At 47.1% G+C, this 954,349-nt stretch overlaps 8 protein-coding genes, 7 long non-coding RNA genes and 1 pseudogene across 38 annotated transcripts; 10 read left to right on the top strand and 6 right to left on the bottom strand.

Moving 5' to 3' along the window:
• Positions 1 to 6,487: 6,487 nt before the first annotated feature.
• Positions 6,488 to 19,296, top strand: LOC131493548 (uncharacterized). 2 transcript variants are annotated; one of them, XR_009252736.1, is made up of 5 exons: positions 6,488 to 8,574; positions 13,522 to 13,674; positions 15,183 to 15,315; positions 17,098 to 17,271; positions 18,690 to 19,296. It is a non-coding gene; the product is annotated as an uncharacterized LOC131493548 (long non-coding RNA). The 2 variants fall into 2 exon arrangements; XR_009252735.1 differs by lacking the exon at positions 6,488 to 8,574 and having other exon boundaries at positions 12,399 to 13,674.
• Positions 19,297 to 21,513: 2,217 nt separating this feature from the next.
• Positions 21,514 to 373,039, top strand: ADAM12 (ADAM metallopeptidase domain 12). Of its 3 annotated transcripts, none has more exons than XM_058698080.1 (24): positions 21,514 to 22,015; positions 68,021 to 68,157; positions 112,641 to 112,714; positions 234,758 to 234,836; positions 252,080 to 252,156; positions 267,477 to 267,663; positions 275,629 to 275,694; positions 276,757 to 276,828; positions 281,577 to 281,746; positions 284,194 to 284,278; positions 288,478 to 288,626; positions 309,636 to 309,813; positions 314,193 to 314,282; positions 316,242 to 316,437; positions 331,782 to 331,890; positions 331,997 to 332,195; positions 334,561 to 334,638; positions 337,338 to 337,446; positions 340,300 to 340,435; positions 341,069 to 341,177; positions 343,425 to 343,604; positions 352,818 to 352,925; positions 362,652 to 362,782; positions 364,914 to 369,901. In XM_058698080.1, the coding sequence occupies exons 1-24, from the start codon at positions 21,928 to 21,930 to the stop codon at positions 364,972 to 364,974; spliced, it is 2,868 nt and encodes a 955-aa protein (XP_058554063.1). In that variant the 5' UTR covers positions 21,514 to 21,927; the 3' UTR covers positions 364,975 to 369,901. The 3 variants fall into 3 exon arrangements, 2 of the variants coding, with proteins under 2 accessions (XP_058554063.1, XP_058554062.1); XR_009252729.1 differs by lacking the exon at positions 352,818 to 352,925 and adding an exon at positions 372,949 to 373,039 and having other exon boundaries at positions 21,518 to 22,015; positions 364,914 to 365,170; XM_058698079.1 differs by lacking the exon at positions 352,818 to 352,925 and having other exon boundaries at positions 21,518 to 22,015.
• On the top strand, positions 195,506 to 198,636 carry LOC131493546 (uncharacterized). The gene is made up of 3 exons (XR_009252732.1): positions 195,506 to 195,577; positions 196,067 to 196,149; positions 197,897 to 198,636. It is a non-coding gene; the product is annotated as an uncharacterized LOC131493546 (long non-coding RNA).
• On the bottom strand, positions 279,973 to 285,963 carry LOC131493547 (uncharacterized). Its single transcript, XR_009252734.1, has 3 exons — positions 285,016 to 285,963; positions 280,739 to 281,090; positions 279,973 to 280,397 (listed from the first exon to the last, which is right to left on the bottom strand). It is a non-coding gene; the product is annotated as an uncharacterized LOC131493547 (long non-coding RNA).
• FANK1 (fibronectin type III and ankyrin repeat domains 1) lies at positions 373,011 to 475,592 on the bottom strand. Of its 2 annotated transcripts, XM_058698086.1 has the most exons (11): positions 475,462 to 475,592; positions 399,216 to 399,393; positions 393,010 to 393,134; positions 385,823 to 385,904; positions 384,725 to 384,799; positions 383,523 to 383,588; positions 376,920 to 377,085; positions 374,215 to 374,358; positions 373,613 to 373,690; positions 373,356 to 373,400; positions 373,011 to 373,254 (listed from the first exon to the last, which is right to left on the bottom strand). In XM_058698086.1, the coding sequence occupies exons 1-11, from the start codon at positions 475,472 to 475,474 to the stop codon at positions 373,189 to 373,191; spliced, it is 1,038 nt and encodes a 345-aa protein (XP_058554069.1). In that variant the 5' UTR covers positions 475,475 to 475,592; the 3' UTR covers positions 373,011 to 373,188. The 2 variants fall into 2 exon arrangements, with proteins under 2 accessions (XP_058554069.1, XP_058554070.1); XM_058698087.1 differs by lacking the exon at positions 373,356 to 373,400.
• On the top strand, positions 429,184 to 438,259 carry LOC131493544 (uncharacterized). The gene is made up of 3 exons (XR_009252730.1): positions 429,184 to 429,779; positions 431,524 to 431,833; positions 438,156 to 438,259. It is a non-coding gene; the product is annotated as an uncharacterized LOC131493544 (long non-coding RNA).
• A 107-nt stretch (positions 475,593 to 475,699) lies between the features above and the next one.
• On the top strand, positions 475,700 to 529,211 carry DHX32 (DEAH-box helicase 32 (putative)). 4 transcript variants are annotated; one of them, XM_058698082.1, is made up of 14 exons: positions 475,700 to 475,947; positions 484,825 to 484,911; positions 487,360 to 487,591; positions 489,970 to 490,494; positions 502,085 to 502,278; positions 505,742 to 506,114; positions 512,205 to 512,450; positions 513,772 to 513,871; positions 513,959 to 514,117; positions 522,965 to 523,156; positions 523,839 to 523,988; positions 525,497 to 525,684; positions 527,513 to 527,694; positions 528,766 to 529,211. In XM_058698082.1, exons 4-14 carry the CDS (start codon positions 490,213 to 490,215, stop codon positions 528,935 to 528,937), a joined length of 2,238 nt encoding a protein of 745 aa, XP_058554065.1. In that variant the 5' UTR covers positions 475,700 to 475,947; positions 484,825 to 484,911; positions 487,360 to 487,591; positions 489,970 to 490,212; the 3' UTR covers positions 528,938 to 529,211. The 4 variants fall into 4 exon arrangements, with proteins under 4 accessions (XP_058554065.1, XP_058554064.1, XP_058554066.1 ...); XM_058698081.1 differs by having other exon boundaries at positions 484,825 to 484,919; XM_058698083.1 differs by lacking the exon at positions 487,360 to 487,591.
• On the bottom strand, positions 522,262 to 525,498 carry LOC131493545 (uncharacterized). Its single transcript, XR_009252731.1, has 2 exons — positions 524,069 to 525,498; positions 522,262 to 523,628 (listed from the first exon to the last, which is right to left on the bottom strand). It is a non-coding gene; the product is annotated as an uncharacterized LOC131493545 (long non-coding RNA).
• On the bottom strand, positions 529,091 to 542,864 carry BCCIP (BRCA2 and CDKN1A interacting protein). Of its 2 annotated transcripts, none has more exons than XM_058698089.1 (7): positions 542,658 to 542,864; positions 538,136 to 538,210; positions 537,163 to 537,243; positions 533,056 to 533,145; positions 532,229 to 532,416; positions 530,740 to 530,914; positions 529,091 to 529,542 (listed from the first exon to the last, which is right to left on the bottom strand). In XM_058698089.1, the coding sequence occupies exons 1-7, from the start codon at positions 542,829 to 542,831 to the stop codon at positions 529,375 to 529,377; spliced, it is 951 nt and encodes a 316-aa protein (XP_058554072.1). In that variant the 5' UTR covers positions 542,832 to 542,864; the 3' UTR covers positions 529,091 to 529,374. The 2 variants fall into 2 exon arrangements, with proteins under 2 accessions (XP_058554072.1, XP_058554071.1); XM_058698088.1 differs by having other exon boundaries at positions 529,091 to 529,545; positions 542,658 to 542,859.
• Positions 542,865 to 543,112: 248 nt separating this feature from the next.
• Positions 543,113 to 579,242, top strand: UROS (uroporphyrinogen III synthase). 7 transcript variants are annotated; one of them, XM_058698091.1, is made up of 12 exons: positions 543,124 to 543,373; positions 547,765 to 547,914; positions 548,103 to 548,492; positions 553,624 to 553,712; positions 553,895 to 553,978; positions 555,631 to 555,727; positions 558,811 to 558,885; positions 568,420 to 568,494; positions 574,446 to 574,526; positions 575,453 to 575,538; positions 576,400 to 576,498; positions 578,857 to 579,242. In XM_058698091.1, exons 3-12 carry the CDS (start codon positions 548,417 to 548,419, stop codon positions 578,989 to 578,991), a joined length of 897 nt encoding a protein of 298 aa, XP_058554074.1. In that variant the 5' UTR covers positions 543,124 to 543,373; positions 547,765 to 547,914; positions 548,103 to 548,416; the 3' UTR covers positions 578,992 to 579,242. The 7 variants fall into 7 exon arrangements, with proteins under 7 accessions (XP_058554079.1, XP_058554074.1, XP_058554075.1 ...); XM_058698092.1 differs by having other exon boundaries at positions 547,800 to 548,492; XM_058698094.1 differs by lacking the exon at positions 548,103 to 548,492.
• Positions 579,243 to 581,410: 2,168 nt separating this feature from the next.
• On the bottom strand, positions 581,411 to 583,175 carry LOC131492477 (uncharacterized). Its single transcript, XR_009252061.1, has 3 exons — positions 582,825 to 583,175; positions 581,727 to 581,895; positions 581,411 to 581,615 (listed from the first exon to the last, which is right to left on the bottom strand). It is a non-coding gene; the product is annotated as an uncharacterized LOC131492477 (long non-coding RNA).
• A 3,495-nt stretch (positions 583,176 to 586,670) lies between these two features.
• Positions 586,671 to 594,981, top strand: MMP21 (matrix metallopeptidase 21). Its single transcript, XM_058698078.1, has 7 exons — positions 586,671 to 588,017; positions 588,467 to 588,977; positions 589,735 to 589,874; positions 590,075 to 590,216; positions 591,406 to 591,663; positions 594,061 to 594,233; positions 594,489 to 594,981. The coding sequence occupies exons 1-7, from the start codon at positions 587,856 to 587,858 to the stop codon at positions 594,786 to 594,788; spliced, it is 1,686 nt and encodes a 561-aa protein (XP_058554061.1). The 5' UTR covers positions 586,671 to 587,855; the 3' UTR covers positions 594,789 to 594,981.
• EDRF1 (erythroid differentiation regulatory factor 1) lies at positions 591,598 to 638,199 on the bottom strand. 7 transcript variants are annotated; one of them, XM_058698071.1, is made up of 26 exons: positions 637,555 to 638,199; positions 636,295 to 636,503; positions 634,346 to 634,412; positions 633,570 to 633,695; positions 632,519 to 632,643; positions 632,118 to 632,274; positions 629,529 to 629,747; positions 628,766 to 628,867; positions 628,375 to 628,496; positions 627,589 to 627,700; positions 624,452 to 624,599; positions 624,272 to 624,380; positions 623,871 to 623,982; positions 622,165 to 622,425; positions 619,893 to 619,964; positions 619,557 to 619,707; positions 617,199 to 617,387; positions 616,670 to 616,870; positions 615,056 to 615,274; positions 612,760 to 612,983; positions 610,672 to 610,830; positions 610,374 to 610,523; positions 608,915 to 609,068; positions 607,381 to 607,496; positions 606,132 to 606,283; positions 591,598 to 591,893 (listed from the first exon to the last, which is right to left on the bottom strand). In XM_058698071.1, the coding sequence occupies exons 1-26, from the start codon at positions 637,660 to 637,662 to the stop codon at positions 591,698 to 591,700; spliced, it is 3,960 nt and encodes a 1,319-aa protein (XP_058554054.1). In that variant the 5' UTR covers positions 637,663 to 638,199; the 3' UTR covers positions 591,598 to 591,697. The 7 variants fall into 7 exon arrangements, with proteins under 7 accessions (XP_058554054.1, XP_058554057.1, XP_058554059.1 ...); XM_058698072.1 differs by lacking the exon at positions 591,598 to 591,893 and adding an exon at positions 596,578 to 597,387 and having other exon boundaries at positions 637,555 to 638,196; XM_058698073.1 differs by lacking the exon at positions 591,598 to 591,893 and adding an exon at positions 599,721 to 600,451 and having other exon boundaries at positions 637,555 to 638,198.
• Positions 638,200 to 670,138: 31,939 nt separating this feature from the next.
• Positions 670,139 to 689,509, top strand: TEX36 (testis expressed 36). Of its 4 annotated transcripts, XM_058698068.1 has the most exons (6): positions 670,139 to 670,315; positions 674,753 to 674,884; positions 675,595 to 675,675; positions 681,565 to 681,813; positions 682,327 to 682,399; positions 688,834 to 689,509. In XM_058698068.1, exons 1-5 carry the CDS (start codon positions 670,265 to 670,267, stop codon positions 682,360 to 682,362), a joined length of 549 nt encoding a protein of 182 aa, XP_058554051.1. In that variant the 5' UTR covers positions 670,139 to 670,264; the 3' UTR covers positions 682,363 to 682,399; positions 688,834 to 689,509. The 4 variants fall into 4 exon arrangements, 3 of the variants coding, with proteins under 3 accessions (XP_058554051.1, XP_058554052.1, XP_058554053.1); XR_009252727.1 differs by lacking the exons at positions 682,327 to 682,399; positions 688,834 to 689,509 and adding an exon at positions 675,962 to 676,106 and having other exon boundaries at positions 681,565 to 681,639; XM_058698069.1 differs by lacking the exon at positions 681,565 to 681,813.
• Positions 689,510 to 694,244: 4,735 nt separating this feature from the next.
• On the top strand, positions 694,245 to 700,078 carry LOC131493531 (uncharacterized). The gene is made up of 2 exons (XR_009252726.1): positions 694,245 to 695,033; positions 696,912 to 700,078. It is a non-coding gene; the product is annotated as an uncharacterized LOC131493531 (long non-coding RNA).
• Positions 700,079 to 807,754: 107,676 nt separating this feature from the next.
• LOC131493751 (U6 spliceosomal RNA) lies at positions 807,755 to 807,850 on the top strand (annotated as a pseudogene).
• The last annotated feature ends 146,499 nt before the right edge of the window (positions 807,851 to 954,349 follow it).

Raw genomic sequence — 954,349 nt, 5'->3', positions numbered from 1 at the left:
AATTTAACTACAGTCTTCTTTTTAAGAGGAAAAAAAAATGTGAATGAGCCAAATGTCCAACAACAGAGAAATGGCTATGGAAACCCGTACATCCGTTTGAAGAAATCTTAACACGCCTGTCAAGAGGTCGTGTGTGAAGTACTCATTACCGCTGGGAAAGAACAACAATGTTGTAGACTAAGGGTTCAGGTGGGTGGGATGTGTGTATGGGGGTGTCGGTGGGGGGGTCGTCACTGAATCCCCTGAGAAAGAAGCCCCATTAAATGGGGAAGCCATCTGGTCTGTGGGCCAAGCTCACCTCTCCTGCTGAGAAGAGGGAGCCCAGACCCCGGGAGTCTCAACCACTACTTGCCAGAGGACCCCTCTAATAGGGACAGGGAGCACAGACTCCTCGGGGGCCTGCAAAGAGGACTTAACTTTCTCCCCATTGCATGCCCAAGGCCATTCCGTAACCAACGGCTGCCTTCTCTCCTATGAAGCCCACGTGCACCCTCGGAATCGTTCTGGAAGCCACTGCACCATCTGAAAGTGACCTTATGAAGAAACCTAGGGGCCCCCCTGAGCCAAGCCTTGGAGGCAAAAAATGCAGATGGAAGCTCATGGGCTTTTAAGCCTGGGGTGGGGGGGGGGGTGCGGGGCAGGACCTAGCCTCGACTTGGAAAAGCAGGATGCGATTCTTTGCCAGCCTTCTTGCCGGCATCCAGAATAAACGCAGGCTCTACGTCCTGAGCAGACGACGGCCTGAGCTCATTGCCCCAAAGAGCATGCCAGGCCAGGACAGGAAAGGAATTGGCTACTCTCTCCGATGATCCGTCCAGTCTTACAAAAGCAGTCATTTCTAAGACGAACACAACCAGAATTGCCGCTTGGAGAGACAAGGAAGTCAGGAAGAATACCAAATGTCCTTAATGCCAAAGTGCTCGGTCATAGCTCTAGGACATCCTTGGGGGTGCCTCCTTCTTTAAGCTCCGGGAGGAAAGATTTAGAAACTGCAAGCGTTTTAGGGTTTCCGAGAGAGCCCTGTACGTCTGTGTCAGCCCCAAGGGGCGAGCCAGCTGAAAGGCAGAAAGGGACGCAACCCCCAGCAAGTAAACCTCCAAGTGCAAGTTGTAACTTTAAAATCAGTTTCACTTTGGCCGAGTGAAATCTGTGGGGAAGTGACATTTTAAAGGTTCCAGTCCTTCAAGGGGTAACAAAGACAACCATTATGTCCGAGCGAGCAGCTGTTCTTTGATGTTTTCAAGGGCAGCAGACGGAGTGCCCAGGTGGAATTAGGGCTGGATTAGGAGGGAGGCGAGTTTGGGGAAGAGGCCGGGAGAGCGCGTTCTATGTTTCAGGCTTGGGTCTGCAGACATGGTGACACGCGGATGTGGACGACACGCTGGGGGCCCCGGAGAAAGCCAGGGCCATGGCAACCCTCAGCCATCTCCCCGGCTTGGGAAGATGCCGTGCTGGGGAAACGCAGGAGGGGGTGGCTCACATGACTCTCCCCCCGCCCCCCCCCCCGCCCCAGCTGGAGACTAGAGTGGGAATTACTTCATTCTTCCAGGATAAAAAGTCTCAGAACTTTTCTTCCCATCTTCTGCTTGCGAACAAGCAAGAAGTGAAACTCCAGCGCTCAAGCTCTGGGCAGGGGTGGCCTGGGAGGGAGGGGACATTTGCCGAGGGTCCCTGCCCGTCTTCCCTGTGTCCCCGAGGAGGGCAAAGGGGCTCCCCACACAACCGTCTGCTGCCCATTCCAGCAGCTGCTTGGAAGCCGAGAGTTTTTACAAGCAAACCCCAGACCAGAAAACACGCCCCGCCACAACGCTTCCGGAACGCGTCAGGTGGGCACATTGCACCCGATGAAGTCTGTCTGCCAAAGCTCGCTTGTAAATTGGTGGTAATCACACGTGCTTTTGTCCCTGGCAGCGATTCCCGTTCTGCAGTCACTTGGTGCGAAGGGATTCGAATCTTCTCCCTTTTTCCAAAGAGGCTGCAAGGTAAGAACCGTATTGAAGCCGCTGTCACTGAATGCAGTTTGCTGGTGTCGGGGTGTCGTTCTAGGAAAACCCGGTTTGCCCAGATCGTCCCTGGAATAACAGCCACAGGTCTTTTTCTTTTTCTTTTTTTAAAGTTTATTTTTATTTATTTTGAGAGAGAGAGAGAGCAAGTGCGCAAGTGGGGGAGGGGCAGAGGGGGAGAGAGAGAGAGAGAGAGAGAGAGAGAGAGAGAGAGAATATCCCAAGCGGGCTCCATGCTGTCAGCGCAGAGCCCCAGTGCGGGGGACTCGAACCCACAAACGGTGAGATCGCGAGCTGAGCTGAAGTCAAGAGTCGGACGCTTGACCGACAGCCTCCCAGACGCCCCACCTACAGCCCTTTTACACAGGCCAAGTCCGAAGTCACTTGTCCACAAGGCATCTCCCGAAGGAAACAGCGACAGGACCCAGGTAACAGGATGATCTTTCAGGTGTTGCTTTCCCAGAGCTTAAGCACAGCAGTGACAAGGGGCTTGGCGGGGGGTGGTCTGACCCCAGCCTTCCTCCTGCCCCTCCCAGCCCCTTCTCTACCCTCTAGACTAGAAGGGCAAGCTGCAGGCAACATGCTCTGGGCTCATTCCTCCAAATCTTTGTCCACACTATTCCTCCTACTGAGAAAGTCACCCTAAATGTCTTCACCTACCAAACTCCTACTCACTCTTCAAGACCCCCCTCTCTTCCAGAAAGCAGCTCCTGGCCGCCACTGCTAAGTTCCCACATCCTGTGTGACCTCCACATGGATGCTTCTAGTATCTGATGACAGTTCTGTCTTCAGGGATGGAAAAAGCAACTTATTGACACAGGATACTATTGATATCTGTTACATAAAAACAAAAAAAATCAATTATAAGATGTATGTCCAGTATGCTCTCAAACTGGGTTAAGATAGCTAAATAGATAAAAATATATCTCAAGTCAAATGTGATCACTGTAACAATAGTATAGGTGGGGGGTCTTGCTTTTTTTTTTTTCCTTTGTGCTTTTTTAGATAGTTTCTAAAATTTTTGTCCTGAACCTTGCTCTGGTTTTCAACTGCCGTTATGACAAATTACCACAAACTGAAAGCAACACAAATTTATTATTTGGCAGTTCCGTAAGTCGGAAGTCTGGTGCGGGTCCCACCAGGAGAAAACGAAGGCGTCCGCGAGGTTGGATTCCTTTCTGGGGGCTCTGGGGATGAACCCACTTCCAAGCTTATCCAATCTGTTGGCAGAAGTCAGTTTCTTGCGTGTGGGCTCCCTTGGGGTCCCCGCGTCCCTGCTGGCTGTCAGCTGACAGCTGACAGCTCTCAAGCTCACTCACTCTCCTTGACCCATGGCCACTCCTCTGTCTTCAGATCCAGCAACGGTGAATCGGAGCTCCGTGAAACCTCAAATCCCCCCTGCCTCTTCTCCCCTCGCATCTCTCGGACTCTTTTGCCCACCCAGATAGTCAGGATAACCTCACTATTTCATGGTCAGCTAATTAGCAACCTTACTTTCTTCTGCAAGCTTACTTCTCTCCTTTTGTGACTTAACTTATTCACAGGCATAAACACGGGGGACCAAAATCCTGCCTCCCACAAACATTTTTTAAATTAATTAATTAATTAATTTATTTTTAAGTGTATATTTATTTTGAGAGAGAGAGAGAGAGTGAGTGGGGAAGGGGCAGAGAGAGAGGGAGAGGGAGAGAGAACCCCAAGCAGGCTCTCTGCTGTCAGCACAGAGCCCGAGGGCTCAAACTCACGAACCACAAGATCATGACCCAAGCCGAAATCAAGAGTCAACTGACTGAGGCGCACAGGCGCCCCCCCAAAAACATTTCTTTTTAACTGATGAAGAAGTCCTTGAAAAAGGAATCCTTTTAAACGAGGTGAAGGAGTGTCCGCCATGTCTTTTGAAAGTAAATGGTAATTGACCTTGCCTACAAATGACTCACTACTTCTGTGAGCATCTCATTTCCTTAGAATGCCCTGGCTTCTTGAACTCTCAACCAAAATTCCAAATCTCTTGATAAAAATTTCTTCTATCCTTTCTGTAAGAATGAGCTTCTTTCTTCCTGATTTCAAAGGTCGTGCATGTCTTGCCACACAGCCATGGCTTCCCTCCCCCTGCCGTGTGCCTGGCCTTTGCTGCCTGGGGCAGGGTCTCTTTCACCCTGCCATCCTAGGCGGGCGTGTCACTTACCTTGGCCAATGGACAGGAGCAAGTGTGACTCAGGCAGAAGCTTGGAAAGAGTGTTGGCAGTAGGACTTGGCCTTTCCTCCTGCTCTTTGGACCCCTGAGACCATCACACGACGAGCCCCGGCTGGCCCATGGAAAATAAGCAATGACTCCATGTAGGGTTGCCCGACCCACCTCAAGCCCTGAAAACAACCAACCTGCCGATCACCAGAAGTTCGAATTTGGTCACGCGAGGCCACCCCGACCCAGCCTCGTTGATGGGTGACTACAGAAACACACCAAGCTGGCCCGCACCCAATGACCAGCCCGCCGGCCCGCAGAATCATGAGGAATAACATTTCTTGTTCCTTGTTTTATTTATTTACTTTTAAATATGTTTTTATTGTTTATTCATTTTTGAAAGAGAGAGAGCACAAGCAGGGGTGGGGCGGAGAGACAGGGGGACACAGAATCTAAAGCAGGCTCCGGACCCTGAGCTGTCAGCACAGAGCCTGACGTGGGGCTTGAACTCACAGACCGCGAGATCATGACCTGAGCCGAAGTCGGACGCTCAACCGACTGAGCCACCCAGGCGCCCCTCTTGTTCCTTGTTTTAAAACGGCTACATTTTGGAGTAGTTTGGTATATAGCAAAGGCTAACTGAATAGAATTTAAGAAAAAATTGAAATAGCAAAAAATTCTAATAGGGCAGCAAAAGTCACCCACAATTCCATCAACCCCAGGTAACCAGTGTGAATATTTTGGTTTATTTTCTCTCAGTTTTCATATTCAGTTAGTTACATGGCTCCAGAGAGAGAAAGAAAAAGAGGGAAATAGGACAATAATAGAAACACAGAATTTATGTGATGTGTAATTTAAGTCTTGCTTTTCCCCCCATCACTACTAGCTAGCATCATTTTGTGTCATTGGCTATTGAATAAGACATTTGTGGACTTGGAAACACCTTTCAAACACCACAGTCTCCCTCCCATCAGTCACGTATTCACATTCCTTCATCGGTGTGTGTACCTATGAATCCAAGCAGCATAAATATTCAGCCTAATTGGGTTAAAATGAACTAATCCTGGGGCGCCTGGGTGGCTCAGTTGGTTGAGTGTCCAACTCCGGCTCAGGTCATGATCCCGTGGTTTGTGGTTTCGAGCCCCGCATAGGGCTGTGTGCTGACAGCTCAGAGCCTGGAGCCTGCTTCGGATTCTGTGTCTCCCTCTCTCTCTGCCCCTTCCGAACTCACACTCTTGTCTGTCTGTCTCTCTCAAAAATAAATAAACATTAAAAAAAAAAAAAAAAACTAAACCTAACTGCCCATGTGATGTTGTTCGAATTTATCTGAATAATTGACTAGGGCTTGAGCTTTGGCCAAATTTGTCACTAAGGACAGAGAACAGTTCTTGTGACCCTGGACTTCCTGGGAAAGGGCTCTTTCCAGGGCTGCAGGGCCCAGCCCAGGTGGGCAAGAAAAGCGGCTGGATGAAACCCTTCTTGGATGTTTATTTCTGTTTTGGCCTAACCCCCAGCCTTACTCACTGAGGGGACACTGACCTGGGTGGGCAGACGGGGGTGGGGGCAGCCCTCCTGCCCAGAATCATCCTTGGCGGGGGGGGGGGGGGGGGCAGGGTCCTTCAGCCTGCAGGTCTCCTAGGAAGCCTTGGCTTAGATCTGAGAGGACGGGCCAGGCTGAGTACGCAGGCCGCCCCGTGGTTAGATTTGTTCACATCTGAGTCCTAGGAAGAGACGTGCCTTGTGGATGTGCCCTACTCAGGCCACAGCTGGCGTCACTCTCAAGGAGTATGGTTTCAAAGCCACAAACGAATCCGTGGGAAGTCCAGTCCTTCTGGGGGCTCTAAATCATAACAGGAACTTTCACCCCGTTATTTGGAGTCCCCATTTTTGCTTCCGCCAATTCAGCTGTCCTCTGCCTCCCAAATCAGGCACCTTTGCTGCACCCTCCCAACCCCTTAGCTCCGCCCACTCCCCAGCTTTCTTACATAGATGTTCCCCTGTGTCCCTGTCACAGGCTTCAGGTGAAGCCGTCACCTCTCTTGCTGGCCTTTCTCCAGTTCTCCTCTGCCCATTCTCTCCTCCTGTAGCACAAAGCCCAGGAGTCTGCCCGGCAGAAGTAAGCTACCCCAGCAAGCCGGAGAAACGAGGGCCAGCCACGCAGGGCCTGCTTTCCTTGGGGGAACAGGGCAGGTAAGTATGGGGAGACTCCCACCGCCATACCTTTTTTTTTTTTTTCCAGCCTGAACTGACACTACAATCCCCAGGGGATATTTGCAAACGAGGTGGCCTGACTGGGGTCACCTGTCACAGCGCATGCTGCTGGGGCCGGCACAGGGCATCTGGCCCTTCTGGTGTTTTCTTGTGCGCAGCTGCAGGAAGATGGGGCTGGGGACCACACCAGGGAGGGGAGGGGGCCAGTGGAGGCCAAGGGCATTTGCTCGGATCACACACGCACAGTCTTAGGAGCCACCCGGAAGTAAAGGGCTGAGTCTTGTGCCTTCAGGGGCACAAGAGCCGGTATTGCAAATGCAGTGGAAACGCAGATAAATGCAACGATGCAGCCTCCCCCCTCCCCCCCAGGCTGGTGTGACTTGAGGGGATGCAGGTCACACGTTCTGACCTCCGCAGCCTTTCTCCTGGCTCTGCTTTTGTCAGCACTCGGTCTCTGTGATGTTTTTCCCATTCTGCACCACCCTCTACATACAGAAACGCTCACAACCCAAGTGGCAGGGGTCAGCCCACTGGTGTAATCGTTTTGCAGAAGTTCAACGAAAGTGGCCTGGAGAAGGGCTCTGTCATTTCGTTGCTGGTGGTTACAACGATCTACACGGGGTATTCCCCCGGCAGTGGATTTTCCACCCCCCCCTCCGCCCGATGGCAACCGTTACGTGCACGTGTCTGTCGGACCTGACCCACGTGGCGTCTCCGCGGTCATTCTCCTCCTGGCGTGCGCGTCTGGACCGTGAGGTCGCTTCCGAGAATTCCTGGACTCAGAGCCGGGGTCAGCGCGGGATAGCGTTGGTGCGTCGTTAAACCTCCACGAAGAGAAGATTGCTGGTCGGTGCAAGGACTGAAGACGTGAGCGTGCGGATGCTGTTTTCTGTGTTCGTGGCAGGATGGTGGCCGGGGGGATCCACGCTATCGAAGCTTGGGGCCAAGCAAGGCAGCACCTTTCTGGCAGGTGAGCCCTGTTTCTCCGTGCCTCCAGTCCTGGTGCACAGGAGGCCTTGGAGAGGGAAAACACGACCGATCCCTGAGACTCCTCTGAATTTCAGGCCAAATTTTCCTGTGTGTTATAGCTATGGAAAACAGGTTCACGTGGCCCCAAGAGTTTAGTTGTTTATATGAAAGGCGTACCAAGTCCTGCCAGGTAAATAGGCTTTTAGGTTTTTAAGAACGTTGACGGATTGGCCGATGAATCCATTCATTTCCTCACTGAATCAAACAACTGAGCCGGGACCGTGCGCCGGGCCGACACCTCCCCGGGATGCCGAGAGGAATAAGACGGTGCCCTGCGCTTGAGGGGTCTGGACTCTAATGACACGTGACACTCAGGAACCAGATGCTTCCGCGGAGACGTTAGGAGCTGCAACAGAGGGAGGAGCCAGAGGAGGGGCGCCAGTTCTGCAGAAGAACACGGGACACTTTTGAGGGGGGCTTCTAAACCAGGGTGATAACAGAATGGCAAAATACGGTGGCGGTTGTGTCACTGCGAAGAGGAAGCAGCTGGGACTTCCATGCGTTGCTGGCGGGAGGCGCGGTGGCCACGACCTCGGCACTGCGTTGCCAGGTACCTGCTAAAGGTAAATATAGGGTCACGATGATCCCACGAGGCAGGAACCCCACTCCTGGGTGGACACCCCAGGTAGGTGTGTGCACATGCCCGGCGTGTGGCACTCACGAGAATGCTCGTTGACGGTCTACTCACAACACTTAAAAACTGGACACAACCCAAGTTTCCATTAAATAATTTGAGGTATATGCCTACAATGGAATCGTATGCAGCAATAAAGACGAAGCTACCAAACGAACTAACAAATACACGGAACAGAACGTTATCACTTAACGTCCCAGGACGCGTAAAGGACCCTCACGTTTGTTGGAATTAGGAGCAGATCGGCTGGGGCAGAGATTTTCTTCTCAGATGCTCTGGTTCCAGAAGGCAGAGGAGCAGGAAGGGCCCAGAACTGGGCAGAGACCACGTGGAGCTCATCTCGCACACAGCGCGGTGATGTGAATTTTCTACAGTGATGCCCACTTTTTAAGCATGAGCACCTACTTCAGATTTTTTTCCAGGTAAGTTTTTTTATTGACTTATGAGCATTTTCAAGCACGTCGAAAAGTACAGAAAAAAATGTAATAACCACCCTAATACACCCATCAATCCAGGTAACAATTGGTAACATTTTGTTATGTTTGCTATATTATTTTCCTGAGCCAGTCCTTTTTTGAAAAACCATCTTATTATAGAAAGCTTGAAAAATATTGAAAAAGGGAGAGAGAGAGTCGTATAGGGAGCTCCCATGCCTCCAACCCCCAGCCTCAGTAGTTCCAAAGACGTGGCTAATATTGTTTCTGGCCTATCGCTGCCTGATTCCCCTCCTCCCACCCCAGAATCACTTACAAACAAATCCCAAACATTGACATCATTTCATGCACAACATATGAGTACATTTTTGCTTAAAGAAAGGACTCTTTGAAATGTAACCACAAGACCGCTATCGTACCTTCAAAAATGAACAATAACTTCTTAATATCAAATATCAAGTCGGTGTTTACAAATCAGGAGCCAAACAAAGTTCACATACTGCATATTGCTGATTTTTTAAAAAATCTTCACAAATCCAGAAGTTTCCTTCTTGGGTTTTTTTTTTTTTTTTTTTTTTTTTTTTGCAGTTCATTTATTGAAGTAATCAGATTGCTTCCCCTGGATATCAGTGCTTCTCACACTTTAGCATGCAAAAGAATTAACAAACATGGAGAGCTTGTTAAAATACAGATCTCTGGGCCCAGCCTCAGAGATTCCTGATTAAGTAGTTCTGGGGTAGGGCGTGAGAATTTGCATTCTCACAAGCTCCCCAGTGATGCCGATTGCCAGCCTGGGAACCCTTGCTGGATGACACTGCCCTGGTTGCCCACTGTCCAGACCTAGCTAGCTGCATCCCCAGGGTGTCTTTGAGTATTTTTCTCTGCTCATTATATTTTTTAAAAACTTTTTAATGTTTATTTATTTTTGAGGGACAGAGAGAGACAGAATGTGAGTGGGGAAAGGGCAGAGAGAGAGGGAGACACAGAACCCGAAGCAGGCTCCAGGCTCTGAGCCATCAGCACAGAGCCCGATGCGGGGCTTGAATCCATGAACCATGAGAGCCAAAGTCGGACCTTAACCGACTTAACCTTAACCGACTGAGCCACCAGGTGCCATTCTGCTCATTATATTTTTTAAAATCCACGCTGGATTCAGACAAAGTACTGTATCCTTTCATCAGGAGGCACAATGTCTGGTCATCTCAGAAACGTTAGCAGCCATGATCGTTCCTAGATTTGTTATTTCATTGGGGGTTGCAAAACCAGTGATGCTCTAATTGTATTGTCCCCTTTTCATTGATTGCCTTGTCTGCTTCTCTAGACACAAACTTCCCTTCATCAACTATTTCAACACCCAAAGGGAGAGTTCATACAGCAGTCAGGATAATCTTTGTCTTCATTAACCCATTTTCAAAATAGTGAGTTGGTTCCCTAGCGTCCTGAGCAAACAGAGAGGTGGTTTTTGTTTGTTTTTATCTATTCTAATGAATTCATGAACACAAATGTTTTTTTTATGTTCAGTTTACTAAGTTATTATTATTTTTATTTTTAATTTTTTGACATTTATTTATTTGAGAGAGAGAGGTAGAGAGGCAGAAAGAGAGGGGGAGAGAGAATCCCAAGGAGGCTCCGTGCTGACAGTGAAGGTCCCGAAGTGGGGCTTGAACTCACCAACTGTGAGATCATGACCTGAGTCAAAATCAAGACTCGGCTGCTTAACCAACTGAGCCACCCAGGTGCCCCAATTATTATTATTTTTAAAGTTTATGTATTTATTTTGAGAGATTACAGGAGCATACACTCACGCACATGCACACGATGAGGAGAAGGACAGAGAGAGAGGGAGAGAGAGGACCTTAAGCAGGCTCCACACCTAGCCCAGAACCCGATACGGGGGCTCGGTCCCATGGCTGTGAGATCATAACCTGAGCCAAAACCAAGAGTCAGTCACTTAACCATCTGAGCCACCCACGCGTTCCACTAAGTTTTTATTTTTGATGTTCAAATTATTTTATCTTTGACTAATGGGGGCCTGGTCAGGTTAGCTCCTGGTTCCTTTTGGCTTGACTCCAGTGGTGTTTGATAGCTTCCTTTTATGATAGGACAAGATTTTCCAGGTTCACCTCCTATAATCCTTCTCCCAGGTCTGGAGTCCACCATTTCTCCAAGGAGCCCTGGTGGCATTTAATGCACGTGGCCCTTGGAGACCATAGTCTAGGCACTGGACACGTTCTTTAGTGATTGGATGGTCATTGTTTCCAGACCTTTTCAGTGCATAAAGCTGGAAGGTATGTTTAAAAAATTTTTTTAAATCTTTATCTTTGAGCGAGAGAGAGAGAGAGAGAGAGCAAGCAGGGGAGGGGTAGAGAGACGGGGAGACACAGAATCCAAAACAGGCTCCGGGCTCTAAGCTATCAGCACAGAGCCCGAGGGGCTTGAACTCAGAGACTGTAAGATCTCGACCTGAGCTGAAGTCAGACGCTTAACGGACTGAGCCACCCAGGCACCCCTGGAAGATATGTTTTTTAAAACACAATGTATAATGAGTTTCTAAGAATATTTTGAATTAGAATTTTAGGGGCATTTCACTTGATCCCATCAATTGGAAATCTCAGAATAACAACCCTAACCCTATAGTCCATGACATGATCAGTAAAAACCCTTTGTTTTTCCTTTTCGCACATTCTTTTGTTCTTAGTCTGTGTCTAACGAAGGGTGTGCAGTCAAGTTCATGTTTGAAGTCACGTGGATTAGTTTCTGTCTTTGTGGTCATGCCACAAATCAGTATATAGCTAAGTTTGTTTCACTTTGCTTTCGACTTTTGAGGGCTGATTTTTTTAATATTTTAATGTGTTCTATAACTGTGTAAGCATTTTCACGATTTCAAAATCAGATGTACAAACCAAAGTATGTTCGGAGAAGTCTAACCTACTCCTTCTCTGTCATGATCCTTTCTCCCCTTATGTGGAATAGTTTTAAACAATTTTATGGTTTATCCTTTTGTTTACAAAACAATATAATAATAGCATAACATTTTACACATACTCATATTTTCATATCACATCTTCTGGATAAATGGTAACATGCTATGCACATTTTGTTCCACTTAGCCTTTGAGATCACTTTGTAATGTTAAAAATCTTTACATTAAATGGTTCCACCTTAGGAGCTTGTTAAGAAAATCTACAAGGACAAAGAAACTACAATGCATTTGGTGGCACTTTTAAATGAATTTATTTAAATAACTGTGTTAATCCGAGAGTACTGATGTGTAGCTGGAAGTGTCAGTCCACACGTCTGTCCAGCCTACAATAAATACTTGGTTCACATCTCGACAGTCAGAAACCACAGGAAGAGAACTACTATTTTCTCCCTTCTTTTCCTTTTATTTATTTAGATGTCCCTTTTTACAAAAGTCAACGTTTAAATTTTGGAATCATTTCAGACTTACAGAAAAGCTGCAAAGACAGTACAGAGTGTTCTCACGTACTCTTTACACAGTTTTCCCTATTATGAACACCTAAAATAACACGGTACATTTGTCAAAACCAGGAAACCAACACTGGTACATTACTATCAACTAAACTCCAGCCTTTATTTGGATTTCGCTAGTTTTTTCCACGAATGTCCTTTTTCTCTTCCAGAATGTGATCCAGGACACCACATGGCATTTAATATCTTTCCATTTTTTTTTTTTTTTTTTTTTTTTTTTTGGGACAGAGAGAGACAGAGCATGAACGGGGGAGGGGCAGAGAGAGAGGGAGACACAGAAGCGGAAACAGGCTCCAGGCTCCGAGCCATCGGCCCAGAGCCCGACGCGGGGCTCGAACTCATGGACCGCGAGATCGTGACCTGGCTGAAGTCGGACGCTTAACCGACTGCGCCACCCAGGCGCCCCTATATCTTTCCATTTTTAATTGACCTAAAAATCTATCAATGTTCAAGAGCCCTCCCATTTTTATAGGTGGTAAGGGACAGAAACCAAATGGCTTACTGGCCGCGGGATGATCACAGGATTTAACTCTAAATCTGGGTAGAATCTGCTTTTAGAAGAAGCAATCTGGTTTAGGGAAAGAAGATGCAGATGTTTGTACAGGGCAGACCTGGGTGTGGGTCCTTCTTTGGGTTTGCTGCTTGGTGGTTGGGAGGTCTGGAATGACTTATTTAGTGTCACTGGGCCTTAGTCTTTCATCTGTAAAAATGGGACACTAAAACATACCTCACAGAGTAGTAGAGAGGTTTATATATAATACAGGTGAGGTGTTTGGACCACAAGAAGCGCTCAGCAAATGGTAATGGCTCTTACCATAGATGGCTGTCAGCGGACCCACAACTAGCACTTGGGGAACCACATGTTGGTCATCTGCTACCCAGACTATAATTCTCCCTCGTGGAACAGATATGTAATTTTAGTCCACCGGTTACGGCGGGGTGACAGCTCAGATATACAGCCTCCGATTCAAGTGACACTCAGCAGGGCGCGTTCGGGGAGGGCATTCGCATCCAGATCTGCCATGACTCGGGTATCCGTTGCTGGCTTCTGTTCGGGCCGGGAGGCTTGCCACCAACACACACTGGCATGGCCCCGAAGGTATTTTCCCAGAACGTAAGCATCTAATACATGACCGTGTACGCATTTTCACTTCTGAAAGCACCGTTGGCCCTTTTTAAAGTGCTGGCAAGCGTCTTTGTGACAGGAAGCAGAGGCTCCTGTGTGGAAGACCGCTCCGGCCTTGATTTCCGGGCTGTGTGCACGCGTGTGCCCGTGCGCCCGTTTCTTCTTCCGCGGGGATGCACGAGACCTTTGTGTCACCCTCCAAAACAGAACTCCGAAGCAGGTCGGTAAAGGAGCAGTGAAATAGGTCAGTTGCCGTAAATCGAAGCAGAAGAAGGGGGTGGGGTTCAGCTCTAGAGAGGGTGCATGTTTAGACCCTTGACGCCTGTCTCTCTTAAGGCCTGAAGGACCGCCCTTTAGGGGGTGGGAGGGTGACACTGACCCTCTGTTGTCCCATTGCTTTCTTTCTCCAGGATGGTCACCTCCAGGATGGAGATCGTGGTCGCGGGTCATGGGGACCAAGCCGGCAGATTGCAGCCTGATGTCATTAAGATGCCTAACACAGGACGGGGGACAACATTCTTTCGGGGGATGATGAAGCGGGGTACTTTCTTGCCTCCGTGAAGGTGGATAAGCAGCTGGCTTTGAGTAGCAAAACCACACTATTGGTAATGCTTCTGGTATTCCCATGCAGTGCAGTTGGTCATGGGATCCGGTTCCACATCACCCCCACCCAGAGTGAGGCTGCCGTTCCCCCTGTGCTGCTGGAAATGTGCCTAGAAGGATTAGGCTGCGGCAATGGCTTTTCCCTGACTTTAATGGTCCCCTCTTCAATGATACATTGCTTCCTCATCACTGTGGGTCATTTTTCCATATGGCACACAAGACTGTCTGCATCCCGCCCCCAAGACAGATAGCATTTTCCTGAAGGTGCCGGGGTTTGATTTCCCAATACTAGATGTTGTAAGGTTTCTTGGCACTCTACCAGGTACAAGGGGCTCTCTAATGGATTATAATTAAGAAAAACAAAAAACAAACACATCAACTTTGATTTTGTGACCAAGGCCCTTCCATGTGACTTTCTGAGTTATTACCAACACACATTTCTGGTTTCGAATTATTCTGACTCATGCTGTTATTTATTTTTTCCATTGTTGGCAATAGCTCTACATAACCACAATCTTTATCCATTGTCTGATTACTAGCACAAAACAGTTTGAGGTTGTTTGGAGTTTTAAAACGGTTTGATTTTCTCTTACGTTTAAAAACGGCACCAGAAGTAACAGACTGAGTTAAAAGTGGAAGATTTGAGAAAATAAAACATGTCCTGATACAGACTGCTAGCACTGTGGAAATCAGTCCTAACTTGATTTGCAATGGTAATGGGCCTTAACTGGACTAATTACAGAGGTTATTGGGGGAATGGCTTGGGAAAGAAATGAAATATTGCCTACTTATCTTCTTGGACCTCAGCAATAAATATGCTTACATGGAATCACTATCCTTGAGCCTGGCCTGGCAGGCTGTATGGAGAGCAAAAGTCTTAAAGACCCAAGTGGGAACACAGTCACACATTGGTTCATTTATCCACTGAACCAGAAATTGCTGGGCCTTCTTTTTTTTTTTTTTTTTTGCCAGGCCCTGGGTGAGGCATGGGCATATCAGATATAATAGCAACAGGTCAAGGGGCCCTACCTCTGAGGGTCTCCCCATCCAGTAAGGCATGCAGGTTCGCATAACAATAATTATGGTACAAAGTGGTAAGCCTGATGTCAGCAGTGGAGACACAGAAAGAGAGTTAAGTCTCCGTTTTGCTTGGAGTAGTAGAAAAAAACAATGCGGAGGAAATGGCGCCACTCCGGGCTTTGAAGGGCGGATCAGAAAGGAGGAGAAGGGCATTCAGACATTCAGAGAAGCATGGACAGCCATGAAGTGTTAAACACTTTGGAAACGTCCAGTGGTCCCACGTGGCTAAAGGATGGGGCCGGGAGGGGGTGGGGGGAGGAGAGAGATGAGGTTGGGAACTCTGGCGGTTCTCAAATCCCAAATGGCCTTGAGTATCCCGCGAAGGAGATTTGATGTTACTAAAGGCCATGAGGATTCAGCGAAGTTTTGTCTGATTTTCATTTTAAAGGTGCTTTTGCAATAGCAGAAGCTGGAATGAGAGCAAATCAAGCTCGAGGGGCCTGAGACTGTCATCCAGGGGAGGCACTATGGTTACCCGGCCCTGGGGTCATCCAGGGAAAGCACTGTGAGCCTCGTCAGAGGTAAGCGCCATGGTTACCTGGCCCTGGGGTCATCCAGGGGAGGTGCCATGGTTATCTGGCCCTGGGGCTGGAGGGGGGGTTGGTGACGGACTCAGGAGCGATTCCTGGGGCTGAGTGGATGGGACTTTATGACTAATTGGAAGGGTGTGGTTGAGGGAGAGAGGAAGAAAGAAAGGGTTCAGCAGAGAGGAAATGAGATGGAGTATCCTTGGAGTCTGACACACCCGGCTTCCTATCCCAGCTGCACTGCTTTTAAATCTGACCAAGTCACTCCTCAGAGCCTCCCTCTCCTCCTTCAAAAGAAGGGTAATGAATAGGACTCTGGGGTCGATGAGATCCTGGGGGCCAGGGGGCAGAGCAGACAGATGCAGGACAGAGGCTGTCCATTACGACTATGTTAGGTAGGCTCAGAGCCATTCTGTCACACAGTTAGGGGGGCAGGAGAGTGGGGGCTGTTGTCTGTGTCCCTCGCCTCCAGCACAGGACACAGAAGGAGCTCTGGGGATGTTTGCTTAACTACTTTTTATTCTTCAGCTCAGCCTAGGACAAAGACAGCTGAATACCCCCTCGGGAATATTGCCTAAGAATATTAGGCGATATTCCTACTCAGGGAAAGGAACCCTGGCAGTGTTTATACAGGGAGGCCAGGGCGCACTTTGTCACTGATACGGACCTAAGTTGGCAGGCTTGGGGCAGTGGGGCTGGCTGCTCCTGGACCAGGACACGGTGGTAATGACAAATGTCAAGTGCTGGGTAACTGCTACAAAATTAAAGCTCCATCAGATCCTAGACCCGAGCTCAGTGCGGGAGGAAGAACAATGGACCCCAGGCCCTGGAACTCTGAGTTGGCTTTTCTGCATGAGTCCTGTGAGGAGTAGTTAATGGGAGAAAGGCCCGCATAGAAGGAGGCCCATCAAAGAAGCATAGAAAACTGAGATCCAGGGGGCCGGCTGAAGTAGATGCAGTGAAAAGGAGGGCTGCATTGCCACAATCAAGGGATGCCGTGGATGCGATGGAGGGCCGGCCTCACCCACATCAGAGCAGCCGGCCTCCCCGGTGCTGCCCGGAATAGTTCCTCACCCCCAAAGTAGAAAATAGTCCGGCTCCGAAGAGGAGAGACCCCACCACCGATAAAGCCGACACAATAAACCAGCCTCCGCTCCCCGCGGCCTCATGCAGACCCGTCTTGGAGCTCCGTGGCCACATTTTGCCTCCACAGTTTAAGAGAAATCAGGAAACTGGAGAGGCTCCAAAGCAGAGCAAAAAACATGATTAAAGAGAGCAAGGATAGGACCCATGGGGCGAGTTAAAGAAATTGGGGTTGATTTGCCTAAAACAGTAAAGACGAAAGGGGGACTGTATTCCAATACATAGAGGGGGGCCGGTGCCCAGTTATTTTCCAATTTCAAGAGCACAGACTAAGAGGCAAACGGCCTAATTTGCCACAAGAGAGATTAGGTAAAGGAGGAGTTTCAGAAACATATGCACGTCTTGGAATGGCCTTCCCTGGGGTTATTGTAAAATAGGGCCGGCCCCTCCCTGGGAGGAAGCCTACTGGGGACTAGGCCAGACTGATTATGGAGGGCCTGGCTTGTCTCCAGAGGCCCCACCAATCCCAGCTTGCCTGGCTTCTGGGAACCCATGCATCTTTCCAGAGCAGAAACCTGAGGAGGGAGTGGCCCGCCTTGACGGGTGGGAGCCTTTTGTGCTTCTCCTGATGGGTCCCTCCATCCAAGAGCAAGCATGACCTTTTCATCTCATTTTCTCTTTGATGTGTTCAAGACACGTCGACAGCAAACGCCTGCAGGTTCTTAGGCAGCTGGTAAAAAATGTATCACAACTTCCGGAAAGTGGCTGTTTAGATCAGATCACTGCCATCTGATTCGCAAATACTCCGAGAAGCTGGTGAAACTCCACACCCTTGGATGGCGTGCTTTGCTGGTCATGGCTGTCCTGGTGGGTATACCGTCCGTCGCTGTGGCTTCAATCACATGTTCAACCGTCCTTCATAGAAGGAACTGAGTCAAGCTGTAGAACCAAGCTTGTGCGCTCGCCTCCCCCTCCTGCGCCCTCTCGCCACATAAAAGGCGTGTCAGTCTATAGATGGGATGACGGTACACTTTGTTCACAAACTGGGTCGTCTGTGACAGTAAATGGAAGGTACTTCGACAGTCATGCTGCTATTTAGCTGAGGCCTAGGGCCATCTGTCTGTAACTTGTACTCAAAGCTCAAACAAGGGAGGTGCCCTTCATAGTGAAATCCTTTCTAGTAGAAATGGAATGTTTGCTTTGTTAAACGCCGATTAACTATTACTGCTCAGCAAATCACCCTCCCCCCCCCGCCCCCCCCAATAAGTGGCTCAAAACAATAAACGTCCATTATTTCGTGCAGTGTCTGTGGCTGAGGGTGGCTGAGGGTGGCTGGGCCGTGGGGTCCCTCACATACTGCCCTGGGCCTGCCATCATTGAAAAATTTGACTGGGCTGGAAGATGGCTTCCATGAAGGCTCATTCACGTGGCTGATGACAGGAGACCTCCCTTTCCTATCTCAGTTCTTCCCCGTTGGACTGCTGGAAAGTCCTCGTGACAGCTGGTTTTCTTCGGAGTGAGCGACCTGAGTCACTCCAGCCTTTCATGCTATAGTCTCAGAGCTCCTGCACGGGCACTTGGGCCATATTTTATTCATTAGAACGAATCTCCAAGCCCAGCGCACACGAAAAGGGAAGGGGATTAAGCTTTATTTCTTGAATGAAGGAGGACCTTCAAATATTTGGTCATCCTCGTGAGTTTGTGTTTATTTTTGAGATTCTCTGTTTACCTTTTCTTGAGTGCTGTCTTTTTATTCACCCTGGCCCAGTGACACTGGGAAGGGACAGCGGTGGGGGTGGAGGGGGATGTCTCAGCAGCTGGCATTCTGGCCATGGGGTGGCTCTCTGTCCCTCCTGGATATTGTCAGTCACTTGGGGTACTTAAAATGGTCTCTCTTGAGTAATGAGGAATGAGTTCGCCGTCACAGTAGGTATACAAGGAAGTCGTGGATGGTCGGTTGGGCATTGCAGATGAGCGTAGATGGGGGTGGAGGGAGCTGGTACAAATGACCTTCCATGTCCCTTCTGACCCGGAGCCCTCTCGAGTCCCTGATCCCCCCCCCCCCCCGCCCTCCACCAAAGCATTCTTTGTTCAGTGCTCTTGAGTGACAACTGGAGCAGCCTCTTGAGGTGGGGCATGGGTTCTGGAAGCAAGACCTATGAAAAGAAAACAGACTCCACGTTATCGCAGAGAGTCATGAGTTTCAAGCCCCCGCCACGAGATGGAATTAAAAAGGTTTCCAAGAATCTTAATCGTGGGGTGACTGTGTTTGTTTACTTTTGCAGCAAGCCTGGGGAGCTGTGCTTGGATAGATAAAAGCTGCTCTGTAAGCCTGTGTCTGAAGCTCATCAATAGGTCGAGCTGCGAGGAGGCTGACCCTTCACAGAAGTCAGAGTGGCGACCTGTAAAATCCTGGCTTAGGAAAATCTGCCTCCATTTCTCATCGGCTTTACTCAGAGCGGTCTGAACTAAATGTGAGCTTGGGTAAGGAATAAGTGCCCTGTTCATGAATGCCCAGGCTGTTAAACAAAAATAGCACACAGGAAACGGTATTGCAAAGGTCAGTTCTTCTGGAAAGGAAGGGACAAGAAACCATCTATCTGAAATTTTAATGAGCAGATCCTGGCCTCTGACCCCGTACCCTGACCTAACAATCCAATACTGGATGCCACGTCGGTTTCCATTTCCTGTGAACAAGGAGGCAGAGTTCCCATCCAAAGGCCAACCATCTGCCGGACGTAAGATTCTGTCTGCCTAGCTGGCTGTTATGGATGGGCACAGAGTCTTTATGGATAGAGTGTCAGTCCAGACTCCTTGCTTCACAGACATGGGAAATTAAATGGTTAAGAAACCAGGGCTGTGGCTAGGATTTTCCTTCCTGTCTTTCTTCCCCCCCCCCCACCCCCACCCCTGCATTGGCTGTTTTCTTTCATTCAGTCAAAAACAAAGCAAGGACAGTCTTGGGGGTACATTTAGCCCTTTGGAAAGAGTTTTGCAACTTCCAGGTTAAAACACACACACACACACACACACACACACACGCACAGGATTTCTACAGTTAAGAGTAACAGCTGAATATAAAAGAACAAAAAAGAAATGAATCATGAGAAGAGAAAAAAGCCCCTAGCCCAGTGCAGAGCACAGATGAGGTCCATTATGAATAAAAAATTTGCCCAAAGATTCGAGGCCAGCAGCTAGACTCATCCTAAAACTAGGCTGCCCCACTAACTTCAAAGGACTCAATTTTTAATTCTCTTACACAGCGTTTTCTGAAAGTTCTGGGAACTCAGAACCACTTGAGTACTTGAGAAAACTTCCCAGACCTTCCAAATAACAATGTCCAGTGCAAATACCAGGGGATTTGAAATCTTAACAAACACCAGGAATCCCATGGGTTAGGGAAGCACTGTTCCTAGCGTATTTAGTGCTCACTACCACCTGGGAGATTTGTGCTTTACTCTCACTTAACAGGTGCTGAACCCAAAGCTTAGGAGTCAGAGTTAAAGCCACAGGCTGTATTCGCAAACAGATCTGGTGTGGGCTCTGACCCACCTCTTGCCCTGTGACCATGCGGAAGTCACTTAACCTTTATACACGACAGTTTCCTCCTCCATAGATTCGGGACTTTAAATTGAATGGCCGCATTACTTTAGCACAATACTGTGATCACATCAAGTGCATCTGTAAATAACGTCGTAGTTCACAAACAACCCAGTGATGATTAAAACAGGTTAAGTAACCAATCAACACTGTTCAGTAGTCCCGAGTTATCCGTTTGTCCTACCAGTCAGAAAAGTCTCTGAAGGCAAAAGGCATTTCTCACTAGTTTGGCTCCCCAGGTCCCTAACACAGCATTGCCAATTGCTTTTTGAGCGAATGAATGAACAGAGAGGTTCTGCGGAGCTGGATTTAAACTGGGGCTTCCACAGGGGCCTTGTTTCCAGGTGGAGCGTGGGGCCATTCCCCGGGGGCAGAGAAGGGGCCCTTGCCGCTCCCTTTCAGTTTTTTTAAAAAAGGCCTGTACTTTGTTGAGAGGGTTGACCTGGTTCTGGAGAACACTGCGAGACTCCCTTCACCCTCTTTTCCCCGTAGCAAAAGAGGGTAAAGGGAGTTTCCTCCAACATGAGCCACAGGCCTCTTGGGACGGGGACACTGTCAGGCACTGGTGGGGAGTCACAGGACAGAATTCTCCTAGCGGTGGCAACCATCGTTGCTACACCCGTCTCCTTCAGCGAGTGTAGCTCACTGCAGGTGGATCCCCACCCTCTCTGAGAGGGCAACACGCCGGGTCACCAAAAGGGACATCAAGGCTCTGTGCGTCTGTCTGGTGGAAGGGGTGAGGCCGCCAAGAACCAGGACCCAAGGTAAGGCCGTCCCTTGACCAAACCGGTGTTTGGCACGCGGGCCCCAGGCGCTCTCCTGCGGCCCAGAGAGTCTAGTGCCAAAGGCGTGGAAGGGCGCCAGGGAATCTGCATTTCTAAGAGACAAACCCAGAGGCTTCTCACGCCCAGGAAAGTTTGGGAGACGACACAGTGCACCCTTTTCTGGGTCCATGCCGTAGGAAAAGACACGGGAGCCAACCTCTATCAACGTAAACCTAAAGCGATACACCCAAAGCGTAATACTGTTTGCCCAGACGTGGCGCGCCCGCGAGTCCGAGATGATTTTCCCAGGCACGAGGTGTCCGCGTGGGGGCCTAGGGGACAGGCCCGGGGGACGCCCGTCCGGGCGCGGGACAGACAGCCTTTCAGACCTGCTACCGGCGGTCCGCGGGTTCCCGGCGAGCCGGGAAGCGAGCGGCGGAGTCATCATTTCCAGCCTCAGACTGGAAAGCTGGACCGTGCAGCCGCGTGTGCTCTTGGCAGCCGGGCGCCCGGGGCCCCGCGGCCACATCATCCCGGGGCGGGGACGTGTGCGCTCCGGGCGCCCGCGCCGCCACCGAGCCACGTCTGTGCCGCCCGGGCGCGCGGCCCGCGAGGCGCCGGGCCCCGAGCCGCCCCCGGGGGTGGGCGAGCGCGGGCTCTGGGCGGGACCCCGGCGTGGGATGGGGGGGGGGGGGCGCTGAGCGGTCTCTAGGACCCGCGGGACGCCGCCGGCGGGCGGGGGTGCGGGGGAGACGATAATTTGTTCCGAGGTAATGAGAACGGTGACTGTTGGCCACGGGTCCATTTCACAGGCCGGCCTCCTCTCCCTAACGACCTTCCTCGTCCCCGGGCCAACTCGGACAGTTTGCTCACTCACTGCAACGGTCAAGGCTGGCTCGTGCCAGCGCAGCGCGCGCGCGCGCACACACGCACACACCGAGGGTGGGGGGGGCAAAACTTTCAGGAAAAAAAAAAAAAAAAATGAAAGCCTAGACCGGCTCCTCGGCGGCGCGGGCGCTGCGCGAGGGCTCCGGCGCTGACTCCCGGCGGCAGGAAGTCCCTCGGGTCGCGCCGCCCGGGTCCCCGCTCGGCGCCCGCGTGGGATGGTGCAGCGCTCGCCGCCGGGCCCCGAGAGCTGCTGCACCGAAGGCCGGCGACCATGGCAGCGCGCCCGCCGCCCGCGCCCCCCGCCCGCGCCCTCCTGCTCGCCCTGGCCGGGGCTCTGCTGGCGCCCCCCGCGGCCCGAGGTAAGTCGCCGAGCCCGGGCGGCCCCCTGCCGGGCCCCGGCCCTCCTCTCCCGCCCTCCGCTCCCCTCCGCGGGCTGGGGATCGCCCCCGCCCCCGGAGGGTACCTCGCGCGGCACCGGGGTTCGGGGTGGGGGGGGGGACGCCTGGCGGCCGGGCGGCGCGCGGGGGCGTTTGTGCAGAGCCCCGGGGCTCCGGCTCCCGGCGCGGAGGGGACCCCACCCCCCCGCGCCGCCCGAGGTGCCAATTCCCGGGAGGTTGGGGCGGGGGGGAGGGGAGAGGGAGCACTTGGCTCGGGGCCCGGAAGACGCCAGCGCGTAGCCCGGACGGCACAGCCTCGGGGCCGCTCCCCGCTCCCCTCCCTCCCCTTTCGGGTGTCATTTGCCAAGGTGTGGGTCTTGACAGTTACACGTGTCGCTGGGGATGATGTACATGCGTCGCGTCCTCTTACGGACCCTCTCCCTTTACCGAATCCACTCCCCACCCTCCCCAGGTTCTGGGTCAACCCTCCGTGAAGTTTCCTTTCCAGCCCTGCCCCCCCTAAACTTGGGGGGATTGTTCCTTTCCAGCCCTGCCCCCCTAAACTTGGGGGATGCGCAGTAACCACACAGGTGAGCCATTCCCTTCTCCGCAGGTGTGCTGCGTGCCATAGCGTTCTTTTTTTTTTTTGCCTCTTCACCTACTTCTGTAGTTTCCTTTCCTTCTTTTTTATTCCGGATCGCTCCCTTAGTTGTTGGCGGCGGCCAAACTTTAGCAGAATGTTTCCTCCTCCCGCCACTCCGTGACTTTCTGGGCTGTAAATAATCCTTCAATCAACCTGTGTAAAGTGACAACTCACTTCGAAGTTAAACCGAGACGTAGGCATTATGGCTGTTTCATAGGCCTGCGTGTCCTCGAGTCGCATCCCCTTAACGCCGGGCACCTGTGAGTCCTTTGTTTTTGCCTAATGAGGGCTCACCCAGCAGGTGCCTTGTTACAAATTCGGAAGCTTCCCCTGGACGCCGCCACCGCGGTCTTTCTGCCGCTAGAGGCGCTGTCGGCCTACCAATGAAAGACTTGCCTTGGCCTCCAACTCTCAGTGTCTATGGTTCTCTACTGTAACAGGCATTTATCTTTCAACAACTGGCCTCAATCATGAGCCGTTACCACTTTATGGTACGTTTTATTTTGCAGTTGCCACTGCTATCCTCCACCCCCTCCACGTCTACTATAATGTGGCTAAAACCCAGCTCTCGTTAAAATCCACACAGTAATGAAGACCAATCTGGGAAGTAATGATTAAATCGAAGGCTTGCACAAAGCAGTGTGGAAGCCAAGGCAGAATTCTGCCTACTGTTTAAGGGGCTCTATGACCTGCAGATCAAAATCATGGTAGTCAAAAGGGTTTTTGAAAGACTTTTGTACAAATTGGTCCCTTTGAATGTTTATTGGGAAAGAACTTTTTAAAACTCCTACAGAATCTCAAAGTGTGCCCGAGGTGGTCTTTAACTTGCATATGCTCTATGCGCGTAGACAGAAATCCACTGAGCGTGGATAATATTACATTTTTTTAGAAGACAATGTTTACTAAATCAAGTAATAATGGGAAATTATTTCACGAAATGGGGGACTTTTATTATTTTGTGACGGCCGCCTTGTTAGAGAGAAATACGGGATTTTTCCTTGGGATAGAGATGACTCAGATAGAAAACCAGTTAGACCTAAACATTTTGAATGGGTTATATGTTGTGATATCCCAGGTTTCACTGCTTGTTTATCTTTGGATTCTCAGTATCAATTCTTAAATCAATCCGTGCCCCAAATCATAGCACTGAGGTTGCTTAAAAATCCAAGCATGTAATAAAACATTCATTTGCGTTGGCAAGAGAAAAGGAGAAATTACTGCTTGTTGAAGGCAGAGTATATCCTGGGGGTTGTCTCCCTGTGTGTGGACCCCATGCCCCAGAAGAGTTGCCTGTTGGGTGCTCTTTAGTGGCATCTTAGCCCCCAACACGTCCAACACAGAACCCTAGACCCCAGACCCCCTACTCCTGAATCCATTCGTCCCCCACTCTTCCAGACTCAGTGATAACACCTTCTGCCTTTCCCAGATGTCTCACACTAACACATAGAAAGCCATCCCTCTCCCTAAAATCCACCAACCTCCAACATATATTTCCATCTACCCTCTGCCCTCGCTTCCTAGGTGTGCTTTCCGGAACCCAGCCCTCCTTTTCTTCTTCTCTGTCTTCTGCAGGAGCCTCTTATCCCTGCTAGAGTAGCCTCCTGACGGGTCTGCTGGCTCTCCTTCCTGCCCCTGCACAGTGTATTCTTCCCAGTGCTACAGCCAAAGTCATCATTTTCAATCATGAGTTGGATCAGGCTGGTTTCCTGTTTAAAACTCTCCAGTGGCTTTCTACAGCTCTTAGCAAAGAAAATTCAAACCTCTGGATAACCTAATCCCTGTTTTCCTCTATGATATCCTTTCTTACCATACCCCCATTCCCCCCTTACTCATTCTACTCCAGCCACACTGGCATCCCTTCTTTCCAACGTTCCAGTATAGTGTTGCCGTAATTTTTTTTAAAAACAAAATTCAGTGTTTGCACTCTGAAGGTTTTGCAAATACTGTTCACAGTTGAGCCACGCGGTGTCCTATGACTGCATTTCATACCTCTTGCAACTTTTTGTTTTTCCTAGAGTTAATAATTGCTTTTTTGAAAAAAACCAAACCAAAACAAAACAAAACAACCAAACCTGTTCTTTTGCTTTATTTCTGGTGTACCAATCTCTACCTCCCAAACTTTCTGGAAGAACTATTAAATTTCCTGCAACAAGATGGTACAGGTGCTCTATCCATCCTTTATTTTTATTTGATGTTCTCTCTCCTGGAGCCCTTTATTCTTTTGTTCCAATATGAACTGGTTACTTTTAAGCATACAGTGCGGCTGGTGTCTCAAGACTACCCGTAGTACTAAGATACTTTCATTTCTTTCTGCACCCTTCCTCTGTTGGATCACCTGTTTAATGAGCACCATAACTTTGTCTTTCTTAATCTATTCCTTATTTTTGTGGAGCACACCTTCCAGTAACTTTCTGAGGAAGGGTGTGTGGGAGGCAAAACCATTTGATAACTCGTTAGGAATATTTTCGGCATGAAATAATGGAAAACCTGACTACAGAATTTTTTTTCTTTAGTTTTTTTTTTTCTTTATATGATACACACTTTTGAAGTAAGCGGTGTAGTAGCTGGCACAGTGGGTCTGCGAGACTACCAGGGACCCAAGCTTTTACTTTTGTTTGTCACTGGCATCCTTACATGTTGATTTTTTGCATTCCCTGCTTCATGGTCTCATGATAGCTGCTCTATCTCTTAGCATTATATCTGAATTCTAGGCAGTGATAGGGCAGAAGAGGGAAAAAGCAGAGCCAGCCAAGTCTCTTTTATCAGGAGAATAAGGATACTTTCGGACACCTTCATAGCAGATTTTCTCTTTGTCGATGTAGGACACAGGGCCATGGCTAACTGCCTGGGAAAATAGGTAAGTACGTATTTTTATCTGTACACACTGGTATCGCAAACATGTGAATAAGAAAGAAGGTTGAAATGTGTGCCTGCCGTACCTTGTGTACAAAGATGTACGTATATTCCATCCTTGACTGCTAGTTGGTTTAGGTATAAAATTCCAAGATGAAAATCCTCTTTCCTCGGTATTTTACAAGACAGATCTTAATTGTCTGTATGCCCATTGCTGCTTGAGAACTTGATGGCACTCTGTCGATCCTTTAAATGTAGGCTTTTTTTTTTTTCCTGGAACCTATTACCATCGTTTTTATCCCTAGTATTATTACATTTCATGGTGACTTGCTTTAACTGAGTTCTTATCAGCAATTGTGCTGGGGACTCTGTATACCCTTTCAGTTTGAACACTCAAGCTATAAAATTCTAGTTGACTTCCTTGTGTTCTTCAATTATTTTCTTCATCACTGGTTTTTGTCGTGCTTTTAATGACACTGCTATCAGCTGGCTCTCCCAACCTCCCAAAAACATTCTGTAATTTTGTTATTTATTTTTCATCTCTGCATTTGTGTCCTGCTTTCTGGGAGAGTTTCTTTACCTCGCTATTCAAGTTATTTCGTGCTCTGTCCCTTTTTATTTTGTAAAATATGTAAGATTTCGGCAAACTCTTGGAGTGTATTAATTTTTATTTTTTGAGCATTCTTTTGCTCACTTCATTCTCCTCATTAGCTCTGAGATTCTTCCCCACCCCCCATTTGTTATAGTCTCTGACTTTCTTCAAATGTCTGAGTTTTGGTTGTTTCCATTTCATAATGAGACACTAAGAGGCTGATTGACAGTTCTGCATGCTTCCAAAGCACAACTTTATTGCAGGGACCTTCATACATCCCTGACTATGCTTCTTTCTCAGGCTGGTCCGTTTCTCCAAAGGAGAACCATGCACCCTCCTGTTGAGGAGATTGAAGCCTGATTAGAGGGTCTGTGAACTGAGCAAGGGGAATAGGGTTAAGGTGTTTAAGTGTGATTTGCTTTTTTTTTTTTTTAACTCTTTTGTTTTCAGTTTGACACCTTGCTTCCCCTCCCTCCCTCAGCTATGCCTGGGGTCATTGAGCACAGAACTTCCCTGCTTCGGTGTCTCCAGAAGATACATCTCCTCATCTATCAGAGAGGAAGGGATCATCCCTTCCCCATGGCGGCTTCTCAAGGGATCTGGGGCTCTTTCCTTGGACAGTATTTCAGCCCAGCCTATATTGGCTGTTAGAGGTGCCCATGACTCCTGTTCCCAAGCACGTACAGGTTTTTCTCATCCATCTCACCTTCTCAGCGGCTTCCCTCCTCTTTAAGCAGCAGGCTTCCCACTTTCTCTTCTCTGACAAGTAGGGAACCACTCATCTATCCTCTTCCATCTTCCAAAGCTTTGTTGCTCTCTCTTACCTGTTGTCTCCAATGCATTGTTTTTTTTTTAAATTACTGGTGTTATTATTCCTTATTGTGGGGTTTTGGAGAGAGTGCAGATAAACACCTGTGGGTCTGCTATGTACATCCAGAAGTCCACCCATGGCTTCTGTTACCGCACCCTACATATAGACATGCTTTCTTTCTCTTAACTGTCATTTGGCTCTTTCTGTTCCTTCCTTGTGGAAACAAAAATTACATCCATTTTTAAATGTTTTAAAACTTTCTTTTTAAAGTCTACAAATGCTTGAAGTCAGTATATACCTAATTAGGTAGATGTTACAGCTGTGGAAACTGAAGATTTTTTTTTTTTTTTCAAGCAATGCAACTGCATCATGTAAAGATGCTAAACATATTTCTTCTGGGTGTAGATGATGCTGTAATGAACTCATTACAACTGCCAAACAAATTTTTTGTTTTGCATTCCAGAAGCCTTTTTAAGCCGAACTGTTCCTGCAGCGTCTATGATTTACAAAGACAGGTATGAGAAACATTTTCAGATGTTTCTTCCGTACCACATGGCCAGCCCTGTAGCCCTTTAGCCGTGTCCCCACTGGGAGCTGTATTAGACAACTCTGTAGTATGTACAATTCTTCAATTATCAGCTCCCTGGGATTGAGAAAGTGCAGTTGATATAATCTGGACCGAACGTTTCAAGAAATCGTTACTGTGCATTTTTAGCAGCTATGTCTTTCTGTGTTTGTGTAGTATTTTATTAAACCAGAAGTTTTTATACCAGCACGTAGTTGCCTAAAAAGGCATTTATTGAGGGCTTTGGTGCCGGGAGCAGTTCTAAGATCTTTGCATGTCCCATCTCATACCCTTCTCGTGTGAGAATCTCTCAGTCGTTCCTGCTGCTACCCTCACTCAGCAGAGAAGGAGACCGTGGCTTCCGAAGTAGCGGGTGCAAGGGCAGTCTCTAGGCTGTGTCGTGATGGAGACGAGGTCTTCCCCTAGCCCTGGCGAACGTTTGGTAGTCTATGTACTCTGTCTTTGGAATAATAACATCTATAGCAATGAGATTGCAATTTAGCTTAGTTTTAAGCAGAATGGTAATGCAGTTCAAATCAACTTTATTTGAACTGGATCAAACGTCATGCTCTCCAACAGGCTGCCATCTCAATCTTCATAGTTCCTCCAGCTCATTTTTCACTCTGCATCCTTGTGCTTTGTTTAACGTCCAGTATGCCTGGCCTCCAGCTGACAGATGATGGAATGGAGAACCTGAATAATTCAGCGTCATATTGATATCTTTCATCTTTTCAGCTTTTATGTCCTCCCAAGGCTACGTTAAGAGTTCAGGCTCTAGACAACTACTTAAAAAATTGGGCAGTCTCATTAGACCAACTCTGGACCTTCCATCCATTCACCTGCTCCTGGAAGCTTTGCCTTTCCCCATCCATTCGGAGGATCCATTCTTAGAACTACTGAGGTTGCTCAGCAGGGTACGGTGAGCACTGGCTTGTAGTTTGACCAATAGATTCCTTGTTTTCTGTTTTGCTATGTTTGTAATTAAAGCCAGAATAGGATTTAAGCATTTCTCATGAACTCTGTGTTCACATGAATCTGAATAGTCTCTGAGAACCTGGTTCTGCCTTTTTGTTTTTGATTCTAAATCCTGGATTTTTTGGTAGTGTTCGCGAGAGCCTATCCTGCATTAGAATTTAGAGTCTGTGTTATATCTTAAAGTGCAACTGTACTCAGGTTGATGGGATAGATGCATTCCAGAAGTGTGACCTACTAAGTAAAATTTCTAAACTGAAATCATTTTTTCAGCCAATTTCAGTATAAGTTGTGACCATGAAAAAGATGATTGAAAAAGACTTTTCCTCCCCACCATCCATTCGCTTATAAAATGTAAAATATTTCAAAAGTTGAGAAAAGGATCCAGAATAAGTTATACACCCATATTCTTATCAACCAGGGTTTTTCTCATTTATTTTATTTTATTAATTTTTTATATTAAATATAATTTATTGTCAAATTCGTTTCCATACAACACCCAGTGCTCATCCCAACAGGTTTTACTATATGTGCTTCAGAATTTTGAAAATTTAAAGATGTAAAATGTTCAAGATCTATTTATATCAGTCCCCTGTTCTCCCTACCCATCCACTTCTTCCTTCTTCTGCAGGAACAACTGCTACTCTGAAATATATATATATGTATATTTCAAATATTATATATATATATATATTTCAAATATATATATATATATAGAAACATCACATAAACGGTACCCAACTATATACAACAGGCTTCTGCAACTTTTTTTAAATCAATATTTTAAAGATTTACTCATGTTGGTACATATGCTTGCTTCATTCCTTTTAATTGAACGAGCCATAAATTGTGCATTCCTGTTGACAAATATCTGTTTTTCCCAGTTCTTGATATTGCAATGGTGCAAAGATACTTGTACCTATCTCCTTATATAGGTATGAGCTCTAGGGACTCTATTACAAATGAATTGAGTAGTAGAGTATGGCCATTTTCCACTTTCCTATGTTTTGCTCTGTCACTTTCTAAATTGGTTGTACCAGTTTAGATGCTTACTTGTTAGAAAGTTCTGGTTACCTATGGTTTTGCAAATACTTGGCAATTTCAGACTTTTAAACGTTGCTAAGCTGGAGGTGAAATATCTCATTATTTTAATTGTCAATTTCCTGGTTACTAGAGACTCTGAGAGGCTTTTTATATTGTTTTCTGTGTTTCTTCTTTGAATTATTCTTATCATTTGCCCATTTTTCTAGGTTGAGTTCAGTAAATCTTTTTCTCTTTACTAAGCTCCTATAGAGATTTAAAAATAAGTTCTTCTAAATTTTAACTTTTTGCTGTTCACTTTTAGTATAACTGGACTTTATTTTTTATTTATTGTATGAAGCCAGCATCTGTTTTTTTCCCATATAGATAACCGATCATCCTAGTTAACATTTACTGAATCCTTTCTCTCTTTTGGTAAAATACCAAGTATAGACAGATATGCTTCTGGGTTCCTTGTTCTGTTGCACATTTATTTATCCTATTTCCAGCATCCTCCTGGATTCAATTTTCTGTACTTTGTAATCAGTCCTAAGTGTTTAGGTTCGTTGGCATATAGTGTATAGAGGACATACACAGAGGTCAGCTTACCACTGTTTACATATCAGTTCTGTCACCCAGTTACTGACCTGTGACCTTGGAAAGGTGGTTAATATCCTGTATTGTCGGGAGTTTCCCAGTCTTCACGTTGAGAATCCTGTGTTGCAGGAAACCCTTAGGTCTGGGCAAACCATGAAGATTGGTCACCCTAAACCCCACACAAGTTTTGCAGTTTTTCCCCCCAGTCTTTCCCTCTATGAAATGGTGATAATAATAGCATGTGCTACTTTTGAAGGGGTGTGAAGAGGAGTAAATGAGATAATACATGGAAAGTGCTTTGGACAGCTCTTGCTAAGTGCTCAGAAAACATTAATTTCCCCTCCTCCTCTCCCTACTCTACTTTAAAATTATCTTGATTATTCTTGAAACATTAATATTTCATATGAACTTTAGAACCTTCTTGATAAGTTCTGCAAAATACCCTATGGGGACTTACAGCTTAATTTGAGGGAGAATTGACTACCTCATGACATCAAAGCTTCACTTCATGAATGTGGTCATTTCTTCATTCATGTGTTTTTTAATGTTATTCAGTAAGTTTTAATTAATTTCTCTTTAAAGCTCTTGCATATCTTTGTGAGATATATTTTGAGGTACATAATAGATTTGTTATTCTGAATGGTATCCCTATTTTTATTTTTAGGTTTTAGCTTTTTGATATGAAAAATGTTAAACACATACAAAAGTAGACAGACCGGTATAATGAACACACGTATGTCTAATTCTATTATTTAGCTTCAACAAATACCAGCTTATGACTATTCTTGTTTTATTTGTGGAATTACTTCTTTTTAAAAAGTTCATGGGTTGCCTGTGTGGCTTAAATTGGTTGATCATCTGACTTTGGATTTTTGGCCTAGGTCATGATCTCAAGGTGGTAAAATTGAGCCATACTGGTTGTGGAGCCTGCTTAAGATTCTCTCTCTCCCTCTCTCTCTGCCCCTCCCCCCTTCACCAGAAAAGTTCCCATTGATGTTTTCTTTTCAGTATAAATTAATGTTACTGATTTTTGTGTTTTGGTTTTGAATTCAGAGACTTTGCTTGATTTTTATTCCAATAGTTTGTAAGTTGAGTTCATAAAAATTCTAAAAGAACTACTATCTGAAAATGATGGTAAATTTTGTTTTTTCTTTACAGTTCTTATGCATTCTACCTCTTTTATTTTTCTTCTTTCATTGACTAGCATTGCCCATTACAATGATAAACAAACATGGTGATTGCAAATGTCCTTGGGTTTTTTTTTTCTCAACTTCAGTGAAAGTAACTGTAGCTGCTTTTTACCATTAATATATTTATTGTGAATTTTTATTAGATACGATTTTATCAGGTTAAGTGCATTTCCCTATACTGCTAGTTTGCTACAATATTTTCCTTTTAACATATATAAATCGTTGCTTAATTTATTCAAACTTTTCCTCAGCATTTGTTGATCACTTGTTTATGTGTTGTTGATTTTTCCTCCCTCCTCTCCTCTATTGTTAGTGTAATGCATTGTATTAATAGATTTTATGTTGTTAAACCATTCTTGAATGGTTAGGATAAGTCCTCTATGATTTGATGCATTTTTAAAATACAGTGTTGGATTCTATTTACTAATATTTTATTTAAGACTTTAGCTCCCTATAGAGCAATGTTCATAACCAACTTTAGTCTCTAATTTTCCTTTCTGTAAATATGTTTAATTTTCATTTCAAAGCTTTGCCATTAGCCTTAGAAAGGGAATTAGCATCCCTTCCTTGCTTCTTTTTCAATTCCTAGGAGAGGTTAAGTGTACAAGGTTAGTTTTTCCTTGAACGTTGTTGGCACTTCATATCAGGGTGTGGTGCTTTTTTTACGAGAAATTTGACAGTTTAATCTCCTCAGTGGATGAAGTGCTATTCGCATTTTCTCCGTCTTAAATAACTTTGTTGTGTTTTCCATTTATAGATTTATTTTTGTTTTCCGTTTCATTAAATTCGCATCCCTTTCTTCTACTTTCTTGGAACTTACACTGTTCTGTGAAAGATTAGCTCTTCCACTTTCAGTCATCTGTCTCTTCTGTTGTATTCACAAAGGGTAAAATTTTCCTTCTGATTGCTGCATTTGCCGTTGCACACATTTTGCTTTTAGTTTTGTGATATCATCCTACCCAAAATGGTCTATAACTTGCATTATGGGGGTTTTTTGGATTTTTTTTTAATTACTAAGTTATTTAGACATATGTTTTGATTGGCGTGTTTGTCTTTTACTTTCCAAATGCTTGAAGAATGGTAGTTTCTTTGTTATTTATCTGATTTTATCACACTAGTGTCAGAAAAAGTCATCTGTGTCCTATCGATTCTCATCCATTTGAAGTTTTCTTTATGAGCTCATGCATGGTTAATTTCTGGAAAAATTACATATGTGTTTGAAAATAATGTATTGGATATAGGGTTCTAGAAATGTCAATTAAGTTAAGCTTATTAACTGATGTCAAGTCATACTATGACAAATAGGGTTTTTTTTTTTTTGCCAGTATTTCTGTTTTCAAGAAAGGTTTAGAAACTCCAATAGAATCATGAGTTTTCTTTTTTTCTTCTTGTAATTCTGTTAATTTTTGCATTATTCCTTTTGGAGGTTAGTTTTTTGTTTTTGTTTTTGTTTTTTTTGGTCCATTCAACTGTGTATAGCCTCAGATTTGTCTAAGAGAAAATTACTATATCAGTTTTCTTTTGGTTAAAATTTTTCTGGTATATTTTTTCCTATTTCTTTACTTTAAAATTTTCCATGTTATATTTCACAAGTATCCATCATAAACAAAATATGCCTGGATTTTTAAAATTTTGTAATTGCTGCCTATTAACCAAGTAATTTTATCCATTTACATTTATTGTAGCTTTGATAATTTTGAACTCTTCCTCCATTTTTTTTCTATTTACTATCGCTATTTTTAGATACTTTTCTTTTCCTGTATCATATTATATGACTGAAGGGTTATTTACACCTACTTCTGTCCGGTTCCATTAATTTAGAGGTTATATATTCCATTTCCACAATTTTAGTAGTACTGTTAAATTTTTAACATTTGCACCTCAGGTACCAAAGTGTAAAGGTGGTCAATAACTCTAGCCTTTTCTCACATAGTACTACAGGCTAAGAATGCTTAACGCCTTTCATCTCTTCTCCCACGGATGGTTTTTACCTAGCATTTTATTCTACTATATTGAAACACACTATCAAAAAATGTCATAGGGTGGTGGTAGGCTTTCTGTTTGTTTTTTAATAGTCCTGACTTATTTTGATTAGTCCAGTGTTAAGAGTTCCTCTGCCTCCCAGATTTAGTTTGCTTCTTATGAAAGTAGTGTTTCATTGAAGATCCATGAGTAACAAATTCTCTGTGTTTGCCTGAAAAATGTTTTTTTTCCCTCTTTTTCATGAATGTTAGCTACATATAGAATTCTAGGTTATGGTTATTGTCCTTTAACAGATATTACCTATTGTATCCTGGTCTCTATTACTGTTGAGAAGTCTTTAATGATTGTTTTCCTTTGCACTAAGGTTTTCTCTGGTTGCTCTTAAGATTGTTCTTTGGTTTTTTGTTTGTTTGGTTGTCTGTGTTGTGGTTCTGTAGTTTTTATGATCAGGATTTTTGATACAGATTTATTTTTAATTTGTGTATATCTGCCCTTGATGTGTGTCTTGAATCCAGTCAATTATTAAAAATTCTTCACCATTGTCTCTTCAATTACTGCCTTGTCTCTATTTTCTCCATTACCTTCTTTGGACTTCTAGTATATGTAATGGGACCTTATTATTCAGTCATACTGCTTTTAATTTCTTTGTTTCTATCACTCTGCTTTATACTCCGGGTGATGTCTCCAGGCCTAAAGTTCATTTCCCGGTTCTCTTTCAAGCAATGTCTATATTGCTGTTGAAATTGTCTATGGATTGACTTTTATTTTCCAGTGCCTTTAATTTTTCATTTATAGATTTATTTTGTTTTTTTTTTTAAACTGCCAGATAATTTCTCAATAATGTCCTTTCATTATCTCTATTATGCTATTATGGTTTCTGTGTATTCTGTGTCTTTAAAAGTTTTGGAGAGGTGGAGATTTTAGGTGTGTGTGTGTGTGTTTATAAAATGTACAAAATATATACATGTATTTATTTATCCATCTTCCCTTTTAGATTATTCTATTATTTCTGTTTCCTAGGGTGCTGAATCTGTATTGTCATGAGTTATCTCTTCCAGTGGCTTTCAATTTCAGATTTTGAGCTCCTTTTCAGTCTTTCACATCCACGACTATTGCTTCCATGAGAGTCCAATGCACCTGGGATTATGAAGGGTCTAGTGGACTGGTTTATTTACTTACGATGGCTATTTCAAGATTTCACTCATCTGAGCTCAGTTTTTATGTTAATTTCTCATTTGGGGCATTGTGTACCATACGATGATTGTCTTTTTGGTTTTTACACCCATGAGGTGAAGGCTTGAGGTTTTGGTTTTTCCTGGGACACCCCCGAACCTTCACGAGTTCTCTGGGTAGATGTGCCACTTTGTAGTTTCCCTAGGGCATTTGGTAGAGTTCTTCTAGGCCCTTGAACTTGGGAAGAGCAGTCCCGAAGGATCCTGGCTTTACACAGGAGTCCCACCTCTGGTTCCCCATGTCCTATGTATGCAATCATACTGCCTGTCTTTAACCTGACAGGTCCTAGACTAAAGACCTGTATCTGCTGAGTCTTTGTGGCATCAATGGCATTGGCAGTGTTTGAACGCTCTGGGTATTCTTTTTTAATTCTTTTTTTTTTTTTAATTTATGGATCCTGACAATTTCCTTTCCTTTCATTCCAGTTTAGATATGTCTATACTGCAGACATGCCACATTTTATTTAACAGTTTTGTGTTTGTAGTGAGAAAGTTTTCTCTCTGAATCTTCTCAGTCCACCATGCTTTCAGAACTGGGAATCCCCAGTGTTGAGTCTTTGGTTTTCTTAGTCATCACATTTATTTGCCTACAGTGATCTCAGATTTGTGCCAGGAACTGGGGATATGATGGCGAGAAAAACAGACACAGCTGCTCACCTCCTGGCACATAGAGCGAGCGGATCCTACAGATGTGCAGAAAATGAGTTGAGCCCACCTGGCGCCCTGCTTCTCAGCTTCCAAGACTCCAAAGCTTGGTCAGAAAAGCAAGTCAGCTGCTTTCCTGCTGGCATGTTAGTCTTTGCCTTGGCAGCTGCAGGGGTGAGATGTGCTAATGATGGGGCCAGGCTGAGCTTTGGGGGTGAAGCCGTCAGCTGTTCCCGTCTCCCTCTGGCTGAGGCAGAATGCGAACAGCTGGGAAACAAGGCCGGAATACACTCCCAGAAGCCGCTCCTCTGCCAGAAGAGGTGTCAACAGAATTCCATTCATGTGAGCCGTCCAGGAGCGTATATTGAATTTGTTCCATACTTTAAAGTTCTCATATCGAGAGCGGATCGTATAATGGGGTAAGCCGGTGATTGGAACGTTCATCTGTGTGTCTTTGTAACTCTTGCAATGAAGAACACGATCCCATGCAGAATGACTTCTCTACTGATTTAGCTCGAGAAATCAGATGCCTGGTTTGTCACTAAAATTTGGATTTAGTGTACTCAATTCATGAAGTTTTACTTCCGGTTTCTTAGCAGGGAGAGTCAGTTCCTTGGAGCGTATAGTTTACTCAGCGGCAGTAGGTGTCCTCCTGAAACTTCCTGTCCCACTGACACGTGGCTCAGCGTCTCTCTTTTTCCTCATCTCTGCCCACCCTGAAAAAGTGCTTTTCAACCTTCTTTCTTAGCACAGCTGAGGGCCACAGCATTGGTGACAGAGTAGGAAAGTGGTTTCAAAGGAGTGGCAGGAGGGACTAGACAGGACAGAGTTTGAAAGGCCAAGTCAAGACAACTGTCTTATAGCATGAAAAAATCCCTAATAGACGCTTCTGCTCCTCTTATGGGCATAAATGCCATCAGGTAAAGAGAGATCTTAACTTCCCTCCCCTGATGTCACTTGCATGCGGGGTTAGTGCGTTGAGGGTGCTGTGTGTTCTCGCACTGCAGTGATGACATTGACAGGTATCCGGGGCCATGCCAGACCTGGGACTTGGACTGCACAGGTCTGGCTTGGCCTCTTTACAGCCATGTGACCTGGGGAAACTAGGGAATCTTTCCGAACCTCAGTTTCCCGATTTGTCCAGGGAGAATCAGGACACAGCCTACCTTGCTGGGTTGTTGTGAGCATCGGATTACGGGCAGGTTGGGCCGAAAGTTTTGTGACTTGAGTTCTTTTTTAGATTGGGGGGCACAGGGTACCACTGTCAGTTCAGCGATGGAGGTTTGGGGTCACGCCTTGGGAGGCACAAAGTGCTCAGCTTCTGTGGCCCCCGCCCCCATCCCTCCTTCTGTTGGAAGATTTGTGTGCAGGTTAATCCCAGAGGTCAACACAGGGGCAGCGGAGGTTTGGGAGGGCAGGATGCTTCTGTTTCTTTTTCTCCAGTCTTAAATCTCATGGCTCAGTTTTTTGGTTTTTTTTTGGTAAAGTTTATTTTTATTTATTTATTTATTTATTTATTTATTTATTTATTTATTTATTTTTTTGAGAGAGAGACAGAGCATGAGTGGGGAGGGGCAGAGAGAGAGAGAGGGAGACACAGAATCCGAAGCAGGCTCCAGGCTCCGAGCTGTCAGCACAGAGCCCAATGCCAGACTGGAACTCGTGAACCACAAGATTGTGACTGAGCAGAAGTCAGACTGAGCCACCCAGGTGCCCCTATGTTTATTTATTTTGAGAGGGAGAGAGCGAGCGAGAGCAAGTGAGGGAGGGGCAGAGATGGAGGGAGACAGAATCCCAAGCAGGCTCTGCACCATCAACACAGAGTCCGACGGGGGCTCAAACCCACGAACACGAGATCATGACCTGAACTGAAGTCAAGTTGGATGCTTAACTCACTGAGCCACCCAGGCGCACCGGTTCAGTCTTTGTTTCTCCCGGTCTTGGGCTGGGGCATCTCTTTGCTAACGAGGACCATCTGAGAGTGTCCTAATAATGTCAGATATCATTTTGGTTAGAGCAAACAAAACGATCATCCCCGTTTCTTTCTCCACTGCATGGGACATGCTGCAGGCTCAGCAACAGAGCTGGAGGAAGCATGAGTGATGTCAGGGACCCAGGTCAGGGGCATGACTTTCCCAGCCCTCACCTTCCACTGGCGTGTGGAGAAGGGGGTTGGGGAGGAGGACTGAGAGTAGAATTACAAGGAAAATAAATGCAAAATACAAAACGCTTATCAAGGTGCTTGGGCAGGTGCTTGTAGCGTTTCTGTAGAAATAGAAATCTTTCTCATTTTGTGGGTGAAGCGTAATATATAAGCTCTTAACTTTTGTGCTAATTACCAGTTAGACTATGTGATCGCAGTAGTACAGCCAGTTAGAGGCCCTGCATCCTTGCGTTTCTAGTCACTACAACTTGGAACATTCCAGACTCTGACAAAAATGTTCCACCCTAAGACTGAATGTGGCCGGTATTGCCCCAATTTGTAGAAGAAAAATCAGTAAATGGAAAGACATGTTTTCCCTCACTGCCAAGACTGTTTATCTCCTGCATCTTAAACTGTTGGTTCTGGCTACCTTTTCCGTTGAGTTGCAAAGAAGCAAATGAATTTTCAAAAAAAAAAATATATATATACATATATATGTTCATTTGGTCTTAGTTTAACACATTATGGGACCACTTTTACCTACGTACCTGGACAGCAGTCCTGTTTCCTGAGGGTCCTTGCTCTACCTTTGAAGACAGACAGAATTAAGGAATTTCTTAGAGGCGTATTTGCGTTTGTAGCTTCTGTGTGCCAGCACTGAGCCAAGAGCGTATACGCATCCTCCGTGTATCACCATGGGTCTGGGCAGGAGATACTCTGACCACTCTCTTTTCCTGATATGAAAGCCAAGGTCAGGAAGTTCAAGTTGCACCAGGTCATACAGCTAGCAGGTGGCACAGGAAGATTATACCCAGGAAATACTGCCCAAATAGGCAATAAAGAAATTGACACGCTAATTCCGGCCCTTGTGATGACCCTGGCACGGAGCCTAACATTCAGCACCTGCTGGGCTAAGCCCTTCATGGGAATTCTCTCATTGAAGTCTCGCGACAGTCCTGGGAGGGGTGTGCTGTAATTATTTCCATTTTACAGAGGAAGGGACTGAAGCACAGAGGGCCTGCGATTTGCCTCTCCTCTGTCTCCTGGGAGGCTCAGACCCAACCATACTACATGGTTGATTTCAGAGCCCACGGTGGTTTACTATGTGGCTACCCTGGAAAGAGCCATGACTCCCAAGTGCCCTTCCAGGTTTGGAACCCTTCAGAGCTCTCCCGGGGGGATCCGAGTTTGAGGAGATAGCAGCTCATCTTTCCAGAAAGACGCTGAGTAGAATGATGCTTGAGACGTTCACTGTGTCGATCCTGGGGACTGCCCCTGGGGTGGGTCCTGACCCTCAGGGACTGGCAGGAAAATAGGGCTAGGGACCCATTTTCTGGGTCTGGCATTTTTGACACTTTATATCTGCAGTAAAAGGACATGTGTGGACTCAGCCCAAATATGTTTTCTCTGCCAGGGAAGCTTGCTGTTTAATATTTAGCTGTTCTGGATGGCTCAGTCAGTTAAGCGTCTGGCTCTTGGTTCTGGCTCAGGTCATGAGCTCACGGTTTGTAAGTTCAAGCCCCACATCGGGCTCTGCACCGACCACGAGGAGCCTGCTTGGGATTCTCTCTCTCCCCCCGTCTCTCTTGCCCCTCTCCTGCTCGTGCTCTCTCGCAAAATAAATGAACTTAAAAAAAATAATTATCTGTCCTCTGTTCTCTGTCACAAATCAAATGTAGGACTCACCCTAATCACCTTTATCCACGATGGCTGTAAAAATTATTTGAACTATAGGTGCACCTGCATCGGTTACCTGTTGCCACCTAACAAGTGGCCACAGGTCAGTGGTTTCAAGCCGCACGCGTTTATGACCTCACGGTTTCTGTGGGTCGGGAATGCGGGCACACAGCATGGCCCTCCGCTTCTGCTTCTGTCATAGGCCGTACTCAAGGGCCAGGCGCCCATCTGAAGGTCGCCCTGGGAGAGCGTCAGCCTCCAAGCTCACATGGCCACAGGCAGACTTCGGTTCCCCGAGAGCCGTTGGACAGAGGGGGTCAGTTCCTCGCTGCCCCTTGGCAGGAGGCCTCGCTCCCTTCCCTGTCCAGCACGAAAACTGGCGTCACCCAAGCCAGCGAGCTCAGAAGGTGAGAGAGAGAGAGACCGCTAGACAGAAGCCACAAGTTGTGCAATCTAATCGCGGAAGTGTTGCCATATTCTGTTGGTCAGAAGCAAGTAGGCCTGGTCAGGCCCCTCTCCAGGGGAGGGCTGGCACCAGGATGTGAGTACGGGGAGCTGTCTTAACCATCTGTCGACCGCGACACGGTCATTAGATGGTAATGAGCTTCGTTCAAATCTGGTGTGGCTTTGACAGCTGGCAGCTTGTTTGCAGAGATGTTGGGCATCAGCATCGGTAGCCGCGTGTCCTTAGGGAAGTGGTTCTGTGTTGCTGCCCTTTCGTTCTCTGACCTTCCACACCCGTCCGTCTCTGCCGGACAGCTCTTTCCGCACCGTGGGACCCAGCCGTAACATCGCTTCTCAGGGGGTCTGGTCCTCGCCACCCGCCTGCGGTCGTGGCGACGCCCCCTGCCGAGTGTGCTCCAAGTGCCACTTCTTCCAAGGGCTCATCACGTTGTGTCACCTGTTTGTCTTCCTGGTCAGTGTTTAAGCTCCAGGGTGACAGAGACCGCATCCACCTTACCCGCCACTGTCCCCCGTGCCGAATGTGTCACAGCTGCTCGGTAAATACTGACACAGGGAGCCAACGGCCCCTCTTCATGTGCTGCTTTTTCTTTTCAACAAACGTGGTTCCCTAAAGCTCTACCCTCTCCTTAGACTTTTGGTCTGCGCCCAACTTTGCATGTAAATGAATCAGCACATTTGGAAAATCTTTTTTTAAAAAAACCATGTGTCCTGGGGCGCCCGCGTGGCTCAGTCAGTTGAGTGTCCGACTTCAGCTCAGGCCATGATCTCACAGTTTGTGGGTTCGAGCCCCGCGTTGGGCTCTGTGCTGACAGCTCAGAGCCTGGAGCCCGCTTTGGATTCTGTGTCTCCTTCTCTCTCTCCTCCTCCCCTGTTTGTGCTCTGTCTCTTAAAAAAAAAAAAAAAAAAGACTATGTGTCCTAATAGTTGTTGCAAAAGAAATATCTCTGGAGAATATATGAACTTCGACTTGGAATGTTATTTTTGTATTGGGTAGAAGACGAAGACATGAGCCGATCAGTTAATAAAATTCAGAAGAGGTCTCCACTGCTGTAGCTTGTCCCTGTGACCCTCTAGAAAAGCAGCCAGATCGAAGGGTGGGTGTGAATGACTGTGTGCTGCATTGGGTTTGGGGTTTTTTTCTAGCTAGCACCTAGTGACTAGCTTGTGAAGATCATCTCAGCTGTATATTCACATTTCTCTTTTCATGCTCTCCTACCCCATTTTAAACGTTTGAAGAGAAAATTCGATTGGAGGATAAAATGACTCTGAAACAGAGGGTAACCACAGCAACTGTAAAAGCAGCAACAACAAAAAACCTAAAGCCTCACATCAGGCTAATTTGCTGATTTTACTCTGTTTCATATCGTCTCCTTACGTTGACCTTGGGTATTCTTTTATTTATGTGCCCACTGGATGATTTCAGCGGTTTGGGTAAAGGCAGTTTTATATACAACTGTTTGAGAACATCAAAGTTCGCTGGTGATAAACTCACAGTAATTTTAAAAGTACATTTCTTAAGGTTGTGCCCTATTTATTTTTGTAATACATGTTTCTCTTGGTGGTTCACCACCAGTCTTTTGTAGAAATAGCTTAAGAGCTAAGCCCGCGAAATATTGAAGTAGGTTATCAAAGGAATAGTGAAATCCATGTGGGCTGAAGGGTTTTAAATAAATAAGAACAGGGTGGCCTAATTAGGTATAGTCCTGGGAATATGGACAATTTAGGTCCACAAATGAGCTGCCCATTCTTTTCCTGTGTGTGTGTGTGTGTGTATGTGTGTGTGTGAGTGTGTCTGTAGGTAAAGAGAAAGTACTGACTGTGATTTCCTAATACTTTATTAAGGATTTTAAGTCTATGTTCAGGGGATATTGGTTTATAATATTTTTCTCATTATATTCTTGTCTGCTTCTGGTGTAGGGGTTATGTTGGCCTTATAATAAGGGTTAGGGAGGTTTTCTTTCCTCCTGTAGTTTGTGAAAGAGGGTAGGATTATTATTTTCATGTCCCTTTTAAATGTCTGATAGCATCCGTCGGCATGGTCCTCTGGGCCTGGAGAGTGTGGGTGTGTGGGCTTGTTGGGAGGAGGGCATTCATGGTGAAGTCTGTTTCCGTAACAAATACAGGACCCGACAGATACTTCTCATTCTGTGACAGGTGGATCATCTGTGTCTTCCAAAGAACTGTCCATGTCATCTGAGCTCAATTTATGGGCATACAGTTTTTCATAGTATTTTCTCACTGTAACACCCTCATTCTCTATAGTAATGCCAGTCTCTTTCATGCCTGAAATTGGTTAAGTCGTGTTTTCTTTCACTTTTTCTTCGGCCTCGCTAAGGGTTTAATAATTTTATCCGTGTTGCAAGCAATTTTGGTTTCAAAGATCTTTTGTCTTCTATGGCAGCCTTCTGTCTACCCTTTTGTATTTCTACTTTGTTTTTGATTTTACTGTTTTGTTAGCTTCTTGTGGCAGATCCTTAGGTTACTGACACAAAACCTTTCTTCTTTTCCCACAGAACCGTCTAGAAATGTAAATATCCCCGGAAGCACATCTTTAGCTGCATATTACAAATTTTTAAGGGCTATGTTTGTATTATCATTTAGCTAAAAATATTTTACATTTCCCCCTGTAATTTAATTCTTTGACCCATGGCTTATGTAGAAATGCATTGCTTAATCTCTATCTGTTTGAGAACCGGAGAAGCTATCGTTTTGTTTTTAGTTTCTAGTTTCCTTTTGTGATCAGATAACACATTGTTTACGGTTTTGATCTTTACATCAGTTGAGATGAGTTTTGTACCCCAGCGCGTGGTCTGTATCAGTCAGTGTTCCACAAGCAGGGTGGGAAGGAAAGCGTTTTCTGCAGCTGTTGGATGGAGCAGTATTCTTGCACATGGCAGAGTTGGTGGACAGTGCAATCGAATCTTCTAGAAGATCACTGGCTTGTTGTTCGTCCTTTTCTGTTGGTTGCTGCGAGAGTAGTGTGACCTTAGCTAGTGTTGTCAATTTGTCTATTTCTCCCTTTTGTTCCATCTGGGTTTTTTTTTTTTTTTTCATGTATGTTGAAACTCTCAATAGGTTTTACACCTTGTTATGTCTGCTTAGGTCCTTTTATCATTACAAAATCTCCTCTGTATCTTGTGTAGAAATTCTTTTAGGTCCACTCTGATATTTAGCCAGCCACCTCAGCTTTCTTAGGCTTAATGATACATAGGTATGCATGGACTACCTTTTTCCGTTATTATTGTTATTGTTATTATTACTTTCAACCTGTCTATAGTATTTACATTAAAATTTTTTTGAATGTTTATTTTATTATGCTAAGTGAAATTAGAGAAAGATAAAAATCATATGACTTCACTCATATGAGGACTTTAAGAGACAAGACAGATGAACATAAGGGAAGGGAAACAAAAATAATATAAAAACAGGGAGGAAGGCAAAACAGAAGAGACTCATAAATATGGAGAACAAGCTGAGGGTTACTGGAGGGGTTGTGGGAGAAGGGATGGGCTAAATGGGTCAGGGGCATTAAGGAATCTACTCCTGAAATCATTGTTTCACTATATGCTAATTAATTTGGATGTGAATTTTAAAAAATAAAAAATTAAATGTTTATTTTTGAGAGAGAGAGCATGAGCAGGGGAGGAGCAGAGAGAGGGGGAGACACAGAATCCGAAGCAGGCTTCAGGCTCCGAGCTGTCAGCACAGAGCCCAGCGCGGGGCTTAAACCCACGAACTGCAAGATCATCCGCTTAACTGACTGAGCCACCCAGGCGCCCCTATAGTATTTATATTTAAAGTGCATTTCTCGAGTGTTTATATTTAAAGTGCATTTCTCATAAACAGTAACTAGTTGCATTTTAATCCATTCGGAGGAAGGTCTCTTCCATTAAAATGGAACACTTAATCTAATTACGTTTAATCTAATTATTCACATGGGAGTTAAATTCATTATCCTTCTATTTCTTTTATACAGGCCCAACACATACATACTTTTCCTGTTTTCTTTTGGATGGAGTAGTTTTCATATTCCATTTTTAAGGCTGTATTTCTTAATTGGATTATGGTTATGTTGTTAAAGGTTGCTACAGGAACAGAATACCTATGTTTCACTTACTGCACTTACCACGGGGTCCTGGAAAGGAGCATAGCCCCTGCTTTGAGACCCAGAAAGGCTTCATGAGGTTAGCGCCGTGCCAGTGTTTTCATCCGGGAACTTCACAGGTTTGCTTTTCTTACATGGAAGTCACTGGTCCAGCTAGCATTTATTTTGATGGAGAGCGAGAACAGGGATCCATTTCCTTTTCAGATGGACGCCCAGGGCTGCCGCTACTTTGTTTCAATGGACTTGAAACGCTGCCTTGATGATGTCCGGAATGTCTGTGTGTATTTGGTTTGATCTCCTCACTTGTATTCGCTCCTATTGACCCGTCTTTTCCATGTACTAGTGCCGTGCGCTGAGTGATCGCTGCCTGATGATTCTGACGTGTGACAGATCTGAAGCCCCTTACGCAATTCTTTCCGACTCTTTCTGTATCACAGTACATGTGAACTGGATTGCATCGAATTGCAGATGCATTCACAGGGGAGCAGACACTTTACGAAGTTGGTGCCGAGCTTTGCGGTTGGCCTTCCTGAAGGCTGTGTCCTGCTTCCTTTTCCAGAGCAGCAGCATTCTTGTCGTCAACGACCATCGCCTTTTCTTGGCCGATTTTCTAGATTAAAATCTTTTCACATTTTCTTTTCTTAAGTTAATTATTTATTTTTTAGAGGAAGAGAGAGCGAGCGAGCAAGCATGAGCAGGGTAGGGGCAGAGAGCCAGGGAGAGAGAGAGAATCCCAAGCAGCTCAGAGCCCGACGTGGGGCTCAGACTCACGAGCCACGAGGTCATGACCTGAGCCAAAATCAAGAGTTGGACGCTTAACCAACTGAGCCACCCAGGCGGTGGCTTTTCACATCTTCACGCATTGCTGGGTTTAGAAGTCTAATAAGCAACACACTCTTCCCCTCTTAGATTCACTAATTGATTGCCCAGGAGGGTGAACATTAGGGATCAATCAGTTATGACTGGGAAGCTGGTGGGAGAATTGAGCTTTTGGCCTGTGGCTGAGTGGGCTTGCTGTGATTTCACTTCCTCGAAGGGCCACTACCCTTGACACGGCACACAGGGCAGGCCAGAAGGAATGTGTCGTAGTCAGATCCAGGAAGAGAGGGAGAGCCTGGAGGGAAATGAGCCCTACCAGCCAGGTTCCTCTTCCTAGCTTCTTGGATCATAGAAGACACTGTCCCTTCCCTAGGGGAGCTGAGCACGGAGGGAGGCCAGGAGTAAGTTCCCCCACACACAAGCAAGGGCAAGACTGGGGTGGAAGAATTGGGGAAGGAGACTCTAAGTACCTACTAATGCAGTTGAATTTTTTCCCCTTATATTTATCAACAATTTATGAATCTTTGTGTGTGTGTGTGTGTGTGTGTGTATGTGGCCCAGTGTGTGTGTGTGGCCCATTCATATCCTTGGGCCACTTTGTTACTGAGGTATCTGTCTTCTCTTAATGATTTGTTAACAGCTGCTTATATATATTATGACACTGTCCTGTTGTGAGCCATAATTTTGGATGAACAGCATTATCATTTCTTACTAAGGACTTTTTTGGATGTTATTTTTCCCTTAGTTATTTCTCTTTTCTTGTCATTATAAATGGGATCCAATTTTCAATTTTATTTTAGTAATAGTATTTTTGTATTGATTTATATATATACATCCTGGGACTGGCCTGTTTATTAAAATGTCTTGCTGGTTTTAGTAGATGTTCGGTTGATTTCTTGGGTTTCCTAGGTAACTAGTCATATCACCTATAAATAATTTCTCTTACATTTAGTTCTCTGAAATTTTTTATTCCTTTCTTGCAGTCTCTCAAACATAAAGAAGTTTTAAAAACTTGTGCAAATAGAAGGAATCTCTCTTTATGTTGTGGACTTTAACGGAAAGGCCCCTGGTGTTTTCATCATTGATTGTGATATTGACTGTAGATTTACGATGCAAGTTTGTTATTTTAAGGGAGAGTCTGTTTCTGGTTTTCACATAGGGAGTGCATTGAATATGTAGATTGCTTTGGGTACTATCAACATTTTAACAGTGTTTGTTCTCCCAATCCATGAGCATGGAAGCTTTCTCCATTTCTTTGTGTCTTCTTCAGTTTCTCTCATAAGCTTTCTGTAGTTGTCAGTGTATAGATCTCTTTGGTTAAGTTGACTCCTAGGTATTTTATGGTTTTCGGTGCAATTGTAAATGGGATCGATTGCTTGGTTTCCCTTTCTGCTGCTTCATTATTGGTGCATGGAAATGCCACAGATGTCTGTACTTTGATTTTATATCCTGTGACTTTGCTGAATTCGTGTATCCGTTCTAACAGTTTTTTGGTGGAGTCTTTTGGGTTTTCTACGTAGAGTATCATGTCTTCTGCCAAGGGTGGAAGTTTGACTTCTTCCTTGCTGGATTTGAACGCCTTTTATTTCTTTGTGTTGTCTTATTGCTGAGGGTAGGACTTAATATTCATTGATGGGTTTCCCAGTATCAAAACATCCTTACATTTGGGGGACATCTGTCAAGGTGTATGTTTTTAATATGCTGCTGAATTTAATTTTCTAGTGCTGTAACTACAATTTCTCACATCCCTATTAAGAAGGCAAAGTGGTCTTCAGTTGTTTATTGACACTATACTGCTCAATAAATTGGCCCCAAATTTAGTGGCTTAATACCATAAAGCATTTATTGAGTCTTGAGTCAGGGGTATACACTGGACAGTTCTGAACTCAGTGAGGCCTGCTCATATGTTTGCGGGCCCACTGAGTGTCGATCTAGTGACTGGACTTTGCTCCACGAGTGTCTCCTATCTCTCCAGCAGGCTAGCCCAGGCTCCTTCTCGTAGGGAGGGAAGATACAAGCACCAAGAAGCCCTAATGCTCAATCAAGCCCATTTCTAGCCTCTGCTTGGGTCTGACCAGCTAGTGTTCATTACCACGTCAGGTAGCCAAACCCGGAATCAAGGCTTGTGGGATTGGAGAGAGGAGCTGCAATACTAAATCCCAGCCCTAGAGCAAAGGGTCTGACTGGGGCCCCAACAGGGGGAGAGTGAAATATTAGGGCCCTTTCAGCAAGCAGCCATAGTCCTCAAGTTCCCTTTGTCCTGCTTTTGACTGTGTGTGTGTGTGTGTGTGTGTGTGTGTGTGTGTGTTGGGACAGTAAAAATAATATGAGAATAATCTAGCTTTGGGGCTTTCAAAACTTTCCCTGAATACTATCTGGGCCCAGAATCTCTATGGAACATAAATCTCTTACAGATTTTCCAACGACTTACATGGCTATTGGTTTTGCTATTTCTTTACTGAGCCAATTTTAGTAACATCTTTTCCTGGAAAATCTTTTATCCGTGTTTTCAGATTTATTAGTAAAAAGAATGTGTAGTACTTGATTATAATTTAAATTTTGGACCCATAATTATGCCCCATTCTCGTTCTCTGCAACTGATCTTTCTCCTTGTTGGAACTTCTCAGAACTTTAGATATGGATTTGGTCTGTCTGAAGAATTAAGCCTTGGATTTATTAATCGAATCTATTGCTTGTATTTATGGCTTCTAAGGTAGTAATTTTTCCTTTTTTTTTTATTTTTTAACATCTTCCTCTCTTCATTATTGGCTTTGGTTTTTCTTCTAGTTCATTCATATTCATATATTTTGGTAATAAACACATCTAAAACCGTACATTTTCCTGTTACTACATTTTTGCCTCCCTCCCATATATTTTGTTGGGTAGTACTCTAGAGACAGAATTTAAAACATTTTCTACTTTAAAAATGTTTCTTGGGGCGCCTGGGTGGCGCAGTCGGTTAAGCGTCCAACTTCAGCCAGGTCACGATCTCGCGGTTCGTGAGTTCGAGCCCCGCGTCAGGCTCTGGGCTGATGGCTCGGAGCCTGGAGCCTGTTTCCGATTCTGTGTCTCCCTCTCTCTCTGCCCCTCCCCCGTTCATGCTCTGTCTCTCTCTGTCCCAAAAATAAATAAAAAACGTTGAAAAAAAAAAATAAAATAAAAATGTTTCTTTTGTCTGGGGAAGATTGCTGTTTGAAGATTGACATATGACCTCTTGTGGTGCAGGTTTTCTGTGAAAGACTGTGAATTCCAAGACCAGTACAAGTTTTATTATAAATATGTGAAAAACTTCTCCTTACGGTGCCACCACTCCAAAATGAAAAGAGTGTAGATTTAGAAACATAGCTGCTTGGGGGTGGCGGGGGCCGCCTGGGTGGCTCAGCGGGCAGGGCATTTGACTCTTGATTTCGGCTCAGGGCATCATCCATGACTTTGAGCCCTACACTGGGCTCTGTGCCAACAGTGTGGAGCCTGCTTGAGATTCTCTCTCCCCCTCTCTCTGCCCCTCACCCTCTTGTGCCCTCTCTCAAAATAAAGAAATACAGTTTAAAAAGGTATTTTAGAATTTCAATGATACAGTATCTTTTTTTTTTTAATTTATTTATTTTGAGAGAGAGGGCGTGAGTGGTGGGGAGGCAGAGAGCGGGAGAGAGAGAGAATCCCAAGCAGGCTCCGTGCGGTCAGCGCAGAGCCCGGTGTGGGGCTCGAACTCATGAACAGTGAGATCGTGACCTGAGCCAAAATCAAGAACTGGATGTTCAACTGACTGAGTCACTCAGGTATCCCTGATCATCTTTTTTAAGTATTCCTTTTTCAAAAAGAAAAGCAACAAAATGTCTCAGCAGTAGTTACCTGAGATCTTGTCACTGTCCCGTGGTGCTCGCATTGCAAATGGACATGTTGGAAGACTTGGGTATTCCTGAGTACTTTTTCTCCCCAAAGACTCCTCCCTCAAAGCTTTCTTTTTAAATAACCAATTTTGTTTTCGGCATTACACGTCTTTTCCATTAAGGAATTTTTTTTTAAAAAATCAACCTAAACTTAAATGTTATTTGCACGTATAATTGCTAGCAAGTTATACAGGAAGTAAAGGATTACAGGATTTTAGAGATACGTGAGAATGCAGAAGCCCACCCAGTTGTGCGGCCACTACCCTCTTCCCCCTCCCCTCGATAGATGTTCGCGGAGTGCCTACCGCGTGCCTGATACCACGTGTGTGTGTGTGTGTGCGCGGTCACTCCTGATTCTTCCCTCGACCCTCCTCCCAGAACACAGGGCCGCCAGTTACTTAAAAGCCAAGGGTTGATGGAGGGTAGGAGTCCAGCGCATATACCAGCATTCTGATGGGACACATTCTGGGGATTTTGCTCCTAAAACCATAATACTACATTCCTGAAATGCCAAAAAGCCAGAGTGACGACCCGTCGGTCTGTCATTTTTCGGATGAGGAAGGTAGGCCTGAGAAGGTCAAGTGACTTGTCCAAAGAGAGATACCAACCTAGTGAAGGGGCAGGGATTTCATGGAGGCACAGATGGGGTATCGATGGAAAAATAAGTAAATACACGTGAATATCTTTTTTCTTTTGTTCTTAAAACTTCTGTTCAGTAATCTCTACCCACAACGTGGGGCTCGAACTCACAATCCCAAGGTCGAGAGTTGCATGCTCCACCAACTGAGCCAGCCAGGTGCCCTAAATATATTTTTCTTTGAAAACAGTTTTTTTTTTTTTTTGTTTAAATCAGTATCAGAAGTATTTAAAATGTGTCATCTTAAATTTAAATGCACTACCTTTTTTTGGTGTTACGTGTAGGCATTCAGAGTGTGCCGTGAGCATGATTCCCATGGCTGGGGTCAAGATTCTGTAGGCTTGAAAAGGAACATTACCCCTGGGAGAGGGGGGGTGTGTTTCCCAAAGCAGAGCAGTCGGAAGCCTAGGGCTGGCTGTTTGTGTCAGAGCAGTCGGTTGGTTACAGAGGGCAGGTTCCCATTCTTTTTAGGGACTCCAGGCTCCTTATGAAATGTCCCACAAGGTATACGAGCAGGGCCAGGCTAGACCTGGATGCCATTGCCTTTGTCCACTGACAAGCAGCGGTTAGCTTAGACCTCATCAATCTCTTATTTACTTCATTTAGCTTACCGGAGGCCCTCCTAGAACTTTTAGCTCTTTCAGAAACAGGTTGAGTGAGACCTGCAGGTGAAATGGAAACAATGATATGCTAATGTAATCACAGTGCCCCCTCCCACTCCCCCCCCCACCGGGTTTTATCCATGTGACTACTTCCTACATATGTCGCTTTCTCAGCCCTGGCTGCTGTTCTGCGTGCCTCCCCTTTGTGCCTGTGAACCCCTGTCCCTTGGGACACCTCCTTGGCCACTGTCCTCTTACCTCCACCCTCCGTTCTTTTCTCCAAGTTGTGGGAGGCGTTCTCCCTGGGGGCCCCGCCATCTTGGCCTTGACACCATCGTCTTCTCCCCTTTATACTCTGAAATCTTTCCTAACTGAACTTGTGACCTTTGACTCTCGAACCCCAAGGGGGCTGCCAACATTGCAGGTGCTCGGTAAAGGCCGGTGGGTTCGATGATGGCCTCATGATGGTGTGAGCTTACGGTTACCAGTTTACGTCTCACACGTTTCTGCTCGTTAGGTGTTGCATCCATTTGAACGTGGAGAGTGAGCTGTGGTTCCCTTCCAATCTGTGGGCTGTACGTGGTATGTGGGAGATGCTCGATCGTCCCATGGATGAAACGATGGCTGTTCCGGAGCAGTAGAGTGAAGCCCGCTTTGACTCCAATAGAAGTCAGCCATCAGGGATATGCCCGCAGTAGGAGCAGGCTTTGTGCTTTGATTTCAGGGATTGTTGGTTCGGAGGCCAGGGTCTCTGAGACCCATTGGTCTACCAGGTGGCCTGCATTAGAATCATCCATGGGGCTCGTTGCGAGTACAGATTCATACCCCACCTGTTGCTGTGCTCCGAATCAGGATCTTATCTCTGCTGGGATGGGGACCTGCTTATTTATCCAGCAGCTTCGGTAATTCAGCACGTAGCAGTGTAGACCAGCTGTGATCTGAGCAGCCCAGGAAACTCCCAAGTCTCCCAACTTGGCGTTGAGAACTTCATGACATTTTTATGTACGTGTATCACCTGTGCTATCATTTACTTAAATAGCATCTTTTCTTACTTTATCTTAAAGTTTCCTTTCAGTCAATGCATACACATTTTACTTACATTTAAGGAGGCAATTGTGCTTCCATATTATAAGTAGAAGGCCAGTATCACTTGTCACAAACAGTATACAAATAAATGGAAGGAAACCAAAGCGGTGTGATTAAATTCCAGCCAGACAGTAGTTCCTGTTGATGTCCCTGAGCTAGAGCCCTGCCCCCTTTGTGGAAAAGGGTGGCCAGTGGCTGAGGAGGTGTTAGGTATATTACACCAAACAGACATTGCCCATCGCCCTAATTCAAGGTCTTGGAAGGGGTCTAAGAAATAACTTGTCCCCTCTGACCAGTGTCCTGTCCTAGAGCGTCTCACTCCCACCCAGCATTGGGTCTGACGTCGAGGGGTGCTGATGTGTGTGGGTCCTGAGAGACTCAAGGTCTGGATTCCTTCGGTGAAGATCCCAGAATGCTTTGGTGACCCTTTATCTCAAGGAGAGGGGAGGAGGCCTGGAGCCTTCCAGTGACCATGAAGTGCTTTTGACTGTGCACTCCTGGATGTGAGTCCAAAGGCCAGGTGAGGGTTAAGGCCTGAATCGGGGGATACATAAATGACACCTGAACCAGGTAGCAGCCCTGGGGGCTTAGTGCCCTCTCCGGAGGGGAGGGGAAGCTGCTGGGAAAGCAGTGTGCAGGTGCAGGCGTTGTCTTGTTGACGAGGAGGTTGGCATTTTCTCCCTTGACCCACGCTTTTAGCCAGGGCATTTTCTTTCTTTTTTATATTTTTAAAATTTTATTTAAATCCAAGTTAGTGAGCATGTAGTGTAATAATGATTTCAGGAGTAGAATTTAGTGATTCATCCCTTACATACAACACCCAGTGCTCATCCCGAAAAGTGCCCTCCTTAACGCCCGCCGCCAATTTAACCCATCCCCCCACCCACTTCCCCTCCAGCAATGCTCAGTTCGTTCTCTGCATTTGAGAGTCTCTTACGGTTTGCTTCCCTCTCAGTTTTTATAGTTTTCCTTCCCTTCTGCTATGTTCATCTCTTTTCTTTCTTAAGTTCCACATACAACTGAACCCATGTGATATATATGTTTCTCTGACTGACTTGTCTCGCTTAGCAGAAAACGTTCTAGTTCCATCCACGTTGTTGCCAATGGCAAGATTTCATTCTTTTTGATCGCCGAGTAGTATTCCATTGCATATATATACCACATCTTCTTTATGTGTCTGTCAGTCGATGGACATTGGGCTCCTTCTGTGAGTTGGCTATTTTTGATAGTTCAGCGAGGGCATTTTCACGCATCTCATGTGACACCTTCTGGACTTTGTCCCCTCTGTCACATCCATTCAACACGATTATTTGGCATGTAGTAGGTCCCAAGGGCTAGGGCTGGGGGCTCAGGGTAACACGCAGCCCCTCTGTCAAGAGGCCAGCCCCCGGTGGCCAGGTAATGACCACATGCCATGGCACAAGGCTCCACGTCAGGAAGAGTGTACACGGTGCCCGGAGGGCCTTGTGGGAGGCTTTGGGCAGCGCTCCAGGTGGGACAGGGACCTGTTGTACCTGGAGGGTGCAGAGGGACTTCCAGTGACACAGAGAACTGGCTGTGCAGCAAGTTGGAGGCCCTGTTGAGTTGGGTGGGGCAGGGCTGCCGGGAGCTCCGGTCACCACCGGGTCACATCTGGTGGGGTCCAGGTCACATGGGAAACCTGAAGCTAGAGGGGAGACCGGGGGGCAGAGCGAAGGGTCAGTGGGCCCAGGTTGCCTGGTGCCAGCTTTGGCTGAGAGTGGGGGCTGGGCCCAGGATGTGCCCTGTCACAGCCCAGCTTCTGCTGAGAGCCTGACCACTGCCTGCCTCCAGCCCCGCTCCGTCTAATCGGAGCCCCTGACTGAATCATGCCACTGTGGAGCGGGATTATGGCCCTGAGGGACTCTGGGTCTGAGGTGACCGCGGCGGGTGGATTTGAGCCAGTCCTCTGCCACCTGCCGGGGGTGTGAGCTCTGGCAAGGCACCTGGCCTCCCCAAGGCTCGTTTCCCATCCATCCATCCCACACGTGCATGTCGGGAGAATGGGGTGCACACAACTGGCCGTGGCAGTTTGAGTTGGGTAGGGTAACCCGCAGAAGGCACTTTGTGAACCGTAAAATGGCGACTGCTGGGAGACATCAGACACTAGACCACCATCTATCACACACACACACACACACACACACACACTCCTACACCAAGGCCACTATACACAGTTCTTCAAGAAATGTGCACAGTCAGGCCCTGTGGCAGGAACTTCCTCACGTGCCGGTCACCTGGGGGGGCAGGTGAGCCTTGCTGTGGGGACGACAGGCAGCTATCCCTGTCTTTGGCCTGAATTCCTGTCCCTTCTCCCCCTCCCTTTCTCAAAGTCTGCCTTCTAGAGCTCTAAAGTGTGCACGTGTGTGCGTACGTGCGCATGTGTATTTTCAGGAGGAGAGTTTTGCTCCATGTGGCTCCGATTTATGCTGATACTCTCGAGTTAAAAAATATAAATTCCTTTATTTCCACAGAAAATCGATGCGATGATTTCTTTGCTCCCACCCAGCCCTCCTCTCGGAAAGTAATCTTCGGGGACACGCGGGAAAAGTTAGTAGAATTCCAGCATGTGCCAGCGTGGGGACCCTGCTTCCTGTTAGTCTCAGTTTTTCTATTTTCTTCCTGGGAGCACAGAGGGTTCTGAAGTCTTTACAGGGATGTGCTGGCCAGCCAGTGGCACGTACCTTCTGCTCTCTGGTGGGCTGAGTCTGCGTCTGCAGCCATCAGGTAGGTGAGGGAAGAAAAAGACAAAGACCAGAAAGTCTATGGTCATGTGGCTTCTTGATGCTGAAAACCAAATATTTGTCTTTCAATAGTTTTTGGTTTGCATCTGGAAATGTGTCTCCAGGGAAAACCACTTAGAATGGGCCAGTATACCCGAGCTCACTCACAGGTAGAGAAAGCCATTATGCTAACTTTTTCTGCCTTGGGATATAGAAGGAGGAGACAACATATGTCACAGAGGTGATGGTCAGGTGGCTTTCCTGGATGGAGGACATATCCAGAACTTTTCAGTTTGTTTGTTTATTTTGAGAGAGAAGGAGAGTGAATGCACGAGCAAGGGAGAGAAAGAGAAAGGGGGGGGGGGAGGGAGACAGAGAATCCCAAGCAGGCGCCTTGCTGTCAGCGCAGAGCCCGATGCGGGGCTCGATCCCATGAACCGTGAGATCATGACTTGGGCCAAAATCAAGAGTCAGACGCTCAACCCGCTGAGCTACCTGGGCGCCCCCAGAACTTTTAAAATATGAGTTAGGCATCTAATTTCATCCTAAAGCTGGGGCTTCAGAGAGGAGCTCCCTCTTTGTATAAGGAATGATGCAAATATTTAGCTTACGGTGGATATATCTGGATGCTGCTCCCTTATAACACTTGCATACTAAAGCAGGCATCTCTGGCGGCTGCCCCCCCCCCGCCCCCCATAAACTTAGCTTTCTTTAACATATTTAAAGAGCAAATAATTTTGGTATTGTGGTCTGCTACAGACATCATTTGTAGTTTAGCCAGGATATTATTTGAGAACTGAAAGCTCTCTAGGTATTACATCCGTATATAAACCATGTGTTAGAAAGATATAAATTCAGTTTTGAAATATTTGTTAGGCTGCTTTTGGCTTTCAATCTGTGCCAAACATGTGCTTCAGTGACGGATGGAGTCATGTGGACCCCTGAATGAAACTCTTTATTGTGTATAGATTTTGTCTTCCAGCAGCTGGGGTAGGCAGGCTGTGAGATGAAGAAGATCCAGTTACTTAAGAGGTGTGTTTTCGAGGGAGCTTGCAATCCCTCTTTCCCCTTCGAAATATGCCGCTGGGTCGTTTGGTCTCAAACTTTGTGCCCCAGTAAATGCAGTCATTCAGTCTGAACTGATTGACAATAATTAACGTCTGGCGTTCTTGCGTTAACTTCAAATTCTGAAACTAGGATGTGTGCCTAAGAATTGATTGACATGTTTTGGCTTTTGGGGCCAGTGAGCTAGCTATTCAAGAAGCCTGGATCTCAGGGCTGCCAGATAAAACAGAGGACTCCTCGTTCAGTCTAAATTTCAGATCAGCGTCGCATAATTTTTTAGTGTAAGTATGGCCCCAATATTCCAGGGCACATACTTCTATTTCAAAAAAAAAAAAAAAAGTCATTGCTTGTTGATCTAAAATTCAGATCGAACTGGACGGCACGTTTTTGTTTGCTACTTCTGGCAACTTTGCGTAAATCTTGATTTATTGTCAGTTCTCATAAACAGTGCTGTCAAAGAAAATTCCTCAGTGATGAAGGTTTTGTGAGTTTGAAAGCCCGTGGGGAGTGGAGACGACGGAGACGGTGTCGGTCCACAGGATAAACACGAATGTCTGTTAGAACAAAGTCTAAGAGCGGACCGATAGAGCGAGTCGGATGCGCTTCCGATTGGACTCGAGACAACACCTTTGTCTCCTTCTGGGCGTCCCCTTCCTCACAGTTGCTGTCCTTGTTGTTTGTGCCTCGCTGTGCAGGCAGACCTGGGATGTGGTCTGAGAAGCCGCCTTCTCCCTCCCACCCTTCCTCCCTCTACACCCCCGCTTCCCCCCACATGCGAATGCCCAGATCGCACCTGTTCGAAGCCTGGGATATTTGGCACCCTTTTCGCGAAGACTCCTGGGCCATCTCTACTGCGGTCAGTTTCCTCCTTCAACTCTGAGCACTCTTCTAGTTGCTTTCCTTTCCAGTTGTCTTCGGCAGACCTTGTGCTCCATGAAGGCAGAATCAAGTCTGATAGGAGGAAAGACACACAGCGTGGCAGCTGTCAGGAAACTGACGGAAGAACTTTTCTTCTTCCCTCCAAAACGGCTGCTTCAGATTGAGCGCTGCCATGGATTAGGTGTTAAGCCTTTCTCTCCATGAATCCTCTTCTACAATTTTCTCCGTTCTGACAAGGGTGAAGCATCGTGTATTCTGTTAGGTACGTCAGAAAAGTCCCAGAGAGGCAGAGGTTGAACTTGGTCTGGACTCACATGGACCGATGCAGTGCTCTCGGCTGCTACCCTGCACCGCCTCCCCGCCACAGACGGGAGATCGCCACTCACTGGAGGTGACTGGGGAGGATTCTGGTTGGCTCGGTAGTTGTTTGCTTGTTCGCTTTAGAAAGAAGCCTGTTTAATATTCTTTAAAAAAATTTTAATGTTTATTTTTGAGAGAGAGAGTGAGACAGAGCGTGAGTGGAGGAGGGCCAGAGAGAGGGAGACACGGAATCCAAACCAGGCTCCAGGCTCCAGGCTCCGAGCTGTCAGCACAGAGCCCGACGTGGGGCTCGAACCCACGGACCGTGAGAACATGACCTGAGCCGAAGTCGGACGCTCAACCGATGGAGCCACCCAGGCTCCCCAGCCTGTTTAATATTCTTAACACATAAAGTTTTATGTAAATAAATTAGAACAATTAAAAATGGGCAAGAGATGTGAAAACATAATCCCCAAATTAAGAAATGAAAAATAACTGATAAAAATATGAAAAAGCTTAACTTCAGTGACAAGTGCACATTAAAACAACCAAGAGATTGTGAGGTGTTTTTGTTTGTTTGTTTGTTTGTTTGTTTTCAAATGCTCGCATGGTTTTTAGAGGGCTTTTTCGGAACTTTTGGCTCCTGAGCATTTTTGGCTATGGTTGGCTACTGACTTGTCAACCTGCCAGGGCCCGGTCGTTGCTGGATAAACAGAAAACAGTCATGCTTCATGTCCAGCAAAGGCCGGGGGGCCTTTGTCCACGCCCCACATGCTCTCCCCTGTCTCCAGGATTCCTTTGAGCAGGGAGGCCACGGAACATTGTGTCTCCTCTCGTCGATGCCACTGTTGATATCCTGGAGGGGGAAAGACGAGGCAAGCTTCCAGTAACGCCCGTGGTGAGAGGATATGCCACGTGGATGGCGGATAAGTGCTGATTTTATAGAGGGGCAAAAGTCCATTTAGAACAATTAATGCAGCATCAGTATGAATTTTAAACCAGCGCAATGGCACTCACCCACAAAGGCACTCACTCCGGTAAGGTACTTGTTGGCCCTTACGAGAGATTGGCCAGTTCTGTCGTCTTGTGGGAATAGATGAGACTAAAGATGGGTATTACTGGGAGGAAATTGTTTAAAAGTTCCTAAACTGGACAATTTCCTTTGCTTTTTTGGCTTTCTCTGTGTAAGATGAGGCCAGGATTGAAAGATAACTAAGCACATTGTTCAGTTTCAAAAACTGAGAACAGAAGGGTTTCTAATTGAAACAGAAGGGTTTCTAATTTCTAATTAAAAATGCTCCTGAGTCATTTCTGTATGCCTACTAAATATTTATCAAGTTGCATGGAATTAAAACTTGCCCGAACTCAGGGCTCTGACCCTGTCTTATAATGGTTTTGTTTATCCTGTTTGACCATTTAGATTAGGATTCCCATTTGGGTCCCTCAAATTCAACGGGCAAAATCAACAACCGGAAGATGAAAAGTTGTAAAAATACTGTCTGTGCCTGCCTCCCGATAGCCACGCTTTTGCCTTGGTCATTGGGATTTGGGCAGGAATTCCTTGGCTGATTCCCACCCATCTCCCGTCCTTACTTCCTCCAGGCACAGGACTCCCAGTCTTGCGCGTTCCCCACCCCCAAACTGCCTGAGCCACAGGAGTCCCTACGGTTGAGTGTCCAGCAGACAGAGGAGGGGGAGGAAAAGTTCCTGTAGTAGGGGCACGAGGCATAGGCTGTGCCCCCGGTGTCGCATTTTGGAATTCTGAACATATTTTCTCATGGACACACGTGGGGTTTCAGGTCTATAAACCATTACCTGAGTTAAAACTCAAAGTGCTTTTTTTTTTTTTCTCATGAAAAAAGATGAAGCGTTTCAAATGGTGGGAGAAGAGTCAACTACATTATGAGTTAGCAAGTGTTCGAGAGCCAGCCTTCGAGAACGGCTAGAGTCAATAGCATCCCATTCGGATAATCAGCCTGTGCTTGCTTATTTTTGGTGTTCGGCATGCTTGCTGAGGGACAACTCTCCTGGCTCGATGGCAGGTACACACTCTTGAGGAGAGAAGGAAACATCAGGCGCTTGTGATCACAGTTTCTGTTACGGTCCCTCAGTTCTCTGTCCTGATCTTAATTTTGCTTTTCAAGGAAGATCTCCTGCTGGGAAGATGATGAGCAAAATGCCTTAGATGGGGATTCGCGTTGACTTGTCAGTTCTTTCTCCTTATAAATAAGTAAATTGGAATTCTGGCTTATAAATAAGATATATGAGGGTTTGGTTCTGTGCATTGACCTGCAATGGCCTGGACATTGCTAGGTGAGCTCAACACCACCTGTCAGAACCTCCGAGATTAGAACCACGACCTGGCCCCTTCCCCTTTGTCATTAGGATCACAGTAAGGCTGTGGGAACTTTTCATTTGTTTGATGATAATCCATGAAATAAATACCTGTCTGCACTTGGATGTAGGAGTGAATTTGACAAACCAGGCACCTACCTCTTGAGGGTTTTTTTTTTTTAATATTTACTTATTTATTTTGAGAGGGATAGTACAAGCAGGGGAAGGGCAGAGGGAGGGGGAAACAGGATTCCGAGCAGCCTCTTTGCTGTCAGCACCGAGCCTGACGCAGGGCTCGAACCCGTGAACCGTGAGATGGTGACCCGAGCCAAAGCCAAGAGCCAGACACTTAACCTAAGACCGAGCCACCCAGGTGCCCAGCCTCTCGAGGTTTTAGATTGGGGGTCAAGGAGGTGAGGGCAGAGCAAAAGGATAAATAAATAAAACAAGTTTAGGTACTTAACAGTTGTGGGAAAGGAAAACATAGAATGATGGTCTGGAGAAGATCTTGGGTCGGGAGGAAGCCTCTCTGAAGCGGTAACGTTTGAGCTAAGACATGAGTAATGAGATCTGGGGTCATGCACAGGCTTCAGGGCTGGCGTGTTCAGCAGAGGGAGCAGCGAATGGAAAACACACGAGGTATGACTTAGCCGGGCCCATGGAGGTGGTAGAAAGGTGGTCGGTGTGGTCGCAACAGAGTGAGCAACATGGAGGGATCAGGGATGGAGCTTTAGGACACAGGAAGGAGTTGAACTCATTCCGAGTGTTTCTAGGCCAGAGCGATTGTTAACGTATGGAGCACGGATCCTAGAACGTGGCTGTGTGGGTGACCTCCTGGCTTCACAATGTGTCTGACCGTGGGGCTTAATTTCTCTCTGCCTGTTTTCTCATGTATTAAACAACAGTAAGCATCAGAGGGTGTTGTGCCGTTTAAACAAGCCAAACTTTAAAGGGTTCGTGTGGGGCTTGGTGCGTAGCAGCTCAGTTAGCATTCACCCTTGTGATCGATAAGTGCTTATTGTCACCTGCAGCTCAACGCCGCCTCTTTGTCCTGTGAATGGTTCTCGGTTGTCTGTTCTTCTCCAGCCCTCATACTCTCCATTCTCGCGTCGCGAATGTTTCCAATGCGAATTATTTACTCTGCTTAAAAACTCTAAGATGCCTTCCCATTGGGCTCAGATATCTCTTGGTGGATGACCATGCTGTAGATTTTTGCTCTTCTCAAGGGTCCCCTCCTTTAAGATTGGAAGAGGGAGACGTGCAGGTGATGAGGCTACCAAGAAGGATTCAGTTAAGAAGTGGGAAAGTTTTTAGAAGACGAAGAGAGAAAAAGCACAAAGAAGCTCCTTGGATTTGTTGTTGACTGAGGGTCATAAGAAAGGGCTGTGTCAGATCACCCGGCCATGTGACCATGAGACTTAAGGGTCACTGAATGGTGGTAGCATTGGCAAGACGTGTGACACAGAATGCCTTGTTTTCTGACTGGGGAATGGAATGAAACCTTTGATTTTTTTTTTTTTTTTAGTTTAAATTCAAGTTAGTTAACATGCAGTGTAATTGTGGCTTCAGTGGTAGAACCCAGTAATTCATCTCTTACATATGACGCCCAATGCTCATCCCAGCAGGTGCCCTCCTTAATGCCCATCACCCATCTAGCCAATCCCCCTCCCTACCTCCCCTCCAGCAACCCTCAGTCTGTTCTCTATATATAAGAGTCTCTTAGGGTTTGCCCCCCCCCGTTTTTATCTGATTTTTCCTTCCCTTCCCCTATGTTCATCTGTTGAGTTTCTCAGTTCCACATAGGAGTGAAGTCATATGGTAACTGTCTCTCTCTTGCATGACTTACTTCACTTAGCATAACACATTCTAGTTCCATCCACGTTGTTGCAGATGTCAAGATTTCATTCTTTTTCATAGCCGAGTAGTACTCTGGTGTATATACACCACATCTTCTTTATCCATTTATCGGTCGGTGGACATTTGGTCTCTTTCCATAATTTGGCTATTTTTGGTAGCGCTGCTATAAACATTGGGGTGCACGTGCCCCTTTGAGTCAGTATTTTTGTAGCCTGTGGGTAAGTTCCTAGTAGAGCAAATGCTGGGTCGTAGGGTAGGAAAGCTTTGCTTTTTAAACGTGCCAAATTTGAGAAGGTGATGGCGATCAGACACAGGAATTAAAATTACAGACTGCACTTGGCTGAGTTGGTCGGATGGGAAAATATTGATTTGGGCAACATCAGCTTAACATTAATGAGTGCTGTGGGGGACAGAGTAGAGAGGGAAGATGGCCCAGAGCTGTGACTTTGGGGCTGTTCAAGGCCCCCAGGGAGAGAGGAAAGCTGGTGAAATGGGGGATGAGTGGAGCAAGGCAAGCCCTGGTCAGAGAGCACTCGGGGGCTGCCGAGTCAGTGTCTATGCTAGCAGAAGATGGTCCGCGGTGACCGATGGTGCAGCAAGGATATGAGAAAGAGCCCTCAGATGGGACAGAACTTTTAGCAGAGACGTAAGGTGACCGCTCCCTCACTGTGGCACACTTCCGTTTGCTAAGTTTACGATAGTGGGTGGAATAAACTCATTTTCATTTTTGTCCTTTTTGCTGTTAACTTTCAAAAATGACTTCTAGAGTATGGATTGTAACCCTTGGTTCCATTCGTTTCCGTTTAGATCATTTCTTGCAAAGTAAATTTGGGAAAATTCTGACTCCATCCCAGCCCCCAGAAGTAATCAAATGAATTCCTGCAGCACGTATCTGTCCCTGGGGTGAAGGGCAAAGTGAATGAATGTATTGGAAATGCAAAGGGCTTGGGTTTTGCCATTAATTCTGCCATTTGTTGTTAGGCAGCATTCAGAATAATCGTGTCATTCAGCCTGACCGTTTGTAAAATGGTCCTTCCATTAGCTTCCACTGACCAGCAAAGGGTATAAAAAGAAGTTAATGTTGTAAATGATTTTGCTCCCCATGGAAGGGAGACACTATGGGCATGAAGAATCATTTTTCTGTGTAGTGGAGACAACGGATGCTTTGGGTATGAATCCATTTGAAGCATTTATGGGAAGCCATAACCAGCTTTCTTTGGGTTTTGAAATGACGTATAAAACATCTTTTCAAAATTGTAATTGTTCCCTAGTGCTTGGTTGCTTTTATTTCCAAATGGGCTGCCTAAGGCTGGCATGCCTAAGTCTGTGTATCTGTGATGCCAGGAAAGCTGGTAAGAAAGTAAAATGTGCAAACAGTAGGGTTTGTTGTCATGAGTCTGAATGATTGATGTTTTTAAGTTGATTTTTTTATTCATCATAAAAGTTTATCCATCATAAAAGTAATATGTGCTGACTACAGAAAAATCAGAGATACATACAAAAACATAAAGAAGAAAAACAGTGAATTCATAGCCCCAACACCCAGAAAAAAACCTGAAAGAGCATTTTGGTTTCTTTCCAAACACTGATTTTAACACAAACAAAAACTAAGCTAAATGACACCCATGTACACTTTGCATCTGTGATCTCACTTGGTCCTTTTGCCAGCCTTCTGTGGTGGGCGATGGTCCCATCGCCTCCCGGACACACAAAGAATCTGAGTGTCGAGCAGGGGACACTCGCCCAAGGTCATGCGTGTGTGGCCTGTGATGGCCTTTCAATTGCTTGAGGATCAACTACTTCTGTACAGCCCTCTGCCTTTTCATACTCCGGGAGACCTTGTCAATTACTTGACGCTTTTCACTTGACTGTGGCTCCCTCGTCTTCCGCCTGAACGAAGAGCAATGTAACAGTCAAGTTCCGCCTGAACGAAGAGCAATGTAACAGTCAAGGGCAGGCACTCTGGTCAGTGGTGTTTGGAGCCCTCCGTGGTGACCAGGCGTCTCTGAACTTCTGATACTGAATTTCTCCAGAACGACATTATTCCTGCGAGATTCGGATTAAGTTTTAAAAATGACACATAGTAGACTTGTTTTTATTTTACGTATCTAATTTTTTTTTAATGTTTAGAGAGAGAGCAAGCGGAGAGGAGGGGCAGAGGTGGGGGGGGAGAGAGAGAGAGAGAGAGAGAGAGAGACAGAGAGAGAGAAAGAGAAAATCCCAAGCAGGCTCCATGCTCAGTGCAGAGCCTGACGAAGGGCTCGATCCCATGACCCTGGGGATCGTGACCTGAGCCGAAATCAGGAGTCGGATGGATGCTCAACCTACTGAGCCACCCAGGCGCCCCAGTAGACTTTATTTTAAAGGACAGTTTTAGATTTGTAGGAAAATGGAGAAGATCGTGTAGATTGTTTACACCTTCCCCACCTCCACGTTCCCCTTCTTAAGTTAAAATTGTACCTTTGTTACAACTAATGAACCAAAATTGATAGCTTTTCAGCTGAACTTCATACTTCCTTCAGATTTCCTTACTTTTTATCTCACCCAGCATGTGGCCCCAGATGACATTTAGTCGTCCTGCCTCCTTGGGCTCCTCTTGGCTGTGAAGGTTTCTTAGAGTGCTTGTCTTTGATGACCTGGACAGTTTTGGGGTGTGCTGGTTACGTATGTCATAGGATGCACCTTTTTTGACATGTGTCTCAGGTCAGACTGGGGTCATGGGTCTGGGAGAGCAAGACTACAGAGGTAAAGTGTCATTTTTATCACATCTTATGAAACGTACATGCCACCAACATGACGGGACTGTTTACTTGCCCTTGATCCTCTGGCTAAAGTAGCTTTTTCAGGTTTTTCCTGAAATTCTCAAAATCTAAAATTGCTCTTTTCAGATTGACTTTTGCCATGGTTCTTTTGAGCATCCCTGGGCTGTCGTTTTAAAATCACATTCCTGGGGCACCTGGATGGCTTAGTCAGTTAGGCATCCAACTTTCGGTTTTAGCTCAGGTCATGATCTTCCGGTTTGTGGGTTTGAGCCCGGCATCGGGCTCCATGCTGACAGCATCGAGCCTGCTTGGGATTCTCTCTCTCTCCCTCTCTTGTCTCTCTTCCTCCCCCCAAATGAAAATAAAATAAACGTAGGGGAAAAAAAGGTTTAAAATCACATTCCTAATTTCCATCCAGGGAGTCTGCAGATGAAACGCAAGAGTGACAGTATTATTCGGTAAGGCTGCAGATAGGGATCTGAACCAAGGAAATATATTTGTGCTTTATGGGAATGTTGCCACTGTATTTGCCTGCAGCAAGGAGCACGTCAGTCAGTTCTATAAATTTTTTTTTAACTCTCACATGTTTGGGGCTAAGGAAAATGCATTACGAGTTTCCTAAGCCCGTGTCCCCAGATTGTTACGCAGCTCATAATGGCCACCTCGACCTTTCTCTGCCCCACCCCACCCACCCCCAGCTAGATTTTCAAAAGAATATTTATCTTAATGCTATTTTTAGTGCCTCAGATCAATTCTTCTCTCTTAGGTCCATGTAGGGGCAAGGCAGAACTCCAGGTGTGATGTTTAAGTTTTACCTTGACTAGTAATCTCATCTGAGTTTGCTTCCCCAGCGGCCCAGGGGCGGCCTGAGCGGATCCCCACCAGTCCCTAAACCCGGCATTTTCTAACGATCAATAGCCCACGGTCATTTTCCTGCCGTCAGGGTGGTTTGGTCAGACACCGTCTGGAAGTCTAGAAACATGGATTTGGACACCCTAAACTGACTTCATGCAATAAGCTTTTTTGAAAGCTCTTTGACTGCATTGAGCTTCCTCAACCCTGTGAGAATCCAGAAGGGAGAGAATGTGCTTCCCATCCTGCAGAGGGCAGACAGGACTTCAGGGGCAGGCCTGGAGAGCAGAGGTGTGAGAACTCAAGCTCAGGGCCGGATTTTGCTGCTCCAAGATGGCTGTTGTTCTCTGTCTCACAACTCCGCCTCTGTCTCCACCTCTGCGGAGCTGAAGCCCTTGGTTGGCCATCGGAAAGTTGTTCCCTTAGCAAAGCAGGCAAAAGAGGCTGGGCCACGGGCAGCCAGGCTCTGGGTGACTCACATGGTGGGGAGAGATCCAAAGTCACTTTGCGGGCGGGGGGTGGGGGGGTGGTCTTCATTACTGGTTTTTTTCCAAGACCTTAGAACCCATCCCTGTGAAGATTCTTTCTTGCCGGCCGAATCGGGTCTTCTACGTCCCCTCTTGACCGGCCACAGTCAGGTCTGAAGATGAAAACCTCAGACGAGGACACAAGCAAAGCAAACACACGTGTTATTGCAGAAGATGATTGTGTGAGGAACCAAACTATCTAATATCCTTTTTTTCCACCACGAGACCGAGGAAAACTGGCCATTTTATCAACTTGGCCAGCAGTGTGTCTGGTCACCCAACAGACAAAAAGCCAGAAGTCCCTCCTCACTGTAAGCTATTCCTATTTTTTTATCTAGGCAACCGAGTCTTGTTGATGCCTAAATATTAGGAAAAACAAAATGTATGCAAACTGTCGATTTTATAAGGTCCTATTTTTTTTCCCCTGGGTTTCTAGGACTCGAACGTACGCATCGTTCAGGACCTGCTTTTATGGTTTGTCAACAAGATCACTCCATAAAATACATTCTGATATCTCACAGCTGTGTATAATTTATTCTGTCTATCCATGCAGCACAGATAAAATTTTTATTTGCATCGTCTAAAAGAAAGAGCAGTGTATAAATACATAAGCAAAGCTCATAAGAAACGGTCTTCTGCCTACAGATACTGCTGGGGGGATGTTGTGCAACCAATTAAAAAGCGGAGGGAGGGCTTCATTATCCATGTGCATAGACAATAAATACCGTGCACAGCAAACAGTGCCGTTACTCAATTTCTTAAAAAGGTTGCACAACATTCTCCTAGTGCCGGCAGAGCCTGCCTCTAAATTCTCCTCGGAATATTTAGAAATAGAACCTCGTAGATGAAAACGGTTCAGCCAAAAAGGACTTCTTTTGGATTAAGATGATGGAATATGTCAGTGAAAAGGGAAATGTTCGGTGGTTGGAACATTTTGCCTTCAGGAGAGTAGATAACTCTCTTTCTCTGCTACCAAGGGTCTTGGAGGAAAGAGGTGCAGAGGACTGAGAATGTTCCTGTGTTTGGTTTGTGCAGCTTCAGCGTGATTACCAACTAGGAGGCCCCACAAGGTTCCCCAGCTTCCCCCAAATCAAGGGTGTGGACTTGCTCCCCTCCTGCTCCCCTGCTGGCCAACTTTCGCGAATGATTCACCCAGGAGACCTGGGCTGTGTGGCGCTGTCTCCTTCCTTCCCAGACGTATGGCTTCTCAAGTGCGTTCTGTCACACACAAAGACTGTCATCCAAGTGTCTGGGGCTGGGCGAAGATCTCTTCCAGGTCTTTGTGCAGTGTGGCTGCAATACCCTGGAAAGCATCCGGTCTTCCCCCCTGTGGCTGGGTGGTGGGTGGCGGGTGAGGCAGAACTCCTGTTTTGGATTTAACGAGCCCTTGGACAACCAGATTTGTGACTGACTACTCAAGTGAACCACTCACTTGGGTTGGAAATGTAACTGCCTGGAGAAGCTTCTAATCGAATTGGTTTGTTTTTGTAGAGAAAATGTTTCAATGCTTGCAATCACTTTCTTAACAGTTTTGCCTGACTTTTCAAAAGATTAACGTAACGGCTACAGTGGCTCTTGGCATGTGGCATGGCTTTCATCAGTTTAGGGGAAAGTTCAGACAGATTTCCCATTCTTATTCCATTATTGCTGGTATTTCAAAGCTTCCTTAGTCCAATTCAAATTAATACACCTCTCTCTTAAGATAAATTCAGCTAATTGCACTCTGTAGTCTGGTTCAGCAGGAGCTGTATAACTAGATTAACACACACTTTCAAGTAAATTCCAACTCGGGAATCCCACCGAGGGTCCAGCGCAAGAGACCTGGGTCCTGGCGAGGCTTAGAGAGTGATGTCGATGTCACCAGTGGACGACGTTCTCTATGCTTCACGTGTATTTTCTCCTTCTAGCCTCGCCGCGCTCTGCCTCGTTTTATGGAAAGGGAGAGAACTTGCTGTGCCTCTGTGGACTTGTTCTTCCCATGGCTCTGTGTGGGCCTGGAATATTCTCATCTTCACAGCTGGGCTTATATGCATCCAACAAATAACGATCTTTCCTGGCCTGTCCGTCAAGAGTAGGCCTCCCCACCGCTCTTCCATCACCTCGTGTTTTCTTATTCCCTTCTATTTGGAAACCATTGCAGATTTGCAGGAGTGGCACAGGGATTACACAGAGCCCCTGTAGCCCTGTGCCTTCTTTGACCTGCCTGCTCTCTGAAATGGTCTTGTCTGTTCATCTTGCTTTCAATACAAGAACACGTATTCGTGTCCCTCTCTTAGATGCACGGGATAGAGAACTGAGTCTTCTGGGGTGAAGCTACATTTATGAAACGAAGGTCCCCCTCATTTCATAATGAGGGACTGACTCTAGGTGACATTAGGGCATATTGGGCCAAATCAGAAACAATGGGCTTTTTGAATGGGAGACATCAGAGTGCCCATCAGAAGGTAGGCAGGGATTAAATAGTTGTTGAATGAGCGGGTGAGTGAATGAGCCAACAAGTGGGCGAACAACTGGACCAGAGACCCACAGCTGATAACATGGAAGGGTCAGTACAGGTGCTTGGGTATGTCTTATCCCCAAGCCCCTACTTGTAGTGACGTGGCACTACCAGGGAGTAAATCGAAAGGCATGAAATCAAGCTGGTGGATGAGGGTCATTTATGCACGATCTCTATGCTGCCAATGGCTGCCCCCTCTGCAGTCAGGAGAAGGGATTCTGGAATCTTCCCTTTGGGTAGCAATTCTTTCCACTTCCATCCAGCCCTCCACCAGTGTCCACAGATGTCACCACCTGGAGTGGGCCCCTCTGGGTGCATGGCCAGAATCATCATCACTTGAATGCAGGTTCATCCCCAAAAACTCAGCTCATCTCAGCCCTGAGCACCACATGATTTCCTCTCCTTGTTCACGTGGCTTATGGTCCTCCCCGCCCCACACACCGCTTGTGGCCACCAGGCCCACTCACTTCCTCTGCCGCTGGCCATCTCCCCAACTTTTGGCTCATCTCTGTTCCTGTGGTCCCTCAACCAGTGGGAGTTTTAAATGCCTTGTGAGCAGCTTGAGAATTTTCCCGATTGGCTGTGTCAGACAGTTAATACTCAAGTAGTAATCCTTTTGTAACCTGAATATAACTGCAGGCTTCCACATTGAGAATGATAAAATGGTGTGGATTTAAAAGTATTTGGGGAACTGTAAAATGTCTAGGATTAAAATTTCAATACCATTTGTGCCCAATAAATGTGAACTCCTTAGTAACTTAAAACAGTGCTATTATGACTCAGGTCTGAAAATTATGAGTCCTGGTTGAAGAAATGGGAATAACATGTGAGGGAATCTGCTCCCATCCTTTACCATGAGGGATATACTGTGGTTGCGCCACATAGCAGGAATGTGACCTCATCGGAGAGCGAGCCCAGAGAAATTACCGTACTTGTTAAGAAAGTGATACACACTCCAGAAGAGAAAAAATGTTATACTTTCCATTAGGATTGTTTATGGATATGGCGCTAAATTGAACCTGTGTCGGGACATTAACTGGTTCGACAGGACCCCAAGAAACAAGATCATATAATAGTTTATTGAATGACTTAATTTTTTTTTTTTTTTACATAAACCAGTCTCGTCAGTCTGAACTGGCAAATTAATTTTGTCTATAGAATCACTCACTGAAGCATATAAAATTAGCCTCCGTAAGTACAGAGAGGAGACTCGGCATTGGGTTGAGCTGATTCACTGGGACTTAAGTAAATGGCTTTAGTCTTAATACAGCTAAAGCCTTGAGATGTTTAATGGAGAGCTGGTCTTAAGCAAAGCATTCATTCATCATTTAAAAAGTCACTACTTGCTGTGTTTTGGTTGCTTGTGGAAGGACAGAATTATATATACTTTGACTTTGATTATCACCCAGCACATGCCATAGGACTTGGAGGGGAAAATGAGCTTTCGTTTGAGTCACAACGTCGTTGGGTCAGATTGACAGAGAATTCATCACCTGCAACACTGACTGTGACTTAATAGAGAATGCTGTTTCTTTGGTCTCCTTCAACTTCTGGATATTTTCGTGGAGTTGTTTATGTCATGAGTTTCTGATGCCAAACTCTTCCTGACAAGAATGAAGAATGGGGCTGTTTTCTTTCTGATGCAGGGGTGAACCCAGGAAGCAAATCAGCACCTTCCATCCAGCAGGCCGGAAGAAGGGGCCGGGGAGGAGCTTACGAAATAGTTCAGGTCTCTGTCTTGAACGGAGCCCTCTGGGACCCCACGGAGAGCATCCACTCAAAGGTCAGTTGTCTTGTCTCTTCTCGTTTTCTTGACTGTGTGATGGCTGAAGTTTGAAAATCACATCAACTGCACTCATTTTCTTTGGTCCAAGCTTTGTCTTTGTTTTAATGTTGACTTTATCCTTACAGAGTGAAATTTTGTAGAGGGACAGTCTTGATGAGGGGCCCAGCGTCATTTACGTCTGCTAAAAGTTACTTTTCAAACACACAGAGGTGATAACGTGTCCAGGTACACAGTTTCTGTGTGTGTGTTACTCGAGGGCTGGGTATTTTTCTATATTCATGTGTATTTCATCAACATTTTGATGTTATAGATTATTGGTAGAAACATGTTAATGTGACTTTTTTAAAAAGTTTGTAATGAGTTTTAATGCAGTTTTGTGCTTTGTTTACTTTGATACATATTTGATTTGAGCTTTCTATGATGTAAAAGAACAATACAAAATTGAACCATTAGCGATTAAGTTTGATGTTTCGATGAGTTTTAGGTGCCAAATCTACGCGACTTTCTTAAATTTCAGAACTTGTTGGAACAGTTGGAGAGTGATAAAAATCTATAGAAATATGAGCTCTTTGGAGAGATCACACAGATGGCTTTGTCCTTGTGTTATGCGGAACTATTTTTAGATTATTTTTCATAATAGAAAACAGATTTTTTTTAAAGAACAGTTGAGATTGTGAAAATCCTCTGTGGCTTTCTGAAAGGGCTGCAGTGGGCCCCCTTAATGTGAGTAATGATAATATGATTTACATCACTAATTTATTTTCTAAAGAAGCTTTTGGTTGAAAGTGAGCAATCGGAAAGGTAGGAGGTTTGGTTAAAGGATCCAGATGCCAAATCTACTCTTTTGGATTTTTCTGTTTCATGGAAACTGTTGCAAATTTAACAGGCAATGGATAAGTCACTTGCGGTGGTATTGATGGTGTTTCCTGGAAGAAAAACTTAAGACGTTAAAGAATATTTCATTGTGTCATTAATCTGAAAAATTAGAGATGTTATGATAGATGCAGAAAAGAGAAGCATACTATACCAGAAAGTATGCCTTTAAAATATTTATAGGTGCTAATTAATAATACAAAAATATGGAACCATCTAAAGTTTCTTGGGGGGTAGAAGCCGTTATGGAAGCTTTCCCTGATTGGGGGGTGGGGGTTGCCAAATTTAGCAAATAAAAATAGAGAATATCCCTGTAAACTTGGACTTCAGATAAACAGAGAATTTTTTTTTTCAATCTGTCCCATGCAGTATTTGGGGTATTGTTGTTTATTGAGATACACATTTAACTGGTGTCCTGCCCTTTGTCTGGCAACCCTACCTGGGGTGCGTAGCAGAGCAAAACCTGACGAGTGTTCTTGGCACGCCACTGGAATGGACCAGTTCAGGTGGGGTCTGGTTTCTGACCTCCAACTTCATCCTTCCTGCCAGCCAGCCATCTTGCGGACATCCTGAGGCACGGCGGCACATCTCCGGCTTCTGGCCAAGCTTACAACCCGATGACTATGGGGCACCCGCACCATCTTTAGAGAAAATGGAGAAAACCATTATTATTTATGACTGTCTCAGCTCCTCTGCAATTGTACCTCCAGATTAGAACCATGCAGGTGGTAGACGCATGCGTAGGACACTCAAAGGACTCCGCCTTACCGACATTATTTAAGGGAATAGGGACTTAAGAGATTTGGGGAACAGCATTTTGTCATAATGCCATGGGACTCGTGAAATCAGCCTTATGGCTCTGTCATTACGATGTGTGCCCATATGTGGTAGTTAACCACTAAGAGCCTGCATGAAAAAGGGCGCCTACGACACGCTCGTACATGCATGCCATAATTCTCCACGAGGGAGATGCGTGTACCTGTTGGGAGAATAGGGATTCTGACTAATGGTGTGTATGTGTGTGTCTTTCCTTGTTATCAGATATGACTGCCCACGTTTTCACGTCAGACATTTTCATTTTCATTTCATTTCACATTAACAGAGTGTATCCTCAGGTATGCAAAACTTACATTCATGAATATTTTTGCCACGCAACCCCTGCCTGCCGTGCCTGAGAATATGGAGTTGTGGGTTTAGATTCTTGCTTTTCTGCTCTGCTCTTTTATTCTTTGCTCTCCTGTATCTTTCTGTTCAGCCAGTGTCTTTCCTGAGAGTGTGCTTAGTTTGGGGAAGGCCCGGGCATCTTCCTTTTTATAAAGTGCTCCTAGGGGATTCTCATGAGCACACAAGATTAGAACCCTTGCACTGTCGGAAAGTGCTGGAGTGCTGGTCAACCCGACTGAGCTGATTTAGGCAGAAGTCCTGTCACATTCCACACCTCCTTCTCCCCGCTGTGATTGAAATATACCTGGATGGGATATTATCAGGTCCTTTTCAAATGAAGAACCAAGCCATCATTGCCACTGATAATTTACTTGACGGAGACGAGGCTGGGAAAGAACGGGACCTTGCCTGCGTTGGAGAGCTTCTGGCATTTTATTTGTCTGCTTGCTGTTATTTTGGTCTATAACAGGAGGATAAGCCTGTCTGCTTTCCCTCCGTCTCAGGGCTGTTATAGGAATGAGCGCCATGAAACAGTGGCTGCAAAATGACACGGGGAACTAAAACCCGCTACACAAATGGAAGGTGATACTGCCAGTACAAAGTGTTTTAGGGATCCGTCTCCAATTTCATGTCTTGAAAGAAACGAAGCCCGGGGAAGGCATGTCAAGATGTGACCGATCGGGAGATGACCTGCGCCGAGCTCAGCCTTTGAATGCTCCAGGAAATGTCCAACCACCAGCCTGCTCACATGAGAACGAATGTATGGAAATAGCGTGTGGAATGGAAAATAGAAAGGCAAGCAGATTAGAACGTGCAACCGAAGCTTCCCTTTGCGTATTGTGGGTCTCAAATATCAAATATCAAATGGCAGCTAATTAAAACAGCAGAAGTAGATTCCGCTCCATACATCGGAAGGAGCCTTGCTTCTCCTTCAAATAACCATCTGTGTCAGCCCTTCTGGGGAGACTTCTCCTCACGTGGGGGGGGCAGGGTGTTCACCCCACCCCTCCTCATTCCCACCCCCCCCCCAGTAGCAGCCCCCCCCCGCCCAGCACTTCCTCACAACCACGGTTCTTGCCAAGGTCATAGGTAGCCTCCCAACTTCCAAAGCCAGCCCTTCCTTTCACTCTGTGTCTTACTTATCTTGACAGCGATTCACCCTCCTTTGAAATTCTCACTTTCCTTTGGCTCCCAAGACCCTGTTCTCTCTTGTTTCTCCCCATATGTCTTTAATTCTTGCTTTTCATTCCTCTTTTTGGCTTTGTCCTTTAACGGTTGGTTTCCGCTGACTTTCTTCTGACTGAGGGCTCCCGCTGGCTGGGCCGTTCACTTCTGTGGCCTCACTGTCCGCCTAGAGCGGCGTGGGGGGCTGTTCACAGGAATGGCTCTAGCGACGTTAGCCACCGCCCCTCAACTCCTGCTGTGTGGGAAGTGCCCTGCCGAAAACATTTCGCATGATGACCCCGGCACGTCGTATTCTCTAACATATATGGACTTAAAACCCACATCACTCCCCTTGCCTTCATTTCTGAGATTTGGGCCTGACATCCAGTGGATTCCAGGAGCCTCCGGTTGAAAGTTCCCAATTATTTTAACTGCGCTGTGCCCCAAAGTGGACACAGCCCCTGTCAATCTTCTCTATTTTATTTAGTAGCCCCTAGAGGATAACATTGTCATCCCCTTCCCCCCGCCCCCCTCAGATCATGAGGTTGGAGACATCTGTCGAGTCCCCTGGCCCAGTGTGTCTAACACATGCCCCTTCCCCACCGTGGCTTATTAGTCCTTTACTGCTACAGACATACATAATGCAAGCAGAGTGATTTGTCTAAGACACAGAGCTAGCCTGTCACTTTCCTGCTTCCCAGCCCCTTCAGAAGCTCCCCATGATCTCTGACTCCAAATCCAGGTTTCTTGATGATGCCCAAGATGCTTTATAGGCGGGGCTGTCCTGATGCCAAAGGCCCCACTCTGCCTCCCAGCCATCGAGGTCATCCGGGCAGGGCAGCCTGCTGCCTAAATGTGCTATCCTTGGCATATGCTGTGTCCCTGACACCTGAAACCCCAGCTTGAATTATACCTTCCCTCTCTCTCTCTCTCTCTCTCTCTCTCTCTCTCTCTCTCTCTCTCTCTCTCTCTCTCTCTCTCTCTCTCTCTCTTTCTGATCTTTATTTATTTTTGAGAGGGAGAGAGACAGAGAGCAAGCAGAGGAGGGACAATGGATTCCGGCTCCTGTGTTGCCATATCACGATGGACCAGTGACCAGCCCTGGCTGAGCCTCTGTTTCCTTATCTACAAGCGAGATGTGAACGTGTCCCTTGCTGCCTGACCCAGCACGCTCGGCATGCTGAGCGTCCGCCCCTTTCCTTTCTCGTAACTCATTCTGGGCTTTCCGGAAGGGCTTCTCGACGTCGGCACTGTCGCCAGTGGGGCCGGGTCGCTCTTTGTTGTGTGTGTACAGGCAGGGGGCCGTCCTGCGTGCCATAGGGTGTTCGCGTCTCTGGCCTGTACCCACTAGATGCCGGTAGTGCCTTCCCCTCCATTCATGTCGACTCCAAATGTCCCCTGAAGGGGTGGGGGGGGGAGGTGGTGAACACCTGGCCCTTAAGAGCCACTGCACTGGGGGAAAGACTAGGAAGGATAAGGACAGTTACTAAGAACCTTCCCTTGACTTCGGATGGAGCTAGACCAAAGGCTAGTAAACCTTGTCTGGGAAGACCTAGACGGTCAGTAACTCAGCTGTGTGGGTCCCACGCCGTCTGTCTCAGCTGCTCAGCTCTGCCCTTGAAGCTTCAAGGCAGCCCTAGACAATGCCTAAACAATCGGGCATGGCCAGTTCTAATAAAACTTATCTATGGACATTGCAATGTGGATTTAGTAGAATTTTTACGTGTCATGAAATAGTCTCCTTTTTTTAGAAAAGAAAAAGTCATTTAGAAACGTAAAACCATTCTTAGCCCACAGGCAGTAGGCTGGATTTGGCCCACAGGCTGTAGTTTGCAACCCCTGAGCTAGATGTCCATACTATAGATATTTCCCACCGGGTGCTCCGGCGGCCCGGCAGGGTGGGTGTTGTGTAAGTTTGCAGACCAGGGTGCGGAAGCACTTGGAACGGGAAGTAGCCCGTCTGGCGACCAAGCCCAGTCGGTCAGATTCCGAAGTCTTATGTTTTCCTTAGCGCCCTGCTGCCCCCCCCCCCCAGGAAAATCTTTAGCTTTTTTCCTCTTGTGCTTCGTATCGGGACTGGCTCATAAATCCAGACTCCGAAAGCATGGCTTGGAGGGCAGGTGTTCTCCCCTGCTGTCTTGCCACCAAGAGAGCTCTGACTTTCTCGAGATGTGAGTGCAGTTCCCAACCCTTCAGGGCATTTTTATTCACTCTTATCCTGCAGCTGACACACAACAAGGACGAAGCAAACCGGGGTATTGTGCTTGGTTCACCTGTGTCCCCACCACCACCTTTGGGAGCACACCTCTCAGTCAAGGAGGGGCTCTGGGATGACATTTCCACGTGGCTCACTGCCAGCTCGTTTATTTCCTGTGCCCTCTTAGCAAGGCCCTAATGTCATTTGTTTTAAAATTGGCTTGTTGAATCAGGTATCCCTACAGTTACTGCGATTCCCGCCCCCCCCCCCCCCCCCCCGCCCCGCCGCCTTCCCCACCTCAGACCTCTAGCATCATCACAGACCTGGGACTTTTGAAAATATGTTTTTAAAATAACAAATTTATGGGGCGCCTGGGTGGCACAGTTGGTTAGGCGTCGGACTTCGGCTCAGGTCACGATCTTGCAGTTCGTGCGTTCGAGCCCCACGTCAGGCTCTGTGCTGACAGCTCAGAGCCTGGAGCCTGCTTTGGATTCTGTGTTACCTTCTCTCTCTTCCCCTCCCCCGCTCGTGCTCTTTCTGTCTCTCCCTCTCTCTCAAAAATAAATAAATCTTAAAAGAAAATAACAAACTTAGGTAATATTAGGGGATGGAGTGCTTTGCATTGTTTAAACAGAGTTACAAATTTCTTTTTGCTTTATGGTTCTTAGGTAAGACTCTCCATGTTTCAGTGACAGGTGGGGTATATAGCTGCTTGGTATGAGGAGGAGAGGAGTCTGACGAGTTCCATTTTCAGTTTTTCTGCATTCATCCAAGCACATGTGAGTGTCTGCTGTGTTCCAGGTCCCAGGTCAACTTCCTGTGGTACAAGGATGGGTGAGCCTCTGTCCGCCCTTAAGAAACTCACAGATGGGTGACCAGTTATAATAAATTTAAATAAGTACTTAATAAGAGACACGTGCTTTTTAAAATAAGTGACTTCAGAGTCATTTTAGATTTACTGAAACATTGCAAAGATAGTACAGACAGCCCCATATACCCCACACCCTACTTTCCCTGTGATTCACATTTATATTGGTATGACACATCTGTAACAATTCATGACGTATGGCCTTTTTAGATTTTTAACCTGAACTCTTTCACTAAAAGGAAAGTTTCTGGGGCTGGAGGACAGTTAGAAGAAAAGAAAATGTCTAGAAAGGCTAATGATTTATTTTTATTTAATGACTTGTTTGTTTATAATGTTTATTTTTGAGAGATTGAGATAGAGAGAAAGAAAGCGCATGAGCGGGAGAGCGGCAGAGAGAGAGGGTAACAGAGGATCTGAAGCAGGCTTTGCGCTGGCGGTAGAGAACCCGATACGGGGCTCGAACTCACAAACCACGAGATTGTGACCTGAGCCAATGTCAGATGCTCAACCAGCTGAGCCACCCAGGTGCCCAGAGGAAGGCTGATGATGTTTAAATCACAGTTTAGACTAAAGAGCATATCTCCCCGAGAGAGACTTAATGATGTGTTTAATGGTCTTATATCATGCGACGACTGAAGACGCCCTCACCTATGCGTTTACTCTGGAATTTCTCGGAAGTCGGAACCTAACCAATGAGATGGTGGTTCCTTCCTAGTTGTTCAGGAAACAGTCATGTTGGTGATGATGGTTCGTTCAACCAAAGTTTAAAGTTCAGATTTTTTTTTTAAAGTTTACTTATATATTTTGAGAGAGAGAGAGAGAGTGTGTGTGTGTGTGTGCACATGCGTGCACACACACGTTGGGGGAGGGACAAAGAGAGAGAATCCCAAGCAGGCTCTGCACTATCAGCACAGAGCCCGACATGGGGCTCGAACTCACAAGCCATGAGATCATGACCTGAGCCGAAATCAAGAGTCAGATGCTTAACCGACTGAGCCACCCAGGCGGCCCATAAAGTACAGATTTTTTTTTTTTAATTCTATTTGTCTTTAAAAAGTGAGAGGTTTTTTTAAACCTATCACAAGAATGCCTACAACCAAGTATGTAAAATCGTGTGAAAACCAACTGAATACAGCGCTGTGATTGTAACATAATAACTGTGTAGAGAGCTTGTGTGAAATTTTCCTCTTGTATTGATTTAACGTGCTCTGGACGCCCCCATTTCTTGCACACTTCCTTGCAAGGGTCAGGTATGTGTTTTTGAGTGGTATACACCAGTATTTTATAACTGTTTTGTTGTTATTGCCTGACTAAAGAGAAAAATTAATTTGAATTAATCTTAATTGAGTTTAGCTTACCTTAAATTATATTTCTCTTTTGGGAGAAATGAAATGCTAAGAAACAAGATCTGTTAGCTAGAGGTAAGCTTTAGAAGGAAACAAATTGTTGTAATATCTACGAATTTTCAACCCCTACCCCAAGGACCAAGTTTTGTCCCCTTGAGGGCAATAGCCACCTACTGACAACAGGTGATGGGCACCATCCGTAAATGGGCAAAAGGAAATGTATGTCTCCCCAGACTACATGTATTTACAGCAATCTGCCCATTGGAGGTTTGGGGCAGGTAAGAAGAAAAGTTGACTTCTCCCTCTCTCAAAGTCTGTTCTTGCTGGACTTTTTAAAGTAAGTGTTTCATGTGAGGACAGTCGTGGATTTACAGAAGAATCACCAAGGGAGTACGGAGGTCCCACATACGTCACCCGATGTTCCCCCCACTATTATCTCATGTTACAGTGCATCTGTCACAATTAAAGAACCAATATTGGTACATTATTACTAACTGAAGTCTGTACCCTATTCACATTGTCTTAGTTGTTTACCTAACGTCCTTTTTCTGTGAGACCACATTACGTTTACTCATCATCTTGCCACTTGGTTCTGACGGTCTCTTAGACTTTACGTTTTTGGCGATATTGATAGCTTTGAGAAGTACTGGTCAGGGATTTTGTAGAACATTCCTCACTTGGGGTTTGTCTGATCTTTTTCTCATGATTGAGCTGGGCTTACCTAGGTTGGGGAGGGGACCCCAGAAGTCAAGTACTATTCTTGTTACACCATAACAAGTGCAATCGATGGGCCTTATGACTGTTGCTATTGACCTTGATCGTCTGGCTGAGGTCATGTTCGTCAGCTGTGTCTCCTTTACGTACCGGATTCTTGGAAGGACGTCACTGTGCACATCTCATGCTCAAAGCAGTTCTGCTCCACCCCCTAGAGGGTGAAGTGGCTGCATTAATTAGCTCTAATTCTCCTGCAGGGGAGATTTATCTTCTCTCCCTACTTACTTATTTATTCAGTTATTTTTCTGTATCAGGATGGACTCATGGATATTTATAGTCTGGTTTGTAATCCAAAACTATTTTATTTATGTTATTGTTCAAATTGTCCCTGCTTTGACCATTGGGAGCACTTTCAGTTGGCTCCTGTGTCCCTTTGACATGCTCCCTGGAGAGAGAGAGAGAGAGAGAGAGAGAGAGAGAGAGAGAGTCTGTGTGTGTGTGTGTGTGTGTGTGTGTGTGTGTGTTATCACTCCCCAACTTTCTGTCACTACAAGAAGCACTGGGTCTGTATTTCCTGCCCAGTCCTAAAATCAGCCATTTCCCCACAGAGCCCTGGCTCCATGGAGAATGGTGTTAGACATCAAAATCTGGGCACTGGGTGTGCTCAGCCGCACTGCTGTGTCACTTGTTGGTCTTCTCAGCTGACAGAGTAAGGAAATAGTTGTGTGTGTTCCTGCTAGATTTTAAGGAAACAGACTTCAAATTCTGGGTCAAGACTGGGACACACCATACCTTTTCACACTATATATATCTATATATATATATATTTTAATATTTCTTTATTTTGGGGGAGAGCACAAGTGAAAGAGGGGCAGATAGAGGGGGACAGAGGATCTGAAGCAGGCTCTGTGCTGACAGGCTGACAGCTGCAAGCCCCATGTGGGGCTTGAACTCACACACGGTGAGATCGTGACCTGAGCTGAAGTCAGATGCTCAACCAACTGAGCCACCCAGGTGTTCGAGTTTTAATTCTAAAAGTTACATAAGAGAAAATACACCAGGAGTTTGGCTTTTTGTGGCTATACCTACGCAGCCAAAAATGATGAATGACTGTTTTCAGTAACCTCAATCAATCCTTGAGAATCAAACCTAATCATTAAGTTCTTTTCCCTAAAATGTTATTTTAAGAAATTAATGCCCGACTCTCCAGCAGTTGACCTAATTCTGGCTTTTCAGATTCCCTGAGTTGATCCCTGCCTCAAAGGCCGTCTTTCTGCTAATTATCGGAAATTTATTTGACCTTTTCCTAAAAGGGGCGCACAAAAAGATTTCATTCAACAGGCGTAACCGTTTTCATTTGCAAGTTTTACTCACTGAAGGTAGTAAGGGTCTTTTTTTGCTTGAACCCACTAATGTTCCGAGCATGTAATTTAAAGACATGGTCATAAACCCAAACGGAGTTGGTGAGAGCACAGCTAATGAGCCCAGGGTTGTAGATTATGTCTGTTAGGATTCCCCCTTCCCGTGGGAGCCATTAGCTGGGCTCCATTCCGTGGCCTTCCTGGCATGCATTAGCCCCATGGCATCTCACAGGGGACACCCCTGAAGGTATGAGGGCAGACAGCCCAAATTCGAAAATGTTATGCATATGCTGTGTCCCATCGCTGCTGGGTCGCCAGGGCTACGTTTGTATATGCAGGTGACATGTTTCACACCTGTGTTTCCCAAACATCGGTCACCCACTGTCTACACGAAAGATCTCAGCCTAGTTGGAGAAACAGCCACACTTCACAGTTTATTCATGCTTGATATACTGATTGTTTTCGCAACCACATAAAAGGCACGGGAATGAAAAGTGTGCTGTGTACCTCTCTAAATGCGTCCGTCTGTCATTGGAGAAGACGTTATATCATTTGAAAACAGTTGAAGACCTCTCACAGTTTCTTTCTTTTCTCCCTCCGATAGATGCTCCTTGAGCACCTCATCAGGGGTGCTGTGCACAGCTGTGCAAATTAAGCCCTGCCTCACTTGCAGGGGGGCTGGGGCCATCGGATCCCCAGAGTTGAGGAGTGAAAGTCCATCTGCTTGGCGGCCGAGCCCGGTGGCCCAGCCAGGAACAAGCACCATCCGGTAGAATTCCATCTAAGACTTGTTGACGTCTCACTTCCGAGGGGAAAAATTTTTACCGACTAAACATTGTCTTCCCCTGAGTTCTTTCCGTATACTCATTTAATCAGCAAGGAGTTATTGAGAACCCCTCACGTTCCAGGCCCCCATGCTGGGTGCTGGAGATACTTAAAAAAGTGCGTTAAGAACTGGCAATTTCCTGGCGGAGCTACTGGGAAGCTTGCTCAAGCAGAGCTCTGGGAGGTGAAGCGTAAGTTAAGAGTCGAGAGCCCACGAAGGGGTAGAGAATTCTCTCTCGGCTCTTTTGAAATCGAGTCCCTTCTTTTAGAGTTCAGAACAAGACCACTGAGCATATATATGATCTCTGGTCGTGCCTGTTGGGCTGACGGGAATGTGTGTGCATGGCCAGAAGTTCTCGCTGGTTTTGGTCTTAGGCAGCCTACGTGGGAAGCCGTCGGATCCCCGGGACCTGTTGGCTGGCCTGGGACCTGTTGGCTGGCCTGGCACTGGCCGCCTCCATACGTGTCCCTGCTCATCTGGAGCCCGGAGAGCAGGTGTTGGTGGGCTTGCAGATTTCACGTCTGGGCTGTTCGGGGACAGTGAGGTTTTCCAGGTCCGTAGACCCCCTTGTCTCCCAGCCTAAGTAAGGGGAGAAGGGAGCTTTTTAAGATTCACCTCCAGAGCAGCCTCGGGGGGAGTCCCGGAGCCGAGTGTTTCCAGCCTGCGGTTTCATTAGCAGGTATCGGGGCCTCATCTCGTTCAGTCTGGATGCGTTTCTGGGAAGGCAGCTGCCACGGGAAAATGCCTGCAATGGGCATATACCACAAACGGGCCGTCGCCCTCCGAGGCCCGAGGGCGACACCAAGATTCCCATCTCGCTCCCAGTTGCCCAAGCAGCATCGGTTGTCGGTGGGGAAGGACAGAAACAGCGTCCCAAAGTCACACACAGAACGTCGAGTGTATTTTTGTCGGTTACAACGGACGGGAAATCGGAGATGTTACGCATTAACCTCGGAGGCACCGCCTCTCAAGAAATTCCTACAGCCGGCACGGCGAATGGATTTAACTCTTTTATTTGAAGCTGCCTAGGCTGGAGGAGCTCGCCTTGCGATTTCCTTGCTGGTATTTCTGAATCACATGGGAAGACACAGGAAGTGACAGGCTCTAGCTTCTGTGCAAACTGAGGCAGCCCGTGGAAACCCTCCACGACTCTGTGTCCTTCTGTCCAGAAGATCCTGGTTGAGATTTGGAAACCTGCTCTGCATCATCCGTGTTGGGTGGCAAATTGAAGTTTTCTGTTTGTTTTTGCAAGCTACTCCTTAAAAAATTTTTTAAAAAATAATGTTTATTTTTGAAAGAGAGCAGGGGAAGGGCAGAGAGAGAGGGGGACAGAGGATCAGAAGTGGGCTCCGTGCTGACAGCAGGGAGCCCGATGTGGGGCTTGAACGCACTAACCATGAGATCATGACCTGAGCTGGAGTTGGACGCTTAACCAACTGAGCCCCCCAGGTGCCCCGCGAATGACTCCTAAACACCTGTAACAGTTAAGGCACTATCTGGATTGGGGTTTCCAGATGAAGCAGGGCCTTGAATGCCGTGCTAAGAAGGTGGGAACTCCATTCCAAAGGCAGTGGGAAGCCACCTATGATCTTGGGCGGTCAGGTGACACTTGGGGCAGTAGTTTTAGAAGCGATTTGAGATAGAGGATCCGTTTTAGGGAGGCAAGTGATGGCAAGGCTATAGATAGATCCTGCTAGAGACAGCGTGTGCCAGGCCTGTGAGGAGACCAGAACGGGAGCTGGTTTAGGGGCTCTTGTCTTCTGCATGCCGTATCCACAGCACTGAGGCTGTCAGAGCTGACGGCTCACAGGATGGTCGTCCTCGCTCTGTGACTTTGGCAAGTTACGTGACCTCTCTGAACCTCCGCTTCCCCATTAAAAACAGGAACCCCGAAAACTACCTAGTTGAGACAGCTATTGCAAAGGTGGTGTTTAACTGTGTATGTGCTACATCCCGAGACTCGCTGTGTTGGCCATTTTGTTGTTTATACTTCCCGTGCCATGAAATGTTCTCAGAAACCTGGTTTCTAATGGCACGTGCCAGGGTAGCATCTCAGTGGATCCTTCACTCTTTGGCCCCTCAAATCCACCCTTACTCTGCAGAATGAGTGTTTCTTCAGCACAAATCTGACTGTGTCTTCGAACTGTGTAAAAAACGTCAGTGGCCCCCCACTTCTCTCGGCAGAAGACCCAAACCTTTAATGGGGGGCCTACGCGTCTGTCCGTGCTCTGAGCCCCTTCCGTCTTCCTCACACTGCGCTTCGCCTCCAACTCCCTGACGGCTCCTCAGAGGCTCGGCTTCCCGCCTCTGCTCTGCACAGTATTTCTACACCCTCCTTCCTTCCCCTACCACGTCTTGTGTCCATTTTCCTGGACTGATCTCAGAAGTTACCTTTTTTGCTTGGCGTCACAGACTGAATGTTTGTTTCTCCAAAGTTTGCATGTTAAAGCCCTAACCCCCAGGGCGATGGTCTTTGGAGGTGGGCCTTTGCGGGAGGTGATTCGGTTTAGATGAGGTCATGCGGCTGGGGCCCCAAGGATGGGATTAGTGTCCTTATAAGAAGAGGAAGAGACCAGAGCTTTCTCTCCACCCTGTGAGGATGCGGTGATAATGTGCCCATGCGCAAGCCAGGAGGAGAGCCCTCGCCAAGACCCCGACCATGCTGACACCCTTATCTTGGACTTCCAGCCTCCAGAACAGTGGGGAATAGATATCTGTTGTTTAAGCACCCCTGTCTGTAAAGCAGACCAAGACAGTGGTTTTCCTGAACTCACATACACAACCCCTTGTCACCCTCTGGTTAGCTGCCAGATAGCCAGTCAGTACCCCCATCATGGCGCATGTTACCCAAGCAGTCAGTACCCCCATCATGGCGCATGTTACCCAAGCACTCAGTACCCCCATCATGGATTATGTTACCCTAGCACCCGGGCAGTATGCCCATCGTAGTGTGTGCTATCCACACATAACAGTTGATTTTCTTGTTGGTTTCCTAGGCAAAGTGTGAAATCTTTAAGGGCAGATACTGTGCACAGCTCATATCAGTATCTCCAGAGTCTGTTGGTACTTGACACATAGTAGGTTCCCAGAGATGTTTGAATTAATATTTATTTTTAAGAGTCCCTCATTTTTCAATTATTCCATTTCATTTACTTTCACCTTGACTTTTGTTTTGGTCTAGTGCTTTTTCATTTAGGTTTGATGAAGGCTACAAAAGATTAAAAAAAAAAAATCATTTCCGTAGATAGGTTCACAGTCAAGGATCTCCCTCAGGTACTTGCATTTTCAAATGCTTGAAAATGTTGGTATGAACGATGCTCTCTTAGGCAGGTCTGCTTTTCCCAGAAATCTATACGTCGTGTCTCTTGGTTGATTCAGGCGTGCCCCGGTTTGTAAGTGGATGGTGCTCCCAGTTTGTCCAGGATGAAGAGCAGAGCCCTTTCCGGTGTGGCCTCATCGAGATGATGCTCTAAACAGAAGCCAGGCTTTGGCCTGCAGCCCTCATGCTTATCCCTGCTCTATTCCGTCTGCCTGAAAACTCCCTTTAGAGTGCCCGCCTCCTGCCGTATCCTGTCCTCACCCCACCCTTGACTGGTTTCCGCTTTGCCTCCGCTCGGACATCCGGCCTGCTCTCCAGCAGTCAGACGAGCTTTCCCCCCTCCATATTCCTGGCACTTCTGTTCCCCCACCTCCTTCCAAGCGTGGCTCCCTCCCTACCCACCTCTCCTCTAGTGGCCCCAAGGAGGTGCTGCAAACGCCAGCCCTTCTATTTGAAGTTGTTTAAGACAGAGTTGATGGTCTCCTCTTCCACACTTGGCTTTTCCTCTGGGATTCCATCTGTAAGAGCCGCAGGAGCCCTCCTGTGAGTGGCCGTTCCTGACCTCCATGCGTGAGGCCCTCCATCACCGATCTGATCCCTGCCGGGAGAGCCTTTCCTCAGCCCTGCCTCAAAACTACCTCCTTAGGGAAGGCTTCCCCGACCATCTCATGTAAGTAGGTACCGACTCGGTTAGTTGCTGTCCTTGCTCTCTGTTTCTTTCACACCGTGCCTCGCCATTTTGTTCATATGCTTGTATGTCTGCCTCCCCAACAAGACTGTCTCTTCCAAGAGGGTGGAGACCTCTCTCTTTTGCTCACCACTGTTGCTCAGAGTCTACCACAGAAGCTTGTGTGAGAAGTACCAATGCCATGTGGGTGGGTAGATGAGGGATGGGGGGTAGACGGGTGGAGGGTGAATAGGTGGGGGTGGCTAGGGCCAACCCCTTGAAGCAGATGGTGTTGATGAGACCCCTGTGTTCTCTGCCTCCCTTTTGCATCGTCTTCTTGGGCATCTGGCCCTTCCTTGCAAGGTCCTAATGTCCTCCTATTTCCAGGGAGGGAGACATGGGCCCCAGTTAGCATCTTCTGAATTCTCCAAATTGAATTTCCGGAACTGGTTTTGTGAGAGCCAACCTCCCATATTATCTTTGTCCTTCTGAAGCCCCCTCCCGCACGGAGTCGGCGTTAGTCTGTGTCACCGATAGAATGAGGTGCTAGTGACGGCATATGATTTTACGCTTTCCTCCTTGGTCTCGTGGACCTCTCACTTGGGGGGGAACCGGCTGCCACGCCCTGAAGCTACTTAAGCGGCCCTGTGGAGGGGTGGGTCGTCCGGCCGACGGGCACCACCAACAGCCGGGTGTGTGAGCGTGTCACCTTGCGGGAGGTCCTCCAGCCCCAGTCAAGCCCTCGGGTGACGGCGGCCCCCGCTGGCCTCCGGCTGCACCCTCCTGAGACACCGCAAGATAGAACCTCTCAGCTGAGCTGAGCCAAGTTTCTACCCACAGAAACTGTAAGCCAAGTAGCAAGCTAGAATGCTGACTTCAACTGAACGAAAGCGGCCGCCTCCCACCTAGAAGGGAGGCGGGGAACTGGGGGAAAAGCGTCCACTGAAAGGAAAAAAGCCAACACCAAGTCCAAAGCCTCGACTGCAAATCCCCGTCCACGCAGGTGCAGGTGTGGGTGAACGCGGCCAGCAACGAGAGGGCGCGGTTCGTGGTTTGTGAGAAACTAAGTCGCGCTGATCCCAACAGGGTGGACGAAACTGTCGTCTCCTGCGAGAAGACAGGAAAGCCGCTTGTTCTTGAGGCAGAGGAAAGGCTAAAGTAACAAACAAACCTAGTGTTTAAGGAAGGCGGCCGCGATCTTGGTCTCATGTTTGGCTTATTTTTTAGATTTAATTACAAAGGATTCAGAGTTAGAACCTAAGAAGAGGTTTCTGTGTGTGTGTGTTTCCCTCCTTCTCGCGGGCCTCACCACAGGCATGCCTCCTCCCTGAAGCCTTCCCTGACCACCCAGGCTCTGCTGACCCCACGGTCTCTGAATCCCTCAACCACGTGGCCAAGACCACCTGGCTGCACATAGTGCTTCTCCTTTAGTGTTTGTGTGTTGAGGGGAGACCATGCTCTAAATTCGGCCACATTCATCCAGAGGCACAGTCGGGTTCTAACATCAGGAGTTGTGATCTCCTGGGGGTGGAGGGGTGGGGGGCAGGTATACCCAAGTACCCATCTTCCACCCATCGTGGGGTCCCCCAGCTGGTGTTCCTGCTACAGGTTTCTTGGTCCTTCTCTCACATCTTCTTCTTATGGTCTTTTTTTTTTTTTTAATGTTTATTTATTTTGAGAAAGAGAGTGTGGGAGGGGCGGAGAGAAAGGGAGAGAGAGAATCTCAAGCAGGCTCCACACTGTCAGTGCAGAACCCCACTTGGGCTCGATCCCACCAATGGTGAAATCATGACCTGAGCCAAAATCAAGAGTTGGACTCTTTTTTTTTTTTTTTAACATTTATTTATTATTGAGAGACAGAGAGAGGCAGAGCATGAGCAGTGGAGGGGCGGAGAGAGGAGGAGACACAGAATGCGAAGCAGGCTCCGGGCTCCGAGCTGTCAGCACAGAGCCCGACGCAGGGCTTGAACCCACGGACCGCAAGATCATGACCTGAGCCGGAGTCGGATGCTTAACCTACCGAGCCACCCAGATGCCCCAAGAGTTGGAGTCTTAACCGGCTGAGCCACCCAATCTCCCCAGTTCTTCTTGTGGTCTTAACTGTACTGCCAGTGTATTACCTCTAGCATTGTGCTGTTTTTTGAATCAGTGTCTTCGGAGAATGGGTTCAGAAGGAGTGAACTGCCCTCTCTCCGTCTCTCCTTCCCCGGTTACGCTGCTACCTTCATTCAGCAAACATGGATAGAATGTGAAAGGTTGCCCCATAAAACACAGGGTGCCCGGTGAAATTTGAATTTCATATAAGCCACAAATAGCTTTTGAGTTAAACGTATGTCCCATGAGGTATTTGAATTTGCCATCCATATATAACTAGATTGTGTTTATTTTGTCTTTTTTTCTCTAAATCTGGCAAGCCTTATCGTCCGCTCTGTGCCACACTGTGTGACATAAAGATGAATAAAATGTCATCCCTCCCCTGTGGGTTGTCAGCCCAGTGGAAGAGACAACCTGCCTAAAGAAAACACTTCTCCTACGACTGTGCTGGAACCACACCCAGCATGGGGAGAACGAGAAGGACCCCAAAATCCAGTGCACGTGGGATCGTAATATTTCAGGGATACAGCTCGGAGAAGGCTTCCTGGAGGTTTTTGTCTTTTAGTGAACCTCAGTGTGGATGGACACCCCCTAAAGGCAGGAACCTCATCTTTTTAGGATACACAGTAGCTGCTGAGCAAAATTGTAGTAGCTCTTCTCGTCATAGCCCACAGTTTCATATTTTGATCGCTTCTCCCCAAACAGACATAGTTCAGCTCTTGATAAATTTCCTGGGCATGTGCTACTTTGCATCATAGCCTTACACCTTTATTAATGGAGTCAGTTTTTTATAGCTTCCTGTTGAAAACGAGACAGGGCATCCCCAGTGGTGATTTACAATCAAAGGCAATGTCAAGGCATTTCTATTTTTTGGAGTTAACCCTACATTCCTGCCTTTCTGCCCCTGCCTCGGCCACTAGCCATTTCAGAAGCAGCTTGTGGCTCCTGAAATCTGCTTTTTCACCTTGGATTTGCTGGGTAACTGTGGCAGCCTGGCTTGACCCTACCACTTGCCTGGAAGAACTTTTGGCAAGGTAGGCAATGGTGTCGGTGAATTCCTTGCCCTTCTCGTAGTCTGTAGGATTTTTAGCTTCTTGGGTATTTGTAGTTGCTGAACTCTGTCTCTTCCAACTGCTGCCCCCTGGATTTCTTGGCTCTTGGTTTTCCCTTATGCTCATCCTACCTCCTTCGCTGTTCCTGTTCTCCCCCCCACCAGCCTTCTGAATCTATGCAGTTCACGAGGTCCCGTCTTTTGCCTACTTCCTCTCATGGCGTTCTCTCTCTAGAACCCTTCACCTTCTCGAGCGGTGCTACCCTCACCTTTATTGTGACAAAGTCCTCACCACCAGCCCTGATCTTCTGCAAGATTCAGGTCCGTATTTCCGATTGTTGTAGATCATTTCAGTCCGGACATTACGCCATTCTCTCCAGCTGCTAGTCCTCAGAAGTGAATTGTTTGTTTGTTTGTTTGTTTGTTTGTTTGTTTGTTTCCTTGTTTCCTCTTGAAAGCTGAGTGGCTTGCTGAAGCCCATATTTGGCTTGTGACACAGCCAATTCCTAAGCACGGATTCCCACCTCATGTAATACAGTAGGAGCCCTTTAACTATGTCTCTACCCTCTGAACCCAGCTCACCATCTAGCCTCTAGCTTAGAATGGACTGTAGCTAAGAAGGACAATCCATTGTCGCAAATTACCTGATGAACAAACTGACTCTTGGTTACGAGTGACAGAAAACCAACTAAAGCCTGCTTATGTTGAACAGCGATTTTTTTTTTTCTATTTCCCTAACTGAAAAGTCTTGGGGCATGTCCTGGCTTCAGCCATGATAGGCTCCATCCAGGGACTCGACCAATGTCCTCAAGGTTGGCATTTGTTCTCTACATCTCTTAGCGGCTTCCTGTTGGCTTTGTTTTGAGAGAGACCTTAAGTTCATAGTGGTAAGATGACTGCCAACAACTCCAGTCTTGTATCCCCTTCTCTGCAAGGCCAGCTGCAGACATTCTCATCCTTTGCAAAGTATGAGTCCTCAGATTGAGTCTCTGCGAACTAATTTGGGTTATGTGTCTACATTGGGAATGATCAGTGTAACCAGAAGCAGGGAATAAGTGACGAATAAAGCCTGGGCCGTATGTTCACCTTTGGCATGGGGAGGAGATCGTCAACCATAATCCCAAAGACTGAACAGGAGAGTGGTGATTCCCCAAAAGAACCCTGGGTTCTGGGACTGTGTGAGAGGAGAATGGAAGAGAAGCAGGAAAAAATGGCAAGCGTCTACTCAACTATATAAATGCATCTCTGCGATTGTCCCAGATGAGGCTCCATGACAGCTGACGTGCATCATTCTTGGGCTGATAAGTGATGAGGTCTGACCTTCAGCTATGGATATAATATTAGAAGGACATCAACATGTCACAGCTGTTATTTTCGGTTGCTAACTATGAGATGATAATACTTCTTATCTGAGAAGAGATGTTCCAGTGTCCCCCATTATAAAGTACACCAGGCCTCAGTCACTTTGCAGAGGGTATTTTCGAACTTCTAGGCTATAGTTTGAGCGCATTTCCTCACATAGAAAGTTAACATTTGGAAAAAGTAGTCAAAATAGCGCTTACTCAACACCCAAATTAATTTTAATTTTTTTTTTTCAACGTTTTTTATTTATTTTTGGGACAGAGAGAGACAGAGCATGAACGGGGGAGGGGCAGAGAGAGAGGGAGACACAGAATCGGAAACAGGCTCCAGGCTCCGAGCCATCAGCCCAGAGCCTGACGCGGGGCTCGAACTCACGGACCGCGAGATCGTGACCTGGCTGAAGTCGGACGCTTAACCGACTGCGCCACCCAGGCGCCCCCCAAATTAATTTTAAACCATGACTGTATACAAGCTCACTTTTATACTCTCCGTTAAAAATGCTAAGTCAATCAGTGGTGAAAGTAAGATTTCACTACTGGGGATGTTTAAAGTAGTCAAGGAAAAGGTCTGTGTTGTTGTCAAGTTTCCTTGACTTCAGTAGTATAAATTTACACGTAAATTTAGGAGGGGTTTAAAAGGGGTTGTGAAGGCGGGGTAAAATCCTCCATGCTTCAGGGATGAGATCCAGCAAGAGGAATGAGGCTTGCAACGATCACGTGACTGGTTTCCCCTCTCATGCCAGATTTTAAATTTGCACAGATAGGGAAGCTAAAGAGTAAGCTTCAAAACTCCAAAAGATAGAAAGGAACCTCTTCTAGTCTTTCAGGGTCTACAAGGACCTCCAGACTCTCCATCAGAAGCCTAGGAGAGTCACTCTCAAGGCATAGGCACTCACTGGAGGTGGGCTGGGTCTTATTAAGAGTGCAACCCAGCCTTGACCCAGCTCAACTTCCAAGCAGGTGAGGGACTGATTTCATTGGTCCAACCTGCCCTCTCCCTGGTGAAAAATATCGTCTGGAGGCTCCATGGTACTTTCATGTACAATAGCTGTCATGAAATAAAAATTGACTAGACATGCAAAAAGAAGCCATAAATTGTGACTGACAATCAGAAAACAAAAACAAGTAATAAAAGCAGTGTAGTGAATGATCCAGATACTAGAATTAGTTGAGAAGGACTTAAAAATAATTAGGATTGGTATGGTTTACAAAAGAAAAAGCTAAAAATGGAGAAAAATATGTAGAGATTCCACAGTTTGGAGTATACAAAACAAATGGACATCCTTTGACTGAATAAAGCACTATCTAAAGTATTCATTGGAAAGTTTAACAGCAGAAGGCAAACAGAGGAAGTTAAGAATAACGGACTTGAAGACAGAGCAATACAAGAAAATAAAACACAGATAAAGACAAATGGAAAGAAAATAACTTAGCATATGGAACAGGCAAAAGTCCAACTTGCATGTATGAAGTTTCCCACAAGGAAAGGAGAGAGAGGTTGGGGCAGAAGCATCCTCTAAAGAAATAATGGCTAAGAGTTTTTCAGAAGTGATGAGAATCAGCCCATACTTGCCAGAAGCTCAATCAAGCTTAGTTCCAATGAAGATAAATACAAAGTAAAGCCCATAGAACTGTTGAAAATTAAAGTACAAGAAAATCTTTCAGACATCCAGAGGGGAAAAAAAAAGACTTTCAAAGGAGCAAAATTAAGACTTTCATTTGACTTTGAATGGAAATATGCTAGCAAGAAGAAAATGAGAAGACATCTTGAAAGGGCAGATGTGAGCTATCAGGAAAAAGCTGTTATGATTATCCCCACGTAAATTGTTGTGTGGACACATTTTCTTGGGAAAATGTTTGGGAGTGAAATTCTCATTTCAAATGGAAATTCCGATTTCTAAGAAGTTGTCACACTGGATTCCAAAGTGGTTGCACCATTTTGCTTTCCCACCAGCGGTGTGCATGCATTCTGTTGATACAGTTCTCACCAACACTTGGTATTCTCAGTCTTTTTAATTGCAGTCATTCTAATGGATGAATATTTGTACCTCATTGTGGTTTTCGTTCCTTAATATCTAATGGAACTGACCATTTTTGCATACACTTGTTGGCCATTCAAGTATATTTTTGAGGGAATGCTAGGTAAATGTTTGTTCAGAGTGTTTTGCCCATTTTTAACTGGGTTGTTTATACTCCTCTTGGGTGGTAACAGTTCTTTACGTGTCCTGGATACAAAATCTTTGCATTGCAAGTATTTTCTCACACCCTGTGAGAAAATCTGTTTTCTTAATGATGTCTTTCAAGGAGAAGAATTGTTAAAAATTGAAACCAAATTTATCAAATAATAGTATTTCACTTTCCATGGTCTGTCATTTTCCATCCTTTCGCTTTTAACCTGTCTTTATCTTTATATTTAAAGTCGACTTCTTGCTGACAGCATCTAGTTAAGTCCTGCTTCTTTCAGTCTGACCACCTCTGTCTCTTATTGTAGCAGCTGCTATTTATTTTCTACTTCTCCATTTGGTTTTATGCTTATTTTTCCTACTTTGTTTTAGATTAATGTAGAGTTTTGGCATGTTTTTTGTTGTGTGTGTGTGTGTGTGTGTGTGTGTGTTCCATGTTTCTACACGGTTGGTTTCTTAGTTCTTTGTCTTCATTTGTTTATTGCCTTATTTATTCATTTTTGGCGTTTATGTGAAACAGAGTCTTTCTCACAGTTCTGAACCACAGAAGACAAAAAATGAGTTCGGTGTCTGTTTTCTCAATTCTCCCAAGAATGGTGCATAACCAGCACCACTCTCAGTGTAGAGGAGAGAAGTGAATTCATCCCGGATAATGGATATCTGACGGCATTACAACTTAATCTCTGGAGGAAGTGTGATTGAGAAAACCTGTGGAATTACTAATATACATCTTTAATGTATTTATAGTCTGTTGTCTAATATTATACCATGGTGGGAGAATGAAGTCTATCTTTGGTCTAGGGTCTTCACCCTCCTGTGAACAAGCCAATTTGAAGTATAATGTAATGGTGATCGCCTAGTTAGGAGAAGCAAGGTGAGGCATTATGTTGCAGTTAATTAAGGAACACCAGCCACCATGGGTAAAGATGCTTTGCTGAGCACCATGAGTCTGTCTCAAAGTGTGTGTGTGTGTGTGTGTGTGTGTGTGTGTGTGTGTGTAGAGGCCAGTACTCAAACTTCTTGTTTCCTTGTCCTGCTGGATAGAAATAATCTCCTTTCCCATGTTCCCTGGTTTTGCTCAAACCATTATACCTTACCTCAGAAAGTTCCCAAAAACTAGGAATAGGGTAAGACCTTCTTAATTGTCCTGAGTATCTTAAGCAGAAGGTGCTGTATGTGGATTTTCTCGTCTTAGGGAGGAATTTAATGACCTGTCTTGGGAAACGACCTGGGACCCTTGTATCAGCTGTCACATTACTCTTTCTAATCAGATTTCTACAGTTATATAACTGTTGCCACTAATCAAGACTAATTTAATAAGGGGGAAAATGAGAGTTTTGCTTAGAAAAGCTGCCCAAAGATGTTTGCCCTTTTCCAAAAACAATGACAACAGCTTCTCTTCTGTTAGGGACATATATAGGTTAGCATGAGCAACTGGAAAGACCAAAAGGATGAAAAGCACACCGTGATGAATGGGGATTTGATCAAGCAACATGTGAAAAGGAATATCTATGTTGCCTGATGCAGCAGTGGTCCCCTTGTGCTTAACCATTAATTTCACGTATGTAAAAGTGCTTCACACATCAAATATAAGAAATTATCACATCAGCCCCCCTTCCCACACCCCTATGTCTGCCACACATCAGTGCCCTCCCGAGCCCTCAGTTTTTCTACTCTGCTCTGTCGTTGGCTTATATTCTCCTTTTATCCTTAAGCGCCAGCCTGCTCCACAGGCGTGTCCCCCCCTCCCTCCCTCCTCTCTTGTATCGATCACTCTTTTCCTAGCATTACAGCCAGTGCATTCAACTAGTAGAATTAGGAAGTTATGAGGATTTCATTGCATTGAGACTCAAAAATACAGTTCAGACATTTACAATTCTGGAAAGATTGTTCCTTGGTAATGGTGTGTGTTGCCTATTTAAAAACCTTTCTCTTTGTTTCTAAAAGTCACTTTTAAAAAAAAAAATTTTTTTAAGATTTATTCATTTCTCAGAGACAGAGCATGAGTGGGGGAGGGGCAGAAAGAGAGGGAGACACAGAATCCAAAGCAGACTCGAGGCTCCGAGCTGTCAGCACAGAGCCCGACGCGGGGCCCCAAACTCCCGGATGGCGAGATCATGACCTGCGTGGAAGTCGGACACTCAACCGATCGAGCCACCCAGGCACCCCTGAAAGTCATTTTTCATTGGTGATTTGTAATTGAGTATAACAGGATTCTCTTCATTGGTGGTTTCCTTTTTAAAAACAACTGAATACAAACTGACTTTAGACAGGAGACAACTGTGCTTTTACTCACACTGGTAGAGATCATTTCAAACTCTTAAGACCTCTTCTGCCCTCCTGTACCCCAGGCCTCTCATTGTCCTAAGTGTCCTCATGCAAGGGGTAAATTCTTCCCGTCTATCTGCGTTCTTTTTCATTAAAATAATTTCTGTTTGTGCTAAAACTCATTCGTCATCCTCAAAATATCATAAAAGGCCAATTATTTTCTAAAAAAAATGCTGACTTTCTATCTTCAGCCCAAAGTTCATGAGATTGCATGCAAAAGGAAGATGGGTCCAGAAGCACATCTGTGATCACAATAACAAGTTAGTGAGGATTTAATCTGAGCCCCCATCTTATAGAAAGATAGTCTGTAGGCTGGAGGCTGTGCTTGCCGAGTTTGGCACAGAAACAAACCTGGTGAGGCAGCATGAAGAGTTTGGAAAGATGAAAGCATGTGGGGGTCGGGTTTGAAGAACAATGAAAGAATTAAGCCAAATGATTATTTGATTTAAGCATCAGTATTGGATGACCCTGAGAATCCCTCTGGAGAACACACTACAGATTGTTGCTTCTCCGGAGAATGTTGAAATTTTAGATAAGGCCAGGATGTTTTTGTACACGATTTGTCCTTGAAATTTTTCTTAAGTGGCTCAAGCTGTCCCATGGTCATGATACGTGGTATCCACGTATGTTCCTTAAATTTGAAATAGATTAAGTGATTAGGCCCGGGTCACAGAGTATGAACTAGGATTAAAGAGGCAGAGTTGGGGCGCCTGGGTGGCGCAGTCGGTTAAGCGTCCGACTTCAGCCAGGTCACGATCTCGCGGTCTGTGAGTTCGAGCCCCGCGTCAGGCTCTGGGCTGATGGCTCGGAGCCTGGAGCCTGTTTCTGATTCTGTGTCTCCCTCTCTCTCTGCCCCTCCCCCGTTCATGCTCTGTCTCTCTCTGTCCCAAAAATAAATAAAAAACGTTGAAAAAAAAATTTTTAAAAAAAAAAAATAAAGAGGCAGAGTATTAACTATTCCTTGAAATTAGGAAAGACCACAGTGTTTACAAAGGGCGATGTCATCTACTTGGATGAGAAGAGACTCGACCAATGTGTTTTCCTCTTCTGAGGATTTCTCAGTGAACCCATGGTGGCCCCCGGCTTTCTGTTGCTCAGGATTAAATACAAACTTTTGATGATTGCCCTCAAATCTTCCTGCCAAATGGTCACACCCTACAAGTCTTGATCTGAAAAAAATACACCTCCCCCTCCCAAAATCCACTGTTCCAGCCATATCAACCACCCGACTCCTCACCGCCCCCCCTCCCCCCGTTCCTTTTGGCTGTCTCCAAGGATTTGCACATTTGACTCAGAAACATGAAAGTTTTCCTTCCTCCCTCCCCAGCACGCCCTCATGAGAACTGAAGACTGTCTCTTACAGAAAACCTCCCCGGATTAAATACGTATCAGTCTCTTTTCCAATGTACCGTCATTTCTAGGGCCGTGTGAATCTACATTCACACTGATGTAGATTGAATGTAGCTGTATTTTGGTCAGCTTTCTCCCATTCAAAGGTGGTCTTAAAAATACGTAACACATCTGTCTACATATTTAAATAAAATAATGAGAAAGAGTGCTATGTAGTCGAGGAGTTTGTTAGTACTTACTAAGTTATAGACTGTCTGGTTAAATACTGCTATTTCTGAAGAAAAATACAATACCCGGGCTTCTCAACTGTGGCACCGTTAACATTTTGGACAGGGGAAGTCTTCGATGGGAGGCAGGGGCCGTGCTGTCCTGTGCTTTCTGGGATGTTCAGCAGCATCTCTGGTTTCTACCACCCCTCACCTAGTCATGACAACCAAAATTGTCCTGAGACATTGCCACATGTCCTCTGGGGACAGAATCACCCCCGGGTCCGTAACCACTGATTTCAACCTACCTGCTGAAGCAGTTGCTTGTTTTTGAATACTGGGTTTTTATCCAGCAGATGGAGAGGAAACGTTTGGGCCCCCTCAGAAGTTGGCCCTTTTCGTCACGCTGAGGTTGTGGACCCTCATGAAATATGCCAGCAGCCTCTGTATGTGACCAGCAAGCACCTCCTCTGCAGATGTGTGAGAAGAATTGTTCACGCAACCTGCAGAGACTGTTAGGTCAGGGCTTTAAAAAGTTATTTTTATTTGTCTGTTTAGAGTTCGATTCTCCAGTCAGGTCAGTTTTTTGTGTTTCCTATTAATAAAATGTGAGATGCTTTATTAATACGTTCTGTAGTAGCTAAAGTCAGAGTCTACGTTATTAGAATCACGGAAGTGGAATTTCAGTGTTCTAAACGTGTGTGTCGACCAAATATTATATACAAACATGTGATCGATCATTGCTCTATAAAGATGATCTTCCCCTCCAAGTTGTGATACAGATATGTGCAGAAGTTATTGCCTGGGTCAAGGGGGGTAACTCTTAGCTCAGAGCTACTGAAGTGGTAACGGGGAGCGGGAAGGGGCCCCAGTGACAGCAGAAGCACTGACCTTCTCGGCTGTATCACCACAACACCGTACCAAGGTTAATGGGGTGGGATGGGGTCAGGCAGGCGGAGGGAAGCAGCAGTCTCCTCCTTTCTCCTCTAGGCCACCTTGGACCTGACCTCAGCTCTCGGCCAGAGCGAGGGGACAGCAGCTGTATATGGTGCATAGCATTTAGTGGTTAGAGATCCTAGCAAAATTCCTCCAGTCACGGAATGCAGCATGCTGACATCTGAAACAGAAGACTGCACGTTTCATGAATAAATTCAGAATATTTTATACAACAAAGGCCTGGAGAATAGGAAACAGAGTTAAAGGGAATAATCTGAAGTTGGTAAAGAGAGTAACAGTGATGGAGGGATAGGAGAGAAAAAAGCTGTGTGTTAACAGCAATAAAATATTAGAAAGAAGAACATGCATAAATTCCAGGTAGCATTCATCTATGTGCTATTTTTTATTAAGAGTCAGGGTTGTTTTGTAAAAAAAAAAATAAATAAAAAAATATTTGTGCCAAAGAAATAGAACCAGAGTTCGGCTCTGCCGGTAACGAGCCTGGTGACCTTGAGCAAGTTGCCTAATCTCCCGGAGGGTTTCTCCTTCATCCATAAAGTGGGCGTCTTTATCTCTGTGGTCCTTGTGCCTGCACAGTGCGTGGCATACAATAGACTCTCTGTAGATTTGTTGAATGAACACATGAAAACAAAGAAACAGGTGCAGCCAAAAGGCGTCTGGCCTCTATCTCTAGTGATGCAGTTCTGAACAGGAACACCCAGGGCTGGGATCATGGGGCTTCTTCCACTTGAATAATATGTCACTAGAAGTGACAGCGATCGGAAGTGGACGTGAGCAACGTGTAAACGCCTACGTGCTCATTGACCGGGTTATAGATACTTCCTCTCTCTCTTGTTATTGTTGGAAACTGCCTTTAATTTTCATTTAAAGGTTCCCAGCTTTAACTCTTATCTAAATCTTATTTAACTCTTACCTCTTCATTTCTTCCTGCATCTCCAAGCAACCGTCAAGGGTAAATTTTCCTTTCACCTGAAGAAAAGCCCCGAGTATTCCTTTAACGCACTCTGTTGCGTTTGAATTTTCTCAATTTTTATCTGTCTAAAAATATCTTTATTTGGCTTTCAATTTTGAAGGATATTTCATGAGATATAGAACTTTTGGTGGAGACTTTTCTTTAAGCATTATCATATATTCCATTGTTTTCTGTGATATCATCTGCCAATTGTTGCTCCTTTTAAAATACTATATATTTTTTCTTCATCTCAGTTTTTCAGAAATTTTACTAGGTTAAGATGCAGTGTTTCTTTTTATTTGTAGTGCTTTGGATGCATGGTGTTTTTTAAAATGTGGGTCTTGATGTCTTTTGCCAATTTTGGGAAATTCCTCATTATGTGTTATTCAAATATTGCTTCCGCTGTGTTTCCTCCTGTCTCATTTTCTGTGTCTCTGATTGCACACACACAGACCTTTCACCAGATCTTGTGTGTCTCCTTAGCTCCTTTCTCAAGAGCTTCATCCCTTTGTCCCTTTATACATTAGTCCTACATATTTTCTTCTGACCTGTTTTCCACTCTACCATTTCTCTCTACAGCTGTGTTGAAACTGCTGTGGAACATTTTCATTGAGTTATACTTTCCAACTGTAGAATATCCAGGGGGCTCTAGTTCTTTCCCGAAAGGCTTGTTTTTTAATTCTCTGAACCTATTAAGCAACATAGCTTTAATGTCTGTTTCTGTTGGTTCCATTAGCTGAATCTCCTATACATCAGTTTCTCTTTCCTGTTGTTTCTTCTGCTTTTTGCTGTCTTCTTCTTGGTGTCCACTTAGGCCTGGTTATTTTATGTGTCAGACATTGTGTGTGAATGTGTGAAATAGTTTGAGACACTGGATATGACTTATGTCTAAGCTGGGGCACTCGTGATCAGGAACTGAGCTGATTTCAATCTCTGTGAGGATTAGTCTACTTCTGACTCACCCTTTCTCCTAGAGTGTAGCATTTCAAAATCCCAACCCAAAGTCCACAGTCAAGGGGTTTATCAGTACCACCTTGTAGCAGACTCTGATATCCTTCCTTTGTCCCCTTCACTCTGGTGAATCTGGTGGAAATTCTGCTCAGGTTTTAACCTCTCAACTGCTTCTTCAGGTGCCCAAGGTGGAAAAGTCAACCTCCAATTCTGGTATCACACCATGGGTTTCCTTTTTCTACCTGGGTAATGGTCCCATAATTCTTCATTACTTTGAAAACTCTATGTTGTCTTTAAATAGAATTTATATATATTTTGCCCACCTTTTCTAGTTGTTTTCAGTGGGGGGATGAGTCCAAATTATTCAGAGCATCGTCATCAGAATCAGAACCTCCCTATTCTCATTCTAGCAACTTAATAACTTTGTAATATCATTTCCTGCGGTTCCGGTGTCATTTTTGTAGCTATTCCCCTGGGGTAAACATGTAGGTGTTTTCCGACTTTTCGACATGAACTATGCGAAGTGTCTTTCAGTTTCTATTTGTGCCTACTTTGCTGGTTATTTCATTTAGATTAATTCTTAGGAGAGGAATTATTGAATCAAATATATGTATAATTTAGAGAAGTATTATAACTATTTCCAGATTGCTCCAGGGAAGGCTGTACCAATTTACACTTGTCCCAGCTGTGCATGAAAGTGCCCATTTCTTGGCACTTCACCAACACTGGGATATCCTACTTTAATAAGCCTGGCACAGCCCCAAATAGCTACCAGGTTAGGCAAAGAGTTATGGGTCTTAAAGTTCTCAGTAATTTGAAACAATGGGTCAAAAGACATAAAAATAAATCGGTAAGTAAAATAACAAGGCCTGCGTTTCAAAAAAAAATAATAAGCAGGTCTAGGATAATAGCCATTGATAGGATAAAGGGGGTGGGATCTTGGTAGATGAAAAGCCAATGAAATCCTGGGCCAAATTTATAGTCCTTGAAGGTACAGATCAAGGAGGAGAAGGAGTCTCACTGAACTCTAAATTAGGTGTCTTGTATCTGAAATAATGCAACCACAGCTGGGTTTTAAGAACCTGATCCACTTGACATGGTTCCAGAATAGGGTCCCAGAATGGTGAATGGTCTATAACCGTACCAGGTAGAAAGGAGTGGAAGGGACAGGGGTGTGTAGTTTCCACAAAAGATGTATTTGGGGGAGGGACTGATGACTTTGCATGACTTTGAAAATGTAGTTCTTTTCAACAGCATATTCAAAATCAAGGAAAAAGAGGTTACCTACCAAGCATTTTATTTTAAAAAAATATTCTGGTGCACATTTCCTGAGAGATCCCATCAACAGGAATGGATATGAGCCTGCTGTTCTCCCCAGCCACTGCCTCTCATGAAACCTGCCTGCCAGCACTTTGAATTGTTTCTCGCAGACACGGTGTGTAGATGCCTGATTTCGCCACAGAGCACGTGCATGTGTCCCTATTGTTCAGTGCGTCATCACAGTGATTTATTTTTACCTTTTATTGTCAGACGAAGAGAGATTGGCTTGCCTTCTGTCTTCTCCACAGTCCATGTTTCGGTTTTGTTTTCTTTCCTTCTTTCCTTTCCTTTCCTTTCCTTTCCTTTCCTTTCCTTTCCTTTCCTTTCCTTCTTCCCTTTCCTTTCCTTTCCTTCTTCCCTTCCCTTTCCTTTCCTTCTTCCCTTCCCTTCCCTTCCCTTCCCTTCCCTTCCCTTCCCTTCCCTTCCCTTCCCTTCCCTTCCCCTCCCTCCCTCCCTCCCTCCCTCCCTCCCTCCCTCCCTCCCTCCCTCCCTCCCTCCCTTCCTTCCTTCCTTCCTTCCTTCCTTCCTTCCTTCCTTCCTTCCTTCCTTCCTTCCTTCCTTCCAGAGAGAAAGCATGAGCAGGGGAGAGGGGCAGAGAGAGAGAATTGTAATCAGTCTCCACGCTCAGCATGAGCTTGATCCCACGACCCTGGGATCATGACCTGAGCTGAAATTGAGGGTAGGATGCTCAACTGACTGAGCCATCCAGATGCCCCCATTTTTTCTTTACAAGCAGCACCCTTCTTGGATAGGCAAAAAAAAAAAAAAAAAAGTACACGTGGAATGAGGGCAGGAGTATGTGTATGCTTTTGTGAGGAGGGAGAGACTCCTTTAGAATTCTTGCAAAGGGATTTATTGGCCCTTCTTTTCTTGGAAAACTATGGTGGACCATTTGGATGAGGTTCTTGTGAATAATTCTTTTTTCCTAACTGTTCCAACAGAAGAATGACAGTAAATATGTGTGTCCGTGTATTTTGATGTTCTGTTTTGTTAACAAGATGGAAACTGGATTGTAAGAATGGGGATTTTTTGCTGGATCGGGGGGCAAAAATATATTTGTAGACCAAAGAGAGGGAGGTTGGCTCAGTACGAATGTCAGTGTAGTGTACTCCTTACTGTCAGTCACGCTAAGTGCCTCCCATGTGCTAGCCCTGCCCAGATACAGACATAAACCATGCCACTTGATCCTCCCGGCTGGTATTACTATGATTTACAGGCAAGGAAACTGGAGCTCGGAGAGGCTAACTAGGACTAAGTCACAGAGGTAGTTAGTCATGGGGCTTGGGTTTGACCTCAGGTCTGTGTGAGCCTGGCTTACTGGGGGAGCTGAGGAGGCTGTAATGAAAAAGTGAGTTCTAGTTCAGCGTGAAGCTGCTGGTGGGCTTAACTGATCACTCCCCTTTATCTTCCACTAAGTAGAGTTTCTATTTATCAGAATTAGCCGGAAAACCTTAATTTAAACCTTATGACCGTGCAGCAAGTTATATATTTCCTTATTTCAGTGCACCTTAAGGTAAGACACTGGTTTATACTTAAGAAAAATACACACACACACACACACACACACACACACACACACACACACAATTTTGTACCAAATTTCTTCTAACCAGTAACTCATCTGAAATCTTTTCTGAACTATTTTCTGGGGTACCAATAAGAGATTTTTCAGCAGGGTTTCAGGTATCCCTGTATGACATTCCGTCTCTAGAAAATAATGGGATTTTGGCTTTCCTTGGTTAAAAATCTTGTAGGTCAGTCATAAATTATTCACACTCCATGTGCTTGGTCTGTGAGCTGAGTTGTCTTCTTTTTTTCTCTTTTACTTTTTGTCAAGTCAACATTACTTAGTTTTAAAGTCCAGGTAAATTGACTCTCTGTCCAGTTTTGCACAGTTGTTGTTCATAGAAATGTAGCCACTCCTTCCACTTCCCGTAGGACCGGGAATGAGCCCCTTGTGCGCTCTTGGCTGTCATCCCAAAGGCAAAGCCATGGCCAGTGTCAGTGGTGGAAGTGAAGGCACAGGACGGACTGTGAAGTTCAGTTTTCATATCCACTTGAAGGCAGCCAGTATTGTCCTTGTAGAAACCCTACAGTTTCCACAGCGGCCCTTTTCAGTGCCGTCTTCCATGGTTTAGTTTAAGACAGGCTAGCCCAGGGAGGCCCAAAACAGGCTAAGGATTTGGTGATGCTTCCGCAAAGACTGTTTTCTGTATCAAGGATGAGATTAAGCCTAACTCTGTCAACACAGCATCAACGGCAAAGTAGCCAATATATTCATTTGTTCAGCAAAACAAGATACGGTAATGAATTTGAGCTTTGTAGCCAAGGGCAAATTTGGTTAGCAGGACAGACGGCCTGTACTTAAGGCATGTAAATAATTGGTGAAGGAATGTGTGAGCAATATTTTTTTAAATGTAGCGATCAAGGCAATGAAAGCAGTAAGCGTTGGTTTTGTGCTTCGTACCTGCAAGAAGGCGGTGCCTGAGGCATTTTGATGCGGTTTCAAAGTTGGCTCAGGCTTCAAGGAGCTTACAGTTCTGTGATCATAAAGCCAGCGGACAGAACCAACTCTCCCCCCGGCAGAATGTGGATGTGTGGCTTCAAGCGTAGAGAGGAGAGTGCTACCTAAGCCGCCAAGCGGGGAGCGTCTCAGGGACCCTAAGGGATGGGGCGCAGCTCACAAAGTAGCAGGGAAGGTGAGAGAAGGAAAGGTGTGCTCGTCCATCCTTCTGTGTATGTTTACAGTCATCCTATTTCTGTCCGCATCCTTTTTAACTTTAGACAAGAGATTCTGGTGAACTTGAATGCCACTAGGAGCCAGGCTGGTGTTACGAACGAGTGAGGCTGGCCGGGCGCGAGATGGTACGTTACCTCTGCCCTGCAGCCACTATGGGCAGACCCACTAGGTGGGGGCCGGGAGAGCTGGCAGCTTCTGTTCCATCTTGGCCGATCGTTACCACCTGGTGGGCAAGCCCAGGGTTGCCGGTTTCCTCCTGTTTTTCCCCGCTGAGAACTCCGCGTCCAGATTTGTCTGAGGATTCTCCTGACTCTTCATGTTAGCAACTATATCAGCCTGACGGCACTAGGTGCCTGCACTTGGGGCCAAACCGTCGATGGTTGCAGGCTGAGGGGGCCTCACGAATTGCCACCCTGGGAAACCACACTGCGTCCTGGCACAGCGGTGCTGAGAACGTGGTCCCTGCACCAGCTGCATCATCACCACCCGGGAACTTGCTAGAATCACAGATGCCTGGGCTTCATCCCGGGTCTGCTGAGTAAGAAACTCTGTGATGGGCCCTACAGTCCGTGTTTCAGCAAGCCCTCCAGGTGGTTTTGGGGCTCAGTCAGGTTCGAGCATGTTGTTTTGTTTACATTTTTTATTGGCTGGGGAAAAAAAAGAGAAGAATGATATCTGATGATACGTAAAATGATATGAAATTCGCGTTTCAGTTTCCATAAATAAGGTTTTCCTGGCCATAGCCGTGCTTGTTCGTTTACCTTTTGTTTCTGGCTGTCCTTGCATTGCACGGGCAAAGTGGGAGCGTCGGGACAGGGGCCATAGCTGACACTATTTGTTCTCTAAAATATATATTGTTTATCATCTGGCCCTTTGCAGAAAATGTCAGCCTGCTCTGACACTGTGAGTTGGGGGTGAAGGGGGACTGGGCAGACTCGGGAGTTGGGGACGCCGGGGAACCTCCGTGTCATGCCCGGGCCAGAGGAGAGAAGTATAATTGAGCCCCACAGCCAGGGAGCAGTGAGGGGGGCGGGCTGTCGTGAGAGCCTGCAGAGCAGGCGGGGACCACACAGCAGACACAGGCAGAGCCACAGAGCTGCTCTAGGGGAAGAATCCAGAGCTGGACCACTAACTGAACATGGGGCCAAGAGGAAGGAAGGAGGCAGACGACAGTGTGACTTTTGAGGCTGACGATGACACTAGAGATACGAAGCAGGGGGGTGGGGGTGGGGGGTCACTTGAGGGAGTGTTCTCGGCAGGGGAGATGCGAGGCGTAAGTTGAGTTTTAACCTGCACGTCAGGGTTGCGGATAAGATACTCGTCGGACGTGACCTGGGGGGCATTTACAACCCATGTGAGGCTCAAGAGAAGGAGCGGAGCTAGGGATTTGTAATCGGGAATCTTCAGTGCAGAGGACAAAGTCTGCCGTGTCACTAGATGTATGACTGGTTGGTTTCCCTAATATTTTAACAGGAAGAGAGTTGGACTCGAACTTTCCTTCAGCAAAGGGTACGAGTCGAGGCCCTCTTTGTCCCAGACGGAGCCAGGCTGAAGATAGAAAACGATATCCTTGAGGGGTGTCAGGTCCTGCCTGCCTCGGGAAGTGAGGGTCTGTGTGGTGGCCCTGGGAGGCCACCTGAGTCCCTGGTTCGCTCTCCTTGAGTCCTCGGTCGCTGGGCTGCACCATCCGGGCCCCTAGCCTGTCCCCGCCTTCCTTCTCCTGACTGGGAGGAGCTCCTGCTCCAGCCGTGCCCCTTCCGGTGCTCCCCTTTCCTCCCGATTCTGAGGCTCAGACACCCCAAGAAACCACACGAGAGGCCAAACGACGGGGAGCGCTGATGACAGTCACGCTCGAAACACGAATTCTCTGACGTCTCTGTGAAGCTTCTAGCGTGAGTTTTCGTGGAGGATTTAGAGCGTGTTTCATAAAAAGTTAGCAATTAGCTGTAATTCTGTTTGTATTAGGAAAACGTGTTTGCGCTGGGCTTCAGTTAATACACAGTGACTTAGTGGCTCCGATCGATAGCAGGATTACTTTTTAAAGGGCTTATTATATCCTGTTAATGTTTATTTCAAAGAGATTACAATGATGCTTCATAAATGGCCCTTAGTGAACCTATGAGCGGGATATTCTCTCTGGAAGACAGCTTGGATGCAAACAAACTAGCAACTCACGTCATTAGCTTCTTCCGACTGATGGTTCTGAAATGGTGTTGTAGGCAAATATGATACACGAATGTTTCCAGACACAAATTAGTTAGACAAATGAACTTTGAATTGAAAAGCCAAGCTGTCCAGTTAATAAACACAGTGCGTGTTTTTTTACGGCTGTGTCTTTTAAGACGAGGCAAGTCATTCCCCAAAAAGCAATGCTCTGTGCTGTTTTCTAATATCTGGCTGCTGATTATAGCAGTAAGCAAACCTCAGGAAGTATTTCCTTCAGTATATGTCACGTCACAGTGAAGCGCGTTCACCGTCTTGTACGGTAGCCACGTGGGTCTCACAGACTCTTCCCTTCCTTCTACGGTACTGATCAGACAGGTGTAAGATCTTCTTCCGTATGGAAGGGAAGAGCTAGGCGCCTTCAGCCATCTCCCCAAGATAGGCCTCCAATTGATGAATGTATAACGTTTCTTTTTTAAAACTTGTTAACTTGAAAATTATTACGCTTGGGGCGCCTGGGTGGCTCAGTTGGTTAAGCGTCCAGCTTCAGCTCAGGTCACGATCTCACGGTTCGTGAGTTCCAGCCCTGCGTCGGGCTCTGGGCTGATGGCTCAGAGCCTGGAGCCTGCTTCCGATTCTGTGTCTCCCTCTCTCTCTGCCCCTCCCCTGGTCATGCTCTGTCTCTCTCTGTCCCAAAAATAAATAAACGTTAAAAAAAATTGTTTTTTAAATAATAAAAAAAAAAAAAGAAAATTATTATGCTTATTTCGATCTAAATACAGAAAACCTCAAAGAATAGCTGTTTGGGTACATGGCAATAAATAATAAGCGACTGGTATTTTGTCAATGTCATGCTGCAAAGTGGCGGCTTCACCTGTGATTGGATTTCTAGCACTGAAATGCGTGTTCGCTTCATCACGCATGATGGTTTCCAAACAGACGTTATCCCATTTGAACCTCCTGGCAATCGCTCCTGATTATATCAGTGTTGTGTTGCTGCCGTGACCAACAGCCTCTGGTTGTGTCCTGTGCTTCAGACCTCACCAGGGTAAAATCAAGCTGTTCACAGGGCTGCCTTTTTGGGGGGATCTGTTTCTATTTCGTTTGAGATGTTGACGGAATTCTTTGAGGTCGGAGGGCCAGGTAGCAGTGTTCTTTCTGGCTGTGAGTTGATGGCCATTCCCAGCTTCTAGAGGCCGCTGCGTGCCACATCTCTCTGACCCCAGCGATGAAGTATTTTCTGCTTTAAGGACCCTCATCATTACATTGAGTCCATTTGAAGAATCCAAGATCATCTTCCTGTTTCAAAGCCCTGCCTTTAATCACACGTGTAAAGTCCCCTCTTCCAACTAAAGCCGCATGTTCACCGATTCCAGGCATCGGTACAAGGACATCTTTGAGGACCCATTACATTATTCTGCTGACCACACTGAGAGACAGGAAAAGCGCAGTTAGCCCTGTTTTCCTGGTGAGGAAACTGAGGCCCAGCAGAGTTACGTGGCCTCCGGCCCACAGTTTTGCGATCTGAGTGGCAGCATCCAGCCAGTCTGTGGACAGGTGCCCAGCCTGAGTTCCCCACACCCCTTCCAGGGCACAGCCTCCTCAATGGAAAAACACTTATTTCCAAGATGAAATTAAGTAGTTCATTTTTTTTATTTAAAATTATGATTCCTTTGCAATCAGAAGAGGAGAAACTGTTGCGGGTGTACAAACTTCCAATTTAGGATGCCCTTCAGAGAAAGGCTCTGTGACGTCCTTCTAGGGTGCCGGAGCTGGTGTGACAATGCTAACGTGAATCTGGGCCCTGGTACCCAGCCAAGGCCTTGTCCACACGACAGCATCCCCCATCCCAAGACCTGTTTTATGGAGGTGCAGCCCGCACTGACGCTGAACATTCACCGGAAGCCATTTCCTTGCGCGCGGGGTGGGGGACAGTCGTGCGAGTCGTTCGGGTACATGTCTGATGGCAGAGTCCCATCGTAGCCATTGGCTTCCTGCCTTCCGCGCCCTGATATTCCTGAGCCCCCGGCAGGCACCCAGGCGCAAAGCTAAGGTTCTCTCTCCTTCCTTCCAATAACGATGTCTGAAGGCAGAGAGGCTGGGAGACAGCGGAGACCTGAGGACGTGGCACCACACCCACGTGGGGCCTGGTGTCCCCTGGGCCCTGGTCACAGGCCAGTTGCAGCAACGTGATCTCACCAGCATGGCACCTGCTCCCAGGCCTCCATGCCACCACACCGTCTTGTCCCCAGGCCACCGTGTCAACATACAGTCCTGTCCCCAGGCCACCGTGTCACCACGTGTCCAGGGTACGGTTCCCCAAGCCAGGGGCAGTTAATAACCAGTAAGTGGTAAAATGGGCCTTCCTCAATTTTCTCCTACCCTGACCTTCCGCATCCGGACGTGGCTCTGATTTCTGGTCCTCCCTACCACCCCCCACCCTGCCGGTCTGCCCCGTGTTTCACATTGATTTACACTCCCCCACATGCCCTCCTCCTCCTGCCACCCGCTCTGCACCTCTCTGCCCTGTTTTAGATTCTTTATCACTGAGGTCCGAAGAAACTGAGCAGGAGGGACAGGGGATGCTGAGAGCCAGGCTGGGAGCGGGGAGTCCCTGGAAGTTTTTATCAGTCCCAAGAATAGATGTGAAGAATTCAGCTTCCGGCAAGCCCTTCCCACCCTCTTTAAAGGAACAGAACACAAGTTATTATCCTAATTCGGTGTCAAGGGGGGTCCTCTGTGTGGTCACTTGTGTCCACGGTGGACATCAGCTTCCAGGGTTGAGGCAGGCAGCCCGTCGAGGGCAGAGGGACAGACTGTCGCCTTCTGCCCGGGGACAGATCCAACTGGGGAGGAGAGTCCCGATGTCCCTTTCATGCCCCCTGAGTTGACACTTATGGCTTCGGGGTTCCTTCACGACCCCCTCAGACAGCCTTCCTTCTGCCATCTCTGACAGGCTTTGTACCTGATTCCATCATCCCACAGATGTTTCTAGGTGCTCCTGTTCTGGTGCTGGGAATAGAATGGGGAACGAGGCAGAAAAATTCCCCACCCGCCCCGCCGAGTTTCTGTTTTACTAGGAGATGATAGACAGTCAACAAGTGAAATAAACACACCCATAAGTGATCACAACACAGGAAGTCCACGAGGCAGGCCAGGACCTGGGATTGTGAGTTCAGAGCCCCAGGGACATGGGGGGCGGGGGGCTTCTCTGAGGCAGTGACGTCCAGGCTGAGACCTGGAAGTGAGGGTCAGCAGGTGGAGAGGCCTGGAAGCTGGCTGGAGCCTGGCCAGCTCAATGGTGGCGAGCAGAGTCCAGACCCCGCATGGTGTAAAGGCCATGGTTTTATTCTGGGTACAATGGGCCACCATTGAAGGGTTTTAAGGGAGAGTGTGGTCACTGGGCTGGTCCTGGTGGAGAGGGAGCGTTGATCTTTCCCACCTTCCTCTTTGGAATGGAAGGAGGTGCCGTAAAATAAAAATTGAATTTGAGATGCGGTAAGTTCGAGAAACCTGCATCGTGGTGTTTTCCAGATTTCTTTCTGTCAAGTCATGTTGTCACTGTCCTCTTACAACCCAACGGTGAGCTCCAGGAGGGGGCAGATGATTGTGTCTGCTTCAGAATCGGCCCTTGTCCTCAGCCAGACGCCGGGCACAGGGGACTACAGACCCCTTGCGTACGGATGCCCGGAGCGGGGACCAGCATCATTTCAATGGAACAATAAGGCTCGTAAGATGGTTTGGCTGTATCGCTGACGTCATCTAAAATGAAAATCGAAACCGTTTGCTGCAAACAAGCATTAGTGATCAGTCCAGCAGCAACAGGATAAAGAGCTTGAACTCTGAGCATCACCCACGCCAGAGGCACGCGAGGTTGTGACTTTTTGTGGCGGGAAGGGAGGAGGAGGCTGCAAATCTGCAAACCCCGTCACGTCACAGACACACATTAAGAAGAATCTGTGCTAAAAATAATTCGACATTTTAACCCACGAAAACCTTAAAAATGACATTACATGTATTTCCAAAGCGGATTTTACCTGAGATTAATATGTGCCATTCAGCACATTTTAACAAGGTGTTTGCTAAGGTCAGTTTCCATCAGGGGGAAAAAAAAAAAAAAAGATCAATGACTCATGAGTAAACATTATCATCATTTATGTAATAAGTAAAAGGCCCCAAGCCACGCACCCCCCCCCCCCCCGCCCCATTATGGCACTGTAATGCCTTCACTCCTTCCTCTGCGATTCTGCAGTTAATTCGATTCCGTCCTCTCGCAGGCCACGGTGTGCGTATCTTCCCAGCTGTGGAACCAGCCCACTAATATTAAAGTGGTAATCAAGATTGCCTCTAAATATTCGTAGCAATAAATGACTCCCTCGTGCTTCATGAATGCCAGGGCTGTAGTCTGAAGCATTTGTTTAGTGCTGGAGAGGGATCGAGTTATTTCACAGTCCCTCAAATGCAGTATTTTAATACTGTCATCCTGATTGAAAAATTAGATCCCTCTGTGCCTCCAGTAACAATGGTTGAGATAAGTGAGTTTGGGTCAGAACCGACCATCCTCGGGGCACCTGGGCAGCTCAGTCGGTGAGGCGTCCGACTTCGGCTCAGGTCATGATCTCACGGTGTGTGGATTTGAGCCCCGCGTTGGGCTCTGTGCTGACAGCTCAGAGCCTGGAGCCTGCTTCGGATTCCGTGTCTCCCAATCTGTCTCTGCCCCTTCCCCGCTTGCGCTCTGTCTCTCAAAAATGAATAAATGTAAAAAAAAAAAAAAATTAAAAAAACAAAAAAGAACTGACCATCCTCTTTGAAAGGGTAACCTAGAAGCCAGGATGGGAGAGGACTTGGCTGTTGACCCTACGTTGGATACTTTCTTTCATGTGATTCTCTTCCTTCCGGTGTCTCCCTGGCATCTTATTTTTTTTTTTTAATCCCTAAAAATTGGCTATTTTTTAAGGACATAGACACACCAAGGAGATGATGCTGTGTATCACCCCGTCCATCAGAGAAAAAGCAGTCGGTGGCATCCCTGCATCCATGGAAAGCTACATTTATTGCTGAGATATTTTGTATCCACCACGGGTGAAATAATTTAAATTCAAGTTTGGGTGAGCTCCCAATCACGCAGGTAAAAGAAAGGCAGCACACCGTGGATAATGCCAACGAGGAAGAAACCATAGCTAATCAGCAAGTCACTTTTAGACATCTGTTCATATTAACAGTTAAGTACAGTGTGCTGGGCAGGTGCACTGTGGTTGACCTCAGAGAGAGAATAGGGCAACAGTGAGGGTTCAAGAGATGACTTCTCTCTTTCTCTCCCTCTCTCTCCCTCTCTCTCCCTCTCTCTCCCTCTGACTCTCCCCAACCCTCCCCCTCCCACTCTCTATAAAATAAAATAAAATAAAAACATTTTATTTATTTAAAAAAAATTTTTTTAACGTTTATTTATTTTTGAGACAGAGAGAGACAGAGCGTGAAAGGGGGAGGGTCAGAGAGAGGGAGACACAGAATCGGAAACAGGCTCCAGGCTCCGAGCTGTCAGCACAGAGCCCGACGCGGGGCTCAAACTCACAGACCGCAAGAACATTTTAAATTCTCCTGGTGAGAAATGCCCGTGGATACGTAAAACCAGGGCAGTGTTGTTCTGGCTGGCGCCTTACTTTGCAGAACTACCCGAGCACAGCATGTGGGGGAGCCGCCCAATTTCCGCGAGGAATTTACAAGAAGAAGGGCCTCAGAAGAAACCAAACCCGCAGACACCTTGACCTTGGACTTCAACCTTCTAGGACTGTGCGAAAATAAATTTCTGTCGGTTAAGCCACACAGTCTGTGGTACTTTGTTACGGCCACCTTCACAAACCAATACAGGGGGCTTCTAAGATACTGGCAGTATTTTGACTTTGCAGCTGAGGGGTAAGCACCCGAATAACTATTTTATTCTTTTTAACATTGTAGTGGTACATTTTATATACCCATTTGGATATGCTCTTCCCAATTAGAAAAGTAGAATTACGGGGATGGTCAAAACATTTCTGGCCCCTACTGATTAGCATCGAACTGATTTATTCAGCAAATGTAGTTCTCGAAGCATTCAATAAAAGACACAGTTCCATTAGGGTAATCAATATATCATTTTTCAGAAAAGGGATGCTGTATTTAACCAGCACTAAGTTCATTATCTCCAGTGCATAAAAATCAAAAGAAAATGGAATGAATACATGCTTTTAAGCTAAGCAATCTAATGCATTTAGTGGTTTTGCATGAAAATAGCTCTCTGTTCTTTTTCCCCATTGATTTCTCCTGTATCATCAAATCTCAACTAAAATGTACACATAAAGATCTTTTTTTTTTTTTTGCCTCCCTAGGGAAAAATGTATTCATCTGAAAGATGTTGACATAGGAATGTTATAACAGCTCCTGTAGAGCCTTCATGTGGAATTAGTATAAATGTTAATGTTGAGGCTAGTTAAATTTGGGGGAAGGAAAAAAGTGGGACTGCGAACATATTATTTTTATTCACAAATATAATTGTCAGAATTGACCTTTAAAATATGATGCATGTGTCAATGTCTTAGGCAAAGACAATTTATAATTAAAGTAACTAAGTTATTTACACATACACATATATCAAATACATGCCAATAGACAGACATACATACGCTGGGGACATGTTGACAAAATATTGAGATGTATTTTTGTTCTAATATTTTATTGTAAACATAACTAATAATTCCATTTTCTGAGAGAAGTACACATTTCAAGCCCTGGAAAGCACATTCTATGCATATTTGTAATTAAATCTCAGTGTCAGAAAATATAGGAACATTTAGGCAAAAATCCCCGTGGCAGACTCAAAAGCAAATCCAGGACTTACAAGCACTTTTGCACACTGTATTAAAATCTAAAGCAGTGATGTGTGTTTAATGTTGCATAAGATTGGAGTAGGAATACTAATTTTAAAAGTTCAGCAAACAGGGGCACCTGGGTGGCTCAGTCAGTTAAACATCTGACTTCGGCTCAGGTCTGACCTCACAGGTTTGTAGGTTCAAGCTCTGCATCAGGCTCGACAGCTCGGAGCCTGGAGCCTGCTTCCGAGTCTGTGTCTCCCTCCCTCTCTGCCCCTCCCCTAGTCTCGTGCTCTCTCTCTCTCTCAAAAATAAAAAAAAATTAAAAGTCCAGCAAACACTCAGAAATCCATACGATTCTTATGAACACCAGATAGTGTCAAAACACATCAGTTAAGATGTGTAATTTTTCCAACATCGCTAGATGTTTATTTCATCATTAGCTGGAATGAATCTGTACAAAACAAGGTCTGTTTAAACCCAGAAAATATATATAAGCATTTCATTTACATGGAAATTTACCACTTTAACTCTCAAGCTTAAGTAACTTCTTCAAAAATGGTATCACTCATCAATTAAAATCGAGAAGAGCTTTCTTAATGTGCACTTAAACAAACAAAAACACTTGGGGTTGCACCTAATTATATCCCCTGAGGCACCAATATTTACAATCGTCTATTGCTTGGGCAGCAATTGAATGATGCAAATTTTAGGTCTTTATTACTGACTCAGAGATGCTCAATGAAGACGGAAATGTCCGTGGGCTTTTTCTCAAGGTAGGAACGTTCTCTTGCTCTGCTGTCCAGTGGTGGCAATGACTAGCCACATCTTGCTGTTAAGTCTAAAACGTGTCCAGTGAAGGGGCGCCTGGGTGGTTCAGTCCATCAAGCGTCTGGCTTCGGCTCAGGTCATGATCTCGTGGTTCACGAGTTCGAGCCTCGCGTCTGGCTCTGTTCTGACAGCTCGGAGCCTGGAGCCCGCTTCGGATTCTGTGTCTCCCTCTCTCTCTGCACCCCTCCCCTGCTCACGTTCTGTCTGTCTGTCTGTCTGTCTCTCTCTCTCTCTCTCTCACTCAAAAATAAACATTAAAAAAATTTTTTTTTAAATGTAAATGAGTCCAGTGAGACTGATAAACTGATTTTTAAATTTTATTTCAATTAATTTACATTTAAATACATACGTGGCTAATGGCGACCATATTCGAAGTAGGAAACTACCCACATGTGCCAAGGGCAGCCCTGAAAATAAAGTTACATATTGTTTCACCCTTTATGATGCTATCCCAGTCACATGGCACTAGTGAATGCATGTTTTAACCTTTTCCCAAAACTCGAGTGTTTTGTTTCATTTTGACTAACGTTGGATGTTGGAACTTAGAATCCATTTTCTCCTGTAACATAGTAACATGTGGTTAGTTAATCCACAGTGTAGTTGAAATGCTGTGTTGTAAGAACAGCCTTTTGAAATCTGGAGTTATGATAGGGCCTTTTAAAACTGGAATATTAGACAGGGCGCCTGGGTGGCTCAGTCGGTTAAGCGTCCAACTCGTGCTCAGGTCTCACGGTTTGTGGGTTCGAGCCCCGCATCGGGCTCTGTGCTGACAGCTCAGAGCCCGGAGCCTGCTTCGGATTCTGTGTCTCCTTCTCTCTCTGCCCCTCCCCCATGTGAGCTCGGTCTCTCTCTGTCTTTCAAAAATAAATAAATGTTAATTTTTTTTTTAAATCAACATAGATGGCACACCTCATTAGCTCAGTTGGTTGGGTGTCTGACTCTTGATTTCGGCTCAAGTCATGATCTCAGGGCCGTGGGATTGGGACCTATATAGGGCTCCATGCTGAACATGGAACCTGCTTAAGATTCATTCATTCATTCATTCTCTCTCTCCCTCCCTCCCTCCCTCCCTTCCTCCCTTCCTTCCTCTCTCTCCCTCTCTCTCCCTCACTCCCCCAGCCCCTCTCCCCATTCCCTCTGTCTCTATAAAATTAAATTAAAGAATTTTAAATTCTCCCAGTGAGAAATGCCCCATGGCTATGTAAACCCCCCATTTGAGACATGCTGGCCTAGGTAAAGGGGAGTTGGAAGTGACTGTACCAGAATCTCTAAGGGTGCACAGCAGGAAAGGGAGCACAGAGGGGCTTCATAGAATACCTTTGAGTTAGCAAATAAATTTTGATTTGGGTAAGGACTTTGAATGGTTGGGCTCAAAAGTAGGACTGTGGCACATGTGACCGCCCTGGGTTGGCAGGGCATGGGTTAAGGGACACTGTCATACAGGTGCGTTCTCAGGGCAGGGCAAGAAACTCATTGGGATTTCTGGGACACAACAGAGAACATAGGTGCCTGCCCCCCCACTGATAGATGGGCACACGTGAGCTGGGTTTCCTGGAGCCCAGAGGAGGAGAGTGTCTGCCTCGTAAGAAGAAGAGGTTGGCACAGATGTGTGCCCTATTCATTGATTCCTTCCTTCACCAACTATTAACTGGGCTTCTTTTATTTCTCTGGTGCTTTTGTGGACATAATAAGTAAGAGGAAGTCAACATACTGAGTTATCGCAAGGAGGAAGGAAGTTCTTCCTTACGGGGAGGGAAAGGGCAGGAGGCTAGAAGAAAGCCTACCGGGGAAGATGGGCTTGCAATGAGATTGAGGAGTGAGGTAGGATTTCCTCCACTTGCCGACGTTTAAGCCGGAACTGAGTAGGATAGCTGAGGGGAAGCGTTCCAAGCGGCGGGAACAGCATGCACGAAGATGAGCCCTGCAGAGGAGCTCGGTGTGTCTGAGGAGCTGGCAAGGCCAGTGTGGTGACGGCCAGGTGGTTGAGGAGAGCCATACAGACCCTAAAGTCCCAGCGCCAGTGCGGGCTCATTGCAAAAGGGGGTGGGTTGATGAGGAGGTGTCTTTCAAAACACGTTCGTGTTGCCATTGGAGAATGAATGGGAAGAAAGCAGAGGTGGACGGACCCAGGTTAGGACAGCTTTGCAGGAATCCCGGTGAGAGTGACTGCACATTGACCTGGAGAGGGGTGGAGAGGTGTATAAGGTGTTACAGGAGTTGCAGTTTGGAGGGCAGCCCCGAAGGAGATCTTCATGGAGTAGGAGAAGCTAGAGAGAGAGAAGAAGGTTTCAGATGGGTCTTCACCTTTCTGACACGAGCAGTTGGGGAAATGAAGATGCCCTTTATGGAGACAGGGAAACTGAGGAAGGAGTTTAATCGTGGGAAGTGGGGAGAGTGAAGAAGGGTCTCAAGGGTATGTGGCCAAAGGAAAGGGGTGCAGGCCATGTTCACGCCGTCCCGGAAGGCGCTGCGTCCTCCAGACTCTGGTCCTGGTTGACCTGGTCTCCTCCACTTGGGGGTCTCAGACCGGTCCCAAGAAGAAAATGTATTTTTTCTCTGCCTCCGTGGCATATGCCTTCAGAGCAGAGTCAAACGTTGACAAGTGAATGTGAAACGTGTCTCGGCTGACTTCTCTTATTTATCTTTCAGAATCATCCGGACGTGTTGAATATTCGAATACAACTGGAAAGCAAAGAGCTGATCGTAAACCTGGAAAGAAACGAGTAAGTCACGTTAATTCTTGTTTGCCGCGCCGCAGGAGAAAGTGAGGAGCCGTGGGCTCAACATGCTGTGTCACCCGCCTTGGCATTTAGAGAAACAGAATGAAATGCATGGGTTCATAATCCAGTTTGCATCCGAGGCTGGAATTAACTTGAAGACATGATTCCAATGGAAAAACAAAAGAATTGTATCACTCTAAGAAAGAAGTCTGTGAATCAGCAGGTTTTTCTCCGAGTTCTGATGTTCCTTTTTTTTCAGAGCCTGATTTGTCAAGGGTAGAATTTAAGCATCTTCTGTTCAAATAACAGCATTCCATAATTAGTTGGCTTTTGGCAATCCCTGGCTTCTATAAGGAGAAATTGCTTCAAATGAATAGAATCTCTTTTTTTTTTTTCCCTGAGAAATACCAAGGGTTTATTTATCTTTCAGAGCTTGTCTCCAGTGGTACAAAGTATTTATTTTATCTTTTTGTTTAAAAATTTGACCTTTTTTTTTTTTTTTGCAAAATTATATGAATTTCCAAAAATGGTATTCTATTGCTTTTCCTGGAGCACATGAATATTATTACATATTTTGTATGGCTTCCCAGTAGAAAACTGTGTCTACTTCAAGGCATAAAGTAACACAAGCCCTGTTCCTGTCATCCTTTATACCCTGGCTCTCCCCATGGGTTCCTCAGACCCAAAGGACCCCTTACTATGCTATTTGATTAGTACCAGGAAAGATCTGTGTGTTCCTAATAAGCAATCTGTAGTTAAAGCTGTAAATCAAGTTACCAAGTGCCGCATTATTCAAAAAGGAGTTTCTGTCTTCTAGAATTACTGGGTCCTATTCGTCACGTATCAGTGAAGTGCTGACTTTTTGCTGCAGTGACAGAGTAGGTAAGAGAGCCTCCCTGGAACGAGTTCTGCCAGAGACACGTGTCGCAAAAATCTGACTCTGTGTCTCCACGTGAGCAGGTCAGATCGCTTACTGTCTCCCTGCTTTGATTTGAGGGTCCCTAGCAAATAGGATAGCATGGGCTGTTCGTGGGGACCTGCGACCTGCCTCTTCATGTTTCCTGTGTGTTTACCCCTCACCGTTAAATGGGGTGAAAGCTTTTGTAAAGGGGCGTCTGGGTGGCTCAGTTGGTTGAGCGTCTTCACTCAGGTCATGATCTCACAGTTGGTGAGTTCGAGCCCCACATCGGGCTCTTTGCAGTCAGTGCAGAGCCTGCTTCGGATCCTCTGTCTCCCTCTCTCTCTGCCCCTCTTCCATTCGTAGTTCTCTCTCTCTCTCTCTCTCTCTCTCTCTCAAAAATAAGCATTGAAAGAAATAGACTTAAAAAAGGTAAAGCTTTGGTTAGCAGTAGATAATGTGCTTTTAGCCTTCCTTGTGACTTGGTGACCTTAAAGCAGAGGTTCGGGCACGCATCTTGGATGAGCAGGTTGCCGGGCAGAAAATTGTGCTGCCTTTGCTGTTTCTCTTAGCGAAGTAAATACGTTACCTTTTTTTTTTTCCATGTAAGAACGCCATGAGACATTTTAAGTTTTGTAAATTGCTCTTTGTAGGTGGTTTCCAACTATCTCAATGGACGAAACTAGGCATTCCCTGAAAGAGCAAAAGAGAGTAAGGCTTCTGGTGGTGATCGTGTCCTCAGTGGGGTTTTAGGATTGCTGTTGGCTTTTGGTGGCTTCTCCTTTTGTCAGAATTTTGGGAGATGCGGGGAACAGTGTGAGTGGCGCCCATCCCAGACCTTCAGATGGTGGTAGGACTCCAGATAGGAGAACGGAAATCCACTTAATAAAAACCTTAATTTATTTGTTTTTACTCTAAAAGGGATACATGTCCACGGTAGAAAATTGAAAATTGTAGGAGAAAAAAAAGAACAAAGAGCCAAAAATAAAATACTTCTACTACCAAACACAATCCTGATTAATATTTCAAGGGTTGTTCAAATACATTTTTTTCCTTATAAATAAGGCTTTAGGGTTTTTTTGTTTTTTTGTTTTTTGTCTTCTTGGTGGATGTCGTAGTCTGTGTACTTCTTCCTTTAGCTTTATAATGGGCGTTTCCATATAGAAATGCAGTCCTTAGTGCCCATCTGGTTCTCTGAGTCTGTAAGTGGCTCACTAGCCTCATTCATGGTTCTTTTTGAAAATGATTCACTGGCTATTAAGGCGGATAGTATGATACGCAGTGACTGTGGCACAGTGGCTAGTTTGTATAAAAGATCATTTTGAAGGGAGCCTTCATTTGTTCACTTCCAATTCTGGGCCCTTCACAAAATAATCTCAAGATAAGAAAAGTTGAAAACAAAACGATTGCTTCTTGATTGATATCTCTCTTCCCACCCTCCCTGTCAACTGACATTTTAGAAAGTACATGGAGAGTGTTGGGTATGTTTCTACAACATTCTACAGCTTTATTTTAATTATACCACTTATTAATACAATCGTAGAGATTCTGTTCTACTAAAAATAACATTTTCATAATTAGAGCATGCCAGTATTACTATTTGAAAGTTGCATTTCCCTGAAATACTTCCGAGTAATATTTTTTTTTGAGAAAAATTACATGTCTGTTCCATGTCGACTTCGTTTTTGAGATAATACCAAAAATCTGCAATTTTTTAGGCAGAGCGAAATGCTTGCATCTTTCTAGCCCTTGATGCTGTTAGACACAAAATATAATCCATTGTCCAGGATAAAGTAGAATTTTTCATTCACATAGCCTTTGGCCCAATAGATCCAATTAGAGAGTTTATCCACATGAAGCTATGAGAACTCAAAGGTAAATGTTCATGCAAGATAAATGTGAATATTTAACCAGCACAGTAGAGAGCCTGGCTAACCAGAAGGTAACCTGTCAGTACCCTGTATCATGCCTGCAGGCTGGGAATCAGCCTTGCGTGCAGGGATGTTCACTGCAGAATATTTTACCTAAATTGATAGGAGAAGATTGATGCAATAAATTAGGACCCAGCCATGAAATAGAGAACTGTGCAGCAATTAAAGGTGACGATGGGGATCTTTCTTATTGTAAAAAGCATTCACGATGTAATCAATGTGAACAGCATGTTAGGTAATATTTTACATGGTGTCATTCAGTTTTGATTTAAAAATTATACACATGCCCAGGTAGCTCTGAGCGGTAAGATTATGGAAGAAAATTACTTTATTCATGTTTTACAACAAGAAAATATTACTGTTAAAATTAGGAAAACTTTTTATATTGAAGGAAAAACACTTGTAAAAGCTTAAAGGTTGAAAAGAAGAATATTGGAGTATTTATTAGTCATAAAAAGGAAATGCTGTGTTTTAGAAAGGCCTCCAGCAACTCTCAAATGGCTACAAAGCTCTGTTCATCGAATCCTGGGTCTTTAAGTATTCAGAAATCTATTTTAATTAAAAACCGACTTGGAAATCATAACTAAAATAAAGGTAGCCTCAGTGTCTCAACTCATAAGAGCCATATAACCCAAAGCTAATACTAAAAGAGGGTCACCTAATTAACCCTCCTCAAAAACTCAGCACGTACACCAATTCTACATGAAGCAGGGCGGAATTTGTATTCAATAGTTGTTTCAGGGAATCTCTTTTATTTGCCTCCTAGCATCCCTAATTTGTGCAAAGATTGGATGCTGTTCACTTAAAATCTGTGTTTGTATAGCCATAATTGAATGTTTAAAGAAACTCAAAGCTTCCCTGGAGAAGCATTTTTCACAGTGATGCTGTCTGCCTACAGAGCTGCGGGGACCGCTTTATGACTTATCATAACTCTCCTGGGTCCCCGTGGGCTCTCAGGCCATCCCTCAAACAGGTGCTCTGTGCAACTGCATCTTTGATCAAAATGCTTTATTGGACAGGCTGGCCAGCTTAGACATCCGTTTTTCCAGTTTAGGATAATTAGAAGTGATGGCGGGAGATCACACTCCCCCCGTCTCTCAGATCCACCGAGCTTTCTGTTTTTTAGGCCTTGGCCCATCACTGACTGGAGGCAGGTGCCACGGGAAGGTCCACGGCCCACTGAATTTATATCTGTCGGTCTTCGCGCTAGGGGAACTCCGGCATTGGCTTTTATTCCGTCTGGAATAATTCCAGACCTCTCTTAAGGGGCAAATCTAATTAATATTCACTCAAACGGTAGAAGAAAGGGCATTTTAAATTTGTCAGACATGGGAGTAAATATTTGGGCAGGTGTTTATTTGATAGCATCTCTTGGAGCATCCTGATGCAGGAGGGAGAAATGTGGCCGGTGCAGAGATAGCGTCGGATAGGTTAGGGGTGGGCTGAATAGTCACCCAGAGGATACGAATCCACGGTTCGTGTTGACCCAAACCATGTTGGACAGCCGGACTGAGATGCGGTCAGTGGCCCCGGGCTGTGTCCGAGGCCTCGTCCTGGCCCGCAATTTCCTGAGCCATCTCTGTGAAGACATCAGAGGTGCACTGACCACACTTCTTAACAACGCCAGGCTGGAGGGCTAACTGCTCTGCATCACAGAATCTGGATTATAGAGATTTCAGCAGTGTGGCTCAATGGGCCAAAACCAACAAGGTGAGATTTAATGAGGATAAATGCAAAGTCCTATGTTTGGGTTAGCGGAAAACAAACGTAAGTTCAGGAGGAAATTTACTCGTAGTTCTCATGAATGAGACCCACAAACTCAACATGAGCCCCTGAGGCCGTGTGGCTGCTCTAAGGTGATTGCCACCCGTGTGTGTGCAGGGGTGCCGTGGCCCTAAACCAGAGTGGCTGTTGTCCCGCCGCGCGGTGACCCTGTCGGATCACTGAACCCTCCAGAACACCGCCCCCCCACCCCCGTGCCGCTCCACGATGTCCTTAAGGCCAGGGTCTCAGCTTTCCCCTCCACCTGCGTCCCCAGGGTCTGGCTGGTAGTGGGCACCTGTTAAGCACTTACCGTGTGAGTGAAGGACGGAATGCGGACAGTCCAGACCAAGCCAGAAGTGAGTCACCAGGAGGTTAAGGGTCTGTCTTGGGTGGTGTAAGAAACTAATTATTCAAGGAGACACAGGGCTTGGAGTCAAGAAACCAGGCTTTGAAACCCAGCTCTGCTTCCAGCCACAAGCTTACCTTCTCTGTTTTCTCATCTGCAAGAAGGAAGACGAGTCTGTGCACACTCAGCACTAAAAGATTTGAGCTCGTGTTGGTTTCCGAGATCAGGTTTGGATGACTCAGTGACCCATTCCTGTGCACCCAGCGATATTTGTTACTTCGCCTAAGTATATTTTGGGTTCGCCGAAACTATGATCTACTTGAAACTTCTTAAATTAGTGGAGATCAGATCATGCCTAATCTTGCCTGTGAGAGTTGATGATAGCCAAATAGCCTGATTCTGACAAGAGCTGGAAAGGATTAGCGTGCTAAGCTTTTGGCTTTTAATTTCACAATCTTGACATCTTTAGGAATTAAAAATTTTTAAGTTTTGGTGCGCCGAGTGCTGTTTTTTAAAAAATTTCTACTCTTGCAGAGGAAGCCCAGCCTGCCTATTAGAACCCCCAGCTTTAATTTGCCAGGGTGGGGGGGGCGGGTGTCTAATTACTGACTCAAGTAGCAGGGACAAAACCATATCTCAGAAAGTCTTCTGTCTACTTGCCTGGTTTTGTCTCTCAGCCGCTTCCCTTCCACCATCTACAAATCTTTATTAACTCAAATGATTGATAATGAGTTAATAATAAATCAATGAAATCATTTCTTTGTTCACTTAGTCGTTTGTTCACAAATGTTTATTTAGTACCAGACACTTGGGGTTGGCACTGGAGATAGAGTGAACAAGGTCAAGGCCTTGTCCTCTTGGAGGCCAGTCAAGGAGCCCAACGCTACACAGGTTATCACAAAACAGTAATGGAAGACAGCGAGTGGGGCTGAGAGCCGAGGAAGACAGTGTGGGGCCCGGCATGGCCTAGGGAAGGAAGGCATGTGAGGAAGCAGATTTTGAACTACACATGAATCGGACCAAGCCAGGCAAAGGAGGGCAGAGGGTAGAGGGTTCCCAGAGAAGGAGGGGCTGGCATAAACGTTGTGGGGCAGGGGCGAAGGAGCTTTGAAGCGTTTCAGAAACTAAACTAAGAGTCAGTGTGCTACTGGGCAAGAGGGAGACGGTGAGAGAAGTGAACGTCAGCCCGTGCGGGACCTCGTGCCCCGTGATAAGGACCTCAGTGTTTTCTCGTAGGGACAGTGGTGCCTCGTGGAATCAAGGCCTGTAAGTAGGGCAATGATGTGATAAAATTCAGTTTTTAAAATAGCATTCTGGCTACAAGTGAAGATGAGGTTGGGGAAGCTGAAGAGTGGGGTTGGATGGGAGGCTGTTTATCACCGGTGCACAGGAAGGAGCAGGTAATGACTCCAAGCAACAGAGAGTCCGCAGAAAGGAGTAGATGAGAGACGTTCAGCGGCGAGAATGGGCAGAAAGTGATGAGCAGTTGGCTGCCCGGGGGAATGGAAAGGGCGACTCTTCTACAGGAAATGCTAGAACATTGATGATCTGTGATCAGAATAGAGAACCCTAGGAAAGAACCCAAAACTCGCCCTTTGGGCAATGGCCGGGGACACCAAGACGTGGATCGTGGTGGGCACGGTCCTTAAAGTCTTGCAGAAGCGTGGACTTTTGCGCCTAACAGAATCCCCTCGGGAGGTGACCTGTGGAAGGCTATCATGTGGAATGGGCATGACATTTCTTTGGGATCTGTGGATGTTTGTGGCTGGCCTAAGTATAGCAATGTCCGGGGGCTGTGAGCTGAAGTGCACCAGCCTGCGGTGGATGGGACATCGTGAGGCCTTGGCCATGACCCTGAGAGTGGGTGGCTGTCACAACCCAAGGCACTGTCAGTGTTTCCTGTGATATCTGGGTGGGAGCACAGTGGGGCGAGCCTGCAGCTTCGAGGCCTGCTCCGGGACCTATTCCACATCCTTCCTATAGTCTGTCTCCATCTAGCGGGTGCTCCCTCTGCCAGGAGTGCCTACAGACAACCTTACCCTCCTTCAACTCTGCCTGGGGCATTTTTGTGGGACCACCAGCATGAGGATCACCTGGGGAGCCTGTTCCCAAGGCAGATGCCGGGCCCCGTGTCTCTCTAGTGAACGAGAATCGCCAGTTATAGGGCCTGGGGATTGTATTTGGGATACATTCCTCAAGGAGTTCTCTTCATAACCGGCCACAGGAAGCTATTGACGTTAATTTAAATAAAACTCAAACTTCAGTTAGTTGGTAACACCAGCCACAGTTCACATGCTCATTGCCACTTAGAGCTGTGTGAACATTTCCGTTATGGCTGAAAGTTGTGCTGGAGGTGCTGGGGTGGGCAGGGAAATGCCAGCCCACTAGATCCTCCTAGTTTGGGGTCCCTGTCTTAGCCGATGCATTGCCCACGGGAATGGTCTTTCCTACAGGGAGTGACCACACCTCTCCGGGCTACCTGATTCCTGCAGTATGGCATGTTCCATCCCCTGCTTTGCAGCTTCGGGCTGTACCCGATGGGTCGCCTCCGCACTTGGATGAGGTGGAGAAAGGACAGTGGAAAATCCTCTGCCCATGGCTGTCGACTCCTGCAGTTGATGGACTTCAGGGGTCTTCTAACTAGACCCAACCCCTTCTGAATTAAGTTAAAGTCTCTTAACATTTAAGAGTTCTTTCTAATTGGGCTAAATTTTGTTTGCTGGGTAAGAACTGCATCCCCTTGAACTTCCTTCCTCATCTCAGTCTTTGAAGTTATACAGACATTGGAAAAGGTCAGCCCACCATTTTTAGAATTTTTGGCTCCCCAGCCTGACTTAACCTTTAACGTGCCTGAGCTGGTTAAGTTCAACCTTTCCAAAGCGGTGCCCCTCTACAATTCCAGTTTGAGAGTATGGCGTCCTCGAATGGACTTCTTTAAAGTTTGAAGGGTTTGACAAGGTCATTTGAGATGGAAGTGGATTTCCAAGTCTAATTACATCACTTCCAGTCCTTTGGTTCTTGTGCCTCAGGTTTATGATTTTCTGACGAGAATCTGGCACATCCTCAGGGCTCCTTTCCAGGACACCGCACCCCAAATGGATAGTTGCCTTGGCTATGTCCAGGTGGTCTCTGGTGCCTAGGGGGTGACCCAGGGTTGCTGTCGTGGTTGTCATCTGACCGCCCCTCCCCTGCAGTGTGGCCGGTGTGGTGACACGTGGATGCTGTGCAGGCTGGTGTATTCATGGCTGGTCCCTTGCCTTTTCTAGTTGACACATCCTCAATAGGAAGGCCACAGTGCTTCTGTTTACGTGACATAATGACTCCTCATTGATCGGGTAAGACAAAAAGACTAACTCTCCAGAAAGCTCGGAACCTTTTTTGGCAGTTGGATTGTTTGAATCAGTGTATAAACACACCCCCCCCCCCCACCACATTGCATTTGTGCAGCTTTTTTAATGGTCGGTCTTTTTTCCTGGTCCTTCTTTTTAATTTTTACCTTTGCAGTCTTGCAATCCTTGTGAGTGAAACCGGGTTGCTCGCCCAGTAGGATTTTTCATATGCTAGCTTGCTGACTTCATCCCCATGGTGTCATCTAGCCTGTTCCTCTGGCCCCTGGGTTTTGTGTTAACCAGGCTTTACATCTATAGCCTCGAGCACACTCAGTTCTGGGTTTGGTTTGGTAGGACTACATCATGGGTGGTTCTGTGTCCTTCTCTGGCATCACATCGGGAATTTTGTGATGTTGGATTGAACGTTGGGTTCAGGGCTCATCCTGAGGCTTCTGTCATAAAGCTCAATTTGAGCCTTTACCCTCCAGGGTCAGTGGCCATCACCAACAACTTCTTAGATCAGTTCTTTCTTTAGGTGATGTTCTAATTCTATCATTCCTTCTTCATTTGTTACCTGGAATTCTTCTACAGAGAAGAACTTTCCCTTATCAACTGTTGGTTACCCTGAAGTTGAGGGAAGGGCTTGGCCTTTGCCTCTTGGTGGCGACTGTATTCCTCAAGTATAGCACCTCACACTTGGGGCTTCACTCCATGGTCACCTGGATTCATGCCAGGATCCCTGGGGGTGCAGAGGTATACCAGAGCCTGTCCCTAAAGCAGCTGATGGGATACAGACTATAAGCCTGACTCTGAAACCCCTCTGTAGGGACCTTAATGCTCTTTTCTTTTAAAGCGAACATGTCCCTACATCCTCCATGGCAGTAGATACTTGGGGGTCAGAATAGGAGAGCAGGAACTGGTCTGAGCCTTGCTGGCATGAAAACGAGGGCTCTGAACTGGAGTCCAGGCCTCAACTGTCCCTCAAGGGCTGTTTCCATGCCAACGACAATGGCAAATTAAGGCAACTGTGTCACCGGCAAGCAGACTGAGTCAGACAAAAAGGAAGTGGCAGTAAATTCTTCAAAGACCCACAGCCCAAAAAGACACGCCAGCCACACTTGTGCAAGTACAGCTGACAGAAATAGAAGAAGGGCTTTTATCTAAAAATGTTATGAAACAGGCACTTCTTTCCCATCAGTGTACTGGTGGATTTCATTGTGGGTTGAAGTGGGCTAAACATAAGTGGAGAACAGAATTAATTTATTTCCTTCCTGCTTGCTTGCTTGCTTGCTTGCTTTCTTTCTTTCTTTCTTTCTTTCTTTCTTTCTTTCTTTCTAGATTTTCTTCCTTATGAAAAACAAGTGGGCAGGTAGAAGATGATGTAAGAGGAACCCTCACAGCAGGAGACTTATTCTGGGAGACAATTTGTTTACGCATCATATTAATTTCATGGCATTTCTAAGGCTACCCCTTCGGTCTCCACTGGCCCGAGGGTTTTGTTGGTCAGTTTCTTGGTTTTCTTTAAAAACCTGACATTCTCCAATGGAGATTCCCTCTGTGCTGTGTTAGTGACCAAGCAGTGCCCAGGTGACAAATCTTAATACCACAGAAATTCCCTCAGGAGTTGTGGGATATGGTCTTCATGCATGGTTTTCACAAGGAAATGAATTAGTAACATTTTTAGTAAAGTCCTGGTGGTATAATACATTCATATTGACCAAATATATAGAATATTAGGAAGTTGGTTAAATGAAAAAATAGATATTAAACATCTTATGTATATATGAAAAAAATGATTTTAGAAACTTACTAATAGCATTATCCCTATACTTTAAGAAATACATTTGAAATACACTTACATTTTCAGGGGAAAGTGGATAATGGGCATTGAGGAGGGCACCTGTTGGGATGAGCATTGGGTGTTGTATGGAAACCAAACTGACAATAAATTTCATAGTAAAAAATGAAATACACTGAAATTTTGGATCGAATTTATTACCATACCAAATAGGGTCATGCTGATGGCTTGGTTACATTTCTTCTTATGCTCTTTGATTACTTCTTCAATCAGAAGTCCGTATTTTTACAGTGGACCATAAATTACCTGCATAGACATTCCACAAACCTCTTTTTGCTTGCAAAGTTACTTATTCAGAACTGATGCTTTCTCCAAAGTAACCTTTGCATGTAAAATTTAAATGCAATCACTGATGTAGATGGCCATATATTATTAATTAGCTAATTAATCAGTTTATGCTCTGTTGTATCCCAGAAAAGATTCAAGTTTGCTAAAAAAAAAACAAAAAAACAAAAAAAAAACCTGACAAATTAATCAGTTGATTTCCTCTAGATGTATAGGCTATCCCTACCACCAACCAACTAATGCTTCTGTGTTTCACTCTGTTTCCAGAGCAGCAATTCTAATCCATATTGATAGAAGTCACGAGGATGAGCATTTAGGGAAGTAGGATGTATGTCTATCGTTGTTCTCCTTTTCTCCCTGCACACCCCCCGCCAAGAGCAAAGAGGTGTAGTATGGTATAGGGGCGAAGCATTGAATCAAGAAGGAAACATGAAATTTCTGGATCTCTAAGCTTCATGACTTTCAGCAAATGAATTAACCGCGCTAGTCCTGATTTCTCTTATCTGTAATCTGAAACGAGCGAAGGGGATACACACTTCCAGTTGTGTAGTGTACAAACTTCTAGTTGTAAACTAAGTAATTCACGGGAATGTAAAGTACAGCATAGGGAATAGAGTTGATAGTATTGTATCATATGGTGAACATTTCATAATGTATATAATTGTTGAATCGCTGTGCTCTACACTTGAAATGAATTTATATATGTCACCTGTACTTCAATTTAAAAATTTTAAATCTTATATTTCCCAAAATTAAAAAAAATAATAATAATGATAATAATAATAATGGCTTATCAGCTTGGGAACTGGGTTGGGTAGTTGCCAAGGGGCACATTTCCCCTCTAAGATCCATGGCCTCCGTAATTTCCTGAATTAGAATGCATTCTTACCTGTCCCAGAGGGATTCTTGAACTGGCAATACTGGGAGAAATTGTACTCATGATACTAGATGAGGAATCATGTACGGCATGTTATATTTAAGCATCAAGACCAATTAGATAATTCCTGTGAGAGCCAAGCTTTCGTATTTAGCTGTATTTTAGGGAACCAGGAAACCCTGAGTGAGTAGCTCCTTCCGTGGGGCTCTGAGCTCTGCTCCCTGGAGAACTAAGCATTCTGTTCTGTTGGGAGATTTAAATAGGTAAGGTTAATGTATCTGAGGGAGATAAGTGTGCTCAGGGGAAGCTGATGGCCAACCCAATAGAACAAGCATGGAATACCACACTGGGATGAAGACATGGCAGGAAGCATCAACCCTGGGCCTGAGGTATAGATCACGTTTGTTAGAAGTGGGAGAACCTTTGTCACACAATGATGCATGATCATCACCTTAACCCCCTTCATGTCTTTGAAAATAGTTTTTAAATTTTTTTTTTCAACGTTTTTTATTTATTTTTGGGACAGAGAGAGACAGAGCATGAACGGGGGAGGGGCAGAGAGAGAGGGAGACACAGAATCGGAAACAGGCTCCAGGCTCCGAGCCATCAGCCCAGAGCCTGACGTGGGGCTCGAACTCACGGACCGGACCACGAGATCGTGACCTGGCTGAAGTCGGACGCTTAACCGACTGTGCCACCCAGGCGCCCCTGAAAATAGTTTTAAAACAAACGTGGTGACAGAAGAAAGGCACCGAGGTACCTCTAGGATGCAGTTGTGTTCTGTTTCTTAAACCAAAGGATGGGGGCGTGAGTGTTCCTTTTTCACAACCTTTCGTATATGCACTATAGGTCACAAAAATAAAACACCGTTTTTTTTGTGGCAGAACCTAACACCGTTTCCTTTTGTCCACAAAGAGCGATTGTACTAGTCCTTTTGAACCTCATTGTTTGTTTTCTTCTTTTCCTCTGACCTCCTTGGATAGAAATTCTGATTGATTAGCAGAGGACAGTGCCATTGGAGTGACATTGGAAAGTGAGTAACTTTTGCTGCCAATGACTGGAGCTGGATAAATAGTTCAGTGAATCAATATCGTATTTTAAAATAATCATTGGCGTGGTATTCCTAGCAGTGGAAATAGTGAAAGCCAAAACAAATATTGTATAAACAGTGGGATTTCCCAGAATGTATTTGTAATTCAATTTCTATACAGACATGAACATACGGAAAGATGTCTCCTAATGTATTATGTAGTTATGATATTTTGTAAATATCAGTCATCATAGTACACAATAGTTGACTTCGTTAGGTTGAACTAGTAACCAATATACTATGTTTAGAAAAACCTATTAGTTCAGACTATTAGTTCAGTGACTCATCAAAAAATATTCTATAGCAGTGCAAGCTTGATTGATGCCCTGAAAATAATCTGTAGGTCTTGATTTAAACACAGAAATTAGGGCTCCTTAGAAGGTAACAGTTGAATGTCAATTCCTTCGAACGTTTCCATGAGGAGTATTAAAAAATACCAGTCCTTTTTATTGGACAAAAGAACTTTTGATCCACGATGTGTCTTGCCATTTTTGTTTTTCACATTTTGATATTAAAGCCTTTAAAAACTTTACTTATTTATTTTGAGAAAGAGAGAGGGTGTGCACATGAGCAAGGGAGGGGCACAGAGAGGGAGAGGGAGAATCGGAAGCAGGTTCCGCACTGTCAGCGCGGAGCCAGATACGGGGCTTGAACTCACCGACCATGAGATCATGACCTGAGCCAAAATCAAGAGTTGGACGTCCCACCGACTGAGCCACCCGGGCACCCTGACATCAAGGGACTTGATTTCCACATCAAACATTCTGCTGTCTTGCTCACGTCTGTTCATTTGTTCATCCATTCAACAAACTGTGTTTCAGACACTGTGCCAGGGAGCGAGATGCAAAGATAGGTCGTACAGGTTTCCTATTCTTGACAGTGCTCACCCCCACCTCCATTTTATAGACCAGCAAGGGATCGGCTCGTCTGAATTGATTTAAGACAAATAGTCCCTGAGGGGTATTGGTAAATTAAGATCTCCAATTAACGTAATGGGAAAAATTAGGTAAGTGATACACTTTTCTTCCTCTTTCCATCTCTGCCCTGCCTTCTTCTCCAAGGAATTGAGGTTCTTTGTTTGTTTGTTTTGCCTTTTTCTAAGAATAATCCAATTGGTTTACACTCACCAGTATGTTTGTGTATACATGTGTATATGCATGCGTGTCTATATCTGCATAAACATATAACTAAATTCCCATTACGTGTCATGTAATTATATATTTCCCAGGGCAGCCTATGGATGGTCTGTTGCTGCCGTGGTGCCATGACAGAGGCAAATATTGTCCCTGTCGTGCTGCAACAGCGAACTCAATCTGTCTTAAGACTGACGGCCTCTGCTTTTGAATGACACTGCTTCCCACGGGCAGTGTGGCCGTCATCACTAACCCTCTGTCAGCTTCCCGTGTTGGGTCACATCCCCCCACGGCCTGATAAGTTACCCGAACAATTAACTGGCCTTCGGGAAAGGGTAGGGTTGTATCGAACTCTACGTGTTTCCGAATGGGTGATCTGCTTGCCTTTCAAGGTTTTTTTTTTTTTTTTTTTTGCTTCCAATTTTTATTTTTACCCCTTTCCCCAGTAGTCCAATTTTTCTAAATGAGAAGCAGATGAAAAGCGGGCCCGTTAGTTCTTCCAGTCTCCTGTCTTCAGATGAAGTTTTCTTGGTTCCCATATAGAATTTTTAAGTGTTTGGGGCTCTCCCAGCAGTTCTCCCTTTGGACTCTGCTGTAAATACTGACCACTTTTGATTTATGAGAATCCCAGGCAGGAACAGAGATCAACTTTTCAAATGCAAAGTTGCATCCAGGTTTGCCTGTGAGTGCAGACAGTTGAGCAGTCAGCTCGGAGCACTGGCTCCCGGGAATCTGGCCTGCATTCCCAGGACAGATCTGGAGAGGGGTGTGGAGACAACATGCGTACCTCAGGACTGCTGGTGCCGTTGTAGACGGTGGGACCCAGGTGTCACCTGGTCACCTAGGGTGGCAGCTGGCCTCAAAGTCAGGGCCTTGACCTCAGGGAGGTCATCCAGTAATTGCATATCCAGAAATTATTCCTGACGGAACCCAAGAGGCCTGAATCACAATGGCCAAACTCACCTGTGGTGGACATCGCACGCAGAACTTTATTCTCAACAGCTGTGGACAGCCATGCCCACAAGCAGACTAGAAGGAAGGGCAAGGGTGACCTGTTCAGAGAGGCCTAGGGGGGACAGTCACTGACTGGTCCAGGAGCCATGAGGTGAGAAGATCAGATTTGAGGTTCCACAGTACTTATGCTTTGTGAGATGCTAGTCAAACGCTGACTTTTTCCACACCTCAGTTTCCTCGTCTACAAAATGGGATTAATACCTTCTTAAGTTGAGTAGATTGGATTTTTCCCAGTGCTGGGCCTGCGACAATGCTCAGTGTATTAGTTTTACTCAATTCAGGGCGGAAGAAGGCCAACAAACCATTCCCGCCCCACCGTGATGCTTCCTGCCGTGTCTTCATCCCAGTGTGGTATTCCATGCTTGTTCTCTTGGGTTGGCCATCGGCTTCCCCTGAGCACACATATCTCCCTCAGATACGTTAACCTTACCTATTTAAATCTCCCAACAGAACAGAAGGCTTAGTTCTCCAGGGAGCAGAGCTCAGACCCCCACGGAAGGAGCTACTCACTCAGGGTTTCCTGGTTCCCTAAAATACAGCTAAATACGAAAGCTTGGCTCTCACAGGAATTATCTAATTGGTCTCGATGCTTAAACATAAAAAAAAATATTTTATAGGATGAAATAATTATTTTAAAAAAATAATGAAAAGAAATACATCTGTTCTAGGGACCAGAACCTTGGTGGCCTCCACATCCAGTGCTCTTCTCTTCTCAGCCATGTTGGATAAACCCCCTTACTCCTTGTTTGTTTCACTGGACATCCCATTTCTGCATTCCGGGTAGAGAAGCCCTTTTTTTTTTTTCTTTTAATGTTTATTTATTTTCGAGAGAGACAGAGATAGAGTGCAAGCAGGGGAGGGGCAGAGGGAGAGGGAGACACAGGATCCGAAGCAGGCTCCAGGTTCCGAGCTGTTTGCACAGAGCCCGAGGCGGGGCTCAAACTCACGAACAGTGAGATCATGACCTGAGCCAGGGTTGGACGCTTAACTGACTGAGGCACCCAGGCGCCCCTAGAGAAGCCCTTTCTATTCACAGGTTCCTCCTCGGGCCACAGTGGTCATGCCCACCAGACTTCTGCTGGCCTTTGATTTTAGCCAAGCTTCTGAGGTCTCCACCCTCACCTTCCAGTTCAGACCCAGGAGACAGCTCGTTGTTTAGGGGGGAAGGCAGCAGACACCAAACTGTCTACATTTGCCATAGATTTTACTAGTTTGACCTGCAGAGTGAATGTCTGTTTCCTTTATATCTGTGTTCTTAAGGGGACCCTTCCCTGTGGCATGTCCCCACTTGCTGCCATTGCTAATGGGCCAGCTCTATATCCTTCACTTTTACTTTTTTATTATTATTTTTTGATGTTTTTAATGTTTATTTGTTTTTGAGAGAGGGAACGAGAGAAAGAGATACAGAGCACAAGCAAGGGGTGGGGGGGACAGAGAGAGGGGGAGACACAGAATCCGAAGCAGGCTCCAGGCTCCGAGCTGTCAGCGCAAAGCCTGACGTAGGGCCCGAACCCACCAACCACGAGATCACGACCTGAGCCGAAGTGGGATGCTTCACCGACTGAGCCACCCGGGCGCCCCACCCTCACTTTTATTTTTTAAAAAATATTTAAGTTAGGTGTTTGGCCCATCAAGCCATACTATGAGGGTTTCGAAACCTTTTCTACAAGTAGACGTCAGCCAGCTGGGTACTTGTACCGGCTCGCTTCTCAGAGGGCGACTTTATTTCCACAGGAGCCGGGGAAGAGGCGCCAACCTCTTACCTCTGTGTAGAAGGTACCCAGCGAGCACTCAGGGCCATTGCAGTGGACAAGAGAAGAAATCAGGATGTCACAGTCGCGTGTAAAAGTCAAGTATTGGAATAGCGTTTTCCCACAGCACAATATTTAGCTATTTCCGAGCAGATCATGTGCCTGAGAACTTTTAAGTGAACAGCACCAAAAAAAAAAAAAAAAAAGGCCAAAAATATATATATATATACACGAGCAACTTAGTGCTATTGTGGTGAAGGAAAGCATGGGCTGCCTCTCTCAGTAAACAAACTTTACAAAACTCTCGAAAACAGGGATTTTGCAGCCACTAAAGGACCTCAGCTCATTTTAACAACTTACCGTTCGACTCTGCAGAGCTTGGTTTGTCCGCTTAGATCCTCTGCGAGCTTTGGTAAAAAGTATTTTTCTTCCGTGTCACATATGCTCAGATATCCAAGAAGGTTGTTTATTTTACTAGATACATTGGAAGCCTCGGGCTGGGATGCGATCATCCTGATGAAGCCCAGGCTGTGCCGCGTGAATTGAGGAATTAACCTCTCGAAGCCTTGGCTTGATGTCTGTAAAATGGGGATCCTCAAGATTATCCTGTTGTTTAAGGAATTAAATGAATAATCCGTGAAAGGAGTCAGTGTAGAGCCTGAGGTGCAAGGAGTGTCCCTTGAACATCAGCTGGTGTTGCTGGTATTGATTCGGTATCTCTGACCTCCTACCACGGAGCGAGCATCGTACAAACACTGGGGGCCAGTGGGGGACGGAGGAGATGCAGTCCTGGCCCCAGAAAGCTTGCAGCCTAGTGGGGTCGTGAGATGTCAAAGAGGGGAGGTTACCAACAGTGAATTAGGCGGTGATGAGCGTTGGGCGCACCTAAGAGAGCGTGAACAAGAGGAAGGAGGGAGTGGGTGTCCGTCAGGAGAGGCTGGCAGGCCCGAATCACAGCCACCTGTGAGAGGAGCCAGGTGCAGAGGAGGGAAGCGTTCGGGGGGCACCAGGTGGCTTACAGGGCCAGGAGGAGGCTTGGAGGCTGACCTGGCACCAGCTGAGGACGGACAGAGAGCACACCCACCAAGCCTCGGACGGGTCCCCGCTCTGTCCCGCATGCCATGCAGAGCCACGGGAGGCTGGAAGTGGGATGCCGACGGAATGAAATGTGTGCTTTAAAAATGACTCCCTATGGGACGCCCGGGTGGCTCAGTCGGTTGAGCGTCCGACTTCGGCTCAGGTCATGATCTCACGGTTCGTGAGTTCGAGCCCCGTGTCGGGCTCTGTGCTGATGGCTCAGAGCCTGGAGCCTGCTTTGGATTCTGTGTCTCCCCCTCTCTGCCCCTCCCCTGCTCTCACTCTCTCTCTCTCTCTCTCTCTCCCCCTCAAAAATAAGTAAACGTCAAAAAATGAAAAGAAATACATTAAAAAATAAATGAATTTGATAATACATCTTTTTAAAAAAATTTTTAGCTTTATTTTGAGACAGAAACAGTGCAAGTGGGGGAGGGGCGGAGAGAGAGACAGAATCCTATGCAGGCTCCACGCTGTCAGCCCAGAGCCCGATGCGGGGTTTGAACTCATGAAACCGTGAGATCATGACCTGAGCTGCAACCAAAAATCGGATGCTTAGCTGACTGAGCCACTGAGGCGCCCCTGTAATACATCTTAAATATGTAACCGAACTAACAAATATCATAAGTAAACAGTTGACTATGTCCACAATGTGTGTGTATATTTATATAAGTTGTGTATAGATATATGGCCAAAGATCCTTCTGGTATCTTCTCATTGTGAAAATTGAGAAGCCATTCTCTTTGGGATTGCCTTTATCTTTAGCAAATATGACAGATACCTCACTTCCTAGCTATCCCAGACACGGCACTCATAAGGACACTTCCCTTTGACCAGAAATCCATGACTTTTGGCTAAAAAAAGTCATCTGCTCATCAATGTCCGGCATCATTTGCTCAGCTGAGTCTTGCCTGAATCCTTGGAAGGACTGATTCCTTTTTATTCTAACCTATGCATTCATATATTTTTATCTTTGTTCTCAGCTCTGTAAAATGAGGACAGTGCTATTTCCCTGCCCATCTCCACAGTCGATGGATGAAAGTTATTTCGTTGAAGCAGTTCTAGTATTTTATATGAGATGTAAATTCTTTTGTGATTGCCACTACAGGTCATATTTCCCCATTTTTCTTTTATTATTGTGCATAGAGTTTTATTTGAAGAGTCAATAGAAAAAATTTCTTTTTATGCAGCACAGAAGTACGTTACCACTTCTGTGCACCTGAGAAACTTGGTTTCTAGTCATGGATTCTCGTGTGCGTAATGAAGGTTTTCTGGGGTCTGGGTTTATTTGGGTCCGAAAGAGTTACCGCTGCTGATGTCGGTGTGGTTCTTGCTTTCTCTCAGCGGCGAAGAGGCCACCTCAATTCACAGGGCCCTTTTTTTTAAAATAATTTTTTTAATGTTTATTTCTGAGAGAGAGAGAGAGAGAGAGACAGAGCGAGTGAGGGAGGCACAGAGAGAGGGAGACACAGAATCTGAAGCAGGCTCCAGGCTCCGAGCTGTCGGCACAGAGCCCCACACGGGGCTCGAACCCACAAACTGTGAGATCATGACCTGAGCCGAAGTCGGACTCTCAACCGGCTGAGCCCCCAGGTGCCCCTAAAACGGTCCGCTTTGATTCCCGAACCGCGGATGATGAGGACGCTCAGGGCTTTCTTACTTAGGAAGTGGTAGTGGGAACACTGCAGCGGGAGCAACGGACACCCTGTCTCACGTTAGTCCTTCCTGGTCTGTCTGCGGAGGCTGCCATCAGGTCGTGGGTCATTGCATTTTGCAGACACGTTGTAGGGTTAGGTGGCTGCAGTCGAGTGCAGGAGAATCCCTTCCGGCCACGCATGTGCGGGAGGTGGGCGGGCTGGGGGGAGAAGGGGCAGCATGGGAGCCGTGGGCCGGGGGTTGGACAGGGACTGGGAAGCAGTTTGGGAGCCACAGGACAGTCGGTGGACAGCGGCCAACAGCCAGCCAGTAAGGGCTCTGCAAAACAGAAGGGGCAAAGCCACACAAGTGTCTTTATGCCCGTTGTCCTTCCGACATCAGAGCCACAGGAGCAGGGCTTGCTAGGCTGAACTGGCCTTTGCAGTGTTGGTATCAGTAGGAACGAGGCTTCTGGGTAAATCCATTCTGCCCATGCCCGGCAGCTCCTACTTACCCTCATCTCCGTCAGCCTTCCAGTGACTCGAGGGGACACTTGCTTCCAGTTAGTCTTTTTTTTTTTTTTTTTTTTTTTTAATTTGGTATAATCTCTGCTTCTGTGAACCGGGCTATTCTCCAGATAAATGAAGTCGAGTCGTAGATTTGGAGTGTTTCCGAAATGGAAGTGGGTGGAAGGGAGAATGTCTCCTGGAATATAAGCTCCTGGAGGACAAGGTGCCGGCCCGGTCCCTGGCTCCCTGGCTGAATCCCCTGCACCCAGTACCACAGTGGGTGCTCATGGCTTTGGATGCTTGAGTGCATGTTCGCGGCAAGGACCTCAAGGGTCATCTGGTCCAAGTCGTCCATTTTACAGATGGAGCCCTGAAGAGCAGAGAGGCACATGCCCAAGTTCACCGAGGTCACATGGGGGGGGGGGGGTCAAGTTGGAAATTGACACAGAGCTCCAGACGACAAACCCAGAGTTGTTGTTTACTAATACATCGGAATTGTGATTCCACTCTAACAGGGTCGTGGGCCTCAGTGCTCAATGCCTCTCCCTTCATTCATTTGGAAAATATGATTGCTCTATGCCAGACCAGTGGTGTTCTACCTTGCTTGCCCATTAGAATCACCTGGAAAGCCTTAAAAAAAAGAATCCCTAGGTCAGATCCTTGATTCGGTTTACCTCTCTCTGTGTATCAGTGGGTTTTTGGTTTTTTTTAAGTATTCAGGCGACTTGGTGAGGCAGCAGAGCCGATGGAGCCTGCCAGTGCCCACCCCGCCCCCCACCGTGCCCTTGACTCAGGACGCCCTTGGACAGTCCGCGCTGTGCGGGTTTGGCTCCTGGTGGAGGTGGCAGAGACAGTGCCACCGTGCTCAGCCCTGTCTGCCCCCAGACATCTCTGCCTTTGTGCAGACCGCTCACTGAGCTTCAGGTGGGGGCAGTTAGCTTCATCCTTCTCCAGACTGTGTCTCTCCCTTGTCCCCAGACACAGCCCTTCCGGAGCCAGGTGCTGCTGGGGACCCAGAGAAGGATAAGATGAAGCCCTGATCTTGAGGGGCTCTTACTACGCAAGGGAAGCCACGTCTGGGTATTTGTTAATACCAACAGTACCAAAACCGGTTTTCCTGGACACCTTTGCTATTTGTTTTCTTAAAGTGAATCGCATGGCCATCCACACCTTATCAAAGTTTCAAGAGCCTTTTTGGACCTTCTGGGTCCTCTGTCATAAAGGGACTGAGGTTCGAGGGCAGGTGTGTGTGATTTGAGGGTCAGGGTAGGAGTCAGGGAACTGGGACCGAATGCAGATGAGAGCATTTGAGACCCCATCCAAAGTGGTCACATACCTGAGGTTCCTTCCTGGGATACAGACGAGCAACATCTAACTTCCTTGCGAGTCAGAACCAAGTCTGTTCGCGTATCGGGCCTCTGAAACCCTTGCTGAGCCCAACGAAGGAACCACGGGGAGTGAGCCATGAACCACACCCGCTGCCCTCCATGTTGCCTCTGGCCAAGCGCTCTGAGCCTGGACTCCGAGGTGGGAGCCCCACGGAGAGAAGCGTTGCCGGAGAAGCTCCCAGATGAGCTCAGAGAGGGAGTACCCGAAGCTGCCCAAGATGGTCCCCACTTCTGGTGGCCAAAGAATGCCCAGACGGCAGCCACCTCTCCAAACGCCATGAGGGCTGGCGGACAGGGTGAGTCTTGGCCAGATGCGTGCCCTCTGTGCCTTGTGAGAGGGGACCCAAGCCAGGGAGGAGAGGCTGCATCTAATTATGGTTTTACCCAGCGGGGACATTTTTGCGTTGACACAGTTTTCTGTCGGTGTCCGGAAACTTGCGCGAGGGAAGGGCAGCTCCCTCGAGATGACTGTGCACCCAGCGGCTCAGAGGTGGCCTGGGAATGTGGCTGCAGGTGGCCTGGGGGCATGGCTGCAGCCCAGGGAAGGAATGACAGCAGTCCAGGAAGGGCCCGGGCGAGTCTGAGATGGACACTGGGCAGCGGGCCCTCGAAGGCGGACCCCCAGGCAAGGTGAGGGTAGGGGCTGAGAGCACATCTAGGGAAGGAGCCACTGTCAGGAGTGGGGGGCTGTGTCTGGGTCACGGCTGTGGGCCCTGCAGGCCAGCCTTGGGGCTTAAAGAAAACAGAAGCAGCCAACGTGGCCGGAACACGTCGTTTCTGCTGAGTACTTTCACCTTCATTTAGTGCTTACTTCAGCCCCGTGAGGCATGTGCTGGCACCGTCCCTATTGCACAGAGGTGGAAACTGAGGCACAGCAATATTGAATGACTCCTGCCAGGTCACACAGCTGATTAAGTGAGAGAGCCGGTGCCCAGACCCAGGCCAGCAGCCTGCAGGGCCCTGGCCGCTCTTGTGTTCATGGCTGAGGCGTGGCCATCCCTCGGGAGTCTCCCAGGGGAAGAGACAACACTAACACGATGAACGGCGCTTCCGCAGACAGGACAGGGTGGCAGAGGGACCCAGGGAGCCGTGGGCAAGCAGCCCCACAGCTCCCCCTGAGCAGAGCCCTGGGTCGGGCTCACCCCCGTGGGACTGGCCTCAGCTCTGGCTGTGCCCTGTGATGGCTCCAAGGGCAGGATGTGGGGGGGCTTGTGGACCTGCTGGGGAAAGAAACGGGGGAGGCTGAGGCTTAGCCCAGCCCCCATCTGGTGCCCGACGCCCAGGAGCCCCTCCACAAGGGTGACCTGGGTGGGATGTGAAGACCCCCATCATCCTTCCCTCAAAGGTGTTCTTTAAAAAAAAAAATCTCTTTAATGTTTATTTTTGAGAGAGAGCGCGTGCACAAGCGGGGAAGGGGCAGAGAGAGAGCACGCGAGAGTGGGGGAGGGACAGAGAGAGGGGGACAGAGGATCCATAGCAGGCTCTGGGCTGACTGCAGAAAACCTGATGTGGGGCTTGAACCCACGAACTGCGAGATCATGTCCTGAGCTGAAGTCGGAGGCTTAACCGACTGAGCCACCCAGGCGCCCCTCCTCCAAAGATGTTCCAATGGAAAGTGAGTCCAAGGGCTCTTGGGGGACCCAGAGTTCTGTCTTGGGGGCGGGAGGTCCCCCGCTTATCCAGTCTACTGTGTGACAGCAAACAGGTGTCTCCTCCTAGCCTTCCAGTGGGTTCATTTGTGGACAGCATATTCGTTGGTTTCCTTAACATGAGAAGTTGGCTGGTTGTTCCTACATGAGCTGAGCTCGCTTGTGAGCAGCCTCCCCCTGGAGAACGAGGGAATGATAAGCTAGTATAAATCATGCTGAAAGCAACGAGCCCTCATCGTGAGTCATTAGGACAGATGACACACTGGCGAGCAGATGAAAACCCTTTGATGAAGACCAGTTGTGAAAGCGCGAGTAATGCCAAAGAAATGCGTGGTGGTGACCCAAAAGTTTAATGTATGCATTTCCCCCTTGCTCTGTCTCTCTCCCCTTTTATTTTCAAGACATTGCTGCAGTAAATGTCACGAGCGGTAAAACAACATTTCCTGTGCTCGGACCCTTGGGAGAGAGGTTCAGGGAAGGACGGATCCAGAGGGATGCGTTTCATCAGCGAGTGCTAGATGCCTTTTGGCACGGTACTTAAGTAATGGCATCAGAAACGGGGATCAATCCTAGGGAGGCTTGTCCTGTCCTGAGAAAATAGCCCCCGGGCAGAATGTCCACTCTGAGGCCTGAGAACGCATTTCAGCACATGGATGAACTCACCACCTTGACGTGTCCCAAAGAAGGGACCGTGGGGTGACAGATGCCAGCTCTCTCCAGCCCTACGAGCAGCAGGAGGCAGTGGCCCAATGGCTAAGCCATCAGCTCTGGACACAGGCAAGCTGCTCTGTGTCCCTGCTCTGCCACTTTGCAGCCAGGTGGCCTGGGCAAGTCCCCCGACTCCTTCAGCCTGCTTCCTGCTCTAAACAGAGACTCGTGATCCCAGCACCCACTCATTGGGTGGGCTTGGTCGCAGGCAGCAGGAACAGACCCTGCTGACCTCGGAAAGGGGATCTACAGGAAGGATGTGGAGTCGAGAAGAGAAGAAAGTGTGAAGCACCAGGTATCAGATGGGATGAGGGCCGCTCAAGTCTTGTTGGAAGAACCAGTGGACGAGCTCATCAAGGTCTGATAAGGCCAGTCCTTGTGTCCTCTTTCGAGGTCAAATCCTGGAGAGAGTATCCAGTAGGTCCATTTAGACACGCCCCCGCCTCTTGGCTGGAGGAAAACAAGGCACTTACTTTGGCCGGTGGGGGAGGCAGGGCCTCTGTTACCAGAAGAAGGAGGCAAGAATGTTATGGGGATTAATGGACATCATGCATGTAAAGTCCTTGGCACTGTGCCCGCCACATGGCAAGAGCTGAAAAATCAGATGTTGTGTATTAACCATTATGCATGGAATGATGGATAGCAGGTCAATAATACAAGCTACTCTAAGTAAGAAGCTAATGATGCACACACACACAAATGAGTACAATTGAAATTGGAAATCGGAATGAGACCGGTGGACTGCATCGATGTCAACAGCCTGGCGGTGATGTTTATCATCCCAGAGGTCTGCAAAAATGTTACCAATTGGGGAAACTGGGCAAGTTGTACAGAGGGATCTCTCCGTCTGACTTTTTGACACCTGCGTGTATTTCTACAAGGATCTCGATAAAAATTTCAGTTAGCAAGAAAACAAACAAAAACACAAAGAAGAAGAAAGCTAACTACTCCCAAATCCTAAGAAGTTTTTTGTCCCCATTGGAGTTTTTTCTTCAATTCCCCATCCACACCCTCCTTCCCCACCAAAAGAACCCCCTCCCGGAAAAAAAAAAAAAAAAAAAAGCTATTTACATGTAAGACTCTTGACAGGATTAAAAATTATTTTTAAGCATTTGAGAAAAACATAGGATATAACAAAAGTGCAAGGCCAGGCCAGAATATTCCCTTGCTAAAAATCCTCCTTGTTGGACATTTGAGGAGCACACACATACGCACCGCCCTCCCAATAAACATGTGAACAAAACATCAGCCTGGCTTGTCCCCAGTAGTTTATCTTAGGGCTGTTTGTCCGCCAGTCTTTTCTCCTAAATGTCAGTTTATTTAAGTAAAGGTGGGCCCCTTCACTTACAGCGAGTGTCAGCTCGTGAGGGTCTCGTTAGGTCTCTTGAGTCCTTGAATTCCTGTTGACGCATTCTGCGATGCTGCTGCAAGAAGGAACTTCCTCCAGGCCCTTTGAAGAGCCCTGTGGTCCGCATGCTTGGCTTCCTGCTGTCTGTGGTCCTCCTGGATGGACTGGAGCCCCTGCCCTGGTGGCGGTGGAATCTGGCCCCGCACCAGATTCTCGCTCATTCGTTCTTTCTCTTTCTGGTTCCTCCAGCTGACATTTATCAGCGATCTACTGGGCAGGAGTCCTTGTGCTAAGCAGAATGGACACCAAGATTCAGGTCCCAACTTGAAGAAATTTACAGCCGGGTAGAGGGTCACCATAAGTGCTCCAGTATGACCAGTCAAGGCAGTGGGTCTGTGTGTCCTGGGCATATAACTAAGTGCTGGATGAATTCAGGAGGAAAAAAGCTAATGCAGCCGTATAAACACCTCGAGCTCCTGCAGTTTGACTTATGTTGTAGGCAAAGGCTACATACTGGGGTTGGTTTTCCCAAGCACCTCTACGGACTCGTAAGCTCTGTTTCCCCTTATAGAGTTAAACACACTGTGCCCCCAACCACCACCACTAGCTGGCACACCCACTTTGTGGTTTAGAGGCAGTAGAGACCTGGGTGTTTGCACTTGACTCTATTAACCATCAGACGTGGCGAGATTTTGGGAGGAATGGGTTACAGGATTTAGGAATGTCTTCCAGAGCTAACTGGAAAGAGACGAGGCCAGGAGTCAGGACTCAGGAGACAGAGAAGCTGAGTGGTCTCAGGCAGATTACTTAACTGCTCTGTGTCTCAGTTTCCTTAAACCATAAATGGAGCGGTAGTTAATTGTACTCAGTGGGCGGTTCTGGGAGTGAAATAGGTGAACACCTGAGAAGCACTCCTGGCACGACCTAGCTTGTGGAACGTGCTGAATGACGTCCCCAAACACTCACATGCCTTTGCATGCTGGTGAGCCGGTCAGAGGGCAGAGATGTCTGCCGGTTGGCCCCAGAGGGCAGCGATGGGCCAGCGGATGGAAGGTATGGAGTACAGTTGGGGAAGCCAAGGCAGGCATCCAGGAGGGCCCCATGGTGATGCAGTGGCATGTGTGTGCTAGGTGAGAGTCAGAAGCACAAGGAAAGACAGAAGTGATCACTTACCACGTGCCGGCCTCTGTGTGAGTGCTCTTGCGTGGGGAACTTGGCTCGTCCCATCCGTGTGAGTCCCAGTGTGTAGGTGAGAACCTGGCACATAGAATAGGCCTTATTTCGAAAAAGAATGCCTGAATTTTGGGCTTCGATTCTTTCCATAACCCGATGACATGTAGGATCTGTGATTGCTATCCACATTTTGAAGATGAGGAGATGAAGCCTGGAGGAGCACGGTACATTGCCCAAGTGACGTCAGTGATGCGCTCTGGGGCCAGCAGAGGGTAAGGACCTGGGACTCGAACCCACGTCAGACGCTTTCTCCTGCCGTGCTCCCCCAGGGCCTGCCGACCTCACGGCCCTCAGAGACGCTTCTGATTCTCAAGTCTCTGGTTTGAAGAGATTACCGAGTTCCAAGAGCCCGTCACTGAGTCACTGGATCACTGCGGGCGCTCCGGAAACAGGCCCCATTTGTATCTCTGGGAATTTTCCTGAATGGCCAGACAGAAAAGGAGGTGAAGTTATGGCCACTGTGTGCTGACTCTTTTGTCTCTTCGTTGCCACCATGCTGATTTGAGAGGGATTTTTAGAGTCACGCGTTCGTTATTTACGGTTGGTGTTTTTATTGGTGCCAATAACTAGATAGCCACAAAGAATTCCTGCTTGGTGACTTATTCTCAAGGTCGGCGCCCAGGCTTGTCTTAAGTAATTCGCTTTCTTCTTTGGCTATGGAACACCATGACTCAGGGCCAAGAAGCTCGTGAGTTTCTCAGGACCGATCCAGACCCCGGGATTGCCCATGTGTCACGGACGGCAGGCTCTCCCCTGAATATCTCGCAGTATCTGTCAAGGGGACGAGGGCTTCCGAGTTCCTGTTTCTGCTGTCGATACGTGAGTGAAATTCGGATAGCCAACTCTGTTGCTGTGAAATTATTCTCATTGCTGGCTTTGCTGACATCGTACTTGAGTGGAATCAAAGCCATTTTGTCTAGGAGAAAGGGTGAGAAGAGTTAATATTATACACAAGCGTTTTAGATGGTGATATTTTAGAACCGTCTCTAAAGACGGTAATGCTTAGATAGAGCACACACCAGATTCTCCTTAAGCATCCTTCCATTCTGACTCCGTATGCAGCATGGTGTGGTTTGAGAGGGACAGTTTGAGGCTAAACACAAAAAGGGCTTTCTTAGGAATCACTTTCAGATCTTTTAAAGGGTGATTGGAGTTAGTTTCCAAAGAAAAATGATTTTATACACTTTTGAAAGGATTTTCCCTGGAATATTAAGTGCAAAACTTCTTTGCCATAGGAAAGTAAAGTCTTAAACATGTACCCGCCTGGATGGCCGGATATTAGCAGAGTTTACGTTGGGGTTGTCCATGGGCATTTTCTTGAGGACGTTCTGAACAGTTAAATCTGGGATAATTTATGATACCTTCAAGATAAAGCAAGGAGTTGGGGGTGACTGGGTAGCTCAGTCAGTCAAGCCGCTGACTCCCGATTTCGGCTCAGGTCCTGATCTCCCAGTTCGTGGGTTCGCGTTCCACGTCAGGCTCTGAGCTGACAGTGCAAAGTCTGCTTGGAATTCTCTCTCTCCCTCTCTCTCTCTCTCTCTCTCTCTGCCCCTCCCCCCCTTCTCTTTCTATCTCTCAAAAAAAAAATTAAAGAAAAATATAAAGCGACGAATAAGCAATCACTCTCAACTTCGCACTGATAGATCAACAGCCCCTGGATGTCTTTTCATCCGTCTCCCACTGTCTGAGGAACAGGGGTACCATTTTGTCCCTGGGGCCATTTTATTTGTTTTCTTTTCTTTTACTTTATTTTTTTGCCTATCATATTTATCACTTTCTCCTCCAGGACTCCAGGATTTTTGTGTCCTGGTTTATTCTCTTTGCCTTTACCGTCTTTCCTGGGCCCTCCCCCACTTTCTCCTTCCTTTCCCTCTAAATGCGCCCTGACCTCTCCATTGTTAAAGAGTCTATATCCATCCACCCATCTATTCATGCACCTGTCCATCCACCCCGTCGCATTTTGCTCTTTCCTCTCGCAGCCACACTGTGTATAACTGGGGTCCTGTCGCCCACCCTCTTCTGCTTCCAACGCCCGCCTCCCCGCCCTCTTCTTTCAGAGACCTCCAAGGCAGGGCCACTTTCTTGTCAAATCCAAAGCCTTTTTTCTCAGTCCACATCTTCCTTGCCCTCTGGCACTGTCATCCTGACCTTAAGGGACGCCCTTCTCTGGCTTCCATGGTGCCCTTCTCCCTAGTGTCCCAAGCTATCTCACTGTTCATCCCCTTCCTCCTCGAGCCTCTAAGTGTGGGTAGGTGCGAGGGCATGCAGTCCTCGGCCCCAGGGCCTTACTTCTTTAGGCTTTCTCTGAGGCCTACCTCCCACTGCTGCGGGTTCCAAAATGCGTGTCTCTGGCCCTGACCTTTCACCCACTGTCCAGTCCTCCAGGGATGTCCCCCTAACACCAGCCTCTCCAAATGTGAGTTCCTGGTCTCCCCTTGCCCTCCTCGGCTTCCATTCCCAACTGCATGCCGTCTCGGGGTGACAGGACCCCATTCTCCTTTCACTGTCCACATCCGGTCTGCGTCCTTGTTTCTTCCTGCAGAGACTCTCTTGGGCGTGTCCCTGCCCGGCTCCAATTTCGCATCTGTGCACATGTAGGGCATTCCAAGGCTCCTAGATGAGCTTCTAGAAATTTCCCGCCACCAGTTCACCTTATAAAGATGCCAGACTCGGGTACCGGACTTGGCGCGTCCCTCGCTGTGTCTGCCGGAGCAGCCTGGAGCGTGTCCCGGTTGTTCACTCACCTTCTGAGCAGCGGAAGTCCTGGGGCCTCAGGGTAGCCCATAAGTCCCTATGTCATGACGGCAGCTTCCTGTCTGTATCTGTTGCTGCTTACCGCCCTCCTCCTCCATGCAGCCCCCTCCCAGATCACGCACCCTCGGTTTCACCGACATGTAGTTATCCCTCATTTCAGACACCCCTGGACACCGACCTCCCCACGTCCCTGCTTGTACAGTGAATTCGCAGCCACTCGTGTTCTAACGTACAATCCCAGCGTCATCTTCTCCAAGCTTTTCCTGTTCACAATCTACTGCTCCCCAACCCCTGCCCCGCCTCAGCGAGTTTTCCTCTTTATTCCCTTACAACTCTGTCATCACGTGTGTGTTCCATTAAATCCATTCATCGGTCTGCTTATACTTATGGAGTGGGAGCTATTTGGGATCTGACATATGGCATCTTCTCTCTGAATCCCCAGCACGAGACCTAGAAGTTAATAGATGCCGATAAATACCGAATGAAACATTAAGTGACACTTTCCTGCTGAGAAAACGGGGTTGGGTCCCTGTGACTTGGCTCATCCAAGGGCAGGCATTGCACCATACTTACCCTGATTTTCCAACACACAGTTGGCTCAAGCTCTCCAGAAAACCCTGGAGGCATGTGTCCTCCCTTTTCTCTGCCTCCAGAGCTTGTCCGTCTCCCTTGCCATCTGTTGCCCTCCTCTCCTCCATGCGGTCTACAGTTACCGTTCACATACAGCCGGTACCCTGCACGGTCAAGTACTTGAACGTGTTCTCCAGCTGTCCTTCGCTAAATTTGTCTTATCTCCCAGAATCGTGTGTGAGCAGAATGAAGACAGAGGCCACACTAGATGGTTTTTTGAACACCACCGAATCTGGATTCATGGCGTGCACATAGCTGTACATCAAATACTTGATGAGTTGTTTAGATATCTCATAGTTCATTTCCAAGTATTCAAGACCATCAGCGTCACAGTTTAAAGGCTGAACCCTGATGCTCTAATCAGAGTTGCCAAAACATGAGTAGGAGTCTGGAAATGACTAGAATTTCAGCAATAGAGAAACTTCCTGCCCCCAGTCTGATTCAGTTGGTAGTGTTCCCTTCACTAGACTTTAATAGAGCCACAAATCTCTTTTAAACCAGTTTGCTCTAGAATTGAAAAGAGCTCACATGTAGGGGACCGTCTCTGACGCTGAGCCCTGAATTATGCAATGTCACATCTGCAGTGTCCTGGGCCCATCAGAAGCCCTCTGAGCTCTGCAGAGTAGCGAGAGTCTGATGCCAGGACAAAAGATGTTGGAGTCTGCTTTCATTTCACTACTTCTCAGAAATGCCTAGATGTTTGTCTAAGAAGCAGAGTGTTTTTAAAATTAGTATTCTTCTATTCATAAAGCCGGTATCTGTAAAAGTATCACTTTTATCCCCCTAAAAAGAAGTCGTAAAAAACATGTTCACCCTGAAAGTAAAAAACCAACCAACAACAACAACAACAACAAAAACCCGTCCTTTAAATGTTTCAGCTGGGCCTGGATGACCTCCCCAAACGCACAGACACAGAAAGTTGCTCCCCACTGGTTTATACCGAGGGTGATATTAGTCCCTGCCTTGGAAGGAGCCAAGAGAAGTACATAAGATGAGCACAAAAAGAGCTTTGCTCAATGTGGGGCACACAGTAAGAAATCCATAGAGGTTCAGCTGGGTTATAATCCCACACTCAGGATTGCAGTTCGAAACTGTCACCAGTTGTCCTTCTACGTCGCTTGAACATCTAAGAGCTGGGCCCAAGTCTGCTGACAAGGACTTGGTGGCTGTTGGTGGCAGCTCCTTGGGGCAGGGACCTCAGGCCCGGGCTCCTCTGCGACAGAGGGTGGCCAGGATGCTGCCTGTTCAGCAGCTGCGGGCTGAGTGACGCGGTCACGCTGGCCTCCTCCTGCGACATTCTGCAGTGTGGAGACGGGACGAATGTCAACCGGGAGAAGAAAAAGGATGACGTCATGCCCCACTCCACATGGGAGGATGGGTGGCCTGGGTCACACCCCTTTGGCTGGGGGGGTTGGGGGTGGGGGTGGGCAGCCTCCATGTGGAGAGCAGAGGCAGGGGCCCTTCCGTGAGATCATACCAGTCCACGACACTTTGTGACCGATGTCAAAGCGAGGCTCCTTCTCTGTGTGTCTAAGGCCAGAGCTGGGACGATCTGCATCTACTTGTTTCTTCCCAAACGTAGGCGTCCTGAGGCACCTGGGACCCCAGTCATGGTTTTCTTTGTTGTGTGCGTGGAAAACTGCGAGCGGGAATTTTTGCACCGATTCCCACTCAAGTGAAGCAGGGCCGATCCCCTGCTAAACGGGTTTGCTCGGCGTGTTATCAGAGGGTTTGCGGGGACCCGAAGTGGGCTGGCGGGGGAGGAGCCCATGACTTGTGAACTGCTGCGTTCCCAGGGTCTCACCCTCCCCCGTCCCCCATGCAATGCCAGGCTGCTTACATCGTGCTTAATTCTGCATCATTTGGCCTTGATTTTGAAAACCCTTGGGGGATTCCATGGAGAATGAGCAAGGCTGTTCAGTATTTACTGCTGAACCAGAGCTACAACTCTATCCCCTGCTTGTAGAAAAGCCTTAGCACTACAAGTCTGATTTTATAAAATAGGTGAGTGGGGGGTTCCTTACAATGTCAAGGGTATCTTAAAGTATGTTTTTACAACTTGACAGAGTCTGGGGAGAAAAAAGACTGAAGTGCTCGTTGCTGCCGCCAATTGAAAATGAATCACAAATGAAGATAAATCACCCCTGAGCGTATAACGCGGAACAATGGGAAAATATTATCAGAATTGTAAAAATCTGATTTGCATGCAACTTCTCAGAAACATAGCCTTGCAAGCATAAACCGAGGCAAGCAGACTGACTCATGTAAGTGGGGGAGAAATCAGTCTAAGATTCCAAACATGTATGTCAGGAGATGATTATTGGATTTGAAAAAAAAAAAATGCGTTTTACAAAGTATACCCCACCGGCTCTCTTTGCCATGGGGGATTCCAGTGAGCGTTTATAAAATGCACTGACTGCCAAGACGCTGTAGAGAGTATCAGTAAGACTGTTAATAACACAATTTACTAGGTATCTGCCGCTTATATTTATCCTGCGCACATCTTGTCTCCACTCCTTACGGCAATCTTACAAGCGTTCTTCCCCCCATTTGATACACGGGGGCATTCTCAGAGTGTTTCCACAGCTCAGCCTGGGCCCCGCGGCCGATGGGGGACAGCGTCAGAGTTCACTCAGTTTATCCTGGCCTTAAACCTACCTGCTCTCCCACACCTTCCCAGCGTCCCCCAGGCAAGCGAGAGGCCGCAGGGACCAAGCTCTGGCCATGGCCTCAAACAGCAGACGGAACCTTGGCCCAACATACATGTTATGCTTTTCAGGAGGGAGAGCTGTTGCCTGAGACAGAGATTTGGAGCGAAGGCACGTTTTCTAAGAGACTGGAGGAAACAATTTACTGAATGACATTTTTTTAGAAGTCGCTGTTATTTCCTAGCTGTGATTTTTTTTTTTAATTGAGGTATAATTCACCTGGCCTAAAACTCACCGTTTTATAGTGTATAATTGCTGTGGTTTTTAGTAGATTCACAGTGTCATGCGGCCATCGCCGCTCTGCAGTTTTGGACCATTTCCTTCATCCCCAGAAACCCCGTACATGATAAGGTCACCTCCTAGTCCCCGTTTTCCTTGCCCCCACCCCCTGGGAGGCACTAATCCTCCTGTCTCTACGGATTTACCGATTATTCTGGACATTTCCTATAAATGGAAGTATGCGACATGTGGCCTTTTGTGTCGGTTTTGTTCACTTAGTGTCCTGTTTTCAGGGTCCGTCCACGTTGTAGCGGGTGTCAGTGCCCTGTTCCTTTTTCTGGCTTAATAATATTCCACTTGTATGGAAACGCCACACTTTGCCTATCCATTCATCAGTTTCTTTTTTTTTTTTAATTATTTCTTTTAAATGTTTATTTTTGAGAGAGAGAGAGAGAGAGAGAGAGAGAGAGCAAGCAGGTGAGGGGCAGAGAAAGAGGGAGACACAGAATCCAAAGCAGGCTTTGGGCTCTGAGCCTTGAACCCATGGTTCCAAGGCAGGCTCCTTGGGTTGAACCCATGGACTGTGAGGTCATGACCTGAGGCGAAGTCAAGACGCTTAACCAACTGAGCCACCCAGGCGCCCCTCCATTCATCAGTTTCTGAATGATTTTGATGCCACGATAAATTTCGTTCCAAAGGGTTAGGTTGGTTAGCAAACCAGCAAGCTTGAGTCCGCCCCTAGCAAACATGGGCCATCGTCCGTCTAGCAGCCAGATCTCCAGTGGCTTCTTGTGGTTCGAGAAGTAACATGGAAACTCCTGACAGAGACCTTCCCACCGTCAGCCTCTTGCTGTGTGTTTATTGTGTCCATGGTGGTTCGGGATGGAGGAGGAGACCCACAGGAAATGAGTGGACACACACATATACAATAAACACACAGTTATCAGTGAGAAATGTACTTTTAACACAAGGGAAGGAAGCGGTAGGAAAGAGGGAGGGGTGGCTGGTCAGCTGTGCACTCTCCACATTCAGGCCGAACAGGTGGCAGCCAGGCAGACGGTCCCGGCAGGCAGAACCTTCCAGGCAGAGAACAGAACTCGTGGGGGCTCGCAGGCACAAAGGACACACCTCTTTGAGAAACGAAACGACCAGGCCCCCTGAGAGAGCACCGCTCCTACATGTCGTCTAGCAGAGTTAGTTATGTCAATCCTGTTGCACATTACGTCCCTGGGACCCATTCCCATAAGAGAAGCATGAATCCAGAATCAGATCGTACCTGTTGGAAATACAAAGCTGAATAAATACTCTACACTTTAAATTGATTTCTAAAAAGTGCATGTCATTGCATACAGTCGTTTATTTTAGAAAGGTAGGATTTGTTCTCCGTGCACCAAAGCTTTGGGCTAGACATCCCCAATTACTCAGAAGGTTGGTGGTCAGAAGCCCAAAGAGATTTTTGCAAAAGCAGTGAGGGGAAGTCTGCTGACCTTGCACTGGTGACATTTCCAGCAGATTCCCTGTTAAGTCGTGTCACACAGAAAGAGCTGAATCCGCACCTACCTTCTCAATAGGGCACCGCTGATTACGTCAGAGGTCCATGGAAACGATGTGCTTTTCTTTTTTCCCATACACCTTTTATTTCCGCAATTTTCATACCTCCAGTTAGAAAACATTGACAAATGATAGATACATGCAGTGCTCTTTGAATTAGTTCAGCCTCAAAAGTTAATCTTTAACCCCGACATTTTTGCTGGAAATGGTTCTCCCTTACTCCCACAACAAAATAATAAAATGTTGACACAGTTTTCACTTCTTAATTTTGGTTTATTTCAGCTCCCAAGGTGCCCACTTAGTCAATGTGATCAAACTCATAGAACCTGAGGCCTAAATATTTAAGTCCCTGAAACCTTCTCCTTTATCTCCTTGTCAATGAATAATTCATTTGTCTGCATAGCCTCTGAAGCAGATCTTCTTTATAAAAGAAAAAGGGGGGGTACGTAATAGACCAGAATAAATGCCGGTAAAATTTCAGGTTTGCCCTTGGAAGCTAAGCTAAGATTTTGAGAGAGAAAATGAGTTTTTGGTTCTCGAGGCTTCTTAGCACATAACTATGGATTTCTTTTAGGATCTATTGACTGGAAGTAGTAATGACATAGATATTTAAGCATAATACCACACCAATTCCTATTGTAGAGATTATATTACATGTTGTGTTAATTTCTAGAACGCTCTACCAATTTTTAGACTTATCGCTTAAACTCTCAGGAGTTAACTTAAAATACCATGGTGGCAAGAGTTCGGGGGACCTCGTTTTCCCCAACATATGTCCTCGTCAAAAAGAACGAAAGTTGAATTCTTACAAAGAAAACCCTTTTAATGACTTTTTCAGAGGACGGTTTTGGATGACTTTTTTGTGTGGCCAATGGCCATCCTTGCAGACCAGCAAACAACCCTGGGGAAAACGTCTCTATTAGTGTTCTTACTAGAACGAGGAATAAGGTAGTGGGTTCTGCATCTCTCATCATCCAGAAAAGGAGGCATAGTGGCTTTAAAGAAAATCTCCAAATTTTTTTTTTTTTTTACATTTCTTTATTTTTGAGAGACCGAGCACAAGTGGGGGAAGGGCAGAGACAGAGCAAGACGCAATCTGAAGCAGGCTCCAGGTTCCCAGCTCTCAGCACAGAGCCCGACACAGGGCCCGAACCCACCAACCGCGAGATCATGACCTGAGCCGAAGTTGGACGCTTAACCGACTGAGCCACCCAGGCGCCCCGAAAATCTCCAAATTAAATAGCCCAATTAAATAGTCTTGTTTAAAGAGTGCTGGGAAATGTGTTAATAAATGCAGCCGCAGGTGGGGGCCACGTGCTGTCCCTCATGCCATATGCAGTTGCCCACACGCGTGGGTGATAAAAGGCAGACGGGCTGTGCTCAGTTTTGCATTGTCTTAGATTCTCTGCAGAGGAGGCCCCGTGTTGCCTGCCCCCGCCACTGTTGTCTCTAGGGGCCGTCCCTCCGCCTGGGTGATGCCACCTCCAGGGCTCTTGTCCGTCCTCAGTGATCTGATCGCTCCTGAGACCCTTCCCAGGGCTCCTCCTTGCCGGTGCTTCCCCCCCCACCCACATACCCTTCCACCCTACAGACAGACTGATGTTTCCAGCTCTGATTTCTCTGGAGTTCCAGATCAGTCTGGTATTTTCTGGAAACCGGATTGCCCATACCCAGCTGTCCCACAGGATCTCAGCCTCCGTAAATCCAACACTAAGCTGTAGTTTTGCTCTCCTCAACCCCCGTTGTCCCTGGGGCTCCACATCTCAGGCTCCAGCATTGCCACTCACCCAGCGGCCCAGAGTCAGACCCTGGAGAGTTTCTGGAATCGCCCGGTGTGCTACCTGCATGCACAGGGCGTGCCGATGCCGGCTTCGGCACATCTTCCTGATTCCTTTGATTTTCTCGCCTCCGCTGCTGCTCGCCTGGCCCCACCCGCCCCCCCTCCTCTGGGAGCTGGACAGGTTAACCCTGCAGGTTATCTCCACCCTGGACAAAAGTGTTCTCTCCTGAACACAAAGTATTCTTCCTCCTCCCTGAGGGAGGCCATGTGCCACTCCAGGATGACACTGATCCCTCTGGTGCAGCACTCAGAGCCTGCCTGAGCCCCTGCTCCCCAGCCCTCCCCTCCCTACCTGACCCTGAACTCGGGCCGTCCCCTGGGCAGCCCCTGCTTGTACCACACTCCCCACGGCCCCTCATCTGGCCAAGTCCCGCCACCGTGCAGGGTGGCTGTCACCTCCTTGCATCGCTCGGCTCCCGCGAACCTCCCTGCCTCCACATTGTACCTCCTCCCATCCCGCAAGCATCCAGGTCCTAGGATCCCACTCTCTTATTCCTGATGCCACCGCCCTGGTCGAACATCTCCATTATTTTTCATGCGAGCCTGTTGTTTTTAAACGTTTTTAAACCAGTGGAGTCCCTTCCTTCAAGGGAAACCCAGAGCCTAAAGTGGGGAGGGAGCAGGAACTGAGGAAGAGGCTGGAGGAGGAGAGGAAGGAGGTAAATCGTGAACAGTTGCATGTTTATTGAGGCTGAGCCGAGCTTGTCGCTATGCCACTCGGGCTCTGGGCCTCGGCTCCCCTGGGACCCCGCAGCCCCGTGAAGTGGCAGATATCATCTCACAGACAAGGACCACACTACACTGTGTGGGGGGCATAGATGACCTGAGGAAGGGGAGAGGTAGGGAGAGCAGAGCCACGGCACCCCCTCGCCCTGGGCTGGGTCTCCTCGCCCTCGTCCGATGCTTCTCGCTTCTTGAGCTTGTCCTGTCTCCCTCCAGGTGTGTTTTCTCTTGCCTTTGACTGCATTTGCACTGCCATTGTGTTGCTCCCTTGAGGTGACAGTCTCCTCAGGCTCGCCCTTGGCCTGTGACCACTGACCAATGGCAGCCTGGCCTGGACTCAGTGGCCCCATGGAGCATGGATGGAGCCTCTGGCTCTTCCCATCCCCCCCTCCAACTCCTTGGTGACCGTTTCCCTCTCCTCCCATGTCCTTCTGGCCTTAGTCACAGGAGCCCTGCCTGAATTTCCCACCCACAGCATGATGCCTTATTAATGTCCCGCTACAGTTAGCGGGCCAGACACACGGCTCTGCACCCCTGAGTTGGGGGGCTTCCTCCCGGGTAACCCGTGGTCAGACTATCCCTGCTTGTTTCCTGGTATGAACATTGATGTCATCAACCCTTCCTCTTTGGGGGATTATTCCTGTTTTCCAGAACTAGCTGACTCACCACCAATCTTGGATCTCTCTTCTTATTTACATGGATGGAGGCACGTACAAATCTATACGTTGAAGACTAACCATCCAAGTGGGCCAACAGAAGCGTAGATACCTATGTGTGTTTCTGTTTCCCCGAGACCAGGCACATCTTGAGTTTCGATACTGTCCCGTGTTTTTATATCCTTCGTGGCACTCAGCTCATTATTTGGCACTAAGCTATTCCATAAGCAACGAAAGAATCATATTGTTGAACTATAAATGTTGCAATTTGATCTGTTGTCTAAGCCTGTGTTTGTGTGTTGGATCATGTGGCTTACATGCTGTGTAATAATAGAAAATATTTATATTGGTCTTTGCCCCAGTTCCTTACGCAGGGCTCTTAAATCCTTTGTAATTTCCTAAGTGATAAGCGTGCTAGACACATGGTTTGTTATAATACTTGGTCTTTGACTCTGGTTCCTGATGCAGAGCTCCCAAATCTCTTTGAATTTCCCGGGTGATAGAATATCTTTTGTTCTTTTTTTATTTTTTAAGTTTATTTATTTATTTTGAGAGAGACAGAGACAGCATGAGTATGGGAGGGGCAGAGAAAGGGAGAAAGCATCCCAAGCAGGCTCTACACAATCAGTGCTGAGTCCATTGTGGGGCTTGAACCCGCAAAGCCGTGAGATCATGACCTGAGTCGAAACCAAGAGTCGGACGCTTAACCGACTGAGCCACTCAGGTGTCCCAGAATGTCTTTTGTTCTAATGAGGGGCCTGTGTGTTGACTCAGGGATGGGGGCTGGCCACTAGAAAGACCAAATCACAATTAGAAGCTTGGAACTTTTAGCCGTACCCCTCAGGGCAGAGCGGCTCGAAATGGAGTTATTGATCGATCATGAGTATATGACGAACCCTGCAAAAAAACCCCGACAGTATAGGGTTCAATTGTATGAGCTTCTGGGTTGGTGATCACATCCATGTACTGGGAGGGTGATGCACCCCAACCACACGGAAGAAGCTCCTGAACTTGGCACCCTATGGACCTCACCCTGTGTATCTCTTCATCTGGCTGTTCATCAGTACCCTTTATCATATCCTTTATTACGGAAAACTGGTAAGCATAAGTAAGCGTTTCCCTGAGTTCTGTGACCTATTCTAGCAAATGAATCCAAAGGTGGGGGGTTGTGGAAACTTCTGATTTGTAGCTGAGTTGGACCCAAGTTGGGGGTTAAGCTGGGGACCCGTGGCTTGTGATTGGCATCGGAGGTGGGTGGCAGTCTTATGGGCCTTAGCTCATCACCTGTGGATGAATTGAATTGAATTGGATTGGATTGGATTGAATTGAATTGAATTGAATTGAATTGAATGACACCCAGCTGGTTGTTTGATCTGTGGGGGAAAAAACCCCACATATCTGCTATCAGGAGTGTTGCGAGTGTGGTAGTTGTGGGAGAGTAAAAGAGAAACAGGCGTGCATTTTTCCTTCATACGTGCAAATATCTGTCAAGATGATTGCCTTCACGAAGTGTTCTCCGCATTTGTATATTTGAGAATTGGCAACAGCCGTCTAACTGCCTTCGAAGAAACAAACATCGCTCAGGTGCTTTCTGTCTGCTTAAAGAGTAGTTTTCAGCTTCTACTGACATGCACGTTTTACCATAACTGCTGTTATTATAAACGCGACTCATGAGAACTATATAAAATACAGAAAACACAGATACGCAAGAAAGAAAAAAAAATGGCACATAATCTTATCCCTTTTTGGTGTGTTTCCTTCCAGTCTTTTTTCCGTGACATGCATGAGTTTTTGACTCGCGGTTTTCCTTGGGTAGGATTAGTGCACGTCCCGATTAGCTGGGGAATTTCTGCTGTGTTCAGCCTGCTGTGTGTTACCAACCCCGTCACTATTTCCCGCAGGAGGGATAGCTACGGCAGCTTACACTTTCTTTACCATAGAATTGGTGTATTTATTTTCTCTTCTGATGCATGCAAAGACAACAATGATATATTGCCCCCGGCTTAATCTCTTCTCGTTTTCCTTTATGGAACCTTTGGGATACAGAATTGTGTGTACCAAGGACACGGAATACCAAGTGCAGTGTATAAATGCCGTTGCCACTTTGTCTGTGATCGTAAATCCAAGAAAGCTTTACCGCAGCGTTAATGCGGTTCCGATGCAGGTGGGGCACACCGTGCAACAGGCTAGTGAAGGGATTCCCCCTGCTGGGAACCTTGAACTCACAAATGTTCAGTAACTACAGGATGCTCTCCTTTCTGCCAGACTTCTAGACGCTCGTGGAGCTTCACGTTCCGATATCTCTCGTCACGAGGTGGGTCTGCCTCCTGTGTCTCAACCGTCTCTCTCCTCGCCAGCTCCTATGTAGCCCATAAAATACACCAGCCTTGAAAACGTGCCTCCTTTCCCCATCTACCCACCCACGGATCCTGCAGTGCCCCCTCGCAAGCTCGCCTTCCTCCGTCCTACCGTCTCTCTCTCTTCCCTCCTCACCTACACCGGCCCTTATTCTCTATTTCTGCTACTTCTGTTCACTCGACCCCCATGAAATTTTCTGGTGCTGACCTCTGTGATCTGTGTTTGGCACAGCCCCTCAGCTTCTCCTTCTTCAGTGCCCTCCTCACCTGATTCCATGGCCCTGGGCTTTCCTAGTTCCCTCCGGTCGCCCACAGGACTCCTTTCCTGCCTCTTCCTCGGCTGCTCCTTCTCCTCTCAGGTCTGAAATGACCCCTGGGGGAGACACATCCTCTGGCATGATGTGAACCCCCACCGCTTTGCTGATGGAGCCCAAATCTACATGTCTGGGCCCCCAGAAGCTCAGCCCGGAAGCTCAGCCCCAGGCCTCTGGAATAGAACATTGAGGTCTCTGCCTGGGTGCTTCCCACATGCACCGCAAATGCAGCATGAAGATACCTGGACTCCACGGCTTTGCCCCGCAGACACCCTCCTCTGTGTTCTGTGTCTCCGCCACGGATCCCGGCACCCACCCACCCACCCACTCGGCCCTCTGACCCTCTCATTTCCTGACATCCCACGGATTTTACATCATAAGTATTTTTTCCCTCCTTCTCACTCCTGCTGCAGTTTCCCTGGTTCTGACCTTCAGCAGATTTCCCTGGGACCACCCTGATAGCTGCCTAACCGCAGCGCGGGTGGTTCTCACGTGACCAGCCTGCTTTGCCATCATCAGCAGCGGAGAGCTGATACCTGAGCTGTTGGCCTGTGTGGCTGAGGGAATATGCAGGTGCTAGCTGAGACCAAGGAGGGGGCAGATTTTTGTTCTGTTTTGCTTGTGGGGGAGGTGGACGTACGAGTTTCCTACTGCAGCTTAAACCAATTAAATTTAGTGTCTCGAAACATCACAGGTTTATTATCCTCTAATTCTGGAGGCTACAGGGGAGAATCCTTTCCCTTGCTTTTTCCAGCTTGTGCAGGCTGCCTACGTTCCTTGGCTCTTGGCCCCTTCTCCTTCTTCAAAGCCAGCAGTGTAGAACCTTCCAGTCTCTCTGGCTCTGACTCTCCTGCAAGTCTTTTACAAGGACCCTTTGGGATTACGCTGGGCCCAGCCAGGGGATGCAGGATGGGTTCTCCCATCCCAAAGCCCTTAATTTAATCATATCAACAGAGACCCTGTGTCAGGAAAAGTAATATATCCACAGTTTCCAGGAATCAGGACATGGGCATCTTTGAGAGGCCTTGATTCGGCCTATGACGGGGCATAGTGGGGTGAGGGGGTGAGGGGTACCAATACCAAGAGGCTCCTTTACCCCTATGAAGTCTCCAGTGTTTGTTAGACATTCAAGTGGAGATGTCAAAAGGCAATTGGTTGTAAATCTGGAATTCAGAGCTGGACAAAAACAGTTGGGGAATCAAAAGAATATAAATGAAGGCTAGACTGAGGCACTGAAGGAGAGATGATATGGAAGAGAAGCAGGTCAAGGCCTGAGTCCTCAGATCCCTCTGTGTCCCCACCATGATGAGGTTGGCAGGAGGACGAAGGTCCCACAAAGGAGGAAGAGAAGCAGCCAGTGAGGTAGGAAGGAGATCGGGATGGAAGGCAGTGCTGCAAGGAGGTGAAGGAGAAGTGCTCCCCAGACTTGGCTGGGTGGCGAATTAGTGACCTCGGCGCCCTTTTAGTGGAAGCAGCAGCACCCCTCCCCCCCCCCCCACTGCACCAGGCGTGGAGAGAATGAAAGGTGAGGAAGCAGGTATAGCAAAGGGGGCAGAGTCCCTGTGAATGGGGTGGGAGCTAGAGCTGGAGGAGAGGAACTTCATCTAGAACGTGGGTATTATGAAGGCACAAGTGCATGAGGAGAAGGACCTATTAGCTTGACTTGACTTTTCTCTCTCTCGTTTTTTTAATGTTTATTTATGTTTGAGAGAGAGCGAGCAAGCAAAGAGCAGAGAGAGAGAGAGACAGAGGATCCAAGGCACGCTGTGCGCTGACATCACAGAGCCCGATGCGGGTCTTGAGCTCATGAGCTGTGAGATCGTGACCTGAGCCGACGTCTGACGCTTCACCGTCCGAGCCACCCCGGCGCCCCGAGTTGCCTTTTGCTACTGACCTCCTGTTTCTGTTCCCCTCTTTCCTCCTTCCAAAGATTTTTTTAAGTTTCTGAAAAAGCCTCGCTGTTATAAAATGCAGAGAGAAGGAGGTCAAATTTTCTAAGAGGGGGAAGCAGGTGTGGTGACTTAAGTGTCCTGCAGACATTCAGTGGCCACAGTTTAGTGGAGAGACTGTGCTCTCGTAGCAAAACTCAACCCCTAGTAGGTGGAAGAAATCATTTTTTTAAGCTAAAGCTATTAAGATAGAAGAATATGCAGATTTACTGTATGTGGCAGGCAAAAGTCACAAGGGACTCACAGAAGAATGCGTCCATTTACAGAACAATACACCCAACAATCCCTTTTAAATTGATGCCTTACGTTCTTAATACAATGATTTTGGTTGCTAAAATCCAACTTGCAGTCTTTTAAAATGTAATCTTTTGCAATTTACATAGGACAGAATCCACTAACATTGTTCGGATGTCCTTCCTCAACGTAACAGTAAAGGAAAAAAAAACAACAACAACACTAAAGGGTAAGAGTGTAACATTGAATTCAATAAAGTTTTGATACTCAGAGCTGTTAACATATAAAAGCCAAGGACAAAGAGCAGATGACGCACTGGAAAAATTATTGTCAGCATAAATATAGACAATGTAGAAAGAACTTTTCTAAACCCAGAAGCAAAAGACGTTCACGCTGAAATAAAGACTGGCTTAAGATGATCACAGAGTACAAATGACTAATGAAGAGGAGGGTGGGCACTGAAGCTGATACATATTAAAATGAGCATTCCAATGAGGGACGGTGTTTCATTTATCAGATTGGCAAACATAAAAAAGACTCCTCTTCAGTGTTGATGAGGCCACAGGAACGCGGGTAGTCTCTGAACCACCCAGTTTGGCAGAATGAAACCTTGTTCACCCTTCGGGAGATTGGCAATCAATATTAAGCATCTTTATACCCGTTGACCAATTTCACAGCAGGGATTTATTCTAAGGAGAGTAGCTCGTGTATTCCAAAGTGTATTCAAAAGTATATCCATTGCAGTCAGGTTATGATATTCACTGAAGATATATTTATTGCATATCAACTCAGAGCTGGGAGCAGTGTTAGGTCCAGGGGAGATAATGGGGGGCGGGGGTTGAAACAGATCCAGCCCTTGCCCTCCCTCCCTCTGCACCTGGTATCTGAGTACCAATAGGTCAGTCAGCCATGACAGCCAAGTGCCACAGGCGCTTGGAGGACTGGAGGCTCACCCAGAGCTCACACACACCTGCCCTGGACTTGGTGGAGCAGGAGCAGGGAGCATCCAGAGAAGGCTGGAAGAGGTTACATCTCAGTCAAGAGGAGAAGGGTCGGTAAGAATTAGCCGCATATAAAGGACAGGTAGGGATTAGCCAGGGGCAAGGATATAGACTGCCATGTTGGGAGTAAAAACGATGCTGGGGAACCATAAGCCGTGGGGCGCCGTGCATCTTGGGATTGTGGGAACCAGGAACCAGGCATTGAAGGCTGTGGAAGGCCTGCTTTTGCCCTTCAGTAATTAGAGCAAAAGAAAGAAACCTGCGAGAGGTTAGAAGTCGCATCTCAGCACATTTACTAGACCAGAAGGTAGAACTCCACCTCACCCAGAGGTTTGGGCGTGAGAAGGGGTGTAGCTCCCAAAGGAAAAGGTGAGCTTTGCAACTGGAAGGAGAGAGAGTGAGGGGAGGGGAGGGAAGTTCAGCGAGGAGGGGGGAGAGGAAGGAGGAAAGTATAAGATGCACATATATAGAAAAAGAACGGAAGGAAAGACAGGCATAAAAATGCTAAATCATGTTCTCCAGAGTACATTATTAGGAACTTGAAATGTCTCTTTTATAATTTTCTGTATTTAATATATATTAATTTTATAACCTTAAAAAAATTTTTTAACGAGTACTACTTAGGACGTCATTAAAATGAATAAAAGGTTTAATGCATCTAACGTAACTTATTCTTCAGCCTGCTACGCCATGAAGAAGCACCTAACAAACCCAAAACTGAGGCCACGAAGGCACAGAAACCAAAAATGACTTGGATTTGATTTCCACAGGCTTTTCTCAAAAAGAAAGTTAAGAGCCTATGGATCAGTTAATAGTTTTTGCCCCCCCCCACCACACTTTTCTTTCCACCCCATCTCTACCTGCGTCCAGGGAAGGGCGGATGAGCCAAAGACACCCACATGTGCAATCACTTGAATAAGGAAACCTCTGGGCCCCGTGTTTCCATGCATGTGGTCACCCTCGATTGTTTTTTTTTTCCTGGGCAAACAGGATAATCACAAAAAGTTATTGCATTTTCTTTCCTCCTACACCCATCACTTTTCTATTGCCTCTGACAACTCTTGTGTGCATTGCCAATAAGATTTTGTATCCTAAAAATATCCCATAAAATCTCACTTCACATAATCACTGGATTTACAAATAGATTTATTATGTACTTGAAAGGAAAGCAGCCTTTTTCATTTAAGGAACAGAGGAGGCTTGGACACAGCAGAGTAGATGGTGTGCGGGTGGGACCTGTCTTTACTGTAGATCGTGATTTATGGACGGAAAAACAAATATAAAGTTCACCCTTCCTCTTGATAATGAGAACTTGAAAGTGCTCTGGGGAAGGACAAATATGTGTAACTAAGTATTTCATTTAGTATGAAATTGTCCTGCATTTCTAGAGTGTAAAAATACCTACCAGAAACATGACTTCTAATCATCTAGTATGAAATAGACTTAGGAGTAGGATGGTTTCCATTTAAGTATTTCCAAAACACATGTGTTTAAAAAATATAACTAAACCTTCTCAGGGTTTTAGAAAAATTAAATCCTTCTATCTGAGCCCAACATTGTACATTTGAAGTTACTTTCAGAAAATCTGTTTCGCTTCTGTTCCTTCAGCTGCCAGATCTTGGGCTTGAATGAAATGATCTCTGGGAATCATGCCTTTAATAGAAGCTGAATGGAGGAGAAACCCTAGGGCACACTTTCATGTATCAAGAACTCTCCCATTCTAAGTGTTAAGCTTTTATTAACAGCAATTATTTGCTGGTGCATTGGGGCATTCCCAAGACGTTGTGAACTTGCGGTAAATGTTGATCTGCCAAGAGGACTTGGGCAGCGTCGGGGCGTGCAGGGCCCCCAAGTGGCCAGCTGGCGGGCAGTCCCTGGTAGGCATCCTTCTGTCTATATTTCGAGTGAGGACTTGGCCTCCCTCCCCTGGCTTGTGGAAGCTCTTCTCCTCCCAGACCACAAGCCCTGACTCAGGGATGTCACCACAGGAAGGCGCCCACCCACACCTCCTCCAGGGACCTCGAGGCTTCGGGGACGTGCTGAGGGTGGGGCCGTGTGGGGGCCGTCAGCCCTCTGCCTGGGCCTTTTCCCTTTTGCCCCCTTCCCTGCTTCCAGCTCTCTTTTGGTCTCCCAAAAGTATTGTGATGTTTGTTTTCCGGTCCCTTTGGTTTTTTCTTAGCCTTGTGAGCATGTCAGGATTATACGGTGCCGTCCTGGGAAGGAGGAGTTGAGAGAGATGATTGGACATCTCTCCAAACCAGCCCGCTTTTTGCCAAGAGATGGTCGCCTTCATGAATCCGTGCTTCTTCAAACCTGGACATGACTAGGAACCACTGGGGGTATTATAGGTGAAATGCAGATACTGAATCAGTAGGGCTGGGGTGGGGCCCGAGAACTTGTGTTTCTGGCGGGCTCCCAGGTGAGGCACAGGTGCTGGTTGGCCCATGTTTTGAAGAGCAATGGTGCTGCTTGCAAAGGATGCTCTCGCAAGTGGATGAACGAATCTATGTAAGGGGCTGAGCAAAAGGCCTGGTGTGTAGTAAGCGCTTAATAATGAGCTGTGGTGATGATGGTGATGAGGCTAATAGCACAAAACGGTTATCTCAATAGAAATAACATTGTCGGCTCTGCCACAGGATAAGGGGTTATTTTCCGAGAGCAAGCATCAAGGAAAACAGAGCGCAGGAATTCATTCATATTGACCAGTAAAGATGTGTTCATAGTGATGCCCAGGAATGTAGCATGGCTTGCAAGCCAGCCCAAGTTCTTTAGACTGTAAGTTCCAGAGGCAGATGCTGAGCCAGTCTTTGTTATCCCCGTGTCCTGGCACCTTGGCCAAAGTGCCTGGCACATAGTAATCTCTCGATAAATGCTGGCTCCTGTCTTCATTTGCTGAGCACTTACTCTATGCCAAGCACTCCCCATGCGTTTTTCTCCTTTTACCTTCACAGCAGGCTTGGGAGGGTGTGATTGTGAATTCCCTTTTACAGATGTGGAAACTAAGTCTTGGCCAAGGTCACTCAATGGGCTGGGGCAAAGGCCGAATTCAAACTCGGGCCCATCGGATTCTGCGGCCCAAACCCTTTCCCCCGGGCCCTCCTGGTCCTGCCGTGATAACGTAAGGATTTGGGAGGAGGGCTGCCACCAAGTGTGTATCAGCCTTGCCCAAGGGACCCTCAAAACCTTTGCCCATGTGGTCAGCAGGCGGGAAGACTTTCCTCTTTCATGCGGCATCTTCCGACCAGAGTTCTCATCGGCGACACCCGCGTGCACCCTGGCCCTCCCTTTGCTCCTGTCCCTGAACCCGTCCTTCCTTCCCACATGGTTCTGATTCTGTCCTGGAGAGATGTGTTCAGGCAGACATCCAGGGGCTGAAAGAACAGCCTCAGACCTCCGGGAATCGCACAGATTATTGTTCCCTTATCCAGCCGTCATCTCTGACGCCTCTGTGCATGTGCGCAGAGCGTGATCCTGGCTTGCAGGGACTGTCTGTGCCGGGGTCCTGGCTCGATGGCTGGTTCGCAACAGGATGCTCATCCCTGCTGCCCTCGTCTGAAGGTGCTCGGGCCACACCCGAGGCGACCATTTCAGGTTTCGAGGGGAACTTCGCTCCACACCCCCGTTTCTGTTAAGGTTAGGAAAAGCTTCGATATCGTTCCATTTGGGAGGCAGCCAGAATTATCGTGCAGTGGACTCTTACACCCTGTTGGGAGGTTATGGTAACAGTCGCTCTGGGACCCTGGGAATTCCCAGCTGCAATTCCAGAGAGCTCAGAGAGGAGTGGTGTTTCCAGCCGTGTTTCCACAAACCGTGGCTCCCCTTGAAGCCTTTGCTCGTTTGGGTGCTAAAAGCTGAGAATGGTGTGTCCTGAGGTTTCAGCTGGTTATCAGGCCGGCAGACAAGACCAGCCTGCTCTGTGAAGGGGGCTCCCCCTCCCCCCCTCCGCATCCCGAATGCATATGCTCATTTCTCAACCCCGCGTGTGAAACACGCGTGCCTCCCCCCAGTTATTTGGAGAAGTCCGGCTCCCAGGTGAAAAGGAAAAGCCCACTGCTTCTCCATATCATCAGGCAAGATAACCCAAGGACCCAGGAAGCTCTTGTGCTGACCTTACGTGAATTTGCTGTGTGACCTTACACAGGTTTCTTTGCCTCTCTGGGCGTCCTCACCTGTAAAACGAAGGCACTTAACTGGAAAACCGTGCAGAGATCAATTCAGCTTTGAAACTCTGTGACTGCCCGAGCAGAGTCCTTGAGCATGTGATGTATTTTTAAGTAATTCCGATTATTTCCACCTCCACTCCCATGTTTTGTAACCTTGGGATGTGGCACGTAACAAGGGAATTGTGCTTTACCAAATGCAGCCGGCTCTCTTCCTCCCTTACCCGGGGGGTAGAGGCCAATAGCGTGAGATGGGAACGGCCGGGAGCTTGCCGGTCCACAGAGAAGCTTCTGCCTCAGCCAGTGGGAACGAAGAGAGATGAGATGCCTCCCCATGTCGTCCGGGGGGTGCTTCCTTTATAAAGGGCTGCTCTTTACCCCCACGCCTGACTCACAGGTGTGGAAAGCCAACCTGTGCCCGAAACAAAAGCCAACCTTGCGAAGAGGGAGGCTGGCAGGGGCTGGCTTGCCTCTGGTACATCCCTGATGCCCAGTTCCCCCGACAGCTGCTTCCCTCTCTCCTGCTGCAGCGGCCTGCCTGGGACGTGTGCGAGGCCACCTTGCTTCTGCCCGGCGAGCACCTGTGCCTGGGCCTGACGTGGCCACTCGCCGACACCGTAACGGAGTTAAGAAGGGAACCTGTGGGCTGCTTTTCTGTATGTGTGGGGTACAGGTCTTCTGGTGCTGCTGGAGAAACCCTTCTAAAATCGCTTTTATTGTTCTTTCTCAGATTTGAGTTGTGTCCCTTTAAAAATCTTATGTAGCTGGGGCGCCTGGGTGGCGCAGTCGGTTAAGCGTCCGACTTCAGCTCAGGTCACTATCTCGCGGTCCGTGAGTTCGAGCCCCGCGTCAGGCTCTGGGCTGATGGCTCGGAGCCTGGAGCCTGTTTCCGATTCTGTGTCTCCCTCTCTCTCTGCCCCTCCCCCGTTCATGCTCTGTCTCTCTCTGTCCCAAAAAAATAAATAAAAAACGTTGAAAAAAAAATTAAAAAAAAAAAATCTTATGTAGCTACCTAAGAGGTTCTCAACTCCAACATTCGAGGACGTTTAAAATGGAAGGCCGTTCTTGATTCTATTGGACGCGGTGTGTATGGCAAAGGTAGGCAAGGGAGTGGTTTCCGTGGAGGAATAACACCCAGCCTCGATTAGTGTTCAGATTCCCGGTACTTGTAACCTTGACCGATTTGGGAGAACAGAAGAATGTGGCAGGCAGAAGCTGAAAGGTGAGAAAGACTTCGTTGAAATCAAATTTCACTCTGTCAGAGGGTTATAGTTTAGACTAGGGAAGCAAGAACTACTGGATTGAATTATACGAGGTTATTTCGAGTTGTGCTTATTATAGGCAGAGTACCTCCCCCGTAAACTGTATCCTACCTAAAGGGAGGGACTTGGGGGCTTTCCACAAGATGGCAGCCTACGAAGGTCCTGAACTCACCGTCTCCCATGGACACACCAATCCTGCAGCTACACAAGGATCATTTCCTTCTGAAAGAGAGCTGAAAAGTGGATGAGCTCTTTTTCGACAACAAAGGATAAAAAGACTACATCAAGACAGGTAGAAAGGGCAGAGATGTGGTCTCAGCAAAACCTCACCCCCAGCATAGAGGTGTGCAATGAGAAGGGATGTCACAGACCAGGAGGTAGAACAGGTGCCTCTCCTGGAGGAGCAGAGCGAGGGGTGGGTACCCCACATCTCCAACCCCTGGGACCCGCACCAGACAGATGAGTCCCCAAAACAACTGGCTTGGAAAACCAATGGGGCTGGGGCGCCTGGGTGGCTCAGTCGGTCGGGCGTCCAACTTCGGCTCAACTCATGATCTCACAGGTCGTGGGTTTGAGCCCCGCATCGAGCTCTGTGCTGACAGCTCAGAGCCTGGAGCCTGCTTCAGACTCTGTGTCCCCCTCTCTCTCTGCCCCTCTCCTGTTCATGCTCTGTCTCTGTCTCAAAAATAAATAAACATTAAAAAAAAAAAAAAGAAAACCAATGGGGCGGATGTCCAAGGGACCCAAAGTGCTACAGGACACTGAGATTCCCCTTTTAAAGTGATTGCCGGTGGTCTCACTTGCCCAAAGACCCAGCGGAAAAAATTGCAGATGGGAGAGCACCTGGATTATGTGTGAAGGAAAAGTCATTTGCTGATCCAAAAGCATCCGCTGCAGGGTCAGGGAATAGTTGAAACTTCCCCTGGAGATGGAGAGGCTGGCAAGCTTGGAGGTGGCACCCTCCCGCCACCTTGCTGAGTGAAGCGTGGGCAGGTGGCTGTGGTACCGTCCCACTGCCTTTCCAAAGCCAGAGAGCCCCTGGCTGGGGCGGTTAGTACCAAGGGTTGATGCAACCTCCCGTCAGCTAGCTAAAGTCGGCCAATTTGGGTACGTGTGACACTTCCCTCGATCCCTGGGCTTAGGCTGACGAGTGTAAGCAGTGGTGGTAGCATCCTTCTGTCTCATCTCACAGACAAACCACTCTCCCACTGCATTCCTAAAGCCTCTGGGCACGTGTGCCATCAGGGAATTTATTTTCCCACTACCTTTCTGGAGCCAGGGAGTGTGCCCCACCTTCTACATTCTCCTGCTGCCCAGCTAAAGCCTCCATGTACGTGCAGTCCACACAGAGGATGCCCCTTGATCTCCTGGCCCTGGTGACCAAGAAGGCTGGCATTCCTGAGCTCCCCTGGGAAAGTAACAATTAGAAAGATAGTTCTCAACAGATCTCCACCGCCAGGACACTGCACAGACAACAGACTGAAACACAACCCTGGTCTTCCTGTGAAAAAAAAAGTATATTTACTTAGCCAGGAGCTTCCTGAGGGACAGGCTTCAGGTTTCCCACATATCTGCAGGCTAAGGAGGCAGAGAACATAAGCAAGAGACACCATCCTCTCTCACTGCCTTGGCCTCACTACAGCTTGACAAGACCTCCCAGAAAGGAGCTTATACAGTCATGTGGAGTCCCGATTTTTATAACTGTCACTCAGTGGACACCTCTAGGTCTCCCGGTATGGAGGCCAGCAGGGATTATGATCTCACTGGGTGTATATATTTGCATATATCAAAAGTTGCTGCCCGAGGGTCTGGCTTCCAGTCCACCTGAAACTAGGTGCTAAATGAGATTCCTCCCCTCGGAACATGGACAGGTCTTGGCACATCGTCAGTAGTGGGGACCTACTAAGAATAAGTGTAGACAATCACAAAGGTTAAAGAGACAACCAAGAACTAGGGGAGGTCTAATGAGAAGGTTCATCACCTACACAGGGCCACTGTTTCAAGAGTGAGAGAGGTGGCTGTTTCACCTATCAGAAATAAAACACAGAGGGGCACCTGGGTGGCTCAGCCAGTTGAGCATCCAACTTCAGCTCAGGTCATGGTCTCATGGGCTCATGAGTTCAAGCCCCACATAGAGCTCTGTGCTGACAGCTCAGATCCTGGAGGCTGCTTCAGATTCTGTGTCTCCCTCTCTCTCATCCCCTCCCCCATTCTCTGTCTCTCTATCTCTCTCAAAAATAAATAAACATTAAAAAAAAGAAACAAAACACAGAGAGTTGAGCAAAATAAAGAAACAGAAATATGTTCCCAGTTACAGAACAAGACAAGACCTCAGAAATGGAGGTATGGAGATAGGTAATCTACTTGATAAAGAATTCAAATAATGTTTCTAAAGATGCTCATTGAATTTAGGAGAACAGATGAACACAGTGAGAACTTCAACAAAGACATAAAAGACATAAGAAACTGCCAAACAGAAGTCACAGAGCTGAAGAATACAGTAATGAACTGAAAAATACTCTACAGGGGGTCAACAGCAGACTGGATGAAGTGAAAGAATAGACCATTGAGCTGGAAGACAAAGCAATGGAATTCACCCAAACAGAGTAACAAAAAGAAAAAAAGAATTAAAAAAATGAATATGACCTAAGAGAACTATGGGACAACACCAAGCAGTATAACATTTGCATTATAGCGATCCCAGAAGGAGAAGAGAACATAATTTGCATTATAGGGATCCCAGAAAGAGAAGAGAGAGAGAGAAAGAAGCAGAAAACTTATTTGAAGGAATAATGGCTTCACACTTCCCTAACCTAGGGAAAGAAACAGATATCCATGTCCAGGAAGTCCAGAGAGTTCCAAAGAAGATGAATTCAATGAGATCCACACCAAGACACATTATAATTAAAAATGTCTGAAGTTAAAAAATCTTAAAAGTAGAAAGAAAAAACACAAATTGTTATGTACAAGGGAAACCCCATAAGGCTATCAGCAGATTTCTCAGCAGAAACTTTGTAGGTTATTGTTCAAAATCAAAGGAAAGATAAAGAGTTTTCTAGACCAGCAAAAGCTAAAGGATGTAAAGGAATTCATCACTACCAAACCAGCCTTAAAAGAAATATTAAAGGTACTTGGTTAAGCTTAAAAGAATTGGCAAGAAAACGCAAAAGTAAAAACCTCTCTGGTAAAGGTAAATACATAGTAAAGGTAGTGGATTAATCACTTATAAAGCAATTATTATGGTTAAAAGACAAAAGTACTAAAATTAACTGAAACCATAATTAGTTGAGGGATACATAAAATAAAAAGATGTGAAACGTGACATCAAAAACATAAAATGGGGGGGGAGAAAAATGTAGAGTTTTGGAAAGTGTTCAAATTTAAGTTGTTATTAACTTAAAACAGGCCATTGTATACAAAAGGTGATATATGTGAACCTCACAGTAACCACAAAGTAAAAACTTCTAGTAAATACACAAAAGAAAATGAGAAATGAATGTAAATGTAGTACTAAAGAAAATCATCCAACCACAAGAGAACGGAGAAAAAGAAGGAAGAAACAGGAATTGCAAAAGCACCCAGAAAACGATTAACCAGACGCCAAAAAATACATACCTTTAAATAATTACTTTAGGTGTAAATGGACTAAATTCTTCAGTCAAAAGACAGAGTGGCTGAATGGATAAAAGAACAAGACACATCTGTATACAGCCTACAAGAGACTCACCTCAGAGTAAGGACACAAAAACACTAAAAGTGAAGGGCTGGAAAAAGATATTCCATGCAAATGGAAACAGAAAGCTATTATAGCTATACTTAGATGAAATAGACTTTAAGCCAAAGACTATAATAAAAGACAAAGATAAGCATTACATAATAATAAAGGGATCAACCCAGCAATAAGATATAATATTTATAAATAAATATGCATCCAACATAGAAGTACCAATATAAACAAAGCAAATATTAACAGATCTAAAGGTAGAAATTGACAGTAATACAATAATAATTGGGGACTTTAACACCCTACTTACATCAATGGATAGATCACCCAGACAGAAAATCAGTAAGAAAACATTCACCCTAAATGACACATTAGACCCAATGGACTTAATAGTTAAATGCAGAATATTCTATCCAAAAGCAGCAGAATACACATTCTTCTCAAATGCACATGGAACATTCTCCAGAACGGATCACATGTTAGACCACCAAACAAATCTCAGAAAGTTCAAGAGGTTTGAAATCATGTCAAGCATCTTTTCCAACCACAGTGGTATGAAACTAGAGGTCAAATACAAGAGGAAAACTAAAAACTAAAAATATGTAGAGATTAAACAACATGATACCGAGAAAACTACTTGGTCATAGAAAAAATTAAAAAGTTCCTAGTGGTAAATGACAACAGAAATATGTCATATCAAAATCCATGGGATGTAGCAAAAGTAGAGGGAAGTTCATAGCAATACATCCTACCATAAGAAACAAGAAAATCCCAAATAAACTATTTAACTTTACACCTGAAGGAGCTAGAAAAAGAAGAACAAATGAAGCTGATGTTAGTAGAAGGAAGTAAATAATTAAGGACAGAGTGGAAATAAATGAAAAAACTAAAAATACAATCAAAAAGATCAATGAAACTAGACCTGTTTCTTTGGAAAGATAAAAAAAAAAAAAGGACAAATCTTTAGCTGGACTCACCAAGAAAAAAGAGACAGGGCTCAAATAAATATAATCAGAAATGAAAGAGAGAAGTTACAGCCGATACCACAGAAACACAAAGGATCAAAAAAGACCATTCTATAATTATATGCCAACACTGAACAACCTAGAAGAAATGGATAGATTCCTATAAACTTAAATAATCTTCCAAGACTGAATCATGAAGAAATAGAAAATACGAGTAGACCAATTACTAGTAAGGAGATTGAATCAGTAATCAAAAATCTCCCAACAAACTAAAGTCCAGGACCAGATGGCTTCAGTGGGTGAATTTTATGAAACTTTAAAGAAGATTTAATACCTATCCTTCTCAAACTTTTCCAATCAAAGAGGAGAATGCTCCCAAACTCACCGTATGAGCCCAGCATTACCCTGAAACCAAAACCTGAGGACACCACCATCAAAAAAAAAAAAAAAAAAAAAAAAAATTATAGGCCAGTACACCTGATGAACATAGATACAAAAGTACTCAATAAGATATCATCGAACCAAATTCAATGATGCATTAAAAGGATGATACATCATAACCAAGAGGGATTTGTCCCGGGGATGCAAGGATGGTTCAACAGCTACAAATCAATCAGTGGGATATGCCACATAAACAAAATGAAAGATAAAAATCATATGATCAAGTCAGTGACTATTATCAAAAAGACAAGAAATAATAAGTGTTGGCAAGGATGTGGAAAAAAAGAGAACCCTTGTGCACTGATGGTGGGAATGGATATTGGTTCAGTCACTGTGGGAAACCATATGAATTCCTCAAAAAATTAAAAATAGAATTATCATACGATCCAGTAATTCCACTACTGGGTATCTATCTGAAGAAAACAGGTACACTAATGTGAAAAGAAATACTCAGCCTTACGTTCATTGCAGCCTTATTTACAATGGCCACGATATGGAAACAACCTAAGTGCCCATCAACAGATGAATGGATAAAGAAGATGTGGCATACATATTCAATGGAATATTATTCATCTATAAAAAAAATAAATGAAAATCTTGCCATTTTGTGACAGCATGGACAGGCCTTGAGTTAAGTGAAATAAATCACCCAGAGAAAGACAAATACCGCATGCTTTCCCTTGTATGAGGAATCTAAAAAAAACAAAACAAAACAAAGCCCAGACTCATAGACACAGAGAACAGATTGGTGGTTGCCAGAGGAGAAATGGGGTTTGGGGGAGGGCGCAAAGTGAATGAAGGGGATCAAGAAATACAGACGTCCGGTTATAAAACAAATAAGTCATGGAGGCAGAATGTACAGAATGGGGAATATAATCAATAATATTAACTCTGGCAACTTAACGGTGATCATTTCACAATGCATGCAAATATGAAATAATTATGTTGTATGCCTGAAACTAATGCCAATGACCCCTCAAAAAAAAAATGAGATAGATAAATGGGCTCGTGAAAACGTACAAACTGTGAATTGGTAAAGAAAATGACAGGCAACACGAAAGCTATTTTTTATTTGAGTAAAGCATTTGTGGTCGATTCGGTAGTGCTTGTTTCTGAATCGCTAGGAAGCAGAGGGACAAGTAGCAGGCATGATGAATCGGCTGACAAGGGCTTTTTTCCCTTGTTCCTGTGTGAAATGATGGCAAATTTCCCATTGCCAGTCTAATTTCCCAAGGAATTGGAGTATGCATGGAATAAAGGCTGAGGTCTCTCAGGAGAGTCAGAAATCCTTGTGCGGGTGAATGCGGGCAGACGGGAAGACTAGGCTGGCTAGTGCGTGTTCTGCCTCCGTCACTGTAGGTGTGAAATTGTAGCTTCTCAACAGCCTCTGCCTTCACGGACTGTTCCTGAAACTTGAAGTCGCTACCACGATGCCTGTCTTCTTTATGGTTAGAAAACAACCCAAAAATGCGAGCCGAGAGCTCCCAAATGGAAGCTTCGGGGGAGTGTTGAGGTCAGCACATGGGACAGACCCACCGCAGGGCTGTAGCCTGTAGGACACCAGCCCATTCCGTGGCCGGGACCCTGGGAACGGCGCTTTGCCTAGAAGAGACTTCATAAGCCTGTGTGCTGAGCATTTGCTGTGAATGGGGCTGTCCTCAGCTCTCCCCCTAAAAACACAGTGGGACCAACGCTAGCCTTGTCCGCATTTTCAGATGAGGACACAGACTCACAGAGGCTTATGGGATTTGCACAAGGACACACAGGCCTGGGGCCCCTCCTTATGAACCGGCCAAATCAATTTCTTATAAGACTTGACTGGCAAATTATCCTGAATGCAGTGGTTTTTGTTTTGTTTTGTTTTGTTGTTTTTTAAGAGGGAGACTGCTGCGCTACCGAGATTTCCAAACCTGGCATCCCCTCTACAAACTAAAGCTTTGTGCAGAAACCCAGAATACACAATCCGTAATCCTGGGGGCTAGGAGCCTACGAGCCATCCCTGTAACTGAGTGCCCCCCCCAACTTAGTTGAAAGAATAGCACTGCCCAGAACTCCGTGTGACGCGGCTGTGTGCAGGTGCTGGGTTAGCCAGCATCCCAGCTCAAAAGAGGCTGAACGCGGCTGCTGAGGATCTTGAGAGCCCTCTCTAGAGGAGGGGACATCTGCTGGACGGTGGGGTGTCCACTGGGTCGCCCAGGACAAGACGACCTCTTGAGACCCGGTCTGGCTTTCTGGCTCTGAGGATCTCTGTGTGTTCGGTAATTCAGAAATAAACACTGACGTGGGGGAGAGTCAAGATGCCACCACTTCTCACATTTGCTTGGCGACGGTGTCGGTGATCAGGTACCTCTTTAACCTGGTAGGGTTTCGTAGCACCTGGCTCAGCCCACGTGCTCGGTGGGATCTCCCTGGCGAAGGGCAAGGTTCCCGGTCTTCGAATCTCAGACCTGCCCCCCCTTCCCCGCCCCCCGCGACGGATTTTGGCACCTGTCTCTCTGCTCGCGTTGGGTATGAACAATGAGCAGCCACTCGTAGCCAAATTCCTTTTCCGCCAGTGAGAGAGAAAAGACAGATGGCGAGGAGTTTATTTCAGGTATTTTAACCTTGTCCACATGTGGTAACGTTATAAAAAGAGTGGAAACGGGCGCATGTTAAAATCGCCCATGAGCCAAGCACCTAAGCATAATAATTGTTATTTTATCTGCCCCTTTCAGAGCTTCTATAGAAATGTGTTGCGTCGTCCTATCTTTTAGTCTTCGCCTTGGTCTCCGCCACGGCTTGCAGACCTCCTGCTCGATATGGTTTATTACCATGGCAAATTCCAGAATTATCAAGCTCCTGTCGCTCCATTTGTTCGCCTTATCTCCAATTCCCCATGGCCCAGTTCTGACAGATATGATCCAGGTCCGTTCCCATCGATTAACCAACTCAGCGCAAAACCCCTATTTCTGATTTGCCTGCAAACTGACAAGAACGCTCCAGTTACCCAGAGCTGTCTGGTAATAGCGGCAGGAAGGAGAGTCCACCGAAAAACGTTTTGTTAATAGGTGCGGTTAATTGACACATCGAGCCTGGTACATTGATGGTTTAACTGATATTTGCTGATTATCTCCTGGAACCCAGAGCTGCGTGAGAAAGGATGACTCTGAAAATCTCAAGTGTTTGTTTCTATCATAAGCTCTTGTATTTGACCAAGGCTGTAAGGATTTTTCACCAGACTCCTCTGAGTTGTTAAAATATAATACCATAGTACCACTTGCAATTGGATTTATGGACACTCCTTTTCTCTATAAAACGTGGACAATGTCATCCCGGCCATCACATCTGGACTGATAAATCTTTTGGAGGCTTGCGGCAATGGGTTTGCTTTTCGTCTTTTTCTTTCTCATTCAGGGCCAACCTCAAACAGGCTGAGCCCTTTGGGTGGTACAATTGTGGGGGAAAGTGCATGGGTTCTGGAGTTTTCCAGCCCTCGCCACCACATCCTAGCCCTGTGACGTCTACATTTCACTTTCCTCACCTGTAAATTTGTGATAACATTCCCATGCACGATTGAGGGGGTTGAATATGATGTCTATAAAGCGTGAGGCTCAAGGCCAGGCCTGGAGCAGGCATGTAATTGATGGAAGGTGTTGATAGCAACATTTACGGCGAATATCTCAATTACTTGCTTTTCTTCATCACCTCCCCCCCATCTCCACTGATCCTCATTCGGCGGATGGCATCCTCTTCCTAGTGACACCTGGGAAATAGGCTAGAACAGGACATACTCCCTTTAGAGGATTTATATCCGGGGTTGGGTTTATGTCCAGTCAAACATCGGATAAGGGTATTGTTGGAACAGAGGGCAAACAAGCAGATCCAGACCCAGGGCTATGGGGTGAATGAACGATGTCTACAGCAAGGCGCCCCATTTGCCCAGTGGCCTTCGTGCCCCCTGCCCATCGCCCCTGTTCCTGGACCCTTTCATGAAGCCTGAGAGTTTTCTCATGTGCTCTGCCTTGGCAGAACAAAACACCAAGATGCACATAGTGTGTCAGAGGATCACACAGTCAGGGGGACTATGTGTCCGGGTTTGCCTGCGATGGTCCAGTTTATGCATATAGTCAGGTCGTGTTTACTAATGATAGTCCTTTGTGCTCTTGTGGGTGTCTCAAATTGGATGGCGGTTACCCTAACTATACGGATACCCCAACAATTGATTCTGCTTTGGTTATTGGCAATGACTGATGATTATGATCATAATAATGTTGCTAAACCCAAAAAGGTCCTTTTGTATTATGCTTCCATGCAATGAAAAACTTCTAATTTTTCTTATTAGAAAATATGGTGATTTGCGTGGATCAAAAAATGTGCCAAAGACGTAAGCTTTTGCTATTTTCCTATGATAGCTTTGTAGATTGGGGGCATTGGGTTTTCTTCCTGTAGAAAGCAATGGGACTAATTATTTTTTCTTAGGAAGCTATGCAGTCTTCTGGGTAAAATTTAGTCTGTCTTTTCAAAGATCACATGCATTTAATTTTTAGATTTTTATTTATTTTAGAGAGAGAGAGAGTGCATGCATGCACACATGAGCAGGGGAGAGGGCCAGAGGGGCGGGGGGTGGGGGGGGGGGGGAGAGAGAGAGAGAAAGAGAGAGAGAGAGAGAGAGAGAGAGAGAGAGAGAGAGAGAGAATCCTAAGCAGGCTCCACACTCAGCACAGAGCCTGTTGTGGGACTCGATCCCACGACCCTGGGATCGTGACCTGAGCTGAAATCAAGAGTTGGACACTTAACCTACTAAAGCCACCCAGAAAGATCCCATGTATTTAGGACATTCATTAGGTACGTAACATGTAGCCTTTGATAGCCGTTATCAGAAATCTGCAATCTTCTTCATTCTTCTCTGTTGTAAAAGATACTGTTGCTTAACTGTCATTATTTTATTAATTAAGCTCCCCTCAGGTACAAAGATTTGTTTGCCAGCATCTCTGATTCTTGAGCTCAGAGTCTGAAAAGAGAGCCCCAGGAGAACAGGGGAAACACAAATGTTCTCCCTCATGTTGCACTGCATTTCAGGTGCCAACGCAGTGGATGGGAACTTACAGGGAGAAGGCAGGCTCGAATCTGCAGGGTGTGGATGTGGATGAGACCCAGAACTCCTCTGGGGGCATCTCGAGGTTCATCTTTCAAAATCTGGAATTCTCTCTCTGGCCCAAGGCAGTGCCCTCTGGCCTCCTGCCAGGGTCGTCCTGGCGGCCCGGCTGGCTTCCAGGAAGGGAGGGAGGCTGCCTCCCCAACCCACGGAGCCCTCTGGTTTTTGGTACAAGTTCAGCATTCCGAATGGTCGAAACGAAAGGCCTGGTTAATAAAGGACGGGCCTGAAGTAACAGTTGCAGCGGTGCGATACCTTTCACGTTACGGTATAAAGAGGAGATTTATAATCCTGGCGGATAAGCCCTTTTCCTGGAGCCGCTCAAGCCTAACGGTTTCTTGAGGCTGAAGCAAAAGGCCCACCACGAGCTGTGATTTATGCAGCCAGCGCTGATGGAACGCACCTTGTCAGAGGCGAGGCTGTGTAAGAGCTGAGACACCATGGTTCAGCCTCATCAAGCTGACTTGTGCTTGCGTAGAGTTTGCGTTTTCATCTTCGTGGGAATCCTTTTAACTTCTGAGTGGGATTTACCACTTCAGGAAAGGCTGCCTTGTCCTCGTTGGGAGGAGACAAGCCTCGGCTCCCCAGTCCGGCCCGATGTTGCACACGGAATTGGTGCTGGAACACTGGTGGGGGTGGGGCATGGGGGGTGGAGTGAGGACTGGAATTTTCTGCGGGACGGATGAAGACATGTCTGCCCAGGAGTCATCAGTGCGTGATTGGGGGTGGGGTGCCGCTCTGTTCTCTCTAATCATCCAAACTATTTAAATTTTTTTAAAAAATTAATATTTATTTGTGAAAGAGAGAGAGGCAGAGTGTGAGCAGGAGAGGGGCAGAGAGAGAGGGAGACACAGAATTTGAAGCAGGCTCCAGGTTCTGAGGCATCAGCACAGAGCCCGACGCAGGGCTCGAACTCCCGGATCGTGTGATCATGACCTGAGCCAAAGTCAGACACTTAACTGACTGAGCCACCCAGGAGCCCTTATAATCATCCATACTGTTTAAAAGAACAGGCTGTGAGCAAATATTTTTAGCACCAAACAGCAGAGCAAGCATGGGAAGGGGACAACAAAAGGCCGAAATGGAATGACCTGGGGGATGTGGTCATTGCTGCCGCCTGCAGGTGGGGTCCCTTCTGGGCAAGGCTGCCGGTGTTCTGACGAACAGTAGCGGGAGGGCGTTAGGCAGAAAAGCAGGGCAGCTCGTGAGCCCTCACCGGTCAGAAGATGCATGTGTTCGTGGAGGCCGTGGCCCTTGGGTGACACACCCAACCTGTACTGTTTACACGAGCACTTTGGACCTTTGTCATGCGCTTGAGTTCCATGCCTGAGCTGAGTCCTCTCTTTCACCCGTTGAGTCCCAACCCCGCCAGGGACAGCACGGCACGGTGCCTGCCAATGGGGGACCTTCCGCTGGCTCCGTCCTGCTCGACCCACTGCTGTGGGCTGCGAGCCGGTCCTTCCCCAACACCGGGGCCTTTGTCCTCCTCTCTCCCTGGTGATTGCCGTGCGGTCCCAAAACCTAAGCCCCTCAGTCAATCACTTCACTGAACCTGAACGGAACCGCACACCCCTCAAGGGGGAGGCCCTGTCCTGAGATCTCCCCCACGTGTGTAGCATAGATTGAAACCCAGAGTCAACAGAAGGAGAAGGGGAGGGGCGATCAGAGCCAGGGAGGGAGCCGGAGGAACACTGCGGGACTGTCCCCAAGCCAGAGATTCAAAAGCGCCCTTCACCCTCCAGCCAGCAGGGCCCATGGCTGGTGGCATCCCTGTGTCCCTCTGGGGAGGCGGAGGCCCAGAAAGGGGAAGGCACTTACCCAGGTTGGACAGCCACATCTGCCGGCAGCCGGGCGATGTTCAGATGCAGGTGGCCTGTGCCCAAACTGGGAGCCACGTGGTCCCTCACAGAAGGCGCTGGTGGGAAAGGTAAGGTCAGGAGACACGTGAGGCTGGCCTGCACTGGCCTGTTCAGAAGGTCAAGGCATGTCTGGCTAGACAGATGGAGAGGAGTCAGACAAGCCAGGGGACCTCCACAGGTGGATTCAGGAGTCGGGACCTGGTACCATGGGACAGGAGATAGAGACAAGGGTTTTGAGCAGGAAAATGGCCCAGTAGAGGGTTTCAGGAGAAGTCGCTCAGGCAGACAGGAGTTGGCAGGATGAGGGGAAGGGGTAGGAAAGTGCGGGCTGGCTGAAGAGCGATGCGGTGGCCACAGAAAGTGGGCTCACAGCCCGTGGTGGGACTGAGGGCACCGGTCCTGGGAGTTGGCTGATCCAGGGGCCTCTGCGTGGCCACCTGCGTTCAAGTAGGAGTCCAAGTTGAATCATTGTGAACGTCACAGATACTCATCTCAAAAATATTTGCTCCTGTCAGGGGCCCTGTTGCTTCCTTTTTTAAAAACATAAGGCTTTTCATTTAAGTCACAAATGCCCACAGTAAAAAGAAACTCGTTCCAAAAAGGGTGCTGGAAATAACTGTATCTTCTTCTGACCACCTCCTCCCAGACCCTCCAGAACCTTCTCTCAGAGGCAACCCCTGTTTGCAGCCCCTCATAAACATTTCCAGAGAGACTCCATGCGTCTGTTAACACGTCTTTGTGTGGGGATGAGAAGAGCTTCAAATACTTGTGGTGTTTACGTCAGGCAGCGGCATTCTAAGTGCTTTGCAGACGTCTTCTCGAAACAGCTCTTAGCAACCCTAAGAGAGGAACTGTTACTGTCCCCCCTTTTTACACATGGAGAAACGGAGGAGGGAGTGACTTCCCTGAGTCATGCAGCTGCTGGAAGGCAAAGCAGAGACGGGACTGCCCACTGCTGGTCCCTTGGCATCTGGTCCCCTGCACTTACCTGCTGGCGGTCACCCTGTGATCAGCCACGCGATTATGCTTGTGTTTTTAGTGTTGTGTGGCACGCCACGGGCTGGATGAACTCAAATTCCCCCAGCCAGCTTCCTTTTATTATTGATGGGCACATAGGTTGTTTCCAGTCTTCTGATTTCATCATATTTTCGCAGTGATTCATTGGGTCAAGTCATAAATTTGGACTTTTGTAGTCGCCGCGTTATTTTCTTAAGCGTCGTAACGAGATGTTTGTTAAGCTGCTTACCACTGAACCGAACAGTCACCTCAGTGCAGAAAGCTGGTTTTTGGAAGAAGGAACCTGCTCTAAATTGCTTTTACTATATCCACGGAAAGTAGAGGCAACAGATGGTCTCTCCTTTGAGCGGTAAGCCAGCAAGAGTTCCTGCTGGTGTTTTGGCAGGGAAACTTTTAAGAACATTGTCGAGACGCCCTCGTGGGGCTCTGCCTCCATCCGAGTGCTTTTGGTGTCCTGGGAGCTTTTCAAAATATGGATTACCAATCATAACCATAATTAGTTTTCGTCACATGGAGATTTAATATTAAGAACAAATATTCAGTTTTGTGTTGGTGGGTAATTTAGCCCATGCATATTTTTATACTTAGCAATTATTTTTCAACCCTCAGAGAAAAATGTTTGAGTGTAATCAGTAGGCAGTTTATTTATTTATTTGGTAACATGCAGCATATTATTCCACAAAGTCCTGTTGAAGCAAATGTTTGATCAATTATTGGCTGTTGTTTTGCTTTGTTTTGTTTTCCTGCCCGTGTGCCTGAAACACTCACTTAAGAATCTGTGATGTTTGGAGTGCCTGGGTGGCTCAGCCGGTTAAGCGTCCAACTTCAGCTCAGGTCATGGTTTTAGGGTTTGTGAGTTCAAGCCTCACGTAGGACTCTGCTGACAGCTCAGAGCCTGGAACTGGCTTCGGATTCTGTCTCTCCCTCTCTCTGCTCTTCCTCCACTCGCACTCTGTCTCTCTGTCTCTCAAAAATAAAAAAACAAACATTAAAAAACTTAAAAAAAAAAAAAAGAATCTGTGATATTCAACTAATTCCCCCTGGCCACCTCATCTGGGCATCATCTCTGAAATTCCCTAGTCTGAAATTGGACAAAGGAGTGTGTTCTTTTTCAAGGACAAAGCACGTATACATCACATCATATCCAATCTAAGATACTGTCAAATGGCAAAGAATAACCCATGGCATTTTACTGTTTATAAAATTCTGACTTATAATACCATTACCAGAACACAAGAGTTTCTGTTTGTAGTATATCTTTGAGCTTAGCCTGCCTCTAAAATAATGGATATATGCCTTCCACAAGTATTTATTGAGCACCTATTATCTGCCAATGTGCTAAACAATTGCAGGGGGGAAAAGGTAAGACCTGAAATCTCGTAGAGCTTTGAGGGGCTCTGAGGTTGGGGATGAGAGTTGGCATGGGTTATAAAAAAAAAAAAGATCCCTCCCTGTACTAAAATACCACTCACCTGTGTACTGTAAAGAGGTGAATTTTACGGTGTGTGAGTTTATATTTTAATCATGCTGTTATTTAAAAAAAAAAATCCCTCTGGGTTCTTAAGGGAAAATACACAGGAAGCAGATAGTAGTAGGACTGACCTCAGAGACCCAAATACATTTGTAAGTATTTGGTCATGACCGAAGGAAAAAAATCCCGTTGCCTAATATTGCAATAAAATTGAAAAGAATCAATCTCTCCGTAATCAAGACCACAGGTCAGTTCAGAAGGCCCCCAATGCTTATGTTTTGGAGATCGGTATACCAGTCCCTGAGGTGGATACAGTTAGATCAGCAAAACTAGCCTGAGACTGAGCAAGACACCAAGGAAACCCAGATTTTTTCATATATGGGGGAAGCAAATATATTGGCCCAAACAGCACACGAACCCCCCCCTCCCAAAAAAGAGAGAGTGAGAAGAGCTGCCACATAACTTTCCATCATTAATTTTATTTTCTTTTGGGGACTGTTACCGAAAGATAAACTAATGCTTGATCAAGACAAGTGTGCCTTAATTTTGCACACGTGCATCCAGAACATGCCTCTTATTCCTCAGTTCAAGGTGAAACTGGTAGAATTTAGTCACCTGGAAAATGCAGCATCCTGACCATTGTTAGAACGAATCGCTTCTTCAAAATTCTCATTAACGAGCCCAGAGCTGTGTTACGTTGATACTGACGCCATATTCTCAGACTGAATTTTCACAGCTGTGTGTGGAAAAAAAAAAAAAAAATTCAAGTCTGTGGATGAACACACGCCAAAGAGGAGAGAATCCTCGTTTGGAAGGTAGGAATCTGAGCCTGGATCCTCATCAACAGCCCGGTGCCGGCCATCGTGATACGTAGCCAGGCTCTTGAGCTGCGTCAGGGTGGGGTTGGGAGCACATGGGAGCCAACGTCCATCTCCTAGGGACACAGGCAAAGCCCCAGATAACTCCCGTTCCTTTCCTGTCCCCTGAATTCTGCATTGCACATTGGACTTCACAACTGCTCCAGCCTGAGAGTGTTATTTGGGTTAGTTTGTTTCAAATAACAGAAAACCTCACTCAAAATAGCTTGTGTGTAAAGCGTGTTCCTCAGCACACATGGCCTCCCTGGCTCCGTACCTCCCTCTGTGGGAGCTTCATCATGAGCGTGCACCTGACCACAGAAAGCATGGAGGGCTGCTGGCAGGTCCGGGGTCATGTGGTCTCAGATCGCTTCTCCTTTGAGAATGTCAGCTCTCTTTCACAGTCTCTGTGACAGTCGGTGGGAAACCTGCCCCTTGAGGACCCCTCACTTAGCCCAGGACGGTGAGGTGTTCTGCACGGCTAGCCTGGGGAACTTGCCCTGGGTTAGATGTGCATGTACCCCTATATGGTCCCTCGACCCTTGCCTAGAAGATAAGCTAACCACTCGTCTCACCCTGCAAAGAGGGGTGGAGAGGAAGTAAGACCACAGCAAGAGTCCCCCTCCCCCTCATCTGTGAAGGGAGCTTGGGAGGAAACGTACTTCCTGAAGGTTTGGATGCAGTGACCTGATGTCACGGGGGTAGACTCTCTCCCTCTGGCCAGGGTGCCTTCTGGGGAATCCGCTCCACCCCCATTCTGTCCAAACGTCTCCTTGGGCAGCCCCATGTGGTTGCAAATGGCGGCCTCAGTTTCATGTCTCCCATTGTGATACCACGGCCCCCCAACAGGGGGCAGAAAGTGCCTCAAGATCCACTGTTGGTGGAGTGGATTCCACAAAACCATACTGACTGAGAGTGGGAAAACGGTAGTGCCCCACTGGCGGAAAACAGGGGCCAGAGTACCTTGTGCCTGGAAGTCATCCACAAACGCCCGCTGTAACCTTCCCGTGAGCCCCCAGGCTGTCTGACCTCTCGTGGCTTTCCTCCCTCCCTGTCAACCTACCCCTGATGTTCAGAAAAGCTCTAGCTCTGGATCGACCCCGCCTCCCAAAGCGCAGAGTTAACTAACGGAGAGAAATCTCTCTTCCTCGTACCGATGTCCACATGTCGTCCCCGGTGTCCTTCGTGTCCTAGCCATCATTTCCCACACCAGTCATTTTTAATATGCACGTCCTCCATCATCCTCTTCGCCGGACTCATTTATTCAGCCTTTAAGAGAGACCCACCCTATACATCCTGTCACCAGAACACCTTCCAGGATGTTCTCCCTCATGCCCCCCCCTCCCCCGTCACACTTCGCTCTTTCTCGTCTAGCATGTGGCATGCCGTGTGGTCATTGCCTTAATATTAGACAGGGACCTGCCAGGGGCAGGTGCAAGGTGACCCAGTGGGGCTGGCACCCAGGAGTGGGAGGAAGGAACGGGCTCCCTTTCTTGGGCGAGGACTGGAGGATAAAAGGCAAGATTGTTTGTAAAGCACCAGCACAGCCCTGATCCTGAGGAAAGCGTCAGTCAGCATCAGCTGCTGTCATGTCAGCTCTGTCATGTGCTATTTCTGGAAGGACGAAATGGAGTTCACCAGGCCCAGATGAAGGGAAGGACCTTCCCCACAGCAGGTCAGCCCGGGAGGAGGCCAGCAGGCACGGATACCCCTGGCAGGTGGGGAGAAGACAAAGCGTTCCTATCGTAGCCAGGGAAGACTGAGCATCGAGCCTCTGAATGATGTCGGGGTCCGGAGAATCCCAGGACGTAGTTACGCATTAATACAGGCATTAAGGAATAAGTTACACGTGCGTTATTTTAGAATATCCACCGGTGACATCGGGTGCTCAGTAGGATAGCTAACTAACTGTACTCTGAACTGTCATGGATCCAGCCCCCAAAATGTGTTGAATTGCATGTGTTCTGCTATCGAGCTCCATGCTAACTGGACCGGAAGCCTGGAAGCCATCGTAAAGGCAAGTGGAAAGAGCTGCTTGTTTTATAAAATCTGTGCCTTGGATCCTCTCTGGCCGAAGGCCTGCACCCAGTGTGACAAGACCGTCCTTGTATCGTCATCCTCTTCCCGAAAACTTCTCGACTAGCTTGTGACAGAATGCAGTTGAGCTATCTGGATGATTTTGATAATAATATGACCACTATCTGAAACTCTCCAGCTGTAAAATTCTGACTGCTTCATTGGTCACAGTCAAAGGTGTGACAAATCATCGTATCATGACGTCAAGTCCTCACAAATTCTAGGTGAAAATGGGACACCCCAGTATTTATCACCATCAGTTGTCCTTATGTATTCTAAAGAATAGTCACAGCTTAAGACAGTTTTGTCTTTTACGCCAAGACCAGGAAGGAACAGCACCGTCAATCAGGTAATTTCTATTCACTTCTATCCGTTTGGAGCGATTCTCACACGTCCAGCAGAATTTTATAGAGGTGTCTAAAGAAATTTACACCCAGGGTTGCTACCGTAATAAAGATTTCAGAAGCTGCGTTCGTTTTTCACTCTCTTCATCAAGGTGAGAACAGTCTACGTTTTCTGGAAGTAGCCATGAGAGGCAATTAAAGAATGAAAAATGCGCCTCCTCTGTTGATAGCAGTTGGGTTCTGTGCCAGAATTCCCGAGTGCGGATTGACAGTGTTCTTGCCTTCAGAATTCCAGCTTTCATTGCTCTCTCTCTGCTCTCACTTTTGACAGCAGCATAATGAGTAATAGAAAAGTTTCATTAATTCTTGAAAAGAAACGTTGTGTCGTTTGACATTTCTCAGAGAATAGTCTTATGACAAAAAGTTGGCTCGTAATTGAGGAAAAGCTCAATTTGTATGGGCTAGCAGACGTGATCGCCGAGAAAGTTGTGTGAGGGAGCAGAGGGAAAAAAGAACCTCTTCCCTTTTCTCTTTCTAAGCTGCAGTGTAGCTTAATAGATGGATGAGATTGAGAGAAGTTGACCCATCCCACTGGGCCTCGTAGACTTTTCTTGCAACAAAGGAACACTTTTAAATTGTTTTTTAACATTTATTTACTTTTGAGAGACAGAGAGCGACTATGAGCAGGGGAGGGGCAGAGAGGGAGACACAGAATCCGAAGCAGGTGCCAGGTTCCGAGCTGTCAGCACAGAGCCGGATGCAGGGCTCGAACCTACGAACCATGAGATAGATCATGGCCTGAGCCAAAATCGGACGCTTAACCGACTGAGCCACCCAGGTGCCCCAACAAAGGAACACTTTTAGCCAGATTGCTTAGACTGTTGTCTTTTTCTGCTCAGTCTTCCTGTGTTGTAAGCTGCTGGTTTCTGCTCTCTGCATTTGAGGTGTTGATTTTATCCCCCAGTAAACACTTCACATATTTCCTGTCGGCTAATCACCTGTCACTGAAAAGCAAAGAGAAATCCTGTTTGATGTCCTTCTTTTTGCTGTAACTTTGTTAAGAATTGTGTATGATGTGCCTCTCCTGCACCTCCCATATCTACTTGTTTGTGTGCATAACCACATATGAATCTTTTTTAAAGACATTTTTAATGTTTATTTATTTTTGAGAGAGAGGGAGAGAGAGAGGGAGAGGGAGAGAGAGAGAGAGAGAGAGAGAGCATGAGTGAGGGAGGGGCAGAGAGAGTGGGAGACACAGAATCCCAAGCAGGCTCCAGGCTCTGAGCTGTCCACACAGAGCCCGACGCGGGGCTCGAACTCATGAATCGTGAGATCATGACCTGAGCTGAAGTCGGACGCATAACCGACTGAGCTACCCAGGTGCCCCAGGTACAAGTTTTTGATCTCAGTTTCTACTTCTTGATTTTCTCCTGTTACCTTAATCTTGTGTGTTGTTACCAGACACTTTTGATTTTTTTTAATGTTTGTTTATTTTTGAGAGAGAAAGAGACAGAACGCGAGGTAGGGAGGGACAGAGAGAGACGGAGACACAGAATCCCAAGCAGGCTCCAGGCTCTGAGCTGTCAGCACAGCCTGATACGGGGCTCGAACTGAAGAAACTCAAGATCATGACCTGAGTGGGAGTCGGGTGCTTAACTGACTGAGCCACCCAGGTGCCCCCACATATGAATCTTTGAAAGCTCTGAGAACCATCCAGCCGACCAAGGACTAGAGCCTGATGATGCAAGGACAGGTTTCTGGACCTCAGCACTGATGACTTTTGCAGAGGAGGGGGGTAACTCTTTGTTGAGGGAGGCTGTCCTGTGCATTGTAGGATGTTTAACAGCATCCCTGGTCTCTGCCCACAATCTGCCCCCTAAATTATGACAACCAAACGTGTCTCCACATATTATCAGTGTCCTCTGCAGGGCAAAATCACCCCAACTGAGAACCACCAATTTAAAGATTTTTAGAAACAATTACTTTAATGTGTTTTTTTTTGGGGGGGGGCAGGGGGAGACAGAGTGTGAGCAGGGGAGGGGCAGAGAGAGAGGGAGACACGGATTCTGAAGCAGGCTCCAGGCTCTGATCTGTCAGCACAGAGCCCAATGCGGAGCTCGAACCCACGAACTGTGAGCTCATGACCTGAGCTGAAGTCGGACGCTTAACTGACTGGCGCCCCAAGAACTGATGATGTAAAATAAGGGATTTAAAGGCAGCTTCTTCAAATCCTCCATGGGTTTTCTTCCTTGGTCTCAGTCCACAGCTAGAAGGTATTTCTCTGTGTTTCTCATCAAGAAACACAGAGTGTGCAGGTCTGCGTAATCCCACACATAAGATGCAAATCTGTGCCTAACTGTCTTTATATAAAACATACGTTACCAGGAAAAAAAAGTTCACAGAGGTCATTGAAATCTGTTACTTACGTGGAAGTCTCAGTGTCCACTGTTTTTCCTTTTACTGTTATTCATGGCAAACTATGTAAGGGTCTTGTATATTTTTGTAATCTTATCTAACAACATATTCTGGAATTTAATCTCTAACTTTTGAGGGATGGTGATAAAAAGATGAGTGGAACAAGAATATCAGTATCTGAGAAACCATTTCAGTAACCACAATTATCATCCTCTTAGTATCAGTAAATAATCTAGAGCAGTATAAACTTGGAGAGGTTTACAAAAATATGAGAGAACCACAGAAGAAATTATATTTTAGTAACCAGCTGCCATGTGAGCCAGTATAATTAGCGTGGAAGCAACCATGGTTTATACTGGGTTTGTTATTGGTAGACAAGAGCCTAGACAAAATCTGTCCCCTAAATTGTGACCACCAAACGTGTCTCCGCATATTATCAATGTCCTCTGTGGGGCAAAATCGCCCCAACTGAGAACCACCGATTTAAAGATTTTTTAAAATGCCGACGGCATTTCTAATCTGCTAAAACGGTACTTGAAGTACACAGACGTACGTTGACCTCTTCTTTGAGAACCATTTCTTAGATTATCATTTCCATGTAGTTTCATGTTCAATATCTAACCTCAAACCGCGCTACAGTAATTCACGTAATCTGCTGTAACACAGCATAGACTGTAAGGAAAGACCCTAATGCGTCATTATTTCTTATGAAACCAAAAGTCTGTCAACTCTGCTCAGATCTGTGGCACCACACGGCAGCTTTCTGCGGACAAAGAGGCGTCAGAAACCCTCTCCCTTTTCTGGGTGCTTTCTCCCCGTTCCTCCTCCTCCCCAGGCTTTCTGACCCAAGATCGGAAAATGTCCATCTGCAATGACTTTTGGTTTATATTCTTCATCCCCGTTTTCCTTCCTCTGTGTCTGCCGAGAATTGCAAGCCCTTCAGGAGAAAGGAAGCCCACATACTGAACACAGAACATGATTCTTGCTGTTTCTTTCTTTAAACGTTGGCGTTAGCCAGATAACCTCATAACTATCCAGTATTCCGTCTTAGCAGATACAGACAAACATCCCGTAGTAGGAAAAGAGACAGTTTTTTGGATAACGGACAAATTGGTGTGTTTGTCAATATTAGATAGGAATACTCACATTCTGGAAGGCAGGAGACCGTGTTTCTCTTTATTCATGAGATGTTACGATTAACTTAATTCCCTGGCGGCGTTAACGAGTCAACTCTTCTACTTTAATGCTTGCATTTGAAACTGTTAAAAATGGATGAGCCTGCCTCCCTAGACCAGTAGGAGAGTGTCTCCACTGAGTGTAATTTAATGGCATGTAGCTGTTTTGGGATTTAGGGCCTTGATGTCTCTTGGGGTCAGCATTGCGAGTACGTATGGCAAGTACTTTTCAAAAGGGCGAGAAAGAAATTCAAGGTCCATGTACTTGTTCTACAGACTAGTGGTCTTAAGTTGCAGAATGACCTTGGTTTTGCCTTCTATTTCCCCCCATTCGAGAAAATTTAACAACAACACAGAGGCGGAGATTTCTGACGTTTAGTTACTTGAGTTCAAGTTAGATCCTGTTTGGCTGAACTCAAGGTCATTTGTTTAGGTGCTGCTGGGGGAAAAAAATGGGCATTTCTCTGGACACATGAAATCTTGCTGGGAAGTCTAGATTAGAGCCGTCCCACCAAAATTTTTAGACTATGATGCACTGGGTTTTTTTAAATGTAGATGAGTGTACGTATTCGTGCGTGTTGTCAGAATTTATCCAGATACCAGTGATGTTTTTACTCATAAACCTGATCATCTAGTGACCAGAATATTTCAGATTTTTTAAAAATATCAACAATAAAAAAATCACAACATACTGAACAGCCATTTCCCAAGCAGTAACATTTATGCATAGTCAACAGTGATAGGAGGGCAGAGATTCAAGGAGTTTGCAAAGTCTGAGACAAGATGTCTTAGCCCGGGCTTTGTCTTCCCTTCTGGAAAGTACAGCATCAGTGTGCTTCTCACCCATCAGACGCCAGTGTCCACCTGACCCATGAAAGCCTGTCTCTTTCAGAAGGACTTTCTATATGAAGGCCAGATCAGGTTTAACAAGTAGACTGATCCTGAACCGGTATGGATTGAGTCGGGTTTCGGGAAACGGTAACAAGTCAATGGATGTGGGCAGTCCCATTTATTTCTAGTTGTCTAGTGATTATTGACATTGAATCGAATCTTTAGCTACCCTGTGTAAAGTGGGTTCTTGTGATTAAACTAATCTCACGTAAGAGCAATGGAGTTGGTCCAAAGTACAGAGGGAGTTTCTTCCTATATAGTTGGGGTTCTTCTGCTTCTAAGTGACAGAACACCGGTCAGTTTGCTTACTGAAAATGTAAAGAAGCTTTTGCAGCGCACAACTGGAAAGCAAGCTACAACTTGCTTCGGACACAGCCAGAGCCAAGGGCTCAGAATGTCGTGAGGGCTGTGTCTCTGTGACTGTCTCTTGGTCAGGCTCTCTTGCTATGACGGTCCAGAAGGCCACCAGCATCCCCAGACTCCTACACTCTTAGCTTTGGAACTGCAGGCAAATGAAACTAGCTCTCAGGAACCTGTGGCAAAATCTTGAGGCGGTGTCCACTTGGCTGGGTTTTCATCATGTGCCTGTCCCCTGCGCAATCACCACGGCTTCAAAATGGGGGTTTCTGTGGGAACTCGGTTTTCATGCCCCTGTCTGTGACTGTGGGTGGCGTCCTACCTAATCCACTTAGCATGGAGTATCCGCAGGAGTGGGGGTTATGGTGCCAGCCAAAGGGGGAGGGATTGATGGGTGGGGGATGTGGGAAAGGATGACAGGAACAGCAGTGGTGGCAATGCAGACATAGAATCTGGATAAGGTAGGGGCACCTGGGTGGCTCAGTTGGTTAAGCATCCGGCTTCGGCTCAGGTCATGATCTCACAGTTTGCAAGTTTGAGGTCCGCGTTGGGCTCTGTGCGGGCAGCTCAGAGCCTGGAGCCTGCTTTGGATTCTGTGTCTCCCTCTCTCTCTGCCCCGCCCTTCTCCCTCTCTCTCTCTCCCTCTCCCCCTCTCCCCCTCTCCCCCTCTCCCTCTCTCTCTCTGTCTCTTAAAAATAAACATTTTAAAAATTTTTAAATAAATAAGGAATCTGGATAAGATACAGCTAGAAGATATTCAACATTTATTTAAAATCTGTAATGCAGGAGGCTCTTTCCTAGGAAGATAGAAGTCTAGAAGATACTAGAAATATAAGGAATCATTCCTGCCCCTTGAGAACTCGCATCCTAGTAAATCTATGCAGCAAGTGTTTATGGATCTCCTGTAGTTCATTTGCATTTCCGAACATATATTTAACCATGCCGGGTGCTGTTCTGGGTGCTGCTTACATGGCGGTGATGAACAAAACAGGTCCGGTCCCTGCCGTCACGGAACTTGGGCTCCACGCTGAGACCGGGGCGGGTGTTCCGTGAAGGGCACTGATCACAGAGAGAATCGCATGGTCCCACCCTCTGGGCTAAGCCAGTGTTTCTCACACACTGACGTGCATCCCAGGGTGTGGTGCCAGGGCCTACAACATCGGCCCCGCCTGGGAGCTCATGAAGGCAGATCAGGCTACAGTAACCCCTCTGTACTGCTGAATCTGTCTTCACAAGATCCTCAGGTGACACGTTAGGTGGTCTTCAGGAGCACATCAAAGTTTAGGAGGCTCTGGTCTAGAACGGTGGTTAGCCAGCAAGGACCCCTGGGCCAACTTTCAATAAAGTTTTATTGGAACACAGCCCTGCCCCTTCGCTTGTGTATTACCTGTGGCTGCTTTGACACTTCCCCGGGGCCGACTTGGGCAGTTGTGACAAGACCGCGTGGCCTGCAAAGCCTGAAATACCTATTGCCTGGACGTTTAGAGAGAGACAAAAAAAATTTCTCAGAAGCAATGCCAAGTTCATGGGTGTGCAAACCGAGTAGTCCCCCAGGGCCGCACCCTGGTTTAATGTTCTGCTGTTCTTGTCTTGAAATTCTTACGAAGTTGTCAACAAGGGGCACCACATTTCCCTTCGCACTGAGAACGCAAGTTCCTAGCTAGTCCTGCTGGGAAGCAAAATGTCATCTCAGCACCGTGAGCCGAAGCCACGTGTGGGCACAGGTTTCCAGGGAAGGAGTAAGTAGCCCGGCCTCAGAGGGTCAGACGAGGCTCCCTCGACTGGATCCTTGGCTGAGCCCTGAGGGATGAGAGGGATTTCTGGGAGCCCTCGTCCATGAAGACAGAGCACAAAGTGGGGATGTCCCTTCCAATGTACTAGAGGGCCCAACCCAAAGTGGCTTCATCGGTGAGGAGTTTATTATCTCATGCAAACAGGCAGACAGGGCACTTGTAATCAGTGAACACCACCACCACCCGGGGTGGCCACTCGGTGATTCTCTTGAGATTTTTCTCATAGTTACAGGTGATGCTGTTGCTCTAAGCATCACACCTTCACCCAGCGGCGTCTCACGGTTAGAAAGAAAAGGAAGCCATGTTTCCTCCCTTGCATTGCCCTTTCCATTGGGAGAGAAAGCCTTTCCAGAAACCCTCACAGCATAACGCTGACCAGGGTTAGATCAGAGGGGTGGGGAGACCGCCACCTCCAGCCTCACGGGCAGGAGGAAGCTCCACCATGAGGAAGGCAGGCCGACACTAGCAGCTGGAAGCTTGGCAGCCCGGCCCAGCGTCCATCACAGGCCGAGGTGCAGTCGCTGCTTCTGTTGCAAGGACCTCATTCTGGAATTCCTTCAGTCCCTGAGCAAACTCGGCGAGCATTGAGAAGATGACTTGGGTCACCAAAGGAAAAAAAATAATCTGATTTACTCAGTTTTTCTGGAAACACATCTACCACAGACAGGAAGGCCCATCAGGATCGGCCAGGCTCCCAAGAGAGGGGCCGGGCATAGCACAGTGGGGCAGAGCCTCTCGCCGCCCAAATTATGCAACTTTTTTAAGTGCTTCTGAATAGTTTCTGAGGAATTTGTGGGAGTGGGAAGGAAAATTATACCTGGAAAGATATTTGGTCAGATCCTGTCAGATAAGTAAAGGATATTCAGGGTATGTTTGTGAAAAATGATTTCTTATCGAAAAATGGAATGGCTCTTCAGTAAAACGGTATTTGATGCTTTGATAGAGTTTATGCCTAAATCATTTTTTCTCACTGACTTCTGCGTTTCCGCATGTTTATGTTTCTATATTTGTTCAAAAAAGAACGTCTGAAATCTGTAAAACATAATTTTTCTTGGCCGGAGCGTCTACATTCCACACAGGAATTCTACTATACTTGCTTTTTATAAAGTAAAGTTAAAACGTCTGTTGCAGTATTTACCTTAAATGTGATTTTAGTTACAATTGAACCGAGGTATTTTTCCTCCCTCAAACTGTAATTCTTTTGAGTACATGTTGGAGGATTACACCTAACGTTAATATACGTATCAAACAAAGAATGCTTTCCTGTTCCTTATAGGAAACCACTGTTATGATTCCTACAGATTAAATAAGATTCGTTTTCTTGTTAGGTATTAAGGTAAGGAACTTTACACTTAGAAATGAATGTTCCGCGTGGTTTCTTTGCTACATTAATGGCATGCCTGTCTCTATCTCCATATACCCATTCTCTTCGCTCATCCCTTACCTGATTATCACTGGGTACCAGTTAACACAAAAGATGTCTAGTTAAAGACGTCACAGGGCTTGGGGCACCCGGGTGGCTCAGTCGGTTGAGCATCTGACTTCGGCTCAGGTCATGATCTCACGGTCTGTGAGTTCGAGCCCGGTGTCGAGCTCTGTGCTGACAACTCAGAGCCTGGAACCTGCTTTGGATTCTGTGTCTCCCTCTCTCTCTGCCCCTCCCCTGCTCATGCTGTGTCTCTGTCTTACAAAAAGGAATAAACATGAAAAAAAACTTTTAAAGAAAGATGTCACAGGGCAAGAACCGTTCGGCTAAGAGGTTTTCAAGTTGCCATTTACCATGGCACCTTTAAAAGGAACCAAGACAAAAGTTTACCCATAATTCCCTTGCATTCTACTATCTGCAGCGCGTGGAATGAAAGTGTCTCGTGCGGAGACATGTTTTTCTTTAGGGTGGTTTGAAGATTGTCAATTTGACCTTCGGGAAAACGTTAGGACGACATCTCAGAGACACCCAGGTATGCGAACCCCCAGTCACTTGGGGACCTTATACAACTTGAAGCCACTTGAATTCTGCAGACACTCCAAGATGATGAGAATTCTGTGGAAGCAAAGTACTTCTTGCCTGTTGGCCCCAGCCAAATCGCACCGTTGCGAGTGGCTTGTGTTTTTAGTTGAAGCTTTTGCTTTGGAGTTCAGCTGCAATTTCACTCTCGTTGTCGTCTTAAATCTGTAATTTTGAGAGAAAGTTTTTAAAAATATCTTCTCTCCACGCTAGTAATTATTCGGACTGGGGAACGACCTTTATTTCTCCTGGTTAAAAAAGAGAGAGAAAGAGAGAAGAAGAAAGAGAGCACTTGGGGTTTTTCCAAGCCCTTGGATTACAGGGTGGGACACCTCAAAATGCAAAAGGAAGATTTGCAGACTTCGTAATGTCATTTGATAGTCATTAAATTTACACAAAATTACAGTTCAGTGAACTTAAGGGTGGGCCAAAAGGGGTAAAAGTGGCAATAGTCAGAAAGCCCCAAATCTGGAATCAATTAACTGAAAACAAATTAACCAACAATTATGGTAGGCCTTGTTTATTTTTCTAAAACTCTTGAAATAAAGCAAAATTCTCCACAGGTACTAATAACTGGAAACCCACGTGAGTGCATTTTAGAGCTGGATTTCTCCACATGGGGTAGATCTCTAGCCACCGCAAAACAAGAGCTCAACCAAGAAGTTTGGAGGTTGTGATTTACCATGTCGCATTCCAAGAGGGGACATATGTGGGAGGCCAGGAGATGCTTAGACAGCAGACGGATTGTTTGCTTTTCCACTGGACTGGATGAGTTCTGTCCTTACAAATCCAGAGGACCATCCCCCCACCCCTTCTCCCAGATGTCCTTTAGGTTAATTATGTAGTCGCTAAACCAGTGTAACACCACCCACCTGGCAGGGCTGGACCCAAGGCCCTGGTCCAAGGCTGGTCCAGCTCACAGAAGCAGTGCCCTCACTCCTGGTCTTCCCATCAATGGTGTCCCCTTGGCCCTCTGGATCTTTACTGTTTCCCTCTCCTTTTCTGCACGGGGCTGTGAAGTCTCGACGTCTTGCTGATTCGCCATCATTCTTGCCCATTGTTACTGCCGCCATCGTACCCGGTTATTATGCTCAGGCTCTCAGTCTGCCCTAACATGCACAGCCCTACGGTTATTCATCCCCCAGGGATGGCGTGAGAATGTACCACAAATTGGTACTTTGCTTAAAATAACAGAAATTTATTCTCATCGCTCTGGAGGCCAGAACTCTAAAATCAAGGGCTTCTGATTTCCGGTAGGGCCTCGCTCCCTCTGAAGGCTCTAGGGAAGCATCTTCGCTTGCCTCTGTCTCCTTAGAAGGACACCAGTCACTGGGTTAGGGCCCACCCTACTCCGACCTGACCTCATCTTCACTCGAGCCCATCCACAGAGACCCTGTTTTCAGGTAAGATCACAATCACGAATACTGGGGTTCAGGGCTTCAACCTGCCTTTTTCAGGGGACACAACCGAACCCACAGCATCCACCATGTTCTTCTCTCTCAAATGCCCCTCTTCCTGTCACTCTGTTGTTCAGAACCTTCTTGCCTAGGGGAGAGATTCTGACTACTTTAGCCGGGTGATCATACTCTTCCCCAACCTGGCCAAGCCCACTTTTCCAGTCTTCCTTCCCATCATCCCCATTGGAGAGCCCTATGCCCTGCCCAGACTGATCTATTTATTGTCTCCAGAGCATTGCACGTGCATTTGTAGTATCTGTGTCTTTGCTCACGGCATCCTTCCCTGCTGCCTTGAATGAACTACCTCCAACGCCCCCCTCCCCCATCCCGCCACATCGAAGTCCCAGCTGCTCTCCAAGGTCTGTCTCAAAGCCACACCCTGGGGTCTCTTTCTCTGGGGTCTTGAGGACTGCCACCCACTGGGAGATCCTTCTCTCTGAATTTTCTGAACCATTTAGAGCTTCTCACTTAGTGCTTCATTGATGCTGGTGTTGCTCTTACTGTAAATAGCCAATGTTCTCGGAGACCTCACTCGGCATGGACCGAGCACTTTGCACACTTTATCTCATGTGAGTCCTGCAACAGTTCCACAAAGTACGTGTATGTCCCCACATTGTGGATTAAGACAGTGCAGCTTAGAGAGGTGAACACGTTGCCCAAGATCGTACAGACTCATGAGAGGCGGAGCCAGGAGGCCCACCAAATTTTTCTGACTCCAAAGCCTCACTCTTGACCTTCACACCGGCTCCCACCGGTGCCAGTGACCTTCCCATGTGCTGGGTTTAATTTCTGTAATTAGAGCATGAGCTCTCTAGTGGTGATACTGCACCAGAAGTCTTTGGTGATTCACAAGGGATCCGATCTTATCTGAGGATCAACATGATGGTTCTTAGTAGGTTGCTCGGACTTTTCAAAAGACACAAGCTTTGGGTTAACTGAAGACCCAGGAGGTCCGGGCTCTCCCGGCCCCTCCAGCCCATCCAGTCCCTGCGAGCTGGCCTTCCTTTCAGCCAACACTTTGCACCTGTCCCATCTCACTGTGACTCAGCTTAGACCCCCTCGTGGAAGTGCCAATTAGCAGAATATCTTAATTAATAGAAGAACGAATATTAAGGAGTGTCTCATAGGCGACAGTGTTCCAATTACAAGTCCTGCTGTTGACGGATGGTGTGGGTCATGATGTGCGTGAAGACCTGAGCCATGTATCCTATGTGGCCCCGTCAAGTGCCTGCATTTAGTGCTAGGATAGGGTTAGCGGAACTTCTGTTTTTATTAGTCAGTTGTTTGACCACAAAGTATTCCTAGGTGGTCACTGCCTATGTTCGTTGACAGAACAAGCCTTAATTCTTGTTTCCATATCATGTACAATCTCCGTTCGCTAGAAGAAGGGGAGTACACTTTATTTTGAAAGGATGCATTCCTGGGGTGCCCGGGTGGCTCAGTCGGTTACGTGTCCAACTCTTGGTTTCGGCTCAGGTCACCATCTCGCGGTTTGTGAGTTCGAGCCGCGCATCGGGTCCGCGCTGACAGTGCGGAGCCTGCTTGGGATTCTCTCTCTCCCCTCTCACTCTCTCTGCCCCCACCCTGCTTGTGCTGTCTCTCTTTAAAATAAATATAAACTTAAAAAAAAAAAAAAAGAATGCATCCCCATCATTTTGTTACCAGGAAATATTAGTGGCAGGTAGAGAGACACGTCATGTTAATTTTTTTGTATTTCATTTATAATTTAAGTACTGGGTTTTCTCTGATTTAATGAAAAATAACTCATCGAAGTACAAAAATGAAATGAGTCGGTTTAGATCTACCGGACACATATGCAACGTACCGTGTGCTGGGACTATATGAAGTGCTGGTACCTTCCCATGGACAGAGGGTCTTATGATACATGAGACGCGTGTCGCTGCTAACAGCCTGTGGGCCAGAGGTTTCCTGTGGTGAAGGGAAGGGCCCCTATGGCGGGGAAGGGGGGTGGGTAGGCGCAGGCAGGATTTAAATGCACCTCCCCCGCATCCAGTGGTGTGCCAGCGTGTCCAGTGGAAGCCAGAACAGGCTGTGAACCGGACAGTACATTAAGTCCCCTGTAGTCATTAAAGAGATTGGCCAGCTGCCCTCGCACCTAAAACGACTCCCGTGAGAGCAGACCAGCTGGTTGGCGTCACCCTGACGTGGCTCATTTCCACCTGCAGAGTTTTCTCTGCTTGTCCGCACGGCCGTGGTGAGTGGGATGCTTTGCCAGTGTCACGGGACTGCCTCACTTTACTGACATCATCCGGGTCCTTGAAGTCACATTTTCATACGTTGGATTGAATCGTCCAGATTAACCGCCCCAAACCAAGCCTTCCTGCGCTCCGTCTGAGCATGTTGGGGTCCTCCGCCCGGCAAGGAGGTAGTTTTGTAGGTGAGACAGGACCGGACTTCTTCCTCAGGCAGGAAAGGACAAAAGCTCACTGTGCAAAGGGGCAGGCTCCCCTGAAGGAAAACTCCGGAACCTGCAGACCATCTCCTCCACCCTGCCTCCTTTGCTCTTTGATATCAGATCTCAGGCAATAAAGTGGGACGTATTTTTGATATACTGGGAAAAGTCATTTCTCCCCCTCTTGAAAAACGTGCTCCTCTTTTCTCGCCACAGCTGGGAGTTTTGAATGTGAATAAATCGCCAGGAATTTGGCAGTCACAGTATATTCACAAACACACATGAATTTTGGTGGGGTTTAAAGAAAAATAGAATTGAAAGAGCATATTGTCAGGTTGAAGCCCAGACGTACCTTGAGACAAAAAACGAGTTTGTTTCTAATGGGTTGTTCATTTGCTTTGCGAGGACGGATGCCAGGCGCTCGGCCCTAACGCGGAGGTGCGTGCAGCCCGGTGTGTGTGTGTGGTGGGGGGGCGGGGGGGGGGGGCCCTGGTCTTCAGGCCCCAGAAACACGAGCAACGGGGATTCATGTCCAGCCCAGAGGCTGTGCTTGTCCCGGCTGCAGACTTCGCCGCAGCAAACCAGATGGCACGCACTTCACTGCGAGAGCCAGTGAGATCCAGAACATCTGGCCCCTCGGCGGCTCCCTCACAGGCGCTGGGAACAGTCAGCGGCCCTTCCGGCCCTTCTCCTGGTCGTGTAGACTCTATCATCTGACACTTCATTAGACCTCGCTCCGGAGGGGGTGACTCCGCAGCCGTGGCAGGGCTGAGAGAGAGTCTCTGAAACGTGTCTGTCACTGGGCATCGTGGGGCCTGTGCTGGTAGGGCCTCAGCCCTGTCGGGTCCCCGGTGGGTGGGCCCTGTGAGCGGGGGCTCGTCAGGGAGGGCTGCAGACCCACCGGAGCTGAACCCACTGTCCTCGTCCCGCTCTCCGTCTTGCTTTAGGGTTGGCCGGTCACGGGCCGGGATATCTCATTTGCATCGTTGTATTTCTCATGAACCAGCGAGGTCACATGTGAGCTGCACCAGCACCCCGAGGCCCCAGGGTCTTCTCTTCCTCGTCCGGTAGCTCACGGAAGGTGATGTCATCTCATGCTTGGCAGAGAACGTCGGGGCCTTCCAGGTGCCCCCCCTCTTCCTGGGCCAGTCAGGCTCCTCCCCACGTGTCTACAAGCTTCATCTCCTTGTTCAGCCCTGCTTGTCTCTCTGTCCGGAAGCCCTGCTGCCTTGGTTTGTGTGCCACCTGCGCAACAGTCCAAGGCCAGGCTACGTGTGCTGGGACCTGTCCTCTCCCTCCTGCAGGACTACCGTCCCACCCCCCACTCCCTCCAGCGTCACCAGGCGTCGGTTCTGTTCTAAGCAGCTCTTCGTGCTCTGAAACCCATCATCTTAGAAATGAAACTTCCCTTCACTTGACCTCCATCTCAGCCATGGCTCCCATTTAGAGCCTAACGCCTGATTTGTCTCAATCCTTGATGATTCCTTCCCTCCTCTTCTCTTCCGCCCCCATCGTTCTACCAAATCAGCTCTTAACTGGGTCGCTGCTGACCTCTGAGTAGTTAAATGAAAAAGTCAGTGCTCAGTCCTGACCTTTTTTAACCATGACTCAGAAACGCTTTCTTCACTTGGCTTCTTGGCTCACCATCTGCCCTTGTCACTGTCCTCAGCACGCCTGTTTGTTCTCCTGGCTTCCAGAACCCCTGAGGCACAGGCACCCGACCTCAGTCTGCAGCCCCCAACCTCCTATTTTGTACCCTGGCTGCCTCGTGACCTCCATCAGCTACCAGCTTATACCCCCAGCTCGAAGCCGGTGGGTGGCTCTCAGGCTTCATGTCCAGGGACCTACTGGGCCTTTCCATTTGCACCAGGAAAAGGCATCGCCACCTTCAAAGGCCCCAAACAGAAGTCCTCATCTCTCACGTCTTCTGCAGCTCGGTGGAAAGCAAGTCTATGTATTTAGTCAGCAAAGCCGACATTCCAGAAACATCTCTGAGTTCTTTCTGTTCCCTTCACAAGGCGAATCCATCAGTCCGATCTTAAATATCCTATTACTGGGACCCACAAGCTTCGCCTCCGTGGCACCACACCCTCCACCACCCACGATGCCATCCCCCGTGGCCTCTGCCCAGCCCAGCAGCCAGCACGAGCCTGAGAAAGACAAATCGACAACTCCCGGTGCCACGCCTCGCCCAGAGCAAACTCGAGTCCTGTCGTGGAGGTCCACGTAGCTCACTCTTCCTGTCCCTGGGGCAGTTGTCCCTCCATGAGAGCGGCTGTCCCCGATCCCACTGCATGAAAGAGCCGCTCTCCCACCCCAACCATGAGATCCCTTCACCCTTCTGGCTCTCTTCGTCTCCGTAACACGCACCACCTTGTGCCACAGACAGGCTTCCTCTGATTATCTGGCTCCCCAGCTGCAGCAGAAACACCACGCAGACCGAGCGATCGGTCGCTTGTTTGTTCACGGCTGTATTCCCCGTGCCTAGGACATAGCAGACGCTCGGCGCATGGTTTTTACATGAAGGAACAAGTGTCCAAGCTCACCGATCGAACTTGCGTTGGGCACCAGGAGGGTGTAAATGCCACATACAGCCAGGCAGGTCCTTCGTGCCGACCCAGGACACCTCTGTCCCGGGTGCTCAACAGGCCGGCCTTTCACAAGGCACTTGCCACACGGTGCTGGTTCTCGTCCGATCTTTCTGGTGCTTCTCCTCAGACCCCTGGCTGACTTCCCTCCCTCTCCCAACAGCAGCAGGAAAACCGCGATCGCCCCCGGGATCCCCGCTCCCCGGTGTTGAGCCTCCTCACGGCACATGGCCTGTAGCCCGCAACACCCAAACCCTCTGCTTCCCTTCCTGCTGCCCACGCCCGGCACGTGCTTCCTGAGTGTGTGTCACATTCCAGATCCCGAGCTAAGCCTCAGGGATTCGAGAAAGGAGGAGATGCTGCTGGCTTCCCGAGGACGCGCCGCTCGGATGTGTCGGCTTCATCTCTAACTCGGTGTGTCCGAGAGTCGCCTTGTCCCTTCCCGTCCCCCATACGCATCCTTCCCAACCAGCCCATCAACAGAGCATCTTCCGCCGTTCTCAGGTCTGTCTTTAGAAATAGGTCCTCGGGGGAGCGCCTGGGTGGCTCAGTCGGTTCAGAGTCAGACTTCGGCTCAGGTCCTGATCTCACGGTCTGTGAGTTCGAGCCCCACGCTGGGCTCCGGGCTGACAGCTCAGAGCCTGGAACCTGCTTCGGATTCCCTGTTTCCCTCTCGCTCTGCCCCTCCCCTGCTCATGCTCTCTCTCTCAAAAATAAATAAACATTAAAAAAAATTTTTTTTTTAAAAAGAGAAAGAAATAGCTCCTCAACTATCCTTATCTGTCCTACACCCCTGCCTCCGCCCAGAAATATGCCCTTTTCACCTCAGGCCTGGACAGCACAACACATTCCTACCCGTGTCTCTTCCTTCTGATCTTAAGGCTTCTATAGTTTCATCTAACCCAAGATGCTGAGTCAAACTCATCAGCCTGGCTTCCAAGGTTTCTACAGTCTGGCTGCCAGGCTCTGTCTGATTTTTTCCTCTGCCCTCCTAATCTCCCCCCTGAAACTCCTCAGCCTTCCATGATTGGCTAAGAACACAAGTCACCTCCCCGCCCTCCCCCACTGAAACGAAGCCAACTCTTTGTGGTTTTGCTAGTACTTTCTTCTTGTGTTTTTCCCTTGAACCGAAAGTTTTATAAAATTAAAATCCTCTTCCCCCCTCTCCCTTTAAAACACTTTGTAAGGAGCAACAGATGGTCTTTCCAGAACATACAGAAACTCACAGGTACACAGAGAAAAGCTTTAAGCACCTATAACTCACCCTCCGGTAACTCATTATAACCGAGCAATGACAATTAGCCATGGCTTGTGCCGCACACCGTCTTTACTGAGCACGCACGTCTGAGGTATAGTAGTTATTGGAATTGATGAGTTCGTTTTCACACCGTTCTGTCAACTGCAGTCCTCACTCACTTTTGTATCCCGCACGGCACCCAACACCACACTCCTGCTTAGAAAGGGTTCCGGTGGCTGTTGAACCAACCTGAGTTGGTCAGTAAGTGTGTGCTCACTGATCAAGTATGAACACGTAAGGGAGGTCAAAGTACACATTCCAGAAGGTTCAAGACGTGACTCAAAAGAAATGTGCAGCGAGCATCGGTCCGAGGGGGGCGTGGCTCCTTCAGGAGGGAGGCCGCGGGGCGGGGATGGGGACGGGCGGTTGAGAGACTGGCTTCGACGTAAAACCAGCGTTCACCCTGCAGGTCAGTGCCCCCCCTAACTTCAGGGGGTCATCTCTTCTACCTGATGAAACTGCTTGTAATTTATGAGCCCTCTACAGGCTAGCATCTGACTTGACGGAATCTGGTCCCTAATCAAGAGCAAATAGTAAATCCACCCAGGAGCATCCCCTCGAACGAGGGTCAAGCAGACATCTTCCATGAAGGGCCACAGAGTAAATACCTTAGGCTTTGCAGACCGTTCAGCCCCTGTCACTATTACTCGACTGGCATAGCACAGAGCTGCCGTCGGGAACGTGTAAATGGCTGTGTCCCTGTAAAGCTTTATTTACCAGAAACGGGCCCCTGAGTGGCAGATTGCTGGTCTCTGCCCTAGTTAGCCACGTGAGTCCCGGGCAGCCTTGCCAGGCGGTGCTCTGCTTTGACTTGGAAAGTGCGCATGGCCGGCTTTTTGCCTTATTCCCAAGTTTTGGGTCATTGTTCTTAACGCTTTCCTGGACCTCCGTTTTTTAGATCCCAGTTCCTGGAAGTTTATCGCTTGTCAGTAGAGTAGTAAAAACGAAGAAGGATTTCCCAGGAGTCCAACAGTATGTAAGGTGGGTCCATATTTAGTGCAGATTTTCCACACTATAGTCATGCAGCCTTAGCTTCAAATAACAGAGGGATCAGATTCCACATCCACGGCATAGGTATTCAAGGACTACTTACTGGCAGAATTTCAGAGACAGATGAGGCCTGAATATCCTATTCAGACAAACGAAGCTGTCAAGATTTTCACATCGTTCTGTATCCCATAAGCATGTAAATGACTGCCGTGTGCAAGGGTGTTACTCAAATCAAACACAGAAAGTTACATGTACAACCAGAACCAGGGTCAGATTTTTTCCTGAAACTTAGCGGGAGCAGTTTTGTTTCAACAAAACCACATTATTCATTAGGTTGAATCAATACTGTCCAATGGAGTATTCTTGGGTTGGCGGTCTGCATGAGGCCAGAACATTCAACCTACTTCCAAAAGGAAAGAGTAGGCAAACTTTGCCAAAAGATTTACTGTAAGAGCGAAACTTTAGAAGTTACTCAACCTATAAATCTGTGTTGGTTGGGGTAAGAGCTATAAGCAAACGTTTATACCTTGTTCTATGCTTGTATGCATTTAAATATCATTAGAGTAAAAATAACGTGAGTCAACATCAGGGGTCATCTCTTAAAATTGGAGACTCTTTCTCTACGTGTGAGAAATACCGCAATCAGCTATGTGTTTTATCTGTCACTGGCTCAGCAAAATGACCTGAGTCTGTTTCCCGATAAATGGCGAGGTGTATGTCTCCTTCCCACCCCTTTGTCTTTGATTCGTCCCTGAAAACTTAAAACACTCCTTTCCAGTCTTCACACAGATGGGCCGACAGCCTCCGGAAAGCATTTTCTCGAGCGTGCGAGCCTCTTATTAGGTGTCTGCAACTTTTGGCAGAGGATTCTTCCTTGTTCGAAACTGGGTCACTCTGAGGTTCCGTTTAACATTTGCTCCCATGGCACTCTGTATCCGCAGCCTTTTTTTTTTTTTTAATCTTCTTCTGATAAGCACCTCGTGCACTTGTGAAATAGTATTCTCCTCCTCTCACAAATGTAAATTCTCCAGGAAGAGCAGCACTGATTTTAAGGCATCTCAGGCCGTGCAACAGCACAATCCACCCCCCATGCCCCACCCCACCCCCACTTCCAGATGAGTCCTTCCACACTGGCTTCCCATTTCTGGCATCTCCCACACGCCTAAGATATGTTAATGCCATCGTCGTGCCTTCGTCTTTTGAAAGAATCTGTCCCTTCTCTGGGTTACATGACCGAGTTTTGTCCCAAGCGTCTAGTTTTATCGTGCGTGGTAAATAGATGTGGCGAGTGCATTTTCCTGCTGAAATGAAGCCATGGCAGGAATCAGGTAGGTACGTCCTTCATTGCTGTCAGAGTAACAGCGACTTTGCAAATGAATGGAAATCGTCAGACTGGTTACCTGAGTTCCTTGCCTCCTGGAATCATTTACTGGATCGTGTAGACAGTGTATCTTCTGCCTTCCTTTTGTTTTCTTTTCTTTCTTTCTTTCTTTTTTTTTTTTTTTTACAGTAAACTATTACAGTAAATCCTTCAGCAAAGTTTGCCTACTGTTTCCTTTTGGAAGTAGGTTGAATGTTCTTGCCTCTTGCAGAGCTACGTGGGGCAAACCCATAGCTCTAGATCAGTAAAGTTAACGCTGTTTGAGCAGGACCGGATAGTCACGTGCTGAAATGGGCCTTTGTCATATGGAGCAAAACGCCGCTGGGCTCCTTGCTTCAATCGGATTTTTTTTTTAAGGTTTCACGACCACGTCAGAAGTCACAGGATCAACAGCTGGAGGAGGGCATTTTAAAAACTCCTCCAAGGGGAATCACATCTATTGAAGTGCAAAATGGAGATTTGAGACAGGAAAGTAACAAGTGAATGAGACGGGAGGAGACAGCTATTGATCAGTAGCATTGACTCCCTTGTCATGCTTTGCTTGGAATTCTGATAATCTTCTTTGCCTCTGATAAGTGGCCACTGGCTCTACCAAGTAGTAACGGAAGATGTATCGGATGCACAAATGTATTTGTTACCTTAATAGGATGTAAGCCCCTTGACCGTAAAACTGGTGTCCGCCCAGAACAGGTACCTCGTGCAGAGTGGGGCTCATCCTGTGTCTGTTAATAATACTAATAACTGTCATCTATTGGGTTGCCCTTTCTCGTGTGTACCTGGCCCTTTTCTAAGTCCCTTGCATATATCAACTCATGTAATCCTCATAGGGACCACAAAAAGATTCCCTTTCTCTTTAAAATGAAAAAAGCAAGACACGGAGAGGTTATTCAACTTTCCCAGAGACACACAGCTTGTCGTTAGCAGATCCAAGGTTTAAACCCAGGCAGCGGGCCCCCACTGCCCCCAGCTCAGTCTTCTCCGACTCAGTGTTGCTCACACCAGAGCATCAACATCGGGAACCCTTGTGTGCTTCCTCTCCTTCCTCACCCACCCCTCCACTCCACCTCCCTTCCCCCAGCATGCAACACACAGCGGGCACGTGGGTGGTTTTTGCTAAGTGAATGAGCTGGGTGGGACGTGGAAGTGGACACACCACATTTCAGTGGGCAGAGCATCCATGCCAGTGAGGATCAGCTGCGGGGGTGGGGGGGGGGGAGGCGAGACCCAGGTCCTCAGTGCCCGCCTGGCATGGCCGCTGCTCTCATAGGCCCTTTGGAGCTGGCAGCCCGCCTCAGAATGCCGTGCCTTTAGCGGCCATCTGATGAAGACAGAGGAAAGCCTATAGGATACTCAGAGCTGAGTGGGAGCATGTGTCTGAAATACAGAGTGAAACGAGCCAGCATGCAGTGCAGGCAGTCAGAGGAGGGGAATCACCATGGTGCCACCTTCAGGAAGGTTCTGCAGCTGTGCCAGCCTAACCAGTGGGCTCTGCAGCAGGCCTGCCATGGGTAGGTTCCAGTGCCACTGGGCATTGGCCACGTGGCCTAGGACAGAGAGCCCCATGTGTCCTCACTTTGTCAACCCTAAAGGGGGAATGAGTATAGTGTGTACCCCATAGGCTATTGAGAGGAGTAAATGGGTAACGCATGTTTAGCCCATGCCTGGCTCATAGCACTTGAAAAATAGTCATAATATTTGGTGGTATTAGTAGAGTAGGACAGACGTGGTTATGGCTGCGGATGTCACAATGGGAAAATTAGGATCACAGAAAGGATAAGGAAGACCGTGGGTGCAGACTGACTCTGGCTATTGAGGCTGCTCAGATTCTGCCCCACCTTGTCCTTCTGGCCTCAGTTGCAACTTCCACTGTGGACCTTGTGCTTCATCCCAACCGAGCACCCCCCGTTCCTTGAATGCTCCGTGCTCTTTCCTGCTTCATTTCCTTGGTGTGTGCCATTCCCGCTCACTCTTCTACACTAGTGGGTTCTCCATCATGACTCTTCTCCATGGCATTTGGTCTGTGGAGCCTTCCCAAATTCCTGGAGTAAGTCCAGGCTCCCTCCTTAGTGTTCCTAAAGCACCCCCTGCATTTTCATGTGTGTCTCCCTGCTGTAGACTGCAGGCTTCTTGAGGACAGGGACCTTTGTGCAACTTGGGCTCACACTGCACCTGGTTCATAGAGCATGTACATGTACGAATGGGTGGATGAGAAATGGATAGATGATGGATGGTTGGATGAGGGATGGATGGATGGATGGATGGATGGATGGATGGATGGATGGTTGGATGGATGAGGGATGGATGGATAGATATTTGGATGGTGGATGGATGGTTGGATGGATGAGGGATGAATGGATGGATGGATGGATGGAGGATAGAAGATAAATGGATGGTTGGATGGATGGTTGGATGGTGGATGGATGGTTGAATGGATGGATGGATGGATGAGGGATGGATGGATGGATGGATGGTGGATGGAGGATGGATGATAGATGGATGGATGAATGGGTGGATGAATGGATGGGTAGATGAATGGATGGATGGATGAATGAGGGATGGATGGATGGATGAGGGATGGATGGATGGATAGTTGGGTGGTGGATGGATGGTTGGATAGATGGATGGATGGATGGATGGATGGATGGATGGATGGATGAATGGATGGGTAGATGAATGGATGGATGGATGAATGAGGGATGGATGGATGGATGGATGGATGGAAGATAGGAGATGGATGGTTAAATGATGGATGGGCAGATGAGGGATGGACAGATGATGGATGGGTGATAGGTGTTGGATGGAATAGAGATGAAAACTCAAGTATTGAACAAAGGAACCCAAAGATGGAATGAGAGGTTAAAAGGAATATAAAGACATGTCATGGGATCAAATATAAGAGAAGTACTTCCATACACAGATGCTTATGACTGCTTAAGCTCCCTGAAATAGAAGTTGGAAAATAAGAACGTTTTTTAGTACCAAACTGTAAGGTCACACCCAGGCAAGGCCTGGGCAGTCTTCTTCCCAGAAGAATTCCTGACACATAATACATCTAAAGTAACCCTAAATGACAGATGGGTGGACATACTGACGTGTTGATGCCCCACCCAGCAAGTTTGGATGAGAAGGAGTTTCAATAAGCATTTTGTTGTGTGCAGCAATATGAGATCACCCTGAATCCTGAAGACTTTTTCAGCAGTGATGCAGCCAAGAAAATTTGGGCACGCTTAGTGATATATATGGTGTCTAACAAAGGTCCACAGAAGAGGGCCTTGATTTGGGCTGTAAACTTAGACTAGAATTCCACTTTTGGCTCTTGAAATCTGACTCCAACATATTTTTCCTTATGAGCCAGATTGGTCAGGGAAAAGAAACCAAGTGGTACATGATATGCGGACTTGTGTCAGGAGAAAGAAGAGGACAGAGAAGACTGAGAACAGATCACAGTGTTCATCTAATAGCTTTTGCTACATAGGGCCAGCCAAGCTCTACTCACTGGCCCCTTCATAGTCTGGTGTGTTCAGTGACATCAGTCTCAGAACCTTAAACTCCTCTGTGGAGACCTGACCCACCTTCCTTAGATGCCTAAGCAGAGCTGAGCAGTCTCTGAGTTAAATCAGATGGATGCTTCTCCTCGGATGCTTGCCCTGCTCACCTGGCTGCCCCAGCCGTTACGGGGAGTGACAGGCTTTGAGGACGCTATCAGCTGGACCCAGGTACAGTGCAACTGCTGCATGAACATTTACTCTGGCCTAGAGGAACAGGAAGTGAGGGGTCTTCAAAGCACCTTTAACCAGCTCCAGCAAGAACTTAAAACCCATGACACTGGTAGGTGTGCGATATCTGGCTTATTCCCACCTGCTGCCCTCATTTGTGTGCATGGAGCAGCTCCCCTCCTACAGATGGTCTCTTTGAAGTCACTTTGAAATGGCTGAGGGCTAGTGGCTTTGCCAGAAGAGGGTTGCCTCAGGGGTACAGTCTCTGGCCAGGGCCTTCCTGCAGGAGATCCCTCAGGCACCTGCCACAGGCTCTGTGTACAGAAGGGTATACAGCCACTGGCTGAGCCCCTGAATGCCTTCTGGTTTCCTTGGCTTTCAAAGGAGCTAGAAGGAAGGTCAAGATCATTTACAGAAGTGCCCCAAGCAGCGAAAAGACACTTGATATTTCATTTACAGACTTAAATTTGTTTTTTTATTTCATTTCCTTCTCAGTTGGGGGGAGCTGAAAAAAAGGAGAAGGAATTAGAACAATAAAGTCATGTAGAGACTATCTCCCAAAGATAACCATTTACCAGGGGATGCCTGTCCTTTGCTCTACCTGCAAACTGAGATGAAATACAAAAAGTTTACCTATGTAGCGGGTGCCTGGGTGGCTCAGTCAGTCAAGCGTCCGACTTTGGCTCAGGTCATAATCTCGTGGTTTGTGAGTTTGAGCCCCATGTCAAACTCACTGCTTTCGGTGCAGAGCCTGCTTCAGATCCTTTGTTTCCTTCCCTCTCTGCCTCTCCCCTGATCACTCGCTCTCTCTCTCAAAAATAAATAAACATTAAAAAAAGTTTACCTATGTATCAATTTCCACGATGCAAAAGATTTGTACATGTCAACAGCACCTACACATTAGAACGAATGATGTAATTGATTATTATATCACTCACATAATTAGCTGGAAAACAGCACAGGGAGAAGCCACCATGACCGGAAAGGTATTGGTACCATGGGAAGACCATGGAGTTTGGGATCCGAAGCCAAGCATTGATCTGCCCAGACCCGGTGACTATGGCCTTCAGAAAACATATTTACCCACTGAGCCTCAGTTTCCCCATCCATAAAACAAAGATGTTGGTGCCTGTGTCTCGGAGCTGTCTTGGAGATGAGAGGAAGATAATACGTGGAAGAAAGTGCATGGATGTGGTCACTCCTATCAAAATGTCAGCTCATTTACTGAGATTCCATTTAAAGAGCTCGAGGTGCAGTTCTAGGGAAGTCAACTCTCCTTCATTCAGATAACTGCCCAGCCAGACACGTCACTTAACTTCTCCATTGACAAAGCACTGTGTCACTGCTCTCCAGGCATAGGTGTTGGTTCGCTCCTTACTGGCACAATGACTGCCAAAGGTGATGGTGGCTAAGTACACGAGTAGAATTTTGTGGTCTCAAGAGGGTTACAGCAGGAAGATCCACCAGCCACACGCTGCACACCGACCATTGGAAGGGAGATGTTGTAGACAACAAGACAGAGTTGTAGAGATGAGTTTCCCAATAGAGGCCTGGCTGGTGTCCCGCTAACAGACTGTCATTCCTGCCGGGATCGGTGGGAAGTCAGGGCAGAAACACCAGCCGTCTCCAGGCTCCTCCTCTCTGCTGGGGCCAGAGCAGCGACCTTCCAGACAGAGGTCAGTGGCTCACCATTACGGGGCAAAATCCAGACAGAGCGTCTCAACAAAACATCATCATCGAACTTCAGAATTACAGGGGATGTTGACAGCGACCCGGTTCACTCCCCTGGCCACTCGGTGGATATCTTTTAAAACATTCCCTCCAAGGGTTCATTCATCCCAGAGGCAAGGAGTTTGCTCTCATTTGAGATGGCCTGTTTCATGAGACAGTAGCAGCACTGATAAAATGATCACCTAAGGGGAACTGATGGGGCCAGTGTAGTTCCCACCCCCTTGGACTCTGCTCTTTGTCACTTACATCCTCTCTGTTTCTCTCATTGTCCTTCACGAGATGATGTCTGGTCCTTCCACTACGGCAGACGCTCTCCCCCCAGCATGTTCTGTGCATCAGTCTGACCTTTTGGGACGGCCCACACGATAATTTCCCCTTGCGGTACTCACATTAAGCGTATAAGAGAGCACAGTGGGCTCCATTCTATATTTTCTAAAAATTCCTTTCCTTTGTCCTGCAAAACACACCAGAATAGAACCTAGATGCTCCAGCAAACCTTGGCTCTTACCACATGGGAGCAGAGTGTGCAGAAAAGGGTGCTATCATTTGCTTCTCTATCAGAGCCATTTCATTTACACCCCAAGGTATATACAGCCCCGTCTGGCAAACAGAGATTCCAAACATGAAAGGCCAAGAGTAAGTTCAGACTTTTTTCGTTTTGCAGCATTGTCGAGAAAGGAAGTACGTTTGAAAATGCAGTGTGGTCGTCACACCTTTCTTCATGGACACCAGAATACATGGTATTTTATGACACAGAGGACAGATAAACCAGCACCCCCACAGCAATCCTACATCATCACCCGTAGACGTGAGCTGGGACTCAGCTGTGCACTGTGAAATCCAGACCATTGTGTAAGGCAGTCCTGAGTAAGACGTAGGGCTCAGAGAGAACATATGAGAATCCAGGTCGTGCCTTATTAGATGAGGGGGGATCTAAGCCGATAGAAGATTCTGTTCAGGCTGCCCTGTTGGCTTTTGTCTGTAAATCTTTCAGGAGGCTTCTTTCTTTGCCTACCCCCCACCAGGTAGGATGGTGTTGGTCACTGACATGGAGTTTTTGATCCTCACGTGACCCTGGAGGGATCCAGGATGATGCTGTCTTGTTATCCTTGTTGTACATTGTGCAGAGGGAAGGGGAGGTGGCTGGGCAGGACTTGAACTCTGGTCTTCCTGGGTGGATCTTCTGTACTTTGTGCTGCCCAGCGCTGCCCTGGGGTTTGTTTCTCCTGCAGAAACAAAGGCACAGACACTGGAGAGACAACACTGATGCGCGGTGACCAGCAGAAAGGTCACTGGGTTTTGAATACCATGCTTTTGACAAAACCACGTGCTATAAAATTGAAGTCCCGTGCTGAACCCCTTCATTCCAGTCCAGAAAATGCCACTCGTAATTTGTGAAATATGATACAGCATTTTCCAGCTCTTCATAAAAACTGGGTGTACTTAAGTCTAAATAAATCCTATTTGGAAGGCTAACGTAATAATGAATGTTGAAGCATGAAATCCGAGCAGGATTAATAAGCTTTGTGTCATATTGAAAATTTGAGACCACTTTTGTGTAACATTCAAGAGCTGTGGATTTTCTGTAGAGAATCCGTTCAATACTTGGGAAAAATAATAAAGCCTGCGGTAGGTCAATTTGTTGGTACTATCTAAAAGTTGCTGATGTAACAAACCGGTTTAATGGCACGGAAGTATAGGTGAGCAACTCTGCTTGTACCTGGGAGTTCGAGTCTGTTCTTCCTGGATCAAGAGGGTATTGAGGAAGTGCTGGGGGAGGGTAAATCTCGGAAAGAGCTGAAACGTGTCCCTTCCGTGGGACAGAGTTCTGGTTCTGGGATAGATTCGGGAGGACTAAATCCAGATTCCCTGGCTCATGATTATGATGTTCAATAAAGATTTCATTGCCCCGAGGTGCTGGGGCGGCTCAGTTGGTTAAGCGTCCAACTTTGGCTCAGGTTGTGATCTCAGGGTTTTTAGTTTGAGTCTTGCGTCGGGCTCTGTGCAGACAGCTCAGGGCCTGGAGTCTGCTTCAGATTCTGTGTCTCCCTCCCTTTTTTCCCCTCCCCTGCTCTCTCTCTCTCTCTCTCTTTCTCTCTCTCTTTCTCTCTCTCTCTCTCCGAAAAATAGGTAAACATTAAAAAAAAGATTTCATGGACGTTTTGGAGAAAAGGGAGGCGTAACATAAGAATAGCAATAATGTAAGGAACGAATATTAGATCATTCATTATGTTATCCTGTCATTTCTTAAATGTGGATTTAGGGACATTTTGTAACGCCAAGTGTTTCAATGTTAGTCACAAGACTCAGTACTAGATTCTTCTGCAGTTACCTGTAAATTGTACATGTAACTAACATCTCCATTTGCGTTTCAAAACATGCCATCATTTATTCATTTTCCTATCCATCCATTCTTTGAACTTTTGCTGGATGCCTGTCTTATAGGCTCTGGGAGGACAACTCTTGTTTCTAGCACTTGAGGGAAGATGAAACCACATCTTATTCTTTATCTTTGTCACGTCCTCAGCACTTGGGATAGTATGTGGGAACAGAGGAGACATCCCGAGAAATAGTTGAGTAAGTTAATAAAAATAGACTTCTTAAAAGTCTGGAATGAATGTGTAAGTGTAGGGAATGTCACATACTTGTTGGATACATCTTCGGAAAGCCTTGCTTTAGCGTTTACCCCCAAATGCCTTTTTCACCTTTATTTTGCTTTGCTAACAGCGTGTTTAAATGGCAGGGCAAGGAGCCAAACTATCCTGTCTGAAGTCACATCCCGGGACTGGGGTGAGGTGTTTTGAAATGTAAAGTCAAATCAAAACCATGATGATGTACCACCTCAGAGCTGTTAGGATGGCTCTTCTCAATCAAACAAGATCTCTGAGCATCCATGTTCATTACAGCATTATTCGTAATAACCAAAGTACGGAAATAACTTTAGTATCCCTTGGGAGATGGATGGACCAAGACGATGTGGTGTGTATATAGAGAAAATATTATTCAGTCTTAAAAAGAAGGAATTCCTGTCATTTGCAACAACATGGATGAGCCTGGAGAAAACTACGCTAAATGAAATAAGCCAGAGAGAGACAAATACTCCATGGTATCACTTACATGTGGAATCTGAAAACAAACAAACAAAAAAAGGTCAAATTCAGACACAGAGAGTAGGAAAGTGATTTCCAGGAGCTGGGGATGGGGAGGAGGGGGAAATAGGGAGAGGTTGGTAAAAGGGTCCAAACCTGCAGTTATAAAATAAATAAGATTTGAGGATCTAATGTATAACACGTCGTTCACTCTAGTTGATAACACGGTATCATGAACTGAAATTTGCAAAGAGAGTAGATGTTTACAAATCTGTGACATGATGGATACATTCATTAAACTGATGGGGGAAGCCTTTCCCAGTGTATATGTGTATCAAATGATCACATACTTTAAATATCTTGTAATTTTCTTTGTCAGTTATACCTCAGTTACAGCTGAAATGAACATGTAAAGCCCTGATTGTATATGGTGGTGTTCTAGCAGAGGCTAGAACGTCATGTTCATGCGATATGAGGGTTAGAGCACTGGGTAGTGGATTGAATTGCCCGAGATTACCTAAATCCCTGCTGTCCTGAGAAATCAGACTGGTAGAGGAGATGCTCTGTGGGCAAGATCCCTCTGGTGCATTCGTCCAAGCCCCTGTAGAGGCCTCTGAGGGTTTCTGCCCTTCCATGGTTAACACTGACCTCGAATCCCCTCCGCAACTTGCATAAAGTTTGGGCTCTTCATTGCTTAGATTCTCTCTTTGTCTCATGTGTGTGATGATAGGTCTTGCAGCTCTATTGACATTTTAAACCTCCCATAGACGAGATCTGATCTTTTTACATCTTTTGTTTCCTCCCCATCCACATGAAAGGTGTACTTTGGAAAGACAAAGAGTTCAGTCAGTCCTCATTAACTTAGTGAATACATGTGGGAGAATAATTTGTGGAGTGCATTTTTTGTTATTTTACTGGAGAAATCCCTTTAAAGATCTTCTGTCTCTACCAGAATATATGAAAGTGGGTTCAGTCTCTTTGACTTTGTTTTTTTTTTTTTTTTTACTAGATGTCTGTTATGTTCTAGACACTTGATAAGTACTCTCTGCTATGATATTACTTCAAACTTAACTGTCAGATTTGTGATTGTCTCCTGCACTTTGCCTCCAATTTTTTGAAATGGAAACGTTCCTGACAAGCCATGTCCAAGGAAACTCGTCAGTCAACAGGCAGATTAGTGAGTCCCAATATGGCCGCCATTTCCTATGCGTGCCATCCAGCCAGCCATCACTTTCATGGGATGAATTGCATCGTCAGCATCTTGTGAGGCTGAATTTCAATCTTGATTTCTTTCCCTAATTAAGTTCTCTAAATGCCTTCTGAAGGATTATGTTCTGCTGCTGCTCCAGAAAGTCATTCTGTGAGCAGCAGACTGATAGTCACTGGCCAGGCGACGCAATTAAAGGTCCCCCATGGACCTCAGCTCCTTCCAAACCAGCAGACGTTCTTACAACTCAGGAAGCCGGAAGGACTGCCGCTCAAGGCCTGATATCTGTTGACTGTGAAAAGCTTCCGGCTAATTTCTAGGTGAATTAGTAAACTGTCAGTTAAGACAAACACAAAGCTGCAGTTTTAAGCAAATAAGAAATAGGGATTAAAAACTCCACAATACATCTCCCTCCTGGCTCTCCTCTACTTCCGACTGTTTCTTCTCTGAGTCAACTTGTCTTTCACTCTCCAGCGCAATGCCTGATACTCAGTGGCACTTACTTAAAGGTTCTTGGATAAATAAGCGGATGGATGGCTAGGCATGCAAATACCATACAAACTGATTAAACAGTAGGAATAGGTGCCATGTACGTAAGTCAATATAACTCCTGGAATTATTTTGAGGAATTAGTAAGACCGTGACTACAATCCCAATATGGAACCATCTGCTTTGATGTTTATTGGGTGCTTTGTTGATTCTTATGTTCATAAGCTACCATAGCTTTGTTCATAAAGTCGCATCCATGATTTAAATGATGGGGCCCAAAGTAACATCTGAAACTTCCTCCTTCAAACTGTGTCTGTACTTCTTCCTCTTCCAGAATGTGGCTGGCTAATTGTTGGGCAATGCAGGCATGCTTAATATGATTACAGTAACAATGGCCCTCTCTCCAGGACTCCAGCCCCACACTGGGAAATGGAAACCAACAAAATAACAAACTTACTCTTCATTAACTTTCTTTCTGAGAAGCTTCTTTGTACGTGATAAGGTTTTATAATCGAATAGGGAAAAGGATCGATAACTTCCAATGCCAAAGCAAATTAAAACTTCATAAATATTTATATGAGGACTATGAGGAACTTTGCTACTTTGTTTTAAATCCTCTTGGACCAGGTGCTAGACAGATGGATACTGGGGCTTATCTTTTTTTGAAGAAAAAAAAAAGATCGATATATATTGCTATGGATATTTGCATCCTCACCAAATTTGTGTGTAAATCCTAACCCACAAAGGTGATGGTGTTAGGGGGCTTCACAAGGTGATTAGGTTATGAGAGTAGAAGCTTCATGAACAGGATTCATGTGTTTTTTTTTTTTAATTTTTAATGTTTATTTATATTAGAGACAGAGAGAGACAGAGCATGAGCCAGGGAGGGGCAGGAGAGATAGAGACAGAATCTGAAGCAGGCTGCAGACTCTGAGCTCTCAGCACAGAGCCCAACGGGGGCTGGAACTTACATGCCATGAGATCATGACCTAAGCCGAAGTCGGATGCTTCACCGACTGAGCCACCCAGGCGCCCCCAGGATGAGTGTCCTTGTAAAGGAGACCACAGAGCGCTCCCTAGCCCCTTCCACCAAGTGAGGACACAATGAAAAGTCACCAGCTATGACCCGGGAAGAGGCTCTCACTCGACCATGCTGGCAGCCCGATCTTGGACGTAGAGCCTTCAGAACTATGATTTTGGTCAATTTCTGCTATTTATAAACCACCCAGTTTGTGGTATTGTGTTATCGCAGCCCAAACAGACTAAGACACACATTGTAGGAATTATCAAGCTTCCCTTTTATATTCAGATCTGCCCTACTTTTCCCGTTTAACATTTCATTGATTTATCTTTGCTTTTTCCTGAGTATGATGATCAGTGTTACACATCACCCATGTACAGTCATACATACACATCTATACATGCCAGACCCATGTAATGATGCCTGGGGTTGATTGCTGGCATGTCCCTCCAGATTCAAAAAGCCTGGTTATTGGATTGCAGAACACTCAGGAAGGTTCTCCCTACCACAAGCCTTGCTGCGGCTTCGATCTTAAAGTCCGCAGTCAGTACACTCAGATTCTCATCTTATTTCAGCCGCTTACTAGATATATGACCTTTAGAACACTCTTCATCTTTTCCAAGCGTGAGTTTTCATGTGTAAATTAGGGTAAGAATAGTGCCTGGGGTTATTGTAAGGGTTTAAAAATGCTTAATATAGCACCCAGGACATGGAAATCAGCCCAAAGATTTTCTCCTATTTGTAATAATACTCTCTGTATCACATCTGTATTATTTAGATGGATAGATATAAGATCATGTGGACCTTATAACCTAAAGAATATTTCTCTTTGAAGAAGAACTTGTATACGTGGATTGTAGAATATCTTGAAAGAGTATCTCTTAAGGCAAACAGTCAGACTTAGAAGGAGCATCACTGTCAAGTTCGCATCCCTGCCCCCATCCTACCCAGTGACATGATGCTCCTTCCTCTCTCCAGCCTTGCTGTGCCGTGCATAAATTTCTCGCCCAGCCTCCACGACGTTTCATTTATATTTGTATACATCTAGGTCACCCCCACTAGACTAGAAGCAGCCCTGGGTACATGAACTAATCTGATTCATCTTTGTATCTCTGTAACCCCGGCATCCAGCTTGGCGTTCGGAGGCACTCGATATCTGTGGAATTAATTCAGACCTAAAGTTGAACATAGTCAAAAGACAGAGTGTGTATGTGCAACGCGACATTTTTTAGCGTTCGTTCAAATTATGATCTACTTTTTCCCACAAGGTCAAAATATTTCCCGTTCACTTCAGCTTTCTCTCTAGGAGTGGTTTCTCTTTTTCTATCACACAATCCTTGCCACTCTTGATAGAAGACTCAGAGATTTAATTTGATTCTGACCAATTCAACCAGCTCATTTTTTTATTAAATTTTTTGTAATGTTTATTTATTTTTGAGAGAGAGAGAGATAGAGACAGAGCATGAGCAAGGGAGGGGTAGAGAGAGAGGGAGACACAGAGTCCGAAGCAGGCTCCAGGCTCTAAGCCATCAGCACAGACCCTGATGTGGGGCTCGAACTCAAAAAACGTGAGATCATGACCTGAGCCGAAGTCGGACGCTCAACCAACTGAGCCACCCAGGCGCCCCAACCAACCAGCTCATTTTGAGTCCAGTGGATAAAGAAGGCAGTGCTGATTGGTTGTATCCTGTGGAATGACTTGATTACAGCAAAAAGACCAGAATAGAAACAACTTGGGCAACAACAGATGGATGGCACAGTGACTTGCCGTGGCCCTTATAATAACTACAGTCATGCCAAAGAAAGCAGCAAAGAGGAAAGAAGAACGGCGTTAAGCCCACTACATTTTTTATTGAGATATAATTGACATAGACCATTGTGTAAGTTTAAGGTGTACAACCTGTTGATGTGATATATTTACATATCACAGTACAATTACTTTTATAGTCCGACATGTCACATAATTATAATTTCTTTTTTGCAGTGAGAACCATTAAGATCTAGTCTCTTAGTCACTTTGAAGTTCACAACACAGTATTGTTGACTCTAATCACTATGCCGTGCATTAGATTTCTAGGATTTATTCATCTGCTAGCTGTAAGTCATACCCTTAAACAGCATCTCCCCAATTCTCCCCACCCCCAGCGCCTGGTAACCTGGTAACCTCCATTCTATGGTCTGTTTTTAGGAGTTCAGCTTTTTTAGATTCCACATATAAGTGAGATCATATGGCATTTGTATTTCTCTCTCTGATTTATTTTGCTTAGTATAATGCCCTCAAGGCATGTTGTCGCAAATGACAGGATGTCCTTCTTGTGGCTTTCTCATGGCTAAGTGATGTTCCAGTGTGTGTGTGTGTGTGTGTGTGTGTGTGTGTACCATATCTTCCTTATCCATTTACTGACAGACACTTAACATTGTTTCTATAGTTATTGTGGATAATACTGCAATGAAAGAATTGCTGGATGATACAGTATTTCTATTTTTAATGTTTTGAGGACCATCCATACTATTTTCCATAGTGGCTGCACCAATTTACGTTCCCCCCAACGATGCCCAAGGGCTCCCTCTTCTCCACATCTTTGCTAACACTTATTATGTCTTGTCTTCTAAATGGTTGACATCCCAATAGGTGATATCTCATTGTGGTTTTTATTTGCATTTCCCTGGTGATTAGGGATGGTGAGCATCTTTTCATGTACCTGTTGGCCATTTGGATATCTTTTTTGGGAAAATGTGTGTTTACGTCCTCTGCCATTTTAAAACTAGATTGGTTTTTGGGTTGTATGAATTCTTTATATATCAGGGGTATTAATCTCTTTTTTGATACATAGTTTGCAAATACTTTCTCCCGTTCTGAAGGTTGATTTGTTGATTGTTTCCTTTGCTGTGCAGAAGCTTTTTAGTTTGATGTCATCCCCCAGGTTGATTTTTGCTTGGTACTTGCTCTTTTGGTATCCTATGCAAAAAAAAAAAAAAAAAAAAAAAAAATTCATTACCAAGGCCACAATGTCAAGGAGTTTTTTCCCCGTTTTCCCGTAAGAGTTTTATGGTATCCAGTCTTACATTAAACTTGCTAATCCATTTCTAGTTAATTTTTGTGAGTGGTATCAGGTAAGAGTCCAATTTCATTTTTCTGCACATGGTTGCCTAGTTTTCCCACTACAGTTCGTTAAAGAGACTATCTTTTCCTCATTGAGCGTTCTTGGATCCCTTGTCAAATACTAGTTGACTGTATATGTGGAGGGTTATTTCTGGGTTGTGTCTTCTGTTCCATTGGTCTATGTGTCTATTTTTATGCCAGTACTGTATTGTTTAGATTACTATAGCTTTGTAGTACAGTTTGAAATCAGGAAGGTGATATCTTTGGCTTTGTTCTTTCTCAGGACTGCTTTGGCAATCAGGTTTCAGTTTATTGTGGTTCCATGCAAATTTGGGGATCACTTTTTCTACTTCTGTGAAAAATGCCATTGGAATTTTGACAGGGGTTGCTTTGAATCTATAGATAGCTCTGGGAAGTATGGATATTGTAACTATACTAATTCTTTCAATCCATGACCACAGAACATCTTTCCATTTGTCTGTGACTTCTTAAATATCTTCATCAAAGTCTTGTAGTTTTCATTGCATAGATCTTTTACTTCCCGGTTAAATTTGTTGCTAGGTATTTTATTGTTTTTAACGGGATTGTAAATGTGATAGTTTTCTTAATGTTTTTAAGATATTTCATTGGTAGCGTATAGAACATCACTAGTTTCCAAATGTTGATTTTATATCCCGCAACTTTACAGTTGTTGGATTCAGCCAACAATGTTTTGGTTAAATCTTTAGGATTTTCTACATGTGAGATCATATAACCTACAAATTTTACTTCTTCCTTTCTGGTTGGGATGCCTTGTTTCTGTGTCTAGTCTGATTGCTCTCACTGGGACTTCCAGGACACATTGAATAAGAGTAGTCACACTGGGCGTCATTATCTTGTTCCTTAGGGGAAAAGCTTTCAAACTTTCACTGCCGGGTGTGATATTAGCTGTGGGCTTGTTGCATATGACTTTACTATGTTGAGGTGTGTTCTTTTATACCCAATTTGCTGAGGGTTTTTATCATGAAAGGACATTGTGTTTCGTCCAATGCTTTTTTGCATCTATTGCGATGACCATATGGTTTTTCATTTTATTCTAGTAGTGAGTGAGGTATATCACATTTATTGATTTGCATGTGTTGAACAACTCTTGCCTTTCAGGGATAGGTCCCACTTGGTTATGGTAGAATCTTTTAATATGCTGTTTAATTCAGCTTGCTAATATTCTGGCAAAAATTTTTGTTTCTGTCTTCATCAGGAATTTTGGTCTATAGTTGTCTTGTAGTGTCCTTAGCTGGTATTTGGCTTTAGCTCTGGTATCAGGGTAATGCTGGTTTTGTAAAATGAGTTTGGACGTGTACCCTCCTCTTCAATTTTTTGGAAGAAATTGAGAATGATTGGTGTTAATTTTTCCTTAAACGTTTGGGAGAATTCACCAGTGAAGCCATCTGGTCCTAGGCTTTTCTGTATTGGGAGATTTTTTATTACTGGCTTAATCTCTTTATTCATTCTTGGTCTATTCAGAATTTCTAGTTCTTCCTGAGTTAGTCTTGGTAGGTTGTAGGTTTCTAGAAATCTATCTTTTTCTTCTGGCTTGTCTAATTTGTTGGCATATAATTGTTCATAGCAGTGTCTTATGCTCCTGTATACTTCTGTGTATTTCCTGTGTATTTCTGTGTATTTCCTGTGTATTTCTGTGTATTCCAGTTGTCATGTCTCCTCTTTCATATCTGACTTTATTTGAGGCTTCTCTCTTTTTTTCTTAGTCTAGCTCAAGTTTTATCAATTTTCTATGTCGTTTTTTAAAATTTTTGTTAATGTTTATTCATTTTTAGAGACAGAGAGAGACAGAGCACAAGCGGGGGTGGGGCAGAGAGAGAGGGAGACACAGAATCCCAAGCAGACTCCGGGCTCTGAGCTGTCAGCACAGAGCCCGATGTGGGGCTGGAACTCATGAGCCATGAGATTATGACCTGAGCCAAAGTTGGGCGCTCAACCGACTGAGTCACCCAGGTGCCTGTTTGTCTCTTTGAAAATGAGCTCTTGGAGGGCACCTGAGTGGCTCAGTCAGTAGAGCGCCGAGCCTCAGCTCTGGTCATGATCTCACAGTCCGTGAGTTCGAGCCCCGCATCGGGCTCTGTGCTGATGGCTCAGAGTCCAGAGCCTGCTTTGGATTCTGTGTCTCCCTCTCTCTCCCTCTCCCCACTTGCATTCTGTCTCCCTGTCTCTCAAAAATGAATAAATGTTAAAAATAATTTTTTTAAAAAAGAAAACAAGCTCCTGGTTTTGTTGATCTTTTCTATTGTTTTTCTGGTCTCTATTTTATCTATTTCCACTCCGGTTTTTGCTATTTCATTCCTTCTGCTGACTTTGGGCTAGTTTATTCTTTTTCTAGTTCCTTGAGGTGTAAAGTTCCATTGTTTATTTTAGGCGTATTTTCTTAGTATATGCATTTATCACTCTACACTTCCCTGTTAGAACTGCTACATTTTTAATGGGTATCTATGAGAATTTTTGGCAGGGACAATGAAAGATTACCACACACTCCACTTATATCCATGAAATAAGTCCTCTTATATCCAGTCGTGTTGATTGGGTGCCGCCTGAGTGGATGTGGACAGTCGCAGGTCACATTTTCCAGTCCACATGCAATGGACACATTTTTGCTTTTGCTTTTCTACAAGGTACCTAAAGGAACATGCTTTGTAAAATGTTCTGACTTCACCTTCTTATGTCCTTTAATTTCTTTTTTCTGCCTGTCCCCTGGTTTTGTCGCGCTCTAGTACTTTTGATGCCATAAAAAAAGAGGAAGAAATAAACAATTACTTTTATGAGCAGACAGAGAAATGTGTTGCTTTTTTTTTATTGTTCTGGTACATAAAAGAGACTCTGACACTTGTGTAAGTTTTCAATTGCTGTTTACAGAAACATCTTGAAGATGTTTATAGAGGGAAAAAAATTGTCTTTCAATAAGGACTGACTAAAGCCAAAAGAGAAGCATAAGGAGTATTTCTCAGGTTTTCTAAACTGTTTGATTGATTTGAATTTGAATTTTAAAAATCTCTTAAATCCACGAAAACACGAATTGATAACAGTACTATCTTATCATGAACAAAAACCCTCTGATAAGGAGTTTCTTGATGTTTGAAACTATGCTTATTCTCTACATAAGAGAGTAGATCCCATTTATATAGAAAAGATTTTTGATATGTCTGTAATGTTTGACTTTGTCTAGCATAGATGCTGAGATATTAACAAAGCCATTTTTCATGTCAGTGATAACCATAGAGCACAAAAGTTTACCCAATTATTGTCAGCAAAAAACACTTACCAAAATTAAAGACTAAAATTTTATTCAAATGAAGGTTAATAAATTAAATTGAATGAACACAGAGATTCTTATTCAATGAATCTGAATTAAAATACCAAAGACTTGGGGCACCTGGGTGGCTCAGTCGGTTGAGCGTCCAACTTCGGCTCAGGTCATGATCTCACAGTTCATGAGTTCGAGCCCCACGATGGGCTCTGTGCTGACAGTTCAGAGCCTGGAGCCTGCTTCGGATTCTGTGTCTGCCTCTCTCTCTCTGCCCCTCCCCTGCTCATGCTCTGTCTCTCTCTCCTTCAAAAATAAATAAAAACATTTTTAAAAATTAAAAAAAAATACCAAAGACTTGATTGGCACATTGCTTGAAGCCTAGTACCTCCCACTAAGTGCAAAACATTCCTTTCTTCTTGGCCAAAAGCCTGGCGCTGAAGAAGAATTAATGCAGCAATGGAATCCCATCCTCTGTTGCAATATAATCCAGCACGAGGAGCTCTCGGTTTTGAGATTTTATTTCATTTGTTGTATTGTATTTATGCTTTGTTTGTTCATAGATTTGTATCTAGGTTCTCTCCAGACTTCCTTCCTGTATTCTTAAGCCAAAATGTTATTTACTTTTGTCTTTTAAATAATCAGTTGGAAAAAAAAGAAACCCTGTTCCTATTGGAGTCTCAAATCTTCATAGAAAATCTTGAAACGGGGTCTAGAGTCAGATTAATTTGGTTCCCGGGGTGTCCGGGTGGCTCAGTTGGGTAAGCGTCCAACTTCGGCTCAGGTCATGATCTCACGGTTCATGGGTTCGAGCCCCGCGTCAGGCTCTGTGCTAACAGCTTGGAGCCTGGAGCCTGCTTTAGAGTGTGTGTTTCCGCCCCGCCTCTCCCCGCCCCACCCCTGCTTGTGCTCTGTCTCTGTCTTTCAAAAAATGAATAAACATAAAAAAAATTTAAAGATTAATTTGGTTCCCAATCCTCTGTCTGCTGTTCACTACAAACAAACAATGTAACTCTTTGTACATTAGTTATCTCTTCTGTAAAATGGGCAGAATTATGGGACCTTATGAGGCCCTTTAAGTAGTAAACACGAGCGTGCTTAGCACCCTTCATAACACATAGTAGGAGTTCAGTGAATAGTGTCCAGTATCATTATACAATATTTTAATAATCGGTAATTACCAATGTTCCACACCTCACCAGTATCAAATCTCCTACTTTCTGATCCTTTTCTTTCTTACTTTTTTTTTTTTAAACCTAATGTTATTTAAAAATTTTCCTCCCAGGTAAAGTAATTCTACATGTTTCTTCATGTTTCTTAACAACCTGTCCTGCCCTTTCATAAAAGTCTCTCATAAGCATTTCCCATAATGCAATGGCAGAAACGTACAGCCTTAAATGAAGAGCCAATGCATCTGTGCGTTCAACCAAGCTACCTTCTCTCTCTCTCCCCCTCCCTCCCTCCTTCACTCTCTCTCTCTCTCTCTCTCCTCTCTCCCCCCGTCAACCTCTGTACCTCTCTTTCTCTCTCTGCTTAGCACACCCCTACTTTAAAACTATGATACAATGACAGACTCACTATAGCATTACACAAATATGGTGGCTGTTACTTAAATGAAGGGAGCCCTTTTCTGAACTATTAGGAGCCATGAATGCAGATTTCTTTCTATACTTTCTCCTCTCTGGGGCTTTGGTGGTAAACCTTTGGAGGAAAGATTCTATAGTCCGTTGACATCACACTGAAGAGCCACCTATGTGTACCCATGTAAATCTCCATACTTGAGGAGACAGTGAGAGATTTTGTTAAAAGCCCTTATGAGTTCAGTTTTTATTCCAATTTATTGTCTATAAGGTCATCATTATTTAGACCAAAAGATGATTATTATATTTTAGTTACACAACTGCTTCCTATACGGCAGAAACAAAAGAATTGTATTACCCTGAAATAAAATAATATGGGACGTACTTAACAGCTCTTTACTTTTTCTGAACACCAGACATATATGTCCTAGACCACGAGTCACAGATCTCCTCAGAATTGTGCTCCCTTGCTGTTTCTGGTTTTATAGTCTCTCTATATAGCTTCAGCTTCATCTAGTGTCTTTATTTAAAATGACAGTAAACTCTACTTTATATCACATATAAAGGAGTCCCCTACAAGGCCTTGTGATAATTAATCCCACACCGAAGGATAACAAAGCCAGAATTTTGAATCGTGGCTTTGGGCAGAGAGCACTATCTACCCTTCTCACTTGGGTTGTGAATCTTTGAAGCAAAGGGTGGGGGGGCCCACGGAGGCCCTGAATGCACAGTAACTCATGATGCTTTCAGACGGAGTCCCCAAGAATACTCTTTGCTTTCTCGGGATTGCTCGGCAATGGTTATGAATGCGCGATGGCGTCACTGAGTTAACTCAGTGCATGGTCTGTTTCATCTCCTTAGCCACCCAGCTCCCCGACCCTAGGCCTGAGGACCGCAGTAAACTAACTCCCTACGAGAAGCTCCCTGTGGCTTGCAGGGTGAAGGTGAGGAGAGCCAATTCTTTATGCTAAGCTCGACCCAGGGAGTGTGTGGATTCCCATCAGCTCAACACAGGGCGTGGGGATTCTCATCACACAGCTTTGGGGAGAGACCTTCCAGGGCCCATATGCCAAAAGAAGGGACTAGAATCTGCTGCCGGCCTCTGGGGATTGAATGCCAGGTGGGGCCCCTTGCAAGAAGCCATGGCCCCGTGGAATTCTGGGATGGGAAGGGAGAGCCTTTCCTCTCCCTCCACAGCCAACCCTTCAGGGCGGCCAAGTGGGTGGGGCTGGTTTTCCAAGATGCGGTACAAGGTGCCCCACCTGTGCCATCCAAGGGGATGAGCAAAGCCGTGTCCCGACGTCTCCCCGCTACAACTTAGGTCCAGGCCACGTGAACGTCACTTCTCCCTCACTCCCCGTGAGCGAAGTAAGTTGATAATGCTTCAGAACTCCTTGTACTGTCCCTCAGTTGTGTTTGATGAGGGAAGAAGTTTTAGGGCACTTATAGGCGGTTTCCAAAGCCAGTCCTGTATACAGAAAAAGGAAAATAGACTCGATACTGTGTTTTTGGCACTCTCCGCCGACGGCTTTAGGAACATATGTTTAAAATAAAAAAGCGTTAGAAATCTCTTCTTGGTGTTCTAATGGTTTGCCTGTTTTGGTTTTTATTTTGAGCAATTGTTATCGTTACAATGAAATAATAGTAATATCTTTAACATTGCCCCGCAAGCAGCAGGCCAGGGCCGAGGAGAGTTGAAATGCTCGGCACCTGGCTGTGTGGCCCGATGGCCTCTGTATCAACTGGTCTCCCGAAGGTCGCGTTTGCCATTTGGTTGGTGTCCCTTCCCATTTGTAAACACGCCATCTCCTCGTGTGTGCCGTTCTGTTTACTTTGCGTGGTTCCTTGTGACGAGATGGCCATGCCATCGTGTTCCCGACTCTTCTGGCAGGACTCTGGCACTGAAGGTGGCCCCCACTCCTGCCTGCCGCCCTGCCCCGTCCCCCCACACCCACCCTTCTTGAGCAGAGGTACCCTGCCCGCCTGGGCCAGGCCCCCATTCCGTGGAGCTCATCTGGGTCAAGCACAACAAACAGTGGGGACAGGGTTTGCCTTGGCCCCGAGAGAAAGCCGTTCCAGAGGAAGCATCCGGGGCCCTTCCTCCACAGCCAGTTTCCTGCCCCCCGTTAGGCCACCCAGGGCTGATTCGGTACCACCTTCCCTGCGGCCACCTTCTCCCTTTGGAAGAGAAGACAGCCAGTCGTCCCACCGCGGGCCTCCACTTCTGCTGTGGACATTTCAGGAATGTGGCGAAAGGGCTGAAGCAAAGCAAACGAGAAGCGGAAGCCGCTGGAGGTGGGGGGCCCGGGCTCCACACAGGTGAGCTGAGCATTTCAGGGACATCGGTCGTGAGGCCAGGCCGGCCTGCTAGGTCCTCATTCCCACGTGTGAAGGGCCTCCGGGGAAGTTTTGGAGCCTTTGGTTTTCTCTCCTTGCACATCGGAAGCTGTCCGTGTGGAGGTGCTTAAAAAGACCACACAGGTTATCTTGTTCCGCCTCCAAATCTCCCCCTAGATTAGCACCCGTTGGTTAACTATACAGCGTGGACATCGCACAGCACCTTGACCGGATGATCAGCACGGGGGGGACAGATGGCCACCACGGGTCTCCACACGGGCTACCCTGAGACAGACATCGCATCACGTGGGACGGATTTTATTGCGAGAACCTCGTGGAATCCCAAGGAAATATCAGACAAACCGCAAGCGAGGAGCATTTTATTAAAACATCACAACACTAAAAGGAAAGCCGTATTAGTGTTCTAAATCCAAAGAGGCTAGGGGTGACGAGACAGGGCCAAGGACAGAGGGAGAAGGAGAATGTCCCGAAATCAGATTGTGGCGGGTGGTTGCCCAGCTCTGGGACTATGCTAAAAATTGCACTTTGAGTGGGTAAGTCGTACGGTGTGTGAGTTATTTCTCAGCGTTGTTAATAAAAAGTAAGAAGAGGCAGAGAGACGTGACCACCTAGTCCAACACCTGATCCTAGACTGGAGCCCGTCCCGGAGCAAAGGGCATCGCGGAGCAAGCTGTGGCTGTGAGGACATGAATGGAAGAGCGGACAAGGGCATCGCAATGGTGACATCACAGCAGACAGCTGCATCGTCATCCATGGGGGACATGCCTGTTCACAGGATATACACCCTGAAAGTACATGGGGTGAAAGGCGATGATGTGTGTCATTTCCCCTCAGATGGTATAAAAATATATATATAAGGGGTTGTTGGGTGGAGATAGAGAGTGAGCCCCAGCAAACACATGCACAAAGGATAAAGAAAATGGAATGAAACGTAACAATAGACTAAAGCTGCTTTTTTTAACATGCACGTTCCTGGGCCAAGGTTCCCCCCCCCCCCCCCCCCAGCATCTGACCCTCTGGCCTGAGATGGGCCCATGCCCCTGGTGGGTTCTGAGGCTGAGGCCCAGGACCAGAGTCAGAAGTTCCCTGGTGTCTGGGCCCCAGACTTCTGTGGTCACATTTCTCAGGAATGTTCTCCAAACAGCCCAAGAGGCTGACCCGGCACCATGATTTTTCACACTTTTATTCCTCCATTACCTTTATAAACCTTTTATTCTAAAACATTTTTAATGTATTCAAGAGGAGAGAAAATAGCGTCTTAATCCTCCCACATATCAGTGGTTCTCGACTGAGGGGGCCCTGCCCCGCAGGGAAGGCGGGGCAGTGGCTGGAGACAGTTTGGGTTGAAAGAACCCAGGATTGTGACTGGCATGTAGGGGCCGGGGATGCTGCTGAACATCCTACAGGCACAGGACCGCCTTCACCACAGAGTTACCTCGTGCCACCTGTCAACAGGGCCAAACTTGAGAGTCTTGCCCTCATGGCCACGACCCAGATTCGGTCAGCTTCAACACGTTGCCACACTTGTTTCTTCTATCACTGCCCCTTCTCAGAGGTCATTTTAAACCGACACCCAATATCGCGACGTTTCCCCCATCCACATGTCAATCTGCATTTCTAAAATAATGTGGGGTTTTCTTATGTGACCACGGTGCCGCTGTCACACCCAGCAAAATGAATAACAATCCCCCAGGCCTGGGGGAGATAACAGCCCGTCCCGATCCCCATGTCCTGGGCCAGACAGTGCTCTGACCACCAGTGAGCCGCAGTGGGATTGTTTCACTTTAGGAATATCCACCCTTACGGGAAAAGTAGAAAGCACTGACTTGACATGTTATCCATTTCCTAGTTTGGTCCGTTTCCACAGCCTTCTACCATACAGGATACATAATTATTTCTTGACCCCAGAGAAGTGTTGATTAATTCAATAAGCTTGTAGGTGACTCTAGGACTTTTTTTTTTTCCATGAAACTCTTTGGGAAAGATTACTGAAGCAGATCACTGTAAATGACATTTTTTAATCATTAAGCTGTGCCTTCCTCCTCCTCAATATAGTTTGCTATTTTTTTCCCCAGACACATGGAAAGATTTCAGCTTTTAATGAAGAACTCCTTTCTGGAGCATGTTTTTAGAATATGAGTTTAGTAGCATACATGATGTAATCCCAATTCCCAACTTTGCGTGCAAGATTGTTGTGGAAAAATGAAACCATAAATCCCATCTGAATTCTAGTTGCTGGGTTCTTTATAGGAAGTATTCTTCTGTTTTCCTTTTTTTTTTTTTTTTTTTTTTTTTAAGAAACCACAATATTGTCATCTGAGAAACAGATTCGTGGCTGGGAAGCCAGAAATGTTGGAAGCATATTTGTCTTTTTTCAGCCCAAAGTCTGTCCAGAGAAGGGAAGTAATGTTCTGGGTCCGGTGCACGGAGAAGGTATCCGTTGTTGCCCTGTGCCCAGGACAGCTCGATGGCATAGCAGCACGGAAGGTACATCTCCGGGGGAAAAGCTCTCTTAGCTGAGTGCTCTAAGCGTTGTCACGGCTGTGATGCCAGCAGCTTTTTCAAATAGCACCAAGCAAGTAATCCACTGGGATACTGAAGGCAGGTGAGCCCCGAAGTTTCCATAAACGTCGTGGGTCACTGCTTCAGTCAAATCCGAAACCAACTCAGCACCCCCGCCGTGGCTTTTAACCCGTTTTACAACTTGAGACTGCGATGCTTACCAAAGAGCTTGATTTTTCATGACCCCGGGTGCTAGTTGGTCCTGTGTTGTAGTAGTTAATGAAATCAACGAGGTAATTCCTATGACCCCACCCTAAGAATGCTGGAAGTAACCAATATTCCCAACCACGTTCAGACGAAACCATTTAAGTGCTCATGGAAAATTAGCGGTTAGAATTAGCCAAGCTCTTCATAAACCTGGGGGCTGGAATTGCATAAGAGATCAAGGCATCATGGAAAGTGCTCATTCCCCTGGAGAACCCATGTGGAGGAGGCAGGTAGTTCAAAGGCCCAGCTGGGGGAATATTGATCAGGATGGCCTTTGTCCAGGAGAGAAATCCATCAATGGTCCATTGTCCCCAACATGGTCCATTGTCTGCTCTTTGGCTCCTCCCTGCGGGTTCTCAAAAGCATTGGGTTTAAATGCAAAACCCTTCCAGATGTTAAAAAAAAAAAAGCCCCAGGTAAGCATTGAAAGAACAGTTACTGGGAATCAGAAACATTCACCTTGGGTATTACGGGTACTTCATATTGTGGTTTCTTTAAAAAGAAAAAGTGGGAAAGCAGAATACTTCCTATGAAGAACACAGCAACCCGAATTCAGATAGGACTTATGGTTTCACTTTACAATTTTACATGTTACAACCCTTCATTGCCCCCAAAGATCCGTTCTCTTAAACCGGATCTCTCGCAGACGTTGGTGCCTGTTGGTGCTGGCAGAAATCTGTGGCTTTTGGGGAGGATGTCTGTGACCCAGGCTCAGAGACATGAGCAGGCAATGGCGGTGGGCCATCATGGGCACGAGGGTGTGCTTCTGCTGACCACAGTTCTGCACACCCAAGTTCACGGCCAGTGGGCCTTGTTTGTTTGTTTTTTTGTTTGTTTGTTTGTTTAAAAAGGGAGCAACACATTCATTTCAAAACCTCAGCACATCACTTGTTAGTGTCAGCAAGAAGGTCTGGATAGTCTGGTGGCTGATGGAGAAAACTTGAGAAAGCTGGGGTCTTTTTGCCCTGCCATCATAGGTCACTCCTGGCATCTGTCTCCTGGCAGCAATGGTGTGGAAATTTGCAGAGCAGAACTGTCTCTGAGTAAGCAGAAGGGAACAAATTTGATCTAACACACATTCTGCGAGCTTGGTTCAATGTAGGTCAATTTTTAAGAGAGCCCAGCTGGCCAGTCTGCAAGTCTGCCTGGGAGCTGGCTGGCTTCCGCCGAGGCCAAGAAAATTCCCTCTTTTGCCTCAGAGCACCAATTAATAAAAGTTCTTCATCGAGCGGTGGGGGTGAGGCAAATGGGCTGAAATGCATCCAGCTCTCTGTGAAACAGCTTTACCAGGTCATCAGACCTGCAGGGTTGCTGGACCCCCAGCCTTGGGCTCCATAGAAAGTGCTGGCTAACACCAGCAGCCTCTCAAACCTCCGCCGCTGCGAGGACAGTACATGCATACCGGAGTCATTTGATTTTTCATTTAAAGCCCTTTGTCCAAGGATTAAAAGGTGTTTTGATTTGGTGGTTCCAAGTCTGGCTAGACTTGTTCTAATGCTAAAAATTGAGAAACTGCTCTTTGAAGGCTGAAAGGGAAAAAAAGCATTTTATTTGCTCCACAGCGTGGACGAAAGGCCAGATCCGGTCAAGGTGACGGAAGTTTTAAGCATCTTTTGTCTATCGGGTTTCGTGTGTTTTGGGTGGCGGTGGTGGGCTTTGTTTTTTGGAGCAGGAGGAACCTCCTCACACAGCAGAAGTGCAGCAAATCAGTAATGAAGGTGTATTGTGTCTGAGTGCCTTTGATGTATTATTCTCGTCCTCGGTTAATACATTCCTTCAAAAAGTGTTTATGGAATACCTATTAGGTCCCAGGCCGTAGTCGAAGGGCTGAAGATACGGAGAGAATCAGACGGATGAGGCTTCTGCCCTGGTGGAGGATGTGTAACCTCAAACAAGTCACAGAGCAGATAAGCCACCAATGGCAGCGAGAATGACAGGAACAGGGCGGGACCCTGCAGCGGAGGCTACGAGGAGAACCAGATGTAAAAAGGGGCAGGCAGAGAAGGCTGCTCTAGAAAACGCCATTTAGCGTGAGGGTTACCACTGTTTGGCCAGGCAGGAAAAGGGGGAAGAGTGTTCCAGACCGAGATAAGAAAGGAGAGAAACCAAAAGAGGGCCCCAGAGCCTACGTGAGGTTAGCTGGGCCTGTGGAGAGGGAGGCGGGACTGGTCCACACTCCCGGATTTGAACTGCTCTCCCTCCTGGCTCTGTAGGAAGGGAGTGTAGGGTGTTAAGTGGAAGAATGACAGGGTCTGACTGTTGTCGCAGGAATTTGACTCTGGCTGTCGTGTAGAAACTGGATGGGGATGTGGAGGCTGTCACAAAAGGTCGGGCCAGAGAAAACGATGTCTTGGAAAAGGGAGATGGGGGGCGAGGGGGGACAGAAGCTGAGGGGTTCATTAACGGTCCTGGTTGCTCACATTTACTGAGCACGTAATCTGGGCCAGGCGCGTACGTTCAGCATTTAGCACATCTTATCTTCACAGGAACTTTCTGAAGTAGGTACTATTATCCCTGTTTTGGTTGGGGAACCTCTCATCCCACAAGGTCAAATGGCATGCCCAAGGTCACAAAAAAGAAAATAGCGGAACCGGGTTTGTTCTCAACCACTTCTGCGCTGCCCGCCACAGAGCTGTGTTGAAGGTAGATTTGTCTTCTCGTCTGAATTTTTGTTACTTGGAAATGTCAGCCCAAGCATTCTGCAGGTATTGCCTGGAAGCCTTTTGGGAGCCAGGAACTGGCCAGGAGAAGGAGCCTCGAAAGCGAAGAAGGAGGGCCCACCCCAACCCTCGCAGCCCTCGAAGGCACTTCCCTTGGCTGTAATCCCCTTGTGCGCCCTATTCAGTTGGTCCCTCAGGACCTGCATCTGTTAAAATAATCAACCAAGAGGGGCGCCTGGGCGGCTGAGTCGGTTGAGCGTCTGACTTCGGCTCAGGTCCTGGTCTCGCGGTTCGTGGGTTCGAGCCCCGCGTCGGGCTCTGTGCCGACAGCTCGGAGCCTGGAGCCTGCTTCTGATTCTGTGTCTCCCTCTCTCTCTGCCCCTCCCCCGTTTGTGCTCTGTCTCTCAAAAATAAATAGAAACATGAAAATTTTTTAATAAATAAATAAATAAATAAAACAATCAGCCAAGAATTTTGTCGGGCTGGAGGAAACAGAAGCATGTTTTTCCATATACAGGTGATGAGCAAAGGCGGAGGATAAGGCATCTTAGCATCTAACAACCTCACCCTATTGCCACTTGACATCTCTGAGCCTCAGTTTCTCACCTGCACGAAATGGTCATCGTGAAGACTTAAAGAGCCACTCGTTGTAACGCGTCCTCCCGCATCCTGCCGCATCGTAGACCTCGCGGTGCTCAGTGAGCTGCAGACAGAAACACCACTTGCAGTGTGGGGCGCTGTGGGTAATTAGAACATGAATAAAGGCTGACTTGGCTTCTGGGGTCAAACGCACCCGATTGTTTTCGGGTGATGTGTAGCACCAGTGGAAACATCTCAGTGGGTTTCATTCCTCATTCGCTTACACTGCTCACCTTTTCACCTTTACGTGCCGAGCAGTGACAACCTTTTCTGTGCCAGTACACATGAAATAGCTACTCCTGGGTGATCATTCCTCACTCTAGAGGTGAACAGAACCTGATTCGCACTCTGCTCCTCATTGCTCCTTTCCGTTTTGAACCTCTGGCGATAAAGGGGAAACAGACCCACCCAACCCAAACTGCAATTGCTTTCTAATTGTTTTCAGAGGCAGGAACTGGCATATTAAACATAGGGTCCCTTGCAAAAGAGACGAGCAGAAAAGGCAAGTGTAAGCCTAGCGATGAGATCTTGGGCTCTGAAATCAGACCGTCTGCCCAGTACCGGCCGTGTGACCCTAGACAAGTACTGAACCCCTCTGATGCCAGCTTCCCCACCTCCAAACGGGCACCAGCCCACTAGGGTTATTGTAAAAGTTAAATAAAATAATGCACCTGAAGTGCTTTGGCTTAGTAGGGGTTCAAACGAATGTTAGCGACTGCTCCTACTATTGCTTACGGAGACCAATTTGACAATAAATCATAGTAAAAATAAATAAAAAAAATAATAATAATAAATAAAAATAAATAAAATAAAATAAAATAAAGGTAGTGAAATAACCCTAGAGATGAAAAAAAAGAAGAAAGAAAATTCTGAAGCCTAGAAAACATAGCCGTTTTACCTGTGTTGGCAGAAATGTTCGAAGAGGAAGGACAGCGTTAGCTAAGTGCCTCTGGGACTTTATTGACCTCTGGAATGAATGGTGTGTTGGGTTTCCATTTACTTACGGGATATAATCCATTTCCATTTATTAAACTTGGCAAATCCCATACTAGGAAGACAGTCATATTCCATTGAGAACCGCCTCAAACGGTTAGAAACCCACATTCAAAAGACTTGGAAACTACAGGTAGTCATTTGAAGGGGGAGAGAGTAGCCTAAAGGTTTAAGCCCACGTAGAATGACAGCTGAGGGGTGTCAGTGGCAGCAACCCGACCTTATTCACCTGCTCTTACGACTCACCTGGAAAATGCGGCTGTCAAACATGGCCCCGCTGTGTTCACACAGATTTCTAGCAAGTTTACAACTGTCTGTGGTGGCACGTGTGATCCGCGCATTCTGTGGCGGGATGGGGTCATCTGAAGAGCCCCAAACGACAGTGGTAACATATTTCAGTGGAAATGGCCCGTGATTTGATCCAAAATTCTGCATATTTGAAAGCAGTACATTAAGATATTATTTTGCGGGGAAACTTAAGTGTCCCCTATAGTTCCCAAGATGCTGTCTCAACGGTTTTACGTATTACAGTCTGTGAAACTAAATGAGAAAGAGCTGGGGAGAAGGAACTTGTTTTTTTATTGTGGGAGGGGGGAAGTTATTTAATCGTTTCGAGTAGTTCAGCAAATAGAGGAGAACAAAAGAAAATTGAATGTAAATGCTTCATTGTTCTTACAGATGCGCAGTTCTAAATAGTTAGGATCCCCAAATACCGAAATTACGACCAAAAATAATTTGAATTTTGTAGCCAAGTTGAATTGAGTGCTATGGGAGACAGCGTAAGCCCCATTTTGCAGGGTGGAAAAAGTTATTTCGGGGGAAGTTGGAATGTGATTTGCTGCTACTTATCTTCAAACCTTAAGAGCCATGTGCTGACATTTCTTCCTGGCAAGGCAGTGTGGACCAAGTGGTTGCGATGAGGTAGATTTTAGAGCCAAATGGAGCCAAGTTCAGTCTCCACTGGCTCAGCTGTGTGGCAGTGGACAAATCCCTTAACCTCTCTGAGTGTTTCCCTCTTCATTTCTAAGCAGATAGATGGTAACAGTCCCTACACCACAGGGTCTCCACCAACATCAAGGTTGAAAGTGCACTTGAAAGGCAGGTGTCCCAGGGCCTGGCAAATAATAGGAGGGAGGCGGCTTCTGGGTCATGAAGACAAGTCATACATGGTAGTGGCGATAGGGAGTGGCTGTTGCTTTCATTCCCCAAATCACGAACCCAGAGCATAAGCCGTTTACCAGGATAACTTTCCCCATAGGGAAAACAAAAAAAAGCATAGATATTTACAAGGGCTAAGCTCTAAAAGTAGTCCAAACAAGGCTGAGCCGTAGAAAATGCCAGATCTTGGATTCTTTTTCTTATTTTTCATTTTCCTTCTCTCATTTCATACCTCAGTGCACTGTCTTTATAGAGAATTATTCAGTTGTCTGATCTCTCTGTAGAAGAGTCCAGAAGAGCCAATGATACGAGGGTGAAGAGTCCCCTGACTCCAGCCAGTGTAGTTTTCACTGAAAACCACAAGGAGTTCTTTCAGTGTGTGAGGCATCCAGTCTGGGTACATATTGATTTTCCTCTCGATTTTTTCTCTATATTTATTTAGCTCCGGTTGAGGAATAGACCATTTTCAATAAAGGATCTTCGTTCTAGTAACTAGGAAAATCCTGATCATGATTTTTAATTACGCTTTTTATTATGTGTTATGTTTTGTTGAAGCTCCAGATGGTTTATCCCTCATATGAACGTATTCATAGCTGTATTTCCAACTTCCTGTAAAGAAAACCATTACCCAAATTTATATATGAATGACTTGGTAATTTGTGGAATAATAACTTGTAGCGAAGTCAGTCTTCGGCAGAAAACTGGGTTGGATGCTCTGAATACCAAATGGCTTTCCTAGAGAGATCACTAGTGCGTGTGTGATTTAATTGCAGAGAGTATCCGTGGTGCCTTCTGGTGTAACTGACACATAAGAGCCGTCTTGTGATGCGTTTGCGTGAATATGTTGCACAGAATAATTAAACCCTTAAACCATATGTATACTCTTCAAAGAAATAATAGGAAAAAGTTGACATATCATCAATGAGTTTTTTATGTTCTAAATAATTGATGCCAAACTCTTAGCTTTCTTTTCCCTATTTCCCTCCTTTAAGCAGTTCTGAAATTGAGGACAAGTTGTCAGTGTTGGTCTTGAGGACCTGACAGCATTGAGAATTCTTGAAATGACAAGGGAGTGAATGTGACTGTCCCCTCCCCAGACCCCCTCCAGGATCAGTGACCACAATTTGAAACCATGTTTTTTATTTTTAATTGATCCAGTTTGTTGGAACGCATTCTGTCCCAACTGGGTTGCTTTTCTATAATAATGAGTCCGTGTTTGTCGTCTGTTTATTTATTAAGCGCTTCCTGTGTGCGAGGCATCCTGCTAGCTTAGGGACGTAGCTTCTGCCCCTTAGCTCAACCCAGGGTGGGAGAAGACAAGACACCAAGAAACCAGGTAGAGCAGAAGGCAGGTCCTGTAACAGAGTCCTGGCACAGCACAGGGAAACATTAATGAAAGGAGGATGGAGAAAGGGATCCCAGAGGTGAAAATGAGTAGGTGTTTCTTTCTGCTCTCCTATGTTTGGGGGAATAAAATATTCATTTTGATGAAATCCATCTCAAACAATATAACTAAATTATATAATAGCAAATTTGGAGTGGGGTCCTTTCAATATTGACTTAAAAGGGCAATTGGGGGGTGATTTTTTTATTTCAAACGCAAATCATTTCAGAAATGTAAGAAATTTTATAAGGGAAAATGTTATCTACATCACAGTGTTTAAAAACATTTTTTAATGTTTGAGAGAGACAGAGCGAGCGTGATTCGGGGAGGGGCAGAGAGAGAGGGAGACACGGAATCCAAAGCAGGCTCCAGGCTCCGAGCTGTCAGCCCAGAGCCCGACGCGGGACTCGAACCCACAGACCGCGAGATCATGACCTGAGCCGAAGTTGGACGCCTAACCGACTGAGCCACGCAGGCACCCCCACATCATAGTGTTTTAATGTAAATCATCAATGATCATTTCTAGTCACATACACCCAAAGACTTTGCAATTAGAAATACAGTGCTTGGCTGGAAAGGATGAGATTCTTCCTATTGCCCTATAGACCTTTCTTCCTTCTTTAGGAAGGCCTGGATCGCTGTCTACTTCCCTCTTACGACCGCTTTGCTGCATCCCAAAGGTTTTGGACTGTTGTGTTTTCATTTCTATTGGCTTCCGTGTACTTTTGTATTCCCTCTTAGCTTTCTTGGTTAACCCGTTCATTCTTGAGTACAGTGGTCTTTAATCTCCAAGTGTTTGTGGTCTTTCTAAATTTTTTTTCCTGTGGTTGATTTCACGTTTCATAGCATGGTCTGAAAATGTGCACGGTGTGATGTTGATCCTTTTGTACTTGTTGAGGGCTGATTTGCGACCTAGTATGTGATCGGTTCTGCACTCGGGAAGAATGCGTATCGTGCTGCTTTAGGACGAAATGTTCTGAATAGATCTGTTAAGTCCCTCCGGTCTAGCGTGTCATTCAAAGCCATTGTTTCCTCGTTGATTTTCCGCTTGGATGACCTGCCCACTGCGGTAAGTGGGGTGTTAAAGTCTTCTTCTGTTACTGTGTTATTATCACTGACTTTATGTTTGTGATTTATTGGTGTGTATATTCGGGTTCTGCCAAGTTGGGGACGTAAATGTTCTTACTCCCCCGTAAAGAAAGCGTGTGCTGTCTGTTTCCATCTCTGTCTTCACCCCAAGCCACTTCCTTGACCTTAGACTCGTGGAGTCAGCTGCTTGCCGGACATCCAGGAGCATGTCTCTCAGGTACCCGGCACTCAACGTGGCCAAGGTGGAACTCACCGTCTCCATTCCCTCCTGGATGAACCACCCATCTCGGGTGCCAACTGAGGTTCCTAATTCTGTCCCCCCATCTGTATTTCCCATCCCAAAGGCTTATATCTTGGTCTGGCCGTTTGTTTGGACGCTCACACCGGCTTCCTCTAACTAGCCCTCCTGCTGCAGTTGTTTCTTGCCCCCGAAGTCTTATCTACGTGGCCGTCAGAGCGGCCTTTGGCCCCAAAGCTTGTGTCTGCTTGGGTCACTGCCACATTGAATGGCTCCCATTACACGGAGTAAAGTCAGCAATGCTTGCAACTTGGTGGATTAGTCCCCGGCATGCCTCTCTGAGCAACGGTGCATTGCCCTGCTTCAAACTTTACACCCAACACCTGGAACTCAGCAGGGCTTCACATTTCCGGTGCCCAGCCCCCACTAGCATGCTCTTCCTGTACATTCCATGCCTTTGAGAATGGAGGCACCCCTATCTGGAACCATCTCTTCCTCACTCCTCTCCATCTCCTGCCTCACCACCCCTTCACACGTGACTTCTTCTTGTCCATCTTTCATAATCCATTTGGGTACCACCTCCCTCAGGCTGCCTTCTGGATTAGAAGCCTCTCCTTGAACTCCTGCAGTGCTTTGGGCATCTCTGTATCATGGAGCTCTCATCACTCTTTGGGTCTGTCTTTCACCAGATGATGAGGCTGGGGGGTGTCTTATTCCCAGTGTCCAGCACAATAAATATTAAATGAGAGAATACTGAGGTGTCACTTACAATAGCCAAACATATGGAAAAGAGCAAAATCAACTCCCGGCGTTTTATTTTCTGGTGTAAGGAGGAACAGAATTCCTTGTTAGATCAGCTAATCTAATAAGCAGAGAAAAAGAATGTTCTCATGAAATTATGCATTCACCTTCTGTTTTCATTTGCTGACATAGAGAATCCACCTAATTGGATTTTTCTCCTTGGGGAAATCTAAAGGAAATGGGTCCCCTGCTGTTCCATTTCCAATATGGCCATTGTCCACCTCTGCTCTTTTCTCATGGGACCTTTGACTGCTAGCCCCTTTTAAATTAGACGCACGTCTGGGGCACCTGGGTGGCTCAGTCGGTTGAGTGTCCGACTTCGGCTCAGGTCATGATCTCGCGGTCTGTGAGTTCGAGCCCCGCGACGGGCTCTGTGCTGACAGCTTGGAGCCTGGAGCCTGCTTCGGATTCTGTGTCTCCCTCTCTCTCTGCCCCTCCCCCGCTCCTGCTCTGTCTCTCTCTCTCTCTCTCTCTCTGTCTCTCTCTCTGTCAAAAATAAGTAAACATTAAAAAAAATAAAAATGAATTAGACACACATCTGAGAAAGCCTCAAGTGAGCACACCCTCGGTTTCAGCCATGGCTTCTCAACAAGTCGTGGTCCCTGGGAAAGACATGGGGCACGGGTTACCCAAGCTGAGAGGGGACAGTCCTAGACAAAAAGAATATGCCTACAGCATTCGCCCAAAATTCAGTCCTTCATCCATCCATCCATCCATCCATCCATCCACTCATCCATCTGTTATTCCTCTTGTCCACAAGTTTACTGACTGTCCTCTACCAAAAGTTCATTGTCCAATTCCTGGCTTTCCTGGTGGATTTCCCATGTCCCCCATACATGAAGCAAGTCTCCTCCTTGGACATCCATCTAAACTAGCTTTCAGTTAGAAAGCCTTAAAGTATTATCTCTTTGTGGTATAAATTATATCTCTACACTTTGTGTTACAAATTATATTTCTACAAATTCCTATGTGTGTTACTCCTCTTAGTATTAGGTTCGTTCAAAATAAGGATCCATGGGGCGCCTGGGTGGCTCAGTCGGTTGAGCGTCTCAGGTCATGATCTCACAGTTCATGAGTTTGAGCCCTGCGTCCGGCTCTGTGCTGACAGCTCAGAGCCTGGAGTCCGCTTCGGATCCTGTGTGTCTCTCCTCTCTCTGCCCCTCCCCCCACTTGCATTTTCTCATGAATAAATAAACATTAAAAAATATAAGGATCCAGCACCGTTAAGCACAGAACTACTAAAGTGTTAACAAAATATAAGCAAAGTAATAAAATTATGAATGAACAGTAAATAATATAAGTAATAACAATCTAACTTGAATTGTATTAAATCTTCTCCTCTGTGATCTCGAAGCTGACCAAGCCCTCTCTCCCCAGGAGCACTGAGGCTGTTCCAGGCCCTTCCTCGTGTAGCCAGGGCTCCCACTCCTCCTCCCCATTCCCCTGCTCTGTGAGTCCTTCTGCCTGCTCCCCCCACCGCGTTGTCTCACCCCCTCTCTGCCCCATTTTCCTCCAGCCCCTCCACTTCCTCAAGCCCCTGCCTCATGATTTCACCTCCCATCTCCCTGCTTCCCTTTAGAGCCACCGTCTGGAAAGACACACTGACCATTTCTGTCCCCATCCCCTCGGCCTCCCCTGCAGCTGCCCCTGTCAAGGCCGCCAGCCTCCCACACTTCCCTGCCTTGCCCTTGCCCATGCCGGCAGGGCGAACCTGAGTGAACCTGCCCAGAGGACCCTGGGAAAGCTCACAGGAGGAGGGACACGTAGAGGATGGGGATTCGAGACCAAAAGCAACACGGAGGCTGGCCCCCTCCAGCATGATCTGTGTATTCCTGAGCAGAGGGAGGGGTGGAGCGGGGCGGGAGGATCCTGGTACCTTAATCAGTGAGTGTGAGAGATCATCTGTTTTATGTTTTGGCACAATCTTCTTCCACCCTCGCTGGTGAGGAGAGCACAAGTCAGACCTCCGTGAGGGTCTAACTGATTTAAGCCAGGCGTTTCCGAAATTTATTGAAGTCCATGTAAAACGGGGAAATTGCTTTCAGTTCTGGACTTGGCTGGGAGAGGAGCTAAAGAAATCGATTATGAGGAAAGTATTCCTCGCCTGTTACATCAATAACCTCCCACTTCCGTTTCAACTCTATCCATTTGTCAGCACCCTGGATGCAAATCCTAACTCACGCCAACTGAAGTAAAGGAGAGGGGGCTATTGAGGAAGGGGAGAGGCAGAGTGGGTCCCCAGCACATATGGAAAGTCTCCCCCTTTGTCCCCTTTGTCAGGGCTGAGTGGTGGCTGTGTCTGGGCAGCGTCCTCTAAAGCAAGGCACCAGGCTGAGGGAACCCCTGTGAGCATGTTCTTGGAGCTTTGAGAACAGAGAGGCAAGACTTCTTCCCCGGAAGCCCCAGCTCACAGCGTGCCATAGGGGAGAGTTGTGGTTGGCCAGCTGGGGTCCCTGCTTCATCTCTGGACTGGAGACGGGGCCACCCCCAGCCGATGGCGTGAGGCTCATTCTCTGGAGGCTGGGGAGGAGGAGACAGCCACTGCCAGTCATTGCCGCCCCCTGCAAAGTCCAGTATTTACAGCAACTCTGGGATACCTGGGTGGCTCAGTCGGTTAAGCGTCTGACTCTTTTATTTGAGAGAGACAGAGTGTGTATGTGAGTTGGGGGTTGGGGGGTGGGAACAGGGGCAGAGGGAGAGGGGGAGAGAGAGATAGAGGGAGGGAGGGAGGGAGGGAGAGAATCTCAAGCAGGCTCCATGCTCAGTTCAGGGGCCCAACACGGGGCTTGATCCCACATCCCCGGGATCATGACCTGAGCCGAAATCAAACATTGGACGCTCGGCCAACTCAGCCACCCAGGTGCCCCAAGCATCTGACTCTTGATCTGGCTGCGGTCGTGATCTCACAGTTGTGAGAATGAGGCCCCCCTCGGCCTCCTCGCTGGGCGTGAAGCCTGCTGGCGATTCTCACTCTCTCTCTCCCTCTGCCCCTCCCCCATGCCCCTGCCCACTCTCCTTCTGTCCCTCAAAATAAATAACTAAATGTCATTAAATTGAGTTTAAAAAATAAGAATAAAATAAAATAAAGTCAACGACACGTTGCCCAGGCAGATACAACGCAGCCTCCGTGTAGGACTCTTTCCCCTCTGACACCAGCTTGGCTCCCCAGATTTCACAGCTCAGATCTCCTGGCCTTGCCATCGTCTGCCCTGAATTCCCTTCTCTCCCACCTTGCTCTGTCCGGCCAGCTGTTGTTCCATCTGCAGGCTTCCTGTGTGAAGTTCTCCTTCCACAGCATTCCATTACCGCATTCCATTCACCCATTTTCCTCCCCTCCCGAAACACTGCTTTGAACAGTTTGCTGTTGTCCCAAACGCTTCTTTGACATGTTAATATTGATAGCTGGTTCTCTCACCTGAGGGTGTACCCGCAGGGGTGATACCTGGATCCGGAATTATTGTCCCAACAGGTGGCTTCGCCACTGCTTCTAGATGGCGGGGGCCTTTGTGACTGCCAGGCAGATAACTCTCCCAGCTTGCAAATCGGCATATGCCGTCCGTAGAAGAGCGTGTGCCTGTGTGTGTGTCCCCACATGCATGTGCACGTGGGGGCCTTGGTCCCTGGGCGCACACGCCTGGAGTGTGCTAGAAGAAGGAGGTAAGGGGGGATGGGTGAGGGCTCCACGTGTACCGTGGGAGCTGTTGTTCAAGGCCCACGTGTCTGAGTCCTGCCTGTCTGGGTCTCCTCCTGACTCCTTCCCAAATAGGTGGAAGGTCCTTTGGGAGCCTCACAGGGTCACCTGTCACATAAGGGCGGGTCAGCTACTGGCTGCCTTGTTCGCAACATGTCCGTACGCTTCTCCACTCATCCTTTTATCTCGTTTGTCTTTCTTTTTCCACAGAGGCCTCATCGCTAACAGCTTCACAGAAACCCATTATCTGCTGGATGGCACCGATGTCTCCCTCACTCGAAATTACACGGTAAGTCCGGCGGCAAGGCCACCACAACACCACGCACGCCGTCAATCTGTGCTTAAACTTTGTAGCTGTTTTATCCTAAGTGAAGCCACATGCCCAGAGGCTACACTTAGGGACCATAAGGCACCTATGCATCACTTAGGCTTTAGGCATTCCATTATAACTCCAGGAGAACTTGGCCTTGGCCAGCTTTGTGCCAGGATAGTCCTTGGAGATGTGGCCGACCTCGAAACCACCATCCAATCACTAGGGGATGCTCGGTTGGGCAAATCCTTTCTAGAAAACCTAGCCACGTTTCAAGATGGCTTGGAAAGCAATTGTCCCTGGGCTGAATTTAGCTGTGTTATACTTTATGTCCCTTAAAAACAATTCGAAGTAAAACTGACTCTGCTTAACCTATAAATGTATCCTGCCTATTATAAATGTAACCTACCTATTATAGGCGTGTCCACCAGAAATAAATGTATAAGCCATTTATCTATATGAATGATAAATCCACCATAAACACTTATGATCCTATATTATGGTGGTTACCATCATATGACGTTTATCACTTTTAGCTTTCCCGGTATTCAAAGTTTTATGTGTATCTTGGAAAAGATGCTAAATTTATTTGTTCCTTTAACAAGTGTTTGCTGTGTTTTCTGTGTGCTCAGCCCGCGTGAACATGGGCATTTAAAAAGAGTTGCTGCCCTCTGAGGACTGGGAAAGCTAGTTTGTTTTTTTTTTTCCAAAAAGCTGTGGATATCTGTTTTAACAAGAATTAGCTTAGAGGAAGGCTTTACATTTGCAGTTGAAGTGACGTCAAGCAGCCATTGTCGACCTGCCAGGTTTCCCCCTTTCTTTATCTCTTGTGTGCATGTGGCACTTACAAACTGATGCCTTCAGACCCCCAGCGATTTGGTAGAATGACCCGACACTGACCTTCCAGCCTGCAGAAAGCACATAGGAGTCCTGGATATAATATAACCATGTATGAACTTGTGTTACTACCTTGTCAAGTTTAGAAGAGAGTCCAAGAAATCCCCAAGAGGCAAAGACAAAGAAGGGGTATAGGCTCAGAGCAGTAGACTGGTGAGTTGGGGTCATGGGACCTCAAAGGGCTACTCAGGTCCAGAGAGAGGGACTGGTGCTTGAGACCGGGGACAAGAGAAGTGGGTGTCTACAACTGAGAGGTTTTGCAAAAGCTGGGCCCCCAGGAAGTGGCTTCCTCTGTGGGAAAGAACAAGAATGTGTAGTCTGGAGAAGGGACAACAGAGAGAACTGTCTCAGGGTATCCTGGATTGAAGAAATAGCTCATAAGAAAAAGAGAATTGAGAGTCCAGCTAGCCTTATAAGCGTATGTTTGCAATGGAGTGGACTGGTGTTTATATGTCTGACGCCTACATAGAAATGCAATTCCCGGTCAATACATTAATATCCAAACTGGTCCCAAATCAGTAATCCTGGATCCCCTGGGCCCAAGCCAAAATAGTAGAAATAGAGATATGTCTACAGCCGCGATCACATGAGACGCCCGTGCCAAAAACAAAGAATAATAAAAATATTAGCAATGAGCCCCAAATCAAAATTGCAAAACACACAGAAAAGCCACGGTGAGTGAGCGTCAGTGGACAAGGGGAACAAGAGAATCAGCACCTCAGGGAATGCAAGACAATACAAAAATCAGGGGAAATTGTAAATATTTTAAAGAGAACAGAATAGGCCTGATAGAAATTCCAGAGTGAAAATACAGAAAGAAAGAAAGAAAATAGGAAAGAAGCAATGTTTAAACGGTGTGATGAGAATGTTCTGGAACTGGAGAAAGATATGCACCCCAAGTAGGAAGAACAAAAAGCAGACTCACTCCAGGATGGCTTGTAGTAAAACGGCAGACCCCTAAAGATGAAATCGTAACACCACCTGAGAGAAAAGAGACACTTGTGCAAAATGACAATTGCACCGACAACAGACTTCTCGTTAGCAACTACAAAATTAGAATTCAGAGAGCCACGGGAAAATTACAAAAATCATAGGAAAATACATTTGCACACAAAAAAAGAGAATGTGCTGCTCTCAGATTCTCACAAGGAATATCTACCAAGGAAAAACTAACAAAGAATATTGCAGTAAGAAACAAATAGAACACAAGAGCCAAGGATAGGCCGTTAGAGGCAATAGGAAACAAAACCACTGCGTGTGAGTAAATCTAAGTAAGCTATTTAAGATAATAATTACAACAATAATGACTAAATTTGGATGTTTTAAGACAAGATGAGCAAACATTTAGAACAGTTTAAGAATTTGTATTGTACTGGCGAATAATAGAGACACTGATCAACTTGAGATTTTGATAAATATGTATCTTGCTAATTTAAGTATAACCGCTAAAAGAATAGGAAAGCAGAATGTATAATTCCAAACAATAGATGGTCATAAAAATAGTATATCAGCTCAGTGGAGGGCAGGAAAGAAGGAAAAGGATTTGAAAAGCGGAGTAAATATAAAACACAAAATAATTAGCTAAAAATGAGTCAACATATTACTCTAATTATATGTAAATAGACTGAATCTGTTTGTTAAAGTAAAAACAGATTATCTGCTTAGAACTTAAAATGAAATCCAGCTACATAATTTTTACAAGATTCACACTCAAAATACAACATGGTTCTGAAAGGAATGGAAAATATATAGTAGACAGATATTAACCCAAAGAAAGCTACTGTCGTAGCAGTAACATCAGGCAACCTAGATCGTAAGGCCAAAAAGAGACATTCTTATGGATAAAGGGACTGATTGCTTAATGATAAAAGGAGCCATTCAAAAGGATGGTAAAATACTTGTGAAACTACATATACCAATAAAATAGCCTCAAAACATGTGAAGCAATAATCAAAACAATTACAATAAACTGACAAATTCACAACCAGAGAGGGAGATTTAAATATACCTCTCTCAGAAATGAAGATTTTAATAGATGAGCAGAAATTAATGAGAAGGAAGGCCAAAAGGATGGAGAGAATCACTTAAGCCAAAAGGTGGTTCTTTGAAAATATTAATAAAACGAACAAAACCCAAATCTAATCAAGAAGAAAGAAGAATTCCCAAGCAACGGTATTAACAACACAAGGAAGGATGTAACTGTTGCCGTACAGACATTTTGAGAATCACAAGAATGTTATCCACAATACTAACCATTTCTTAAAAATGTAAATTCTGGGGGTGCCTGGGCGGCTCAGTCAGTTGAGCATCTGACTCTTGATTTCAGCTCAGGTCTTGATCCCAGGGTTGTGGGATCGAACCCCACATTGGGCTCCACACTGAACATAGGGACTGCTTGGGATTTTCTCCCCATCTCCCTTTTTCTCTCTCCCCTGCTCACTGGCCCTCTAAAAGAGAAAAATGATTTTTAAATCTTCCCACCCCCCAAAATAATATCAAGCCCAAATATTTTATCAGGTAACTTTTACCAAACCTATAAAGAACAAATAGTTACTAAGAATTAAAAAAAAAATTTAAGGGAAAAGAGAGTAACTACGAAAATCAGAAAGAGAGCATCCACAACATGAATATTATAGACTAGCTTCAATTATGAACATAGTGGCAAAAATCCTAAGTAAAATATTTACAAATCATGTCCAGCACATATTTTTGAAAATACTTTATGACCAAATGGTACTTATCCGAGAAATGCAAAGATAGTTCAATATCAGTATATCTAATAATACAGTTTTATGTATTATTATCTTTAGATGAAAAATATTATTATGATTGATATTATTTCTTCAAATATAATCCATGGTATTTATTATGTAGATTATAAGAGCTCTCGTGGGTGGGGAATGTTTCTTGTATCTCCTTTCTAACCCCGTAGAGCTTCACACATCATCTTACATAGACTAGACTTTCCAAAAACGATTCATTCATTCATTTATTCGTTCACTCAGCAAACATTTATTAACCACCTTCTGTGTGCAGAAACTGTTAGGGTATGAGGATATAGGTTGAATAAAATCTACTCTTTGGCATGTAAATTCTACTCAAAAGGTAGGGTGTTTACAAGATGTGGAAATACTTATGCTTTAATGTAATTGGTATGTACAAAATACCACTGGAGCCTCGGCAAGGCCATGGTTGGTTTTAACTCGTTGGAGACGATTTCACTAAAGCAATGATATCTAACTCTCTGAGAACGAGCATAGAAGAGGAAGGTTGGATGAAACCCTTTGGTACTAAAGAGGTTTGACTCTATCTTACTGAAGATTGGAAGCTATAGGAAGTTTTCATATAGGGGAATGGCATTGTTCGCTTCTGTGCTTTAGAAAGGCTCTCTGATGGCTGAATGGAAGAAAGATTGGCAGAATTACTGGCAGACCGAAGGCAAGAAAGTCTGTTAGGGGCCTAAGGTGGTTGATGAAGGTTTCGCCGACAGATGGATGGAGCTGGTTCAAGGCAAGAAAGCTTGAAGAGGCAAGATCCGGTGACAGTGAACAAGGGAGGTGTCACCAACAGGGCTTGCCCCCTTCTGCTTGGGCTCTCCACTGGACCATGTATTTTCTCTGGCACCATTAAGGAGCAGTTGTTGGCTTGGGAAGGCATAGGGGACAATGAGGATGGGTTTGTCCCTGTTGAGTTGGCCGTGGGACAGCCAAGTAAAGGTGTTCATGAATCTGGAGTCCAGGAGAAAGCTGGAGGTCAAAAATGAAGAAGACCTGAGGATTGACCTCAGATATAAGTAATAATTAGTGCCATAACTTCACACTTGACTTTCTCTTTTTTTCTCTCTCTTTTTTCTCCTAGGATGCTCTCATTTAAAATATGCTTTTGTAGTTATCTCTGAGGCAATCCCCACAGTGTAATTGCTGTTCCAGACAGAAGCAGGAAAAAGAGAGCTTAGAAATACCGTGGCAATAGGCTTGAGTTCTCCACACATCCATCATGTATGAGGGCGAGCAGTACTCAGCTAACATGGGCACACCCAGAGTGTGTGAGATATGCTTCCAACATTATTTTACCAGTTTGGTGGTTTTAGTTTCAATCTCTTCCTAATTTTCCTATTCTTAGGCAGTTTTTTGCCCTTTCTTCTCATTTGAGAAGGCAAATATGCTATGAGAGAAGGAGAGATACAGGACTAGGTAGGTAAACAAGGGCCTGACGGGCACCTGGGTGGCTCAGTCGGTTAAGCGTCCGACCTCGGCTCAGGTCATGATCCTGCGCTTTGTGAGTTCGAGCCCCGCGTCGGGCTCTGTGCCGACAGCTCAGAGCCTGGAGCCTGCTTTGGATTCTGTATCTCCTTCTCTCTCTGTGCCTCCCCCATTTGTGATCTGTTTCTGTCTCTTAAAAATAAATAAACATTTAAAAACAACAACAAGAACAAGGGCCTGACAGCTGCCGGGTTGGTTAGGGACTCGGAGGGTGGGAGCAGAAGGCTTGGAATGTAGGCATTTTAGAGACTAGCTGGATGGTGGTGTATCAGAATGCTAACAGTAGTCGTCTCTTTAGGGGGAAAGTGCATTTTTCTGTTTCCTGTGATTGTTGTGTGTATATGGGGGAGGGATTGTATTTTTCTTTCTTCTCATTTGTCTACAAGGTCACTGTATAGATGGGCAAATGTCTGCCCCATCCCTCTACCCACCCCTCACTCCTCTGCATGGAAGCGTCCTTTTTTATTATTATTTTGAGAAAGAGAAAGGGTGGGAGGGAGAGGGTCTTAGGGAGAGGAGCAGAGAGAGAATCCCAAGCAGGCTCTGCATTATCAGCACAGAGCCTAACACGGGGCTCGAACCCACAATTCATGAGATCATGACCTGAGCTGAAATCGAGAGTCAGACGCTTAACTGACTGAGCCCCCCTGGAAGTCTCTTTTTAAGGAAAGGGCAGTAGGAGCAAGCAGGCCTGAGAACCCTGGTCTCTGCTCACTGGGGAGCAGGGGAGCCCATGCTTGGAAGGGCCATGAGACTAGTCTTGCTGTCTTCCCTTAGTCCCTCATGGTGGCTGAGGCTTGCCCCCTCCTCCATGGAGTGTTCTCAGCAACAGTATTGTGCAAGCCAGACCCTCCTCCGGATGGGCCCCAAGGCTTGGCTAGCAAGGACAGAGTGGTAGGGATGAACGTTGGAAATCGCACAATGCCTCAGTTCTACCTAGACCTAAACAGTATCCTCTAACAGAATATACCAGAAGCCCCTTTTGTTGAAGGTAAATAAGCCGGAAGTATATTTTGATCTTCATCTGATTCTTTGGATCTCACAACCAGAGGTCAATTGGCAAACCCCCACCCCCACCCCAGACTTCCAGAAACAACAAGCAAGTATTGCTTTTACAGTTAGACAAAGAAGGACTTGGGGCTTCTGGGTGGCTCAGTCGGTTGGGTGTCCGACTCCGGCTCAGGCCATGATCTTGTGGTTTGTGAGTTCGAGCCCCTCGTCGGGCTCTGTGCTGACAGCTCGGAGCCCGGAGCCTGCTTCGGATTCTGTGTCTCCCTCTCTCTCTGCCCCAACCCCCGCTTGTACTCTGTCTCTCAAAAATGAATAAATGTTAAAAAAATTTTTTTGAAAAGAAAAAGAAGGGCCTGTCTTACAATCGAGCATCTCCTGTCTCCCATTCCTTTGATCCCATCCTGAGCCTCCAGCCACATCACTGTAGAGGTAAGGAGTGAACAGTCTTAGCCACTAAAGAGAACCCACAGCCCCAGACAGCTGGTCATTCCAGCAGAAACCCCTTTAGGAGAGTCCATGACCTTGTCTTGTCTTTCATGGTGAGGAGACAGACACAGCTTTGGGGTTTTTTTTGGTTTTTTTTGTTTTGTTTTTTTTTTTAATCAGGCTGCAAAACAAAAAAAGAAATGTGCAGACTCATCTTCTTATCCCCTAAAGTCAGCACACAATGAATTTACCTAAATTTAAGATTATACATAAAATAAGAACCACTCTTGGCCATGGTACCGTCTTTTTTTTTTTTTTTTTTTTTTTTTTTTAGATTTCATCTCTCAACCATCAGTGTAAGCTGGTTGACAGGCAGAGTAGGGGCTGATTTTAATTTTGGAATTAATCGCTCGTCTTTTATCTCTCTATTGCCCTGACAGGATGAAATATTTGTGGCTTTATCCTTTGTTGACCACATCTGAGGGAAGATTATGTTTTATATTGTTACTTTTAATAAGGGCTGTGAGGGACTGTGCACACGACATTTGTGCCCTCGCGTCCCAGAAGACTCTGGGAAAGGCCAGAACAGCCCTGCAGAAGCCTCCTGAATGTTCCGTAGAAATGCACCCAGCTGCTGCACGTGTGCTAACCAAGCACCCCCACTGGGCCAGGCACTATGACCACCACCGAGGGTACAGCAAGGGTTCAGAATAGACAAGGGGACCCACGTGGGGCTGGAGGGAGGAGACTGATATTTTTCTAAGCATATCAAACCTAATCGACATCTTCCCTAAGTGTGCTGAAGGGAAGGCTGAGGGTCTCCATCTGGTCTTAAGCGATCATGGAAGTCTTCTTCATGGAGGAAGGAGCGTGTGAACTGAGATCTGAAGGTTGAGGAGGGACGAACCAGGGGGGGACCGGAGAGGGAAGGACATTCCAGTGTGATGCTGAGCTTTACTTGCAGACGGGGAAGTGTTTAGAAAGCGACAGGGGCCAGACTGTGGAGGCCTTGGAGGCCACGGTGATATATTTGTTTGTCATGGAGGAACATTGGGAAGCCATAAGAGATCTCAACCCTGGGGGTGTCATGACCAGTGCAGGCTTTGAGAGACCCACTGGCCGCAACATGAAGAGGTCCTCAGAGAAAGCAGGAGCAGGGATCCAGCAAGATCAGGAAGCTGTTCTTGTGGAAAAGCCTAAAGCCCAGAGGAGAGGAGATGGCTGCTGGGGCCGGGACCATGGAGACGGAGAAGGGAAAATGTCTGACCTTATACTCGTGAGGCATACCCAGAAAGATTTCATTTGTTGTATGTGTTTCTCATTGGAAAAACTTATGAAAACATTTGCTTGGCAGATGCCAACGGGAGACCAGTCAGTGTTAACTGAGGCTGGGCATCAGATAGGTGTGGAATCCAATATTTTGGTCAGAAGGATCATTTGGGTGACGTCCCATCCACTTCCATGGCAAATGTTTCCTCTCAAAAAGGGGTAGAATCTCTGGCTTGGACTAAGCATGTCAGGAGTCAACCTCATTCCATGACAGAGGCCAGCAGACATGTATGAAGAGATGATTCTGGATGTAGGAGGGAAGTCCCAGGTCATTCACATCCCGTAAGTGTAGCAGGTGTGAGCAAGGCTCGTTATCGGGCTCTCAAGAAAGCTTTGAAATGGATTTAATTTCCCTGCTTTCGCTGAACTCTATACTCATCCCATCCATCCACTCTTCCCGACTTGCCTGTCTCCCAGAGGGCTGCTCTGTTCTCCCACCGATGGAGGTGCTGCCCACATCCCATGGTGACCCTGCCCCACTGCATCTATCACCCTTTCCCTGTCCACGGACATTCCTGCTCTTCCAATTAGGTCCTGCCTTCTGCCCAGCCAGAAGACGCCAGAACCACCTGACATTTTCCCCTCACTCCCAGCCTCACCTAGGTTCAATCCGGCCCCTCTTCCTGCCTCACCAGTCCTTCTAGAATATCTTTCTCTGTATGCCATTCCCTGTTGCACTTACTTTGACCCTAAATCGCCAATAGCTTCCCCAATCCTCCTTCAATCAAGGCCAAACTTCTTAGACCAGTATTCACATTCATCAGTGGTGACATACCTTCCTCTTCTGCATGTGTGAGTTCATTCATTCATTCATTCGTTCATTCATATGCTTGCTCAACAACAAATGTGTGTTGAGTGTCCGATATGCCAGCTAACATTGAGGAAGCCATCAGCAACACACAAGGCATGGTATAAAGTGCTTTTCCTGTGTTTTGTGGTTTGATCCTCACAATAAAGCAATTTTGGCTATTTTTATACCCAGATGAGGAATCTGAGACCTACAGGGGTTCGGTAACTAGACCAAGCCCACGGCTATTAAGGTCCAAGCCCACGTGGTCTGACTCTAGCATCTGAGCTCCCAGCCTCTGTGATACACCGGCCTCTGATTCACTTGGAATGTTGGAGGGTCTCTGTTATGCGTTCCTGGCTCTGACGTCTGTTGCAATGGAATCAGTCTGTAAAGCTGTAGCAAGTGGATTAGGGAATGGACTAGCATTCATTTGCAAGGAGACACCCAGCAAAGGCTTCTGGGGGAGAGCGGAGGATGTCCTGCTGGTCCAGAGTCCTGGAATGTGGGAGAAGGACGGGTCCAAACAGCCCTCTGGGCGTTGGCCAAGTGCATCGCTTCAAAGCCCAGACTGAACCGAGATCAGTAAAGGTCCAGTGCTTCGTGGCAGTTTATAGGAGGGAGGAGGACACAATCCCTGCCCTCAGGGAGCACAGAGTCTGACCACAGATGACATGAGGGGCTCATGGCAAGGATACGTCAGGAGCCAAACAACGGAAGAGCCAAATCCATGTGGAATCTGGAATGAGTTCCCAGCGGAATCCCAGGTTTGGGTGACTTTCCTTTGCTAAAGCTGTCCGAAGGGGAAGGCTCTGAGCGAGGCCTTCTGGCTGGAGGTGGTATATGCAAGGTTAGGACCACAAGCCAGGGAGGCAGACTGCCCAGGTTCAAATCCCAGCTGTAGTGCTTAACCGGCCGTGAATCTGAACATGAAACAGACACTGACCCTGGCACACGGTCCTTTGGAAAAGCGAGCCAGCTGCAGCCACTGCTCTGTTTTGATCGATCCACAACAATTCGTAACCACCCTGGCCCATATGTCTCTTTGGAAGTCCCTCTATATCGTGATAGCGGGATGAGAAAGTGAACTGCGGGCTGCAGGCAGGAAGGGCGGGGGATGTGCTGTGCTGTGCTGAGCACAGATCTTAAGGTGCGTGTGTCCCTGTAAAGTGGCCACCGGCCCCTCCGTCTCCCCACCCTGGCTCTCGCCAGGCCCCTTCTGCTCGTTTTCATGTGTTCTGTAAAGTCCCACACAACATGCAAGCGGATTTGGAGCTGAGAGTTAGAAACCCGTGCGGAAAATCAGCCCCCTTCTGTCCGTCGTGTCTGTTGTTCTCACATACGTTCGTTCAGCAAAAATACGCAGAGCTCGGGCTTAGCACAGTGGAAAATTGAGTTAATGGCCTAATGGGTTTCAAATACGTATTTTCATAGTCGAGCTCTATCACGGTGCCTTCCATTTCAAACTGCTTCCCTGTGTAATGTGTATTTGATCCCCCCAAACCCTGGGCAGTTAAGGGTCACTCCCATTTTGCAGATTAAAAACTGAGCCTCTTAAGTCTCAAATCCCCAGACTTGCAACTCAAGAGCCATCTCGTGCTCTCTCTGTTGCAGACATGCTGTTTCCAGGCCCAGTTGGCTGGGAGGTCCCGAGGAACGTGAACATGATTTCTTAAGCATGTGCTGTTCTCTGATGCAGAATTCCAGCGCAGTAAAATAATGTGAATGGCCCCTGAGGTCCGTCCTTTATAGTCGTTTAACCAGACGTGGTTCTTGTTAGAGCTGAGAGCCGAGGTAGCCCTGGGAGTGTGGGTGTGGTGACTTATTTCTCTGCGATCCCGTCCCGCACGCTCTCAAGGCTAAGCGTAACATAGCCCAGCCAGAGAGACACGCGGGGCTGCAAAATCACTTTCTCCTTTGCTTGAACGCGCTGTCACCTTGTTTTAGTCTCAAGCTAACGTGTGGTATGTGGGGGCCTGATGTTCCACACGAGAGAGCAAAGCCCAGACCACGGCCATGCGGAAATGCAAGCCAACGACTCACGCAGACACACGCACGTGCGCACACACGTATGCCCACACACATACACACGTGTGCACGTGCTTCCACTCGGACACACACACACACATACTCACCCTCGTACCCCTTCCGTCTGCAGGACTGTCTGCGGGTTTGGAAATGACTTCACTTTCCTAGGATTCCCTGAACGCCTTTTGCAGTGGCCTCTGCTGACCTTGAGAAGGCCGTGCGTCTACATTTGGGCTTTAGGTGGTAGTTTTTCTCTCCAAAAGAGAGACTCATGAGGGCACATGTTCATGGCAACAGGACACGGGGGGGAAGCCGTCTGGCCTGGAATTAAGAGGCCTATATTCCAGTTCCTGTCGTGCCACCGACCGACTCTGTGGCCTGAGGCAGTCACTTAACCAGTCAGGACCTCAGTTTCCACATCTGCTCGGGAAAGGGGCTGCCTAAAAGAGGAAGACTGGCCTTAGACGGCCTGAAGCTCCCTTACGACTAGAACGTTGTGTGATTCAAACACTAAATCAAGATAGTTTGGCCCATTGCATATGGTGCAGGGTGGGGGTGGGGGGATGCTATAAAATTCCCAAGGAAAAGAGGCATTGAAAATAATTTTCACTCAGCATATTCCCTAACAGACTGTCTGCTCACAGTCCTTTTTAATCACAAGGTCAGGCCATTTTTGTTAGCAATTTAGCAGATAAAATTCCTTTCTTTCTGGTCCACTGAGAGTTGGATAACAGAATTTGGATTTCACTTCCCATATGGCAGAGAGTTGAGGGCTACTATTTTCGAGCTCAAGGGTTCTTACTCGATCTTCCTCTTACCCACCATTACGTTTGATTGATAGGATTAAACAGAAGGAAAATTTATTTTACTGGAGTGGGGAAACGCATTAGGTTAAGTAATAAGTATATAAAATACATGGTTAGAGGTTTTGTAAAGGAAAAGATGTAATTTTGTGGTTATGCATGTTTGCGACTGTTTTCTATGAGAATGCATTGGATCAGCAGAACAGGCAGAGACGACGTGCTAATGGGACAATGTCTTGTTCAGCGACGCCTTTATAGACAAGAGTGCGATAAAAGGAGACAGTAGTTGACAATCTTGAGGCTGTTGAAAGGGGATGCTTTGGGGATGTTTGCAAGGGGAAGCGTTGGGATCCTGTAGCTGCAGGAGGAACCCAGGACCTCCCTGGGCATGATGGACGCCTGCTGGGTCTCTCCCTGGTGTGGCCACACTCACATCCAACCGGCCAAGTGTTGGCGAGTCCACGAGGCCTGGCGGATTCCTGTCTCTTAGCATCCGTCGATGGGAGGCAACATGGCCCTTGGATATGGATGTGGGGGCAAACAGTCCCCTGGAGATACCTGAGCAGGCACAGCTCCCCCCCAACCTCGGCCACCGAGGGCAAAACCCCCCAGAGAGCAGGAGGCCACCTCTCTCCTACTCTTTGTAATCACATTCCTAGCCAATTACGTGGCACGTGGTATGATGGGCATGTCTCTCTTAGCTGTGAGTCTATCCACATGACTGACTGCGTCATAAAAATGATACCCCATTTGTCGGAGTATGTAATGAACCTGCTGAAAAAAATTAAGACTTCATGATATTATAATTGTCCTGGAGAATCTGCAATTTGGGGTGCTAGTAATTATGCCTGGTAATCGAGGAAGGTAACTACTTCTTAGGTTAGTCAGCGGTGAACAGCAGGCTTGATCGCTGTCCCAAGGTAAATCGAAAGCAGTTTTAGCGCCAAGAAATAAGCTCTTAACTCTGGTAGTGACTGAGAGACGGGATTGTTTGGGGATCAGTTTCTGAGAGCGAGGATCCACCCCTACCTCTTCTGTCCATGGTACTCCAACCTCGTTGGTGAACTGGAAATTAATTTTATACTAATTTGTTCTTAGCTCATGCTTTCATGAGCTTGTGTTTCTGGGTGTTTAATTTGAAAGTACGTTTGATAAATACTCTGTTACAAAATAAATGGAGACTGAGAACAAATGAGTTTGAAATTTCCGAGGTCAGTAATTAAGATTATTGTCACTATTGGGTTTTTCACTGTTTAACTAAGACTCAGCTGCCAACGCAACATTTCACAATTCTCCAAAGCGAGGCAAGTTCTGGAATGGATGATGGGTAACAGACAAAAACGAAGATTCCGGGGGCCCCGGGCACCTAAACTGGACGTCATCTACTGCCCTTTTGTCTTCCGAGCCTTCTCCACTCGGACATGCACGCTGGGCACCCAGGACTGAAATCCCTTCCCTGGGATCCCTCTGGTGCCCTGGGGCATTATAATCCAGGTACACAGACCCCTCGTGTTTACAGAATTGCTCTCATGCCTTCGCATGTAACAGGTCCAGGTATCTAGAGAGAGGGGACCGTGGAGCCTTTCAAAAGCTATTTCATGTGGAAATAAAGAGGCAAGCTGGCAGCAGGTCTGGGTGGGTACCTGATGTGACAGGCTGGGCAGGTGTCCCCCCACCACCAACCCTGGGCATTCCTTCCCAAGCCACGGGCACACTGGAGAGGTCAGCCTCGCCATGGCCTTGAGTGCTGTGCTCCTGCCCTGGAATCTTCCAGCCAGAGAGAACTAACCCTTATCCCTGAACTTCCAACCCTTCCTCCGTGGCCTCCTGTCTTTGCACGTGCTTTCCCTCTGTGAGTAGCTCCCTCACCTGCCTTCACCCCTGGGCACCTCGCCACCCCACCCCTCGACATTGTCTGGGGGCCAAAAAGAGCCACAGAACCTTCATTGTTTGCAGTCAATATCATCAACAACATTTAAAAATCCAAGATATGCTACAGGTTCATACAAACTGTAAGCTAAGCTCGTAAGATGATCTGACACAAGGCAATTAAAAAAAAAAAACTAAAGTTTTCCTTTATATAAAAATGATTGCTTTATTTTTAAAGGAAAATAAATTAAAAACTTATTTATTAAAAATAAATTTCCTTGACCTAAAAGTAATGTAAAGACGTTACAGAAAGATGTATAAGACATAATAGAAAAAAGATCCCATTTGTGGTATCTACCCACTACCTTGGAATAAGCCTAATGAAAACTTTCCAACAGCAATATGCAAGAAAATCTAGGACTAGATTGAAGGACATTAAAACAGCTTTATTAACGGAAACATACCGTGTACCTGAACAGGAAACATGGATTTTGATGGATTCTTAACCACATTATTATACTAACAATATAGTCTCAGTGGATTACTACAGAGCTTAAAATTTGATTCTGAAATTCACTTGGAAGAGAAAATAGGCAATAATATCCTAGAAACATTCAAAGCAAAGAACAGAACCAAAGGAAACCTGCCCTCAACAAGGTTGCCGAGACAGCCCTTGAATAAATGGTTCCGGGATGCCTGGATCTCCACATGCAGAAGAAGGAAATTGGGCTCCTACTTCAAGCCATATAAAAAAAAAAAAAAAAAAAAAAAAAACCCGAGCCTTGGAGGGGGCTCGGTTGGTTAAGCATCTGACTCTCGACTCTGGCTCAGGTCACGATCTGACAGTTTGCAAATTCAATCCCCACGTCAGTCTCTATGCTGACAGTGCAGAGCTTGCTCAGGATTCTCCCCCTCCCTCTCTCTCTCTCTTTCTGCCCCTCCCCACCTTGCTGTCTCTCAAAGTAAATAAATAGGCTTTAAAAAACAAAGCGGATCAGGGGCGCCTGGGTGGCTCAGTCGGTGAAGCGTCCGACTTCGGCTCAGGTCACGATCTCACGGTCCGTGAGTTCAAGCCCCGCGTCGGGCTCCGTGCTGACAGCTCGGAGCCTGGAGCCTGCTTCGGATTCTGTGTCTCCTTCTCTCTGACCCTCCCCCGTTCATGCTCTGTCTCTCTCTGTCTCAAAAATCAACATTTTTAAAAAATTAAAAAAAAAAAACAAAGCGGATCAAAGGTGTGAATGTAAGAACTAAAGTTGTAGAATTAATAAAAGAAAACATAGGTGGAAACCTTCAGCACCCTAGGTCAGACCATGGTTTCTTAGGTATGACAGCGAACACGTAAACAACCAAAGGGAAGAACGGACCTCATCAAAAAAATCAAAAAGACCTGCTCGAGAAAATGAAAAGGCAGCCCACAAAATGGGAGAAAATATCTGCAAATCATAGATCATAGCATGTACCCAAGAGAACCAAAAGTGTGTGTCCACCCAGAACGTTGTGTACGAATGTTCATGGCAGCACTATTCACACTCGCTTAAAAGTGGAAACAACCCAAATACCCATTGACCGATGAATGGATAAGCAAAATCCGGCATTTCCATACCATGTGATGTTATTCAGCCATAAAAAGAAATGACCCATTTCTTCCCCAGCTAAGGGAGCCTTGAAAACATCATGCTGAGCGAAAGAAGGCCAGGCACCAAGGGCCACGTGTCGTATGAATCCACTTCCACAAAACGAATGAGTGAGCAAATCCGTAGAGACAGGAAGTCGATCAGTGGTTGCCGGCAGCTGAGACAGGAAGGGAGGCCCCAGGGAAGTGACTGCCCGTTGTGAATGTGCTAACACACTAACCGTATGCTTTTAAAAGGTGAATTCTATGGTATGTGAATTTAATCTTACTCAAAAACAGAGAACTCGTTCTCCCTGACATCAAAATGTATGATGGAACAATAGGAACTAAAACAGCGTGGTATTGGCACAGGAAGGGACAAGTGGAGGTTTGTCACAAGTGGAGCGGCTCGTGGCACACAAAAGCAGGGCTCCGTACATGTGTGGGCATCCCGTATATAGCAGGTAGCAGCTCAGAACCTAAGAAAAGGGCAAACGGTGGGAGAGGAGCACTGGGTCTTAGTTTAGGGGGGAAAGTTAGATTCTCACCTCACACCCCTCAAAAACTAAATTCCAGATAGATTGAAGAGCCAAGTATAAGACTACAGAAATAGACGATAAAGAAGGACGTCCGCGTGACCTTGAGGAAAGTCTCCTTAAGCAATACGCAAACTTCATAAAGAGAAAGATGGAAAATTTGACGTTGTAAGAATTGGAGACTTCTGTTTCCTACAACAAAAGATATCGTAAGTTAATAATAGTAGGCCAAGTATGAACCTCCTGAAATTTTGGAGAACTTCTAGAATCAATAACAAAAGTCAAGACAGCAAGTGGCTGGCCTTGTCATCTCCCGTCTTGAACTGCCTTTCGGATAGTCTCAGAATTTTGTCCTCTCCTCAGTGACAGATAAACTTGACCCCTTTGAAGAAGTGTTATTGGATGTCATTGGCTGCTCAAACCCCTGCGGTCCTGTTTCTTAGCAAAGTCAAGGTGGTCTTGGGAATTTTGGGTTTTGTTGGGCAGGACGGCTGGCCACCAGACTGTGCCCTGGGGAAAGCGAGCGGGCCGCCTGCCATGAGGAGAGGGGCCGCGTGCCCAGGTGGGCTCAGCAGGGACGGCCTGGAGCCCACGAGCCCACCTCTCCTCCTCCACCCACGACACTGCCCTTGGCTGCCAGGCCCCGCAGCTGGCATATGGAGGCCGTGAATGAGGCCAGCTGAGTATGCCCCGCACTTCCTGCCCGTCAGCCTCTTAGCTGAGGCTGCCACATGACCTTTGCCTTGTTGATTCTGGACGGATATCGTCTCAGTAAGGAAGCGTCCGTGCCGCGGTCTCTTTTTTGCAAACGGCGACATTATTTGAGACGTGGGTTCTGCAGGCATGTCACACGGGGATTTTCGTCACGGATGGAGAAGACCTTCCTATTTTGTCTTTCCTGCTGAGAGAGGCTCCCAGCTCTCGCCTGGGCAGTGCAGGGTGGGGCCCTCCACCTCCTCTGTCATCTGCTTTTCTGTTTTCACAAGCCCTAGGCTTCGGACTCATTTTATCACATTTCGCAGTGTGCTTAAATACCCCGTGCGGTTCCCCATCTGGTCACGAAAGACAATTTACAGGTGGGTAAAAATGGCGGGGCCTGTGAGATTTGTCCTGCCGCCGGATTTCGTGAGGCACCCCGCGTCAGGGCTTTCCCGAAGGGTGTCAGACAAAAGCAGGACTGGGGCGCAGCTGACACCCCACTGATCATCCTGAAGTAAATCAGGCCCTCGTGCCAGAGATCCTGGCTGGATCACGCTGGGTTTAGCATGAAATATTAAGGGGCACCTGGGTGACTTACTGGTCGAGCGTCCAACTCGTGATTTCAGCCCGGATCATGATCCCAGGGTTGTGGGATCGAGCCCCACATCGGGCTCTGTGCTGAGTGTGGAGCCTGCTTGGGATTCTCTCTCTCTCTCTCTCTCTCTCTCTCTCTCTCTCCCTCCCTCCCTCCCTCCCTCTTCCTCCCTCCCCCACCCAGCCCCTCTCCCCCATGCTCACTCTCTCTAAATTAAATAGAATTGAAAATAAATAAATATTAAGACCGGTGGTTCAATATTTCATGCCAAAGAGACGCCTGTAGCTGCCAACGCGTGAAGGTGATTGGGGGCGGTTGTGAGTGGGCGAGAAGGCACCGAGACTGAGCCTCCTGTCTCCTCCTTCCAGGGTCACTGTTACTACCACGGACACGTGCAAGGATCCTCCGGTTCCACAGCCAGCCTCAGCACTTGCTCTGGCCTCAGGTAAGCGGCTCCGGTCTGCCCCACAACTGCGACCTCTTCTTCTCGAGCATCGAGAGTAAATGGCAAAGGCAGAGAAGCCCCGCCTGACAGCTCGCAAGAGCACAGCGGGCCCCGGGGGCTTCAGTTTCTCTGCCACCACAGACTCTTTCTAGAAGGTTCTACGGGCCTGGTCAGTCGAGAGCCACTGAACCGGCGGAGTTACTCCACCCTGGGATTTTGTGACTGTCTTTCGTTCATGTGGCCCATGTGCTCAGTAATTCCCGGTGTGAAGAGGTAGGACCTCAGGTATTGGCGTTCGGGCTGCTTGCTTGGTACACAGGCACAGACCTCCTGTCGCTAAGAGACAAAGCAGAGGCACCAGTTTAACAGAGTTCAAGGTGAGCTGAATATAGGCGTGGGGTGTGGGGGCTTCTGCTACGAGGCTGTGGCCCGTGTCAGGACACCGTTCTCTTCTGTGGCTGGACGAGCCCGTACAGCTCATCCTTCCAGACCACACTCATTGGCCACCAGCTGGCTCTCGTGCGCTCCCCGGCAAAACCAGCCTGTCTGACAAATTTCCAGCTGCCTCGGCCTTTTTCCTGGGTTTATTCACTGCCTTTGTGAACCGACAGCTTGAATCCCCCAAGCCCTGCTTTGCTTGGGCCCCGGGGTGCCTTCGGGGACAGAGAGAGGACGGCCTGGGTGCCAGCTTCCGTGAGACCAGGGCTGTGTCCTGTGTCAGCCGTAACGCCATGTCTCTGGGAGTCCCATGTGGGAGCCTACACACACACACGCACACACACACACACGCACACACAAGCTCCCACAAATGTGAGGGAGGTGGTGACCACACTGGCCCTTGTCAGGGTGTTAGCCGCAGATGAAGACAGAGCCTCAGTGAATGTTAACGGGAAATGGGCGCGTTCTCAGAAACGGTGCCTCCCATTAACCTGGACACATGTAACAAACACACCTGGACTAATAAAGAGCAGCGGTGGCCTGTGCCTTCCTGGCCACACTGGCAGCGGTGAGGAGCTCTCCAGCGCGACCCAGAACCCGGGGCCCGGCGCGCGCCCAGGGGCACGCTGGCAGGTGCCTGTCCCCGCGTGGGGCACCCGGTGCCAGCCGCACGCCCTGGTGTCCCCTCTGCCTGCCCCTTACTCTCACTCGCGTGTCAGGCGCCCAGAGCCGAGCGGCCCCTTCCACCCCACCCCTCTCTCCCTCCCGTCCCGTCCCCGCCCCGACGTGCCCTCCATTAACGCGCAACGTGCGTCCTTCCGAGCCGCCACCCACGCTTTTTGACCCCGGCCACCTGCACAATTTACGAAGGTCGCCGGAGAGCATCCTGCCTCTCTCAGCAGTTTGTTTTTGTGTTTGGCTCGTTTGACACCCATCCTTTCCGGCTGACGTGGGGCTGGCTCCTTCCTTTGACAAACACGCTTGAATTCGCCGCGTCCCTTCACACGCTCCCCGATGTGCACGGAGGTGGTTTCCAGCTTTTCTCGGTTGCAAACGGTGCTGCGCTGCACGGGGGGGCCTCGGACGCTCTGTGCCTCCGTGCGCAGGCCCCGGAGGAGCGAGTGCTGTTGTGACAGTCCCGCCACCCTGTTCCTCCACGTGGCCGCCTCGCTTTCCACTCTGGCCGTCGGAGGCGAGCGCCGTCTCTCCTGACATCTTCCCCCATCCCTGAAATACCTGCTGTACTCAGTGTTTATCACTGGACTCCGACAATATGTACAAACAAGCTCACCCTCCTCCCTCCCCCCTCCCCCTCCCCCCCCCTTGGGTAAAATGCCAGCAGTGCCCTCGTCCTGTGCATGCAAAGCCCTGCGCGCGCGCGTGTGTGTGTGTGTGTGTGTGTGTCTATCTTCATAAAAATAGTCACATCACACAGTTCACTCTCCGGCTTGCTCTGTCCCCTGATCCTTCTGTCTCCGCAAGTCAGGAGGCAGAGACTTGAATCTCTTTTTGGTTCGCTCCATGGAGGGCATACACGCACGCACGCTTCTGCGCACTATTGCTTTTAGAAAGCGTTTTTGGTATCCCGTCCGAGTAACGCTACGGAGCTTAGAAACGCCCGCCGATCTGATACGAGAACAGAGCTATCTTGCTGTTGTTGGATTTGCTGCTCTGCTGTTACTCGTTCTTCGGCAAACGTTCCTTGAGCGCGTCCTCGTGCCAGCGCCGAAGGACGCCAGGGGTGAGCCGTGCGGACGCCTGCAGGAAGCACATTGCTGCCAGAGGGAACAGTATGCGCGAAGCCCCCGAAGCCGGAAAATGCCCGAGGTCGGGGGACGGTGTGGCTGGAGTGGAGCAGGAAAAGGAGGCAGCGGACGCTGAAGTCAGAGGAAGAACAGAAGGGCGGGATCGGGAGGGGCCTTGGCCTCCCTCTTCTGTATAACGGGTGTCACGGGAACCTTGTGCTGAGGTCTGACTTACCGTTTCCACAGGTCACTGTGTGGCCACCGCGCTGAAAACAGGCTGTAGGGAGTACATGCGAGAGCAGAGCTCAGCTAGATACCTTCCCAGTAATCCTGATGAGCGGCGGGGGCCTGGACGGGGGCCTGGATGGAGCCGGCACCCGCAGACGTGCGAGAGTCCAGAGACGTCCAGAGACGTCCAGAAACGTCTTCAGGGGTTTGGAGAGGCTGGTGACTGTAGCATCTACACACTTCTGACCATTGCCTTCTCCACTGAAAGTGCTCTGTGTCTGAGTCTCGCTCCCCCGAGGTGGCGTGGGGCACAGCTACATGAAAGGACCAAGCCCCTGCTCCTGAGTGACGACGGAGGAAGCCGTGGGGAAGTCACTGACGAGGCAGGGGCGGCCATACACGCGCGGGCCCAGCAGGCGTGGTGGGCACCAGTAGAAGTGACGAAGCACCTCGGTGGCAGGTGACGATATGCAGAAACGAGGACAATGGCTCACCTTGGAAGCACTGAGGTCCCGAGGGAAGGACTTCAAACAGTGAAGTCTGTCTTGAAAGGCTGTTGGGGGAAGTGGTGCCAGCCAGGTTTCAGCTGGGGCGGGGAGGTGAAAGGATATTCAGGAGAGAGTCAGGGGGAGGGTAGTTTGGGGATGGACCGTGAGTCCCAAGAGCACAGTGGGAAGGTTCGAGGGGCAAAGAGAATGAGGCTGGGAGTCAGGAGATTTAAGAGCTGTGTGGGGCCAGGGCTCAGTCTTCATGCAAAAGCCAGAGCTCAGGCTCCTGGGGGAGACAGAGGTGAGCAGAGGTGAAGGACAGGATGGGGTCAGACCTGATGGCATCTGGGACGAAGGGGGGTGACCAGTTCAAGGCGGATGATCAGGGGCCACCACGAGATGTTTCTGCCCTCGCACACAACAGCCCGGGCAGTGAACCCAGCTGTGCAACAGTGGACAAGTCACCGGGCCTCTCTGAGCCCCAGTTTCCTTGTGTGAAAATCGAGATAAAGTCTCCGGCTGAAATGGTGGCTTTGAAAGCAGATGCAGCGACCTATAGGAGAGCCAGCCCCGTGCCTGACCGTGAACGAGCAGCCGGTGGAAACACCATCAGACTCTCGAGACTGTCTCACGTTCTTTGATTCTGGGACCGGGCCAGGCGGGAGGTATGCTCACGCGGTACCTCTGGGCTCATTCTATGCAAAGCTGTACTCTTCCTGAGGGAACGGGGTTGGACACCCGCAAGGCCATAGTGGCAAAGATCACATGTGGGACTCGCAGACACCCTGCCCTGTGGGGTACCCAGTAGGCTTGAAAGGAGAATCTCTCGTACACACGTGGAAAGGGAAAGTCCAAAATGTACCGTTGCTTCTCTCTGGAGCCTAAAAGATGGATCTGTTTGTTTAAAGGCCATTTATTGAGGGCCAGGTGTTTCTTCAAGGCTTCAAGTTAATATAAAGGCCAATGTGAATGAAGAACAGGAAAGCTAATTCCAACTGGCTTAAAAAACAAAAAACAAAAAAAAAAAACAAGCAAAAGTTGGAGGTAGTCTCATGCTACTTAAAAGGCCAGGAGTGGCTTCAGGCATGGCTGGATCCAGGGTGTAACTAATGCTACCAGAGTCCACCCCATCTCTACTCTGGCCTCCACCTTCTTCTGTGTTGGTTTTATTTTCATGCACAGCTGATTTTTGTGGTCACAGAGAGGCTGCAGGCAGCAGGCAGCTCCGGGCTTACATCCTCAGAGGGCAGGTAAGAGAGTGAGGTCTGCCTTTTGAGTTCAGCAGAGTTCCCCAAAACACAGCTGATTGGCCCTAACTGGGTCCCAGGCCCATCCCTGAAGCAGTCACAGTGGCCAGTGGTAGTTATGACGCTCTGGTTTAACTCCCTGAGCCAACCTGGGGGTGAGCCATCCCCAACCCTGGGAATGGAAACTGGGGAGAGTGCGTGCATCAAGGGAAACCAGTGAGCTTTTGCCAGAGAAAGGACGAATGAGGGCCAGGATCCTTGGAAATGAATGAGCCCCCTCCACACATTGCTGAAGAAGTTTCAGACCGTCAAAGTGCAGACGTATCTGGATCGGTCTGATAATAATTTTCAGGTGATTTTTCATAGGCTTCTCAAACTTTTTTTTTTTTAAGGATATCTTTCTTTTTTCCCCAAAGTTTATTTATTTTTGAGAGACAGAGACAGAGCGTGAGTGGGGGAGGGGCAGCGAGCGAGGGAGACACAGAACCCGAAGCAGGCTCCAGGCTCCGAGCCACCAGCACAGAGCCCGACGCGGGGCTCGAACCCATGAACTGTGGGATCATGACCCGAGCCGAAGTCGGATGCTCAACCGATTGAGCCACCCAGGCGTCCCTCAAACTCTTGATGGGTAAAGAAAAAAGGGGTATCTCCAAGGTATTCCTGAGAGCTCCTTTTTATGATAAAAACAATTTCCTAACCAGTGACATTAACTAATTTTCTTAAACGAAAAGGAAAAATTGGGGAGTATTTCCCAGAGTGATATTCAAATGGGATAAATCTGCCCTCTGTGCTTGGCCACGCCCCTCGGTCACAACTCCCATCCTTCTTCCCAGGGCTGCCCCCAAAGGGGAAGGTCACTGTCCTCCCGCACAGAGAGGTCAGCCTCCCTGCCCAGATTGTGCGGTGTCCGATTCCCAGCCTGCACCCCTCCTCGTCTCCGGCACTTGGACAATGTTCCCTCCCGGGCGCTTGGCCCAGACCATCATCCGACCAAGAGGAACCCTGTCAAATACTAGTGGCTGGGGTTTCAGGAAAAGTCAGAAGAGCAGGTACTGGGCCATCTGGGGTCGACCACCAAGAGGGGTGGGAGCGGCGGTGGGGAGCCCCGAGTGGGGATGGCGCTCCTGGGAATTTTGACTTCCCAGATCGTTGTGCCGTTGTTACAAAAGCAGCAGACCGTGCACCGACAGAGAAATTCCGGAGTCGTGTAGTCAACCTCGAGATCCCGTAAGTGGAGAATCAGACCAGAGAAAAGGCTGTGTTTCATCAACTGCTCTCACTGGAGGAAGAACCAATGGAGACGGGCGCTAAAGGAGAAAGGCAGCTAGCACGGCCCCAGCCAGTGGATTCTGAGAAAGAAAGTAGGGATTCAAAATTCAGTGTGGTGTGACCCCAAAACACATTCAGATCGAGGACTGTGGAGGGAAACTCAAATGTCCTAGGGGACACATGACTTGGAGGCCAGCAGATTGCTTTTGCGGAGAAAGAACATCCTGCTCTGCTTCCAAAGGGCTCGATCAAGAACTCAGTCCCGGAGCAGAGAAGAGTGGGGACAAGCCACCAAGTCAGCCTTCTTCATTTGAAGCTGAGTGGGGAGGACGATAAGGAGAGAGAAGCATAAAGATCCGGGTAGAAAGCAAGATAAAAGAGGAAAGAGCTCTTTAATCGAGGGGAGTGCAGTGCAAGGCGGAAAACAGGCCATAAAAGTGAGTGCGGCCGCGGAGTCTGTCCCTGCTTCGAAGGGACTCCAAGCCAAGTGCAAAGTTCAGGCATAAGTTAATTTTCTACTACATCGCACGTGGCCCCGAAATGCCCCGTCCTCGTCGGTGCAGTTTCAGGGCAAAGATGCGGGATTCTCCTTTGACGTTCTGATCTGTTATTTTCTCTCCCGGCTCGGTGTCTGGCCCCCCACCCCTCACCTCACCTGCCTCACGGGCCCCCCCCCCCCATGAGCATCAGAGACTCCTCCAGGCCGCAGAGCGCGGGGACCCAGCTGTCGCGTTGCCGGGGACAGAACCCTGCTCCCGCCCTAGAGGCCCTAAGCTGCCAGCACGGACACCCGGCCCCGGCACACTCCCCCATGTCCTGATTTGATTCGTAAATGCCACCTTCCCCTCCCCGTCCTGCTCTCTGCCTGCAGCGGGAGCTCCTTGAGGGAAGGGACCGTCTGGCACCATTTCCGGTTCCCTCGCTCCGCCCGCTCGGTTCCGACTCGCGTCTGGCACGACAAGTCTTGGGGGCTCACGCTTTGGGGATTGGCCAAGAGTTTTGCCATCACCTGCAGGCGTGGTGGTTGAAATTAGGCTTAAACCTAACTCAGGCCCACCGTTCAGTTGATAGATGAGGAAACTGCTGTCTAGAGTTGCAGACGAGCATTGGTTATGAGAATAACTGTACTTCGACACGGGGGTTAGGATCCTGGGGCGCAACGTGCACACGCGCGCACACTTACACCGTCATACCCGTGCCCTTGCACACTCACATTTGCATGCTCACACGCACATACTAACACGTGCATGCACACATATGCCGTGGGGTGGTGGTGACATTCAGGGGACGCCAGACTGCGTCCATCATTACAGTTTCTGCTTTCACGACGGGGAGGCCAGAGTTATCACCACCACGGTGCGGAGCAGCTGAGAGGCTCCGTCACCTGGGGCCCCGTCCTGACGCCCCGGCTGGGAGCTGCCGATCCCACAGCAAACGACACTGTCCCCGCTTTCCTCCAACCAGCTTCTGTTGAGAGAGAGAGGGAGAGAGGGAGGGAGGCATCTCCTGCATTTATGCAGGGCTCTGCATTCTTCGTGCCACGCTCACCAGAGCCAGTGGGTGTCACACTCCTCAGGTGACAGATGCAGAAGTGGGGTCCCGGGGTCGCTCGGCTGCGTCCAGCAAAACCACCTCAGTCCCAAGTCTGGCTAACCCCTCGTTCCATATTAGTCCTGCTAAGCCTTTTGCACAGTTTGGAGCCGATCTTCTTTTGCAGCCCCGTCGTCCTCTACCGTGAGGAAGCTCCCCCTTCCCAGCCGCACTGGTTTCTAGCTGTTTCCAAAACATGCCTCACACATCTTGCCGTCTTTATCCCTGGTTGCCCCTCTGCGTCGGACGTGCTTCTCTCCCCACCTCCCATTTGGCTCTGGAAGGTTCACCAAGTCAAATGATGCCTCCTTCACGAAGCCCCGCCCCGACCCCAGAGCCCACCCGGGGACCCAGGAGTTTGGATTTGGACATTTTGGAGTTTTGAGGGAGAGTGGAGCAGGGGCGAGCCCACACTTTATAAATATCTGCTCACATCTGTGTGTTAAAGCGTCCATCCTTCCTCACTCCGTTGATAGTTGACTGGTATATCTCGCTATACGTTTGCATACCTTGTAAGGACCTTCAGGATGGGGAACATTTCTGATACGTTGCTTGTAGCACCTGAAGCTCTTAGCACTGGCCGTCAGTGGGGGAGACAGTACAAAATGCTTTCAAAAATTCAATTCCATAAAAATATTCAGATGCAAGTCTATGTGTTACCCCCAATAAACACACACATCGTTGTGTTCCTTTAAACCGTGTGATATAAAATCGTCACACTAGATTTTATATAATGAAATCAAATATAGCACGAAATGCAGAAATACTTCTTGCCACATGCTATCGAAAGATAGTAAGTCAACTTAGTTTTCAAAGGGCAGCACTGACCATGTAGTGATCCACGGAATCAGAAATAACCATTCTAACGAAAGTAAGTATTTGCAATTTAAGGCAAAGACAGACACTGTAAAAAACAAAAACAAAAACAAACCCTCTGCTTTAATGGAGGAATCGTTATTTTATTATTTGCAACTCAACAAACAAGTTGAATTGACCCATTTGAAGAAAGGAAGCGGAAATCTCAGCTGAGGAGGTGAGAAGGGAAAGGAATCTCAGGAGGAAACGCAGACGGAGGGAGCGAGGCAGCCTGGGAATGAGCCACGGCCTCTACCCCGTCCGGTCCCATGTGCTCACCGCCCTTCCCGGCGCCTCGTCGCTTGACTCTGGTCACTCACCTGGGCAGATGTGGCTTTTTACAGACCTCACGGCTCAACCTAAATGGCCTGCGGCGAAATGGTCTAACGGGCCAGGAAGTCAGGTGCGCGGAGATGATCTTGCCTTTACTTTCCGGTCTGCTGGACCGTGAGTTCCAGGCAGGCAGGGCCCTGGGCTCAACCTAGAACCTGCCCTGTTGTAGGTGTCCAGTCACCTTTGGTGGCATAAACGTGCTCTCCCCAAGCCATCAAGTGGTCGGTGACACTTAGTCCTAGCCTGTCCAAAATTGTTTTAAAAATCTCTGGAGCGCAGTAGGCCATGTTAACGGAGAAATTGTCAGGGAGTGGAGGTGAAGCCAACCCGGCCCTGAGCCCTGCACTGGGACCCTCTGCTCACTCTTCTTCTAGGGGCTGGCCTCCACGGCCTGCCCTCCGCCCCATGGCCACGCCTACCGTTGCAGACCAGGGCTCTCCGTGTCCCTGCCTTCCTCCTCCCCTGGGGACATTGAGTCCTCAGTCCTGCAGGATCATCTGTGGCAGCCAGTGCTGGGGTCACAGCTCCTCCGCTCCCTCTGCAGGGCGGCGCCGGTGTCCCTCCCGAAGGTCACCCAAGGTCAAGTGTGGGCTCTCCCCTGCTCCACTCTGCCTCGAAACTCCAAAACCTCCAAATCCAAACTCCTCCGTTCCCGGTTGGGCTCCCCTCCTGCCTCTTTTCCATGAAAGGTCCAGCCCGCCTCTGGCGCCTCAACTTGGCCCCCGGTGACCTTTGATGACCCCCCCCATCGTGCTCACGGCCCCCGCACGCTTCCGCATAAAGTGTCTCCTGTTCCCATTTCCCCGTCCCCACCCTGGATCAACCCTTGCTCCAAAAATCTTTCGGTGCCTCCCACCCATGCTTCCTGCCTCCGCCCTTTCCTTCACAGCCATCTTGCACATTCCAGAAGGTCGTGTTTCAAAAACGCGGCTTGAGCCTGACGCGAGTCCTGCCACCCCGCTGCACGCAAAGCCACGCGGCTCCCCGCGGCCCACTCGCCCCTCCCGCGCTTGTGCCAGGGTTCCCGCACACGCCCGCTGCTCACCGGCTCACGTACTGGTCGCCCACTGGTCATGGCAGTCCCCGCGCTGGGCCAGGAAAACCAAAACAAACGAGGAAGATACTCCCTGGGCGTGGAAAGCAGCCAGATGACATTTGCACGCCGCGCAGCGAGGGCTGTGAGGCGGGGCATCCACAAAACCGCAGGGGAAACCACGGAAGGGACCGGCATGCCGGGCGATCCTGAAGGTCTGGCTGGGCTGGGCCGTGAGGGGTAAGCGTCAGCCCGGAAGGTCACTGCAGCCAAGGGCAGCCACGGGAACCGTGACAGGCCTTCGGGTGGGGACGCTGAGGAACGGGACATGGCCCGGGCCTTAAAGCAGCCGGCATCCCAGCAGGTCAGAGGGGTGGCCGCCAATGGTTACACTGCAGAATCTAAGAGAGCGTCGTGGGGTGGGGGCAGGGCAGGCAGAGGAAAGAGGGGACACGCAGCAAGAGCAGAGTCCTGGCGGGCAGGAGGCCGGAGCTGTATTAGAGGCACACTGTAGTGCGCACGGAGGGCGCGGACCGGTACGTGACGAGGCCGTGGTGCAGCCAAGGCCAAAGCCAGGGGGAAGGATGGAGGCAGAGGACAAAGCCTGCATCGTGGGTCCCGCCTTCCTTCCGCGGCCCCCACCGTGCGTCTGCACCTGCCCTCCCGTGTCCTCAGTGTTCGCCTGCGCTCTCTGACCTTCCTCTCTCCTTGACTCTTGCTCCTTCGAGGCCGCTCACCTGCCCTCCAAGCCCTCCCCATCCTCCCAGACTCCCCTCAAGGCCCCGTGTTTCACACAGGCCATTTGTGACCCCTCCCTCTGTCAGCACCGGGCTGACCACCCATCCCGTGGGCGGCCTTTGCCCTCGAGCTCCGCTGTGGCCTCCCCGGCGCGAGTCCTTGGTGACTGAGGCGAGAAGGCCGGTCACCCCGTGTGGCCAAGGACGAGGGATGGGTTTGGGAGCCACGTCCACCTGGGGCTTCCCGGCTGTGCCGCTGACCAGCTGTGTGACTGGGTGAGTTGCCTGGCTGCCATGACGAGAGACCCCGAACTTGGGGGCTTAGAGCGACAGAGATTTCTTCTGTCACAGTCCTTGAGGCCGGAAGTCTGAAGTCAAGGAGTCAGCAGTGTTGGAGGGAGGATCCACCGTGGGTCCCTCCTGGCTCCTGGCGGCTCCTGGCAACCCTTGGCGTTTCCTGGCTTGTGTCACTCTGGTTTCTGCCTCCACCTTGATGTAGCCTCCCCGCCATGTCCCTGTCTTCTCCTTTTTCTCTAAAGGCACGTGTCATTGAATTTAGGGCCCACCATGAATCCAGGATGAGCTCACCTTGAGATCAAATCACACCCGAAAAGACCCTTTTTCCAAGGGTTCCATTCCTAGGTACCTTTGTTGGAACTTAGACATATCTTTTTTGGGCAACACTATTCAACCCACTACAGTGACCTTGGACTCTTATCATTGGCTTCCTCTTAGTGAAAGGGGCTCATGATACCTGCTCTAAAAAGATTGCTCTAAATATTAGAGAAAACAGAGGGATTCAAAAGCCTGGCTCATGGGGCGGGAGAGCATAAGGAGTGACTGTTGATGGGTATATAGTTTTTTGGGGGGTGATGAAAACATTCTAGAATCAATGGTGATGTTTGCACAACTCACTGAACGTACTAAAAGTCATCGAGTTGCATGGTGTAAAAGAGTGACCTTAATGGTATGTGAATCATTTCTCGATAAAGCTGTTGTTTTTAGAAAGGAGCCTGACTCACGGGGTGGTCTCTTCATAAATCGTAAGCTGCTATTATTATTACTGATGTGCCAGTCACAACTGTTATTAAAATCTTTTATAATAGTTTAACATTTTACCTCTTCTGTCATGCCTCCCAAACCCGGACGTGAATTACATTTGAAACGGGAACCATGGGTGAGATATCCTTGTGTGTTCTACCTTAGCTAGCCTGGGCTTTGCATGCAGTAGGGGGCACTGTCTATTTGTTTTGATTGTACATGAGTCGTTCTCATGGAAATTACTCGTTGGAAATAAGCCCAACGGGGCTTGCGTGTTCGGTAACATCGCTGCGATCGCTGTATCCAGCGTGCGTGAGGTGGGATATTACTTTTACCCATGGGCTCCCCCAGGAAAGGACTGAAATTAGATTTCATGCCAACCGCAGTTCTAACTTATGACTGACAGCCTGATATTGAGACCAGAAGTCTTTTTTTTGCCACGAAAATTCAATTAGCAGTTGAACATGGAACCGGGTCCGGAAAATTCACACATTCTAATCGTTGCCTTATTACAGGTAGTCAAAATCCATGCGCCACTCTCCGACTTGCCCGGGAGTCGTAAGAAAGATCATACTAAGAACCACAGCAGGGGGCCGTGTTATTGCCTGATGCGCCACTGCTTTGGAGATTAAAAACTGAATTTTGAGAAAAACAAAAACTTATCTGGAGGAAATATAGGCCTCCTGAGTTTTCACTTTGAGAGCTAACAAAGTCAATTTAAAATTTTAATAGATTCCTCTTTGTTGCCGTTGAAGGAAAAACACCACGATTTTAAACTTTTAAGGAAGGCTGCCTATATTCAAAGCAGCCACTCCATTTCTCTGGCTCTTTTTCCTTCTCGTGCTTCTCACGAGAGGCCCCACCTCCCTCTCACAACAGCGCTGGAGGGAAGCAAGAAGGCGTGAGGGTTGAGAGGCGCAGGGCTTGGGCCCACGGGTCCCAGCTCTGCCTCCAGCCACCTGCGTGTCCTTGACAGTCAAGATCAGGGCCAGAGATACAGCCGGGTGCAGATCCATTGGGTGGTCAAGGCAATGAGCACAGCCCAGGCAGAGTGCCATCAGGTGGCCCTCATCACCCCCCAACCATGCCTTTCTCTTCCGCTTTCCTCCGTTCATATACTCGACTCACTGCCCAAGAACTCGGCCTCGCTCCCCACCCTGGAGGCCGGTCCAGGATCCTCCTGTCTTTCCCTGGAAAAGGTACCCACGGTCTTCATTTTCCTGCCCCGACTCTGGCCGGGGAAAAAAGCCCCAATTTCAGACTCTGCTGGATTTAAATTCCATACTCCGAGATACTTCGAGCTCCAAGTTTACAACTAAATATCTATGACATTCAGCTTAAATTACACTCGCTTATCTAGCTCGGGGCCAGCAAGGGCTGTGAGAACATCAAAATTTTACATGTCAGAAACCCTGAATCCTTGAGTTTTGTGTCCACTGTTGTTTCCAGCAACCTCTAGGGCTAAATGCTTAATTATACTCAAGACAGCCCAAAGCAGTTATTTAATCAAGCTGCATTACGGGCTGCGAGTTGTTTGGAGCAAAGGGAAAGCCTTCACGCTAGTTTCTCAACATCTGGCCCTTGGATGACTTAAAAGATAAAAGGAGATATGAGAACGGTTTTATGACTAAGTAGACAATTTCTAAAATGTTTCCATAAAGTAGAAAAACTTTTTCAGTAATTTGTTCCTCGTGATCAGAACTTGGTGACATGTTTTACTGTGAGGGTTCAGCTCATTTAAATCTAATGCAGAATGGAAGACGTTGGTGTATGAAGTGAAATGTTGGGCTCATCTTTGTTTTGGGGCAAGAAAGTCAGTATTTCAGCAAATCTATGCTTTCCCTTCAAGTGTGTTTGTTTTCCGCATTCCCTTGGCCTATTTTTTTTTAAGTACTCTGTCTTAATTTAGGCTCTTTAAAATCAACTTTAACAAACAAAAATCCCCCATTACCCGTTCCAAACTTCAAAACCTAAGTTTTGTTTCACGAAGAACTTTTTAAGAAGAGATACAAGCCGCCCCAACAGAGAGGATGGCCAAAGTCTTATCTGTGCGGTCCACTGGAGACACATGAAGACATTAATTGGGGCACAAGCATCCAGACATGACCTTGCTCTTTCCCACTGCCCATAACTTCATTCCATTGGACTGGTGGAGTAAACCAGTTGAATAATAATGAACTGAGTAGAGTGTATTTGTTCACCAGTTGTGTTCAACATAAGTATGTGACTCATTCAGACCTCTTCCTTCCATCCCATGTGAGTACTGAAATACTGTCATTCTATTCAACTCGAAGAGTGACTATTCACCCATAAATGGGCCATCAATAAGCATAAGATGGCCCTTGCTTTAACAGCGCACGTGCTAAAATTTTGAAACGAGAAGCACAGCACGAACGAAGAGCCGAAATAAGCAGTAATGAATGACATAGGAACATGTTCTAAGGTCCCTCTTGTGGAAACAGGCTCAGGTTTTCTGGAGAAGAGGAATGGAGCAATGCGCGTTTTCAACTCTTTTTTCAGCACTGAGGCAAACTCGGATCCTTGAGTTGAGGCAGTGTGAACTGTGTGTTAGAACTACTGCCTGAAACCTGAGCCTGTGGACCTCATCCATAGTCCTGAATCTTCGGACGTGACCTGCAAAATATCGTAGACATGTGCCTATGTGAATTTTTGTGAGAAGGGTATAAAAGGGCTCAGGTCTCCAAAAAGGTTAAGGCTCACTCTGTCAGACGTGTCTGTTTACAATGCGATAAATCTCACATGACGTGTTAGGCATTTCTCTAGCGGAGAGGTTGTGGTTACCTTGCTAAATAATGGAAGTCTCTAGAAGCTTCCATTATTGCGTGGGAAGAGTCTTAAAGCTGCCAATTTACTATTACTCAAATTGCCATTTCTCCAAAGAAAATCCTTCTTTCAACACCAAGAAGAGCCTTTTAAATTACTTTATCGTCCCACACTGGAAAAGAGAGAAACAGAAACCATCATGTAGGGCAGTGTTCCCCTAACGCCTGAAGGAAGCTGACCGCCTTAGGCTAGCGCTGCTCATTTCTGGAAAGCGGAACATTGCCTCGGCTCTGTCGTGCTCCAGAAGGGCAGACGCGCATCGTGGTCCCTGGCATGATGCCACCTTCTCTCTCTGCAAGGCAGAGAATGTGTAACAAAGTTGTCTGTTTTTAAAAAGAATCCATACCTTTATTCCCAGATCGAAAAGTTACTTCAAAGTTCCTTTGTATTGAAGTATTGAAGTTACTTCAGTAACTAAGGAGTTACTGTCATTCGTAGAAGTGTATTTATCATATTAATGCTATATCTCCTATCAGGGAGTCATGGATGGCCAGTATGTGGGCAAATGTGTTATCAAAGCACAGGACCTTCCGGAAATTGTCAGTCTTTGGACTAACACGTTAATAGAAAGAAGCCTAAACCACGGCCCTGCCCTTGTTAATAACAAAGAGGACAGCTACCATTTAAGCACTGATCTATGGCTTCCACAGGACTAAAAGTTTCCATTAGATGACATAGCAGCCCAGAGAAATAGGTATTACTATCCCATTTGCCAGGTAAGGAAACCAAGGTCAAAGAGGTCAAGTTCACACTATTAGTAAGTAGCAGAGCCGGACCTTACGCCCAGACTGCCAGACCCCTGAGGCCGCCTTGTCAACCTCAGGCCCAGGATGTTTCCCAGCAGTCCTCTCTCCTATAAAGAGAGATCCACCTTTAGCCAAGTCACAGACCTCAGCCTTCAGGAAGCAGTCCTAATGCTTTGTGCCCTTACACTGCTTCCTTTGTTGACACGTCTCCCACAAATAAGTAGAAGTGGGTGCTCAACCTTACATCAGAATCCTTTCAAATATTTAGGAAACGTAGTGGACCAGACTGAAAAATTCACATGCAGGAATTTGCCTTTAAAGAAAAAGATTTCCCTCCTGAATCACACCTGCTAATTCAGATAGAGTTATTGTCCAAGGCAGAGGAAACGTCGTTTCTCTCAACTCTTTTTGCCAGTAAAAAAAAAAAAAAAAAAAAAAAAAAAAAATTGTAAATTGAAATTAAAAAAAAAAATAGCGGCTAAATGTAGTCTATTCTTTACCATGAAATATTTGAAACAAAAAAATTTCCCAGATTGTTTTCAAAACATTTGCAAGAAGAAAATCCATGCAAACATGTTGCACAGAAATGGCCTTAAAACCCGAGGATATAAATAAATTGGCCTTTCTCCTGCCATTCCTTCCCTTGTTAAGAACAGGGCCTTGGCCATAAACAAGAAGCTACCTTTAAAAATTATATACTTTTTTTCCTTCTTTCTTTCTCAACAGGGGACTTATCACATTTGAAAATAACACGTATCTCTTGGAACCAATGAAAAATGAAACCAATGAATACAAGCTCTTCCCGGTGGAGAACCTGAGAGGCACCTGGGGGTCCTGCGGATCACATCACGGCACGTCTGCCCCGGCTGCAGAGACCAGGCTCCCGCCACCCTCCCAGACGTGGGCAAGAAGGGTAGGGGAAACCAAGGCCGTGCTCCTGGGGGCATGGGGACTCCAGCTCGGGGCACCCAGGGCGAGGGCATCTGGAGGAATTTTGCTGTCTGGGTGTTGTGTCTGCGGGATGGAGTTACCCGCTTTATCTGGAGCGGTTGCCATCACCTGTGCAGAGCGAACCCAGATGCTGAAACCTCCATCGTTGTTTTGCAAATGTCAGTCTCGGCGTCATTAACCGATGATAAAGTCGGGCTCAGAGGCCGACAAAATCACCCTTCGTTACGTGTCTGAACCTACAGGGACCCGGACCCATGGTCGCACCCCCACCGTTGCACCCGCCTCCATAAACAAGGCGAGAACAGGCCCTCACCTGCCCTTGGCCAGCAGTTCTGCTGCTACGGGAGAAAGACAATTAGGAGGTTTCTTCATCCACCAGTCTGTTTACAAATAGGGTCTTCATTGTGATTTGCATACCATTCCCGGTCTTTGCCTGCGTGCCCGTGCAGAGGTGAGCAGACTCCTGGCCACGTAGGGCTGCTGAGGAGCCTTGCTTAGCCCGGTCCGTGATGCCAATGCCTGGCCTTCCTTCCCAAGACCGTCTAAGCTCTCTGTGTTTTCTGGCCACCTGCTCCTGGGCCTGCTCATCAAAGGTCTCTCCTTCTGCTACAGAAGTGGAAAGAGTCGTTGCCTGATGGAGTCTGGGCCGCTAACCTCCCTCCCCACTAAGTGGACAGAAACACAGAGGCCTTAACAGCCCGTGGTGCAATACCACGAAACCTCCACCCCAAATGACTGCCTGACCCTTTTACGTCCAGCATTATGTGGGCCCCACAGGCCAGAGCGGACACTCTTTTTTTTTTTTTTTTAAACATGCACACATTTATTCATTTTTTACTGGGGTGTCATTTTTTTTTAATGTTTATTTTTTGAGAGAGACAGAGTGTGAGTAGGGAAGGGGCAGAGAGAGAGAGGGAGACACAGCATCCGAACCAGGCTCCAGGCTCTGAGCCATCAGCACAGAGCCCGACGCGGGGCTCAAACTCGTGAACCACGAGATCATGACCTGAGCTGAAGTCAGATGCTTAACTGACTGAGCCACCCAGCACCCCGCGAACTCTCTTAAAAAAGGAGGAGGGTGGGGCGCCTGGGTGGCGCAGTCGGTTAAGTGTCCGACTTCAGCCAGGTCACGATCTCGCGGTCCGTGAGTTCGAGCCCCGCATCAGGCTCTGGGCTGATGGCTCAGAGCCTGGAGCCTGTTTCCGATTCTGTGTCTCCCTCTCTCTCTCTGCCCCTCCCCCGTTCATGCTCTGTCTCTCTCTGTCCCAAAAATAAATAAAAACGTTGAAAAAAAAATTAAAATAAAAAAAAATTAAAAAAAAAGGAGGAGGGTAGCCACATTTGGCTGGGGGCCCTGCCTTTCAATGAGTACAACCAGATAGGCAGTTGTCAACAACTTCCTGATTTTTCATCTCTGGCTTTCCTGTTCCTCTTTTGACAAGAAATCAGGAATTCATAAATATGATGTCAAATGTGTGATAATTAGATGGCCCAGGGACATGTTCTTCAGGGTCCCACTTAACAGACAGCACATTTTGTCTTTCCTGACTTTGAATGTTACACTGCTTAACATTCAACATTCCATACATATCATTCTCCTTCGTTCATTCCTAGTCATTTGTCTGAGTTCCACCAGTAAACATTATCCTAAACGATTTCTTCTCCTTCGTAAAATATCCCTCGCAGCTGTGACTAGAGAGTGTTCCCCTCGCCTTCATTTTGATGTCGTTGATTCTCTCCATCCTGGTCTTCTGCCTGTATGACCCTAACATCCTCTATTTCTTAATATGCTTACGAGATTTTAGGGGCTCTGTGGTGGCTCAGTTGGTGAAGCATCTGACTTTGGCTCAGATCATGATCTCACAGTTCGTGGGTTCGAGCCTCAAGTTGGGCTCTGTGCTAACAGTGTAGAGCCCAGAGCCTGCTTCGGATTCTGTGTCTCCCTCTCTCTCTGCACCTCTCTCTCTCTCTGTCTCTCTCTCAAAAGTAAACAAACATTAAAAAAAAATTTTAATATGCTTACAAGATTTTCTTTCTTTTAATGTTTATTTTTTTAATTTTTTTAAATGTTTTTATTTATTTTTGAGACAAAGAGAGACAGAGCATGAGCAGGGGAGGGGGAGAGAGAGAGAGGGAGACCCAGAATCCAAAGCAGGCTCCAGGCTCTGAGCTGTCAGCACAGAGCCCGACATGGGGCTCGAACTCGGGAACAGCGAGATCATGACCTAGGCTGAAGTCAGACGCTTAACCGACTGAGCCTCCCGGGAGCCCCTGCTCACAAGATTTTCTATGACAGGTGCTTGCCACTCTTCTTCCTTCTCTTGCGCATCACACAGAAGGGTAAGAACCCCTGTCTGGGACTGTGGCCCACCTTGACACTGAGACTCAGTGATGGAGACCGAACGTCCCCCCCGCAGGGAGCAAAGCTTGAAAAATCCGCCCCCCTACACACACCTGCCTACGGCAGTTCCAGGGAGTTTTCATCCTGCTTTTTCCACACACACACCCCCATCCGCACGGTAGAGTGACAGATTTAAGAGCTGGAGTCACAAAGTCTGGTCCCCAGGGCACGTTTCTTTCACTCTTGCGACACTCTTGCCTTCCATTCCGGACCTCAGAGAGGAGGTGATGCCTCGGTAGCTCTTCCAGTCATAAACAAGTAGAACATTTGCATTTGGCTTTGGAGGTGCTTTGCTTTGAGACCCCGGCACCCGTGCTGCGAGATTTACAACCTGACGGCGTCAATGACACTCAAGTACGTTTGCCATTTCGTGCGGAAGTACGACCTGGGTCTCCACCCGCCAGCCACATTTTCATTCTTTAAGCTCAGGGCTCTCTCGACCTGCGATTGGCACCGTACTCTCCAGTCCTTCTGGCTTCAGGAGGAAGGCAGAAAACCAGACCAGCAGCGCTGTTTTGTTAACAATGCGTATTGGGGTGTAAGTGAACCTTTAAATTGAAAAGCGAAGGCTCCGTCCTCAACGTTTTGTTCTAGAAGTCACTGCGACTGTTTTCACGGAAGAGAAAATGTCTGTGACTTCAAGTCCATCTACATAATGAAAATGAGACAAAAACGTCATTTTCAAAGAAGGGGAATCCTTGGGAACTGGAACGGCGGGCGCGATGGTTTGGGGCGGCCTCTCGGGTAAATACGAAAGGGGCACATTCGAGGCACGTGCCGCTCACCTGCCTCACTTACAGCCGCCTTATTTTATGCTCCACAAAATCAATGTCACTGCGGCCTGCTCCTCTCCTGTATGCACTACGGTGACCGCCCTCGGCTTCGCCCAGCATCTTCTGGCGACTGTTGCAAAGATTGGTTTGCAGGCTGAGATTTTTCTGCAGATACGTGCGTTTTCCTGCCCGGAGCAGCAGGAATAAATCAGCGCTCAGGGTTTGCACTGGCTATACTGTGAGCCTGAGGTATTGTTTGTCATTTTTACAAGGCTCTACATTCGGTTTTAGTGAGGACCCAGGTTGCTCCTGGCAGGGCGCCGGCCATCTCACAGCTTCGCAGTCAGATCGCGCCCCCCAAACCCGCGGAGCCCCTGCCGCTCGGCTGTCCTGTAGACTCACCGCCCTCCTTCCCTGCCCATCAACCAGCCATTCGAGAATGCAAGCTCATTTGAACACCGGCCTCAGCAAGCTATGGGTGAAGGCTTGGTAAATCTGCTACAGGAGGAAAATCACATAATACGGCCCAAAGGCACATGTAAATTGTGTTTGAATTATCCTCTCTTTGGGGATGATCTGTGCTGCGGTTCCCCTCCGTTAGTGTGGGTAATTATGAGTCAGACGCCAAAGGCGATAGTTCCTCTGGCAAATAGTGTTTGCTCAGGCTGCTGAGCTGGTCGGGGAGACCCTGCCGTGTTTCCTCAAACGTAGCCATTCGGGGGCGCCCGGGTGGCTCCGTCGGTTGAGCGTGCGACTTCGGCTCAGGTCACGACCTCGGGGTTGGTGGGTTCGAGCCCCGCGTCGGGCTCTGTGCTGACAGCTCAGGGCCTGGAGCCTGCTTCGGACTCTGTGTCTCCCTCTCTCTCTGCCCCTCCCCTGCTCACGCTCTTTCTCTCGCTCAAAAATAAATACCCATTAAAAAAAGAAAAAGAAAAAAGTAGCCATTTGGAAACGGGCCAGGGCTACTGCTGTTGATTTCTAGACAGCCTCTCCTATTGGTTTAGTAGAAGACACAGTTGCGGTGGCGACAGGAGCGGCAATAATCCTACCCGTCCTCCGCAGAGCCTAAGGATAGTGGAGTTTCCGGAAGTGGCCAGAACCACGTGACCTCATTAATTGCAGCGGGCGTAACGTAATTCCTCTCTGACATAACCATCTGCATATCCACCCCTCCCTTGGTCGTTCGTTCGTAGATCTTGCTGGTAGGTAATGGAGGCAGTTCCACAGTTGTTTCTTTGGCCCTGAGTCCTGAGCATCCATCAGTGTGAGCCGAACCCCCAGAATCTCCAGGTGTGGATTCCTATTAAGACCCAAATCGATGAAGACCCTGGATAAATACATAACAGATCTCGCTGGTGCCACTGGCGTTTTGGACTTGACGCCACTTGTCCCGTTAACCTTCAGTTCACCGGACTGAGCCCGTTCTTCTGGCTTCTCGCCTCTTCGGCTGGTCGTTTCTGCAGCCCGCGTCCTGGCCGGGCCCCGGAGGCTGTCCCCCCACGCTGTCCGTGTGCTTCACCCCCACGCAAGTCACTGCCAGGATGCAGGAGAAGACCTCACACAGCGGGAACCAGGGCTCAGCTTCTAAAATACTCACAAAGTGACCTCGGAGTCAAGGCAAGAGCCTCGCACGAGCCAACGATGACCCTTCTCTACTCAGAGGCAGATACACCAAACTTTTGATCTGTTTAATTTGCCGATCTTGCCACCCTTGTCTCTTGGTGGTGGTTTTAGCCCAGTCAACTGGAGGCCGTTCGCTGATCTCCATGGTTGCTGTCCCAGCGGTCGCCAGCCATCACCTGGACTCCTGGCTTCCACCATCGTCGTCCAATAATCCGTTCTCCCAGCAGCCAGAGTGATATTTTTAGAAGCTCACATGCAGGGGCTCCCTGTTGCTCTCAGGTCACCTTCAGCCTCCTTGCCGTGGCCCCTACCCCATGCACGTCTCATCCGCAACCCTCCCTCCGCTCTAGACTATGGAGCCGTCCTGCCTGTTGCTCTAACACCGCCTGGTCTCCCAGCCTCAGGACTTCTGCTGTTGCTGTTCCATCTGTCTGAACACTGTTCCTCCACACATACCTACTTCTCTTCCTTAGGTCGCAGCCGCCTTAGTCGCACGCCCCCATCTTTAACCTCATGGCAACAGCACCTTCCACAGACTCAGCTGTATTTTTGCTAACTTTTTATTGTCACCCCATCCCCCGGCCCCTCCTGGGAGGTGAGCCTCGTGAGCACTTTAACTTAGGTTGTTTGTCCGTCCCCGTATCCCCAGCACCTAACATCACGCCGAACACAGAGCTGCAGTAAATACTTGTGGGGTGAGGAATGATACACAAATAGTCTGGCCCCTATGGGGAAGGAGGTTCGATGAGAGTTTATCGAAACCCTAATCTCAGCTTGTTTTTCTGACTTGGGTTGGGTTAAGTCCCCAGGGCCAAAGTTCTTGCTGTAGCATGTTGGGGGATATTCTGTCTCCGGGAACTTGGCTGTGACAACTTCAAGAGGCCCAGGAACTGGTTCCCTCTTGAGCAAGACTCCGAGAACGCCTCGGTCTCCACCTTGGAACCGAGACTGTTGGGCCACGTTCAGGGGCTTATTATGTTCCTGTCTGTTTGGGGAAGGGCTTTTGTTTATAACCCCGACAGTGAAAATTCAATCAAGCAACCAGTTTCAAATGTTGCTCTGCATATCAAAATTTTTACATACGATTTTTTTTTTTTTTAAACTGGACGTCCCAGATAGGTCGAAATCATGCGGAGGTAATTTAAGCCTCTCTGTGTGTGCCACTGACGGAGGAATGAATGTTCGCGGCCATGAGCCGGCCCCTCCCCCATGGCTTTTTATTATTATGTGGTTAGGCTTCTCTCTGAGCTTGCAATTCTCTGAATTCATGAGAAAATCTGGACTCCTCTGAAAACTGCAGAGACAGGAAAATTGCGTTCATGTGTTTGTTTTCATTATCTGGAATTGTGTATTTTCTAAATGATGATCCAAGGCCACTTGGAAAAATCCCCTGGTCATTCATTTCACCCCTTCGTGGTCTGAAAGGTGTAAGTGCCTGAACAACCAAGGCCCTTCCTGCGAGTTTTTCAACAGGAGATTAATTCATTTTTTCTGTGATAGAGCTGTATTTTCTCCTGGAGGATTCGCTGAATCTGTTCATGATTAATCGCAGAGTCGTGGGAGAAAAGGAGACTTCTGCGTCTTTCACACCTCGATAAGGGAAAAGGGCCAGATCTTCACCCCTTCCAAAGTTGTCGCATTTGGGGTACACGAGTGGGTATGGCCGGGGCTAATCTTTTCTCCCGTCTGAGTCCACAGCTATCACCATAAAGCCTGCCTGTAACACATGGTCATGAAGCTTGACTTCTTTTCTCATAACGTGGTAAAAATATGAGAAATGATACCTTTCCTGGTGCTTTGCTTTTCCCTCTTCCAGAAGGTTTCCAGATTTCTTGAGGGATACCTAAATTCATGAATCAGCACAGCTGGGCGGCGAGCAGGAACACTGCTCTGATACAAACATTTTTCTTGTAAAAATCCTGTTTTGAAGATCCCGGACTGATGGGGATTTGTTTTATAAAAGATGTTTCCCTCGGGCTTATGTGACTGGAAAGCTGATTCAAAGCATGCCTTGGTCATTTGTGCCGTTGTCTGAAAGCATGGCCAGAGCACGAGAGCTTTAACCGGGCAGCAATATCGTTAACGCAGACACCAGCCCATCCGTTGCGGGGACCAAACCCAGCTCGACCCCCGTTTCCTCCAACCGCTTTTCATTGCAGAAGCAGAAGGCTTTGGTTTTTTTTTTTTTGTTGTTTTTCATGTGTGCTTTTGAGACCACCCTCCAGGAAGTGCTCTTTTTCTCCTAAAAGTGCCTTTGGGATTCTCCCAGTAATTCATGAAAGAGTGCAAATGTTTCTTGAGGAAGCTCGATCAAAATGTAACCCACTTCAGAGGCTGCCTTCACTAGTCATACGTCTGCCATCGCCCTCTCCTCCGTGCCTGCCCCTTGGTGCACAGTCTCTCCCTTCCTCTCCGCTCCTTCACCCTCCCCAAACCCCCTTCTCCAGGGCCTGGAGTTCAGTCTTTCTGTTCTTCCTTTCTTGACACTGTTTCTTGCTACTCTTGATCCTTTCTGGTTTTACCCTTAGCGCCTCCTTCTTGCCCGACTCTGTTCCAGCCTGGCCGTTCCCCATTGTCCGGACCACTCATCCTTTGCTTCTAACTAGATTTTTGCATGATCGGCCCCGAGGAGTAAGCTGCCTGAAACGGGCTATTCAGTGTTGCCCCCAAAAGTAGGCCATAGAGGGGAAGGCGACACACATGAGACACTGGATGGCATCTTCTTCTGTAGTGACCTTCAAATGTGCTGCAGGTGGCTCAGAATGAATGGCCATCGGCTGGCTGGGGTTCCCGAGAATTGCTTTGGTCTGACTCATCTACGTGCATGTTTCGCGTAATAACGTTCTTGACTCGTTCTCGTCCCGCCGCCATCAATGAGTCAGAGGGCAGGCGGGATTCCTCTTGAAGGATTTCCCGGATGGAAATGGAAGCCGGTCACCCATGTGGAGAAGGTTTTCCAGAGGTTGTCGGGGTTGGAGGTGAACTTCAGAGGGGACAGGGGTAGGGCCGGTGGCGGTGGTGAGGATTCTCTCGCCTCAGTTAAAGGGTGTGGGTCCAGAGATACGGGCAGTGTTCTGGAAGCCGCGGAGAGGTGTTATGGGAAATTAAAGTCTGTGTTTACTTTTGGCAGCATAAAAGAGAGACCCTCAAGATGACCAAGTACGTAGAGCTGGTTATTGTCGCGGACAACCGAGAGGTAAGAGCTTTATCAAACTTCTCGGTACAGTTGGTTAAAAACAGAAATAGGGAGAAGAAAATATTGAGCAAGTTATCCCTCGCCCTGATTAACCTCATTTTCTGTGAGCCCTTAAAAGCATTGGAAACAACCCGTTGAAGCGGTTTCCTAGTATTATAACGTATGAAATATTAAAAATGCACCTGATATTCCAAAATAATGGCAAGGGCTGCAGTAAAGGCAGGACTGCCCTGTGGCTAAGGTCCCCAAACAGAAGTATTTGGGGGAAATGGCAGATGGCTTGAGAATGTATTCTACAGCATTTGGGCGGAAAGTTGGGTTTAAAAATGTCCGACGCATCCCAAACCAAAATGAATTAATGAATGCAGGCTGCAGGGACACGGCAGAAAAACTGACGTGTGCTTCGGTGCTACGTTAGCTTTCTTCCTTTCATTGGTTTCCGGTGAGCTGTTTTGAAATGATCTCTGAATTCCTTCCTCACCTCTGCCCCATGGTCTGAATGAGGTGACTTTTTCTCGTGAACTCACTCGACACCTACGAATGAAACAGGCTTGACTGTTTCTCAGAAAACTGTTCCCGTTCAGGAAGGTCAGATTTGAGGGGAGAAGGGGACCTCATTAACTTTTCTCCCTTCTCCTCTGCCTTGTTTGACTGCTTGCCATGAGCTTCTATTCCTTTTACTGTTTCATTTTTAAAAACAAATATAAAGGAAATTTCTGAGGATGTTAAAATCAAGTTGATGATATGAAAAATGGCTTTGGACTGCCTTCTCGCTGTCTGTTCTCTCCGCCAAAACATGTCACAGCCTCCACCATTTGGGAGGCTGGAAAAATCGCAGAAGTTGCTGTGTCCTGAGCGCTTGGCTTGGGCACATTTCAGGGAGTTTCAGAAAGTCCCCAGACAGGGAAATTTACTCCTCAGGATGGGAACTCATTTCACCGTAAACTGGGGAGGGCCCCGGGTGGTGTGTGAAGCCCAAGACTTCACATTTCCAGGAGCTGGGAAGATGAGATTTGATGGGTATTCTTGCCGTTATTAATGCTGACATTTAAAATTATTAAGTTTCAGAGGCAAGGAAAAGATCTGGAAAAAGTTAAGCAGCGATTAATAGAAATCGCTAATCACGTTGACAAGGTAAGTTCTTTTTGGGGTAATTAAATCACTCAAATCACGTAAATGTTTAGAAACGAGCTGCAGGGAATGAAGCACAGCTCGTCTGACTTGGCAGTGAGATCGGTTCTGCCTCTGGTCCTGGGCTGGAACATGGACTTCCCCTTCCTCTGAGCACAGAATTCCCGGGCGTGGAACAGCTACAGGAGATGCATGCTGTCTGGACCGCGGTGGCCTGGGGCTACATCTCCCTCCAGACTCTCTTCTGGCCAGAGACCCAGTGTGAGGGGAACGCTCCTCCATCAGAGCCGGAAAACCTGTAGGACGCATCCGACCCTCTGGGGAACTCCTAAGTGCGCCTCCTCCCAGGTCTCCCCGAGTTGCTCCCCAGGGCCCCCCCCCCCCCGCCCTGCCGAGGGCAGGCTGTCGTTTATAAGGGACACGCGGGCTCCAAGGTCCGGAGACACGGCCATTGGCTTTCGGTTCAATCAGCTGTTGGAATATCTCCCCTCCCCCCCCCCCCCATTCAAAGAGGTTGGGAGCTTTGGCAACCAACCTTGGCAAAGGTGGTTCAGACCTAGAGGAAACCCCAGAAGCCTGGTCTAATCCCGGGAGTGTGTGCTCAGCAACACTCCCTACACTACCTGTCCACAAGCAGAGGGCGAAGCTGTCTGAGCACCTGCCCTTCTCCACGCACCCCGCGGAACGGAGCCATCAAGCTGTCTGGTGCTGGCTCTTGGTCTAAAACAGCTTCTCACACCTGCCTGCATGTTGGAGTTGCCTGGAAGCTTCCAAAGGCATCGCTGCCCGGGCACCTTGGCAACCGGGGGGCTGTTAATAACTTGCACCGGTAATTAGAGAACAACATACCTCGGAAAAGACCTGACGGACTGCATGGAATTTGCCAGCCTGGCTGTTCTTGTGTTTCTGGCTGAGAGAGAGTTCAATTGCTGAGCACCCGTAGGCGGGCCGCCCCCAGCAGACCCCGAGGCCCCTGGTGGGGGTCCGCGGGCTCCTCCAGATGCTCTGTGCCTCCGAACCGGCTCACTGATGAGCCCTGGGCTCTGGCCAGTGTTCCAAGGTTCAGTTTTGCATCGCTGCAAGTGACAGCATCTCGGCCCCAAAACGACGACTACTCCGGGGGCAACTTCACGTTAACAGCTGCCCGGCCGGCTGCATTGGCCTGAAGGGAAGGGGGAAAACGACAGCCCAGGCCGAACGACCAGGCAGTGATTTAGTGCAAAGGTGACCTTCTGAAACCTCCAGGCAACTCCCCCCACCCCCCACCCCCGTAAGTAAAACACAGGAGGCGGGTCTGATGCTCAGAGGCAAGAGCGAGGCCTGGGCGCTAGAGCCGAGGGATGTTCCCCAGGTCCTGATCCCGCAGGGCAGGGCAGGGCAGAGCCCTGACACGTGTGCTCGCCCAAGCTTCGCCTCTTTAACCTCTCACCTCCAGTCTGTCCCACGTCTTCTCAAGAAGTTAGCACCAGCCGCAGGTCCGTTAGCGCTGACCCTCTGTGACCTACTTCTGGAAGGGCTGGTCTTCCATGCGTTTCATTTCTGCAGGTACCTCCCCTCTCACGGGAGTCTTTGTTCCCCCTCTCCCGGGCCGGTTGCCTGAAGGATGCGAGTTCTCATGTCGGACCCCGCAGGGGCTTCCCTTTAATTCCACCCATTTTTTTCAGATCCGTTTCTTCCAGAAAGCCCCCCTTGAGCCCTCAAGCACAGCCCCCTCTGAATCCCTGGTTTCTGCCCTCTCTTGGGAGTTCAGTCTGTTGGAGTGAACTGTCCTAATGGCCAAGAGTCCCCAGCCTTGAGCCTCTTGCTGACCTCTGAGCAAGGGCAAGGGAACCCTCATCCTTGTTCTTGGTGCCACTGCTGAGCCCGGCACTCAGCAGGAGCCGAGCAAATCCTTGTCGCCGCTGCGTTCGTGGGCGAATCAATGCCACCGCTCTCGGATGGTGTCCACCCCCATCCTAGGCTGCGTGGGCCAGGCAGACAGCCGCCAGGCCCCCGTCGAGCGTCTCCCCAGGCCTGCAGTCACAGTGGGTCATCTTGGAAGGGAGCCTGAGCACTCGCACAGAAGTGGCCGTGCTACATAGCGGTTTAAATCTGGGAGCCAGGCCCACTCTCCCCGTGTCCACATCCCGGCCACGCCAGTCGTGCCTTGAGCGGTTGCCTGATCCCTCCAGGTCTCGGTGTCTCTGAGTGTAAAATGGGGTTAATGCTAACTCTTGGTTCATGGAGCTGTCGTGAACGCTAAGAGAGCTGCGGCGTGGAAAGTCCTGAGTGCTGCGCCGAGGACGTAGTAAGTGCTCGCTGAGTGTCCGCTGTGGTTATGGGTATCAGCCATCAGCAGCCTGGGAAGAACGCTCCCAGCAGGCAGGATTGTGTATGATGACTCAGGAGGAGTAGCACGCACGACACTTGCTCAGTGACGCCGATTTGGAGAGGAAGGACCGTGTGTGATATGCTGACGTGTGAAGTCTGTTGTAAGGATGTGACCCGAGAGAGCCAGCAGAAATGGTAACCCATCATGGTACGAAAAGCTCCTTGGTTGGCCAGCACCAACGTCAGCTCTGAGAAACAATGACACGTAGTCCCATACAGACCTTAGTGACCCTTCCATACAGCCCTCATCGGAGGCAAACACAGTGTCCCCTTCACAGGTGACAACCCTGAAGCCCACACAGGGCATTGGCTCTGAGGTTGTCGCTTAGCAAGGCGGTGTGAGCATCGGCACTGGACTTCTTACCCATCTGCCTCCTGATCACTGTTACCTTTGTGCCTGACACAGTGGGAAGTGTGGTCCCTCTGTCAAAAGGCAGCAGCCAAGACGCATGCCGTCAGGATTCCAGAGGAGTCCGGGAACTTCATTCAGCCCAGGAAGCCTGGGCTGGGAGCTTACGAGTGGATACCACAGCCAAGACCAAGCAATGCTTTTTTTTTTCCTCTCTCTCTCTAATTAATTTAAGTTCTAATTAGTTCCTTTAATGAACTATTGGTTAATTGCAGTATTGGTTTCAGGAGTAGACTTCAGTGGTTCATCATTTACATACAACACCCAGTGCTCACCACAAGTGGCCTCCTTCCTGCCCATCCCCCACCCAGCCCATCCCCCACCCACCTCCCTCCATCCACCCTCAGTGTGTTCTGTGTCGTTCAGAGTCTCTTATGGTTTCTTTCCCTCTCTCTTTTTTTCTTCCCTCCCATATGTTCATCTGTTTTGTTTCTTAAATTCCACATATCACAGACCGAGCAATTCTTGATTAAAAACAAGCTGTTGGGCAGCATTTGGGTCGAAGCATTGTCTCATGAACTTATTAATGTAATGCCTGCCCATAATTGTCATCTGCTTGAGACCCAGTTGACGTTCTGCCATGTAGCTTGTGTCCCAGTCATACCCTTGTGCTCACCAGATGACCGCGGGGAGACGAGCAGGGGAAACGGCGAGCCTGCCCTCCGCGGGTTCAGCACCAGGGTCAGAGGCTCACACTTGGGGAGCTGATTGCCCTCTGGCTCACCACATTGGAATGGGGCTTAACCATCAGATGCGGAGCTTCTGTGACTTGTGTTACTTGTTGGCCCGGATCCTGGTAGAGGAAAAATGGGACGAGCTCACACCTGGAACTTAACTTTGGCTGCTGTCATCAGCCACCTGTTTCTGCCTGGTTACCAGGCGTCTCAGAAAATGAGGACCTTCCCATTGTGTACCACCTCACCCCTCATGGGCGTTGGAAGATTTTACAGCCAGCCAGGTGATCCCGTGTCCTCACCCCCCGGGTCCTGGGCACAGAGCCACCTCCTTAGCATAACGCACTTAGGGGGCAGGAAAGTAGTTGGGGGCAACACGGAGTTCTTCCCTCTGCCCTGACCACTCATCTCACCCTGGATAAAACTATCCCTTAGCCATTAGAAGAATTGCTCATCCTACCTCTGACCCAGGATGATCTGCTTGTGGAGGGAAGGCTGTAGGTTGAAGTCAGGGATGTGTACAGACGAATAGGGAGACAGAATAGCAATGACAATACTTGCTTTGGGCAGGGTACCCAAGACTTTCTATCACGAGGCTGTAAAAGAGGAACTTCCTTTAGATCTTTCCTGTGACACCTCTGGTGAGCTAACTTCTGGCTGTGAGGAGAATGGTCAACGAAGTTCCCGAAGAAGAAGGGTTCTGCTTATCCCTTTATTATTCCGAAAGATATTGATTTGTTCATTTGATTAGAACCTTCTAGGTTGGTTACAAGCGACGGAATGTGATCGTGTCAGCCAAGTCTGAGTCTTTGCTGAAAAATTAATACAGATTCATTTTCAGCAACTCGTAGGTAGAGCGTTTTGCTTAAAAGGAACAAATTATTGTCCTTGGCAGTGTCTGAAAGAGCCTAATTCCCTCATTGTTTTTCTTGCCGTAGTTATTAACTGGCTGTCTTTAGGCATAATGTGACTATGTTAGCAATAGTAACACATCTATATGCACATTTTAAATCACCAGTGGACTGTGTGAAACGTGTGCTTCCATACCAATAAGGGCAGACGTCAAAAAGCCTATTAACTTTGGCATCTAACTGGCCAGCCACATTGGAAACCCAGTTAACACAGCACTTTGTATCAGACACTGCAAATATTTCTTAAATCCTAACGCCACAGGAACAAGGGAGCAGAGAGGGATTTTTCTCACCCGGGTCAGTGAGGCTCACAACATGCAAATATGTACTAGTCTTCGTTTGAAGTTCTTATGAATGTGATCCCCAGAGGATGCCTGTCTCGGTCAGTTTTACAGACCACTGAACATTCGGATAGTGCTGGTGGGCGTCGAGGTATGGAATGACATCGACAAATGCTCGATTAGTCAGGACCCGTTCACAAGCCTCCACGAATTCCTGGACTGGAGAAAGATGAAGCTTCTACCTCGAAAATCACATGACAACGCCCAGCTTATCAGGTAGAGTGTTCGTGATCTGTTCTTTGCTTGAAGAACGCGTGACCTCAGCAACCCCCTGTCCCGGCAGTCGCTGAAGCTGCACGCCTCTCTACAGAGCTCACTGGCTTGTACAAGGGTGTTTCCCAGCCCACAGCAGCGGGGCACACGCCATCCTGACCAAACTGTGGGTCTGTTGGGAACGTCTCCCTTTGAACCCCCTAGGAAACCTATCCCTCCAAGAGATGTCTTATTTTCTTTTTCCATCACCTGGATGTTTTCCTCTATCCAAATTTCTCTAGTCTTTGTCTTGATATAAAATTGTCCCGAGTAGGCGATTAAAAAAAAAAAAAAGCTCATTTTCTTTCATTATTACTGAAAAATGTTTATGCAAGATGTGAGGACGATGTATTAGGATGATTATTGCCAGATGCCTGGAGAGAGGAAATGTTCATTCCTCCTCCTGTTTCTCTAGGACTCTGGTTTTCTAGATCAGAGGACCCCAGCGGTCTGCATTCTTTCGATCGCTGTGGACTGAGCATCCATCAGGAAGCCAGCACCCTTGAGGTGCTTTTAACATAACGGTGACCAGTACTGTAAGGCTCCCTGCTCTCAGGAGTCCCCAGTCCGTTGGGAGAAGGTGACAACGAACAAGGAAATTGCAGAGAGCGCTAAGTGTCACGGAGATAGTAAAATGAGGGAAAACACAGCTATAATGTAACATACTATATTAGGAAGATATTCGGACACCTTTATATTTAAAGGGAAAAAAGTGTAATCATAAACTGAATTAGTAAGGAGTGGGTTTTTCCCAAAGTGACAAACTTTTTATTAAGACCCTTAAACCTTATTCTTACGTTCTCATATGTAGCTCACTTCACTGAATTGAAAGCTTCAGGGTCAGAGACACTTGTCTTAGGCAAATTGTATCTAGTTTCTTAAAAACTTACAGAAAGCTAAAAGCCATTCTTACCCCGTCCTCACTTTAGAAAATGCCTGCATACAAACCGAGGCTGTTGGCATTCCCTGATAATTTACTTTGGCCATTTTCACAGGGTTGTTTGTTTGTTTTTTTCCCGCCTTGGATATTTGTGGTCGCCTCATATTTTATACATTGATTAATCCTGAACTACTAAAAGTACATTTTAGATATTCTGAGTCAGAGTATTTTGTTTTGATTTTTTTTCCCCAAACGGAGTCTGTCCAACTCGAACATCTGGAAATAAGTTAGCCTCTTATATAACCTTATTATTTATATGCATATATAATGGTATCTGTTAAAATGGTCTATATGGATGTAAATACAAAACCTGTAACCCCAACTGCTGTACATATGAGTATGATAGGACGGACGGATGGACAGATGGATAGATACACGCATACATACACAGATGAGGTTTTATATATACTTACTCCCTTTTGTCCAGTTGAATGCTGTCAAAATAACTAACTTTTCAAACAGTATGTGTCTACCTACGTATATACATGGCCAAGATAACATAAATAAGTCATTTAAAGATTTAAAAGAGATTCCCTTAAAGAAGATTCAACAAATACAAACAATGTGGGGTTTTTTTTTAATTTTTTAATGTTTACTTATTTTTGAGAGACAGAATGTGAGTGGCAGAGGGACAGAGGGAGAGACCCAGAATCCCAAGCAGGCTCCAGGCTCTGAGCTGTCAGCACAGAGCCCAACGCGGGGCTTGAACCCACAAACCGCAAGATCACGACCTGAGCCGAAGTCGGACGCTTAACCGGCTGAGCCACCCAGGCGCCCCACAATGCCATTTCTCTCTAACAGATGGGAATGACCTTGGACACTTAACTGACTGAGCCACGCAGGCACCCCTGACAAATACAAACAATGTTTAATTTGTAACGCAAGAGGGTCGAATGAACAACGCTTGCATGAAACAAGCCTTGATGTCATTGGACTCACTGATCAGGTTAAGAATCCACGGGGGGGGGGAAAGCCGGTACCTGAGCCATAACGTCCCCTCCTGGAAACTTCCTTCTGGTGTAGTAAGGCTTTGTGGCTGCTTATTCTACATTGACTCCAGAGGAGCAGTCATTTCTCTGCTGATTCCCCTTTTGCCAACTACGTTAGCATCACACTTTAAAGAGTTTGGGTTTCTGCCCTAATTGTAACGTCACACAGGAAAGCAAACTTCAGCTACAACAGGAAGTCTAATGAACCACCACATCCATTTCATTTAGTTACCAGTGATTCTCTGTGATGGCCTCAGCGCTTCATTAGCAGGCATTGTTCAAAAGGAGTAGCTCCTGGGGCGCCTGGATGGCCCTGTCGGTTAAGTGTCTGACTCTTGGTTTCAGCTCAGGTCACGATCTCATGGTTTGTGGTCAAGCCCTACGTCGGGCTCTGTGCTGACTGTGCAGAGCCTGCTTGGGTTTCTCTCTCTCTCTCTCTCTCTGTCTCATAATTTAAGAGTGGCTTTTTGTCTGTTTCCTAGTGGGGTTTATTTCCAAGGGACCACCATTGGCATGGCACCCATCATGAGCATGTGCACAGCAGAGCAGTCCGGAGGAATCGTCATGGTAAGTCAAGGGCACCGGGGAGCCGATGTTGGTGCCCCAGACACTTCCCTCGCTGTCTCGGGACAGCCCCGCTTTTATCAGACTCGGTAAAATGAGGCCTTTTTCTTAAATGGCTTTTAGATGTAATTCCACCTTATTTTCTAGCTCCGTTGATGATCTTCTCTACCCCATAATGTTTCAGGGACTCTTTATTCAAAACACCAAGTCACACACAAGTGAGGTGAGTGTGTAAAAATAACTCAGTGGAAGCCCGTCTGCCCCTTTTTTGGAGAAGTTTCAGCTGGGGTCTTGGTCCAAGCATTTCAGTCCAGGATTCCTCCCAGCATTGGGATGAGCCAGGACACGGGGTTGCCCTCCTCATTTGGTTTCTTAGACAGACTGTGGTCTCACCAAACATTACTACCAGAATGGTTTTCTGATGGTTCTGCGTCCAAGGCCCAACAGCCAAAAGTCTGAGGTTTTTAACTGTTTACCACTGCACATGCTTGACCCACCTCCTAGCCTGTGTCCAATTTGTCTTTATAATAACATTAATCTTGGAAGGCAGATACTTAGGTTTATTGATTTGTAAGGATATTTTTGTCATATGTGGGCTCTATACGTTTATACAAGGGGGCAAAACAGGAAGAGTATTTGGGGCTTGTTTCTTACGAATTTAAGAGGGAAAGAGCTTTGATATGCTACCCAACAGGGGACTCCTGTTCCACTCCACCCGTTACTTAGAGAAAAGGTTTCACCTCATGCTGGTGCTGTCCCTCTTCCGAAAATATAGCGGCCCCTTTGCACCAGCCCTCAGCCAGGGCGTATTCTCGGAGACCAGTCTGACATCTCCGTTGAACGAACAGAACCTTGCCCTTCTAAGAAACCATGGTTTCCTCCACACTCTTTTTCCAAACAGAACCTTTCTGAATACTCCATTGTATTAAGGAGCAGAAGGAGTAATGTTCTGCTGACTCTTATTTTCCTTCCGTACTGCCCGACCTAATCTTCTTAGTGAACATACATAACAAATGTTGTCTCTTCTCTGATAAGTGTTGCTAATTCCTGTAAACATGCACTGAACATATAAGCTGGAGAGGCCTTTGGGAAAAGCGTGGTCACTCTGGATTTCTGGCTCGTACAAGCTACCCTCTGGTTTTCTTTGAACTTACAAGCCCTTTGTGTGCTCTCCACCATGGAAGTCCCTGGAAAGATTGCTTTTTGTTGGTGCCAGGTTAATTTCAAGTCAGATCCTGACTATATTTTTACAGAGGAGCCTGTAAAATTTTAAGAGGGAATAATTTTCTGTTTCATGGCTCCATGGTCAGTGGCTCCTGACTTTGCCACTTAAAATGGGCATAAATATTTTTTAGAGCTGAAACTGAATTCCTCATAAGCATAACAGACTCTGCCGTTTGGGGTGTTTCAACATTTTTATAACCATTCTGATCATATTTAAGTGGCTTTCTTCGGTTTGCATCCCTTATTCTGTTTCCATACAAGCGCTTGATCAAGATTCCTCCTTTAAAAAGCATACAGAAAAGCCTGTGTTGTTTTTTTTTTCAAATGGATGAAAATGAACGTGGCAGATATAAGCAAGTATGTGGACTGCGGTGGCAATCAGGTCAAGATCAAAGTTCATCAACAGGAAATATGTTTGACCTACATGTCAGCGGTGAAGGTCATCCTTAGACACATCCTTTGTCCGCTCCAGTTAGGGGAGAGGCATCAAGTGGGACGGAAGGCCACAGCCCCTTTAATTCCATAAAATTCCTGAGATAAATGAGCTCAATGTTTTGGCCAGACCTGAAACTTCTAGACTCACATTCTCCTATTATGTCTCTGCAATTAAGTTCATGGGTGTTCCATGTGACTATGCCTGCTTCAAGGACTCACAAATACCTAAGAGGAAGGAAATCAGGTAGCGAAGAAGCAAGAATCCCTATCAAGTTGAAAAGACCAGTTCCACTACTGTTTCGCTAGTTTTTTAAGATAGACCAAATCATGAATTCAGTAACTTAAAGCCGTGCCTTTGTATCTAACTGAACTAAAACAATCTAGGTTTGGGGATGATGCCGTAAATAAAGAGGTAGGTGGGGCGCCTGGTTGGTTCAGTCAGTTAAGCGTCTGACTCTGGATTTCGGCTCGGGTCATGATCTCACGGTTCATGGGATCGAGCCGTGCATCGGGCTCCGTGCTGACGGTGCGGAGCCTGCTTGGGACTCCCTCTCCCTCTGTCTCTGCCCCTTCCCTGCTCACTCTTTCTCTCTCTCTTTCAAAATAAATAAATAAACTTGAAAAAGTATTTTAAAATATATTTTAAAAATAATTAATTTAAAAAGAAGTAAGTTTTTTTTTTTTCTTATTACAAACCTAAACTGTTTGTCAGGGTCCCTTGAGAGACAATTCTGTTCATAATCACCTATCCGTGAGACAGTGTAAAACAATTTGGCAATTGAAAACTAACACAGGCCATTTGGTGATACAAAAGAATCAAATAATCGTTTTTAAAGGACGAATTCCTTGAATTTTGTGCCAGAGCATGTGAAATGTGGCCCTCCACATTCCTAGGTTGACGACTTTCTCTTTGCCAACCTGTGTTATTCTTGAGAATTGATTTCCTGAAACATACTTGTGAAGCTTCCTACAACAGGAAACTGTAAAATCTAAACAAAGTAATTTATTAGGAATTTCATACATTCTAAGAATTACTTGGTTCCGTGATGTGCTGCTCTCTTCTTAGACTCAGGGCTGAAAAGGGGCAGCTACAGCTATAAGCAAGAACCTATAATAATCTTTTAGGAGCACGCCTTTACAGGGGGCCCCACAAAGGTTATCTGTGTCAGGAATGATGCTTTCTCCAAAGCACGGTGTCACTGTTTCCTGGCAGTTTCTTGGAAAACCCCTTATCTCTTTCCTGGGAGGCACAAAGCAGTATTTGAATAAGGGAACTTCTTTGCTCTGCGATGTGCAGCCCTTTTCAGAAACACTACCGATGGGCCCAATTTCTGCAAATCACATTTAGTAATGAACAGTTTTCGTGTGTTCAAGTTAAGGAACAATATTTTAATAATCAGCATTGAATAATTTAGTAACGATACTGTAAGTAACAATCATTTCCAGTATCTCTTTAGCCAAGCCAACCACGTACTCCGTTAAGATAGGGGTGCCCATACAGTGCTTGCTAGACGGAGAGACCACCTTCCAAAACCCATCAAAGGGTAGAACGAACCCCCGGAAGCAAGAGTGAGAGAATAAGGCTGCTTCGGTCCATTTCCAAAGTCTGCAAGAGACCAGCAAGAAAGAGGCATAACTGGTCTCCATCTTAATTCAGTGAATCTTCAGATTATTCAATGTGGTTAGCTTTTTTTTTTGTGAATTCTTGTGAATTTTCCAAGTATCCTTCTATTTTTTTTTTTAATTTTTTAAGTTAATTTATTTTGAGAGAGACAGAGTGTACGGGAGGGGCAGAGAGAGAGGGAGAGAAAAAGAATCCCAAGCAGGCTCCTCGCAGCCAGCGCAGGGCCAGATGTGGGGCTCTCAAACTCACAAACTGAGAGATCATGACCTGAGCTGAAGTTGGACCCTTAACCACCTGAACCACCCAGGCACCCCTCAAGTATCCTTCTCTACCAAGTAGACAGGAGGGGTGTGCTCAGTAACACCTGCTTAGGTCTTATTTAGAATGTCACAAAGTACAGGGACGCCTGGGTGGCTCAGTCACTTAAGCGTCCACCTTCAGCTCGGGTCACGATCTCGCGGTTCGTGGGATCGAGCCCGGAGTTGGAGCTTGTGTTGACAGTGCAGAGACTGCTTGGGATTTTCTCTCTCCCTCCCTTTTGGCCCCTCCCCCAGCCCCCCCCCTCAAAAGAAACTTTCAAAAGAAAGAAAGGTGTTTTATAAGAGACTGTGGGGAACAGAATGGAGATGATTGCCTTGAGTATTTCACATAAAGACATAAGGAGTCCTAAATGTGTCCATGATGTAGGCACTCCTCTGCAGAAGGGACCCCAAACTGGTTTAATAAAATAGGTCAGATTGTTTTTTAAGTTTGAACTAAATAATGGGGCTCTATATTTGTTCCTTTTAGGGGATTGGATTTGGTCAAGTGTTGACAAAATTCGGTCAAGTGGTCAATGGCAGGGGAGAGAAGTAGACAGGGGCTGGGGAAAGGCCAAGGAGATGTGAACTATACATTGTGTTCTTGTGTTTGCTTTGAGGACCATTCAGACAGCCCCCTTGGCGCAGCTGTGACCCTGGCACATGAGCTGGGCCACAATTTCGGGATGAACCATGACACTCTGGAAAGAGGCTGTGGCTGCAGTGTGGCTGCTGACAAAGGAGGCTGTATCATGAACCCTTCGACCGGGCAAGTACCGACATTTCTCTACTTGTAGAGCTGGGCCTGACGTTGAAGTGCATATTGGGAAACTGCTGAGCAAAAATCTCCCTGGTTTCCTGGCAAGAGCACCCATGGAAACTTCCAGAAAGAAGTCCCTTCCTAAGTAGCAAGAGTGAACTGCACTCCTCTGAGAAGGTCATAGGCAACCAGATGGCAATGCCACATGGCATAAGGATGGACTTCTCTGAGAAGTGGCGGGGGCGGGGGAGGGGTAGACACTGTCTTTGTTTAGAAATTGAGACATTATCCTACAATCTGAGCACATGTTTTCTATTTGAGCCCACAGCTCCAGTGCCCCGGCCATCCTAGGGCCTGGAAACTCGCTGGGCAGAGGGGTCAAGGTTAGATGGGTCACACGTCCTTCAGAGCGTGCTAGTTGGGGAGTGTTTCTTCCCTCAGGGTTGGCCCAATGACGTCTCTGAAATACATCGATAGCACGGGGCCGGGGGGGGTGTGGCGGGGGGGGGAAGGTACCAGCGTCCCTACATCTGATGCATCCACCTTATTGGATCTGAGAGGTTTCAATGACGTGACTGCTCCCTTTCGGTCAATTACATCTTTCTTCCTCATGGAATGCCTTTCAGAAACTCTAGACTTGGTTCACCTGGGAAAAAAAGGAAGGTAGTTTCACTAAGGTACCATTCAAATGAGGTGGAAAGAGACATCACGTGGAGTGATTGAGTACCGGTTCTGATTAGATCCCGAAGCCTCCACGAGCCCATCCCAAACCCGAGTGCTGTGCTAATGTGGGGAGATTTTCATTAGGAAAGGAGAACACGCACTTGTTACCATCTCCTTTTTTTATATCTGAATGAGACCTTCCCAGCTCTTGTCTTCACGGCACTTTCCCGGCGAAGCTCGCTCTCTGGGCTTGCTGAAGGCCGCACTACCATGGGAAGCCAGTCCGGACTTACAGCCCAAAGACTGGCCTCTCTGAAGACCTACTGGCAGGGGGCCAGGCCTGGCGTGAGGCGGGGGGGGGGGACACCTGCCAGAGGCACAAAGGCCCCAGGAGAGGGATGGATTGTTACAAAATGCACTTATGCTTTGGCAAGCAGCAGCTTTGGGGGGCTCCTCAGCTGGCTCCTAGGGCATCACATTCCCCCCAGAAACAAAGACTGGGCGGCGCTGCACATCGTCCCTGCGTGAGAAGTGTTCGTGAGGCATCTCCTTGTCACCTTATTAGCAAGTTACTGCTTCTCTTCACCGCCATTAGCACGGAACCTTCGGGGATGCATCCTTTTTGCCTCTGGTTCTGTCTTCAGCATGACTCAAGGGAGTCACCAAGACCTTGTAGAGGAACTCGCTCTGAGTCTGTGATACCAGAAGCCAAGAACCTGAGCCCAAAGTGCTAGTACCTTAGGCCAACAGCAACAGGAAATGAAATATTGCAAAACCCTAGATACTAACAAGGGAGCTCCCCAAGAGGGACACAGGCTTCTCTGAGAAAGTGTGTAGGACTCTTGTCATGTAAACAGTCCAGGCAGAGGCAAGATAACTATCTGCTGGGCATTTGGGGCAAAAAATTCCTTCTTAGGATGTGAGGTTGGGCCAGGGGCCTGTAGGTATCTCCTTTTTCCCGTGGAATACTGGCCAGACAGACCCCAGCATCACTGGCCAGCTTGCTGCGTGAATCTCAGACAAGGAAGCTGGTAGGAAATTAACATACAACTGAGTGGTCTTCAGGCTTTCTCATTCCTGATGAACTCCAAGTGGCTACAGAAAATTCTCTGTTTCCTTAATTTCCCTGATGATCAAATAGGCACCAAACATTAGCCTCTATTCCCCCCACAAGTGGTTTCCAGTGGCTAATATTGTGTATGTTTTACAACTCTTGATAAACTTGGCAGACGGAAGAGAGGAAAATCTAGACTGGGAACTCTGGACTGAGACTGAAGAGACGGAGTAGCCCCTGTTCTGATACCAATTGTTCTGGGTAATACAGGCAAATGGGTAACCCCTCTGTCTTCCCATTCTTCATCAGGAAAATGAGTGAGCTAGTCTTTTTCCTTCCTTCCTTCCTTCCTTCCTTCCTTCCTTCCTTCCTTCCTTCCATCCATCCATCCATATTCATCCATCTCTCCATCTTTTCATCATCTCATCCATACCTCCACCCATCCTTCCACTTGTTCACATAGTCAACAAATATTTTTGACCCCTGGGCCTATTGTCATGGGGAACACACAGAGGAGGGAAACCCTATAGCTCTAAAAATTATATGATTCCGGAGGCATAACAGCAAGACCTACTTTCGGATACTCCCTATAATTTTGTGTAAACCCCTTCAACTGAGAAAGTCTTCGTGGCAGTGTTTAAGGATAGGAGCCAAATGACCCTGGAGATACTCGAAATTCATAGGTAGAAATGCTATTGTTAAGAGCTCAGCAAATCATTTCAAAGGGTTTTTCCCCCCTTACCAGAGGTTTGCTAATAGCCTTTACTTGATTTATATCTTATTAGCAATTTCTCAGTTTTCTCTTTTGCTGAGCTTGTGCTTTTGCGTAAATCTCTTCTATTTGGTTCTCGTTTATGATCCCACATTCCTGTCCAGAGAGTGGTGTTTTTAATTTTCTCAGATGGAAAGAAACTTCCTAAAGCAAGTGGGTGAATTAATCACAAAAGTCCACAGTGAGGGGGAGGTCAAGCCGCCCAGGCAACCCTCAGCCATCCATCACCCATCGGAGACCTTCCAGGCTGCTTTTAATCTGCAGTATTATCTCAACGTGGTCATTCTCTTACCTCACAGGGGCCCCTTGAGAGCAGCGGAGTGGATTAAATGAGATCACGTGTCTTTGTAAATTGTAAATCACTCCACAAATACACGGTGGTAGCATTGCTATTCTTGTTTAGCTCACAGGGGTGTTGGAACCATCGAGACGTTGAGGGCCTCTTCCAGAAGCCCTGTGCTCAGCTGCTGGAAAGCACTTTCATTCCCACTAAAGGTCCCTCAGCAACTCGCCCACAGTTTCTCTGTGAATGGCTCATTGTAAACCGGCCCACGTCCAAACACCAGCCCTCCTCCTGACTTCCTCTGCACCACTGATTCAGGCACCGGCAGCAAACGTTAAGAAATGTTATTCGAGTCGTAGCCTCGAAGGTGAGCCCCGAATAGAGACGAATCGGTGACTGCTTTAATGATACTCAGATCTTCCCAAATCACAAAGAACCAAGTATTGCAGATGGTTTCGAGGGGAAAAGCACAACCCTTGATATACCGTGTTTATTCCTTATCGAGGCATTCCAGAATCCCAACTCCGAAACATTCGCCGCCTGCCGTCATTGACAAATGGGACCCAAAGCCCTGGGAAAACTACCCTGGCATGCAGTCCTGCTACAACGGGGTGTTATGACTTGGGTCACATCTTACAGGATAGTTGGAGGGGGGGGTTCCTTGCAGGTTGTACCATTAATTACTGCAAGGCCAGCCGTGTGTGCGAGCATGTGTTTTATGTCTGTGGATAGTTAACATGAAGACCTGCCTTGGAAATTACTCTTTGGCAAAAGCAGTCTCTGGGGATTCGTGTGGGAGTTTAAACTCAATTGAGTCCATCCATTAATGAGCTCCGTGGAGCATTTGGTCTGAAAGGGTTTGAGGACAAAGCATGCCACATTTATGGGAGGAAGAAAAATGTGAAGAGTTTGAACACTTTTGGAAAAGATTACTTAGCGTCGTTGTAAATGTCACTTCCCAGAGTGGACCAAAAAAAAAAGCAGTATTGGCATTCAAAACCTACTCTCAGAGCTTCCTTTATTTTTTGCAGGAAGTTTTCTGTTAAAAAGAGTTGGAGTCAGAGAGCCTCTCATGGCGGGAATGTAGCTAAGTCTTAGGCTCATACTGACCCAGCTCCTGCGGGATATCACATGCCCTGATGCTCAGATGTCAGGGTGATAACCATGAACGGGACAGACCCCCTTCTTGCCTCCTGGAGCTTGAACTCTCTTGGGGAAGACAGACTTGAAAAACAATAAATTAAAAATCACAAGTTAAAAGGAGTGCTTTGAAGGACACACAGAAAGAGGGTGGAAAGGAAACGCGTGGGCTAGGGCCCCCCCCTTTTATTGGGGGCTTGGGGCAAAGCTCTCTTGGAGGTGACAGTTAAGCAAAAAGCAAAAGGAAGAGAGGGATGGAGAGTCCCCAGAGAGGGGGGAGGTCTTGCAGTTGGGTGGAGGGGACTGGAGACCAGGGGCTCGTGGGGCTGGATCCGGATGGGGGTGGGGCCTGGGGGCCTGGGGAGCTGGTGCCTGCTGGAGACGAAGGGGGTGGGGGGCGGCCGAGAGAGCAAAGCCCAGTCCACCAGACAGGGATGTGGTTTTGTCTCCAGGGCAATGAGAAGTCGTTGGAGGGTTTTAGGCAAAGCAAAACTATGATCTGACTTACCTTTTAAGATTTCTTCGCTTCTTTTTTTAAGGTTATTTATTTATTTTGAGAGAGAGAGTGCAGGGGGAAGGCAGAAGGAGTGGGAAAGAGAGAATCCCAAGCAGGCTCTGCGCTGTCAGCACAGAGCCTGACGTGGGGCTCGATCCCGCGATCCGGGACATCATGAACCAAAATGAAATCAAGAGTCAGACGCTCAGCTGACTGAGATACCCAGGCAGCCCGAGATTTCTTCACTTTTGAGATCACTAGCATTCAAGCGATTATGGCTTGCCAAATTAAGCGGTTTGTGTCTATTTTTGTAAAGGCAGGACATGCTTCTTGGAAAACCTAAGTAAGCACGACAGGGTATAAAGTCTGGTGTATTTTGCTGTAGTTAATAGGCATGGGGGATTCAATGAGAAGCGTCTTACATCAGCACCCCAGGCTGTGCGCCCCACACTCTCGCCTCCCAGCTTTGCATACGTGATGTACAAAATGCTGTTCTCTCTAGGATGTCACTTTGCTTTCCTTACACTAAGCATCCTTTGAGGACTCAACTTCAAAGAGCCACGGAAGAGCCCTTTCACACTCCGTGGGTGGGTATCTAAAAGGAATTACTGCAGAGTTTTCATGCTGATGGTAAGGATGAGGTTTGGGGCTCTTTGGGTTTTGTTTAATCCAGACTGGCAAATGGCTCCGAAGCAAAGGATGTGCTCCCCGGCTGCCAGCAGAGAGTGGAGAGCCGCAGGGTGTGCACCCAGGAGACTGCAGGCTAAGAAACTCAAATGAGCATGACCCCTTGCTCTCCAGCGGTGTAAATGATTTACATTAAGCTGAGGTTGGACGTTCAGGAATAACGTCCACAACTGGATCAGATAACCATGTTTAAGCACAAAGCACTCCCGTTCTGTGTCCTCAAAAGTTTGTATAATTGGCTCCTTCAATTCCATTTAATTCGATTCAGGAAACGTTCACTGCATACCTGCTCGCTACACAGCTGTCTGGACGTGTAGCACATCTGGATGGCCTCCGCCCAGGTTCGGCCTCCCCCCGTGACTCTGACTCAGGACAAGCCCGCTGCCAGGAAATGGGGTGAGGCAACCAAAGTGTAGTGAAACCACTCATTTACTCAACTAGGATTTACTGTGCCCCTGTGTGCCTGCCAGGTCCTAGGGAGCAGAGTAGGGGCACAGACCCAGAAGGAACCTTGACTTCTAAGAACTCGTGACAGGCAAGTAGACTGCTGATTACATAACAGAACCTCAGGACTCTGACGGGGGACGTTTTTGGTGCCGTAAGGCTCACCGCAGAGGCACCTGATCTGATCTATTTATAAGGTCCTGGGTTTCATGGCACCTCTTCTAGAAGCATATGCCTGTACAAAATAAGGAGGCATGTCTAAACATAACTATAAGACCATTTCACACTTCCAGAAAACCACCAACAACAACACTAATTCATTGTGAACTGGGAGCAGAAGTTGGAAGGGACTGGGGCGCCTGGGTGGCTCAGTCGGTTGAGCATCCGACTTTGGCTCAGGTCATGATCTCGCGGTTCATGAATTCAAGCCCCGCGTCAGGCTCTGTGCTGACAGCTCAGAGCCTGGAGCCTGCTTCGGATTCTGTGTCTCCCTCTCTCCCATGCTCATGCTCACTTGCTCTCTCTGTCTCTCTCTCTGTGTCTCTCTCTGTCTCTCTCAAAAATAAACATTCTTTAAAAAAATGTTGGAAGGGATGGTGGGCAGAGAACACATTCTGGGATACAATCCAGTCTGAACCCTAAAGAACTGAATGAGGTCAGGAGGACTCCCCCCGGGGATTTCTAGCTCACATTGCTGGGAAACTGGAGTTCTGTTTGAGGAGACTTCTCTCTGAAAATGTGTTTCAAGGAACTAAAATGAACTGCTCAATGAAATATTCCTCAGAATTGGGGATGTGGTGGGAACTGATAGAAATTGGATGTATTTTGGAAGTCTCTACTCTATGTAGAACTTACTTTCTTGAAGAATAGTGCAGGATCCATGTAATTAAAACTCACCCCCGCCCCCGAACCCTGCGGAACTGAGATCATGAAACACATTTATCAGAAGGGGATTTTGTAAGAAGGGGATTGTGGGAAATCATTTCCCCATATTGTCTCTTCATTTAAAGGTGATTATTGTTTTCTCAATGAAAAGTTTGGGAAAGGCTTCACGTCATTCTTCAAAGTATAGGGGGATACATGGACATTTTTATTCAAGGAGAGGACAAAGGGGGAACAGTGACAAAATGAAGAACTCTAGTAACATTAAAACACTACCGCCCAGAACCAGTTTAATTACCCAGCCAGAGTAATTTAGTTGGCTGCATCCCAACATTATCATAAGAGGGAAATGAACTGGCAAGAGAGATTCTCGAAAAGAGTTCAAGAGGGCACATCACTATGGAGAACGTTCTTGTTCCTCTCTGTGTAATTGGGTGTCGCTCACTGTAAAATACAGATGTTTGTCTGCAATTCATGCCGAGTTGGAATACTCAGAGTCCCTGCCCAAGAGCCCAGTAGAATCACCCTCCTCTCTTAAGCTGGGCACAAAACAGAGAGGTCAAGCTAGGGAGATGGGTCAGCATGGCCACTGCTCCTTAAATATCCCATTCGGGGGAAATGCACATGGGAGAACTTGACTTTGACCCTCAAGGATTGGATTCCACCGTCGTCGTTCATCAGTAACCTGGGTGTCATTTGTCGTGTATCGCACGTATCTTTAAAATGCCCATTTTAAGGATAAGAAAGCTGAGGCTCAGAAAGTTAAATGTACTGCCTACATTTTCAAAACAACCCAATTGGAAGCCCCAGGACATAAGGCTGAGTGCCCAGGTCCCAAGCCCCTGCCTTTCCACTTTCCTGTTACTTACCTCAAATCAAAATGCCACTGCTTGGCAGCAGCTAAGCCTCAGGAAGAGGAGAAGGGCGTCTATCCTGAGGTGGTGGTCAGAGAAAAGTGCTGGGCTTCCTTCCAGCTGCAGGCTTTGAGGGAGCTCCGTGCAGCTGGGCTCCACGCATCGAGGCTGAGGACAAGTGCGGGAGCTGTGCAGTTCAGTCCTACCGGTGTGTTTGCCACATGGACGTGGCCACAGCCGTGTTTGGGTTTCGTCTGTGGCCTGAAGCCTTCTCAGTAGAGAGCAGTGTCCCTGCACGACTTCTGGGAGGCAGGAAAACCGCCCCAGTTTTAAACCGTTTAGTTCTACAAACTTCCTTCAACTTATATTACAACAGCAGAGAATTATTTCCTGTCATTGCTCGTTAATCCAGCATTTTATTTGTGGTAGAACATGTGCGAAAACATTACAGCTGAAATTCTGCCAGTGCTTCCCTCCCCCCTCCCACACCACACACACACACACACACACGTGGCTTCCTCCTCTGCCCCGGGCGTATGGCACGGAGGCCACGACATAAGGTCAAGGGTAAATTTTGGGCCTCTCTGCCACCCAGCAATATCCAGCAGGACTCACTTCAAGCTCCACCAGGTCAGAAATTTTGTTTTGTTCTTGCTAAATCCTCATCCCCAGCACCTAAAACAGTGCCTGGCACATAGTGAAGTGCAGTAAATACTTCTTGAATCAAAGCATGGATGGATAAAAGAATGGGTCAGTAGATGAATGGATAATGGTGACTGGAATGATAGATGGGCGTGTGGGTGGGTGGATGGATGGATAGGAAGGAAGGAAGGAAGGAAGGAAGGAAGGAAGGAAGGAAGGAAGGAAGAATGGTGGGTGGACAGATGGATGGTTGGAATGATGGAAGGGAGGGAGGGAAAGAAGGATGGGAAGGAAGGAAGGGAAAAAGGGAGGGAGGGAAGGAAGGGAGAACAGTGGGTGGACTGATGGATGGATGGATGGATGGAATGATGGAAGGGAGGGAGGGGAAGAAGGCTGGGAAGCAAAGAAGGAAAGGGAAGGAAGGAAGGAAGGAAGGAAGGAAGGAAGGAAGGAAGGAAGGAAGGAAGGAAGGAAGGAAGGAAGGAAGGAAGAATGGGTGGACTGATGGATGGATGGATGGATGGATGGAATGATGGAAGGAAGGGAGGGAGGGGAAGAAGGATGGGAAGGAAGGAAGGGAAGGGAGAACGGTGGGTGGACTGACGGATAGATGGATGGATAGTGGTTGCAGCACAATCAGATGTATGCAGAGTGAGGCCATCTTTCCACCTTCCGTGTAACGGCTAAACCTCCGGGGTGAAGGCTGAGCCTGTGGTCTCTTACACTAACCAGCATTCACAGCACTGCCGTTTTCATTTGTTGTATATCCCACATCATTCTACAGTGGATTTGTAATAGCTTCAAGAATAGATATGATATAATAAATAGAAAAGCAAAAACAAAATGAAAAATAAAAATAAAAAAGAATGAGAGCTGAGAACCCCCAGGGAAATGGGTGGCAAATCGGTGGCTGGGTCCATCGCTTTTCTCGTACATGCTCCATGGAGATCAGAGTGACCAGAGCAATTTGCTTTCAAACAGTGGGGTCCTTTCTGAAGCGTCTCCCGCTGAAAGCCTTTGCTTAATTTAGCAGAAGTGAGAGGAGACGGGACAAAAATATAAAATCTACAAGTAGTGGTAAGGGACGCCTTCCATGATAAGGTGGCTCAGTCAGTTAAGAGTCCAACTCTTGGTTTCGGCTCAGGTCATGATGTCACAGTTCATGAGTTCGAGCCCCACGTTCAACCCTGCGCTGACTATGCAGAGCCTGCTTAGGGTCCTCTCTCTCTCTCTCTCTCTCTCTCTCTCTCTCTCTCTCTCTCTCTCTCTCTGTGCCTCTCCATGGCTTGTTATCTCTCTCTGTCTCAAAATATAAATGAATGACTGAATGAATGAATGAATGAATGAAAGTAGTAGTAAGAGTAATGCCTTGTAGACTTTATGGGCCACTCTCCAGTCTGCAAAGAACTTTCATGTCTCCTTCTCATTTGATTGTGCCTGAGAGGAAAGGGCAAATACAATCGCCTCCATTTTACAGATGAAAAACACTGAAGTTTGAGGAGCCTAGTGGCCCCATAGCGGGTCAGGACCGGACTCTAATGTCAGCCCACAGCTTCCGGTTCTTGGCCCCTTCCTTCACACCTCCCCGGGTGTCTCTGAGCAGAGGGGACTTTGGTTCCCCATCACGGGGGTGGGGGTGGGGCCACGGGCCAGTCCTTCACCCTCCTTGAGTTCTGGCTTGCCCTGATGGCGACTCCCGTGCCAAGGAGCCCAGCGAGGCAAGACCAGGGCTCGTACAAACTTCAGCCCCGGTTGGGTGGCTCGGAGGTGGCTGGCCGTGACCGCCTGCCTCTATCACATTTGATGAAACGTGTCGTCCCTGTTACAGACTCAGAGTCAGCAGAAGCAGCTGGCATCATCTTCGCAGGTCTGTCTGCTAGGGTCGGGGGAAAGAACGGAGTTATCTTGGACGCGCTCCCTGTCCCTCATTGACCTCTGGATCTGTCTGCCTCTGCCAGAGCCCGGTCCCTGGCCAGCCCCACGCGCAGACAGAGGCCTTTTCTCGTAAGGAAGCTGAGAAGCTCCGCCAAGCCCCGGCCCCTGATGGGCCGGGGGCCCCCCCGCCCTCACTCCCCGGGCCCTCCAGGACTGGGTTCAGGAGGAAACAGCTGCCCGCGCACAGGAGCGAAAGGTCTCGTCTCTGGTAACGTCCAGAGACCTCCCGCGCACCCCTCAACTGACCAGAGCTCAGCGGGCCTCTTTCTTTATTGAGAATTCAGGGAAATTACATTTGGGCTTCAATTGGTTTCCAGGGAGGAGGAGCAGAGGTCAAAGTTCACATGTAGCAACATGAATTATAATGGGCCACAGATGGCGTCCTTCTGAATCCCAGGCGTTTGCTATTAACGCTGGACCTGCCCTACTAAGGACGGTTTTGATCAGGTTGGGCCTGGCCTGGCCCTTTCCTTTGCCTTCTGCAGCCCAGCTGGTGGGCCCGCTGGGTCGCCTTCCGTTCCCAGAGTTGACGGGAGGAACTCCTTTCGGGTGCCCCGGGTCCTGCTCCGCTGCGCGAGCCAGTGCTCCTGGTGTCACGCCCCGTGCACGCATGGGTGGGCAGAATGCAGACTCGGGCTTCCTTCGGTCCCCCCCACCCCCCGACCGCCCCGAGGAGTCTTCCGCCCTCAGCTTGTTGGGGCCCCAACAGGCTCACAATCTCCCCCAGGTGGGTGCCTTCCGGCCCGTGCTTGACCTCAGGTGCTGGATAAATCCCCAGACCTGGCCTTTGTTTCCCGTCTCACCGGAGATGTTCGGGGAGGGGCCGGGAGGGTCTCCTTGGAGTAACGTGCCTGCCGTGTGGCCGGTTTGGCTTCTGCCTCCACCTGACTCCAGCCACCCGTCCTTGACTCGGGTCCAGCCTGAGACTGCCCTGCGGCCCTTCCCCAGGGGGTGCCTCCCGGAAGCCGCTTCTCAAGGCCTCGTGACTGTCGTGGAGGCACCGTGGTTGCACTGAACGTGGGACTTCAGGTCAGAGAGCAGTGTTTCCACACGTGAGACGACTATGACGTGGCACCGGACCTCTCTGAGCCTCAGTTTCCTCATCTGCACAATAGAGATGATGTCCTCTGACCCACGGGGGGGCGGGGCTGGGTGAGTGAGAGTGCCCACCGAGCACCCGGCCCACAGCAGGGACTCGCCGACCAGTGGTAACTGCTGTGAATAATTATGCTCATTATTGCCGACATGCAAGGCAAAATGGAGCCCAAGGCCCCGAAATGGGCCTCCTTGAGCTGTTCCTCCGTCCTGCCAGGCTGCTGGGGACCAGGCCGGTCCCAAAAGCACCCCCTCCTCCTCTGCCCCTAAATTCTGCGCGTGGTGATCAAGTTTTCATTCCTGGGCATAACTGTGGAAAACCTAAAGGTCTGTTTAAAGATGGCCCTAGGATTTGGGCTTTGAAACTTGACCGAGTAAAGTCCATCCCCAAGGTGACCTCGGGCATCCTCTCTCGCCGTAAACAGGCCTCATGCTCAGGGAGGTAAGAGAAGACGGTGATCGTGTGGGGTTTGTGCTCCTGGAGGGACTAGGAACATGGAACGTCAGCTCTGAACTGGGTGAATTTGAGGCATTGTTGTTGGTTTTTGGTTTTTTTTTTATAATTTTTTTTAACGTTTATTTTTGAGACAGAGAGAGCCAGAGCATGAATGGGGGAGGGTCAGAGAGAGAGAGAGGGAGACACAGAATCTGAAACAGGCTCCAGGCTCTGAGCTGTCAGCACAGAGCCCGACGCGGGGCTCGAACTCACGAACCGTGAGATCATGACCTGAGCTGAAGTCGGAGGCTTAACCGACTGAGCCACCCAGGTGCCCCAAGGCGTTGTTTTTGAAAGAAGGTCATCAGGCTCGTTGTGGAATTCATGGGGAGAATGAGCCATCCGATCGCGTTCTCAGAGAACGGAGGCCAGGTCGACTCTCTTTGGGGTCCTCTTCCACCCCGAGCTCGGGGCCTGGCCTCGGCTGTGGAGTCCAAGGTTGGACAGGTACGTAGAATATGCTCACGGGATGTGTGCTTTGGGAGAGACTTGGAACAAGCTTCCAGGAACTGATCACAACCATGACCGAGTGGCAGGTAAGAGTCGTCCAGATGCCTTTTTTGTTTGTGTTAGTTAGTTGTTTACGCTCCTAAGTTCTGGTTGAGCTACAGGAGCCCCCGCCCTTGCATTCCTGACGAGCATCTTTCTGCTCCTTTCACACCATGTATGTATCAAAATGAGGCCTGGTACTTAACTGCCTGATCCTCCCGGGCCTCCTGAATCGTCTTCCTCTCCAGCTTCCATGTACTTGTGGTTTTACAGTTTAACGATTGCTACGTACGGGCCACAATCGATGATGAATTCTGCACCCTGTGGACAATGCTTCTAAGTCCTCGAATGTACGAGGCACTGACAGTCAGTAATTTCAAGGCACTAAGACACAACTCTTAGAAATACACAGCTTGTTTCTGGGAATACTGGCAACGAGCATCTCACGATGCTTTGATGTTAACTCGCGACTTCCCCATTTTTGTTACAAGCTCACGGATCCTGACCCGTGGAGTGTGAGGCCGTTGTTGTCACCCCGATCTGTAGATGTGACCACTGAGGCTTGGTTTTAAATCTTGGCTTTAGTTTTGATAGACGGGTTCCAGCTTCCCCGTTCGATTCTTCTCCACCTGCTCTGTGCAACGCGCCCAGGTGAAGAGCCCACCCCCCACCCCCACCCCACCGGCCTGTGGAATCTGTCACCTACAAAGAGAAATCGGTGGGAAGCAGAAAGTCGACAACACATTTTCCAAAACCAGCTATGCCTTAATCATTTATCAGCTGTGGGAGAAGCGAGGCTCCTGTTTGTTGTTCGTTGGGGTTTTTTTCTTTTCCAATCGATTTAAACAGAGAAATCTGGATGGCTTCCCATCCATCCTGGTTTCCTGCGACGTTAGCTTTTTTCTGTCACACCGATGCGTCTGCTCCAAGGTGTTCTCAGCGGCTGCCCAGGCCATTTCCCCCTCCTTTTTCCCGGGTCACTTCAGTGTCGTTCCTGCAGGCAGCACCACAGACTGATGTCACCCCCAGAGCGCGGAGCTGGGAACCCGGCACACATTTATTAATGAGGCAACAGCATCTCGGGAAACCCGGTGCGTGGTGACCTGTGGTCCCCGTGAATCCAGCCTGGTTACACCTGCTTTCCCTGGCTGCCTCCTTTCCCACAAGAAAGGCCTTTGTCCCCAGATAATACCCAGAGAGCTTTTGCAAGGCAGATAACTCCCGACTTCTACTGTCAAGGCTGATAAATTGGCTTAGTATGGTTCACCCCAAGAATATAGCACTGAATCTCACAATAGACTTCTGCAAGCAGAGAATTTTCTGACTACAGATTTGTCAACGTAAAAGTAACCCCTAATAATGTTTTACTTGGCAGCTTTGTGACAGCTAAAATATTAAGCCGTGGCTGCATTTACCGTGAGAAGCGTTCCTCTTTGGAAAAGGGGGTTTTGTGTTTTGTTTTTTTCCAGAATCGCCCAGCTGTCCGTTTCATCCACGTTTTATTTCTGACCTTGCATTCTGCATGGTAAATTTGTCCCCAAGCATCCTTGGTTGTTAAATATTAGAGGCAAAGGCGGAAATGTAATGGAAGAGGTCACATCTGGGCAGGACCCGTCACCCTGGCGTGGCATCTGCCCGGGAGTGGGAAGCAGCGATTTTTTTTCTGGGTCCTACATACAATCATTTGGAAGCGTGCTTGTGCGGAGGGGAGGAATCTTGCAGAAGGGCTTCTCGTCTAATTCTCCTGTTTTATTGCTTTGCCCCAGTCTATCATTGCTATCTGTCAATTCAATTAGCTGCTGGCCTGGCATTTTTGGGATAATGTACAAGATGTATTAAAATGCATGTTGTGGTGAACTTCCTGAAAGCTATGGGAGAAACAGAGGCTTGTCTTTTAAAGCTACCGACCCTGGGCTGCAGAAGATCTTTGATGTCGTGGGCAACTGTACGGCCCAGTTAGTGTTCTTTCCATCAGTCTTCCGGGGAATACAGCCATAAAATGAGACAGAAACAGCATAGACCAAAGGAAGGCAGAATCCCGTACACTGGAGTTTGAAGCAAGAGGAAGGAACTTGTTTCAGGACGGAAACCTCACTTTTCACAACCAGAACCTTCCGTGGCTCCTTAATTAGTATATAATATGACGAGTAGTTGGTCATTCTGGGATAACACTGATAGGTATTTGAAAATTTATTCGTGATTTGAGTTTGGCTCTTAGAGACAGATAGGGCCACCTGGGTGGCTCAGTCGGTTAGGCATCCAACTCTTGATCTCAGCCTGGGTCCTGATCTCCAGGTCGTGAGTTCAAGCCCTGCACTGGGCATGAAACCTACTTAAAAAAATAAAGGGGTGCCTGGGTGGCTCAGTCAGTTAAGTTTCCGACTCTTGGTTTCGGCTGACATGGTGATCTCATGGTTTTGTGAGTTCCAGCCCCATGTCGGGCTCTGCACTGGCAGCTCGGAGCCTGCTTGGGATTCTCTCTCCCTTTCTCTCTCTGTTCCTCCCCCACTTGCACTGGCTCTGTCTCTCTCAAAATAAATAAGTAAACTTAATTTTTTTTTTTTAAAGACAGATACTCATGGAATTTTTAGCACACGCCTAACCACATTTTCAAAATGCTATACGTAGGGCTTTTCTTAGAAAATGGAACCACAGTGTAAAACAGAACCATTTCTCTTTTTTAATATCTTTTATTAGAGTACATACAAGAGTGGGGGAGGGGCAGAGGGAGAGAGAATCTCAAGCAGGCTCTGTGCTCAGCATGGAGCCTGACATGGGACCCGATCCCACAACCCTGGGATCATGACCTGAGCCGGAATCAAGAGTTGGATGCTCAACCAACTGAGCCACACGGGTGCCCCAAACAGAACTGTTTCTAATTTAAAACAGTGCATGACAGGTGACCAATGAGGCACCTAGATTGTGTTTCTTATTTTTCAACATGAGTAGGTGTGGGTTTGTCCCTATATTATCTTTACAACATCTGAGTTTTAAATCTAGGTCAGTTGTTCCCAAACCTTAATTTTGGTAGTGTCGGAACACAGATGACCCTTGGAAACATTATGCTAAGTGAAAAAAGCCAGACCTAAGAGGTCACGTAATGTATGACTGCATTTATATGAAATGCCCAGAACAGGCAACTCCAAAGAGACAGAAAGCAGATGAGTGGCTGACAGGTCCTGCAAGGAGGAGGGAACGAGAAGTGACCACTTAATTAATGGGTATGGGGTTCATCTGGGGGGGGGGGTAAGGAGAATGTTCTGGAATTCCATTGTGGTGAGGGCTGCACAACATTATGAACGTACTAAAAGCTGCTACACTGTATACTTTTAAATGGAGAATTTTACGTGATGTGAGTTTTAACCCAATTTTTTTAATTTTTATTTGTTAATAAAATGTATTGTCATATTGGCTTACATACAACACCCAGCGCTCATCCTCAATGATCACAACATCCACATTCCTCACAACATCCAAGTGCCCTCCTCAATGCCCATCACCCATTTTCCCCATCACCCATTTTCCCCTGTCCGCCCCCAACCCCCATCCACCCTCGGTTTGTTCTACGTATTTAAGAGTCTCTTGTGGTTTGCCTTCCTCCCTCTCTGTAACGATTCCCCCCCCCCACCTTCCTCCATGGTCTTCTGTTAAGTTTCTCAAGATCCACATAGGAGTGAAAACATGATATCTGTCTTTCTCTGCCTGACTTATTTCACTTAGCATAATACCCTCCAGGTCCCTCCACGTTGCTACAAATGGCCAGAGTTCCTTCTTTCTCATTGCCAAGTAGTATTCCATTGTATCTATAAACCACAGCTTCTTTATCCATTTATCAGTTGATGGACATTTAGGCTCTTTCCACAATTTGGCTATTGTTGAAAGTGCTGCTATAAACGTTGGGGTACCTGTGCCCCTATGCGTCAGCACTCCTGTATCCCTTGGGTAGATTCCTAGCAGTGCTATTGCTGGGTCAGAGGGGAGATCTATTTGTAATTTTTTGAGGAACCTCCACACTGTTTTCCAGAGCGGCTGCACCAGTTTGCATTCCCACCAACAGTACAAGAGGGTTCCCATTTCTCCACATCCTCTCCAGCATCTATAGTCTCCTGATTTGTTCATTTTAGTCACTCTGACCGGCGTGAGGTGGTATCTGAGTGTGGTTTTGATTTGTATTTCCCTGATGAGGAGCGACGTTGAACATCTTCTCATGTGCCCGTTGGCCATCTGGATGTCTTCTTTAGAGAAGCGTCTATTCGTGTTTTCTGCCCATATCTTCACTGGATCATTTGTTTTTCGGGTGTGGAGTTCGGTGTAAAAAGTCACCTGGAGGGCTTGTGAAAACACAGATTACTGGGCCCTACCCCTGAGGTTTTCTGACTCAGTAGGTCTGGGTAGGGCCTGGGCATTTGCATTTCTGGTAAGTTGCAAAGTGATGCTAATGCAAGGGCCACACTCGGGGGACCACTCATCCAGGCATCTGTTGGGTGGGGGGATTTGTCCTCCGGTTTACATCCGTGCATCAAGGGTTTCTTGATCACTGCCCACGTTCTGGCCATTCGCTACAGGTAGTGCCGCGCTGAACTGACATCAGTAATGACGAAAATGGGGTTTTTAAATGACTGAACTTGGAATCAAAGCTAGCATCTGCCATCCCCTAACTGTACACTCTCGATCCAATCCTTCGTCTTGTTTGCACAATGAGCGTAGCAATACCTGTCTCTCTAGACTGCTTTGAACTTTTTTTTAATTTAAATTCAAGTTAGTTAACATACAGTGTAGTCTTGGCTTCAGGAGTGGAACCCAGGGTTTCATCTCTTGTGTATGACACCAAGTGCTCATCCTGAAAAGTGCCCTCCCTCGTGCCCATCACCCATTTAACCCATCCCCCTTCACCGCCCCCAGCAGCCTTCAGTTTATTCTCTGTATTTAAGAGTCTCTTATGGTTTGACCCCCTCTGTTTCTATCTTCTTTTTCCTTCCCTTCCCCTATGTTCATCTGTTGAGTTTCTCAAATTCCACAAATCATATGGTATTTACCTTTCTCAGACTGACTTAAATCAACTAGCGTAAGACCCTCTAGTTCCATCCACGTTGTTGCAAATGGCAAGATTTCATTCTTTTTCATCGCCGAGTAATATTCCATTTAAATTTAAATTTAAAAGCAAAAAAGCATTAAAAAAAAATAGTACTGTGAGAAAGCACCCACCATACCACCTAGCTAGTTCTCAATACATAGTTATTTCTTAAATATGTATCTGTATAGGTCAACTAAATATATACATTATAATTAAATATCATTTATGTTCTTATATAATTTCTACGTTATTTGGATGAGTATGCATGGTATATTTTATGCATACATAAACACGTGTCCATATTTTATTTCTATGGGTGGAGAGGCAGTGTGGGGCATGGGCGTGTCTGGTAGTTCCTTGGGCAAAGGTCAGATGGGGCAACAGTGGGAAGACATATTTGAATCATCTTGGGATCCTCCTCAGAGCTTCGAATGTAACAGACGCTTGAAAGTTGCTTCTTGCCTAAGTAAGTAGATGGCTGACAAGTGAAAGAGTAGTGAACACACTACACAAAATGTTTAATTCTGTCATCCTAACCTCCTTCAAAGTTAGAAAGGAGGGTGACATTTTCTGGTGACCCTCTTTTACGTGTGACTCCATTGAGGAAACAGCAATCTTAACAATCGCCGTGCTGATCGATGCCGCCCATGGGTTCTTGATGCTGTCCTGGGGAGTAGACTCCGTACGTTGTTCATGGTTCACTGGCATATTTTTTATGCCAATGAACGAACTGTTCTTTGGCTCTTAAGGCAAGACATCAGTGGTTCGCTAGGCAACCAGTGGTTCTTGGGACGTCAAACGTCTGCAAATATGTATAGATCAGGATTGTATTGTAATTAGGAGAGTCTAATATTTGGTGCCATCAAATTCCCTTTTGAGATTTAAAATCCTTTACCATCACTAAATTCTGTTTATTGGAGGAAGGGCCATTGGGTTAGATATGATTTTTAAAAAATTTTTCATGTTTGTTTATTTTTGAGAGAGACAGAGTACGAGTGGGGGAAGGGCAGAGAGTGAGGGAGACACAATCCGAAGGAGGCTCCAGGCTCTGAGCTGTCAGCACAGAGCCCAACGCGAGGCTTGAACCCACCAACTGGGAGATCATGACCTGAGCCAAAGCCGGACGCCCAACCTTGGGATTGAGTCACCCAGGTGCCCCTAGATATAATTTTTAAATATTCTCATCCTTACAACTGACAGGACCTCAGCAGAAGGGAGATGATGAGCATACCTTTGCTTGTCATTCAAAAATAGTTTCCTGAAAAGGGGGAAAATAATAAGAGTTTAGAGTTCTTATGAAAAATACCTTCAGCCATTATCAGTACCTTGTCCGTGCAGAGCAAAGCTCCCCGCCATTTAATGATACTCCTTGGTAGTCTACTTAGCATCATCATGAATTTGGGTGGCCGAGAGGTCTTCTATTTAGCACATTCCTCTAGACCAGTCCTATCTCTCCATCTACCTTTGAAGCAGCTCTTCCCTCTGCCTGGAATGTTCCTCCTCCAGATACACCCACAGTGTGGTCCCTCACCTCCTTCAGGTGAGAGCTTCAAATGCCACCCCCACACACACCCAGTGATGTCTTTCTCTACCACCCTTCCTAAAAGTTTAGTTCTTCCCACACACATCCTCTCCTCCTTGCCTGTTTAATTTTTCTCTTTAACATCCCTTTCTAGCACACTTCATTGGCCCCCTTACCTTATGCATTACCCACCTGCCCGGCTGGAATGGAAGCTCCATGATAATCAGGATTTTTCAATGCTTTGTTCACTGCCCCCCCCCCCACCATTTCTAAGAGAAATAGAAATTTACCATCATGCAGGTAACTCTACTTCTGAGAGCATCTAGCAGACACACGAACGCATTTGTGCCAACAAGGATCTGTTCTCCTCTCTCAAACGTTCTGAAGTTTAAGTCCTGGACTTAAACTAATCCCATCCATCTTCTTACTGTCTGTCCCTCTTCTTTAGTCTCATCTCTCCAAAGCCCAATATGCATTTGACATTTTGCAAGACAGTGAGACAGGAGGGTCTGGGGCTGGCCTCGGCCCCTAAGCCTTTAGCCTCCGAACACTGGTGGACATTCCGCCCATTTGCGAAACAGGGTGGTTCATTGATCTTCTCTCAACTAGTGTTGTTCTTGCTCTCAACCCTTCCTGAGCTTCACCGGTGACCCTACTGTCTTTTCTAGTTCACTGTGAAAACATTCTAGGAATCCGTTCCTTTCCAGAATGCATTGATAAGAGTTCATCACAACACCTGGCTGCATAGCACATGAGAACAAGGTTTAGGGTCTGGATCAGGCCCTGAGCTACGTAAGTGTCCTAGGACTGTCAACACAGAAGGAGGTCTGATCCTTTGCCTTGATGAAACATATTCCGTTGCAAAGAGAACGGCTCTCGATTCCCTGCACAACATACCGTTGTCTTGTCAACACAAAGCACTTCTAAATGGATAAAATTAGAATTTTCAGGTGATCATCACTTGAAGCTATTTGGCGTCATTTTGATATCAAGAGTAATCTGTCTGCCAAGGGAGGTTCTAAAGATTTCGAACGGAACTTTGTGACAGCACTGGAAGTAAGCCTTGCTTTATTATTATTACCTCTCCATCCAATGCAAGACATGCGCTTATTCATTGATTTGTAGACTCGAATTCTACTCCAGAGTTAATCACCCGAGGTGGATAAAACACATTAGGGGGGGATAAGACTGTGTTACCAGTTTATTCGCAGGAAATGATCCTGATCTCAAAATGTGCCAAATGATATTGAGTGGTGGCTGGTCTGCCACCTTTAGGGATACATCCAGCTTGCATTGGCTTGGCCAGTTGATTAGAATCCGGTCATAATGTCACCCCATAAATGTCCACATGGAAAGAGGGTGTTCAGGCTTGCCGGTCAACAGGCCCTACTTCCTCACTAAATAGCCGAACCTTCTGAGTTTCTGGCGTCCTTGCCCCTCATAACCATCGCTGCCTCAAGATATGAGAAAATGCATCTGAAGAAAGAGTGAGCTACCCTATGTGTGTTGGGTAACACTAACTGCTGTAGGAAACAAGCCCCTAATTTTCAGTGGCTTATCATAATAGAGGTGGGTTTCCCACCCAGATGACACTCCGAGGCTCTAAGCTGCCGGTGGCTTCCGTCCCAGCAGGGAGTCAGGACCAGACGCCCCCTCCTAGGACATTGCAATACCCTGAGCTCAGCTGACTGAGGGGAACGAAAGGACCTGAAGAGCCACAGTCCCTTCACCTTCAACCGGAAGCATTCCGCATCACTTCACCTCTGTTCACGTTCCATTGCCGAGAATAAGTCCTCTAGCCCATCCTGGAGCAAGGGGGTGGGGCAGCCCCTCTGGACCATGGAAGGTGGAACATGAACTATGCCGGGAAGGTTGGCCAACTTTGCCACATCCACTGTAGCCCTGGTGTTTTGAGGCAAGAGCAGGGCCCACACTTCCAGTCCCCTGCGTTTTCTTACAGCTCTGCTTTCAGAAGCAGTGATCTGCACTTCGTAGACCCGAATGCCAGCCTCAGCCGGCCCTCACCTACAGTGGGGTTGTGTCCATGGAACCGAGGAAGGGATACGCACAGTCATCTGTACCTGTCTCTTCCTTGTGCTTTCCAATGAGGACACCGGTGTGCGTTCGTATTACAAGCTGCAGGTCCCAAGGACTCATTTTTTTTTTGGTTATATCATTTCGTGCAGAACTGTTCATGATTGTCCATCATGAGATTCTGTACAAATCTGTCGATTTGAAAATGGTCAAAGAGGATTTGTTTTTTGGTAGAGCACTTCTTCCTTGGTAGCGTGGGCGCTGTATGGGGATAGATCTCAGGATATAGCCGAGTGCGCCTCGTTTTATGCCAGGCAATTAAGCCTTGGTTCACTGGGACTAAGGGTGGACATGTGGGCAGCGCTCGTCAGCGAGCCCCGTGAATCTCTGTACAAGAAAAGGCTCGAGAAGCCACTCTGTGCCTCGACGGCTGACTGTTTCAGCTCTTCTCCGCAGGTTCCCGTTCCCCATGGTGTTCAGCAGCTGCAGCAAGGAGGACCTAGAGGCCAGCCTGGAGAAAGGCATGGGAATGTGCCTCTTCAACCTGCCAGAAGTGAAGCAGTCTTTCGGGGGCCAGAAGTGCGGGAACGGATATGTGGAGCAAGGAGAGGAGTGTGACTGTGGAGGGCCGGAGGTAAGAGACGCCCCCTGGGACCGCCGCCTTGCATCTGTGGCTGGCAAAGGAGTAGGGACTTGGAAGAATTATGCGGCAGAATGAAAGTGCTAGAAACTCACGACGGAAAGTCCTAAACAGCCCCCCCCCTTGGAAAGTCCTAAAGAGCCCCCACCCCACCCCGCCTTGAACAGCTGTGCCAGCCAGGGCGGCCTTCTCTTGAATCTCAGAATAAGTTGTATCACTGGTTTTAAAAAGAAAGCGTCTTCTCTATTGAAGGACACGGTCTAGGTGAGGCCAGCTGAGGACAAGAACAATAAATAAAGCATTTAGCTTTGAGTTTAACAGAGAAGAAAGCTTTGGGAATGCTAGCTTCAAATGGCTAATAAGCATCATTTCTTTCTCTTTGCAAAGCGAGCAACCAGAGGGGAATTTGAATAAGCAACATTCATTTTTAACCAAGAGCTCCCACCCAAGTAGAAAAACTGCCTGATGTCTCAGCCTTCTCTGTATGCACAACCCGAGGCTCCGGGCTCCTGCCTCTTTGCTTGTTAGCTTTCAGAAGCAGTAAGCGAAAGCAGGGAACATTTGTATCCAGCAAAGGGCTTATTTAACCCTGTTTTCCAGCCAGTGTCAGGCAAATGTCTTGTTCCTGTAGGGCCCAAGATAAACTTCAGCAACAGAAAAAATTATTTAACAGCCGCTTTTTAATCTCCGAATGATCTTGAGAAGGAAGGAGAAAGAGAGCACACAGTGAGATCTCTTGGTAAAGACAGGTGTCTCCTGGAAGCTTGGAGGAGGCAGTGTTTAGAATAAATCAAAGCAAGTAGTTTGTATAGCAAGCAGTCTGCATGTGGGATTCCCTCCCCGAGAGCTTGTGCAAGCGGAAATGGTAGACGGGTTCAAGGCGGGCTTGGCTAGATTCACAGACAGGCTTGGTGAGGGCTTAGGAAGAGCATGTTTTGGAGGGCTGCTCCGAAAAGGGGATTCTAGGGTGGAAGGAAATGTGCCGAGATCCCGGGATATCCGTCAGATTCCTGTGCTCGTCGGACAGGCAACCGGTTGTAGAACCTTCTTCATATTTGTAATTCCCAAGGCGCTGCGTTTTCCCATACCAGCAGGAACGATCTTGGTCTCAGTCCGGCCAGCTCTGCAAGAACTTCAGGAGTGAATAAGTGCTGGGGGATGGGGCTAGTAGAGGTGGTCCCATCAAATGTTTGTGCGTCCTTTCCAAATCCGGGATTCAACAGCGATACCAGCACTGTCCACGGCAGCGATAATTTTGCTCACAGTGTGTTGGGGGTGATTGCTGTACGGGAGCCAGTCCTCATGCATGGGGTTATAGAAACTCTTCTGAAGATTAGTGGAGGAAAACTTGAAACTGTCATGGGATGAGGGATACAAAAGGGAGAGTCCTTGGGGACTTTGTTAATTACCTGCAGAAGAAAAACAAAATTAGTATAAATGGCCCGTATTTCTCAGGAGAGGCCATGTGGACTTAAAATGGTTTCTCTTTGATTGGAACTCCTTGTAATTGTTTATTTACTCTAAATAAGTTTGACAGCTCTTCCTAGAGTCACGAACTCTCAGGTGTAGAATGATCATCCGCAGTCATTCGCTCCATATTCCATCACCACCACCATCCGGTCAACGAATGTTTGAGTACCTGAAATTTGCCAGCCACTGATGTCACGGTCCTCAACTTCGCCTCCATCGAGGAGTCACTCAGCTTTGACGGGGTGCTTGCTATCTCTCCAGGCAGGATGTCGTGGCAGGGCAGCACTGATCCAGTCAAACTCCTTCCTTATGTAGAGCCATGTTCTGTTTGCATATAGTTCCCGACTGTATGTTTCTGTGGTTGGGTCCTTGTTTCACAGGATAAGTTCTTGCTATCCGAAGAGACAACTCTCATTCTTTCCATCGACATTTCTTTCAAAGTCTGAGCGATCTTTCAACGTTCTAGGCAAGCCTCTTACCTCAATTTGTAGTTTTTTTCATTTTTGCTTTTCAAATTGTGTCCAAGAGTATAACAACCCATATCCAGTTTCCAAACTGCTTGGACCAAAACTTTTAGTCAGCCCCGGGCTTAATTCACCTGCGCTCTTTAGGCCCCCGCCCAGCGCTCAGGCCCTGGAAATAGTCCTCACGCCTTTGCTTCGTGTTAGCCCGTGCGTTCCCTGGCCCCCAGAGGGACTCAGTGTGTCACCACATCGGGGAGCGAACGGGACCAGAACTTCCCCAGCTCATAACTGGATTCCTCTTCTGCCCCCTTGGTCTCAGAAATAATCACGATTTTCAGGAGGATGCATTGTAGACTTAATCTCAGTGCACTGTGATTAAGAATTTGTATCTACCGCCCACAACCCAAGAATGACATGGCCTTTGCAGAGAGTTCACTAACGGCTTCATTACTCTTTTTTCTTTGGAGAACTAGTGTTCATTGGCTCTGTTGAACTTTCCTATTGAGTACTAACATAATATATGTATCAACAGATAAAGACTTTGTCTCTTCTGATACATATAGTCCTGCAGAAGGAATAGATTCTGGGTAGTTAAAAAGGCAAGTGATTTCTGGAGCCTTCCGTACAGGGCATCGGATTTACATCAACCATAAGGATATCCTGACAACTCACTCATTCATCCAGCTAACGGGGTTGGGAAAGCAGCCTTATCTCCTTGTTTAAAGTCAATAGAATGACAGTAGCCTGCAAATATCTTTTAAACTTAGTTATCTTTCTCACATTATCAAGCCCCTTTGAAGTCAAAGCCATTCTACTTGGCTGCATTTCCATTTGAACTGCTGCTTGTATTTTTTAGTGATTTGGTCGGGGGTGAGGAGGTAGTTCTTAAAGAATCTTAGGACCTAGTTTTCAGATGGCTGATTTAACGGAGATGCTCAAGGAAATGTGTAATTTGGTTAGTATGTCGTTAGTAGAGCCATTTAGACCACAGTGAACAGGACAACACTGCTGTGTATTTGACGGCACTGATCAGGAATGCAATCGATCAGTGGACTCCTTTTAAAAACAAAGCAAGTTCCTAAACTTATATAAGTCCATGAGTTAGAAACCCTTCCTGTCATCAAAGTTACAGCCATGACTTCTGGTTGGCACTTCGTCTTACTGTATATGTTATACGCTCCGGATGTTTATAAGGTCCTTGAGCAAATTTAAAATTTCATAACTTTGGATGGATGTATAATGGGAGCAAGTCGTAAACACCAAATGAGAGCATGATTCATAGAGTCTCACACAGGACACAGTTCAGAGATCCAGGATCGTCCTAAATCTTCTGGATTATCCACAAAATTTTATTCATTGCGTTTGTAATACTGATGATAACTTCATTAACAGAACATGGTTTTCAGGAGTAAAATTATTATACTATTAAAATACTACATGATTGGTTTCACTCTAATGGTATATATCTTCTTCTGCTCATGTCACATCCTAAATAAAAGGGCATTACTTACTACTAAAAGGACATTAATTAATTAATTAACACGAGTTAATACTAATGACCCCATGAACTCTTCTTTCGGATAATTCATTTTCTTCTAACATGTGTAAACTCTAGGTTATTGGGATGTTCTAAAGTACAAGGACTTCATAAATGCAGTAGGTAATATGTATGGACCTTTTGTGGAGAGCCGAGCAAAGGTGCCCATCCCTTGTAGGGCTTTTGTTAGAAGAACGTGGGCACTTGTGAAGAACAACTTAACAGAGGAGGTCATTTTCTGTCCTTTCAGAGAGAGCAGTCCATCTAATATGTGATCTCTCTGTTGAAATCCCTTGCAAATCCATGGGCACATCCCACAGACCTCCTTTCCGGCCTCTTGGTCATTCTGATGTGCGTTTCGGACCTGAGAGGTGCCTTGTCCGGGTGAGGCAGCCACCTGTGCTGAGCAAGAGTCTTGGCTACCACATTGGGCTGGAGGGCGGGGAACTGTGGTTCCACGATTGATTGGACCCCATTCCCTGCTGGCAAGCTCCAGATTAAAAGGGTCAGTATTTGAAGAGTTGAGTTTGTACACGCCTGTGTATATTTTTAAAGTGAGTTCAGAGTGTTCCGGCGATCCCGAGACCGTTCACTACAATAAGACCTGCATGAATCATGAATCAGAGGCCTCCCCACAGACCCCCAGCCACAGCCCACTTGACTGGATCGGGCAGCCCGCCTTCCTATGCACGCTCCCCTTACCCTCTGTGAAAGGCACGGAATGAGTGCTGTTCACTCTTCCCAGGGATTCACAGACCTTGGCAAGCTTCACAGAAGCTTGGCTTTGCTAGATGTGAAAATAATCTCAGGCCGGTTTTCAGCTCCTTCCCTTTATGGCCCGGGCCTTCCATGAGTAGTTGCCCCATGAGACCCTGTCAAACGAGTCCCGCTCTCCTCCCCAGGAATGTACGAACGTCTGCTGCAATGCCACCACCTGTACCCTGAAGCCGGACGCTGTGTGCGCACACGGGCTGTGCTGTGAAGACTGTCGGGTGAGCTCTCTCGGCCCCGAGGCCACCCCGGGGTTCAGGTGCTTCCACAATGACACAGGACGAGCGAGGCAACAGGATGGCTTCCCGGCCCCTCTATTGTGAAAACCGTAACTCCTCACCCTGCAAGCTGGTGTCCCCCACTGTCGTCCAGTCTTCGTGTGAAATGCACACTTTATTTATGTATCTATTTTTTTTTTTTTTTGAGAGAGAGAGGGAGAGAAAGCATGAGCAGGGGAGGGGCACAGAGAGAGGGAGACAGAATCCCAAGCAGGTTCTGCAGTGTCAGCGCAGAGCCCGATGAGGGGCTCAGACTCACCAACTGTGCCATCACGACCTGAGCCGGAACCAAGAGTCAGATGCTTAGCCCACTGAGCCCCCCAGGCGCCCCCTCCAATCTTCATGTGAAATGCACACTTGAATGCTAAGTCATCGGTGATCAGTCATTTATTTACGGGTTGGAAAGGAATTGTTCCCCAAAGCTCTGGCTCACTGTGACACACTCCAGTTGTGCTGCTGGACGGTGGTAAGATGCATGGTCCTCTTACCATGATGGGAGCAGCTAGAGAGAGAGAGTCTCCACCCCGGTCACTCAGCCTCCAGCTCTATCCCAAGAACATCTACCTGCCGGGCTGAGAAGCCACGCGGGTCGTCCCAGGGAATATACATAACCACCTTGATCTTGATGTCCTCCCAACACAAGGATTGGCCCACCCAGCCCGAACAATGGCGGCCCTTTGATACTTTGGTCATTGCTGCTGCCATGACAGATTGCCATTTGTTTGGGCAATTCCATTGTTTGTCTCGTCATTCAGAGTTGAGATCTGACTGAGGAGAAGCCTGAGCTTTTGATTCAAAGGTTCCAAGGGTAGACTTTCTTTCTTTTTCAATTAAGCGATTGATCTTGGCATTCGGCTCGCAGGAAACTCCCTCTCTGCTCCCCACCCAGCCCCGTGATTCAGAAGTGCATTACAGCATCTTACGTTCAGCCTAAAATATCCATCCTGCCCTTTCTCTCCGTGATTAACTTCTGGGGGATGTTCAAGGAAGCTGACACCACCACCACCCCCACCCCGGGCACACAGTCGCTGGCCATGGAAGGGGGCGGGCGGGGGTGGGGCAGGTCGCTGGCCGTGCAGCCCCTGACAAGCCACTCTGAGCCTCGGTTTCTTCAACCACAGAAAGGTGAGGCATTGGCCGATGGTTCCTAACATCTTTTACGGCTCCCTTGCTTCACTTCTGCCCCGTGAAGTCCTACAGACAGGTTTCCAAGTCCATGATTTGATGACAAAGTGAAATATAATTGTCACCGAGCCCTTGGAATTTTTGTCCTCTTGGCCACAGTGCTAACACTGTAAGAGCAAACCTCATCTTAAAACACGTGGCGACTAGAGATCTTCAGAATTAAGGAGTCCATCAGCTGGTACTCCCTTCCCATGCCTCCTTTGAGGTGACAGGTACCACCAACCAGGCTGTCTCCTCATCAGAAGACCCTAATGTCGCATGAAATTAAAAACAGGCAGCTCTTGGGGCTCCTGGGTGGCTCAGTTGGTTAAGCGTCCAACTTCAGCACAGGTCACCATCTCATGGCTCATGAGTTCGAGCCCCGCATCGGGCTCTGTGTTGACAGCTCAGAGCCTGGAGCCTCCTTCAGATTCTGTGTCTCCCTCTCTGCCCCACCCTGGCTCACGCTCTCTCAAAAATACATAAACATTAAAAAATGAAAAAAAAAGAGGCAGCTCTTGATTGCCCCCCTCCCTAGTGGAAAGGTAAACCCCAGAGCCCAGAGCAAGATTCTGTGTATTTAACGACTCTCCGTGTCTCTCTCTTCCCTTGGGATCCTTGCCCCTTGATGTGAGGCTTCGGGAGGATGGCCCGGCCCCGGCTCCGGCCCAGGAGCACTGCCGGGAAGCCACTTCCCTTTCCTGCGGTGCATGGGCCATAAACAGCCTCTCCTTCCAGCTAAAGCCTGCGGGAACGGCATGCAGGGACTCCAGCAATTCCTGTGACCTCCCCGAGTTCTGCACGGGGGCCAGCCCCCAGTGCCCGGCCAACGTGTACCTGCACGACGGGCACCCGTGTCAGGGAGTCGACGGCTACTGCTACAACGGCATCTGTCAGACCCACGAGCAGCAGTGCGTCACGCTCTGGGGACCAGGTATGTGGCCGCCCCTGGTGGGCGCGGAGCCGTGGGGCTTGGGGAGCTCGCTCGGTTCCTGTAAGCGTCGCTCCCGCTGCGCCGTCTGCAAAGCTTCCCTCCCTTCAGCTGGAGCGATTGGCTCCCTGGAAGACCTGGGGCCGTGCCGGGCACTGGGCGTGCAGAAGGGGGCACTGCCCGGAGCGCGGCCCACTGAGAGATGTGTGAACACCTGCTGTGCGCCCTGTGGAGCGATGGGGAGGACCAGCCATGACCCCTGCCCTCAGATGGCTTAACAGTCGTTGGGCAGACAGATAGAACTTCCTACCCACTCTGATCACGTAAGTGCTTCTTGGTGCTCGGGCAAGAGAAAGTCCTGGCGGACTCGCCACGTGAGGAGCCTGTGACCAGGAAGGACAAGGAGGGGTCACTCCTGACGCAGGGAGCAGCGAGCTGGCATGTGGAAAGGGCTGCCAGGGCGGGAGGCCGGGACCCCAGGGTGCAGAGGAAGAACATGGAGACAGGTGTTGGAGAGCCTTGTGAGGCATCCGGGTTCTAAAAGCAGAGTGGTGGACATGTGCGTTCCCGAAAAAGGCACCCAGACGGGCAGGTGGCCAGGAAGCAGCTGCTGGGGCAGTTAGGGGCTGTCCACTCCCTGCTTCCTGTGTGCAGGATGCTGGGCCAGATGCTCCGTGTGACTCATCCCTTCCAGCCCTCCAACAGGAGAGAGGTAGGGGAAATGACTACGGTTCAGAGAAGGTGCGGCTCAAATTCAGAGACCGGAAGTCAGCTTCCTGATGGTGTAAGGCTGGGATTGGCGCCCAGGCCCACGGACCCAAGAGCCATACGTAATGCACGCTGTGCGGCTGTGCCCAAGAGCCAGGCCTAGAACAAAACTTCCACGGAAGCTCCACAGTGGAGTGGATGCTGGGACGCCACAGGAGGAAGAATCGGGCCCCTGGACGTGGCTCTCTGTTGGCCCATCTTCTGGGGCCGGGGGTCCAGGGCCCCCGTGGGGCAGCCGGGACCCTGAGGACTCCTCACCCCAGCGTTTGCTGCCTCTGCCCCCCCACTCCGGGATTCCAGCAGCGAATCCAGTCCCCCAGAGAGCACTTTCCAAGAGTGCGGCCCCCGTCCCGTCTTGTCCTTCTCCCTCCTCCCCGCCGTCTGCGGAGGTGACCTCACTGCTGGCCGGGGACACCAGCTGTGGCACGGCCACCGTGGTCAGCCAGGCAGAGAGCCAGGCAAGCTCTAGAGGAAGGGAAATCCGATATTGGGTCTTTGTCAGACTTTCGTGTGTGAGGTTTCGGTTTCAGGGGTGATGAGGGCAGTAAACGAGGGCAGAAAATGGTGACCGGTCATCAAAGCTCGGGTGTTCAGCGGGGTGTGAAAGCAGTGGCCAAGCAGGGAGAGCAAGGACTGGTGTTTCTGAGGATTGGGTCCCGTCGTCGAGCCCGTGGCCCCACCAGCTGAAAATGGCCCTCTGTACTTGGACGGCCCTGAGGGGCAAGAAGGAGCGGCGTGGTGCAGCCGGGGGCTGGTGCAGCCCGTTCGCCGTGTATGGGAGGAGCTCTCCCAGGGCTCCTCAGGCTCTGCGGGTCCACTCGGGCACAAAGCGGGAGGCCCTCAAAATACACGCGTCAGGGGCGCCTGGGTGGCTCAGTCGGTTGAGCGGCTGACTTCGGCTCAGGTCACGATCTCGCGGTCCACGAGTTCGAGCCCCGCGTCGGGCTCTGGGCTGACGGCTCAGAGCCTGGAGCCTGTTTCAGATTCTGTGTCTCCCTCTCTCTCTGACCCTCCCCTGTTCATGCTCTGTCTCTCCCTGTCTCAAAAATAAATAAACGTTTAAAAAAAAAAAAAATACACGCGTCAGATGCCCGGCTGGGCTCTGAGTGGGTCAGTGACTTCAGACACCTTTCAGTCAAGCGAGGTCACTTTGGGACAGCGGCTACCACTGCAGGCCACATCCTCGTGGCCTGAAGCATCCCTGGTGGCCGCTCCTCCCAGCCTTTCTCCGGACTCAGCAGTCTCCCCGCTTCTCGAGTTACAGGGGGAGTCATGACGCTCCCTTCCAAAACGGCCTTCTGTGGCCAGAGCACACACAGCACTTGGAGCCTTCGGAGTCCAATGTGCTCTCCGGTGTCCCGCTGTATTGCAGCGTCTGGCCCCGTTTCCAAAGTGAGGTCAGCTTGAACTCCGTGGCTCTCTCTGAGCCATCGCCACCGTGTGACTCAGCTGGCTGCGCGCCTTAGATTCCTGGTGACCGAGGCGGGTATTTATCTCATCGGATCAGGCCTTCTCAAGCTGCCTGACCAGAGAGAGAGAGAGAGAGAGAGCCAGACAGGCAGGCAAACCGACAGCCTGACTCACGGACTGAGCTTTTCAAAAGCGAGAGCAGTAGGAAGTTCCCTCCTGTGACTTCTCAGCGTCCTCGTGGCTGACGGTGAGGCTGGCAGCCTGGCGGCCCCGGGGACCCGCACCAGCTCCTGAGGAGGGCCGCTCCCCCGGAGCTCCTCGCTCGCCTCCCCTCTCCCCTGCCGCCCCCCTGAGGGCTGAGGAGGCCTGTGCCGGGGCGGTGGCGCGGTCGCCGTGAGAGGGTCAGTGCACATGGACCGAGCCTTCCTGTGTCAGGGAGGCTCAGCGTTCCTGGAAATGACAAGCTTGGGGACCCGCCTCAGGCTCGGGGCTTCAGGGGTTCAGTGCACTCCAGCCAACTCCTTCTCTGGACTTCAGGTCCCTGCACCAACTTCCTCAGGAGGGCGGAGGACGTGCGTGCCAGAACCAGCAGGGGCCCTCCGCTCCGGGGACCTTCTCAGAAGGGCCTCTGACCGCCTCCTGGGTAAACGCAGCGGGTTCCTTCCCTTCCCTGGCAGTGCACCTGTCTTGTGGTCTAGTTCAAGGGCGCTGTATGAGTTTCCTGTGGCTGCTGTAACAAATGACCACAAATTTAGCGGCTTACGACGACACAGATTTGTCGTCTTCTGGCCCTGCGAGTTGGAAACCCTAAAACCGAGATGTTGGCAGGGCGACGTTACTTCTGCAGGCCGTAGGGGAGAGCGTATCCCTGCGCCTCCGCCAGCTTCCCGAGGCCCCCGCATTCCTTGGCCCGTGGCCCCTCCTTCATCTTCGAGGGCGGCGGCACGAATCTTCCAGGCTCTGTCTCTCTCTGGCTTCTCCTTCCTCGCTCACAGCTTCTCCGAGTCTGACCCTCCTGCCTCCCTCTTACAAGGGCCCCATGATTACGTTGCACCTATTCAGACCATTCAGGAGACTCCCCACCCCCAAATCCTTAATCACATCTTCCAAGTCCCTTTGCCACGTAAGGTCACATATTCACGGGTTCCGAGGATTAGAGGGCAGGCCCCTTTGGGGGGCCCTTTTTCTGCCTGCCACAGGTGCTAAACAGACCCCTTACTAGCCAGGTGACCTTCGACAGGTCTACTCAACCTTTGTGCCTCGTCCGTAACACAGGGCTTGTCAGATGCCTACCCTGTGGGTATGTCGTCATCCTCTAAGCCGGCCTGTTACCCATCATATGTAAGGTGTCCCATGCAGTAGCATGCTAGATGCGTGGCTCCTAGTAAGTCCGAGCTCTGCAAATAAGATGGGATTGAGCTCACAGGACGCTCATGGACTAGTGAGCAAGATTCTCTGAGTGCCGTGATGTGGTGAGGCATGGTCAAGAGAGGGCTCAACCTGGAGTGTGGTATGGAGCCAACCAGGAAGGCGTCCTAGATGTGGTTGCCTTGGAGAAGTCATTCGGCAGGGGTGGGAGGGGAAGGGTATTTCCTGCATACGTAATAGCGGCAGTCAAGGTGCAAAGGGGCCACCCCAGGGAACTTCAGGCAGCCCTGCTTGTCCAGAGCTTGGTCTGTGACCTGGAGAGCAGAGATCCTCGTTTCTCACCCCGTTCTCTCATTTATTAAACATTCATCAACGTCCTGCTAGTCTAAGATGCTGACTCAAGAGCCTGAGTCTGCCAGAGTGACGTACTTCCCACAGTCCCTCTGCACTATCTCCTGGACCCGGAGTGGAGTCAGGATGTGACCGTCACAATCCCGGGGCGGGGGTGACTTCCTCAGCCAGGCCCCTGGCCAACTAGAGGGACCAGGCTGGGAACATTCTAATGCCGTGTTACAGTGGCTGGTTTGAATCAGCTTTTCACCATTCAGAAGAGTAAAACTTACTGTCAAGGACACATTTGCCGTATCTCGTTTCACCATGATTAGCAAATGCTTGGGGAGCTGAAGCATATTTGCATTAGGGTCATTTTAGGCTCCCCACGAGCCCCAGTAGACCAGGGCTCCAGGATTCATTGAGCGTCTACTCCTGGCCTGTGCCACGCGTACCCCAGTGACCCAACTGAACTGTGGAGCCATCCGGAAGTGTCCATTTACGCTCAGGAAGTCCATTACTCTCCAGACCTGGCTACCCAAACGCTGACCGGAGAAAGCCCTTCCTTCTAGCTAACTATTCCCTTTTGAAATGGCCGTTTCTCAGTCCAGCATCATATTTCAATAAATTCATCCTGCTTCCAAATCTTTCTACAAATAGAATGATAGAAAATTCAAAACATATGCCTCCAAACCCCAACTAGCAAAGTAAGATACTTTTCTTCTTCTGTCTTTTTTTTTAGGTTTATTTATTTATTTTGAGAGAGACAGAGTGCAAGATGGGGGAGGGGCAGAGAGAGAGAGAGGGGCAGAGAGAGAGAACCCCAGGCAGCATTCGAACAGTCATCGCAGAGCCCGACGTGGGCCTCAATGCGGGGCTCGAACTCCCCCACCGTGAGGTCATGACCTGAGCCGAGGTCAGATGCTTAACGGACCGAGCCACCCAGGTGCCCCCAATGTAAGATACTTCTAGAATACCTTTTGGGGTTTTTGTTCATTTGTCTCCTTTCCTAATTAATGTCGGTAATGTTCTCGTTGGCGAGGAGCTTAAATTCTTCCCTGTCCCCAATTTTTCTTCCACAAATGTTACATCTCAAGACTTTATATGTTGGTGTCAAACATAGAAATGTTATCTGCAGTTCAAACTATAACTTGTATTTAGCTCACTTAGTCCAGTTTGGTCTTAATAACCACAAAGATTTTCTGTCAATGTGAGATGACCTTTATTCGTTCTGAAATAAGCCGGGTATTTTTCTTCGGGCAGAAAATTCACTTTTGCCAGTGTTGTTTATCTGAACCATGGTGACTGAAAGCGTGACTTGGAAATTAATCTTACAGATAACTGCACGTCGAGAGCCACAAACAATTTGCATCAGGGGAGTCCTGAAATACGTTAGTTTTATCTATTTTATCACTCACCAGAAAATAGCGTCGCTTGATTTATGTCGTGTGAGCTGGCCAGACAATTTTTATGGGCTGGTAAATATTCAGTGTTTATCTGCAAGGCTGGTTTAAATGAGTTTGCATTATGATGATACACCTGGAGCGGAACATTTGCTAACCGTCTACCACTCTGGCGACGAGCAACGGGAAGCAAGAGACACTCTTGCCAAGAGTCCTATCGTCCAAGAGTCGGGAAGGTCTCCCTTCTGTCCCGCTGCATGAGAAAGCAATGATAAGATTTGTTCGTTTGGGCTCCATTTTCCGTTGAACGCAAAGGTCAATTTGGAGAAGAGAGAGGGAGAAATACGAGGAGACCAACAGGACCTTCAGTTGCTCATATGAGTGCCTTTGTCTCTGGGTGGAGCAGCGAGCAGCAGGGGGCTGGGACAGTTAGTGACAGGGAGGGAGGAGCCCATCCGCCCAAATGGCAGATCATTTGCGTAATAAAGTCATTTTAAGGAAGAGATCAGATCAAGTAAATTGTGGGCTTAATGCAAGATGTCATCATCTCCCTTTCAACAGGCATAATGACAGTCAAACTTCCAAACTACAATCACAAATATAAGTTTTATCACTCTGAAGATAAGACTGGTAATTAAAACCCATCACTTTCTGTGTCATTGTAAACTACAGCGTGACGTCAGAATTCCCTCTGAAAGGCTAAATTTTATCTCTTGATAATGGCAGAACCTCTAAGTGTTCCATTATTAAGAATCCCAAGGCTGTAGATGGATGTGATAGACTGGCAATAAGAAAACGGTTGTCATTTTGCTTCTCAAGAGCCAGACGTGAAGTCTCTTCGTGAAAACGGGAAGACAGATATTTTTAAGCGTGGCAACTTTGAACCCAAACCTGTGCCTTTATAACCTCTTACCAGTGGGTAGAAGTCATTTGCACTTTTGAAATTATTGACCATTGTGGCTCTGAGAGAAGTGCCGGACGGCCACTCGCACACAAAAGCCATGAGAGTCACTTGGCTGAGTCCTGGTCCGCTGTCGGAACTGGTCTCTGCTGGGTCTGCACACAGCCAGGGTGCGCGGGATGTTGCCTCTGGGGTTTGGGTCTTCTGCTCTGCTGCTTTTAATGTTTTCTTTTAATGCAAGAGCTGTATCTGTTCCCAAGGTCAGCCCTGAGCCCCCTTTCCGGTTTTCCCGCCGATAAGGTTTCTTACTTTGCCTGTATTTGTAAAATGTCTGTCTTTTGATGACCTTAGATCTTCTTTCCCCGTCCGACCACACAGTAATACTTCCTTTGATGTAAATGAGTAAGTGAAAATCCAGAGTCACAGTAAAGATAAGCCAGGAGACCGCATCCGTTTACCCGAGATGCCTTGTTCGGCAGAAATCATAATTGACTTCCTCTGGGGAAGGCAGTTGAGACATGATGTGCCTTCCCCAGATTGCTTTCCCTGTGGCTTTGCACTCCTTCTTGGCACGCACCTGCTCTGTGCGGGCCTGAGGCACTGTCCCTGTCTGCTGGGTTTTTACAGTGGGAGGAAGGAGCCTTGGAACATCACAGGAGGCAAGAGAGCAAGCGTGGCGAATGCAAGGAGGGGAAGCCCCCACAGCACGGTCGAGAGAAGGAGGGCGGGGTCCAGCCTCACGGGAAGGTGGTGGTGGGAGAAGGCCTGGAAGGACACAGTCAGCAATGCGGAGGAACACAGCAGCCCAGGACCCTTCTCCAACAGGCTCCAGCAGCCAGGTTCCAAGGAAAACGCTGATTTACTTGGCTTTGGTCCATCATCCATCATTGACCCATCTTCCGACCTGTGGGACGAAGCGCTGTGGCCGGACTGGAGTCTCCTCCCGTGCTGTGGGCACAGGCTCTCCCACGCTGGAGAGATTCCTCCCCAGGAAGGGTTTGGCCTCAGTGCAGCGGGCTGTGCTGGAAGGGGCGGTGCTGAGCAGTGCCCCGCCTCCAGCCGGAAGCTTGCCGCCCCCCGGAGGCGGCACAGAACCCCACGCGGCCCCGCCTACAGCCTGAAATGGCAGGTGGGGCGGCGGCCGGACATGTTATGATCTGAATCCGGTCCCAGCTGCTTTTGTACTTCTAAAATAAGTTTCGGTCATTTTAAACCTCTTGGCCTTTAAACCTCCGTGTTTCTCGTGCCACAATTTCTCATCCCAACGTAGAGACCCCAGGGCAGGAAAGACCAGCCCAACTGGATGAGAACAAGCGTCGCTTTTGTTTCTGTTTTTGTTTTTTTAAGTTTGTTTCATGGATTTATTTTGAGAGAGTGCTAGAGAGAGAGCAAGCAGGGGAGGGTCAGAGAGAGAATCCCAAGCAGGCTCCACGCTGTCCGCACAAAGCCCGATACGGAGCTCGAACCCACCAACCGTGAGATGGTGACCTGAGCCGAAATCAAGAGTCAGACCCTTAACCGACTGAGCCACCCAGGCGTCCCAAGAACAAGCACTGGAAGCAGGGTTCTGCCCCATCCTCCAGGCACCATATCCCCACCCAAATTAAAACAGCCATTTCTGAGCATTGACGAAAGCTGTCAGCCCCTAAGTGCTTGAGGATGGAGAATGCCAAAGATCTTATCCATGGAGGTTGACCAAGAAGTACACATGGTCATGTGCTTTCTATTGATTCTCTAGATAAACAGATGAAGAAGCCACGTGACGAGGGATTGAGTATGGGTTCTGGTCTTTGATGTCACAGAGAGAGATCCGTCCCATCCCCAAGTTCACGTAGCTGATGAAAGCATGACCTAATTTTCTTCCAAGTGTGAGTTTTCTTTGCCACATTGTAGCAAGCCATGTCACTGACATGTCCCGGTGATGATACACCAGTGGTAAAGTGTGACATGGCAATTCTTGCTCCCTCAAGTTCTGGGTGAGAACTAAAATGAGTAAGTCTTGGATCTAGACCGTTATTGGTTTCCTGGGAAAAACAGAAAGTTAACTTTTAGAAAGCTGCATTTTTCAAGCCACTGGGCAGATTAATACCAGAGTAGAGCAAGCCCTACCCAGCTTTGCTTCTTTATGGACTGACTTCTGCCTGCAGCAGTTTTCAAGTTATCAGAGTCAGGGATTTTCATTTCTTTTCCTGAGTCAGTAGACATTCGGCAAAGAGACATAAAAATGTTTACCGACTCTCTCTCTCCACTGCCCCCTTCTTGGAGGAAGACCCCCGCCCCAACTGGTGTGCTCAGACTCAAGGGCATGTCACCCAACTCCGTTCATTACCATTACCTGAGAATAAGCACGGGTGGCCAGTGTCACAGCCTGTCAAGTTATTCCCTGAAAAAGATTTGGTGGAGATGCAGCCAAGCCTGAGGATGGACAGATTACAGGAGTCATCTGGTGGTTCTGGAGAGAAAGGAACCGCAGGGAGAGGAGTGTGTTGCCAGTTAGGTGGTTTCTAAGAGGGAGATTGCAGCTGAATAGAAGGACCGTGGGCTTCGGCATTGGATCCGTGAGTCAAGTCCAGCTTTACCACCTCCCCAACATTATCATCTTCAGCAAGTTGAGCCTTGGTGTTTAAATCGGTGAAGCGGGGTCCGTAGACCTTACGGGGGTGGCTGTAAGGATTAAAGATCCTGCGTGCCGGACCCAGCACGATACCCAATAGTGGGGGTACTCAACCGATGGTATGTTGGTGATCTAAAATATGTTCATTCATTTAAAATGTGTGTGCTGGTTTGTTTAAGGGCGAGGGAGGGAATTACAGGGAAGATGACCTTGGTTCCCAGAGTATAAAAATGACTCAGACCCAAATGTCTGTACTTGAGATCTCCTACTACCTCTTTCAAGATGGTGCTTAGTGCCTGTGCGGTGAGATGACGCTCTAGGGGCTCACCCAGCGCAGGCTGGGAGGGTGCCCAGAACGACCACGGGATGTGGAGCCATGGGGAGCTTCACTCCCTGAAATGAGTCGGGAGGGGAGAGGTGTAGGGAAGTTGAAGTCCTTGAGCTGCGACTAGAGTTGTTATTTAATATACAGAGTATGTACAAAACTTCCCAGTGTTTCAGATTCAGAGAGTCTCTTCCCCCTCATGTCCCAAGGTAGGTTCAGAAATTACTTATCCCATCATTCGACACTTTTCATTGGTTTCCTCTGATGTGCGAGGCACTGGGGACAATCCTCGGTGAAGGAGACAGATGTCAAGTCCCTGTTGATAGAACCATGAACTATTGCAAGTAAAGTAGGTGTTGCAAACCTGGCCAGGCACGAGGAGCTCTCTTTCTCCCTCACCCATTCTCCCACTCTTAATGTCCAGGAGCCAGACTTCCCCTTCCCCGTGATCGATGGCTGTCCTTATTATATATAATTCAGTTTGACTGAGAGCCTGCCGTGTGTTGGGGCCTCACTGAGTCTCACAGCACCTCTGAGTCAGGTGATGCACTTGTCCCCATGTTACCGGGTCTCTTGGTATGTAGGGTTGACACCAGATCAGCCTACATTATTCTCAGGCCCAAGTCTCTTGCCCTTCCAACTCTGCAGCATGGCTGCTTAGAGAGACCAGAGAAGGCAGGCTGCCTTCCAAAAGCAATTGAAATTCGATAAACGGTCACTGTTTTTCTTGGATCCCATACATGCCCAGATATAAAGCATGGTTCCCCCCCCCCAGAAATTATCCGTCAGAAAGCTTGGTTGACTACTGACCTATTCATCTCTCGATCATGTCTTTTGACTCTCACAGTCCTGTCGGAAAGGTGCATCGGGCCTCGGGAGCCTCTATCAGTGCTGTTTAGGAGCCTGGTTGAGGCTGATGGACAAGATTGGGTTTCTGAAAAGACCGGGACGTTTGTCGTATGTTTAATTACTGTTCCTAGGGTGTGACTTCATGCCTCCGCCTTTTGTTGTTGTTGTTGTTGTTGTTGTTGTTGTTGTTGTTGTTGTTCTGGTAAAGTATCCTTGAAAAGATCACTTTGACAAGCAACAGGATAAATGATCAGCTTCTGGAGATCCTGAGTATGTACCCTCTGAGCAAATAGAAAAAAGTAAAATCAGAAGACTCATTGTTGGAGGAATGGGTACTTGAACCTAAGAATAAGATTTCCAGTGACAACATCACAACAGAGTAAAAAGGTCAGCATCAACATGAGCTAGAAATACAGAGGATGGGCTGCAGAAGACAGACTTTTTGTAATCACTTTATTGAGGTGTGGTTGACATACACGCAGCTGTAGGTATTTAATGTGTACAACTTGACGAGCTTGGAGATGAGTGTACATCCGTCACCACAATGGATGCCATAAACACATTCATCGCCTCTAAAAGGTCATACCTCTCTTCGTGTGTGTGCGTGTGCGTACGTGTGCGTGTGTATGAGAGAGAGAACGAACACTTAGCATTAGGATCTACCCTCTTGGCAAAATTTTATATAAACTAGAGACTCTGCTGTATAGTAGATTTCTAGGACTAATTTTTCACAACGAAAACTTTGTACTCTTCGACTAATACCTCCTCACGTCTCCCCACACCTCCCCCCTGCCCCTGGCAACCACCGTTCTACTCTCTGCTTCTGTCGGTTTGACTTTTTAGATTCCACCTGTAAGTGAGATCACGCAGTGTTGGTCTTTCTGTGTCTGACTTCTTTCACTTAGCATTATGTCCTCCAGGTTTATCCAGGCTGTCTCAAAGGGCAGGATTTCCTTATTTTTTAAGGCTGAGTAATCTTCAGTTGTGTGCATATACCACATTTTCTTTATCCATTCATCCATCAATGGACACAGGTTGGTTCCATGTCTTGGCCGTTGTGAATAATGTTGCAGTGAACATGGGAGTTTAGATATTTCTTCAAGATCCTGATTTCTATTCCTTTGGCTGTATACCTAGGAGCAGGACTGCTGGCGATATGGTAGTTCTGTTTGTAGTTGTTTGCGGAATTTACACACTGTCTTCTGCAAAGGCTGTATCTGTTTACATTCCTACAACGTATGGTATAAGGGTATGAAGCTTCCCTTTTCTCAGCATCCTTGCCAACGCTTGTTATCTTTCATGTTTTTAGTAACAGCCATCCTAACTGGTGCAAGGTGATAGCTCATTGTGGTTTTGACTTGTATTTTCCTGATAATCAGTGATGTTGAGTGTCTTTTCCTGTAACTGTTGGCTATTTGCACGTCTTCTTTGAAGAAATGTCTATTCAGTTCCTTTGCCCATCTTTTAATCTGGTCATTTGGGATTTTTTGCTACTGAGTTGTAGAAGTTCCCTATATATTTTATATATTCACCTTTTGGCAGACGTATGGGTTGCAGATATTTTCTCCCATTCTGTAGGTCGTCTCACATTTTGTTGATTTTTTTCCTTTACCATTCAGAAGCCTCTCAGTTTGATGTGGTCCCACTTTCTTTTTGCTTTTGTTGCCTATGCTTTTGGCATCCTGCCCAAGAGATCTTTGCCAAGACCAACGTCAGGAAGGTTTTCCTCTACGTTTTCTTCTTACCTTTTTATAGTTTCAAGTCTTACACTGAAGTCATTACTCCGTTTTGAGTTCATTTTTGTGTCTGGTATTATTAGATAAGGGTCCCGTTTATTCTTTTGCATGTGTATGGCCAGTTTTCCCAGCGCCATTTATTAAAGAGACTGTCCTTACCCCGTTGTGTATTCTTGGCACCTTGGTCAAAGATCAGTTGACCAAAGACCTTAAGACCAAAGAGAAATGTAAACAAGCTGGGAGTATTGTTTTACAATACAGGAGAGTAAAAGAAAAAAGTAATATCTCTTAATTAAAATGTGACTTTTCAATATTTCTCATCAAGTTAACCGACAATATGTTCTATGACTCTTGACCCCATCACCCACGTTGCTCCAAATGTGCACATTCAAATTGGCCATCGCCTTTCCTGTGCGATTTTCTCTTCGGGAAAATGGCAGCTCTCCTTACGTGTGCGGTGGCTTCTATAGCCTCTCGTGATTTTACAGTCGTTGCGCTGACCAGACACCTGGTTTTCTTTTTTTTTTTTTTTTAACGGTTTTTATTTATTTTTGGGACAGAGAGAGACAGAGCATGAACGGGGGAGGGGCAGAGAGAGAGGGAGACACAGAATCGGAACCAGGCTCCAGGCTCCGAGCCGTCAGCCCAGAGCCCGACGCGGGGCTCGAACTCACGGACCGCGAGATCGTGACCTGGCTGAAGTCGGACGCTTAACCGACTGCGCCACCCAGGCGCCCCAGACACCTGGTTTTCTAAGCCAGGCAGCCCATTGGCATTTGGGACGTTAAATCCCAAACCCACCCTACCCTAGAAGACCCAGTTTTGTGTTCTGGGTCCAGATTCCCCAGCAGGGATCCGGTTCTCTCTTAGAAAATGTTTCATACTTGCTTAAATACCATTTGTATACCTTTGCTTGACTCCCTGTCCTATTTTACCCACTTTATTTGGTATTCATACATCTAACTTACCTCTTTGTTTTAAATCATTGTGGACACCCGTCTCTTTCTCTCTCTTCCTCCCTTTTTGTTCTTAACCTTCTGTACAGCCCAGGCTAACCCTCATCCTTGTGACCCGGTTTACAAGCTCATGTGTCTGAAACTGCTCAGAGATCTGTTTATACACACACACATACAGCCATATAGACGTATAGAAATCTTTGGGGCGCCTGGGTGGCTCAGTCGGTTGAGCGTCCGACTTCGGCTCAGGTCATGATCTCGCGGTCCATGAGTTCGAGCCCCATCTCGGGCTCTGTCCTGACAGCTCAGAGCCTGGAGCCTGCTACCGATTCTCTGTCTCCCTCTCTGTCTGCCCCTCTCCTGCTTGCTCTCTGTCTCTCTCTCTCTCTCTCTCTCTCTCTCTCTCTCTCTCTCAAAAATAATAAACATTAAAAAAATTTTTTAATATGTGTAGAAATCTCTTTTTGCCCTATAAGGAAAACTAACTCATCAATTCACACATTCAAATTGCAACAATGTTTGGGGTTTTTTTTGTTTTGTTTTGTTTTTAACGTGGCCGCATTCCTTAGGAGATAAGTTACTTAATAATAGTAAGAACGACAGAACCTATATAGCATCAAAACAGCATCATGGCAGAGTGATATCAACCCTGCCTACCCAGTTCCAGGGGCTTAGCATCTGCTGGAAACTGCTGGTCTCCTGTATCCTGGTGTTCTGAGGCAGGGAGAGAAGAACAAAGCCATCTTATCATAACCTCATTTGGTCGCCCTCTCCATACACGGCAGTAGCACTGAACCCCTTATCCACCTACGTCTGGGATCACCTGGGCTGCACGTGAGTGCGTATCATGGCTCTTGCCCTGTTACCCGTGTGCACCTGCCCGTCGCTCCCCTCAGCAGTGTGGGGGAAAGGGGGTCTTCTTCTGCCCTGTGTCCTCAAGGCCCATGCAGGGCCCAGTGCCTGTGAGGCCTCGATACACCTGAGAGCACCGGAGGGGGCAGGTTGAGCTCTGCCCTCAGACGGCCCTGCTGTCTGGCTTTAGGCAACATACTTAACCTCTTCAGTCCTAGTTTTCTTGTCCATAAAATGGGAAAATGAGACCTCTGTCTTAGGATCCCTGGTAGGATTGAGTTATGGAGTTCGGCTCCTGGTCCCCCCTCCTCAGAGGAGGGACCAGTCTGCTTAGAACAACAGCCCCCTGGCCCCTCTCGCTCTCCCGTTTCCTTCATCGTGTTGCCCTCCGCTGGACTTCAGGCGCGTTCATTTGTTTGCTTTTCTTTCTTCTTGCAATTTGAAAGCAAGCAGAAGTCTTGTCCTCATGGGGCCAATGCTGTACCCCCAGTGCCTGGCAGATAGTAAGTACCAGATAAATCTGTGTACGATTGAAGTCTGCAACATGACGGGAGATGGGTGGACGGGTGGGTGGGTGGACGGACGGACGGACGGACGGACGGACAGCTGGGGTGGTAGGCAGGTAGGATGGATGGGAGGGAAGAATGAAGGAGAGACAAAGCCAGACAGCCAAGTAATAAGTAGATAGGGCCCACGCATACATGCAGACAACCGTTGACTTGTTGATATTTTAGACGACAGTTTTTCCCAGCTGCTTTGATTAATTAGATCCAGGTATTTTGATCAAAGTGCCATCGAATAGGATTAATTTAAGAGTGAAGTACGGGCTCAACGCCGAGACTCATCCTTACCATCCCCCGGCCTCCAGTAAGTAGATGAAAAAGAGGAAGAAGGGAGAAGGTGGGTAGTGGGCAGAGGCTGGGTATGTCAGTGGCGCAACCACACTGTGGGTGGAAGGGGGCCTCTGGGGTGGGTGCTGTAAGAACAACGTGACGTGGTGGCTCAGCCGGTCAAAAGTCCAACTTGATTTCAGCTCAGGTCATGATCTCACCGTTCGGGAGATCGAGCCCCACGTCCAGCTCTGCGCCGACAGCACAGAGCCCGCTTAGGATTCTCTCTCCTCTCTCTCTCTCTCTCTCTCTCTCTCTCTCTCTCTCCCCCCCACTCCTGCCCCTCCCCCACATCCCCTCTCTCTCAAAATGAAGTAACTTTAAAGAAAAAAAAAAAAAACAAAACAAAACAGGAACATGATACTGTTGAGCCAGAGATCTTGCCTTGTTCCATGACAGAGAAGTGTGTCCAGTTCGGGATAATGCCTTTCAAAGGGAGTTTGGAGAGGCCGCTCAACGCGGTTTTTGAAAAACAGAGAACGGGAAAATGGGAGTTTCCTCCGGTAGCTTCCTGTGGAGGTCCACGTCTGAACCCAGTGTTGATCGCAGCTGTTGCGAGGGTCTGTTGTTTCTTTGCTTTGTTTTGTTGGGTTTTAATGAGATGCTAATCACGTCTGCTCTTGGCTGATGAAAAGGAATCAGCTACAGGTTAAAGAAAGAGACGTGTTTAGGGGCGCCTGGGTGGTTCAGTCAGGTAAGCATCCGACTCTCGGTTTTGGCTCAGGTCATGTTCTCGCAGTTTCGCGGGTTTGAGCCCCGCATCAGGCTCTGTGCTGACAGCGGGGAGCCTGCTTGGGATTCTCTCTCCCCCCGCCCCGTCTCTCTCTGCCCCTCCCCCACTCACGCTGTCTCTGTTTCTCTGAAAATAAATAAATTTGTAAAAATCAAAAAATAAAAGAGACATTTCTAGAAATAACATCTTCTGCTTCTTTGCTTCTGTTTCAGGTGCTAAACCGGCCCCTGGGATCTGCTTTGAGAGAGTCAACTCCGCAGGGGACCCTTACGGCAACTGTGGCAAAGACTTCAAGAGTTCCTTTGCCAAATGCGAGATGAGGTACGGAAGCTGCGGCCGGACCACGCCATCACTCTGAACTTCCTCCATCGCCAAGGGCTGCTCCCAAACTTTCCCTCTTTGGGACTCTCTGTTCTTGCCCTTCCAGAGATGCTAAATGCGGGAAAATCCAGTGTCAAGGAGGCGCCAGCCGGCCCGTCATCGGTACCAATGCCGTTTCCATCGAAACGAATATCCCGCTGCAGGAAGGAGGGCGGATTCTGTGCCGTGGGACCCACGTGTACTTGGGCAATGACATGCCGGACCCCGGGCTTGTGCTTGCGGGCACAAAGTGTGCGGATGGAAAAGTAAGACACCGGGGCTCTCTTGCATCATAAATATAAGTCTGGAGGGGGGCCCGTTGAGAAGCGTCCTGTCCAGGAACCCACTTAGGAGGTTGGTTTGTTTTCCTAAATCCACTCCTTCCTGCTACTTTGGCATCCAATTCTTTGCACCTAGAAGGAAACGTTAATAAATCCTGGATCCTGGCCAGACCATGGAGATGCAGATTTGGGAAAATCAAGCCTGGTTTCTCAGCCTTTAGGTGTGAAGAAGTCATTTCTGCACTCTGGGTGTCATGAGTATTTCCAGCCAGGAAATTACTTTGGAAGGAAACGCAGTAGCGTATTACGTTGTTTTTGGAAACCTGGGTTTGGTTTCTGGCACAGCGAGGGCTTGTTCTCACCTGGACAGAACGGGAAGTCACATGTATTTTCAGAGACCCCCAACGAGAGACTAGGAGAGGGGAAGAGATAGGATCAGCTTGAAGCCAAAGAGAGTTCTTTCAGAGACCAAGGGGAAGGTAGACTGAGATATCTGGGGGGGTTAGAAATAAAGTCAAAAATGAAAAAAAAAAGTGAAATTGAGATTTTAACATGCTGCCATGTTGATTTTTCTCACCAGACTTTCTCATTGGGCTAAATGAAAGCAAGTTAATACAGCATGGTAGGAAAGGAGATTAATCAACCCCCACAAGTTTTTTAAGGGACCATGGGGAAGGGGAAGGAAAAAAAAAGTTAGGGAGAGAGCCAAACCATAAGAGACTCTTAAAAACTGAGAATAAACTGAGGGTTGATGGGGGGGCGGGGGGAGAGGGAGGGGAGGGTGGGTGATGGGCATTGAGGAGAGCACCTGTTGGGATGAGCACTGGGTGTTGTATGGAAACCAATTTGACAATAAATTTCATATTTAAAAAAAATTTTTAAATACATAAAAATGAAAATAACAAAAATATGAAAAAAAAGGATCCCATCTTCAAAATGATGATGAAATGAACTCACTGACACAGAGGCCACATAGTAGAATAGAAAGATATGAATTCAGCCCCTTGAGCAGAGTCCCTAGGGCAAGAATTCTGTATACTCACCCCCTTTCCGCCATCTACTCTGACCCATAAATGCTTCATCTCTAAGGAAGTGGGATGATCCAGGAAACACAATGTACATTCCAGGGTCTCCTTAACCACACACGTTAGTTTATATTCTGGCCTTGACCCTGGATAGGATCAAGTTGATTTTTGAAACTGTAGCCTGAACAGCCAGAGTCAGGTGCATCTGAACCCTGAAATTCCAAGGACTCAATTCATCAATGAGTGTTTTTCTCCACGTACAAGAAGAAATGTGTTTTGCTCTTTATTTCTGCAGAACACGGGTTCTTTGAAAGCCACGCTTGCCTTTGCTCATGGGTTGGGAGGAGATTTTGACCAGGGTCCTGCTGTGTCCTTTGTAACCTCAGACGATTTCTTGTCTCGGCTGGAATGTGACCGTCCCCTTGGCCAGGTTTCCCACCAGCCTTTGGAGCTGCTTAAAGCTGGCACTTTTGTCAAAGGGTGTCGCTTGAGTGCCTTCCACAAGCTGTTGGGGTCAGATGGTGAACTTCCCATAGGAAGGCTCTGTTGATTAAATACGCTTCTGGAATCTAAAACTTAGACCTCTCTTCCTCTGACTCCACCAATTTGTAACATCTTATGGGAGATAAAGGGCCTGCTCCTTTGAGTCTGGTGCATATTATGCACCTTTAAAATGAGACTAAACTCTCGCAACCAACCCAGTGTCATTCAGCAAATTACTGCCTCTGGAAAGTTTAATAAACACAAGGGAGCTGCCTGTTTTCCTCTGCTGAGCATTTCTGTTGATGGTTTATGTCATCGATGATAATACTTGTCAGTCAGTAATTTGGAAAAGTTCCCATATTTCGATATCGCCTTCAAAAGGTCCTTGGACCTTGGATTTCTTGGAGTCTCTGAGTCTGCACAGGCCCTAGGTTAAGGGCTGGTGCATTTCTCCCGTCCTGTATCTTTCAACGGAAGGGGCCATTGAGGGGGAGGGGAGGCAACGGACGCTGTAATTCACACGTCTCACTGCAAGCCCTAAACAAAAACCCTGAGAAAATCAGTTATCGTAATCTCATAATTGACTGAAACCGTATAAAAGTGCCACGCTGACCCTGAGTCACGTTGACCTGAGTCTTGAAACGTGCTGAGTTTGGAGGCAGGCATCAGACTCCAGGTCAGAGTCAAATGGAAAGCCCGTCCTTGTGCTACAGCTGTATTCACTAAAAGGAGAGAGTCTTCCGCGAGCTTTCCTTGCCTTCTCTTTTTAAATCACAGATACGTGCCTGTGCATGTGATCGGAAAAGGGCTGACAAATTTACCGTGTTTTTCTCCTCCTGCAGATCTGCCTCAATCGTCGATGTCAAAACATAAGTGTCTTCGGCGTTCATGAATGTGCCAAGCAGTGCCACAGCAGAGGGGTGAGTGGGCTGAACTGCCTTTTTATAGCCAGTCCACATTAAGCACTCAATCATTCATTTTAAAGGACTCTGCAATCCCTATTTTTTTAACTTCTAAGAAATACAGCAGTCACCTCAATCTTGTCTTCTAAAGATACTAATTTTCTTTGCCCTTTACATAGCATAAGAAATGTGACTTTTATTTAACAAAGAGAATCAGACTGAGCAGTAATGATCTTTTAAATGAACATCCTGTGATTTTTTTAAAAAAGGACTTTGTCATCTTCAAAGTGATTTTAAAACTAACCTTCCTTCATGAAGGATTTTGCTTTAACGTTTCAAACAGAGCTGTCCTCCTTTCAACCACGATTCAGAATATGTGTCTGAACTGAAATACTTCCAGAAGGAATTAAAACCAAGAAGACAGAACATACTGACCACATGTTCTTGAAATCACGTACAGTGTGCATTTCAACCCAAGAAGGCTGTTAGTTCAGCTCAGAGAGTTTTTTAGGAGAGAAGAGGACGCTAATTGTTTCAAACAGAATTTATTTTTCCTGATGGGCTTAATTATTTCCCAGGGAACCCGATTAATCTTGATTAGCCACGCCAGTGGTTCATTTGTTTTTCTCAAACCTTTTCTGCAGAAATCATGCTCCCAATTCTATTTTTAAAACTTGCACACACTCGCCAGTGATCCTAACACAGAATTATGGGGGTTTTCGTGAAGTTACTATTGCGTTGGAACCGGAAAGGATCGTGATGCCATGTCAGATGGGTTTGCTGACTGTCACTGTAAAAGGAAGTCCTTTTATGTCTTCGTGACATCAGAGATTTCTTTCTAACGGCTGTAAGAGATGATCTGGTACAGCCTTGTTATCTTACTGATGAAGACGCCCAGACCCAGGTGGCAAGAGTGCATGTCCAAGCTTGCATGACCGGTTCGTAGTAATGCCAGGGCGGGGTCCCTGGACTCCTCGCTTCGCAACAGCCCTGGGGGCCCATCCATCTGGAGAGGAAAGGCCCATATTTTCTGGGTAGGCGGAGTAGCCGCCATGACTTGGTGACGAATGACTTGACTACGGTCCTTCCCCTAGTGAGGCCAGGCTCACCAGCAGCGCCTCCCAGTGGGGTGTCCCGGTTGCGGTCTCTCTACTACAAGCTGCAAACAGGGCACACGACTCTGGTTTGCGTTGGGAGACTGTGCGCAACGGTGTGGCCAGGACGGTGCCTGAATCCTGGTGGGTGTTACGTCAGCAGCGGCATCGCTGAGAAACAGGCGAGACTCGGTAATCTGTGCTCGGACCCGGCACAGGCCATGCCACTCAGTAGTTAATTCTGCATGGCTTCAGTTTATCAGGAATATACTTTCCAGCTTCTCACGGGTTATCTTGACTGTTGGTCTTATTTTAAGCAATTGGGGCAGGTGGTTGATTCATCACAAAAAAAAAAAAAAATCAGTGCAAAGCAGGGAAACATTACAAATAAGACATACACTGCAAGCATTTTATTTTTGCCTTAAAATATTAAAATATGCACTTGGCCCCTCCAGCAGTGTTTTGATGCAGGACTGAGGCCTTCGGGGCATGTGCACCCCAGTAGCTCTGTACTGACCTCCTTCTATAAACCACCCAAAGCGCATCATCTATGACGTAAAGTCTGTTTCCCTAAGCGGAAGAGAAACTCGGACCCTCAGAAGCCATCTGAGCTCAGAACCCTTCCGGCCTGCGCAGCGATTCCCAGCCGTTCCCAATTGTCCCACCCGTTCCAAACTGGTCAGAAATTCTTTGTAGCCACTTGCCTGTATCCCGTGTTCCCAAAGCATGCACTCCGAGTCTCTAGAAATAGTATCCTCTTGGGTTCATGCTCCTATTCCACGGGTTCATGCAGTGGCTCGGTGAGTTCCACGTGTGATAACAGCAAGTCGAACAGCCAGGACAGGTTGGGGACCAGCCTCCATCGGTCACCCTTGCTAACCAGGAGAGCCGGAGCTGGCTCCTCCCTGGAGTGCTCTGGTCTCCAAGCTAGGCTACTCGTGCAGGGGCCCCCCACCCAGAGCAACGCCCGCCCTCCCGCTTTCTCGGGCACCCCTGTCCCCACGGGCGAGGGCCACCCTCTCATGTCACGAGGACACCAGCTTTTGGTAGACCGTGCCCAGTGCTCATTCAGGGCCGGGCGCCAAGGAGGGGCCGCTGGGAGCCTGCGAGAGGGAGGTGGGCGTTTCGGGCACAAGATGTCCGAGCAGGTCACCAGCCTCTCTGAGCCTGCTGTCCAAAGGAAGCGGGGCTGTGCCCAAGACCTCAGATTCCGCACCCCTGCAGCAGGGTCACTCCTCACCACAGAGGGGGCTCCTCATCATGGTCAGATGGGGAGGAGGGGGGAGTGCTGCACTGCAAAAGAGGGACATGGCAATTGACTGAGAAGGAAAGGGGTGGATGTAGCGGACGAACCCCAATAATCTCCATCCTCCCCCTACCAGTCAGGTCATGTTTTATCTGCAGCCTCGGACTCTGGTCTCACCTGTGCTGCGTTTGGGGTTTAGGCTCGCAGCGACATTTCTGCCCCCGGCTGTATCAGGGCTGATGGGGACTCTGACCACAGGGCCTTTGCTTCGGTGCAGCAGCCGATCAGGGCTCAGAGGACTGACCGCCGCCCCGTGTGCCGGGTGGGTCCTAATGCTGCTTCCCTCTTGCTGTCCTTCTCCCCTGCTGCCCGGACAGGTGTGTAACAACAGGAAGAACTGCCACTGCGAGGCCCACTGGGCGCCTCCCTTCTGTGACAAGTTTGGCTTTGGGGGAAGCACAGACAGCGGCCCCATCCGGCAGGCAGGTGAGTGGGGCCAGGGCGTCCCTGGGAGTGGGCGCTGAGCCAGTGGAGAGGGGGGGCAGTGGAAAGCCAGGCGGGGATCCTCCCAAATGAGACGGAAGGGCTTGGTCAAGGCCAGCCTCTTCCTCCCAAGAGAGGTGTGAAGGGGCCAGGCGGTGTGGAGGCGACTGTCCCTTAAAGCCCTTCCTAGAGAGACGCCTCCTCTCAGTGAAGGCTAACGGTCCCTGGTCCCCGGTCCCCGCAGCAACAGTAGTAAAAGCAACTGCTTCTATTTATGGAGCAGTTGTCAGGGGCAAGCCCGAGAGCGGGGCGTTTTACATGCACGACCTCCTCGAATCCCTGCCTGACCCTGAGGGCAGAGTTCGCATAAAGGACTTGAGGCTCAGGGGAGTCACTCACCCGCAGTCACTTACCCAGCGTCACACAGCTATCACGGAGACCACGTCCGTCTCCCCCTTAAAAAGTTCATCGCAGCCGTGCTCGACGCCCCAGTTCTTTTCTCCCCGGATGACCTTGGGAAATGGCCTTCGGGGCATTGCTGTTTTGTCTGAGCACTTGTCAGGCAGCGAAGAGGCAAGTCTGAACGGTGTCCTTTGTGACGAGAAAGGAACCAGGGGTCCACAGGGCCCGCACCCCCCCGAGCCCACTTGTGCGGACACCTCAGGGCTCACCTGAGCCCCAGGCCCCCCCGATGGTGGCCGATGTGGTGACAGCGGATGTCACGTGTCCTCAAGTCCTGCTGTGACCGGCAGTGGCGTCACCGTAGTCCCCCGATGACAGACAGGACCGTGCGCTGCAGCCCGGGCAGCCAGTGCGGTGCTCGCCGTCGGCTCGCTCGGCCCGGGAGCTGCCGGTGGGCACATCTGTGGGGACGGTGTCGCGAGGAGGGGCCGTGAGTTCCTGTCCTCCTTCGGCTTAAATACGGGTGTGTCTCCAGCCCCGTAGCAGCTACAGAAAGGCCCGGAAAGTCTTGGCCTCCAGTGAGCATCCCTCCCAGGGTCAGGAAACCGGGACCCGGCCCCGCGTCCCCGGCCCTCGCCGAACCTCTCCGCCCTGACCGCGGCGTTCCGGCCGCCCCGCGTCCACGTTCTAACGTGGCGTTGACGAGTGTCGTGCAAAACCAGCGGGGTTCCAGTCTTCTCATCCGACGGGGCACTGCCCCCCTCCCCCCGCGGCAGGCCAACAGATGGCACCCGGAGGGGGTTGCAGAGGACGGGCCGGAACGCTCTGGGTCTGTCTGCAGTGTCAACAGGCATGACCCGTGGGTCTCGGGTCTGGGGGCTTCACGAAAGCTGGGGGTTCACGGCTGTCCGCTGTTCCCCGTGGCAAGTAAGCAAACCACAACGATCGATCGGCACGGGTGGGGTGGTGAGTCCGCCCATTGCCGCCGTCCCTTCATGAAAGGACACCTAAACATCCAGCCCAGAGGCAGGTGCGGGGCACCGTGTCCCAGGCCCCCCTGCCCCCACGGCCCGCCAGCCTGCCGTGGCCCGGTGTTCACGTGGCAAGTGCTTCCGGGACACCTGCTGTGCACCTGCTGCTCTTCCGGGGTCCAGTGTGGCCTGGCGAGCGCCGCGATGGGCAGGGGGACCGTGGGACTCAGGGCCGACGCGGGGGCAGCCGCGAGGACACAATGCTTGCACCGGATGAGGGGACCGGGGCGGGGGGTGGGGGTGGGTATGGCGGGGGAGGGCCTGGGCAGGGGACGTCACCGGTGCCACCATCACCAGCAGCCTGAGGCGACTGTGGCCTGCTGTGGGAAGCACATCCTGTCGCTGGTGGGGACCCAGGGACGAAGGAACCGGCATCTGCGGCTCTCAAGGAAGCCACAGAGCAGTGGGAGCGGCAAGCGACTGTCGCAGGTCCCGACTGCTCTCCACACTGGCAGGCAGAGCCTTCTCCGGGCAGCCCCCGACACGGCCGTGCTCAGAAACCAGCCTCAAAGTCTGGTTTTTCCTTCTCTCCCGCACCCTCCAGGGACCTCGGTGTCTTTGTACTGAACAAAATGGGAGCCAATCACAGAAAGGGGGATGTTCCCTTAGAGAAAATAAGCAGCACCCTCCCGGAGAGAGAGAGAGGTTTGCCTCCAAACGCTGTATTTCGAGGCTCTAACGAACATAACAAACAAAAATCTAACAAAACCAAACCTGTGGGCGTTTCCTTTCAGCGAGGAGTTTGGGTGAGGTTTGTTTTTTCTTATTTATTTAGTCACTTAGTTGTGAGAGAAAAAGAGACAGCGAGAGAGGGGGACAGAGGATCCAAGCGGGCTCTGCGTTGTCAGCACAGAGCCCGACGCGGGGCCCAAACTCACAAACTGTGAGATCACGACCTGAGCCGAAGTCGGATGCTTCGCCGACTGAGCCACCCAGGCGCCCCTTGTTTTCACCTTCTAGCTTGACAATGTCCTGAAATAAAGTCTTGGTCTAAAAAAAAAAAATACAAGGAAACAAAACAAAAACACAGACTTCAGCGCTAAGGAATGAGAGAAGAAGAGAGCCCGGAGGGGCGCATTTGTGATGGGGGCTGGGAAGGTCACAGTTGGGGACGTTCGGGCTCCCTGCCACCCCTCTGGGGCCCCCATCCGTGCTGGGGGCGGGCGGGGCTGTGTGATCAGGGCTGCGGTCCCACCTGCCAGGCTAGCCTCCTGTTGTCAGAAATGAACGAGGGCGACACGGACAGAACCTCAGGCGTGACCTTTGAAGTAAGACTAATTTATCAGCACATCGTTCAGGGGCTCAGTCCGATGCTGTGCCTTCCTTCAAAGCTCACGTTGCCGTAAATGTCACCATCTGACACTTCCCATATATCATTCTCCCGGCCTCTTTCCCTGAGTGCAATCGATGCGTTTTGTTTCAGACAACCAAGGTTTGACCATAGGAGTCCTGGTGACGATCCTGTGTCTTCTCGCTGCTGGATTTGTAGTTTATCTGAAAAGGAAGACGCTAATACGCCTGCTGTTTACAGATAAAAAAACCACCATCGAAAAGCTAAGGTATCTTGGCGATGGGTCCTCTTTTCCAGAAATGGCATTTGAAAGAACATGCAACCAACCTTCTTTGCACTTTGTTTTCCTTAGCAAAGAAGAGGTCAGATGTTTAGATAGTGAAACTGTTGTTTGGTTTGTTTTTTTTTTAAATCTCTGCCAGTCCAGCTGCCTCCCTTCCTTTGCCTTCAATGATTTGCTGCTTTTTATATAAATAAGCAGGGTGTTAATGAGTACCACTGTATTGTTGCCCACCCTTACCTCAGTAATTTTTACAAGACATGGGATGTTAAAATATTTTCATCAGCCAGGGTAGCTTTTGACCCAAATATATTCAAAGGCATTATTGCTGAAATGCCAGCTTTCTATAAAATGTCTCCCAGGTGTCACAAAGCCACGTATGTGCGGATTGCAAGAACTAAGTTAACAGAATAGTGGCTTTGGGGGACGGGGGGTGGGGGGCGGGGATCGATATTTATTTTTTAATCCTGCAAGAATGTTTAGATAATTTGTCCTTTGCGTGTTGTCCACACTGAGTTAAAGTAAGTAAGTTGTTTTTTGAGACTGGGAACCAAATAGGAAAATAGTTAAGTCAACCCAGGGAGAAAAGCTCTGGTTTATGCTTAATGGGACTCCTCACAGGTGTGTGCGCCCTTCTCGGCCGTCGCGCGGCTCGAACCCTGGCCAGGCTCACCTCAGCCACCTCAGCAAAGGCCTGATGAGGAAGCCACCACATTCCAATATGTCGAAGGTAAGTTGTAAACAGATGTGAGAGGTCGGTGTGCACAGTGAGACACCTGTATCTCAGTGTTTTTCAACAAGAGCTTGAGCGGGAATCGATCTCTGAGATCTATAGATAGATGTGCAGCGGGAACAGTTCCCTGAAATGCAGCGTGCACACACTGAGTTCCACAAAAGCTTGGTGAGGTGATGGTCAAGGGCCGCAAGGAGGCCCGCTGTGCCCCATGGATGCCCCACTAGATCCTTTAGGGGCAGGGTCCCCTGTGTGATGTGTGTGCCACATTGTGAGCCATGATCCGTCCAATCGCCCAGACGAGCCCACTGGGTCTGCCTCCCAAGGAGGTTCCCAGTCTTCCTCTTCCTGGGTCCTCCTCTTCCTATGGTTTCAGATGCCGCTGCGGAGGTTTGGGTGAACTTCTTTGGCCCTGTACCTCCCGGTGCATTTCTAGGAGTTATGCTGAGCCTGTGGATGGACCCCTTTTGCTCCAGCTCTGGGCTGTGGACACCCTGTCGACCCTCTGGTTTCAAAGAACCGGCTCCTTAACCCAGAGTACCCGCCGGCTCCCTCGTGAATTACCACCAGACTTCATTCCAATATTTAGTTTTCCCATCAAGTATTTCTGATGACAAATGATTTTAAAAATTAACATCATGGTGGGGCACCTGGGTGGCTCGGTTGAGCGTCCAACTTTGGCTCAGGTCACGATCTCGCAGTCTGTGAGTTCGAGCCCCGCGTCGGGCTCTGTGCTGACGCCTCGGAGCCTGGAGCCTGCTTCGGAGTCCGTGTCTCCCTCTCTCTCTGCCCCTCCCCTGCTCATGCTCTGTCTGTCTGTCTCTCTCTCTCTGCCAAAAATAGATAAACGTTAAAAAAAATTTTTTTAGGGGCGCCTGGGTGGCGCAGTCGGTTAAGCGTCCGACTTCAACCAGGTCACGATCTCGCGGTCCGTGAGTTCGAGCCCCGCGTCAGGCTCTGGGCCGATGGCTCGGAGCCTGGAGCCTGTTTCCGATTCTGTGTCTCCCTCTCTCTGCCCCTCCCCCGTTCATGCTCTGTCTCTCTCTGTCCCAAAAATAAATTAAAAAACGTTGAAAAAAAAAAATTAAAAAAAAAAATTTTTTTAAAATTAACGTCACGCATTCAGTAAGCCATAAATAAACTATCTCATCTCCCATGTCTTACCTGATCTACAAGTGTGGACGATTGGGCTCCAAAGAGGAGACTGTCGTTCCTAACAGGCTTTACCACCTCTCAGCCCCAAATATGGGACTTGAGCAAGAACAGCTAGCTTTACCCGCGAGAGCCAAAAAAGCGGCTTAATTTTGAGGAGCCAAAAATAGGAAACGACCCAAATTTCCATCAACAGGTAAAAGGATAAACACACTTTGGTATATTTACACAATGGGATGCTATTCAGCAGCAAGAAAGAGCAGACTATTAATATACACAACATGAATCTCAAGATAATTATGCCAAGTAAAAGAAGCCTGACAAAGAGCACCTACCCTCTAACTCCATTTGTAAGACATTCTAGAAAATGCAAACTATTTTCTGAGGACAGAAAGCATATCAGTAGTTGCAAGGGAGGGCAGCGGGGGAGGGGTGACGGCTTTACGCTCACTATTTTGCACATCGTGATGTTGTTTCATCGGTGTGGACACGTGTCACAGTTTTCCACGCTGTCCGGTTTCAGTATGTGCCGTTAGCCCTATGTCCATGGATCCTTAAAAAAGCCGTTTTTAGAAAGAGAGAAAGGAAGAAAAGAGGTGGGGCCTGAGGCACACGGCCCACACTGCATCTGCTCGGGTCTGCCCTGAAAGCAGGGGCACCATGTACGACATGATGCTCCAGGTGTGGGCCCCTCGCCTCAGCTTCCAGAAGCTTCCATCCTCCTTGCCGGGGGCTTCCTCGGTTCTCCCTGAGCTTTGAAGGCATCCTTATGCCTCGCTGAACAACTCCTTCATCACTTTCAAGAGATCTGGTGTGTGTCCTCAAACTCATTGGTGCTTCCTTAGTTGCCTTGTGCCTATCTGTTAACGAATGAAACCAGTTTTTACAGTTCACGTAGAAATCGATCCTGCTAGTCCACGCTGGGGAGGAGGGGTGCTTCTGCTACAATTGTGACGTTTAAACAAATGATGATAGACTCCCTCTCGTGCAACAGCACCGCCGGCCCCTTCAGCTATAGCGGACCAGTCAGCCCCCCCTGTCTCCTAAGGAGGCGAGACCCATGACACCATGGCTTTTGCTCCGTCCCTGCAGGACAACGCCAGGAGGTGGCCACAGTGTCAGAATCTTGACATCAGCGGACCCCTCAGAGCCCTCGATGCCCCTCCGCCCAGTTCGCCTCAGCGAGTGCTCCCGCCTCTCCAGAAGGCTCCCGGTGCACCCCTCGTCCCCGCCAGACCCCTGCCGGCCAACCCTGCTCTTCGGCAGGCCCAGGTATGCCTTCCGCCGCTGCTGTGATGGATGCCATTCAAATCCAGACCCTGCCACTTGCCCATGTCTAGTCGCTTAGCTTGCCGGGGCCTTTATGAATCAGGGATAATTCAGCTCCTCAGATGGTTGAGAGAGAAAGCATTTAGTGCTTGACGTATAGTCCTGATGCAACACGTACTCGTTTCCTTAGAATACTTTTCTGTTCAGAATGGTAAGGGTCGCCATGCAACTTACCACCTACACTGTGACGCTTTTGAGAATGGCGGGACATTGTGCTAATAGTGAGGCCTGGACAATGAAATGAAGATGATCACTTTAGGAATATTAATGGGCATCCCCTCTTACCCTTTTTCATTTTTTTTTTTTAAGTTTATTTATTCATGTAGAGAGAGAGGAGTGGGAGATTGTGAGCAGGGAAGGGACAGAGAGAGGGGGAGAGAGAATCCCAAGCAGGCCCCGCATGGACAGCACGGGGTGCGATCTCACGAACCATGAGAGCATAATCTAAGTCGAAATCAAGAGTCAGTCACTTAACCAACAGAGCCACCCAGGTGCCCCCCATTTTTCATTTTCAAAACTATTTGCAAGAATTCACCCGCTGAGTTTCTCCATACCAGATACGGCATGGTATTAGATCCTCTATTTATCAACTCATTTTTATGCTGTTTCAGAAGCAACAGTTTCTGTGTGTTATAACCATGAACAAGACCTCATTTAACAATAAAAAACTCATGGGGGAACAGGTAGTAAAAACAAGCAAATGAAAAACACAGAGAAATAATCCCTGGCAAGTTTTTGCTATCGTCACACTTCTATGATTTCTGTACTGAACTATGATGTGTATTTTGACATAATTTACATTGTGCTGTATGCACAGTGCTTTATATACTACTTTTTTGCCTTAAAATCATTCCTATTTGCCATGGCATTAAAAATTCTTAGAAATGTTATTTGAACCATAGCACTCTACATGTATAAAGAATACTTTTTGTTTAAGCACTTGCCGATTAGTGGGCAATTTCGGACATCTCTAAGTTCTGCTGTGATAAATCGCTCTGTTGTGAAGGTCTAGACAGATAAATTTGGGAAACTTTAATTATTCCTTTAGGAGAGATTCCTAAAAGTGAAGATGTTGGGTGGAAAAATGCTATAACCCTTTTAAGCCTCTTAATACAGAAACTAAATATTTTTTCAGGACTACTCTGTATATTTATGTTTCCACATTAGTACAGAGACCACGACTTTGCTAGTTCTAACTATTACCATTTCAAAGCTTTGCCAATTTGATATAAAAAAAAAAAATCTCTTTTTTCTGTCTAGTGGTTCCATCACTTACTGAAAGGGGATATTAACATTTTCAATTATAGACGTGTCTCTTCTCAGGCTATCAGTTTTTCCTTCATGTATTTTGGAGTTCTGGTGTTTGTGGTAGACATGGTTAGAACTGTTGTGTTTTCTTGGTGAATGGACCCTTTTACCGTTATGTCATGTCCCTCTTTGGTTCTGGTAATTACCTTTGTTCCCAAATCTACTTTATCTCATACTAATATATCCACTTCAGTTTTCTTTTGATTCGTGTTTGCAAGGTTTATCTTTTCCTACCTTTCTACCCATAACGTACCTGTCATCTTATTGGAAATGAGTTTCTCAGAGACCGCATGTAGTTGGGTCATCCATTGCATCAGTCACTGCCTTTTAACAGATGTCTAGATCATTTACTTTTAATGCAATCATTGATGTTAGAATGTGTCTACCACTTTCATATTGTTCCCTCTGATTTTTGTTTATTGTGCTCCACTTCCCTGAACTCCGATGGATTAGTCGAACATTTTTTAGTATTCTGTGTTGATTTATCTCTAGTTTTCTTTGAGATTTGTCTTCGTATAGTTTTCTCTACACTTGCTGGAAAGCAGGATTCTCAACCTCGGCATTGCTGGCATCTGGGGTTGGGTACCTCTTTGTTGAATGGGACTGTCCTGTGTGTCGTAGAATGTTTAGCTGCATCTTGGGTTCCATCGACTGGATGGCAGTAGCATGTGCAACCATATCTCCAAATATTGCCAGACGTCCCCAAGGGGACAAAGTCATCTCACTGAAAAACTGCTGTTCTAAAGGTTACACCACATGTGCCTAATTTAACATAGTCTACTGGTATTAGTACATTATCACTTCAAGTGGAGTGGAAAAACGTTACCTCCTTCAAGGTGTCTTTAGCCTCCTTCCTCCCTTTATCACATCGATGTCTTGCGTGTTGTACGTTGAGAACCACCTCAGATACTGTAATTTTGCTTTCGACCATCAAGCGGAAGTTTGGAAACTTAAGAGTGGTCTCCTACATCTACTTATATATCCACCCTTTCTCTTCTTCCTTCATTCCTGATATTCTGAGTTTCTTTCTACTATCATTTCCTCTCTGTCTGAAAAACTTCTCTTTAGCTATTCTGTTAAAGCAGGTCTGCCGCCGACAAGTTCTTTTGCTTTTCCTTCATCCAATGTCTATCTCACCTTTCATCCTGAAGGATATTTTCACTGGGTATAGAATTCTGGGTTGACTATTCTCTCCACAATTGAAAAACGCTGTTCCACCTCCTCCTGGCCTCTGTGGCGACGAGACATCCACCGAAAAGTTCCTCCCACAGTCTCTGTTCCAGGGAAGAGATGTGGCCACGCATCGTAAACAGGATTGGAAAGCCGGGCTCTGCCATCTCCAAGATGTGGTGCCCAGCTGGGGGGGCAGAGGGGATGGCTTTTGCGTGCCCACCTGGAGCGAGAGTAAGGTCAGGTATGTTCAAAACGTTGCACTCTTACTGGGTCACCCTGTTCCCACATCTTTGGGCTAGAGACAGCAGGCTTTCCCCGAGCCTCTTTTTGGTCTGGTGCCATTGGCATTTCCAGATTGGGAGCCTCTCCAGAGCCCAGGCCAGGATATAAAAAAGGCAAAACCAAAAACAAGAACTCACTGTTGGGTAGTTCTGCGGGTTCTAAGGTCTGTAGGCAGTCCGCTTACTTTTTTCCAGCTTTCAGAGTCTCTGTAAGTTGCTCCGTGGATTTTCTCGAAACTTTTTTGTTGTAATTCGCAGGAGGTGCAGGAGGTAATTCGCAGGAGGTGTAGGTTGTAGGGTGCTTATTTCATCTTGTCCAGACCTCATTTCTTTTTGTATTTCTCTGATTACTGCTACACTTGAACTGCTTTTTATACATCTCTTAACCGATGGTGTGCCGTTACATCGCTGGCAACCAAACAAAACACGAAAAGCCTTGATTTCTCGGCGATTTCTCTGCCATGATGAAAACTCCCACCGTGGCCAGTTTCAAGCAATCGACGTGATGTCACTAAATGAGGAGCAGGGATTGGCTGACATGGGCTAGTACCCGCGGCTCCAACATGCAGCTGCTATCTATCACCTGTATTTGTTCTGTGAACTGTCTGTTCCTACCCCTTGCCTATGTTTTTCTACGGGAGAGAGTTTTCCTTCCTGATTTGTAAGAGTTTATTTTCTTAATGAGGGCTACTTATCCTTTTCCGGTAATTTATTATAAACATTTCCCTAATTCATCTTTGAATTTTATTTATGATATTTTGGGTTGTAAAAGGGCTTCCAGCTTTGAACATTAAATGTATTCGCCGTTTGTGAATTCTCCCATTTCTTTGTGCTCGCAAAGTCCCCTTCCGTTTCAATACCACTCGAGATCTACCTCCAGTTTCTTCTGTTTGTTTCGTTGGCTGTTGAGAGTCCTTCTACATCCGTTTTTCTAACCTGACGTGGGTTTACGTTGGTGGAAGGCAGGGGGCATGTCCTGAACCTTTTGGGCGATGGACTTATTCGAGATCTGATGAAAGCTTTGAACCTTCAGAAAACGCGCCACACCCCAACATTTTGTGTGCACATTTCAGATTTCTGCCGAGCCCGTAGGCCTCTTCCCCACAGAGCCCCTTGTACAAAGCCTCTTCGTGTATCTTCAGGCATCTTACCAGTCCGCCATGTCAAACCGGGACCGTCTTTAACAGACCATGGGATCTGAGGCAAGACATTTCTACTTGCTGGAATCCCTTTTTCCTGACAGCAGCGAATGCCTCCAGAAGTCACTCCCTCAAGATTTCCCTTAAGACAGGCCCCCCCAAAAAGGCCATTCTGTTTTTGTGAAACCAAGGAAATGCTACCCTCTAAACATTAGGAACTGAAAAATCCACATTTCTCACTCCAGGCTGGTGTGTGTCTGGGGCTTTTCCGAGACATATGATAGACATTAAGCTCACGCTTTCTCTCCCGTCACACATAGGAAACTGAAATTAATTCCATGCAGGTGTGGCGAATATTTGGAGGTGGCTCTTACTTGGCCATCACAGATTGAATCCACTGACTGACATGTGGCACCTTAGAGTCCCCGTGCCCTGCCCCACGCAGCTTGACCAACACACTGTGGTTAGCCGTGCCTCGTGCGTCCAAACTTACCATCCAAACTTTCCAGAAGGAAAACGTTATCATAAACGTAATATGTACGCCCCATCGAAAGGATTAGTTCTTTATAGAAAACACTGGATCTCTCCAGCAAATGTTCTATTTGATTTCTACAAATGTAAGACACTGGGATCAGCTCTGTCTCTTGTCCACGAACGTGCCCTTCCTGTGTCCCTTTCCTTCGCGGGGTAATGGCCCTCAGCACGCAGGCTTCTCTACCCAACTCCTCAGCCTTGATCAAGGAAACAAACGTTCACTTCCTTTCCATCCTGTCAGCTATTTTAGAGGAAACTAATCCAGGGCGTTCATCTAGCTGTTAGCTGACTGCGGCCAAGATCCCCACAGCACGAAAGGCAAAGAGTGGGCTTGGGAACAGGGTAAACTAATGAAAACCAAAGGGGTCACAGAGGTGTGTGATCACCTTGTGTGCATGTGTAGGCGGGAGCATCCTAGAATGCCCCCATTCTAGTGGCATTGAGTCCGCCCTGCCCTAAAGGAAACACATTCTTGAGGGGATCAGACCAATCAGCATACATTTGCATATTACACGTATCTTTCAAAGCAGCAAGGGACTTTTCCTGCACCTGCTGCTGCTGCCAGTAGGGTTCATCTCAGACTCTGGAAGGGAGGAAAGAGGAAAGAAAAACAGGGGAAGTTCCAGAGGTGGCTGTGGGTGGACCCCAGAAGGCTTTGAGAGACCTTCTGGTGATGGTTGTTCTGAAGATATTTTATGTCGTTTTTCTCGGACTACAATAGTGTGAAAAATCAATCTGCTTTGCCCCCTTCCCCGGCCCCCCCCCCCCCCCCCGCAAAAAGTCAATTCTACCATTATGGTAATTTTTTAAAGACAAAGAATAATGTGTACTAAGGGAAGAAGATAGAAGCACCTAGCAAGTGTGGGTCTTGAGCAGAAGTCTGAAAGTACCTTCTGGGGAAGAAGCCGCTTGAGACAGCAGGCGTGAGCAGACACCAGCCACGGGAGAGGAGAGACCAGCGCTTGGCTGCAGAAGGGTACACAGAATAATCCAGGGAAAGAAGCAGTTTCTTTTTTTTTTTTTTTTTGTAATTTTTTTTTAATGTTAATATTGTGAGAGAGAGAGAAAGAACACAAGCAGGAGAGGGGCAGAAAGAGAGAAGGGCACAGAGGATCCAAAGCAGGCTCCATGCTGACAGCAGTGGAGCCCAATGCGGGGCTCAAACTCGCAAACCGCGAGATCATGACCTGAGCCGAAGTCGGGTGCGTAACCGACTGAGCCACCCCGGCGCCCCAGAGAAGCCCTTTCTCGACTGCAGGCTTTGTTCGTGAAGTCAACTGACCTGCCTTCCAGGAAGGAGACAGGGAGATGCCAGAAACACAGGGTGAGCTAGGGGCCCCTGGAGTGAAAACGTCTGACACCAAGTTTTGTGTTTTCCTCTTCTGCGGGCTGGTCCCTATGATGTCCTCAAACCTTTGGGGAAGCACGCACACCATCACCACTGTGACCTAGAGTCAGTCCCCAGTAGGCTGGAGAATGAAGGAGAAGCTGATGTCCAGGGAGAGAGTAGCACCCTGAAGGGTCAGGTCGGAGACGCCCAGTGGGGGAGGAGGCAGGCAGCAGCCGGAAACAGAGACGCCAGGCGGGAAACCAAGATGGGTCTGGGCGCGGACGGGGCGTCCTGCTGTCCCATAAGACGGGGCCTCCAGCCATTCAAGCTGAACGTAACGATAAGTGTGACCTTCAAAAGAGCAGAAAATATGAGGACACGCCTGTTCTTAATTGCCAAACACCAGTGTGTATGGTTTTGCTTCTGGAAGAGAAGATGGGCCAATAGGGACGTTTAAACCCTCGGGGTTTCCCTTAGATTTCTAGACATTTCCACCTGACATCCTTTCTGCGCTTTACTCCCATGAATCAATTTAATGAATTGATTTAAAGAAAAATATGTTCAATGTCACATCTAAGAAATAGATATTTCTGAAAAAAAAGAAAAGATTTCTGCTCCCAGAAAATTACAGCTAGAGAGGGCTGTGCTAAGTAGCAGCAGATTGAAACACAATTTTCTGCTGTCAAACTGAAACGTGCCGGGATTCTAAGAGAGCAGAAGCGGCACCTTCAATTCAGGGATGGGCCATTTTTCAGGAGAGCGAGAACTTCACGAAAGCATCACTCTCTTAGCGTTTATCGTCTGTATTTTATTTTAAGGTTTGCCCCTTAAAGTGGCATTTGAACTATACATGCTGATGTGTGGTCCTATTTGGTTTCGGGTCACTTTTGCTTATTTTAAGTCCTTGGTTTCCTGGAAAATGCTAGGCAGTGCTTGTCCTCCCTGCAGTCTCATCGGTGAATTAGATTACTGAACTGACGGGCCGAGTTTATTTTTCCAGCCAGATCAGCTTCTTTAGGAAAACAATAGGAACCAAAAAAGAACGCTTGGACCCATATCTCAGACTGACTTTTGCTGCTAGGCCCCTGAGAATATTTGCCAACCCTGTTTCTGGCACGACACAAATTTCATCCACACGGCAATGACGGGATTCATTCATTTCAGTTTTTATTCTTATAACCAAATAGTGTATAAATGCATTTATGTGTGCATGTCTGTGTCTGAATGTGTTATTTTACTAACTTTTTTTTGGCATAAGGAGCTTTCTCTTTGTAGTTTAAGTTGTTCTAAAATAGCAAACATCTATTGAACACCAAATGTATGGCTGGTGCTCCTAGTGAAGCATTTTACGGGCATTTCTGACCCTCTCTCGGAGCCGAGGAGCCGATGCCTTCCTTGGCCCCATTCTACAGGGGATGAAACGGGGCAGACTGAGGCCAAACAGCTTGTCTAGTGAGGCCCCCAGAGGTGGGGAAGCCAGTGCGTTGTCAAAGCCACACGTGCCCCCTGCGGTCTGAAAGCGGAAGGTAGCTGGATGGGAAGGAAGCGGAGACTGTTCTGGCTACACAGTGAGGGCCGCTTGGGTTTGCATAGTTTAGACCACGGAGCACCTCCGGAATCTTTCATTCATCTCCCCTCCCGCTTTGCCACGGAGATACAAGGTGATCAGGGGGGAAGGGGGAAACCTTCTGGCAGCAGGGAGAGGCTTCGGTCTGCAACAAGAGAATCCTGCGTTTCTCTTGCCTTTTGCTTGCACAACGCGGTCCTTCTTGTCCTCGCTGGTCTTTCCCGGAACCAGCCCTTGTTCAGGACCATGATGGCGTCGGAGCTGCGTGTTGAACACGAAGAAGGCCGCGTGCATTTTCGGTGGCGGCGGAGATTGCCGGTTCGGTGTTTCTGGCAGGACGCTTCTCCTCCTCTAACACCTTGTCGGTGTCTGTAGAACATACGACAAGCCGTGTTTTGTAAAACGGGAACAGCTAACCTTGTGCAGTCTCTTCTGACGGAGAAAAGGCTGCCAAGCAACCAAACTCGGCTCAAGTGGCCGCGGAGGGAGGAGAGGCCTGTTTCGAGAAGCTCCGAATGGCGCTCCCGCCCCAGCCACCACCACCCCCCCAACAGAGTGCTGAACGGTTCACACGGGCTGGTAAACAATAGCTACTCATTCGTGGGTGCTTTGTCAGGATACAGATGTGCACGAGACAAATGAATTTAGAGCTTGAGCCCTGACTTTCAAAGTCCTCCTTCAATGGAATGAACTCAGCATCCGAATGAATAAGGACTTGTACCCTTCTGGCCTGTGCGGGTGTCTGAGATTTAAACCAGCACTCACGGGGCCTGGAAATCTGATGATTTAGGTCCTTGCTCATCAGAAATGCCAACGTGTAATGAGAAAAGGAAATCCGTCTGTCAAGATGTTCTCCCAAGGAAGGGAGCTGAAATACGAGGAAACTGATCTTTATAAAAAGCCTTCATTACACCAGGCCCAACCCAAAAGCTAATAGCTGAGCCAGCGTGCTGGAAAGAGCCCTCCCATGCCTGCTCGCTGCTTTCCAGATTTCCCCCTTTGGCCCAGATGTCCTCCGCCCTGAGCTTTCCTGCAGTCTTCCCGGGAGTCTTCTCGCTCACCTGCTGCCTCAGCCTGGAGTCCCCTCGATACTCTCTCTGGCCCATTTCAGAAGGCACGGACTGAGTTAGGCACCTGCAGAAACACCCACGTCCAGTCCCTTGAACACAGTAGGTGCGTCGGAAAGAACGCAGAATGGATGCGAATTTTAAATAGTAAAAAGTCCGCCTCGTCACAGTATCCGTTATTCCCATGGGCCTGCCATCGTCCATGAGTCATGACTTAATAAAACTTTGAGTCCCTTCCTCCCGCGAGTCTAAAATGTAGCTACCAAGGTCTTGGACTCCTGCTCACCTCTCCCCTGCCACCACCCGCCCAGTACTTCCAGAAATCTTAACTGAAATGTCTTTGGTTTCATATCACACGCCAATTCTTCGCGCGACAAACCCATCAGATGTCTTTCAAAGCATCTTTTGCACGCAGAAGCACCCATTTCGCTCTGGAGAGAGGTAACTTGAGAGGGAAGCCATTCACACGGTAACAGTATTCTAAGGGGTGTTTGTTCCCCACTCATTTCTGTTCCCGTAAGCGCGCGAGCTATACTGGAAAAATAAAAAAAATGGATGCCTGTTTCACCCTTTGCATTTGTTAGTAGGTAATGTGTAGCCATTATTACAAATTCCAACAGTACAAAGGGTTACTCGGCAAACTCTTGGTCTCCTTCCCACCTCTGCCTCCAGGCTTCTTTTCTCAGAAGCAGTCGTTGTTACTAGACAACTTCGGATCCAGAGGAAAGCTTCACTGCCACTTTGTCTCTCTCTGCAGAGAGGGATTATTGAAAATTCGGAAATTTTCACACACGCAAGATGGGAGAAAAGAGTGCTGAGAAACCTTGTCTGCCCGACAGCCACCCTCAGCACCTGCCAGCTTGCTGTCAGTCTTGTTTTATTGCAGATTCTTGTTTGGAACTCAAATGGTGGCATGGCCTGGCCTCCACTCACCTGTTCCCGGGCAATGACGCGGGGGTCCGCCTCATTCTTTTCAGTGGCTACCTCGAATTTCGTTGTGGAGCCATCCCTTAAGTTATTTAACCTGTGCTGAGGTCCACATGGGTTGTTTCCAGTCATTTGCTGCATCAAAGAGGCACACTCTTGCCCTGGGACCTGGGGCCCGGTGAGCAAGGATGTCTGTGGGGTGATATCTGAGGAACATGATTGCTGTTCAAAGGCCCTGTGACCTGATAGGTGGACCAGTCTCAAAAGGAGTCGTGCTGATTTCTACTCCCCAAGTCCCCACCAACACGGTGTTCAGAGATTTTGCTTCTCTTTGCCAAAATGATAGGTAAAAAAAATAATAACAATAAATGCTATCCACGGTTCTCTCCCCGTAAATGAGACTGGGCCTCTTTTTGCTGGTTTAAGATCCATTTGTGTTTATTTTCCTTTTTCGTAAACTGTCTTTTCGTCTCCTCTGCCGTCTCTTACGGTCACGTTTAGAAAGGCGTGCCCTCCCAAAGAATACATTTTTGTCTCTTTCTTATTCTTTCGTGATCTTTTTTTTTTTTTTCCCTCACTGAAACATTTGATCCATTTGCCCCTGATTTTGGTGTATAAACTGAAGTAGGAACCCAACTCCCGTTTTCCAGAGGGCCACCTGAGTTACCCTCAACCCCATATGTTTGCTGCTTCGTCCTTTCCCGGGGCCAGTGTGCCTTCCGCAAGGCCATGGTAGTGCTCCCTCCTGCTCCCCAGCACACGCTAGAGAGCACACCTGCATCCCTGGGCTCTGGGATCGTTACATGAAAATAGCTAATATTATTAGTGCGCCTGTGTAATGCGTCTTTGCTAAATGATAACTAGCCATTTTTCGAATGTATTATTTTCTCCATTTAGCTTGATCATTTCCCTCTTCTTTTAGGTTTATTTCTCTAACTCTTTAGACCCTTACTCCCTTTCTATTCATACTTTATTGTTTATTTTATTCGTACGCTGTCACATAAGCACAGAATTCTAGGGATTTCCCTCCAAACACTGCATTTTTATCTGTGCTCATCGGTTCTGATTTGTACCATTCTCCATATATGTATTTTTCACATAACCTACGCCTTCCGCTTTTCGTTTTTTACTTTGGCCCAGAGGTTGAACGTATTTTTCTTTTTGCTGCCATTAATTTTCAAGATGTCTACAATACAGAAAAGTGAAAATAATCTAGGAGTCACCCACGTTTATAGTACATAGAAATAACCATTGTCATCGCTACATTTTTCTATGCATGCGCCTACTTAAGTCTCAGATATGACACGCATACCGTTTCCTTTTGTTAAAAAAAGTAAAAACAAAGCAATACAAAGTCACCATGACTGCCTCAGATGCAATCACTTTTGTAGGTTGGTCTTGATTTTTTATAGACCCTTTTAAATATTTTTACATACGTGGATATCCAATGAACATATAGGATGCCATGTTTTTCGATTTATACAAATGGTAAAATGGTACCGTTAGCTTCGCAGTTTGTACTTATGTTCAACTGTGTTTAACTTTTTCACTGAAGTAGAGTTGACAGAATGTTACGTTAGTTTCGGGTGCACACAGAGTGATTTGACAACTCTCTATGTCAGGCTACGTTCATTAGTGCCGCCCCCATCTGTCACCATGCACTGCCATTACACCATTGACTGTAGTCCCTGTGTGGTGCCCTTCATCCACATGATTCACTCATTCCGTAACTGGAAGCCTGTGCCTCCCGCTCCCCTTTACCCATTTTTGCCCATCCCCCTTCCCACCTCCCCCCACTGGCAACCACCAGGTTTGTTCTCTGTACTTATGGATCTGTTTCTGCATATTTTGTTCATTTGTTTTTTAGATTACACATTTAGATTCCACAAGTGAAATCACAGGGTATATGTCTTTCTCTCTCTTATTTCATTTAGCGTCATACCCTCTAGGTCCATCCATGTTGCTGCAAATGGCAGGATCTCATTCTTCTTTTATGGCTGAGTAATATTCCATCATACACGTATACCACATCTTCTTTATCCATTCATCTGTCGATGAATACAGAGTTGCTTCCCTATCTTGGCTATTGTAAATAATGCTGCAATAAACCTAGGCATGAATATATCTTTACAAATTAGTGTTTTTGGGTGGGGGGGGGGGTAAATAAATACCCAGTAGTAGAATTACTGAATCATATGGGGTTTTTTTAAGTTTGTTTATTTTGAGAGAAAGAGCATGAGCAGGGGAGGGGCAGAGAGAGAATCCCAAGCAGGCTCTGCGCTCTCAGGACAGAGCCTGATGTGGGGCTCAATCCCACGAACCATGAGATCATGACCTGAGCCAGAACCAAGAGTCAGAGGCTTACCCGAATGAGCCACCCAGGCACCCCTTGTATGGTATTTCTATTTTTAATGTCTTGAGAAACCTCCATACTGTTCCAGAGTGGCTGCACCAATTTACATTCCCACCAGCAGTCCAGGAGGATTCCTTTTTCTCCACATCCTCACCAACAGTTGTTATTGCTTATCTTTTGGATACTAGTCATTCTGACATGTGCAGTGGTATCTCATCATGGGTTTTTTTTCACTGTGGTTTTGATTTGCATTTTCCTGGTGATCAGTGATGTTGAGCATCTTTTCATGTGTCTGTTTGTCATCTGTATGTCTTCTTTAGGAAAATGTCTGTAAGTCCTCTGCCCGAGTTTTAGTAGGTTTTTTTGGTTTTGAGTTGTGTAAGTTCTTTATATGTTTAGGATATTAACTCCTTATTGGATATGTCTTTTGCAAATATCTTCCCCCATTCAGTAAGTTGCCTTTTCCTTTTGTTGCTGGTTTCCTTTGCTGTGCAAAAACTTTTTGAGTGTAGTCCCAATAGTTGACTTTTGCTTCCCTTGCCTGAGAAGACATATCTAGAAAAATATTGCTAAGACCAATGTCAGAAAGATTACTGCCTTTGTTCTCTTCTAGGAGTTTTATGATCTCAGGTCCCACATTTAGGTCTATGACCCATTTTTAGTTTATTTTTGTGTATAGTATATAAGAAAGTGGTCCAGTTTTCCCAGCACCATTTGTTAAAGAGACTCATTTCCCCATTGATTATTCTGGCTTCCTTTGTCAATAGATAGGCCAGATAAGCATGGGTTTATTTCTGAGTTCTCTGTTCTATACCATTGATCAATGTGTCCATTTTTGTACCAGTACCACACGGTTTTGATTATTATAGCTTGATGTAGTAGATCTTAAAATCTTGGATTGTGGCACCCCCAGGTTTGTTCTTCTTTCTCAAGGTTGCTTTGGCTATTCAGGGTCTTTTGTGGTTCCATACAAAGTTTTAGTATTATTTATTCTAGTTTGTGAAAAATGCTATTGATAATTTTATAGGAATTGCATTGAATCTGCAGATTGTTTTGGGTAGTATGGGCATTTTAACAGTATTAATTCTGGGCAGCTGGGTGGCTCAGTCGGTTAAGCATCCGACTTCAGCTCAGGTCATGATCTCGTGGTTCGTGGGTTTGAGCCCCACGTCGGGCTCTGTGCTGACAGCTCAGGGCCTGGAGCCTGCTTCGGATTCTGTGTCTCCCTCTCTCTGCTCCTGCCCTGCTCACACTCTGCCTCTCTCTCTCTCTCTCTCTCTCTCTCAAAAATAAATAAAGATAAAAAATTTTTATAAACAGTATTAATTCTTCCCAATCCATGAGCATGGTATACCTTTCCATTTGTTTGTGTCATCTTCAGTTTCTTTCCTCAGTGTTTTAGTCTTCAGAGTACAAGTCTTTTACCTCCTTGGTAAAGTTTATTCCTAGGTATTTTATTATCTTTGGTACAATTATATTTTACTTTTTTGTTTCTAGAAATTGTCTTTATTATTCATATATTCAGGCTTGTCTTTCATTTCCTTAAACATAGAAAATTTGTTCCAATAATTCCAAAATCCTAAGTCTCTGAGTGTGTCACTCCTGGGGTTTCCTTTACAATTCCTTGCTTCTTCACGTGCTTGGTAATTTTTTTACTATGAGCTGCTCATTTTTCTGGAAAATTATCTAGAAAACTCTCTGAGAGTTCTTTGAGATCTAGGATGAAGGTGTGACCCCCTGGAGAGGATGTATTTTGCCTCTGCCTGGTGCCCTGGAGGCATTCTCAGTTTGAGTCCCTTTAAATGGCTGGGGACTTAGTGACCACCCAGGTAATGTGATTTCAACTTCGGGTCCTCAAGCGCAATTTGTGGTTAGAGGTTTATCTTCCTACATGGACCTGCCTAGCACCAAGGGAACCCTCCTTACAGTCTCCTAGGGATAAGCAATACTGTGCGTTCACTTCCAAAACATTCTTACCTGAGGTAGAGTCTTTGCAGAGCCCGGCTTTAGAGTGGAAGGGTTGGGAAGGGAATAGTTTCCTATTAAACTTGGGCTGGTGCTGACCTTTGACTCCTGCATCCCTCACCATAAAAGGGTATCAAAATCAAAACTTAGGTTTTCCTAACTTGGCAGATGCCTTCTCAGCATCTGTCTGATACTTACCACTCCTAGCTGCTGCTTCCAGTTAGATGCTGACCTGCTGATATCTTACTATCTTGTAGCTCTTTGTTGCTTTAAAGAAAAAAAATTAAATATATTTCATCCAACAACATCAGTGGTTTTAGAGAGAGAATAGGTCAAAATAACCAGCCTGCCATGTTACCAGAACTGGGAGACTCCGTTCCCAACTGTGGTCAGTTCTATAGTGTCTCCATTATCCTGGTTTGTGACATTCTGTTCGATACCCATAATTGCCACGATTTTGTTAGACTCGGGTCTACACTGAAAGGATTCAATGCTCAGTGATGATCTTTTGTGCCACCTATCCATTCCTTTCCTGGCTAGCTGGTGTCCAGTCTGTTGTACATCCTTCTACAAGAGCTCTAGAAAAGTGTATTCTCAGAAGCTTTGCATGCTCAAAGACATTTGACTGTTGCTTTCATTTTTCAGCAATAGTTTGCATATAAAATTAATGGATCTCACTTAGTTTTTCCCAAACTCTTACACATGGGCTTCTTCAGTCTTCCCTGGAGAAATCAGAAGCTGGCTTTTTTCTGTCCTTTTAAGTGATATGATTTTGTACCGGGCTGTCCAGTAACTTCAATAGGTTGTGTCTTAATATTGAAGAGTCTGATTCGATTCCCCCAGGGAAATGGTGTGCCCTTCTAATCCATAGATTTGACACTCTTTCTCTCAGAAAGGTTTTTACAAAATCTAGGTATTTTTTTTTCTATCTCTACTCAGATCCCTTAAGTGACACCATTTATATATATGCTGTGTAGCCTTTGCTATGGTCTGTATTTTACTGTTGAACCCCCTTGAACTTTTCTTCATTTCCCTCAGGACCTTCACAGCCCTTTGCTCAGTACAATCTTCATCCTTGGGTTTCATTGTTTTATTTTTCTCTTCCCCTTTTCTTTTGAGTTTCACCACCTCCCTTTTCATTTCTGCGCAGATACATTTTGGCTGGGTGGGTACTTAGCTTGTCGTCCTTTTCCTAGTGTGTCCAAACTCCTGAAAGGTGGGGAGTTCTTCCTGGAAAACCAGTCGCAGGACAACTGAGGGGAAGTCTAGGCCACTGCTCAGGGTTTTGCGGGATGACAGCGGTCTGGCCTCCCCTGCTTCCAGCATAAACTGTGCGGGCCCCGGCCCTGCTGCAGGCTTGCACCGATGGCTGGGCCTGTCTACACTGCTGCGTATTCACCCTGGACACTACACAGTATCTGCTTCCTCCCCACGCCTGTCCCAAGCAAGGGGGAGCTGGTTTTCTTCTCAATGCTCCATCAGGTTGGCCACGGGGGCCATGCTCTCCTTTCTCTTGGCCTTTGCTCACCCTAGGCTGCTGGACACTTGGCACCCTTTTCATATGTATTTGTTTGGGGTTGTAAGGTTTCCTCGGAGATGGAGTATTGCCCCTTTATGTGCCTTTACTTCACTGTTCTCAGGTAGCTTCAGAAAGAAGGGTCACCTTACAGACGGGTGTAAGCGTGTTCTGTTGAGAGCAGATTTGTCAAGACCCCTGCTTTTTCTGAAGAAAGAAAAGGTATTGCACATTTTCCTGAGAACCGGCTATCCTTGGAGTCATCTTGAAGCACATTCCTCACAGAGCCGGAGAGCCCGAGTATAGATGGTGGGGTTGACGCTGCCCCTGGCCCGGTGTCAGCATCAGGGGTGTCTCTCGCATCTTCCTGTGATAACATCTGGCCTTCCTGTGGAGAGGTCTCCGGATATGCAGGATGCATTTACTCTCGCTTACGCGGAGGTTGATAACAGTCGAGAATTCTTTATGATGATGGTCAAGGCAGAGGGCTCCCGTTGGATTTAAAAATTTGTTCTCAACCCTCTAAAAACTTTGAAATGTGTAGCTGCTGCTAACACACGACCAAACATGGAGAGATGAGACGATTCTACTTTATAGCATATCTCGATTTTCCTCCAGTATCTGGAAGTTGAAAAGGGAGAGAAATGGGGGTCTGAATTCCTGATTTTGTTTAAAAGGAAAATAGGCCTGGAGCACCAGGGTGGCTCAGTTGGTTAAGCATCCAGCTCTTGATTTCGGATCAGGTCACGATCTCACAGTTGGTGTGTCCGAGCCCTGCATCAGGCTCCACACTAACAGCACGGAGCCTGCTTGGGATTCTCTCTCCCCTTCTCTTTCCTCCCCTCCCCTGCTTGCATGCTCATGCTCACTTGCTCTCTCTCTCTCTCTCAAAATAAATAAACAAACATGAAAATATTTTTAAAAATAAAATTCTAAAAATGACATGAGAATAAGTCTATGGGACCTATTGTCTACATTAGTAAACAATTAGTAAACCTAATGTTTACTGAGTGTGTACAAGCTGACCTGGAGTCCTTTCTCCACTCCATTCTGATGATGCTTCATGGTCAGACTGGACTTTTCTGGAAAACCTAGGCTCAGGTAAAGGCAGCAAGAAAAGCAATGCCTAAAAGGCAGCTTGGGAATTCTACCCCTCCCTCCAAGGTCCCAGCCTGTGCAGCTAATGCCTCCCCCCAAATATTAGAGATATTCCGATACCTTAAAAAGGGAGGCTGCCTTCATCTTGCACTGACTCCACTGTTCCCCTGTGCCCGTTTTGCCCTGGTAACAAGTGGGCATCTCACCTAGACAGCATCTGTGAGCGGGACCGATTTCAGAGCGGACTGCAGCCTCGCGGACCCCAGGGTTTGATCAACATTTCAATCAGCATTTCCACCGTTTGGGCTTTGGTCGCTATGGCGACCATCCAATTTATCCTCTAAACCAGGACCTATCCGAGAGTTGCGATTAATAATTAAGGCCATGAATGTAAATTGCGAATGTCCCAAACAAACCAGGATGAATGGCCAAGCTAATTATGTCCTAAGTTTCCATGATAGAGCCAAATGCATTACGATGCATTAGAACACAGATCTCACTTTTTCCCCGGCACTGCCGTAAAAACCCGACGTTATCTTTATGACCAAGACCAGATGTTCATTCATTCTTAGCAGCAAAACTAGTATCACTTAGGAATGAAGCCTTTAAACCTCAGAGCCTTTCCGTTTTATAGGTGCGTGCATTCACTTGTACGTCACACACTGATATCTTGCCCGTGGTTTTCTGCCATCTTACAGGAAGCGGGGCTTGCGTTATTCCCATAGTTCATTACCCGAAGTTTGGCGGTAGCATGACGGTACCTTTCGATGGTCAATTGACTCCATCAGTAATAGGCTATAGCAGTAGCACCTGTGCTGATTGCTTTCTAGGTAGCATCTCCCACTCCTCACATCAATGTCAGGAGGAAGACACTCTTAGCGTCCCCTCTCCACAACTTCCAGAGGCTAAGTAACACCTGCGTTTGCAGAGCCTGGCCGAATCAACCACCGGCCTGACTCCAGTGCTCCAGTTCTCAGGCACGCTAGACGGTCTTAATGCCTAGTCAAGGAATTTGCTTTAGTTTCTTTTCACGTGAGCTGGTGTAGAAATGGCACCTTCAAGTCTTTCCCTCGGTCACTGGCCCATTGCCCGTCGTTTCAACTTGGCGTGTTTTCCATACGGCTGTGATTCCACACACGCTTCTGGGGTTGCTACCTTCCCTTACAAAGATAGGCTACATGCTGGTGATACATTTGCATTCAGCTGAGCTCCGTGTGCTGAGGAAACGTCATTTTAATGGGATGGGTGCTGTGAGAAATTCAAGTCGAGGGTTTTTAAATCATCTGGAGTGTTCTTGGAAGGATGGCATAGGACAGTAAGAAAGATCATCTGCTTATTAGGATGTCCCGTCTCCCTTGGGTCCTAGCAAAGTTTCCTGTAAGCTTTCGGTGCATTTGTGACTGCTTCTAGGCCACAAACACCAGAGAAGAAGGTGTCTCGGCACCTGTGTCCACCATGGGCCAAGGGGAGGGAACTGTCAACACCTAAAATGACTTCCCACCCCAGGTATCCCTCTGTCCCCCCCTTTCCTCGGGGTAACCAGGGAAAGAGTCCCCTGAAAACCCTTGGTTTTACTGTTTATTTCCCTTAAGCATTTTAAGATTTGTGGCATGAGGGAAGGCTCATTATTAGGTTATTAATAATTATGTTCTGGGAGCTTCCTAGGCATTATGTTAAAAAAAAATTTTAACGTGTATTTTTGAGAGAGACAGAGTACAAGCAGGGAAGGAACGGAGAGAGAAAGGGAGACACAGACTCTGAAGCAGTCTCCAGGCTTCAAGCTGTCAGCACAGAGCCCGACGCAGGGCTCAAACTCATGCACTGGAAGATCATGACCTTGAACCAAAGTCAGACACTTAGCCAATTGAGCCACCCAGGTGCCCTGCATTTTTTTTTTTTTTTTTTTTTAGTCTACATGGCAATGCTCTGAGATAGGTTTCGAGTTGGCAAGTGGCCGACACAGTCCCAAAGCATCTGTCTCTGAATAAAACCCAATGTAATGCCCAAGTTCACGCTCGCTCTTCTATTGCTGGCTCCCTCGCTGGGCTCTGATCAATGTGACACCTTTCTGTTCTCTTCCTTACAGAGTTACACTTGTCCCTCAAAACACTCGGTCTTGGATTTTCCTTCTCAGCATCCCTTTCCATGTGAGCTTGTGATTCTTTGAACTAAGGATTTTGGTAGAATTTCAATGCATTTCGCTCAGCAATCTGGATCAACATTTGCTATTCGGACCCCATAGTGACGGACAAAAAGTTGGCGACTTCATCCAGAGTTGAAGGAGTTCTGTTACAAGATTCTGGGAAATTTAAATGCGTTAAATGAGATTTTTCACCCATCTCTGATTTTAGGCCTTTACAGATCGAAAGGAAGCTTAAGGACACAGGAAAGCTTACATCTTATGGGTAGCGCTGGCCCAGAAACGCCAGTGTCAACGCCACCCCCGAGGCCTGTGACTGGTGTGGCATCCGAAGACCCTCATTTGAGTGTGTGCAGCTATGCGATGCTGTGGCTAAACCTTTGAAATGTCAGAGCAGATGTTGGCAAGGAGATTAACACAGATCAACAACTTGTACGGGGAGAGAAGGTGTTCAAAAAGTTTATTCTGGACGTGAGAACTGTGTGGCCTAGCACCTGCTTACATGCTCTGTTTCCCACTTCTGAGGTCAAGGTCGTGTCCCAGTTCACAGAGACGGGTGATCATATGATCATAATTCTGTGGTTTATTGCAGGGAACTCGGAAGCCAAACCCTCCTCAGAAGCCTCTGCCTGCAGATCCTTTGAGTAAGACCTCCCGGTTCACCAGCCCCTCCGCCAGGGCCCTGGGGCAGCCGGAGTCCGGGCTCTGCCTGGTGCCGCTCAGGTTGGTGTAACAGCCGGGCCTCTTTCTCCCCACAACCGTGTGGGACACCCACACCCCCCGGTGCTTTCCGCCCCCTGTCAGGACATGGGTCTGATGGCGTAGGCCGGGCTCGCTCTACCTCTGGTACCTGGGAACAGCATAAAACCGATGCAAAGGTAGAGAGGAGCATTACCCGGAGGCCATCATGAGCTTCTACTCCCCAGGATCCCCATGCGGCTTCTAGCAAGGGCCCCAGTGTCCCTAAGAGATTAAACCAAGATCAAGTGGAACCGGATGGGGGCCAGGCCGTGTCCCCCAAAGGGATGCACATTAACGGCTTCCAAGTGGCATGATCCCACGAAGGCTGAGCACGCCTCCAACCCGCACAAACTCTGCCCGACCCCTGCGGTCCCGAGAAAGGAGGGGAGCTTGGAGGGGCCCAGGTGAATAAGGAGGGCGTGAGGCGTTAGCTCCCGAAGACGTGGTACCCAGGGGGAGCTTCTCCACACAACTAACGAAACCCCAGCTGTGGCCGCCGCTCACCCTGTCCCAGAGGACGGGAAGGCAGCCTCCTGACCCAGGGGGGGTTGAAGCGGCCGTGGGCCGGGGCGGACCCACACTGCTTTTTGAGAGCTAATCAATTTCCAGGAATTTTGCGAGCTGGGTGTTAAACCGAGCCCCTATTTAAATAGTTATGCATAACTTCTCATGATAGAAGTTAGATGAAAACATATGTAATAAATGCTCACAGTTTTTTTCTTACATTTTACTGTGCTCTGGAGGTTACGTGCAGCTGTTTCTGGACGGTGGAAACGCCATGCATGGTGGCGACCAGGCAGCTCCTCCGTGCTCGTGGGAAGAGACAAAGGCTATACATGGGCCGCCCCCCCCCCACCACTCCCACCTCTTTCCCCGCAGTGGGTAGATCGAACCCACAGCCAAAACACTCCTTGGACATACACTGCCCCGCCTTGGCAGGAAGCTTGCTATATGAGCTCAAAAGAACCAAAGGTCGTGTGTTGGCCAGGCCCTGGGCTCAATAATTCAGTGTCTCGAAAGGGGAAGACGTTTGTGATGTCATTACCGCTCTTGGGAAAAATGTTTGGCCTCAGAGAGCTGCCTAATAAATCCCAAAGATAACTCTGGTCAAAGGGGGTAGAACAGTGGTGTAATTCTCGAGGGCAGAAATACGGAAAGACTGCAGACCATCCTAGTTATTTGGCTGTGGTTTCATGTGCTCATCTTGAAGTTACTTGCTCAAAAGGGAAAAGCACGGCTTTACGTGGACACGAGTGGAGGGCTCTCTTTGTAAAGGCCATCTGGCAGAGGCCCATTGTCACCTCTGCCAGTCGCTGAGCCCAGGGCAAGCTCATCTTGGTCTTGCTCTTGAAGGAGAAGAATGTCCTGCACATTCATTTGGGAGGGATCCCTCATGCCCGGCTTTGCTCCCTGGAAATGTACAGGCCAGTCAGGTCCCCGCAGGCAGACACGGGACGGGGACGACTTCGTGCTCCGTCCCTTTTCATATCAAAATACTGCGACTGTGAATGTATGGAGTTAAATGAAATTCATTGCTAAAATTTGTTTTTTTTTTTTTTTTTGAGAGAGAGAGACAGCATGTGTGGGGGAGGGGCAGAGAGTGGGAGGGAGAGAGACAGAATCCCAAGTAGGCTCTGAGCTGTCAGCACAGACAGCCTAATGCGGGGCTCGAACTCATGAAACCCTGAGATCGTGACCTGAACCGAAACCGAGAAACAGACGCTTAACCGACTGAGCCACCCAGGCGCCCCGTTGTTTCATTTACTTTCTATTTTTCTCGTGTGATTACTAGAAAACTTTCCATTACATACGTGGCTCCCATTTTTCTTGAACGCGCACTGTTCTAGAGTCTGCTTGCAGAGAGGAGGGATGGCTTCGGTGAGGGCTCCCCTAGGTGGCCAGCTGGCATAAACCACCAGCAACCCTGCAGCCCTGAGCAAGGTCCCGGATGTGACCTGCAACCCTCTTTGCAGGGGAAGGGGTGGGGGGAGGTCTGCTCCCAAAGGCTCAGCGAAGGGCAGGAAAAGACACCCAACTGCAGACATCTGTATACCCACAAAGGCCATTTCCAAGGCCTCCACCCACCCTCTCGTTTCCTCTTCCCTCGCTGCAGACCCGCTCCGAAACACCCACGTCAAGTGCCCAGACCCACCCACGCTGCCTACGCCAAGTGAGAAGCAAGTCGCCATCTTTTTCCAACAGTGAAGACAGAAGTTTGCACTATCTTTCAACTCCAGTTGGGAGTTTTGTGTTTTTGTACCAACTTTTAGAATTTTTTTTTTTTAATGTTTAAAACACCATTATTTTGAGAACTTCGAGCTACTGCCGTCGGTGCTGTGCTGTGCTATGGTGCTCTGTATACTTGCTCAGGTACTTGTAAATTATTAATTTATGCCAAATGCTTGTTACAGTGCAGTGCGCTGTGGGAGGCATTTTTACCATCACTGAGTTTTCCACGGAAGGAAGGCTTGTGTGCTTTCAGTAGTTTAGTGAACTTGAAATATCATGCTTTATGGGCTTCTGGACAGGAGGTTCACTTTCCGATCGAGGCTTTATCGAAGAACCATTCCCCAACCATGCGTGGCTGTGGTTATGGCACAGACACAGCCCAGGAGACCCCAGGTAGAATGAATGCTGAGTGATTCTCTGGAACCGCTGATCTCGAGCTAGAGCCAGGGGCTTCGAGTCCAGGCTGGGTGTGGCTGTCGGGGAGACCCTGGCCCTGCCCACCAGCGGCTACACCTTGAGCTTCCAGGAGAGCAGGGAAGGATCTGGCTTCGGGCCAGGAAGCTGGGAAGAGACCCCGAGTTGCAGGAAGGAATTTTAAGGTGTGGCCGCCCCAGGACAGAGCCTGGAACACAGGAGGCCGGGCAGAAACTTGACCGTGAGCTCACCAGCCGTGAGCACATTTGGAGAGCAGGCAAAGCCGGCGGCTTTGCACAAACACTGCCCTCTGCACGGTGCTGGCCTCCGCATCTTATCTAGATGGGGAAAGGTGGCGTTTCTACAAGGAGGCTCCTGCCCAGGCACCACAGACGTGCATCTCTCCCTGTACGGTTTGGCGCTGAGCAAATTACCACCTTGTCTTCTCAACCGTAATACAGTGATTCTGTGTTCAGACGGATGGATGAGGCTTTCCCTGGGACCATAACTATTTTCGGCTGTGAACCAGTAACGAGATCTAGCGAATCAATCCTGTAGATAAAAATCTTGCATTGCAAGGTTCAAACTTATTAAAAATTAGGCAGACTCCGTATGCCTGCAAAAACTACAACCGAATGGATGCCATGAGGCAGCCTGCATCCGCCGTTCGTCTAGGACAAAGAATCCTAAGTTACTCGTAAGTTATTTAGGGGGGCATTCTATTTTCCCAGCTTGGCCGCAGAAATCTCGAAAAGATATTTTTAGTGTAAACATTTGCAACCTACCTGTTGAGCGGCACAGAAGGTGATGAGGAAATCAATTTCCTAATCCTAAATATTCATGAAATGCATTCTTGGGCCGCGTCCCCTTTAACCTTTTACTCTTCAAATGTCTGACTGGGGAGCCATTTCTCCACACGATCTTGAAGCTGCCTGCGTCTAATGGCATGAAAATGACAAAAATACTCAGACAAGGTAAAATGCCATTATGCCTCTGTCTTCTAGTGGGGTCATATGTGACTCGTTTTGACACTGGAAGGCAATTGACAACAGTTCTGTAATTCACTCTGAGTGTTTTGTGATAAAGACTTCAACTGGGGTCATTTCAACGGTTTTTCCAGGCCTTGAAGCAGAGAGACCAAATATACCAAGAATCAGTTTGCCTTCCAGAAAACAAGACTGCATTGAACTCTCCCCGTGTTCCCCCACCGTATCTAGGCAACATGGTAATCACGATCGCGGATAAACTAAAGCCATGTCACAAACACACAAAAGGGAGCCCAGCGCTAAAACATTCCAACTCCTACAGCATGCATCTGTATCATACAATTATTAATTTCTGAAAAAGGTAAAGCCATGTTAGAAAATGTTACTGCTGATGAGTACCTACGGAATTACGGTAACTGATATTACACTTAGTAATTGTACCAAGGCCAAACCCGATGCTAGTGAAAAGTTTACAGAATTTTTATGGTGCATTATGTGGGTATTGTCTTTACAGATGCCCAAATCCTTGGATCTGTCATTTTAGCCCCTCCTCCTATGGGAGGAAGAGGGTGTGAATTTTGTTTTTTGGTTTTTTTTTTGTTTTGGGGGTTTTGTTTTGTTTTTTTTTTTTGTCCTTAACTGTAATTCCTGTGCTTCCATTTCAGAGAACCAGGAATAGCCTGGTATTAAAAAAGGTTAACGCTGTGATCTTACACAATGTCATCAATGGCCATTTAGGAGCTACAGCTGATGACACATTTGTATCTCTATAGTAGTAATTGCTTTCATAGAGCCATACACGTTATTTCTGGATACTTGTTTAAACCTAACATCCCCTTACAATATACAGATATTATTAAAGGAACAGTATTCCCCAGATGCAGAATTATATTTAGCAATAACTTCCATTTTAATAGAACATAGGAAAAGAGCCAGGTATTTTGGGGATGGGGGGAAAGATGAACCCCCCCTTTTTATAGCCTTATAGATGATGGCAACAAAAATCAATACTTCTATTTCAGTGCCAGTCTATTTTTTTAATATGTTTTTAAAGTTTTATAGGCGTGAATAAGAGTTGATGTGAGCTTATAAGGCTGTCACTGAGAAATTCAACGTGTCTAGACACGAAGTAGGCCCTGAGGGTGGTCACTTTTCTTCCCCTGTCTCGTTATACTTGTAGTCCTCTGACCCCACTTACTGGAAAATAGATGGCTAATCTTCCAGGCATTCTGTTTAAGAGTTTATCTCCTGAGTTTTTTGGTAACAGTTTGTTTTCCTGACACATGGAATCAGATGGGTAGCAACCAAGAGAAACAATGCATAACATTTTCCATTGTCAAAATATGCATACGGAGGTTATACTTCCCAGTGTGAATTTTTCCAGCTTACACATGTGGGATGACGTCACAGAAACCACAAAAGCAACAAATTAAACTACATGAGAATAAATGCTCCTCACTGGTCTCCGAGGGGACATTTTTATGCCTTCTTAACTTTAGTATGAGTTCTCAGGCTTGAACCCATAGTCCCTTGTTCTCTGGCAAATCAATATAACACATCTATGCATCCCCTAAAAGAAAAGCAGCTAATGCTCTGATCAGTGTCAAACTGTCCTTAGGAGCCTGTGATCCCCCCCTGGTGCTGGGCCAGCTGAGAAGGCCCCGGCCCCCACCTGCCGTCTCTCCGTTCATGTTTACTAAATTAGCATTCTGAGCCAATGAGACCCTGACAACGGAAAGGACGAGATGCCTGGGCAGGAGGCCGCAGCCTTCTCGTGCAAGCTGACCCCTTCGCACACTTTCCTCGTGAGGCTGATTTCATGTAAAACGTGTGCTGGGGGGGGTGCGGGGCTCCCTCTCCAGTGTTCTGGGAGCAGCCGGCCCAGGGCGGAGATCCCTCCTCACCGCTATCGGTTGGACCCCAGCTAACCACAAGTGACCCAGATAAACGTCATACCGACCCTCCCCAGAAGTCTCACGCAGCCAGTTGCTGACCCCCAGGCGTGATTCTCAAGCTGCAGACTTCATACATTACAGCTGGCAGGCGGGGGACAGTGCAGGTACCATTGTTTCATGGCCCCCCCGCCCCCCAACCCACGGAGGCCGGCCCTAGGCTGCCACAGTTCCTCCCCCCACGACTCAGGAGCAGGCCCGTGAACACATCTGGACACAAGGCAGAGGAGGCTACTCCATCTGTTTGCTTCTCATCACTTAGAGGCAAGCCTCTTTTCCAGAGGACCCTCCAAGGTGACAGATTGCTGTGGTCATAACTACTTTAGGTCACCCAAAGCGGGGACTGTGACACTGTGTCACTACCCCCACAAGCCCAGCCTTCTCCGGAGTGTCAGCACGGCACAAGCCCACCAGCTATGCCCCCAGCTCTGAACCCAGCAAGAGTCCCCCTTCCAGGCAACATCGTGCCACAGAAAATCCGTCTGTCTAGGATGGCACGATTCCCTGGGCACCCTCTCCAGTCCCTATTGACATCTGTCCCTTTAAAACCTACTTTGGAACCTCTGATAGCGATTCGAGTAACACTCTAAGAAAGAGTGGTAAGCCCGGGCTAAGAACCAGTTCCGGGCACTGAGGATGCTTCCAGAAGCAGTCTACCTCCACGTGGATGAAAATCCCCTCTTTACTCTTGGGACAGCAGCGACAGCAGCCAGTCCAGCCATAAGAGTGTTTCATGTGAGGAAAACCTAGGAGAAGAAACAGTGCGTATAAAATCGCGACAGCAGTCCATCGTGGGCAGTGACAGCCAGGAGATTTACCACACACTGAAAGGAATGCTCGGTGGATTCAGCTCTTTCAGGTTGAATATTCTGGAACCCACCCCCTTCCTTCCACATCATCTGCAAAAAAACATGTCTTCTAGGCTCCCCCACCCCCCGCCGCCCCGTGGGTCTCCTTCCATAAAATAATTTAGTCCTCAGTTGAAGCACAGTTCAAATCCAGGCAAAATAGTAAATACCTTGTGATCTTTTTAGTTTTACAAGGAAACCGAAAAACATCTATGTTCATGGCCTATAAGCAAGTACTTAAGTAGGGCAGTGATGGGGGGGGGGAAAAAAAGCATCAAATGAGAAAGACAGAAAACCCTCTAACAGTCCCAGCATGACAAGCGATGGCAGAGGAGATTGTTCTCTGACCTTCTCTTAGGTCAGATTGGGAGGGTGTCAGGAAGGCCCGTGGCACACCGTTAAGTCCAACTCTTTTTAACTCGTGGCTATAGGCTGTTCAGCACAGTACAAAGTTACAGCTTCTCAACAAACCAGTCCATTAATTTCATAGTGCTTCATCCATTTATAATGCTTCGGTTTGCTAACTTTTTTCACATACCTTTTATGTTACAGTCTGTTACTTTTGTACACAGTTCTCATATTGGGGCTCTACAGGTGACAACCTGCTATTTCCGTAGAAAAAGTTCTTGTTAAGAATATTATATCCAATAAATGGTATACAGTAAACGTAAAGACGTGTCTCATTCGTTACTGACAACGTTGCAAAAATGGGGAAAGGGAAACCCTCATGTGGAAAAACGTGACTAGGGGCACCCGCGTGGGTCAGCTGGGGGAGTGTCCAGCTTCAGGGCGGGTCCTGATCTCAAGGTTCGTGAGTTCAAGCCCCACATCGGGCTCACTGCTGTCGGTGCCGAACCCGCTTCAGATCCTCTTTCCCTCTCCCTCTCTGCCCCTCCTCTGCTCTTGTTCTCTCTCAAAAATAAAGTTTAAGTTTAAAAAAATGTGTCTATAATCTCACCCACTTATAGAGGCACAAGGAAATTCTGGAACAGTACATAAGACACTAAAATGAGTGGGCGGGGGAGGGGGGGGTGGTCAGGGGACAGGTGCTGCCAGTCTACGTGAACCAGTCTGGTGATGGCACAAGAAAGGTGTCTTTAAACAGACACAGAGGGGAGGAGGACAAGACACTCGTTTTGAACAATGTAAAGTGTATAACCGAGCAAAATAATTTTTTCAAGTCACCTTATTTACAAAGGGGAGAAATTCAAAGACCCAAGCATGCGGGGGTAGAAATGTGGACGTCAGACTTACCCAGAAGGAAAACCTAAGTTTAATGGAAACTTATGAGTTTTTGAAAAATAGAATCCAACTTCAAAAAGAACTGCAGAAAACACAAAGAAAAATAGATCTAGAGAATGGTAACAAGGGGTCTCTTTTTCTTACCACCTTTCACCCACATCAAAGCAAGTAGGCAAAAAATAAGTACCTAGAAGACCTCAGTTAATAATGTCATCAAACTGATATCAAATTGGGATACTTCAAACATACGGAATATGCCTTCTTTCAAAGTGCTTCTGGAAAACTAGGTACACAGAACCATACATAAAACTATTATGTATACATTATATAATATTATATATTATGTTATATATATTAAATTTCATATATATATATATATATATATATATATATATATATATATATAATTTTGTACGTTAAGCCACAAAATAAATTCCAAATGGCGGAACACAAGCCATATGTTGCTTCTTTGGGAAAATTAAAACACAAGATAAGTCACTAATCTCATTAAAGAAAAAAAATAAGAAGCAAAGACACAAAGCACCAGCAAGAAGAATCCAGCAGTCCACTGCAATCTCCAGTGAGATTATTTTAAGAGAAGGATGGTTCAATCCTTTAAGATCTAATCAAGTCACCAAATCGACAGACTTCAGGGAAATACGCCTTATTAGGGTTACCAGAGACGCTGAAAAGACGTTTGAGAAGATTTAGTTTCTATTCCTGAATTTTTAAGAATCTGAGTAAGGCCAGAAACCATAGGGCTTGAGAGATGCGAATGTCATTTGTGGAAAATTAAACTCACAAGTGTACGACAGGATCCCGGAAGCAGTCATTTTCGGCTAAGTTACACTGGGATAAGAAACCACCCGTCAGTTTCAGTGACTTACCCCAAGGATTATTGCTTACTCACGGGTCACATCCGTCTCTGCACCAGCTCTGCTCTCCTTGGGGCCCTGGGCTGATGGTGCAGCCTCCCTCTGAGTCACAGCTGGTCTCCTGGCAGAAGAGAGACGTGGGGAATCTTTAAACTTCTGCTCAGAGGGGCAGGAGCCATTTCCGTTAACATCGCATTGACCAAGGTCCCCCCATTATGTGGCCAAGGCTTCTGTGAGGAAGATGGGACGATGTTGCCAAGGTTTTGTCAGTAAGAAGGGATGCGTACTCTTGCCCCAGAGGGGGCTTGTGACTATGATCTACGGCAGACTGAGAAACGAAATGGAGATGAATTTCAACACCGATCCTGGGGGCGAAACGCGGGGGTCTTGGAGAGTTGTGACTCTGTGCTCTGATTTTTGAGAGATTTAAAAAGTTAATCCAGGGGTACCTGGGTGGCTTTATCAGTTGAGCATCTGACCCTTAATTTTGGCTCAAGTCATGATCCCGGGGTCGTGGGATCAAGCCCCTCATCAGGCTCTGCACAGAGCATGAAGCCTGTGAGATTCTCCCCCTCCCTTTCTCTCTCCCTCTCTCTCTCCCCAGCTCACGATTTCTCTAAAAAATAAAAACCTGGCAAATTTAAAGGAATGTGCTTTTGTACAAAAGGTAAAACACTGATGAAGTACGTAAGGAGAGGGACGATCTACGACCCACAAATCCAATTCCTGAGGTGGATATTCTAGAAACTGTGTGGAATAAAGCTGAGCATTGCCAACATCAAGAAAATCGTGCTTTTTCTCTGTGCCCTTCCCCCCAAAGCTTTAGAGCTTTAATTACCTTTTCATCGGTGTTTCCTCACAGAGAAAATTCCACTCCTGGGCAGATCTTCATAGCTGGCCTTCTCACGGGGCTGAGTTAACCCGCTTGTCCCCGGAGCCACAAAACGCACGTGGTCCGCTAGCCCACTTGGCCCGCTTGGCGTGTGTGTCTGCCACGTTCAAGCTCCCGCGCACGCGTGCCTTAGCTCCCAACCAGCACACCTACCTCTGGTTCATTGCTACTGGCCTCCCAACCGCGTGATCGGCATCAAAAACCCTTCTGCTGCTCTGAAGGCGGAACGTAAGACGATTCTCTTCGGCAGAGGCGTCACTGTGCCAGCAGGCTGGGCCTTTCGTTGTCAGGGCCGAAGTATATGCAAACACATTCTCAGACAGGTCTGTTCTAAAACAGACTGACCCTCCACCAAACACCTCTAATAGAGTGGAATCGGAGTCTTGAAATATGGATTTTGTGCTTTGATGTGAGGCCAACAGCTGAGGAGAAAGCTTTGCACGTGGCCTCCTGGGCTTTCGGGAGGAGCTGTCCCTCCAGGAGGGAACACCAGCCTGACCACGCAGCCTGGAAGGCCCGGAGTCGGGAGGGGAGGTCATAATTGAAAACACATGAGGGGAAGAATTTCCACAAGGTCCCGGAGCGGCTCAGAGGACAGCCGGGGCGGGGTGGGGGGGGGGGGGGGGCGGCAGAAGCGGAAAGTGGGAGATCCATGTATGTTTGTGCAGCTCCAGTGCATAAATATTTTGTTTCGTGTCTCACTCCAAAAGGCCCAAGTGCAAGAAAACATCCCCATGCCGGAGACGCCCAGTGAGGACACCACAGGCCCGCGTGCGTAGGCAAAAAGATGTATTTCAAAGTGGGAAACAGTTGTACGTTACAAAAGTCACGGTGAACCTTCAACGAAAATAAATAATCAAATAAAAAAAAATCAAACCAAAGAAATAAAATCAAATAGTCAAACGTGGGACGTTGTTTCCCCGGGGCTGTCGGGCTAAGTGGGGCCCGGCTCAGCAGACAGAGGGCTTCTTCGCCATTTGTTTTCTTTTCCTTTCTTCTAATAAGGAGACCACGTTCTAGAGAAACAAAAACAGATGAAGGTAATCCAAGGGTCCGGGTTGTTTTATGTTAAAAGTACCACAAAATGAGCCTTGAAAATCACCAAGAGCATCCCAACCTGTCTGTCAAAAACTCTGGCCATTTCTAGGACACCTTTGCCGAACTGAAAGCGAAAACAACAAAGATTATACGTATGCATGTGTGTGTGTGTGTGTGTGTGTGTGTGTGTGTGTATACGTATATACGTGTACATATATACGTGTATATATATGTGCACGTATATACATATGTATATACGTATATAGGTATATATGCGTATATATGTATATATTTCTCCTCCAGGGAAAGCCTTTAGATAAAGATGGAGTTATTTACCTCATTTTTTACACTTGCGTCTGCCCCTTTGTCAAGAAGTAACTGGACTAACTCCTCGTGATTATTCAACACAGCCACCTGAGAGACAAAAGTCAGCGGGGTGTGAGAGAGGCCGCCCTCCCTGCGGAGGACGCGGCCGGCGGTCAGCGTGGACCCCGCGCAGGCGGGCCCGGAAAATCAGCCGGCCGCTTTCTCCGGAAGGCAGAGCCAGCCGGGGCCACCGCGGCTTTGCGGCGAAGCTGAGCGCCAGGGACACGGAAGCAGAGTCTGCCTTTCTCCCCACGAAGATGACACGAGAGAGAAACGCCAGGCGGGACCAGCACAGAAAGCAGCACGTCCTTTGCTTTAACAGATCTGTTGGGACCCTGCAAAGGCCCAGGGGGCTGGGGCTGGTAATCCTTAAGGAAAGAGTTGTAGGAAGACAGCAAAACTACTGTAGTGACCTTGTCATGCCTTCACTACGGGCCGGTGGGGAATACATACAGGCAGCCAAGGCCCAGGGCTCACGCACGGCCGAATTCACAAGAATTGGCTAATTACAGAAGCGGCTCTCCTCCCAATGGCGCACACAAAGCTGGGCTGTTTTCTGAAGGGTGGCCTACCATTAGAGGGGTCTTTCCGTCTTTATCCTTCATGTTCACGTCCGCTCCCGCTTCGATCAGCAGAGAGGCCACCCTCTGGTTTCCTGAGACCGCAGACACCCTCATGAGCGGGGTCCATCCCAAGCCCGTGTCCGCAGCATCTACCTTTATGCCAGAGGAAGAGCTGCCCTGAGTCCAGTCTCTTTTCCCTAAAGGTATTCATCAGAAACTTACAAAGGAATGGTGACTGACCCAACCCCCCCGCCCCCCCCCCACCCCGCGCCCCGGAGTTGGAGAGCTGGTGAGGACTGAGACACGGGGAGGAGCAAGGGGACCGTGCCCACAGAACGCACACTCACATGCAGTGAGGTGCTGTGTTCAGGCACCTGTACAGGGTGCGGGGAGGCCCCGGGACCTCCCACTGGTATCTTCGTCTACATTTCGTTCAAATGGTTGAAAGACGGAATAGAAAAAAATGAAGCGCCCTTGGGGCGCCTGGGTGGTTCAGTCGGTTAAGCGTCAGACTTTTTGGCTCAGGTCATGATCTCACCGTGAGTTCGAGTCCCACACGGACCTCTGTGCGGACAGCTCCGAGCCTGGAGCCTGCTTCGGATTCTGTGTCTCCTTCTCTCTCTGCCCCTCCCCCACCCTCTCCCCCCCCCCAAAAAATAAACATTAAAAAAAAAATGTGTGTGTGTGTGTGTGTGTGTGTGCACAGACACGCACAAACACCCCTAATTGTGTTATGGAAGGATTACACAAAGATGTTAGTAAAACACTAGAATGGAATAACATAACCAGAAACTGCCAGTAAGTCCTGGGAACGCTGCAGGTTATTTGTATGTATGAGATTATCCTCTGCAACATCATTAGGATTTGCACCTCTTTCTCATGCAAATAACAAATAACCTTGGAGCAACGGACTCCATTATGTTTAAATAATAAAATAATCGCCTTGTTTTACATCGTGCTTTATGCGGTCTTCCGGTGAACGCTGACCCACATTTTCTCGTTTGGTTCTGAGGGTGAACTAGGGGTAGGTGCTTTTATTGATGCTTTACAAATGATGAAACCAAATCTCCGAGAAGTCAAACGCCTTTCCCGAGGTCACATGGCTCATTAAATGCGGAGATGGTTCCCCACACAAGTCAGCCGTGGTTGGTATAAAATCATCATATTCCAGAAGGGTGGCCCCAATGCCCTGCTTGGCTCCCAGATCCCTCCTAAAGCCAAGTCACCCAAACAATGGGTGACCCCTCTGCCAAAAACACGGAGGCACTCATGTTGACATCATCTACCCGCCCCCCGCCAGCCACGTAGAGATCTTCAGTGGACACATTCATGTAACTCCAGCGCTAAGGAAAGAAAATTTACCCCCAATAAGTGTGCTCGTATCTGAAGCCCAGAAAGTCTATGCTTCCAAAACTACAGTATTTAAAGGATCATGGCGGAGACACGCCCTTCTTTCAGCAAAGGTCAACCTCCATTTTTAACTACAGACTTTTACTGGGACCAAAGCATGAGCAGAGTTCATCATAAACCAAACGAGGAGACTGAGGTTCTCACTACCACGCAAGGCGGGTGGGGCCCGGCCCTGCCACCGAGGCCCACAGGCTAATCCTTCCGACCTCTTGTGCAGCTTTCTAAAACAAAGATAACAAGAAACGTAATAAAAAGGAATTACCTTAACGACTGAAGTTTTTCCTTCAAGGGGCCCCTTCCTCAGGCCGCTGAAGGCATCAGCAGGGGCCAGTGAGACCCCACAATTAGGCCTGGGCTTCCCTCAAACACGCTTCAGGGACAAGCTAGAACAAATCCACCCACATCTTCCAAGAGACATGACTTTTCCCAGTTTGGGTTTATTTTCCAGGTCAACGGTTTCAGTTCTCAGTGCTCTCCGCCATCTGGCAATCTCAGTGAGGACAGCATTTTGTTTGCCACGATTCCTTACTTCCGGGCCTTGAAATTTTTATTTAACTTCTTTCCAGTCTTGCGCTAAAGTTCTCAAAGTTATCAGCCATCACCATGATTGAGCTAATCCTTCTTCTTGACCTTCAAACAGCTGCAGAAGTCCAAACAATGCTGATCCTATTTGCTAAACCAAATTTGTACTTTCTGATAACATGAAAATACCAGAAGGATACCCACCCGCCCGCTTCAAGGTAAAGGCCCCAGGAGCTGAAATGCTCTGTTTGTGACATGATCCCTTTGCTCTTTGGAAGGGTTTTGTGATGAAGAATCTTTAAAGCAATCCAAGAATAAAGACAGTCTAATTCCAAGGGCAACAAAGAGCCCTATGGCTGTGAGGGTTCTTGACATCCTGTGCGTACGGCACCTAAAAGAGTCGCCGGTACGTGGCAGGTGCTCAGTAAAGTTTTGCTGACAGACGGAGCGAACAGATAATGACTGAATGAACAAAGGAACAACCAAAATGGAAGCATGGTCAGGTCCAGCTCTGGATTCATCAGTTGTTTTGTTTTGTTTTTTCCTACACAAGACAAACCTCCATGACACTCTGAAGCTTCACTATCCTATCAATTCTACGGTGATCTCTTTTCCCGAGGCTTCCGGAACCTTCTCACCGAGAAGTCGGAGAACTTTCTGCAGCATTTCTAAGTTGAACTAATCAAGGGCATCCACATGAGACTCTGCTTCCCCTCAACCCCGTGGAACAGAGTTTCAAGGTCTTAAGGACACAGGTGTAGTTGACAAGGAAGATCCCGTACCTCACAGCCATCTTTTATCATCCACTCGATCACGTTGCAGTGGCCTCCATCCACGGCCCAGTGCAGAGCCGTACAGCCTCCTAGGTCTCTGGTCTCCCAAGAAGCGCCGTGTCTTCGGAGATATTTCACCACATCCAGGTGTCCCGCATAGCACGCAAGCATCAGACTGCAACAGATAGAAGAAGCAGCATTAGCTGTAAGTGCAGTTGCCAAACTCAGGTCCACATCTCACCCTCTGCAGCTTAAACCAAGAAATCCCAACGTGAGTAGAAGAGCCCCGAAGGTTATTCATGTGAAACGTTGTGTCCATCAACTGATGAATGGATAAATAGAAGGTGGCAGATCTGTGCAACGGAATATTGTTTGTGCCTAAAGAAGGAAAATACTGATGTAAGTGCCACGATACAAAAAAGCCTTCAGACGTTGCACTAAAGAAGTTGGACACAAAAGGCATATTTTATGATTCCATTTACGTGAAATGCCCAGAACAGGCAAACCCACAGGGATAGAACCGGAACATTAGCTGTTTCCAGGGGCTGGGGGAGAAGAAGTGGGGAGGGACTGCCAAGGAGTAGAAGGCTTCTTTCTGGGCTGATTGACAATGTTCTGGAATTATACAGTGGCAGGGGTTGCACAACTTTGTTAATACATTCTTTAAGTGCCAAATTTTAAAGGAGTGTGTGAATTATATTGCAATTACAAAAAAAATAAAGTATCACTGTAACTGAGTAAGACATTGGATTTAAAAATATCCATGAGTCCATGAAGGTATTCAAAAAAAATAGAGGGGAGAAAATAACTCCTTTGACATTATTGAAGATGGCTATTTGGCCAATTCCATACTCTAAATATTGGTATTTAAAGAAAATAATTAAACATTTAGTCTGCCTTTGTAGAATGAAATGTAGACTATCTTCAGTTGATGAGGGAAAGCCCTTTTTCATAGCAGCCTGCCAGCTAATCAACATGGAAGGAATTACAGAATTAGGAAGTCACATTTTTGCAACTCCAAATTAAATAATTGATTTGGGCAAGGACCATCAGTGGATGGCAAAATTATTGGGTAAAAGGTTAAGGGAGCACAGGACACTCACGCCATGCCGAATGATCAGCCTGTCGATAATTTGCTGATTTCAGTGGGAAACCACATTTTTACAAAGAAGAGGTTTAGTCATTACACTTGAACCAAATGAGCAAACCCAGAATCACCAACTGTGGGCCAACATGCCTTCCTGATGGATAGTCACAACACTAGCTCTGAAAGTTAACCTGCACCTCATCAAGCCTTTAAACCTAATTTTAACTTCATTGGCAATAAAGGGACAAATGAACAAGGTGAATGCTGCCTCCACAAATAGGAGACAACTAGGCAACTCAAGAACAGAGAGCATTCTATAGGGTAACTGGTCAAAATGTCATTGCTAGGAGAAAAATAAAATATTTAAACCAGAAAAAACATGGACGGAGGACCAGTCTAGAATAAAAGAGATTAAGCAGCTAGGACAACCAGATGTCATGTATGAGCCTTAGTTGGATCATGGTCTTGCCCCATAGCCCCCTCCCCAATAAAGCCATGGTGACCTTTCGGAGGGCAAGTGAGGAGACCTGAATAAGTGACGGGAGCATCAGCGATGTCGAGGAATTCGTGTGAAGTGTCTTAGGTTATGCAGGTTGACGGCCTGGTTTTTAGGCAACTGAAACATTGAGGGGTAGAGGGTTATGGTGCCTACCAGCCTCGAAATAGTTAAAAGCTACTAAAAGTGTAGACAGAGAAACAAATACGGCTAAGATGCAACAACTGCCAAACCCAGGTGGTGAGTATGTAGAAACTCATTCGTACTGTTCTTGCAACTTCGCTAAATGTTTGAACTTTTCAAAATAAAGAGCTGAGCGGGGGTTGGGGGGGAGGAAGGTCTTCCCAAGAGGGCAGTTCTACAAAGTCTCTGAGTGATAAAGACAATGTCCAGCTCTGAGACCCAAGCCTAGGCTGGGCTGGAACCAGACGTCCACACTTCTGTATCCTGATGCAGGCCTTCACTTCTCGGAGACTCCCGGAAGAGAGCCAGCGGGCCCTTGACCCGCCCAAGGCGCACGGTGCTTGCTGAGTACGTGGACTGCCAATGCTTCACGCAGCTGTTTCAGGCTTCCTTTAGATGCATTGCTTTCCACAGAGAGTGCATCAACTTACACTTTGGGCAACTGCATCCGAGTAACACAAGCCCGTTTAATTCACCTACACCAGCACTACTAACATTTTCTTAATGTTTTATTTTTTGAGAGACAGAGAGAGCACACGTGTGCACATAAGCGGCGGAGGGGCAGTGAGAGGGGGGACAGAGGATCCAAAGCAGGCTCTGCACGGACAGGCTGACGGCAGCGAGCCCCATGTGGGGCGTGAACCCACGGACCACGAGATCATGACCTGAGCTGAGGCCTGACCTCAACCGACTAAGCCACCCAGGCGCCCCTACTATCATTTTTTAATTAACAACATGACAATACGCTTGTAATTTTTATTACTAGCAGTTCTGCATGTTAGCTTTTTAATTTTTTCTGCTATGAATTGTCGTTTTGTGTAAACTGTTCTTTTCTACTATGTATCTTTGGGGGGGGGGCTTGTATGTGGATCTTCTCTGGATTAAAGATGCCAGTCATTTCTCTATAATGTATTTGCAAATCTTTCCCCCAGACTATCCTTAACTTTGTAATTAAGCTTTTTTTAAATGTGTTAGGTGCTTTTAATCTTCTCCTTAGGGACTTATATCTATGATTCTGCCTTTCCCATTGCAAGATCAGATAGATGTATACTGTGTTTTCTATGGTTCTGTTTTTTACATTTAATTCTTTTTTAATTATTTTTTTAATGTTTATTCATTTTTGAGAGAGAGAGAAAGAGAGGGAGACAGAGTGCAAGCAGGGGAGGGGCAGAGAGAAGGAGACACAGAATCCAAAGCAGGTTCCAGGCTCTGAGCTGTCAGCACAGAGCCCGATGCGGGGCTCGAATCCACGAACGGTGAGATCAGGACCTGAGCCAAAGTCGGACGCTTAACCAACTGAGCCACCCAGGTGCCCTTTACATTTAATTCTTAATTCATCTGGAATTTATTTGGGTGCATGGCTATATAAGGCCAGAATTTAATTTTTCTTCAAATAGCTTTTTCTAACATGTTCCTCATTAGGCTGTGTTGCCCCCATCATCATAAACTTCTTACATCCATGGGGACCTATTTCTATTTCACACTATAGATCTTTGTTTCCAATTATTTATGCCAGGATCACACTACATTAATTACTATAACTTTATAAGGCATTTTAATAACTGTCCAAAGTCTTTCCACACTTCTCTCCAACAAAGCTAATAGCTGTTGTCATCCCTTCGTTCTTCCAGGTGAATCACAAAACCATTTTGATGGGCTCCCAAGAATAATTCCTTGTGAGGCTATACTGGGTCAATATATTATTAATCTGGGAAAAACTGAAAATTTTACAGGATTCAGTCTTGCCATTCTAGCATATGGAATATGTCCCTGTTTTTTAAACTTTTAGATCTCTCAGTACTTTTTATAGGCTTTGAATACAAATTTCTCACTTTCCTTAGACACTTTTATTCTATTTTGCTTCCCTCATTATATTTATTAACTGGTTATTGCTGTTATTTAAGATGATTTCTTCCTTTATCTCGTAGCTGGCCCCTTTACCGAACCTCCTTATCAAGTCCAAGTATTTGAAAGCTGATTCTCTTGGGGACTGCAAGGAAGGTGCAGGACTCTTACTCCATTTCATATCTCGCCAGACTGATCGGTGTTCCAGAATACCGATCACGAAATAACATACAACGTGTAGTTACCAGATGCCAAAGCACCGTTCTATGCATTTCATATATTGACTTGTTAAGGGCTGACAATTCTCGAAGTACTTCTGTTACCCTTATCTTGTAGACGGGGAAATTGAGGTCAGAGAGGTTAAGTAACCTGCTCAACGTCCTACGCCCCGAACATAGAGGAATCTGGATTTGACATCAAGCTATCTGGCTCTCACCCACTCTCGTGGGCTTCACTACTAATTTTTAAAAGGAATCTGTCAACACTGAGAAGGATACCGGCTGACCGTCTTCCACGATACACAACTTGGTGTGATGGAATCAAAGGATTCACTTCATCGGCAGAGGCAGGTCCTCTCATGCACCAGACGCTATGACAGGACTGAAAGCATCCTGCACTTTAAATTTTTTTTTTTTTAACGCTTATTTTTTTTTTTGAGACAGAGAGAGACAGAGCATGAACGGGGGAGGGGCAGAGAGAGAGAGAGACACAGAATCGGAAGCAGGCTCCAGGCTCTGAGCCATTGCCCAGAGCCCGACGCGGGGCTCGAACTCACGGACAGCGAGATCGTGACCTGAGCTGAAGTCAGACGCTTAACCGACTGCACCACCCAGGCACCCCAGCATCCTGCACTTTAAAGACGAAGATACTTTAACTACTAAAGGGGCCGAGTTGCACCAGATTTTTGTTTTGTGTCTACACATACACAGGTTTTCACCTTTGGTCTACTAACAGGAAGCATTATATTAAGAAATTTCCTAATCTAGACCTCCTTACCCTCCTGCATGATCCTCTGAGTTGGGATGGAAGAGACATCAATACCTGTGTACATATCAACACATGGAGCAGCTTTCTTTGTATCAGACTTTAGCAGTCAGGTTATCCTCTGTAACTTTCCAACTTCCTCTCTGCTCTGGAAAAGTTCAAAGTCATCGGTACCTAAAATCTGAGCAAGCTTATGGGTAGAACCGTCAAGCCGCAGAACCTGTGCTGGAGGTAATCCTTTAATAACTTTCTCATGTCTTCCATGGATATTGGTTGTTGCAGATTTTCTGCGCCTTGGGTTGGTTTTGGTCATGTAAATTTTCCCAGAAAAGGTATCATCGAAAAGATAGATAGGGTTGGTTTTGGTCATGTAAATTTTCCCAGAAAAGGTATCATCGAAAAGATAGATAGGGTTGGTTTTGGTCATGTAAATTTTCCCAGAAAAGGTATCATCGAAAAGATAGATAGGGTTGGTTTTGGTCATGTAAATTTTCCCAGAAAAGGTATCATCGAAAAGATAGATAGGGTTGGTTTTCGTCATGTAAATTTTCCCAGAAAAGGTATCATCGAAAAGATAGATAGGGTTGGTTTTGGTCATGTAAATTTTCCCAGAAAAGGTATCATCGAAAAGATAGTTTCAATAAAATTTTCAAATCTACTACCATAGACACAAGTGCACCATTTTCTTTTTACATGGAGATTTCCTCTATCACCGCTATTATGGACCCTTCCAAAATTCTATTTATTCTTCTTAAATTTCCAAAAGATCTTCCAACGATGGCTAGGTACCATTTCAAAATTCTAATTTTTCTTAGATTTGTAATAAATTGGTCCATTTTCTTGTGTAGCTTTTTTTATGCAGTAGCTTGTGTTTTTTTGCTCTTACGTTATTCAACGATCTATTTTCTTTTTTTTTAACTTTATTTTTTAGAGATAAAGCACAAGCAGGGGAGGGGCAGAGAGAGAGACAGAGAGAAGGAGAGGGGGAGAGGGAGAGAGGGAGAGAGGGAGAAGGAGAGGGAGAGAGGGAGAGAGGGAGAAGGAGAGGGAGAGAGGGAGAGAGAGAATATCTTAAGCAGGCTCCACACTCAACGCAGAGCCCGATGCAGGGCTCAACCTCATGAGCCTGGGATCATGACCTGAGCCGAAACCAAGAATCAGACAGACGCTCAAGTGACTGAGCCACCCAGGTGCCCCAAACAATCCTTCAGTTTTCTAATCAACTTCTCCTTTTCTTTCCTCTTTCCTATCTCTCAAGGTCCGTATTTTCTTTAAGTTGGTATTATTCTTTTTCAAACTTCTTGAGTTGAAGGCTTAATTCCAAATTAACCCAAGGGTTGCTCAGAAAACTTTTTAAATTTTTAAGGGATTTTTTTTAAACATTCCTTAAAATCCATTACTGTGTGTGTTCATAGCCTGTAGTGGGTTAGGCTTTCTGAGTTTAGGAATTGCTATTTTTCCCTTGTGGCCCACCAAAGGTGACCAGTGTTTTGTAGCCACCCTTAGACACTAGTCTGTAGGGCACACACCTTTGAGCTGCACTCTGATGTGACTCTAAGCTCCTTGAGCAAAGCCCTTGCGTTTTCCACGCCGTTCTACCCAACAAATACTGGTTGCTTAGAATTAATCAGTTAATTAAACCTAATCGTTAGAACAGTGATTATTTTTAAGTCCTTGTAGAACATTCTTTTATCTCTCTAAATATAGGTTGCCAAGTTGCACGATCTTTTCGAAAACTTCTCCCACACTGCACCCCGAGCTTTTACCGCACAAAGTTCTTGGGTCGTATCTTTGACTGAGGGTACGTGCGTTATAATTTGTGGCCCATAAACACCCTGCTGAACGAAGGAGTGAGTATACAAATGAACAAGCCAGGCTTTGTCATCGACATCTTTCGGTTGGGATACCGTCCTGTCAAAAGAAGCTGCATCAAATATTTGGGTTGGATCAAAAACCCGCTGGGCACAAGCCTAGTCACACAAGTTGGGGGACATTTCAGGGCACGTTAGCCACCTACCTGTCCTTGCCACTCCCGTTCTTCAGATTCACATCCGTGCCATTAGAAACGAGGATTTTCACAAGCCTAAAGGAGACAAATTTGAATGCCACTAGATCCGTAGCTTTGATGGGTAGGAACCCACAATGATGCACTAACCATAAACAGCACTACATTCAAGACCCATCTCCATACTTTCTTCTCTATCTTCAGAGGCCAGCTGGCTTCAAAGGCAGGAGGTTTTTAAACCAGAAAACTACCCCTTCAACACCAAAAAAAGGGGGAGGGGGAGTCTATCCCTCACATGAATTATTCATTGGAAACAAAGTATATCACATGAAACACATTGTACTATCAAACTAATCCACTGTCACTTTAATGACCCTTTTAAATAGATTTTCGAACGGCAGCATTTGATAAAATATAGGTCTTTTTTTTCAAAATGGGCACTTAAGTAGTTCAATATAAACATGATTGAAAAATAAGCTATTTGTATTTATGCTTCTGCGTGGCATAGAGATAATGGAGTGTGTCAGTGAAAATTATATCTTAGCAACCTATCAGGAAAGTTTGTTTTCCAGAATCAATATCCCTTCCGCCCTATTTTTTTCTAAAGAAATTCAAATTCCAATAACCAGTTTTCCTGGGACATATAAAATATATTACAAAATACAATTAAGTGGCTACCTCTCTTCCTCACCATAGGATTTATACATTTTTACATGGCCTCCTGCTTGTTGTAGAACTTCGTGATTAAGACGGCTGAGGGGCGCCTGGGTGACTTGGTTGAGCATCTGACTTCGGCTCGGGTCATGATCTCACGGTTCATGAGTTCAAGCCTCACATCGGACTCTCTGCTGTCAGCGCAGAGCCAGCTTCGGATCCTCTGTCCCCACCTCTCTCTCTCTCTCCCTCCGTCCCTCTCTCTCTCTCACTGCCCCTCCCCCACTCGCTCACACGCATGCTCCCTCTCTCAAAAATAAACAAAAAGAAAAAACACATAAAGACATAAAAAAACACATTAAAAAAAGAAAAAAAAATAAGTTAAAAAAGGAAAAAAACACAGCTTAGTTTTTGTTCCGCCCTTACATGGCGCAGTTTTGGAAAGGGAGAAGAAGTGGGGTTCCTGCATGCTCTGTTCCCTCCCCGCCCATATTCTGACCGGAGCCTTTAGGGAAAGACAAAGGTTCAACCACTCAGAGATACGAAAGGAGGAGCCCCACCTGGTATATCCTTTCTGGGCAGCGACCATCAGGGCGGTAAAGCCAAACTTATTGGGAACATCCACCTTAACGTTTCTTGGGAAAAACACGGAGAAGAGAGATTAACGTGCTTGGCATGGCTCCCTGGAGAGTCACCGCTGATGTCTCACGCAGGGCACAGGTGGCTACAATGATTCATTTTCCCAAAAAATTCCAATTTCTTCTGGGCCATTAAGTTTCTGTGGTCTTCCACTGCCCTGCCTAATACTTTAAAAGGATTCAAAGGCACAAGGAGAGAAAAGTGTTGTGATTTCACTTAGACTAAGCAATCCCTTCAACTCAGAACCATGATGCCACCAGATGGAACACTCTGTGAGGAGTACCTCCCCCGCCTACAGCAGGGGACACGGTCTTCGGTTCAGACACTGGTCCACCACGAGCATACACTGGGGGAGACATGCATTTCCCATCTCACCTAACGGACACGAAACGCTGCCACTGGAGGAGGAAAGCAGAGCTCTTAAACTCTACCAGTTTAGAAGCCTTGGCTTTTTGTGCGATGCCTCTCTTCTCCAACTTAAGAGCCCTACTCGCAAATGACCTGTCTTCTCACACACTCCAAACTATTGATATTCAAAAAGAATCTAAGTCACATTGTCCCCTTTGCATTAGGAGGCAGCCTCAAACGTCCCATCGGTAGCCACTGTGTTTGCTACCTTTCTTTGAGCGTTTTACCAACCTTTTGAATAAGAAACAGCTGATGTCATGATTCCTTAATTTCATCAGGAATTAGATAAATATGGGCACCTTGGGGGTGAAAGGTGCCTAAACGCGATGGCAGAGAAGCCAGAGTCAGAAATTATTTCTGGGAAAGAACACAGGACACCCAGACTTCTCATTTTCATCTTCAATTTTCATTAGATAATTATAAAATATAGGATTTACACGGGGCATAAAGGTCATCTTTATTCACTATGCTGAACTCACACTAGTCACCGGAGATCAATTTTGGAGCAATGTCGAAGGCATGGAAAATCTGGGGGAAGTAAGTGTGATTTTACGCACTTGCTGGGCATTAAAAATTTAAAAAAAAAAAAATTTAAGGCAGATTTCCCTCACCCTCCTTGAAGTATTCGAACCAGCAAATCTTCATCATTCACACTGACAGCTCGATGGAAGTGCTCATTACTTATGGGTTCTCCTGAACAAAGAAGATGGAAAGCAGTCATCCAAAATCACAGAAAGAAAATTCATCCTGGCTACCTCCCCCCCCCACCCCCCACCCAGTGGACTGGAGTGGATGCTCACACGTTCACCTCCAAGAAGGCACTTGGCTATTCCGTTAAGGAGATCTTCGGTTTCCTATTGAACTTCTTTTACTGAAAAAGACCTTGTTTCCATAGATTAAGAACATTTAGATGGTCCTAAGGACCTGGGATAGTCTCGAGTTATAAGAGTATTACTTTGTGAGTGTGGTTTTGATATGTGAAAATAATCCTTTCAGATTTCCTAAGACTTAATACACGCCTCTTATGAGCCAGGAAAAGCCCCACTATCGTCACAATATGGTCTTGTTTGCCAAAGAGTCACTAAACTGCTTGAAGAAACAATAAAAATAAATTGCTTCGATACAGGGGCGCCTGGGTGGCTGCGTCGGTTAAGCGTTCGACTCTTGGGTTTAGCTCAGGTCATGATCTCAAGATTCGGGAGTTCAAGCCTCACGTCGGACTCTACGCTAACAGGGCGGAGCCTGCTTGGGATTCTCTCTCCCCCTCTCTCTGCCCCTCCCATGTTGGTTGTCTCTCTCTCTCTCTCTCTCTCTCTCAAAAATAAATTTTAAAAAATAAAACCTTTAAAAAAATCTGCTTTAAATTGCTTTGATACTTGAAATCCTCAAGTTCAGTTCTTCCCAAGAATGTAACATTCAGGTTGGCCCGGTCTCTCCCGAGCTTCCAGGGGCAGGAAGGGCTCATTCACAGAGGGGGACCGCCGTGAGAAAGCCCGATTGTGGGGGGAGAGCCTGCCAAGTGGAGAAGAGCGAGGAAGAGGGTTCTGCAAAATACTCAAGGCACAACGGGAAGTGGGGCAGAAGGGAGGGCGTCGCTCTGTGCTGGAGAACAGGAACTCCTCAGAGAGGAGAAAAGGCTTGAAGTTCAGAAATGAGCAGAGTGGGAGGAAAAAGGACCAGAAAGCCCATCTTTCAAGGCATTTGTTCCACGACTTGACTTGTTTCACATGGACGTCCTAATTGTGTGAACGCTTACGCTTAAATGAGACACAAGGGAGGCACTCAGAACAGCACCTGGCACCTGGTTAATATCCAACACGGGTCTGTGGTCGAGCTGGTGGCATCGGCCGTGGCGGCTGCCCTTATGCGGCACAGCCCCGCCATGCTGTTCTGCCTACGCCCAGCCCCCGACACGCACTTAGCACCTGACCCAGACGGGCACCGAGTTGATAATCCCCAGTTCCAGCAGCTCAAAGGTCTCATTCGTTCATTCATTCATTCAACAAACGTTCATTAAGTAACTCACACGTCCGGTCTTGACACTGACCAGAGAGAACAAGACAAGCACGTTCCCCTCCCTTTAGTATCCTAAACCCTGAAACACCCACCCCCTACACTGCCCCCCAGACTGCTTCCTGGGGCCCACCCACCACCTCACCGCCCTCTCTGCAGAGGCCCCCTGCGCATCGCTGCCCGGTGGGAAGTAAAACTCCCTGCTCCTGCTCCTTATGGTAGAAAAACTCTGTGGGATGTCAGCTCCTGGGCACTGGAGCCACTTTCCTACCGGTTTCCTTGGAGGATTTTCGCTGGGAAACCGGGGACAGAAGGATGTAGGGATCGCTATCAGAGTGACCTTTTAACTGATACCCTTTCTTCTGGTAAAAATAAAGTTAAGCCAAGTTAAAACCGTTTTGAAATAACAATTTTGTCTGCTAGAGCTTGCCAATCTCCTAAAGATTTTTTTAGCCACATTGTACTTCCTTTTCATCATTCCACACATATTTTTAGGCCAAAAGCTTCAAATAAAAGTATCATGATCAATTGTCAAGGGACAGGACCCACCGCTGTCCCCGGGCCTTCCCAGGAAGATCATGGCTAGCCTGGGGGTTCCACCTGGGGGCTAGGGAAGGGAGCAGGGTTTTGTACACCCTCCCCATGCCCCCAGAGGGCATTCGGCAAAGTCTGGAGATGTTTTTTTGTTGTCACATCTGTTGGGTAGAGGCCAGGAATGCCGACCAACATCCTACAGCACACAGGACGAGAACGATCCAGCCCCCAAATGTCAACAGTGCCAATGTTGAGAAACTCTGGGCTAGAGTAATATGGACTGCAAGTGATCTATTAGGTGACCCATCCATACTTGAGTAGACAAACCCATGGAAGGTTTCCCTTTCTTCTTCAGATAGGAGGAGAAGAGCAGGAGGGCAACTGTGCGTCTGCTACCCCACCAAATAGCCCCCCTCCTGTGACTCTCAAACTTCAATCCCCACTAAAAATACAAAAACAAGCAATTTGCATAGACTCATCCAGAAGAACACAGGAAGCTCATCCTAGTCCTACTACCTTTTAGAATATGGCACCCTAACTCAAATCCTATCGAGTAAGCTCTACCTAGGACTCGACACAAGGCTTCCTAGACTCTTCTTCAGAACACAAAATGGAGAGCCGGGAAGGCTGAGCGAGTTGTCCAAGGTCCAGCAGGTAGGAGTGGGCAACACTGGACCTCAAAACGAGTCTTTTCACAAGGCCACGCTCCTTCACGGGTGGGAGGTAGCTGACCAAGCCATCGCATGCTTCCAATCGTATTAAATCTTGAATATAAGCAGACTTCTTAAATAAACAACTAGGATCCCCCTCACAAAGTGTTCGATGAAAGGGAATGCCAGAGACTAAAACGCTCCAGAAAAGTGCTAACTTCTTGAGATTTTAAAGAAAACTCTAAAAGCACTCGCGGTATCCCAGCATATTTATGCACCGACCGCCTCCAATCCGCATCATCTGACATGACCTGTACAGCTGTCCCAGTAGGGGCCACCCCCTGGTGCGTCCTACCCACAAAGCCCCGCAGCGTGCAAATATCGGGAAACGGAAGAAGCTCATTTTGGGCTTAGAAGCTTGAGTGCCGCGTGCAGCCAAGACTGGAGTATTTTGAGAGTAGGACATAATTTAAATGAACGTATCGCCTAGTCCGGCTTCTGCAAGAGGTAACCAGTGCCCTCGTAACTTGATCTGAAAACAAAAGGACGTCTCACGGAAGAGAAGGAACACAGCATAATTGTTCATCATTCCTTGCTGAGTTTCATTCAGCAAAAGGAAGCAAGAACCATCATTCGGGGCATAAAAAACTATGATCCGTTTATGTAAACACACACAAAAAAAAAAAAAAAAAAAAAAAAAAAAAAAAAAAAAAAACTATGATCCGCAGCGTTAACTCATTAACCCGTCTCAGAAAACTGCCAGGAAGGCAAAGAGGTTCTGAGGGTTCGCACCAGACGTGAATCAACCAAGGAATTTGGAACAGTCCCGGTTTATGTGAACTTGACAAAGAAACAGAAATGAAAAGGCTCATGTCCGCAGTGCAGAGCAGTCCTTTCTCCCCCCATAGACGGGAGTCCCTCCCCCCACAAAAAAAGGAAATTCCAGGTGAGCCAAATGTTCCACTCCTCCTACCCTTGAATCCTTTAAGACATTGTGGGCCTGGCCCAAGGGACTGCCATCAGTCAAGTGCAATTGACTATAAAGAAGGCAGGCTTTGCCTCTGTGGGCTTGTTTAGCTAATGTTTACCCCGAGTGTTGCAATGACAAACACACAGACACAGAATAGATACTGCCCGTGGGGAGGATGTCCGGGAATGCTCACCTACGCTGGACAGAACTCATCAGGCAGGACCACATGAGGGGCCACCCAGGAGGAGAAGGCAGAAAGCCATCGCCCTGTTCTGTAAAAGGGTCATTCGGCCACACATATGCCAGCAGATATCACAACGGGGGAAAAACTTTCTTGGTGGAATTTAAGTCTCTATTAGAAGCAGTGAATAAATGATGAGCTCATTGGAGGAGATACTTGCCAATTAGCAAGCAGCAGCTGTTTTTCTCTTTTTAAGGGCCCAACTGATTAAAACTGCATGCCTCATTTAAGCAAGAGTCTCGTGTACTTTACCTGGAATTCAAAAAAAAAAAAAAAAAAAGCTGCGCATCCTTTATTCAAACAAAGTACATGCTTTTGCGACTCATTAAAACACTTTCAAACTAAATGCAAATGATCAGCCCACAGAAGCATTTTTACTGGTTTTGTAGAATATTCACATTTGTAATTCTTTGTTTAGCATGATCTGCCCTCCTTGAGGGAGTCTGCTGTGGGTGTTAGCACCTGACCCTTGTCACCCAGCAGAGCCCCTGAGGCTGCGTCTGGGCCGCAGCACTGCGCTGTGACCTGACAGAGAAATGCTCCGCAAGCCCCAGTACCCCGGTCATCACCAGGAACCACATCTCCGCCACACCTGGTCCCCGCAGCAGGTCTTGTCTAATGACCCACGGAAGCCACGGACCGCAGCGACGGATGCCCCGGACTACTGGACCAGCTCTCCGTGGCCGCCTCTCGGGAGCCAGCTTGGCGAGAAGGCGGCACAATCCCCGTCAGCTGAAAGGGACTGAGGTTTCTGCCCTTCCTAAAGGGCTGCCAATGGTACCCAAACACCAAGTCAATTCTGGCCACAAGGCCCAGAAGCCCCTGCCCTGACTCTGACGTGGTATGACGAAAGATGCCGGTGCCACCGGAGGTTCACCGTGGCAGGTCCTGTGTCCTGTTCACCCTCACCTTGCCGGTTCACGTGGACTCGCCCCAGCCAGGGGGGAAACACGCCCATCTCCTGAGAGACGTGAGTGTGAACTGAGACAATTAGTGTTTCTCCTCATCCTAATCCTGCCTCTGGGCCTTTCCACCCACCGCCCATCCACCCATTTGTTGTGGACTTCTACATGCTGGATGGGTAGACAGGACTTCTAAGATTCCAGATGGTACTTTGAATATGCTAGATGGGGGGCACCTGGGTGGCTCAGTCGGTTAAGCGTCCAACTTCAGCTCGGGTCATGATCTCGCGGTTCATGAGTTCGAGCCCCGCGTCGGGCTCTGTGCTGACGGCTCGGAGCCTGTTTCAGATTCTGTGTCTCCCTCTCTCTCTGCCCCTCCCCTGCTCACGCTCTGTCTTTCTCTGTCTCAAAAATAAATAAAAACATTTAAAAAAAATTCACTATGCGAGATGGGCCTCTACATGCTAGATGACCGTCCCATCCCAGCCTCCTTTCAGAAGCACACAAGTTGGTGGGAGACAAAGAGGATGAAAAATACATAAAATAAGATGCAGAGTGTTATCAGAAGCGGTGAGACGAAGCTGTGTGCTGAGGGAGGCGCATGGCAGACGGTGGGGAGCACGAGGAACCACCCAGGCTCTACCTGTGGAGCGGGCTCAGCAGGCAGGAGGGGAAGGGGTGCCGGGAACGGGGGGCTCCAAGGTGGGAACGCTCCAGACAGAAGGGGCAAAGGCAGTGGGGTGTGGGGGTGGCCTGTGGGCGGCTGGGGAGAGAGGACGGCGGGGAGCATGCTGGCCCAGCATCCCCTACAGAGACTCTATTCAAACAGCAGGTTCCTTGGCTAACCTTCCCCCCGTCCCTGCTCCTCCCTTCCCCGTGCCTGCCCTCAACACAGCAGAGGCCACGCTCTGCCTCCTTTCTTTCCCCTAAAAGCTCCAGGAGCAACCTGACCCCCATATGAAGAAAATGCTTTCGTGGCCACCACGTTAAGGACGAGCCCTCTTTCCGGACCTGTGTCTCTGTAATTGACCATTTCCCTTCCAAAGTCTGCTCTGAAATTCTGTGCCTTCGCAGTGAGCGGAGCACCTTGGGGGAAGTACAGGACTCACGGCTGCCGCTGAATTCTCAGTTTGCCAAGCTAAGACCCAACTCCCCAGTGCCTTGTTTGCAAATGAAGATCTTAGAGGCTCACAACCTGAATCATATATACATATGATATGATATATATATAATATATACGTACGTGTGTGTGCGTGTACACAAACATGCCAAATGCAATAGTCACTAAAACTTTAAAGTAACTTTTACGAGGGGCACCTGGGTGGGTCAGTTAAGCATCTGGCTCTTGATTTCAGTTCAGGTCATGATCTCACCAGCCTATGAGTTCAAGCCCCACATCAGGCTCTGTGCTGACAGCATGGAGCCTGCTTGGGGTTCATTCTCTCTCTCTCTCTCTCTCTCTCTCTCTCTCTCTCTCTCTCTCTCTCTCCCTCTCTCTCCCTCTCTCTCCCTCTCTCTCCCTCTCTCTCTGCCCCTCCCTGCTCATGCTCTCTAAGTGAATACATTTAAATTACCTTTACTCACAAGAGGAAGATTTTCTTTGTGCAACTCAAAAAAGATGTGTGTTTTCAGTGAGCAGGCCACGAAGAACATTCCTGACCATTTTAATCTTTACCACACACACATCTTTAAAACGTTTTAAAGTGGCAATCACAGAGGGGCGCCTGGGTGGCTCAGTCGGTTAAGCCTCTGACCCTTGACTTCGGCTCAGGTCACGATCCTGTGGTTTGTGAGTTCGGGCCCCGTGTGGGGCTCTGCGCTAACAGAGCAGAGCCCGCTTGGGATTCTTTCCCTCCCTCTCACTCTTCCCCTCCCTCACTCGCTCGCTCTCTCTCAAAATAAATTTAAAAATCATTCCTTCACTCATTCATTCATAATAAAAAAAAAAAATCACCGATCACAGAAAATATTCACACCCTCAAACGTGACCTGGGGAAAGGACGCACTGGTCACAGGCGGCACAACCCGCCCCACCTGCGGAAGCCACGCTCTTCAGTTTTCCTCACTCACAGCATCGCCGGAAATCAGATGTGTGTGTCAAGACACAGAACTGAAATTGTCCAAAACGGACAAACCGCTTTGGAGACCTCCTCCGCTGAAGACACCCAAACAGGCAGCCTGTTTCTTGGCCCACACCCCTGCGGCCCTCGGCCCACACCCCTGCGGCCCATTTCCCAAGACAGGGGACCCCACCCTTTTGTACCGAATGTGCACTCACAGGGCGGTGCCGGCCCCAGCACGGTTCTCCCCGTTTGTTAAAGCACAAGGAGACTTCCCTCAACGCGCCGGCCAGGCCCGGCCCATAAACAATGTCATCCCAGTGTCTGTTTCCAGGAAGGCCGGGCAACAGGCGGGATCTTTTTCCCTCCGCACCGCCTATCGTCTTCGCTGACTTTTAGGCAAATGAGTTCCGCGTACGTGTACTCACTGGTCGTAGATACCGAGACCACCGGGCTGTACTCATATTCTCCAGAGGGGCTGGTGACCTTCAGCCGAAATCTGTACAGCGTGCATGGTTCCAGACCCTCCACAACATGCTTTGTCGCATATCCCCTAGATGAGAGGAGACACGCGTCATGATGATACCAGGTGATCGAATCGGCACGCTCTGAGAGTCCCTAAAAAAGCAAGCGGAAGTGCTTTGTGAACGCGGGCTGCTTCTACTACGACCCCGTCTTGGTTGTGGTCAGTCTCCGAGGCTAGACCGCGAGGGCCCTGAGGGCAAAGGTCAGGTCACGCATCCATCCTTCCCCACCCTGCCCAAATCGTAGAATCGGGAGCAAACACATGATTTTTTTGCTTTAAGCACAACTACTAAGTTTGGGGGCGGTTCGTTACACAGCAAGGGATGACTGATACACATCAACAAAGAAGAAACGATAAGGAAGACAGTGAAGAAATGATACCAACAGCATTAAGAAAAAAACATTGGAGGGGAGGACCCGGGTGGCTCAGTCGGTGAAGCATCCGACTTCGGCTCAGGTCGTGATCTCGAGCCCCATGCTCACAGCTCAGAGCCTGGATCCTGCTCCGGATTCTGTGTCTCCCTCTCTCTGCCCCTCCCCTGCTCACGCTCCATGTTTCTCTCAAAAATAAATAAACGTCAAAAAAAAATGTGTTTAATAAAAAAAATCTGAATTAAGAATCCAAGAAAACAGAAGGGTTGAAAGTCGGTATAACTATATTTGCCATCAAAGTGAAAGCTCTAAAACCAAGGTAAATATTCAGAAAAACCGCATGGTCCAAAGATCATCGTCGTCACCTCCTAAAATGTGTCAGGCTGGCACATGGTCTCAAGAGTTAAGTGGATTTTGTCATTAGGTGAGCGTAAAGCCATATCTATAGGTACATGAATCAGAAAATGAACCCTGGCTTTGTGGCACATGAAAAGACCTTTAGGAGCTCAAATTGAATGTAATACCCCAGCTTCGGTGGAATTCGATGTCAAGGGTCAAAGACTCAACATAGTTGAGCCAAAATGAAGCCAAAAGTGCCCCCGATAAAACCCAATGTTGCCAAATATCGTAAGGTCACCCTGAAGCAAGCAGCTCCTTCGTAACCCCTGGAAAGAGAAATTACACAACTGTTCTGAAAGCAGAAGTTACTGAGCACATTAATGGAAGGCTGGAGGCTCTCGCTTCCATCCAGAGGACCCCAAGGAGAGCACCTGACACACACAGGGCCCCAGGGACACCGCTGCCGGCGGCCGTACTCCACAAGGACCGCAGCCCAGCCGCGGGGGGGACTAGCAGAGGCCGCGCAGCAAGCCTGTGGGAGAAGCACAACTTCCCACGGCCCAGGCGCGGTACCTAAACAGACAAAACAATCTAGAGGAAAGCATAACACACGCCCGTATTTTCGTTATCAGTCAATAAGCAAATATTTGACACAGCAGCTCAGCAAACATGGAACGTAAGGAACAAGATCCCAGGGGCGTCTGGGCGGCTCAGTCGGTTAAGCATCTGACTTTTGATTTCGGCTCAGGTCACGATCTCACGGTTTGTGGGTTCAAGCTCTGTGCTGAGCTCTGCACTGAGCCGGAGCCTGCTTGGGATTCCTCTCCCTCTCTTTCTCTGCCCCTCCCCTACTCGTGTTGTCTCTGTCTAGAAAGAAAAGAAAAGAGAAAGGAAAAGAAAACAGAAAAGAAAAAAAGGAGGAAGAAAGGAAGAGAGGAAGGAAGGAAGGAAGGAAGGGAGAGGGGAGGGAGGAAAAGAAAAAAAGGAAAGAAAAAAGAAAAGAAACCAAATACTGGAACACCTAAGGACTCAGTTGCCAGACTTGCCCGTTTCTATATGCTCCCCCCACCCCACCCCAGCTCCAATCCAGTCTCCCGTTGGCGACTCTGAAATTCAGTTCTGTAGCCCTGACCCTCCTGCAGCCCAGTCTCCCCCAGCTGCTCCGATGTCTCCACCTCCAGCCCATGTCCCAACTGAGCTCTGCTCCTCCCCGTCTTCCCATCTTTGTTATTTGAGTTGCCCGGGCCCAACGCCTCGGTGCCACCAGCAGAAGACTGGATCACTGTTCCCCAATATTCAGTGCCCTCCCGAGGGTTCCGTAACCCTGTCCTGCTGAACCCAGACACAGCTGTAGGATCTGCCTCGAGCAATGAAGCAGAAGCAGGAGTAAAACGTGTCATTCTGGATGGAAGCTTCCAGAAACAGCGTGCCCTGGCCTCTGCCCGCCGCCACAGTGACTGTCAACAGTCAGGCAGAGGCGGCTCTGTCAGCCCAGGTGGATGTGGGAGAAAGACAGCGTGGAAGGGAGCCACGGCCGACACAGTGGGGATTTCGTGCGGGGAAATTAACTGTTGTCCAAAGCACAGAGGTTCTGAGGTTTCACGCCGCACAGCTCTCCTGTCCCGGAGGCGCAGACACAGCTTCAGCCCCCTTGGAGCCGCTCCTTCCTTCCCATGTCGTATCTGAGCCACCAGCAAAGACTTCCAGTCTGTCTTTAGAACCATCCTGAGTTCAACCACTGCTCACACTCTGTTCCATCAACCCCCCACCTCACTTAGGGCAAGAGCACCTCCCTGAAGCCTGTTCCCGCCTCAGCAGCCAGGGTATCGTCGGAAAGCATCTGCCAGGCCACCGTTCCTCAGATTAATGGTCTCCACTGGCTTTCCCGTCTCTTGGGGTAAAAGCCACAGCTCTGTCCGGCCCACGGACCCCGGTGACTACCTGCCATCGTCTCGCTGACCTCGTGCTACGTGGCTCTCCTCACTCACTCCGCTCCTCAGTGTTCCTGGAACGTACGTACCAGGCACAGGCCCATCTCATTTGCGGTTTCCTTTGCCTGGAATGTTCTTTCAGATCCTGGCAAGGCTCCAGACATCCCTCCCTTCTTACCCGGATGTTACCTTCTCAGGGAAGCCTTCTTTACCTCTGCTCCAAACCCCCAACTTCCCCTATGCTTTTACTCCTTGCACTTATCACCATCTGACCTACCCTCTATTTTCACTTCTGTCTCTTATTTATTGTTTTTCTGAGCATGAGGGAGGAAATGGTGTCTCTCTGTTCAGTGCGCATCCCCAGCATCCAGAACGATGTCTGGCCCACAGTAGATACTCATTAATACACGCTGACTGACTGAATGAAATGCGTGATAACCATGAATGAATGATTCATGAACAAAATGCACAGCTGCCATAGGAATTTAGAGGGGTAGACAATAGGCTAGTAAAGAGTTGTTCAGTCCAGGTTGAGTCTGACTGCGAGGAAGAAAGGGAGGGGCAGGGAGATTGGTCCGATCAGGGAAACCGGCTGACCCACGCATGCAGAAGAAGTCAAGGCCTATTCAAAGGACAGTAAACAGATCTCACTGGCAGATTCGTGCTCAGAAACGAGAGACAACCAGAAAGGCAGGTTTGGGGCCAACTGTGAAAGGCATCGTCTGAAGAGCTGGACCTTCATCCTTCCAGAAATGGAGACTCCGCGGAAGGGAATTTGAAAAAAGGAAGATTAACAAAGCTAACCTAGCAAGACAGAAGGGAAGGATAAAAGGCCAGAAGAAAGGGCAAGAGGCCAATGCCGTCAGCAAATGTGCTAGATGGTCGTAGGACCTGGAGACGAATGGTCCAGGAGATAGAGCTGGCACCCTCATGGGGGGGAAGTGCCACAGTATCATCAGGGGAAGCAGGGGCGGGGTGGGGGAGCATCTGCAAAGGGAAATCTCAGAAAACTGGGTGACTGGCTGTGAGGACAGCCCACGCCAAAGAGGACACCAGCATTGGCTGGCCGTGAACGGGAACGGACACTGGCAAGTCAAAAAGAAGTTCTCACATCCATCGTTCCAAGGTCAGATATTCGAAACCGCTTTTTCAAAGTCCGGCCTTGCCAGTTGTAAGGACACCGAGAGAAAAGTGTAATGGAGCAAAAGAGGTCAAGATTAACACAGTCTGATTCTGCCACCTAGCGTCAAGCTTTGGCATCAGTTCTCCGAGGGAAGGCAAGCATTTCAGAAGGCTCTCGGGGGTGGCGGTCGGAAAGCTTCGCTGTGAGCTCCGCAATGTCAGGACCTCGTCCGGGTGAATCCCGCAGCCAGACAGCACTCAGGTCCCCGGGGGGGGGGGGGGGGGGGGGGGGGGAACAGACACCTCCGCCTGGAAACCAGGGCGCGTGGCTGCGGTCTCGCTGGGGACATTCTCTACCTGGCCACCCCGCAAGGGAGACGAGAGCACTTGCCCAAGTGCAAGTGTGTGTGAGGGAAATGCGGGGGGGGGGGGGGGGGGGGGGGGGGGGGAGGGGATGAAGTCTTTTCCCTTCTCCATACGAATCACTTCTAATATCAGAATTCATGCTTTTAGGGGTGCCTGGGTGGCTCAGTCAGTCAAGCGTCCGACTTCAGCTCAGGTCAGGATCTCACGGTTCATGAGTTCGAGCCCCGCGTCGGGCTCTGGGCTGACAGCTCGGAGCCTGGAGCCCGCTTCGGATTCTGTGTCTCCCTCTCTCCCTGCCCCTCCCCGACTCGCACTCTGTGTTGCTCTCAAAAATAAACATTAAAAAAAGAATTCATGCTTTTAGATGGAAAGTACCTGATAGAGAATAACACACGACCTGACATAATTAAAAGAACATTTTTAAGTAGTCGGGCGAAGAATTATTTTCAGATTAACTGCATTTCAGATAAATGCGTCTGGGGGTTGTTTTCTGGGATTTTTTTTTTTTGGTTGGTTTCTTAGGGGGGTTGTTTTATTTTTGTTTTAGGGACAAAGAATTGTTCATTAAATCTCAGGGCTATCATCACTCAGGGCAGCGGAAGGCTGCCACCTTGAGGAAAGGCTAGCAACATGCTGGAGCCAGTCTGTCCCTTCACCAGGCCAGTGCCAGCATCCTGGCTGTGAGGCTGTGCTCGAGTTTCCCATAGCGTTAGCCCCGGGGAAACGGGCCAGAGATACACAGGATCTTCCTGTGTTACTGCTTATGACTGGATACGAAATCTACAATGACCTCAAAATTCATTTCAGTTCCAAAGCCTATTATTATCTCATGTTTGGTATACCTAACATAGTCATTTTGCAAGTGGCAAAGCTGTCAAAGGAATAAGAGTTGAAATGCAGACTAAGAGAAAAAGGACTTCCTGATTGCCCCCAAGGGATGTTCATTTACTAACTTGTGCGACAGATATTTAGAGCACCCACTGTGTGTCAGGGCTCCACTGCCTAGGAACTGGGGGACAGGGTGTTAAGCAAGCAGAAATCTCTCCTGCCTCTCATGGAGTTTAAATACTGGTGGGGAGACAAAATGAACATGCAAACTGGACAAAGCCAGCAGAGCCAAATGTCGTAAGACACAAGCAATCAAGTCCTGACAGAGGGGATGCCTGGGTGGAAGGACCGCCACTTTGGATGACCTTTGGGGAGGGGACACTTGACCTGACGTTTGCGTGGTGTGAAGGAACCAGCCATACGAGAACAGAAGGAAATGCCTTCAAAGAAAAGGTAACGAGAAAGGCCCTGACCCGGGAACCGGCATGGCCTGGAAAGAGCGAACAAAGGACAGCGATGTGACAGGTGGTCCAGAAGGCATCCAGGGTAGACCTGGGGGCCCAGCCGCCATCTCCAAACCCAGCGGCCTGACGGCACCTCCTCTCAGATTCTCTTGATTCTGTCTCTACGTTTCAGAGTTTTAAAATATACCATTAGAATATTACAGAGGCCGAAGAAGCTCTCAAAGGTATAGGAGGTTTAATTTCAAAGTTGGTGCTAACACTTATCTTCCAAAAATTGTAATTCGCCAAAGCGCAAATTCGTGCTTCTATAATTCGCAAAAGTCGTGCAGATGGTGTGACTCGTTCTTTTCTTTCATCTGAAAATGAATCCTTTTAAAGTAGGAGTAGAATCAAGCCTCTCTCTTTTTATTAGTTTTTATTGACTTTTTTAAGACAGAGGCACACAAGCAGTGGAGGGGCAGAGAGAGGGAGACAGAGGATCCAAAGCAGGCTCTGTGCTGACAGCAGAGAACCCGACGCGGGGCTCGAACTCACGAACCGTGAGATCATGACCTGAGCCTAAGTCAGACGCTTAACCAACTGAGCCACCCAGGCGCCCCAAAACAAGTCCTTTTAGAAATGATAGAAACCATTCCAGCTCATCAGGAAATCATAACAAAACGTTAAGCAATTTAACACTGCACCTACGTATAAATGATACCGTAAGTGTGCGTTTTGGGGTCTTCTTCCTCGATCGAGAACCTGAACCACTGCTCTTGAGGTCCCTGCCGTTTTGCTTTCTTTTCCAGATCCCAGTATAATTCAACGCTGTGATGAGTCACTCTGCCCACAACAGGTGGATGAGGCTTTGAGGATGGTGTGATTTCTAAAAAAAGAATGATACAGAATTTCAAGACTCCATTTCCGGAAGGACCAGAGATCCTCTGAGTGCGTTATAGCTGCTCAGAGATCAGACTGTTTTCCCACACATCAAGCACACGTGTGAGTATCTCCCCCCACCCCGCCCCCCTGCCCTGCTTGGAGAACATCTGAAAAGCTTAGGCGACAGAAAATTCAGGTGATGTTAGTGAGCTACCCCACACCTGAACGAGTAGATAGCACCGTTACCCATCAACACCATATTTCACTTACGGACCTTTCCACGATGATGGTTAACATACCAGACTAATTAGGTTGCTTTTGAGCTAATGAAACTCAGTATGCCGCTATAATCCATCAGTGAAATGGCCGGTTAACAGAGCCGATAGAAAAATATACCTGGTCCAAGTATCTGTAGCACAGATGACAAAGGATTGGTATCTATTCTACACAAACAGCTCTTACAAACGAACCAAAGGGAAAACCCAACCGCTAATAACGAACCAGGCAACAGATGAGCTGTGCACCAAAATATGTCAAAAACGAACAGCCAGCCTAATGTCCAACACAGACATTCATATTCCCCACTGGCCACATGACAATGGTGTATAACTTTATATCCGGTCAGACACTCAAGAAGACCTATCATAACTACTGGTGGTGACAATGCAAGGAGGGGACACTCTCACACAGTGGTGGTTGAGAAATAGGAATTCTAGTCTTTTTAGGAAGCAATATGGCAGCATGTATTAAAATTAAAAAGACATGTAAGCCTTCTCTCCAGCCATCCCACGCCTGCAGAAATCAAAGCACAGAGGGACACCTATTCGAGGGCATTAAGTGCTACAGTTTTTAGCAGCTTACAGCAAGAGAGACAGAGAGATGACCCGATTCTAAGGGAACAAATAAATGATGACGTGTCCATAGCGTGGAATGTAATATGGCCTTTACAAAAGGAGCTAGTTCTATACGACATGCCTTGAGAGGATTTCCAGAAGGTATTCCCGAATGAGAAAGCAAGAGGCAGAGAAAAACACAGACTATCCCATTGCTATGAAAGATGACAAGGGGCCCAGCACACACCAGGTTGGTCAGGGTTCGGTGGTTGTGTTTCATGTTAGCTTCACCCACTCGGGCGAGACTGTTAAATTCTTGGAGGGCTGGGTTCTTAAACTCCTTCTAAGACCTCTGCCCATCCTGCAGGGCCTTTCGGGCCTCCAAAGTATCACTGATTTCGCACACTTGTTATTAAGAAAGGATTTTTGCTTCCCTTAAGCCAGTCCTTGGGTAGCTGGCCCACCACCGGCTCCGCAGACCCGGGGGGCCTCCTGGCAGCGTGGCCCTCGTTGAGGAAGGCAGGGCTGCCCTGGCCTTGCCTGCTCCAGGCCAGGAAGACAACACCACTGTCCTTTACTTCCCAGAGATACTCTCGGGGGCAGCCTGCAAGCTCACGTTTCTCGACTTCATTTTCCTAATATTTATTAAAAGCATGGCATGGTGGAATGGGATAAACCTGGGTTTAAATTCATGCTCTGAAACAGTCAAAAACACAGTGTTCTTGTGATGACTAAATAACACAGTAAGTAGCTCAAGAGGGGCACCTGGGTGGCTCAGTCGGTTAAGCGTCCAACAGTGAGTCATGATCTCACTGTTCGTGAGTTCGAGCCCCCCATCAGGCTCACTGCTGTCAGTGCGGAGCCCACTTCAGACCCTCTGTCCCCCACGCCCTCTTCCCCTCCCCCGCTTGCTCGCTTACTCTCTCAAAAATAAACATTTTTTTTTTTAAAAAGGGAAGTGGCTACATAAATTCCGGCGTACTTCGTCCAATGAAATCCTACACGGCACCTGAAAGAAACTAGTACTCCATATGACACACGTAAACCTCAGTGAGTGGAAAACACAAGCTTAAAGGACACACTATGTTCTACCGCTTATGTTAGTGTTTAGAACACTAGATATCATCTATGAATACGCACATGTGCATAAAAGTTAAATACGTGGATGGGAAGAATGCCTACCACCTGGGTAGAGTTACCTCGAAGCTGGGGAAGGGACAGAGCTGTGATGGGGAGGGGACACTGACCTCTACATTTGTAGGGTTTCAGTTCTTTGAGAATCTTAAGACATATTTGGCAAAACGCCTGCATTTTAAACCTATATGGTATATGGGGGGGGTACAATTTTCAATAACTTTGAAATGTCTGCAATATTAAAAAGTATAAAAATGATAAACGTTACTCTTACGGGGCTCCGGGCTTCCTTAGAAAAACCTATTTCAATGTTAACATACTAACTAGTATGTTAGTATCTGTGGGGAAAGGAACACACACCCTCCACATGCCAGCCAATGGCCCTTCTGTATTAGCATCTCATTTAATCCCAGCAACGCCGCCTGACATATCCTGAAGACTCACACCAGAGGTTAGGACACCATTGTTGAGTAACTCTTTTTTTTTCTTTCCAGAACCTTCTAAAACCATCCAAAGACCAGGACTGACAGGCTGTTATGGATAACCCCCCAAATAAGTAGAAGCCACATAATACTTCTATTCCAAAGAAGCCCAGCTTAGAATCCCACTAAAAATCAAGATTTTTGGGTGAGAAACCCTAAACGAACACCCTAATGGTATTTTTGTCATGACCTGATCATACACATATTTTAGGATGTTGGCTTTAGGATCCTAAAATATGTATACGAACACGTCACTAGCCAAAGTGCCAACCATCAACATGCCAAGGGAACAGAGGCCTGGGTCAGCACGGAGCCTGCATGAGAACTGTAAGAAATGGCAAGTGATGGGCCTGGTGGCTGGGAGAACAGCAAAAATTATATAGCGTTCATTCTGTGCCAGGCACTCTCACAGATGCTTTCCATATACTTATCTGTTTAAACTTCACTACAACTATATATGGTACAAGGAATTTTAGTATTCTCATTATAAAGTATCTGAGCACAGGGGCGCCTGGGTGGGTCAGTTAAGCGTCTGACTTCGGCTCAGGTCATGATCTCGCGGTTTGTGAGTTCAAGCCCCGCGTCGGGCTCTGTGCTGACACCTCAGAGTCTGGAGCCTGCTTCGGATTCTGTGTCTCCCTGTCTCTCTGCCCCTCCCTCCCTCTCGCTCTTTCTCTCAAAAATAAACATTAAAAAAAATTGTTTTTAAGTACCTGAGCACAGAGAAGTTAAAGAACTTGCCCACGTTCACACAGTAGTATTGGGCAGAATCAAGCAGTCTGGCTCAGGAGCCCCTTACTTACTTACTTACTTTATTTATTTTGAGAGACAGAGAGAAGGCAAACGGGGGAGGGGCAGAGAGGGAGAAAGTACCAAGCAGGATTGGAGCTGTCAGTGCAGAGCCTGATGTGAGGCTTGAATTCAGGAGCTGTGAGATCATGACCTGAGCTGAAATCAAGAGGCTGCTTAATCGGCTGAGCCACCCGGGCACCCAAGAGTCCCTAGCTTTCAACCCTATACCATACGGCCACTTGGGAGCAGAGACATAAAATGTAGAGCTGGGTGAATAATCTATTCGTTAGAGCTACAGATTTCTTCAAACCATTCTTCTATTTTTATGTGAACGCCAGTGTAATTGACAAACAGCGTTCTATTAGTTTCAGGCGTACAACGTAATGGTTCAACAATTCCAGAGATCATTCAGGGCTCATCAGAAGTGTGCTCTCAGTCCCCTTCACCTATTTCACCCATCCCCCACCCATGTCCCCTCTGGTGACCACCATTTTGTTCTCTCTAGATAAGAGTCTATTTTGGGGGCGTCTGGGCAGCTCAGTCGGTTAGCTTCCGACTCAAGTTCAAGCCCCGCATCGGGCTCTGGGCTGATGGTGCCAAGCCTGCTTGGGATCCTCTCTCTGCCCCTCCCGCATCTCTCTCTCAAAATAAATAAACCAAGTGTGTTTGGGTCAAACCATTCTTTTTAAATAAGGTTTCACTTGTGAACCAACTTGAACCCCCAGGAAATTTCAAAATTAGTAAGAAGAGTGGACGAGGGCAGGCGATCATTGTTTCAACGCAGCGCAGGGAGGGCGCACGGAGGAGGGAGAAGTAGGCCAACCCCCTCACAGCACCGGGGTCGGGAACTCGGTCCACGAAAAAGAACGTGGTCTAAGAAGAGCACAGGACCCGGAGTGGGCACCAAGACCAGAGGGAGGTTTGGCTGCGGTCCACCTTGACACCACACGTGTGGGAAGGAAGCCGGCCAGGGGCCTCTTTCCGTCCAGCACGAGATGTGGGGGTGGGGTGGGAGGAGGGCAGTAACAGGTGAAGAAGAGGTTATAGAACACGGGTTAAATAGTGAGACGACCCTATAGGAATATTCGTACCAGGGCAAGGTGCACACATCCTACTGGAGAAACGTGCTGACCTGAGTTCACTACCAATACGTGAACAAGTTCCTCTAGGTTTACATTTTGTCACCCCACGCTTTACAGGGAACCGAGAATTGCACAGGGAGGGAAGCATATCTAGGACCACAGGCCCGGCTCACTCTACTCCAGGATTAACCTACCGGCGGTATGATAAGTAATCATCTTTCTGAAGGTGACTAAAATCAACATTTTTGAAAACCTCAAAAGCTCACCTTTTTGCGGTTTATTTAACCGGGATGTTCCTATCCACATTTGTATTTCTCTTCTACCATAAAAAACACTACTTGGGGAATTGTTCTTTATAAATTTTATAAAACGAACACACACACATTAAGAGACAAAAGTTAGATGCTACTTTTTTATTATTTTAATTCCAGCATAGTTGGGATACAGTGTTAGATGCTACTTTTTATACAGAACTTTTAGGACTCTCTTCTTCCGGGGGCACCTGGCGGGGGGCTCAGTTGGTTAAGCATCCAACTCTCAGTTCTGGCTCAGGTCATGATCTCACAGTTTGTGAGTTCGAGCCCCGCATCGGGCTCTGCGCTGACAGCATAGAGCACGGTTGGTATTCTCTATCTCTGCCCCTCCCCTGCTCGCACTCTCTCTCAAAATAACATTAAAAAAAAGAGAGAGAACTCTTTTTCCTGATTAAGAGTATCAGATCTTTTAGAAGGTATTTTTGTTTAAGTCTGATAAACAGCGTCAAACATTCTTTAAATTTTTTTAATGTTTATTTACTTTTGAGAGAGAGAGACAGACAGAGGTGAGCAGGGGAGGGGCAGAAAGAGAGGGAGACACAGAATGTGAAGCAGGCTCCAGGCTCCGAGCTGTCAGAACAGAGCCCGGTGCAAGGCTCGAACCCCCCGAACCACGAGATCATGACCTGAGCCAAAGCCGGACACTTAACCAACTGAGCCACCCAGGCACCCGCCAGGGTCAAAATCTAACCGATCACGTAATCTCACGTCACAATTTCAGGCTTAAACTTTAACTTTCCTAAAGATACCAACAAAGAAGGAAAGAAAAAACCCTACCTTCGACTTTGCGAGGTTCCCTTCAACAGCTGGTAGGTTCTTTCCATCGTGGCAAACTTATCTCACCTGAGAAGCTTCCCAACAGGGAACAGGCTGGTGGTTGCCAGAGGTCATGGGGCGGGGTGGGTAAAGGGGAGGAGAGGACAAACTTGCAGCTATAAGATAAGTCATGGAAATATAACGCACCACACCGCGACCCCAGGAAGCAAGACCGTGCTGCAACTTCCAAGTTGCTAAGAGTAGATCTTAAAAGTCCTCATTCCAGGAGGAAAAAAAAAAAAAAAAAAAAAATGATCTTTACCTACGTACGGGGACAGATGTTAACTAGACTCACTGTGGGGATCACAAATATCGAATCAGTATGTTGTACACCCAAAACTAATGTTATAGGTCAATTACACCTCGATGAAAAAACAAAAGAGGAAAAAAAAAAAAAAAGGTTTTCCGAAATATGAAAAGGGAAAAAAACAAGGCAGACCACCAAAGGACAGTTGTATGAGGATTTAGGTATGCGTTATGTGCCATAAATGCTCTTCATAAGAAAGTTCTTATGCAAATCTGACAAATAAAACAATTTTATGCCCCTCCTGCCATTTGTCAAGTAATAAATAATACGAACATAAAATATAGAGGCCTTCATACACTGTCACCATTCAGTCCCTATGGTGGCATAAAATATGGCTCTCGAGCACACCAGAAATCCATTTTTAAAAGCTATCATTTACAAATTATAGGTTTTAACACAGAATACTGTAAAGTTTAAGTAAACCGCTGTACAGTATTAGGCCTTGGGATCCTAATTTTTTTTTGATATGGGTTGTAATAATACAACACAACATGAGGCGCCTGCGTAGCTCGAGTGGTTTAGCACCCGATTTCAGCTCAGGTCACGATCTCACGGTTCACGAGTTGGAGCCCCGCGTCAGACTCTGTGCCGGCAGCTCGGAGCCTGGAGCCCGCTTCGGATGCTGTGTCTCCCTCTCTCTCTGCCCCTCCCCCACTCAAGGTCTTTCTCCCTCTCTCTCAAAAATAAACATTTCAAAAAAGCTTTTAGTCATATGACAGAAATGTGCCAGCCCTATAAAAAGAAACTCACAAGATGAATTAGTAAAAACATCACATCATCTAGTATCCCCACGAGAGGCACAGGGTAGTTTTAAAAGGTGGGGGGGGGGGGGGGAGGGGGTGCACCTGGGTGGCTCGGTCAACCAAGCATCTAGCTTCGGCTCAGGTCATGGTCTCATGGGTCATGAGTCGGAGCCCTGCATCGGGCTCTCTGCGGTCGGTGCGGAATCTGCTTCGGATCCTCTCCCTGCCCCTCCCCCGGTTCGTGCTCTTACACTCTCTCTCGAAAATAAATGAACATTAAAATAAATAGATAAAAGGCTACAGAGAAAACCAGTGATCAGGGTCCATACTGGAATCGGCAAATTGTGATTAGTGGGATGGGCAGCAGAAAATGGTGGAGAAAACAGGAGTCTATTCATGGTAAATCCAGAATACCATAAAAACGGAATGGTCGGGGCGCCTGGGTGGCGCAGTCGGTTAAGCGTCCGACTTCAGCCAGGTCACGATCTCGCGGTCCATGAGTTCGAGCCCCGCGTCGGGCTCTGGGCTGATGGCTCGGAGCCTGGAGCCTGTTTCCGATTCTGTGTCTCCCTCTCTCTCTGCCCCTCCCCCGTTCATGCTCTGTCTCTCTCTGTCCCAAAAATAAATAAAAAACGTTGAAAAAAAAATTAAAAAAATTTAAAAAAACGGAATGGTCATTTCCCTGTCCTTCCAAAGACACCTGCAAATTTATGGAGGTCAAGTTTCATTGACAAGGGACATCTGCAGCCTGGTCTCCGGTGGCAGATGGTTTGTAATGAAGATGAGAGCACACTGAGGGGGACGCTATATAAAGAACGACTGTGGAGGCTGTCACCTCGAAGCAATTCATCACGGCTTGACCATATATTTATAGCAACCATGAATCAAAAACATATTCCAAATCAATACGACAAGGAGATCGTAATCATTTCTACACCCTGGATTTTAGAAGTTTCAAAAATGTGTGCCGTGAACACGTACCGAAGAAGGACTTTTCAATCAAATATCACAATAGCCACGTAGTGATGACTGTTTCTCCTTTAACTTAAAAATGAACTGTGACGGCCCAGATGAGCTTAGTTCTACCAAACTATCCTATTACTTTCATAAAATGGAATCTTACAAAACCCTAATAGATGAAAGGACCAAGGACAGAAGCAGAGAAATTTTAAAAATTATAACCACCAGTAAATACAGTTATGAAAATGTTCAAAAAGTTACTACTAATCAAAAAAGGGAAGGTCAAAAAAGCAAAAACAGACCCATGGGCCCAGAGAACAAACTGACAGCTGCCGGAGGCGAGGGGGTAGACGGGCCGAGTGGGTGAAGGGGAGAGATCCAGGCTTCCAGTTATGGAAAGGATAAGTCACGGGAATAAAAGGCACAGCAGAGGGAATATAGCCAATGACCCAATGACGCTGCAACGGCATTTGTGGTGACAGCTGGGAGCTACACTCCTGATGAGCACAGCATAACGTATCAACTTGTCCCATCACTAGGCTGTCCGCCCGAAACTAAGGTAACATTGTGGGTCAACGATACCTTCCATTAAAAAAAAAGAAGGGGGGGGGAGATATTACAATAACGAAGGTACCATTTTATTTATAAAATTTGACTTAAAAAAAAATGAAGTGTTAATACCCCTGCACTCTTTAAGACTGTGATAAAATTGGTTTACTTACAGATCGTGGATGGTCCTGTAAACGACGCTTTCACTAAAGCAATTTGGCCGTATTCAACAAGGATTATAAAACACCCCCCCCCCCGTGACCCCTCTCCTAGAAACATGTGCAAAGAAAATAATCCAAAACCAAAAAATCAATTTGGAACCTCAAGTGTTTTTGTACCGTGCGTGCTTTTTGCTTTATGTTGTAAAAATATAATAAAAAAATACATTCAAACACATACAAGAGTGGAAAGAAAGCCCAGTGCCCTCGCACCTGGCACCCAGCTTCGTGAATTATCAGCACGACCGTGGCCGGTCTTATTTCGTGTGTGCTCCCACTTCTCTCCATCCCTGCCCTCCACCTGGATTACTTAATAGCTACAATTTAATGAGCCCTCACTCTGCATCAGACCGTGTTCTAAGCAGTTTATAGATCGCATCTCATCTCCTGGATCGAGGATACTACCTATCACTTATTCTTTATAACAACCCTTTGAAATCCTAGAATTTCCCCCAGTTTACAAATGGACTGTGGATGGAGGTCACATAACTTGCCAGGAAGGGCATCCAGGAAGCAGCAGAGGCAGGCTTTGAACCCAGGCCACACGACACCAGAGCCATGCCCCCTTAACCTCTCTAGAACCATCTACTACCTCCCTACATTTTTTAAAATAATTTTTTCATGTTTATTTATTTTTGAGAGAGAGAGACAGAGCACAAGCAGGGGTGGGGTGGAGAGAGAGGGGGACACAGAATCCGGAGCAGGCTCCAGGCTCGAGCTGTCAGCACAGAGCCCAATGCGGGGCTTGAACCCACGAACCGCGAGATCATGACCTGAGCCGAAGTCAGACGCTTAACCGACTGAGCCACCCAGGCCCCCCCCCCTACATTTAAATATACACACACATACCCAAATGAGAACATAAAAACCAAGAGAATCACCTTGGCATCATCGATAACAGTAAGAACCACAAACATTATCTAAATGTTCAAGAATATGAAATGCGTTGTATACACCATGGTACATCATTTACCTTCAAGAAAACTTAGCCACTAAAAAGCCACATGGGAGAATATGACTAATGTCAGTATGTTTGCTATGCTCGGGGAAGAATACAGATTTGCAAAGGCAAGGATTTTAATGATATAAAATATACAGATACATATACAGAAAAACTTAGAAAAATGAAAGGCAACTAGAGCAGAATTATGGCTGATTTGGGGGGTAAGTTTTATTGTCGTTACAGCACTGAATGTGGAAAAAAACCCACAAAATGCTATTGCACATTTTCACTTACTCTTAATGAAAACAAAATTCGGTTAAGATCGACTATCAGCCTCGATTCTCTGTCCGTGAGCTTACATGTATATGAAGAAACAAGCCTGATAAAAGTAAGCCAGTAAGTCAATGCAGATGCTTCATAGCCTGGCTCAATTTATGGACCATTTTAGAGCCCAGCAGATTTTCTGGATTGCACTTACTTCAAAGGAAGAAGTTTACTTTACATCCATTCATTCAGCATGCTTGTGGGACACCTTCTACACCCCAATAGCACAAGCCTAACCCAGACGGAGGGGGGAGGATGCTGAGAGGAGGGACGCCAAACATACACAAACCATAGGTGGCAGGTGCATCTGGGGGGTGGGGGAGAGGGAGTAAAATGCTCTCGAGTGAGGTGTGAAGGGTCGGGGGGCGGGGGGAATACAGCACAGCCTGTGGGCAGAGAAGACACCATGTACTAAGAGAAAATAATGTAGGGGCACCGGGGTGGCCCCGTCGGTTCAGTGTGTGACTCTTGGCTTCGGCTCAGGTCACGATGTCACGGTTCGTGAGTTCAAGCCCCACACGGCTCTGTGCCGACAGTGCAGAGCCTGCTTGAGATTCTCTCTCTGCCCCTCCCCTGCTCGCGCTCTCAAAAAAAAAAAAAAATCAATAATATGAAATGCAAACTGCTTAAAGCTGCTTCTCTCCACTTTGCTCATAAGCTTTCAGAGGGCAAAAGAGAAACCAAACAAAAATCAAAACCAAACAAACAACAACGAGACAAAACCTCCCAGAGTAAGAATCAGGAACCACGGCTTCGTGTCCCGGCTCCACCACAGGTGTCCCTCCTCAGGAGAAGGGGGCTAGATACGGATGCCCACCTGCCTCCCTCTCGGGTTTCCTACGAAGAGAAAAACAACATGAAATACCGAAAAGTGATTGAAAATGTAGAAGGGGCTTCCACATGAGACAGAGGGAATGCTTCTGAAAATGTTCACTTACTTTGTACTTTTTGCTAAGTGGAAACCTTGCTTGGGTCCCATATGGGTCACAAGTAATAGACTAAATAGGAGAACTATTTCTTTGGCCTAATACGATCACTACGGTTTACTGCAGGCTTGCTCTGCGCAAGGCACTTAACCGGACGGCCGAGCTACGGTGGGTCTAAACGTCACCACGACCCGATGCTCCCTCTGCACAGGTGAGGAACAGAGAGGAAAAGACAGGATCTACGAGGTAAAGCAGCTTACTGAAAGCCACGAACCTGGGATCTGGGGAGGAGTCTCAGCCCAGGTCTCTAACTCCGAAGTCTGTGCTCCTCCCCACGTGCGGGACCGTGTGGCGCTCCAGAGCTTTTCGGTGGAGACGAATAACGAATCCTTGTAAAATCACAGTCTTCCCAAACCCAGTATGAGAAGTCAACTTGCTGTTTACGTTCTTTGGGCGCAGAGCACGCCCCTGAAGTCTCAGATACATTTAGAGTGCGATGGCAGGATATTTTTCAAATGGCGGGATATTTTAATAGTAGCAGTAGAAAAATCGTTCCCACGCATCTGCTTAGCTTACGTGCTTTCAGAAAGCAGGCGTAGAATGCCAATGAAGTCTATTCCCCCCCCCAACCAAAAAAAAAAGAGAGCAATTAAAAGATTTCACAGCAATCGAATTTACGAAAATTGGAAATTGAAATCTGCTGATTGCAGACGAGGGAAATGGGAAAGGGATTTCTACCTCGGGACCTCATTCTGACAAATGCAAGGAACAGTGACTATTATTGTAATTAATGCCTGATTTGTGATTCTGGTTCTTCAGATCACCAGTTTCTTGGCTCCCACCAGGTGCCCATGGCCAAGATTCATAATCAGACACTTCACTGTAAACGGTAACTAAGTCTGTTCACTGTTCAGCAAACAAAATTCAGAAGCAGCTGCTGCCATGGTTGTCCTTCCAAAGAGTCTCTCTCCTCCAATGTGTAAGAAACAGCTTGAAATAGATTTCCTTCCCCTCCCTTCACTTGTTACAAATGTACAGCTTTGATCTCAGCTTGAAGGCAAATAAATTTCTTGCATCCTCTTGGCCAGCCTCCAGCATGGCTTCCCCTTCCCCCTTCTACCCTGGCCAGCACCCTTCCTCAACATCTTTCCTTCTTCACACACCCCACCCCACCCCGACTCTTCCCTTAAATTTCAAAAAAATGCTTAGAAGATCTTGACTTGAAATTATCTTTCAACCACAAGCTTTTGCTTTCATTCACACCATCTTACTAGAGTATGTAAATGTAGATCCCCTTTCTAAACAGAGATTACAAAATTCACCCTGCCAATGAAAACTAGCACGTGTAAGCCTTCAAGCATAACCTCAATTAAAAGGCAAAATAGGGGTGCCTGAGTGGCTCAGTGGGTTAAGCATCTGACGCTTGATCTCTGCTCGGGTCATGATCTCACGGTTTGTGAGCTGGAGCCCTGCAACTGGGCTCTGCACTGATAACGCAGAGCCTGCTTAGGACTCTCTCTCACTGCCCCTCCCCTGCTTGTGTTTTCTCTCTAAACAAATAAGCAGACTTTTAAAATATAAATAAAGGAGCACCTGAGTGGCTCAGCTGGGTGAGTGTCCCACTTCCGCTCAGGTCATGATCTCAGGGTTCGTGAGTTTGAGCCCCACATCCGGCTTGCTGCTATCAGCCTGTCAGTGCAAAGCCCACTTCAGATCCTCTGTCCCCCTCTCTCTCTGCCCCTCCCCACCTGCGCTCTCTCTTTAAATAAACATTTTTAAAAAATAGATGAAACATTTTTTTAAGAATGAATTTTTTTTTAATGTTTATTTTTGAGGACAGAAAGAGCATGAGCAGGGGAGGGGCAGAGAGAAAGGGAGACACAGAATCCGAAGCGGGCTCTCTGAGCTGTCAGCACAGAGCCCAACACGGGGCTCGAACCCACAGACCTCGACGAGATCATGACCTGGGCTGAAGTCGGACACTTAATCGACTGAACTACCCAGATGCCCCAATAAAACATTTTTTTAAAGGCAAAGTAACATCCAGTCAAATGAGTTTTATAAAGTATGCCATACTGCCTTCAAAAAAACAAAAAGAAAAAGATAGTTATTCAGATATTGGAAATTTTTGAAAAGTACAGAAATATTGAAACAGGAAATAAAATTACTCCTATCATTTCCTCCCCACAGATGACCACTAGCAATTCAATGGAAATTCAAAGATTTCTTTAGTATGGATATATAAGATTTAAAAACATTTACTCTTTTGCATGTTTTCCCAACACCATTTGTTGAACAGACTGTCTCTTTCCCAAAGGCTAGTCTTTCCTCCTTGGTCAAAGACCATATAATTGGGAGTTTATTGCTGGGTTTATCTATTCTGTTTCTATTCTGTTCTATTGATCTATGTGTCTATTTTTATGCTAGTATTATACTGTTTTGATGACTACAGCTTTGTTATAGATAGATAAATAGATATGGTATAGATATATATATATAGATATATAGATAGATAGATATAGATAGATAGATAGATATAGTCTGGAATTGGGATGCCTCCAGTTTTTTTATTTTTGAGACACAGAGAGAGAGAGAGAGACAGAGACAGAGACAGAGAGACAGAGACAGAGCATGAGAGGGGGAGGGGCACAGAGAGAGGGAGACACGAAATCCGAAGCAGGCTCCAGGCTCTGAGCTGTAAGCACAGAGCCCAACGCGGGGCTCGAACTCACGAACTGATCATGACCTGAGCTGAAGTCGGACGCTCAACCAACTGGAGCCACCCAGGTGCCCCTGGTTTTTCAAGATTGCTTTGGCTATTCGGTAAAACGACGAAATGCCCAGAATGACAAAAAATAAAAGATCCTGAGGATTCCGAGTGTCGGCGAGGATGCAGAACTGTCGCCCCTACATTATTGGTGGAAATCTAAAACTGTACGATCACTTTGTGTAACTGTTCAGCAATTTCTGATCAAGTGAAATACGGAAACTACACAATTAAACACCAGTTCCACCCTTAGGTATCTATCCAAAGAGAATGAAACTTCTGTCCACACACAGATGTGTACATGAACGTGCAGAGAACCTTTATTCATAACCAAAAAACGGAAAAACATACCAAATACCAACCAGTGGGTAAATGGAGACACTGTGATAGGTCCATACAATGAAATATCACACAGCAATAAAAGGGAATAGTTAATTCATAAGAGCCCCCGAATAGTTATTGTACTATCAATGCACGCAGTAGCCGATAAAACTCAACACCATTAGGCTGAGTCAAAGAAGCCGGATGTATGTGTTCATACTGAGTGAAGTTCTATTGAGTATGAAGTTCTAGGAGACGCAAAGACCTACAGTGACAGTATTCAGATCAGTGATGGCCTAGAAACGTGCCTGCAAGAAAACACAGGCACCTGGGGGGATTTTCTGGTGACAGAAATGCTCTAGAGGTTTTGGGGGTTTTTTGATATAATTTATTGTCAAATTGGCTTCTAGATCTTGACTGATGTGGTGGTTACACATGTGAGTACATCTGTTGAAACACACCTAACTCTATACTTACTGTATTATATATACTCTACATCTCAGTAAAGTTGATGTTTAAAAAAATATATATGGTATGTAAGGTGATCCTAAGTGCTAAGGAAGAAAAAAAGCTAAGGATTGGGGTTGCCAAGGAAGATTCCACTGAGGATGTGACTTTTGAGCAAGGATCAAGAACCCAGAGAGCTGAGAGCAGAGTCGTGAAAACATCTGGAAGAAGGGTGCTCCAGTCTGCAGGCATAACGAATGCAAAACCTTTTGGTCAGGAGCAAGCCCAGCATGCTTCCTCACCTGCAAGGAGGCCAGTCTGTTACAGGATCGTAGACAAGAATAAGAGGCATGAGGGGAGAGAAGTCGGTGCAGGTGAGGGGGTCGACAGGAGAGAATATCTCCAGGGTCTTTGGGTCACTGCAAAATCGTTGACTTTTGTTCTGCATGAGATGGGAAGTGACTCAAGAGTTCTGAGTATAGGCATGACACAATCTGATATATGTTTTCACAGGATCCCTCTGGCTACCATATTGGAAACAGACCAATGTGGGGTAAGGGAAAGAGCAGGGAGACAACTGCAGGGAATTGTCAGGAGACAACTGCAGTAATCCAGGTGGGGCTGTGATGGAGGTGAGCGCCAGGGAGGTAAGGGGCCGGTCATGAAGTAAGAAAACCCACGTGACTCTCCAAAGGACCCTCCACTCCACAATCATTGCAGCTAGGATGGGACACACCCTTTGAGGCACTGCTGGTCTCACCAGAGGTAGAGTTATCCAGAGACAGCCCCGTGCTTCACCCCTAGCCCAATTTAAAAAGAACATAAAATGTGCACAGGGCTCAGATCTATCAGGAACCAACAGGAACAGAGACCTGTGCTTCATTGTCCCAAAGCCAACATAGAAGTATCCAGGAATCAGGAAGGAAGGAACCTACAGAGGCAGAGAAGCAGGGAGTCTGAGCACTGGGGAGAACCCGAGTTGGCCTCATCTGCAGCCAGCAGCACATAAAGTCACCACCAGGCCAGAGGAATACAGCCGCCGTATGCTGGGGCTCTGGACTCAGCGAGAAGCAAGAAAGCAGCGGTGGGGCCGGACTCTCCAGCTCTAAAGGAGTCTCTCCAGGGGATCCAAAGGGGCCCTGGTTCCTTTTAGCCCCTCAACTATGTTGAGGGCAGAGGCAAATGCTCTCTGAAGGAAAGACTCCCCAAGTTATTAGCGATGCAGTTTAAGATCCAACAAAGATCAGCAAACTCAAAGGAAGGCAAGCCACCACCCGGGGGGGGGGGGGGGGGAGGGCGGATATGGACCCTCGCAGTAGGCACGCCTTTTTCATTATGAGGTTTTGACTTGGGGGGTGGGGGGGGGCCCTCACTGACCCCAGGGAGACGGTCCCTCCCAGGGCACCTTTCATATGAAAACTAGCCATCCCAGAACACACACTTCCTCCCTCCTCCTCTAGACTCTTAACCTCTAGGCCAATATCCACCTGCCCGAACCACGTGTCAGATACCAGCCACCCAGGGTCAGCCCCTACGCCCCAGAGTCCATGCGAATTCTTCAAAGCAGCCATCTTAACCCATTGGTTCTGCCTTGTCTTGCCTCCTCCACAGAGACCACAATAAAGGCTCTTTCCCAGGGTCCTCCTCACTCCCTCTGCCTCCTGACTGACCTGGCACTTCCCTGTGTGCCCCCACCTATAATTAAAAATACCCTGGGACACCTCGGTGGCTCAGTCGGTTAAGTGTCCAACTTCAGCTCAGGTCACGATCTCACAGTTCGTGGGTTCGAGCCCCACGTCGGGCTCTGTGCTAACAGCTCTGAGCCTGGAGCCTGCTTTGGATTCTGTGTCTCCCTCTCTCTCTGCCCCTCCTCTGCTTGCACTCTGTCTGTCTGTCTGTCTCTCAAAAATAAATAAGCATTAAAAAAAAATGAAGGCACAAGATCCAACATGGCAGAGAACTGGGGGTGGGGGGGGAGCAAAGTTCCCTCGTCTCTCAAACACAGCAGTGTTGAGACCAAAGGACTTTGAATTCCAACAGTCCAGTCTGCAGAGCGACAAAGACATCTCCAGGGGCTCACAGGGAGAACCTGGTGAGCCATAAGTGCATACTTCTGAACTGGGAGAGAGAAACCGAGCTTCGTAGGCATGGATGGGAGGGATCCCCTTCTGCAGAGACAAAGGGAAGAAAACGAGAGGGAAGCATAGGACCGTATCTGGACAAGAGAAAAACCCCGGACGGGGATGGACAAAGATCCCATCTCTAACTGTGGGGCTTTCTCTGGACCCGGCCAGCTGCCCAGTTCGGGTACCTGTGGAGGAGGGGGGTAACTTGTTCAGAGGCACAGTCCCCAGTGGGAGAGGGCAGTCCCCTCCCTGGAGTGCTGTGGGAAGAAGGTATATAACCGTTCAAAGGACAAAGACTGCCTGCACCCGCCAACCAGAGGCCACTTATCTGTGGCACGGAGTGGCACTTCCCCGGAACCGGGGTGCATGGAGCGGGACCCCTTAAGGCATCTGGGCTTAAATCCCAGCTGAGCACCAGGAGGGCACAGGAGTCAGTGGAGCAGGACAAACCGCCTCCTTTGCCCCCGCGGCACTGAGAGGACGGCCTGAACAGAGTGGTTTGGGACATCCAGTCCGTGGAGGAGAGACTGGGGTGTCCCCATTTTACTCCCCATCACCAACAAGGGGGGGCTTCAGAGAACGACAGCAGGGCCCACAGCAGAGGCGGGCCCACAGCAGAGGCGGGCCCCGCCCACACCAAACCACACCCCTTGGCACCTGCTAACTGCGTATCTACAGGAGCAGAATTGATGCTGACAAACCAGAGGCCCCTCCTCCAGGCCAGTGCGCTGCATTGCCTGATTTAATTCTCAGACAATTCTTATGTGTATATATTCTCCCTTCCTTTTCTTCTTATCTCTTCCCTCCTCTAGTCTGGTTACTCTGGCTGTTGGTTTGTGTAAGCAGACATATTTAATCTATTCTCTTTATACCTGTTCTACATCTCCTTTATTTTCCCTTCTCTCTGTCTCTCTCTGGATGAAGTCCTGCAGTTTCTCTGCCTGGTCAATCTTCTTTTCGTTTTCCCCTGCCCCTGTCATTTCTCTTTTTGTCTGGGATAAGGCTTCTTCCATGAACAACGCCCCCACCCTGTTATTTTGCTGCAGCTGGTGTTTTTGGGTTTTTTTCTGGTTGGTTTGTTTTCCTTTCCAGGGCTACTTCAAGGAACAAATCAAAGCACACCGGGCGGAGGGTCCAAAACATCACTACGAGTAGGGAGATAAAGCAACCAGAGTCACAACAACAGAGAGCAAGTAACACATTCCAAAAACACCTCCTGAAGGGCCAGACCCTGGACAGTGTATGACCCCTCTTTCATATAGCAGTGCTCACAGGTGCAGGGCACATAACAAGCTTTTAAAACACATAAGGGACAGAAAACTCGCCAAAATGACAACACAGAAGAATTCTCCGCAAAAGAAATTCCAAGAAGAAATGACAGCTAAAGAAATGATCAAAACAGATATAAGCAACGTAAGTGAACAAGAATTTAGAATCATAGTCATAAAATTAATCCCTGGGCTTGAAAAAAGCATAGAGGACAGCAGAGAATCTATTGCTACAGAGATCAAGGGACTAAGAAATAGTCACGAGGAGCTAAAAAACGCTATCAGTGAGGTGTAAAATAAAATGGAGGTGGCAATAGCACGGATTGAAGAGGCAGAGGAGAGAATAGGTGAATTAGAAGATAAAATTATGGAAAAAGATGAAGCTGAGAAACGGAGAGAGAAAAAAATTCTGGACCACAAGGAGAGAATTAGAGAAGTAAGTGATTCAATGAAACCTAGTAATATCCATATCATAGGAGTTCCAGAAGAAGAAGAGAGAAAGGGGCTGAAGGTGTACTTGGGCAAATCATAGCGGAGAACTTCCCCGATCTGAGGAAGGAGACAGACATTGAAATCCAGGAGGCACAGAGAACTCCCTTCAGATGCCACTTGAATCGATCTTCTGCACGACACATCATAGTGACACTGGCAAAATACAAAGATAAAGAGAGAATTCTGAAAGCAGCTAGGGGCAAAGGGGCCTTAATCTACAAGGGTAGATACATAAGGGTAGTAGCAGACCTATCTACTGAAACTTGGCAGGCCAGAAGGGAATGGCAGGAAATATTCAATGTGCTGAAGAGGAAAAATATGCAGCCGAGCATCCTTTACCCAGCAAGCCTGTCATTCAGAACAGAAGGAGAGATAGAGGTTTTCCCAGATAAAAACTGAAGGAATTCATCACCACGAAACCAGCCCTACAAGAGATCCTAAGGGGATTCTGTGAGTGAAATGTCGCAAGGACCACAAAGTACCAGAGACATCGTTACAAGCATGAAACCTACAGATAACACAATGACTCTAAACCCGTATCTTTCAATAATAACACTGAATGTAAATGGACTAAATGCTCCAACCAAAAGACATAGGGTATCAGAATGGATAAAAAAACAAGACCCATCTATTTGCTGTCTACAAGAGACTCATTTTAGACCTGAGGACACCTTCAGATTGAAACTGAGGGATGGAGATCTATCATGCTACTGGAAGTCACAAGAAAGCTGGAGTAGCCAACCTTCTATCAGACAAACTAGACTTTAAACTAAAGGCTATAACAAGAGATGAAGAAGGACATTATCTCATAATTATTGGGTCTGTCCCTCAAGAAGAGCTAACAATTATAAATGTTTATGCACCCAATACAGAAACACCCAAATGTACAACAATCACAAACATAAGCAACCTTATTGATAAGAATATGGTAATAGCAGGAGACTTTAATACTCCACGTACATCAACGGTCAGATCAACCAGACAGAAAATCAGTAAAGAAACAATGGCCCTGAATGATACACTGGACCAGATGGACTTGACAGATATATTCAGAACTTTTTATCCTAAATCAGAATATACATTCTTCTTAAGCACACATGGAACATTCTCCAAGATAGATCACATGCTGGGTCACAAAACAGCCCTCAATAAATAGAAAAGAATTGAGATCATACCATGCACATTTTCAGATCACAATGCTATGAAACTTGAAATCAGCCACAGGAAAAAGTTTGGAAAACCTGCAAATGCATGGAGGTTAAAGAACATCCTACTAAAGCATGAATGGGTCAACCGGGCAACTAAAAAAGAAATTTAAAAACATATGGAAACAAATGAAAATGAAAACGGGATAGTCCAAACCCTTTGGGATGCAGCAAAGGCAGTCCTAAAAGGAAAATACATGGCAATCCAGGCCTATCTCAAGAAACAAGAAAAATCCCAAATACAAAATCCAACAGCACACCTAAAGGAACTAGAAGCAGAAAAACAAAGAAACCCCAAGGCCAGTAGAAGAAGAGAAATAATAAAGATCAGAGCAGAAATAAATAATATAGAATCCCCCCCCCAAAAAAAAAAACCAGTGGAATAGATCAATGAAACTACGAGTGTTTTCTGAAAAAATAAATAAAATTTAAAAACCCCTAGCCAGACTTCTCAAAAATAAAAGAGGACCCCAAACAGATAAAATCAGGAATGAAAATGGACTTATCACAACCAATCCCTCAGTAATAGAAGCAATTTTCAGAGAATACAATGAAAAATTATATGCCAACAAACTGCACAACCTGGAAGAAATGGACAAATTCCTCGACACCCACACATTACCAAAACTCAAACAGGAAGAAACAGAAAATTTGAACAGACCCATAACTAGTGAAGACATTGAATCAGTTATCAAAAGTCTCCCAACAAATAAGAGTCCTGGGCCTGGCTTCCCAGGAGAATTCCACCAGACATTTAAAGCAGCTCCTCAAGCTGTTCCCAGAAAGACAGACAGACAGACAGACAGACAGAAAGACAGAAAGAAAGACAGAAAGAAAGACAAAGACAGAAAGACAGACAGACAGAAAGACAGAAAGACAGACAGACAGAAAGACAGACAGAAAGACAGACAGACAGACAGACAGAAAGAAAGAAAAGAAAAGAAAAGAAAAGAAAAGAAAAGAAAAGAAAAGAAACGGAATGAAAACTTCCAGACTCATTCTATGAAGCCAGCATTACTTTGATTCCGAAACCAGACAGACACCCAGCAAAAAAAGAGAACTACAGGCCAATATCCCTGATGAATATGGATACAAAAATTCTCAACAAGATACTAGCAAATCAAATTCAACAGCATATAAAAAGAATTATTCACCATGATCAAGTGAGATTCACTCCTGGGCTGCAGGGCTGGCTCGATATTCACAAATCAATCAATGTGATACATCACAGTAATAAAGGATAAGAACCATATGATCCTGTCAATAGATGCAGAAAAAGCATGACAAAATACAGCATCCTTTCTTAATAAGAACCCTCAAGAAAGGCAGGATAGAAGGACATACTTAAACATCATAAAAGCCATTTATGAAAAGCCCACAGCTAATATCATCCTCAATGGGAAAAAACTGAGTGCTTTCCCCCTGAGATCAGGAACACGACAGGGATGTCCACTCTCACCGCTGTTGTTTAACATAGTGTTGGAAGTCCTCGTATCAGCAATCAGACAACAAAATGAAATAAAAGGCATCAAAATAGGCAAAGAAGAAGTCACACTTTCACTTTTCACAGATGACATGATGCTCTACATGGAAAACCCAACAGACTCCACCAAAAGGCTGCTAGAACTGATACATGAATTCAGCAAAATCGCAAGGTACAAAATCAATGCACAGAAATCAGTTGCATTTCTATACACCAATAATGAAGCAACAGAGAGAGAAATCAAGAAATTGATCCCATTTACAATTGCACCAAGAACCATAAAATACAGGAATAAACCTAACCAAAGGTGTAAGATACCTGTATGCTAAAAACTATAGAAAACTTATGAAGAGATTGAAGAAGACACAAAGAAATGGAAAAACATTCCACACTCATGGATTGGGAGAATATTGTTAAATGTCAATACTACCCAAAGCAATCTACACATTCAATGCAATCCCAACCAAAATTGTACCTGTATTCTTCTCAAAGCTAGAACAAACAATCCTAAAATTTGTATGGAACCACAAAAGACCCCAAGTAGCCAAAGTAATATGAAAATAAGAAAACCAAAATGGGAGGCATCACAATCCCAGACTTTAGCCTCTACTACAAAGCTGTAATCATCAAGACACTATGGTATTAGCACAAAAACAGAGACATAGCCCAATGGAATAGAGAACCCAGACTCGGACCCACAAATACATGGCCAACTAATCTTTGACAAACCAGGAAAAAGCATACAATGGAAAAAAGACAGTCCCTTTAGCAAATGGTGCTGGGAGAACTGGACAGCAACATGCAGAAGAATAAAACGAGACCACTTTCTACCATTCACAAAAACAAACTCAAAATGGATAAAAGACCTGTGAGACAGGAAACCGTCAAAACCCTAGAGGAGAAAGCAGGCAACAACCCTTTTGACCTCAGCTGCAGTAATTTCTTGCTTGACACATCTCCAAAGGCAAGGGAAGTAAAAGCAAACATGAACTATTGGGACCTCATCAAGGTAAAAAGCTTCTGCACTGCAAGGGAAACAATCAACAAAGCTAACAGGCAACTGACAGAATGGGGAAAGATATTTGCAAATGACATATCCAATAAAGAGTTAGTATCCAAACTCAACACCCGAAAAACAAATTATCCAGTGAAGAAATGGTCAGAAGACATGAATAGACACTCTTCCATAGAAGATATCCCGATGGCCAACAGGCACATGAAAAGATGTTCAATGTCACTCATCATCAGGGAAATACAAATCAAAACCACAGTGAGATACCACCTCACACCAGTCAGAGTGGCTAAAATAAACAACTCAGGAAACAACAGACGCTGGCAAGAATGCGGAAAAACGGAAACCCTCTTGCACTGTTGGTGGGAATGCCAACTGGTGCAGCCGCTCTGGAAAACAGTGCGGAGGTTCCTCAAAAAATTAAAGATTGAACTACCCTGGGGCACCTGGGTGGCTCAGTCGGTTGGGCATCCGACTTCGGCTCAGGTCATGATCTCATCATCTGTGGGTTCGAGCCCCACGTCGGGCTCTGTGCTGACAGCTCAGAGCCTAGAGCCTGCTTCAGATTCTGTGTCTCCCTTGTTATCTGCCCCTCCCCCACTCACACTGTGTCTGTCTCTTGAAAATAAATAAATTTCTTAAAAAATTTAAAAAAAAAATAGAACTACCCTAAAACCCAGCAAAAGCACTACTAGGAATTTATCCAAAGGATACAGGAGTGCTGATGCACAGGGGCACATGTACCCCAATGTTTACAGCAGTGCTTTCAACAATAGCCAAATTGTGGAAAGAGCCTAAATGCCCATCAACTGATGAATGGATAAAGAAGATTTTATCTTCTTTATACATACAAAGGTTTATGTATACAATGCTTGGCAATAAGAATGAAATCTGGCCATTTGCAGCAACGTGGACAGAACTGGAGAGTGTTATGCTAAGTGAAATAAGTCATACAGAGAAAGACAGATACCATATGTGTTCACTCTTATGTGGATCCTGAGAAACTTAACAGAAGACCATGGGGGAAGGGAAGGGGAAAAAATAGTTACAAACAGAGACGTTGGAAGGCAAACGGTAAGAGACTCTTAAATACAGAGAACAAGCTGAGGGCTGATGGCAGGGGCAGGGGTGCGGCAGGGAGGGGAAATGGGGGATGGGCGTTGAGGAGGGCACTTGTTGGGATGAGCACTGGGTGTTGTAGGTAAGCGATCAACCACGGGAATCTACCCCCAAAACCAAGAGCACACTTTTCACACTGTATGTTAGCCAATCTGACAATAAATTACATATTTTTTTTAAAAAATGAAGACATTTGGAAATATTTGCAAAACCTGTCAGATAAAGGACTCGTATCCAAAATATAGTAAGACTTCTTAAAGCTCAACATTAAGAAAACAATTCCGAAATTGGCAAAAGATCTAAAAATACCTCACCAAAATGACATACAGATGGCAAATAAGCATACGGAAAGACGCTCCACATCACTCAATAGGACACTGAAAATTAAAAAGAACCACTATAAACCTACACAAATAGATGAAATCCAAAACCCTGACAATACTACACACGAGCCTAGAGCAACAGAAATGCTCATTCACTGCTGTTGGTACAGCCATTTTGGAAAACAATTTGGCGGCGCTTTGGGGGGCGGGGGGGGGTGGGCTTCTTGGGTTTTTCAAAGTTGAACATAGTCTTACCATCTGACATACCAATCAAGAGCCTAAGTAATTGCCCAGTTGATTTGAAAACCTATGTCAACGTAAAAACGTGTGTGAGAATCTTTATAACAGGTATACTCGTGCTCAAAACTGGAAGCCATAGGTCCTTCAATAGGGGAATGGATAAAGAAATATGGTACAGCCCTACGGGGGAATGTTATTCAACAAGGCAAGAAATGACCCGTCAAGCCATGGAAAGAACCTCAAATGTATATTGCTAAGAGAAAGAAGCCAGTCCCAAAAGGATACACCCATAGGATGTTGCCAGGGGGGTCAGGGGAGGGAAGGAGGGATGAATAGGTAAAACACAGGGGATTTTTTAGGATAGTGAAACTATTCTTTGTGAATCTGTAAAGGTGGATGGATGATATTACGCACTTGTCAAAAACTGTAGGACTTTACTGAACAGCAAAGCTTAACGTATGCACATTCTACTTTTAAAATTTTTTTGAGAGAGAGAACGTGTGAGTGGGGGAGACGGGGAGAGGGAGAGAGAGAGAAGAGAGAGAAGAGGGAGAAGAGGGAGAAGAGAGAGGAGAGAGAGGAGAGAGAGGAGAGAGAGGAGAGAGAGGAGAGAGAGGAGAGAGAGGAGAGAGAGGAGAGAGAGGAGAGAGAGGAGAGAGAGGAGAGAGAGGAGAGAGAGGAGAGAGAGGAGAGAGAAGAGAGAGAAGAGAGAGAGAGGAGGGGGGGGAGAGAGAGAGGAGAGAGAGAGAGAGAGAGAGAGAGAGAGAGAGAGAATCTTAAGCAGGCTCACTCAGTGTAGAGGCAGACCCGAGGCTCAATCCCATGACCCTAGGTTCATGTCCTGAGCCAAAATCAAGAGTCGGACGCTCAACCCACTCAGCCACCCACATGCACCTGTATGCACTTTTAATCATTTAGATAGTTGGATATGCCCAAGGTGGAATGCAGACTATGACAAAAACAGTCTTTAATTCTGTTACAAATGTATGAAACCACCTCATCGATGGGTAGGGGGAAAGGGTTCCACCCTAGGTAACTTTGAAATATGCAGAGTCTCAAATCAAAAGAGAAAAGAAACCACACACAAGCACTATACTCCAGTTGATAACACTGTTTCCCACAATTGTTCATTGCTCTGCATGTATAGGGGAATTGAACAGTTAAGTAAATGAACGGCAGATGGTGAGAACCGTATGTGTCGCTACTGAAGGTAGAGTTTATGGATAAGCAAGGAGAAGAGGCTAGAATGATCCACATGTTAAGTTATAATTGGAACATCAGTATGAACTCATGTGTAGCTTAACTCACATGTCCATATATTTGCGTGTGTATACGCTTCTATAGATTTCTTTGCTCTGTCAGCTGAGAAGTCCTAAAGGCAATGATACCCCATTAGCAACAAGCATAGTTAGCACCTAGATGTTGGTTTCTAATGCCATTCTTCAATTAAGGAAACCAGGACCCCTTGGAGAAAGGGCTGGTTCTAGCAACGGGGCAGGAAGCATACAAGATGAGTCTTATAGCAGCATCTTATAGTGCCAGAAATTAAATTAAGGGTTAAAAACCAACAAAGAGCCCACAATGGTGAGCATATGCCATAGAGACCTAGGCATCAACTGAAAACCTCCCAATGACTCAAGCTGGAACATCTGAGCAACACTATGGAAGTACCGGTCCATAACCCAAAGTAGAGATGCCCATGAGTCCACTCTGATACGAATGGATCAATAAATGCAAAAGAAGCAACAGTTCTCCCATGCGGAAGGACTCCAGATAACTTATGTGACAGATCTCCCATGCAGAAGGACTCCAGATAACTTACGTGAAAGATCTGCCCTGGAGGAGGTGAGTATAACTGCTCGTTCCTGGTTATGTGTGAAGTTCAGGAGGGACAGGAGGGGCGAAGGGGACTCTAATGGAAAAACCTGAGAAACATTACCCCACCCCAGTGGTTATAATTAACATCAACAGTGAGACATCAGTGCAATAAAAATGGCATTTTTACCTGGTCTTCTGCCCCCAAACCCATAAACTCAACCTAATCTTGAGAAAAACGCTGGATAAATCCCGTCGAGGGACATTCTACAGAACACCCGCGCTCCTCAAAAGTGCCGAGGTCATCCACAACAAGAGAAGTCTGGAAAAACCACCACCACTTAAAGAGGCAAGGAGACAGACGACTAAATATAACGTGGTATCCTGGATGGAATCATGGGAGGAAAAAAAGGCATCTGGTAAAAACTAAGGAAAGATAAATAAAGCGTAGACTTTAAGAGCGAAAACTGGATGTGGGTTATGTAGAAACCACGTACTAGCTTTGTGATTTTTTTTTTTTTGTAAATCTAGATTATAAAAAATAAGTTATTTTAGAAAAAGGCATCACCAATATGAAAAGCAGAAATTATTACTTATAATGAGGGAGAAAAATCAATAGGAATGAACCCAGAAATGACATAAATAATAGAATTCATAAGCAGTACATTGACCTAGAAGTATGCTCTAGGTGTTCAAGAAAATAAAAACATGAGCGTGATGAAGAAACAAGACCAAAAAAAATGCCTAACTGGACTTGTTTGAAATTCAAGATACAATATGAAATGAAAAATAAACTGAATACAATTTACAGCGGATTGTACATGGCAGAAAAATAGATCAATAAATTAGGAGACATAGCAATTTGGAAAATGGTAAAATGGGGCAACCTGGCTGGCTCAGTCAATGGAGTGTGAGACTCTTGATCTTGGGGTCACGAGTTTGAACCCCATGCTGTGAGCCCCATGCTGGGTATAGAGATTACTTAAATAATAAAAACTTTTTTTTAATGGTAAAATGAAGTGTAGACAGAAAAAACCCTGAGAATTAACAGGGTATCAGTGAACTGAAGGAAAACATCAAGCATCTAACTTACAGGTAATTGCAGTTCAAGAAGGAGAGGGAAAGAAAATAAGCAGAAAATTATTTGAAGAAATAATAGCCAAAGATCTCCCACATAAACCCACAGATCCAGAATTTCAAGAACCCCTAGAAGAATAAACTTAAGAAAACCGTGCCAAGTAGATTTTAACCCAATGGTTGAAATTCAGTGAAAAATCTTTTTTTTTTTTTTTTTAATGTTTGTTCGTTTTTGAGACAGCGCAAGGGGGAGAGGGGCAGAGAGAGAGGGAGACACAGAATCCGAAACAGGCTCCAGGCTCTGAGCTGTCAGCACAGGGGGCGGACACAGGGCTCGAACTCATGAGCTGTGAGATCATGACTTGAGCCGAAGTCTGACGCTTAACCAACTGAGCCACCCAGATACCCAGCAATTTAGTGAAAAATCTTAAAAGCAGCCATAGGTGGAGGTGGGGGTGGGGGACCAACCCCGAGGAACAAACAAGGACAGAGGACCTTTCCTCAGAAATTATCTAGGCAATCACAAAATAGAAAGTATCCAAGGAAGGGGTGCCTGGGTGGCTCAGTCAGTTGAGCGTCCCATTGCAGCCCAGGTCATGATCTCGTGGTTCGTGAGTTCGACCCCAGGGTGGGGCTTTGTGCTGACAGCTCGGAGCCTGGAGCCGGCTTCGGATTCCATATCTCCCTCTCTCTCTGCCCCTCCCCCGCTCACATTCACTCGCTCTCTCTCTCTCTCAAAAATAAACATAAAAATAAAAATTTTTTTTATCAAATAAGAGCAAAATCAAGGTTATTTTAGACTAACAAATGCTGAAAGAATTCATCACCGGCAACCCTGAACTATAAAAACCATTAAAGGAAATTTCTCAGGCAGAAGAGAAATCATACAAGACAAAAATCTGGGTCTACGCAAAGGAATAAAGCGTGCTAAAAATGGCACACGTGTGGGTAAATGTATCATCTGCCTAAAGTGAGCAACGGTGTCTCTCTCGTGGGGTTGACAGTACATGAAGAACAAACCTATGCTGTGACGGCAGAGAGGGCAGGGGCAGAAGCACAGCTCATAAGATTCCCACCCATAATGTCACGTAGCGCGACCTGAAGATTTTGGTGAGTTCTATGCCACCCAGATACACAAGTTCACGATGCGTTCCCGTTTCTCCTTCATAATGGTTTACTAGAACCATCTTCCCTCTAGTGTGCCATATATTTTCTTGAGGAGCCTGAGCGAGTCCCTTCAATTTTTTGGCACAAAAAAATTGCTAAATGAACACACCCGCAGGTTATCACACAATCATTTCGCCCTTGCAATTATTACCACTTTAAATTTATTCAAAAGGCCTGACCATAAGTGTGAAACACGAAAATTGCCATAATTACTTCAGACCATTACAAGCATATTCAGTAAGTATATCACAGCCCATGCACCTGTGCTATATTTTCTGCAAACCCGACAAAGGCCTTTGGTCTAGAGTAAAAAATTTCAACTTGACCTGAAGTGGGAAAGAAAGAAAACTAAAGATTATTCATGCTCATACATAACAGTCAACCTGACTACTCGTTCCCATTTTCTATGCTAGTAGAACCTGCATTATAGATGATGGCTCAACAGTAGAGCAGGCAAGAGAAATCCCCAAAGAATTTTCTTTTCTGTACAAACTTAAAGAAAGCCTCTGATTTTTTTTTTCACTTTTCTACAGTGACATCCTCAACAGAATAATACTTTGAATCCCCTTTCAAATATATTCAATCCTCACCCTGGCTGATGTCCCTCCTCCAACCCAAAAAAGTACTATGGAACTACTGGTTTAGGGGCACCTGGGTGGTCCAGTTGCTGAAGCGTTCGACTTCAGCTCAGGTCACTATCTCACAGGTTCGTGAGTTCAAGCCCCCCATCAGGTTCTGTGCTGATGGCTCAGAGCCTGGAGCCTACTTCAGATTCTGTGTGTGTGTGTGTGTGTGTGTGTGTGTGTGTGTGTGTGTGTATCTGTCTCTCTCTGCCCCTCCACCACTTGTGTTTCTCTGTCAAAAATAAACATTTTTTAAAAGTACAAACATTTTAAAACAAATACTTTTATATATATATGATATATATAAATATTTATATTTTATACTTATATTTTATACTTATATTTTATACTTATATTTTATACTTATATTTTATACTTATATTTTATACTTTTATACTTATATTTTATACTTATATTTTATACTTATATATATTACATATATATAAATATAAAATTGATATACATTTTAACTTAATAGGTGATGTCTCACAATATGACTACGACGTCACACTGAACCCCACATGATCACAACTGAGCCAATGGTTCTTGAAATTCACTTTGACACACAAGTGCTTTGGATTACAAGCGTGTTTCTGGAACGAATTATGCTCGCAAACCAAGGTTTAACTGTATCTCCATTTTCCTCCTGATTTGAACTTCAAATGTGAAGAAATAAGAATGTGGCCTCACATGGCACTCTGCCAGAGACAGGATGATTGATCATACTTCCTTTAAATAAAAAACTCAAGACTTAAATTCCTTGAACATTCCTTGAGTAACTGTCCCCAAGCCCCAGTGTTGCCTTGCTGTAGAACATATATTCTTTCTTACTTGGAATGAACTTGATTTTGTCTGGGAGCTGAATAATTATTCGAGATGAAGCATGAGTTTTTATTAAAACATCATTAAAAAAAAATAAGATACTTATAGCAAATAGGAGTATTTCAAGTGTTTCACAGAAATCCTTTGTCAAGCAGAGCAAGTGACAAAAAGGACCAGAGTGATTTCTGCTAATATTATCGTTTCAAGCAATTATTCCTTTTATTTTTTTTTTTAATTTTTTTTTAACGTTTATTTTTGAGACAGAGAGAGAGCATGAACAGGGGAGGGGCAGAGAGAGAGGGAGGCACAGAATCGGAAGCAGTCTCCAGGCTCCGAGCCATCAGCCCAGAGCCTGACGCGGGGCTCGAACTCACAGACCGTGAGATCGTGACCTGAGCCAAAGTCGGACGCTTAACCGACTAAGCCACCCAGGCGCCCCGCAATTATTCCTTTTCAACTATTTTTTACCCGTTGCTCTAAGTAATTAGTTTTCCTATTTTTTAAAACTAAAAACCCATTTTTTCCCACTACAGGAGAAAAAAAATCCATTAACTATTGAAATTCTTCGGTGATATGGAATCCATATTGATTTTACGTGTAATTATTTGATTCTAGAATAACGTTATACTTTTCACCACATAACCAAACCAGTATGGCAATACTCATACTTGTGTGAGCGTTGACGTTGAGCCAGATGCTGTGCTGAGGGCTTTAGAGCAAGTCTCATCTTAGGCTCACAAACACCCGTGGATGATGGCAGAATCCTTGCCCAAAAGAAAGACTAGATCTGGCACAGAGACCTCCCGGAGGTAGGAGAACACTCGACCGGGAGTGGCTGGACCCTCCTCTGTCCCACTCGAGCTCTTAATCACAAAGCTGTGTTGGATCTGGAGGCGTGACTCTACGTGGAACGGAAAAGTGCGTACAAGTCGGCAACCAAGGGGCATCCCGGTCCTGCTGGCTCCCTGGAACCCGGCCCTCAGAGGAATCTTCTAGAGCCCTCCTCTTCCAGAGCCCAGAATCCAGATTGTTCCCATAGATACTATTGTCCATGCAACGGAACCCATTCTTCAAACAAATTCATCTATAGGATCCCAGTACACTTGGCATAAGAACAGAGCTGACCTGGTGGAAAAGTAGGCAGGGAGGGGTCTGAAGACCACCCACACAGCCTCCCAGATCTCCCAGGTGCCCCGAGGCAGCTCCTTTCTACTAACGGGGCATGAAGAGCCGTTTGAAAATCACTCGATAGCCCTCAGCTCCCACCAGTCCGCTGGATCCGGGGGGCCTCTTGGAGATTCCACCTCAACCAAGAGCCTGATGCAAACCATGAGCTGCCCCAGCAGAGGCCAGACTTAGCAGCCACCCACCCCCCCACCTCAGGACAGTGAGCTCTGGCAGCCATAGGCCAAGTGGTTCCCAAAGTGTGGTTCCCGGCTCATCGCTGGAAACTTGTGAGAAATGCAGATTCTCCGTTCTGACCCAGACCTACTGAAGCAGAAACTCTTGAGGCTGAGGCCTCAAGAGTTTTACAGACTTCGGGTGATTCCAGCATATACCCAAGTCTCAGAACCACCCTAGAAATAGATGGTAAGATACGCCCTGAAACAGCAGCTGAGGAGACGAGAACCTGGCATTTTCTACAGACATCTATGTGGAGGTAAAGTTGCCCAATATCCCCCAGGGCCATCACCCTACCCTTTGCCGAACCCACTTCATCAGGCACTTACTCTGGAGACGTGTGGACATCTCCTCTGGTCTCTGCTGGTACTATCTCACGACTCAGCAGCCTGACTGAACTTTTTGTTAAACTTCTTTAAAACAGCTTTATTGAGATTGAGTTGATATACCATAAAATTCATTTATCTAAAGCATACAGTTCAGAGGTTTTCAGTGTATCCACAGAGTATAAACATTTCAAATTCTTAATTTTTTTTAATGTTTTATTTATTTTTGAGACAGAGAGAGACAGAACATGAAGGGGGGAGGGTCAGAGAGAGAGGGAGACACAGAATCTGAAGCAGGTTCCAGGCTCTGAGCTGTCAGCACAGAGCCCGACGCAGGGCTCGAACTCACTGACCGTGAGATCATGACCTGAGCCAAAGTCAGATGCTTAACCGACTGAGCCACCCAGGCGCCCCTCAAACCTCTTTTAAAGCAGCTTTTGAGTTAGCAGTGGGGCCCCTGGGCCAGAAAGGTCGACTCTCGGCCTACTCACTGGCCAGTGGGCCTGACCGTTTACCTAGATTGGTACAGAAAGCTTCAGGAAAGTGCTCTTAGCTGAGCAAGACCTTTGTAAACGCGTGTGTCATCAGCCGTAGTTTGGATCCAGTGGGGAAAAAGGACCAAAGAATGTCTGCCCCCAAATTCCAGTACTCTTGATGTGGACCTTTGTCCTCATGAGGTGATAGATTTCCACCAAGATGCAAGAGCGGGGCACAGCTATACCCAGTACAATCACAGCACCCAGGAATCTGGTCATCGAAGGGGCTTCCCTGGCTACAGAAAATGGTTTTCCTTTGCTCCCCAGACCCCAGGCTGGGCTAAGGCACCCTGACCACACCAACACTGGGGCAGACTCAGATGGCTACTGCAGCGGCTGGGGCAGCATGAAGGAAAGAGCCTCCCTGGCACAGAGGCGGCCCCCACAAAACGCTCACACTGGCGATTCTGCACATGGTGTGGGCCCAACAGACAAACATTGTCCAAATGAACCCATATTTATTAAATACTTAGGAGGGGGTCCCAAAGCCATGAAATAATTAGACCCAGAGGGACGTTTACTACAAAGCTCACGAAGCCTAAATCTTCGGGGTCTCGTACGCACATGTGCCCCTTGCAAGGGGTCTTAGCAATGTGTTCACACAGCAAGACGTTTTCTGGTAAAATTTGCAAATGGCGTCAGAACTCCAAATTGTTAGGAGAGCGCCCTTTTCCTACTCCAACTCCCCCTCTGCCCACCTCCCCTGGGTCTGGTGGTATTGCAGGGACCGGTATTCCTTCTAGCAAAGGGGCCTTGAGCTGGAAACACATTTGGTTTGGGAAGGTGTTTATGCAGCTCAAAGTCACTCTTGTGGACCAGTGAGGTGGTAATGCTAGCCCCCCACCCCCCAGAACGGTCACTTCCGGGGATGCTCTTATGGGACTCACCCCCCATCACACAGTTCAGGGTGAGCGGGTCTGCTGGCCCTATGAATGGGCCCTTCAGGGAAAGAGGGTGAGGTGGAGAGAGCCAGAAGCTAGTCTGCGGAAAACTCTCCCAAACATCCAACATTTAGAATCTGAAGCCGGGGATGTGGATCTTGTTGATAACTAATTAAAACCAAAGTTTTCACCTGTCAGAAATATACCCAATAAGCCACGTGTACAAATTATAAACACACCATACTTTTCTCTTTTTGCAGTAAATCACATGAAACGAAACGTCAGCATTCTTGGCTTGTGGGACACAAGCACAAAGCCTTACTTCCAATAGCAAGGAGGAACTGAACAGGAGGCTGCGCGCATTGCTATGCACACCTCCACTTCTCCGAGGCATCTCGCCCGCAGAGTCTGACAGTTCCAGATAAAACAGCATGCAAAATTGCCACCAATACAGCAAAGTAGCCTGAAGAAACAAATGTTCCAGTGAAAAACTCCTACACGTCCCATCAATAATTCACTATTTGTAGGAGAAGAATTTGATTACATAATTATGGGGTTCGATTGAACACGGTGGGCAATTTTTAAGTGCATTTGTATTGCTCTTGTGTTTGCCTTAATTTCAGATACATTTTCTATTTTCTATAATTATTGATCATTCCAAAATTCAAATACACTGGAAAGTAAGGATTCTACTGGAAACTAAAGAGAGGACTGAAAGAATAAAAATAGGCAGGACCTTGGGGGCACCTGGGTGGCTCAGTCAGTTAAGCATCCGACTTCGGCTCAGGTCATGATCTCATGGTTTGTGAGTTTGAGCCCTGCATCAGGCTCTCTGCTGACAGCTCGGAGCCTGGAGCCTGCCTCGGATTCTGTGCCTCCCTCTCTCTCTGCCCCTCCCCTACTCGTGCCCTGTCTCTATCAAAAGGAAACAAACATTAACAAAAAATTGGCAGGATGTTCAAAATGCTAGAAAAAACAACCTCTCCCATTTAAATTATTTCAAAAAGAATCATAATAGTCCAGAAAATCCTGATAATAAAAAGAACAACAGAATAGATAAGATTAGGAGAATCAAACACAAAACAGAATTTCCAAAGAGAAAACAATGTGTCAGCACAGCCTCACGTGAATAAATGTGTTGACTTCCTTGAGCAGCGTGAACTCTCAGCCTCTGCTATATATACTCTGCATGCCAGCTTTTCGCCTGCCAAATCCTGATTTCAATTTACAGAGAATCAAAACAAGAAATCTGTTAAAATGCTTCTCAGATAGGTATTCTAAAACAAACTTAAAGATGAAATGGTTATGAGATCTTGGCTAGTCTGTTCCACAACAGATGAATGTATGTATTAGGGGTTTTTTAATTGAGATTAAATATTTTTAACAAGACACCCATTACCTACACCAGGTAAGTTGTCAGAATTACATATATTAAGAACTCTCAGAAGTCAGATGTCACAGAACACAAGGAGGCTATGTTTCCTTGGATTACACATAAACTAAACTGTGCTTTACCATTGCCTTGAAGAGAACAGACAAGAAAGAACACATGATATTATTCTGACATACTAAAAGGAGTAGTTGAGGGTATTAAATTGTTAAATCAAAGAGGATTACCCATCAGAGACAGTAACAAGTGACGCCCTTCAGAATATGGGGAAATCCTCAAACTGCTAGATTTGATCCATTTTCACACGAGTGCTTGGAAAACTGTCAAAATGAAAGGACAACACTGACTTATTTATCCAAAACAGCTCACGAAAAATCAAAATAAGGGAAAACTTGAACAAAATGAACTGAGAAATCAAAACCAGACATCGGATAGGGGCGCCTGGGTGGCTCAGTCAGTTAAACCTCCGACTTCAGCTCAGGTCATGATCTCGCAGTTCATGGGTTCGAGCCCCATATCGGGATCTGTGCTGACAGCTCAGAGCCTGGAGCCTGCGCTCTGTGTCTCCCTCTCTGCCCCTCCCCGACTCGTGCTCTTTCTCTGTCAAAAATAAACGTTAAAAAATTAAAACAAACAAACAAAAAAAAAAACAGACATCAGATAACCCTCTACTGATGCCAATTCTGCAATAGAGAATTGCTTCCCATATGCCATTATGTGTATACTACTCTAAGATACAAAAAACAAACAAACAAAAAACCCCACTTTGTTATGCAGGAAACCAAATTTTAACCTGTCTGCCAAAATTCCTCCGGAATTAAGGCACACACAAGGAGAATTCAAATGCAGTTTTGGCAGTCGCTCAGACTCAAGGAAGCTCTGGACCACCGTAACCCACACTGCACATTTGCAATCAGTGATGTCACTCTCAGGAAAGATGACCGTTTCAAGCGCTCTTCAACAACATTAGCAAGCATTTACAACATATTCTGGATTAAACTAATCCATAAATCACATCAGGAAGAGGTCCTCCCAATTCCCAAAGTTGCTGACTACTTTGGGATTTTCCAACAGTTATTCTTTCTTATATTAGATGCAGTATTTTAAACACCTACGCCAAATTGGATTGTTTTTTTAAGTCTAAGGATTTTTTAAGTGAGATGACCTGCCCATTACCAACAAAGCAGAGAACTCTTGCAGCACAACATTTTAGAACTTTTTTTTTAAAGTAGGTTCTATACCCAACGTGGGTCTTGAACTCACGACCCCAAGATCAAGAGTCACCTGCTCCACTGACCAAGCCAGCCAGCCACCCTACAGCACATTTTAAAGTACAAGGACATTGTAACCACTCTGAAATATATTTTCTATGAGAAGAAAACTTTGAAAACAAGACATGAGTTTATTCAAAAGGTTAAAGTTTTCACAAAAGGCCACGTATTGTATAATTCTATTTATAAGGGATGTCCAGAATAGGCATAACTGTGGAGACAGAGAGCAAAAAAACACTGGACTGTACAATTTTTTTAAAGGCATACTTTAGGGACACCTGAGTGGGTCAGTTGGTTAAGTGTCTGACTCTTGATTTTGGCTCAGGTCATGGTCTCACAGTTGGTGAGATCGAGCCCGACATCGGGCTCTGCACTGACAGCGCGGAGCCTGCTTAGGATTCATATATTCATTCATTCATTCATTTACTCATTCATTCTCTCTCTCTCTCTAAATAAACATTTGAAAGGCATACTTTATGATATGTAGATTATTTTTAAATATTTTAAGGCTGTAAAAATTAAGAAAGGTTGACTATGTCATCTTAACTACGATCTGGAAATGTCATTTTAGACTAGTTCAGTAAATTAAAATTTTCAGATTTGGACATAGAGGAAGGATTTCAATCCGTTATGTACAGAAGAAAAGTATAAAATTATCAGAGTATGAAATAAGTGATTAAAAAGGAGCAATGAAATTAACAGAAATTTTTTAGACATTAGGAAGCAACTTGTAAGAAAAATTTTTAGATCTCAATACAGCAGTTAATTAAATGGTAGGGATAAATCTCAAATAAAGTGAATAGGTTCTGGATTTCTGATAATCCAATTAATGAAGAGAAGTGAATCATAGGAAGATTGGGAAAATACTGAATGTTTTGCTAAATTCTCATTTAAAAAAAAACTTAAAGGAAATTCACAATTGTTACTATCATGAACACCCCGAGGACAAACCATTTAATACTGAGTATCTGTGATTGCCCTGGCCCACAGAAAGGTGAAATGATTCTACAGGAAGGAAACCTGATGGAAATCACAGCAAATTGGACAGCAAAATCTCAAAAACGTACGCGGCATCACCAGTAACGCGAGGCAGAGCTAAAACTCTGCCCAACATTTTTCATGCCATCAACCAGAGACTGAATTATCCTTCTACTTTTTCTTTTGATACCTACAAGGATGCCATTTTATGAATGTACTGTATTTAACCCAATCCCTTGGGTAGGACATTTAGAACATTTCCAGTCTTTTACCTGTTATACATACTGACGCCATGTCTTTCCTGGGTTCGTATACATTTTCACTCACCTAGGAATGGGTCTGTAGGGTAAATTCCTACAAGTGCAATTGCTAAGTCAGAGGCTATACATTTTTAAGTTGGATCAATAAGACACTCCTTCTGTGCCCCTGCAAAAATCATCCCTACTCCCCTACCCTCAGGAATACAGGGCGTCAAATATTTAGAGGAGTTCAAAATGGTATCTTCTTGTCATTGTTTAAATATACTAGTTTTTTAGAGCAGCGTTAAGTTCACAGCAAAACGGAGCAGAAGGTACAGGGTTCCCACACACCCTCGACCCCAGACGTGCACGCCTTCCCCACTATTAACATCCGGTGCCACAGCGGTACGTTTGTTACAACTGATGAACTTGCGTTGTCACGTCGTCATCAGAGTCCAAGTTTACATTAGGACTCACTCTGGATGCCGTACATTCTGTGGGTCTGAACAAATGTAGAATGAAGCGTAACCACCGTTACAGTGTCATGCAGAGTGATCTGCCGGTTTTACTGCCCTAAAAATCCTCTGTGCTCCCGTTCCTCATCCCTCCTCCCTCCCCCAACCCCTGGCAACCACTGGTCCTTTTACAGTCTCCATGGTTTTGTCTTTTCAGATCAGCATCTTTCACTTAGTAACACGCCCCCAGAAGGTTTCTCCATGTCTTTTCGTGTCTTAGTAACTCATTTCCTCTTAGCACTGAATAACATACCATAGTCTGGACATGTCCCAGCGTATTTATCCATTCACCTGCCGAATGGATTTGCTTCCAAATTTGGCAGTTATAAACAAAACTCCCCTAAACATCCACGTGCAGATTTCTACGTGGACGTAAGTTGTCGATTCCTTTGGGTAAATACCCAGGGGCGTGATTGGACTGTGTAAAAGCAGGTTTAGTTTCATAAGGAACTGCCAAAACGTCTTCCAAAGCGGCCACACCATTTTGCTTTCCCACCAGTAACGACGGAGAGTTTCTGTCACTCCACATCCTCGCAGCCTTTGGTATTATTGGAGTTCTGGATTTTCATCATTCTAATGGTATGAAGTGGTTTGTTTTGGTTTTACTTCATTGTCACTCTCATTTGCAATTCCCTAATGGCATAGGATGTTGGCCATCTTTTCACTTGCTTATTCTCCATCCGAGCATGAGCAGCTTTCCTGCTCTTCTTCGGTGAGGCGTCAGTTCAGATCTTCTGCCCATTTCTTAACTGGGTTGTTCATTTGCTAATTTTTCAGTTCTTGTTATTTAATTGCCATTTCTCTAAGAGTGAACATTTTAAGATAGAACATTTGTTTTTTGATGTTTAAAAGCCATTTGCATTTGCTTTTAGAAAATATACAAAATGTCCATTTGAAACTTCTGCCTATTTTATTATTGCATAATCGGTCTTATTAATGGTAGAAATTCTTTACATATTCAATTTACAAATTAAATCCTTCACGTATTAAGTTCTTTATAAGATGAACTAACATTTTTCCACCTTTCCGTTTTTATACAGTTTCATTTTCTTCCTCCTTAGACAGTCAAGTTCATCTATAGCTTCAGTAGGTTCAGTCACGCTTAGATCTTTCCCACTCCTAGGTTATTTTTGAATTTCCTATTTTTTTCTAGATTTACTTCTTCAACATTTAAATCTCGGATCATTCTGAAATTAGGTTTTTTTTAAATTTTGTTAACGTTCATTTATTTTTTAGAGAGAAAAAGAGCATGAGTGGGGGAGGAGCACAGAGAGGGAGACACAGAATCTGAAGCAGGCTCCAGGCTCTGAGCTGTCAGCACAGAGCCTGACACAGGGCTCAAGACCACGAACTGTGAGATCATGACCTGAGAGCCAAAGTCAGACACTTAACTGACTGAGCCACCCAGGAGCCCCTGAAATTAGGTTTTAAATATGGCTATCTGGTTCCCCCAATATCACACATTGAACAATCCCAAGTTCATCCCGATTGGTAATAATTATATATAGCATATAATAATTATTTCTTCAATAAATAGTCTATTTGTCCTTTTTGGTTGCTTCATTGGCCTTTATGTCCATTCATATACCTGTACCAGGCAGGTTTACTAAGCTTTCTATTCAGTTCTAGTCACTTTTATTTTTGTTTTCCATATGAATTCTAGAATTAACTTATCTAGGCTGAGAAAAAAAAAACTTCAGAAACTTCATAAAGCATTAAATTTATAGACTCAAGGAGAATGGACACCTTTATGAAATAAGTTTTTCTAAGAAAAAAAAAAAAAAGCCTTTCCATTTCCAGGTCTCCTTTTATGGTTCTCGGTAGACTTTCAAAATTGTCTTCACATAGATGCTGCAGGTTTCCGATGAGATTTATTCCTGGAATGTCATGTAGGAAGTTCCTTTCCTATATTCTCTCTTCTAATTGGTGGTTGTTTATATATTTCAAGACCAAATCTTTCTTAGTAATTTTGCTTTTTTCATCATGGTAACACTCGGGATCACTGGAGTATGTAGAGTATATATAAACATAAGCAGACGCTGTAAAGTAACCACCAGCTAAAGACTTAGAAAAGTACAAATACCAGGGATTGACTTGTGTGCTGTCTCCATCCTATCCCTTAATCCTCCAGAGATAAGACCACCGATTTGTGTTTGTTATTCCTATGATTTTTTTTTTTATTTAAGTAGGCTCCATGCCCAACATGGGGCTTGAACTCATGACCTTGAGATCAAAAGTCGCATCTTCCACTGACTGACCAGCCAGACACCCCCGCCCTATGATCTGTTTAACACTGTTTATATGAAGCCCTACTTACTTAGTTTTGCTGCTATCTTAACTTTAGAGGATATTAAACTGTATGGTCTTCTAAAACTTGCTTTTTCATTGAATTTTGCTATTATGATTTATCAAGTTGTGAATAGCTTTTCGTTGCTGTATTATGATCTATCATGTGAATATGCCATAATTTACTTAGCCATTCTGACAATGGGCATACAGGTTTTTGCTACTGTAAACAGTCCAGCTATGAACATTCTTGGTCTCCTGGTATCCACATACAAGAGCTTCTCAGGAGTCTAGATCTAGGAATAAAGTCTGCTTGTCCGTAGGTAAATAAATGTCCACCCTTATTTCTGGTTGGTTCTCAACCTGATTATAAAAATTTCCGCTCTTACAAGTATAAGAATTGTTGATCCATAGTCTATCCAACATGTTATCAGACTTCTTTATTATCACCAATCCTATAGATGTAAAATGGCATCTCATTACAGTCTTTTTATTTCCTTGTTAACCAAAGAGATTCAATGCCTCCATGTAATTTTATTTGCCAAAAAATTGTTCCCTCTTCTGCAAAATGTTCATTTTCTATACGCGGTTTATTTTTCCATTGGTTGCTTATACCTAATTCATTTGTAGAAATTCTTTATATATTCTGGAGGCTAATCCTTTGATGTTGCAAATGTGGAATTTCTACAAGATTGTATCTTATTTCTTGACTTTATGATCTACCTTTCTGAAAGAAGTCGTTTCCTATCCCAAGCTTAGAAATATATTTTCCTACATATTCTTCCAAATGTTTTAAAGTTTTGCCCTTTTTCGCCTGGGTGGCTCAGTCGGTTGAGCGCCGACTTCGGCTCAGGTCACGATCTCGCGGTCCGTGAGTTCGAGCCCCGCGTCGGGCTCTGTGCTGACAGCTCAGAGCCTGGAGCCTGTTTCAGATTCCGTGTCTCCCTCTCTCTGACCCTCCCCCATTCATGCTCTGTCTCTCTCTGTCTCAAAAATAAATAAACGTTAAAAAAAAATTAAAAAGAAAAAAAAGTAAAGTTTTGCCCTTTTTACATTTAAGCCGTTAATCCATTTGGTTCTGATTTTTACATATAAAGTGAGATAACAATCCAATTTCATAGGATCCCCCCCACACGCATTGACACAGTAGCCAGCACCATTTTGATTAGAAATTGGTCACTTTACAATTCTCAGCCTAACTACCTTATACTTTTGAGTCTCAGTCTTTCAATGAAGTTGTGAAAGTTTCTGTATAGAAGATGGACATATTTTGTTAGATGTATTCCTAGGGTTCTTTGAAGTGTACATAATAATGGCATTTTAAAATTATGCTTCCTCACAATTTGTTATTAGTATATAGAAATGTAGCCATTGATGTTTGTAGGTTGATCTTCTAGTAACCACATTGTGAGACTCTGATGATAACTTGTCTTCAGTTTCTATAAGGTATAATATAATGTTATTTTAGCAGAAAATCCCAACATTTGCCAAAAAAATATATTATCCCTTATCATTTCACACAGCTCATTCTTTAAAAAAAAAAGGGGGGGGGGGTACCTGGGTGGCTCAGTTGGTTAAGCACGGTTCGTGGGTTCAAGCCCCGCACCAGGCTCTGCACTGACAGTACAGAGCCTGATTGAGATTCTCTGTCTCCCTCTCTCTCTCCCCTCCTGGCTTGCTCTCTCTCTCTCTCTCTCTCTCTCTCTCTCTCTCAAAAATCAATAAACATTAAAAAATGGTTGCATAGCACTCCACTGTGTGGGCGTATCACAGTTTATTCATCTAGAATCTATGTATTGAAAGTTTCCTGAAATATTAAAGTTCATGCATACAATAAAACTTAGAGGTCTTCCCAAATCTGGTAACAATGCTGAAAATTTCACATTACCAAAACAAGTTGTAAAGAAGAGTCTTTTCTGAACCATCGATCCTTTACAAACGATGCAGTGCAAATTGAAACCACGGTGAAACACCACTACATGGGCACCAGAAAATCTACAATTAGAGAGAAAGCACTACTACATGCTAGTGCAGAGGCGGAGCAGTTAGAACTCTCACACACCGTTGGTGAGTGTGTAGACTGTGGTGTCTAACCAAAGGTGATCACACGCATACCCTACGACCCAACGACTCCGCTTAGTTTTAGACTCAAACACAGACCCGTGTTCACAAGAAGCCATGAACTAGAAGGATCATAGCACTTATTCGTGCAGCCCAGATACAAAAATTATCCAAATGCCCAACAGTGAAACAGATAACTAAGTTGTAGTATATTCAGACAAAGAAACAGCAGTAAGAAAGAAGGATTTGCTACTATGCACAGCAATACAAAGGAGTCATAAATATAATGTCGGGGGAAATAAGCCAGAGGCAAACTGATACAGACTGAACGGCTCTACTTAAAGTTCAAAATCAAGCAAAACTAAACCATACTGTTAGAAATCGAGGCAGTGGAGTGGAGGTTGTATGTGCAAGGGACTGTAAGGAGATCTTCTGGGATGGTGGTCAAGTTCTTTGGTTTGGTTTTGGTTTTGTTTTAAAGAGAAAGAGCGGGGGGAGGAACAGAGAGAGAGGGAGACCCAGAATCCAAAGCAGGTTCCAGGCTCTTGAGCTGTCAGCACAGAGCCCCACGCAGAGCTCGAATCCACCAACCATGAGATCATGACCTGAGCTGAAGTCGGCCTCTTAACCAATGGAGCCACCCAGGCACCCCTCAAGTTCTGTTTCTTGACCTCAGTGCTGGATGTACAGGTATGTCTACTTTGTGAAAATTCAGTAAGCCATAACCTGAATGTCTGTGTCTATGGCGCACTTCAATAAGAAGTGGGTCTTAAATTCCAGTTAAGTAATGAAGTAAAAAGAAAAAAAAAATCACTACATTCAATTAAATCTAAACACAAATGGAAGCACTATAAGAGAATCTAAGATTGTCATCGGGTTTCTAAAGTGTTGAGATATGAACTCAAAATTATAGCCTTATGAAATCTAGTCTTTGAGCTTTAAAAACTAATGTATTTTTCATTCCATTCTATGATATTCCTGTTTTTATTTTAGTATAAAAATGTTTCAGAGCACCTAGGTGACTCAGTCTGTTTAGCGGCTAATTCTTGGTTTGGGCTCAGGTCACGATCTCAGGGTCATGGGATTGAACCCCGCATCAGGCTCCATGCCCGGCATGGAGCCTGCTTAAGATTTCTCTCTCTCCTTTTCCTTTTGCCCCTTCCCCCAATCATCCTTGCTCTTCCTGTCAAAAAAAAAAAAATTTATATTAAACAATAAAAATGTTTCAATGTATATACTAACAAGTACACCTGCTACTCCAGGAAGAAGGACCATGGTGGCCTCCTGTGGTTTGAAAACCTACCGCCAATCAATCGTGCTAGCTACTAGGTGTATGAGAGAAGATAAAGAAAATATACACAACTTTCTCCTCCTGGTGACCCTCATTAGGTTAAAAAAAACAAACACACACAGTTACAGCAAGAGCATTAAGCAAAAAGTCTAATGATTTTAGAACAAGAAGTTGGATAACCACATTAATGGAAAGACTAACTTATCTTTCTGTTCTAGTCGCAAAACTCCAAGATCACGGTCATACAAAAAAGGTGATACATTATCATGCAACCAGAATATGTAAGAAAAACAACAGAAATAACAGTTAATAAAAATGCTATTCCTTCTGGATTTTTATGGCATTTTTTATTTGGGCAGCTTTTTATATCTTTAATTAGTCGTGCTTTCTGTCATTCTAAGTATACACCTTCATAACCAATTTCACGTTCATAATTTCCATTCTGGTGCTGACTTTGGCAGCACATAGACTATAACTCCCATTCTTTTTCTCAAAGTGGGCCCCCCAAATAGCTCCAGAACTCACAAAACCTAGGTCTGCCCCTGAATGGGACTTAAGTTCCTAGCAAGCCTGTAGTCTCTTCCCATGCTGAATGCAGTTTAGAAGACAGGACTGTGATCGAATAACCTACATGGCAACTAAGAACTCATCAAAGTTAATTGAAGACAGTCATTTATGTATTCATCCATCAAATAGTATTTTTTTTCCTAGTTCTCTGGCATATGATTGACCTCACCTTGTGTTAGTTTCAGGAGTACAATGGATAGATTGTTCATATTCACCATCTCCCATCATTACAATTTTTCTTGCGATGAGAAGGTTAACACCTTCCAAATACACAATGTGGTCGAGTGAACTATAGTCATTATGCTCTACATTACACCCCCAGGGTTTCTAACTGGTAGTTTTTACCTTTGACTACCTTCATCCATTTCCCCAGCTCTATGCCTCTGACAACCACCAATCTGTTCTGTTTCTGGGAGTTCAGTTTCAGATTCTACCTACAAGTGGGATCGTGTAGTCTTTGTCTTTCTCGGACTTATGCCACTTCACAAAATGCTCTCAAGGTCTAGTCATGGGGTCACAAAGGATAGGATTTCCTTCTTTATCATGGCTGAATATTCCACTGTATGTTTAAATATATAGCACATTTTCTTTATTCACTCATCTGTTAATGGAAGCTTATGTCGTTTCGTGTCTGGCTATCATAATGTTCTAATGAACATGGGGGTGCAGACATTTCTTCCAGATAGTGATATTGTGTCCTTCTGATATGTACACAACAGTGAAATTGCTGGATTTTTTTTTTTAAGATTTTAAGTAATCTCTACACCAAACGTGGGGATTGAACATACAACCCTGAGGGCCACACACTCTACTAACTAAGCCAGCCAGGTGCCCTGTTTCCTTTTTTTTTTTCCTTTAATTTTTTTTCAACATTTGAGAGAGAAAGAGAGAGAGAGAGCAAGCGAGCACAAGCGCTCAAGCAGGGGAAGGGCAGAGAGGAAGGCACAGAATCCAAAGCAGGCTCCAGGCTAAGCAGTCAGCGCAGAGCCCGACGTGGGGCTCGAACTCACGAGCTGTGCGATCCTGACCTGAGCTGAAGTCAGATGCTTAACCAACTGAACTACCCAGGGGCCCCTTTAATCTGAGGAACTCCATCCTGTTTCCCATCGTCGCTGCACCAGTTTATGTCCTCACCAACCGGGCACAGGGTTCCCTTTCCTCCACATGCTCGCCCATGCTTGCTCGCTCTGGTCTTTTTTGGTAACAGCCAATCTATCAGGTCTGAGGTACTGTCTCACTGCGGTTTCGATTTGCATGTCCCTGAGGAGTAGTGACTTTGAGCACCTTTCCACGTACGAGCGCAACTCATCGTATTGTGCTTTGCAGATACTGAGGGTTTGGGTGGGGGATGTGGGGGAGGCGGTGGTCTTTCCAAATGGAAGGTTTGTGGCAAGGCTGTGGCAGGCAAGTCTATCAGCACCATTCGTCCAACAGCATTTGCTTACTTTACGTCTCCGTGTCTCACTTCTTGGGGATTCTTGCCATACTTAAGGCTTTTTCATGATTATTACATCGGTTATGGCGATCTGTGATCAGTGATCTTTGGTATGACTATTACACTTATTTTGGGGCATGACAAACCACGCCCATCTAAGACTGCAAACTTAACTGAGGTTAACTTAATGTTGTGTGTGTTCTGACTGCTCCAATGACTGGCTGTTCCTGTCTCTCTCTCTCTACCACCCCCCCACCTTGGGCCTCCCTAGTCCCAGAGACACAGCAATACTGAAACTGGGCTAATTAATGCCCGACTCTACAAAAGCCTCTATAAGTGTTCAAGAGAAGGGAAGGGCCACAGATCTCTCACTTTTAAAAAACCAGTTTGAGAAACAGAACATATATGCATGCGCAGGGGAGGGGCAGAGAGAGAGAGGGAGAGAATCCCGATTAGGCTCAGCACTGTCGGTGTGGAGTCCGACGTGGGGCTCAAACCCATGAACCGCAAGATCATGACCTGAGCTGAAATCAAGAGTCAGACCCAACCGACTGAGCCACCCAGGTGCCCCACATCTCTCACTTTTAATCAAAAACTAAAATGACCAGAGCATCTGGTTGGCTCAGTGAGTAGAGCATGTAATGTGTGATCTTGGGGTTTTGAGTTCGAGCCCCACATTGGGTGTAAAGATTACTCAAACTTGAAAAAAAAAACAACAACCAGCTAGAATTATTAAGCCTAATGAGGAAGGCAGGTTGAAAGCCAAGATTGGCACAAGAGTCCTCGCTTTCAGCCTAACACCCAGGTTGTGAATGCAAAGGTAAAGTTCTTCAAGGAAATTAAAAGTGCTACTCTGATGAACACATGAATAACCAGAAGGCAAAACAGCCTCATTGCCCGCATGGAGAAAGTTTTAGTGGTAACAGAAGATCAAACCAGCCACAACATCACCCTAAGCCAAAGCCTAATCCAGAACAAGGAGCTGAGGAAGCCGAAGAAAAGTTTGAAGCTAGCAGAAGTCAGTTCATGAGGTTTAAGAAAGAAGCGGTCTCCATAACATCAAAGTACATGTTCACAACACAGTATACTGAATATTTTAAGCCCACTATTGAGACCTACTGCTCAAAAAAACAGACCAATAGATTCCTTTCCTAACATTACTGCTCCTCGACAATGCACCAGGTCACCCAAGAGCTCTGCTGGAAATGGACAATATTAATGTTCTTATGCCTGTGAACACAACATCCATGCTGCAGCCCATCAGTCAAGGAGTAATTTTGACTTTCGAGTCTCGTTATTTGAGAAATACATTTCATGAGGCTATAGCTGCCATAGACATTGATTCTTCAGATGAATTTGGGCAACGGTAGTTGAAAACCTTCTGGAAAGGCATGGCCAATCTAGAGGACATTAAACACATTGGTGCTTCATGGGAAGAGGTCAAAGTGTCAACAAGAGGAGTTTAGAAGGAGTTGATTCAAACCCTCTGGAGGACTTTGAGGGGTTCAAGACTTGAGCGGAGGAAGTGACCGAGGATGTGGTGGAAATAACAAGAGAACCAGAACTAGAAGTGGGGCCTGGAGACAGGACTACACAGCTCCCATCTCATGACACAACTTTAACAGGTGAAGAGTTGCTTCTCATGGAGGAGCAAAGAAAGTGATTTTTTGAGGTAGAGTCTGATCCTGGTGAAGATGCTGTGAAGACTGTTGAAAGGACAACAGAAGATTTAGAATAGAAGATAAACTTAATTGATAAAGTAGCAACAGGGTTGGAGAGGACGGACTCTAATTTTGAAAGAAGTTCTGTGGGTAAGATGCTGTCCAATAGCACCGCATGCAACAGAGATTGTTTGTAAAAGGAAGAGGAGTCAACCAATGCGGCCAACTTCATCATCCTATTTTAAGAAACTGTGATGGCCACCCCAGGCAACCACCACCCTGATCAGTCAGCAGCCAGAAACACTGAGGCAAGACCTGCGCCAGAAAAAAAAAAAAAAAAAAAAAAAAAAAAAAAAAAGACTGAGACTCACTGAAAGCTCAGATGATGGTTAGGGTTTTTTAGCAATCGCATTTTTTAAACTGAATTATGTACATTTTTTTTTTAGACACAATACTATTGCAATTAATAGACTCCAATATAGGGTAAAAATAACTTTTATATGTGCTGGAAACCCCCCAAATTATTTTGACTTGTTTTATTGCAATATTTGCTTCATTGTGGTGGTCTGGAACCAAACCCACAATATCTCCGAGGTAGGCCTATAACCGTCGGCCACTGGTATATTTTCTTTAAGAAAAGTCCTAGTAAGTTACAATGCCCATTTTTTAGTCAGGCTTTTTTTTTTTTCTTTCAATGGAATTGTGTCAATTCTTTGTATAATTGGGATTTGCAGCCTCTGCCTTCATGAAGCTTAGAGTTGTATGGAGCAGGGAGGGAAGAATTGGGTAATCCCCCCCCCCCCCTTAAAAACGAGGACATATGCAATAAAGGAAGATTACAGAGAAGATAATCACAGAGTAAAATAGGAGGACTTTTAGCAAAGACACGAGTTGGGTGTTGGGGGGGGGGGGGAAGGGGGATGCCCCATGGCAGGTTATTTCCATTAGAAGAGAAATGGTCTTTGCTGAAACCAGAAGAGAGAAGCTCTGCCCACACACGCCCATGCAGAGGAGACCTGGGATCTGGGCAAATGGTCTCGGCCCAGCTGGACTCCAGGACTGAGCTGCCCCGGAGGGGGAAGCTGCATGGTGCTGGGATCCACAGCTCAGTAAGACCCATGGCAGTGTGCCTGCAGGGCCAGCATCAGCTGTACCCAAGCTGCAACAGCGGGCAGTTCCAGCCACTGTTGTGGCCTGGGGGTGAAGAGCCTGAGTTCCGAAGACAGACTGGGATGGAATCCTGGTTCTCCCACCTTCCAGCTACTGGGTGCTCTGCACGGAGCTCAGTACACAAGTGCTAACTCAGTACTAGCTGTCCTCCTGTGGCCCTTCCCCCACTCTTCTCCTCTAGTCAGTTTTGTTCCATCCACTGAGTTCTAGGATCAGCCTCGATTCATCCGAGACTAGAATTCTGCCCACAACTCCATCCCCACGAACAGCCGGGCATCCCTGAGGCCTTCAGCTGCCTGCCCACCACCGCCATACTTCCTGCCTATGGCTAGATTCCCTCAGGGCTAGGTTTCTCTCAGCCTTTACTCAACACTGTGGGAAAGATGCGGCACCAGCTTTGACCTGGCCCGCTGTTCATCCTGCAACTGGACATATAACCGTATCACCTGCCCCCCCCCACCCCACCACACACACACACAGTCTGAAAGATGCCTGTTTCTTTCGCAACATACGGTGCTCTAGCACCAACTTAGTTTGTTTCCAGTCTCCTCCCTCCAAGCCAGCTTGCCAGCTGTTGCCTCCAGTTGCACTGATAAGCCTTTAAACAGCCATTGCTGATTTCTAATTTACGGTGGGAGTGGGAACGCAAGCCATGCTTATTAAAAATTATATACTAAGCAGCAGCCATACAAGGTAGGAGGCTGAGAAGTAAAGAGCTGGGCTCTAGTTCAAGTCAACTGACTGCTGCAAGTTTTTCCTTTACCTCCGCGTATAAAACCATATTCCAAGGTGAAGTGTACCAGAAGCGCCACCTCCTGAAGTTCAAATGTCACTACACCTTTTAAATTTCTGCCATCCAGTGTCTGCACCGGTATTTCAAAAATATTTCAACAGATATTTACGAAATGCTACGTACAAGGCCATATTGTACCAGACAACGTCACTAACTGTGGCCTCTGCCCTTCTCCTTAGCTATGTGCAGAATCAGCCACTCTGTCTCTCTCCCACGCTCTCCCCGACAGCTCTGGGCTGTTGTCCCCAGCCTGGTAAGGCCCCATGCCCCTGGCGCGGTCACTTAGCTTTTCTGTTGTTGTTCATCCCAGCCTCCTGCATGGGCCCCAGTCGCCTCAAACTTAACAGGTTAAAAAATGAACTTTTCTTTTTCTCCAGATCAACTCTCCTCTAGCCTGGTCCTTGGCTGTCATGGATAGTTCATCCTCATACCCTCCCACACTTGAACTCCTGTGGAGCTCTCCCGGACTATCGGCGCTTCTTCTTCTCCCACAGGCACGGTCAGGTCTTGTGGATTCCTGCTTCTTCCCCAGAGACAGAGGACTGTGTGACTTGATAAAATCTGCCCCACTTACCACCATAAAATGTACTGTGGCCTGGCGCTTTCGCTCTGGATGAGGAATATTCCCCAGGCTCACTCACCTCCACCCCCAACTCTGGCTCTACGCCTTGCCTTTTGCTGCTCTTCTGCCCTTGGAAACCCACCCTCCTGGCTACATACTCTTTCTGGAACTGAAGCCCTTCTCAGGATACGGCGCATAGTATGATCGCCAGCCTCTCAATCCAAAGCCCCAACAAGCACGCCTGATACCACCCTTTATCTTTCCATTTGTCAGAGAAGATGGGTGGTACCACCAGACACGGGTGGGACTTCACCTTATAACCTGAGAAATCATAGATTTGTTGACATTGAATTACGTGCATCCCCAAGATGCTGAGTTGGCAAGTAGGCATTCGCAGCAGAAGAGCAGTGAACCTGAGACAGACTTCACCTCTTCCATGGTGTTGCCCAGTGTGCTGCTGCTGTCCCAGCCAATGGTAACTTTCTTTCAGGAAGCAACTTCGCCTTGACTGCAGAGTGGCCCTGACCAAAAGGAGGCAACGATGAATGCTCCCTCATTCCCTGGGCCAGGAAAGGCACTGTATGCGGCACGGTTATCCAAGCGTATCCCACACCACTTCACATTTCTGCCATGCTACAAAGAATAACAAAGTATCTACCACCTGCAAAATTGACCTAAATGTTCTTACATGGACTTGAAATTTGGGGCTAGAAGTAATTGGAAAACCAACACTATGCTTTTAACCAACAGACACTATTAAAATATAAAGTGATCATTTTTAAATGTTGGTCTTAATACCATCTAAAATGATGCCGTATACGAGAAGTTAGGAACTACCGATTTAATGGAAACCATCTGGCACAAAATTTTTCCTACTGCTGGAAATTCTATCACTAAAATGTAATGAGTCTTAAAAGCTTAAATTGAACCGTAACAAAAACAGTACGGAATACATGCGGACTAATGCCATTTCATAGTAAAAACAAACAGGTAAAACTAAACACTGTATGTTTAGGGATATATTCATGTATGGTACACTAGAAAGACAATCCAAGTAATGAAATGCAAAATACCTTTCAGTTATGAGAACGGTCTTCCTATAGAATTTCTTTACTCAAGTGAATCTTAACAGATTAATTCTAAAAACATAAACGTGAGTACAGTTTTAACATGGTTTGCTTCCACACCACATCATGTTGAAATTAGTAATTTAAGGGATTCCTACATTATACTGTAAGCAGTTTAAGAGCAGGGCCTGTGTTTTATGCTTCTTGTTCCCAGGACAAAAACAAACAACAACAACAAATTACAGACAAATCAGTTAAAGGTCTCAGAGGCCATAAAAGCACTCATCTCGGTCTATAGTGCCTGATTTATAATAAAGGGGACATTGAAGAATGGTCAAGAAAGGATGTCATTTTAATACAACAGTGCTAAGTCAACTGAATGGCCAGATGGAAAAAAAAAAAAAAATGTGTACCCTACATGAAAATCCAGGTTATAGATGTAAATGTGAAAAGGCTTCTAAAGCATAACAGAATATATTCATAATTTTAGATTAGGCAAAAGAAACTTTTTTTAATTTAATTTTTTAAAATTTACAGGGGTGCCTGGGTGGCACAGTCGGTTAAGCGTCCGACTTCAGCCAGGTCACGATCTCGCAGTCCGTGAGTTCGAGCCCCGCGTCAGGCTCTGGGCTGATGGCTCGGAGCCTGGAGCCTGTTTCCTATTCTGTGTCTCCCTCTCTCTCTGCCCCTCCCCCGTTCATGCTCTGTCTCTCTCTGTCCCAAAAATAAATAAAAAACGTTGAAAAAAAAAAATTTAAAATTTACACCCAAATTAGTTAGCATATAGTGCAACAATGATTTCAGGAGTAGATTCCTTAGTGCCACTTACCCATTTAGCCCATCCCCCCTCCGACAAACCCTCCAGCAACCCTTAGTTGCTGTATTTATGGGTACAAGGCAATCAAAAAGAATGAAATCTTGCCATTTGCAACTACGTGGATGGAACTGGAGGGTAGGTATTATGCTAAGTGAAATTAGTCAGAGAAAGACAAAAATCATATGGCTTCACTCATATGAGGAATTTAAGAGACAAAACAGATGAACATAAGGGAAGGGAAACAAAAATAATTTAAAAACAGGGAGGCAAAAGAAATTTATAAAGAACACCAAAAACATTAACTATAAAGGAAAACGACTGATAAATTAGACTACATTAAAACTATTTCTATGAAAAAGTACCTGTTAGGAGAATGAAAAAGCACTAAGAAAACCTAACCAACAGACTTTGATTTAGGGTAGATTTAAGAATTCCCACACATCAATAATAAAAAGAGGAGTGCCTGGGTGGCTCAGTTGGTTAAGCATCTGACTCTTGGTTTTGGCTCAGGTCACGATCTCACAGTTTGTAGGTTCGAGTCCCACGTCGGCCTCTACACTGACAGCACAGAGCCTGGTTGGGACTCTCTCTCCCTGTCTCTCTGCCCCTCCCCTGCTTGCTCTCTCTCTGGCTCAAAAAATAAATAAATAAAATAATTAAAAAAAAAAAAACTTAAAAATACCAGCAACTCAAGAGAAACTGAGACAAGACACATGAGCAGACTCTTCCCCTAAGAGAATATCCAAGTGGCCAATATTAAAATATATGAAAAGATGCTCAACCTATACAGGCATCATGGAAATTCTAAGTCAATGAGACACTACTACATACCCAACAGAATGACTAAATTAAAACCATATTTAAAGCTGACACAATAGGAATTATTGGGAAGTATGGGAAACAACTGGTGCATTCATACACCACGTGTGGAAGTATAAACTGACATAACCAGTGTGGGAAAAATTTAGCAAGATCTCCTAAATGTACTCTCCAAAACAACACTTCCACTCCCAGGCGTGTAGCCAACAGAAGTATACACATGTGCACCAAAAGAGACGTACAAGAAAGTTCACAGCAGTATTGATTATAACAGACCCAAAGTGGAAACAACCAAATCTCTACCACCAGCAGAGTAATTATGGAATATTACTAAAATGGAATTTATACAACAATGAACATGAATTTATACAACATGAACGAGCTATTGCTATGAACAGCACCATGAATGGGCCTCACAAAGCTAATGCTGACAGAAAGAAGACAAAGAGAGTAAAGTTCCATTTATAAAAAGCAAAAATGGTCAGAACTATTCTACAGGGATGGGATGGGAATTTGGGGTGGGGGAGAGAGGAAGGTAGCAACTGGAAGGGAATATAAAAGAGGCTTGTGGGGGTGCTGGTAATACTCCATTTCTTTTATATTAACTATGTAAAAATTCACCCAGTTGTACTTTCATCTTAATTGTAGGTTTCTTATAACTGTATGCACTTGCCTATATGTAGCTTGTATTTCAATTTAAAAGTTCCTTTAAAAAAAAATTACACGAATGAAATAAAAACCCCTTACAAGGCACAGAAAGTTATGCAGTTTGCCCCAGGAGACCATTAAGAAACCAAATACTAAGGGATGTATTTCACGCAGGAAGAAAGAGATCCCGAGTGATACAAGAATTGAGCAACAGGGTAAAAGAACAGTGAATGTGTGGCTAAAAGTAAATATGAAGGGTGTAAAACAATAAAAGTATTTCCCACGAAATATAAAAACAACAATGGTAAAATTAAAATAGATCAAAACAACTTGAAGGAATCTCAAGAAAATTAGGCTGAATGAAAACAGTCAATTTCAAAAGATTAGATACTACATGGTTTCATTTATATCAAGTTCTTGAAAACACAAAATTAGAAGTGAGGAATAGGTTAGTGGTTGTCAGGCGTTAGAGAAGCAAGGGTCTGTGGCTAAACAAGGACAGCACAAAGGATCTTTCTGATGAAACTGTTCTCAATCTGGACAATAGCCCTACATGTGATAGAGCAGAGAACAAAGTACACCCACACACCTGTGCATGTAAACCTGGTAAAACCTGAACAAAATCAGTGGATCACATTCAGGTCTGTCTGTTTCCTGGCTCTGATAGTGTATTTTAGTTTTGAAAGATGTTACCATTGGGAGAAACTGAGTAAAGAGTGCAGGAATCTCTTTGTACTATTTCTTTACAATTGAATGTGAATCTACATTGTCTCAAAATGAGAGGAAAGTGAAGAAATAAATTTAGATAGGCTATAATAGCAGAACTCCAGAGGAATTAAAGTATTCTAAAGTTCTTGTATCACCCAGGAGGTAAACTTGAGACTTTCAGGACTTAAATATGCGTGTTTAAGATTAGTAGGATAGCCACTGAAAAATTAAAAAACAGAGGACTTCCAAATGACTAGAGAAGAAAAAACATCCCCCCAGTCCAAAGAGGGTAGGAAATCAGGGGAGAGGGGAAACAAGTAGAAAACATAAAACAAGATGATCAAACATGTACCATACATATCAAACACACAACCACATAGACAGGATCCAAAAACAGCAGGATAGGTAATAAATGCAAACTGACTAAATGATTCAGTTAAAAATTGTTAAATCCAGGGGCGCCTGGGTGGCGCAGTCGGTTAAGCGTCCGACTTCAGCCAGGTCACGATCTCGCGGTCCGTGAGTTCGAGCCCCGCGTCAGGCTCTGGGCTGATGGCTCGGAGCCTGGAGCCTGTTTCCGATTCTGTGTCTCCCTCTCTCTCTGCCCCTCCCCCGTTCATGCTCTGCCTCTCTCTGTCCCAAAAATAAATTAAAAAAAAAAAATTGTTAAATCCAATCCCATACTGTTTACAAGAGTCTGATCTAAAATGTAGAGATACATGGGGCGCCTGAGTGGCTCAGTTCGTTAAGTGTCTGACTTCAGCACAGGTCATGATCTCACAGCTTGTGAGTTCGAGCCCCATGATGGGCTCTGTGCTGACAGCTCGGAGCCTGGAGCCTGCTTAGGATCCTGTCTTCCTCTCTCTCTGCCCCCCTGCCACTTGCGTTTGGGGTCTCGCTCTCTCAAATATAAGTAAACATTAAAATATAAAGATAAAGGAGGGTTGACGAATATTGTAATATACATGTAACATACACATACGCACAGTAGAGTGCAGCTGAAGCCACTGTAGCTATTTTAATCATTTGCACAGTTGACAAGATACATAAATAAGGAAAACATTTAAATAGAAATTCAAGGGGCACCTGGGTGGCTCAGTCAGTTAAGCTTCCGACTTCAGCTCAGGTCATAAGCTCACAGTCCGTGAGTTCGAGCCCCGCGTCGGGCTGTGTGCTGCTGACAGCTCACAGCCTGGAGCCTGCTTCGGATTCTGTGTCTCCCTTGCTCTCTACCCCTCCTCCACTCACTCCCTGTCTATCTCTCTCTCTCTCTCTCTCAAAAATAAACACTAAAAAAATAAATAGGAATTCAAATTATTTTAAAAAAATATTATTTGAAATCCTATGCCCCAAATATAGTCCCAAAACTGAAAGCCAAAGTTGACAGAATAGGAGGAGATAGACAAATCCATAATCATAGTGGGATACTTAACATCTCATAGGCAATAGAAAAAGTAAAAAATAGGATACTGAAGATTTTAACAAAATTACGAAAAAAGACTCAACGGACACGTATAGAACACAGTATCTTAACAACAGCAGAAAGAGACTTCCTTTCGTGTAAGTGTGAAACAATTTCAAAAAATTAACCACATTTCAGTGGCAAAGAAATTTTAAACAAGCAGAATACAGATCATAATCTCTAACAATAAGCTAACAATGAGAAACAAAGAATGAGAAGGTCCGCATTTTAGAAATTGAGGCACACACTTATGAGTAACCCATAGTTCAAAGATCAAATTACAAGGAAAATTCATGATCAGTTCTACATATCAAAAACTGTATGGGATGCCTGGGTGGCTCAGTTGGTTAAGCATCCCGCTTCACCTCAGGTCATGATCTCACAGTCCATGAGTACGAGCCCCACATCGGGCTCTGTGCTGACAGCTCACAGCCTGGAGCCTGCTTTGGATTCTGTGTCTCCCTCTCTCTCTGCCCCTCCCCTGCTCATGCTCTGTTTCTGTCTCAAAAATAAATAAAAACATTTTTAAAAATTTAAAAATTGTGGGATACAGCCGAATCCATTCTTAAAAGTAAATTTATAGTCTTAAACATGTACTTTAGAAAAACACTGAAAAGTAGAATCAATGAACTAAGCATCAGTCAGTAAATGAGTAGAAGATAAACTCCCAAAGAAACAGGAAAGACACAACAGAAATGAACAAAATACAAAAGAAACCCATAAGAGAATCAACCAAGCTAACTATCGGTTCTTTAAGAAGAATAAAATTCACAAACCTTTAGCAAGAGTTAGCAAGGAAAAAAAAATTAACAGCACACAAAGAGGATCATACTCTAGATCAGAAGACTTCCAAAAGATAATATGCAATTATAATCTTATGCCAATAGATTGTATAGATGAAACACAATTTCTCCAGAAAAAAGGTAGAAAAACTGACAAATTTTCTACATAGCAAACACACTGTATCAGTAGTCAAAACCTTCCCTTAACATTTCCATGTTCCTATGGCTTCACCAAAATGGTCCATGAAACATACAAGTATAAAAAAACAAAACAAACAAACAAAAAAAAAAAACGAACTCTCTCAGAGAACAGAAAAAGAAACACTCCCCAGTTCATTTTATCAGGTTAAAATAAAAATAACCTTGATACCAAAACCCAACAAGGGAAGTGTAAGAAAAGATACTTATAGGCCTGCTGTTATTCAATGTGGATGAAAAGGTATTTTTAAAATGTGTTGAGGTGCCTGGGTGACTCAGTCGGTTGAGTGTCCGACTTCGGCTCAGGTCATGATCTCACAGTTCGTGGGTTCGAGTGTTGCCTCGGGCTCTGTGCCGACTGCTCAGAGCCTGGAGCCTGCTTCGGATTCTGTGTCTCCCTCTCTCTCTGCCCCTCCCCTGCTCATGCTCTGTCTCAAAAATAAATAAAACATTAAAAAAATTAAAAAAAAAAAATAAAGTGTGTTGAGAGTTTATGGTGCTGGCCAAGATGTGGGATTCATGTGACAGCCCATCCTTCTCCCTGATTACAATGAGAAACTCTAGACAAAATATAAGTGGCAATGGCTCAAGGACCTAAAAAGGAAATAGCAAGCAAATTAAGTAGCAAGCAAACTGAGACAAAGTCAAAACGTGGAAGAATTACCAATAGGGCAGGATGCAACCAGCAGACTATATTCTAGGTCATAAAACCAACCCCAACAATGTTAAACAATTGAAACTTAAAATCAAGCCAAGTACATTTTCTGATAACAGAATTAAACCAGAAACCAACAAATATTTCTGGAACATTGCCAAGTACATGGAAATTAAACAATGTACCTTTTCTTTCTTTTTTTTAAGTGTCTATTCAGGGGCACCTGGGTGGCTCAGTCGGTTGAGTGTCTGACTTCAGCTGGGGTCACGATCTTGCAGTTCGTGAATTCAAGCCCCATGTCAGGCTCTGTGCTGACAGCTGAGAGATCAGGGCCTGGAACCTGCTTCAGATTCTGTGTCTGACTCACTCCTACTTGCCCTCTCTCAAAAAAAAAAAAAAAAAAAAAAGGAAACATTAAAATTTTTTTTTAATGTTTGTTCGTTTGAGAGAAAACACACAAACAGGGGAGAGGGGTAGAGAGAGAGAACCCCAAGCAGGCTCCACACTGTCCATACAGAGCCCAATGTGGTCTCAATCTAACCAATCAGGAGCCGGATGCTTAACTGACTAAACCACTCAGGTGCCCCCTTTTTGTTTTCTTTTTTAAGGTAGGCTTCACTCCCAGCAGGGAGCCCAAAACAGGGCTTGAACTCACAACCCTGAGATTCAACCCTCGGCTGAATTCAAGAGTCAGACACTTCCTCCCCTCACATATGTTCATCTTTTCTGTTGGTTAAATTCCGTATGAGTGAAATTATGTGGGATTGGTCTTTCTCTAACTTCTTTCACTTAGCCTAATATGCTTTAGCTCCATTGACATAATCGCAAATGGCAAAAAAATTTTGATTGCTGAGTAATATTCCAGCGTGTGTGTGTGTGTGTACACAACATCTTCTTTATCCATTCATCAGTCGATAGACATTTGGGCTCTTTCCATACTTTGGCTATTGTACACGATACTGCTATAACCACTGGGTGCATGTATCCCTTCAAATCTGTATTTTTGTATCCTTTGGAGAAATGCCTACTAGTGCAATTGCTCAATCATAGGGTAGCTCTATTTTTAACTTTCTGGGCAAACTCCATACCGTTTTCCAGAGCGGCTACACCAGTTTGCATCCCCACCAACAGTGCAAGAGAGGGTTCCCCTTTCTCTGCATCCTCACCAACACCTGCTGCTTCTCGTGTTAATTTTAGCCGTTATGACAAGTCTGAGATAGTATCTCATTGTGGTTTTTTATTTCCCTGATGATCACTGACGTTGAACATCTTTTCATGTGTCTCCCAGAGGTCTTCTTTGGAAGAGCATCTATTCATGTCTTCTGCCCATTTCTTAACTGGATTGTTTTGGGGGTATTGAGTGTGTTAAGTTCTTCATAGATTTTGGATACTAACCCTTTATCCAATACGCCATTTGCAATATCTTCTCCCATTCTGTAGGCCACCTTTTAGTTTAGTTGATGGTTCCCTTTTCTGTTCAGAAGCTTTTTACCTGGATGAGATCCTAGTAGTTCATTTTTGCTTTTGTTTCCCTTACCTCTAGAGACATGTCTAGTAAGAAGTTTCTGCGGCCAAGGTCAAAAAGGTTGCTGCCTGTGTTCTCCTCTAGGATTTTGTATATAGTGTAAGAGGGCGGGGGGTGGGGAGGGCATGGAAACAGACCACAAGAGACTCTGAACCATGGAGATAAACTGAGGGTTGATGGAGGGAAGTGGGCAGGGGATGGGCTAGATGGGTGACGGGTATTAAGGAGGCCACTTGTTGTGATGACCACTGGGTGTTGTATGCAAGTGATGAGTCCCTAAATTCTACTACTGAAACCAATATTGCACTGTATGTTGACTAACAAGAAGAATTTGAATTAAAATTTGGGGGGGGGGTGGTGGGAAAAGTCAGACACTTAACCAACCGACTGAGCCACCCAGGCACACCTAAACAATGTTCTTGTAAAGGCTGTGTGGGTCAAAGAGGAGATCTCAAGGAGAACTAGAAAACATTTTGAACTGAACAAACATAATCAACTTATCCAAATTTGTGCTAAGAGGAAAATTTATAGCACTAAGTTATTACATCAGAAAAGTATCATCTAAGTATCTACTTCAAGCAGAGAAAAGCAGAATAAACCCCAAGTCAAGCAGAAGACTATGTAGAAGACAAATCAGTAAAATTTAAAACAGAAAATTGGAAAAGTCAACGAGATCCAAAGCTGGTTGTTTGAAGAAATAAAATGGTTAAAGCTCTAGGCAGACTGACCAAGAAAAAGGGAGAAACACAGATTACCAACTTCCAGAATAAAGAAAGGGGGCATGTTCCAGGCCCTACAGACATTAGACTAATAAAAGATACTACTAAAAAGAACTTTGTTTAGAAAGCCTACAGATTAGATGAAATGGATCAGCCCCTTGAAAGACAAATTACTGGGGGCGCCTGGGTGGCTCTGTCAGTTGAGCATGTGGCTCTTGATTTCGGCTCAGGTCATGACCTCATGGTTCACGAGACTGAGCCCTATGTCGGTCTCTGTGCTGACCATGCAAGCCTGCTTGGGATTCTCTCTCTCCCTCTCTCTCTGCCCCTCCCCAGCTTGCGTGCACACGCGTGCTCTCTCAAAATAATGCACGTTTTTAAAAAAATTAAACGTTAACAATTCGAACAATTTACAATAGCACTGAAAATGCAATGAAACTAATCAATCTATGAAACGTGTGAGGCCTTAATGGAAAAATATCATAGCATTTTAGAAGGTACCACAGACATAAGAAGTGAGGAACTAAATGAAGCTCGGAGATTGGAAAATTCGCTACCGTAAAGCTCTCTGCAGAATGACCTATCGATTTAATCCCAATGGAAATCTCAACAACTTTTGTGAAAATACAAATTTTAGAATCGACTTCGCAGTTAAGTGCACGAGGCCAAGAGCAGCCAAGATCAAGAGAGGGGAAGCAGGGAGCTGCACACGAGGATTTCCTGATTCATGGAGGAAATAATCAGATGGGCCGTGAAATTAGTACGTAGCACCACGAAAGAACAAAAGTGGACATATGTAAGGAAGCATCCCCCAAATTTGCTTTGAAATAAACAGGGTTCTTTGATACATTGAAAGCTGATTTTTAATTGGATACAAACCCATACAAGCCTTAACCAAAAAGCCTCACCTAATATCAAAGCCTTAATCTGCTGATAGACTGGAGTTCTGGCAAGCAGTGTGCAAAACCATTGCTAGAAGCTTTGCACCACTGCTCCCTGGCGTACCTGCTTCCCAGGGCTCGCTCTGGGCCAACAGCAACCACAGTGGCCGAGCCCAACTCGGACACATTTGCTATTTAGGACGATGGTCTTCACAGTGTTTGTTGACCCTGTACATAAGTCACATAGAAAACCCGAAGTATTTATATGGCCTTCTGCCCAAAAACAATCATTCCATAGTATCTGCATTTATTACTAGGACTACTCCAGGAGACAGAAAAAAAGATTACAAAGTTTTACCCCAGAAAACATTTTCAGAAAAAACAACAAACAAAACCTTCCTGAAATTTTCTACTTAATAAATCTACCGAATAGGGAGGGCTGAAAAACAATTCATCCAGGTGTCTCATCAAAATGGCTATCAGGACACATTTCACTTTTTCCCAAAAGTCACATCTCACTTTTACCACTGAGCTAATGTACCACCGTGGTTCTGAGAGACTCAGAGGCCAGAGATTTCAAGGTTCAGGCTGCACTTGAATTTCAGAAAAATGAAAGGCAAAACGTACAGGCTAAATGTACGGCTTTCTTCTCCTGCATCCTATACCGAGTCTGTTCACAGTGTCTGAAATCACTTGTTATGTTCGCCAGCGCCCCTCGGCAAGGGGACAAAACACAGGGAGTTAAAAATTGTTTTCTTGAACAAAGTTTCAATGGTTCTGTGCTGATCAATTACAAAGTGGTAATCTTAGAGATTTTTAAATCATCTTTTCATTTAACGATGAAGGTGCTGAACATGATTTAGCTTAAATTTCTCCCATTAAGTGGCAAAAGTTTTTTACGCATATTTTCCTGATTTTCTATAAAAAAGGGGAATTTTTTCTTTTCTTTAAAGCACAGTTCTGTGCAAGAGGCAGCAGTTACCGCCCGAGTCTATACGCTTCCCCTGCACTTTGAGACACGGTCTCAACGTCCTCTGTCTGTTGACCGGAGTGGTTGAGAAATCTCAACTCTAGTCACCGTCGGGGCACCTGGGTGGCTTGGTGGGTTAGGCATCCAACTCTCGGTTTCCGCGCATGTCACGAGCGAGAGGATCTTGAGCAGGTTCCGCGCCCCGTGTGGAACCTGACTCGAGGCTCGAGCCCATGACCCTGGGATCGTGACTTCGTCTATATGCTTCCCCTGCACTTTGAGACACGGTCTCAACGTCCTCTGTCTGTTGACCGGAGCGGTTGAGAAATCTCAACTCTAGTCACCGTCGGGGCACCTGGGTGGCTTGGTGGGTTAGGCATCCAACTCTCGGTTTCCGCGCATGTCACGAGCGAGAGGATCTTGAGCAGGTTCCGCGCCCCGTGTGGAACCTGACCCGAGGCTCGAGCCCATGACCCTGGGATCGTGACTTCGGCTGAAATCGAGAGTCGGACGCTCAACCGACTCAGCCAGCCAAGCGCCCCCGCTGTAACCATTGGACGTATACAGCTTAGCGGTGTTTTGGACGCTCACGTTACTGAACAACTATCACTTCTACCCATCTCCACAACTTTCTTTTTTAATCTTAAGCTAAAATCCTATGCTTAGCCGCCCAAACAGCACCCCCCTCCTTTTCCCTAGCTGCTGGCAAGCTCTACTCTACATTCTAGGTCTATGGATTTGACTGCTCTAGGGAAGAGGAGAACTAAATTTCCAGGCCCACGTTAGAGGCACTCCAGCCCCAGGTGCCAGATCAGCAAACCCAACTTTTGTGTTCCAGCAACTGCTCCCACTTGACCAGAAATGCCAAATGCTGAGCCAGCTCTGGGCTCTACTTATTTCCGCCTAGAGCTTTCTAAATAAGGTCACATATGCACCCCAGCCAATCACGCCCTGCCCGGCATGGTTCCTCTAAAGCTCTATAAAACTCACTCTCGCCCAAAATGCCTCAGGAAGAGTATCCCACTGCTTGAGAGACACTGTAGTCCCCCCTCGGTGGCTTATTTGCTCTTAAACAAAGGACAAGCATTCCTAAATTATTTTTGTCCTTTGACAGTAGAATCAGACAGCTTTTATCCTTTTGTGACTGGCTTATTTCACTTGGCGTATGGTCTTCAAGGTCCATCCAGGCCGTAGCCTGCTTGCCTTTTTAAGGCTGAAACGTATCCCGTTTTATGTATAAACCCTTTGCTTATCTGTTCATCTGATGATGGACACCGGAGTTGTTCATCTTTTGGCTGTTATAAATAATGAAGTGGCAAGCTTTTTTTTAACTATAGATTCCCCCCCCCTGCCAAATATACACATTACACAATCAATATAGTTTGCCCCGGGTCCATAAAGGTTGTCCTTTAGACTACCTTCTCCACGAAATGCACACAGCTCCTACTTTCCATTGGTAAAAATCTTATTTAAAAACCTCTCATTCCTTTTTCATACCCAGAGGAACAAAATAGTATACCTGTGAGGAAAGAAGCAAACAGCTAATCACAGTTATTACAAACTGTGAAGTCAATAGAGAGCAATCTAAAATTTGAAAATGCCGGTCACTTATAAATTATAGGGGGGAAAAAAAGTCTGTGCTTCAGTGGGAAAAAATATGCAACGTTCACATCACGCCCTTTCGGGTCTTCCAGTCTTGTCTTGCACAGCCTGGTTCACGCTAAGTTGAACAGAACCAGTGGTAACAGAGGATGTAGATGAATCTGTCCCCCAGAGGGGCAATTCTCCCCACACAGGGCAAAGCCGCTTTTGCATCATTGTCAAGTTTAATATTCCTGGATTGATTCCTGGTAGAACTCCATCTACCCGTCTTTCCCAAGGTTCTGCCAACCGCTTCCAGTCTCCCTGGCTCCTTCTCACCAAACCTCCCGCAGATGGGATACAAGTTCATTGCCAGAAATGCTCTCATTTCACCTCCATGCCTCACCCAACCCAGGGGCTCGCAAACCACACTTCTGAGGACAACCACCCTCCTCCCCTACCCTTCCACAGTCAATCGAATCTTCAGCAAGTAAAAGGAAGCCCACAGAGAAATAGGAGACCAGACCTCAGATCATAGACCTTCCACTTGAACAATAGGTCCCAAATTAATTCCTGGAGGTGGGGGTGGGGGTGGGGGGGATCTTAGCTATTACAGTGGCCTTTCAAAGCTCAACGTTATCTGAATATTTAATTCCCTTCAATGTATTTAATTTTTCTCAGAATTTTTCTCCCTGAGGAAAAATGATGAAAATATGGTAAAGAAACACTGCCTTGGGTCAATGTTTCTTTATCCATAGCACTAGAAGTTTCCTCTCATCTTGGACGTTTTCAATCCTGCCCACACTTCCATTTACTTATTCAATCCTTAAGGCCCTAATGAAGTGTCTACGCTGCGAAAATGCTGGTGACACCGTGAACAGGCAGGTGTGATTCCTGTACTCCTGGGGCTTTTACCACCTACCTGAGGCAGGGAGTGGGGTGTGGAAATTGCCACATAACAGATTACAGAGTTTTGTTTTGTTTTTTTTGAGGCATAAAAACAGGCACAGTGGAGCTTTGGAAAACAAAAAAGCAATGGAAGTTTAGACTGTTACATCACAGAAGAATGAGGGCTGTTACACATTCTGTGTTGGGGGAAAAAAAAATACTGTCCATAGGAAATTGATTTCCTAAGGGAGAAGAGTAGTGTCCCACACTGTAGTGGGGAGGTAGGGAGTTTAGAAATACTAGTTCTAATGCTAATTTAAATGTCCTTGGGACGACCACATGTCTGTACATTCGTTCTTTTTTTTTCCTTTTTATTATTGTTTAATATAATTGATGGTCAAACTGGCTTACATACAACAACACCCAGGGCTTATCCCGATATTAGTTCATCTTTATCTAAAATTAACTCAAGCTGAAGAGATGCTATTTGGAAGCAGTGGTGTGGCCAGCACGATCACCGGGAGAAAGCTCTAGCAGAAACAGCTGGGACAAACAGACCTGACTCTCGCGCTAACAGCCTCAGTGCTCCTGCGTCATCACGTTCTCCTGCGTAACCACGTTCCCATCATGTGTACCTCAGGTTACAGTCATGGGTCATCAAGTCACGACCCCACGATGATCAACAAATCGGCACATGAAGCGCCAGGCCCTCGGACAGCGTGTGTCACAAACGCGCCCTCCTGTTGGTGGACCGCGAAACGACTCACGGTTAGGTCTCATGTGGAATAAGAGACCATCAGAAAGTGGGCACATGTGATCAGAAAAGGATGGAGAAGCGCCAGTCTATCTTCAGAGTCCTCGTGGGGTATTAACTGCCACCGATTCAGAATGACAAGAGGACGGAAGTCACGGGTTTCTCTTAAAAGGCTTCATCCTGTTGTACCCCTGTCCATAACCAAAGAAGTTTCATAATTAGGCTCATCGCCAATAGATTTGTTTTGTCTTTCCAGGACTTACTATACTTAGGTTGTGGGGCACCTGGGTGGCCCAGTCGGTTAAGCGTCTGGCTTCGGCTCAGGTCATGACCTCACAGTCCCAGAGTTCGAGCCCCGCGTGGGGATCGGTGCTGACAGCTCAGAGCCTGGAACCCGCCTCGGATTCTATCTCCCTCTCTCTCTGCCCCTCCCCCACTCTCACGCTGTCCCTCTCGCTCTCTCAAAAATAAACATTAAAAAAAAATACTTAAGCTCTGTGGTCTCTTGCAAGTTTTGAAAATTCTGAATGTGCACACTGATGCTCATTGAGGCTAAGCGCTATGTAGTTAAGTTTTAGCTAACTGGGGCGCCTGGGTGGCGCAGTCGGTTAAGCGTCCAACTTCAGCCAGGTCACGATCTCGCGGTCCGTGAGTTCGAGCCCTGCGTCGGGCTCTGGGCTGATGGCTCGGAGCCTGGAGCCTGTTTCCGCTTCTGTGTCTCCCTCTCTCTCTGCCCCTCCCCCGTTCATGCTCTGTCTCGCTCTGTCCCAAAACTAAAAAAAAAAAAAAAAAAAAAAAAAAAAGTTGATAAAAAAAAAAGTTTTAGCTAACAGCTTACGTGATGACCCAGGAGATTTCTCGGGTCAGAACTTTTGCCAAACAACGTTTTTCATTAAATTTCAAACCAACCGGGTTACATTATAAACAAAAGAAACGAATTTAAAACAATGAAAAGTCTCCACCGTTTTTTAGGAAAAGGGACAGCTTTTTCGTTCTGTGAAGTTTTAAGATCTCAAAAACAGGAAAACACGGCGCTGGCAGTGTAAATAGATAGGGAGAAACCTAAGGAACCATTCCCAAGCTAAGAGAAGGAAGGAGGTGGAAGTTTCTAGAGGTTTCATCCTTTACCGGAAAAGCAGAAGGTTACAGTCTGCGGCGCGGCTGTTCATCCTTAAATAGGGCACAAACAAGTTTTTGAGCCCTACCTCCAGGAGCGGGGATCGTGTTGCTGTTAAAGGGGAAAGGTCTGCGGTAGCTGTCTGGGGCACAGAGGCAGGGGGAGGCCACCCGTGGGTGATCCCACCTTCCATCCATCAGTCAAACAGCAACAAAAAGGGGGCAGGGGACACAATGAGGGCAGGCAACCATTCCTTAACTCTGCACTCAGCAACGGTTACCATGAAGGATGTTTTTGTCCAAAACAGAGGAAATGTTTTTAGACGTGGTATTTGTTGGATAGAAAGATGGGTAAAATGAATTCTATATAACGTTTCTTGCCCACTATTGCAGAATGGATACCTTTGGATATACATCCTTTTATCATTCTATGAAGAGAGCCCGCTCTATGTAAGGTAATAGGAGGGACACAGGCAAACAGCATGGAATAAAATAGAAACAAGGACTTAGTCCTACCTCTGACGGAGATTCTAAATACGGTGTGCGGATGAGGAGTACGTAGTAATAATTAGCTCGTTCAAAGAAATTAGGGTTTTTCAATTGCTGAACGGTAAAAATCCAAAAATTTATGCACTCATTGGAGAGGCTGTGGAAGACGTTCTCACAAAAATTACCGTTGGAAGTGGGACTGAACCAAACTAACACTGCCTTTGGGCAATCCTACGTCTAGGCGTTTCTCTTGCAAGTATCCTTGCACAAAATGCAAAATGTGCAATGTACGAGATAATTCAATGCAACTCTGTTTATAATCGTAATCGTAGCTGTGCATTTCCCGCGGCTGCTGTAACCGTCTCCCATAAACATAGCTGCTTAAAACAACACAAGTTCATTACCTTACAGTTCTGGAGGCCAGAAGTCCACAATGGGTCTCGCCCAGCTAAAATCAAAGGCTTGTTCTTTCCGGAGGTTCTAGGGGAGAGTACATTTCCGAGCCTTTTCCAGCTTCTGGGGGATACCCACATTCTCTGGTTCCAACCTTCTATCACCCGAAGCACCACTCACACCTTCATCCTGACTCTAAAGCTCCCGCCTCCCTTTAAAAAAAAAAAAAAAAAAAAAAAAAAAAAAAAAGGACTCTTGTGATTGGTTACATGGGGGCCACCTGGATAATACCGGCTAATCTCCCCTTTTCACCACCCTTAACTTAATCACAGCTGCAGAGCCCATTTGGCCATGAAAGGGGACACATTCACAGGTTCAGGGGATTAAGCTGTTGACATGTTTTTACTCACCCTATCACAGTAGCAAAAGACTAAAGACAAACTGCCTATCAGTGGTGGACTGGTTAAATAAATTATGGCAAATTTATACAATGGAATACTATATAGTTGTTTAAAGTATGAGAAACCATGGTAATAAAAAGAAAGCAAAATATAACGTTAGGTGAAAAAAAAGGAAAGTACAGAACAGAGAGGAATGTAGTATAGATAATATGCTCGTATATATGATTATATATATGTGATATATGATATATATATATATACACACACATATACATATATAAATAATGGTCTCACAGTGTTTGAGGGTCTGGAGTCTGGGATGCCTCAGTTGGGTGGGTCTGGCTCAGTCTCTTCAGAGATTATGGTGAAGTTGACAGCTGGGGCTGCTGTCCTCTCCCGGCTTGGCTGAGACTGGAGAATCTGCCCACCAGCTCACTCGCTGAACTCTTGGCAGGAGTCAGTCCTCTCTGATCCTTGGCCCCGTTCCTTGCCATGTAGGTCTCTCCATAGTATGCTTGAGTGTGTTCATGACATGGCAATTGGTAGGTGATAGAAGAAGAAGAAGAAGAAGAAGAAGAAGAAGAAGAAGAAGAAGAGGAGGAAGAAGGAGGAGGAGGAGGAGGAAGAGGAGGAGGAGGAGGAGGAGGAGGAGGAGGAGGAGGAGGAGGAGAAGAAAGGGACAGAGAGAGAGAGAGGCAGGGAGGGAGAGAGATTGAAGACCAGCCCAAGACAGTAGCCCCAGCCTTTTATAATCTAATCTTGGAAGTGACACACCACTTCTGCCATATGTCATTGGTCACACAGACTGACTCTGGCACAGTGAGGCAGGGTACTGGTGAGAACACCAGGAGGCAGGAAGGCTCACAGGGAGCCATCTTGGAGGCAGGCTACCACAGGTCCTGCGGGGCAGTGCAGGGTAGGGCTCCGGTGAGTCAACATGAGGGAGGGAATAGAAATGTGAATGACTACAGTGAATGTGGAAGGCAAGGAGGAAACAGACGTAATGAGAATCGTAAGTACATACTGGGAAGCAGTGAAAATAAAAACATGGAGAGTGGGGTCTATGCCAATTACCAACCCCTGAGTCACTATTCTTGCCATGCTCACATCTGGGTTCTAGTCCTAAGCTGAAAAATATTCTCTCCCATCACACTGGAAAATTCTTTCATACATGTTAGCGTCTCTCTTGTGCTAGGAGGTGCCTTAGGGAGGAGGGGCATGTCCTTCATTTTCATACTACCTGCCACCCTCTACCTGTAAGAAGAGCCAAGCTGTGGCTTAAGCAATACAAATTGACGGGCTCCTGTAACATCAGTCCTGGCAGCCTTGAGAAACGAGTCTTTGTCTTCTTAACAGATTCCCCAACTCCTAAGTACATTTCATTCCAGAACATTCGTCTCTTCTGTTTCAGTGGCAGCAGTGACATTGTATCAGGACACAGAACTGACATCATGGACCTCCTGATAAGACGCAACGAAAGAGACAGAGCATCGTCTGTGTAACGTTACATTCCTGGTACAAATATTTGACTCAAAACACCATGAGGCGACAATCAGACAAATCCAGCATGGAACCTTCTATAAGGTAACCGGCCCGGCCACTTCAAAAATATCAGTGTCATGAAAGAAACAAAAAAATACGGAGACTGCTCTAAAGAAGACTGAAGGACTAAGAGAATTAAATGCCAAGTGTAATCCTGAAAAGGGTCCCAATCATTTAAAAAGAAAAAACCCAACAACAACCATAAAGCACATTATTAAGACAACTGGGAAAATACGAATGGGGACGGAACATTAGATAATATTACTGTATCAATGTTAAATTTGGGGGTGTATTCTTGTGGTATTGTGGTTACAGAAGAAAATGTCCTGGTTCTTGGGAAAAACATGCTAAAGTGTTGAGGACTGAAGTATTATGGTGTGTGCATCTTTCAAATGGTTCAAAAAGTGTGCATGTGTGTGTGTGTGTGTGTGTGTATCTGGGAAGGAAGAGAAAGAGAAAAATCAACTCTGGCATAATGTAAACAGTCAAATCCATGTGAAGAGTATGGAAGTGTTCATTGTATGACTTTGAACTGTTCTACGGCTCTGAACATTTTCAAAAAAAATAAATCCACATACACATACACACACAGAACAGAATGCATAAGCATAAGTTAGGACAAGGTGCATATTCATGTAGCTATAGTGCCCAAGGAGACTACGTCCAATCTGAAAAGCCCACCTCATAATTCACAGAGGGGACAAGCTAACCCTGAAATATCCTATCATTACAACTATCTGAGCCACTGAAATCAGGACGTAGATCTTTTCATTTCTTTTTAAATTTTGTTTAAAGTTTATTTATTTTTGAGAGAGAGGCAGAGTGGGAATTGGGGAGGGGCAGAGAGAGACGGAGACACAGAATCTGAAGCAGGCTCCAGGCTCCAAGCTGTCAGCACAGGGCCCGACGTGCGGCTCGAACCCACAGACCATGAGATCATGACCTGAGCCGAAGTCGGACACCCAACTCACTGAGTCCCCAGGCGCCCCATCTTTTAAGTTGATTTATTTTGAGAGACAGAGAGGGGCATTGGAGCAGGGGAGGGGCAGAGAGAGAGGGAGAGAGAGAGAACCCCAAGCAGGCTCTGCACTGTTAACTCATAGTGAAGTTGGCCGTACATCCCCCTACATTGGACCTTTGGCATTTGCTGAATCATCACTGGGTCGTGGATGACAAACACAAAGCAGTATCATAGAGCTTTGAACAGGCGCACTGAGCTGGGAGACAAAAACACTGGGTTGAATTCCCCCCAAACAACCAAGGCTTAAGGGGTGGTTTCTCCCTAGAGAAAAGGGAGCACAGACATTGAGCCCCCTGAGACCCACTTGAGGAACTTGCCGACCACAGAAGAGCAGAAGTCTGGGCGGTGTTAGGTGCTGGGAGCCAAAATGAACCAGAAGGCCTGCTGAAAGGCAAGGGCACTAGTAAAGACCCCGAGTTTTCAGCTCAGATCCCTGAAATGGCTACATCCTAAGAATAAATGCAAACTGAAAATAGACCACCCTCAGCTAAATTAACTGATGACGAAAGTAAATGAAATCCTCTATGGATAACGACCACCAAAACCTCTACGATTTTCACGAAGAATGTTGAGTGTTCAATAAAAAAAAAAAAAAAAAAAATCCAGGAATGCCAAGATACGTGACCAAACAACTGAAAAACAGAAAAGAGAGACGAACCTATAAGTGATTCAGGTGTTGGAATGATCCGGCATGAACTTTAAAGGAACAGGCAATATTAGGAGACTCAAGCTTTGAACTAACTAATAGCTGTCTCTTGATTTGGGTTACAAGTGTGGTTATCAGCTGGTTACAGGTGTGTTTACTTTGGGATAATTCATCAACCTGTATATTTAACACCGGGTACTTTCTTGCACACATGTCATGCTTTAATACAATTTCACAAAAAATAAAAACGTGGGGATTTTGGTTAAATCTGGGCTTGGAGGGAAATTCACAGTCTTCAGTGCACATATTTGAAAAAGTAGGCTGAAAAACAATAAGGTTAGTATCTATCTCAAAAAATGTTTTTAATGTTTATTTTAGAGAGAGAGAGAGAGAGGGGCGGGGAGGGGTAGAGAGAGGGAGACAGAGGATCTGAAGCAGGCTCTACACTGAGCAGGGCTTGAACTCAGAAACCATGAGATCGGGGCGCCTGGGTGGCGCAGTCGGTTAAGCGTCCGACTTCAGCCAGGTCACTATCTCACGGTCCGTGAGTTCGAGCCCCGCGTCAGGCTCTGGGCTGATGGCTCGGAGCCTGGAGCCTGTTTCCGATTCTGTGTCTCCCTCTCTCTCTGCCCCTCCCCCGTTCATGCTCTGTCTCTCTCTGTCCCAAAAATAAATAAAAAACGTTGAAAAAAAAATTAAAAAAAAAAAAAAGAAACCATGAGATCATGACCTGAACTGAAGCCAGACACTTAACTGACTGACCCACCCAGGCACCCGTCAAAGGCTTTTTAAAAAGGAACAGAAAACTTGGGGCACCTGGGTGGCTCAGTCAGTTAAGCGTCTGACTTCGGCTCAGGTCATGATCTCATAGTTCGTGAGTCCGAGCCCCGTGTTGGGCTCTGTGCTGACAGCTTGGAGCCTGCAGCCTGCCTCAGATTCTGTGTCTCATTCTCTCTCTGCCTGTCCCCCACTTGTGCTCTGTCTCTGTCTCTCAAAAATGAATAAATGTAAAATAAATAACTACATGTTTATTTATATTTGAGAGAGAGAGAGAGCACACGCAAGTTAGCAAGCAGGAGAGGGGCAGAGAGACAGAGACAGGATCTGAAGCAGGCTCCAGGCTCTGAGCTGTCAGCACAGAACCTGACCCGGGGCTCAAATTCATGAACCATGAGATCATGACCTGAGCCAAAGTTGGACACTTAACCAACGAGCCACCCAGCACCACTCTTCCAGGAATTTTAAAATTTCAGGTCTTATGTTTGATCTCTCGATCCATTTCAAGTTAACTTCTAATGGGAGAGTTGAACAGATATATATATCGGTTACAACATGTTAGAATAATAAAAGTATTAATAAAATCCAGACCCAGAACCCAAGAGGGAGAAAGTCACTCTGATTTAGGTTGGGAGATGGGAAATAGGCAAAGTTTCCAAGAGACAGTGAAGTCCAAGACTTGTTTTCCGTTTTTAAAATTTTCTTTTTAATGTTTATTTTTTTTGGGGGGGGAGGGGTAGAGAGAGGGGGCCAGAGGATCCAAAGCAGGCTCTGTGCTAAGAAACAGCCCAATGCGGGGGTGGGGTGGGGGTGGGGGTGGGGGTGGGGGGCTCAAACTCACAAACCATGAGATCATGACCTGAGCTGGAAGTTGGATGCCTAACCAACTGAGCCACCCAGGCCCCTGCAAGACTTGTTTGGTTTTTTTTATAAACACTGTTTTTTTTTAAAAAATTTTTAAGCATTTATTTTTGAGAGAGAGAGAGAGAGAGAGACTGAGCGTGAGTGGGGGAGGGGCAGAGAGAGAGGGAGACACAGAATCCGAAACCTGCTCCAGGCTCTGAGCTGTCAGCACAGAGCCCAACGTGGGGCTCGAACTCCCGAACCCATGAGAGGATGACCTGAGCTAAGTCCCCCGCTCAACCGACTGAGCCACCCAGAGGCCCCAAGACTTGTTTTCAACCAATAGACAGGTGGGTGGGCAGTGAGTGCATTCCAGACTGAGACTGGGAGGCAGGAGAGGAGAAGGAGAGACCGTGTTCCTAAGACACAAGACCAGAGAAGGGTCCCTGACAACCTGAAAGGGGACAGGGAACAGCTACAAGAACTGGCACCTGGGGTCTAGGAGAAAGGAATGCCTCCTCCCTTCCTTCAACCTCCCAGGAGAGAAATGCCCCCCCAACCCCCCAATGCAGCTGGAGGCTCCCAACCATAAGCATCTACGCCCCTGGCTTGTCACCAGCCCTGCGAGCACAAAAATGCAAGAACAGGGTTGTGAGTTGTTTACTCGGTGAGGAGTTCGCACCACCTTCGGTCCTCCATGAGTCATTCAGGCCATTCCGGGTTGTGCGCAAACCCCTCCTGGAGCCCGGTTGGCTCGCCCAGCTCCTGGGTGTGACCGGGCGGGTCCTCCGGAGAGGAGGCGCGTCCAAACAGCGCTCCCTTTTCCCATCCAGTGGAGGTAAAATCCAAGTTAGCAGGAATAGACTTGGCTGAGGAATAATGCTGAGGTGAACCCGAGCTCCTGGTGGGACCCAGCGGCAACCATCAAGTTGATCTGCCCCCTTTCCGGGGCTGGCTGAGCATCCGGAGGTCAGGATTGCCATGATTTTAGCCTTTTGATGGGGATTTGAAACTACAGCTATTTAAAAGATGTTGCTTTGAAATTGTTTTTTCCTAAGTTTTGAACTTGATTTATATAAGCATTTCTTTCTTTTTTTAAAATTTTTTTTAACATTTATTTCTTTTGGAGAGACAGAGCATGAGAGGGGGAGGGGCAGAGAGAGAGAGGGATATGTGCATTTCTTAATGATAATATTTAAATTATAACCTAATTGATAGAATTAATATTCTTTAGGGGTCAAGACTACTTGAGAAAAAAAAAACCCTGCTAAACAGATTTAAAAAAAAAAACGATCCTGGGCTTATGTAATTACTGTTAAATTCGTACCAGTCTCTTAGGTAATTAACACACCAGTATCTCATGGCAGTGAGCAGATTTCGCTGGGTGGATGATCTGGGGAGCCTTTGGTCTCAAAAATAAGATGGCTTGCCCATTTCCTTAATTTTATTGGATAAAATGAGATTCTCGAAACGTCTCCTTGAGGCTGGTGAAAAGGAAGGCCGTGTGTGTAACCAAGCTAACATTTACAAGCGCCTGAGTTGAATGAACTTGACCTGAAACAGTCTCCACTTCAGATTCCTCTGGAGCACAGCCCTTTCTGTGGCAGAGCAAAATGGCTTTTGGTTTTAACTACACCTCGTTCTCAAGGAAATGAAGTTAGATAAGGCATTCAGCTGTTAACAGCCGTGCCAGCCATTCAATAAATGCTTCTTCGGGCTTACTTCCCATCAGGCACCAGGGCCAGAATGGCAGGCAGGGCCCTTTTCCACAATCCTACAATCTAGTGGAGAAAACAGATTTTTTTTTTTTTTAATTAACACAAGAATTACAATTGCGATCAGGAAGAGAAAAACCACAAAGGTAGGAATAACATGAGGAAGGGGGCACTACCTAGTTTAGGGTGTAAAGGAGGGATTCAATGAGGGGACGGCTATAGAGCGCCTGGCTGGCTCAGTCAGTAAAGCCTGTGACTCTTGAGCTCAGGATTTTGAGTTTGAGCCCTGCGTTGGGTATAAAGATTACTTAAAAAGAAATCTTAAAAAAATAAGAAGAAGAAGAAAAGGAGGAGATGGCTAAGCTTAGACCAGAGGATGTTGAGTCAGACCTGTCGGAACACCCTCAGAACAGGAGGGGAAAAAAGTGTGTGCAAAGACTCACCGCCCTGAAAGGAGCTTGTTATGTTTAAGGGAGTAAAACACCCATACGCTTGAAGCATCATTATCTATCATACACCTGGTGAGTTTGAAGAAGCAACTAGATCATTACAACAACTCTAGAGGGCTTTTGGCAGAAGAGTGGCACGAGGTAATATGTTATTTTGAAGAGGTCACTCTGGCTTCCGGGTAGAGCACAGACGGGGCAGAGGAGAAGAACTGCAGATATCAGGGAAGCCTCTGTTCGTGGCTTTAGCAAGATGGTGGCTTGGAATCCCGGTGATTCCAACAGGGAGGGGAAGGTGCACGTTCGGGTGTATTTTAAAGGTGCGATAAACAGGCACGCTGGTGGGTGGGGTGGCGAGAGGGGTAGTGAGTGGAATGGAGGAGTAAAGGATGACTCTTGCATTTCCAGCTGGAATGACTGGGAAGATGGTGTAATCCTATCAAAGATGTTAGACCAGTAGAAAAACAGGTCTGGAGAAGGCTTCAGTCCTTTCAGTGAATGCCTCAGTCTCTTAGTCATTGGAAGAACTTAGATCCCCATTGAGCACTTCTTTTCAAGGGCAGGTATGTGTCAGTCAGCTGCTGCCTGGTCTAAGCTGGACCCCGATTTTTTTATACGGAGAGTAGGCAGTTCAACAGGGTCCTAAGTGGGCGCTGGGGGCTTATCTTGATGTTGCATTTGATAAACACCGATTGTGTGTCTGCTTAGGGTGATTTGGTGGGGTTAGGAAAGATCATGAAAGCCAGGGTAAAGACCCCAAAGCTACCTTTTGGTATTGTCACTCACTAGGAAATTAGGAAAGAGACAGTACTGTTGAACTTCAATATTTTCTAAAAACAAATCAAGAAAAAAATTTGATGTATATTTCCCATGTTATTTCATATGTGGGTTATCTTCCCAACAGTGTAGTTTAGGAAGAAAATAATTAAAGACATAAATGTGTAAGCCAAGAGCCAAAACCACTCTGAACAGCCCAAGGTTGTGAACTTAATTTGCCATTACCCTGGGGAGTCATTTCTCGGCTCATTGATTTATTATTATTCTGTATAATAGTGGTAGCCCCTGTCCTCCTCTGCCCATGGCCAGAGTATGAACCAGTTGTGAGGTCTGAAGAGTTTATGTTTATTGGATTTTAATGATTCAGTTAATAAAGGTCATTCTGAAGAGTAATAGAAACCTAAGTGTGTGGAAACAGAATGGATAAGACTGACTCTCGCAGTTCCTTGGGGTGTCCTTGGGTATATGTCTGATCCTTAAAGCAATTAAGAAGGATCCTTCCTTTCAATCAATTTACTGATGGTACATTCAACTGTAGCTGTAAAATGTTCTTTGAAACCCATCACTAACAAAAGGTGTCATGTAAACACAAGGCTTACAATTTCTTAGATAATGACAACATATTGTTAATATCATACTGACAATAGTTTAATTGTAGTTATAATTACAGTACTTGTTAATAGTGTATCTTCAGTGCTCTCCAATATCTTTGAGAGGGTGAAATATTATGAGTTTCAGGTAAAATCTGAATTTTGAAAGTTAGGTACGAATTTTGAAGTTAAAAGGAACCTTAAAAATCATTTAATGGTGGGGTGCCTGGGTGGCTTAATCAGTGAAGTGTCCAACTCTTGATTTCGGCTTAGGTCATGATCTCACAGGTTCGTGGGTTCGAGCCCCGCATCAGGCTCTGCACTGTCAGGAATTCTCTCTCTCCCTCTGTCTCTGCCCCTCCTCCACTTGTGTTCTGTCTCTCTGCCCCTTCCTCTCTCTCTCTCTCTCTCTCTCAAAATAAATAAACTTAAAAAACAAAATTCATTTAATGGTGTCCTTTAAATATTAACTAACAGCAAATGATTTAGTAAATATTTATCCAAAATGGTGCTCATTAGACTGTGAAAGAATTTCCTGGGACACCTGGCTGGCTCAGTCAGTGGAACATGCGACTCTTGATTTCGGGGTTATAAGTCAGAGCCCCAACTTGGGTGTACAGATTACTTAAAAATAAAATCTTGGGGCACCTGGGTGGCTCAGTCAGTTGAGCATCTGACTTCAGCTCAGGTTACAATCTCGCGGTTCCTGAGTTCAAGCTGCGCGTCGGGCTCTGTGCTGACAGCTCAGAGCCTGGAGCCTGCTTCAGATTCTGCGTCCCCCTCTCTCTCTGCCCCACCCCTGCTTGTGCTCTGCCTCTCTCTGTCTTTCAAAAACGCATAAACATAAAAAAAAATTTAAAAAGAAAAGAAAATCTTAAAAGAAAAACAAAGAATTTCCTAAGGTAAATGGTGATTGTTTGGATTATAACATTAAATTGATAAAAGCATTAAACTGATAAAAGCATTTAAGAATATGTGGAAAGGAATAAACGTACAGTTGTTCCCCAGGCACGGATTAGTTAACAAAAATTTTCCACCCACCTCAAAACCCAATGCGACGGGATATAAGTGTATAATTCATACACATAATACATTTCCTACATAGTTTTATAAAGCCTTCATGATCTGGCTCCTGTCGGCTTTTCCAGACTTGTCTTTTTTCTACGCCACTGTAACGCCCGAGTCTTCCTAGCTACAGCTTTACTCATCTTCCTACTCTTGAGTTTCAAACCCACACCGCCCTTCAAGTCTCAGGGCCTATATATCAGGGGTTCCCTCTGCGTCCACCCTTTTTCCTTACTCTTCCCTGGGTCGTTCTGCAGGCCTCCTATCACTTCCTCCCAGAAACTTTCTGCCCATCTCCTCTCCCCCAGTCTCAGACCTCAGAGAGGCGAGGTTTGTTCCCCGGGTTTTCCGGGGATGACCCAACCACTGCCCTGTTCATCGTCCCACTCCTGATCTCCAGAGCAGTGTCTGGAACATAATAGATACTATGAATGAGTGAGTGGATAAAGACAGTGAGCACTGAATTAATTGAAATGTAAACTTCACACATTTAAACAATAACATATATCTGAAGGAATAGAGGGGCTGTTTCTAAAAGATAGATTTCATTTCATCTCTTCCCTAAACAGAGAACATACACAGCTCAGCATCAGTTTGACCGCAAACATTTTAGCACTGTTGCACATTCAGCAACTTTCAACAAGTTACGTTAAAGACGTAGCATCCCGTGAGATACATGCAAATGGCAGAAATAGTGTATAAATTCAGCTCAAGCAACTGTAACTCACAACTTGTAAGCTTTGCCCCAGCAAAACGAGTGAAAAGAAAGGAAACCAACCTTTAAAACCTTCTTGCTGGAAACTAATGACTTTTTTAAATGCCAGCCTTTCTCCCAGAGAATGGATTTGGTCTGATTACTTCCATTTCTCAAATTGTCCAAGAAAAGACGACTTGGTTTTGAGAGTCAAACGGGATGTATCCTTCCATAAAGGTAAGGCCTTCCAAGTGTCCGTAGAAAACACTGTTCTTGTTTTAAGAGCAAAAGGAGCAACAAGGCATTAGCTTGGAAAAGGAGGACAGAGCACAACGGCCCTAGAGAGGTTTGGGGGCTGGGGAGCCCAGATAAGTTGGAGCGCGTATTAGATCTCGCCACTCCAGACTGCCCACCTTTTGCCAAACAATGTGGGAAACGGGAAAAGGATTCTTGTTCTGTTTTGTTTGGGACCGTCCTACCTCGTAGGACCCCTAGCAATGAATCGAGTAAGCCTGGACAAAAGCCCCATTTTTTTCTCCTTTAAATCAGCGACTACGGAGGGGGCGGGGGAGGACGGGGTCTCCGTCGTAAACGCAAGACCCAGCCTCGCTGCCTGCTCAGTTGCTGACGTTTTAGAAGCAGGACGGCTCTTTACAGCGAAACGGACTAAACTAAAATGACAACAATGAGCTTGGTCCTGAGAGTGCACGGATTTGCTCGGTTGCAATTTCAGGAAAGCACGCCGCGGGGGCGCTGCCTCCCCCGGGCCACACTCCCCAGCTCTCGCGTCCCTCCGGCTCCCAGCGTCCTCCCTCGGCGCTCCTGACCCCGCGGGCCTCCCGCCGCAGCTTTAGCCCCTCTGCTCCCTCCGGGAGAGAAAAGCGCGACGGGGGAGAACCGTTGTTTCCGTGTCAAAAGCCGGCGGACCGCGCCCGGGGCGCCCACCCTCGTCCCCGAGAGGCCCCGGCCCGCCCCGCCGGGCCCCCTTACTCTGGGGCTCCATGGTCAGCCGCTCCCGGGCCCCCAAGGGCCGAGCCCCCGGCGCCGCCCCTTCTAACGCCTCTCCGCCGCGGCCGGCGTCGCTCGGGTTGCCTTGACAACCCGGAGGGCGGGGAGGAGGGGCCAGAAGGACGGCGAGAGGGAGGGACCAAAACCGCCCAGAAACGCGGGCGAGCGCGAGGGCCCGCGCGTCGCCGGGGGCACCGAGCGAGGGCGACGACCCGGTAGTCGGCTGGAGACTCTGCCCCTGAGGCCCGGTCGGGCGGTCGCGCCCCCCACCCCCCACCCCCAGTAGCCCTCGCGCCCTCGGCGGGGTCTGTGCCCGGGCCTTCGGGGCGGGGGCCTCCGGCCCCCAGTCTCCTTCCCGAGGTGTCCGTCGGTCCGTCGGTCCGTGCGTCCGGCGAGCTCGGCCTGCCCGGCTGGGAAGGGCGGCCGGGCCCGGGCCTCCCTCCCCGGACTCGGGAGCCGCCGCTGCAGGTAAAGGCCGGCCGGGCGGCGGGAGGGGCGGGTGGGCGGCCGCGGCGCACCTGTTGCGGCCGCCGGGGCTCCGCGCGCCCCCCGCCGCCCCGGGGCCCCCCTGCCCGCCCGTTGGCCCCGGACGACCCCGCCCCCACTCCCGGAACCGCCCGGGTGGGGGCCGCGTCCCCGCTGCTGCCTCCCGCAGCCCGCGTGTCAGCGGCAGGAGCGAACCCTGGCACCCCAGTCCTCTTAACAGGGGCTCCTTCGGCAGCCGGGGCGTCGGCCGGGCCCGGGGAGGGTGGTCCCCCGGGGCCGCATTTATGGGAAGCGTAAAGCCAATGAGAGTCTTTTCTGTGGTCGGCGGTGGGCCAAATGTGTCCCTGGAATCATGAAACCCAGGAGAATTCCGGTGCCCCACATTGCACTGTCATCCCAAGTATCACATTTCAGGCAGTGGGCCTGGGGTTGGATCTTTCCGGTTGGATCGTGTGTGTGTGTGTGTGTGTGTGTGTGTGTGTGTGTTTTGTTTATTTCAGTCCTCCCCGTTTTCGGTTGAGCTGCGGAGTCCACATATTTTGTACCAAAACTTTAGAGGGTTGTTAAACAAACGTAACATTATCCCACACGATAGTATCCTAATAAGTGGGTTTTGAAGTCCTGGTGCCCGTTGTGCTGTTAAGGAAGCTTTGAGGATCACAGGAGATTGTGTCTGGTAGGTTGTAAAAATGCAAACAACCAGGAGAGAGAGTCAAAGATTAAGAAAAACGAGCAGCCTTAAAGAGGGAAGAAAAATGGAGGAGAGGCAGGAAAAAGATTGAGAAGGCAAGTGCGGGCGGGTGGAAGCTGCATGATTGATTTCGTGCTGGTATCTGCCGATTATGGCTCCTCTGCCAGTTCCTACCGCTGCTCTGGACAGCACCGGAGGGAAATGAAGAGAGCCCTTTTTGGGTCGTGTAAGCCATTACTCATTCTTTGCCACTAGAGAGATTTCCACTCCGTAGATGACAAGGACGCCAAGGTAAATTGCTTTCCTCTTAGAAAGAGAATCGTTCAGAGGTTAATTGAATCTGAGAAGCATATATTCTATGATGGGAATGGACGTTTATTATGTTCCACCAAACTAGGCTGTTCCTCTCTCGGACTATATTGGGCCTTTTTCAGATTAATTGTCAAAGCAAGAAGGTTTATGCGTGGATATTGACAAGCAGTGTGATCTCTACAGAACCCATAACTCATGAACTAAAATATTGAAGTAATAAATTCAGATTGGAAAGTAAACACTTCATGGCACCTTAATTACCTGTTCCCTGAAACTTAGAGACAGGGGATGCATTTTCAGACGAACGGCATCTAAGGTCAACAGCGCTTCTGGAGTACCCGTGTTTGCAAACGCTAGTTTTCAAACCATTAGCAATGTTGTGAATTGGTCTTTTCATCCAAGAAACCAACATAGCGGTGTCCATTAGTAATATCATAATCAAAGTGACAAGAGAGTCATAAAAACCTGGTCTTTATGAACACATAAAAGAGGGTTGTATTTTCTCAAGCAGGAAAGGATTCGGTATTTGCATTTAAAAAGAACGAAGAAACAATATTGTAGATCTCCATGCTGAAGTAACAAGGACTCAAGAGTTTGGTGGTTGCATGCAGATTTTAAGGTTGGAAAAATGGAAATGTGTGTTGGGAAAGTACTTTATGCTTAGCGGTATGGAAAAATGATTTTATCAGTGGCTACGAACTTGACCTTGAGGAAGTCTTGCATTGAAATATTTCAGGTAATAGTTGGCAACTGTGAAAAGCCACATTTGATTTTAGGGGATAGTGTGTTTAGGGAAGAAATAACTGCTTGAGGGGGTGGAAGTGGGGGAGGGAAAGGTATAAACACATCTAAAGACAACATTCATTTCTCTTTCTCCCTCCAGCACCTGGTACGGTGTCCTTGTGTTTGTCCAACGAGTGAAAAGAGCGTTTTAGAGAAATTGCTTTAGATAAAGGGATATGTTTCATTATCCTGAGGTCAGAAAGTTGCTAAGGGGATAGGGGTTGAGATGAACGGTAAAGGTATTGGTTGCCCCTTTTGGGGATTTCCGGCCACATGTTTTCTATTTCTTTCATTGGCCTGCTCAGGATGTAATTGGTGGCCAGGCGAAACACAATAAAGTCCTGATTTTTAATGAAATTGCCAAGCTCATCAAATTAGATAGAATAGTTACATTATGTACTTTGCTGATGGCTTAACTAAACATAGCAAACCAAAGCACTGTCACCAGGGAATAAGGTGGCAGTGAAGGGACAGACATAGCCTCTCTTTTTCTTACTTCAATCTCTTAGCTGCAGCAATTCAAAGTAAACATAATTGTCATAGGAAGTTAACGTTATTTAACGCAAATAGGATGATTTTTTTTAAAAGAAAGAAAAGCAAATTACTGCTGTTTCCCAGCCTTAGTATCATAAGTCAGAGGAAGTTTTCATTTTTGTTACTGGATTTTTGTTTGTTTTTTGTTTTGCCAGAGTAAGGGTACTTTTTTCTCTTTCTCCACTTTTTTTTTTTTTTTTTTTTTGGTCTTCGTTGTTTTAACGTCTATTTATTTTTGGGAGAGAGAGACACACACACAGAGACTGCGAGCTGGGGAGGGGCAGAGGGAGAGGGAGGCACAGAATGCGAAGCAGGCTCCGAGCTGTCAGCACACAGTCTGACACAGGGCTCCAACCCACGAATCGTCTTTAGATGTGTTTATACCTTTCCCTCCCCCACTTTCACCCCCTCAGCCAGTTATTTCTCCCCTAAGCACACTATCCCCTAAAATCAACACATAATCGAGATTATGACCTGAGCCCAAGTTGGATGCTCAACCGACTGAGCTGCCCAGGCGCCCCCATCTCCACTCGTTTCTGAAACTTAACAAAAGTTCAGTCAAGGAAAACAGATTCGAGTCTGCTTGTTTCCTCTTTGTCCTTCAGACCTGTAGAGGTCTGCACTCAAATAGTTGGATTCAAGGAATGCTCTTTCAGCGTTGACTCATTCTTAGTGTAATTGGGCATCAAGCCCATGCTGCTTCCCCCGCATCTGGAAAGTCTTCCAGGATTAGGCTAATGCTCACAAAATGCACTTCTCTCTCGCCTACTGGGGGCACTAGCCAGTTTGGCACCGGGCCCTGTACTATACGCCCTTGTTGAGTTTTCTGTCATTTGATGTGCCTGGGGCTGTGCCTCTGATTAAACATTTGGGGAGCTAAGTCCAGTACCCCCTTTTAGTTCATCGTGGGTTTTCAGCTCATAATTTAGGATAATAATAAAAAAGGACAAGCTTTTAGTCAGGGATGATTGCGTTAATTTTGAGCTATGCCACTTTGGAAAGTTAGGAGCCCTATTTCCTCGTGGATAACTGGGGAGAATGAGATCTGCAGTGATTGTCTCCACGGTCCAGTTTTGAAAATCAAAGTCAATTAAATGTGATTATAGATATGAGTGAAAATATCTCCTATATTGTAAAGAACTCCTTAAACATAAATGGTTGTTATTGCAGGAGTATAGCAAACGTTTTTTGAACATCCGTAACATGTTAGGTACTTCCTGGGGATCACCCTTCGTAAAGGGACTAGGAAATGACTGACGGATTGCGTGAGGGCTTCCTAGGCAGAGGAACAGCTTGGGCAAAGGCGCAGAGGCACAGGAAAGCAACTCTAAGCAGGAGTTCATTGTGGCTGGAGCAGAGAGAACTTACTAGAAGAGCACAGAAGGAAGTGGAGCTGAGGGGCAGATAGGCATTAAATCAGAAAGAACCCAAAGAGTGAGATTATTATCGTGAAGGTAATGAGAAGGATTTGGGTCAGTGACGTGATCACTTCTCCATTTGAAAGGGGCCACTGGCTGCATGTGAAGGACAGATTGGTGGAAAGCCAGAACTAGAGGCAGAAAAAAACAAAGTTGGAGGCTTTGTAGTAATCCCATGAAGAAATGATCAAATCACAGTGGTGGTTGGGAGGGCCGTGAATAGGGAGAGAGGTCCGAACAGCCAGTTTGGGGCTGTAGGATGTGAAGAGGCAGAAGCCATGTGAAGAGGGATGATGCCCAGGTGATGGGGGGAATTGTTCTGCTAATTGTTGAAATCCAGAACACAAAAGAAGGAAAGAGGGCTTTTCTATTTTTAAGGAGTGTGAGAAGTGCAGATGGGATGAGTTCAGTTCCTTTGAATGCCCATCTTCTAAATGGGGATGTCCCTTAACTAGTAGTTGGACATGTAAGTCAGGACCTAAAGAAAGAAGTCTGAGATTGAGGTAGAACTTGAGATGAAGCATTCAGTCATCGAACCAAAAATATGAACAATTTTTCCCCCGGGAGAGGATGTGGAACGAGAAGAGAGAGTCGAGGATGGAGCCCTGGGGTGCACGGTTATTTGACATGCGGTGGGTGCGGTGGAAGAACCCAAGGGGACGAAAGAGGCGTGGCCAAAAAAGGAAGCTCAAAATGTGGGAGGATTAATAAAACAGAATCCCTACTCTTGAGGGGGTTCATGCATTGGCATTGCCTGGAATAATTCTCTTCTCTTCCACCTGCCATAGAATGCATGACACAGTTTATCAAACTATTATTGGTTTATTCAAGTTACTGAAAAGTGACTATCCATTACTTTGTTAAGAAAAGACAATTTCCTGATATTTGTGGTTTTTCACAATCTCCATTTGGAATAATTCAAGCAAAACGTAGCTTCAGGAGTTACGGTGATACCCCAAACAAATCCCGTCTTTACAAAAAGGTGGGTGTAAGTTCCTTTTGTATTTGTTGGAGGTAAAATAACAATGTTAACTTCCTAGTGAAGGCTGCAGTAACCTATTCTTAAGATTTCAGCTTTTCCTAGATCTCACCCGTTTGCTCAGATATCTAACTAGACTGCATAAATAAGCCAAATTAATATTTTAGCAGACCTTTACTCAGATATTAGTTTCTAGAGTATTATTCAGTAAAACAAAGCCATATTGAAAGCATGAAATGGCCCAGTCATTTGAGATTCTAATAAAACCCTTTCTGAATTTGCATATGAGAAGTGATAGGTTGTTATGATATGTAAGTATTGATTGCGCTTGGGAGATCTTCCTGTATATAAGTCTAAAAAAACTTAAATTACCAGTGGAACATAGGATTCTTATATTAATTGCGCAGGACTGGTTATTCAAGGTGTATTTTTTTTTTAACTTAAAAAAAATTTTTTTTTAATGTTTACTTAGTTTTGAGAGAGACAGAGACAGAGACAGAGTGCGAGTGGGGGAGGCGCAGAGAGAGAGGGAGACACAGAATCCAAAGCAGGCTCCAGGCTCCGAGCTGTCAGCACAGAGCCCGATGCGGGGCTCAAACTCACGAACAGCGAGATCATGAACCTGAGCCGAAGTCGGATGCTTCACCGACTGAGCCACCCAGGCGCCCCCAAGCAGTATTTGGAATGAACCAATAGTGAGTTAAAAGTGAATCATTTTTGAAATTTGCGTGTTTTTAAAGTCAGTTGATTTAATTTGCTTACTTAAGATCAAAACAAAGTCAACTTGTTAGAAGTCTGGCAGTAAAGTTTGTTTTTTTTTTTAATAAATGTTTAGCTTTTATCTCGTCCAAGAAAGGTTTCAAGTAGATGCTAGAAACCAAAGGGATGTGCTTTGGGGAGCTCCGAGCCAATTAAAACAAAAGCAAACAACGGGGTAACCTTCTAAAAGTCCTAGTAATGATATAAGCCGATTGTGTCAATTAAAGTATAACAGGCCTGGGAGATAAAGTTTACATGTTAAATATTTGTAACTCCACGTGGGTGATTACAACCATGGTTTTCAAACATCTTCAACGTTTTTCTTTCCATAAGGGAACTACACGTTTTCTGTCGTATGGTATTTCTTCCAGACCACCCTGCCTGACATCCCCCATAGCGTCAAGTGTTTCTTCAGCCCACAGTGTTCCGGCGTGAGCCCGTGTTCTTGTGTGCAGTCCAGAAGCAGTGTGGCACAACGCGGTCAGGCACCCACTCTGCACTTAACTGAGGTTAAGCTGAGATCAGACTTCCCGACTTCACGCCCCTGCTCTGCCACAGACGAGCTCTTAGAAGCCGGAGAAATTAACTAAAGCTCTGATGGCTTACATGTCCCCACTTGAAAAATGGAAATAATAAAGTGAACCCTCATGGGGTCTTTAAGAGTGTAAATGAAATAATCCATACAAAGTGTTTAAGTACCTAGAGCATCTGGCACCCAATAAGCACACTCTATAAAGGCTAATTGATAGAATTATCGTCATTACCATTATTGTTACTGGTCCAACTTTAGTAGCAATATCGAACCGTGCTTCTCAAAGTGTGGTCTGCGAACCGGTGTCCGTCCACAGACTGTTACTGGTCTGCAGTGAGATAAGGGGCTTGTGCCAGATGTCAGTAGACTGTGGCACTAATCATACTGTTCTGCTGAGCTGACATTTTTAATAGCAAGACTTCTTCAATGAAGGAAGCAATGGGTTGATTTACATGCGGCACAAGCTCTTTATGTTGCCACAAATAAGCATTCTGAATAGAATTGGCATGGAATGTTGGATCAGTGATCCTGTTCTCTAAAAAATAATAGCCTTTTATCCTGAAGACAGTTATTAGTCACTCGTAATGCCTCATTAACCTTCTGTGTTCTAAACATTATAATTATGGGTTACAAGGATATTGTTTATTAGTTCGGCAGATATTTATTGATCACGTCTGTACAAAGCCTTCTGTCTTATTTCATAGAATTGTAAAGAGGGCTTGGAAATGGATCTTGACTTTAGGAAGTCTGCCGTGAACCTAGAGCAAGAGGGCAAAGTGAAAATCCGAGTAAACGTGTTGAGTGCGTGTTCTGAGTGTTTGCATTAGTGTTACAGCTTGGTTCCAAAGATTCCGCATAGACAGAGGTCTCCTTTTACTACGCTGCTCCCGTAAATGGCCAGAATTAATACTTTTTATTTTTCAGCCCTTAGACTATCATAATAGAGATCAGAGCTCACTTTATCAAGGGTAGTGTTTCTCCTAGGAGATCCAGAAATCTGGGACACTGGGGAATATCTGAGTTTGGGGATACAAATGACAAAAGCACAACTTATGAAGCTTAGTATTTATAGAAGATTCATCCTTAGGGTTTTTTTTTTTCTTTTTATGACTGGTTCTGTTTGATCCTATATGCAAATATATTAGTAATAAAACATTTACTGCTGTACAGAATACGAAGAGACACTAAATAGATACTAAACTATTTTTAAGGTTTCGATACAAACTAACACTGATTCTTCAAGAAAAATTCATGGGTCAAATAGGGTCACAACAGATTTGGGAGTCCTATAAAAAAAGAATAATTTTTTGAAAGGTAAGGTGTGTGTGTGTGTGTGTGTGTGTGTGTGTGTGTGTGTGTTCATTCCCTTTTGTCCCACAACCCTTTTTCTAAAGAGTGGACGTGAAAGGGACTGGCTGTAAATTAGATCACACAGAACAGACTATTTTCATAGACTATGGGAAAATGATTTAAAATGCTCAAGAGATGTTATTTAGTTTTTAATCTTAAGATTTTTTTTATGTGAAAATGATTTATTGCCCTGCTTGCTAAGCCAGATCATAACCCCACTCTCTGTTCCATCCTGCCCTTTGCCTTCAACTGTTACCAGCTCTCCTACAACTTGATTCACTAATGACTTTAAGAAAATTATAATTTTTAGTATTAACAAATAGAGTAATATATCAAATTTAGGAGGAGAATTATAAAGAAAACCAGAAGTGTAAAACATAAAAGTTTGGGTTAAGAAACGACCAGGTGAGTTTGGCCCATGGCACTTAAAATAAAACACCATCTCTGTAGCACATTGAGTCTCTGGTGACGTGGCCACGTCTCCTCTGTGAGCGCAACTGTACCAGAACCTTCTCTCTCCTTTCAGGTACCAGCCACATCCTCCTTCTTTTAGTTCCTTGACCATAAGACTAAGTCCGCGTGTCCCAGACCATCTGTGTTTCACACCCCGTGCTCTGCCTCGAGGGACGGTGAGCTCCCTGAGGACAGGACCCAAACCTGCCTGTTGTCTCTGTGGCACCACTGTGTCTACAGGACAGACACTTGGTGGGCCCTCAGGTACTGGCCGAACAAGTGAACGAAAGACCAAAAATCTAGGCGTGGAGGATGAGAAAACCTGAGGACAGGGCGAACCTTTTAGATCATGAATAGTACCTGTAATAAAACAGATGTTAGTCTTAAAAGTGGAAGATCCCTGAAGAACAGAAAGCGATTCGGTCATTATCTGCTCAGCCTCTAATCGCTAACTGAGCACCCACTGTATGTGAGCTCAGACTGTGGAAATTACCCGAGAGGGTAGGTAGCGCTCCGATAATAGTCTGAGTAGAGAGACTCAAAACGTGGGGAAAGGATAATAAGCACAGATGGTTGAGTAGTTTCCTAATCCAGAAGGACGTTGCTCCCCAGAACTGGTCATCTCCGGGAGCTCTGAAGGTCAGGGGCCTGCCCCAAGCATGGTGTGCACCTCCATCACCACTCAGGGCAGCTCAGCGACTCTTCTGAAAGGCTCGAGAGAAACCCACCTTCGGTGTGGAAACAAGAGTTAACTGTGGCGTGGGTGTGTGATTCAAGGGAAAACCAAGAGCCCGTACAAACGTTTCAGTTTTGGAACCTGGGAATTCACCAGCATTTCGGGCCAGAGCCTTTAGAAACCCGGAAGCCTAGTGACAATAGCTTGTCACCAGCATCTCGGCGTGAAATGAAGGCCCCGGCACATGGGAGGAACCAGATCCCGAGGCGCTTTGAAGGACTTTGTCCCTGACACAACGTGGGGCAACTTGGGAAGCTGAACAAAAATATCTCTGAAGTGCTAACATGATTCACTCAACCAATATTTACACAGGCTTAGCATGCGGACTCTGCTGTAGTCGGCCGTGAGCAAGAGAGACACAGCTCTGCTGAGTGGTGCTGGCCTTCCACCAGAAACAAGGTAAACAGGTACAAATACATACCTTGTTAGACGGTGGTGAGCATGAAGGGGCAAAAAACAAAGCCGGAAGAGAGGCTAGGAAGTGGGTCTGGGTCATGGGGGGGGTGGGTCAAAGTTTAGGGTAGCCGGTGAGCCCTCGCCGGGTGGGCGTGTGAGAAAACCTTCACGAAGAAAGGGTGGTAGCCGTGGGGACACCTGCGGAAAGGGCCTTTCAGAGAGGGGAGCAGCCATGACGTCCCCAGGCCCGCACACGTCAGGGTGTCCGAGGAACACCGAGGGGGCCACGGGGCTAGAAGTGGGGGGAGCGAGGGGGGTGGTCGGAGATGAGGGCGGAGCCACCAGGCCCATCAGTCCTGTTAAGTGTTTGGGGTTCTCCTTGGAGTCAGAGGAGCTGGGAAGCCAGTAGAGACTTTGAGCAGAGGAACCACGTGCTGACTTGAACGGGGTCGCTGCGACTGGGTTGAAGAGTGACAGCGGGGCTAAGGGTGCAAGCAGAAGGCCAGTCACGAGGCTGCTATAGCGGTCCAGGTGACCAGCCGCTCACAGTGCTTGAGGCGTTTTGGAAGTAGGACTGACGTGATCAGGTCGTCGGGCAAGTCACCGTAGTTAGTGGTAACTTACGATCTGACAGTTGTGTGGGTTAGAAGTCCATCAAGGTCCTCACTGGGCTAAGGCCAAGGGACCAGCAGGGCTGTGTTCCTTTCTGGAGATTCTAGGAGAGAATCCACTTCCTTGTCAGCTTTCAGAGGCCACCCACGTCACTCCTTGGCTCGTGGCCCTCCCTCCATCTTCAAAGCCAGCAACACGGCATCCCTCTGGCCCTTCTTCCATAGTCCTGTCTCCCTCTGACTATAATTGGGAGAGGTCGTCTGATTTCAGGACTCAAGATTACACTGGACTCACCAGGATGGGCTCCCTGTCTCGAGGTCTGTAACTTCATGACGTCTTCACGAAGACGGCATGCAAAGTACAGATTTACAGGTTCCAGGGATTAGGGATTAGGATGTGCACATCTTTGTAGGCAGGGGAATTTGAGATAAAGAGAAATCAAGAATAACCTCAGCATTTTGGGTCTGAGCCATTGAAAGGGAGGAAGTCATCGAGAAGGGGAGGACCCGGCTTGTGGCTCTGGAGTAAACATCAGGAGCTCGGTTTAGGACATGTTGAAATGCCTGTCAAATATCCAAGGTGGAGGTGACCAGTCGGTGGTTGAACACAGGAGACTGAAGTTTAAGAGCCAGGATTAACAGGACCTATAAGTGAGAGTCCCCCACGTGTGGATGGCATTGAAGCCGTGAGACCGGATGAGACCACACTGGCCCTTTTAGATCTCCATGAAGTCCTGAAGTTGTACATTTGAGAATTTGATCAGTGTGAGGAATATATATTTATAGTAAATCGAACACGGAGAAAAATGCAGAAGAGGACCATTGAACTGTGAAACCTAAACCAGAGTTTCTCAGGATAGGTTTCACGACCTTGTTTTACTTAGCCCCTTGCAAACTTTATCTTTCCGTTTCTGTGAACTGTATTTCTAGAATGACTGTGCCAGAGCCAAGCATCTGAGTGACTAAGATGTAGCTCCTCTTACATCAACTTCTGATTCTTTGTTGTTGAGGTGGTTTCGTGTTACGTTAGGTCTGTAGTATTTTAAAATTTTTTTTTTCAATGTTTTTTATTTATTTTTTGGGACAGAGAGAGACAGAGCATGAACGGGGGAGGGGCAGAGAGAGAGGGAGACACAGAATCGGAAACAGGCTCCAGGCTCCGAGCCATCAGCCCAGAGCCTGACGCGGGGCTCGAACTCACGGACCGTGAGATCGTGACCTGGCTGAAGTCGGACGCTTAACCGACTGCGCCACCCAGGCGCCCCTATTACAACTTTTAAACGAGTACTTATTAAAATACTACAGACCTGGGGCGCCTGGGTGGCGCAGTCGGTTAGGCGTCCGACTTCAGCCGGGTCACGATCTCGCGGTCCGTGGGTTCGAGCCCCGCGTCAGGCTCTGGGCTGATGGCTCGGAGCCTGGAGCCTGTTTCCCATTCTGTGTCTCCCTCTCTCTCTGCCCCTCCCCCGTTCATGCTCTGTCTCTCTCTGTCCCAAAAATAAATAAAAAAAAAAACGTTGAAAAAAAAAAAAAAATTTAAAAGTTGTAATAGACTCACTTCAAAGGGCGGTCCTTGACAAATTATGCAGTCCCAGTTTATAGGTAAGATAGCTTTGAAAAGGAGCAAATTACCAATCTTTTTGATTCTTTGGAGTGCAACATAGTTTCTGCTGGCAACAGAACAATTTTTACTAAATTTTATTTTGAGTGGCACGTAACCTACAATATTTGTTTTCCCTTACTTAGGATGGTATTATTAAATTTGCCAAAGGCCGAAACATGGATCTCTTGTATGTGTATTTAATTATATCCCAGAAAATATTGACACGGCTCATGTCAGTTGCAGGATAAATGCAGGGAGGTGTCCTCCATCTTGAAGACTCAGCCACTGCCCCGTCGAAATCCTGAACTCCGAACTATAGAGCGGCAAGAAGTGCATCTGAGTAGTGAAAATAGATGTCACAGACTTCATAGCTTTGCTCAGACTTACTGGAGTCAATATAGAACCCTTTGAGGACTCGACCTTACAGGTCTTCCTGTCAAACAAGCCTAACTGGTTTCTAACATGCCAGGTAGGAGAGCAGGTTAGAAAAGCAGAGGGGGGCCTCACGGGGCAAGCTCACTGACCAAAGTGGGACGTGGGGACTGAATCTCTGCAGAAAAGTGGCTCTTCAGACCAGTAGTCTGGCCTTTGACCCGTGGACGCTTAAGGGAAGTCTGAGGACATCGTTCTGTTTAGGAACTGACGTAATGGTGACCCTGAGGCATGAAGAGAGAGATCGTTTTAGTAGGCAGAGCTTTGGTTATCTGTTGCTGCAAGACGACAAACTACCCTGGAACGTAGTAGCTTCCAGGAGCGGTGGGTGACCCTGAGTTCCCTCTCACAATTCTTTGGGTTGACTGGGTTCCTGTGGGTGCTGCTGTTGCTGGCTGTTGTGTTGGCTGGGCCCGTGGGCATCTGGAGACCTGACTGGGCTGGAGCACTATCCGTGGCTTACCCACATGACACGCCTGTGCTTTCTGTCAGCAGAAGCCCAGTTTTGGTCTCTTCCCAGTGACCTTTTCACGTGGCTTGGGCGTCTCACCCAATAACAGCCGGCTCCCACGGGGGTGATTCAGGCATGTGAATATCTTGGAAGTGGTTCAGCATCACTTGACTGCCTTCTTTTGATGGCAGAGATTCACAGGGCCAGCTCAGAGTAAAGGGAGAGGAAATAGAGTCCGCCTCTCCAGGGGAGCAGGGGCAGAGCATCTGCCGCCATCTTGAATCCACCATGACAGAGAAATGGGTGGATACAGCTATACAGTGTACGTGTGGTGAAGGGGCGAGGGGACCCTGAGGTCTCTAGAAAGATGACTCTTCAGAAAACTTGACTGTTCCCTGGGGGTTCAAAGTGCCCGAGCCTTTATAAATGTTACTTTCAGTACAGGATAATTTCATCTTTAAGGAGTATTGTAAAACTAAGAGAAGCATTTCAGGGGTGTATATTTGGTAAAAATAATAGCTGTGCTTTTTTTCTTTTTTGAAGTAAAACAGTTCAGAAATAGTACCTCCAACAATCATCAGTCATGGCAACAATTTAACTTACCTGTCAAATGAGAACCCCCTAGAAGGGATTCTAATCAGAATAAAGCAAAAGTTGAACATAAAACTAAATGTTAACTTCTCTTAAGCATTGGGATTTTCTGATTCTTGGATACCTTCTCAACGTTAGCTTGTCCTGTGATCTCAAGCCATCGTGTTTCTTGGATCTATTCTGTGCCACCCATAGGGGGGTGGCAAAGAGCTGGGCCGTTAATCCATATTACATTTGTGTTATTACATCGTTGTAACTCCAGTTTAATTTGGAAACAGTGGCTTCCAGAATGAATTTTGAAGAACTCTACCTTTGAGGAGCTCCAACATCCTTCCCCTCCCCGCCCCCCCCCCCCCACCTCTGGTTATTAGTTTCTCCCTCTTTTGGCCTATTTTTGTGTGAGTTCTAAAACTCTTGGTCCTGACCCCAAAAGTATCCTTATGTGTGTGTCTCATGGCTGGTTTATTAATGGAGGCCCTGAGAAGGCACTCAGCAGGGGCTTCTGGAGTGTTTGTTTCCCTGGAGCCTGGCTTGACCAGTGGGGAAGCCTTTTTTATTATGTAGGTTGAGGAGTTAGCCCTTTGAGCCCCAACAGTCTAAAGCAATAGTTAGGATAAATGGAGTGCTGTAAAAAGAGTAATTTTACTGACAGTATCATGAATGGCATTTTATGCTCTGCTCTTTTTTTACTTGAGTTTTTCTGACTTTTTCGTGTGTTCACCTGCTTAATGTGAAAAGACGCTTACTTTCAGCAATGTTGATTTGGATTTTTTAAAAATCACTCCTGACTGGAAGATCACTTACCTGACAGGTAGGGAATACGTTACTGGTGTAAAAAAAATCCACCTCCCTTGCCTGACATTGTCAACTGGCACAGGCAAATGGAAAATGAAGTTTTAAAAAAAATACTCTCTTTTAAACTAGAGGGTTTCTTAATTAAAAAAAAAAAAAAATAGAGACTGTCTGGTAACCAGTGTTAGGGGAACACCCCCTGGGCCCTGACAGTCTTCCCTGTTACAGGGCCCAGCATCTCCCGTAGTGGCGTGAGAGACCCTGTGGTGGGGCCTAACAGCCACCACATCCCCTGGTTGCTGCTTTTGCTGTCAGGGCCTGCGATCGAGGTCAGGCCGAGAGCACGAGGTCCAGCGTGGAACTGTCTCCAGGCCGGCGGGGAGGAAACGCAGCTGCCCCAACTTGAAGAGCGAGCCTTGAATTATTCCTCAGCTTTCAAATAGGCCACAGAAATGACAGACCATAGCCAGTTCCCAGAAAAGAAGAACAAAAAACCAGTTAACGCTTTTGTTTTGAACACCTGTGCTTTTTCTCCTGAACACCTTGTATCTGATTTTCCTTCTTTGTCTGTCTGTTGGTAGCGTGGTTTACTGACTGTCATTTAACGTGCTCAAGAGTGCTTCGTGAGCCGGGACCGTAGGGGACCCAGCGGAGGCGACCGGATGCAGACTTGAGGCACTCAACTTGCCCAGACCACGGACTGAAGTCTTGGCAGTTAGGACACCGGAGTCTGCGTCCGTGGACTTTCAACCCTGTTGGCGGTGGGTGATTGTCGGAGGAACCCGACGTAGGATGCCGGCTGCTTGAGCTCCCTCTCGGACGAGATGGAAGAAGAAGAGCTGGAAGGTCCCAACTCTGCGTCCGAGAAGCGCTATTTCCCAGAATCCCTTGATTCCAGCGATGGGGATGAGGAGGGGATTTTGGCCTGCGAGGACTTGGAACTTAACCCTTTTGATGGATTGCCTTATTCGTCACGTTATTACAAACTTCTAAAAGAAAGAGAGGATCTTCCAATATGGAAAGAAAAATACTCCTTTATGGAGAACCTGCTTCAAAATCAAATTGTGATCGTTTCAGGAGATGCTAAATGCGGCAAGAGCTCTCAGGTGAGTAGCCGCTACGAAATACCATTTGCTTTATGTGGTACTTTTGTGTCACTTAAGTAATTATAGTGTCACAGCACGGTGTTCAGTTTTGATAATAATCTGGTCGTCTAGGAATTTGTCCATTTCTTCCAGGTTGTCCAGTTTGTTGACATACAGTTTTTCACAGTATCCTCTGATAATTGCTCGGAGTTCTGAGGGATTGGTCGTGACAAATCCGTTTTCATTTGAGATTTTATCTATTTGTGATTTCTCTATTCTATCTGTTTCCTCTCTCTTTTCTTTTTGAGAAGCCTGGCTAGAGGCTTATCAATTTTGTTTCTTTTTTCAAAAAACCAACTCTAGGGGCGCCTGGGTGGCGCAGTCGGTTAAGCGTCCGACTTCAGCCAGGTCCCGATCTCGCGGTCCGTGAGTTCGAGCCCCACGTCGGGCTCTGGGCTGACGGCTCGGAGCCTGGAGCCTGTTTCCGATTCTGTGTCTCCCTCTCTCTCTGCCCCTCCCCCGTTCATGCTCTGTCTCTCTCTGTCCCAAAAATAAATTAAAAAACGTTGAAAAAAAAAAAATTTAAAAAAAAAAAAAAACCAACTCTTAGTTTCATTGATCTCCTGCTCTTGTGAATTCTGTATTGTTAATTTCTGCTCTGATCTTCATTATTTCTCTTCTTCTGCCAGGTTTGGGGTTTCTTTGTTGTTCTGCTCCTAGTTCCTGTAGGTGTGCTGTTAGATTTTGTATTTGGGATTTTTCTTGTTTCTTGAGATAGGCCTGGATTGCAATGTAAACAAAACAAAACAAAGCATTAGCAATGCAGACACAGCAGTTGTGACTTACCTAGTTTTATTTATTAAAGCCAGCTGAATAACAGTTAATTATATGTATGTGGGTGTTGATTGTGTTTAGTGTGCCACAACATTTTCTCTAGAATGGTAGATAAAAATCCATTCAAATTATTTCATCACATATTTTAAAAGATGTGATCAATGTTATTTGCTTCTCATAGACTTGGGGGTTAATTGCTCTGTTTACATGTCCAGCAGTCTGATGATCAAGGCATTTGGACATGCTTATTGGTGAAGCCGGTTAAGCTCCAGAAATCTAACAGCACAAGAAAATTTTTATTTTCCAGACTATGAGAAATAAGGAAGTGGTCACGTATCATCCTGGCCTGAGGTCATACATTTCGGGATCTATTAGGGTAAATAGTTCATGAAAAATGTATATTGTCCAGGCCGCTGTTGTTCTGCTTGAACTTCTAGATTTGATTTTAGTGGTATCTATATTTTACCTTTAAATTATAAAGCAAGCAATATTTCTGTTATAAAATTCATGCATGGATTCTTATGAAAAATGAGAATTAAAATAGACCATAAAGATGATCTGACAGTGGCCCAGAGGGATTGGATAATTTGACTAACTAATGTCACATACTTTTCTGAGTTGGAATTATAAGAGGACTTTCTACGATACATTGCCACGTTTGTTACCTTTGGGGCTTACTTGTTCTAACTTGAAGGGAGGAAGGCTGGACAATAGGTGGTTTTTCTTTAACTCAGCTGCCAATGTCAAGGGTTTGCTATGAACTGTTACTCGTTAGGGTGAGTTGTTGTTACAATGAATGCTTTTGGCATGTTGGCAAGAAGCTCCTGCTGAAAACTGAGTGGGTGTAATATTCCTGGTTACTGTGGACAAATGGCAAGTTGAACATTATTTAAAATCGGGGGCACCTGGGTGGCTCAGTTGGTTAAGCGGCTGACTCTTGGTTTCGGCTCAGGTCATGATCTCACAGTTCTCAGGGTGAGTTCGAGCCCCGCCTCGGGCTCTGCACAGAGCCTGCTTCTGATCCTCTGTCTCCCTCTCTCTCTCTCTCTCAAAAATAAATAAACGTTAAAAAAATTGAAAAGTGATTTAAAGTTGTTATTTTGCAATAATTCAGAGTTTTAGAATAAGTTTGCAAAAATAGGACAAGGATTTTCCACATGTTGTTTCCCTAGCTTCCCCGGATGTTAATATTTCACCACATTTGCTTTTCCATTCTCTCTCTTCCCATACACACCCACACCTACACACACGCTCACACACACATACACACCTACAGACACGCACAGTTTTTATTCTGAACCCTTCAAACGTTGATGATACGAGGCCCTTTGCCTCCAAATCTTTCAGCAAATATTTAGCACAAACAGAGCACAGCCGCACTGTAATGATCCAAGTCAGGGATGTAACATTGACATTTCATGATTCTCTAGTTTACAGACTTTCAAATCTCATCGATTTTCCCACTAATGTCCTTTATTTTTATTTATTTTTATTTGTTTATTTTTTTAAATATGAAATGTATTGTCAAGTTGGTGTCCATACAACACCCAGTGCTCATCTCAACAGGTGCCTTCCTCCATGCCCATCACCCACCCAACCCCTCCCTCCCACCCCCCATCAACCCTCAGTTTGTTCTCAGTTTTTCAGAGTCTCTCATGGTTTGGCTCCCTCCCTCTCTCACCTCCTTTTTTTTAATGTCCTTTATAAAAAAAAAAAACAAAACATTTTTCCAGTCTAGAATCCAAAGTACATTGCACTCAACGGTCATTCCTCTTTAACCACCTATAGTCTGAAAGGGCTCAGGTTTTCCTTGTCCTTCCTGACCTTGACATTTTGGAAGAGTGTCTTGTAGGACATCCCTCAGCCGGCATCTGTCTGATGTTTCCTTAGGATTAAATTCCAGTTGTGCGTTTGTGGCAAGAAGACCGTGGAGGTGCTGTGGCAGCCTCCTCGGTGCAGCCTCTGCGGAGGCATAACGGTTCTGTCCCTGATGCTAATTAAGTCTGGTGCCTCGGTAAGGTGGTGGCTGTCTTGTGCTTCACTGTAAAGTCACCATCGTTCCCCATCATTGAGGAGGTGGGGAGATGCGGGGCGCCTGGGGGGCTCTGTCGGTTGAGCGTCTGACTGCAGCTCAGGTCGTGGTCTCACAGTTGGTGAGTTTGAGCCCCACATCGAGCTCTCTGCTGTCAGCACGGAGCCTGCTTCCGATCCTCTGTCCTCCGCTCTCTCTGCCCCTCCCCTGCTTGCTCGCTCTCTCAAAAATAAATAAAACAGAAAAAAAAAAAGAGCTGTGAGGAGGTTCTCGTACCCACTGCCTAATTGAAGAAGTAAAACACCGTCGTTCTCAGAGGCTGCCTTCCCCATATTTTACCCTCTTTCCTCCACGGAGTAACTTGGATTCATTATTTCTCGCTTTTCTTTTTATAGATTTACCGTATTTTTTGGTTATGAGCACTGTTATTCTGGTTAGCCAGTTTTCACTTTTTTTTAGGTTTATTTATTTTTGAAAGAGACAGAGCACAGGTGGGGGAGGGGCAGAGAGAGAGAGGGAGACACAGAATCCGAAGCAGGCTCCAGGCTCCAAGCTGTCAGCACAGAGCCCTAAGCGGGGCTCGAACTCACAAACCGCGAGATCGTGACCTGAGCCGAAGTCGGACGCTTAACCGACTGAGCCACCCAGGTGTCCCCAGTTTTCACTTGTAAAGGGACATATTATTGTGCTCTGACACCAGCCCGTCCTGCCCAGGTGTTACTGACATTCATCCACAACAGTGGCTCTCTAACTTGAGCCTATCAGACTCACCTGGAGGCTTCCTAAAACCCACCTGCCATTTCCCACCCTCCTGCCCGGCCTCAGTTTCTAGTCCAATAGGTGTGGGGAGGGGAGCTGGCATGGTTAACAAACCTGCGGGTGATGCTGACGGTCTCGAAACCGAGCTTTGAGAACCACAAATGATCCTGTTGCTTTATGGCTGGGCTTCATTTGGTTTTCCCTTTGATGGTAGCCCCTTGCCTGAATCTACCGCAGTTTATATATCCTTTCTCCTGATGATGGGCATTTGGGTTGCTTCTGGGGTTTTGCTTTTCCCAAGTGTTGTGACGAGCATTTTGCCTAAGTCTTCTGTGAGATATTTTCAAGAGTTTTTACACAATGGAATTTTTAAAAAGTCAGTGTTTCACTTAAAAAAGTGAAAGTGGGGCGCCTGGGTGGCTCAGTCGGTTGAGCGGCCGACTTCGGCTCAGGTCATGATCTTGCAGTCCGTGAGGTCTGTGCTGACCGCGCAGAGCCTGGAGCCTGCTTCGGATTCTGTGTCTCCCTCTCTCTCTGCCCCTCCCCTGCTCATGCTCTGTCTCTCTCTGTCTCAAAAATAAATAAAAACATTTTTAAAAATGGAAGTAAAAGATACAGGAGGTAATTTGAGACCATGTAAAGTACGCTTCTCGTCACACGTGCACCTGCTGGTGTTACTGTCCTCAGATCACTGTTTGACATTAGGACACTGGTGCCAGGTGCCAACCGAAGTGGTGACTTTTCTAACTCTGACATTCCTTCTACGTTTAGTATTCGGAATTCTTCTGTAAAGCTGAACTTCCTCTTCGGTGTTTATTTGCTCATTTATTCGTTTCAATGTGGGCTCATAAATTCTTTCCTTATGCAGTACCGAGCCCATTTATTTTGTTGCGCGGATTGTCCCCGACGTGGCCTGCGGGATGACTTCTGCGTCCTTCTGACGGTCCCCGTCATTCTTGGCGCGTTTCTTTGCTCTCTGGCCCCGTAGCACGTGACAGGCCCATCTAGTGTGTTCCCTGTTCCAGTCTTAGAAATAGCCATTTTCGGGGCGCCTGGGTGGCTCCGTCGGTTAAGCATCCAACTTCGGCTCCGGTCACGATCTCGCGGTCCGCGAGTTCGAGCCCCGCGTCGGGCTCTGTGCCGACGGCTCGGAGCCCGGAGCCTGCTTCGGATTCTATGTCTCCCTCTCTCTCTGTCTCTCCCCCACTCATGCTCTGTCTCTGTCTCATAAATAAACATTAATTAAAAAAAAAAAAGAAAGAAACAGCCGTTTTCCTCAGGCAGCCCTGGTCCCTTCAGGTGGAGAACTGTACTTAGAAACCAAGATCTGGGCACCAAGTGGCATTGCCATCAGCTCGTCGTGGTTTCTAGGCCCCGTAGGCCCCGTCAGGAGCTAGGAGGCAGGTGTGTGGGTATGTGTGCTACCTCTCCGTCTCCCCCTGTAACTGTTTCTCTGTCTGTAGCTCTATTTCTCTGCATTTCTCTCTATTTCCGTCTTTATTTCTGTCTCTCTGAGTCTCCAAAACCATGAATTCGTGCTGGTGCCTCTGATGCCAGTTCCACAGCACGGGGCTCGCTGTGGCCCGTCTTGCTGCCTCTGAATAACTCCCTTCTCTAACCGTGAGGAACCTGACACGTGATCACGATACGTGGTATCATTACTTGTTCAGTCCTGGAATGCATGCTCCGTGTAGTTTCAGAATTGCTTTAGCCCGCTCTTTTGGTTAGGAAAACACCAAATATATACCCTCTGAGTTTTCTTTTAGAATTTGAGACCGCTAAAGCCAAGACTTGTCACCCCACACCGTGGAATACGGTACGTCGATAGCTAGCAATGGTCTCTCGTGCTGCCTTCGACTTCTCAACCGTTTTCACAAATAATGCTTGTTTTCTGTTCATCGGGAAGTCGGTGTGTATCTTCGGGGTGAGAGAAATCTAAGTAGCATGGGAAATCTAAAGAGATGGGAAAGTGGGCCTGTTCTAAACCAAATTAAGTATCGGGAGCATTGGTTGTTTTCTCGGTTCTGGAAACAGCCCGGTTATTTTTGTTAGCTTCCGAGATGATTTTCTGGTTCCTCAGAGTTTCAGCCTTTCAAACAAGAGTTTGTCTTTAGACCCAAGCCTTCTAAAGAGGACCACAGACATTTTGCAGGGTCCAAAAAATTCCATCTCTCTCTGGTGCGGCTGGCGTTTTGTGACCGCCCGAGGGAAAATAGGACAACCTTTCATACATTTATAGGACCTTTTCCTATTGCCTTTTCTGGGGGCAGCTTTATGAAAAAGCCCGACAGAGAACGAAATATTTTTAGAACTGTCTCTTCTCTTTGCTTCTCGCTTTCTGGCTTTTGTCCTGAAATTTCCCAGGAAGTGGACGAGTTAGTGAGGGGAGTAAGCGTGATGTACCTGAGATTTAACCTCAATTCAGAAACTCTATGGTATAGAACATCTCCACCCCAGTAACTGAGCAAACTTGTCCACCATTTTCTGCTGGTACATTCTACCTGTGTTCACTCACTGTCGAGATACGTACAAATTATGGTATCCAGGGACGTGTGACATTTAATTCCGCAGGGGACCCACTCCTCAGTAGTGTGTCCCGACATGGTGGGTCCCCTGGGGTGGCCTTAGGAGCGTGCTCAGGGGTGGTCACTTTGCGGGAATGTTTCTGTAGGGACGCATACCTTGGGGTGAATCGGAGGTCCTCTAGGTGCCTTTCAACTCTGGGTCCCTATGATTCTGGCACTGGAATAAGAGTGAGCGATCGGAGCCATGGCTCTGGCTGCGCCTTCCGTGGTCCTACGGAGCAGAAGGGGAACCAGGCTGTCGCTGACAGGTGAGTGACATAACCTGAGGGCTCGGAGGCCTTCGGGACTAGGCTATATTAACAGGGGTAGAGCCGTGTCTGGCTCACTTCACTTCTGCATGTGTCCATTCGATGAGGTGAGACCATCTCTGCCAGTGGGTGGAAGGACACGAAGTGCTCCACGGATGTAACTCACGTGGCTGTCTTCTCGCCACAGTGGCAGCCGTGGGCCCGCACACGGTTGCCGCTGCTGCTGTCCTGGGCCTGCCGGATCGGGCCCCCCGAGGACCCCGGGTCCCGGCTCTCCCAGGTCACAGCCACCGGCCTCCATGCCTGCTGCCTGGAGAACAGAGTGTCTTTTCTTCCCTTTGTGACTTTGTACAGCGTAGAAGTCCAGCTACTAACTTGCGTTGATGGAGCCTCGAGGTGGATTAGACTCTGGTTACTCAGAGGACTCCTTTCGCCTAGTCTCGTGCCGCACATGGGCCAGCGTCCCGGGGATCTCCTTGCAGGCAGGAGACGAGAGCGGGGGACGCACGTTCTCACCGCGCACTGCGGCACTCATGGCCCACCGCGCCCAGCCCAGTGGCGGCCCAGCCGGGCTCTGGGACAGAACGGAGATGTGCTTCCCGGCTCGGGCTTTCACACATGTGGCACGTCACGCAGTCCAGGCAATGGCATTCAAAACCTGGGTTGAGGGAGTTTGAAACGGTTGTCCGGTGAGTTCAGAATGAAACTATTTGCAGTCGTAATTTCTAGTAGGGCGAGTTTCTAGACCAAATACGTGAATTTGGGTGTTGTCTACTGCCCACACTCCCAGATCAATCTGTAGATGGGTTATCTTATTTTCTTCTATTCATGTGTCAGAGGGGCAGGTTCCTATTTTGTTCACCAGGTTGCACAGCTTATGCCAAGTTCTAAAAGGATACTTAAGGCACACAGTGGCCTAGAACTCAGTGTTTCTCTCTGGAAGGAGTAAAGCCAAATGATGGATCGAAGGGTGCAGGTACTTAAGTGCTCCAAGTTCTGGCATTTGCAACTTAGATACGTTCTTAATACTGGGGGGGGGGGGGGGGGGGACTCTCTCCCACAGAGAAACAGTGGAAGAGAGAAATGAAATCTCGAACAGGTGCATACTTCGCTGGTAAGAGGCTACGGTATATTAGGACAAAGCCAAAGCCACTTCCCGAGGATCAGAATCCGGGCAGGAACGGCACAGGGTTTATTGTAGGTGCGGGCGGCGGACGGGCGTGCCCTGTGAAGCTGTATTCTTGCCTTGAAATCATGAAATGTCCACAATTTGCTAAGGCACCAAACCTATCGATGAGCCCTAGCTGGCTTGGAGTGATCCAGAAGGTGTGTAGGACCAGAGAAATTGTACACAACGGGCCAGATGATTCCCTGTTTTCTTTCCCTCGGCGTGTCTGTCGCTCACTGCTGCTCCCTGCATGTGGCTGTTCCGAGGGGGCTGTGCGTGGTCCGCAGTCAGAGCCACGTTTGAGGGGGTTCCCTGCAATTAGCCACGACTTGTGCTCATCTAGTCACTTGGCCGTGTCCGCAAACGTCCTTACATTAAGCACAGTGTGTGTGTGGTCAGTCTTGCACTCTTTTTTATTGTTGTTGTTTTTTTTTTTTAATTTTTTAACATTTATTTATTATGGAGAGACAGAGCATGAGCAGGGGAGGGGCAGAGAGAGAGGGAGACACAGAATCCGAAGCAGTCCAGGCTATCAGCACAGAGCCCGACGCGGGGCTCGAACTCACGAACCGTGAGATCACGACCTGAGCCGAAGTCGGACGCTTCACCGACTGAGCCATCCAGGCTCCCCGGATATTTGTTTCTTCTTATGCAGTTCGTCTGCTAGTGAGTACGGCTCAAGCTTCCTTTGCAGTTAACGTCCCTTGGTTTTATTACTTCTCTCCCATTATGAGTTCTGAGTCCAGGACTTTTCCCGTCCTTCTATTATGATGATACCCTTAACTAGCCATCCATCCAGATATTTATTATGTCTGTTATGTGTCAGGTCCTCTGCTAAGTATTGGGGAAATTGTGATCCACACATGTCCAGCTTAAGGATTCTCCGTCTAGTGGAGAGACAAAAATTCAAACAACTGGTTTTAATACAGTTTTCACAAGAATGCTGTGTAGAGTCTCAGCTAGCGACCTGGAGAGTGGATCCCGACATGAAGGCAATCAGGTTCAAAAAAGTAAGGGTTTGGTAAGGACTTAAAAATTATGTGCCGGGGAATGAGGGAGACAGAAAATTTTATGTGAATTCCCTCTTAGGTGACCTGGGATGGTGAAGCAGTTCAAGGTAGAGTATCCAGAACCGTGGGCTTTTGAAGTATTTCGGGGGCGCCTGGGTGGCTCAGTCAGTTAAGCATCCGACTCGTGATTTCAGCTCAGGTCACGATCTCACGGTTCATGGGATGGAGCCCCGCCTCGGGCTCTGTGATGACAGCGCAGAGCCAGCTTGGGGTTCTCTCTCCTTGTCTCTCTCTGCCCCTGCTCCCCTCGCCTTCTCTCTATTTCAAAAAAAAAATTTTTTTTAATAAATAAAAATAAAATATTTTTGGAAAGTATAAGGAATTTGTTTATTCATCAAAAATTTATTGAGTAAAATGAACTGCAATTATTTGGTGACCAAGAGAGACAGCCTGTGGTCTCCCAGGGCTGGCTCATGGTCTAGTGGGGTGGGTGGACACCAGGAACAGCCCAGGAGCTGCAGGTCGTGTGAGCCATGTGTGGTCTTGGGTAGCACCCTAGGGGGTCTTCTGCCTCTGGGGTGGGGGGGGGGGGTGGCGCGGGCACAGTAAGCATTGTGGAGAAAACGTCCCAGGAGCTTAGACTTGAAGGGTAATTCCTCTGTGCAACCCATTTTATGGAGAGGAAACTGAAGCTTAGAGAAATTGTGATTTACAACTAACCAACTAGCTGGGGCACCTGGATGGCTCAGTTGGAAGAGTACACGATGCCCGATGTTGAGGTCGTGAGTTTGAGCCCCACGCTGGGTTGTAGAGATTACAAAACAGAAACAGAACAAACTAGTAACAAACCAGACCTGGAATGCTGGCCTTTGGCCCCTGTAGTGCCTTGTTGTTTCCTCATGTGCCTTGATTCTAGATTTCCTGAGGTGGTACCTTAAACATTCATCTTCCGTAGGACAGAGTGGGCACTGAACCCATTAATTACTGATTAGTTTTCAACCTGTTAATAAGGCTGACCCCTATCTTAAATGGAGGAAGTACACTTGCAGTGTTGACGGTTAGGGATTTGCAGTGCGCAGCAGTGGCTCATTTTGGAGTTACTGATGATTTCTGGCCAAGTGTCAAATTACAGTGAGGATTACAATCTAAGAGTTCTATGACGGGTCTAGTAAATAGCAAACCTCAAAATAATTAAACATGTGAAAACCTCTAAAGATCTTAGATCTATTTAAAAGCACTCTCAGAGTGGCGTCTGGGTGACGGTCAGTTGAGCGTCCAACTTCGGCTCGGGTCATGATCTCGCGGTCCGTGAGTTCGAGCCCGCATTGGGCTCTGTGCTGACAGCTCAGAGCCTGGAGCCTGTTTCAGATTCTGTGTCTCCCTCTCTCTGCCCCTCCCCTGCTCATGCGCGCGCGCTCTCTCTCTCTCTCTCTCTCTCTGTCTCAAAACTAAATAAATGTTAAAAAAAAAAAAATTAAAAACACTCTTAGAATGATCTGTTTTAAAAACACATGTCATGGGGCACCTGGGTGGCTCAGTCGGTGAAGCATCCAACTCTTGATTTTCAGCTCAGGTAGTGATCTCATGGTTCAGAAGTTTTGAGCCCCACATTATTTCTGTGCTGACAGTGGGGAATCTGCCTGGGATTCTCTCTCCGCCCTTCCCCCTGCTGGTGCTCCCTTGCTCTCAAAGAGATAAACATTAAAAAGAAGAAAAAAACATGTAACAAAGTATTATTTATTGATAGCACCTCAGGTTATAGCGTACAGATGAAACAGGTACTTGCTTTTTTATAAATTTTTTTTTAATGTTTATTATTTTTGACGGGGGAGAGAGAGACAGAGACAGAGCATGAGTGGGGGAGGGGCAGAGAGAGAGGGAGACACAGAATCCGAAGCAGGCTCCAGGCTCCGAGCCGTCAGCCCAGAGCCCGACGCGGGGCTCGAGCTCACGGACCGCGAGATCATGAGCTGAGCCGAAGTCGGATGCTCAACTGACTGAGCCACCCAGGCGCCCCGAAACAGGTACTTTCTAGTATACTAATTCTCGCACAAACGAACTTGATACAGTAAATGGATTTTTAGTGTAAATGACTCAGCAGCAGCGTCGGAATCGACTCTTTCCAAACCTGGATGGGGTGGTTGACTAGCTCCCCGGGCTCATTTTACATTGTATATGATAAATGCTAGTGTACCTTAGCTTCTCTTACCAGGGATGTGTTGAGGCTTATTTGGTTATTTTGTTACAGCCATTTAGGTTTAAATGTAAATGCTTTAATTTGGAGTCACAGAGGTGCTATTTAATATTTCCATTGCTTAAGACACAGTAGTCGATACCAGAAGCCATAGGTCTCATGGAGCTTTCTCGCAACTGGAAGAAAATGACCGTCTGGGGCGCCTGGGTGGCTCAGTCAGTTAAGCGGCCGACTTTGGCTCAGGTCATGATCTCGCGGTCCGTGAGTTCGAGCCCCGCGTCGGGCTCTGTGCTGACCGCTCAGAGCCTGGAGCCTGTTTCAGATTCTGTGTCTCCCTCTCTCTCTCTGACCCTCCCCCGTTCATGCTCTGTCTCTCTCTGTCTCAAAAATAAATAAACGTTAAAAAAAAAAAAATTAAAAAAAAAAAAAGAAAATGACCGTCTGTAAATCCATTAGTCTTTTCAGAAACACAGCTGAGGTTAAAAATGTGTTGTTGTTTTTTTTTTTAACTCTGCCTTTTATTTTTATCTGGTTTTTTTTTTTTTTCTTCTCCCCCCCATCTGGAAGTGGTCAGACTCTCACAGCCCCTGCAACCTCGTGTTTGGTCCTAACTCTATTCAGTGATTTTCCAGGAATCACCCTGTGCCTCAGCACAGATCGCTCAGTGTCCCTAACCCGGGTGCGTTGCAGCCCCGCCGCACGACCAGCGGTTTCCCTGGCGGAGGAGAGGGCGAGTTCCTTCCGGAGGAGGCTGATCCCGTGTCCTCTTTCCCCGCTGAAGGTTCCCCAGTGGTGCGCCGAGTACTGCCTGTCCGTCCGCTACCAGCACGGGGGCGTGGTGTGCACGCAGGTCCGCCCCCAGAGCGCCGTGCAGCTCGCCCTGCGGGTGGCAGACGAGATGGACGTCAACATCGGGCACGAAGTCGGCTACGTGATCCCCTTTGAAAACTGCTGCGCCAGCGAGACCATCCTGAGGTCGGTGTCGGGGTGGGGGGTGGGGGGTTGCTCTGCTGTGCCCCCACCTCCACTCCTCCCATGTCGCCCTGTAACCCGCGGGGGACGGCCACGACCTTGTTAGTTTGGACCCAGAGACCGTCCGGCTTATGCTTCTCGAGCTCCTCCCAGGGACGGGTGGGTACCAGTTACCTGGGTTGACATAGTCCGTGTGGTTCTCTGTGTGCCCACGCGCCCTGCGCTTGGCATGCCCACACCTCTTCCGGGCGGGGCGGATTCCCTCCAGCCGCGAAGGGTCACCTCCTCCAGGAAGGCTTCCCTCCCGCTCCTGGAGTGTCAGTTAGAAAGCTCGGTGCTTGCCGGACTCTCCTCGATTCCAGCCTTCCTCGTGGCAGGTTCGACCGGCGTTTTCCGGGCCGCACTTGTCGGAGCCTCCCCGGTTCCAGAGAGTCTTCTCAGCAGCCACCACAAGTTGCGAGAGGGGGACCTCTTCTTATCTCTACTTATCGGGAGATATCCTCTGCCCCGGGGGCTCCAAGGGCTTGGCACACAGAGGAAAAGGGACAAGAGAAAGGAGAAGTGGGGGGAGAGCCCTCCCCTGAGGCAGTGTTGCTCAAGGAGTTTTGCATCACAGCCCACGTGGAAAGTAGTTAGCAGCACCTCAAGGACATGGTCAAGGCTGCTTGGCCATCCCGTGGGCTTCGGCCGAGCCAGGCGCGGCCTGGACGCTCCGAGGGCCGGGGAGACCAGTGTGTTGGGAACAGTGTATCTGCACACCTGTAACTCCTTTGTGGGGCCCACCGTGGGGGAAGATCTGCCCCAGCAGGGAGGGTGTACACGCGGTGCTCCGTGCCGTGGTATGGGACAGTGGTCCCGGCGTGCTCCTCCTCAGACTCCCCAGCATCTCACATCAGCAAGTTTGCCAGTGGAAGGAAGGAGCGGTGCCCTCCCCGAGCCGGCCAGAGGGCCCTGATCCTCCAGTGCAAGAGTCTGGGGACTTCTCCCGTTCAGAAAGCCCGTGTGACTCATTTGCGTGGTACTGAGCCGCTTCCCCTCAAGTGTTTATCCTCGAAAACAGAAGACGCAGGGCATCAGGCTAGTGTTAAACCAGGAGGGATCTTTCCGTCAACAGCGCTGTGACTTGAACTTCTCGAAGATAGACTCGTCGCCTTCTGCTTTGATAGCCAGGGCCTCAAATTAGTACCTAGGCATAAACTCTATTATGCAAATGGTCTGTGAACGATACAGATGAAATAGGTAAAAACCTCCCTGCCGGTGGCGGACAGGGCAGGACCTACGTCCCCGAAAGAGTAAAGGGTCCCTAACTTTGACAGATTGATGCTTTACCCTTCACATTTTGAAGTGGCCTTTCACATGCTCGCGGTAGTAATTAAAGGACAGCTCTGACTATATTCTAAAGTTAATGTATGTATGTTTATATCTTTAATGCCATCTGGAAACGTTTTGGCAGGGACTCTCGGTTGCAGTTACTTCCAAAATGAAGTATTACAGTATTTTTACCTTTTATGGATCAAGTGTAAATTTAATTAAGTTGTTTTTTTTTTTTTTTTTTTTTTTTTTAGAAAGCCATGGAGATAAATAATTTTGGAGAAATCGAACAATGTTGTCAGAGCAGGTGGAAGACCCATCTCCCTGTTTAAACGTCTATTATGTGTTGGGACGTAGCTTCTAGGGGATTATTTTATGGCAGAGCCCCCGCCCCCCAAGCATTCAATCCTGGCGGCCGCACGAAGAACTACAACTTATGTTGACATTTGTTTCGTTCTTACGTGCATGTAGCATTCTTTTTGGAAAGTAGCTCTCGGCTGCAGGGGGGCTGAACTGCAGGTGTATCCCGGAGGTGGATGGGAGTTGGGGTCCCGCTTTGGCCCCCTTTTGCTGCCTTTGCTGGGGGGCCCGGCCCTCGCATTGCCTTTTTATCCTCACTTGGCAGTTTTTCTTGTTGCTGGGAGACTGCTCTTTCTTTCCCACCCTGACGACCGCCGCCCCCAGCTCCCAGCCGGTGCGGTGTCAGCAGATACTCTGATTTGTGGCTAACAGAGCGGGAGTGGCAGCAAAGAGGCCACAGCTACTGCAAAGCCCCTTCTGATCAAAGAAAGCAATCCCCCATTGTCCCCCTCGGTTTCCCGCGCTCTGAAAAGGGGGCGACGTGGCTGTCAAATGCGTGTCTCTGCCACTTGCTCACCTGAGCCCCGCACAAGCCACCGAACCTCTCTGTGCTTACGCTTCCCTGTCCGTGAGATGGGGTGCCCGCTCTCCCTGTTCACGGGGGGGCTGCGGGGGCAAGACGAGCTCACGCGTGTGACCGACACGCGTAAGCCCCTTGTCCGTGTTCGTGACTTTCTCGTTACAAAGGTAAATTGGAACCAGATTCATTTCCTTGGACATCTAATTCTAGCCATAATTTTTAATAAGCTCGGAGTGAATGGCTGTTTGAATGAGAGGGTTTAAGGTTAACTACCGATTATGGAAGGCAAGGTCCTGTATTTGGTATGGTCTTTTCCACTTTCTTTGTAACCCCTTAGTATCTAATCTTTTAGGTAGGTAATAGACACTTAGTAAATACAATCTTTATGCCTACCACTGTCTTCCCCCCCCCCCCGCCCCCACGTTATATGTAACAATTTAGTTCTTCTTTAGGCTTTTTTGGTGGCCCTTTTTGAAACCGTAGATATACCTAAATATTACATACCTAGAATAGTCTTTCTGAACTATGTATGAAGATGTTCTGTAGAATGACACATAAATTTCAAACATGGACCCTCTAGAACACAGGTTTTAAAAGAATTACTCAGATTTTCATTCAAGGTCAAATTCAATGTATTTCATTTCAGAAACTACTAATAAAACTTTTCTAGATTTCATTTTTAGCTTTCAGGAGTTTTGTATTAGGAATTTAAATATAAACTGCATTTGATGAAACTTTAACAGTGTCCAAATATGTATTTTTACATAGTCATCAGAACAGTGCTTTTTTAAGCACTGTATATGCGATCTTAGGAACACAAGGTAGGAAGTAGATCTCTGTGCTATAGGGAAAAGCGAAGGTCCGTATACCTTTAGGATTGAGCCTTAGTGTTCCTTTAGCATTATATAATCTGGAAGGCCAGGCTTTGCTGAGTCCAGTGGAGTTTTAAATAAATCCCCATCTTCCCCTTTTTATTTAAGCCTCGATATTATTTACAAAACCCACACACTGCCTCCTCCTGGCCGGGAACATTTCTTCCTAGAAGATCGGTGCTTAGAGGAGGAAGTTTGCTGAGAAGGGGATAATTCATCTGACATGACGGGAGAGGCATAGATTTAAATAACTTGCTTTTAGACGAGAGTCAGTAGTAACTTGTGATTCTATCACACTAACTCCTGAGTGAGTTAGGGGATGGCAAAGGCGTTTGTGGTGGTGGCAGGAGTCGTCGTCTGGTGTCTCCCAAGAGCCGCTAACTTGACCGCCTCTTCTTTGTAGGTACTGCACCGATGGCATGTTGCAGAGGGAGATGATGTCCAGTCCGTTTCTGGGTAGCTACGGGGTCATCATCTTAGACGACGTCCACGAAAGAAGCATTGCCACGGATGTGTTACTTGGCCTTCTTAAGGACGTTTTAATGGCGAGACCCGAACTGAAGCTTATAATTAACTCCTCCCCTCACCTGACCAGCAAACTCATTTCTTACTACGGAAACGTGCCTCTCGTAGAAGTGAAGAAGCAGCACCCCGTGGAGGTTGTGTACCTGAGCGGGGCCCAGAAGGAGTCTTTTGAGTCCATTTTACGCCTTATCTTTGAAATTCACCAGTCTGGTGAGAAGGGAGACATTGTGGTCTTTCTGGCCTGTGAACAAGTAAGTAATATTCCGACCTCACGGCGGAGCTGGGTTACTTAGGGGGGAGCCTTTTGACCCTGTGGCGAGGCTGTTAATAATGAACGTCCGGGTTTCAGTTTGCTGAGTCGCCGTTGAAACGCTTGCTTGTTTTAAATACTTGAGAAGACACGCAGGCAGGGTAAACAAAACGTGTTCTGGAAGGAGAGCACGGAAGTGCTTCTGCAGTCCCAGGCGGTGAGGACAGAGGGCCCGGGGGGCGGCTTGGGGGCCTCCAGCCCGTGGTCCCCAGAGCTGACCCGCTGACACCAGGCTCGGGCCGAGTGTCCGTCTGCCCCAGATGGTCTCGGGAGGGAAGATGCACGCCGACTCCCGTCATGCTCTCACTGTCTCCCGTGTGACCGGGGGCGTGTGCCGGAGAGGAGGCCTCTACCCATCCCACGGATGCCCCTCCGGTCGTCACCGCAGTGTGAGCGGGAAAGTATAATGCCTAGCACACCCAGAGGACTCTCTCCCTGCACTGGGGTCCTTTTAAAAAAGGATGAGAAAGATCTCACATGGATTCTGGAAAATGTGATTTCAAAAGAGTAATTAGAAATGTATCACCGAGGGGCGCCTGCTTGGCTCAGTCCGTTAAGGTCCAACTCTTCGTTTCGGGTCAAGTTATGATCTCACGGTTTTTGGAGTGCGACTCCCACGTGGGGCTCTGAGCTGCTTGGGATTCTCTCTCTCTCTCCTTCTCTCTCTGCCCCTCCCCTACTCATGCTGCCTCTCTCTCAAATAAGCTTTATTACTTAAAAAAAATTTTTTTTAACGCTTATTTAGTTTTGAGAAAGAGACAGAGCTTGAGTAGGGGAGGAGCAGAGAGAGAGAGGGACACGCAGAATTGGAAGCAGGCTCCAGGCTCTGAGCTGTCGGCCCAGAGCCTGATGACGGGCTCAAACTCACAGACTGCAAACTCATGACCTGAGCTGAAGTCGGACGCTTAACTGACTGTGCCACCCAGGTGCCCCAAATAAATAAACCATTAAAAAAAAAAAAAGAAAAGAAAGAAAGAAATGTGTAACTGAGTCTTTGCTACTGCTTTTATATGGTCAAGGTGCCATCAGGCTTGCAGTGGATTTGGGTTTCGTTTTTATTTGTGGCTATGCCCCGACCCTACTTCCCCTGTAGTATTCTGTTGGCTGAATCTAGAAGCCCCCAGAATCTCAAGGATTATCTCTTTCTTCTTAGGGACTAATTTCCTGGTCTTTTTTTCCTGCTCATCATCTTACTCAGTAAAAGTGCTACTTTTTAGCTGGCCATGACCCAAGTACGTAGTGATTCCAGTGATTAAGCAGAAACCACAAAGGGAAAGGGAGATTGTCTGATGTTGGCCGAGGCACCAGCTGAGCAAAGACAAGTGTCTCAGCTCTCCCTCAGAGCCTTAAGTACTCACATCTTTCAAAAATACTTGCAAAGTATTTACGCGGCTTGATGTTTAAAGCATAAAGGACGACGGGCCCTTCCGGCTTCGGGAACTTCAGACAGCCTTCTCACAACGTAGATTTTACCTGCTTCCATAAAGAAAGTAATTCAGAATCTCAAATATATAACTACCATAGATTTAGCGATTTCTCATGTATGGACCATACAGTTTCTTCAGTAGGAGGTCTTCTCCCTATTATAGCGATTTATTCTGTGATCATTTCCTAAGCCTGCATGATTCAAGAAAGTCCTGAGGAAAGTGGTAAGATGAACAGGCGGCCAGGGGAAGGATCCATGAGGACGATGACAGGTTCTCAGTGTAACCGGGCGAAGCCTGAGGAAGGGAAGATTGGCGGAATGAATGGTCAGTCACCAGGTGAAAAAGAAGACATAAGGTTCTGGGCGGGAGGGAGGAAAGATAATTAAGACTGATAGAATGAGTAGTCTTTCAAGTCAGAGTAGACAAAAATTCCAAAATGGATTTTTGGAAAAAAACTTCTCGCGTGCAGATCTTACGGTTCTGAGCCTCTGGGAGCGAGGCCACGATGGTGGGCAGGTGCCGCGGGTCTGACCTGGGGCCAGCCCTGGAACCCGTGAGCCAGGCTCCTCTTGGTGCACCGGCTCACGGCGGGTCTGGGTCGCCAGCGTCCCGCTGGCTTCAGCAAACCTCTGCCGGGACCAGCTTTCTCTCCCAGTCCAGCTCCACCTTCCACAGCTGGCATCGGGCTCGCTTGTCCCCGTGTCCCACCTAACAGGCTGGACGCAGTTCAGTCTCCTGCCGGACTTTTCCCTTTTCTTCTTTACCACTTCTGCCAGGATTACCATTAAGGTACGCCTCTCCCTCTCCTGTGGTCTCGCAGTTTCTCTCTTGGACAAATGTGCCTTGCTCTGAAATCCATGTTAGCCGCTGTTGGTCACACCCCCACCCCCCATACTATTTGAAACTTTCTTGATTTCCATATAAAATGTTAAAACCTGCCACAGCAGTCAAATGTCCCGTGAAAGCAAATCCAAGCAGTTCAGTACATTAACAGAAATGCACTGTCATTTTTTAAGAGAAACATTTTTTTTATTTTAAAAATCTTTGAATGTTTATTTTGAGAGAGAGTGCAAGCAAGGGAGGGGCAGAGAGAGAGGGGGGGAGAGAGAGAGAGAGAGAGAGAGAGAATCCCAAGCAGGCTCTGTGCTGTCAGCACAGCGCCCCCACACAGGGCTCGATCCTACAAACTGTGAGATCATGACCTGAGCCAAAATCAAGAATCAGACACTTAACCAACTGAGCCCTCCAAGTGCCCTTTAAGAGATACATTTTATTTTATTTTATTTTATTTTATTTTATTTTATTTATTTTTTTTTTGTTTTATTTTGTTTTATTTTATTTTTATTTTGTTTTATTTTGTTTTTAATTTTTTTTAATGTTTATTTTTGAGACAGAGACAGAGCATGAACAGGGGAGGGTCAGAGAGAGAGGGAGACACAGAATCCAAAACAAGCTCCAGGCTCTGAGCTGTCATCACAGAGCCTGACACGGGGCTTGAACCCACGAACTGTGAGATCATGACCTGAGCCGAAGTTGGACACTTAACTGATTGAGCCCCCAGGCGCCCCTTAAGAGATACAGTGGAGGGGCGCCTGGGTGGCTCAGTCGGTTAAGCGGCCGACTTCAGCTCAGGTCACGATCTCGTGGTCCGTGAGTTCAAGCCCCGCGTCGGGCTCTGGGCTGATGGCTCAGAGCCTGGAGCCTGCTTCCGATTCTGTGTCTCCCTCTCTCTCTGCCCCTCCCCTGTTCATGCTCTGTGTCTCTCTGTCTCAAAAATAAATAAAACATTAAAAAAAAAAATTAAAAAAAAAAAAAGAGATACGGTGGAAATTGTAGAAATGCCCTCACACATTTTGGGTTGGTGAGCATTGGGTACCTCCCGTTGTCTGTAACCGCTCGCTCAGCACCTCAACCTGCTGTGAATTAATCCCCATCGTCACAGGCCGTCCTGTGTTTTGACACTCAGTTGAGACTTTGAGCCCTCAGTGTTTATAGTTCCTTATCCTTTAACTTTTAACCTGGAAAAAAAAAAAGTGAAATACGTGAAGTAGAAAATGAAGTTGGGATTTATGGTGCCAGCAGCCAGATGGCTGTGCTGCTTTAAACAGGACGGCATTGTCGCCTGGAAGGTTTTCTGGGAAATGCCCTGCGTATTTGCATCGCTGTGGGCCTTTTCGTCTTGGGGCCGGGGATCTCCCTGCATGTGTCACCGTGCTTTCCGTGGCTTTGCAGGTGACTTAGGAAGGCCCCACGTGGGTAAGTGCACAGACACATTGAGTAAGAAGGAAATGAATAAACAGTATTTTGGGGCGCTGGGTGGCTCAGTCGGTGGAGCGTCCGACTTCAGCTCAGGTCATGATCTCGCGGTTCGTGGGTTCGAACCCCACTTTGGGCTCTGTGCTGACCGCTCGGAGCCTGGAGCCTGCTTCGGATTCTGTGTCTCTCTGTCCCTCCCCTGCTCGCACTCTGTCTCTCTCTCTCTCTCAAAAATAAAAATTAAAAAAGTGAACAGTATTTTAAGCTTTCTTTTTCCTTCAAATTCTGAAGGTTATGGCCTCAAGTCCTTTGTTAGCTGAGCCTGAAGCGCCTACACTATGCACACTGTCAGTGTCTATTTTGCTCTGCTTTTTTTTTCCTTTTGAAGAGTTCTTTTCTTCTTTTTTTCGTTCTCCATTCAGAACAAAACTCAACCTTAGAACCCACCTACAACCATAAAGCTTTAGCAATGGGAAGCAAATAAAAACTGAGTGGCCCAAATCCCTTTTTAAAGAGTATCCGAAGAGAATAAGAAATGTTTGAGTGCAGTTGGAAGGTTTATTTTGAAAAATAATTGCCCACAAGTGGGCTGCTGGAATCAGCCTCCTTTTCCAGCTCCAGGAACGCCTGTGGTAGCCTGTTCAGGGGCGGCGGGGCGGGGAGGGGGGGTCATCCGGGAGGGATGGAATGGGGCCTATCCTGGGGGGCCGAGCAGCAGCCAGGGACAGGAGACACGAGACACAGCCCACATCTCTGTCCTCCTCCTGGTAATTTCTAATAGGCTGTCTGCATGTGGAATGGTGATGTGATGAGAATTAGAAATATGGAGAAATTATTTTGTTCTGAGTGTTCCAACTGGCAAGTTTTCATTTATTATGATCAGCAGGTACTCTCTTGGCTTGGTAGAAATCTGCCCCAAGGACGCCACCTCTGTGCAGAAGAAGGGGGTCTACACGGGAGGGTGTCCCTGACAGCTGCTCCCGTGGAAGCCTCTGCCCTGCTTCCTGGGGCCTCCTGGAGGCCCGGGAGTCACTTTCAAACAGCTCTCCCCAGGCCTTAGAGACCTGTGATGCCATTTTTCTAGGCAGATGTGTCCCCTACAAAACCCTGAGTCAACTCAACCCTCTTCTACAGATGAAGGGAAGGAAGGAGAACGAGCTGGACACTGGAAAATGGAATAGGTCTTAGGTCTTCAAAACTCTTAGTGGTCACGAGAAGTCATCTTTTTCATGTAGATTTTTAGTGCAATCTGATGAACAAAATGAGACTTCTTCCATTCGGTAGCTTGTTAGCTGGGCCCTGAAGAAAGTAGAAAACTTCAGAAACATAAATTCCAAAGGTTTAAGAGTTACATTAAATGACACCTCTTTTATTTGAGGTCCTAAAAATCTAGTTGTATTTGAGAAATGGAAAAATACTATCTGGGGCGCCTGAGTGGCTCAGTCGGTTGAGCATCCGACTTCGGCTCAGGTCATGATCTTGCACTCCGTGAGTTTGAGCCCCGCGTCGGGTTCAAGCAGACAGCTTGAAGCCTGGAGTCTGTTTTGGATTCTGTGTCTCTCTCTCTGCCCTTCCCCTGCTCATACTCTGTCTCTCTCACTCTCAAAAATGAATAAATGTTAAAAAAAAAAAAAAAAAAGAAAAATAGTATCTAAAGTGCCTTGCCTTTGGAGCATTTTGCCCCCTTACTTATGCGTAGTTTTAGGGGCAATAACTTACTTTTTCTTCCCCCAATACATTTGTCAGTGAAACAATTTAAAAGGATATTTCTACATGCTTGAATCATGCCACAGTGTGTAAATCAGCAGTGACTGTCTCCTGCCGACTTCATTCCATTTACACTATCTTAAAGGCTAATGGGTCAGAGTGACCCAGAAACCCTGGTTACAGAATGGGTGTGTATATGCTTTTATTACAGACCCAGAGATTGTTTTAGAATTCTTAGTTGTTCCACCATTAAAGCACAGTGATGCGTCACCATCAATATGAGGATAGCTTCTGTTTACCTGTCATTGTTAATGGATATGAGAAATTGCATCAATCTAGAAAAATAAGATAAATGCATAAAAAGGCACGGGCAGTACATTTCCCAAGAGGAAGACCATTTTGGACGAAAAGCAATGAAATTGTTTATAAGTTGTATTTAACTTCCCCAAAGAAATGTACTCATCTAGTCGGGTCTTCTTTTCATGTAATGATTCACAGAGACAACAACACAGGTATTTCTTTCCCTGCATACATTATGTACCTTTTGCCTGTAGTTTTATTTAACTTAGACATCTTTTTTTAAAGTGATGAAGTTGTAACATATTTTATTCTCATGGATGATGTTATTTTTTTTACTTTAGGATATTGAAAAGGCCTATGAAATTGTCTGTCAAGAAGGATCTAACTTGAACCCAGATCTAGGGGAGCTGGTGGTGGTTCCTCTGTACCCAGAAGAGAAATGTGCATTGTTCAAGCCAAATGAGGAAACAGAAAAAAGATGCCAAGTTTATCAGAGGAGAGTGGTGCTAACCACTAGCTCCGGAGAGTCTTTGATCTGGAGTAACACAGTCAAATTTGTCATCGACGTGGGTGTGGAAAGGAGAAAGGTAAATTCTTGTCACGTGCATAAATAGCCTGCTGGTGAGCATCGAGAATCCATTTCTTGGGTTCCTGCCATCGTATCGAGCAGGAAGTGAGGATGAACTCTGTGATCTGATGAGTCTCTGAGTTGCCCATGCGCACACAGGAGGATTATCGCGGCCGTTGACCAGTCTTGCCTGCCCACTACTGCCTTTCGTTAGTTAGCTTGTCGGTAATCCCCACGCTAATTGAGGTGCCAGAGGAAAATGTTTTGAGAAAAGACACAGCTACTAAAGCAGAAAGGTGATGGCTCTTCTTGCCAGTGGTTTTTCTTTAGCTAAGGTGCTAGCAAGGCAAAGGATCCGACTCCTGAACCAGTCTTTTCCTACGTACATCCTCTGAGTGTCTTGGGGGGACCCCCTTTCTCAAAGTAATTAGCATCTTCTCTTGGTGATTTACCAGAATTTGGTTTCGAGTACACTGGCTTTAATTTTATCAGATTTTGGGTTTAATGTTGACAGGATGAAATCCTATCCTAAATTTTTAAAAATACTTTTATAACTACCTTTAAGTAAAAAAAAAAAAATTAGGAAAATGGAAGTAGGCTATCTCAAGCTCTCAAAGACACTGGAACTTAAGGAATCATAGCATTTAAGAACTTGAAAAGAAACGTACCAGGGTATTGATCCATTTCGCATCATTAGAGGTTTACGTACCTTTTACCCCTTTAGGAAACTGGGTGCCCGCAGTATGTTACTGTGACAGAGCAATTCCAGCCGTCCTGAAGGCTCCCTGGGAACCGGTTTGGGCTCTTACTGAATTAGTCCACCATTCAGAGAACCCAGGGCTGTCACTTTCCCCCTCAAACCACCCGTAGGAAAAATCCCGCTTGGTGCCATATGCCGTTTTTGTCTGAGCCCCTAGCACTGGGAGGGCTCAGCATATGTTGTCAAGGTCAGACCGCTGAGATCACAACTTGAATGGAACCTTGAAGAGACACAGCACCGGCGGGTGATCATCCTTTCCTCTGTGTGGCGTGTGACGATCCGTCATCGTTCACAGGGTCGTGCTTTGAGAAGCGACACCACCAGCATTTCGGGAGATGGTGGAGAGGCCCTGTGTTTATTGAACCTACATTGAAAGCGGACAGTCTCTAAATCCATTTATCAAGCCACTAGCAGTTTTGCTCTCAGGGCAAGCGAAACAATAACAAATGTCATCCCGAGAAAATGAGTCTGTAGTTGGGCGTTTCGCAAAGCGCCCTGGACCACGCAGTCCCCTCCGGTCCGGCGAGCCTGCGACATCTTGAGCGATGTGACACTAAAAATGCTGTCTTTCCGTTCACAGGTGTACAACCCTAGAATCAGAGCGAACTCACTCGTCACGCAGCCCATCAGCCAAAGCCAAGCGGAGATACGCAAGCAGATTGTCGGTTCGTCTTCTCCAGGTAGCACCATGGCCACGAACACGGCTGCAAATTCCTGGAGGCAGGCAACCGGGAGCCATCGTAACCATGTCCCTTGGTTTCTTCCAGGAAAACTCTTCCGTCTGTACTCTGAGGAGTTCGCCTCCAAAGACATGCGGCCGCTCAAGCCAGCCGAGATGCAGGAGGCGAACCTGACCAGCATGGTGCTGTTCGTGAAGAGAATAGACATCGCGGGCTTAGGCCACTGTGACTTCATCAACAGACCAGGTAGCTGTGTGCTCGAGTGTTCTCGGGGCGCGTGGCGGAGACGTGGCAGAGACGTGTGCCCCTGCCCGGGCCTGAGAGCAGGTGGCACTCAGTGGCACAGGCAGGCGCACGGGGATTTGGTCGTACAAGCATTGTCCCCGCTAGAGGCACATGTCCTCTGAAGTCATTTTTCGACAAACCTGTAGGAACTTCTTGCCCTGACACTGGAGAATGATCTGGACCCTGGAGCCCAGGCGGCTGGGCAGGGGTGGCCAGTCCCGGCCCGAGAGAGGTCTCTTCCACAGGCAGCCCCTTCCCACTGCCCCTGCCCGCGTCCAGGCGTCTTTACCTTGGGAACCGCTGCTTTGTTCTCGGACCAGCAGCTTGACCTCACCGAAACAGAGTGGGTACGTGAGTCCCCCATGGAGGGTCCTGACTGAAAGGATTGGTTGCCCTTCACTGATAACTTAGTTCACTTGTGCTTTGATAAAAAGAACGTCCTTAATTTTTTTCACACTTTAGGCCAGTGGTTCAAATTTTCAGTATGTGTATCAGACGGTGGCAGGTGGGGGGCGGGCGGTGGATGACAACCTACTGATCCGGGTTCTGTATCACATGCACACAAGAGAGTCACAAAAGACCGTGTAAGCAGAGAGCATACTTGGAAACAGTGGAATTTCTTCTTTGTTTGGGACGTTTTCTCTCTGTTCCTGTTTTTCTGTCATTTTGCCCAGCAGTGCTGGTAGGATTTACAAGCGCTTGAGAAATACATTATTTAAAATTATTTTTTAACGTTTATTTATTACTGAGAGACAGAGCATGAGCAGGGGAGGGGCAGAGAGAGAGGGAGACACAGAATCCGAAGCAGGCTCCGGGCTCTGAGCTGTCAGCACAGAGCCCGACATGGGGCTCGAACCCACAAACCACGAGATCATGACCTGAGCCAAAGTTGGATGCTCAACTGACTGAGCCACACAGGCGCCCCGAGAAGTACGTTATTTTAGAGTAACTCTTTCTCAAAACATTTCCGAAAATGATGGGTAGAATTTGGACTGGGTTAAGAGGAAGGTGCTCTAAAGGTGACAGGTGCAAAGTTGACAGTAGAGACAGCTTGCCCTTCTAAGTGGCGCGGCCCTGTGCGGAGGGTGCGAGAAGTCGGCGTGGGCGGGACCAGCGGCACCTGCCGCCTCAGGGCGCCCCAGGAGCATTGCCAGAAGTTTCCTCACCCTGAGGGCCCGGCAGGTGCACCTTGCTCTGCACCAGTGTTGCGTCCTTCCCTGGAGCCTTTCAGAGTTTTACGACAAAATTCTCCCAGTAAACACCGTGAAAAATCAATTACTCTGGGGAACCCTTTGGGGTCTTAGATTTTCAGTGCAGACTTTCCCACCTAAGGAGCAGGCGGATCTCCAGGGGGGAGAGGGACCCGAGCTGCTCCTTCTGAAATCCATCTACTTCTTCTGCAGCCATTTCCTCCCGGGAGCTCTCTGTCCTTCCAGAAGAAGGACTGCGGACAGCTCTTCTGCGGTGTCCGTGCCCCCCTGCCCCATCTGCCCACTGTGCCAAGTCTGCAGGACCATGTGCGGGGCCCCTGGAAGCCACCATGACCTGGGGGGGGGGGGCACGGAACCCCCGGAGAGGCTGTCCTTGGGTGGGAGACTGGCTTCCCTAAGGGCCTAGAGGATGCAGGTGTCAGGGCACAGGGCAGCGGGAAGACCTTCTCCAGGGTGAGCAGCAGACGAGCCGAGACGCAGACAGGACAGAGAAGAAGCCAGAGCAGGATGTGCGTCGAGATGTACCTGGGAAAATGGGCTCGCACCTGGGTGGCGGCCACGTGGCGCCACCTTCCCGCGGGCCTCGGGGGACGTGAGCCGATTTTGCTTGGCTCCCGGCCTCCCTGCCTGAGAAGAGCGTTCCTGGTGCCCGGCTCCCGGGTCACCGGCCGAAGCGAGGAATGCGTGTCTGCTGGGTGCGCCGACCTAGGCAGGAGGAGCTCTGGGGACGTAAGGTTGTAGTGTGTGTGTGTGGCGACCTCGGCTCGGCGCACTTGCCTTACTGGACAGTGTGGGGTCACGGGAATTGTGGGGAGTCCGACGGGGCCGGGGGACAATATCCCGGTAGCCTCCACGCCGGGGCTGTCAAACAGCCACCCATCCTTCTCCCGGCTTTTCCTCTGGCTGCTGGGGAAGCAAGCGAGGGTCTGGGCCACGCGCCCCCGTTTCTCAGGTTTCTCACGGGGACCTCAGCTTCAGACGGCTCGGCTTCTGTCAGAGCCCATCGGCCACAGTGAGCCCTGCTGAGAGCTTCTGGGGACCGAGCTCTGCAGAGACGTGCTTCGTTTCTGAAAAGCACTCTTCCAGTTGCGCCGCTCATCGCTCCGGCCCCAGGGTCACCACGTGTCGGGTCCCCGGGTATCTTCCCGTTCCAGACGGTAGGTGTCTGGTGGCCTTGCCGGGAAGGGAGAAGAAAAGCAGGCTTTGTAACGTCAAAGATTCCAAAGAGCAGACGGCAAACCACAGCAGGGCAGACCCCGCTTCCTCCCGCCAGCCTCCCGCTGCGCTGCCTGGAGCTGAGAACTGGGCACAGAGGGTTAGGGGGGCAGCTCCTTTTTGTCTCCTGACAGCGTGCACACACCCGTGTTCTGCTGTGTTCGAGGAAAAGAGAACTGTGGACTAAGTCTGACTCATCGTTTTAGAAGGAAATAAAGATGACGCTTGCAGCCGCTGCATTAATTCAGCTGCTAATTGAAATACGCAAATGCAGCAAACGTGTTCCCCTTTTCAGGGTTCATGAGCCATGTGAAAATGAATCTGGCATAACTAGGCTACAGGCTATTCACTGAACTCCCTTGATACTGATCTCTTAAAAAAGAAAAAGAAGAACCAGTTGTTTTTCCTGCCTAGTGCTGACTGCTGGCCTCCATCATGAGCGACGCCATCACTGGCAGTCTGCATCGGGAGGCGTCGGACCGACGGACCACGTCTCCTCCCCCGGGAGGGCGATGGCACCCGCACAGCAGCTGGAGACAAACTAGCTGCGGTGCGCTGGGCTACATCAGAGGTCATCTGTGTATCAGGAGGCAGAACCCATTTTGGGGGTGGCCAGACCACTGGCTTCAGAATGATCTAGGAGAGATGAACCCCCACACGCAGACTTGCCAGACATCATGTGCAGGATGAGAGCTCAAGAAAACGGGAGAGAACGCAGGGACGGAATAAAGTCGGGGCTGCAGAGGCCAGCATCGGTGTGGCCAGAAAGAGGGATTGAAGATGCTGCAGTGGGTTGATCTGCGGTGAGGAGTCAGGCGTCAAGAAATCAGGATCTTCTGGAACTCTGGCCGCCACGGTAGAGCCGTTTGTGCGCACACTGGAGAAGCACGCATGCAGGTCTCTATGTCACTGGACACACGATATTTTGCTTCGGGGTTCACAGAAGGGTCTTTACACATTACAGTCTGTACTGAGAGGAGAACGGAGGGAGCGTGGGCTGCAGACTCCATGCTCGCAGTGGCACTCACAGCCTCGCCAAGGACGCTTCCGTCTGCTGCCCGCCGCCCCCAGACAGCCCCAGAGGTGAGCAGGTGGTCTGGCCATTCCGGCAGGAAGGCCCAGCGTGGGTTTCTGAATGAGTGTCTGAGGCCACGCGGAGTTTATTGCAGTATTCAGGTGGCCGGGTGGAAATGGGAAAAAGAGGCACAGATAAAGTAGAACAACCCAGGGGCGGCTGAATGAGGATCTTGGAAGCTGCTGGAAGCAACAAAGTAATTTTTCAGAAAGCGAAGCTGAGAATGGGAGAGATTGTATAAGGCGCAGAATGGAAGGAAGGATTTTCAGCTCTTGATCCGCATTAGGCTCTTCACAGGTCCTGTGAGCAAGTGACTTGTTAGCCAGGCCAGGGCGTTCGAGGGTGAAAGGGGCATTCGAGGGTGCATGATTAAGCTGGGACGAGACATGGGAGCGGGCCGTCCCTGGGGAGCCAGGGCAGAGGGACACCGAAAGCTCAGGCTCCTGAGCAGACTGCCAGGGCTCCGGTCCCGCCCCCCTGGCTCGCTGTGTCACATCCAGCATTATGTCACTTTCTCAGGGTCTGTTTCTTCATCTGAACGGGAGTGTAATCAGAGTAATTGGTTCATAGAATTGTCAAGATGAATTAGTTACCATGCGTGGGGCCCTTAGAAATATGGGCACACGGGCACCTGGGTGGCTTATTCGGTTAAGCGTCTGACTTGGGCTCAGGTCATGATCTCATGGGTTGTGGGTTCAAGCCCCACATCAGGCTCTGTGCTGACAGCTCAGAGCCCAGAACCTGCTTCGGATCCTGTGTCTCCCTCTCCCTCTGCCCATGAGCTCTGTCCCTGCTCTGTCTCTCTCAAAAATAAGCGTTAAAAAAAATTTAAAGAAACGCACAGGCACACGGTAAATACTATGGCTGTCACCACCTGCATGACTCCTACCCCCACTCTGCGACAGGCACGTGGGCCCTGAGCTGCGGACGGGCGCACACAACGCGGTTTCCGTGGTGGGAAAAGCAGGTATCAGACCACAGGCGTTGGGAGGCAGCAGCAGGCTGCCTCTGAGGAATCGTGGTGGGTCACAGCAGAGCTTGGACGTGGAGCCAGGAGGCGTGCTGCAGGTGCAGAGGCCTGGGCTCACATCCTCGTTTCGCCGAGCTGGGCCGCTCAGGCCTCTGCCTTTGGCAGGTCACTTACCTTTTCCTCATCTGTAGCATGAGGATACAGCGTCTGCCCTCTTGTGTCAGGGGGTTACAAAGAGGTTCAAATGAGGGGGCGCCTGGGTGGCTCAGTCGGTTAAGTGTCCGACTCTTGATCTGGGCTGAGCTCATGATCTCACGGTTCGCGGGTCTGAGCCCTGCATCAGCGTCCGCCCTGGTGGTGTGGAGCCTGCTTGGGGTTCTGCCCCACCCCCCCATTTGTGTGCTCTCGCTCTGTCTCAAAATAAATGAACTTGGGGAAAAGAGATTTAAATAAGATTATGCAAAAGTGCCGTGTATAGTGTATAGGGGGTAGGAAGTAGGCAAATGCCAGGCTTTATGAGCATGTCCTTTGAAACTCAGGGAAGCAGAAGCGTTTCCTTCCTATTTTCAGAATCAAACTCTTAACCTAAAAGTCCTCACTTGAGAGTCTATGGTGTGAACCCAGAGCCATCTGATTGCTCAGTCTCTTCCTTCTGTGGACTTTGCAGCATACGCAAAGCCCAAGTCCCAGTCCTAAAACCACTTGGGACCAGAAGCTACAGTTTTAAAAAAACATTTACTTGTTTCTTTTATTTTGAGGGAGAAACAGTGCGAGCAGGGAAGGGGCCGAGAGAGGGAGGGACAGAGAGAGAGGGAGGGAAGGAGGGAGAGAACCCCAAGCAGGCTCCACACTTCCGTGCAGAGCCCAACATGGCTCCCACGAACCATATCCTTCTCTCGTGGTTCTTCTCCTTTGCTCTCTCTTTTCAGTCCACATGGCAGAAAGTTGGCCGTGTTCTGCCTTGAGCCTTAGGATGTCCTGAGTCAGCCCTTGGAAATCCCGGTTTCTCTGGGTCCAGACTCCTAAGACCCCCACCATAGAGTCATCGGCTCTGTTTGAGAAGGGGCCCACCCTGAACCGGTCAGCCCTGTGTGCAGGTTGGTGGCAGTGTAGGAGGCGGTCACACGGTACAGCTCACATGCTTCTCTGGGAGTGGAGGCACACTCCTGGGTAAAACCGCATTCCCAGCACATTGGAAAGGGATTGTTGGGTTCCGTGTCGATGTCCCTCCTCAGACCGCCAGTTCTGGAAGGCCATGATTGAGCCCGTCCACGTGTGAACCTGCCCCCAGGGCCTTGCAAGTGCCAGCAGCACAAGAAGCCATGAGTGGCTTAGGAGGAAGCGACTGAATGAGTTGAGGGTCATCCTTATAAGGGAGTAAGTCAATCAGCAAACAGCCAACAGAGCAGCCTCGGCTCCTTTCCTCCCCTCGTGGTCCCTCCCTAGGCTTGTGCCAGGGTGGCAGTGACGGAGGTGCCCGTGGCTGTCTGGTCTGGGTCTCCTTCCACGGCACGGTCAGGGGCAGAGGGGGCGTGCGAGAAGTCTGAGCGCACAGCTAGGTCAGCTTGGAGGGGCCAGGCCGCCCCTGCCTCGTGCTGCAGACGGTGCCAGGCGGGCACTGCTGTTGCCCAAAAGCCCCGGCCACAGCAAGGCTGGGCACAGAGGACCTCGGCTCCTGCCAGAAAGGAGTGGGTGTGGCATATGAAAATAGGTCTCTTCCGTTTACCAGTGGAGGCCACCCTGCCTCGAAAATCCTTTCCAATTCTAATGACTCCGATTGAACTTTGATGCTATATCCTTACCGGATAGAAAGCAGGCTAAGGAGTATGGTGGGAGGAGAGGGACCAGCCCTGGCTTTGGGGACCGCTTACCGGGAGAGGCTCCTTGCCCTGTTCTGCCCAAGACATCTGTTAGCAGTATTTCCCATGGATCACACTTAAGCGACACTGTCATAAAGAGCCTCTTCTAAGCCTGATCTTTAGCAAAGACAATTTTAGGAGCCACACTGGGGACAGGTCTTAAAGTGTGGAATGCAATATCGGCAAATTCTATTCAGTTCATTATTAGTTCCTTCACCTGTAAAATCTACATTCATTAACTTGTTGCTTCTAATATGATCAAACCTCAGGAACACCCTCTCTTTTTCTGGTGTGAGGGTGGGAGCAGAATTCAGAAGTCATTTCTGCCGGTAATCCTGTGTGCAGCCTCCACCGCAGGGCATGAAAACGGGGACGAGCAGTGCCCTTTGGGAACAGAGCTTGGTCGTGAAGCCAGATGCTTACAGGGATAGTTGCTGAAGGTCCTGTAACGTACAACGCACCAGTGTCGCTGATTTATAGAAACTGTTCCTACACCATTTTCTGTAACTAAGTGAGCTCCTCACGCCTCCAGCTGCATTTAATTTGCGAGGCTTGTTTCCCTTCCCGCTTCTAGTACCTTCTCCGGCAAGTCAGCTGTTCCTCCATCTCATGGCTCACTGACAGAACCCTCGGACTTGTTCCTTCAACAGCCCATCTGTTTCCTTCCCGGGACCGTCTTCTTGAGGTCTCGTCTTTGCCTGGGGGTCCCCAAGAATGGATGAGGAGCACGCCAGGGCTCCGTGCAGCACCCAGGCGTGACTGAGGCGTCAGGGCCCAGGGAGGGCGGGGGACCTCCTGGGCAGCCCTGCTGTGCTCCGTGTTCAGTCTCAGTGACGGAGTTCCATACCAACAGGGAAGTTCAACTTCTCTTCTCCCAGCTGGGAATGAAAACTGTGCTCCAACCTGTGTCAGGTCCGGGCACGTTCGCCGGGGCCACTGCTCTTGCCCGCGGCCCCGGGTGGCACAGGCCGAGAGCAGGCCCGTCACCTGCTCTGCTCTGCAGTGAAAGGACTGGAGACGCGCTGAACCACGGGCAGCCGCAGCGAACTGTTTGCCAACCCACAGTAGTGGCGCCTGGTGTTTTCAGTGTGTCTTGTTAGGAAAGAGGGGACGTTATCATAATCCGAGTTGGTGACGGACTGGCTTTTGAGTCACACGAGTTGCCTGAAATTCTGACAAGTGTCTGAATAGCAAATAAGGAAATTTTTACTGTTACCTCGAACTCCCTGATGCCGGTAGGTTAAAATTGCCTCTCGGGTCCCCATGGTCTGTCTCCTGCTCAGCGGGCACATGCTGGAGTTCAGACAAAGGAAAGCTATCCAGTCGTGCTCAAAAATCCTTCCATTTGGGGGACTGAACAGGATAGCAGCTTAATACTGTGTGATTTGCTTCTTTCTGCGGCTTTTATTGCTTTGTCATCTACTAGACAGGTGAAAAACACGTGTATTTTTTATTAATATAATCTTATTCTACAAGGGCAAGAATACCTCGTTTTGCATAGGTGGATCATCTTTTTCGGTGGAGATTAAGCATATATAATGAACACACCATTACTGACGTTATATAAACTTAAAGGGGAAACATAGATACAGAGAAAAATCAGCCTTCTGTCCTTCTGTGCACTGGCAAATAGCTCTTAACATTCCTTGTCTACTATTTCTGTCATCCGAGTCCTGGGTCAGTTTCATTTGGTTAATTTTTCTCTTTATTACGGGACTGGATCTTCCTGTTCTTCATGCCTCATAATTTTTTATCGGACGCTAGACATTGTGCACTTTGCTGTGTTGGGTATTGGATATTCTGTATTCCTATAAATATGCCTGACCTTTATCCTGGCTGCAGGATGATCCTTCCAGATCCTGGTTTTGTTTGTTTGGCGGAATGGAGCGGTGCACGTCCGGAGGGTAGTTCGTCCCTTCCGTGTCTCCTGCCCAGGGCCCCTGAGTTGTGAGGTTCCCCAGCCCAGTGGGTAGAAGTGGACAGTATCCTAGATCCCGTGTGAGCATCAGGCACTGTCCGTCTGATCGTCTGGATGGTTCTTGTTGCGGCCTGATGTAGTTTCTTACACGTGCTCTGCCGATGCATCGAGGGGACCTTTCAGAGATCTTCTGAGTCCTGTCTATGGCTCTCTCCTGTCAGGTGTTCCCCCACCTGCAGGCCCTGGCCGCCTGAGTCTCCCCACACGCTCAGCACCATCTTTATAACTCAGGGAGTCTGGCAGGCCCCACCTGGGTCCCCACTGGCACTGCAGGCGGGAAACTCTCCCCAGGCCTTAAGCTGGGCAGCCACGGGGCTCACCTCATTAGCGTCCCCCTCTCAGGAATCACTGTCGTTCACGGCCCGACGTCCGTTGTCTCGCAAACGGTTGTTTCGCATATTTTGCCCCGTAGGGTTGTTAGGTGCGGGAAGGGAGGTCCAGTACGTTACGCCCTCTTGGCTGTAGATGACGTAAGCTGCCGCTGCTTTTTTCTTTGCTAGCGCCGGAAAGTCTGATGCAGGCTCTGGAAGACTTGGACTACCTGGCGGCACTGGACAATGACGGGAATCTCTCGGAGTTTGGGATCATCATGTCGGAGTTTCCTCTTGACCCCCAACTCTCAAAGTCGATCTTAGCGTCCTGTGAATTCGACTGCGTAGAGGAGATGCTGACGATCGCCGCCATGGTGACAGGTACCCCTGAAGGGCTGTTCTTCCGCGTTGTGAGGCTGTCCCGGGGACAGAGTTAAATGAGGTCCGTTCGAAGTATTTTATGAGGTACCTAACGGAGGCAGTAATCCACTTCACCTTTTGAAGTGATAGTGAAGTATTTTGCTAGATTCGAAAGGTAGAAAGTTACAAGGGATATCTTGATACGAAAAAAATCAATCAAACCCCAGTGAATTTCTTAATCAGACATTGAAGTAAAAATGCATTGCTGGGAGTGTTCTCCCCCAAAGAATTAGGGGTTTCTTTTATTTCTTACCACCTTCATTCTTCTTGGTTTATACGTTTTAGTTCGTTCTTCTACTGGCAGAACAGGCCGTAGGCCGTGCCGCGTTAGACCTCAAAGTTCCCATCCTGTTCTAGCCACTGCCCTCGAAGCGTCTCGGGTGCCCCTGCTCTGATGGTAATACCAGCAGGCTGTTAACTCTGCTAACCAGACCTGCGAGAAGCAAACGTGAAAAGGGAGAGACACGTTCATGAGAACTCACCCTACATCCCTTTGACTTCTAAGTAAGCAAGAATAACCTTTATTCAGGGAATCAGACAGGAGCTGTTCTGCACACAGTGGCGAGCCCCTCCCTCTGCATCGTGCTAAGGTCATGAAGCGGCTCCAGGGTTGCTGACCTTGTGACCTCTTGTGTCTTAAAAGCTCCCAATTGCTTTTCTAATCTGCCACGTGGAGCTGAGGAGGCTGCCTTGACTCGTTGGAAGACATTTTTACATCCTGAAGGAGATCACTTTACCCTCATCAACATTTACAAGGCCTACCAGGACACGGCTCTGAATTCCACCAGTGAACGTAAGTGAATGCTTGCGATTCTGAGAAACCTACTCGTTTCCACCCTTCCCTCCCCAAATAAAACCGAGCTGGTAACTCACCCTTCTCCCGCCCTGCTGGTCACCTAGCGGATGGTGCCCGAGTCCCTAAACGCACCGGCTGCTGTGCCTGGGCACGATGACATGGGGACCCAGAGTCTTGCACAGCACAGCTCCTGTCCTCCAGGGTGCAGGGAGGGGAGAAGGGCACTGCCATCTCTCAGTGCCCTTGGGTCAGAGCCGTGCTTTGTGCGTTCCCCGACTCACACACTCACTAGACGGAGAGAGAACACAGACATGGAGAACAAAGCCGAACAGATCCCCACTCCAGATAACGGGAAGAGTAGACAGGTGTGCCGCAGGAGGCCGGAGAAGAGAACCAGGCCACAGGTCGGTCAAGGAGGGGGGGGGGGGAGTTGTGCAAAGAGCAGAAGGGCGCGTGTGAAAGCAGAGGCAGAAGTCCTGATGTGAAAGGACGAGTGCGTGGGTTTCCAGGAGAGGGACCCAGTGGAAAGGGAACTGGAAACACGTACATGGGCGACTCCAGGGCTCGGCATTAATAAAGACAGGAAGAGGAGCCCGAGGGGCCGACAGGCCAGGGCGGTGTGGTGAAGGCTGGGCCCCCGAAGGCAGCCGGTGAGTTCCCTTCCTGCAAGGGGACCTTCGTTTTCCATGAAGCGTCTTATACCTCCTTTGCTCCGATAGGATGGGAAGTGAACTGGAAGACAGGACAGCCGCTTGAATGGCAGAATTCTGTAGAGCGGGGGGGACTCATTTTTCACAGCTGACAAGAAAAAGTTGTCGGTGGAGCCAGAAAAGATACGGGGAGTTTGGTGGCCTCTTTTGAGAGCAACGGGGGGCGGGCGGCCGTTGTTTGCCCAAGTACGTGCTCTTGTCACGCTGAGTGGGCCTGAGTGCACCGCCGGGCTCTTCTGCCCACTGTGCCAAGGCCGGGGGCACCACCAGGGCAAGGCAGAACGCCGGATCCACCCTAAGTGACTGCAGGTGGCACGAAAGAACTTCACACTGAACCGGGTGACTGAACTGCAGTACACATTTGCAGCTAGGGCAGGAAGGTGAGCTTCCCACGATTTCCAACTCGGCCCAGTAGTGATCCTTTTCTTATCAACATGCAGAGAGAGCTTCACGGCTCAGGGGACTTCCACCGTATGCTTTTCTCCTCAGTTGGATCGAACGTTGGGGCCTCGCTCATCCTTGCCGTGTACACAAGACGGGTGTCAGTCGGGGCCACCCTCCTGTGCCCCTTCAGAGCTGCAGACGAAGGGTGACCCGCTCGCTGGTCAGTGCCACCAGCATGCTGTTCGTGGAGCTCGCCGGGGTCCCGGAACCACCGCAGCCTCCCTCCCAGTCACTTAGGTGACCGCCTCTTTAGGGGAGGAGTCCACAGGACACAGAGATCGTGCCTTGTTCCTGGCCTGGGCTCTCACCGCTTATGGCAAGTCATTTCTTTTACTCCTCTCTCCCTCCCAGACTGTGTTGAAAAGTGGTGTCACGATCACTTCCTCAACTGCTGCGCACTCAGGATGGCAGACGTCATCCGAGCCGAACTCTTAGAAATTGTCAAGCGAATCGAGCTTCCCTGCGCAGCACCTGCTTTTGGCTCCAAGGAAAACGCTCTGAACATAAAGAAAGCTCTTCTGTCCGGCTACTTCATGCAGGTGAGAACGGGAAGGGCCGTCTTCGGGGTGGTCTTTACCAAATCTCCCAGGATTCTGTTAGGAATCTCTCACTTAGGATGATTCTTTGATTGATGTTAACTTTAAAACCGAAAACCAGGGCACCTGGGTGGCTCAGTCAGTTAAGCATACTAGTCTTGAGTTGGAGGTCGTGATCTCACCATTCGTGGGTTCAGCGCTGGGGTCTATACTAACAGCACACAGCCTGCTTGGGATTCTCTCTCCCTCCCTCTGCCCCTCCCCCGCACACATGCGTGTAGGCTCTTTCTCTCTCTCAAATAACATTTTATTTAAAAAGTAAAATAGAGGCGCCTGGGTGGCTCAGTCGGTTGAGCGTCCAACTTCGGCCCAGGTCATGATCTCACGGTCTGTGGGTTTGAGCCCCACGTCGGGCTCTGGGCTGCCAGCTCAGAGCCTGGAGCCTGTTTCCGATTCTGTGTCTCCCTCTCTCTCTCTGCCCCTCCCCCATTCATGCTCTCTGTCTCACAGATAATAAACATTAAAAAAAAAAGTAAAATAAAACCGAGAAGCCTCTAGGTTTCTAAAGATTTAATATTTAAATATACATTTTCTCGAGGGAACTGAAGGACCAAGACAGAATATGTTCACTTGGTCCAAAAGGACAAAAGGTCTTTCTTCATTACAGAGGGGAAGTTATTAAAACACTTTTTGGCTGAACATCAGACACAGTCCCTCACTTCACCGGTTTGCAAATTATTTCATATTTTATTTTTGATGTTTATTCCTTTCTTGACAGAGCGGGAGCGGGGGAGGGGCAGAGAGCGAGGGAGACACAGAATGGGAAGCAGGCTCCAGGCACAGAGTTGTTAGCACAGTGCCCGACGTGGGCTTGAACTCACAAACCATGAGATCATGACCTGAGCCGAAGTCAGACCCTTCACCGACTGAGCCACCAGGCGCCCCACAAATTAGTTCATATTTAACGGGGGATACTAATACCCAACAAAGAAATAAAGATAACATCTCATTTCTTTCTTTTCCAAAATGAAGGCTGCCGAATGTAGCTCCCCTAAATTACAGCACGTTACAGGTGTAAGCATGCTCTTCCCATCATAGTTAAGAGAAATACTGGGGTATTTCCACTCAAACTCGAGTCTTCAAAAAGAAAGAACACAGCACTTCAACGTGGATTTCCTCGCCTGTGTGGGAAAAGGCCCTACATCAGCGTTACTGTGTCAGATGAGCTAGAACATCCGGCACAAGACACCTGACGTTTGAGTACATTGCCCGTCACGTGGCAAGGTTACTCCTTGACCCAAACATTTAACATCTGTAGCACTGCTGTCTTTCACCTACCGCCCTGCCCATACTAAAGTTCGTATCGTCACTGTCTCAAAGTTTTGGGCAAAACACAGTTTTGGCTTATTTTTTAGATCTGAAAATAGGAAACTTGGGTGGCAGATTTGTAGTTTTCACTGTTTTATATGAAAGACTTTGGAATTTTTACATAAAGATTTTTTTAAGTTTATTTTGAAGGGGAGAGAGAGTGAGTGGAGGAGGGGCAGAGAGGGAGAGAAGAGGAAGGCGGGGAGACAGAGAGACAGAGAGAGAAAGAGAGAGAGAGAATGAATCCCAAGCAGGCTCCATGCTGTCAGCACAGAGTCCAATATGGGACTCGAACTCATGAACCCTGAGACCGTGACCTGAGCCGAAACCGAGAGTCAGATGCTCAACCGACCGAGTCACCCAGGCGCCCCAAAATAGTCAGGACTCCTTAAAAGAAAACATTTTTGTCTGTCAATCTCCATATTAACACGAAATCCTTGTTCTTAAAACCTTTGCCTTGTAGATTGCTCGGGATGTGGACGGGTCGGGTAACTACCTGATGCTGACCCACAAGCAGGTTGCCCAACTGCACCCCCGGTCCGGTTACTCCATCACCAAGAAGATGCCCGAGTGGGTTCTCTTCCACAAGTTCAGCATAGCAGAGAACAACTACATCAGGATTACCTCAGAAATCTCTCCCGAACTGTAAGTTTAATGGACAACAAAGGGGTTCTTTTGAACTCCTACTTGAGTAAGTGACAAATTTAGTTTTTACTACATTTTCAGGTAGAAGTTTATGCTGGCACCAATCTGAATTTCCATGGAGAGTACTTACTAATGGCAGGTGTCTGTGGATGATTAAACGTTCCTGCCTTTGAGAACACAGCATAAACTATACAGCGCAGAGGGGCACCTGGCTGGCTCCGTGGTGGAGTATGCAGCTCTTGATCTTGGGGTCATGGGTTTGAGCCCCGCTTAGGTGTGGAGATTACTTTACAAAAAGAAAATTTTTAAAAGAATACAGTGTAGAAGTACAAAACAAAGTATAAAGTATCTTAAGAGGAACAAAAAGCTGCAGAGAAGTAGTGTTTGCAGGCGGAAACCTGAGGAGGAACGGCTGAGCCACCGCTCGGAACGGATGTGCCAAGACTGGAGCGAGTGGGGAAGGAAGGGGTGAAGGGGGGAGGTGGAAGACGGGCAGGTACCCAGAGGTGGAGGGCTTCCGGGCCACACGAGAGTTTGGAATTTATCCTAAGTGCAGTAGGAACCGACTAGAGAGTTTTAAGCAGGAGTAGCATCCTCTCCCGGGTGCTACTGCAGACGCTGGGTCCACCTGAACGTACACTTGGACCCGGACACAGTGACATCGAGGCAGGAACCCAAAGTAGCCAGTGGCTGGGTGCGGAGTGGCATCAGTTCATAAGAGGAAGAGGCAAAGATACTCCCTCTCTTTCTCACCAGAGTGCTCCCCAAACAGCTGATGTGACGTGTTGTGACGATGGGCCTTAGGGCGAGTACGGGTTTCCCCTGGTGGTTAGCGGTGGGAGTCTTCCACTGTGTGGCATAACCCTAGAGAAGAGATTCTAGAAATGCAGCTGGACTGGTTCCCTGCATACCGCAGGAAGTATCTACTCTCCAAAAGCAGACTGAGACTGCGGAGTTCAAATTAAATAGCAGTTCCACAAGTAGATTCTCCGGGGGTGGGAAGGACCCACTCGTAACGTTTGGTATCTCTCAGCAAAGAAGGAAGGAGACTCATCTCTTTGTTCTCCACAGATTTATGCAACTGGCACCACAATACTATTTCAGTAACCTGCCTCCCAGTGAGAGTAAGGATATTCTACACCAGGTGATGGATCACCTATCACCCATGTCAACAATGAAGAAGGAACAGAACATGTGTGAGAAGTGCCCGGAAACCGCGGAGCAAAGGTGCGCCTTGCAGTGACTCGTCTGCACCTTCCCCTTAGAGCGTGCTGTGCAGCCAGTACCCCAGCCGGGCCGCACGGCTGATCCACGGGAGCAAGGTGAGGACCTTCAACTTGAATACGGACATCACACCCCACACAAGAGAGTCTCGAAAAGAGTTACACTTTGTACATTATTTAAAAATAAAAAATGGAAGTTTTTATTGAGTTCTTTAAATTACTACTCCACGTTTTCCTTCTTACTGGAAAAGCTCTTCGTCAACCATTCGTAATTCGACCAAATTTTTTTTTTTTTTTTTAAAAAGCTACTTTGTAAATGTGTCACAGACACAGGTGACAGAACCCTACTTTTTTGTAGAGGACCTTAATCTGAATAAAGTGATGAGTTTTTCAGTAAATCTGAGCTGTTTTCTGGTAATTTTACAAAAACGAAAACCAGCCCCCTGCTGCCCACGGGTCAGAGAGAGAGATGCTCTTTCAGTTTACCCATGATTTCGTCCATCCTGTCACCTGGAATCAACATCACAGTTCGCAAGGGCTTCATCGGGACGTCGTCAAAGGACCACCTGCCTCCCAGACAGGTGTCGCTCTCTTCCTGCACCGAGTAGTTGAACTTCAAGATTGCCTTCTAAAGCAAATATATCAAGTTAAAAATTCAGCCAACCTAAAGGCAAAACTCATTTACATGGCAGCCAGGAATAGTATTTGGTACATGTTTAAGAATGACGGCGAACGGAAGCAGAACACAGAAACAGCTCAGACAGGGCAGTCAGGAGGAGCGAGGAGAGTGGTGCCCCATCGCGATGAGGGGAACGGCAGCTAAGTGAGAGTACTGCCACCATCATTTATCAGTATTTATAATTCTGCTCGTATTCGTGATCTCATTTGATTCTCAAAATAACCTTGCAACAGCAAAGTGAAAGAAAGACTCCTAACATCTGACAATTAATGAGCATGGTCTTCAGACACTGGTCTCTCCTCACTGTCCTGGCCGCTCCCTTGGCATAAAGCTGTCGTGTGACGACAGGGAAGTCTGCATAACCAGGCCATCTTAAACCAACCATACATACATACTTCCCTGAAACAATCTGTCTAAGGTGCTGCTTAGGCCTAAACATTTTCACTACTTATTCCTGAAAAACCAGGGCAGTGCTGAATCTGGTAGTGTTTTAGTATTCAGTGGGCGTCTTTTTAATAGCGATGGATATCCTCTAATCCGGGAAAGTAAGTTACCCCTCAGATTCAACATTGAGACGAGGGCAGGGTGAGAAGGCACGTTCTCTGGTGTCCGGTGGTCCATCGTAGCACAACATACCTTTACAGGAAGAAAGTGCCAGAAAGCCCAAAAGCGGGAGGACATCCAGGACTGAGGGCAGGGAGAAGCGTGTGAGCCATCATGGCGGAGAATGGGCCTGCCCTAGCTCCCACATCAACCAGCTGCGTGACTCAGATAATGGCTGCCATCTCCCTCGGACTCCACGTCCCCATCTGTAAACCAGGACTAACGTCTACCTCACGGAGTGGTTCTAGAACTAAACATCTTCTAGTCAGCATATTGTAAGTGCCTGACCACCACTGAGCGTTCATAGCTTTTTTCCTCCCCAGGCTCGTCACCAACGGGGCCGGGGGAAGCTGGCGACTTAACCTGTTGAGAACCTACTAGGTGTAGGCCCTGTGTTAGCTGCCAGCTGCTGCCAGTATGGAGGAAGAGTGGCCATACTCAAAGGACTTTGATATAAATGGGAGAGCAACAAATCCTGCTTATTGTCAAGAAGATCCTTACTGACATCTAAACGAATAGGTGAAAACGGGCCAGTCTTACCTCATAGAAAAATTCTTCCTCTGCATTTGCAAACATTAACTCATCTTTTTCTTGGCTGCTCCATTTCTTTCTGGGATTGTTTTTTCCAGCTTCCACAAACGTCTTGCTAATCAGAAGGTAGAAGGAACACTCTCCACACGGCTTGTTCGTTCTGTGTGCCTCTTCCAGTTCTTTCCTAAAAGGTGTAACACAGAGGTCTGCCTGCTGAGTCAGGCGAAATGCATGAAATCCACGAACCAGAGCACAGAGAAAAGCAGTGAGGCCTCTTCGGGGGGTTCTGTCGTGTCTGACACGGGCTTAATGAACCGACATCAGGTCTGGACACTTCTAAAGCACCGAGTGTTATTTCTGTAGTCCACTGCACTTTCGATTAATTACGGCAGTGTTTTATAGTAAGTAGTCTGATGAGTCAGATGATGCTGAGTTGTGGATACGCGGTAAATAACGAGTCTCAAATTCACTCGACATCAACATGTAAGAAGGTGCATTTTTAAGGACAGATACTTAACAAAAAGCCACAAAGGCACAGAGCCATAACCAAAGCCCTCGGAGCAGGTGACTACTAGGCTCCCGGCACTAGAGTCTGGAACTCACTCCTGACCTGCTGCACAAAGGGCACGGTAGGACACAGGTGCCCTAAATTCTAGAGTAGTCTGTGGAGTGGCAATGCAGCCTAAATCTTTTTTCCTTCTGGAAACTACACAATGTCCCTCTGCATCTGGCTGAACAAAGACGGAAAGCCTCTGGCTTTCCTTAACAGAGGATCAGGAGGGAGATCACCCTCCTGCGAAACCAAACAAACATGAGCTCCAGCGGATCAGAAAAAAGGCGAAGCGCAACAAAGGACACGCGGCAGAAGCCCGCCGCACGGCAGCCGGGGGTCCTCGTGGCCGGCAGTTCCCTTCCCACCAAGCGCCGCCGGGAGCGCGCGAGCGCCGTGGCCCCGGAGTAGGGGCGTCTGCGCGGCACGGGGGCCGGTCTGTATTTCCGCCCCGCTCTACCTCAAGGTCCAGTCAATCCCGAGCCTGAGCCCTGCTTACAGTTAAAATGGTGGAAACCTAGCCGCCCCTCCCCACCCTCCCACCCCTCCCCCGCCGTAATATAAAAACACGACAGCAACAAACCCTGAGAAGCCAGACACACAGTGTCAGGACCGCTTCCTTAGTTACAAAACGTCCCTGTGGAATCTAGGAATTGTACCCAGTTTTCGTCACTGGCGTATCGCTTGGCACCTCATCCATGCTACAGAAATCTGGGAAGAGGGGGGAAACCTTAGTCCCAACGGGTAAGAGGCCACATGAGCTGTTCCTGTACCCCCGTCAATCTCGTAAGGCCGTTCAGACTACGGCCACAAGTAATCAAGGGCTCGCGGGACACGGCCTCCCCTCTGGCCGCTCCAGCTGCCCCCCGCCCCACACACACGGTTGGCATCGCTCTGCCGAACCCACCGGGGAAAAACCGTGCGGAGGCGCGTGGCCCGGTCTCTTACCGGAGCTGCTGGTGCATGGGCAGCGCGATCTGAGGAGGAACGTTAATGAACCTCTCACTGAGGAGAAAGCCCACAGGCTTGGAGGCGTCGTTGAAAAGCGCGTCCAGCTGTTCAACCGAGCTCTTCCCACAGCTCTTCTCACAGGAGCTCAGGATCAACTCTTTGATCTGTTCAGCACACCGTGTACCCTGCAAAGCAAAGCCGAGGCGACATGACAGTGAGAGCTGTGACTTCTGTCTCACGGCAAAGGCGGTTTCCCGCCACGTCCTCGGTTTCCCACACTTCCTCAGTGCTGACTGCGGAAGCATCGCCACCCGGGTTGTGTACCGGCCGTGAGCAGCAGTGAGAGAGGGTCACACGGACACGCACACACTGGCGTGGCAACTCCAGTCCATCTAAAACCTGAAGGTGAAGCGTAACCTGCACCTGATTCCGTAAACAGCCGGTTTTCCCTTTTTGGCCAGAACTCCCGTCAACGAAGATGTGGATGGAAACCCAAGCGAAGGTGACGAAGCGCCCTCGGTGGCAGGAAGCAACGAAGCCTCACGGTCAAAGCAAGGGCCGCAGGGACAGCAGCGCCATTGGCTCCCGTGTCGGTACCGACACCAGGCCACCAGTGCCCGATGGTTCTCTACGCCACAGGGACTCAAGGCCCTGAACGGCATAGATTACTCGTAACACACACGCTTTCGTATTAAAAAAAGGTTACAGTGAGATTTCACAAGGGCACATACCCTTATAGCATCGCTATCTGATATAAAAAACTATCATCGTGTGTTAAATACAAGCGATTTCGGTCTAATGAACAGTCATCCAGTGAAACTAACCTTTCTTTCCGTTAAATTTAAAAGACTTATGAATCCAAAAATCTCATCTTCGTCCACATCGTCATCACTGTCTTCTGAAACATCCGTTTGCTGTTTGAAGAAGAAATGAGAGTTGTATGTTTGGGAAGAAGCAGAATACGAAGTCCTCTTTCGGTTTTCACAAACTTTCCTCGGCTGTCGTCACCGTAGGGAAGCATCGCACGCTAAGCACCGTGTGGCCGTGGCCCTACCGGCTCACCTCCCTCGATTCTGTTCCCCCGTTTTACACCGTGGATGATCCCTTCCTGCTCCAGGTTTCTTCATGCTAGATACGGTGGCTCAGTAGGTTAAGTGTCTGACTTTTGACTTCAGCTCAGGGCATGGTCTCACGGTTTGTGAGATCAAGCCCTGCGTCAGGCTCTGGGCTGACGGCACAGAGGCCTGCTTGGGATTCTCTCTCTCTCCCTCTCTCTCTGCCCCTTCCCCATCCCCCCCAAAATAAACGTTAAAAAAAAGAAAAAAAAAAACTCAGAACAGTTAAAGCCTCTTAAAAGAAGCCACTCTGTCTTCCAAGCAATCCGGCTGCAGCCAGCCCTAGGGACACTGGCTCACCTACAGCCACACTCCAGAGCCCCGGTGAAGGAGGACAAGGCCCGAGTGCCACTTACGCCTACCACGCGCGCGGGAGAGGAAGGGCCAGAAGGGAAATGAATTAAGAACTGAGAACCAAGAATGAAATGCCGGCCTCTACCCTGCACTTCCCGGCTCGATGACGGCCCTTCCCCTGCCGGCCTCAGCACGCCCTCCACACGGACCGCCTCACGCTGCTTGTTTGTTTGCTGAAGCTGCGAACTCTCCGCGCATCCCCAGTACTGAGCGCGGGGTCCGGCACGGACTGAGTCCTTGGGGAACCACGTGCTGAACAAAATGAGAAGGAGGCTGCTGCTCTCCCCCGGAAGGACAGCAGGGACCCACAGCTGCCCGCTGTCCTGGAAACCGTCCCGTGGGAAGGGGCTTACAGGGCTCTGCCTCCCGCTTCAGCATGACCAGTTCACGGAGGGCAGGCCGAGGGAGCAGACGCACCGCCGGTGGCAGGGTGCCGCCGGGCGAGAGTGGAGGACAGCAGGACCTGCCTCTGTGGGCACCGGAAGTCACACCTCAGTGACTGAAAGGGGCCCGGCCACGCTGAACGAGGCGGAGGAGACGGGCAAAGGGGCCACCAGGCTTTAAGGCCTGCACGCCTGCGGACCCGGGCTGTAAATGACCACCGGTTTCTTCCTGCGGGAACAAGGAAGGGGGTGGTGGCTCAGGTAAGGCCTCGAAGGCCTAGGAAATAAAACTATATGCCAAGGTGAGACATGTTTCAGGTAATCATGTGGATACACTAATGGAGACTGAGAAGGTAACTCAGAGCACTAACAGCCCGTGAGAGGACTGGCCATGTCTGGTCAGGAAGGAGAGAGGGAAAGAAAGAAAAGAGTATGCATGCCAGCCTTGGTCCCTTAAGATCAACCCGAGACCGTTTTTCAAGGTCTCCCAGCTACCGTGGCAAAACACGCAGTACCGACCAACGGAACGCCGGGGGACAAAAAAGGAACCTTCGGTGTCAAATCCTAAGAAATCCTCAAAACGGGGGCACCTGGCTGGCACAGTTGGAGGAGGATGCAACTCTTGACCTCAGGGTCATGAGTTCAAGCCCCAGATTGAGCACAAAAATTACTTTAAAAAAAAAAAAACAACCCCCAAATGGTCACTGGGCTCATAAGCAGTCAGCATTCCCCGGAGCACGCTCAATGTTCCTCCCTGACAGGCCGTCAACCATCAACGTCACACGGGGGTGCCTCTCGTGGGGCTGGAGTCCCAATCCCATTCGGTCTCCTCCACATGCCCCCCCCCCCCCAGCAAGAGCCCCCCGTCTGCTTGGCCCACTCACAGCTCCCCCCCATGCCTCCCCTCACCCCTGAAGCCTCCTGGTTCAAAACAATTCTTAGCACCTAAGTCCTGAGCCTCTCTACACAACCCACGAGTGCAGTTCATGGCCCTCCCCCGCCGCCGCCCTTTTCCTTCCACAGCCCAACAGACGGACCGTCTTCTCTAGAAGAGTCTAAATCAACTCCCCAGTCCCAGAGGCTCCAGTGAAAGTTCTGGGCAGTCCTCTCCTCAGGACACAAACCTCTGTCCCTGGGACACCTCAAGTACCTCCGCGGAAGCCAGGGGGCTATCTGTGAAATCATCCAAGGGAGGGCTGAATCCCATCACTGACAGTAAGCGGTGTCAAGGATAAAAGCGACTGCTTGTTGGAAGGTCACAGGACAGGGTCAGAAGGTAGAGGAGGGTCAGTAACGTATCCCCCAGACCGAAAAGGCACATGAGACGGAAAACCGAAGCAAGCCACTTCACACCACTTACAGAGTCTTGCTCTGGGTAACTTCCTGTCCGAGGGATCAGGTGAACAAACGATCTCACGCTGTGAAGCTATTCTCCACAAAGCCAGGACCTTACCCCACAGCTTGTCCGGCGCCCGGGGCACAGAGGGGAGGTCACAGGGCGGTCACCTAAAGCGGGGCCTTCCGTGCGCCCCTTGATGGAAGATCAGAAGGCCTCACGCACTCCGGCCAGGGGGCACGTTAACCTCCACGGGGCCCAGACCGCGCGGTCCCAAAGGTCATCGTGCAGGCGCAGACAAGGCGGAGGACCAAAGACGGAGGCAGCGTTGTCAGCACGCCTACAGACCCCCCTCGGCTGGAGGACACGTGGGTGGGGAGTCTCCTTTCCCACCGCTCTAATAAAAGGAAGCTACTGGACGTGCTGCTCCTTTCACTTCCTTTACGTTCAGTGCCGTGAGGGTTAGTGACGGAGATGCCGGCGATCCTACCCGACAGTTCCAGAACGTCAGTGGAGCACTGACGGTAAAGGCCAGCCCGGGGTGCTTGGGAGGAGAGGAAGTAGAGGCTGTGGGTGCCAACTTTTTCGAGAGCCTCGGCTTTGAAAACAAAGGGAGATGTCGAAAGGTGAGGTGGTCAGAGGTACATCAGACTCAGGTGGCCGCTTTTTCACCATAACCCAGACGGTAAAGAGTCGGCGACCGTGACGGCTGACGTTCCAGCACTCGCCACACGCCACTGCTGCTTTCGCACCACCGTCCGAAGGCGGGACCGGCACCATCCCCGTTTTCAGAGATGAAATGGAAACGGGCCAAGGTCACTGTAGCGATTATGTTTCCCACCAACGGCCACATCTCCACTCCCATAGGGCCCGCCCTGGAGAGGAAGGGAGGCCCCTGGCCCACAGTCCCAGCCGGGCCCCCAGGGGACAGCCGGCACTAACCCGCGAGTCGTGTGAGTGGGCCATCCTGAAAGGGAGCCCTCCAGCCCCCGCTGACCCTCTCGGGCTAGTGCGACACGGAGCAGGTGTGTCCTGTCCTCACCGAACTCTGTCCAAACGGGCTACGCAGACGACCTACTATTCTGAGACACTAAACTGCGGACACTTCACTTAGGCAGCTACAGGTAACCGAAGGCACCGCCAGGGGCTGGGCGCACAGGCGGGATTCACCCTCCCGCTGCGCGTCCCCCAAATGCTCCCTCCCGGGCCACCCCCGCCCCCACCGGGGGCGCCTCCGCAGGCTCCGCCAGCTGCTCCGGAGTAACGGTGGCATCAGCAGGGTCTGTCGGCGCCCTCCCGGGCAAGCGCCCATCTGCTAAGAGGGGCCAAGTCTTCTCAGGCTCACACCTCATGTGCGTGTGTCACAGGCAGACCTAACACAACATGTGCACTCCCAAGCTCACGTTCCCTCCTGACCTGCTCCTCCTCCATGTTTGCAATCTCGGTCACTCGAGCTGGACACTTGGGAGCCACCCTCGACTCCTTTCCCGCCACTCACGAAACCCCATCACATCTCATCTCCCAAACACCCTCCGAATCACCCCCTTCTCTCACCGTCTGTTGCCACTCCTGGGTACCTGCATTCGATAATCTTGGAAATTACTAGAATGGCTTCTAACCAGTCTCTCTTCCTGAAGTTACACCTCTTTCCAGTTTGAGCCCCTGGCCTGCCAACTAAACACCAGGAGGATCTTAACAGGCCAAAGAACTAATTTGATAAGAACAAACAACTGTCCCGCTTACCTTAATCACACTCCCGATGTGGTTTTGTTGAATTAAGAGATCAGTTAGTTCTGCAATGTTCACAGGAGCCTTCAGGAAAAGCTAAAAGGAGAAAAATACTTACTTTAAATGAAAATCAAAGCAAAAATTTTAATAAAACTTTTAATATCCACATTCAAATAATGCAATATCCACGATGTGACCACAAAGACAACCCAGGAGGAAAGGAAAAGCCCAGGAGAATCCAAGCCAAAAGCACTGAAATGTAAGAGGCAGTGGTAATACAGGAGGTGTGGGAGAGAAGAAGACAAAAGAGGGGAAAAGAGAGGAGGAGGAGGACATAAGGCCAAAGAATGTGACTAGGACACTGGAGCCACCTTAAACGGGGTAAGGGAGACTAGAAGCAGAAGCAAGCATGGATTTTGTAGCACCAGCTGGTGCACTCGGGACAGACTCTTCCGCAAGAATTCTTCTGCCCCGGGGAGCCTGGGTGGGTCAGCTGGTTAAGCGTCCTACTTCAGCTCAGGTCATGATCTCGAGGTTCAGGAGTTTTAGTCTCGCATCAGGCTCTCTGCTGTCAGCGTGGAGCCTGCTAGGATTCCCTCCCTCCCTCCCTCCCTCTCGGCCCCTCCCCTGCTCTAGTCTCTTAGTCTCTCTCAAAAATAAACAAACTTAAAAAAACAAAACAAAACAAAACTTCTACCCCACCAAGTTTGGATGTGAATTAGAGAAAAACAGAAGAGTTGTTCAAGTAATTAGCACATGAAAAGGAAAAGATTTTACGACAACAGATACTTAATGACATATTAATGAGGCAAAAAACAGGGTATGTTAGCCTTGGAAAAGAAGGGAAACCATTCTTCCTTCTCTGCAGGGTCCAGAGAATAGGAACGGAATTCTAAAATAAAGGATGGAATTTGACCTAGTTGGCGTTGCTTGAATGGCCTGGATTTTCTCAGAAGAGCAAAGTTCTGTGTAGAGTCAGAGACCATACCTGCTGCAGTAACTTCTTAATTCCGTCATAATCATTATCTGAGATGGAATACGCTTCAAATTCAACGTTCACTTCCTGTAAATAACACACAAAATAGGTCATCACACATAACTTCCTAAGATAATTCAGGCATTATTTTCTACTTGGCAGATTTTTCTTCTCCTGCTCCCTCCATTCTTTTGGGCTCTATGTCTATCTACAGAACATGCCAGGAAAAGGATGCAAAGAAAATGTTATCACTGCCTGAGCTTTAAGGAGGCAAGAAAAGTGCCAAGACTGCCATCTGCACAGGTTACAAAGCACCTTCACACTATCTCCTCATTTGACACAAAAGCCTGAGAAACAAAAAACTGAGTGATCTAGTTTCAAAGTAGAGCAAGTCGGCCCCACAGAAAACCACCACAGCAGCCACCAAGGAGAAATTATGTACCTGACTGCAAGGGCGAACAAAGAGCACAACCACTTCAAAAGTCCCTGGCAGGACCTACAGTTTGGTTCAGCCCACGGCTCCGAGGCTACGCTTCCTTTCCTTGGCAGGTACTGACCGAGTGCCACACGTACCGAGCACCGTGCCAGGCACTCACGATGGAGAGGTAAGCAAAGCAAGCAGGAATGGTCCCGCCCTCGTGGAGGGTACGGTTTAGGGGGGAATACAGACTTGAAGAAAACATTAATGCAGATAAATGTGAGGTTGCAGCTATACGTGCTATAAAACACAGGTGCACGGTGCCGTAACAGCTTGGAAAGCAGGTAACAAAGTCTTCCCTTAGAGAAGGGACGCTCGACCGACTTTGGCTCAGGTCACTATCTCACGGTTCGTGGGTTCGAGCCCCGCGTCGGGCTCTGGGCCGACGGCTCAGAGCCTGGAGCCTGTTTCGGATTCTGTGTCTCCCTTGCTCTCTGCCCCTCCCCACTCGCACTCTGTCTCTCTCTCTCAAAAATACATAAACATTAAAAAAAAAAGAAAAAAAAAAAAAGAAGGGATGCTTAAGCTGGGCGTGAGGATAAGAGATCCTGGCACCAAGAACTGCACACACCAAGGCCCCAAGGCAGGAGGAAACCGGTGAGTGAGTGCAAGAGACTAAAGGAAGCTGTGTGTGGCTGGGCTCCTTGATCCTCTGCAAAACAATGACAACATCAGGCCTGGTTTTTAGTGAGAAGGCTTAGACTTAAAACTGCCACAAGGTCAGTCCTGTGTCATACCTTACCTGCTAAGTGACACACTTATTTGGGGGCTCTGATGAAATAGTGTTTTCCCACATACTTCCAAGTTTAGCAGGTTCTGGAATTTGGGTCTTAGCCAGAGAAGGCCGTGGAGGAAAATCACACGTGCCTTTGCCTAGTCACCCTGCCTGTGCGTATATTTAAGCATTCCCTTGGCTGTTCAAATTTGCCAAGGGCTGGATATCAAGGTCAGTTTATAAACGTCAAATCCTGACCCTCGGAGGTAGGTTAGGCCAGATGTGAGCGGCAAAACCCGGAGGGAAGGAGGGTGTTCCAAACAAAACCACGAAACAATTCATCACTAGTCAGGTATTCCTTATAAAGGAATAACTTCTCTAAACAATACCCTTCCGGTGTTGTTTTCTATTTTCTCGTCCGGACAGAAGCCTCAGACATTTGTCCCAGGCTATTACTGGCCGCCCCACTGCTACAGATACCCGATGGATTATGTGCCCAGCACCGCTTTCCCTGGGAACGGCCTCCCCAACCGCCAGGTTTCAGGGCAAACGGCCATCTTTGTAAAACAGAGCCCTGCCACTCACTCCCAAGTGACAGGATTTAGAATTAAGACGAAATACGACAAATCTCAGAAGCTGTTGATTTTCTATTCTCTGGTACATGGAGTAGGAACAGAAAAAGAACCAAATATCTTGAATGCAACAAAGAGCAGTAAAGCAAAGACAAACGTGAAAGACTTTTCGTGTTCTCCACGGCATCCCAGGCTCCCCAGCCGGTTCCAGAAGCCCAGCTACTTCCTGCCCTTGGAGGTCTACGATGCCCTTGCACCCTTACCACAAACTCCCCTTTCTGCTGAAGCTACCCTCTGAGGGTCTCGAATAAGCACGAACAAGAGCCCCAACCACACGGCCAGGAGCACTGAACGTGCCTAGCGCTCTTCTTCTCATCTTTTCAGGACCCCCACCCGTTTCCTGAAGTTCGCATACCCACTTTCTATCTCTGCCAGCCGCCTCAAAGCCAATCACTCTGCTTTTTAAATCGGGCTTATTGCCCACGAGTGTGCGCACGCACACACACACACACACAAACACACTTCCTTCCTTTTAAACAGATCTAAGGCAGATTTTGAATTTCCAAAATAATTCCCATGGATTTCTTCATCACAGTAATGAGCTGTGGATAGTGAACATCTCAGAAACTAAAAGCCCCCCCCTCCAAATAAAGGACTCTATCCACTAAGTGTGTGGAACTGCCCTGAAAGCCTTACAATTTCTTCAGTCAAAAAAGTGATACAGATCATTGGTAAACACTACAAAGACCACAGAGATTAGGGCTTGAACTCTTATTACCCACCCCCCAACTCCTACTCTTGAGAGGTTACTACCAATAGTAAGTTAATCTTTCAGTAAGTTTTCAACACATCACCAAATTTATTTCCTGTTTCTTCTTTCCCCTACATAGACTGCACTACACGTGCGGTCTTAAACTTTCTGTGTGTCCTCAGTCTTAAATGGTGACAATTCCCAACTTCAGAGAATTGACATAAACGTTAAATGAGTTAATACAACGTATACAGATCCTGGAACAGCATGTATTATCATTATTATCAGAAGATAAATTCTTACAAGTAGAATTACTGATTCAGGGAATACATACAATTTTAAACTTTGATAGATACCGTCAAATTGTCCTCCAAAGACACTGCAACAAATTATACTCCAATGGTATATGTAAAATGCCTATTTTCTTATGCTACTATGTCAATGACGATTACCACATTGATGATTTTAACCACCAGAGTGCAACAGATTATCATGTTAATGCAAGAGGCACTGATTTCTGCAACCCAAAGTTAGCAAAATAGCCAATTAAAGCTCTAAGTGAAAAAAGGTGAGACCACACTCAAGGTAAGGGGCCAAAGAGCTAATTCGTAAGAGAAGGCTCTGTTCACTCAAGATTTATCATATACCCACGCCAGTCTCAGCCCTAACCCTGAATCCACCCTTCTGACTCATGTTTATCTCTGACTTGATTTCCCATCACTCTTGATTATTCTGTTGTGGCCACTCAAGCTGCCTTTCTGATTTTCTCATTCATGAAATGGAAAGTCACTGGAATATTCGGAACAAGGAAGAGGGAATAGACCTACATTTAAAAAAGATCTCCCTGGGTGTGCTTGGCTGGCTCAACTGGAAAAGCGTGTGACTCTTGATCTCAGGGTGGTAAGTTTGAGCCCCGTGGCCTTAGAGATTACTAAAAAAAAAAAAAAAAAAAAAAAAAAAAAAAAAAGATAAACTTCAAAATACGGTACTTAGCATTCCTAGAATCTTGTAAAAAAAATAAATAAAAGATCTCTCCTGCTTCAGGTGTAGAGAGAGACGGTTCAGGAACAAGAATGGAAAAAAGCTACTGAAGGAGTCCAGGCAGGCAGTGAAGTGTGCACTAAGATGCTGGAGAATCAATGATGAAAAGCGTCTGGAGACAAAGATAAAGCTAACAGGATCTACTGATAGACTGGATGCAGGATGACAAAAGGGAGGAATCAAACTACTGGGTTTGAGCAACTGGCGAATATGGGGGCCATTTATAGAAAGAGGGCAAAGGTTAGAAGCCTGAGCATGAAGTGCAAATTCTGCTTTGGGCGTTACTAAGTTTTAGGCACCCATCGGGCATTCAGTGCTCTTAAGGATCATTCAATCCTAACTACTCATTCAACAGATATTAAGTACCTATAATGTCCAGCAGCACGGCAGGAGCTATTCTGAAACACAGGAACCCAGTTCTAGGAGAACCCATCACCCGGACTTGGTGAACGGGACAAGGTCAGGCGCCCCGGAGGCAGAAACACTGTTTAGGGGAGATCGAAACAAGGATGGAAAACACTGCGGGATGAAGACCAGCCTCTGATACGGGTCTTGGTAGAACGGACAGAAGGCCTTCAAGGAAAGAAGGCCGCTGTGAGTGAGCCCCGGAACAAGAGCCGGGCGGAGTGACCGCAGGGTGGGCAGAGAAAAAAACTGCAGGCCCTTGTTGGTCTACTGCGGGTTTGGGGCTTTAGCTTTGGAACTAAATGAAAAAAAAAGCCACTGAGAAGTGTTGCGGCGGGTTTTCTCCGAGAGGTGGGGGGGGGGGGGGGGGCGACCCGGCAGAGTAGGACTTCTGAAAATAATTTCCGTGTCTGCCATGTGCAAAAAGACTTAGTTTATCATCTCCAGTTTCTGCTTAGAGACCCTCAGGTACTGGAGGTCGCTACTCCGAGCAGCTCACAGTCACAAGGCTCTGGCGGCCAGAAAGTTTGAAACCAGCCTTAAACCAAGCTGGGGTCGACGGTGGTTCTCACCTCGTCGACGCTCTCGTCGTCTTCATCCTCTTCTTCGTCACTATCTTCATCGTCTTCGTCCTCGTCCTCCACTTCATCTTCTTCTTCTTCTTCTTCCTCGTCTCGCGGGATCGGAACACCGGGAACCCGCGGAGCCCCTCCACCCAAAGCACGCCGCTTGGCCCTGGACGCCATGATACCAGCCTCACTGCGCCTGCGCAACTCCCTCCAACCCGCCCTACCGGACCCACCCATGCAAGCCGAGGGGGTGAGAGATCACGAAGAACCTCGGCGCTGAGTCGGTGTCAACCTCAGAGCCCCTGCTGGATTCCACGGCCCTGATACCTAGGAGTCAAGTCCAGTGTGGGGTCCTATTTTGGCATTTCCTTCCCCCGCCTCCATGCTCCCTTACTCCCTACAACGCTCCCCACCCCCTTCGCTCAGTGGTTCGATCCTTCTCGGCCCCACCTCCCCGGGCCTGGGCGTCGGTGCGCATGCGCGAACTCCAGCTGTGCGCTGCTCTGGCTCCCAGACCCCGGCCGCGCCGCTGGTGCCTCGCGGCCGCGCGCAGGCCGTTTCCATGGCAGCAGAGGCCACGCGGTGAGGGGGCCTCCCACCCGGTTCCCAGCTCCCACAGCTGCGTCTCCGGCTCCTTGGCACCGCGAGATACCGCCCCCGACGGGGCGCCCGCCGAGTGCCCCAGCCCCTAGCCTTTCGGGCCTCTGCAGCCCGGCGAGGTAGGTGTCGCCGCCCACGGTGCCGACGATGACACCGAGGCCTAGCGGGAGCGTGACGAGTAGCGAGCGGAGCTCCGAGGCCGCTGCTGGCTTGGGCGGGGGTCCCTGGCCTCCGGGGCAGCGGTCGCCCCGAACGGAAGGTCGCCGGATGCGTACAGATGCCCGCGCGCCAGGCTCAGGCCCGGCCCCGAGGGGGCACCCCAACACTGTCAGTGGCATAACCATGTCAGCGACTGAACGAATCCCCCCCTAAGCCCTGCCCCTAGCCAACGCTCTTGAAGCGCATTTCTGGACCCGAAAGTGTCTTTAACCTTCAATGCTTCGGGTCCAGTGGGGAAATCTGAATTACAGACCAGAGCCTACTTTGAGAGAATAGAGAGTGGAGGGGACTATGGTGCTGCTGCAGCCGGTTGTGGCCCAGTCTACCTCCCCGCCCAGTGCTGTCAGATCTTTACGTGGCAAGAGCCCCCGGGGTTCTGGAGTTTTACAAGGTCCATCCTGATTGTTAGCATCTGTGCCAAATAAAATTCAGCTCCTGATCAGATTTCTCACCTGGACCACCAGTATGCAGCCATTGTAAAGATGACTGGAAAGAAGGTCCTTGAAGACGACATCAGCTTTCTGAGCAGAAGGTCTATGGTTTAAGCATTCTCTCCTCTGTAAAATGAAGAAAGTGGGTTGGAGAGCTGTGACCCTAAAAATGGAAGGCACTGCCCCTAGTAGTGAGGTGGCTACCGCCCAGAGGGTTAAGCAGACCCTTTCTCAGTGATCTTTCGGCAGCAGGAAATGGAGTCAGGGTGACGTAAGGGTTGCCAGAGCCCAAGTCCCCATGACTGTTTTCTGTAAGTTTCATCTTTCCTGAGAGTCTCCGCTACCAGGCCACCATATGGATGTTGGCAGACCCGCGTATCAGGAATTCACATCTGATGGGGTAGCTTAAAATGACCCCTTTGGGCCCCACAACTGTGCAAAAACATCTTCCTGTAATGTACAAGACAGGAAGCTGTAGGGGGGAAAAAAACACCTATCACAAGGCTCAAATTAGAAAAAAGACTCGGAAGGCATGGTGCCAGTGTATGAACAGAGTTGCGCTCAGACAGCACGGGTAATTTTTAAGTATACGGTTGAGTGGCACGAGGTATATCCACATTATTGTGCAACAGTCACCACCATCCATCCCCAGACCTTCTTTATCTTGCAAAAACCAAACTCTGTGTCCATTAAACTGTAATTCCTCAGTTCCTACCCTCCGCACAACGGGCCCCGGAAACCCCCACTTTGTTCTCTGCCTTTATGAATTTGGGCTATTGTAGTGGAATCATATAATGTGTATTCTTCTGTGGCAGCTCATTTCACTGAGTGTAAAGTCCTCAGGGTTCATCCATGTTGTAGCAGGTGTCAGAATTTCCTTTTTTTTTTTTTTAGGGTTGACTAATACTCCATTGTACGTATATGTCGCATTTTGTTTATGCATTTGACCATTGGTGGGCACGTGGGTTGCCACCACCTTTTGACTCTTGTGAATAATGCTGTGAACTTGGACGTAAAAATACCTGTTGAAGTCCCTGCTGTTAAATTTTGGGGTGTATATGCCCAGAAGTGGAACTGTTGGATCATACGATAATTCTACATTTACTGTTTTTTGAAGACCTATACTTTTTGGTATTTTGCAAAGTTTCCAGGCATGGCTTTGACAAGAGATCGGGGGAAAAGCCTTACTTGCACCCTCAGACTAGCTCCCAGGTTGAGGTCATGGTCAGGGTGTAGAGTATCTTAAAAGAGCCTAGATGGTAGGCCTGGATTAAATTCCACCGCTGCCACTCGCTGTGCTGTGTGACTATGGGTACATTGCTCAGTCCTTCAGAGTTTTGGTTTCCTCTTCGGTGAAATACGGATAATAATACCTACCTTGCTGGTCTAAATGGGGGTGGAGATCCTGCCATGTAAAATGCTTGGCCCCTTAAATAACACAGAGTAAGCGCTTAATAAAAGGGCAGCTGTTGTTACTGTTGAGAGAGCAGCAGGACACAGCTAGAAAGTGTGCGTTCGAGAACCTGGCTCTTTCTTACCAGCAAAGTGGTCTTGATCAAGTCGTTTCTCTGTTTGTGTAAGGAAAAGAGATCATTTCCCCTGCTCCGGAGATGCTGGGTAAATCTGAAGTGTTGTTTTCCCTCCGTGTGAACTAATATTTACCGAGCATCCCCTGTGGGGAAGGAAGTCCGTCAAACAGCCAGCAGTCCAGAGGGTCCCGTCCACTGCACGATCGCAGGGCCTGAGACCAAGAGCAGAGCAGCCTAGACCAGAACACAGGCCTCCGCCCCCCAGCGCAAACCCCTTCCCCTCCCCCGAGCCTCTTCCCAAAGTCCAGAGCGGCTCAGGTACAATCCTCCTTATTTAAAAGCCTGGGAATAGCCCCGCTTGTTTCCTGTTCCTGGTTCCCTCCTATTCCTGCTGCGAGGCAGGTTAGCAGGAGTTTCTTCAAGCAGGGAGCTTTCAACTTGGTCCGGGACAAATGCAGGGATAATAGAATTCCTGAGGCTGTACTGGCTCCCCAGGCTGCCGTGTCCAAGTGCCACAAACTGGGCAGTGTATACAGTGGAAATATATTGTCTCAGTCAGTGGTAGACACTAGAATTCTACGACCAAGATGTCATTAGGGTTGGTTCCTTCTGAGGGCCGTCAGGAGACATCTGCTCTGTGCCTCTCCCCCTGCCCCGTTCTGGTGGCTTTCTGGCCATCTGACATCCCTCGGCTTGTCAGTACCTCGCCCCGATCTCAGCCTTATCTTCACAGGTCTTTCCCCCAGTGCGTGCATGTGTGTGTGTGTGTGTGTGTGTGTGTGTGTGTGTGTGTCCGCCTCTCCCCTTGTCATCGGATACCAGCCCTATTGGATTAGGGCCCGCCCTAATGACCTCATTTTAACTTGACTACATGGCAAGGACCCTGTTTCCAAATAAGGTCACATTCTGAGGGATGAGGGTTAGGACTTCAACACATAAATCTTGGATTCAAAGCCTAACAGCCCAAGTGCAGGGATTTACCATTTCACTGCTAGCTCTCCACAGCAAGCGACCGGATGACGGGTATGTGAACTTCTTGATGGGAACAACTGAAGGAGCCTGTGTGGAGATGCACGTCGCCGAGAAGGGCATCGTTCATTTTTTGAGGAACCCCCCCCCCCTCGTCGCCCCAATCCCTAGAATACTCCAGGTTCTAGTCAACAAAAGCATCTCAGCTGGCTTTACCCGTCTCCAACCTGTTCGGCACGAATCTGCTGCTGGACTCCTGTTTTAATGTCACCAGACCTTCCATACAAAGTAGCTGGAATGTGCACACATCATCCTAAGGCACTGGCCACAGCAGAGTATGAATTCTGAATCAGAGGAGCCCTGGGCCCCGATGCAGACTTTTAAAGCCTTTCTTCTGAGTGCTGGCAGTTTGCAGTAGGCAGTACTTCTGTGTGTGTGTCTGTCTCTCTCAGTCTCTCTTTCTCTCTGTCAACACTTAGCTCACAGTTCTGTGGTTGTCAGTCTCCCCCCACCAGCCTTGGAGCATCTTGAGAGTGGGTGTTAAGTGTTATTTGTCCCTTAACCAGCACCCAGTCCCCAGCATCACACAGAAGAGATTCAGTGTATCTTGGGTAAACGAAAGTAGGATTGCATCCCTCCCTGTCTCATTGAGAGCCACGTTTCTGGCCTGGAAGGCCAGCCGGTCCTTTCTTAGTTCCCCTTGTTGGTAAAATCCAGGAGCTTCTGCAAGGTGAGCAAGGCAGAATGCGGCACACCAGGAACTCCAAAGAGTAAGTCCTGCCAAAGAACCGGGCTCAGCTGCTCCCCAAGAGCATCGCATGGTTCTCTTTGACTTGCCCATCATCCAGAACTGCCCGCTCGGTGCCTGGTATCTCCCATATGTGTGCGTTGGGGTGGGGAGGTACCCCTGCAACGACTCTCCACCCCACTGCCTGCCTTGCCAGTGATGGCCTCGTTTCTCCTCTTCAGAGCAAGACTGAGTCGTCTTCCCTTCCTGTACCTACATCTTTACCTCTACTTTATTCTGGCACTTTCTCTATTATGGACTGAATTGTGCCGCACCCCCCCCCCGCCCCCACCAATTCATATGTTCCAGCCCTAATCCCCAATGTGACTTTACTTGGATATAGGACCTTTAAAGAGGTATTGAAGAGGGGCACCTGGCTGGCTCAGTCGGTCTAGCATGTGACTCTTGATCTCAGGGTCATGAGTTCAAGCCCCATTTTGGGCATGGAGCCTATTCAAAAAAGGAAAAAAAAAAAAAAAGCAGTAATGATTAGATGAGGTCACTGGGAGGTCAAGCTCTAATACAACAACCACCAGGTGGAGGCCTAATCCTGTGGGTCCGGTGTCCTTTACCAGAAAAGGAGACACCAGCGGTCTCTCTCTGTGCACAGAGGAAAGACCACGTGAGCACGGCCAGGAGGCACTCGCCCCTAAGCCGGGAAGAGAGCTCTCACCAGGAACCATCCGTGAGAACACCTTGATCTTGGACTCCCAGCCTCCAGAACTGTGAGCAAATAAATGTCTGCTGTTTAACCCCCCCGAGCCTTTGGAATTCTGGTATCGATGGGATTGCACTCTGCAGAGGTGTCTTCCTTCTCCTTTGCTAGGGTCTCCCCTGCCCACTGCCCAACTTGACCTGGCATTGCCTGGGTGCTGGAGGGCTCTGACCTGGGCCTCCTTCCCCTGTCACCCAGGTCCCGGGACTTCAGAAGACTCCCTCTACACACTGACACCGCCCAAATCCCTGTCCTTTGACCTGACTCCCCCCGGAGCCCAAATTGCCTACCCAGTTTCTCCATTTGGGCATTTGGTGCCAGGACTCTCCGACTCATTTACCACTGCAGCGGACCTAGTAAATGCTGTAACATTCGTACAGCACGTCGTGGTAAACAGATGAGGTATACAGTTCCCAGGTAAAGGCAGCCGGCCCTGGCTGGGGCTGCCGTGGTTCTGGGTGCCCTGGGCCCCACCAGCTGCCCCAGGGGCCGAGAGGACCAAGCCCGCAGGCATGCCTGTAAGCCATTCACAGCACACGAACGAACGGGCTGAGGCGCACGGGTGTGGAACAGGCATCCTCAAACATGGTCCGTCCCGAACGAATCTTTGTCCCCATCCCTTCGCATGCCCCGGCAGGGCTCCCATCCTCCGGCTGTTCGGGTTATAAACCCAACTCCTCTTTCCTCCACCCTGCACCAGCCCCAGTAAATGCTGTTGGCCCCACCTTCAGAACACATCCGAGGGGACGCCTCCCCACTTCGCCTGCCAACCCCTACCCAGGCCCTGCGGGTAGGAGTTGGCACAAGAAGCCCTGAGGAGGGCGAGCCTGAGAGACAGAAGTCTGGGGCGGCCGGAGTGCAGAGGCGGGAGTGGAGACCCCGGGGCTGGACCCTGCCGGGCCTCGTTGGGTCGTATCAGGGAGTTTGGATCTGATCTCGACAGGAGTGGGAAGGTTCTTATTGACGGATTTACTTCTCCTGGCCCTTTCTCATTTCTGCTTGCCCTTTCCTCCTGCAGGGTAACAGGAGGCAGGGAAGTGTGGTATCACAGAGCAGGCGCAGGACTGAGGGGCAAGGGATCTGACGCTGCTTTACCGCCCACGATGTGATCTTGTTTCTCCTCTGTTAAGGGGCAAACCTCTGCGTTACCAAGCTGTCGGGGTGCCAAGTGACTCAGAGGACATAACAATGACCACTGACACGTTTACTGAGCACCTACCATACACCAAAGACTGACTGAATGCTTCAGTTGTATGAAAACGATGAGGTCGGCCCGTTTTATGGGTGAGGAAGCTGCCGTAGAGAGGACAGAACTCCTCCAGAGTCCCTGAGCTGATAAGTGGCAGAGCCGGGTGGCATTCACAGACAGGTGGGCTGGCTCTCAAGGCTGTGCTCCCAACGCCTAGGCTGTGCTGCCTCTCCTATCCTTTGCAGACCCCACCCAGTGTTTGGGAGAACAGAAAATAAAAAGTGTCACTCTGGTACAGAGTGCTTAGATTAATAACGCAGACACGCAAAAGCAAAGCCCATCTACCCACCGCAAATAGAGAAAATATTTCTTCTGGGTTCTTCCCTGTGGTTGTCTTAGGTAATAAAATTGATGGCTCCGGGATAATAACCATTAAGAGATTCTGTGAGCTGTGCTACTGGCCTTGAGAACTAAAAATCAGATTATTACCCTTATTCCTTCTCTGCCCGTGCTCACAGCACCTCTAATGCAACATTCAGAGAAACCACTGCTGATGATTCTGCGCCCGGCTAGCGCCCCATGTCATCAAGTTCAGTGAAAAACCCATCACCTGATAAGTGCACAGAGATAGTCCTGCTAACACATCATTCACTCATTTTCTTAGTCATTTAAGAATTAAAGTTGATCATGTTTTGAGAATAGATTCCCCACTAATTGACTAGTACCATTCACTGTATATTAAGCACATTCGGCCCAGGGCAGAATCCCAGGGCTCAGAGAAAGGTCTGCAGGGCGTGGGGGTGGAGGGGAGTGGACAGGGGGAGTCCCAAAAGGTCCTGCAGAGCCAAAGGATCTGCCGCAAAGGCCTGGGGACTGGGTGACAGACACTGCCCTTAGCAGAGGAAATGGTCACGAGGGGGAGGCCTGGCTCACGGGGCAGCTGAGGTGCACGTGTTTCCACAGGCACTCGTGTGCATGGCGTCAGCTGCCCTACACGTGGGGGATGACTTCTGTGCCTCGAATGGCTTCTGTCCAAATGGCTTTCTTTCTCCCATCATCAGGGTTTAGAGAATGGCATTACTGCAACTTCTCCCAGACCAAGGAAAGGTCCAGAACATTCCCATCCACATTCCAGCCAGCAGGGAGGCAGGGGGAGAGAGTAGGGGCGTGGCACTTCCTGCTAAGGGCAGGACCCACAAAGTGTGCGCCTCACCCACCCCCCGCCCTCCGCCCTCCGCTTGTGTCCTGAGGGCCAGAACCTAGTCACCAGGCCACAGCCAGGCACGTTTTCATTTGGGGCAACCACGTGCCCTGCCCTGTTAACGACAAGGGAGTCCATTTCTATGAGAGAAAAGGGCAGACTGGGTATTTGGGAGCCAGTGGCGACCCTGGCCACACCTGCCACTCCAAGTAAGACTTGGCCAGTTACGCCTCCATGGCATCTTGACTTTTTCTTTGTCGGGCTTATCACACCGACTCTGTCATCGTCTTTACGTGTAAAATGTCGGTTTTATCCTCCGGTAAAGATGAGGCAGGAATCATACTGTATCCCCAGTGCCTAGTACACAGTAACTGTTTAGAAATAGTTGTTGCCTCATTGATAGGATTACACTGAACACACCTCAAGCTTAGGTGGGATTCAAAGAAGAAAGACATTTTCGCCTAGCGGCAACCATCAGGCCACGGACCGATGGTTTCACCCTGAATTACGTCACTGCGTCCTGTTAACTCTGTCTTCACTGTGAATCCCGATCCAGCCGCTTCCTAACGGTGCCACTGCCCAGTGTCCACGGAAGCCAGAGACCCTTCAAAAGCGCGAACCAGTGTCATCGCTTCTGGTCCTGCTGCAGCCCGTCTGTGGACCCATTTCTCGTGGGGCCCAAGTCCACCTTGTCCTTCGCACTGGAGCCACGCTTACCCTTCTCTCCTGGGGACATGCCCGCCCCCTTCCTTACACTGGAACAGGTTTCCCCACTGCCATTGTCATTCTGATCTCAACTAAGACGCCATCTCAGAGGTGGCCCTGGGGAGGCGACCAGCTATCGCACCCGGTCGCCTCTCCTACATCACCTTATAGCACTTGGTAGTACTTGAACTTGTCCCCCCTTCCCCAGTAAATAATGCAGACCTAATGCCCCTGAGGCAGATTCCAGGTGTCACTGCCTGAGAACAATAGAGAAACATTTTTGTGAGAGACTGGCTCCTGGAATCTGAAAGCAACACTAACGTATCCTTTGAAAACTTGGGGTTCCATATCCCAGAGCCTACAACTGTGGCGGGGATGGGCTGGGGCTGAGGTCGGTGGCCCAGAACGGCTTCCTTCCAACAGTATTACGCCTCCATCTTTTAAGCCCCACAATCGTTGCTCGTTCTGTGTGCCTGAAAACACGTATGCAGCAACAGAAAATGCTCAGTTTTACCTGCACTCAGTGACCTACAGATTCCTGGAGCCCCAGAAGGGGCTATCGGCATCAGTCAGGGTTCAAGCAGAGAAACAGAACTGGTGGGGGATATGGATTAGGGTTACCGCAAGCAACTGCCTCATGCAAGTGTGAGACCCAGGGTGCAAGCTTCCGAGAAGGGCAGGCCGGCCCAGGCAGAGCTGAAGCTGTGTCCACAGGGGGAATTTCTTCCTCAGGGAAGCCCGGGTTCTGCCCTTACGGCCTTCCACCGACCGGAGGAGGCCCTCCCAGATAATCTAGGATAATCTCCCTGGCTAAAAGCCACCTGATGATAGACTTTATTGTGTCTCCAAAATTCCTAGGTAAGCGCTCGTTTATAAATGGGGACTAGATCCTAGCCGGGCTGACACGTGAGCATGACCATCTCAGAAAGGCGGGTTCCCAGTTTCCCAAAAGACAGACACATTCCCAACGACCTCAGGAAACAATAGAAACAATACTGCCTACTTCCTCAGTCTCTGTAGCTAACAGCTCAGTGGCAGCAGTAATTAGAACTTGATTTCATAATTATTATTTGTTCACCCAGGGTTGGTTGCTTAGATACAAAGCAATTCATTTTGAGCCAGATTTTCCTTAAGATGCCCCGCAGATATTATAATGTTCCAGAGCCTATTCAGTAATAACAAGTAATGGCTCTCAAACTTAACACATTTCTGCTCGAAACAATATGTGCTGTTTGACTGTTACCAACCACTTGCATAGTAGTTAGTAAGTAACTGGTGGGCCTCATGCTACTCACCGGATAGTAATCCACATTTCAGGCAGGATTTATTCCACAGTTCTCCAGCAGCATTTATTTTGAGGCCTTTGGGGTAGTCCTATTAAATTCCACCCCCACCCTACGCCTTGATACAAAAGAATTTAATGTCATTGTAAAAAAAAAAAAAAATGTGGATAATACAGAAAGAGGTGAAGAAGAAAACAATCACCCTAACCTGCCCCCCAGGAATAATTATCAGTAGTATTTTGATGCATATCCTTTCATATATATGTATCTATAAGATCAATAAAGTCACACTATTCATGCATCCTATTTTTTTAACATTATTTGGTGATCCATGTAATTAAGTTATTAATGACTCTTCTAATGATTTCATCTAATGATGTACCATTCCCTCAACGTTGGACATTTACTTTGTTTCCCGTTGTTAATACTAGGATACAATCTTACCACTAGAAGAGGAGTAAGTCCTGGAGACCTAATGGACAACATGGTGATTATAGTCAACAATACTGTATTATAAACCTCAGAGTTCCCGGGAGAGTTCACCTCAACTGTTCTCACCACAAAAAAGAGATAATTAGGAGGCATGGTAAAGCCACTACTGTAGTCATCACACTGCAGTATAGAAATGTATCAAATGAACAGCTAACTACCTGACATTTACAAATTTACACAGTGTCCTATGTCAGTTAGATCTCAAAAAAAAAAAAAAATACCAGGATGGACATCTTCATGTTAGTTTTTGCACACATTTATGAGTAGTGCCTTCGTATTTGTTCTTAGAAGCAAAATTATAGGAAGAAAGAGTATGAAATATACAAGGCTCTTGATACATTTCAACGAATTCTTTTCCAGGTCGTTAGATGACTTTCGAAAGGTTTCTCATAATATTTGACAACATTTATAACCCATCATTTGAAAAGTAGAAAGGTCAATAGAATTATTTCCTAAAGAGCTTATGAACTATTTAGTATGTTTACCCTGAAACAGAAGTAATTGTTTATTAACTTAAAATAATTTCTCTATTCTTGACAATACAACCCCAAATTTGCATCGCTTCTCTTTATGAGCCTTAAATGTGTGGCCCGGACACTGGCTTTCCCTAATGGCTTTCATCTGCCTTTCCGAGTGATATCAAGTGCCAGCATCTGTCCCTTGGCCTTATCAGTGACAGGGTCTTCAGAAGGAACAAGCACATGAACGCTAAGTCATTGTGGGCGAGGGACAGGTCCCCTCAGCCAGCAGTTGATTACCTTCTTCCCCTGCTTCTGTCCCATCGATAACTGCTCAGGAAGAGTCCTTGAGCTCTAATTAGGATCCATCTGTCTCCCTGCTCTGTCACAGCACCCTGTAAGGATTGCCAGGTGATAATGAAGGTTCTTTTACTAAAAGACCCTAAGGAGGATGACTGTGGCCAAGATCCATATATCAGGGTAAGTGCCTGAGGCTCCTGGTCCCGCGAGGCCTAACAATGTCTTACTACGAGGGTGAGGGGTGGTGGTGGGGTATCTGCTAACCCTCTACGGGGCCGACACCAAGTAAGTCGTGACTGTGACCCTTTCCTTATTTTCCACACAACCCTGGCTAATGCAGAACTATATTCTTGTATTTGCAGGAACTAGGATTATATGGACTTGAAGCCACTCTGATCCCTGTTTTATCATTTGAGTTTTTGTCTCTTTCCAGTTTTTCTGAGAAGGTAAGGTCTGTCAGTGTCCGAGTACCATAATTTCTGAGTCTCTGTAGAATCGTTGCCCACCCAAACCGGAAGGATTTCTTCACCATCCCCTCATTTCACTAGCAAACTTGAAACAGGGGTGGCCCAGCCTCACCTGGCCCCAGGGGATGTGGCTCTTGGACCGCCCGTGAGTCCCCACCAGCTCCCCCAGAAAGCCTCCCTGTCCCAGAGGTGGGGTCTGTGGGGGCCGGGAGAGCAGGTTGCAGGGGGCTCTCAGCAGTGGGGCCCTTCCAGTGTGCCCTCCCACTCACCTGCCCGCCCTGACCACGCGCCGCATGGGTGTTACCATCCCGTTTTAGAGCCAGGCCCCAGGTTGGGCCACTCAGCCGAGGCCCCCAGCAAGTAAGAAGGCTGCTGCGCAGGGCGTCCACTCTGCTGCCGGTGATGCCATTGTAGATCCTGCTGGACAAAGCCTCAGGAAAGACTCGCAAACATTTCAGATCAAAGACTCAGTGCTCAGGCCACCTCATCAGTGTGCAACCGGCCCCAGGGGCGGAGCGCCTTCGGGGCGCCTCCCCCGGAGCTCCTTTCTAGACACGCGGGCCCACAGCCAGGGTGGCTCCATGGGACTGGGGTGTCCAGCCCTGCTCCCGGGCCCCACACCTGTGTGAGCGCCAGGGTCACCCCTCCTGCTGTGCACAGCACAACCCTGCCAGCAGCTCTGTACGGAAGCATGTTTCTTCCTTTTGATTTGGGCCGAATATTGCATTATTCATTCAGTAATTTACCTGGCAAACATCCATCTGGCATCTGTTCCGTCCAAGGCACTGGGCTGAGTGCTGAGGGAACCACGTAGGCGGGGCCCCAAGAGGCATGCTCTTCCATAAGCAGCCCTGAAAGGCACCAAAGACCTCATCACTTGAGATCACGTCTTAGACTCGTGCTCATACAGATACCAGAGTTTCCACACGGTCATCTCCCATCTCCACCAGCCAGCGTGCTCCCTGGGGGCCTTCCAGAGCCCTCATGAAGCACCCTACAGAGCGAGGAGGGGCACGTCCTTGAGCCCTGGCCCTGCCACTCACGTTGGGCCAGCTCCTTAGGCTTTGTCTTCATCTATGAGATGACAATAACCCCACCCATCTCACATGGTACTTTCACAGATTTTAGGGAGAGACTAGGTAAGAACGGCAATGTTGAGTAGATTTTATCATATTATCTTTGAAAATCAGTGCTTCAGCATGGAGATTGCCCCTTGAAGATTCCAGTTTTATTACAGACGCAGGTCCAATCTGCCCTCCTGCCTGCACCCCACCCAAGCCCAGGCTGGGTCAGATTGTCCCTCTCTGCACCTGTCATACCTGCCACCCTACAGTTCTCTTTCCTGTCCCTCCCCTAGACCATGAGCTGCTCAAGGGAAATGCCATGAACAGTGAATTCACCTGCATTCGCCTGAGTGCATGAATGGTGAATTCACATGAATGGTGCACAGTTCCAGGCATTTAGTAAGCTTCCAATAGGTGCTGAGTGGACCGGTGGGTGGGTGGGTGGGTGGGTGGATGGATGGATGGATGGATGGATGGATGGAATTTATTCTTGTAAAACATTGGAATTCTGGGAAATGTTGAACTTGATCTTTATGTAAAACGCCTTTGTTACTGTTTGGTGTGCAGCTGTCTCGTCCTGAAGGCTATGGGGGCCTCATTTTTACCAGCCCCAGAGCAGTGGAAGCAGTGGAACTGTGTTTGGAGAAAGACAATAAAACTGAAGGTAAGTGGGGGTGGGGGAGGGCGGGTACCTGGGTGGTTCGGTCAGTTAAGCACCTGACTCTTGATTTTGGCTCAGGTCGTGGGATCAAGTCCCGCATGGGCCTCCAGCGCTGAGTGTGGAGTCTGCTTAGGATTCTCTCTCTCCTTCTCTGTCCCCCCTCCCCTGCTAGCATTCTCACTCTCAAAAAAAAAAACAAAAAAAAAAACCCAAAACCTGAAGGTAGGGGAGACACTGTTGTGAATTCCACTGGAATTTACTCCGATTCTTCCCACTGGGGATATCAGATTCCAGAAATAGCTGCTGCCCTTCAGGTTGGAAAAAATCTCAGTGACTTTTAGTTCAAAAAAGTATTCAGGTACCAAGTCACTTCACGTTCGTGTAAACTTTGGAGGAAGCAGAAAATGACCTTTCTCTTTATAAGCTGACTCTTGATGTCCCACACAAAGTGACACATTAACCCGGTAGCCTTCTACCACTACGCCTAGTGGTGCCGTGTCACAGATACTGCTTTGGGACACAGGTGACAGGGGTGGCTCCTGAAGTCCCCAGTCCCTGGGTAGTTCACCTGCCAGGTGATCCTCTCTGTCCTCAGCATATACTGGTTGCAGTCTCTTTCCTCAAGGGGATGATGAGAAGACCCAACAACTTTGAGCAAATGGTCCGTGCATGCCAGGCACTTAATGACAGGACCATCCCTTAAACCCTTCTTCCTACCTCCTTCTCTCGCCATCAGAACATGTGAACAGGGCCCAGGTTTCAAACTGAACAGCCACGTTAGTCTTTGCAGTCAGACCACTTTGTGGCTAACATTTATGGAGTGCCTAATGTGTACCAGGCCCTGTTAAATACTTTCCGTTTGTTACCTCATTTATTACTAGACTGCTGGCCAGAGGCATATGTACGGTGGTCCTGTTTTACAGATGACAAAGCTGAGGCTTGGGAAGCGCTTGTCCAAGGCCATGGAACCAGTTGGTGCACAGCCAGGCTTCAGACCCAGGCGTGACCAGCCCTAGTTATTCTAAGCAGTGGAGGCAGCAGTCAGGGGTCATTACAGAATGGCTTTGCGGCAAGTTAGGCCTGGGTTCAGATGGCCACTCTGACCTTGGCGAGTTCCTTGACCTCACTGAGCTTTGCTTTCCTTGTCTGTAAAGTGGGCATAATAAATAATCCTTCCATCCCAGGATCATCACTTTTTTTTTTTTTTTAATTTTTTAACGTTTTATTTTTATTTTTTGAGAGACAGAGAGAGAGAAAGAGAGAGGATGAGCAGGGGAGGGGCAGAGAGAGAGGGAGACACAGAATCCAAAGTAGGCTCCAGGCTCCAAGCTGTCTGCACAGAGCTTGACGCGGGGTTTGAACCCATGAATGCAAGATCATGACCTGAGCTGAAGTCAAATGCTCAACTGACTGAGCCACCCAGGTGCCCCCAGGATCATCACTTCTAACTACTAGCTAGCTAAACTTACCAAGTGCCTTCTCTGTGCCAGACCCCATACTAAATGCTTTACCCCTGAGGTAGATATGACTCACCAGAGCTTGAAGAGCAGAGGGTGTGAAACTTGCCAAGACCACAGGGTCTGTAAGTTGTAGACTGGTGATTCCAGCTACCAGTCTGAGTCCCAAAAAGAAGCATTCAGGATGTTCCCCGGCACATGGCAGGCTAGTGGGGAATAAGTGGCAGTGGTGAATGGTTATTGTCTCTCTACAGTTAATTAGGCTTCTGTTATAAGCTAAAAAATCACCTTCTTGATGGTGTATACACATTCACCTCCTGCTAAAGAGAAATATCAGCTACGAGGCTCGGAGAATGGTTTGCTCACATGCGATAGGTAATTTTCAGATAAACATTATTTACATGGGTCGGGGAGGAAAGAAGGTGAAACTCAATCTCCGGTTACTTTTTCAAAAGAAATTACCCCCAGGGCACCTGGCCAGCTCAGTCGGTAGAGCATCCAACAGCCCCATGCTGGGTGTAGAGATTACTTAAAAAAAATAAAAATCTTTAAAAAGAGGTAAATAAAAGAAAAGGAGATTTCCAATGGGAGTGCAAAGGGTTGTGTCACACTTAAATATAAGGGAGAGTTCTGCTCATAACTGGATTCTAAGAAGGGAGAGCGCATATTTTCTTGTCTTCTAAAAAAAGTGTTCAATACTGAACACTGCTCAATATTGAACCCCCAGTGGCCTGATGTATTCGTACAACCCATTTTCTCTTTGTAGTTCTTTAATCCACATTTAGAGATGTTTCTTTTTGTCGTAAAATGGTAGTGTTCTCCATTAAAGTGTGTCTGCTATGAACTTGAAATTTATTATCTTTCTTTGACCTAATGGAAACATGAGTCCTCTCCTCGGAGATCACAGCTTCTTGACTGCTTCTAGATTTATGTCCCAAATACAACCAGTTGGATTGCTTTATTAGATATTAAGTTGCCACCTTTCAATGACCAGTGACTTTTTCTTTAAAAGTCTAAATTTTTAGGGGCTGGTTCATTCAGAAGAGCATGCGACTCTTGATCTCAAGGTCATGAGTTTGAGCCCCAAGTTGGGTGTAGATGTGACTAAAAAAAAATTTTTTTATTAAGTATAGATTTTTACATTAAAAATTTTTTTTAGTAGAGATAAAAAGAGAGAATATGTGAGTAAGGGAGGAGAAGGAGGGAAAGAGAGCATCCCACGACCCTGGGATCATGACCTGAGCCAAAATCAGGAGTCAGACACCCAACCTACCCAGCTATCCAGGCACCCCTAGATTTTAAATTTTTAATGTCACCCTTCAAATCAATTCTTCAAGTCATATTTGTTCTCTGGTACACACTAAAAATGCTTCTAGTGCCAACTGTGGAAACGAGTTAATATTTTACTCACGGCATACTGAAACATTTACCAAGGTGATTTTTAAAAATTTGCCTGCTGAATACGAACAGAATAAAAATGGAATTTTAGTTTGAGGTGCTTCTCTTTATATTTGGTCATTAATAGTTTGCCTTGTTCACAAGTGTCTTAGGATGAACAGGCAGCCTCGGGCAACAGTGCAAATGGCCACCATGATATCTGCAACTCACATATCATTCCATGTTTTACAGTCTGGAAACAGTCTCTGAAAGAAAAGTGGAATGCTAAGTCAGTGTACGTGGTTGGAAGTGCTACCTCTTCTCTAGGTAAGCAATCCAGGTAAAGGTAAAACACCACAGAATTATTGCGATATTATGTATTTGTTGGTCTTTGTCCCAGTACCTGGCACAAAGCTCCTTGAGGAGGTTTTAACCCTTGGTATTTGCTAAGTGATAAGAAAGATGAAGTTATTCATAACAGACCTCTTTCAGTTACACCTGAGTTTATATTAATGAGGTGGCTTTTGGAAAACTGCAAAGGATGGGGGGGGGGGCTGGTTGCCAAGGGAACCAACCTTGGGATTAGAGAGGGTGGTCTCCTGTCTCCCCCACCTCCAAGGAGGAGAGTGGAGCTGGAGGTTGAGTTAATCATCAGCGACCAGTGATGTAATTCATCGTGCCTGTGTAATGAAACCTTCATAAAACCCCAAAGGATGGTGCCCCAGACAGGTGCTGGGAGGGTGGTGCACCTGGAGGGGGTGTGGAAGCACTCTGCACCCGCCCCCCTTGCTCTGCACATCTCTTCCATTTGTGTCCTTTGAAATATCCTTTGTAATAAGTAGGCAATAGTTAGCAAACCATTTGCCTGAGTTCTGTGAGCAAATGATCCAACCTAACCCACATTCGCTAACCAGAGTACCAAAGCATGACTATGGTAGTAGCAGAGAGTACAGGAGAGAAAACCAAGGGGTTTTCATTCCGCAATGACTTAGCCTTGTTTATTTAAAAAAAAAAAACAACAAAAAAAAACAAAAACAAAAAAACACAAAAAAACACTGTAGTTCAAAATATGATTTTTTGCTTATTAAATTTACAAATAACTAGTTAAGTATAGAATGCCGCTGGTAAGGGTACAGTGAAACAAATATATTCAGATATTGCTAAGTAGCATTAAGAATTGGTTCATATGTTTTCAGAAATACTTGATCAGTATGTATCAAAAGCTCTATCACATTGGCACCTGGCTGGCTCAGTAGGTAGAGCATGGGACTCTTGATCTCAGGGTTGTAAGTTCAAGCCCCATGTTGGGCATAGAGCTTACTTAAAAAAAAATGAAGTAAAATGTTTTTTTTTTCCAGTTATTAAATATTTATTCAATGTAGTTCTTAAGTTCTATTACAATAGAAATTTTGAATTTTTCATTGGTGCCTAAGTTATTGGCTTAAGAGGCATGGTACCCTGGCTCCAGAAAACTCTGACTAGGCTTATGTAGTGGGTCCAGGGCAGGACCCTATAAACTCACACAGCGTTCTGCATTGGGTTTGTCCCCATATTGAAATTCATTTTTTTTTCAATTTAACTAAATTTCTTTTTTTAAATTTAAACCCAAGTTACTTAACATACAATGCAATTTTTTCAGGAATAGAATTTAGTGATTTATCACTTACATATAACACCCAGTGCTCATCCCAGCAAGTTTAATGCCCATCACCCATTTAGCCCATCCCCCCACCCATAAAATAAAATCTTTAAAAAATAAGAAAAAATTTTAAAAGCTCTATTACAAGGTTTGTACCCTTTGGCCCACTAATCCCTTTTCTGATAAATCTAGACAAAGGTAATAATCCAAAATAGGAGAAATTAAGTGTTTTTATTTTTATTATTATTTTTTTAATGTTTGCTTTTGACGGAGAGAGAGACAGAGCATGAGTGTGGGAGGGGCAGAGAGAGAGGGAGACACAGAATCTGAAGCAGGCTCCAGGCTCCGAGCTGTCAGCACGGAAACCAACGCAGAGCTCAAACTCATGAGCTGTGAGATCATGACCTGAGCTGAAGTCGGACGCTCAACCGACTGAGCCACCCAGGTACCCTTGAAGTGGTTTTGATGTGAGACTATATCCTAGCATTAGTTATAGTCATGAAAAAAGGAAAGCCCCCAATAGGGAAACAGTAATCATCTATGTGATGATTATGTAGCTTCTTCTTTTACATACTTTTTATTTGGAAGGAAATTTATAGAAAACTTACAATACAAAGAACTCAGTCTTTCCTGGACTCCTGGAGAGTAAGTTGCCAACATGATGCCCCCATTGCCTGCAAATATTTGCGTGTAGATTCCCCACAAAGACATTTCTGTATAGCCACAACCATCAAATTTAAGAAATTAACACACATATATTGGTACCTCCTAATTCTCACTAACATCTCTCATAGCTGAAGGGTTAAGTTCAGAATGACGTCATACATCTCGTCAGGTCTTGTTAGTTTCCTGCAGGTTGAAACGATGCCTCCATCTGTCTTTGGCTTTGTGACCTTGACACTTTCAGAGTACAGACCATTTGTTTTGTAGACGGTCCCCCAATTCAGGTTTGTCTGATATTTTTCTCATCATTACATTCATTCAGGTTATATATGTCTGGCAGGAATATCACAAGCAATGCTGTTTTTCTCCTTGACGCTTACCCATCATTCCAATTTGCTCTCTTACTGGGAATGTCCTTTGTCATCCCTTGATTTAGGTGATGTGAGGCTTCTCCACTGTGAAGCTACTGTTTTTCCCCTTGAAATTAATAAGTGCTTTGTGGGGAGGTACTTTGAGAATATATGATAATGTATTCTTTCTTTTTTTCTTGAGTAGTCTCTACACCCAATGTGGGGCTTGGGCTCACAACTCCAAGATGAAGAGCCACGTGTTGTACCTATTGAGCCGGTCAGGTGCCCCTGATTAATTGTCATCACGCTTTCAATGTATTCAATTACTTATTTATATCAGTATGGATTCGTGGTTTCCTCGTTTAAAGATTACAACCCATTACTAAGTCTATTTATTTTATTGCTCAAATTATCCCTGATGTGGCCACTGGCAACCCCTTTAAGGTGACTTCTGTGTCCTTTTGGCATGTCCCATCATTCTCTGAGTACTTCCTCCTTTGCTGGTGCAAAAGGATGTTCCCGGTATGTTCTGTCTTTCCTGTCACAGCCCTGAAATCAAGCATTTTCCCTAAGAACCAGGGTTCCTATCAGCGGAGAGGGGTATTTAGCAGCCGTCACGTGGCTGCTCAGTGTATTCATCACCCTTGGACTTCACTGCTCACAGTCATTTTCAGCACACAGAGACAGGGAATACATAATTTTACACACACACACATCCCAATGTTCACATATACTCATTTATAGTGGAAACCATGAGTTTATTCCACCACCTCCAATTACAGTCCGACACCACGGGGCTTATTCTGGGTCTTTCACTTTTATATTTGTGGCCCCCATCTCTGACAGGGAAAAACCTCATACATTTACCTCTTTGACCAGTGTCCCTGTAAGGAATCAGTCTCCCCTGGCCCCACCCTCACAGGGTTTCTGACACCCCACATCGGTCACTCCTCCACAATGACACTCACGTTACTCTGCCCCACCTAAGGGCCTTCGGACCGAAACGTTCAAAAGGAGAGGGGGAGCAGAGAGGCTAGGGGGTCTTTTTAAATGATTTTGAAGGATTTTTATAGCATAGGAAAGATACAATATATAACATTAAGGAAAAAGCAGGAGGCAATACAGATAGATATCTGATATAATTTCACTTTAATCAAAAAATGCAGGGACTATACTATACCAGAGAGTCCTCTCTATCCTCCAAGGAGCCTGAAAGGAGCAGGGCCTCACGGAGATACTTGTCGGAGTATGTAATGTTCGTAACCAAATCAGTCACAACAGACAAAAGGTGGGAACAACCCAAATATCCACTGACAGATAAATGGAGAGATAAAATGTGGCATATGCAGGCCACAGAACATCATGCAGACATAAAAAGCAAGGAAGGGTACCTGGGTGGTTCTGTTGGTTAAATGTCTGGCATTGGCTCAGGTTGTGATCATGGTTCATGAGTTTGAGCCCCACACTGTGGCTTTGGATCCTCTGTCTCCCTCTCTTCCTGTCCCTCCCTTTTTCGAGCTCTCTCTCTCTCTCTCTCTCTCTCTCTCAAAAATAAACATTAAAAAAAAAAAAAAGGAAGGAAACTCTGACATCTGCTACAATATGGAAGAACCTTGAAAACATTGCACTAAGTGAAATGAGCCAGATGCAAAAAGATAATGATGCCGTATGATTCCACTTATATGAGGCTCATAGAGCAGTCAAACTCAAAGAGACCAAAGGTACAGTAGAGGTTTGCAAGGCCTGCATCAGGGGAAGTAGGAAATTATTGTTTAATTTGGTGTAGAGTTTCTATTAGGGAGGATGAAAAAGTTCTGTAAGTGGATACTGGTGGTGGTTATGAATGTACTTAATGCCGCTGAGTTATACACTTACTCAGTTAAATGGTTAAAATGGTAAATTTTATGTTATGTATTTTTACTACCGTAAGAACAAAACCTGAAAGGAAATAGCCAAACGTTAAAGGTATTTATCTCCAGATGGTGGTATTACAATAGTTTTTATCATTTTTAAAATACTTTCAACCTTATCCAAACAGTCTTGAAATTGTTATTTAAAAAAATTTTTGAATGTTTATTTTTGAAGGAGAGAGACACAGAGTGTGAGTGGGGGAGGGGCAGAGAGAGAGGGAGACACAGAATCTGAAATCGGCTCCAGGCTGCAAGCTGTCAGCACGGAGCCCGACGCAGGGCTCGAACTCACGAGTCTTGAGATCATGACTGAGCCGCCCAGGTACCCCATATGTTATTTTTAAAGCACAGAGGTAAACAGTGAATCATTAAAAGTCAACCTTACAAATGAACATAAAAATTCAGCATTTGGGGCACCTGGGTGGCTCCGTCGGTTAAGCATACATCTTCGGCTCAGGTCATGATTTCATTGTCACAGAGCCCCACATTAGGCTCTGTGCTGACAGCTCGGAGCCTAGAGCCTGCTTTGGATTCTGTGTCTCCCTCTGTCTCTCTCTCTCTCTCAAAAATAAATAGACGTTAAAAAAACTTTTTTTAAAGTAAGCATTAGGGGTGCCCGGGTGGCTCAGTTGGTTAAGTGACCAACTTCAGCTCAGGTCATGATCTCACGGTTCGTGAGATCGAGCCCCGTGTCAGGCTCTGTGCTGACAGCTCAGAGCCTGGAGCCTACTTCGGATTCTGCGGCTCCTTCTCTCTCTCTGCCCCTCCCCTGCTCATGCTCTGTGTCTGTCTCTCAATAATAAATAAACGTTTAAAAAAAAATTTTTTTTAAAGTAAGCATTAAACAATGCTTAGCAATTATGAGTAAATCAATGTACAGCTTTGTTGCAAAACAGTTCAGTTTGTCCAAATGAATTTTGAAACCCTGGGGGAAGTTGCGGCATGAGTGAAAGTAGTTTAAAAACGAAAAGCCCTCTTTCCAGAGAACAAAATGACGTAAGGCGGACACCAGCTGCGAGCTGCCTGTCTAATTAAGAGCTGATGCTTAGCTTTTCAGCACAGTGCGACCTGCGCCTGGGAGCCCTGCAGATCAGCAGAGGGGGGGAATCAGGCCTTGGTTGCCAAGGAAACCGTCCCCACTCCCCCCCCCCCCATATCAGTTAAGACTTTGCTTGCACCTTCTTTCGCTGTTTTCTGAAGTAGAAGAGGGAAGCAAATCATAGAGGCAATTTCCGACCATCAAAGACAGTGTGTTTGTAAATTGTTCCATTTTGATTCTTGTGCTGCCTTCAGTCTGGTCTTGTGCTTTGCATCTCACTGTTCTGTCAAGTGAGAAGAAAACCCCACAGCGGAAGCGGTGACACGGGAAGAGAAAGCTGAGACAGAGCTGGCATCCCGTGTGGCCCAGGCGGCAGGGCCCGGTCCGATGGGGACCCGCTGGCCCCGGCCTGCTCCCTGTTCATTCAGCTGTGAAGGAAAAGGGCGCGTTCTAAATGCTAGAAACATTATGACCAGAGGAGAGATGTAATTCGAATTTCGCAGCTGTAAAAAAATCTCCTGGGAGAGGAGACCCTGGCTGGCTCTGTTGGGCCCCACACTGGGCGCAGAGATTACTTTGAAAAAGAAGGAAAAAAAAATCTCTTTGGAGAAACCAATCGGTCTTAACATGGAAGTCAATCACCCAACTTTGGAACCTTCTTAGTTCACTTTGCAGACACGATGTGCACAAGGAGCTCTCTCTGGCAGGTGCAGGGAAGAGGACTTCCTTGAACGCCTGGACGTTTCTGTTGATCCTGAGGCTCAGCCAAGAGACTGGAGAGTTAGAGGACGTTAAACACTGACAGCCGGAGGAATCCAGGCCCGTGTGTTAGTCATCATCTGCTGCGTAACCCACTGCCCCAAAACGTAGTGGCTAGAAACAACAAGCATCTAATTGCTCACGGTTTCCTTGAGGCAGAAATCTGGGAATGGCTCAGTTGGGTCCCTCCGGCTCAGGGTCTGTCACCAGGCCGCAGACCCCTCGAGGCTTGACTCGGGGGCTCTGCTTCCAAGACCCTGCACGTGGATCCACCCCCCAGCCGTCACGTGGTCCTCTCTAAAGGGCCACCTCCCGGCCCTGCTGTGAGACAGTCCAAGAGCCAGCTTGAAAGAGAGCATCCAAGCCAGAAGCCAGTCTTTCCATAATTAGGCTTGCAAGTGACACCATCTCTGTCTGCCATCTTCCTTTTGTGTAAATGGAGTCAGTCCAGCCCACACCCAAGGGGAGGGGATGCCACAGGGGTGTGAGCACCGAGGTGACTGGGAGCCTTTTCACAGGAGCCCCTCTGGCTCCCCCAGAAGCTGGGGACCAGGGCCGGAGACGGAGTCCTGTAGATATTATTAACTACTAATAGATGGAGACTGTTTTGTAAGTCTGTTGTTGGTCTGCATAAAATCTCTGGGAACGTCATTTTGGTTGGACAGTTTCTGCTTATCTTAATAAGATTTCCATTTATATCGAAAAAGCAGTGTTGGTTGGCTGCAGGCTGATCCCCTGCGGCTCAGCCGGCCTCCCTGGGGGGAAGCCGCCTCCCTGGCTGCCCAGAAGTGGGGTCCCCTAGCTCCCCCATCTGACTGCCAGTCTGGTACCTGGGAGCCACTGAGTGGCCCTCATTACTTGGCCTTGTCGACCTGGAACAATTCCTCTGTGGAACACAGCTTAGCACTGAACAACTCAAGACTCAGACAGACCCTGTGTAAGGTAACTTCACTCTGAGGTGTGTATGTGCACCGTCCGAATGAATTACCGCCTGCACCTACTCGTGTAAGTCCTACTGCCATTTCTGCGTCCCCGTCACACATCAGGCACTGCGCCGTGCACTTTATGTATGTCTTTTCACAAGGAAGGTCTTATTAAGCCCATTTTCCTGACTTAAAAAAACCAAGCCTAAGAGAGGAGGTGTGATTTACCAGTCACACGCCTCCAAAGTGGTACAGATGGGGAGCCTGGGTGGCCCGGTTGATGAAGCATCTGACTCTTGATCTCAGCTCAGGTCACGTTCTCGTGGTTCGTGGGACTGAGCCCCGCATCGGGCTCTTGGCTACCAGTGCAGAGCCTGCTTGGGATTCTCTGTCTCCCTCTCTGCCTCTTCTCCACTCATGCTCTCTCTCTCTCTCAAAATAAATAAACTTTAAAAACAAACATGTAAAAAAAAGAAAAGAAAGGCAAGTGGTACAGACATCGTTCAAATCCCTGACTGCATTTTCCAAAGCCACCATGACCCACTGGCCTAAGCACGCAGATGTCCTTCCACTTTTAAACCCTATCTGGTTTTTTAGTATTTTTCATTGCTTTGTTTCCCCACTCATTCTGGGAGAATACTGAGGTCTTCTTATCCCTAACCTTGTTAAAATGTCTTCAAAGCCCATTTGCTGACTCTTACGGATGTGCTTTCGCACTAAGAATTGTCTTACCTTCACATAACCACACGGTACCTTTCGCCATAGGCCTCTGCCAGCAGGGGGGGCTCACCCCCTGGTTTACAGGAGTCCCCCCCCCCCCCCCCCCCCCCCCCGCCCTGGACTGGATGCGCTGTGGCAGTCCTTGCCTCAACCTCCTAAATGTAAAGAACATGATGGCAGGTTTGTCCGGGATCAAACTGGCTTGTTCCACCCCTGCTGTGAATAAGCTTAAGCTGCCCTGTCCCTGTCACCTGGGGAGGCCCTGAAGGTGGCCTTGCCTGGCCCGGGTGCTGGCTGAAATGCTCGGACCCCTGACAGCTGAGCCAGCCCTGCCGCCTCAGGGGTTGAGACCTTCTGGCAAACATTCATTCCCCTAATCTTTTTTTTTTTTTTTTTTTTAGTTTATTTTGAGAGAGGGAAAGAGAGCACGGGAGGGGCAGAGAGAGAGAGAGGGAGAGAGACAATTCCAAGTAGGTTCCACACTGTCAGCACAGAGGCCGATGTGGGGCTCAATCTCACGAACCCACGAACTGTGAGATCATGACCTGAGTCGAAATCGGGAGTTGGACACTTAACCGACTGAGCCACCGAGGCGCCTCCCCACCCAATCTTTACTGAGAGCCCCTGTGGGCTGCAGGGAGGCCGCACAGCCCAGTCCCTGTGCTCGCAGAGACAGGACAGGCGCTGGACAGCTCAGGGTCCCAGCCGCCTCCTCTCGGGACCAGACGTCCCCGGGTTGTGTGGGGACGAAATGCGTCAGGCCTCGCTCCGCACAGCCAGGTGGCAATGGGAGAGGCCAGGTTCTGGGTCTGGTTCCTCTTGTCTAGTTAATTCAGGAAGAAAGCGTATGAATGTTGACACTAAGTACTTATGTCCCGGTTCAGTTCCTGGGAGGTTTTCAGGGTTTTTGGTGAACTGAGACCTCCCCAGTTCAATCAGAGGAGGCGGCCCAGCCTGGGCTGGCCGTGCAGCATTCAGAGGGGCTCTGTTCCTGAACAGAGTTCACAGCTGCATGTGACTTTTGTCCCCCGGACTCAGGACACTTGAAGTGACCTGTAAATTAAAAGCTGCTGGTGCTTACGTTAAAGCTGTGGTCCGTGGCCTAAATGGAAAGCCCACAGCACCCATGTCCGGGAAGGCCCACACCCTGTGAACAGGTAGTGGGAGCTGACGGGGCTGTGCCTTTGGCCCTTCCTACATCAGCATCCTCCGCGGTGGCCAGTGTTCCCCGCGTGGCAAAGGGCAGAGGAGCCTGGGTGTCTGCTTCTGCTCCCTTCGTGACAGCGGTCTCTCAAAGCAGCTGGGATGCCCCTCACCCCAGATGACCCGCATTCGCAGTGCCGTGGGTCCCCGTCGGCGGGTCACTATGAAACCTCTCCCGCTGTCCCTTCCATTTCAGTCTGGCCACGTCGGCCCGCGACACCTTTCTGGATGGGGGGCTGGCCTTGTCTCCCTAACAACAGGAGGGCTGTCTCTGCCCTGTGAGAAGTAATAAACCCCAAATGCTCACCACCTGCTTACTGGCTGATGAAAAAGGCCTTAGGTGGCCGCGGTCTGCTCCCACCGTCTCCTGGATTCCTTAAAGCAGGTCCCACGTGGCTGGCGTCTTGTGTTGTAGGTGAGCTCAGTGGGGTGCAGAGGAATGGGGGCGTGACCCAAAGTCACACTCCAGGAAAGGTGGGGCCAGAACCCAGCACCCTCACCTCTGACAGTGCCCGTGGGCCTCTGGTACCAGCCTTCAGGAGAGACTTTCTCTGTGATTCGTAAAGCACGTGCCTTTGTATTCGCACATTAACAACACGGGAACAGAGGTCTTCGATAGCCATGTGAAAACGTGCATTTCTTGGTTGTTTTCCAGTGAATAAAATTGGCCTGGACACAGAAGGAGAGAGCTGTGGAAATGCAGAAAAGCTCGCAGAATACATTTGTTCCAGTAAGTAGAAAAAGCTCACCCCCAAGTGAAGGCCATTTATTCACGTTGGCTTCTTGGCCTCACGACTGTCGCCCCGGGAAGGGCCCGTCTCCCCCATGCATCCTCCATGGTGACGGGGGTTGGCCTGCCGTGTGCAAGCCGCTCCTGGGACCCCAGGCTCCTGGTCCCGATGTGTGTCTCTGCTTGCCTGAGATTCGAGTCTCTCCGCCCCCTCCACCAAAGGACTCGGGACAATAAGAACGTTACACAAAACAAAATGGCGACAAGTACAGGGAGACCATCTGTGGTGATTCTAGAGGGAGTGGAGGCAGGCAGGTGCCGCCAGGCACCGTCCCTGTGTCTGTCTCCTCCTCTCTCCTAGGGGCTGCTTCCTGCTCTGAATTCCCCTCCTCAGAGCGGCCCCCACCCCCACGAGCGCATCCCCGGATGGCGTGTGGCCACCGTTTGTAGGTGTCGCTGGTTGCAGGCATGTTGCGTTTCCGTGAGGGGTTCACCCTTGATGGAAGTAAAGCTTCTGGGGAACTTGGAGCGAGAGGGGCGGGAAGGTTAAGGGGTGCCCGCAGAGCAGTCCTCCTCGCCACCTCCCCCACCCCCCAGCCTAACCCAGCTGCAGACACTTGCCCTTGCGCCCTTGTCGCCCCCTCCCCATCGGTAAAAGCGGGTCGAATAAGCACCCCACGTCACGGGCCCAGCACGACGACATATTAGGTACGCAGAGGCAACACGTGCCAGATGCCAGCGTGGTGGCCCCCCGGGGGCCAGGGAGCAGGGCAGCAGGACCGAGGGTGCTCCCTTCCTCTCCAGTCACAGCCACCCCAGCCCTGCTCTTCCCTTTAGTTCAGTGAGGTCTAAGTTTGGAGAAACGCTCTTCTTACTAAAGGAGTGTGTTTCCCAGACACTCCCAAAAGCCCCGGGGACAGTGGACGTGACCCTAAGCCAGTGACCCTTTGGGCCCAAGCCTGGTCGAAGCAGGTGCTGGCCTGGGCCGGGGAGGAGGACTGGGCACCCAGCACGGTGTTCCTGTCCCAGGGCAGCACCTCCGGGCCTCCTGCCTCTGGTCTGGGATCCACCACGCCACCCGAACCGCGGTGCCTCGGGGGCTCTCAGACACGACAGTCGAGGGCCCACGACTCTAGTGGCCGGTCCCATGGCTGCTCCCGGCACGTCGTCCCGTCCAGCCTCCTGCACAACCCTCCCACCTCTGCCTGTCCCCCCCTCCCCCGACGGTGCTGCCCGCGGACGTCCCATCCCTCGTGTAGTTCCCGTTAAGCACAGCCCCTCAAGACAGGGCTGCCATAGGCTGTGCTCCTTCTACACATTACTGTCCCAAAGACCCCGGCCCTCTTTCGGGCACCTGCTCACTGTACACATGCCGTTAGTATCTCCTCTGTCGTTTAACCCCCTCCGGCCTTGTGAGGGTCACTGGTCTGTGTCGCCTCCTCCCTGGTGCCCCCCCAGCCCCGCAAGGGGCCCGGCACACAGGTGTTCCCACGCGGCGTTTGCCGAATGCTGTCGGACTGTTCCAGCTTGACGGGAGGGCACGTGGAGGGCGAGGCAGGGGAGGGCTTGGCCAATGCCGGCCGGCCTGTCGGGGCTGAGAAGCCCTTTAGCATCAGCATGGGAGTGCCACTGCCCACCGCTGCCCAGCCAGGTGTTGAAACAGCAGCGGGAATTATGCCGGGGGTCCAAGGGTGAGCACGGTCCCGGGCACCTCGGGGTCCTCAGGCCCATGGCACTGTTTCGAGGGTCACTGAACCTCATCTCTTCTGGGGCGAGAAGAATGCCACGATTGGGTTCTTCCCCCAGCCGTTCATAGTGTGGGTGCATATGTTCCAGAAGGATCCAACTCCAGTCTTTTTATTTCTGATGTTTTCAGGGGATAATGGTCACCATTAAGTGGTAACCGAGCCCTTCTAATGTCTTCGTGTAGAAATCACTGTGAACGGTAGCTCTTGGCATTCCCCGTGGAATCAAGTGCCTTCGTTTACAAAGACTCATGATGGGTTCTGTGGGTGGCACGACAATTACTCCTTAATGGAACAGGTGGCTGCCGCCTGCTCCCAGGGCAGACGATCTGGCCGTCCTCACAGCTGATGCACTAGTTCTGGAAAGAGACTGAGGGAAATTGAGTCATTCTTCATCATCAGGTGCAAAGCCGTCAAGCTGGTGTTCCTTGCTCTGCATACACAAGGCAGGAAGGATCCGTGTCACTTCTGAGATATCACACTGGTGTTTCAATTAACTGCCTCACGGTGTGAGGGTAGATAGGAGCCTACTCTGCCCTTATCTCGGCAGACACGGGTCCACACTCTTTGCAAAGCCTTTGTGACTTCTCATTCATTACCGGCATGCCTGCGTGTCCTAATAAATTTTTAATTCGCAATTAGAATACCACATAAGAATCCTTCTTGACTGCTAATACTTTGACCTTGGTTTTACCAAGGCATTAATGATTTCCTTCCCCAGTAAGATCTGAGGCTTGATTTGAAAAGTTAAGAATCTACTTCCAGGATTTAGAGTGAACAGGCCAGTTCACAGTTATTGCTTACTTTAGCTGACACTTTTACTCTGTGCCAGACGCCACTGTGAGCACTTAAAGCTATGAACTCATTTCATCTGTTGTGTGTTGTGTGTGGGTTTTTTTTTTTTTGAGAGATGGAGAGGAAGGGGCAGGGAGAGGGGGGCGCAGAGAATCCCACCCTGAGAGTGGAGAGCCCTGATGTGGGGCTTGAACCCAGGAACCATGAGATCATGCCCTGAGCCAAAACCACAGGTCCGACGCTTAACCAACTGAGCCACCTACGCGAACCAGATAGCTCACTGTTACGATAGAAAACTCTGCCCTCCCAGGGTATCTCCTCTAATGGAAGAGAGAGCAGCAGTTAAAATGGTAAAAGGGGGAAGACAGTTGCAACGTTCTGCAGGAGAGAAGGTCCGCCTGAGTCAGAGGGGAGCACAGTTAATTGAAATGTCCTCTGGATTCGGCGCTGGTAGGCAGACGGCTCCCGCAGCCTCGCAGACTTGCTCGGCTCTTCCTCCCCTCGCCATCAGCCTCACTGTCCAGGTTCCACAACATGAGCATCTCTGCCCGCACGGCCTGCTTCTCACAGCAGCGCCTAGGAGGCTGAAATCCCTGCTCACCTCGCAACTGTTGAGCTTTATAGTCACGCGTGTGTCCTCCAGTGAAATGGCATTTGTAAAAAATCAGTCTTGTTACCTTAATCACTACAGCGACTACTTACAGAGTCCCCTGTCCCACCGTACAACCCTCTCCTGGGATTTCCAGCACCCTTGCTGTCCTCAGCCCCCACAGCCCCACAGTCCGGCCTCCTTCCTGTTAAAGGGATGGACAGCCTCGGAGCCGTGTGAGTCCCCATTCTGTGTCTTCTGTGTCGGGTGAGACCCCTGCCAGGCCCCATCTCTCCTTACCGCCCCAGGAAACACGTCACGCCTGTGCGGAATCAGACAGCTTCGGCGTTAACCTACTTAGCGTTGGCCTATTTGTGTTAAAACTCTGCAGGCAATAAACTTATCCCCCGAAAAGAATGAGTTCTTTGCCGCTGGCTCGAAGGGGGTTAGGTCCCAGGAAGGATCGTTGTGGTAGATCTCCGCTCAGCAGCAGGAGAGGATTCAACCAGGACAGTGGTGGTCTTCCTCCCTGGATAATGGTGCCTCAGGTTTTCATGAAGGCAGCTGGGCTGACTGGGCCTGTGCAGCCTGGCCCTCCAGGCCCTGGTGGTGCAGTGAGGAAAGACAGGCGTCTGTCCTCTTCTAGGACACATATGCTAAGCTCCCATCTCCCTTGTTAGTGGCCAAGAATCAGAGAATAAGCATATGAGCAGCTCGATACTCTGCTACTTTCAGAAGAGATGCTTCAAAGGGCAGATTCTGGAATCTTCCGAAGGCCCCTTGCACACTGCTAGGGCTGGGCTTGCTGACAAGGCGGGCCCGTGGTTTCCCTGCTGGATTCTCAAAGCCGCCCAGAACAGGTGGTTGGGGTCTGTGGGAAAGCTTTGGCCCCTGGAATCCTGCCCCAGCACCTAACACCCACAGAGATACTGACGCTGGAGGGATGCCTGGGCTCTGGTTAAGAAAATAGCACCTGAACGTGGCTTTAAAAATATGCCTTTATGGATCTCACGTGTCATGCGTGTAACATTTCTTCACACTGGAAAAAAGAAATCAGTGAGCATTTAACATCTACATTTAAAATTTCCCCCATTCCTTATGTTCTTTTATATCAGTGCTGATATTTAACAGAACAGTTCAAAGAAAACATTCACCAACATATAGTTATTTAATAACTCAAAAGAAGTCTGCAGTTATTCCTGTTGTTTAACTGGGTGTTCACGGAGATGGTGCTAGATGGAAAGAACTTGCTTTGCTCCCTCCTGTAATTGCAGTCTCCAAAGAGGTGTTCAGGGAGGTCTATGGATATAGAAGTGTGCATAAGCAACAGCCATTAAAACCTCTTCCGGTTGATGGCTGGATGGATAGAAGGATAGATGATGGCTGGATGGATGATGGCTGGATGGATGGATGATGGCTGGATGGATGGATGATGGCTGGATGGATGATGGCTGGCTGGATGGATGATGGCTGGATGGATGATGGATGGATGGATGGATGATGGCTGGATGGATGATGGCTGGCTGGATGGATGATGGCTGGATGGATGGATGATGGCTGGATGGATGATGGCTGGATGGATGGATGATGGCTGGATGGATGATGGCTGGATGGATGGATGATGGCTGGATGGATGATGGATGGATGGATGGATGATGGCTGGATGGATGATGGCTGGATGGATGGATGATGGCTGGATGGATGATGGCTGGACGGATGGATGATGGCTGGATGGATGGATGATGGCTGGCTGGATGGATGATGGCTGGATGGATGGATGATGGCTGGCTGGATGGATGATGGCTGGATGGATGGATGATGGCTGGCTGGATGGATGATGGCTGGCTGGATGGATGATGGCTGGATGGATGGATGATGGCTGGATGGATGATGGATGGATGGATGGATGGATGGATGATGGCTGGATGGATGGATGATGGCTGGATGGATGATGGCTGGATGGATGGATGATGGCTGGATGGATGATGGCTGGATGGATAGATGATGGCTGGATGGATGGATGATGGCTGGATGGATGGATGATGGCTGGATGGATGGATGATGGCTGGCTGGATGATGGATGGATGGATATAGGGGGGGAAATGGCTAGTTCTATGAAAATGTTCACATTTGGGGAGGATTCTAACATGTGACAACCTACTGGTTTCTTGGCTGGTATTGTCTCGAGTTGGTGTTTGGATTTCACACCATCTTCACGATTCTGCAGAGAGCTTAGGACTGAACACACCCTTAGGTCTTCCTGGAGCGGAGATGGGGAGCAGAGGTGAGAGGCACGGCCATTCTCAGCGGACGGGGCCCCTACATGGCCGCCCAGCGGCCCCTCGGGCCCCTGGCCGGGTGGCCGCCGTCCTGACGGGGACAGTAGACGTGCAGCTTGTCTCTGTTTGGGGGTGCGTGCCGGGCCGTGGGTGGCTGCCCTAACCCTGCCACCTCGGGGGCATGAGCCCCGGCTCCAGCCACCTCTGTCGCCTCCACGGCTCCTCCCGAGTCGGGGGGCGTCTGCAGTGCCGACACCACCCAGCCTCTGGCCTTCTGACTCCAGTGACAGGCAGAGCTCATGCCTGCTGCTCAGGCGCCCCGTCAGCACCAGGGGGGCCGGAGGGGCCTGGGGGGGTGGCTCCCGGCTTGTGGGGACGCCCGTTTTCTGAGCGCCTCGGCCAGACGTCCTGTGATCTTCCTACGGCAAGGTCAGCGCTTCTTCCCACTCAGATGCCGGGTGGCCCGGAGCGGCTCCTCCCCACCCCTGTGCAGACGCACCCCCTTCTCAAAAGGGTTCACAAAGTCCGGTTATTTATCTGCAGGGGAGTCACCAGCATTGCCTCTCCTGTTTCCCTGTGGAACCGTCAAAGGGGAAATCCTGCCGAAGATGCTCAAGGACAAAGGTGATGGGAATGCACTGGGGCTCGTGGTCACCTCCTCCCTTGTCCGCCTCCTCGGGTCTACCGGGAGCCTTCGTGGTCAGTGTTTGTGGTCAGCCCTGTAGAGCCCCCTGGGGAGAGGAGGCCGCGGCAGGGGTGGGGGGCAGGGGCGGGCTGCCCCTCAGGAGCCCACAGAGTGTCACTGAGCCTTCGCCACTCCACTGGCACGGTCTAGAGACCAGCCCTCTGCCCCGGCGGCACGTCAGCCCCAGCCACTCAAGTGCTGGGGCGGCTGGGGGGCAGGGGAGAGGGGGTGTGGCCCGCACACCTTCTGTCACGGGCGGGTCTGAAAGCAGAGGGTCATCGGCAGGTTGGAGTGCAGACTTCAGGAGAGACTAAGCCAGGTTTGAACTCTCCCTCTGCTTTTTATTAGCTGTGTGAGCAAGGGCAGGTCACGCGCGGTGTATGCGTCCACATCCCCGCCTGCAGAATGGGCACAACCACAAAGCCTGCTGCCCAGGGCCGTTGTGACGCTAGGTGGCACCAGGCCCGGCTCTCCGAAGGCAAGAAATGCGCAGAGCCGCAGCTCTCCTCTTCCCGCCCTCTGTCCTCGATCTCCAGTGACCCACGTAAAGAATATTCCCCAGGAGGATCTTAGACCCAGTAACGATCCCCCTTGCGTTAAAGCAGAGATCGTGTGTCTTTGGTGTTGTCCTCTGTCTCCTGAACGCTACCGGGAATAATGGCAGAGGACGTTAGGCCACGGGGTCAGGATCACGGGCTGCCGAGGGCCGGCCGGGCGCCCGGGCGGGTCTGCACCTCAGCTCCCGGCTGCTTGTTCAGGAGAGTTGTGTTGCGCTGTCCCATCTGCACGGACCGCCCTGCAGAGCAGGGACCCCGCTGCCTTCCTCGTGTAATAAAGCCCGTTTCCTGGTTCTGCTCGTGTCCAGGGATTCCCATGGAAAGCATCATCGTCTATCAGAAGGTCCCACACCCGGGAATCCAGGTGAACCTCCACAGCTACTATTCTCAGCAGGTGCGTGGTGCTCCCCGGGAGACCTCCAGCAGGGCGGGCACCTGCGCGTCGTTCCCCCATCCCCAGCAGTGTGACTTCATCTCCACCTCTGTGAAATGGGACCGGACCGCTCTCTTAAGGTTTTTGTAAGGATTAAAGGAGATAATTTACACGAAGCCATATGCATGGCATCCCAGACATAGTAAGCCTGGGCAGCTGGGGGCCTTGATGTCGTGCAGGGGGCTGGCAGAGCTACAGGGGCAGAGGCTGGGCCCATACTGGGAAGGCCCACAAAGCCCTCAGAGGGGTCTACGTTGAATTTGGGAGGTCACAGGGACCTTTGGAGGCTTCAGACAGGAGAGTGGGCGGAGCCTGTTTGAGTCAAGGTTTTCCACTCCTGTTTTCAGTAAGACCTCCCGTCCCTCTCCTAGGACAGGCTTCTAGATGCCTTGCTGGTTCTGGATGTCCCCTTAGTGCAAACCAAAAGGCCACGCAGCTAGCCTGTCTTCTGCGTCCTCAGAAGGGGTGCAGAGCGGACAGGGAGCCGGGCTGGACTGCTGCCGTATTGATCAGTGCCACTTTGGCCACATGAGCAGAGGCACACTGTCCACTAGGCCCGGCATGTGGGTCCATAGTGCCCCTGTCCTCCGGCCGGCAGCACCATGAGGAGCAGCGCCCAGCCTCCCCAATGGCACCCTGCTCTCTACACAGCACCTCCCGTGAACTCGGCCTCCAGGAAGCAGAGAAGGCCACGTCCCCCAGGGACCCTCCTGCTGTGGATCCTCGGGTCTGCCTCATGTGGCCCGAGGGCCCAGCTACGGCACTAGGGGAACATTCTCTCCCCTTGACCTACGACAACAGACTGATCTTTCCTCCCTGCAGGGCATCCCAGCGAGCATCACGTTTTTCAGCCCCTCTGGCCTCACCCACAGCCTCAAGCATATTCAAGAGTTATCTGGTGACAACATTGGTCGAATCAAGGTGAGGTATTCAGTGGGCTTTTGGTCTTTTCAGATTTTTAAAAATTTTTACTAATTATCCTAGAGCTTCCGTGTAAAGTCAGAGCACTCCTGACCCAGGAGACACCCTGATGCCAGCTCTGGAGCACTGGAAAGGCAGGGTTCTAGAATTCCCAAGCACCGCTTCCTGGCTGGTGCTCCTGGACAAGTTACTTAACCTCTCAGAGCCTGTTTCCTCATTTGTAACATGATGCTTATCTCTGTGGCCTGTATAGATGTATACAGTAGTCCCCACCCCCCGTGGGGGGTACGTTCCAGGACCCTCAAGCAGATGTCTGAAACTGCGGTCAGTACCGAACCCTAATATACTAGATTTTGTTCTATCACAGACATCCCTGTGGTAAAGTTTAATTTATAAATTAGGCACAGTAAGAGATTAACAACAATAACTAACAATAAAAGTTTAACAATACAGTGTAATAAAAGTTACATTGGCGTGGTCTCTCAAAATATCTTCCTCTACCACACCCTTCTTGTGACGACGAGAGAGGAGAAAAGGCCTACGTGCTGAGCAGAGGGGGGTGAACGACGGAGGCGTGAGGTTACTCCGGACCTGACCACACGGGACACGGAAGGTCATCTGGTCCTGGACCGCGGCTGACCGTGTGTAACTGAAACCACAGAAAGCAAAACCCCGAGTAAGGGGTTTTCCTGATGGATTAGTCTCAGGATTCGATGAGAAAATTCAAGTCAGTCCTTAGCCAGAGCCTGGCACGCACGTGAGCATCCTTTCCCATTTTCCCATCTAAGCATCTTGGAATTCATCCTGGAGTCTATTCAAAAAGCCATTCCCCTTTTTCGTGTCTTTTAACTCAAAGGATGAAAGTCCCACTTTCTAGGGACTCTGTTTGTCAGGAGTCTACACGTATCACCAGGCCTAGGGGGCCGGTAATGGGAATGCTCTCGAGCCAGCTGCAGAGGGACCGAGGAGAGGGCGGAGGTGACCTGGAGCCCCGGGACAGAGGCCGCCAGCACTGTCCCAACTCACGCGGAGTGAGGGCTCTTTCCTTTTATCACAGGATGTCTCGTAGCACACCTGCGGGGCCGGCACCGTTTCCCAATTTTGCAGCTGGAGTTAGGCTCAGAGTTGTGCGCCTCGCCCTTGGTCTCCCAGGAAGAAGGAAGAGCCGCAGTTTGAACCAAGGAAGCCTGAGTCCACGTTGTTAGCCTCGGTGATACATGAGCCACGGCCCGTTGACAGAACATTCTAGGCAATATCTCGTAGGATGTTCACACCGTTCCAGGGGTAGAAATCAAGCAGAATCAGGACTTTTGTCCTTATTACAGGCGAGGAAACTGAGGCCCAGAGAAGTTAAATGACTTGCCAAAGTCATATGGTGAGTTACGGGGAGGCCCAGGACTTGCATTTAGGCCGCTGGGGAAAGAGAACGTTGTCTGACTCTTGGGGACAGATTAAAAAGATTAGACCCTCAAGCGTTCAGTGTTAGCGGCTGGCACGGGTGAGCAGGTACCGTTTTAGAGGCTGGGATAAGCAGGGGTGCCGGGCCGCCCCGGTTCTCGTCCCTCTGCACCACACCGCCCCCCCGGACGTGGTAGCCGTGCCTGGGCGGCCTGGCAGCCAGTAGCCGACTTCCTGTCTCTACGGACTTGCCTGTTGTGGGATTTCAGGACCGGCTTCTTTCACTTAGCGTCACGGCTTCACAGCTCACCCGGCATCCCGACAGGCTCATGCCGTCGGACTTTCTGGTCTGGAACAACAACAGGGTTCCCGGCAGCCGCTGGCGGTCACTGAGCACTTCTGGTGCCGGGAGCCAGTGGTTACACACACTGCCCCACGTGACCCTCACGGCAGCCGAGGAAGCCTGTTCACCTTGCTGTTTCACAAACGAAGAGACAGAGGCCCAGAGAGGGAGGGTCACTTGCTACGGCCACGATCTTGCGGAGCTGGGATGGGAACCTGCCCCTCTGGCTCCAGGGCCTGGTCTCTCGACTGCTCCATTTTCCTGGGGGCGTCCCGTCGGGGCCCCCATGTGCCCAGGGTGCCTTCCAGACTTTGTGCTCCACTGGGCCCCACCCAGGCGTGCAGAGGTGTGGCCAAGGCAGCGGGTACCAGTGCCGGGGTCTGGCACCCCGGCCCCGCACCGGAGCCGCAGGCTGGCGGGGAGGCTGTAAGGAGGTTGTGCAGGCCAGGCATTGCACGGGTGTGGGGCTGGATTCCCATCGGGAGGCGTGAGCACACACGTTAGGAGCTCACGCGTGAGCAGTGGCGTCCGGACAGGCCACAGGCCCTGCCCCACCGCCCTCCCGCTCCCGGCCCGGCCTGCAGGTGCACTGAGGTCCCTTCTCTCTCCCCCTGCAGTTCGCCGCCATCGGCCCCAGCACCGCCCGTGCACTGGCCGCCCAGGGCCTGCCTGTGAGCTGCACGGCTGAGAGCCCCACGCCACCAGCCCTGGCCAGGGGCCTCAGGTTGGCGCTTCAGGCCCCCGGCTGCTGAGTCACTGGCACTTCCGGCCGCGCGGCTGTCCCAGACCCGGGCGACGCACCACCGCCGCTGTGGGGAAGCCAGGCATCGGCGGGCTCCCCGGACTTCTGCCTCGTGCCTCCACGGACCCGCGGGGACACCGGGAGTGGGGTGGGCCCCGGGGCCGGCGTCGGGCTTGGCAGGCGCCCCCGGCTCCCAGGCCCGGACGGGACTCCTCCGGCAGCAGGAAGGAAACCAAATAAAGCACCGGCTCCCCGAGCTGACTGCGTTGTCACTTGCTGCCTGTTGTTTTCACGCAAAGCCGTGTTCGCCGAGGAAACCGATGTGCCCGCGTCCTGAGATCCGCCAGCCCTGGTGGGAATGATGAAATCTGCCGCGTAGGAAGTAGTTTCATTCATCTTCTAAAAAGGACCCTCAGGCTCCTGCTGTGTGCGCTGTGGACACTTGCGGTCCGCGTATGGGGAGAGGTTCTTTCCCTCGGAAACCAGACGCAGCGTAGGTCAGGCCGGGCATCTGACAGGTGGGGGGCATTCAGTTTACTTAGAAGGGGTTTGTCCAGGGGCGCCTGGGGAGCTCAGTCGGTGAAGCATCCGGCCGGCCTCGGCTCAGGTCATGATCTCTCAGTCGTGGGTTCGAGCCCCGCGTCGGGCTCTGTGCCGACAGCTCAGAGCCTGGAGCCTGCTTGGGATCCTGTGTCTCCCTCTCTCTCTGCCCCTCCCCACCCCCCCACCTCAAAAATAAACAAAAAAAAAATTTAAGAAGGGTTCATCTGCAGGCACAGTGCCCCGCAGAGAGGCTTCAGAAATCTACCCCCAACTTTATTTCTGCTTTTAAAATCTTGGCCGGGAACTTGGGCGGGGTTGAATGAAACCTCCGTCTGTCTTTCAGTAACGGGAGCCGGTGCGGGAAAGAGGACTGCGTTACCCGCACGTTGTCTCCTTGGAGGGCGTGCGATAGTGAGCGGTTCCCGCGTGCCACAGCCCCGCACATGGGGCTCTGCCCCTCGTCCCCGTTCCTCTTGATGCCCTGAGGAGCCGACACCACTATTATTCCCATTTCTCCGAGGAAGGAACGGAGACTCAGGGCATCGTAGGACTTGCTCAGGGTCACACGGCTGGCGTGCGACTGGCGGACGAAGGGGACTCGTGTACGTAAGCACGCAGGCCCAGACCAGCCGCGTTCATAAGCCACCTCACATCAAAGCCACCTTAGCAGAAGAGTATGAACCTGGGAATACCTAGTTCTCTAAGTCTTGGCGTGACCTGAACAAGAATTCTGCAGGTGCCGCGGTGACCCCGTAGTTCTCCTCTGTAGTCATTTCTCTGAAAACAGGCCAGAATCCGTCCCACCGCTTCTCTCTGATGAGAAAGTCAAATCTGGAGTCAGGAGTTCGGAATCCCTGCCGTTCTCAAGGAACCTTTTTCTCTGCTGGGGAAGAGCCCGGCCCCAGGCAGCGCGGTGGTGCCCTCCGGGAGCCCCTGTGGCCAAGGAGCCCCGAGGCCCGCCTACTGAGCCTCCCTGAGGTCTCTGCCCTGGCCGTGCGGGCGCCCGCAGCTGCCAGGAAGCTGTGCCAACCACGCCGGGCTTGCCGGGGCAACGTCCTGAGGCCAGCCTCGGACGGAACGCCACCCACTGGACCAAGCTGGCTAAACCCGCCTTAACTGGAGGGCACGGCTTGTGCCACACCAGGCTGTCGTGCGGGCTGGGCGAGGCAGCCCCCTGACCGTGCGCTCGGAGGTCACAGCCACGACAGATTGCTGCACGATACACCAGAAAATGACGTCACCGCCTCTGACCCACCTGCTGCCCGGCCTCCTTGTCCCGTGTGCACACGGCCCCTGACCCCGTCCCCCCCACACTCCTGCAAAGCTGCCCCCACTCAGGTAGGGTGTCCGGGTGAGGACAGGAACCACCAGCCCTTCCACGATGGACCGTGCCTGGCCTTCTTTGCGGGGACAGGGAGCAAGTTAACAGTCCCAAGGGTCCAGGAAGCTTGGGGTGGGGGGAGCATGGCACCCGGCAGGGGGCGGGGGCGGAGTGACCCTCTCGGAGCCCCATCTCCCTGTCACCCGTGTACTGCCTGAGACTCACTCGTGCCTTCTGGGCTGCAATTCCCCAGCTGTCGGGAGGGGGTGAGCTCCTGCCTCTCCGGCCGTGTCCCCCCAGCTTGGAAAACTGCTTCTGGAACCCTGTGGAGCTCCCTCGAGAGCTGATGTTGGTGGTGGATAAGCAGCGTGTCACATATTCTCATAAATAAGATAATACCGCTCAGCACTTACTGCCACGTCTGAGTTTAGAGGCGTATCCGGTAGGAAGCGGTGCCGGGATGGCAGACGCGATCGTCTGGTCCCGAGTCCCAGGCGCCTGGGGATCAGAGACGGCACGGCTGCCTGCAGACCCCTTGAAAGAACAGAGTCAGAGGCACCCGAGCTCAACACAGACAGCCTGTATTTCACACAACGGGGCTGGGGCCGGGAGACACGGGCCAGGCCACCTCTCCAGACCACTGCCATAGGACCGCTCTCTGAGGCTCTGTCGCTGGGAGCCGGACAGTAGGGAGCCAGGTGACAGCCGAGTCCCCGGATGGCCTTCTCCAAGTCACCTGCCTTTTGTGCCGATGCCACTGTCGTATTTCCCTTCGGAGATTTTATGATAAACGTGAGATTAGGTGTCTTTTTTTTTTTAAAGCCCGTTTCTTACAACTGGAGGCCGTCAGCAGGGCACATCACACCACCGAGTACACATACCTCTCTGCCCTTCCGCCTCTCCCACTCACTCCAGCGATCTGGACACTTTGCAGCAAAGACAGAGGAAACAGCACATCAGCACCCAGGCGGCCATCAGTAAGCAGACGCCAACGGCGATCATCATCTCCAAATCAATAGCCATCGTGATCTCGGAGCATCTCACACCCACCTGGGCAGAGAAGCGCAGGCAAGCAGTGAACGTGGCTTCCCTCCCACGCGGCCATCTAGCAACCTCAGCACGCCCCCTTCGGCCGGGGAACCATGAGCCCCAAGCCACAGAGCCCTCCATGTGTTTAAAACGTGCGTGATCTTGGCAGGGCGGTGGGGGGGGGGGCAGCCATGGGGGTAGAAGGTTTATTCGTGATGGAAATCGACTGAAATGCCCAGTGCAGAGAGCAGGAAGGCAGAAGGTCGGGGAGCAGGAAGAACCTTTCCTTTTCCCAGGCTGCTAAGTCACAAGAGGCCCATCCTCGCGCAACTGGTTTCCCAAACACCCGGGCCTCCTGACAGGTGTATGCACTTTCAGAGCCAGAACTGACCCCTCACCGTACATCAGGCTTAAAAATCTCCCAGGGAGCGCCTGGGCTGCTTAGCCAGTTAAGTGTCCGACCTCAGCTCAGGTCGTGATCTCCCCGGTTCATGAGTTCGAGCCCCGCGGCAGGCTCTGTGCTCTCAGAGCCGGCGCCTGCTTCCGATTCTGTGTCTCCCTCTCTCTCTCTGCTCCTCCCCCACTTGCACTGTCTTTCTCAAAAATAAACATTGAAAAAAAAAATTTTCAATCTCCCATGGGAATAATGAAGGGAAGGTCTTTTTCAAAATGCCACGCGGTGAGGTGCTGAGAATATGCAAACCCATTTCGTAAATGACATATACTTGAGGGGGAAAAACGTTTTCGGTCCTCCCACTGACAACCGGATCACGACATCTCAACATTTCAGAAGATTCTGGAAGCCTCCAGCCAAACCCTTCCCCCAGCTCAGAGACAAGGAGTGCCCTGCACCGACCGGGAGCCCACCGCCCGTCTGTACTGTAGATCGCACGCTCTTCTCTGCCACTTTCCCTGCTAAAGCTAACGGATTTCCTCAAAATCCACTTTACCTGGAGTAAGCGATTTAGCTAATCAAACACTGGGAGCCTCGCGAAGCCAGTCAGTCTACTCAAAGGCTCTCAAGATCGGGGAGAGGAACACTCCCAGAGAAAAAGCAACAATCCCTGAGTCCCGTGGCCCTGAGCTGCAAGAGGCCAACCGCACACCACAGCAGAAAAGAACAATGTTCCGGAACAAGACCCTTGCGTCAGAAAGCCCTAACGATCCCCCTGTCATCTTCACGGACAGCTGTCGTGCACGTTTTAAGACCTGACTTTCCGATGCCCCGTCTCCGGCCGGAGCTTGCTGGGTGAACAGTCACCGATGGGTCTCTCTGACCCCGCAGAACCCAGGCTGTGTGACATCAGCTCTCGGGACACCCGCACTCACTCATCCACAGAGTTCTCCATTCTGTTCCATGTTCAGAATGTCAGCCTCCCGGGGAAACGCGTAATATTTAGAAACATTTTGCTCTACATCTTGTACCTTCACAGGTTTTTGTTTCCCCAAGAGAAAACATTTAGGATTTATCTTCTAATGAAAACACAATTTGAGATTTAAATTTAAAAAACAAAACAGAAAAGAACCCCAATCACGTGGGAAGGTGAACAGTGCCCTTACACTTGGTTTTGGCCACACGGGCAACACTGTGTAGCCATTTATTCAGATGTGTGTTCACCGTCCACCATATATGGACACGTGAACTATTTTGATAAATATGAGGGACACGTGTAAATGGACACGTGATTGATGTGTCACGGTTACACGCAGCGAAACCTTGATTTGCGAGCCTAGTTTGTTCCGGAAACCTGCTTGTAATCCAAAGCACTTGTATATCAAAGCGAATTTCCCCAGCAGAAATAAAGGAAACTCGGATGATTCGTTCCACAACCCCAAAATATTCAGGTAAAAAGGACTGCGATACTGTAATACAAAATAATAAAGAAGACACAAAACATAAAGAAAAGTAAATTAACCTGCACTTCCCTTTGAAAACCTTCGTGGCTGGTGTGAGAGGGACAAGAGAGAGGAGGGTTATTGTGTAGGACGACTTTCACTCTAACGGAATCACTGCCATCTGTTGGCTCAATGGGTTCTTTTTGTTTTCGTGCAACTTTAACAGGGAACCTGTCCGATGACCTAGAGTGAAGCAAAGCGTGCCTCAGCTCACTCTGGTCTGGAAAAACAAAGGACCGTCCATAGGTGCTTTGAAGTGACAAAAAGATACACTAACGCTAGTTGTGGGCACCTTCCAATGTTCTGAAAAATCACCGATTTCTGCCAAAAGCTGTAGCCTGAGACCGAGCATCTGAGCGTGGGAGATGATCACCCATAATCCCACAGCGAGTGAGCAAGAGAGAGAGAACCACCACCAGCTCAGTTGTGATCATGGGACTCCTACTGCAAGACCTTGCTCGTTTATCGCCGCAGTCAACGTGGGAAGGGCAAAGGGCCTGCGTGCCGCCTGGCGTCATTTCGAGCCTGCCTTTCACCCTCCTCGCTTTTTACAGAAGCATTCGGATGGGCCTTCGGCTCGGAAGGCCACTTAGAAGTTAACAGAGAACGAGGCCAGCGTTGAAACCGTGAAGGCTGCCCGGGGAAATGTGATAAGAGGGTTGTTGCTCCGTCTTAAGGCAGGATGATGCTTTGCTTTGCTTCCCAACGCGTCTATCTTGTGCAGACCCCCAGTAGGATCTTCACGCACAGAATTATACAGGGTGCCTGGGGCTTGCTTCCTAGTGTGCGAAGTGGGGGTGAGGGTAATGAGAAATTCCACACCCTGAACCACACTTGTCTCCTGACTGCGGACCCGGGCTTCCCTCCCCTCCACCAGGCTCCTCCCAGAGGGGTGACCACGAGTCCTCTCACCCCAGTGGTGCCGGTTCAGGGAGCTGGGAGATCACGTCGGTAGGAGACGGGGAGAGGGCTTTAGTCGGGGGTGGGAAGGGGTGGGGAGGGGGATCTGTGGACACAGCTGACGGTAAGCCGCCCTTAGTGACCAGAAGGGCCCTGCTGGAGAAGGTCATCTAAAAGACGTGACTGCCGACTGACCCGCGAGTGGGACCAGGCACCCGGAGGCCCCTCACCCCCTCCCAGTCCCCGGAACGTGGGTTCTGTTCCTCTTGCCTTTCCCGCTCCCGGTGGCTGCTCCGAGGACACAGCCTTCAAAGGTGATGTGGGGTTGAAAACCCGCAGGGTACGTGGGACTCGGCCCAGGTAGAGCCTCTTGATAAGCTTTCAAGATCCAGCGGGCAGATGTAGGGATCCATTAGTCCCGCCTGCTGCCCAGGACGAACCTGGAATGTACGTTCCCTTCGCTTATTAAAACTGCCACCTCCCGACCCGGAGGGGCCTCCTTCTTCCGTCTCTCCCCATCACCCTCCCTCGGTGGGTCTCCGATTACACCCGGGAAGCCTGGGAGGGTTTCTAATCACGTCCCCCCCCCCCCCAACCCTGCTCGCTCTTGTGTCCCCACCTGGTGCGTGGCCAGCCCCAGAGGTCTCCGAGCTGACCGGAGCTGACTGAGCACAACACCCTGATGTCACAGGTGCTGGCCTCGCCGCCGCAGCCCCCGTGTGAGGCCAAACACCTGCTCCTGGGACCTCACTAGGAACGGATCCCGCTGGGTCACAGCCTAGTACTGTGCCCTGCCTCGGAACGCCAATGTCCTGGAGCCCCATGACAGGTCTCGGGCTGCAGGGCCAACAGACAGACCAACCTAGCACAGGAGGGCTGCTGGGGCGGGGAACACCCAGGAAGGAGTGCCAGGCCAGCCGGTGCCGTCTACACCTGCCTCTGGGCTGCACCCCTTTTTATCTATCTTCCATAGAGCAACTGGAAGGATTTAAGTTTATTTATTTAAGTAATCTCTACACCCAACATGAGGTTCGAACTGAACCCTGAGATCAAGAATCGCCTGGTCCTCTGGGCCAACCAGGCACCCCACGAGGATTCTTTAAATAACGAATCAATAAAGTCACTCTCCTGCTCAAAAGATCTCCACTGAACTTAGGGTAGAATCCAATTTACCTGACCTCCATGTCCCTCGTCATCTTCCCATCCACCCTCTCTTTTCCATCCTCACCTCCCCCTCCCCCTTCCCCTTCCCCCTCATTGACCCTTCATCGGCCCTCTGCTACTCCGCCGGATCCTGCCTCAGGGCCTTTGCACTTGTCCTTTCCTTTGCCCACACCACACATGAATCCCCAGTCACACGTGACAGTGTCTCTCTTTTCTTTCACTGCTTCCATTTCATCTTTACAAGAGGTCTCTCCCGCCCATCTTAATATGGACTCCCCACCTCCAAAGCATTCGCTTTTCTGATTTACACTGTTAGCCCCTGTCACTGTTTGAATTTTTCATTCATTGTTTGGTTTATTGTCTGTCTCCTCCACTTAGAATAGAAGTTCCATGGGGGCACCTGGGTGGCTCAGTCGGTTAAGTGTCTGACGTCCGACTTCGGCTCAGGTCACGATCTCATGGTTCCTGAGTTTGGGTCCCGCGTCGGGCTCTGTGCCGACAGCTCGGAGCCCGGAGCCTGCTTCGGATTCTGTGTCTCCCTCTCTCTCTGCCCCTCCCCTGCTCGTGCTGTCTTTCAAGAATAAATGAGTATTGGGGCGCCTGGGTGGCTCAGTTGGTTAAGCGTCCGACTTCGGCTCAGGTCATGATCTCGCGGTCCGTGTGTTCGAGCCCCGCGTCGGGCTCTGTGCTGACGGCTCAGAGCCTGGAGCCTGTTTCAGATTCTGTGTCTCCCTCTCTCTCTTACCCTCCCCCGTTCATGCTCTCTCTCTCTGTGTGTCTCAAAAGTAAATAAAAAACATTAAAAAAAAAAAAAAGAATAAATGAGTATTAAAAAAAAATATTAAAAAAAGTTCCCTGATGGCAAAGAATGGGTCCACCCCGTTTATTTCCAGGTTCCCTGTCCCTAGAACGGTCATGAGGATTTGATGAAGGAGTAGCTAAGGGCCAGCCCCACATACCTGCACACTTGCTGTTTTCAGACCTTTGACACTGACATTCCAAGCTCTCACCTGCAGCCAAGTGCCTGGAGGGCCTTACTCACTTCTCCCAGCCTCTCCAGACGTGACTAGTTACAAGGTCCACGCAGCTGAGCCTGGCCCTGCGTAATATTTTCTTCTCCACCCTCCACCCCCTCCCTTCCCCTCCTTCAAAAGACTCCTTTGTGAGGGTGAACTGAGAGGGGCCAGTTCTAGAACCTCCAGGGATCCTAGTTTACCCTCGTCTAAAAATCCCTGACCCACAGACTAGGACACCACACAGCCATTGACTAGGAAGACAAACGCCTACGTTCACGAACACCGAAGCTGCCCGTGACATTCGAATCACCGAGTTTTAGCTAATAGAGAACACGGTTTACGTAAAACTATACACACGTACTTCCCCGTGAACGTACACAATACGTGTACCTGCAAGAATGTTCACCAAATGTTCACCCTCTGAATCACTGGATTTCCTCCTTGATTCTCAGCACTTTTTAATTTTACGTTTTCCTATACTGATGAAGCATCCTTTGTATAAAAAGGAACAAGAAAAGATCCGAGAAACAAGATCTGCAACCCGGGCCCTCCAAGAAAAGAAAGGACCCACGCTGTGAGCAAACTGATGATCAGGTAGTTAGGCCGCAGGTGCAGTGAGCGACAGCAGGTGGTTGGCGGCCAGGTTTTGCACTTCTACCGACAGGACCCCCGGACTTCGCGAACATTCCACTGCTCACCGGGGCAGCCAGCCTGCCCGGGAGCGCGTCACCACAGAAACGGAATCCACACGAGGCTGCCAGGGCAGGATGTAATTACCTGAGGACGGGGCAAACATTCTCACCCCAACGAGAAGGGCACTCCTGGGGTCTTCAAAGGGCGGCAGGGCCAGGGCCTCCCGGCGGGCACACTTCAGACCTGGCTGCGAAGGCCTCGGACACGCACGGCTCCCCAGAGCGGTAGTGCTGCTTATAAAAGCATCCCCGGGGGCCCGGGGCGCAGGAGGGAGACGGGAGGGAAGCCGGAGGGCAGCGCGCAGACCGGGCCATGCTGGCCGCCTCCATCCTCCGTCGGAGCCTGCTGCTCTGCTGGCTCGCTGCCCCCCGGGCCGCCGGGCCGGAGCCGCTGTTCCACAGCCGGGACCGCTCGGACCTGGAGCCGCCCCCGCTGCGCCGGGCCCAGCCCATCGCGGACGCCCTCGCCGCGCAGGTAGGAGGAGCCCCGGCACCAGCCGCACGCACGTGCCCACGTGCACGGTGAACCCTAGCACACGCAGGCAGGTGAGCACGGGGGCACGCGCACAGGTGAACCCTAGCACACGCAGGCACGTGCACACGCCGGCAGGTGCACACGGGGGCGCGTGCGCAGGCGGACCCGTGCACGTGCAAGCCTGCGCACACGCAGGCACGTGCACACTAGGACACGTGCAGAGCTGGACACATGCATGCGTGGGCACACCCACGCCGCCTCAGGTCGGGGGCGGGGGACCTCCCGCAAACGACCCATAACCACGGGCTGGCCGTGCCGCGCGACACGGGTGACCACGCCCCGTGGCTGCAGACACGCGTAGCGACACACAGCCCCCCCCCCCCCCCCCCCCCGCCGATTCCGTAAACCCCACACACCCGCGCCCCACCGCTCGCCGCCTCTCTCCGCAGCGCTTCCTGTCCAAGTACGGCTGGGCCGACGCGCCCCCCGGGCCCGGCTCCCGGACCCCCGGCCCCGCCGCGCCGCCCGCGGGCCCCCGGGCCGCCGCCCTGGCCGAGGCCGTGCGCAGGTTCCAGAAGGTCAACGCGCTGCCTGCGAGCGGGCGGCTGGACGCGGCCACGCTGGCGGCCATGAACAGGCCGCGCTGCGGCGTCCCCGACACGCGGCCGCCGGCGTCCCCGCCGTCCCGGGTGCGGCCCAAGCGCTTCGCGCGGCCGCTACCGCCACGGAGCCCGCGGCCCGAGGACGCCGCGCCCCGCGGGGACACCCGGGCCTTCGCCAAGAGGACGCTGACGTGGCGGCTGCTGGGGGAGGGCGCCAGCGGCCAGCTGTCCGTGGACGAGCAGCGGCACATCCTCAGACTGGCCTTCAGGATGTGGAGCGAGGTGACGCCGCTGGACTTCCGGGAGGACCTCGCCGCCCCCGGGGCCGCGGTGGACATAAAACTGGGGTTCGGACGAGGTGAGAAGGGCGAAGACGGCGAGCCAACCCTGGGCTCCCGGTCACCGGCCCCCACGGCCGTAGGCAGGGCCCGGTTAGCATAGGGAGCCCCGCCCTGGTCACCTGTCCAGCGGTGCCACGACCGCTGCCTCCCGGGGTGTCCCGAGACGGCCCCTGGCGGCGGCGTGGTCATGTCGTAAACCCTGTGTAGGCGCTTCAGTACAGCTCACCGGGAAGGGTGCGGGCACGCCACCCTGCACAGGACGGGGGGGGCGGGGGAGTCACATAGGGACATCAGTGAAGGCCCCTCACTGCTGGTCTTGGAGCAGGTCAGCCCAGTGAGCATTGCCGCAGGGAGCGAGCTCAGCAGGGTACGAGCCAGGGCACTGACCCCTCCTAGCCAGGTGGGTTTGGACGAAGTAACTTCTCTGCAGGCGCCCCTGCTGGGATCGAGGGGTGCTAGGGGCTGCCCTGCTGACTCCCTTGACTCCCTGCTGTGAGAAGTCCCCAGCATTCGTGCAAGGGGACGTGATCATTGGGCTGCACCTTCTTCCTGTCCTGACCCGTCAGCTGTTAGGATCCAACTCAGATCTTGCCTTTTGATAGCACCCCCATGCCCCGCACCCTTCTCTGGGCTCCCACAGAGTCTGCGTGTTTAGTGTTAAGACTTCAAAACGCTGTGGCGCAGGCGAGTTGTGGCTTCCGCTCCTGGACTACAAGCTCCTCGAGGCCGTGACCGTTTTGGGGAACGTGTCTGTGCTCCCTGTCCCCTTGCCAGGCCGGCACCTGGGCTGTCCCCGGGTTTTTGATGGCAGCGGGCAGGAGTTTGCACATGCCTGGCGCCTGGGCGACATCCACTTTGACGATGATGAGCACTTCACACCTCCCAGCAGTGATGCGGGCATCAGCCTTCTCAAAGCAAGTGGTCTCGGGCCACGGGGAGTGACCGGGCAGAGGGCGGTGCAGGGTGGGCTGGAGTTCAGGGAAGAGCGGACAGCCTTCTGGGAAGGTTCCCCGATTTTCACCATCGTCCCCCTTCCCCTTGGCGAGGCCCGCCGCTGGCAGGCGCTCGGACGCCCACGGTCGGCACTGCACCCGTGGTTTGTGTCCCCTTCTAGGTGGCCGTCCATGAAATTGGCCACGTACTCGGCCTGCCTCACACGTACAGGACAGGATCCATAATGCGGCCAAATTATACTCCCCAGGAGCCTGCGTTTGAGCTGGACTGGTCGGACAGAAAAGCCATTCAGAAGCTGTACGGTAAGACTGTTCTGGGAGATCATCCTCAGACCTCCCAGAGGACACTCAACAGGACCCCGCTCCCTATCGGGAGGCCGGGCCCCCCAAGAGCACGGAACAGTACGACTCCAGGAGCAGCCAGCAGTAGCTGCCTTCTAGCTCTGGGATGCAGGTGGCCACCGGCATGGATATTCCCTCCTGTGGCCTCTGCTTCACGTGCTACATCACATCTCTGGGAGGAAGGAGCAGGGCTTGGCGGTTTTCCAAACAGCACTGGGCCGCCCAAGGGGTGGCCTCCCCCCTCCCCCCGGAGCTACAGATCCCGGAAGCCCCAGGGAGAAGGTGCCCCAGGGAGAAGGTTCCCGCCATCCCAAAGCAAAGAGCAGGGAGGATCAACTTCCATCTCTAATTGTTCAGGCTAAGGTGTGAATGGTTAGTTAACTGAAGTGACTAATGGCTTAGCCTGGAGGCTGAAGGGAAAGCGAGCTGCCCTCCCCTTTTCCACGGAACACAGAGACCACCCCCCTTATGTTCCACTCGGACCCTATGTTCTTGGCCCTGGGCCTCCGGGGAGAGTAAGCGGTGCCAGGACGGCACGTGTTTCCCTCAGAGGCAGTCTTACTCTGGTGTGTGCCCAGAACCAAGCTTCTTGCCTCTAATGAGGTCAGGCCAGCCATCAGGAGGCATCAGCTGTGGTGAAGGTGATCACATGACCAGCATCCGCATGGAGACACTTAGAGGCCCGGGAGCGCCTCTAAGAGAACCTCTGAGAGAACCAAGATGAGCGGGAACGGCCCACGGGAGCCAGCAGTGCTGCAGGCCCCCCTCCCCCCCACCTCCGGGCAGGCCTACTTCCAGCCTTGTGTGGCGTCTGGCTTTAAGACCGCTGAAGAGACGGGCGCTTGGTTGGCTCAGTCAGTCAAGCGTCCAGCGTCAGCTCAGGTCACGATCTCGCGGTTCGTGGGTTCGAGCCCCGCGTCGGGCTCTGTGCTGACAGCTCGGAGCCTGGAGCCTGCTTCGGATTCTGTGTCTCCCTCTCTCTCTGCTCCTCCCCCTCTCGCGCTCTTTCTCTCTGAAAAATAAACACTAAAAAAAAAAAAGTTTAATCGAAAACTCCAGCTTTGTAATGATCTCTATTTGAATCACACGTGAAAGTAGCAACAGTTGGTTTTTGCCAGGGGTGACAAGGGACTTTTTTTTTTTTTCGAAGGTTCATGTGAAGGATCGTTTGATACCGCATTTGACTGGATTCGCAAAGAGAGAAACCAATACGGCGCAGTGATGATGAGGTTTAGCACGTATTTCTTCCGCAGCGGCTGGTACTGGCTTTACGAAAATCGAAACAGCCGGACACGCTACGGGGATCCCATCCAAATCCTCAGTGGCTGGCGCGGAATCCCAACACAAAACATAGACGCTTTTGTCCACCTCTGGACGTGGAGAAGAGACGAACGCTATTTCTTTAAAGGTAGAGGTTCTCCCGGATGGCTCGATTTCTTGTATCACACAGGCGCACTCGGAACGAGGGCTTCGAGCCCCATGCCAGGGAATCTTCGAGTGCTCTTGCAATGACTCACCTGACTGGCTTGTCCCACCGGACTGTAAGCTCTGAGCACAGGGTATGAAGGCGCCGAATGCGTCACATGAACAAATGAATGAGTGAACCGGCTGTGCCAGGCAGAGGTGGTTGCCCGAGACCTGTAAGAAAGGGCCCCCCCCGAAAGCAGTTTTAGCTAACTCTTCCTCCGGAGAGGAGGACCCTTAGAAGCCCCCCGCTAGAAGTCTGTGGTGAAGGAGAGCAGATAAGGTGACCACGGCCACCTGGAACCAGAGGCTGGAGCCACCCAGAAGTCAGGGCTTTGGACCCAGACCCGGAGGCCATGTGGGACCCCGGGAGCCCCGCTGGGACAGTGGGGGTGTGATGGGGGAAGTGTGGACGGGGGTGGGGGGTGGGGTGTAAGACACAGTAAGCGGAAGCAAGGCTTTAGAGGGAGGGGAAAAGATGTCAGACAGCTGAACCCACGGGGTTCAGGGGCAGGGCACTCACACGGGACGAGATTAGGTTGGAAAGACAGGGTCAGCCTGAGCCCCGAGAGCCTCGAGCACCGTGGCCGGGGGCTGGACTTCAGCCAGCAGGCAGTGAGGCGTCGGTGGCAGTTTCTGAGCAGGGAGGATCAGTGTGTTGCTGGGAGGCAGAGACGGAGGCGGGGGTCTGGGGTCAGCGGATGCGCAGAGAAGACAGGCCAGGACCGCCTTGCCCGGGGGCCTCTGCCCGTGTCACGGAGGCTGGCTCTTTGCAAACCAAATGCCCGGAGTCTAAGCACAAACAAGATTCTGTGGCTGCTTTTTCTTTCCCTTCCCCGAACTGCCCCAGAGGTAAGCTGTGTGCCCTCGGTCTGCCTGAGCCCTGGCAATAGGACCCTCTGGCCTTAAATGGCTCAGGAGTCAGAGAGGCAAGAGCCAAACCCAAAGGAAGCTGCGTGCAGATTTTGCCGCAAGAAACCAGTGCATGAATCTGGCCTTAATTTTCTTTACATCGCACAAAGGAAGAATGGAGTGCAGTTACAGAAACAAATTGCCCAGGGCGGACTTGTCTAGTTCAGGGCTCTCAGAGTTGGAAGCACATCTCTCAGGGTCCTGAGAAGTCCTGGACGAGAGCTTCCACGGGCAACAAAGACTCTTCGTTACAGAATTAGGTCATCGTGGGGGACTGCTGTAATAACACGTGTATTTCAGTCTCGGAGCTGTAAAAAACCTCTGAAGTTTAACTGGCCGAGAATACTTTAAATTCAAACATTCCAGTTAGAGTGAACCGCGCCATTGGTTGGACAAACGTCGCTGTTTTCTCTCAAAGGCAAACCTTTTGGGGACGGGGGTAGAAGCAGGGGCCGAGGGCGAGAGGGAGCTCGCGTGGGCGGCTGCTATGGAACGGAACTGACTGTGATGTGCCGTAGGTTGTGAACACAAAACCCTCTAGCTCAGTGGATTTATTCTATTTTATGCCGACCATGTGCCAGGGTTCGGGATGAGCAACTAATAACGAGAGTCCAGAAGAGTCCTGTGCTGTCTCAGAGCACGAAATAGGCATCTGGATCGTGAACTGAAACAGAGCAACATTACAAGCTGTGCCTTCACAGGACAGCGGGTCGAGTCGCTGGGGTGGAATAAGGGAGTCTCGGGCCGCACCGGTCCCACCTGGGCCGGGAATCCGGATGAAGTGCTTCAGCGCTTCTCCGGTTTCCTCATCTGTACAACCGAGTTGGTAGTCGAACCGCAGAATTCTACAACCCCGACAAAAAGCTGGCGTGCCTGGCTGGCTTAGTTGGTAGAGCATGTGACTCCTGATCTCGGGGTTGTTTAATCCCCCCCTGGGTGTAGAGATTAAAATCTTTAAAAGACCTGATCATAAGCATCGAGACTGTTTTCTGTAAAAAGAGGGCTTATATTTATTATGGTGGGAAAACGATTCACGGCAACCCCTGGGATCCTAACACGTAAAAGGAAGATCATGAGACTACATAGGAAGAAGGGGAAAAAAAAAGATGATGCTTATGTGAAAAAGACCGTACGATTTGTCATTTTGTTTTTGCTTTTGATGAGCACCAGGGGGCTGGCGTGCCCTGCAAAAGGCAACCAACATCTTAATAGCGGCAATGATTGCCAGAACCGATCTAGAAGTAATTCAAGACCTGGAGAATCATTCACTTGAGTGGAGGCTTCACTCAGATGCTGAGGTCCTGCCTTCTTCTGGGGTCATGGCGAAACATCACGGTTGGCGGAGCCCTAGATTCAAAGTGGGCCTCTTTGTCATCGTCCATAATTAAATGGCAATAAGCCATATAAGCGTGTTTTGTTTGGCTCTCAGGAAATCAGTACTGGAGATATGACAGCGACAAGGATCAGGCCTACACAGAGGATGAACAAGGGAGAAGCTACCCCAGACTGATTTCGGAAGGATTTCCTGGCATTCCAAGTCCTCTGGACACTGCCTTTTATGACCGAAGAAAACAGTTAATTTACTTCTTCAAAGAGTCCCTCGTGAGTAGAGGCTTTCCAGCTTGGTGTGGCTTCTGTCACCCCCCGAGGTTTGTCAGAGGGCCAAGTTGTTAAAAGCTGTTCTCAATTGCCTCGGCCCTGTATGCCCATGGCGGGTCCCATCGTGTGGAAAATTAAGAAATTCAAGCCCAGAGAATTTGGTGCAAAGCTACAGATTTACTTAGCTCATTCCTAAAATTAATCTAAAAATCAATGGTTTTCAGAAATGCCGGTCTCACTTTCTTACTTGCTTTGCAGGTGTTTGCATTTGATGTCAACAGAAATCAAGTACTTGATTCTTATCCAATGAAGATTACGGAGGTATTTCCAGGAATAGAGCCACAAAACCATCCTTTCAGAAATATAGATTCAGCCTATTACTCCTACGCACACAACTCCGTTTTCTTGCTCAAAGGCAATGCGTACTGGAAAGTGGTTAATGCCAAGGACAAACAGCACCAGCCTTGGCTTCCTTCAAATGGCTTATTTCCAAAGCAGCCCATCTCAGGGAGGTGGTTTGACATTTGTGACGTCCATGCCTCCACCCTGAACATGTAAGGAGAAAAACAGGCAAGTGGAGAAAGGGATTTCTCTTCTGAAAGTCGGGTCTTTTACAAAAAAAATAAACCAGATCTTTAGTAACCGAAACAAATAGGGCTAAAACCCAGTGGAAAAAGCTATTACCTTAACTTTTCAAATACTTGGTTTAGAAGTCCGTTTTACAGGCAAAAAAAAAAAAAAAAAAAAAAAAAAAAAATTACCAAATGATTTTAGGACATTTTTAGGAAAGGTTAAAAAAAAAAAAAAAAAAAAAATCCTGACACATCCCTGTCCTCCTGCCACCCATCACCCCTGTACCGATTTCATGTCTGGATGGGAACGTAGCCGTGGCCAAAGGATCCAATCACGGAAGGAGATACGGCTCCCTGAACACAGAAGCGGTGTTACTGCCCTGAAAACTTAGGGATTCAACGGAAAAGCTCCACTACTGCGCTCCACACTTGCTGGCGTGGTAACTTACGTTTCCCTCACGGACAGCATATGGAAGGTTTCCCCACACATTTCTCTCCATCTTCACAACTCCGTCGGAGTGCCAAGGCCCACACTACTTTGCACATTTCTAGTCCTAGAAACTGAAGCTCACCGTTGTGTCCTTCCCAGCAGGGTCAACGCAGTGGCTGCTGGTGACCCCTGCCTCTGACTCCAGCCCCAGGGCCCTGGCACCTTCTCTCCATCCCTGCACTGAAATTAACTGAAAGACAAGTCGTCTCAATGACCAGGCCACAAATAACACAATTCTGCCCACCTACCAGCCAAAGCTCAAGCACTTTAAGAAGCACTCATTTAAAATCAGCAAATTACAACATTTAGACAGACTTTTTTTCTCCCCCTGTAGGGAACGTTCATATTATTGTTTCGACAAGTGAAGACGGCTAGAATTGCCATCTTCTTGCTTAGAAACGAATATTCCTCGACTAAAAGGCTGTTCAGCCAAGGAGAGGCCAGGAGACAAGACCAGGAACGCGACATCCTGATGCCAGCTTACTTCAAAACTGGATCTTCTCGGGGGAAGTGTGCGGGCTGGACCAGTGAGGACAGCACTCGCCGCAGGGGAAGCGGAGGGACAGCTGTCCCAACGGACGATGTCTGCTTTTGTACATCTGTTTCACGACTTAGTTAAGACTTTAAATGCCTTCAGTGGTTTTTGAGAACGGATGCACATCTGTCCCAAGGAAACGCAAACCAGATAACAAAGAAGTAGACAAAGGACAGGGCCAGCGACAGTCCCGTCAAGCTGGGACAGGTGTCAACTCACCGCCAAGGAAAACACCTGAAAAGCTCGGCGCACTTTCGCGAAAGCACCTTGTCAAGGGCCAGCTTTATTCCAGACAACTTTCCGGTACGGTTCAGATTCCTCCAGAGGGCACGGCCACTGAGCGGAAGGGCTACTGGCCAAGGCGCAGGGGCTGCGGGAGGTGCTGAGGGTCGGGGGTGAGCCCGCACTCGGGGCCAGCCGGACGGACGTGGCGGCAGAGCAGGCTCCCGTCTACACGTCCCTGCCGTCAACCCGACGGGAGACAGCCTGCCCGATCTCTGTTCTGTTTCCTTGAAACGGAGGCTGTGGTGCCAGGGCAGGTAGGCAGCGCGAGGTGGGCACGGAGAAAGCAGAGCTCGCGCGGGCGCCCAGACGAGAGCCGTGCGTGACAGGTGTAAGCAGCGTCCCGTTCTGTGACGATGCGGTGAATGGCAGAGATTTTTAATGTTTTAATCTTCACTTTGGAAGATTGATTAAACCAGTTCAAATCAAAACTCAAAGTGCAGAATGTGAAATTCAGGAAAAATAACAGACATTTTAAATAAATAATTTATTTATTCAAAATAGTTTTCTTACCTTATTCACAGTTTCCAGTTTACAATGAAAGAAAGAGGGAGCAGTACCTATCCTCGATCAGCTGTCCTAGCCAGTCAGAGAGAAGCGGGCGCTCTCAGAGCGCGCCCCGAACTCAACACCGCGGAGCCCGCGACACGGGGGGAGGGCGGGCCGCCTTCCGTGCGACCGGGAAGTGCCGTAGACACAGGATGTTTCTTGAACCCACCTGAACCACTAAAGGCATCTGGATCCAAGTTCCCCTGACCACAGTAAACATCATCCAAAATAATTCTATCTTAAACCCATGGAGCCCAACAGACTTGAAACCTGTTTACAAGTGCAGCTGCATCACAGCAAGGGTGTAAACACGGAGGCACCACGTATGTCTCTGAAAAACCAACGCCGGGGGCTTTCAGTCTGGTTCTGCCTTCACTTCAAATGAAGCAAAGAACTCAACCACGATGTGTCCACGACGGGAAAAGAGAACTGTGTTTCCACTGCTGTGCCTGTCTTTAGTGACAGGGGAGTCTTTCCCTCCTATTTAATGACACGAAGCACCGAATGGACAAACCGGCCCCCAAGAGCAGAAGGCACTGACAGCATCTCTGCGGACGGAGCTTCAGGCCGAGTCACTGGCCGCCACTGCCGCCGCGAGCAAGCTGATCCAGCAACTGGATGAGGACGTCGATCCTTTCCAGAAGAGTGGAGTTTCTGTTAGCGGTAGCTCTCAAAAGCTGGGAGTAAATCTGCTTGTTGGTTTTGAGGACTACATCCTCTTCAGTATTACTGCCGCGTTAAAACAAAAACAAAACAGAAGTGCACAGTGAGGTCCACCGACGATCCAGAACGAAACCCAAATAAGCAGTCCCCGACCGTCACTGCCCACAGGGAAGCAGGTGGTCCGTTAAGGCCTATTCCGTGCTTACCTTCTCGCAGTCACTGTTCCCAGGCCCGTTTTTAGATATTTACTTCAATACGTCAATTAAAACCAAGGTTCATTCTCTTCACAAATATCTGAGTGCCTACTATGTACCGGGAACTGCTCGTGGCCGTGAACAAGACCCACCAAGCAGAGTCCCCGTGCTCATGGCATCTTCGGTCTACTGAGGTAGCGGGGGAGGGGGGCGGGGGGGGGGGCGGAGGGGGGAGTGCATTAAACAAGAAGAAAACAGCATGTCCGATGATACGCTATGACGAAAATCCAGCCTGGGGCAGCCTGGGGCTTGGAAAGCTACCCAGGATTTCCTCCCTCCTCCGTGCTGAGCCTGACACCCCTCAGCCCTGTTAACGAGCACACATCTAACGCGACTGTGGGGAGGTCTTCCCTGGAGAACCCTCTGTAGAACCTCATTTCTCTTCTCCCTCTTATTCCAACTTCTTTAATCGGGAAAATCTCTCTTCCTCTCAAAACCACCCATGGCACAGTAAAGCGACTGTTTTAAAATGCATTCACTATGTACAGTCTGGGCCTAAGATGGCTAGGTTTTAGTTCTGGGCTGGGGTTGACATTTGCAAAACCTCCGATAATCTTACAAGAAATTTAAACTCCTTTCTGGGGGCACCTGGGTGGCTCAGTCGGTTAAGCGTCCGACTTCGGGTCAGGTCATGATCTTGCAGTCCATGAGTTCGAGCCCCTCGTCGGGCTCTGTGCTGACGGCTCGGAGCCTGGGGCCTGCTTCCGATTCTCTGTCTCCCTCTCTATGCCCCTCCCCTGCTCATGCTCTCTCTCAAATATAAAACATTAGAAACAAAATTTTAACTCCTTTCTGACAAATCAAGGCAACAGTACTTAATCAGAACCAGTGCTCCAAAAATTAATTCTTCATGGACAATGATGCCACACTTTAGCTGAGTGCCTAAAGATAATAGATGGCTGCTGGGATCATATATTTAAAACCCTCTGAGATTTGTTCTGATCCTAATTCTGAATCTTAAATCATCATCCAATTTCTACAAATGATTCCCATCCTTAATCAACTCTCATCAATAGTCTCACTGAACCATGAACTCTGACAAGAAGGGCCCCAACATTTCAAAAGCTTATCTTTCTTCCAAAGGCAGCTAACATCTCTGTTTTCCTTTTTAATAATTTTAATACATATGCATATATATTATTTGCTATATATATATGTATATATATATATATATATATATATATGTATATATATATATATGCCATTTTTAAAAAAGTTTTCAGTTATTCATTTTGAGACAGTATATGCATGCATGCAAGTAAGGGAGGGGCAGAGAGAGAGAATCCCGAGCAGGCTCTTCACTATCAGTGAGAGCCCAATGCAGAGCTCGAACCCATGAACTGTGAGATCATGATCTGAGTTGAAACCAAGAATCGAACCCTTAACCAACTGGGCCACCCAGGTGCCCCTAATATTAACAAAATATAAAATGTACATACCTGGCCAGGCACAGCCCATAAATCTAAAAGATCTGCCCTCTGCACCATGGTCAAGAGCTTCCCAAACCCTCAAAGATTAATTTTTCATAGTTTTCAATTCTAGCCACCAAAAGGTCAAGCCACCAAAGCCACCAAAAGGTCAAGAGGCTCCAATCTGCTAAAGTAATGAGTATTAAAACTACAGTACAAGGGTAAATAAGTTCTTAATCCAAAAAGAAAAAGCACAACCCAATACACAAAACAAGCATTTCTATAGGGGCACCTGGGTGGCTCAGTTAAGCGTCCAACTTCAGTTCGGGTCATGATCTGGAGTTTCGTGAGTTTGAGCCGGTGTCAGGCTCTGTGCCAACAGCTCACAGCCTGGAGCCTGCTTCAGATTCTGTGTCTCCCTCTCTGCCCCACCCCCACTCACATAAACGCTCTCTCTCAAACATAAAAAAAAAAAAAAAAAAAAAGCATTTTTATTGTTTTTTTTTTCAACGTTTTTTATTTATTTTTGGGACAGAGAGAGACAGAGCATAAACGGGGGAGGGACAGAGAGAGAGGGAGACACAGAATCGGAAACAGGCTCCAGGCTCTGAGCCGTCAGCCCAGAGCCCGACGCAGGGCTCGAACTCACGGACCGCGAGATCGTGACCTGGCTGAAGTCGGACGCTTCACCGACTGCGCCACCCAGGCGCCCCTATTGTTTTTTTTTTTTTTTTAACACATAATTTTTGAGAGACTGAGAGAGAACACGAGCAGGGGAGGGGTAGAGAGAGAAGGAGACAGAGAATCCGAAGCAGGCTCCAGTATCTGAGCTGCCAGCACAGAGCTCCATGCAGGGCTCAAACCCACGAACTATGAGATCATGACCTGAGCCAAAGTCAGACGCTTAACCGACTGAGCCACCCAGGCCCCAGCCCCACTCCCCCCGCCAAAAAAGCATTTCTAACAGAACCACATGGTTGTCATAAGAGGAAACTGTCATAAGAGGATTCAAAGAAAATTAAAATTTTTTATTTAAAAAGTTTTTTAAATTTATTTTGAGAGAGAGATACAGTGCAAGTGAGGGAGGGGCAGAGAGAAAGGGAGAGAATCTTGAGCAGGCTCTGTGCTGCCCGTGTATAGCCAATGTGGGGCCAACGTGGGGCATGAAACCACGAGATCATGACCTGAGCCGAAACCAAGAGTCGACGCTTAACCAACTGAGCCACCCAGACACCCCAAAAAATTAAGATTTTTAACTGCTAAGCTCAGTTTTTCTTTTTCTTTTTTGAAGCACAGGTGGGGTGAGTAGAAAAAAATCAACAAAACAGAAACCTACTAGCATTTCCTTTCTTTTCAAGTCTAGCTCTGATCTCCTTTTACTCCAGACAGAAATGCTCCCGGACTCCTGGTGAGGTAGCAGGGCCACAGCACAGGTCTCCCTCCTAGCGATAAAGTCACGTGTATCTCCTGTGCCGGCCAGTGACACACAAGAGACACACTGACTCAGGAACCAGTCTGTTTTGGAGCCCTATCAACATATTAACTGTATGCACACAAATACCACATTTAACAGTCTTCGATAAATTTTGAAAAAATTAACACAAGTTAGCACAAGAGGACTTCACGCATCCTACCCAAAAACTTTAAGTGGTTTTTTTTGACAGGATATTAATAACCTGAGAAGACGGGTCAGAAGACCCTCCACTAAAATAAAACTACTTAGGCCACACACAGAGGAGAGGACAGGTATGTTTACAAAAGGTACCATAGGACGGAACTGTCACCCGTTGGCCAATTACTCAGACCACCAATTTGCGAAAACCCACAAAGAGCTGGTGGTTCTCACACATATTTATGTCGCCACCTTGTGGAAACCAATAAAACATTTCAAAATTTCCACTGCCGTTAAACAGGAAAAGCGCTTTTTCAACTGCGTGTGTCCCCACATGCACGGTCCCCTCCGCCTTCTCCCTCTCTGGTTCTTCAGAAGGTGGGGTGTCTGCCAACCGCTGCCCGGACCACCACCCCGTGCTGAGAAGCAGGGACAGGGCGGAGAAGGTGCCCGACGCTGAGTGCTCCGCCCCACAAACGCTCTCCTTAAGGCCACAGAGGATTGTTTGAAAGCATTTACTGGAGGGGTTTCTGCTCAGAACGGAGACAGCTAGAGCATCATTCCCACCCTTAGGACAAACCCAACAGCACAAAGCAGGACAAACTACCACTTCAGCAGGACAAACTACCACTTCAGGAGTTCGGGACTGCTGGAATCTATCAAAGGGTTGCGGTTGCTGGGCCACCGAGGCTGCAGACTAAGGACAGACAGGGAGAGGGAGAAGTACTTCCTGGCCTGCGGCAGACTCTGAAACTGCTAAGGATTTAGCTACAACAGCGAACGAGCCGGGAGAGGCCGAGTGAGGGAGCGTGGGGCCCCTGGGAGCTGCAGGTATAGGATGAGGTCACCTGGCCTTATAGGCTTTTCTTCAAGGACCCCACCAGATGCTCACATAAAAAACCTGGTGAGAGTCCTAAAAAAGGCCCCTCGTGTGGGCTGAGCAACGGGACCAGCTACGGCTACAAGAGGGGCAGGCAACCCCACCCAGATCCTCCTCTCCAGGGAATGGCCAATGTTTATAGCAGCACTCCCAACAATAGCCAAATTATGGAAAGAGCCCAAATGCCCATCAACTGACGAATGGAGAGAGAAGATACGGAATACTACTTGGCAATGAGAAAGAATGAAATCTGGCCATTTGTAGCAACATGGAGGGACCTGGAGGGTATTATGCTAAGTGAAATAAGTCAGGCAGAGAAAGACAGATACCATATGTTTTCACTCATATATGGATCCTGAGAAAATTGAGAGAAGACCATGGGGGAGGGGAAGGGGAAAAAAAAAGTTACAGAGAGGGAGGGAGGCAAACCATAAGAGACTCTTAAATACAGAGAACAAACAGGGTTGATGGGGGATGGGGGAGAGGGGAAAATGGGTGATGGGCATTGAGGAGGTCACTTGTTGGGATGAGCACTGGGTGTTGTATGGAAACCAATCTGATAATAAATTGTATTAAAAAAATAAAAATAGGGGCGCCTGGGTGGCTCAGTCGGTTAAGCGGCTGACTTCAGCTCAGGTCACAATCTCGCGGTCCGTGAGTTCGAGCCCCGCGTCGGGCTCTGTGCTGACCGCTCAGAGCCTGGAGCCTGTTTCAGATTCTGTGTCTCCCTCTCTCTCTGACCCTCCCCCGTTCATGCTCTGTCTCAAAAATAAACATTAAAAAATTTAAAAAAATAAAATAAAATCAAGTTGCAAAAAAAAAAAAAAAAGCAAGCCTTAATCTGCAGGGTGGAGTCGGAGCGGGTAGGAGGGAGAGGAGGGCAACAAGGCATGTCAGCCTTTGGGCACTGGTGAGAGTCGATGCAGACAGAGCAGTGAATGGGGGGGGGGGGCACACTCTTCCCCTGGGGCAGGGGCACTGTGAGGCCCAACGCGGAGACTCAGAGACCCAGTTTCTGCCTAAGAGAGGCTTACCCAAACTAAAGGAGAAGGCCTGGCCAACGCCCTTCCCGCCACAACAGACTAGACGCACCCCGAAGGACAAGTAGGAACGGAACATGGACTCCGGACTAGAGCTAAGAGGGTGCAGACAGAGCCTCTCTGAAGTGCCACACACCTTCCTCATGGAAATGCTAAAGCGAAAGGTGGAGTAGACGGGAAGAAAGATGTCAGGAGACCCCCTCCACACTAAGCCCAGGCACTGCTCGAGGACTTGAAGCCTGCGATTCGTGAAAAAGTAACCGCAGTGACAAAAAAATATCTCAATCACAGCTCAGCTCCAGACTAGGAAACTGAACTCAACCCCCCTTCCTAAAGGTGTAAAAAGTCCTGAGAGATGAAAATGATGCCCCTCAGTCTAAGATGTCCAGGTTCCCACGAGCAAGAGATGTAGAAAGGCAAGGAAGCCACACGTGTAAGACAGAACCAGACTCAGATGACACGGGTGCTGGAGCTCTCCGACAGGGGATTTAGAAGGACAGGGATCACTATGTCAAAAGGCTCAAATGGAAAACATGGACAATACGTAAGAACAGACTGGCTAGCTTCAGCAGAGAGGTGGAACGCACACAAAGAACCCAGTAAGAATAGCAGAAATGAGCACAGTAAACAGAATGCCTTCAACAAGTTCAACTGTAAGCGACTAAAATCAAGAATCAGCGAACCTGAAGATAGGTTAATAGAAATCACACTGAACCCTTGCTGCCCCGAAAAAGGGTGCAAAGGCAAGGGAACTCATAACAGCTATGCAGAAGATCAGTCTAGCACAGGAACAGCTGGAACCATGGAGAAACAGGAGACAATGGAGCAGGAGAAATAAAAACACCGAAGAGGGAAGAAACCATCACAAGGCACCCAGGAACAACAGGTTCAAACTGCTGGGGGAGGGGCGCCTGAGTGGCTCAGTCAGTTGAGCGTCCAACTTCGGCTCAGGTCATGATCTCACAGTCTGTGAGTTTGAGCCCGGCATTGGGCTGTGTCCTGACAGCTCAGAGCCTGGAGCCTGCTTCTGTTTCTGTGTCTCCCTCTCCCTCTGCCCCTCCCCCTCTCATGCTCTGTCAAAAATAAACAAACATTGGGGCGCCTGGGTGGCGCAGTCGGTTAAGTGTCCGACTTCGGCCAGGTCACGATCTCGCGGTCCGTGAGTTCGAGCCCCGCGTCGGGCTCTGGGCTGATGGCTCGGAGCCTGGAGCCTGTTTCCGATTCTGTGTCTCCCTCTCTCTCTGCCCCTCCCCCGTTCATGCTCTGTCTCTCTCTGTCCCAAAAATAAATAAAAAACGTTGGAAAAAAAAATTAAAAAAAAATAAACATTAGAAAAAAATTAAAAAAAAAAAAAAAAATCAATACAACCAATGAATTCCTAACCAAACTGACCAAGGGGCGGAAAAAAAAAGATCAAAGTTGCCAGTATCAGGAATGAAAAAAAGCTACCACTACAAACACCTTTAGACATTACCAGGATAATAAGTGAATACTGTGAACCTATACATCTGATAACAAACAAAGACTTTCATTCACTCAGAAAATTTTATCTATGAAAAGCTAAACTCTTTGTGAAAAATTTTCAATAAAGCCAACTCTAGGTTAAGACCCTTTCACTGGTAAATTCTAACAAAGCTTTAGGGAAGAAATAGTTCTACACTTCTAAAAATCAGATGAGGAAACACGGGCACACTGATTTCATGAGGCCAGCAGGCTCTACTCCCAAAAGCAGACAAAACCACTAACAGGAGAGAATCATCCCCACAAACACACACAAAAATCAAATATTAGTACACGAAACCCCAGGGATATTAAGAAGAATGATAAATCCCAACAAAGTGTAGTGTATATCAGGGATGCAAAGCTGCTTTAACCTTAAAAAAAAAAAAAACAACTCTCAATGAGCCCCACATTAACACACTGAAGAAGGAAAACAATGTGGTCATTTCAATGCTTAGACCAGAAGCATCTAACAAAAATTCAACATCCACTAATGATAAAAGTTAGGAACAGAGAGGAACATTCTCAACTTAAAAAAAATTTTTTTAAGTTTATTTGAGACAGAGACAGTGTGAGTGGGGGAGGGGCAAAGGGCAGGGTGGGGGGCAGTGAGAGAGAATCCCAAGCAGGCTCCGTGCCACCAGCTAGAGCAGAGCCCAACACGGGGCTCAAACTCACAAAACTGTGAGATCACATGACCTGAGCTGAAACCAAGGGTCAGACGCTTAATTCATTGAACCATCCAGGCACCCCAGAACATTCGCAACCTGATTAAGGGCATTTATAAAAAAACCCACAGCTGATGCTACACTTAATGGTAAAAGACAGCACGCTTTCTCCCTGAAATCCTGGGGCTGACCACAAAGAGGCAGCAAAAGAGAATTCTTGAAGTGACAGAGCGGTACCGGATGGTGATTTTGGCAAGAGACACAGTTCTCTAAGTGTTTGTTAAAGCCTGAAGAACTGTATGCCACAAAAAAGTAAATTTTACTATGTATAAATTAAAACAAATATAGATGGGCTCTGTGCTGACAGCTCAGAGCCTGGAGTCTGCTTCATATTCTCTGTCTCCCTTTCTCTCTGCCCCTCCCCTGTTCACCTGCTGCCTCTCTCTCAAGGACAAATAAACATTAAAAAAATAATAATAAAAAAATATAGAGACAAAAATTACCTGTATCTGAAGATTATAAATTGGTAAAACATGCATGAGATAACTGACAACGTATGTGTTAAGATGAATGATTTTTTCCCCTTATTTTCCAAATTTTGTAATATGGCCAGATTGTATGTATATTTTAAAAGGAAAGACATTATTGGGGCACCTGAGTGGCTCAGTCGGTTAAGTGTCCGACATCGGCTCAGGTCATGATCTCACAGTCCAGTCTGTGGATTTCAGCCCCGCGTCGGGGCTCTGTGCTGACAGCTCAGAGCCTGGAGCCTGCTTCAGGTTCTGGGTCTCCCTCTCTGCTCCTCCCCTGCTCGTACTCTCTCTCACTCAAAAATAAATGAACATTAAAAAAAAATTAATAAGAAAAGACATTATTTATGTTACCTTCCTCATCTAGTACTCACTGCTAGAATTCCAAGTTAAATTAATAATGCCAATATAAGAAGTCTGGTGAAACAACAGAACTGTATAAGCTGATACAGGTGTAGAAGAACATTTTTTGCCAAGACGTTCACTCTTTTCACCAAGTTCTTGGGCATTACAAGGATTCTGACATTCTGTCATCTGCTTCCTTTCTATCGGTGCATTTGGTGCTGGGTATCAAAACTGTAGTCCTGACTTCCCACTTAAAGACAATGCTCACAAGGATTACTAGAAACAGTCGAGGTCTTCATTCCAGGGTCATTCATCTCTCTCAGGGCAAATATTAAAACCAATAGGGTATTTACTCTTAGAAGCAAGATCTGTTTCTACAGTTTCGCTGTATCATAGGCCACACTGCGAGGAGTCTCATCTGGTTTAACAGGTCACAGCACCACTTAAATCCCTGGTCGCCCACATACAAAACAAGAACAAATACAACCTATCCTTTCCCGGGGTCAGTAGAAATTACCTTTCTACAAAGTAAGGTGCTAGAGAAGAAATTTCCAGAGAACAATTCCATTTACCTCGTTTTCTTCTTAGTTGAAGACAGCAGTTTGATGGACTGAAGGAGAAGGAATGACAACCGAGATTCAAATATACTGAGGAGCTTGATCACTTCTTCTCGACTGAGACCAGGCGAAGGATCAGCGGCTGGAGCGCTCTCGTCACTCTTCGGCTACCAACGACAAAAGGTCACTTCGCCTCAGCTAGCGGACGATTACGGCTCCGCACCCAGGGATGGGGCTGCGGTGCTGTCCACCCAGTAAACGTTTTAGCCAAAAAACAAAACAAACCAAAAGCAGACCCGAGGTCATTTTCCCCCAGGCACAGCCCGTCGGTGGCAGGGGCCCTGACGAGCCCCTCATCCTGGAGATCATCCGACAGACTAAAAGCCAAGAAAAATGTCTCACACCTAACAGGCACTTATGTAGAAATTAATCCTGAATGGAAACCTACTTCCCCCGAGTGCACACTGACAGAGCAGGAGGAAAACGGATGCTTGACGGGGTGTGACAGAGCGGGGCTGGACAGGCTGGCGTGCGATGGGGACTCGGGGAAGCTTTTTGCCCCAGCAGAAGGTGGCATGAATGCTGGAAAGCCAGGCAAACCAGAGATGCTTTCCAAGGAGCTTGCTGAAGCCCATTCATCGTTCAACTGCTCCCTGGCAGTTTACCGGAAGTTATACAAGAGCTACGTGCCTCTTTCTTAAAAACAAACACAACAGGGGCGCCTGGGCGGCTCAGTCGGTTCAGTGTCGGACTCTTGACTTGGACTGACACGATCTCACGGTTTGTGAGTTCGAGCCTCGCATCGGGATGCTCTGAATTCACTCTCTCCCTGCCCCTATGGCACTTGCTCTCTCTCTCAAAAAAAACTTAAAAAAAAATCCCAACAACCAGTAACTTCCTTTAAAAAAACAAAACAAAACCAGAACAATGATAAAAAAGACACACACACACACACACACACACAAAACCATAAAAGAAAACAGAGACGTTACACTATCAGAGCCTTACTAAGGTCTACGTGGTTAAAGAAAAAAGTATTTAACACAAAGCTATAGTTCCAACTTAAAGAGTTTAATAATTCCACCAAGAAAATATAATACATCACTGTTAATGTGTTTTTATGCAAAGCACATATATATGCATACATTTACATATGCATATACACACACAATAACATACCTCACCCCCACCATACGCCCACTATATACATTCACCATTTAGCTTAAGGCACACAAAAACCAAAGATAAATATTTCTCCATTTACCTGGTCAAATTCCTCTACAAGCTCCTTTCTGATGAGCTGGAATGCGTGTTTAGTTCTCACCATTATATCAAGAGCCCCAGATAGTGTTTTCAATTTTCCAACGTTGCTATTCTGACCTACAGTATGAAGCACAAAATGATCATCCCTTTCAATATAAATCTAGAAACCATTCCAATGTCAATGTATTACTGAACATTGATTTTCGAATCCCGTAAAGGTAGCTCATGAGAATCTCAACAGGTTTTCTCAATCCAGCTTTCAGTAATTATCCCTAGACAAAGCAAAAATCACAACGTCTCCCTGCTGCACCATTTGGTTCTGTGAGGGTGACAACCCAACCTCCCTGAAAGACCTGAGTGTTAAGGCAAAGAAACCAGCTGGAAGCAAATGTTTCTATTCTATTCTCTCTCTCTCTCTCTCTCTCTCGCTCTCGCTCTCTCTCTATATATATTTTTTTGGTACTCAATTTTTAAAGGGAAATTAACCATACTTATCCTATCTCAGCAAATTTGTTCCCACTATCTACTGTTTTTATGAAAATGATGCCTGCTCTCTCGAAGGAATTCAAACATGGCAGAAAATTCAAAGATGTAAATCAAGAAAGGTCACCCAAAACCCACTCCCAGAGAGTGTGGCGGTTAATCCTGCCGTAGGATGGCAAAATGTTAACAGACGTACTCTCAGTAAACAGGATTTTGAAAACCGGCTTGGAACAGGCCATGCTTTCACAGATGCGCCAAGTCTAAATCAGAGCCAGGTGAGAGACTTCCTCCCGGCCACCCGCGCCCCGCCCGCAGTGCCGCGACTTCCTTGTGCATCCTTCGGGGGACACTCCCCTGGAAGAGTCCTCCACGTGGGTAAGTGGCACGTTTGTTTTAATTTTATACAAGAAAACAACTGAAAGAAAACCAAATGAGCAGCCGTACTTCAAATGAACGTGTGTCTCTACCGCACGAGAGCTAGGTCTCCAGGGACCCCTCTGCACAAGGGAGCAGGTGGGCGCGAGTGAGGGAACGCGGGCAAACACCCTCTGTGTGCGGCAGCAGCTTGCTCCCTGCTGTGGCTGAGCCCGGACAGAGCGGGCACGCTCACTTTCGTCCAGCCCTTCCCTTCCCACGGATCTGTGCCCTGCGCGGGCCTACGGTTCTGCTGCCACAATCCACCGCTGCCCATACCCACCGTGTTTCAAGGGGTTCACCGCTCCGTTACCACCGCTTCTCCCTCCCTAAGTCGTTCGTGATGATTTAATCTCTGATGGTCTCAACTGACTTGCCCCATTTTTTCAAATAAGGGAGCAGGGGCTACGTTTCACTATTTCTATGAAATAAATAGGTCACTGAACGTAATCAAATCCATTTTCTAAACTTCAAAAAGTGTAGAGACTTCTGGCCCCTACCCAAAGTCATCAACTATGGCAAATTAAAAAGAAAACGTTATTTATAATCAAGAGAGATCTCCGGGTCTGCCTCACTCTAAGAGGATCCCACACTAAGTCGATGCCCACAAACATGAGAAATGAAAACGTAAGACTTACTGGTCATCTGAAACTCCGCAAACGCCACTCTTTCTAACTGCACTCTAAGTAGTTCACAAGGAGCATCTTTCAGAAGCTGAAAAAGCTTAACAGCTTTGCTATAATGAAGATCTGCGAGCACCCGGTGCTGCTTCCTAAGATGTTCATCACCAACCTAGAATCAAAAACAAATCCTAAGCCAGGAGTTATTTCACAGTATTTCAGTTATTTCACAATAACTACTTAACTAAGTCTCGGGATCACTAAACGTTAGCGTTGTTTCTCTAGAAGTCTTCAACAGTGTTAGCTCTTACGTTTAGGTGTTTCATTCGCTTTTGGTCTCTTTTTGTGTATGCTGTGAGGGAGGAGTCCAAGTGCATTCTTCTGGCACGTGGACATCCAGCTGTGCTAGCACCATGTGCTGGAAAGGAAATCCCTTCCCCATCGCGTGGTCTTGAAACGCGAAGGCTTGCTTCTGCCTTGGGGATATCAAGCCACCTGGACACGCCTGAATTCTGATTAGGACCTCCCGGGGCAAGGGCTAGAGAGTCCAGGGGCAGTGGAACATGAAGAGAAACCCTCTGTGGTTAAGCTGGACCTCAAAAGGACAATATTCTCAGGCTGAGGGTACCCAGAACGCAGCCTCTGCCCAAGGGACTGCAAGATAAATTATCTTGGTCCTGAGCAAAAAAACCAAAACAAACAAACTTAAAAAAAGGGGGGGCGGGGAGGGGAAACAACCAAACAAAAAACATCCCTGAGAAACTTCCAACACAAGATTCCCGGTAGAAGCCACACAACCTCTCTGGAGGAATGCACCATCAACCTGGGCTGCAACGGATTCTTAAGACACACATGCATCTGAGTACCAGGATTCATGTACCAGGCTGTTCACAGCTATCAATAATTAATGAAAAATAACAAATAATTAACAATCACAGATTATTCCTAATAGCCTCAAACTGAAACGACCCAAAAGTTCAGGAATCACAGAGAGGATAAACAAACTGTGGTACAGTCATTAAATGAGCGCTACTGAACTAGAAAATGCACTGACCGGGAGGAATGTCACTAACACGATGTCCAGGGAAAGGCAAATAAACCACAGAAGACTGTGTATGGTGTGATTTGATCTATAAAGTTCACAACCAGGTAAAATGTAAACACACTGTTTTAAGTGGTCCAACAGGGTACATAACGGAAAAGTCCAGGACGGCAGTTACTCTGGGTGGGTGTGGAGGGAGACTCAGCAGGGAGGGGGAGCACACAGAGGGGACCTAACTGGGTCAACTAATACCCACTCAACTTGTAAGAGGAAAAAATGCAGCGCAGGCAACAGGGAAAAATTACCTACACTCCAAATTATTTGAAAGCAGCTAACAGAACACACGGCATTACAAACACACACTGAAATGGAAGACCAACACCCAGAACGCTTCTAAATGGACTTGGCATCGAACCGAGGTTGGAAAGGCAGTACCTGATTTCTCAGACAACTGTGGTACATGGACGCCAGCCTGTGATGGATGGTCGCAGCTCGATACTGACAAAGAGGCTGTCGAGCAGACACCGAGTCCACATCACAGTGTTTCAGGGACTTCATCATAGCCTCACTGACTTCTTTTTCAATCTGGGGTTTTTTTTAAGGGGGAGGAGAAAACAATGACAAGCCTATAATCTTAAAGTATTTAAATACTGCTTGTTAAGGAAAATATGTTCAGTATCTGTTAAAGGCTGAAAGTTGCAGACTTCTTTTCTAGCCCAGCAAATATTATTACCTGCTCTTGAGCTTTTCTAGATAATGGCGCATAGTCTTGCTGCAGAGTTGCCATAGTAAAGTAAGTAGTGGACAGTTCCCAATTCACTGAATCCCAAACAGCTGGGTGTATGTCTCGCGTTCCCAGGGACCTTAGAGCTTTCAAATAGTAATCAACAGCCTGTGCAGGGAGGGAAAGACACAGTTCTCACTCAGTTTAAATCTATGCCAACATCATACTAAAAATAAAACATCCTTGGGGCGCCTGGGTGGCTCAGTCGGTTGGGCGGCCGACTTCGGCTCAGGTCGTGATCTCGCGGTCCGTGAGTTCGAGCCCCGCGTCGGGCTCGGTGCTGACAGCTCGGAGCCTGGAGCCTGTTTCAGATTCTTTGTCTCCCTCTCTCTGACCCTCCCCCATTCATGCTCTGTCTCTCTCTGTCTCAAAAATAAATAAGCGTTAAAAAAAAAAAAAAAAATTAAAAAAATTAAACATCCTTTTAAGTCACCCAGATGTTGATTTGATCTGGGGACAATTTACAGAAGGGCAATATTATGAAAGGAAAAAACGATCTATGAAACGGTTTCAATGAAGAAAAGCTACTTAAAGTGGCTGGCCGCACGCCAGTCCATGTTTCCACGGCAAGTCCCTAAGCCTTGGTGCTTTCTGACTTCTGTTCATGCATGAGGATGCATTTTCTTCCTTTGGTTTTTCTTTTTTTTTTTTTTTTTTAAACATTTGTGTATTTTCGAGAAAGAGAGAGAGAGAGACAGAGCATGAGCAGGGGAGGGGCAGAGAGAGGGGGAGACACAAAACCGGAAGCAGGCTCCAGGCTCTGAGCTGTCAGCACAGGGCCCGACGGGGCTCGAACTCCCGAACCAAGAGATTATGACCTGAGCTGAAGTCGGACGCTCAACCGGCTAAGCCACCCAGGTGCCCCTGGTTTTTCTCCTTCTTAAACGAAAATTTGTTTGTATAACTAGTAAACAAGAAAAAAATAACTAGAAGAGTCTAAGGATAAAAAATCGCTGCTACCCGACTATAAAAAAGCAACCCCCCACACCCCCTGCCTGAAAGGAACGCCCATTACATTTAAGCAAATAAAATCACATTTAATTCCACCGCCCGGCAATAATTTCTACATGTCTTGTAACTATCTACTCTCTGTGTATCTGTAAAGTGGGAAAAACCCCCTGAAACACAGTCACTTTCCCTTTACAACCTCGCATGCCGTGACCATGCTTCACTAGCATGCTCTGAGAGCTCTGAGGTACTTGTTAAGGGAGCGCGCCTGTTCCTTCCCCCTCTCCTACGCTGCAGGTAATTTGATAGACAAAAGAAACTCAATTTTTAAATTTCATAAAAATGTAAAACTTGAAATTTCTTACATCTTAACCATTTTTTTTTTTAACGTGCACTAATTTTTTGTTCAAGATTATTTGCCTTTTTTTCTATTGGGGCCGTTTATTCTCAATGATTATCTTATTTTTGAAGTACCATGCCCAATGTGGGGCTCGAACTCACAGCCCCAACATCAAGAGTAGTGTGCTTTACCGACTTAGCCGGTCAGGCGCCCCGATTTTCAACGGTTCTTAACTCTTCCCTATACATGAAGGGTTTATTAACCTCTGACCTGTCATAGGTTACAAATATTTTCATGAGACTGTGGTGTGCTTTTCAATTTTGCTTTCTGTTATACATTTAAAAACCATTCTTTTTACAGGTTTACACGTGTCCATCGTTTACTCTGTGTTTCCTACTTATTGTATCGTGCGAGGCAAGTCCCGTCCCGTCCCGTCCCGTCCCAAAGGCTCTTCCTTCATCTTCTCCTGGCACTTTCCCAGTTTCCCTTCATGTCAGCCTTTACCCCGCCTGCCCCCCGATGTCCTCTCTGGTTATGCCAACACAACCCACTGATCGTCTTTTCAACGTGCCAGCTTCTATACTAAATTCTCCACATCCTAGGGTCGGTTTCTAAGCGTTGTAACTGTCTCGTCACACACCATCGCCATAGCTCTCGTTAGATGTATGGTATTTTCCTGGGGCCACGGCAAAGCTGAGTGCCGATTCGGTGGAAGTGGATGACGTCCGACATGGAAGCAGGTGTGTTACCTTATTGTAATACAAGCCTTCTTCCGGTGAAAACTCCCGCTTAAATTCATCACCGGCACCGCAGTGCGCCTGCGCGCAAATTCGCATGAGTCTCCCCGTGTTACACAACAAAAGGGCAGCGTTTGTAGCATCATCGATTGACTCGAAGTTGTGGATTCCTTTTTCAAAACAAGAAAAGCTTTTTTTCCACAGCTGCTGCTCCGCAGTAGACACACTCTTGCTCACTTCACACAAAAAAGAAAAAACCACACGTAAGCGGACATCAGTGTAAACCCCGTGTGTCCCAGGGAAGGACGAGGGGAGGAGGGGAGGAGGGGAGGAGGGCAGGGACAGGACGGCTAAGGAAGCGGCCAAGCGGAGTCACCACGGCGAGCTGCTGAGCTGCTATCATTGTCCTCACTCGCCTCAAATTCACGGTGAGGCCCTACCCCCCAGTGTGGCCGTATTGGGAGACGGGGCCTTTAAAGAGGCAACTACAGCTCGAGAAGGATAGGATGGGCCCTAATCCAACATGACTGGTGGTTTTCGAGGAGAGACAGACACCAGAGCTTGCACAGAGAGACCAACTAAGGACATGGCTAAAAGGTGGCCATCTGCAGGCCACAGAGAGGGGCCTCAGAAAAACCCAACCTTGCTGGCACCTTGATAATGAACTTCCAGCTTCCAGCTTGTGAGAAATACAATTTCTGTTGTTTAAGCCACCCAATCTATGCTATTTTGTTATGGCAGCCTGAGCAGACTAATACAATATGAAAACGTGGCCCTGCTTCACTCTTAATAAAACAAGCCAATAAAATTATCTGACAAAGCACGATGTTATGAAGATTCAAAACACATGGTCCCGTGGAGTTATGAGAGGTGGAATCTGTGTTGTATCCAACCCTCCTAGGTTTCTATCGCTTTGATGCTCCTTCACCACGAACTTCCTCCTCCAAACGCACCTTAAAAGCACAGGTTCTTACTTCTCAATCAAAAATACGCATGTGGGTTCCTGGGTGGCTCGATCGGTTAAGGCTGCTGATTTCGGCTCAGGTCATGATCTTACGGCTCCCAGGATAAGCCCTGTGTCAGCTCTGCACGGACAGCCGGGAGCCCACTTAGGATTCTCTTTCCCTCTCTCTCTGCCCCTCCCCCTGCTAGCTCTCTCTCAAAATAAACATTAAAAATATATATATATATAATGACATTTTCTTTTTAAAATTTTAAAGTTATTTTTACAAGCGCAAGTCGGGGGGGAGGGGGGTGGAATCCCAAACAGACTCCGCACTAACAGCGACACAGGGCTTGAACTCATGAACCATGAGGTCATGACCTGAGCTGAAATCAAGAGTTGGACGCTTAACCAATTGAGCCACCCAAACCTCCCAATACGGCAACGCTGTAAAAAGCATGGACCCTTTGTATCTCTCGTGCCAAGCACAGTCCACAGACCACCGCACGCATGCGCACACACACACTCACACTCTCTCTCGCTCTCGGATTACCTGCTGTCCTCATTCCTCTCAGCTCTTTGCCTCCTCACACCGGGTCCGGTCTTTACATTGCCATCATTCTCACGGCTCCAACTATCCCCCCACCTTCCATCTGAGCGATTCCCCAACCTGAGCCCTGCTATCCCAAATAGCCCTAAGTCCAGGTTTCTAACCAACAACTGAGCGAGACCTTCTGCTCACATGTCCGCTGGTATCTCAAACTCGGTATGGGCCCAGCTGAATCCACTAGCTTGTGCCTGAATCACACAAGGCCCCTGCGTTACTCTCACCACCCACTGGACCGCGCCACCTCTGGCTCCTTCTCTAGGCTGCCTACTCAGTGTGGACAGCACCCCCTTTCCCGTATCTGCCTGCCGACATCCTGTGCATCACGTACCAACCTGCTCGAACCGCACCTTCTCCCCAAAAGCCCTCCAAGAACCTCACACCTTCAACGAACGTCTGTCCCCACTCTTCTGGACTGCACTTGTGCTCATGGCATTTTCCAAAGATTTACATTTCTATCTGGCTTCCTGACACGGAAGAGAAACTAGGTTTCAGTTGCAAACCCAGGGGAGAGCCTAGCACCGGCCGGTTGTGCGCTTCACTTTTGAACGGATCAGATGCAGAAAGGAGGACGTGGAAATGAGGACTCTCAAAGGGCGATGGCTTTCTATTTCTCGAGAACTTAAGAATAAAAGATTCTTTAAGAGAGCACCCCTTTATACATAAAATCAAGTGCCACAAGTCTTTGCCCAAACCACAAAACCAGCATGATTTTCTACCAGAATAGGCAATAAAGAGGACTCCAAAGAGATACTCACCTACTCTCTCACTCTGCAGTGCAGCTGCCTGATTCATGTAAAACACACCGATTTCATTTCTGATATTACCCATTCTCTTCAATACTTGTACATAGTGTTCTGGGTTTTGGCTTTTTAAGTCACTAAATTGCAAGATTTCATTAGCAGCTTCATAACACTTACAACTAACTGAAAGCTGACTCTCTAAGTCTGTAGACAAATCAGTTGCCCATGCAAATCCTTAAAAAAAAAAAAACAAACAAAAAATCACCGTGAGTCACATGAACCCTTCTTCCTTAGTATCTACATAATCTCACATTTTTAAGACCACAAAATAAATCTAATACTGTATAAACCTAAGATTCAATCAATGCAACTAAAATTTTAAGTTTCAAAGATCCTTTATTTAAAAAACCATATTTTCCTGGGATATTAATGTTTGAATAAAGAAATATTTTCCTAAAAATACCAAAAACTTCCCAAGACCTGGATTTTACCAAGTACACCTGCTTACTGGTACAAGCCTAAAGTTGTTTCTGGATACAGAGTAAATCTTTTTTTTTTTTCTTTTTAATCAATGGAAATAGTTCTTGAAATAAAGCTCTGATTGCTACCAGAGGCTATTTAAGTACATTATGGCTTGCGATGTAAGTTTAACTCATTGAAGAAGCTACTAGCTCCAAGACTTAAGCTCAAAGACTTAAACATGCTATGGAGTGGGAATGGAATAGACTTAAGTGCAGGGCTCAACATTCAAGAAGGGAAAAGGGAGTGCTACTGCCGTTAACAGTGGAACATGAGAGAATGCCACGCTCACAAACAAGTGTTTTCAATGAAATTAATTTGATGGGAGTGGTAAAAACACACTGAAGGTTTTCTCACTGTGTCTATGAAAATAAAATGATCATTTGAGAAACTCAGAAGGAAAGAAGGGGAAGAGAGAGGGCAAAAAAATGAAGAAATACTACATTTCTCCCCAGTGTACTTCTCTAGATATTACATGTCCAAAAGTTTTTGGGAGGTGGATATCAGGTAATAAACATTTCAGGAGCAAAAGAAGACAATTCCATGGAAAGTAAAAGGACTGATCTCTTGGCTCACTTACTGCCCTAACTGCAGTGTGCTGACGACTGTACCGAAAGAGGCAGGGGTACAGCCGCTAGGAATAATACTCCGATTTCAGAGCTTTAATATCTCACAACTCCAGAAGAAATATATATATATTCCCTAAGATAGTCAGCTATGAACGAAGTTTAAAAAATGATCTCTGTATCTGAGCCCCTGGAAATCATTCAGAAGGTAATTCATTCACTTTTTCCAACTGTTAATTCCTTTTCAAAAGAAAATCACGGCTTGGTTAGTGGACTGCAAGGTCACCTAGAAAAACCTGGACGGAAAGAGGAGTAAAAGGTCAACACAGCTGACTTAGAGCTTATTTTATCGTTATTTGAGAATTTCTAATTTTACAACTAGAACGATTTCGAAACCACTTTACGCACAAATACACACGGAATCACACTCGATTTTAAAGTTAAGAGAGCAGAACAACAGAACTGCAATATTGGAACGCTAACATTCCCGCCACTTCTCCGGACACACCCCGGTCGGTGCACGTCACAGGCCTGGCCGACGCACCTTGACACGGGGACTCCCTGTGGAGGCTGTGCAGGATCTCCTGGTCTTCTTTTGTTTGATAATTAAACTCCTCAAGATGTGCGGCTCTGTTGTTTGCGTTCTGGGCCAGCATTAGTTGGATATCACCGCAGAGCGTCAAATATTGAGAAAGAAACAGCAGCACTTCAGAAAGCATATTGGTGCAGAGGCAGCAGTAAGTATCTAGGCAGAAAGGACGGGAAAGAGAAAAGACACTGGTGCGTGAAAAATTAATATAATGAATATTAAGAAAATCTGTTACTAGCTGAGAGCTTCGTACCACTGTACCGAAGTTTCTTACGTTACATATGGCTTCCTAGGTGTCAAAAGGAAGGGATAATTAACCACTCAGAGCAGAAAATAAAATACTGAGTAACAGACTCAAGAACAGAAAGTTATTTCAAAATTAAGTTTTACAACAGAAACAGGAGTGAAATTCCATTGTGATTCAGATGCCTTTTCTGTTCTCCCTCCCAATGCCTATTAAACATATTAATTTACAGTGACTTACCGTGGCTCTGCAAAGCTAATTTAATGTATCGTAACGCTCTTCCGTATTTCTGAAGACTCATGGCAGCATCAGACAAAACATAATAGGCCTTTGATGACTTGAGAATCAGCTGGAGTTTCATTTTATGTTGCCAAGAACCAGGGATCATTCCAGATTGACTGGAATAATTACCCTTCTGAAGGGAGCCCACTATGACAGGAGAGGGGGAGAGAAGGCAGCACGTTTTATTTGAACCTAAGTCTCACCATAAAAAAATAATTTGTTTCTTGACAGAAACAGTCCAGGCTTAGGTACCATAACTACAACAAGACCGGTAACTACTGTGCTTTACTACTTAACAATAGAGTAGAATGGCAGCGTTTCAATGGACCCTCATTGGGATTTCTGAAGGCTTTCTGCTCCCTGCAGCCGTTAACTCTGTCATTCTCTCTCAGGGTCACATGTAACTAAACTCATGACTGGCCTGTCCTTTCTCCAGTCTACATGCCAACCGGCCAGAAAGTTTACCCTTCTAAAACAAACTTTAATTGCGGTGGAACCCCTGTTCTAGAACACTGAAATGGTTTCTCACCTCTTACTAAATCCTGTCTATGCGCCTTAGCCCCACTTCCTACAGGATGTTTTTGTCTTCCTCCGCGGTATTCCACCCCTACTACCCATCGGCCAAAGTCAAGTTACTGCTTGTTGCCTACACAGAGGCCTATTTTTTCCACCCCCCTCCCCCCGCAGTGGACTATTTCCTCTCCCAGGAACACTCTTTACTTAAAGTCCAGCCTATTACTATCTTCTTCATCTAACAAATGGTCATTTTTTGTGCCAAGCACTGTCTTAGGCACCAGAAACAGTGACATGCTGTTGTATGGCCTCCTTCCTTGAAGATCTCCCAGAGCAGAGGTGCAGACGGGCTACTAACATAAACCACAGCAAAGTCGATTAAGTGCAAGTACAGAGATGAAAACAAAATGGCTGCAGGAACCCTCCCTCCCCAGTCTCTCAGCCTCAAGATTCTCTTTTTTCGATCAGCAACGACACAAGTCTTTCAAAGCAACGAAGGCACAATCTCTATTATGGTTTTTTTTAATGCATGGATTTCTTTTCCCTCTGCTACCGCATGAACTTTCGAAAACAAAATGGCTGCAGGAACCCTCCCTCCCCAGTCTCTCAGCCTCAAGATTCTCTTTTTTCGATCAGCAACGACACAAGTCTTTCAAAGCAACGAAGGCACAATCTCTATTATGGTTTTTTTTAATGCATGGATTTCTTTTCCCTCTGCTACCGCATGAACTTTCTGCACCTGAGGTATTGCGAGAATACCAGAGATGAAGAAGACACAATTTTTGCTCACAACCATATTGGTGTGCGTGCAGAAAGCCATTCGGCACAACTAACTATAGCAGAAGACAAAGTTAAGTGCTCAAGGACAAAGTGGTTAAGAGAATCAGTTCTGACTAGACGGGAGCATAAAGATCTTGAACATACATCAACGGGATTTTCAACAGCTGAGTTGGGGAGAAAGGAAGGAAGAAAAGGCATTTCAAAAAAAAAAAAAAATACCATAAAAAAGGCAGCGACGTCTCAAGTCCTGGTGTTCTCACTGCAGAGGGGCTCAAGCCTGGCACACAGCAAGCACTACATAAACGCTAGGGAAATAAATTTACTTCCCCACCTACAACTTATGTTCATGAAGAGAAGAAAAGTCAGGAAAGCATTTGGTATTTCATACACACAGGCTTCCAAAACATTTTTTAAACAAAACAGACTTTTCAAAAGTCCACATGCTCTTCATGAAGTGACTTTCCTGAGGAACCAACCAGACAACGTATAAGTGACCTTTCTGGTTTATTCAAGAACAACGGGGTAACAACAGCCAACAACTCTATGGGGCTTACGTGTGCCACGACTCTAAGCACTTGACATGTATTAATTCATTTGATCCATATAAAACCCTTTAAAACAGGCACCATTGTCTCCAGTTGGAGAGAAAACAAGGCTCAAAGAAGTGGAACTTGCCCTAGCAAAGCCAAGATTTGAAGCGAGGCAGTTTGGTTCCTAAGTCTGCTCTTCAACACTCAGCTGCTTTAACTGAAGTCATTTCTTAGGAGAACCTACTGGGCCAAAGGCATCAGCTCTTTGCTGCAGGGGGAACGAGAACTTATTAGGAATAGCTATAAAGGATCAAAATTATCCTCTGTTTTATACTTTGAATGAAACGGTATTTCCCCCTACTTTCCATTCACATGGCATCCTTTTCCTGAATTCCTTTCAATGAATGCCTTAATTGACAGAAGTCTGCCACTGATAAAGGACTAGTACACCATTCTATAGAAGAGTCCTTATTTGCACATCAATCCAACTTACTTTTGTCCAAAAACAAGGCCATCTGCTTCTCCAGACCCTCAGGACCCCCCCTTGTGGATTCATCTTCATATTTTAATGGGATCGGGGTGTTGGGGTCAGCTGCAGGAAGATCGCTTTCTTTTTTAATGCTGCTATCCACAGATTTTAGCCCCTTTAAGCAAGGAGAAACAGTTATCACACACATAACGGAAGGTCAACTGTCAACGAGATACAAGGCACCGAACACATGTAGGAAAATTTACACTCTGAAAATAGACTTTAGTCACCAACAAACAAGTGCTATGTGCATACCAAGTGCAAGTTCACCAAAACAGTGAAGACTAAACGAAGGCCTACCTCCAGAACATAGCTGAGCACAAGTCTACAGCGCTCCTCGGTGTCATGGCAAACCGGAAAGGTGCAACTGGGCTTCAGAAACAGACATTTCAAGTGATTAGTAGGCCGCCCCCATGACAAATTCCACAGCTCTCGGCTCCTGGGAATTACTAAAACTCCACACATCAATAACTTCAACATTTGCTTACGCATTCAGCTTCGTGAGGTAACGTACCGCCTTAACCGCACATTAAATTGATACAAGCATCAACAAAAATCTTGCCTGATGAAAAGATCTTCCCAAGTGTATGTGACTTTCAATTCTTAAAGTTTTAAACATAATTCTGTTACGACACAGCAAGAACGTAATGTTTTAGGTAAACGCGTACCCCATCTCAGAGGGCAATGTGGCCCCTGGTCAGCACGGCTACTTGGCAACACGCAGTTAACAGTACCCCAATTTGGCAATAAGTTAACAAGGATCGCCAGTGGTCTCGGCGTATAATTTATGTGCTTAAGTAGGAGCAGAACCAGTTAACGACCTACATCTACTAAGTGATAGTATGTGTAGGGGCCTCTGTGAGGCAGGTCACTTTTGGGGACTCCTGCAAGGCTGGAATCACTGTTCTCATTTTACAGCGAGCACAGATGTGAAGTAATCTGTCCACAGACACAGGAGGCTGAAACGGAGGTGTGGAAGCCATGCTGACTGTACTTCAAACAGTATGTTTTATAAGGCAAGGCTCACTGAAGACACATTTACAGGAATACCATGACTGTATTTTTGAGTGCCTCGGATAGCAATAAAAATCACGGTCTATGTATAAAAAAAAAAAAGTCAACTAACATATCACTACGTCTTTAATTATCACCTCCTTAAAATCTTTTAATTAAAAGACCCATAAATCCAGGGTCTTTACAACGCAGTTCCCCAAATACATTAAATTATTGATTGCAGAAGTTCTGTTTACAGAAAACAGTTTTTTCAATTCTACTGTGGAGTTCAAACTGAAAGTGCACGAAAACTCGGATGGACAGTAACTTTTCCCACAGTCATTTAATCAAGTATTTACGGAGCACCTATTATGTGTTCTAGACACAGGAGACACAAGAATGTCCATACCTACGGGGAGCTTCTGTTTTAGTGAAAGGAAAACAAACACAAACCTCAGGGACAGATCACTAACTCCATGAAGGACAGAAAAATACAGCATGGTTTTAGCCAGAGTGGTCTAGGTCTCTGAAAGGAGCGACACTTTCATGAGGATTTAAGGCTTAGAGAAAGGCAACCACGCAAACTTCCGGGACGTGCTGAGCACAAGCAACGGCAGATGCCTCCACTGGGCATGATCCTGACGAGCTTGAGGCAGGAAAAAAGGCGGTGAGGGGAAGGTAAAGGAGAGGGAGAGTGCAGGAAGTCAAAAAGCTAGGCAATGTTTTATGGGGACAGCGAGGTCCTCTAAAAGCTTCCCCGGATATAAAGTTTCCACCTGAAAGTTTAAACTCTGAGCTTACGTTAAGAGATGATTTGTAAATAGGACCATATCTCAGTTCAGCGAATAGCCAGTGTCTTTTAAGGCTGACTTGGATCTGATCACAGGGTGGACTGGAAGGTAGTTATGATTCAGAAACAGAAACTTCATTCTAATGTCTGGAGAAAGACTGACGGTAGAAGAATAGTCAATGCAATCCACATCACCAGAAATCCAAGGGTGGGAAGTTGTTAGGGTCTATCTGACCTTGACCAGGACAGAGATATGTCCAACCTAGTTGACATGGCCCAATCACTGAGTCTACCAGACCTTGACCAGGACAGAGGTATGTCCAACCTAGTTGACATGGCCCAGTCACTGAGTCGACCAGACCTTGACCAGGACAGAGATATGTTCAATCGAGCTGACATGGTCCAGTCACTGAAAAAGTCCTGTCCTGTAGCCCTGGGATAAGGTACCGGGTTCCTCGCAAATGGACCAATGAGCCACCTCCTGTCTACTTATTCTACGTTCACCAAGCAATATATGCAGTTTCCCAGCAACCCAGAAACGGAGAAGACCCTAGTGAGGAGACAGGACTACCTGCTGGTCACTGCAAAGGAAAGTCTCCTACATAAAAATTAGTATACTGATGTGCGATTTGCACGTTGCCCGCCATCGGTCTGCATGTTGGATCAGTTACCCTGGGGCAATTACAAATTTGACCCTGGACCATAAAGGATCTCCCGAAGTAATGCCTTCTTTTGAGAGGCTAGCTGTATTCAATTAACCACTGGTAAAACTTTAACAAAAACGCTTACTCGGATTTGATGAATGGATTTGTATTTCTCCGGAACTGACAATTCTCCAACAGACTTAATGATAGCTACTGCTTTGTTATCATCTGATGGATCAGAACCGGTGCCATAGGATCCATTTTCATCGCTGTCTGCCAGCTCTTCCTCCTCTTCACTGTAACTTTCATCAGAATTTTCATTTAAAGGAGATTCTGAACTTTCTTCTTTTTTAGGTTCATCTAATTGAAAAAGTTCTGAAAGCATGTAATTGGCTGAAGCAATAATCTTACAAAAAGAAAAAAAAAAACAAAAGGAAATATGTGTGATTGTCATCAGAACTGAGCATTCTAAAGCAGAATGAATGTTACTACTGTACTAATCGATTTCTGGAGGTCTGCAACAGGCTTTTTCCACCAGACCGTTACACTCAGAAAGAAATGGTCCCAAGTCAAAGGTCTGCCATAAAATCTTCCTGGGTTGGTATGTTTATTTCCCGAAATTATTCCATCCCCAGCCCACCGTCTTAAAAAAGGGGGCGACTGGTGACAAAAGTTTTCACGTGTGTAGTGTTTTAACTGAAGTATTAGCAAGAGAACACTCCATATTAACTGAGAAACCAGAATTTCTCTTTATAAGCTATGAATTAATAAGGGTTTTAATAAGCAACTAATACATGTTACAGGATCCTTGGTTCTAGGGGGAAAAAAACCTCCACTAGCTTAATGAAGGAAAAGTCCATCCGGGCATCTTGTAAAATTAGTGTTTATGTATTACCATTATTATTCCACTCTATTATGTTATTAATTCTTGATCACATTCAATAATTTTAACACCAGTTTCCAACTTTCACATAAACTATCCAATTTCCACAAAATATCACCACCTCCATCAATTAAATATTTAAGTCAGAAATTATTTTGCCACTTTTCTTCAAAAAAAGTTTTCTCTTGGTTTAGTCTCTAGGATAAACTTTTATAGTCAAACTGGATGTGGCGACAATTAAAATTAACTTGGGCCTTTAAAAAAAAGTGCACATGTGACACAACTTTTTCTAATGTAAATGGGATACAACTAGCAGTAAACCACAAAGCCACTGTCGGATTCAGACACCTGAGGGTAAGGAGAATGGGAAATCGTGGGGCACACGGCTCAAGGATTGTTTTGAGAGAGGCTTTGTACATTTAAGTATGGAGTGCGAACCTAATTTACACAACAAAGTGATAACAAGGTCCACGTGTGTAAATGGATCTTTTAAAAGATACTGTAAATACCGTAAAATAGTTTCTCTGCCTTCTAGACGCGGTAAGACAAAAGGAAAAAAACCGCACTACTCAGTTAAAATTACGGGAGTCCTAAATTTAGAGAACAGGGCTATCCAAGAGAAATGTAATGGAAGCCAGCCACATAGGAAGTTTTAAATTTCTAGTGCCTAAATTATAAAAAATAAAATCTGGGGAAATTAATTTTAATGTATTTGTTCCACTGCACAAAACATGATCATTTCAACATGCAACATGTACACACAACATGCGGAATTCAATGTGTATTTTACACTTAAGACACATCCCAATTCAGATGAAGCACATTTTCAGTGCTCAGCAGCCACATGTGGTTATGGGCTGCCGTAATGGGGCAGTTCAGACTATGCGTTAGCAGCTTTAATGTGTAGGCAACAATTCTCTATCAGAATGCTAGGCTGTTTTTCAAGAACACGTAAATGTTAATCTTACTTGAGGATGTCTGCTTTTGTCCAACAACTTAACACAATTAAGAAGCAATGTTCTAATAGTCCCGTAGTGTTTCTTATTTTGATTCTTCTTCATCATCATGTTGCAAGCAACCCTAGAAAAATATTTGTATCATTTCACACCCATTCCTCATTCTCTGCAAGACTCAAGTATAAGCATACTCCTCCTACCTTCTAATAGTATACGAAATACAAGAAACCATTACCGTATCTTTTGAATATGGCATTCATCCCCTATACGTGGACAGCGACAGAGTCTGTATACATATATACATACTTTGTCTCTTAACCCACAAAAACCGAAAGGGTATTTAAGAGATTTAACCTAGACAGTGTGGCCATACACCTTAAAATTTAATTAAGTTTACTTCTCCAAGCACTCACTTATATAAGAGAATAGCCACCGGCATTGTGAATGGATTTTGGTACTTGTCTTCAGTTTCTTCACAAAGAGTAGTGAGATCATAGAGCTTCACTATATCACTCCCACTTGCTGAAAAGGAAAACAAACCTCAGTTTACTGGAGTCACTCAATCATTATTGGTCATTCAAGAATTCGTTTACCTTTAAACAGCCAATAGGTATGTCCTTCTTTGGTACAGTTCGATTTCAGAAATGATAAAATATTCTGTGCAATGTCTTTTATGACCTTCGTAGAGAAGTTCGAGTTTTCCAAATTGGGAATCTCTTCTGTTTTTATCATTTCATACTTCTGCAAAACACAGAATACATTTTCAGGAAAATACCTAGGCAGCAACACTTCTCTTACTAAAAAGGAACCAAATGCATAGATCCTGCAGTCAGAGATCTCTGCGGCCTGGAAGAGTTTCAAGCGCTGCTTCTCAGTCTTTTTATGGCTCCAGCGTTCTGAAGGAAATGGGACCCACCTGTCGGCAATGCCGTCGCTTGCCGCAGGAGTGAGTCTCAAGCGAGAATCACCACCAATTAGAACCACAGATTTAGGCGGGATCCTATTCACGTGCAGCAGCTCATAGCACACCGTTTCTTCTCTCCACCTAGTGGTTTTCACCTGGGAGGCTGGCAATGCCGTCGCTTGCCGCAGGAGTGAGTCTCAAGCGAGAATCACCACCAATTAGAACCACAGATTTAGGCGGGATCCTATTCACGTGCAGCAGCTCATAGCACACCGTTTCTTCTCTCCACCTAGTGGTTTTCACCTGGGAGGCTGGTAGTGAGTCTCAAGCGAGAATCACCACCAATTAGAACCACAGATTTAGGCGGGATCCTATTCACGTGCAGCAGCTCATAGCACACCGTTTCTTCTCTCCACCTAGTGGTTTTCACCTGGGAGGCTGGTAGACAAGGCGGACTTCACCCAGCAAGCTCTTCCCCCCCCAGACACTAGACTCCCCTGGACACTCTCCTCGGTAGACCGTCCTCTTCCCTGAGGCCACAGACTCTACCCCTTTGCAGACAGGGAGACAGGGCTGGGAGGCGGCAGTGAGAGCACAGGCTGCGTGGACACGACTACCACGACTTTTAAAGGATCTCCATGTTTCTAGCTTCTCTTCTGTTCACACTTCCCTAAATGCCTCTCACCACACTTTAAGAAACTCCAAAGCCATTGGAAAATAAGACCAACAGTCTCCCAAGGTTGGTTTTCATCCCTCTCTTTCACCTAAAGCCCCAAGTTGTAATTTCCTTCCTTAAGATGCTCTTCTCCTGGATTGTATACTCGTTCCCTCTGAATGCCCCCTTCCCTTTCACCCACATGGGGAAAGGCTCCAACACTGGAGGTGAAGATTCCCATGGTGATGAAGTTCAACAGTATCCAAGCAGATGGCGCCTCAGATTCTCTTTCTAGCCCCACCTTCTCTAAAGCCTGCAACTTCAAAATGCTCACGGGCATTTCGATGCTTTCCTCAAGCAGAACACACGATCGCAGAGAGACCCCCTTCCTCACCTAAACCAATTCAATGTCCCATCTCAGGCAAGGATACCACCATTATTCCAGTCCCCAGGCTCTGGGATTCCCTCTGACGCACCTCCCCCTCCTGCCCCAGCCTCTCCTTAAAGGCTGCCATTTAGGATAATGGTACAGTGTTTCCCAACCCAGGGTGCAGATCAGAATCATATACAAGCTTGCTTTTTTTTTTTTTTTTTTTTAATAACGTTTACTCATTTTTGAGAGAGAGAGACAGAGCATGAGCGGGGAAGGGGCAGAGAGAGGGAGACACAGAATCTGAAGCAGGCTCCAGGCTTCAAGCTGTCAGCATAGAGCCCGAGGCAGGGCTCGAACTCATGAACCGTGAGATCATGACCTACGCCGAAGTCGGACGCTGAACCGAGTAGGCCACCCAGGCGCCCCCTTTCTTTTCCTTTCTTTGACAGATAACACAGATCCCACCTATCCCGATACACTAAGGGACCCGAGCAAGTGTGTTAACAGGCCCCTGGGTTGGAGCACAATGGTTAAAAGGATGGCCTCAGCCAGACACAGGTTCAAATACTGGCACCACCACTTACTAGCAATGTGGCCCTGGGCGACTCATTTGAGCGCCCTGATCCTCAAGTCTCCCTCTTCATCAAGAGGGAATAATGGTATTTGAGCACCTAAGATCAAATGAGCAATGCAGGTAAAGCATTTAACAAGGTATCTGGAACAAAACAAGTACTCAGTAAATGCTGGCCATTCTTGTTGTCACTTCTTAGTATTCCCTCTGTAGTAGAAGTCCATCCTGCTGCTCGCGATAACGCGAGGCTCCCCAGTCTTGTCTCCAAGTCCTCTGTGTCTGTTTCTCGTGCCTTCTCCAAATTATGATTCCAACACAACGAATTTCACCTCCCAGACACAAAGCCTTCACAGATTCCAGATTATTAAGTGAACCAAGCCCACACTTCTTAACTCAGAATCCGGGACTCTCCATCATTTGACCCCAGCTTTTCTAATCTATTTGCCATTCTGCTACGTGAATCCTGTGTCCCCCAGCTGTATTTATCATCAATCCCTTCATTACTTACACCTTACATTAGTCTTTTAGAACATTCATCTCTTGTTTTCTGAGACGCTATCATTCAAGACCCAGTTGAGAGGCCACTTCTTCCAGGAAGTCTTTCTTTTAGACCAAAACAGAAGTGATCTCACCTTCCCCGATCACCCAGACTTCTGTGTGTGTACTGCACTTCGAACACATAATCGATGGTCTCCTATCTTTTTCTTTGCACCCTGCTATTTCCCATTAGTATTTTACCTTTCTGGGTAGTGGTTTTCCCCCAACATTTGCAATGGGGATAAAGTGCCTCATAATACCACCAGCTCCATAACAATCTGCTATACAAGCAATTGATTTTACACACTATTGCTGGAGTCTTTCCTTAAAACTCCACGTATACGGAGTAGATAGCTGTTCAGTGTACAAATATCTCCACTGTACAGACACTTTTAGGTAATTAACTACTATGAGTGCCTGGCGTTAAAATCAGAGATCTAGGATTACAAATGTAGGTTTCCACATATTATGACCTTCCCACAAATTACCTGTAAAATTATACTCCTGTAATATCTGGAATTCTGTTATCACCCACTCAAATGTGAAAACGCTCATTCATTTATTTACAGCCATCTTCCTTGCTGAAAAGAGAGCCTGGTATTTAAGGGCCTCGGGAAATTTGGCGAGGTACTCTCCACACCCATTTGCATTTGAAAGAAAATTAGAAAAGTCACACTGTGTCTTACTTACCTGTACAATTCCATTTACATGGAAACACATCACAAGCTCTGGTACGTTGCAGATCAAGTTGTCCAACCAATAGTCAATTCCAGTTAGCACATTAATCGGCTTGTTGTTGTCCCTAGAAATGCACAATTCCAATTATTCAGTTTGAGATGTTCCATAATAAAACCATCTGAGACTGACTTCCACCACTTCTCCCCAGATGAAAAATGCCACATACGCTTTCTTTCCTGATGAGACACACACATGTAGCTCACGTGGCGTATTAACATCTTTCCATAAGCTTCGCTTGAGTTTCTAACAGGAATCCGTACAAGTTTTCATTAAGAGTAGAAGTAAATACGATAGCAGATGACTGTGAGCCTACAGCATGCTCATCATACAACCTGAGGTGAAAGACTAACCACCTGTGTGTAATAATGCCCAAGTTATAATTCACACTGGCCAAAATATCTCCGGAGTACTAACTCAAGTGTTCACAATCAGTTAGTAGGAAGCTGGTAAACTATCCCCCTAACTAATGATAGCCTATTCTTACAAGTTATACATTCAGACAGAAGACTAAGCCTGTGCAACAGATCTCCAACTCCGCTCATTAAGGACTGGAATGAAAACCCAGCTACAGGGCTTTCAGCATTTGCTGATGATAGCACCCCTCTTCCTTACCGTGCCCATCTCAATTCATGGGGCCCAGGAGGAAGGTAAAAAACCCAGAGAAAGGTGATAATGCCCAAGGAGATTTAGTGAAAGCAGATGAAACACAGACTCTAAAGGAATATCCTTTTGGTTTACCTGAGACGTAGGCTGACTGCTGGGTATCTGCCTCCTCCAAATATAGGCATGTTGGAGCCAACTAACATGTGTATATCTTCAAATGTCCATAAGATGTTCCGGACGAAATCGTTTTTAAGACCCTTTGATTTAAAACAAAATGGGAAAGACTATTACATAGTAAACAAGAGATCCATAATTTCCCCCCATGAGTCACAGAAAGACTAGAAAAAGATAAAGAAGACAAAGTAAATTAAAGTCACAGAGCTAGAAGATCACAGAGATGTTTAGAAAGCAATTTTCAGGATCGAGTGGATTTTTTCCCCCTACAAATTCCAATTCAGACCAGTTTTTAAATGGCAAAGTAGACTGGGGATTAAGTGTCTCGATTCGGACACCATGGAAAGCATACCTGACTGTTCTCCCCGTCATTGAATAAAGTAGTCAGGTTTTGTTCTTTGGGTGCTGAGGCCACATGCCCCACTATGTATGAGGGTTCAAGAGGCTCACTTCCCTGTGAAAAGTGCAAGGATAGGAGTGACTCCGCTGCCATCATTTCTTACAAACGGCCTACTTTTAAAGAGTATTACCTAAACATTCAAAACATAAACCTCAAATCTATTTTTGTGAATTAAAGCTACTACGAATCATTAACCCTCACCACTGGGTGGCTTGCTTCAGCTCTTAAGTATTACAGCTATTCTAATAAGCCAATCACACTTAGATCTCAAATAAAGATTAAAGATTGTTTGCAGCTTTCAAAGGTTTAACATTTTTCTCTTTTTTGGATAAATTTGAGTACCACTGCTCTTTCAGCCCACCCCATCTCTACTGAATTTAAAGTATTTAAGAAACCTCAGCCATATGGGACGCCTGGGTGGCTCAGTTGGTTAAGCATCTGACTTCGGCTCAGGTCATAATCTCATGGTTTGTGAGTTCGAGTCCTGTGTCAGGTTTGGTGCCGACAGCTCAGAGCCTAAAACCTGCTTTGGATTCTGGGTCTTCCTCTCTTTCTGCCCCACCCTTGCTCTCACTCTGTCTCTCAAAAATAAACAAATATTAAAAAAAATTAAAAAAAAAAAACAACACCCTCAGCCATATATATATATACATTTTTTTTTTTTTTTTTTTTTTTTTTAAGTAATCTTTCCACCCAACATGGGGATTGAACTTACAACCCCGTGATGAAGAGTTGCATGCTCTACTGACTGAGCCAGCCAGGCGACCCTCAGCCATATTATCCTGGAGACATCGTCATCAGAACAGCCTCTAGTTTTGCTGTCTAATGTGTGCTTCACAGAATACGAGTCCCTAGGATACTCGGTGAAGAACTTCCAGAGGATGCTTTGAAGCCTGCCGCTCACTACAGGCTTGATTTTGGAGAATACCAATGCCTATTATGTAAAAAAAAGCCTCTAAGAGATTCTGTAGTAGAAAAATCAACTTCCCCTCTATAAAACCCTATGTTCTCAAACTTCTTTAATCTCTGAATACGTTTTATTCTTAATACAATCTGTGGAATATATTCTTAAACAAAAAAAAAATTTAAGGCAGAGGAATCTTTGGCAACTCAGTCCACCGCTCAAATTTCAACCACTGGGGACAACTGCCTCAAGCATTACCGTCAATGCCGCCACAGATCCCAAGATCGGAAAGCTTACGTGCCACGTGCACGGCTTGTTCTATGAATTTACCTCTTGACCTACGTGTGTGCTCATCGGCTCAGCACCTGCCCGTGAAGTGCGTATACTCGACTACAAGCGCAGTGAGGTTGGGGTGGGGTGGGAGCGGGGGAGAACCTCCACTGCTTTTGCTGTGTCTTGTAATCTCTTTCAGGAGTCCCAAAAGAACTTCAAAACTTTTTTGTTCATCCAGACAAGTTACCAACCTCTGGACCAAATCCCCAAATTGTACTCGTCAGGTGGTAGTGTTAGTGGGAGTCCGGGCTCTAGGTTCTAACGTTCTCAATCAAAGTTTGGCTCCAAGGCCACCCAGACACCTATTTAACTCGATCCTCGCTTAACACGGGCCTCAAACTAGCAAGGTTCGTTCTGGGAACAAGAATTCACAAACAAAAATCTCTAAATTTGAAATTTAGGCAGTGTAATATTGTATCAAATATTCTGTCAAAGAATATCTTTATGGCAGGCTAGCAGTGCTCAGCACCATGCCATTGCCAGGATAATCGGATAATCCTACTGCTCCCAGGGCCCTTCTACACACGCGTGGAACACACGGATGCTGTGTGGGGTGCTGCTGCAAGGTTGAAGTCAGAAAGTTCAGGGTTTAGATCCTCACTCAGATTTCACCAGCTGTGACCGCGGGCGAACATCCTCTTGTATAAACTTTGGTTTACTTATTTGTAAGACGATACCATCAAGGCTTAATACACACAAAGCTCCAAGGATGAAAAAAATGTGCACGTACACACGGCACAGAGTACGCGGCGTAAAAGGCATTAAGCAGATGCCAGTTCGCTTCCTCCACATACAAGTCTGTAGATTCTCAAAAGCTTCCCTGACTTTTCACAGTGAGCCTTAAACAAGGGAAGGACAGAATGAGGAGGCTGGGAGACGAGCAGATGGGTGGCAGATTAGGTATTTCCGTTATGTGGTCTTTTTGGAACGTGTGGGGTTTGAAGTCAAGGAACATTCGATGAGTTTTTAAAAATTCTGTCAGTGTAATATAGTCACATACAAGAAAGTGCATAAACGAAATCCGATGGCAGAAGGACTAACTCTCAGACAAAATATCCATGTAATCATTACCCAGGTCAGAACATGGGACCCTGCTGGCACGAAGCACCCAGCCCCTTCCCATGTACACAACACCCTCACCTCCTGGAGGTCAGCACCATGTGAACTTGCACGGTAATGATTTCCTTCCTTTTCATTATAGCTTGCCTGCCTTTGGAAAAAACTTAAATACGTTACATAGCTTAATTAGCTTTCTCCATCTCAAAACCTACTAAAACTCAATCAAGTTAAATCTATTTGCCTCCTGTACCCTATAGTTTGGGAGGCTAGCACCAATCTGGACAAATAACGTTCAATACCTGACAGTATAGAACAAGAGAAAAAACACAATTTACCACGTTAAAAATCCCACTTTATCTTCTTCGACCTTGTCAGTACATTTTCCTAAAAACAGACATGCACAATTTACATCTCTGCAGTTACCTTATTCTTTGATAAGACACAGTAAAAAAAGACTAAACAAGAAGTAAGAAGAATCCCAGAAAATAAGACACAAAACAGACACTCTACTCTCTCTTCCTTCTAAAAGCTTTACAACATTAATGCAGGTTAAGTCTCAGGAACTTCCTCCAGGAAATCCTAAGGGTAGTTTGACGCTTAACAATCTACAAGTTAAGATAAGAAGGTCAGTATTCACTTACAAACAGGCCTGTGAGTCTCAATATTTGACAGGCATTTATTATAAGTCTAACGTTTAAGATATACCAGATTACATACTACTCTTAGGACTTCTAGGAGATAATTGGTACTGATAAACATACTGGTAAGCTACTTTAAATGCTGGTAAAAATTTTTAAATCTTTTGAATTAAAAAATTTGATCTAGCCATTCATAGTATTTTTTGTAGATTCTGTTTTGAGAGTCTAAAAAAGGTATTTTTCCTAATTAATTTTAGGCCATAAACTAGAGCATTTTTTTTTAGTCCCATTCATCTATTTTTATTAACAAGATCACCGGTTTTGTCTTCTTAAATGAGTTTACTGAATTAACATCTAAGGACTAACTAACCTGACTGGAAGCACTGGGATCCTCAGAGACTGAAGAAGGCATTTCAAAGGGGGCGGGCCAGGAAGCCCCATCGGAGTCAGTGGCCTGATCTGAACTAGACGGTCCCTGCTGTTCCGCAGCAGAGGGGACGGGCTGAGCAGCTCCATCGCCATTGATACTGGCCAGTCAGAAAGAAAAGTATCGCACTGTTACTAAAGTTAACCTCACGGAACGGTCTACCAGCTTTTAAAACCCAAAGTCCACGATCAAGTATAAATCCCGTTACAAAAAGGAAGACAAGACATTGCAAGGTCAACAATACCCCAGTTGCAAAAGTTCAATTATTACTTTTACGAGCTTAAAATTAAATTTCGGATCAGTTTCCCCTTCCTTAAGGGAAATGCAAACAAGTCGCCAAGTACCTGTAATATAAAAACTTGGAAAGAATAGCCTTCTGATACCAGTGCTCTTTGCTCTTCTTCTTCCTCTGCCACTTCTGATCGATAAGTCTCTGATAAAACTCCTTCAGCCACGTCCAGTCACCGGTCTGAGTGACAAGAGAAAACGAGAAATACAGCAAACCTGTAGTCAAAACAACTTGTCACCCGCTACTCTTTTACAGGAAATACTCTATTTTTTGAATGCTACTTCCTAAACACATACTCAAACACTATCTTTCTAGACTCAACGTCCATCACCTCTTTTGGGAAATCTGTCTTTCTCTTCTCTGTGAGCCAGGCTAAGACAAGCGATTCTTCTTTGTAACATGTTCCTCGGTACCTGGAATAAGCCCCGGTGTGTATACCACACTGAAATTATCTGTGTATGTGTCTGCAACACCAAAACTCTAAGCTGCCAGCAAACGACCACTGTGATTTACTGTCACGTCCCGAGAGCTTGACCAGCGGCAAGCATACACGTACAGACTGAACGGCCAACAGTCCGAGTACAGAAACGGACCGCAAGCCTTGAGAAACTGAAACATTGCTATTACGCTTTACATAAAAAGTATCCACCATCCACACATGGGGGGTTTGGGAATAGGCATTTATCAAGGTACAGTTTGAGAAGCTCTGCTTTCAGCAAACCAATTAATTCCAATAACTATGTCTTCATTGGAAGAACTTCTAACCTTTTTCACATTTCCTGGCAGTCGTGTTTCATGAGAATCTCTTCAATGGAGACATCAAAGGATCTTTCAAAAATTTTAACTATTCCCTTAAATTTCCATTTTTTTCACAACTTTCTTCACTGGGTTCCTCCCTTTTCCTTGCAAGATTCCTGGCTGTTGGTTACCAGGAAGTTTCTTCTTCGTTCACTCTCTTTTCTATTTTTTTCTTTAGTAAAGCTTCTTTACATTCTGTGCAACATCTTACTTCTTAGCTGCCAAAGTGCTGGACTGCGTGCCCACCCAAGCCTTTCTTTGGATTAAAATAATGCTTTAATGGTTGTTTTTCCACAAAAAAGTATTACCTGAGACGATCTCATAAAGAGCTCTTGGATATCTAACTCGTCTAATAAGAGAGTCCTTCCGATGCGATGTACGGCCATGCTCACGTGGGATTTGCTGTAGGGAATCTTCAGGAGCTTTTTTATGTTCTTTGAAAAGTTAAGAGAAGACATAGTTTAAGAAAAAGACCTTATTAGTGTGACTTGAGCTCTTTCAAATCTTCATGGTTTGAAAGCATAATAAACTTCATTCCCCTAAGGTTATACAAACTGTACTGGACACGAAGAGCTAAATACAAACATACAGAAGACAGAGCTTTACAAACACAATCACCTACACTTTACCAGTCATGCTACGTTAATGTAAATGACAAAGATTTAATTTTTACACAAAAGAATTTCCTAAAGTTAAGGGTGTAGGTCACACTTTCGCAAGGACCTAGGCTTTCAGCATATCAAATAAAACCGCCCAATTAAGGAGTGGGAGATTCTAAGTACCATTTTTAATTCTCAATTGGTAACATTATATAAATCATCCCAAACATTATAATCACCTATACTTGCTACTATAAAAATACAACCACCAATATCACTATATTGCCACTGCCAGTGTTTTGGGCGCTGCTCCTTCCTTTCTGAAAGGAGAGGTGGCCGAGCATGACTTTATTAACAAAAGAGATATTCGATAATCAGATAACTGTACCTTATTTCACCAGTAATTTTTCAAGGCTACAGAACACAGCATGCTACAAATCCCAGGCATAAACACCCCAACTACAGTCCCCAATAAAGACACTTACTTCAGAGTCAGAAACAACGTCCACATCATTTCCCACAGAATCAATAAAGTCGTACGCCATTCCAAAGCTAATGGGGGGAAGAAAGGCCACAACCGTCATGCCCATGACGACATAAGTAGGAGTTTACAATACAGTATTTCATCACTCCCAGGATACACATTTTCCACATTTTACCATCTCTGAAATCAGTCTGCCTACAGCCATTAGAGTGGAGTAGCCTTTCCTTCTTAGTGGTACACAGAACAATGATGTGACTTAAGAATCACGTCTTAGATTTGATAGAATATAGTAATAATTGTTAGAAGCAATAGGAAACATCTAGAAAAAAATTAACAATTATTTTTTTTTGTAATTACAAATCCCCAAAAAACCTCCAAGCAAAAACACTTTAAGATACTATTCTTTTTTAGGTGGGGAGATAAGAAAAATATAAACGTTTATCAGGATTTTAGTCTCTAGGATTGTGTTGCTAGGGATATACAATCAAAACTACTTTTTCAGAACAACAACAACACAAAAAAAAAACCAGAACTTGACACTAATTCAGCCAGAAGAAGAAAAGAAAAAAAATGTTGTGTCAGGTACCACGTGAGGCACATCGATAATCTCGAAGTCTGAACAGCAGCTGAGGTCGCCACATTTCAGTTAGTAAGCGGCAGAGGTTCAGAATACTTACCTAGGACCACCTCATTTCACATGCTGATGATTTACCATGCAGGCTGGGCAAGTACTTAACCTCTCTAAGCTTCAGTTTTTCCATTTAAAAATCAGTTAACAGAACCTAACTCAAAGGGCTGTTTTGAGAATTAAAAGAGATAAACATATAAAGTACTCAACGCACTGTTTGCACACAATCGATGTAACTAAAATTTAAATCACTTCATAATATTTAATTGTGTTGACATATAATTTATTAAGTCGTTCTCCTAGAGGAAGGTATTTGGACTACTCCCAACTTTTTGCTAGTATAAATAATGCTGCAACATTTTGCAAACATAACTTTTACCTTCTGAGGCATTAGGATGATTTCTAAACTACTAACTCATTAGGTTTTCTTTTTTCTTTTTCTTTTTTTTTTTTTTGAGAGAGAGAGAGAGAGAGAGAGAGAGAGAGAGAGACTGAAATCCAGAAGGGGGAAGGACAAAAGGGGGCGGGGGAGGGAGACAGGATCTTACACTCCCCTGGGCTGGGTGTGGAGCCAGAGCTCAATCCCATTAACCAGGGAATCATAACCTGAGCCAAAATCAGGAAGTCAGATTCTTAACTGACCGAGCCACCCAGGCGCCCCAGAACTCATTAGGTATTAATGCATTTATGGCTCTTGCTGTATGTTCTATGGACATATTTTAGGTTCAATCACAGAGAGGAAAAATAAGAGAATCCTACACATTAAATAGTCTACATGTTAGTAGAGGTTTCTCTGTAAGAATCCAGGCCACTCTCTCCCTTAAATACCATCAGCAGAATTTCCAGCAACTGACTCAGCAAGTGTCAGAGTGTAGGTCACCCAACATGCTGGCTTTCTACGTCAGGCTTTTTCAGACCAAATAATCCAGCACCATTTAATGAAAACTCCCCAGGACAGATTAGGTAGTGTTAAGGGTTTTCCTCCTCAGGTGCCACCCCTGATGCTTGGTATCCACACAGTCAAAAGGTAGGCAGATTGGCTAAAAATAAAACGGCTGATTGAATTTTAGTGGCTAAAACGGAGATCTGTTCAGAACATGATGCAGACCCGAAAGAAGTATTCGCAACTGATATGTGTTCAGACTGGAACATAAGCTCTCTAGGAGGGGGAAGAGGACTTTGAAAGTCAAATACAACCTTTTCCTAAAGGGAAATCTCACCAAGATGACAAGCATTACAAATTAAACTGAAAAAGCAAATATTAGAGGTGGGGGGGGGGTGCTGCTGGGAGACAGGTAAAAATGCCACTGATTAATATTTACCTTGAAAATGGCTTGCTTTTCTTACTATTGCCAAGAATGGTAGTTCCTGCCGGCCCTAGTTTGGCACTCTCTCGCAACCAGTTGGCAGGTGGGAGTTTCAAGTCTGTTTTCTCTTCAAGGCGTGCAAATGCTGTTCGAGGAGGGGCAGAAGAGTATTTCACCACAGCTCGGCTCTTCACTTCATTGCCTCCAAGAAATAAAGCTGATCCCTAATTAACACATTGGACGAAACTTTAATGACACTACTAGGAATTTAAAATGCCACCTTTAAAAAAAAGAAAAAGAAATCCCACCACGTCAGGCTTCACAAGACTATGTACATGTTTCTAATGGCAAGAAACGCAAGCATTTACTTAGCTGTTTTTCACATAATTTCAAAGAAAAACAAGAGTCAATGAGTATAATGTTTACGGCTATCAGCTAAGACAGTGGTCAAGCAGCAACCAAGGAAGTCAATAGCGTTACAGTAATGAAATGTGAGATTTGATAAAATCTCTGCTCATTATTCAAGATGTATTACTTTCACTTGAATATCATTTAGAAAGTAGCTTGTTACACGGTATCTGGGGCTTTTTTGCTTTCATTTTTTTTAGGTAAGCTCTACGCCCAACGTGGGGCTTGAACTCAGGATCCAGAGATCAAGAGTCAAATGCTCTACCGACTGAGCCAGCCAGGCATCCCTGGGGCTTTGTTTGTTTTCAAGCAAACGTTTGGTAACTGAGTCGTCAGTTCATTACACACACTCTCTCAACCTTTAACTTCATAGGAAGGCGCTGGGGGTTCCTCACACTCTTCACTCGCACATCCCCAAGCAAGCTCAGTGTCCGATTTCACTAACCTTTCACGCGCTCCCTTTTCGGCCCGGCAGACACTCTGCAACCCTTCCAGGATTATCTCCTTCCCATGTCGGCGAGCTCCCCCCAGCCCCCGACACCCTCTCTTTGCCCTCCAGCTTTGCATGACTGTGTCACATTCTGGAACCACGTATTTACGGGTTCGCTCCTTGAGAGCGGAGATCGTCTCTAACTCACTTCTCGGTTACAACCGAGTGGAAAGCCAGAACTGCTTGTGATAGGAGTAACTTGCCCGCAAAGACCCGAATACCTGACGACAGACACGCGGGCTTCCACTCCGTTTGGGGGACTGCCCGGGAGGCGCGGAGAAGGCACCCGAAGCCGCCGGGAACCGTGACATCCCTCCCCGGCGAAGCGGGCCCGAAGCCCCCGGAGCCCGGCAGGTCCCGCCCCAGGGCGGACTCACCTGTGCTGAAGGTTCCTCGGATTCTCCCTGGGACAGGAGGCTGAGCCCTCCCCGAGCAGCGGCCCCGGCCGGCGGCGACTCGGCCCCAGCCTCCTTGGAGTCCCCCATCACCTCGGCCCAGAGTAGGCGAGGCAAAACGGGACCCGAGGAGCCGCGGCAGCAACCGGGCCCAGCGGCGCGGCGCCACGGCAGAGCCAGCGCCAGAGACGCCCCGCTCACTGCACTTCCGGTTCCTGACCGGAAGGAGGTGCGGTGACGCGTCCAAATCTCGCGAGCTTTATGCCAGCGGCCCGGCTCCGCCTTCTCCAGTGGCAGCCACCTTTGCGGCAGGGGCGGGAGCTGTAGTGCGCCTGCGCTTGTCGGAGCCTCTTCAGGAGACCACTTCTCGCGGTATCTGATTCTCAGGCTCCACCCCTTGCACGCTTTTCAGCTTTGTTGGCCAACAGTTCTCGGTACGTGGGCTTTGGGATGTCAGTTTCGCCGAGGTCGTCCTTGAGTGGGCGGGGAGGTGAGGGTGGCAGTTTAACCCCGGCTCCCGTGAGATAAAGTGGCCAAGTGTTAGCACTCCCGCCTTTCCAGCCGTCAGTGACCCCTCAGCTTACAAACTGGCTGACAGCCCCAGGGAAGGAGAGAGCAGGTGCCCACGCGAGGGGCAGACAGGCCCAGTGAGGGAGAGACCCGGTGCCCAGGTGAGGGGCTCGGCGTCCTGCCCCAGCATCACAATGCCGGTGTGGGTGCAGCCCCAAGTGTAGCAGCGGCGGGGCTCCGTGGGGAGGACGACCCTCCGCCTGCGCTAAAGGGATGCATTTCAAAGGCGATGGCACCTCACCAGTGTTTTGCAAGGTCCCTCGTTTGCCTAGTGACTCGTGGAGCATCTGCGGAATGCACGCTATTTGTCAGGCCCCAGGGAGCTAGCAAAGGGCGTTCTGGGGTGATCCAAGGGTTTCTCCAGCGTTAACGTGCATAGGAAACAACTTGGGGTTCTTGTAGACACGCAGGTTCTGATTCAATAGGTGTGGGATGGGCCTGAGATTCTGCATTTCTAACGGACTAACAGGAGACGATGCCAGTGCTTTGAGAAATAGCTAGGGCCCTGTGAAAAGTTGGGAGATGCTAGGCTCTTTTACGCTCAAACTCCGCATCTAATGTCCTATCAAGCGTAGTTAAATGCGGCCACATCCTTCGTAATTGCTGTAAGATACTGGAAGCTTTTTGAAAAATTAATTTCACCTGCTGGTTATTTGGCTCTCTTAACTTGTAGCTCACATTAGGCTCTGATAACCCGTTATGTGCATATTCACACGTCCTTGACTGAGGAAGCTCCACTTACAAACTGTTTTCAAATGTAAGAAAACATTCTTACAAATTATGTTTAACAATGAATTAGATATAGTACATTTTGTAGGCACTTCAACATGTATTGATTTGGCTATCGTTTTTTTGTATTTGTAGTCCTATTTTGCAGGGTAATATGTTGTTATTTGTTACAGTAAAAAAATTGGACACAATTGGGGCGCCTGGGTGGCTCAGTTAAGCGCCCGACTTCGGCTCAGGTCATGATCTCGCAGTTCATGAGTTGGAGCCCTGCATCAGGCTCTGTGCTAACAGCTCAGAGCCTGGAACCTGCCTCAGATTCTGTGTCTCCCTGTCTCTCTGCCCCTCTCCCACTCATGCTATCTCGCTCTCTCAAAAATAAAAACATTAACAAATTAAAAAAAATTTTTTAATTGGATGCAATTTAACTTATCTAGCATTAGGAAGATTGGTGACTCTTTTGGTATATAATACCACTAACTTATGCTTAACTATTCTTTTTCAGGAATGTTCAAGAACATGTAAATTGTGCACGATATGGTAAATGATAACATTTTAAAAAGCAAATATGCATTATGATCCTAATTTTTAAAACGTGTCTTTTTCTGTGTGTCCATAAACACATGTCTGAGAGATCAGATGAAGAGATTTAAAATTTATTCTTTAAAGTTTTATTTTCCAATTTTCTTTCTGAGTATGCATTATTTTATAAAATACCATTTTTTTAAGCTTTTAAACACATTTAGAGTTTAGCTTCCAGTAATCTTTAAATTCTGTATAATCTTTAAGTCTGTATAATTCTTCGTAAGAAGGGATTTTTCTGAGGCAGCAGTAATTCTTTTTTCAGGACTCAAATATATTGTAGTCTTCTTGAGAAGTAGGTTCCTGAACCCTTGGTGATGTTGCTTAGTAGAAAAATGTGCTGGAAATGGCCTATGAAAAGGTAGAGAGGAATGATACAGAGAAACCCAGAAATTCGGCATAGAGAGGTCAGCTGCCAAAAGGGTCCTGGGAGCAGAAGGGGTCTTCAGGCTGTGAGGGGACCAGTGACTTTCAGCACCGTTTGTGGAGTGAAACTGGAGGAGGGACTGGATTTCCTGAGGCCACTCCCAGGGTTAGAACCAGCCAGAAGTGGGCAGTCAGGGAGGGGGACTCCTCAGGGCAGGAGAAATTGGGCCCATGTGAGTTACAGAAGGTGGATCCATTCTTCCAGCTCTGAGTGCTTGTTAATTGCTTTCTTTCCTCTGCTCAGACATTTTTAAGTGATCTGTGTGTGCGTTTGTGTTATTGTTTCTGATGTAAGTGATTGAAATTTAATGTTGTGGGTGACATGGATCATTACTTCCAGAATTTCACACTTTAAGAAGCTTATTTATATTCGGTTTTGTATTGTATCAGTGTCGGCCTTCCTCCTCCTTCCCTATCCCCCAGCTCCCAGCCCAGCTCGGGGTGCACTTCATCATCTATGGATTGCTCTGCCTTGTCGGTATCAGTTCTTGTAACCAATCAGCACTCTCAGGTGTTTACTTGGCTCCCCAATACCTGATGCTTTCACCACTTAGGAAGTGTTTGTTGAATGAATGAACCTCTTACAGTTGTTCAACAAGCTGTTCCAGAAGCCTGTGTTTACTGGTGCTTTTCCTCCGCTTAGAATACCTTTCCCTTCCTCACTTGGCTTATTCCTCAAGACTCATCTCAGGTATCATCCCTAAGAAGTCTCTCCTGACACCTCCTGCCTCCTGTGAGCTCCTCGGGGACTAGTGTCCCATCTGATCATCTGTTTTTACCAACACCAGGCATAGCACCAGCACACTAAACTGTTTCAGCTTTTAGGCCACAGAGGTTACAATAACTAGTATGACAGGCTTTTAAAATGCTTATCAGAGTGTTTGAGACATTGAAATAATGTTGTTGGCTCCAGTTTTATCTTTTTTAATCTGCAAAATCAAAGCTACAAATGTTTAATGAAGTGTCTCCAAACTATTGCTGCGTCAGCCATTAATTGTTAAAGTTCATATTCACACGCAGTCTGTTCCATTCTAAGACAAATTTCAATTTGTAGGTTAGGCTGCACTTAAAATATCCTCCCAGCACACATGATGACTTCAGAGAAACGCCAATCATAAATTTGCTTAGTGACTCACGGCACACAGTATTTTCCAAAGCAAAATTAGAAATCTTGCCAGAAACGTTTACAGTTCTCTGTATGGCCGATGTGCCTAGGGCCCTCGGAGTTCCACCTGCAGAGAGGAGAACATACAGAGACCACTTCAATTTGCCACAGTCCCTCCATGACCCAGTGTCTTCCACCTACCCGCCCTCGCTCGTTTACTTTGCTTGCTGGACCTTGGAAGGCCCTGGGTTACTGACTCCTGGTCCTGGACTCTCAGAGCTGGAACACAGATTTGAGATTATCTGAGGCCACCCCATCCCTCTGCAGATGTGAGCAGCGCAGTCTGGACAGGAGAATGGAATTGACTTGTTGCACATCAGACCAAGCCAGTTTAACAGCAAAGGCAGGATGAGTCTCCGACTCCCATGCGAACTTAGAGAAAGTTGAATTGCAGTCTTGGGCCCCTGGACCTTTAATTTGTCTCAGAATCTCCAGAGGAAATTGTGAAACGTCTCCGGCCATCTCCAGATTCAAAATCCATATTCTAGTCTAGTGCCAAAAATCTGCATTTTCAGCACGATTACAGTCTCTTGACCCCCGGGGCCTAGGACCACAGACACCCTGCTGGGGCACAGGAAGAACTGGTACGCCTTTAATCTGAAAGTAAGGGCAAAATTAAGCCTTGCTGATAGTGAATATGCAGATTGACACAGGCACCCTTCCTTGGGCCACTATCAGTCAGGTAAGATTGGGTCCTGCAGCCAAAACCAATGATCCCCGAGCGTAGTGACTTACAAGCAGGGTTCCCAAGCAACATGCAGGATGCTAAGTTACATGTGAATTTCAGGTAAACTGTGAAAACATTTTTAAGGGTAAGAATGTCCCAAATGTTTAGTGGAAGTGTGGCCCGTGCAGTTTCAGACCTCCTTGCACTAATCCACGTAACGTTTAGTCTTCGAGAGACCACCTCGACCCAGGGCATTGCCAGTTGAAAAGTGCTACAGCATGACAAACAAGGCCATTAGGAGAATCTTTTCAGAATTCTGTGATGAGGGGTGATCTCGAAAATCTCACGTACCAAACACAGTTCACAGATCACCTTGCAACACTTAGAAGAATTGTCAAGGGGCGCCTGGGTGGCTCAGTCGGTTGAGCGTCGGACTCCGGCTCAGGTCGTGATCTCGCGGTCTGTGAGTTCAAGGCCCGCGTCGGGCTCTGTGCCAACAGCTGGGAGCCTGTTTCGGATTCTGTGTCTCCCTCTCTCTCTGACCCTCCCCCGCTCATTCTCTGTCTCAAAAAAATAAATAAACGTTAAGAAAAAAAGATTAAAGAAAAAAAGAATTGTCGAGCTTAAAGAATGAGTTACAATATTTTATAAAAAGTGTCCCACATTTCCTCACCTTTTCTGTGATGGCACATAGCTGTCATTAGGATATTTTCGGAGAAAATTTCACAAAAATAAACAGACTTCATCTATTCCTCCGAGATAAAGGTGGTGTCTGAACAGCGAGTGAGAAAAGTCATTGGTTTAAAAAAAAAAAAAAAACCTTAGCATTTTTGAAAATAAATGTTTACAAATCTTTCCAACATTATGTGATTTTGTTGCTAAAACTGACCTATATACTGTGTATAAAAAAACTCATTTCCACACAGTCAACTTGAGAGCTGAAATTTCTCACCTCCTTTAAAACTCTTCCAAATGGAGTTTGTTTTAAATTTATTGAGGGGGGTGCCTGGGTGGCTCAGTCGACTTCAGCTCAGGTCATGATCTCATGGTTCACAAGGTACAGCCCTGCTTCCGGCTCTGTGCTGACAGCTTAGAGCCTGGAGCCTGCTTCAGATTCTGTCTCCCTCTCTCTGCCCCTTCCCCGCTGACTCTCTCTCTTTCCCTCCCTCTCTCTCCCTCTCTAAAAAATAAACGCTAAACATTTTTTTGAAAAGGAAACAAGTGTATTGAGGACTTCTAAGAAGGACAGTGGTTTGGATCTGTTTTACCTAAGGCGGTGTAGGACGGAAGGGAGACAGCAGAGCAGACATCATACAGAGACCGCAAGCCTGCCCTGCACACCCTGAACGCTTGTGAAAACCCTATCCACGTGGTAATTGTCTTCTTCAATACCACTCATTGGCATTCTTAGAATGCCCAGACTGACCTCTTTGTCAGCCACCAACTGATTTGTTTACCCCAAACATGTGCCTGCAAAGTTCACTATTCCCAGCTGCCAGCAGGTGTCTTCCTCTCTGCTTTCACTTATGCATCCTGTTTTAAATTTTGCTCCTTGACAACAGTCTGTTGACCTTTCTTCCTCACCTAGGGGTAAACAAATTGCATGCAAAACAACTAACTTAATAGATCTGAATTATTCCTTGACACCATGTAATTGGTTTGCAAAAGACTGATGGACCCAAAGAAGTTGGAAGTGTAACCAAATTTTAGCTACAATGTTTGCATCGTCTATGGCTACAAGTGAAATGAGCAGTTGGACTTGGTAAGCTCTGAAACCATGTGATTCCTCCTATTTACTTGCCTTTTGAGATATTTTAAGTAACGGCAGCCATTCCAACTGAGTTTTAATTAAAATAAACTGAGCTTAGAAGGACACTTCAGGTTGTTGTCACAAAGTTTTCCAGCAAGAGCCACAAAAATAAAATCGTGTGACCACTTTACTCTCGTTTAAAGAATATCAGTGGAACAGAACCGGTTTGAAGTCAACACGTAAAACACAAATATTTTAAATATTGTTTTCTACTTTTGTGTTTTCATGTTAATGTACTACTGTGACTGGGACATTTACAAGTAAGTAAATACACAGACATTGAGGCTGCACGTCCAGAACATTTTTTGAACCAATAATAATGTGTGATAAGAAAGTTTATAGACAGCTGTTTTTAGAAAGACTGTTTTGGCACACCATGGTACCAAACACCACTTGCCAGCTATTCTTTAAGTCAAGAATAGTTATCAAGTTAATGATCTATGCAGTATTTTCCTTTACGCTTTAACAAGAGTAGAAGAATTTTAAAGTATAAGACAATGCAAACTTTGATGTGCAATTTACCAGCATAATATAGCAAGACCCTCTTGGTTAAAACTACACGATACCTTATTTAATTTAGGTGATAATTATTTAAGTGCTGTTCTGTAGACTAATAACATTTAGGCAAATTATTTGAAACTCTTTGGAAACCATTTGATGGCACTTGAAGGAGTTGGTTTTCTAGATACCGGAAGAACTCATATTCTTTCGTAAGCTATTAGTTTTGACTTTCAGAATACAATACAAGTGATTGTAGGGGCAGGTTGTCTCTGCTAGGTATTACCTTCACAGCAAGAACGTTCTTAGTCTTTGTGAGTTTTATCCTCCGAAGCTGATCGTCACCCTAAATGAACCCTAGAAACAGTTTCAAAGTCACTAAACATCTGCTGTTCAGGCAACTCGGTGGCCGGAGCCCAAGTGGTGGTCCCCGCTGTGCACATACCCTCGGCTAAGAGTGAGAAGGAAGGAATTCTCAAATGAATCTTCAAATCAATCCCTCAGTCAGGCTCTGCCTGTGGGTCCCCCTCTCTGCCTTTCTAGTTAAGGGCTTGGCCTTTGCAGACCCTAATGAATCGCTGAGCTATTAAGCATTTACAAGGAGCCTTCCAGTGCAGACAACAAAAGGAAGGCATCACTTAGTGCCAAAGTGTCAGATGTCAAAGCCACCGACGGGACAGACATTTTTACTAAACATTTCTGTATTTGTCTTCGCATGGGCATTTTACTTTCTCGGTGTCATGCAGTCACAAGGCACCCAGTAATAGAATCCACTGAATGTAAAGGTCGGGCTGAATGATAAACCACTGGATGAACCATGGGTGTTAGCCACATATGACAATTTTTTTTACATATTTATACATTTTTCCTCTCTAGGAAATGAAGCCAGAATCCACAGATGTCATTATCCATCTACATACATCTGTTTACTACCCAGAAGGCAAGGATATTGCATTTTAAAAGGGTCTGGACTTTTGTTCTTATCACAAATGACTTGAGTGGCTCTGACCATTCACGTTTACCCGGAGTGAAAGTGCCAGTGAAAGCTTTGCTTCCTGGAGAGCTTTGAGATTCTGGTACAAAAGGCATTTTATAAGCACAAAGTGGAAAAGCATCATTTATATTCATTTGCTGCTGTGGCATTTCTCTCTGGAATCTTCCTCTTGTCTGTCAACATTGTACAAAAAGACTGGCCTCATCTACATTACAAATATCATTCTTTTAATGGTCTGCAAGTAGGAAAGAGACAGCACAAGAAGGGAGGGGGCGGAGAAACTTGAGGTCTCCTGTTGGAAGATCTAGGCTTGTTTATCCCTAAAACTGGGTGGACATCACCAGTGTGGATGCTGTGAATTGTTTCGGAAAGACTGGGGTATGGAAGTACTACAATGCTTTGTGTGCGATGAATGTTTATATGCAATTGCAGTGACTCATGGGAGGATCGCAGCCACAGGGAAAATCCTCAGAGGGGTCATTTAGAATGGAACCAATCTTTCTGGGCAGAGGGTGATCTGCATTGGCCTCCACCTGCCACAGGAAGGCTTCCGGAGCGGAGACATTTCCACTGAGATGTCTCCTGGGACCTGTGGCAAATCCTTCCTCACAGGGGACTCTACTTGGTGCGATTTAAGAAACATCAAGGACTTTATGTCCCAGAAGAGCTCAGTGTGCGGCTTATCACACACATGGGTTAGGGTTTGCCAACCGGGTTAGTTAAGTTGAGCCCAGCTCTGAGGGGCCCCCATTCTCACCCGGGGAATGTTCTAGAACATGGGACATTACTCAAGAGGCAGGGCCTGGGATGGTGTTACTTGGGTCAAAGGTCTGAGCGTGAAGACCATGTAAATGAGTGGAGGCGAGTGTAGATTCGGGGGGACAGGAGCTTGGAGGACAGAAGCCCAGCCACAGCGAAGGATGATACCCGGAGGAAGAGAGACCTGTATCCCAATCCTGTCTCTCATACCTGTGCCTGGGGCCTCCTCTGAGTCTGCAAGCCAGCTGCTGCTGCTTTTCCTCCTTTGCCTTCTTCTTCAGATCTTTCCATCACAAAAATTTCAAAGATACACCTAAGTAGAGAGAATGGGAAGGCGAACCCCTTTTCACCCATCATCATCACCCGCCTTGAACAGTTGTCAACACACATCCCGTCTGCCTCCTGCCCCCGACCCTCCCCTGCCTCCAATTATTATTGAAATTGGTTCATTCTTAATTTAATTTTTATTTTTTTTATTTAATTTTATTTAGAATCCATTTTTAATTTAATCTTCCCTGTTGCATTTTTCTGGCCGTTTTCTCCCGTCCGTCACTGTCTTAAGTCAGTCTGCTGAGTTGGCTCTGAAAAGACACATTTCTCAAGAGAACCCTGAGCAGTTCTGAAAGAAACGCTGGGGTTGATCAAACAAGGCATGCTTCGTTAATTTCAGACACTCACTGAGTCCTAGGTACAGTGCTGGGCTGAAGACAGTAAGGCAACAGGGGCCTCTGATCCAGTTCTGGGGAGAGGATAAGGGCCGTAGCAAGTACTCAGGAGTCGCAGGCAAAAATGTGAGCCCTGAAAAAGGAGAAGTTCCCAGGTGTGGTAGAACTTCCAGGATGTGATCATTCCACTTGGCTGGGAGGGGTGAGGGTGGAGGGTGGTCAGGAAGGGCTCTGGAGCCTGAAGTGCTTGGGGGGATTTAGAAGGTTGGGCAGAGCGTGGGGTGGTGAAGGAAAAATGCTTGCCAAAGGGTGGAGGCGGGAGCAGCCGAGGCGAGGGGGCAGGGACAGGAGTGTCACCCCACTGACAGGTACGCACGGTTCGAGGGACTTGGTGGGAGGGGTGGGGCATGGGAAGGGAGGTGATTAGTTCTTCCTAGGTTATTAACTAAACCATTCTTCTTTTTTAATGTTTTTAATTATTTTTGAGAGGGAGAGTGTGAGCAGGGAGGGACAGAGAGAGAGGGGGACAGAGGATCTGAAGCAGGCCCTGTGCTGACAGCAGGGGACTTGAACTCACGAACCCGTGAGACCGGGACCCTTGCCTAAGTCGGACACTCAGCCGACTGAGCCACCCAGACGCCCCCAGGAGACACATTTTTTAAACCTAGAAATGAAGCTTGTATGTGACTCTGTGCTTCATCCAATGTCAGATAAGCCACAGTCCTTTCCCACCGAGTTCTGAGAAGATAGGGGTTTTGCCTCTGCAATTAATAACGTGGGCAGAAAATTCCTACTGTTTCCTCCATGTGAAGGATAGCAAAGAAGATGGTGAGCTTTGGTGAAATGTTCACATTTTGTAAATGCAATAGAGTAGTAACTTGATTTTTCAAAAAAAGGTTTTCATTACAAATGTAAGCACTGTTACGTTAGAAAAGTCAAACAGTAAAATGCAAAAAGGCAAGAAAATGCATTGTCCCGTGACCCAAAGAACATAGTTTTTAATATTTTAGCATCATATAATGATTTTGGAGCATGTTTTCAAACTGAATGATTTCAATTGTTTATCCCTGCCCCCCTCCACCCCCGTCCCCATTCATTATGCTTATCAAGGAGTTTTGGCATTAAATATTTATCTCTCTGTTGACTTTAAGAGTCACTTCTCCTTTGAACTCAGATTTCAGATGGGATAAAGGGGATCATCCTGATATTAAGTGAGAGGTAAAGTTTATTCTCAGATATGCACGAAATAGTCCTGTGTCTGGGTTTTTTTTTGGGGGGGGGGAGGTGGTTGACAGGGTGTAGGGAAAATTACAAACGGAGGTCTGCATAGCATACAGCCAAATATCTCAAGTTATGTGTTAAGCCAACAAATTATTAAATAAAACAGATTCTACCCTCTTTCCTTGACTAATACACCTTCATCACAGCCACCCCTTGGCAACTATTAAACTACCTTCTATCCTCTGACCTAACAGTATGCCCCTCACCCACCCCTTGGGCACAGGAGTGGATACACCAGGTCCTTTGGGGGACAGGCTTGGGAAGCAGCCTGCATGGGCCCTAGAGCAGGCTTGGAGCTGTTATAGCAGGCTGCCGGGAGCTCCGGGTGGGTTCATCTCTCTCTGGTGAGGTATGTAACCAGAGAAGGGCCAGAGCAGGTGACTCTCTGGCCCTGATCAGACTGAGTCACTCCATATTTCCTACGTGCAGGTGGTATGCACAGGTAAGTAAAAACAGTCTAGTGGGGGCATGCAGAAAATCCAGGTAAGTATCCCCAAAATGCACATTTGCCACTATGAATTGACCCAGTCGGGAAAGTCAGGGAAGAAGTAACTAAGCCAATGAGGGGAGAGAAGAGAATTCCAAGCACAGGGAAAAGCAGAGGCAGAGCCCTGGTGGCAGTGGGGAGAAGTGCCAGGGCTGGGCACAGAAGGAAAGGCAGGGCTGAGGCTAGGGCTGAAGCCCCAGGAGCTCGAGATGGCAGGTGGGACTGGAGAGACAGGTGATTTCTGACCAGGAAAGGCCTCTGTTGGCTTGGTAAGAATTTTCTCTGTATCCTCAGTGAACGGCTTTGAGCTTAGCTACAGAAATTAGACAACCGAGCTTTCCAATGCAGGTGAGAACCTCCAGAAATGAAATCGCACCCGCAGTGAACTAAACGAAAAGAAACACCTTCCGGCAACCTTGCACAGGACATTTATCACCGCAAACAGGCTGGTCGCGCACACATCACCTGCAATGGCAAAGAGGATTATGGATGAGTCGGTTGCTATCACACAAGGTCTTCCCGTGCTTAGGGTTTACATCAGGTGGTTACTTGCACACCATTTGGGGGGATGTATTTGTAACCGTATCTTGCCAGCATGTTTGATGCTTCAGTTAGTTGACATCTAAAAACAAAATCAGGGGCGCCTGGGTGGCGCAGTCGGTTAAGCGTCCGACTTCAGCCAGGTCACGATCTCGCAGTCTGTGAGTTCGAGCCCCGCGTCAGGCTCTGGGCTGACGGCTCGGAGCCTGGAGCCTGTTTCCGATTCTGTGTCTCCCTCTCTCTCTGCCCCTCCCCCGTTCATGCTCTGTCTCTCTCTGTCCCAAAAATAAATAAAAAACGTTGAAAAAAAATTTTTAAAAAAATAAATAAAAACAAAATCAATTTTCAGACAAAATACCCATAAAATAAGTGAAATGCTATCATAAGTTTTAAGAAATTAAAATGTAATAAATTTAGCCTTCTATTCTAAAGCAATTTCATCTAGGATAGTAGATACTGTAGATGTATTTCTTTTTCCTGAATCTCCGTCAATTACACGACAGTGAATCTTGCTACTACATATTCAGAAATGTATTGCTTGAAGTAGTTTGTCATGAAAAAGGAATTTTTTCTTGTTGGGGCTTCCTTTACAGTGTCAAAGAGCTTAAAGATGAATACTTTGTGTGTTGACGTTCAGCCATAATTAAGCCTCGACAATGATTATTACTTCGGGTATAAACACTATCAAATTTTCATTGGGCGAGTTCTTTTTTAATTAACGTGGAGTTATGTTCTGTTTATTATCCTGTTTGCTTCTGTTTCTGTCATTTTCCAGTTGTCTGCTTGAATCTTGTTTTTTAATAGTGAGTTAGCAACTGATAATGTGTATCGATTTCAGTTTTGCTTCTAATTTACATTTTTATCTCTTTGGTGGATGTATTTGGCTTAATCATTTTATTTTTATAAGCAGCTGTACCATTTGTTAATTTAGCCGGATGATTAAATTTGGCTTCTAAAGAGAGTTTGTTTTAGAAAATGGTCCCTGAAGTAAATTAGCACTTGGCATTTCCAACATATCAAAGGGACTGGTCTCTTAAAGATAACCAAGAACGTAACTCTAAATTCTCAAAAACAGATTCCCAATTTTGAAACCTTGGACTATGTAGAGCTATGTATTCCAGTAGGTGGTGCAAATCGACTCTGTTTCAAATGGAAATGTAATTTAGAATTGTGATGTAACTATTTTCACTAGAGAAATAATATTTCAACATGTTTTCTCAACTGCAGAATTATTTGTCTCTCTTTCTAATGGAAGCTCAGTATACCCTTTCGATGCTCATTGTCCTTATACTTATTTCATTCCCCAGGTACCATTATAATGATCACTGTCATAGGAGAGGTGGAGGGGAAATGGGGGGGGGGGCGCTACAAAAACTGGGGAGACCTGTTAAAAACTGTGAACACAGAAGCGAGTCATCTGCTTCTGTGCTCAGTTCTACAAGGAACGTAACATCCGCATCAGCAACATTCTTAACTTTTATGTCTCCATTCACTGGCTGGACACCGTGTTTTGTCTTTTATAAAAATTAGGGATACTTCACTCCTAGGAATCTGATGTTCTCATACCAGCACATAAAATATGTATACAAGGATATTCACGGCAGCATCTTTTTCAAATTAGTTTTGACTTGGATCACTGTAAGAGACGTGCAGGGAGAGGCAGCGAGGACTGAGAGCGGGACCGGGAGACACCTGCCTCTTGGTGGTAGAGGGTTAAAGAACATATATACAAAGTATCTAAAACACAGGCGGCTGGCAGTAGGCCCCGTATAATGTTAACACGACCAACTTAAAAGTAAAGCAGCACAACAAGGGCTTTCATGACCAGCAGCTGTCTCTTGCCACACCCCTCCCTTCTTCCCCGCGCCTCACCTCCTAGTGGCAAAAGCGCTCGCGCGGCTCAGCTGTTTCTCCTGCTCTTTGCCACCTAACTTTGAATATTATTCTCACACAGCTATTACTCTGTAACCATTTTCTTTCGTGGCACTAAGCGCACCCATAATGTTGTGCAAACATCTCCACCGTCTAGAAGTTTTTGCCTGCCCCAAAAGGCACCTCTGTACCCATCAAACAGTGACTCCCCACTCCCCTCTTCCCTCCTGGCACCTGGTAAGCTATGAATTTGTCCAACGTAGGTATGTCCGACAAGGGCAATCACATTATCTGTCCTTTTGTCACTGGCTTATGCCACTTAGCATAGTGTCTTCAAGTTTCACCCATGTAGCAGGTGTTAGAATGTCCTTCCATTTTAAAGGCTGAATAATATTCCACTGCATGTATATGGCACATGTTGCTTATTCATGCACCTATCTATGGGCATTTGGGCCGTTTCCACCTTTTGGCCACTGTGAGTAATGCTATGAACACTAATGCACACATTCCCGTTTGAGCCTCTGTTTTCACTTAATTTTGTCAGCCATTTCTTGATTTCGCCACTTTTTTATGTGATCTTTTGAATTTCAGACATGGTAAATCGGACAGGTGAGGACGTAGTTATAAACAACTCCCTACCTTTCCATGCACATACTCCCCATCACCACGCCCACACAGTTTTGAATAAATAAATTAAAAAAAACAGTGTTTCCTTTATTTTAACATTACAAATATTGTTAACTGCTGAGGCAGACATGTTCTTGTTCCTCGTCTCTCTTCTGGAACACTCGTCATTTTCTTCTGGAAATAACAACAGCATTGATTTTACATTTTCCGAGTTTTCTATGGGTCGTCATTACATTTCCCTTAAAGCTCTGCTACATGTTTCCCAATGATGAGTCCCATCTGAGCAGGCCGGGGAGAGTTTTATTTTGTTTTGTTTCAGTCTTTTCTGTTTTCCCTCTTTTCCCAAAAGCACAGTACCCTCCCGCTCAAGCCTGCATCGGGGGTTTTCTTGCACCTCTGCATCCTGTGGCTTCCCTTTTCCACCATCCTGGGCTTTCTTTTCTTTCCCTTCCTCCTTGCTGCATCCCGTCTTTGTTGTCTGAAGCATATCTTCTGCTAACTTTCTGAGAAAAGGTACATGCGGAGATAAAAATTTGACCTCTTTCATATGTTAGAAATATAAATATAAATATATTATATATAAATATAAATATATTATATATAAATAGAAATAGAAATATATTATATATAAATATAAATATATGATATATAAATATAAATATATTTATGTAAATATAAATATATTTTATATAAATATAAATATAAATATATTTATGTAAATATAAATATATTTACATAAATATATTTATGTAAATATAAATATATTTACATAAATATAAATTTTTAATGTTTATTTTTGAGAGGGGAGAGAGAGAAAGAGAGACAGAGAGAGAGCATGAGCAGGAGAGGGGCAGAGAAAGGGAGACACGGAATCAAAGCAGGCTCCAGGCTCTGAGCCGTCAGCACAGAGCCCGATGCGGGGCTCAAACCCACGAACTGTGAGATCATGACCTGAGGCGAAGTCGGACGCTTAACTGACTGAGCCACCCAGGCACCCCCACTTTAAAAAAATTTTTTTAAACGTTTATTTATTTTTGAGAGAGAGTGTTAGAAATATTTTTTCCTGCCCCGACTACTTTGGTAGATGGTTTGGCTGGGAATAAAAATCTGGATTGGGAAGCACTTGTACTCAATATCCTATAAAGTACCTTTGTTACTGGTTTTCCCTTTTACTGTTGCTGTTGAGGGATCTTATTCTGGGATTCTTTCTATTGTTGTTTTATTTTGCAAAATTTCAAACCTAGTATAAAAACTAAAGAATGGGACAGTGAATACCCCATACCTAGTCTCATTATTGTTACCATTTTGCCACACTGGCTCCCTCTGATTTCTTCTCCCCCCTTTTCTCTGCCCATCTGTCTATGTGTGTATGTATGTATGTATGTATGTGTGGAGTATCCATCCATCCATCTATAGGTACATTCACACACATATATATCTGTATGTGTATAATTCTTTGATGGCTATTTGAAAGGTGCAGCTATTCTAAATACTTCAGCATGGCTTACAGGAACAAGGACATTTGCCTATATTTGCACAATACTTTTATCACAGAAAGATATGTAACATTGGTGTAACAAAGCCCAATACAGAGTCTGTATTTGAATTTCTCCAACATTCTACACTCACCCTTTAGAGATGCCTTTCTTCCTTCTCTGACCCAGGATGGAATCGAGGCTCCCACATGGCATTTGTTTATTGTAGTGGACACCGTCTGTCCCTACTGTCTGTCCCTGCCTATGTCCTGGGACCAATCATTGGGCTCAGGCTGACTTCCGGCTGTGAAAAGCCTCAACCTCTGTGCCTGAGGGCTTTTCCGCGGACCCGCAGATTATTAGATGTTCACTGAACTGCCCCGTTTTAGTCCTGTGCCTCCCTTACCCCCATGCCTCATCTCCCCCCGGTGGAGACCCTCAGGTTGGCTTTCTCCAGAGGAGAAGCCTCTGCTCTTCTGCAGGTGCTGGTATCCGAGTAGAAATGGAAAAAGCCCTTGCTTGGCTACCTAGGGTGGGAAGGGGGTGAGATTTTAGCCCTCTGGCTACAGATTTTCAACGAGTATTTTCAGCCCCTGCCTTGCCCTGCCCCCCATATTCCACAATATTTGTGTCCCCAGGACTCTGGGTCCCAGGCTCTCTGTCACCTGGCTACCTTTCCATCGGCACCTGGGATATAGCGGCTGCTCTTTGCTACAGCAGCTACTACTTCTCCACCTGCTTTCTACACACCAAAAACTTGCTGAGGTCTTTCTTTTCTTATCGTCTCTTCTTTAGTTCTCTTTGTTCCAGTTCTTATGGGTCTACACTTTTGAAAAATCCCTTCATTGGAGGGTCTCCAGAAGAAACGTGTGATAAATTTGCCACGTTGACTCAAAACTTCCCCCTGTAGCATTTTTAATAGAGAAAACATGGTTCATTCAAACTATGGGGCACCTGTCATGTAAGAGGAGTTAGGGATGTGGTGGAAAGAGCAAAACCAGGGATAATTCCTGGGTTTATGGAGCAAATAGTCTACAGGGGAGGCATGAATACATGACATATTACAAACTGTGACAGGTGCATTGCAGAAAAGTTCAGGTTTCCACACGAAACTGGGGGAACTAACTTGACCTGGAGGAAGTGATGTTTAAGATCTGGAGGATGGACAGGCGTTGGGTAGACATAGGGGCGAGGTGGGTGTGGGGCAGAGCAGTGCACAAAGGCCATGTGGTGTCACAGGATGTGGTTTGTGGAGGGGGGTGCAGAAAGGGAGGGGGAAGATCGTATGAGATGCAGCCAAAGACAAAAGCAGGGACCAGAGCAGTCAGGAGTTTGTGGACCCTGCGAGGGACATTGTCTTTATGCTGCGTGAGGGTGGCCACTGACGGGATTTTATCTAGCTATCCATCTATGTATCTATCAATCACCAAAGTGATTTTAACAGTTGACATGGTCTGATTCACATTTCCAACCTATGGGGTGCAGAATGGCTTGGGTGCAGAGGGCAGTGTAGATACAGGGATTCCTGGAATGAGGCAGGCACCCACTTGAGAAATAGTGATTGCTTCAACCAGGTTGTTGGAAGACCAACTGGAAAGAAGGGGATGGATGGATTTGAGAGATATGTGAGGACTTGGGGATGGCTTGGATTTGGGGAGCACAGGAGAGAAAGGTATGTCGATGACTCCTAAGTCTTTGATGTAAGGAACTAGAGGGATGGTGATACCATTCACAGGAGCAGGGAACTCTGGAAAATAACTAGATTTAAGAACTATGAGAAACAGGGGTGCCTGGGTGGTTCAGTTGGTTAAGTGGCCAACCTTGGCTCCGGTCATGATCTCACAGTTCGTGAGTTCGAGCCCCACGTCGGGCTCTGTGCTGACAGCTCGGAGCCCAGAGCCTGCTTCGGAGTCTGTGTCTCCCTCTCTCTCTGTCCCTCCGCTGCTCAGACTCTGTCTCTCTCTCTCTCAAAAATAAATAAACATTAAAAAAAAAGAAGAAGAAGAACTGTTGGAAACAACCAGATTGTCCATCAACAAAATAACAATCAAATAGAGCATTACAGAGGCAAAGTGGCAGCAGCCCATGGTGTTGACCAACAGAAAACCGGAAAGCTGAACAGGCTAACGAGGAAGAATTTGGACCATGATTCTAGACAATAAGGTCTGGGTCAAATCATGGATCCAGTGATTGACCCCCCCCCTCCCCAAAAAATCCTTCTTATGAAATCCCAATCCCGGTTTTGAGAAGACAGAATTGGAGAAGTGTCTCAGGAGGAGGAAAAGTCAAGGAGGTTGGCTAAGTTGCTCCTTTTGTAATTTGATATATCCATTTCCGAGGGAGGTCAGTCATCTCTGGAGGACCCCATCATCCCAGATGACCGCAAGGAAGAGACAAGTTGGCCTCCGACACTGGATGGAGATCCACGTGGGTTGTACCTGGTACCGACTGACTGAAATGAGGAGCGGGCCAAGCAGAGTCAGGTGGCCTCTAAACCTGAAAGGGTGGGGGGCTTCCGTGAGGTCTAGTGAGGGGCTGTGCTCCAGGTGGGCACTTAGCTGCCTCTCTAGGAAACCCTCCCAGGTCCCCAACCCCAACTACAGCCCTTTCTGCTACCACCGTCTATCCATCAGGGCTCGGTGGCAAACAGCTTGCCCCAGACGGTTTAATGAAAACACTTTATTTATTTTTTCTTAATGTTTATTCATTTTGGAGAGAGAGAGGGAGACAGAGCACGAATGGGGGAGGGACCGAGAGAGAGGGAGACACAGAATCCAAAGCAGGCTCCAGGCTCTGAGCTGTCAGCACAGAGCCTGATGCGGGGCTCAAACTCTTGAACCACAAGATCATTGACCCGAGCCGAAGTCAGATGCTTAACCGACTGAGCCATCCAGGTGCCCCTAATGAAAACACTTTAATGAAGGCACCACTCAGGGAGGTATGGGCAGGCAAAGGTCCCATATGGGATGGCAAGACTCTGTCACCTCCCCGGGGCTGAAAGAGTGAAGAGAGAGAAAATGGTGTTCCTGGAGCCCAGTGAGCACTGGGGCCAGGGAGGAGGTGGGGGGGAAGCAAAGATTACTGGAGAAACTGCCAGAGCAGGAAGGAAGCAGGAGGGGATGCCTGTGTTTCCTCTCCTTTCCTTGGTCCCATCTCCTGTCACTCAAACCTGCCAGGAAGCCAGACAGCAAAGGGGATGCTGTCAGCAGGGCCTGAGAAGCACGGGTAATGGGCCAGGGGCACATGGAGAACCCCTGCACAGATCCCTTCTGGAACGTGCCACACTGTCGTCTGAACTCTGCAGTGACCACAGCCTGTGCCACTGTGGCTTGAAGACGCCTTCCTCTGTGTGCAGCCTGATCTCAGGATACGCATGCCCAGACCCCACCGCCCACCCCAGATCTGGCAGGGAGGATCGCATACACCCAGGCTCAGAATGAACGTGGAGACTTCTCCCAGGGCCAAATCGAAATGGCTTTTGGATTACCCACCATTTGGCCAGATTATTTGCACCATTGCTTCTGTCCATTACTGAGGAGAGCCAGGAGGGGTCTGGACTGTCCTTGGTGTTCCAGGATGACCTTGAAGGGAGCCGATTGCAGTCTGCGTGCGGAAAAAGATGTTGGACTGTCATTCTTTGCCTTACCCCGGTTCCGCGAAGCTCAATCATCGGCCTGTGGCTGGAACCCACACCGAAGAGCCTGTCATTGCTGGTGATTTTTTTCTGGAAGACCTGAATTCAGACTGAAGCAAGGCTTTCCATCAGCAAGTCTGTACAGAATCCCCATTTGCCTTGGAACTTCTAGACTTCCCATTCGGTGCTTGGGGGTCCTCTCCTGCACAGCGCCCCTCCTCACCCCTATCCTGCCTACGTGCCACCCGCTTCACCCCACCACGTTCAAGTCCTAAAAAGGGTGGATGCCCAAACAGCGGCAGGAGATCTCGGGTCAGAGCGGAGAGGAGAATAAGAGACGGTATGCCCTTGGGAACCAGGACATCTTTGGGGGGACCCCCAGATTGGCGTGGAAAGCCTCTGCCTCTGCGCCTGCCACAGCCTCCTTTACATCTGAGAGCTCTGGCCCTGTGGACAGCCTTCCGGGGACCCAGACCCGGGGCGGAGCCCCCAGCTCTGGCCCCGCCCACCTCTGACTTCCCAGGCCACTTCTTCCTCCTGTCCTCAGCCACCGCTGTGTTCCCATGGGTTTCTTTCTTTCTTTTTTTTTTTAATATATATTGCTTATATTTATTTTATTTATTTTTGGGACAGAGAAAGAGCATGAACGGGGGAGGGGCAGAGAGAGAGGGAGACACAGAATCGGAAACAGGCTCCAGGCTCCGAGCCATCAGCCCAGAGCCCGACGCGGGGCTTGAACTCACGGACCGCGAGATCGTGACCTGGCTGAAGTCGGACGCTTAACCGACTGCGCCACCCAGGCGCCCCCCCATGGGTTTCTTGACAGGATCCGTGCACTTTGAAGAATCCACGATATATGCTAAAAAGCGCTAGAATTTATTTACACTTAATTACAGCTCAGGAGCTTTTCTGGGCTTTTCACCCGTACCCGTGGCTTTAATCCTGACAACAGCCCAAACAGGTAGGTACTTCGTTATTTGTTAAATTAGTTATTTATTACTTTTTAAAGTTTATTTATTTATTTTTAGAATTCGAACCCATGGACGGGAAGGTCATGATGTGAGCCGAAATCAAGGGTCAGACACTTAACCGAATGAGCCGCCCAGGTGCCCCCAGATGGAGGTGAGTTTCCAAAGACCTACATCTTTTTGGCTCAGGTCATGATCTTGAGGTTTATGGGATTGAGCCCCATGTCAGGCTCTGTGTTCATAGCACAGAGCCTTCTCGGGATTCTCTCCCTCTCCCTCTCTCTCTCTGCCCCTCCACCGTGTGTGTACGTGCTCTCTCTCTCTCTCTTTCTCTCTCTCTCAAAATAAATAAACTTAAAAAAGCTATCCCCATGTTGCAGATGAGAAAGCTGAGGCACAGAGGGGTGAGGTAAGGTGCCTGAGATCACACACCTGGGAAACGGCAGTGCTGGGGTGCAAGCCAGCCTCCCACACCTAAGCTGCGTTCTTACCGCAGGCAATACTGCCATTCGGGTGGCTTTTGCTTTCCAGGATGACTTAGGGGACAGACGACAGGTAACTCTGGATGTGCTTTTTTAAGTTCTATTTTACTCCACTGGACTAGGTTAGAAGAGAGGTTGGCAATTTTTTCAGACCCAAGAGTTCCCTTGTGCCACAATCCCAACAACACGGTCAACAAAGATGCAGGATGAGAATGCCTTTTTTTTTTTTTAAGTTTATTTATTTAAGTCATCTCTACACTGAACGTGGGGCTTGCATTTACAACCCTGAGATCAAGAGTCACAATCTCTTCTGACTGAGCCCGCCAGGCGCCCCGAGAATGCCTATTTTTAACAGAAAAAGATTTAACTTTACACTGATGATATTGATACGATGACTAATAGGGAAATAAATATGGAACTTAACAACTCTGTCAATGACGTCGAATTGGCGGCCCTTCTGCCATTTGCTCTTTAAAAGAGTTTTTAAAGGGGCGCCTGGGTGGCGCAGTCGGTTAAGCGTCCGACTTCAGCCAGGTCACGATCTCGCGGTCTGTGAGTTCGAGCCCCGCGTCGGGCTCTGGGCTGACGGCTCGGAGCCTGGAGCCTGTTTCCGATTCTGTGTCTCCCTCTCTCTCTGCCCCTCCCCCGTTCATGCTCTGTCTCTCTCTGTCCCAAAAATAAATTAAAAACGTTGAAAAAAAAAATTTAAAAGAGTTTTTAAAGAAGTTTGAGCTTCGTTACCCTGCCTGTCATAACCCCAAACACAGAGACTGGGCCCTGTGGGTAACAAATGAGCAGGTCTTGTTAACAAGAAGGAAGCCACACTTAGGGCCAGAAGACATCACTCCAACCTTAGGATTTGTGTCTACGGCCATCTGTGACAGCCACAGGGGGAGCAGAAATTATTGATTGAACAGTGGGGCCATCGTGGAAGTCCTGGAACTTGCCAAAAGAAGGCCTTTTCAGGGAGGGGCAGTTGGTGTTTTGGGGTGAGTTCAAATCCAGCGTGTGTGTCCGGCGGCCGGGATTGGAGTCGAGCTCACGGAGACCAGGTACTAAGGGGACCCGGGAGTAGGAATTCTTCCTTCCCTCCCCTCCCCAGTTGGGGCTCAGCCTCCCACAGTGTCATTCTTGGGCAGAATCCATACCAAGAGGTCCAACCTGAAGGAGATAAGGGTGACAGGTGTCTGAGGCGTGCTCAGCGGTGGTGACAGCAGGGGACTGGCCAGGAACTTGGATGAGGAGGAAGCAGGTGGAGTGGCCCCTGTCTGGGCAGCAGACTCTGGGGCTTTGAAGGCATTAGCCGGGTCCCAGGTAGGGTTCCCTCATCTCAGAGGAAGTGCATTCTGTGCTTTTTTTTGTCCACCACCTTCCTTTCCCATGGGCCCTCCCCTCCCCTTATGCCTATGAGGTCAAGTCTTCTCTCTTTCTCCACTTCTCCCTCAATGCTCACTCCTTTTGCACCGAAAGAAGGACACTTATTGGCTCAGGCACTGGCTCGTTCAAGGGTATTGCTGGCTTCAGGTGCAGGTTCAGCGGGTGTAATGAGGAGCCACAGTCCCACGGCCCCTCCGGGCGGGTCCTGTCTGTGGTTGGCTTCATTGTCGAGGTTGGGAGGTGGGAAGGTGGCAGCAGAGATGCCTGCCCACATGCTTTTGGGTTCAAATTTGTCAGGAAACGTGGAGGTTCTTCTCTGTCTTAGAACTGAATTTACTTTACTTTGATTGGCCTGATTTCCTCATGTGCCCACCCAGAGCCAAAGAGTATCACCAGGGGAACGATGCTCTGATTGGCTAGTGCTGGAGGGAAGGACAGAATCAACTCCACCTAACCTGGGTGGACCGATGGTGGTGACAAGCAGCAATGGGAGTTATTACTGGAAGAAGGGCGATGATAGATGCTGGAGCGGGAAGCCCCAAATGTCTTTTTTTTTTTTTTTTTTTAAGAGACAGAGAGAGAGCAAGCAGGGGAGGGGCAGAGAGAAGGAAAGAGAGAGAATCCCAAGCAGGCTCTGTCCCGTCAGCACCGATGTGGGTCTCAAACTCACAAACCATGAGATCATGACCTGAGCTGAAATCAAGAGTCGGATGCTTAACCAACTGAGCCACCCAGATGCCCCACAAATGTCCTTTTTTCCCCCAGTTCCTCCTGTCTCCAAGTCTCCCATCACTACCCCTTTAAATTAAGATCTGTTCCCTAGGACTGAACCGTGGCCTGACCACTTGGCTGGTGCCCTTGGGGCCTTCCCTAACCCCTTTGAGGAAGAATATATCAGGTGGTCTATTTAGTGTAAAAATGAACACTGGGTATTGAGGAACTCATGCCAAAAGCTTTTTCATAGCAGAAGGATAATATCTTAAATCAACACAGTCTATCTTTTGGGGTCTGATTCCCAAGAATGGAAGCTTTGAATGTTTCATGGTTGTGTTCAGAGGGGCCCATGGAGACCTTTTAGCAGGTTCTAGCCTTCCTGCTTCAAGATCTCAGCAGGGTTGCTGCTGGAGCTTGGAACTTCGTTATTCCTCATTGTCTGACTTCAAGGTCTCACTCTTGGTTTAAGAGTCTAGGTTAAGGCCAAGTGTCATGCTTTAGCAGGCTTTAAGCTTTATTTGATTTTACTTCCCATAACGCGAAGGCTTACTAAGGCAGATTTCACAGAGATCGATGGGGGAATTTCTCCACCTGCTACAAGGGTGGGATGGAAATGCTTCCATGGAAACGTGGATGCATTCCTCAGACAGGCTGGAAGCCCTCAGAGTAGGGACCACCGATTATGCACCGTGGTATCTTCAGCACCTAGCGCGATATGGAGCATTGCCTACAAAACACTTTTTCTGGAATACATGCAAATTCATGACTTGACCACAGCCAGTTGAGCTTTGTTCTTAGTAGACCATCACGTGCATCACTGTGTTTTATAGCTTAATTTTTGTGCCCTCTGCTTGGCTGGGTCTTGACCTGTTCCAAGACATTGATCATAAATTACTTGCTTTCCCATGCCTTCTCTTAAAAAATCTTCTAATTTTGTTTCTGACCACAATAGTGATACATGTGCATTTGGAAAAGCCCAGTGAAGGAAAAAAAAAAAAAAAAGAAAGAAATTCAAGTAATCCCAAAACTTTTTGTGTAACCTTCTGTTTTCCTATAAGTATGAATATATATATATTTTTTTTACAAAAGAAGATCATTCTATATATGCATTTACCTTTTTTTTTTTTTTTTTGATGTTTATTTATTTTTGAGAGAGAGACAGAGACAGAGCACAAGCCGGGGAGGGCAGAGAGAGAGAGGGCGACACAGAATCCGAAGCAGGCTCCAGGCTCCCAGCTGTCAGCACAGAGCGCGATGCAGGGCTCAAACCCACGAACCGCAAGATCATGACCTGAGTTGAAGTCAGACCCTTAACCGACTCAGCCACCGAGGCGCCCCTACCTTTCTTTTCTAAAATTTTTTTTTCAACGTTTTTTATTTATTTTTGGGACAGAGAGAGACAGAGCATGAACGGGGGAGGGGCAGAGAGAGAGGGAGACACAGAATCGGAAACAGGCTCCAGGCTCCGAGCCATCAGCCCAGAGCCCGACGCGGGGCTCGAACTCACGGACCGCGAGATCGTGACCTGGCTGAAGTCGGACGCTTAACCGACTGCGCCACCCAGGCGCCCCCTTACCTTTCTTTTCTAATGAACAATATAATGTGAACATTTTTGTGTCATTCTATGTTTTTCGACGACTCCATTGGGTTCAACTTTATGATTCAATTTTTTTTTTCTCTAACAAATAGTATAATAAGCATGCTTGGGGATAAATCTTTGTGCAAATATATGGGTATTTTCTTGGGGTGAATTCTCGGCAGTAACATTGCAGGATCATAAAATATGGATATGTTTAAGGCTCTTTGGGAGCTATTGCTACCAAATTACTCTTTGGTGCCAATAGTAATTTCTTGATTCTGGTCCCAATGCCGGTCCCGCAGCACCGTTGAGCAGTGTCTAAAGTGCTCCTGGCTGCCCAGTCCGGCCTTTGTTGCCATGAGCTGACGATGAAGTCGATGAGACTTCCGCCTAGGGCGTTTCTTTGTTCCTTACGGAGGAACGGGCCTTTAGGGCTCCACGTTTCCCATGGCTTCTTGTTGAAATGCCTCTTTTATTTTCCTTTTTAATTTTTTTTTTTTAACATTTATTTATTTTTGAGACAGAGAGAGACAGAGCATGAACGGGGGAGGGTCAGAGAGAGAGAGGGAGACACAGAATCCGAAACAGGCTCCAGGCTCTGAGCGGTCAGCACAGAGCCCGATGTGGGGCTTGAACTCACGGACCGCGAGATCGTGACCTGAGCTGAAGTCGGACGCCTAACCGACTGTGCCACCCAGGCGCCCTGAAATGCCTCTTTTAAAATTGATGGTGATCGCAACCTCCAACTTGAGATCGTGGTTATTCGGGAAGGCGGTGAGGTGCTGCCTGCTGCTCACTCACTCAGCTTTCCTTCCTGTGGATTTCCCAGTAAGCAAATCCAGTAGATTTCTCCCCCAGGGAGGGCCTGTAGGTAAGGGCCCCCTGGCCTGAGAAGAAGATCTTCTCTCTAGAGCCCAACTCTAGCGAGGGTTTTGCCTGGTGGAACTATTCCCACCACAGGGATTATTTTGCCTGGGTGATGCCCTGGTCTCCCTCGGCGATTTTCCTAGGACGTGAGCTGAGGTGTTCTGCAAGGCAGTGTTGCAAAAACCGTGGGCTGTTATTTGTGGCCTTTTCAGATGCCAGCAGTAATTGGCCACAGCAAGAGGTGCTGGCGACCCTGGGCCTTCCATGCGCAGGTCACAGATGTTCCGGCCAATGAGAAACGAGAGCTCATTTGCTCTAAGGGCTCATTGGCCGATGGTGCAACTCCATGCCTTCTATTTTAAGGCTGTGTCTCTAGCCCCAGCTTGGAAGGCTTGCTTGAGACATCTGGCAACAATGATGAGAATGCCTTTTTTTTTTCAAGGAGGCTCACAATCAATTCATCTGTGGACTCCCAAGGAAAGGCTCATTTAGTAGAGCCAACATGTTTCAAAGAAAAATATATTTTCATTAACTAGCCTCAAAGCAGTAATTATATGTTCAGAGAACACAGTAAAAATTTATTTCTAAATATTTGGCAGCGAAAAGTTGAAGGCGGTGTGTGCGTGCGTGCGTGCGTGTGTGTCCAACGTGTTGCATGTGTTTTAAATAAATCCAGCATCTCCCCACAAAAAGGAAGCAGGAAATGCAAGTGTAGACTTAATTTTTAGCAACGGGATGTGTTTCTAAATGCTGCTAATATATCAAAAGGAAGATGTCGTTAAAGGCTTTGCGATTCGAAACAAACGAGGTATTTTTTATTTTATTTTTTTTAAAGGACGGTGGTGTCTAAACCGGGAAAACCAAATTTCAACCAAGGATCAGAAGGAACAGAGGTATCTTTGCCTGAGCTGCAGCTGAAACTTGGATGCTCCCCGGGTCTGATTCACAGTTTATAATCACAGTTATCACAGAACCATTAAAAGCCTATTAACTTGAAGTCCCACAATTCCTGCAGGGCAAGGGCAAAGAAAGAGCAAAATAACTTCGAATGTAAATGTAACGCAACGTTCGTTCGGCAGAGGAGAATCTCTTTTAATTACGGCAGCGAAGGAAGATGTCTTGTGGATACATCCACCCTAGCAGATGGCTGATGGAAAAATACGACACGAAGTCTTAGGACGCTCGGGATGTTATGGAAATGATTTCTCTGTGAAGAGCCGGGGACAGCATCCGCCTGTTCCAGACCCCTTTCTGAGAGCAGGAAGAGTGGAGGGCTTGTTAAAACGTGTTGACTGCTGGGTAGGCTGGCTGGACAAACCCCGTGCAGGGGCCGAGCCAATCAGCCTGAAAAGAATCCTCAGCCTCGTTCGGTGGAGGCGAAAACCCAACAAATATTCAAGCCATTGTCATATGAGAAATTTGATTTCATGTTTTTCCACCCTTCAGTGCCTTCGCTGACATTTCCCCTAACAACGTTATTATGTGCTGCGCAGTAAGACAGTGCAGTCAATAAGCTGTCTTGAGACCTCAGATAAAACGCAGAGTTCTTATCTCACCGCAGAACAATTACAGGCATCACCCGGCAGCGAGCTGTGTGCACGCCAACGATGGAGCCTCTTCCCAGACCTCTGGGGCCACCGTGGCAAGGTGCCCACCGGCCCTCCGGGGGCCTCGCTCACGCGCCCCTGGCGGGTGGACCCAGTCCCCACCTCGCCTTCGTGGAGGAATGCTGGAATCGCCCGGGGAGAGACAGCGCTTTCTCTCCGCCGTCTCTGACTCCGAAGCAACCAATTCCCATCAATCCAGCCTCACCTAAAACGAGTTCTTCCTGCATGAATTACCCACGTTCACTGCCCAGCTTGATCTCGTTCCCGCAATGGATGAAGCAAATGGCTCAGTCCAGAGGGAGTGGGTTATTGACTAAGTGCTTAATTAGGCGCACAACCCTGATGTGGCCATTCTCCTACACTCAAGACGACTGGACCGTGGCACGGCAGCACCACGAATCTGGTTTGCTCTCATCTGCCCGAGCCACAGTGGAATCAATGGGGCAGCAATCTAAATTAAACGTTAAGACAAGCACACTGCAGTATGTTTATGTAACTGTGCAAAGAAACAGCGTGTGTCTCAGGGTCCTCTGGGGGAAACATTATTTACTTCCCTACTTCCATATTACGCACACTGAAGGTTTGTGTGGTACCATCTAGAAAGGGTTTGAGCACCTGACGGAAGACCTTCTAGCCTCCTGTATGGTTTCTGAATCTTTAGAAGTCTAGTACGACAGTGATCACGGTCCAAGGGTTAGTGCCTCTCTGCAGGCGCGACAGCAAACGTGCCCGTGGGGCTTTCGGACCCCACTTTCCTTTCATAGAAGGATTGAGTATCCAATGCCAGCATGGCCGAGAGGGGTCTCACGTGTTTCCTGATTCTCCACGGTGCACTTGTCGGACTTTACGTGCACGTGAACCATCTGGGAGTCTTGTAAAAGTGCACATTCTGATTCAGTAGGTCTGGGCAGGGGCCCGAGAATCGGCGTTTCTAATAAATTCAAAAGCGGTCCCGGGGGCTGCCGGTCCAAGGACCACACTTGGAACAGCGTGGGCCTGACGGGCGGGTTCCTTACTTTACAGCCAACTGAAACGTTGAGAGGGGAGGAGGGAAAAAAAAATAGAGCCGATGTTTTGGTGATAAGGTAAGTTGGAAGCCAGAGTGGGAGGCAGAAGGATACGAGGAAAAAGCCGGTCCTCCCTTGGGTGAAGGGGTACATCCACGCTGGCTTTAAAGCCACGTCCTGTCTGATTCCTCCGTCAGGGTATCGTTTACGGAGCCAATGAACAGGCAGCATTGCAAGACTTAATGCTGTATGTATTTCCGATTGGCCTTTGCAAGGCACCCCCAATGGGCAGAAATGCCCTGGAATATGAAGAAAGAACAGGAGGAGGAGAGGACAAATTGGTGGTCATCCACACCATTAACTGAGTTGATGAACCTCAGGTCCCTGTAGAGTTGGAGGAAGAAGGGCCTAAAGCCAGAACTCAGCCCATGTCTGTCTTTTACGACGTTCTCTTCTTCTTATCTTTGTAACAAGGCTCTTTTATTAGCTTGCAATTTCCTGCCAAGTTGATGAAATCTCCATTATGGTTTATAGTACAAAATAAGAAGATAAAGGAGATTTCAAAGGGCCTATGGCTCTCTCCTTCGTTTGAGGACCCTGCCTCCGCCGCTGCTCCCGCCCGGTGGCGTAGAGATGAACTTTCTGTCACATTCCGAGACACTACTCATTTTCTCTTCAGCTGAAAAATATGTATTTATTTTGCCGGTTTGCTCTACGATTCTGGAGGCCGGCATTTTCCATTTTAGTGCTCTCCGTTTTGAACCACACATGTAATTACCGCTGTCTTTTATTCTGTGTTTTCGGAGGACTCTCCCATTCAAACCGCGAGAGGGGACCAGAGCAGCCGTCGTTCCAGGGGGGCGAAAACAAAGCGTCAAGCCTTCGCGACAACCTCTACAAGCGCGCAAACAAGTGGACGCAGGAATCGAAATCCCAACGAGCGGAGAAGCGGGCGCCGAACTAAATGCTCCCGCTTGTCTTTTTCAGCATTTGGAGAGAGGACAGACTCAACCCAGGTGGTGCATCTTGGGGGCGTCTTATTTCTAAGGTGCTTTTCTTTAAAACGCCAGAGCTCTCAGGAGCCTTTCTTGTGGTTTCGGCCCGCTCCCTGTGTCCCTACCTCCTTCGGGCATTGGTTGTTGGGTCAAGGTCACAGAGGGCAAGTGCCTGTGCACCTCTCTGGACCGCCTGGATGCCCCGAGTGGCCTGCCTTCTGCTCCTCCCCTTGGACCACATTGAAGCCATGTCGGCTACCCTTTTTTTTTTTTTTTTTATTAAAATTTTTTTTTTTAATGTTCATATTTGAGAGACAGAGCGCAATCTGGGGGTGGGGGCAGAGAGGGAGGGAGACAGACTCCGAAGCAGGCTCCAGGCTCCGAGCTGTCAGCACAGAGCCCGACGCGGGGCTCGAACTCAGAAACCGTGAGATCATGACCTGAGCCGAAGTCGGACGCTCAACCGACTGAGCCCCCCAGGTGCCTCGGCCGCCCTTCATTTCTTGAGTGAGCCACACTGAGCCCACCGCCAGGGCCTGTGACAGGCTCTCTGCTGCCTGGCATGCCCTCCCTGGCTCTGTGCAGCCTTTCTTCGCTTCCTCTTCTCCCTATCGCCCTGGTCACCTTTCTGATTCATTCAGGTCCCTCTGTCATGTGGCCTTGGAGCACCTGTGCCTCTCTGTTACTACCCTTTGTTCGTGTGGTGATGTCTCTGTCGCCAGGAGGGTCTGCGCCACGAGGTCAGAGGCAGGATTTACCGTGTCTTTCGCTGTCCCCGGCACATTTTGCCAGATTGCCTCACTTGGGTGACCAATTCGCCAAATTATCAATTACCAAAAGCTTCTCTGGAAACAATTTGAAAGGCTTAGAGCAATTCATGTTTCAGCAGGGTTATCAAAAATTCATTCATTATGATGACAGTGCACGTAATTTGAATTTGGAGTATCATGTGTACGTCAGCAAAGTCAAGCGTTTTTGTAAATGTTCCAGTGAGTTAGTTTCTTTCAATTCAATAGATTTCCTTTGTCTTTTTTTTTTTTTTTAATGGGTGACAGAGAGAGAGGGGGAATACAAGAGGGCGGAGGGCAAGAGAGAATCCCAAGCAGGCTCCGTGCTGGGCCGATATGAGGCTCGATCCCATGACCCTGGGATCATGACCTGAGCCGAAATCAAGAGCCAGATGCTTAACCTGCTGAGCCACCCGGGTGCCCCTGCTTCTTCTCTTTCACTTTAGTCTTACTTGTCTGGATCCACTGAATTGTTTTCTTGAGTGGAAAGGAAAAAGATGGAGTTAACTTTCCAAACAGTTTGCAACGTAAGATACAACAAGAAATGTGCTCCCGTTACAGGTGCCAGAGTGCTTTCCAAGAGGGTGTGCAAACCTGTTGTGCACCCATTAAACTTTCCATTAATATCATATGAATTAGGAATCCTAATAAAAAGTGCAGCTGAGTCACCTTGATTCGGCTGCTATTTGCAGAAAGAGTTCAGATAGATAAAATGTGTTTTACAATTCAGATGCCTGAGAATTTCTCAGATGGATGGGCTTTCTCCACGTGCAGGTTAAGTTGTCCAGGGTGCATGAACGTGAACATGAAGCTGGTACATTCATTTGGTGGAATGACAAATGGGGTAACGCCCGTGTGTGCAGGTCTGAGTGTTTGTGGGGGCGTCACGGGTGGGCACGGGCACACACATGAGTGAGAGCGTTCCTCCAGGGTGCCCATGGTCCCACCGCTTTCTCTCCGAGAAAAGATACCCATCATTAAGTAAACAAGGAATGGCTGACAGACCGCACTGGAAACGCATGGAAGAGATAGACACATCTATCCTTCATAAACTCCTTAACGCTTGAGATGGGCAAGGTCTAAAAGTCAAAGTACACACAACTGTTAAGTCAAAAAAATATATGGGGTGGGGCGCCTGGGTGGCTCAGTCGGTTAAGCGTCCAACTCTTTTTAAAAAAATTTTTTTTAATGTTTATTTTATTTTTGAGACAGAGAGAGACAGATCACGAGCGGGGGAGGGGCAGAGAGAGACACACACAGAATCCGAAGCAGGCTTCAAGCTCTGAGCTGTCAGCACACAGCCCGACGCGGGGCTCGAACTCGTCAACTGCGACATCATGACCTGAGCCGAAGTCGGACGCTCGACCGACTGAGCCACCCAGGCGCCCCAAGCATCCAACTCTTGATTTTGGCTCAGGTCATGGTCTCACAGTTGGTGACATCGAGCCCCGCATCGGGCTCTGAGCTGATAGCATGGGGTCTGCTTGAGATTCTCCCTCTCTCTGCCCTCCCACACTCGCTCCCATGCATGCATGCTCACACGCGTGCTGTTTCAAATAAATAAACATTAAAAAATATGTATATGGGGCAAAACTATTTGCTGCAAATGTAGATAGTTCACTGAAAATAATTTTTGGCTCATCAGTAATTTGGGGTACTGATCATTGGAGGTATTGGTAAAGTCATGATTCGTTATTCACGAAGACTAATTTTGGCGATTGCCTTAGTACTGTTTGAAAACAGTACCGGCCTATAGTGGGTGTTGGGTAAATATTTGTTGACCGAATGAATAGATTCTGACACAAGCTCACACCGTTGTCTTCATGGACAGTCTGTAACGAGCCGTCTTGGGCCACTGCACTCCAAGCTGGGGCCCCTCGTGTGCAAAGCACGAGGCAGGATGAAGCATGAATCTCCGCTGACCTCAGCCCCAGGGACTCAAGTGCTCTGAGTGCTCCAGACTTGTGTGCAGACTGAGGCATCGCCAAGTTCAGCCCAGTAATTCAAACCTCTGCAAATAATAACATCAACAATGAACAGCCCGACCCCCATCTGGGGCCGAGAAACCCTAGCTGAAGAAAAACTGAATTTTATTTTTCCTGGCCGGGTGTCCTTTATTCAGTTTTGATTTCCTTGGACAAATTTGTTAAGAATCTTGAACAATCATTCAGAGGGGCGAAATTGGGACACACCTTAGCCAGTGATCATATTCCTTGTTTAACAGAGCGAATGACTAACTGGAGAGGAGATGCAAAACATATTTAAACATGAGATTTCCGTTCTAAAAACTGTTCTGCCCTGTTGGTGGAGACAAAGTGAATGCACACAAAATACCCTGTTGGAAATGGCACTTTTAAGCTCGAAGTCTTTGGCTTCCTCTGTCCTTCTTGCTTTCCTCTCGGTTGTGGGGTGTCAGAGGGGCACGTTCTGGGCTTGTGCCCCCTCTCCCCCCACCTCCCACCCTGTCACATGCACGGCAGAGGGAAGGTGGCCTAGAGACAGGCACTTGGATGGGCCCTGTTTTATGCAAATCAGCACTGCCCAATAATTCGGCAGGGTCGAGGAAGTGAGCTCTGTTTCCTGCTGGCACTGAACTTGGTCTCAGTACCTGGGGGGGTCTAGTTCAGGCTCAGTATTGGCTGTGTGACTGTGCGGAGTCCCTCTGCTTGTCTGAGACTCGGTCTCCTCTTCTGTAAGTGGAGGTGATGGCCAATGCCTGTGTTGGCCTTGGTCTGCCTCCCAGGAGGAACCAGGTGGCCCATTCCAAGACAGAAGACAGTCTAACGAAGAGCGTCCTTGGAGAGATGTGGGCAGGGTTCGGGGGCTGACAAGGCCCAGTGAGAGCCAAAAGCCTTGCCCACCCCTAGGCCTAAAGGGTTGGGAGAGGTCGCTGTTAACAGCAGGGGCTGGAGCCGTGGGCCAGGGGCCGCCAGACTGATGGGAGCAGTGGATGTAGGTAGGACAACACAGCTCCTTCCAAAGTCTGGCCTGGGAGGGAGGGAGCCTGGGAGATCAATCCTATGACCCAGGGAGGGGGCCTGGAGCCTGTGCGCACATCTCTTCCCGACTCCGTGTTTGTCAGTTTTAGCTTAAAAAATCACGGTACAAGTATTTACACCATGGAAATTGGCCAACAGCACTACAAATCGGACTGTCTTCCAGAGACCTGGTCATCAAGCATTGACCAGCAGGCCTCTCCTTGTCCGAGCTCTTCCTGCCTTTTCCTTAAGGCTGTGTTGTCCTCACTTGTCTGACCCATCAATGGGGCTTCCTCAGCCGGGAGCCTGGGGGGAGCAGCCGTAGGTAGCCTGTGCAGGAAACCTCAGAGGGCTTAGAAGACCCACAGCCCTCCCCCATTGTGATGGGGGCATCGGAATTCTATGGCAACAGTGGGTCCCCCTGGACCTCCCCTTCTAGGAGAGGCCAAAGGTCAGGAGCAGGAGGAGGGACGTCTTCCAGATGCAGAGAGTTTACGAGGCAATGGGGACATAAGGGAGCCAACCTCAGCCACCTTCCACTTCCCGCAGAAAATGGTCAGAGGAAGACGCTTCAACCCACCTTTCGACCAGGACGGAAGATGGGTAAGAAAGATGGGGACTCCTCTCGCCTTCTTCAGGTCACGTGGGTGTGGCCAAGCTCGCAGAACTGGGTCTAGATCCCGCTTCTGCTGCTTCTCCTGGCATCCCTTTTGAGGAATCGCCTCACCTAGCCTCGGTTCCTTCACCTGTCGAATGGGACTCTCATAGCGTTCTCGGGGGGACTAAATGAAATAAATCCGGTGTGTAAAACACTCAGCACACTCGTGAACGTCCATTAGGCAGTCGCTGCTGTGTGCTTAGTCCTTCTAAATCAGTCTCTTTGTCTGTTAAATGGGATCATAGTATACACCAAGGTTAGAGGGTTATTGTGTGGATTAATGACACAATTCATATACAGCGGTTAGTAGGATTCATGGAAACAGGGTAACCATTCATTACTTGGTAACTATTATATATATTAATGTATATATATACATATATATTTTTTACTCCTTATACACCCTGCTTCATTCCTCAAAGATTTACAGTAATATATGGAAAATATTCAAAATAAAATAGGAAAGTATAAAAAAATAAAAATTCTGAATCAGTTTGAATATATTTTAGAAGAAGAGGCTGAGACCGGGAAAATACAGAACACATACAGGCCATATGGCCTACATGACAGCTATTTATATAATATCATCAGATTTGACACTGAGATTCCTGGCAGCCAAAGTAAAATGGGAAAGAGTGTGAACTACATAACACCAATCAGTCTCCAAGAGAAGAATACAAGTTTCTCAGACTAGCTTCCCTTCTTTCTATCAGCTACAACACCCATGAGGATTGTGTTTGCCTGGATATCATAAAAAGCTGACTACAGCGTCGTCACCTTATAAATAAGGGTTTGTATTTCTCGAGCAACAACAAATCCAGAAGTAGGCAGCTCAGGGCTGGTACAGACGTCCGTGGGGGTCATCGGGATTTTTTCGGTCCTCTGTTCTGTTATCCTTGGAGTGGGGCTGTTCAACTCAGGCAGGTAAATGAGGGGGGACGGTCAAGGAACAAAACGACCCCTGGCACCTGTCCTCTAAGTCTGTCTCTTTGGTGGGGGAAAACAAAGTTATCCCAGGGGCCCCTCCCCGCACACCCCTGCTAGCGTCTCTTTGGGTCACGTGGCTGAGCTTGCTGCACGGAAGTTTGGGGAGGTATTTTTTATACGCCACCTCAAACAAAGTCAGGGTTCTGCTATATGGGGGAAAGCAAGAGAGAGCGTTTCGTTTCCTCTTGTGATCCCACGACTTCCCAGAGCCCGGTTTCGGGTCTAGAGGCATTGCCTCCCGAAGTCTGACTTGAGCACTTGCTGTGGGGCCCTTCTGCTGCCAGCACCCAAGAGCGTGAACAGAATAGTGCTGATCCTGAAGCTTCCCAAAGTAACTTGCAGACAAGTCGGGGAAATGAAAGAAATTGTTGGCTTTGAGTCAGCAGCGGCCCATTTGGGAGGACAGTAATGGCCACATTAGAGGTGACCGTCATTTTGCAGTTGACCTTGCTGGTTGAAATGTGGCTGTTGCCGGGTAGGAGAGGCTTTCTCCGTACACTTTCACCTTCCTGTTTAATACTGCAATCGTTGCGTGATTGAATGCAGCACGAATTTCACCGCCAACTAGTTAAAAAGCTGTATTTCATGGTTACAATATCTAACAGAAGGGTTTATGTCACAGCTATCATGTTATCACCATTCAATATATATTTTAAAAGAGTGAAATTAAAATGCTACAGCCGCTTTTTTTTCCCCCCTTCAGTGATTTAGTCCATAGACTTCCGGAATACAAATGAACTCAAATCAGTTGTCACTTAGCTGGGGAGAGTGATGGTTCCTGATGCTGCAGAAACTCCCACCCTCCCAGCCCCACCCCTGATTTTCCATAGCTGCCCAGACAGGAATGTTGACACAGCCAGACCGGAGGAAGAGACAAAGGAAAGGTTATGAGTCTGGAGGCCCTCTGTATTATTTGTATTTACTTTGGAAAAAGAATTGTTTTAAGACATGAAAAAAACATAACAGAAGGAGTTAGAAGCCTATAGGTTGACTTTGGCAAATGTCTAGGCTATCTTGCTAAGTGGGAAAGCAAAGGGCAGAACAGTACGTATCACACGGTCTGATGTTTGTAGAGTGACGGAAACCTCCTCTGCAGGTGGCCGTGTCTCCGTCTGTGAGCGCGCAGCCGCGAATATTGAATATTGTGATCCGGGGTGACAGAAAGGTGGGGAGAAAGTCACCAAAAATGACTGTTCAATAAGGAGGCGTTCGTGGTGTTTAGAAACCGCATGTATACTATGATCCTAGATATGCCACATTATACACAGGTACACACACACATCTACACGTCCGTGGCTGCACGTGCATGTAATGGGGATGTATGCCTAGGATGGTCACCATCTGGGGCCCCTGGGTGGCTCAGTCGGCTAAGCGTCCGACTTCGGCTCAGGTCACGATCTCACAGTTCGTGAGTTCGAGCCCCGCGTCAAGCTCTGTGCGGACAGCTCGGAGCCTGGAGCCTGCTTCAGATTCTGTCTCTCTCTCTCTCTGCCCCTCCCCTGATCGTGCTCTGTCTCTCTGTCTCCCTCAAAAATAAACATTTAAATAAATAAACATTAAAAAAAAAAAAAGATGGTCACCACTGAGTTCAGGGGAATTTGATTGTTTTATGTTTTTATGTTCACATCTTCTTAAACCATGAGTATGTGTTACAACGGTAAACGGAAACAAATACGATGATCTTTGTTGTGGAAAAAAAGAGAATGTAATGGGTGCATTTAGTTACGAAATGTTTAAATAGTGGAACATAATAGGGGGAAAGAGTCATCCTCCTTCCTGGTTCCTTCCTCCATTCCTCCTCCTTCAGAGAGCCTTGGTGCTGGCTGCTGGCTGGCCGGGCCCTAGCTCCCGGCTGGCAAGACGGGCACTGGCCGGGCACTGCTCTGAGCCCCATCCCATCTTTCCTCGCTCCACGTGCAGTCATTCCAAAGTGTTTCCTGAGAGTTCTTTGATTCGGATGTGTTCTGTAAGTTAGGCATTGTGGTCTTGCGTGCGTGGATTATTTTTTTCACATAAATGGCGTTGGGCTATAGATCTCATTCTGCTTCTTTCTTTTTCCCACTCAGCACTGTGTTTCAAAGGCCGCTCGGCCGCTGTGTGTCACCTAGCCCAGTGCTGCCCATTGCTGCCGAGAACACCCCACCAAGTACACATCACGTAGGACGTAATCTCCCCCCCCCTTTGACGTAAACAGTCACGTACTGAACGCACTTGCACAGGCAGGGAACAGGAGCCACCTGAGTATACAGGTACTGTTGGTCAAGTTCCTTATAATCCAGCAGAAAGCAAGGAGGACTGGCCTGAGGCCTGGCGGTAGGTTTGGGGACCAAGGAGGGGACAGCTGTGAGCAGAGACACAACCTGCTAACGGTCATCGAGCACTCTCTGGTGCGTGGACTTTCTTTTAATCGCACCCACGCTGTCAAAGAAGTGTTATTATTCCAATTTACAGACGAGGAAACTGGGGCGTGGAAAAGTGCATAGGCCTTGCATAGGCCTGACCTCATAGGAGAGAGAGCCGGGATTGGACTCGGGAACTTTGAATCCACAGTCTATGACCCAGCCACCAAATTCTGCTTCCTCCCTTTGTTGGAAGGCCTCGGTGCTCTGACCCCAGGGATAACCCCTGGCTGAAGAGAGCTGCCTCCTCAAAAATCACCCCCTCTTCCTAGATCAACCCACACCTGGTGACTGATCGATGAGGGTGCAGAAAAGGCCAGTCCCGTCGCCCTAACTCAGGATGATTCTGAGAGGCCATCACGTGCCCAGAACTCTCTGTGGGGTGGGTCAAGGCCTCCCTTGGGACGTCTTCCCTCTGCCCCGTCCTATTTCCTTCCTTCCTGTTCATAGGGAGATGCCAACCACCTCCCCAGATAATCTTTATTATTACTATTTTGCTTTGTATCCTATCCCCTATTTTTTCCCTCTCCCCTCTACCGTTCTACCTTCTCAGGGCAGAGTCAGCTATGTTTCTCCTCCACCTCCTACCGGGGGAGGTGGGCTCACCCCTGTGAACGTGGGCTGGGTCCTCAGCCCCGGTACGGGGAGCGCCCTGACAGGAAGAAAGAGCTCAACCCATTTCTGTCTTCTCAGAGCACATCAGCTTTTGCTCACAGGTCACACCCCCCCTCACCAGGCCACAGAAACATTTCCAGGCTCCAGCACAGCAGGGGCGGGCCCCGGTAACTTGAAACAGCCCGCAGTGATGGCCTTGGGCCATTACAATATTTTTTGGTCTTGGAAAGAATACTTGCAAATTACGAAAATTACGCCATTTCCTTCGCCCACCAGAAGCACCCAAATTGCATTTTGATCACGTTACAGAGGAAGCCCCGATACTTGGCTTTGAGGTTCAGATGTGTCTGGTTTTAATCACGGCCTGTGCTGGTTTTCTAGTTCCCTCAGATTGGACTAACGCAGAAGACACCGGAATCCATCACAAGTGCTATGTTGAAAGAACCCCACAGCCCACGTGTGTCTCAGCAAGTGGAGGGGAGGCTACCCCCAATCTACAAGGTTCGAGAGAAGGTGAGTCCCGGACGCTGGCCCGGGCCACGCGTCCCTGTGGCTCTCCAAGGGGGCGGCACCCACTGGCATTCCTGGCCCGTCAATTCTTCCTCGGAAGGAACTACTCTTTCGTCATCTTTGGGTCCTTAAATGCCGGTAGCATCCCACCTCCTATCCTGGTCACTCTGACACCCCAAATAATTCCTAGAAGGAACTGCCTCCTGGCTCAGACGATCAAGTTAGGCTCCTCTGTGGACAGGAAAACACCATCTTTGGTTACAGCTCGCAGATCGTTAACATGCACGTTCTGCCTCCCTGGCCAGTTCACCAGCGACTTCAGGGGCACGAAGTGGCCTCAGGGAGAAGCCAGTGTGGACTTCACCCTTAGCTAACTCACGCAGCCAACCTGGGCCAGGATCCTGATTGGTCAGGGGAAGACCTTTGGTCTTGATGGCCTCCAAAGTCCCTTTCCAGCTTTCAATTCCACGAGCTTATACGCTTTTCCTTCTTTGCCTCCAAGGAGGGTGTCTGGAAAGAGAACTTTTATGATTTTCTGCAAGGTCACCAATGAGGTTGACTTTTAAAGCCTTGAGTTGACAGGCACACCCATGACCTCCTGTCCCGCGCCGTCTGCTCCTTTCCGGTGATGGGTTTAGCTCTGTCTGCAGGTTCTGCCAGCACGCTGGGGTTCTGATGTGTGTTTTTTCCAACTCCTTCCCAATCTCTTCTAGCAAGCGGTAGATAACAACTTCCCCTTCTCCGTACACGACAATCGCTACAGCTTTCAGAGCTCTGGATGCTACCTTGACTCTGTGAGTATCTCCCTCCAGAGAGTACTAACAAAACTGGGAGCGCCTCTAGCACGTGATGCTAGACGACTTTCCCCAACTCGGGAGCAAGGTCATGTGTGCAGCTCACACTTCTCAAAGTATGAACTGCCCCATTCACGAGCTTTCGTGGGAAGGTCTGTAACCGGAAAGAGGGGTTTCCCATGTGTGTCTCTGGTGGATAGAACCAAGCCCCCCCGGGACAGGTCAGAGGGAGGCGAGCTTACAAAGTACAAAGGACTTCCCATAACTGGAGTTGTCTTTCCCCTAGAGGGGGTGAGTTTCCCTCAGCGGAGGAAATAAAGTCTGAGAGCACGTAGTGGCGGTTAACACAGCATCGTGCCGTGGAAACCTATATGTTGTGAGCGGCACACGCGACTGGAAAGGTTCTAGTAGCCCCGTGGAGTAAAAAAGAGGTGACATTAATTTTACTAATGTATTTTATTTAACTCGATAATTCCCCAAATGATCAGTTCGACACGTAATCAATGTAAGCATTACTCATGAGATATTTTACATTCCCCAAGCGAAGTCTTTAAAATCCAGTTTGTGTTTTATTCTTGTGGCACCTCTGAGTTTAGAAGACCCACATTGGCAGTGCTCATGTGGCCACGGGGCTGTCAAAGGAGGCAGGGGAGGGTTAACACAACTGAGGTAGAGGGTTGGATCACGTGATCTCTGAGACTCTTTCCCAACTCTGAAAGTCCATGATGATGATGACGACGACGACGTTAAGAATACCCACCATTTATGGGGCGCCTGGGTGGCTCAGTCGGTTAAACGTCTGACTTCGGCTCAGGTCATGATCTAGCGGTCTGCGAGTTCGAGCCCCACATCGGGCTCTATGCTGACAGCTCAGAGCCTGGAGCCCGCTTCTAGTTCTGGGTCTCCTTCTGGCCCTGACCCTCCCCTACTCACACTCTGTCTCTGTCTCTGTCTCTCTCTCTCAAAAATAAACATTAAAAAAAAAAAAAAAAAAAAGAATACCCACCATTTGTAAAGCATTTGCCCTGTGCTAGCATCTCCTACGATCTCATTGAACCATCACGACAACACTGCTGGCTAATTACTCTTATCATCCCCGATTTAGAGACGAGGAACCTGAGAACAGTGATGCTAAAAACTTGCCCGAAATTACTCTTTCCTCCAGCCTACCATCTTTAAGCTACATTGAAGTGGTTTAACCTAAAAAAAAAATCTGGTTTTCCCTGGCAGAGTGTTGAACACAGAGCGAGAATACCCACTCTGCCTGACTCTCTAAATGGAATGTTTAACATCATTTTTTAAATTATCAAAGTAACAGATGTCCTTGACAACTTTCAAAGAATACAGAATCAAATAAATTTTCTTAAAAATTTGCACTCTTACTTTCCCTCCTCACAACCCTACCTTGATGACTCACAGATAATGGTTCGGTGGGCAAAATTTGAGAATTTTTTGCAATTCACATGCAAATATACACACATAAGCATATGTGTTGTTAATGATATAAACAGGATTGTACCACATATATTCTATCAGAGCTATGTTAGTCTCCTAGAAAACACTGGAAGCTTTCCAACTTCCTCTACATTCTGGGATAGTTTATATAAAGTGTGGAATTTCAGTTTAACGAGGTTTAGGTAGAATTTGCCCATAAAATTATTTGAGTTTGAGAACGTTTTTAGTTTTTGTTTTTTTGTACTGTTTTCCCTTTTTAATTTCTCCATTGATTATTAATCTATTAAAACTTTCTATTTTTCTTTTTAAAAAATTTTTAAGGGTTTATTTATTTATTTATTTAGAGAGCATTTGAGTAGGGGAGTGGCAGAGGGAGAGGGAGAGAAGCCCTGATTCAATCTCACAACCTCTCATGACTGTGAGATTGTGACCTGAGCCAAAATCAAAAGTCGAATGCTGAACCGACTGAGCCACCCAGGTGCATTGTTAAGACTTTATTTTTAAGTAATCTTTACACCCAATGTGGGGCTTGAAGTCACAGCCCCGAGGTCAAAGTCACACACTCCACCAACCGAGTCAGCCAGGTGCTCCCCAACTTTCTATTTCTTCTTGAGTAGATTTTGTTGACATGTGTCTAAAATGTATTTGTTTCCAAATCTGTTGGTGTAACATCTCCTAAAATACTCTTAGTTTGCTGTTCTTTTATATCTTTTTAAGTTGCGTGTTTAATTCATATACTTGCAACTGTTTTTGTTAGTAAACCTACTAAAACTAGGAATTTTCCTTAGATTATTGCTTTGGCTACATCTGAACATGTTTTTAAACTAGAGTTTCATTATTATTTGCTTCCAAATAGTCTATGATTTAATTTTTAATTCTAAAAATAATTTAGAAGAATGTTTTGAATTTTCTATGTAGCTAGAATTTTTTCAGATCATCTTTTGTTGCTAATATCTAGTTCTATGGTTTATATAAGTTCTATAGAATATGAATTTTGAATTATAAAGATTATCTTTGTTATCTTGTACATGATTGATTTTAACAAAAATTTCATGGGTGTTTACAAAGTTGGTTGCAAAATTCTTAATTTTATTAAAGGCCATTAATTATGTTATTCAAATCCTTCATAACCTTTTCTTAATTTTTGTCTTCATTTGTCAATTTTTCCTTCTAAGATTATTCTTGAGTTTCTAAATTTTTGTAACCTTATCTAATTCTTTCAACCTTATATAGTTTAATATCGTATTTTTCTGCATGATAATTCATGAATATTTTATGTTCTTGGTGGCTCTTATTATTATTATTATTTATTTATTTATTTATTTATTTATTTTTATTTTGGGGACAGAGAGAGACAGAGCATGAACGGGGGAGGGGCAGAGAGAGAGGGAGACACAGAATCGGAAACAGGCTCCAGGCTCCGAGCCATCAGCCCAGAGCCCGACGCGGGGCTCGAACTCACGGACCGCGAGATCGTGACCTGGTTGAAGTCGGACGCTTAACCGACTGCGCCACCCAGGCGCCCGGTGGCTCTTATTATTTATCAATACAAAGCATCTTTTACATACTTTAGTGTTTTTAGGCATGAATTCTGAATTGCAATTTTAGCTTTGCCACTATTCCTTTCCTTTTTTTTTTTTTTTTAAATAACTTATTGTCAAATTGGTTTCCATACAACACCCTGTGCTCATCCCAACAGGTGCCCTCCTCCATGCCCACCCCCATCAATCCTCAGTTTCCCCTCTTCCCCACCCCTCATCAATCCTGTTTATTCTCAGTATTTAAGAGTCTCTTATGGTTTGCCTCCTTCCCTCTCTGTAACCTTTTTCTTCCCCTTCCTCTCTCCCCTGGTCTTCTGTTGAGTTTCTCGGGATCCACTTATGAGTGAAAACATGGTATCTGTCTTTCTCTGCCTGACTTATTTCACTTAGCATAACACCCTCCAGTTCCATCCACGTTGCTACAAATGGCCAGATTTCCTTCTTTCTCATTGCCAAGCAGTATTCCATTGTATATATAAACCACATCTTCTCTATCCATTCGTCAGTCGATGGACATGTAGGCTCTTTCCATAATTTGGTTATTGTTGAAAGCGCTGCTACAAACATTGGGGTACAAGTGCCCCTATGCATCAGCACTCCTGTATCCCTTGGGGAAATTCCTAGCAACCATCATTACTTTCCTATTGCTAACATTCATTACTTACATTATGGTTTATTTCTTTGTCTTTTACTTTTTAGTCAATTTGTATTTTTTAAAAAAAGGTTTTTTTATGTTTATTCATTTTTGAAAGACAGAGAGAGACAGAGCAAGAGCGGAGGAGGGGCAGAGAGAGAGGGAGACACAGAATCCAAGCAGGCTCCAGGCTCTGAGCTGTCAGCACAGAGCCCGACATGGGGCTCGAACTCACGAACCGTGAGATCATGACCTCAGCCGAAGTCGGACGCTTAACCGACTGAGCCACCCAGGCGCCCCTGTATTTTTTTAATTATAAATAGAATAGAGCATTTTTTTTTAATCTAAGAGTCATTGTTTCTTTGTATAAGAATTCCATCCATTCAAATTGTTATGATAATTTATGTTTTGGGTTTTATTTCTGTTGTTTCATTGTCTGTTTCCTATTTACCATGTTTGCACCTTGTTTCTTTTAATTTGTCCCTCTCCTGACTTAGCTAGATTGAATTTATTTGCTCACTGGCTTCTATTGTCTACCAGTGGTTACCCTTAACTATAAATGTTTAAGAAATACATTGATATTATATTACCCTATGAATATAAAATGTAATATCTATAGTTACCCCCTAACTCCCAGCCCCCAAGGGTGTGGCGAGTTCTTCAATGTACTGACCTTCCTCACTTTAGTGGCCAGACTGTGCTGTCCCAACTCATGGAGGTGCCATTTTCATGGGATAATGTTAAGTGGCACCTCCTGGGTTTCACAGCTATCAAATTGAAATCCTGCAAATTTCAGTTCCAGATTTGTTTCTCTCTCCCCGCCTTCCTTCCCCCTCCATTCCTTCCTTTTTGTGGATTCTTACCTGAAGTTTCAATATATTTCAATTTTTCATAGTTACATTATCAGCAAGTATTTAGACGTGTTTAAATTTTTTTTTCATTTTTTCTTTTTTTTTTTTTTATTTTTTAGAGAGAGAGAGAGCAGGGAGGGGCGGAGAGAGAGAGGGTGAGAGAGAATGCCAAGCAGGCTCTGTGCTGTCAGCACAGAGGCCGACGTGGGGCTTGAACTCACAGGCTGTGAGATCATGACCTGAGGCGAGATCAAGAGTCAGATGCTTAACCGACACCTCAACAATCTTCCGGAAGGATTAGGGCTACCATTGTTATTCCCGGCAAGTAGTTAGACTTAATTACAAGCTTCACTTGTTGCTGTCCTTGTACCTCTTTTCCCTATTCATTTTGTCTCTTTCTTTTATTTTACTTCACTTTTTTTCCTGGACTATCGGCAAGTACCTTGTTAGAAAGGTGCTCGGGCAGCGTCTTCCCTTGGTGTCTCTAGAACCAGCCTCTCCCGTTCTCTCTGCCCCAGCACCGGGGACACATCTATGGGGACTACATTCCTCCTCAAACCCCTTGGATCTGGAGCCTCTACACTGTCCCCGTGAGGTTCCCCACAAATAGTCCCGTTACTAAACTCTCTTCAAATTACCCTAAATTGAGGGTGTCTCCTGCTGTCACTCTGAATGATACTGGTCCTTATGAAACAACAAACTCACTTTGCTACAGAGGGTCCTTGTGTGATTTTTTTTCAGCTTCCCGTGGGCTTATCGGATGTCACTCCATCATGAGTCCAGGACGATCTATAATGTAAAGTCTGGGTAATCTCATGTCCATTTCCTTCTAGTCTTTTGTCGAAGCATAGTGTTTTCTTCTAATTATGGGTCAGATCGAAAGCACAATTCTGAATACAGGGTAATTCTCAGGTTCACATGTGAGGTCCTGAGAGTTAATGAGGAATCCTGTGGGCAGACCCCCAAGGGTGTTGCTTCCTGAGTGGGAAAGAATTCAGCTTCCCTCGGAGTGAGAACCATCTACCCCACTGAATGCTGGGATGCAGCCAGAGGCAGATTCACTGAGGTGCCACCTGGGTGCAGAGAACCTGACTGGGGTGCCTGGGAGTCTAGGCTGGCTAATAGGCTGTTTCCAGCTGTGGTCTCTCTGGTTCTGCCCTCTATGTCTCTAGAAGACCAATCCCCTTGGCAAGTAAATCCATTGGTGGAAGTGGAAGGTTACGAGAACAATAACGAAACTCCACCAGCATGCTTTCGGTGTTGATTTATAGGTTGGCAAAGGATACCTCTCATAGCAGTTGCCATGTGTATTAAGACATAGGCTATCATGTAGCTGGTTTTATTAAAGACTTCAGAACTCTTTGACTTTGAATATTTTTCTCCTAATCTTCTTATAATTCTTCTCCAGGGCCTGGGACGTAGGAAGATCTCCCCAGAGAAAAGGCAACACGTTTCAAGAAATTTCAATCTGTGGGCATGTGACTATGTCCCATCTTATCTTGATGGCTTTTCAAATAACCAAATATCTTATGTCTGTCAAGAAATCGTGGTGGTCCCAATTTTCAGACGCTTCCCAAAGCATTATAATGAGATATGGAACTCTTTTAAATTTATTCCTCAGAGAAGCTATACAGAGTTTTTGAAAAAGAATCCCAAAGTAAGTTTCACCATTGACAAATTTTTGGTTCTTCACGGGAGCCCTAAATCCTTCCAGAAGATTGTGGATGAGTTTTGTAATATTGGTATCGCCCTGGACATTCTAAAAGCATGTGTTTTCTGGTCCAGCACCACTAGCTGGAATAGGATTTACATTAGAGGTTGGAGACTACATACGCCTTACTCGGAGGTGAAGGACTCTTGCAGTGATAAACAGAGACTATGTTGAGAAGTCCTTATGTTGAGAAACTGGAAAAGCTACAGATTATGTTATCATTATGTCATTATGTTGTTATGTTATCACTCCCCACCTTGAAAATATTTCTGTTTTTTAATAAGGTTGAAAAACACTCAAGTCCTTATAAAATAAAGATATGTGAAGATACACACACTGTAAATGAAAGGATTTTGAACAAAAAATGTATTTGAATGAACTTTAAAATTGCCACATTACCTTTGGGTGAAGTTTTAAAAATGATGTAAATAATATATGATTCTATTTTTCTTTTGAAAGTTCAAACAATACAGAGGAACCAGAAGTCCCCCTTGATTTCATCACATCTCCAATCCTTGTCCTGTCCCCAGAAGTAAGTTAACCATTTGTTTTTATTCTGTGCACTTATAATGTATAACTACATATACATTTTGAACATAAACTGTTATACAGCCCATAATGCTCTATAACTTTCTTTTTTAAAACAATTTTTTTTCTGATGTTTATTTATTTTTGAAGGAGAGAGAGACAGAGCGTGAGGGAGGAGGGGCAGAGAGAGAGGGAGACACAGAATCCGAGGCAGGCTCCAGGCTCTGAGCTGTCACCACAGAGTCCAAAGCGGTGCTCAAACTCACAGACCGTGAGATCATGACCTGAGCCAAAGTCGGCCACTTAACCGACTGAGCCACCCAGGCGCCCTTTTTTTTTTTTTTTTTCTTGGATTTTCTATGCAACAATTATATCGCTCGTGGAAATGGTAATTTATGTCATTGTTACCATTTATACATTTCCCCCCGCCCCCTGGTTTTGCATCAGGCACAATTTGAATATTAGCACAGATAGTCCTTATTTTGAACTTAACCAGGCTGCTTCTAATGTGCCACTCTGAAGTCTGACTAGTGCTGTAGGTTTTAGATAGATAATCTCTATCTAGTTAAGAATCATCTCATTTTTCTTAAGTTTATTATTTATTTTGAGAGAGAGAGAGAGAGAGTGCATTCACATGCCCATGAATGAGGGAAGGGCAGAGAGAGAGAGAGGGAGAGAGAATCCCAAGCAGGCTCTGCAGGGTCAGCACAGAGCCCGATGCGGGCCTTGATCTCACGAACGGTGAGATCACGACCTGAGCCCAAATCGAGAGTCCAACACTTAACTGATGGAGCCACCCAGAATGATCTCTTATTCTTTATTTCCTGTTTTTTTTCCCCCTAAGATATATTTTTTAAAGTCCATATAAAGTATGTACATGGGAAAAAGAGAATTAAACAATGAAATACGGTTTCCCTGATATCCTTGACTTCAGTCCCCATTTTTCCTCCCTGTGTCAGCCCTACTGACACTTTTTTTATGTGCCTATGTTTCCAGGCAGCCTGTATAGATCCTCTCTCTCCCTCCCTCTCCCTCTCCCTCTCCCTCTCCCTTTCCCTCTCCCCCCACCTCTCTCTCTCTCTCTCTCTCTCTCACCCTTTAACAAACATCAATGGCAGACACCGTTCCACTGTTGGTTTCTGCTGTTCCACTAACAACTGCACTTACGAATGTGTCTTTGAAGTTTCAAAGTAAGTATCAGTACCTACAAATCTACTTCTTTTGTTAAGCGCGGCCGCCTGGCATTTCATTACACGGGTGCGTCGTGCTCCCGGAATCTTTTGATGGGCATTTATGCAGTTTTCTGTCTTTGCCTCCTATAAACACCTTGATAGGTAGATATTTGCAGCCATCTCCAAGCACTGCTACGTGGTAAAATTCATAAAAATAAACTCGCTCAACCGAAGAACACGTGGATTTTAAATTTTAGTGTACGTTACATTTAAAAAATCTTAAGATCAAATTTTCTAAAAGGGGCTATGCTCCAGCTTACAACTTCACTAACAAGATACAAGATACAGGCGCTTCTGTTTCCCACACGCTTGCACTGCCAAAGTTTTTTTTCGATATTTACCCATTTGTTAGCTAAAAAAAAAAAAACAAAAAACACTGGCATTGTATTTTGATTTGCATCTCTTTCATTGTGTGTGTGTGGCTATTGAAAAGCCGTTGGTGTTTCTTTCGCTGTGAACTGTTTTTCTGCATCTTTCACTAGTTTTCCTATTGGTTCTTTTGTCTTATTCTTCAATTATTTGTATGATTTCTTTTTTTTTAAGTTTATTTATTTTGAAAGAGAGAGAGAGCAAGCAGGGATGGTGCAGAGAGAGGAGAGAGAGAATCCCAAACAGGCTCCATGCAGCCCTGATGCAGGGCTTGAACTCACGGACCGCGGCACTTAACCGCCTGAGCCACCCAGGCACCCCTGGTTCTTGATGTATTAAGATATGGAGGCTTTTGTATCAAATGTGTTGCGAGTGTTTTATCTAGTTTGTTGGTTATTCCCTCGTTGTTACTGTATATATTTTTAATTAATAGACTTTGAGCAGTTTTAGGCTTACAGGAAAATCGGATGGGAAGTATGCAGTTCCCATACACCCACTCTCCCCCCGTCCTCACCTACCACGGTTTCTCCTATTGTTAACATCTTGCACAGGTGTGGTATGCACTATATTTTTAGTTCTGCATATATCTTCGTGTAATAGGATGTATGAATCTCCTATTTAATGGCTTCTGGATTTCATGCCTTGCTTAGGACCTCCTTTGAGACTATGAAATAATTCTAAGAGCTTGTTGTAGTTTTTTTTTTAAACATCTGTTTATTCATTCATTCATTCATTTTGAGAGAGAGAGGAAGAGAGAGAATCCCGAGCAAGCTCAGTGCCGAGCCCCACGCAGGGCTCGATCTCACGACCGTGAGATATCATGACCTGAGCAGAAATGAGGAGTTGGATGCTTAACCAACTGAACCACCCAGGCGCCCCAACTTTGTTATGATTCTTCTCGTTAATATATGGGGTGACATTTTAGCAAATGACGTTTTGGCACCTATTGAGATGATCGTATACATTTTCTATATTAATCTGTGAGTGTAATAAAGTATATCCATGGATTTTCTAATGGTGAACCGCTCTAGCATTCCTAGAGACAAACTGTAGTTGGTTGTTTCTGATATGATGTATTATTCTTTTGATAAATTGAGGATTTGATATGCCATTTTTAAAAGGATTTTAAAATCTATTTTTACTATGCCCTGACACTGCTTGTACAAGTTGCAAATGTCTATAGAATTTCCTACTACATCTCCTAGACCTGGTGCAGTTTTCAGGTCCAGATCCTGATCCTTGAACATCTTTTCAATGTATTTTATAGAAATTAGTCTGTATCTTCTCTGCCTTTTTTTCTTTTTCTCTAATTGTGGCCACTTTTTAAAAAAGCTTATTTATTTGTTTTTAGTAATCTCCACACTCAACGTGGGACTCAAACTCACGACCCCGAGATCAAGAGTTGCCCACCCCTCCAACTAAGCCAGCCAGGGGTCCCCATCTAAATTTGGTTGCTGTTATTTGTAGAGGAAATCATCTGTTTCATATGGATGTTTGAATTTTGGGTATTTAATGTAGTTATTCTCTCTAATGCTTTAAAGTTACATCCTGTCCTTCGACATGTTAAATGTTGGTCACATGTCTTTGCTCTGTTTACCGAATCTACATTTTCGCCGCTGCTGTTTGCTTTTGATCTTACTAATTTATGCTTTCCTGTTTATGTATTCTGTTCTTGGGCTTATTTTTATTTTTCCTAGCTTCTCCAGGTGAAAGCATAACTCGATTATTTGCAGCCTTTCCTGTTGTCTTGTAAATGTAGGCAAGGCAATTTCTTTCCAATGCCACTTTGTAGACGCATCATGCCCCTCTACTTACTGTTAACTTTATTTTTATTATTTTTTTACCTTGTTTCCCCCTTGTTAAAAAAGTTTTCATTTACATTCCCGTCAATATACAGGGTAATATTGGTTTCAGACGTACAGCGTGGTGATTCAACACTCCTGTACGACACCCGGTGCTCATCACAGCAAGTGCGGTCCTTAGTCCCCATCACCGTTCCACCATTCCCCCTGCTCGCCTCCCCCCTGGTAACCACCACTTTGTTCTCTATAGTTAAGAGTCTGTTTCTTGGTTTGCCTCTCAGACACACAGATCAATGGAACAGAATAGAAAACCCAGAAATGAACCCACAACTCTGTGGTCAATTAATCTTCGACAAAGCACGAAAGCACATCCATTTTCAAGTAGCTTGTCATTTTCTTTTTTTCACCCAAGAATTAGTACGAAGTATGTTTTCTGTGGGGTGCCTGGGTGGCTCAGTTGGTTGAGCATTCAACTCTTGATTCTGGCTCCAATCATGATGTCACAGTTCGTGAGTTCAAGGCCGGAGTCAGGCTCTGAGCCTGCTTGGGATTCTCTTTCTCTCTGCCCCTCCCCCGCTTGCTTACACACAAGCATGCTCTCTCTCAAAATAAATAAATAAAAACTTTTTAAAAAGGACTATATTTTTCCGTTAATTCTTTTATTATTTTTCATGGTCTATCTATATTTTATTAACTGATTAATTTTTGCGTTGTGGTCAGTAATTAAGATCTGTATAATTTTTGCTTATGGAAAGGTTGAAAGTGTTGTGGCTTAACACATTGGTCAGTTTTTGTAACTGTTTTATGTGTTTGAAAAGGATGTGTAATTACCCCTTAAAATTTTTATTTTGAAAGCAGTATAGATCTGTACAAAGTTGTGGGGTTTCTTTAAGTGTTTGAGGGGGTGAGGGAAGAGCAGAGAGAGGGAGACAGAGAATCCGAAGCAGGCTCCATGCTGTCAACAAGGAGCCTGATGTGGGATGAATTTACTCCCATTTCCTCTCCCCCCACCCCTACTCCCAGGTGCCCTCACAAACCCTCACTTGCCTCACTCCTGCCTCGCCTCACCTCTCTCTGCCCAAACACCAGCAATCGCCAACAGGAGTTACCCCAAACTCAGTGTGCTAGGGATGAAATTCACAAACTCACGAAAAAGGTTTGCAGAACCCTATCTGCGATTGGGTGAAGGAGGGACACAGCGATGGGGGAAGATCAGCCTCTGCTCTTTGGGATTGAAGAATGGGGGGGTATGTTTACCATCGACAAAAACACAAATTAGAGAACTGGCCCTTAAACCCAGTCTTTTCTCATTTAATTGTTTTCTACATAAAATGTAAATACCACTGTCCCACGACCTCACCTTAAGGTCTCAATCCGGTGAACCAAGAACAAAGGACACAGCACTTGAATGGAAGGGGAGCCCTCAGGGACTCAGGTGAACTCCCCAAGTACAATAACCCACTTTACCGAAATAAAAGTCTCTAATAACTTGGCACAATGTCAATGACTTGCCATTGTTGGTTCTTTGTTTTAGTGCGTTGTTTTGAACAGAGGAATAAACAGCCAGTTAAAGAAACCCCAACTTACTAATCAATTACATGCAGGTGTTTATAGATTTCTGCTGTCTTAACGAATGAGACTTGGACTTGTGCCATCCTAGAAATGACTTAGATGCTAAAAGAACAGCTGATGGTTTGGCAATACTCTTTCAGAGCGATGCTGCCTAATATCCCTCCCGGAGCCATACCGGCGAGCTTCCGTTACTTACTGTGCATGTTGGAAGCATGTGCCTAGCGACTGGCTTTCTCGTTTATAAAAATCAGATCTCAGGCCCTTAAAGATCAGAGTTAAAAGAGCAGAGAGATGATTTCCTATTTGAAGCCCACCCTTGAACACTGTCTATTTTTAGGCAGAGAAGCACATTCTCGTTTGGTCTGTTTTGACACTTAGGACTATTTTTAAAGACTGCCTTGTGCCGTCTCTTCGTTTTGCACATTTTGTCGCCGTCTTCGGCCAAAGCCATCCCTGTTCTGGTGGCTGCGCACCAGGTTCAGATGCGGTGGCTGGCTGTTCCTGCCGTGGCTGATAGGCTAGCCATCCCCGGAACAGGGTCCACTTGGCATTTTTGCGGTCAACTGCAACTCGAATCAAAGTTCAGGACACATCGCCGCTGTCCCGTGGGCCAAGACAAAAGGACGCTTCGCCCAATGGAGCATTTTTTTTTTTTTTTAATCTACAGAACTGGTACCATATTGAGGACTCCTGGGGGGGGGGGGAGCTGTGGGGGAGGAAGGGCTTGAAATGACAAGCTAAGTATAGGTTTCCCATATGTTCCGCTGAGTTCATGAAAGAATCCATGCTGTTATGGTAACACCCTGAGGACCATAAAACAAGCAAGAAGAATCCATTTCCTCCTCTGGGCTCTTTGCTGCTGCCCACAATCGTGGGTCCTAGTGCGACATCCGGAGCCCAAGATGTGGGTCGAGCCCCTTTAGCTCGGTTCTGGGCTTGGTGGCTTAACACCACGGCTCAAGTCCTGCTTTTCTCTGGGCGGAGTGAGGCTGGCACTTCCCAAACACACAGGGTAGTCATTCTCGAGTGCCCGTGCCGTGCGGGGGACTCGGAAAGCGCTGTGTAAGTGTGAAATGCTGTACGTTGCCTTTATAAGTACCTATCAAAACAAACGAAAACATCTCATTTAACACCCAGTATTTAAGTAAACACGTTGCAAATATACCAAAATAATCCCCCCCAAATATTAAACAACAAATCAACCCCCTGTCAGAGCCTGACTCACTGAATAAATGGAATGAATAAAATTGTAACTCACACGCTTGACTACGGCTCTATGAAATTGTCGAATTTGTGAGGTGTAGCGTGTGATTTCTGCACAGAAGAACCAAAATAACTTCAAACGCTGTCTTCTCTCCCCCAGTCGAAATCAAACAGATCTGCACGTTTCCAAATTGGGCCATACCGGCACGAGAGCACACATCACATTTTCTTCCCTTCTTTCCCTCCCCCTGCCCAAACAGGAGCCAGCGTCAGAAAGTCAGATCCAAGAAGCTTTGTTTCGGCTCCACCTGGGCGCTGGTCTGGTCGCGTCGCTTGGAGCCGTGGAGCTGGTTCCCAGGGGAAAGAACAAGTGTGCTCGTGACCCAGGGTGACATAGTTGTTCGTGGGATTATAAGTGACCGCGGTAGCATCTGGCCTTCCCTGCCCGAGAACACATTGCTGTTCCTTAGGCCTGAAGGAGAAACGTTGAAGCTGTCATAAATACTCTCCCGCCGTTTATAACCTTGGTCAAAGCACCCAGGACCCTCGTCAGCCACGAGTGACGTGTGCAGTCCTTCCGCACACGCCATGGCGGTCCCCAAAAAGGACGGGCAAGTCTCAACAACACCCCGTGGGAGAAATCGGATTGTTCCCCTGAGAACAGACAGGCACCCAGGCCTGAGCAAACCAATGCCTGACATCTGTCACGTTCGGAATCTTTAAAAGGAGGGATTCGGCTCTGTGCGTCCACAGTCACTGGAGAGCTCAGTGTCTTTAGCCAATCAGGACAGTTCTGATCAAAGCAGATATGTTTGCCAACTCAACCTGGCCTAATTTCTAGCTCCTTCCTAACAGGGCTCTGCCCCCTTCCCTTTGGGCCTCGTGAGCCACATTCTCATGGGCACCAATTGAATAAATGTAAGACATGCCCAAACACCTCACGTGTTGACTCATCACTCAACGACTGTTTTTCGAGCCTCTGCCTTGGGTATTGGGGAACAAGGCTGAGCAGGGACAGACTCGCCCTCCCTCTCAGAGCGTGCCGTCCAGACTCCCTGTCAGCCGAGGAAATGCAGCCACCCCCTTGCAAGAGTCGAGGTTTCAAGCTAAGAATGCCGATTAAACGTGGATCGGGCAATGATACTTTCAAAGGTCGTAATTATAATTTTATTAAGCTGTGATCAGGGAGATAAGATAAATGTCATAGAAATGTGTTTAATATTGGATACATACGATATTAAAGAACAATTATGAATTTGTGTTTCTGGTGTACATGAAAATTTGGATTTGTGTAGGGGCAGAAGCAGAGCCTAATTTTTTATCTGCTGGATGAGAAATTGATTTTAATTCTTTCCCTGCTAATTAAAGGAAAATTAGAAAAACAAACTATTTGCTACAGCACTAAATACATTTTGATTACTTATGGATATAAGCAGTTATCTGGGTTTCATTTATTTACTCACGGAAAGCCTAATGATAGGTGAAATTATGAGTGGGGTAATGGGGAGGGACTGTGGGTTTACTCAGCTGAGGGGGTGAGGTCCGCGTTCCCACCGATGGCTGGGACGTGAAGTCGAGGTGCTCCCCCCTCCCCCGTTCACACAGCGAGGGCTCCGCGGGGAGACAGCAGACGCACTGGGTCGTTCGAGAGGTGATGAGAGAGTGGAGGGAGCGGAGTCGGGCTCGAGGTGCCAGGGGCAGCAGAGGAAACTTCCAGCGGGCAGCTGGGCGCTGGGGTTCGGCTCAGGAAGAGCACCAGATCTGCAAGGAGCAGATAGGATGACAGCTTGATGCGGGGAAGGGGGGTCGACAGAAGGATTTTTTTGTTTGTTCGTTTGTTGTGGCTGAAAACAACCCAAATTTATTACAGTTTTGGAACCCAGAGTCAAAATAGGTCTCAAAGGACAGAAATCAAGTTGTGGGCAGGGCCACATCCCTTCCCAGAGGTTCTGGAGAGAATTCAATTCCTTTCCCTTTTTGGTTTCTGGGGCCATCTTGGTTTGCAGCCCCTTCCTCCATTCTCAGAACCAGAGTGGCTCCAAGTCCTACCCACGTGGCCCGGTTCTGTTGTCCTATTCCCTCTCAGCCTTTTTCTTTGTTTAAACCAAGGAAAGAGTAGCGTGTACGAGGCAAAGAAGGGAAGAACGTGGACGGACTGAGACAGCCTGGGGAGGAGGGGGAGGTAGATGAGGCCAGAGCAGTGCTGGGCGGGTGTGCACCCAGAGGGGGCCAGCCTCTGGGCGAGGCTCAGGGGGCAGGCATGGAGAGGAAGAGAGGAGAGCAACCTTCAAGGGCGAGGGAGGACTTCAGTCCCTCTGGAGTGACCATGGTCCTAGGGAGAAAAAGGGTAGGGAGGCAGCTCAGAACCAGGTGCCTGAAGCAGAACCTTGTGGAAGGTGGGGGTGGGTAGAGTTGTTCTTTCGGGTGATGGCCGGAAAGCCAGCCACGGGGAGATGGTCTGGATGGATACAGGGCTTGGTCCTGCTTTGGGATTTCCCAGCAGGTGGATGCCAGGAGAAAGCCTAGGGCAAGGCTTTTGAGGCTGGCTGCACCCTTGACCTCCTGGGACCTGAAATCAGCTGAGGCCGGGGCCCCACCCAGCTCAGTTACATTGGGTCCCTGTGCTGGGGTCTGGTTTGGTATTTTTACTTTTATTAGTTTTTTAATGTTTATTTATTATTGAGAGAGAGAGAGAGAGAGAGAGAGAGACCGAGTATGAGCAGGAGAGGGGCAGAGAGAGGGGGAGACACAGAATCTTAAGCAGCCACCAGGCTCTGAGCTGTCAGCACAGAGCCTGATGCGGGGCTCGAACTCACGAACCATGAGATCATGACCTGAGCCAAAGTCGGACGCTTAACTGACTGAGCCACCAAGCGCCCCTGAGTTTGGTATTTTTAAAAAGCTCCCACATTATTGCAGGGCCAGTGAGTCTGAGAGCTGCTGGAGGGACAGAAGGACACATATTGTCTATACACCTGGGCTTTTGGAGAAGCTGGAAGAGTATGAGGATGAGGGAACGGCACTGAGCAGGCCGTGGGGCGCAGGCGTGGGGCACATCTGCAGAGCTGGAACACGGGCTTTCGACAAGTCATATCTGTGAATTTATTTAGAACTTTTGCAAAGGTATCAAAACTGAGTCTCATTTGGTTATTCATTTAATGCGTCACCTTTATAACATGGTTGAGCAGTACACGATGTGTTGAGATTTGAAGTGTCCTAGAAATTCAGGCTGCCCGGTCACCAAAGAGAGAGAGAGAGAGAGAGAGAGAGAGAGAGAGGAAGAGTCTCTGGGGACTGGGGTCCAGTCCGGGCTGCGATGGAACCCCCAGCCCGGAAGCTCGTTCACGCGGTAAAGGTGCAGCACTGGCCAGTGTGTATGGAAAACAGGAGCCAACGTGCGGGGCCTGGCAGGACCTTGAGTGCACAAGGTGATACCAGGACGCTGCCAGCTTCTCAGGCCTGGATGATGGCAGTGTTTGGGGACAGCAGAAGACTGCACACTTCCCCTGTCTGCCATACCCCCATTCCCTAGGACCCGACATCTGCCTGGCATACAGAACATGGGTGCAAGGAGACTGCCAAAAGAACATTCTGGAAAGTCTTTGCAGGGGCCATTTGTGAAGGGTGGTCCTAGCTTACTGGGTGAGAGTGCAGCTCTGGGACCCAGCTCAATTGTTACCTTTGTGGGCTGATCACATCACTCCTAACTCTTGGTTTTCATATCCTTTTACGGGGTCTAATTAGGGGCCCCACCTCCTAGAATTAAGGATTACAGGACCAGGTGCATGCAAAGCGTTCTTCAAAGTGCGAGGCGGGGCGCCTGGGAGGCTCAGTCGCTTGAGCATTCGACTCTTGATTTTGGTTCAGGTCGTGATCTCACGGTCACGCGACGGAACCCCGCATTGGACTCCTCGCTGAGCCCGGAGCCTGCTTGGGATTCTCTCTCTCCCTCTCTCTCTCTGCCCCTTCCCCACTCGCGTTCCTGGAAGACCCCGATGGCCAGTGAGGCCTGCAGGCTGACCCCTCTGGGTCCCTTCTCTTGGATGAGTGGAGCACTGGGACGGTGCCCCCTTCTGTCAGGACTCTGCCATTCACAAAATCGGGTCCCTAGTCATGATTCTCCGGCAACAACAGTGGATTGCATCGATTCCCGGAGAACCGAACAGTATTGGGTTGGCGATGAGTCTGATGTGGCCTTGACCCCTCATCCCGCCTTGTGAAGGGAAGACCTGGCCATTCAAACCACCCCCCCCCCCCCGCACTGCCCTGGCTGGAAGCAATGTTTCTTCTTTCTCCTCTGAGCTTCCTCACAGCCCTGAGTGCGAGGGTACGTTAAGTATCTGCTCCCCTATCCTCCAAGGCTACTGGCACCTGGTGGACAGGCTCACACCCTTGCTTTTCACCTTTACCTTGGCACTTGCTTAGCTCATCCTCTGACGCTCACTCACGGTTCAGGACACTAAAGAATGAGGGAGTGTCTCCAAACAGCCAACCATTAAAACTCTGGTGCTTTTTTTAACCTTACGATTTAAAAAGAGAATTTTTTTTTTAACGTTTATTTATTTTTGAGAGACAGAGACCGAGCATGAGCAGGGGAGGGGCAGAGAGAGAAGGAGACACAGAATCGGAAGCAGGCTCTAGGCTCTGGCCTACCAGCACAGAGCCCAACGTGGGGTGCGAACCCACGAACTGCGAGATCCTGACCTGAGCTGGCATTGGCTGCTTAACCAACTGAGCCACCCAGGTGCCCCTTAACCTTACGAATTTTTAATATTTTTTTAATATTTATTCATTTTTGAGAGAGAGAGAGAGAGAGACAGAGTGAGAGCAAGGGAGGGGCAGAGAGAGAGGGAGACCCTGAATCTGAAGCAGGCTCCAGGCTCTGAGCTGTCGGCACAGAGCCTGACGTGGGGCTCGAACCCACGAAGTGCGAGATCATGCCCTGAGCCGAAGTCCGACGCTTAACCAGCTGAGCCACCCAGGTGGTGCCCCGAACCTAATGATTTTTAACAAAATGGGCTTTTTCCATTCTAGAAACGGCAACGATCATTTTGCTTTACAAAGCTGTGGCAGGTGAGTAAAGATGGCTCTACAAAGAGGACAGCGTTTTACCGAGGCCACATTTAGGGAAAAGAATGCTCCGGTTTTTCCCCTCTGAAGATAGGTACTCTTTAGTTATTTAATCGCTGTGATAACAACTTTTGCTCTGAACTAAATATATGCAGAGGCGCGTTTCACAAGCCCCCTCCTCCGCTGGGCTGGGAGAGCAGGGAGGCGGCTTCCGCGGGCTCTGCGCAGTGGCTGGAACCGTCTATAGATTAAGTCCCCAAGCCCTCAGGTGCTACACAACATTGATCAGACTCAGAAAATGTTTTTTTTTTTTTTTTTCAAAAAAAAGCACGTATGTAACAGACATCTTTTATCCTTTCCGTTAAAAGACTGGATTGGGGCGCCTGGGTGGCGCAGTCGGTTAAGCGGCTGACTTCAGCTCAGGTCATGATCTCGTGGTCGGTGGGTTCGAGCCCCGCGTGGGGCTCTGTGCTGACAGCTCGGAGCCTGGAGCCTGTTTCCGATTCTGTGTCTCCCTCTCTCTCTGCCCCTCCCCCGTTCATGCTCTGTCTCTCTCTGTCCCAAAAATGAAAAAAAAATTAAAAAAAAAAAGACTGGACAAAAGCCAGTTTATTGTTTTTAAACATCTGCACCGCACCCTGCCCCCCGCCCCAGTTTTTGGAAATCAAAGAAACTCATGGTAACTGACGTCCAAGGAGCAGACTCGAACCTTGAAGGCAGCTGAGCGACTGACTACTAATGGCCCCCGTAAAGCACTGCCCGGCCTTCACCTAATGCCTAATTACTCACCGGCATGCCTTTGCTCCGCCAGTGTCTGCTTGAACAATGCAGCCAAACAAGGTGGAACTGTGTCCATTTATGGGCAAGTCAAAGACCAATAAATAAAAAGTTTAATTTCCTGATTCCCTGAAGTCGATGGGGCTTAGAAAATACTCCCCAATCCTTCCAACAATGTCTCTCAAAACACCGTGTGACCAGCCACCTCGTCTCACATTTCATTGCTCATAAAAAGGAATCAGATAACGCTAAGTGAAAAAAAGCAGGACACGAAGTGCACTGTGTTTACAGCTAAGAAACCATCCGCTTTGGGCTGAGGACTGGAACCCTACAATCGTTATCAGACCTTCGTGATGGGCGCAGGATCCCGGGAGACGGCTTCCCCTGTTTTCGAAATTTTCTGCTGTTGTCTTAGTTTTACAGCAACCCCCCAAATTGAAAGTGATCAGCAAAATAATTAGTGAATTGTTTACCAGGTGCTAGTACTCAGGACAAGCTCATCACATGAGGGCTCCGATGTGAAGCAAACCAACCGAAAACTGAGAAATTCATTCAGGTATCCTCGGATTCCGTTTCTTAGCTTTCGTCTGGAGGGCTGTTGACTCCTGAACAGGTATCTGAAGTTCCTATCACTGATAAAAAGTAATCCTTCCTTAGGTCTTTGTTCTTATTGAATTCTTTTTTTTTTTTTTTTTAATGTTTATTTATTTTGAGAGAGCGGGGGGAAGAGAGAAAATCCCAAGCAGGCTCTGGACTCAGCGCCGAGCCCAACACGGGGCTCGATCTCATGACCCGTGACATCATGGCCTGAGCCAAAATCAAGAGTTGGCCACTGAACTAACTGAGCCACCCAGGTGCCCCAGCCAGTTATGGAATTCCTTAAGGTAATTAATGATATTTGGGAAACTTTCCCCTCTGTAAGTATGATATGGGAAGATGAGGCAGTGAACTGGGGGTGTGATTCCAGGTCTAGGAAGAAAATGGGGAGAAACTAGCCGGGCTATTCACATGAACTGTCTAGAGAGAGCAGACTGCGCACGAAAATGGACAGAACCGATTCTGACCCGTTCCAGCCCACACCGTCAGGCTGAGCAAGCCAGCATGATCTTTTCATCCCGGACCACGTCTGAGGGTCTCACCGCTGGGCTGCTGCGGGGTCTGCTGACGCGGGAAGAGCTGGGGACAGAACATCAGCGGGGCTGGTTCTCTTACCCTGAATTTTTTCAACCGTTTCTCAAATGGGGGTCCTCGACGTGCCTCCCCGGCCCTTCCCCTTTTCCGCCAATTCCCTCCCCTCTCCCTCGCATGCGTTTTGTTGGCCAATCACTTACGCAGACAGCCATGGATTCGGAGGTCCCACGCGAGGCATCAGAGATATGACACGAAGAGTCGCGTCCCTCTTGGAATGCCAGCCTGCTTCAGAAAGGTCTCTCCAGTACTTTCCTCCTTTCCATTCCCACCGGCACTGCCCCGGCCACCCCTGCCTTTCAGCTTCCGGCTGTCATCTATTGGCACACCTCTTGCTCCTTGGATGGCCACCAAACACAGAGGGATTCTTCTAAAATTTACCCAGGCGCTGGTGCCCTTGCTTAAAAACGCCGAAGACTCATCTCAATGGATGGAGTTCAGCCTCCCTGCCATGCCCATTAACTACCACACACACATGCCACCAATCAGGATACTGGTACCTGTCACTTCCCAGGCAGATGGCTCCTGTTGACATACTGGCCCTTGGCTCATGCTTTCCCTCTACCTACAGTGCTCTCCCAAACACCCCACAGAGGAGGTCCTGGATGCCGCTCACCTGTTGTTAAGGACTTAGCTCCAACTTCACCTTCTCAGGATTCTCCAACTCTCCAGCCCTGCCCTCGGTCAGCTCCTTTCTGACCACGATGCAGGATGTTCCAGATCAGGGGTGAGTTCTCTGTCCTACAGTTGACGGCCACACCGTGAGAGCGTCTGGCTACACCGCTGTCCCCCGAGAGAGCTTGTGGGTAGTGATCCAATACCAGCGTGTGGTATTCCTGAATACGAGGCTATTTTTTTTTTCAGAACCAAAACACTTATATTTTTAAAAATGGAAAATCTGAATTAAGACTTGAGTTACATTCAGATAATTATAGGCAGCAGTCAATTTTCGGATTAAAGGAGGTTCCATTCGTTGAGAAAGCATTCTGACCCCACCCTTCCTTCAGGGTATCTGATTATGGCTTCAATGTCTGTTTCCAGGGTTACTAGTTTTTTTTTTTTTCTTTGAGATTTTTTTTTTTTCTTTAATGTTTATTAGTCATTCTTATTTCGCCCAGAAGTCCTTGATGGAATCTCTTAAATTGCAGGTGGAGGCGGGGGTGGAGAATGGGGGTCTGGGAGGGAGACGCCTCAGAAGAGAAGAGAGAAGTCCCCATTCCTCCCCACCCGCCACCCCCCACCCTGACCACCTCCTACCCATCTGTGCTGGCATCCCTCCTCTGCCCTCCCTTTTTCCTTCCAGAGCCAGATCCCGGAAGATCTCGCCTCTTTCCTTGGATGATTCACTCTATTTGGGACATCTCCCTTCATCATTCTCCCAGACACACTCACGCAGGAAGGAGAGGGGACTTCAGTGCCACATGCTGGCCAGACGGAGAGCATGCTAGGGCCCGGTGCATGAAAGTGAAGGCAGTCACACCTTACTGAAAAATAAAGCACAGTATAGGTTCATTATTAAAATGTGTGCAGTCTTCAAGATGGACCCCAGTGATCTACGCCTCCTTGTGTTCATGTTCCCTAACATACCGCATCGGGGCTGGTCCCTTGTGGTCAACAGAATCTGGTGGAGGCGACCCGATCTGACTTCTGACGCTGGGTCATAAAAACGTACAGAGCTTCTGCCTGGCATTCTTTCTCCTGGGGACACTCACCCTTGGAACACAGCCACCATACTCTGAAGAAGCCCACGGGCCCTCACGAAGAGCCACGCGCAGAAGAAACTCCCCGGCGTCCGGCCAGCCCCAACCCCCCGGACAGCGAACGAGCCTTCAGATGTTTCCACCCCACGGCCTTTCAACAGTCCCCGCGAAGCCCCGGCCAAAGCAGCCCCTGTCTGAATTCCTGGCTCACAGGTCGCTTGTTTTGTATCATCACATTTTGGGGGGTCACTCGTGAGGCAGTCCTAGCAGCTGCAACAGGACAGTGAAATGGATTGAGCTCCAATGTCGCCGTCACCAAACGTGAGCACCCCTTGAGGGCTCTACGCCCTAGCGGACGTGGTGTCCAGCAAGGGCTCGTTGGAAGGAATCGGGACCATCCGGGGACAGGGCTCTGTGGTGAGTATACACGGCCATTCAGGACGCTGGCTGGGGCACCCCATTTCCGAAAGTCTTGAACGTGCACGGTGGGCGGCCATACAGACGAATACCACAAGAGGGCAGGTGTAGATGCTGAACTAGGGTTTCGTGGACTTCACCTTCTCTCATACTGCCTTGTTTCCCCCCCTTTTGCATTTCACTGATGATTTTGTTTGATATCGACCGCTGCCCACGGATCAGCTCCATTTTGAAGAAGTGAATCTACGTTTCAGAACCCAACCTGATCCAGGAAGGAGTGCGGTCGGAGAGGCTCCCTAACAGTTAATTTAACAATGCCGTATTTGTATTTCTTATAAAATATATTTCTGTAATGACAACACCTACGATTTCATTACGAAGAAAAATTGAGCTGCTATTTTTAAATGTCAGTGGGATAAACATTTCCTGACTTTATATCACTGCGTGAACGCAGATGTGCTATTTACTCAATCTCATTTATTTCATAATGGGATTAAATAATGCTTCATTATTTCATAATGAACAAAGTAATATTGTGATCTCGAAAAAAAAAGAAGCAATTACACTTACTTTTCCTTCACCTCAGAACCCCTTCCCCCCCTCCATGCATTCTGACATTAAAATGAACTAATTTGTTGGGTAATTTAAAGTCGGCTCAATTTCTCCGGGAAAGATGAGGAAACGGGCGTCTCAGACCCTGGGGTTTTTCTGATTACAAATCGTCTCCTCAAAACATTTCTTATAAACTTCAGGTAGCCTCGCCCCTCAGAGTGCATCTCACCGGCTATGCGGACAGTGCTCTTGGCGTCTGGTCAGCACCTGTCTCTGCAGGCTGTTCAACCGCACCTCCGGAGCCCATAGTGTTGAATCATCCAAGGCTGATCGGCACCCCCTCGCCCCCCGCAGTGTGCCCCTGCGGAGCCACCGGATGGGGCCACGGAGCTCAGCAGGCTGCCAGTTTGGATGCATAAAGTCGCGTGACCCCGGGCACCTCAGCAGCCTCTCTGAACCTCAGCTTTCCCCTCTGTAAGATGGACCCATGCTTCTGTTTCTCTCCAGGGGACGCTGCAGGGACTGAGAGAATGGGCCACAGCTCTGCACCTGGGGACGTGTACATGCTGCCTGGGACAGCAGACGCGGGGCAGACAGCCAGCTAGTATTACTTTTTACTGCCCTGCTTTTGGTTCTGTAACAACCTTTATTGATTGATTGATTAATTGATTTATAATTTTTTTAATGTTTATTTTTGAGAGAAAGAAACAGAGCGTGAGTTGGGGGTACAGACAGAGCGAGAGGGAGACACAGAATCCGAAGCAGGCTGCCGGCTCCGAGCTGTCAGCACAGAGACCGACACGGGGCTCGAACCCACCAACGGCGAGGTCGTGACCTGAGCCGAAGTCGGACGCTCAACCGACTGAGCCACCCAGGCGCCCCTATAACAACCTTTACAGATGACTTTGAAAACAAAGATGCTAGAAGAGTGCTATGTCTCTCTTCCTAGCTGTGTGCCACGCATGACCTCCCTAAATGCTTCCAGAAGCTTCCTCCGGAACAGGTGCTCCTTTCCGTGCCTCTCTACTGCATCTGAAGGTCCAGCTATTATTCGGGAAAAATTCCACATGAAGGAAGCCTTCCCTCCCGTTTTCCCACTCGGCGTTGGCGGAGACGGTCTATTACAAAAGGCGGCAGTTTCTAAAGCGGCCCATCTTCCGCTTTCAACTCTGAGTCCACATGAAGTCCTTTCAAACTCTGCTTCCCCCAAGGTCAAACACCCCAGGTCAGATGTCTTCATAGGGTAGAGTTCTACAACGGCACACTTGAACTTTCCCTTCCAGGTGCCAAATGTTTCTTACCATTACACGGTCTGAAATACATAGTAGTACAAGGTGGTTGTTTCTTTTTTTTTTAAGGCACCAATAACTTGCATAACCTTTAACCCATGGTCAGCATGAGGAAGCTCTGGACTCTTTAAGGGCACTAACTCCATCATGGGGCTCCGCCCTCATGACCTCCCAAAGGTCTCATCTCCAAACAGTATCACGTTGGGGATTAGGGTTTCAACATAAGAATTTGGGGAGGACACAAACATGCTGTCCTTAACAGTATCTCAAGAGCCTCCCATTTCCTGAGATCGCAACAGGATGGCGCCCCCTGGAGTTGTACGACGCAGCGACACATAATTTTGGCGCTCAAACACTGGTGAAATAAACGACATGATAAATCATGACATTTCTGATTAAAAAATTTTAAGTATTTTTATTAACCATTTTTTATTACCGTTTTATAATAATGCAAAAGGCAATGCATAAATTAAAAAAATGGCATTTTCAATTAAAGACATGCTTTCAAAGAACTTAAGTTGATAGATCTTTTTTTTTTCCTGACTGACTTTAAGCATGACTTAAATACTCTAACAGGCCAATGGCTTATTGATCAGAAAAACTTGGGTATTAAATTACTGGCTGCATACTGCCCTAGGAATCCCATTTGTCTTTGGATTTTAGGGTGATTAATTTCACAAAGAGGCAAGCTATATTTTCATCTTTGTAACATCTAAAAGCACGATCTGATGTTCGTTGATCTTCAGAGCAGTGATGTTCCAAAGACGTGTGTCTGGCCCCACAATTAAGCATTTCAGTTTTCTGTCAAGTGTCAACAGGCTGCAAATTCCGATCAGTGAAAAACATCTCACTTTACATGTTTTTTTGTTGTTGTCGTTGGTTTTCTTTGTTTTTTGTTTGTTTGTTTGTTTGTTTTGTTTTGTTTTGTTTTTGGTCTTGTTCTCTCAAGCTTCTTCTCCTACTAGAGATACAAAACTCAACAAACCCTGTCGACTCCAGAAAGTAGCAAAGAAGGACTGAAGTTAATTTAGTGCTTGATGTGGGACTGGGGACAACATGCCAAGATCACACTATTCTTTTATTTGGAATCCCACCACCCGGCGCTCGGTGCCTCCAGACTCCTTGCTTCCGCTCTCCGTCCTGTGGCTGCCTGGGCCCCAACCAGCGGTGTGCGCGTGAGGGGGAAGCCAGAGCCCACTGGGCCTCTCGGGCTCCGGGCCACCGGGGTTCAGCCCGTGGGGACCCCAGGGCGCCGGGGTCGAGGTGCGGGCTCTGCGGCTGTCGGGGCCCGGCCGTGAATCTCCACTGGCACTCTGCGGTCTCACTGTTGCCGCAGGCCCCGGGCCCCGGCAGCCTCACCCCCACCAGAGGCCCTGCCTCCCCCGTCGCCCCTCTTCTCCCCTCTCCGTGGCTTGTCCTGTCGTGGCCCTCAGCACCCGGAGAATCCCACCAGGACATCTGCTTTCTGCATTGGCCTGTGGGCTCTCGCGGGGAGGGAGAGACCTTAGTCCTCCCTGTATTGTCGCTGCTGGCGTGGGGCAGGGATGTCGCCGATCAGCGGGCTGAATGAGTGAATGAATGAATGAATGGATGGATGAGCAGAAAGCACGTGGACAGTGTGCACGGAAGAGCTTTGTCATCAGCAGAGTGGCAGACGAACAGTGAAGTGTGATCATCGGTGATGACCATTTTCTTTTTAGTCGTCAGATTCAGGGCCTCGGCCCGGGTCACAGCCGGCACCCAGAAACGAAGGCTGGAAGGCTGGGGGACCCCATGGCTGCAGGCCGGGTGCCCAGGAAGCAGACTCAGGAGGACTATAGAACGCAAGACGCTAGACTAGGGAGAACCCGAGGGCCGGGGGAGGACGTGGCACCTGCCAGAGGAGGAGAGCTGCGAAGCGGGTGGCCCGATGACAGTTTTGGCTGTCCCCATGGGGAGCCCTGAGCTAGGACGGCCCTTCGGACTGGTCCCGACTTGGGTCGCGACAGCTTGGCCTTTATCCGCTGCCCTGGTCAGACGTTGGGTGTGGGTTGCCCCAGGAAGGGGCGTGAACTTGAGCGGAGGTGTGTGCTTTTGGGGTCTGGGCAGCCCACCACAGTGTCCACTACACCAGCTCTTAGGGGGGTCCACGACCCAAGGGAGCCTGTTGAGAGCCGAGGAGGCTGGGCTTGCCAAATCCTTCGCCGGCAGCGAAGACAGGCTTCAGTTAGGAAAACACAGCCTAGCGTATCCACGAGAGTCGGCCGCCAAAGTGCCGGCAAAGACTGGGCCAGGTGCCAAGACCCTCAAACACCGGGGCAGGGCCTCTGGGGTGCTGGCAACGTTCTGTCTCTTGCTCTGGGTGTGGGGGTTACCCTGGGTTGCGCTCTTGTGACACGCTGACTTCTCTATATACATTATGTAAATTACATCTCAATAATGCTGTTCAAATTATTTTAAATGTTTGTAACAAATGTGTCAGGGTTAACCTTCCAGTCTGCCTCCCATTTCTCCTTTCAGAAGAGAAAACATCAGTGGGGTTTTACGACACGATTCTGCCAGCCCCCAGATGGGAACAAATTATTTTAACACGAAACTATGAACTGAGCCAGAACATCAAAATTCTCTCTGGCACGAACCTGATCTTCACTCTACGTGTGGACACTTCTCCGTTCTCCGCGTTAGCCCATTATTAGCTTGCATTTCACTAGAAGGAACATTTAAACACTTTTATGGGGGGGGGCGGAGTCTGCACCATTTTCAGTCCCTCCCAGCGTGCCCTCATGGCACACCTGCTCCGCCAGGGACTGTGTCCGGGTCGAAGGAGGCGCGGGCCCTGCTGACGAGGGGACCCAGTCTGTTGGGAGGCTGATGCACACTTAAGAGCGAAGTCAGTGGCTGAGCCGGACGCACAGGGCGAGGATCAGCATGAACTTTCTGGAACGGGTGCCCCCTTGCCAGATTTGGAGAGATCGCCATCTAACCGCCCTGGCGCATCGCCTGGAAACCTCATTTTGCTTGTGTTCGTTTCCCTCCACAGGCCAGGCCAGCCCGGCCTCCTCATGGCACTGCCCCTATGTTTGAGGCTCTTGCCTTTCTGTGTTCATACTGGTGCTTTGTGTCCTTTTTCTTATCTTTCTATGCAACAAGGTGGCTTGCTCTCAGATCCCTGAGCTTGCTGTTGGAGGGACAGAGGCTTTCCCAACATCCTCTGAGCCTGAGCCTCCTGTCACAAAACCCCGTTTGCCTGGGTCCCCTGGAGGCTGCTCCATTAAATTCATACGGTGTCAGTTACTGCTTTCTTGCCTCTTTATTTTATTTTATTAAAATTTTTTTAAATGTTTATTTATTTTTGAGACAGAGAGAGACAGAGCATGAGCAGAGGAAGGGCAGAGAGAGAGGGAGACACAGAATCCGAAGCAGGCTCCAGACTCTGAGCTGTCAGCACAGAGCCTGATGCAGGGCTCGAACCCATGGACCGTGAGATCATGGCCTGAGCCGAAGTCAGACGCTTAACTGACTGAGCCACCCAGGCGCCCCTTTATTTATTTATTTATTTAACCACAGGACTGCACATCTCCTGAGTATCAGGTCCTCCCGCAGAAGTTCATTCCCTATCCCGCTCCTTTAAAACTTCCAACTAAGATTAGCACCCCAGTAACAAGGTAGGCGGTGAGCTGGGGACACCCCAGGGCCTGAGTGGTGCCGTCTGCCTGGCTCTGCAAGAGCTGACCAGTAAGGACCCACCTCACCTCCTCCCTTCTCTCCCGGCAGTGTGGAGAGCCGAATCCTTTGGTTCAGTTCAGATTCCGAACAGCTCAGGAGCGTAGGACGCGAAGCGATCTGCTTTCCGGTTTCTCCCTTTGTGGTCTGGTCACTGCCCGCTCCCAGCGCGGCCCCCCGCACTGGCCCGGGCTCCACGGGGAAATGAGGGTCCGGCCAATATTCACATAAGCACCCGGCACTATCTCCACATCCTTTGACTCTGGATCAGGACGTTCTTAGGACGATACCGGGCAGCGGAGGGTCCTGGGAAGACACGAGGAGATTCGACAGCCAGAACACATGTTGTGTCCGCAGACGCTGGTTTACTGTGACCTTGTTGAAGCTTGCAACGGTTCACACCGGGAGAAGCATTCCAAGACTACAGTTTGTCCAGCTCAGCGTCAAAAAAGATGCTGCAGATAGTTCCGAGAGCTGAGACGCGAGCACAAATGACCCCGTGGGGGAAACACCAATGCCTTAGAAAACCTCACAGCCTGTCCACACATGTCTGAATCCTGTCCACACATGTCCACTCTGAGGCGAGGACAGGACAGCCACCATTAGTATGTCCCTCGGGTCGCGTCTCCAGAGCCAAAGCAAAGAGGCACCTGATTACTGGTAAATTCCAACTGCATAGAGAGCCATTGACAATAGTCGACCTCCAGTCTTTTCTTAAATGTGCTGTTAAATTCCTGGGTACATATTTGCTGATATAACATTCACAGTGAGGCTGCAAAAAAGGTGGACTTAAAGTCCCATTCTCATACTTACCTGGAGTCACTTCAGACCCGCCTGTCCACGCTCACAGGGCCTCTCACCTTCATGTTGGACCAGAGTGGAGGATTTGGTTGATCAGGACCATGCCCGGCTTTTCCCCTCATTTAGAAACTGGCAAATCACAGGGGTGATTTCAAGTGAGCTTCATATTAAAGATACTACTAAGAAGGAAGGGGCTAACGCAGAAAGATGAACGTCCCCCAGTATCGCCACGCTCCACGCAACCGTGGCAAATGCAGCGTGAAAACTCGCCCATTGCGAAGACACGCGGAGAGCCCACGGGCAGGTGAACAGATGCTCCACATCGCGCATCGTCAGGGAAACGCAAATCAAAGCCACGGTGAGATAGCACCCCCACACCCATCAGGACGACTACCACTGAAAAGCAACAGAAAACAACGAGCGTCGGCAAGGAGGTGAAGACACTGGAACCCCGCAGCCTGTCAATGGGAACGCAAAATGGCGCAGCTACTGTGGAAAATGGTACGGCAGTGCCTGAAAACATTAAAAATAGAATTGGCTTATGATCCAGCCATCCCGCTTCCGGGTATTCATCCCGAAGATCTAAAAACAGAGTCTCAGGGAGGTTTTGGCACACCCGGTTCATGGCAGGGTTGTTCACAACAGTCAAGAGGGAGAAGCAACCCAAGTGTTATCATTGGATTAACGAAGAAAATGTGGGTGGGAGATAGATCTATGTACAGGCAATGGAATATTATTTAGCTTTAAAAAGGAAGGAGATCCTGTCACGTGCTATTACACGAACGAACCTCGAGGACATTATGCTACGTGAAATAAGCCAGCAGCAAAGGGACAATACTGAATGATTCCACTTATATAAAACCCCTGGAGTAGTCAAACTCACAGGACCAGAGAATGGAACGGTCATTGTCAAGGGCAATTGTTTAACGGGCATGAAATTCAGTTTTACAAAATGAAAAGTTCTGGACACTGGTTGCACAGCAATGCGAATACACTTTAACAATACTTAACTCTGCACGTAAAAGTGGCTCAGGTGGTAAATTTTATGTTGTGTGTATTTTACCGCAATTTTTAAAAATTATGCAAGGTCGCCTCCTCACAGCAATTGTCACTGGGTAGCGTTCTGTCCGGTAGTGTCCTGCTGGGGTGTGTATCAGCCCACGTATGCGGAGTCCTTGACTGTATCTTCCTGACCCACATCCACCGCGGCCCCCGGGGCAGGGGCTGGTAAACAGCACAGTTTTACTGAATGTCTGAGGAAGACAGGGAGAGAGAGGGAAGAAGGAATGAATAGAAAATCCACAAAAGATAAATTACAAATGGACGGTAACCAAATGAGGAAATTTTCAGCTTCACTAGTAATCAAAGAAAAGCCCATTAAAGCAACAATGAGTTTCCATTTCTCACTATGAAATGAGCAAAGATATTTATTATTATAATTTAAATACCTAACGCTGGCAAGGATTTGTTGAGATGGATCATTTCAGACAGAACTGGCATATTTCTACAAGGAAATGGAGTAGTACCTACGAGCGGCCCTATAAAAATGCCTATCTTTTGACCCAATAATCTCCCATCTAAGAACAGATCCTGAGGAATCAACAAGATACGTAGACAAAGATTTAGGGGCAAAGGTACTTACTACAGAGTTACTATTAACAGCTCAAAGACCAAAGCAAACTATCTGGCAAATGGAGAATCTCAGGCACAAGATGAAAATTATATAGCTATCAAAAAATCATATTTAACAAAAATATTTAATGATGTAAGAAATTTCTACAGTGATATACGCAGGTAGGTTATGCGTATAATGAGATTGGTTTCATAAAAAAACCAAAACAGGGGCGCCTGGGTGGCTCAGTAGGCTGGATGTCTGACTTCAGCTCAGCTCATGATCTCACAGACCGTGGGTTCGAGCCCTGCGTCGGGCTCTGTGCTGACAGCTCAGAGCCTGGAGCCTGCTTCGGATGCTGTGTCTCCCTCTCTCTCTGCCTCTTCTCCACTCACACTCTGTCTCTCTGTCTCTTAAAAAGAAACACTTTTTAAAAAATTTTTTCAATAATAAAATAAAACAAAACAAAACAACCAACGAGCCTCAGAGAAGAAATACAACACATCAAGATGTAATCTGTGATTTCTGGGTGACGTGATTATCACGAATATTCCTGTACCTTTCTTTAGCTTCTAAATATTCTAAAACAACCATTTGATCTTTTTGGAATTCGAAACAAAACGTGACTTGACAAGAGTAAAAGTGTTGTCACCATCTTAGCATCGAAAAAACACTCAGGGAAGGGAAAAATGACAACGCGAGGTCCCTGTTCTCAAGGAGCCTTTGCAAGGTGGTGAAGACATCTACCGTGCTGCTCGGGGAGCGCAGACGTGGGGGTGATGAGATGGGACCAGGGAAGGCTCCCCAGGGAGGGGAGGGGTCTGAGCCCTTGTCTGCCTCCTCTGGACCTGCTGCTCGTGCTTCCTGTTGACTTTGTCCTCTCCTGGTATCACTCGTCTGGGACACTGTGCTTCCTGCCATCAGTTGACAGTGCCTTAGGGCTCATTCTCTCCATGATATATGTAGGCTCAACTCAGCCAATATAGGATATTCTCCAAGGTTTATCTCCTTAATACCCTCACTGTAGCAGGCTTTCAAGTCAGGGCTTATTTAAATCATCACTTGGCTTGCATCCACTTGGGCAGGGATCCCCTTGCTCAGAGATCAAGGTCTGGGAGGTAGCAGGACCCACATGGCCTGAAGGGCCACTCCAGCAGAAGCCTGGAGTCTTAGGCTGCAGAGGTGGGAGGCAGGTACCTCGACTGGGAAGCAGGGATACGAGAACCGCAGAGGGGCAGTGGCTTGTCCGAGGCAGGGGGCCAGCCTCGGGCGAGAGCTGGGACTGTGTCCTAGCTTTCCTGACACCCAGGTGTTGTACCTATACACTGCAACCTGCTGCTGGAAGGGACGCGACCCTCGCTCCCCACTGGAAGACTCATCTCACTGCAGTGGCACACGACGGGACCGGGACAGGCTGCTGGGGGCGGTTGGCTGCTGGGGGGCAGTGTGGATGGTGGCTGCTTTTAGTGCTGATAGGAGAAAGATGAAAATCATCTTTGTGTGCACATCAGGAGACCATTTGGGGATCTTTTGAAATTTAGAATTGAAAAAAATTACAACCTAAATACAATCTTCTTCTCTTTTGGCTTTACGTGTCCGCCCCCCCTCCCCCACCCCAATATGAAAGAGCTACGTGTTCTGAGGGTTTTAGCCAATGCGATAAACAAATCAAAGCTGTGAATCAGGACTGGGAGAAATAAGACAGACTAAATTATTTTTAGGTATTATGTTCGCTGGTTTATAAAGCCCAGGGGGATTACCAAGCCAGGGAGAAGAAAATGGCATGGTCAAATGAGCCCAGCCAGTCCCTTGGAGACTGCAAAGTCAGAAAAAGCCTGGATAGGATCCAACTGTATAGCTACATAATTATACACATATATATGTGTGTATGTGTATGCATATATTTACATGTGCCTATTAGCTGAGCTAAATAGATACAGGTAAGGGTCAATAGAAACAGAAATCCGCAGGTGTCCTACACAAAACCAGAGAGGGTAACACATGAGTGGATGCAGGTGTCCGGGACTAAAACGATGGAAAAGAGACTCCTACCTTCATGGGGCTTGTGTGCTACAGCATGACACAGACATCAGTCAAAGACTCACACACCCCGTAAAACATTCCCATTGTGAAAAGTGCTGAGAGGGAGGTAGGGTACCGGGGGGGGGGGGGCTCTGTGAGCACGTAACAGGGGGGTTTTACCTGGCTGGAGAAGTCAGTTACCACCTGAGGGTTGAGTGTCATTAACAAGCGAATTAAACAGTAAAATGTAAAAATCGACATCTAAAAGAACTAAAAACAGACAAACAAACCACTCAGGGATCATTTTGGGGTAGGACTTATTTCTTTTAGTATAATGCTAAAGGAAAAAAAAAAACATTGCTAGATTTTACCATATCAACATTTAAAGCTTCTACGCATCGAAAAATCATGGTAAGCAAAAGGTAAAATACAAATTGCCAAAAAATGCAATGTACGTGAGAGCTGTCATTTTCATACGTAAAGAGATTTATTCATCAAGAAGATAAAGACACGTACACCCACACATAAGTGGGCTCAGATATGTTAAAATAACTACAAAAGGCCAATAAACCATATAAAAACTGTGTGTCTTCAGTTGTCATAAAAGGCACATGAGTTACAACAATAGCACGTCTATTATTTTGCTTCTGATATTGGCAGGGACTTAAACACCAGGGTAGTAAAATGTGAAGGAAGGCGGCAGGAGACAGGTGGGAATATAAATTGGCCCAATTTCTCTGGAAGGCAATTTGGTAATATTTATCAAATGCTTTAAAAAAGTGCCTACTTGGTAATTTCACTCAGAGAATTTATCTTAAATCAACATGCACGCGCGCAAAGATCGCGTGAAGGATATTCACCCCACAGTTATTTACAACAGAGTAAAACCAAAACAAGGTGACGGACAGAATGATGGACGGTAGGATACGAGGCAGCCATTCAAATTCATTGTCAGAGAACCTCAGGATGTGGACAAATTGTTTGAAATACACGGTTGAATGGGGGGGGGGGTGGGGGGAACAGTTTACCCAACAGAAAAATCTGAATGGGGACACCAGAGATATGAACCACATGTGTATGGAAACGTGATTTACAGCCTACGACTGGGGTAGCATGACAGAGCCGTAAAGAATGGATGATTAATTCAGTGAATGGGATAATTGTTACCCATGCACACAAAAAATAAGATGAGTGCCTTATGGGACATCACAAACAGGAGTTCCAGGCGGAAGAACAATCCGTGAAAAGAAAAACTTCAAAACTTGTAGAAGAAAATGCAGCTTGGTATCTGGCCACACGCAGAGACTTTCTTAGGACACATAGGGGACAGACAAGCAAGAAAATGAAATTTTGATAAATACTACAATGTTAACACATTTTTTTAAATCTATACATGAGAAGATAGAACCAAAAACAATGGAAAGATGGGTACAGAACGGAGTAAATGAACTCAACACACATGAAAGATGAGGCATTACGGCAGAACCTCCAAAGCAGCTTTTCAGACTTTCTTGTGCATGAGAATCACCAGGAGAGCTTTTTAAAACACAAGTTCTGGGGCGCCTGGGTGGCTCAGTCAGTGAAGCGTCCAACTACGGCTCAGGTCATGATCTCACGGTTTGTGAATTCGAGCCCCGCGTCGGGCTCTGTGCTGACAGCTCGGAGCCTGGAGCCTGCTTCGGATTCTGTCTCCCTTTCTTTCTGCCGTCCCCTGCTCACACTCTGTCTCTGTCTCTCTCAAAAATGAACATTAAGGGGCGCCTGGGTGGCTCATCGGTTAAGCGTCTGACTTCAGCTCAGGTCACGATCTCGCGGTCCGTGAGTTCGAGCCCCGTGTCGGGCTCTGGGCTGATGGCTCAGAGCCTGGAGCCTGCTTCCGATTCTGTGTCTCCCTCTCTCTCTGCCCCTCCCCTGTTCATGCTCTGTCTCTCTCTGTCTCAAAAATAAATAAAAATGTTAAAAAAATTAAAAAAAACAAATATTAAAAAAATGTTTTTTTAATAAATAAATCAAATGCAAGTTCTGGGGCGCCTGGGTGGGGCAGAGATGCTGCATTTCTAACAAGGTCCCAGGTGAAATTTATTCTGCTGGTCCACAGACTACATACACTTTGAATAGCCAGGATATAGAGGACTCCTACAGCTAGGTGAAAAAAAGAATAAACACCCCCCTACTCAGTTTGGCAAAGGGTCTGAGCAGGTAATCCTCAGAAGAGGGAAATCGGATGAACAATGAACACGGATCAGCAAGGATGGGCTCTCTGCCCTGAATACAGACCCACAACAGAAGCTTATTTCTTGCTCACATAGACTAGCCTGGTGGGAGGAGGGGCAAAGTTCTGGTCCTCACAGCCCTGCAGGGTTCCAGAGGCTTTGCCGTGTTCGACGTGGGACTTCCAAAGGTGCCCGAGGAACAGGGCAGCTGGAAAGAGAAAGGAGGTTTTTAGGGGCCAGATGTGGCTACTGCTCACGTTCCATCAGTGGGAGCTCCACCCCAGGCTATAGCTAACAGCATGGGAGGCTGGGAAATGTAGTCTAACTGGACCCAAGAAAAAGAGGGACCGTGTTTGGGTGGCTAGCTGGCAGTCTGCGACACAAGTGAAGAGATGCTCAGCTCACCCCGCAGTCAGGAAAACGCAATTAAAACCAAGACTGGGGCGCCCGGGTGGCTCGGGCGGTTGAGCGTCCGACTTCCGCTCAGGTCATGATCTCGCGGTCCGTGAGTTCGAGCCCCGCGTCAGGCTCTGTGCTGACAGCTCAGAGCCCGGAGCCGGCTTCGGGATTCCGTGTCTCCCTCTCTCTCGGCCCCTCCCCCACTTGTGTTCTGTCTCTCTCTCTCTCTCTCTCTCTTTCAAGGAGAAATAGACATTTTATTACAAAGCATAACTTAAAGATTCACCCATTTCGGTTATATAGGTTGCCAAGCTTTGACAAATGGATAGACACGAGGCTACCATCACAGCCGAGACACAGAAGGTTTCCATTACCCAACAGAGTCCCCTTGTAGGCCACCAAGCTTCAGGGTGGTTCGTTACACAGAAACACTAACTGGAATGACATTCTCCTCGCTCTGCCGTGTACTCATTTCGTATCTATCTTCTCTGCTCTGGGAATCTCCTTCCTTGGGAGCTCGTGCCTAAACGTCTGCTCTCCCACGAGACTAGAAGCTCTTTGGGGGCCAGAAGATGGTTACGGTATTGCGTCTCAAGGGGAAAGGCGCAGAACAGCGTTGTCCAGATAATACCCCCAGGCATATTCCAACACCCGGCAAGCATTTATCGAGCACCCCTGTGCCAGGCACTGCTCTGGGCTACACGCGGCGCTGGCGCTGAGGATGTGAAGGTCAACAGAAGCAGACACGACCCACCATCTAGTGGGGGAGCTCACACGTAAATACAACGATCGCACAAAATTATACGCTCTAGTAAAGCATGGCAGGGGCCACAGGACAATGCCCCCCGCCCCCTGGGCCCCGTCCTGAGGATGACGGTCCTGTAATGTCTCTGGCACGTGAATCGTCATGTTTTCTTGGAATCCATTGCTCGGGGCGGGGAGAAACGTGCTCCTATCATGGTTATTCGCTATACAAAGTTAGACGTGATCCGAGAACCGCCTCGTTTATGATAGTAGCGGACCCTTCCGAAATAAACGCGCGGAGGGCAGAGACAGGCAAAAGCACCAGGCGGTCTCTTCCTTCCAATAGTCTCCGACTGTAAAGCAGCAAACCAGACCTTTCAGGTGAACCCACCAGCCTCACAAACGCTGTCCAAGAGAATTCAGCCTGGGGGACGCTTGCTTGAACACCGGGAATTTCAAAGGCCTCGCTCGTGCTTCTCCTTCCGTGACTTTATGATTGGGAAAGAAGCATACTGCCTTATAAATATTTCCCATTACGGAACTTTTTGGGAAGCTTCTAAAGCAATTTTGGATCTCAGCGAGGCCTCTTTTCCCTGCTGCCCAAGACAATATCGTCCAGGGCTGCCACGCCGAAGCCAGGGAGAGAAACGAGAAATTAAGACAATCTCCTAGCATTCTGCTCGCATTTGCATGTGAACGTAGGCTGCTGTGCTGTTCGATAAATCCGATCTGTGAGAAAACCAAGAGAATCAAAGTTCCCAGCCAGTTGGGCGCTTTACGCGTACGTTGCGAAGGTTGCTACAAAAATGGGGTAATCTCCTTCCAAGTATATGACTAATGAGAATCCGTATAGCACATCTGAGACAGCGCAAATGTGTAATTATTGTGAGGATTTCACAGACACATAAATATAATGATCTTCAGCTAAGTAAATTGCTAGCTACCAATGAAATAAATAGGGTCCCTTCAGAATTTGAAATAATTTGGAATGGTAGGTGGTGGGAAATGATTCACCTTAAGCTGTTATCTCCGGAACAGTAATGTAGAAATGTATCTGCCAACTCTGAGGCATTTACATTGTTCTTCATATCCTGGGGAGTCTGTCGAAAGAGCCCTGGGCCCTGCCGCCTTCCACCCTCTTATTCCGACGGGTCTCCGCGCAGCATGGCTCAGCACCGGCTAAGCGGCTAGTATTGTTTACTCTGGTAGGTATCCCAGCCATAATATTTTCCCAAGAAACACTGATGCGTTTAAAGGTCAGGTTGATGCTGATTTGACGGAATAACATAAATTCCTCTGTCTAGGAGTAAAATGGTGTACATGACTTGGTATAAAGGTTAAACTGTTTTTTGTGCACTGGATAGGTCAAAGATATAAGACTTTAATACACAAAGTATAATTACCTGTTTGGACAGACAGGGAGATGTGGCCCGGGGTTTGCATTTGCAAAGAGATGTTTGAAAACTCAGCAATCTATTCACATCTCATCATTCTTGAATACATTTCATTACAGGGGAAAAGAATCCTATAAGGGTGGTCAGTTAGAAGGACGGTCTCTTTCTTACTCCTAGTTATACAACGGTTGGGATTCTAGAAATTGAGTTTTAGGGCACTGGTAGAGTCTAAGCATATTCTCAGATAAAAAGTTCCCTCAGGGCCAATAGACTCCCAAATACAAACATTGTACAGTAGGTTCTAAACAAAAGCTTGGGTGTGCCTGGGTGGCTCAGGTCATGATCTCACCGTCTGAGTTGGACCCCCCCCCGCCCCCCCCCCCCCCCCCCCCCCCCCCCCCCCCCGCCCCGTGGGGTTCTGTGCTGACAGCTCAGAGCCTGGAACCTGCTTCAGATCCTGTCTCTCTCTGCCCCTCCCCTGTTCACACTCTGTCTCTGTCTCTCTCTCTCTCTCTCAAAAATAAACTTAAAAAAAAAAAAAAGCTTGCTAAGATAATAAATTGAATACATCATTTTTTTTAAAAGTACAAAGTTGGTTTTGATAGATAAGGAGAAAGACGGAGAGATTTTTTTTTTTTTTGTAACTAGAATGTAAAATTAGACCCTTCTTGGACACAGAGTTTCTTTCATCCATTCCTTCCTTCACCTGTTTGTTTTTTCATTCAACAAAAAATGTATTAAGCACTCACCCATCACCGCCATGTGCCGGATACTGAGATGAGCTGGAAAGCCCTGGTCCCACCTCAGAATTCAGTCGGGGAGAAAATCAAGGGAGAGGCGGACGTGCGAGGGGAAGGAACACAGCGCGGCCCGCTTCGCCCCCAGTTCCCGCGAAAGGGGAGCAGGTCTCCTTCCCCAGTCGGCAACTCCAGCACACCGACCCTGGTCCTGGGCCAGGCGCTGTCTGTGCGCCACCGGGGACCTGCCAGGCGCGGCGCGTCCCGCACCCCACCCCCGGGCCTCGCATTCTCGCCACGCGGCGCGCTCTGCGCCCCCTGTGCCCCAGCAGCGCCCCCCTTTCCGTCCCCTCTTCCCGCGGGGTCCTGCTCTCGGGTGGTCTCCCAGGCTGGGCGGAGGCGGGGGGGGGGGCAGTGTGTTTTTCAACACTACGATGGGGTGGGAGCCGTGGATACTCTGTCCTCTCCAGGAGACGCAGGCCTGTCCCGCAGCCCAAAGGCCCGCGCCGCCCCCGCCGTGGGCCCAGGTCCGAGCAGGTGGCCCTGCGCGCCCCCCGCCCCAGAACCCGCCTCCGCAGCTGCCGCGCTCAGGCTGCGGCTTTAGCGGGTCCCCAGTTGGGCGGTGAGCCCCGTGCCCACATTTTAGAGGCAAGAATGATGGCACAGCCCTATTCGTGCGCAGTCCGCAGTTGGAGTGCTACTGTGTTTGGAGGCCGTGTTAAAGGAGCAAAACCCCGCGTGGCAGAGGGGCGCAGGAGAGGTGCGGGTGGGAGGAGGGCGGGAACGGAGGTGGGAGCCAAGGGGGAGTAGGGGGTTAGGACCGGCGGGCTCAGCAGAGCGAGGAGTGAAGGAGGGGAGCGGCGGGGGGAGTGGAATGGCAGGGAGGCGGGGTGCGAGGGCGAGCTCACGGGCCGAGAGGTGGGCGGGGCGAAGAGGAGGGCAGAGGAGCAGGGCGGCGGATGTGAGGGAGGGTGGACCCGGGATGGAGAGGAGGAGGGGGGGGGGGGCGAGGGCTTTCCTGGGAGCTACGGGCCTCCACCAAGGTTTCTGGCGTGGGGATGGGGACGTGGGGTCCTTGGCCATCGGAGAAATCCAAGTGGAAACCGTCTCCTTCTGGAGCGTCTAAGGGGTGGGGTGGGGAGGGTGGTACTTTGATTTAAGCCCTCGTAGTTGGAGGAGGTCGGGGGAGCTGAGAACAGCAGACCGCTGGGCCTTCGCCTTGTCGGGGTCCTTGAGCTTGAGAAGTTGTCCCTGGTCTCTTTCTGCCCCTGTTTTGCCACGTTTGGTCCCGCGGTGGGGCTCCCGGGGCCCCGGGGAAACTCCGCTGGCCTTACTCACCACCCCACACCGCGCCGAGGGCTCATTGGCCCCGCCTACCAGGGGTGCATGTTTAACACGCATTCCTTGGGAAATTTTGAGAATTTTTAAAGAATGAATGAAATTCTATACCGCGTGGAAATATAAGCAAGAATGAAAAAACTGGGCAGACAGAGGTCCAGGATGAACGCGGCCTAGTCCCCGCGCCCCTCCGCCTGTGCACCTCCTCGGGCACCGGCCCCTCCTCCTTTTCTTCTCGGTCCCTCTGTGCAGCGTCCGCGGGCAGAGAGCAAGCACTCGGTGTTTGATGAGTGAATGAATGATTCAAAGTGGAGTCAGAGCGATGTTATGTCCTGCTGGGGAGCACGCAGGAGGACGCACGAATTCCAGGGGGAAGGGGGCTGCCAGAGATGGGGGCTTCGCAGGGGGCCTCAGGCTGACTCCTAAAAGGCAGATAGGAGAGGCGCCTGGGTGACTCAGTCCGTTGAGCATCCACCTTTGGCTCAGGTCATGATCTGGCAGCTTGTGAGTTGGAGCCCCAGCGTGGGGCTCTGTGCTGGCAGCTCGGAGCCTGGAGCCTGCTGGGGATCCTGTGTCTCCCTCTCTCTCTGCCCCTTCCCCAGCTTGCTCTGTCTCTCCTAAAAATAAATAAACATTAAAAAATTAAAAAAAATAAAAAATAAAAGGCAGATAGGAGATAACCAGGGGCAGGAAGATGCAGGAGTGAGGCCAGGGACCGCAGGCTAACAATGCGGCAGGGACGAGGTGCGGGGCAGCCGGGAGCACTGAATTCCTGTGTGAGCCAGGGACCGTGGGAGCATCTGGAAGCGGCGAGGATCATCTTTTTCCAGCATCTTCTAAACCCAGGCTGGCAAGCTGGTGAGCTCCATTGTGCATAGGTAATAAGTCAGCCGGAAACAAATGTCATGATTCACGTGTCAAGGCTGATGTCTAGCTAATATCCCCCAGCCCGGATGAGCAATGGCAAATTCCTGAATTATCTCCTCTGTCAGTACCTCAAGCAAACAAGCAATCATCCGTTTCCTTCGCTCACCTTCCCGGGGGGTGTGTGGCTGAAAGGCCGAGAACAGCCTCCCAGGTGCAGACCCAGGAGGTGCCTCCACTTCTGGCTGTGCGTCCTGGGCAGGTTCCTGGGAAGTCCCCGTAGAATCATTATTAGTTTCTAAAAGGACGTACTTGTCCCACAGGCTACCGTGCAGATTCCATATGATTATTGATTAGAAGTTTCTTACCCGTAGGAAGCACACAGTAAATGCTCGCTATCATTATTAGCCGAAAATCAAACCCAAAATATTACAATGCGGGCATTAATAGAAGTATGCTTAGATTTCACCAATATGTTTAATTTTCCCAATTCTTCTGTTTCAACCAGACAGCCAAATTGAATCAACACTGACACGTGCCAACTCCCCTGGCCAAATGAGAAAGCTAAAACAGAATTGCTTTTGGGCTTGGCAAAGATACTGTATTCTTTAACAATTGCTCTTGCTGGCTGAAATCATCAGCTAGGCTTTTTTTTCCCCCCCCAAGTTTTTATCTAAATTCTAGTTAGTTGGAAACCAATTTGACAATAAACTTCATATATTGAAAAAAATTCTAGTTAGTTAACATGTATGGTTAAATTGGTTTCAGGTGTAGAATTTAGCGATTCGTCACTTACCTACAACACCCAGTGCTCATCGCAAGTGCCCCCCTTAATGCCCACCCCCCAGCTAGCCCATCCCCCACCCACCTGCCTCTGTGACTCTCAGCTTGCTCTCTCTAGTTAAGAGCCTCTTATGGTTTGCTTCTCTCTCTCTCTCTCTCTCTCTCTCTCTCTCTCTCTCTCTATTTTCCCCCTTCCCCTATGCTCATCTATTTTGTTTCTTATAGGCTTCTGCTATTAATGCAGTTTTAGGTCAGACCCAAACAGAAATGGGCATGGTATTCAGCATCTCGTATGTACAAAATCAGATGTGACTTTCCCATAGACGGTGCTTCTCGTGCCCTTGGTAGGCTAATGAGATGATGCCACGAGACTTTTCAGATCTTGCCATGGGGCTTCATTTAGAAACAGGGTGATCTGTGTTTGGCTTAGAGATGGGAGCCTGTGCACTGCCCTCTTCAGCGCCATAATGCAAAGACGGTCATGTTGAGGGTTGTCCCCGGGCCTCTGGGCATCACTGGGTGGCCTGGGCAGGCTCCTTGGCTGCTGGGGTCCTTGGTTTCTGCAAGTGTGGAATACGGCCTAGATGTGAGCGCTGCCTTTTCTCCCGTTTTACATCAGTCAGGTAAGGATAGAAACTCACCCAGAGTGGGGCGCCTGGGTGGCTCAGTGGGTTAAGCGTCCGACTTTGGCTCAGGCCATGACATCGTGGTTTGTGGGTTCGAGCCCCGCGTTGGGCTCTGTGCTGACAGCTCGGAGCCTGGAGCCTGCTTTGGATTCTGGGTCTCCCTCTCTCTCTCTCTGCCCCTCCCCCCACTTGTGTTCTGTCTCTCTCTCTCTCTCAAAAGTAAACTTTAAAAAAAAATTCAAAAAAAAAAAAAAAAAAAAGAAAGAGACTCACCCACAGTAACTGGAGTAAAGGACAGTCCTGTCTAAGTACAAGTAGGATGGCTCATGGATCCGTGTGGCCCGTAGAGCGGCTATCACGGGACAGTGGCGGGACAGCCGGGCCATCGTTCCGGGGACATCTCTCCATCTCTTCCTGCATCTGCCCAGATCTTGTGCTTCCCTCCCTCAGGTTCCCAGTCTCTGCTCTGTCATCACCCACCCCCGGGCCTCTACACAGCTCGTGGTTGATTCCCACAGCAACTGCCCTGTCTCTTGCTTTCTCACGCTGACAGCCTCTTGAGAAAAGAGTCAGATTGGCCCAGTTCATCTTACCAAGCAGACGACACAGGTCCAAGTGACCGCTGAGCCTGTGGACATGCTCCCCTTAGATCAGTTGCCTCCCTGTGGGCCAGTCAGCGGTGGCCCAGGTCGCCCTGCCCTCAGCGGGCCTGGGAGTGGGAACTGTGCACTGGGTAGACAAGCAGTATGAAACCCACCTAGAAAATAACAGAAGTCCTGCGTTCACAGCCTGACTACCCTCGCTTCCTACCTCCTTCCCACGTGCCGAAAGGTGTTGACACTTGGGAAAAGCCTGTCATCTTCTCTCTCCTTGGCCCCCTGGCCCAGCGACGATGACAGGTGCACAGGGCCCGTGTCCTGCACTGTCTCTGTGCCCAAACTCACAGTGACCGGAGGGGAGAGCTAGGGAAATGCTAAAATGGGCTGTCCACATCTAGAAGCACCTGGAAGGTCAGAAAGACAAAGAGAGCAGGGCTGTGGCTGCTGCCTGCCTTCCTCCTTGCCGCCCCCCTGTTTTCCTGCCTTTCTTCCACTTTCTCTCCTGGCCTCCCTTTCCTTCCACCCACAGACATTGACCAAGAATCTCTTATGTGCCAGTTCCTATATCAGCTGGTGAAGATGCCGTGGTCTTTCCTAATCCTCTCAAGGCTGTAAAGCTATTTATTTCAAGCAACTAAGTACACAATCACAATTCGCCAGTGGTTCTCGAACATTAGCTTAGCATCAGTAACCCTGGAGGGCTACTTAGAGCCCTGACTGCCAGGGCCTCAACCGCAGAGTTTCTGATTCGAGGAGTCCAGAGGGGGCTTGAGCAGCTACACTTATTTTATTTTACGTTTTTACGTTTATTTATTTTTGAGAGACAGAGAGAGACAGAGTGTGAGCGGGGGAGGGGCGGCAGGACAGGCCGGTGACTCCCGGCCACTGAGTCCCAAAGGTGGAGGGCGGGGCCAGGGGAAGACGAGTGGGAAGGCCCTCCTGTGAGGGACAGTCCAGAGGAGGACACGGCAGCTTGTCATCCCGGGCGTAGGGTGGGTGGACGGCAAGGGAGGAGGTGACAGCAGACAGCTCAGCGGAGGCCAGATCACGGAGGGACCTCTAAACCACTCGAGGGCTAACCACGGAAGGGTTTCAAGCGAGGGGGTGGCAGTGGGGGAGGCAAGTCAGATTTGTGTTTAGGACGATTGCTTTGGCTGGAGCGGAGACAATACCGGAAAAAAACCCAGGAATCGATCGTAGCAACCCAGGCAAGCCACGCTGGTGGCTGGAAGAAGGGTGGTAGCCTTGGTGTGGAGAGAACACGGAGTGGACAGGATTTGGACGCGGCGGGGGGGGGGGAGGTGGGGCGAGGGGAGAGAGGAGTCTGGAGTGGCCCTGGGACACTAAGGGACCCACAGCGAAGTACAGCCCATCTTGGTGTTTGGGGAGGAAGCAGCCAAAAATCATCATTTACCAGAGAGTCTGCCAGGTTCCGGGGAGGGGCTCCACCTTAGACATGCCGGGCAGGACCCTCACCCTAAGAAAGGAATTACCGATGAGGACATCAGGGCCTCTTAGGACACCAAAGCCGGGGATGAGAGCCGTTCCTGGGAAAAGTCTAGACCATGGCACAGAGGAAAGTGCCTGCTTCTTACCCTCTTCAGGTGTGTTCTCTCTGCAGATCAAATTCCTCTCTTCTCTCCCTACCTGGTGGGATGTAGCTGCCCCCTGTCACCCCAAGTTACTATCTTATAGTCTTGCCGAACTGTGGGTTCAAAAGCCTTTAGGAGAATTAGATCGGCCAACCTTGGGTAGGGTGGCCGGAGTTAGCGAATACAAATAAAGGACGCCTAAATATCGCACGGTGACACTTATGCTAAAAGACGATCCATTGTTTATCTGAAATTCACACCTAGCTGGCGTCTGGCATTTTTCTGGCAATCTTGACCGGGCCACACGTTCCCCTCTTAGGCCAGTCAGTCGTGGCAGAGTGGACAGGGGACGGTGGCCGCTGGGGGCACTGTCCCCGTGGGTGGGAGGGAAGGTTCAGAGAAGAGGGTCCAAGCAGATGTCCCAGAGCGTGGGGGTGTCCCCAGCTTAGTCCTGCCCCGCAGCCTGTGGGGTGCCCAGGAAGCCTACCCCTGAGTCTCGGGGGTCTCCGGGGGAGGCGAAACCCAGAGGCAGGGAGGCTGGGAGGAGTGAGTTCTTAGAAATCCTGGCTGCGTGCCCCCAGACCAAGTTCAGGCACGACTCTAAGACATGAAGGGGGGTTCAGTCGAGGGTGAGAGTGGGGGTGTGAGGTGGCTACCGGGCCGGTCACGGGTGCGGGCTAGGTCTAAATTCAGGTGCAGGGACCCAGACACATCCGCTCAGTGGGCTGGGCACCGGCTTGAGGACAGTGTTGTGCTGTCCTGTCTGCCTCCCCCGGGGGCTGCCTGGGGCAGGACCAGGGCCACTCCTGTGTATATTCTGGCGCAGTGCCCGGCTCTGAGTGGGGGCTCATTTGTGTTTGCTGCCTAAATAAATTGGACCCACGCCCGATTTCCTGAACTGGGCTAGGGACATCAGGACTGGATCACATGACAAATCCCAGACAAGGGGCTGAAGCTTTATACATCACTTCTGCCTCAGGTCAGCACGGGTCCTGGAGTCTGGGGCAGGGCCGAACTGGGGATGTGGGGGGGAGCGGGGGGGGGTGTCTCTATATCACAGCTCCCTTCCAGGAGGGCTGGGGTGGCCAGGGAGCCGGTGAAAGCCCCCCTGAGGTGTCCTTAGAGACCTCCTAGGCTTACAGATGGGGAAACTGAGGCTCAGAGAGGGCGAACCATTTATGAAAGATCACAACTAGGACCTGCTGACAGTTTTTGAGCCTCTGACTGGCCCCCGTCCCAAAATATTGAGCTACAGCGTGGAGGAGATTTCATTGCAGCGCTGTCTAGCAAGTAGCTCAAAGCCGTGACATGTGACCAGTTTTGGTGAGGTGAGTGGTGAGGTGAGTGGCCCTGGGAACAAGGAACCTCGGTGCACTGATGAGCCATCTTTCCCCAAGCAGACAGCCACTTTCTGTTTGCTACTTATCACGTCCTCCTGCCTATGTGGAACTAGAGAACACATGTAACGAATAACTCATCTCTTGAAGAACTTGAAGAACTTGTCCTGGAAGGAAATGCAGAAACAAGGTCAAAACTGAAAAATGAACAGGGGTGAGCATGAAGAGAGGCTATGCAGAGGAGGAGAAAGTTCTAGAAAGTTCTAGAAGTTCCAGAAAGTTCTAGAAGGCTGCCCCTCTGACAGAAGGCGTGGGGGCCTGTCCCCCGTGTCGTGTGGTCCTCAGCCTGTCCCCAAACCCTGGACATGATGCTCCACAGTCACACACTGAGAGGAATTTTCATTGGAATGCCTGCAAGGACCACACTGTGGATGTCCGCCGTAAACCATTAGCTGTTTCAGTTTGCTGGGATTATGGGTATTGTTGTTGTTGTTTTTTTTTCCTTTTCCATTTGCCAAATGTTCTTTAATGTGGTTACATCTTATAATGAAAGAATGTGTTTTCCCTTTATTATTTTTTTTTTTATTTAAGTCATCTCTACGCCCAACATGGGACTCAAACTCACACCCCCGAGATCAAGAGTCGCACACTCTTCCAGCTGAGCCAGCCAGGGGCCCCTTTTGCCTATTTTTTTAAAGAACAGATATCTAAGCTGAGTATACCTTTCAATAGTTTAGCGAGTGATTTGGGGGAGCAGCAAAGGGACAGTGTGTGGGAAGGGGAGCAAGGTCATGGTCTAAGAAGATAAGACCCCACAGGGAGTTTCCCATTTATGGAACCATGGCTGATATGATCAGTTCACCTTTTAGCTTCCCATCTATCATTAGGACCAAGGATATAATTTTGGACTACGGTTTCCAACAATGGTATGGAAGTTCCAAGACCACTCAATTGTAGACATTCTTTTCTTACAGAAAAGGTGCGATTAAATTCAGGTAAAGTAAGTTATTGCTGAAACAATCTTGAGCCTGGCCGGTGATGAAACAGAGCTGGGCTACCCTCTCTGGATGGATTTACTTTCCTATAATCAATCAGCTGGGTCTCTAGAAACCTCCAAGGAAAAAATCAGTAAAATCTACTGATTAGTGAAATCTGGAGTTATAAATAGCATCAAGAAGGGCAGGAATGCACTTGTTCAACTCATTTGTCTCAGCACAAAGACTAGGCCAATTCAGCAATGAATGCTCAGCACTGGGCTGAGTTGGTCTGGGGAGAAGTGACGTTGCCAGGACCCGAAGCACGGACTTTCCCAAGGACCCACTTCCTCCGGGTCAGGGGAAGTAGCAGTCAAGCCGTGCAAACCCAGCTCAAGGCGGGGTTGAAGGAAAGAGCCCTGGCCTGGGCCAGGTGACGGGGCCGCTAACTCAGCCGGTGGGACCTGGTTTCCTCCACCGTTGTCACACTCCAGGATTCACAAATCACAGGTGGGCAAGGCCCACCCTGGACTGTGACCTCAACCAATGCTCATCACCACCGTCACTGTTAGATTATTATTGGCATTAGGGTCTTCGAAGGTGGGCTGGAAGCACACGTGGGAAGGGTGGGGAATCTGTGTATCCTGCTGATGCTGACAAGAGGCTGGAGTCAGACCTGCAGGTGGCCCAAAGCCGGAGGGGGTGGTTGGGCTCGGGAGGGACTTCACTGATGGGACTGTGGACTGACTTCGCACGGTGAAGGGAAGCAGGGTCTGTCCAGGCCTGAGGTCCAGACACCCACCCACGCTGGCGGGGGTGAGAGGCCAGACGGTCAAGCACCGGGCAGGCCTACGGACGGTGCAGTCAACGGTGTGATGTGGTCACCTCCCCCCCCAAAACCTGCAGGGCTCTATCCCAGGCCAGGCAGCTCACAGGAGAGACGTGGCTTGAGCGCTCCCCGAGCTCAGGCCCTGTTCTGGCAGCGTGGCGTGGGCCAGTCCACCGGGGCTCTTTGAAGTAGGTACGGTTCCTTACACCCGAGAAGAGTCATAGGAGAAATGACGTCACTTGTCCAAATTTACGCATTTGGGTCGTGAGCCAAGAGTCTCTCACCCAGGAATGTCCCCGGGTCGTTCTGCGCGTCATCCGTTACACTGAGCCCCGCAATGAACAGCGTGCCTGGGCCCTGCCAGGAACGCTGAGGCTGTCCCCGTGTCACATGCAGGTGGCTCACGGCCCTCTCATCATCCACGGAGATGATTTTTTTTTTTCAGCTGCTAACATAAGTTACTATATTTGTTTTCTATCGCTGCTGTAACGAGTGAACACAAACATAGCTATGTTTATGGCTCAAAACAACACGTATTTGCGTGACTCAGTCGGTTAGGCCCGCGACTCTTAATTTCGACTCGGGTTACGATCGCCCGGTTCGTGAGTTCGAGCCCCATGTCCGGCTCCAGGCTGACAGTGCGGAGCCTGCTTGGGATTCTGTCTCTCTCCCTGTCTGTCTGCCCCTCCTCCCACCTCTCTCAAAGTAAATTAAAAAAAACTTAAAAAAAACCTGCAACATATATGTGTCGTATCTTACAGTTCTGGAGGTCAGAAGTCTTAAAAACCAAGTTGTGGGTGGGGCTGCATTCCTTCTAGAGGCTCTAGGGGATGATCCTTTTTTTTTTTTCTTTCCTTTCCCATCTTTTCCAGGCTGCCCCTATTCCTTGGCTCATGGTCCCTTCCTCCATTTTCAAAACCAGCAGGGTATCATGTCCAAATATTCATCTCCCTTTCCCTCCCCTGCTCCTCCCTGCTCTTCCCAACCCCCCCGCCCCCTTCTCCCTGCCCCTTTCGTCTCTATTTCTGTCCTCAGGCCTCCCTCTCTGACCCTCCTGCCTTTTCTTCTAAGGGTCTTTGTGATTACACTGGACTTGCAGACCCACCTGGATAATCCAGGATAACATTCCAATCTCAACATCTTTGACTTAATCACACCTGCAAAGTTTCTTTTGTCACATAAGGTGACCTTCACAGGTTCCTGGGACTAGGACACAGTCATCTGGGGGAGGCGGGGTAAGATTTAGCCCAGAGCAGTCATATATGCACATTTACTCACGTGAAACACTCTTGCATTCCCGAGATAAACACAACCTCATCACGATGCTGTTCTTATCAGCAGTTTAAAAGAACAGCTGGATTCCATTTGCTAATATTTTCATCAAGATCTTGACATCTACCGTCCTGAGAACTCTTGCTTTGTACCCAACATGGGGCTCCAACTCATGACCCTGAGATCAAGAGTCACATGCTCTACCCCCTGAGCCAGCCAGACCCCCCCTGTTCAACAAATATTTTAATGATGTGTCAGGCACCGTTCCAAGAACTTGGGATTTTTCAGGGACAAGATGGACAAAGTCTTTGCCTCGAGGAACTTACACTCCCAAGGGGGAAACAAGGACAAAGAGCAAACAAATATTTGAGTGTACTAGGTGTCTTAGCTCAGGCTGCCAGAACAAAATACCACAGACTGGAAGCCTTCACCGGTATGCAGTTTGTTCCTCAGCCTTCTGAGGCCTGGGAAGTCCCAGACCAAGGCAGATTTGGTTCTTGTTGAGAGTTCTCTCCTTCGCTTGCAGACGGCTGCCTTCTCACTGTGTCCTCACATAACAGAGAAAGGGAGAGAGAGAGCAAGAAAGCTCTGTGGTGTCTCTTCTTCCAAAGCTCCCCAGGGTCTTTCTTCTAAGGGGACCATTCCTGTCATGAGGGCTCCGCTCTCATGACCTCATCCAAACCTGATTACTTTCTGGGATGCCTGGGTGGCTCAGTTCGTTGAGCGACTGACTTCGGCTCAGGTCATGATCTCACGGTCCGTGGGTTCGAGCCCCGCATCAGGCTCTGTGCTAACAGCTTGGAGTCTGGAGCCTCCTTCGGATTTTATGTGTCCCTCTCTCTGCCCCTTCCCCGCTCATGCTCTGTCTCTCTCTGTCTCAGAAATAAATAAACATTAAAAAAATTTTTTTTAAAAACCTGATTACTTTCTGAAGGCCTCATCTCCGAACACCATCATATTGGGAGTTAGGACTTCAATAGGAAGTTTGCGGGGAGGGGGAGACACAATATAGCCCACAGTACCAGGCAATGCTATGCACCGTGCAGAAAAGTAATCAGGGTCAGGGCAGTCACTCTGGGCGGAGGCTGAATTAAGGTGGGGAGGGAGCCATGTGAATGTGGGGAGAAGAGTGGTTTCTGCAGAAAGAACAGCCAGTGCAAAGGTCCTGAGGCAGGAGTATGTGGTGTGCCTGAAGAACAGTGAGGGGGCAAGGTAGAGGATAGGGCAGAGAGGTGGCCGGGGTCAGAGTGGTAGGTGCAGGCATAATCTGACTTATACTTTAAATAGATCACTCTGGGCTACAAGTAGAATAAACTGTAAGGGGGATGAGAATAGCAGAGGTGAGATTAGCCAAGAGGCTACTGCGGACGGTTGGCCAAAATTTTCCTTTTTTCAAGGTGTTCTTGTCTGATTTTGATATTGACGTGAATCTGGCTCCATAAAATCAGTTTGGGGAACTTTCCCTCTATTTACTAATATACATATTTTGGAGAGGGAATGATTTATGTAAGCGAAAGACAATCTGCTTATTACCTGAAGGTTTGGTAAAACGCACCTGCCAACATGCTAATCAGAGGACTTTTGTGTGAGATTTTTGGCTCTGATTCCATTTATTTAATGTAGCTCTTCTGACTTTCTGTTGTTGTTTTTTTTTCTAAATTCACACTGGTGTAACATATTTTGAGAAGATTACTTATTTTTACCTAAGTTTTCAAACATTGTAGTATAAAGGGTTTTTTTGTAACTTTTTTTTTAATGTTTATTTATTCTTGAGAGCCAGAGAGACAGAGCGTGAGTGGGGGGTGGGGCCGAGAGAGGCCGCAGAATTCGAAGCAGCTCCAGGCTCCGAGCGGTCAGCACAGAGCCCGACGCGGGGCTCGAACCCACGAACTGCGAGATCATGACCTGAGCTGAAGTCAGACCCTCCACCGACTGGGCCACCCAGGCACCTCCATTCTTCTCATGTTTAAAATCTGAATTGTAACTATCTTCCCTCTTCCATGCGTCACCATTTGTATTCTGCCTTCTTTCTCTGTCTCTTCTATGGCTTCTTCACTCAACCTTGCTCAACATTTGTCTATTTAATTCGGTCTCTTGAAAAATAATAGTGTTGGTTTTGTGGCTTTTCTCTATTCTTTTATTCTGTTCATTTCTTGCCGGCTTTACAGTTTCCTTCCTTCTGCTTCCTTTGTGATTGTGCTGCTAACTTGTGAAGTCAGTTCATCAATTTTTAATCTTTTCCCCAGTATATGCAATTCAGATTCTGACTTTCCCTCTAAATAGCGATTCAGCAAAATGTGCAGATTTTTATACTTTGTTTTGTATTGTGTTTAAAATTGCTACAAATGTGGGTTTGGGGGTGGTTTGGGGGGAAGAATTTTTGGTCTATGTGATCAATTTCAGGGAGAGGTGTGTTAAGCTGTGTATAACGTGGGCTCATCGACCCCATCTGATCTTTCTAAATGCCTTACAGATTTTGAAGCGACGTTGCCAAGCATATGCGAGCTTAAGCTTAAACATTTCATCAATATAAAATATCCCTGGTGCTTCCTTCAGTGATTTTCGCCGTGAATTCAATATTGTCTGGTATTAATTTTCCTACATCTGCTTTCTTTTTGTCTTCGCTTAGCTGGGACATCTCTTTCTCATACCTTTGTTTGCAGTCTTTTCCGGTTGAAATGTGCATCCAGTAAATCGTCTTATTGCCCTACTTATTCGAGAAGGCAGTTGGCTACTATATGCCAAAAACCGGAAGTTGAAAATTTAAGTTCGTGTGGGCAGCAGTGAGGTGAGCCCTCTCCCCTCCCGTGTAATCCAGATGGCAGCTGGGGCCCCTGCTGCTTAGAAATCCGGTTATGAGGGCTCTTGGCTCCTTCTCTGCCCCTTTTCTGGGCTCCTCTGCCGTCTATGCCTGCATCAGATCCACCAGGAAGCCCACACTGAAAAAATTCAGGTGAAATTCAGGTGAAATTCACCTGAAACAATTCAGGTGAAATCCATGTAACATAAAATGAATGATTTAAATTTTTTTTAATGTTTTTATTTATTTTTGAGACAGAGAGAGACACGGCATGAGCAGGGGAGGGGCCGAGAGAGAGGGAGACACAGAATCCGAAGCAGGCTCCGGGCTCCAAGCTGTCAGCACAGAGCCCGACGCGGAGCTCGAACTCACAGACCGCGAGATCGTGACCCGAGCCGAAGTTGGCCGCTTAACCGACGGAGCCACTCAGGTGCCCCATAAAACGAAAGCTTTTAAAGTGAACAATTCGGTGGCGGTTAGTACATTCCTGGTGTTGTGCCAACCACCACATCTTTCTAGCTCCAAGTTCTTTCCATCGCCCCAAACTAAAACCCCAGACCCATTCAGCAGTTGCTTGCCCGTTCTGCTCCCTGCTCCTCTGGTCTGCGCTCTCGCTTCTGTGGCTCTCCAATTCTAGGTAATTCACAGAAATGAAAGCGTGCCCTCTGAGGCCTTTGTGTTTCGCATCTTGCGCTTAGCCTCGTGTTTTTGAGGTTGGTCCGTGTTGCACTGTGTAAAAGCCTACATCGTCAACTGGTTTCCCCCAAACACCCACCTGCTCGCGGGCCCCGAACACCTGCGGGAACCTCACCCAACATTTCGTTGTGTGCGACCTTCCGCCTTCTTGCTGGCCTCACCCCACGTCCCCCCTGCCTCCTCCTCTGGAAAACCGATACTCACCAGCTCATCAGCCACATTCTATCCTCGCTCACATGGAGAGTTTCGGCTTCTGCTCCAGGGTGTTTATCAAAGAGCCGCGTAGAATGACTCTCTTCTCTCCCTGGGTGCTGTTTTCTCCCCTTCCTTAGAGAGGACAGAGTGACAGTGAGGGGAAAGAAATGGCCAGGATTTTTATCTGTTGGAGCCGCCTCGATGGGTCGGGAGAGGTACGGTAAGTCCCGGTTTTCCAGGGACTGTCCCAACGTATGGCTATGCACCCCCCCCCCCCTTCTCAAAAGCATCCCGTTTTGGAGGACAAATTATATGGTCATCCATAAGCAGGGAGTCTGTGTATTCTCTCTGCTTTGATTATGACCCGTCCAAGGGAAGGAGACTCGTCTGTGCAGGGGACATGTCTTGGACACAAGATAAAAGGAGGAGAGTGAGCAAATATTGGTAGTGTCTGTCTGTGTCCGGCCAAGGCAGGAGACGTTGCCCTTGCTGTGCGACCAGTCCCACGGATGCCTTCTGATGAGGATTTGGCTTTGCGGAGAGTCTGGCCAGAGGAAGAGACCTGGCTCCATATACACAGCAAACACAAGGACACAGCTCTTTCTGATGATATGTAAGTGAAATTCCTTGTTGTAAATAATCCTGTGTCTCCCTAAGCCATCTGCTCATTTATTTTTGTTGGTGTTGTGGTTGGTTTTTTTTTTTTTTTTTGTATTGTGGGAAAACATAGATAACGTAAAAGTTACCATTTTAACCATTGTTAAGTGTATATTTCAGCGGCATTGAGTACATTCACTGTTTTTGTACAACTATCACCACCATCCACCCCCAGATTCTTTCCACCTTCCCGAACAGAAACTCTGTCCCCACTGAACACCAATTTCCCATCCTCTCCCCCCCCCCCCACCGCCATCACCCCCAGGGGACCCTCTGTTCCACTTCTGTCTCCATGAATTTGCCTACTCTAGGTACCTCAGATAAGAGGAATCCTACAGTAGTCGTCTTTTGGTGCGTCTGCTCATTCTCTGAATGTTACTGCTAACCTCCCAGGGTCCTGTGAAGGGCAGTGTCTTACGTGTTGTGCGAGGCCTTGTACCTTCTAAGAATTTTCGAACGATTTAGATGTTTGAGTCTCACGTCAATTCGTTGAGGCGAGCACGGGTCTTGTTATCCTCGTGAGACTGAAGTTCAGAGAAGCTACTTATGTTGTGGAAAGTCACACAGCTAGTGGCCGGATTAGGACGAGAAGGCGGAGTCTGTCGACTCTATCCGTCTTTTCTAGAGTCTGGCAACTGGTCCGGAGGTGGGGACGCTTTCTTCCTTCCGGAGTCTAAACCTGAGGTTTGCGTAACTACATTTTGCAGAAGCAAAGAAAGACTCCCGTTGATTTGTGAGCGTGTGGTGAGGGGAGAGCGGGAGTGGGGGCAGGGCCCGCTGGTGGGGAGCTGCCGAGGGGGAGGGGTGTGTCTTCACATCCAAGGTCTCCCCACCGGCCGCGTCCAGCTCAGGCCTGCTGTCTTTATCAGGGTTTTCTCCCAGAGGGAGGGTTCCGGATGCTCAAGATACGCTCTTCCAAAAAGGTTGGGCATTTCTCCAGGAGCCAGAAAAATCAACCAGTGCTCAAACAGGCTGGAAGACAATCTTGTTTTTCCAAGCCCTGAAACAATCAAGATCTCGCTGTGTACATGTTTGCAAACAAGAGGGAACAATAAGCTCACTCGACACGTAGGGTTTTACTTGCCGTTCTATTGCGTGGGACAGTCACTTCTGAGGACTCGATTGCAGCTGTCCCTCCGTGAAAAAAAAACCTGGGGAGCCAGGACCCTGCTCAGAAACGAGAGCTCGGGACTGGTGACGGGCAAGGGTCCGGGCTCCACGGGCACTAATGCTTGTCACGAGGGCGGGGAAGGCCAGCTTTTATTTATTTGTTTTTATTGTAAGTGAGCTCTATGCCCAACGTGGGGCTCGGCCTCACAGCCTTGAGAGCAAGAGTCGCGGGCCCGGGGAGGTCATTCTCCACAAAGAAAAGCTGACCGGAGCTGCGCAACCAGACCGGGGTCCATGCACCTGCTCGTGGATAACTCTGAGCCGGAGGCGGTTTCCACTTGCACGCGGCAGGACCGTGCACACGCGGGAGCGTTGCAAGGACACTTTTAACGTTACGACCGAGATTTGCTTTGACACAGGAATACCGCTTTTCTGTTGACTTCAGCGACTCGGAGCGTAGGGAGAAGCGTGGCTGACACTGCGTGTCTTCAGCGAGGGTTCCCAGCCCGTGCGTCTGCACCCAAAGCGATGGCCATCTATCGGGTCTGGCAAGAGGGGTCTTCTCGACGATTCTGTGCAGCATGGGGCCTCTCACCCCTGGGCCCCGCTGCCTCCCCGTCACTATGGGTAGAACTCAATGGCCAGCTTGTTGGCGGTCTGGGGGCCGGGACCTCCAGCGAAACCAGCCGTCCACAACCTCTCCAACTGCCATCACACCCCAGCTGACTCTGCTCCTGTCGAGAGCCCAGCGCAGGAATAAAAGTGACGTGAATGACAGTCTCCTGGCCGGCAGGCCCGGGGAAGGGGGGCAAAGCCACAATGCAAACGCTCCCCCTTCAGTGACTCAGTTTGAAGTGCTCGCACTCCCAAGACAGGTGGCCGTTCACCGTTTAGAGGTAAAGAAGCAGACACAGAGAAGACCCTTGCTGGCCCGGGCTGCACAGAGAGGTTGAGGGATGTTCAGACTCCGGTCCCCTCCCAGCCCCACTGCTGGGACCGCTACCTTCCGGGGGGGCAGGGAGGGCAATGGCGTTAAAATGACTGAAGTGAACAAAATTGCAGAGACACAGAGAAAGGGCTCCATAGAACACCTTTCTGAGCACTGTGCACCTCCTGAATGCCCAGTATTTATATCTAGTGAATCTCTGTTACGCCCCAGTGTCTTTCTGTAAACCACGTTGTTTAAGAGGTGAACACAATGGGAACCATTTCTTCATCAGACGGTCACGCTGATGGCAGCTGACATCATACATGACAATTGTTTCCCATGGACGTGCAAATGTCTTATTTGAGTGTTTTAAAGTTAATATGAATTATTAATGTCTAATACGGTTGGCATTGATGGCTATTAACCATTAACAAAGGCTAACATTAAATCTGATACCTTCGGAGCACTTACCCTGTGACTTTAAGTTTTTATTTATTTAACTTGAGAGAGAGACGGAATTCCAAGCAGGTCGCGCATTGTCAGTGCAGAGCCCGATGTGGGGCTTGATCTCACGAACTGAGAAATCATGACCTGAGCTGAAACTGACGTTTAATTGACTGAGCCACCCAGGTACCCCAACGCTCCCCGTTTTTAAATAAAAGTGGAGAGTGGGACAGAGCGGTATGGGGGAGCTCCCTCAAGGTCATGTGATGCCAATGAGTGGTTCTCCGCCAACATTCTGTGGACAGGGGATGGCAGTTGAGGGAAAAGAGACCTTATCTATGTGGACTTGAAAAAGCAAACCGATGCCCAGCGGTGAACTTGCTCAAGAACCACCTAACAGGTTGTGATGCCCAGACTTTACGAAGATATTATCAGAAAGAAAACCAAACTAACTTCTCATGTGAATATACATAAGAAATGCAGAGATCCCAAATAAAATACTAAACAATGGACTCTTGCACTGTATTAAATAAGGAAAACACATCATTCTGGGAATGCAAGGGTAGTTTGGGATTAAGAATCTGTTAATATAATGCATTATGATGCAAAGAAAAAATATGATTACCTGAATATATTCTGAAAATCTACTTAATACAATTTAACATCCAATATTGATTATATTTTTCAAAACTCTAGTAACGATCTCTCACTAAGCTGGGAATAGAGAGACCTCTTTTACAAAGGTAAAGAATGTCTATGCGGGGGGACGCCTGGGTGGCTCAGTCAGTTAAGCATCCCACTCTTGTTTTTGGCTTAGGTCATGATCCCCGGGTCACGTCCCGCTTTGGGGTCTGGACTGAGCACGGAGCCTGCTTGAGGTTCTCTCTCTTCCTCTCTCTCTGCCCCTCCCCCGCTCTTCTGTGCTCACTCTACCTCTCTCTCAAAAATAAATACGCGTTAAAAAAAAAAAAAAAAAGGAAAAAAGAAAGGCACAGGACCCAAAACTACATGATGTATACTGGTGGTTATCTGGGTGACAAATATTTATCACAAACCTCAAAATTGTATATAACCTCTGACCCAACAATTTCTTTTTTTTTTTTTTTAATGTTTATTTATTTATTTTCAGAGACAGAGACAGAGCATGAACAGGGGAGGAGCAGGGAGAGAGACACAGAATCCGAAACAGGCTCCAGGCTCCGAGCTGTCAGCACAGAGCCCGACACGGGGCTCGAACTCACAAACCGTGAGATCGTGACCTGAGCCAAAGCTGGACGCTCAGCCGACTGAGCCACCCAGGCGCCCCAACAATTTCACTCCTAGGTGTTTATGCCAAGGAAGTTGTCACAGATGAAAACAAGGGTTGGCTGGCAAGAATGTTAATCACAACCCAGCTTGTGAAACTAATCCGTTGGAAATGAACTGTATGTATGAAGTCAGAAGTGCAGCGTTGATTAAATGAATTACGTTATACACACCTGCACCGGACACAAACTTGTGTGTCTTCTCAGAGTCCCCAGACAGCCCGCTCGTTTCTGTCTTCCAGGCTCACATCTCCCCTGCACGGGCACCCTCTGGTACCGAACTTAGACCAAGTACCGCAAGGCAGGGTCTTCTGAGTGAGCGCCAACGCACTGAACGAGACCCCGGTGAGCGTGGGAGACTTAGCTCCTGATGGGGGTGACCCTCGACCTCTTGGAATTTGGGCAGATACACCCCATCTTGGTTCTCCCCTTGGGGAGCGAGGCTGTGATAAGTTTTCTCCCCGAATCCCTTCTGATGCCAAGGGAGCGTGTCTGTTGAACGACCTGTTGTATCTCTTTGGAGCTTGTCCTGAAATCGCTGCCGGCACGGTGACTCGTCACAGGGCATCGCTTTGTGTTTTCCTTGTATTTTTTTCTTTATTTTTCTTGCCGTCTAGGCCCTGGGCCTGCACCTCCCACATAAAGTATCAGCACTTTGATTCTTGCTTCAGGCCATCTTTTCCAGAAGACTCATGTGAAGACATCATACTAAGCCGTTATTTTAAATGATGTTGAAGATTCTATTGTTTATATACATTTTTCATTTTCTCTATGGGAGGATAGGTTTTGACATGGTAAGAACCTTTCTGGCTGGGGAGAGACTGCCCCTCCCAGGCCTAGCAAATTCTTAGAGGTAGCAAATGGCTCAGCTGGAGTATACCTTTAGCACACAAACTAAGTAATCCAGAGCCTTACCTCCTTTGTCCTGCAGACCCCTGGAGGTAACACTCCTCTCCTTTAATTAACACCTCCTCCCCCCAGGGGGCAGGGGCGGGGCGGTCAAGGGCTGGCAATGAGAGACCACCCCTGGAACCCAGAGCCTGAACACATTATTCAAACTAGCCAATCCAGACTAGCCAATCCCTGCCTTCCCTTCCCTTTCCCAAGGAGGCTCCAATAAAAGCGAAGCCTAAGTTCTCTTTACTTCTGCCCCTTCTGCCTCAGGACCACCCTGTGCTTCCCCATCACGTGACCCTGCGTGGCCTGGTTTGCTTCCTGTTTCTAGCACCTGGGAGCGTAATGAACTAGGCTTTCCTTGAGCCTCTCCTACATCTCCTCCCGCGACTATGTTTGACTGACCATCACATAAAAGAATCCCGAACAAAGACTCTTTTATGACACGGAAAAACATTCACACTGGGTGTGTCAAAAAGCACACACATCCAGTGTCTGACTCTCGACTTCTGGCTCAGGTGATGATCTCGCGGTTCTGGAGTTCGAGTCCCTCATCGGGCTCTGCGCTGACATCGCAGAGCCTGCTTGGGACTCTGTCTCCTTCTCTCTCTGCCCCTCCCCTGCTTGCTCTCTATCTCTCTCTCAAAAAAGCAAAACAAAACAAAAAACAAAAAAAACAACCCCCCCATTTATAAAACAATACGTTTCCATTCTCATAAAAAAACAAACATAAAAGAAAACATTTGAAAGAAAAATACCAACATAGTAATAGTGGTTAATGTTAGAGGTAAGATTGGGGGGATGTTTTGTCTCTTTTTGGACTCTAATGTCTGAATTTTCGACATTTTTTTTGAAAAAACCACATTGGTACCAGTTACCTCTTGCTGCATTAAAAGCGACCCCAACACTCAGTGGGTTCAAACAGCAATTTGTTGATGAGTCTGTGGGTCAGCAGTTTCGGGCTGGGCTCGGATGGATAGTTCTACTAGTTTGCCTGAAGTCTTTCCGGTAACTTTCTTGGGGCCGTTTGGTCCCCGGTAGCCTAGCATGTCTGGGCCTCTCCTTCCAAGTGGTCTTTCATCTGTGGAGGACAGCTGGGCTTTATTACATGACAGTGGCATTCCACGAGGGTCGACCGGGACGCTGCAAGGCCTCTTAAGGCCCAGGCTCTAAGCTCACACAATGTTACTTCCACCCCCAAATGATTGCTCAAAGCAAGTCACGAAGTCTGCCCAGATTCGAGGGCGGGGGAACAGATCCCTCCTCCGGCTGGTCTGCAGGGATGGGCAGAACGATCGCAATCTCCTCGTAAACACTGATAAGCAAGCTACCATACCGTTTGGAAGACGTTTCCAAAGTTTCTTCTAGTCTGTCTATAGGGACAGATATTATTTCTTCTAGTCTAGGTTGAGACAGTACTCACAAGTAATGCTTTCATATCCATCATTTCGTGCAGGACTCAAGATTCTCAGGCAACTTGAAAGACAAATTTAAAAAGTATTACGTAGGGGCACCTGGGTGGCTCAGTCGGTTAAGGGTCAGACTCTTGATCTCGGCTCAGGTCATGATCTCACAGCAGGTTTGAGCTTCTCATTGGGCAGCATGCTGACAGCGTGGAGCCTGCTTGGGATTCTCTCTCTCCCTCTCTCTCTCCCTCTACTCCTTCTTCCCCTTGCTCTCTCAAAAATAAATAAACCCCCAAAAAAGTATTAAGTAAGTCCTACAGTGGAGATCTATCTATATCTATATCTATTTCTATATCTATATCTATCTATCTATATCTGTAATTTATTTATTTATTACCAAAATAGATTGGCTCTTCCTCTCCATCAGTTTGAATCAGGGAGATTTACAGCATACATATCAGGGAAAGAAAACTTCTTTAATTTAGTTCCTGGCTGCTGGACAGATTGTCAGATTTGTGCCAGTGATTAAAAAATGAATTTCTCACCATTCTGCAATTAAAACCCTACCCACTCTCCATTCCCGATGATGTGATAGGACAGGAGCCATCTCGGAGTAGCTTAATATTATTAGATTAGCAAGAAGATGTCTAACATGACTCAGTGTTGTTCTTGAGAAATAATTAGCTACTTAAGTGGAATAGACCTCCATGGAATACAAGTCTATCTCTTTTATAACATTTAGATTTGGAGGCTTAATTATCCAGTGAAAAATAGTCACTTTAGCACTTTTGTCCATTGGGCTATATATTGACATTATTAAAATGCTTTCCTGGTCTCTATGCAAATTGCTTTTTTTTTTTTTAAACCAATTTATCTCCTAGCAACCCAAAGTGAAATAAGCTCTGAAAAATGACATCTCAAGAAGACTTTGGGCTGTTAATCCACAGAAATTCCTAGGGTTTATTTGTTGATTGTCTAAATGAACAAACGGATTTGTGCCTCTCGGTGTCTGTGCTGTGGAGTCACTCCTTTCAGCTCAACTTTTAAGCAGCTAATTAAATAGTTGACTTCACACAAATAAACAGTGAAATCGACTGCGTTGGGTCCCCAGTTCCAGTCTGTAAGCACTTTGCAACCAGCCGACTGGGAGGACCCAATGTGAAGTCAGCTAAGGTGCCCTGGAGACCCGGCCGTGCTCTCGGGTGTGGGGGAGTTTCTCCGTCTTTCCAGACACGCTCCCCCGCTGCAGGAGAGGCGGCCACCTCTCCTCCCGGGGTCTTAGCTTCTCTCTCCTGGAGATGCGCGCAAAGTCCGCGTTCCAGGCTCAAGGCCAAGAAGCCTGGAGTCAGACAATGAGCGCGACAGTGTTTTACAGACGGCACAGAAGCGCCAGCCACGGTTATTCCCTCGGATGAGGCAGCGGCAGATGGGGACCAGCTTCCCGCCTCAAGGATGGAGGCCACGGGCCCTGCGGTGACCCAGAGGGTGCCCCCCGCTGCCTGCCCACCCACCTCCCTGGCCTGAGGCTGTGTCCCTTTGCTTCCTGACTCAGTCGCCTTGCCATCAGGGGGCACTCCTGCTGGCTGCTCTCCACTCTGTCCCTGAGCTGCAGGGCTGGGGTCGCAGTTTGCGAGACCCCTGTTTGCTCTGCTGAGCATGTGCCACCACAGCATTGGGAGCGGGGCTCAGGCTCCAATCTTGCTGCTGCTGCAGCTGAAGCTTTCCCTGGTGGCAGGACCAACAGTAATCCCCCTCCCCTCCCCCCAAACTAAGTGTGTGCCCAGCCAGTGACACCCTGGGGCTGCCACTTTTCAGACTCACTCACTTCCAGGGAAGGGGATGCATGAACCTGGATGGGGTTGGGAGTCCACCACCGCCCCCAGCCCCCAGCGAGCGACCATTTGCCTCAAAGCCTGCTCTGGCAGTGACTTGCTCACCCGCTCTTTTCCAGGACCCTTTAGAGGTGACCTGAACCCAATTCAGTGCCATAAGTTTAGGCAAAAAGGGGATTTGTAGGCAGCTTAGCCCCCAAAGGGTCTTAGACAGAACTGGCTTTCGGGACGACCACAGCCAGACCCTCCCTGGTTAGTTTGGGTTCCCCCCAAAGTGGAGCCTGAGACGAGGACTTAAAGGTAGGACATTTATTCAGAAGGTGTTTCCAGAAAGCCCAAGTGAAGACTTGGAAGGGAAAGCGGAACAGGGAACTGAGAACAGCCATGAGGATGTGTCAGTGTGGTGAGTGGGCAGCTGGGCTCTCTGGTGGGGACCCTCTGAGAAGCCCGCCTCACAATCATCCAATACAGGCTGGGCAGGAGGGGGCCCTTCCCACCAACCCCCTTCCCCTGCCACTTGAAGGCTGCCTCGGGAACCCAAACTTCCCAGTATTTTAGGTTGTGTCAGTTGGAGAAAGCACTGGCAGAGAAGAAGCCAGCCCCTGGGACTTGAGGCGGGAAGCTGGAGAAGCCAGGTGGGCCATGCTCTGTGGCAGGGGCACCAAAACTTTCTGCTCTAGGCCCGGATGCCCTGGGGACTCTGCATCTTCTTTGTCTGCCCCTGCTGGTTGTTTGGCTCCCTCTGACAGCAAAGGGTTTTTCTGCAGGAAGCCACATGGCAATCTCTTCCAGGCTGATGTCCATTCAGATCATGGAGGACTCCTTTCTTCTGGCTCCAGCCAGCAGAGTCCCAGGGAAGGACTCTGATTGGCCTGGCTGGGTCACGTGACATCCCTGGACCAATCAGGGTAGTCTAGGCTCTGAAGGATTGTGACTGGCCCACGATGGGTCGTTTGCTACCCCCGGTGATCAGAGGGATGGGGTCTGCTCCCAGAAGAGGGGGTGTGAGGCTTCAGGGAGTGGCTGGGTATTTTCCTCATCGGGCATTGGCCAGGACCAACCCAAATAGCTGGCAGGCTTCAGACAATTTGAACCCGGGCAAGGAGGGTTTGGGGTCTTGATCCTTCCCTCTCCGAAGGCTGCTAGACTCTATATTAAAATTTTCCCCTTTCTCACTCCCTGTCAGTCTTCTAAGTCTCTATATCAGTGATTTCTCTCCTCCCTCCTCTCTGCTTTTGCTTCCCATGCACCAGGTACTGTGAGTAGGCAGTTATAACCCCTGAACTCTACCTAGCTGGGTGTGTTTTATGGTATTCTAGGAAAATGCTCTCCCATTCATCAGGCATGAATATAATTTAGAGAATAGTTTTTTTTTAATTTTTTAAATGTTTATTTATTTTTGAGAGAGACAGAGACAGAGCGTGAACAGGGGAGGGGCAGAGAGAGAGGGAGACACAGAATCCGAAGCAGGCTCCAGGCTCTGAGCGGTCAGCACAGAGCCCGACGCAGGGCTCGAACTCACAAGCTGTGAGATCATGACCTGAGCCGAAGTCGGACGCTCAACTGACTGAGCCACCCAGGCGCCCCTAGAGAAAAAGTTTTGACAAAAGATACTACCACAAAAGAGCCAATGGAGAGTTTTAAAATATTTTTCACACCTTAGGGCAATTGACATTTTAGATTTATGCTTTTGCTCTCTTTTACTGGAAATAAGACTTTCACTTGCCTGACCTTAATGAATGTTAAGAGAATTCCTTCGTTGCTCAAAGACAAGGGCAGTATGTGTAGGAAGCTAGTGGTAAAAACCAAAGGGACGTTGACTGGAATGAAACTGATACTCCAACAGACCATCATCCTCACCTAACAGCAAACATGTCTTTTCAGAACTTGGTGTTCATTCGTGCTTTCATCCAACTAGCTTTTATTAAGTACCCAGAAGGTGCTTAAGAAGCAGTGTTAACTAAGATCAGCAACATTCTTGCTTTGAAGGACCTTACTTTTGAGTTGGGGAGACAGAAGATAAGCATGCATGAGTGAAAAAACGAGCTTCTTCCAAGAGTGAATGTGCTAGAAACGCGGTAAAGTGGGAAGTGGCCAGGGAAGCCTCACTGAGAAAGATCTTGACTTATTTATTGATAGATTTTTATTGAGAGAGCAAGCTGGGGAGAGGGGCAGAGGGAGAGAGAGAACCTTAAGCAGGCTCCACGCTCATCAGGGCTCAATTCCATGACCCTGGGATCACGACCTGAGCCAAAATCAAGAGTTGGATGCCAACTGACTGAGCCATTCAGGCGCCCCAAGATCTTGACTTGGAGTCAAGAGCCGAATGGTTGGGAATCCTTGGCATGATGAGCTGGGGAGAAGCAGCTCAGGTAGAGGCAGGGACCATTCTGTGATGTTGGGGAAACTAGAAGGGAGACCTGAGTGGCCCGGGTGCAGTGTGCAGGGAAAGGGAGGGATGGTGTGGGTCAGAAAGGGATTCCATTCACGGGGCCATGGGCCACGGTAAAGATTCTGAGCTGTGAGCTTGAGGTTTTGGTTTTTGAAAGACCCTCCTTTCACCCAGTTCTTGTTGCTGGACAGGATACACAGAAAAAGAATGGGAGGGGGCGGGAAACATGGCACCCCCCACCTCCCCTCAGTTCTGCTCAAAGAAAGCTGAGCCCGTTGTCTGCCGAGTACGCCCATAGCCAAACTTGGCGTTGTATGGCGAACTGTGTTTTCTGAGTCATTGATAATACCTGGGTCCTGTCTGTGTTGTCCTGGGGGGAAAAGCCGAGTCAGAGAATAGCACAAAATTTAGTTTTGTTAAATGAAGACCATTTAACTCCAGTTAAAATGTCATTCCCGGGCCAGCAAACAAGCTCTACGCCAACGCCCTCCTTGGGAGGGACCCAGGGATTTATTTTCACCATCCACGGCAGTCCAGTTGAGCTAAACCAGAATACAGTTTGGATGTGAGCTTCAATTCAGCAACTTCAGAGTCTGTGGGTTTGGATGCACATTATTATCAGCAGCTCTCAGAATAGCATCCTGTCCTCACCTGATGCTGGGAGTGCTTTGCACAAACCCTGTTACCACCCACACCTCACGATGCATTTATGGATTCTCTGGGGAAAGCCCTCCTTTCTCAGCAGGACCGTGTGGCAGGACAGCACAACCTCCCACCACCCTGGGACCGTCCCGGGAACTCGGTCACTTAAAAAATCGGGGAAGAATGTATCTGGTGGAAAATGACTACAACCGGTGTAAGGATTTCACATATAATGTGTCACCTGTTCACATCTCAGCAGCACTGCCAAGGTCACAGAGCCTTGTCTTTTTAATCCTTCCTCCTCTCTTTGCTCAAACTCCCCGAAGTCAAAAAAGCCCACACTCCCTGCAGCTACTCGTGCAGGCTGCACATTCTTCCGCCGAAGAGCTGGGGTGGGAAAGGAGAGGGATCTGTGCAGGGCACGGAGTCAAAGGAAGTAACACGAGCAAATCCTTCTGTTACAATTCCAAGTAAAAAGGGCAGGATGCAAAATTGTCTACGTCTAGGGTAGGACTGTATTCAGCATGCACCTGTGCCTAGGACAAAAGCACTTGGGGCCGACACCCCCATGGTGTTCACTACGGTTGTTTAGGGATGCCAGGATGATGGGGGACATTTTTGCTCTGAGTTTTTCATCTTTTCCCGTGATTTAAAAATCACAAGTATTTGTAGCAGATATTTCTTATTTTGTTTGTTCAGAAGAAACGAGAGAACTTCTTCCTCTGCGTCGACCCTGCGCTCCTGCCCTGGGCTGCCCATGGCTGCGCCCCACCCCTCTGGGTTGAAGGGATGAGATGTAGGTGACCCGAATTGAGCCGGTAGTGCTACCCCATTTCCCCGACCCCAGTTCAGGAATGGGCGTGGGACTCAAGCCGGGTCTTACCATGCCCTTCCCCTGGTCCTAGTGAGTGGAAGAGAAAGACAGGCAGGACAGTCAAGGTGACACAACTGTGTGGAAGACTCAACACCCCATCGCTGGCTTTGAAGATGGAAGGGGCCTCAACACAAGGTTCGCGGGCAGCTTCCAGAGGTCTGAGAAGGCAAGAAAATGGATTCCCCCGAAGAGCCTCCAACAACTTTAGCTCAGGGAGATTTTCAGACTTCTCCACTCCACGACTGTAAGATAATAGATTAGGGTTGTTTTAAGTCACTAAGTTTGTGGTCATTTCGTTGCAAGAAGCGGTAAGAAACCCCTACAGGGAGAGAGAGGCCAACTCCAGCCGTGGACTCTCTGGGCTGGGTCAAGATGGCACAAGTGGGCCATCTTCCAACCATGGCTGCGGGGACAGGGCGTTGGGGAGCAGATGGGGCCTGCTGTGTGGGAGGCCCGCTGAAGGGCCCTCGGGCAGGTACTGAGCGCTCCAATGGCAGCTTGGGTCCAGAGGTGCTCGGGAAAGGCCGATGCCAGGTTGTCCTCCCACCCCCATTTCTAGCTGAGCTAAACCAGGCAGCATGAGAAGGGACAGGATGGTTACAGTTTCATGGGTGTCCCTGGAGGAACAGGGGTTAAATGTCTCCCCACAGGGTGAGAGGAGACAGAGTACAAGTGGGAGCCCTCAGACCAAATGTCAACGGAGATCACTACAAATAACACCAATCTGGGGTGGCCGGCTATCTCAGTCAGTCCTGGTCTCGGGGTTGTGAGGTCGAACCCCACGCTGGGTGGAGAGATTACTTAAAAATAAAATCTTTAGTCTCCTGATTTGCTCATTTTAGCCACTCTGACGGGCGTGAAGTGATATCTCAATGTGGTTTAGATTTGTATTTCCCTGATGAGGAGTGACATTGAGCATCTTTCATGTGCCTGTTGGCCATCTGGATGTCTTCTTTAGAGAAGTGTCTATTCATGTTTTCTGCCCATTTCTTCACTGGATTATTTGTTTTTCGGGTGTGGAGTTTGGTGAGTTCTTTATAGATTTTGGATACTAGCCCTTTGTCTGATGTCATTTGTAAATATCTTTTCCCATTCCTTCAGTTGCCTTTTAGTTTTGTTGATTGTTTCCTTTGCAGTGCAGAAGCTTTTACCTTCATGAGGTCCCAATAGTTCATTTTTGCTTTTAATTCCCTTATCTTTGGAGATGTGTCAAGTAAGAAATTGCTGCGGCTGAGGTCAGAGAGGTTTTTTCCTGCTTTCTCCTCTGGGGTTTTGATGGTTTCCTGTCTCACATTCAGGTCCTTTATCCATTTTGAATTTATTTTTGTGAATGGTGTAAGAAAGTGGTCTAGTTTCATTCTTCTGCATGTTGCTGTCCAGTTCTCCCAGCACCATTTGTTAAAGAGACTGTCTTTTTTCCATTGGATATTCTTTCCTGCTTTGTCAAAGATTAGTTGGCCATACTTTTGTGGGTCCAGTTCTGGAGTCTCTATTCTATTCCATTTGTCTATGTGTCTGTTTTTGTGCCAATACCATGCTGTCTTGATGATTACAGCTTCTATAGATGCTGGAGAGGATGTGGAGAAACGGGAACCCTCTTGCACTGTTGGTGGGAATGCAAACTGGTGCAGCCGCTCTGGAAAACAGTGTGGAGGTTCCTCAAAAAATTAAAAATAGATCTACCCTGTGACCCAGCACTAGCACTGCTAGGAATTTACCCAAGGGATACAGGAGTGCTGATGCATAGGGGCACTTGTACCCCAATGTTTATAGCAGCACTTTCAACAATAGCCAAATTATGGAAAGAGCCTAAATGTCCATCAACTGACGAATGGATAAAGAAATTGTGGTTTATATACACAATGGAGTACTACGTGGTGATGAGAAAGAATGAAATCTCGCCATTTGTAGCAACGTGGATGGAACTGGAGAGTGTTATGCTAAGTAAAATAAGTCATACAGAGAGAGACAGATACCATATGTTTTCACTCTTATGTGGGTCCTGAGAAACTTAACAGAAGACCATGGGGGAGGGGAAGGAAAAAAAAAGTTAGAGAGGGAGGGAGACAAACTATAAGAGACTCAAAAACAGAGAACAAACTGAGGGTTAATGGGGGGGTGGGAGGGAGGGGAAGGTGGGTGATGGGCATGGAGGAGGGCACCTGTTGGGATGAGCCCTGGGTGTTGTATGGAAACCAGTTTGACAATAAATTTCATATTAAAATAAATAAAATAAAATCATAAAAAACAAAAAACAAAGCCAGGGGCACGTGGGTGGCTTAGTTAAGCATCCGATGTCGGCTCCGGTCATGATCTCACAGTTTGTGACTTGGGACCCCACATTGTTCTCTCTTCTGTCAGAGTGGAGCCTACTTCAGATCCTCTGTTTCCCTCTCTCTCTGCTCCCTCCCCATCTGGTCACTCTCTCTAAAATAAAATATGTAAATATTTAAGTAAGTAAATAAATAAATAAATAAAATAAAAAAACCAAAACCAAAACCAAACAACAAAAACACAAATAACACCGATCTCACAAGCTCTTAAATAAAATATGTCCCATCTTTCTCACTTGAGACCTATATCTTCATAAGAAGAAGTTAAAAAAGTTTCAATATGTTAAACATGTTAGACAGATGCTAAATATTAACACATTGAAATACATGTTATAATATGTTAAAAATATATTTGACTATAGTTTTTTTAAGTTTTGTTTTTACGTTTACTTATTTTTGAGAGAGAGAGAGAGAGAGAGAGTGAGCAGGGGAGGAGCAGAGAGAGAGGGAGACACAGAATCCGAAGCAGGCTCCAGGCTCTGAGCTGTCAGCACAGACCCGGATGCAGGGCTTGAACCCATGAACTGTGAGATCAAGACCTGAGCCAAAGTCAGACGCTTAACCAACTGAGCCACCCAGGTGCCCCTGACTACAGTTTTTACATGGCAGAAAGTTGGCCAAAATATCAAAGATAACCAAATCTAATTTTTTTAAGTTTATTTATTTTGAGAGAGAGAGAGAGTGTGTGTGTGTGTGTGGGCGCGCGCACATGTGAGCTGGAGAGGGGCAGACAGAGGGGGAGAGAGGGAATCCTAAGCAGGCTTCAGGCTGTCAGCCCCTGGTGCGGGGCTCGATCCCAAGAATGGTGATATCATGACCAGAGCCCAAATCAAGAGTCAGACACTTAACCAACCGAGCCACCCAGGCGCTCCCCAAATTTAATTACTATTGTGTATGTCTATACATTTTACTGATGGGTCAGTGGTGGATGGGTAATAAAAAAATGCGTAACTCATAAATTATATACTTATTCCATAAAATTTATAGTTCTTGAATTTCACCCAAATCACTTATTACATTGTCATTATAAAGATTTTCACACAACATATTCTATGGAATAATGTCAAATTAGACATTTCGTGAGTTATCATAATTCTTAGCTCTTACTTTCAAATTAGAGAAACTTTGTTCTATGTGTTAATAACCACTGAAGTCATCACTATACTTCTTCAAGCAATACTTAGATTCCAAGATGGACCATAATTGTACATATCATGTTCACGTGTTATAATGGAATCATATGATACATTATTTTAGAAAATATCATAGAATGGAATTTTCTCATCTAAATCACTATCATTTATCATCTCTTAAAGCAATGTCTAGATTGAGTTCATATTTCTTCATTTCTTCTTGCAAATTTTTCAATATCAAGAAAGCTGAAAATAGCAGTAAAATACTCATTTTTTTTCACATCTTAGCTGAGACTATTCCTTGATCCATAATGACCAGAAGATATTCTCTGTAGAAACAAATTTGGGAATTATTTTCATGTAGACCTTCATAGTTACCCAGTTTGTTCCATTTCTTTGTTCTAATTTCTCTACATTTTAATGGAATGCCACGTATTCTGCACGTATTTTCTGTTGATTAAGAAAACTCGTTTTCTTTAAAATTTCCAAAAATATCTTTTCATAATTAAAAAATGAAGTAGCTACACTTAACATTGTTTTTTCTTTTGGCAGCTTCTGAAAATGTTAAGAGCAAGCAACAATATATACCAAACAACAGTGGACAATGCAAATTCAAAATTGACTTCGTTTTCCATACATTCACTTTTTTGGTGGATCTTCTGTTCTTTTGCTTACTTAACTCTTGTTTAAATTAAGTCTAATTGCTTGAACAGCATTTACTTGGCATTCCCATTTTAAGTCTTAGAGGTTGTTAAGGTCAGATTTGAAGTATGTTTGATCAAGCTGTTCCCTTTTTGGGCAGATCTCGAAAATACCCTTTATTCTTCCTTAATTATTCTGAAGAATGCATCACTAGGGGCCAACGTGAGACATGTGTCCTCGTAACAAAGTCAAATGATGAGCTACACATGGGATGCTTCTGAATTTTTGGCCAAAAAATTCTGGGCCATACACTTTTTCCTTTACTATGTTTGTGCCGTTTTCACAGACTTATTCTCAACCAGCTTTTTAACATTTTTAGTAGTAATCGCTACACCCCACGTGGGGCTCAAACTCACGACCCCAAGATCAAGAGTTGCATGCTGTGTTGACAGCCAGCCAGGTGCCCCTCAAATTTATTTTTCCACTTCTTCACTTGGATAAAAAACTATTTCTAGGCATAAAAACAATGCAATATGCTCTTGTTTTCTCCTTCAACAATATATGTAATCAATGTTTGTTGTTCAACATGACTTTTGTCAGTGGTACGATCTAGTTGCATTGAGTAATGGTTACTTATGTTTTTATTGTATGTAGGATTGATTCTCTCACGTTCTTACCTACTGAATTAATCATCTCATTTTGAATTATCCCATCCTAAATAGTGATTGTTTGTTTTATTGCGTTTATCCATCTTACATTTTTGGCCGTCCTAGCCTAAAAATTGGGATTATTTCTATTAAGCTTATGACATTTTTATTGCTTTCTGTAGACATTGGGGTTTCAGTACTGTAAAAAGCACCATAACTCTTGGCTAAATGTTGAGCCCAAAATATATTATTTCAGAACATCACAACAGTGCTGTAGACTGGCATTTACTCGTCGTTGTTGAATACTGTTAGTGGTTTGCTAGTTTTTCGTCCTATTATTAAATTTTTAGTAGTTGCATGTGTATTTTGTTCATATGTGCACAAATGACGTTTTGTGTTATTCCAGTAAAAAACCCCAAACGTTTCCGGCTACAAATAACACCTCTGGCCAAAGCTGATCTTGGAAATCGGTTGTGAATTACATAACACATGTAACAAAATGCTTTGTCTTTCACTTTGGAAGATGAAAAACTGCTGTTGGAGGTTCTTTCCCCATTGGAAAGGATGTTGGTATAAAGTGAAATACTAAGTTTTCCGCCATGCTCATCCAATGAAAAATTGTATTTGCTAATTTGAATAGGATTGTGTTTTGCTAGAACATTCTCCTGTTGTCCAAGAGGTCTTGACGCCATTTTAAGGACCATCCTACAATAAATGAGTGAGGCTCCAGATGACCCATGAATGGATTTTTCTTCATCTTCCAACAGACAGGGCAGAGTTCCACTTGTTCCTTCTGAGTAGTGAATGTGTTATGAACAATCCTCTTTTTCATTCTCGTGGCTTTGATCAGTAATTAATTCTACACGTAGTGGAGAATATGAAGTCCCAGGGATTTCCTCTGACCTCCTGAAGTTGTGAATTTGGTTAGACCAATTTTCTTGCTCCTTTTCATTGTTTTGATCAGTAATTAAAACTTTACTAAATATAGAATTTCTAATGTCTTACTAGCAAATTTTATGTGGGTCATGCCTGACATAGACTTCTCACTTTAATTGTTTCTGGCTTTAAAAAATTTATGCAGATCACTTATTTGAAGGTATTATGTTTCTTTTTTTCTTCTCAGTTTTCTTTTCTTTTCTGACCGCTACAGTCTGTTTTTTTATTCCTATCACGATCTTGCCTTTTATTTATTCTCAGTGATTTAAAGATTAAAAATGGAAGGTAGTTGTACCTAAAGTAAGTGCAATTTAAATATTTTTATATAAAAAAAAAAAAAGAAAACAAATGTGACAAAAAGTCAACATTATTTTTCATGTTTAAAAATTTTTTTTTAACGTTTATTAATTTTTAAGAAACAGAAAGGGACAGAGCGCAAGCAGGGGAGGGGCAGAGGGAGAGGGAGACACAGAATCCGAAGCAGGCTCCAGGGTCCGAGCTGTCAGCCCAGAGCCCGACGCGGGGCTCGAACTCTCCAACCATGAGATCATGACCTGAGCCGACATCAGACGCTTAACCGACTGAGCCACCCAGGCGCCCCTATTTTTCACGTTTTTAAAAGTTACTTCCTTTTAGAATATTATTATGCATGAAATTCAAAAGGAAAAATAGAAAATATCATTAACAGGTATAAAAAGGGAAGCTATTTTTCTAAGAGATGAATTTTTATTTAATTTTCAAAGCCTCACTAATCCTATTAAGTAGTTTACAAAAATAGGATTACTTTCCATTCTAGTCTTCGGTGTTCATCTAGTTGCGACCGCAGGAGCTGGTACCACGCTTCATGCATGTCATATCTAGTCCAGATCCCTCTGTACGCCAATTTAAGGGCAATATGAATTCTCTAGCTATTTGCTAACTGTTCCTTGGGACAGCTGGGCCGCACATTGGAATACAAAGGGAAGCAAGAAAACGGACTCCCCGCATCACAAAGAACGCCTCACTGTGCAAGAATCTCTTGTGTTCATCCTATCGAGGCGGAAGGGTTTGACAGGGCAATTAATTCATCATTTATCTTACCTGAGCACTTCTGCTCAAAGCCTCCCTTATGTTGAAGCAATGTCTGTTTCTGACACCCACAGCACACCCCACAAACCTTCATGGCCCTGGGGTTCAGGTACTTTTTGATTCGAGGACGTAGGGCAAGAGACGTAGAGAAGTGTTTCCCCAGGGCCCGAGCGGTTGTTGCGTGAGCGGGTGTTTGGGGCGGCACGTAGCGCTCTGCCCCACGGGTTCCTCCAGGACAGCGGCACCCGTGTGTTCTCCGAAACATCGTCGTGTGAGCCCTGTGTCAACGCAGAGCCCTCAGAGGCTCAGAACCCACAGCCAAGGTCTTCTATCCACTGATCCGAATTGAACTCCTTTTTTAAAAAAGACTTTATTTTTCAAGTCATCTCTACACCCCACGTGGAGATCGAACCTATACCCCCAGATCAAGAGTCGCATGGTCTGCTGGCTGAGCCAGCAGGGTGCCCCAAACGAAACTACTCTTTGAGTAGCTCCTACAGTCCAGGTACTGTGCCAGGTGCTGGAGTCACCGACTGGAGGCACTGAGAGCCCTTTGGGGAGAGAAAACTCGAAAGGCTGTGTGGATGGGGCGACAGTGGAGCTGTTCTGGAAGAGCGAGAGATCACCAGGGAGAGAAGAGGGAGAAAGACCATTGAGAGTCACAGTCTGTGCAAATGCAGCCTGTTGGAGGGCTGTGATGGCTGGGTGTGAACACGGCTGGAGGGCAGGGGCCAGGGGGCCAGGGACCCACAACCCCTCTGGAGAGGTCTGAGGCCTGGTTTTGAGTAACCTTGTTGCCCGGGGAGGGAGTTGGTACTTCATCCTACAGGGCATCAGCATGACGTGATGAGATGTGTCACGTCAGGGAGGAAAAACTTTCCTCCCAGTGCCTGGGACCTGCAAACTAAACCGACAAAAGACAGACCAGCAGGAGAGGAAACCAGATTAAACGCACACCAGAGTTCACCAAGAATGCGACTCAGGAGGTGGTTAGAATCTGGGGCTTCTGTCCCATCTAATAGGGGATGGGGAGGCCAGAGGGGTATTTTTGGGAGAACAAATGCCTTCTCAGAAGAGGGGAGAGAGGACACTGATGGAAAAGCAAATGACATTTTGGAAAGACAAATGGTCCCTCAAGAGGATAGATGGGAGATAGGATGGGCAGGTGCCAATGTCTGTAGGGGTTAGAGATTGTTGATCTGCAGAGGGAATGTATGACCACCGAGTTCTTTGGGGGAGGCTCTGCTTTTAGACAGAGAAGAGATTTCAGGATCACAAATGCCTTCAGCTCAAGATAATTTTACAGTGGCTTATTCTGAGCCCCTTCGATAGTATGGAGATTGCCTTCAAATGAGGGGGAATTTGGGAGACTGTGGATGCGTACCGGGAAGACACTAGAGCCTAGGTTGGTGCTGTCGATAGTTCATGCACACGACACATCTAGGGGTCTCGTTAAAATGCAGGATCTGATTCAGAAGGCCTGGGCTGAGATTCTGGATCTCTACTGAACTGCCAGATGTCACCAATGCTCTGCTCCCTGGACCACACTGGACGCAGGAGGGCTTTGACTGAAGCAGGAGGTGGAGCTGAGAGAAGGGGGAAGGTTCTTGATTTTGGCTGCACGATACAATCATCTGCCTGGACCCAGAGCCATCGCATTGGAATCTGTGAGGGGTGGACTCTGAGACCAGCGTGTCGTAAAGCTCCCCAGGTGATTGAAACTGCAGGCAAGGCTGGGTGGTGGGTCTTAGAAGCCGTAGTGGCTGAATCCAGACTTCATGAGCCTTGCCACGCCTGCTCCCATGTAGTAAGTTCTCTGGCTCCTGATGCCAAAGAGGATTCCCAGGAGAGCTCATGGAATGGCTTTGTGGAGGGTGGGAAATAAGCCCAAAGGAGGGCCGCGGACATGGATGCGGATACTGGGAGCACGGTGAAGGGAGGCTTTAATCAATGTTCTTGCAAGAGTGGGCTTCTGATGGGCAGGCACACTGGGGGCAATGACAGCAGACAACTTATCTCCTAGCATGCTAGTCCCTCCCCTGGTTCCTCATTGGTTGAGCACTACAGAGGTAAGTCCCTCCCCTGGTCCCTCATTGGCTGAGTGCTACAGAGGTTACTGCCTTCCCCAGAAGTCGCCTGTGCCCAGGTAAGGCAAAAAGCAGTCTGGTTGGAACAAATGTGCATTCCTTGAGGTGACGCAGACGCTTCAGGTATTTGACGCATGCTGCTTGCAAAGCACACGAAAAATAAGCCCCAGAAATGGAGAGGGGAAGGAGAACCAGGATGCGAAGCGTCCAAGGGTTGGGACTCCGTTTTGGGGGATGGGGTTTGTACACATCTCCAATAGGTTGTAAACCTGCTGTTAACTAGACAGCACAGCTTTAATTTGATATTTCTTTTAATATAGTTTTTTTTTTAATGTTTATTCTTGAAAGAGAGAGAGGGACAGAGCACGAATGGGGGAGGGGCAGGGGTGAGAGAGGGACACAGAATCTGAAGCAGGCTCCATGCTCTGAGCTACTGGCACAGAGCCTGACGCGGGGCTGGAACTCACAAACGGCGAGATCATGATCTGAAGCGAAGTGGACGTTTAATGGACTAAACCACCCAGGCACCCTGGTATTTCTGGTAATGAATCCTCTCCCTTACTTCTCACAGGAGCTGTAGGGCAAGCAGAAGACGCACCCAGCAGGATAGAAATGATGACCATTTTCATCTCCATCTTCGTTGTTGTTTTCCATGTTGCTGTCTTCCTTGGAAACCGTGCTCTTGTAACTCAATTCTCGCAGACTCTGAAAGCAGAAGCCAGAATGTGCTGTTGTTTACCACGGTTGGGTAAACAGCCTTGAACCCTATGCTCAGAAGATGGAGCTCGAGCAAAAAAGGAGAATGAAGGAGCCCATTGTTTTCTTTTGTTTTCAATGTCAGTTGCTTTTTCTGGTGACCACAATTATACAGGCTCCTTGTAAAAACTTTCGGGCGTGGTAGGTAAAACCAGAAAGGGCCAGTCCCCAGCATCAAGTTGTTTTATCTTAATTTCCAGGACAAGAGTGAGAGAGGAGAGGGGGAGGGAGAGAGAGAGAGGACACAACCCAAAAGCAAGGCCCTGGAGCTGGAACACAATTGGAACAGGGGCGGCCTTCTGACTGCATCAGCCCATTTGCTTTTCCACCTTCCAAACTTCACCGAAGGTGACGCTGCTCTCACGTCCTCACCTGGAGTGATCGCTACTTAATGGTAGTGATTAAGTCTCCAGCTCAGAGGCAGCTGGTTATTAAATAACAGCCTCCTGCCGCCTTATCCTTCTCCAAAACAATGCGCTTCCACACCCCAGGGTTTGCCTCCCTCCTGCTTGGGCCCTGCTCCTTCAGGGCAGGCGGTACAAATCCCCTGGCGGACACACCTGGGCCTCACCACCAGCGTCTCTCTCTCTCTCACTCGGGGTTCAGGGATAATTGTGGCTTCGATTTCCAGTGATTCAACTCGCTTGCTCTGGTTAAAAGCCCACACGTTGGTGCTAAAGATGAAATGTTAAGTCATAAATGTGTGAGTGGAATTAACGAAATAAAATAGAGATTATTTTTTAAAAAGGTTTTTTAGGGGCGCCTGGGTGGCTCAGTCCGTTAAGCGTCCGACTTCAGCTCAGGTCACGATCTCGCGGTTGGTGAGTTCCAGCCCCGCGTCGGGCTCTGGGCTGATGGCTCAGAGCCTGGAGTCTGCTTCCGATTCTGTGTCTCCCTCTCTCTCTGCCCCTCCCCCATTCATGCTCTGTCTCTGTCTCAAAAAAAAAAAAAAAAAAAAAAACAACGTTAAAAAGGTTTTTTAACTTTTATTAATTTTTGAGAGACAGAGAGAGACAGAGCATGAGCAGGGGAGGGGCAGAGAGAGAGGGAGACACAGAATCCGAAGCAGACTGCAGGCTCCGAGCTGTCAGCACCGACCCTGACGCGGGGCTCGAACTCACAGACTGCGAGATCATGACCTGAGCCCAAGTCAGCTGCTCAATCGACTGAGCCACCTAGGGGCCCCTATTTTGAAAACATCGTACTGGCACCACTGTGGGACATTTGGGGAAGATACTAAAATTCTGCAAATTCTTGAGGATGCCCGAGGAAGGGAGGGAGGGGTGTGCGGGGCTGCAGAAGGAGTGGGGGTGGGGAGGAGTGGGGCTGGGGCTTCTTTACCCAGAGGCGGAGGGAGACTCGAACGCGCACACCTGTATGAAGCCTGCTCATTTCATCGGAACTCAGATAGAAATGGATCCTTTTGGAAGTACCTGTTTCAAAGGGATGGAAGGATTGATGCAATGAATGAATGAAGGGGGGAGGGATAAAGTAGCTGGTGGTCTGGCCTGGATGATAATTTAGCAAGAAGAGGAAAATCCAATGGGGCGATGGCGAATATTATCACAGAGGCCCATGGATGGACTCTGCTAGCCAGGATGACATCTTCCCATTTTCTCGCCTTGTTTTATTTCCCCACAAAAGGTCAAGAGGAAAGTTTCATCAACTGAGATGTGTGAAAATTAATCCCTTTTAATCCTCAGTAACCCCCCTCTGTACCCCATTGTTTCCTTTGATGCAATTAATTCCATCCACCGTCACCGTTCTGTTCGCCCTGAGCTCTCCGGCTGATAAGCAAGAGCTCCGCTCAGGAAGAGCCCACCAAAGGGCTCTAGGTTTCCACTCAAATTTCCAAGTTGAGTCCAGTTTCCAGCAACACAAACTGCTCTTGCGAGGGGCTCTCTTTCTCTTTGATGAATGGTGCCATTTTGCTTGGAGGAGGTGATCTCTGATTCAAGGTCTGTCGAACCCGCAGTTCTGGTGACTATCAGCTTTCACCTTTTGTGTGCGCTATTCACTCTTCAGAGTGTTCTGAAGAGGGGCTTCTAGAATATAAGATGGCTCCCACTTAGTCATTTCTCACCTTCCTGAGCCATCGTCTCCCATTTGAAGTATCAGTGAATCAATTCAAGTCACAGCCCAGCTGTGCGGATCTTTAAACCAAGTTAGGCTCAAACTAGGAAAGGGAAACGGGAAAGGGTGGTGTATTCTTAGACCCCCCTCTCCTCACCCACAATTGCCTGGATGAGTCAGGGGTGGAAATGGGGTCTCCTTCCAGGTAATTCCAGGTAATTCGGGCTGTGAACTCTGGCAGATGCTGATTCTAAGTGACTCATACATGAGTCATCAAGTAATAACCAAATGCTTTGCAAAAATTGCTCCCATGGCAAGTCTTGATTTCTTAGTCTTTGTGATGCTCAAAAACTCGTCATCAAAAAGCTCTCCAAATATATTGTTAAGTGAAAGATGCAAGGTTCAGAACAATGTATATACTGTGCTATCATTTATGATAAAGGTAGGGGGATAAGAGATCTTTGTATTGGCCTGTAAATGCTCTAAAGTCTCTGGAAGGAAAAAGAAAACAAAACCAGAAATCTAGCAATCCCGATTCTCTGTTGGGAGACATGGGAGAATAGCATCATCTGGGGATTCTTTTCAATGTTTGAACCATATAAATGAGTAACTTGGCAAGAAAACCAAGTCATTATTTAATTTCAAATGCTTCATACCAAGGATCGGTGCTTAGGGGCTAAATGAAGGAAGGCTGTATTTAGACACCCCACAGGCTTCTCTTTAATGTGTGTCCTTTGACTCAAGGGAATATTCCAGGCAGAAATAAGGGCTCGTGTATTTGTCATCTCTCACAAGCAACTTAAGAAGAGCGCTTGACTGTCTGAGGTAGCAGAAGAAACCCGGTCACTTGGCACGTTGCTGGACAGTCTGTGGAGGGCCTAGCCCAAAGCCTCGTGTCCCAATGTGCACTTAAAAATGGTTACTTTGGGGGCGTCTGGATGGCTCAGTCGGTTAAGCATCCGACTCTTGATTTTGGCTCAGGACATTTTCTCACAGTTTCACGAGATCGAGCCCCGCGTTGGGCTTTGTGCTGACAGTGCAGAGCCTGCTTGGGTTTCTCTCTCCCCCCTCTCTCTTTCGGCTCCTCCCCCACTCACATTGTCTCTGTCTCTCTCAAAATAAAAAAAAAAAAAAAACCACCCAAACTTAAAAAAAAAATGGTTAAATTAGCAAATTTCATGTTACATATATTTCATCATCATCTCAAAAGTTAATATGTAAAACCTCATTGAATTATATGCTTTAAATGGGTAAGTTATTGGATATGTGAGGTATATCTCAATAAAGCTGTTAAAGCAAAAATCTGCCTTTCTCTGAATCATTGTAAGCTCTTTGGAAGCAGAGGCTGAGCCTTTTACACACTCATATCTCAAATGTAGGAGGGCTGGCTCAGAAGGGTGCCAGTAAATGTTTGATGATTAAATGCTGACTCACATTAGCCGTATGGATAGTTCAAAGTAACCCACTAACGCTATCTGGCTTGTACTGGAAACCACCTCTGTACAATTAGCTGGATCCTCATTTGAGTAATCTAGTCGTTTTTTCTCTTACAATTTTTATGGTTAAAGACAAGACATGAAACCTTCTTTCCGTCTCTACTTAAGAATAAATCACAACACAGGGCGCCTGGGTGGCTCAGTTGGTTAAACGGCTGACTTTGGCTCAGGTCATGATCTCACAGTTTGTGGGTTCAAGGCCCGTGTTGGGCTCTGGGCTGACAGCTCAGAGCCTGGAGCCTGCTTTAGATTCTGTCTGTCTGTCTGTCTCTCTCTCTGCCCCTCCCCTGCTTGTGCTCTGTCTCTGTCTCTCTCTCAAAAAATAAAATAAACATTAAAAAAATTTAAAAAAACAAAAAAAGAATAAATCACAACTCAGCAACAACAACAAAAAGTCAAATAACTCAGTTAAAAAATGGGCACAGCACCTGACTAGACATTTCTGCAAAGAAGATATGCAGACGGCTAAACAGACATGTGAAAACCAACTCAACAGCGCTCATCATGAAGGAAATGCAAATCAAAACCACAATGGGGTATCACCCTACATCCATCGGTAATGCTACTATTAAAAAAAAAACCTAAAGAACAAAATAACAAGTGTTGGTGGGGGTGTAAAGATATTAGAACCTTGTGCACTGTTGGCATGATTGTGAAAATGATGGGACTGCTGGGAAGTTTCTATGGAAAATTAAAACTAGATGTGCCATGTGATCCAGCAATTCCACCTCTGGGTATATATGGACAAGAATGGAAATCGGGACCTTGGGCATCTGGGTATTTGGGCACCCATGCTCATAGCGGCACTATGCACAATGGCCAAAAAGATGGAGGCAACCCAAGTGTTCATTGACAGATGAATGGATAAACAAAATGCCGTCCATTCATCCAGTGGAATATTATTTAGACTTAGAAAGGAAGGAAATCCTGTGGCGGCCGGGGGGGCTCTGCTGGGTAAGTATCCAACTCTTGGTTTTGGCTCAGGCCATGATCCAAGGGTTGTGGGATCAAGCCCCATGTTGGGCTCCACACTGAGTATGGAGCGGGCTTGAGATCTCTCTCCCTCCCTCCCTCTCTCCCTGTCTCCCTCTCTCTTCCTCTCTCTTTCTCTCTTCCTCTCTCTTTCTCTCTTCCTCTGCTCTTCTTCCCCATTCTTACTCACTCACTTTCTCTTTCTCTAAAATAAATAAATGAAAAAAATGCTACAATATGGGATAAGCCTTGAGGACATTATGCTAAATGAAATAAGCTAGTCACAGAAAGACAAATACTGTACGATTTCATTAATGTGACGTAGCTAAAGTAGTAAAGTTCCTAGAGACAGAAAACAGCATGGGGGTTTCCCCGGGCTGGGGCAGGGAGAAAAGGGAAGTTGTTCAGTGGATATAGGGTTTCGGATTTACGAGATGAAAAAGTTCTGGAGATGTGTTTTACAACAGTGTGAATATACTTACCACTGAACTTGTATATTTCAAAAGGCTAAGCTGGTAAATTTTATGTAATGTTTTTGCCACAATAAAAAAAAATTTTCTGGAAGATTGGTGAAAGGTCTCCAATAATGGGGGCGGATGGACACATTGAAATTTATTATGCTGCTCTGTTTTAGTAAATGCTTAAAATTTCCTATAACATAAAGTAACTTAGAAAAGGACACCAGTCTTTTAGCAAAAGCCACACCGAGGAAGACCATCGGGGATCTGGATCTCTGAAACATCCTGCGGGATTTAGGATGCATGAACCCGGGCAGACACACAGGTTTACCACCTGGGTCGCTTCCGGTGACAAAGAGGAAGAGAGCTCAGGGCTGCCGGTCAGACGCGGGACCGCATCTGCTAGGAACTTAGTGACAGAAGGTGGCGCATTTTTTTTTTTTTTTTTTTTTTGCTTCTCACGTTCCTCTAACACATTACGAGAATCCGAGCATTAGCCTGACTGTAATTCTCTACTGGAGAGATGCAAATAATACTGATTATAGGGCATGTATTTCTGATCTATTTTGTTTACATTCTCTAGTTATCTGCCTGTTACCTGCTTAAACTGCTCTGCCTACCTTTCTGGAATCAGCAGTGTCAACACTCTTAATGTTTTATTAAGCTTCTCAAACACATCATCGATCCCCCAGCCAGAATACGCCGCTTTGTTACCATGGCTTTAGTCCCAATGCAGCTTTCCGGGGATATTTGCCAAAATATTCTTGGATTCATTCGTAATCCATTTACTAACTTACACTTGAAGGATAATTGTTTGTGCAAAATATTAACCACATTATTACGCCTGTTGATGGCTACCTAGATGAATTGGTAAATTATACAAAAATATGTAAAAATAAAAATAAGTAGCAATATAATGATAACCAAATGTGGAAAATCAAAAGAACAGGCTAGCTTTCACGCGAGATATCTCTACGTTATGAGAAAATTCCAGATGAAAACGGAGGCAGTCACACATCCGGATGTTTTATTTACCTGCTGTCAAATATCTACACATTTGGACAGATCAGGGATGCGGTTAGTTTTCAGTGCCGGGGCAACAGATGTAACCGTACACAACTCAAAGAAGACGGGACTTCAAAGGTGATAAAATGATGTTGAAGAGCGGGTCGGTGGGAGCAAAGTCCGGGGGATGTGGGTGTATTACGACAAGATAAAATGCCAGAAAGCAATAGTGATGGAATATATCTGACACGTGCACCGAGTCACATAGTCCCGAACTCAGGAAAAGCAGTGTTCTGGGACATCAGAGGGTTTAATGGAGATACCGTGTAATTTACAAAGGTCTCCCTTCATTAGGGAGAGGGCAGGATGAGAAGGTATGAAAAGAATTTCCAAGCGCAAGATCCCTCCCCGTTCAGCCAGCTGACTGACCTGTCTTGACACTGGCTCATAAATTTCCAAACCCTGAGTTATGGTTCTGAGCTACAAATTACCCCCCGAATAATAATAAAAACAAAGGGTGTGCCATTTCTTGTGCTCTTTCCTCGCCTTTGATCTCCGCAGCATATTGAGAAATCAAGTTACTGGGTGTTTTTTTTTGTTTTTTTTTTCCACTTCAGCCATTTGTCAGCATATGCCATAAAATTCTGAGTTGTCCCTCTTGATCTTTATCAGAGATCGAAGTTTCCTTTGATCTCCTCCCCTGTGTGTGACATTTGTGCATGGTTTCCCCACTTAATTGTCTGACTTTCAGTTGCTGTTTTAGTTTGAGAGTTAACGGTAGGGTTTTTTTTTGTTTGTTTTCTGGGTGTTTTTTTTAACCCCAAATTTCCTCAAGCCAGCGCTCCTGGAAGAGTTATTCAATCTCCCGATGACACCTTGTCGGTTAGGTCAGCAACGTCTGCCTCAGTTCAGTTCTGCGTACATAGCAAACTTCCTGAAATCTCGAGGAGGAACATCTCGTAGAAAAGTTCATGAAGCTGTCACGGGCCCTAAGTTGCCAATGTCTGCGTAGAAGACACCCAGGCTGGTTTGCAAAGGGCAAACCTCAAGTCCCCACGGCGGGCTCAGTCTCTCCCGTTCGGCCAGGTTCCTCAGTTTACCTCCATTCCCCTCCTTCCATGGCACAATCCACAAGGGAAGCAGGAAATGGAAAAAGGTAAGGACCTAGCTCTCCTCTCCCTACGTTGTCCCTCCCTGGTCCTGGGCTGAGATCTGCAGATTCCTCTGCTGATGGGGGTTTCCAGAACCCACCCCCAGGAACACCGAGGCCTTTTGTACAGTTTCCCATGCCTGTTTGTGTCAGTGTTGGGGTCGCAACTGGGACTCTTAAATGGTATATATCAGGGAAAGGGGACGGACATTTATCGGGGCAAACGATGCGTGCAATGCTTGGGAAATCTCTCTGTGCTATGGCTATCCCACATCTCACAAGGGGAAGTAGAGGCTGAAGACGTGAATTAATGAATTTCTTCTCTTTCTTTGCTACTTTTGTGCCTTTTAAGACTCACAGGGTTTTTTTCTGCATTCCGCAAAAATGCGTTTCTGCATTACAGGCATCTTTGGGCTCTCCCGGCTCAGTACACACACTTGTGTTCTCAAGTTCACAGTTGAGCTTTGGCCGTGTGGACACAAACGGCTAACGACGAGGGCTGGGAAGCGGCGGTCCGCATGGAAGGGAAGGCTGAGAAAACGCGCTCATGCTTCAAGTGAGAACAAAACGCTGGAGAACATGCTAGAGACTGCCGGAAACACTTAGATGTGCAGCCACATGGGCCCAAGCTCCCTGTCCAGGGGAGGGATCACAGCCCAGTGGTTTTCCCCATCCCAGTGCCTGAAGAGTGGAAGAAGACTGGAGGGCCATGTCCACCCTTGAGGACACGTCTGCCTTCCATCCTCAGGGGCCAGGAGTTCTCCAAAGCAGAATGTGTTTTTCCGGGGGCCGCAGCTCGAGTACCCATCAGTGCCCAGGGTCCTGGCCGGCAGGCAAGCACACAGGACATGTGTTGATCGATGGCAGATTTCCTTTGTGACATACGTGGCAGTCGTGATGACTAAGTTTGCTAGACATTTGGTTGGCGTCTGTTTCCCTACTGGCCTTCACGTGGCTCGCAAGCTGGGTCTATGACTGTCTCACGAACCACAGGATCCACAGTTTTTCATACAAAGTCTGGAGGGTAGAAAGTGCTCAATGAGAAGCTTCACAATGAATGAACAGGGTCTTCACTTCAATCAGCCCTTTTATCAGGGGGCGCTAAGAAAGATCCTTGAGGGTGTCTGAAGGGAGGCAAAGGCCCCACATGGAGGGGGTGCTGAAAGTGGGAGAGGGTTGGACATGATGGCTCAGTGGAGCCAGGAGGAAGGACGTCCGGCGAACCCGGGGTTCAGGCTGGCGGCTGGGAAGGGGCTGGGGCAGGGTGTGCAGGAGGCAGCTGGGCAGGGCGGTGTCATAGCTTGACTTCCTTGTGGGAAGACTTCAGGGACAGGGAGGGGAGTAGAGGAGGGACCGAGGAGGAGGAAGAGAGGAAAGATGGAAGGAGGGAGGGAGGGAGGGAGGGAAGCGAAGAGAAGGCGAAGAAAAGCAAAGGAGAGGAAAAGGTCCCCTTCTCCTATTAGGTAGCAAAGGCACGTTGTCCAGGCAGACATGATGATTTTACAAAGCATCACAGGAGGTGAGGGAACACAAACAGGGGAGGAGTGGGAGCAGCTAATCTGAGCTGTAGCACCGCAGAAGAGGTGCCGGGATCCGTAATGAGGGGGCGAGATTGACAGGAAAAAGATGGGCCAGGCGGACGAGTATAAATCGTAGCCCCGGCTTGTTTGTAACTTTCATTTTTAGGTAAGGATGATTGGCACCTGGATGGCTTGGATGAAGGGAGCCCCCCGATCTTTAACTTGCGGGTCACATGGAGAAAACTTTGAGAAAATGCTCCGACATGGAGATGTCAACTTGAGTGACAGCCCTGTGTGAGGTGCCCTGCACCGGCTGCCTCCTTTACATGCATCACTTCACAGAAATGATGGCTGCCATTTGAACAGAAGAATATCCTTCCCGACCGGGGTCAGGAAACTGACAGGGCCCACCCATTAATAGAAATAACTGTCACTTAAAATGCTGGGTGGAAAACTTCAGAAATCTATTAGATAACGTGGGGCCTGTGATCGGGGCCCCCGTGAATCACGGGTGCGCAGATGGACCGCCATGTGCGGGAGACGATGGTGCCCGGCCACGTGACTTCTTCGCGCTGGATGTGTGGGCTCCTTTTTCCAATTTACTGGCCTCCCCTCCCTCAACTAGGAGCTTTCCCTGTGGGACAACACGGGGTGGCATCTGAATGAAAAGACGGATGGCAACCTGCTTTCTGATTTGACAACTTCGGGCAAAACCTCTCCTGGTGAGCCTTCGCGGGACCTTGTTTTCCGATGCAAATAAAATATTGCTTGGAGAGATTTGGCTACTTTCAAGGATAATATAACCTCTAGGCAATGTCTCCTGAGCATTCGCTACTTTTCTTAATTGGAGGGGCCCGCGCTACACAGACATGACAGTGCCTGACGATACGCTTGCGGGAAATGGCCCTTCCTGACCCGTTCTCGGGTGTGTGATGTGTGTGGTTTGTGCTCAGGCTGGCGGTGTAAATAAGAGACCCTGATGTCGTGCCCTCCTCCACTGTCTCGTCTGATACGATCTTTAGAACAATGATGTGATAAGTATTAATGAGGCCCTTTCTACAAGGAGACAGCTGAGGTGCAGAATGATTATGGAGTCCCCTGAGAGCATCCGCGTGTCAGACTCCAGTAAATGAGACATCCCTGAAAGACAGGGCTATCCAGCCCTTTATAGATGAGGAAACTGAGCCTCGGAGGTGGTGAAGCTAAGAAGAAGAGGAACTCACCCACAGCCTGTAGTGCCCCCAAACCTACTGCAAAGAGCTCTCAACGAAGACTGTAGCAGTCTTCCATTGCTGTGTAACAAATGAACGCAAACACAATGACTTGAGACAGCACCCATTCCCTCACCGTTCCGTGGCTAGAAGTCCCCTGGGTTTGGCTGCCCTTGGTTTAGGGGCCTCACCAGACTGAAATCAAGGTGTCAGCCGGCTGGGCTCTTACCTGAGGCCCTGAGGAAGGATCTGCTCCTTCAGGTTGTTGGCAATATCAGGTTCCTTGCGTTGCAGGACTGAGGTCCCCGTGCCCTGGCAGACTGGTGGCCTCTCAGCTCCTATAGGCCACTCTGCAGGCTTTTCATGCGGCCCTCTCCACCTTCAAAGTCAACAGTGATACGCTGAATCTTTGTTGTGTTTCGACCATCTCTGGTTTCTCTTTCTGCCACCAGCTGGAGTGTCTCTGATGATGTGGGGCCCACCTGGGTAATATCCCTATCTTAGGGTCAACTGATTCGTAACCTTAGTTACAGCGGTACCACGACTATAGGAGTGATCGCCCACCATACGCAGGGGAAGGGCTTCCAGGAGAGTGGGAGCCATCTTAGCGTTCTGCCCGCCACAGACTATGGGCTGGGAACCACTGGCCCTTGGGTACACACCAGTGCATTCTCAGCTTGAGGGAATCCATGAACTCCTTCCTCCCAGGAGGGGAGTAGGGAGACAACCCACCAGCAGAGTCCATAGACGTGGCTCCCCCAAGCCTCTGCCCTCCAACACTCAGCCGACAATCGGTTTTCCTCAGAACCCCTTCCCCCATTCCAAGTATTTCTGAGTCTCTCAAGAATGCTTTCTTCCCATGCATGTGACAGAATTACGGTTTATCACCTCGTGTCTGCTTCGTTCCGTCACTCCCGTTGTCCAGGCTGCTGGAACTCTTCTACGTGCCCACTCTGCACATGGGCACTTCACTTCTGTGTACATGGGGGTGGAGGTTTGGGGGTAACATCAGGGGCTGCAGGTGTAAATGAGGAAGCTTTTTCTTTCTCTCTTTTTTTTCAGAGAGAGAACATGAGCATGTGAGTGGGGGAGAGGAGCAGAGGGAGAGAGAGAATCTTTAAGCAGGTTCCAAGCTCAGTGCAGAGTCCAACATGGGGCGTGATCCCACAACCCTGGGATCATGACTTGAGCTGAAATCAAGAGTCAGACACTCAACCAACTAAGCCACCCAGGCGCCCCAATGAGGAAACTTGTAAAATAGATTCCAGAATTCACGTCTGCTAGAGCCTACTGGCCATGCCCCTCACCAAGGTCCCCTTTTGGCTCTTTCTTCTTAGGTGTCCATCCCAGATGTCCACCCTCAACGGGACCAGCCAACTCCTCCCAGGAGTGAGGGGACAGCTTCTGTCACATCCCTCTAGCTAGAGTTGATTCAAAGCCATGCCTCCTTTCCACCCCTCCTTGTCTGGTTTCCCAGACCAGACCGAGCTCCGTGCCTTGCCGAGATAGCCTCGAACGTTAGCACACAGTGTTTGATTGTGTCGTGGCCTCCCCCTCCCCATCCCAGAGCAGGCTTGGGGCTCCACGCTGCATGACCACCAGGACACTTAAATGTCCCTCCCACCCCCAAACGAATAGATGTGTAGCCTTTTCCCAGGGACAAGGTCGGCCTCCATCTCTAGCTGAGGAGGAAACTACGAGCAACTTTAAAATGGCACCCTCCCTCATTTTTAGCCATCAAGGTATTTAAAAAATAGCCTTCATGGTGAGTTCAGCCTCAGAGCAGTTAACAAAATTAGACACAGGGTGCCATGGAGCGCCTCAGTTCAAATTCCCCAGAACAGACTCTGGGAGGGAAAGCTGGATGTGTTGGGAGGTGGGCCTGGAAGGAAGGAAGGGCTGAGCAGAAGGAGAAGTGGGTCCACGATGCAAGTGCAATAGGCATGAGCCCCCGCCGACCCTCCAAGAGCTCTGAAGTCAAGACGCGTCCGAATCTAGGGAAATGGGCCGGGCTTGGTGTCCCTGCCTGAGCCAGTCGCCGGCTGTGGGCTCCCCTGATGGTTTAACCTTGGGCAAGTCTATTCCCTGTGGCCAAAGGCAATTGCCAGTGAGGGCTGCAGCTGTGAGCCGCTGGGGTGGGTGTATGTTTTCATCCTAAAGAAGGAAACCAGACAGAAAACCCCAGCATCCACTCCAAAGAGGCACTAAGACAGGACTGTGAGTCCTGGAAGGAGAAATCCATCCTGGGAAGGCTTTCTGGAGAAGTGGCCTGTGACCAACCGCTGAAGGAATGGTAGGATTAGGAGGAAGGACCAGCTCACAAGCAGGGTGGGACCAGGAGCTATGCCCACCCAGTAGCCCGCTGCGACTGGGGAACCAGGAGGCGTGGGCTCCGTGAATGCCGGGAGGCGGGTGGTTCCAGTAGGGTTTGACCCAGGGGTCTTCTATCCGTCAGAAAAATGCACGGGGAAATAAAAATAATGGAGAGGTTAATTAATGGTGCCGGCAGACTTCTTTTTAACCTCCTCCACTTCACTATGTCAACAATAACTCAGGAGTAGACTTTCCCCAGGATATTCCAAAGCGTGACTAATTGCAAGAACACCGAACACATTCCCCCCCCCCCCCCGCCGTCTGCTCCAATTTGGAAAATGATTTTGCCCTTTTCCAGATAAATGGCGCAAAATGGGTGAAGCATTTGAGCATATTTACATAGTAAAAGCTTAGATGCTAAGACCTCGCACGCTTCGCGAATCCTAGGCACTTCTTTAGAAACCAGGCCCAGCAGTAGCCTGACAGGTGGGCGGCCCGTTGCGGGCACGAGGGCACAGACCTACCGAATTCCCCCACTTGCGCTTATAAAAATGCTTTCGGAGAATGGCTCTAGAATTGCGTCTGCAAGGTTTCTCTTTTTCTGAAAGGCAATTTCGCTGCTAAGAGATTCGCCTCGCCTTCCCGAAGGTCGTGAAATACACTTATTCGTTAACTTCTGTGTAATGCCCGAGACATAAGGCTTTGAGATAACGTGCGAGTAGGGGCCCCAGCGAGGACCGGGAAGTTTGCGTGGCCGTCGCGGGAAGTGCTAGGCGGGCCTGGAACACAGCGAGGACACAGATGATTTGCAGGCTGTGCCTACCACATGCCTGTCGGCCCAAAGTACCAAAAAAGGAAGTCTCCCATGGGTTTATCGTGTGCCTCGAGCGAGGCGCTTGCCCTATGTTGCCAGGATGGCCACCTTTTGTGACACGTTCTCAATCTACCCTTTGGGTCATCCCCGCCCACGCCGGCCCTGGGCTGACCTTACGTCTTGCTTTGGCCACTGCGACGTTAGCAAACAAGCCAGAGGAGGCGGAAAAAGTGCCTGCACACTGGGGCTTGCTCTCTTGCTGCCCTGGGATGCAGGGTATCTGCATGTAAACGAACCTAGGCTAGAGTGTGGCCCAGGGAGCCCTGTCGCCCCGCCGACGCCCCGCCAACCACCACATAGTTGGCTGAGGCCATTTCAAATCCACCCGCCTCCGTCCGACCTGCCGGCCGACCAGAGAGGCATCGCGGTCTCCGCTGAGGTCAGCTGAGGGAGTCCGTCTAGCCCAGCCCACACTGCTGAGGGGCAGCACCGTAAGCTAAATAAATGGTGGTGTTCAGATACTGGTCAGGAGTGCTCTGTCATACGGCAAAACCTGATGGCTCAACCTCAGCCCTCGGCCTCTTCATATGTAAAATGGATTCCTAGGGTTTCTCGAAGCTGGGGCAGACGCTGGCTCCTTACTCTTGACCATGAGAACGCACGTTAACCGCTGCAGAGCCTTCCGTTGGGAGCAGCAGAACGGAGACCAGGCCCTTCCGCAACTGGCGACAATCTGCCGTGTGCCAGGGGCTGTGTTCAACGTTCCGCGTGCCTCGGCCTTCCCACTCAAAATGGCACCAGGAGGCAGGTGCTCTAGTCGTATCTGCTTCCCGCGTCCGGAGACGGCAGGAGGGCGAGACTGAGGAAGACGGTCAAGGGCGCAAGAGTCCAGAGCTGAAGTCCGGGATCCAGACTCTGGCCGCGTCTCCCGCTCGGCCACAACCCTGCCGCCTAATGCCACGTGGGAAGCCCCAGATCCCCCGGGGTTCAGCCGTTGCCAGACTCAGCCAGCGCTCCGCGCTTATCGGAGAGGCCGGCGGGACCGCTGCCTGGAAAGAGATGATCTCGGTGCACGAACCGAAGGCCATTTGGTGCGGGGGACCCCCACTCCCAGAGTCCGCATTCATGATGGGTGCTCCACAGATGACGTTTTCTCTCCTTTTATTTTGCTGTGGGTTGCAGATGTGCAGCAGGGCACTGATTTCTGTGAACACGCTTGATTTGCACGCGTGAGCTGGGCTGGGCCTTCGTAAAGGGCAGGTGTCGCGAGGCAGGAAGGAGCTTCTGCAAACAGCTAGCGAGGTACCACGAGGTACCATGGCAGAGCCATCAGCTTGGCGCTCTGGTGCTCCTCTCACACTCCCTCCCGCACAGATGATGCTCCCAGTAGGGGATCCTGTCATCTGTCCGCCAAACTGGGACACCGGGAAGAGTGAAGCGGGGCTCTGCTAACAGGTGTGCCCTCCGACCGTTCTGGGCACACCAGGTCGTGGGTCGCTTCGTTCTGTCCGGGAACTTTTCAAAAAGGATGACAAGTGGGCTTTCCGAAGGACCGTATCCTTCACAGAGCCCTTTTGCCTGCCCCGGGGAAGTGTCATCAGATCACTTTACAGGCGGGAAACCTGCCACGGGGGAGTTTGAAAGGCGTGTGACAAAACCCACGAGGGGCCAAGCGGTGGCTTGAATCTGCCAAGCGTTTCCGACTCCAGATCCGATTCCTTCTTCTCCAGGACGCGGATGGGTCTTGAAAATCGTTTTCCATGACCTGTGCATGGAAATCACCTGGCAAATATTTGCTGAGTGACTGAGTGCTTGCGACGGCCCCAAATAAGTAAATAAATAACAAGTAACACAGCAGCCTCGTGTCTTGGGAGTCCGTCGAGGACTCGGGTGGTTCGTGATGGACGAGAAAGCCTCTGTTCTCTTGGAACTTCTCTGAAATCTCCTAATACCTTAATTGCTCCTTAATATGAAGGGATTCTGCCAATATCCCCTTCTTCTGTTCTGGGGCTGCTGGAAATGAGCACTTTGTTCTTTCCGGCGTGGGAGGATTTGGTGGAGCTCTATAATCAGCAAAGTGGGAATAATGTCTTTGTTCATGTGTTCTTTGCACACACCCCCCCCCCCCACGCCCTCCAGCTATCCTTTCCTCCTTTTGAGTCTTGAGACGCTCTTTTATTTGCGGCCCCCCTCTTCCACCCGGTGGCAGAGGGGGTGCCGCTGCCTTTTAGAAAGGCTTTGAAAGGCTCCCTCTTTCCCTCCGAAGTTTCCGCTGAAGCTGTGTGGCTGGAAACTCTTAGGAAATTAGTTAAGTGGTGTAATTCCCCAAGCGCTTCTAACATCAGCCTTCTACCTTTTCTGGAGAAAACGCTTTCGTTCCTAGGAACTCGAGACAGCAGGAAGCAAGGTGCCGACGGCACGTCCTACTAAATTGTCGTGGCCACGGCGTTCGCAAAGGTAGCTTTGAATGATATTGTTAGAAGTGATGTTTTCTGGAAATGAACTCCAGACAAGGCAGGGAGCTGTGCTCCGATGTCTTTGTGCTCAGCCCCAGGGCTTCCGTAGCTACCTTCTTTCTCATTCACCATCTCCACCCATTTGCCGGAGACCCGAAGTGCAGGCTCCCATCTTCAGGAAGAACTTTCTCTGCCTTCTTGGATTAACCAAACCACCCCTGCCCACCCCGAGCACCACAGGGCAAAGCCCTTAGCAAGGAACTTGAGGGCACAGGAAGAGCCCCTCTTAGAACTGGACAAGGAGCTCACGTTTGGGTTTGGCCCACGGCTGTGGCGTCAACCTTCACCATTCCGCTGGAGAGCGTGATCCCGGGACAGGCCCCTGGTGAGTGTGGCAGCTGGCACCTCTCAGTTAGACACAGACTCTGGAGGCAAACAGAAACAAGGAGGGGGGGATCTTGGGCATTCCTGTCCCCACAAGGTGTAGATGTTCCCCCCAGACCCCCAGCTTCCCAGCCCTGGTCTCTCCTGGCCCATCCCTGCACTGGGGCCCCTTCAGAGGCCCGTCTGGGGACTACTGGGTCCCAAAGGGCTTTCAAGGTCTCATTCCCCTGGCCTCAGCTTTGAGGTGCTGTATTAGTCAGAGTTCTCTCAGAAACAGAACCGAATAGTATAGATGTAGATATAGGTATAGACATGAGGAGATATATTATAGGAATTGGCTCTTGTGGTTATGGAGGCCAAGAAGTCGCCCAATGTGCTGTCTACCATCTGGAGACTTAGGAAAGCTGGTGGTATAGTCTGGAAGCTTCCAGAAGCTTCCAAGTCTAGAATCTCAAGAATCTGGAGTGCGGATGGCCAAGGGCGGGAGATGCCCCAGCTCACACACACACACACACACACACACACAGAATCTGCCCCTCCTCTGCCTTTTGGTTCTACTCAGGCGCTCAGCAGATTGGATGATGCCCACCCGTCTTTTAACTAGTGGACCGATTCGAATGTCAGCCTCTCTGCAGACACCCTTACAGACACCCTCAGCAATAATGTTTTGCCGGCTCTCTGGCATCCCTTGGTCCAGCCAAGTGGACGCATAAAATAAGCCATCACGGTGTAACTCATGCTGCGGAAGCTTCCATGTGATCAGACCGAAATTACCCCACTCCCACCCGTGTTTCCGGGAGCGCTTCCTTTGTGAATCACTCACACATGAAACCTTGTCCTGCCAGAACCTAGCGTATGGCTCCAGCTTTCGAGAAAGAGCACGTCAGCAGGAAGCGAAGTACCGTGGCAGGAAGCCCTTTGGCTTCTGTGCCTCCACGTCTGCTCGGGGAACTCCAAATTACGACTGCTCCATCAATATGTCTGCCCAAGAGGGTTATCGGCAACCTCTCTCTGTGACAGGCAGCGTGAAGGTAGCAGCTAGCGTGGTCTACACGGCCAAGCCCATCTGTTCACCCACCCGCTCGCTCCTGTGTTCACGGAGGGCACAGGACTCTATGTGCTAGGACCTGTGCTCCGTGGAGATAGAAACACAGTTCTGACCCTTCCCGGGACTCCAGGGTGCGCAGTGAGGAAGACAGATGAGTAGACAAAGACAAACAGAGCCTGATGGTCCGGGAAGAACACTGTGAAGCCTACTGTCCTGTCCTGTCTCCCCGACATGGTTGCTCTGGGTCAGGGGAGTCGAAGCTTCCTGCAGGTCAACACCACGTCTCGTTTGTCTTTGTGTCCCCGGTGCCCGCCCGTGGCCAGCACACGGGAGGCAGGCAGCCAACAGGTGTTTGCTGAGTGAGAGTCATTACAAGGAAGGGGCTCCCCACCTGGACCACGAGGGTGGTCAGAAAGGCTTCCTGGAGGAGCTGGTGCTGAGCCGAGTCAGCCGTGGCTGGATGAAGACAGGCGAGGGAACAGTGTTGCACTCAGAGGGAACAGCATGGGGCAGGGGCGGGCGCTTGTGAAGCCCCAGGGGGCCTGAGAAGGGGCAGCACAGACTCAGAGGAGCCAGGGAGCCCCTGGGTTCAGGGCGGATGCTACTGAAAGGCCATTAGCGTGGGAGGAGCCTGATGGAGAGATTGGGGTGGGGAGAAGTGGGGAAGTAAAAACCACCCAGCGGGACTCGGGTCCTGAGGCTGGAGAGGAGGGCGCTGGACAGGCGTGAGGAAGTGGAAGAGGAACCTCTCTCCCCAGACTCCTCTGCCATCAGGACGGGGCGGTTCGCGGTGAGAGGACCCTGGGGTGAAGCTCTCCTTTTTCCTCTGGACGCAAAGGGGTGTGAGCGGAGCTGGAGCGGCAGGGGCAGGCGGAGAAGCAGGCACCGCAGGGCCGGGCCCCGGGGCTCCAAGGGGTGGGGAGACACATAGACTGTGACAGCCCGAGGTTGGCTAGTAGCTTGGCCAGCCTGACTTCTGGAAAACAAATAAAGAGATGAGGTTGGGGCCGGGGCAGGGGTAATAAGAACGGAACACTCTCCAGGGTCACTGATGTGCCCAGATGTGGCAGTGGTTAGAACTGGGGCGGCGGGGGCGGGGGGGAGCACCTGCGTCTCCAGAGGGGTGATTGCGAGTTCCTTCGAAAAGGCACCTGCTGTGTGAAGACACTCAGGGCAGTGGAAATCTGGTCCCAGCCCTGTCACCGACCCTCAGTGTGACCTGAGGGCAAGTCCTGTGCTCTCCCGGGCTTTAGATGAAGTGAGCTTCAAAGTCACTTCTGGCTCTAGCCCTCTGGGATCCAGTCCATTCCCAGGAAGGACACAGGCAGAGGGACCCAAGTGATGATTCCGGCCACGCCAGAGGCCTGGTTGGCAGGGGGGGGGCAGACCAGGGCTGACGACCGTCCCTTCTGGCAGGAGGAGCCGAGGCTTACCTGAAAGTTTTGTGGGGCCCCATCGGCCTAGATCATGAAGTACAGCCCTCCCGCTCCAAAGCCTGACCACTTTAAACATCTTAACTTTGGGGCGCTGGGTAGCTCAGTCGGTTGAGCATCCAGCTTCGGCTCAGGTCATGATCTCGAGGTCCGTGAGTTCGAGCCCCACGTCGGGCTCTGTGCTGACAGCTTAGAACCTGGAGCCTGTTTTGGATTCTGTGTCTCCCTCTCTCTGCCCCTAACCCACCTGCATTCCGTCTCTGTCTCTCTCAAGAATAAATAAATATTAAAAAAAAATTTTTTGGGGGGCGCCTGGGTGGCGCAGTCGGTTAAGCATCCGACTTCAGCCAGGTCACGATCTCGCGTTCCGTGAGTTCGAGCCCCGCGTCAGGCTCTGGGCTGATGGCTCAGAACCTGGAGCCTGTTTCTGATTCTGTGTCTCCCTCTCTCTCTGCCCCTCCCCCGTTCATGCTCTGTCTCTCTCTGTCCCAAAAATAAATAAAAAACGTTGAAAAAAAAAAATTTTTTTAAAAAAATAAAATAAAAAAAAATTTTTTTTTAACAACTTAATTTTGTGCAAGAGAGGGTATCAGCAAAAAACACCGCAGGGCTTTGGGGGAAACTAGAGGGGTAACAGGTCAGGCGTGTGCCCTAACAAGGGAAGGCATTATTGGCGGTACTGACAATGATAGAACAACAACTTGGTGAGCTGGAAAGGCCCATCCCCCTGCTCGTTCTTCTAGCCCAGTGAAACACACACACACACACACACACACACACACCCATACCACCCAGGAACACACTACATGACCCTCTTAACACACTATGTTACTTAAGTCGCATAGTCAGTATCGCAAAGTCTCCATTACAGAAAACGAAAGTCTCCGTTCTAAAAACATCTAGTGTTGCCCACAACATCCTACTCTCTTTCAAGGATTGCTCAAACACAGGCTCATTGACCATTAAGCTAAATGAAAGGGCAGGGGAATTCCTAAGCCAGCGTTCTAGAAACTGAGCTCAGCAGTGTAAGAGCAACAATGCGAGGCAGGAAAACCCGGCGGAAGGCAAGGGTTTGCAGCGGCAGTCACTGCCGAGCGCGCAAGGCGAAGCCGCAGGTGAGATTACGACTCACTCAACAGATGAAAGCGACAGCCTGCAAGGTGAGAAGTTTGCAGTTAACTTTATTTCGCTCAGGGAGATAAAAATACATTGTCTTTGGTTGGGTCAGAAACGTGTGTATCTAACTAAGCCCTCGTGAAATTTACCTAACTTGTCCCTGGTTGCTCGGGGAGTTTTGAAAAGCACTGCGATGTGTCCACAGAGTCCCGGGGAACCGCGCCACAGCCCCATTTTATGCACACAGACCCTTGCGTGCCATTCCGACACGAGCCACCCTCGGCGATTCTGGTGAGGGGACACCAGCTCACCGGGTGTCTTGTCTCCACTCCATCATCATGGCTTTCCCCACCGGCAAGGCTAGAGAGCTTCTCCGGTCCACAGGCACGTGCAGTGGGGACAAGATGCTCATGTGTGACGCCCCCACCCTGTCACCTGCCCCACCTCCCATCTCTGGGAGATCATCATCCTCTCTGTCTCCTCTGCGCTCGGAAGAGATACCCTCCTTTTCCGACTCACTGCCAGTCTTTTGAGATACAAACCAAGAAAAATGGCTCAGGGGACGTGGGGTTGGAGTGGTAAGAGGGAAGAGGGAATCAACAGAAAGAATGGAATTGAGAGCCACCCAGGTGGCAGCTGGGAAGCAGAATTTGGAGAGTAAAATGTTTAGCGTCCGAGAGTCCCTGCAGGAATTGTGTAAGAATCGGAGGGAAAAGGAAAGAAGGAAAAGGGGTTTTCAGAAGTGTTTCTAGATAGTATAACTTGGGTTTCCCCTGATATTCTTCTAGGGAGATTGGAATTTGTAATCCAGTCCCCGGGATTCACTCAGGTCACAGACGGCTATCTTGGAAACGTCGGACCGAGCAGCTTCGAGGGCTTCCGTGGTGATTTTGCAACCCAGCACCTGAGGAGCTGTGCGCCCAGTAAGGAATACGTGGGTGAAATGGATTGAATTATATGAACAAACACCTCTGTCTTGCTTTGTCTCCACCCTCAGAGCCCGGTCCTTCCAAGCTCTGGGACCATTAGCATCACCTTAGCGTATCTGCAGAACTCGACGTACTCAAGAAATCTCCAAGGTCAGCTGGGTGTGGCTCATCTCTGAGCTATTTCCCAGACGCCGAGGGAAGGAAGAAACAGTGGAAGATAAGAGAGATGATACGGAAAGAAGGAAGAAGGCCTGTCCCCCTCCTCTGTGCCAGGCACGGGGCCCAAGCCTGTGCACACTGAACATTATTTAATCCCCCAACAGCTGCACGCGTCATGATTTACTCTCCCCAAATGTTGAGGCAACTGAGACACAGAGAGCTGGAGTCCCTTACTCAACTAGCAAGGACAGAGATTAAAACCCAGTTCTGCCCGACTGACAAGTCCAGCCTCTTCACAGCAGGGCATTTGCCTTTCCAAGACTTATGCCCAACGGCCAGACTGAGTTGTTCCCAGCGACCTGGGACTCCCCGTCCAGCGTCCTGTGGACTGACAGAAAGATGAAGGATGGGTGTCTACGCGCTTCTCCAGGTGAGAAACCTGCAGTCACACAAGCTGAGTCCCAACTCACTGCAGCCCGGCTGGGACTGACCTACGGGGGCATAAAAACAAGGCCTGGGAAGCCAGACCATAACCTTGTTCCACTTGAAGACAGTGTGTTCCCGTGGGGATTGCGGAGAGTGAATCATAAAGTTGAACCCAATGGAGTCGTCGAAAAACAGAGAATGACACAAAAATGTTCACATTATATTTTCATTAGAAAAGAAAGTTAGGGGCGCCTCGGTGGCTGAGTCGGTTAAGGGTCTGACTCCGAGTCAGGTCATGATCTCACGGTTCGCGAGGTCGAGCCCCGCGTCGGGCTCTGTGCGCCCCGCGTCGGGCTCTGTGCCGACAGCTCGGAGCCTGGAGCCTGCTTCGGATTCTGTGTCTCCCTCTCTGCCCCTCTCCAACTCATGCTCTGTCTCTCTCTCTCTCTCACTCAAAAAGAAACATAATTTTTTTTTTTAAAAAAAGAACACTACAGAAAGGATACGTATGTTTGCTTCGGTTATGATTACATCTCGTACGGTAACAGGGCTTTTGTCTGGTGTGGTTCCCTATTCTCGTGAAGTAAGCAAGGCAGGCATTTGTATCCCCATTTAGCAGACGCAGAAACCGAGACTCAGGAAGCCTATGTGACATGATTGGTAGCGGGTGGAGCCCTTGCCTTCTGGGTCCTCGCCACCTGCCGGTCCCTCCCCGCTACGTCCAGCACCTGCCCGGCTTTTGTCCGGGCCCATCGCCCACCTAAAACATCCCGAGGGCCCAAGGACTGGCAAGGTTTGATTTGTGTGATGTACTTGTGGTCCAACATGTCCCCCAAGAGGCTACCAGCCGTGGCCAGGAACTACAGGGCTCACATGAGGAAGGGGGTTTGTGCCTGGCAGGACACAGCCCACTGTCACCAATGGGGGAGAAAAAGCCACCAAGAGAGCTTGTGCTGGTGGTGGCCGGGTGCAGAGTGTCACCTTCAAACAAGAGAGGGAAGTGACAAATGTGAGCACCTCTCCCTCAGTGCCCAGCAAATGAATTTACTACCTCCAGTCTCAAAGTGTTGGTCTCGTTTCCACGGAATAACATTTATTTCAGTCTGATGGATGAGACATAAATCAACTTCTCTGTATTTGCCGGGTGTACTATACCGTTTCTTTAAAAAAAAAAAAGTTTGAAAGGTAATTCTTCCCAGAACTGGATTGATGATCATGTATCTCCTATTAGCGGGATTTGTAAGACCAGGATTGACAGCTGTTTTAGAGCTCCCCGGCTGGGAACGGTTTGTTTAACAAACACGGCAGGACACATACATGTTCCCCTGGCTGCCTGTTCTCATTCCCATCTCGAAGGATGGCATTGTGCCCACTCACAAGCCATCAGCTCCCTGCCCTTGGGCAGAGGTGCCAGGGAATTGGGGCTGTAAACTGGCATCGAGCAGAGCACAGAGGATCCTGGCATTTCCTCTGTCGAAAGTCACTCGCTGCCCCCAGCGACCCGGGGGCCCCGCATCTGGCCATCTGCGTGTCCTCCATCTGGCACCTGAGTGTTAGGACAGGACTCGGAACGAATGACACGATTAGCGATAGTCACTGGCATGTACCGAGTGCTTGTCATGGGTCAGGCACGGTGTCAAACCAGCTCGTTAGATCCTTTCACGGAGACACTCACAGGTTCTCAGGGAGATCCCATTTTTACCCCCATCCTGCAGATGAAGACGTGGAGACTTGGAGAGCTGAAATAACCTGTCCGCCATCCGAAAGTTGTAGACGGAGGAGCTAGGAGGGACCCGGGGGCAGGACCAAACAATTCGCAGGGGGGAGAATTCAAGTGGCAATAAATACATGAGAAAGTTGAGGACTGGAATGAATACATTCTATGAAAACACCACTTTCTTGTCTAACCATCTCTTGCATATGAGCAAGCAAATAAACATTCCTTGTGCTAATACTCGATGCTCTTACGGAGGATCAGAAGGGGCCACAACTTTTTTGACATTCCCTCCGCCGAGAAATGATGCTTGAATCCCCTCCCTTGAAGCTGGGTGGGCTCTGTGACCGCTTTGACAAGAGAATACGGCAGGAGTGACAGTGTGCCTTCAGAGACTGGCAGCTTCCACGTCCTTTGTCGGGCAAGGCTGGCTCACTGTGGCTCCCTGAGCCTCCCTGTAACAAGTCTGACTCCCTGTGGGAGAGACCATGTGAAAAGGCCACCCCATGAAAGGGGAGCGGCTTGATGGGACCAAGGTGCAGGACATGTGGAGAAGCCATCCTGGAGCCTCCAGACCAGACCACCTGCCAACTTAATCCTCCAAGAAACTCCGGTCAGTGCCGCTCAGGGCAGAAGAGCCAGCCGGCTGAGCCCTGCCTGAATTCCTAACCCACAAAATTGTGAGAGATAATAAAATGACTGTAACTTTAAAAAAAAATTTTTTTTAATGTTTATTTATTTTGGAGAGAGAGAGAGAGAGAGAGAGAGAGACCATGAGTGGGGGAGGGGCAGAATGAGAGGGGAACCCAGAATCCGAAGCAGGCTCCAGCTCTAAGCTATCAGCACAAAGCCTGATGCGGGGCTTGAATTCATGGACAGCGAGATCATGACCTGAGCCGAAGTCGGATGCTCAACCGACTGAGCCACCCAGGCGCCCCAAATGGCTGTAACTTTTAGCAGCTCGTTTGGGGGATAGTTTGTTCCACGACAGCACATCACTGAAGAGCCGGTGAACTGGGGTGTTGAGAGCAGCAAACCCTCTGGGAGCAGGACACACCGAGGCAAACTTTCCAGAAAGCAATTTGATAATACGAATCTAATTAAGATCTCTAAAATGTTTATTTCCACTGATTCCAGAATTTCCCTTTTAAAGAATCTATTCCAAGCCAGTAACCCAAAATGTGGGCGACACTTTATAAAGATTTCATTTCAGCTTTATTTATACTAACATAAAATTGGAACAATCCACATGCCGAACATGACGAAAATTTAAGTTACAGCCTTATCAACATGTCTCATTCCATGGTGGTTTAAGGCTGTTTTTGAGTTTTACTGGCAGTGGAAAGTACTCTAAATAGTGTTTTTAATAGTGCTTATCAATGTTAACAATACGTATCTATATGAGTGCTGTAAAGAAATCTGCCAAAAATAATATTTATGCTTGCCTCTAGGTTATGGGATAATGGGTGATTTTTGCCCTAATTCTTCAAACCTGTCTCTACTTTCCAAGATGTTTATGAGATTGTGTTGCTTTTTTCTTATGAGAAAATAGAGTAAAAACAAACACAAAGGCAAAACGGGAGAAAAGTCTTTGAAACTAACCCTAAATCAGAGAATACTGAATTCAAGTGGGCACTTGGGGTAAAGAAATCCTACTGCCCAGATACAACCTGTGAAGTTGGCAGGTTGACATTCTAACTTCTCTTTCCCATGAATTTACACGGAATCTGTAAAGAGTTGAATGAGATCTTCTGAAGTTCTACAGATTAGCAGGAGCCCCTGGGTCCAAATATCTCCTTGTTCAGGAGGCCCCAGTCCACCGGTCTACCCCAGGCAGGAAGCGATCCACCCCCTAATCCCAACCCAGCTCCAAATTTCCAAAGCATTTGATGGTTCTCATCCATTTAAGCAAGTTAAGTGAATACTGGCTCCTGTCGGACCCTCTCGGTGCAGAGACACAAAAGAGCGAGTTCTCGCCTTCAGGGAGCTTACCATCTAGTCTCAAGGTACCTTCTAGATTGTATTAGCTCCTGTGCCTCTAGCTTGTCTCTTCCATCAGCCTTCAAAGTACCAGAGGGCAGCAGCATCCCAGTCAGAGCCTCTTCTGTGTTCCCCTGGTACCCGGGCTGTTGTCAGGCTCACGGCCGGCACCTGCAGTCAGGAATCCGTGGAAGGAACGGGGCCTAGGATGCCCTGCCCATTTCTCTGTACTGTTGTTAGAGTAAAACGTGCTACGGTACAGGAAGTGGTACGTAAGTGGCAATCCCACGTTTAAGCAGGAAGTCGTAGAGTTATGGATCGCACGGAACGAAAAACACTGAGCATTTTCACACAAGGGGAAAAGCCTTCCCTTATCTGCGTTTGTCTGAGAAGCAATTCTGCCTTCTCAAGAAGATTTTCTCGTCCCAAAAAGTGGGAGCAGAGAAAACCCATCATCGGTCTCTGAGATGTCAGTTCCCACACGTAAGCTGCTCAGAGCGCACGTCCACGCCTGGATTGCTCCCGCTACCGTTCTGCTGTGGCAACCTTTAATAACGGCCTTGATGAAAAGGGTAAGTGTTGTAAGCAAACAGCAAGGATCGATGAAATTCCACGAGCATGACTGAATGCCAAAGATAGCACTGGCTTCTTTGTATCTGCGAATATTTTCAAAGGCGTCATCCCCTCTTTTGGCTTTAAGTCTAATTGTGGACAAGGAGCCCCCTGAATCATGCAAATTAACAGAAGGGCAGATTTGGAGCTTTAGTCCTCCAGCCACCATGTGCCTGGGTTTTAACTCCGGAATCTGCTGACCCTGAGGACACCGGACCCCACCCGGACAACTTTAACTTAGCGGGTTGAGTGAGGGTGGGGGTGGGCGTGAGATTCCCATGCAGGGGGCCCGGGACCTCGGGCTGAGTGGGGGATCTCCAGAGAGGCGCTGTTAGAGGGATGCGGAACAGAGTAGACAGAAGTAAGCTGAGTTTTTCTTGCAAGATCTTCTATATCCATTTATTTGTGTATCCATTTGTTCACGTTTTACACAAACATTTCTTTCTCTTAATTTTTTAATGTTTATTCATTTTTGAGAGAGAGAGAAAGAGAGCGAGAGAGAGATAGTGTGAGCGGAGGAGGGGCAGAGAGAGAGGGAGACACAGAACCCCAAGCAGGCTCCAGGCTCCGAGCCGTCGGCACGGAGCCTGACGCGGGGCTCGAGCCCACGAGTGGAGATCACGACCTGCACAGAAGTTGGGCATTTAACCGACTGAGCCACCCAGCCACCCCTACACAAACATTTCTTTAAGGCCAATTATGTGCCCAGACAATGACCGAAACCACCCAGTGGAGCCCACTGGCACCTGAGGGACATCTCTGTAGGGCGATGGGGCAGCCACCAGCCGCCCACGGGCTGAACAAGGGGAAGGTGAGGAAATGGTGGCCGTGAGTGCTGGTGGCTTTGTCATGAAGCTTGGGTTGGAAGAAAAGGATAGGAAAGAGTGAGAGAGAGAAAGAGGGAAGGGTGAGAGGGATGGAGGAGAGGGAGGGAGGGGGAGGGAGAAGACAGAAGAGGGATCCAGGACTTCTTTAAATGGGTAGATGTCTTGGGTGGGGTGGCTTGAGTGTATTTCATTGTTGATGGGGACGAGTCAATGAGAAGGGAGAGGCCGATGATCCCGGAGGGGCAGGGACGGTTAGAGCGAATCCCTCAGAAGGCGGGGTGGGTTAGGACCCCGAGGCTGCAGAGGGACCGGCCTGGGGTGGAGGACTGATGTCCATCTAAGCACAGTGGCTGGACAGTGGTCACCTCCCGGCTCTGATGCGTGCTGCTGCTAAGTGTGTGGCCCCGGACAAGTGTCTTAGCCTCTCTGCCCCTCAAAATGGGAATGAGACCATCACGGGGGTACTACGAGGATGAAGTAAAAAAGCACAGGCAGAGACTTCATGGTAAGCGCCCTGGAAGCTTTATCTTGGGTGACATGATTATTAAGACAGGAGAAATGAGGACAGGTTGGGCGAGGCCAGGTCAGTTTACAGGGCTGGGCGCGTTCCTCCCTGCGGGCTTCTGTGTTCTCTGTGAACTGGAGGGAAGGGAGGGGGGGACGAGGTCATCTGCTGGGAGGAGGGCCCGGAGAGTTGGGTAGACATTGGAGGAGGGGCCGAGATCCAAGATGGTCTTCAGTAGAAGCTGGAGAGGGCAGAGTTGAGGCCCACCAAGTACAGGCCCCCACCTGCCTGGGGTGTGACCTGTTCGGGGAGCTGAGACCTGGCTCAGGGTGGGGTCCATCCCGGGTAGGGCCTGGGGCAGCGGACGCAAGGGCCGGGTGAGTCCCTCTGCCTCCCGCCTTTCTTTCTCTCTTCCTTCTGCTCCGCAGCTACAGGTGCACATGAGGCCCCCCTCTTCCCCGCAGGCAGCGACCCCACAGGCGGGTCACTCGGACAGGGCAGGCACGCGGCTCGGGCCAAATCCTGCCAGGCGAGTAGCGTTACCCAAGGGCGTGAGAAAATGTCCACACAGTGAGGAAACAATCACATGAGGCCGAATGACGCTCTTGCCCAACTACCAGAGGCCAATGTGACAGCGGTCCCCTTGCTTTAAATTGAATTGCTCCTCCCTGCTAACTTCTGTCCTCTGCGCCTGCTGGGTGCCCCTGTGCCAGCCTCACCCCTGGGAACGCTGGGTGGGGCTAGTGCTGACCCCCGTCTTCCGTGGGCAGCACGGGCCGGGGCGCCGAGTGACTGATGCAGGCTGACAGCTGCAGAGCCGGGTAACAAGCATCACTTTGTGCCCACGACTCCTGAGGGCCTGGATGAAAGCTTTGTCTCCTCCAACATCTAAACTGTAACATCTGCTCGACAAACACGTCTGATTGGATGATTCTTGGGGAACAAAGTCTCGGTTATTCGAGCTCCGTGTCAAAAGAGCTTTTTCACTGCTCACCACTTAACATTCGACTAATAACAGTCAGTATTTGTGTGGTTGATTTATGTTTTCAAAATACACAGAAACATTTAATTAGGCAGTAAATATCTGTCTTTTTCTTTCAAAAAGAGCTCAAAGTAAGGTCCGTCCAAACATGATTTTCATTTGATCACCTGCCTTTTGAAGTCAAATCTCTCCAACTCCAGCAAAGTGTGGGGCGAAGGCAATTATCTAAATTATTCAGGAAGCAGAATTTTGGCCTAAATCATCACATTCCTAGAGAACAAAGAATATCTGTCAGTTCAGCCGAAAAGCAGAAAAATTGAACACTTTGCTCTTTTTCTACATGAAATAGCATCTATGCCGCCTTATTTTCTCCGAGCTAATTGGCTAATGAATTCTGTTTGACCCTGTCCGACGATGGAGAAAAATCTTAAGAGGCGAAGCCACGAAGTTAAAGATTCCTTCTCTTTGCGCGAGTCGGGGACGAGAGATCTATATTTACCAAAGGTTTTCTGCTTTAAGTTTCTGTGCCAGACTGGACCTTCCCGGGCGATGGTGCTCGCGTGTGTCCTCACTGCTCCAGGGATATTTCAGTTCAGTCAACCCCGTTCTCCATTCATACCTTCTCGGCTGAAAATATCCCACACTTACGGGATGAATGGTAAAGAATGATTTTATATTCGAGTACCCCGTTCTTTGCAAGCGACGTGGCCTCCGAGAAGTGACTCGCGGAGCTGACACGCGAGTCCATAAATTACGCCGCTTCACTTGCGACAACATAATTTAGGATGAAAACCAGCTTCGTGTAAAAAGCCTCCGACCCTAGGAAGGGCGCGTTTAGCCAGACGCGCTGGATATCCTATTCTGCTCATGAAAACGCCAAGTTTCCTCCTGAGATGAGTTTGACTTTGAAAAAAATCAAATAAACTCAAGTTTACTGGGCAGGAGAGGAGGTGCAGGGGTGCATCACGCCTTGTTTATTTATGCATTATTTATTTATTTATTTCAGATCAAACAACGGATCACCCACTAACTAGGATCTGAAAGAACGGGAGTGCCCCGGGCATCTCTAATTGTGCAGTTCTCCAAGTGTAAGTCCTTTCAGACTCACAAAGCTTATATGGTAACACGGTATGTTCGGAGGCGAGTCTGGGTGGAGTTTGGGGCTCTGTCCTGGAGTCTGAAGGAAAGAGCAGGAGGGTGCCATTATGCGCAAACTGGAGCCACCATGGCTTGGTCACCGTGGCTTGGTCAACGCCTCCCGCAGATGACGAGCCATCGGCTGATTCGTCTTGATTTTGACGCTGCCGACACCTGCTCTGAGAGCCCGTCCTGTTTCCATGGTAACCAAGGGAAAGCATCCTTGTCCACATCCTTTCGGAACCTCATTAAATCAGGCAGCAGGACAGCAGCTGTGTTCTCCGTGCGTTACTCTGACAGCCACGGACTAATTTTACGATGCTCAGGTGATTCTGGGCCCTTTCTAGGCCAGACTGTTGAGAATGTGTAGATGGTAAGACAGATGGCAGAATAAATAAATATTGCCAAAGTGTTTAATGCACACAAATTTTCTGAAAGGTGCGAACCAACAATGGTAATTTTATTGACTGAGGTAATTTGAAGCCAAAATAATAAATACGAAGGGGATGGGAAGCTCTTGGAAAACGTTAACTCAAGACACTCTTCTGACGATAGTCTCTGGGGAAAATAAAGCTTCCCAAGTGTCACTAATGTGGCCCTAGGGCAGTTTAAGATGCCAACTCCAGAACTTTCTCTCTCCTCCCCACCATCTTATTATTTGATGGATTCTGGAAAACCTGAAGGACGATCCCTTTACGCACACCAGGAGATAGATGTTTGATAAAGCCAAGCAGTCAGCCCAAAGCCCAATTTTTACCAAAGTGCCGTGTGGATGTAACAAATATTGAGGCAATAGCCAGATTACTCTGGCTGCTTGTTTGCCCCCAAGGGTGCTTGAAGATACACACGTTCTGTGGTTCTGTCGAAAGGAGTCTGGGATGGCTTGCTTGGCCCAGAATAAACATGTCTTGCTGATTTCCAAAGATAATCCAGAAGTCTCTTCAAGCAGGGGACAGTAGGGCAAGCGTTGAATCCATCAGTTTTAATGGTGATGACCGACAGCCAAGAGGAGAGTTCTCATGTAGCATAGAGTAGTGGCTCCTTCCTCAGATCCAGAGTGGACCCCTCGGGGTCCAAGCTCTGCCCCGCCGCTGCCAGGGGCATGGCCTTGGGCAAGTTGTCTGACCTATCAGTGCTGGCTTCACCTACAAACCGGAGATACCAATGGTGTCTACCTCCTAGGGTCATACTGAGATGAAGGTAATGAATTCGTATCTGACAAATGCTTACGACAGTGTCTGATGCATATTGAGTGCTGCTTGGGGGTTAGCCAATTGGGGGTGTTCCTTCTATTATTGTCCTATCATATGAGTTTTGTCTCTTTCATATGCTAATTCCAATTTTCCCCGCGAAGCTGTTATACACAACTGGTTTGGCTCTGGAGAAAGTGAGACCTGGTTTTTTCCGCGCATTTATTAGCCACACCATTGTATGCCGTGACTTCGCCTCCCTGAGCCTCAGCTTGTGCACCTGCCACAGCAGAAGCTACAACCCAGGGGGATTCTGTGGATGAAATGAGTGACAGTCACCTGGTGTCTGGCCCCGAGGAGGAGCTCAGTCCAGGAGAGCTATTAGGATCATGCTGCTCTTCGTATTAAGTAGTCACCGTCTAAGCTAGGTTAAAGTCTTACGAAAGAGAGGCTCTATCTTACCTGGCGGAGAAGTTAAAAATAATATTGAGGGAGGCAGTGGCCAAAGAGATTCTGCGTTGCACATGATTTTTGAAAGTGGAAAAAAGGTTCCTCCGTTCCTACTTGAAAAATAGACTCTTGGGGCGCCTGGGTGGCTCAGTCGGTTGAGTGGCCGACTTCGGCTCAGGTCATGATCTCACGGTCTGTGAGTTCGAGCCTAGCATCAGGCTCTGTGCTGACAGCTCAGGGCCTGGAGCCTATTTCAGATTCTGTGTCTCCCTCTCTCTGACCCTCCCCCGTTCATGCTCTGTCTCTCTCTGTCTCAAAAATAAAAATAAACGTTAAAAAAAAATTTTAATTAAAAAAAAAAAAACGTTAGGGGCACCTGGGTGGCGCAGTCGGTTAAGCGTCCGACTTCAGCCAGGTCACGATCTCGCGGTCCGTGAGTTCGAGCCCCGCGTCGGGCTCTGTGCTGACGGCTCAGAGCCTGGAGCCTGTTTCAGATTCTGTGTCTCCCTCTCTCTCTGCCCCTCCCCTCTTCACGCTCTGTCTCTCTCTGTCTCAAAAATAAAAATAAACGTTAAAAAAAATTAAAAAAAAAAAGAAAAATAGACTCTTGACTTTGCGTGTGTGTGTAGGCGTGTGCGTGGATTCAGCTCTCATAGGAGCTTCTGTATCCTTAGCCTTCAAAAATTGTGTAGCAGAATGTTCTCTGTGTTAGAAGAGGTCAAGAATTATGTAAACTGTCATGTAATTAATTGGAACCAGAATACCATTAATAAATAGTCAAGACTTGGAGCTGTCTCGAGACATCCCAATTCTCTATCTCTGTAATGAAAGAAGATGTCCCTCACTAGGTGATTGTCCAATCTACAAACTTTTCTTGTTACTCTGAAATTGGCGAACGGTCATATGTAACCGTTTAATATGATGATTAAAATCAATCAATTTACATTATGCAAAATAGAAAATCCCTACTCTGAAGGGGGCTGGGGGGAGTCCAAAGGCCACGAATAGAGAACACAGATTCGGAGGGAGAGAATGCAGCGTGGCCTCAGTGACCGTATAGAGCCAATTGTTCCTCTGACACTTGTTCCTCCGGGAGCTATGGGAAGCTTCTGCTTCCTTCTCCACTCTTTTATGCTGAGCAGGATTGATTTGGGAGCATGTAAAGAGAAGGACACCACTTATATTATTTTAGCATATGAGAAAACATTTGTGGACATGTGTCATGCTTAAGGCCCTGTGCTAATTACCAGAAGGAACTCAGAGGTCCCTAAGATACTGTCCCCATCCTTGGAGAAGCCTACGGTCAAATAGGAAAGAGAGGCAGAGAGAGTTACTACAAGGACGGGATGGAAAAGAAACACGGTGCAGCAGCCTGTTTTGGTAAGTTAGAGCCTAGTGTTGGTGCATACGAGACGCTGTCCACACCAGGGACACGGCCAGCCCTAGGAAGCCCTTCCACAGGGAGGAGAATATTAGGCAGAGGCTCTGGCACCCACCACCTTCTCCTAGACATTCCTCCCTCTGCCAGCAAACATCCACTTCCATGGAAGAAACTGGGAGATTTCTATTATTTTGATATTTCCATTTTCCCAAAAATACAGAAGCAATCCATGCTTGTAGAAACAGGAAAAAGCAAACAAACAAACAAACAAACAAACCACACACACACACACACACACACACAAACAAAAGAAAACAACAAAACAAAACACCCCGACCATCCAAGATGACTATTTGAATCTTATTTGATTTATTCCTAATCATTTTCTGTTTTCATTTCTTTGGTTTTAATGTACATGTGATGACATTGTTTAACGTTTTTTTTTTTTATTATTTATTTTTGGGACAGAGAGAGACAGAGCATGAACGGGGGAGGGGCAGAGAGAGAGGGAGACACAGAATCGGAAACAGGCTCCAGGCTCCGAGCCATCGGCCCAGAGCCCGACGCGGGGCTCGAACTCACGGACCGCGAGATCGTGACCTGGCTGAAGTCGGACGCTTAACCGACTGCGCCACCCAGGCGCCCCTAACGTTTTTTTTTTTTTTAATTAAAAATTTTTTTTAACGTTTATTTTTATTTTTGAGACAGAGAGAGACAGAGCATGAACGGGGGAGGGTCAGAGAGAGGGAGACACAGAATCCGAAATAGGCTCCAGGCCCTGAGCTGTCAGCACAGAGCCTGATGCTAGGCTCGAACTCACAGACCGTGAGATCATGACCTGAGCCGAAGTCGGCCACTCAACCGACTGAGCCACCCAGGCGCCCCTGTTTAACATTTATTTTTGAGAGACAGAGTGAGAGTGGGGGAGGGGCAGAGAGAGAGAGAGAGAGAGAGAGACAGAATCTGAAGCAGACTCTAGGCTCTGAGCTGTCAGGACAGAGCCTGGCATGGGGCTCGAACCCACGAACTGTGAGATCATGACCTGAGCCGTAGTCAGACACCCAACAGACTGAGCCACCCAGGTGCCCCGACATAGTATATTTTTACCCTGATTTTCCACTTAACATTAAAGAATGCATTTTCATGCTTTTATGAAATCTTTGCACACAGCAGTTTATGACTGCATAATGTTCCATTCTACCATAATTTACCTAAACATCCCCTCTGGTTTAGGTTGTTTTCTAATCTTTGTTGTTATAAATAATTTGTGAGAAACAGCTTTGTGCTTAAAGCAGCATTTCCCAAACGGATACCTCTTTAAAGATATCGCGTAGGATGTTTTAATAGGTAAGCTTAAAAAAAGAAGTGTCTGTGTTCAAATTAGTTTGGAAAGCCTGGGTTGAAGAAAAAAGCTTCTTCTCAGCAGGAGTTTCCAAAGCCTTCCTGATGTATTGTGAATGTCTAACAGAGGGATATGCTTCCCAGAACTGCTGGACCATGGAATCCTTTCTTTTCAAGAGCTAGTTGGCATGACTGACACTTATCAATAGAATTAAGATGTACTTCATATTTTTGTGTGTGTGAAAACACACTTGGAGTGTCTTTCAGACACATTTTAAATGACTAACATATTCCTGATAGCAAAATCAGACAAGGGCAGTTGAGATAGAAAAACTAAAGGTCATTCGCTCGTGAGCAAAAATGCAAAACTGAAAGAAAATATCAGCAGATAAATTACAACGGGGTATAAAATAGATTAAGAATGCAATGAGAATTCACTCTTAATAAATCTATTAATGTAAATCATTGCAATGAAAGCTTAAGAAAACGTCTGGTGGTCAATTCAGGAGACATGAAGGCATCCTACAACATTTCAGATTTATTCTGGATTTAAATGAAAAGCAACAACTCTGGAAATAGGTATAAAATAAAACCTTACAAGTGATATAGAATACATATTAGAATATAAACAAACAATATTGAAATATTTTTAAATAAAGATATTTGGACTAAAGTTAGGGTTAAGAATATCTTCTCTAAGAGCCATTAGTCTACCCTGGGTGGGACCTTGAGCCAGTGCAATAGAACAAGAAAAAGAAAATTAAAGAAACAAGTATTGGACATCATCATTATTAATAGGTTATATGATTGTTTACTACAAAACCCAAGAGAATCAAATGCATAACTATGGTAATCGACTTTGAAATTTAGGAAGCTGGCGATTTTCTAAATACTTACAGGATGGATATACAAAATTCAATTGTTGTCCTTTATCATAATGATAATCAGCTAGAAAATATAATGGAAACAGAGATCTACTCACAGTAGCAATGAAAAGTACAAGATTTGGGAAATGCATTTGATATATGCATAACTTTGGTATAAAACATTGACAAAGCTTTTCTGAAGGGTATTATATCCTAATGAATAGAGACAGATCATGTTTTCAGATCCAGAAAATGTTTTCAAATGCCACTGCTCCTTAATATCTACTTAATACAGTTTCTAACACAATCCCAATTTCCCTTTTGGTTCTGAGTTTATTACTTTTTTAAAAAATTAAATAAATTGAGAATGATTTGGCTTTATCAGGTTGGCCAGAAGAAAAAAGAAAACAGTGCCTCCTGGTAGGAGGAAATACTTAGTATCTTGATTTAAAATAATAACTTCATGGAGCGCCTGGCTGGCTCATGTGCAACTCTTGATCTTGGGCTTGTGAGTTTGAACCCCACCCTGGGTGTAGATATTACTTCAATAAATAAATAAAAACTTTAAAAATAATGATAATAACTTAGGAATATGTTTCTGTTTAAGAGTTCTCAGGGAAGTCCAATAACGATTTATTGAAGAGAAATGTTCAGTTAAAATTCTACATTAGTTAGGGGAAAATAAAATGAATAACTTGACTAAACAAGACAATTTTTTAAAGGAGAAAGAGGAATAAATAATGAAAAATCCAAAGTAAGCATGGACACAGAAGGAAGAAAAATAGATATGTAAAGGCCATGTTGTTGTTGTTTTTATTTTTATTATTTTTTTAACGTTTATTCATTTTTGAGAGAGAGAGAGACAGGGAGAGCGCATGGCGGGGGAGGGGCAGAGAGAGAGGGAGACACAGAATCCAAAGCAGGTTCCAGGCTCTGAGCTGTCAGCACAGAGCTCAATGTGGGGCTCAAACCCACAAACTGTAAGATCATGACCTGAGCCAAAGTCGGACGCTTAACCGACTGAGCCACCCAGGTGCCCCAAGGTCATGTTATTATACCGAAATTAAAAAAAATTAATAAACATTAAAGAAACATTGACCAAAAATCTCGTAAATGAAGAACCACAGTCCCAGTTAATCATTAGGTCGAATCGAAAATTAAAGGGAAGCCACATGCAAAAGAATGAAACTAGGCCATTATCTTACACCATACACTAAAATTAACTCAAAATGGATTAAAGACTTCAGTGTCAGATCTAAAACCATAAAATTCCTAGAAGAAAACATAGACAGTTAGCTCATTGACATCAGTCTCAGTGACATGTTTGTGGAGCTGACTCCAATGGCAAAGGAAACAAAAGTAAAAATAAACAAGCAGAACTATATCAAACTCAAAAAAAGCTTCTGCACAGCAAAGGAAACTATCATCAAAATGAAAAGGCAACTTCCCGAATGGGAGAAAATACTTGTAAATCATATATCTGATAAGGGGTTAATATCCAAAACATATAAAGAACTCACACAACTCAACACTAAAAACCAAACCCAATTTAAAAATAATGAGCCAAGGGTCTGGACAGATATTTTTCCAAAGGAGACATACAGATGGCCAACAGGCACATGAAAAGATGTTCAACATTATTACTTATTAGGGAAATACAAATCAAAACCACAGTGAGATATCACCTCACTGCTGTTAGAATGGCTGTTATCAAAAAGAGAAGAAGTGAGGTGTGGGGAAAAGGAAACCATTCTGCATTGTCGGTGGAATGTAAATCGGTGAAGCCACCAAGGAAAGCAGTATGGGTATCCCTCAAAAGACTAAGAGTAGTTCTACCACGTGATGTGGGGATCCCACTTCTTTTTTTTTTTTTTTTTCAACGTGTTTTATTTATTTTTTTGGGACAGAGAGACACAGAGCATGAACGGGGGAGGGGCAGAGAGAGAGGGAGACACAGAATCGGAAACAGGCTCCAGGCTCCGAGCCATCAGCCCAGAGCCTGACGCGGGGCTCGAACTCACGGACCTTGAGATCGTGACCTGGCTGAAGTCGGATGCTTCACCGACTGCGCCACCCAGGCGCCCCTAGGGGATCCCACTTCTGAGTGTTTGTCCAAAGAATACAAAAACACTAATTGGAACAGATACATGCTTCCGTATGTTCACAACAGCATCATGTACGATCGCCAAGATGTGGAACTAAACGTCTGTCCCTTGATAGATGAATGGATAAAGAGGATGTGGTGTGTATGAACCCCACTCAGCCATAAGGAAGAATGAAATGCTGCCATTTGTGACAACATGGACGGACCCTGAAGGTATGACCCGAGTGAGGTAAGTCAGATGGAGAAAGACAAATGTCATCCGATTTCACTTGCATGTGGAATCTAAAAACAAACAAACAAAACAATACAAAACAAAACAAACTCATAGAGGGACGCCTGGATGGCTCAGTTGGTTAAGCGGCCGACTTTGGTTCAGGTCACGACCCCTTGGTCCATGGGTTCGAGCCCTATAGCGTGCTCTGCACTGATAGCTTGGAGCCTGGAGCCTGCTTCGGATTCTGTGTCTCCCTCTCTCTTTGTTCCTTCCCTGCTCGCACTCTGTCTCTCTCTCTCTCAAAAATAAATAAAGATTAAAAAAATTTAAAAAAACCCCAACTCATAGATACAGAGAGCAGATTGATGGTTACCAGAGGGGAGGGAGGTTGGGGGTTGGGCTCAGTGGGTGAAGGGGTCAACTGCGGGGTGATGGTTGGTAGCTAGACTTTTGGTGGTGATCACTTTGTGGTGCGTGTGGATGTCAAATTATAATGTCGCACACCTGAAAGTTATATAGTGTTATATACCGATTCTACCTCAATAAAAAATAAATAAATAAAATCACTAAACCCTAAACACATACACAAAGAAAATTAAAGGGAAATAGTAAACCACAGAAAATAATGAAGAGAACACTTTTTTCTAGAAACCTCTGGTGCACCCCGGAAAGCTTTAACAGCATCTATAGATTTAAGTATTTACCTACCAAAGGTGAAAAATAAGGAAAAAATAATAAAAGTTTTTAAAAGATAAAATATTAAAAATAAATTAGAAAAGGAGCTATAAAATAAACCTAGAGAAGCTGGAAAGTCGGAACTTATTCATTTAAAAGACAAAATTAATGAAACAGAAAACCATAGCAACAAAGACAGTGGAAGGATAAATTAATCCAAAAGCTCTTTCTTTGCAAATAACACTGAAAAATCTACATTCCTTTCAAGTTTGATGAAGGAAAAGAGAGCGAGAGCAAAAATATACAGGATTAAGAATGAGAAAAGAGATAGATTCACAGATACAAGAGAACTTAGAAAAAACACGAGGGAGTGTTACATGTAATACTATGGCAAATGCATTGAACATGTAGGGGGGAAAATACCAAATTAGCTATAAATTGCCTAAATTGACCCAATAAAAAGTGGAAACCTTGAATAGACCAATTACCAAAGAAGAAATTGAAAACTGCATAAAGATGCATCATTAAGAAACATACAGAACAAGGTGGGTTCACAGCTGAAATTTACTTAACTTTCAGAGATCAGACAAATAAATCCAATTACGTAATGATTCTAGGCCAGAGATAAAGAAAGTTAAGTTTAATCTTCCCAATTAAATTTATGAAGTTTACTTACCTTTAACACCAAAACCTGATAAAGAGTTGCCAAAAAGAAGCATAGTCTGATTTAACTTCTAAAAATCGATGTAAAAATTCTAAGTAAGTATTAACAGATAGAACCCATCAATATATCAAACGAATGGGACATTTTTATCAAAATGAGTGTTTTTCAGAAAAGCAAGAGAGATTTAACAATCCTACAATTATCAACATAATGCATTATGTCTGTAACTTAAAAGAGTAAAGTCACTTGATCAAATCCACAGATGCTAGAAAGGCAAATGATAAAATGTAGTGGTAATCTCATTACTAATAAAAATTTTAAGTCGGGGGTGCCTGGGTGGCTCAGTCAGTTGAGTGTCTGACTCTTAATTTTGGCTCGGGCCATGATCTCTCAGTTCATGAGATCGAGCCCCATGTCGGGCTCTGTGCTGACCGTGCAGAGCCTGCTTGGGATTCTCTCTGTCCCTCTCTCTCCGCTCCTCCCCTCACTTGTGTGCGCGCGCTCTCTCTCTCTCTCCCAAAATAAATAAACAAACTTAGAAACAATTTTTAAGTCCAATGGAAAAAGAGAAAATAATTTAATTTAATAATTTAATAACTGTTATTTGTTTACTAAACTATTTTTCACTAAGTTATGTAATAGATTTATTTACCAAAAAATCAACAGCAAATATATCCTATAAGAGGAAAACTCAAAATAATTTCAACTAAGTTAGAAACTAGACAGTGATGCCTGCCATTGCTGTTATTATTAAGCACTATCTTAATAATAATAATGTCCCCCACCTCCCGCAAAAGATGTTCTAATCCCCAGTACCTAGAGTGTGACCTGATTTGGAAATAGGGTCTTTGCAGCTGATCAAGTTAAAATGAGATCGTTAGGGTGGGCCCTAATCCAATACGACAGATGTCCTTATGAAAGGGGGAAATTTGGACACATATACACGCACAGGGAGCATGCCCTGTGAAGGTGAAGGCAGGGATCAGGGTGATTCATCTGCTGGTCAAGGAACACACCAAAGATGACCAGCGCACCCCCAGAAGCTGGGGGAGGGGCACAGAACAGATTCTCCCTCCTCAGGAGGAACCAACCTTGATGCGTCCTTGAGCTCAGACCTCTAGCTTCCGGAACCCTGGGACAACACATTTCTGCTGCGTAAGCCACTCAATTTATGGTACTTGGTTGTGGCAACCCTCGCAAGCTCATACAACAGGAAGATGAAATAATTTATATAAACATCGGACAATAAGAGAATTGCCCGTTTTAAATAACGATATCATTGTACAGCCAGAAAACCTAAATGGATCTGGGTTTTTTTAACTTATTAGAATTAATAAAATAATATGTAAGGTGGCCTGATGCAAGATGAAGTCACAAAAATTCAACAGCTTTTCTCTATTCTAGATTTGGACATGGTGCTGGGCAGTCTGTCTCCCTGTGGCTTCCTGATCCTCCCTTGTCCCCCTTCTTTGCTCTTTGACTTCCAGCTGGGTGCAGCCCCTGGAAAGCATTGGCAGGAGGTGGGAGAGAGAGGGTATCTCCCTTTCTGTGCTACTGGGGAAGGGCGATGGCTGCTTCCTTACCAAAGGCTCCCGTCCAGCTGTCCTGTCCTGCCACCACAGCTCTCTCTCCAAGTCTGTAAAGTGCTCCCTGGTGACCCTTGCTGTCCCACCTGGGTTTGCCCCGGCATGCTTCTGCATCGTCCACACCTTTACAAATGCTTTCTTTTAAAACTCTTCTCAGTATCCCATACTGTGTATCTCCTGCCGGGACACTGACCCAAACACCTAGAAGTAAAAACTGGAAAATATGTTTCATTCACGATGGCAACAAAAGCCGCAAATACTTAGAAATGGATTTAACCAGGGGCGCCTGGGTGGCTCCGTCGGCTGAGCGTCCGACTTCGGCTCAGGTCATGATCTCACAGCTCATGAGTTCGAGCCTCGCGTCGAGCTCTGTGCTGACAGCTCAGAGTCTGGAGCCTACTTCCAATTCTGTGTCTCCCCCTCTCTCTGCTCCTCCCTCACTCATGCCCTGTCTCTCTTTCAAAAATAAATAAACTATTAAAAAAAAAAGAAATGGATTTAACCAAAAAATGCAATCACTAAAAGAAGAAAACCGAAGACCCTAACTGAATGTATAAAACCAGATCTGAACAGATGTTCTCCTTGGATTAGGAGACAGATCATAGCGTCAGTTCTCCCAAGTTAATACATAAAAGTAATCCAATTCTAATTAAAATCTCAATGAGTTGTTTCCAGATTGGATGGGATGATATTGAGACTTACTTGGAAGAATAAGAATAGCTAAGAAAGTTACGAAAAAGAACAGTGGGTGGGCAAGCAAATCATTGTGGATTCAAGAATAGGCAAATAGATCAGCGCAACTGAATAGAGAATCCAAAATTAGATCCCAGCAAATACAAAAATATAATAGATGACAAAGTTTCATTTCAGTGGGAAAAGGTTATTTAATAAATAGTGTCAGTACAGGGCTGTCGGAAAGAAAATATAATTAGATCCTTACTTACATCACACTAAAAACATAATCTACTTGGAGTGAAGATTTAAATGTAAAAAATAGAACTTTAAAAACCTCAAGAAAATCTAGGGGTGTATCCACACCATCTAGGAGCTGAGAAGGCCTTCTTAACCACCACTGGAAACCTAGAAGTTATAGATTTAAAAAAAAAAAAAAAAGACGTATATGACTCAACATAATTTTTAAACTCTGAGGAGAGAAATCGGCCTCTGTACCAAGGCAATAGACAAATGGAAAATTTGGAAAAAAATATTTGCAATGAAGAATTTTGGAAAAAAATATTTGTAGGACTCTGTATAATGTAAAATATCCCAAAAACGATTGCAAGAGTATTTGTAATATAATTAGGTGCCAGTTTGGCCAGTAGAGGCCCTGGAGGGAAACTGTTCCTCCCGAAAGCCCTCCTTCACTGGCTGTCCCCTCGTCCTGTGACGCGATTCCACACTTCAAGTCTCCGCTCCCATGCCACCTAGGACACGTCTTTTCTGAGCACCCTGTCTCAAATAGCACTGCCTGCTTCACCGCCTCCGTCAGTCTTGTCCCATTCTCTTCCGGTCCCCTCTGACTCACTACTTATACACCGTCAGTTTACCTCTCTAGGATAGAACCTCCCGGAGCACAGGTGCACTTGACTTCCGTTGTTCACAGGTGTATACAATACAGCTGCCAGCAACCATGCCCGGTATGGAAAAGGTGCTCAATAAATGTTTATTAAGTGAGTGAGTGAATCACAGCCACTGGACTAGAAACGAGTTTAAATAACTCAATATTAATTCTTAGTCTCGTTAGGGATGAGCAAAGAAGGATCTGCATACGTTGTAAATTGTTACAGCTTTTTTTTTTAAAGATACCGTGCTTCTACTCCTAGAAATCCAATTCACAGAAATAAAGGCGGACGACATAAACACATACAGAGACGATGTTTGTGCATCACTTATCCAAAAAAACAAAAAAAGGAAATTAAAATAAACCCTATCGGTAGGAGAATGATTGAATAGCTCAGGTAACATCCACGTTATGAAATATTATGCAGCACTTTCAAAGGAATGAAAGTTATACTAATTGTTGCCCAGGGATTTCCATGAGTTTTTGTGGAGTTTGAAAAGCAAGATTCAGGGGCGCCTGGGTGGCGCAGTCGGTTAAGCGTCCGACTTCAGCCAGGTCACGATCTCGCGGTCCGTGAGTTCGAGCCCCGCGTCAGGCTCTGGGCCGATGGCTCGGAGCCTGGAGCCTGTTTCCGATTCTGTGTCTCCCTCTCTCTCTGCCCCTCCCCCGTTCATGCTCTGTCTCTCTCTGTCCCAAAAATAAATTAAAAACGTTGAAAAAAAAAAATTAAAAAAAAAAAAAAGAAAAGCAAGATTCATAAATATCTCACTTGAAAGATGTTACATCATTAATTATTCATACAAATACACTGTTTAGTTTCTTAGAGAGTAACAAAATGATTATATAACACAAGAAGAGTGTGGAAAAATTCCAAGGCAGGGGGTGACTCTGTGGCTCAAAGATTTCCCTGAGGATAGAAGCTATAACATAACTTCAAGAGAAATGATAGTTTGGATCAAAAAAAAAAAAGATAGTAAATCGCTACCAAGACCGCTTGCGAAAAAGTTTTTACTCATGGGGACATACCACACTCAAAGGCTCATGTACCTAAGTTCCAAGAGCCCGGAGGATTTATACCGGAAGTTCTATAAATCAAGATGATAGGCCCATTCATAATGGTGTAATTAAATAATTTGCATCATTAGTATATCATTTTTCAAAAAAGATCCTGTTGACACACTACTGAAGAATTATATTCAACGTCACACGATGCACTCATTTGGACATGATTGCGAGCTTGAAAACTTCTCCAATATAGCGATCCCTAAAACACAGAGACTGTAAGATTAACAAAGAAAACTGAGTACCTGTTTGCAGTAATAAGAAATCGAATTGTTTGGACAGTCAGTTATTCCTAATGTTTCCCAAACTCCCATTTTTTTCCCCCCTGAACATTTGTATTTGAGAATACAAATCCTGATCAGGCTAACCATGGCTGATTTCATCAGGGGAGTCCATGTTCATTGAAGGAGGAAATAATTAACTGCTTTAGAAAACAAACAAACTCAAAGTGTGGGAAAATCGCAAATATGGTACAAAGAACTTTCTGTGAACCATTTCAGACAGAGTTGCCTACATGAGGTCCCCACATCCCCAAATATTTAGTATGTATTGTGTATTCCTACAACCAAGGATGTTCTCCGGCATAAATAAAATTCAACCAAAAAAAAAAAAATGAAGGAAATCAACACTGATATAATACTACAGTCTGACCCTTCATGGGCGTTCAAGGTTTTCTAATTGTCCCAATAATGTTTTTATAGCAAAATGATCCAGTTCAGAATCACATGTTGAGCGTAGCTGTCATTTCTCTTTAATCCCATTGGTCTTTCCTGATTATCATGACCTTGACACTTTGAAGATCACAGGCCAGTTATCTTGTGAAATTTCCCTCCTCTCAGGGTTTGCTATCTCCTTGTGAATGGATTCACACTTCGTATCTGGGGCAGGGAGAGCACGGACATGATGCTGAAGTGGCATACTATCTCAGTTTGTCCCCTTACTGACGTTACTTTGATCCTTCGTCCAGGGTAGAATCTGTCAGGCTTCTCCACGGGTCAGTTCTCCTTTTCTATTTGTAACTAATAAGTATTTTGTGGGGAGGTGTGGTGAGACTATGAACACATCCTGTTCCTCACCATATTTTCAGTTTACTCATTCATTTGTTGATATCAGCGTGGACTCCACGGTTTCCTAATTTTATTCAATGGGTTATAACGCATTACTAAAATGATTTCGTTTGATACTCAAATTGTACCAGGTTTGGCCAGTAGGAGCCCCTTCAGTCTGGTTCCTGTGTCCCTCTGGCCTCATTCTTTAAGCACTTCCTCATTTGGGGGGCACAAAGAGAACTTTCAAGTTCATTTCGTTCTTTCTCTGTGCCAGCCATGGAATCAGCCATTTCTCCAAGGATCCCTGGTTTCTTTTAGTAAAGAATGGTATTCCGGAAGCAGTATCTGGGGTTGGCGCTGCTCAATGCAGTCGAGGAGTGCCCACTTCCAGGTCCTTTCGATGGTCAGATCTAGGGAATGTATGTACGTATACACACACACATTTATGCTGATATTTCTCTACCTCTATCTACACCTCTGTCTACCTCTATCTCTCTCTCTCTCTTGATCTCTATCTCTCTCTCTGTCTCCCCACCGGGAAGATGCCCTGCCTTCTCCACCCCAAAATCCTGCACTGGGCAGCTACCTTCCCCAAAGCAGGGACACCCCACCTATTCAGGCCAGCCAGGTGCAAACAAACCCCTGCTCTGGGCCAGTGCAACCCCATCCGTTCCATGACAGATGCCTCTATTGCTCAGACCCATTGACCAGCTTTTGCACTGGGTTTCCATCAAGCTCTTTACCAGCCCATATCGCCCTGGTGAGACACTGTAATGTAAGTGGACTTTCCAGGGGCTGCAGTGTCTCAGAAAGGGGGGCAATGCTAGTGGGGCCTCCTAACATGGCCTGCAGGAGACGGCCCCCTCCCCTGCTCCACCTGGCCTGCCCGCATGCGAGCTGTCACCGCTACAGACGTTTACATGACACAAACGTGAGGAATGTGCTATTCCCTGGCATGGGGAGGTCTGCATAAGGGCCTCTGCAACCTTCAAAACCCTCCCCATTAAACATCCTGACTTTCTCCAAGCCATCCTTTAAGTTCTGCTAAAAACAGAAACTCCAGGGTGTAGCTGACGTCTGCGCCACGAAATGGAACTGCACTCTCTGTCCGCTGCCACCCTGCCTGCTGTCCTCCCGTGCGCCATGGAGAGACCAGGGAACAGAGAAGGAAAGGCCTCAGTGGCAGAGTTTGCTTGACTGTACAGCCAATATTTCAAATGTGGCTAAAGATACTACGGCCTTTTGCCATTAAATGCTTGAAGGTGAAACTGAGTGAACTTCATGTATTTAGGAGAGTGATTATGGGACAATTTTGACTGCTAAATTAGAAATTGTTACAAAGCAGAGTCGTGCTCATAAACATTCAATATTTTATACTAATCTTTATTTTATGCCTGGAGTCAAAATGATTTAACCATGTTGTCTTATATTGGGAAGGTTTGGAAATGCCCGTGCTTGGACACTTATTCTGAAGGATGTCATTTCTCGGTTGGCCTTTTCTTACATTTCAACAATAATGATATGGTTAGGAGAAAACTCACCACACTCTGGGAACTTAAATAACTGTGAGAACATTCCAGTCACAGGTTTGGATTTGTTCATGTGAAATCCAAGGTGTAAGTTTGTCACGCTGTTCGCAGGTGTCTGTTTCTCAGGAATCATCTTTTATTTTGATAACAGTCACACAAGCTCCATCTCCAGAGGCTTCCACGGAGGAGCTCTAGTCTTCCTGTTGTGTCCGAGACTCTCTCAGACGTACGGAACATTCTAGCAACTCCAAGGTGGGACCCAGAGATCATCGAGGCGTGATTGAGAACGCAGCCAAATTATGTATGGAAGCTACAGGGCACTTCCCTCTTTGTTTTTAAAAAAAAAATTTTTTTTTAAGTTCCTCAAATCGAGATCATTTTAAGTTTTTGTTTTATTTTTGTCTATTTGTGCCAGCTGTAAAAAAAAAAAAAAATTAACCTAGCTGGCTGTGAGGGGAAGCAAGTGCCTGGAGCACAGCCACCGGCATTGCTGAAGCATTTTCCAGCTCCCTTAGGAACTGACCTGATGGGAGGAAGTGGAGAGAAAACGATTCTTCCCGCTTCATCATCAGCTCAAATTGGGATGCCTGCCCAGAGCCTCTGCATATCTCAACTCAAAGGGCCTTCAAGACTGGCTCAGGTGCTGGCTTCTCCCTGGGGCCATCTTTGACCACCACAGAACTGCTGTCCTTCTGGGGCCTTCCTAGTGGCCCTCACCCATTTGAACAGATCATGATGGCTACCCCTGTCCTTTGTGCTATCCTCTGATCTCTCTGGGTAACTTTAAGCTCTCTGAGGTCAAGTACTGAATGGAATTCAACCCCGGGATCTCTCCGTGCGCCCAGGAGCACATAAAGAGTCATCGAATGAACGAGGAGAGAATCTAATGTTTGGAGAGGAAAACCAACCGACGATGGTGTTATCACGTGGGCGATGGATGCGTGTCCTTCCTCGGAGCTAATGGAGGGGAGAACGTCTAGGCAAGCAAGGATGGATATTACTCTTGAACGTTCTTAGATCCTCCCTGAAATTCCTTTAGCTTCAAGATCCTTGTGAGGAACCAAAGAGGCGTTCTCTCTGCTTCACAATCTGGACCCAGGACTGGGATATGAAACGTTCAGATAAAAGCTCAAATCCTTAATAAGAAAAAAAACCCAAAAAAAACAAAGGCCATGTTTGTTTCTGGAAGACAGAAACGAGAGGAGATCAACAGAGTGATGGAGAGGAGGGCCCCTGCCACACCGCTGGGGTTTCCTGCAGCCCCACCTCGCCGGGATGCACTGGCCTGGATGGTGTTGGTAGCTGTGCCCCCCGTCCGCAAACCCGCTCTGTTCCAGTCTGACTCACTATGGTCATGGGGCTCCTTTTTCTCTCCTCCCAGTTGTGCGGAGTGGTTCTTTGGCCTCTGCTTCACAGAGCCTGCTCTGGATGCTCTCCAGCGGCTCTCCTCCTTGCTTCCAAAGAGCCGGGCTGAGAGGGCAAATGGGGACCAGAGAAGTTTTTCTGGAACTTCTTCTGGCGACAAGCCTAAAAGGCCATTAAAGCTAAAAGCCATGTAATTTTTGTGCTGGGCAGAGCATGGAGTAAGGGTCTGGTTCTACTTACGAAGTTAAGATTCCTGCTTCGTGGGCGGGGTGGGGGGGAAGTTTGTGGTAGGGACAACCCATTTCGCGTTTTTGGTTTTAAAATGATTTCCTCTGCTCTGCTAGGTGAATAAATAATCGTGCTCTGTTATGACGGAAATAGTCATTTTGTTCACATAAGAAAGCCTCGGGCATCTTGGAAACAACAGGCAATACGCTCTCCGTGCTGGATATCACTAACTCTTCACTCTTTCAAGTGTGTATCTTTGAAAAATGCTAAAGAATAAAGACATCTGGTAAAGGTCAAATTCATGTTCTTATTTAAGGCCTCCGTTCATCTGACATTTTGGTTGAGGAAAGACAGTTTCTCTTCTGCTCAGAGAGGAAGTAAAAGTCGTCTAATGGCAGATGTAACACTGCTGTTAAACAAAGCCCTGATATTAATTCCCTCCCTGTCCTAAATCGCTGGGGGCAGACGGGACGGCTCAGGCTCTGCCAGATGAAGGAAGATAAACAGTAAAGAAAACAAAACATGTCCCTATCCGTGAGAAGACAGACGCAAAAAACCATACTAAATGGAAGGTTTTTGACAGACGTCTTGAGTTTTTAGCGCACGTACAGAAACATGCAACCTGAAAAATGGCTTTTGGAGAAACAAGGAAACCAAATATTGGCAGGACACCCTACGGATCTCAGGTTTGGGGCTGACTTGGAAGAATAACATGCTTGACAAAGACACTCGTGTGAGTCTGGACAGCTTGACTTAATGGATGCGATGCAACCGTTGCTTAGACTAGTTGAAGACCTTAGACAGAAAAGCATTGTCAAAAAGAACCTCGCATTGGTTTCTACGTCTCCTCCAGCCACTTAAGCCCTGGTACAGGGTCATCAAGGGGTCCGAAAGGCCTCGCCAGGTGGACTGCCATGCATGCTGAGACACTTCCTGCTGGGTCTGGGTGGGGTCAGGTCTGGAAGTCCTAACCTCTGATGACCTCCAGGCACAGACCGGCATCCCTCCACTTGCCCACCTGCAGACGCCATCAGTCCCGGCGTCCCCCACGCCAAACCCTTCCCTCCTCTCCGGAAGCCCAGGAGCAAGCACGCTTCGGCTGAGTTTAATTCATCTTCTTCTTCCAGACTGTGTTTAAGACTGGCTGGCAAAGATCAATGCCTCTCCTGCGCACGTTAGACCAGAGAGGAAATGAGCAGAGATGTTTTCAGTTTACTGCAGCTCTAACTGTCTTTGTACAGTTTAGTCTTCCCTGCCTTGACCCACAGCAGTTGTCTCATTTGGACTGCGGCTGGCATTAGCGGGTTGAATTCTATTTAAGAAAAATCACCTGCCCACCTGCCTGCTCCCTGACATGATTATTCCAGCTCAGATATTCTGTTACTTACTTACAGATATTCTGTTGCTGTAAAATCTTTACTATTTATTGTATACAACTACATTTTCAAGTTGCCAGAAAGATCCTTTTTTTATAAGGCTGTTAGTATATCTTTCTTTAAACAAGAATGATCTGAAAACATATTTAAATATTTATGGAGGGAGTAAGGCTGGAAATGATGGTTGCAAAAGTAATGCCTTTGACTACGATTTTCAAAAATTCGGTTTGTCACAACTTTTTAAGAGTATATGCTCTGCACATGTTGGTGATACATAGGTGGGATGGATTTTTCTCTTCATGTAAGAAGGGAAAGAACCAGAAGGAGTCCAGAATGCAGGCTTTTAACTGAGCAAGTACTTAGAAGTTGTGAGCATCACTATGTGTTCGGAGGGGAAAGGGACAGGCGATGAAATGTCTTGTCTCAGCTATAGAGAGAGGACAATTCAACACTTTTGGAGTTGGCCTCAGAAGGTCACCTGCACTCATCGTTGCTATGGAAAATGCCTTCCATCAGGATCTAGGATCTTGGGTTGCCATCACAAAGGACACCTTTGTTGAAGACTCTGGATGTTTTATTTTATTGAGATTTCTGAGAAGCACATATTTTGATGAACTCCAAATACTATTTCCCGACTACTGATGGCTAAATATGTCAGGGTTGATGACACAAGAGTCCTCCTCCCTTCCCCCAACACCCCTCTCTGTCTCTCTCTGTCTCTGCCTCTGTCTCTCTCTCTCAAATTCACAGGTAAAGTCCTCATACTGTGATAGTCCACGACTGTTCGCGTTTTAAGAAACTGTTGGAACAGGGCTGGGAGCCAGCCTCCCCAGGATATATTTCAAGAAGGTCATGATTTTTGACCTTAGAGAAGCACTTCATTATAAATAAGAGACAGTTCTAAGAAACACATTTGGAATGCTCTCTAAGGTCTCTCTACCTCTAACATGCCCAAATTCATTGTATAATTTATTGTTATTTGCTATTTGGATACCCTTCACTGCATGGTGAGCAAAAGAGGCAATTTTTTATCCTTTTTTCAATAAGTCAATAGAAGAAAAAAATGCCTATGCATCCTGACCTATTTGGTCTCCCACAATGCCCTTTAATTTGAAAGAGAATGAAGAATTATTATCGAAATTCACCAAAAAAAAGAAATTTAATGCAAAATGAGCGGAGCTGTTTTGTTTCTGCTAGTGGTGCAATATTTTCTCATGGTTATGTTCTCGAAACATGAATCTGTGATAGTTTAAGAGCTGAATACATAATTTAATACTGCCCAAGGCCAGCATTAGCTAAAGCAGATGTTTGTGAAAGATGCATGGTCTTTATTGGAGGGCTGAGCTGCCCTAATTCGGTCCATTTCACTCTGCCTCACTTTCAGTGCTCTTTACTGCAATGATGGAGCCTGAGAACGCCCCCCCCTTAAAGGTACCCCAGGAGGGCCATCACACATGACATAAAGCTGCCCAAAATGCAGAAGGTGGTTGTCTCTCAGGGTTGTTTTCTGTATCTAACAACTGTTGACGTGTCACTGAATCCCTGGATCTCACAATGGGAAGATCCTCAGCAGGTTCCTGATTCTCTTAATGCTCAGACCCTCTACAATATCCCAGTAACGATCGGCAACTTTCAGAGCCATCCATTTGTTCTGTAACCACACGCTCCTCACAAGGAAGCCGTTTGAGGGTGGTGACTGAGAGAAGCAAGTTTGGAATCCGAGCTCTACCCTGTCCTTGCTGTGTGACCCTGAGCTAATTAATTTAACCTCTCATGACACTTATGTCGTAGGGTTGTTTAGAGGATCTGACGAGATATGAAATCCAATGGATGTAAAATCCTTCGCATAGTATCTGGGATACCGGAAGGACTAAGTGGAAGCCATGACTGTAGTTTAATTTTTAGTCCATGTCCTTCTCCCTGGAATTTCCCCTCCTGGATTCTGGTTGTGCCCCCGGAGCCGGCTAGCTGCACAGAGCAAACCTAACCTCTCTCCCACACACTTGTCATCCAGATAACGGAAATGTTCGTCTTTTCCATTCTCTTTCCCTCCATCCTTTAGACTCTTTACTACAATGACCTCAAATTACTCTCATTTCTCCAAATGTCCAGTGTTCTCTCTCATCCTTGGGCTTTGGCACACGCTATTTTCTCTTAGCCCAGGCTTCTTCCTCCGTCATTTCTCCCCTCTTGGCCTCATCGAATCCATTTCAAACTTCAGGTCTCAACTAAGATGTCCCCTCTGCAACAAGCCATCCCCGATCCCCGACATATTTCTCGGTACCAACTGAAGCAAAACGACTTCAGTTTTGCAGGAAGAAGAAGGTATGGGGGAAGGGGGGGGGGGAAACTAGGCAGAGGTGGAGGAAAAGAAACATATGCATCGTTACTTGGAATTAAGCTACCTGCATCAACATGGGAGACTGAATTAAAATCCCTAACTGAAGATGGCACTTATGATGATGTTTTGTCTTTGGGGCTGTGACTTGACCTCTCGTGGCTGAAAGCACTGGTCTCCATGAGGCGGGGTCAGTGTCCTTCTTCACTTCCAATCTGTAGAGACTAGCGGGGTCTGGCACATGGTCTGCGGCTTACTAGGTATTCCTTACACACGTCGGTAGACTTCTTTCTGAGAGCTTTCACAGCCCTTTTGTGATGTCAACAAAACTGGGAAGCCCTCATAGCTTTTTTTTTTTTTCACATATGTCAACTCTCTTTGCAGATGAGGCGACTGAGAACTAAGGGACACTGTCTCACGAGTGACAAATCAAATCCTTCGTATTCAGAGTCCTAGTCTAAAGGTTCTTCTGTGACATGAATGTCTCTTTCCCACCCATTTCAGACGGAAGGCTACACACCCATAGCTCAACAGACAAGAAGTCAGACTGAGCACATAAACGTCTGCCTGAACTCCTTCTCTTGTGAAGGGAAAAAGGATTATACCCACAATCTTTATTTCACACAGAGGGTAAAGACAGGAAGGCAGCTCTGTGGTAACAGGAAATGATAAGAGGTCAGGGGTAGTCTGTGTCAACCCAGTGGAGCCTAATTCTGCACCTTTGTTGTCACCTGAAAAAACCCAAAGCTTGATCTTCACACAGTATCCGATGTTGGTCGTACCCGCTAGTGCCCACCATATCCTCTTAGCTAGGATGGTCCCATTATTCAGTGGGCTCTCCTAGGAAACAAACAAACGCAGGGGGGCTTTCTTGTTCTGAAGGCATCTTGCCCAACCTTTGCAGTGAGGTGAAGGTCTTCTTACAAAACCTGCCCCGCAGGTGAGGACGGGTCCTCATCTTCCTTTGTCTTCTGGAAAGACTTGAGCCTGAGCTGATCCTGAACACTGAGTGCCTCACCCAGTGTTTGGAAACAGTTGAAGAGAATTTTGAGTGGGGCCAGAGAAACAACTGTTTGTTCCTTCCTGCTCTCCCATCTCCGGGTTTTCCCTTGGATGTATTAAGCCCAACCCAGTGACAACTCAGGCCAAATGACAGGCTAAAGCCCACAGCTGTCCTTTGCTAGTGCCGAGATCCAGTTGAAAAGCCATCACGAAGCTGGCTCTGAGGGTTTGGGGAGATAGGCGTAAATTGACTGCAGGCCTAGAAGGGAGGCTGAACTGTTGAGCTCAGACTCATCAGCCAAGAAGCCTATTTAGAGCTATGGCTATCCCAGAAGCCAACCAGACTAATAAAGGAATCCATTGTCCCAGCCGCCCCAGTGGAATGCATTTAGCCCAGCATAAAAGAAATATGGGAGGATAGAAAAGGAACCAACCTTGCTGAAGAAAAAGGCACCGTCATGAGCTCTGAGGCTGGTAAGAAAGTCGAGCTCACAACAATATGGCTCAGATGGGTTTTGAGCCTTTATCTCAAAGACTAAAATCAACATGTCAGAGATGATGGTATCTGACCCCTGAGCCAGCAAGAACAAAGAAAAGAAACCATGGGATTTGGACAGGGGAGGGGTGGAGGGACCACCATGAGACCTACTTTTATATGAGCCTTGGCCAGTATGGTTTGTGAACCCTGCCTGAGCATTTAAAAAAAACAAAAACAAGAACTAAATTTACTCACCTGAGTTAGATCACACCTCAGAACATAGTTTTAGTCCCTTGTCAAGATCACATGTGCACCGACAGGAAAGTCGATGCCCGCTACCGTGGCCCTTGAACCATAGTAAACATAAACACTTTAATTGATAGATCGCTCGACAACAACTTGTAGCACAACAATGTAAAGTTAAAAAAAAAAACCAAAGTCTTAAAACGGTTACTTCTAGTTGTAAATGGTTAAAAGGATTCATGCTTGGTTGAAGTATTTCTTTCACCTCAAGAAGCAGCTCGGGGCTTTGTTAGCCTGCAGAGGAGACGAGGGCGAGCCAGAATGAATTGGCGGAGAGAATACCACGTTGGCATAAACAAAACAAAGAGAGCAAGAGACTCCATTGAGTTTCGGGAAAATAAGTGCCATCACTTGCAAAATACTGGGATGCTAGATGTCAAAATGTGATCTGCAAGGCTCGGGAGCTCACAGAGAAGCCTGCACATGTGAAAATATGATCTCCAGAGTGCAGCCAGGATTACAGTGCTTACTGTGGAAGCTGTAACACACTCCCGGCTTCCTTTCTCCGGGAAGTCATTTTACATGATGACTGTTGGGGACTGAAATGTAGTTCTGTTGCACAATATCATCACCAGAGCCCATCTTCCTCTGTGTCCAGGCATCTGAATTACATCCGCAATATGCCTTCAGGCATATTACATACAATTAGGAAATCTTCTTTAGTAGCTCATTTTTTTCCCAAATATGTAATTTTGGCTGAATGATATTAAGGGATTAAAAAAAAAAAAGATATCATTACATTAACTGAAATTATTGCTATTTTAATTTGCCTGCAAAGCCTTTATTTCAAGTATCATTTCTTATAACTTGTAACTCAGTGGGTATCATAATCCTGATAGAATTTTAGCTACTTGATAGCCTGAGACATTTTGGGGGGAATCATTCCCAACAGAAAATCAGTTTAATGAGCACTTCTGGTGTTAACTGGGAACAGCTATTTTCCACACTCTTAAAGTAAATGACTAAACAAGGGATTCATGCCACCTTTTGTAATGTGACACCTGGTGTTCTGTTCCTCCCCGTCCTGACCCTAACAATCATCCTCGAGCAACGCCTAGCCAATTTATGGAATTGACGGACTCCAGAGAAAGTGGAGAAGCTGAGCCAGGCTTCCTGAAATAGCAAGTTTTAAGATGAATTTCTGGAACGACCACTTTAAAGTGCAATACAATGAAACTCTCTCTCACAATTTCCAACCAGCCAAGCCTTTGCCAAAAGGGTATTATTTGTGGAAGGAATTTGTGCATCCTTGGGAATGCAGAAAGCCAGTCACTGATGGCAACAGAAATATCTAACCACTCACTCTGTTTTCTCTTCAACTGAAACATGGTGAAAACCTGGTGCACGGTGTTCTGTGAAATGTTAATCACGCACCCCCCGCGCGGCCGTCTTGTGGTCAAGGTGGTGCCCGGCCTTTCTGCCCTCTGCTCAGAACAACAGCAAGGGCAAAATATGCAGCCAGTATTTTGTGTGTATTTTATAAATTATATTATATATTACATATACATTGAAAAGTATGGCTATGCTAAAAAAAAAAAAAAAAAAAAGAGCTAATGATGGACCAGAAACAGAACCACAAAGCACAGTGTGTCATGAGCCAGAGGCCTACAGAGCTTTAACACTAAATCAGGCAGGGGGGTGAAGATTTGACCCCAGTGGGGCAGCCTGGACAGGCATATCCTATGTACAGCTGGGAACCACAGCTTTGCTTCCTACGTACGACCAACGGTTGGGTCGTGCTTTCTACCGTGTACAAGGAGCCAGAAGAATCTCCAGTTGCCGTTCCCTGACGTGGCAGCACTTGGACCATGCTGCCCACCGGTCCCCCCGCTAACCCTGGGGCAGCACCGGTATCACTGTGGGACTGGGCTCGGAATTACCAGGTTATAACCTGGGGTCCCAGGGAGCTTCTGTGTGTTCACAAACAGGTTGACAAAGTGAGAAAAGTACAGAGAGCAGGGGAAAACCCCACTCAAGATGAACCCAAAAACTGACATGTCAAAGCTCAGGGCACCTGGGTGGCTCAGTTGGCCGGGCGTCTGACGTCGGCTCAGGTCATGATCTCACGCACGGTTCATGAGTTCGAGCCCCGCGTCGGGCTCTGTGCTGACAGCTCAGGGCCTGGAGCCCGTTTCAGATTCTGTGTCTCCCCCTCACTCTGCCCCTCCCCCACTCACACTCTGTCTCTCTCTCTCAAAGATAAATAAACATTAAAAAAAATTTTTTTTTAAATGTCAAAGCTCATGCGGACGAAGTAGTGGGCAGAAACGCAGCCAGCGAACTCAGCCATCGGATGTATCGGTTTCTGATTGCTACTTTAACAAATTGCCCCAAACGTAATGGCTTAAAACAACAGCAGTTTGGGGCGCCTGGATGGCTCGGCCGATTAGGCGTCTGGCTCGATCTTGGCTTAAGTCATGATTTCACAGTTCACGAGATCAAGTCCCGAGTCAGCCTCTGCGTCCAATAGCGTGGAACCTGTTTGGAATCCTCTCTCCCTCTCTCTACCCCTCCCCCACCTGTGCTCACTCTCTCTCTCTCTCTTTCTCTCTCTCTCAAAAATAAATAAAAATAAACTTAAAAAAAACCCGCCAATTTATTGTTCCAGTTTTGTAGTTCAGAAATCTGAACTGGCTCTCAGTGGGCTAAAATCTAGGTGCTGTTAGGGCTGATTGCTTTCTGGGGGGATTCCATTACCTCGTCCCTGCCATCTTCTAGAAGCTGCCTGCATTCCTTGGATTCCTTGGCTCATGGCTCCTCTCCATCTTTAAAGTCAGCAACAGAGCGTTGAGTCTTTCTCATGCCGCAACACTCTGCACTCTTCTTCTATCTCTCTCTTCCACATTTAAGGACCCTTGTTATTACACCAGGCCCACCTGGATAATCCAGGATAATCTGTCTTAAAGTCAGCCGATTAACGACCTTAACTCTCGGGGCACCTGGGTGGCTCAGTCAGTTAAGTGTCCAGCTTCAGCCCATGTCACGATCTCACGGTTCATGCGTTCGAGCCCCGCATCAGGCTCTCTGCTGTCCACACAGATCCTCTCTCCCCTCCCCTCTCTGCCCCTTCCCCGCTCACGTGCTTTCTCGCTCTCTCAAGAATAATAAATTTAAAAAATCGTTTTTAAAGAACAACCTTAATTCTCCACGTAATGTAACATGTTCACAGGTTCCAAGCAGTTAGGACATAAACATCTTTGCAGGAGGACATTATTCTGCCTACCACATCAGGACTTATTTACTCCCGGTGAGATGGAAGTCATAGAACAATCTGAAAAGACTTTAAGAAAACTAGTATAAAATCCCCAAAAAGACAAAAGGAAGAATAACACCAGTTTGGTAAAAATAGGGACCAGTGAAGGAATTTATGCCTGGTCACCAGTAGCAGAAAGTGAGTCTACGGGTATTGGAGTATATTTGGTAAACTAGCTCAACTCTGTTCTAACCTCCTATTAGCATGCTTTCCCGGATTGAGAAGACCAGAAAATTAAAACAAAACAAAATGTACATTTCCCAGGCTCCCGTGCAGTTAAAGGAGCCATTTAGGTTTGGCCAATCAGAGGCAAGCTCCTGAGACCTGTATGTGGAGCCCGGTTCAGGGGAGGGAGAAGCAGTGTGGGGACATCCATTTTCCTCTTGCCGATTTCAGCGTGGCCCTAAAGACCTTGGGCCGCACTCTCTCAGCAGACTGCAGCCTAGGCGGCAATCTCCTGGACCCGACAACTGCAGTGGTGGCCTCCTGACGCCTGGAAAGCAGCTAAAGTCAGAGATCTGCCATGACCCTGGGGGTGACAGATGCTACGGCAGCTTCCCGATTCGGTGCCCTTGGACGCCGGGTTCTGCAAAGTTGTCCTGGGAGTGGTTCCCGGAGGTCAGTGGAGAGCCTGTTGTTCTAAACCTTCTAATGCACGTTTAGGTTCCCACAATTCCTTGTAAAGCACCCTTTCTGCCTAAAATAGTGAAAATGCCTCCTACCATTTACAACAGAGCCCTACTGATACACGCACAACATACGATTCCCCCGAACTGGGGACAGAATGCTGTTGAGTGTGCTTTCTTCACAGGACTTAGTGGTACTGGGTTCTCTTTCTCCTCTGTCACGGCAAATTAGCTACTACATACAAGGTAAGCACGTTGTGCAGTAACTAAACTTTAAATTGTAAACAAGTGACTTTACAAAGTTAAAAGTATGTCACTCAACCGCTGGAAGGAGACAAAATGACCTTCTAGGGAGCATGATCATTCCATTTTTCATTTTAATTAAACAAACACCTTGGAATTGGGAAAAATGAAAATAGACCTTAGGTAATGGATGGGACCACAGCTGCATTTGGCTGACAGTATTGACCAATTATCTCCTTCTAATCCCTGGACGGCATGTGTCAGGTTAGCAAGTAAGAATCCATTTTTCTGATGACTTCTTTATTGCAAATGGGGCATCATAAAAGAAAAAGCTTGGGACTTATGCCTTTTCAATTTTCTGTTATCAGAAAAGGAGTTACGTGGTCATTTGGGGAAGGCTTAACTGGCCACGTCCCTCTTTCTCTATAGATGGTCCAGGGCTGTCATGGGAAGCATCATACTCCCTCACCCAGAAGATTCTTCGTGAGTGTGAGTGGATCAAGAACCTAGTTCAGAATGTTGGTTTTTTTTTTCACCCCTGCTGTTTAGAAAAATGATGGCTTCTTTGATTTGTCGAGTAGAATCAAAATAGCTGACAGCCATTTGAGAAGACTGACCAGCCATTGCTAACATTGTCATCTTTTTCCTACAAAGAAAATCCTAAATTTCCAAGTCTGAATTTACTTCTGTAGCTTTCTCATATACTTCTTGGGATCATGGATTAAGACTTATACCACATTCTTTATCTTGTTAATTCAAGATCATGACAAGGACCCATCCAAAGCATACATTCCCATTACCTTTCCTGCTTAGCAGTGGTTTCTATGAGAAAATTTTACATGCTATTTTAAAATGAGTTCTTTTAAAAATTATGTATGTCACCAGAGAAGGTGGTGAGTCAATGACAATAGTAGTTGAAGCAAAAAACAATTTTTTTATTTTTTTAATTAAAAAAATCTTTTTTAATGTTTTTATTTTTATTTTTGAGAGAGAGAGAGAGAGACAGAGCATGAGCAGGGGAGGGGCAGAGAGAGAGGGAGACACAGAACCCGAAGCAGGCTCCAGGCTCCGAGCCGTCAGCACAGAGCCCGACACGGGGCTCGAACTCACAGACCGCGAGATCGTGACCTGAGCCGAAGTCGGATGCTCAACCGACTGAGCCACCGAGGCGCCCCCCCAAAAAAAATAGTTTTTTACTTAAGAGAGAAAAGGCTGAAGAAAAAGCATCAATTATTTCATTGAAATCTGACTCCTTGTATCGCAACCAGGTAGCTCTGTCATAGACCAGTCATCTTTAAGAAGATGAGGAGCACTCCTGTCACTAGAGGCATTGTGATGGCACAAATGGCATGTTGGGAAGGACACTGAAAATACATGTGCCCTTTGTCAGCCATTTTGAGCTCCTTCTATTACCTCCTAAACTGGGGAAATGGGTTTCGCTACCGTATTTGTATTTGAGATTTTGATCTAAAATGCATTCTCTAACTCAAATTTGGCCAAGTGTTCCTAGGACAGAAATATGCAGAAATTCTTATCTAGAAGTACTGCTGAGCCAGGGGATCAGAAGATAAGAAAAGAGTAAGTACGTCCGAGCGTAGGAAATCAAAATACAGTCAGGCACCTACTTGGCCAAGTGCCTTCTACCAGTTCAACACTCGAATCTTCCTGGCTACTTGCATAGTATTATTAAGGTAGAAGAAATTGTTCGACATGACTGGGTTTTAGGAAAATACGTGAGAGTCATTCAGGCAAAAAAATCAGTTTGAAATAGATGAAATTTTCCATCTCAGTGGCTTCTACCAGAAGGGAATGTTTCTGGGAATACAGTGTTTTTAATCTTGTTTTGAAATAAATAATGTACAAATCACACAATTGTAAAGGCACTTCAATTTTATTTTCCTTTAGTTCTTGAGGTTTTGGAATTGCTGTGTGCAGTTCCAAGTAAAAACTCTTAGATAAAACTTGCATGCCGAAAACCACCGTCACAAATGTGCAAGTACAACTATAAATTTATACAACACTCAAGCTGTTTGTAGTTTGCAAAATTTGCTAATAAAATGCAGAAGTAGGGTTTCCATTTAACATTCTCTGGCACAGGCACTGCATGTATATCTTGGGTGAAGGCAAGAGATGGAAAATTCCATGCATAGAGACTCTTCTGTGGTTGTGACAGTTTGCTAATATCTTAATGAGTGAATTATGATAATTATGAAAATCTTAGCTTTACATTATTTGTGAAGAGCGTCTGTGTGTGTGTGTGTGTGTGTGAGAGAGAGAGAGAGAGAGAGAGAGCCTTCCCAGGCAAATACAGCATTCTGATTCAGCAGCATTCAACGAGGAACATTTCATGGGCTAATAATACAAAATGGATCTTAAGCTGCTGCATATTAATCAAACTCATTAAAGTACATTCATTAATTTGTGTGTATAACAGCCAAACTGGGAATGTGGAATTTGCTGATTTTGCACAAAATACATGCATTAATGAACGCTAAAACTTCAACATGAGTAATAGCTTTAACAATATTTTTATAAAGCAAAATTCTAAGTATTGTAAATATCTAATTGTTAATTATTTTCTTTTTAATAGTTCCACTTTTGTTTCCTTTTGTTATTTAGCTTTAAGTGGAAAAATAAATATAGAAGAGGAAAACAATTAAGAAATAAAGGGTAACTCCAAAAGACTTAAAAAAAACATACAACATTAATATTAAATTTCCTACCTCTCCTTCAAATCGATTTTAAGAAAAAAGGTTCAGGGGACCTTAGACATGGTCACACTTATGTGTACAAAGAAACATGAATTTGAAGTTAAATTAGGAAAGGGTCTTTAATTTCCTCTATGGGAGTGGAGGCTGGGAGGGCGAGGCAAAGGAAAACAGCATTGGAGGGTGTATACCACTAATGGCAAATTGTTACATTTCTTCGTAGGTCAGGGGATTTAAGAGTTGTGCTAACAGTGGAAGACTAGTGTCCCTTTGGCAGCACATGTCTGGAATGATACAGAGATTAGCACGCCCCCTGCGCAAGGATGATAGGCAAACTCGCGAACTGTTTCCTAGCAAAAAAAAAATAATAATAAAAAAGGTTATTATGTGATGGACGTTCATTAAGTTGACTGTGGTGGTCATTTCAAAATGTATACATATCATGTCGTACACTTTAAAGATATAAACTTTTAGGGGCGCCTGGGTGGCTCAGTCGGTTAAGCGTCCGACTTCAACTCAGGTCACGATCTCGCAGTCTGTGAGTTAGAGCCCCGCGTCAGACTCTGGGCTGATGGCTCGGAGCCTGGAGCCTGTTTCGGATTCTGTGTCTCCCTCTCTCTCTGCCCCTCCCCCGTTCATGCTCTGTCTCTCTCTGTCTCAAAAAAAATAATAAACGTTAAAAAAAATAAAGATATAAACTTTTATTTGTCAATTACCTGTCAGTTTGTCAAAAAAGAAAAAAAAATCAATAACTCCCTATGTACCATATGACGTTTTACCCTGGGTGCTAATTGCTCTGAAGGTGAGGTTCCTTTCCTCACCTTGAATAACATCCAGCACAGTGCCTGGCAATATTTCATATTTACTATCTATCGAAGTTTTAAAAACTATGTAGGTGTCCTCAGGACAAGACTTCTCAGACCCCTTGATCTGCTCCTGTACACCGTAAGGCTCTGAGCCAAGGGAACCAGAAGCATCTTACAAATAGTTCAATACCTGCAAACTAGTTCAAACATTCATACCTCACAACACACGGGAGTTCTGGAGAATGCCGACAGTAGGGCCGTGTTCCCAAGGAAGTCAGTAATTGGCAGATAGCTCCTAATTAATGAGAACGCTCAACAGAAATTGATATCTATGAAGACATTAATATACTACGTTTAAAATAACTATGGTACAAAGCAAAATATGGCAAGAGTTGTAAGAGAGGTGGAAACATCACATCCACCGACTTCAGAAGAGTCAGTGCAGGGAAACATTGGCGAGGCTTTGGGTCAGAGGCAGCAATGCCGATCTGGAAGCCTGTGGAGGGCGGGATCCTTCAGTTCGTCCTCCTTCTGCCTCGGCTGTGTGCTCCGTGGCTAACAGGTGTTTGGTGCGGGACATTCGAAGTGGGGAAAGTCAGTTAAACAGAGAAAGGAAGGCGGGAATCTGTACTCTGTGCTGGGTAAGCGAAAACAGCTGGGCCAGAAGAGCCCGACCCAAAGGACGAAGGGTGTTCCGTGGAACCCCAGCCCGGTGTGATGTGGGGTGGGAAAATTTCACTGGTGTGAAATTGCTATCCTTGGTTCCAGACGCATCGGCCTTTCCTCTGAATTAGGAGGTATCTGCCGATTTTCTGACTTGCTTAACAACATTGCTGTACACTGGCATTCTCCAGAACTCCCGTGTTCTGTGAGGTACGAAAGGGTAGGGGGAAAGTCCTTTATTGAGCTGTTTGGGAAATGCTTCTGACTTTCTTGTGCTCTCAGCTTTACCATGTACATGAATGTATCGAGGGGTCTGAGAAGTCTTATCCTGAAGACACCCGTATACATTTGTAAACCTAGTACCTCCTCGAGTGACTTCAGCGCAGGACCAATTTTCCCATGCCATCTATTAACGTTTCATGGACACCCCCACTGTTGCGTGTCTATAATTCCTCTGCTAAAAATTCTCTGGCATTCGAGGGGCGCCTGGGTGGCTCAGTCGGTTGAGCGGCCGGCTTCGGCTCAGGTCATGATCTCACGGTTCGTGCGCCCGAACTCGCGCTCTGTCTCCCTTGGTCTCAAAAATAAGTAAACATTAAAAAAAAATTTTTTTTTTAATTCTCTGGCATTCTGTTGGCCAGGGGAGTCACAAAACTGTATGAGATCCAAAGTGGATCATTGGCCGGTACTTTTGCCATGAAATACAAACTTCAATTGTTTAGATAAGTAAGGAATTTTCCTGTACTTAAAAAATTTTTTTTTGAAGTTTATTCATTTTTGAGAGACAGAGTGTGAGTGGGGGAGGGACAGAGAGAAAGAGGGAGACACAGAATCTGAAGCAGGCTCCAGGCTCTGAGCTATCAGCACAGAGCCCGATATGGGGCTCGAACCCACAGACCACGAGATCATGACTCGAGCCAAAGTCAGACTGAGCCACCCAGGCATCCCGAGATTTTCCTATGTTTAATGAGATTCTTAGCTTTACTGGCTTTCCCATTTTAATTTGTCTGCCACCCCTGTCATGGCAAAATTCTCTTGTGTATCTCCTCTGTCTTATCCTGCCCTTTACGAGACTGACACAAGATGGTTCCACACTCATTATTAGGTTTCTCTCTTCAAAATGGTTCAACTGGGGGCGCCTGGGTGGCGCAGTCGGTTAAGCGTCCGACTTCAGCCAGGTCACGATCTCGCGGTCCGTGAGTTCAAGCCCCGCGTCAGGCTCTGGGCCGATGGCTCGGAGCCTGGAGCCTGTTTCCGATTCTGTGTCTCCCTCTCTCTCTGCCCCTCCCCCGTTCATGCTCTGTCTCTCTCTGTCCCAAAAATAAAAATAAAAAAAAAAAAACGTTGAAAAAAGCAAAATGGTTCAACTGAAACCTTAGCCTTTTTTCCCCTACACTCATATTATTCTCCATCATCTCTAAGATCTTAATTTGTGGCCGATTTTTGTTATTGAGATACAATTGACATATAACACTATATTAGTGTCATGTATACAACATAATGATTCAATATTTGTATATATTGTGAAACGATCACTGTAATAAGTCTGGTTAACAACCATCACCATGCAGTTAAAGTTATTTTTTTAAGTCCTACTCTCTTAAGCAACTTTCAAACATGCAAGAGTCTTATTAACCATAGTCTCCATGCTCTACATTACATCCCCAGGACTTATTTTGTAACTGGAAGTTTGTATGCTTTGACCCTCTTCACATACTTCGTACTCCCCTCCCCCCGCCCTTGGCAGCCACCAATCTATTCTCTGTATCCATGGGTTCAGGTGTGTTTTGTTTTGTGTTGCTTGAGATTCCATATATAAGTGAGATCACCTTTTTCTCTGCCTGACGTATCTCACTTAGCATAATACCCTCAAGGTCCATCCACGCTGTTGCAAATGGCGGGATTTCCTTCTCTTTTAGGGCTGAGTAGTAGTCCGTGGTCTAGTCACGCATTTTCTTCACCCATTCGTCCAGCAGTGGACATCTAGGTGGCTTCGATGTCTTGACTATTGTAAATGCTGCAGTGAACAATGCAGGTGAAAAACTGAAAAATCAGTTGCCATTTTCATTTCCTTTGGATAAATACCCAGAAGTGGAATTGCCACATCAGACAGTAGATCTATTTTTAACTTTTCAAGGAAACGCCCCATGGTTTTCCACAGTGGCTGCACCAACTTACATTCCATCCACGGGGCCCGAGAGCTCCCTTTTCTCCACATCTTTACCAACACTCGTCATTGAACATCTGACCGGCACTGAATGTCCTTGTCACCTGCTCCATTAATTCCAATTACAGTAAAACGCTTCCCATCTTATACCCAAGCAGTTTGTTCTTCTTTCCTAATTTTCTGTTTTTCACTGGCTCCCATTAAGTCTCTTCTCCCACTAAAGTGACTTTTGATTTTCATATTACAGTCTAATAATATTTCTCAAGCTGCTGATCGCTAACTGTGCTTCTTTAGGTGCACTGCCTGTCAACCAGGAAGATGAAAAACAATTGTTTCCGCCAAAAATGAAGTTTGTGAGCTGTTCGTCTTGTCCGTAGATAAAAATTGACACCGATGATAACATCACCCTCGTGACCTGTATCCCAACATGCTTTCTCCAGTGGGAAAGAAAGGGCCAGCCTTACAGGCTGCGGGTTATAGGCATCTCTGCAATCGGTGACCTGGGCAAACCACAGGACTGTGATCCACGGGACTACTGTCACTCACTTTTGCTGTAGAAGGACGTTAAGAAACGCTCATGCTTTACATAAATTCTACTTCATCCTACTTGGACGTTAGAAAACATCCCAGCATGTTTTCTGTTGTTATAGACAATATGAAATAATGGGGAAATAACACGAGTCAGAACAGAAGATTTGAATTCAAGCCCTAAATTTGATCACTCGATAATGTGGCAGTGGGAAAATGAATTGTCGGAGTCCCTCTTCTCTCACCCGTAAGATGAAAAAACCATCGAATACTGGGGGAATGAAATACTATAAAGGTGCACTAGAGACGTAAGGCATCACATATGACAACAATTTGCAAAATGTGCTCGGAAGTTCAAGGGCCTCCATGAAAGGGCTCGAGAGCCACTGACGGTTGAACCTACAAGGCTGCCTCTAGCCCCTCCCCCCATTCCCCGCCCCCACAAACACCTTCCTCCGAGCAAAGATACCTGTGTGTCTGTTTTGCAAACTGGGCTTGCAAGTAAGAATTCCTTTGAAAGGTTTCATGACAAAGAGGGGGAAAAGGGTGAACACCACTAACACAAATTATTAATCCACCTACTACTATGCTTACAAAACGATCGTTTCAGATTTGTGCACATATACTGTTCAGATCTGTACATGTAAGATACACATGCTATGGGTTTGTGCATGTATACATGCAAAGTGCAAATACTAAAGTAAGCCTCTGTAGCATGTAAAATCTTTTTAAGATTTTATTTAGTTATTTATTTATTTTTGAGAGAGAGAGAATCCCAGGAGGTGCAGAGAGAGAGGGAGAGAGAATGTGGAGCCCAGAGCAAGGCTCAAGCTCCCCCAGGAGTGGGACTCGAACTCACAAACTGAGATCATGACCTGAGCCGAAGTCAGGTGCTTAACGAACTGAGCCACCCAGGCCCCCTTTAGCCTGTGAAATCTTTTGCTGTTCACACCGTCACCATGAAAACCTACGTTTTGACTCTCAGAAGAGGGTAGCTTGGGTTTTTGCTCTTCCTAAATAAACATATCGAGTGGCACTGTTCATTAAGTTGCATGGTACAAAACAGTATTGTACCTGACACATATACATGACCAACACAACCAAACATTATGCCACACAACATGAGTTCTCTTAATTATTAGCTGTCATATGGAGATTAAATTGGGCATTAAATTAAGTTTAAAGAGAGATTAAATTGTGGCATGAGGTACTGTAAAGACCTAAAAGGCATTGAAAATAAAAGGCAATTATTCAGAATAAAATCACAGTATTAAGGATCTGAATACTTGTCTGCTTTCAAATTTAAATATAAGTTTATTTGCGTCTAAATATAGAAATGAAAGGTGAATTTCATGATCTTAGTTCCTCAGTTTTGGAAATCTACAGTCTATCGTTCACTGCCTAAAGATGTTCTCCAATGAAATGTTCAGTTTTAATTCAGCTAGGAAGTTTCCATCAGCCTATACCATATATTTATGCTTTCATGTGATTATTTTCTCTACCTAACTCCTTTCTTAAAAAAAAAAAAAAAGCTTATTTATTTTGAGAGAGAGAGAAGAAGTGGGGAAGGGGCAGAGAGTGAGAGGGGGACAGAGAATCCCGAGCAGGCCCTGCACTGTCAGTGAGGAGTCCAACTTGGGGTCCGGCCCACAACCCGTGAGATCATGACCTGAGCCGAAACCAAGAGTGAGACACTCAACCCGCTGAGTCACCCAGGTGCCCCTCTACCCAAGTCCTTTCTTAGTAGATAAATTCTTTACCTTATTACCAGTTTAATATTAATATTATGAACACTTTCCAATCTTTATTTTTTATTTAAATTGACTTAATATCGGGGTGTTTGGGTGGCTCCGTCGGCTGAGCATCCAACTCTTGATCCCAGGTCTTGATCTCAGGGTTGTGAGTTCAAGCCCCGCATCAGGCTAACTTAGCTTAATTAACTTCTCCTCTTTACGCATATCCCCCACTAGACAGAGATTTTGTCGAGGCTTAACGTCTCTAATTTGTATCATGAAAATAGTCTATAGAATAGTCTTTCTTCACCACACTGTGGAGTTTACCCTGGAAATTCCAACGTGCCTCTCCACTTTTTCTGTCCCTCCTCCTGCTTGAAGGAATTCCCCACCTTTAGGGAATACAGAGTTAAGAAGTAACAGTTGTTGGGGCACCTGGGGGGCTCAGTCGGTTAAGCGTCCGACTTCAGCTCAGGTCACGATCTCCTGGTTTGTGAGTTCGAGCCCCGCGTCGGGCTGTGTGCTGACAGCTCGGAGCCTGGAGCCTGCTTCGGATTCTGTGTCTCCCTCTCTCTCTGCCTGACCCATCCTTCACTCATGCTCTGTCTCTCTCTCTCTCTCAAAAATAAATATTTTTAAAAATCTTTTTAAAAAAGTAACAATTGTGAGGTATGCTGTATTATAGTTGTAGCCTGCAGACTGGCCTTCTTGGGGGCTGGGGCTTCTGTAGTTCTCCTTGTGAATTTTTTTCATCCAGAATACCTTCTAAAAATGTAAAAAAAAAAAAAAAAAAAAGAAAAGAAAAGAAAAGAAAAAGAAAAAACCACAAAAAAATTGATCTTACCCAAAGTGTATAAATGATGTGAAGTATTTTCTTGAAATGGTAAACCCATCACTTTACTTGCATAACCAGTCAATGCTGGAAATACTGTGAAAAGCTTGCAGCTTTAATGTTTAAGGCCTGCACTGTAAGCTTCCAAGATCAAATTTTGTTTTCCAGAACGGAACTGCCATATTTTGCCCCAAACCCTTTCTCTTTGTATGCCGTTCGAGGACGTAGTCGTAGGCCACGATGTGTATTTAGGTCTGGCACGAAGTTAGACATTTCATCAATAGGAACGAATCCAATTTCTGCTGATTTCTTCACAGAAGCCTTTCCGCAGACTGCCTGGCGACCTCATTCATCGGGCTTGGAAATGTGCGGGGCCTCGGAGGGGTCCCGGGTTCCGAAACCCAAGTCGCTCCTTCTCCACAACAGGAGCCTGTTTACGAAATGCCCCCCAAAGCCGGCAGGCTTCTCTGCCAGTGCCTGTCAGATGTCCAGGTTCCGAGGTGCCACGGCAGCTTCCGTCTGCCACGTTTCCCAGGCCACACGGCCGGGGGGGGGGGGGGGGGGGGGGGGGAGGCAGCCGCTGTGCCAGGCACAGAACAGATTTCTCGAACGCTACCCCCCACTTCCTTCTCGCCCTTTGCAGCTGCCGCGGGGAACGTGGCCTGCTGTCCGAGGGCCCTCTTCCACGCCGAGCTCTCCCAGGCGGACCCCTCTGACATCACAGTGAGAAAGCCCTGGCCGGGGTTCGACGTGGGCGACACCGTGCGAAAGGCCGAGTCCTGGCCACCGCGGGGCACAGCCTCTAGGAGTTTCCTCCTTCGTTTACCGATAGGCGAGGCAGAGTGCTGCTGGGGCCAGGGCTGGGCCAAGCGCAGAGGATGGGTTTTGGCAGGCTGAGGGCACGTTTATTTGGGCGAAGCAGAAGCTTCTAGTTAATCCCCTCACTTAGGCAATTTATCTTACCCAAATCAGCGCTTTAAAGAACTCTCCCAACCCTAGAGTGAGAGGCGTCTAGTAAATAGACCGGTCTCCGAATCTCTTTAGGATTCCAGGAGGATTCCATAATGTCCTTAGGCCTCTGGCGGGCTGGCGCCTTGGACACGCGTCCAGGCGGGCAGGCTTTACTCAGCCTCAGCTTCTGCCCCCGGAGGAGTCACTTACTCTCCCTCCCGAGGAGCCCAGGCCCCAGGTCCCAGGGTGCCTCCCAAACATCTGGGGCCAGAACGCTCTGCGGTGTGTGGCCGGGCCTTCCGGGTTCCGAAGACTCTGGGGTCATGGAGGAAGACTGCACAGCCATCCCTCCAGGAATGCGGCTTGGGCATCGTATTGGGTCACTGGGGACACACACAATGGCTGCCGGGTAATGGCAGGGGGCAACAACCTCCTGGTAATGGTGCCAGGTAACTGGATGGGGCAGTGGCTGTGGGGCAAAGACTGCCGGGTAATGGTTGTGGGGCAAGAACTGGAGGGTAATGGCTGTGGGGCAAAGACTGCTGGGTAATGGCTTCCGGGCAAAGACTGCTGGGTAATGGCTTCCGGGCAAGGACTGCCGGGTAATGGCTGTGGGGCAAGGACTGCCGGGTAATGACTTCCGGGCAAAGAATGCCGGGTAATGGCTTCCGGGCAAAGACTGCTGGCTACTGGTGGCGGGGGCAAAGGCTGCTGGGCCACGGCAGATGGGCTCTGGCTGCTGGCTCTGTCTGTTGGGCCCTGGCCCAACATCCAGGCCTAGTCCCAGCCCTCAGTGAGCGCTCACCACCCGTGAGGCCCTCAGCGAACACACTGACACGCTTGATTCTGGGAGGGACGTGTGGCCAATTTCTAGGCTGCTAATGACCGCAGCCCCCCTTTCCCCACCATTTTCATCACCACCTTCCCAAGCGTGGCATCAGTGTGAGCTTACCGTCATTCCTTGGACTAGCTAAACTAAAATTCAACCAGAATGCTGCAGACATTTTTTTTTAATCTGTAATTAACTGTAGGCTCTTAATAAATTTTAAAGTAAATTTTAAAGTACACGGATAACTTTCTTATGGACTAAATCCCACTCGGTAAACTAAAAGTCAAATGAGGAAATAAAAAGATGGATATCCTGTCAGTACAGTTTCTTACATAACTTCTCTCTACCCCGTCTTCTTTGTTTAAAAAACAAAAAAAAAGGAGGGGTGGGGAGAAACAGTGTGCTTTATTATTAAACACAGATATTTAGAATAAGGTAAGCATATAAAATTTAGAAATAGTTGCCCAAGGAATGGGCAAAACAGAACGGTATCTCGCATATTTTGTTTCCACACTCAGTGCCCGCATTTCCCCTCCTAGTATCTGCCAGAATTTATATATACCGACTGCAAGTTGCAAGCATTATTTTCTAAATCAAAGAAGTGAAAACTTTTAAGGAAAGCTCAAAGGCGGTGCCTTGATTAGCACAGACAACGACATTAAAATCGGTGGCAGTGTCTCTCTGAGCAAAATCTCCCAATTTTGTTCTTGTCATTCCCTGGGGAGCACTTGCAATCGTGGGTGCGTTTCACTCTCTGGCCTCCTTTGATCTTTTTATTCAGATCTCCTGTTTACCGTATTAAAATGACTCACTCCATTCATTGGCCCAGTCTTTGTTCATCAAATCAGATATCTTTCACCTTTGTTTTTATCAAGTGCGCAAGGACGCGTTTAGCCTTGTTTATGAGTCCCCTGACAAAGACTGAATTTTATTTTCCCCATCTTTTGAAAGAGTTGTGCTATGGAGATCTCCCAGATGGAGGCAAATATTGATTATTTTCCCTCTCTCTCTTACCCCTTCTTCTGGATGCGGAGTCAAGTTCCCTTGCTACGATTCTTGTTAGCGAAAAAGCAAAGATTATCTCTTTGGAGATGTGTGGAGAGGCTGGGCACTCCATTTTATAATGATGGGGTCAAGATGTTTGGATTTGTGACAACCCCTTGTCTGTCTTGTTCTGATTCTCTCTGGAAGAAGGAAGATTGCCTTTTCTTTCTCTTCCTTGCCGTGCCATTATTTGTCAGTCGCGGAAGCTAAGAAGGCGGTGCTGTTTAGCATGTAAATAAACCAACACTTTTTCCAGTAAATAGCTCTGTCTAGCATTATACACCAGGAACTCTCACAGACAATGATGACTTCAATTCTTGTATTGTGCCTTTCCTTTCCTGTCCCTTCACGGAGGGAAAGGTGATCGCACCGTAATTATAGAAGTCCTTTTTACTTTATTTTTTCTTCCCGTGCCTCTAATTTTTCTAGTATCCTTCTAGCAGATAGCATTTCCCTTTGCTAAAATAAAATTCCGAAGGCAGCCTTTTTGAATTAATCTACTGCCTATAGTCCAGCGGTTTATAGATGATGTAAATGAAGGATGTGGCTCACGGATCTATTTAAAGAGACGTGCTTATACTTCAGTGTTCTGGCCAGATGAGTGGGCACATGCTTTTGCATTTTTATTTGAACCCCACTGAAGTTGGTCATTATATTTTGAATGCCACAGCACGTCTATACCATTATTTAAAGGATCTTGTTCATTCATCCATATAATGATTGGCATTGGCTATAACTTGATGCAATGTTACACTATTTTAATTCTTTCTCAGGCAGTGTTATCTTTGATCACTTCCTATTCACTGGGGAAAAAACCCCACACAATTGCAATCCCACATTATGTTTCAGTGATGATGCCAAGTACTCCTCGGAATATAGCTATTCAAGACACTTTCTCCACCCTCAGGCGGCTCATTAGAGGCATGGCAGTTTCTAACTTTAATGAATAAGGTAGAGTGCAAATTCTGCTTTTCTTTCAAAGAGACTTCATGGTTTTTAAAAAAGTGTTTTCTGCTGCCTATTTCTTTGTTTAATTGGAAATGGTATACACTCCTACATAACCATGGTCACAACTCAATATGCAAAGTATTTCCTTGTCACATTTTCGTGTGTGTGTGTGTGTGTGTGTGTGTGTGTGTGTGATTCAAGTGTATAGTTCATCAAAGAGTTCTGAGAAAGTCCTGTACCTTCCCTCAAAAAAAAAAACAAAAACAAAAACACAAAACCACCACGTATTATGCATAGTGCGTCTAGACATCATCTTGTCTATGGGTAGAGTAACTCTTACAGTCTTTGGTTTTTCTCCTTTCTTCTAACCCAGCACTGATTTAATATGTTCTTTTAACCCAGGGGTATTTGTGGTTGCTCCAAAGCCTCACTGAAAAGTTTAGCGAGAAAGAGCCAAGTAAGAAAGAATGACAGAGACCAGTGTTTTAAAAATGCTGTCTTCTGTTTTTTGGGTTGTTTTTTTTTTTTTTTTTTTTTTTTTTTTTTGCAAAATCTGGTAGCCTAAAACCCAGCAAAACCTGAGTTCGTGTCCATGCTTAAAAGTGCACATTGTCTTTCTTCTTTTTTAAGAAATCAAATAGACTCCAAAGGTTTGTTTGTCTCGTAGTGAATCGTAGCCACGTAGCAACGCTCAAGCAGAGTAGAGGAAGAAATTAAGATTTTAAGCCAAGGGTGGGTGACTCAAGCACCCGAGTTACACAGTGGTATGAGAGCAAATAGGAATGAGCTTAGCTCCATTCATGTCCTCTTCGGTTTCTGGAACCTTCTTTCCTTAGCTTCTAGAAATGCAGTATCTGAGCTCCTGAGCACTAGATATGTCATAGGTTCCCAGGGAGGCCAGATGAGAGCACCCTGTAGACATTAGCAAGTTTATTCAAGCCCTGAAAAGGTGTTAGAGGGACTAACGACACCCAAACCAAATCCTTGTTTTCATTATCATTTATTTAGTGTTTGGTATAAGCATGGCAGTGTTTGAGCATCCTGGAGCACACCTGGATAGTAGGTAATCATACGTAGGATACGATCTGTATTCCCGCAGAGCTTTCAAAATAATTGGGGAAGTGCATCGAATTGATTTGAAATGAGAGAATAGAAAATAGTTGAAACTAAATGCTCACTTGTGCTCAGTTATCATAAGACATACATTAACAACTTACTTATCGTTTATCTGAAATTCAGATTTAACTAGGCATCCTGTATTTTATCCAGCGACCCTGGCCCTATCACGGTGCATTCAATTCAGGAGCTGAGAGTTACGGTCCCACACATTCCACAAGTAGCATAGTAACAGTTTATACATTCACACTGCCTTACTGTTTCCACAGTGTTCCATACACATGTTTAAACTTGATCTTTCTTTTTTTATTCCTTTTTTAAATGTTTACTTATGTTTGAGAGAGAGACAGAGGCAGAGCACAAGCGGGGAAGGGCAGAGAATCCAAAGCAGGCTCCAGGCTCCAAGTTGTCAGCACAGAGCCCGACACAGGGCCTGAACCCACGAGCCATGAGATCATGACCTGAGCCGAAGTCTGACCCCCAACCGACTGAGCCCCCCAGGCGCCCCAAAATTCGATCTTTTGCCACAACCCCGTGAGATAAATATCATGAATCCCATTTTTCAGAGGAAGAAAATGAGGCTCCAAGAAGATAATTAATTTTCTAACTCAATCTCGATGGAAATACCCAACCCAAATTTCAGGACTCTCAAATCCAGGGTTCCTTCGCTAAGCCACAGCTGCCACCAGCGTCCCAACCAGCCTGGGGGCCTTCTTCAGGTCACAAAGTTTCCATTTAGTCAGTTCTCTGGCCAAGTATCCCATTGGAATGGCAACTTCTTATCCAAAGCTACTTACTTATTGCTCATTGAGCCTGGCTAATGCCACCATCAGGCTGCTAGGAAAGTGAAGGACTAGTGGAGTTTGTGGACGCGATTGTGATGGTTTTCTGTGGGGCTTCTCTCTTAATCCCGGTTTTTAATGTTCTTTGTGAATGAACTAGCTCTCTGGCTGAAAATTTGATATTGCCTTTGATGCTGAACTCATTCAGCTGGCTTATCAGTCACGTTGGTTGCCTTTTTGTTGTTCTAGAAATTTTCACTTGGCTAGGAAATGCAGAATGGAAACGTGAGAAGACAACCTTAACAGTTTTAAAACGCTTTCTGAATTTTAAGTCTTGCTTTTCTTGATTATAAGGTACAAACTTCAAAGCATCCAAACTATACGTAAATGTGAGAAAGCATAGAGATGTCTCTACTTCACTTTTTTCCCCACTCCTTAGAAATCATCCTTGTGACAGATTGGTGTACATTCTTCCAAGATCCTTTCCTATGATTATGCAATTATACGTATTCCGATTATTTTATGAAGACGTGATCACTTTGCCGTGCAACTTTTTTCCACTTAAAAATTACCTTGGAGGGGCGCCTGGGTGGCTCAGTCGGTTAAACGTCCGACTTCGGCTCAGGTCACGATCTCGCGGTCTGTGAGTTCAAGCCCCGCATCGGGCTCTGGGCTGATGGCTCAGAGCCTGGAGCCTGCTTCCGATTCTGTGTCTCCCTCTCTCTCTGCCCCTCCCCCGTTCATGCTCTGTCTCTCTCTGTCTCAAAAATAAATAAAACGTTAAAAAAAAATTACCTTGGAGATTTGCATGTCAGTACATATAGATTGGCCTTTTCATTTTTGATGGTTGCAGAGTATTCCATTATATGGATATACCACAATTTATTTAACCAATACTCCGTCAGTGTACTTTGGGTTTTTCTACATTCTTTTCTTATTGCAAACCATACTCCCAATTTCTGTGGCGAATTCAATCTAGAGAATTGAATCCTAGGAGTGGACTGTCTTGGCGAAAGGGGGTGCACATTTTGTGTGCGGAAGAATTGCTACGTGGCACTAAATGAGGATTTTGCCTGTTTCCCTTTCTGTTGGTTCCTTTTTCTGGTTCGTCTGGGGATTTTTCATGTCTTCTGATTTTTCTACATAGGACATGAATTGTCATCCTGTACATGTGGCAGACATTTTCCCTGGCTTATCTTTTATCTTGATTTTACTTACAGTATTCTTTATCGTGCACAAGTATTCTTTGGGAGCCCAATGGTGTGGTTTTGTGTGGTTTCTACTCTCCTCGCCGTATCAGAGAAGCTTTCCCCTGCCAACATTATACAAGTCACTTGTGTTTTCTTCTAGTCCTTGTGTAGCTTTAGATTTCTGCATTTAAATCTTTGACACATCTGCTTTCTATTTCAGGGTAAAACAGTGTGATAGAGATTTAACTTAATGTTTTCCAAATGGCTAGACATCTGAGTTTCCCCCTCCATTATGTCCCCATTGATTTGAAATGTCACTTTCATCATACATTAAATTTACATATACTTGAGTTCATTTCTGGACACTATAATCTGTTGACATTTCCATCTATTCCTGAGTCACTAGGACACTTATTAAAACACTGAGATTTATAACGTATTTTACTATCAGTTTAGGGCAAATTTTGTATTCCCCAACTTTGTGATTCTCCATTTGCACATGCTCCTTTCCACAGATGAGTCTTATGTTCGTTGCACCAAATCATCATATCATATTATCACATCAAAAATGTTTTCATGGGGCGCCTGGATGGCTTGGTTGGTTAAGCGTCCGACTTCGGCTCAGGTCATGATCTCACGGTCTGTGAGTTCCAGCCCCGCGTCGGGCTCTGTGCTGACAGCTCAGAGCCTGGAGCCTGTTTCAGATTCTGTGTCTCCCTCTCTCTCTGCCCCCCACCCCCCATTCATGCTCTGTCTCTCTCTGTCTCAAAAATAAATAAACGTTTAAAAAAAATGTTTTCATTAAGATTTTGATTAGATTGGATTGAATATATGCATCTTTTTTTTGTTTACATTGTGTTTTACTTTTATTTTATTTTTTTAATATATACTTGTCAAATTGGCTAACACACAGTGTGTAAAGCGTGCTTTTAGTTTTTGGGGTAGATTCCCATGGTTCATGGTTTCCATACAACACCCAAGTGCTCATGCCAACAAGTGCCCTCCTCAGCACCCATCACCCATTTTCCCCTCTTCCCCACCCCCCTCCATCAACTCTCAGTTTGTTCTCTGTATTTAAGAGTCTCTTATGGTTTGCCTCCCACCCTCTGTTTGTAACTATTTTTTCCCCTTCCCTTCCCCCATGGTGGATTGAATATATGTATCTTATTTTAACCAATAAATTTTTTTTAAATAATGGAAGATAATTGAATAAAGTCCACCCCCCTTTTTTAAACCAACCGTGACTCTGGTCAGTTCTCTCACCCTTCTAAGCAGTGTGGTCTATGTCCTTCCAGATCCTGATCTATCTATTTACAGACTTGGAAACACAGCAATGCTCATATACATAAGCATATATAAAGCTGTTAAATATTAAACTCGTACTGTACTCGTAGGTAGACAGTGTGGCTGCCAGGCCTCTGGTGACTCACTCGGGCTACTCTGACTTTCCCCAGCATAAAATTTATTATTGCATCCCATGTAAATGTGTATTCGCAAATAGCATTAGTTTAATGTGTGTGTGCATGTGTGTGTGTGTGTGTGTGTGTGTGTATTATTTTTTTGTCCTATTTGGTGTCAGAATTATACTAGTTCTATACAGAACGAGTGGGGAAACATCTTTTTTTTTTTTTAATTCTCTGGAACAGCATACATGTCAAAGGACTCATTGGTTCCTTTGGAAAAACTTGTTTATGAAACCATCTGGACCTGTTGCCTTTATCTTGACTCATTGTTCTATTTAGTTTTGTGTTCTCTTTATTAAGGAAATTGTGATCATTTTAATTTTTCTAGAAAATTATCTACTTATTAACACCACGGGCTGTAGAGTCAGGCTGCTTTGACCATACCCTAGCTCCACCAATTACCCCTTTTTTCTTTGTGATAGACTTTGTTTTTCGTTCCAGTTTTGGATTTTCAGAAAAATTAAGAATTCCCATGTACCTGGCACCCAGTTTCCCCTGTTATTAATAATCTTACATTAGTATTGGACATTTGTGACAATTAATGAACCGACATTGATACATGACTAGTAAAGATCACGGTTCATTTAGATTCCTTTAGTTTTTACCTAAGTCCTTTTTATTTTAATTAAAAAATTTTTCCATTTTAGAGAGAGAGTGTGAGTGGGGGCAAGGGACAGAGAGAGAGAGAGAGAGAGAGAGAATCTTAAGCAGGCTCCTGGATCATCTGTTATATTTTCTGCCCCAGTCCTAGAATCAGCCATTTCTCCAAGGACCCCTGGTTCCTTTCACGGGAGAATGGAATTAAAAACCAAAATCTGGGCCCTTGGCAAGTTTGTTGCTACTGGGGTGTTGTTTCTTTTTCGGTTTTCTTTTTTTTTTTAATTTTTTTTTTCAACGTTTATTTATTTTTGAGACAGAAACAGAGCATGAATGGGGGAGGGTCAGAGAGAGGGAGACACAGAATCTGAAACAGGCTCCAGGCTCTGAGCTGTCAGCACAGAGCTCGACGCCGGGCTCGAATTCACAGACCATGAGATCATGACCTGAGCCGAAGTCGGATGCTTAACCAACTGAGCCACCCAGGCGCCCCTTTCGGTTTTCTTTTAATTTGATATCTGCCCTCGGCTACAGCGACTATATTATCTTCATAGCAAGAAATTCCCAACAATTCGGTGCCCTCTTCTAGAAAACAGAAGAAGGTGGAATACTTTCTCGCACTTCTGGGCTGCCTCTTCCCGTCTCTGCAGTGGCGTGGAGAAGGCCTTTGGCTTCCTTAGACCTAGGGGCTGGTCCTCAACACGATGGCCCTGCTCCCTCAGTGTTTCATGTTAGTGCGATCAGTTTTAAAAACACTTCATGCCACCCCTCAGTGTCTAAATTTAAGCTGAAAATCCAAATGCTTGTGTTTTTACCAGTGGAAATGACTTTATTGAGGTGGAAATGGAATGCACAGTGTGCTTCTAAGCGAAGCTAAGTTCTGCCACGTGCAGGCAGGGACGGCCCCCACAATCTTCTCCTCTGTCCGGCAGTGGTTATATTTCTCTTAACGTAATGTACAAGAGTTATTAAAACAGCTCTGCAGAAGAGAGAGTATGCAAATATTCTCTGATTCAGTTTTTTCCATGACTTTGATTATGTCTCATATTTCGTTTCTAATATTTTTATGTATGTTTTCTCTATGTTTTTCATGGTTAGAATTGCCAGAGATTTGTCTGTTTCATCAGCTATTTTAAAAGAAGCCACTAGGGGCGCCTGGGTGGCGCAGTCCGTTAAGCGTCCGACTTCAGCCAGGTCACGATCTCGCGGTCCGTGAGTTCGAGCCCCGCGTCAGGCTCTGGGCTGATGGCTCAGAGCCTGGAGCCTGTTTCCGATTCTGTGTCTCCCTCTCTCTCTGCCCCTCCCCCGTTCATACTATGTCTCTCTCTGTCCCAAAAATAAATAAAAAACGTTGAAAAAAAAAATTAAAAAAATAAAATAAAATAAAATAAAAGAAGCCACTAGTCATTATGATGATCAAGTTTCCCATTTGGCTTTCTGTTGCAATAATTTCTGATTTTATCCTGGAGAGGAGATGTGAATAGATCAGGCTTTCCTGTTAGGCCATTGTTCTTTCTCTCAACTTCTTCAATTGAATGCTTAATTATTTAATTTTGAGTCTTCATTGTTTTCTAGTAAATGCACTTTAAGGCGTTACATTTTTTGAAATGTTACTTCGAGCACATCTCAGTAACTTTGAATTGTAGTGCCTCGATTTTGATCAGTTTCTAAATATTCCATCATGTTTATTTTCTTTTTGACATGTGTTATCTAGAAGGAAATGTGTAAATGCCCAAAGTTTTAGAATTTTTCATTTCGAGTTTAATTGAATTATAATGACAAGAAGTGGCATTTATGATTTCTCCTTTAGGAACTAGATTTCTTCATGAGAGTATTACTACATGTATATATTATGGCATGCGTGTATACACATATATATATAACCATTTTGGAATGCTAAATGATTTTGAATAGAGTGACTATTTTCTGTTTGTTGGGCATGCATTTCTACGTATGTTTCTAAATTAGGATTGTTCATTATGATTTTCAAATCCTCATGTCATTTATCTGTCAATTTCTAAGAGAATTGTGCTAAATTATCTCAGCACTATTTTCTTTTCATTAACATTGTTTTGGTCTTTCTAACAATTTTTGCATTACACGGTTCAAACCATTAAAATTTATAACTATTTTATCTTCTTAGGAGACTGCTTCTTGATCAAGATCAAGCATCCCTTTTTGTTCCATTTAATATTTTCCTTCATGATTTGCATTTGGTTTAATATTGCCCCTCCAGCTTTCTTTTGTTAAGCTTGTACTGAGTGTATAATTCATAGAGAAAAAACGAACATCATGTTAAGCATTACCTCAGAAGAATAAGTAGATTTTGGGTTTTAAGTCCCATTTTTCTAGCATGGAAAGAGTGAGCCCAAATGTCCATCGACTGATGAATGGATAAAGAAGATGTGGAATCCAGGCGCCTGGGTGGCTCAGTTGGTGAAGCGTCTGACTTCCGCTCGGGTCATGATCTCGCGGTTCGTGGGTTCGAGCCCTGCATCGGGCTCTGTGCTGACAGCTCGGAGCCTGGAGCCTGCTTCGGATTCTGTCTCCTTCTCTCTCTGCCCCTCCCATGCTCATGCTCTGTTTCTGTCTGTCAATAATAAATAAATGTTAAAAAAAAAAGAATTATTAAAAAAAAGAATTATAAAAAAAAGATGTGGTATGATGGACTATTACTCAGTGATTGAAAAGAATGAAATCTTGCCATTTGCAGCAACGTGGATGGAACTGGAGGGTATTATGCTAAGCAAAATAAGTCAGAGAAAGACAACTATCATATGATTTCACTCATATGTGGAATTTAAGATACAAAACAGAGAAACATAGGGGAAGGGAAGGAAAAATAATGTAAAAACAGAGAGGGAGACAAACCATAAGAGACTCTTACATACAGAGAACAAACTGAGGGTTGCTGGAGGGCTGTTGGGTAGGGGGATGGGCTGAAGGGGTGAGGGACATTAAGGAGGGCACTTGTCAGGATGAGCACTGGGTGTTATATGTAAGTGACGAATCATTAAATTCTGTTCCTGAAATTATTATGACACTATATGTTAACTAAGTTGGATTTAATAAAAAAAAAAAAAAGTCCCATTTTTCCAAGCATGTTCCTAGTTATTATCTTTTTTTCTGCTATGGGATCCTTTTTCCATTATATTCTCTAATTAGTGATTATATTTATATAGTAAAGCCTATTTATTTTTGTATATTAATTGTGTAGCCAGCCACCTCATTAAGTCATATTTTAAATGAAGGTTTTTTTTAATGTTTATTTATTTTTGAGAGAGAGAGAGAGAGAGAGAGAGAGAGACAGAGAATGAGCAGGAGAAGGGCAGAGAGAGGGAGACACAGAATCCCAAGCAGGCTCTAGGCTCTGAGTTGTCAGCACAGAGCCCATGTGGGGCTTGAACCCACCAACTGGGAGATCATGACCTGCGCTGAAGTCGGACGCTCAACCCATGGAGCCAGCCAGGCGCCCCCAATAATGGTTTTCAGTTTATCCATTTGGGTAGGTACTCTGTCAGTCATAACATCTAAGGTCATGATAATTTGCCCTCTTCTGTTTATTGTTTATAGTTCTTATTTAGCTCCCTCACCCATGTGTGTTGGCTAACACTTCTAGCACGATGATAAATGAGAACAGCGAGAGTGGCACCTTGCTTTTTGCTCCTTTTTTGGAACAAATGTGAGGTGCTGTCTTTCTCAGAGTTAACCAAGGAGGTGCTCCAGTCGGAAGTACGTTTTGTTGCAAAGAGCAGAAAACTTGAGTCATAAAGTTGCACGTGAAACGTTCCTTTTCCTCGGGTAACAAGAAGGCTGCGGATGGAGGGTTCGTTCATTCCGTGGCTCAGCCCGTGGCCTGTCGTCTGGGAGGCTCTTAGTTTCTCCCTCGTGACTGCGAGGAGACCGCGGCAGCTTTGGGAACACAGGAAGAGCCAGTGCACCCGTGTTGGTTCCGTAGCCGAAACACGCTTTCCCAACGGCCCCCCGGCGGACACCCCTTGGGCAAGGGAGGCCTGGAAGCTGGGGAACAGAGACACGATAATGGGCTTCTCGGCCAGGTTTTCAAACGTATTAGCTAGAGTCTTGCAAAATACCGTTTTGACTTTTACTTCCCTTTGTCTCTGTGGTTATTTTCCTATTCTGGTTTCCAGTTTTGTGTTTTTGTGCTTTCTCACTTTTTTTCTTGATTAGTCTAGCAAGTAGTTTATTTTACCCCAGGTCTTTATTTCTTTCCCATCACCTGGCTCTTGATTTTACGTATCAGTCCTTCCAGTTTTGTATGCCAATTCATTTATAGCTGCATTTATCTTTGTTAGTTCCTTTTTTTTTGGTTTGTGTTTATCTTATTTTATTTTATTTTATTTATTAAAAAATCTTTTTTTCTAATGTTTATTTTTATTTTTTAACAGAGAGAGAGAGAGAGAGACAGAGCATGAGTGGGGGAGGAGCAGAGAGAGAGGGAGACACAGAATCCGAAGCAGGCTCCAGGCTCCGAGCAGTCAGCACAGAGCCCGATGCGGGGCTCAAACTCACAAACCTCGAGATCATGACCTGAGCCGAAGTCGGACGCTCAACCGACTGAGCCACCCGGGCGCCCCCGTTTGTGTCTATTTTAGTGTTATTTTTCTAAATACTTGATTTGGATGTCAAATTCATTTGTTTCATTCATGGTTATTAGTGAAAGAATTTAAAATTGTTTTCATCTGAGTTCAGCTTTAAGATTTAATGTGTATTATTTTTGTTATCATTTTTAGTTACTCTCTGCTTATGGTTTCGATTTCTATCTTGGCTTAAGAGTAGTTTAGGAGATGTGTGTGCATTTACTATTAGTGGGGATTTTTCATTTTTACTTTTCTTTCTTGCTATTTAATTTTAGTTTTATTGAATTGTAGTCAGAAAACCTGTGCCATTTATATTTTCTTAGAATTGACTGAGGTTTTATTTGTGATCCAATTTTTGCAAAAGATATGGGCACTTGAAAAGAAGTGGATATTAATTATATTAATCAGATCCAGTAGGATTTTTTTTTTTGGTCTATTTACTTATTTACTTATTATTCATCTAAGGAAGACATTAGTGACTAAGAGAAGTGTTTTAAAGTCTCCTCATCCTATTTTGTTTCAAATACTTTATCCTTTTATTTCCTACAATTTTTACTTTTTTAAATGTTCATTTATTTATTTTGAAAGAGAGCGAGAGGGAGAGCACAAGTGGGGAAGGGGCAGAGAGAGAGAGAGGGAGAGAGAGAATCCCAAGCAGACTCCATGCTGTCAGCGCAGAGCCCAAAGCGGGGCTCGAACTCACGAACCATGAGATCATGACCTGAGCTAAAATCAAGAATCAGATGCTTAACGGACTGAGCCACCCAGGCGCCCCACCTGCAATTTTTACTTTTTATCTATTTTGATGCTATATTGCTTGGTGTATAAAGACGAATTAAATATGCATTTTCATTATGAATTTTATATCTTAGCATTATAATGCTTCCCCCTCTACATCCGAGTGTGTCTAATATTCATATTGCAAACCCCGCTTTCTTTTTATTTGTGATTGCCTGGTACATCACTGGCCATTGTTTTACTTTCAACGTTTGTCCCTAAGAGCAAATAGATGACTTTAGTTTTTGATGTCATTTTCACTGATTTTTGTAATACTTATATTTCATTTCAACTTTGTAATTCTATGTAGTAATTTTTGTTTTCTTGATGTGTGTGTGTGTGTGAGTGTGTGTGTGTGTGTGTGTGTGCGCTCTCTCTTTCACTATTAATTTTGGCTTGTTTTCGATTGCTTATTGCCCCGGGAGGCATATGGAAGATACATAGACTGTTTTAATTTCCAACTAATGGGCTACCTTTACAACTTTAAACAATATTCTTAAATCTTTCTCCACTTATCAATTTAGGAAATTAAACATGAGGAAATTAAGACCCTTACATTGCTTTTTCTTGCTTCATTCTTTTTTTCCCTAGCTTTCATTGGTACATTCTGGTGTATTTAACTGGTATATGCATGTTTTTTATTCAAGTTATTATGTTTTTATTTTTGCACAAAACATTTACATCCTCTGTAATAACAAGTTTTGTTAAATTATTAAACTTTCTCATGAAAAATTTTAAGATGTTTTCATGTAAATTTCCATTCTGTCCTGAATAATATAACCACCATAGCTCTTTACCTTTATTTATGTGGATGCAGGGTTCATCTCTAATCCTTTAGAACAGTGGCTCTCCTATTTTATATCATCTCTGAGCTCCTTAGATTGCTTCATTAAGACTTTTCTGATTCACATACAAGAGCAATGTGTGTTTTTAGTCCCTTGCACACTTGTGAATGTCTTTGTGTTGTCATGGCATATGATTGACAGTTTGGCTGCACATAGAATCTTGAGTCATTTTCTTTTTCCTCAAAATCTATAAAGGTTGCTCCACTGTCTGTTGGCGTCGAAAATTGCCAAGCTGAACTCTGTGTGAGGCCAGCTTAATTCCAGCCATTCGAAGAGACGCGTCCTATCTTCTTAGCTGCGTGCAGTGGTCTTTATTTCTAAAGTTCAATAAATTTGCCAGGCTGTATCTTCCTGTTTTGATCATTGTTTATTTGTGGAATTTGGTGAGCCTGTTTGATGGGAAGTATGATGGTTAATTTTATGTGTCAACTTGTCTGGTCTAAGGATGCCCAGATAGCTGGTAAAACACCCTGTCTGGATGTGTATGTGTGTGAGGTTTATTTCTGGGTGAGATTAGCATTTAAATCTGTTGACTGGCAAAGAAGATCGCCCTTACCAATCCCAGTGGGCACCACTCCATCTGTTGAGGACTGAAGAGAACAAAAAATGTGGAATATGGGTAAATTTGCTCACCACCTACTTTTGCCTTTGGACACCATGTTCTTAGTTTGGGGGCCTTCAGACTCAGACTGGGACTTACACCATCGGCCTCCTGATTCTCAGGCCTTTGGGTCAGACCGAATGACACCACCAGCTTTCCTGGTTGTCCAGCTCACAGACAGCAGATCATGGGACCTCTCAGCCTCTGTAACCACATGGGCCAATCCCTATGATAACTTTCATATATATTGCTATATATCATATTGGCTCTGTTTCTCTGGAGAGCCTAATACAGACAGATTCAGGTTTTCCATTTCAGGAAGTTTTTCTTTTTCATTATCTTTTGAATATTCTTTCTGCTCTTTTTTCTGTGTTCTCTGTTTTAGGACATTGGTTATTTGAATACGGATCTCTGCTGCCTCCCCTCCACGTCTATCATCATGCCTCTTCCCTTTTCAGTGCCTTTTCTTTCCATGTTCTGTTCAACTTTCTGAAACCTCTTCTCTGTATCTCCGACTCCGTTTTCTACAAAGCCACATTCTCTTCTCCTTATTTGTCATGGATTGGTTAGTTCTGCATTCAGATTTATTTTACCCTCAATTTCTAATTTTCCCTGCTCTCTTTTTATATTATTTTTGTGTTTCTTCACCTCACTGTTGATCTTGAGTTTCATGAGTATCCTGCCTTAATTAATCTCCTTGAGAATGTTTATATTTGTGACAATGCTATCATGTAAGCTGAGACCCATCGGATAAGAAGGCATCCTCCAGGTGAAAGATAGAGGCTTTGGAGTCATAACATGGGCACAAGTAAGGGCACAAGTGGAAAAAGCTGGGAACATTTATGGAGCATAGAGATAGAAGTGACAGTTGCTTATATAACTGGAAAATGGTGAGTGAGGGAAAGGGCAGCACAATTTGGGGCTTGAGAGGTAAGCAGGAGACAGATTGTGCAGAAACTTACAGCCCACATTAAGGAGTTACGCTTTGTTTTTAAGTCTAACGAAAACCACTGAATGGTTTTAAGCAAGGGACATTTGTAAAATGTACATTTTTAAAATTTAGTCTGGCTGAACATTGAGGATGGATAGGAGAGGGAAGTGATAAAATGATGGTACCGGCTGGGATACAGACCCTGATGAGGGATTATGGTGGCTTGGACTAGAGTGACAACAGAGGAAATGGAGGAAAGTGGATGGATTCGGAAGATATTTCAGTGGTAGCATCAGTAGGACTTAGGAATGGATTAATGGGGAGTAAAGAGTGGAAGTGAATGTGAGAAAAAATGTAGAAACAGATTTTAGAAGACGTCGAAGAGAAGCAGGACGTCTCATCCTGATAGAGTAGATATTGGGGAATATTTGAGTGGAAGAACAATCTCTGAGCACCGTTTAGTGAAGATTAATGTCAACAATGTTCAGATGGAAGATGAAAAAGGAAAAAAAGTAACCAGGCTCTACATTAGAAAGGTAGCAGCAAGGATATCAAGGAAGGAACAAATAGAATAGACTCAGAGGAAGGTGTTTTATAACTGGGCACCAAATCAGATGTAGACAAGCTAAAAAGCATGGTCAGTGACATTATAATAAACCAAAATGGAGAAACTAAGAAATAAGAAAAGGGAAAGACGGAGGTTGGATGGGGGATTGTATAACCTGTTTAGTTGAAAACATTTTCAACTGTTGACGCCAATAGTGTGCACGGTTTACCAAAAGTTAAATTTAGTGACGTAGTTTTTACTTTCCATGAGCAAAACGCTAGATGCATAATAAAATCCTGCAAAGTTGCTCCTTAAATTTCTTGTGCTCATGACCTTCTCCATTCGGGGCTCTCGCCTCCCAGTCCTTCCTGCTTAACAAGGAACAGGGATCTTTGGTCTTACACTAAGTGTTTTTAGGTCACGTTTATCAAAAATGTATACCCAGTACTGGCTAAAAGGCCTGTCCTATATTCAAATCCCTCCAAAGTCAATAAACATGTTGTCTAAGTCTGCTTATGTTCAATGTTTCTTTCCTTTACCTCCATTGCTTCCTCAAATTCAAGCAGCTGTGTTGTTATGTGGAGGAAGATAACAAAGTCACCATCACATTTGCAAAACCAGATGGTAAAGTCTTTTACCTTGGTGCTAGCTAGTTGAAGAGAGTTGCCGTGTGTGTTCCCTGTGGTTGGTTGTTACCCTAAGCTGCTTCCGGGAAGGGAACCCCCTCAGAGTCCTTGTAGCTCCCTCTTGTTTCCCAGCTCCCCTTCTGGTTATCACAAAGGTCCCGCTGCTCTCACTCTAAGAATCTTTCAGGTTCTGCTTCTTGATTCCCCTGTCTCTGTTCCCTCACCCCCCACCCCACGTGTTTTGGATATTTGGGCCTTCTTTTTTCTTGGGCCAGCCCTGGCCTCAGATACAGACTCGAGTAGTCCCTCCCTCTCCCACACTTCAGAAGTCCTGCTTGTACCGAGTTCCAGGCTCCCACTTGCCTAGAGGTGAAGCGGGATCAGGAATAATGCAGGATAGACAGTCCTAAGGGAACAACCACACACACACATTCCAGAGTTCTTGTGTGAGTCTCATTTTTGGTAGTGATCAAGGTCTATTGAGTTGAAAGAGTTTTTACAGGTGTTTGAAAGCACATCCTAACATCCATCTCTAGGTGTCCTGATTTGAAATCATAGTTAGAAATATGCAAGTGAGTCTGGGCCTCTTGGTGATGTAGCCTGATGAATTAATTAGCAAGGGCATGGTCTGCTCTGATACAGGTATATTGCATCAAAGACTCCAGTCCCACAAGAGAAATTGCTGTCAGCAGTATGATTGTCTGAACCAGTGAAAGCTCATGATAAAATGCCCAATGAAACAAAATATAGCCTTCCCTCAATTTATATCATTGTTGCATTTTTGGACAATTCAATGTACATAGAAACCATGCAAAAAGTATTTTGTGCTTTTATGTTGAGCGGAGTTAAGTTCTAGGATTGGATGATGATAATGTGCAATGGGACATTTCAAAGTTATACTGAAGGTAAGATAATGCTTTGCCGTGTCGGACTATCCCATTCATTGCAGAGTATTGACCAAATACCTGCCAGTGGTGCCCATCAGCCACCGTAACAACCAAAAATTACCACTGCAAATCTCGAAAATTCCCCCTGTGGGTGGTACAGCCCCCTTGAGAACCACCAATTGAGGGGTGCCTGGATGGTTCAGGTGATTAAGTGTCCGACTCTTGGTTTCGGCTCAGGTCATGATCTTGCGGTTGGTGAGTTCTAGCCCCGCATCAGACTCCGTGCTGACAGTCGGCTTGGGATTCTCTCTCTCTCTGCCCCCCACCCCCCCCCCCCGCTCAGGCTCTCTCTCTCTCTCTCTCTCTGTCTCTCAAAGTAAATAAACTTAAAAAAAAAAACTATTTGAATAAACTGAGTTTTCTTTTAGGATTCCTTTATTAGGCCCCAGGATGGATGAACATCGAATGAGTTAATACTTATAAAGAGTTTAGGGCAATGCTTGGCATGCTGTAAGCTCTGTATATATATTTATTATACACATAAATAAATACAGTCAGTGACAATCAAAATATGCCCACTTTTTTTTTTAAGTTTATGAGGGCTGAGCTTAGGTGACCTGATGATCTCCTGTGAATGACATGAAATATACACAACTTAAGGTGGATCATCCTTTGTGTAAAAAGGCAGGAGGAATAATCTATGTATTTGATCTATACATTTACTTTTATAAACAAGGATACATAAGGAAGTAGGAACATTGTTTCCCCCTGGGGTGCAGAACTGGATGACCAAGGAAGACTTTTCATTATATATACACTTGGAAATATTTGTGTTTTTCACAAAGAGAATGAAATGCTTAATTCAAAATAAATAATAAATACATATTTTTATATTTTTAACTATTTAATCTAGCACATAACAAGGTTCTGTGTAGTAATGAGATATAAATTAGGGCTTACCATATGTGACTGTATTGTTTACTGTATTATTTTTATAGCCAAACCAACTTTTAAAAAATGTTTATTTATTTTCGAGGTGGGGGGAGGGGCAGAGAGAAAAAGAGAATCCCAAGCAGGCTCCACAAAGCGTAGAGCCCGATGTGGGGCCAGAACTAACGAACCAGGAGATCATGACCTGAGCAGAAATCAAGAGTGGGACGCTTAACCAACTAAGCCACCCAGGCACCCCACAAACCAACTTTTTATAGTTTTTCTTTTCTTACTTGGTTCTCCTCTTTCTTTCTTTCTTTCTTTCTTTCTTTTCTTTTTTTTTTTTAGTGTTTATTTATTTTTGAGAGAGAGAGAGAGACAGAGCATGAGCAAGGGAGGGGCAGAGAGAGATGGAGACACAGAATCTGAAACAGGCTCCAGGCTCTGAACTGTCAGCATGTAGCCTCACGTGGGACTCGGGCCCACGAACCGTGAGATCGTGACCTGAGCTGAAGTCGGACACTTAACCCACTGAGCCACCCAGGCGCCCCATCCACTTTCTATTATTACAGTCAAGGTCAACAATCTCCCCTGACACTGTATAATTTAATTTCCATTAAACTAGAAATACATTGATCTCATTGTCATTGGAACCCAAGTCACTCCTCCAATTCCTACGTGCCTGGGACCTTGGAGGCTTGTAGCCAGTGAAGATTCTGCATATGAATCTTAGCTCACTGGACACTCCCAGACAGTAGGACCATGGGCATCATGCTGCCAGGAGGTGGGAGAGCCGAGGCTGGCAGGACATCAGGGAAGGAGAAGGCATAGCAAACAAGGACAAACGTCTCTGAGAATTTCAGAGCCGTGAACTCTCAAGTTTGGAAGGAAGCTTTGGAGACTGCCCTCCTCCCCCACCCTTCCCTTCTTCTTTTCTTCCGTCTCCACCCTCTCTCCTCCCTCCCTCCTTCCTTCTTTAACAGATGGCGGGACAGAGAACTTCTTTCTCCGAGGTTACCCAGGGAGGGACTGGCTGAATTGGAATTCAAACCCCAGTCTTCCCTCTCATGAAAAGGATGCAGGCATAAGAACCTATTTCCCTGTCTTCTCAACCTTTCGCCGAACCTGGTTTTTCCCCTTCCGGTGTGGATGGTGAGGACAGAAGTTCCGGTGAAGAAGTTTCGCAGGGAGCCTTCCCCATCCCACATCAAAGTTGAATAAACCCTTGGGTGGCATCTAAAGGATCATAATTCTCAAGCTGAGGTGAAAACCCTTATTTGCATGGTCAGGGTCATTGCAACAAAGAGTCAAACTGAAACTGAGATCCTTGCACCAAATTCATCACAGATATGAGGGAACAATTCGTTTCCCTTTCTGGTGGGGGGGGAGGGGGGGTGGAGCCAAGACATCAGAAATTATCCCTCCTTACCTGAGGCTTTTGTTTTGTCTCTTTCCTTTCTCCACAAAGAGCATAAGATGATTAAAAAGATTCCCATATCTATTTCCAAATTATGTTAGAAAAGTAGATTAAAGGTTTGGTGCTTAGGAAAACGGGGATAAATATTCAAACATAAATTATGGCAGTATTAATAATCGCACATTTGTGCTAAGTAACTAGAAAATTATTTGAGCATTAATTCCATTTACATATGTTCATTCAGATTTGTATCCCTGAAGCATGCAAGTATTTGGGGTTTGAAACATTTAATCACTTAGTAAGCAGCCCTCAATGGGATTGCCATTTATTTATTGTCTTTATTGATTTTCTTGCACAGGAGGAAAAAGCTTGCGGTGAATAGAAGCTGGCTGCTGAAAGGAAAGAACTCTATCTTTTCTAGTGCAAAACAAAAGCTCCTGGTTTGTTGGGGTTTTTTTTGTTTTTGTTTTTTTTTTAAAGAGCAAACTGTTTTCTTCGGATCATCCCAGCTCAGGGCCAGAGTGAGGCTTCATTCATTCGTTAGAAACTCTTCTCCCCATAGTATGGCACTTTTTTGTTTCTAGACAGAAACATCGAGTAGTGTTTGGTTTTGTGGCCAGGATGAACGTTCAGACTAAATTCTTATCTGGGCCGGGATGGATGCTCCAGGCTCCCAGAAATACATTTCTTATTTGGTACATGGGACTACGCCAGGGTACCTGGAAAAACCTAGAACCCAGTTCATCGGTCTAGACGGATCATCTTCCTTAACCTGTCTTCGAAGAAATGTCCTCGCTGCCTTCGTTATGAGGGTTTCATTAACAAGACGACCCGAGGGAAGCCTGGGTGGCTCAGTCGGGTGAGCGTCCGACTTCGGCTCAGGTCATGATCTCACAGTTCGTGAGTTCAAGCCCCGCGTCGGGCTCTGTGCCGACAGCTTGGAGCCTGGAGCCTGCTTCGGATTCTGTGTCTCCCTCTCTCTCTGCCCCTCCCCTGCTCACGCTCCGTCTCCCTCTCAAAAATAAATAAACAACAACAGCAACAGCAAGAGGGCCTGAAGTAAGTCCCAATATCAGGAAAGACCCTGAGGTCTGAGAACACTCATCAGGAGGATCGGACGTTCCTCAAAACCTGACTCAAACCAGCTTAAGCGAAAAGAAGATGTACAAGTTCAAGGATGACTCCTCAGGAAGGTGGAACATAGCTAACCACCCCACGAACGTCAGCTATGCCACGTGACTTCCTTCCGTGAGGACAATATGGAAAGACGCAGGAAAGTTACTATACGGTGGGGGGACTTGGGAACACGGGTGACCAGGGTGAGCACTGAGGACGAAAATGCCCCGGACATTCAGAGGCTGGGCCGGCTCTCACAGCTGGACCGCGTCAGTCTCTGATGAGACGCGAACCATCTCACAGAATATCAAACCCAAAGTTATCCTGAGACCGTGATGAGAGGAGACAAAGGCCACTCTGTACCTTTGTCGAAGCACGGACAAAAACGAGGTCACTATGCCACCCACAGAAGGGCAAACGCTCCCTCTCCCAGCCACGAAGGAGCGACTGCGCCTCTTTACCAAGCACAGCTCTCTCTCCCGCTATAGCCTCGCCTGCCCACCGACAAGATGTAGATAAGGACATCTGTCTATGTGCGGCTAGATAAATATAGACAAGGATCAACACGCCTCTGGCTAGAGATTTACTGTGTCTGTCTTTGGAAGAGGAGAAGGAAAACCATAAAAAGAAAGAGCTGCTTCAAAACCCAATCTGAGGGAGTAGATGCGACGTGTTGCGGTTGGGGCCCGGGATCAGCCTGGTCTGCGGCCGTGCTCAGACAATGCTGTTTTGTGCGGGTTTTCAACAGTGCCGTGCAGACCTACCGGAGGAGAGGTCAGACTCCGTGAGGAACGTTCACTTGGAAGCAGCACTGTCCATCGCACACCTTCCTGACTTTGTGTTTCGTCGCAGAGAGGCCCATCCGTTCAGTAATTCTAGTGACTCGAGCCAGACAACGTAATTATGTCTTATTTTCAAAGTATACATCTGTGATCTTTTATGCGGTATCAGTTTTTCAATAGAGTTTGACTGTGGGGGGCGGAGTAGGGGAGAACTTGTGTTAGTCTCCTTTTCCCGTAGATAAGATTTATTGCGATACCGATCGTAAAATTGCCCCGCTTTCCGCTTTCTGACAGCGATCTAAAGGAAACTCCTGATTCCTTAGACCCACCCGCAAATCCCCCAACCAAATCTCCAAAACATGGCATAGGTTCTTTCTAACCCCCTCCTGCTGAGATGCCCGCAGCTCCCCACTGTACATGTGCACCCCCACTGGAGGGGGAGGGATGGATTCAGCTCCTTTAGCTGCAGGGGTGCTCTTGGTGGTCTCCAATGAGGGACATTCACAACATCGTCAGGGATAAATCCTGGACCCTTGGTATCACGGCATGAGGCTAGTGCTTAACCTCTATGATCTTCCTCCCGAAGCCCATGACCGAAGAACCACAAGAAAAGGGCCAGACAGACGAAAACCGAGGGCCATATTACAAAAATACCTGACCAGTACTCCTCAACACTGTCAAGGCCAATAACAGCTAGGGGAGTCCGTGAAAGTGTCACAGCCCAGAGAGGTCTAAGGAGACCTGATGGCTAATGTAATGGGACATCCCGGATGGGGTCCTGGAACAGAAGAAGGATGTTAGGGGCAGACTAGTGAAACTGGAAAAGAGAATGGAGTTAACAACGACAGCAAACATCTTAAGAGAGAGAGTTGGCTTGAGAGCACAATTAAATGATAATGTTATGTCTCTCCATCTTCTGGTTCCTGGGTTGGCCATTTCTCAGACTTGTCTTACACGGAACAACGAGACCCCTGCAGCTCAGGCCCACGTGGTCCTATCGGCTTAAGAACCCAGGAATAGGTTCTCCAGTGCTCTGAGTGGCCCTCTGGTTCATGTGTTCCTTCCCGGACTAGGACGCGGCGGTCAGCTGCACTCAAACCCCATAGACCCAGAAATTAGGGATGGACGGAGAGCTGGTTTCTCAGAAGGGATGTGTGCAGTCAAATGCCTGTATCCCATAGACTAACCCTACCTTCTGACTCAGCAAGAGCGCTTTGACCGGCATCTCATATGACACACCCATCCCCAGTCCACTAAGGACAGGGCCACGAAGCACAGTTCACGTGGCCTTGGGAAGGCCACGTGAGCACCACCCCTGCTCCCATTCCCTTGCTTGTGAAATGGGAGCATATCTAACCACATGCGACCAATGGAAAGATGGAGTGAGATGCCATGCGTCCAAGTGCATAGGACACAGTAGCGTTCAGTGAACATTAGTTCAATCTGAGCCTTTCTTGTCCTAAGAATTAACACAACTAATTCTTCCTCGGTACGAAGACCTAGGCAATTATCGTCAGGAGGCCACCCCAGCGCATTTATAGAACTGCATTTCTGCCGCGAGTAACAATGAAGAAGCTTGCGTGGCTATTAACCTGTGTAAATTTTAGAATTTTTCGAAATAGGAAGTTATATAGGTCAGTCAGTTGTACCTGTGGCTAATTGCAACATTAGCTATCAATTTCTCATTGTTGGCTAATTTATCTCCAAAGACTCAAGAATGCAATTTGCGTAATTACTACCTGTATGCCGTATTTCATTTATGGCATCTATGAGTCATGAATCTTCTTTCTATAACCGAAAACACTGAATGCAATTAATTCAAGAGGTCTGCCACATATGTGGTGGAGCCAAACTTAATGCAAATTGCAGAAATGTGTGTTGTATTTTATGATTGCGTCCTGGAATTCTCACACGGAATATGACGTCTCCTAGTAACCCTGGTTGAGGGGGTGGGCAGGGAATGGAGAATTGTCTCCCTCTTTCTTCATGTTAACGAAGGCTTCATTAATTTTTTTTTTCTTAAGCTGGAGCTATAAACCCTTGAAATATCTTTGCAATGCATTTCTCAATGTTTTTGAACTACTGAATTATATAAACACACCTTGCTTCTATTTGATTTTGATTGCTTTCTTGGCCCAGTTTCCCTGCAAGCATTTGGTATGATTGAATAATTTTTAGTTGCGTTTTCTCGCCATGCCCATGCTAATCTACTAACGGTTGGTTATTGAAGCACCGTTACAATCTACTGTCTTTATCTTTCGCTGGATTTGCAAAGGGGTATTTTATTGCCTGTCATTACCATTCACAGTAGCTTCTGCGCACTGTCATTCTCCCAGCCTAACACGAATTCCAGCCTGCCACTCGCAGGGCCCTCTGTTCTTGGAGAGAGAATCTCGGCACCTTCCCCAAGAGCCGCATCATTATTCCTCCAGCAGCTCAGCTTTTTGGCACCCTTTTGATTTTTTCATTTTAGATGAGTTGTTAAAGTTTCAATATGAGAGATACTGCCATTTAAGATGAGGATAAACTCCTTGATGCCTGTAATGATTTCATTTGCACAGTATGTTTCCAAGCCTTTGCCTAGACTGCGGCACGGCCAGTAATGTTGCATCCTGCGTAAGGGCCGCTGTTGTGGCCCCGTAGACATCCTCCAGTAACAGGATCAGGATGCTGAGGGACCAAATCTGCCTCCTTGGCTGTTAAAGAAGGTGACAGTGTCCTTTTGCAAAGCACTAACTGAAATCTTTCCACACAAAATGTCTTCACTGGGGTCTTCGTGGTGGAATATGTCTTTGTGTCATACTTGGACACAACTAAATGGGTGAGCTTGGCCACCAGATTCAGGTATCGCCCCTGCCCTCATGGAGGTAATAATCTAGCTCTATTTCCAGATGAGGAAAAGACATAGTGACAACTTGCTTGATTCATAGCAATAACCACGGAGCGGACATGCAATTTTAAAGACTAACGTGCTAGGGAAAAATCAAAATGGCTCCCTCATATCTCTGATAGCCTGGTGACCATGAGACCATTCCTGCTGCATCAATGTCTCTCCCTCATCCACAGAATGTACCTGGCTTTCTCTTTGCATCTCATCAAGTGGGGAAAGTGTTGAACTCCTGTTTTGCTGCCATAGCTTAGGAGGGTAACAGCCCGTGGTTGTATTGTGACAAAATATTGCTCACTACGCGAATGGACAGGAGACCAAGCACTTTTCCCAATTGTTTTAAGGTAGAACGAGGTGGGGACGTCAGTAAAGAGATTTTCTGGAACTCATGTAAATTGTTTATTTTAAACTACTGTTAGGTTACCCTCCGGATTAACTTGGTGTGCACGTCTTTTTTAAAGCGAAAATTAGTATTTTATTGTAAGTAATGCTCTTTCAAGGATTGACTCGAGGGATAAGTAGCTCACTGGAGTAGTTCCTATTGTTCCTTTCTCAAACGTGCGGGAAGTCCCCCGCGGGGACTTTGGCAGTGTCTGGAGACATTTTTGGTCCTCACGGCCAAGAGAGCCGATGCTGCTGATGCCCCGGGAGGGGGAGGGGGAGAGGCCAGGGATGCTGCTAAACATCCCAGGAGGCAGAGGACGGCCCCACAACAAAGAATGATCTGGCCCTAAATGTCACTGGCTCCAAGGTTGAGAAAAACCCTCCTTTAAAATAATCCAGGTGCGGAGATAGCATTAGGTGTGATGGGCAGGTGAAGTTACCAAAACCAGAGGAATTTTGTGAAAGCAAGTCCGGCTTTCTCCCCCCAGCCCCCCTGCTCCCTGATTATCTTCTTTGTCTATTTACCCATGACTTAGTTCCCTTGTGCTGCAAAGCTTTTTGTGTTTTGTTTGTGTGTGTGTGTGTGTGTGTGTGTGTGTGTGTGTTTTAATGGACTCAATACTTAACTCTATGAGCTTTTCATTACCCATGCTGAAACCGTGACTGGTTGTAATGTAAATTGTGTGACACCTCTTCCTGGAGCTTCAGCTTCGGCAACTTAAACCTCGTGGCTGCTTATCTGTCTTCCACCACCTACCTGCGTTTTATGCACTGCACTTGGCATTCTTGATTGTTCCTTTCATATTAATTTCAATGGTGCCCAGAGGGTACCTCTCACCATAGAATAGGTTGCTTTGTGAACAATTCCAGTAAGAGAACCATTCTGCCCAAACAGTGAGATACTCCGGAATGTAAAAAAGATACCCCTCAGTGTATCATTCACATTTCTCATCGCATTCTGCAATTGTATTGAAATTAAAATGAAGACGAATTATTTGTTTCCCCTCTCACTTTAAAAGTGCCCCCAAGGTTGCAGGTAATACTCTCAGCCCTACACAATGGTTAGAACTTGAAAGTTACCGGTTGGGCACGGATGAATATTTATCTTGTACTTAAATTTGCAAATCATTAAGTATCCCTTGTCCTGAGATCATTATTTTTATCATAATGGACTTCTGTTACATTCACACTGTTCCAGCTTTTGATTGACCGTTTGGAATATGACAGTTGTTTGTCGCAATTCATTTGGCGGCGGCTTCCCTTAGTTCATTTGCAATTGTCCCTCGAGCGTAGTTTGCTTTCTGTGATGTCTAAAGAAGCTTCCCTCTGTCTTTTCAGAAACCCTTGTCCTGATGGGAAAACTAAAAAGACGTTCTGCAAATGGCGATCTTTTCTTTTTTAATGTATCGCCTTCAGTTGGCAGGGAAAGTGGGATGTTTCCGACTTTCAGAGATGCTGGATTTGAGCTGCTCACTTGCAAATCCAGTCTGTTACAGCACGAGAGCCTGCTGGCATCGCTGCCCTCCTATCAGTGGATTAAGAAAAGGCACTGGGAAAAACTAGTTTAAAAGCAGCAGTCTTATTTTTTAAGTTGGGTCTTTCTTGGCGGAAAGGCTGTATTACCATCTTACTCTGGAGTCTCTAAAGTTTAAGCCTTTACAGTGAATTTTAGCTCCGGTGGCATCGTTGACCCCTGACCCCCTGGCTGCCCAACATCCCCCCAGGTGTCCAAGCACTGTTGACGCTTCCTCTGCCTCCACCCTGGGTCTGACACACCGACCCTCGCTGCCCCTGCCCTTCCTCTTCCATCCTTGTGCCATGTGTGATTCATGCTGTACCTGTGGGGACTTGAGCGGTCATCCCAAAGCTCGGATGGCTTCACCTCCTGCAAAGCTGACCAGACTCCCTAACGCAGCGGTTCAGGTCTTCTGCGGTCAGACGCTAAGACTCTCTCCTACTTATTTCACATACTCCTTGCCAAAAACTCATCTCTAGGCGAGCATCTTTATTCCCTGTCCTACAAAAATGCCTTTCCCTTTCTTCCTTTCTTTTTCTTTTTTTTAAAATGTATTTATTTATTTTGGGAGGGAAGACGTGAGCAGGGGAAGGACAGAGAAGAAAGGAGAGAGAGAATCTTAAGCAGGCTCTGCACTGCCAGCATGGAGCCTGATGCGGGGCTCGAACTCACGAACTGCAAGATCATGACCTGAGCCGAGATTAAGAGTCAGAGGCTCAACCGACTGAGCCACCCAGGCGCCCGCCTTTCCCTTTCTTATCGTTGTCTCTCACCAGCAGTAGATCCTTCTTTACAAAAATCCTGTGGATATTCAAATGTAACCTTCTTCCTGAGCCTTCCCTGACCACCCTAGTTGAAAGGAAACCTCTTCCTTTGAAATGGATGGATCACTTGTTTTTACTACTTGCTTTACTGAGTTCGGGTCTCCCCTCCAATGGCCTTGCCTCAGAAAAGCTTCCCCCTTTTAAAATAGCACCCCAGCCATCTTCTCTCCCCTTACCCTGTTTAATTTTCCTTCCTTGCTGTTCTTACTTCCTAAGATTACATTTATTGACTTATCTGCTGATTGTCTGTTTTCCCACTAAAATGGAAGGTTTGTGTAGGGAGGGATCGTGTCTGGCTCACTCACCACTTCACCTCCCAGCAACTAGAACAGTCTCTCACTCTATACTTGTTGAATAAATGTTTCTGGATCCTTATCTTGTTTGTAGTGTTAGTTTTCTTAACTCTGAACTGTGACCGCCATCTTGTTTCTTGACTTCCTTGACGGGGGTGATCTTGTCTTACCACTTGTGCATTCCACCTCCTTTCCCCTCTCTGCTGCCCCGTCTCAAAAACAAAACAAAACAACCCCATAGGGAATCATGCAAATAGTAGGCTCAGTGCCTTGCACAGGGTGGATGTTGAATAAAAAGCTGTAATAAAAGCCCTTTCCAAAGAATATTGATCAGACTTTTGCTTTGGCCAGGATGAAGAAACAGGTTTTCCAGACTTACTATTCCACCAGAAACAACTAAAGAGCGAGACAGACTATATGAAACAATGACTGTTAAGACATTTCCCATTAAGCAACAAAAGAAAGAGATTCCTAAGAGGTGAGGAACTAATGAGATGAGTCTTTTCTAAAAATAAAGTTTAGGGGCGCCTGGGTGGCGCAGTCGGTTAAGCGTCCGACTTCAGCCAGGTCACGATCTCGCGGTCCGTGAGTTCGAGCCCCGCGTCAGGCCCTGGGCTGATGGCTCGGAGCCTGGAGCCTGTTTCCGATTCTGTGTCTCCCTCTCTCTCTGCCCCTCCCCCGTTCATGCTCTGTCTCTCTGTCCCAAAAATAAATAAAAAAACGTTGAAAAAAAAAATTAAAAAAAATAAAAATAAAGTTTATTTATTTACTTAGAGAGAGAGCGAATGAGCATGTGAGCAGGGGAGGGGCGGAGAGGGAAAGAGGATCTCAAGCAGGCTTTGCACTGTCAGCACAGCACCCGACATGGGGCTTGATCCCGTGTACTGTGAGATCATGATCTGAGCCAAAACCAAGAGCCGGACACTTAACCAACCAAGCCATGAGGGCACCCCAAGATGAGTCTTATAATTTCTCTGGCTTTCTGCCTAGAGAAAGTTTCCAGGCCATGGTACAGGAACAGGAAATGCAGACAGAGCCGAGAGGACTGGACTCCCTGGGTTGAGGAGACAGAGTAAGGAGTCCTGGGACACCAAGGCAGCTGAGGGATAAGAAAGAAGAATATTGCACAGGAGAGGGCTCTGGAGATCCGCAGAGGGGTCCCACTTAAGTATTCAATTGAATACTGATTAGCGTATCCATATGAGGAAACGACTCAAGACAAAGGATTAGAGAAAATAGTGCCTGAACTCGTGGATGGCACAGAATAGTGCCTGTTTGTAATGGCTGGAGTAGGAAGCTTCATAACTCGTGAAGTATTAGTCTGAGTACTATGAAGGCTCTTGCCTCAGTGATGGGGTTATTCACCCTTAAACTAAGCGCATTTCTGGTTCCAACTAACAAAGCCCAAAAGCAAGACCAAAAAGATCAAGCGGTTTCTAAATCACTGGATCCCAGATCAAAGCGCAATAATACTTTTTAGGAAAGAATAACCAATAAAGAATTCCCAGGCATACAGAGCAGCAGACAATCAATCAACTGAAACAGACCAAGACGTGCCAGCAATGATAAAATTAACAGACAAGGACATTAAAACAATTACTGTGGCTATATTCTATACTCCGTATCAAGAAGCAAGGAAAAAGTTGAATATGTTACAGACATGGGAGATATAAAAAAAGGCCACAAGTCAAACTCCTAGGACTGAAAACTACACTCCCCAAGATTTAAAAATAAAGTGGATGAGATTAATGGCAGATCAGACATTTAAAAAGAAAAGAATAGTGAACTTAAAGATACAGCAGCAGAAAATGATCCAAAATGAAGTATGGAGAGAAAAAAAAAAAAATGACCAAAGAATGAACAGAGCATCAATGAGCTGTGACAACCTCAAGGGGCCTAATTTACCTAATTGGAGTCTCTAAAGGAGAGGAAAGAGCAAGAAAGGAAAAATAGCCAGAATCTTTCCAAGTTTGATGGGAACTATAAATCCATAGATAGAAAAGGCTCAACAAACACAAACTAAAGAAACACAAGTCTACACCAATGCACACCATCATCAAGTCACTTAAAAACAAGTGTTAAGTGGAGTGTCTGAGTGGCTCAATCAGTTGAGTGTCCAACTCTTGGTTTCAGCTCAGGCCAATCAGTTGAGTTCCCAACTCTTGGTTTCTGCTCACAGTTCTCGAGACCAAGCCCCATGTTGGGCTCCCTGCTGACAGCATGGGACCTGCTCGGGATTCTCTCTCTCCCTCTCTCTCTGTCCCTCCCCCACTCACGTGAGTGTAAGCACACGCACACATGCTCCCTCTCAAAATAAATCAATACACTTAAAAAAAAAGAGGTGATAAGAAAAAAATCTGAATAAGAAATAGAGAAAAAAAAGACATCACATACAAATGAAGAAAGAAAAAAGCAATTCTCAACCTATAATCCTTTACCCAGCAAAAACATCTTTCAAACTGAAGGCAATACATAGATATGCATACAAAAGCTGAAACGATTCATCATCAGCAGACAAAAACAATAAGAAATATTAAAAGAAGTCTTTCAGGCAGAAGGGAAATGATACAGGATGGAAAGATGGAAAGATGGGCTTACACAAAGAAACAAAGAGCACCGGACAGAAATGGTAACTACGTAGATGAACATAAAGGTGTTTTTTGTTTTGTTTACTATTTTAATGTCTTTAAAAGGTAATCAACTATTTAAACAAAAAATAACAAAGTGTTATGGGGCTTATAATATTTGCAGAAATGAAATGTGTGACAGCCGTGGCACAAAGGCCAGGAGGAATGAAGGGGATGTATGTTCTTGTAAGGTTCCTATGACACATGCGATGCGGGATGATATCACTGGAAGGTAGACTGTATAATATAATATAAACCTTAAAGCAAATACTAAAATAACAAAACAAAGAGTAATAGCTAATCAATCAACAAAATAGATCAAATAACATTTTAAAACATAATTAATTCATCCGAAGAAGGTGCAAAGAGAGGAAAGAGAGAACCGAGAATGGAAGGCAGAGCCCCAACGCCATCAAGATGGTTGTGTTAGATTATGAACGGCAGAGGACGGGTCTCGGCAAATCCTCTCACTAAAAAAACAGCACAAAACTAGCCAAAATAGTCAAAAAGAATCATTCTGAGACTCTAGAAACCTAGCAAAGGCAAACAGCAGATTGAGAAATAGTCATTCAGGAAAACTATTGAACTGGGCAGGAACCATGGGAGCCTGTGGACTTTTAGCCAAAGGCAGTTGCCTTCCTCCCCTGCCCTGGCTCCGGGGTGTAGTGCTTCTCCCCGGGTGTGGCCCAGAGGCTGACTTCATTGGAGGTAGGTTGCAGAAAAATCTATGCTTAAGAAATACCAAAGGAAGCTCTTTAGGCTGAAAAGAAACGATAACAGGCTGTAACTCAAATCCACACGAAGGAATAAAGCAGACAAGTAAGGTCATTACACACGTAATTATAAAAGTATAAATACATGCTTTCTTCTGGTAATTGATTTAAAAGACAATTACATGAGCAATAATTATAAACTATTATCGAGCTGATAACATATAAATACATGACGTGCATGAAGATAATGGCACAACGGAGAAGGTACGGAAGGCAGGTATATTGGAGTAAAGAAATGACCCCGAATGATAACTCTAATCCATGTGAAGAAATGAAGAGTACCAACATGATAAATGTGTAGGTTAGTGGAAAAGATTCTACACATATAATTTTCTTCTTTCTTCTCCTAACTTCTTTAAAAGATAGAAGATTGTCAAAAGCAATGCCTACCAAACTGCATTATTGAGTCTGTCACACATATAGATGAAATGTATATGCCAGCCGTAGCCCAAAGAAGGGAGGAGGTATGAGTAAAGTGTCTCCATTCTCATGAAATTAAGTCGGTGTTAATCTAAAATAGATTATCATAAAGTAACATGGACATAGCAATCCGCAGAGCAACCACCAAGAAAATCGCTCACAACGGTTTAAAAAAACCAACAACAAAGGAAGAAACGTGGCGTACTGGGAAATACCTGTTTACTATCAATAATGCAGTAAAGAAGGATCAGATGAACAAAAACTCCCGTGGAACATAGAACACAAAGCGCAAAATGGCGGACGTAAATCGAGCCGCCTCAATAATTACTTGAAATGTCAATGGAGTATACTCTCCAATTAAAAGGCGGGGACATTTGACTGGATTGAAAACCGCAACGACCCAAGATCCTACCATATGTGTCTTTCTGCTTTTCAAAACATAATAGTAAGAGAATGGTAAGATGAACTACAGGATTGGAAAAAATATTTGCGAATCCCACGTGGCTAAAATTAAAAAGGCTGACCAAAAGGTGTGTTGGAGAGACTGAGGAGGAACTGGAACTCTCCTCGCTGAGGGCGGGTGGGGCGGTCGGGAGGTGGGGAGGGGATGTGACGTGGCAAGCAGGTAAGAAAACAGCTCAGCAGGGTCTTACATAGGTAAGCATATGCCTACATATGGCTCAGCCTTCGCACTGCTGTGTATTTATCCAAGTGAAGCGAAAGCTTAAATCTGCACAAAGACTTGTACACCAGTGCCCACGGCTTTATTCGTAATAGACCCAATCTGGAAACAGCACAGTATCAGCAGGTGAAGGGGAAAGTAAGTTGTGGTCATCCTCACCGTAGGCTGCTACTCAGAGATACAAGGAATAAATTACTGATGCATGTAACAACCCCATGGATGAATCTTAAAATAATTATACTGAGTTAAAGAACCAAACAGAAAGAAAGGAAAGAAAGAAAGAAAGAAAGAAAGAAAGAAAGAAAGAAGGAAAGAAAGAAAGAAAAGAAAGCATGCTGATTCCAACTATATGAAATTCTACAAAATGCATACTAATCTACACTGACCGAAGCAGATCAGTGGTGGCCTGGGGAATTGGGGGGCGGCGTAGTATGGGATGTGGAGAGGGGTGGCAGAAAGATTACAAAGAGGCATGAGGACAGGGTTGAGGGTAATGGATATGTTCATTATCTTGTGATGAAGATTTCACAGGTGTATATACACTTCAAAATGTATCAAACTGTACCCTTTGTGCAATTTATCATATGTCAATTATATCTCAATAAAGTCTTCTTAATGGAATTTTTAAAAATTTTTTAATGTTTATTTATTTTTGAGAGAGAGAGAGAGAGAGACAAAGCATGAGCAGGAGACGGGCAGAGAGAGAGGGAGATACAGAATTGGAAGCAGGCTCCAGGCTCTGAGCTGTCAGCACAGAGCCCGATGCGGGGCTTGAACCCATGAACCGTGAGAACATGACCTGAGCCGAAGTCAGCTGCTTAGCCATCTGAACCACCCAGGTGCTCCTCAGTAAAGTTTTTGTTTTTTAAGGATACTGATCAGTGAAGTATGCTACCCCCAGCTTACCTAAACCTTACCCCCTTCCCCCAAGCTATTAACCTACAGGTACCTAGTAACTATCCCACAATTGCTCCTTGAACTTGTGCGTGAGCAAAAGAATGAATAAAATTCGCCCAGTTACCAGCCCGTTATATGTCCTAACATAAACTCCTCAATATGTCCATTTCCCTCTGAAAAATGGGAACGTAAAGTTTATTCCTTCAGGATGATTTTCTTGTGTGGCCAGGCATTGATCCCAATTTCAGAACACTTAAAGAATATGGAACACTAAGTAGCTTTAAAATTTATGGCTCTCAAATTTGTAGCAAACACAATGTGGGTATCACACTCAGTAATTAGGGCTATTCATTTTGTTCTATGAAGGTATCCAAGAATTGCTTCTGTCTTCAAACCTATTTCTTAAATCAATAAATTGATATCTCTTAGACTACAGTTCACATAAAATTAATCCAGATGATTGGTGCTTTTTATAATATTGCTGTAGTTACCTATCAGAATTTAAGGCTCCCTTCCAGATATTCTCTTAAAAATAACTAATTATGATGGTTATAAAAACTAAAACTATAGGACAAATAACTAGGGAGCCTGTGAAATATTTATAAACCTTTATTGTGGGTCTTTCTAACTAGATTTTAATGCACATTGTGCTGCATTTATCCAGCTTTTTCCAGATATTGGGTTCCTGCCCTTTAAAGAGTAATAGACGATTTGTGTCCAAGGTGATTTATGCAGCAGCTATTAGGTAATCAATAGCGTTTCACTTTCCCAAATAGTTCCTAAGCTTAGTTAGTTTCATAAAGCATCACTTTGCTATTACAAAAGCAGCATCTTCCTTCATCAGAATTAAATTGCATTGAAAGTTTTACATGTCAATGCCCTGATGATGGTTAAGCTGAAACCAAGGGGTCCGGTAAGGGGCAGGACACATTTGGAAAAGAGCATGAGCTTTGAACCCATGACCCGGGTTCAAATTCTGGCTCTTCTACTTGTGATGTTGGCACATTGCTATCTGGTTTCCTCATTGGTATAGAAAATGGATGTAGATTATAAATACCTTGCCAAGTCCTTGTTAGGACAGAGTGAGGTAATCATTTTTATAAAGCCCCAGCACCAGGCTTAGCACATAGTAGGCACTCAAGAAATCAAGACATATTAGCTTATTTACTTATTTTCATGGACTCTTCCATTTTCATTTAGACTGAGTCAAATCCTAGCTCTGCCACTTGCCAGCCGTGACCTTGGGTAAACTGGGCGTCCGTTGCTGCATCTGGAAAATGGGAATAGTAATCTTCTTTTAGGATCAAAAGTAGGTAATTTGCACTGAAGAGTTTTGTCAGTTACAGAGTGTATGTAAATAGAAGGTGGCCTTTATCTCTCCAAGCTTGGCCAGGCATAGGATTTGCTGGAGATGGGGGGGGGGGGGGGAGGCTTGTAATTAAATGCCAGTGCCCCATCGGGGTGGGATTATACGCTGAGTGGACAGATTCAAATAAAAATTTTCACCAAAGCTACACGAATCCCTTGGCTTGGGTCTGGTTCTGTGCTCGGTCCTGGGATCCCATGCTGAACAAGCCAGACGAGCTCTTACTCCGGCAAAGCAGGGCTGTGAGGGCCTGGAGGCGGATGGTCAAATCCATTCCCGAGGTCTGTTAGTTCTGCTTCTAGATCGCTCTTAGCCCGGGATCATCTCCATCCAGTCCACACTCCTAGTAAAACTGCCTTCACTGCATGTTCGCTACTCATCACATTCGTGGTACTTGGCACACATTTGAAGGAATAATGTGAAGCAAATCAAAAGAAGGTGTCTTTACTATCCAAAGTTTGTGTTTTTCCTTATCTATCCTGTAGTCCTGGTTTCAGATTTAAGACAGCATAGGCAGCAAAGGTAGCCTCTAAGGTTTCTGCTGTGGGGAATTAGTTGAGATTTTATTTTCAGCAGAATTCATATTTAGTTTCTGTGACTGCTTTATGGATGTTTGAAGAGAACGTTTATTCTCTATTTTGGTTTAGGAAATTCTATATAGCTATTAGATCAAACTTACGAATTGGGCTATTCCAATAGTCCATGGCCATACTTCTATTTTTGTCTATTTGATCTGTAGCTTTCTGAGAAGCGTCTCCTGTGGCCATGATTTCTTCCACTCTCATTTCTCCATAAATCCTATCCCCTCTGCTTCCTTTTATCCAGGAAACCACTGAAATTTCTTTGTCTCCACGGTGTTATAATGTCAGTATTAAAAATATATATATATATTTTTTTTTTTTTTTCCTGGGGAGCCTAGGTGGTTCAGTCAGTGGAGCATCCGACTCCTGATTTCAGCTCAGGTCGTGATCTCATGGTTCGTAAGTTCGGGCCCCGCATCGGGCTCCACACTGTCAGTGCTTGGGATTCTCTCTCTCCCTCTCTCTGCCCTTCCCCCCTCAAAATACATAAATAAACTTCAAAAAACTATTTAAAAAAAATGTTCTACTGTCCAGGGCTTGGATTCAGGAGGAAGAGTAGATACATGCACTCAACCTAATTAGCCTGCCCTTGTATTGTTATTCTATGTGTCCAAAAATTCATAGTCTAGAAAGTGCTTGTTTTGGGGGGGCAAAAAAGGTCTGCACAAGAATTCCAGGGGTGCCACCTTCACTTCAGGTCTGCTGTGCCCACGAGTGCTGTGTAGAAGGCACACAGGGGACTAGAGTGTGTTTCTTATCCGAAGTCTCCATTGACCTGCTGTGTTACCTAGCAAGGTATTTAATTTCCTCCACTCAGTTTCCTGATCTGTACAATGGAGATAATCATAGGAATGGCCCTCTAGGGTTGTTGAAGGAGTCAACGAAATAATAAAGCCCGCAGAAGAGATCTAACACGGCATAACCCCTCGGCAAATATTCCATAGAGGTAGTCACAGCTCTATGGAGGATTTCAGCGCGCGTGAGCTAGCTACCTCTGAGACGATAAGAATGAAAGGCTCTGAAATCCCCTCCTATTTGCCTAGCTCAGCACTGGCTACAATTAGGCACTTAATGGATATGTCTGATTATTAGGCTGAGTCGAGATACGGTTTTTACACTGGAGGAATTTTTATCCTAACAGAGAAAAGAGAAACCAAATTCCCAAGAACACAAATCAGATTTACATAAATAGGCACAAATATGTTTCACCAATTGCAGGCTGAGGAGTCGTGGAATAATTAGAATCATCCAAACCAAAGAGGACCGGCTCCATGCCTTCAGCTCCAGCCTAAAATCAGTTACAGGCTCCTTTAGAGTACGTAGATGAAAGGTCTGTATATACTATGTATAAATAAACCTTTCTTTTACAAGCGTGAGAGACAGCAGTGATTTGATAAAGATAACCAAAAAAAGTGCAGATAAATCCATTAAAACGAATTCATTCTGAGCACTACCTGAACGATGCTTTGTTTAACCAATATTCCTTCAAGTTTATCCTACTGTCTTACACCCGATTACATCTCCCTTTCATGCAACCCACCTGGAGACATTTGAATCTGTGGGCCCTTCAGAATATTCTAATAATACCTGTAGAATGTGTAGGGTGATTCTGTTGACTATATTCCATTTATCTAACCGAGAAGATATATTTGTCTTGTGTGGTTTTTTGTTTTTTTTTTTTTTGAAACAAGAGATCTTTCACATCAATTGTGATGAATAACAAGGGTGATCGAGATGGGGTATTCATTCCCATTTGGGGTCAAGATGAAATGTGATTATATTGTAATAGTAAGAGCTACTGCTTACATTGTGCTTACCATATGCCAAGCACATATATTAATCAAAACATCACCAACTAGCTGTCCATCTATGTAGTGATTTTAATTAATCTTACAAAAGAGCTATATAAGTAGTAGTAAATTAGGATTGGCCCCGAAGCACCAAGACAGGGATTCCAATCCCTTACCCATTGTATCCCGTGGCCAGTGGTCACTAATCGGACCGGTTTTCTTGGGTGACTCCCGAACTGGTTGGAGCTGGCGGCGGGCGGGGGGGGGGGGGGTGTGTGCACAGGGATTCTCAACAGCAGACGCTGTAAAACAGATATACCAAGGGATTGGCTTAGACGACTGGAAATTTGAGATGGAGATTCTTACTGACATGTTAGGCGCATCACAACTGGGTTTCAAGATGAGGGGGTTTCGTTTCTAATTTCTAGTGGGTTTCCTTTGGAAAAATTGTTCGGTTTTGCTCTTGTTTCCTGACACGTAAGAGGCAACCAACATCTGCCCACTCCCTGTTTTATGATGATGTGAGGAATAATTACACATTGTGTGCTTAGTTTTGCAGAACGCTATGTTAGAGACATGATATTCATTAATTATGTATTGGCCTTTATTGCATACTTTATACTCCTTCTGAGACTATATTCTTGACTTCTTTCACTGATGTTGTTGTAACAAACACAGTGGAATTAGTTTTCTTTGATCATTGCCTGTAGTGATCAGATAAAATTCTTTCCTCAAATGCTTCTCAAGGGACATTTGTCAGAGATGGGGCAGCATACGGGATTGGCTGGAGACTCACTCCCTTCCCAGAATGAGACGGAAGCCAGGTCATAGGAGCCCAGTCACCATTGTGGGGAGGGGAGCATGTGGGGGGGGCATAAAGAGAATAGCCAGACAACCCCAAACAGTGTGTCTGAGAGGGCAACCCTTCCAGCTCATCCCAGATTTTGGAATCTTTGGGCTTCTAGCCAGGATGATGGAATCCAGAGACAAATCAGAAGTCCCGCCGGCAGTAGTCATTGTTCCAGAAGATCTGACAACGAGCTCTGAGGTAGGATCAGGGAGGGATGCAGCCTCTGTGGGAGGGGCTTAGCAAGAGCTAGATGAAGCAATGGGCTGGGGTTCCACCCTAGAATGAGGAACGGGGCTATGGAGAAGGACAGCCAACTGTCACTAAGTAGGGAAACTGAGTCAGAAATGGTCAGAGATCCCTGAGCCAACCAGAGCAGTGGAGGGAGGAGTGCCTTGGCTCAGAGGCCGCATAAACACGGAGGTGAACCCAGGTGCAAAGAGCTCTAGGGCTGAATGCTATAAAGGACCAATACCTTTGGAGACAAGGAGCCGCACGGCCAGGTCCCAGAGGCCAGCCAGAGGGGGTGGTTTGGGGACTAGATTGCACCAACGCCCGTCTCCAGGGGCTCTGATCTCACTGCTGTCTGTGAATTCTGTCCACCTCACCACCCGCCCGTGGCCACTGTGTCACACGTAGCCCGCAAGGCTTTCAGCAGGGTCCCGGGGCCACGGTTCTTGCTGGGGGAAGCCATCCACAGACTGATCTTCTGGGAACTGGGGGAGCCAACCGGGAGCCAGCTACGTCCATCCACCCACGGGTGCCACACGATGCCAAGTGCCAGATGCCGTGGTCACTCACCTTCCGCTTTGTCTTCTCTCACCAGAGAGGGAGGAAGAGCGGTTACCTGGGGCCTGGCCGAGGAGGTACAAAGAGCTGCCACACCTTGCTGACAGAGTTTTCTGACCGACTGTTTGCTTTCAGCTGTACATTTTCTATTCCACTCATTTCTGATACGCAAACCCAACACCACGTGTTCTGCCACGGTAACGGGGGTGAAGGGTGCTCATTATCGTGGTTCCTTTTATTCTGTGCTTGGGCTTTCGTCTGACGTTTAAAATCAGCCCTTGAACATGAATGGTCATGGAAATTTTACTGTTGTGTAATTGCCCATCGTCCCCGAACTTCATCCCCAAACAATTCCCGGGTAGCAGAGAACCGTCATATTCAGTTGTGTGTCTGCGTCACAACAGCCTCTGTGGGGGAAAGAGCAATTCCATTGTTTTATCTTCACACGGAGCGAAAGCCCAGTTGTACTCTTCTGCCATTAAGCTCCTTCACACCGAGAGAAAAGAATACGTCTACGCAAGGTGCGTGGAACCCAAGCAGAAAAGTCGATTCAGAATAAAAAGCAGGGATTATCTCGAGTTTATTAATGGGATAAATATTTCATAAAATACTCTGTTCTCGTCTTTCTATTAAAAGCGCGGCAACCTAAAGGCATTTTTGGGCATGACGCCACATTAAGGGCTTGAGTTACTATTTGGGTTGCACGCTCCGAACCTCTCAACAAAGCGCCTCTGGGCCAGATCGTCACAGACACCACGTGGGAAACGGAGCGACAACAACCCCATCAAAGCTCCCTTTTGCCTGACCCGGGATCAGGTGTTGTCTGAATGTTAGGGTCCTCGGATGGTTCACGGGTTGTGCTGGGAAATCACAGGACATGGCGATGTCAGATTTCATCCAGTCGTAATTTGGGGTCTTAGCAAGATATTTTGCCCATTGGTACCCTTGCCACAAATCAATACCATCAACCCTCAGTGGGCCCAGAAATTCTCATCAGGAACTTGACCAGCATGTGGGGCCCACAGAAGGACAGAGCCTGGTCCCTGATTACTACCGCCACAGAAAGACGGAGTCATCCCTTGTTTGAACCTCTACACACCTTTCTATCTCTCTTGCTCATGTGCCCATTTCTTCCCTTTTGTCTGGGAAGCACCATGGCCCAGGGGGAAAATGTAGACTGTGAAGTCTTATAAATCAGTAGTTCAAATTCGAAATCCCTTCAGATGGGGTAGGCCGGCAAGCTGGAGACTCAGGGAGGAGTTGCAGATGGAGTCCTCTTGGTCAGGGGAGGTCAGTCTTTGTGTTTTTAAGGCCTTCAACTGATGGGACGAGGCCCACCACATTATGGAGAATAATCTGTTTTATTCAAAGTCTACAGGTTTAAGATTTTTTTTTTAATGTTTACTTATTTTTGGGAGACAGACAGACAGAGCACAAGTGGGGGAGAGACAGAGGGAGAGGGAGATACAGAATCCGATTCAGGCTCCAAGCTCTGAGCTGTCAGCATAGAGCCCGACGCGGGGCTCGAACCCACGAACCGTGAGATCATGACCGGAGCCGAAGTCGGATGCCCAACCACCCAGGCGCCCCAAAGTCTAGTGACTTAAATACCAATCTCATCTGAAAAACACATTCACAGAAACATCCAGAAGGATGTTTGACCAAATATCTGGGCACCGTGGCCCAGCCAACTTGTCACATAAAATGATCACAGGAGTGACAGACATCTAAGAGCTGTGATGTCACAGCCGCCCCAGGTCAGAACTGGACTCGGGCCATAGCAAAACAGTACCGCCGAGGCCAGAGCTGTCTCTGCTCTTCCCTGTGTGACCCTGGGCAAGTGACTCAGCATCTGTGAGCCTCAGTTTCCTCATCTGTAACACGGGGATAACAACCTCTCCCTCCCAGACTCATTGAGAGCCTTGTACACAACAGCGGGCTCAGAGCTGAAAGGTGCCTGAGTTCCTTTCCAGGGCACGGAGCACGTGTCCTGCCTTCCGCATGTTGTAGCTCTGGAAGCTACGGTTATTTACCTTGCTGCTGAGTTCACGCGTTAGCGAACACATAGTTTCGAGCACATACTCTCTGCCCAGCGCGGTTCTGTGCGGGGGGACCTAGTTGTGAATAAACAGAACAGATCTCCACTCTCTGGAGCACGTGGTCTAGAGGGGCAGGAGAGGGCAGATAAGTCAAATAACAAACGCCGTTAATGAGGTCAGGTCAGAAGAGAAGTGCCGTACCGAAAACGCACCGGGTGGGAAGGCAGAGACAAGAGCAGGTGAGTCGGTCAGGGAGGGCCTCAGGGAAGAGGTGCCATCTGATCCGTCACCTGAACCCCAGGAAGGAGCCAGCCTGAGATGCTCCGAAGACTGTACATTCCCAGCAGAGGGAACCGCAGGGGCAGAGGCCCAGAGACAGCCGGGAGCTTAATGCGCCCGAGGAAGAGAAGAAAGCCCAGCGTGATGCTGGCGAATGGGCAGCGAAGGGGGAGTGTTGGTGGCTGAAGTCACAAGAGGGCGGGTGCTGGCAGCACAAGTAGGGGCTTAGGGGCCAGGCCGTAAGTTTGCCTTTTATTCCCAATACACGGCGACTCAGTTTGGTGAAGAGTTTCACACACAGCAATGACGTAGGAAGCGTTTTCCTTTGAAGACCCCTTGAACCCCTCTGTCCTAAGGGACATGGGGGGGCATTGACTGGTTAGGAGGCTAAGCGTCCCAACCCAGGTGAGACATAAACAGGTCTCGGGCGAGGCGGGAGCAGTGAGACGGAACGATGTGCATGGACTGAGGCAGTAGTTAGGAGGTCGGGCCGCCCACGTGGGAGAGGCAGACAAAAGAGGGACGGGGAACGAGCGGGGCTCCGTTGGAGCGAGCGGCGGACGGTGTCTCGTATCTGCAGGTCTCCGCAGTGGGAAAGGCTGAAACCCCCACGTTCCTCCCGCGGTACGTGTTCAGATGTGTGCGTCGAGGAAGGGCAAGGGTGAAGTCAAGAGTTTGTGTGGCCAGAAGAAGTTGGAGGTGCCCAGAGACACCTGGCGAACAGCTTGAGGCGTGCGCCCAAGGGAAAGGTTGAGGCTGGACCCGAGAACCCGGTGTCTTATCAGCCCACCGGGAGCGTCGAAAGCCATTGAAATCAGTAAGACGGGGACACAGGCAAAGACCAAGCCTCAGCTCGCTGAGACTGGCCTCCACACACACTGAGACTCTACGGGGGGAGGAGAAGCTGGCAGTGGAGACTGGGGAGAAGCCATCATGAGGGGGGCAACCTTGAAGCCAAGAGGAGAGGAGAGACGCTTTCAAGGAGAGCGTCTCAAACGTGCCAAAGGGTTACCCGAACTGAGGACCGGACCGTGGAGTAGGGCAGGGGTCTGAGGGGTCAAGGGCGGGGCTTGGGCGGTGGCATTGACCATGGCAGATACTCCAACCTTCTTACACACTCGTGGAGATGATGCAGGGGAGAGAAGAGACTGGTGTTGCAGGAGCGAGGGGGTCGGATTGCGTGGCCAGGCCAAAAACAGGGGCTACAAGGCAGGACACGAGGTGGGGAGCTGCTGTGCACAGAAGCAAGGACGCTGCTTTCCTAGCGTGAGAGGGGAGGCCCAGAGCGTGTGGACCAGTGCCAGCAGCCGGGCGCATGGGCCGGTGGACCCAGGAGGGCGTCTCTTTTCTCGGGGCGGGAGCCAGTCAGGAGCTTGAGACCTTTAGGGAACAGAGGGAAAGCCGAAGCGGCCAGAACGGGGTCAGCACGTGGGAGGGTGTCAGCGGCCGAGGCCAGAGACAGGAGGACGGCAGCGAGTGCACAGCACGCAGCGACCACAGCGACCAACGGAGAGGAGGCCCGCGGGGCCCCGGGGTAAGACGAGGGGTCCGACCCGGCTACTGCGAGATGAGGAAAGGGCATGACGCCCAGGACGTTCGGAAGGGTCATCGGGGGTGTCGCGTGCTGACTCCGGGGGCAGAACCCACTTCCCCAGCTTGGCTGCTGGCCTGGGGTGAGCAAACAGCTCAGGGTCCCCAGAGTTTGGGACCGGCAGGGCAGGTGGGTGCTGGGAATAGACCGTGGCTCGAAGCTGGGGGAGGAGGGGTATCTGCCTGAAGGAAACGGATGAAAAGGTCAGACAAGGCCTCAACTGGAGGAGGGCTTAATGAAGGTTCTCTTGGCAGAGATGCTTCATGGTGAAGCGCCCCGGAGAAAGGCTGCGGTAACGACACCGTTCCCGATCCTGGAGCGGAGGAGCGAAAGGAGGGAGTGATGCTACCAGGGCCCGGCAAGAGCTTGGAAGAGGGTCGTCCAACAGCAGCTGCAGCCACAGAAGCCACTGGAACTGCGGAGGGGTGGGGGTGGCGGGGTGGGGCCTCTCCTACCCCTGCCACTCTCTCTCCAACCTGTCCACCCTGTCCATTGACGCAACCCCAAACCGGGGGCAGAGAACCCCAGGCAGTCCAGTTCCCAGAGGTCAGACCCTTGCACAACAGAGCAGTCAAAGAACACGAGAATGGGTCAGGAGGTTGGCGGGGGGGGGGTGCGCGGGAGAGAACCAGCCCCAGAGGAAAGAATGGGCACGAAGAAGGTGACGATGACGCACGAATGTTCCCCTGGTGACCCCAGCTAATAGAATAAGTGTTGCTTGAGGTCAAGAAGCGCATCATCAATTTTTTCCTCTCGCAAAGTTTAGCACGGGGCCCCCCCTGGAGACACCCGGCCAATGGTGGTCCCAATCAGGTGGTCGATGTGACAAAGCGTTTCCGGCTGCCTCAGCTACCCACGGTTAGTGATTTACGAGCCAAACACCTGCAAATGTGCCATAATTCTCAAGAGCCCTGAGATCTCACCCACTTTTAAATCCAGTAAACCCATATTTCATCCTTGAGCCAAGCAAATAATTTAAAATATAAAACCCCCTAATGCACAAGTGGGTTACTGTGTATGTTTACTAAGAAAAAATGGTAAACCACCTAAGTCTAAAGCAATAAGAGAATGGTCCTATAAACCAGAGAGCATCCACTCGAAGGAATGTTTGGAAATGTATAAAATGATATTTATGAAAATCCATAACGGCTAGAGTAGAATTAGATCCTGTGATGTTAATTGAAAATGCAGGGGCGCCTGGGTGGCTCAGTCAGTTGAGTGTCCAACTCTTGATTTCAGCTCAGGTCACGATCCCAGGGTCGTGGGATTGAGCCCCATATGGGGCTCAGCGCAGAGCCTGCTTGAGATTCTCTCTTTCTCTCTCTCTCTCTCTCTTCCTCTGTCCCTCTCCCTTGCTCACACACACACACTCTCTAAAACAAATTTTTTTAAATTTTTTAATGTTTATTTTTGAAAGAGAGAGAGAGCGTGTGCGAGCAGGGGAAGGGCAGAGAGAGAGGGAGACACAGAATCCGAAGCAGGCTCCAGGCTCTGAGCTGTCAGGGCAGAGCCCGACGCGGGGCTCGAACCCATGAACCGTGGGATCATGACTTGAGCTGAAGTCAGATGCTTAACCCACTGAGCCACCCAGGTGCCCCCAAAATAAAAGAAAATTGTTTAAAAAAGAAAGAAAATGCAAACTGGCATATACAATAAAATCTAAATTATGGAGGAAGAACAAGAAAAGGAAGTGAGGGAAAACCCACAAAACAGGAATTATGTGACCATTTTCCCTTTGTTTTCTATTTTACTGTGCATTTCAAATCTTCAGTAATGACTGACTTATTTCATGATAAAAGAAATAATAAATTTTATTCTAAAAACATATCCCGAAGGAAAAAAGGGGAATCCGGAAGCATTGACACCGTTTGCAAAACAGTCCTCGTGGAACTCGGCAAACTGGAGTCTTCCCGCATTTTCTCTCTCTGCCTCCGTTGCTGGTGTTTATACCTTGTCTTTTTGTGGCCAGGACTTCAATTCAGAAAAGCTGTCTCATACACATTAGAACTTGGTTGAAATAGTACTTGATATATGGGACTCCAATATTTTGTAGCTCCAAACGTGTCCACCCAATATGGTAACACTCAGCGAAAAGTCTGGAAGAGCTTGGTTGCCATTAAAGGAGGTGATACACTTGTTGCTGAGTTTCAGTAGATAATGTCACTGGGCGTTTTAATTGAGTTCGCGTGAGATAAAACAGGGATGGGATGTTTGTTTTTAAACGACATCCGTTGGTCTTGATTCTGGAAGAGACTGTCCTAGCTCGGGCTGCGATGACACAACGCCACAGGGCGGCTGCGGGCTCATAGACAACAGACATTTATTTCTCGCCATTCTCCAGGCTGGAAGTCCAACATCAAGGCGCTCACAGATTCAGTGGGGAGAATTTGCCTCCGAGCTCATAGATGACGTTTGGCTGCGTCCTCCTGTGGCCGGAGGGGAGAGGGGACCCTCTTTAAGGGCCCTAGTCCCATCGGTGATTAGGCGTCCTCGTCACCTCCCAAAGCCCCACGTCCTAATACCATCACACTGAGGGTCGGGTTTCAATCCATGAGCTTGGGGCGGCGGTGGGGGACACAAACATTCAGTCCACAACAGTCTTTCTTCCAGGAAGCGGGGAGTGTATCACATGTCGAAGACATGGCTCCTTCTCAACATAGCAGCTTTTACAGGCTGAGAAGCACGCCAGCTCCAGGGAGCCCAAAGCAGTTCATTCTGTAGACCCTGACAATCCTGAGTCTCCAAGTGGCTCAAACCCCTTTTCGCTTTGGGCGCGGGGGGAAGGCGGGGAGCGGGGAGAATTTGAGCCTGTGTCAGCTGCGACTGAGCCCTCATAAATTGTTCCCTGCCACACGCATTAAAGTGGATGTAACTTTTTATTAGTATAGGCACTTCTTTGGAGGCACAGTGTACCATCTGGAAAGGTTTTTCCAGGCAGTAGTAATTGATCACTCAGGAATTCAACCATTCAAAACAAAAGACAAGGCTTGACAAAAACACCCTTCCTTCCATCTGTTGGGTGCCTTTCTTTTTTTGTAGCCGCCTTAAAGGGTAAGTCTTTTGGCGTGAAGGGGGCCTAGACTCCCAGAAAATGCCCTTCAACTAGTCTCCACACCAACGCTTGGAAAAATCCCCCATCTTGTTTATCGTGGACAAACTTATTTCAGAGCCACAAGAGGTGTGAAGGAGCTTCCAGCGTGATATCCCACAGGGCCACCGCTTACCAAGCGGAACGTCCTTGCTGTGAGCCGTGCGCTGAGCTCCGTTAAGCACGTCACAGCCTTTTGCCCTCACGAACAACCCCGGGTGGAAGGTATTATCCCCATCTTGCAGGTAAGGAGGCTGAAATTTAGAGAGGTCAAATAACTCACCAAAAGCTCTCCAGCCGGTAAGTGACGGCATTGGACCCAGGTCTGGCCAACCGCCAAACCCCGCACACTGTCCTTCCCCTTGGCATTTCTCCACGGAGTTTGTGGGAGCCACCAGCCCTAGGTCACCAAGGACGCATCCCTGGTCAGCAAAATTCGGTCTAGGTGTGACTGGTTTGATGCAGCAAAGGAGGATGTATTCCCGAGGAACTTTGGGAATATCTCAACAGGAGGAGGTGAGCTCATGCTGGTTGGCCTAAGGAGGGCTGGGGAGAAGGGGGTCACCTCCAGGTGGATACTGTCAAGAAGGGGGGCAGTTCAGCAACTAGGATCTCACTAATCTTTGTTGAAAGGTGGGAGGACTAACGTGGGGGAGCCCAAAGCAGTTCATTCTGTAGACCCTGACAATCTTGAGTCTCCAAGTGGCGAGAAGCACCACACAGAAGTCTTTTCTGGACTCAACCATGACCCTGGATAGAATAATCATTCATGCGATATTGTCACGACCCGTTAGAAACACAGCTTTTATTTCACCGGGAACATCTTAGTCCACCCGTCGGCGGGGCCGAGCTTCACTCTCTTTTTTCTAATATTTATCGATTTTGAGACAGAGAGCGCGCGGGAGCTCACACATGAGCGGGAGAGGGGGAGGGGCAGACAAAGAATCCCAAGCAGGCTCCGTGCTGTCAGCACACAGCCCAACGTGGGGCTTGATCCCACGACCCGTGAGCTGATGACCTGAGCTGACATCGACAGTCAGACGCTTAACCTACTGAGCCACCCAGGCGCCCCCGCCTCCCTTTTCTTAAGGACACATGATATGGCTGACCGTGTATTAGGTGCCGGGGGTCGATCAGTGAACACGCCACCCTCAAGAGGCTTAGAGGGTGGGGAGACGGGGCCAGGGAGGTGGGGTCCGCGACGAAAAGTGACCTGTCCCCACTCGGTAACAAGGCCTTAATCCTATTTGTTGAAGTCCGAGGCTCCCCTTCCTGCCGTTGGCAATGGCGGGGTTGGCGAAATCATGAAGGCAGGCGCGTCAACTGCAGCCCAAGACCACTGTCCTGGTGATCTCCTCCCAGCCTCCTCGGTGCCCCCGCCTCACAGCCTTCTCCCTGGGCCTAGAATCTCCTGCCTCCCACAGCGCACCTTGCGAAAACAACTCATTATTTAGCCTTCAAACCCAGCGGTGCCTCCTGCCTGCACCCACCCCCCAGACCTTTTCCCGCCACCACTGAGTGGTCCTTCCTGTTTCCTCCTCCTGGACCACGTCCGGAGGAAGTATTCGGTAAATAGTAGTTATTACTAATTTTTGTGTGTGGAGTCTGCTCACTGGTGTCCGTGCATTTCCTCTCCTCTCCCATCCCACCTCCCCCAGACACACCGAAGAGAAGGGGGCCCCCCAAAATGCAAATTGGACAGTACCACTCAGCTGCCTAAAACTCCCTGTCCCCAGAGCAATGCCTAGAATCCTCGAGTTGATCCCTGTGGCCGTGCCTTCTCTGGTCCCTGCTCAGGACCAGCCCAGAACCAGAGCGAGACTTCCAGGGGCGTAAAACACTGTGACACAGATGGGCTGGCTTGCAAAATGGGGAGGAAAACACAAAGACAGCTCGAAACCGCAATCTAATGCTTAAAAAAAAATTTTCTCTTCTTGCCGTCCCTCGGGTCGCTTTTTCACAAAGCTTGCGCTAGGATGGGCGCCCTGTGCCATGGGCTCACAGCACTGGCCACCGCGATCATTAAGTAACTAGATAATCCTTTGTTTTGTGTCTGCATCTCACACAGGACACCTGTGCCCCATGAAGACAGAGCCGCTCCATCTCATCTGCTGCAGTCCCCCAGTGCCTCGCACGATGGGGACTTTGACTGAAGCTCGGTGACACTTGTAAACGAACGTCTTCCTGACTGTGTGTTCGTCTCCCCGCCGAGACATACGCCAGTTGAGAAGGACTGCGGGTTTTCGTTTTTTATGTCTGGAAATTAGCACAGGGCTTGCCCCACAGTAGGTGCTCGGTAACTATTTCCTCCAAAACGAATGGATGGATGAACATTTTCCCCTTTGGTCACGGAGCAAATCGTCTTAGAACCATGAAAATGGAGTATAATCCTGTGTTCTTTTAGTTGAATAGAAATTTTAATCTCTCCAGAATTTAATCATTTTCAAGTCTCAGGAGGCATATGAAATATTTGGAAGCTCTATGCTTTGACTTTTCATCACAGCTCAAATCGCCGTGCTCCTTGTAAAACGGAATGTGTGTATGTCTTGATCCTTATGGGGCCTAAGGCTCTCAGAAGAAAAACACAGCATTTCTCACTGAACACGCTTTAACTGTACATCCGGGCGGAACTTCTCTCCTCTCTGAAAGAAGCCTTTTTTGGGGGGGAGGGGGGGGGAGAGGGGCAGAGAGAGAGGGAGAGAGAGAATCCCAAGCAGACCCCACAGAGCCTGCTGCAGGGCTCGATCTCATGAGCCGTGAGATCACCACCCGAGCCGAAATCAAGAGGGGACGCTTAACAGACTGAGCCACCCAGGCGCCCCTGAAGGAGGTCTTTGAAGAGAAGTCACGGAAATTCTTTGAATTTTTTTTCTTAAGGTTTATTCATTTTTCAGAGACAGAGAGAGACAGAGCGTGAGCGGGGGAGGGGCAGAGAGACAGGGAGACGCAGAATCCACAACAGGCTCCCGGGCTCTGAGCCGTCAGCGCAGAGCCCGACGCGGGGCTCGAACTCACGAGCCGGGAGATCACGACCTGAGCCGAAGTCGGACGCTCAACCGACTGAGCCAGGCGCCCCAAGAAGTCACGGAAATGCTTCACGTAGCAAACGAACAGAGCTACCCTAGACGTCACCTTCAGGGCCGGACGCAGGAAGGCTGCACACCCGGCTGCGTGGGAAGCCTCGTGGGGTATAAACGCCCGCCGGCTGAGCCCCCCTTCCCAGGACAGGCCTTCGGCCCCGAAACCGCGCTCTCTGCCTCCTGTCTCCAGCACAAAACGCCGCCTCCGGGACATCTTGCCCGAGCCAACGACTGGGGAGCTCGAGTACGTTCTTTAACACCTACTTGCTGGAGAGAGGCTGACAGTGCGAAGCTCGTGCTCTTCCAGTGACCCCGTCGCCCGTTTCATCGTGATGCTGGACAAAGATGTAAGCAGCCCGGAGGTGGAGAAGCCCGCAGCCTCAGCGCGAGGGGTATCTGAGCAGTCAGGCAGGTGACGCGTGGTTGACACACACCTGAAGGGGACCCCTGCGGGCATGAAACATTTACTCTTTTGAAGATCTGTCTTTTCGGTTTTTCAGCGATTTCATAGGACCCTGGCCTTCCCGTAGCCGAGAAGTTCACATCGCTCCTGGCCGGAACTTATAATGAAGTGATGAAGTCAAGCTTTTCAAAAAATGACCCTTCGGTCCTGTGGCCGATTTTCTCCGCTTTCCTTGTGCCGTTTGAACAACATGGGGCCTCGTGTGAAAAGATCACACCCGGGAGAGCAAAAGCAACAAAAGAAAAGAGAGGGCATTTTCGAACTACTCTTGGGGGAAACGCAAACCTTGTTACTGGCTTTTCAAAAAGAAAAAGCCTCAGAGTCCTTGCCTGTCTGAATGAGGTGGGGAAGCCTGAGACTTCTCTCCCCGATTAAAAGGCCAAAACACACACGCTTATTCTCGTTCAGAGTCGGCTGCCTTCTCAACCTAGAGGAACGGGCCGGATTTAAAGCAAGGAGAGATGTAGTCACTAGCTGAGCCTTTCTTCTCTTTCCCTTGGGGTGTGAGGTTACACCACAAGTCGGCCGGGCTGCTAACTAACTCTGACGGTGGTCCCCAGGATCTCTGCGGCTGAGACCCGCAGAAGGGTACAAGCGAGAGACGACAGCACATCCCCAAATGTGAGAGCAGACGCCCAGGAACGACATATGTGTCTCCAAGGCGGTGACTCTTGGTCCAGGCAACCCATGGGCTCTGTGGATGGGTCCCAGTTTGGTGACACTTCATATTTTGCAATTTCAGTTCCTCCTGCCATGTCAGTGCCGAGCTGGCGGTGGGGGGGGGGGGGGGTGGGACACAGGGGCAGTCCTGTATCATTGCTTTCAAGTCAGTCAAAGAAAACATTGATGGATTTCCAGCTACAGCTTTTTGAAAACACTCCGTAAGGTCAATGGAGATTTTAACATAAATTATCGTCCATCCAGGCATATTTTAGGAAGGGGGTGCTACAGCAGGGAGAAGAGACTGATATTCAAGAGCACATTACAACAGACATTCCATCAGTGCTTGTAGAAGTGGCACTGGATAGGTAGACAGCAGGTCGCACCTGTCCTGTTGCACCTGACGTGTACAGAACAAGCATCAAACACAGCTGTCCCAGCAGGTGGGGGCTGAAGGCAACCCCCAAGGTTAAGGCCCAGCTGGTCTCCTCCATACTGAATTTTCTCTAGCAAACATTCCATTCCCCACCCACGGGAGCCACATAAGTTAAGGATTTAAAATACGAGCAGAATAGTTGTATATGTGTTAGACTTGAATAATGGACAAAGTAACCGAGTCACTCCATAAATATTTTCAATCGAAATCTTCAGCCTTATTGTTTCCTAAAAAATACCAATACAGAATTCATGTTACATGGCATTTTATGGAGCACAATAAAGGGTTATATTTTTATTAACGTGAGTGACCTTGCATACTGTTTGAGAAAGTCGATCTCCTGTCCAAGGTGTATAAAATTAATAGACCTTAAGGGAAAAGGTTATTAGTATGTAACTCAGATGATGCAGGAAATATCACTGGTTGAATACAATGCCCAAAAGCCAGATACTGGTTAAAAACAAAATAGAAAAAACATGCTTCCAACATTTAGCTCAAGCAAAATAATATATGCTGGCTGTATTTTCATTTAATTTATCTGGCGTGGAGAAGAGTTTAAAACCAAATGGAGTGGAGGCGGGGAGAGCAATTACAGAAAACCAACATATTAAAAGATACCTACCATGAGTATATTAAAATACATTATTCAGTAGCAAAATTCAGGGAGGCTGTGTTTGCTTCTAAAGTTCTCACCGTTACCAGACAGGAATTCTTCTTCCCTTCATCTATTTCCCACCACCGACTTGACTTTACCGGGGCAGTTCTGACTTATTCTACTGATCAAACAGGCCAAGCAAGATGATTAGCTATGCATGGATGCTTGGGAGCAAAAACCATCTCGGGTGTAGTTCACCTTTCTTATTTTTTAAAAAACAAAAGGGGCCAAAGAGAGGAGAGAGGAGAGACGAGATTCCTACACAACTAGTGAAATGCTAATGGGCACAAATGAATTTCCAAAGAACACAAATAACGCTTTGAAATTAATGATCCCCCTCTCCCATCGTCTTAAAAAATGGAAGATTGAAACCTGTTGGCCCGTGTTTACTAGGTTTAATTTTCAATTGTTTCTTTGATGCTTCCGATGGAAAGGTTTGCACCTGCAAAGAAAAAAGCCCCCCGAACAGCTTGCAAACACTTCATCAGGAATGTTGGTAGTCAGCCTCCCCCCCCCCACCCCGGCACAAGGGAGCCTTGATGATATCTTGTATGCCTTTGACTCCTTTTGATTAATAAATGCAAACAATTTTTCTCAGTAACCTCTGCCGCAATCTATGCATGACAATTAGAGGCAACCCCTGGTGAAGGGATGCACTGAAGTCTGTTTTCGCTTCTTCTGCTGCAAAATAAATAGTTGATGTTTAATGCTTTTTGACAATTAGAGAATGAAATCTCTGCAGCTATGCGATTTCAGGAACTGTTTATTATTTCTGTGCCCTGCAACGAAGGATCAATGTTTATGACAATTTTAACTCCACTCTGGATGGACAATTTGATTATTTCTTTCCCTGTCCTGTTATTGAGTTCTTGGGTGCAAATATCATCGGCTTTCACAAAATGGATTTGTGATATTCCCATCAAACGAGCATATCGAGCGGGCATCATAAGGAAGCCAACTGTCACTCTCAGGGAATATTCTGTCACTTGCCGGGGCAGAGACAGCTCGAACACTGGGGAGAGCCAGGGCTGGTCCTGTTCTGAGCCCCGTGGCCTCCCCCAGAGGACAGGCTGGCGGTGCCTCAGCAGCAGCAGGTATGTCCTTGTGTAGGAGTTAGGGCACGGGGCTGTGCCCAGCTTTCTGGACAATGGCAATGGTTAGACTTTTCTCCTGCCAGGGAGCCTGTGTGAAACGTGGGAGTGGCAAAGGCAGGATAGCGCTGCCACTCGGCACTGCTCTAGGACGCACCATCCCCGTGGGATCCAGGATGGACGGCGGCCTGTGCCTCACGCCCGGAGCTCCGTGCATCTGTGTGCAGCCCAGGAGGTCACAGCGTGGGGCCAGGGTGCAGAGAAAGGAGCCCAAAGCTTAGAGACTGACACTTGGATCTGGGTTCAGGGGCGTGATCTTGGGTGATGGGCCCTCCCAGGCAGGGCCCCAGGCTTCTGTCAGTCATCCACTCACTTCCTCACCGAGTGATTCGTTCAGTTATACAGTACGTGCTCACTTATCTCCCAATAAGCAAGCGACCCTGGTGGCCCCTTGGAAAGGGGGATGGGTCAGCCAGTGTGTTCGCTTGAGCTGCTGTGATCCAATACCGTAGACCGCGGGGTTCCGAAACGACAGAAATTTACTGCTCGCGGTCCCGGCGGCAGGAAGTCCAAGATCAGGGTGGCCGCACAGTCGGGTTCGGACGAGACCCTCGTCCGGGTTGCAGATGGCCATTTTCTCGTTGCGTCTTCAGATGGCCGAGGGGGCGAGAGACCTCTCTGGGGTCTCTTTTATAAGGGCGCTAATGCCATCCGCAATGCTCATGACCTAATCACTTCCCCAAATCCCCTCCTCCTAATCCCATCCCATTGGGGGTTAGTATTTTGACATGTGAATTGAGGGTTTGGGGGAGACACGTTGAGTCCTTAAGAGCAGGCGATGGCAAGGTAGTAGATTGAGGACTAGACCAAGGCCTGCTCAGGACGATGGGGGTTAACGGGAGGGAGGTCCGGGTGCCGAGAATTAAGCCAACTCGGAAGACGGGTGGGAAGTTGCAGGACAGAACTGCCCTGCGACCAAAGGAGGCAACGGTAGCTTCTGGAACCAGGCCAGGACAGGAAGTGGGGCAGACCCCAAAATGGCAAGGCCAGAGGAGCGGGCGAAAGAGCAACAAAGGATCCGAGGCGACAGGTGAGCCGTGAGGAACAAGCAGAGGAAGGAACAAGTGGTCCGAGAAGCGGGGTCTGCAAAAGGGGGGGTTTCTGGGATGTGGGGGCCAGGGGGTGCGGGGGAGAGCTTCGTGAAGCTGCTGTAAGCCAGTGCCAGGGTCAGACGGAGCATTCCTCAAACTCTTGGAGGTTAAGGGACTCGGCAAATCACCATAACCACTGGGCAGTCAATCTGGCCGGTGCGGGTTTGGCCCAGGCAGCAGCGACGGTGGGTTTCGAATTTTCCCGGTCGGGACAGAGGCAAGATCAGCCAGCACTGTCCTCCTAGGAGATGTGCCCCCGGGGGAGAGAAATACCCCAATGCGACCCGTGGTGGTGAGACCTACACGTACCAGGGTCATCGGGATAGCAGGAGGAGCTATCATGATGCCCATTTCACAGATGAAATGGGAAACAGGCTCACCGAGGCTCGATGTCGTGGAACAGACGGCCTGAGGCGGACCCACAGGCCATTTGAGCCCAGGGCCGATGCTCTTGGCCCCTGTCCCTCCCCACCTGGGTACCGAGCCTGTAAAGACGCGCCACGGAGCTGCCGAAGCGTGCTAACGAAGACACCCCCAGAGCGAGCGACGTGACCGATTTCATTTCGTATTTACAAATGCCAACGTGGAGAGAAAAGTATTAAATGCACGGCAGTAGACTCAAATGCCCTTAGAGGAAGAGAAGTAATTAAAAAGCAAGGGTGAAAAAAAGGCCCAGGTTATTTAAAAGGAAAACCGTTCGGGTGAAAGGAGATTCTCCTCAGAGCAGCGAGCGAAAGAGTGTGGAAAACCAGTTCTTTGGGTCGGAGGCCGATTTGGGCCTCGCTGGTACGAGAAGAGTCTGCAGTCATTATGGATGGAGCCTGGCGTCAGCTCCTAGCGTGAACTTGTTATCGGAGTATTTTATAGTCCACCTGACCGAAAAGAGCGACTGGACTGTGAAATGATAGAGCAAATAAAAAAAGCCGTAAAAAGAGCCAGAGTGATAGTAATGGGAGATTTTAAGTACCTGAGCACAGAGCAGAGTGCATTAAGTGGATGAAATAAAGCTTGAAGCGTGCGCGGAAGAGGCTTTGGGGAGGGGAGGTCGGGAGGAGGGGGATCGTGGCAGGAGGGAGGGGGCTTTCTCCGCCGGGGACTCTAACTCAGCACCTTATGTATTGGTATACGATCCGCAGGGCATCATTGGGACGGGAATCAGCGTCCGTCCCTTGCTCCCGTGACCCAGTGACACGGTCCGCCCAGCTCCCTTGGCCTCAGCGCCCGGCGAGCGGCCACCGTGCCCAGCCTCCCGCATCCGCAGAAGATCCCCGCTCACCCCCGAAGCTCACCACATCGGAACCTGGTTCACATTGCGCCGTTTCGTGCATTTATTTAAAATTCCAATTACATTCCTGGATTATGGTTTTAAGACGTGTTTCTGAAGGAGCCTCAGAGTGAAAGCTTCCTGTACCAATAAACTGATAAATGCGTTACTTCAAGATGCCTGTCACGGCGGGGTTGCTCTGGGACAGAAAAGCCACAGTGACCCACGAAGGAATGCGTGGGGAGCCCGTTGGTACCAATGCGGTGCAGAGGGCGAGGGGGCTCGGGGGACTGAAAAGCTACTGTCGTTGCCTCTGTCTCCAGGGTGGTGGGTGAACCGAGCTGCCCCCGGCCCCGGCGTAAGGCTGACCCAAACTCCCAGTCTGGGCGCCAAGAAACTGGGTCCCAAACCCTTTGCCAGCCCAAAGGTCCAGAAAATTCGATCGTGTGGGTGGGGCCCACAGCCTGGCGGTGACCGAGAGAGAGCTCGGTGAGCTCAACAAGTCGAGTACTTGAGGGGAAGGTTATTTGGCTGAGAGATGCCAAATTCTGAGCTCGCGGATACAAGAGGCAAAACGGATGGGGAACCATCCCGGGTCCCGACCGCCACATCGGAGCACCCCGGAGAGGTGCGAGGAGGCTGGGCTCCCTCTCCGAAGGGCATGAAGACGGGGCTCACAAGTTGGAAGGGAATGCAGCCCCCCCTCCCCCATCCCTGCCCCATTCGCTTCAGTTTCCTTTGTTCCTAAAGCACTTTGTTCTAGCACACCCAAGTCCACCAGCAGAAAGAGGCAGAACAACTGTTTAGTGTTCCCTCTCTTCACAACGCAAAAATAAAACCGTGGCACAATGTTATTTTAGCTATCTGTTCTGAGATTACGCTTCCCGTTCTCAGGATGTTAATAATGGGCTCTGGGGGGATTTTTTCTGGGCCCAATAGCGATGTTATAAAATTAAACATCCATGCGAGTGAGGGAAATTGAAGTAATTATCCTGCAGAGTGGAAGAAAGCCTCTTCTCTTCCCAAGCACCCTCAGCCGGAGCAGCCGCCGTACCAAAGGTGTAGGTCCTCCTCAGTGGTGGGCATCCACCAATATTCCGAAGCTTCCTTCCTCTAAAGTGTGTCCGCAGTAATCGCTCTGCCTTTCCCGGTGGCCCTCTAGGGTCGAGAGGCAGAAGACGGGGCAGCCCAGGGATTTGTGCGACAGACACCCACATCCCTGCAGGTACCACCCGAGGTCGTCCCTGGCGACGTTCCTACCGCCTGCCGGAGCTCACGGCTTCTCATGGGGTTTGGTGACCAGGGCAGGTGAGGACCGGGAAGGAACTGAGGTTTAGGGAAGGCAGTTTCGTCATCCAGCTCAGACCTCTCTCTAAGAATGAGCTAGACATCCAGTACCTGGAAACGTTCAGACCGGAGACCAAAGCCAGGGGAAGCAGACAACCCAAGGACCGTCACAGCGCAGCGGTGTGCCTTCACGTTAGCCGGTTCGGGGGGCTGCAGTCCTTGACTGGGTCACTCGCTCATTCACTCAGAAGCATGCCAACTCAGCCTTCGCTGGCTGTGAATCGTCGGCAGCTCACTGACTCTTTTCCTCCATTCCTTTTCGTAAGTTTCCAGGAACCGTCTACGAACTTCACAGGGCTGGAGAATTCGACTGGGTCCGCGTAACACTCGAGGAACAGTGTCGTGTGTAATAGACACTCAGTGGATGTTAACCGTGAGGATGACGACTAGGGCAATTGTCTCAGCAGGGGCCTAGCTTAGTAAACAGAAGCTACCCCGGTTATTTTAAGAGACGATTTAGTATGAGGAACTGTTTAAAAAAAGGTTGGAGAACAGAGGAAGTGAAATGGGAACACAGATAGTAACTGCAGAAAGCAGCCACGACCAAGCGCGGGCTGGGGGAACATTGAGATTATTACGTATGTGCCATATATGCATGATATATATATATACAATATATATATATATTATATATATATACAATATATATATTATATGTATATATGGTGGATATATAATAATATATTATTTTATATTATATATAAGTACATATATTATTATATATTATATATACTACATATGTATATATTGTACAATATATCGTATGTACATTGTATGTACAATATATTGTAATATACATTATTATATTATATTATTGTATATATTATAGTAAGTGTATTATATTATTACACATACATAGGTAGTATATATAATATATAGTACACATCGTACAGAATGTATTATATATTATATATATTATATATAATATGTTGTATATATAACATATACATATATACAACATATACAATATATATACAATATATATGTATATGTTATATATACAATATATATGTATTGTATATATATGTATATATGTATATATACAACATATATGTATATACGTATATATTATATACTGTGTATATCATACTTACAATACATTATATATTACATAACCTACACCCTTGGCAGGGACACTCTGCTGAGGGGGGACCTAAGCCTCTGAGTTGGGGAGTGAGGGCCTACAGGGATCACATTGAGAAGGTGGAACAGAAAAACCCCTGGAAACTGCTGGAGACACTGGAGGGAAGAGCGGCAAAAAGAAAGGAGCGAATCCCTGCTGCCTGGGGCCTGCCCCCCGGCCCAGACTGCCCCTCGAGCACCCTACTGGGAGCAGCTGACAGAGGACGGTTGGTGTTTGCTGAGGCTCAGCCCCCATCTCTGGAGGAGGGGTGCAGAAGGCTGGGGTTGGGGCGTGGAAACAGAGCTTAATAACAGACACGGTGCAGATGGGGTGCCGACAATGAAGTAGGTTACAGCAGGGAACAAACCAGAAAGGGTCCCTGCCCCCATGTGCAGCTTAGGGCTCCTGAGCCAGGCAGGCCTTAGTAAATATATACAGAGATAGACACGTCATGACAAAGTTTGATAAGGTCTGAGAAGGACATGATGGTGGGACAAATTCAAACGGGGCACCTGTCTGTAAAGTTTGTTTAAGCTGAGATGTGAATAGAGTTCTCCACCCACGGAGTAGAACAGAGTAGAACGGTGTAGAACGGTGTAGGACGGTGTAGAACAGTGGGGTGTAGAGCGGTGATTTTCTAAGCAGAGAGAATATGCGGACGGGCAGTCAGAAGTGGGAAGAATGTGGTGTGCTGGTGGAACTGTGTTTCCTGCCGGGATCAGCCGAAGTTGACAGGAGGAGCGTGGGGCTTCTGTCTGACTCACCCTTGACCCCTCGGCCCCCCTCGGCCAAGCTGTGGAGCCTCCTGGAACGTAGGGTTTCCATCTTCACGGCAGAGGATGAGGTCCGTCCCACTCTCCTCCCAGAGATGCTGTGCGTGCGGACGGAGTGATGCGCAAACGTGAGCTAGAACTGTCACCTCCTAGAGCCCCGATCAACCTGGTTTTATTGTAGGGGCCACCCCGGGAAAGTACATCAATGTCGTCTTCTGGGCTAGAAGATGCCAGTCGGATTTTAGCCCAGTCATGGCCACTGCAAGCTGTTTCACCCACTCAATGATGGTACCCACTCAATGATGGTGTTTGCTGACCAAGAGTTGTGTCTACTGGTGACTCTCAGTCTCCACGATCGCTAATCTTGACGCATACAACAAATGCTTGCGGCCACTCTGCCCCCAGCGCCCTCCATTTATTTGCTTTGTGTGGACTGGTCGCTGTCGTATTTCCGCCGAGAAGGACAGTTTGAGTATGAAAATGGAATGCTTCGCTTTACTCCACGGTAGCACGTCTGTTCTTGGGGTCAGGATTCATTCACTCATTCATTCGGTAAACACTCGAGCACCCATTACGCGTTGGCACAAATTCTGAATTATGGTTCTCTCTTAATAAATCTTATAGGGTTTGTATTCCGGAATATTTTCTGAGATTCATATTTATAAGGCTCAAGAAACCTGTTTATCAAGGGAAACTGGGGGACTGATGGCTAGTGCGCAGCAATTCGCAGCTCCACTGGAGAATTTCCCCAAGTAATCAGGAGCACCGTCCGCATTCAGGGTTTCACCGCTCATTGTTCAGCTACATCTAGTCTTACGTCAGGCAAGTTTTATTTTGCAGCATCTCAGGAGGGCTTCTCTCCCTGGAGAGAATATCCAGCGGCCCAGGGCTGGATGGTACATGAGAGCCAGACCTTAGTTCCCTGACATCCAGGGGATTTTGAATACGGAAGGACAGCTGGGAAAGCCGTCGGCTAGATCCCACCAAGAAGGACTGATACTCGAGGACGCTGTCGTGTGGCCACATCCCCAGGAGAAAGCCAAGCTGGGGGATGAGGAAGGGGGCCCAGGACCCAGCACTCAGCCCTCGGGCGCTCGAGAGAAGACGTTGGAGGCAAATACGTGATGCCCACTCACTATCCTTGAGATATAAGTTAAGGGGAGGTGCTTATTTTATTTACTGCTGCTTCCTCCGCCTTTTATGGTCCCCGCCTGAGTACCTCCTGACATTTAATGCATCCCGGTGACATTTTTCCCAGCGGTCACCAGATCCTGAATTGTTTTAACGAACCATTCCGTTTGCCCGCCATGCCGCCGCCTTACCCGAGTCATAGCCCAGATGCGGTCTTAGCTCATTGTCGTGGCTCAGTGGGGACGAGCCAGCACCGTGCTGTTCTTTGTTTTCCTGCATCCGTGGTTGGGGCATCCGCAGATTAGCTAATGGAGGGCGCTCTGTCTTGCCAAATGTTAATGGTGTGCCATGTGATCATTCTGCTGACAAATGCAAACAGGTTTCATTCTGACTTGCAGTAGAAGTAATCCCTCAATTTCGCAACCTGGGAACAATAGATTCGGTTGATGCTGATGGCTGCATCTCTGGCTTCTTCCGGTGATACATTCTTTCAACTGCAGCTTTCGGGGGACGTGTCTATGATGTGGTCTCATTAGCGCCCTAATGACAGATCCGACCGATTCCGCGTCTCCAGTGCACCATCCGAGAGCCGCAGATGAATCCGTTGGAGCAGTTGCTGCGAGCACGTTTCTGCTTCACTCGGGTCTGCTTTGAGAAGTCTCTTTCTCGTCTTCCAAAGTCACGAGGCGCTCGGAGGTCTCTGAGGTGACGCCACACCCTCGCGCATGGCTTCTTGGTTCAGTGCAACTCCCGGAGTCGGTGGCTTTTAGTTTTGACCTTGGGTTCACCTTAATAGTCTAGGAATTTTTGCAGAAAGTGCCATTTTGCACACACACCCACTTCTGCAGATATATGTAAAATGTGCCCCCCCTCCCCCATGTGGCTCTCCTTCTGACGTTTCTCCCCAAATTTTAGTAAAAGAACTGTTTAAAATGACCTAAGAATTTGGCATGAAACGCCACACTTAAGGAGCCCACTGGTAGGTCTCTGCTTGATGGCCTCTAAATTAATAATGAGGAATTCATTAATTTATATTGCGTCTCTACTACCGTCCTGGGCCCTGGAGGGACCAGAGTGAGCAAAAACATTCCCCGGGGTAACCGTGAGCTGGTGACAGAGCCAGAATGATGGCAACGATGGCAGAGACTGAGGCGGGGCAAGGCCCGCCTGGTATAGGCCGGCCAGGAACAGGGAGCCCCGAGGACGCGCTCCCGGGCCCCCGGGGCTGCCACGAGTGACAGGAGACTTCCCTGCGGGAATGCTCTGTGTGCGACGACGTTCTGAAGGGAGCACCAGGCTGAACATGGGTGCAGATTTGCAGTCTCCCAGGGGACGCGCAGAGGCCCCGGAGGAAGGGGGGCAGCGTGGGGACAGAAGAAGGCAGCGTGGGGACCGGCGGAGCCAAGGGGCTGGGATCACACGACCCATTGGTCCTGTCGAGCACTTTCCTCTTCATCCCGGGAGCAGACAGAAGCCGGAGAAGCAATGAGTGGGGGAGACACGACCAGGTCTCCAGTTGGAAAACAATCGCTGCGTCATGGACTGGGGGAGTTTCAAGATGGCAGGCGCAAGGCTCAGCTGGGAGCTTTCGGAAAGACACAGCGGTGGCCTGGGCTTGGGGGTTGGTGGGAAGAGGGGAAGATTAACACGGACTGAAGACTTTTAGGAGGCAAGATGGGCGGGCGGGACTTGGTAGCAGAGGTAGGGGGAGAGGACAGGTTGAGAGTGCTCCCCCGTGCTCGGCTGGTGAGACGTTTGTCAAAACCGGCCACACAGAGAAAGCACCTGGTTATAGAAAAGGATCACGAGTTGGAGGTGCCTTCAAGATACTTGAGTGCATCCTTTGGTCTTCTTTACAGAGTTCTTAACCCTTAATCGAGTCCCGGTAGTCTTATACATACATATCTGGACCTGATACGCAGCAGAGGGCCTTGGCAGCCAAGATTCGGGGTTGGAAAAGGGGAGGCAGGAATTCCCACTGTGGTGAGAGCTCGTACAGAGGGGTAAAGCCTGTGCTCCCCGCACACCCTCAGGGGACCGAGTGGAGCCCAGCAGGCATCGGTGGGTCACATCGTTTTAGGGGCCTACTTCTCCCCTCTACAAGTTCCCAAGAGGAAGTCACTCCTGGGTGGCGGGAAGTGAGGAAGCAGAGAGGAGGACCGGGGAGCAGAGAGAGGGCCCCCCTATGGTTCCGTCTCCTTCTCGAAGCAATTCTGCTTGCCTGCGTGGTTGACGCGTGGGCACGCTCCACCCCTGAGGAAGAGGCCAGCAGTCTGGGGAGGGAAGTTTACGTGGGAGGGGACATAGGGAGCCGGCCTGTGGCCGAGGATCGAGCTCTGCTCTTGGGGGCGGGGGGGCTATCGACCCTCCGGTGGGTGTTCTGATCCACTTTGGTCTGAGCCGAGCATTCTCCCCTTGGCGTCCAGTAACAGCCAACCCCCTCCAGTTCTGGGTTAGATGGTTTCCACTTCCATCCCTTAGTCTGAGTTGTCCCCCTGCCTGGGATGCACCGCCCCCTGCCCTCGCCGGCACCCCTTCCCCATCCTGAGCATGGCCCAGCACCGCTTCCTTGGGGCCTTTCCAGCCTCCGCCTCCTGCTGTCCCTCCGGGGGGGTTTTCGAGGCTGCGGGTATCTGTGGGCACTGCATGCCACCAGCTTCCAGAAAGCGCCTCTGTGCCACTCCGCCCTGTGCCCGGCTCCCGGAGTTTGTCAAGTAACCAAAGGTGGTCACGGTTGGAGGCACAAAAGCAGAAAAGGCAGCTTTAAGTCCTCGTAAAGCTTGCTCCGCGTAACAGTGATGCCCAGAGACCCATCTTTTCACTCTCCCTCGCCCAGTGCTCACAGCACGGGCAAGAGCAAATGGCAGTGCGGCCGGAGGAACGCGGGGACAGCCCAGCGTGGGGCCTGGAAGGGAGCCCCGCCCGGCCCAGTTTCTCCCTGCAGTTTCCGGGCGACCGGGCTTGAGAACAAGCCGAAGTAAGAAAACACGGGAAGACTTCTCCTTGGGGTAGGAGTCTGATAAAAACATGCACTGGGAACATCACTACACTCCAAACACGAGGCATTTTACGGGCACGATCTCATTCAGTCCTCGCCACAACTCTGTGAAATGGAAGCTATTATCATCCTTGTTATACGGAGGAGGCACAGAGAGGCTAAGTAACTTGCCCCAGGTCACACAGCGAGAGAGTAGGAGAGGTGGATGCAAACCCAGGCTGCCAGGCACCGGAGCCTGTGCTCTGCTGTGACTTTCGCAGGAAGGGCAGTGACAAGGACGTGTTTGAAAGTGGGAAAAGGCTTTCCTCCAGGCCTGGAAGCCCCTGTGTTATTAAAATCATATTATAATAATGCATAAGACTTTCATTATGAAGGCTGATGTGGTCCCCAAACAATGCAAGCAAACACAAGCACTAGTTAAAATAAAGGGGGGGGGGGGGGAGAAGAGAGAGGAGGGAAGGAGAGGAGGGAGGAAGGAAGAAAAGGCAGATGACAGATTTCCTTTCTTAGGGAGGGACTGGGGCTGCTAGGAAAGGTGAATGAGGACTTAAGCCACCAGGGAGCCCGGACTGGGGTGGGCATAGGGCAGGACGAGGCAAAGCTTCCTCTGGATGAGACCGTAGAAAGGTATGAGGACATCCAAGTGTGGAAGAAAGGTGAGGATCTCTGAAGATAAGGAACATGCCAGAACTGAAAGGAGGAGACTGGGAAGGAAGAGTGTATGTGTTTCCCCTGTGGGCACAAGCATGGGGAGCCTGGCCGACCAGGGAGAAGGGTGTCATTAGAGAAGGCTCTGAGAGCTGGTGCTGGAGTCTTCGGGCGCATGCGTGCATTGAGCATCACTCGTCTTATTCCCCCCCACCTGCCTCTGTCCGTGCTCGCCTCTGCACCAGCCAGGAGGGTCGCGGGTCCCACGGTACAGCGGGGGAGGCCAGGTCCTTCCCGGGTACAGCATGCGGTCTGGACACTGAATGATTGCCAACTGTGGTAGGGGTCATGCCGCCCAGCACTCACGTATGACAGCTCATCAATGCCCACAGCGAATGAGATACTATAAAGAACTTTCAGGGGCGTCTGGGTGGCTCAGTCGGTTGGGCGTCCGACTTCGGCTCAGGTCATGATCTCACGGTCCGTGAGTTCGAGCCCCGCGTCAGGCTCTGTGCTGACAGCTCGGAGCCTGGGGCCTGTTTCAGATTCTGTGTCTCCCTCTTTCTCTGACGTTACCCCATTCATGCTCTGTCTCTCTCTGTCTCAAAAAAAAATGAATAAACGTTAAAAAAAAAAGTTAAAAAAAAAAAAGACCTTTCACGCTGCAGACAAGGAAAAGAGGCTCGCAGAGGTCGAGTTGCCTGCTCGAGTTCACAGAGCTAGCACAATCCAGCAAGTGGCGGATGTGAGGTCCAAATTCCCACGTCTGGCTCACAGCCACATTCCGAACTGCTGTGCTGAGCTGTCCCCTGCTCTCCTGCCTCCCTGCCCAGGGCCACGTTCAGACCCATTGTCCCATGAAGCCTGCTGGAAACTGGAGCCAATGAGGCAGGGCAGAGACTGAGTTCAGCTCAAGGAATGAGAAGCCTAACATAATTAAATGCCAAGGGGATGAAAAGACAGTGAGTTTAGTTCCGCCGTGGAGGGGGACCGTCGTAAAATTCAGACATTTTCTTTGGAGTCAGATGCTTTTCACACTACCATGTCATTTGCAGAAGAAGGACGTGGAAAACATTCTCAAATTTCCAATTTCCTGTTTCGAGACTTGATGTGAAGGATAGGCACCAGCAAGGGGAGACGACAATGAACTAGAGAGGGAGGCTGACGTAAGGCAGAGATACATCTTGGCAAGGGAAGGAGCAGAGAGGTCCTGACCCCGAGATACACACGCGGTGGGGGCCCCACCAAGCCGGCGGCGTTGGGGGAGCACTGTGTCCACACCAGACGCACAAATGGAGGGAAACGTCCCCGGGAATGAGAAAACGCTGTCACCGCAGGCGAATAGGGACCTGTTAGGTGGAATATCGTGGAAGAGGTCTTGGTTGAGGAAGACAGGGCCTTCCATCATCAGAGAGGAGAGGAGGGTAAATAAATCTGATGTGGGCAGGCAGCCGGTGAGTTATGAGTTCCTTGGAACAAACCAGACAGGTCTGAGGTTGTCTCCATGGATGATGCAGGTGAAGGGTTGCGTTTTAATTGATGCATGATAAATCAACAGAGAGGTGCCAGGGGTCAGTACGAGTGCAAAACAGCACAAGTTCAAAACAGTACAAATACAGTGCAAAAGCAAAATGAACCCCTTTGAAAAAGGTGTGGACTAGAGTACAGGAAATACCATGGACCGAGATGCATATACGTATATAAGCAGACGTGAGGCCACGGCCACGCTTTACGGTAAGAGCCACTGCGGCTGAGCCAAAGCGTCCCTTACGAAAGGGACGAGGTTACGTGGCCAAGGTCAGGCTCCAGGAAGTTCTTTGTCGACCAGTTTCTACCGGGCCTTTCGAGCTGCGTAACAGAAATTTGATATTTAAAAGACCAGAAGTTCAATCAAAGTAGCCAGATCAGGGGAAAAGATCATGGGGATTTTTTTTTTTTTTTTTTTTTTTTTTTACTGTGGTAAAATGCACATAACGTAAAATCAACCTTTTTAGCCATGTTTAATCGTACAGTTCACTGGCACTAAGTACATTCGCATGGTTGTGCATTATCTCCAGATCTTTTTCTTTCTCCCCAAACCGAAACTCTGTACCCATTAAATGGACTCTGTATTTCTCTTCCCCGGTTTCTGGTAGCCTCTATTCGACTGTCCGTCTGGATGAATTTCACTGTTCCGGCTACCTCCTAGAAGTGAAATTACAATCTTTGTCCTTTTGTGTCTCCTTCTTTCACTTAGCACAATGCCCTCAAGTTTCTTTCATGGCGTAGCACGTATCAGAATTTCATTCCTTCTGAAGGCTGAATAACATTCCATCACGTGGACAGACCACATTGTGTTTACCTACTCGTCCACCAATGGACAGGGGTGGTTTCCCCAACCTGGCCGTTGTGAATAATGCCGCTGTGATCACTGGTTTCCAAATACCTGTTCGAGTCCTTGCTTCCAATTCCTTTGAGTAAACACCCAGGGTTGTATTGCTGGATCATATGGTAACGCCATGTTTAATTTTTCAAAATTTTTAAATTTCATTTATTTATTTTGAGAGAGAGCGCGTGCGCTCAGGAGCAGGAGAGAGGGGGAAAGAACGAGAATCCTAAGCAGGCTCCGCACTGCCATTGCAGAGCCCAACTCGGGGATCGAACTCACCAACTGTGAGATGGAGATCGGAGCCAAAATCAAGAGTCAAACGCTTAACTGGCTGAGCCTCCCAGGCGTCCCCATGTTTAATTTTTTTAAAAAATCACCATACTGTTTTCCCCAGCAGCTACACCATTTTATATCCCCACCAGCCAAGGCATAAAAGTTCCAATTTATCCACAGCCTCGACAATATTTGTAGTTTTCTGGGGAATTTTTTTTTCCTTTTTGAGTTTTATAGTAGCCATTCTAAGGGGTATGAGGTGGAAACCCGTGGAAAAGCATGGAAGTTATGTCTTTTTAGATCATTAGAGAAATTTAGTATTCAGATTGTACCAAATTCAATTCCGGTCTGAGAATCTGGGTATCCATATTCCCTTAAAATCTAGAAGCAATGACTTGCCTGGGGCAGAATTTCACAGTTTACAAAACACTTCCAAATGCCTGGTATGTGTGCCCGCAAAATAGAATAAGGAATTTTTTTTTTTTTATAATAAGGACTATTGGTGGGTTGGGTGGGATTATTGTCGTTGTGTTGTTACTGTCTTCATTGTAAAGTTGGGGAAACTGAGGCAGTGAGGACACACAACGATTTCCCAATGCCTCACCGCCAGTGCGTGCGAGATCCAGGATTTGCTTTCAGGCCTGGTCTACTGCATGTCATATGCCTTCCCCTACACCATGCTCTAGGTAAATCCCAACACTTAAACAAATCCTAGAAATATGGTTTGTACATATGGTTCTATGTAAATATTTGTATATGATTTATATGTGCCCAAGTACGCACACATACACATGTGCCTATTCTGGGCCCGGGGTAAACTCTTAGTTGTAAGATAACCAGTCTCTCTCTCTCTCTCTCTCTCTCTCTCTCTCTCTGAATTGGTCAAGATAGTCCATTAGATAATTAAATGTGAACCAATTCTGAAATAAACTTGAATAGAAAATCTGTGATAAGTAGGAGGGAGCCTATATGTGAAGCGTGTTCCTGCTTTATCAAAGGCACCGTGCGTGAAAACAGGTACTGACACCAAATATTTCTACTCACTTATTAAGTTACCAAATTGCAGATACCGCCAGGCCACACGGGGGAAAAATGAGGCCAGGCAAACAAAACGTGGCTGCAGGATAGAATCAAAGTTTGGTGGGGCGTCCGGCTCTTGATTTCAGCTCGGGTCATGATCTCACGGTTCATGACTTTGAGCCCCACATCGGGCTCCGGGCTGGCACTGGGGGGCCTGCTTGGGATTCTTCCTCTCCCTCTCTCTCTGCCCCTCCTCTGCTCACTCTCACTCTAAAATAAAATAAATAAGCTTAAAAAAAAAAAAAAAAAAAAGCAAGTTTGTTTGGTAAGTCGGGAACTGCACATGGCCCAGGGCTTCTTTGAACCCTTTCCCTCCCTCCCTCCCTCCCTGCCTCTGGCACCCCCCTTCAACCCCTTCCCCTGGAAGAACAGGTATATAGTAAGTAACAAGAGTGAAAGCCAAGTGGGGGGATAAAAGGGAAAAGGGACCGCTATTGTCGTCCTGCTGGCATTATCTAGCACCTTGTGCTTTGCAATGGGTTCGAGGTCCTCTAACCAACTCTCACATGGGGGTCCCTGCTGATTTCAGCAACACTGGAGGGTTCATTTCGCTGCGGATCAACGGCATCCGTGGCCCTGGATCCTGCAAATTCAGGAAGAATTTTCTTTAGTTCACTGTACCTGATTAATGGAAAGGCTCTACTTTGCTTCCAAGAGGATAATAAATATTAATTAATTTGCAGTAATCTTACTAAACAGTTTTATAGTAGCTTCATAAAGCATAATTAAGATAACACACTGAAAGACTATATCAATAGTAGGTATTATTATCTTGCTTCATTAATTTTCAAAAATACAGTGTCTAAGCAATATCTTAATCACCTGGGTATGTAGAGTTCAGCCATAGCTCTTTCCAAGGGACACTTTCCAAGGGACACTTTCCAAGGGACACTTTCCAAGGGACAAGGGGAATTAGTAGGTTTCTGGATTGGGGAGCAAGGGCGGAGGAAACAAGTCAGTGACCATCTGCCGTTCGTCCACACTTCTCGTAGATATTGTGGCAGCCAATCATCGGATGAGGAGACTGAGGCTCAGAGAGGCCCCTAGCTGCAAGGTTATGTGACGCAGAACCCGTTACGAGTCGCAGAACCCGTTCCCTACTCCCTGGAGGACAAGATCCTAGGCTCCTGGAAGGCGTTGCCTTTTCCCCACCACATGCTCTCAGCCAGAGCCCTGGGAAGCCCTTCTCTGGAGAGACCCAGGGAGCATGAGAGGCACGAATGTGTGACGATGGAGTGTGATTGAGTGATTCTCCTCAAGGGTATGAAAGGTTATTTTACAGAAGATGGTTATAAGCTTTGCTTCGTTGCCTTTCAGGGAAGAAAACGAAGGGCGTGAGAGGAAATGGAAGCCTCAGGGATTTGGAGCGGATCAGGAGGACTTGGCAAGGAGAGGAAGTTCAAACGCCCCTTGGTAAGCTGCTGGAATAAAATGGTCTCTGTTGGTGCTGCCTCATGTATTCTAGACAAGAGGGGAGAGATGCAGGTGTGCAATTCATTCTAAGCCCAGGTCGCAGAGGTTTGCAACTATCGGAGAAGAGAGGGGAAGGGAGCCACCCTCGCTGTACAGGGCTGTGGGCGATCCACAGGAAAAGCCCCCCGAAATCCCAAGGAACGGCAGGGGCCTCTTGTCTTATGCAAGAATCAGCTTATCGCTTCCCAAGTGATAGACCGTGGATGTACAACAAACGAGGAGAACGTGTCGTTTTTTGCAAATGTCCTGCTTAAAGTCTCCGTTGGTTCGGAAGTTATACTTCCTCTTTCCGGACGCATCTGGAGAATAGCATTGACTTACCATCAAATTCACTCACTTGTAAAATGCCCGGTTGGATGATTCGGGGCGAACGTGCACAGTCACATAACCTCCACCACAGTCACGACACAGAACATTCCATCCCTCCAGAAGTTCCCTGGGCTCTGCGGCAGCCCATCCCCCAGACTTGGGCAGCCTGGAGTCTTCTGTGTCTGACTTCTTTCATTTCGCACGTTTTGGGGATTTATCCATGTTGTTTCGAATAGCAGTTGCTTCTTCCTTTTCATTGCCGAGTAATATTCTATCGAATGGATAAACCACAATGTGTTTAACCGTATGGTGGACATTTGCGTTGTTTTTAGCTTGGGGCTGTTAAGAGTAATGCTACTACAAACATTCATATTCAAGTCTTTGTGTAGACTTACTTCATTTCTCTTGAGGAGATATCTAGACACAGTGTTGCTAGAGTAATCTGTCAAGTACACGTTCAACTTCAACGAAGCCACCCGTTTTCCATTTTCCATTTTCCCCAGCAATATAGGAATGTTCAATTTGCTCCGTGTCCTTTCTAACACTTGGTGTCCCTAGGTGTTGTTGAAGCCATTCAAACGGTTGATTAGCGGTATCTCATTGTGGTTTTGAATTGCTTCCCTGGGCATCTTTTCATTTGCTTCTTGGTTTCCCTTGTAGGTTTCCTCTGGTGAAACATCTGTTCAGATCTTTTGCTGTCTTTTAAAGAAAAGTTGGGTTGTTTCTCTTTCTAATTTTTATTAGCTGAGTCGTAAGAGTACATATTCTGAACACCACCTCCCTTGTGAGATACATGTTTCACAAAGATGTCTTCCCAGGCTGTGGCTTTTCATTTTCTTAATTTTGATGAAGAGCAAAAGCGTTCTTTTCTTTCTTTCTTTCTTTCTTTCTTTCTTTCTTTCTTTCTTTCTTTCAGGTTTTTTTGTTTCCTTTTTAAGAAATCCTTTTTTTTCTACCAAAGTTCACAGAAGTTTGTCTCTGATATTGACTTCTAGAAGTTTTGGAGTTTTAAGCTCAGTGAAGTCTACAACCTATTTTACATTAATTTGTAAAGATGAGAGACAAGAGCTGAGGTTCAGTGTTTCCGTAGGTCCGTCCAGTTGTTCTAGCACCAGGTATTGAAAAGACCAAAAGTTCACCTTGAATCACCTTGGTCCCTTTACGTAAAAACAATTAACCGTATAAATAAGAGTCTTGGTCTGTCTATGTTTATGCCAATACGAGGCTGTCTTGATTCCTGTGACTTTATACGAAGGAGATCAGGTAGTGTGAATCCTCCAACCTCGTTCTTTTTTAAACCATCGTTTTGGCTGTTCTGGGTCCTTCGAATCTCTATACAGGTTTTAGAATCAGCTTGTCAATTTCCACACCAAAGACCTGCTAAGAGTTTGAGCAGAATTTTGTTGAATTTGCAGATCAATTATGGGAACACTGACATCTTGACAATACTGAGTCTTCCAGTCCTTGCACATGTTGTTTACATGTCTTTGCTTTATATGTTTAAAGTTGCCTTATCAAAAGTTTGTAGTGTATGGGTCTTGCACATGTTCAATTTCTTCCTGAAGACCCTGTCATTTTTAGACTACTGCAGATGATATTTTAAAATTTCATTTTCTAATTGTTCATTGCTAGTCCATAACAAATATCATTGTCTCTTATACTGACTCTCCTGTTTGGCGATCTTAATAAAATCACTGATTAGTCCTAGGACCTTTTTGGAAATTCCTTAGGCATCGTTTTCTCCGTATACAATTATGTGTTCTGAGAATAAAAATGGTTTTACTTCTTCCTTTCCAATCCGTGTGTGTGTATCTGATTGCTCTTGCTGGCTAGAATTTCCAATATAATGTGGAATAGTAGTGGTAAGAGTGGACATCCTTTGGCCATTCCTGATCTCAGAGGGAAGTATGCGCTATTTTATCATTAGGTACGATATTAGCTGTAGATGTTTCATAAATTCTCTTTGTCAGTTTAAGGAAATTTCATTCTATTGCTGGCTTGCAGAGTTTTCAGAAATTGAAATTTATCAAATGCTTTTTCTGCTTCTGTTGAGATGATGATATGGTCTTCTTATTCTGTTAATATAATAATTTATAGTGACTAATTCTCTAATTATAAATCAATGTTGCATCCCTGGTATGTGTGGGTTCATTCGTTTGTTTGTTACTCTGTTGGGTTTTCTAGTATTTGTTAAGGAGTTTTGCTTGTATGCTCATGCATGATGTTGGCTCATATGTTCTTTTTTTCTTCAGATGTTTCTGTCTGGCATTGATATCAGGGTAATTCTGGCCTCATAAAATAACTTGGAAGCGTTCCACCATCTTGTATTTTCAGAAAGACTTCCTATAGGATTGGCATTATTTCTTCCTTCAATATTTGGTAGAATTTATCAGCAAAGTCATAAATGTCTCGAATCTCATTTGCAGGACTGATTTCGATCAAGAATTTAATTTTATTCACGTTTTTATTTCTTCTTGAGGTTTTTTTTAATATGAAATTTATTGTCAAATTGGTTTCCATACAACACCCAGTGCTCATCCCAACAGGTGCCCTCCTCAATGCCCATCGCCCACCCAACCCCTCCCTCCCACCCCCCATCAACCCTCAGTTTGTTCTCAGTTTTTCAGAGTCTCTTATGGTTTGGCTCCCTCCCTCTTTAACTTTTTTTTTCCTCCCCCTCCCCCAGGGTCTTCTGTTAAGTTTCTCGGATCCACATAAGAGTGAAAACATATGGTATCTGTCTTTCTCTGCCTGACTTATTTCACTTAATACCCTCCAGTTCCATCCACGTTGCTAAAAAAGGCCAGATTTCATTCTTTCTTATTGCCACATAGTATTCCATTGTGTATATAAACCATAATTTCTTTATCCATTCATCAGTAACTGAGAGCTTTCCCCCTGAGATCAGGAACATGACAGGGATGTCCACTCTCACTGCTGTTGTTTAACATAGTGTTGGAAGTTCTAGCATCAGCAATCAGACAACAAAAGGAAATCAAAGGCATCAAAATTGGCAAAGGTGAATTGAAGCTTTCACTTTTTGCAGATGACATGATATTATACACGGAAAACCCGACAGACTCCACCAAAAGTCTGCTAGAACGGATACATGAATTCAGCAAAGTCGCAGGATACAAAATTAATGTACAGAAATCAGTTACATTCTTATACACTAATAATGAAGCAACAGAAAGACAGATAAAGAAACTGATCCCTCTTCTTGAGGTTTTGATAACCTGTGCCTTTCAAGGAATTTGTGCATTTCACCTGCTGTCGCATTCTTTGGTGTAACGTTGTTCGTACGAATTCCTTATTGTTTGTTTAATAGCTGTGGAATCTTTAGTGATGTCTCTTCTCTCATTCCTCATGATAATCGGTACATCTGGTCTTCTCTCTGCTTTCTTGATCAATCTAGGTAGAAGTTTATTAAACTTATTGGTATTTTCAAAAAAATCAACTTTTGGTTTTATTTTGTCTACGTTTTTTTGCTTTCAGTTTCATTGATTTCCACTCCTCATTATTTCCCGCTTTCTACTTACTTTGGGTTTAATTTGCTCGTCTATTTCTAGCTTTTTAAAATGGAAACTTAGATTACTTTACTTGAGAACGTTTGCTTTTCTAACATAAGCATTTAAAGGTATTTATTTTCCTTTAAGCACTGACTTAACTGCATCTCACTAATTTTACGAGTTGTGTTTTCATTCTTACTCCATTTAAAATATTTTCTAATTTCTCTTGAAATTGTTTCCTAGACCCATGGGCTACTTATTTTATTTTATTTTTTAATTTTTTTTAATGTTTTTATTTATTTTTGAGATAGAGAGAGACAGAGCATGAGCAGGGGAGGAGCAGAGAAAGGGGGAGACACAGAATTGGAAGCAGGCTCCAGGCTCTGAGCTGTCAGCATAGAGCCCGACACAGGGTTCGAACCCACGAACCGTGAGATCATGACCTGAACTGAAGTCGGACGCTTAACCAACTGAGCCACCCAGGTGCCCCAAGTGTTACTTATTTTATTTATTTTTCTTTTTATTTTAGGGTGAGAGGGGCAGAGAAAGGGGGAGGGGATTTTAAGCAGGCTCCACACTCCGTGCTGAGCTCAAGGCAGGGCTCTATCCCACAACCCTGGGATCACGACCTGAGTCGAAATCAGGAGTCAAACACTCAATTGACTAAGCCACCCAGGCACCCCATTGTGGGTTATTTACAAGTGTTAGTTTAATTTCTAAATATTTGGGGGATATTCCAGAGATCATTCTGCTATTGATTGCTAATTTAATTCTGTTGTGATTAGAAAACATAATATTTGCTCTTTCAAACTTTAAATTTATTGAGACTTGTTTTATGACTCAGCATATGGTTTACCTTAGTAAGTGTTCCACATGTCCCTGAAAAAAAAAATGTACATTCCGCTCTTATTAGATGTAATAAATGTCAACTAGGTCCGGTTGGTTAATAGTATTGACGAAATCTTCCCATATCTTTACTGGTTTTATAAATCAACATTTAAATAGAGTGCTGAAATCTCCAACTATAATCGTGGAATAGTCTAGTTGTCCTTTGAGTTCTGCCATTTTGTTTGGTGTATTTTCTAACTCTGTTATTACATGGACCCACATTTATGATCATTGTATCCTCCTGCTGTAATAACCCTGTCGCCATTATGAATGATCCATTTTGGTCTCTAGTGATTCTCTTTGACTTAAAGTTTCATCTAGTTATTTCATCTATCATTGATGTAGTCACTCCAGCTTTCTTATTCTTTCCTTTTGAATGGTGTATCAATCAAGGTGTGATTTTCAAAACAACAAAGAGAAGGACAACTGGGTGGCTCAGTTAAGCATCCAACTTCAGCTCAGGTCATGATCTCGCTATCCACGAGTTCAAGCCCCACGTTGGGCTCTGTGCTGACAGCTCAGAGCCTGGAGCCTGTTTTGGATTCTGTGTCTCCCTCTCTCTCTCTGCCCCTCCCCTGCTTGTGTCCTCTCTCTCTCAAAAATAAATAACTCAGATTTTGGGACTCCTCCTCTTTGTGGTACCCCTAAACTTCCAGTTTCTCTGCCAAGTTCAAATTCTGGCCTCTGATGACTCCTGAACCTGCTTCAGGAGCCCTTACATCGAGCCTCATTTTTACCCCTGAGCAGCCAAGTGACTCACTGAGTTCCTGCCACACTGGCCCCCAGATGTCCCATTTGGAGAACCAGGCATTGGAGGGGGGGCAGGTGACCCCCAAGAGTCGTTCCAGTTCCAAATAAACCCTAAGTAAACTCTAATAAATGTGTAAACTTTGGGGATCAGGGAATACCTCATTTCATCATCTGATGTCTTAAAGACGACATGCCCCTGCACAGTCTTATTTCTGATGAAGATCTATCTTGCAGGCACTGTTTTCAGACTGCTCATCAGCCAATGCATGTTGCTTAGATTCCCCCCTCCACCCCCCCCCCAAAGATCCAGGAGACCAGCAAAGCAGGAGGAAGAGATTGGCCTGACGGATTCTTTAGGTTCAAGGACATAATCCAAATCCCACTGATATTTCCTGGCTCAGCTGTATGCACCATGTAGATTGGGTCCGTTAATTGGCTGGTTTTAGCCTCTGATGTTCACTGACACCCCATATATCATCAACAAAAGAAATTCAGTCTTGAAATTGTGTTTGCTGACTTTATAAGTGAACTGAGAGTAGTATATTCTTATCAACAACACGAATTCCAGGAATTGTGTTAAGAAAAACATACTGCGGTGGTAGCCTGAGCTTCTGTTGTTTTTTGTATGGAGCAAGGACTTCTCTGGCCCACCAAACTTCATTGTGCATTCAGTAGAAGAGAACAGAAATATCCTTCTACGTTTCTGCGGAATCTAATTGTTTGTAAACAAATATACCTGGAGGTGAATGAGTCTGAGCACTTCTTCCTTGCTTGGCAGTTTACTTGTATTTGCCTATGCCAGGGACTCATAACTCAAAAATTCCCAAACGATTTTTTTAAATTTTTTTTAATGTTGGTTCACTTTTGAGAGAGAGAGAGACAGAGCTCGAGTGAGGCGGGGGAGGGGCAGAGAGCGAGGGAGACACAGAATCCCAAAGCGGGTTCCAGGCTCCGAGCTGTCAGCACAGAGCCTGACGTGGGGCTTGAACTCGTGAACTTCAAAATCATGACCTGAGCCGAAATCGGATGCTCAACCGACTGAGCCACCCAGGCGCCCCTAAAAGACTCCCAAACAGTTTTGAAGGTTACCCACCGACTCTTTTCAAATGCATTGAAATGACCTTTTCTACAGTGCATTGAAGGCAGAATTACACTTAGGTTCCTTGTGCTGAGAGTGGGTGAAAGGCTGGAAGGGAGGTCGGGTGCAGGAGGCTGGCGTCCTCTTTTGACAGGCTCTCTAAGGAAGAGCATTTCTTATTCCAAGCTTTTGTAAACTTAGTGGATAAATGTAAAAATATCATTGTAATCTCCAACAGGTAGCTCACAGGTTTAAACAAAAGTCCTGGGCGGGTGTGGGGAGGGGAGAAGGCTTTATTTTCAGTTGCAAAGCATGTTTTGCAAGTGACAATGCATTTTGACACCTCTTTTTTTTTTTTTTTTTAACTTAGCCAAGGGTTTAGGCTCATGGCTCTTTCCTGAGGGCGCAGTTCCTTCAAAATAATTTATTAGCATTAGTCACAAATATGTTATTTTACGTTGCAAAAGTTTGTAGTATTATTACAGGAGTACAATGATACATCCAGATGGTAGAAAAATGCTATATAACTGTTAAAAAAGAAATGAAGAAGGCCATTATAGGTACGACCTGGGGAAATGGTGTGTTTTTAAGGGACAAGAGCTATTTGTAGGACAATACCTACGGCAAAATCACATTTTGTTTTTCAAAAAGTATACGTGTCTACACATCCGTATCCTTCCAGAAAGATAACCAGAGAGATACGCTCCAAACTATTATTAGTGGTTATCTCTCAGGGGTGAAATTAGAGGGACTGGAAAGGGAAAAATACTCCCTTTTTACTTTCCACATCCAGTGCGAGGTAGTGATGAGTTTTCTTTCCAGTGTTCCCTTTTATGTGTTTTGCAAATTAAAAATAAAAACATGGGGCACCCGGGTGGCTCAGTCGGTTGGACGTCCGACTTCAGCTCAGGTCATGATCTCACAGCTCATGAGTTCCAGCCCCATGTCGGGCTCTGCCCTGACAGCTCAGAGCCTGGAGCCTGCTTCGGATTCCGTGTCTCCCTCTCTCTCTGCCCCTCCCCAACTCGCACCCTGTCTCTGTCTCTCTCAAAAATAAATAAATATTAACATTTTTTTGAAATAATAAATAAAGAATTGGAAATAATAATAAATAATAAAATAATAAAAATAAAAATGTTTCCAGAAGAAGAAAAACAATGTGAAGACTGGCAGGAGTCCTGAGCCCAAGGAATTTTCCGGCCTCACCTGTTTTCAAGACTTAGCATCGTAGTGCGTGCAGTGACCCAAATGTTGTACGTGCCTCTGGATAATCTACTTCTTACCTGGATGTTTCAGATCTGCATAACTAAGTATGCACATACACCCATAGCCTGAATGGTCCCTTGTCCACACTTGGTCATACCTTTCTTCAACAGGCCTCCTTTACGTCGTCTGTTACGTGCTGAACATCTCTGTTGGACTTCTGAGCCTTGAAGGTGGACTTGGCTTTCAGGAGCTCCCAGTATCCAGGCTGCGCAAGAAGGTGGACAATCATGCTTATGCCCAGAACAGACAGGGGAACAAGGGCTGTGACAGCCAGAAGGATGGACCAGCGGACTCCTCCTGGGTCAAGATGGGGAAGGTCCCGGGGCGCCTGGGTGGCGCAGTCGGTTAAGCGTCCGACTTCAGCCAGGTCACGATCTCGTGGTCAGTGAGTTCGAGCCCCGCGTCAGGCTCTGGGCTGATGGCTCAGAGCCTGGAGCCTGTTTCCGATTCTGTGTCTCCCTCTCTCTCTGCCCCTCCCCCGTTCATGCTCTGTCTCTCTCTGTCTCAAAAATTAAAAAAACGTTTAAAAAAAAAAAAAAAAAAAAAGATGGGGAAGGTCCCATGAGGAAGTGACATCTGAACTGTGCCTTTAAGATTGATTGGAACCTGGGGCGCCTGGGTGGCTCAGTCGGTGAAGCGTCCGACTTCGGCTCAGGTCATGATCTCGCGGCCCGTGACCTCGAGCCCCACGTCGGGCTCTGTGCTGAGCCCGGAGCCTGCTTCGGATTCTGTGTCCCCCTGTGTCTCTGCCCTTCTCCTACTCACACTCTGTGTCTCTCTCTTAAAAATAAATAAACATTAGGGGAAAAGAAGACTACTTGGGATCCGTCAGGTCAACAAGGGTAGAAGAGAAGGACATTCTAGACCCAAGAGTTGGCATGCGTAGAAACACAAAGTCGTAAGGTCCTTGACATGTCCAGGTCCTTGACATGATAGAGGCTCACCATTCCAGAGCACATGGTGTGATGCTCTCAGAAATGACATCCTGAAGCCACAGGTTTTGAAATTGGGAGGAGCAAAACGATCAGGTCTATACTGCAGACAGGTAGCTCCGACCGTAGTATGATGGGTGGTCAAGAGCGAGACGTGCTCTGCTGACTTCAGGAGACCTGAAGGAGCCCTCAGCGGAAGCAGTGGAGGCAAGAGGGTGTGGGGGCTGGGAACTCACGTGAACGACCTGGGGGTGAGAGGTACAACACGCAAGAGAAGGTTCTTGCATGGGAGGCGGGGGAGACAAGAACACTTCCAGCCAGGAGGTGGCCAGGGGTTCTCAGCCTCAGCGCTACTGACTTTGGGGCTAATTCCGTCCTGTGTGCTGTAGGATGTTTAGCAGGAACCACGAGAGGCCAGTAGCACCCCCACCCCGGTCGTGACGACCACGTGTGCTCTCTCTCTCTCTCTCAAAATAAACAAACAAACATTAAAAAAAAAAAAAAAACGGAGCAAACTCAGAACGTTTGTAGGATTCGTTCCTCTTTGCAGATAAACAAGGTTGAATGTGTTCCCTGTCCTGCCTGAGAGATACTGGCCTATTGGCTTGCTGCCCAATGCACCCTAGTGCCCGCTGGGGGGCTGTGTGTTGAGATATTACTAGAGAAGGAAGGAGAGGAAAGCCACTGGCTGGATGGCCAAAGAGTCTCTCTGTCTCTCTGTCTCTCCCTCTGACTCTCTCTCTCTCTCTCTCTCACACACACACACCCCTGGTATGAGTTCCAAGGATTCACAACTTGGTGAGAAGCAGAGCTGAGGAAATGTGGCGTGCTCCCCCTCCCCCCCGGCAAGGCTTCTGTGGTTTGGTCTTGTTTTGTTCTGCTTTGTTGGGGGGGGAGGTTATTTTTTATTTTTGGCCTTTCCCATGTGCCTCATTCCCCGCCTGGCACAGAGAGCTGCGTCCTGCCGGAGTTCCAGAGAAAATAGAGGACTTCTTCCTACTCCGTCGCCTTTTCGTACTCGGCTTTCCACCACATGCAGACAGGACGTCCACGGTCTCTACGCGAGCTCTGATGTAAGGGACAGTTTTGACACCTGGGCTCCTCCCGGTTCTTGAGCCAAATTCAGCAGCAGCAAGAGCACCGCCTCACTGGAGGGAGAACCGCCAGGCTTGGGGCTGAAGCCACACCTTGGCCTCCAGCAGCTTCTGGGGCTCACACGCCTTTGTCCCCACAGACCACCATGACCTTGCATGCGTGGTTCCAGACCTGACTCGGTCTGAGGAGCTCAAGTCACTATTCCAAATCCCCCTACACACACACACACACACACACACACGCACACATGCACATCCATATACTTACATGTTCCACACACATGCACACAGGTGCACGCATTGCTTTGATCCTGGACATCCATGAACTTGAACTTTCCCCCCTTAAGGAAACCTTGCCATCAGTCCCGTTTTTAAGAGGTTTTGTGACTAAGGGATGAACCAGGGATATTTGTCCTAAATGAGCACAGGTTCTTTACCTGGTCAAGCCCAGGAGCAGAGCCCCCACCCCGGACATCGTTCTCGTTTTTTGCCTCTGTGTTTTGGTAGCAAGTTAAAAACCGCTACGAATAACACTGAACTTCTGGTGAGGACTTCTGTGTCCCAGATGGTAGGCCAATGACTTTAAGCGTATTATCTGATTTACTTTTTACCAAAACAAACAAACAAACGAACGAACCCGAACACTACGATGTAGGTGTTATCATGATCCCTATTTGGCAACTGAGGACACTGAGCCACCAAGAGGTTAAGACACTGTTCAAGGTCGTACAGCAGGAACGGGGGTATAGTTGGGATAAATACTCAGGTGAGAGGGGCGCCTGGGCGGCCCAGCCGCTTCAGCGTCGGACGCTCGATTTCGGCTCAGGTCATGACCTCGTGGTTCATGAGATTGACCCCCGCATCAGGCTCTGCGCTGACTGCCTAGGATTCTCTGTCTCCCTCTGTCTCTGCTCCTCCCCCACGCACACGCTCTCCCAAGCTCTCTCTCTCTCTCTCAAAATGAATATAAACTTTAAAAGAAAAAAACTGAGGTCGAAGCTTACAACCTTAACCACCGTGTTTGTCTCCCAGACCGTCTGTCACGCTTGTATCAGTCATCCATCTACTCTTTTCTCAGTAACCTCACCTGATGTCCTGGGGAAGGCCAGTCCATACGCTCCCGGTGGTGGTGGCTGTACCACGGGCTCTTGGGTAAGCCCATGACGTGCACGGAAACCAACCAGCTCGCCTCCTTCGCCGGGCCCGGGGATGCTTTGAAGGGAATGTAGGCCAGTCAGAGCCAATAGTATGTGTGGGCTTTCCTCTAGACTGTCGTAGCCCTCTTGGATTTGAATGGAGAAGCGCCGAGTCCTGGGAGCTGCCTGTGCCTACCTGGGGACCCCCTGACCTGAGGAGTCACGGAGACCCGAAGAGGAAGCGAGGACCCAGGTCCTGGACACATTTCTGGACCCGGAATAGAAACCAGCCGACAGTAAGTTTTACCCCCGATTGAGTTCGTCACACGCACCAAAAAACTCCCTTGAAGTTTTCAGCTGGTTTGACCGGAGTTCGCTGCCCCACACAGCTCGGAGTCCTGAGTGGTTGGTGGGTCCTCTCCCGTGTGCCACCTGTGTGACACCGCTTGGGAGGTCACCCCCTCTCCCTGAGACCAGGTGTCCTCCCCACTGAAGCAGAGGGGAGAGCACCCCCCAGAGCACACCATGCTCTGCCCACCACTGGCAAGAGAGAGGCCAGCAGGCGAGAGAGCGCGAAGGTTGGTTTTTCTCCAACTAGAGAAAAATCTCCCGACTTCCTCAAGTTGACCTTAATTCTTCTCATCATAACATCACTTAAATATGTGCAAACGTAAATTAGATACGATCTCCTTATGTTTATAGCTTTTATACGTCTATAAAAACCAAAACAAATTTAAAGATTAAATACAAACAAAACCATAAAACCTATAAAAGTCCAATTAAAAGCATGGATTTAATGTGACAGATGATGTGGTGACAAAACCAAATCTCTGCAGTGTGGCTCTCCTCCCTGCTGTTCCCCTGCAGGGTCCGGAGAATTCTGTGAATCGTACCCCCACGGTCTCCTGAGGAGGCTGTCCTCACCTCTGTCTGCCCCAGAAGCTTTTCTCAGTTCAACCCGCAGGAATCCTGTCTGTCCAGCACACCGTGACGTTTTCTGGCCTTCTCAGTGCACACAGTCCTCTGTGCTTGTGGCCGGCCGACCCCAACACGGTCCCGGCCACAGCTATAAGGGCAGGCGCTGGGGGCCCGTTGGGTCACGTGGCATATTGGGTCCATAATATGCTGACCCAATGGATTTTTTAGGCAAGTATTATCAGAATAAAAGAACAACATTTTGTGAATTATTCTTAAGACTTAGAGGCATCCCAAGGACATGACCTTGAACTCTACTGAGAGAAACACAGGATCATAAAGAATCTGGAGCTTAAGACCAGTCTCTGAGCACAGCCACTGAAGCCATTGGACTTAAGGCAAGTTATTTCTAAGTCTCCGTGTTTCTGTCTGTAAGCTGAGATTTAATAAAAATATCTGCCTCATAAGTTTGATAAGTCATATGCAATGAGGTAATGAATTAAAGCTCTATACTGGGTAGACTAGTGTCCCCCTAGAATTCAGGCTCATACCCGATTAGAGAACACTGTATTTCGATGCCTGGTGTCCTTAAAAGAAATGGGAGATTTGGACACAGAGACACAGAGAGAGATACACACACACACGTCACGACAGGCCGAGATCAGAGAGACGGATCTACAACGCAGGGAATGCCAGGGTTGCTGGCAATCGCCGGAAGCTGGAGAAAGGCATGGAACAGATTCTATCTCAGAGTTTCCGGAAAGGATCCAAACCTGCTGACGCTTCATTTTTGAATTTCCGTCCTCCAAAACTGTGAGGCGATGAACTTGTGTGGTTTTAAGCCACTCCGTTTGTGACCCTTTGTTACAGCAGCCCAGGAAACTAAGCTCATCGTAAAGGTAAACAATATGTGGTAGCTTTTTATCAGCCGAAGAGACTTTCAAGCATTTCAAGCAAGTGTCTGTGAACCTTTTCTCCTTCACTTCCAGCCCCTGGGTCTGGCCCCAATGTGAAGTTTGTAGCAGCAGCAGCCAATAGAACACGGCACTTTATAGTTTACAAAGCTTTTCCCTACAGGTTGTTTCAGTTCATTCTCCCAGGTCGATAAAGTTAACAACTTTCGCACGTTGGCCAAGGAATCTTCTAGAGCTAATTGGATAAGTGCAAAGTGGTATCTCAGACGAGATCTTGGAAGAAAAAAGATGTTGGTGGAAACACTGGCAAAACCCAATTAAAGCCTGTGGCTTGGTTTATAGCAATACAACAGTGATAATTTCTTAATTTTGACAAATTTAACATGCTCCTGTAAGAGGCTGTCAGTTTATGGAATCTGGGTGAATAGTATATGGAAATTCTCTGTACTGTCTTTGCAACTTTTCTTGGAATCTCAAATTACCCCAAATAAAATCTGATTTTAACAAGGCTAATTGGAAATACTCTGAGTTAGATCTGAATGCTTTGCTGAAATGTCACCGAGAAACCCTGGCAGATAAAAATATCTGACATATAGGGACCTGTGACTACCCTCACTTTTGCTCCCATATTTTTTTCTTTGAAAAAGCTATCATCGGGGCACCTGGGTGGCTCGGTTGGTGAAGCTCCCGACTTCTGGTTTCAGCTCAGGCCATGATCTCATGATTCGTGGGTTCAAGCACCGCGTCGGGCCCTGTGCTGACAGTGTGGAGCCTGCTTGGGACTCTCTCCCTCTCCCTCTCTCTCGGTCCCTTCCCCACTCGAGTGCTTTCTCTCTCTAAATAAATAAACGTAAATACATTTATATATATAATAATTATATATTATATATTATATATATCATTATATAAATATATTTTTACATTTATTATATAAATATTAATATTTATATTTATAAATATATAAATATATTTATAATATGTATTAATATATAATTATATATAATATAATATTTTTATTATATATTATATAATATATATAATATATATTACATATATAATATATTTTTTAATATATTTATATAATGATATATATAATGATTTTATATCTATGTATAGGCTATCATTATATTGTCCACTATTATTAAAGCTCCATATAGGATATGTGGAAGGTACATAAAATTTAAAGGAGGAATTAAAAAGCACCAACCATGGTCTCACCACCCAAAGACCATGAGCGTTTTAGGGCACCTCCTCACCGTCTGTTTAGTTTGGGCTTTCTACACCTGTGACCGTCCTCCTTCCCTCCCTGTACTCCGTTGAGCAGCTGGATGTTGCCAGAGAGCTCACTTTTGTGCTGGGAGAGCTGGGGGCGTGGCTAGAACTCACAGCCATGAATCCTAGTGGGCACCCAGCATGACCCTACTTTGTCGCTTCTCTATACTGAAACCGCACGCGCACGCGCACGCGCACGAGAGGTCTCCCGTGTCATCCTCCTCTTCCCGTGACCAGCGTCGCCAGCCCAGCCATGTGTGCCCCCGTGTCCTGCGTGCCCTGCTCCGATCCGAACGCCTTCTCGGAGACGTGCCTGTCCTCTGTCTCCCGAGTCACCAACATCTCCTTCTTCGTTCCCAGTACCGTGAGTAGGCTCCACTAGCTCCTAGTGTGGGGGAAAGACCCCCTGTGTCCCACAGCCCCCCCACTTCACCATTTGTCCTTTAGAAGAGGATGCGGCTGTAGGGAACACTATTTTGTATTTTGTGTAGATTCTTTAGTTGTTCATCATCAAATGACCAAAACATATATACAGAGTTATAAATCTGGAATCCTTTCTTATGTGTGCAGGGGGGCGCGCTGGGGAGAGCAGAGAGAGAGGGGGGGAGAGAAAATCTTAAGCAGGCTCCACACCCAGTATGGAGCCCAACAGGGGCTTGATCTCACAGTCGTGAGATCATGACCCGAGCTGGAATCGAGAGTCGTACCCTCAGCCGACTGAGCCACCCGGGCGCCCCTGGAGTCCTTTCTGTCAACACTGTGGAAGGTGCTGTGGGTACAAACAAGGAACCAAAAGACTAGTCTGTACGAAAACGCTATGGAGGAGCATGGAAGAACATGACCATGGCCCAACTCTGAACAGCGTGCACGCCGAAGGGCGCGAGCGTCAGCGGAGAGGCAGGCGGGAGTTGGGAAGCCTGGGGAGTTCTCAGAGGGAGACAGTTGAGCCTGCCCTGGTTTTCCCGTAATGCTTTTGTATTGCATGTAACAGTTTACAAATCAATCTCACGTCATCAACTTGGGGGGTCCTCAGACAGCCCCCCCAGAGAGGTATTCAAGAGGTAGGTGTCCTCACTTGCAGACAGTTTGGGATGGTTTGCCCAGGATCACACAGATAGTCTCCAAACCCAGAAGGTCCAGCTACAAGGCTGGTGCTGGGCCCCTTGCCCCTCTCCCCTCCCCCACCTCCCCCACGCAGAGTAAATGTTCAAGTACGTCTCTGGGTTTGTCACCTCACCACACAGAAATGGCTAGAAGAACTGTCCCCAGATTTGAAGGGTGTGGTAAAGGTGGGCTCACGTAAGATACTGGCAACGTAGCCCACACAAGCTCACGAGAAGGGTCTACAAAGACACAGACCAACGTCCCTCAGGGAAGCCAAAGCTGAGGAGTGACCAGGGGCTGTGTCTTCATCCAAAGACTGTAGGGACACCATAGACAGAGACAACAAACCGGGGCATGTGCCAAGTCAGAGGCCCCGAGGATGCTTCCAAAGGCAGTATTGGGATCAGACTATCAGGCAGGCGACTCTGGCCTTCAGCCTAATGGAGGTGGGGGCTCCGGCTGGGGTTCAGTGAAAAGCACGTGAATTCATAAGATATTAAAATTGGAAGACTCTCAGGGATCATCTTGTCCCACCCACTCAGTATATAGATGAGGAAGTGAATTTCCCACGGCCACACAGCCAGCTCAGAAGGGAGCTCAGACAACGTTCTTCTCCAGTATCACATGAAGCCTCTCGCCCACAGAGTATTACTAAAGAAATGCAACCTTATTTTCACGTACGTAAAGTTACGCTGAAAAAAATTATCACCTGCTCAAAGCTCTTAGGGAAAGAATTTTAATGAATAGGTAAGTTACAGTTTGTAGACAAATGGGCATTTTCTTCCCAAGGGCACTTGAAAGCAATCTACGTATCTTCTGTGCTCTCCTTCTTTCCCTGTGGACTTTCTTAGCACACGCTGTCCAGGAATGCACAAAGGTGAGCCTCAGCCCAGTCCTTGCTGAGAATATCACAACCCCAAATGACGGGGTCTGCTGAATGAGACCCTGCTGTCCCATGAACTAAGAAGACGTCACCGCTGAATGGCATGATCATTCATGACCATGCCACATTTCCTGGGCAGTCAGTCACTTGACCCAGGTAAGGATGGGGAGACAGGCTGCACTGGCAGAATGGGCATAAGATCTTAAATATTCTTCTGTGCTGAACTACCTGTAGCTGAGATTTTTGTACCCTGCTCATGGCATGGAGTCAAGAGGGGTGTGGCCAGCAGCAGGGAAGTACCTGTCCACGTGTCTGCGGGAGAACGTTCCAGAAGAGGTGGGGGTGCCTATGTGGAGACAGCCTCACAGCTACTTCCTCTCCCCTATCACATGGTGGCTGTTTTGCTGTCCCTTCAGACCTGCTCACCTGCCTTGATCACACCATCAGGATGGAAGCTACGTAGCTCTTTGTTAATAATTCTCACAAATGTCCTTTTTTAAAATAATTTATTTGTTTACATTTTATTTATTTTTGAGAGACAGAGAGAGACAGAACACAAGTGGGGGAGGGGCAGAGAGAGACAGAGACACAGAATCCGAAGCAGGCTCCAGGCTCCCAGCTGTCAGCACAGAGCCCGACGCGGGGCTCGAACCCACAGACCGCGAGATCGTGACCTGAGCCAAAGTCAGATGCTCAACCAACGGAGCCATCCAGGCAGCCCTTGTAAATGTCCTTTTTAAGATACTTGCACTGATGTCGCAAGAATGGATTCCCCTTGGCGACTAGATGCCATGATTAGACGATCTTTTATGCTACATTAAAGCAATGGTTTTTTTTGGTTTTTTTGTTTTTTAATTTTTTTCAACGTTTTTTATTTATTTTTGGGACAGAGAGAGACAGAGCATGAACGGGGGAGGGGCAGAGAGAGAGGGAGACACAGAATCAGAAACAGGCTCCAGGCTCTGAGCCATCAGCCCAGAGCCTGACGCGGGGCTCGAACTCACAGACCGCGAGATCATGACCTGGCTGAAGTCGGACGCTTAACCGACTGCGCCACCCAGGCGCCCCTAAAGCAATGTTTTAATGGCAAATCAGACCCCTATCATCTCAAAAACAGAAGCAGGTCAACTGGGGCACCTGAAGGCTTGTTTCTGGTGGGGGGGGTGGTAGCTATTTTATGCCAAAATTACTAAAATCATAATGAGATCAAGAGTGAGGCTAACACTCAAAGTTTGGGGCCTGGTGGGTAGGGTTTTGGCAATACACATTTTTTTTTCTTTTTTCCACTCATTCAATCCAAAACGACAGCCTTGAAAACCCCTCTGTGATGTTCACCGTGCTCTAAGACATGACAGTGGCCGTAATTCAAATTTATGGCTGGGTGTGTATGTGTGTGTGCGTGTGTATGTGTGCAAATGTACGCTTTTCTTTCTCTTCTTTAAACTAGTAATGAAGTTGTAAGCACGGCACCTTTCATTACCTATTCATTAAAGATATGACATGAAAACAGTTTCCATGGAAATGGCTTTGTGGATTCTGAGTACATAATAAGAATTTCATTGTTTACACTACAGCACAGATAACTGACGGATGTTATTGTAGCTAGTAAAGTCTTACTTAGCTCCATGAATGCGTGCAGGGGCACAAGGGCGGTGCGCGTGGTCCCTGACGCTCCCCCACGCGCCCCGAAGCTCTCCCTTGTCAGTGGCCGTGACCTTACGGTGGGGAGGAGTGCTGAGCTACGCCTTTTCAACACCATGAAGCTTAAATATTGAAACATTCCAAAGAAAAGAGCCAAAATAGTTCCCTTCCACATTAACATGAGTGCATTTAATGTAAAGGAAGATTTTTTCCTCTGCTAACGTTTGGGCTCTGACACAAGAGCCTGGGTTCAAATCTCAGCTCTGATGCTTATTAGGTGCAAGACCTCAGCCAAATGGCCTCGTCTCTCCCTAAGCCTTAGTTTTCTTATCTGTGAAAGGGGAGTAATCTGCATATGTAACACATCACACATATTATAAGACATACATATAATCGTAATTGTATATAACATAATGACTACATATACTTAGCACAGGATTGTCTTGAGGATGGGAGGAGAAACTCCATAAAGCACTCAGCAGATGCCTGGCTCCTATAAAATGCTCCCTACATGGGACACGGTGGTGTTGTCCTTGTTTACCATTAACAGGTTGAGAAAACTGACGGGGGCCCATTTCCAGGCTCAGCCAAGTGCCTTCTTCCTTCCGAGGGTCTCCCTGAAAGTACAGTGGCCCCTCCCTGCTCCAAGCAGCGGCGGGAGGCACCTGTCCCCTTGCGGCCCCTTCCAGCTCCCATCTGCCTTTAACGATTTATGGCTTAATCCCTGTCTCCGTGAGGCCAGGCCTTCCTGGAGGTCAGTGGCCACCCCCGCCTTTCCTATCATGGCCCAGGGCCCGGCACAAAGTAGAAACATCCACACACACACACACACAAAAGGGAAGGGGTTGGTTTATGAACAACTGAATTAATTAAAACCCACTCAACTCAGGAAGTGAGGATTTTCATTGCTTCGATTTGGTTTGAGAGGTGACTGGAGCACAGGGAGGCCAAGATCTTTTTTTTTTTTTTAACAAATGTAAAAGGATGGAGGTGCCTGGGTGGCTCGGCCGGTTCAGCATCCAACTCTCGGTTTCGGCTCGGATCATGATCTCACGGTTTCGGGGGTTCGAACCCCACATCAGGCTCTGCACTGACAGCACAGAGCCTGCTTGGGATTCTCTCTCTCTCTCTCTCTCTCTCTCTCTCTCTCTCCTTCGTGCCCCTCCCCCCCCTTGCACGGTCTCTGTCTCTCCAAAATAAATAAATAAATAAATTTTAAAATAAAAAAATTAAAATATATAAAAGGATGCAGGATATGCATGACCCAAGGCTGAAAATGAGTCCTTAATGACTAAGACACATGCAGTTTCTGGAGTATTCCCCGGCCACCGGTCCCGTGGGGCCAGGACGAGGGCCAGGACCAGGAGACACCCAGCTGCCACCTTTCATGTGGCATTCACTCACAGGGCCGTCCCCTGGCGGTTAAGCTCTGCACTCTAGACTTGCCCATCTTTACCCCAGACCCAGCCCTGCGTCCCGTACAGCCCGTGCACTTGGATCCTGTGTTTGTTCGCTCTGGGCTGTCACACACAGCCCTCCTGCACCCTGTCACCTAAAGTCCTTTCCCTCCACTTCTGAGGCAAAAATCAGAATAGGGACAAGAACAGTCCCTAACACAGCAGACGGGGATGTCACCGAGTGACTCTGGCTGCTACACTTTGCAAAGGGATACCATTTGGACCTTATTTATAAAACAGACATTAATCCAGTTCTGCACGACTGTAGCACAATTTACTCAAAACATGCCAGGAAGCCTTCCAGCCTGTGAAAATCCGCGTCCCACCCTCTTCATCTGCACTGTGAATCCCTACTGCTGGCATCCAGATGAGAGAAAGAGATTCAACCATGAAGACATGTTTGACATAGACCATGACTATAGAATAAGAATTGTAATTGCCAGAAGCATTCCTTGAATAATTAAGCCAGTTAGGGGTAAGGGGTACCGGGAAACAGAGAGAGAAAGAGGAAGGCAGAGACACAGGACATCGTCCCTCGTCTGTTGTTTCACACAGAGGGCCCCCACTCATCATATTTCCAAGGTGCCCCAGGAAAGCAAAAATGCCTGGAGTCATCGTCATGCAGAAGAGCAGGTTGTAACTGGAAAACTGACTCTCAAATTTACGTGGAGGGGTCACTCGGGTGGCTCAGTGGGTTAAACACCTGGCTCTTGGTTTCGGCTCAGGTCATGATCTCGAGGTTTGTGAGTTCAAGCCCCACACTGGGCTCTGCACTGTTAGCGTGGAGCCTGCTTGGGATTCTCTCTCTCCCTCTCTCTCTCTGCCCCTCCCCTGCTCTTGCTCTCTCTCCCTCCCTCTCTCTCTCTCTCTCAAAATAAATAAATAAACTTAAGAAAAATACAAATAAAATTTACGTGGAAATGCAAAGGACCCGGCATATCCAAAACAACTCGGAAAAGGAGAATAAAGCTCAAACACAGAGATTGCAAGGCTTATTAAAAAGCTATAACTTCAAGAGGGTGTGGTTTTGGCACATAGAGATCAGTAGGACAGAACAGAGTCCAGAAATCAACCCAGGCATATATCAAATATACTCATCAAAGCATGTGTCATTTGCTTTTCAATAAAAGGGCTAAGGTAATTTAAAGTGAAAAGCTTATAGTGTGGGAACAATTGGATTTCCATATGCAAAAAAAAAAAGAACCCAAACCCTTACCTCACATCATATACAAGACTTAACATGAAATAGATCACACATCTAAATGTGGGTGCTAAAATTTTTTTGAATTTTAGGGGCGCCTGGGTGGCTCAGTCAGTTAAGTATCCGACTCCGGCTCAGGTCACGATCTCACGGTTTGTGGGTTCCAGCCCCGCATCGGGCTCTGTGCTGACAGCTCGGAGCCCGGAGCCTGCTTCCGATTCTGTGTCTCCCTCTCTCTCTCTGCCCCTCCTCTGCTCACGCTCTGTCTCTCTCTGTATCAAAAATAAACATTATAAAAATGGTTTTTTAAACAAAAATTTTTTTTAATTTTAAATTTTAGAGAAAACATAGGTGAAAACCCTAATGATGTGGATTTGCCAAAAATTTCTCAAATATAACAAAAATAAAAAGCACACACTACATAATTTTTAAAAATCAGTACATTGACTTCATTAAAATTTAAAACTTTTGCTCTTTAAAACTCTCTGTTCTGAACAAGAAAGGCAAGCCACAGACTGGGACAGAATATGCATAAAAGTTCATCTGACAAAGACTTGTACCTAGAATATATAAAGAGCTTTTGAAACGCAATAATAACGGAGACAACTCAATTTACATATGGGGAAATATTTGTACACTTTATCAAGGAAGATCTACAGACAACAAATAAGGACATGAAAGACTGTGCGACATTATTCCTCGGTGAGGGAGGTACAAATGAAAATCACAATGGGATATTATTACACACTCACCACAAGGGCTGGAAGGAAAAGGACCGACCGCACCAAGAGCTGGCAAGAATTTGGGAGAACTGAAATGAATCCTTACATGCTGCTGGAAGACAAAGTGATGTGACTACTTTTGCAAACATTTTGGCATTTTCTTAGAGATTTTATTTTTTGAAGTAATCTCTATACCCAATGTGGGCTCGAGCTCACAACTTGGAGATCAAGAGTCTCATGCTCTACGGACTGAACCAGCCAGGTGCCCCCCCCCCCGACATTTTTTTCAAAAAGCAAAGCGCATGCCTACTGTATGGCCCAGCCATTCTGTTCCTAGGTATTTGCCCCCCAAAATAGAGGCATACGCTCACACAAAGATTGTACTCAAGGGGCGCCTGGATGGCTCAGTCAGTTAAACGTCTGACTCTTGGTTTCAGCTCACGTCACGACCTCACGGATCGTGAGTTCAAGCCCCACATAGGGCTCTGCGCTGTTAGCACGGAGCCTGCTTGGGCTTCTCTCTCTCCCTCTCTCTCTGCCCCTCCCCCGCTTGCTCTCTCCATCTCTCTCTCAACATAAGCAAATAAACTTAAAACAACAAAGACTGCACTCAAACATTTGTAGCAGTTTTACTTGTAATAGTTAAAAGCTGGGGAAAAAATACAAACGTCCGTCACCAGGTGAACGTATAATCAAGTTGCAGGAAATCCATATGACGGACTCAGCAACGTGACGGAATGAACTAGTGATCCGCTCAACAACATAGGTGGATCTCACCATGATTATGCTGACAGAAGCGAGGCAAAAAAAAGAGTCCATACTGGATGAATCTGTTTGCATAAGAGTCAGGGAGATACATACGCCATCTGTAATGACAGAAAACAGCTATGTCTGGGGACAGGGACGCAGAGAGGGTCGGGAGGACAGCTTCCTAAGGGGCATGGGAAGCTTTGAGGAAGACAGATTGGTTTGTTGTCTTGAGTGTGGAGGGTGAGTCGTGGGTGCACACGCATGTCAAAACCCATCAGGCTACACGCTTTCCATACGTGTCACTTATTATATGCTGATTTTACCTTAATAAACTTGCTTTCTTTTTTTTAAAGGCAAAACAAAGCAGTGAATGAGGGCGAAAACCAGCATCAGGCGTGGCCCCAAGATGGCGGAGGAGCTGCACGTACCCCACTGACCTTCCTCTTCGAAGCCCCCCAGCGGATAAGAGGACAGCTGGAGCCCTGGGGGAGCTCCCCTCACACCGTCTCAGGAAGTGGATCTGAGCATCTCGGGGGTAGACCGACGGCCACTGGGATGTGCGCCCCAGTCTCCCCAGTGAAGGCGGCCTCCCTGCTGCCGGGAATGCCGTTGGCAGGAGAGCCTCTACCCGGAACACAAAGATGGGTTCGTGGCTCTGGGCTCCCTAAAGCTCCTCTCTGAATCCTGTGTTGGCAGGGACCCCTCACCCCTTCCCTGGGGGACCAGGAGCTTGTGTCCCTGGCACAGCGGACAAATATCTTGTCTTTGTGACACTATCAGGAAGCCGTTCGTCTGATGAATAGTCCACAGTTCCCGCTCCTGGGCCTCCAAACCCCACCCCAAACTCCTCACCAGGCCAACCTACCGTGTCTGGGCACTGCGGCTCTCTGCTCACCCCTTGTCCCCCCCACAATGGTCCTAGCAACAAAGGACAACTACAAGCAGAACTGAGATACGAAACTTTTTCATAGAACAATTCAGTAACGGTCACAATAAATAATAGTATTATTTTACACCTCGAGGACAATTCCCCTTTCCATGATCTCATTCAATTAGCAATAATGAAGTGATCTGCACAGGGCTTTAGTGATCTGCACAGGGCTACCTGACGAGGGACGGGCAGAGCCGGGTTCAAAGCCAGGACCGCATCCTAGGTCATGCGCGAATGCTTTCCAAACTTCGTGAACTTTGTACATCGTTCGTCCTCGTATTTAATTAATCGTTTTCTTTTTTTTTAAAGTTTTTTTTTTTTTTCCCAACGTTTTTTATTTATTTTTGGGACAGAGAGAGAGCATGAACGGGGAAGGGGCAGAGAGAGAGGGAGACACACAGAATTGGAAACAGGCTCCAGGCTCCGAGCCATCAGCCCAGAGCCTGACGCGGGGCTCGAACTCACAGACCGCGAGATCGTGACCTGGCTGAAGTCGGACGCTTAACCGACTGTGCCACCCAGGCGCCCCTAATTAATCGTTTTCTTAAAGTCGATTCTCTTTTGTGAAAGAAATGTATCAATTTTAAAATTTCTGTCGCTTCTGAAAATGGAAAGTAAGGATCACGTACACAAATGGGAAAAAATAAATGTAAAAACAAATGCCGTAAACGCAAAACAATATTATTAACCGTTGGCCTAAAGCCACTGTCTACAGAAGGCTCTGAGCCTGGGGCTGGCATCAGAAAGGCATTAAGACCAACACCCAATGGGCCTTTGCGCCTGGCTGGACCCAGAATGGCTCAAGGAGGACTGGAAACTGAGTAACTTTGTCACTGGGCAAGTCCGTCGGCAACTATTGCCTCACCTGTGCCGCCCAAACCGCCTGGGTGCCTCTGTACATGAGGCTCAGTCCCCTCTCTAGCCATGCCAGAACCCCAGGAGCCAGCTGTGTCACCAGCTTACCAGCCCTGGGACAGCATGGCCGTCGGCGCTGGCTTTGTGTGTCTTTGACGCAGGTCAGAGCCCTGACTCTACACCACGTCCCTGGTCTAGCAGTCTCATTCTGTGCTGGTCATGCCTCTCCAGAGAAACAGAACCAGTAGGAGATAGGTAGATGATAGGAAGGCAGGTAGGTAAGTAGATATCTGTAAGGAGGAGTTGGCTTACATGGTCACGGAGGCTCTGGAGTCCCACAGCCTGCCGTCTGCAAGCTGGAGCCCCTGGAAAGCCGGTGGTAGAATTCCATCAGAGTCTGAAGGTCTGGGAACCACAGGAGCCAACGGCGTCCATCCTGGGGCCGGGGCGGTTGAAGATGGGCGTCCCAGCTCAATCAGCGAGGCAGAGAGCGAAAGGGGCCAATTCCCCTTCCTCTTCCTTTCTGCTCTGTCCAGGCCCGCAGTGGCTGGGTGGTTGGGAGGGCAGTCTCCCTCACCGAGTCCACTAACGATTATTCAAGGGTTAATCTCACCCAGAAGCGCCCTCACAGACCCACCCAGAAATCGTGTCCAACCGGGTCACCCCGTGGCCCACTCCAGCTGACAGGTTGCTCACCACACCCTCCGAGCCCCAGCGGGCGTCTAGAAGCAAAGCATGGCCAGAGGGAGGGCTGTGTGCCCCGGCTGGCACAGCTCACCCCGTCGGGGGGGTGCCTGAGGCCACACACGGGCAGTGAGCGGACCCGCCGAACCCACTTGCAGCTATTCTCCTGGTAGGAGCCCCACCTCGATGCCCAAAATGTCCTGCATTGCGTGGGGTTAGTTAGGCCAAGACAAGCCCACAAAAGGCACAATGTGGGGTTCCCTCCCAGTCTGTCCCCGCACCCTGATCGCTTTGGTTTCCTCTTGACGGGCACGGGACATGCCCTGCTGGGTTGCCCTGGTCGTGTTGCCTCCAGCTGTCTGCAAAGCACAGAAGGAAGCACACAGGGGCCTTTGCCCCCCTCTCTGGCCGGCCTGCGAGGCCTCCCCGGGACGCGCTTCCCGGCTCAGAGGGCATCCGATTTGCCATAGGGCCTTCCAGCAAAAAGCGTGACCGGCCAGCGCTCCCTCCTTGCGCGAATGAACTTCATCGCTGAAGCTCAGTACAGCGGCGGAGGAAGATGCTTCCGTGCCTTTTCAAGGTCAGAAAGGAGAGCAAGGAGCATAAACACAGAGTGGGCCTTGCCGCAGCCAAACAGACCTTGGCATCAGACCCACAAAAGCAGAGATTAGCTACACGCAGCTGCTTGCCAGCCGAATGCGTCTCCTCTTGTGGGGGTTTTATTCCCCCCCTCTGGAGCGCTCTCTGGAGCTGGCTGGCATCCTCGCACTTTTTGGGTGGGGCCACTGGCAAAATGCGGTTTCTTAAAAAAAAAAAAAAAAATCCGTTTTCTGTTAGATTTGATCTGCCCCGCAGCGGAAGGGCTCCAATCATCCTGAGGCAGGAGTGTATATCCTTGGACCCTGAACGAAAAGCTCAGGGCAGGCCGCTTGCTCCCCCAAAGTCCAGAGTCCAGAACCGCCCCTCCCCCGAGGGGACAGCGTCGCCTCCCCCTTGCAAAGGCGGCTGCTCCCCTTGGATCCCCCCCCCCCCCGGTTCCTCTGGGACCAGCAGCCAAGGACTCGCTCCTGGAGCCTCCCACCCACCTGTGTGTGTGATGACACGGCGTTAGACGGCTCACTGGGAAGGCCGGGACGTGGCTCTTGTCATTCCATCTTCAAGAGATTATGACTCCGTTCCGTGGGTCCGTAGGTGGGAGCGGGCTTTGTGCAGCTATAAGAGCACTGGCCGGGGGAGCCTGGCCACCTGGGCCCTGAACCCAGCTCCCCGCGTGACCCTGGGCCAGTCACTTACCCTCTCAGAGGCTTTGTTTCCCCGGCAGCAAAATGAGAACGCGTGAAATTGTCTCTCACGGTGTCACGGTGTCTCAGGAGTCACGGTGAGACTCCTGCGTCGCTACAAACTCCAGAGCACAGGCCACGGTGTGGGGAGCCAGCGGTAGCCCTTCTGATGAGGACCATGGAAATGCCACCGGGGGGCCCAGGAAGGGAGAGAACTCGCCGTCACTGGGTCTCCCGCCCCGTCGGCGTGCGATGCTGGCCAGGCTGGTTCTCCCCAGGAGAATGGGACGCTAAAATGCACACTGTGTCACGTGGAGCCTTACAGCACGACCACAGCCCTCAGTTGACTGCAATGCTCCTGCATTCCGTTTTCGAGCCAAACACCCTGATGTCGACGGCTTGACTGAGAAGCATCGAAGTAAAAACAAACGTCCCGCTTACTCCCTACGCGTGTGTCTGTTGCCTGTAGGAAGAACGTTCTAGCTGGCACCTGCCTTTCCAAGGAACAGTGACCTAAACAAAGTTAAGAGCCACTTTTCTATGCTTTCTAGGGGGAAGGGAAGCGAACGCTCGTTAGCCTGGAGAAGGGGAGGTTGAAAGGCACAGGAATCCCCTCTCCCCAGGTTGGAAGGTCATCCCAGGAAAAGCTGCTGTCATTGAAGGTGATGTGGTGGCAGGAGGGATGCCTGTCAGAGAGAGGGAGCTTCTGCTGCAAACGGAAAAGACTTTTCTGCCAGGAAGAGTTGTGCGAGCTGCCTCATGAGGGAGAGAAGTGTGAGTTTCACAGAAGGTTCCGGTGGCATCCAGATAACTGTTTGTCGGGATGTTCTTTAAGAAATTCCTGCCTCAAGGGGAAACACTGAGCTGCGTACCTTCGGGGATCCCTGCCTCCCTCCCTGCTAGACTTGAAGACTCTGAAATTGACAGACATAACATTTGTTGGAAGCTGGTCTACACTGGGATACCCAACATGCATTCATGAACAGCCAAATAGATACAATCTTCCTTCAGAAAGGTTGTCTGTCTTTTCATTTTTTAACTTTTTTCTCTCTACAGTCAACATTTCCAGCAGGTTCCCCTCACCCAATATCCACTTTCCTGATCAACATTCCTCTACATAGTCACCAACAAATGGTGGCAAAGAGTATCATCTCCCTAAACAAAACTGAGTCATCGGCATCGCACAATCTCATGGCCTTCCTATGTTAGAGTATAGAGGACAGGCTCAAACACCGGAGGTGTGCAAGGGTAAAGGAACCTGAGGTCACATCTACTCGGTGCTGACAGGTAGCATTTTTATCTGTCCCTTACTCTCCTACCAGCCATTGGTAACCATCCGAAATCTGACTTTGTGAATAATGTCATTCCTCCTGTTTTTCCCCAAGAACCATAAACTGTAGTTACTTGGTACCACGGGTAATCATTTTCATAGAAGGAGAGCTTTAAGAATTTATGCCACACATTTCGTTCTTGTTACCTCGACCCGCTTAAATGTTTGGGAGTCAGGCATTACGTACAGCTAAGGGGAAATCATTCCAAGCCCAAGTTTCCAGGTCTGACTTGTGGTTTGTAATTATATCTAATAGAAAAAAGTGAAATTCACACAGAAAATTAAAAAAAAAAAAAAAAAAAAGCATTGGGGCGCCCCGGGTGGCTCAGTCGGTTAAGCATCTGACTTTGGCTCAGGTCATGATCTCACGGTTGGTGGGTTCCAGCCCCGCGTGGTGCTGACAGCTCAGAGCCTGGAGCCTACTTTGCATTCTGTGTCTCCCTCTCTCTCTGCCCCTCCCCTGCTCCCGCTCTGTCTCTCTCTCTCAAAAATAAATAAATATTTAAAAATTTTTTTAAAAAAGAAAAGAGCATGGTTTGCTCCTAAACACATACTTACATCCATCTTTTACCTGAATTTCTTGGCTTAACCCATCAAAGTGATTAGGGATATAGCTGGGATCGATTGCTAGGGTTTTCTCCTTGAACACTTTATTTATTCAGTTTTTTAAAAAATGTTTATTTTTGAGAGAGAGCACACGAGCACAAGCAGGGTAGGGTCAGAGAGAGAGGGAGACACAGCATCCGAAGCAGGCTCCAGGCTCCAAGCTGTCAGCCCAAGGCCTGACGCGGGGCCCGAACCCACAAACCGTGAGATCATGACCTGTGCCAAAGTTGGACGCCTAACTGGCTGAGCCACCCGGGCGCCCCCTCTTTGTACAGTTTAAATAATGGTCCTTTGTCTTTCACTTTTGCTGAATGACCTTCTGGCAACATAACCAGGGAGTAAACAGTCCTCAGGCCAGCTTCTTGTGAAAGTCTTTTTTCCAGAAGGGGGGCCCTGCTAGGACGCCCCAGTGTCTCAGGAGAATGGCTTGCTCCTCAGCACCTGACAAATAGGGCCAAAATGATAGATCTCTTGGCTTAAGGACATCTTACATATTTATGGAATGACATCTTTCTCCATCAAGATTCATGATCTAGATTTTCAGCTACCAAGAGGGACCTCGGCCATTGTCCTAGCAAATGTCACATTAATGTGGCCCTTACATTGTTGAGATTCACAGAGCAGAGTGAACAAAAGTCAGAGGCAATGCAAATATGTAGTTAGAAGACAACCACACCTAAATCTTTCCCTTTCAGATTTCAAAGACAGCACAGCAGAGAACCTATTTCATCTAGAAAACCTTAACATGAGTCAGGGCAAGCTTTGTAAACAGCATTCCAGCTTATGATCCAGTATGTTTCTTGAAGCCTGAATTTAAAATTAGTATTCATATTTTTTCTTTTTTTCTTTTTGAAAGCGAGTGCGAGAGCATGTGAACGGGGAGGGGCAGAGGGAGAGAGGATCGTAAGCAGGCTCCACGCCTTACACGGAGCCCAGCTTGTGGGGCTCAATCTCACACCGTGAGATCCTGACCAGAGCCAAAATCAAGAATCAGACGCTTAACCCACTGAGCCCCCCAGGCACCCCTAAAAATAGTATTCTTCTCATCGTTTAGCAAACTCCTTCAAAAAGGTCAGTCTGCAACTGTGTTACATGCTACAACTGTGAATTTTTAAAACATTATTTCACCTTCATTTGAGAGCTCAAAAACTAAACTTTGAGGTTAAGTTAAAAGGGTTGCTACACAAGAATTCTGCGATAAACCTCAACTGTGCAGTTAGGGGCCTTCCAGGGTAGTGCTTGTTGAATATATAACAAACTGTTTCTCTTGCGTGAAAGTTGGCTGTTAGCATGATCTCAGGATTTGTGTCATGAGAGGACTATTTTTAATGCAAATTACAGCTTACACACAACTGTTGAGTTGTGGAGCCTGGGAGACTTCCTGGATCTTAGAACTGTTATTAGTAATTCACGGAAATTGATTACCTGAAGAACAGTCAGATCTTTTACCATTGTGTGGCAGAGATGGTGAACATAACTGTTAGTTGTCAGGGTGATCTTTTTTTTTTTCTTTAAAAAAAACATTCATTAAAACTGCTGGAAATCATGCTGGTTAAAACAGGGGGTTGCAATTTTCCGAGTACTTCATGCGTCTTGGAAGGGAATTCATTACAACAACAGAGCACTGGGCTGACTCCACTTGCGTGAAACAATGGCCTCTTTGGAAACGCTAGATGTGTGACAAAACGAATGCACACTGCCCTCACAGAGATAAAAATATTGATCTTAGGAGCATCACAGCCTAAAGACTACAGGTTATTGGAAAATAAGGAAATCTCTTCTTTCTGTTCCAGCCTCTTAACGCCCCTGATTATCACGAGGGTACTTAATTAACTGGTGAGCACATCTTCAGTAATGGGCAGAGTTCTAAAGAGAAACAATCAAAAATTTCTGGTTTGATGTTTTGCTTGTTGCGTTTTCCCCTGAGAGGTTGAAATTAAGTGCCTTCCTCCCTCCTGAAATCTATTCTTGCATCAGGACTGTCAAGAAAACCTGATGCTAGAGGTTAAGAAATACCTTAGTAAATTCAAGCCACCTGGATCATTACATTTAAAATGTCCTCCCTTCCAAATTAACCAGACACCGCCTTGGTTACTTCAATTCCCACTTCCCTGCTAATTTCCTGGACCCATCATGGTGTAATGAATTCTTTATTCCGAATTGACTCTTCTTCGCTTAATTCCACTGGAGTTTTTAAAAAGCCACAACCACAGCAAGAACTATTTGCCTTTTACAGAAGTTTCCCTTTAAATATAAAGGCTACAAAGGCACTGGTACGTTACAAGTAAAAGGACAGAAAAGATATTCCATAATCTTTACCATTAGTACAAATTATAGGAAAAGGGCTATGGGTCCATTAATATCAGACACAAGATTAAAGGCAAGGAGAACTACAAGAGATAAAGGCGGGGGGGGGGTTGCGATAACAGGGTTCACTAATCGGAAAGACAAAGCAATTCTAAATGTGTTTGCACCCAGTCGTAGAGCATAGGGAAATCTTACAAAATAAACAGCTGGAGGCAGAAGGAGGGGAAGGAAGCCTAGTTAATGATTTTAACATTCCACTCTCAGTAACTGATGGACCAGTAGACAGAAGCCCAACAAATAGAGAATCTACAGGAGATCTCTGGACTATTCAAGAAAGTCCCACAAACCAAGAGTCAAGGACAGTCCCAACAGAAAAATGGGGGGAAGATGTGTAAGGGTGACTTCCAACAGAGGAATCCCAAAAGGCTAGCAGGCAAATTAAAAGACGCTGAAATGTGTTAGTAATCAGAGAGGGACAGTGAAACCAGTGAAGAGCCGTCACTTGACATCTGTAAGACTGGCAAAAATTAGGACATGGGCTGACTCCAAGCCTCGGGAAAGAGCATAGACAAGCACAGAGATGGGCAGCAATGGAGCGAGGGGGAGGAGTGAATGGTTTACTCGGCATGGCGCTGGTTACAAGCCATGGAATGTCGATGGCCGAGAGAAGCGATGACCTTCAGCGGCGTGGATGGGTCTTCATCTTAGTGCTCAGCGAAGAGAGTAAGAAACAGAGTCAGATACATAACCAAATACCATTCCTGGAAAACACAAATGCATGCACGCAAACAACGGTGCGCGTTTTCGAGAAACCCTTACAAACGAAAACAAACACGTTGCATTAGAATCGTTCCCCACGGCAGGGAAGGGAATAATGATGGAGATTCAGAGTGAAAGAAAATAAAGGTGAAAAACCAGGAGCAAGGAAGAAAAAAAGGGAAATGTTTTCATGTGGCTGGAAACATTCTATACACACACACACGCACACACACAGCAGTGAGACACAACACGCATTCATAGGGAATAATCAGTTGTGGTATATACACTAAATAGATTATTAAGACTGTGTAGGAACTTTCCCAATGCTTATGGTATCACGCTAAATTAAAAAAAAACAAGATACACATGTTATCACAATGTGATTATGACCTTTTTTTTTTTAAAAAAGAAAGTGTTTACATACATAGACACACGGGAAACAAGATCAGAAGGGAAAGAATTAAAATGCTAAAAATAATAGGATGGTGTGATTATGGATATTTGTTTTCCTTTTTCTTTTTAGTCAGTTACATTTACATTCATATATATTTCTTTTCATGGGCTCTGTTTCATCCTTTCTTTGTAATCTATGTTCTCATTTCTCTTTCACACACAATGTTGATCCCGTATGAATAAATACAAAAAAGAACACACTTTTACCTGAACTTAAAGGGTTTCTAGATAATTCTTACATCTCCAAACTGACCAGAAAGTTGGTCAGTTGGAACCCCACATTTGATATTTGATCACGGCACGCTTGTATCTCCGTGACCCCAATGGCAGAGGGTGTGTGGGTTCACCTGCTTGCTTGGATGAACGTCTTTGGACTACTTTGGGATTTGCTAATGGGGACCTACGGGTTAAAATCTGTTAAAAATCTGGAAGCTGCCCATGATTACCCGTGGTCACTCATAAAGGACCTCTGCTGTGTTCTCAAGGCCGGGCCAGCATGGGGCGGGTGGTGGGGGGGGGAGTTTTGATATTTTTCCTTCCTTTTTTCTTCTTTAAACGTTTATGGTGATTTTCTTCCTGTTTTCATACGAACGTTGTTAGCGATCAGGGGTGACTGCAAGAGAGCCAAATATTCCAGTTTTGTTTAGACCCACAGCCAGGACCATTCTGTCGCTTTCTAGTTTGAATTCCAGTGGGTTTGTTTTTGGTTTTTTTTTTTTTGCAGAGATGTATAAAGTATGGATTATGAATGAAGACAAAACCGTGGAATTTAATTTGCCAAGGGACCCCTCCACAGAAGCTCTACAGAGCCGCAGACATCAACTTTACCCCAGCAAAGGAATCCCCAGAGAGAGGCAATAAATCTCAAATATTGTCCACAGATGTGCAGTAATCAGAAACCACCCATATAATATAGGACTGTTCTGTTTTTCCCTCTGCCCTCCTAATTTTTTCTGATGTCTCTTTCCACTCTCCTGTCCCCTGCTCCTATCTCTTAAGACACATAATCAAAGGACGTCTCCGGGTCTTATCAGACATCTGTGGTTTTCCTTTCCCTCCATAACTGTCAGAAGGAAGAAAGTGGATAGTAGTTATCTGCAAAGTATCCTGTATTTCACCTTTATTATCTGTATGCTACACTATCCTAGATCTAACCCCTTGACAGTAATAAAGAGAAAATCTTTTTAAGAAATTGATCTACCATTGCTGCCTATTCTTCCTCAGAGGATGTGATCCTTCCATTTATTACAGAATAATCGTCCCGATGCCGAAGCGTGTGATGTAATATGCTAAGAGCACGCTGTGAGCCATCCGTCAGGACGCACGGCAGTGGAGCATGTGACCGAGCTTCGGTTGTCTCGCACAGAGAGTGGCCAGGTCAGTGTGGGTCCTGGCCGCTCAGAGAAGCACAACACCTCTGTTACATTTAGACGGAGCACTCCAAGAGGAGATGGAGGAAATTGCCGCTTTCACTCACCTTCCTGTGGTGGTTTTAATGAGATTGCTCCGGAACCTGACAAAATAATTCTGGGGCTTATCTGGAAGAAGTAACTTGTGAGAATAACAAGACAAATTCTGAAACAGAAGAATCATTATGGAGTGTCTGCCCTGGCAAATGCCAGAACCCATAATGCTGGTTTCTGGAACAGTATGTCCTGGCACAGCAACGATCAAGCAAGTGAAATAGAACGGAACGTACATTCGCAAACCCGAGGTTAGAGAAGAAAACAGTATTTGAGGGTGATGCCTGCAATCAGTGAGTGAGAGATGGGTTATTTAATCAGCGGATATGGAAAACCTTACCAGCTATTTGTATGCCCACCTTGGTCCTTACACCAAAATAAATTACAGTGGGATCAAAGGGTTCAACGTAAAATTGTAACTGTAACTCTAAAGCTGTTAGAATAAAACAGTGGGGAAGGCTGTTATGCTCTTGTGATAGTACTTTCTCAATATAAACACCCCGGCCAGAAAACTTTAAAGATCGAATATTTTATTGTATGAAGCCTATACGTTTCTTCATGTCAAAAGATACCACCAAGATTAAAGACAAAATAGAAACGGAGAAAACATTTGTAAGATATATGACCAAGGATCAACAGTATCAATTTACGAAGACAACTATATCAAAAATGGGTGAAGGACTAGAACAGGTCATTCGCAAAAGTACACGTGGCGTTTCAACGTGTAAGAATTCAGCTTGCTAACGCTTAAAAGAAATGAAAATCAAAACTATGGTAACATATTTTACTGCATCAAGTTGGCAGGGATTTAGAAGAGTGATAACATACAGTGTAGGCGAAGGGGTAGGGGAATCGGTGTTTTCATATTCAGTTGATAGAATAAATTGCTAAAACCCGTTGCATGGAAATTTGGGGATAACTCAAATTGTGATCATCGTAATAATAACCGGCACCCTTGTCTCTTACTGACTTTAAAGGACATTGTTTCTAGTGTTTTATTATTAAGCAGAAATTGGCTGTTGTTTTGCGTAACATGATTTACACACGTACCATACACACACATGAAAAGTTTATCTGGAAGCATTGTTTTGTTTTACCATGGGCTTATTAAAAATAAAGAGTAGATGCTGAAGCTTGTTAATTAAAGTTCTAGGATCTATTGATAATATATAGTGGAATATATTAATAGATTTCTTACTATTAAATCAGCTTTGCTTTTCTACTAAGGCCTCCTCTCTGTCTTGTATACCTTTGATATCCCCATAGGCTCTATATTTCAATAGAGGATTCTAATATTTACCCGGGTTTTGAGTGAGAGTGTCCTGCCATTTGTCTGTGACGTACATGGGTTGGTCTGTTGTATGCTGCTCTGTTTTACAAATTCTGGCATTCAAGCAAGATTTTAGAGGCTTTCCTTATTTCTCTGTGCTCTCAAAGAGCTAACGAGGCACAGAAGTTCTGTTCCTTGAAGGTTTGAAGGAGCTGGCCATGAAACCCTCTGGATAAAAACCTTTACATTCTGACTTCACTTCCTCCAGCCCTTTCCTTGGTTATTAGCTCATTGAGATTTTCTAGTTACCTCTCAGTTGATTAAGATCTTGAGGATTTTCCTTGAAAATCATCTACCTCATCCTTGTGTTTAAGTTGATTAGTAGAGGAATAAGCAAAGTACCATTGGAGAGTCCTTCAAATTTTATCAACATCTCTGCTCACTTTCCCTGTGGGCTTCTTCTCCCAAATCTTGACTAAGCTGTTTAGTAAACTAATACAATGCATTAATTATCCCCTGGCCTCCCAAAGAACTATCTCTTGGGTTTTTAGTTATGCCATTTTCTACTTTATTAACATGTAATTTTATGTCTGTTTTTCACTCCTAGTTTCTTAAAATGTGTGAACTCTCTTTAAAAAAATTTTTTTAATGTTTACTTATTTTTGAGAGAGAGAGACAGAGTGTGATCAGGGGAGGTGCAGAGAGAGAGAGGGAGACACAGAATCTGAAGCAGGCTCCAGGCTCCAAGCTGTCAGCACAGAGCCCAATGAGGGGCTCGAACTCTAGGACTGTGAGATCATGACCTGAGCTGAAGTCGAATGCTCAACCGACTAGCCACCTAGACACCCCTGAACTCTCTTTTAAAATAGGTTTTCATTTTTAGAACAATTTTAAGGTCACAGCAAAATGGAGCAGAATATCGATTCTTTTTTATTATCTGAATTGGATACTTGAATTATGTATTTTTCTTTTTTATTTAATAAAGTGCTTAACAGAAAATGCCCATACCATCCACTTTCAGCTAATTTTAAAACTCAAAGGTTTTAAAATTGTATTTTTATTGTCATTATTTCCTACATATTCTATATATAGTTACAGGGTTTCTTTCCTTTTTGGTTTAAAAATGGGATAAAAGGGAGAGTTTTTGTTTGGGTTGCAGGCTTTTGGAGTTTCTTTTCCACCTTTGCCGTTAGCTTCCAGAATATTGGGTAGAGACTGTGGAACTTTTCCTTCTTTAGGGAACACATCGAGTTTTTGTAACGGTTTCACTGTGATAATGTGTAAATGTACCATTGGCATATGAAAAGGCATACTGCGCAAAGTTCATATATTTACTAGATTTGCCTTGTTAATTACATTATTCAGATTTCTGCATGTTCACTTTTGTTTCCTATTTGGTCCCTAAAGTGGAGGAGTGGAGGTTCTTTTGTTTTGTTTTAAGCTTATAAGCTTTGTGAAATCTGGTTTTTTTTTTTTTTTTTTTGAGAGAGAGAGAGAGAGTGAGCGAGCGAGCATGAGTGGCAGAGGGGCAGAGGGAGAGGGAGAGAGAGAATCCTAAGCAGCTTCCACACCCCGCACCAAGCTCAGTCTCATGAGATCATGACCTGAGCTGATCTCAAGATTCAGATGCTTACCTGACCAAGCCACCCAGGTGCCCCCCCCCAAGAGGAGTTTTAAGGTTTTTCATTAAAATTTTATTTCTATTTTTTTCTCCTGCATTTCTTGAGTTTTTCCCAGTGATAGATTTTATTTAGTTAAGAAAGATTATGACAATTCTATCTTAATTGTATACTATCCCCTTTATGTCAGCAAAAGCTCTTTACATTACAAATGATAGAAAGCCCATCTCAAACTTGCTTGAACAATAAATGGAATGTACTGGTTCTTGTAACTAACGAACCAAGCTTTAGGTGAGGCTTGATCCAGCAGCCCCATTTGACATCATTAAGATCTTGGTTACTTTCCTTCTTTCTACTCTTTTGGAGTATCTATGAGTAACTATGTTCTTTTTTTTTTAATGTTTATTTATTTTTGAGGGAGAGAGAGCGGGGAAGGGGCAGAAAGAGAGGGAGACAGAGAATCTGAAGCAGGCTCTGCACTGTCTGCACAGAGTGGGACACAGGGCTTGAACTCACAACTCATGAACTGAGCCAAAGGTGGATGCATAACCAACCGAGTCACCCAGGCATCCCTATTGTTTTGTGGTCTCATCCCAAAGCTGAAAGTCTGTCTTTCCCAGCTCAAGACACATGGCTAATAATAGAAGAAAGTTAAACTTCTCAAAGAGGCGATCAGGACAATACAGTATTGGGAAAAAAATGTTCCGGAAAAGCAATCAACAAATATTCACTACCATCATATCAATGATCTCATTCGATGCCTCTTTCCTTGAAGTTTTCTTTCTTTGATATTCATACTGTAATCTGTTCTTATTCATTCTGTTTGCCATAGTTTTGCCTATCCTATATACTATGTGTCAGTATGTTTTTCTATTTATGTCCTTTATTTATTTATTTTTATTTTTTTTATCTTTATTTTTGAGAGAGAGAGAGAGAGAGAGAGTATGAGCAGGGGAGGAACAGAGAGAAAGTCACAGAATCCGAAACAAGCTCCAGGCTCTGAGCTGTCAGCACAGAGCCCAACAAGGGGCTCCAGCTCACAAACCGTGAGATCATGACCTGAGCCGATGTCGGATGCTTAACCGGCTGAGCCCCCCAAGTGCCCCCTTTATTTATTTTTTTAAAGTTTATTTATTTACTTTGAGGGCAGATGAGGGGCAGACAGAAGGAGAGAGAGGATCCCAAGCAGGCTCAGCACTGCCAGCTCACAGAGCCTGCTGTGGGGCTCGAACCCATGAACTGAGAGATCACGACCTGAGCCCAAATCAAGAGTCAGATGCTTAACTGACTGGGCCACCCAGGCACCCCTATTGGTGTCCTTTAGAAATGAAGCCACATCACTGATGCACTCTTATGACCGATGTGCCCAAACTACCCCTTTACACAGCTGCCGTCCATGAAAAAGTTAACCTCTCCTGTGGTAACTTCAATGCTCCCCGGTGATCTTTTTACCCTTGTCATAGGCAGGATGCTTGTGCTTGTCATGTGCCTAATTCTGCACCTCCAGGTTCAGAGAGGCCCCAAATACTGTCACAGCTGTCATTGTCCTGGGAGTCCCTGCACCTGTGCCTCGTTCTGCCGCTGGGACCATTGCACTCACTGCGGTTGCCCCTTTATTTCCAACCCCTTTTACTATTGCAACATCTCCTCTCTCCAGCTTGTTTCCTCGAAGGCCAGGTGCCATGCTCCCACCTGAGCTCACGCGTCTCGGCTTTCTACCCAGAAGGCCGCCAGTGCGGGCTCCAGGTGTCCCGCCCGCGTCACCCCAGGTTTTGCCTCTACAAGGCTTTATCTGCAGGCAGGGAGGGGGCTGGGCTGCACCCAGGACAAGCCAGAAGTTTCGAAGAGGGATGGCCTGGGCAGCAGTGTCACCCATTGCCAGGGAAGTGGTGACAATTACCCAGCTGCCTCAGCGTGTAGTTGGGTTGACTTCCTGCTGGAGGCGGAGGGAGGGAGCCCGTCCCCGTGAGTGGCTCCAGAATTCAGCCTTTTTTTTTTTTTTTTGGCGTCCTTGTCTGTCCTGTCTCACCTCCTCACACCCCTGCCAGTATTTCTCAGGATCGCCCTACAAATAAACTACCTCAAATCCTCATCTCAGGATCTGCTTCCAAGGAAACCGAAATCAAGACGGCCCTGCGAGACGAGATCAAAGACACTATTTGAACCATTGCCATGCAGAACTTTGTTTATTTAAATTATTTGATGAAGCATGGAGAGCGTTCCTTTAACTTGTACGTACAGTCGTCTTACTGACAGAGATCGCTTCTTTTATATAAACTCAATTAAACACAACAGCGTGCGTTGAACACTTCCTCTGTCCGCTATGCTAAGTGAGGTGCCAAGGGAGATGTGAGGATTGATCAGTGTTGTGCCCAGCCATCAAGGTCTTAAAGGGAGAGGGCGCTGAGCCATTTACAGAAATCTCTCTGACTCTGAGAGCATGATTAGCGTTACAGAAAATCCAACGTGTTTGGATGGGAGTTTTTGTTTTGTTTTGTTTTGTTTTGTCCTTCTCTTTTGAAAATCTGCTGGGTTTTTTGTAATCAGATGTTGACGAGATACAAAGACCATGAATTAAATTTAAGATGTAAATAATAGCAAGTCAATGGTCGTGGACCCTTCACCCAGTTTGAGAAAAAAATTGTCAATTACCTTTGAAGTCAGTGCCGTGTGTGTGTGTGTGTGTGTGTGTGTGTGTGTGTGTCCTTCCCTGATCTGAGTCCTTCCACTCCCTGCCCAGTCACCATGATGGTGAATTCTGTGTTTATCACTCTTATTTTCTCTATAGTTGTATCATGTGTTTGTATCGCTAAGCGATATTTATTTTAGTTTAGTTTGTTTTTAAACTTTTGCACGTGAGTCCTTCCCTTTTTCCTCTATTCGTTTAGAAATTAGGGGCGCCTGGGTGGCTCCGTCAGTTAAGCATCCGACTTCAGCTCAGGTCATGATCACGGTTCCTGAGTTCGAGCCCTGCGTCGGGCTCTGTGCCGACAGCTCAGAGCCCGGAGCCTGTTTCAGATTCTGTGTCTCCCTCTCTCTCTGCCCCTCCCCTGCTCATGCTCTGTCTCTTCTCCCTCTCTCAAAAATAAATAAACATTAAAAAAAATTTTTTTAAGAAAATATGCTTCTCATTTTCATTAATAGCTACCCTAGAGATTTTAACACACACATTTAATTTTCCAAAATGTAAAACTCATGACTATCTTTACTCTCCTCTGAAACAATATAAGGCCTTAGAGCAGTTTAATTCTAGGGGCGCCTGGCTGGCTCATTTGGAAGAATGTGCAACTCGACTCTACATCTCTGGGGTGTGAGTTCGAGCCTTACATTGGGTGTAGAGATCACTTAAAAATAAATACATACATACATACATAACTTTTTAAAAAAACACTTTAATTCTGAGAACCCCCTCCAGACATTAGTGCTATTTTATAAGAATTCTGTTTTTTCAACCGGGAGAATTGCTAATATTGTTTTATTCAGCCCAGGTTTGGGTGCACGTACTTCCTTCACTCTTCCTTCTTGCACCGCAGACCTTCATCTGGATTGCATTCCTTCTGCCTAACATCCATGTTTTAGAATTTCCTTTACTTAGGGGTCTGCAGAGAGCAAAGTCTCTCCATTTTCTAGAAAGATGTTCTGCTGGGTACAGTGATCTAGGTAGACAGTTATTTTCTCTTAGGGTGGTGATGGTACCTTTCTTTCCTGCCTGGGATTCGGTGGTTCCTACTGAGAAATCAGGGGTCAGTCTCATTGCCATTCATTTGAAGGTGATTTCCTTCCCTCTGGATATTTTTTACGCTTGTCTCTGTTCCTGGAGGTCTATGTGTGGTGATGAGTCTACGCGTAGGATTTCCTTTTACTCATCCATCTTGCTTGGGTTTCGCTGGGCTTCCTCCATCTGTGTTGTGGGGAATGACTGACTATTATCTCTTCAAATATTGCCTCTGAGCCATTTTGTCCCTATTCTCTTTCAGAAACTCTGATCGTGTGTTGGACCGTCTCATTCCATCCTGCACATCTCCTTGTCACTCTTCCTACTCTTCGATGTCTTACTCTCTCGGTGGCTCCCTGGGAAAGTTTTTAGACGTGCCTTTTCCTTTACGGGCTCTTGTCAGCTGTGTCTAATTGCCTTCCGTCGAGTTTTCAATATTAATCATTCTGGTTTTCATTTTAAAATTCTGTTTATTTTTCAAATCTGCTCCTTCATTTATTTATAATCTCTTATTGTTTAATCATCTTTTCATTAACTCATTTTATGTCTTTCAACGTAAACACTGAACTCTCCTTATTGTGTATTCTTTATGTGATAATTTCAACCATGACTTATTTGGGAATCTGATTCTCCACTCTCTGCTGGCTTTCACTCTTGATTATTTTCTTGTGGCTTTTACTGTGTATATATTTCTAGGAAGTTTATATGTGTGGGTTAGTTGGGGCCCAGGCTGAAGGTGGATTTGTCCAGAGAAGAGAAAGATGATGTGCTTCTGCTAAGCTTCTAGGAAGACAACCAGCCTGGAACCCCTTTAAATTTGCTGCAGATAAATTAGCCTCAGGTTACATTTTAGGTATAAATCTTGTGCTTTTAGATGGTCAGGGAGGCACACTTCCTCCAACACCATGTTTCAGAAACAATTTTACCTGCATTTTGGGGAATGGGAGAAAGTGGTTTCATTTCGAGTTTACTCTTTTTTTAATGTTTATTCATTTATTTTGAGGGAGTGGGGAGAGGCGGAGAGAGAGGGAAAGAGAGAATCCCAAGCAAGCTTGGAACCGCCAGTGTGCAGAGCCCGACGTGGGGCTCGATCTCACAAACCGTGAGATCGTGACCTGAGCTGAAATCAAGAGTCAGACGCGTAACCATCTGAGCCACCCAAGCACCTGTCTAGTTTACTCTTATACTAATGAGATAACCCTTCAGAGCAGGGTTTCTCAATCTCGTCACTCCTGACATTTTGGACCCGATAATTCTCTGTTGTGAGAGTCTGTCCTGTACGTCGAAGGGTGTTTCGCAGCATTCCTGGATTTACCCAGAAAATGCCAGTAGCACCTCTCTGACCATGACAATCAAATATGTCACCAGACATTGCCACTCGTACCCTGGTGGGCCAAATCACCCCCCGCTTTAAAAAGAACTGCTCCTCTAGATTACCAGTAGGGATTCTCCTTTTAGACTCCATCCATTCCCAAGGAGCTATGAAAATCAAAGTTCAAGGTTATCCTGTTCATCAAACGCTCCCAAGAGGAAAACCAGCCTACCTCCGTAGGTAGCTAGATAATGCCTAATCCATTATGGCAGGTGCTCTTGCAAGAAAAAGACATTAAGACCCAGACACGCAGAAGGAGGATGAGGTGAAGACACAGGGAGAAGAGGACCATCTGAAGGTCAAGGACAGAGGCCTCTGAGGACACCAACTCTGCAGATGCCTTGATATCAGACTTCCAGGCCCCAGAACCAAAAGAAAATGAATGTCTGTTGCTTAAGCCCCCGGTGTGAGGCACTTGCTACGGCGGTCCTAGCAAACTAATATGTCTCTTCACCTTGATTTTCTTATGTTCTTAGTGTACTCTTAGCACCCAGCTTGCAGATTGGGGCCAGTTAGTACCTGTGATTAGAACATACGGGGCACCCGGGTGGCTTGGTCACTTAAGCGTCCCATTTGGACTCAAGTCATGATCTCACGATTTGTGAGTTCGAGCCCCACGTCGAGCTCTCTGCTGTCAGCATGGAGCCCGGTTTGAATTCTCTGTCTCCCTCTCTCTCTGCCCCCTCCCCGACTCGCTCTTTCTCTTTCCCTCAAAAATAAATCAACATCAAAATTAAAAAAAAAAAAAAGATGCCAATGATGCCAAGGTCACGCACCCAGTCACAGGGTGGGAGTCAGGAGGGAAACATCTCCATCACCACAGAATGCCTCTAATGCCAAAGTAACCACCAGACAAAAATGTTTGCCCAGCACAAGACAACCCGACACAACGTCTGCCAGCCCGTGGATACTTCCTAAAAATTGTCCATGAAGTTCAGATGCTTCAGGTGCTCATTTTATCCCCTTGAGGTGAACACATGTGGTTTCTCATAACTGTTATCCTAATACTTCCTGGTTAGAATCTAAGAGCCGTTGCTCTTACTAGTTCCCTCCTCAAACCAGCATGATCCGTCCTTGAAGCCGAGACGCCAATCTGTCCTAGTGATGGAGAAGAGAACTGCTCAAAACCTACGTTAACCAGGAGAAACTTGGAAAGTCTGGCTGCACGTGCTCATTACGGTTTATTTGAATATATCCTCCCATTACTCAACCAGATAGGAGACGGAAACCCTGACCCCACCCCATTCATCGCCGTGAAGGACCACCAATCACAGGGAAGGGACACGCCGACGGAGGTTCCTCACAGCGAGCGCTCCTGGTGTCCAGTGGGTCCGCTTTCCATCTCCCACCCTTTCGCGGCGATGTTTTTTCTTTCTTTTTTTTCCCTTTCTCTTCTGATCAATAAGTCATAGAGGACAAAAGGCAACCTGCACTGGCTCCTTGATTTGCTGTATACATCACTCGAAGTGTTACGTTTTAGAACCCAATTTTTAAAAATCATTTATACTTCAGAGTAGAAAAATAGCAACATTACTAGAAGATTCAATTAAATTATCCCAGGTTAATGCGTTCACTGCCGGCCATGAATAAACCACAAGTACATAGCCAATGAATAGACTATAAAGCTCTATTTCTTTCACAGATCTATAGTCTCTTTGGCGAGCATATTAAAATGTATTTTCTAATAGAAAAAAAAAATGAGATGCCCTTTTGTTTACTCCTTTTTACAGCAAGTTAGTGCCTATCATTCCCAGGACAATGGTTTCCTTAAAACTACAATAGCTTTGATCTCTTCCAGCCCCAGAGGACACTGGGAAAATCTCTCACTTGGGTTAACTTTGCTGAATATATTTAACCAGTAAATTATTTGCCTTCCCAACTGGAAGAACCAATATACATTTATGTCCTAGGAATGGTTTGTTTTACTAACTTTATGAGTGAAGACCTCAATAGTAGCAAAGCCAAGGGACATTTAATTAAGTTATATTTGCTTTTTCATGATCTTTAGCTCTAGCTTATAAATCAAGAATCAATGAGTACTTAATTTCCTCTTATAGCATTAAAAGTAATTGCTTCATAAATTCACTTTAGTAATCCAAATATTTGCACACAGTACAGCACAAAGAGAAGTTGTTTCACTGATGAGATCCTAACTTTTATTTTATTAGTATAAAATGGAGCTTGCTCATTTTATAGCTTATGATTTTCCTGGCTGCCTCAAATTCCTTTTTGAAGCAGACAGGAAATAAATTTAAAATAAATACAATTATGACTTTGCTTGAGAAAAAAAAGGCCAGTCTACTTATTTAAAATATAAAAAGACATCATAGTTGCAGATACATTTCTGCTTAGTAGAGTATAACTACAATGAGTAAATTCTTCCCCCAAAATTGGGTATGCTGGGAAAGCAACAGAAAATATTTTCAAGCCTGGTTTAACCTTTATCTGTATGTTTTATTGTGGGGGAGGAAAGGGGGGGAGGAAGTCTTCATAAAACTGTTATCTTCGCTGCTACGTGATTTTGCTCTGCCCCAGAGGCTGAACATGTTTTGTCTTCTTTAACTGCCCTGGTCTCAATATTTCCCTAAATTTGGATAGCACATTACGATTTCCAAAACGCATTTACAGTGGCCGAGTGCTCCAAGTCTCCATGAACTGGAGATCATGTTCCTGGCATAACTAAAGGAAAAGCCCAGCCAGGGGCGAGCTGGGGAGAAGGCACCCAGCAAGGGGTGAGCTGGGGGGAAGGCACCCAGTTCTTCAGGTGGCAGGCGGGGGCCGTGGCTCTCCCACAGCTACTTACACCTGTGCGCTGTTTCCTTCAATATATATATATACGTATACGTATGTGTATATATACGCATATATATACGTATATGTATATATACGTATACATATATATGCGTATATATACATACATATATATATATATATTTTTTTAATATTTATTTATTTTTGAGATAGAGACAGAGCGTGAGCAGGACAGGGGCAGAGAGAGAGAGGGAGACACAGAACCTGAAGCAGGTTCCAGGCTCTGAGCCATCAGCACAGAGCCCAATGCGGGGCTCGAACTCATGAACCACGAGATCATGACCTGAGCCAAAGTCCCATGCTTAACCCACTGAGCCACCCAGGAGCCCCTCATTCAACACCTATTTCAGCACCTACTGTGTATCAGCTTCTTAAGGAACTTACAGTCCAGAGCCAACATGGATGAACCTAGAAAACATGCCCAGTGAAAGAAGTCAGCAGGAAAGACCACATATCATACGATTCCACACATACAAAGCATCTGGGGGCCCGGGGGATGGAAGGAGAGAGGAATGGGGGGCGGGGAACAGGTAAGGTGTGTGGGGTTTCTTTGAGGGGCAACTAGAATGTTCTAAAATTGATTGTGGTGGCAGATACTCAACACTGTGAATATAAAACCACTGAATTGTACATTTAAAGTGGGCAAATTGTATGGGGTGTGCATTATATCTCAATTAAGTTGTTTTCTTAAAAAACTAGGGGCGCCTGGGTGGCTCGGTCAGTTAAGCGTCAACTTTGGCTCAGGTCATGATCTCACGGTTCGTGAGTTTGAGCCCCGTGTCGGGCTCTGTGCCGACAGCTCCGAGCCTGGAGCCTGCTTTGGATTCTGTGTCTCCCTCTCTCTCTCCCCTTCCCCCACTCTTTCTCTCTCTCTCTCTCTCTCTCTCTCTCTCTCTCTCTCAAAAATAAATAAAAAACATTAATTAAAAAGAAAGTTTAAAAAAAAAACTAGACAGAGCGACTAGAGAAGCCACACCTCCTGACCCCGAGGGGGCGGATGCTGACCTACTCTGTCCCAGCTGTCCCCAGCGCACCGGCTGCCTCTGTGAGCATGGCTACATTCCCCAGAGGCAGGACCAGCCCTGGCTCTGGGGACACCCCTGGGGACCACGTGAAACCGCAACGCTGTTCCCTCCCTCCAGCCCCTGCCACTCTAGAGCATCCCCGCTCCAACCTTGTGGACAGTGTGGGACAAACCCCACACGGGTGTGGGGGTGAAGAATGGTCACGTCTTTAGAGTCCTTTCCTTGTCAGACACCAGATTCCTCTAGGACCAGGGACAGCAACCCAAAGGAAGGGCACATAGCCTGGACCCTCAGGAGGGACAGGTGTCCTTCAGTACCTGGGATCCTGTTGCTTCGGACACGAGCCTTGGTGCTCTTGGCTGCAACCCGGCTCCAAGAAGTTCCCGGAGGCTTCCTGCAAGGCACCCCCGGGGCCGTGCAGAGGACCTCAGCGGATCTAGAGTCTAAATGACCCCATTCCAGAAACTTACCGGTAGAAAAATTGCCACTACAATTTGTCTTGCCTTGATAAGCCACCCTCTTCCCGCCTCCCTGTCTGCACAGGCAGGTCGCACTGCCCTGCTCCCGTCCCTCCACCTGGTGCCTGGTGGCATCTCACACCCCTCTTCACAGGTCCCACTCAGGGCCACTTCCTCCGCGAACTGCTCGGTAAGCCCTTCCGGCGTTCTCTTAATGTCAAGGGCACTCATGTGGTGACAGGATCCATCTCTTGTGAGTCGGGGACCGCGGGTCTGGGGCCGCCTGCTTCATTTTCCTGTGGCCCCAGCCTAGAGCCCTGCGCCCACAAAGGAAGGCGCCACCCCGCTGGGGTTATCCAACTTGAACTGAGTTCAGTCATTTAACAAGCAGAGGCTTAGATGAGAGGCATGTAGGCAGAAGCCAGAGTTCTACTTCCAAAAGCCTGAAAAGAAAAACAAGCATGTTTCTTTAGTGATACCAAACGAGACAAAGGAAAGAAGAAACCGCCTGAGGTCACAGACAACCATCAGAGTGGAAGATTTCCACTGGAGCGCGAGGGAATAATCAAGATTTATTTTTTAAATATTGTTATTAAATAAACATTAGAGCAACTTTTGCATATCCGACTTATTTATAGCTTAAGGCATGAAAAACTACATTAGAATGTTGAATTCGAAGAATCCACTGCAGCCTGCTAGCTGACAGGCCGTCAAAGTATTTGCAAATATTTTCTGGAACAGTAACCTTGAAGGATGCCAGCCCCATTCAGTGTAACCTTATCACAAGACAGGAAGGGACTGTGGAGACGAGTCTGAGGCAAAGGACGGTCTAGGTCCCTGTAACCCCTGCCGGCGGTTTGAACAAGGAGCTTGCCCACCATCTCAGCCAAAAGCCGCGCGTGTATCTCTTGGGTATTTACATCTCTCTGGGCTGCACTTTAAAAAGACGGTATGCAGAAGGCCCCCTTGAGAAACTGTGCTCCGGGCAGGAATTTGTGAGTACATTAGTCACATTTAAGAGGTTTTATATCCTCCAGTCTGCAATAACATAGTTCTGTGAAAATTATGTAATCATTTTAACAAAGAGTCTCTAATTGACATGAAAAGGCAAAGTCAAAATAAAAATGAATTTCAGCGCAAGCAGTACAGACTCTTCATCTTCACGGCCACCCCCCCCCCCCCGGTGGCGGGGGGGGGGGGGGGGACCGGGAGCCGCATCACAGGACCTTTCCATCGCTCTTGGCCTTGTGAAAGCCTTAGTGGCGGATTCCTCCAGGGAGCGATTTTTCTTTAATATCCGATACCTGTACCTTTCAAACACCTCAAATGTGTTCCTTTTCTTCTGATATTCAGCATGATCTTCAGAACTTTAAAGATCTTCCCTTCCACCGAGAAGAAAAATACCTTTCTTTTGATGAAAAGCTATTATGGCCCATTTAAATAATCATGAAACGTTTGGGTGGTTTAAAAATTATATCTGGATCATTTAGCAAGGTTGGCACAACATCTGACTTCTAAAATCAGCATTTTGCCAAATATTTTAGCCATATCACAGTTGCTAAGCTAACGAGAAAATGTTAATCGCTTGGCACAAATGTGGCCATGTTAAAATTAAACAAAATTGATTGCCTTCAAAATAACCTTTTGTTTTCGCCTCCAAAAACCTGCTTTGCACATTTGGTGTAGGTGCAAACTCATTGCTCATCCTGACACTAACATCCTTCATGTCTTAAACAGGTTCTGTGTTTTCCTTTGTTCTTCTCATCAATAACAAGGAGCCCATATTTCACCACTACTCAACAGTTGCCGCCTACCTACTACTTGCGTGGTGCCACGCGGTGAGATGTAACTAGGGTCTGCGGTTATGGTAGACTGTAGGCCAAGTGTTACAAGGGAGGAAATAATAGGGTATCGAATGCAGCCAGAGTGCCGTTGCTAGATTATCACGTTTCCAGATGAGTTTACGAGTGAAAATAAAAGCAAATTCATTACTTCATTTGGCTTATCCATTCTAATATGTTCTCAGCAACGTATTTTGCAAAAGTAAATCCGTGCAGCTGCCGTCTGTCCGTCCCCGTGGTGAGCACAAAAGCACAAGACGTAGCCCCCCTCCCCTCCCGCCTCCCGCCAAAGGAGTTCGGAAGCTAGTTCCGAAGACGAAGCATACAGTTCGTAACACTGTGAATAATAACGAGCTCCATAAAAACCATACCAGAGGCATGAGGAATGTATCAGGAGAAGAGGGGAGGAAATGAAATTCGTTGAACACCTGCTATGTGCCAAGATGTTTCACACATACGATGAGTCTCAATCTAGGCACCCAGAGGCACCCTGGTGGCGCCCCACGGCATTCGTCGAAGAGGGGGTGGGAAAATGTACACAAAAACGTCTGAAACGGTTCACCGCTGGGGAGAAGATTTGTATCCTATACATCCATGGCACTTTTTTAGATTAACACATATATGTGGTTTTCAATTAAAACTGGTTAGTTAAATGCACATACATGTACCTGAGCCTACTCCTGATCCATCAGAATTTCTCACATTCTCCACTAACAATTACTAACATATATAGATCATCCTACCTCTATTGACTGATTTAACCCTTTACCATGGAGGAAACTGAGGCTCAGAGATGTCAAGACATTTGCTAAAGACACCAAAGTCAGTGAGTGGCAGGGACAGAATTTGACACACGATCTCTCCGCAGCTGTTGAGGTGATCACGTGGGTCTTGCCCTTTATTCCATTAACACGGTCCGTTATATTGATCGATTTTCATAGGTTGAACAAACCTTGCATTCATTCCAAGGATAAATCTCATGTCGTCATGGTTTATCATCTTGTTCATATGTGGCTGGATTCAGTTTACCGGTATTTTATTGGGAAATTTTGTATTGTCTCTACTGGTATTTTATTGGGATGCTGGTCTGTAGTTTTCCTGTGATGTCTTTTGTCTGGTTTTGACATCAGGGTAACACTGGCCTCTAGAATGATTTGAGAAGTGGTCCCCACTCTTCTATGTTTGGAAGACTTAGCAAAGAACTGGTGTTAATTCTTCCTTAAGGTTTGATGGAAATTACCAGTGAAGCCATCTGGTTCTGGGCTTTTCTTTGCGGGAAGTTTTCTTTATTACTAATTCGATCTCCTTATATTCAGATTTTCTATTTCTTTTTAAGTTAGTTTTGGTAATTTCTGTCCTTATAGGAATTTGTCCACTTCACCTAGGTTATCTGATTTTTTGGTGTACAATTATTCGTAGTACTGCCTCACTGTCCTTTTTCATAGTGGCATTTTCTCCTTTTTCAGTTCTTTTGGTGGGCGAGAGGGTCAGTCTAAAGATTTTTCAATGTTTTTATTTTCTTGGTCTTCATTGATTTTCTCTATTGTTTTTCTACTTTGTTTCACCTATGTCGACTCCAATCTTTATTATCTCCTTTCTTCTGCTAGCTTTGGATTTAGTTTGCTCTTCTTTTTATAGTTTCTTAAGGTGTAAGTTTGGGCTATTGATTCAGGATATTTTTTCCCCTTTAATATAGGTAGTTAGTGCCATCTAAGAACTATTGTTATTATGTGCCATAAGTTTTGGTGTGTTGTGTTTTCGTTCCCATTCATTCAAAGGACTTTTCTAATTTGACTTGTGATTTCTGGTTGGATCCATTGGTTCTTTGGAACGTGTTGACTAATTTACACATATGTGTAAATTTCCCAAATTTTCTTCTGTGATCGATTTCCAATTTCATTCCATTTTAGCTGGAGAACATATTTTGTATCATTTCAACCCTTGTAAATCTACTGAGTCTTGTTTTATGACCTTACATATGCTCTATCTTGGAGAATATTCTATTTTGTACTTGAGGAGAATGTGTGTTCTGCTGCCAGGTGGAATGTTCTGCAGATGTCTATTAGGTCTAGTTGGATTACGGCGTTGCTCAAATTGTTTATTTCCCTGTTCATCTTCTGCCTGGTTGTCTCTATTATTGCAAGCAAGGCATTAAAATCACCAACTGTCATTGTTGACTTGTCTATTTCTGTCTTCAAATCTGTTAGTTTTTGTTTCATGCATTTTGGAACTTTATTTCAGGTGCATGAATGTTTATTATTGTTATATCTTCTTAATTTCTTGAACTTTTATCATGATAAAATGTCCTTTGTCTCTACTAACGATTTTGTACATAAAGTCTACTTTTTTCTGATATTAGTATAGCCACTCCAGCTCTTTTTTGATTATTGTTTGCACGATATATCTTTTTTCCATCCCTTGATTTTCAACCTATTTTTGTCTTTGGCTAAACCAGGTCTCTTATAGACAGCATGCCATGGAATCTTTTTTAAATGCGTTTCGCCAATATCTGCCTTTTAATTGGAGTTTTACTCTATTTACATTTAATATAATTATTGATAGGATAAGATTGATGTCTGCAGTTTTCCTATTTGCTTTATCTACATCTTTTGTCTTTTTTGTTCCTCTATTATCATCTTTTGTATGTTAAATATTTTCTCATGCATCATTTTAATACCATTGTCACCACTTTAGCTTTTCTTTCTTTTTTTTAATGTAGCTATTTTCTTACTGGTTGCCCTAAGGATCATAATTAACATATTTTTAAAGTTTATTTTATTTATTTTGAGAGAGAGAACACACACGTGAGCGAATGTAATTTTTTTAGATTAACGCACATATGTGGTTTTCAATTAAAACTGGTTAGTTAAATGCACATATGTGTACCTGAGCCCAGCCAGGGCTCAAACCCACAAAATGTGAGATGATGAGCTGAGCTGAAATCAAGAGTCAGATGCTTCACCGACTGAACCACCCGGTGGTTAACTGCTTTATTTACAACTTAAATTACAACAGTTTCGATTAATACCAACTTACTTTCAATGTACTACAAAAACTGTACTCCTCTACAGTTCCATTCTGTCCCTCATCCTTTGCGTTGTTATTAGTGTATAAATGACATTTGGACACATTGTCGGTCAATTACCACAAACTTATAACTACTGCTCTCTGCAGTTGTCTTTCGTATCAGATGGCAGAAAAAGAAGAATTAAAAATACGTTAGCACTGTCTTTTATATTTGCTTGTGTCACGATCTCTGCCACTGCTCTTTATTTCTTCATATGGATTCAAGTTGCTGCCTAGAGGCCTTTCAGCTCAGACTTGAGGACTCCCTTTAGTATGACTTGTGGAGCAGGTCTGTTAGCCACAAAATGATTCCGTTTTTGTTTTTCGGGGAACATTTTAACTTCTCTATCATTTTCAAGGGATAATTTGCTAGATTTAAGTTTTGGTTGGTAGTCTCTATCTTTTGGCCCTTTGAATATGTCTTCCCACCGCCCTCTGGCCTCCATAGTTTCTGATGAGGACTCAGATGTTAATCTTATTGAGGATCTTCTGTATTTGATGAGTTGTTTCTTTTTGCAGGTCTCAAGATTCTCTCTTTGTTTTTGGCTTTCAATAGTTTGATTATAATATGTTTAGCTGTGACTCTCTCAGTATATCCTATTTGAAATTCATTGGGCTTCTTGAATGTGTTGATTAATGTTTTTCATCAAATTTGGGAAGTTTTGAGGGCTCCTAGGTGGCTCAGTCAGTTAAGCGGCTGACCTTGGCTCTGGTCATGATCTCGCAGTCCATGAGTTTGAGCCCCGTGACGGGCTCTGTGCTGACAGCTCAGAGCCTGGAGCCTGCTTCAGATTCTGTGTCTCCCTCTCTCTCTGCCCCTCCCAACTCACGCTCTGTCTCTCTCTTTCTCAAAACTGAATAAATGTTAAATTTTTTTTTTTTTTAATTTGGGAAGTTTTTGGCCGTTAATTCATCAAATATTCTTTCTGCCCCTTTTTCTCTCTGCTCTCCTTCTGGGATTTTCAGTATGCATATTTGGTATGTTTCATGGAGTCCTACAGATCTCTGTTTTTCCTCATCCTTCTTTTCTTTCTTTCTTTCTTTTTATTTTTTTTTCTGTCCTCAGACTGGAAGGTCTCAGTTGACCTGTCTTCAAGTTTTCTGATTCTTCACTCTGCCTACTCAAATCTGTAACTAAGCCCCTCTAGTATATTTTTCATTTTAATTATTATAATTTTCAAATCCAGGATTTCTATTTGGTTCTTTCTCATAATTTCTGTCCCTATCTGATATTCCCTATTTGGTAAGACATCATTCACGTACTTTCATTTAGTTATTTATACAGGATTTCTTTTTGGTTTTTGAACGTATTTTAAATAAATAATTTAAAGTCTTTGTCTAGTAAATCCAATGTCTGGGCTTCCTCAAGGATAGTTTCTATCGACTTTTTCCCCGCTGTATTTGAGCCACACTTTCTTGTTTATTTGCAAGTTTTGTGTTTTGTTTTGTTTGTCCCTAAAAACTAGACATTTAAAATAATATAATGGAGCAACTGTTGAAATCAGATTCTCCCCCAACCCCAGGGTTTATTATTGTTGCTGTTTGTTATGGTTGCTGTTGGTTTTTTATTGACTTTCTGAACCAAGTCTGTAATGTCTTATTCTTCGTTAGGTGACAAAAGTCTGTGCAGTTAGCTTAGTGGTCAGCTAATCATTGGGCAGAGATTTCCTTAAACACTTAAAACCAATAAATCTCCTAGTCTTTGATGAGGGGCTCTGTGTGCATGTTGGGCACAACTTCAACACTCAGCCACGAGGCTTATAACTCTGTCTTAGCCTCACTTCCTGCTTGTGCAGAGCCTCAAAGTTCTTCAAACTTGAGAGCTTAGAGCCTTCTCAGGCCTTTCCCTAAGCATATGTATAGCCCTGTAGATGTGTGTAAACATGTGCATGGCCTTCTAGATTCCTAACAATATGTCAGAGATTCCAAAGCTCCCTATGGACATCTGATTTCCTAGATTTTTCCTTTAAACCCTTGTTTGTGTATTATTTTCCCCAACTGCTACCCATCACCTTTTGAGTACTTACTGTGTTCCAGACATTGTGCTGGGTACCTAGAGATACATGATATAGCCCCTCCCGTTGTGGGGTCCACATTCTAGATAAGGAGGTGACACTGCAGCTGGGTTTCATAAATGATGTGGGCAGAGTAACACCTGGGGAAGTCCAAGGGCGAGACATTCAATGAAGCTTGGGGTAGAGGCAGGCTTTCCAGAAGAGGCAGTGTCCTACCTGAGCTTTAAGGGACAAATGCTTGCTCAAAATTGGTGGGGGGAGTGGTCATGTGTTAGCCTGTTCAGGCTGCCGTAACAAAATCTCACCGACTTAGTGGCTTAAGCAACACAAAATTACTTTCTCACATTCCTGGAGGCTAGAAGTCCAAGATCAAGGTATCAGCAGCTTGGTTTCTCCTGAGCACTCTCTTTCTGGCATGCAGACAGCCAGCTGACTGTGTCCTCACATGGCCTCCCCTCTGTATGTGCACACTCCGGGTGTCTCTTCCTCCTCGTATAAGAAAACCAGTCCTTTTGGAATAAGGACCCACTCTTATGACTTCATTTAACCCTAAGTACTTTTTAAAGTCTTGTCTCCAAATACGGACACTGGGAGTTATGGCTTCAGTGTATGAATTTCGGGAGGATACAATTCAGTCCGTAACAGATAATAATTCAACAAAAGTTTGGAAATGAGAGGGGACGCTGATAGGCACTAAGATGTGCACTTTGATTGATGCTTTCTCCTTTACCTACCAGTTCCTACCCCCAGGTTATCTTGGTTTTCTGAGTTTCTATGTCCTTGTTTCACTTTCCTGAAATAAAAGAGTATACAGAAGTCTTTAAATAAATACATGTAATGAAACGAAAGAAAATTTTATGGAAAGAAAAAATATCACTAGGACAGATATAGATGATTACTAAAGTTTTAAAGTACGAAAGTACTTAAGTATACTAGAATATTGTGTACCCTTTCATAGTGTGCACTTGTGATTAGGAAGCGGCAGCCCAGCTGGGACTACATTTCCCAGCCTTCCTTGCCTCCAGATGGGGCCATGTGACTCCTTCAGGCCAATCAAATGTGAGTTTGGCCAAATTAGGTTGGAACATGGCTCTCTATCCATCACTGAATGGAGAAGATTCCAAAGCACTACAGGAGGGACTCACCATGAGCTGGAAGATAGCCTGGGTTCCTGGAAACTCGCACTGGACTTGCTGTGAGCAAAACTTCACTTCTAGAGCATTAAACCTCTGAGATTTCAGAGTTTCTCTTTTCAAACTACCTGCATCACCTTAACTAAAGTAATCACCATAACCCCAAAGTTGTTTTTCTTTTTGCACATATTTCCTTCTAGTTCTTAGCAACACGGATTCATTTTTACATAGCCGTAAGCCTGGAGTTACAGACCATTTCTATTCATTTTTTTAACATGCAGATATTTTTTAAAAATTTCCTTGTCCATCCTTTAATTTCATTTTTAGGGCCTAGATAATATTTCACTGAACAAACCTGTTCCCGATTGTTGAACATTTGGCTGTTTCCAATTATTACTTGAAAGTTATATAAAGTACCTATTAGTCTGACATTGGGCAGGGAAATATATATAAAAAAAAAAAATTATCCAGCAAGATAACACCACAGACATGGAAAAGAGAAGCAAACACCAGAAGAAGGGAAACAGACCAAGAGATAAAAGGAATTGATTCCTATAATAGGTCCCTCAAGGATAGCTACATTTGAAGAGCAGAAATTCTCAACCCACACATGTCCCTTAAGTGTAGGACATGGGATTCAATCAGATACGGTCTCTAGGCTAATGTGACAGGTCATTAAATATTTATCACCAGTTAGAACCCGAAGACGCAACGTTAACACAGAAAAAAAAAAAAAAATAGCTGAGGCGCCTAGATGGCTCAGTTGGTTGGGCCTCCGATGTTGGCTCAGGTCATGATCTCACAGTTGGTGGGCTGGAGCCCCACGTTAGGCTCTGAGCTGACAGAGCAGAGCCTGCTAGGGATTTTCTCTCTCTCCCTCTCTCTCTGTCCCTCCCCCACTCTCTGAAAACAAATAAACATATTTTTAAAAAAGGAAAGAAATAAAAGTTTTAGAACCAAGAGACTGAATTTCAGGATGGAAGTGCCCTTCTTCCCCGGGAGGTCTCTGTTTTGTCTCTACAACCGGACTGTATCACTTATGTAAGTGAAAATGTTTGGCAAGCTGTAAATTGCCAATGCGTATGCATGCAGACAATATTTTGAAATATTATCCAACATACTTTCCTTCTGGGTAGTTCCCGTGTTTTCTGTGAGAGTTTCCACACAGAATTTTGCAAGTCCATGCCTGGCGGTTATTTGACAGGCAGCCTTGCCTTTCCTTTGCAGGAACCAAGAGAAATGGCTCCAGGGATTTCTAAAACCAACAGGGGCCCATCACGGTTGAAACCCGGTGGACTGACGTGTGAACTGCAGCCGAGAGAAGGGTGTGTGGGATGCGTGGGGAAAGCTAAGAGAACTGGGGCCGGGGGGCTAGGGTCTAAACGCTGGTGAGGGTCCTCTTCCCGCCCCAGACCCCGGGTGCCATCTGAGATTCCCCAGATGGATCCGCAGACTCAAAATTAGATAACACAAAACTGTTCCCCATCAGCACTCTGAGAGGAAAGAGTCTTCAAGCGTGATGATCTCACAACACGCGCCCCCCCCCCGGGGGGCAGAAGGGAGAACCCGTGATTCCTCAGGGCTTTGGAAACTGAGGACTCCCGTCCCCCACCCCTGAAGGGAGTGCCAGAGGACCTGTGCTGTTGTGCCTGGTCCCCAGCACGCAGGGCTCCAGGGAGAGGCCACCGGTGGGATCCCCAGGCTGGCGGGGCGGAAGGATGTGGCCCTTCTTAGGATAAGCACCCCAGAAAACCGGGTCAGGGTGAGGCATGTCAGAGCCCCCCTCCCCCAGTTCTCCAGCCAGGCCAGCCAGAGAGGACCCCCGCACAGCAGACGTGGGTGCCCTGAGGCCTATCCAGGGAGCGTGGGAGGGAAGAAAATGGACAGTTCCCTTGTACCCGCAAGACTCTTCCGCCCTCAGGGGAATCAGGGGTCTGGCGACAAGTTCACTCACTCCCAGTATACAGAAAGTGATCACCTTTGCACATCCCGGTTTGTGACCAGGAAATGCATGACAAGAGGGGGGAAGCGGCTTTGCATTCAGAGGGCTTTGCAAATTGTAATGCAAATGTTTACTATTATCGCTATTAATTGCTACAGTGGCTCTATGTTCACTTATTCCGTAAATATTTATTGTCTACCAAGTGTCACACACCAGTGAGGCTACTGAAGACAAGGGCACAAAAAGCAGCAAAACGCCTGCCCTGGGGAGCCTCGGGTCTGGGGGGGGGGGGGGGGGGCGGTCTCGGATCTGGGGCTTGGGGGGGGCTCGGGTCTGGGGGGGCCTCGGATCTGGGGCGTGGGGGGCTCGGGTCTGGGGAGGCTCGGGTCTGGGGGGGGCGGTCTCGGATCTGGGGCTTGGGGGGGCTCGGGTCTGGGGGGATCTCGGATCTAGGGCGTGGGGGGGCTCGGGTCTGGGGAGGCTCGGGTCTGGGGGGGCTCGGGTCTGGGGGGCGGCTCGGATCTGGGGCGTGGGGGGCTCAGGTCTGGGGAGGCTCAGGTCTGGGGGGCGGCTCGGGTCTGGGGAGGCTCGGGTCTGGGGGGGGCGGTCTCGGATCTGGGGGGCGTCTCGGATCTGGAGCGTGGGGGGGGCTCGGGTCTGGGGGGGTCTCGGATCTGGGGCGTGGGGGCTCGGGTCTGGGGAGGCTCGAGTCTGGGGCGGTGGGGGTCTCGGATCTGGGGCGAGGGCGGGGCTCGGGTCTGGGGGGGGTCTCGGATCTGGGGCGTGGGGGGCTGGGGTCTGGGGAGGCTCAGGTCTGGGGAGGCTCGGGTCTGGGGAGGCTCAGGTCTGGGGGGGCTTGGGTCTGGGGGGGGCTCGGATCTGGGGGGGCCTCGGATCTGGGGCGTGGGGAGCTCGGGTCTGGGGAGGCTCGGGTCTGGGGAGGCTCAGGTCTGGGGGGCGGCTCGGGTCTGGGGAGGCTCGGGTCTGGGGGGGGCGGTCTCGGATCTGGGGCTTGGGGGGGCTCGGGTCTGGGGGGGTCTCGGATCTAGGGCGTGGGGGGGCTCGGGTCTGGGGGGGGTCTCGGATCTGGGGCGTGGGGAGCTCGGGTCTGGGGAGGCTCGGGTCTGGGGGGGCTCGGGTCTGGGGGGCGGCTCGGATCTGGGGCGTGGGGGGCTCAGGTCTGGGGAGGCTCGGGTCTGGGGGGGGCGGTCTCGGATCTGGGGGGCGTCTCGGATCTGGGGCGTGGAGGGGGCTCGGGTCTGGGGGGGTCTCGGATCTGGGGCGAGGGCGGGGCTCGGGTCTGGGGGGGGGTCTCGGATCTGAGGCGTGGGAGGCTGGGGTCTGGGGAGGCTCGGGTCTGGGGGGGCTCGGGTCTGGGGAGGCTCAGGTCTGGGGGGGCTTGGGTCTGGGGGGGGCTCGGATCTGGGGGGGCCTCGGATCTGGGGCGTGGGGGGCTCGGGTCTGAGGAGGCTCGGGTCTGGGGAGGTTCGGGTCTGGGAGGCTCAGGTCTGGGGGGTCTCGGATCTGGGCGGGGCGTGCTCGGGTCTGGGGGGGCGGACAGGAGCAAACGCATAGGGAGGGTGCTAAGCAAGCCAGCTGGTGGTAAATACTAGGAGGAAAATAAGGCAGGGGGTGCCGAGGATGGTCAGGGCGGCCCTCCCTGAGAAGGTGTGGTCAGAGCGGAGCCCGGGGGGTAAAGGATCGGCTCGCTGCTTGGCGAACCAACCAGGGCGGAGGCGGGCAGGTGCGATGCAGGAGCCTCCAGGCCGGGGTGGCTGGAGCAGAGAGAGCAGGGCCGGGAGGGGAGGAGGCCTGGCGGCAAGGGAAGGGGAGGGGCGACTCCCCTAAGGCCCCCGGGACCCGCTTCGCCTCCAGTGAGGTCTGCCGGCTCTTGGAGGGCTTGGAAACTGTGCAGGGACAGACCTGAAATGAAGTCGGGAAGTGGAGGGGGAGAGGGGTTGGGGACTCCTCCCCGGAGGGCGGCCTTTCCAGCAAGGACACCGGTGAGCAGGGGAGGGTAGACAACCGTGTCCTTCCTAGAACTCGGTGAATTTGCTTCTTGATCATCATAGTTGGTCTCCCAGATTTATTGCAGCAGGGAAAAACAAAAGATCCGGCCTGACTCCGCGGGGAGAGCGGGGGAGGCGGAGGCGGGCAGGGACCGTCATAATTTGTCCGTTTTACAGCTCAGGACACACAAAAGACGCGGAAAGATCGGCCCACAGTCGTACAACGGCAACAGTGGGGAGAGAGGGCCAGATGTGAGGCCCCCCGTATTTCCAGCCCCGGTGCCCTCACCGACAGGTGCAGCGGCTGAGAGGGGGCAGGGCCCTCGGGAGGGAGCGGGCTTCTCACCTGTGCAGGGGCCTCTGTGGGGGGCCGCGGGGAGGGGGGAGCAGGTAGCTGCCTGGGACAGAGCGCTCTCTCGCTCTCTCTCTCGCTCTCTCGCTCTCTCGCTCTCTCGCTCTCTCCATCCCTCCTTCCCTCTCCCCTCCAGACTGGGAAGGAGAACAGCCAACCTCAGGAGAGTCAGAAATAACAAACAAACGGGCAATGAAGTGCTTTACGGATGGCGGGTGGATGCTAAATAACATTAACGTAGCCGGGACGGTGAACCGACGGGAAGACTGCTGTCGCCATGACTCCAGGTGTGCGAGGCCAGCTGCCCCCACCCCCGCCGGCCTCCGCCCCCCTGGTACCTGCAGCTCAGCGCGCGATCACAGGGCCCGGGATGTCTGCGCCTGCCGCTGGCTGCTGATGGATGACCCCCTCCCCTAATGGAGACCATCCCCGGGGGGGGGGGGCGGCTAGATGACTGGGGGGCGGTGGCCATCGCCCCCCCTTGCGCCCTCTCCGCTGCGCTAACGAAGCATGGGCCAGTGCATACATCACCGGGAAATGGCACGCGGGGGTTGGGGCAGCTTTTCATTGCATTTTGTGGCCCTCCGTCGATTGCTTCGCACCCCCGCCCCCCACCTCCTCGCCTCTTCGCTGCCGTCCTGTTTTTACACCGATCGCTGTCCTGACCCTTATTCTTTCTCCCTTCACGTCTCTGCCCTCGGCCGACTAATTTATTGATTGGCTTTTACCTAAGGCCAAATGAAGTTCTCCTTTATTGAGACAATTTCTCAAAGTCTGGAACTCGCACAGAACGACTGCGCCTCACGTTCTCTTTAATTAATGGAGAGCCACTCACCGAGCGGGGTCCAGCCGCCACATGCACCGCGCATGTTAATGTCCTTCCCACTCTGCTGGCTGCACCCGCGCGCGCGTGCCGCCCAGACGCCAGAGACACAAAGAATGGTTTGATCCGGGCCGCTCAACCCAGGAAGTCGTCCGTCCGGTGAGAAGCACCACACACCCTGCCCTTAAGCCAGGGGCTGTGCGTTTGCGACCGGGATGGGCAGTGGGGTCTGAGTCACTGTCCAAAGGCACAAAAACAAGACATCGCTGACACTTGTCCAGAATTACTGCTTCCCTAAGAGCTACTTCTGTGTCAAATAGGCAGGTCATCGAGGAAAATCGGGCGTGTGCTCAATTTCTCACCAAACCCCGCAGCCAGCCCCCTCTCCTTACTCACCTTCTCTCTGCCTGGGAAGCTGCGAGGAAGCAACTCGAACACCTGTCCCACGGTCCAGCCTCTTTGCCCGGCTGTCGACTTCCGAAACTCTGTGCTTTACCATGAGTCTCAAAAGCAGGCTGGGCAGCACACTTAGATCTCTTTCTTTTACCAAACGCCATGGTAAAAATATGATTCTGCAGTAGTGTGTGACTTCTATCTGCTGTTGTGTTAATGCAAAGACTGAGCCCACAAAAGACCACAAAGTCACAAATGCTTCTCTCTAATCTTTACTTTGCCAAGTCACCAGCTTAAGGAGGAGGCAGGGCCTCTTACCCCAAACTCCCCCCCCCCCCCCGGGGCGGACTAACGGGCAATAACGTGTTTGTGTTAAACCGTTTGAATGGCTACCATAGTCACAAAGATCAAACGGCCGTTTTATAGGAAAAGGTCCTTAGGGAAAAGTCCGCTACCTGCTCAGCTTAAAATCACCCCCATCTTGGGGCGCCCGGGGGGCTCAGTCAGTTGGGCGTCCGACTTCGGCTCAGGTCATGATCTCGTGCTTCGTCAGTTTGAGCCCCGCGTCGGGCCTCTGTGCTGACGGCTCCGAGCCTGGAGCCCGCTTCCGATTCTGTGTCTCCCCCTCTCTCTGCCCCTCCCCCGCTTGTGCTCCGTCTCTCAAAAATAAATGTAAAAAAAAAAAAAATTAAAATCACCCCCATCTCTCTACGGAGGTTACCTGTGTTCAGATTCTAATGTATTCCTCCAAGTTTCCTTACCCGAATCAAGCAAGCACGAATATAGATTCTTCCTCTGCCCCCGCCCACCACGCATACCTTTATGTAAAAAGTGCCATACTATATATACTGTTCCTTCTTTCCACACAACGGTGTACCCTGGAGATCTTTCTTTACCTAAATAGAGATCATGTGGATGCATCATCCGTGTAACCAGCCATCTGTTGATGGCCTTGGATTGTCTCCAGGCTTCCTGATGACAGTGCTGCAGTGAATAACCAGACACGTACTCCGTACTAACATGTGGGCTAGAAGACGTGTACACAAAGTCCCAGAATTGGAATCCAGAGTCCCAGGATAGCCCTTTTGCACTTTGATAGATATTGCCAAAGAGCCTCCAGAAGGTTTGCACCGATTTACACGCACGACAGTCACGCATACCTATGCCTCTTCCCCCACCCCTTCACCAACATGATATTATCACACGTCTTTCCTGAGGCGCCTGGGTGGCTCAGTCAAGCATCTGACTCTTGGTTTCAGCTCCGGTCATGATCGCATAGTTCATGAGTTCGAGCCCTGCATCTGGCTCCATGCTGACGGCTCAGAGCCCGCTTGGGATCCTCTCTCTCCTTTTTCTGCCCCTCTCCTGCTCTCTCTCTCTCTCTCTCAAAATAAAACAAACTTAAAAACAAACAAACAAACAAAACAGGGATGCCTGGGTGGCTCAGTTGGTTAAGCGTCCGACTTCGGCTCAGGTCTCGAGCTCACGATTTGTGGGTTCGAGCCCCACATGGGGCTCTGTGCTGACGGCTCAGAGCCTGGAGCCTGCTTCGGATTCTGTGTCTCCCTCTCTCTGCCCCTCCCCTGCTCGTGCTCTATCTCTCTCTCTGTCTCTCAAAAATAAATAAACGTTAAAAAAAATTTTTTTTTAGTTAAAAACGCAACCATCCTCTTTTTTTAAAAAAAAAAAACATGTTTTTCTTCCAATCTAATAAGTGAAAACTGGAGACTCCATTTTTCTTTGCCTTCCTCTACTTATGAGAGAGGCTAAGTAAGCATCTTTTCATAGGTTTAGGAGGAACTTGTATTTCCTTTATTGTCAACTGTATCATTCGCCTATGTTTTTCTTAAGTAGGCTCCACACTCAGCGCAGGGCTTGAACTCACCACCCCGAGATCAAGACCCGAGCTGAGATCAAGAGCCAGACACTTAACCAACTGAGCCACCCATCATTTGCCTATTTTTCTGTTGAGCGTTTAGGTTTCGTCTTATTGTCATCAATTTCTGGGAGCTCTTTACATATTCAGAAGGTTTGTCCTTTGCTACAAGGTGAACAAAATGGGTTGCACTTTATCCGTTCAGTTTTGGTTTGTGCTTTGGCTTTGCTTCGTAGGATTTCTGTTTGCTTTCTTCTATCCTGTGATGCGGTTGTGGTGGTTTTGCCAGCCGGGAGACTTTTAGTACTGTGTAGTCAAATTTGTCCGTATTTTCTGGCTTTCGCGTCATAGTTAGAAAGGACTTCTCCACTCCAAAATTAAAAAGGAACTCTCCCGTTTTTCCTCTGGCAAATGCATGGTTACATTCACATCTTTGACTCCTCTAGAGTTTATCCTGATGGACAGTGTAAAGTTGAGATCATAGATTTACTTTTCCTCACAGCTACTCTCCGGTCTCATCAGATGACAGGCATTTTTGCTGTGTCATACAGAAAAGAAAGCAAGTCATTACTGTCAGAGGTTTTGTTTTTCATCCCTCCACAGAGACTCGAGGATATGTTCCTGCTGCATTCTCTTGGCTGCCTTTCCCACCTCTCTGCCACTATTCAAACCCTGGGAATTCCTAGTCATTTTGTTTGTCAAGTCAGTCCTTCCAATCACCCAGCCAGTTTTGTCCTTTGTCTTTCTAATGAAGCTTTTTATGGAAGTATGACACCCAGACAGATAAGCACACAGGTCATAAATAGCTTTATGAAGTCTCACAAAGCGAACACACCCGGATAACCACCCGGCTGCGGCTGCAGATGGAGGGCGTCCCAGCATCCCAGAGCCCCTGGGTCCTCCCTGCCAGTGTCTACCCCCGCCCAAAGGTAACCGCTCACGATTTCTGTCACCACAGGCTGGTCTGCTTGTCGTTAAAGTGTGTATCAATCGCATATACCACATGCACTCTCTTGCCTCTGACTTCTTTCTCCCCGCATTGTGCTTATGGATTCCAACACGTCGTTCCCACTGTAGTTCATCCTTTGTTCTTGTTGCTGTGCGTCTCACGGTGTGAACAGAACACCATGGACTTATCCATTCTCCTGCTGACATTTGCATTGTTTCAAATTGGGGACCATTATGAGGACCGATGCTATCAGCATGCTCGTCGTGTTCTTTGGTGCACCTGCGGGAGCTTTTCGACTGGGTAAATACCTCGGTGTGGGAGTCCTGAGTTAAGATATGCATACGGCTGGCTCTCCGCTCTACGGCGATGCAGTTTCTAACTATTTTTAAACTCGATTCAAAAGTGTAGTCACTTAAATCCCCAGCGAGATACAGCCCATTAATTTCTTGGTGCCCCGCTGTCTTCAGATACTTTACATAAATTCTCTCTCTAGATACCCCCCATTGTCCCGAGATGTCATTCTATTATTGCCCCACTTTACAGCTGATAAGACTGAGCAGGGTCATGTTCTCCCAGTGGAGAATTTTCACTGCCACATTGTAAAATGCTGACGCTATCATATTTTATAAAGCTACTTATCTCTGCAGCAATTTTGAGTTTGACTCCTGGGTTTTTAAGATAGATTTCAGAACAGGGATGGGTTTGGGCTATGAATACAAGAAGCAATTGCTAAGCGTTAAGAGATTGATGTGATTCAAGACAATGTGTATTATACTTAAGTTGTCATTTAAACTGCAGTGAGTTTCTATGTCTACAGGTGGTTGGGTAAGAAGTGTAAACATGTAAGAGGTCGTGAGTATTCATTCATTCATTCATTCATATTTTCCAGCAATGTTACTGAGCCCCTACTGAGTTCAGGACTGGAACAAAGCTTGGGGAAAATGGTAAAGTAAAATGGAATAAAAGATTATAAATGTCCTAGACATTGAAAGCTAAGACTCGCCAGTTTCTATTGAAACTAAAGCGAAACAATTCAAAGCAATCTGACAAGTACTATCAAAGACTATGGATAGGGTGCCTGGGTGGCTCCGTGAGTTAAGCGTCCGACTTCGGCTCGGGTCATGATCTCGCGGTTCGTGACTCAAGCCCTGCGTTGGGCTCTGTGATAACAGCTCAGAGCCTGGAGCCTACTTCGGATTCTCTGTCTTCCTCTCTGTCTGCCCCTCCCCTGCTCATGCGCGCGCGTGCTCTCTCTCTCTCCCAAAAATAAACATCAAAAAATTTTAATATTCTAACAAAAAAAAAGATTATGGACAAAACTATTGCAATAAAGGAGGGAATTGGAGAAGGCTTCCCAGAGATGGGACATTTGGGCTGGCCTTTGAAGGATAAATAGGGGTTCTCTGCACAGCTGAGCAAAGGAAAGAGCACGGTTGCAAAAAATGATAATTTAGGTGTTGTTCAAGGTATACAAGGGGAAGAAGAGAGAAGTGATGGGGAGTGACAGACGTATGTTGCTCAAGTCAAAGAAATCTCTGAATGCCACACCAAGGATTTAGCTTTTATTCTGTGTGTACTTGGGGGCAGGGTAATGACTCAGAGTTTGGCAACAACAATGTATAAAATGTACAAGTTTGTGCAATTTAAACACGAAATTGCCATTTTTGAATTTGTTTCATGTTTTTTATTTATTTTTGAGCCTCCTTTGGATTCTGTGTCTCCCTCTCTCTCTGCCCCTCCCCTACTCACGTTCTCTCTCTCTCTCTCAAAAATAAGGAAACATTAAAAAAAATCAAAACAGATAAATTTACATGGATTTGACAATATTCTAATGTAGAGACAAGACCTCTTCTTTCAGTGTAAAGTATTCAAATGCATTTCCAGTGTCTTTTTTACATATGAAATTTTTACACCATTAACACACTGGCATACATTTTTGAGGAACTTTACCATAGAACAAGAATTTAGACACTTGAAATAATCTTTTAAAATTTTCTAGCTTAGGGGAAACTGGGTGGCTCAGTCCGCTAAGCGTCCGACTTCAGCTCAGGTCATGATCTCACGGTTCACGGGTTCAAGCCCCACCCGGGGCTCTGTGTGGACAGCTCGGAGCCTGGAGCCTGCTTCCGATTCTGTGTCTCCCTCTCTCTCTGCCCCTCCCCCGCTCATGCTCTGTCTCTCTCTGTCTCCCAAAAATAAATAAATGTTAAAAAAAAATTTTCTTTCATAAAATAAAATTTTCTGGCTTCCTGTGACTCTTCAGTTTTCAATTACTGTGATTTTTTTTTAATCATTGTCTCAGTTGCTCCCAATTCTATAGCAGTTTTTCAATGACGTATCCATAGCGTGTCTTTTTAATAGCATTCCACTCGTATTTTATAGATACAGGTCTTTTTCCCTTACCCCCCGCCCCATATGTCATTCATTCAGTCAACACTAAATTAGATGACTGGGTTACACTAACAAGGGCAACTGACATAAACAGGTTTGGGAACTAACACATTAGACTCTGGGCGGTCACACAATCCAGCGGGTGGGGAAAATGCATAGATGTCCTGAGTGAATGATCTCTAGACCAGCAACATCAGTATCCCCGACGACTGGTGAAAAGTGTAAATGCTTCAGCCCCACCCAGAGTTATTGAAGTAGAAACTGTGGGGGTGGAGCCCAGAAGCCCACGGCTTAACAAGTCCTCCAGGTACTTCTGATGTTCCCTAACATTTGAGAACCTCTGCCCTGCAGAGCAACCTGCTGGTCCCATGCTTTCTCCACAAGTGTGAACCATGTTTCGTCAAGGAATGGAGGGCACCAGTTCATCGGTTCACGGTCAAGAGGCTTCGGCTGCATTGCTCTATGTAGATATGGAAATTATTTTTTAACCGAATTGAATCAGTCTACAGTGGACTCCTCTGGGACCCTGGATCACATCCCCTGGACCACTCCTGATTTCAGCCCCAACGGGGCCAGGCAGTTGTATGTGAGCACCAACCTCCTCTCACACATACTGCCCACCTTCCTTTGCATCTTCTGGCCCAGAGGCTCCGTCTCCTGTCTTGCAGTCAGGGGACATCTCTGGAGCAATTCCGCCCTCTTCTCAGGAGGTTCCAGGTGGATGAAGCCTTCAATTCCCATTTTATGTGATGATTTTGCTTTTTCTTCCTCCCGGACTCACTCTCCCTGCCACCTCACTCCTGCTTCCTGGGATCTCTTCCCAAAGAAACTACCTGCACCGCACCCTTGTCTCAGGCTCTGCTTCCAAGGAAATCCACACTGAGACATAACCCCTTTTTTCTTAATCACATGCCTTCGATATTGTATTTCAGCATAGGCATCTACCGTAATTCAACTAGTCATCTACTGTTAAGACACTGAGAGGGTTTCAAATTACAAGGTGATGACATTTTTTACAAAAGTCTTCCTACTCTTATACCGATATATCTATTGGGAAATTTTCAAAAGTAAAACTGCTGGGTATATGCATTTATTACTTTTTTAAATTTTTTTAACGTTTATTTATTTTTGAGAGAGACAGAGACAGGATGCGAGTGGGTTAGGGGCAGAGAGAAAGGGAGACACAACATCCGAAGCAGGCTCCAGGCTCCGAGCTGTCAGCACAGAGCCTGACGCAGGGCTTGAACTCACGAGTTGTGAGATCATGACCTGAGCCGAAGTCGGACGCTCAACCGACTGAGCCACCCAGGTGCCCCTGGGTATGTGCATTAAAAATTTTTATTAGTGCTGCCAGATTTCCCTCCCAAAAAACTATGCCACTACGAACTCACACCCAAAGTTTGTAATACTGCCTGTTACGTTATCTTTCCCATCATTTAGTGTTAGCATTTTTTTAATCTCATAAGTAAAATTTATCTGACCTCAATTATAAGCTCTTTTGAGCATGAAAAAAACTTTAGTCTCTCCAATAGTCCACCCTTTTTTTCTACCTTTTGTGTTTTATTTTTGTTTCTAGTCTTGTGCTACTGTAAACAATGATGTATAGTAAACATTGTTATTTATAAATTTTGACTATGTTTCTAATTGTTTTTAGCATAGATTTTAAAAGTTGAATTACTTGGGCACACCTGGGTGGCTCAGTAGGTTAAGCGTCCTGCTTCAGCTCAGGTCATGATCTCAAGGTTCATGGGTTTGAACCCCGCATAGGGCTCTGTGCTGACATCTCAGAGCCTGGAGGCTGCTTTGGATTCTGTGTCTCCCTCTCTCTCTGTGCCTCCCCAACTCATGCTTTGTCTGTGTCTCTCAAACATAAATAAGCGTTAAAAAACATTTTTTTTAAGTTGAATTACTTGGTCGAAAAGTATGAACATCTTACGGGTGCCTGGGTGGCTTAGTCGGTTAAGCATCTGACTCTTAATTTCAGTCCAGGTCATGATCTCATGGCCATGGGATTCAGCCCCGTGTCAGTCTACTAAAGATTATCTTTCTCTCTCCCTCTGCCCCTCTCCCCTGCTTGTGGGCTAGCTCTCTCTCTCTCAAAAAAAAAAAAAAAAAAAAAAAAAAAAAGGTATGAACATTTTAAAGGCTTTTGAAGCATACTGACAAATTGCTTCCCAGAAACGTGGAATCATTCCACACGCTCAACTTAAGTAGATAAGAATGACTCATTCTTATAATCTTTGGAAGACATGGAATTTTATTGTTGTTTTTATTTTAATTCATTTAATGGCCAGTAAAGCAAAACAATTTTATGTTTATTCTCCATTTGTATTTTTTTCATTGACTTCTTACCCTTATCTTATTTTTCTATCATGTTGGACATTTTTCTTATCAGGTAGTGAGAACTATTTATATATTATTTTGACACTGGGTCTCTTTTTACTTTATATCTTTTAAGGGAAATCTATTAGAAATAAACAAGATCTAAATTTAAAAAATTATAAAGCCTTTTAATGAGAGACATTAAAGAAGGCCCACATGGAGAGAAAGCGTATGTTTATGGATAAAACAACTTCTCTTTTACTTTCTCTTTTTATTTTGAGTATCTTTGGAATATACATTTTTATCACGTATAGTACAGTTTTACGGTGAAAATATAAAAAGAACATGTTTCTATTGGGTTGATTATCTTTTTTTTTAAGGACTTCGAGGGGATTTTTCATATTTTCTTGGCGATCAGACTTTGTCCCATATCTCAACTGCAGATATCTCCCAGCTTCTGACTTTCCATTTCACTTTAAAAAAAATGGTTGTTGTTGTTTTTAATGGTTGCAGATTAAAGAAGACGAAGAATAGGAAGAGGAGGAGGAAGGCTTTCATTTGCATTTAGTCAGATTTAGCTTTCTTGCCTGTTGAAATTCACTTATTGGAGTTCTGTTGAAAAAAATCCATCCTGGCTCAAGATGAGAACGATATTCACCTCTATTTTTAACTTTTTTTTTTTTTAATGTTTATTTGTTTTGAAAGAGAGACGGAGAGAGCGCAAGCCAGCGAGGGGCAGAGGTGTCGGGGAGACAGAGCATCCCAAGCAGGCTCCACACTGTCAGTGCACAGCAGCCCGACACGGGGCTTGATCCCATGAACCGCGAGGTCATGATCTGAGTCGAAATCAAGAGTCGGGTGTTCCAGCCACTGAGCCACCCCAGCACCCCATTCACCTATATTTTAAAGTTTCGCTTTAATCCACTTGGAGTTGATAGGGACCCAATTTGGTTTTTCATAAGGGTAATTGACTTTTCAGCTTCATTTGTTGAGTGGTCGCTCTTTCCCCAGTGTTCTCTCATGCTACCCGCGTTGTATTTCAAAGTTCCACATACGCAAGGATCTCTTCTTGGTCTCTCTCTTCTTGGTCTCTCTTGGTCTCTCTTATTAGGTACTCTCACCTTCCTCCTACTGCTCCGTACACATTCTGGAATTAACTTGTCAAACTCCACAGACCAGAATCGTGCTCACTCTGTATAGATCCAGTTGGGGAGGGGGGGGCGGGTAGGAATCAAAATCCTATCCATGAACATAAAATATCTCTCAACTTCCCTAGATCTTCTGAATGTGACTCACTAAAGAATTTTATGTTTTTAAGTTTTTGCCTCGCACACCTTTTGTAGGGCTAATTGGAGGTGTTGTGTAATGTTGCTTGGCTATTATAAATAATGACATTCTTTTTTTTAAAGATTTTTTTTAACATTTATTCATTTTTTGAGAGTCAGAGAGAGCACAAGCAGGGGAGGGGCAGGGAGAGGGGGAGACCCAGAATCCGAAGCAGGCTCCAGGCTCTGAGCTGTCAGCACAGAGCCCGATGCGGGGCTTGAACTCATGAAACGCGAGATCACGACCTGAGCCAAAGTCGGACACTTAACCGACTGGGCCACCCAGGCACCCCAATAATGACATTCTTAATATTACATTTTCTAACTGTTTGTAGATGGTGTATAGAAATACCACTGGCATTTGTCTATTGGTTCCATATCCAGCCACCCTGCTAAGGTCTCCTGTTTTAGATTATTTGGAGTGTTCTATGCACTCAGTAATGTCATCTGCAAAGAATAATAGTCATATATTTCTTCCCAATCCTACTGTCTTTAATTTATTTTTCATGTCTTTATTATTCTTTGACAAGGACCTCCAGGACAGCATTGAATAGCAGGGGCATTAGCGGACATCCTTGTCTTATTCCTACAAATCAATGTAACAAAAACAAACAATGTAGTTGAAAAACAGAAAGGACATAAGCCTATAAATTCAGAGGGGGAAAAAGATATAGCTACAAATGTATGAAAAGATATTCAATTTTATTAGAACTGTGAAAAGGCAGATCCAGACCACAATAAGATGCTATTTTATTCCCATTCGACTGACAAAAATTAAGAAGCCTGGCGTAGAAGTGCTGGGCAGAATGTGGACTGATGGGGTCTCTTGGACCTTGATGGTGGGTTGTAGGAGACGCTGGGGGGGCGGGCAGTACACAGGAAATGTAGGCCAATCTTACCGCTAGAGAGCTCAAGTTGGTTGTTGGGCATAGATGGTCACTGCAACTATCAGGCAAATACTCAGATTAAATAGTCAAACAAGTAAATAAAAGAGAAAATAAAAGAGACAATTTATGAGTGTGTGTCCTAAACCAAGGCTTGTCATTAATCCTCCTCTGGGCATCAGAAGTCCAGGAGGCAAAAAAGGAAAAAGAAACAAAACAGAAAGTCAAATCCACTCATTAATCCCATTATTGCGAGACACCTGCCATCAACATTTTCTGAGCATTCTTTCAGTCTGGTTTTATGCACACTTGTAGATAGATTAGATCGGCAGACGAAAGATAGACACACAAACAGCACAGCAATAACAAAACTGGGATAATGCCGTGTATGCTGCTTTATAAATTGATTGGTGTCTTTAATTTGCAGGTGTTTCTAAAAGTTCCTATTGTCCTCTGTGACTGAATCTCATGCTTTTCTGCTCAGAAATATTTTGAGAGAAGAATAAAAAAAAATCATATGAGTAAATGAGAAGGCGGCTAAAGAAAAGAAAAAAATTAAGTTTGGCTTTAACATTTCCCTTGCAGATAATTGAGAAAAGGGTGCTATGGACAGACGGGGCAGGGGAGGTGAGAAAAATCTAGTAGAGACCTGGTTTGGGAAGCCTGCTCTGTAAAGCTTTAGAGACCTTGAGTTGAAGGTGAGCAACCAGTTGGATATTTGGTTGAAAGTTCAATATAGAGATGTGAACTTCGGGGTCATCAGATTCAGGATGATGAGTGAAGCCAGGAAAATGAACGTTAGGGATGTCTAAAGAATAAGAAGGATTTGGGGCGCCTGGTGGCTCAGTCGGTTGGGTGGCTGACTTCGGCTCAGGTCATGATCTCACGGTTCATGAGTTTTTTTTTTTTTTTTTTTTTTTTTTTTTTTTATTTATTTTTGGGACAGAGAGAGACAGAGCATGAACGGGGGAGGGGCAGAGAGAGAGGGAGACACAGAATCGGAAACAGGCTCCAGGCTCCGAGCCATCAGCCCAGAGCCTGACGCGGGGCTCGAACTCACGGACCGCGAGATCGTGACCTGGCTGAAGTCGGACGCTTAACCGACTGCGCCACCCAGGCGCCCCTCACGGTTCATGAGTTTGAGCCCCACGTCAGGCTCTGTGCTGACCGCTCGGGGCCTGGAGCCTGCTTCCGATTCTGTGTCTCCCTCTCTCTCTGCCCCTCCCCTGCTTGCTCTCTGTCTCTGTCTCTCTCTCTCAAAAATAATAAACATTAAAAATTTTTAATAAGAAAATAAGAAGGATTTGAAGAGATGGTCAGTGCTAAAAGAACGATATTGTAAAGAGATAAATCAGCGGACACTGTGAAAATCCATCATTTGGGAAAGAAAAAGAGAGACAGTGAGCAAGAGAAATAAGAAAGGGATGCCAAAGTTCCCACAGAAGAAGGGGCCAGAGGGAGAAGAAGAGAACAGAGCAGTGGTGGGGGGAGGAAAGGCAGAGTTTGAGGGTCAGTAGGATCCAATCCAACAACAAAAATGGAGGAAGAGAAGAAAGCATTGTTGGCAGAGTGTGTGGAACAGAGATCAAATTGGAAGGGGTCAAGGAGACTGAAAGAAATGGAAATCGACCAGGAGGAAATAAACCTGAGGGTCGCAGCTCAGTGCCGTGAGCCATTGACAGGCCACGCAGATTATCTCCCGGCTCCCCGGGGATGGGCATCTCCATCCCGGCCAGAGAGGAAGGGATGGCGGAGGTTAAGGTCACACCCTCTGCAGGGAAGCAGGCTGGGGTTCCGACCATGCCCTTTCTGCTCCGCCATGTCGCGTCCCATTCTACCAGCCTTGAGAACCTCTCATTTCCCCAGAGCTGAGCACAGACCTGGCACTTGTCGGTGCTTAATCACTGTTTTCTGGGTGAATGGAAGAATAAAGACATTTTAAGGGAAGTTCTCAGAGGCTCCTGGTTGCCCTCTGGGGATGGGTGTCTTTCTCCAGCACACATTAGCATACTGTCAAAGCTGAAACACCGGGTACTCTGCCTCCACTTAGAAAATAAATAAATGGATCTTGGCATTCAGGGAGCAAACCGCTAGCGGCCAAATATTTTTTAATTTTAAATAAGTGCCATGGGACTCCCGGGCTGAAGGATGAAGGCCCTTTAATTTGAACTTCAGCATCTTCCTATCTGCTACTTTCTCTAATATATGGCACAAAAATACTGAGTGCACGTGTATTTGCTAATGTGCCCGAAGTGATGTGAAAATGAAAAGCCTTAAGAAATCACACTTGCTATTTTCCAAAAGACATAGAGAAAATGTGATATCTATAGCCTAGATTACACAAGAGAGTTGCGTTTCTTTCTTTCTCCTGTTTAATCTGTTTACTGACAGGAAGGAAAAAAAAAGCAATAATGGGGGGCGGAAATCTGCTTTCTGCCTAACACATGATTCGGCTGATGGCACAAAGAATCAGATAATTCTACAAAAAACTGACTAGCTTGATAGTGATTGGGATGAGGGTGTAGACTTCTCTAAATACCCACAAATATTACCGTCTGATGCTTAACATTCACAAACCATTAGATCCAACGTGTATATTTACGGCTTGAAAATCAGCTGTCATTAAGAGGTGAATAAACAACATAATGCTCATGTTTAGAGGAATATAAAGTGGGAAAAATAGAGCCAACAACCCAAGAACATTTACCTTGTTCCCCTCCACGAAAACAAAGGAGAATGAATCTCTATAGGTTTGATAGTTCAATCTTGTCTGATATCCTGTCTTGTCTTAGATGGCAGAGCCCGAGACTTCTCTTTTTTTTTCACATGAAATTTATAAATTTAGAATTTAGAATTTATAAATTTATAATTTATTTCGTCTCAAGGGAAAAGGTTGCATTAAAGTTACCAGATTAGAGATCATCATTCAATGGCTGTCTCTGTCTAATCAACCCCCAATAGCATCTAAGCAAACAAAAGAGGTCAACTATGCCTTTCAGGCTGAGAGAATGACTCGGTGATCTTAGTTGTACCTCTCACTAGCTTAGGGAAGTCACTTAATCTCTCCGGAGCTCAATCTCTTGAGCTCCCTCTTGGATTATGATAATGGACCTGGTAGTGTGCCAAGTAAAACTCCTCACCCTCGGTTATTGCATGGATGACAATGTGATGGTGATGATAATCATGATCATGATGGCGATGATCCCCTCTCAGTGCAATGGGAAATGTACACACAAATACATTGGATTTGGGGGTGCGTGGTCGGGGTCTCTTGTATAGCAGCCCTTTTAAAACTCAACAATGGTCGTACAGCCATGTTCACAGCAGCATGACTCACAACGGCCAAAATGGCCAAAAAGGTGGAAGCCACCCAAGTGTCCG

Source organism: Neofelis nebulosa, chromosome 13, assembly GCF_028018385.1.
Source record: "Neofelis nebulosa isolate mNeoNeb1 chromosome 13, mNeoNeb1.pri, whole genome shotgun sequence".
NCBI classification, from domain to species: Eukaryota; Metazoa; Chordata; class Mammalia; order Carnivora; family Felidae; genus Neofelis; species Neofelis nebulosa.
The sequence above is the reverse complement of the archived record's forward strand: the minus strand, read 5'-3'. Positions and strand labels throughout refer to the sequence as shown.

Bases quoted from the DNA above. Each gene is read 5' to 3' on its own strand.
- DHX32 (XM_058698083.1), top strand. From the start codon at position 490,213: ATGGAAGAAGAAGAGCTGGAAGGTCCCAACTCTGCGTCCGAGAAGCGC. The intron at 512,451-513,771 runs GTAAATTCTTGT...TTCCGTTCACAG, and splicing joins TGGGTGTGGAAAGGAGAAAG to GTGTACAACCCTAGAATCAG. The intron at 523,989-525,496 runs GTAAGTGAATGC...TCTCCCTCCCAG, and splicing joins TCTGAATTCCACCAGTGAAC to ACTGTGTTGAAAAGTGGTGT.
- FANK1 (XM_058698086.1), bottom strand. The intron at 393,135-399,215 runs GTAGGTGCAGTG...CCTCTCATCTAG, and splicing joins ACTTACGGTATCATTTATAC to GGGATATGCGACAAAGCATG. The intron at 385,905-393,009 runs GTGAGTACACGT...TTCTTTGTTCAG, and splicing joins GGTCTCGGTATCTACGACCA to GAGAACCCATAAGTAATGAG.
- TEX36 (XM_058698068.1), top strand. From the start codon at position 670,265: ATGGTCAGAGGAAGACGCTTCAACCCACCTTTCGACCAGGACGGAAGA. The intron at 674,885-675,594 runs GTGAGTCCCGGA...AATCTCTTCTAG, and splicing joins TCTACAAGGTTCGAGAGAAG to CAAGCGGTAGATAACAACTT. The intron at 675,676-681,564 runs GTGAGTATCTCC...ATTCTTCTCCAG, and splicing joins CTGGATGCTACCTTGACTCT to GGCCTGGGACGTAGGAAGAT.
- EDRF1 (XM_058698071.1), bottom strand. From the start codon at position 637,662: ATGGGGGACTCCAAGGAGGCTGGGGCCGAGTCGCCGCCGGCCGGGGCC. The intron at 636,504-637,554 runs GTGAGTCCGCCC...TGTGTTAATTAG, and splicing joins CCGAGGAACCTTCAGCACAG to GGATCAGCTTTATTTCTTGG. The intron at 632,275-632,518 runs GTACTTGGCGAC...CTGACTGGCCAG, and splicing joins TCCAAGTTTTTATATTACAG to TATCAATGGCGATGGAGCTG.
- UROS (XM_058698092.1), top strand. From the start codon at position 548,417: ATGCCTGTAAGCCATTCACAGCACACGAACGAACGGGCTGAGGCGCAC. The intron at 548,493-553,623 runs GTCCGTCCCGAA...GCTCTGTCACAG, and splicing joins AACAGGCATCCTCAAACATG to CACCCTGTAAGGATTGCCAG. The intron at 555,728-558,810 runs GTAAGTGGGGGT...CATGTTTTACAG, and splicing joins GAAAGACAATAAAACTGAAG to TCTGGAAACAGTCTCTGAAA.
- BCCIP (XM_058698088.1), bottom strand. From the start codon at position 542,831: ATGGCGTCCAGGGCCAAGCGGCGTGCTTTGGGTGGAGGGGCTCCGCGG. The intron at 537,244-538,135 runs GTATGGTCTCTG...TTCTCCTTTTAG, and splicing joins TTAAGAAGTTACTGCAGCAG to CTTTTCCTGAAGGCTCCTGT. The intron at 532,417-533,055 runs GTTAGTTTCACT...TTTGCTTTGCAG, and splicing joins TAAATTTAACGGAAAGAAAG to GGTACACGGTGTGCTGAACA.
- ADAM12 (XM_058698080.1), top strand. From the start codon at position 21,928: ATGGCAGCGCGCCCGCCGCCCGCGCCCCCCGCCCGCGCCCTCCTGCTC. The intron at 276,829-281,576 runs GTAAGTTCTTTT...TGTCTCGGTCAG, and splicing joins TCGCTAATCACGTTGACAAG to TTTTACAGACCACTGAACAT. The intron at 314,283-316,241 runs GTGAGCTCTCTC...CTCTCCTTCCAG, and splicing joins TGTGCTGTGAAGACTGTCGG to CTAAAGCCTGCGGGAACGGC.
- MMP21 (XM_058698078.1), top strand. From the start codon at position 587,856: ATGCTGGCCGCCTCCATCCTCCGTCGGAGCCTGCTGCTCTGCTGGCTC. The intron at 591,664-594,060 runs GTAGAGGTTCTC...TTTGGCTCTCAG, and splicing joins CGAACGCTATTTCTTTAAAG to GAAATCAGTACTGGAGATAT. The intron at 594,234-594,488 runs GTGAGTAGAGGC...CTTGCTTTGCAG, and splicing joins ACTTCTTCAAAGAGTCCCTC to GTGTTTGCATTTGATGTCAA.